Source organism: Bombus vancouverensis, chromosome 7 (assembly GCF_051014615.1).
Source record: "Bombus vancouverensis nearcticus chromosome 7, iyBomVanc1_principal, whole genome shotgun sequence".
Lineage (NCBI taxonomy): Eukaryota > Metazoa > Arthropoda > Insecta > Hymenoptera > Apidae > Bombus > Bombus vancouverensis.
In genome coordinates, this window is record NC_134917.1 from 2619070 (window position 1) to 3772502 (window position 1153433).

The 1153433-nt window shown below is 36.7% G+C and overlaps 31 protein-coding genes, 6 long non-coding RNA genes and 1 pseudogene across 132 annotated transcripts; 15 read left to right on the forward strand and 23 right to left on the reverse strand.

Moving 5' to 3' along the window:
- Positions 1–59321: 59321 nt before the first annotated feature.
- LOC117162394 (translation machinery-associated protein 16 homolog) lies at positions 59322–63341 on the reverse strand. Of its 3 annotated transcripts, none has more exons than XR_013058777.1 (5): positions 63142–63339; positions 60265–60356; positions 60003–60147; positions 59778–59918; positions 59326–59711 (listed from the first exon to the last, which is right to left on the reverse strand). XR_013058777.1 is itself a non-coding variant. In XM_076619953.1 (5 exons), the coding sequence occupies exons 1-4, from the start codon at positions 63184–63186 to the stop codon at positions 59821–59823; spliced, it is 324 nt and encodes a 107-aa protein (XP_076476068.1). In that variant the 5' UTR covers positions 63187–63341; the 3' UTR covers positions 59327–59711; positions 59778–59820. The 3 variants fall into 3 exon arrangements, 2 of the variants coding, with proteins under 2 accessions (XP_076476069.1, XP_076476068.1); XM_076619953.1 differs by having other exon boundaries at positions 59327–59711; positions 59778–59862; positions 63142–63341; XM_076619954.1 differs by having other exon boundaries at positions 59322–59918.
- An 18519-nt stretch (positions 63342–81860) lies between these two features.
- Positions 81861–84345, reverse strand: LOC117162342 (uncharacterized). Its single transcript, XR_004465199.2, has 3 exons — positions 84207–84345; positions 83061–83150; positions 81861–82960 (listed from the first exon to the last, which is right to left on the reverse strand). It is a non-coding gene; the product is annotated as an uncharacterized LOC117162342 (long non-coding RNA).
- Positions 84346–92268: 7923 nt separating this feature from the next.
- LOC117164674 (adrenodoxin-like protein 2, mitochondrial) lies at positions 92269–98488 on the reverse strand. 5 transcript variants are annotated; one of them, XM_076619923.1, is made up of 5 exons: positions 98340–98488; positions 97812–97924; positions 97515–97647; positions 97096–97147; positions 92269–92460 (listed from the first exon to the last, which is right to left on the reverse strand). In XM_076619923.1, the coding sequence occupies exons 1-5, from the start codon at positions 98486–98488 to the stop codon at positions 92269–92271; spliced, it is 639 nt and encodes a 212-aa protein (XP_076476038.1). The 5 variants fall into 5 exon arrangements, with proteins under 5 accessions (XP_076476038.1, XP_076476041.1, XP_076476039.1 ...); XM_076619924.1 differs by lacking the exon at positions 92269–92460 and adding an exon at positions 96126–96811; XM_033347886.2 differs by lacking the exon at positions 92269–92460 and having other exon boundaries at positions 96819–97147.
- On the forward strand, positions 92308–101405 carry LOC117164665 (survival motor neuron protein-like). Of its 8 annotated transcripts, none has more exons than XM_076619914.1 (9): positions 92318–92446; positions 92559–93432; positions 93510–96007; positions 98199–98279; positions 99854–100036; positions 100162–100276; positions 100664–100961; positions 101081–101160; positions 101229–101405. In XM_076619914.1, exons 4-9 carry the CDS (start codon positions 98199–98201, stop codon positions 101285–101287), a joined length of 816 nt encoding a protein of 271 aa, XP_076476029.1. In that variant the 5' UTR covers positions 92318–92446; positions 92559–93432; positions 93510–96007; the 3' UTR covers positions 101288–101405. The 8 variants fall into 8 exon arrangements, with proteins under 8 accessions (XP_076476032.1, XP_076476029.1, XP_076476030.1 ...); XM_076619915.1 differs by having other exon boundaries at positions 92559–93368; XM_076619916.1 differs by having other exon boundaries at positions 92559–93101.
- A 2105-nt stretch (positions 101406–103510) lies between these two features.
- LOC117164685 (uncharacterized) lies at positions 103511–105667 on the reverse strand. Of its 2 annotated transcripts, none has more exons than XM_076619935.1 (4): positions 104724–105667; positions 104391–104588; positions 103957–104245; positions 103511–103856 (listed from the first exon to the last, which is right to left on the reverse strand). In XM_076619935.1, exons 2-3 carry the CDS (start codon positions 104471–104473, stop codon positions 103981–103983), a joined length of 348 nt encoding a protein of 115 aa, XP_076476050.1. In that variant the 5' UTR covers positions 104474–104588; positions 104724–105667; the 3' UTR covers positions 103511–103856; positions 103957–103980. The 2 variants fall into 2 exon arrangements, with proteins under 2 accessions (XP_076476050.1, XP_033203795.2); XM_033347904.2 differs by having other exon boundaries at positions 103511–103786; positions 104724–104869.
- LOC117164684 (uncharacterized) lies at positions 103682–126003 on the forward strand. Of its 11 annotated transcripts, none has more exons than XM_076619927.1 (7): positions 103682–103822; positions 105880–105966; positions 106718–106813; positions 111883–112089; positions 114094–114242; positions 123383–123649; positions 123911–126003. In XM_076619927.1, exons 4-6 carry the CDS (start codon positions 111999–112001, stop codon positions 123557–123559), a joined length of 417 nt encoding a protein of 138 aa, XP_076476042.1. In that variant the 5' UTR covers positions 103682–103822; positions 105880–105966; positions 106718–106813; positions 111883–111998; the 3' UTR covers positions 123560–123649; positions 123911–126003. The 11 variants fall into 11 exon arrangements, with proteins under 11 accessions (XP_076476042.1, XP_076476043.1, XP_076476044.1 ...); XM_076619928.1 differs by having other exon boundaries at positions 106721–106813; XM_076619929.1 differs by having other exon boundaries at positions 103697–103822; positions 105834–105966.
- A 1577-nt stretch (positions 126004–127580) lies between these two features.
- LOC117164681 (ras-related protein Rab-39B-like) lies at positions 127581–130596 on the reverse strand. 2 transcript variants are annotated; one of them, XM_033347897.2, is made up of 4 exons: positions 130462–130596; positions 129349–129790; positions 128708–128817; positions 127581–128599 (listed from the first exon to the last, which is right to left on the reverse strand). In XM_033347897.2, exons 2-4 carry the CDS (start codon positions 129454–129456, stop codon positions 128161–128163), a joined length of 657 nt encoding a protein of 218 aa, XP_033203788.1. In that variant the 5' UTR covers positions 129457–129790; positions 130462–130596; the 3' UTR covers positions 127581–128160. The 2 variants fall into 2 exon arrangements, with proteins under 2 accessions (XP_033203788.1, XP_033203786.1); XM_033347895.2 differs by lacking the exon at positions 130462–130596 and adding an exon at positions 129865–130016.
- On the forward strand, positions 130051–132317 carry Uba4 (Ubiquitin-like activating enzyme 4). The gene is made up of 6 exons (XM_033347764.2): positions 130051–130225; positions 130505–130686; positions 130878–131091; positions 131221–131519; positions 131599–132066; positions 132139–132317. Exons 1-6 carry the CDS (start codon positions 130221–130223, stop codon positions 132288–132290), a joined length of 1320 nt encoding a protein of 439 aa, XP_033203655.1. The 5' UTR covers positions 130051–130220; the 3' UTR covers positions 132291–132317.
- Galt (Galactose-1-phosphate uridylyltransferase) lies at positions 132301–134840 on the reverse strand. The gene is made up of 7 exons (XM_033347765.2): positions 134565–134840; positions 133906–133965; positions 133658–133827; positions 133370–133575; positions 133073–133301; positions 132785–133001; positions 132301–132704 (listed from the first exon to the last, which is right to left on the reverse strand). The coding sequence occupies exons 1-7, from the start codon at positions 134578–134580 to the stop codon at positions 132457–132459; spliced, it is 1146 nt and encodes a 381-aa protein (XP_033203656.1). The 5' UTR covers positions 134581–134840; the 3' UTR covers positions 132301–132456.
- Positions 134841–135361: 521 nt separating this feature from the next.
- LOC117164614 (proteasome subunit alpha type-6) lies at positions 135362–136759 on the forward strand. The gene is made up of 5 exons (XM_033347754.1): positions 135362–135522; positions 135689–135783; positions 135946–136027; positions 136153–136582; positions 136655–136759. Exons 1-5 carry the CDS (start codon positions 135447–135449, stop codon positions 136710–136712), a joined length of 741 nt encoding a protein of 246 aa, XP_033203645.1. The 5' UTR covers positions 135362–135446; the 3' UTR covers positions 136713–136759.
- Positions 136760–136848: 89 nt separating this feature from the next.
- Positions 136849–137682, reverse strand: SmD2 (small ribonucleoprotein particle protein SmD2). The gene is made up of 3 exons (XM_033347756.2): positions 137544–137682; positions 137111–137366; positions 136849–137034 (listed from the first exon to the last, which is right to left on the reverse strand). Coding segments are annotated over exons 1-3 (363 nt in total). The 5' UTR covers positions 137546–137682; the 3' UTR covers positions 136849–136929.
- Positions 137560–139366, forward strand: LOC117164613 (rRNA-processing protein UTP23 homolog). 2 transcript variants are annotated; one of them, XM_076619921.1, is made up of 4 exons: positions 137560–137698; positions 137925–138062; positions 138213–138445; positions 138529–139366. In XM_076619921.1, the coding sequence occupies exons 2-4, from the start codon at positions 137943–137945 to the stop codon at positions 138959–138961; spliced, it is 786 nt and encodes a 261-aa protein (XP_076476036.1). In that variant the 5' UTR covers positions 137560–137698; positions 137925–137942; the 3' UTR covers positions 138962–139366. The 2 variants fall into 2 exon arrangements, with proteins under 2 accessions (XP_076476036.1, XP_076476037.1); XM_076619922.1 differs by lacking the exon at positions 137560–137698 and adding an exon at positions 137731–137840.
- A 1017-nt stretch (positions 139367–140383) lies between these two features.
- Ge-1 (Enhancer of mRNA-decapping protein 4 homolog Ge-1) lies at positions 140384–145136 on the reverse strand. The gene is made up of 9 exons (XM_033347752.2): positions 144952–145136; positions 144771–144843; positions 144270–144475; positions 143817–144196; positions 143470–143738; positions 141745–143384; positions 141441–141648; positions 141084–141374; positions 140384–141006 (listed from the first exon to the last, which is right to left on the reverse strand). The coding sequence occupies exons 2-9, from the start codon at positions 144824–144826 to the stop codon at positions 140817–140819; spliced, it is 3240 nt and encodes a 1079-aa protein (XP_033203643.1). The 5' UTR covers positions 144827–144843; positions 144952–145136; the 3' UTR covers positions 140384–140816.
- A 3308-nt stretch (positions 145137–148444) lies between these two features.
- On the reverse strand, positions 148445–299050 carry Dgk (diacyl glycerol kinase 1). The gene is made up of 18 exons (XM_033347762.2): positions 298491–299050; positions 221892–222020; positions 215289–215377; positions 169339–169470; positions 168872–169085; positions 165881–166042; positions 154349–154471; positions 153950–153999; positions 153517–153591; positions 152912–153149; positions 152437–152642; positions 151811–151984; positions 151429–151723; positions 151231–151355; positions 150852–151139; positions 150537–150738; positions 150268–150449; positions 148445–150191 (listed from the first exon to the last, which is right to left on the reverse strand). Exons 2-18 carry the CDS (start codon positions 221953–221955, stop codon positions 150102–150104), a joined length of 2709 nt encoding a protein of 902 aa, XP_033203653.1. The 5' UTR covers positions 221956–222020; positions 298491–299050; the 3' UTR covers positions 148445–150101.
- A 1119-nt stretch (positions 299051–300169) lies between these two features.
- Start1 (Steroidogenic acute regulatory protein-like) lies at positions 300170–306779 on the reverse strand. Of its 2 annotated transcripts, XM_033347773.2 has the most exons (13): positions 306616–306779; positions 306242–306537; positions 304395–304672; positions 304199–304279; positions 304007–304084; positions 303856–303909; positions 303648–303780; positions 303343–303560; positions 303107–303259; positions 302924–303028; positions 302677–302852; positions 302420–302602; positions 300170–302305 (listed from the first exon to the last, which is right to left on the reverse strand). In XM_033347773.2, exons 3-13 carry the CDS (start codon positions 304635–304637, stop codon positions 302278–302280), a joined length of 1452 nt encoding a protein of 483 aa, XP_033203664.2. In that variant the 5' UTR covers positions 304638–304672; positions 306242–306537; positions 306616–306779; the 3' UTR covers positions 300170–302277. The 2 variants fall into 2 exon arrangements, with proteins under 2 accessions (XP_033203664.2, XP_076475958.1); XM_076619843.1 differs by having other exon boundaries at positions 302395–302602; positions 306242–306779.
- Positions 306780–306898: 119 nt separating this feature from the next.
- On the reverse strand, positions 306899–309443 carry LOC117164625 (NAD kinase 2, mitochondrial). Its single transcript, XM_033347775.2, has 6 exons — positions 309297–309443; positions 308537–308834; positions 308109–308432; positions 307943–308024; positions 307607–307868; positions 306899–307532 (listed from the first exon to the last, which is right to left on the reverse strand). Exons 1-6 carry the CDS (start codon positions 309331–309333, stop codon positions 307300–307302), a joined length of 1236 nt encoding a protein of 411 aa, XP_033203666.1. The 5' UTR covers positions 309334–309443; the 3' UTR covers positions 306899–307299.
- Positions 309444–310178: 735 nt separating this feature from the next.
- On the reverse strand, positions 310179–546930 carry LOC117164651 (bromodomain adjacent to zinc finger domain protein 2B). Of its 20 annotated transcripts, none has more exons than XM_076619747.1 (33): positions 546785–546930; positions 546333–546676; positions 539851–540724; positions 491501–491560; positions 389391–389448; positions 373899–374067; positions 340460–340687; positions 339246–339431; positions 338215–338377; positions 338067–338084; positions 337059–337302; positions 336166–336427; positions 334912–335306; positions 333883–334197; positions 333441–333715; positions 332941–333022; positions 329654–330217; positions 323996–324061; positions 323341–323385; positions 322224–322277; positions 320987–321185; positions 320796–320915; positions 319182–319755; positions 318552–318771; positions 317717–318458; positions 317376–317636; positions 316779–317277; positions 316311–316656; positions 315306–315427; positions 315089–315230; positions 314850–314980; positions 313741–314025; positions 310179–313540 (listed from the first exon to the last, which is right to left on the reverse strand). In XM_076619747.1, the coding sequence occupies exons 6-33, from the start codon at positions 374056–374058 to the stop codon at positions 313363–313365; spliced, it is 6876 nt and encodes a 2291-aa protein (XP_076475862.1). In that variant the 5' UTR covers positions 374059–374067; positions 389391–389448; positions 491501–491560; positions 539851–540724; positions 546333–546676; positions 546785–546930; the 3' UTR covers positions 310179–313362. The 20 variants fall into 20 exon arrangements, with proteins under 20 accessions (XP_076475862.1, XP_076475863.1, XP_076475864.1 ...); XM_076619748.1 differs by adding an exon at positions 545948–546027 and having other exon boundaries at positions 546333–546930; XM_076619749.1 differs by lacking the exon at positions 546333–546676.
- LOC143302920 (uncharacterized) lies at positions 379096–379756 on the forward strand. Its single transcript, XM_076619990.1, has 2 exons — positions 379096–379203; positions 379280–379756. Exons 1-2 carry the CDS (start codon positions 379096–379098, stop codon positions 379754–379756), a joined length of 585 nt encoding a protein of 194 aa, XP_076476105.1.
- Positions 546931–554144: 7214 nt separating the features above from the next.
- On the reverse strand, positions 554145–559564 carry LOC117164642 (uncharacterized). 9 transcript variants are annotated; one of them, XM_076619838.1, is made up of 10 exons: positions 559413–559558; positions 559113–559341; positions 556903–556934; positions 556592–556718; positions 556395–556488; positions 555966–556081; positions 555640–555876; positions 555354–555559; positions 555215–555283; positions 554145–554450 (listed from the first exon to the last, which is right to left on the reverse strand). In XM_076619838.1, the coding sequence occupies exons 3-10, from the start codon at positions 556928–556930 to the stop codon at positions 554305–554307; spliced, it is 1023 nt and encodes a 340-aa protein (XP_076475953.1). In that variant the 5' UTR covers positions 556931–556934; positions 559113–559341; positions 559413–559558; the 3' UTR covers positions 554145–554304. The 9 variants fall into 9 exon arrangements, with proteins under 9 accessions (XP_076475953.1, XP_033203688.1, XP_076475951.1 ...); XM_033347797.2 differs by having other exon boundaries at positions 556903–556939; XM_076619836.1 differs by having other exon boundaries at positions 556903–557066.
- An 883-nt stretch (positions 559565–560447) lies between these two features.
- Positions 560448–570610, reverse strand: LOC117164644 (Ionotropic receptor 68b). Of its 8 annotated transcripts, XR_013058775.1 has the most exons (14): positions 566829–567896; positions 566589–566733; positions 566332–566514; positions 565925–566076; positions 565752–565848; positions 565558–565624; positions 565249–565489; positions 564437–564626; positions 563498–563588; positions 563269–563424; positions 563098–563181; positions 561848–562086; positions 561082–561275; positions 560680–560820 (listed from the first exon to the last, which is right to left on the reverse strand). XR_013058775.1 is itself a non-coding variant. In XM_076619942.1 (13 exons), the coding sequence occupies exons 2-13, from the start codon at positions 566947–566949 to the stop codon at positions 560539–560541; spliced, it is 1809 nt and encodes a 602-aa protein (XP_076476057.1). In that variant the 5' UTR covers positions 566950–566951; positions 570519–570610; the 3' UTR covers positions 560448–560538. The 8 variants fall into 8 exon arrangements, 5 of the variants coding, with proteins under 5 accessions (XP_076476057.1, XP_076476056.1, XP_033203691.1 ...); XM_076619942.1 differs by lacking the exons at positions 561082–561275; positions 561848–562086 and adding an exon at positions 570519–570610 and having other exon boundaries at positions 560448–560820; positions 566829–566951; XM_076619941.1 differs by lacking the exons at positions 561082–561275; positions 561848–562086 and adding an exon at positions 570519–570601 and having other exon boundaries at positions 560448–560820; positions 566829–567471.
- LOC117164617 (3-hydroxyisobutyrate dehydrogenase, mitochondrial) lies at positions 570187–573145 on the forward strand. The gene is made up of 7 exons (XM_033347759.2): positions 570187–570465; positions 570551–570630; positions 570931–571109; positions 571200–571321; positions 572186–572396; positions 572467–572593; positions 572669–573145. Exons 1-7 carry the CDS (start codon positions 570417–570419, stop codon positions 572855–572857), a joined length of 957 nt encoding a protein of 318 aa, XP_033203650.2. The 5' UTR covers positions 570187–570416; the 3' UTR covers positions 572858–573145.
- A 660-nt stretch (positions 573146–573805) lies between these two features.
- On the forward strand, positions 573806–616249 carry LOC117164616 (LIM and SH3 domain protein F42H10.3). Of its 2 annotated transcripts, XM_033347757.2 has the most exons (6): positions 573806–574216; positions 588294–588388; positions 607869–608140; positions 609590–609796; positions 613036–613178; positions 613793–616249. In XM_033347757.2, exons 1-6 carry the CDS (start codon positions 574148–574150, stop codon positions 613970–613972), a joined length of 966 nt encoding a protein of 321 aa, XP_033203648.1. In that variant the 5' UTR covers positions 573806–574147; the 3' UTR covers positions 613973–616249. The 2 variants fall into 2 exon arrangements, with proteins under 2 accessions (XP_033203648.1, XP_033203649.1); XM_033347758.2 differs by lacking the exon at positions 609590–609796 and having other exon boundaries at positions 573807–574216.
- On the reverse strand, positions 592637–594701 carry LOC143302908 (uncharacterized). The gene is made up of 3 exons (XR_013058772.1): positions 593362–594701; positions 593057–593275; positions 592637–592968 (listed from the first exon to the last, which is right to left on the reverse strand). It is a non-coding gene; the product is annotated as an uncharacterized LOC143302908 (long non-coding RNA).
- Positions 616250–616677: 428 nt separating the features above from the next.
- Positions 616678–659124, reverse strand: Tm1 (tropomyosin 1). 22 transcript variants are annotated; one of them, XM_076619947.1, is made up of 11 exons: positions 658973–659089; positions 658605–658715; positions 655534–655696; positions 655069–655194; positions 642676–642809; positions 639458–639575; positions 633611–633681; positions 631333–631408; positions 630338–630400; positions 629043–629112; positions 621376–621959 (listed from the first exon to the last, which is right to left on the reverse strand). In XM_076619947.1, the coding sequence occupies exons 3-11, from the start codon at positions 655645–655647 to the stop codon at positions 621874–621876; spliced, it is 858 nt and encodes a 285-aa protein (XP_076476062.1). In that variant the 5' UTR covers positions 655648–655696; positions 658605–658715; positions 658973–659089; the 3' UTR covers positions 621376–621873. The 22 variants fall into 22 exon arrangements, with proteins under 22 accessions (XP_033203730.1, XP_033203721.1, XP_033203719.1 ...); XM_033347839.2 differs by lacking the exons at positions 621376–621959; positions 658605–658715 and adding an exon at positions 616678–620555 and having other exon boundaries at positions 658973–659124; XM_076619949.1 differs by lacking the exons at positions 630338–630400; positions 658605–658715 and adding an exon at positions 629978–630040 and having other exon boundaries at positions 658973–659124.
- A 3709-nt stretch (positions 659125–662833) lies between these two features.
- PIP5K59B (Phosphatidylinositol 4-phosphate 5-kinase 59B) lies at positions 662834–701920 on the reverse strand. Of its 12 annotated transcripts, none has more exons than XM_076620280.1 (18): positions 701788–701920; positions 700798–700832; positions 698822–698950; positions 698295–698543; positions 697972–698124; positions 697729–697893; positions 697433–697648; positions 697130–697356; positions 696904–697039; positions 696673–696760; positions 692674–692736; positions 687379–687456; positions 685277–685330; positions 684025–684402; positions 680196–680403; positions 679405–679616; positions 675159–675259; positions 662834–665128 (listed from the first exon to the last, which is right to left on the reverse strand). In XM_076620280.1, the coding sequence occupies exons 1-18, from the start codon at positions 701897–701899 to the stop codon at positions 665117–665119; spliced, it is 2616 nt and encodes an 871-aa protein (XP_076476395.1). In that variant the 5' UTR covers positions 701900–701920; the 3' UTR covers positions 662834–665116. The 12 variants fall into 12 exon arrangements, with proteins under 12 accessions (XP_076476395.1, XP_033203700.1, XP_076476393.1 ...); XM_033347809.2 differs by lacking the exon at positions 662834–665128 and adding an exon at positions 666330–668350 and having other exon boundaries at positions 696904–697036; positions 697130–697353; XM_076620278.1 differs by lacking the exon at positions 662834–665128 and adding an exon at positions 666330–668350 and having other exon boundaries at positions 697130–697353.
- Positions 701921–702281: 361 nt separating this feature from the next.
- Positions 702282–708862, forward strand: LOC143302956 (uncharacterized). The gene is made up of 4 exons (XR_013058842.1): positions 702282–702405; positions 702470–703076; positions 703150–703273; positions 706746–708862. It is a non-coding gene; the product is annotated as an uncharacterized LOC143302956 (long non-coding RNA).
- Positions 708863–709128: 266 nt separating this feature from the next.
- LOC117164648 (putative transporter SVOPL) lies at positions 709129–714158 on the forward strand. Its single transcript, XM_033347819.2, has 11 exons — positions 709129–709466; positions 709567–709785; positions 710077–710239; positions 710519–710640; positions 710709–710953; positions 711266–711408; positions 711828–712002; positions 712105–712219; positions 712482–712641; positions 712751–712878; positions 712947–714158. Exons 1-11 carry the CDS (start codon positions 709400–709402, stop codon positions 712994–712996), a joined length of 1587 nt encoding a protein of 528 aa, XP_033203710.2. The 5' UTR covers positions 709129–709399; the 3' UTR covers positions 712997–714158.
- A 36418-nt stretch (positions 714159–750576) lies between these two features.
- On the forward strand, positions 750577–840654 carry LOC117164631 (uncharacterized). Its single transcript, XM_076619829.1, has 11 exons — positions 750577–751609; positions 821507–821552; positions 821627–821794; positions 826367–826586; positions 833157–833240; positions 834287–834420; positions 835763–835899; positions 836228–836382; positions 837720–837961; positions 838083–838269; positions 838407–840654. Exons 1-11 carry the CDS (start codon positions 751575–751577, stop codon positions 838601–838603), a joined length of 1605 nt encoding a protein of 534 aa, XP_076475944.1. The 5' UTR covers positions 750577–751574; the 3' UTR covers positions 838604–840654.
- A 2068-nt stretch (positions 840655–842722) lies between these two features.
- On the reverse strand, positions 842723–843463 carry LOC143302921 (histone-lysine N-methyltransferase SETMAR-like). The gene has a single exon (XM_076619991.1). The coding sequence runs from the start codon at positions 843461–843463 to the stop codon at positions 842723–842725; it is 741 nt and encodes a 246-aa protein (XP_076476106.1).
- A 16871-nt stretch (positions 843464–860334) lies between these two features.
- LOC117164639 (uncharacterized) lies at positions 860335–876381 on the forward strand. The gene is made up of 2 exons (XM_076619992.1): positions 860335–862768; positions 876272–876381. The coding sequence occupies exons 1-2, from the start codon at positions 861385–861387 to the stop codon at positions 876379–876381; spliced, it is 1494 nt and encodes a 497-aa protein (XP_076476107.1). The 5' UTR covers positions 860335–861384.
- Positions 876382–963389: 87008 nt separating this feature from the next.
- LOC117164641 (uncharacterized) lies at positions 963390–965434 on the reverse strand. Its single transcript, XR_004465709.2, has 4 exons — positions 965245–965434; positions 964431–965163; positions 963980–964151; positions 963390–963907 (listed from the first exon to the last, which is right to left on the reverse strand). It is a non-coding gene; the product is annotated as an uncharacterized LOC117164641 (long non-coding RNA).
- A 1700-nt stretch (positions 965435–967134) lies between these two features.
- On the forward strand, positions 967135–970054 carry LOC143302916 (homeobox protein E60; the record flags this gene model as incomplete). The annotated part of the gene is made up of 1 exon (XM_076619983.1): positions 967135–970054. A coding segment is annotated over one exon (414 nt), but the record flags the coding sequence as incomplete, so codon positions are not given.
- Positions 970055–970601: 547 nt separating this feature from the next.
- On the reverse strand, positions 970602–977578 carry LOC117164640 (uncharacterized). The gene is made up of 4 exons (XR_013058786.1): positions 977373–977578; positions 976706–976856; positions 972047–974702; positions 970602–971973 (listed from the first exon to the last, which is right to left on the reverse strand). It is a non-coding gene; the product is annotated as an uncharacterized LOC117164640 (long non-coding RNA).
- Positions 977579–1004728: 27150 nt separating this feature from the next.
- Positions 1004729–1010053, reverse strand: LOC117164636 (segmentation polarity homeobox protein engrailed). The gene is made up of 2 exons (XM_033347792.2): positions 1008835–1010053; positions 1004729–1005987 (listed from the first exon to the last, which is right to left on the reverse strand). Exons 1-2 carry the CDS (start codon positions 1009532–1009534, stop codon positions 1005632–1005634), a joined length of 1056 nt encoding a protein of 351 aa, XP_033203683.2. The 5' UTR covers positions 1009535–1010053; the 3' UTR covers positions 1004729–1005631.
- Positions 1010054–1085878: 75825 nt separating this feature from the next.
- Positions 1085879–1087302, reverse strand: LOC117164637 (uncharacterized). Its single transcript, XM_033347794.2, has 3 exons — positions 1087010–1087302; positions 1086466–1086565; positions 1085879–1086388 (listed from the first exon to the last, which is right to left on the reverse strand). Exons 1-3 carry the CDS (start codon positions 1087300–1087302, stop codon positions 1086068–1086070), a joined length of 714 nt encoding a protein of 237 aa, XP_033203685.1. The 3' UTR covers positions 1085879–1086067.
- Positions 1087303–1088072: 770 nt separating this feature from the next.
- On the reverse strand, positions 1088073–1091657 carry LOC117164635 (uncharacterized). 2 transcript variants are annotated; one of them, XM_033347790.2, is made up of 6 exons: positions 1090727–1091041; positions 1090389–1090643; positions 1090164–1090321; positions 1089826–1089989; positions 1089617–1089759; positions 1088073–1088214 (listed from the first exon to the last, which is right to left on the reverse strand). In XM_033347790.2, exons 1-6 carry the CDS (start codon positions 1091039–1091041, stop codon positions 1088083–1088085), a joined length of 1167 nt encoding a protein of 388 aa, XP_033203681.2. In that variant the 3' UTR covers positions 1088073–1088082. The 2 variants fall into 2 exon arrangements, with proteins under 2 accessions (XP_033203681.2, XP_033203682.2); XM_033347791.2 differs by lacking the exon at positions 1088073–1088214 and adding an exon at positions 1091518–1091657 and having other exon boundaries at positions 1089583–1089759; positions 1090727–1090972.
- A 39853-nt stretch (positions 1091658–1131510) lies between these two features.
- On the forward strand, positions 1131511–1132325 carry LOC117164638 (uncharacterized). Its single transcript, XR_004465705.2, has 3 exons — positions 1131511–1131677; positions 1131787–1132110; positions 1132207–1132325. It is a non-coding gene; the product is annotated as an uncharacterized LOC117164638 (long non-coding RNA).
- A 17363-nt stretch (positions 1132326–1149688) lies between these two features.
- On the forward strand, positions 1149689–1150192 carry LOC117164632 (histone-lysine N-methyltransferase SETMAR pseudogene; annotated as a pseudogene).
- Positions 1150193–1153433: the final 3241 nt, after the last annotated feature.

The window sequence follows — 1153433 nt, forward strand, 5'->3', positions numbered from 1 at the left end:
GTTATGTGGTATGAAGTTATAACGTATTACGTTATATGGTACGACGTTATACCGTATTACGTTATATGGGATGAGGTTATACATTATTACGTTATATGGTGTGACGTTATACCGTGTTACGATATATGGGATGACGTAATAACGTATTACGTTATATGGGACGACGTCATGACGTATTAAGGTATATGGGATCACTTTGTAACGTATTACCTTATATGGGACGACGTTATAACGTAATACGTTATATGCTAAATGTTATAACGTATTACGTTATATGGTATGACGTTATAACGTATTACGTTATAAGGGATGACGTTATAAAGAAATAGGTTATATGGTATGACGTTATAACGTATTACGTTATATGGGACGACGTTATAACGTAATACGTTATATGCTAAAACGTTATAACTTAATACGTTATATGGTATGACGTTATAACGTATTACGTTATATGAGATGACGTTATAACGTAATAGGTTATATGGTATGACGTTATAACGTATTATGTTATATGGTATGATGTTATAACGTATTACGTTATATGGTATGGCGTTATAACGTATTACGTTATATGGGATGGCATTATAACGTATTACGTTATATGGGATGACTTTATAACGTATTACGTTATATGGTATGGCGATATAACGTATTACGTTATATGTTTTAACGTTGTAACATTATACGTTACATGGTATGACGTTATGACGTATTACGTTATACGGTATGACGTTATAACGTATTACGTTATACGGGACGACGTTACAACGTATTACGTTATATGGTATAACTTTATAACGTAATACGTTATATGGTATGACGTTATAACGTATTACCTTATATGGGATGACGTTATAAAGTAATAGTTTATATGGTTTGACGTTATAACGTATGACGTTATATGGTATGATGTCATAACGTATTACGTTATATGGGAGGACGTAATAACGTATTGCCTTATATGGGACGACGTTATAACGTATTACGTTATATGGGATGACGTTATACCGTATTACGTTATACGGGATTACGTTATAACGTATTACGTTATATGTGATGACGTTATAACGTATTACGTTATATGGGACGACGTTATAACGTATTACGTAATATGGGATGACGTTATAACGTATTGCCTTATATGGGTCGACGTTATAACGTATTACGTTATATGATATAATGTTATATCGCATTACGTTATATGGCATAACGTCATATGGTATATAATTATAACGTATTACATTATATGGTATAACGATATACCGTATTACGTTATATGGGATGAAGTTATAACGTATTACGTTATATGGGATGACGTTATAACGTATTACTTTATATGGGACGACGTTATAACGTATTACGTTATATGGCATAACGTCATATGGTATATGATTATAACGTATTACGTTATATGGTATGACGTTATACCGTATTACGTTATATGGGATAACGTTAAAACGTATCACGTTATATGGGATGACGTCATAACGTAATAGGTTATATGGTATGACGTTATAACGTAATACGGTATATGGTATGACGTTATAACGTATTGCGTTATGTGGGATGTCGTTATAACGTATTACGTTATATGGGATGACGTTATAACGTAATACGTTATATGGTATGACATCATACCGTATTACGATATATGGGATGACGTAATAACGTATTACGTTATATGGGACGACGTTATGACGTATTAAGGTATATGGGATCACTTTATAACGTATTACGTTATATTGGATGACGTTATAACGTAATACGTTATATGCTAAATGTTATAACGTATTACGTTATATGGTATGACGTTATAACGTATTACGTTATAAGGGATGACGCTATAAAGAAATAGGTTATATGGTATGACGTTATAACGTATTACGTTATATGGGACGACGTTATAACGTAATACGTTATATGCTAAAACGTTATAACTTAATACGTTATATGGTATGACGTTGTAACGTATTACGTTATATGAGATGACGTTATAACGTAATAGGTTATATGGTATGACGTTATAACGTATTACGTTATATGGGATGACTTTATAACGTATTACGTTATATGGTATGGCGATATAACGTATTACGTTATATGTTTTAACGTTGTAACATTATACGTTACATGGTATGACGTTATAACGTATTACGTTATACGGTATGACGTTATAACGTATTACGTTATACGGGACGACGTTACAACGTATTACGTTATATGGTATAACTTTATACCGTAATACGTTATATGGTATGATGTTATAACGTATTACGTTATATGGGATGACGTTATAACGTAATAGTTTATATGGTTTGACGTCATAACGTATGACGTTATATGATATGATGTTATATCGCATTACGTTATATGGCATAACGTCATATGGTATATAATTATAAACTGCTACATTATATGGTATGACGATATACCGTATTACGTTATATGGGATGACGCTATAACGTATTACGTTATATGGCATGCCGTTATAACGTATTACGATATATGGGATGACTTTATAACGTATTGCGATATACGGTATGACGATATAACGTATTACGTTATATGTTTTAACGTTGTAACGTTATAAGGTATATGGTAAGACGTTATAACGTATTACGTTATATGGTATGACGTTATAACGTATTACGTTATGTCGGACGACGTTATAACGTATTATGTTATATGCTAAAACGTTATAACGTATTACGTTATATGGTATGACGTTATAACGTATTACGTTATATGGTATGACGTTATAACGTATTACGTTATGCGGGACGACGTTACAACGTATTACGTTATACGGTATAACTTTATAACGTAATACGTTATATGGCATGACGTTATAACGTATTACGTTATATGGGATGACGTTATAACGTAATAGTTTATATGGTTTGACGTTATAACGTATGACGTTATATGGTATGATGTAATAACGTATTACGTTATATGGGAGGACGTTATAACGTATTGCATTATATGGGACGATGTTATAACGTATTACGTTATATGGGATGACGTTATAACGTAATAATTTATATGGTTTGACGTTATACCTTATTACGTTATATGGAATGACGTTATAACGTATTACGTTATATGGGATGACGCTATAACGTATTTCGTTATATGGGAGGACGTTATAACGTATTACGTTATATGGGATGACGTTAAAACGTATTACGTAATATGGGATGACGTTATAACGTATTACGTTATTTGGGACGACGTTATAACGTATTACGTTATATGGAACAACGTTATACCGTATTACGTTATATGGAATGACGTAATAACGTATTACGTTATATGGGATGACGTTATCACGTAATACGTTATATGGTATGACGTTATAACGTAAATAGGTTATATGGTATGACGTTATACCGAATTACGTTATATGGGATTACGTTATAACGTATTACGTAATATGGGATGACGTTATAACGTATTACGTTATATGGGACGACGTTATAACGTATTACGTTATATGGAACGACGTTATACCGTATTACGTTATGTGAGACGACGTAATAACGTATTACGTATTATGGGATGACGTTATCACATAATACGTTACATAGTATGACGTCATAACGTAAATAGGTTATATGGTATGACCGTATACCGTATTACGTTGTATGGGATGACGTTATACCGTATTACGTTATATGGGATGACGTTGTAACGTATTACGTTAAATGGGATGACGTTGTAACGTATTACGTTAAATGGGACGACGTTATAACGTATTACGTTATATGGGATGACGTAATAACGTATTACGTTATATGGGATGACGTTATCACGTAATACGCTATATGGTATGACGTTATAACGTAAATAGGTTATATGGTATGACGTTATACCGTATTACGTTATATGGGATGACGTCATAACGTATTACGATATATGGGATGACGTTATAACGTATTACGTTATATGGTATGACGTTATAACGTAAATAGGTTATATGGTATGACGTTATACCGCATTACGTTATATGGGATGACGTAATAACGTATTACGTAATATGGGATGACGTTATCACATAATACGTTATATGGTATGACGTCATAACGTAAATAGGTTATATGCTATGACGGTATACCGTATTACGTTATATGGGATGACGTTATAACGTATTACGTTATATGGGATGACGTTATAACGTATTACGTTAAATGGTATGACGTTATAATGTAAATAGGTTATATGGTATGACGTTATCACGTAATACGTTATATGATATGACGTTATAACGTAAATAGGTTATATGGTATGACGTTATACCGTATTACGTTATATGGGATGACGTTATAACGTATTACGTTATATGGTATGGCGTTATAACGTATTACGTTATATGGGATGGCATTATAACGTATTACGTTATATGGGATGACTTTATAACGTATTACGTTATATGGTATGGCGATATAACGTATTACGTTATATGTTTTAACGTTGTAACATTATACGTTACATGGTATGACGTTATGACGTATTACGTTATACGGTATGACGTTATAACGTATTACGTTATACGGGACGACGTTACAACGTATTACGTTATATGGTATAACTTTATAACGTAATACGTTATATGGTATGACGTTATAACGTATTACCTTATATGGGATGACGTTATAAAGTAATAGTTTATATGGTTTGACGTTATAACGTATGACGTTATATGGTATGATGTCATAACGTATTACGTTATATGGGAGGACGTAATAACGTATTGCCTTATATGGGACGACGTTATAACGTATTACGTTATATGGGATGACGTTATACCGTATTACGTTATACGGGATTACGTTATAACGTATTACGTTATATGTGATGACGTTATAACGTATTACGTTATATGGGACGACGTTATAACGTATTACGTAATATGGGATGACGTTATAACGTATTGCCTTATATGGGTCGACGTTATAACGTATTACGTTATATGATATAATGTTATATCGCATTACGTTATATGGCATAACGTCATATGGTATATAATTATAACGTATTACATTATATGGTATAACGATATACCGTATTACGTTATATGGGATGAAGTTATAACGTATTACGTTATATGGGATGACGTTATAACGTATTACTTTATATGGGACGACGTTATAACGTATTACGTTATATGGCATAACGTCATATGGTATATGATTATAACGTATTACGTTATATGGTATGACGTTATACCGTATTACGTTATATGGGATAACGTTAAAACGTATCACGTTATATGGGATGACGTCATAACGTAATAGGTTATATGGTATGACGTTATAACGTAATACGGTATATGGTATGACGTTATAACGTATTGCGTTATGTGGGATGTCGTTATAACGTATTACGTTATATGGGATGACGTTATAACGTAATACGTTATATGGTATGACATCATACCGTATTACGATATATGGGATGACGTAATAACGTATTACGTTATATGGGACGACGTTATGACGTATTAAGGTATATGGGATCACTTTATAACGTATTACGTTATATTGGATGACGTTATAACGTAATACGTTATATGCTAAATGTTATAACGTATTACGTTATATGGTATGACGTTATAACGTATTACGTTATAAGGGATGACGCTATAAAGAAATAGGTTATATGGTATGACGTTATAACGTATTACGTTATATGGGACGACGTTATAACGTAATACGTTATATGCTAAAACGTTATAACTTAATACGTTATATGGTATGACGTTGTAACGTATTACGTTATATGAGATGACGTTATAACGTAATAGGTTATATGGTATGACGTTATAACGTATTACGTTATATGGGATGACTTTATAACGTATTACGTTATATGGTATGGCGATATAACGTATTACGTTATATGTTTTAACGTTGTAACATTATACGTTACATGGTATGACGTTATAACGTATTACGTTATACGGTATGACGTTATAACGTATTACGTTATACGGGACGACGTTACAACGTATTACGTTATATGGTATAACTTTATACCGTAATACGTTATATGGTATGATGTTATAACGTATTACGTTATATGGGATGACGTTATAACGTAATAGTTTATATGGTTTGACGTCATAACGTATGACGTTATATGATATGATGTTATATCGCATTACGTTATATGGCATAACGTCATATGGTATATAATTATAAACTGCTACATTATATGGTATGACGATATACCGTATTACGTTATATGGGATGACGCTATAACGTATTACGTTATATGGCATGCCGTTATAACGTATTACGATATATGGGATGACTTTATAACGTATTGCGATATACGGTATGACGATATAACGTATTACGTTATATGTTTTAACGTTGTAACGTTATAAGGTATATGGTAAGACGTTATAACGTATTACGTTATATGGTATGACGTTATAACGTATTACGTTATGTCGGACGACGTTATAACGTATTATGTTATATGCTAAAACGTTATAACGTATTACGTTATATGGTATGACGTTATAACGTATTACGTTATATGGTATGACGTTATAACGTATTACGTTATGCGGGACGACGTTACAACGTATTACGTTATACGGTATAACTTTATAACGTAATACGTTATATGGCATGACGTTATAACGTATTACGTTATATGGGATGACGTTATAACGTAATAGTTTATATGGTTTGACGTTATAACGTATGACGTTATATGGTATGATGTAATAACGTATTACGTTATATGGGAGGACGTTATAACGTATTGCATTATATGGGACGATGTTATAACGTATTACGTTATATGGGATGACGTTATAACGTAATAATTTATATGGTTTGACGTTATACCTTATTACGTTATATGGAATGACGTTATAACGTATTACGTTATATGGGATGACGCTATAACGTATTTCGTTATATGGGAGGACGTTATAACGTATTACGTTATATGGGATGACGTTAAAACGTATTACGTAATATGGGATGACGTTATAACGTATTACGTTATTTGGGACGACGTTATAACGTATTACGTTATATGGAACAACGTTATACCGTATTACGTTATATGGAATGACGTAATAACGTATTACGTTATATGGGATGACGTTATCACGTAATACGTTATATGGTATGACGTTATAACGTAAATAGGTTATATGGTATGACGTTATACCGAATTACGTTATATGGGATTACGTTATAACGTATTACGTAATATGGGATGACGTTATAACGTATTACGTTATATGGGACGACGTTATAACGTATTACGTTATATGGAACGACGTTATACCGTATTACGTTATGTGAGACGACGTAATAACGTATTACGTATTATGGGATGACGTTATCACATAATACGTTACATAGTATGACGTCATAACGTAAATAGGTTATATGGTATGACCGTATACCGTATTACGTTGTATGGGATGACGTTATACCGTATTACGTTATATGGGATGACGTTGTAACGTATTACGTTAAATGGGATGACGTTGTAACGTATTACGTTAAATGGGACGACGTTATAACGTATTACGTTATATGGGATGACGTAATAACGTATTACGTTATATGGGATGACGTTATCACGTAATACGCTATATGGTATGACGTTATAACGTAAATAGGTTATATGGTATGACGTTATACCGTATTACGTTATATGGGATGACGTCATAACGTATTACGATATATGGGATGACGTTATAACGTATTACGTTATATGGTATGACGTTATAACGTAAATAGGTTATATGGTATGACGTTATACCGCATTACGTTATATGGGATGACGTAATAACGTATTACGTAATATGGGATGACGTTATCACATAATACGTTATATGGTATGACGTCATAACGTAAATAGGTTATATGCTATGACGGTATACCGTATTACGTTATATGGGATGACGTTATAACGTATTACGTTATATGGGATGACGTTATAACGTATTACGTTAAATGGTATGACGTTATAATGTAAATAGGTTATATGGTATGACGTTATCACGTAATACGTTATATGATATGACGTTATAACGTAAATAGGTTATATGGTATGACGTTATACCGTATTACGTTATATGGGATGACGTTATAACGTATTACGTTATATGGGATGACGTTGTAACGTATTACGTTAAATGGGATGACGTTGTAACGTATTACGTTATATGGGATGACGTAATAACGTATTACGTTATATGGTATGGCGTTATAACGTATTACGTTATATGGGATGGCATTATAACGTATTACGTTATATGGGATGACTTTATAACGTATTACGTTATATGGTATGGCGATATAACGTATTACGTTATATGGGATGACTTTATAACGTATTACGTTATATGGTATGGCGATATAACGTATTACGTTATATGTTTTAACGTTGTAACGTTATAACGTATTACGTTATATGGGATGACGTTATAACGTATTACGTTAAATGGTATGACGTTATAATGTAAATAGGTTATATGGTATGACGTTATCACGTAATACGTTATATGATATGACGTTATAACGTAAATAGGTTATATGGTATGACGTTATACCGTATTACGTTATATGGGATGACGTTATAACGTATTACGTTATATGGGATGACGTTGTAACGTATTACGTTAAATGGGATGACGTTGTAACGTATTACGTTATATGGGATGACGTAATAACGTATTACGTTATATGGTATGGCGTTATAACGTATTACGTTATATGGGATGGCATTATAACGTATTACGTTATATGGGATGACTTTATAACGTATTACGTTATATGGTATGGCGATATAACGTATTACGTTATATGGGATGACTTTATAACGTATTACGTTATATGGTATGGCGATATAACGTATTACGTTATATGTTTTAACGTTGTAACATTATACGTTACATGGTATGACGTTATAACGTATTACGTTATACGGTATGACGTTATAACGTATTTCGTTATACGGGACGACGTTACAACGTGTTACGTTATATGGTATAACTTTATAACGTAATACGTTATATGGTATGACGTTATAACGTATTACGTTATATGGGATGACGTTATAACGTAATAGTTTATATGGTTTGACGTTATAACGTATGACGTTATATGGTATGATGTCATAACGTATTACGTTATATGGGAGGACGTTACAACGTGTTGCCTTATATGGGACGACGTTATAACGTATTACGTTATATGGGATGACGTTATAACGTAATAGTTTATATGGTTTGACGTTATAACGTATGACGTTATATGGTATGATGTTATATCGCATTACGTTATATGGCATAACGTCATATGGTATATAATTATAAACTGTTACATTATATGGTATGACGATATAACGTATTACGTTATATGGGATGACGCTATAACGTATTACGTTATATGGCATGGCGTTATAACGTATTACGATATATGGGATGACTTTATAACGTATTGCGTTATATGGTATGACGATATAACGTATTACGTTATATGTTTTAACGTTGTAACGTTATAAGGTATATGGTAAGACGTTATAACGTATTACGTTATATGGTATGATGTTATATCGCATTACGTTATATGGCATAACGTCATATGGTATATAATTATAACGTATTACGTTATATGGGATGACGTTATAACGTATTACGTTATATGGGATGACGTTGTAACGTATTACGTTAAATGGGATGACGTTGTAACGTATTACGTTAAATGGGACGACGTTGTAACGTATTACGTTAAATGGGACGACGTTATCACGTAATACGTTATATGATATGACGTTATAACGTAAATAGGTTATATGGTATGACGTTATACCGTATTACGTTATATGGGATGACGTTATAACGTATTACGTTATATGGGATGACGTTGTAACGTATTACGTTAAATGGGATGATGTTGTAACGTATTACGTTATATGGGATGACGTAATAACGTATTACGTTATATGGGATAACGTTATAACGTATTACGTTAAATGGGATGACGTTATAACGTATTACGTTATATAGGATGACGTTATAACGTATTACGTTATATGGGACTACGTTATAACGTATTACGTTATATGGAACGACGTTATACCGTATTACGTTATACGAGATTACGTTATAACGTATTACGTTATATGGGATGACGTAATAACGTATTACGTTATATGGGACGACGTCATGACGTATTAAGGTATATGGGATCACTTTGTAACGTATTACCTTATATGGGACGACGTTATAACGTAATACGTTATATGCTAAATGTTATAACGTATTACGTTATATGGTATGACGTTATAACGTATTACGTTATAAGGGATGACGTTATAAAGAAATAGGTTATATGGTATGACGTTATAACGTATTACGTTATATGGGACGACGTTATAACGTAATACGTTATATGCTAAAACGTTATAACTTAATACGTTATATGGTATGACGTTATAACGTATTACGTTATATGAGATGACGTTATAACGTAATAGGTTATATGGTATGACGTTATAACGTATTATGTTATATGGTATGATGTTATAACGTATTACGTTATATGGTATGGCGTTATAACGTATTACGTTATATGGGATGGCATTATAACGTATTACGTTATATGGGATGACTTTATAACGTATTACGTTATATGGTATGGCGATATAACGTATTACGTTATATGTTTTAACGTTGTAACATTATACGTTACATGGTATGACGTTATAACGTATTACGTTATACGGTATGACGTTATAACGTATTACGTTATACGGGACGACGTTACAACGTATTACGTTATATGGTATAACTTTATAACGTAATACGTTATATGGTATGACGTTATAACGTATTACCTTATATGGGATGACGTTATAACGTAATAGTTTATATGGTTTGACGTTATAACGTATGACGTTATATGGTATGATGTCATAACGTATTACGTTATATGGGAGGACGTAATAACGTATTGCCTTATATGGGACGACGTTATAACGTATTACGTTATATGGGATGACGTTATAACGTAATAGTTTATATGGTTTGACGTTATAACGAATGACGTTATATGGTATGATGTTATATCGCATTACGTTATATGGCATAACGTCATATGGTATATAATTATAAACTGTTACATTATATGGTATGACGATATACCGTATTACGTTATATGGGATGACGCTATAACGTATTACGTTATATGGCATGCCGTTATAACGTATTACGATATATGGGATGACGTTATAACGTAAATAGGTTATATGGTATGACGTTATACCGTATTACGTTATATGGGATGACGTTATAACGTATTACGTTATATGGGATGACGTTGTAACGTATTACGTTAAATGGGATGATGTTGTAACGTATTACGTTATATGGGATGACGTAATAACGTATTACGTTATATGGGATAACGTTGTAACGTATTACGTTAAATGGGATGACGTTATAACGTATTACGTTATATAGGATGACGTTATAACGTATTACGTTATATGGGACTACGTTATAACGTATTACGTTATATGGAACGACGTTATACCGTATTACGTTATACGAGATTACGTTATAACGTATTACGTTATATGGGATGACGTTATAACGTATTACGTTATATGGGACGACGTTTTAACGTATTACGTAATATGGGATGACGTTATAACGTATTGCCTTATATGGGTCGACGTTATAACGTATTACGTTATATGGGATGACGTTATAACGTAATAGTTTATATGGTTTGACGTTATAACGTATGACGTTATATGGTATGATGTTATATCGCATTACGTTATATGGCATAACGTCATATGGTATATAACTATAACGTATTACATTATATGGTATGACGATATACCGTATTACGCTATATGGGATGACGCTATAACGTATTACGTTATATGGCATGGCGTTATAACGTATTACGATATATGGGATGACTTTATAACGTATTGCGTTATATGGTATGACTATATAACGTATTACGTTATATGTTTTAACGTTGTAACGTTATAAGTTATATGGTAAGACGTTATAACGTATTACGTTATATGATATAATGTTATATCGCATTACGTTATATGGCATAACGTCATATGGTATATAATTATAACGTATTACATTATATGGTATGACGATATACCGTATTACGTTATATGGGATGAAGTTATAACTTATTACGTTATATGGGATGACGTTATAACGTATTACTTTATATGGGACGACGTTATAACGTATTACGTTATATGGCATAACGTCATATGGTATATGATTATAACGTATTACGTTATATGGTATGACGTTATACCGTATTACGTTATATGGGATAACGTTAAAACGTATCACGTTATATGGGATGACGTCATAACGTAATAGGTTATATGGTTTGACGTTATAACGTATGACGTTATATGGTATGATGTCATAACGTATTACATTATATGGGAGGACGTTATAACGTATTGCCTTATATGGGACGATGTTATAACGTATTACGTTATATGGGATGACGTTATAACGTAATAGTTTATATGGTTTGACGTTATAACGTATGACGTTATATGGTATGATGTCATAACGTATTACGTTATATGGGAGGACGTTATAACGTATTGCCTTATATGGGACGATGTTATAACGTATTACGTTATATGGGATGACGTTATAACGTAATAGTTTATATGGTTTGACGTTATAACGTATGACGTTATATGGTATGATGTCATAACGTATTACGTTATATGGGATGACGTTATAACGTAATAGTTTATATGGTATGACGTTATAACGTATTACATAATATGGTATGACATTATACCGTATTACGATATATGGTATGACGTTATAACGTATTACGTTATATGGGATGACGTTATAACGTAATTCGTTTATGGGATGACTTTATATCGTATTACGTTATATGGTATGACGATATAACGTATTACGTTATATGTTTTAACGTTGTAACGTTATACGTTATATAGTATGACGTTATAACGTATTACGTAATATGGTATGACGTTATACCGTATTAGGATTTATGGGATGACGTAATAACGTATTACGTTATATGGGACGACGTTATGACGTATTAAGGTATATGGGATGACTTTATAACGTATTACGTTATATGGGACGACGTTATAACGTAATACGTTATATGCTAAATGTTATAACGTATTACGTTATATGGTATGACGTTATAACGTATTACGTTATAAGGGATGACGTCATAAAGAAATAGGTTATATGGTATGACGTCATAACGTATTACGTTATATGGGACGACGCTATAACGTAATATGTTATATGCTAAAACGTTATAACTTAATACGTTATATGGTATGACGTTATAACGTATTACGTTATATGAGATGACGTTATAACGTAATAGGTTATATGGTATGACGTTATAACGTATTATGTTATATGGTATGATGTTATAACGTATTACGTTATATGGTATGGCGTTATAACGTATTAGGTTATATGGAATGACATTATAACGTATTACGTTATATGGGATGACTTTATAACGTATTACGTTATATGGTAGGACGATATAAAGTATTACGTTATATGGGATGACGTTATAACGTATTACGTTATATGGTATGACGTTATAACGTATTACATTATATGGGATGACGTTATAACGTAATAGTTTATATGGTTTGACGTTATAACGTATGACGTTATATGGTATGATGTCATAACGTATTACGTTATATGGGAGGACGTTATAACGTATTGCCTTATATGGGACGACGTTATAACGTATTACGTTATATGGGATGACGTTATAACGTATTACATTCTATGGGGTGACGTTACAACGTAATGCGTTATGTGGTATGAAGTTATAACGTATTACGTTATATGGTACGACGTTATACCGTATTACGTTATATGGGATGAGGTTATACATTATTACGTTATATGGTGTGACGTTATACCGTATTACGATATATGGGATGACGTAATAACGTATTACGTTATATGGGACGACGTCATGACGTATTAAGATATATGGGATCACTTTGTAACGTATTACCTTATATGGGACGACGTTATAACGTAATACGTTATATGCTAAATGTTATAACGTATTACGTTATATGGTATGACGTTATAACGTATCACGTTATAAGGGATGACGTTATAAAGAAATAGGTTATATGGTATGACGTCATAACGTATTACGTTATATGGGACGACGCTATAACGTAATATGTTATATGCTAAAACGTTATAACTTAATACGTTATATGGTATGACGTTATAACGTATTACGTTATATGAGATGACGTTATAACGTAATAGGTTATATGGTATGACGTTATAACGTATTATGTTATATGGTATGATGTTATAACGTATTACGTTATATGGTATGGCGTTATAACGTATTAGGTTATATGGAATGACATTATAACGTATTACGTTATATGGGATGACTTTATAACGTATTACGTTACATGGTATGACGTTATAAAGTATTACGTTATATGGGATGACGTTATAACGTATTACGTTATATGGTATGACGTTATAACGTATTACATTATATGGGATGACGTTATAACGTAATAGTTTATATGGTTTGACGTTATAACGTATGACGTTATATGGTATGATGTCATAACGTATTACGTTATATGGGAGGACGTTATAACGTATTGCCTTATATGGGACGACGTTATAACGTATTACGTTATATGGGATGACGTTATAACGTATTACATTCTATGGGGAGACGTTACAACGTAATGCGTTATGTGGTATGAAGTTATAACGTATTACGTTATATGGTACGACGTTATACCGTATTACGTTATATGGGATGAGGTTATACATTATTACGTTATATGGTGTGACGTTATACCGTGTTACGATATATGGGATGACGTAATAACGTATTACGTTATATGGGACGACGTCATGACGTATTAAGGTATATGGGATCACTTTGTAACGTATTACCTTATATGGGACGACGTTATAACGTAATACGTTATATGCTAAATGTTATAACGTATTACGTTATATGGTATGACGTTATAACGTATTACGTTATAAGGGATGACGTTATAAAGAAATGGGTTATATGGTATGACGTTATAACGTATTACGTTATATGGGACGACGTTATAACGTAATACGTTATATGCTAAAACGTTATAACTTAATACGTTATATGGTATGACGTTATAACGTATTACGTTATATGAGATGACGTTATAACGTAATAGGTTATATGGTATGACGTTATAACGTATTATGTTATATGGTATGATGTTATAACGTATTACGTTATATGGTATGGCGTTATAACGTATTACGTTATATGGGATGGCATTATAACGTATTACGTTATATGGGATGACTTTATAACGTATTACGTTATATGGTATGGCGATATAACGTATTACGTTATATGTTTTAACGTTGTAACATTATACGTTACATGGTATGACGTTATAACGTATTACGTTATACGGTATGACGTTATAACGTATTACGTTATACGGGACGACGTTACAACGTATTACGTTATATGGTATAACTTTATAACGTAATACGTTATATGGTATGACGTTATAACGTATTACCTTATATGGGATGACGTTATAACGTAATAGTTTATATGGTTTGACGTTATAACGTATGACGTTATATAGTATGATGTCATAACGTATTACGTTATATGGGAGAACGTAATAACGTATTGCCTTATATGGGACGACGTTATAACGTATTACGTTATATGGGATGACGTTATAACGTAATAGTTTATATGGTTTGACGTTATAACGAATGACGTTATATGGTATGATGTTATATCGCATTACGTTATATGGCATAACGTCATATGGTATATAATTATAAACTGTTACATTATATGGTATGACGATATACCGTATTACGTTATATGGGATGACGCTATAACGTATTACGTTATATGGCATGCCGTTATAACGTATTACGATATATGGGATGACGTTGTAACGTATTACGTTAAATGGGACGACGTTATAACGTATTACGTTATATGGGATGACGTAATAACGTATTACGTTATATGGAACGACGTTATACCGTATTACGTTATATGGGATGACTTTATAACGTATTACGTTATATGGTAGGACGATATAAAGTATTACGTTATATGGGATGACGTTGTAACGTATTACGTTATATGTTTTAACGTTGTAACATTATACGTTACATGGTATGACGTTATAACGTATTACGTTATACGGTATGCCGTTATAACGTATTTCGTTATACGGGACGACGTTACAACGTATTACGTTATATGGTATAACTTTATAACGTAATACGTTATATGGTATGACGTTATAACGTATTACGTTATATGGGATGACGTTATAACGTAATAGTTGATATGGTTTGACGTTATAACGTATGACGTTATATGGTATGATGTCATAACGTATTACGTTATATGGGAGGACGTTACAACGTGTTGCCTTATATGGGACGACATTATAACGTATTACGTTATATGGGATGACGTTATAACGTAATAGTTTATATGGTTTGACGTTATAACGTATGACGTTATATGGTATGATGTTATATCGCATTACGTTATATGGCATAACGTCATATGGTATATAATTATAAACTGTTACATTATATGGTATGACGATATAACGTATTACGTTATATGGGATGACGCTATAACGTATTACGTTATATGGCATGGCGTTATAACGTATTACGATATATGGGATGACTTTATAACGTATTGCGTTATATGGTATGACGATATAACGTATTACGTTATATGTTTTAACGTTGTAACGTTATAAGGTATATGGTAAGACGTTATAACGTATTACGTTATATGGTATGATGTTATATCGCATTACGTTATATGGCATAACGTCATATGGTATATAATTATAACGTATTACGTTATATGGGATGACGTTATAACGTATTACGTTATATGGGATGACGTTGTAACGTATTACGTTAAACGGGATGACGTTGTAACGTATTACGTTAAATGGGACGACGTTGTAACGTATTACGTTAAATGGGACGACGTTATCACGTAATACGTTACATGATATGACGTTATAACGTAAATAGGTTATATGGTATGACGTTATACCGTATTACGTTATATGGGATGACGTTATAACGTATTACGTTATATGGGATGACGTTGTAACGTATTACGTTAAATGGGATGATGTTGTAACGTATTACGTTATATGGGATGACGTAATAACGTATTACGTTATATGGGATAACGTTATAACGTATTACGTTAAATGGGATGACGTTATAACGTATTACGTTATATAGGATGACGTTATAACGTATTACGTTATATGGGACTACGTTATAACGTATTACGTTATATGGAACGACGTTATACCGTATTACGTTATACGAGATTACGTTATAACGTATTACGTTATATGGGATGACGTTATAACGTATTACGTTATATGGGACGACGTTTTAACGTATTACGTAATATGGGATGACGTTATAACGTATTACGTTATATGGGACGACGTTATAACGTAATACGTTATATGCTAAATGTTATAACGTATTACGTTATATGGGTCGACGTTATAACGTATTACGTTATATGGGATGACGTTATAACGTAATAGTTTATATGGTTTGACGTTATAACGTATGACGTTATATGGTATGATGTTATATCGCATTACGTTATATGGCATAACGTCATATGGTATATAACTATAACGTATTACATTATATGGGATGACGATATACCGTATTACGCTATATGGGATGACGCTATAACGTATTACGTTATATGGCATGGCGTTATAACGTATTACGATATATGGGATGACTTTATAACGTATTGCGTTATATGGTATGACTATATAACGTATTACGTTATATGTTTTAACGTTGTAACGTTATAAGTTATATGGTAAGACGTTATAACGTATTACGTTATATGGGACGACGTTATGACGTATTAAGGTATATGGGATGACTTTATAACGTATTACGTTATATGGGACGACGTTATAACGTAATACGTTATATGCTAAATGTTATAACGTATTACGTTATATGGTATGACGTTATAACGTATTACGTTATAAGGGATGACGTTATAAAGAAATAGGTTATATGGTATGACGTCATAACGTATTACGTTATATGGGACGACGCTATAACGTAATATGTTATATGCTAAAACGTTATAACTTAATACGTTATATGGTATGACGTTATAACGTATTACGTTATATGAGATGACGTTATAACGTAATAGGTTATATGGTATGACGTTATAACGTATTATGTTATATGGTATGATGTTATAACGTATTACGTTATATGGTATGGCGTTATAACGTATTAGGTTATATGGAATGACATTATAACGTATTACGTTATATGGGATGACTTTATAACGTATTACGTTATATGGTATGACGATATAAAGTATTACGTTATATGGGATGACGTTATAACGTATTACGTTATATGGTATGACGTTATAACGTATTACGTTATATGGGACGACGCTATAACGTAATATGTTATATGCTAAAACGTTATAACTTAATACGTTATATGGTATGACGTTATAACGTATTACGTTATATGGGATGACGTTATAACGTAATAGTTTATATGGTTTGACGTTATAACGTATGACGTTATATGGTATGATGTCATAACGTATTACGTTATATGGGAGGACGTTATAACGTATTGCCTTATATGGGACGATGTTATAACGTATTACGTTATATGGGATGACGTTATAACGTAATAGTTTATATGGTATGACGTTATAACGTATTACGTTATATGGGATGACGTTATAACGTAATACGTTATATGGTATGACATCATACCGTATTACGATATATGGGATGACGTAATAACGTATTACGTTATATGGGACGACGTTATGACGTATTAAGGTATATGGGATCACTTTATAACGTATTACGTTATATGGGACGACATTATAACGTAATACGTTATATGCTAAATGTTATAACGTATTACGTTATATGGTATGACGTTATAACGTATTACGTTATAAGCGATGACGTTATAAAGAAATAAGTTATATGGTATGACGTTATAACGTATTACGTTATATGGGACGACGTTATAACGTAATACGTTATATGCTAAAACGTTATAACTTAATACGTTATATGGTATGACGTTATAACGTATTACGTTATATGAGATGACGTTATAACGTAATAGGTTATATGGTATGACGTTATAACGTATTATGTTATATGGTATGATGTTATAACGTATTACGTTATATGGTATGGCGTTATAACGTATTACGTTATATGGGATGGCATTATAACGTATTACGTTATATGGGATGACTTTATAACGTATTACGTTATATGGTATGGCGATATAACGTATTACGTTATATGTTTTAACGTTGTAACATTATACGTTACATGGTATGACGTTATAACGTATTACGTTATACGGTATGACGTTATAACGTATTACGTTATACGGGACGACGTTACAACGTATTACGTTATATGGTATAACTTTATAACGTAATACGTTATATGGTATGACGTTATAACGTATTACCTTATATGGGATGACGTTATAACGTAATAGTTTATATGGTTTGACGTTATAACGTATGACGTTATATGGTATGATGTCATAACGTATTACGTTATATGGGAGGACGTAATAACGTATTGCCTTATATGGGACGACGTTATAACGTATTACGTTATATGGGATGACGTTATAACGTAATAGTTTATATGGTTTGACGTTATAACGAATGACGTTATATGGTATGATGTTATATCGCATTACGTTATATGGCATAACGTCATATGGTATATAATTATAAACTGTTACATTATATGGTATGACGATATACCGTATTACGTTATATGGGATGACGCTATAACGTATTACGTTATATGGCATGCCGTTATAACGTATTACGATATATGGGATGACTTTATAACGTATTGCGATATACGGTATGACGATATAACGTATTACGTTATATGTTTTAACGTTGTAACGTTATAAGGTATATGGTAAGACGTTATAAAGTATTACGTTATATGGTATGACGTTATAACGTATTACGTTATTTCGGACGACGTTATAACGTATTATGTTATATGCTAAAACGTTATAACGTACTACGTTATATGGTATGACGTTATAACGTATTACGTTATATGGTATGACGTTATAACGTATTACGTTATACGGGACGACGTTACAACGTATTACGTTATACGGTATAACTTTATAACGTAATACGTTATATGGCATGACGTTATAACGTATTACGTTATATGGGATGACGTTATAACGTAATAGTTTATATGGTTTGACGTTATAACGTATGACGTTATATGGTATGATGTCATAACGTATTACGTTATATGGGAGGACGTTATAACGTATTGCCTTATATGGGACGATGTTATAACGTATTACGTTATATGGGATGACGTTATAACGTAATAGTTTATATGGTTTGACGTTATAACGTATGACGTTATATGGTATGATGTCATAACGTATTACGTTATATGGGAGGACGTTATAACGTATTGCCTTATATGGGACGATGTTATAACGTATTACGTTATATGGGATGACGTTATAACGTAATAGTTTATATGGTATGACGTTATAACGTATTACATAATATGGTATGACATTATACCGTATTACGATATATGGTATGACGTTATAACGTATTACGTTATATGGGATGACGTTATAACGTAATTCGTTTATGGGATGACTTTATATCGTATTACGTTATATGGTATGACGATATAACGTATTACGTTATATGTTTTAACGTTGTAACGTTATACGTTATATGGTATGACGTTATAACGTATTACGTAATATGGTATGACGTTATACCGTATTAGGATATATGGGATGACGTAATAACGTATTACGTTATATGGGACGACGTTATGACGTATTAAGGTATATGGGATGACTTTATAACGTATTACGTTATATGGGACGACGTTATAACGTAATACGTTATATGCTAAATGTTATAACGTATTACGTTATATGGTATGACGTTATAACGTATTACGTTATAAGGGATGACGTTATAAAGAAATAGGTTATATGGTATGACGTCATAACGTATTACGTTATATGGGACGACGCTATAACGTAATATGTTATATGCTAAAACGTTATAACTTAATACGTTATATGGTATGACGTTATAACGTATTACGTTATATGAGATGACGTTATAACGTAATAGGTTATATGGTATGACGTTATAACGTATTATGTTATATGGTATGATGTTATAACGTATTACGTTATATGGTATGGCGTTATAACGTATTAGGTTATATGGAATGACATTATAACGTATTACGTTATATGGGATGACTTTATAACGTATTACGTTATATGGTATGACGATATAAAGTATTACGTTATATGGGATGACGTTATAACGTATTACGTTATATGGTATGACGTTATAACGTATTACGTTATATGGGACGACGCTATAACGTAATATGTTATATGCTAAAACGTTATAACTTAATACGTTATATGGTATGACGTTATAACGTATTACGTTATATGGGATGACGTTATAACGTAATAGTTTATATGGTTTGACGTTATAACGTATGACGTTATATGGTATGATGTCATAACGTATTACGTTATATGGGAGGACGTTATAACGTATTGCCTTATATGGGACGATGTTATAACGTATTACGTTATATGGGATGACGTTATAACGTAATAGTTTATATGGTATGACGTTATAACGTATTACGTTATATGGGATGACGTTATAACGTAATACGTTATATGGTATGACATCATACCGTATTACGATATATGGGATGACGTAATAACGTATTACGTTATATGGGACGACGTTATGACGTATTAAGGTATATGGGATCACTTTATAACGTATTACGTTATATGGGACGACATTATAACGTAATACGTTATATGCTAAATGTTATAACGTATTACGTTATATGGTATGACGTTATAACGTATTACGTTATAAGCGATGACGTTATAAAGAAATAAGTTATATGGTATGACGTTATAACGTATTACGTTATATGGGACCACGTTATAACGTAATACGTTATATGCTAAAACGTTATAACTTAATACGTTATATGGTATGACGTTATAACGTATTACGTTATATGAGATGACGTTATAACGTAATAGGTTATATGGTATGACGTTATAACGTATTATGTTATATGGTATGATGTTATAACGTATTACGTTATATGGTATGGCGTTATAACGTATTACGTTATATGGGATGGCATTATGACGTATTACGTTATATGGGATGACTTTATAACGTATTACGTTATATGGTATGGCGATATAACGTATTACGTTATATGTTTTAACGTTGTAACATTATACGTTACATGGTATGACGTTATAACGTATTACGTTATACGGTATGACGTTATAACGTATTACGTTATACGGGACGACGTTACAACGTATTACGTTATATGGTATAACTTTATAACGTAATACGTTATATGGTATGACGTTATAACGTATTACCTTATATGGGATGACGTTATAACGTAATAGTTTATATGATTTGACGTTATAACGTATGACGTTATATGGTATGATGTCATAACGTATTACGTTATATGGGAGGACGTAATAACGTATTGCCTTATATGGGACGACGTTATAACGTATTACGTTATATGGGATGACGTTATAACGTAATAGTTTATATGGTTTGACGTTATAACGAATGACGTTATATGGTATGATGTTATATCGCATTACGTTATATGGCATAACGTCATATGGTATATAATTATAAACTGTTACATTATATGGTATGACGATATACCGTATTACGTTATATGGGATGACGCTATAACGTATTACGTTATATGGCATGCCGTTATAACGTATTACGATATATGGGATGACTTTATAACGTATTGCGATATACGGTATGACGATATAACGTATTACGTTATATGTTTTAACGTTGTAACGTTATAAGGTATATGGTAAGACGTTATAAAGTATTACGTTATATGGTATGACGTTATAACGTATTACGTTATTTCGGACGACGTTATAACGTATTATGTTATATGCTAAAACGTTATAACGTACTACGATATAGGGTATGACGTTTTAACGTATTACGTTATATGGTATGACGTTATAACGTATTACGTTATACGGGACGACGTTACAACGTATTACGTTATACGGTATAACTTTATAACGTAATACGTTATATGGCATGACGTTATAACGTATTACGTTATATGGGATGACGTTATAACGTAATAGTTTATATGGTTTGACGTTATAACGTATGACGTTATATGGTATGATGTCATAACGTATTACGTTATATGGGAGGACGTTATAACGTATTGCCTTATATGGGACGATGTTATAACGTATTACGTTATATGGGATGACGTTATAACGTAATAGTTTATATGGTTTGACGTTATAACGTATGACGTTATATGGTATGATGTCATAACGTATTACGTTATATGGGAGGACGTTATAACGTATTGCCTTATATGCGACGATGTTATAACGTATTACGTTATATGGGATGACGTTATAACGTAATAGTTTATATGGTATGACGTTATAACGTATTACATAATATGGTATGACATTATACCGTATTACGATATATGGTATGACGTTATAACGTATTACGTTATATGGGATGACGTTATAACGTAATTCGTTTATGGGATGACTTTATATCGTATTACGTTATATGGTATGACGATATAACGTATTACGTTATATGTTTTAACGTTGTAACGTTATACGTTATATGGTATGACGTTATAACGTATTACGTAATATGGTATGACGTTATACCGTATTAGGATTTATGGGATGACGTAATAACGTATTATGTTATATGGGACGACGTTATGACGTATTAAGGTATATGGGATGACTTTATAACGTATTACGTTATATGGGACGACGTTATAACGTAATACGTTATATGCTAAATGTTATAACGTATTACGTTATATGGTATGACGTTATAACGTATTACGTTATAAGGGATGACGTTATAAAGAAATAGGTTATATGGTATGACGTCATAACGTATTACGTTATATGGGACGACGCTATAACGTAATATGTTATATGCTAAAACGTTATAACTTAATACGTTATATGGTATGACGTTATAACGTATTACGTTATATGAGATGACGTTATAACGTAATAGGTTATATGGTATGACGTTATAACGTATTATGTTATATGGTATGATGTTATAACGTATTACGTTATATGGTATGGCGTTATAACGTATTAGGTTATATGGAATGACATTATAACGTATTACGTTATATGGGATGACTTTATAACGTATTACGTTATATGGTAGGACGATATAAAGTATTACGTTATATGGGATGCCGTTATAACGTATTACGTTATATGGTATGACGTTATAACGTATTACATTATATGGGATGACGTTATAACGTAATAGTTTATATGGTTTGACGTTATAACGTATGACGTTATATGGTATGATGTCATAACGTATTACGTTATATGGGAGGACGTTATAACGTATTGCCTTATATGGGACGACGTTATAACGTATTACGTTATATGGGATGACGTTATAACGTATTACATTCTATGGGGTGACGTTACAACGTAATGCGTTATGTGGTACGAAGTTATAACGTATTACGTTATATGATACGACGTTATACCGTATTACGTTATATGGGATGAGGTTATACATTATTACGTTATATGGTGTGACGTTATACCGTATTACGATATATGGGATGACGTAATAACGTATTACGTTATATGGGACGACGTCATGACGTATTAAGATATATGGGATCACTTTGTAACGTATTACCTTATATGGGACGACGTTATAACGTAATACGTTATATGCTAAATGTTATAACGTATTACGTTATATGGTATGACGTTATAACGTATCACGTTATAAGGGATGACGTTATAAAGAAATAGGTTATATGGTATGACGTCATAACGTATTACGTTATATGGGACGACGCTATACCGTAATATGTTATATGCTAAAACGTTATAACTTAATACGTTATATGGTATGACGTTATAACGTATTACGTTATATGAGATGACGTTATAACGTAATAGGTTATATGGTATGACGTTATAACGTATTATGTTATATGGTATGATGTTATAACGTATTACGTTATATGGTATGGCGTTATAACGTATTAGGTTATATGGAATGACATTATAACGTATTACGTTATATGGGATGACTTTATAACGTATTACGTTATATGGTATGACGTTATAAAGTATTACGTTATATGGGATGACGTTATAACGTATTACGTTATATGGTATGACGCTATAACGTATTACGTTATATGGGATGACGTTATAACGTAATAGTTTATATGGTTTGACGTTATAACGTATGACGTTATATGGTATGATGTCATAACGTATTACGTTATATGGGAGGACGTTATAACGTATTGCCTTATATGGGACGACGTTATAACGTATTACGTTATATGGAATGACGTTATAACGTATTACATTCTATGGGGAGACGTTACAACGTAATGCGTTATGTGGTATGAAGTTATAACGTATTACGTTATATGGTACGACGTTATACCGTATTACGTTATATGGGATGAGGTTATACATTATTACGTTATATGGTGTGACGTTATACCGTGTTACGATATATGGGATGACGTAATAACGTATTACGTTATATGGGACGACGTCATGACGTATTAAGGTATATGGGATCACTTTGTAACGTATTACCTTATATGGGACGACGTTATAACGTAATACGTTATATGCTAAATGTTATAACGTATTACGTTATATGGTATGACGTTATAACGTATTACGTTATAAGGGATGACGTTATAAAGAAATAGGTTATATGGTATGACGTTATAACGTATTACGTTATATGGGACGACGTTATAACGTAATACGTTATATGCTAAAACGTTATAACTTAATACGTTATATGGTATGACGTTATAACGTATTACGTTATATGAGATGACATTATAACGTAATAGGTTATATGGTATGACGTTATAACGTATTATGTTATATGGTATGATGTTATAACGTATTACGTTATATGGTATGGCGTTATAACGTATTACGTTATATGGGATGGCATTATCACGTATTACGTTATATGGGATGACTTTATAACGTATTACGTTATATGGTATGGCGATATAACGTATTACGTTATATGTTTTAACGTTGTAACATTATACGTTACATGGTATGACGTTATAACGTATTACGTTATACGGTATGACGTTATAACGTATTACGTTATACGGGACGACGTTACAACGTATTACGTTATATGGTATAACTTTATAACGTAATACGTTATATGGTATGACGTTATAACGTATTACCTTATATGGGATGACGTTATAAAGTAATAGTTTATATGGTTTGACGTTATAACGTATGACGTTATATGGTATGATGTCATAACGTATTACGTTATATGGGAGGACGTAATAACGTATTGCCTTATATGGGACGACGTTATAACGTATTACGTTATATGGGATGACGTTATACCGTATTACGTTACACGGGATTACGTTATAACGTATTACGTTATATGTGATGACGTTATAACGTATTACGTTATATGGGACGACGTTATAACGTATTACGTAATATGGGATGACGTTATAACGTATTGCCTTATATGGGTCGACGTTATAACGTATTACGTTATATGATATAATGTTATATCGCATTACGTTATATGGCATAACGTCATATGGTATATAATTATAACGTATTACATTATATGGTATGACGATATACCGTATTACGTTATATGGGATGAAGTTATAACGTATTACGTTATATGGGATGACGTTATAACGTATTACTTTATATGGGACGACGTTATAACGTATTACGTTATATGGCATAACGTCATATGGTATATGATTATAACGTATTACGTTATATGGTATGACGTTATACCGTATTACGTTATATGGGATAACGTTAAAACGTATCACGTTATATGGGATGACGTCATAACGTAATAGGTTATATGGTATGACGTTATAACGTAATACGGTATATGGTATGACGTTATAACGTATTGCGTTATGTGGGATGTCGTTATAACGTATTACGTTATATGGGATGACGTTATAACGTAATACGTTATATGGTATGACATCATACCGTATTACGATATATGGGATGACGTAATAACGTATTACGTCATATGGGACGACGTTATGACGTATTAAGGTATATGGGATCACTTTATAACGTATTACGTTATATTGGATGACGTTATAACGTAATACGTTATATGCTAAATGTTATAACGTATTACGTTATATGGTATGACGTTATAACGTATTACGTTATAAGGGATGACGCTATAAAGAAATAGGTTATATGGTATGACGTTATAACGTATTACGTTATATGGGACGACGTTATAACGTAATACGTTATATGCTAAATCGTTATAACTTAATACGTTATATGGTATGACGTTATAACGTATTACGTTATATGAGATGACGTTATAACGTAATAGGTTATATGGTATGACGTTATAACGTATTACGTTATATGGGATGACTTTATAACGTATTACGTTATATGGTATGGCGATATAACGTATTACGTTATATGTTTTAACGTTGTAACATTATACGTTACATGGTATGACGTTATAACGTATTACGTTATACGGTATGACGTTATAACGTATTACGTTATACGGGACGACGTTACAACGTATTACGTTATATGGTATAACTTTATAACGTAATACGTTATATGGTATGATGTTATAACGTATTACGTTATATGGGATGACGTTATAACGTAATAGTTTATATGGTTTGACGTTATAACGTATGACGTTATATGATATGATGTTATATCGCATTACGTTATATGGCATAACGTCATATGGTATATAATTATAAACTGCTACATTATATGGTATGACGATATACCGTATTACGTTATATGGGATGACGCTATAACGTATTACGTTATATGGCATGCCGTTATAACGTATTACGATATATGGGATGACTTTATAACGTATTGCGATATACGGTATGACGATATAACGTATTACGTTATATGTTTTAACGTTGTAACGTTATAAGGTATATGGTAAGACGTTATAACGTATTACGTTATATGGTATGACGTTATAACGTATTACGTTATGTCGGACGACGTTATAACGTATTATGTTATATGCTAAAACGTTATAACGTATTACGTTATATGGTATGACGTTATAACGTATTACGTTATATGGTATGACGTTATAACGTATTACGTTATGCGGGACGACGTTACAACGTATTACGTTATACGGTATAACTTTATAACGTAATACGTTATATGGCATGACGTTATAACGTATTACGTTATATGGGATGACGTTATAACGTAATAGTTTATATGGTTTGACGTTATAACGTATGACGTTATATGGTATGATGTAATAACGTATTACGTTATATGGGAGGACGTTATAACGTATTGCATTATATGGGACGATGTTATAACGTATTACGTTATATGGGATGACGTTATAACGTAATAGTTTATATGGTTTGACGTTATACCTTATTACGTTATATGGAATGACGTTATAACGTATTACGTTATATGGGATGACGCTATAACGTATTTCGTTATATGGGAGGACGTTATAACGTATTACGTTATATGGGATGACGTTAAAACGTATTACGTAATATGGGATGACGTTATAACGTATTACGTTATTTGGGACGACGTTATAACGTATTACGTTATATGGAACAACGTTATACCGTATTACGTTATATGGAATGACGTAATAACGTATTACGTTATATGGGATGACGTTATCACGTAATACGTTATATGGTATGACGTTATAACGTAAATAGGTTATATGGTATGACGTTATACCGAATTACGTTATATGGGATTACGTTATAACGTATTACGTAATATGGGATGACGTTATAACGTATTACGTTATATGGGACGACGTTATAACGTATTACGTTATATGGAACGACGTTATACCGTATTACGTTATGTGAGACGACGTAATAACGTATTACGTATTATGGGATGACGTTATCACATAATACGTTACATAGTATGACGTCATAACGTAAATAGGTTATATGGTATGACCGTATACCGTATTACGTTGTATGGGATGACGTTATACCGTATTACGTTATATGGGATGACGTTGTAACGTATTACGTTAAATGGGATGACGTTGTAACGTATTACGTTAAATGGGACGACGTTATAACGTATTACGTTATATGGAACGACGTTATACCGTATTACGTTATATGGGATGACGTTGTAACGTATTACGTTAAATGGGACGACGTTATAACGTATTACGTTATATGGGATGACGCAATAACGTATTACGTTATATGGGATGACGTTATCACGTAATACGCTATATGGTATGACGTTATAACGTAAATAGGTTATATGCTATGACGGTATACCGTATTACGTTATATGGGATGACGTTATAACGTATTACGTTATATGGGATGACGTTATAACGTATTACGTTAAATGGTATGACGTTATAACGTAAATAGGTTATATGGTATGACGTTATCACGTAATACGTTATATGATATGACGTTATAACGTAAATAGGTTATATGGTATGACGTTATACCGTATTACGTTATATGGGATGACGTTATAACGTATTACGTTATATGGGATGACGTTGTAACGTATTACGTTAAATGGGATGACGTTGTAACGTATTACGTTATATGGGATGACGTAATAACGTATTACGTTATATGGTATGGCGTTATAACGTATTACGTTATATGGGATGGCATTATAACGTATTACGTTATATGGGATGACTTTATAACGTATTACGTTATATGGTATGGCGATATACCGTATTACGTTATATGGGATGACTTTATAACGTATTACGTTATATGGTATGGCGATATAACGTATTACGTTATATGTTTTAACGTTGTAACATTATACGTTACATGGTATGACGTTATAACGTATTACGTTATACGGTATGACGTTATAACGTATTTCGTTATACGGGACGACGTTACAACGTATTACGTTATATGGTATAACTTTATAACGTAATACGTTATATGGTATGACGTTATAACGTATTACGTTATATGGGATGACGTTATAACGTAATAGTTTATATGGTTTGACGTTATAACGTATGACGTTATATGGTATGATGTCATAACGTATTACGTTATATGGGAGGACGTTACAACGTGTTGCCTTATATGGGACGACGTTATAACGTATTACGTTATATGGGATGACGTTATAACGTAATAGTTTATATGGTTTGACGTTATAACGTATGACGTTATATGGTATGATGTTATATCGCATTACGTTATATGGCATAACGTCATATGGTATATAATTATAAACTGTTACATTATATGGTATGACGATATAACGTATTACGTTATATGGGATGACGCTATAACGTATTACGTTATATGGCATGGCGTTATAACGTATTACGATATATGGGATGACTTTATAACGTATTGCGTTATATGGTATGACGATATAACGTGTTACGTTATATGTTTTAACGTTGTAACGTTATAAGGTATATGGTAAGACGTTATAACGTATTACGTTATATGGTATGATGTTATATCGCATTACGTTATATGGCATAACGTCATATGGTATATAATTATAACGTATTACGTTATATGGGATGACGTTATAACGTATTACGTTATATGGGATGACGTTGTAACGTATTACGTTAAATGGGATGACGTTGTAACGTATTACGTTAAATGGGACGACGTTGTAACGTATTACGTTAAATGGGACGACGTTATCACGTAATACGTTATATGATATGACGTTATAACGTAAATAGGTTATATGGTATGACGTTATACCGTATTACGTTATATGGGATGACGTTATAACGTATTACGTTATATGGGATGACGTTGTAACGTATTACGTTAAATGGGATGATGTTGTAACGTATTACGTTATATGGGATGACGTAATAACGTATTACGTTATATGGGATAACGTTATAACGTATTACGTTAAATGGGATGACGTTATAACGTAATAGTTTATATGGTTTGACGTTATAACGTATGACGTTATATGGTATGATGTTATATCGCATTACGTTATATGGCATAACGTCATATGGTATATAATTATAAACTGTTACATTATATGGTATGACGATATAACGTATTACGTTATATGGGATGACGCTATAACGTATTACGTTATATGGCATGGCGTTATAACGTATTACGATATATGGGATGACTTTATAACGTATTGCGTTATATGGTATGACGATATAACGTGTTACGTTATATGTTTTAACGTTGTAACGTTATAAGGTATATGGTAAGACGTTATAACGTATTACGTTATATGGTATGATGTTATATCGCATTACGTTATATGGCATAACGTCATATGGTATATAATTATAACGTATTACGTTAAATGGGATGACGTTATAACGTATTACGTTATATAGGATGACGTTATAACGTATTACGTTATATGGGACTACGTTATAACGTATTACGTTATATGGAACGACGTTATACCGTATTACGTTATACGAGATTACGTTATAACGTATTACGTTATATGGGATGACGTAATAACGTATTACGTTATATGGGACGACGTCATGACGTATTAAGGTATATGGGATCACTTTGTAACGTATTACCTTATATGGGACGACGTTATAACGTAATACGTTATATGCTAAATGTTATAACGTATTACGTTATATGGTATGACGTTATAACGTATTACGTTATAAGGGATGACGTTATAAAGAAATAGGTTATATGGTATGACGTTATAACGTATTACGTTATATGGGACGACGTTATAACGTAATACGTTATATGCTAAAACGTTATAACTTAATACGTTATATGGTATGACGTTATAACGTATTACGTTATATGAGATGACGTTATAACGTAATAGGTTATATGGTATGACGTTATAACGTATTATGTTATATGGTATGATGTTATAACGTATTACGTTATATGGTATGGCGTTATAACGTATTACGTTATATGGGATGGCATTATAACGTATTACGTTATATGGGATGACTTTATAACGTATTACGTTATATGGTATGGCGATATAACGTATTACGTTATATGTTTTAACGTTGTAACATTATACGTTACATGGTATGACGTTATAACGTATTACGTTATACGGTATGACGTTATAACGTATTACGTTATACGGGACGACGTTACAACGTATTACGTTATATGGTATAACTTTATAACGTAATACGTTATATGGTATGACGTTATAACGTATTACCTTATATGGGATGACGTTATAACGTATTACGTTATATGGAACGACGTTATACCGTATTACGTTATACGAGATTACGTTATAACGTATTACGTTATATGGGATGACGTTATAACGTATTACGTTATATGGGACGACGTTTTAACGTATTACGTAATATGGGATGACGTTATAACGTATTGCCTTATATGGGTCGACGTTATAACGTATTACGTTATATGGGATGTCGTTATAACGTAATAGTTTATATGGTTTGACGTTATAACGTATGACGTTATATGGTATGATGTTATATCGCATTACGTTATATGGCATAACGTCATATGGTATATAACTATAACGTATTACATTATATGGTATGACGATATACCGTATTACGCTATATGGGATGACGCTATAACGTATTACGTTATATGGCATGGCGTTATAACGTATTACGATATATGGGATGACTTTATAACGTATTGCGTTATATGGTATGACTATATAACGTATTACGTTATATGTTTTAACGTTGTAACGTTATAAGTTATATGGTAAGACGTTATAACGTATTACGTTATATGATATAATGTTATATCGCATTACGTTATATGGCATAACGTCATATGGTATATAATTATAACGTATTACATTATATGGTATGACGATATACCGTATTACGTTATATGGGATGAAGTTATAACTTATTACGTTATATGGGATGACGTTATAACGTATTACTTTATATGGGACGACGTTATAACGTATTACGTTATATGGCATAACGTCATATGGTATATGATTATAACGTATTACGTTATATGGTATGACGTTATACCGTATTACGTTATATGGGATAACGTTAAAACGTATCACGTTATATGGGATGACGTCATAACGTAATAGGTTATATGGTTTGACGTTATAACGTATGACGTTATATGGTATGATGTCATAACGTATTACATTATATGGGAGGACGTTATAACGTATTGCCTTATATGGGACGATGTTATAACGTATTACGTTATATGGGATGACGCTATAACGTAATAGTTTATATGGTTTGACGTTATAACGTATGACGTTATATGGTATGATGTCATAACGTATTACGTTATATGGGAGGACGTTATAACGTATTGCCTTATATGGGACGATGTTATAACGTATTACGTTATATGGGATGACGTTATAACGTAATAGTTTATATGGTTTGACGTTATAACGTATGACGTTATATGGTATGATGTCATAACGTATTACGTTATATGGGAGGACGTTATAACGTATTGCCTTATATGGGACGATGTTATAACGTATTACGTTATATGGGATGTCGTCATAACGTAATAGTTTATATGGTATGACGTTATAACGTATTACATAATATGGTATGACATTATACCGTATTACGATATATGGTATGACGTTATAACGTATTACGTTATATGGGATGACGTTATAACGTAATTCGTTTATGGGATGACTTTATATCGTATTACGTTATATGGTATGACGATATAACGTATTACGTTATATGTTTTAACGTTGTAACGTTATACGTTATATGGTATGACGTTATAACGTATTACGTAATATGGTATGACGTTATACCGTATTAGGATTTATGGGATGACGTAATAACGTATTACGTTATATGGGACGACGTTATGACGTATTAAGGTATATGGGATGACTTTATAACGTATTACGTTATATGGGACGACGTTATAACGTAATACGTTATATGCTAAATGTTATAACGTATTACGTTATATGGTATGACGTTATAACGTATTACGTTATAAGGGATGACGTTATAAAGAAATAGGTTATATGGTATGACGTCATAACGTATTACGTTATATGGGACGACGCTATAACGTAATATGTTATATGCTAAAACGTTATAACTTAATACGTTATATGGTATGACGTTATAACGTATTACGTTATATGAGATGACGTTATAACGTAATAGGTTATATGGTATGACGTTATAACGTATTATGTTATATGGTATGATGTTATAACGTATTACGTTATATGGTATGGCGTTATAACGTATTAGGTTATATGGAATGACATTATAACGTATTACGTTATATGGGATGACTTTATAACGTATTACGTTATATGGTAGGACGATATAAAGTATTACGTTATATGGGATGACGTTATAACGTATTACGTTATATGGTATGACGTTATAACGTATTACATTATATGGGATGACGTTATAACGTAATAGTTTATATGGTTTGACGTTATAACGTATGACGTTATATGGTATGATGTCATAACGTATTACGTTATATGGGAGGACGTTATAACGTATTGCCTTATATGGGACGACGTTATAACGTATTACGTTATATGGGATGACGTTATAACGTATTACATTCTATGGGGTGACGTTACAACGTAATGCGTTATGTGGTATGAAGTTATAACGTATTACGTTATATGGTACGACGTTATACCGTATTACGTTATATGGGATGAGGTTATACATTATTACGTTATATGGTGTGACGTTATACCGTATTACGATATATGGGATGACGTAATAACGTATTACGTTATATGGGACGACGTCATGACGTATTAAGATATATGGGATCACTTTGTAACGTATTACCTTATATGGGACGACGTTATAACGTAATACGTTATATGCTAAATGTTATAACGTATTACGTTATATGGTATGACGTTATAACGTATCACGTTATAAGGGATGACGTTATAAAGAAATAGGTTATATGGTATGACGTCATAACGTATTACGTTATATGGGACGACGCTATAACGTAATATGTTATATGCTAAAACGTTATAACTTAATACGTTATATGGTATGACGTTATAACGTATTACGTTATATGAGATGACGTTATAACGTAATAGGTTATATGGTATGACGTTATAACGTATTATGTTATATGGTATGATGTTATAACGTATTACGTTATATGGTATGGCGTTATAACGTATTAGGTTATATGGAATGACATTATAACGTATTACGTTATATGGGATGACTTTATAACGTATTACGTTACATGGTATGACGTTATAAAGTATTACGTTATATGGGATGACGTTATAACGTATTACGTTATATGGTATGACGTTATAACGTATTACATTATATGGGATGACGTTATAACGTAATAGTTTATATGGTTTGACGTTATAACGTATGACGTTATATGGTATGATGTCATAACGTATTACGTTATATGGGAGGACGTTATAACGTATTGCCTTATATGGGACGACGTTATAACGTATTACGTTATATGGGATGACGTTATAACGTATTACATTCTATGGGGAGACGTTACAACGTAATGCGTTATGTGGTATGAAGTTATAACGTATTACGTTATATGGTACGACGTTATACCGTATTACGTTATATGGGATGAGGTTATACATTATTACGTTATATGGTGTGACGTTATACCGTGTTACGATATATGGGATGACGTAATAACGTATTACGTTATATGGGACGACGTCATGACGTATTAAGGTATATGGGATCACTTTGTAACGTATTACCTTATATGGGACGACGTTATAACGTAATACGTTATATGCTAAATGTTATAACGTATTACGTTATATGGTATGACGTTATAACGTATTACGTTATAAGGGATGACGTTATAAAGAAATAGGTTATATGGTATGACGTTATAACGTATTACGTTATATGGGACGACGTTATAACGTAATACGTTATATGCTAAAACGTTATAACTTAATACGTTATATGGTATGACGTTATAACGTATTACGTTATATGAGATGACGTTATAACGTAATAGGTTATATGGTATGACGTTATAACGTATTATGTTATATGGTATGATGTTATAACGTATTACGTTATATGGTATGGCGTTATAACGTATTACGTTATATGGGATGGCATTATAACGTATTACGTTATATGGGATGACTTTATAACGTATTACGTTATATGGTATGGCGATATAACGTATTACGTTATATGTTTTAACGTTGTAACATTATACGTTACATGGTATGACGTTATAACGTATTACGTTATACGGTATGACGTTATAACGTATTACGTTATACGGGACGACGTTACAACGTATTACGTTATATGGTATAACTTTATAACGTAATACGTTATATGGTATGACGTTATAACGTATTACCTTATATGGGATGACGTTATAACGTAATAGTTTATATGGTTTGACGTTATAACGTATGACGTTATATAGTATGATGTCATAACGTATTACGTTATATGGGAGGACGTAATAACGTATTGCCTTATATGGGACGACGTTATAACGTATTACGTTATATGGGATGACGTTATAACGTAATAGTTTATATGGTTTGACGTTATAACGAATGACGTTATATGGTATGATGTTATATCGCATTACGTTATATGGCATAACGTCATATGGTATATAATTATAAACTGTTACATTATATGGTATGACGATATACCGTATTACGTTATATGGGATGACGCTATAACGTATTACGTTATATGGCATGCCGTTATAACGTATTACGATATATGGGATGACGTTGTAACGTATTACGTTAAATGGGACGACGTTATAACGTATTACGTTATATGGGATGACGTAATAACGTATTACGTTATATGGAACGACGTTATACCGTATTACGTTATATGGGATGACTTTATAACGTATTACGTTATATGGTAGGACGATATAAAGTATTACGTTATATGGGATGACGTTGTAACGTATTACGTTAAATGGGATGACGTTGTAACGTATTACGTTAAATGGGACGACGTTATAACGTATTACGTTATATGGGACGACGTTATACCGTATTACGTTATATGGGATGACGTTGTAACGTATTACGTTAAATGGGACGACGTTATAACGTATTACGTTATATGGGATGACGTAATAACGTATTACGTTATATGGGATGACGTTATCACGTAATACGTTATATGATATGACGTTATAACGTAAATAGGTTATATGGTATGACGTTATACCGTATTACGTTATATGGGATGACGTTATAACGTATTACGTTATATGGGATGACGTTGTAACGTATTACGTTAAATGGGATGACGTTGTAACGTATTACGTTATATGGGATGACGTAATAACGTATTACGTTATATGGTATGGCGTTATAACGTATTACGTTATATGGGATGGCATTATAACGTATTACGTTATATGGGATGACTTTATAACGTATTACGTTATATGGTATGGCGATATAACGTATGACGTTATATGGGATGACTTTATAACGTATTACGTTATATGGTATGGCGATATAACGTATTACGTTATATGTTTTAACGTTGTAACATTATACGTTACATGGTATGACGTTATAACGTATTACGTTATACGGTATGACGTTATAACGTATTTCGTTATACGGGACGACGTTACAACGTATTACGTTATATGGTATAACTTTATAACGTAATACGTTATATGGTATGACGTTATAACGTATTACGTTATATGGGATGACGTTATAACGTAATAGTTTATATGGTTTGACGTTATAACGTATGACGTTATATGGTATGATGTCATAACGTATTACGTTATATGGGAGGACGTTACAACGTGTTGCCTTATATGGGACGACGTTATAACGTATTACGTTATATGGGATGACGTTATAACGTAATAGTTTATATGGTTTGACGTTATAACGTATGACGTTATATGGTATGATGTTATATCGCATTACGTTATATGGCATAACGTCATATGGTATATAATTATAAACTGTTACATTATATGGTATGAAGATATAACGTATTACGTTATATGGGATGACGCTATAACGTATTACGTTACATGGCATGGCGTTATAACGTATTACGTTATATAGGATGACGTTATAACGTATTACGTTATATGGGACTACGTTATAACGTATTACGTTATATGGAACGACGTTATACCGTATTACGTTATACGAGATTACGTTATAACGTATTACGTTATATGGGATGACGTTATAACGTATTACGTTATATGGGACGACGTTTTAACGTATTACGTAATATGGGATGACGTAATAACGTATTGCCTTATATGAGTCGACGTTATAACGTATTACGTTATATGGGATGACGTTATAACGTATTACGTTATATGGGACGACGTTTTAACGTATTACGTAATATGGGATGACGTTATAACGTATTGCCTTATATGGGTCGACGTTATAACGTATTACGTTATATGGGATGACGTTATAACGTAATAGTTTATATGGTTTGACGTTATAACGTATGACGTTATATGGTATGATGTTATATCGCATTACGTTATATGGCATAACGTCATATGGTATATAACTATAACGTATTACATTATATGGTATGACGATATACCGTATTACGCTATATGGGATGACGCTATAACGTATTACGTTATATGGCATGGCGTTATAACGTATTACGATATATGGGATGACTTTATAACGTATTGCGTTATATGGTATGACTATATAACGTATTACGTTATATGTTTTAACGTTGTAACGTTATAAGTTATATGGTAAGACGTTATAACGTATTACGTTATATGATATAATGTTATATCGCATTACGTTATATGGCATAACGTCATATGGTATATAATTATAACGTATTACATTATATGGTATGACGATATACCGTATTACGTTATATGGGATGACGTTATAACGTATTACGTTATATGGGATGACGTTGTAACGTATTACGTTAAATGGGATGACGTTGTAACGTATTACGTTAAATGGGACGACGTTGTAACGTATTACGTTAAATGGGACGACGTTATCGCGTAATACGTTATATGATATGACGTTATAACGTAAATAGGTTATATGGTATGACGTTATACCGTATTACGTTATATGGGATGACGTTATAACGTATTACGTTATATGGGATGACGTTGTAACGTATTACGTTAAATGGGATGATGTTGTAACGTATTACGTTATATGGGATGACGTAATAACGTATTACGTTATATGGGATAACGTTATAACGTATTACGTTAAATGGGATGACGTTATAACGTATTACGTTATATAGGATGACGTTATAACGTATTACGTTATATGGGACTACGTTATAACGTATTACGTTATATGGAACGACGTTATACCGTATTACGTTATACGAGATTACGTTATAACGTATTACGTTATATGGGATGACGTTATAACGTATTACGTTATATGGGACGACGTTTTAACGTATTACGTAATATGGGATGACGTTATAACGTATTGCCTTATATGGGTCGACGTTATAACGTATTACGTTATATGGGATGACGTTATAACGTAATAGTTTATATGGTTTGACGTTATAACGTATGACGTTATATGGTATGATGTTATATCGCATTACGTTATATGGCATAACGTCATATGGTATATAACTATAACGTATTACATTATATGGTATGACGATATACCGTATTACGCTATATGGGATGACGCTATAACGTATTACGTTATATGGCATGGCGTTATAACGTATTACGATATATGGGATGACTTTATAACGTATTGCGTTATATGGTATGACTATATAACGTATTACGTTATATGTTTTAACGTTGTAACGTTATAAGTTATATGGTAAGACGTTATAACGTATTACGTTATATGATATAATGTTATATCGCATTACGTTATATGGCATAACGTCATATGGTATATAATTATAACGTATTACATTATATGGTATGACGATATACCGTATTACGTTATATGGGATGAAGTTATAACTTATTACGTTATATGGGATGACGTTATAACGTATTACTTTATATGGGACGACGTTATAACGTATTACGTTATATGGCATAACGTCATATGGTATATGATTATAACGTATTACGTTATATGGTATGACGTTATACCGTATTACGTTATATGGGATAACGTTAAAACGTATCACGTTATATGGGATGACGTTGTAACGTATTACGTTAAATGGGATGACGTTGTAACGTATTACGTTATATGGGATGACGTAATAACGTATTACGTTACATGGTATGACGTTATAACGTATTACGTTATACGGTATGACGTTATAACGTATTACGTTATACGGGACGACGTTACAACGTATTACGTTATATGGTATAACTTTATAACGTAATACGTTATATGGTATGACGTTATAACGTATTACCTTATATGGGATGACGTTATAACGTAATAGTTTATATGGTTTGACGTTATAACGTATGACGTTATATAGTATGATGTCATAACGTATTACGTTATATGGGAGGACGTAATAACGTATTGCCTTATATGGGACGACGTTATAACGTATTACGTTATATGGGATGACGTTATAACGTAATAGTTTATATGGTTTGACGTTATAACGAATGACGTTATATGGTATGATGTTATATCGCATTACGTTATATGGCATAACGTCATATGGTATATAATTATAAACTGTTACATTATATGGTATGACGATATACCGTATTACGTTATATGGGATGACGCTATAACGTATTACGTTATATGGCATGCCGTTATAACGTATTACGATATATGGGATGACGTTGTAACGTATTACGTTAAATGGGACGACGTTATAACGTATTACGTTATATGGGATGACGTAATAACGTATTACGTTATATGGAACGACGTTATACCGTATTACGTTATATGGGATGACTTTATAACGTATTACGTTATATGGTAGGACGATATAAAGTATTACGTTATATGGGATGACGTTGTAACGTATTACGTTAAATGGGATGACGTTGTAACGTATTACGTTAAATGGGACGACGTTATAACGTATTACGTTATATGGGACGACGTTATACCGTATTACGTTATATGGGATGACGTTGTAACGTATGACGTTATATGGTATGATGTCATAACGTATTACGTTATATGGGAGGACGTTATAACGTATTGCCTTATATGGGACGATGTTATAACGTATTACGTTATATGGGATGACGTTATAACGTAATAGTTTATATGGTATGACGTTATAACGTATTACATAATATGGTATGACATTATACCGTATTACGATATATGGTATGACGTTATAACGTATTACGTTATATGGGATGACGTTATAACGTAATTCGTTTATGGGATGACTTTATATCGTATTACGTTATATGGTATGACGATATAACGTATTACGTTATATGTTTTAACGTTGTAACGTTATACGTTATATGGTATGACGTTATAACGTATTACGTAATATGGTATGACGTTATACCGTATTAGGATTTATGGGATGACGTAATAACGTATTACGTTATATGGGACGACGTCATGACGTATTAAGATATATGGGATCACTTTGTAACGTATTACCTTATATGGGACGACGTTATAACGTAATACGTTATATGCTAAATGTTATAACGTATTACGTTATATGGTATGACGTTATAACGTATCACGTTATAAGGGATGACGTTATAAAGAAATAGGTTATATGGTATGACGTCATAACGTATTACGTTATATGGGACGACGCTATAACGTAATATGTTATATGCTAAAACGTTATAACTTAATACGTTATATGGTATGACGTTATAACGTATTACGTTATATGAGATGACGTTATAACGTAATAGGTTATATGGTATGACGTTATAACGTATTATGTTATATGGTATGATGTTATAACGTATTACGTTATATGGTATGGCGTTATAACGTATTAGGTTATATGGAATGACATTATAACGTATTACGTTATATGGGATGACTTTATAACGTATTACGTTACATGGTATGACGTTATAAAGTATTACGTTATATGGGATGACGTTATAACGTATTACGTTATATGGTGTGACGTTATACCGTGTTACGATATATGGGATGACGTAATAACGTATTACGTTATATGGGACGACGTCATGACGTATTAAGGTATATGGGATCACTTTGTAACGTATTACCTTATATGGGACGACGTTATAACGTAATACGTTATATGCTAAATGTTATAACGTATTACGTTATATGGTATGACGTTATAACGTATTACGTTATAAGGGATGACGTTATAAAGAAATAGGTTATATGGTATGACGTTATAACGTATTACGTTATATGGGACGACGTTATAACGTAATACGTTATATGCTAAAACGTTATAACTTAATACGTTATATGGTATGACGTTATAACGTATTACGTTATATGAGATGACGTTATAACGTAATAGGTTATATGGTATGACGTTATAACGTATTATGTTATATGGTATGATGTTATAACGTATTACGTTATATGGTATGGCGTTATAACGTATTACGTTATATGGGATGGCATTATAACGTATTACGTTATATGGTATGACGTTATAACGTATTACGTTATATGAGATGACGTTATAACGTAATAGGTTATATGGTATGACGTTATAACGTATTATGTTATATGGTATGATGTTATAACGTATTACGTTATATGGTATGGCGTTATAACGTATTACGTTATATGGGATGGCATTATAACGTATTACGTTATATGGGATGACTTTATAACGTATTACGTTATATGGTATGGCGATATAACGTATTACGTTATATGTTTTAACGTTGTAACATTATACGTTACATGGTATGACGTTATAACGTATTACGTTATACGGTATGACGTTATAACGTATTACGTTATACGGGACGACGTTACAACGTATTACGTTATATGGTATAACTTTATAACGTAATACGTTATATGGTATGACGTTATAACGTATTACCTTATATGGGATGACGTTATAACGTAATAGTTTATATGGTTTGACGTTATAACGTATGACGTTATATAGTATGATGTCATAACGTATTACGTTATATGGGAGGACGTAATAACGTATTGCCTTATATGGGACGACGTTATAACGTATTACGTTATATGGGATGACGTTATAACGTAATAGTTTATATGGTTTGACGTTATAACGAATGACGTTATATGGTATGATGTTATATCGCATTACGTTATATGGCATAACGTCATATGGTATATAATTATAAACTGTTACATTATATGGTATGACGATATACCGTATTACGTTATATGGGATGACGCTATAACGTATTACGTTATATGGCATGCCGTTATAACGTATTACGATATATGGGATGACGTTGTAACGTATTACGTTAAATGGGACGACGTTATAACGTATTACGTTATATGGGATGACGTAATAACGTATTACGTTATATGGAACGACGTTATACCGTATTACGTTATATGGGATGACTTTATAACGTATTACGTTATATGGTAGGACGATATAAAGTATTACGTTATATGGGATGACGTTGTAACGTATTACGTTAAATGGGATGACGTTGTAACGTATTACGTTAAATGGGACGACGTTATAACGTATTACGTTATATGGGACGACGTTATACCGTATTACGTTATATGGGATGACGTTGTAACGTATTACGTTAAATGGGACGACGTTATAACGTATTACGTTATATGGGATGACGTAATAACGTATTACGTTATATGGGATGACGTTATCACGTAATACGTTATATGATATGACGTTATAACGTAAATAGGTTATATGGTATGACGTTATACCGTATTACGTTATATGGGATGACGTTATAACGTATTACGTTATATGGGATGACGTTGTAACGTATTACGTTAAATGGGATGACGTTGTAACGTATTACGTTATATGGGATGACGTAATAACGTATTACGTTATATGGTATGGCGTTATAACGTATTACGTTATATGGGATGGCATTATAACGTATTACGTTATATGGGATGACTTTATAACGTATTACGTTATATGGTATGGCGATATAACGTATTACGTTATATGGGATGACTTTATAACGTATTACGTTATATGGTATGGCGATATAACGTATTACGTTATATGTTTTAACGTTGTAACATTATACGTTACATGGTATGACGTTATAACGTATTACGTTATACGGTATGACGTTATAACGTATTTCGTTATACGGGACGACGTTACAACGTATTACGTTATATGGTATAACTTTATAACGTAATACGTTATATGGTATGACGTTATAACGTATTACGTTATATGGGATGACGTTATAACGTAATAGTTTATATGGTTTGACGTTATAACGTATGACGTTATATGGTATGATGTCATAACGTATTACGTTATATGGGAGGACGTTACAACGTGTTGCCTTATATGGGACGACGTTATAACGTATTACGTTATATGGGATGACGTTATAACGTAATAGTTTATATGGTTTGACGTTATAACGTATGACGTTATATGGTATGATGTTATATCGCATTACGTTATATGGCATAACGTCATATGGTATATAATTATAAACTGTTACATTATATGGCATGAAGATATAACGTATTACGTTATATGTTTTAACGTTGTAACGTTATAAGGTATATGGTAAGACGTTATAAAGTATTACGTTATATGGTATGACGTTATAACGTATTACGTTATTTCGGACGACGTTATAACGTATTATGTTATATGCTAAAACGTTATAACGTACTACGTTATATGGTATGACGTTATAACGTATTACGTTATATGGTATGACGTTACAACGTATTACGTTATACGGGACGACGTTACAACGTATTACGTTATACAGTATAACTTTATAACGTAATACGTTATATGGTATGACGTTATAACGTATTACGTTATATGGGATGACGTTATAACGTAATAGTTTATATGGTTTGACGTTATAACGTATGACGTTATATGGTATGATGTCATAACGTATTACGTTATATGGGAGGACGTTATAACGTATTGCCTTATATGGGACGATGTTATAACGTATTACGTTATATGGGATGACGTTATAACGTAATAGTTTATATGGTTTGACGTTATAACGTATGACGTTATATGGTATGATGTCATAACGTATTACGTTATATGGGAGGACGTTATAACGTATTGCCTTATATGGGACGATGTTATAACGTATTACGTTATATGGGATGACGTTATAACGTAATAGTTTATATGGTATGACGTTATAACGTATTACATAATATGGTATGACATTATACCGTATTACGATATATGGTATGACGTTATAACGTATTACGTTATATGGGATGACGTTATAACGTAATTCGTTTATGGGATGACTTTATATCGTATTACGTTATATGGTATGACGATATAACGTATTACGTTATATGTTTTAACGTTGTAACGTTATACGTTATATGGTATGACGTTATAACGTATTACGTAATATGGTATGACGTTATACCGTATTAGGATATATGGGATGACGTAATAACGTATTACGTTATATGGGACGACGTTATGACGTATTAAGGTATATGGGATGACTTTATAACGTATTACGTTATATGGGACGACGTTATAACGTAATACGTTATATGCTAAATGTTATAACGTATTACGTTATATGGTATGACGTTATAACGTATTACGTTATAAGGGATGACGTTATAAAGAAATAGGTTATATGGTATGACGTCATAACGTATTACGTTATATGGGACGACGCTATAACGTAATATGTTATATGCTAAAACGTTATAACTTAATACGTTATATGGTATGACGTTATAACGTATTACGTTATATGAGATGACGTTATAACGTAATAGGTTATATGGTATGACGTTATAACGTATTATGTTATATGGTATGATGTTATAACGTATTACGTTATATGGTATGGCGTTATAACGTATTAGGTTATATGGAATGACATTATAACGTATTACGTTATATGGGATGACTTTATAACGTATTACGTTATATGGTATGACGATATAAAGTATTACGTTATATGGGATGACGTTATAACGTATTACGTTATATGGTATGACGTTATAACGTATTACGTTATATGGGACGACGCTATAACGTAATATGTTATATGCTAAAACGTTATAACTTAATACGTTATATGGTATGACGTTATAACGTATTACGTTATATGGGATGACGTTATAACGTAATAGTTTATATGGTTTGACGTTATAACGTATGACGTTATATGGTATGATGTCATAACGTATTACGTTATATGGGAGGACGTTATAACGTATTGCCTTATATGGGACGATGTTATAACGTATTACGTTATATGGGATGACGTTATAACGTAATAGTTTATATGGTATGACGTTATAACGTATTACGTTATATGGGATGACGTTATAACGTAATACGTTATATGGTATGACATCATACCGTATTACGATATATGGGATGACGTAATAACGTATTACGTTATATGGGACGACGTTATGACGTATTAAGGTATATGGGATCACTTTATAACGTATTACGTTATATGGGACGACATTATAACGTAATACGTTATATGCTAAATGTTATAACGTATTACGTTATATGGTATGACGTTATAACGTATTACGTTATAAGCGATGACGTTATAAAGAAATAAGTTATATGGTATGACGTTATAACGTATTACGTTATATGGGACGACGTTATAACGTAATACGTTATATGCTAAAACGTTATAACTTAATACGTTATATGGTATGACGTTATAACGTATTACGTTATATGAGATGACGTTATAACGTAATAGGTTATATGGTATGACGTTATAACGTATTATGTTATATGGTATGATGTTATAACGTATTACGTTATATGGTATGGCGTTATAACGTATTACGTTATATGGGATGGCATTATAACGTATTACGTTATATGGGATGACTTTATAACGTATTACGTTATATGGTATGGCGATATAACGTATTACGTTATATGTTTTAACGTTGTAACATTATACGTTACATGGTATGACGTTATAACGTATTACGTTATACGGTATGACGTTATAACGTATTACGTTATACGGGACGACGTTACAACGTATTACGTTATATGGTATAACTTTATAACGTAATACGTTATATGGTATGACGTTATAACGTATTACCTTATATGGGATGACGTTATAACGTAATAGTTTATATGGTTTGACGTTATAACGTATGACGTTATATGGTATGATGTCATAACGTATTACGTTATATGGGAGGACGTAATAACGTATTGCCTTATATGGGACGACGTTATAACGTATTACGTTATATGGGATGACGTTATAACGTAATAGTTTATATGGTTTGACGTTATAACGAATGACGTTATATGGTATGATGTTATATCGCATTACGTTATATGGCATAACGTCATATGGTATATAATTATAAACTGTTACATTATATGGTATGACGATATGCCGTATTACGTTATATGGGATGACGCTATAACGTATTACGTTATATGGCATGCCGTTATAACGTATTACGATATATGGGATGACTTTATAACGTATTGCGATATACGGTATGACGATATAACGTATTACGTTATATGTTTTAACGTTGTAACGTTATAAGGTATATGGTAAGACGTTATAAAGTATTACGTTATATGGTATGACGTTATAACGTATTACGTTATTTCGGACGACGTTATAACGTATTATGTTATATGCTAAAACGTTATAACGTACTACGTTATATGGTATGACGTTTTAACGTATTACGTTATATGGTATGACGTTATAACGTATTACGTTATACGGGACGACGTTACAACGTATTACGTTATACGGTATAACTTTATAACGTAATACGTTATATGGCATGACGTTATAACGTATTACGTTATATGGGATGACGTTATAACGTAATAGTTTATATGGTTTGACGTTATAACGTATGACGTTATATGGTATGATGTCATAACGTATTACGTTATATGGGAGGACGTTATAACGTATTGCCTTATATGGGACGATGTTATAACGTATTACGTTATATGGGATGACGTTATAACGTAATAGTTTATATGGTTTGACGTTATAACGTATGACGTTATATGGTATGATGTCATAACGTATTACGTTATATGGGAGGACGTTATAACGTATTGCCTTATATGGGACGATGTTATAACGTATTACGTTATATGGGATGACGTTATAACGTAATAGTTTATATGGTATGACGTTATAACGTATTACATAATATGGTATGACATTATACCGTATTACGATATATGGTATGACGTTATAACGTATTACGTTATATGGGATGACGTTATAACGTAATTCGTTTATGGGATGACTTTATATCGTATTACGTTATATGGTATGACGATATAACGTATTACGTTATATGTTTTAACGTTGTAACGTTATACGTTATATGGTATGACGTTATAACGTATTACGTAATATGGTATGACGTTATACCGTATTAGGATATATGGGATGACGTAATAACGTATTACGTTATATGGGACGACGTTATGACGTATTAAGGTATATGGGATGACTTTATAACGTATTACGTTATATGGGACGACGTTATAACGTAATACGTTATATGCTAAATGTTATAACGTATTACGTTATATGGTATGACGTTATAACGTATTACGTTATAAGGGATGACGTTATAAAGAAATAGGTTATATGGTATGACGTCATAACGTATTACGTTATATGGGACGACGCTATAACGTAATATGTTATATGCTAAAACGTTATAACTTAATACGTTATATGGTATGACGTTATAACGTATTACGTTATATGAGATGACGTTATAACGTAATAGGTTATATGGTATGACGTTATAACGTATTATGTTATATGGTATGATGTTATAACGTATTACGTTATATGGTATGGCGTTATAACGTATTAGGTTATATGGAATGACATTATAACGTATTACGTTATATGGGATGACTTTATAACGTATTACGTTATATGGTATGACGATATAAAGTATTACGTTATATGGGATGACGTTATAACGTATTACGTTATATGGTATGACGTTATAACGTATTACGTTATATGGGACGACGCTATAACGTAATATGTTATATGCTAAAACGTTATAACTTAATACGTTATATGGTATGACGTTATAACGTATTACGTTATATGGGATGACGTTATAACGTAATAGTTTATATGGTTTGACGTTATAACGTATGACGTTATATGGTATGATGTCATAACGTATTACGTTATATGGGAGGACGTTATAACGTATTGCCTTATATGGGACGATGTTATAACGTATTACGTTATATGGGATGACGTTATAACGTAATAGTTTATATGGTATGACGTTATAACGTATTACGTTATATGGGATGACGTTATAACGTAATACGTTATATGGTATGACATCATACCGTATTACGATATATGGGATGACGTAATAACGTAATACGTTATATGGGACGACGTTATGACGTATTAAGGTATATGGGATCACTTTATAACGTATTACGTTATATGGGACGACATTATAACGTAATACGTTATATGCTAAATGTTATAACGTATTACGTTATATGGTATGACGTTATAACGTATTACGTTATAAGCGATGACGTTATAAAGAAATAAGTTATATGGTATGACGTTATAACGTATTACGTTATATGGGACGACGTTATAACGTAATACGTTATATGCTAAAACGTTATAACTTAATACGTTATATGGTATGACGTTATAACGTATTACGTTATATGAGATGACGTTATAACGTAATAGGTTATATGGTATGACGTTATAACGTATTATGTTATATGGTATGATGTTATAACGTATTACGTTATATGGTATGGCGTTATAACGTATTACGTTATATGGGATGGCATTATAACGTATTACGTTATATGGGATGACTTTATAACGTATTACGTTATATAGTATGGCGATATAACGTATTACGTTATATGTTTTAACGTTGTAACATTATACGTTACATGGTATGACGTTATAACGTATTACGTTATACGGTATGACGTTATAACGTATTACGTTATACGGGACGACGTTACAACGTATTACGTTATATGGTATAACTTTATAACGTAATACGTTATATGGTATGACGTTATAACGTATTACCTTATATGGGATGACTTTATAACGTAATAGTTTATATGGTTTGACGTTATAACGTATGACGTTATATGGTATGATGTCATAACGTATTACGTTATATGGGAGGACGTAATAACGTATTGCCTTATATGGGACGACGTTATAACGTATTACGTTATATGGGATGACGTTATAACGTAATAGTTTATATGGTTTGACGTTATAACGAATGACGTTATATGGTATGATGTTATATCGCATTACGTTATATGGCATAACGTCATATGGTATATAATTATAAACTGTTACATTATATGGTATGACGATATACCGTATTACGTTATATGGGATGACGCTATAACGTATTACGTTATATGGCATGCCGTTATAACGTATTACGATATATGGGATGACTTTATAACGTATTGCGATATACGGTATGACGATATAACGTATTACGTTATATGTTTTAACGTTGTAACGTTATAAGGTATATGGTAAGACGTTATAAAGTATTACGTTATATGGTATGACGTTATAACGTATTACGTTATTTCGGACGACGTTATAACGTATTATGTTATATGCTAAAACGTTATAACGTACTACGTTATATGGTATGACGTTTTAACGTATTACGTTATATGGTATGACGTTATAACGTATTACGTTATACGGGACGACGTTACAGCGTATTACGTTATACGGTATAACTTTATAACGTAATACGTTATATGGCATGACGTTATAGCGTATTACGTTATATGGGATGACGTTATAACGTAATAGTTTATATGGTTTGACGTTATAACGTATGACGTTATATGGTATGATGTCATAACGTATTACGTTATATGGGAGGACGTTATAACGTATTGCCTTATATGGGACGATGTTATAACGTATTACGTTATATGGGATGACGTTATAACGTAATAGTTTATATGGTTTGACGTTATAACGTATGACGTTATATGGTATGATGTCATAACGTATTACGTTATATGGGAGGACGTTATAACGTATTGCCTTATATGGGACGATGTTATAACGTATTACGTTATATGGGATGACGTTATAACGTAATTCGTTTATGGGATGACTTTATATCGTATTACGTTATATGGTATGACGATATAACGTATTACGTTATATGTTTCAACCTTGTAACGTTATACGTTATATGGTATGACGTTATAACGTATTACGTAATATGGTATGACGTTATACCGTATTAGGATTTATGGGATGACGTAATAACGTATTACGTTATACGGGACGACGTTATGACGTATTAAGCTATATGGGATGACTTCATAACGTATTACGTTATATGCTAAATGTTATAACGTATTACGTTATATGGTATGACGTTATAACGTATTACGTTATAAGGGATGACGTTATAAAGAAATAGGTTATATGGTATGACGTCATAACGTATTACGTTATATGGGACGACGCTATAACGTAATATGTTATATGCTAAAACGTTATAACTTAATACGTTATATGGTATGACGTTATAACGTATTACGTTATATGAGATGACGTTATAACGTAATAGGTTATATGGTATGACGTTATAACGTATTATGTTATATGGTATGATGTTATAACGTATTACGTTATATGGTATGACGTTATAACGTATTACATAATATGGTATGACATTATACCGTATTACGATATATGGTATGACGTTATAACGTATTACGTTATATGGGATGACGTTATAACGTAATTCGTTTATGGGATGACTTTATATCGTATTACGTTATATGGTATGACGATATAACGTATTACGTTATATGTTTTAACGTTGTAACGTTATACGTTATATGGTATGACGTTATAACGTATTACGTAATATGGTATGACGTTATACCGTATTAGGATTTATGGGATGACGTAATAACGTATTACGTTATACGGGACGACGTTATGACGTATTAAGGTATATGGGATGACTTCATAACGTATTACGTTATATGCTAAATGTTATAACGTATTACGTTATATGGTATGACGTTATAACGTATTACGTTATAAGGGATGACGTTATAAAGAAATAGGTTATATGGTATGACGTCATAACGTATTACGTTATATGGGACGACGCTATAACGTAATATGTTATATGCTAAAACGTTATAACTTAATACGTTATATGGTATGACGTTATAACGTATTACGTTATATGAGATGACGTTATAACGTAATAGGTTATATGGTATGACGTTATAACGTATTATGTTATATGGTATGATGTTATAACGTATTACGTTATATGGTATGGCGTTATAACGTATTAGGTTATATGGAATGACATTATAACGTATTATGTTATATGGGATGACTTTATAACGTATTACGTTATATGGTAGGACGATATAAAGTATTACGTTATATGGGATGACGTTATAACGTATTACGTTATATGGTATGACGTTATAACGTATTACATTATATGGGATGACGTTATAACGTAATAGTTTATATGGTTTGACGTTATAACGTATGACGTTATATGGTATGATGTCATAACGTATTACGTTATATGGGAGGACGTTATAACGTATTGCCTTATATGGGACGACGTTATAACGTATTACGTTATATGGGATGACGTTATAACGTATTACATTCTATGGGGTGACGTTACAACGTAATGCGTTATGTGGTATGAAGTTATAACGTATTACGTTATATGGTACGACGTTATACCGTATTACGTTATATGGGATGAGGTTATACATTATTACGTTATATGGTGTGACGTTATACCGTATTACGATATATGGGATGACGTAATAACGTATTACGTTATATGGGACGACGTCATGACGTATTAAGATATATGGGATCACTTTGTAACGTATTACCTTATATGGGACGACGTTATAACGTAATACGCTATATGCTAAATGTTATAACGTATTACGTTATATGGTATGACGTTATAACGTATCACGTTATAAGGGATGACGTTATAAAGAAATAGGTTATATGGTATGACGTCATAACGTATTACGTTATATGGGACGACGCTATAACGTAATATGTTATATGCTAAAACGTTATAACTTAATACGTTATATGGTATGACGTTATAACGTATTACGTTATATGAGATGACGTTATAACGTAATAGGTTATATGGTATGACGTTATAACGTATTATGTTATATGGTATGATGTTATAACGTATTACGTTATATGGTATGGCGTTATAACGTATTAGGTTATATGGAATGACATTATAACGTATTACGTTATATGGGATGACTTTATAACGTATTACGTTATATGGTATGACGTTATAAAGTATTACGTTATATGGGATGACGTTATAACGTATTACGTTATATGGTATGACGTTATAACGTATTACATTATATGGGATGACGTTATAACGTAATAGTTTATATGGTTTGACGTTATAACGTATGACGTTATATGGTATGATGTCATAACGTATTACGTTATATGGGAGGACGTTATAACGTATTGCCTTATATGGGACGACGTTATAACGTATTACGTTATATGGGATGACGTTATAACGTATTACATTCTATGGGGAGACGTTACAACGTAATGCGTTATGTGGTATGAAGTTATAACGTATTACGTTATATGGTACGACGTTATACCGTATTACGTTATATGGGATGAGGTTATACATTATTACGTTATATGGTGTGACGTTATACCGTGTTACGATATATGGGATGACGTAATAACGTATTACGTTATATGGGACGACGTCATGACGTATTAAGGTATATGGGATCACTTTGTAACGTATTACCTTATATGGGACGACGTTATAACGTAATACGTTATATGCTAAATGTTATAACGTATTACGTTATATGGTATGACGTTATAACGTATTACGTTATAAGGGATGACGTTATAAAGAAATAGGTTATATGGTATGACGTTATAACGTATTACGTTATATGGGACGACGTTATAACGTAATACGTTATATGCTAAAACGTTATAACTTAATACGTTATATGGTATGACGTTATAACGTATTACGTTATATGAGATGACGTTATAACGTAATAGGTTATATGGTATGACGTTATAACGTATTATGTTATATGGTATGATGTTATAACGTATTACGTTATATTGTATGGCGTTATAACGTATTACGTTATATGGGATGGCATTATAACGTATTACGTTATATGGGATGACTTTATAACGTATTACGTTATATGGTATGGCGATATAACGTATTACGTTATATGTTTTAACGTTGTAACATTATACGTTACATGGTATGACGTTATAACGTATTACGTTATACGGTATGACGTTATAACGTATTACGTTATACGGGACGACGTTACAACGTATTACGTTATATGGTATAACTTTATAACGTAATACGTTATATGGTATGACGTTATAACGTATTACCTTATATGGGATGACGTTATAACGTAATAGTTTATATGGTTTGACGTTATAACGTATGACGTTATATGGTATGATGTCATAACGTATTACGTTATATGGGAGGACGTAATAACGTATTGCCTTATATGGGACGACGTTATAACGTATTACGTTATATGGGATGACGTTATAACGTAATAGTTTATATGGTTTGACGTTATAACGAATGACGTTATATGGTATGATGTTATATCGCATTACGTTATATGGCATAACGTCATATGGTATATAATTATAAACTGTTACATTATATGGTATGACGATATACCGTATTACGTTATATGGGATGACGCTATAACGTATTACGTTATATGGCATGCCGTTATAACGTATTACGATATATGGGATGACTTTATAACGTATTGCGATATACGGTATGACGATATAACGTATTACGTTATATGTTTTAACGTTGTAACGTTATAAGGTATATGGTAAGACGTTATAAAGTATTACGTTATATGGTATGACGTTATAACGTATTACGTTATTTCGGACGACGTTATAACGTATTATGTTATATGCTAAAACGTTATAACGTACTACGTTATATGGTATGACGTTTTAACGTATTACGTTATATGGTATGACGTTATAACGTATTACGTTATACGGGACGACGTTACAACGTATTACGTTATACGGTATAACTTTATAACGTAATACGTTATATGGCATGACGTTATAACGTATTACGTTATATGGGATGACGTTATAACGTAATAGTTTATATGGTTTGACGTTATAACGTATGACGTTATATGGTATGATGTCATAACGTATTACGTTATATGGGAGGACGTTATAACGTATTGCCTTATATGGGACGATGTTATAACGTATTACGTTATATGGGATGACGTTATAACGTAATAGTTTATATGGTTTGACGTTATAACGTATGACGTTATATGGTATGATGTCATAACGTATTACGTTATATGGGAGGACGTTATAACGTATTGCCTTATATGGGACGATGTTATAACGTATTACGTTATATGGGATGACGTTATAACGTACTAGTTTATATGGTATGACGTTATAACGTATTACATAATATGGTATGACATTATACCGTATTACGATATATGGTATGACGTTATAACGTATTACGTTATATGGGATGACGTTATAACGTAATTCGTTTATGGGATGACTTTATATCGTATTACGTTATATGGTATGACGATATAACGTATTACGTTATATGTTTTAACGTTGTAACGTTATACGTTATATGGTATGACGTTATAACGTATTACGTAATATGGTATGACGTTATACCGTATTAGGATTTATGGGATGACGTAATAACGTATTACGTTATATGGGACGACGTTATGACGTATTAAGGTATATGGGATGACTTTATAACGTATTACGTTATATGGGACGACGTTATAACGTAATACGTTATATGCTAAATGTTATAACGTATTACGTTATATGGTATGACGTTATAACGTATTACGTTATAAGGGATGACGTTATAAAGAAATAGGTTATATGGTATGACGTCATAACGTATTACGTTATATGGGACGACGCTATAACGTAATATGTTATATGCTAAAACGTTATAACTTAATACGTTATATGGTATGACGTTATAACGTATTACGTTATATGAGATGACGTTATAACGTAATAGGTTATATGGTATGACGTTATAACGTATTATGTTATATGGTATGATGTTATAACGTATTACGTTATATGGTATGGCGTTATAACGTATTAGGTTATATGGAATGACATTATAACGTATTACGTTATATGGGATGACTTTATAACGTATTACGTTATATGGTAGGACGATATAAAGTATTACGTTATATGGGATGACGTTATAACGTATTACGTTATATGGTATGACGTTATAACGTATTACATTATATGGGATGACGTTATAACGTAATAGTTTATATGGTTTGACGTTATAACGTATGACGTTATATGGTATGATGTCATAACGTATTACGTTATATGGGAGGACGTTATAACGTATTGCCTTATATGGGACGACGTTATAACGTATTACGTTATATGGGATGACGTTATACATTATTACGTTATATGGTGTGACGTTATACCGTATTACGATATATGGGATGACGTAATAACGTATTACGTTATACGGTATGACGTTATAACGTATTACGTTATAAGGCATAACGTTATAACGTATTACGTTATATGGGACGACGTTATAACGTAATACGTTATATGCTAAATGTTATAACGTATTACGTTATATGGTATGACGTTATAACGTATTACGTTATAAGGGATGACGTTATAAAGAAATAGGTTATATGGTATGACGTTATAACGTTATAGGTTATATGGTATGGCGTTCTACCGTATTACATTATATGGGATGACGTTATAACGTTATAGTTTATATGGTATGACGTTATAACGTATTACGTTATATGAGATGACGTTATAACGTAATAGGTTATATGGTATGACGTTATAACGTATTATGTTATATGGTATGATGTTATAACGTATTACGTTATATGGTATGGCGTTATAACGTATTACGTAATATGTAGTATATTAAGTTATATGGTATAACGTTATATGTTATAACGTAATAACGTTATACGTTATATGGTATGACGTTATAACGTATTACGTTATATGGGATGACGTTATAACGTAATAAGGTAGATGGTGTAACGTTATAACGTATTACGTTATATGTTATAACGTTATAACGTAATGCGTTATATGTTATAACGTTATAACGTAATACGTTATATGGTATGACGTTATAACGTATTACGTTATATGTTATAACGTTATAACGTTATAACGTCGCTCCATATAACGTAATACGTTATGACGCCGCGAATCGCTCGATCCCTTATTTCTTTTAGGATAATAAGGGTAGTTGAATGAAATATAACGCTGTTGCTAACAGGTTATTATATATTTTCACAAACCAACAACTTCGGTGTACACAAAATGAATATTTAATATGAGATGACTACGAATGAGTGCGACCTGAGTCTCTAGACGGATTATCGTGTATATTGATGGATTTGTCGACTCACTGTATTCGAATTGCTGACCGCTTGACGAGATGCTTGATTGAGACTGTTGATTGAGACGCTTGGTTGAGACTGTTGATTGAGACGCTTGTTTGAGACTGACGGTTGAGACGCTTGTTTTAGACTGTCCTTTTCGCCCTTGTGTTTTTCCGGAGGAAGCTTGGTGTGGGTGTGCCCTTAGAATGAAGAATGCGGATTCGTTGCTCACACTTTTCATTAAGGGGGTGAGGGTAAACATCCGCGATGCCGATTGGTTATGACCACTGCTAATGAAGAAGGACATGGGGAAGTCTCCCACCAGCGTGGAACGGGGTGACTTCATTTTTGGGGAAAACCAGTCGCGTCTGGTGGCCATGTGTTCGGTTTTCCGTTCGGCGACTACCCGCTTCCTCCGTGAATTTTGAAAGTCTAATAAACTCAAGGACTTCTCCGAAACTCTTACAAACTCTAACCGAAAATATTTCTAGGCAATAGTTGACTGGCAAACGTGAGTTTATTGAGGGTCTGGCAGGCAGGCGATGGGCCGCTGGCTACTAGGCAGCGTCGGCTGGAATGCAGATGTTCCATGCGACGCAACATTAAGTAAATTTCTAAATAATTAAGAATATACTGTTTCTTATTAAATAGGTACGAAATGTTTTTATTAGCGAGAAGCTATTAAAAGTGATGGTTGACAAATTGTATCGATATACCACAAGTTGACGAAGTATACCAGTAATAATTTAACAAAGCAAATTCTTCACTGCGATCTTCGAGAGAAATTCCTTGGAATTGGAATTGTTGTAACGAACGCAGCTGCATTTATAACAGGCGACATAAGTAAACTCTTTTATATACTAAGCTATTTGATTAATGCTAAGTATGTAAAAAATCTAAAAAGCTTTTAAAATCGTATATTTATCATTGTACTATTGATTTTCTTACCATTTCGAAATGTACAATTTTGAGAATAATTGCTATATGTTCGTTCTTAAATAATGGAGCAACTAGTGAAAAAATAGAAGAAAAGGCGAAGGAACGATGCAGAATATTAATGATGCGCACGTGATTCATCTACATGTTTCAGTTTTGTTGTATATTTCACAATCGAACATTTTCTTTTCTCTTCTATCGTACTCTTGTATCTTGTGACGTGACTACTTCTCGTGGGAGATAAGAGCAAGACGAAATGCGGTTTCTAGCATTTCGCAAACAAAAAAGGACGAAACTGTTCGCTTTTCTTCTGTTTTCTTGTTTTTAAATAGAGATGAAAGATAAAAAGACATATCTACAGAATTTATTCTATTTCCATTACACTATTTTCATCTAAATCAATTGACTTACTTAATAAATTCTTCTTGTTTACAGGCATAGCTAACAGAGATTTGGATATTCTAATATGGCTTATTTTCATTCTTTTTCTTAGCTGTAATACTTTCTTTAAATCTTTCTCGCCAAACCTTATAAATTTAAAATTATTCACACACTGTAATTCATTATTCCAATTCAATAACATTTCACACTGAGTTGCATTTAAAATATCAGAAATTTCTGAAAAATAAAGGAGGGTTTGTACATCAGGATATATTGAAAATAAATTTGGCTGTAATTCTTTACCTATTCCACGTGTATGATATTCTCCTAGTTCTTTCTACTCTAATTATGTGTTCCCTCCTAGCATGCTGTCTACTCCTGTTGCTACCTATAGACCTTTTAATAGTAATTTCTTCCATTTCTTCATCATTTCTTGCTACATACCTTTGGATCAAATATAGAACTATAACTAATCACATCTTTAATGTACAATCTCTGTATCATCATGTGTATACATTTTTGTTTTACCTTCGTTTCTAACAAACTTGCAGTTAACTCTGGAGTATAGGGACACACGCCTGGAATCATATTGTTTCTGATCCACGATATTTTCTCTCCTATTGAATTCTGTTTTATCAAGCAGGACATTTCTGCCTTCTGTCTATTTGATATTCTGAAACAAAACACATTGTCCATTTCCTTCTTTATTACACAAAAGTATTATATAATCATATAAAATAAATGAAATGTACATAACAAAATCACATAATTTAATAGTAATTGTATTTACTTTTTGGCTTTTTTCGTAATAGCGATAGACTTTCTGCTATTTGGATGTATCATTTTCTTTGGCTTCAGGAATTCTTTTCTCATTGCAGTGGCCTATAAAAGACAACAACAAAATAAATTAGTTAAAATATTACCATGGCTATGAATTATTTCGATTATCCTAATCATCAAAACTCTAACTCAGGCTATGCGTTTACTCAATGTATAATCATGCACAGGCGAATCGTCGACAGTATCACACGCTTAGAAGCACTAATAGAGTAGACAAAACATCCTACATGCCACAGCTATCGAAACAATAACCAGATAGCAACGGATAGGCGCCTCTGATATACACCCGACGATAACCGCTTCAGAGGGACTAAAACCTCAGTACAAGAAGTCTCCCAAATCAGCGTTCTATACCTCTTTGTTATAACACTCCGAACCGTCACTCTGTTGGATTCATACAATAAATTTTACCACTATATCTAAAGTTTAATTCTTTAACTTATTTGTGAAACGTTCGAACTGCGACTCGAGGAGATCACCGGTGATTTGTCAATTTCGTGATTTGTTGTGTCTCGTATGTGACAACAGCAACGACGGCGACGCCTATCGATAGTAAAGGTAATATCGAAGTATACCTTCTTACCATGACATTTCCGGGCTAACAAACTTCAAAATTGGTTTCTTTTGTTTCAAGATATTTTTAGCTATTTTTTTTAATCTTATAATGATAACCTATTTTAAAATGTGCAATGTTTGATAAATGTACATTAGTAAAATTTCATACGAAGAAAGTTTTTGGGAATCCGTATTATATCCAGCGAGCAGAAAACGAAGACTTGACGGAAGTTGACAACAATGGAGATAAAAGTCTTTATCGTAATATTGTTTTTATTGATTTTAACGTCAGATGGAACGGGTTTCGACAGAAAACGATCCACCAAATGTCAAAGAGGTAACGAGCAAACTTCAAGTAAAAACGAGCAGAAGTCAACACCCGATTATTATTATTACTGCGACTCAACAGAGTTTGGAGTAGTATTATATAAAAGATTCAGTATTTGCGTTCTTGTTCACCGTGCGACATGATAGAAATTGATTTCTCTTCCGCTTGTATCAAATGCGGGATGTGCCTTGCCATTGCTGAAAAGGTTGATCCTTTTTCACCGGTCTCGATTATCCTATTTCTCTTTATTCGCCTATTTTTTAAACACAAATATAGATTTTTTACGATTATTTATATTGTTCATGACATCATTTGACGAATTCTTCGAGAACTTCGCAAGGGAACCAAGACATAAATGATATTTAAAATGTTTATAGCAGTTCTGAAGTAAAGAGAAGCGATATTAGTTTGAAATGATGGATCATTTCAATGACTTTATTATTTATTGCCTTAATAGCTATCTACATATTATTTTTGTTGCGTTTTTCTTTTGGATCGGAAATGACTATCCTGTGTTTCGTCAATAATTTGTCTTGCTTCTCTTGGTGCATTTCTAAAAGTAGTATTGACATAAATGAATTTTTTACTCCAAGAGTCAACATCACCTTTTTTCGACTTCTCTTTTAGTTTACAAGAGTACAAAGCTATATGTAGGCCAAAACATGTATGTATTTTTTGATAAAAGATAAATTTTTATTCAAAATCTACGAGACTGCACGCAGATATTTCAAATTGCAGCGAATATTATCACGAATACTTCGCGTTAAACATGTTATATCTTTTAACATTTTCAGAGACGCGTAAACATCTGCAAGCTATTTATCACTTTATTCGATTGCATATTGTAGCGGCATATGAGTTATAGGACGATGCGAATCGAGAGTAACTCATGTTGTTGTTTTGCCTCGGGGCATTGATACCGTCTCGAGGTACGAAACTTGATAATAAACAAACTCCGGACAGAACAATATCGCCGCTACGCGCAACCGTCAACCGAAGTCGAATTTAAATTCGTTAGAAGGAGATCGTTAGAAGAGTACTGCCGATAGTTTTAAATACATTTGACTACACCAAATATCAACTCATTACTATATACGTCTCATCACTATATACACCAACGTGTTTAATCAACCTCCACATAACCGAGAAATGATTTCAAATTTGACCCACGTTTCTATCGACTTCGCTTTCTTCTTTATTTTGGAAGAAATGCACATTCACTATTTATCAGCTAAGCGAACTCGAAACGAATGAAAATTCCCAACCACCACGTAGACCAAAGCCTATCAGCCTTTTCCGAACCTGTAGGTTATACCGAGATTTTTAATTAATTAATTCGTTTCTTACAGGCTACAGAGTCTGAGAATAAAGAATTTTTTTGACCGTTTTGTTACGACCTATGTTAAAACCACATCATAGGAATAAGATAATAATACAGATCGTAATCATTATATATCGGCACATACTATCAATTTGATTGTGCAATTAAATAACATAATATCAAAAGTAATCAAATGTTGGGATACTTTTGCGCGATAGTGTATATGTGTAAAATAATATGATTCTATAAATTCATTCACAATAAATCAAAAACAATGTTGTGTTGCTTATTCTAGTAAACAATCCAACCATTTAACTGTAAGATATTTGGAAAGTTCATGTAACAAGCATACAATATGCCACCCGGAAGGTACCAACTACGTTCCTCTATGAAATTAGTACAAATGTTTCAAGACTTATATATTATTAACATTTCACGCAACGTTTTTATAAGATACGTTGATCCGTAGAAATGACCCGTCGCAGTAAATTTATACATAGATCAGAGTTAGAAAATACAAAAGAACGATATTTTCTCTGAGTATACGAAGTTAAAATGGTGTTGGACCCAAATTAATTGGTTGGAAAGAGGCGCCTTGAAGCGTACTAAAAGAGGTAGCTTACCTTGTTGAAATACCATGGAACGAAACCCTGTTGGGCAATGGGCATTCTGCTGTAGCCTGGAATTCCTTTTGCTCCCGTATTCTTCTTCTGTTTTCCGTGGTTTTTGTTACAACACTCGCGACGTTTTCATTCAAACGAACACACAACGCATAAACGGAGAAAAACAAACGTTGAAGGTTACGTCGCGTCACGCGAATCACTGACGCTACACTTATACGTTGGAAACAGAAACGAAACCGACGCGGGTGCAACACGGGGCCCGTGAAATATAAACTATCGAACTACGTATAATAGCACACGAAAGTATTTCTATTGTTTGTATATATATATATGTGTGTGTGTATATTCGTGTGTGTGTGTGTATTCATATATATATTATAAATTGGTTATATATATATATATATGTATAAGATTTATAAAATGAATGCTCGGTAAAATGTTTGTGATAAATAATTCCAATTAAAATAGAAAAATTTTTAATTGCATTGCTTCGACTATACACATACATATACTTAATGTGACTTACTTTGTATGAGAAAAATTCTGTTTGTCAATTCGATATCGAGAGCTGATAATGCTAACATACGATGAAACGATAACAGAAGAATCCGAATATTCAGAACTTTTCACGATATATGTTAAATAATATTATGAAATAAATTAAATAATTACCCCGCATTGCTTCCAGCGTACGTGTTCACGATTCTCGGCGAAACCGAATATGGCAGCAGGAAATCAACCAATCACAACTTCGGAAGAAAGTAAAGCGCGGGGAGAAATCGCGGCATCCAGCTTCCTGCGAATCTATTCTCGATCTCGATGTAAGCAGTAATCTTTCGATAATCGTTTTGCAAAATGGCGTACCTTAAACGAAGTGTATAGTAAAATTCGTATTTGAGGGACGCATAAATAAACGATATCAGGCTATTTCCCGCGAGAAATTCACGTTCGGTTGCAACATAACATATCACGTATGTATTTTCGTCGAAAACTGATTTCGAGGGACGTGTATATGTACGTATCAAGTTACTTGGCGAAAGTTCAACGACAGACTGTGACTTTAAAACAGTAAGTATGTAAGCCTATGTTTATTGTCCGAGAATTGGAAGAATCTGTCATGTTTTGTTTACGTCGGCTGTAATGGAGTGGTGTTTTTGTCTTGTGGTAACTGAATGTCTCAAACAACAAACTCGAGATTTCAATCGATCTTCGAAAAGAAGTCATACCCATTGGCCTTGGGTGAGTTGTGATTTCATTAACTTTTTAATTCATAATTGATAACATAAGGTTATTGTAAGACCGATGAAAATATGGATAGCAACCAATTGCAATTGAATATCTGGCCTGTCTTGCACTATTGAAATTTTGCAAGTCACTAAAGTTACCAGCATTAATATGTTCCCTTGCACAAGTTTGACGATAAAACAAATGAAATTTTACTAATTGCAAGTTATTTGATTATTCTATTTAACGAAAAATTATAAAATCATAAAATAGAATTCTATATAACCTGTAAATCGTAACTTGTCAATCTACTAGTACATATATTATAAATTGGTAAACTTTTGTGTGTGGGGGAAGGGGTGCTAGATGTAACACTGATGCGACATTTTGAAAAATATTTAATTATAATCATGAAAGGCGTTATTGAAACATTGAATTTTTATTAATGTTCCTTGCAACTTCGAGTTTGCGTACTATATTTAAAATGTACATAAGATATAAAGTATATTGACAAGTAACAGTCACAAAATTGTTTCAAATGAGGATAATCATCCCAATATCAACTTATCAATTGTGATCTGATAAACAAGAATTCAAAATACAGTTAAACTGTGTTCTACATACAATAATCTTTTTCGGATGAGATTTAAATATATGAACATATTGTGATATTTTGTCTATAATAACATGAATAATATAAAGTTTCGTATTACATATACTATATTTTTTAATATATTCTGCATATCTCATTTTATGACAACAGACAAGCAAACTATATTCCCATTATAAGCTTCGCTTTAATTTCGCATCGTTTCACCTGAATATATCGTGAAATTTCATCCCGTCAAAATTTTGCGTCAATCTTTTTTATCTTAAAGGATTAAAGACAGTTGCAAAACGCCACGGTGTTTCGGGGTTTGTTTAAATTTCCGCCAAATGAAAAAGAAGTTTCGCGAAAAATGGTAGTTACTAACGGCACGTCTGGTTACAATTTTCGTTTACAATACTTTTGGCGAGTAAATATGACGTACTGGGTCGATACTAAGTAGTCGGTCGTCCCTGAAATTTGAACTGTTGAGAACGAGGTAATAACAGGGCGACTGGTTTGTTGCTGTGTAACGTATACACGTTTCTGAATAGTTTTCTACTTTAAATGAAATTAACTGCTACCCGACGGAGTTTCGACGTAGCGATAAACACGCCACTGAAAAAAGCGACGAATGGGAATGGAAAATACGTAAAGATTTTTTTGACAAAATAAAGAATCATTTTGTCAGATTTCAAGAAGAGTTTGGGTAAATTCAATTTATGCTCTTTGCTACTTGACTTATGTTTATAACACTAAAAGTTATCTTTACAAGCAGCGAAGTGATTTAGTTTCATCCATAGTTCGGTTGCTTCCAATTTTTTCATTTTCACATTGCGTATTACAATATTGATGTTAAAATATTATTATAGAAAAACATGTTAGCAATTTAATTTTCTATTTGTTCTTTTCTCTGTTTTCCTTATTCTGTTTTTGGATTTGTGGTGGATGATTTAAATAATGACGTGACGAGTTGATACTTGATATTGTCAGATATATTTAAAATTATTCTAAATACAGAATTAATCGCGCGGGAGACAAAGATTTTGTAACGAATCCTAGCGACTGCCATTTGTCGTTCACGCGCTGTTGCCGATACCGGATGCGCTAATATCACGTAAAATAACAAAATAAAAAAAGAAATTTGAGGTGAAAAATAAAAAAAAGAAACTTTATTTTTTTTCTAACAACAATTCACTTTACAATCCACTTCCAAACTCTAGGCGTGACTTTCCAAGACTGAAGCTCTTATGATTTGACTTTCGATCGGATGCGATTACTTTCTTTTGTCATCCCTCAACATCCCCACCATGCATTTGCATTTGCTAGGCGTCCGCGACCGTTGCCACGTGCTCTTTCTTCTAGAACCTTCGGTGAAAGGATCGTTGGGATGTTGATGGTTCATTAGACACTTCAGCGATATTGCCGCCGATTGTCGTCGAGTGCCGCCACATCTTTATCTCCATCGTCAGTCCATCGGATTTGAAGTATGCCGGTCGTGACACTAACATTGTGGCGTCAGAGACGACGCGTTTTGACTCGCGAAAGGAGTTATCGGTTTGCTTCGACCACTCGATTCGCCGCGAACAGCTCGTACGTATCTTTGTTCGCGGATCCGCCTAGTTTGTTGCACGGGTATACGTTTATATTGACACCGGTGTTCACGAGGAAAGAGATCCTTGGTGCCCTGTCCGTCACGAAAATGCGACGGGATACTAAAGCCATCGCCACATGCCGCGTTTACGGACGGCTGGTCTCGTTTCACTGGGTCCAGTTGCAAGGGGCCCGGCACTTCCTTGCGCGGTCTCGAAAGGTCTCGTGGTAATAGCAGAGACCAGACTTCTGCGGTCTGTCTTTCGAACTTGATATCAATCTTGCCTTCCGTATGTAGAATAACGATGTGAGGTGGATAGTGGGTGAAGGTGCCCACAAGAAGTACTCTTGATGTTCAACAAAAAAGTTAATTAAATTATTAACAATCAACAGTCAACAATTTATGATCAACAATTAACGACTAACGATTAACTGTCAACAACAATTAACGATTAACGATTAACGATTAACTATCAAGAGTCAATAATCACGTATCTCTAATTGTGTTTGCTTCGCTATGACGTCTAACCTTTCGCACTCCGCAGCTCGGGGCAGAATGAATCTTTGATTCGAAACCAAATGGATTCTTTTCTTTGTTGGCCCTCGATATCCCCACTACGCACGCGTTTATTAGATGTCCGCAACGGTTGCCGCGTATGCATTCTTCCGAATATTCGGCGAAAGAACTGTAGGGATATCGATGGTACATTAGGCGTGTCGGCCTTACGCTTTGAAGGTATAGCGCTTTGTGTCGCGAAGCCGTTGGAAAGTTCCATGGTCGAGTGCCACCACAGATACATGACGATTAGATACAAACGCTTCAAGTATTACAATTAATAGCTGATACAATTGCAACAAAACAGATGTCCTTTATGCAAGACTACTGAAATTACACAGCTACAATAAAATAAGAAATACGTCTGTACTATGGGAAACATAAATAAATATACACATAGTAGCTTATACAACATGTATGTGGAGGACGATTAAACGTGTTGTTGATTAATGACCAGACGAGTTGATACTTAGTGTAGTCAAATGTATTTAAAATTATTTGCAGTACAGAATTAGTCGTCGTTCGCTTAGTGTTGCTCGATATGTGTATACAAGGTAATGCTTACGTTCGTTCGATATTAATTCGCTATAAGAATGTTCGATACTAACTGTCTTAACGATCGTGTTCTTTTATTTATACTCGGGGGAATACCGGAAACTTTAAATTCAACCTCGGTTGACGATTGCACGTAGCGGCAACATTGTTTTGCCCGGAGTTTGTTTATCGTTACGCTTTGCTTGTCACGTAAAAGTAATGGGAAAATAATAATAAAAAAATGTTGGGTTCTTGAACCAGAGTTCGAGATACCTTTATTCTATAATAGGATTACAAGTGTGCGATTAGACTGTTACCGAAAGACTGAAGCCTCGATCAAGAACCAGCCCTTCTAGATGTTCGTTTATCTTATGCCTACGTGCCGAATTCATAATCCTTTATTTTGGGAGTCGGTGTCGTGTGCAAGGCGGTTCAGGTTTCCTGAGGCGGTTGGAGATATTTGTTGACGTTACATTCCCCCAGTGTTAGAGTGGGGCTGGTCCTCCAGACTCTTATTTTCGGTGTAGTGCCCCCTTTTGTGCGTTATGTGAATATGTGTTTAAAGGTGCGCTAGGTATCTCTATTGGTCTAGAGATATTGCTTATACCTGTGTCTTTTTTTTTGGTTTTACAACATAATACGCGAATACATAATTTGGAAGGTAGGCATTTGCTTATAATATCGAATAATCCTATTTTGTTAAATATACCCATATAATCCTATATATAATCCAATATATAATTCTATTTTGTTATATATATATTCCTAGTAATGCTAGATCAATATAACTAATAATTTATAAGACACTTAGTTCCTATTTCTTAAGACTTCTAATTCTATGTTCATAATTAAGAGAGTTTACTTCGTTGGAAATTTGATTGAGGTGCATTCTATACGATTATACATTATTAATGATTTTTGGAGCGTTTTCAATTTTTGTTAGGATTTCTTCTAGACTGTCAGTTAAGGGTAAAGCTATAGTTTTGAGATTTGTTTTGTAAGTTATATTGGTTTTTAAGTTATTGTTTTCATCAAAAAATTTATCTATATTTTTATTCATTAATTCTAAATTATCGTTATCCAGAGTTACAAATAGACTTCTAGAAATGGATCCAACAAAATTCAATGACCCTCTTCGGTAACAAGTGTGTGTCATAAATTTAATATGCATGATTAAATTTCTTTTGCGAGCGCGTGTAATCATTTCATTGGAATACGGGCATTCACTTTTAAAATGTTCTGTTAACATTAGTCTAAATCTCTTAATTTCGCTGAGTTTTGCATATATATCCTTAATGTCTAAACCTATAATTACGTTTACAGATTCGCTATATAAGTATGCATGAGCTAATTTTTCTTGATATATAGAACTACCGTTAAGGGGTATAACGTTTAGCTTAGCTAACTATGAAGAAGGTGAAGATCGTCCTGGAAAGTAAGGTTTAATACGGTTACCATGTATTTTCCTAATCGAGTCATTTACTATTATTTCATAATAAGGGGTTTTTCACTTTTTCAATGGTGTATGGCCCTGGCCATTCAGTATCTATCTTGTGTTCTTTATGATCGTTATGAATTAATACTAAATGTCCTTCTTTAAAAATAGATTGAGGTTTGGCAATTTTAGAGAAGTTCCTAATAAATTTTCTATAGTATCCAGCTAGCCCAAGGAATGATTTTACATCTGTAGGACTTTTTGGTAGTTTGAAATTCTTTACTGCTTCTATCTTTTTAGGGTTAGGTTTTACTCCATCTGCTGTCACTACATGTCCTAGATATTCTAATTCGGGCTTTAAGAATTCACATTTATCTGGTTGTATTCTTAGACCTACTTCCCCGAGTCTTTGGAATATAATGACTAAGTTTTTAGTATGTTCTTCTATCGATTGCCCGAATATAATGATATCATCGAGATAAACGAAACAATGATTGTTAATCAAACCTCTTAACGTGGTATCCATCATTCTTTGAAAGGTAGCAGGTGCGTTCTTGAGCCCGAATGGCATTCTATTATAGTGGAAGTGTTCTTGTGGTGTGCTAAATGCAGTGTATTTCTTTGAATTCTCGTCCATGGGTATTTGATGGAACCCTGAGGATAAGTCTAAAGAGGAGAAATATTTCGCATTTCCTAGCTGTGATACTATATCGTCAATGTCAGGTAGTGGATACGCGTCTTGGTCTGTTAGTTCGTTTAACTTCCTAAAGTCAATCACTACTCGCCACTTTTGTTTCCCTGATGCGTCGATTTTCTTTGGAACGGCCCAGACAGGAGAGTTATAGGGGGAGTCGGAGGGTTCTATAATCATTTTGTTTAACATTTCAGTCAACTGTTTATTTATTTCGGTTTCATGAGGACGGTTTCGGGAGGACGGTAGGATTTTACGTTGATGATCTTGTTAGGTAGATGATACATTTACACTGTACATGTGAATGTGTGTGTAAGCGTCAGAGGGCGTCCAGGTCTCAGTTGAGACAAAAGACGATTGGAGGCTGTTAGGAGAATCTAGAAGAGTTGGTTGACAACAAGCGTGCGTGCAAGAAGGTTATCAAAGTCTTCAGAGTGTAATATATATATGTGTAGCTGCTGTGTGCGAAATAAAGTAAACTATTTGTATTTTCGAATCCTCTCTATACCTTAATATGGTAGCAGAGCGTGGTTACTAGTTTTGCAAGCTATTTAGTGCGTAGTTTTTAGTCTTGCGAGTTTAGTAAGGGAAGAAACGTTCAAAGAATATAAAATAAAAGAAAAAATACTTCAAGCACGTAGGAACGCTTGAGCAAAGAATAGGAAATCAATTAAAATGGAGAGATCGGAAATTATGATATCGATATTTGATGGTGAGGGTTACGGTATGTGGAAGAAAAGAATAACGATGTTTCTGAGGTATAAAGAATGTGATATTGTTATAACTAGAGTGAAGACTGAAACAGACAATCCAGACTGGGATAAAAAGGATCTGAAGGCGATAAATATAATTTACAGTGCCTTCTCAAATAGACAATTAGAATATATTAGGGAAGAAAAAACAGCGTATGAAATAATGAAAAAGTTCGACGAAGTGTACTTGAAAGAGTCGACGGCACTAGATCGTGTGCAGAAGGAGATTGGAGAAGATAAGTCTTGATAAATACAGTGATTCAGCATCGTTTTTTAGCGATTTTGAAAAATTAATAAATGAATTAAAAGGTGCAGGCGCACAAGTGAGAGAGAGGGAAAAGCTGAATTACATGCTAAATACGTTACCCGAAGAGTATAGCTACATAGCGGATATAATAGATGCAGTGAAAGAAGAGAAACAAACGGTAGCGTGCGTGAAGAATAAAATAGAAATAGCGGAAAAGAAAGATAAGTCTAATCGAGGAGAAATGAAAACTAATGCCTTTGCTGCAAAAAAGGAAGGATGCTTCAAATGTGGAAGAGTGGGATATTTTGCATGAGAGTGTCAAAATGGCGTCCAAGCGGGAAGCAGTAACAGTTATCGGCGTGAGTCAACACGTGGTCGCAGCAGAGGAAGAGGAAACCATGGCAATACGAACAGGGGGCGTGGAAGCTTCCATCGTCAATCAGCAGCCGGCACGAGCGAATATGGCAACTCAGGAGCAGGCACATGGATGGCAACAGCGCACGCAGCACACAGCAGCGAGATGAACGAGATAAGTGGTAACGAAATAACATCTGTACCGATCACATTATTAACGATGTAAATTATTTTGATAAATCTATCGACCTTAAAGAACCGGTAAATATATGTCGGGTTTACATTAGAATTAGGGTTAGGGGCGTGAAACAAATCTTCGTTTGGGTTACACGTTGTCGTTATGCAATAGAGAAGACATTGACTAGTGTAAATACGATTATTATAGAACCGGACAAGTAACCGTGGTAGTTAGGTATTCGAGAAACTAATGACAATGATCCTAGGTTCAATAACGAATCCGCGGTCGACGGGATGATAGATGAACGTACTCACAAAATCTAAGTCGGACGCGTAATATTCACTGGTCGTAAAGAGTTACTCCTTTCATCAATGAGATCGCGAGCGAGAATGTCTTTCCCGTCCCGATCATGCCACAGAGGAAAACTATAATGGGGTGTGTCTAAGGACACGAGATCATCGGATTCGTCGAGAAAAGCCTTCGTTCAGAAAGTAAGGGAAATTGGCGTTGCTGCTAGTTGGTCAATCTCCATATCGGTGGTTAGAAAAAGATGCTAGCCGCCCTCGAGGGAAAGTTGCTAGTGGGAGACGCCGCTCGTTGAAAAATATGTCTCCCCTATCTTCCCATAGTTGGGACAAAGACTGTTTGTCTGTTTGAAGGACTTTAGTTAACTAAACCTTAAGATTTATAACGGGCCCTCGAGCTAGCCGAACATGTACTGCGGAGACGCATCGACATCTGGCAATCATCTTACTCGAAGAATAGGGTCTGCGTGTGGCGAGCCACAGGACAGAAACCGTTGGAATGTTTACTGTCGCGTGTCGCCACGAATATTTCTTTTAAGGAGAGCTATAGAATTACTCCATACCTTTGCTAGGCAAAGCGTTCATCCCGTGACCGCGGCTACGTTCGGCGACTGACTGTCGCCTCGAGCCCAAGCTCATTATCACAATTCTCGAATAATTACAATCGGGTTGAATAACTACAATTGTTCAATTACAGCCATAGTAGACTCTAGGTTACAATGTTGCGGGATTATCCAAAATTCCAAAGGCTCCGGTGTTCTTTCATCTCCGACATATATATTTGGGCGATAATAGATCGATAAAGGCAACAAAAGTATGAAATGTTATAAGCTATGTTGAAGCATTTGGAAAGCGAAATAAAATAAATATGAATAAAGTTTTTATGTGAAAGAAATGTCCGCAAACTTGATTAGTTTCGGCAAGTTAACGGATAATAATAATATGGTTATTTCAAAAGGAAATATTGCAAAAATAATAGATGAGAACAATAAACTTACAGCTTTAGCGGTCAAAGAGAATGGTACATATAAAATAAAAAGTATATTGAAAGGAAGAAGCACTTAGTAAACAGTGGCGAACGTAGTGATATGAGTAAAAAGGAAAGATGGCATAGGATGCTAGGACACGTAAATTTTAGATACTTAAATATTTTGGGCAAGTAAAGAGCAGCTAGTGACAGGCATACCGAATAAATTTGAAAAGGAATTGTTGAAATGTAAGGTGTATATAGAAAGTAAAATTCATAATTTATCTTTCAAAAATAATCGAACTAGGGCTAGGGAGATAATGGAAATTATTCATACGGACGTGTGCGGTATCTTTAAGACTACCGGATTAAATGGAGAGAAATATTTTATTTTATTTATCGATGATTATAGTAAAATAGCTAGGATCTATTGTATAAAATCAAAAGATAAGGTCTTTCATTCTCTCGTACAGTTTGTAAATGAAGTTGAGAACTTAACGGGCAAGAGGTTAAAAATATTAAGATGCGATAATGGAAGAGAATACTTAAACAATCGAATTTATAAATTTGCTAGGGATAAAGGTATCATAATAAATAATTGTCCAACATACGTACGTATGAATTAAACGGGACAGCGGAAAGGTATAATAGAACAGTGATGGACATGGCGCGTTGCTTGTTAACGGAAGCGAAATTACATAAAAAGTACTGACCGGAAATAGTATGTACAGCGGTGTACTTGAAAAATCGAAGACTAGCAAACACTGCAGAGAGAAAGACACCTTTTGAAATATTCTTCGAGAGAAAACCAAGTGTTGAAAATTTGTATCTATATGGAAGTAAAGTTTTTGTAAGAAGGCCAGAACAAAAAAGAGTTTCTAAATGGGATAAGAAGGCAGATATGGGAATTCTGTTAGGATATAGTGAAGTAGGTTACAGAGTCCTATTAGGTGGAAAAATAACAGTAGCGACATGTAGAGGTCGTAGAAACAGACAAAAAATGTATCGGTTTTGAGGAGAATTCATTCGATGCAGTTAGCGATGATAGTAAAGATAATTATTTATTGGACAGCATGAATAAGGAAGAGTTAGAAAGTAGAGAAGATGAAAATGATAATAGTTCTGAAAGCTTAAAGATTCCAAGGAGATCTACACGTAATAAGAAAACTCCAGTAAGGTATCCAGAAAAGGAAAACAGTAGTGAGATTCACGCAAATTATTGTAGAGTAGATATCCTTTGTACATTTGAGGAGGCGATTTGTTGTGAAAATAGTGAAGATTGGAAACAGGCTATAGATAAAGAAATAGAGTGTCCCTATAAAAACAAAACTTGGAAATTGGTAGAGAGAGTAAAAGGCAAAGAAGTATTAGATGTAAAATGGGTTTACACGAGAAAATCAGATGACAGGTATAAGGCTAGATTAGTGGTAAGAGGATTTCAACAAAGAAACATAGTCGTTGATGACATATATTCTCTTCTCTTCTATCATATTGTTGTCAAAATGGATTAATCATTGAGCAAATGGATGTAAAAACTGCCTTTTTAAATGGCGAAATAAGTTCGGAGGTATATGTAAATCAAGCAAAGGGATATGCAGACGAAACGAATAGAGTTTGTAAATTATCGAAAGCGCATTATGGGTTAAAAGAAAGTCCGAGGAACTGGTATGAGTGTTTTGATAGGTATGTGACGACATTGGATTTTAAGAAGAATAACATAGAGTTGTGCCTATATACTCATGGAGAGGGGGAAAATGTTGTTTATTTGCTAATATATGTAGACGATTTGTTAATCTGTAGTAAAAACAAAAAAAGGATACAAAATGTAAAGAAGTTATTAACTGATAAATTTAAAATGAAAGATTTAAGTGAAGTAAAAGAATATTTTGGAATAAATATAGAGTATGATTATATAAAAAATGAAATGAAACTAAGCCAAACGAAATACATTGAATCATTAGCGAACAAATATAAATTACAAAACAGCAAATTGTACTGTACACCAACGGAAACAAATTTAAAAATTGAAAACGCTGAGATAAATAGAAATGACATTGGATACAAGAACTTAATTGGTGCATTGCTATATATTAGTACAAATACCAGACCCAATATAAGTTATAGTGTGAATTATCTTAAGTAGATTTCAAGATTGTTGTAGCGAGACACATTTTAAATATGCTTTGCGAATATTGAAATATTTGTACCGAAATATTGAAATATTTAATATTAAAGATTTAAGATTACATTAGAAAAGGAATGAAAAGTGTGAAACGATAGATTGTTATGTGGACACTGATTGGGCAGGAGATCATTTAGATAGGAAATTTACTTCTGGATATGTAATTAAATTGTATGGAAATGTAATCGGTCGGAAATCTAAAAAACAAAGGTGTGTGACAAAAGCCTGGACGTATGTAGAGTATGTAGCTCTATCGGAAGCGGTGAGTGAATTAATGTCTATTAGAGAAATTATGAAGGTCTTCAATGTAAATCTAGACAATAACCCTGTAAAAATTTATGACGATAACTCTGGAGTGATAAGTATAGCAAAGTACGGAAATTTCACAAAAAATTCTAAACACATTGAAGTTCATTACCACTACGTTCACGAATGCTTAAAGAAAAATAAGATAAATATAATTTAAGTAGGTACAGACGAAAATACTACATAGATTCTCCAAAAGGTTTTTCTATGTGCGATAGTCGAATCAAAGATTTGAATTTTTCGATTTGATCTACAGTGTTTATATTTTCAATAATGTTAGAAATTTGGACTGAAAACTTACCACCATTGATAAAGCATACTGGCGTTGGCTTTCCCTCGAGGTATACAATTTTTTGAACGATTTCTCCTGATGCGAGGGTTGGTTCTTGCTGCAGCAGAAGGGTATTATTATCTAATTTTAATGTTTTATTGGAGAGTTCGAATCGATATTGATTTAAACCAGGTAAGCCTAATATGCCGTCTTCTATGATAGGGAAATTATCATCTACTAAGGAAAATTCTATCTCTTTGTTGAATAAATTTAGTTTAATTTTGTAATTGGATTCGTATTTGGAATGTCCCATGGAGAATTTCTATGTGTCTGGTATTATTGTTCTTCCTGGGTAGCATCCTCGTTTAAGCAAGTTGATTCCTGCTCCCGAGTCAACGAGAAATCGCAATCCTGGTCGTCCTGGTAATTGTAGTCGTATTGTGGGTAGTCTTCCTGAGGTAGCATTGTTAATTCTGATTGTTCTTGATTGTGGTTTATTCCTGAAGGGGCTTTTGTTTGAGGCGGTATTCGAAAATTTTGGCATTGATTGGCAAAGTGTCCCAATCGATTGCATTTGAACATTTCGTTTGTGACCTTTTGTTTAATGGTCGATTCTCAAGCTTTGTAAAATTATTCATTCTTGGTTGAATGCTTTGTGTGGATGGAGTTTTGTTATTCATGTTACTTGTAATCATGAAGCGGTTACCTACTGGACGAGACGTCTGGTTACGATAAGATGGTGGAGTGGTTGTTTGTCGTGTCATCCGTCTGCGAGCGTTGTCTTCGCGAAAGTATTTTTCCACGTCCATTGCCTTTTTCTCTGCATCGATGATGTTTGGGGGGGGGGGTTAGCCAATAGCACGTGTCCTATTTCTGAACGAAGGCCTCTTACATAGTCAATCACAGAAACCATGTATAGTCGATCGTTCATCGCTCATCGAGTTAGTTCGTCTTTATATTCATTGGTAATGCTGTATTGAAGTTTGTTGAAAACACGTCGAAATCTAATGTTATAATTTTACACGCTTTCGGTTATTCCTTGCTTTATCACTCTTAACTGATCTTGGTGTTCTCTTACTGATGCTTGAGTAGCTACGTTATGTCCTTAATCCTTCGTACAGAGTTTCGAATTCGTTAATATGGATATTGCGGATTGTCATTGCGGCTTTTCCTACAATTTTCTCTATTTTGATCATTTTTAATAATAACGTTTGTTCGCTACACATCATTCTCATTTCTTTTATTTCACGAATAAAATCTTCTACACCTATATCGTCTTCTCCGTTTAGTATCGGAGATACTAAACAGCTTTTAGATTTCCAGAGTTTGCAGCTGTTGGATTGGATGGTTGGACATATGTTGGTGGTTTTTGTGGCATAAGTGGAGGTGGATTAGTATCGTGTTTTAATACTGATATATTATCGTCATCGTCAGTCATCATAGAACCGAATTCAGTTGATTTTACGTCTATTTGTGATAGTTTAACACGAGAGAGGTTTCTACCTAATATTTCCATTTCATTAACGCGTTTTCTATTTTCTTCATTGGCTAATTTTAAAGCATTCTTTATTTCGTTAAATTGTTGTCGAAATTCTTCGTTCTGTCTCTGTACTAAGTCTAAAATTGCTCTGGTAGAAGAATCGAGTTATCCCGTTTTATTTTGGACTCCACTTGTAGAGGATAAACTTGTCTCGACTTTTGAGTCTTTCTTGTTGTTCATAGTGAATATTGTCTCTTCGCTAGAGTTACTAGAGAAACTAACTGTAATATCGGAATATATTAAAGGTGTAATTTTGTCCGATTAATTATAATTTATTAATAATGGATTGAAAATACAGATATTAGTTAGACAGAGAAACGATGTTTGATTAACAGGAAAACTAAATGCAACGCTCGTATTTACAACAAATAACTTGACAACTATTTGGTAACTCTCTCTCTCTCTCTCTCTCTCTCTCTCTCTCTCTCTCTCTCTCTCTCTCACTAGCAACTCTAACACTCGACAACACTCGCAACTCAATTCTAACGACTCTATGCTTCGACGTCTCGATCAACTCTGATTCTCGCAACACGCACACTTTTCGATTCGCCTTGAATAGCGAAACCGTCCTTCTTCTAACGTTGTCTATTGTTTCCCTCATATCTATGTAAGAACTACCAACTACGTGCCTTTAGTCACGTAGGCACTCTTAAATGTAAACGAACCACAGAAACACGACGTACACGGTTTTTCTATTTTCAGCCGATCTCCAATCAAAGCTATTCTACGATATTACATAACTTTTCGCGTTCTATATTGTTTAAAAGAATCCAGACTTTTCTCACCTTGATACGTAAGTTCGTAGAATGAGGTTCCCTTGCGGTGTTTTCCTCTGTGGCGCGTTCAAAGGTGTTGTTTGAGTGTCAAACTCGTTCTGTTGATTTGTTCTATGCTGACAGTGGTCCCGTTGATTTGATCCACTGTGGTAAATTATTGGCAGCGGAGTTCATAACACAAGTGCTTCGAATCCTTCGATCTTCAATAATGTCCGTAGACCGAAATCGTAATTTCGCTTACACTGAAACGAATGGATCCTGGCAGGATCGCCAAAATGTCACGTAAAAATAATGGGAAAATAATAATAAAAAAATGTTGGATTCTTGAACCAGAGTTCGAGGTACCTTTATTTTATAATAGGATTACAAGTGTGCGATTAGACCGTTACCGAAAGACTGAAGCCTCGATCAAGACTCAGCCCTTCTAGATGTTCGTTTATCTTATGCCTATGTGCCAAATTCATATTCCTTTGTTTTGGGAGTCGGTGTCGTGTGCAAGGCGGTTCAGGTTTCCTGAGTCTGTTGGAGATATTTGTTGACGTTACATGTACGTCAAGACTGTGTAAGTGTCACGAGGCAAAACAATAATATGAGTTGCTCTCGATTTGCATCGTCCTCTAACTCATGTGCCGCTATATACGTATATAGCTATTATTTCTTACAACCTAGCGTATGCAGTTGTGTATGGGACCTTAAGTTCACTGTTTATAGATACTGCTAGGAATTAATCGAACGAATTCAACGCAGTCGCGTTTACAGTGTTCCGTATTATCGGAAATGCCGAATTCGCGTGGTTTCGCTTTGACCTTCGTCCACGTTGACGATTGTTCAAAGAACAACCGAGTGGCCTCCGCGTCGCAGCTACGAAAGACATCGAAGCCGCGACACCCTTGAGTGACTTCCCTATCTTTTCCTAAAACCAAGGATGACGCAACTCAGGCAATCGTTACAAGCGTTCGAACTTCACATTTTCTTACCATACTATCAACAAAAAATGAAAGCTGGTTTTCAATGAGTCATTATATAATTATATGATATGTAATTTATAAACAGAATTCATTGTAATGATATAGATAGATTTCTGAGATAGTTAAAGAAGGAAGTTGTTCGCAATCATGCACGTGACAACATATTCAAAAGTCATTGAAATCGGAAAAGACGTTACGGTTCTATAGTTTCACCCAATCAATATTTATTAATCATAAACGAAGTAGCTATAAATCTTAACAATTCCCAGTTAAACTTAAAATAATTATTGCATTTTTAAAAATAATGAAAATTTATTATTTGCATAAGCGATCTAATGATCATTCTTGCGTTCTTCATTGTAAATTAAAATAAATAAATTATACACTTTACTTTGTACCGCTTAGGACTGAATTATAACTTTACCGAAACAGTGCAAAGCATTCTTTAAAATTCTCTAAAATTCATTTGCATTCATTTCATTTATATACGTATATTTATACATATGTTGAGTTGATAGTAAAAAGTACGTCAATGGAAATTATTTAATAATAATAATTATCTACTGTGCCCTGTTCTTTAAGGATTAAGTATGTAGTAGTTCCTGTGCTCACAGTTAGAAAATAAACTATCTATCTTGTCTTGTGCGTTCGGTTCCTCATTGTGTCTTTTGATGCCGTTGATGACACATATCACTTCATAGTGAAAAAAGCAACATTCAATCACGGACCAGCAACATACTCGAGATCTTATAAGGAAATTCAAGAAATTCAAAATAAAATAGAGTCGAACTCAATCCTAAAATCAAATGGAGTTATTATTACTCGACCGAACTATTTTCAATCAACTCTCATTGAGAATTATAAGTAAATTCTTTTGGCGTGGTACTGTAACAAGCAAAATTTAACATAATTTTGAGACGAAACGCGAAAGTAAATCGATAAAAAGGAGGGAGGGTTATATTTCCCCTTTCCTTCTTGAAAATAGGCCGAAATCACATTGAAGCGGATCAAATAGTACATATATACAATTACATAGTCAAATAAATACTAACAAAAGGGAAGCCAGCACCAATACCTTGGGCCTTGATATATGTTGACAAGGACACACTTCTGATTAACTTCCAGAAGATTTTAGCCATCACTCGTTAGTCCTTAAAAATTTATTAACAGAAGCATATTGCTACTACTATGTACAGCGTGTTAAAAAATTTATTTGTCAAAAAAGTGGAACGCCAAATTTCCTGAATGTTGAAATGGTTACCACTTCTAAGAAAATTCTACATCTGGTCTTTTTAGTTTTCTCAAGCACTGAAGCCATTGACAGCGCGTAGACAAAAGACTGCGACGAAGTCAGGCCATAAACAGTAGACAGGCGACGTTGGCTTCGGGGTTTTCAGTTATTGGGTAACACAGCTAGCGTGCGGATCTGGACCAGCTCAAATTGTATTCTTACTTATAATTACACTTCTATTTAAATATATTTTCTGCCTTACAATTTATCCACTTGTTTTCTCTGTTTACACATCGAATAATCTCAACACTGAACATGATTAACAAGGCCAAATTTTTTGCTGTTGCAAAAATCTGTTCTCTTAGAAACAGGTATTTAAAGTGTCCTGAATTTTTAAACTGATTTTGTTCATATTTTAAAGTCAGATATGTAGTATCGTGGACAGATTGCCTAAGAAATATCGGTTTTTTTTCTATTTACCGTACCGAATAATCTACCGTACAAAGTTCTTGCATTATATGAACCATATAAAAACATAGACCTTCTTTACGTATTATTCTTCTTACTGCTTCTTGTGAAATTCCTACTCGATAAGCTATTGTTCGCAAATACATCAATAGATTTATACGTACACTGCACAAACGACACTTGCTCTTTCTTACGTCAATGTACACAACGAGCATCGAGTGGAAATCAACCTAACCCCAATCAACGATCTGAAACTTCTACTTCACGCTGTGATCTTCCATTAGGTCTTGAACAGAGAACAATTCCCAGCACGCTTTCTAAATTTTATTACTTATTATTATGTTCATAATATTATTAATTTTGTATTAATACAATAATAATATCGTATCATTATTATATTATTTCTTTATTTTTCTGCTTGTATTGTCTTTTATTCGTAATATATTATTGCAATATAATAACAAAATTAGTTTAAGGGATAATGTAACCTTAAAGATTTTTTTCAAATGAACGGGTCATTTGCAAACCATGATTCTTTTTAGACATTTGTTTTTCGTGATAAGTACTATATGACGCGGTAAAAAAATTTGATTTTGAATATCATGCTCAAAATCAGTTTTGCGAATCATTTTTTCAACAGATCTCCGCAGATTTAAAGATGTAGCATCACCCCCCCCCCAAAGCAATTACAAATAATTTTTTAATACCTTGTACATTATATTCTGCCTATATGTAAATATATGTGACTGTGAATTGCAAACATGGACGTACGTGTTTATTTCCTAGTTTTTATTTGAAAGGAACATCACATATGTTGGTCGTTCCACTCGGTCCGCGAACTCTGCGAGTTCATAAAAATCTATTCCAACCCAATGTTCCATATGCGAGCGAAGCGGCTTCTCTAACTTTCGGCCAAAAAACATTTCTAAAAATTTCTTGTTCGCTCACATATGAAACTGGTATTAGGTTGGACTACCTTTTTTACGAGCGAGTAGAGCGAGCAACGAGAACAATGTTTCTCTACTATATGTAAATGAATACTATACACTGTTTTTTATAAATATTTTTTATTGATAATTTCTTAGGGAATAACAGGCGATCGCTAAAATCTTCTAGAAATTGTTCAGGAAAATGTCTTTGACAACATATATCGAAGCGAACATTATTAGTAAAAACTCTGACGGATCATATATTTTTTAACAAGTACTTTAATATAAAATATGCAAGAGAGCATTATTTAAAGAATTGAAAGAAGGATAAGTATGAGAGAGAAAGCAGGTTGTGACTTTTATTGATATAACTGTTTTACTATACTAACAATAAGAGGAAAATTGAACAAAACAAAAGCTAATTAATTACATATATATGTCGGGTTCACATTATGATTAGGGTTAGGGGCGTGTTACGACCGTTCGCGGAGAGACGCGGTCGTTAGGAGAACGCGTCAGCGAGAGGCGTAAATTCTCGCTACGATCATGTTAATCGACGCCGCGAAATAGTCGTTCCCCTGTTTCGTTTAGGATAACAGAGGTGGTTTAATGAATGTAACACTGTATTAACAGGTTAACATAGAACAATATATTTTACAATAATATGATGAAGATGTTACAGAAATTTGACTCGACTTTGCGATATCTCTAGATAAATTCGTTTGCTCGTCAGATTTGTCGAAGTGTCACGTTTGACTCGTCAGAAGGAACTGAACGCCCTTCGATTATTTTCGTTTTTTCTGGAAGGCGACCCCCACTACGTTCGGATCACGCCACATTCTTTTACGCGAGGTAAAATAACGGCCACGAGTCGACGTTTCTGGAGGTCGCCCTGCTTAATGAACCATGCGCTTGCCACTACAATGTTTGTTTGCCGGGCAGCCGCGACGATCCGTCTGCGACGTTGTAGGACCGCGAGCGACGGTTAGAAAATACAGCCTGTGGTAAGCCTCGTGGCGTAACAGGGCGTGAAACAAATCTTTATTTGGATTAGACATTATTGTTATGCAATAGAGGAGATATGTACTAGTGTAAATATGATTATTACAGAATATGGCAAGTAACCGTGGTAATCAGATACTCGAGAAGCTAATGACAATGATCCTAGGTTCAATAACGAATCCGCGATTAACGGGATAACAGAATGCGCCTTCTTCCAAGGTCCACGTTGTACCCAACTTCCTTGTTTACGGTTCAAGTATTACTGAACTAACTCTTTGTTAAAACATAGAATATCCACCGAGCGTAAGGACGCTATGTAACTAGCTAATGTGACCTCACGAGGGAATAAGTCTCCGTCGCGTTGGGGTGTGTCTAAGGACACGAGATCATCGGATTCGTGGAGAGATGCCTTCGTTCGGAAAGTGAGGGAAATTGACGTTGCTGTTAATTGGTCAATTTCCATGTTGGTGGTTAGAGGAGGATGCTAGCCGCCCTTGAGAGAAAGTTGCTAGCGGGAAGCGTCGTTTGTGAGAAAAATAGATTTCCCCTATCTTCTTGTAGTTGGTACAATGACTGTTTGTCTGTTTGAAGGACTTTAGTTAATTAAATCTTAAGATTTATAATTTATAATATAATTTATAATATAAGGTCCTCAGGCTAGCTGAACATGTACTGTGGAGATGCGTCGACGTCCGTTAATCATCTTACCCGAAGAATATAGGACCTGTGTGTGGCGAGCCACGGGACAGAAATCGTTGGAATGTTTACTGTCTCGTGCCGCTACAACTATTTCTTTTAAGGAGAGCTATAGAATTACTCCATACCTCTGTTAGGTAAAAACGTTCATCCCTTGACCGCGGCTACGTTCGGCGACTGGTTGTTGGCGCCTCGAGTCCAAGCTCACTATCATAAATCTGGAACAAATACAATCGGATTGAATGGCGGCAATCGCTTAATTACGGCTATGGTAGAATCTAGATTAAAGTGTTAAGGGACTTTCCCAAAATTCCAAAGGAGAGGCTCCGGTGTCCTTTCATCTCTGATATATATATATATGCTCAGATTTCAGAGCTTAGTTTTAGGAGTAATGTAATATCGTAAGGTAGTTCGAATTAGAAATCAGTTGAAAATAGATAAAACCGTGTACGTCGTCTTTCTGTGGTTCGTTTACATTTAAGAGTGCCTACGTGACTAAAGGCACGTAGTTGGTAGTTCTTACATAGATATGAGGGAAACAATAGACAACGTTAGAAGAAGGACGGTTTCGCTATCCAAGGCGGGACGACCGAAAGATCAGAGTGTGCGAGTCGAAAAGTGTGCGTGTTGCGAGAATCAGAGCTAATTGAGTCGTCGAAGAGTAGAGTCGTTAGAGGTAATCGAGTCGTCGAAGAGTAGAGTCGTGAGAATTGATAGAGTTGTTAGAGAGAGAGAGAGAGAGTGTGTGTGTGTGTTAGATTCGTTGTGACGAGGGTGGTCAAATAACTGTAAAGTTATTTGATATAGATACGAGTATTGCATTTAGTTTCCGTTAAATAAACATCGTTTTCTGTCCAATTTATATTTGTATATTCAATTTAATATTAATAAATTGTAAGTAATCGGAAAAAAAATTCTATCCTTATTTCCACGATATTACAGTAATATATTGTATTTCCCAGATTACTTTCATTAATATTCGTCTTAAGACATTAATAACACTCAATTTTAATTTTATCAAAGCAAAATAAATATTTTTGTTTAATTAAAACTCTACTCCTAAAAAAATAAAACTTTTCTATTTATGCAAAATTGCATGCAATAAAAGTTTCAATGAATACACTTCGTTTTGTAACTGTTTTCTTCAATCAGAAAAGATAACGGCCAAAAAATTATTGTTATTCCACAACTAATTGGAAATTTTGACAGTTTAATTCGATCATTGGATCGATTACACGTACGGTGATTTTTCAAGTTCGGAATCAGTTACAGACCTGACTGAAGAGTTAAGCCCTGCGATGTGTAGTTGGTCCAGGGACAGTGTGGCAAATCTATTCGTTCAACGCTGATTGGTTCCGCCATTTATAAAAGCGCTTCCTGCAGCAGTTATGTATAGATTGGTATAAATATAAATGTATAAAGTATACGTTTACAAAGTTGTCTGTAAACAAAGTGTAATAATATTTACCGTCTATTGGATTGTATATAACGACGGAAATAAAGAATAATAAGAAAAAGTAAGATATTATTAAAAGTCGCTCTTATTAATAGATATAAATAATAGTTGAATAACCTTTTCATAAGATTGCTAAAGATAACCTCAAAAGAAAATACAACTTTTTTGCAAAGTTTAACGATAAATTATATTACAATTTTAAATTAACATCAAATTTTGAGCTACACACATCTTAGTAATTAAATCTATATGGTGTTATCCGTTTTTACTTTAAGGTGATTTATACTTCGTGTTTATTACAAATTTTTGCAGTCATCATAGAGAACATACAGAATTAACATTTAAGTTTGGAACGTTAGTTCAAATGCCTGATTACTCAGCCAAGGGATGCAGAAACAAGTCAAAGAGTGGTAAGAAAATGTATTATCTTCCAAACGATCCCAAACGAAGAGAGTAATTGCGAATTAATTGCGTAACTCTTGGTGGAAAATAGAATGTAATTGAATATAAATCCAATTTTTAATATATTATGTTTAACAAAGTATTTGCATTACATTATTCCAGTTATACAGTATTTAAAAAAAATATATAATAAGCATAAAAAATGTATTTAAGTTTTCATTAATAAAATTAGACACTAATGACTTTACGCTGTTAATTTCCCTAGGCCATAGTTGTACACACAGGTCTGTTAACTGCTGTAAAGGAGATAAGGTCCTTAATGTCGCAAGATGTACTTTACCAATCGGCCACCATTGAACACTGCGATCGAGTAGCTAGGATTTTGTGTTTGGCGCCATTCTTCGGTGAAAGCACTAAAGGTAAAGAATAAAAACTAAAGCAGTAAGCTTATTCAATAACTAATACTATATTATGTATTTATTTATACTATACTATATTATGCATTTATTTCAAGCAGATACATCTACAATACTCCATTTATTACAGAAAGCATTGTTTAAATGAATATTAATTATGAACCATTATTAAACATGCATTATTATTACCAACAAACAAGTTTAACAAGACCACAATTTTCAAATTAAATATGTACACATATCTTTAATGCTTTTATATTTGACGCATATATTGGAAAGTAAGTTTGTTTTTAGTTTTTTCTTAATTTATTAAAAAATTGTGTAACTATTAACATTACCTATAACATACGTAAATAGTGTCATATTTAAAATATTACCCATGATTAAAAATTTTCAATGTTATTAAATTCTTTATTGAGGAAGCTAAATTATAATATAATTATAGAGTTTACAAAGGATTTTAATAATGAAAAAATATTTATTTTATATAACATTTATTAGACATTAGTTAGATATAAAATAAGAATAATATAATCATAATAATCATATATCTAAGATAAAAGTTGATCTCTATGATCATTAACATGGTGTTGCTTTTTCCTCACACCCTCCTGCTACACGCTTCGAAGCAGAACATACAGCGAGTAGATATTACTGAATCAGATCCAACAGCAAACAATACAATATGTATAGAACTCTAATCATGGAAACACCAACACCTTTGGTAGCCGAAGTTATGCACAAGTAACTAACCAATCGCCACCCTTAACACCAACATAGCCAAATCCATCAGTAATACGCTCAAGCAACCACCGTTACAATACTAACTAACGGCAATTACTTCCAGATGTAGCAATATATGCACCACTGCGAACAGGCAGTACATTGACAGAGATTATAGAAGTAGCATTGGCAACTACTACTTATGAACCAAATAATTGGCAAACAAAAATAATTCCGCAAGACTTTCTTGACAAAATCAGAGGAAAAAAGGTAAGCGAAAGCAAAATGACAAAAACATAGAGCACTTGAAAGCAAAAAAACATCTAAACAAACTTGCAAAGGAAATAGAAAGTAAAATAAAAGATTATAATAATAACGAATTCTCAAAATTCATAGATTCACTTTCTGCGTACGAGAATTCCAACTATTTCCTATGGAAAGCCACGAACAAAATAAAGGAGCCAATTAAACTAATCCCAGCAATCAGATTAACGGACTACACATGAGCCAGAAGCAACGAAGAGCAAGCTGAAGAATTTTCCAACCACCTTTGTTGAAGTTATCTCTTCGAGGAACGCATGATGAATGTGTAACAGAAATATATTTAAGTATAAGTGTAACTGTAAGTATAAGTATAAGTATAAGCATAAGTATAAGTACAGTGTATACTAATCCAGAACCACACTGTGGCAGCGTTACATTACAACAGAGCTTCGAAGCCATGAGTCTATGGGTATTTATATAATTACGAAAACTGGCTCGTCTATATATACCTTGCTGCACCATCTGTGCATGGCATATTCCTAAAAAAGGCTATGAGACTGAGAGGCCCTTCAAATTGATTTAGAGCTAAACAATACTCAATAGCATCGGGGACTAAGAGAACTAAACGCTAGAGAAGATGTAGTTTTCCTAGAAGTGAGTATTACTTCAACACCCTCCCTAACACTCGAAATCTTTACAAACGATTACTTTTTAACATCATTGTTATTTTTCAGACCTAATTTTTATCGTAAATATTGAAATCTTGGTTTCGGTAACGTACTCGTATTGCCCGTCGGGTGTAACGAACGCCGTATATTCCGTCGAATTAGGATGAATGGGAATTTGGTGAAATCCGCTGGCGTCGTGCATCCCTCTGCTGTTCGTTCTGCATCCTCTTGCGGCAGTCCTTTATTCTGTGTCCGAGAGTACCACAGTAATGACACCTCGTCTGGTGGCCCGATAACTTGCGTCGCTTAGCTTCGGGTTCCGCCGGTGCATCTCTCGGCGAAAATGTCGACTCTTCTTCGTAACAAAAGGGTCGCATTTCGCTCAGAAATTGGTCCTCCGTTCTGATATCGCTCGTGAGGGCCAATCGTTTAAGACGTTGGTCGTGTGGAATTAATATGTAGAGAGTGACAGCGTTAAGTATTTCGTCTAGCGTAGAATGTTGCCACCGCGTCTGCAGGAGGGAACGGACACGGCCGGCAAACGCCCCCGTGGATTCGCCCACTCCCCGCGGTTCCCTGGATACCTTGATTAACGATGAGGACGTCGTCTCTCGGCCACCGAAATGTATAAGGAATCGTTCCTTAACGGTAGACCAAGTAACCTCTCCGTCTCCCGTCATTCGTGCCAGCCAATGTGCTGCAGAACCCTGTAGAGAGTCACTTAAGGCAGAGTATAGCGCGTCATCTCGTAGGGGGTTGTTCTTCATGGCCCTACTAACAGCCGCGCACCACGCGGCTGGATCGGCGCCTGCGACTTCTGGGTTAAAATGTGGTAATTTGGTGGTTCCTGTATTTGGCCTTTGCATTAGCGTATGAATTAGGTTGTTCATGACAGCGACCTGCCCTTCCAGCGCTCGAAGCCGTTCTGGTCCTACTTCTGATGTCGGATTGGCACTGGGAGTGGGGTTGTGGGCGTCAAATGAATCTTCTCGAGGATTAGCCATTGATACGGTACACACAGGTGTAGTTTATTGCAATGATAGAATTAGTACAGTCTTGACAATTGATCACGGCGGTTCGGCACTCGCGACACGAGTGACGATGCTCTCGGGCTCAATAACGAATCCGCGGCCAACGGGATGACAACAGAACGTACTCACAAAGTCTAAGTCTGGTTAAAACGTGAAATAACCACTGATCGCGAAGACGTTACTCTTTTATCGATGAGATCGCGAGCGAGAATGCCTTTCCCGTCCCGATGATGCCATAGAGGAAAACTATAATGGGGTGTGTCTAAGGATACGAGATCATCGGATTCGTCGAGAAATGCCTTCGTTCAGAAAGTAAGGGAAATTGGCGTTGCTGCTAATTGGTCAATCTCCATATCGGTGGTTAGAAAAAGATGCTAGCCGCCCTCGAGGGAAAGTTGCTAGTGGGAGACGCCGCTCGTTGAAAAATATGTCTCCCCTATCTTCCCGTAGTTGGGACAGAGACTGTTTGTCTGTTTGAAGGACTTTAGTTAACTAAACCTTAAGATTCATAACGGGCCCTCGGTCTAGCCGGACATGTACTGCGGAGACGCATCGACATCTGGCAATCATCTTACTCGAAGAATAGGGTCTGCGTGTGGCGAGCCACGGGACAGAAACCGTTGGAATGTTTACTGTCGCGTGTTTACTCCATACCTTTGTTAGACAAAGCGTTCATCCCGTGACCGCGGCTACGTTCGGCGACTGACTGTCGCCTCGAGCCCAAGCTCATTATCACGACTCTCGAACAATTACAATCGGGTTGAATAACTACAATTGTTCAATTACAGCTATAGTAGATTCTAGGTTACAATGTTGCGGGATTATCCAAAATTCCAAAGGCTCCGGTGTTCTTTCATCTCCGACATATATATATAAATTATATTTAAGAAGTTTGGGATAGTTTAAAGATGAAATAAATTGCTTTTTAAGTTTAATCTCTTACTTTCGACGAAATCAAGTTTCTCTGGAATTTGGTGGAGTTTAAGATTTGATATCGGTGTCGTAGGAGTTATGTGACACTTTAAGGTGGAATAAATCTAGCGAGGAGTTTAAGGTGCGGCAAAGGAGCGTGGAATGTTGCAATAGAAATTTATTGCAGTGTTAGTGCATTGGTAGATTGATCAAATTTACGTGTAGCGTGGGTAACCAATGGTAAATATTTTGCAATGTGTATAATTTCTCAGTAATCTGAGGCTTATAAAATCTATTGACAACTAATGGAAATTGTTGATTTAACAGATCAATTTTAAATTCCTCGTTAATCTAAATTTTTTTAATCCTATTTACAACTAAACCTTACGACGAAAAATTAACGAAGTGGAATAAAAATGGCATTGTGATTCTTCTCGTCGTGTGTTGGTGTCACATCAAATTTAAGAGACAGTTTTACTTGCGGATGCTGCGTGTTACGTTGGTGAAGTCGACGAAAGCGTAAAATAGGAGCTCGTCCGAAATACACTAACGCGGAAGGTTAAATTTAACGCAAAAGGCTGAGAAATTAGTTTAGAACTCGAAGTTTCATTGGTACGACGCTCTTGAAACGCATTCAAAGAGGTCGGCGACCTCGAAAGGGGATGAACGCAACTGTTTCGTGGGAATTTCTTATTGTGGCTTATTTGGATGAAGCTGCTTTAAAATCAGCGCTGGATTCGTCTGTATTTTGCCCGGAAATCATAAAATGTTTAGGCCAGGCGACTCCATGTACAGAAAATGTTATGTCCACTTTTTACGTCCGTAGAATTCAACTCTTTACTACTATGCACTTCTTCTCCAAAAAAATATCGCGTTTCAATATTAAAAAAGTTTCAATAATATACTATCCATTAGAAGAATGATAACATGATAACCTTACAAATTATTAGTATTAACAAATTCTTATTGTCGTATAGAAATGCCAACTATTGCTTCGGTAAAACAAACAAAGGAATTTTACAGGTAAATTTTACAAATTACAAGTCATCTTATAACGCAAAATACGACGTGTAAAATTGTCTCAATTTATTAATAGTATTAATAAATTATTATGATAAAAGATGCAGGAATCTTAGCCTCATGAGAAATTAGAGATGAAAATGAGTGGGAAAAGATTAATCACTGGTCCTCCTAAAAAGATGCAGTCCCATGGATGGATGGTTGTGCGAGTATTAAAGCAGCGCAAAACCGTTCCCCGAATTCTCATCCCGGACGTCGTACGACCAAAGACAAAAACAACTCACTCGAGGGCATTGCGGAGAGACATTCATCGAGGACACAATAGTATTATTCCAGGAAGTGCTAGTTCTTCCTAGATTCCGGTTACAATGTTCTTAACGCGTGGAAATTAGTCTTGACCAGGAAACATCTATAACGGCATGTATTTTCTGCCGTGATTGTAAATCTGTTTGGAACATGCGGTTTGTCTGTTAATCTAGGCGCTGTTGTTCAATTGAGTCAATATTATTTGTTGGTAGATTAGTGTGTGCAAGAGCGCTCTATCCATTATTGACCAATTCGAGCACGTATTGGTAAATTTCACACCGGCAATTACGGTGAAATCGTTCGTGGTCGCTGGAAATTAGCAGTATCGTTTGCGGTCGTGAACTGATTGACACTGCGTGAGCGGGGAATTATGTGAAGCAGCTTTGCTTTGTCGTTTCATGCATTTAATAGGTTTACGGCGGTGGACAGAGTTTGTAAAAAATGAAGACAAGATAGAAAAAGATTATTTTTCATTTTTTACTATTAGATTATTTTCAAAGTGATCTTTTCAGTGAAATATGATTGACAAAAAATAAGATCTATAATTGAATCATTATAGAAAATAGAATAATATTGATAATAAAGAAATAAAAATCAATTATAGAATAACATATAATAATAATAATAATAATAATAATAACAATAATGTGGATAGACTTTATGTTTACTTTTATATGTATAATGATACTGTTTGATCCTTGAATTAAAGTTAAGATTAACGTTGCGATTATGATTATCCTTTGTCTGACTAAATATATTTGAAGTATCAATTACAGTAGAATTTTTGAAAGATTCTTGGCTGTTAAACAAAAAACTGGTTCCTTTATATTTCGCTCAATTATCATAGAATCGTGAAACTGACTTTCACTTCAAATTTTGTCTGTTTCAGGAGTAACAAGTACCTGCAAAAATCATCCATCAGCCGGATATGTGCTGTCGGAGGGTTTTTCATTAGCATTCCCGTCTTTCTAACTGGTAAGAACCAATTCCTTCAATTCTGTCAACTTTAACCTTTTGAAAGATACTAGTACATAAGTTATACGTTTAATTTTTCTTGAATTCAGGCATGAATCTAAAAGATACTGTGAACTATCTCTGAGTGTATGAAATCAGTTTAGAAATCCAATGGAAATAAAGTTAATTTTAACGCCGAATAGTCATTATTTTTCTTAGAAAAATAAAAAATGATCGTCTTTTAGGGAAGTTTTAACAGATTAATTTATAAAGAGCTGAATCAGAATATTCATGTCATGCATGAATACGGCTGGTGGATGGATCGAGATCTAATCTAAAGTTTACGTTGTGTCATGCTAGTTTACACAGCTATCATTCGCTCGATCGATCGTTAAGCTGTTGAACTCGATTCAAGACGGACATTTTGACTCTGTTCAGAAGAAAACTGCGTTTTAATAAATTTGACGGAATAGAAATTATGATAGACTACAATGTTTTTTTAATTATATCATAAAATTTATTTATTTTTTTTAATGTCATGTTAGAAACTTCAAATACTGTCCAAAACTCCGAACGTAATCGTTTTAGAAATTTGTAAATTACTTAACGACCAAAAATATTGAATTCTCTATTGTCTGAAGATAGATTCTCTATAATTTAAGTAATTTATTCGTCGAGAATTGATATATAAAGACTTAAATAATAAATTAATTGAAAAATAATTTGCGACTAGTATTGAAAATTTCAATGAAAAGCATATGTGTATATAGTTTACGCTTCGAGAATTATATGTATTGAGAATATGTATTTGCGCTGATTCTTTGTCCCGCTTGTTATGGCATGCGTGTTATAATGATCCTCTAACAATGCTTTCAGGTATGATATTGTATACATTCATCCAGTTTCATTCGACGCCGGTGTCACGTAAAATGGATACTTGGGTTGCGAGAGAAAAGAAAGCTGAGTCGTAGCCCAACTATTAATTCTCTTTTATCGAACTTTATTATGACTTTGGCACTTACAGTAGAATAACGTTGAACAGAGAAAGGGGTGTTGTACAAGAACAGCAACTAGAACGAGAACTCCCCGGGCTGGGTGAAGTCTCGGCTTATATACACCCTGGCTTGGGGATGTTGGGGGGTTTGGTGTGGATTCCAAGGAGTCCGAAAGTCGGGGTTGGGGCCTTATCTCTGATGGGGACTAAGATGCGTCGCGGCGTTGGCGTCCGACAGTCGGGAGTCGATGTCTTTTCTCTGAGAGGTAATTGGTGTCACACCGGCAATCGTTACGTCGGTTTTCATAGGCCTTGGCATCGTGTTTTGTGGATGCGCAATGGTCCATAACGTCTTCGTGTGGCAGAGGGTAAGAACATATCGCTATTAAAAAAGAAAACGAACACGTTCAAATACGTCTAAATCATCTTTTATGTGTATTTTACCCGGAAATCATTTTATCGTGAAATTTTGTTTTTCAGATTTACCATAATTTATCTGGTAGAGTTCATAAAAATTTTTCTGAAATCAATTGCAAGCTTTTAGGAAACCAGGATTTTTCACATTTTTAAGAAGCGTTATAATTATATTGCTGATCTTTATACGTTCGTGCGAAATTGAAAAGTACGCAAATGGCGCAAAATGCATAAAATGCGCTAAAATATACGTATATAAGAAAACAAATCTCGATTAAAATTTTATTTCTTTGATTATGTTCGTAAAACTACAAACTTGTATAAAAATACGCATTCTAGTTATAAGTGTTAAAACATTCGATCTAGTCCTTATCACATTCATGAAAACCTCCATTTAACCATTCGTTGTATCAACAAACATTCATATGCAAAACTTACCACCTACCACATCCTCCGCGTATTAATATAATCCCCTTTTATAAATTATACACTTTAGAGTGAACTGGTTGGGTCAGAGTGATATAAGCTTACAAGTTCTCGAGGAGTTCTACCGAAGTTACATTTACGTTTGCATAATTTCACCGAAAAAGATACTCTGTAGAATGACAGGTTCGTTTGTTTATGTGATCCGCGATCGCAACTATTTCAAGGGGATTTTATAAATAACCATACACACGATATTCAGTGTATTTTCGTATTCTCGTTTATTTTTGGGAGATTTGTAAAACTGTTGAACAAAATAATTGAGTAACGATTATATTTGCTGAGAAAAAGTCTTTTTCTCTGTACTCCTCCTTCTACTTCAAGCATGTAGTATTGACAATAAGATTGACAATGGCTGAAAGTAATCCAAAAGAGTTTTCACCATGGTTATCGGTAACGAAAAAGATTTGAATCATCTTTAATACTTATTCGTAACTAGAATCATTTCAACTAAAATGTAAATTCTTATATTATAACTTTTTTAATTTGTTATGGCCCCTGACTACAACCTAACCTATCATTCTTATTTCGTAGGAGAAGACGAATGCCGTGAAGGCGTTAGCGCGCGAACAGTGCGAAGCGGCGGTACAGCTGCAGCGTCAGCAGCAGCTGCAACAGCACCAGAACCAGCCCCAGCTGGCTGCCCAACGAAAGTCGGGCCCGTGACGAACCAACTAAATACCAGCCACGCAACGCACGGCCGAGCTGCACAGTACTAACACTATCATCACCATCATCATCATCGACACGTGTCAATGTCCCCACCGCCCTTGTTGCTCTCATCGCCAGCTCCGATCGCGGCGACGCACAATCATCAGAACGTGAGCGGACACAGAAACGTGGTTACGCCACCGGATACATCAGCAGATAGATCGCCACCGGATACATCAGCAGATAGATCGCCACCGAGTCCTGGAAATAAGCTAAATAGATCGCAGCATTTGCCACGGGAAGCAACCGGCAGCGTCAGTCCTGGTCTTCCGGCTGCCACATTGGATCTAAGTAGCGCAGCAACCACCAATAGTCCGCATGAATTGTCCACGTTAGTTTAGAAATTTGGTCCGAACATTATATCTTCACATAGAATTGGAGATTAATAGTTGATAGTTAATTTACACATCGATCTTTTTATTTGTAAATTGGGTCGTGGTTTAGAGTTGGTTTGTAAAAATTCGGTCCTAATTGTTAAATGATGAATATTGATTAAGAATAATAGGCATTGATGTACCAATCTTTTTTTAACTTATATACTTGAGCACACGCATTGGAGATTTCACTTTTATTCAGTGAAACAGCAACTTCATTACTCGCTTATTCAATACGGCAATTGCATATATTTCATGGACATTTTAACAATGTTTTGAATAATTTCTAACGGTACAATTGTGATGAAGTGAAAAAAATCGTGATAAGAAACAGAGAGAAAAGTTGCTCGTTAATGAATATTGACCAGAAATAAAGTAATTTCTAAAGAATATCCCGAAGACGTCGTAGATATTACGAAAGGAATGATTAATTTATATCCGCGTGTATCTTGTCATTACCATACTATTATTATTATTATTAATATTGTTAGTAGTACTCGATTACATTATTATTAATATTAATATTATTGCCTTATTATTATTAATGTTATGGAACCTCTAGTCCTAGGTTACTTTCGCTGCCACGAAAGGATAAGATTTTCGAATTTTTGACTATTACGTGTAATTCAAGTTTTCCTGTTGCGCATGCGCAGTAGAAAGAAAGTTAGCGGAACTCAAATCTCGAACTATAGAGAGTTGAAAAGTAGTAAAAGTAAAAAAGCACGAATAACATTTGTATTTGTGCTGGATTAAGTTTGATAATTGAAAATTGAGTTTGATGATAACATTTTTTTCGTATTCGCTTTGGTAAATATTAGTTTTATTTAAAATTGAACAAAGCATTTTATGTTTTTCAAATACGGTACATAATCGTAATATCGAATTTTGTAAACTGATAGTAAGAAACTCTATAATTCGAGACTGGAACTTTGATCAAGTTCACATTGAACGTAAACTGACTTAATTTTGTTATTTAAGCGTGTATACTATACGTGTTTGTTCCTTCTTCTCTTGTGCGCAGGCTATAGCTTAATTACTTCCAATGAACGCAGTTATATCGAATCAATGACCTATACAAATTTAGATATTAGGATTATTTAAACAAGAGATTAAAAACTAAAAAGTATTGTTTTTATACTGCATATGTACATATGCAATATGAACGACAGTTTGTGTAATAATATGTACCCCTCTTCTTAGTTTACTTTTGTATATTTTGCGACATTTGATATTAATTTTATGAGGAACGTACTTACACTTTATCTTTGTAATTAAATGTGAAATGAAAGAAAAGAAATGACATGAGAAAAGGAAATTCGATGTATGAGTATATACGAATTGACGGAATTAAAATTTAACGCTATATTTAAATAGAGGACGTGAAATATCTTGTCATCTTAAAATAACTTGATCATTCCTATTCTTTTACATAAAAACACTTTTCGACTGTAACTTAAGAAAAATGTCTACTAACGTGAAACGTGCCAGAAAAAATTAACAACTTCCATTAAATTGGCAAATTTCTCATTAATATCATAAAACTCGCGTTTACAAAGATCAGATCAGTGTACATAATATACAAAACAAATGCAGAATATATAAATATAGCACATACGTTCTGAATTATATTCGAATTGGGCAGGGTAACCAAGTGAAAATATGTAAATTTCACGATGTGTAATGTACACTTTATCGAACTTGTAAGTAGTGTAGAAATAGAATATTTTACACGTAACAAAATATACAAACGACAATACACAAGTTAAATTATTTGTTAGATCCATGTATAACAAGCATAGTACAAAAGTGTTTTAGCTTTATGTACTGGTAATTATGAGAAATACCAACTTAATAGATGTATTTGGTATGTACCTAGTTAAGAAAACAATAAATTATTCTGAACAGATAAAGCGTTTAGTAGCTTGTGAAGTGTGAATTTTCGAAAACGTAAGTATTTTATATCTAAGTAGTTAAGAAACGCAAGCAAGGGAAATCAAACAAAGGAACAAAGTTTTTTTGTTTAAAAATATTTAATTTATTGTTCTATTATCCGAGGTTAGAAGCGATAATGTACAAAATCTGAATAAATAAGATTCTTCAATATTATTGAATTTTAATTCTAGGGTAAAGTAATATATCCGCATATTTTATTTATATACAATATGTATAAATAATGATGTGATTTGACTAATTTTGTTGAAAGAATATTTGTACTTTTTACGTAAAACTTCAGTCTACAAAATTTTCTTGTAATTAATAAACCAGTAAACACAATATTAAAAAAATCTATTAAAATTATAAACAAACTCATAAGTTTTAATTTTAGTCCTTAAAGGTTGAAATATTTTGCTCCAATGTCGAGACATTTGTTTTAATTCAAAACATTACTATACTGAATCGATAATGTTGCATGTGCCACGAAAATGATGATAGTGTCAGATAACTTGTTGTGAAACGAAAAAGCATTGCATGTACATTTCTGTTGTTTTGTTGACCATGAGTTTGATGATCTTTTAAACTTGCCCATAGCTAAGAAATCAAACAGTATATCTAAACGAAATTAATTTCAAATTATTTTTTAGGTTCTAAGCTTTTATCTAATCTTTCAGAAGTTGCAAAATTTATTCCACAAGAGTCTTTTTTATCATAACCAAGTACACATCTTAAAACCATTTAAGTCTTCCTTAGTAATTTCTTCTTATCTTTAATAGTAACGAAAATAATTTAGATGAACGTTTTAAAATTGACACCCTGTATATTAAAAATAAAAGATATATTTTCTTCATAATTAGATAGGCTTTTTACAATGGCAATGTACAAATATCAAAATTGCAATTATACTATAACATATGTATATATATAAGCTTCACATTTAAACACAAGATTCTTTATTATATTTTTTTAATACCAATATTTTAATAATTATAACAAGGGTTTTTTAACAAGAGATGTACAACATTGTATACAAATTTTCAAAAACCTATAGATAATTTCAGTTATGCTCTTGCATCATTAATTGTTGATGGAACTCTTACCTCAATTCCATCTAGTTCCTTAGACATTACTATTTGACAGCCTAGCCGTGACCTGAAATTAAATATTATATAACTGAATATGTCAATAAATATATTTATTGCTATACAAATTAATACTAATACACAATGAGATTTCTATTTATCCATTTGAAAATCAACATTGTAAATATGCTAATTCCAACATAGATTTGTAATGATTATAGGGTCATAAATAAAAAACTATGAAAATTTATTATAATTTCAGTTTCGTAGTATTCAGAGATAGCGATTTGAAATTCTACATTGAGATGCAGATTTCGAAATACCCAATACTAACTTGTTTTTACATAAATTTAAATAGAAAAATTCACTTTATAAAATATTAAAAGGTAATAGAATTAATAATGTGAATGATTTGATACTGATTATTATGAACTAACGTATCTGTTAATTCATATGCTAAATCCAACATGTCTAATTCTTCATCTGTTGGTTTGTCAGGAAGTGCATCATAAACTTCTTTCGAAAATATTAAATGGCACGTACTACATGTTAATGTTCCTTCACAAGCACCTATATCAATTATATTTTAATATTACAACATTCTTATATAATAAAGTATCAAAAGTTAAAAATAATAAGAATATTAAACTTGATAAAAATGAAAATTTTCAAATATTTTCTACCTCAAAATTATTTATTTTAAATTAAGTAAATTATGCTTCTTTAAAACATACCATATCCATCTAAATCAATTTCATTATTTACTACTATGTCTAATATAGTATCTCCAACTTTCCCTTTTGCTTTGATTCTCTCTCCACTTGCTTTAACAAACGTTATATTTACTCTGAAAATAATATTTATGAAAGATAAAAATTATCTCAATATAATTATTTTCTTTATTTTTTGTGTTTCTTCAATTAATCTTCTCTTAATTATACCTTAATTATATGTATCACTTATGATAATAGAAATAATTTAAAAATAAGATATACTTGTCTTAATAATACATAAATAAAATTCGTATATCATATATTTATAACAGTGTTATATTTTTAGTTGTTCACTGTTAATGTTGTTCTTATTAATACTATTCTATTAATACTATGTTATTTTTCTAGATGTTATACTCCCACAAAGAGAAAAATTTCTTAGACATTATTATTAGCATTATTATTTTGACACCAATTTTATATTGGAAGGTAAGTACTGAAATTCTATTAAAAAAAGAAGGAAAGCACAAGAAAATTTGTATCACTTACTCTTGTTTTTCTGAAAGTGGTTGCGTGGTCGATATTCCTCTTGTTGCCTGCAAAAAGGGCAACGTTGTGCTGCTTGTATATTTTGAATAATTTGATGCAATACCGAGAATTGATCTCGAAAATTTTTGTAATTGATTTACTAACGCCATTCCACTGTCATAAATATCATGAGTATGGGGCACCCTGACCGAACACCAGATATTGCGGAAAATATCAATTGTAGATCAATTGTACTTTGTACAGAAACTTTCACGGCATTCTTCGGCTGCTATACTGGGACGTTCCTTTACTGTGATAGGTTATAAAACGATTCCTAACACAAGTGACGTATCTCTACCGGACACGTGCTCTTCGGGCCACACGTTTTATGATACAAGACCAGCAAAATGATCAATGTGTAATTTTACATATCTTACATTTTTTCCAAATGAAATATTGTTTTTATTAAACGTTTAAAACCTCAAGCAACATTTATTTCATCTGATTTCAGTTTTACAAATATATATCTATAATACATATCTGTATAAATTACGGTCTGGTTATATCAAACAGGGACCGACACTCGCTAGGGAAAACTGCCCAAAAATTGAATCGTAAAAACCAATATGAAAGACAACAAATTTCTCGTTCTGCGGAACAAATAGAATTGAGCAGAGTATCTTTATCTTTATCTGAGACATTCAAAGCGTATCACGCATACGCTAAACCTGAAGAAAACTTTCTTGTCTTCCATGTTCATTTTTCCCTTTCCATTTCCGAACGGTTTCTTCTATATTTATTTATATGTTCGTGATTGATGCTATTGACAACATACAACTAAGGGGAAATACGAATAGTAATAGATAGATGTATAATTCATTATGCAATTTTATAGAATTAAATCTTATTTATCTTCAGATATAAAAACTATATTTACCAGCTGAAACACTAACGCATATGCAGTATAATATAATCTACTTAACAATCTCGTTTTAGTTATAATATGTGATTAATTCTTTTGCTATTTCGCTATAAACAGTTTCTTGTGCATACAATATTTTTTTATAGTATTCTAATATATTGTTAGATATTGTAAAGAAAGTAAAATACAGTTATTGAAGTTTGGGAACATTCAATGTTAACCTTGCTTCAAAAAATAATCTTTCGAATGAATGGGGAATAGATTTTTAGTATTATAGTTGGTATAATGTCATCATTGTTTACAATGTGTTAGAGTTAAAGAAATGAGACAAATTAATATTTCAGAAGCAAATTCAATATTTAAATGATGTTATTTTAAAATGGCAGATGATATGAATGTTCTTTTTATACGAGGAAATGGAAACGTGTGTATGGTAATGGAAACGTAATGGTTTTAACATTATTTTAGTACAAGATCTTAGCATAATAGTAATTAACAGTATCCACTATCTTTTAGTCAATTTTTGAAAAATGACATATATGATAATTTGCAATAGTTTGATAATAAAATACTTGTATCAATATTAATAACGTATAATTTGCTATCTCAAAAGGATACAGACACAGCCAATGATAATGTTTGGGATGATAGTGCATTAATAGAAGCATATGATAAAGCAATAAATTTAGCAAAAGAAGAAGTTATCAAGCGAATGGGAATGGATGTTGGAAATTCTCAACCGAAAGAAAACCTACAAAATCTTAAGCAGCCTAAACACGCAAGTAAATTACACAAGGTTGTGATTTTGATAGAATATTACAAATTTGATACAGAATATTATTAAATATATTGATTAAGAAGCAAATTATTTTATTTTGCTATTTACTTATATTTATTTGTATACACATCTTTTCTCTATAGAAATGGATCATAGGAGCACCTTGTCGTGCAATATACTCAGAGGATGGAGAAATTTATGAAGCTATAATATCAAAAATTTACGAAAACAATGGCACGTGTGTTGTAAAATTTGTAGGTAATACCTTTAGCATGATGGTTATGTCAATTAAGAAATGTACTAAAAATACATATATATATGAAGTAAAGGCTTTTGCATAGTCTATCACAGTGTCATTCAGCAGGTCCTTAACTGGGCAGGAGTACCTGTCAATGTCTATGGGGAGACCCGTGGGATATAGGGTCATGAACCATAAACATGCATGTTACTTATTGTTCATTATTAGCTGCTTGGAATATAATTCTCCTCATTAGACGAGTGATTATTACTACATATATCAAGGCAAACATTTATACATATACATTTATGCACGGGAAATTCTAATACATTGCCTGTAAGGACAGTAACTGAATGGCACTCAGTCATTCTATTAAATGACAAAAATTTCTTTTACTCTGTGTTTAGGCTATGGTAATACAGAGAAAGTCGAGTTGAGTTCTCTTTTAGAATCAGAAGGTTTGCAAAGTCAAATAGCACAACAAAAGAAAGCTTTGGAAGAGAAATTCAATGAAGAGAACGATGAGACTTGTGAGACTAATTTTTCTACAAATGTAAATTCGAAAAAATATAATGTAGAAAAAATGGATTGTGACTCTGAAGAAGCAAATGCGTATAAACATCACTTCATACCGGGACCATCTTTCAATTCGATGACTGATATAATGCCACCTGCACCTCCTTTACCACCACAATTAATGGCCAAGTAAGTACAATTTAAAAATTCTAATGGAATGCTGAATACTTCTAATATTAATAAGTAATTTGGAATAAGTTTAACATTTTATTTGGAAAAAAATACGAAATTTTAATAAAATGTACTAGATTACCAGATAATGATACAGACGCACTTTCAAGTATGTTGATGTCATGGTATATTAGTGGTTACATGGTATATTACACAGGTAATTATTTCATATATGTATTTTATTGTATATTAAATTTTCAATGGACTATGTTATTTCTTTTGTAGGTTATTATCATGGTTTGAAACAAGCAAGAAACAATCAAGAGAACAGGAAGAACTGTTGATTATATCAATTTTTTCAATAACAATATAACGATAATATAAGATATAATAAAATATAAAACTCATTGTATTTATTTACTTCAATTATTTGAAATAAAGAACAGCTTTATTTTCATATAAGACTTTAAGACTTTTTTAAAAATAATTACTAAGATAAGAAAACATAAAAAACATATTTTTGATAAAATACACTCACATATATATGTCGGGTTATCATTAGGATTTAAGGCGCGTAATGATCCTTCGTTTGAATTAGCCATTGTTTTACGAAACAGAGAATATATTTACACGAATAAACAAGATTTTACAAAATATTATGAATAATGAGTTTAATAAATAATAAGATTAACAAACGATAAGTTTATCTAATAATTAGATTAAAGATTAATAAGTTTAACGAACAATAAGAGGAACGAATAATATGTCTTACGAATAATGAATTTAACGTATAATGAGATTAACGATTGATAGGTTTCACGAATAATGAATTTAATTAACGCTATTAACAATGTTCCGGGGTTCAAACGAATCCACGGTCAACGGGATAACTCTTTACTATGCGTAGAATAATTTTAAACACAAAATACAATTGCTGAGACACTCGGTAAATTGCTCGATGTATCACTTTCCAAGGCGATCACACGAATGAATATCTGATGAAAATCTTTTTCGCTATACGACTGCATTTGTTTGTTATATGCTCGCTGGAAACATCGAGAAGGTTCCAATCGTTGTTGCTAGGCAATTTTTGTCAAAAGTTTGTTGTATACTCTTTGGAAACATCGAGAAAGATTCAAACGCCGTTACTAGGCAGTTTCTGTCTGGAGATTGATTCCTAATACAACGTGTGTCCCATTATATCGACATCTCTAAAGTACAATTCTATGTGATTTCTAGGGAGAACAATACAACCGATCCACACCTTCGTCAGGCAAAACGTTTATCCCGTGACCGTGGCTACGTTCGGCGACCAGTTGTCACCTCGAACCCACTTTTGCTTTCACAAATATCAAACAATTACAAATGACAATTGCTTAATTACAGTTATGATAAAATCTAGACTAAAGCATTAGAAGGCTTCCTCAAAATTGCAAAGGGAAGGCTCCGGTTTTCCTTTCATCTCCGACATATATAATACAAGGATATAATACAACCGAACATTTTAAACCTATAGCGTGTGCGCGCACACACGCACACACATGACACACATGACACACATGCGCGCATACACACATGCACACACATGCGAATGATTTCTCGAACGATAATCCATTTATTTATATTTTTCAATATCTGTCCTTACGATTGCGTATTTATTTCTTCCACGTATCATATTTATCTATTTGCATAACTGTAGGTGACATTTTTTTTAACAATTTTGCTAATATTTCATAACTTTTTAATTCATATTTCAAAGTGGTAACAGGTGTTTCTTTCTTTTCAAGTCTCCTCCATATCGAGCTTATTTCTAGTAGCCACGCTTGCTTACAAAGCAATTTTATATCTGCACAAGAATATCTTTCAGTACATTTTACTATGTGGTTTACAATATCTGTATTTTCTAATAAGTGGTTGCTAAGGTATAATTTGAATATACCAAGTCGAGCAACTTCATTGGGTAATGATACGTATATTTGCTTTTCGAGACGCCTGAGTAAAGCTGCATCAATGCCCCTAATAACATATTTACAATAAATATTATCGTTCTATTATACTAATAATAATGAAGGAATACTTCAAACAACACAATAACATATTTGGAATTTGGAGAAATATTACGATATTTTCTACTTAGAAAACATTGAAATAACGTGATATACGTACCAAGGGGAATTAGTTGTAGCCAGAAGAACTACATTAGAATTCTCATTAGACACTAATCCATCCAATCTAGAAAGAAGTTCTGATCTGAATCTCTTTGCAGGTTCAGACAATATACAGTCTCCTTTATTTGTGGCGGTCCAGTCAATCTCGTCGATAAAAATAATTGTAGGCGAATGACTATAGGCAAGTTCAAATAAAACCTGTTCAGTTTAACAAATGTATTATTCATTAAATATTATATTCGAAATTCCTTAAATTCATTGCCTCGTCACGAATATGATATCATTTCGTTTTCCAAACAACTATTCTATTTATATATAAATGACGAAAAATAAAATCAAATCTTTTTATACCTAGAATCTCTCCTTCATAGACAAAGGAACAAAGAAACTTACATAGACAAAGCAATTTACACGTATATACTTCTTGGAATCGCCTCTCCATTTGCTGACCAATGAGCTGGCAGTTATGTTAAAAAAGGTGCAATGGCATTCTGTCGCAACTGCTTCGCTAACTTCGTTTTCCCTGTTTTGTATATTTCTTGTAAACACGTACAGAAATGAAAAGAATACGAGTATCTTACCTGTACCAGGTGGGCCGTACAGCAAAATACCTTTCCAGGGGGAAAACGGGCCATCAGAAAAGATAGGATACTTAAGGGGATACACAACGGCCTCCTTAACAAAGATAAAATGGCGTTTTCTCTATATTAAGTAAGTGTTACGTAATTTGATATTTGAAGCGTTACTGAAATCACGTCATCGTCGATATAGGTTGGACGATTTATCGACGGGAATTTTATCGTTTAAAAGCTTTACGATACGTATGTTAATCGAAAATAACTTACGCATGAGATGTCCTCAGCAATCTTTCATAATTCCGGATTATCTGAATAAAGCTTTTCAATGCATTTCAATATCTTTGATTGCATGGATTGTTCCATTGGGACGTTAAATAGATCTTCTGATGAACGTCCATCACTCTCATTGGGGAATATTGACGTCACTGTCATTGCGAGATTAATATGACTCGTATTGTCATCAGTTATCTTCTGCTGTAGATTCATCTCTTTCACAGGCTGACTTCTTGCTTGTTTACTAACAGATTTGGCTTTTGTCTCAATACTTCTACAAACACTGGATCATATTGTAATAGGATACGTCGAATACGATACGTCGAATACGATACGTTGAATATGATACGTTGAATATGATACGTTGAATACGATAAGTTGAATACGTTGAATACTGTTTAATATCGTTAAATAATTTAAATTCTTACGTTTTGCTTGCATTTGTCACTTCCCTCGTCATTTCCCTTCCAGTTATTTTCTTACACAATATGGGATATTTTTGAAATTTCATCTTGTAATAATTTTCATACTTTGCAACAATAATTTCCAAATCGATGTTGTCGCAGACCCGATGTTCGGGAGATAGACGAGCTTCCCGGAATAATACATCGCTAATGTCTATATACCTAAAAAAATGTAGTTTTTAATTAATTATAGTTTTTAACTGATTAAAAATATTTTTCGCAATGACTGAACACTATAAGATAACCATCAAAAAACTGTTTTATCTCTAGGTAAGACAAGCAAAAGAATGTATTTACTATATAAATCCTCGAAGATAATTTCTTGTCTTCTGCTTTTTAATTTCCAATTTTTAGATGGATAAGAATAATTTGAATTTATACTTCATATATTCGTTTATAACTAGTTAATCTACATTATCGATTGAGTTATTCTTAACTACTGAATTACTGAATTGGTTTCGCCTTCTCTTTCCACGATGTCCACTGATTTCTATTTCGATTGGTCACTGACACTATTCAAAAGAATTGGAACTAGGAATATATTTTAATTATAATATACTCACCCATTGTGTTCCAAATAATCACATACAAGGTATAATATGTTCCGATGACGTTCCGAAATACGACTCTCCTCCTAATATAATTATTTTTTCATTACAATAATATAAGGTTTTTCATGTAATTTTTTGTTACATTTGCGAATTCAACGAGTTACACATGATTTTTCATGAAACACGAACGTTAAAAATATTTGATACAGTCTAATTATAAAAATTGTTAGAAGCAAAAGTCATAGAAACTATGTGCGAGTATCGCATGAAACGAACAGCTATTAAGAGAACTGCAGCAATATTACAAATCAAATAACAAAACACACTCGTCTGTGACGTGGAAATTCTAAAATCTAAAATCTAGAATATTCCTTACCTTTTTTCGCAGATTATAAAATATCTTATTCATATTACCTTGCATCGATAAATCACCGTTCATAGTGACACTTTCAAATCGCCTATCGTTTCTCAATGGATACGAGAATTTCCGTTTATTACTTTAAAAACAACCCGTCCATTACGTTTCTCTTAAAAAATTCTTTCAACTCCGTTGAAAACCGAGCATTAAACAAGAGACAAACGATTTGTTGTCATGGAAATGTTTGGTTCACACATAAGCAACGTACAAATATAATGATAGAATAGCTGAGTGTGTGTACTGTATAGTAAGATGGATGCAACATGGAAATAGAAAGAGAACACCATCTATAGATACTTTCTGTCCTTGTTTAATCAGGCATGCACACTAGTGGACATTGACGCTGCTCGTATACCGCTGTTACATATTTTCTGTACAAGTGCGCGTCATTAGACAAGGACGGAACATCCTCTCTCTACTTCTCTATCGCGTTTTTAGTTGCTCACGCGCTCTGTACCTATATCTATTACATTTCCACCATAAGCAGCGGCCGTGCAGTGACTTACAAAAGTTCCGAACGGTTCCATCCTGGGCGGACGATTAATTGCGTTCGGTACTTCGAGGCAGGAAGGTGAGTACAGAATTGCTCCTCTTAGTACTCTTATTAGAAGTGTTATCATCGAATATAAGTTTTTTCAATAAATTCTTATCGTTTTACAATCTTTCTAGAATACAATGACGTCAGCAATCGATCATTTTCGCGAATTTATTGTAAATTAATTGGGGGAATATCTGGAGTTCTTTATCGGTTTCGACTGTAAAATCAGCAACTATTCGAATTTTTCAATCATAATTGTGACATTTTCGACTCTTCCGTTGCCAAGACCCTCTTGAGAGATTTTTGGCACGTTCCATCACCCTTGTTAAACGAGTGCACATTGGTGGATATATTGATTTTAAAAACCAATACGTGTACGAGATTTATTATCTCACTGGGACAAAGAAATCCGTTTTATTCGCGAATTTTCCGTGTTTCTTCTTAATTTTCGTGAGTATCTGGCGCGGAGCATTATTTGAATGAACTTTTCATCGTTCAGATTATATTTCGTTTAAAAAGATTGAAATTGATGTCGAGAAGAAATGAAACAAGGTGCTCGGGCATTCTTTCGTTTCCCGGGGAAAGAGAAATATGAAAAAAACGGTCGTTCTTCCTTCTGCCATTTTCGTCCATTACCAAAATGGTATGACCCAAGTGTCCCGGGCCGTGAATCAATCAAGCGAATTTTGAATAATTTTTGAATAATATCCAGTTAATAATTTGTGAAACAAATTAATTTCATTTTATTGTTGGAAACAAATTAGTTGGATTTTTCTTTCTTTAGCAGTTTTTGCCAGAGTTGACCTGACGTGCTACTTCAGTTTCCATCTTCGCTTCTCGAAACTTCCAACGTCCTTGGTGTTGGAGTCTCCTTGCCCAGGTGAGTACATAGCTTCTAGATACTCGTTGCTGTTCATCCTTACGAGCCTCTCGAGCTTTAGTTGTCAATTGTTATCGTTAAAGGAAGAGAAGCTCGCGACAGATGTTATCGAACAAATCGTTTATTCTCGAAAAGTTCGAACTTGTTCGTTGCGTTTGAATATATATGGACGGACGCCGTTTTTCATGACATCATCATGATTTGTCATGTCGTGAGTATAGCTTCTGACTATCATATGTTTGTGATTTATGTGAAATTTGACCACTATATCGTGATAGAAAAATATTTCCAATGAATTATAAATATTTTACATTGTGAATTATAAATATTTGTTACAAATTATATCGTACTTGAGGTGAAAATGAACCATATATCTGCTTATGGAATATGAGGTAGTAAATCATTCGAAACATAATAACGATTAATTAAGCACATATACAATAACGTTTACGAATGAATATTGCGAATTATTGTATGGCTTTAATGCGGTATTTAATGTTTTGATTGCGGTCTTTGAAATGGTATCATAGGTGCTGATATAATATCGCGCGAAAAAGGAAAGACCAGTGGTTAATATTGCAGGTGCACCAGTGCGTTGCGCTCGTCGAGGGTGGTTTTGACGCTGGTGCCGAGGAAAGGCGCAGAACGTGTTCGATCGACCCGCGAACGTGGTCTGTGCTCATACTGCGACAAAGTTCGTTTCAGTTAGGCTCAGTCGTTGTTTGTCCGTCGACAGCGTATGGTCGCGTCGGCCTACGATTCCTTTTTTCTTCTTGTTTCTTGCGAACTCTCTCGCAACAGCCGTTCTATACGTACGCCGCCAGTATATCGCGTGATCATCGTTCCCATTGCTTCCCTTACCCTCTCACGTCCTTCGAAGAAGACCTCCCTTTGGTTTTTCCTTGTTTGGAGGGAATGTGTCGCTCGGACACATCAGGCATCAGCGTGATGTACTTTTCAGGTTTCATATTTTCTCTATGATACTTTCTAAGGAGAATTTGGAAGATATACATTTTTAGGAAATAAAGGTTTTTATGGAGTCATCGATAGGTTAGAATTTAATTAACTCTCTTATAACAGGTATACCAATTTTTTAATATATAAATTTAGTTTCCTCTATGGTGCTAGAGAACATAATGCGGGCATTTTATGATATGACGAATATATTCGTATATATTTTAGTTTATTCATTCGTCAAATTTCCCTAGTAGGCCGGCCTGCAGCTCACATGCAGCACTTAGTAAAAATTTGTTTTGTTAGAGGTTGGCCATTCTTCTTGCTATAAAAATATCGTGAAGTCATATCATATGATAAAGCACCTTCTGAAAGCTAGATGCTCGATAACGAGCCTAATGATTCTCGGTAGTTTGTAATGTCAAGCTTTGAATTGGCGAGATCGCTCTGCTGTTAAACCGCCGTCCAGCGGCGACCACATTCTTTAACCACGTTCAAGGGGTATATCACGCTACAGAAACCATCAAAGGGTTTGCAAGTTAGTTGCCTTTTAGAAGTGGGGCAGTTGGTTGTTACATGTCATCCGTAGTTGCTGGCTGTTCTCCTTAGTCGCCATACATCATAGAGACGACAGTTATAGTCGCCAGTTGTCCTTGCTAATGGTTGCTTGTTGTCGCTAGTTAGTTCTCGTTATCGTTATGTATTCCATCAATCACGCGAAATTTAACGTATGGGATTTTATTCTTCTTTATTCTTTCTGTAGAGAGATTTTTTAAGACGAGGAAAATATAGAATATTTCAAGACGACGGTAAGGTTTGAATTTAAGTAACTATTTTATGATACAACAAAGTGGAAAAACGATTTAATTTTATAAAGTTTAAGATAATTTTTTAAAAAACTTTGAATTTAAAAGATTCAAATAGATATCTTAAACGTAATTAAACCCTCCATATCGTAAGAAATTAAATGAAATTGCGCAAGAAAGTTAATACATTTAATGTATTATTTTAAACATTTATTTAAAAACATTTATTTAAAATTTAAGTGTAGGCGTTGACTTTTTTTTTTTTTTTTTGTACGTGGAGAAATCCTCATGGACACTCCGCTGCTGCAATAATCGCGTAACAGCAGAGTAGTGTCGGACTCCTACCGACTAAAACTCCACGATGACCATCTTATGCGCGTAACAGGGGTGCTCCAGGAACCTCTTATGAATTAACTTCAGTTGCATCCCCTTCTCGCGTTCTCTTGTTCGAGCCGGCTATTGAGTGGGCGTTAGGGGGAGGTCGTTGCCCCTATTGCTGTCACTTCTTCTGGTCGTAGTCCGTTAGGGTGGCGGCGGGGCGGCTCTGGGTCGTCTGACTGCCATCCTTCTCCATCGTCTTATCCTGCAGGGGTGAGAGTTTTTCTTTCTCTCCCTTTCCGCTCGCTCCTTCGCGAGCATAACTCGCTCGCAGAAGAGGCGGGCGGCCTCGTATTCCTGTGACCCTCTCAACATCGCTTCCACAATCGCTGAGGGGGTGAACGTTTCCCCTATGGCGTGCCGCAGGGTGTAGCGGGGCAGCCCCCACGCCGGACAGAGCTCCAGGGTGTGCTGCGCTGTGTCCCTGCCCTGGTAAAAGTTGTAACTACGAAGAAGCTTAACATATGGTGCGTCTCAAGACGACAGTAAAAAGTATTAAGAGATTTTTCGAGATTTTTTCTTTTAAGTTTCCAAGTACTTTTTCTATTTAACTTCTTTTTTTTGCATTTTCTCACAATATTCGATAAATAGAGACGAAATATGACAGTTCTTAATTCGGGGATTTATTGGTTCGAAAGTTACTTCAAAAGTGTTTCTGGAGTTCGTGCGGTTAATACTTTTAAACTACTGAGTACGACTTATTCCGTATGGCTGGACAAATCTTTGTCGATACTGTAAGCGTAACTGGTCCGGATATTGTCTTGTGGAGATAGAAAAATACACGAAGTATTGATTGAACTACATATTTTTGTAATTCTTTTTTAATTCTTTTAGTTCTTCATATATTGATAATAGAACGATATTCCGCTACTTTGAGCACAATATAGTAATGTTTAAATAAATAATAAAATTTACGCATTTCGTCTTCATGCGTCGATAAGAAAATGCAAAAAAAGTTAAAGAAAGATGATGCGCAGACGCGAAGTTTAGTCAGTAATAATATTTAAAACCTCTAAAATATATTGTACACATTTATTTGCAAATAAGCTCAATGAAATTAAACTGTAACTGTGTTTCCAATAATGTCTTCGATGTATTGCTCGCCATTATGTCGGATTAACAGCTCTAAGTGATCGACCTTAATCACTAAATGGCGGCCGTGATTCAGTGGTATAGCTTTACATATGACGAACATCGCAGGCGCTTATAAGACGTCTATTGTGAAACGTTTCCAATAGCACCGTTTATGTGATGGTGAAATCTGAATATATATATCGCTGAAATATATATCGCTTATCACTTGAGTCTGACACGATCGTTTTTAAATAGAATCATAATTTTTTATTCTTTACAAAATCAGTCTTTAAAGATTATGTGCAAATAAAATAGATAAATAGATAAATGGTTGTACAAACTTATAAAACAGATATTACAAGTATATCTAAATAAATGATATATTTATAAATTGTAATATTTGATCTAAAGTTTAAATAAATAAAAGAGATACTCGTGACTTACAATAAACGTATTTTTTTTTTCAATTTTTAAACAAAGCAAAAGTGGATAACAATTTTTCAAAATGTAAAAATCAACACAATGGTTGGTTTCTTTAATTAATCAATAACGTTTAAAGTTAATTAATGTCCAGAGTAGTTTGTACATTTTGTATTTCGCCGTATTTCAACGTTCGATGTGTAAATAGAACTTGATGTCTGAAATATCGAAAAAATAATTAAATCCGATCGTTCCGTCGAATTTGCAAATTGTATATTCGTGTAAAAAGTGGTAGTATATTTTTCTTTTTTCGATTATCGTTATCACTTTTTGTGTGGAAAAATTAATTCCGTGAAATGGAAGTGCAATCAATACGGCTTATCACGAAATAATAGCACAACGACGGTACATATTGATATTGACGTCAGCTTTACAAAATTTCTCGAGTATCGCGGTCGACTATTTGGGTTAAGAATTCATTTTCAAGGTTCTACAAGCACGAGTATCTTATGGATATGAGATTTCCAGTGTACATTTTAATAACCATATTTCATATTGCATGCTGCGGTCCGAGAAAAATCCGCAGTTAATATTCTGCTAATCCCTGCTGCTTTTAAAGACCATAAGTAAGGTCCGTAAGGTCGTCCGTAAGGTTTAAAAGATTTCGAGTAGATTTGTATTACGTATTTTATCTTCTGTCGTCGTGTTTAATTAATTGAAAATGACGAAACTGTAATGGGACATTATTATCAAATATTAAACGTGCTTCCATTGGGTACTTTTATGGTCTTTGCGAGATATATATGCATTATACGTTGCTATTAGCAACGCGTAGCGATGAACGATGGATCGTTATCTCGTCTCGGTTGTGTACATATCAGTAATGCACAGTACTCGTACTAAATATCTTACAAATTCCATACAAATTTTCAGATTAGTTTCGAATAATACCAACACGACCATGATAGTCACAGTACAGTATTAAATGGTGCCACTATGCATAATACACTCCTAAAATGTTTCTACAAATATATTTGTCCGAATATTTTTGTCAGCTACTATATCCTAACCACGATTTATTAAACAATATATAGATTTAAAAAAGAATATATAACGACATTACTTGTTTAGGCTAGATTGGTTTAACTTGTATAGTTTTAATAACTAGAATAAAAGAAAAGAAAAGAAAAGAAAAGAAGAAAGATAATATGTTGTGGCAGTCTAAGTCGATCTAAGAAAATAGATAAAGGGAGGGAGGGGCAAAGCTAGTTAATCTGGAAAGAATCCAAGCGTCAATTTCAAGCATTTACAGAGAATCAAGCGGGCTGGTTAAAGTCGTGAGTTGAGCAATTATCCCGCGTTAGGTTCAATCAGGTTAGTCCCACGCGAAATTGATCCAACCATGCGAAAACGAGTGTATTCTGATTTCTGTCGCAGATACTTCTGGCTAGCGCAGTACCTACACGGTGGTTGTTGAAATAACCGCTTCTCATCTCTTTTCCGCAGCGCGGACATCATCCTTTGACCCCTTACGACTAACGAAATTTTCGAAGATGTACGGCAATTTGAGATTCTACTTGAAAATGATCATGATTGCGGTCTGTGTGCCGTCTGCTCTTCTTTTTGCCCTTCCGTCAAAGACTGGTAAGTTGATACTGATTAATTATGCGATCGAAATCCTATATAATGGCTACAAAAAATATTTGCATCATTATTCTCGTTTCCTAATGAATCGCTGTTTTAATCAAGTTTTATATTGCATCAAATTTCTGTAGTTACACGAAAGTACTAAATTATAGAAAACTTGATATACACGGATTTAATTAATTGATAAATTAGTCAATATATAGGCATTATTATTTCACGTGAAATTTTACAACGTCAAAAACCTAACATTCCTGTACGAGCAGTATTAATCACAAATTGTGAGAGTGCTTACTGATAAGGAAGAAAGATAATATAGAAAACGCAGACTTATGGAAAGAGAATCCCTGACATTAGACACGAATACGCGATTTCACGAAATATTTTATGGCATATCTAAGATAGAGAATATATATAGAGTACATATAAGTATATATAGAGTAAGAATATATATAGAGTATATATAAGTACCAAAAATACATCCTATGACGTGTATGCGATCTACGCTGTATGGGACGTATTATAAATGGTTTCCGCCACTCAACCGCATTTGAATTTATGAACACGATCGAACAATTGACACAAATTATTAATTTCCGTCTCTACCCTAGTAACGATTTGCTTTGGAACGAGGTCGAATCGTTCTGATTCCGCGCATGATTAACAAATAATTACAGAGGACATCAATTACTTGGATGGTCTTCGCCATTTCAACGTAGCATCGATGACATCCGGTAATTGAACTCAAAGTGATTTGCTTAAACCGATTAATTTGATCAAATCAACCAATTACTTGAATTAATGCAAGCTGTACTCGAGATTCGCGCATCTTGTGTATACACACCGGGTCAGACAAAAGTTTTCATTCATCCCAGTAGAACTTTCGTAGTCCTTGAGGACGAGTGTCGCTTCTCGTGCATCTAAAGTTTCGTTCAAATTAGCCGATTTATTTGAACTCGATCGACTGGAAACCTCTTTGTCACTGTGAATTTGTTACTTAATTGATACTCTTATACGCCTTTGTCCTTTAAGCTCTTACATCCATTTTTAATTAGTCAAGTCGTTTGACTTTTCACAAGTATTTTGAAACTATTTTACTAGCGCGAATCTACTTTTTTTACTTGAGATTATCTGCTATTTTTATTGAAATGTATATGTACGTATATACACTTTTGAATTTTAGCCTTCTATTATTCTTATATCCTTTAAACGTCATTTCAAGCTTCAAGCGACTTTAACTCAAATAGCTCGATTTCAAGTTTTAACGTATACTGTAAAGCACACTTGCGAAGTGAAACAGTAAACAGGATATGAAAACTCCCTCCCCAGTAAGAAATCGAATATCCAATTTCAATCGTGCTTCATCGATGAAGCATCAATGCTACGTAGAAGCATCGTGGCAGCCGCAATGCGGATCCGTTGCGGATCCGAACAAAAATTACCTGGCACGATCGTTTTCGTAACGCTATTAGCCGTTTCAGTATCAGGGATGTTTTAAAAATCCGTATCGGATTGTACCATGAAGCGCAATAGCGCTTCGTTTATTTATTTACGAGAAGTGCCGATCAACTCGATTGCACTGCTCTTTTTTTTTGTCGAAACATACCGTTCAACGCGTTCACGCTTCACTTCATCAGCTATATCAGAAACGTTACACTAAAGAGTCAAAAGATTGCCAAATATTCGTGCTTTACCTTTTGTTTGTGTGACGTTCTGTAATTGGTTTTCCAATTCAAGAGGTAATTTATACATTAGTTTTTTCTTTATTTGGTTTACGATTATTTGAAAGAAAAGTAATTACGAGAGGAAATTCTGATATGACTAGCGACAAGCTACGTTCGGAACCGAGCGCGTTGTGAATTGACAATCGTAACCAAACATCGCGACACAGTTCACCACACTACGCGTACAGCATGATCACGCTGAGTGGCGTTGAAACGGTTAACGTAACTGCTCGTACGACCGTCGAATGGCAAAGATATTCAAGCTGAGAATCGTTTTTAGATGCTACAGACGACGACTGTACTGACTTCCAAGGAGAAACCATTCGACATGGTCTTATGTATGTGCCGGGACCTGCGGTTTGCAGTCTCTGCGTCTGCTATCATTCGGAGCCGAAGTGGTGCCAGGCGATCTTCTGCAAACCACCCGTAGTGAGTATATGCTCATTACTTAAACACTTAACACAACCAGAGAGAAACTAAAGTACACCGTTAACGCTTGCACGCTGGTCGTTAAAGCACATGCTACGCGAATAGGGTACATAGGCGATTCATCTAACTTGCCTTGAATTACTTTTACAAAGAGAAACATGGACAGGAATAATTTTTTGTTACGAGTCGTTTAATTTATTCGTTCGTTAGGACGATTGGTCTGACAAATTCAAAGTCTTGTTCCGTATAAATATTTTTAAACAAGCACGTCATAAGCTTTGTATATTTTTTTTATCGCAACGAAACTGTTCAGAGAAATGTTGAAATTATTAATTACAAAAGAAGACATTTACGTTGTAAAAATGTTAGCGAAAACATTTGTGAAAAAGTTACTTGGTTATAAATTCTACAAAAAGAAATATTGAAAATCACGTCCCATTTATTCAGTTGCACGTATGAAAAGTATTTTGCATTCGCGCAAAAAAATCCCTTAAGGATACATATTTTATAATAATTGGAGTGTCAAAGTTATTACGCGGATTGGCGTACATGTGCCTTTTAATGAAACTAGGTTATTCATTTGTTATTCGTTCCTAACTTTCAAATTTATGACTTTTGCGGAATAAAATTTTATATTCCGGTTCAGTGTATAAATGATTCATTTTGAATTTAATAAAATTGGAGTTACAGCAGAACAAATAATAATTTGTGCTTTATTAAAATGTTCTTTTAGCATCTCGTTTTAATATTTCTCTAATAATATTTTCTTAACCGTTATATTTAAATGAAGGTTTTCAAAGCAGAGACGTACTTTAACGTAGGAAATGGACGTACATTTATAATGAGAATTCAGAGGCAAAAATATTTCATACAAAAATTAATATTCCCCATGTGTAAATAGCTACGTTATGACTTTTATATTTATCTAACGTCTTTCCATGCAAGGTAACGTATATTTGCATCTGTGCTTCTTCCCCTCTGGGTATTAAAACCTGGCATTCGTGAAAATGAGTAAAAAGCATGAGCCATCCTATAAAAAGAAGCTGCTTTCATCTTTCATTACATATTCGTCAGAATATCGTTAATAAATATTTCAGTTCAGATTTCAGCTTAAATAAATGCATAGGATTGGACATTTATTTATATATGTATCTGTGAACGCTTTTTGACATAAAATTTTTATAACGACTAAAATGACATATTCCGATATTAAATTAATTTGATGAGAATAAAATCTGAATTTTTTAAACGAGATTTTGTATGAAGTTACATTTATTGGGAAAAATTCATTCTTTTATAATATGATAAAACGAGACTCATAGTCTGTATAAATCATTTCATGGAATATTATGTGTATGTACATGTGTTCTACGCTTTTATTATAAAAATGCTAAATGAACATAACGATCAAATGCGATTTTTTTTGCGAAACACTTTGCTAGTCGTGAGAAGCAGCAATTCCCTTCTGCGAATCAATTACGGTTCACGAGAAATTGTATTATAGCCTGGGACGTATTCAAATTATCTTCAATTATTCTCGGCTGTTTCCATTTCTATTCGTCTCTTACGTAAGTACTCGTTTGATGTACGTACATAGTGAGACAATAATCGTTGACACCTTTAATGTCTTCAGTATTATAGAATAAGACGCGAAAATACGTTGAAACCTGACTTTTAGATTCGCGAGACTCTATAAGGCTTCGAAAGTCTCTTGTTTCAGGCCGAATAAAAAATTGTAGATGAAGAATTACATTGCGAGATCTGTTAAGGAAAATTTTAAATCGTATCGTTGTAATAGGATTATTTCAGCGAGGGAAATTACGTGTTGCGTGCGAAGCCACGAGCTTTCTTTCAGGCTAATATACATAATTGTCCTATCGAACTTTCCATCTAAACCGTTGCGCTCACACGTGGATTTTGCATTTCAATTTTCTTACTTACGGTCCAGTCCTGTGAGACCAAGTTAAATTTTTCAGCCCTCCGAGGTAGAATATGTTTTATAGAGAGACGTACAACGCCATGAAGGGGAGACAGATCAATAAATTGGGTCATCTTTAAATTACTGACAATTATTTCATCGACGCAGTTTCACCGACACCGAGTCCCCTTGCAACGTCTGTCAAAGCTTATTTACCGATACACTGAAATCAACCACAATCATTTTACCGACGTCTTCCTTTGCTGACAGTTATTATACTCGCTGTCATATGTTATCGTTGATTATACATCGTCATTTACAAATTCGTTTCCGCGTATAACGAAACAAAGGAAGAAACGAAAATGATACGTTTCATGACGCATTGTTAAATTATTAATTAACCAGAGTTACATATCTACATGAATGCTTTGAAATGTCAGTTATAATTCATGAAAATGGATACAAGCCATTTTACTATACATAAATAGAATTATAAAGACATGTTACGTACTAATGCTTTTACGAAATATATTTCTGTATACGTTTGACGTTTCTGTATTATTCCTTTTGTGCTTTCTGCTCTTGTATTTAGCTCGTCGGAAGTAAAAATACGTTAAGCGAATCAGCTAATCTATTCGAGCGTTTCAATGGCTCAGTCTTCTCTTATGTAACTACCAAAAGAGAAGACAAGTCTTTGGTTATACAACATTTCATAACGTCCAAAGTAACGGGGCACTAATTAGTTGAAACTTTAAGACAGACCAGATATCAGTCATCGTCCGTAAATACATTTATTACGATCGTTTCAAGTTTAAAGAAACACCGTTATAAAGTCGTAATAACAAGAACTGGTTCTACGTTTTCTATCCATTTCCTTCCAGATAAATCTCTCTATCTAAAATCCTTATTTCCATATTTCCTTGAAAAGGTTAAAGTCGTTATGTATAAAATCGAACGTAGAGAAGAAGGAAGATCCGCAAAAAATTCTTTCAGCTTTCCCTATGTTCGAGCTCGAATCAAAGCAATCCTATTCCCAATAGGGTGACTATGCGTTTAACTTCTCATAGAATCTCTCTGATTCCGTGTGATACCTTCGGTGCTTTTGAAGTATGTAATCGATGTCGTAACGTCAACGCTTTGCAGTGCGAATTCAATTTTAAGTTGCAATTTCCCCGTTTGCGTGGCAAAAGCATAAAATCGATAGCGCACGTTTCGATAAACACGTTTTCTTTGCTGATGGCGCTCTATAAATATAAATATTTGAATAAATATCGCGAATTTCATGTTGCTAAAAGATTTATACTATTTATTCGTAAATAACTGTTGGATATGTTTAAGTTGAAACCACTGCATTAGGTCTTTTTTCTTGTTTAAAATTATTTGTATTGGTAAATTGAATGAAAGTTCTAACATGTAATTCTTTAAAGCTTGAATCTCTGCGAAGAGAAAAGATCTTTCAACCAACAAGAACTGGTTCTACGTTTTCTATCCATTTCCTTCCAGATAAATCTCTCTATCTAAAATCCTTATTTCCATATTTCCTTGAAAAGGTTAAAGTCGTTATGTATAAAATCGAACGTAGAGAAGAAGGAAGATCCGCAAAAAATTCTTTCAGCTTTCCCTATGTTCGAGCTCAAATCAAGGCAATCCTATTCCCAATAGGGTGACTATGCGTTTAACTTCTCATAGAATCTCTCTGATTCCGTGTGATACCTTCGGTGCTTTTGAAGTATGTAATCGATGTCGTAACGTCAACGCTTTGCAGTGCGAATTCAATTTTAAGTTGCAATTTCCCCGTTTGCGTGGCAAAAGCATAAAATCGATAGCGCACGTTTCGATAAACACGTTTTCTTTGCTGATGGCGCTCTATAAATATAAATATTTGAATAAATATCGCGAATTTCATGTTGCTAAAAGATTTATACTATTTATTCGTAAATAACTGTTGGATATGTTTAAGTTGAAACCACTGCATTAGGTCTTTTTTCTTGTTTAAAATTATTTGTATTGGTAAATTGAATGAAAGTTCTAACATGTAATTCTTTAAAGCTTGAATCTCTGCGAAGAGAAAAGATCTTTCAACCAACAAGAACTGGTTCTACGTTTTCTATCCATTTCCTTCCAGATAAATCTCTCTATCTAAAATCCTTATTTCCATATTTCCTTGAAAAGGTTAAAGTCGTTATGTATAAAATCGAACGTAGAGAAGAAGGAAGATCCGCAAAAAATTCTTTCAGCTTTCCCTATGTTCGAGCTCAAATCAAGGCAATCCTATTCCCAATAGGGTGACTATGCGTTTAACTTCTCATAGAATCTCTCTGATTCCGTGTGATACCTTCGGTGCTTTTGAAGTATGTAATCGATGTCGTAACGTCAACGCTTTGCAGTGCGAATTCAATTTTAAGTTGCAATTTCCCCGTTTGCGTGGCAAAAGCATAAAATCGATAGCGCACGTTTCGATAAACACGTTTTCTTTGCTGATGGCGCTCTATAAATATAAATATTTGAATAAATATCGCGAATTTCATGTTGCTAAAAGATTTATACTATTTATTCGTAAATAACTGTTGGATATGTTTAAGTTGAAACCACTGCATTAGGTCTTTTTTCTTATTTAAAATTATTTGTATTGGTAAATTGAATGAAAGTTCTAACATGTAATTCTTTAAAGCTTGAATCTCTGCGAAGAGAAAAGATCTTTCAACCAACAAGAACTGGTTCTACGTTTTCTATCCATTTCCTTCCAGATAAATCTCTCTATCTAAAATCCTTATTTCCATATTTCCTTGAAAAGGTTAAAGTCGTTATGTATATAATCCAACGTAGAGAAGAAGGAAGACCCGCAAAAAATTCTTTCAGCTTTCCCTATGTTCGAGCTCGAATCAAAGCAATCCTATTCCCAATAGGGTGACTATGCGTTTAACTTCTCATAGAATCTCTCTGATTCCGTGTGATACCTTCGGTGCTTTTGAAGTATGTAATCGATGTCGTAACGTCAACGCTTTGCAGTGCGAATTCAATTTTAAGTTGCAATTTCCCCGTTTGCGTGGCAAAAGCATAAAATCGATAGCGCACGTTTCGATAAACACGTTTTCTTTGCTGATGGCGCTCTATAAATATAAATATTTGAATAAATATCGCGAATTTCATGTTGCTAAAAGATTTATACTATTTATTCGTAAATAACTGTTGGGTATGTTTAAGATGAAACCACTGCATTAGGTCTTTTTTCTTGTTTAAAATTATTTGTATTGGTAAATTGAATGAAAGTTCTAACATGTAATTCTTTAAAGCTTGAATCTCTGCGAAGAGAAAAGATCTTTCAACCAACAAGAACTGGTTCTACGTTTTCTATCCATTTCCTTCCAGATAAATCTCTCTATCTAAAATCCTTATTTCCATATTTCCTTGAAAAGGTTAAAGTCGTTATGTATATAATCCAACGTAGAGAAGAAGGAAGACCCGCAAAAAATTCTTTCAGCTTTCCCTATGTTCGAGCTCGAATCAAAGCAATCCTATTCCCAATAGGGTGACTATGCGTTTAACTTCTCATAGAATCTCTCTGATTCCGTGTGATACCTTCGGTGCTTTTGAAGTATGTAATCGATGTCGTAACGTCAACGCTTTGCAGTGCGAATTCAATTTTAAGTTGCAATTTCCCCGTTTGCGTGGCAAAAGCATAAAATCGATAGCGCACGTTTCGATAAACACGTTTTCTTTGCTGATGGCGCTCTATAAATATAAATATTTGAATAAATATCGCGAATTTCATGTTGCTAAAAGATTTATACTATTTATTCGTAAATAACTGTTGGATATGTTTAAGTTGAAACCACTGCATTAGGTCTTTTTTCTTGTTTAAAATTATTTGTATTGGTAAATTGAATGAAAGTTCTAACATGTAATTCTTTAAAGCTTGAATCTCTGCGAAGAGAAAAGATCTTTCAACCAACAAGAACTGGTTCTACGTTTTCTATCCATTTCCTTCCAGATAAATCTCTGTATCTAAAATCCTTATTTCCATATTTCCTTGAAAAGGTTAAAGTCGTTATGTATAAAATCGAACGTAGAGAAGAAGGAAGACCCGCAAATAATTCTTTCAGCTTTCCCTATGTTCGAGCTCGAATCAAAGCAATCCTATTCCCAATAGGGTGACTATGCGTTTAACTTCTCATAGAATCTCTCTGATTCCGCGTGATACCTTCGGTGCTTTTGAAGTATGTAATCGATGTAGTAACGTCAACGCTTTGCAGTGCGAATTCAATTTTAAGTTGCAATTTCCCTGTTTGCGTGGCAAAAGCATAAAATCGATAGCGCACGTTTCGATAAACACGTTTTCTTTGCTGATGGCGCACTATAAATATAAATATTTGAATAAATATCGCGAATTTCATGTTGCTAAAAGATTTATACTATTTATTCGTAAATAACTGTTGGATATGTTTAAGTTGAAACCACTGCATTAGGTCTTTTTTCTTGTTTAAAATTATTTGTATTGGTAAATTGAATGAAAGTTCTAACATGTAATTTGTTCTTCTTTTATAAATAGTTTACAGAGGATAAAGCGTGGGTAACTCACGACTGTCGCGATCATGACACTATACATACCTATGCATAGCACGTATACTAAGCTAACTAAAATAGCAAGTCAGAGAAATGGAAATTTAGGAAAATCTAAAGGAAGATAAAACGTTCGAGCCTTGCCAGGAATATAAGATGCTAAGTAATCTTCCTAAGTAATCTCCTCCAGCTTTTTCTAGTTTGATCAATAATTATTAGTACATGTTAGGAAAACAAATAGAATTTTTGTTCTCAAGCGAGGTATAATTTAAATTTTGTATGTACACAAAAATGTTAAATATCTGTAATAAACATGGTATAATCAATTTTTTTACATAAAATTATATTGTATAGGCTATTGTTATTTAAACATTTTAAATTGGATGAAGAAAAAAAATGACGCAAATAAAACGTAGGACATTTTTATTAAAGAGACTAATATAGAGATTTATCTACTTAACTGTGATTAAATCATCTCCACTTAACGCTCTACCTCTTCTATTAATTATGATTCGTTAAACTATGATTACAGAGGATGGGTTTTTTGATAAAATGACATTCTGACAAATATATATAGATCGATATATATAGATATAGATAGACAAATATATAGATTCTTACAACAGTAGTTATGAATGAACAGTAGTTATTGTATCAATTCCGTTCTTCAGAAGCTTCATTTGTGAAAAGACAATTCGCCGGAATATGGATTCACTGTAGTTATAGCTATAGGATTTCAATCTAGTTGACAGACTTGCCTTACGTAGAGAATATCTGTCTCGTGTTCTACCTTATCGCGATTCTCTCCTCATCTTATACGCTTTGTCGAGCAAAGTAATATTGGCATATATCTCGACTCTGGTTACAATCGTTAGTTTCCGCCTAAACGGTTAGAATCACACAGCTCGCGCTCTACTCTCGTTTATTCAACATTCAGGCCATATGGTCGCATGCGACGAGTTTTATGTTAATTCCGACCGATTACAATACCTTTGTTTCGTTTACAAGGAACGACGAGACTGGCAGTTGCGTGATTTCCAATGCAAAAGCCGCGATATCTGCACGATAACCTAACCTCAACCGATTTTGTTGTACTATTCTTATGTGGACTTCGTTTGTACCACTTTCGTAACAAAAATAGAATACGTAGAACACAGCATTCCGTTATGCGATATTGTCGATTCCTAACATCCGAAAAATCAGAGATAATTTTTTCCCTACAGTTGTACATTTGTGTGAAAAATTACGAACGTAAAGTTGTTTGGTGCATGCACAGTCCTCCCCTCCCCTGCATTTGCGTGGACATGCTAGAAAGATTCACTTTTCCACGGTGAAACTGTATGTATTATAATTTCATTTTTACAAAGGTCGAACATCCTACTATGCATAAATTTAATATTAATATAAGCAGGTTTCGTGTTAAGTATTACATCTGACGTATAAGCACACGTGTGTACGAGCCTTGGTTTTAAATGTCTTATAGTAGACACCGAAAAGATTATTCAGTTGGATATCTGACTCAACATCAATATTTTACTAGGAGATAACATGTTAAGAACACGTTGGTGGATGGCATGGGAGATGATGAATGAAGACATACTTCTGTGAGATACATAAAATAGTAGTCAGAACGTATTTTGGCGCTTGGGGACAGCAACAGCTGGTGATACTGTCATACACCTCCATTTATAAACTTTCGAAAATCGATGTGACCTTCAAACTTTAGTGTATTCTGTTTCACAGCACAAAATGTTTCCGAAACGTACGTTTATTGTTACAATAAACTTGACTAGTGGCTCTGAAATACTATCCTTGAAAAAACAATGGGGAAATTGCAGCAAAAAAAAGAAGGAAATAAACAAAGACCTTGTTGGTTCGTAAAAATAAAATATGCTACAGGAAAAACTTTTTCCAACGGATTGAGATGCGACAAGCTTTAAAAGCTATGACGCGAATCGAGCGTTTGTCTACAAGAGCGCATTTTCGGTGGATATATAGATATACATGTATATGTGACGAAATATACTAAAGCAATATTGACCCTTTGTCGCTGAAAGTATCAAACTACAAAACTTCCTTTCAAATTTTCAGAATAAGGAAATCAGGATCATGATAAATAATTGGAACATAATTAAAAATAATATATCTTCTCTATAAGATAATGAATACATTGGTTCATTTAATTTTTATGGATATTCAAACGCTTCTGTGAAATAAAACGTCAAGATTATAGAGTATAAAATTCATAGCTATGAAATAACTAAAACTCTGATGTATTATTAAAAATATACGTTAGGTTGTATGTAGTGATACATACAAAGATTACATGTACAAACTCATAATTAACACAATGCTACCGCAACCATTCTGCAATCTACCTTGCCCAAAACACTCTTTCAGTCACCTCCAAACTCTTCAATTCTCTCCACCTAACCACCCACAAACCATTCACAAACATGCAATTCTCGACAAAAGAAGAACTTATCGTCAGTTGTCCTTAACATCTCGTTCATTCATTTGGTCCCTATCCCCCTATTTCCTCCCACTGCGATGATCGCACTACATTTTTCCACGTCTCTATTCTATTCTCTGGATGACCTGAATTCTCGAGCAGTCGAGTGACGATTGATCTGTACAATTGATCGATTTCTTTTTACTACAGACATGCAAGAAATTCCGTGTTGGAGAGCGATGTTGCGAGTTCGAGTGCCTGGACCATCTGAAGAACGTTACCGGAACTGGTATAGTTTATGTCGTTGATGACAATAATTCCTCCACGACTCAGCAACAAGAGCTACTCTGGGTGATGAGCTTAATGATGCTGTTGCGGCTATTTTAATTTTTCAACAAGGATCCAGATGGCGCCGTTGACGAAATTCTTTCATTATAAACGTCAACGATCAACATCAGCCATCAGGGAACAAAGAAGGTACGCTGTAACGTGTCTGAGTAATTATACCTCGAGGAGTATACTTTTTTTTTTGTAACTCGTCGAGTTGCAATTCTAATTTTTGCACTTCCTCCTTCATGTCCTCTATGTGCTTCTCGAGCTCTTGTGTCGTCCTGTGCGAAGTAAATCGCACTTATTATTTAATATACCTTTTGAATTGACTTCTGTCTCTGTAGTTTCTTCTTTTGTATCTTCTTCGAGTTTTCTTTGTTCTTCTAATCCACCCTTCTCATTTTGTAGGATCTTCCTTGTTGTTACGCCGCCTAAAACATCTGCACGCCAGCCCGCGCCACCGGACAACAACCAGCCTGCGTAACGTCACTTCGACCCTCAATAAACCTAAGGACCCACCATAACTTTCACTTCCCTGTATTGTTTCGCCATGTGTCTTCAATCCGTTTGTCTTGAAGAATTTCTAAAGCTTAAAAATATTCTCGAAACACAGTCGGTTTTTAGGGAGGTCCTTGGGACCACGCCGGGAAGGAGCGTCAGCGCTAGGGGCAATGACCTCCTCCTAACGCCAATTCAAAAGTCAGGAGGTACTAGGATTGGCTCGAACAAGAGGACGCGAAAAGGGGGTGCAACAGAAGTTAATTCATAAGAGGTTCCTGGACCCCTGTCACACGCATAGGATGGTCATCGTGGAGTTTTAGTCGGTAGGAGTCCGACACAACTCTGCTGTTACGTGATTACTGCAGCAGCAGAGTGTCCATGAGGATTTTTCCACGTACAAAAAAGAAAAAAAAAAGAAAATGTCGTAATAGGTACTGAAGGTACACTCAAATATGTTCAACAACCAATAACGTTTATTAGACTCTATCACTCAATAACAATAAACGATTAACAACGGTTGAATAACGATTAACGATTAACTACGGTAGACGCTTGACGACGATTAACAACAGCGACGATCAACCGATCTCTCAAAAATAGTCGACTCGTTTCTCTTCACCATTCGCGCTTCGCGGCTCGTATCCGTCCGCGATCATGGTAACGTATGCCTTCTGCCCAGTATTTGAAGGAAGGACAAAACATAACACAATATAACGTAATACATTATAACGTAATATATTATAAAGTAATATAATATAACGTTATACATTATAACGTAATAGCACATAACGCAATATATTATAACGTAATACTATGAAACGTAATATAATATAATATAACATAATACAATATGACGTAATGTAATATAAGGTAATACAATATAACTGAGATGTAGAATGTGAAAGCTATCAACTGAAAACGCGGCGGTTCGTTCAACAGTTTGTTTACTTCCTTGACTAGCGACTTTTTCAGAACTCTCGACAACTGCTGTGTTGATCCACTTGCTTCCCTTTGTCACCTTTCGATATCCCCACTATACATGTGTTCGTATCCGTCTGCGATTACGGTAACGTACGCCATCTGGCCAGTATTTGAAGTTAGGGCAAAACGTAACACAATATAACGTAATACATTATAACGTATTATAATATAACGTAATCCCATATAACATAATATAACGTAATCCCATATAACATAATACATTATAACATGATACTATATAGCGTAATACATTACAACTTAACACATTATAACGTAATAGATTATAACGTAATATAATATAACGTAATATAAAATAACGTAATATAGTATAACGTAGTAGTATATAACGTAATACATTGTGACGTAATCCATTATATTTTAATATTATATAACATAATACTATATATCGCAATACATTATAACATACTAATATACAACGTAATACTGTATAACGTAATACCATAATACGTAATAACGTATAGTATTACATAATACATTATTACGTAATACTATATAACGTAATATAATATAATGAAGTATAATATAAAGTAATTCTATATAACATAATATAATGTAACGTAATACAGTATAACGTAGTACAATATAACGTAATACTACGTAACGTAATTCAGTATAACGTGCTATAATATAACGTAATACTATATTATTTTGTCAAATAAAACGAATAAGATATTTCTTAACAACGACCAATATTCTTTAATTGTTATTATTTAATTATGAGAATATTATATAAACTATTCTTTCTCAGTTTGCTTTTTTACAAATTTAGTTTTATTCTGTTTAGCTAATGTTTCATAATTACGTGAAAATGTAACTGTAACAATGATTTTTTGTAATATTTTTCTTGTATTCAGACAATTTTACATTTCAGAGATATAAATTATTCAGTTTACAAAAATCTGTATAATTTAAGCATATTGGCAAGAAAGTATTAACTTGTATATACTGTATATATGTTATATATTGTACATTAAATATGAAATTATATCTCATCAACATTTTGATTACTCCATCTGTTACAGCCTATAAAAATAACCAGTTACACAAAACACACACCATATTTTATATATATCTAAAATTATGAATATGATAATATGTAATTTTAGTAGAAGTATCTTTGTAATTAATTTATTCTAAAAAAAAGCAAAAATATTAATTTATTGAGCTAAATAAATAGAAATTATCTAGAATATGGTGGCAGAACATAATTTTGTGAATTCTATCACAAAAGAAATGTCAATAATTAATACTCGCATTACATTATCAAAAAAGGATATATAATTCTATAATTGTTTATTTTCCAACATGATTATATGTATATAAATGTGTAGTGCACTAAGATGTATATATTGAATTGTCAAATTAGACATAAAATAAATTTTATGAGAAAACAATTTTTACAAAATAGACATTATAATATATGTATATATATGTCTGTGTCCGTTTTTCACATATTATGTATAATTATAGTTTTATATAGTCACATGTTAAAATAATATAACATAGATTTATTATAATTCATGTCCTCAATATGATATTAATTTCTATTTACAAAAAAATATTTTAAAACAGAAACGAACACATAACAAATTTAGATTTTTTATAGATGAAAAAGTCTATTTGTCAATTAGGATATCACAACGTTGTACGTTCATTACATACATACATCACTTATTGACAAAAAGATATGTCCTATAGCTATACAAATATAATGATAAGTTATATGTTACTGTTTCGCGTTTTTCTTTCTTTTTCCTAATAGCTATTACTCATTTCGTCTTATGCCACAGTTAATAAGTACAAAACTTCATACATAAATTCTATCCATGCTGCATTTACTTACACTATTTATACAAATACAGATTTTACTGCACTTTATCATTTGATACGTATTCTATATATCTGTTACATTGTACAGATATAAATACATCTCTGCTTAATTCGTGTTGTATTGAAAAATGCAAATCACATAAATAATATTTTTTTGAATAAAATTTATTTGACTAATTTATTTCTGTCTTAAGAATGTATGTATGTATATGCAAGTGTTTATGTTCTTAACTTATATCTTGAAAGTCAGAAATTTATTTTCTTTTAAGAGATTGACATGATAAAATGTAAAATGTACCATCTAATAAAAAATGGTTGTATTAAAAATATTATATTAGATTATATAAATTTTTCATATCATATTTAAACTGACATGTTTATATCTTATGATAAAAATATGATAAAGCAGATGTTTATTAATTCGTAGCAACTTATACAAATTGTGGTGCACTATCTATTATTCTATAACAAGATCTTGTAATATTTTGACATAATTATATAATATAATATTTACAGAATAAGTTTATGATGTTTTAAAATTAGAGCACATACAGATCGCTTCTTATATATTGTTTCATAAATTAAGATATAAGTACTGATATATTAACTTGTTTGGCTTTAATTAAATATGAACAGTACAAATATATATATATGTATGTATTTTGGCTCTTCATATATATGTGACATTATCACAAACTGTGTCATTAAAAACAAAAAATAACTTCTGTATGTAAAACGCGTGATCTACAAACATTTGCATTTTTATTTCGGAAACTTTTCTTTAATTTATATAATATTCACTATAATACTCTATTATTACAATATTTAAAAGATGATTTTGATAAAGAAGCACATTCGTTATTTTCTTTCATCATTAACAAAATCATTAATTTATGACAAAATTCATAAAAATGCTATAGCTACATTTATACTATGAACATGAACTTTCTTTACATTGAGATATTTTGTTCCTTAAATAAGATAAGAAACAGTTCTAGTTCAATGTCTGTGTACTTCAATGACATATAATCATTCGTTTATACAAGCTATGTACAAAAATGTCTAATCAAGATTTATACACATTTTAAATTTGTTGTAAATCTTTCTTCTAAAACGAGAATGCAGTGGAATGTAATTATTAAAGAATAGAATTTTTTTTCATGTTTGTCAAATAAAATTGATATGGAAATTTGAATGTATTCTTTCGGTCTTTCTCTCTCTTAATATACATGTCTCAAGATTTAGAAAAACTTAAGAAACATGAATTTTTATAGTGCCACTGCATTCTGAACATTGTTTGCTTTTATAACAAATTAAATTTTAACTTAACAACAAGAGGATTTTGCAGGTTCTGCTTCGACTAGATTAAAATCTAAACCACCAGGCCTAGCAAATCCAGTTTTTATTCCATCCCAACCATCTTCTACCTTATATTCACCAGTCTGTATTCTATTATAAACTTCCTGTGTAACTGTTCGAAATGCTTCTTCAACATTAACTCCAGTCTTTGCGCTGGTTTCAATGTGATGTACTCCATGTTGATCAGCAAAAGCTCTTGCTTCTTCTTTTGAAACTTCTCGCCTACTTCCATTGGTAACTAAATCTAATTTACAACCTACCAATGCAAATACAGGGCGATGTGGCTCAATATGTCTACGAGCTTCCATCATCCACTGAGGAATATGTTCAAAACTTGCTCTATTACAGACATCATACACAAGCAGGGCACCAACAGAGTTTCTATAGTATGATTTTGTAATTGACCTAAGATAAACAATACATTTCATTATTTTACTTGTATCAATGACATATCATATCTTGTTTTTAATATATTCGTAATTACTAAAAACATATAATACAAATATAACACACCTAAATCTTTCTTGGCCAGCTGTATCCCATAACTGTAATTTTATTCTTGTTCCATCCTTTACTTCAATTAATCTAGCAAAAAAATCTACTCCTACTGTTGGATCTGAAAGCTAATCAAATAAAATACGTTATATACTTCCTATAATAATATCAGATATAAACTCATTGAATTGTAAAAGAATTATAATTTTTGATTTACTAAAAAACATACTCTATATAAAAGTCAATGACAGATTCAAGATAAAAGATAAAAATGTATCTCAATCAAAGATACCGTTTTGTTTATTATTGTTCATTAACCTACTAATTGTACAATGTATATAATAATTATAATTGGACATTAAAACTAATTCATTTGCGTGACAAAAATTCTTCAAACATATTTAATATCATAGCATTTTTATGCTGTCCTGAATTCTTTATTTAAAAAATAGCAATCAACTACATAAATATTATTAGATCAGCAAAATTGGAAATACTCCAACGACATAAAATCTATTTCAACTTCGATTTCAACATCAATTACAGTATAACTTATTTGATATTATGAAAAATGACAAAAGAACAAAACATGACAGATTTGATTAAAATCAACATTTTTATCAACATTGTTGACAATAACGGTTAGAGTCGCTGCGTACCTCTGCGAACTTCCCATCAGTAAAATATTTCAGCAACGAACTTTTTCCGACTGTACTGTCACCGATAAGTATCAGGCGAAATTGATAGTCAAAAATTGGTTCCACCATCTTGACGTATGTATATATTACGATTAAAGTTCTTCACAAGCAATACTCCAGTTGTCACTTATAAAGTCATGATTTTCTTGTATGCACTTGTCAAGAGTGAGAACCTTGCTGACCGTGACATTAATCATCAACTTCCTACCTTTGCCCAAGACTGTACTGCACTTATTGCGCACGACACTGTGCAAATAAACACGTAGATCTCGTAAGGATCTTTGAAACCAAGCACATCGTAATTTTCAACGAACTAGCTGTTTTTAGCAGTTCCAAATTTCACTGCTTCTTTCTTCTTTAATTCTTTGAGACACTCACAGAACCACGCGGTCATAGTAGCCACCTAAAATACACATTTCACGGATTTAACTAGAAAGCTTGAAAGACATAATAATTTAATTTATAAATATTGCTTACACATATTTATAGTTTACTTAATACAAATCTGTATACAATCAATGAACACCAAAAAAATTAAAAGAAAGTATTGATTTCTTTTCTTTACTAGTTAAGTAAAATGGACAAAAGAATATTATTCTAAACTCTAAAAGTAAGTATTCGAAAATATTCTCTATTTTTGTTACACTACTTGAAACGATAAATTCTTCATTTTATCTATCACGTTGAAAGGATTAAAGGTTAATTAAGAGATTAGTCGAGCATTTTTGCGTATACTAAATATGTAAAGCATAGTGCCATTTGCATCTTAAACGTAGAACAGGGCACAGAATGTGTAATATATATCTGTTCAAGTAGATGCGTGTATACTGATTATGAAGTAATAAAAAAAGTGATAGTATTCGAAATTAATAATAAAATAATAAAGATTAGAATAATAATCTTCACTCGTCTTTGTTTAAGTTTTATCTATAACGAATTGTTTCTTATGTAGGATTTGCTACTTATGTAATAACAACCTTCTAACCAGTAATTTTGTGAATAAGTTTTAGTACGTATAACCTAACTACGTGATTTTCTGTAATAAAAAATTTTGAATTTAATTTTACTCTTAACCTTTTATAGTGGAACAGTAAATCATTTTTAAATTTTTTTCTAGAAAAATGAACGAAAAGAAATTGATTGATGAAATTGTTGAATTGCGTGAGTTGTTACGCACGAAGGAAACTCAACTAGCTGCCTTAAGGCGCGAGAAACAAATCTTACAAGATTACGGTTTGAATAACGAAGAAATATTACGATATAGTAGGCAAATATTTTTGCCAGAAATTGCTATTAAAGGTGTATTCTATTTACAAAATTTTAAAATGTATTATATATATTAAATTAAAATCATATGAATTTCATATAACAAAAATCTGTTATTCTTTAGTATTTAATATTTTCTCTTCTATATGTATTCTTAATTTGGTATATAAATAATAATAAAGTCTTTATTTTCAATTCTAACATTTTTCATTATATAATCACAGGTCAAGTAAAATTAAAGAATAGCGCAATATTGATCGTAGGGGCAGGTGGACTTGGATGCCCAGCTGCGCTATATTTAGCATCTGCTGGTGTTGGACAAATTGGTATAATTGATTATGATGATGTAGAGATTAACAATCTTCATAGACAATTATTATATGCAGAAACAAGTATTGGAACACCAAAAGTAAATACTGCTGCAGAAAGTCTTAATCGGTATTTGTATATCAATATAATATGCATAGATTTTTACAAGTATATGTATTAAATGTTTATTTGATGGTAAAATTCATGATATAAAATATCCCTACTTTTATAATCTAAACTAAATATTCCTAATTTTAGCTTGAACAGTGACATTAAAGTTACTCCATATAAAATTCAACTAGATAGCAGTAATGCTCTGGACATAATAAAGTCTTACGATGTAGTGGTAGATGCTACTGATAATGTAGCTACACGTTATTTATTGAATGATGCGTGTGTTCTAAGTAATAAACCTTTAGTATCTGGATCAGCATTAAAATTTGAAGGTCATTTATCTGTATTTAATTACAATGGACCTTGCTACAGATGTATATTTCCTAAACCTCCTCCTCCAGAAACAGTAACAAACTGTGGAGATGGTGGTGTTTTTGGCCCAGGTATTATTTTTTAATTAATTTATTTAATTTATTCAGTATTTTTAATTCGAAAAATATTTATTACTTAATTTAACTGCAGCTGTTGGTACTATTGGCGTCTTACAAGCATTAGAAGCGCTGAAGATAGTACTCGATCTTCCGCATGTACTATCCGGTCAACTTCTATTATTTGATGGACTGGAAACGAAGTTTCGTAAGATCAACCTGCGTGCTAAAAATATAAACTGTGCCGTTTGCGGCGAACATCCAACTCTGCACAAATTAATTGATTATGAACAATTTTGTGGTGCAAAAGCAAATGATAAAGATCCGAAATTAAATTTATTAAGAACGGAAGAAAGAATAAGCGTGGAAGAATATAACACAACATTGAAATTAGGCACGAAAGCTCATATTTTAATTGACGTACGTTCAGCCGAAGAATTTGACATCTGTCATTTAAAGAACTCTATAAATATACCATTATGTGATATTAATAACAACGAAACAGTAACATTAATAAGAAGTAGAATACAGGAAATACAAAAACAACATGATAATGCTAGTTGTAAGTATATTTTGCTTAATATGTTATGTTGAAGTTGTAAATATATAATAAATATGTGTGCATTTGTTCTAGTATATGTTATGTGCAGAAGAGGGAATGATTCGCAAAAGGCTGTAAAAAGTCTTCAGGAAATATTTCAGGGAAGTAATCTAGAAATAAAAGATGTAATTGGTGGCATTCATGCTTGGAGCAAGAAAATTGATTGTACATTTCCTATATATTAATTGTATAAAATTGTATGTAATTGATTACTTTCATGTTTATTGATTTTTACTACTAAAATTAATATGTGTATAATTACATGATGTTCGACATTACATTTTTATAAATATATATACGTGAATAACACGTACATTTATAAAAATATATAGTTATATAAAGTGAATTAATTCATTTAGAATACTCTTCTATCTCAGAACTAGTTAAACTGGTTTCTGGATACTTGTAATGGGAATCTGATAAATTTCGTAATTTCTCTGCTGCTTGTTCTGGCGTTAAGTCTCTTTGTGCTTGTGCAAGAAGTTCATAGCCAACCATATGTTTCTTTACAGTTGCTGAACGTAATAGTGGAGGTAAATAAATTCCGTGGAAAGTCCAATAAGGATAATCTTGTTTTACATATGGTCCAGTTGGGGCTCCTTCAAACAGAATCAATTAAATATCGTGATTAGTTACATGACCTTTTTTAATGAACATATCCAATAATATTTAACCATACCATGCCAACCCATAGAATAAGGGAAAGAGCAATGGAATAAGTTATCATATTTTGTACACAGTATTTTCATAGTAGCTGCTAATGATTCTTGTTGACTTTCTGATAAATCTTGCATTCTAGATACTTGTTTCTTAGGCAATACCATAGTTTCATATGGCCATACTGCCCAAAATGGTACTAAAACTACCCAATCTCGGTTTTCTGATACAATGCGCTCCTACAACATAAAATATACAAATTAAAAAATCTGAAGATCTAAATCTAAATTCTCTTAATATGGTACTTTACTTTTTTGAAAAGTTCTTTTTGTACATAATCTATAAGAAGTGGTTTTTTATTACGATTATAATAATCGCTGAGGTATCTATCCTTTATTTTAGCTTCATTTGGTAAGAAAGAGCTAGCCCAAATTTGACAGTGAGGATGAGAATTGCTACAACCCATTACAGCACCACGATTTTCAAAAATTTGTACCCAAGTCCATTTCTCTCCCAATTCAAGCATTTCAAAAATCCAGCTAAATCATAACGACATTTATTACATAAAATATTACAATACTACAAACTAAATGTATTACCAACATACCGTTTAACCACTTCTTTAATTTCTGAAATTTTCATAAGTGCTATTGTTACATTTGATTTGGGATGGAAACACATCACTTTACAAGTACCTCTGGCAGCATCCATTTGGAATAATTCATCTTCAGATTTTGATGGATTAGGAACTGATTCCAATAATGCAGGAAAGTCATTGACAAATGAATATGTATTTTCATATATTGGAGTTACCTGGAAAACAAAAACATTTAGTATCAGAAAAGTTGTGCAATTCTGGTTTTAAAGTTAAAGGATAGTTATTTAAATGCATTACCTGTCCACTAGCTCTGACGTTGCCCGGACAAAGTGGATTATCAGGGTCATAATCTGGAAGATCTTCTTCTATATTTGTTTCAATTTGTCCCCCCCAGGGTCGTTTCATTCGATGTGGTGACACTAGTACCCATTCTCCCTTTAAGGGATTATATCGAATATGTTGATGTTCTATAAAATATTGATCTAATAGATGATACATAGAACTTGAATTTGATATAATTTCTTCATAAGAACAAAAATTCTAACCAGTAGGATCAAATTGTGTTTTTAAAGCTTCTGTGCCATTTTTCAGGCTGTTCTTATCACCTGAAAATTAATATTATGTCTTCATGTATATACACAAAAAATTTGGATAAGATTATGTATATATTACATTAATGTATTAAATTAATTTTTACAGCAAATTAATTTGTTTGACAAAATTACAATTAGTTTACTGCATTAAAGTATATTATTCAATATAAACATTTAAAAATATCATATAAAAGTATTTTGCTTCATTACTATATACATATACACGCATTACTTACACTTTTGGAATGCTACGAATAGTAATACAAATTTTAATCGTCATGTGGATTTCGTTTTAATCAGAACTATAAATAATGCACAATAGACTCACGCGGGTTTTGTTTTGATTTCGATCATACAGAATGTACAATAAACTGTAAAAATTATTATTAGTTTCACATGCCACTACACATTTATAATATAAAAAAAATAAAACAAAATTTGTGGAAGGTCATATGACCGACGCTTATGTTCTAAAATTTATTTACTTGAAAAAAACCTTACGCGATTAATAATGTGTACCTTTTATAAATAATACAACGACTACCTTTATCTTTTACAGATATTTGTTGTACTAAGTGATTAATTTTTCATTTAATATAAAATATTTTTACCTGTTGATGCAGACATTTGTACTTTGGTATCTACTTTTGGTATCGCAAGTGTCGCTTAAGTGCTACTAGCGTACTGGAAAATTTTTAATGACAGCAGTAATTTAAGATATACGTGTCATTGTTTTCATAGACAAGATATTTGTGTAACTATACCAAGTACAGTAATTTATGATAACATTTACATTGCTTACGAAATCTAATGTTCAATGTGTACACATATCGATGTGTATCACGTATTACTACGTATTAGATGGTTGGTGTAAAATCAGATTCGATCTCGATCAGAACAAGCTTAAGATGTTAAAAGATATCGCAAGCGTTATTTATAGGAAAACGAATAAACAAATATATGTATGTGCATTGCCAATAAAGAAAATACGGTTTAAATTGTTTCATTTTTTGACATAGGAATGCTAATATGTTTCGTAGTTAATTATACTAAAAAATCTGCTACTACGTATATTTCTCAAAAGAGAAATATTCATAATAAAATATATTACTTTTGAAATCAAATTTTAAAATTTATATCTTTTTAAATTCTAACTGTTAATACTAAACAATTATCTTTTTTAATTATAATTTAATCTTTAAATAAAATTCAGATTTTTATACAGAATAATAAAGAGCATAATTTTATATTAAAAAATATATTAAAATTGTAAGGATAAGTAATAAACAATTTTACAAATTTCTTAGAAAGTCAGATCTTTATATTTGATTTTAAGTCTACTTTTCTAAATGAATATAAGAATATGTAAAAATTGTTCCGGTAAAAATTTCTGTCGTTTAATGTAAATTACCTTAATACTCGCCTTGCATGATTTGACGTTTCGAATAGTTGCCTGCAACTTTTAAACGCGACCATTAACATTATTTGCGAATATGGCGCGCGGTAGTAGTGCTGGTTTTGATAGACATATTACAATCTTTTCACCCGAAGGGCGGCTTTACCAAGTAGGTAAGATTTGTGAAAATATTTTACATTAAGACATAAACAGTTTTTCAATTTTTGTTGCTGTCTTTCGAAGTACTAACTCTTATACGAATTTTCTAAGCGGGAACCATGACATGGCGTGATTAGCAATTTTCAACCTTTTTAAGTAAAAGTATGGAATATTTTGCAGAATATGCGTTTAAAGCGATAAATCAAGGTGGTTTGACATCTGTTGCTGTAAAAGGAGTGGACACAGCTGTTTTTGCTACACAAAAGAAAGTGCCTGTAAGATAACCTCTATCACTATACTGTTATTACTAGTAGTTCTTTATAATATTATTCTCTTCTTTCTACAGTATATAGTATAGTATTTTAAAGTAACATTTAAAGATTTTTCTGCAAAGAATACAAATGAAACTTATTAAATTTAAGGATATTTGTTTATAGGATAAGCTGCTTGATGCTTCCAGTGTTACTCATATTTTTCAACTCACTGAGCATATCGGTTGCCTTGTGACAGGCATGATAGGTGAGTAAAGTTTTAAAGAAAATGATTATCCTAAAGATTTGTTATATAATTTTTCAATCATTATTATTTGAAATATCTAGATCTTTTTTGTACTAAAGATATATTGTTTTTGTTGTGCATTTTAGCCGATAGCAGATCTCAAGTTCAACGTGCAAGATATGAAGCAGCTCATTTTAAATACAAGTATGAATATGAAATTCCTGTGGATGCATTATGCAGACGTATTGCAGATATCAGTCAAGTATATACACAAAATGCAGAAATGCGGCCTCTTGGATGTTCTATGATGCTTATTTCATATGACAAAGAAAAAGGACCTTGTGTTTATAAGGCTGATCCTGCAGGATATTATTGTGGTTACAGAGCCATCTCTGTTGGTGCTAAACAAACTGAAGCTAATTCTTATCTGGAAAAAAAGTTAAAGAAGAAACAAAACTATGATCATGATGAAACAATACAGTTAGCAATTACTTGTTTATCTACTGTTTTATCAGTAGATTTTAAGCCAACAGAGATAGAAGTTGGGGTAGTATCAAAGGACAATCCCAAATTTCGGTAAATATTATTTCTACTTCATGTATAAAATTGTTGTAAATAAATAACGTATGAAATGTTTTTATGTTTCAGAACTTTAACAGAACAAGAAATTGATAAGCATCTTACTGCAATTGCTGAAAAAGATTAATGATTTTTTGTATAATTCATTACAAATAAATGTCATGACCTACTTAACACTGTTTCATTTTTATACTTAAAATATAAGAGAAAGTATATTATATTAAATTCAAGATATAATTGTTAACACGAATAAATTATACACATTTATAGTTTAAATTAAAAAATTTATTTCAAATTCATGTTTCTTATTTATAAGTTATAAAATAGTGAAGATATTGGTAAAATTATTTTCCTGATGCTGTTGCTAAAGGATTTCGTAGAACTAGAATTACAGAATCACCTCTCAAAAACATTTTTGAAATAAATCTATCCTTATTTACTGGTTTTGCCTAGATAAAAATAAAGCTTTCAGTATACTGTCAATCATAAGTTTTGCTTCAATACCACATAGTTATATTATATTACCTTTTTTTTTCCTTTACCAGTACGTGGAAGTTCAGTCCACATTTCTTTTACATTTTCTAAAACCATGTTACAATGTCTATCAAATGCTTTTACTCTTCCTAATAATTTTTTGTTATTTCTACAATTAATTAAAACTTGTGTATTATTTTTCACAGATTGAGTTAATACTGAAAGTGGTCCAGTGTTAAATTCTTCTTCCTCTCGTTTTGCTAATTCTTCAGGAGTCATTTCAGATTTTGGCTTAGTTAAAGAAGACCTAAAAATAAAAGTTGTTCTGTTAGAAAATTGCTAATAGGAATTCAAAGAGAAAAGTTATAACCTTCAGATAAAATTTACACAAAAAGATAGCATATAAATAGAAAAGTAAGGTTAAGCTTTGTGTAAATACAAAAATTACTGTTAAAACGATAAAAAATTTTGTATAAACATTTACATTTTGATGAATTTCTGTTACGAATGAAATCGATAATGCAAAATTTTTCTCAGGAATAGTACACAAAATATAAGTAATAACTATGTTTTCAAATCAACGAGCAAGACAACGTTCAGTTTACTTCTATTCACTTCCGATTCCGATCACCTCTGAAAGTAGGTTATGTTATATTGCATATTGAGTAATCTTTCTATATGTATATATATACACAATTTGTGTTTATGAAATACATTGAAAAAGCAAAGCTCTTTATTTAGTGGTTAAAATTTTTAGTATTTTTGTCGATTTAAAATAAAGGTTTACAATGTTTAATAATATTTTATCATATTATTTCGAAGATTAAATCTGTATGTGTATAAGATAAATGTGACACATTTTAAGGTTAGCTGGGAAAATAAGATGAAAACAAATCGACAGAAAAAAGCGAGAAAAAATTTAAGCTTTTTTATTAACAACTTCAAATTTAGATCTCCGTTTCAAGTTCTTATTGATGGCACATTTGCTTTGGCTGCGTTAGAGGTTTGCATTTAAATATATTATTTTATGTTACTGTAATTAAAGTTGATGTCTGCTTTCAGTATATAAAGAATAGAAAATGATATATATAATTACTTATAAATTAATGAAGACAAGTGACTTGAATCTGTAATAATTTTTAATTTTTTTTAGAATAAATTTAATATACAAGATCAATTATCAAAATATTTTCAATCTGAAGTAAAATTATTAACTACACCATGTATCATTTTGGAAACTGAAAAATTAAGTTCATTTTCAAAAGCAGTTAGTGGTGCTATGCAAATTGTTAAACAATATCCTATACATAAATGTGGACATGAAAAACATTCAATTAGTGGCACAAAATGTTTACTATCTATGGTTGGAAAAAATAATTCATTTAGGTATAATAAAAATTTCAATGGGTGGAAATTAAAATTAGTGATACTATACATATATGTATATATATCTGTTATGTTTTTTTCAGATATATTATAGCTACGCAAGACAGAGAACTTCAGGATTACTTGAGAAAAATTCCAGGTGTACCAATAATGTATTTGCATGGTAAAGCACCAACTTTGGAAGCACCTTCACAAGCTAGTCGTGAATATGCTGAAAATATTCGTAAAGAATTAGGGATGACTGAATGGGAGAAAGAAAATATTAAAGTACTAAAAGAAGTAGCTGGAGTAACTGATAAAACAGAAGTAAGACTAAAAAAGAAGAAAAAAGGGGGCCCAAATCCTCTCAGTTGTCTGAAGAAGAAGAAGAGTAAATCACAAACAGAAATTCCAAAAAATGTTAAAGAAAAAATATCTGGTAGAGTTAAGAAGAGAAAGAAAATGAAAATAGCAGCACATATCAAAGAAGCATTGATTGCAGAAGTAAAGAATACACAGTTAGGAAGCACAAAATAATTTGAAAAAGATACATAATGAAAAAAGGACACGTATACATAAAACTTGTATAAATTATTAAAATTTATGCAAATTCCCTTTTATTTATGATACAGTTATTTCTTTCAGCTTACAAAATTGCAGTAATTAGAGCTGTGTCGTAATGTATTTATATGAGTCCATTTATAAATATAAGTATACTTATTTTACTAGTAAAATTGTTACTTGTAAATACATGAAGTATCATACAACTATGTTATTTATGTTTGTGTAACAAAGAAAGAACACATTGGAAGATAGAACTGAAAAATCTCATATTGATGTACATTACAAAATTATTTCAACAATTTTTTTTTACAATATTGTATAGTAAAAGATGTCTAAGCATTCAACTTTATTGACTAATATATGTAATTATTCATTGTATTTTGAAATGTCCTATTCTTTATATTCCTTTATACTATTCAAGTAGTACTAATAATTACGCTTAAAGTAAGAAAAATAAGTAAATGGAATCACATCACTTTAAAGTAAGATATTATGATAAAGAAGATATAATACTCTATGAATACTCTAAATTAATAATACTCACTCTATACATATATTACATTCTCGTTCAAATATTTAATCATATAAGGAACACGACGTAAATTTTGAATTAGGAACTTCTATGCCTAGAAAACATGAAGGAAATATAAATGCATATAAATTGCACATTATTTACATTCATTTAACAATTATATAAACTGGAATACTGAAAATATACATTTTACGATATAGAGTAATACATAAATAAAAAATAAGTCTTGATTATATGCTCTTATACGTTAGAGAAATTACTAATTAATAAGGTGCATTAAAATTCTCCCACATACTAGTATAATATATTATAAAATTTGAGATACAATTTATTAATTTCAAAGTGTTTATTTTTTCATAGTAAGAAATATAGAATATCTTGGTTTGTTACATTACAGTTAGCAGCATATTAGATAAAAGAAAATATGAATGAGACAGATATAAAATAAAATAATATGGAATAGAAATACTTCAAAATACGTATAGTTTTAAACACAAAATTCCTGAAACATCGTTTCGTTAAAAGGAAGTCATTTAAGATTACAAGTTAAATTCTAATTAAAATTTAATTGCTACTGTATCTTCATGCGTATGAGAAGTTTAATGTGTATTATACAATATGTCATGAAATGTATTATCTATAGGTTAATACAAAGTTAACATTTAAGAGAATTAGGAGAATATACATTAATTATATGTAAAGATCCTAATTTAAAATTCATTTTAAATATAAAGACAGTACATAGCATAATTTCGCAGAAAAATGCTATCAAAAGATAGAGTTATAATAATTAAAAATAAATCTTTTTTATGTACCATAAAATTTAATAGAGAATTTTTTCAATACCAATTGATAGAATAATATTGGTGATTAATAAAACTTTATTGATAATTCATAAAATAATTAATAATTTAAATTCATATAGCGTTTTTATTGTTTATTGTGCCATTATTTTAATGACAATCTCATTTATATCACGCTCTTTAATTATATTGTATAATACATTTATATATTTGTTTATATGTAAGATCAAGAAAATAATTTTTTGGTAAACTCTCGAATACTTCGTAAATGTGTATACTTTATAAAAAATCAAATTATAGGCGCGAGTTTCGACAAATTGTGTAAACTGCTAACGATAACTTCGTACAATATTCTTTTATATTCTATGTAAATTACTGCCAGTCTTGACATGAAGGGATAATGTGAATATTACTTTCAGATTAAAGTATTTTTTAAACAAAACATGTAAAACCTGATGTCAATGGGTCTTTTCTATTCCATACATATATAACATCAAGGTTGTTGATTAAAAAGTGCACGGGCAGCCATAGCTAACATTTTCATACGCCGTATAGAACTATGACTTGGATTAGCTGCTACAAAAGCAGCTAACTGAGATTGCAAAGTCATTAACACAGTACCCATATGTTCTCGTGTTACTGGATCATTAGGATCTAAATTTAATATCGCCTCTTCAAGCCACCTAATAAATAATCATAAAGAATGAGAAATTTTTATCTAACATTGTTAAGCACTAATAATAAAAGATATTTCTATTACCTATGCTTCAGTTCTGTACGGTGTCCTAAATCTGCGGATAACTGCTGTACAAGTGAAAGAATTACAGGTTGTTGTAAAATACATCTTGAGGTTTGACCTTGAGGTCCTACAGAAGAAAATACTCTAGAAGGTTCTGTTTTTTCACAAACTAGTACTACCAAGCCTAAATCACTAGCACTTAGAGCTTGTTGGAAGGCAGCATTTAACTGTCCTCGTTGGAGGAGAGATATAACTCGCGCTTGAGCATCAGCAACCGTTGATACTGGTATAGCAGGTGTAGTAGCTCGAGAACTATAAGCATATTCGATTAATTTCACCATTTAATGGAAACTGATATAGTGTTTTTAATACACTTACCGCACATTTGTGATCTCAGTAAGTTGTTGGTTTAAATTATCTCTAATAGAATCACGAATTGTACGTATTGTTCCTTCTTGGAGAATAATTAAACCTCTATTTAATTCTGTTTGTAACTCTTCGCGAACTAATGCGGATAGCGCTTCACTTTGTTGTTCATTTCTTTGCTGATATTGTTTATCTGCAATTGCATCCACATTTTGAAGGTCTAAAAAAAAAAAAAGAAAAATGTTTTATACGAAATTAGCCTTCAAATATAATTGGTATTTTCCTTAAATCGTATTATCAATCGTAAATATCTTACATTCACGAGTACCCCTAACAAAAGCATCCTGTACTTGTTTAAACATTGTTTGACATGCTTTTTCCATGCCAGGTAAAAGAACATTTGTAAAGGTTTCTTTAAATGCTGCGTCTAATGCTGGTTTTGCTGCATTCACTGCTGCCATAGCAAGTGTGTCTTTTATATGATTACTATTAATGAGTTCTGTCAAATTCTTTTTTAAGAGTTCATCCATTCGAGCAGAATCTAATCTAAGTTGATGCTTTAATGGCTCTACTGTGTCTTCAATAATACGTGGTAAGGTAGTTTCAATTTTGTCTTTCATTGCTGTTTCAAGTGTCTTAAGAAAATCGTGTTGCCGAGCCATTTGGCTATATAATGTTTGTTCTAAGGTTGCATTTAGTTGCTGTGAAGCTCGTGCTAAAGCAGATTCTACTCGCGTCGAAATTGGTGTCTCTTGCCTTAATCTAGTCACTTCAGTACTTAACTCTCTTAATTCCTGTCGTTGATCTTGAATTATTTCCAAAATTGACTCTACTTTATTTATTAGTTCGAGAGTATTCAATTCGTTTGTTGTTTGCCATGTATTTTCAGTATTTCCTGTAGTATGCGTTGTTGGTTTCGATTCGTCTTTTAATCTTTTTCTTTTTTCTTCATCATTTGTGAATCCATCGGCTTCCTGCATGGCATGTCTGCTTACATCTTTTAATAATACCATCGGGATATTAGGCCAATCTTCATCAGCAGTATTGGTATCTTTTGGCTTATTTTCTGGTTCTGGTTCTTCATCTGCTTTTGTAAGAGATAAAATTTCTCTTACTTCTCTCGACGGGCTACTACCACTACTAGCAGGTGCTTGTTCTTCTAACTCATTTGTGGCTAATGGTGGGTCTGTTGCATTTAGAGCCTGAACTGCTTGTGCAAGTGAGGGACTAGCAGATAACACTTTACCTAATTCTGGGCTACTAGGGCGAGAATCTAATTCATTATTTTCTTTTTTGGCAGGTGAGCTGAATGCATCTGGCGTCATTAAATTTAAGCCAGCATTGTGATTTGTTGTTGCCTCAAGTGTGGCAGATAAGGAACGATTTTCTTCGCAATTTTCCACTGAAATTCCATTATGATTAACATTTCCCATATCTCGTGTGTCTTCAGAGTAGCCCAGTGATTTATGAGTTAGTGTGTCCATAAGGCAGTTACCACTCACTTGTGAGGCAGGCTTAAAAGTGATATGACATTCTTGTAATGACTTTGGTTGAACTAGATACATCCTTATAACAAGTTGCTCTTCAGTATCTTCTTCACAAGGACATAAGTCTTCCAGCGATTCTGCAGTAGGACGAATTTTACATAAACCAGCATCAACAATTCCGAAACTCAGTATTGGATACGGGAGAAGGAACTCTGATATTGTATTTACTGATGTTATTTCATCATTATCTTTTGTAAGACTTAATATGTACAGAACTTTATTGTATATATCTGATAATAAAAGGTATCCTGCACTAAGATCTAAGCCGGCTTTTAACACTGGTAATTTACCGGTAGAAGGTGTAGGTGCAAATTTAATGGTTTGTAAACAGGACCATACCTCACAAGACCAAACTTTTAATTCTGTATTATTGTCACATCCAGTTATGGCAAACCTCCAAAACTGAACTCTGTGGAACAAAATACAGTTACAGTGATTATTTTAATTTAATAATAAAATAAATTCAATAAAATATTCTGTTACATATTGCTTACTCTGGATGGTATGTTTTATGGTCATCTAGGAAGAACAAGCAGGAAATCGGTCGTCCACCATGTGGTCTCCATTGATGTAAACAACGAGGTTGTACTTGATTACCATGAGAATTACTATGTAAGTAAACTTGAAAGAATTTGACTTCTCCATCAAAACTAGCTGTAGCTAAGGCTGTGCCATCTGGACTGAATGTTGCTTCTATGATTGTGTCAGAATGTTGATCAATTTCCAACATGCCTCCATTTTCCTTCACAGCTGGATCAATTGCCTATCATTTAGTCAAACAGTTGGATACTTTGTTCATTTTGTATGGATTTTATAATCTGTAAGTAAGGTACACATTCACCTCTATTGATCTGAATCTTGCCGAAACAGTATTAACTGACCACAACTCTACTTTGGAACCACGAGTTAGAACTAAAAGCTTTGAAACTTTATCTCCATCTGATGGTACATCTTCAGGAATATATGGACACCATATCACACGATGACTAGTAGGAGATATATCTTCTGCATCTACTTGTAGCAATAAACTACATAACAATTCTGGTGGTGTTGATTCAATGGTATGTATAAAAAGGTTTCCCAAATAATCAACACATGCCAAAATTGCATTAGAAACATGTGCAAAAGCCAGATCTTGTATTGCTGCACGCATTCCTCTTAACAGAGCTCTTTGTTCCAATTCTTTGTATACAACTCTAACCATACCTCCTCCATTACCAACTAAATAATGTTATTTTTTTAAATTTAGAAGGTCAATAAAATAATTATAATTTAAGTTTAAATTTACCATTACCTTTTATGCCATAAGCTAAATATTTCCCAGACATATGAACAGCTAATAATTGGCCTGGGTAAAAGTTATGTTCCCATGTAAAATCAACAATATTTTTTAACTTCACCTTTGAACTACCGTGATTATGACCTCCTGGTGAAGGAATAACAACAACATTGCTACTATATAATTCAACTGAATGTTGATTTTCTTGTCCAGTGAATTCTCTAAACATAGAGGAAAAGATCTTTATATATATATGAAAAAAGAAAATTGAGCAATAAAATAGAAATTAAATTAAGTTGATAAATTTAATAATAAAGATCAGAAAATTAACATAAAAAAATTTAAAGATTACACTTTTGATATTTATATAGTGTTTATATAGCGTAATACCAAGATAGATAAAAATCAAAGGCATCAAATGTTATGAATGAAAGACGTATAAAAATATATAAAAATTATCAATGGAAATTCTACCGTTTATAACTGAAATGAAGCTAAATTTCAATAAATACTTACACTGTTTGCTGATATTGAAGATTTAGGTTATCCTCTCCCGTTTTGATCATTTTCATAAACGTGATAGCGTATTCTAAAAAATGATAAAATTAATAAAATTTTGGCGATTACCGTGCCGGAATTCGGATAATTCTAACCCCAGCCGGTGGCACGCCTGATAACGATATTTTGTCAGTCTTACCTTTCGTGCATATATTTGCCGGATTGTAAAAGTGTTTTTTGATGATGCGGTTTTTATTTTAATGAAACATACGCGAATTATTATTTCATCGATGCGAATAAATAACGTGTTTCATGTACATAGTTCAATGAAATTATCAAAAACGAAATGTCAGACAGCTATCAGATACTTGTCAGAAAAATGGACCGGAAGTGCACTGACGGTATTTTATGTATTTCGCGCTATGTGGCGCTTTAAGCTATCGTAATTTTAAGCGTTTTAATCACTAAGTATGTATATAATTAGTAAATTTTTCAGATTGCATAGACAGGAAGATGATTTTTTAATACCAAAATACATTATACAACCAAATACATTACAAAATAATTATATCGGTTATGTTAAAGAATTATACTTTCAGTAATACATAGCAATCTCAATTTATAATTTATTGTTTATAGCTATGTATGTATAGGTATATATGTATTGTATATGATACGGAGCATGTAATATATCTTTTTGATACTTTATATTCATTATAAGATTTAATAATCAATGTTCTACATAGAATATTTTTTATTGAAATAGATACTCGCAGAGAATCTTGTATCGTAATTTACACTTTATTTCGTATAATACACTATAATAGACAGGCTTTTCTCTTCATATATGACTATCTTTTGGAAAATGGCAGTAGTGCTCAAACGTACATAGACCCAGTAAAAGTGGCAGTAAATTTCTCTAATTTGAATATCTTTCAATCGCGCTTAACTGTTACAAATCCCAATGAAGCGTTCTTTCGTTTTTTAACCCTCTCTGCTTATTTCGACAAGTTCCTCCGATAACTAAATCTCAAAATATATAAATCTTTCTTCGATTTTGATTTTTGCGATAGAAAAGTAAAAAATCTTAAATAAAAACCGGTTAAATAATAAAATACGTAATGATAAAAAATCTTTTTCTGAATTTCAAATTTGCATCACTTATATAGTATATGATAAATATAGGTCGAATTACTATGTATATATGTATAAAGGAATGAATCACGTGCGGATACAGGTGACGATTTGGGGATTAGGATTAAGGATTGACAATGAGCAATACAGATCAAATGTTTATGTTAGAGAATTGAATGATAAGCCTGAAAAGCGATATACGTATACACGTGGAAACTGATGCATGGTGACATGTGGACATTTAAATACACGTCGTAAAATTGTTTGTTGTGTATATGAAATCGAGTATGTACTATAGAGAAGAGTTGTAAGAGAGTTGTTGTAGAAGAATTATTAAGAAGTTGTAACGATATTGTTGAATGAGAGTTGTAAGATCGTATAATGTAATACTTATTTACTTATTTATTTAAGACTGCATATTTCATTAGCCCAATGCATTGAGCCTATTCATGAAACTATATTCACGAAACTATAAGAAATAGAAAATTTCCTTGAAATCATTTACGTGTATTTATTTTATATAAAAATTTTAATTAATAAAAACATTCCTAGAATAAAATTAACTTAAAAACGAAAGAAAAAGTTTTTCGACAGGATCGAAGGTAATGGAAATTCGATTGATATCACGTAAGAGAATTTTTGAAAATCGACAAAGGAGTCAATGTTTCTGCGTAATTTTTATTCTGTCATGTCTCCAGTCATACTTCGCGCAACGATTTAGACTAAAATATTCGAGGCACCGAGGCAACGTTTTCTTTGAATTTTCAACTCGAATCGTACGATTCAAATATTTTTTTTCTGCCTTCTTAATCATCAACGAGAAATACACGTTTTACTTTCTTTCTTTTCTCGTTTTCGTTAGTAAGATGTTTTTATTTCATCGCTGAAGATAACAACGTTGTTCCTTTAACTTACTGGTTCCACTATGAATCATGGAGCGCGCTTAGTAATAAAAGGAAAGGAATAATTGACGTGCGCTATTGTCAATGTTACTATGTGTTACTTTTATATATACAGGGCGTTTCATTTAAAGACGTCAACAGTTATATCTGTTATAATAACTATACCATAGGAATATGTTAAATTTAAAAAAAACGAATTCAAGTTTAAAAGTGTTTGAGTAAGAAGAATTGACGCAGAAGGGTCAAGGGACATGTTCACAATGTATTTATTAATTAAAATTTACCGTGATCTTCGGTTTCCATACTCTTCGAAAACGTATGAATTGTGTTAAAAAAATGGATCACCCTGTATTATATTTACTAATCCATGAATCAGAATAGAAGTATTTCTATCTCGAGGAAATCGATATTTCGCATCAAGGGTTAAAAAGTTCGTTTCGGTTTCGGGCAATGGTGATGTGGGTTTCTCACGCTGCTGTGCACGGGAATATACTTGTTTTCTTTTCTCATATTTTTTTTGTCATTTTTTTCTTTCTTCTTTTTTCTTTTTTTGATTTTTGGGTCTTTCCTTATATCATAACATTATTACAATGACAAGCACACTGAGACACTGCGCCAATCCAATAGAAAAACAATATTTGTAATTATTGTGCCAATAGTATTCACAGTTTCGCGACGAAGAAGCACGACGATATATGTATTTATTTGTATTCTGTCGTACTTCTTTCATCCGATTTTTGTTTGCTAATGAATAACAACTTAACGATTAAGACCTTAATGGTTGTATCATTATACGTAAGCGTAATATTTCGATTCGTCTAACGAGAGCAACTATATTATATTATAGTCGATCATATAATCGCTAAGGGAAATATGCGTATATAACGATTATAAGGGAAACGATCATTATTTGCGCGATGAATAAATTGTATATCAATTCCTCTACGTAAAACGATCGAGAAATACATGCTTGAAAATATTGACTCGTAAACGCTTGCCTCTAGAACGTCTTTTCGTGGGAATTCATTTCGAGCAATGTATATTCTGCGTTTGTACGCGATCAAAGGAATAACAGATGATAAATTTGTTAAATATGAAAGAAAAATGGAAGAGAACAGAAGGATCTATGCTTTTTTCAAAATAAATAATAAAATTGAAAGAATTCGAGGATACAATAGACATCGCTGACGTTGCTTCAATTTTGAAACGTTACATCAGGCTTAATGGTCATCACTGCTACAAGATAAAATTTAACATCATTCTATAATCATTACATGGATTTTTCGACGTTGTGATGGTCCCTGCGGGATGTCATATACTTGGTGTCGTACTTTTTCGTTACACTTTCCATACAAAAGCATAAATATCTCGAAACGCGATACTAAAGCGAAATAAGCAGATACAAATCAGAATAATGCGAGTGAACATGACGACATTGGCATGTTGTAACATCAAGTATACTCTACTCGATACTGCCGTGTCGATTTTTTGTCAAAGTACGATTAGATTCGTCTACTAAAATTGACATTTTGGAATAACGCGAAACGAATGTGAGTTGCGAGTGCTCGGAAATAAAAAATGCAACCTATATTTTTAATTACTTCTATTATCGGACGGAAGATCTGAAAAATACTTTGGAGAAATGATCCAAACATTTCTGGCAAATAAATAATTTAATGGTAAATAAGTTGGAATACTCATGGAAACGAGGCTATGAAAATTACAAATGTACTTATAGAAGCGTTCGTACAGACAACGAGGAAGTGCGTGCTGATGCAGTCGTAGAAGAATTCTATGAAAAATCCTATAAATTCCATACCACAATACTGATCATTATACGTAACACGTTGGCTGAATCGATTTTTGATTAAACTTCGCAGTAGATTATAATATCTGTGTTTGTCTCCTACTTATTTAGCAATATGATATTTAATATGTCCACTGTAATCCACTTCTATGTTTTAATAGTTCGACGCGCGTTAATACGCGTACAATTAAAAAAGTGCTAACTCTATTTGCGTATCGATCGAGAGATGGCCAACGTGTAGAAAGACAACAATATGTTGAAGAGAAACTTAAGGGACTAATTTATAAGAGCGCGCAACTATTGCACCGATTAACAAGCTACATCGCATCAAATCGAAAATATACGCATAATTTTCGTAACTTTTGATTGTGCGATTCATACAAAAGACAAACGCGGAACAACTGAACCTCGCGGCGCTAATTTATAGCCGCGCTCGGTTTGCTGATGCTGATATGCTTACGATATACTGCTCCGTCTTGAGAGCCATCGAATAAATAAATAAGTTCGGACGAATAAATAAATAAATAAATAAATAAATAAAACCAATCTATCGTGATTTATGTCTAAGCAGTTACGACTAAGCTTCCGTACAAAAATCTTAACGTTAAGAGAGAAAAGTAGAAGATCTTTGATTATTGGACGGAGTCGTGCAAAAAAGAGGAGCGATTCGAATAGTTTCATGCGCCGTTAATGCGATAAACTTCTTCCTTTCTTTTTTTTTTCTTTATAAAAGTAAACGGATACAAGACTGGTCGAGGATATGCAGATCAAAAAACAGCAAGTAGAATATAAAATAACGTACAACAGATACATACTCAACGTTTGATCGATATAAAATTAGATTTTATACTCTTTACTTACAACAAATATTATTCATCTAAAGAATATGATCTGCATATCTTCAACTATGATATTTTATGGAGAAATAAAACCCTTACGATATATCTAAGTGTTGTACAAAGAAAAAGAATGATTAAAGAAGTTGTCGTTAATATTATCTAGATAACGTTACGTACGAGATTATTTTCTCTTTTGCATGATACCGTACAATCCGTTATGTCGGTATATAAATTATACGCTCGATTGTAATAGTACAACCTCGTATTTGCTTGCACATTTGAAACGGTAGACTCAAGCCACGAATTTGAGAAACGGAAGAGAAGAAAACATATTCGGCGTATCTCCGCATAGTATACAAAACGATCATACATCGGTATCGATGACCGACGAGTCTACCGCTAATCCTATTACTAAGACGAGCGATGCTTTATTATTATTCTCAAAAATACTGTACACAAGAATACCTAAGTTACGTCGAAGCTCGTTCCATGCTCTCGGACGAGCATTGAAGCTGTGTTAAGTACGACCGAATTGATACGCTTCATTCTCCCTTTCTTTTAATTAAGATAAGATAAAACAGGCGGGACGACGTCGAGACTACGTTCTGATCGAGAACTGAGTCGATTATTTCGATTTTCCAGTTTCGTTATTTGATAATATTGAAGTTCACCTCTTTAAGAAACGGAAGAGGCCTCGACCCTTTTCCGGTGGCGGTGCCATTAACATCGGTACTTGGTTTTTATGCGTTATGTGAATCTGGAACAATAAAAGATCTATAAGTGATCGGTAGATATAATTAAATAATTACTAAGTGTTCAAAGGATCAACTTACAGTGCATGGACCCTGCATCCATGGCTCACCATCGATTTGCATCGGGAAACGTTTGCTGGTGGTGATGGTGACACTACTGCATTGTGCCAACCTTCTACCGGAATGACGAAGTCCAGTTTTCACTTGACCCATATGCAAACAATTTTCCAAACCGATCACCTCTATGAGATTGTCTCCAATATCTGTAAACATTACACTTATTTTTCATTTGCTCTAACTACGTCTATCTAACTTGTTAAACGATCACGAAACATTGTCTATGCACTTGCCTTGTATCGCGGCTGTAAGATCTACGGAATTAAAACTGCTGGTGCTTAGTTCTTTGTCTGGTCGTTTCTTCCGTTTACCAAGTCGATGTTTCGTATGGTGTTCACCCCAGAGATTGGAACCTCCATGAGTAAAAGGAATGTTTAATAATGCGACACCTTGGAGAGAAGGTCCGTGTGCTAAATCTAACGGTGTCCCGTCACACTGTGAATGAGAAATATCGAGATTACAATCGGTATTACTGGATGAACAAAATTCATTATTAATCTTAACCATCTTTTTAAACGACATCTTAAACATTTGAAACATTTACGTACAATGATCTCTAGATCTTCGTGAAGATTTTTACAGCTGGCAGCAAATTGTTCCGTTGTCGCGTACTCAAAGTACCAAAGTTTGTTCTTCATCCGGCTATTGAATTTCTCGGGATTCTTTTCCCTTTCCATGTGGAATTTTACACAGATCGCGGCGTCCACGCCCACAGAGAAGTAATTGTTAATGATATTGTACGGTATACTGTCTTGATTTGGTTTCATCTCATCTTTCTGATCAAGTACTTCTATCTGCCAGCGGTCCATCATTACAGGTGTCGCTTTCTCTATTTTCTAGAAATTATTTCACACGGCAATTTTAAATGCATCAACCTCGTTTTAACTGTCCGTGTAAGAATGATCTTTTATCATGGTATTTACATACCTTGAGTACTTTATGAATAGCTTCTCCTTCGTAACCACCACCCCATCGCAAACACCTCGCAAGATCGTTGCCTGTCCCTAATGGTATGACACCTACGGCTGGTTGATGCTCGAATTGGACACGATCTGAAGTTTAAACACAAAATGCTGGTTATAAATGGATCATTTGAATACCCAGCTCTCAAATTATTAATCGTACCCATTGTCTCTAACACCCAGCCAACGGTACCATCACCGCCGCAGCAGATCACCTTAAAGTTCTTCACGTCCTTGAACATTTGCAAACCCTGCATAGGTCCGCCCACGGCCAGATTATGAACTTGGCGCGGGTTCAGGATATATTGGAACTTCCTCAACATGCGTTCGCCTTGCCTTCCTCCGGATTTTGGATTTATGAACACCAGAAGTGGAAAAGTGTCCGGCGGCGGTGTAATTTGGAAGGACATAGCTGGCTGTTGATTAGTAGCAGCACCGGATGTCAGGAATCCACTTTGCTAATAGAATTTTGCATCTCGAATTAGAATCCTTTGATATCGCGTCTGGTTGGTGTTTAATCGTTTGATTCAGCTCATTGCACTTACCGAGGCAACAGTCGACGAATCCTGGCCGTGTTTGCTTCCCTTTTTACTGTCCCTAGATAACGATCTTTGCCTGTCTAAGACAACTGGACAAATCGCCGTAGGCGGAAGGATATGAACTGCGTACTCACCCAACGTGCACTCTGTCCTCACTTGCGAAACGCATCTGTTATGCAACTGTAAAATCGTTATTAGCGTGAATAACGTTATACGAGTATAATTGTTGTTCGATAGTTACAACTAGAATTTATATGTTTATGAACATAATTACAAGAATGGAATATAGTCAGAGATTTGGCGCGTTCAATACTTTCGGCATTCTATGTATTTTTCTATATTACGTTTACTTTCAGCGTTATTGTATCGTTAAATTTTTACACGAACGTGGATTAATTACAGCTTTGCTATCTCTTTTCTCTTTCAACTCCAGCTATGTCTACATTTCTTGCTGAAAATATAAAAAATACGATCTGTACGATACTTTTATATCGAAACGTACATACAAATTTTACGTATCAAACCTCCAAACTCTCATATACACTTACAGCATAACTGGAATATTTGGTTGCCTACACAGGGAATCTGATTCATTGACAAAGGAAATAATTATAAAAGGAAAGACTACTCACTGTCAATTGACACCATCTGCAGTGCAAACCCGTAATCCCGTTGTAGCTCTTGATAGTTTTTCTACATTTGAAACATTTGCCGTGACAATTTCCCTCGACCCAATGGTGCGCCATCGTTTGCGACGTCTTTTTGCTTTTCACGTAGGTGGCTATGCAAGAGGCTGGTGCTCTTTGAACGCACCTTTCATGGACAGTGTACTTGCAGACTATATAAAAAGAGAACGGCTCGTTTGTCTGTTGCTTCAGTGCGAATGAAAAAAATGATTGGTACTCGAGACGCGGGTTACTGTAAACTCGATAAACAACGATATACTTTACGAAAATTGCTCCTCTTTCATCGCAGATTACCAAGGCGCAAAAGGAGAAAAGAGAACATATAAAAAGGGTGGAAGCTCATCGGATGAAAATGTTTTCTAGCAAAACATCCGTGAAAAAAGAACCGTTGTAACATCAAAGAAGCTCCGATGATACTTACAGACACAACAAAGGCCCTTCTTTCCGAGACCGACTAGCATATTCAAACAGAGATTGCAGTAGGCGGGTTTGCTAAAGTGTTTTAGCCTCCAGAGATGGTTACCGTCTTCCTTTACGTGAGAATCCAAGCCCAAAAGAACTAGCAGCGGGATCGTCGTCAGACCACCCCTTTTCCATTCTTCCAGAGATACCGTACCATCCGCGTCGTAGTCTATTTCTATCATCATATCTTGCAGTATCTAGAAATATCGAGGATTTACGTCTAGATATCGCTCATCAATTTCCCATCTCTTCGTTGTGTAAACAAAGAAATTTTAGATTTTATGTATCTTCATCCCAAACGTAATATCTCTTCTATAATGTTTATAATAGAGTAACTTGGGGCAACTGTTTTATTACAAAATTGAAATTCGCGATGTTATTTAAAGTACATTTTTTTTTTTAATGGGATGGTTCTTTATTTTAGAAAAGGTTTCTTTTCGTATTAATTAAAATAAATGTTTTAAACGAAAAGAATCGTATCTAGATGAAAAATAGAGTTATTAAGATGCGCGTGGATACGACAACGTGCATCTGAAAAGGAATATTAATGATATTCCAACTCACCGGTTTCAATTCCGAGACGTCCCATCCGAGATACTCGGCGACATTCATCATCTGATTGACAATACAGTCCATCTCCTAGGGAAACGTGATAATAATATTAAACCCGTGGCTACGTTAGATAAGGTGCTCTCGAATCGATCTATTTCAATTCGTTGATGGACTTCGTTGCCCTATCGACAGGCGTATTTACGATTAATTGGTCGATAAATTTCCAATACTACCATATGAAACCTATAATCATTTCGTTTAACATATATGGTGAGAAAACATTGAACAAAAATATAGATATAAAATCGACCATTTGAAACGTCGCAAACTATTTGCAATTCCGTGTAGTTTCCATTTTCTTCGCGTTTAAACACGCTGTCGATGAGAATCGGTTTTTTGCAGCAATTAAGGGAAAAAATAAAACAAAAAATCTCGTTCTACTCACGTTTGTGTCAAGAACGCCGTTCCCATCTGTATCGTACAGCCGGAACATGACTGAAAAAAAAGAGAGAAAGGCAAATGAATTAATGCGCGTCGAAATTGGCGTGCAACAAGTTGCAGCAGATATGCAAGCTCGAGTGCACTGTGTGCGAGTGCAACTAGCGAAGCAGACTGAGAAAATGACTGGCGTTGGACACGCGAATACGAACGTTTAAGGAATACAGCCGTAACTGTCGATGCATCTGTCCGTGAATTTTTCTTTTATCAGGCCATGATTTATGACAAAGTGACATAAGAACGCGTTAATGGCGAAAGGTTACCCGAGATCGGAATAAAAATACCCACTGCTCGCTTTCATGAGATCTAATTAACTTTGATCGATACAAAAGAAACAATTACTTACACTCTAATTTATCTTCTGGCCTACCAGCTTCCAGGAGGGAAAGATAGCACACGATATCCTTGAGGCTGACTTTAACCGAGTGGACATCTATCGTGCTCTGTTTTCTAACGAAGTTTCTCATTTCTGCGGAATGAAAGATAATGAACGAAATTAAGATCTGTTTGATTCGATGCGTATCGTTTAACTGCCAAAAACATTCTGCTCTCTATTCATTTTCGTTTAATCCTTTCGTTACAACGAGTAATTATACCCGTGGATAGCCAGTATCAAGCGTTTATTATATTGGATTGTAACATTCGTTCGTCTTCTTCCATTAAAATAGAACGAATTTGTGATGCAATTCAATATATCAAGCCCTTAACGCACGAATTTTTCTCTGATTTAGTAGCGAAAATGGGTACATTTTCGCGTAATATTGTAGGAGATCGAATAATGAGACTGCCAGTATGTGGAATCGTTAATGTATTTAAAACACTTCTCGTCGCGAAACGGTATGTATAAAGTCGTTTGGTCACAGTTTATAATGAAACGTTCGTTTATTTATAATAGTCAGGGGAAAGTCAAAAGATTCAAATTTGTCTTGTTTTACGGTTACATGGGTTACACGGTTTTACGGTTCTTACAATACCTGTGACCTAACGGTCTTGATACTCCGAAGCAAAACAACATGATTTGAATCGAATTCTAACTCTTGTGCCGCTACAATATAAAACGACTAACAATGAAAACGTGTATAATCGTCTTATAGTACGAATCTATAAAGATCAATGACTAAAATAATCAGCCAAATTAAAAGCAATCTATGATCGTATATGTTAGGGGCATGTATCGAATGGTTAAGGATAACTATAGTCAGACGTAAAAATTTCATCGAAACTTTGTTTCAGCATAACGCAGCTTCATATCTTTAGGTTAATTGGCATTCTTGTACTAACTGTGTTACGATATAATGGAATCGTACTTTTCAATATCTACTCACTTTTTCAGTGCTTAAATCAAATGCCTAGTAAAATCTATCAAAACAATGGTACGCTATAACTGAAGAGATTGAGACCTGGTAGAAACAAACGATCCGATACATCGTTGCAATTTTCCACTAGTAACATTGCACGATTCAATAGTTGTATACAGGGTGGTTGGTAACTGGTGGTACAAGCGGAAAGGGGGTGATTCTAGGCGAAAAAAGAAGTCGAAAATATAGAATAACAATTTTTCGTTCGAGGCTTTGTTTTCGAGAAAATCGACTTTGAATTTTCGCTCGGTACGCGTGCACTTTATCGCGTCTCGTTATAACGGATCTCACTGTAGATCATTGTCTCGATGGAAAAATTAAAAAAAAATTTTTATTCTATATTTTCTATATTTTCTATTCTATATTATTCCATCGAGACAACGATCTACAGTGAGATCCGTTACAACGTACCGCACGCGTACCGAGCGAAAATTCAAAGTCGATTTTCTCGAAAACAAAGCCTCGAACGAAAAATTGTTATTCTATATTTTCGACTTCTTTTTTCGCGTAGAATCACCCCCTTTCCGCTTGTACCACCTGTTACCAACCACCCTGTATATTTCCAATATAGCACCCTTGCGTCCATTTCGTCATTGGAAATATAAACCTGTTGAATCGTAAAGCGTTGTTGCAACGAAATTGCAATGGTGTCGCATCGTCTGCAGCGAACATAGATATAAAATACCATTACATTCGATCGACGCTTATAGCGTGACTAGACAGTTTCAACTATTATTGCACACATTCCTGGATTTCTAATAAGTCCAGGAAAAGTTATGGTCTCATGGTGACGTCAAAGTCGAAGAAAAGTGCGATCGAATATTATTTTTAGATTAGAACGAAATGGCTTTCGTCAGCCGTGTCTAAGAATTTCTACAAGGAACCTGTTGCTTCGTACGTAGCGGGGTTTAGGAGCCAAGTATCGATGCATGCACACGAGTACCGCTCTAATTATAACGATCGAGCATTGCACGTGCACGACTGTTCGTTGATAGACGCGACGAATATTCTTGGAACGATATTTGTAAGCAGAAATTTCGTGTTTTACCTTCGTAATTTCGCTCGATACGTAAACAATTTCTCGATCGAACGATCGAATACGGAAAAAACGTAAGTTACTGGGATCTTTGACATTTGATATTCTGCTGTTATATTGTTGCTGTATATCGTACAACCTTTCTCTGGTTCTGTAACAAAATGTAATTTAGTCGATAACTTAACCGCGCTATGATTTTCCGATTCTTTATTTCCCAATCTTACTTTAATTTCAAGCAAGAAAAGTCTTTTAACGTTTTAACATCGCAATGTTTCTTTCTCAATTTCTTCAAACTTAAAAAGAACTTTGGAGCGGATTACTATATACTCTGTTAAAATATTCTGTTTTAAGAATTATTATTATTATTTTGTGGAAATTGTATAATAGAAGAACGCAAGAAAGTTGTTTGAAAATCCGAAAAACGATCTCCAAGTGACTTTCAATGACGTCGATGTAACCCTCCAATGACCTTGACACGATTTTTGACGCTTTTCGAGTATTTGTCGTAGTTTATTAAAACTTAGTGTAACCTTGAATAATCTAGTATACTTTTGAGCGATCTGGAAATATCTGTAAAAAATGTTTCAATCATCGCGCAAAGAAAACTATCGAATTTCATCGAAATAATATTGCCTCGAACTGGCCGATTCGGAACTATTCGAGGACACTCGAGGATGACTCAATAAAACGAGTAGAACGTGATTGTCTGACCGAGAGACAACTCGTGTGAGACTATTAGTTTACCGTGTTGCTGATAAAAATAGTCCCGAATCGGAGACAAGACGAAGCCTCGAGACATCGATACTGTCCCTGTAATTCCTTCTCGTGATTTTACGAGTCTCTAGATACGTAGACACCTGAGATGTCCCTATGAAGGGAACAGAGAAGAAAAACAAGAGGACTAAGAAGAAGAAGAAGAAGAAGAAGAAAAAAAGGACGAAGGTTAAAACGGCTAGTCACGAGGGAAATAAAACCGGTCGATCAATCGTTGAAGGCGAACGATTTATCTTTAGTACGCGCAACAACGTTGAAACAAATTCACCGGTAATTCTATTGCTCTCTGGCGGTCCATTTTGCCTCGTCCATGATTTCTCGATGGCTACGCTCGCGATTTATATTGCGGCGATTTCAAGTGACGCACGAATGAACCGCGAAAACTGATTTCATTCTCGCCGCCAAGAAACACGCGAAAAATCCTGTTTTCCACTCTTGAGCAGGCCATCGCACAGCTTAATACGTATCAGCTTGATACTCGGTACTGTAGCGTTCGCTTTTGCTTTTCATAAAATTCTACAACTTCTGTTTTACCAGTAAAACTGATTCATCGTTATATAGCGGAGAATATCTTTGGCATAACTTCTCCGACATTTACGTATGAAGATGGTAGCAGAGGATGGTCTTCGATAGCTGTAAGTAAACAGTTGATTTTGAACAGACCACGCCAGTGTTATTTGTGGATGCAGCAACGCTTTCGTATTTCAACAAATATTGATATTGAACATGTAATTAAACGCTGTCGAATCTTTCGTCCGATGAAATCATTAACGTAAAAGCTTGTTTGCAATGTGATACAGCGCGAACTTACAGGTTCGAGGAAGACAAAAAGAACACGATTGCCCCGACTAATTATTCTTCCAAACAACGAAGTTACTGGTGCGAAAGGGAGAAAAGGAGTTCATCGATCATCAGAGGTGCATGGTATACGGGTTCGTTGGAGAAACTTGGCTGCAATTTATTCCACCGAGCAACGTGATCACTGAGAACAATTAATTTAATTGAAACCATCGGTGCTCGCCGGATGACACGATTGATTGCCTCGCCACGACGATCACGGTGTAATGAATAACCGGACGGGCTAACTTATTCGACGTTATTTCCGGCCAGATTTCATTTCGCCGTATGAATAGAATCATCCTGAACGACCACGTGCATTGTTTCCCGCGACAATTAATCCGGTGCAACAACCGACCTGGTCTTTCGGCCACGTCGAGAAAGCGATATTCTTGCACAATGTTATTTTTGTTTGATAAAAGGGCTCGATGTTTCGCCTGTTTCGAACAACGAGAAGCGTTGGCCAATCGCGGCGAGCGTCGATGACACAAATGTTTTTCTGTCAACCTGGAAATTCATGACGCTTAATTTTTGCGTTATAGACACGGAGCAACGATTTTATTTAACAACGGAATTTCGCTCGTTTGTAACTTTCATTGTTAATAATGTTCAACAATGATATTCTACGTTGTCTTTGTAATAAATATAAATGGATGACAAAGCACTGCTATCTTTAAACAACGGAGCAAGTTGAAAGGGAAAAAGTTGCGTAAAATATACTACACAAAATACTTACTTCTAAATATTCTCTAGTTTGTTACTTACAAGCTGGTTAACAAGAAACAAGACCAGATTACTCGACATTTTGTTTGTTGGAAGCATACTTCGGATTTAAATTACGGCTATTCTTTGTCAATTCCGAATTCTCCGTCAAAATTGAAATATTTATATTACAGAAAAATCTCTATTCGAAAAATACGTGGTATTTAGTATAATTCTTATTTGTGCACCGTGTTGAAACTATATACCGCATGTAATTTTGTGACACATCGATATTAATAACATTTGCAATCTGATTCATTGTATGTCATCCAGACATCCAATAATATACACTAGTTGAAGTTTTCAGAGAGCGAACATAATCCATTGAAATCGCAATTAATCTGTCTTTATCCAACTTAGAAATATTGCCTTCGTCTCACCTTCCTTCAACGATGCACCAGGAATATCTGGTAAACGCGTTCGAGCGCCCTTCAGCACCATTGTGTCAGGAATCGATGATTAACAAGGTGACTCCAGAGTTGGAGAACACGGAAGCTTTGCAACCGGAAGACGATGAAGTTGCAGTTGAAAATACTATTAAACAACCATCGGCCGCGATCAACGATTAATATATAGCGGGAAATATGAAGATGACACTTGTTGCTTGCCGCGTGACTCGAGAGATACTGAGAAAGTATATCGAGAGAGCTTAACGCCAAGAAGAGTCGCGATGTACTCTAAGGTTGACGTTATTTATACCAGATGATACTGGTTCGACGTTATTTTGGGATTCGAACGAATACGCAAACTCATCGGTGAACAGCGGGACGATTGAACAACGAAAACGGGGGTCTATGGATTGCTGAAAAATTGATTCGCTTGTTTACTGGTCGCTATCGATTGAAACAAGGAAGAACAGAATGTGACCCGATATATACATTTCCTGTGTGATTGATTTTAATATTGGGTCATTTATTCGTAGGATATCTATATCAATATCTATATACCTTTGTTTTGATAACTACTAATTAATATGACACTATTACTTGTTAAATTTAATGTACCTGCGTGTATATGTATCTCATCGTTTCTAAGAAGTTGTATAATTATGTAATATGAATATATACAGGGTGGTTGGCAACTGGTGGTACAAGCGGAAAGGGGGTGATTCTACGCGAAAAAAGAAGTCAAAAATATAGAATAACAATTTTTCGTTTGAGGCTTTGTTTTCGAGAAAATCGACTTTGAATTTTCGCTCGGCACGCGTGCACTTTATCGCGTCTCGTTATGACGGATCTCACTGTAGATCGTTGTCTCGATGAAAAAATTAGAAAAAAATTTTTATTCTATAATTTCGACTTCTTTTTTCGCGTAGAATCAACCCCTTTCCGCTTGTACCACCAGTTACAGTAGTATATGTCGGGTTCACATTACGATTAGGGTTAGGGGCGTGAAACGAATCTTCATTTGGGTTAGACATTGTTATGCAATAGAGAAGATATTTATTAGCACAAATATGATTAATACAGAATTTGACAAGTAACCGTGATAATTAGATACTCGAGATGCGAATGACAATGATCCTGGGTTCAATAACGAATCCGCGGTCAAAGAGATAACAAAATGCGCTTTCTTCCAAGGTCCAAGTTGTACTCAACTTTCTTGTCTATGGTACAAGTATTACTGAACTAACTCTTTGTTAAAACGTAGAATATTCACCCAGCGTAAAGACGCTACGTAACTCGCTAATGAGACCTCACGAGAGAATGACTTTCCGTCACGATGATGCTGCAGAGGAAAATTATGATGGGGTGTGTCTAAGGACACGAGATCGTCGGATTCGTCGAGAAAAGCCTTCGTTCGGAAAGTGAGGGAAATGGGCGTTCCTGTTAATTGGTTAATTTCTATGTCGGTGGTTGAAGAAGGATGTTAACCGCCCTTGAGAGAAAACTGCTAGCTGGAAGCGTCGTTCGTGAGAAAAGCAGATTTCTCGTATCTTCCTGTAGTAGATGGTAGATTTTGGAACTGTTAAGATAAAGACTGTTTGTCCGTTTGAAGGACCTTAGTTAACTAAATCCTAAGATTCACAGCGGGTCCTCAGGCTAGCTGAACATGTACTGTGGAGATGCATCGACATTTGATAATCATCTTGCCCGAAGAATAGGGTCTGTGTGTGGCGAGCCACGGGACAGAAACCGTTGGAATGTTCACTGTCGTGTGCCGCCACAACTATTTCTTTTTAAGGAGAGCTATACAATTACTCCATACCTCTGTTAGGTAAAAACGTTCATCCCGTGACCGCGGCTACGTTCAGCTACTAGTTGTCGCCTCGAGCCCAAGCTCGTTATCACAAATCTCGGACAATTGTAATCGAGTTAAATTATAGAGACTAAAATATTGGGGATTTTCCGAAGAATTCCAAAGGGAAGACCCTTTCATCTCCGACATATATGACGAATACATCTGGTTTGAGATTTGGAAGCGTCAGTAATTAAAAATTTTTGTTTTCGAAAATAAAATAATAATATTTATGTATAAAATAAAATTATATAATATATCAAATAAATTAGAAAATAAATTAATTTGTCCAATGATATTAGATCGACAACATGGGAAAATGTTAATACAAAGAAAAGAAAAATAACCATAAACTTGCAATTTCTGTCTCTAAAGATAAAAGGATGAATCTCGTATATATTCAAGTGTAAGAGTATTCTCATTGTTTACTATTAATGAAACAATACGTTATAATGTAATTAAAATACATAACTGCAATTTGTATATACAATATCGTAATACATTATTTGAACAATAGGTTGTTAAACGTACGTTTTATATTGCACGACGTACATACGTCTTTCAGTCTGTCTATCGTTTGAATGTTTTTCACAAGGAAATGTTTTTCCATAAGATTGCTCTTTTTGATCAAGAAACGAAGGTGACAACGTTTAAACGAGGTAAAACAAGAACACAACGTTTGATGTCGTCGTTGCTTCAACTCTTTTCATGTTTCAAAAATATACCGCCTTTGAGATTTCGTCGTTTCCCTCTTTGCCCAGAACAACTCCACAAACAGTTAATCTTGAATTTTCTCGAATTACTCCGTGACATTTCACAAAGATCAAGCTGTCATTTAAAAATGGATATTTACGCGGTTTCCTGTATCTAGGAAGGCGCAAAGGTTTAGTCTATCTCGTCAAAATCTTGTCAAAGTCAGCTAAATATTTCCTGACGCTCAAGGGCACTAAAGGTCACTCTTTATTGCCATTGCCATTGCCATTGCCATTGCCTGTTCTCTTTTACACACACCGTTTTATCTTCGTAGCTTTCGAACTTTACAGTTATTATATTTACAGAACTCCATTTACCTGAACGAAGATTCAGTTAGTGCTTGATTAACTGGACTCCTGTCGATTGAATTAATGAAGCTCTCTCGATAGAATAATCTGAATAATCTGAAAAATTACAGGTAGCCGATAGAGTTGGTGAACTTTTGTTACGTGGACTTCAGTCTTATTCATAACGATAAATTATGAAATATTAAAATGTGACTACTAATTCAAATAAGCGAAATGATCTAATATATATTGAATACATCCTGTAAAAATGATGACCCTCAACAATAGCATTATTGAGTTGTAGATAAGCAGCAAAAATGTGAGTTAAGTTACTTATTATGGTTTCCGAATTTTCAATAACAATAAAAGTATGTTTAATGCTTTAAGAAGTACATTATCATAGAATTCAGACGATTAATCGATAATTAAAAATAACCCGTTATATTTCCTTCAAGTTTAAACAATTTTTAAACCACTAAAAGAGACGGCAGGGTGAAAATGATGCTGAAACTGCAGCAACCTCAATTTTCGAATTTTACATTTTACAGTAGTTGTAAAAAGTGCTTTCACTTACATTTAAGTAATCTAACTGAAATTACAACAAAACTACTTTTAATTATCAATGACATTGAACGAAGATTAATATGAACGCATTAACATCTACTTTTCAAAACGTTTCAAGCAATCTGACTGATAGGGACGATGGCTCGTTTGTAGAGACGCGAATAAAAGCTTCGTAAAACTGAACAGGCTTGCGGGGCTCGTATCTTTCCAATTCCGTTATGATAAGGAACGCACTTGCGATCGAGCTGATGCGCCAAGTTATAATTCAACCGCGTTTACGATCGCGTTACATAGGATCCCCAGGAATAATGCATCGACGTAAAAATCGGTAGGCGTACGGAACGAAACCTCCCCTTATCATATCGAACGTAACGCGTTTCCCTTCCAGCAAAGAAAATTCCACTCCATTCTCGGAACACATGAATTTTTCCAGCGTGCAAAGGGTGTTCTCGTGTCGCTGTTTCGCTTTCTACGGTTATCCACAGGCTCGCGGATCGTATTTTTTGTCGGTCTTGGAGATACATAACTTTCTTGGGCCACCGACTATCTCATCAGTATGAAAATTAGCCCCGAATATCCGGCTTCTTAAATTGAAATCCCACTTTGGAAGTCGAGTGGTAATAACGCGCTGTTCCACCGGAGCTGTCACGAAATTTATCGTCGGCTGGTCCAGAATACTGGTTTTAATGGAACGTTCGAACTATTATTCTGCAGCGGGAGAGCAGATCTTCCGAGTTTGTATGTAGGTCGTGATGAGATTGTCGCTGATCGCTTGTCTTTTACTGGCAAAATATTTTTCATCCACGCTTTTACCGATGTAAAACATTACTGTCGTGTCTCATTATACCGCTAATGAAATTTCAATAATACAGGGTGGTTGGTAACTGCTGGTACAAGCGGAAAGGGGGTGATTCTACGCGAAAAAAGAAGTCGAAAATATAGAATAAAAATTTTTCGTTTGAGACTTTGTTTTCGAGAAAACCGACTTTGAATTTTCGCTGGGTACGCGTGCGGTAGGTTATAACGGATCTCACTGTAGGTCGTTGTCTCGATGGAATAATATAGAATAGAAAATATAGAAAATATAGAATAAAAATTAAAAAAAATTTTTTTTTTTAATTTTTCCATCGAGGCAACGATCTACAGTGAGATCCGTTATAACGAGACGCGATAAACTGCACGCGTACCGAGCGAAAATTCAAAGTCGATTTTCTCGAAAACAAAGCTTCAAACGAAAAATTGTTATTCTATATTTTCGACTTCTTTTTTCGCCTAGAATCGCCCTTTTTCCGCTTGTACCACCAGTTACCAACCACCCTGTATAACATATAAATACAATAGGAACATAAAAGTTTTCTATGGTAAGTGTCTAAATAGCTTCGTGAAGTACCTAGTATACCTAGATTTTTATGATGTCTGACTAGTGTGTGTCATCTTTTTATTACGTTATAAATCTGAACTATTTCTTAGATCTTTCTACTTTTTCCCCTTTTTGTACGTAGCTTCCTTGAAAATTCTATTCACGAAGTCTTAACATTAGAATTACTGATAGCTAAATGAATAGGATTTGGAACTTGCGCCAAAAATGTGTAGGATAACATACGAAGATCACATCGCATAAATTTGTTGATTTTCTGATTTTAATGTTATCTTAGGATTAACCAGGAGGATTGTAATATGGCATAATTGAAAATGGAAATAACCTGTTGAATCAGGAGATGTAGACCTTTTAAAAATGGTTGGTAAGCCGATAACGTCTTACGGAAACCAAAGGAGTTGTTATCAAGACGTTCTAAGTTATTCAAATTTCAAGAAAATGGATCAAATCTATATTTTTATAAAAAATTACTGCGTAAAATTCGTAAAATTCTAATAACGATATTTAAAAGCTCCGCTTTCCTTTGACAATGACATCACGTTGATACGGAAGAACATACGACCAGTTAGCTTCCATTGAAAATAATTTTTTACCAAGCAACATATGACCGGACATGCGTCGACAGCTTTTGCGCTGCGTTATAATTGTGACGCAGAGACTAATCGATTAAGACATCATCGAGCTACCATGGACGCGCCATTAAGTACTACACATTCTTACAAGTTTTACGGTGTCGGGCAGTTCGCCTTTATGGCATCGATTTGTTTGCCAATCTATATGTCACGACTCATCGTAAAGAATCTTACGATGATCATAGAGGAAAAGAGACAGAATTACGTTACGATCATCCTGTGATGCCATCGTCGTTTAACTCGAGATGGCCTATAGTCGCAGAATTATTCTTCGTTCTACTTCGAACCGGACGTTTATCGGCGTTGTACCATTATGTTCCTCGAAACAGAATCCCTGTGCATTCCATTTGAAATGCGACCAAAAGCTATAACTTCCTGTTCGAGTTAAACAGAACGACTGATGTATTTCCCTTGCACGTAAATTTTAATATCGTCGTCCTGCTCGAACGCAAGTTTTATATCCATTGCCAGATGTTCTTGAACTTTAATACCATTTTTAGGATTCATAATGTTATCCAGCTGACCCATTTACACGAATAATCGAATGTTAAGCAGTTCGCAATGTTATGACTGCTTCTCATCAATAAATTGCGGATGTTTATGCAAATTCGTAATTTTATACGTAAGCAAAGAAATGGAATCTGAGCAAATATTATGTACACGTCTTTTTGTTCAAACTTGAACTTTTCAATTTCCTACAAATGCACAAATATCCGCAGTTTACGTATTAATTTGGATGTTGTTAGCTGTCGTTCTTCCTACATTTTTGCGCTTCTCATATTATAATGAAATTCTAAATGTGTTGGGGCTGACTGAGATAGGACAGGCAGAGTTAGAAGAAGCTTGCTGAAAAATAGTAATTTCGATTGAAAGAAACTAATATACAGGAACGTTTAATGCGAAAGAATTAGTATGCCAATAATAAATTAATAGACTATGAATATGCAGATTTTTACAAAATTTACTTTAGACATTTTTCTATGTCACACTCAAATATCCCACAAATGCACAAAACCCGTGATCTACCAATAAAACTAATTAATTAAAATAATCTTCTATGTTTTCGTAAAACAAGCACCTAAATAAGTTTTTTCGATTCAACGGCGACACCGTCGGGGAAAAAAGGAGCAAGAAAAGAGAGGAAAGAAAAGAGAGCAAGCGGGCCATCAAATCACCGTAATCCCGTTGAAAAGCAATGGAATGCCGAAGAGGAGCGTGCAAATTGGTCCACATCGTCGTTAACATCCAACTTCACCTACCTTCCAATTTCCCGTTGTTGACGAGCAACGAATTGTTCGACTTCCTGGACGAATTTCGCGACATTTGGCTGTGACTTGGGCTGCTGTCGGTGCTCTTCTTCTCAATCACATCGTGACAGCTGTACGAGGTGTGCTGTATCGTCAATATAGGATGGACGCTTCCTTGAAGCCCCCAAACGGATGAAACACAAGAGAGGATATTGCCAAGTGAGTGGTCGAATGACCGAACGAATGATGGAGCTTTCTGATTTATCGTGGCTCCGATTCTCCATTTACTATACTGGCAAAGCAACGCCTAATGGATGTTCGTGGGGGTACATTGCGTTTCTGACCGCTTTTGTCTCCGATTTCGATCAATCAGATGCACAAACACGGATAAATCGACACCGATCATTTAATGTGCGCGCGTTGAATTTCCCGTAACAGCCGACATTTACCCGACAGAAGGACAGAGTTACTGATATTGTCAATAATGCCACGTTAAATATTCTTCCATTTGCGTTTGCAATTATACCAGTCATTAACGAGACTTTCGATTTTCAATAGTACGGTTGCCGGGCATTTCGATGGAAACGATAATTAGAGGAGCAAGTTTTGGCTTGGTTAATTCGATCATCCCTCGATTGGATAAAATTGTCTTCGTTTGTGGCGTTGGTCCACCGAAGGAGAACTAGAGAAACAAGAGAAAAGTCCTTTTCCTTGGCAACCCACTCTTATAACTTCTGTCACGTTATCTTGCAAATAGTTAGGACTTTTTCATACATCTTTTAAATGAAAATAAATATTTCTATCGTTTTGTCATAAATGTCTGGTTACTATTGCCCTCTGGAATTTGCTATTATTCTCATAACAAATTTCATTGCTTTAAAATAATAAAACCTCGTTACTCATGAGATTCTCTAAATTTATGTATAGAATAATTACAAGTAACGATACGATAATAAATCTCCTTTTCTACGCTTTCATGCAAAGCAACCGATGAAAGAAGATCAACCAGAAATTTCATTTTTCAGCATTCTTTGTGCACGATGTCGCGCGCGGATAAAGTCAGACTAATGATTTCCTTCTTCTCGCAGTTCCCACCTTATCTTCCTCTGTTTACAAGCAAATTTCACAAAGAAAGTTTTGTCAATGACTAAGAAATGTATTGTAATGCGAATGACTGGACAAATAAAATCATTCCTTTTAAATGTCTCCTTCTCTTTCGTTTATTTTACGACGCTAGTGCCTCGATTATTTGCTAATGCGACTAAACAGTGAAATGCTCTTTCACTTAGATTGCTGTTGCGAAAGAAAATCGACATCCTGGACGATTTCGCGGCGAGATTAAATCATCAAATGAAACCAGTAATCATTCACGGTGACCCACTTTGTACGATCGATCGATTTTTTCCGTGTCATAACTTTGAAACTCGCGATTATGCATAGTACTAGTCGGTGACAATGTCAGAAACGTTTGGCCGCGCAATGTATCATTCGGTATTAGAGTGTGCGTGAACCGAATAAGGATAATTGGCGGTTCCTTTGCCAGTATCGTTCTTCGAGATGTTTGTCAATGTGTTAAATGGTAAAACGGTGAAATTGCGCTTTATTTATTACATTATCGAAAATATGACGAAGTACTTGTGTATTTAATTATGGTAATAAATTAAGCTTATCCATATGAGATGTCGTTTCACGAAAGTTTGAATTTAACGAGCCCATAAGAAAGATATGAAACTCTTGTTATTGGCCTCCTCAAGCGATTAAAATATTCGTATGATCTTTTTTATATGAAATTAAATTTAGAAAAAGTGTCGTGTTTGTACATTACGTTTGTACGTAAAAGGTGAAGTAAAAATTACAAATCTTATCTATTCCATTTGGAAACTATTTTAATGCGATATTTATAAACATATTATTATATTATCATATGATAATATTTTAAATCACTTAAAAGCAAGCTGTAGATAAGGAAACTGTTCTACGTAATAACTATCTTTTATGAAATGAGCTCTATTCCAAGAATTTATTAATTCTACCGACAATTCATACAAATTTACGATAATGAAATTGTCGAGTTGTATAGAAATTATTTTGATCAAGTATAGAATACTTTAAAGAAATTAGTTACGAGTGCAGTAAAAGTTTCATTTGACAAGATGACATTTCACATGCGCTAACTGGATACCCTAAGTTAACATTTTCTTAAAGTTGTGATTTTATAATTGTCTACAGTGCAATTATAACAGAGTCACGTATCAAAAGCATCTATTGTCTAATCCTCTTGTATCCCGCGAGGAACAGCTAGTTAATGCAAACATTTCAGTCGGTTTCTCTCCGAGTTAGAGGAAGTTAATGTTGCATAATGTCCCTGTAAACGCGCACTGGTGAAAGATGATTCAGCGCGTTTACGTGCACGTATATTGCGTTTACACTGTAAATACCTTTATCAGGGACCTAAATTTATCATCGAAGGACATTCTAAATAGACCTTTCCTTCGTCAACGTTTCAAGGATTAAAAGGCTGCGAGTAATTAGAAGCGATAATAGCTTTCTCTCTCTTTATAAGATTTGAAAACAGCTACATATATTCAGTTTGTTTAACAATATTGGATTAAACATTACATAAGAAGAGATTCTATTTTAAATAATTCTTCAGTGATTGGGCAAGTTGGATCATTATCACGAGCGTTAAACGTTATATTTTATAACAATAAAGTACAGAATCGAAAGAGGAGGCCTTTTATCTCTGTGTAATAACTGGACTGCAGATTTATGCAAATTGATATTTTTCGTGTTTTTATATTCTTTTGTCTGCGCAACTTTAAATTTCATAAAAAGTAAAATGTAATACCAATAATAATTAAATTTATTTGAAAAATAATTTGAATTTTTTTACAATTTTATTTCAGTCGTAGAGTTTGATAGAACAATACAGAAATTGGTATCTTAGAAAATAGCGAATGTCGAATATCTGTGTGACTCAGTTAAAGATGAAATGTTAATTACCTGTGCGTGCTCTGGTGGAGGCTTCGCTTTCCGTTCTATGGTGCCCTAATGCTTGCAACTTCTCCGTGAGACCATGAATTTTGTCAGCCAAGGAAGAACTATGTCCTTCCGACGACGTTCCACCAGGTAAACCGGTGTTGTTCACGTTGCTGCTGGACGTTGTGTGAGACGTAATGGCAGCACAGGCGGTTGTCGACGATAGCACAGCCATTTCCTGATGCAGAATTTATTATCCTTGATAGTTTAAACGAACACATGATATTTTTATTTCTGATCAAATTTTAACGATTTAATTGACAAATTATTATGAAAAATTTAACGAAACTTCGAATAGTATAACAGGTTGGATATCGATATTATAATTTCTCCAACACTATTTTCATCTCCTTCCCTTTCAATGGCTATTGTAAGGTCACCCCTTTAAAAGAAGGAAAGGATTTTTTAGAAATTAAATAGAAAAATCTTACTTTGAAAGCTTTTCCATCGACTCGAGGCACCTTCTTAACGAACGATAAAAAAAGATGTCGTGAAAGTTCATCGGGGGTTGACACTTCGAGATAGGTGTCCAAAAATTTACGAAATCCCTCGTAATCGATGTCCTGAAACGAGAAGATTCATTCTCAATAATATGTTAATAATATTTATTTACAAAATTTCAGCATAAAAATAAATTTATCCCAATTCGCGTTGTAATTTCCTACATAAAAATGAATGACAGTAACTTTAGTTATTATAATTTCTTCATCTCGAACTAACGTTTCCCTTAATCGGGGAAGCGATCAAGGCGTAGCTCATCCACTGATAAATGCGACGTAAGTAGATTATTTATGCAAACCTGGCAACTGCGAACCGTTTATTGCTCAACCTGATCGATAGTACTTAATTTAATTAATTATCATCCCTGGAGTCTGTTCTCGAAACAGATTACGCCTAGGTTTATCACTTAAACATTATGTTGATATAGCAAATCCCAATTGTACTAGCAAATCTCCATTGAATATCGTCATAGATCATCGTCGCTTTGTCACTGATATTAAACCGTCACGCGAACATCGCAACAGCTCATTTTCATTGACATTTAATGTCGTTTGAAAGTTAGAAATATCATCGACATGTGTCATTGACGCTCAAAGTCTTTTCAAATTCACGGAGATCATTCATTAATGGGATTAACGTTCAAAGCTATTTGAAGATTGTGCAGAGTCATGAAAGTCGTGTGATTGAAGTTCAAAGTCGTCTAAAGATGACGAGATCATTCGAGTTATACTCTTCAATGATAATTACTATGTGAACAGTAAACGAAATATAAAAATGTTAAAATAATATGAGGGTTTTTACAAATGTGAAATATACTCATTTAAAATAATAAGCAAGATATAAATTCCACGAGTCATTATATTATATTGTTCGCAAAGCGTATTTTGTAATTTTGACAATACTCGCAACAATACTTGCCAATCAGTACTTGTATTAGGTTGTCCGAAAAGTTTCTTTCGTTTCATAAGGTGACAATAGACGAACAACAATTTCCCTTTTATATTATTTTATTGAATTAGATATGATCCATTTCCTTCTATTTCTATTATTATGTTTGTGCATAATTCAATAAACTAATATAAAACGAAGAACATTGTGTGCGTCTATTATTTCCTTATAAAACGAAAGAAACTTTCCGGACGACCTAATATCTACCACGAACGTTCTCTATTCGATCTTTCCTAATCAAGCAATTTAATGATGTCCAGAATCTCCCCAGCATACATATTAACTCGATAACAGCAACGGCCATCTTGTAATCAGCGATGCTGAATAGTTTGCTCGGAACTGGTCGATCTGGATCAACTGCTATTATACATGGATTATGCGGCGATCTAAATCCTGTTAACGCGTAAGCTTTGTGCACACAAAGATGGTAGTACGGCGTTCGCGGGTGAAAATGAAATTCTGTCGCGCTTCGAATCACCATACGAGAAACTGCAGGATCACATGAATGGCTTTTGATCCATCGAATATAGGCAGTTTTTCGAATAGATTAAAATCATATTGGCGATTGCGCGTTGGTAATACGGCCGTTCCTAGTGAAAGATTTCGGGACAAAAAGGATAGTCGCCCGATAGGGACGAAATGAAATTTTACCAGAGCTCGGATAAAAGTCATTCGAGCACCTGTATAATGAAATAATTGCTTTAATTGGTTCGATATTTCTCTCGTCTGTTGACATACCTGTTGATCAAGACTACGGGTATAATATTGCACAAGAATAAATTGCTTAAATAGAGAAAAATGCTTTCAAGCGAAAAAATGTAGTAGATTCGTGTAAAAGATTCGTTGCAATAAAATTAATTATATCTTATGTATTACGATATTATACAGGGTGGTTGGTAACTGGTGGTACAAGCGGAAAGGGGGTGATTCTAGGCGAAAAAAGAAGTCGAAAATATAGAATAACAATTTTTCGTTTGAGGCTTTGTTTTCGAGAAAATCGACTTTGAATTATCGCTCGGTACGCGTGAACTTCACGTCTCGTTATAACGGATCTCACTGTAGATAGTTGTCTCTATTGAAAAATTAAAAAAAGAAATTTAAAAAAATTTTTATTCTACATTTTCTATATTTTCTATTCTATATTATTCCATCGAGACAATGATCTACAGTGAGATCCGTTATAACGAGACGCGATAAAGTGGACGCGTACCGAGCGAAAATTCAAAGTCGATTTTCTCGAAAACAAAGTCTCAAACGAAAAATTGTTATTCTATATTTTCGACTTCTTTTTTCGCGTAGAACCACCCTGTATATTTGTTACGAATAAATAATATGTGCGTTAGGAAATTTCTTTGGTGTGGATATTTTTTAATATGAATTGTTAAATATTCCATTATTTTGATGCTCTCCCTTGCTACTAATTAATTCACTTTTCGCTCGTAAAATTTAGTTTCGTAACCCGTACATAGGCTGATATTTTAACATAATCGATAATTGCAGATGCCTTTTAGAGCATGTTCGCACGAAATTAATTAGCATTCATTAGTTGTCGCTTATGAATATCAGTTATAACCATCCAGGTTGTTTATTACAATTAGTACTTGACGAAGGATCTCGAATAATGCGTTTGTGATATCACAGATGATTAATTATTGCGGCTTGTTCCTAGACTCTTCCTTCGTTATTAGAATGCTCATTATACATACTATTACTTTAACGACTTATCTCGTTCTCCATTTATTGCTCAATAAATATTTCTATGATTGCTTTTTATACACTGTTGAGAATTGTGGAACTTAATAAATGTATACGAACACTTAGATTACACTTACAATTGATATCAAAACAGTTTCAGATTTATTTAATATGTGATTTACAAGATATTTGTCGATACAAATTTGCATTGCAACAGTTGCATTCTTCTGCTTAGGTGAATTAATTAATAACAGAGGAGAGCATCAAAATAATGGAATGTTTAACAATTCAAATTAAAAAATATTCAGACCAAAGAAATTTCCTAACGCATATATTATTTATTCGTAACAAATATAGAATATCGTAATGCATGTTTGCACGTATATACTCCAACACACTCACACTCGTATACGTGTATCACTACTACGGGGCTAATCTAGTGTAGCACACAAAATTACACATATCTCAATACACGCACACACATGTTTAAATTTCGGGGCATAATAGGTTTTTACATTTTCAAGTTTTATATTAAAATTCTTTTCAGTCTCAAAGCAACATTAAAATAAAAAAGTTAACAAAAAATTACCTATCATTTTTTGCCAAATGATCTTCATTTAAAAATGCAATAAATTCAACAATAGACCGATATGTTTAGCTCGCAGACTGACATTCAACAAATTCTACCATCTACAGTAGACTGTACATTTTCGAAACAAAACATCCTCTGTACAGAACTTCAATGAAGCTATTTATTCGTCAGCATGTTAAGCAGTCTATTCATTCGGCACAACCGGCATTTGTAACTTCGCATCAGAATTCAGGACGGCCGGTCGCCGAAGTCACCGACATCTTCTAATTGCTTGGCCAAGTTAATGAGGAAACAAGTCTGCTAGGAGCCGTTGACGACCAACCCAGTTTCGTATTTTATTTGAACAGATCCGTTCGAGAGCGATATTTATCGATGTTCCCTTGCCCAGGACGGAGGGCGTTGCCTTTTGCCATTCTTTTTCTCTCCTTTCCTTTGCTCTCTTTCTTTTTCTTTCTTACCTCCTGTTCGTTTCACGTTGAACTGAAGCGCCACGGACGATAAAGCTTTTCGATGGATCACAGTTGCAAAACGAAAGGGCACAGTTACTTGGCCGCGAGCGACCGATAACGCAACACGTTCGTCCCCAAATAAGGGATCGCCTCGAGAGAAGAAAAAAGAAAGCAATTTCGATGTTACTGTTCCGTAAATGAAGTCGAAACGACGTGTACACGTGTCACTGTTTTGGGGAGGAAGGAAAATGCTGCATAAAGGCGCCCTATATTGTAAAATATTATTTCGAAATTGTGATTCACAGTCTGAGATTCGAGAGTTTCATCTTTTTACGCTTTGTATTGCTTTATAACGCAGAGAGTTGATATGAAAGCGACTGGTTATTTCGTAGAGATATATTTTTAGAGTAATCAATATAACAATACAAAAGAATATGAAACATTCTAATCTTAAAAATCTTTCCTTCATTTTCCTTTATTTTATTCGTCCACTAAGTGAAACAGATTTAAAATAGTTCGCCATCGTCGTGAGAATCAATCGAAATGATGCTGGTCAGGCGAATGCTCGAATTTACTACTTAACAGGCAAAACGAGATCGTTCGCTGCAGTTGTATTCTGCCTAGAGTTTCTACGATATTTACAAAGCGACAACATTGCGAATGTTGTTGATTTTACGAACATTCTTCAAGCGAAACAACTGATTCAAACTCGTCCTAACTTCGACTAACAATTGCGCTCGGTGGTTTACGACTTACCCGCCAGTTAATTAAGGCAAGTGATGCATATACGACATCTTCCTTAAAAGACTCGTACAACTTTAACGATTCAATATAATTTTCAAGAAAAACTCCAAGAGGTTGTTCGTTCAATAGCTTCGAATCTAGTAGCGGTTACATGTTCCTGTGAATCATTTAAAGCTCGAATGGCAGGTAAAATGCTTGTTACGATATCGTACGATGTAAAAAAGTTGTATATAGGACTTGATTTCATTGGTCTTGTAAAAAGAAGCTTTTATGGCAACCTTCGTGTCGAGGTGTGTTTAACGAACGAAGAGGAAAGAATATTTCAAAATGATGTTATAGAGTAGAACATGAAATATTTTATAAAATCTTCTATTAAGTTTTCATGAAATTATTACTTATGAGTTCTAATTACATCGTGATAGCTAAAAACTTATGTTATAAAGACACGTATCACCAAAAAAACTATTTTCGATATTCCCTTTAACCCATCAAACACGATATTAACCATAAAATCAATACAAAAGATTCCAATGCAAACATATCCGGTGCAAAACTTCCAATTCCAAAGTTCAACAACAGAATTCTCTGTGCGAAGTTCCATCAAGGCAATTACTCTAAGAAAGCAAAATATTGTTCCGAAGGATCAGCACGGGTTATCTAGAAATTCTATTTCACGCCAATCAACGATCCAACCTAAATTCCTAATTCCTAACTTTATCCAATCTCATTATCCCATCGAAGAAAAACAGACAGAAGGAAAGAAATAAAATAGAGCACTCAGAAACTAAGAAGAATTCGTAGAAATGAAAACGATACGAAAGGTGTTGAAAGCAATCGAAATACTTTAGAAATTTTACTTGAGAGAAAGATGGGACGATCGTGAACAATAGCAGAGCGATTCCTTCAGCGATCACAAATCGAGCGTAGTCATGGATTATGCTAGGATATACGATCGTATGAATGTCCCGGAAACTGGTTCACGCTCGTTGGTCGCAGGAATATCCGCATGAATGAGACAGGACACGACCATTAAGCTTTGGGAAGAGACAGTCTGTAGAACTCGTGAAGGGCGAGACGTCGTACAGGGGGTGAGTTTGAAGAAAGATAGAAACGAGGTTGTTCTCAATGGTCACGTAAGGGGGTGCTGGTGACGTCAGTGGGCCGATGACATCATCCTGAGGTCGTCATAACCTCGATAAGGCTGCCGGGTATATAGGTCAAAGAGAGAAGAAAAGGATATGGCATTTGGATTCGTAGGAAGAGGGAGCGCGGGATATTTTCAAATGTCACGTAGGCTATCGTAAAATTGACTCATTGCCCCGTTAATACGTAGCATGGAATCAGGAAAAATGGCAACCAGGATCACGGTACCTTCTGTGAAAGCCAATTTTACGACGAGCTATAGGTGGTAAATTATGAAAGATGGTTGAGGTTTTGTTATGGAGAATTGTAAATTCTAACGTCGAGTATAACTGGAGAAATATTTTTGTTACGGTAATTTTAAACACAGATAATTGAACAAAATTTAGGAGTCGATCAGGAAAGAAATTAGCTCCATTGAGAAAATCTATTTGTTTACTGAATTTGGGTTTGAACGATGAGAAATTTGGAAAATAGTATAACTTAGAGAAAGAAAGCAAACGTACAGTATTGTGGAAAAGTATTACATTCAATTTCAAGATGCGTTTATTTGATTATTGAAGTATTTTTAAAAAATCTATGGAATCATGAAAATGATAAATAAGTGTAGTAAAGAGAAAAGCTTACGAATCTATTTCTATGTAATAGTACGTCATTATGAGATGAGATTATCCTTTGAAACTTTTGCATACAACTATATGTATAAAGGGTGTATCGAGAGTTCTGGAAGTGACGTGAAAAGATTGTTAAAGTCTCTTGAATCTGTATTCATACTGAATCGCGTACTAATCTATTTTACTTACCATATATTCATAATTTATCAGCAACGTTCTATTCGTATCAACACTAACAAACTATAATATGATATCTATCACTCACATATTTCGTAATATCTATCGAAATCCTTTAATTCGCGCATCTCTTGATGCTTTAGTTTCCAACGCATCGTTTGCAAAAACGAAAAGTTCAGATAATAATTACGCATCGATGTTACACCACGGTAAGCGGAAATTCGTTAAACCGAAATAGGCGAAAACGTTGAAACTGTAACGCAGTTTTAAAAGCAGTCGATTATCTGTTTAAATATTCTAATTAACTAGCAGTAAGCGGTTCGTTAATCCGAATCCTTTAATTCTACCGCATAGCTAGAGAAGGAATTTTCATTCACCAAGCGCGCGTTACGAATCGTGGTTAAAACTAACTCAGCACGTGTTTACACGTATTATATGGGCACCACACAGGGTTTGATCATTTGATAGGGGGGTGGAGCACAGTGTCAACAATTGAGGAGCCAGGAATAGCTCGATCGTCCATGTACTTGGTCTATAAGGAGACCTTAAAGGTTGCCTGCTACGAAGGTGGGTTGGTTTCAATTAAACCTCTTATGGAGAGAATCCACACCTTGCTCAAACATAATAAGCTTTTCACCCCTATGAGTCTGGGTGAAGTTCTATAATGATATATACTACTCGTTTTCCTCGTTATAAGGAGCATCCTTTATGCTCTGATTAAAAGAATTTTCATACCCCGTTGCTGCACCAATTGTGACTGATCAGTTAATTGCATGGTGAAAACTGGCAACAGTACAGACTCTATTGGAAATTGCGGAATTTCAACTTCTTGTTGCCTATTAATTGGATTTTATTACTACGATATGGTATAAAGTGAACCATGAAAGTAATTGAATACTTACTATAGAAAACTTTTATGTACATATCGTATGTGTTATATAAAACATTTTGAAGTTTCGTTAACGCTATTACGAGACACAGAGTATTATCGTTATATAGGTAAGATACGAAACCAATTGGAAAATGTATGTAGCAGATACACGATATTTATTGCAAACATATACAGGGTGGTTGGTAACTGGTGGTACAAGCTGAAAGGGGGCGATTCTACGCGAAAAAACAAGTCGAAAATATAGAATAAAAATTTTTCGTTTGAGGCTTTGTTTTCGAGAAAATCGACTTTGAATTTTCGCTCCGTACGCGTCCACTTTATCGCGTCTCGTTACAACGGATCTCACTGTCGATTTTCTCGAAAACAAAGCCTCGAACGAAAAATTGTTATTCTTTATTTTCGACTTCTTTTTTCGCCTAGAATCACCCCCTTTCCGCTTGTACCACCAGTTACCAACCACCCTGTATTTAAAATTATTATAAAGCACGAATGGTCAGATATAATAAGCGCTAAAGATGGTCCCACTGAATACTGAGACTTGTTAATATAATTGATCGTTTAAATCGTTTTTTCATCTCCACGAAATATATACTTCCACCAAATATTTTTTAATTTCTATGTACATTTGCAGATTTATCTTAAACTTTGTAAATGTGATAATTGTAAATGTGAAAAATGTGTCGTGTAAGACTAATAATATATTCATAAAATGTTTCTACAGGTATTCGAATATTTTATTACACGTAACGAATATTCCTTTAATGACAAAATAGGAATTTTTTTAGTTACTAATAACCATTATCAACAGTGACAATATTTTTTTGTTACCAATAATGACAGCGAAGATTTTTGTTTCATTAGAATTTTGCCTATCAGCGAATAATCTGTTAATGCAACGAAATTCGAAACTGGTGGATCTTTTTACCTAAAAAGTAGTTGTGAGAAAATAGTTTCTAGAACGTCGTAAAGCTTTTCAAGTTTAAATAATAGTAACAGCAAGAAACAAATTGCGTTAGTTCAATAAGTGAAACAACTGAAGCGGGAACTCTTTATCGCGTTTGCATTGCAATTGTTCTACCTCTGGACGTGATACTGAAGAGCGCGTACATCGATCGGCGAGATAACGCAAAGAATGAATCAAATGGAACGATGAGAAAGTTACGTATCAGCATTGTGACTTATTCAGTTTGAAACGGAGAAGAATATCTCCGAGATAACGGTTGTATTTCATTTCTAGTTTTGAATATAAAATATACAACGACGAAGAAAAGCAACGGCGGAGACCAGCTTTCCTTACAAAATCCTCTATGTACTTTACGGCGTTGAAACTTATATACATCCATGATATTGATCTTGGCTCTTCAAATAGTTATATGGAATCTTTACTTTGGATAAATTTTAGAAATAATCGAAATTTTGATTCTAGTAACGATTAATTGCTTCTGAAATTATCATCTTTTTAATCTACATAACTCTATATCATATTGGTTAAAGAATCGAAGAGTTATGAAATGGATCTATGTACCCATTTTACAATGACTAAAGTTTGAAGTTTCATTGAAAACTGTCCATTATGTATATTTTATTATCCATTTTTGTTAGAATTTATAATTGTGTATTGGTTTAATTTAGTCTACCCATACTTGTATATCTTATAACACATACACATATGTGCGCCCCCATATATGCCTTATAACGTAAAGTACTAAATAATGTAAAATTTATTAGAGTTTTCCAATAAATGTAAAGCGTAGGTGTCCTAATACTTCGCCAGTGTACATCGTCGAAAGTAGAATTCTTCGCAACTTGGATCGACCTTGTTTCCACGAGCACATCTTTTATCTGGCTGTATGAACCAGTCAGTTGTTCGAGCTCGACGAGATTTATGCTCCTCGTGCTTCTCTTTAAGAAACTTCCAAGTTTCATTGGTAGCCCTCACACAACCGCTTTTGGGTCATTGTCTCGATAGGGCGTCGCTTCTAAGGGTTACCATAAGTGAATCGCGTGTTCGTTAAACGACGACAAAATGGAAGCTACTAGGATCGAACTTATCCTCCGTGTTAGAAAAGTTTCTTCTCTCTCTCTCTCTCTCTCTTTCTCTCTCTCCTTCGGATGCTTTCATAAAGTCTCTCCTCGCTCGAGCGGAAAATATTTGTTATTTTCGAGAAGTTCTCTCACGAGTTCGCGGAACTTTCGATGAAAGTTTCAAGAGCGGTACCGTTGTGGAATTCGTGAATAAAATATTGGAAGGGAAATTACGGGTTGTATGATTTTCCAGGGAAATTGATACGGTTAAGCTGTTCGTTCAGCCAACATCAGAGGCATCGATTTCGTCGGTAACGTTATATAAAGTCGTTCGAGTGTTCGTAGAAGGCGAGTAAGCATCCCTGGATACTTTTTAAGCCAATAGCCGGTGGATTACGGTGGAAGTAGCTCTCCCGAGTAGAGTGGTTCGAAATGGAGGCGGAGGAACCTGAATTTCCCGCCTTCGGATTCAATATTGTCACGAGTCGTGCTCGAGAAAGAGCTGGAAATGGAGAATAGTACCATCGATGTGCTCTCCAGTTCTCTGGACAGCTATTAAATTTTCGAACTGGATCGTCTTCGAAATTACACGCGTGGAATAAGAATGAATCGCGTTCCTTGGCGCGTGAATATCCATTTAACCTGACAACTTTATGTTGAGGAAATGTAACACGATCTGTAAACACTGCAGTCGATTTTTCAAAAATTTCAATCCTCTATGTATATTATCATTTATAAATATTTGGATACATCATATTGTTGTAAATATATAAAATACAGATAAGATGGGACTCTTTGAACTAATTTCGGCCTCTTAAGCATTCTGACATTAAGCAGCCATATATAGTTAGTAGATATCGATGAATATCCATTTAACCTGGTTTAGCAACTTTATGGTGAGGAAATGTAACACGATCTGTAAACACTACAGTCGATTTCTCAAAAATTTCAATCCTCTATGTATATTATCATTTATAAATATTTGGATACTTCATATTGTTGTAAATATATAAAATACAGATAAGATGGAACTCTTTGAACTAATTTCGGCCTCTTAAGCATTCTGACATTATCTTAAGCAGCCATATATAGTTAGTAGATATCGATGAAAATAATAGTTTTATTAATCAGTATAAATAAGAAGGCGGATGAAAATTGGTTTTGCGGAGATGCCTGAGTTAAGTAAATTTAAATGTGCCTATTCAATGTTTGAAACACGTGTTCCTAGCCACATTTTGAAAGTTCGTATAGATTTTATGTTAGTTTCCCATTATACGTGAACATAGAACTTGAATGATCCGGGTATATTCCTTGTTTTAGTTTAAACTGAGTACAAATTGTGACAAGTGATAAGAATCAACAACAGAGAAACGCTTTTCAATCATAACGTTAAAAATATGACGAAAATATCAACAGTCTGATTAAATTCCACCGGTAGTTATTGAATGCATAAACAATACACAATTTTAATTCCAATTCTTCCCTTACATTTACTGTAGCATCATATTATACAAATATTCCTAATAATTCATATACGAGTGATTTTCGGGCCACGATATTTGGAAAAGGTGTAAAACATTCCTTATGAGAATTTAAGTAGTATAGATAAATATATATGGCTGGACGATTGTCCACAAGGTACAAACGTACTCTATTACTTGATGGGTTCTGGTAGGCCAACATCATAAGCGACTGGCCACGGTTCATTTGTGGAATTTACCACGTGGAATGCCAGGAACGGACGGCTAGTCAATAGTTGGGATTCCAAAGAAGAATTGCAGCAAAAATTGGACGTTTGTACAACATAATACTCCGATAATAATGCTATAATGATAAAAAGAGAAGCTTGTTAGTAACATTAGAGAAAAATGAAACGTCCGAGTTGGAAGTAACATTCATGAGCAGACTGCAGACAGATTTAATGCTCGCTTCGAGTTTTACGCATCGTAGCTTTTTAAATTCTGATATACAGACTATTCTTAGCCGACCCCTTCTCACCCATTTGTCAGTTTATTTGAACGTTTCTAAACGGGGGGGAAGCAACACTCACAAATGGTATCTATATTTGTTTTAATCAATCTAAAATATGGTTTAGACTGTTTGCCATCTGTCAACGAATCGATCTTCGAATCCACGAATTTTCAACGTTCTCCGTTAGAAACGGAACGAGACTGTTTGATCTCTGGATTTAGTTTTGTGATGAAAAAAAAAAACGCTTTTTCGTCGCGGACACGTGAGGTTAAGTCTTTTTCTCCCTGGTTCTTTTCACATCCTCTTCTTCTTTCTTTATTTTCCATTCTCACCTATTTCTCTTCTTCTCTTTCTCCAATTTCTCAAATGTTGAAGGCCAACTTTTCATCTAGTCCTTTAATCCGACGCGATCTAATATTATGTACATTGCATATACGTACATTTTTACTAAAATACTTGCGCCATGACATTGCTCTGTAATATATTTCTTTCACAAATTTGTACTGCTCAGGTAACAATAAAGTTTTATTGTACGGTTCAACTTATACTTTTGAGATATTAAAAATATTTCAAATAATTAAACACTTCCAGAAAATTTAAGTATCATTGTGAATATTATTATGACATCTAATCTTTCTATATATTTTCTCATTATATGAATTAGAAATATTTCTAGTAGCGTAAATAGTAAATAGATTCTAGAATAAACATTACCATCAAGTCTAAGCCCTCTACGTTGTTTATCATCACACGAATTAGTGAAACCATCTAGTTATTATGAAATCTAATATTTCTATATTTTTTCTCATTATATGAATTAGAAATATTTCTAGTAGTGTAAATAGTAAATAGATTGTAGGATAAACATTACCATCAAGTCTAAGTCCTCTACGTTGTTTATCATCACACGGATTAGTGAAATCATTTAGTTATTATGAAATCTAATCTTCCTATATTTTTTCTCATTCTATGAATTAGAAATATTTCTAGTAGTGTAAATAGTAAATAGATTGTAGGATAAACATTACCATCAAGTCGAAGTCCTCTACGTTGTTTATCATCACACGAATTAGAAAAACCTTTAGTACTTATTGATAGTTATTATGAAATCTAATCCTTCTATATTTTTTCTCATTATATGAATTAGAAATATTTCTAGTAGTAAATAGTAAATAGCAAATATATTCTACAATAAACATTACCATCAAGTCTAAGTCCTCTACGTTGTTTATCATCACACGAATTAGAAAAACCTTTAGTACTTATTGATAGTTATTATGAAATCTAGTCCTTCTATATTTTTTCTCATTATATGAATTAAAAATATTTCTAGTAGCATAAATAGTAAATAGTAAATAGATTCAAAAATAAACATTACCATCAAGTCTAACTTCTCTACGTTCTTTATCATCACATGAATTAGGAAAACCATCTTATTGATAGTTATTATGAAATTTAACTTTTCTATATATTTTCTCATTATACGAATTAGAAATATTTCTAGTAGCGTAAATAGTAAATAGATTCTAGAATAAACATTACCATCAAGTCTAAGTCCTCTACGTTGTTTATCATCACACGAATTAGAAAAACCTTTAGTACTTATTGATAGTTATTATGAAATCTAGTCCTTCTATATTTTTTCTCATTATATGAATTAGAAATATTTCTAGTAGCGTAAATAGTAAATAGCAAATACATTCTACAATAAACATTACCATCAAGTTTAAGTCCTCTACGTTGTTTATCATCACACGAATTAGGAAAATCATTAGTACTTATTGATAGTTATTATGAAATTTAACCTTTCTACATTTTTTCTCATTATATGAATTTGAAATATTTCTAGTAGCGTAAATAGTAAATAGACTGTAGAATAAACATTACCATCAAGTCTAAGTCCTCTACGTTGTTTATCATCACACGAATTAGAAAAACCTTTAGTACTTATTGATAGTTATTATGAAATCTAATCCTTCTATATTTTTTCTCATTATATGAATTAGAAATATTTCTAGTAGTAAATAGTAAATAGCAAATACATTCTACAATAAACATTACCATCAAGTTTAAGTCCTCTACGTTGTTTATCATCACACGAATTAGTGAAACCATCTTATTGATAGTTATTATGAAATTTAACTTTTCTATATTTTTTCTCATTATATGAATTAGAAATATTTCTAGTAGTATAAATAGTGAATAGATTCTAGAATAAACATTACCATCAAGTTTAAGTCCTCTACATTGTTTATCATCACACGAATTTGTGAAACCATTTAGTTATTATGAAATCTAATCTTCCTATATTTTTTCTCATTCTATGAATTAGAAATATTTCTAGTAGTGTAAATAGTAAATAGATTGTAGGATAAACATCAAGTCTAAGTCCTCTACGTTGTTTATCATCACACGAATTAGTGAAACCATTTAGTTATTATGAAATCTAATCTTCCTATATTTTTTCTCATTCTATGAATTAGAAATATTTCTAGTAGGGTAAATAGTAAATAGCAAATATATTCTACAATAAACATTACCATCAAGTTTAAGTCTTCTACGTTGTTTATCATCACACGAATTAGTGAAACCATCTTATTGATAGTTATTATGAAATTTAACTTTTCTATATATTTTCTCATTATATGAATTAGAAATATTTCTAGTAGTATAAATAGTGAATAGATTCTAGAATAAACATTACCATCAAGTTTAAGTCCTCTACATTGTTTATCATCACACGAATTAGTGAAACCATTTAGTTATTATGAAATCTAATCTTCCTATATTTTTTCTCATTCTATGAATTAGAAATATTTCTAGTAGTGTAAATAGTAAATAGATTGTAGGATAAACATTACCATCAAGTCTAAGTCCTCTACGTTGTTTATCATCACACGAATTTGTGAAACCATTTAGTTATTATGAAATCTAATCTTCCTATATTTTTTCTCATTCTATGAATTAGAAATATTTCTAGTAGTGTAAATAGTAAATAGATTGTAGGATAAACATCAAGTCTAAGTCCTCTACGTTGTTTACCATCACACGAATTAGTGAAACCATTTAGTTATTATGAAATCTAATCTTCCTATATTTTTTCTCATTCTATGAATTAGAAATATTTCTAGTAGGGTAAATAGTAAATAGCAAATAGATTGCAGAATAAACATTACCATCAAGTCTAAGTCCTCTACGTTGTTTATCATCACACGAATTAGAAATACCATTAGTACTTATTGATAGTAATAAGAAATAAACTGAAATTGAAGAAATATGGTAGGAAGAATTGAATGCTTCCGATGTTTCTTTCTGTATTGTTTATTGAGGAGGTCAGTGGCACCCTTTCGCGAGTGCGTCACTCGAAAGGGAATAATTGCGTAGGCACACGCGTTAACACCGAGCATGAGAGATAGACGGGTACGTATCATCTAAATATACGGTGGACTGGTTGATGGTCCGAAAATAGCTAGGCTTCTCTGTTTGTTTCTGTCATGACGGCTATATGCTGTAGTACGCACTATTCGACACACGCATTCATCCAGCATCCGGGTTTTCTCACAACATTTTCTCTCATATACGTATTCAACATCTTGGAATACAAGTAACAGAAATATATACGTTTCCTATTCTTCTTCCTTTTTCTATATCTATTCGAAATATTCTACACTGATAAACATTTACACTATAATCATACCAACTAGAATTACACCAATGAATCATGATTTTTCATACAAATTTTAATAATTTTTGCTAAAGCATATGAATAAAGTTCTGTTTCATCTCTTGCAATATTTATTTTTTCATATAATCTTCATCCTCATCTCTTTAGTACAAGATTTATATTTTGATTGTTGATATCTGTAAATACGTTTCAAATATGTGTTGAAATTCGATTGATGGGATTCGGTGGAATATTTCAAAATTTTGAGAAAAAATGCAGTCCAAATCGACCATACGTTGTTATAAAGTTTACAACAAAAATCTCTCTTTTATCCAATTGATGTGTGCAGGAGCTGCTCTGATATATGTATGCTCGCGATAAACTGATATCTAACACATACTTGGCTTAACTATAAAATATTGGCGTAACTATAAAACATACGCGAGAAAATCTTTCACGCGTTACTCTCTGTAAACCCTTCTATTTTAGAGACTGCAGAGATCGAAGACATTCGAGTCAGCCGCGATATTACGTGTTGTCAAATCGAAGGAGGTCGGTCGTTACGTGCAAGGTATACGATCAAGATGCGAGACAGCGTTTCCGAGGATAATATACATATATTTGTGGAAAAGCGAATGGCCACTTTTACCGCAACCATCGCTTGGTCGCTTTCTTGGTCGTCGGTCTCTTTCTTCGCATTAGCTTCTTAATAGAATAAGGAACGAGATTCTCGCGGCAGCTCTCGAATTACGCGGTTCAGGATTTATAAATAAACAAGAATTCTCGAGAACTCTTGCGTTTCGCATCGTGGAAAGCCAAGTTCGCAAGCTTCTCGCAACCTCGACGAACGACCTCGATCCTCGCTTGAAACACAAATTTTCGTGTATTATTGTGTTAAGTATTTTAATGAGATTCGAGTAAAAGTATTATTCCTCTCGACGTATTCGGTCCTTTGCGAATCGGCAATTATCTTTAAAAGTTTATGTTGTTTGGAGTAAAGGACCTTCTTCTTGCGTAACAACCACTTTCACTACAGATTTCTCTTTAACTTGTTTTACCATTTTCCATCCCATTCTAATAATTAACTCACTTTTTCAACTCCGAATTATTATTTTAATAACTTCTGGCTGATCATTCCTCTATTCTTATTGACAATTCCCTGACTGAAACTGCCGTTGTATCCAGCGTGTACTTTGTAAAACGGCGATTGTTTTCCGTAAGGCAACGTGGAAATTGTAACGTTTAGAACGATCGTTTGACTTCTGTCACTATGGGCCTCGAGAAGAGAAAATGAAAATCAAGCTTGGTATTTCATATATATTTCTGTAGTATATGCACTCTGTGATATATGCATATGTGAGAAACAATTGAAATAAAAAAATGAAATTTCAAATTTTATATTATTTTTAAGCACTCTAAACAATAACTCGTTAATTCTTGATTAATGTCAAACGATAATAAAATATTTCATTGTTTCTGCTTCACTTTATTCATTGTCCTGGAATAAAATTTTACACGTAGAACTAAAGCGATTTTCTACGACGCATAGTTCCTTTTTATTATCATTATTTAATTTGTACTTTACAATTTGTCCAGCTGGACATTTGGTAAATTTCTCTAACTTAATCGCTAAATAACAATACCATCTTTGACTATTTTATTTCTTTAGTGAGGTCAGTGGGTCATTTTCTTTTTAGTCTTCTTTCTATGAGAGTTTTGCTCGCTTTCTTGTATTTTTCCGCGTACCTGCCGATTTCTTCTTTGATCGTTGCTATTTTTAAGTCTCTGCGTATATCCTCGTCTATGATGCACAGTGACGATACTTTTCAAGGGTTAAGTTTCTCTATAAGTACTTATATAAATAAATATCCGAATTAGAACGTAAACCATTTTATTCTAAACTAATTATATCCTATTATTTTACAGTCTATCCATTTTGGTGGAGAAAGCGAGCAGGGGTTGGCGCGTTCGATAAAACCCGCGAATATCGGTTCACCGACCTAGAACCGATGTATATTCACGGCCCGGAAACTATGACGTCATTGTTCTCATGGAAACGGGAGTATGGGCAAACGGTGACGTCACTAGCTGCAAAGCTCGGGCTGACGACGGCACGAAGGTCGGTGCACCCAACGCCTGCATCTGGCATGCATCTGTGCAATGACGTCACTACATCATTTTCTTCTTACCGTCCACAGATGTTTACCTCGTTCTTTCAGCGACTCAATATTCGAAAATATCGCGACTTTCCATTCTAACGAACCATAGAACTTTTGAAATTTCTCCGCAATTCGTTCGCTACGATACATCCGAAGAAGAACATTTGAAAAAGAACGGAAGGATTTCGGTATATGCGCACAATTTCTCAGATTTATTGTTACAAGCAAACAAGTATGAACGGTGTTTTAAAATTGAACCTGTTTGATAATTCTCAATCTCCCGGATATAACAATAACTTTTACTTATTTAATTCGCTGTTTTCTAACTTAACGCGTTTGTTTTCATTTTCATCGCATATTATATTTGTATTTGCGATCATTTCAATCTAACCGAGACTGTTGTTTGTTAAATGATTAAGGAACTTTCCGATTAAGAGATAACCTAAACAGAGAATTCGTCCAGAAATATCCGAACGTACAAATTCTATTTATTCTTTTCTAAAACGAGATTTTTCGATATCCGACAAACGCTACTTTTTCTATCTTAGAATGATTGATTTACGGATCCATCTTACCCGACGATCTTTCATCCACTTTACGATTCCGTAGTTTTCTAAATTCTACAACCCCCATTTTTTCAATTAATCTGAACCTACACCTCTTAGGCTATCTTTCATAAAAAGTCTGGCGCCTCTCCAGCAAACCGACGTTTCCAAAAGAGAATATTCGTTTATTTAGGTAAAAGAAGCGGCGCGCTAGAGATTTGAAATACGTTCTCTTATCCATCATTAATCGGCCGCTTTTCAGCCATCGTATTTTACACAAGATGCATTTTTGTCTTGAAAATTTGACAGACTCTGACCAAGAAACGATCGCTGGAAGGATCTTGTTTCAACCCTTTGCACTGGGAATTTTATTTCAATTTCGTTAGCAACATATTCCAACCCTTTTAAGTGTTTTGTTTGAAGTTTGCTTTAACTAAAAAATAAGACAATTTAAATAAATAAAGGAAGGAAAAAATTCGCTTCAATATTAGGTCGTCCGAAAAGTTTCTTTCGTTGTATAAGGAAATAATGGAAGCACGACATTTTCCGTTTTATATTATTTTATCGAATTACGTATGATCCACTTTGTTCTATCAAAATAAAGATCACAACGTCCCACAGATTAGGCTTCGTGTTTGTCTAAAGATGCGTCGTTGTAAAAGACGTGTCTGTAAAAGAAAGACGTTTTTCAGACAACCCAATATTTATTAATATAAATATTTATATTATTAATATAATATTTCCAATTTCATATTGATAATATTTTATACTTTTATGTTTCATAAAAATTTATATCTGTTGGGAATTGTGGATCTTAATCGCCGAAATAAATGTGTAACAACACTTAGGTTACACTTAGAATTGATATCAAAATAGTTTCAGATTTATTTAATATGTGATTTGCAAGATCTTCGTCGATATACATTTGCACGAGTCTCAACATTCTTTTTGTCTCACCATCTTCTTTGCCACGCTACCAACGGAACAATTGCATTCATCTGTTTTACGAGACGCTGTGCACGCACATATTAGGTCGTCCGAAAAGTATCTTTCGTTTTATAAGGAAATAATGGATGCACGACATTTCCCATTTTATATTATTTTATCGAATTACGTATGATCCATTTTGTTCTATCAAAATAAAGATCACAACGTCCCACACGTCGTGTTCGTCTAAAGATGCGTCGTTGTAAAAGACGGGTCTGTAAAAGAAAGACACTTTTCGGACAACTTAATATCAGTTTTATTCACACTATTGTTGTATTTTGTAATTTTTAAGCGTGTGATATATCTCGAAATAATTTCCAGGATGCAATCCTGCTTTCCTTTCGCACGTTTCACCAAAAAACGGTGGGACTCGACAAAGGAGCTGCTGAGATAAAAACTGATGTCGAGTTACATTCGACATTGCAGTGCAAGGGGGTAATTTTGCTCGGTGTTCGTTGTATTTCAATCGAACGAACTATTTTCAATTCTCTTCCATCGCTTTTACCTTTTTCTTTGGTAATAAAGGGTGGTAGCTTAACGGTAGGAATAGATTCGGTGAACCTTGATTAGCAGCGAGTTTCGAGCGGCGTCTGGTTCGTCGGCTGTTTCCGATTAACAAGGGAATCCCTTTTGATCGCGACCATTCGCTTAATTATGGAAGTTGTTTAGAACAGAGGAAATTCCGTAAGCAGTTATTTTGCAGCAAAGTTTGTTGCCTACAGGGGATACCACGTTCGAAGAAGAAAATCGATAAATTGTTGTATCGCAAAATTTCCTTTTCTTTTATAAAAAAAGTGACGATCTGCATGATCGACCTACTTTTCCGTACAATAAGTAGCTTTCCACTTGTTTTTCCTCCTTTTTACTTGTTTGCTCGTTGCTCGATATCTTGAAAAGCGGCCTGTCCCTCGCGAAAAAGGGTTTTTGTTGTTTCTAGTAATCCCGGGATACTTGGAAAAGGCAGCCGTAATATCAAGGACAATACTCGCGGCAGAATCCAATCGATTCGTTAGAATTTTCAAACTTCGATACTCTTCAACCGACATTCGCAATTTTAAAAACTAATAAAAAAAAAAAAAGAAAAAGAAATCAAACGTTATCATAGCGTCGTTATGTTTGACTAAAACAATAAAAAATAATATGCAACATTTTTGGAGATTACAGGAGAAAAATATGATAAGTATAATTTTGTTGATAAAAGCGTACAGTAAAATTAAAACAAAACAATGAACGAGAACGTACTTATCGTGTTTTTCCATATAATGTTGGTATAAAAAACCAAAGGTGTGGCTTATTACGTCTTTGCCTCGTGGTCTTCATCTTTAAAAAGTGAACCCTTGGAACGTGACAAAGCGGAAGATAAATATCCCGATATCTCTTAGGCGTCTTCGATTGTTATGGACAATCGAGGTTGGTTGGAAGTGACGGTCGCTTTGAGAACGCAATAAAGAAAAGTGATTAGGTGGCGTTGGATTAGTCGGCCGCCTCCCGACGCGTCGCGTCGCTTTAATTTCACGCCCCCGCTTATTCCTTCTGGCTCGCCTTGAAAAGCGTGCCTCTGGCTAGCTAGGGTCTTGGTAAATATTTCCCAGCGATTGCTGAAACTCCGTTGGAACGGATGTACGCAAACAACCAGCAAGCAAGATAAACGGTCTGCTGGAAGAAAAGGGCGAGGCGAAGATAAAAACAGAAGAAAAGAGCCGTGTTGTCGGTGCACCCTGAAATTACATAGTCAATTTTCCTATGCGAAGATTCTTCGAAAACTCTCTCTTTTATTTTTACTTCCGTTTCTTCTTCCTCTTATCAGGTTGCTTACTACAAAGAGAAGAAAGATTTACGTGCACCGTCCAGTGTAATGCATCTTGATTTCGGCTTGACATTTTCTTTATGTCTTCTTTCATACGCCCTTTCATGATATTCCCATTCTTCCGGGGTTTTCCACGCCGAACAAGTTTGCATCTGTGTTACGTCGCAGATAAAACTCAGAGCTTCAGAATAATTCGTGATCATCGAGTTTCTTTCACAATTACATCACGCAATTCTTTCGCTCGTGAAATTCCGATTGTTACACAGTCGTTATTGTCGATATGCAGATTTCTGCACGATTGCTCGTCTATATTTTTTCCTATTCGATTCCCCTGGGATAGTAAATTCATCGACGAGCTCCATGTCACCGTGAATTATACGCTGCTGCACGCGTTTTATAACTTCGTACGTAACACGCAACCAAGCACTTCGTCGCGTTATTTTTGTATTTTATATTCGCAAAGGAACCATAACAGCAAGCGATCGACGCTGATCTTCTCGTAGTTGTCGCGTCTCGTTCGACATTTTATCGTTCCCGTTAACTATTCCGACGAATCTTTCAGCGTCCAGTATTTTCGGCCACGTTGAAACGACCATTTTGCTATGAAATCGCTGCGAATTTTCTCGTCCAATAACTTTCCCTCTTCGGATTCGCATCTCTTTTTTTCGACGTTGTTTATCGCTTCTTCACAATTAGAGTATTGGCGAGAAAGTAACGCGATGAAATGAAGTACAGGATCGATATCAGACTGTCGCAAGAAACTACTCTCGTCTTATTTTACGTCTTTCAATTATGTATTATTATTTCCATTTTCATTTCGTTCGTTGTTTCCAATCCATTGCTTAGTCGTCCAATCTTTCACACCGATGAAATGCCGAGCTTTAATAAAAAATAGCGCAAAGCAAAGCGCGCAAGCAATGCATCGGTTTTCCTGTCATAGCGAGTGCTGCTTTTAAGCTAGAAAAATTGACCAAACGTCTGGGCAATCCCAAGCTGGGCAAATTGTAAAGTACAAATTAAATAATAATAATAAAAAAAATGTTCAACGCGACTAGATTCCTCCAGACGTTCTTCAAGAGGTTTTTCAAGGGTCTGATGATTATGGACAATTATTTTCGAGGGGTAGCTACGTATGACATAGGAAAGATCTTTCTACGTTCACTTCATATCGATTTCCCATATTTTGGATTGGTTATTTCTGGAAAATATTTGAGCCATTTGAAAAGTCAATTTCGATATTGAAGAATATAAAATGTTCCGTGAGAAGGTTAACGCTTTGACTGACACGTTGGTCATTGGTGACCGGGGCGCTTGAACTTCTTACAATTACAAAAATTGAATGAAAATTGACAGGGTATTTTGAATTTAACAGATAAATAGAAGATACTTTGAAATAAAGGTGCCCCATTGAACAGTGAAACATTTTTATTAGAACATCAAGAAAAAAAATGAGAACAAATTTGCATGTAACGGTGCATTGTGTTAAAACACTTTAAACATAAATGTGGCTCATCCGTACAATCTAGACGATAGATGGTCACCGTTTTGGTCCGATTCTTAGCAATCTTTGATCCTAACTCTTTAACTGTATAAATCTAGGATGATAAAACTGTTGGAAAAATTTATTGAATTATGTGGAAATTGCTTCGATTCCTATGCTTCGAACAAACTACAAGTTCTATTTGAGAAAATAATCATTCTACGACTCGAAAAACACGAATCGGATGCGTCATTTCGGAGACGCTGATAATATCAAATCTGTTGGAGCATGAAATCGTGTAGAACGATTAACAAACGTTATACATATCTGCGAATACTACATTTCTACATTATTAATCGATATCGATGAAATCATTGAACGTTGCTCGAACAACTTCTCCGTGCAATGGATCGTTCGCTTTATCCAACTATTGCGAAATCCACGTAGTGAAACATGTACATATATACGATCCACACGTGCACTTGGTATAGATGAAAATAAATCACATAAAGCATGTTCTTCACGATCGGATGAGGCCATTTCAATTTTTCAATCATCGTAATGTTCGATCCCGCAGTTACTCGCGGGACAAACAATAACAAAAATCTTCCGGTTCGTGAAAAAACTCGAATCGACCGAATTCTTTGATTGCCTTGAATTGCGATTCAAGTAATTCTATTCGTAGTAATTATATATTTTCAAATTCGTTTAAAACACTTTGACTGCCACGTTGGTCATTGGTGACCGGAGCGCTTGAATTTCTTACAATTGTAAAAATTGAATGAAAATTGACAGTTAGGGTATTTTGAATTTAACCGATAAATAGAAGATACTTTGAAATAAACGTGCCCCATTGAACAGTGAAACATTTTTATTAGAACATCAATAAAAAAAAATGAAAACGAATCTTGCATCTAACGGTGCACTGTGTTAAAACCCTGTGGCGTCCTGAGCGAAACGTGTGGTTTCGGCGTGGCAATCAAAGTGTTTAAGAATTGCATAGTATTAAAGTGGCAGTATGAAATAATGAACATTCCTAAGATTGCTATCACTTTCTTATTACATGTCTCTGATATCATACGTTTTCACAATCTTTCTCCTACATTATAATCTCCTATATAATAAATATAATAAACAATATATATTATTATTTCAATGAATTTTCATCGTTGTATAGTTAAAGTTATGAAAGCGATTTATCTTCAATTTTAGTTTCGATGAAATTTTCTTTAAAGACCGATACGAGTATTAATATTATTATAGAGTTTACATTATTTATGTTGTTTGCTATTAGCAATATAAATATTAATTGAATTAGACAAACCATTTTCATAGTTCAATAATGCTGTAATGGTTAACAAATCGAGATTTCGGAAATGTTACACGATTCCAAGTACAGTTCCTACATTACAAATATAAAAATCACAATATTTCTATTGCTTCATTATATCTAATTTTAATTATAAATATAATAAATACAAAATTGCATTTCCTGGCTGACTTAATAAGAATATCGTTTCATGCTTCTTTTACATACTCAATGATACATGGATGGATAGAAAACTTATCGAATATTCGACATTAATAAATGATTGCCGAATGCGTATTGATACGAGCTAACAGACGATGAATCCTAAAGAAATAAGTGACAGGCGTCTAACTTAAATATCCTGTCTTTTTGATGGTCGTTTTCAGAAGCAACACGAGGCATCCGCGATATGCTTCATCGAGCATGAATAAGTTGACATCAGTGGCCATAATCGTTGCAAGGCGAGATCAGACGACCCGGAGAAAATGTAATATCCGTCGGCTCGTACGCCTCGTATCGGCCAGAAGTTTCCCTTACGGGAGATATATCCTTTGCATGTCCGAACGTGATGTATGATTTCGAGGTCGCCAAGAATTCCATCTTTACGACAACACAATTTATATTAGCACGAAAAGTCGTAGCAAGATGCTCGTACCTGCGTCTTTTCTTCCGAGCATCAGTAGTATTTGCCAGTCTGTGGTCAGACGTCAGTGTTCATCCAATACTACTTTATTCTTTTGTTCGCTCGACATTAATCATTGTTGCTTTCAGTTTTTTTTATGATATTCTTAGGTGTCGGGTATCAGGTTTTATGACATATTAGGTATACGTTTGTTATATCTTTGTTATACCTTTCTGAGTATGAAATTTTCCTTTTCCTTTCATATCCTTGCTACTTCAACGTCAATTTTCTTAATAAGAAAACTACGAACAATTCATCGTGTTTCTAAATATATTTCATTCGATTAATCGCAGTTAAAGAGGCGTACTGAAACTTGATAATAATATAGTATAGTATAGTTCTTATAGTTCTATAGTAGAGTATACTATAATACTAGTTCTATAGTTCTAGTAGTAGTATAGTTCTAGATAATAATATAGTGTAGTTCTTTTAGAAGTTACTGCCCTAGATATTCGTTTGCAATAGTATTCTTGAATTAATTCTCTTCTAATGTATTAAAACATTCATTGTAGTTAATAGAAACATCAATTTTACGCAATAGGCGAGAATCAAATAATGGCAGAATATCAAATCCCTTCAACGTTTCTCGTGTCAAGCCGTAGGTCGTTCCACGTTACTACGATCAGACGTTTACGCGTGCTATACCAATAGGCCAAAACGCTATACCAAACGCTAGTATCCGGTAGCGGAAATAATCTACGCGCATACCGGAAGCGGCGTATTTTCTGGTCGATGTGTTTTACATTTCTGTCAGCTCTTTCCAGCTAGATGAAATTAGCCCCGTGAGTAGAAAAGGTCTCGGTGCGAACTCGAAGAAAAGATACGTTTAATCTGGTCAATCCACCTTCTCAGTGGATCCCCGTGGATGATGACGCAGTGACCTCGCTCCCTATCGCACATCCTTGTCACTCCGATGCGGATGTTTCCTCTTGTTCGACTGCGTCACAGATGACGTCACGTAGTAGCTAGGCAACCGCACCCTTGCGATCCACCAACACCCGCTTTTTCTACCTTTCGTTTCAACCTTGTCTATTCCTCCACCTCCGTGCGTCCTTCGACATCTCCCGCGCCAATGGACGAAACCGCGAAGACCAAGCTAACGCGAGGCAACGTAAGTATAGGAGCAGTTTGTTGCTTTAATAATCTGCCGTCGTGGAAGATGGTTAATCCGAAAGTCGTCCAAGAGCTTCGTTACTTACATTTGGACCGGTTCTTCTTGGGTTAATTGGCCCGAACCTATGAGACGGTATCGGATTTTTGCGTGCCACCACACTTGATACATCCAGGGTGGAGAAACGTAATCTGCTTCCCATTGATTGGAATTTTAATTAAAATAAGAGTCGACTTTGATTTTGGCTTTTGAAATTTTATTGCGTAATATCTGATCCCTTTTAACGGATGATGTAATAGGATTTGTAAAGCGTGGAATTACCAAAGCGATCAAAGCGAATAATTTGTCAGTTTCTCGACAGATTTTCTATAGATTTGTAACGATGCGTTTTAGCGTATTTGAAAATGATTATTTTTCTCTTGTATAATCCATTTTTTCATATACCCTCGATTTCGAATTTCTTTGACGTACAAGCATTCTTTAGCGTTTAAACATCGTTAAGTTGTAGGTATTCGTGGAAATATTCGTTTTGTGTATTAAATATTATAACTAGTACTATATCTTGGGTATTTTATAATCTTTACGTATTATGTGCATTTCCATATTTTACAAATTCTCACAAATGCATAAAAATTCGCGCTATAGGTATTATTTAATGAAAGAACCAGTCATCTCCGATTTTATATCCAACTTTATCGTATCTTCTGTTTAATCACTCACAGTCATTCGAACTCTGAAGCAGCAATTCTTTTGCCTTCGTCTTTTCCAAAATATGTGCTCAACTTTTTGTCGGAAAAGTGTCTTTCTTTTACACGCGCGTCTTTTACAACGATGCATCTTTATGCAAACACGAAGTCTAATCTGTCAAACGTTGTGATCTTTATCGTGATAGAACAAAATGAAACATACGTAATTCGATAAAATAATATAAAACGAAAAATGTTGTGCGCCCATTATTTCCTTATAAAAGGAAAGAAACTTTTCGGGCGACCCAATAGTAAACCAGCAATAACGTTAAATCATGGATGAATTTGTTATCACCGAGAATGAGAAATCTTCTTTTTGCCACTAAATCATTATGCATTAGATACTTTGCTCGCTAATATCCTCTGTCGATTAATTTCACTGTAGACTGTGCTTCTTGTCACCGTCAACAACACGATACAATGGAAAAATCGCGATTGCATCACCGGATACTATGCTATTATCGTAATTTTAGATGATGTACGACGGTTGCGATGCGTCTGTCCAGACTTTCAGAAGAAATCCATTCTCGTCGGAAATATCGTAGTCTGATATAGAACACAAAGCCCTTTTTTTTACCATTCATCTTGATCTCCCCCTGTTTATCTTTGTCTCTACGTTTCGTGAAACTGTTTTTCTACGGAATTCCCAAAGCTATCGAAATTCTCAAACTACTTCATATTTCGATTTTTTAAATTTTATTCTTTCACGAAACAAGTAGATCTCGGAATTTTCTATAAATTGTGTCGCGAATTACTTTTGTTTATTACCTATTACTACTATTATCTATAGTTTATTACTACCATTTGATAGGCATTTAATAACAAATTATTTATAGCAATAAATAATCTGTACACGACGAAAGTAATTTTTGACGTTAATAAAATACTAAGAAATTCCTCGAAGAGGATTACCTTAATCCTCGGATCACTTAATATCGCGAACATTTTATCTTTTGTGCCCTTTTCTCCTCTTTTATTCCTCAAGAAATTGAGCGTAGATTCAGAAATTCGCTATAAATCACATTAGAAATTGCTTTCGTTAATATTCCCATATAATCTACACACACACACACACGCCAGAATCAAATGTATTTTTAATGCGAATAGAAAGTTAAGAAATTCTTAGAATATTCGATGTTTCGAGTTCTTTTTTTCTTTTAGTCTTCGTTGGATAAAACGAGAACGTGGGTCGAGGAATTCTCCATAGGTCGCATTCACAAATTGTTTTCGTTAATGTTAATGTTTTATGCATGACAGTTTGACGATACTTGGTCTCCGTTTTCTGTTATATAGACACAAGTTTCCGGACACGGAAAATCGTCGAAGCGGGAACATTGAACGAGAATATATTTAGGCAACAGTAGCACGACGGTATTGTTCGAATGAAATTTTCTTGTCGTTCGCGGCAACAAGCCTGGTCTCTGGGGCGGAGTGGAATGCGCGTTTCGTTGACGAGGCAAAATTTTGCTAAAAGGGGAAGGGGATGTAATGCGCGCTTAAATAAATCGATAGTTATATAAAGAGACCTGGCCGAGGCAAAATAGCGGTTAATCGGTGGAAGAGGGAGAGGGAAATAGGGCGGAAGAAGATCGGGGTAAGGGTCAAGAGCGGAAAAGGTATTTTTTTCTTCGCAGAAATAATCGTCTTATAATAAATTAAATACACGCGTGTCTCATGTTCCGCCACTTTGTGCCTCTCGTTGCGACTCAAAGAGTGTGAAAGCTGATTTTTTCGTAAGTAATCACGCGTGTTACGGTTAAAATGAAGCCACGTTCCGTGATGGAATCGAGCGAACGACGGAGAAGGAAAATGCAGTCGTCTTTTTCCCTCGGTGGATCCACTTTAAAATTAGCAATGAAGTCCCCTTCGCGCGAAATAAAAAGGCAATCGCGACGGTTCCAGCGATTCGAATGGTTTAGCGGCAAACAGCAAGCGGCTTCTTCAGTTTCACAGATATCGCGTTTCTACGTATAATGGAAACAGTGGAGGAATCGCGCAACGAATCTTCACTCCGGTGCATCCTTATTTACCTAAATGCGAGAAGAGCAGAGGAAATAGCATTGGCAGACCTGTTACAACGTATAGACAAAGGGTTGGTTTTCTTTTGTTACGAAGAGGAAAGAGCGTGCGATTAAAAATTAAGGATACTTGTGTGCCAGGTGAAAAACTACTGTTTACGGAAGTTTTATATTTTAGCCTGTTACGAGATTTACTTTTCTTTCCTTAATTCCTTCCCTTTGTTTTTTTACATTTTTCTTCGTCTGAAATTTTTATGCAGTTCTTCTAGCACGTTTTAAAGAAACACAGTTCACATCCGACGTTCGCCGTGCTATTCTTTGCGCTTGCAAATATTTTTTATACTTTTGACATTGGTATTAGCACATCAATAACGGCGGAGAACGGAGGCTGGTTACTCGAGAGGTCAGTTTAAATCACTGAAACAAAGAGATAAAACGTGCGTAACGATTCTTTCTATTTATCGGGGAGCAGACGCAGAAGTCTTCGTCGTCGTTTGGTCGATGAATCGAACGCACGAGAAGGAATAACGATTTTATCCAGTAAAAATAAAAAAAGCCAGGAGAACGCGATAAAACGAGCGAATTTATAGAAATATCCATCCTATCTTCTCAATCATCGTGATTTATATTTGTCTAATAATTTACGAAATGCGATTATACAGGGTGGTTGGTAACTGGTGGTACAAGCGGAAAGGGGGTGATTCTAGGAGAAAAAAGAAGTCGAAAATATAGAATAACAATTTTTCGTTCGAGGCTTTGTTTTCGAGAAAATCGACTTTGAATTTTCGTTCGGTACGCGCGCACTTTATCGCGTCTCGTTATAACGGATCTCACTGTAGATCGTTGTCTCGATGGAAAAATTAAAAAAAAAAAAAAAAGAAATTAAAAACAAATGTTTATTCTATATTTTCTATATTTTCTATTCCATATAATTACATCGAGACAACGATCTACAGTGAGATCCGTTATAACGAGACGTGAAGTTCACGCGTACCGAGCGAAAATTCAAAGTCGATTTTCTCGAAAACAAAGCTTCAAACGAAAAATTGTTATTCTATATTTTCGACTTCTTTTTTCGCGTAGAATCACCCCCTTTCCGCTTGTACCACCAGTTACCAACCACCCTGTATTGTTGAAAATAAGCGATTGTTGTTCGAAACAATAAATATTATACTAATTGATCAATCAATACATCGATATTTCGCATATTTTTTAACAATAACTTCAATATATCGATGTAATTACTTATAAATTCACAATTTTTACATAAACGCGTATATACCAATAAGTATTAGGTTGTCCGGAAAGTGTCTTTCTCTTACAGACACGTCTTTTACAACGACGCATTTTTGTACAAACACGAAACCTAATCTGTCGGACGTTGTGATCTTCATTTTGATAAAACAAAATGGATGATTCGTAATTCGATAAAATAATATAAAACGAGAAATGTTGTGCGTCCATTATTTCCTTATAAAACGAAAGAAACTTTTCGGACGAGCTAACATTTGTAAGAAGATTTCGCGTACATTTCATAGATCAACTGCAATCTTCGCAGGATTCATCAGTACGATATTTACAGTGGTTAATAAACGTAACGTATCCAATTAGTTAAAATTTAGAGTGTAAATTTAGTAGTTAGAAGATTGGAAAAACTTCAGAGTGAGGCGTAGGCCGTTCGCGATTAAAAGTCTTAATGGAGTTATGATAAAATAGAGTTAAAGTTGGATAGTGACGAGGTAGAATATAAAAGTCCTTCGTTAAGCGAGCATTAGGTCATCCCTGCTCGAACCTTGAAATGAACGTGGAAGAAACTAGGTATTACTCCTCCCCTTCCGTTACTTTCCTTTCCTCTCTTCTTTTTTCCATTCCCTTCTTTTCCTCTACGTCCTCGCACTCTTCTCCTCATTCGCCCCTTCGTTTCTTCTTCGTTTTCTTCCCCTCTTTCTTCTCCTTTCGTTGTCTCTGTTTCTCTTCATCTGTCCGTTTCTTTCTTTTTTGCTTGTAGCGGCCTATGGCCGTAAAGAAAGTTCCAGGATTTAAGCGCATGTGTTGGCCACATGGCCTGCGAAACGACGTCCGAGGCCAGGGCGTCGTAGAAGAAAAAAAAAAACCCTGGCCAGGACGTCGTAAAAGAATAAACCCTGGGACTTACAAAAATCTGCAAGAGTCTTCGGCAAGAAAAAGACCGTTTACCTACCCCGGAAGAAGACTTTCTTTTTCGGCCACCTCGGCACTTTATATAAAGGGAAACGAGGAAAAGCTGGACACACAGTTAGAGACAGTCGCACCCGGAGTGACACGTCGCGAGTGCCGAGTGAAGTGGAGTGGACGTTGAGCACACGAAGAACAGTACAAGTACAGAAGCCCAGGTAACGCGCACTGATAAGGCTGTCATTTTCCTGATATTAATAAACTCGTTAAAATCAATCTGCGGAATATTTCTTTCGCGCCCTACACGTCCTACCATCACCTCATGCTATTTCTTTCTCCATTTTATTGTAATCATCACTCCTGATAAACCAAACGAACCGCCATAACTCGTATTATTTTCTCCTCTTCTCCTTTTCTTTTTATCCTTTCGGTACTTTCTTTCTCTCTACTTCTTCCTTTTTCTCGTTTCAGTTCCTTTCTTCTCGCGATCATCACACGTGATAATCCGAAGAAACCATCGTGAATCGCATTAAATCCGGTGCGTTTATTTTTTGCCAGCGATCGTGCGAAAACGAGTGAATGTGATTGATTGAAAACAGAAACTTTGAGGAACGCGCGATGAAACATCGTAAAATCTAAGTTTCTCTGGTTACACGGCGTAACAGTGGGACACTGGGCTCGTCTGTTCAACAAACGATTGCTTAATCACTCGTTCAATTACTCGAGACGTTCAACAGTCGACTTTCACAGTCGCACATTTCAATGTGCTTTTTTCTGCGGCAAAAGAGTACGACGGAATTAGCGGAAATTAGCGGAAATTAGCGAGATTCCACTGCGCGATTTTTCACGCCGCCGTGCCGGATGCTGGCACGTGGCCAGAGCAGAAACAGCATTTCTCGACCGAGTAGTCAGAATCTTTTCCGCCGAATATCTTTTTCTCCGTCGTTGCGACTCGATTCTTTCGTCCAATTTTTCCCAATTGCGTGTCCAATTGAATTCCCATCGCGATCACGCGAATTCCTATTGGAGTTTCTAATTACACGATGTAACTTTTTCGCAAAAGTAACTTTTTCGATGTAACTTTTTGGGTAATCTAAATCGTGTTGAAATGCAAAATTACATTTTTCTCGAATTACAATATGATCACAGTGGATGAACTTTTTCACAAACTAACGATCTGGCGGGTGCGTAAGATTGTTTGATGTTGTTGTTATTTATAATTATTTGTACTATGACCGAGAATTCTATGTTGTCTTCTTGGAACAGAACTTTGATGATACTTATTCACCATAAGCGAACATATCTAACATAACTATCTCGTTCTATGTATCTATTTATTTCCCATTAACATTAGAACTACCACACCAGCCAAATTGACTGGTTTTACAATTTTATTTTAAAATTTCTACTTCATGATGTAATGATTTTCGCAACGATAACTAAAAGAACGATATAATGAATTTTATTTTGTTTTTTATGTATTCAAACTGAAAATAATTTTGTATCAAGGCTACTTAAAACGACTGGTACTTGTCAAAGTGTAAAAAGGTTCTGCAATCTGTTTGTCGAGCCTCAATTAACCAGTTTCCTCGTTTTATACAACTTACCACACGTTTTTTAAATTTTTACCACGTATCATTCGATATGATGATATCAGCTATCAGGAAAATTCCCGCTCGATCGCTAGATCGCTAGATGCTAACACTAGAAATGCCACAGTAGTCAAAATGACTGGTTTTACAATTTTATTTTAAAATTCCTACTTCATGGTGTAATGATTTTCGCAACGATAACTAAAAGAACGATATAATGAATTTTATTTTGTTTTTTATGTATTCAAACTAAAAATAATTTTGTATCAAGGCTACTTAAAACGACTGGTACTTGTCGAAGTGTACAAGGGTCCTGTAATCTGTTTATCGAACCCGAATTAGCCAGTTTCCTCGTTTTATACAACTTGCCACACGTTTTTTAAATTTTTACCACGTATCATTCGATATGATGATATCAATTATCAGGAAAATTCCAGATCCATCGTTAGATTGCTAGATGCTAACGCTAAAAATGCCCCAGCAGTCAAAACGACTGGTTTTACAATTTTATAAACGTGTCAACTCTCGTTTAGGTCGATCATGGTCCCAGATGGATTAATAATACCAAAAATGTACTACATAACATGCGATTCCTTCTGCAAATAAAAATAATAAATCCAAAATATAAAATCATTCTATTATTACGTATTTTTTCAAGACCAATCATTTAGACTGGTTCTTGGTAGAAATAGCTTCGTGTTAACTATCGATAGTTGTGTTAAAGCGAAATTTCGCGATGGTCTGCGGGTTTTTCTGCATTTATAGGAAATTTGAAAGTGCAAAATTATAGAGAATTCACATAACATGAAAAAATATTAACGATCCTTATTCTTATTTAACTTAATTCTCCAAACATACGAATCTGTATAAAACATAATGTGTTGTATAGAATTATCCCTATGCAAGAAAATAACTTCAAATTTCATATTTTCATTCTTAGACGCCTGAGTAACAAATACTTTGTCATAAACCACGTAGTTCTGACAAGTTACGTCCTCTCACTGAGAAAGAAAATTTACAAAAGTGGAAGATGGTCCGGGGAAATTTTGGAGAAAGACGACGCGAATATGTGGTATGATTAGAGTTCGCCAGCGTTGAAGAGTTTAACACCTTGCACGCGTCAGATTCGCGGTCCCCTTTGTTCCACTAAATTGGATTTCGATATCGACGACCTCTGCACTCTAACGCTGCATCAGGAGAAAAAAAAAGGCATCGAGCCTATGTGGCAACTTTCGTTCGTTGATTTGATCGTCCGTTGGAAACGAACCTTCGATTCAGCTCGTCGATTATCCTCCATCTAGCAGACTGACATTTAACTTTACGGTTTACAATTTTTTTCGTTTCTGCTCGCGTATCTCTGTCATCTTCGTGATTGTTGGGTCTCCACGTTGCTTCGTTTATCGAGTTCTTTCACTCGTTCGTCTGTACGTATGTTTGATCTGTCGTCTATTCTAGGATTTCAGAGGACAGGTAGGAGCGACAAAATTCATGATTTGAAAAATTGTCAGTAGCATCGAATTGAAGTATCATCTATGACTTTTCAGAAGACGCGTGAACTGGCTAATTAGTCGAAACTCTAAACCCAACATAGAAAATAAACTAAAAATCTAAAAAGCGATAATAAACCAATTTGCATGTACGAAATACCACTATGGGGGACAGCAGCAATAAGTCACATAAATAAACTATAGTCGCTACAATCGAAGATACTGAGGACAATAGTGAACGCTCCATGGTATGTCGGAAACGAGGATATACGCAAAGACTGGAAAATACCAACGATCAAAGAAGAAATCGGCAGCTACGCAGAAAAATACAAGGAAAGAACGGCGGCACATCCGAATCAGCTGGCTGCTGAAGCGAGCAAAACTCTCATAGAAAGAAGACTGAAAAGAAAACACCGCATTGATCTCATTAAAGAAATAAAACAGTCAAACTCGAGGATGGTATCCCGCTGGGGGTAGCCATCTACGTGTTATTTAACGATTAAGTTAGAAAAATTTACCAAATGTTCAGCTGGACAAATTGTAAAGTACAAATTATAAATAATAATACAGAAAATCTATGACTTGTTATTCAAACAGTAGGAATTTTGCTTCAGATAAATAGATTTAATTGATAGGAGTTCGTTTAATTCATATTTGTATCGACTGTTGTACTACATTTATTTACATACAACGTTAACTATTAGAATAATTAACACACTAAGCACTTGACCTTGGATAATTTACACATTTACGCTTAATATAGGCATTCTGTGAATTCTCTACATAAACATCAATATTACATACCATTTCCTACACGTACTTCGTTCTTAGGAAAAAATACTGCGGGTATCATTCCTCTATTGGATCCATTATTTATTTATATGTTTGTTTATCGTATGCTTGATTTATTCACATGTTCGACGTGTTTATTCGCCTGCGGTATACGTTTATTTATGTTTATGGGTAATATATCAGCTGGAAATTGATCGTTGCGTATCATCAATACGATATGAGCCTCTCAGAAGCCAAACTGATTAACTCCACTTTCTGTTAATTTACTTGTAGCAATCTTTTACGAATATACATATTACGTGCGTTATACCAAGCATTTTGTCTGCAATGAAGGAAGCTGACGATTGTCGATTGACACAAAGCACTAAAGGTAAACGTTGAAACACTTCCGTGAGCCAGTGCAAGAACACGATTGATACTCGATCCTTAAGAAACAAACGTGTATCGTTATTATACGAAAATTGCATAAATAGTAGAAAATCGATTCGGGTAAATTAAAAATATAGTGTTTGTCACGTCATCATTTTCTTCCATCCTTCGATTTACGCAGTTGTATTATCTTCTGGATAGCTCATATACCGAACGTGGTAATTGCTGGAGTGTACTTTTAGGGAAAGAAAGAAGACGAAGACACAGCTTGGTTTCTCCAGAGACGACTACAATTAGTAGTTTTACAATTAGTGTTTTTCCTTTGGTAGAGGAACGTGATCGCGGTGACAAAGCTGATTTGCCGCGTTCAACAGCATGAACGATTGTACGAGATGTAAGCTGCTTTGCCAGCCAGCCGAGTTTCGATAGAGCTACTCGTATTTCCGTAGAGAATCATTATCGACGTGGAGGAGTGCCAGTCGATACTCGATGGGGCGTTTCTCTTGCATATCTGGCCGGCTAATGGCGGAAATATGCGATCAAACGGGCCAACACAAACGAACTACGCGAACAAGATCCTAAGTTCTTGCCTAATTGCGAGTTCTCGGCGAACATTCTTGTCCGAACGGGTAATCCGTCTGTGTATGGTTGAGTTTCTCCACTTCGAGTACCTTTTGCCGAGTCGATCGAGCAACCCACTGCCGCGCTCGTTCAAACGGTCACGAAGCCCCAACTAAATGCGAAATATTTGGATTATGTATCTGGAGTGGAAACTACGATCCGTGACGCAAGATCATGGATGCAATATTTCTGCAAAGATTAACTGCGTGGATATAAAGGAATTATGAGTGACCAAAACTTTCATTTGATACAACAGTAGATAAAGTTAGATTCTGACACATAAATTTTGTCCGTTACTATACAAAGTATGAATGTTATACATGTTCATTCCTGTAGTTATTTATTTATTTTTGTTTTTCATTCTCTCACTGGACTCCTCAATTCTTTGTAAATAGTATGTAAAAAGTATTACATGGATCGAAAGAAGATTCGTTATTCTACCGACTAACTGTTCTAACGAGGCCAAGTTGGTCGATTTTTAAAGTACTCATTGATATATTTTCTTGATAGTATAAGAAAATGTGAAGTTCGAACGCCTGGGCGGCCGCCTGTCCTTCGTCACCTTCTGCTATGGGAAAGAGAAAGCCTCCAACACTTAAGGGTGTCATAAATTAACACTTTCATTGCCATGCTGAAGTCATATGTTTCGCTCAGGACGCCATGGGAGTATTTTTATTATTCAAAGCATATAATGGAAAAATAATAATAAATTGATTATGTAAGACAATATTCTTCCCCAATGTACCGTTTATCTTATTGGTGGTCATGGGTGACCCAAAGTGGCGCCTTGGTAACAGTTGATAGCGACATATTGTAACAAGGCTTCGTTTGTTTCAACAAACCATTCGCATTCGTTATTTCGTCGTAAGCAAAACGTCCAGAATATATTGTTGAAACGTATAGAAGATATTAGTGAACAATATTTGCTCATTCTATATATAATAGTAAGGTGGCGAAACAAGCGTGACATTTTTATGATTTCGACGAAACATTCGGCTGAAATGGTAGAGGTCTGCAAAAAGAATTATGTTTGTGATAAACCAATGGTAGTGGTAGATTACAACAGAGGAAAATGTGCTGTAGATTTACGAGATCAAATAATAGCATATTCTACACCACATAGAAGAAGCCTCAAGTGGTATATAAAATTAGCTTTAAAGTTATTGTTAAATACATCAATTTCAAACGCGGTGATACTCTATAAACAAGCAACAAAAACAAAAATCAAGGTATCAGCTTTTAGAATGGCACTCGCAATGCATCTTGCACAGTGCCATTCACCAGAGCCGTCAAATATACTTATTCGACAAAGATTGCGACACGAAATGCAGAAGAAAGAAGGGCAAGCGTACCTGGCACGAAAATTTTGCAGAGAGTGCTATAAAAAAATGTTAAAGAGTTAGGATCAAAAATTGCTAAGAATCGGACCAAGAAGGTGACCACCTATCGTCCAGATTGTATGGATGAGCCACATTTATGTTTAAAGTGTTTTAACACAATGCACCGTTAGATGCAAGATTTGTTCTCATTTTTTTATTTATGTTCTAATAAAAATGTTTAATTGCTCAATGGGGCACTTTTTATTTCAAAGTATTTTCCATTTATCATATTCAAAGTTCCCTAACTGTCAATTTTCATTCAATTTTTATATTTGTAAGAAGTTCAAACGCTCCGGTCACCAATGACCAACGTGGCAGTCAGTGTTAAGCTGTCATCCGCATGGTGTGTGGGTTAGCGGTGCCGATGTTTTGCGATTGAGACGCCTGAAAACGCGAAGCTTTAAGCGCTCGTAGCAATTGATTGCCTGGGTTCCGTTTGCTTCGGTTTTAGCAAGAGACAGCGAAGCCACTCGAGGCTGTCGAACGCTATGTCCTGTTCCTCGCTAGCGCACAGGTTAGCGCGCTTTGACCTTCTTCGCGGCTACGACGCCGAGGGTACTCGATTATCCTTTGTACAATTGGTAGTGTGGACGAACGTCGAAGTAAAAGCACGCGAGTTCGAATTTACAGAAGGTGGTGCAAAACGTGACTGTGTTGAACTCGTTTCTAGTAATTTCTTACAACGAGATGTTTTCACTATTCCAGACACTGTTTTGAAGCGTAAACTTCGTGGCATGTAAAATGTGGAAAATATTCAGGTGTCTGCCTGTCTCATACTTGGAAAAATTGGACTCGTTATTAAGTAAAAGAATGTTAGTCTTTTGGATGTACTATCGAAATTTGTAATATTTCATAGAAATTTTATAAATTTGCAATGACGAATTTGCAAGTATTTTCAATAATTTCGGGATTTTTTAGTGATCTTTTAACGTACAGGATGGATCAGATAAATGCAATCACCTAAGTATCTGCATCATTTATTGTCGTATAAAGAAACTTTGCAAGAGAAAATTGCACTATTTCAAGGAGCACGTGTAATATTGCAAATAAATCTTCTTTATGATTATTTTTCTATGAGATCTCGAGGTTTACCGATATTTTTTCATTGATAACCCTATGTTTATTTTTGGATATTTTCGAAGAGTGTGAAAAAGAGTTTAAAGATCTACTGGAACATTCGAATCATCGTTTCCACATATTTACGTCTGAATGCATTCAAATTGTACGCGATATCTCGATGAACGTGGCATTTCTCGGATTACGCAGCGCGCTGATTCTTCACGTTCACGATCCAAACATAAACATTAATTCCTATTGCAAGCGATAAGGCAGTAGATCATCTACAAAAAATATCATTAATCTGGAGGTTTCGTAAAAAAATAATCAAAAAAGCTATTTCTAGTATCACGTGTACCACACGAAGCAGTGTAACCTTTTCCCGAGAAACTTTTTGTATGCGCCAACAAATAATGCAAATATTTAGATGATCTCACTCAGTCGACCCACCCTGTATATGGACAAAAATTTCTATTCTGCTTTACGCTGTATTTTCTTTTTTTTTTTTTTTTTTTTTTGAACAAGTTTTGTACCGTAGCGTCAGTAATTCTAATGCTAATTAAAAACCATTTGAATAATTTCCAAGCTTCGAAATAAATCACCCGAGAGATGATGGATTTTCTTCTATTTACCATAATAATTTTGTTTCGCTAAGTAATTAATTCTGCTTGACGATTCTAATCAGAATTTCTTGAATTAACGTTAGATTCACGGACAGTGAGATTTCCCGCGGAAATCTCGATTCATGGGTAAATCTGTATACAGTGCAAATTGAACTTCTTAATGCATACTATTGGTGGTGAATATCCTAATTCTAGCGTGCATAATTAATAGCATATATTAGAGGAAGAGGCGTGACAGAGCAAATTGAATTCTCTCAGTAGTGGGCAAAGTGGAGATTTGAGGTCGATCGTGACCGACACGGAATAGTTAACCATGTCTGGCATGTTCAATTATAACTCACGACTAGTGATCCGGCAGAAAGGACGAAAGCGTCCTGCCATGTTACTAACAGCGCATCTCTGTGTCTCTCCCCCTGTCTCTGGTGTTTCGTCCAGGAATTTATAGGAATACTGTTCTTCCTTCAAATGAAACCTTTGAGAATTAACTCGTGTTTTACTGCAGAATTTAATTATTTATCGATTGCTATCGCAGCGTTGCAAGTTCGTAAACAATTAAAAATACAATTTTAACATAGAATAACATTAATTTGAAAAATATTTGGTCCTAGAGAATATGTTCAATTTTCTCAAATCTCCTTTTTTAAACCTAGGATGTCTGGATGATCGTTTTATTTATAACTGATGTACAACCAGGAAGTATGTGATTCTAGGTGAAAATATAATAAATCGAAAACATAGAATAATTTTTTCATACGAAATTTTATTTTCGAGGAGATTATTTTTTCATATTTCTATTTCTTTTAACATTCAGTGAAGAATAGTAAAAAATGGAATACAATCTACCATTACATAGAATTCTAAAAGAAAAACGCAATCGAATTTCCATTTAAATAACGTACATTTTTTTTCCAACATCGTATCTTGTAAGAAACATTTGTTAAACGAAGACTGATAGAATCTGTAGCGGCGTCATTTGTTTGCAACTATACGCTTTACGGCCCTATGTAAACGAAGATTAATTACATTAAATTGTTTCAAGTTTCCGTACAACTCGAGCGTCTTATAAAGAGATTAATTACTCAAAATTATTTTCTAGCCTCTTTGTCTCTCTTTGTCTGTCACCTTATCGCAAAGAATTTAGTGATTATCGACGAACAAGAAGGCTCGAATTACATCGTTGATCGCTTAGTTAGTTCAACTGGATGTTATTTCCTCAGAGGCCAAGATGGTCCTGATGGACTTCTTTCTCACTCGGTGAGTTTCGTGGATAAAAGCGAGCCAGTAATTTCGCTCGATCAAAGAATCTCCCTTGCTATTTATATCCATGTGTGTCATTCTGCAGTGTGCGTGTGCACATAATAGAACGAAAACGACACAAATTGTACTTACGTGAAGCACACAAATCCTGTGCTAGACGAATGAAAAATGCGAAAAGAGAGGATCGTTTAAGCAGACAGATTATCTTCGCATTACGGGAGAATAAACTCATCGATGGTAAAATGGACGAGAAGAGAATTAACACTTGGACTACCACACCAGCCAAATTGACTGGTTTTACAATTTTATTTTAAAATTCCTACTTCATGATGCAATGACTTTCGCAATGATAACTAAAAGAACGATATAATAAATTTTATTTTGTTTTTTATGTATTCAAACTAAAAATAATTTTGTATCAAGGCTACTTAAAACGACTGGTACTTGTCAAAGTGTACAAGGGTCCTGTAATCTGTTTATCGAACCCCAATTAACCAGTTTCCTCGTTTTCTACAACTTGCCACACGTTTTTCAAATTTATACCGCGTATCATTCGATATGATGATATCAGCTATCAGGAAAATTCCCGCTCGATCGCTAGATCGCTAGATGCTAACACTAGAAATGCTCCAGCAGTCAAAATGACTGGTTCTACAATTTTATTTTAAAATTCCTATTTCATGTTATTTTTTCCGCAATGATGTAATGAATATAATGCATTTTATTTTGTCTTTTATATATTCAAACTGAAAATAATTTGATATTGAAGCTACTTATACCAGTAGCAGTCAAAATGACGCACTTGTCAGTGCAAAAGGGTCCTGCAATCTGTTTATCGAACCTCAATTAACCAGTTTCCTCGTTTTTAAAATTTTTGCAGTGTATCATTCGATATGATGATATCGGTTATCAGGAAAATTCCCGATCGATCGCTAGATCGCTAGATGCTAACATTAGAAATGCCACAGCAGTCAAAATGACTGGTTCTACAATTTTATTTTAAAATTCCTACTTCATGGTGTAATGACTTTCGCAATGATAACTAAAAGAACGATATAATAAATTTTATTTTGTTTTTTATGTATTTAAACTGAAAATAATTTTGTATCAGGGCTACTTATACCAGTAGCAGCCAAAATGACGCACTTGTCAGTGCAAAAGGGTCCTGCAATCTGTTTATCGAACCCCAATTAACCAGTTTCCTCGTTTTCTACAACTTGCCACACGTTTTTCAAATTTTTACCGCGTATCATTCGATATGATGATATCGGCTATCAGGAAAATTCCCAATCGATCGCTAGAAATACCACAGCAGTCAAAACGACTGGTTCTACAATTTTCTAAATGTGTCAACCCTCGTTTAGGTCGATCGTGGTCTCAGATGGATTAATAATACGAAAAATGCACTACATAACATGGAATTGCTTCTGTAAGAAAGTAATAAATCAATAAATATAAAAATATTCTATTATTATGCATTTTTTAAAGACCAGTCAGTTTGACCAATTTTGGTAGAAATAGCTTCGTGTTAACAATCGGTAGTTGTAGTGTTAATTAATGAAAACGGGTAAGAGAGTAAGAGAGGAGAAAGAAAAGAAGATGTGGATATGAAGGAATCTCTTGCGTAATATTTGCTCAGGGTGCTGGCGACGTAATCGTGAAAGGGAAATAAATATAGAAGTGTAAGCTAGCTCGATATAAAGGATCGTTATCCTGGTACCGGATAACGATGTATACTCGCCTTTCACGGCTTCCCCCGTGGTTGATGCGCCACTCGACAATCCATCAGTCAAGGAACATTATCAGCTATCGCTTCGACTACGATAACAACCCTTATTCTCATAGTTTTATCATTGCGTCCGAGACTGTCATCGTAAGTCCCCCTAATAACCGATTATTATTAACGTTATGTCTTGACAAACATTGAAAACTATTCTCTGTTAGAACCTCTGTCAATGGATATCAATGATACATTATGTTTATGTTATTGGAGTTTGGGAGTAAACGTGACCAGTCCATTTTGTTGATTTCTTAGTTTTGATCTAAATTGGTGTCAATGATATTTGATTAAAAGTAAACCGTTTATTAAGTTCAAAGATATGGTAGGTTGCAAATGATAATAGATCAGGATTTTGAGAATTTTAATTTAGAACTTCCATAGTTAATACAATAACATCATCTATAGTTTCACAAGTAATTAAGTCGTAACTTTATTTTCGTAGTAGACATAGATATATTTAACAATATTTACAATCTCAATATAATTATATTACGATTTCTAATATTTTTATAATCATTATAACAACCTGAATATTATAAAAATATGATGATTCTTCTGATTCTTTTCATACGGATAAATTAACTAATTTACTTGCTTTAAAGTTTTCCACGTGTTGATTATGTTAATTTCATAGTTGTTGCAGATTATATTACTCGAGTATTCACGGCTGAATATTTCACGCAGCACGGTGGTTAAATTCCAGACGACAGTCAAGAGTTTAAAGTTACGTTGCCACTGAGGCTCGGATATCAAATTCCCGAATAAAAAGATACAAGTAAAGAGTGACAAGTTGTTTAGCAAACATTGATGATTTAAAATCTAGCAACAAAATGGATAACATCGTGACATCGTTCTGTTGCGCGTTTACCGTGGAACAAGAGGCTAGTAGAAACATTCGCTTTGAAAGCGAAACGTCTACAGGATTTAGCGTAACCTTAGCAGCTAAAATCAGCGAAGTGAATTTTTAACGAAACTATTCGAAGACCACGAAGGAAGACTCGATGAGTCATAGTTTTCGTGTCTTATAGCGGAGTAGATAATTTTAAAATTCAATATGCTGTCAAAGCTGCCTTTTGATCGACGTGAGACTAATTGTGTTGTTGATTTTTTTTTACAAAACATTGTGGTTTAATAAGTGGATACAACAGAATATTTACTAATAATTCGTTCAAAATATTTTTAAACAATTTAGACGAAGGTTTAAACTTTTTTATTCGTATTTTTAACCGTCTATGCTCTTCTACTGATAATGCGTAATGTGTTACCAGATTTTTGTCTTTCTTTTACCGATATAAAATCGAAAAGTGAAAAAACAGCTATTGTACAAACAAATTCACAGACATTTACAATCATTTTCTCTTCGGAGCATAACACTGGATCTCGAAAATTGCACATTCGTTCATTTTAGATTTCAAAATTCCCATTCATTGTTCTGGTATTGAACGAGTGTTTAAAGAATTTTCAGAATATAAAGGATTACAAAATTTAGATCTTCGAGTAAACGGACAGTCACTCTTTTGAACTAAATTGAACTAACAATGAATTTCCTAAACAATGATGATTTATTTACATATAGCTACCATATAGCTATTAAGTAAAATCTATGAAATTTATTCCCAGACATGGTACAATATATCGCATATTATTCACTGACATGCGCTAAGCTATACGCGTCTAGAACGAAGCAACGTATAAAGCTGGCGGATAAGGTATAATCGTTACCTTTGACGGAAAATCTCGTGGCCATAGAAGGTAAAGTCACCGGTCTTGCTATGACTTGATGCCGCATTTCATACAGTACAACCGCTTTTAATACATCGACAAATATGCAATCGATATAACTGTATATGTGAACTACACGCAAAGGGTTAGAACGTGTTAGTATGCATCGAGGAAACACGCGTCCCATAAAATCCGAAACTATTCCTGTAGCTATTACAGTGGGAATATGTCTGGGTCCACGGGAACAGGTGCGAGTTATTGCGAGTTTATACCGCACGATGTGCTTTACGTACATGTACTTGTGTTTTCGCACACACTGTTCACGTTTTCGCCCCCAAATCGACGCTATCACACTCGAACGTGCGTCGTTTGGTCCAACAGGGATCCAAATTCGTTTTATTTTTCCTATCGACAAGAGTGTTATCGTTAAAAAAAATATTGACTCTTGACGATTAGTTAAGCAAACTGTGTTATTTTATCGACAGAACTTACTATACTATTATAGTATAACTTATTCGAGTTTCCGTGTAAATACTTAAATTTCAGTGTATTTTGCATTTATTTACAAAATTATACGAAACGTATGTTGCTATCAATAATCAAAGCAAAATAATTTGTCTCGCTTGAAAAAGTTTGAAATTGCAACGTGCAACGAATTTGGAGAGAACTCCACTTAGAATTTTGTTTGATTAGAAAACTTTTTCCTCGAAATTCTACATATGAAGATAAAGGCAATTATTATTGCTGTCTAACATTTCTAATTGATAACAATATATATATATATATATATATATATATATATATATTCCTAATCTTTTGCTTATATATACAGGGTGGTTGGTAACTGGTGGTACAAGCGGAAAGAGGGTGATTCTACGCGAAAAAAGAAGTCGAAAATATAGAATAACAATTTTTCGTTTGAGGCTTTGTTTTCGAGAAAATCGACTTTGAATTTTCGCTCGGTACGCCTGCACTTTATCGCGTCTCGTTATAATGGATCTCACTGTAGATCGTTCTCTCGATTAACGTTATTTTTTAATTTTTTAATTTTTTTTTTTTTTTTTAATTTTTCCATCGAGACAACGATCTACAGTGAGATCCGTTATAACGCGTACCGAGCGAAAATTCAAAGTCGATTTTCTCGAAAACAAAGCCTCAAACGAAAAATTTTTATTCTACATTTTCGACTTCTTTTTTCGCCTAGAATCACCCCCTTTCCGCTTGTACCACCAGTTACCAACCACCCTGTATATTCTCAATATTCGGCTTACAATATAGAATATAGAATAAAATATAGTCGAAAATATAGAATAAAAATTAGATCCGTTATAACGTATAGAAGTGAGATCCATCATAACGAGACGTGATAAAGTGCACGCGTACCGAGCGATAATTCAAAGTCGATTTTCTCGAAAACAAAGCCTCAAACGAAAAATTGTTATTCTACATTTTCGACTTCTTTTTTCGCGTAGAATCACCCTCTTTCCGCTTGTACCACCAGTTACCAACCACCCTGTATATTATATCTGTAGCGGCACATGAGTTAGAGGATAATTCAAATCATGTTGTTGTTTTGCCTCGGAGTATCAAGATCGTTGGGATACACGTAATGCAAGAATGAATAGACAACGTCGAACAAAGACGAATTTGAATTTTCCGACTCTCCTCGACCAGTATAAATAAACGGACGCGATCGTAAGGAAGAGAGTTATCCGTTAGTCCTGCGAATCAGTTATCAACCAAGTTATCTAACAGTTATCGATCAGTATGTACGAGTATCTATCGAGCATTTATCGAGTATTTATCAGCGATTTTATTTTCCGACTTATACACTGTACGAGCGTCTCAGCGAATATTGTCCGTATGCTAATTTATTGAATTATTTTTAAATATATTCGATGGTTTCAACAACGAGCAATCTCGTGCAATAAATCTCACGGTCAAACATTCTCTACACAAGTCCTCTATATATCCAAAGAGAAAATAACTAGACAAATATACGAAGAATCAAAAATAAAATAATCATTGCGTGATTATGTTCGAACGTGATTCAGAGACGTTTACGAGAGAATTGCAACGATTATTTGGTTACGCTATTATCCGCCTGCATTCTGATCGTTTTATTTCGCATGAATTCCGAGGTCGACGAAGCGGAGGCAAAATGCAGATTGCGAACGCATTATTTCGTGTATCGGTGGAAATTTAGTCGACGCGCGACTACTTTCAACGACTGTACGAAAAAATGTAAAAAAAAAAATTGTAATGAAATTACGTCGTGCTCTCGGAATTAAAGCTTTCAAGCACGCAGCGTATTACTCGACCGTTTGCCACTTTGCTGAATTTTCGTGCTATTGCGATGACGTTGATTCATCCAATTATTTTCTCTGTTTCTTTTTTAAAAACGCGCACGTTTCATGAATATCGTCCATCCTCCGGGAGTATTTCATTCACGCAACTAAGAATAGTAAAGCTAAAGATTAAGTTGAAACTGACCAAGAATTAATGAGAACCGTTTGACGTTTTCAACAACGTTTCTTTATTTTTCTCTATCATCATTAGCCGTATCGTTCTTTTTCCGGCGACTAATTTATTCTCATGTTCAAATGACACCGCGATAGCATCTTGATACTTGGCCGAATTGTCGAGGGAATATTTTACAGGTAACGTAATTTTAAAAGCTTCGGTAGAAAAATTGATATGGTAATATTATAAGTTGTGGATAAAGAGAAAATCTAATAGAGAAATCTTTATGCTCCTATACGTTACGCTATTGTATACTCGTAAGACTTTGAATGATTCACAATAGAATTCTTTAGGCAAATATTGACGTTAGGCACCGTTTCTTGTACTCATCAAAGAAAATGCACTTTCCCACTGCCAATGAATCCTTCACAATATTACACATATTTAGTTTGTTGTATGCGAAATGTTCCATAATTATATTTAATAAATTATATTTGTTAAATTTTATCCTTGATTATTAATCATATTTGCTATAAATAACGTAAATTCTTATAAGAGAGTTATGTAGAAGTTACTTTGATGTTTTAAAGGAACTATACGAATGGTTACGGTTTTATTTGTAAAAATAACATTTTCGTATGAATTAACTCAAAATAATTCTCCTACATGGCAATAATTTAATTTCCCATTCAAATTGGTAAAGTCGGAAAGAAACGAAGACGAGTGGGCGATAAAACCATAACAAATATTAAAGAGCCAGAGTAAATTTCAAATTCAACGAGAAGATTGATTCAACGGTATAATCAATAGAGAATTTCGACTCAACTTACACCATCTGGATGATATTTCGGCGCACCGCTGGGCGTTGTGTTTGATCCGCAGAATTCGGTGAGGACATCTTGTAGCTTTCGCGCAGAATCTGAAACAATGAAGTTAAAAGCAACTGTGACTTGCCGTACGCAGTACCGGTGGCTTCCTGTTTACCGGAACAGAAAATACAATTTCCAGAGTAGCAATGCAATGGCCGAAGAGCGCATTGTGTTCTCTGCTTAGAATCTACAATGAAATTACGTTCGACCTCGTAGTTACGAAAATTTTACAATTCTGCACATTTAATAAAAAAAAAGAAGAAATCGCCATCCTATTGAACAACAATAATAATTAATACCTAACGATAACAATAAAACAACTTTAGCTTATGAAATTTCAAAAGATACGTGTTTTCTCAGTCGCGAATTAACGAAACGATCGAATTTCCTGATCAAAACACACGTTGCTTGTAGCTTCAAAAATAGCTAAACTACTTGCTTGTTCGTATAACGTATACATAGTCAGTGGCAGTATACAAGTCCTAAATGATTCATCCGACACTGATCTCTAACGATAAATAAGAGATACTTTCCTTCTTTCCTTCATCTTGAAACTGATATCACTTTTTAGTTTCACACGATATCTTTTACAATATTTCTTCTACAAAACCTCAGTTTTTTGCCTGTTTCTCTGTTATTAATTGATAACAATTAACTGATTAACTGATGAACTCATTAACTGATTATTACAGGATAAGGAGTATCCTGTAATACTCGGGTACAACTATGTCAGTGAATATCGTACTACTGTAAATGATATAGGTATTTGTTTATAAATATATACAGCAAGTGCAATGCAATTTGTACCTTTTAACACATTGTTGACCGGCAATTTTACTGAAAATTTATCTCATGTCATCGGCTATTATTTCGTAATTGCATGTGCAAGTAAAACAATATAAATAAACTTTAATAAATTTTATTTATTATTCAACTTTTAATATTTCTTTTTCCTATGATAAACAGTGTAACAATCACCTACGTGTAATGGTACGCAACAGCTTTTGCAAATATATCCAGTTTCGCTGCGTTTTTCTTTCGAAGAGCATACTCTGCACGCTCTAGTCGGATTTGTTTTTCTGCCAGTGACTATTTTTTCTAAGACGTGGTTTCTCAGTTGTCCGGAAAGCCTGAAGGATGCATCATTATGAGAAGCTGTTTTAGAAATTCGAGAAGCGTCAGGTGCAATGCTGCGTTCCTTGGAATCCACAGTTATCCATTCTCTAGCTATTTCCAGTAGAAAGTTGTTGTATCTTGTTTTATTTTTTGGCAGATAGGTCTCTGACCATAAATAAGAGATACTTTCCCTCTTTCCTTCATCTTGAAACTGATATCACTCTTTAATTTCACACGATATCTTTTACAATATTTCTTCTACAAAACCTCAGTTTTTTGCCTGTTTCTCTGTTATTAGCTGATAACGATTAACTGATTAACTGATGAACTCATTAACTGATAACGACAAGGACAAGGAGTATCCTGTAATACTCAGGTACAACTATGTCAGTGGATATCGTACTATTGTAAATGATATAGGTATTTGTTTATAAATATATACAGCAAGTGCAGCGTATTTGGAATATCAGTTTGTTTAAGAAGAATAAACAATTACAGCACAGGATACCAAGAAAAAAAAAGTGCGCAATATTATAAAGAAACTAATAAATTTTTATATTCCAAACTTTCAGTAACAATGGAAAACAAAAAGTATGTGAACTTTTGGTGTAAAAATAGAGAAATAATGATTTTGTTACGGTGCAGACAATTTGAACTAGCGGTATTGCAATTTACCTTTGTTATAAATATAAAAATAAAGAACAAGTAAATAATAAAATTATTTCCTCTTGGGATTTAATCGAGTAGAAAATTCACAGCATAGGAATAATTATCTTAGATAAATATCAATCTTATGTCTCAAAATTTGTTTGTAGTAGTTAGACGTGTAATTTTCCGCAGTCATAACATATTTAATACAATGCAGCCACATTTCACTCATGAAGCACTGCAACCGCGTTTCTCCTCTCTTGCCTTCGCTGTAATTCACGTTGTAAAAGAGATACATAGCATTCTCGGTAAGTTTATCTTACGTATTCTGAATTAGCAATATCACATAAAAATCTAAAATTCCACGTCAGATTTTGTATCCTCGAAATATTCGCAAAATTGACATGAAACCATAGAATTAATATACAAACAAGTAGATTAAATGATCTTAGTATAAAGTTTTGACGTATTCTAATCACTACCACAGCGAAATAATTGCTGAAAACCATTCGCAATTTGATATTCTTTTACCCTGCAAATAGAATCGAAAATTTCAAAATTACGGTTAGTTCACAAATATCGTTGGTTCACGGGTCATTCGCCCTTATTATTTGTGACGTTATAGATCAGATGACGTTACTAGTTTTTTAGATATTTTGGTATTCCAGATTACCAATAATTTCCAAAAACGCTGCACTCCCTCTATATGTTAGGTTGTTCGAAAAGTGTCTTTCTTTTGCAACGATGCATTTTTATACAAACATGAAACCTAATCTGTCAAACGTTGTGATCTTTACTTTGATAGAACAAAATGATATAAAACGAAAAAAGTTGTGCATCAGTTATTTCCTTATAAAACGAAAGAAACTTTTCGGACGACCTAACATTATACGGAAACCTGTGGTGTTCTCTGCGACGATTCCACGATCATTATAATTAACAGCTAAAGGAAAAAACCTCACGACGAGAACTTTCCGCAAACGAATACAACGGTACCGTACCATATACATTTGGCTGAGCTTCAGCGCCTTATGCTACTTAACACTGAAACCCATTTGAAACGATTAACGCACGGTGTGCATCATATAATTGCTGATACAACCTAACCAATGATATTGTATGGATTTTACCACCTTACTACCGTAGTACGTAGCTGCTTAAATTCCAATAAATCCGCGTAGTAATTCTGACAGAACAGGTAGAGCCTTTGCCAGTTCCACCAGAGGGAAAAATAATAGATCTGGCCAAAGCAAAGGAAAAAGATATGGAATTTAGGGTTACACCCAGCTCGAGAAACCAGAACCAAGTATTGGGTTGGCGATTAAGTGATTGCATATTTTGTCAATACCATCTAATGACAAAATCCGCAATCACTTAGCTGCCGATCCAATACACACTGGGAAATCGCAAGGCTGGGTCATTTGAGTTTGGGCGGAAGAAATATATTGGAATTTAGGCGAACGCTTATCTGTATATCTATTTCAACAATTACAGTCAAGTGAACAGACAGTGGAAATAAATATCAATGAAGTTTCGTTAAATATAGTTTGTTTACAAGAAAATGTAAATACTAATTTCAATTATTTACCCAATGATTGATATAAGGATATACAGGGTGGTTGGTAACTGATAGTACAAGCGGAAAGGGGATGATTCTACGCGAAAAAAGAAGTCGAAAATATAGAATAAAAATTTTTCGTTTGAGGCTTTGTTTTCGAGAAAATCGACTTTGAATTATCGCTCGGTACGCGTGAACTTCACGTCTCGTTATAACGGATCTCACTGTAGATAGTTGTCTCGATTGAAAAATTAAAAAAAAGAAATTAAAAAAAAATTTTTATTCTATATTTTCTATATTTTCTATTCTATATTATTCCATCGAGACAATGATCTACAGTGAGATCCGTTATAACGAGACGCGATAAAGTGCAGACGTACCGAGCGAAAATTCAAAGTCGATTTTCTCGAAAGCAAAGCCTCAAACGAAAAATTGTTATTCTATATTTTCGACTTATTTTTTCGCGTAGAATCACCCCCTTTCCGCTTGTACCACCAGTTACCAACCACCCTGTATATCACTAGTACGGGCTCGATTAAACTATGTTACATAATAATACCTACTTCCACTACCTATCCATTTATTGTTATTCCTGACTGTATACATATACCAATTTCTTCGACTATGCTTCTTACCGCAAACCGGTCTTTATCGATAGGACGCTTGACCCAGCCAATGAACAAACTTCACCGGGACGAATGTCAACAGTTCGTGGTGGTTCTGGCGTTGGCAATTAAAACGATATCGACGCAATATTACTCGGTTCGTGGAGTAGAGGCTGAGCTTTCGAACGAATAGCCAGGCATAGAGAAAAAAGGGACGACAAGGGATAAAGGCGCGTTTTCGCTCGGTTTATTGGCCAGGTCTGGCCGCAAGGAAGAAGGAAAAAGCACGAGAGCTATAGAATAGAAAGACAATCGATCGGACATCTGGGATTCAGTTGTTTGCAGAGGAAACAACACCGATAAATTGACTAATAATAGCAGACCATTGGTCTAATCTACCAAACATCGAAGTTATAATGCACTTAACGAGCAAGATATTTTTAGGTAGTCGACATTTTCGAGGCGATTGACAAGAACTATGATGGATCGTGCACTAACGTTTCGCATGATTAACGGCCCCGTTCGGAAACTCACGTTTCCGCACCAAAATCGGGAAATTGGCTGTTGCTCTTCTCAAAAATGGCAAATCTGTGTTCAGGATATTGGATAGCAATCGGAATTTTTCTTTTTTAATTTTCCACTTGTTACACAAATCGTTAACTTTTTAGATACCGTTGAGATTGACTGATTGAAGAACGAGTGGATGAATTTGTAATAGAAAAGTATATTAAAATGAATAAAGCTACAAGTATAAGTAACGTAGTATCGCAGATAAAAGACCTAAGAGATATCGGCTGAACCATAAACAATGTCGCGAGAAAGTCGAAGTGCCGACAGGCCTATCAATGTGTCGTCGGTCCTTCAATCGAATAGTTTCGTGAAAAAGGACTACGTGACCTTGGTCAAGAGCAGATGCGGAACACGTGCGTGGTGGGCTTAAGAAAAGACAAAGGGGTGCTAAGGGAGAAAGACGAATTAACGGTGAGTGTCAGTGGAGAAGCCAGTGTGAATCGACAAGTCAAGGAGTGTGAGTTGTGTTGTCGAGATAATGTTGCTAATGTTGTCGACAGAGTGTGGTACGCGTGAGAGAGAGAGAGAGAGAGAGAGATAGAGAGAGAGAGAGAGAGTGTGTTGGATCCGTGGCGACGAGAGTTGAAAATGAACCACTGAATTGTCTAAATTATAGTACGTTATTGTGATTAGTTCCTGTTAAACAATCATCGTTTCCTGTTTAATCGACATGTGTACAATCCATTCATTGTAAATAAATCATAATAGTTTACGTTACTACGGTATAATGTATAAGTTTATGCTGATTCATATCCTTACAATACAATGGAATCGATAGGAAGCACGTTCATAGATTTATAGCAAAAGGACATTACCAAAAAAGTTAATCTTATAGCTTTAGCTAGAGAAGAAACATAAACAGAAATCTGTTTATTAGTTCTTTTGCTCCCAGACCTTGCAACCCAAAACATAATGTATATTCAAGGGCACAATAATATGGACCTCTGCTTATTTAAAATATTTCTGCGTAATAGCAGTCTCCAGGCCACGGATGTACATAAATAAAGATGTAGAGTTTTTCTTGAAGTAGTTACTTCAACAGATACAGTTATTTCTTTATGTAAAAATATTCTCTGTCTTTCTTGTATGATGTATTGCATCGATGACACTTTAAATTGGCAAAATAATAAGTAGAAATGGTTAACTATGGCCAGACAAACAAATACGTACTACTTAAGCGCAGTTTTCTCTAAAGTGAATAACGAAGGCAATGTGGTTTATGATGTCAATGAAATAACGTAATAGGTACTAGGTAATTTCGTTTGGCTTACACAAGAAAAATGCAGTTTCGAAATTTAAAAATTCTGAAGACAAACGTGTCGTGCAACGCGGCTGGAATAAATTCCGCTTCCTTCCAGCCGATGTCGCGTGAATTTCCATAATTCCATAAACAATGAACCCGACATTTCATGACTTTCAGTTGACATCCTCGAGATTCACTTTATTAGACGCGTTTATGCGTTGCAATCGTTTTTGCAATTTTACAATTTTACGTGTTAAGTTTAAAAACATTTTTATTTTATAAGATGTTAGATCGTTGCATAAGTTTCGCTGTTATTTTTTTATCAAAAATTTCATCAAAATCATTTAATCTTATCGGCAGATTGAACGGAATTACTGAAAAGTATTATCAGATCAATTTAGAAATCCGAACCAGCATCGCACTGACTGCTCTTTCCTTGAACCTTGAACTTCACTTCTTCTTATGTTTCAAAGCTGAATTATTGCAATATTTTCAATTGCCACATTGTTCATTTACCGCTTTTTACGAGGTTCGTAAAATGTTCATGTAATGTTCGAAATCTTCACTTGGGTTCTCGATTGCCATTCTTTCGCCACACCCTTAATCTTCCTAAGATTCACATCCATCTAAATGCAAACAACTCTTTTCATGCACGCAACACGAATGAGCAAACAAAGTAACATTTTTCGTTCGCTCGAAAGATAAAGAAACTGTATCAGTGCAAACTCATTGCACAAATGACACGATCTTTCCTTGACCAGCGTCGCTTCGGTAACAAAGTTTGCTAAACTCGCAACCAGCCGTCCGTTTCACTTTTTACTTACAAACTGCTAAATCCTGGAGCTGTTGAAATTCTGCCGGTGAGAGCTTATCCCAGTGAAAGGCCATCCTTACTTCTGGTCTTTGTCTCCCGCAGGACGAACGCCCAGTTGTCCAACGCTGAAAGTCGTCACCTGTAGATGGAAAGATATCGCTGGATTAGGGAAAGCTTTTCAATCCCATTGTACGCGAAGATATTGGCGCACAAAAGTCTCATATGCTATAAATTCACGTGATAAGGTCGACTGCTTTAATAAACAATTTCAAAGTTTCAAGTTCCTTGAATATTTTCAACATCTTTGCAATAATTTTTTCAAGGTTTTCAACATCTTTGCGATAATTTCTTCAAAGTGTACTTTTCAAGCAAATGTTACAAAGTAATATAATTATACGTAAAGCGTAACGTGCTATCTTTTTTGGCGGTCTGAAGACTAGCGACAAAGTACACTCGCGGCTACTTAACGTCCGCTTTACACGATAGACGAGACCTTTTTACCTTGCATCGACAACCATCGCTCAAGTTCGTTCTTTTCCTTCTGATGAATATTTCACATGTTTAAAATGAACGTTCAAACATTCATCCTAAACGTGCAACGCGCATTATTACACGAATAACCCGGTCGCGATTATTCGATAAATGCCAGGTAATTACCTCGTAAACACGCTCGTTCCAACGCTCGCTGTAATTTGTGCAATAAATGCTTCACCGATATGAGTTGTAATCGTTGTAATATGTGTAATTGTAATCGTGTATATGTAGCCGTAAACTTGTAAGAAATTCTATAAAAACGACATTTTTTATTTCTCTCTTATTTTTCTCTCTTCTTCGGAACTTTTATTTGTAGAATTGTATTTTTCCTTGAATTTTCCAGGTTGGAAACTTCGGCTACGGAGCTTCGTAAATTTAAGGACCACCAGCCTATAAAGCATTTCACTTGAATATCCGTTTTACCTTTTTAGAAAACCTGTCGCGTCCCTTCCTCTCTCTCTCTCTCTATTCGCATCAAATGGAGTAAACTGCGGTCCTCTCGGACCAATTTCTGACGACGCGAGACGTGCATTGAAAACAAGGAATCCAGATTTTTCAAGAATACAATTCCCTTCAGCTTTCCACGTATGAGTTCCTCGAAACATACACTGATCGACTGCGTATATTAAAAAGTATAAAAATTCGATGTTATGAGTATTATTTTTTTAAATTTAGGGTGTCTATAGAAGCTGCTCAGAAGCCACATTCACGTAACTTCGTAAGTTGAAACGCAGAAAGACTATAAACACTATTTTTTAATATAAAATTTACTATTATTTGTGCAACCTTCTTGCAATATACGAATTTACAATAAATGAACTATAGAAACAACTTATTTTTTTTTTAGTATCGAACATTAATCGTGTACTTACGTAACGAAACTGAGAAATTGTCAACAAATTGAGTTAATCAGTTTTGGCTTCTCACAAGCTCACATACGTATGTTTTAAAAAATATTTGCAACATCACAATTTGTACCTTTTAACACATTGTTGACCGGCAATTTTACTGACAATTTATCTCATGTCATCGGCTATTATTTCGTAATTGCATGTGCAAGAAAAATAATATATATAAACTTTAATAAATTTTATTTATTATTCAACGTTTAATATTTCTTTTTCCTGTGATAAACAGTGTAACAATCACCTACGTGTAATGGTACGCAACAGCTTTTGCAAATATATCCAGTTTCGCTGCGTTTTCCTTTCGAAGAGCACACTCTGCACGCTCTAGTCGGATTTGTTTTTCTGCCAGTGACTATTTTTTCTAAGACGTGGTTTCTCAGTTGTCCGGAAAGCCTGAAGGGTGCATCATTATAAGAAGCTGTTTTAGAAATTCGAGAAGCGTCAGGTGCAATGCTGCGTTCCTTGGAATCCACAGTTATCCATTCTCTAGCTACTTCCAGTAGAAATTTTGTGTATCTCGTTTTATTTTTTGGCAGATAGATACAGTACGTTTTATATGCATCGAACAAGGTGCAGTTTATCAGAAAAAATGCTCATTTTTTCGACCACTTTAAAGTTTCTCGTAAAATACTGCTGTTCGCCAAAAACTGATCTGCACGATCTACCCCTTTCATGCGCTTATTGTATTATAATATGCACGTAGGTTTAATGATATTTTGCCGGTCTAATATCAGACTCGCTATCTTCCGATACAGTATCATTTTCCGAGTCACCACAATTTGATTCACAATTATTCGGACGATCAGGTAAAACATCAGCGTGACAGATTCTTCATTGGTACGTTCCGTCATCGTTGAAATTTTGTTTACAACAAAGGACGCAACTTGACGGGTCTTATGAGCGAGAGACACAGCTCGAGGTATGTTGACCAACAATTGCACTGTATCATCACCATCAGCGCACTGAGAAAACGACGCTGACGCGAGAAAAGCGCATCACGAGTTTACTCGTGGTCGGTCGACATTGTGTTAATATTAATATAAATTTATATAAATTATAATTTTGTAATATTAATATAAATTTAATGGTGTTGATCAGTGTGACATGTGTATGTTCGGGATTTGGAGTGGCCGCCTGGTAATTACCGCGACGCTTTATGTGAACCAGATGCGATCCTCGGACAGGACGACCGTCAAGGGTCTACGCTACCCTAGTGCGGACTCATCATAAACAGTAGGCCTATTGTACAGTCAGGGTACTTTAGGACCCCACTGAGAAAACCCATAAAGCATGCAACTTCTTTATTTTATGCTACATCTCAGGAAGACCGGACACGCGGGTTTCCCCAAGCGTAAGGTCACCCGCGCGCGAACCTTCATGAAGCCCATCCTCAAACATGCGTCTTTACCCAATGATCAGTTAGGAACAGACTTGAGAAACACCCACTACGAACCTTCCTCTACGACAGCAACATCACCAAGAGACACTCTTGCACCAGTATTCTAAGAGTCAATATATAACAGTATTCAGTCAGTGAACATTATATTTTACAGGATAGCCAGTGAACTTAAAGACAGTTGTTTTCAGAGTATTGAGTGGGATAAATAAGGTGAACTAAACCTCGCTCTTTACATTTACTATAATCCTCCACCTTGGGCGCTAGTAACGTACAAGGCTCGCGATACCAACCGATCAGTTGTGCCTGACTGGTCGTTAGTTAGTTGTGTGTCGCAACAATGTATGTCAATCATACATAAAAAAATCTCTACAATGTGTAACAGGAGTACGATTATATCAATTTCCAGAGTGTGTAAATATTTAAAAACAGCGCAACACTCGACAAGGAAGGAAAGAAGAGTAACAAAGAGTTGCCAAAGACACAGAAGCACCTGACAAAGTTTCCTCTGATCGTTTTCTGTATTCTGTATTTCGTTAGGTACGCAGGTCTATTTGAAATTTTTATAGAATTTCCAGGCAAATTGAATCTCTGCTTTCGATCCAGACATCAGAGGGAAAAAGAAAAAGATTTAAACCTGAGATACGGCTGGGTCGACAAGCGACAGGATTCAAGGGTGAAATTATCGGTTCACGAGCAAATAGTCCAAAAGTTGCCACTTTGTGGTGGAAAAGTTTACGGCTGAATTCCGCGGAATGGCTGCGCGAGAGTTTGTCTCTTATCGGCAACCTCTTCGCAACCGATCTCGCTCGATACAGCGCGGTGTGCCGCGGCGTTAAATAAAACACTGTTGACTATTTGAAAGAGCTAAAGAACGAGATAAGAGAATATTCGTGTGGACGTAGAACGTTCAAACGCCAGTGGCGGATTTCATCAATCTGCAAACTAGTTGAGAAAATTGAAAATTTCTCTTCCTACTTTCTTTCCTTGCAATTTTCGTCGTTACTCACGCGTATGTTGTATTTCGCCAATTATTCTAACAATGCTATCACCCGAAAAGCGAAAATTTTGTTTCTTTCTGAATTTTTCTTAGCATTCTCGCTGCTGCTTACGTTTACGATGTGACAAACCTGTATCCATCGATATCCCTACATTGAATACGATGAATATTTTTGTTTTCGTTTTAAAAAGAACAAGATTGATTACTTTAATATTGTTAGTCATCGATTATCATTCGTTCAATAATGATTCATAACTATGTTCAATATAAAATTTGTGATAAACAAAAGAGAATGGTTTCTTAAGCAGGTTTCCAGAGGACTGACCGATTAAATTAACATAAGATAATGGTTGTCACAAGTTTACCAGGATATCCGAGGGGCGATTGATGTTATCTAACGCAAGTACTTGGAATAAGAAATTTTCGAAATTACTCGAGTCTCCAGGGGAACAGAATTAAAAGTTCTCGACTGGAAAAAAAAGAAAAAAGAAAGAGAAGCAAGAGAGAAAGATAAGATTACATGACTGATCTTGGTGAAAAGCTTCTCGTTGTGCTTGTGTAATTAAAAATGATCATTTTTCATTCGAATTTTATTTTTCTTTGTAGACGCTTCATTTTTTTTTTTTTTTTTTTTTTGGTGCTTCTTGAGAAGCTTCTTTATTCGACGATTTCCCCTTGAAAATATTTTCATCTTAGTTTATCGATTATAAAATATTCGATTTATGAAACAAGTAATCTCGTCAGTGATCAAATAGGAATTTTACAAAATCAGAAAGTTTCGTTGCTTTTGTGTAATCGTTATCGACTTATAAATTCTATTGTCTTTCTCTTTAGAAACCAAGGTAGATTTTATTGCATTGCGAGGCAAAAGGTCTCCGAAGTATGTTACAACAGACATTTCCTACTATACATTCTCAGGGATTGAATAATTCCGTAAGAACCACGAGGAAATATTACCCAAGAATATTCTCGATAAACACCATGGAATTTTAAATAAAAGCGAAAGAGATACTTTCTAGTAAAAAGAGAATTAACATTAAAATTAAATCATTCCTTTTTCCCCGTTAATTTTACACGTTTCGATAAAGTGAAAAAGGCAATATCTATGCATATTTCGTTATTTTATATTTGAAGGGATACTTGAAGGGATATTTATCTTCTCATTGTATCGAATTCCACCATTACGTTGATTTAACGTTAAGAGACAAATTAAGGTGAGAAAACGAGGGTTATCTCTGCTATGAAAATATGAATTTGCATAAAGATTCACAACCTGAGACAATATTTTCCAGGAAATCTCAGGAATTTCAACGAAATATATGAAATTTATTAGGCTTGTCCAAAAAGTTTCTTTCCTTTCATAAGTTGATAATAGACGAACAACAATTTCTGTTTTATATTATTTTATTGAATTAGGTATGATCCATTTCTTTCTATTTCTATTATCATGTGCGTGCATAATTCGATAAACTAATATAAAACAAAAAACATTGAGCGTCTATTATTTCCTTATAAAACGAAAGAAACATTTCGGACAACCCAATATTTCATATCAAATCAAGTTCCAATGTGATTGTCTCATATGATGCTTATTGATATATTCCGTCGTTAAAACGTTAAATGTCGCGAATCAAGGAACGTTGTGATATGTGGTTTATGGTTAAATAGTTAACCCAAATAAAAATCACAATTGAAGACATAAATTTGCATCAACATTCGTATTCCAGTCATTATAACTATCGGGGCAATTAAAACGTTATTTATTCACGGTCAACGACAACTTCCTATACGCACACAACACACATCTTCTTACATTCCCGCCCTCAATTCTCAATAACTCTTTATAATCCTGTGTAGGATACTTTTTCCAAGGCGGATAGGGCACATAAGGTATAAGGTAACCGGGGTTACTATATTATATTGTTTGCAATGCGTATTTTGTAATTTTGACAATACTCGCCAATCAGTATTTGTATTAGGTTGTCCGAAAAGTTTCTTTCGTTTCATAAGGTGATAATAGACGAACAACAATTTCCTTTTTATATTATTTATTGAATTTGATTTGTTCGCAAAGCGTATTTTGTAATTTTGACAATACTTGCAACAATACTTGCCAATCAGTATTCGTATTAGGTTGTCCGAAAAGTTTCTTTCGTTTCATAAGGTGATAATAGCCGAACAACAACTTCCTTTTTATATTATTTATTGAATTTGATTTGTTTGCAACGCATATTTTGTAATTTTGACAATACTCGCCAATCAGTATTCGTATTAGGTTGTCCGAAAAGATTCTTTCGTTTCATAAGGTGATAATAAACGAACAACAATTTCTGTTTTATATTATTTTATTCAATTAGATGTGATCCATTTCGTTCTATTTCTATTATCATGTGCGTGCACAATTCGATAAACTAATATAAAACAAAAAACATTGTGCGTCTATTATTTCCTTATAAAACAAAAGAAACATTTCGGACAACCTAATATCATAATAAAACATATCACGAGCTTACGTGTAATCTATTTTATCATATTAATGTGTTCATTAAAAAATATAACGTGTTCGTTAAATAAAATTCGTCTGGAAAGATTTAATTTCGTTCGTAGAAGTATCAATTTCCATAAAGATCTACAGTGCGATATTACCATAGCTTATTGCTATATAGCTGGAGATATACAATGTGATATAACCATTGCTTGCGAGCAAATATTCATCGCTGTGTTTTCCAAGAACCGTAAAGCGACTTTACGTCATTGCATCGATAAGCTCGCTACTCGAACATCCTTACAGCTTAGGTAAGATAAATCTGGTTGGAACGGGTTGACAAATATCGATGGCTCGTCACGAAACCGATCGAGGGTAGCAAAATGCAACTGGCTAGGGTGCGACTCGAATCGAACGAATATTCTCTATTCGGATGGAGGAACTGCCGCTTCTCAGAGCTTATACATTCAGCGTGATGTCACCGTCGGGCAACGTAGGTCGATATATCATGCGGGTAACGGGCGAGATAGGAAAATATGCGGACATTTTCGATCGATCGACGCCCTGTCAAAGTCGGGGCAAATGCACGTATCTGCGTTTGGAAGTGGAATATTGAATCGCCTGTTTCTCTTATCAACTACATTTTACGAATACAAATTGGAAACCGCGCAATAAAAAAGAATACGAAGAACGATGACGAATGGTTTTAATCGGGCAATCGTTTTCTCAGGGTATTCCACTCGTCTTCGAGCGATGGACCACGATGCCAACCACTGGAATATTTCTACGTACGATTTCCACGCTTTTATTGTTTTATTATTTTATCGAATTATCAACATGATTTTTTATTTACACTTTACGCTGAGTGTAATAATGAAATTTTTGATTGCTACCAGCTGCTTCTCGAAAGACGTGCCATGAGCAATGCGAATGGGAAAGAGCAGAATAGCAAGTGTAAAAATCAAATGCAGACGTCTTTTCACAATGTGCAGGTAAATATATTCGTCGTTGTTAGATCACATAAATAAATGGAAAGAAATAGTTGGGAATTTTACTTAAAAAGATCAATCTATTGATCGCCATCGTTGCATCTTAAGAGAGAAAAGTTGATGCGTGTTGCGAGAATTTCGAGGCAACGAGCGTTTTAACCAGAGACACGTAGAATTCGTAAAGCTAAGCTAGCTTTTATTTGCTAATGGAGTAATTTCATGGCAGCGTTGGTCATGTTCTAGTAATTAAAAGCTCGTGAATAAGCGATTCAGCAGCGTAGCGCGATTAGAACCATGGCGCTCCTATCTTCGATTTTGATTAGGCTATCGATCGAATAGAGAACTTTGGATTCGTGGACTTCAATCGACCTCGATCAATCATACGTCGTTAATAAATAAACTATGGATGTTTACGCAAAATTATATTTTCATGAATACGACTAGAAATTAAATAGAAATTTGTTTCACCCTATGAATATTTTAACGAAAATTTCACTTTGGATATTTTCTACATTTTTACATTTTCGCATTCTGTACATTTTTGTACATTGAAATCTTCCATAAAAACAACTGCAGCCAATTATTTAAATTATAATCGTCTTTCATAGACAGCAGGAATTACTTTTTTAATAAACTGAAGTCACGCATATGGTCGATGTGAAATTACAGAGCAAGCCACCTAACATTAGGATTTTAAAATAGCCACGCAACTATTAATTACACCAAAAGTGTGTTTCAACCAGAAATTAAATGATTCCAATGCGATTAGTTTCTTGTTCTTAAGATATAAAAGATACAAAATTTAGTTCTTCTTCCTTTGTAGCATTCCTTCCATTTTTCCAAAACACCTTTAGTTAACTTTCGCGTACTTAAATATGTGGCGAAATTTCTGTTTTTCTACAAATATTTAAATTTTACTTCAAGAAAGAAATTAACGCATACAAAAGAAATATTTCATGGTATAAATAATGATTTGATAATGATAAATCATCAGTAAATACCAACCAGAAATTAAATGAATCTAATGCGATTAGTTTCTTGTTTTTATTTCTTATAAGCAGAAATCATACGAAGATAAAAAATGTAGTTCTTCTTCCTTTGTAGCATTCCTTCGTACTTTTCTTGACGCATTAACTTAATCCACTTTTCCAAAACACCTTTAGTTAACTTTATGATCTGTGAATAACTTTCGCGTACTTAAATATGTGGCGAAATTTCTGTTTTTCTACAAATATTTAAATTTTACTTCAAGAAAGAAATTAACGCATACAAAAGAAATATTTCATGGTATAAATAATGATTTGATAATGATAAATCACCAGTAAATATCAACCAGAAATTAAATGAATCTAATGCGATTAGTTTCTTGTTTTTATTTCTTATAAGCAGAAATCATACGAAGATAAAAAATGTAGTTCTTCTTCCTTTGTAGCATTCCTTCGTAAATTTCTTGACGCATTAACTTAATCCATTTTTCCAAAACACTTTTAGTTAACTTTACGCTCTGTAAATAACTTTCGCGTACTTAAATATGTGGCGAAATTTCTGTTTTTCTACAAACATTTAAATTTTGCTTCAAGAAAGAAATTAACGCATACAAAAGAAATATTTCTTGGTAAAAATAATAAGGATTTGATAATGATAAATCATCAGTAAAACGATTATATTATAACGGTAATATATCGTTCTTTTGATGGTTCGAAAAGCGGTGAATGGTGGCAATTTGTTAGATCAGAGATATAATCGAGTTAACCTAGATATCTAGGTTCTACAGGCTGAACTTTCGGTTCCGTGATAATGCAATCGTAAGGGCGTTGATAATTAATAGCAATTATGTTCACGTCATGTAAATGAAGGTGCAGACTCCTGTTACATATGTATCTCATGATACAGTACTTTAACTTACGTTCGTTTGTCTATGAAATTTATCCAATTGAGTCCCGCGTAATTTCTCTAATTTTCTCTAACATTCTTCGATGATATAATAATAATTGCAAACATATTATTGGAATATTAAAGGTTTTGTATCCTCTACTACAATTAGTAAATACTACTACTACTATTAGTTTACCACAATTAGTAGTGTAGGATCTTTACTACAATTAGTTTATTTACTGTTGAGGTTATTCGATGTGTAAACAGAGAAAACTCGTGGATAAATTGTAAGGCAGAAAATATATTTAAATAGAGACGTGTAATTATAAATAAGAATACAATTTGAGCTGGTCCTAGCTGTGTTACCCAATAACTGAAAACCCCGAAGCCAACGTCGCCTGTCTTTCTTTTTTTTTTTAAGGAGATTTAAAGTTTATTGAGTCCAAGAATACAGTTTTAGGTACATATTCACAATAAACGGTGAATTTTTGTAATTATTATGTAATTATTGTGTATTATGTGTCGGCGCTTTACATTTTTCGTTGTATAATACAATTTTTGGGTTTAAGCCGCTGGGGAGCGGAGCTTCTTTATGTATTTTTTTTTTTTTATTTTTTTCTGTCCTGAAAACTTGGTCAACGTCGTCTGTTTACTGTTTATGGTCTGACTTCGTCGTAGTCTTTTGTCTACGCGCTGTCGATGGCTTCAGTGCTTGAGAAAACTAAAAAGACCAGATGTAGAGTTTTCTTAAAAGTGGCAACCACTTCAACATTTACAATAAATGGATTAAACAGATGTTGATTAAACAGGAAACGATGGTTATTTAACGTGAACTAATCACAATAACGTATTATAATTAAGACAACTAGATAATTAACTTGCAACTCTCGTCAACACGGATCCAACGCTCTCTCGACAACGTTAGCAACACTCTCTGACTACTCAACTCACAATGTCTGTTAATTCGTTTTTGTCCCTTAGCTTGTCTTTTGTCTTAGTCTCGCGTCTTTTGTCTTAGCCCCACCACGCACATGTTCCGCAACCGCTTGTTTATAATTCGCCCGACACCCCCCAGCCCCCTCCCCCTAGGTCCACGATACTACAGTATGACATAGTTTTCGTTGATGAAAGGAAGTAATTAAGAGGATTCTGGATTGAAAGATAAACGATCGATCGGGAAATCAATTAACTTCTATAAATAAATTTACCGCGAAAAATGTAATTATTATTTCTGCTAATTGGAAGTTCGTTTCTTCGCGGAAAGTGTACTAATTGTTCGTGACAGCGTACACGCTATAGGTCACTCTAGTTATTTAAATTAGCCGACTTTAAGTGCTGACCAAACATGTATTTACTATCGTCGATATTATAGTTGATCAACACCGGTGACAAGTCATTGTTGCATTATTGTTATTGTGAAATCGTTTTTCTAAAAAAGTTCATTTTTCCTTTAAGCTCTAGGTATGTTATTTTGAAATAAATTCTTATCTATTAGAAAAGCGAAGGAAACTTCAGAGATAGACGAAATATTATACAATTTTTTGATAAGATCTCATATGTATATATTTTTCTTGATTTTATTTTTTAATGTCACTTTATGATCAAACATGAGAATTTTAATGTGACATAATTGAAAATAAACGCAGCTTGTTAGGTTCGAAAACGTCTTTTAAAAATAGTCGAAACAGTTGAATAGTTGAGCAGTGAAAGATACAATTATTAGGACGAAATTACGTTACGAGGATATAATTATTATTGTTTTAATATCTTTAATAATATAAATATGAAATTTTTCGAGGGAGATGAAGAAACACATAGAAACAGAATTATATGGTAACACGAGATCGATTGACAATGTAACACTATATTCTCAAGAATAAAGAACTTGATCCATCATGTTACTTTCCTCAAGTCTTTATTTTACATTTTCAGATGAAGATCGGAGGTTATACAGGGTGGTTGGAAAAAAGAAGTCGAAAATATAGAATAAAAATTTTTTTTAATTTTTTTTTTAAATTTGTCCATCGAGACAAATCTACAGTGAGATCCATTATAACGAGACGCGATAAAGTGCACGCGTACCGATCGAAAATTCAAAGTCGATTTTCTCGAAAACAAAGCCTCGAACGAAAAATGTTTATTCTATATTTTCGACTTCTTTTTTCGCGTAGAATCACCCCCTTTCCGCTTGTACCACTAGTTACTAACCACCCTGTATACAAATTATGCTTTCATATATGTCGAAGCGATATTTTCATATCCGGGCTAATATCTTTTAATTTGCATGAAATTTCGCCCGACAAAGGCGGACTAATCTCGTTAATGAAATTACGATTACACCTAAGGGATCGGTTCGCATGCCGTGAGTTACTAAAAAATGTATCGATCCGAATATCCAGCGCGTTCATTACATCGTGGATTCTTATCAGAGCACAATCTGCCTTGTAAATTACCTTCTACGGATCGTTTAATAACGTTTGCGCTTGAATTAGGATAAAAACGTCACGAACCCCTCGTTATATAAAGTATTTTTAATCGAAACTGTTAACCAAACTCTCTCTTCGATCGTTCAAAAATTACGTTGTATTAGGTGATTAAAGGTAATTGGTAAAATTATAATTAGTACTGTTAAAAAAAAAAAAAAAAAAAAGAAGAGAGAAAGATACAGAGGGAAAGGAATGAAACTGGTTTTATTGGCACAAGGATCGTTACGCAAAGTATTCGTCGGCATATCTCCAATTAGACTGTTACTAAATGGCTTCTCGACACGAGTATCTTGCACTCTTCACTCCAATTATTAGGTGCAATAACCAGATGGCTCGATTCTTCGCTAATTTCCTGTTTCTCTGATGAGGCTAGTCGTTACGAAACAACGATGACAGAATATTCAAAGCTGTTATAGATTCTTCGATTAATCATCGTTACGTAAACGTAGGATTGTAAAGGTTACAGTAGAAAATTTTTAAGTGGAACGATATTCTAAAGAACTCGAATTCTTTAATCCTTAATTACGAATCACGATCTGATGGAGAATTTTAGAAATTTCAGAATTTCAGTAACAGATACGTATACTGGATTAATTTCTATAACGCAAGAACTTGATAAATAAAATTGCTAATTATAAATTATCTGCAAGACTCTACATCCACGACAATGGATAAAACACGACCGTTTGTATTTGAATGGTTTATTTAAATTCCCCATAATTTTAACCATATCTATTCTATTAATATATATTTTGTTAGATCGTTTCGCAACTGAAGATACTCGAATTTTCAAGCTTACAAAATTTGCCACTAAATTGCACTAACAAAATAAAAATCCTTTCAGGGACAAATTATTAACACGTTGCTATATAACTTGACACGTTCTGTTAGAGAAAGAAACGATCGTTTGGTGGAACGCGATATCGCCAATGTTGGATACTTAGAACGAGTGAAAATGATTTGGGCGGTCGAAGAGTGTTGTACTGTGTGATAGGTAACGGCCGTTAATAAAGTGCTATTAGTCGGATTAACGAAGATACGATAGTACCTAAGGCGCTATTCCGAGATCATTACCCTGACAGAGTAACGCGCTCCGTGCTCGGTAATAAAGATTCACTGTCCCAACTCCGGCTCCCGGAACAATCAAGTCACTTCCATAAACGATTATGTGCCGCTTTACGGTGTACGAGGCTACTACAAGCTCAGGAAAAAAAAAAGATACGGACATACCAGACGAAAAGAATTCTGAAAAGAATTCAAGACACTCGATACTTTCAAATTATGCTTACTACGAAATAAGAGAACATTCGTATCGAATGCGTTTCTTCTAGTAGCACTTTCATATGACTAAAAGAATTTGATGCTATGAGAATGAAATGTAATACCAGATAAAAGAATGAAATAGGAAAAACAATTAATTGGAAAATATAATAAAGAAAATATGTGCTAACATTTTTGCCACTCGCTTTATGTATTATGTTGTGGCAAAAGTTTCTTTCATTTTACAAGGAAATATTCGGTTGGCAACTAAGTGACCTCCTAATTTTTATTAATTTCCCATTATCACCTAACACTTTGACCGCCACGCCGAAATCACATGTTTCGCTCAGGACGCCACGGGAGTATTTTTATTATTCAAAGCATATAATGGCAAAATAATAATAAATTGACGATGTAAGACAACATTCTTCACCAATGGACCGGTTATCTTATTGGTGGTCACGGCTGACCACCGTGGCGCCTTGCTAACAGTTGATGGCGACATATTGTAACAAGGCTTTGTTTGTTTCAACAAACCATTCGCATTCATTATTTCGTTGTAAACAAAACGTGCAGAATATATTGTTGAAACGTGTACAAGATATTAGTAAACGGTATTTGCTCATTCTAATAGTAAGGTACGTTCGCACTTCTAACTTCAATTATATGATTATAAAGCAGCGTTTACGATTATTTTCTGAGGTGTGTTTATAATAATATTCGTAGATTACCCCTGAAAGATATGGATGCAAACACAGTGCACCGTTAGATGCAACATTTGTTCTCTTTTTTTTATCGATGTTCTAATAAAAATGTTTAATTGCTCAATAGGGTACTTTCTATTTAAAAGTATCTTCTATTTATCCATTAAAACAGAAGAAAACAACTGTTGCGTTGGTAGTGTGGCAAAGAGAGTGGCGAAGCGCGTGCAAATTTGTATCGACGAATATCTTGCAAATCACATGTCAAATAAATCTGAAACTATTTCGATATCAATTCTAAGTGTAATTTAAGTATCGCTATACATTTATTTCGGCGATTAAGATCCACGGTTCTCATCAACAAGAATTAGAATACTTAGAGAAAATGAGGCATGTCTCAAATATTATTATGAAATTGTTGGCCATTTGATAGCGCAATAAAATCCACTGTATGAAGTTTTTAATCTTTTAGAAATCATACAGAATTATCAGCATCCAAAAACACTAAAGACACTAGGTCAAGTCTGTTACATAGCGCAATGAAATGAGGAAAAATTGACAATGCAAGACTCGAGCATTTCGAACACCAGACACTTTTAACATTTTCTAAGAAATAAATATTATTAATCGAGTTGCACATGATAATAAATTGTTGACCATTTGATAGAGCAATGAAATGAGGAAAAATTGACAATGCAAGACTCGAGCATTTCGAACACCAGACACTTTTAACATTTTCTAAGAAATAAATATTATTAATCGAGTTGCGCATGATAATATCGAAGATATGAGAATTATAGTACTGCATTTTTATAGTATTCCACTTTCATAAGATTACGGGTTCCTTCGTTTTCATATTACCCATTTTTCTATTACATTTACTATTATTTTCTCCCAGATTTTGTTTCAGACTTTCAATACCTAAACTTTCGAAATTCTCTGCCTAATTTATATCAAAATCCAACATTGTCTAGTTTCCACACGCGTTAATAAAGTCATCTTCTTCATTACACATCCGCCTTGAGCCCGCGAATCGCTTCAGCGAAGTCACTGGTGAAGACAAAGGCGATCGCCGTTAAAGGCAACGCGAACACCTACTAACCGCTTAAGCGTGACAATTAAATGATTGCGGATTTTATCAATACTACCTAATGACAAAATCCGCAATCATTTAGTTGTCAACCCAATATAACGAGGTGGAGGAAATATACCCACGTTATACGTTGCAACGCACTCAATAAAATCATTAAACTGATGTAGAGATAACCAGATTTCTTTGTTCGTTAAGTCAGAACTGGAAATAGCGCGTGACTACGAGGCGAGCTATTCAAACAACGAAGGAAATTCGGAGCGAAACGAAATAAAACGAGGACGAGGACATTGTGGATTTTCGATTATCGCGAGCAATTATACGGATTGGAGAATTTGGCGGGAATCATCGCAACGTATTTTGTTTGCCTTTCATCGAGCCTTGTTTTCTTTTTTAAGAACACGACCGCGTCCAGCTACGTCCAATCCCGGATCGACGTTGTTCGATCGTCGCTCGATCCTCGAGGATCGCGGCATTTTTCCGTTCCCCGGCCGAACGCCAAGTTGTTTACGCGGCGGGAAATAAATTAACTTCAATCAGGCGCGATAGCTCGTAGACGTGAGTGGGGAGGACGATCAAAAACGAATAAATGGAATTCTATTCCGGGGGGTTGATTAATAGGGGTGATTTCGCCCGCAGCCGAAAGATTTCATAAAAATTCGTCTGATGGTTAGTCCCTCGACACGAAGCAACCAATTCGTTTACTCATTTGTTATTCACGCGAAGTATAGGACGTCTCGTTATTGTACAAATGGGCAGTGAGTGATTGTATGTGATAAGATAAGTGGAAAATATAGATTAAATATTATTCATTCGACAGCTGACAATTCAAAGCTTTGTCAAGTATTGGATTGGCAACCGAGTGATTGCGGATTTTATCAATTCCACTTAATGGCAAAATCCGCAATTACTTAGTTGTCAACCCAATATACAGGGTGGTTGGTAACTGGTGGTACAAGCGGAAAGGGGGTGATTCTACGCGAAAAAAGAAGTCGAAAATATAGAATAACAATTTTTCGTTTGACGCTTTGTTTTCGAGAAAATCGACTTTGAATTTTCGCTCGGTACGCCTGCACTTTATCGCGTCTCGTTATAACGGATCTCACTGCAGATCGTTGTCTCGATTGACGTTATTTTTTTAATTTTTTAATTTTTTTTTTTAATTTTTCCATCGAGACAACGATCTACAGTGAGATCCGTTATAACGCGTACCGAGCGAAAATTCAAAGTCGATTTTCTCGAAAACAAAGCCTCAAACGAAAAATTTTTATTCTACATTTTCGACTTCTTTTTTCGCCTAGAATCACCCCCTTTCCGCTTGTACCACCAGTTACCAACCACCCTGTATAACAATTTGGCTAATTGCTGGTTGGGTAAGACACTGGAAATAAGTTTATTTTACGCACGAAAGTAAGTTGAAAATGCAGAATGAAATGGTTTCGAAGTTTTATTTTCATGAAAATGGAATACGATAGTTTATAAGGTATACCTCTGTACATAAATTTTTATAGATTTACAATTGATAAGAGATTATTGTACTTGCGAAAATAATTATTTAACAACGTGGAATAACTTATTTTTCGTTGCAAGTTTCGAAAACTCGATAAATGTAGGAATGTTTATTATAAATTAACAGAAAAGACAGTATGATAAACACAATATTGTAACACTCTCACAAAATTGAATATAATATCGCGCTTCACGAATTCGCTTATCACTATTTCTACGTCACAGCAACACGATGAACTTCTCTCGACCACGATTAATTCAACTCTGACAGCATTACCACGCTCATTTTTCCCTTAACAAACCTTGGTAACGCTCACAACACTCCTTGACAACATTAACATATCTTAACAACGTTTATAAACAATCAGCCACGTCTTTCACTAACGTCACACCATCCCACATAAATTAGCCGACTTTGCGAAAATTTGCGGCTAATTTTCCCTTCAAAGTGTTCCAAAAAAGTGAAAAATTGAAATTTCGAAAAACCCTGCCAGCGTTACCTGTGGAAAACTGTTACCTAACGAATGAACTTTGATTTTTTAATTTCACATGATCCAGCACCAAGTTATCAGGGGCACCGCAATTTTCCGAGACACGTCCGAATAATTACTGCCATTGCCGTATTTCTTAATATTTCTCCGTGAAAATTTTATACAATATTCTTCGAATGTCATACTTTAATGTACTGTTGGTTTTAATAAAGAGATTTTTAACTGTGTCGTCACAAATAATTCACAAAAACATGTCTTATCTTTGTACGAATTAACCTTACCCCCCCCCCCCTTAAGAGTGTCTAATAATCACGTTAAATTGTTAAACCCTGTTAAATCAACACTTGTACATAAAATTGTAAATATAGACCTCTTCGAACAACTACGACGGCTTGTCCTAACGAAGATACGCAACGCGCCCCTAAAACTAGCGCCAACCCAACAAACTCGACATAAACATAAATTTACAATTAGTTGATTCGATTAAGACAGATGGTTGTTCTACGTGCTATTTAAAATAGGTCGAAAATAGAAAATTCAATTTTTCGACATGAAACTTCGTTTTCAGCAACAACGGGTTTAATAGCTTGCGAGGTACGAGAGGAATGCGACTAATTGTCGAATGAATAACAACGGACAATCGCCAGAAAATTATTCTACATGCAAAACTAAGGTGGAAACGTGGAATAAATTGAAGTCTGAACAAACGACAAATTTTCGAAACGAGGTTTCAAATGCAAGAATTTTCTATTAATTTTTGGCTAATAGAATAGAACCTCGTCATACGCTCGCGCTTGACAAATTTTGGGATTCGATTATTTCAAAAAGGAACCGGGATATGAAGAAATTTTATTCTATATCTTCTTCTTATTTTTTTTTTTTTTTTTTTTTGGAATCACCCTTTTTTTCGATTATAGCACAGAACGCACGCTCCACATACTGTTATTAATAAACGTATTAAGCGAGGAGAATGTTTGGGCGATAGCGAGAAAATTTAAACGGCTGAGAGGATCTCGACAATGAGAAAGATGACAAATGCCTATTTAAATGCAAACGTCAAAATGGAATAGGCAAATGGCTGTACAGTGAGATACTCATGGGACGAAATTAAAATTTTCTCGATTAAGGGAAACTCCATTACCAACTTTTTATCCGTATTCCTTAGATCGTTCGCCAGGTCCTTGAACATCGACGCATTGTAAATTGCTGAGTGGATGCGAACGTGAGATTATGTTCTATCACAGGGAAAAGTCGCAACTTCTTTGTACAGTCACGGAATCGAATCAAATATTGAACGATTCTTAATACTTAATCAAACGTAGTAACCTGACGACAAAATACCGACAAATATTTGAATATTTGAGTATCGCTATAACCGGTCTGGTGATCAAACAAGCAAACAGAAGAACATTTAGCTTCGCGAGTGTTTGTATCCTTTTGTGTGCGTAAATAAAGCGTTTATCCGTAAAAATATCCACGCGCTCACATGATCACATGCTCCAACAAGAAAGTACTTGAATGCGAAAAGCGATTATGGAAGAAGTAACATTTAACTCGATATAGCTTCAAAGAACGCTCGAATTGATCGAGACAATCAGATGCAAAAGGGTAATTCTGTATCGACCAAAGATACTCGAATATCGAGGAAAAAGCGGCGTTGTCGACATATCCCATTCGTGGTATCTCCGTCGTATAAAAACCCGATCAACGTCTCTTCCTTTTCTTCTTTTTCCTTTATCTTCGTTACCTTGTGTGTATGAGTTGGAAAACGAGTTGGTTGCAATTTCCACTTCCGGTACCGCTGATTATATATCACGACGATCGATACGCAGGAAACAAGCGGAAAAAAGACGAGCTAAATGGGTGGGTTAACGCGACCAAGGGTTGGGGGTAGAAAAGCGCAGATACTATGGAGAAAGATATAAAACATCGGAGATTGTTGAGAGTTAGAAAAAATAATAACACGTGGAAGGGTTGGAAAAAGTTGGAGTTGAATTTAGATTAGAAACGGAGAAATTTGAATGGTAAAGTAAAATGGCAAGTGGATGTAAGCGGTACGGTAAAATAGGAAACATGTAAATAACAAGAAAATATAAAACGGTATTTTTAGTAGGAGAGTAACGCGTTGCAAGAGCTAGAATAATTTATTTCAGTTTTATATACGCGTTACGTATATCTGTTTATTGCATTTTCATTACATCATTTTAATTATAATTGTCTATGTGTATGCAATGTATGTACGTTAGTGAAACCCATTCTATTGGAAAACCGTGGAATTCCCACGTGGCAAACATAATACACAGAATACTTCTAAATAAAAGAACATCAAATTGCATAGAAACAGTACTATTAGGTTGGTACAAGGTCAACTAAGTGATTGCGGATTTTGTCATTAGGTGGTATTGACAAAAGCTGTGATCACTTAGTTGCCAATACAATACAAATAACAAATCTGAGAAATAAGAAAAAATCTAAACAAATTTGTCACAAAATCGCAGTCTCTGTCATTTACTTGTAATCCTATCAATACATAGATAAGCAAAATAGCAGTTTTTTTATCGGCCACGCTTTTGTGTCTTCCGACGTGGCACAGACTGAAGAAAATAATTAACCAAGAGTCAATAGGGACAACCAATGAGACGCAAAATAATATACAGTGAAGGGAAAACAGAAACGCGATAGAGAGCAGGATTAATCAAAGAAAAGAAAGAACAGGCAAATAGACGGAACGAATAAATGAGAGTGGAAAAAGACGAAAGAAGGGGAGAGAGATGGTCGAAGCGAGGCGGTGGCGAGCATTTAATTAAAAACGAAGGGTGTGGGCCTCTCATGGACGTCGTCGGACCAGCGAACTACGAGAACGAGTGGAATTTATTTGCCAGCGTGCAAAGTTCCGATGGGCGTTCGCGATTCTCTTGGTTAAATTTTGTCGAGACGCCATTTAAAGTGCTAGCACATTGTCGAAATGTGTGCTGAGGGATGATGGCTGGCAGGATGACCATTACGGGGTACGATGAAAAATTAGACTGACCAAAGATGAAAGGAATTTTTTCGTCATTTGGTTGGATCCGAACAGGGATAGATGAATTGAAACGTGTGACAAATGTAAAAAATATCGTCGAGGTGACGCGTCACGTTGCCACAGAAAACTGCCGACCATAGCTAGATCGTTCTTTGAATCACGACGCTGCAAATGTAATTTCTGGGAAAAGATTGACTTACTTAAACGTAATTTTTAGTACTTGTTTCGAAATGTAGGTTTTTAATTTTTAATTTTAATTTTCAAGCGTAGGTTTTAATTTTTCTGTCTATGTTGAGTACTTTCGATCTTCACAGCCGAAATAATGGTACAGGAACATTAAATCTACACTTAGAATTTATATTAGAATAGTTATACAGGGTGGTTGGTAACTGGTGGTACAAGCGGAAAGGGGGTGATTCTACGCGAAAAAAGAAGTCGAAAATATAGAATAATAATTTTTCGTTCGAGGCTTTGTTTTCGAGAAAATCGACAGTGAGATCCGTTATAACGAGACGCGATAAAGTGGACGCGTACCGAGCGAAAATTCAAAGTCGATTTTCTCGAAAACAAAGCCCCAAACGAAAAATTTGTATTCTATATTTTCGACTTCTTTTTTCGCGTAGAATCACCCCCTTACCGCTTGTACCACCAGTTACCAACCACCCTGTATATCAAATAAATCTGAAACTATTTTGATATCAATTCTAAGTGTAGAGGATGGTTGGTTGGATTATAATGACGAGATAAGTCCATGTTACAACCGTCAATTATATTTTAAAATAATAAATAAATAAAAAAAAATCTTGACAAAGTCAAGATTATACCGAGCGCCACAGCAAACGTTGCTTTGTGCTTCAAAATATATTCTACGTTTAACAAAGAGCTACGCCGTTGACCGTGGATTCGTTATTGAACCTAAGAACATTATCACTAACATCTCGAGTGTTTAACCACCACGGTTATTTGTCAAACTCTGTCAAAATCAATATTTATACTAGTAAATAGAATCTCTATCGTACAACGACGATGGCTAGTCCGAATGAAGATTCGTTACACGTCCATAAACCTAACGATAGCTCGACATATTTATTTGATAAACGATTTCAAAGATATTCATCCATACACACTTGCACGCGTCTCACCACTTTCTTCTCGACTGACCAATTTACATTGCTTTGTTTTCGAGACACCGCGCACACACATACTTCCACACACTGATATTCACATACAAGTATCACTACTACGCAGCTAACCTAGTCTAGCGCATAAAATTATACATATCTCGATAGTCTATCGATCGTTAAACGAACCATTTGGAAATCACATTGATCAATTGTACAAATTGAAAAATACAAGAGAATTACACTTGAAATATGTTAGGTTGTCCCAAAGATGTCTTTCGGTATCTGCACGCAGCTACTTTATCCGGCAATATTTATACGAACATGAAACCTAACGTGTCAAACGTCGTGGAAAATCAAAGAAAGCATTTCCGAGATAAAAATGCTGCATTGTTTAAAAAAAGACAACAGCGCTAAAGATACCTCAACCGCAACGGTGAGATTTGTACGGGAGCGATGTCACAAATGTTCAGACAGTTCGTAGTTGGTTTAAGAAGTTTAAAACTGGTAATTTTAATCTGGAAGATAAAGAACACAGCGGCCGCCCATCTACTACGGATACGGCATTAATCAAGGCCATGGTTGATGAAAATCCGTGATATAATGTTCTTGAATTGGCGGATATTTGAAGCATTCCGCGAACAACGATGTATAATAATCTTATAAAGGTCGGCTATGTCAATCGCTTTGAAGTATGGGTTCCGCGTCAGTTGACAGAGAACTAGCTTCTTAAAACCGTATTTCTACGTGTGATTTGCTTCCTCAGCGAAAGGAGAAAGATTCATTTTTGAAGAGATTGGTTAGCGGGGATGAGACGTGGGTTTTTTACGAGAATATTACACGTAAAAGATCTTGGTGAAGGGATAGGAAGCCTTTAACGGTAGCAAGGTGTGATCTTCAGCGGAAAAAAGTTTTGATGTCCATTTGGTGGGACTGGAAGGGTGCCATTTATTATGAACTGCTTCCACAAGGTGAAACAATCAATTTGAAATACTGTTGCCAAGTGGACAAATTGAAGGGAACAATCGCGACAAAACGGCCGGAACTAATGAACAGACAAGGCGTCGCTTTCCAACACGATAACGCCAGGCTCCATATGTCTTTAACCGTCAGGAACAAATTGTTATCATTTGATTGGGATGTTTTATCTCACCGTGTCATTATTATTTATTTCTTTCATTAAAAAATTCTCTTCGCGGTAAAAAGTTCTGGAAGGATGGTTCCACAGAGATGGAGAAAGGTAACAGAAGGAAATGCATCATGCGTAATTCAATAAAATAATATAAAAGAAAAAATGTTGTGCATCTACCATTTCCTTATAAAACGAAAGAAACTTTTCAAACAACCTAATGCTCTTTCTATTACGGAATTGAAAACGAACGACAACGAATTAATTTGCCTAGTTTTAGTTTTTGCGCAATTTAGTCTTAACAAGAACGATACGATATACAAAAAGATGAAGAATTAGTAAATTAACAAGTTGTTATATTTAAATATAAATCATTATCTCGTGTTTTCTGATTAACAGGTTAACTAAATATTTTGGGGCGTGACTTTGATCAATATGTCTTGCCGGTACATAACTCTTTTCGAAAGTTCGCTTCATCTAATCGTAAAAATTCCACGAATGTAGCGGTACCTTTCACGATGGTGAGAATATTTTCGGTGCCCGGCCGACCATCGGAGAACAGAAACTGGATATACATGATACGTAATACGGCACGCCATAACTAACTGGAATCTGAAATTCAAATTTCCTACGTGATCATAATCCAAACGTCATCGTTGTCGCGTTAAAAATTTCTACCCACGTGGCTTGTCTATCGCCGAGGAAAGAATTGGTCTTGTTTAACGCGGTTTCGCGTAAATGCTTTTCAAAGTGAAATACAACTGCCTCGTGGAATAGGTTCGCCGAGAAATTGCTTTTATTTCGTCATTGTGGCGTGCCGCATGGGAAAAAACAAATTTTTTATTTGCCCACTGTCGCTAAAATAAAACGACGGCCTTTTTAAAAGTTCTATGTACACGGTGATACGATGGCCTGAAATAATTTTCATTCGGTTATAATGTCCACGTTTCCTCTTTTAATGGCTACGGTAAACCGTCCCTAATTACGTCCTTGTATTTTTCGGGCAGCTTCTGTGGTAATTAAAACTTCGTACAATAGTAAATTTAACAATAGACAGAGAATAATTATAAGTGTTCGTTAAATTCCAAGTTTATGTAGCGTTCGGAGTGCAGTCGGCGTAAGTAGTATGAGACAATAACTTGTCAGACGCTGGCAGCTGTCTGACTGCCACTCGTTAATGCTGCTAGTACACTACTATTGTTCTAACACATAATCGCGTATTTACTGTTGAAACAAACCGTAAGATCTGCATAAAATCACCGAACGATTAAAAAAATTCCTCTTCAACCCATTAAGGGACAGCGTTGAATTAAAGCAACATTTTATTTCAAACAAGTTGGAAATAAAATGTTTAAAATCACTTCGTATTATTGATTCTACCTCTCAACATTGTGACTGAATTGCTTTAATATCATTCACCTCTTTCGCGTATCACCGTACAATTTTATATAGTTTAAAGAAATTAAATTTTTCAAAAGTTGCGTTTGTATTTATTCAAATCTTGACTTTGTATTTGTACGTGTTTTTAACATCGCGATGAACTATTGCTTGGTTCTTAATAGGTTGGATCGAGTCCAAACTAAAATATTATAAATCAAATAAGAAGCTGAGCACAACAGAGAGGCCATAGAAAGGCCAAAGAAGAAAAGGTAGATATTTATACAACATCTGCCTCGTTACTCCAAAACGTTCATTTCCAAAAAAAAAAGAGAAGGCTAAAAGATATTTTATCTCAACACCTCGTGCCGTGTTTTCAGCGATATCGTTTTAGCGATACCTAACAGAACTACCGTAAAGTCTGGTTCTGTATCGAGTAAAAGGAATGCCTAGAGTCACTGTCAGATCAAAGGAAACCTAAGCTTTGCCGAAGGTGATAGGTGAGGTCAAAGGGTGAGGTTTAAGAAAGAGATCCGCCAGGGGTAGAGGATGCTTTTCTAGGCGGAGAGAGGGTAAGGATGCCAAGGAAGAATCAATACGTACTAACCGTCTGGAACGCGTTTCAACTGGCATCACGGCGTGACAAAATCAACGACTCGCCTTTTGCATGCGACTGTTCGTTTCTCACGACTCCAGTCCCTGGCAAATCTCCACCCTTTTGTACTACGGTTACGTTACAAATTGCTAATTTTCAGAGGAGAGTGAAACGCGGTCGAGACCAACCAGCGGATGGAAGTCTTTTTCCCTCGTTAAGCCGTGCAGATGACGATTTAAGTCTTCGTTTGCGCGGCTAAGTAAAGCATGTCGGGAAAATGTCGGAAACATTAGCGCCGGGGATATTTACTGATGCATCAAAAGCAACATCACATAAGCAGGAAATGACGGTAGGTAACTATGAAGCATCGTTGCAGTCTCTTATCTGTCCAGAATCCGCAAACGTACGAGCTGTGTCCCATAGCCGCTCACAGGAAACATTTGCATAAGCCCTTTGTTACGTAACACGCACTTCACTATGAATATTTTCCCAAATGCGCCGATTCTATTCGTCTCCGGCAAGAGGACCAGCTTATGTCCTCGCTGAACAGACACGTTAAACGGTACGATAGTGTATCATCTACATTTTACTTGTGTAAAAGAGAATTTTGTCAAAAGGAAGTTTGTCAAAAGTCAAATGAATCGGCAAGTGTTTGTCGATGTTGACGAGAACGAGTCATACTACGCGTTAGATTTCTTCTTATCGTTGATTATTAATCGTAACTATCAAAGAAAAAGATATTCTCTGTACATTATGTATATGTTAAGCTTTATTCGTAATTCTGATTTCTCATGTACGAGTTGAAATTTGGAAAAAGTAGCAACAGATTTAACATTTGAGGAAGATTAAAGAAATTCTTTATCCCTGGATAATTTCTTAATGCACAAATTGTCTTGGATTTGTTCCAAGAGTCCTTTAGTTTCTGCAACTGATAATACCTATAAATCTAGGATGATAAAACTGTTGGAAAAATTTATTGACTTATGTGGAAATTGCTTCGATCCCTATGCTTTGAACAAGCTACAAGTTCTAGTTGAGAAAATAATTATTTTACGACTCGAAAAACACGAATCGGATGCGTTATTTCGGAGACGCTGATAATATCAAATCTGTTGGAGCATGAAATCGTGTAGAACGATTAACAAACGTTATACATATCTGCGAATACTACATTTCTACATTATTAATCGATATCGATGAAATCATTGAACGTTGCTCGAACAACTTCTCCGTGCAATGGATCGTTCGCTTTATCCAACTATTGCGAAATCCACGTAGTGAAACATGTACATATATACGATCCACACGTGCACTTGGTATAGATAAAAATAAATCACATAAAGCATGTTCTTCACGATCGGATGAGGCCATTTCAATTTTTCAATCATCGTAATGTTCGATCCCGCAGTTACTCGCGGGACAAACAATAACAAAAATCTTCCGGTTCGTGAAAAAACTCGAATCGACCGAATTCTTTGATTGCCTTGAATTGCGATTCAAGTAATTCTATTCGTAGTAATTATATATTTTCAAATTCGTTTAAAACACTTTGACTGCCACGTTGGTCATTGACGACCGGAGCGCTTGAACTTCTTACAATTAAAAAAATTGAATGAAAATTGACAGTTAGGGTATTTTGAATTTAACCGATAAATAGAAGATACTTTGAAATAAACGTGCCCCATTGAACAGTGAAACATTTTTATTAGAACATCAATAAAAAAAAATGAAAACGAATCTTGCATCTAACGGTGCACTGTGTTAAAACACTGTGGCGTCCTGAGCGAAACGTGTGGTTTCAGCGTGGCAATCAAAGTGTTTAAGAATTGCATAGTATTAAAGTGGCAGTACGAAATAATGAACATTCCTAAGATTGCTATCACTTTCTTATTACATGTCTCTGATATCATACGTTTTCACAATCTTTCTCCTACATTATAATCTCCTATATAATAAATATAATAAACAATATATATTATTATTTCAATGAATTTTCATCGTTGTATAGTTAAAGTTATGAAAGCGATTTATCTTCAATTTTAGTTTCGATGAAATTTTCTTTAAAGACCGATACGAATATTAATATTATTATAGAGTTTAAATTATTTATGTTGTTTGCTATTAGTAATATAAATATTAATATATAATATTCTTAGCAATTTTTTATTCTAACTCTTTAACATTTTTTATAGCACTCTCTGCAATATTTTCGTGCCAGGTACTCTTGCCCTTCTTTCTTCCGCATTTCGTGTCGCAATCTTTGTCGAATAAGTATATTTGACGGCTCTGATGAATGGCACTGTGCAAGATGCACTGTGAGTGCCATTCTAAAAGCTGATACCTTGATTTTTGTTTTCGTTGCTTGTTTATAGAGTATCATCGCGTTTGAAGTTGATGTATTTAACAATAACTCTAAAGCTAATTTTGTATACCACTTGAGGGTTCTTCTATGCGCTATAGAATATGCTATCATTTGATCTGGTAAATCTACAGCACATTTTCCTCTGTTGTAATCTACCACTACCATTGGTTTATCACAAACATAATTTTTTTTCTGGATCTCTACCATTTCAGCCGAATGTTTGGTCGAAATCATAAAAATGTCACGCTTGTTTCTCCACCTTACTATTATATATAGAATAAGCAAATACTGTTTACTAATATTTTGTACACGTTTCAACAATATATTCTGCACGTTTTGCTTACGACGAAATAACAAATGCGAGTGGTTTGTTGAAACAAACGAAGCCTTGTTACAATCTGTCGCTATCAACTGTTACCAAGGCGCCACGGTGGTCAGCCGTGACCACCGATAACATAAACGGTCCATTGGGGAAGAATGTTGTCTTACATCGTCAATTTATTATTATTTTTCCATTATATGCTTTGAATTATAAAAATACTCCCGTGGCGTCCTGAGCGAACCATGTGATTTCAGCGTGGCAGTCAAAGTGCTAAAAATCATTATAGTCGTATTTCATTATACAATGCTAACGAAACTTCACACTATGTTTCCTTCCAAAAGTAACAATCATCCGAGACAGCGTATTTTTTCTGTTTTTGTAATTGTATAAATTAGTTGATTTCAATTGTTCAGAATTTAATTCTCGTCATCCGAACATTCACTTTGTCTCATAAATATGTAGCCGATGATGATAATATACGACGCGTGAATAGACCTGGTCACAGTAAAACATACCGTGAGGGATCAAATATAAAGAGAGCGTCTATACTTTAGAGGTGTGTCGTGTTTTTCAAGCGGCTGGGCTTATACAGATACAAAACAAAGTCGACTTTTTCGCTGGTTTCGCGCGATCTTCATTTTATCCCAGGCTTGCAGGAACGCCCTGTCGTTTCGAAATATCGCCGTGAATCTATCGGTCTTGTCGAGGTAAAAGCGAACAAATTACAATGTTCATACTCCGTAAAATCGTAGGCTAAGGACCGATATATTCCAATTTTTTTCACTTTTTTATTCCAGTACAGCGTAAGATCGGTTTTTGACGATGTGATCTAAAAAGGAATGAAAAATTTAACATTCTTGCGATTTCGTGAAAATTTGATTAAAACCGACATAAAAATCAAGGCTCTGGGTGTATCACTTTGAAAGAAGTAGAATATGAATCAGACAAAGTTAAGGATTTCAGATTTCTTGTACTTGCACTTACTAAAAGCATGTAAGTATTTTTCGAAAAATTAATATTCTTTTTTATCGAGACAGAGAGATAGAGAAGTACAAACATAATTGCACAAGCAAGATGTTTATCATTATATTTTTGTTTCTCATTATATTACTAAATTACTTAAATATCTCAACATTATTAATTTAATAACACGATTGCATATATTTGTTTATTATATCGCTTTGATCTAAATATTGACATATTTAAGCACACATTGGTCGATAAAGCTTGTTAATAAGCCGAAGCTTTCTAAACAACATAGCATTTACACGAAAGAACAAACACAATTATCAAATATTTTACGATTTTCAAATGATCAATAACACAGCAGTTCATAAAAAAGTCGTCTTAAAACTATTTTGAAAAACCAAACATTACACTTTGAAACATCCAACGTATCTGTTTTTGATGTACATGTATATATACGTTATTAAAACAAGATCGTAATTCGAATTAGGAACGCGTTAATATCGAAGCGGATTTTATGGTCGACGTCTGTTTGATCTGTCATCGTGAAACGAATTATTAACCGCGATGTGAAGGTTTTTAACTGGATAGCCAGTCAAACGGAATGCTTTATGCGAATAAACAGAAATGGGGACCGGTCGAAAGTGGAATTTTCCCAGGGAATTCTAAAACATTCAAAGATATCAAACGAGTACGCACCAAGCTTCCTGTAATATTTTAACAGATCACGATCGTCGATTCGTAGAAATTCGCGTTGCTCGCGTTTCGATAGCACCGAAACATCGGCACAAAAGACTGGCTAGGTTATTCAAGGCCCGAACGGTCTCCCTTAAGCTTCCCAACTGCCTTCGATTGCGCATTGTTCGCATTCGTCGCACGCCGACGACGTTCGATGGACGGAATTTCATCAAAATTTTTGGAACGCTTGCTACCTTACGGAAGTGTCAATTTACTTGAGCGAGATGTGATCGAAAATTATCAATTTTTCGTCAGAGAATCGTTGCCAAAAACGATTGGTCCAACGTGTTTCTGAAATTTTTATCGTGTTCGATGTAACGAAGATTGTACTAATACGACGACGTATGAAGATTCTGAAAGATTCGAAACTTTCACGACCGAGGCTCCTATTTATTGTCGACATGACGCGTGTATGGAGTTTTAGTGAAACTCTCGTCGGAAGAGTTTTTACATTTGCATATCTAAAAATTTAATTGGAATTTTAGAAACTTAAATGATGAGAAACTTGATCGCAATAATGAGGCAAGAATATAGAATTTCAAAAAATTCAATATAAAATTCAAAGTCCAATGTTACTTTGATATATTCCGCGTCTGAAAGTCTGTCGAGCCATGCTTTTATTGAAAAAATATATTTCCAGACTTGTACGAGATTTTACAGGAAAATGTAGTCTGTGTCCAATTATCACTTTGTCATCGACGGACAACAGATAAATATGGATAAGACGAAAACAGAGAAACGACACGATAAGAGATCGTGATTGTTCCAGCTTTATTTTTCCATCTTGTTACTCGGCGACGGCAGCCGAAAGTCGAATCAACGCTGAGGAAATTTACGATCGTTCCAAAGAGCAAAGCGATTTAACGCTCGCCAACCTATGCTCGTTTTTTGCCGCGAGAATGTCCAGCCTGAAATTAGGTAGAGCGTACACCCGATGAGACTGGGTTTCGCCGATCTGGTATAATCACGAGGAACGACAGGGGTTCGATATGGGTCAAGCCAGGTCGGAAAAGCCTCCTCGACCGTCGCCAAACGTTGGATCCTCTGATCCACGCAATTCCGTGAACTCCGCAAGTTTCGATGGCAACGAAATTTCGTCGTCTTCTGATTTATTCTTTTTCGCGATAGTGGCAATTTGGCTTGTAACTGGTAGGAATAATTCAGTTACCGTTATCGATGTTATATCAGTTTTCGTCCTTAGAAAGATGAAGTAGATGTCCTTACAAGTGGTACAATTTGACTCGTTTCGTTTAATCCCCTTACGATTCTCGAATTTTTATATAAACAGGAAGCTGTATTTCCCATGAAAATCTCATGTAATTTATTGTAATTCATCGTAATCCTCATATTCCTGTAACTTAGAGAAGCGTCGTATCGCTAATTCAGCGCTCGTTGTTCTCCATTTTGTATCGCTTGTACTTATGTGTTTGATATCAAAGTGGATTAATTAACAGGTACAAAGTTGAATTATTTTGAGAAATGTATATGGTATCTTTGTTTGTGAACACTTAGATTACACTAATGTAGCGACACATGAGCTAGAGGACTTGTTGTTTTGCCTCGGAGTATCAATAGTATACACAATAGTATATCAATAGTAAACAAATGTAACAATAAATGAACTCCTGGCAAAACAATGTCGCCGCTACGTACAACTTGAATTGAAATTTTCTGGCTGTCCCCGGACCGGTATAAATAAACGAACGTGACCGTAAGAGTTCAGTTATCAATGAGTAATCAGCGATCTTATCGACGACTTATACACTGCCTTTAACGAATCCGTTAGTACGAGCGTCTCAGCGAATATTGTCTGTGCTTATTTATTATTTTAAAATATAATTGACGGTTGTAACATGGACTTATCCCGTCATTATAATCCAACCAACCATTCTCCACAGTTAGAATTGATATCAAAATAGTTTCAGATTTATTTGATAGACAGGGTGGTTGGTAACTGGTGGTACAAGCGGAAAGGGGGCGATTCTACGCGAAAAAAGAAGTCGAAAATATAGAATAAAAATTTTTCGTTTGAGGCTTTGTTTTCGAGAAAATCGACTTTGAATTTTCGCTCGGTACGCGTCCACTTTATCGCGTCTCGTTATAACGGATCTCACTGTAGATCGTCGTCTCGATTGACGTTACATTTTTAATTTTTTAAATTTTTAACATTTGCGACACCGCTCCCGTACAAATCTCACCGTTGCGGTTGCGGTATCTTTAACGCTGTTGCCTTTTTTTAAACAATGCAGCATTTTTATCTCGGAAATGCTTTCTTTGATTTTCCACGACGTTTGACACGTTAGGTTTCGTGTTCGTATAAATATTGCCAGATAAAGTAGCTGCGTGCAGATAGCGAAAGACATCTTTGGGACAACCTGACATATTTCAAGTGTAATTCTCTTGTATTTTTCAATTTGTACAATTGATCAGTGCGATTTCCAAATGGTTCGTTTAACGATCGATAGACTATCGAGATATGTATAATTTTATGCGCTAGACTAGGTTAGCTGCGTAGTAGTGATACTTGTATGTGAATATCAGTGTGTGGAAGTATGTGTGTGCGCGGCGTCTCGAAAACAAAGCAATGTAAATTGTTCAGTCGAGAAGAAAGTGGTGGGACGCGTGCAAGTGTGTATGGATGAATATCTTTGAAATCTTTTATCAAATAAATATGTCGAGCTATCGTTAGGTTTATGGACGTGTAACGAATCTTCATTCGGACTAGTCATCGTTGTTGTACGATAGAGATTCTATTTACTGGTATAAATATTGATTTTGACAATGTTTGACAAATAACCGTGGTGATTAAACACTCGAGATGTTAGTGATAATGTTCTTAGGTTCAATAACGAATCCACGGTCAACGGGGTAGCTCTTTGTTAAACGTAGAATATATTTTGAAGCACAAAGCAACGTTTGCTGTGGCGCTCGGTATAATGATGCACGTAAGGACAACTGTGCAAACTCTCCAAGGTGATCGCAAGAATAAAAGACTGATGGAAATTTTCCTCTCCTTACGATCGCGTTTGTTCGTTGCATATTGGCCAGGGATACCAACAAAATTCCAGCCGCAGTTGCTAGGCAGACCGCGTAGAGCTGACATTGCTCCTGCCCGGAGTTCGATTGTTAACACAACGTGTATCCCACAATATTGGCACTTCTCTGTTAGGTAAAAACGTTCATCCCGTGACCATGGCTACGTTCGGCGACCAGTTGTGTCACCTCGAGCCCAAGCCCACCGCTACGAATCTCGGGCAAACATAATAGGATTGAATCATAACGACTATTTCTAAGTTTTATCATTTAAGTACAGCTATAATAAATAGTCTAGACCAAAGTATTGGGGATCTTCTCAAAAATTCCAAAAGAAAGGCCCCCTATGTCCCCTCATCTCCGACAATTATAATCTAGCGTATCAGCGAGCGAGATACTTATAGATCAGTTCAATAATTTGAATACTAAGATAGTTTCAAAGTAAAGACAATGTAAGAGATGTAATCTGGAAGTCGTCCAAAGCCGAAAGGCACGGACTAAAATAAATAATAATAATAAATAATAATAATAAGGTAGTTTCATCGATCAGGTTGTCCAGAAAGTGTCTTTCTTTCGCAAACGTGTTTCTTACAACAGTGTACTTTCATACAAATGTGAAACCAAGTCTGTGAAATGTCGCGGTGTTTGTCTCGACAGACAAAACAAAAAACGTTGTGCGTCTATTATTTCCCGACAAAACGAAAGAAACTGTTCGGACAAGCTAATACATGGCATGCTAGAAGTTTCCAGCTATAACAATTAATAGATGCGATATGGAAATCGTCTGAAGAAATAATGTTACATAAACTGCTACAACGTAATACATCCGGAATCGCAATAGCACTTTGACAAGAAATTACACGCAGATTCAGATCAATAGCGCTGAAGCAAACTAATGACGAGGTAATAAATAACTGTGGATTACAATGGTTTACGGTGCTACTACCGAGGGGTTAATATTTGGAAGTACACTATATACCTGTCGTACGAAATGCGACTATCAAGCAGCAAGTAAAGACGCTTGAATCAGGCTTCCGAGGTAGCTTTAACGTTTAAATAGCATGTCTGAAATTTGCAGACCAATTCCGTTTTAATGACTTACGATTATCGAAGTCGTGAACACCGACTGAAAGATGTACTACGCGAATTATTAAAATTCGTCAATTTCTTTCCTCTCGTTTGTGACAATTGCTGAACTATTATTCGTGTGTATCGATTTTCCCAAAATTTTCCTTTCCCGTCCTTCGATAAGGAAGCAAGAGCGGAAAAGGAATAGGCGGAAAAGATGGCATCGCTTTTAGCAATTGTCGAATACTTGTTTACGCGCTTAAACCGTCAAATATTGTTCTTTCGTTTTTCAATAAGAAGGAAAAGAAAGAGAAATAAATAAATTAAAGTGGCGCCACTTTTGGAAATTCTTGAATAATTATTCATCTGTACTAAACTGTTAAATTTTATTTTTCCAGCTGTTAATAAAACAGCGAAGAAGAACAAAATAAAAAATATGAATTATAATAAACTACTCCCGAAATTTGTATAATTCTATTTGTTCAGCGCCACGAATAGCTTTGGACTTTCAATTCTCGCGAAACAAATAGCAAATTACCGGGGACTGCACGAAAATTGGACTGCGAGAAAAATGTAATACTGGGCGATACGAGGAGAAATTCGGGGCAGGAGCGAGGACGATTCTTTAAGGAGAACGACATCGGTATCGACCAGCGAAGGGAAATAGATGAAGGATGTTCAGAAAGGAAATGGATATTCGGAAGAGAAAGAAGGACGTTATCTCTCGAGGAGAAAATCTTTTCTCGCCCTGTCTCTTCTTTTCTTGTGTTCGGTCAAACCAGCCACGTCCGATCTATGTTTCCATCTTTCCTTTTCGTTTCTTCTCACTACCCTTTATAGAGGATCAACCATTCGAACATAGAAGCAACAAGACTTGCCTACGCGTAGAAACGTCTGAAAGGAAATTCCCTCTTTTCTCTTTCATTTAACGACTGTAATTTTTCACGACTGCTTTGAATTTCATTGACAGTGTTACGTACAATTTTTAGAATGTATAATATCGTTTTGTTGTCGAACATGTGGAAAGTTGCAGTATTATAGCGAAATTAGGTTTCTTTATCGATCATGTTCTTTGCTATTAGCATCGTTGTCGAATTAATCGAAAGAAAATAATAAGACGAGCGAGAGGAGAATAACGCGAAGTTGGAGAATGTGTAACACGATTTCACGAAGATGAAACAACGTCATTTCCGAAAGTAGTTTCACGCGATCTCTAGCCGATTCGGATCTTCTGTTTCGTTAGATCCAAAAATATTCTAGCGGTCTATTTACCCTCAATTTTAGCCGTGTACGTAAGTAAACGTCTAAACTCTTCTACGCACGATCGACATCACATCTTACACGAACATTGCCATTATTGTTCTTCTTGTGCCATTGTTCTGATACGCGTACGCTTGTACACGAAAGCACAGAATACAATGCGAAACGGTGTTCCAATGAAACGTTCATTGACTGATATTCGATATTTTACAACACGGTTCTGTTCTGTTTATGTCGAAATACACGGAAATTATACGTTGACATTTTCCAATATTAGCTATATATACGCTTAATTAGTCGGGAAATGAAATTGTTACGTTAGAATTGTGTATCGCTGATTTGATAAAGGAACGATATATCTAAATAAAATTGTAAACTTTATAATATCCGCGAAATATAAAAATAAGATCGGGCGAGATAATAATTCACGAGTTAAATAAAAATGTATTATGTAAGAAAGACAATGACACGATTAGAGAAATAAAACCATTTACTAAATATTAGTATTCTATTATATTATCAATTTGTTAACTGGTTAATCGATTAAACTAACGATCACTCCTTGATCTTCCTCTAAGCGTGAAATTCAAAGTTCTCCGTCAAAACGTTTTTTCCTCATATGAATAACAATTAGAATGCTAACAATTTTACCTAAAATTTCACATGTAACGAACCTATCGGAAAAAAATTTTCTCTCATCGTGATTCACCATTGATGCGATCATAACACGATCATAACGCTTGATACACGCAACGGAACGCGGAATAAAATCGTTGAGCGCGAATCTCGCGATTGCATAACGCGATTCCCCAAGCTACTGCTCTATCGTCGATCAAGTGGATTTACAGAATTTTTCATTTTACTGATTTTTCACGCTACATAGTTGTCTCTGTCTCTTTTCCACATACGTACATACACAATGAATTCATGAAAATACCAACCCGAAGCCGGAATTTTTAACGATTACACGAGATATTCCTATTTAATAATGTTTTTTTTTTTTCATAAAATACCTGAAAATGAAAATAATCTTTAAAATTATTCAATTATTCGAATCACGCGTGTTACGATTAACGTTGACAATCGGAGGTTTATTGTACAAAATTTTGATTTTGATTGATGTTTGATGTTACAGATAAATAAGAAGAAACTATATGCAACTTAAGAACGAACCATTCGGATTCGTGTTAATAACAATAATGTTAATAATAATACAGAGTAACTTTCACGAAGTTTACTGTTACTCCCACAGTGTTGTATGCTGTTCGCCAAATACGATACACGATTTTATCCAGATTTCCCCTGAATGACAGAGATGAATTTCCGATGAATTATCGTTTTTCTACGCGAAATAAGTGTCTCGTTATATCCAGCCATCAATTACGTATTGTGTAACAACGCATCAAACTTTTCTCTCTGTTTCATTCGCTGATAAATATATCGAATTCCATGGAATCGTTAAACCCGCGGAAAAACTGGAAAACACGGGCGTCCTGTGAATATCGGGACGATTATTGTTGCGTGCAAATCATTTTCTCTGTTTCGTGAAATATTGTCCAGTCGGACGTTCCAACATATGCAATTAACGAGATTTATAATTCTCCTTTGCGATTGTTTACCGAATGGCGAGACGCAACACGATGTACACTTTGGCTGCGGCTCGACTGTCCGTTTAATTGGACACGACTCGAATGTGCCTAATTGGCCACTGTGCAACGACACGTTCATGCGCAGGCTGAGAAAAACAATCGTCCGTATTCTTGGTTTGCAAGTTGATGTTTGAGGATGTTACGTTTACTTAATGGTAGACGTCTGGGTTCAGTCAACGCGGATCTCGCATTTGAAAAGAAACAGACGTAGAGGCAGTCTCGCTAGGTGCGGTATTTGTATCGTGACACCGTATATTCGACCGCTAGCGAGACAGACAGACTCGTTGTCGTCGTAGTAGCCCTCTGGTGTTGGCGGGTGGTACCCGCGTTCATGCCTCCGACCTGTCGGCGTCCTGTTGGTACCGATCCGCCACAGATGCATCGCTCGTTCGAATAGAGAAACTGATATTCTTCACATGTTCAGTGAAATTATTTACTGTTCAGTGGTGTCGAAGATTATTTTGTACCTCAAGCTGATGTATGTACATATACGTACGTGTATTAATTGTGTTTCCATTCGAATAGAAGTTTTTGACAGTTTTAGTGGTAATCAGATTGCAATGTGTAGAGACGAAAGTTGTTTGGCTCTGGTAAGAAAGCACACAAACGCAATGTTCTAGAAAGTATACGAAATAGTACTTTAATACTTTCGCCAGCGTTATATATTCGGCTCTGTTCAACGCTCGCAACCGTTATTATGTCGAACAATTTGGCTCGGATTTTTCAGCGAAAATCCGATATTTTATATTACACGATTTAATAGAATGATATGACAAATGGTACAGTAAACGCAAACGCGAGTGGTTGCTGTTCTATTATTCTTTTTTTTTTTTTTTTTTTGTTAAACATTTGTTTTCGGTAGTAGAGTCGCAGGTCTCGCAAGAGGATAAAGCATTTCCTGGAACTCAAGAATGTCAGTACTGTCGTACATTGTATTTTAATTTATTCATCGGACTAAAATCTTAAAACTTCGATCTTGAAACGCACAATAGAAACGTTTGATGTCGTTCAGAAATCGATAGAGTCTCAATTTCTAAGTTATTATTATGTTAAAGTTCCACTTTTTATATGGTAATTAAACTTTATTAGAAATTCAATTCTTCTTATTATTAAAATAATATTGTGATTAGGTGGTATCGAGAAAATTCGCAATCACTTAGTTGCCAACTCAATATAACGAAGTGTAATATCGTGAACGAGGAGTCTGGGGGGTGTCGTGCGAATTATAAACAAGCGCATGCTGAGCATGTGCGTGGTGGTGCTAAGACAAAAGATATGAGGTTAAGACAAAAGACAAGGGGTTGCTAAGGGACATAACCGAATTAACAGCAGTATGAGTTGAGAAGCCAGAGAATGCGGATTGCGTTGTCGAGATAGTGTTGTTAGCGTTGTTGAGAGAGAGTTGAATCTGTGGTGACGAGAGTTGTTAATTAATCATCTAGTTGTCTTAATTATAATACGTTGCTGCGATTAGTTCATGTTAAATAACCATCGTTTTCTGTTTAATCCATTTATTATTAATAAACTAATTATAGTAATTTACGATACTACAGAAGTATCATATGGAACAAATAAACGAAATATCGCGTGAAGATAAAGAAACGCGAAAATGTTAATAATCGTGGTTTATGAATATTACATACAATACCATCAAAAATGCTAAAAAAAAGAAAAAAACAAGATGCCGAAGAGAAAAAATAAACCGTATATATTCACAACAAAAACGTTTCAATAGAAACTGTACTATAAAGTACTAACACTTTAACGATAGAGAGCATCGATTGACGTTCTACATGAAACAGACAAATTACAAAGTGTAGGTGAACATGCGATATAAATATGTGAAATAATATTGACACTATTTCAATCGACCTTTGATTCTTTATCTCCGCGATATGGATATGTGTATCTGTATCTATATAAAACGCGCATCCTTCCTCAAGCTTCAAAGTTAACGTTGAAGTATGCAGGATGAAATAAAAACATAAAACAGTTTTATCTACACACGGCAGGATGTTCTGGCAACAAATAATTCCTAGGATTGACGAGCGAGTAAATGGCTCTGAAAATTGCGCGAATCAAGCTGTATCGAGCATGGTAAACAGCACTAGAGCGCATCAAATCGAGGAATCACGTCGTACTTGACGTGCACGTCGTATGCAAACGTCATCTTGCAACTCGCGTTTACGAACTGACGAAATATTTGCGTCTACGAGAGGCTGATGACGCGAACACGTCGAAACGTACATACGCAGCAACCAGCTACGACAGACCGTTTTTCAAGTACGTATCTCGTGTCAACCGCACCGTCTGTTAGTTGCCGACAAGCACAGTGCGACAATAATATTGTTGGATCGCTGCGACAATAATATTGTTGAATCCCTGCTATAACTCGCATTCTAATGGTTTTATATTTTAGAGTACGTTTTTCTATGTTTGCCATAAGTTACGTACTGTGGCTAATGACAGTGTACGAATACTCGTAGAAACACTTAATGAATATTTTGTGTACGTCATACAAAACATTTTAACATTTCATTAGTACTGTAACAAGACAAGTCTATCATGATTATGTTGGAGAAATTTCAAACGAGTCTGAAAATACACAGAAGCTTCAAAATTCAAGTATACGTCTCGCAGAGATCACAAAAGTATTTCAATAATCAATTACATTATATTAATGAATCTGAGTGAACTGTAACGGGACAAGTCTATCATGATTATGTTGGAGAAACTTCAAACGAGTCTGAAAATACACAGAAGCTTCAAAATTCAAGTATACGTCTCGCAGAGATCACAAAAGTATTTCAATAATCAATTACATTATATTAATGAATCTGAGTGAACTGTAACGGGACAAGTCTATCATGATTATGTTGGAGAAACTTCAAACGAGTCTGAAAATACACAGAAGCTTCAAAATTCAAGTATACGTCTCGTAGAGATCACAAAAGTATTTCAATAATCAATTCCATTATATTAATGAATCTGAGTTAACTGTAACGAGACAAGCCTATCATGATTATGTTGGAGAAATTTAAAACGAGTCTGAAAATACACAGAAGCTTCAAAATTCAAGTATATGTCTCGTAGAGATCACAAAAGTATTTCAATAATCAATTACATTATATTAATGAATCTGAGTGAATTGTAACGAGACAAGCCTATCATGATTATGTTGAAGAAACTTCAAACGAGTCTGAAAATACACAGAAGCTACATAGAAGCTACAAAAGTCAAGTATACGTCTCGCAGAGATCACAAAAGTATTTCAATAATTAATTACATTATATTAATGAATCTGAATGTCAGTTACCGAATCTCCACATTGTATTTTATTAAATATATGTTTGTAATAAATATCTTGTAGTTTCTACATACGTTCTCAAATTTATTTCTGATTTTATCGATATAACGACGAAAGTCGTGTCTTGTTATAGTATTGGGTTGGCATCCAAGTGATTGCTGATTATGCTATTACCATCTAATGACAAAATAGACAAAATAGACTGCGGAATTTTTCTGCAATTATGCGAAATTTATAAAAAGCAGAAATGTATAAAATATAGTATCTTGATTATTTATACACTTCGAAAATGTCCAAAGAAGATATTTCAATAAATCTTAATTTCGACGATCCATCGAGTGTATCTGTTACTTTATCGAATGATGCAGACTTTAATTGAAAATGCTATAGGCATTACCTAATGACGAAATCCGCAATTACTTGATTGTTAACCCAATACTAATGAAATTTCCAAATATTTTATATAATCACATATTATAAATATATAAGTAGGTATCGAAGTTTCTATGGAAAATATAGGAATACTTTCGTGGGCTACTTTATGTACCATAGCTAATTTAATTTAGCCATCTATTTAATAAAACTTGTTATTCGATGTGACCGTGTTTGTATCGTCGCAATTCGGCAACTTTATCATAGCAGCGGATATTTTGTCGTGCCTGTGTCCCATTTTTACAATTTTCCAACATCCCTTCGAGAAGGGTTCCGTGGCATGAAAAACAAACGATGGAACGTCCTCTTGATTCGAAAGGGGCGTACACTGGTATTGTGCTCGTGAGAGCTATAAGGAGGTGAATGTTGAAGCCGCGTACGCAGTTGTCTAACGCCCTGGCCCTGGTCCAAAATGAATTTTCATCGTTTCTGGCTGCGTGACCACGTAAAATACTGGTGGTCTGGCTAGATGGTTGCTCGTAATTGATGTTGCAGATAATAACATTGATAATAGTGAATTACGACACTGATTTATACGTTATCAAAGTATCTTTTAGGTGACTTTATTCTACAGCATCTTCAATTAAAGTCTGCATCATTCGATAAAGTAACAGATACGCTCGATGGATTATTCAATTTAATATTCATTGAAATATCTTCTCTGGACATTTTCGAAGTATATAAATAATCAAGAGATTGCGGATATTTATACACATTTAGATACTATACTTTATACATTTCTGCTTCTTATAAATTTCGCATAAATGCAGAAAAATTCCGCAGTCTATTTAACAAATACTTATTCGTTTCAAAAATAACTAAAACGTTAATAAACTAACGAACTAGAAGTGATAAACTATCTTCTGTCCCCGTAGAACTTCATGACGTAGCTCGAATATTATTGTTAACTTGCAAACTTACTGCACTATCCTTGTTTCCTGCGTGCAATCACGCGGTTCATTGTTTCACGCGACAAAAGCTGTACTGGGTGTTCAAAGTGAAACACACGGAGATAAGTGGCGGTCCATAAGAAAAGCTACGAAGGAGAGATGGTCATGTGCGAATCAGAGAACGTCTTCTTCCACGAAAGACGCCAGATTTTCCTTTTACAATTCCCGTTGCTAATTACACCTGTTTCTACAATCCCTTTGTAGTCCTTTTAATTAATTTCGTCGGCGCGCATTGTTCCACGAGGTATCTAGCTGTGATTAATCATTCGTTCGACCGCGGTACGCCAGTCGTGGTTTCCGGTTAAATATTAATCAGGTTTGCGACGCTCTCTGAAAGATTATGAGCTACGGTATTTGAGCCTGCCTCTAGGAATAGGCTCGCATCGATCATTCCTGTCTGAGAATTGCTCGACTCTTTTACGGATAACTGTGTGTCTTCTTAATTCTTCAAATGTAAATGGATACAGTTTTCGCTTAAAAAAACAAAGAAATATCCACTGATTGGGAAATTTGTATAAGAGCGGTTGAGGATTGAAATGAAATGTCGTACAGTGTCTTAAATTGACTGTCTGATCGTGAGAAGAACATAATTTTGACCATTTTCTACGACCTAATCCTCGGTTTCCTTATGTCTCTAAATATTTAAGCAATCTTAATTAAAATACTATTTACCTACAAAGTACTTAGAAGGGAGGATGAAGTGGAAGGACAGAAGAATACTGGCAAGATTCAGATGCGGAAACGAGACCAAAGCAAGGGAATACTGGAAAGAAGAGGGAGAAGAAAGATGCAGACTATGTAGAAGGAAAGAAGAAGACCTGAGACATGTAATAGAAGAATGTGAAATAACGGGAGGACCAAAGGACATAGGGAAAACGCTAAATGAGACAGGAGAAGGTTTAACAGAACTGAAAGCAATAATAGAGAAGAGAAGGGCAAACGACAGGAAGGATGCACAGCAAGAAGGCTAAAGACCAAAGTTGCAATAGTTTTTAGTCATTAGTTGCTAATTTGTAGTTTCTAGTTTTAGTTTTTAGAGGTAGAATACGTAAGGTAGTGCAATAGAATAGAGTGGAAAAGAGGGGGGGGGTAGACATATAAGGAGAGAAATAGACATAAGAGATGTAAAACTGAAAGTTCGTCAAAAGCTGGAAGGCACGGACTAGGCAACAACAACAACAACAACAACAACACCGATAACGACACCGACGACGACAACGACAACAACAACAACAACACCGACAACGACGACGACGCCGACGACAACAACAACGACAACGACAACAACAACAACAACACCTAAGAGAATTGTTTAAATATGATAACACTGAACGATGTAAATACGGGACAATGTCTGCCTTTTAAAGTAACACAATTAGTCTATACAGAAGTAAACAATCTCTTCAGAAATATCATCTAACGATGGCTCTTCTTCTTGTAAAAGGTAATATTTTTTAGTAAATTGTTTTACATGTTATTGATCTTTTAAAGAAAGTCTCGTGTTTAAGTTTCGCAATACAGAAATTCCAAAATATTAAATAAATGCTACTCCCAAGTAAATTTAATTCTTAATTAAAGATATAACTCTGTCTCATATAATTTAACCCATGAAATGTGCCCTACTCTTACTTAATTCTTAATTAAGCATATAATTAATCTAACCCCTAAACTTCCAGTACGCGACTTGCTCAAGCTGAAAAATGCTCTTTTCTTCCATTATCTTAAAGAATTCTTAACACTAATTCTTCATAAGTGAATTTAAAAATTAAAGGAGACCAAGTTTCGCCCGCTGAATTCGTTGTATATGCCAAATGTATCAGAAAACAAATATTTCCGCACAATATCAAAAATATTACATTTGGCGAGTTTAGAAGAAGTAAAGTAAACAGAAAGTCTCCGTTTCGTGAAAATCAGCAAAACACAACGTGTATGGTTCTAGCTATGTGTAATCGAACGCCTTGAGATTCTTAATAAGCTACAGGCGCTATGCTTTCTTACCTCGTTTTTCCTGATGCGAACAGAGAGCTCGAGGCAATGAAAATAAAGTGCTTCAACAGCGTACGTGACAAATAACCGCAGGAAAGTGGAGGAAAAGCTGCTGGGGCGAAATCAACACTGCCAAGAAAACGAAGTCGAACGTCGATTCAAATCGAGAAACCTGATTTCATCGACAACAATGACATTCTCCTTTACGCAACTTATTTTCTACGCGGCTACGAGACCTTTTCACGTCGAATTATGCAACCCGCAAGTAGACAAAGTGGCAGTTCTTCCATTTCCGCAATTCTACGTATCTAGTTATTAGCGACAGAAAATTTCGTCGACGTAGCTGTCCGAATCTCGGACAGGTTGAGAGGTAGAAACTTCGTATTCGGAGTTTTATTCTTTCGAGCGTTGTTGCGAGGTTAATTTCGTATACACAGAAATATTATCGCGATTCTGAAAGTTGCTAGTTTTAACGAATACGCGACATAATAGTGACTTCTCAGTGCTCTGTGTCGCGAACGCAACAACTTCGTTGCGAACTTTCGACACGCTCCATGTTTCCTAGATTTTCCGACGTTTGTCTGAAGCGAGGAAACTCAACGGGTCTCCCTGTTCTTAGATATTTATTTTTAGTTTACTTGTTTGCCTATCAATCTATTCCTTCGTACTAGAAGAACTTGTTCATTTCATAAAAATCATTAGATGAGAGAAAAAAAGTTATTTATCTATGATCATCTATATACAATATATTTCTCTCTTTTATTCCATCCGATGATTTTTATGAAATGAACAAATTCTTCTATATATATATAGATGATTATAGATAAATAGATAAACGACCTTTTTTATTTATTTATATATATACGTATAACCATAATAGTTTATTATACAGGGTGGTTGGTAACTGGTGGTACAAGCGGAAAGGGGGTGATTCTACGCGAAAAAAGAAGTCGAAAATATAGAACAACAATTTTTCGTTTGAGGCTTTGTTTTCGAGAAAATCGACTTTGAATTTTCGCTCGGTACGCTGCGGTACGTTATAACGGATCTCACTGTAGATCGTTGTCTCGATGGAAAGATTTAAAAAAGAAAAAGTTAAGAAAAAAATTTTTATTCTATATTTCCTATATTTTCTATTCTATATTATTCCATCGAGACAACGATCTACAGTGAGATCCGTTATAACGAGACGCGATAAAGTGCAGGCGTACCGAGCGAAAATTCAAAGTCGATTTTCTCGAAAACAAAGGCTCGAACGAAAAATTGTTATTCTATATTTTCGACTTCTTTTTTCGCCTAGAATCACCCCCTTTCCGCTTGTACCACCAGTTACCAACCACCCTGTATATTAACATAGATCTACTACAATGTACCTACAATTTTTATTCGACGCTTACATTAATACATAATCTACATAAGTATTTTCGTATTTTGTTGTAAAAGTGATTATCTTAAACGTTATCTAAATTGTTAAAAATTCTTGTCAGCTATATACATGTATATCAACACGAAATGCTATTGCAAATTAGATATTACACCTTACACTATCCTACGAAACATGATCCTTAATTTATTTACACACTTCTATCTGAATACGAATATCTGAATTCGAACGTCCACTAGAATTTCCGAAAACCATAAATAACTAAATTCATTTATTATTTGTTATCTTTACGAATGTCTGAATGAGATATAACGATTCTACGATATCAACTAAACCCACCGAGTTATTTCGTCTGACACGGTCAACATTGTGTATTTGTCATGGACGTATTTATATCCTGTGGTCAGTCAGTAGTCACAAGCGTTCACTTTCACGAAAATCATGCCTGACGATTACTCGACTATCGTGGGCGTCTCTGGGGCTTCGCTTCCGATTCCGACTACTTCCGTGGACAGTGGCTGGCCGAATCAGTGGTGGAAAATAATCTGTTATACCCCAGGGCTTTCCCTTCGACGATACCTTCCTTGACGTGCACTTTACCGTGATGAAAGTTGGACTGACAAAAATTTCTACATTCGCGGAAGCAATCCTCCTATAAGTAGGAGAGAAGAATATCTAACGAGAATTCTAAGGAAAAGAAAATCCAATCTTGTAAGAAAAGAAAGATTCGAGTAATAGAAGAAAAAAAGTGGGCCAAATCCAAACAAAAGGCAGTTACACTATAAAATACGATATAAGAATATTAAGAGAAAAAGAAGATCCCGTAATGCAAGAAGAACGTGTTTCTAGTGGTGAAAAGTAACAATACAGGAAAGTTTCAACAAGAGAAGCTCAACTCAAAGGTAGAAAAAAGAATACTTTTAATGCGAGGAACGATAAGATGATAAGAACAGAGATCATAAGACATCATAAAACAGTGGAGAAACTGAAATACACGGAAAAGTGAGAATAAGATTCTAATAAAAACAATTAAAAGCGACTTCCAAGTTCCTAATATGAGCTAAGATTCTAAAGGACATGTTCCACAAATTTGACAATGCAGGTTTACCGTTCAACTGCAAAGCTGTCGCTGTAAAAATGTCACACGGTATACGCAAATCGTACAACGACATAAAAGATATATATATGTCGGAGATGAAAGGACACCGGGGTCCTCCCTTTGGAATTCTTGGGAAAATCCCCAATACTTTAGTCTTTATGATTTAGCCCGATTATAATTGTCCGAGATTTGTGATAGTGAGCTTGGGCTCGAGGCGACAACTAGTAGCTGAACGTAGCCGCGGTCACGGGATGAACGTTTTTACCTAACAGAGGTATGGAGTAATTGTATAGCTCTCCTTAAAAAGAAATAGTTTTGTCGGCACGCAACAGTAACAATTCCAACGGTTTCTGTCCCGTGGCTCGCCACACGCAGACCCTATTCTTCGGGCAAGATGATTATCAAATGTCGATGCATCTCCACAGTACATGTTCAGCTAGCCTGAGGACCCGTTGTGAATCTTAGGATTTAGTTAACTAAGGTCCTTCAAACGGACAAACAGTCTTTATCTTAACAGTTCCTAAATCTACCATCTACTACAGGAAGATACGAGAAATCTGCTTTTCTCACGAACGACGCTTCCCGCTAGCAGCTTTCTCTCAAGGGCGGTTAGCATCCTTCTTCAACCACCGACATAGAAATTAACCAATTAACAGAAACGTCCATTTCCCTCACTTTCCGAACGAAGGCTTTCCTCGACGAATCCGACGATCTCGTGTCCTCAGACACACCCCATCATAATTTTCCTCTGCAGCATCATCGTGACGGAAAGTCATTCTCTCGTGAGGTCTCATTAGCGAGTTACGTAGCGTCTTTACGCTGGGTGAATATTCTACGTTTTAACAAAGAGTTAGTTCAGTAATACTTGTACCATAGACAAGAAAGTTGAGTACAACTTGGACCTTGGAAGAAAGCGCATTTTGTTATCCCGTTGACCGCGGATTCGTTATTGAACCTAGGATCATTGTCATCAGCATCTCGAGTGTCTAATTACCACGGTTACTTGTCAAATTAAGTAATAATCATATTTGCACTAGTAAATATCTCCTCTATTGCATAACAATAATGTCTAATCCAAATGAAGATTCGTTTCACGCCCCTAACCCTAATCATAATGTGAACCTGACATATACATACTATCAACTGTAGGGCATCCGGCTTAATATACGAACTTATGATATATCGTGATGTAGCAGAGACGTAACTCCGCCGGAAGCACCGGAAACAGTTTCGTTGATATCTACGACGAGGATCTGCGGTCGATTCGATTTCCCAGACATTTAAATTTCGGTCATCGCTCGTCTCCTCCCATCTGATCGAGCCTTCCGCAACGGATTTTAGGGTTCGTAAAAGTTAAGCGACCCCCTGACCTAATTGCCTCGAAACTATCGATGATTTTACTGTCGTTTAGACGTAGGACTGTAACACTCGGAATAATTCGGAATATCGGGTAATTCGATATTCGGATAATTTTACGATATTAGGAAGGTTATTAGGACGAGTATCTTGTTATTGGGATATTTTATTATCGTAATAAGATGGTGAATATTTGTGTAAAATTTAAACATGTAGTAAACTTTAACGAGTAATTGCACGTACAATAACAACCACATAAATGTAATTATAAATACTTCTATAAAAACTGAAATTACCTTTTGAATTAGAGGATATCTACTATGAATGGCCCCATTGCGCCAAGCAAGCGAAACGAAGAAATCCTATAAGCGTAATAGCTTAACGTATTATTCGTATGATGCTGAAATGAAGATTAACTTTAAAACAGACATTAGAAAAAGAATGGAAAAACAATGTATTTTTTGAATATTCATTACAGCTTTACGAATCTATTTAGAGATAGTATTATTATTAATAATATTAAATAAATAACAATATTAATTAACCCCTTCCCGTACTTTAGCGAGTCAGACTCGCGATGAAGATTTTGGCCCAAACATAAATATCGCGAGTTTGACTCGCGATCAGATACTTGGGCCAAATGTAAACATAACAAACCGAGCTTGCGAACTGTTTTTTTGCCTGTTACGACGGTGACTGAATGTTAGTTGCTGTTTACGAGCATCAGTCTGGTGTGTTTAGAGTGCGTCGATGTCTACCGCTTGGGCCCGAGTTTCGTCAAACTCAATGACACGGGAAGGGGTTAATAATCAATATTATTATATGATATTATCGAGATATGTGTAATTTTGTGTGCTACGCTAGATTAGCTGCATAGTAGTGACGCACGCATATGAGTATGAGTGTGTGGGAGTATGTGGGTGCACAACGTCTGAACGCAACTGTTCCGCTGATAGTGTGGTAAAGAAAATGGTGAGACGCGTGCAAATTTGTATCGACGAATATCTCGTAAATCACATATTAAATAAATCTGAAACTATTTTGATATTCATTCTAAGTGTAGTGTAACTGTTGCTATACATTTATTTCGGTGATTAAGATCGACAATTCTCAACAGATATAAATTTTTATAAAATACAAAAGTATAAAATATTATTAATATAAAATTGGAAATATTATATTAATAATAGAAATATTTACATTAATAAATATTAGGTTGTCCGAAAAGTGTCTTTCTTTTACAGTCTTTTACAACTACGCATCTTTATACAAACATGAAACCTAATCCGTCGAACGTTGTGATCTTTATTTTGATAGAACAGAGTGGATCATACATAATTCGATAAAATAATATTTTTTTTCTTTCTTTTTTTTTATTTATTTAAATTTTACAATTTGTCCAGTAGGACATTTGGTAAAATAATAAAATAATATAAAACGGAAAATGTTGAGCACCCATTATTTCCATATAAAACAAAAGAAACTGTCCGGACGACCTAATATTTATATTGTTAATATAATATAATGTAAAATTAAATTAAATTGATAATAATAATAATATTAATTTATGAATACAAAAAATGTTCCTATTTATACACTAGCAAATACATAAATCCATACATGTAAAAACGACTGCACAGACAGGAATCTAAGAGAATCAGCGTCTGAGACATGAGCCAGGCTTGCATGAAAATGGTCCAGCCCCTAGGCCATAAGGTCTATGGAAAGAAAGCTACGTACGATGCTACATGTCGGTATATCAATCAGTGCCACTTCTTCATGCTTTAACTTAGTAGCTCGATATATCGTGAAAACCACTGGCGTCAGAATTTAGAGTCAAAAATTCATGAATACAACACGACGTGTAAATTTAATGTGCGTGGGTCGTATGCAAAGCTCCGCTAGCGTAGAAACGCGTTTTTTACTGTACAAGATGGTTTTAAAGGGCCGTAATATTAGAAATACAAAGTCGAGCCTAAATGCTGGTGCAGGAAACGCATGAGAAATAAGAATGGCGAGGAAGCCAGTTGGAGTTGAGAAAAGCTTATGATTCTTGCCGCTTAACGGTCACGATGAATTAGCTACGTGGCTAGAAGCGAAATTTCAGAAACGCCAACTCCTAATTTACCTGGACGCGTTCAAATTACCATTCCTTCCGGGGCTGTTGACCAATTTACATTATACGCTTGATAACATACCCCATATGCTATGAATACAAGTATTCGATCTGAAATTTCGTTTGATGTAACTCGTAATTTCGTTGGTCATTTAATTTCAAACGTGAACTTGTCTCGAAAACTATAGGGCGCATATTTTACAGTCTTTGACCATCGAAATGGTTCAACATTTGCAAAATTTATAGTAAAATTGAGCGAATTTTACAAAGTATGGCGAAGTAATTGATAAAAACGAATAGGAAGAAATTTCACATGCAAAACAAAATTATTAATGTAGAATAGAACTTTTTCATTAAGAGCCCCATTTTCAATAAAATCAAGTTTGAATATGTTTAATCTAAATTAATATTAATAATATGTTTTTAACTTAAATTACTATTGACAAGGAAAGATTTTAATACTTTGTAGGCTTGAAAACCTCCAAAAATACCTACTTATGTATTTTCTTTTTAACTGCGGTTAGCTCAAGTTTGAGGGATGAAACTATTCTTCGAACTTTGACTCTCAAAAAGCTTAAAACTCGGAAACGCTTAAAGATAGAGAAGAATCTTGAAATAAAAATTAAATAGCTTTTGGCATACTACAAAAATGAAGTAGTTTTTAGCGAAATGGTACGCTCCATTGTTATTTATTTTATTTATTTATTCTTCACATCTGTTTCTCTTACTCTAGCACTTCTATTATATTACGCTCTATTATGGGAATTGATCGACAAGTTCGTTCCATTGAACAACATTGAAAATTCGTCGAAAACACACACGTATAGAGGAGAGGGTGAGTCACCTAAGAGTTTAAGCTGAAATATTTTCGTTACTATTAACTATATCGGAAAATGTTTCCGATAAAAGTTGAATTGCTTCAAGGGGAGCATATTTTGGTGTTATTAATTCTTCTGTAGGTGGAGGTCAAAAGTCACGCGAAGCTCAACTTTGTTTTTTAAAATGGAATCGCATATATGTTTTAACACATTAATAGATGTAGCTTCAGATTCTCCATAGAAAATTGTTAACTTATTAATGTCTAAAAATTATAGGTTTAGTAGGTATTTTAACTTTTAATTTAGAAAAATTATTGTACGAAAAAGACAAAGAAAACAAATATACAAAAGCAATGCCGTACGTCTTCCCTTGTCTTTCATACGATAATTTTTTCCAACTAAAAGTTAAAATATCTATTAAACTTATAGTTTTTCGACGTAAGTAGGTGAATAATTTTCTATGAAGAATCTCGAGAAAAAATGATTCCATTTGAAAGAAACAAAGTTGATCTCCATCCCATAATTTTCATCCCTCAAACTTGAGCTATTGCAGTTGAAAAGAAAACGCGTAGATATTTCTGACTGTTTTGAAACCTACAAAATTTCGAAATTTTTCATTGTTAGTAATAATTTACGCAAAAACGTTTCGTTATATTATAACATTATGTGCTAATTCTAATGCTAAGTTTACGGTTAGGAGTTGCATACTTCCTTCTATCTACAGTGGAAACTGCGGTTTACAGCTCGTCAAGTCTCACGAGGAACATGTCTTCTAGCATTACATTTGACATTACACCATAATTAAGAACGTGCTTGCCGAGTCTTTGTACCTTGTCCTTTGGCGACGATACGACGATAATTGCAGACAAAATACGTGCTTCTACTTGACATTTTACGTTTTCTCCATTTACGAGTTGGAACTGCTCGATTCTTTTAAAAACGCGTTCCGGAATCGAAACAGAGAGGAATCAATTGAGATGCAATTCACCAAAATATCGAAAAGTTCTCTAAAACTGTCGTTACCTGACTAACAATAAGCTGGAACACGCGCCACACAAGACACGCGCTTCCTAAACCGGACACGAACTTTCGAAGCAATCAAACTTCGCACAACACAATCTCAAACATGATAGGAACAACTTTCTAACGAGCTTTAAGTCACGCTATTACACCGACAAGAATGCTCATTGATTGAATGAGAAATAGCGCCTTCGATAACCTTCGACCGCTGATTACATCCCAAGCAACTCTGTGTAACACTCATACCAATATGAAGGAAGAAGATGAAATAGAAAGAGAACTATCGATTCATAAAAATGAAATATAATATAGACCAATGAACTACCGATAGTTAAAACGAAGCTATTTCTACCAAAACCAGTCTAAATGATTGGTCTTGAAAAAATACGTGATAATAGAATACTTTTATATTTATTGATTTATTACTTTCTTACAGAAGCAATCCCATGTTATGTAGTACATTTTTCGTATTATTAATCCATCTGGGACCATGATCGACCTAAACGAGGGTTGACACATTTATAAAATTGTAGAACCAGTCGTTTTGACTGCTGTGGTATTTCTAGCGTTAGCATCTAGCGATCGATCCGGAATTTTCCTGATAATTGATATCATCGTATCGAATGATACGCGGTAACAATTTAAAAAACGTGTGGCAAGTTGTAGAAAACGAGGAAATTGGTTAATTGGGATTCGATAAACAGATTGCAGGACCCTTTTACCAGTCATTTTGAATGATATTGGTATAAATAGCCTTGATGCAAAATTATTTTGAGTTCGACTACATAAAAAACAAGATAAAAGTCATTACATCATTGCGGAAAAAAATATAACGTGAAGTAGGAATTTTAAAATAAAATTGTAAAACCAGTCAATTTGATTGGTGTGATAGTTTTAGTGTTAAAGTACGTTAGTGATACGTAACTTATCATAGATCAAGATAACATCTACATAATAATTCTTTAAGAATAATATAATTTATATTATGTCGATGGATGAAGAAGAATTATAATTAGCTAATTGAAAAACAAGCCTGCTATCTGGCAAAAGATCACGTAAGACAAAATCGTGAGTTGAGTAAGTTTTTCGGGAGGTGTAGATCAATTTTTTCAATATTTATTAAATACCTTACAATTGGTAATTGTAATGTCTTAAGCAACTCTGTCCCCTTTATATCTACATAATAGATAGAACTTTCAAAATAATTTAATTATTTGATTTCAAAATACTCTCAACATCTATATATATACGAGACACTTTCAGAACATAAAAAATAGGAGAAAAATTATGTTAACACTTAGCCAACCGCGCGCGCCACGACGAGCTATACGTTTCTAGCGCGCATTTTTCCAAGTTTACTACTTAAAAAACGAAGAAGTGTACAAATTATTTAAATGGTTAATTATATTTTACGATAATGATTTTATTTGACGATTTCACATATTGTTTATACAAAATATAAAATTAAAAGTATACATTAAAAGTATTAAAAGATATAGGTAAAATTAAAAGCATTAAAGATAACTAGAGGTAAATGGCACGACTTGAAGGTGAAATTAAAAATTCACAATGCATTTTAATATTTTTTTACAGTGTGCTATCGTTCGATTATAAATTTATTTCACATATTCTTTATCAAATTAAAAGTATATATTAAAAGTATTAAAAGATATAGGTAAAATTAAAAGCATTAAAGATAACTAGAGGTAAATGGCACGACTTGAAGGTGAAATTAAAAATTCACAATGCATTTTAATATTTTTTTACAGTGTGCTATCGTTCGATTATAAATTTATTTTACATATTGTTTATACAAAACATCAAATTAAAAGTATATATTGAAAGTATAAAAAAATATAGGTAAAATTAAAAACATTAAAGATAACTAGAGGTAAATGACACGACTTGAAGGTGAAATTAAAAATTCGTAATGCATTTTAATATTTTTTTACAGTGTGCTATCGTTCGATTATAAATTTATTTCACATATTCTTTATCAAATTAAACGTATATATTAAAAATATAAAAAGATATAGGTAAAATTAAAAACATTAAAGATAACTAGAGGTACATGACACGACTTGAAGGTGAAATTAAAAATTCATAATGCATTTTAATATTTTTTCACAGTGTGCTATCGTTCGATTATAACTTTATTTAGTCATAACTGACAGTGTAACCTTTTAATTAATTTTAACACCACTAAATTGGTGTATTTTATTATATACTGTACTTTATAAAAGTAGAAAAATTGGTGCAATTAATTGGCAACAATTCCAGGTAAACAATAACTGGCAATAACAACAAAAAAGAAAAAAAAAGAAAACACATTGCTAAAGTCAAAAAGCTCTCCCTATTCGGTTGGCTAAGTGTTAAGAACACTGTTCTCAAAATTAGGGAATTTACAAAAGCTGGAGTCGATTAATTTGGCTCTTGACAGCCTCATATTTATGATAGACGTATAAATTCTTTCTTCAAGAAACACCAATTTTTTAATCACATTAATTATTTCATACGATACTTATTGTATCATCGAGTTATTTCTTCTCGATGTATTATCTGTAAAAGCAGCTTCACAGTCGTTCCAAGACTAATTCATTCATATTTAAAATGATGACGAATGATCCCAAGGACAGCACATAAGGGTTGAGAAGGGGTTGAAAATTAAATCCAGAAATTTCATCACCATGTTCACACGAGATGGCAATATCTTTCTCAATAACGTTCGATTACGCAATCTTTCGCGATATAACGCGTCGTGGAGTCGGGACACGAGGTCCCGACGCAATCGAACCTGGTGTCAAGCGATACGAAATATGACATCGGAGTAGCGTTATTAGTGAGAGGATGCCCAGGTTACATCCTCAACTTAAATCCCAACGGAAGTTTCGTTACTCGACTCTGAGAGCTCGTTAAAGCGACGCGACTTATCGTGGCTCAAATTCCGGCAATGATTGCATTAACAGACCATGTAGCACAGACAACGGCTCTATTCTGCTGCTTAGTCGATCGAATTATACCGTTACACCTGGATTAGCTCGAATATCTAACGGAGAATTAACAAGCTCGATGTCTATGCGTGAATTCCTCAATTTCTGCCTACGAACGTGTCACTAAATCTCGTTGCCCTTTCGTTTCCACGGATGCAGGAAAGTTTCTCGCAGCTTATCGTCAATGCACACTTCACTGAAAATATTGGAAATAATAAATGGCAGGATTTAGAGAAATCAGGACAAGCTTTTGGTAGAATAACCGGGGCGTTAGAGATGAACAGATGGAATCGAATCATTCGATTTCTGACTGGATGCTTCGATTATTCGACAAGCTAAGCGTGGACTTCTTAGAGAATGTTGTAAATCGACCAGCTAGAGCTTTTGTTTTTGTGGTTTTGTTATTCCTTTGTATTTTATTATTTTGTAATTTTATAATGAGCAACTTCAAAAATTGACAAGTTTCGAGTTACGAGTTACAATACTTTCGTTTCACGATTTTATAATTTTTCATTCAATTCTTTTATGAGTTTGTAAAATTTACTTATAGAATTTCCTTTGTTTTGTTACGCTAAGATACTTATTAATACAGGAAAATTTGTAATGTGTGATTTATAAAATGTTATTCAAGACACTAGTTCCATTGTACAAGTTGGCTCAGGTATGTGATTATCTTCTACTTCTTCAAAGCAAATGATAGCTTACTTCACGAGGAAAAATCAAGGCAAACTTGAAAAAATATTGCCTTTTGATTTGTGGAATTGATGAATATGTAAAATTGTTATAGTTAAATTTATCACGGAATACGACGAGGAGGGAAATAATACAGCAACAAAGCAGATATCGTAAATGGTTTGCTAAGGATTAATTAATTTAAAGTTAGAAAACACGAGGATCTAACTATGGGAAATTTCCACATGAAAATCACAAGATTCTCTCTAGAGATTAACTATATCCATAAATCTTCGCTTCCTATGAATCTCATTAAACTTCACGAATACTTCACACGAAAAGTTCACGCGAAAACTTCATGAAAAGTGCGGGCTCGATATAAGTTTATTAGTGGACAGATATTTTCCATAAACGTTACTCGAATAACGACACTTCTCTTTATTAGCTAGCGCAATGATGACAGGTATCGATAAGCTTCAATCCGGAGACGGCTGTTAAAACGTGTTAATTATTCCACGATAATTAATTACGGTCCACATAATCGTACCGACATCCTTTGCTAGGCTGGAAACTGTGCATGTTGCACGAGAAATTCGTACGTCGCGCATATACGTCGCAGTGATTTAAAAGCGTTCGAAACTGACATCGCAATTTCCTCGATCACATAATATGGTATTTCGATATAAATCGGGATAAATAAATTTGTAACAGTGAATTCCTTCTAAATTGTCCAATCGAATTTTTTTTCGAAATTTGCCCATTGCATTTTTTTAAATTGACCACTGCAACTATCAAATTCAAAGTAAAACAAGCATTTTCTATCATCAGTTTTTATCTCAGGAGCTCCTTTGTCGAGTCCCACCTACTTTTGTGTAACGTGCGAGAGAGAAGCAGGATTGCATCCTGGAAATTGTTTCAAGATATATCATACGCTTAAAAATGACAAAATACAACAACAGTGTGACTAAACTGGTATTTAAGTGAATATCTTTCTTCCTTTATTTATTTCAATTGTCTTATTTTTTAGTTAAAATAAGTTTTGAAGATGGAACCCTGCTGGGGGTAACCATCCACATGTTATATTATTATACCACTAAGCTATAATATTTTACCAAATGTCCTACTGGACAAATTGTAAAATTTAAATAAATAAATAAATAAAAATTAAGTTTCAAATAAAACGCTTAATAAAACACTTAAAGTTGAGAGCTGCTGGTAACGAAATTGGAATAAAATTCCCAGTGCAAAGGGTTAAGAATCATTTCATTCAAAGTTGCTTCATTCGCAAAATATTATGTTTACTTTTCTTGAATATTATGTGCATTTCGTACAATTGATGCACCTTTCAATTTTTCATAAATGTACGAACCACTGTTTAAGAATTATATATAATACATGTTATTTCAACAACATGTATTATATATATTACATTATATTATTACAACATATATATATATATATATTATTACAACAACATTATTATAACAACATGTTAATACATGTTTTTATTTCTATACTCAGAGGTAGGATCACAATAGTTATTATTCTATTGAATGGATAAATCTATCAGATCGTTGTGAGCCAAAAAACCTTTATTGCACGCGCTTACAAAAACTAGGGATAAAAACAAAAAAGCATCTTAAGCCTATCGATCAAATCTATCGATCGTAACTAGGATTATCTTCTAGTTACTATTTCTTATAACCAACGCATCTGCATATGGATGGCGAGCACGAACTCACGTTGTCATTTTCAACATAATGTACAGGGTGGTTGGTAACTGGTGGTACAAGCGGAAAGGGGGTGATTCTAGGCGAAAAAAGAAGTCAAAAATACAGAATAAAAACTTTTCGTTCGAGGCTTTGTTTTCGAGAAAATCGACTCTGAATTTTCGCTCGGTACGCGTCCACTTTATTGCGTCTCGTTACAACGGATCTCACTGTAGATTTTCTCGAAAACAAAGCCTCGAACGAAAAATTTTTATTTTATATTTTCGACTTCTTTTTTCGCGTAGAATCACCCCCTTTCCGCTTGTACCACCAGTTACCAAGCACCCTGTATATAAATACATTAACATTTAACATTTACATTGTGATGCTTCAAATTTACGATATCTCGAACAGTTCGTGTTACAATGGTGTTTATAGAACAGAGCATTAGTTAAGCATGCTTACGTTTAAATCGAATTTAACGCTTAATCGAATGCTAAGTGTAAAAAGCACTCGGAACGAGAAATTCCCACAGACACGATCCATAGCTATTATGTGATTAACATAACCGATACGAATCGTACGTACTTAACGTTTCCTAAGGGAAAGGGCTATACTTAAACAGTTTACGATTAATATATGGATAAAATTACGTAAGGCCATCCAAGTTTCCAATATTTGTTAACTTTAGTAATATCATTGTCCTCCTCTCGTTGCAAGCTGATAACTTTACGATTCGGTGATCGACTCGAAACAATTCGGCAAAAATTCACAAGAATAATTGAAAGGTTAAATGAGTCAATGATATACCAAATACCAGAATAAATAAATAAGAAAAAATAAGAAAGAATTTTTTTAGCGAGAGTGCATGTAAATTCTACGCTCAACAAAGATTTAACCCTTTGAGCGCTGCGTTGTCCGACGTTAAGCGTACGCCGTGGACTGCCCACTCTTTACGAAGAAGCACACCGTGGGCTGCGTATTTTTCACGAAAGAGCGCAAGTTGAGCAGACTGAATTTTCATTGGAAAATATATTGATTGTAACTAAAATAAATTATGTAGTGTCCTGAAAAGCCTTAATGACCACTTATTTCATTAAGCGACAATAACACGAAGAATATAAAAGTTTTTAATTATATCTTTTAAATTGAACATTTAATAATTTTGTATTGTATGGTAAATCTCAAAGCAGAGTTCAATGCATAAACCAATGTTACGTTTTTTGCATTCGTAATGCGAGTCAGTCGTGAGATTATGTTTAGCGTAAACAGCGCATCTTCGTCGCCAAGAATGTTTATTATTTTCTTTGGTTACGCAGAAAGTAGGCAAATGCCTCTACGTTAACCGAAATGGAAGGTCGTCCGAATAAATTTTTCCTCCTTCAGCCTTTACTCTGCGTGGTGGGTATTTTTGCAAAATATGCTTTATGAGAAGCAGATGAAAATTTTCAAACGTTCCAGTTTTATTATTAGCACTTTTGTAAAGAATATATGCATTATATATAGCGAGGTCTAAGAGGAGGAAAAAATATTTTTTATACCATTTTGTGCTTTTTCGAACGCAGTGAAGTGAACTCAAAATCGTATGGATTTTATCAACTGCGTCCATCAAGTCATTGTAATCTGCTACACACTTTGGTATTCGCCTTGGTTCGCCAGTTTGATAATTCATTTTTTTCATTTCAACAAAGTCATCAGAATGTAAGGTGCATAACAACCATACGTCTTTTTTATCATGCCACTTTAACGCCACTTTTAGCCTAAATTGAATGATTGTGTGAGAACGCATATATGCGTTCATAGCGCTCAAACGATTAAATAAACATTATTTCTACATATAAATTGATTGAAGCATTTTTACTTCTAGTATTTGCATACATTATTTGCCATTCCATTTCCATAACTGCAAAGTAAAAAGTTAACACTTTGACTGCCACGTTGGTCATTGGTAACCGGAGCGCTTCAACTTCTTATAATTGTAAAAATTGGATGAAAATTGACAATTAGGACATTTTGAATATAACCGATAAATAGAAGATACTTTGAAATAAAAAGTGTCCCATTGAACAATTAAACATCTTTATTAGAACATCAATAAAAAAGAAAACGAAAACAAATCTTGCATCTAACGGGGCACAGTGTTAAAACACTGTGGCGTCCTGAGCGAAACGTGTGATCTCGGCGTGGCAGTCAAAGTGTTAAAGAATGTGAAACATAAAATAAGGTTTTGGACTATCTTGCTGTATCAAACGGAGTTGTATAAGAGATTGGAAGGTAACAGAAGAAGCATATTCTATTACTGAATGACGATGTTCAAGCTGCCGCGAGAACTCTCTGCTGATCGTGATAAACTCAAGTTTCCGAAGACGTGAGTTATCAATAAAGATTCAATTTTTCATGGCGAAGTAGTTTTGAAGTACGAGAACTATATGTTGAAAACTGCGAGAATTTGGAAACACAAGTCTGAGGAGGAAGATCGGGAAAAGCATAGAAATCTGAAGACAGTAGCTGCAAATACTTCCACCAACATTAATATATTGACTATCTAATTGTCAATAATCGTTATTTTACAACATCATTATTTGTTCACTAATGACTAAAAGTTTTCTAAAAGGAAAGAAGAAAAAGAGCAGCGAATACCAATACTAAATTATAACAGTTTTTAAAATTAAATAAATACCACGATTAGGGTATTAAAACTTAAAAACAGAATTATATAATATAAGAATAACAGTACAGGTGTGCGAAAAAAAATAAGAACTTCCATATCGGGGGATTAACCTGGAAAAGCCACATCACAGACAAAACGAAGCAACTAAAGGACAAACTCAAAAAATTCTATTGGCTCACTGGCCGACGCTCCAAACTAAACACACGGAATAAAATTACCCTCTACAAGACCATAATAAAACCTGTGTGGACTTACGGAATCCAACTATGGGGAACAGCAAGTAATTCCAACATTGAAATACTTCAACGCTTCCAATCGAAAACGCTAAGATCCATTATAAATGCACTCTGGTATGTCACCAACGAACTAATACATCGCGACCTCAAGATACCAACAGTTAAAGAGGAAATAGCAAAATATAGCGACAGATATAGCAAAAAAACAGTCAACAAACATCGAAACCCCCCATCAGATCCGCAGGCTGAAGAGACACTACCCGCTAGACCTAAACGCTAGATTCAATTAGTTATCTAAATTAAGTAATATTTACTTATAATACTTACTTATAAATTATACTTATCTATAATAAGTATTAACTTATTATAAATAATTAGCCATGTTACTGCGCCACGCCAGAAAAAATTACTGAAAATTCTCAATGCGAGAATTGATTGTAAATTTTAATAAATAAAAAAAAAAACTTCCATATCGATTCCAACCATAAAACATTCGCATGTAAAATTCACGAGCACTCAAAATCGTAACGCGATCGAACAACGATCGTTTCTCCATAGTGTTACGTTTACCCACGTGCTACACCTTTTCAAAAATTCTCTCAGCCACGAGGCACTCGAAGGGATAATTTTATTCGATTTACGAAGGCGTTCCGTCACCGTAAGATTTTAAGTGGCCACTCAGACCGTGCACTCTACTCCGTCAGCGACGTTTCAACGTCGATTGCCAGGCTCTTTGCCTTTTATACAGATACCTCGGAACACACCAGAACGCCACCCCCGCGTTGACCGTCGACGTTTCCGGAACAGAGGAAACGCGAAAATTCGTTCGATGTGTCTCTAAATTCCTAAATTTCTAAATTTATTCCGCTTCGGTCGAGAGTGAGCGGCCAATTTCTTTATCGATACACGCGAACGCCTCGAATATTTCTGAAGAAAATGCGAGAAAATCTCGATCGATCGTTTTGCATGGGGGGTCGGGCGCGATGGATATGGTTAGATGGATAAGAATACGGAAAGCTACCAAGAAATGGATACAAGTGGGTCCGTAATCGTCGTCGCGAAGGAACTTGCGTCGGAAGAGAGGCTGCGTGTCAACGAGTTACGAAATGTCGGCCAAGGGTTCGATGGGATGAAACACGTTACGGTGATGGAACTGAACAGCGAGTTACGGTTATTGGTACCGATGTCTACCATGCCTATTTCCTCTGTCATGTCCTTCCAATTTCCTTATTATTTGAACTTGTGTTGCTCGCTGCTTCCCATTCACATGCTAGTTTATTGAAGTAGAATGTGTACAGACATGCATAAATTTGTAGGGACGGAATAAGTTTACGAGCTTTCATTATCGTCTAGTGTTTTGCTTTCTAAAAGTACTGCATAGATATATGTAATTTTATTTATTCATTGTTTACAAATTCTAATGTTATATTAGTAGAAGGAAATATTTACTGTAATTTGCTCGAGGATATGTAATGTTCGTACTGTGTGATCATCTTTTCACATAGATCCAAAGTGCTTTAAAAAATATTCAAGTGTCTAATTTCGACAGGGTTTACTAACTCCTTTTTATCAAAGTAAAAACAATTTTAAATTCTTGTATATTTATATTATAATATTTATAGACCTTATCTGAACAAGAGAATCGGCTATCAATATCATTGTTAAATAATAGAATTTTATTGAATAGTTATAACACTATACAGGGTGGTTGGCAACTGGTGGTACAAGCGGAAAAGGGGTGATACTACGCGAAAAAAGAAGTCGAAAATATAGAATAACAATTTTTCGTTTGAGGCTTTGTTTTCGAGAAAATCGACTTTGAATTTTCGCTCCGTACGCGTCCACTTTATCGCGTCTCGTTACAACGGATCTCACTGTCGATTTTCTCGAAAACAAAGCCTCGAACGAAAAATTGTTATTCTATATTTTCGACTTCTTTTTTCGCGTAGAATCACCCCCTTTCCGTTTGTACCACCAGTTACCAACCACCCTGTATATTACATGCTAGTAAATAGTTCAATCTTGAAATTCATCCTTACAGATACCTGAGAATTCTCGATTTTTAACATACGTCACTCGTGTCAAAGTGAAATTGTGAGAAAGGGACAGAAATTCTGTATTATATGTTCTAAATTAACATAATTATGTTTCGATACGTTTCAATTATGCTATACATTATTCACATTATCGATTGTGATTAAATAGCCAGCGATCGAGTGCTTTCCAATCTAATAGGAATCGAATATGCCCAATTGACAAGCTACAAACATCGAATCAATAAAATATCGCACAATATATTTTCCTCGTCCGTGATGCGTAATTTAAATACCACCATTGTCGACTGTGCTGCGTTCGTGCAACGTACAAATGCGAGTGAAGCAGTTTTGCTTTGATTTACAATTAGGTTTGACAGTATGGCGGATCGATCACGTTCGCGAACATTATTACGATTACCTTGTTCGAAAGAAAGCGAACGATATTTGATTGTATCGTGATTACACCGTGACTTGAGTACTTGTATAAATCAACGCTTTATCGTGGCGCAACGGTGAAACGATATTTCACGGCTGAAAGGGCTGCTGCTCCACGTGTCGCGTGGATTGATTATCGCGACTGCGATCGTTGAGGCAGAGAAACGCAATTATTAGAGAAATTTCTGAGAGACGACCATTACTCTTCGTGACTGTACAGAGTTGCACGATAGAACAATTGTAAAATATTTAAAAATATCAATTTTGCTAGGTCTGGCTAATAAATTGATTAATTCTCTAATAAATTAATAAACGCGATAATTAATTCTCTACTGTATTTGCGATACATTCGAGCTAAAATTTCATTTGCATTATTTAATATTTCTATGAAATATATTGAAATATGCTTTTTGAATAGGAAGCAACGTGTAGAAGAAAGATGTGCGTGTCTCTTTGTATAAATTTTTCTAACGATGATGTTGGAGATAAAAATTTCACCTAAATGATTACTCTATTGATTGTATTGATTTGTTTCGTGGAAAAATATATCATTGGTTTAAGTGGATTTAACATTTTCCAAATATGATATGTATGAGAAAAGCTACTGTGTTACATAGCTTGAACCTTGAACCTTTTATCGATATGATTGATATTCATTTTATTGGTGTGAAATTAATGCGACTCTGTGACATTTTATGATATTATATTACTTTAGGATATTTTATGACGAAAAAAAAGCTTGCTGAAGTCAACTTGTCGTTGATGCTGAGTACAGAGTTCTCCTTTCTCTTCGAATTTATACCGCTGAGATATCAACACAAATACGAATATATTCTTAAAACTGTTGCAATGTATTTAACAAATGAATGGTTCGTCCATAAGATGACTGGCTAAAAATTATTCTACATTATTGAAAAATGTATAGTTATCCTGAATTGTATCACTGTTACGATATTTCATAAATCTTGTTACGAAGAAAGGTAAATTGATGAATTAAAACAATGAAATAACGCACGCAGTTTAAAAACGTTGAATACCCAAAATATCTCACTATTCCTGTACTAAATTCAAGGATACTTAAAACACAAACATAAAGTCTCTACCTATATATATACCTAGAAGTAAACAGCTATAAACTACACCGAGATTCAGGATTAGAAAAAGGATGGCGAACAAAAAATTCGCTCTAAGAGAAAAAATGTTATCTGATAACATGTAGGTACAAAAAGTGTAGAATCGAGGTGTAGAGGAGAATTGTAATGGGTGGAAACTGTAATGAGAAAAGGAGCAATATGTAGGATGCGATAAGATTAACATTTATACTGATATCTTGGCAATGGGTAACTTACATCAGCAGAAGAAACGAGGAAAATACAGATAGCGTATTGTACCGCTCGTAAATGTAACTGAACAGCAACTACTTTAAAGATGTTATGAGATAAACTTCAGCAATAAATAACTAATAGAAGTGCGCGGACTTATTCCTCCGTGGCCAGTTATAATAATAATTCCTACCGAGTTTTCAAACATTAAAAAGTACGATGAATTATAGTTGCGATGTCGAAACTATTTTCGTACAATTCTGGTTTCTCTCGAAAATCAACGTTTTTTAAATGATAAGCTAGGAAACACGTATATTCGTTAACGAAACCAATTAACGCGTGCGTTGATCGAATTGAAAACTTTAAGCAAGATATTTTTCGCTAATACGTTTCAATTTCGTATGATAGTTTGGATATATTATTTTCTGGTTCACGATCATATTTATTATATTTATTATATAGATTATACTATGTATTTTTTTCCGCATCTATTATTTTAAATATGTAAATTTAGAGCGTAAAATAAATCTCTATTTACATTTTACTTTTGTAGTCGAATTTATAAAGATGTAAATTTACATAAATTTACACTCACGGTATAATAATGCATACTGTAATATTTGATAATTTGTATAATTAATTTCTTTTATCACAATAATAATTTTTATAATCTTTACGGAACAGAATTTATCTAATAAATATAAAATTATAAAATATGTGAACTACTGCGTGAGCCATCGATGGTACATGGAGTGTGACCCAGATGATAAATCACGTAAAATTAGAAAACTGATGCTTCGCTGCTTATAAATTTCGAAAGATAGTAGAGTGGAAAAATTTGATAAAAGAACAGAAGGAATGTGGCTTTCACTTGGCTGAGAAATTTTTTACTAGGCGAAATATCTCGTGCGAAACATGTACGTCGACAAAGACACGTGTTCGATGAGATTCGATCTAAGAACAATCGAAAGGTTCGATCGTTTCCACATGCGTTCGAGATAACACGCGAAGATACAGAACGATTTCATCGAGCGAATGGCCACAATTCCTGCAATTCAAGCAAACAGTATGTCTGGCAAGTTTTCAACGAAGAATCCGACAACGAAGTTTAAAGCCATAATAGTCGTGTAAAACCAGTCACTTAGGAGCGGTTCTACATTATTACCGAACAATATTACGATGACTTGAATTGAGAAGAAGAATGCAAAAAGTCCATCATATGATCTAATAAAACATAATGAAAAGAATTTTAGTGTTTAAAATCTTTAACCCTTTGCACTCCTATGTCGAGTGCGACTCGACATCAGTTTTCATCTCAGGAGCTCGTTTGTAGAGTCCCACTTTTTTTGTGAAACGTGCGAGAGAAATTGTTTCAAGATATATCATTATAAAATTAGAAAATACAACAACAGTATGAATACAACTGGTATTTAAGTGAATTTCTTTCTTCCTTTATTTATTTAAATTGTTATTATTTTTTAGTCCAAGTAAATTTCAAATAAAACGCTTAAAAGCGTTGGCAGCTGCTGCTAACGAAATTGAAATAAAATTCCCAGTGCAAAGGGTTAAAGACACATAGAATAAAAACTGTAAACTATGAAAGAAAACTATAAGAATACTGCAAAGTGAGCTTCCTTTCATCTTTGAGTGGTTATCAACATTTTATGATCCAGCGTTAAAAGATAGTAAGATATGATAATTTGTCAGAAGAAGTTAACAATATACAGTACCGTGCAAAACTCTTACATTTACCACATAGAAACACATAATTTATTTTTAAGGATGAATACAGGGATACCTGATGTTACTTTAATTCCAGGATCAGTAAATACCTTAAAAAATATTGATCCGTTCAACATAATTAGCCTTGTCATCTCTAGAGAAACAGTCCTCCTCAGTTCACACCATGATAAGACATAGAAGAATTTTTCAAAAGTATATTTAGTTTATGAGATGATCTAAGAATTTTGCACAATAATGTACCTTTGTTTCTAGATAAAATGTCGTAAAGTTACTAATCTGTAAAAATTTATGACAGCATCTTCTAATTGGTTGTTTAACACATTTACTATTACTACAACACAATTATCCCTGGTGTAACAATATTTGTCACAGCACAGTATGCTGCATACTATCCTCATTGCTTGCCTTTTTAAATTGTTTCGTCAAAAAGCTCGAGAATTAAAGTGCAACAATTATGTTGACAAAAATAATATGCATAAGGAATAATTCCTTAAATAATATGCAACAAATACGTTTATTATTTCTGTCTAATTAATTAGTAAAACCGTTCAAGAACCAGACACTGCAATTTGCCTGACTGATAATGCTCTCATACTACTTTCAGTAGAAACATCAATCCTAACCGCGAAACGATTCCATTAATTGTGCATCGTTAATGAACCAGTTTCACAGACGATCACGACCAAGTTTCACACCATCTAACTACAGAATCTAACTATAGACTACGGAATAATTGAATCATCGTCCAGAGCGCACTTTCGAGTAGCAGTGAGGTTCGCGAACGAGTGCAAATCATCTACATCGGTCGAAGAGGCCGGTTGACGGCTCGCGTCTACGAAACAATCGCAAAATTAGCAGCGACAGCCGGTGACGACAGTAGTTTGGCTCGAGCGTTTGTTTCTACAGGTGGTCGGTTGGCATTCTCGATGTCAATGGCACTTGCACGAATCCGCGCGACAGCCGCCGCGTCGGTTACGAAACTCTTGGCACTGGACCGGCGCGAAATCCGAAAGAGCTGTGAAGTTAGTGGCGCCGTATTCTTGGTAAAAACACACTCGTAAGTCACGATCGAGATCGAAAGAAGAGGGGAAAGAGAATTTGGGAATCGCAACGAGGAAATAGAGGCGAGACCACGCCGCGAGCTATTTGCTTTGAAAACAGACTTCGTAGCGGGCGTTTGAAGAATCGGTTTAGAGTACCAAGGTATCTTGTACGTTGGGTGGCAGTCAATTCTCAAATCGATCAGATTGAAACAGAAGAGCAGGAAGAAAGGGAGAAACAATTGCAGTGGAGTATGTTAGGATAAACTATCCAGTTGATTGTAGATTCTACATTGATTGACAATTGATTCTAGATCTTTAGTCGTTATAGCATCTTATAGACATAAATTATGTGGAAATATTAGTATTAGACGGTTCTGATAGAAGGAAATGGATCATACATAATTCGATAAAATAATATAAAAGAAAAAATGTTGTGCGTCTATTATTGGGTTGGCAACTAAGTGATTGCGGATTTTGTCATTAACACTTTGACTGCCACGTTGGTCATTGGTGACCGGAGCGCTTCAACTTCTTACAATTGTAAAAATTGAACGAAAATTGACAGTTGGGGCATTTTGAATATAACCGATAAATAGAAGACACTTTGAAATAAAAAGTACCCTATTGAGCAATTAAACATTTTTATTAGAACATCAATAAAAAAAATGAGAACAAATGTTGCATCTAACGGTGTACTGTGTTTGCATCCATATCTTTCAGGGGTAATCTACGAATATTATTATAAACACACCTCAGAAAATAATCGTAAACGCTGCTTTATAATCATATAATTGAAGTTAGAAGTGCGAACGTACCTTACTATTATATATAGAATGAGCAAATACCGTTTACTAATATCTTGTACACGTTTCAACAATATATTCTGCACGTTTTGTTTACAACGAAAGAACGAATGCGAATGGTTTGTTGAAACAAACGAAGTTTCGTTACAATATGTCGCTATCAACTGTTACCAAGGCGCCACGGTGGTCACCCGAGACCACCAATAAAATAACCGGTCCATTGGTGAAGAATGTTGTCTTACATCGTCAATTTATTATTATTTTGCCATTATATGCTTTGAATAATAAAAATACTCCCGTGGCGTCCTGAGCGAAACATGTGATTTCGGCGTGACGGTCAAAGTGTTAGGTGATAATGGGAAATTAATAAAAATTAGGAGGTCACTTAGTTGCCAACCGAATATTTCCTTGTAAAATGAAAGAAACTTTTGCCACAACATAATACATAAAGCGAGTGGCAAAAATGTTAGCACATATTTTCTTTATTATATTTTCCAATTAATTGTTTTTCCTATTTCATTCTTTTATGTGGTATTACATTTCATTCTCGTAGCATCAAATTCTTTTAGTCATATGAAAGTGAAGAAACTAGAAGAAACGAAATTTAATATGTTAATTAATTAGTATGCAAATTCTATAAGTTGAACGGTGTGTCAATATTTTTTGTAATTTCTGTACGTCCGTATGTATATTTAGAGATTTAAATGGAGGAACTGTAGTAAAATGATGAAAAGCCTGAGTTAAAGTAAAAAGATAATATATACTAACGATTGTAACTGATGAATTGGGGATAGAATTTAGCATTTCATTTGATTATACTTTCTCCATTTCTACTAAATATATAAGATATGATAGTTAGTTACGACTGTCAAATATTCTACGACCTTTCCGCTAGCATTAAACCCTAAGCAAACCTGATACAAACGACATAAGATAATTTCAAGACAAATAGAGCATCGTAGTAGTGTGACCGAGTAGAGAGCAAGCGTTTCATTCAATCGAGTCACAAATTAAATCCGATTCGGGAGGGGAACGTCAAACAAACGCCAACGATTTCTTTCTATTTGCAAATAAACCAGCATTTCAAATAAATTTCCATGAAAACGATAAAGCGATTTTATTCCGTCTCGTATTTCAATAAAGAAAGATAAGAAAAGAAAAAGAAAATTGAAATTTTTCACTAAAAATAAAAATGATCTTCGCCACGCTCTTGTACAATTGGATTAATATTATTAGTGAAATCTTACAAATCAAACGTCGTGAATTAATGATATTAACACATTGCGTACGGGTCACGAGATATCTCGTTTTCATGTTTTTTCGACTGAATCGATGACTCAAGCAACCGGAGACAATTGTTTTTGTTACGTTACCAGGATAATGAAGCCTCGAGCATTCTTGTGACAAATGATTAGCAAAACAACTGAATGTTGATATTCCAAGCATGTGAAAACAATCAGTCAGTATATCGGTAGATCTATGCCGATCGTCTACCGTATTTTATAAAGTGTTTTATTGTTGTACATTTTCTTATTTCAAAGTTCGTGTTTTAATTTGTAAGGAAACAGCTTTTTAAATGTCGTTTACATTTTCTTATCTCTTACTGACAATTTATAACAAAAAATGCTTTACCAGATATTACACTCTAAAGCATTATTCAAGTTTGTGAAATAAATAATAGTTGAAACATGAAAAATCTTACATAATAAATAGATGTATAAAATATATAGTAATATTTAACACTAGAACTACCGATAGTTAACACGAAGCTATTTCTACCAAAATCAGTTAAAATGACTAGACTTTAAAAAATACGTAATAATAGAATATTTTTATATTTATTGGTTTATTACTTTCTGACAGAAGGAATTCCATGTTATGTAGTACATTTTTCGTATTATTAATCCATCTGGGACCATGATCGACCTAAACGAGGGTTGGCACATTTATAAAATTGTAGAACCAGTCGTTTTGACTGCTGTGGTATTTCTAGCGATCGATCCGGAATTTTCCTAATAACTGACATCATCGTACTGAATGATACGCGGTAAAAATTTGAAAAACGCGTGGCAAGTTGTAGAAAACGAGGAAACTGGTTAATTGGGGTTCGATAAACAGATTGCAGGATCTTTTTACACTGACAAGTACCAGTCATTTCGACTGCTACTGGTATAAGTAGCCTCGATACAAAATTATTTTCACTTTGAATATATAAAAAACAAAATAAAATTCGTTGTATTATTCTTTTAGTTATCGTTGCGAAAGTCATTACACCATTGCGGGAAAAAATAACATGAAGTAGGAATTTTAAAATAAAATTATAAAACCAGTGAATTTAATTGATGTGGTAGTTCTAGTGTTAAAAATACGTAGCGGCACATGACAATTTAAATAAGAGGATTAAATAAGAGGATTCTTTTAGTCATCGTTGCGAAAGTCATTACACCATTGCGGGGAAAAATAACATGAAGTAGGAATTTTAAAATAAAATTATAAAACCAGTGAATTTAATTGATGTGGTAGTTCTAGTGTTAAAAATACGTAGCGGCACATGACAATTTAAATAAGAGGACAATTTAAGTAATGTTGTTGTTTTGCCTCGGAGTATTAAGATCGTTAGTATACGTACAAACGTCGAACAAAGACGAATCTGAATTTTCCGACTCTCCTCCTACCAATATAAATAAACAGACGCGATCGCCAGCGAATCAGCTATTATTAATTATCATACGAGTTATTAGCAGTTATGATACGAGTTATTATACGAGCTCTCGATTAATATCTTCGAGTTATCTGCGAGCGATTATACACTGTCTTTGCGAATACGTTTGTACCAGCGACTTTGTCTATATTTATTTATAATTAATTTCATTTATTTGAAATATATTTGACGGGTTGCAACAGCAAGTTCTCGTTACCGTTTTATCAATCCTCTACAATTCCACCACAAATACTTTATGTGAATATGTTGGAATACAACGATATTAGTCTTATACAGATGAGGTGATTGATCGAACGGATTCTTCCCTTCGTTGCCCTTCGATATCCCCACTAGCGTGCGTTCATTCGACGTACCGCGGCGGCTGGCGCGTGTATGCTCTTTCGAGAATTCGGCGGAAGGAGCGTAAGGATATGGATGGAACATCGGGCACGTCGGTGTCGCGCTTTGACGGTGTCACGTAAAATAACAAAATAAAAAAGGAATTTGAGGTAAAAAATAAAAAAGAAAACTTTATTTTTTTTCTAACATCAATACACTTTACAATCTACTTCCGAACTCTAGGCGTGACTTTCTAAGACTGACTCTTATGATTTTACTTTCGATCGGATCCGATTACTTTCTTTTGTCATCCCTCAACATCCCCACCGTCCATGCATTTGCTAGGCGTCCGCGATCGTTGCCACGTGCTCTTTCTTCTAGAACCTTCGGTGGAAGGACCGTTGGGATGTTGATGGTTCATTAGGCACTTCAGCGATATACATTGTCGCCGAGTGCCGCCACATCTTTATCTCTATCGTCAGTCCGTCGGATTTGAAGTATGCCGGTCGTGACAACGGCGTAGCGCTTTGTATCGCGAAGCTGCTGGAAGGTTCCGTAGCACGTGCCGCCACACAGCATCTACACAGGTCACACTCATTACTGCATAGAGAGTGGGGTCGAAAATCTTTTCAGGGGCCATGGGTCGCTAAGTCAGTGAGTCTGAGAATAACTAGCCAACTGTCAACATTCCACAACACTCACTTATATTTCCTGTAATTTTTGTTTACTAAATATCACATAATATTATTTCAACATAAACATCGTGTCTTCCACAGATTATTAATCTTAATTTCGAGATTAGATTCTAACAGAATATAATACCAAATGCAAATGAAAAATCTATATACAGGGTGGTTGGTACAAGCAGAAAGGGGGTGATTCTACGCGAAAAAAGAAGTCGAAAATATAGAATAAAAATTTTCCGTTTGAGGCTTTGTTTCCGAGAAAATCGACTTTGAATTTTCGCTCGGTACGCGTGCACTTTCTCGCGTCTCGTTATAACGGATCTCACTGTAGATCGTTGTCTCGATGGAAAAATTAAAAAAAAAAATTATTCTTTATTTTCGACTTCTTTTTTCGCGCAGAATCGCCACCAGTTACCAACCACCCTGTACATGCGTCCCATAGCTTGGCAAGCACGTTTCTGCAGCGTTTAAAAATGTGCGGGCCCTGGGAGCGCGTTGAGCAATGATAGTAATAAATATATGAATCGTCTTTTTATCCATCAGAATATAAATTTGAAAATTACAGAGAACAAGTCGTGTAACCTATTGCCAGTAACTTGTCAATTCGTCAGTAGTATTAGTTGGTAAATCATTGATCGTTCAAAAACATTTTTGTCTAGCGATACCCATCGCAAACACACGTATCGCACGATTCGTAACGAATCACGAAAAAGCTGTTTGTTGGAATCGAGAATAGAAAAATCGAATTAACGTTTGATATTCCATTTCATATGTACGAGATCAGTTGCGTATCGTCCTTGTTTTCAACGTGTTCGTAGTGGTCTACAGACTGTGTGTCTCGCGTCACTACACGGTGCAGCGTTCCAAACGTAAACAAATAGTATGTGGTAATCGCTAGTGTTTCTATGATAAACGCGCGAGCAATCAACGATTTCCATGCGTGACAACGGTGATTATTAAACGCGTTTAACGCCAGACTAGTTGGATATCCAATGTTGATGGAATTCTAACAGAGGATAGCAAATTACTCGGTTAATGTAAACATTACGATAATTCCATCAACAGTTGCACAAACTCGTTACAAATCAGAATGGTAGGTTATTGGGATATTTGGAACACATTGGATTAGTTGAAATAGAAACTGCGTTTGTGCTACTACAAATCAAAATATACAGCACGGAGTACAAGTTTTTAAATGATTTTCTCCATTTTACCTTTGACCTATATAGGGTGGTTGGTAACTGGTGGTACAAGCGGAAAGGGGGTGATTCTACGCGAAAAAAGTCGAAAATATAGAATAAAAATTTAAAAATTTAAAAATTTTTAAAATTAAAAAAATAACGTCAGTCGAGACAACGATCTGCAGTGAGATCCGTTATAACGAGACGCGATAAAGCGCACGCGTACCGAACGAAAATTCAAAGTCGATTTTCTCGAAAACAAAGCCTCAAACGGAAAATTTTTATTCTATATTTTCGACTTCTTTTTTCGCGTAGAATCACCCCCTTTCCGCTTGTAACACCACTTACCAACCACCCTGTATATTAAAAAGTTTTCTAAAATACCAGTATTCTGTGTTTACTTTTTTCCTTTAAATTGTTATATTCTGTGAAACATTTAGTAATTCTAAACTTTGTAATATTGGTGTACATATGTGTAAGAATAAATAAAACAATAACTATGATATGCTTATCATACCTTTAATTAAAAGAATAAGTGCAGTACAAGACTCAGTTCACGCTACTGGAAGTTGTTTTGAAAAGGTGGTCATCTTTTAGAAAATCAGTAGTTGAAAATTTAAAAAATGCGCCCTATTTACGGGCCAAGTGAAGAAAAAGACGACCGACGTGAAAAATAGCTAATTAAATTAAAACAACTCGCTTCTATATTAGTTTTGGATTAATATTAGATTGTCCGAAAAGCTTCTTTTGTTTTATAAGGAAATAATAGACGCGCAATGTTTTTTGTTTTATATTAGTTTATTGAATTATGCACGAACGTAATAATGTAGAAATCATACCTAATTCAATAAAATAATACAAAACAGAAATTGTCGTTCTCCTATTATCACCTTACAAAACGAAAGAAACTTTTCGGAAAGAAACCTAATACGAACATCGCCTTAAGAATCGCTTACAAAAATCATTCTACCTGACTTTACCATCTGAATCAACATTTAAACGTGATAAAACTAACCAATAATGTTGGTTTAATCGTGAATTGTTTTGCAAGTAGTACAACGTGAAATGTCTCGTGACATCGTCTCATGACACAGGGGAACATTACAGAAAGTTGGTATCTATTAATTTTTAAGTCTTCTATCTGAATGCTAACCTTTGCAAAATCTTATCCTTGTGCAATCGAATATATTTACGAATATATTTTTAAACTTAACGAAAATGATCTCAAATCCTGTTTATATTAAAAAATATACTCGCATCCGCTAAAGATGTGTTGGCCATGAAGACAGAATCGAAGCAAGCACTTGAAATTCTTCCAACTTTCAACCGTCATCGCTAGCCTAGTTCCTAGCCGCGAGTCGTGCTTTTTCACGTTTAGCACACGAAAGAGGGATAAAAATGAGAAACTATTAACCTAAACTTATACGTCGTAATGGTAATATAGCCTCGGTAGGTTGACCTTGTTAAGGGGACCATATGGAGGGAAAACAGAAAGACGAAGAAAGAAGAAAAATGTGTTATAGAAGGGAAGAAGCGAGTAAGACGGTGGAAGAAGATCTAGAGACAACGTTAAAAAAATTCCTTACAGCCTCAACACAGGAAATTTTCAACTACCTGCGATCCTCGCGCATTTCACAAGCATCGTTGATGGCGCGTATAAACAATAATTACTTTGAGATTGCAGCTCGTATTCTTGAATAATCCAAAGATTTCTGGAAAGGACGTTTGCCATCGTAGCTTCCAATTTCGTAAAGACACTTCAAAAGTGGATAGTTAACAATCGCTTGTTGACAATATCGTAGCTATATGAAAAATAAAAATAGAGAGAAAAGAGAAATGATAATAAGATACACGCAAGTTTGAGGAATATGGAAAAAGACGAAGCGAAAGGTAAGAGGAGGATTCATGGGGTTAAAAACACCGAGAAAGTAACATTTTTCATGCTGCTTTTCCTGCCTATTGATATCCACTTTTCAGCTCTTTCATCTCCTACCTCGAATTGTTATAGTCGCCAGGCTTTTGATTGAACAAGAATTTTATAACCACTTTCCAAAAATTGTAAATTCGCCCATTTGTATAACCCATTTGTGCACTTTACTCTGAGATATTGAATCTTCGTCTATGAACATTTTTCAGTGAATAGGTTACAGAACAAATTTAAACGATTCTATCAAGAAACTTATTCTCCTTCGGTGTTAGAAAGTTTCGCTCGTATCGAAACGCAAAGAAAAGGTAGACATAAATAATATTAGACTCTAAAGGCACTCTATGCATTTTCCGTTCCTAAATATTAATCTTTATTCCATTTAGATGTTTCCATAAATTTTATAAATACAGCACAGACGCGAGATCCTACCAATAAATTCGCCTTGGTCTATTTCCCCGTTAAAGATCTTCATCCGCGTCGAAATCGATAGGAAAGCTAACCACTGAACATAACTTGTTCGAACATAATTTATTGCGATCATCGACTTAGTTTGCCGTGAGTTACATTTTATCAGAAGAGATTTGTAAAATGGCTGGAATTAGACGGGACGTTAATTATAATATTAATTTTTAAGTCTTCTATCTGAATTCTAATACATTTATTAATTTATAAATATATTTTTAAACTTAACAAAAAATGATCTCAAATCCTGTTTATAGTAAAAATTAATATTAAGCTCCTTTCATACATTCGTTTCAATTCCTGACAGAGTGATGCTATTGGGTTGGCAACTAAGTGATTGCGGATTTTGTCATTAGGTGATAATGACAAAATCCGCAATCACTTAGTTGCCAACTCAACATAACCTCAACTTAGGGCAGCGACAATATCGAAGCTGGAAAATGAAAGGCTCGATGCAATGCTATTCGATAAGTTAGAAGAATGAAATCGAAATATTTCATAAATCTTTACGTATATTTAACTAAAAACAGTTTAAAACATGTTTCTTTGCTATTCGTAAAATTGTCTAATTTGACGAAAGTTTGTCGAATGAAATATTTAAAACCTCAAAAAAACGATAAACTTCCATAAAGGATAATAATATTAATTGGATCCTCGTTATTTAAATTTCCTAATGAAGGAGAAAAAATAGAAGAAGTTGATTATTCTCGACAGAAATAAATACGAATATATAGAGGAATAATGAGGTTCGTTGTTAAATTGAGAAATTACATAATCAATAATGACAAGTTTACTATTATAACGTTGGGTGGTTTTCCGCGACGCAGCGAAACGCTAAGTACAGCCATTTATAAGCGAAAAGCAGAAGTTACTTTTGAAATAATGCCAACGTTAGATTAATAGTCTCTCGATCAACAAGACAACACCAAGGACTTTCGCTAAGTTCAGTTTGACATATCCGACATTCGCAATAGTTCCGGAACATCGGTTTCGATTTGACAATGTTTCGTATAAGGGTGCATGCAGTTTAGCCAATGTTTCAAAAATACTTTTTCATTAGTGAGCGTTCTCAACGAATAATTAGATTCTTTTGAAACGCATATATGTCTGTTAAGTTGAAAGCACCTTTAGCACGCTAAATGCGGAGTTCATTTTCTTTTATTTTTCATTTAGATGATGTGTAAAGATACATCTGTATTATAATAATATTAATATACTATAATAATATACTATAAATATATTACATATATAGTAATAATACGCTATACAGGGCGGCTGGTAACTGGTGGCACAAGCGGAGAGGGGGGTGATTCTAGGTGAAAAAAGAAGTCGAAAATATAGAATAACAATTTTTCGTTTGAGGCTTTGTTTTCGAGAAAATCGACTTTGAATTTTCGCTCGGTACGCGCCCACTTTATTGCGTCTCGTTATAACGGATCTCATTGTTGTTGTCTCGATGGAAAAATTAAAAAAAAGAATATATAAGCAAAAGATTAAGTTATAAGTTATAAGATTAAGTTATAAGATCCGTTATAACGTACCGCACGCGTACCGAGCGAAAATTCAAAGTCGATTTTCTCGAAAACAAAGCCTCAAACGAAAACTTTTTACTCTATATTTTCGACTCCTTTTTTCGCGTAGAATCACCCCCTTTCCGCTTGTACCACCAGTTACCAACCACCCTGTACAAGCAAAAGACAAACGTTTGGTATATCGATATCACCTAAACAGAAAGTTTAGTGTCGGCCTTCTAGGAGCGACATTTAATGTGTTGAAGGTTTTCAGGGAAAGAGGAAATTAAACAAGAATTGTATAGATTTTGCGAGATTCGTCTAAAAAGAGACATAAGGGTGCAAAGTTCAAAATCGAAAGATGTAGACGTAAAATTAAACAAATTTGAATATCCAAACTTGAAAATTGAAAAAAAAAAGAATCGAAAATTCAGACCTAAAGATGCGAAGATTCGAACTCAAAAATTGGAAGGCTGAAATGTAAAAATTTTCAACCTATGATTATTTGTACAAACCTTAACGAACGTACTAACGATTGCATCTGACAAGCAAACCACTGGCGTTTTACCGAATGTAGAAACCGAACTAGAAATTTCGGCAGTGTGACGGGATTTAATGTTTAAATTTAAATTTCGAAACCGCGCGCGAAATCGATTTACCTTGAGGGAAACAGCGTCACGCCTAGAAAACTGTTTTGCTGCCAAAGGTCAACGTCTACGCTACTGTCAACAAAACCCCCGACGATGCAACACGATAGTTCGTTTACACATGTACCAACCATACGAATATGTATCTACGTTCCTCAAAAAACCTTTCTCCGCGCGAGAGAGAACTGTTGACATAACAAAACGGTCGTAATTTTGTAGACTCGTTTGCAATATAACTTTTTATTACTGCAAGGCATTCCTAAATTATATTTATATTATATATTAGTAAAAGATTGAGATATAGATATAGAATAATTAATTCTTAGCAGATGTGTAATAAATATAGCAGTAATTAAATTTATTATGGATGGAATTTCACCCGATGTTCTTTAAATTCATGATATTACGAATTACGTTCCCGAAAAAGACAAATAAATCAATTATAATTTAATTTAATTACATTTGCCTGATTTTGATTTGTAAAATAATAAAAAAACGTAATTTTCTTTGATGGAAGCTTCAAAAGATTAAAGTTATTTCAACTGCTTCATTATGTTACTCTGGAACGTACATTTAGAGAGATTTAAGGAGAAAATAATAAAAATAAAAAAGAAGCGTTTAAAAGATTAAAGTTGAAACAATAAAACAACAATATTCGTAACATTCGAAAATCGAAAACGCTCGTAGTGCAACGTCAAAAGTTCGTCTGGAGTCTGAAGAAAAAGGCGGTAGGAACTAGTTGGAAACAAAGTTACCTCGAAACGGAAGTGCACATATAGTGAAAAAAGGAGTGAGAGGTAGATGGAAGACGAGGACGTTACTTTTCAAGGGATAATGCATTCGAAACCGCAGAATTCTACATTTCGCGAGAAAACGGGAACAGCGTGCATACACGACTTCCTAAACGTATACACAGAGATATCTAATATGTATATTTGCCTGACTTGGAAGGTCGAAGGTCAATAGGATCGCGCCCAAAGGATCAGGAATAGACATCGAATGTGCGACCTCGATATGTCCCGTATTTGAAAAACGAATTAGTCAAAACAGAAGTCAAGACTTATTAAACGTTTCTTTCAATTCGGATGACAATCTCGAATTACGCGTCAAATTTAATATTACAACTATTTACCATGCTGATCAAAATGACCAGTTAGTAATATTTGAAATTTGCATTTCTAGAGAATTTCTATAAAGAATTACGCAATTTTGTATGCACCTTTAATTTTAATCACTTTGGTACGAGTTTTACCTATACTTCAATCGACCATAGGTTTAGTGCAAGAATCATTGATGCTGGAAAATGTTCGTTTGTCAAACGTGTCTTGGAATTCTTATCGATCAGATTCAACGTTCTACTAAATCTTACTCGTGATCTCCTAGAATCACATTTTTCTACGCACGACTATTACGCTTTAGAAACAATCGACACTTACACGTTTACAGACGACTAAACTACGTTTATTTCAGAATCAGTCGCATAAAGTTGCGCTTTCGTCGATTCAAATCACTACGATCTTATAAAGCGAACGATTGTAACCGATAAATGGTAATTTTCTTTCGGTTACAAGATATAAGGTTTGCATGAATAACTAAGGGACGTTTTTAAAATTGAAACACGTTCGAAGAAAAAAAAGCGATAACAATTATTTTGCACTCACCATTTCTGCATCATCCTGTCATAGACGCTTCGAAGCGTCCTTTACGTTTCCGGCATCGTCCTGAACCGGCGTCACTCCGTTTAGATGCAAGTTCCTGTTGTTGTCCTCGTAGAATTGAACAGAAAGAATGTTCTTGTCACGATAAATCGTTGACAATCGTTTTAAATGTGAATACGTGATAATGAAACACGACGCCCCAATACTACGAACGAACACAAAACATGACAAGCACACGCGTAAGGCGCGAGACCGACTGACTGACTTTCTCAATTTCGGTTGTGGCTCCTGCATCAGCGCCACCTGTTTTACACACACCATACGCGCGCACACATACACACACACACACACACACACACACACACGTGACCGACCCACCGATTATATAGTAATACTTCGCTAACCGGTCGCGGGTTGGGACCTTATCTGGTCAGTTACCAAGGACGGTATACTTCTAAGAAATCTGGAGTATCTTTCATTTTCATTAAGCGCGAATGCAATACGGGCACCTAAGGCTACGGTTACAGTGGATGTGTTCTAGCAAATTGTCATACTGACGAATGAGACATCTGGAAACCGATATACGTATACATACATTCATAGATTGCGGATTCTTATGCATTTATTGCAGGAAATTTGAAAGTGTAAAATTGTATAGAATGCACATAGTATGAAAAGATATACATGTATAATATTCAAAGTATAGTGCTTTCTATAATACTTAGCAGATAAAACAATTTTTTATCGAATCTATACTTTTTTAATTATACCCTTAAAAATATAAATTTACATAAAACCTTTCACTCTACTCGTAATAATTTATACACATATTTGATTGCTTTAATAATTCAATTCGTCAAAACACGCATGTAATCATAGCCTAACACATTTATTTCACATAGGCAACATTAAAACCTCGCTTCATAAAATCAGTTCCCATGACTGGTGGGGATAACGATAGCCAGTTATCGAGGCATAGTTCGGCCACTTAACGTGACACTACCCTACATCTTCGCTCGCATTAATGTGTGCGCACTGTAATAACTTTTCTTGTTTTCTTACGGATAACTTTTCTTACGAGTTATGTCTCAGGGCGACAACAAAGTTTCGTTTACGAATTATTCATATGAGATCTCGGATCTTCGGTAAGTGTGATTTACCACGTTATACTGCAATTTATATGTATCGTTGCTCCGCGAACTTGACTAAAGAGGGAACACTATTCAACTTTCGAACTTCAAGAGGGATAAAACTTTACGAGAGTATTAAAGATAACTTTTTCGGATAACGATAGATTTTGGTAAGCTGTAACATGAGATAACAGAATCTTATCTTTACATTCACTAGATACAGAATTTAAGCGTGACGGATATAGGATAAACACTTTCGTGGTATAGTGCGAATGCATACGTAGAGGGCATTGTTGTTTTTGGAACGTTTGGAACTCAGGTATTTAAAAAGGGTGAGTTGATAACAAATAAACAAGTTAAGCAATACAATTACAAAAGTTACCATGAATACGTGCCACGAATTATACGATAAATTGCCATCACGACTTTATACTATAGATAAGAATTTTAGTTGGGACTAAATGATAATCAGCCAAAAATATAATTTCAAAGATTTTCTACATAAAACGTGACTGAAACAAGCGCTGGAAAAATTAAATGAATTATATGAAATTCTTTAGCGAAAGAAAGTTGCTACATTTTATTACTTCGGTACAATTAACGTCAATTCATATAGGCAATTTTTCTTATTTAGGCCAGTTTTATAAAATCAGATCAAACTTGACATCCAATTTAATCGTTATTTGTCTGCAAACGTAATTCAGACTTACAAACTTAGATATCGAACACACAACTAACTTCATTTGAGTTAACTACAAGAATAAAAATGTGACTAGCGGAACATGGACTGTTATGTATATACATACAAATATATGCGATTAAAAGTAACTATACAATAATCATGTTTATAGATTGTACAATCATGTATTTGCAATAACATCTAGGATAAAAAATAAACTTTATTAGAAGTGGCAAAAGTATTTCTTAACATTAAATGCTATATTTTCATTGATATGATCTCCATTAGCGTCATGAATAAGTAGATTTACCATAACTTTCTTCAAGGTTCCACTGTTTTAAAATGTACAGTTTACTATGTTAATATATATATAGATTATATATATATATTTTAAATTATATAATATATTTTACATTATTAAATAAAAATATATATATAATATAACATAATGTAATAATAAAATAAAATAAAAAATATATAATATTTTAAATTATTTAATATATTATATATTATTATATGTATTATTACATATTACTAAATATATATATTTATATGATATAATGTAATAATAAAATAAAAAATATATAATAATATATATACATTATATAATATAAATATATATGTATGTTATATTATATATGTATATATATACATACACATACACACATACGTACTATATTATAAGCGCGTTCTCTGTGTATTTTTCATTCATAATTTATCAAATGCATTCTTTTACAATCTACATATATCTAGTGAATAAAATGAATTTTGTAAATAATAAAGAATACTACCTATGGAATTATAGAAACAAAGAAATATACGAAGAATGAAATATACGAGAAACGGCCATTAAAAATGAATCATGCTATTGTGTATTTTTTAAAAAATTATAATGATATGAAAATACTTTAAAAGATTTTCTTAAACATTCCATTACGTTATTCACGTCAAATTACTTATATAACTATTTATTCTTTAACTTTTCCCTGATATTTTGTTGCCTTTTTTGTACATGCAATGAAGATAAACATAGTCAACCACATTCATGCATGAATCATGATTAAACGTGTATTATAAATACAATTAATTGTGATTGAATATATAGGCAAATAAGAATTTGTGTAAAGCACTATATACCTGTATATGTTCGTATATTTACACTGCAATTTAACAAAAGTTTCAAGATTTAAAGTAATTAACTAAATGAATATTTCGAAATAATATTCTTATAACAAAAGTGACTTTACCTGGACATAATTTGCATTCGTAAATCAACATAGTCAAATAAAAATTAAAAATGCAAAGTAGAATTATCAAGACGAATAAAGCAGAAAATTAAAAGTCATAAATATCGTCAATACTGTAGACGATTTATAAATAACAAGATTAGATTTTGTTATGATAATGTCGCTTTTGAATAATTTATAAACAGGTAATATAATAGTTAAGTCATAATATATTGAAAAGTAATTACAAAACATGGTGCCTGCCCAAGACGCATGTTTAATTTCTCTATTAATTTAAGATACAGGGTGTTGCCAAATTGGTGGTATAAGCTGAAAGGAAGTGAATGTACATAAAAAGATAAGTCGAAAATATAAAGTCACATTTTTTCAACTTCGATTTTCTCAAAAACGAAACGTAATTTTTTTATTTTATATTATTTGTTTGTTCTATATCTTTTTTGGCGCAGAATCACCTTCTTTTCTCTTATACCATTACTTCGATAACATCCTGTATAAATGTATCGAAAATAAGACATCAATCATTTTTTTAAACATATTTCATCTATAAAAAGTATCTCTTCACTTTAATTTCTGATTAGGAAATACGAAATATGGAAAAATGTCATTTACCGTCCTTTTGTCAGTCTGTCAATTCCACAAAATAAACATTCATAGACTCCTACATTCTTCCTTTAGTTTGTACTTAATGCATATGGAAAACATTGTAGGAAAATCATATTTGACTTGATTAACAATTACGTTACTCTCGGAACGTTAAAAATGCTATAAAAAAAATGAAATTCCTTCAATCACACGAATCCAGAGGATGATTATGAAAGACCGTGGTTTTCTGATCGAATATCGAAACCTACAATATACTAAACGGTTGATCCTTACGTATCATCCATGTATTTCCTTACATAAGACATGAAATCTACCAATGCAGTAGACATTGATTTATCTACAACTTTTTGTGGAAGCCAGCCTTTCAAATTCGTATTAATTATCCACGTAAATCGACATTTACTCTCGTCATTAGGTAATTGTTCTGCTGCACAACAGCTTAGCTTGTTCTCGGCTCTTTAACAAAACGTTAGCACAAATAATTAGTTTTTGATATAGCACAATCTTAAAGATGTATCTTGCAATCTTACCTGACGACGTTACTGCGATTTGGTAATGACGTAAAAGGCACTGACATTCCACTATTTATATAATAGTTACCGTACTGCACACGATGTCTTAAAATAACGAAATCACGAGCGCCAATAATGCCTCCTCCTTGGGCACTTGTGGCTTGATAAACAATATCTGTATTTTCATCAATGTCCTGATTGAGAAATCACAATTTGTAATTTTGATAAATATGTAAAAAATAAGACATAATAAAAAAGATGTTACCTGTAACTTTTTCGACTCTGTAACGAGTCTATTCCATGACGGTGTTAATTCAACTTCGTCGAATAATCTGTTCACGAGTATACCAGCTGGAGCTTCAATAGTTCCCTTAAAAAATCATATGAAATCAATTTCACAATAAAAAATCTTCAATATATATAAACTTAATATCCCATTTAAACTTACTACTATCTTTAATGTTTTCCCTTCCTTAGGACGGTTTATATAAAAGATAATATCACCATTTGACATTATATTTTGAATTTGCCAATCTTTAGATTGCAGTAAATCGTGGCAAGTTTGCACTAATATATATGCTCTTCGTTTATAGTCCTGTATCTATAAACATTAAAGAATCGTTTAAAAAAGACTATTAAACGTACTAATATCTTGCTAGGATTTATTATACAATTTTTGCTCACCATCTCTGTCGTGAGTTTTGGTAGAGACTTAGGTGGAAATACTTCAGTTGCTTTTGATAAGCCCCGAGTATTACCTGGTGTTCTAGAACTTTCATCCTCGTTATCAGAATGAGCTGGTGAATCCATAGGTGTAAAAAATGTACCAGGTTCGCTGGTATATTGACGTGATTCCGAAACAACTCCTCGAAGGAGCGGTTCTCTTTCATTATCCGTAAAATCTAAAATCAGTTCGAAAATTCTGTTTACTACTGATACACAACATCCATCTTAATGTTCAATAATGAAAATAATTATAAATATCGTACTTCTAAACCAATTTCTGGCTTGTGTTTCCTGAGGTAACACACGAATATCAAAGAACCAAGCCTCCACCCAAGGCAATACAAAAGATGTAAGGATAAGAAGAACCTGAAATACTGGTTGATTGCATATCGACCACTAAAAATGAAAGTGATAAAGTAATAAGTCTGTTATTATAAATATTTAATGCATAAACAAAGACTTGGCACTTACATCAAAAAGAAACACTTTAGCAATTAAGAAAGCACACGTCGTGGCAGTTGTCAACTGTAACAAATCACATAGCGTTTCTTTTATACAATATCGTATATTACTATTTTACGATTAATCGCATTCTAATCGTTTACAAAATTACGATACTTACAGCTACGATAATACAATGATCCAAATGGAGCAGAGCATAGAAGAGCAATAATACGGTAAACCTGCAAATCGCTGCCATCTGAGAAGATGAAATCCTTAGAATCTCTGTTTTCGACGAAGTGAATGTCATTTTGGACATTGTTCTTCGTTCTTTTTCGAATAGTTATCGCCATATAATTACCATGGTACTTACCACTATGTCGAAGAGTGAGGTTTTTATGTGATAATGGACTACTTGATTCATGAAGGCGGACTCCAAACTCTCACCGGCAATCTAGATATACATTTCGGGTAAGTTGATAATATTTCATGTATGATCAAACGAACATAAATGAAAAAGCTATTTTTTCTCCAATTGCGAATTAGTTGCGGTAACATGTGCAATTTACCATTGTACAAATGAGCCACATGAGGAATGTAAGCAGGAGGTCGAAGGTGACGAAGAGGCAAAAGAAGCGTCTGACGTTGGACATCCTCCCGTTATGCATGGCACCCGCGATAAGATCCTCGCTAAGGATGATATCCGGAGTTCGCGTTACATTTTGTTGAGTGTACAAACTCCTGTGGGAGTTTACAGATTCACTCAGCAAGGTTTCTGCGGCCGCTCTAATTTGCCTCTCGTCTTCTGCCATTCTCTATCGTATCTTCTGATATGCGCAACAGTAACCTGAAGAATAAAATTTCCAACACGGGTTAATACTCTTTAATCACGATTAACGTTTCAAGAATAATATATCGAATCGATACTATACCTACTGGAAATACATACCGATTATTTGAGACTAAAACTAGGAATTCTGCCATTATATAATATAACATGTTTACACGTTATATTTACATTCGTTATTTTGTGTATTTGTGCATTGTTAGACTATTGGTTTATTTAAATTACCGAATGAAAAAAAGATCGTTTATATTGTTATATATTGATATTGGAAACATGTATTAGTACACGACTCAGAACACTTTAAATCTATTGTACTATTGTGAGTAACTGGCTTTTATTGTTTGTTTTTTCAAATGCGCTTCGATATGTATTGTGATTCCGGGACTACGCAATAATGCAATTTCTTTTATAAGATATCAAGTGATCGAATTGACATTCTTAAGAGATAAAAATTATACCACCCTATAAGATAAAAGTTAGTAAGTACTAATAATCATGGCAATTTTTGTTTCAACTTCGTTTACATCTACAAGAAACAAGTTCAGAATTATGTAGTTGAAAATTATATTTATAATCATTGATTTTCCTACAAGGACGTGATCATCGTGCACAAAGATATCATCTAGTTCAATTATCACGAACATTATTTTTCTATTTTTATATACTCGTGTACATGTACATAATTTCGATAGCAAAGAATTATTTATTTATTTAGATCGAAGTATTTACATTTATTGGGTTCATTAATACAAACAAATAAATATATATTCGCGTCAACCGATATCGAGTTATATACATGTGTTGTTCAATTACATACATTTTACTGGTCATTTTTTGGTTCATAAGCGATTACATAAAAGAAATCTACACTTTACATGTCTTTTACAATGATCGAAGTACAAAATAAATGAGAAATGTACGAATAAATTGGACTCATAAAAATTACATTTTCACATTAAAATATTGAAAACAGATCTGCTAATAACTTTACTCTTATCTACTATCTTACAGAAATTTGTTCGATACTTATCACGATAACGATTTTATTTATCTTCAAATATTTGAGCGTGTGTTTAAAATTTTTTCGTTACATCTGATGAATCATATTTTTATACCTTTTTCTTCCAGAAATAGCTTCATTTTTTAACAAAATACACAAGTAAACTTTAAGGTCCGAAAGTACATATACGAAATGCAACAGCTGATGCGGTCGATGGCCTTACCAATGCTAAGAAAACATTTCCTCAAAATATATATAGAATCATGTTTATTGTGTAAATCGTACAGTCTCCTCCAATACTGTTTCCGTAATCATGAATAAAATGCTAATAACAAAGGATCTCTCCCGGTGTATTCAGCTGAATTGACGTTAACGAAACATTTTAACCTCAAACTTTATGAAGAAGCGTTCAGACTGACAGTTTGAAGATAATTAACTTGTTTTCCCAGATTTTTTAATATAATACTATTTATAAAATTTTGACTTGTATACCTCAATAAATAAAGAATGTAAAAACTATATTGTCTTCATTAGAATAAAAAAGAATCATGAATGAATGACTTGTTTACCGTTTAAGTCTTATAGGTCCTCATAAATCCAATCGCATCGGTGAAAAATTAAGCGTTAACATATTCCACTCGCGTATCATTCCGAAGGAAAGAATTTCCAACGAAATGTTTAATTTTAAACAGCACCACTAATATTTCGAGTTTCGTTGTACAGAGATAAATATTTGCAAATCTAGCAATTTATCTACATGAGTTGCACATAAATTTTTTACTATATGGACAACGGTGGCGCCATGTGATGGTGATGAACATAGTGACATCTTTCGATGTTTTTATACGAGAAGAAGTTAATTTATCTGCGTATAAAAGATAATATTTACTGAATATATTTTAATATTTAGATTAATATTTTTGTATTTGTAATTATTACTAACATAGATGAGGTAACATGGGCAGCACAGAATAGATCTAGAAGACTGTGTATTCTGTTGTCTCACATCTCGGGGGATTCTAGTGTCACTTCCAATATTACCGACACAACGTGAAATAAGATTAGAATAGAGATAAGATTAGATAGATTTTTCTACTTAATACTTTAATATTTAAAAGCATTAAACAAAGGCTCTTTTAATTTGTCGTTCTAAATTAGACAATGTATCTTTGTATAAAAAGGGCGCATAATTATACAAACTGAGTAAATAAACAATTGATTAGAACTTTTACGTATAAACAATATTTTTGTTCCTTTATTCCTAAGAAATACAATTTCATAAAAATTCACTGATATTACATTTACATGAACATTACTTATATTGATTTTATTACTGCTATTCATTGGAATATGGTTTACATTAACTTATACATGTACATAATTATATTGCAGAATGCAAAACGTTATAAAATTATAGTAGTCTTTGAGAAATTGTACATATATATCAAATCAAATGCGGTTTATAAAATTCCAAAACATTCTGAGATACAAAAGTGCAGATTTCACATACTGTGAAAGCCTTGTTAATCTTCAATACATCAAAACTGTTGATACTTCCCACCTTCTAACTATTTCCCACCTTCTTAAATTAAATCAAAACTAAATCTTTATTCAAAATAAATACTTATCAATCTGGAAGGGTTAGCGCTCGTAAAGAATCTTCAGGATAAGTCTCCAATACTGCAGTAGTCCCAAAATTGAATGGTACTGCTATGCCACCATCAAGGACTAAACCAGCATCATAACATTGTGATGTTACTGTCAGCTTTTTACAAAATCCACGAGGTTGCAGACACTTTGGTGTAGGCCACATGCTATTTACCATCATATCTCTTACAGAATAACACAATTTTAATTCCTCTAAAATACAAATATTATATTATATATACATATTTTATTACAACTTTTTTTACTTAATACAATATTATACTTACCCGCATGAAAAGGTAAACCAGCATTGAAAGTAGAAGAGATTTTTTCAACCTCTTCATTGTCAATTTGTTTTTTATCTAAAAGGCTCAGTATTTCTTTTACTACTTGTGGACTAACAGTATTTATAGATCTATACCAAGATGTTGATCCTGTTCCTGTGCTAACACACAAGCCAGAACTTCTTACCAAATGATATTTCTCTTCATTATTTAAATTTATTAGTAAATTACTTATTCTAGCAGAAAGTATTTCTGCTATAAATACCTAGATGTTTAAAAAATGTTAAATTTAAATCCATAATTATTAAAGAACACATGATTTATTTGCGTGTAACTTACTTCATTTAATGCCAACCAAGGCAAACGTCTTTTTTTTGGTAACTTATTTGATATTTCTTGCTTCAGATCTTGTGTGTAAAATCTGTAATAGTAAAACATTTTTGTAATGTATGATGTCTTCAAATTTGTTATATAAAAAGTGATTCTCTCTCTCTTAATTTATTACTTTTCTTCACCTACAACGCGGCCTTTTTCGTGCGTGTGGAAAGGAGGGTCCCAAATATTATCTCCCTTTATCGTCGTACGAATTCTTCGTCTCATTATTACGTTGTAATGACCTGCTTTTAGCATTTCGAAAATTTCAGGTATCCTTGTCGTATATTTCGGAGATAACATAAGATATCCTTCCGATCTTTCCGGAAATGAATTAATACCAATTATTGGTGTCTTGTCATCGAATATCATATTTGACGCCAACAGAAACGTCCCATCGCCACCAATCGGAAGAATTAAATCAGCCCAAATAAAATTTGACCTGTCTAGATTTTCCCTTATAGAACATACATAAGCATAACAATCAGGATAAACACAGCGCTAGTTTAACAAATATTTAACTCAACAAAGATTCATAGAATAAGAATTATGTATTTTTACCTATTTATTATTTTATACTCTATATTCAGTTTCTTCAAGACTTCAATTACTTGATTTTTCACATGTTTGGTTGCTATATGACTAGCTATCATTGTATCATAATCAGAACCTCTTTCCAACAATTTAAACTTTAATTGTTCGTCACTCAAGTTTGGTTCTCGTATTTTTTCAAAATGATATCGCGACAATTTTGCCACAATGAGCACTCTCTTCGGTACAAAATTCGATTCATTTCGGAGGAATAACCTAAGATTATTGGAAGCATTGTACTTATGCGGTTGTAAAAATTGTACAGCTCCTAAAAAAATATAAAGTGTAAATTAAGTTATCGATTGATTTTCTAAAAACTCCAAAATAATAAGTAATGAGGAATGACACCATTTGTCATAGCAGTATAACAAATGTATTTAAACAACCATTAAATATTTCATTTTGATTTTTATAAGAAATATCAAATTATATAACATTTACGTACATATTTTTTTTTATTGTTATGGCTTTATTTATGAGCTTCATGTGTAGAAAGTACGTATTCACAGTACTTTTACATTTTAATGTCTCCATTATTATTAATGAGACCATTGATTGACGGATGATTAATATCCAATTAATCTTGTGTTTGAAATCGTTCAAAATAAAATATATACTAAAGTTATTATTAGAATTTGTTTTTTGTTTTGCGAATTTTCATTGGAGCGTCTTGACATTACGTATCGTCACCAATGGAATTAAACGCTACTGATAATGATAATTGACTTACTGGCAGATCTTTTTCGAAGATGGTTGAGAGTCGTCATCGCATGCTGCTTAAAAAATTGATATACGAAATGCGAACAAATAATACAAAACAAAGAAATATTAAGCACGTTAAAACGTTTTTAACCTCTCCACTGGCACAAGCGGTAAATACTACAGCAATGACATATATATATATATGAGTTAGCATACATATATATATGGCAGTATAACGGGCATGAATTTTCAAAGCTAGTACAGCGACCGCGGGAAATACGAATGCGTATAATTTCTTTTCATTGATAAAATAATAGTTTATTAAATTTAATGATTAATTAAAAGAAAAGTTACTAAGCGTGAAAGATAAAATTGCATACTTAACACGTTGATGGCCGTGTAAATTTTAAATATCCTGCCTATAGCGCCGAAACACGATCACTAATTTTAAAATAATATATACCATAATATCATAATGTCCATGTAATATGAACATATCCCAGTGAAAGCAAATTAGTTAAGTATTTTATGTTGCATTTAGAGTATTTTAGAATATTATTATTTAGAATATTGAAAGTATTAGAAATTTTACAATTATGACTCTTTTAAATTTAAATATATACTTAAACTGAGCTTTATGTACCATGTGCCATTGATAAGTTTAGTTCCGGTCACTAATACGCCATACTATTTAACATGTTAAAGATGTACTAAAGAAAGTGTTTTAAAGAAAATGTGTCAAAAGAAATGTATTAAAAAAAAAATTGTATATGCTTCGATGTCTATTCATATTGATATAAAAAAGTCATTGACAAATTACGAAGTAATAAGAGATAACTTAAAAGAACGTTTCCATTTCTAAACTCAAGCGTTTTGAAATAATTGAGAAAAAAAGATTTCACTGTACAGATACACGCTTCGCTTACACTTTATTAATTCATTTGCAATACATTAATTAAGTCTGTTTAAATAGCATCGAGGCTACCTACTGTATGCCTTCGTTTATACTATAGACAATCATCTAGCTTAAACACACACTCTGGCTTCCAATAATCTCTTTTTCTCGTTCTCTCACTCTCACTCATTCCTTTTCTTTCGTTCTCTCTTCGTGTTCTCCTTTCTCATTTGCGCAGTTTTTAATTTCTCTTTAATCTGTTCCATTATCGATATCGTTTATCGTTATTGTTATTACCATTGTCATTATCATTATACCATATAATATATCATAAGATCGACATTAAAAACTAAAATTCGTATAAAAAGCGTCGTTATTCATACTAACAATGTAACTGTACTATTTAAATAATAATTGAATCTTAAAAAATTATTTGTTCTTGTTGTTATTGGTGGTGTATCTGAATGTATGAGATGTCTAATGCATCGACTATAATACGAGGGTGCAAGGCGTGCATAAAGTGATGTACACACATGTTTCACGCATACGTTTACGTCGACTTGCATTCTAAGAACGTTTGGTAAGATCGCGAAATGCCCCGACAATGCGCTCACGTATTAAAATATATAACGTTGTATATTTTATATTATTTATCATTGTGAAAACCAACGATCGTCCTAAAGAAGAAAAATTCCGAGACGTACATATATAGATTGATTTGCGGAAATAAAAAAATTAGTAAGAAAATGACTATATGGTCATTTAATATAAACGTATTGTCTGCAAATGAAATTAAAAAGTGATAATAAAAAGACGCGCGTTTTTACTCGTTACGATCTTACTGTTACCGATCGTTCTTAGACCATGTCAGGACGACAATACATCCATTTTGCGTATTCAGCCGCACCCTGCATATTTCGTTAATCGTCATTCACGTTGTAGTCGTTTTCACGCGGCATTTTATAATCTAGCTAATACTTTTACATACTACGAATGTTTAGCACATATCACTACGGCCGAACCACTTCTCTCTCTCTCTCTCTCTCTCTCTCGCTCGCTCTCTTTCTTCCTCTATTCTCTTTTTAACCGTTGTTATTACATAATTATCCGCTATTACGAGCAATAATGTACATCAATTACATAAAAAACAAGATATCATTAATGTTCTTGTGTTAATCGTTTTATCGTCGTGCGATGGTCACATTTACGAAGGTACCGCGGCTTATCTAATGAATCCAAGACTTACTACCGACACCATCATTCATACGTAGCATGTTCTTACATCGCCCTGTCGCACGATATCCGTTTCGAAACGTGTTTGGGTTGTTTCATCGTCCCGGGTACACTGCGTGTGAGATATTACATTATTGTAATCCTATCGAGAAATCGATTATCGCTTAAAAAACTCGCGTTATTATTACGAACAATCAAACTCGAGGTCCTGTCGGAACTCGACGCGGATAAAATTCAACGACGCTTACATTTCACAGTGTAACGCTACGCACCATGTAGGATAAAACTGCTTTAATTTGTTAAAAAAAAAAAAAAAAAGAACGTGAACATGATAGTCCATTGCCTTGCTTTAAAATTTATAACTTTTTTCTTTCTTTGTTAAAAGCGACTGCCATTCAACGCATACAATTGTACTGTGTTCACTCTAAGGTAAATGGAATTTTTAATTCATATTGCTTTCATATATGATATTTGAATCCGAATGATATCAGTTGAGTTAATGTAGCACTAATTTTAGCCATACTAAATCAGATTTATTAAAACGTACTTAGTCAACAAAAACCATTCACTTTCAGACTTTAACAGACTACATTTTCCAACGTTCATATATTTTATTTTATCCTATGTCTTATAGGTTTAATTCTCCCTTGCAAATTAATTACTTATCAAGTTTCGTTTGACATAGGTAAAGAGATTTACATTTCTTTTTATAAAAATTCACGTCGAGTTATTAAGATACTCTGTTTGTGTGCAATCATTCAATCAAATAAGCCTCATTTCCGTTCACCCATGATTCAAACATAAATAAATAAAGTAAAAAGCGAATTAATAAAAAGAAAGGGACAAAGAATCCGTGGAATGGCATTAACTCCGTCCTTAATTGGAAGATTGACTTCGTCATTCTGTTGTATATCTTACTGTACAGCAAATGTTACCCTTATCGTGCTGACGTTTTCGTGGGCAGAAGTGTTACGTGTATGTGTGTTGCATGTTCGTGTGACGTGACTATCTATATAGTATACATATACACTATATTCATATTTATACATTTATATTTATATTTATATATATTTATATATATTTATATATACCTCTTCTTTTCACATTCATTACTTTGCAAAATATTTCTTTTGCCGACACGCCGGCACTAAGCCCGTATAATACAATTGCAAATTACATTCTTGTTTGCTTAGGCAAAAATTTACTCGTTTTATTCAGTAAGTACAGTGACCATCTGCATTGAGTTTCATTTCTACTCGGGAAGCAGGGAGTTTGGAGGCTTCGAACGAGTAGATGCATTCCCATACATGGGTGTTTTTAGTCGCGCCGATCTTAAGAAGCTCCGAATCACAAAATGTAATCTATATCGTAAAGTCTCTGTCACGGCTTCCGGCCATGATAAGTTTTATAACTTCTCTCATGATCCTACTAACAATCCTTATGTTGTTCGTTAAACGTAACTTGAGTTTCGTTCAGCAGAGGCATCTCGACGAATATATATATATATATAATTCTTGCAACATCGCGGTTTTTTTCTTTAGTTCGCCGTTGATGCTACAGAGAGGGGAAGTACGAGCCGTTAAAGACGTTCGTCACCATTAGATTAGTTTCGAGTATTAAGGTATGTGTGTACTTAGAAGGAGAGAAGCAGCCACGCGAGCGTCGATTACGGGTGAGTAACGAGTACATAGGATGAGAAGAGGCGAATGTGTAACACGTACGTAACGCGACGCATACGAAGATGTACCCGTATTCGTGGACTTCCTATTACTGTTTTTTGTTTTCTCTCTATTAGTATTAAAGTTGTTCGGTCAGCCGCTAGAACGAGGCCGACGGAGCACAGAGAAAACAGGACTCGCCGTTAGTCTCTTGGACGATTCCTAATGATACTATATGTCAAGGGATCTATCCTCTAGTAGTAGAAGTGGGCAAAACTGTTGCAGGTGTTGCGAGAGCGAACCGAGCCTCAGCTATGCGTTTGTGGGTGTGGAGGTGGTGCGCCAGTAATCTCGGTCCAACGCATTTCGAAGAAACTGCGCATCCCGTGTCCAGCCTTCCCCACGGGACTGTCATCCTCGTTGAATACCTCGCAGTTGATGAACATCTGTCTGACATCGGCGCAAAACTCATCGCGAGACTTGTACCTGTATCGAGAAGCACTCTTTGGAACATATTCGGCAATTTTCCAATTTGTTCGGATTGAAGCTGACGATCACGTTAGAGCTTTTTTCTAGAGATCTTAGGTGAACTGTTTACTTTTTTTTTTTATGTTTAGGGAAAGAGGCATTTCTAAATAGAGAGTACGTTCAATTAACTAGTAGTCGTTGGTACGCGTGTAACTTACACGGAGTCCTGCAATTTCTTCTTGATCGTACTGAGATCCATGGGTGTTTTAATAATTTTCTTGTAGGTAGGAAACTGTTTGGTGTTCACCGGCAAGAGGAACGGCCAGGCCTCGTCCTGTTGCTCCAACTGTTCGAGTAGCACCTTACAAGGAGCCAACTCTCGTTGCTGTTTCTTCGTGAGCGTCCTATTGTTTCCCTCCTTCCGTGGCGAAGCAGTTGGGGTTGCCGGTTCCGATGAACTGACGTCCTCTACGTGTGTGTTCGATGCCGTTGACGGCGTTGGACTGCGACGCAAAACAACAGAAATTATTTGCACGTTTATCTTTCTCGTTTGCAGGAGGTTTTTCCGTCATAAAAGCTTCTGGACGAATGCATTAAGACTCGAGCGTGTTTTTTCTGCTTGAGACGGGTACGTTGTTCTCGATGGAACATTTCGTCTTTCTGACTCTTTGTCTTTCGTTTATATTTGGTCTCCCTTTTTTCTCTCTCGCCGTTTTTTTTTGCCCTTCTATGGTTTATTATTATTATTATTATTATTATTATTATTATTATTATTATTATTATTATTATTATTATTATTATTATACATTTTCGAGTAATCATAGAACCTGAAGGCAGCACTACCGTTACGACGAATTTTCTAAGAAAATACCCATCCCATACTTGATGATCGTAACACGCTGTACAAAGTACAGGGTGTCCCCCGACGAGAAGGGACCTGACGCTATGGTATATTCACAGGGTATCGATGATTGCTTTTTAGTTAGTAGAAGAACAACATTAACTACGATTAACCTATCGTGGAACACCCTGTATGGAGTAAATACTTCTTTACAACAATAACTTTCGACGAGTATGTACGATACGAGTCGAGGATATAAGTCGGTATAATCGCATGAGAACAGTGTATACTTTCTATGTTCGTTCGTTTTAAAGCGGTTCTTTTGTTTCATATTCGATCGGAAATTGTTTGTTTATCGTATACGTTCGCTGAACAATGTTATAATTATTGAGTCATGGTTTCGTAGCTGTTTTCCCTACTGTATACTTCGTATGAAACGTTGTTAAATCAGCGAGTTGACAATGTTTGGTTTTTTAACGTAATCACCTAGCTGGTGGATGATCAGAACTTTCACTTTCTCTGGTGCCTGCCCCTTTGGTATGACTCCTTCGACTACTATTTCTCTTCTTTGGTTGTTTACTGTGGCAATTAGAACAATACCATTTACCCCTTGGCATCTGAAAATATCAAGTATGCACGTGAATCAAGCAGATAAAGATATTTTATTCAAGGAAAGTCTCAATACATTCTGTGGTTTGTAAACAATAGATAAAATAATTTCTTACTTTTGGCATAACAGGATTGTGGCAGTCAGTGTGATAAGCCCGTGGACAGAGTTCACATAGCACTAAATTTTTACCAACCCTCTTTCCACATACCAAACAGTTTCGTTCCCCTGTAGCTTTGTTCATGCATTCGTGACAATACCTAAGATATTTACAATCGTTTAATTACAAAACGAGTTTTTACTATTTCTTGTACGTTTAAGATACAATTTCTTACCAGTCACCATCAGGAATGTTTTCCATTTTTGGACGGAAACAATAAGTATGATAGCCGCGGTCACAACCATCACACAGTAATAGTTTGTCTTCGTTATCTCCGCTATGACAGAACTGACAATTCTGTAACAGAAAAAGAAAATTTTCCAATTTAAAATGTTAAAACACATTGTTCGGGGTAAATTAATTTTAATGTTTCAGCGTTTTGTTATTCAAGCATTTAAAGCTAAACCCCATGGATGCAATAAATGTTAATAAGCAAAGAATACAATAAATAAGTGGGATAAATCAACATTCAGGAATATTTAATTAACGAAATGAGAGTAAAGCATTTTAATTCCGTTCGTGTCGTGCATATCGTCATTGTTATAATCTATTATGTGATTAAGATTGAGTATAAATGGCGAGTCGGGATAAAAGAATAATAGATATATTTCGATGCTTAGATTATGCATATAGTATAAAGTCGTTATAACTAAACATCGAAGCTACTCTACAAAAGGAAAAATATGAAGCAATAAAGGAAAAAATGAGTAGATGATAAGCGGCATATTTTCTTGCATGCTACCGTTACGTTAGACTCTAACCACCATTAAACTTGTTAACGTATTATTCATTTTTCAAATTATAGCAATTTAAAGTAACTTAGTTTGTAAGTTTAGAATTGATAAAATATCAAACTATTTCAAATAACAATGATGAAAGCGTATCAAATAATTTAATTTTTCTATATTTGATTTTTCGCTAATTTACAACTATGGCTGCCGCATTATTCGCACTTATAAAAATTACCATTAATTCGTATTAAACTTCCTTACAATATCGTATGTAAGTATGTATATTATTGGAAAATACCACGGTAAGAGCATTTCGTTTGACTGAACCGTTTACCAATCATCATCGAAAGCGATAATGTTCTCTGTGGTTCACTGTGCAAGGAAGGACGAAAGAGTCACGCAGGAAGTAAAAAGGATACTTTGGTTAGTAAGTTAGTGCGAATACCCACAGAGGCCTGAGAAGTAGTCAATAGCTGATTGTATTGAGTGGTAGCTTTGAGTGAGACGCAGCGGTTTCGTAGCTTGACGCAGACCGAGTTTCTAGCTGGTGTTAGACTCACAGCCTTCATGATGCTCTTGTCCCAAGCGATGCTGGCCTCCAACATATAAAGCGCCATGGCGAGCTGAGCGGACGTGTGTGCTCGAGCCGTTGCTTCTCGCCAGTTGTTCAGCCCTCTTGGAGTTGTTTCTTCTTGAGGTATCGGGGTCTGATTGCTCTGATCCGAATTATTCGAATTTGCGTTAGCAGCGGCCGCTTGTTCTGCCTTTAAGGCCGCTAGATTTGGATCTCCAGTACTATAATTTAAAATGAAATATTTAAATTTGAAATGCAGACAGAAAAACATTTAAATTGTAGAATAATATTGAACTAAAATAACTAGGGTATGTAAAGCCTAAATACTAGTAGATAGTCTTACCAAACGCCTAACGGTGGTTTTAAGTATCTCCTTTCAATAGCTGCTTCCAGGGACAGTAACCTTTGTCGAGCTTGTTCAACCGCGCTAATTTTCTCCATTTCATTCAGTTTTTCAATTTCTTCTGCCTCTTCGGTTCCTGCTCGTGGAGGTAACTTCCAGCCTTTGATCTGCATGCTGGCATTTGCGACTTTATCTTCTAGAGCCTCGACTTGTTCCAAGAGCTGCGCATCTACCCGTAATGCGACTTGTTCACTCCAGTCAGCCGGGTTGTCTGGTTTTGGAATCGGTGTGTCGGGTTCGTCTGGTGTCGCTTGAAGTTCGGTAGCAGTCAGGTTACCAGGGTCCACGTTGATCTTGCCCGTAACAGCTAGGAAAGATTCCATGGTCGCCCACGTTGTACGTTTTAGTTCCTTCTCGCGAACACCGCGAGAATGAAGGTGCTCCAATAGTTCTTGAAACGTGTCTACGTCCGTTATTCTCCACCAACCATATCTCAAATCTAAATATGAACGAAGAGAGACGTTAGTCTTAAGAATTTATCTTAAACATAACTTTTAGTTATGTCTTTTAGCTAGAGCTCTAGCATATGTTACTTACCTTTTGGTACTGGTTTGGCTTCTCCAGGGGGTGGTAAACCATGCACTTTCAAATACTCAAGTTGCGCTGCTTCGTCTTGAGTCAAAATCAAAGGAGCTGGACTGTCGCACCTGTCATAATTTGGACTAGCCGGCGGAGGGAACACTGGTATTCTCAGTTCGGTTGGTTCGGCTATTCCAAATATTTGCTTGGTACTTGGTCCTGGAGTATCGCAAGTCTCGCGAGGTAAGATCGAGAACCAATTGGATTCGTTGCTATTATCTGGAATTATTAGCGTAAAGCACATTAATAAAACGTCTTTAATAATACTTTACATCAACAGTAAATGGAGACAATCTTACTAGATATAAAGGTGCCGTTTAATTCTTTTCCATTATGAAGATTGTTAACATGGTTGAACTTATCACCGTTTGGAATTGTTTCGACGATTTTATCTTCCATTATCTTCACCGCTGGTTTCATGTCTTCATCTGCTTCGTCGTTCTCCTTCTTCGTCTCTTCTTTGATATCGACATCCATACTAACTATCTCTGTTTCTTGTTTAATCTCTTCAGACGTGACGTTGGTCTTCGCATCGGTCATCGAATTATCCAAATCATTCTTTTTCTCTTCCTTCATGTTCGCCAAATTCTCGCAGTTTTGCATAGGTTCTTTCTTGCAATTAACATCTTCACTTTCAGATTTCGTTTTGTCCGCCAAAGGCTTGACGTCGGCCTCTTGCTCGCTCGAATTGAATTTCTTCTCCTTCTTTACGTCGTTAGGAGCTTCGTTCTCGCGATTCTCGACTTTGGTGTCCTCCTGCTTCGTTTCTGATTTTTCCTCCATCGATACGTTTTTGTACTTTTCGTCTAGTTCAGCCTGCAACTCTAGGATTTCTGGTTCAGCGCTTTCCATGGCTTCGACGAAGATGCCACCAGCGCATGCCAGCTCCCAGTATCTTCTCCAGTATCTGTCTTGCCCAAATATATGTGCTCGTAGCTGTTTCGAGAAGCTGTTCAATTTCTGCAATTGTTCCTCTGACTGTTTCAACAGTTTATCCAATTTTTTACCCAGTTCTTCGCCGGACAGATTTTTGTCCTCCTCCTAAGTTACGCACAAGAGAATTAAACCATCTTTCAGAATAGAGCAGTCAACTGTATTTTATTAAATTGTAATTTATTGAACTATATAATTTACCTCCTCGGGCTGAGTTCCTTCGCTCTCATTCTCGGACATGTCTTCAACCTCGTCTTCGTGATGAATTTCATCAGGAGTGGGTGTCGTCCCCACTGCTGTCGACGTCGTGTTACCTTCTTCGTCAACCTCTTTCTTCTCGATCGTAATAGTATCTCCAGTTTTGTTAACGATTACGCCAACTGCTTCCATTCGAACCTTTCGACTATGCAACTGCCTCAATCTACGAAAAAGATGGAAAAGAATCAATCATTATCACAAAGATATGCAGTATCTGGACACTTCCTTACCTTTAACCAAATGTATTTTAATTATAAGATTACCGATAAATCAAATTGCAATGATTTTATTCTTCATAATCACTATTGTGATTATATAGTAGTATCATTGATCTGATAAAATGTTTTCCAATAGGTAATGTAAATTTATAGTCTAACGATTCCTTGGAAAGTTAATAAGTGTTGCTTCTAACTAATAATTTATCATTAATTTACATACGTTGGAAAAATTCAAAGCAAAGTTAGTATAAAGCGACCAAACTATTTGAATATTTAAGATAGTATAAATTACATAAAAGTATAGTAACGCCAAGTGGTAGTATACATCAGAGTATTAGCATAAAAAAATACTTACTTCCTAATTTTTGTATCCAACACAAATCTCTCTTTCCTCAATTGAGCTACCGTCTCCAAGCTACCTTCGATCTGTCGGATCACAGCCTTGTTCTGCAATAGCTCGTTGCAGAGAAACGCGAGCATCTGCGCCTTATGCGTGGGATTCAAGGCCAGGAACGGTTTGTCCCTCAGCCTCTCGGACATCTTCCATGTTTCGTTGTTGTGCAAGTGTTCGTAGAATTGAGCGTTCTTTCCTGAACAGGTCGAGGCATAGTCACCGCCATTCTGATGATGATCTGCGAATTTCTTGTCACGCTCTCGTTCCAAACATACTCCTGTCAAAGCCTTCACTTCTCCTGTCGCGTTCGCGTATAAGTAGATTCGTAAGACTTCGCTGATGTTAGCGTGCGTTATATCAGCTTGACGTAAACTTTGACCAAGACCGGTTGTATGCCTTGCCGGTTGAGGGATTCCTGGATCTTCGATAGCGCATACTAACAGATGTGTCATCACGGAAAGAAGTTCTTCCTCAGCTTCCTCATCGTTTAGCAGCGCGAGTTGGAGGCTTTTTAGGCTTGGGAGCGATTCCATATCTGAATGAGCGAAGATTATATGATCAGTAAATTTTAATAGAATTATGTGCGATTAATACTCACGAATAAAAGATTGCCAACGATTTCGATCAGTAATGCTTCAATGATTAATCTACTTCTAACTTTAGGATTGTCTCAAATCTTTTTCGACACACAATTCAAGGTGATCATTGATAGTAAGGAAAAAATTGATTCATTCTCCTATTCTAATGCTCCAAAAGTAGAATAGAATGATTTATAAGCATGGAAATCTTGAAAGACGTGGCAGTCGTGTCTTTGGTCGATCTAATATTACATCTGACGAAGATTAAAGTATAAAACTTGTAACCAAAGAAATCAAAGCGAAAGATACATAAAAAATATGAAATACCAGAGAAATGTTATCTACATATTTTGTCAGGAAATTGTGAATCAGTCGTTTGATCAGCTTGAAAGTTCTAGTGTCAAGAACAAATTGTTCAGTATCCTAGCGAAGAAGGAACCAACGTAACGGAGGTTTACGTGGTAAGTCAATAATCTGTTTCAGGAAAATTATTGCAAATCAAAGACCACCATAACCAATGAACAATTAATCTACTTCTAACTTTAGAATTGTCTCAAATCTTTTTCGACACACAATTCAAGGTGATCATTGATAGTAAGGAAAAAATTGATTCATTCTCCTATTCTAATACTCCAAAAGTAGAATAGAATAATTTATATGCATGGAAATCTTGAAAGACGTGGCAGTCGTGTCTTTGGTCGATCTAATATTACATCTGACGAAGATTAAAGTATAAAACTTGTAACCAAAGAAATCAAAGCGAAAGATACATAAAAAAATATGAAATACCAGAGAAATGTTATCTACATATTTTGTCAGGAAATTGTGAATCAGTCGTTTGATCAGCTTGAAAGTTCTAGTGTCAAGAACAAATTGTTCAGTATCCTAGCGAAGAAGGAACCAACGTAACGGAGGTTTACGTGGTAAGTCAATAATCTGTTTCAGGAAAATTATTGCAAATCAAAGACTACCATAACCAATGAACAATTAAACCCACCAAAGCCTAAAGTCTCGCCGAAATTATGCAGAAATTCGAACACCATCACAATGTCTGCGAATGCCTGACCGGACAGCTTGAGACCAGGTAGTCGTTTCAATTCTGGCAGTGGTCTGTGATCTGAAAACAGAGAAATACCTTGTGTCACAGAAGCTCTATAATCGAGGAACAAAAGCTTGGCAGAGACATACCCGTTAGCTCCATGTCCTCGACAGGCTTTCTGATCTGTTCGATCAGTTCCATCTCAACCTTCCTCTGTTCAGCTCGTTTCTCCTTCGTCGCTATTCTCTCGGCTCTCGCCTCTAACCGTTTCTTCTCTCTTTCCTCCATTTTTCGTCGATTTTCCAACGCTCGAACCAACGCCATGTGCTGTCTCCTTCGTTCTCTCTCCTAAAGTATCCAAGGAAAGGAATGTAACGAACGAAAGGCATAAAATAGAACAGAGTGCGTCCCATGCAGAGAAAATTGTTCTTAAAAGATCTCGTTAGCAGCACAACTTTGACACGCACGGACTACGGCAAACTCTATGACCGTTTCCAAAGATACTGGTTTCAGAGAAAGCTACAAACTCGATAGTGGCAATTCGACTTTTGGTTTTGTTCAAAAATACCGTGCACAAAAAACTCTTCTTTTACCCAACCACACTGTTCGATATTTCGTCTACTATTTTTCGAATGATCACTGCGCTTTGATGTCCACACAGCGTTCTATTTAGTATGATATTTCTTTTCCATTTCTCTACATATTTTACTCGTTATTCTGTTATTATTACGTGAGATGCAAGCATCTGAATTTTATATCGATATGAACGAAGCGAGAAAGAAGCGTCTTAGGATGCAAAATGACTGATATCACTGAGACGGGGTATAAACATCGTTACCGAGGGACTGGTTAGTGAACGTGGATCTCTCGAAAAGCATTAGTGTCGTTCGCGTGGCGAAATTATTTTTCAAATGCGATTTCAATCGTCGATAACTCGTGGCAGATCTAAGATCCTCGACGAGAAACCGACGAGTCTGCGAGTGCAGATTAATTTCAACTAGTGACGCACAAGTGAACCTGATAACTTTGAACTCGTCAGCCGGTCTACCTTTCCGCTACTCATCGTTTAGCGAGCTATCGATTCAATCTTACCATATCACAACTATATAATTTGCCATAATTAAGCTTGATAAAATGATAACAAAGCGATGATAATTCAATTTAAATTCGCAGTAAGACTATCCGCAAATTTGACAAATTATTGGCTTATGAAAAAGTATCGTACGTATGGATTGGGATTTAATCGATCGACTGTGCTTTACTCTTTATTTCCTCCTTTCTTAGACAGACACGAGACGTAGACAGTGACGAGTTTAAAGTTGATGAAAATTCGATTCGTTCCGTTTTAAGGAAGTCGTCTTAAACTAGATTGGGTATGAGACATACCAGCTCGACGGTGTAGAGCATCTCGCGCTGCTTGGTGAGCTCCTGCATGTACATCTGCGGCACAAAACATATCCACAGTCCACCAGTGCTCAAACTAACTTTACGCGCTCAAAACTAACAGTACATCTTGGTTTCTTTGACGCGTCTTATAATCACGTTGCAAAATCAAATCTTTCATGAGAAATAAATTTTCAACTGTCTTTTTAAGAATTTCTTTTTTAAATCATATAAAAAAGACTGTTTGACATCTGTGTTCATCATAGTGACCATAGTTCGCGATTATCGTATCTAGATCAACGTCGATCAAAGACACTTTGAAATATAGATTTTATTTTTGGAAAAAAACGTAGTTTGAATCGTAATTACGTTACGTTCAAGCGGATCGTCTAATTCCATAAGATAGCTACGTCAAGACCAAATTCACGCCTGTGTCACAAACGAACGGAAACGAAAACTCAAGGCAACCATAGGGATGCGGCAGTGTGCCGCGAAATCTACGTTCAAGAAACCACAGAGACGAAATTACAGTGCTACATCACAAAACTAAAAAAAAAAAAAAAGAGAAAAGCAAACACATATGTAACAGAACAGTGTGACGTAGCGTGTGTCTGTGGAAATGACGAAATAACGGAAAACTTTGCGTCTCCTCACCGTCGTGTAGCTTTGCTTTCGTATGAAGATCAAAGTCAAATGAAATAATTCTTAAATAAATAAATGAAGAATTTAGAAGGAAAAAAAAATACAATATAAAAAAACCGAAAGGGATGTAAAAATTTTGAATAAAAAACGAAATCTATAGAAGTAACAATTAATGAATGCTTGATTGAAATAAAAAAAAGATGTAAAAAAAAGGAAACAAAAATATGATAAAAGTGAAAAATGAACAGATAATATAATTCAATATTTAATTGCTTAGCAGATTAGTAAATGGAGAGACGGATGGACGTAATAAGCTGTTTGTATAGGTCGAAAATATATAAAAAACAGAAGCTAATATCTCTACGAAAGAAATAAAAATACACACACACACACACACATACACACCATCTATTCTACAGCAATGAGACGATACGCGAGAATGATCTTTGAAAATGATAGAAGATCTGCTTGCACTCACCTGTTCTTTCAGCATAACCGCCTGCTGCCGCTTCAGTTCTCGTTCCTGGGAAATCACAAGAGAATTCTCGTAGTCATTTTTCTCTCGTTCGTTAATTATCGTTCTTCTAAAAAGCAACTAACGAAGCTGCCGAGACGCGAGTATGTTCGCACGGGACAAAATAACGAAACGATAGGAAGGAAGAAAAAGAAAGACAAAATGACAGAAACCGGGGGGGGGGGGGACGGAGGAGACACAAAACGTGTGATCGTTCAACGAGCAAAAAGGAAATTCCTATGGCCAAATTGTTAATGACAAACAACATCCCGCTTTGAGAACAACTTTCCGTGCCGATGAAACGCCAATTTCATGCCACGAATTAACAATAACAGGCTTTTGAAATTTTTTACAAATTTTTTCAAATACGCTGAAATAGAGGATAATTTTATAAAATTCGTAATCGAGTCTATAGCGGAAAGCAAGAGTCGAGTAACAAGTTGGAATTTAATTTATCGTTAAATAAAGCGCAGCTCGAATAAAGTTAGGCAATTTCAGGGTCGGGTATTTTTTTTTTTTTTTTTCATTTTAATAAATCGCAGAGACGGGATAAAATACGAAGTGGAACGTTACGGTTTAGAGAAATCAGGCTAACGTGTAACAACGATTTTAGGATTACCTGTTGCTTCCGTTGTTGCTCTTCCAGTCGTATCTTCTCCACCTCTTCCTGCCGTTTTTTCCGAGCCTGCGCACATGCCATATACACACGTCACTCGCATCCATCATTATTTTTTTGCAGGGTCAAACTTATACAATCATTTCTGCTTAATTTGATTTCTTATTTTTCTCGACCTTCGCGGGGGAGTTTTACCGTTTTAAATTCACAGATCGTCTATTTTTCCTTTGTCTTTTTTTTCGATTTCACACGAGGGGAATTTCCGTAGATTCTTTTCTTTTTCTTTTTTTCTTTTCACCGACAATCACGCGATATTATTATCCATACTAATATCTATGCTAATATCTATACTAATCGAAGGATCTTATTGGATGTTTATTTTATAAAAAAAAAGAGCAACAAAAAGAAGAATTATACAGGAAGTTCTGTCACATTGATCTTATTTTTCTGTTGAAGTATTTTCAATATTCTGTTTTTCGATCGTTTCTCTTCTTAGATACCGTGTGCACCGCGTGTACCTCTATGAAATTCTCTTCTCTGCAAGGTCTAAAATTTCTACGTTGAAAATCTGGAGAAGCCCCGAGATTCTCATTGAAAATTGTTCTTTCGCGAGGTCTTTTTTTTGTGGAAAATCCGATCTCTTCGTGCTATTCGTAACTCAAACGCTACAGTGTAGAAGCGAACTCGACTACGTTAGCAGAGTCTGTGACAGGGAGATAAGCGTCTAATCTAGCGTGTCTAAATTCTAATTTCTCCAATCGAGGCTCGATATCGTCATTTTGGTCGGTTTCAGTATCCGCTGATAAAAAATCGTTCTCGAGACGTAAACCTTTTCTCGATTTCATTAAACTCATAGTAATTCGGTGAATCCGTTTTTCTTGAGAAATGAATAAACGTACAAATCGATAAGAATATGCCAATGAGCGGAGAATAGCAATCCAAATATAGGTAGTTACAAAGAAAATGTAAGACTTGGCTCGATATAAATGCCAAAGTTAATTCTTTCCACGTTATATCGAGTTTTGTATTCGCTACATTTTTCGACCAACGTAAGATGATATTTAAATTCATGGTGAGAGATGGATCGAAATGTTTTGGATTTTTTTTTTTTTTTTTTTTTGTAACGACTGCGGATTTATATACACTTATCTAGAAATGCAAAAATACACGCAGTGCAAAGATATATAAAATATCTAAAGTATAATATAAAAGTATTAAATAGGCGAAAGGAACTTTTGTCTTGATAATTTGCATAAACATTTGCAGCTTGTTGATTAATAATAACGTGGTCGATACGGCAATGATCTATTAAAAATACACGTCTATTACGACACACGGAAAGCATACGTGAACCCATAAAATATCGAAGTAATAAAAGAAAAACACATCGAACATCCTTTATAAACATGAAAATAGGTTTTCCCGCTTTTCATCGAGACGATCGATTTTGAGTCTTATACCGATTCCACGTTCTTTGTTCGTCCGAGTGAATATGTACTACAAATACACTGAATCTTAAATTCTTTTTGTAACATCCTACATAATTGGTGAACGAGTGGATCAAACCGAGATACAAATTGGAAACAACTACGAGGACAGAAGTAATTGCACACATAAAAACGGCGTGTGTTCGAGTCACGGGACTCTTGACGGAGAAATCTCTTGCACCGGAATCTTCCAAGAAACAAAGAAAGAAAAGAAATATACTGGTGAAAAATCGTACGCATGCTAGTTCGTGGAAAATCTGGTGACAGAAAGAAGAAAACTGAAACGTGATGATAATATACAGATATAACGTGGTGAGAGTGAGAGAAAAGAGAAATCGTAAAAACAAAGAAGAATGGAAATGACGAACAGAGAGAAAGAACTGCAGCCAAGCAGAGAAGTCGAAACAAACCGACGTGTTCCGTGTTCGCGAGGAAACCGCGTGACTGCACGGATCACGAAACGGAACATGGAAGAGAAGTGAGGTTGAGGTTTTATCGAACGAAACCAAAAGCTTCTCACCAACTACCAGAGAGAAAAATATATAGACAACATATGAAATATTTAATTGATATAAATATATATATATATAAAAAGTGTGTATATATATAATATATATATAATAGTAATATGTATATATAAATATGTATATATTGTAAACCACCACCATAATTTGTACAAGAAAAAAGACGAAAGACAAAATAACGTAGAAAAGTGGAAAAGTGTTAAAAAAGAGAGTATAAGAGTAAATTTTTGAAGCGATCAAAAGAAGAAGAAGAAGAAGAAGAAGAAGAAGAAGAGGAAGAACGTGAAGAAGAAAATTGTGAGAAGAAATAGAAACAGGAAGAGAGCGCATGCAGGAGCCAAGCATATATACTCGCCTTATGTATTATGCACATATTATAGTGATATTATATCGGAGTCGTATTAATCGCTGAAGCTGCTATATTGATAAAAATAGTAGAGTATTTGTTAATTAGAACGTGTTGTGGAACAGTAGCCTGTTTAAATTACAAAGAGTTCTTAATAGCTGTGAGCGTGGTCGGTATTCGATATATAATAATTCATAATCATAATGGTAATTAGAATAATGGCAACGGTAATAATAAAGAGCGATAATTATAAAGAGAGCGTAGGTACGATTAATCGAGTAGATAATATTATATGTTGCACGCGACAGCGTTTTCTCGACTTTAAATAAAGAGAGGGGCGAAAAAAATAAAACGAGACGTGAAAAAAAAATGAGAAAATTGAGAGAGAACGAAATAAAAAAGAACGAAATAAAAATAAAAAAGGAAAATTGTCGAGCGAGAGGAAAAGAAAGCGCTTGATTTGCACGGGCAGCGGTACTCGATAATCGGGTAGAACACGTAAAAATTTGAAAAAAATATGGCATGCTGGATAATCATGTAGCTAGCTGTTATTCTTGTATATATAGTGACAGGAGAAGCTAGGCACAGGATAGCATTGCGACAGTCGGTATTACAATATTTTTTTTTTTTAATTTATCGTCATAGTTTCGCAGATATTGTACATTCACGTGTAATTGAAGAAAAAAAAATAGAAGGTTTCTTGTGTCTTCTACGCATACTGTGTTAATCTTCGTCACAATATCGACGTCGAATCTCGAAACTTTCTTTCTCATGTATCATCAAGTAAATCAATAGAAAAGTTCGACGATTCGTTTCTCATGGCACTCGAGCCGAATTGAGCACCGTCTTTAAAATGTGCGTCCAAATGACCGATTAAAAAGGTCGATTTATTGCAATCGATATAACGCGATTTGTCTTATACGAACAGTCGTTTAAATATTTGGAAATCCAAAGTAATTTCACCAAATTTCTCTCTTTTATTTCGACGATTTAATTTCACCGATTAAATACGATTCATTTTGCCTTGTACAAAGTGATTCGCACGACGTGGTCTGTTATCAAAATTATCGACGTTCAAAGGAAACTTTTTTTTATTTCTCAATGATCATGAACATTCCTTTTTAATGATTCTCGATATCTCTGTTTCGAGTTCGATCAAAATAAAAGACAGACGTACATATACGTAAGCATGTTCTTACTTTCGACGATATCACGTTTTCTGTTAAATCAAAAAATCCTCTGCCAGATTACGCCATTAACTTTAAAAATTCTCACGTTAGCGACACCGCGTGAACCACCCTGCAAAACCCATCGACAGTTCCAACTTCATTTTCTCGCGTTTATTGCGTTTTGAAAAAAAAAAAAAAAAAATGCCGAGGAGAGAAAGAAAAACGGACTCAATTTGGCGTGTGCCAGGGATGTCGATATTGTTATCACCCGGCGTCTCTGACCCTACAAAAGCACTGTGTGTGCATCTATATACGCGCTGGCGCGCACGTGCACACGCGTTATGTGTGAGTATGTGTGCGGCTGTGTGTGGTGTGTCCTCTTTCATTCGATCGCTACGTGATGCACAGGTATTTTATAACGTGGCTACTGGTGCTCGTGTACCTGTTTCGTACCTTCGACCATCGCATTTTTCGACTCGTTACGTCGTCTCGAAATCTCGAGAGAAAGTCTCTGTAGTTCGGCCAAGCCTTTCGAATTTCCATGGTAAAACCATGGCGAGTAATCCCGAGCGCACGCGACCATAGGGAGTAAACGGTTTAACAGCTCGAGTGGTAAAGTTTGATGGCCTAATAAGAAACAGACGACGGTGTCGCGTGTAAAACCCATCGATCCCGACCGAGAAAAGATAATCCGAAAACGTTAAACGACACGATGGTGGCCGGTACGAGGCGTCGTTCTCGCGACAAGTGTTCGTCGAAGGGAACCCGGACCATCGTTCGAGCGATTAGAAATTATTGCAGACACTACGAAGAAGAAACGAAAAGACAAGCGAAGAGAACATGTGAACCAGCACGCGGGAAAATAAGAGTAAACTCGTGACTTGGTCAGACTGTTTCCAGAGAACCAACAAAAATCCCGAATTCGTTAATTAAAGGGAGACACGCGTGTAAATTGCGAACAGAGAAAAATGAAAAAAACATAAAGAAGGTCGATGATGAGGAAAAAAAATATATAAAAAAAGATTCACAGATGATCAATGTAGAAATGCCGGATGCAAACGATTGAGAACACACAAAAAAAAAAAGAAAAAAAAGAAAAAGAACACGTGGTATGGTCCGCGGAATATGGTTCATGTGAAATACTTGGCGTGAGAAACGTCTGAAAGAGACGCAGTATAATATCTTACCTCTGATTTGTCACATCGTGATACACTTAATCTAGCAATGGACAGAGTAGAGACGGTGAAATGATGGAAGGAACAAGTTGGGCATGGAGTAGACAGGTTAGAGAAAAGATGTCGATCGCAAAAAAATGGGATGGACGACATAGAAAACCAGGCAATCGTAGTCTTACCTCGAGAGGTCCTTCGTCTGGGTCCTCGTGCAAATCGGAAGAAAAAAATAAATGTAGAGGAGACGGTGGAGAGAAAGGGGAGGAGGAGATTGAACGAAGAAATCAGAAGGACGACGGTAACGCTCATTAGTGAACATGAAGTCGATGAGGGTTTAATGACGATGTAGGATCGTAGAATGCAGTTCGCGTCCCGCGAAGCGGGTTGGGGGACTCTCGAGCATGGAGGCAAAGGTGAGAGACAGCGGATTCTTCGAAAGCAATTAATCGAGAGTGCAACTAATGGACAAAAGATTCGCGGAAAGAATGGCAGCGGTGCCGGAAACCGGCTTCGGGCAAAGAACTTCTTCAGGGAACGCTCCAGTTCGAAAGTAATTTCGCACTCGACGAATCAATTTGCTTTCGCTAAATATACCAATACATTTTCTTCTAATTATATGAAACGAGACTCGCGTTGAGCGAAACGTTCTTTAAAGAAAAGCGACTCCCTGGAAAATTTCAATATCACCGAACCATCGTTACAGTAGTGTCATTTGATTGAAGAACTTTGAATCAAGTTCCAAATCAAAAAATCACTGCTTATGGATTCCTCACCAACCACAATTCCATCGTGAATTCCATCTGAACATGACCAAAAACCTCGAGGACGCGACTCGCGATGGAAGGTTCCCCTGAAAGGGATGATCGAGGGCGGAGAGAATTTTGGGGTTGGTAACTCGATTTTTTTTCGAGTTATCTGAGGGTATTTCGGTGAGGGGTCGGGAGGCGTCATACGACATCTTACCTCCAGAAGCTCCTGACTTTGCGTCTGGGTCTGGGCCTGCTGAGTATTGTCCATGCTGGCGTTGGTGGTGGTGGTGGTGCCTGTGGACATGGTGCTGGAGATTGGCGGTGTGGAGAGCTGCGTCGGTTGCGACGTCGACGGGACGACCGTGGCGGAGGTGGTCGGCAATGGGAGAGGCGGTGGTGGTGGCGGCGGCACCACCTGCACCTGTGGCGGTGCCACCACGATGGCGGTGGGCAACGTGGTGCCGGTGGTGCTACTGTTGGTGGTGTTGACGGTGTTTAACACCGTATTGTTCGTCACCAACGACGTGACGGACGCCAAATTCGACGATGATGAGGACAGGCCGGACTTTTTTGCGACCGTGTCCTCGACATCAGAGTGCTGCATCATGTCGCGGTTCCTCCAGCTCTCCGCGATGCTTTCCCGATTCTTCCAAATGGTGGCCACCGTGCTGCTAGCCAGACCCAGCTCGCGCGCCACGTCGCTCTTGCTCTTACCGCGTTCGATCTCTTGGATGATCTTCATTTTCTGCTTGATCGTGAACGCTAGCCGCTTTCGACCCTGCGTTTGTAGGTTTAGGGATGCCCAATAATCGATCGTGTTAATCGGCGGTACGTGATTACGTGGTGGTACGCGTGCGAGTGATACCCGTCGCTCTTTTCGACGACGGTGGCCCGTCCTTCGTTCGAGGAGGACGTTCGTAAACAATTGTTTTGAGCAACTTGGGTGAATGATCGTGGTGGTAGTGGTAGTGGTCGTGATGGTGGTGGTAGGTGGTGGTTGGATTTCTAGCGTGGTCTCACTGTGAAGAGGATAGGCTGAGCCTTTTTCGAGCTTCGTAACCAACTGAAAGTTGGAACAGAACAAACTAAGAGGCTCTACACCAGCGATCTTACGATTCTTCAACGCTATACTCTTTCTTTCTTTTTTTTTTTTTCTCTCTCTATTCTATACCGTATTCGTCGTATTGTCTACATAAAAATTGACTCTTTGTTTTCCCCTCGATCGTCGGTGTAACAAAAATGATTTCTAACGTAGAGAGAAATAAAATGAAACATAGGTGGAAGGGGAAAAATCGATTAGGATCGATTATACAAGTGAACTGGGCATCCCTAGGCCGCGTTTCAGCTGGTTAATTACATGTATGTATTTTCTGTTTCCCTCTCCTTTCGGCTGACGTTCTTTCATCTCCTCAAAACGTCTTGCTCTGCGCGGGGTAACTGCGTGTTGCGTGTGTTTTCAACAGAGGGGGACCAAGGTGGACACGTATGTGATGTATAGTGCGTGTGAAGGTGGATGCAAGTGAATGCGAAGGAACGAATGAGCGAACGAGTGACAGAGTGATTGAAAATGGGCGATAAGGCCTCGATGGGGGTTTGGTCTGTAGTTTTGGTGTGTCTCGCTTCCTCGGGCGATAGGATATTCCGTTCACTTTGGATATCTTTTGGAAAAGCTATCACAATGGATGGGCTATTAAAGTTTCTACAGTCGCGTATCTACTCGCGTCGGTTTTCGGTCTTCGCCGCGGAAAAATCCTCGAAAATGTTCGACGACACAGTCGAGGATATTTCACGAGATCGTAAACTTGATTTCTCGCACCACGAATCATTCTTTCACCGATGTTCGACGAGCGAGAAAGGAACTTCGTCTGGTATTCGAACAACCGGAGAAGTTTTCCGGGCGAAGTACGCTTTCCCTTTGCGCTCTCGAGATCGTGTACATGTCGATTTTCTTTGTCGTTTTCCTCCATATTCCCTCTATTTCATGCTAAATACTTCTACCAACTTCTCGGCGTTTTGGTCTGTCGAACGAAAGAAATCGAGTCGTGTACACGATCCAGGGCGCAGGTTCTATACGTTCGAGAAAAGGAAGCTAATCTAAATGGATTCTGGTTCTAACCGATTAATCTAACTTCTCACACGATCATTCGCCGTCGATCTATGTGAAATCGGGTGAGAACAAACTATACGACGACAAAGATCGATATATATGAGACTGTCTACAGCGCACACAAAAAGCACCGGGAATTATGCATCATCGAGTTCACGTACACGACTATGGGAACACATCTCGGGCAGACTATCTCGATACGTAGGTGGAGCGAATTATTATCCACTAAAAATACCAAAACCACCGGAAACATCGATGTTTTCAATTTTATGTTCGCCAAGAACAATATCGTTTTAGTCTACTTTTATTTATATCCTGTTTCTATACTGAGAATACTATACAGGTTTCGCTAAATCGTTAAGAATTTTCAATCACCTAATAAATTTGTTGTAACTGTTGCAATTAGTATCTATTTTCGTAATTTGTAAAATTGAAACGCCTCTAACGATATGTAAAATTTAACGAATATATAGAAAATGACGGAAAAGAAGCAATTCGAAATTGAAACATCGACATCATGGAGGTCTCGATTTTTCTCGACAGTTCTTCCCTCCCATTCTCTCGTACATTTTCTCTCGCTCATTCTCTCTCTATGAAAGCTGCACGGTTCATCGCGGTTCTCATCAATGAAACCCAAAGACTGTCGGGTCGATTCTCGCCGTGTGGAGGACCCGGAAGCGAGATGCAGCCACAAACGATCCTCGATGGAAAACGACTAAAAAGAAACGCGTTCTCGGCTCACTGGCGACGAGGTGCGTAAACGAACAGAAAAATGTATCGAACACAAAACTAAAAAAAGAAACTTTGGAACTAAGGGGTACGAGATTAGGTGGAGAAATTGTTGGTATAGTATATTAGTTTGGAAGAGACTCTGGGAGGACATGCTGGGTTCTCCTGTCACTATTGCTAGCGATTCTCGATCGTCTATAGGGGTTCTTGGTTTTCGTGTGTCCTGGGACATTTTTTCTCTGTTTCTTCTCATTTTTTTTTTTTTGTTGTTTTTGGTTGGTTGTTTGGAATACGTAATGGGTGGTTTAAGGGGGTTTCACATATATGCGAGTATATAAAAGTTTTTGGAGTTTTACAAGAATATATCCACTGGAGAAGTATATATATATATGTATGTATATATATAATGTACAAATAGATGTATATATAATATACGTATATAGATATAGATAATATATATATATACATATATGTATATGTATAATATAAATACGACACACACAGAGAGCATGCGACACGCACGACAGGTGGACAAAATACAAAAAAACGTAATAGGTATCCCAAATAGAGTGAGAGAACAGACTCCTTGTGAATGAAACAACGAGAATCGAGACAAAATGTGAAAAGGAAGTAAACACTGTCATAAAAGAGGGGTTTCAACTTACCTCGAGCAGCTGTTGATTTCGAATTTCCCGCTCTCGCCTCACTGCCTCCTGCCTTTCCGTTTTCTCTTGCTCCTTGATGAGCCTGCAACGGGAACACGATTAAGTGATCAATCATTACCGTGATAAATATTAAACCCTTTGTGGTCCGAATAGTATTTTTCTAGAAAGGAAAAATTCAAACTTACAAAGCGTATACTTCAAAAGAAAAAAAAAAGTAGAATATGCAAATTACGAATTGCATTGATGAAAGAAATACATTATCCCATAATATCAGCATAGTTGTGTGAACTAAAATTCGATCAATTGATCTATCATTTACATAATTGATAAACATTTAACCTTCTGCGGTCCAAGTGTTTCTCTAGAACGAAGTAATTCCGCAATTTGCAACTGGGTCGAAACTTAAAACTAGAATTACGAATTGGGTTAATGAAGCGAAGACAATGCCTTATCGACATACATCGTTACATTTATATTTAAAACGATATTCAATGATTTACCTAGCTTGCTCCTTGTGTCGTTGCGCCTCCTCTTTCGCTAGCTTTTTTGCATATGCCAGTTTCTCCCTCTCGTACTGATTGTTTGTTCGCACGTCCCTGAAACCACCTGCGGCTCTCAACTCCTCCAATCTTCTCGCAACTTCCTGAGCGCCCAACCTAACGAATTCCGCCTCCGCGAGACCCATCGTTGGCTGTAGGAATTCACCCACAAGCGGACGAGACGAGAACGAAAAGTTTGCCGTCGTTAAGTCGGGTGGATTCTGTTGCTCCAAAAACTACAAAACACGATTCCAACGTAACATAATCACGTATATATATATATAAACTACAATCTTTCAGTGCAAAAGAACGAGAAAAAAATATCAAATTAAAATGGATGAAAAATCAATAACGAAGGTATTAAAGGAGAAGAAACAAATCCTTTTCAAGAAAAGGAACTAACCTTCGCCAAATCCGGACTACTCCTGAACGTCTTTCCACAAGGACTATAATAAGACACGTCACCCTTTATCACCCCTGACTTTCCTAATCCCTTGATGACGGTCTCTCGCTTCCAGCCACGCTCAAGCGGCACCTGGAGATCCCTCTCGCTAGGCTTCACTTTTCTTCTCTTCGCGCTAGACACGCCATCCGCGTTGTCGTCGTCGGTGTCCGTCACAACGTCGGTGTTGCTGCCGCTCTCGCTCGTCACGTCCATGTTGCTCTCCTCACCGGATACCTCGAGCACCTTGTTCTTCATCTTCTCCTGTAAAGACCGCTATATAGGGAGAATGGTTTTAGTGGAAAATCATAAGTGAAAAAAAACAAAACTGTCCGCGCCCGTGGTTTTCGCTTCGATTTTTCGGTATTTCTTCCTTCGTGATGCTCCATCTGCTTGAAATTTCACTTTTACAGTGAAAATTAATGTAGCTGTGCTCGTTCAAATTCTGATAATTTGCAATTCTCGCGAAACTAGTAGCAATTTCGTTTTGCATAAGAGTGCTCTTGAACTCTTTGACAAGTAAAGAGAATAGATCTGGCAAAAGTAAGAGAACTATTACGTCTTTTCCACTGTCTTTGGATTGCATATTTCTATGAGCGCGACGAAACAAATAGAGCTTAAATAGACATTTGTTCGATTAATTAAATATCATAATGAGAGCACTACTTTGAGCATTTTGTTAGATACGTTTTCATATTAGGCGCGTTCTGTACACTGTTAAAGTTCCCGTAAATATCATAGTCATTAGATCACATTAAGCTGAAAACACTGAAAATAAGTAATAGAGAACAATAATACTGAATGAGTCATTTGAATCTGGGCTGTACAACTCTATCGAGATTTAAACGAGCACTACTGTAACCGTAGCTTCAATAAAATCAATAAATCAAGATGCTTAACTCATCGAACTTATAAATTGCGTAAAACGAAACAAAGAATATACCCATTTAAAAAAAATCGAAAAATTATTTTCATAATGTATTTACTTACTATGAAATTTACCTGATTCTTGTCATCGGCCTGGCCAGTGGCAGTGGCATGCAATTGAGCAGCCAGAATATTCGACCTAAGTAACGAGACCTGATGAGACAATGGCACACTAGGATCCAAAGTGGGCGTCGGTTTGATTCCCAAAGCTCTACTCTGAGCTAGCAGCGAGGCCACCGTGTTCTTCTTCGGTTTAGATACTCCACGGCCCAAGTTTCTCGGCCGACCATCTTTGTGGTGGGTTGTGCTGGCGCTCTCGCTCTCCTCGCTTCCGCTGCTCGGTCGTTGAGGTGAATCCGCTGCAGCGAACAGCTGCGCCAAGGATGGACTCGGCGATGCTGGCACCGGTACGGAATTCTGTGGCACCCTTCGAGGCTTCGGTCCTGGCTTTCTTCTCGCTAGTTGTGGAAACAGTCGGTTTATACGAAATATGGTACAAAATTTAATTAAGAAACTTCGTAATTTTTGCATTAAAATTTCCTTTCCAGTTCGCGATGGATGACACTCCAGCTCAAAAGTTTGGAGTTTCAAAAGAAATAATGATGTCCTTAATTAAATAACTATTTTATTCATAATTCTTTTATAGTGTTAAGATTGTAATTAATTATATGTAAAAATGAAACCTGTGTGTTATAATTATAATTCTTATTTCTTAAAGAAATGTATAAAAAAAATTTGTTTTGTGGAAAAAGCAAAAGGTGCTCTAACATTTTGAGCAGCTATGTACGTCAAACTCTTATTGGTCATTGTCACAAATTTATCAGATATATCAACACATCCATCAAACATTCATGGACAATCTACGTGTCACAATTCAGTGACATTACTTTATCAGGTGTGAATGAAGTTTCAGTTATAGCAAAAGTTCCTCTTTTATCGATCTAAAGCTAGACATCAAAATCTAAATCTAAAATTAGAATCAGTTTAACTCAAAACAAATACACTTATCTTCAAGTTACTAAGTTACTTGTTAAAATAGTGTTTCATATATGCAATATGAAGTATGAAAAGATAAAACATTCATAGAAGTTTTTGTCTTGTTTTTCTCAGTTGCAGTAGATTATCATAAATAAGCATTATTCACAGCCCTCGTTGCTAGTACATTTATTTCGATTCTTTACATTATTTTATTGTTTGGCTTGGTTCCATTGACTGACTCCATAGTGTATATGATTACTGTAGTCGTTGCGAATGGGTCAATCTATTCAGGTTGATGTTTTTGAATCATTTGAATTTTTGCGCAAATGTAGTACTTACAAGTTCGATCGGAGGCGAGTAACGACTGACTTAAATTACTGAGCTGACTGAGCGGCTGACTGCCTGAAATCGGCGAGCTACTGCTCGTCGTCGAGGGTTTCAGAGAGAGGTTCAGCGGCGCGTCCGAATCATTCGAATTGCTCGCGTTAGTGGTTGTTGTATACGACGATGGCGCTGGTAAGGCAGAGCCGTTTGTCGAGTGCGCCGGCAGTTTGATCACCTCCACGCGATCCACCGACTCCCTATAATCGTTCGACTCGGTCTGAAAGAAATACAAACGACAACATTACACCCAGTACTCTTAGGATCTTCTTTGGGATTTAACTTTGAAACTCTGTCTTCTAAGCTCTTCAATTCAGCCAACCGACTATATTAAACAGATTTAATTTTTGATTGATATTGTGCAGTGCATGGAATGCATTATTCACAAGATATCTGATATCAAATAGATTAGAAATGTGATGATTCTTACACTCACTACACGCTAATTATTATTTTATAGGATGCACTGTCCTCGAGACATTTAGTATCAAATATATCAAGACTACAGCGATTCTTTCACTCACTATAGCATAATTAGTATTGTATAGAATGCATCATACGACATATAACATTTATATTTATCTAAAGGATTCTATTGCGAATTTCTAAACGTTTACAAATGTGTATACTAATGTGTCTTAATCTCTAAAATCATACAGACTTTTCTACTAGAATTCGACTTTACTAACTAGCTTTGTCTTCAACTATTTGATGAACCTTTAATTAGAAAATTTATACATTTCTTGGCTGAGAATACACAGATTTTCACCCTAAGATAAATTGACTATATAACTATTTTTTAGACTACTTCCATTCTATCATAGCATTCTAAAATAGAAAATGATAATTACCCCCGTGCGATTATATTTTCTCGGTTCCATCATTAACGAGGATGTCGTGGTGTTTGTCTGATGAGCACTCAGAGCAGGTACCGGCGGTGGATGCACACTCACACTCGGTGTGTCTAAGGATATAGTCTTCTTCCTCCCGCGGTTCGTTGTGCCAGGAACCTTTGGACCGACTATGCTCGACGTGTACTTGATAATCTCAGTATCAGGTGGTAGGCGTACACCTCCTAATATACTGCTAGGATCGCTAAATAAATATAATTTAAATAATCATTTAGATCATTCAATCTCTTGTTTGCATTTCGACCGAATCTTGCAAGATTTACGAACGAGATACTTTTACTTAAATTTTCAATTCATGCGTTTAGTAGCCCTTCAAGCACACGATTATCGTATACTGAATTAATTATTGTAATATAGATATAACTGAATAAGATTGATATAAAAATAATTTTATAATCACAGAATCATTCTATAATAAGAGCTTATAATACAGCATCAAAGTATTAGAGACGAATATGCGAAAGGATGAATATAATCTATGTCCACAAAGGGCTAAAATGTTAACCGCGCGTAATCGTCTTTTTTTCCGCGACTATTTTGAATATTAAATACAACGGAACGGGCGACTAGTTAAAGGACAAATTGTTTAAAACGGCGCGACGTTAAGGGCCATCGAGCAATCATAACAACGAAATTACACGGTTACAAGCATCGTATGAAAGTTAAATGAACAGGAGAGTGCCGGTAGCGCGGAATTCACGGGGGAGAGAGAGAGAGAGAGAGAGAGAGAGAGAAATGGAAATAGAGAAAAATACCCCATGAATTGCGAATAACAAATATCGATCGTGCACGAGCATCTCTTTCGATTCGTTTTGTTTTATCTCCTTCCTCTTCTCTTTCATTTTTATTCATTTTACGTATCATTTTCTTTTCTCTTTTCTTTTTTTTAGATTCGTCGTTGTTATTAATATTTTTACTTTTTTTTGTTCGTTCTTAACGATCTCTCACCTGCCCTCTTTCGCAGAACTGTAGGCGTATCGGCAAGCGTGGAAAAATAATTAATGGGAAACGGTAAGTGCGCTGCGGACGCGGGGCGTCTGTTAAAAAATAATGAAAACGGGAAAACCATCGATTTAACGAGCGTGCACACTCGTACCTGACAACGTTCGTTTGCGAATTCGGCGTGCTGCTGGTCGACGTGCTGTGATGAGACGACGTGACTGGTGCTTGAGTCGAAACCGGTAAACTGCTGCCCGTCATACTCGGCGTCGTCGAGCTGCTACTGCTCGCTGGCGTCTTGTGACTCTTACTTGACTTAGCTTTCGGTTCATAGGAAACAGAGACACTTTATCATTATTCATTCTTTTATACGCACTACCAAGTACGAGAAAGATAAAAGAAATTTCAAAAGTTTGATTAAAAATTACTAAGTTGTTTTACTCTTTCGTTACTAGACATTTGTAATTACGATTCTTATAACAAAGAATAATTCATGGTTGCCATATAAAAAGAGTTCATATTTTCTGAAGGAATGCGGTATAACTTCATTTATCTGAATTAATTTCAATTTGAAGGTATTGATTTTTACTATTATTTATAATTTTTCATTCACATTGAGGCCGGGATTACATTCAGATAAGTAGACTAAGTCGACAGGAGTTTGTTTAATCAAACATAACTAGAATTTCGTCGCAATATATAAATGAAGTTCAGATAAATGCTGTTTTACTATAGTTTTTGCAAAGAGCAATGAAACCAGTATTATACTTGTGACATTGACTTGTGTGTACAATTATTTTTAAAAAATATGCTTAAAATATTGCGTTTATTTCGTTGACAAGAGATAAACTACTAAAAGCATCTTTTATAAATAAAATTGCAAAAGTATTTAGAGATATAATTAGATAATTTAATTATACTAACTAACTAACGCAATTACACGTGTCTCATACAGTGTATTTATCACGTGACTGTATTTTTTCTAATTGTTGTAGCGAAAGAGTTGAACAAATTCTGAAGAATTTTAATCTCGTGTGATTTCAGTAACTATATAGTGAAATTGGCAGCATTTAAAAAAATATTAAACGATCTAATCTAAAATTATTAGAATCAAATGTGAACAAAAGTAATGAACAGGAATAATAGTAAATAAGGAAGAATGAAAGATTGTAAATTTGTGATACTTACACTTACTAGACTTGTGTGACGATAGGGACGGGGGATTAAGTAGAGAGGCAGGATAGGGTGGCAGAAGGCTCTCGGCACCAGGCGGAAATCCGGGTAGCCCTGCCGCTCCTTGTAACCTCGCGAGGTAGTCCTGTGCAGCTAAATGTGAGGCCATTGTCCACCACGCTGCACTAGCAGGATTGATACCTACAAATTTCAAATTATTAGCTTCATTTTCACGTTGTTATCTTATCGTCGTTCATAACCATAATCACTTTATTATTGTTCATTCTACTGTGTTCCCTAAGACATTTTCGACACAATCGTGTTTTTCTACCGTTAAAAAATGTTTAAAGTTGAAGAAACATATGAAAAAATCGTTGTTGATATGCATGATTTCTTGTTCCAATTTCACCTTTTGCTTGTTAAAACAAGAGTGAGATTGGGACATAAAAATTCGAGAACCGCAGCAAATTAACCATGTATTACTAACCCAGATACGCTCGAATTTCTCTTGTATGATGTTTTTGTAAATATTCATTTGTTTGTATTAATGTTGGATATATCGTTTAATATTTTATGATACTGTTTATTATTCGTTTATTGTCTGAAACGCGTAAACAAAAAAATGACATCAAATTGTCAAAACTCGTAAAATGAAATTTTAGGGCGATGACAAGCATACCTATGTTAATACTACGCTGAATTACTTTAAATTGAATTATAGATTTAATTCATATATTTAGTTTACGAATAAAAAATATGAACTCCTATGAAATTTCACAATTGAAGACACTGGTGCAATATGAAGTCAGCTTTATTGTTAAGTAACTTAAGTAAACCAATAAAAACTAACTCAAAATTAATCAAAATCAAATTTACAAAATAGCTAATATTACAGCTATCAATAATTTGAAAATATTCAAGAACAGACAGGTAATGGAAGTTTATTTTATTCCTAAATCAAGCAAACAATCAGGTTAGGTAATAGAAAACTACCTGACAGACTAACGAATTTTAAAATTTCTATGAAAGACAAGCGTAACTTACCACTGATTCTCCTCTACGGGTTTCATGTAAAACCGTTAAATACCTATACCGTTTTTCCCTCTCCAGACAATACAATTTATATATTTCTACTGCTACTTTCGTATTCCTGTAAACCCTCCAATTACACAGTCCATTCTATACTAACATTGATATCTCTATAATGTGTAAGATAACAATGAAATTACCTAAACTCGCAGCCTGACTGGCAGCTACACTCAGAGTACCAAGGCTGCTATGGGAGTATGGAGGTGGTGGTGGAGCGGAAGCTGGTGTGTGCCCCCCGAATCCAGGAGCAGAGCCACCACGGCCCAAGATGGCATAAGCCGATGGTAAATGATGGGCCCCCAATCCATACCCGCCCGGCATTCCGCCGAATAACGACGAAGCTGCACTGTCGCCTCGAGGCCAATACGCTGCAATCAAAATCAAATTGGCACGTTCAATTACAGGTACTTACACGAGTGTAGAGACTTTATCGTTTAATTTCTTTGAAAAACGAACTTCTATTAGGTTATGTATGTTTATGATCATATATACAATATATGTATACAGGAGTAGTTTTCTGTGGAATATTTTTATGAGCCAGGACATTATTAATAAGATAACTAGAACATGAAACGTTCAATTTGTGCTAAATATCGTAGGTGTTCCAATACTTATTAGACGCCACTGTAAATAAAATTTCAGTTTGAATTGAACTCTTTTAATATACCAATTATCACTTATAAATTACATCTCTTATAAACGACTTATTAGTTAATAATCTACCATGCTTTTTATACTTAACAATATCTGTAGCTAATTTATAGCGATACATACTCATCGTTAAATTTAAGTATACCCTTTTTTCTTGCTATGGTACAGCTGGGACGTTTAATGAATTTTTGAGTTTTAATATTGACGAGAGATTTTACCCATTACTTTCTAATATGCAAATTTACGAACAATATTCTGAACGTGTTACACGAGAAAATTAAAATGGTGCTTGTTCTGCATGTTTGTTGAGTGGTAAAATGAATAAATAACAGATATATGGTCGCCGTAAGAAAACAACGTCTTTGAGGGATGTACTTTCGATTTACAACTGCGATCGATATTGCGAATCCTCTTCATATATTGCGATATATAATATTGCGATAACTTCATAGCGAATCATCTCTATAAAGCTGTACGTAGAAGTAGTCCTATTTAGATAACCTCCAAGTTCGATCATTTCGACAATTATCTACGATCTTACAAAATATTTGGGTATTTTTTTATTCAATCCCGTTATTTGTTATTGTAATTTCATTATTATTATTATTACTACTACTGCCAATTTGAATACTATTATTAACATACGTATATACAATTGAAATAAATTTGTTGCTCCTGTGCGTCCTGTCTAGTCATTTTTCAAACAACCCATTTTCTTTAGTCTTGAGGTGAATTTGGTGCCAAAGAAATATTCGGCGATGCACAACAGTATATTTATTTAACAATCCTCGCTTCCGACTCGTTTCGTACAATTCTCGATTTCAACTCACTATTCTCACTTCGTGGTTAAAACTCGACTGTTTTCTTCGTCCGATTTGTTTCTTTTGTCGCCCTTCGATATCCCCACTACGCACTCGTTCGTTAGGCATCCGCCACTGTTGCCACGTACTCCTTCTTCCAAATATTCGGCGGAAGGATCGTAGAGATATCGAAGGTTCATTTGTCCTGTCGGCCTTACGCTTCGGTGATGTACTTTGTGTATCGACGAAACCATTAGAAAGTTTTGTTGTCAAATGCCGCTACAGTCTGATGCCAAATGCTACAAGATAGGAATTTGATGCTTTGATAATTCATTGCCGAAAATACACTACTACTAATTCCCAACCATCGTTGAAGTAATCGTTAAAGATTCCATTATTTAATTAAATGTTTAACTAACAATGAAACGGGAGAGCAGAAAAGAAGCTTCAAATTTTCATTACCAATACTAGCTGCAAACATTGTTGAGCACTCAGATTCGTACTCGTGTAACACTATACTGGTGCATACACGCACACACCCGTCGGCAATTCCAGTTAATTAACCAATTATCCGCGAGCGTCATACGCAATTGATTTACCTCCCGGAATTAAATATAATTCAGTACGGGAGGTTCGCAGAGCGCCAGCACGTACGTACGGCGTTGCCGAAAAATATTTGTAAATTCGGGAAACGAAGAGATAATTAGAGGGCCGGCCAGATATTTCGCCCTCGTTATGTAACCCCGTTAATGGACGCTGGAAACTCCGATCGCGAACGATGCGAAAAGATTGAAATGCGCAAGAACAACCTGACTATCTGCTTACACACAACCCAAAACCTGATAGTTTAAATATTTCGAAAATCATTGGCTTAGAAGATTCAAAATTTCAATACCTTTTCAGTAATTAATGAAAAGAAAATTCCAACAGATTAATACAAAATTTAGTAATTTAATTAAAAGGGAAAAAGAGGAATACCTTAGAAATTATCAATTCAGAAGATTAGAAGTTTCCTTAACGTTTCAATAATCCATGAATGGAAAATTTCCGCAGGTTTTATTCAAAGATTTAAGAAAGAAAGAAGGAAGGAAACATTACGCTAATCTTTTAGCGTGTGACACGTCTTATATGTTTATATGTCTTTTTTATATACAATAGAACTCCATTTATCTGAATCTACCAGAGAATGAACGATTCGTATAACTGGAGTTCACATCATAGGAATTCACAAATTTTCTTCACCATTTATTATTCTTCGCTCGTATAATATAATATGAGTTCAGGTAACTAAAATTCCACTGAAATAAGTTGCGCCGTAGGTTTACTTTTATTTCTCAAGTTGGTAATAACTTACACCAATTGCTAATAACCTATCGTTGTGCCAGAATAACACTAACGTTTGACCGATTAAATTTCCCTAGTACAACGAATTACCCCTATCGAGGCGATTAACAATTAAATTGTTATCGGCTGTATCAACGATCGTAATGATACGCAGAACAGGAAGCGAGGAATAAATTGCAGTGTACACATTGCTGGAACTCGTTATGACGATGCCGTTTAGGTGAGATAAATAAAAACGGCGGATGCCGATACTTTCTAATTTTCATGAAGTGCTAACGATTTTCATAAAACCTTTCTTTAGTTATACGACTGTGATCAAGCATCGAGGATATCCTACGGTCCCTATGAAATTACCCTAAATCTCCTCTATTACGCGTTCTTGCCTCGAATAATGATAGTGCTTTGACTGGCTGCGATTACGCTTCGTACTGATATACGAAGTTCAGCTTCTATTCTTTCTTTTTAAGTAGAATCATCAATGAATACAGATAGCTGTAAGTATCGGTTGAATGAAATTATACAGAAGGAGACGATTCAACTTCAATGGCAAATAATGGACTCGGGTCGAACTGAAACTAAACTGTATAATCGAAGCTTTCATTTGACATTCTTTTTAGAAATTAAATGTAATGGAGACACACAGAACAAGTTAATCATTCGATTCCTGGCAAATTAAACGCTAGTCATATATTTTAATATTAAAGTTTTATATAAAGATTCATAATCTAAACAGTTAGCTAATTAATAATCATTGCAAATATCTATTGCTATAATTTGACGACTAGTATTTTCTTAAGTAGAAAACGATAATTAAGAAGAGGCATAGCCCTTAGACGAGCAATAAACATTTATTAATTTTTATACATCTGTGGAAATATTTTTTTTATAATTTAATGTGCGCCACTAATCTCTATGTTCGTAATTGCATAAGAACGTTGGATAGATTTTGCAATAACTTTAATTGCAATAATTTAAAAAACAAACACTATCCCATACGACAAACAGCACTAGAACAACTTACATAATTTTATACTCGTATAATTGCGTAAATTAATGTATGCATATGCAACATGCAAACGCAAATAATACAACCGTGACTGGTCAACGATATGTAAAAGCACGAGATTACATAAATAATCAGTTTGCGAGATCTTTCGTAATTTCACTCATAGATGCGATAAATTAAGAATGCTACATGCAAATATATGTAAAATATTTATTTTATGCTTTCGAAAATAAATTTCCTATATTTTTCCAAATGAAATGAATTATTGCTATTAATATCGAATCATTTATAGCGTCAGAAACTGAACTAAAATCTAATCTTGAGATGCTTGGTCCATGCGTGTGAACAGTTGATCTTTATTAATCGAATCAATAATATTATACCATTTAATAAAATTTTATCTACCATTCAGAAATCAAAGATCAATCGACTTTGGAATTCCCCCCCCCCCGAAATTTTTCGTTGATCGAAGAACGAATCGAGTTTGGTCGAATTCTCGTGTTTCTACAATTTATTGTTACAAACGTGGTCGCAAATGTACCATAGATTTTCTACGAGTACGGCGGCCTTGAGCAAGGCCGTGGCATTGAAATCCAAGCGCCGCTTTAATTTATACCGGACGTTGAACCCTCGGCTGGCTTACACGACTACTTCACCGACTGGAGCAACTGCATAATACTCCAGCTGCATATATACATACTATACATACGTGTTATGTACATACATATAACTATATATATGTATATATGTATACATAGATGTACGTACGTAGTACGTACGCACGCGTTACGATGTTTTACATGATGGGAAATTGAAATTTTATCGCGATGGATTTTGTCTCTTCCCCACTTGGTTTCATCGCAATTACTTTGTTCTCACGATTTTTAACTTTTCTTTCACAGAGTTTCTCTATCCTTCCACGTTTTCACGGTATGCAGAACAAACGGCACAAGATTCTTTTGATACGCTACAGTTGCCGAAGGTAACGTCACGTTAATTTAAAAAATCGTAGTGTACGAAGTTTATGCGATGATTGGGAAAAGTTGAAGAAAAGAGACAGAGCAGGCTAAAAGCACAAGAGTTGTTAATAAAAAAAAATAAAACGGCAGTCTGTTGACATTAGAATCATTAGAGTGGTCAGTATGAGAAATTCGTGACTTCTTCATATATGTTTTTTTTTTGATGTACTATGATGCATTTTCGAGGATTTTCTATGATACTTTGTCAAGTATGTACACATATTACATAAAGAATTATTTTCTTCTTTAAATTATATAATTTCATTTATTTTCATTATATCATTTTAATCTTGTTAGTTATCGATACTGCCAATAAATATTCTAATAATGCCTGTTAATAAACACCACGTATAAGACGAAACGGTTAAGAGATAGTTTCGAGAATTATACGAGACACGGGAATTACATTTCTGAACTTACTCTTTCGCTCATCCTCGCCAAGAACGTACATAACATTTTGTTACTCGACTTTTAATACAGTCACAAATTTCTTGCCTTAATGAGCCAGCGACGGCGCACGAGCTGTTACGTGCTTTCCTCTTTAACGTAGATGCTTTAATGGCAATCCATTATTCGAGTAACCGAGCGACCAGCGTGCAAGACAGAGAGAGATGGCGCGCATTAAGCCAGTCCGCCATTTTCGGGACCGCGGACTACGTTCGCCACGCCAACTTCCGTAACGATTCTCGATTAAAGAAACGACGAACAAACATCTCGTTTATTCGTTCGGCAGAATTCTGCCAGCCTGTATGAAATTTCGTTGCGAAACGCTTCTAGCAACGTAATGATCGTTAATTGAAAAGGAAAAAAATCTATAATTGGAGATTTCAACGATCTTTCGATCGGATAAATGAAGGCTGCGTGGATTCGCGTAACGAAGAGGAATTAAACGTATGGTAATCTTGTTTATACGAGACAATTTTATCGAAGGTTCTTCGTTTCCACAACATTGGCGCGATAAATCGTTCGACTAATCGTTTTTCCAACGAGTCGAACGAGACCAATTCTACAGGGTGGTTGGCAACTGGTGGTACAAGCGGAAAGGGGGTGATTCTAGGCGAAAAAAGAAGTCGAAAATATAGAATAAAAATTTTTCGTTCGAGGCTTTGTTTTCGAGAAAATCGACTTTGAATTGTCGCTCGGTACGCGTGCACTTTATCGCGTCTCGTTATAACGGACCTCACTGTAGATCGTTGTCTCGATGGAAAAATTAAAAAAAAAAATTTTTATTCTATATTTTCGACTTCTTTCTTCGCGTAGAATCACCCCCTTTCCGCTTGTACCACCTTGTATATCTTAGGAAAATTGAATGAAATAAAATGAAATCCACTGGAGGGAGAAGAAGACGTTGGGAAAATTGTACGAGAGAAATTGATGGAAAAAAATATGTCTTTGATGTTCGTTGTAGATCGGTAGCAGTACGTGTTCTTGAAAATTCAACAACACGGTGTTCTAAACGAAGACAAAGACTGCCAGTGCGGTCTTATAGTTTCAGCACGCGATGCGTCACGTTTATCGATTTGTGATTAAGCTTTGGTGTGAGAGCTGGCCAGCTGGGTACGGGCCACCTACCCAGAACTAGGGAGAACTAGGTAGTGACAGCATGAAGACACCTTGAATCGCTTGGAATAATCGAATTTTTAAGCTGCCTGTCCAAATTTCAATTTTCCAAACTCGCATTCTTCACGAAATTTGTCAATCCTGCTACTACACATGAAAAAGTTCCTTAATTTTCATTGACTGAGATTAATTTAGTTTAACAATATCCTACCTGGTTTTGTATTAAATACAATTATTTATAAAATCTTTAATACAATTTTCCATAAAGTTTATTGACTGATTGTTTATTTAAATTTATAGAAAGACTGACTCAAGGTAAATCAGCTTCCTCACATGTCGCTGCACGATATTCCACACTCGTTGTATAAGTTTCAATCGGAACATCGAATTATCGCAGCAAGAATTATCGTCCGCTGAAAAACATTCTGAGATCGATATCGAGGCGATTTTAGATCGACACGAGTACGGGAACAAATCGCAGTTGCCACGGCAGATGGCTTTTACGTCGCCATAAAATTGGTCGGCCAACGAATCTGTCTTGGAATAAATATCAGCGCACGCACGATTCACACTCGCAATAACCGGCCACGCTCTCCAACGAGGACGTTTATTGCACGATTTTAACGATTTTAACGGCGGAGAGCTTTCGACATGGCCATCGATTAACGGAAAAACAATGCACACCCCCACACAGGGGGTGGGCCCTTTATTAACGGGCACGGAAAAACAGGAAATTAGCGACGCGCCCGTGACTGTCGCTTCCAGTCAGACGCCGACGATGATGATGAACGGGCACATCGATGACCCTATCCTGTGTTTCTACCCCCTTCCAAACGTTCTCTTATTCCGTTTCCACGAGGATGATTGCATTCTCTCTCGATATTTCGTGTTAAATCGCTACATATAAAATGTATAACGTTTCTTTCGGGCTTAAATTTGCCGGACTAATATCATCCACTAAATCTTACATCTTCTATTAACTGGATCAAAAAAGAACATGTATTTATACAATGAAAAATGTAACAGGCTGACAGGAAAATTTAAATGTAAGTCAGTTGAAAGTTAAGAAGGAATTAATCATAGAAAATAATAGACTTTCCAGTGACGAAAATCATATCCATATCTGAGTATCCTTTTCTCAAAGAAAATCCATTCTCATGGTTGAATAACATATAGACTACAACATATAAAATCCAATACTAATTCAAATCTTAAATAATAATAAAATATATTTATCTGTAAATAATAAATAATATGCTAAATAATAGAAGAGCGTTCGTCTTTAATGCAAAATGACAAAAATACCTAGCTCTGATAATACCTGAATAATATAGAACGGTATACATTTACAATCCGAAATAACCAAAATACTTAAACCTAATTCTAACATGCGTGAGTAATAAAGGAGTACTTATCTATAAAGCAAAATACTCAGAAGACCTAGTTCCAATCCAAATATCCAATACTTAGTCAATGAAAAGAGTAACTAAAAGGTAGAACCTCAACGAAGTATCTTCTCGCTTCCATCTCTCGATACGTAATTCCACGTTAAAGGAGAAGCAAAAGCAACTAAAATTCGTTGGTTAACGAGAGATTCGACGCCACGGTCAAATTCCCCTCTGTACGTGGCTGCGTTCAATGAACAACAAATCTCGGCCAGGTTCGATGCGAAATCAGCGAACGAACAGCCCGATAAGAGAAACTAAACAAGCCAGGATAGACGAGAGGAGCGGATCGTAGGTGGAGGAAAGCGTTACGGAGCGACTGGTTCGTAGGATGTGTTCGGTCCGGGAGCCGGGAAAATGGCCGTGTTATTAAATCGATCGGCGCTCTCTGGCCAGTAGGGGTTGGAGCTAGGCCAGGGGGCTGCGAGAGGGAGAGAAACGTATATAGCCACGGGGATGATGAGAACGCGATGGAAAGGGGCTCGAGAATTACGAATGGCTCTTGCTTGGTCGTCACACCGCCGGAAATCGGCGTCTCCTGTTTACGCGTTTTAATACACAATGCTCGCTGCGGAATTATTCCAACGGATAAAGAAGAGGGTCGTCTGTTACGATTTCTGTGAAATGTGCTTGTTAACACATTGCCGGCCAACTTTCCAGTAAATGCAAAATTCTTCATTCATATTGATCGACGAGCTCTTATGGGAAAAGAACTTGCTTGGAAATTTCTGATTCTTCCTAATATTTGCCTCGACACCTATAATGACTCTTCAAGAATCTCGTTCTCCTTATAGTTATAAGGTTACATTTATAGTTGTATAATTATATACATATATATATTTATAGATATAAAGGGAAATTTAATAGTAAATCTATTATTCGGATAAAAAATACCATACGTCTATTGGCTGTTTTTTCTGACAACTCCTTTTGTTTATTTGAAAGAAGCTTAACTTACTTTCAACTTACAGAAATGGCTTCTTGCTAGGCTGGAATACAGAACACCGATCGGATGATTTACGAATTGAAATAAAGTTAGGTTTGTATGAGTAATAACGATTAATACTTCTATTTCACAGTTGGAAAAGCCAAATTTTTGCACGTGGTCCTAATGTGATAGCTAGAGACTGTACCTTTAACTTGTTAACCGAGTCGACGTCATAAATAAATCGATATCAGTTGAATTCTTGAATGCTTGCGAAACGGCGCCTAAATAAATTTCTAAATAAAGAAAATATTGTATCTAAGAGATTGACAATCCTAATAACGAGTTAATTCATCTTCCAGATTAATCCTCTTCAAATTCTGCGCTCTCCAGCTCGCAACTTATAATAATGAACACTAGACAGCAGAAATTCTACGAAATACCACGTTGAACCAAAGAAGACGAAGAAGAAGAAGAAGAAGAGTAAAGAAAAGCAAAAGAAACAGAGAGGGAGGAAGAACGAGATTATTGCGGAACAGGGTAACGTAACTTCTTGCTGCTATTTTAAGGGTACAGAATATACGGACTGGATCTTTTATCTTTCTTTCGTTTTTTCTTCCTTCCCCCTTTCTTCTCGTCGTTGGTGCAGTCTCGACGAGAGGAACGTGCCGAGAAGAAAATAGCTCGGACCAACGGTGTGGCACGGAACGACGCGAATCTTACGAGCTGGAAAGGCGACGGAATGAAAGATCCGAGATTTAACGCGACGCTATATTCATTCAACGTGTTCACCAGCGAGATACAAATAAGACTCGCGTAATCACGAAAGGGTCTCGTCGAGGCGAAGTACCACACGTATACATATGTACATACATACGTATCACGCTTCAGCTTTTTTCAATGCCCTTTTCCTATCCCCTGTGCCTAAAATCCCTGCATAGCCTTCGAGAATCGTCATAGCGCTATTGTTCCGGACTATGGGGTCGTTCACTGGCGAGTGTAATGGGAGATCACAGCCTTTTCGTCCATCGAATTTTATATGTTTTCGTTCGACGGTTAATTCGAATAGTTTCAGTAATAATGCATTATTAATAGCGAGCTATTTACTGTTCGAGTATTTTGTATGGATTACCTGTGAAGAGGCGCCAATTTATAAGAAGCTATTTACGAAGACTCAGAAAAATGTCAATTTACAGATAATTAAATTTACAGCAGCTTTAATTTTAACATAGAATTTTGATCTTTTTCATTCATATCTATCATATGTTCTATCCTCTGAATCTGTAAGTGAAGGGTTTTTAAACGAGCCATTTATAAAGTCCCAGGAAGTTTTAAGGAACGAGCTAATTCAAATAATTTTAACATAGAAGGTTAATTTTCTCAGAGGACAAGCTGAAAATCGTACCGTGACGTAAGACAGGATTTTGAGAATTTACATTTAGTCATCTACTTCGATGTTCAAAAGTATCGCCTTAACAAGCTTGAAGAAGTATAATGAAATTTTTATAAAGAAAGAACGTATCATTTTACGAAAAGCATTAGACTTCTCAGTCTCTCAAATAGTTGCGAATGACGCTATACCTATTATATAATGGCGTGGTAGCCTTACAACTGTTCAATCATCGCTTACGAATTGCTCGATTCTGCCAGCCATTGTGCAGGTATACTCGACCAAGAATCGCAGAAATCTACACACGTCTTTTTAAATTCCTCATCTCTGCTCCGTATCGTAGAATTGAGACACTAAAAAGGAGCATACCATGTTATCAGGAGACATCGCGACACAGATTGCAATTACGAGCAAGAGCATCGTCTTGTTACTTAGATAGGAAATAGTGGAAACAAGCGACGTGACGCGTGTCTTTGCAATTTCATGACGCTTCGCGATTTGGTGGTCTTAAACTCGGTGCAGACGATCGATGTAACGTCGTTGTTGCGATTTTGTAGCATGACGCGTTATGATTTGGCAGTTTTATTCGGTAGCGACGAGATGGCATTGTGATTTCGCAGTGACGCTGAGCCATTTGACAATTTTATTAGAAATTTCAGGCTTTTACATACACAAATATTCGAACTCGTACCATAAAATTATCCAGCTTATCTAAGCTTAGTTCTTTTAAAAGATTATTTATATTTCACGCTTCAATTTAATAAATGTTTAAGATTAGATTTCATTACATTTCAGAAGGTATATACATATGTTTTTGTTTGCTTTCAGTTGTAAGCTTAGTTCTTTTAAAAAATTATTTATATTTCACGCTTTAATTTAATAAATATTTAAGATTAGATTTCATTACATTTCAGAAGGTATATACATATGTTTTTGTTTGCTTTCAGTTCTAAGCTTAATTCTTTTAAAAGATTATTTATATTTCACGCTTTAATTTAATAAATATTTAAGATTAGATTTCATTACATTTCAGAAGGTATATACATATGTTTTTGTTTGCTTTCAGTTCTAAGCTTAATTCTTTTAAAAGATTATTTATATTTCACGCTTTAATTTAATAAATATTTAAGATTAGATTTCATTACATTTCAGAAGATATATATATATGTCTTTGTTTGCTTTCAGTTGTAAGCTTAGTTCTTTTAAAAGATTATTTATATTTCACGCTTTAATTTAATAAATCTTTAAGATTAGATTTCATTACATTTCAGAAGGTATATACATACGCCTTTGTTAGGATTACAATTAGCTTTCTCAGAAATCGAATAAACCCTATTGGAGCTTTTGATTTTAATAATAATAATTAGATCTTTGCGTCAGTGGATCTTTATGTAAATTTGTATTTCTATCAATAGTATCGACGAGTTATCTAAGAGTTATCTAGCGAACTATCGACGAGTATCTAGCGAGTATTAATCGAGTATTAATTAGCGATCTTATTTTGCGACTTATACACTGACATAGCGAATCCGTTAGTACGAGCATCTCAGTGAATATTGTCTATATATTAATTTATTTAATCATCTTACATATACTCGACGGTTTCAACAACGAACTATCTCGACATTAAACCTCACCAATCCACCATCCTCTACACATAAACTTCTATAAATCAGTAGAATAAATCAGTAAAATAAAAGTAGAATAAATCGGTAGAATCAAAGAAACAGAATTTGCATTACGCACATTCTGTACGCGATACAACTCACACAAGCCTACACTCCCATTATTAGAAATATGAAGCTACCAAGTGACGCAGGATCGTCATAGAAAAACGGAACGACGTCGCAACGTTCGTCTACAGCGATGCTGAAACGACAGCACAGACCAGCCGAGCGAAAGACGCGGATATCCAATCTATATCGACGACATTCTCCTCTTCCTTTCTCTGTTCCTCTCTCTCTCTCTTTCTCTCTCTCTTTCCTCCGGTTTTACACCTTAACGTCGGCGTTTCCGCTTATAACCGTCCAATCGCGATTCAGCATCGGTCCATGAGAGAGCGGAGAGAGAGCGTACGTGTGTATCCTGTCCCTCGAGGAAGAGGATCGATCGAGGGATCGGAATGCCGAGAGGGGTGGCGCGTGCGAGCGTCGCGCGTCGCCGCGATGCGATGGCTGGCTCGCCTCCAAATCGCTTTAATTTCGTTTACGCGGCGACCAAAGCGGAGGAGAAAAGCAGAGAGCGAGAGAGAAACAGAGGGATAAAGAGAGGCTCATTCGCGTGCAAGCGGTGACGAGAGCTAGGCAACTCGCTGGAGAAATCTTTGACTTTCCTTTAACCGTTTCTCTTTCTTCTTTTCTCTTTTCTATCCTTGTAAAATAACGAAATTACTAGATTGCTTATTTATGTATTTAAGATCACATTAACCTTAACACTAGAACTACATCGACAACTAGAATCGACTGGTGTTACAATTTTATTTTAGAATTCCTACTTCATGTTATATTTTTTCCCACGATGATGTAATGACTTTCGCAACGATAACTAGAAGAATTTTGCTTTTTATGTATTCAAAGTCAAAATAATTTTGTATCAAGGCTACTTAAAACGACTGATACTTGTCAAAGTGTAAAATCCGTATATCGAACCACAATTAACCAGTTTCCTCGTTTTCTACAGCTTGCCACACGCTTTTCAAATTGTTACCGCGTATCATTCGATACGATGATAACAGTTATCAGGAAAATTCCGGATCGATCGCTAGAAATACCATAGCAGTCAAAATGACTGGTTCTACAATTTTATAAATCTGTCAACCCTCGTTTAGGTCGATCATAGTCCCAGATGGATTAAAAATACCAAAAATGTACTACATAACATGGAATTGCTTCTGTAAGAAAGTAATAAATCAATAAATATAAAAATATTCTATTATTGCGTATTTTTTAAAGTCCAGTCATTTTCACTGGTTTTCGTAGAAATAGCTTCTAGCGTTAACTATCGGTAGTTCTAGTGTTAAGAGTTCATTCGGACGACTTTCCATTTCGGTTAACGTAGAGGAGTTTCCCTACTTTCTGCATAACTAAAGAAAATAATAAACATTCTTGGCGACGAAGATGCGCTGTTTGCGTTAAACATAATCTCAGGACTGACTCGCATTACGAATGCAAAAAACGTAACATTGGTTTATGTATTGAACTCTGCTTTGAGATTTACCATACAATACAAAATTATTAAATGTTCAATTTGAAAGATATAATTGAAAACTTTTATATTCTTCGTGTTATTATTGCTTAATGAAATAAATGGCCATTAAGGCTTTTCAGGTCACTACATAATTTATTTTAGTTACAATCAATATATTTTCCAATGAAAATTCAGTCTGCTCAACTTGCGCTCTTTCGTAAAAAATACGCAGCCCACGGTGTGCTTCTTCGTAAAGAGTGGACAGTCCACGGCGTACGCTTAAAGTCGGACAACGCAGCGCTCAAAGGGTTAAATCTTTGTTGAGCGTAGAATTTACATGCACTCTCGCTAAAAAAATTGTTTCTTATTTTTCTTATTTATTTATTCTGGTATTTGGTATATCATTGACTCATTTAACCTTTCAATTATTCTTGTGAATTTTTGCCGAATTGTTTCGAGTCGATCACCGAATCGTGAAGTTATCAGCTTGCAACGAGAGGAGGATAATGATATTACCAAAGTTAACAAATATTGGAAACTTGGATGGCCTTACGTAATTTTATCCATATACCAATCGTAAACTGTTTAAGTATAGCTCTTTCCCTTAGGAAACGTTAAGTACGTACGATTCGTATCGGTTATGTTAATCACATAATAGCTATGGATCGTGTCTGTGGGAATAAATTCGTATCTTTATGAAGCTACAGAAACTATATGTTCTAATCTAAATGTTCTCTAAACTTTTTATATTTTACATACTTTTGTATATTACGCGCATTTTCCACACTTTTGCGCTTTTACATTTCCCGTAAATTCATAACAACCTGCAGTCTACTATTCGCGACTAAAACGACTATACGCATACGTACACGCAATACAAGGTGATTCTTTATTTCTGAATAAAATAATATAGGATCCCGTGTATCGATGAAAAACATTCTCTTGCTCTATCTGTTTATTATAGTCGTTGCAAAATTTATTCAGTCCAAAGATACAGAATATCTCTAAGGGTTAGTTGAAGGAGTTTGTCACCGAAAAGGACGAACAATTTGTGGAAAAGGATCTCTCGAAGCTGTTACCTACATAAAAAAATATCGTCAAACAAAATACTAGTTCCGGAAACACACATTGTACTTAAACTTATCTTAAATATCGCTACAAAACTTGTCGAACGATCCAATATTATTGTTCACCGCAAGAAAGGATCGGATATCGAGTGACGGGAGTGAGGCGGATCGGTATCTAGCCGTGGCCTGGCTACGTGCTAATTAATTTCTCGTTAACGAAGTCACGGCAAGCTCCCTTCTTTAAACATAATCGAGCCAAGACGTCGGATAAGTTGGTTAGAAATATAGGATAAGCTTGACGAAGTAATAAAGGGTTGGTTGTTGGTAATTGTGGATTCGTTCGAAGGGCGGTGAAAAGAGAATGAACCGGGCTGGCCAAAGGGAGAGCTTGTAAATTACGTTGAACACTGGTAACGGGAATCGTTTTGGGCAAATGCATATGATGTTTCGCAAAATTCGCGTGTTAACAATCGAAAGTGAACGAATAATACGGCCATCGTGTAAGCATCCTTTGTGGTTACGAATTTTCTAAATTGTTTCAACCTGATTTTCTCTAAAAATCAGTTTCAAAGGGCAAATCAACGACAAGAATTTTTCTATTTCGTTTAGCCACATATTTTGCGCTCTAAGCTCTCTCGAGCAATAACTTATTAACTAGTATAGAGGTATGTATAATTTTATATGCTAGACTAGGTTAGATACTTAGTAGTGATACTTGTATGTGAATATCAGCGTGTGGAAGTATGTGCGTGTGCGCGGCGTCTCGAAAACAAAGCAATGTAAATTGTTCAGTCGAGAAGAAAGTGGTGAGACGCGTGCAAGTGTGTATCGATGAATATCTTTGAAATCGCTTATCAAATAAATATATAACTATTCTAATATGTATCGGAGATGTAGGAACATCGGGCCATTCTTTTGGAATTTTGGGAAGATCCCCAATACTAGAAGTAGTTGTGTGATACCATTTGATTATGTTTGCCCGAGATTTGTGACAGTGGGCTTAGGCTCGAGGTCACACAACTGGTCGCCGAACGTAGCCACGGTCACGGGATGAACGTTTTTACCTTTCAGAAGAAGTACCAATATCGAGGGACACATGCTGTATTAACAAACAGCTCCGGGCAGGAGCAATGTCGGCTCTACGCGGGTCTGCCTAGTAACGGCGCCTGGAATTTTGTTGATATCCCCGGTCAATATGCAAATTGACAAATGTGATCGTATCAGTCTTTTATTCTTGTGATCGCCTTGGAGAGTTTTCACACAACGTCTTGTTAGTCAGTCAGAAAGATACCGAGCGTCACAGCTAACGTCACTTTGTGTTTCAAAATATATTCTATTGTACAAAGAGTTTTCCCCGTTGACCGTGGATTCGTTATTGAACCTAAGAACATTGTCTTTAACATCTAGAGTGTCTAATCACCACGTTTAATTGACAAACTCTGTTAAATCAATATTTGTACATATCATTGTAAATATAATCTTCATTGAACAACAACGATGGCTTGTCTTAATGAAGATACGTTACACGCCCCTAAGTCTAACGTCAAACCGACATATGAATTCTAAATGTAAATTTAGCATTCCTATATCATTATTTCGGCTATTAAGATCCAAAATTCTCAACAACTGGTAATAGATTAATAAATTTTATTAGCGGATTCACACGTTATAGATTGTAGGCGATAGACTGCGGTTAATTTTGTATTAATGAGAATTCTAAAGGCGAAAAATACACGGAACGCGCTCATAAAAATGTATAAAATTCTACTTCTTTGGTTGTATGTATATATAAGAAAAAAAAATTCCATCTTTCATTTTTCGATTTATAATTCACGCTCGAATTTAAATTCCATCTCACGTTCTCTACACCATTGCTGGTAATTTTGCAGCAAGTCTTGCGAATGCTAATTGCAATGATTACCACGATGCGGCATTTCCATTAAATATCCCAGCATCAAACCACTCGAATATCACAAAATGTCATAATTAATGACATACACGGAAACCTCTGAAAGAACAACAGCGCTATCAAATTTGAAACGAATCGAATATCCAACACGATCCTTTCAGATATGTATGTATATCGAATTATATACAAATTCCGCATCGACCAAACACAAAAGAGAAAACCGCACAGCATACCGACCACATACATTGCTCGTGTCCACGATATTCCTCTATCCCTTAATTCTCACAATTCAGCAACCTTCGCCATTTTTCATTCGCAATTCTTTCTGCGATTCCTCTCGCCCTTATTTCGACGAAAGACACAACTCGTTGACGAAAACAGATTCTACAAAATCGAGAAAGTATTCGGTTGCCCGAAAAGTGTCTTTCCTTTACAGACACGTTTTTTACAACGACGCATCTTTAGACAAACATGAAACCTAATCCGTCGAACGTTGTAATCTTTATCTTGATAGAACAAAATGGATCATTCGTAATTCGATAAAATAATATAAAACGGGAAATGTCGTGCTTCCATTATTTCCTTATAAAACGAAAGATACTTTTCGGACGACCTAATATGTGCGTGCACAGCGTCTCGTAAAACAGATGAATGCAATTGTTCCGTTGGTAGCGTGGCAAAGAAGATGGTGAGACAAAGAGAATGCTGAGACTCGTGTAAATTTGTATCGACGAATATCTTGCAAATCACATATTAAATAAATCTGAAACTGTTTTGATATCAATTCTAAGTGTAATCTAACTGTTGCTACACATTTATTTCGGCGATTAAGATCCACAATTGCCAACAGATATAAATTTTTATAAAATATAAAAGTATAAAACATTATTAATATAAAATTGGAAATATTATATTAATAATATAAATATTTGTATTAATAAATATTAGGTTGTCTGAAAAATGTCTTTCTCTTACAGACACGTCTTTTACAACGATCTTTATACAAACATGAAACCTAATCTGTCGAATGTTGTGATCTTTATCTTGATAGAACAAAATGAATCATTCGTAATTCGATAAAATAATATAAAACGGGAAATGTGCATCCATTATTTCCTTATAAAACGAAAGAAACTTTTCGGACGACCTAATACAACGCGAAAGATTGTCAACTTGCGTAGTTGGAATTGCGTTTTGAAAACCCAGAATTGGAGAACGCAACTTAGGTACAGAGTGTTTGAATAATTACGGTTACTACGACCGAAAGAAGAGTAATTTTATGTGAAAAAATAAATGAAAAATGCAAAGTAATGGATTGTTCTCAAGAAAATGGATTTTAAGTAGTTTATAAGTAGATAAGGTAATTGCTACATATTTTGGGTATTTTCTATGCATATCTTTATATTGGGTCCATTTTTACAGTTCGAAATTTCCCATAAACACATAAAAATCACATAGCGAAATCATTCCCTGCTTTGTATCACTAAAATTCTCTCTTCGTTTTCATTTGCCTCATTTAAAATCATCTGTTCTTGCTTGCAGCACAATTATTAGAACGTGATGCATATTTGAACGCAACGTACCATCCATTTTACCTCTACCAACCGCCTAATCTGCCCCGAAAGAAACTTCCGGCGGATTACCCGCGTTCCATAATTCAATGATTTGATGTTTAAAAGGGTCGGTCGAATTAATATTTTTCATGCGAGTAACCCGAATCGATCGAAAACGGGGTGGTTCGTGTTCTATACTTTTTCCCCTTCTTTATTATTACACCAAATGTCTTGCCTTATCTTCGAAGGATCTTCGAATGGTTTTGCTCTTCCTGTATCGGATTCGTGGCACGATGATCGCATTTATCAAGCTGCACACGTTGCTTGAACGCAAGGGGGAAAGGCCTGTTCCATAAAGAAGGGGAGAAGACACCGAGGGTGAAAAGAAATTCTTAGAACGGACAAGGGTGGAGGAAAAGGCGGAGAAAGTGATGGAACACGGGGAAGAAATCAGCGTGGCTTGATGGAGGTAACGAGGCCAGTCGAAAGCAAGAGGAATCAGGAGAATGAAAATGAGACGAGAGTGAAAGTTGGAAGGGTTGAGATTTGGAAAACGAGGGGCTACCACGGCAAAGGGAGTGGAATTATGGCGGTGAAATATGGCGGGTCGAGGTAATGGGGATGCGCAGACGTAACGATGGACCAGGCAAGAGCAACTGAGACGAAGTAAGACGATTATGAGAAAATTAAACCCTTTTACCATTGGGTCACCTGCCAAGTAATATGGTTTTATTTCTTAGAAGCGAGTATTGAATAATGAGCCTTGTCACGACGGGGGAGTAGGAAATTTGATAGAATGCAATTGTGTATAAATATTTGAAATGAATGATTCGTGAAACTAGTAATTTTCTCTGAATCATTAACGCCTCAAACGTAATCCAATTGTTCTTTCTAATATTAATTACTAGACTGCGGCTCTGTTCGTGCCTTCAGATGTACAGAAGCTTACACAAGATATTTAACCCCTTAACCTACGATTTACGCTCGAGAATTTTGGCCCGAAAACGTAAACAAGCTATTATACAGGGTGGTTGACAACTGGTGGTACAAGCGGAGAGGAGGTGATTCTAGGCGAAAAAAGAAGTCGAAAATATAGAATAAACATTTTTCGTTCGAGGCTTTGTTTTCGAGAAAATCGACTTTGAATTTTCGATGGGTACGCGTACACTTTATCGCGTCTCGTTATAACGGAGCTCACTGTAGATCGTTGCCTCGATTGACTTTTTTTTTATTCTATAAATTTTTATTCTATATTTTTTATTCAATATTTTCGACTTCTTTTTTCGCCTAGAATCACCCCCTTTCCGCTTGTACCACCAATTACCAACCACCCTGTATATTATATTTGGCCCGATCATCGTACTACGGACTATGCCCGTAGTTGTAGTTTAAGGGGTTAAAGAGAAACGGTTATACCTAAACAGTGAGTTGCATTTGGGTTCTATTTATCTAGCGGAGTCGATAAAAAATATGAATTTGCATAAACGTACGCAGTGGAAACTAAAACGACACAACGGAAGTCACGGAAAACCATAGAAATTATTATAAAAAAGACGCATACGGAGAGGAAAAATGTGAAAACACAAGGAAAACTTGCGAAAAATGCAGGAAACGTGGAAACAGTGAAAAAAGTAAATTAACAGAGAGCAAACGAGTGGGTGGTCGTTATTGGAGAGGCTGTGTAGCGGGAAAAAGAGATCGGAAGAGAGGAGAGAAGAGGAGTTGGCGAGCAGTTATGCGGAGGAAAAAGACGGCGACGCGTGGGACGCGATATACATACTAGAACCACATTCTCACATGTAGGCGAAGGTTCGCGCCAGCGTGTCCCTAGGGGCACGCTAGTTAAATGTCACACTCGTGTTCGCGCGAGCGCCCACGCGCCTCTACGCGTGCTTTTCACCAGCCGCTTTCGACGATTCGTCGTTCCGCGTGCAATCTTAAAGTCGGTTGCGAGCTGCAGCTTGAACTCGCGCGATCCAACATTCCTCGTAAAACACGCGCGACGACGGACGAGTTCTAATCGAAAGTTGTTTAAAATTACTTTGCACCTTTTGCATCGATTCTTGTTGAAAGTATTATTGCCTGAACGTTTGGCATTATAAATTCTGAATGTTAATTTTCATCGCCAAATATTATAGATAAAATATTATAAAATTAGCAACAAAATACTTGATTACCTCAAACTCTACCAAGGTCTACTATTCAAGGTCTATTTCCTAAATGTTCTATTGCTTATTCGTCTGAAGCTCGCGCGTGCACCATTATCTTTCCACGTTGAGAGTTCGATTCGATTATGAAAAATCCTTAACCGTAACGTTTCGAACGTGGAAATACGCAGTCGCTAACCGCACAACATCTTCAATTTCCGCACACTCCACGAAATAGAAGCCCTTCAGCGTTTACGTTCCGCTGTTTCCTTGCAACTAGGAGAAGCAACGGCTGCTTGCAGCCGTCTCATCCGGTTCCTCGAACGCGGGCCCTCGATTCTTTAACTAGAACGCATAACGACCGCGCCGTCATCGTCGCCAGAAGCAGAGGAGAAGGAAGAAAAAGACGATGCACGGCGATGGAAGAAAGCAGAACACTTTGAAACGAAAACTCCGGCGCATGAAGCGCGAGCTTGCATCGAACGCTCGGAGATAAAAGCGACGTGTATCAGAGAACGCAGTGAAATTAGAAACCGGCGACGAGGGTGGAATACGGGGGATGAGCGCGCCGCGCAAAAAGAACCTATTTCTTTCCCTCTTTTTTCGCCGATTCTGCCTCACGCGCGTTTCGTTCGGCCGCGTTCCTCTCGCCTAACAGCATTTCATCTGCGAGCTTCTTGAAAAATCTAGCGTGACACACACCACGAGTGTCGTCACACCGCGCAATGTTGATCACACGGATGGCGTCGACGTGGAAATACCGAGTTGCCTTTAACAGTCGCGTTGAAACAAACATTGATCGTAATTGGACACAAAACAGAACAATAAGTTGGAAAATGATCGCTGTATTATCATGGAAATTATGTTGAAATATTGTAGAATTATTATTATATTATTATTATGGAATACAAGACGAAATTGTTAAAGAATTATCAGAAAATTTATTATGAAATATTATACAGGGTGGTTGTATTATTTTATTGAATTGGGTATGATCCCTATATCATTACGTTCGTGCATGATTCCATAAACTAATATAAAATAAAAAACATTGCGCGTCCTTTATTTCCTTATAAAACGAAAGAAGCTTTTCGGACAATCTAATATTAATCCAAAACTAATATAGAAGCGAGTTGTTTTAATTTAATTAGCTATTTTTCACGTCGGTCGTCTTTTTCTTCACTTGGCCCGTAAATAGGGCGCATTTTTTAAATTTTCAACTACTGATTTTCTAAAAGATGACCACCTTTTCAAAACAACTTCCAATAGCGTCAACTGGGTCTTGTACTGCACTTATCCTTTTAATTAAAAGTATGATAAGCATATCAGAGTTATTGTTTTATTTATTCTTACACATATGTACACCAATATTACAAAGTTTAGAATTACTAAATGTTTCACAGAATATAACAATTCAAAGGAAAAAAGTAAACACAGAATACTGGTATTTTAGAAAACTTTTTAATATACAGGTTGGTTGGTAACTGGTGGTACAAGTGGAAAGGGGGTGATTCTACGCGAAAAAAGAAGTCGAAAACATGGAATAAAAATTGTTCGGTGGAGGCTTTTTTTCGAGAAAATCGACTTTGAATTTTCACTCGGTACGCGTGCACTTTATCGCGTCTCGTTATAACGGATCTCACTGCAGATCGTTGTCTCGACTGACGTTATTTTTTTAATTTTAAAAATTTTTAAATTTTTAAATTTTTATTCTATATTTTCGATTTTTTCCCGTAGAATCACCCTATATAATTATAAGTCACAAATTATTGATTAATAAGCAAGGTTTTATTTTTTAATAAAACGATGTACTGATTTTCGCTATGACTTTGTTTCTTCTTTAGCTAATATATTTAATACCTAAAGAACACGTCACACGTAGAATGATCATACCGGCGTTTAGTGTAGTCGTTAAAAAATTCGTTTGATCACATGGAACACATCAGAGGCCCCTGTAGGCTACTCGAAAGCATGTGTTACCAAAAAAGACAAAAATCTTCTTGAAAAATATCTCGCGGAGTCGTAGATGGAGAACTGTCGTCGAAAAAAATGGTGCACGTCTTATTCTATGAACACAAACATCCCGGCAAGCGCCAGAATGACGATGAAAGCTGCGAGAACTACCACGTCTCACGCGTCGTTCTTGTGAAATAGAAACGCGACACGCTCCACAGCAGGGTGAACCCGCGACCGCGGTTATAAACTCGAAGGAATGCGTACGTTTCCTTTTCTCGATTTTCTTTCGTCCTTTTTGAAGAGACAAGAAAAGGTATCATAGACATTGTTTGGAATTATGTACTCTACGAATGGATAATTATTGAAAATTTCACCATGAAATTACACATGGATGCTTCATCTTTGTATCTTCAAGTTTCAATTGCTATTGCAAGCTCCTTGAAAGAGGGTTTCAAGTATTTGCTGGATCACTCAGATTCTTTTCACATTCGTTGATCACATTGCAGTTCCAAAAATAAGTACGAACATTTTGTGAAGAATCGATGAAATCAGAATGTGATGGACGATGTAGCTGTAGGTGTCTCCTTGTAAAATCAGACGCCAGTTAAACTAAACGCGTTTTATCGGTGCAAGGAATTCGATGAAATTATTAAGACAGAAGAATTGATGTTGTAAACTATGTCGAAATAAAGTTCTGTATTCCACATGATCGTACGGCACGAAGCTAGAACTGCATTTAATGGAACGAAATCAAGGCTCTCGTTTGATTAAATGCCCTCCTGCCGTCTGACTCTACTTACCTCAACGTAAACTGTTATTACATGAATGAAGGTAATGAAGAGTATCAATAAACTACTATTACATGAACTGTCTATCTTCCAATGTATTCAAATAAATCAAATTCTACCGTAGAACTTCTCGAATTTATTGAAACAGCAATTCATATTCACAGTCTTAACATTCTCCAATAGAGATAATATTAAGTTAAGTATTATTAAGTATTAGTAAGTATTATTAAGCTTCTTTATTCGTTATAACGTACAATCTGTTTAATGGAATTCTCGTGTTATTTTAATACTTCCTCATTGATCGTTATTTTAATTAATTGAATAAACCAATGCGAAACTGACGATCAGAGAAAGCGAACAAGTACACCGCGGTTTATAAAATCCTTGGTAATAAAAATCGTTCGTAACAGACGCGAAGTTTCCCTCTGCGTGAGACACAGGTAGCAAAGAGTAATAGGTACACACGTGAAGATCTTGAGAAGGAGAAAATACCTCGTGGCGAAAGTTGCTACACATATACTGTATTTCACCCTCGAAACGGCGAAACAAATATGCCGAAGTAACTCGAAAACCAACGTTTCTTCCCCCTTCGAATCTTACAAATTGGAGCAAACTTGCTGCTCCGATTGCTTTACGTATTCCATACGAACCATCGGTGGAACCGCGGAAATGATCCACATGGTGAAAATGAAAAATTAGAAGGTTCGACCTGGACCAGCGATTTGGTATCGTAGCTGCTTTGCAGAGACAATGATACTGTGCTATTCGCAGTTTAATATGTGCAATAGCAGGGTAGCACTCTGGTGCGCATTGCATCATAACAGACATAAACCTGTCGAGTCGTACGGCGTCACAGGTGTGGAATCGCCACGACGTCACATCGTTCATCTGCTTCGACCGAAACAAGGAAATCGATCGAACTCGGAGCAAAGGTGCTGAGAGTGACAAAATCTTTAATTTCAGACGATTGAAGAGATTGCCGCAATCAGAGGACAACTCGATTTTCCGGTAATTTAGCTAAATCGATAAAAGTTGATAACGGTGTTCGAGTGATGTGGCGATTTCTTAATTCCATCGAGCAACGTATCAACGTGTTACTATATATACTGGAAAATTGAGTAAGTGTGTCAATCGAGCAATACGTCGCTCCGATTTCCCACTGGATCCATAGATTAAAAAACGCAGCACACTTTGACATTTCGGGAAGCGTGGCAAATAACTTGCTAATTACTTCTGCCGACTTTCTACTCGTAAAGACAAAACTTCTTATAATCTCGTACGAGCAATCTCCTGCTTATACCGAAAAGCCAGCTCGTCAACGGCGACCAAGCCGGACGAGAACCCGATTTAACAAGAAAAAAGAGCGAGTAAGACGAGACTGAGAGTCGAAGGCGAAAGGAGTAAGAAGGAGAGAAGGAGGAGGATGTAGAATGGAAGCGAGAAGGCGAGCCGGTTGGTATTGGGCACGGCGCGTACTCCGGAGGGTAGGTTCAAACGAAAACTCCGCCGCGTCCAACGAGTTTGTATCGAGCGTAGGAGGCAAAAGCGCGAGCGAAGCTGCGGAGGGTCGGACCTCTGCGAGAGTCGTGGCCTTTGCGATAGAAAGAGACCGAGGTAGGATGCTAGAAAACCGTTGAGCACGGAAGAGGACAACGTGGAGAAAAACAGGAATAGAGAAAGATACGAGATTCTCTGGTCTCGTGGCGGAGCGCGATGCTGCTGCTTGCTGCAGAACGAGCCTGGGACGAGGGAAACGAGGGATTCTGGTGAAGGGAGGGGAAACTGCCGCAGACCGAGGCCATGGTAGGCGAGGTGAGGTGGCAATCAATAAATATACAGAGAACCGGCAGGGAGAGAGAGAGAGAGAGAGAGAGAGTGGTAGATCGAGCCACGAAGAGGCGGCGAGAGAAAGAGAAAAAGATAGGGGGTGAAAGAGAAGGGTGGAGAGGAGCGCTCGTCGCGTCTGTCCGACCGTCGGTCCGTTCTTGCGTCCCCAAAGCCCCCACGAATCTAACCGACGCTCGTTCTCTCGCTACAGAGAGAGAAAGAAAGCGGGACAGGGATACGATGGAACGAGACTACGGGAGAGTAAGAGAGGTACGCGGCAGAGAAGGCTCTGGAGAGAGGCTTTGGTTGAAAAGACAGGGGCAACTGAACAAACAGGGCGAGGAGAGACAGAGAGAGAGAGACAGATGGGATACAGGGATGCGAGGAGAGGTCCAGAAAACGCGAGGAGGGACAACGTCGCGTCGGGTCGCGGAGGTGAGGCAACGAAATAAACGAAATCCCATCCAACGCGATGGAACCAAGGATAGAGGAAGAACCGTTTGCCAAAGGGACACACGAACACTACTGTTTGGCGAATTCCGAACTTCCTCGTAGTTTCGTGTCGACAGAATTTCTTGCGGATGAGGAATCTGCGAATCGTTTGGACGTTGTTCGGTAACTATCGTGAAATACCATTATGGATGTTGCTGGGTAAATATTACTAATACGTTATCCTGGAAAATCTTACTGTTTTGTCAGAGTCTTCCATGTTTTTTCTACTACGTTGTACGGGACTGAATTCATCGATGTTTTGCTATGATCGTTTAATCATTAAAGTTTCCCTAAACCCTGCTATTCTCCTCTCTTCGTATAACTCGACATGGTTGCTGTATTTTAATAAATACAAGTTTTTGGTTTTAGTGTTCGACACGACATTTTACCACCTTTCGTGTACTCTACGATTTTTGTAAAAATTCGAGAAAAAGACGAAGATATCTAAAGAGAAACAGCAGAGTTAAAGCATTGAAAGAAATGATACATACTGAAACAAGAATCACATTGGAAGAGAAAAATTCAGATACCGTAGCTGACTTAGTAAAACATGGCTCGGTAAGCAAAACTCTTATTCAATGTAATGTTCCATTATACCGCTACGTGATAACATTTCTGCTATAATCTTTAGTTATTATTTTTTCACTGGGTTTAATTGGAGGAGGATCGGTAATCGGTACTTGAAGCCAGTGAAATCTTCTTGGAGCTTGACCAGGGATCGCGATCTATGCTTAACGATAGTCGAACGATCCTTGTAACGGTATCGTGGTAGCGCGACTGTAATTCGAATCGCGATGAAGATTCGATAATTAACGTATAGAGCGGATGGCGAATGCAGCCGCGCTGACCAAACGATCGATTCGATTGGAACAATCGGACCGTGAAAGAAAACGCAGGGGAAAGATATTGATTGCTACTGTACGAAAAGTCGCGTCGCCCTGTTCCAACTTCTAGCTACGATTTCCGGCTGAACGGTTCTTTCCAGACATTTCCTTGCTGTAACGTGTCTTAAGTTTCCTCGAGAAAAAAAATGGTCAGTGGAAGAAATGGGCTGAATAATGGTAAATAAACGTCTAGAATATAGTAGTGGTATACCAATTGAACAGGATTCTTCCTTTGTTAACTGATCGTTGTTATGTCTAGTTGTCGTTGGAATTGATTTGACAAGGCGAATAATTTATAAAAATGATCAATACTAGGATTCAAACGATTCAATTGTAAATCAATTCACGCGTCAAAAAGCTGTTGAAGTGAAAGAATTTCAAGAAGAAGAAAAATTTATATTTTTACGTTCCCAGAATTTTTTGTTTATCGAAGCTCATATAACAGAATCAGAAAAATATTTTGATTATTACTGGCTTTTAATATTAAATGTACCTGACGTATGTCAAATTTTCTCTTCTTCAACGTCATTCATCATCGAATTGAACTTAATGCATAGTATTGAATATCCAAATTCAAATTTTGATATGTATCGATTCAATACCTCGTTCCATAGCTGGTCAGATAAGACCTCGATGCGTGACTAGTTAACAGTAACGCGTATTTGACGAAGCATAACCCTGAAACGATGCTCCTGATAATTTTCCCCGTGACCCGAAGCGACACCATTTTCTTCGATCGATGTGGTGTCATTCTCTGACCCCTGAACACGAATATCGTCAGAAAGCGTAAGTTACTGCTGCACGTATTAAGTACTCTGTAAAGTATCGAAGAAAATATGAAAAGAAGAGATTTCACGATATTCCACTGCATGTAAATTTTGCTTTAGTATTATGTCCTATAATGTTATTATTGCAAATGCGATAATAACTTCCCTATTGTATTTTTCAGCTAACATTGAATAATGCAATGCGTTTCATATATAGCATTCATATTAATAAAATTAATCGCGTTTCAGTGATCTTATTGATATTTCAAATACGAAAGAAGCTCATTGATATTTAAAGTACGAAAGAAGTGAAATTTCACTTATGATAATTGTCAAGGTCTCGCCCCTGAACCATGTTAAATTGAGTTTCCTGAAACAAGCGAATCTGTAGGTTTACGCCTCTTTAAGGAACTGGAACTCAAACGATTCACAGTGGACACACTTTAATTAGTTAATGGCAGCGGAAACGCAAGATTCATGGACTAATTAAAACCAGTGCTCAAAAAGTAACTATTCTTCGCCGCTCGAGAGTAAATACTCGAATTAAAATATGGCAGAATCAGTGTCGAAGTCGCGTGTATCAAAAGTAAAGTAAAATACGAAAGAAGCTCATTGATATTTAAAGTACGAAAGAAGTGAAATTTCACTTATGATAATTGTCAAGGTCTCGCCTCTGAACCATGTTAAATTGAGTTTCCTGAAACAAGCGAATCTGTAAGTTTACGCCTCTTTAAGGGACTGGAACTCAAACGATTCACAGTGGACACACTTTAATTAGTTAATGGCAGCGGAAACGTAAGATTCATGGACTAATTAAAATCAGTGCTCAAAAAGTAACTATTCTTCGCCGCTCGAGAGTAAATACTCGAATTAAAATATGGTAGAATCAGTGTCGAAGTGGCGTGTATCAAAAGTGTGTTCAGTGTGTCGACGACGACGTGGATTCAAAAAAAAGAACAACGTCAGAAGGATCCTCGAATCGAAGAGAAAAGGCTAACCGCCTACTGAGAGCGTAGGGAAGGGCTCGATCGCAAACGTGCAAGTAGTGCTAATTAAGGTAAGTGGCCGAACAGGTCTCTCCTTCCTCAAGAACGCGTTATATAGATACATATATATATATACATATATATATATATATAGGTGTATATATAAAATACGAAGGCTGGTTCGACTCCTTTGGAAAAAATAGCGTTAGAAGGGGTCTTGGGTGAGCATGAACGGAAACGAGAGAGAGTCGGGTGAAAGAACAACCCACCCACGAGAAATATCCGTTTTGCTGTGAACGTGCGACTACGGTACATGGGAAACACGTAGGAAACCGTACGCGCGTAATCAAAATTCTATTTATTAAATAACATTCGTAAAGAACATGGTATAACAAAAACCGAGTTCGAAAATTCAAACACATGTATTTAATAGAAATCTCTTCCTTTTTTCATTTTGGCATCAGCTGACTAAACTTGCATACGGAGGTACATGGAAACGCCGTTCGTTTAAATTAACAACGACGATATTGAAAATGATCAAGTTCGATTGCCTCTCCACCACATCTTATGCGCTGTACACAATCTTCGTGGCTTACTCCATATTTCTCGTGTTAACATACGTAAAAGTCATTTTCACTGTTTTGTCTTGTATTTAGGATCGTTTGCTCTACACCTTTCGTCCGTCAATTTTTATTTCTACCTGTTACTACCAAAAGATTTTTTTTTTTAATGATATTTATTTAATCCAAGATACAGTTTTAAATACGTATTGGTATTCAGAATAAACGGTGAATTTTTGTAATGATGTGTTAGGCAAAGGTATCGATACGCGGCGGTACGACGTTGCTATACTATGTTACGTGTCGGTGCTTTACATTTTTTGTGTTTAATACAATTTTTGGGTTTGAGCCGCTGGGGAGCGGAGCTTTTATATGATTTTGTTTTTTTTTTTTTATTTTTTCTATCCTGAAAACTTGGTCGCAAAACAGGACGCTTAGGTACTACCAAAAGATTGAACGGTAATTTATGAACGATAACGATACTACATGACGATTTTACTCCGCGCTATTGTATCCCAGAACTGAAAACACTTGTATCCCAGAAGTAGGCTACTGTTAGGCTACATAATTGGCAGTGATCTTGGAAACATTACGTAAATGGACATTGTTATCATATTTATTCGTGTAACTTACCTACCGGCAACCAAAACGCTATAATACGCTTTTGATTATCGTGGAAAGTAAGATCGGAACACTTGAAAACACAAGAAACTTAATAATTCACTGCAGCGTGTGTGTTTCGTAATAAGTTTCTATTGAAAAATGCTTCAAATAAAATAAAATGCAAACAATGATTGTCAAATGGTGGCCGTTTTCTTCGAATAAGTTATGGAAATAAGTATGATATACGGTTTCGCCCGTATATCAAAACTGAGCGAAAGTTGAACGATCTCGATGCTTGTTCAAGGTCTGAAACTTGGAGAAATAACGTCTGTGCAAGTTCGTTCCCGACTCTGTTTCGTAGTACGCCGTTTGCGTTTTCCTCGATGAGGAACACACACTTCGTGGAACTTGCAGAATGTGTTGAATGATCGTATACACCTATACAGTTGTGTTATTAATGTGTCGGAGAACGTGCGCATTTACAGTGATTCACGATATCGAGAACGCATATTCGAGAATTGTTCCGACCGGAAATCTGGCTTTGCGATGTCGATTATGCCGATAATACGTGGCGTCTGCAAGATTTCAAGGTTGATTTTACAAGGTTACCTTCAGTTATCTGACAAATTAATTGTATTCGTATTATGGGGGAAGTTCCTCTTTATCAATCGCTCGCTAAAATACATCTCTCCTTTTGCAGAATTTTCTATCAAATTTTCACGTGTGAGAGATTTCAAGGCTATCCTTTAACCCTTTCAGGACTGAATGATACGTAGGTTATGGGAAAAGTTACTTTCTATTAAGGGGGGCTAAGGTTAATTCGTACAAAAATAAGGCACGTTTTTGTGAATTATTTGTGACGACACAGTTAAAATCTCTTTATTAAAACCAATAGTACATTGAAGTATGACATTCGAAGAATATTCTATAAAATTTTCACGGAGAAATATTAAAAAATACGGCAATGGCAGCAATTATTCGGACGTGTCTCGGAAAAAAGTAGAATTGCTCATAACTTGGTGCTGGATCATCTGAAATCAAAGAATCGAAGTTCATTCGTTAGGTAACAGTTTTCTCCAGGTAACGCTGGCAGGGTTTTTCGAAATTTCAATTTTTCACTTTTTTGGAACACTTTGAAGGGATAAGTTAGCCGATTTTGCGAAAATTTGCGGCTAATTTTCCCTTTAAAGTGTTTCACAAAAGTGAAAAATTGAAATTTCGGAAAATTCTCCCAGCGTTACCTGGGGCAAACTGTTACCTAACGAATGAACTTTGATTTTTTTATTTCAGATGATTCAGTACCAAGTTTTCAGGGGCACCGCAATTGCTGCCATTACCGTATTTTTTAATATTTCTCCGTGAAAATTTTATACAATATTCTTCGAATGTCATACTTTAATGTACTGTTGGTTTTAATAAAGAGATTTTAACTGTGTCGTCACAAATAATTCACAAAATCATGCCTTATTTTGTACGAATGAACCCCCCCCCCCTTAAACGTTGATAACAGAAATACACTTTTGCTGATGTCCTTTAAAGAAAATGTAATATACCAACGTTATGATTAATTTTATAAGTTAGTTAGTCGATAGTTTGTTAAACTACAATGTTTAAACAGGTTAACTTCGTATAATGAGAATGTCGCCTGTTTATGACAGGAAAGGATTCTAATTGATTACAATTTATAGCTTTAACTTGAAATACCTGAAGCGATAATCACCATGAATAGATTAATCCGGTTTAGCATAATGATATAGTAACGAAGTATGGCAGTAAACTTTTAATATATGGATACCTAGGTAAGTTTCAAGTTACAATATAGGGGGTTGAGGGGAGAGTTCGACAACCTTGAAACGGAGTGAGAGTTGCTTTTTAAAATAAGTAGGTACTCCAGGTCACGACCTTGAACTTGAGACGTACTTTCCAGGCTCTTGATACTGTACATTTTATGAATGATAGAGTGAAGGGTTCGTCGAACTGATTTTAAGAGTAGAGTATTCATAAACCTAACAGACTTCTCGTGAACGAATTTGATACTTTCATGAAGTAGCTCCCTGGTACACAAGTCTTGGCACAAGTTTTTCCATTAGTTTTGTTCAGGTTATTCGATGCGTAAACAGAGAAACTGGTGGATAAATTGTAAGGTAGAAAGTATATTTAAATAGAAGTGTAATTATAAGTAGGAATACAATTTAAATTGGTCCAGATACGCGCGCTAGCTGTGTTACCCAATAACTGAAAACGCGCTGTCCATGGCTTCGGTGCTTGAGAAAACTAAAAAGACCAGACGTAGAGTTATCTTAGAAGTGGTGACCACTTCAACAAGTTTAAAAATTGAAAAAAATCCAGTACACGTATACGCCAGAAAATTACATGCCATTAACCCTTTGCACTGGGAATTTTATTTCAATTTCGTTAGCAGCAGCTCCCAATGCTTTCTAGTGTTTTATTCGAAATTTACTTTAACTAAAAACTAATAACAATTTAAATAAATAAAGGAAGAAGGAAATTCACTTAAATACCAGCCTTATCCTCACTATTGTCGTATTTTGTAATTGTTAAGTGTATATGTAGCGGCACATGAGTTAGAGGACAATTCAAATCGTGTTATTGTTTTGCCTGGGAGTATCAAGATCGTTAGGATACACGTAACGTAAGAATAAACAAACTCCGAGCAAAACAATGTCGCCGCTACGTGCAACCGTCGAACGAAGACGAATTTGAATTTTCCGACTTTCCCCCGACTAGTATAAATAAGCGAACGCGATCGCAACGAAAGGATTTACGGTCAGTTGTCGATCAATTATCAACCAGTTATCAACGAATTATCAGCGATCTAATTAACGAGTCATTAGCGATCCTATTTTACGACTTATACACTGTCTTAGTTATCGGTATACTAATTTATCATTTTAAATATATTCCACGGTTTCAACAACGAGCAATCTCGGCCATTAAACGTCACCGACCAACCATCCTCTACACATAAAACTCTACAAATCGGTGTGAGTTGAACACGACTGAACAACCTCTACGGATATATCTTGAAACAATTTCCAGGATACAATCCTGCTTTTCCTTCGCACGTTTTACAAAAAAGGCTGCGACTCGACAAAGAAACTGCTGAGATAAAAATTAATTTCGAGTGCAAAGGGTTGATATAACGGTTATCTTACTGAAACGTATATGCAATCTAAAATAATGTACATAATTTAGACGAAATTATCTACTGATTACCTATATCATATGACTATTTTGCTAAACGTGGGAAATCTAAAACTTTCGAGTATTTTCATATATAAATATGTATATATACACACGATGTATGATAATATTAATACAAATTCGTAAATTATAAAAATTGCAGGATTTATCGAATTGATTTTGGAACAATTGATATTTCGATAACCTGTTGATACTTCAACATCGTAAATACAGATCGTTGTAAACACCAAGTGTATACCAACTATAGTAATATTTATTCGTTTATAGATAAACGAGGTACCCGAAAGGGAATTTATACAGCGTCTCCGCGATATTTCGCATTAGTGCAAACAGCTTGATTAACGGCAGCAAGCAAAAGGGATTACGTCGATAATCTCATTCAATATCCAATGCTTTTCAGCATAGATCATGTTGTTATTAATCGCAGCGATTTCATTGGTTCTCCTCGTCTTTCTCATTCGAGCTATATTTGATACTTACAGTCTGATCTTACAGAGTTCTGTAGAATTTTAAAGATGCTTCGACATTGCCTGCGTTCTATCCAACGAAAATACATTTATAATCCCGATAATGAATAATAACGACTCGTTTTTCCCATTTAACGGGTTACGAGAGTCTGAAACGAGTTAATTAGACACTTGGATATGATAATTTATGTAGAGATGGAATAAATCTCTATTAGATTTGTAAGAACTAAAAAAAACTCTAAAATCCTTTGGTACGCGACTGAAGAAAGTTTTAATGAAGAAAAAGTGAACTTGACGAATTTATTATCTCTTTGTGCAATGAATTATATGAAATCAAACAGTAGCATATCATTAACAGAGTTCTACAACTTTACCAAAATAAAAGATTTCCTAATTTCGACCAAAAAAAATTATTTATCATATTTAACAAAGAGAAATCTTCTGTCATGATTACTTGCCAAAACACGGAAATCGCTCCAGTTCTCAGAAAAATACTGTAAAGGAAAACCCATCGATCACGGACTAACGTATAAATCGTTGAAATTTCAACACGTCCAGGAATTCCACTTTAGTGTAATTAGCTCGTCTATTGCCGGCCTATCGATCTGCCAAGACGCGCGTGTCAATTAAGCCGCTCGGACCAAGAGGACTCGCGTTGTAAGCCTAGTAACGTGTTAGTGTATCTACGTATAATCCATGTCATTGGAAATATCCTTATTGTGCGCGAAACGACTACGACGACATAAACAGGCACGACTTTCTGGATTTTTGGAAATCGCACAAATTTTTGTACAAAATTTCATCAACTTCCTGTGTTTTTTCGGCCAAAGTAGATAAATGTTGGGTGACTTATCAACGGAAGTGTACATATCTATATATGCGACAACTAGATCTCGGTAAGAAGAACGTGCGCACGAGATACAGAAATACAGAAAAATATATATCGTGGAAGAAAAAAAGAAGCAGAAGGAGAAGCTAGAAACGGGGAAGAGGAAAAAATGGGGGAAGAAAAATTGGCTTACCACCGAAGAGCGCAGTCGGATCGAGCAACGGATTGGCCTGGTCCGCCTGCAGTTTCTCGGAGGCGGAGGTGGCGCCTGGAGTCGCCGTGGCCGCCGCTTCACCTCCGCCACCTCCACCGCCCCCGCCACCTCCGCCCGATGCGGAGTTCTCCTTCTCCATGCCAGTCCCCTGAAAACGAGCATCAGCGTTTCGTTAGAACCGTTAACTTCGTGCCACCGCCGTATGGATCGTTTCCTCGCCGGGTAGACGCTCGCGATAGAAGAATAACAGGGATGGGGAACAGGACGGAGGAAGGTGAACATTTTTGCCGTGGAAACTGATGGCACTTGGTAACAATGGCCAGGAAGTTTTGACGAGAAACGAACGACAGGTTCCTGCTTCTTAAGTTGAATTTTCTCTCAAAGAGATTACGATTAGGATTTTTATGCAAATTTCCGTGTTCTCTGGATATACGTCGATGGACATATGTGATTGAGATTCGTTTTACTTATCGAAGATTAGAGTAAATTAAGTGGAATGTCTGATTTGAATATTTTATACATTTTTATGTATCACGTACATGCACTTTGTGTATTTTTGCTGTTTTAAATTTCACGTAAATCGGTAGCAATCTGGATATTAGACCTTGTTTCGAGGTTTTTTTATTTAGGATACAGAGAAGAGAATTTTCAATGGAATATTTAGGTTACATACGTATATACACGGAGTGATCGATGAATGAAAAGTCGATAATAGTAAGGCTCGTAGTAACGGAACAATAGTACTATTTGTTTTCCTTTCATTCTTTCCAAACCACCGTACAATCATCGGCGAAGGTCTTCGCAGGCCTTGACCTTTCAGACGTCGAGGTTGTGAAGAATTATAGAACTATGGCGATTACATCTCGATTAAAACTCAACCTTATTACGTAAGCGATATACTAAGACTTTAATGGATAACTTGTATTTTATTATCGATAAACAACGATATTTTTGACAATGACTCACAGCTTTAGAATTATCCAAAAACTTGCAATTCTCATAGAGATCACAGATAGAACATGTAATCGGACAAAATGCAACCAGAAGCATGTAAAATCGAACAGTTATTATATTTGTAAAAATTATTGTATTCTCAGAGTCCAACTTTTATTTAATGAAATTATTATCACGTTGATTCGATCTAGTTGAAAGAAGAATAAAAAACTATTTTCCTACCGTTTGCCTCTTTTTCCAGTGAATAAACCCAGCTCGTTTAAAGAAAAAGCAGAGAACAAATCGTTTCGAGACGACTTCGTTCCCCGCCGTATTAACGTAATTCATAACACAATACATAAAAATTGAAAGTTTTCGAGTAATTATGGCACACAGTGTATATAGATGGAAAAAGAAAAGCATCGTGTCTGCGGAACGTCTGGATTCCGGTTAATTATGTTAATACGCCGACGCGGCGCGGCGTCTCGAAACTCGCGAAACATTCTTCTCTCTCCTTCTCTCCTTCCCCCTCTTTTCTACCTTATGACGAAGAAAGAATGTGAAGGTGGGGGAAGGTAAAAATTCAACGTTATTATTTCAGTCACGAGCATACGTAAACACGTATGTGTGTCTCGCATGTTCATTCGATGACTGTTTACCAGTCGAAGAAAGGCTTCCTCGAGCGCTTTAAATAAAGGTCGTTCTCCCCTCCACTATTTCCCCTCCAGCGCTTCAATCAGCTGACTGGCACACTCCCCTCCCTCGCCGCACAGCTGTTGTATAAATATACATCGTTACAACGTTGAGTCAGGTTAGGCTGGTGCTAGGCTAGACACCGCACCAGCCACTGGCACCGTTATTATCATACACTGTTGCCTTACGTATAGTAGTGTAGTTAACGCGTATCGAGCTCGACAACGCGAGCAAACATATTTACTTACATACATCGCGTACTTCTCTCGCTACTTAACATATTGTTGACCTATTAGCGCGTGAAAAAATTAACTCGTGCAAACGTACATTTCCGTAATTGAACAAAGAACGAGGCGAATAAATTTTTAAAATTATTTTTAAGGAAATTTATGAAATAGAACGCGCGAAACCTATAATCGCGATTTTATGTAATTTTATGCAATTACGAAAGAATGTATTCATTTATGTAAATATACGAATATATTCAATAATTAGACCGGTTGACGAATACTATCGGCTAAACATTTTACAGTTTCTTCTACGTTACGTTTCCTGAATGCTGATCACAAATTTTTCCTCTATACTCTGCTATGCGAACACAAATATATTTCTGGCTAAACAACGGTATTTAAACGTATGCGTGTATACACGGTGTTGATAAATTGTTGAAACGATTCTGCAAACAAACATGACGATTAATACGCAAAAACGTGGTTTCAGATTTATTTCTCTGGTTATACGAGAAATGACTACGTATATGTAATAAGAAAATTGTATTTATTTTGTATATGTAATAAGATAATTGTGTTTATTCATTTTTACTTTTTTATTATATATATTTGTCGGAGAAGAGTCAGGAACAGGGTTGTGGGCGTTTGATAGACCTCCCTTGGAGTTGGCCATCGTTGTGTGATAACGAAGACGCGGCCTGATGCTACGAGTATGGACACTACCGATTCGACGATCAGCAGCGATGATTGGGCACTTGCGATGTTAGCGACGTTGGTCTTAGGTTCGATGGAACGGGATGGAAGAGATACTTGCTCTAACTCAAACTCATGGATCGTCAGGCCCTGCTCCCTTCGTCGGTGGGATCTCAAGAAAGAATGAATCTTCGTCCCAATGATGCCACAGAGGAAAACTATGATGGGGTGTGTCTAAGGACACGAGATCATCGGATCCGTCGGATATAGCTCTCGTTCCGAAAGTAAGGGAAATTGACGTCGCTGTCAATTGGTCAATTTGGGTCAAAGACTGTCTGTCCGTTTGGAAAATCTTAATTGCCTAAAAAACCCAGGTTTTATAGCGGGTCCTCGGGCTAACTGGACTTGTGCTGTGTACGTACCTCAACATCAGGTATTCATTGTCCGAAGGAACCGTTGCAATGTTTCACTGTCAAGTACCTCTATTGGTATTTCTTTTAACGAGGGTCATACTATAATTCCACATCTTTGCTAGGCGAAGCGCCCGTCCCGTTGACCGCGGCTACGTTCGGCGACTGATGGTCGCCTTGAGCCCAAGTTTATTGTCACAAATCGCAAACAAGTACAATTGGGCAGGATGACGGCAAATTGTTTAATTACGACCGTAAACTTTAATTGCAATTTTACGGATTTTCCCGGAGTTCCAGAGGGACGGCTTCGGTGTCCTTTCATCTCTGACATATTTAAAAGAAAAAAGACGCGGTAGTTTGAAAATTAAAGAGATGTAAGCATGTGGAGGAATAAATATCTTTAGTCGAAAAGAAGAAAATTCTTGCACTGATTCGAGACACCGTGAAGAAAGTCTACAGTATCGGGAAGCCTTTTATTCCTAATCGAAGGACGAAGCCGTGTGGAAGCCGTCGATCGCCGGAAATTGTCTTGGACCAGCGCGCTTTCTGCGTTCCGGGGATCGATGGAGCGCTATCTACCCTCTGACGCGTCCAAAATCGACTTGCAACCGTGTCATCGACGATCGATGAACCCCCGACATTCGACAAAGTAAGACGCAGTATTTGAATTGTTTCGGTTACGGAACATTCGGTCGATTGATTAACCCAATTCTCAATGCCATACAAAACAATGCCCAGTCATTCTGCATGACTTTACATTTCGACACAACTTGTATCATAAGTATGACGACGCTTCTACGTTTATTATTAGAACATGAAAAAGTAGATTTTCATAAAACATTGTATTTTACAAATGTATTACAAATGTATTAGGTTGTCCGAAAAGCGTCTTTCTGTTGCAGACACGTCTTTTACAACGACGCATCTATATGCAAACATGAAACCTAATCCGTCGAACGTTGTGAGCTTTATTTTGATAGAACAAAATGGATCATACGTAATTCGATGGAATAATATAAAACGGAAAATGTCGTGCTTCCATTATTTCTTTATAAAACGAAAGATACTTTTCGGACGACCTAATATGTGCGTGCACAGCGTCTCGTAAAACAGATGAATACAATTGTTCCGTTGATAGTGTGGTAAAGAAGATGGTAAGACAAAGAGAATGCTGAGACTCGTGCAAATGTATATCGACGAATATCTTGCAAATCACATATTAAATAAATCTGAAACTATTTTGATATCAATTCTAAGTGTAATCTAAGTGTTGCTACACATTTATTTCGGCGATTAAGATCCGCAATTCCCAATAGATATAAATTTTTATAAAATATAAAAGTATAAAATATTATCAATATAAAATTGGAAATATTATATTAATAATATAAATATTTATATTAATAAATATTAGGTTGTCCGAAAAGTGTCTTTCTGTTTCAGACACGTCTTTTACAACGACGCATCTTTATACAAACATGAAACCTAATCCGTCGAACGTTGTGAGCTTTATTTTGATAGAACAAAATGAATCAGACGTAATTCGATAGAATAATATAAAACGGAAAATATCGTGCTTCCATTATTTCCTTATAAAACTTTTCGGACGACTTTGAGAACGACAAGAGTTGTAACGAAGACAAAGAGAAGAAACACGAATTAACAATTAATAAATTTTACTATTAGAATTATTATTCTATCAAAATTTGTATTCTTCTTTTGCAAAGCTTGTATTACGACGATTTTCACCGGTAAAAATGACAGATCTTAGACTCTTTACTTTTACTTTTAACTGTCAGAGATATTCCAGCGTTTTTGACAAAACGAATGCTAACTTTTATTGAAATGGAAATACGGCTTTGTACACCATTTTATTTATAATATATCATTTTAATTAAAATCATCTATAACCGATTCTAGTGTTAAAATCAATTCAAGGCTAAGTACCTAAATAAAGTAACCTAAACCTAATCTATTTATTTCTACTCTATCTTAACACATTGTTGACCGGCCACGAGGTAACTCGTGTTTTCATGACCAGACGTTGCCAACCGGCCACGAGAAAACTCGTGATGCGCTTTTCTCGCATCAATGTCGTTTTCTCAGCGCGCTATTGTTGATGATACAGTGCAATTGTTGGTCAACATACCTCGAGCTGTGTCTCTCGCTCATAAGACCCGTCAGGTTGCGTCCTTTGTTGTAAACAAAATTTCAACGATGACGGAACGTACCAATGAAGAGTCTTTCAATGAATTAGACGCTGATGTTTTACCTGATTGTCCGAGTGATTGTGAATCAAATCGTGGTGACTTGGAAAATGATACTGTATCAGAAGATAGCGAATCTGATATTAGGTCAGCAAAATATCATTAAACCTACGTGTATATTACAATACAATAAGCACATGAAGGGGGTAGATCGTGCAGATCAGTTTTTGGCGAACAGCAGTATTTTACGAAAAACATTAAAGTGGTTGAAAAAATTAGCATTTTTTCTGATAAACTGCACCTTGCTCGATGCATATAAAACGTACTGTACCCATCTGCCAAAAAATAAAACGAGATACACAAAATTTCTACTGGAAGTAGCTAGAGAATGGATAACTGTGGATTCCAAAGAACGCAGCATTGCACCTGACGCTTCTCGAATTTCTAAAACAGCTTCTTATAATGATGCACCCTTCAGGCTTTCCGGACGACTGAGAAACCACGTCTTAGAAAAAATAGTCACTGGCAGAAAAACAGATCCGACTAGAGCGTACAGAGTATGCCCTTCGAAAGGAAAACGCAGCGAAACTGGATATATTTGCAAAAGCTGTTGCGTGCCATTACACGTAGGTGATTGTTACACTGTTTATCACAGGAAAAAGAAATATTAAACGTTGAATAATAAATGAAGTTTATTAAAGTTTATTTATATTGTTTTACTTGCACATGCAATTACGAAATAATAGCCGGTGACATGAGATAAATTGACAGTAAAATTTCCGGTCAACAATGTGTTAAAATTATCTATGTATGATATATTTGGATAACCCGTTGCTAAGCTCGGCTCTAAGAAAATCTACGCTTACAAAATAACCTAATAATAGAAACAATCCATCATACTCTCTGAAAACACCATCGGAACTGAATGGAAAGCCTCGTAGACTGAAGATGGTTGCGACGAAACTTCTATACTCGATTGTACGTGTCCAACCGGGCATGATACTTTCGGAATACCAGTGAACCGCGACGTGACGACCCCTCGACCCCTCGACGAAGTTGCTAAAAATTCGCCGCTTACAAGCAGCACAATATTCCCCGGATACTTGTTTCATACGGCGAATACCGAAGTGACCGTGCATGAGCGTCGAATTCCCGGTAGTCAACGAATATCGAGAAACGAGCCTCTGTTCGACGCAATGCTGGCTGCACTTCTCCTGGCTGCCCGGTTTTCAGCCGCGCGAGCACTTCCAGACGCTCGTAAATTGGCGAAAGGGAGAAATAAAGTGAGACGAAGAGAAGAAGACGAATAAGAAGAGGGAAGCCTTCGGTCAACGAGAGAGAATCGAAGGATGGTCGAGAGGAGAGAAAGAGGCAACGAAGGGAAGCTGAAGAGCCAGAGGCGGCTGCGACCATCGATTTCTCGACCGGTGTTACGCTCCTTCGACTGGGAAAAACTTGCCGCTCGACGATCCGCTATGGCTGTACGCGGTGACGAGAAAAATGCTCCTTGGGGAATTTGTTATTAAGACGCACACTGGGTGTGCTGGAAAAACTGAAGCAAAGTTACGAAGGTAGAAAATCATCGAAACATAAAAAGACCTAATTATTTGCATTCAGACGACTGTAGCTTGCCAGGTTTCTGGGTTCAAACAACAATGGCTTTAATTACCAAAAATATTCAATGCTGGAGAAATTATTTTAAGATATACACTGGAGGCGTTAAACATGTTAGGATCAAAATGCAGAAATAAATATTCGACGAAACGAAAGGATTTTTATCCTTTGGAACGATGAATATAGCTCGTCGCGAGATTTTTCCATTGAAATACGTGGTAGCTTTAAAAATATTTAATGTAAACGTCTATGAATAGTCAAAGAACGAGAAGTAGGTAAATTATATGTTAGGATATAATTGTCATTTTTCTGTATAATGTCATCGGAAGAAAACAAATTGTGAGTACGATTTTTGCAAGTGTCAATCGACACAGTCAGCTACGAATCGATAAAATGGCCTTGCGGAATCTCAACACTGACCGATGGCACAACGGACAAAGCATAAATCACGGAAAGCGTTAACCTAGATTCCGTTCCTTGAAACCACGCATGCATATCAATATCACGAGTTTGCAAAATTTCATGGAAAAAGGGAAGGATGGATTCGCGTAAATCTAACAATAAGAATGGATCGACTGTTTTCAGTACGATAGCACAATTTCTGTATCATTTCTACTTCGCAATTGTTATAATATTTCCCACGTAATATAAATGCAAGTATTTAAAAAAATATAACAAACCTGCTTTTCATACGAAAAATATAAAATAGCAGGCTTAACTTTTTTAGAATTGAATTTTCAGGAAATTTTTAAAAGTTTTATCTATCGTTTACGATAGAAACGACACGTATCGTCTGATGTTTTATACAGAAGATATGACGCATTAAACTTCAAAACCAGTTTTATTGAAAACAAATATACTTAACATTTAATTAGTTAACAATCTGTGAAAGATTTAACAAATGAAATTTTGCATATCAGTAGAATGAAAATATTTTCTTAACCTCTGTACCAGAAAGAATGAACTTCAAGCTAATATTTTTATTCGAACGCATCGACCAACCCCTTGAAGAACGCGAAGGAGGGTGGAAAGAAAAATGGAGGCCTCTGCGAGCGCGACTGGGCCATGGTGTAACAATAACATGGAAATAGATACAGGGGACGTCGTGTCTCATATATCTTGCTGAACACACGGCTACACAGAGGGAAAGGCCCTTTTTCTTCTCTGCTTGTGCCATCGCGCGAAAAGTTTATCGGTTATTGCCAAGCATAGTGACCCAGACACGACTATGAAACTTCCTCCAACCCTGCGCATATGGAAAAAAACTTTACCCCTTTCCTGATTGACTGTGCGCCACGTGCTGAGTGATTTACAGTAATTCAAGAAAGCATTTTCTCACTTATCCAAACTTTTTACCAATTTGTATATCGTATTGTACCTGCTACACGAAACACTTAGAAATTTTCTTAGCGTTGAATGAAATGCGGTTATTACGATTACATTATGACTATGTATAAAGTTTAAAATGCGTATAACATGTAAAAAAGTGCGTAAAAAAGTAAATATCTTTCGAAAAAACATTTCAATTGCGCGTAGTTCTTCGAAATTACGTATTTAATCGAATTAATTTCTATTGAAATATGTGTCGTTTCGTGTGCTACACTAGATTAGCCGTGTAGTAGTGACACACATATATGAACACCATATATGAAACTGAAAGAACAACTGCGCTATCAAATTTGAAACGAATCGAATATCCAACACGATCCTTTCAGATATGTATGTATATCGAATTTTGTACAAATTCCGCATCGACCAAACACAGAAGAGAAAATCGCACAGCATACCGGCCACATACATTGCTCATGTCCACGATATTCCTCTATCCCTTAATTCTCACAATTCAGCAATCTTCGCCATTTTTCATTCGCAATTCTTTCTGCGATTCCTCTCGCCCTTATTTCGACGAAAGACACAACTCGTTGACGGAAACAGATTCTACAAAATCGAGAAAGTATTCGGTTGCCCGAAAAGTGTCTTTCCTTTACAGACACGTCTTTTACAACGACGCATCTTTAGACAAACATGAAACCTAATCCGTCGAACGTTGTGATCTTTATCGTGATAGAACAAAATGGATCATTCGTAATTCGATAAAATAATATAAAACGGGAAATGTCGTGCTTCCATTATTTCCTTATAAAACGAAAGATACTTTTCGGACGACCTAATATGTGCGTGCACAGCGTCTCGTAAAACAGATGAATGCAATTGTTCCGTTGGTAGCGTGGCAAAGAAGATGATGAGACAAAGAGAATGCTGAGACTCGTGCAAATGTATATTGACGAAGATCTTGCAAATCACATATTAAATAAATCTGAAACTATTTTCATATCAATTCTAAGTGTAATCCAAGTGTTGTTACACATTTATTTCGGCGATTAACATCCACAATTCCCAACAGATATAAATTTTTATGAAATATAAAAGTATAAAATATTATCAATATGAAATTGGAAATATTATATTAATAATATAAATATTTATATTAATAAATATTAGGTTGTCTGAAAAACGTCTTTCTTTTACAGACACGTCTTCTACAACGACGCATCTTTATACAAACATGAAACCTAATCCGTCGAACGTTGTGATCTTTATCGTGATAGAACAAAATGGATCATTCGTAATTCGATAAAATAATATAAAACGGGAAATGTCGTGCTTCCATTATTTCCTTATAAAACGAAAGATACTTTTCGGACGACCTAATATGTGCGTGCACAGCGTCTCGTAAAACAGATGAATGCAATTGTTCCGTTGGTAGCGTGGCAAAGAAGATGGTGAGACAAAGAGAATGCTGAGACTCGTGCAAATTTGTATCGACGAATATCTTGCAAATCACATATTAAATAAATCTGAAACTATTTTCATATCAATTCTAAGTGTAATCCAAGTGTTGTTACACATTTATTTCGGCGATTAAGATCCACAATTGCCAACAGATATAAATTTTTATAAAATATAAAAGTATAAAACATTATTAATATAAAATTGGAAATATTATATTAATAATATAAATATTTGTATTAATAAATATTAGGTTGTCTGAAAAATGTCTTTCTCTTACAGACACGTCTTTTACAACGATCTTTATACAAACATGAAACCTAATCTGTCGAACGTTGTGATCTTTATCTTGATAGAACAAAAAGGATCATTCGTAATTCGATAAAATAATATAAAACGGGAAATATTGTGCATACATTATTTCCTTATAAAACGAAAGAAGCTTTTCGGACGACCTAGTATGAAACAAATGAATACAATTGGTCCACAATTGTGGTAGTGTGGTAAAGAAGATGGTGAGACAAAGAGAATGCTGAGACTCGTGCAAATTTGTATCGACGAATATCTTGTAAATCACATATTAAGTAAATCTGAAACTATTTTGATATCAATTCTAAGTGTAATCTAAGTGTTGCTATACATTTATTTCGGCGATTAGATTCACAATTCTCAACAATTTCTACGTAATTCAAGACACGTTCCTAAGGACCAAGTAGATAGTTTCATTTATAACAGTCGATATTTCATACGAATTAGCAGTTTTAGGATTGAAAAATTTCTAGAATAGAGTTACAATTGTTTCTAGAATGATTCATGCGTTAGGAAACTGTCTAGAAGATGTCTCGAACCTTGTCCGAATTACAAATTTGTATCTCCACTTTTACACCACTTTTTCAAATTTAAACTCATATAAGAGAAACGCAGGAAAATTCTCGTTATTCATGAAAGCAAATAAACGAGATTCGTATTTTTTAACGATAGAATAAAATTGGATAGGTTCATCAAATTAAATATAAAATAACATACATCAATCTAATATGGGAAAATGGTGATATTCGGTGTTTCGGAAAATCTAAAAAAGAAGATAGTAACTTTTAATTTTGATACGCCGCAAAATTGCCAGAAGATAAATTACACGGGCGTGAATAACGAAGTGCTGGTATCCAGAGGTACGAGAGAGCGGATGATTTTATATCTTCGCTAAAATTTTACACGTTTGTTACGCGTTGGTACAATGTTCATTCGACAAAGAGAGAAATGATTTATTTACCGATCGACGCATATGATAAACCCCATCGTCGGTTATTTGCATAATGATTTATATTTTATTTGTTAACTTTGATCGTTTAATCAAGACCGCGCGTATTTACCGATTCTGTGTTCTTTATCAACCCATACACACTCCATTTCCACCGGTGTCCATAAATTTCTAAATATTTTTCATTAAAATTATCACGAATCTTTCCTCTCTGTTGTTTCCGCGCGTTTCCATCGTTACGACTTGCACAATTCATCGACGCGATACAAACACCACCCACCTGTATTTTCCTGTTGCGAAAACGAAAACGAAGAAGCCATGTACCTTGTAACTGACACGCAGATCAAACTACGATCAACGACGAACAACAATTTTGGTAACGCGAGTTCTCCATAAAAGTCGATCTCCATCCGAAAAACGCCTCCAGGAAGCGTGGATAGTTTTTTTTCTCGTTTTATATTTCCAACAACGGAACCATGTTCCATTGGAAAAAGCCTGCCACTGCGAAAAAATGTTTCTAATAATTGCTGGAAAAATCCGCAGGCCGACCGATCAATCAATAACGGAGAACGATATTGTTTTGCGACGCTATCGATGCACATGCTAGTCGGATACTCGTCTGACAGCAGGTGACGGTGACAGGTGTCAATTTCGAGGTGACTGCTGTCAAGGAACGTTACCTTCTGTCATCGACGTTAAATTATGACCGTTTTCCCAACGCGAATCTTGCCGCCAGTTTAAATGCTGTTCCCACTTGTTTGAAGTATTCTCTTCAATGGATACAAAACATGGTAGAGGAACAGACCACGGGAAACATGTCGCGTGTGTTGACACGATATCATTTTTCGATGGATCACAGATCATATAGGAAAATGAGAATCCTTGTTTAACTTAGTCCTTTGGCTAGCAAGGATGATGTTTATTTGTCTAAAAACTTCAAGATGGATTGAGCTATACGAAACCAAGGATATTAAAGACTTTAAAGCTGTAATGTGCATATATATCGAATTATCGACACCTGTACAGCACAGAACATAACGATTCTAAACGTTTGATCGATGTTTGATCCAGCATTTATGGCATTTGTAGGGCGAAATCGAGATTCATTTTATTTTCATTTACCCTTTTTTTAATCCTCGAATATTACCACAACGAATACCATGACGTAGCAACAAAATCCTGTTGCACGTAAGGACAAGTCCAAATAAAACGTTCCTCCACTGACCAACATCTTCCTGGAAACAAAGGAACAATTCCTCAAGATCTAGCACTCGAAACTCTGCAGCACAGCTCGCGACATTTTAATGCCCTCGATCCTGAATTTACGAAAACTAAGCCGAATCTAAGGAAACCGTGCTTAAACGCAAGAAGAAGACTTCTCGTTATCCGTGGGTAACGAGTCGTGTCTCGTATCGATGCCAGGCAGCCTGCCCCTCTACACAGGCATCGGCTCTGGTTCGATCAATTTCCACGCGGAGCGCAAAGAATTGCGCTTCCGCCGTCGAAGCCGCTGTCACCGGTCTCTGCTATCCTCCCGCTCCCCCTTTGCCGCATCTGCGTCAATTACAGACGAACTTGGTCGGTTCTCCACAGAGAAGCAAGAGAGGAGAACAGTGAGAGCGAGGAACAGAGACGGACAACATACAAACGAGAGGGATAGAGAGAGAGAAAGAAGCAAACAGAGGAAGGAGGGTGGTTGGAAGAGGAAAGAGGAGCGGTTCGCTCGGATATACGTGGCAACGAGGACCTCGGATCTTGATGGTTGCGCGTAGCAGAGGCAACGGTTACGAGATGCGTTGGTGTGCGGCTCCGGAGAGAGGAGAGACCGGGCCAGCAAGAACGGCCAGAGGGACAGGGACGGATGAACGAGGCGGAGAGGCGGAGGGTGACGGAGATGGAACGAAGGGTGGCGGTGAACGCTGGCGAACGTGCCAACGGGAGGAGGAAGGGGGTGCAGAAAAAGGGAGGAAAAAAGAGACAGGTACGCGTAGAAGGAGAAATATACAGGCAACGCTCGGAGAGCACGGCGACCGGAGAGAGAATTCAGCGAGAGAAAAAGAGAGAACGAGAGATGTGGTCGCAGGAGGCGGTGGAAGTGGAGGAGGAGTAGCAATCAATACAGAGCCACCAGAGCAAAACCATCCCTCGACTTCTATCTGCCTCTCTCTTGCGCTCGGTTCCTATCGCGGTCTCGCTATCTTTCTTCTTTAACCTCCACCATCCCTCTATCTCCGTTTCTCTCGCTCTCTCTACCCCTAACAGCCACGAATACGACGGTTATATGGATGCTATAGGGCATAGAGCGTCGCTAACAGGGACTTTCGTACGCTTCCACTCGGCTGTGTTGGCCCGGTCTCTTCTCTCTCTTCTCTGTGTATCTCTCGCGTTGTACACACCCGCGCGATCCGGTTCCGTCGAGAGCGACCGCGTCTGCCGCTGCTGCTTCTGTTAGCTGCCACACGGCTCTCTGTGTGCGCATCGACTCTCTCTCCTCTCTGTGTGTTGCTCGGGTTACCTGCGATTATGAGCGATCGTGCGTGCGCCAGTGGACCGGCCGGAGCTCGGAACGCGCGCCCGAGCTACGCGGCTCCGATTTGGCTTGCAAAGAGGTGGTTTGGGTGTTTCGATGAACCAGCGCGCAGGATACCAGCGAAATAATTGGATTTCTCTTCTTTCTTTCGTTATGTCTTTAAAGAACCGTTTCCGTAAATTTCACCCTTAACTACTAATGCAGCACGATCAAATGCGTTAAACATTATGAACATGAATATAGTTTTTGCCTTTGCGAATTTACAATATAATTTGTAAGATATTCCAACGATAAATGCCCGCATAGGGTAGGTCATTTATTAAAATCGTCTTAACAAATTCCATCGTGCTATTAAAAAGGAATATACGGTTTCACTTAAAAAATTAATTTCACTTTTTCCCGCCACCACTCGATCTACAGAAAACAATTTCCACCATTTGATTTCCTCCATCGAACAACTTTTGTAGAAATATTATTTTGGTAGATTCAGTTCCTCGCGAGCTATTCTTTGCTACTAGCTTGTGCGTCTCGCGTTAAATTGGTCGTAAACAAATCATTAAGCAGAGGGTTAATATAATAAAGAAATGATAGAGAAAGAGGACAAAGAAGACATTTCTTAGCAAATGAAGTTAACTGGAGACAGATCGTCGTTGTCATGAACAATACCGCGTTCTTGAACCGATAATAATTACACCGCGTGGTTCAATGCTGTGCGCATAATTCAAGGGCGAAGAGAAAGGTTGCTTAGTTGGACGTTCACGATCCCCGTGAACTTGGATTCGCAAGATCATGGACCTTGACTCTGCCGACTCGCTAAACCTTCCATTAATGAAACTAGCGTGAAACGCTTCGATCACTGCGTAAATTACATTTCCTTCGATCAACGAGTATAATGCGAACAGAAGTCCAGACGAACAGTCACGGAGGATGAGGATTTGTTAGACATACAGACGCGTGACATTTTAAACCAGATTTCAAACGTTACAAGGTTACTAGTGTAGTATCGGAATACTCAGGCTGTAAGACGTCGCTGCTGTGTACAGCCGCTTTTCTTTTCATTTTTTGTATCGTGGAAGAAAAATCGGACTCCGGTCGCCGGGATTCGAACCCGAGTTCCGAACGTTAGCAACCTAAGGCGCTAACCACTGCGCTGCTGTCGTCCGACACTTTTTTAAGATTTAAAGTTTATTGAGTCCAAGAATACAGTTTTAACAGTTTACAGAATTTTTGTAATGATATGTTAGGCAAAGGTACCAATACGCGGCGGTTTCGTGTTTAATACAATTTTTGGGTTTAAGCCGCTGGGGAGCGGAGCTTTTTTATGATTTTTTTTTATTTTTTTCTATCCTGAAAACTTGGTCGCGTCGTCCGACACTAGTTAGTGTCGAGTGATGGTATTTGCTATGGAGTGCCGCCACAGGCCTTTTTTCCACGATACTACACTAGATACGCTTGAATCATGGTCGATTTTAATCTTGATGCTGAATAATTAATAAACTACGATTATTTATGGATATTTCAAAATGCAAAAATGTATAGAATGTATAGAATAATATCTACCTAAACACATGAAACAAACGTCTATTTAAATTCTATTGCTTTGCTTGTGATTAGATACGGAAATAGATAGCTTTTCATGTTGGATGTTGCATGTACGCGATATAGTGCTTTAACAGGTTGTTAATTAGTCAATTAAATGCATTTATTGTTGCCAAAACCGGTTCTAAGTTTAGCGTTTTATTTACAGAATCGTAAGAAGAAATGTGTTTCCATGGTTAGTAATTGATAAAATGGGATAGAAATCCGCGGTCTGTTAATTTGTTCTTTTTCTTAATTTATGTTTCAGCATTGACTACAAAGATTATTCGTTGGTAATTAATTTCTTCGACTGTTCTTAACACGTTGCAATTTAAACGGAAGGAAAAGAATTTTCAATTTGCAACTTTGCTTACATTATTTATGTTACTGCTATATAGATCATTGTCAATGCTGAGGATAGAAAATAAAATTTAATTTGCCGTGTATTAAAGTCAAATCACGCTGTGAACAAATATGGAGCGACGATCGATTATGGAAGGTAAGGAAAAGCGCGTTAAAATGTTGAAATACTCACAATTAATTACGGGGCCTCAACTCATAGTAAAAGCTGGCTCCACGAGGCTCCATCACATCTGAAACAGAGAAATACGAGGTGCCATTAATATTTCGCTGTCGAACGATTCTCCGCAGTTCCTATATCACCGCCTCGACCAATTAGAATGCAAACACACGGCCATTAGGAAATCTCCGTCACATTTGCATGTTAACCGAAGAGTTTTCTACTCGTTCATTACGCGCCACCGTTTCGCCCTTTATCCTTCGTTTGGTCGTTTTTTATTCTCGGTTCGACGCGAGACAGTTCTCATAGTTTTAACATATGACATTCCCTAATAGCCAACGATACGTTCATCGAAAGCCTTGAACATTTTTGTATTTTATTTCTAATGAATCGATCGAATTCAGACGTAACTATAGGTGCAAATGGTGGTGGAATTTAACAAAATACACGCAATATGAAAATCACAAAATACTGTAAGCAATACGATGCGAAATCAGTGTTCGATTTCAGTTATATTGAAAATACATTCCATTTTTATTAGATAGGAACAATAATCTGATATTATAAGGAATTAAATTTCAGTTTCTGTTATCTTTGGATTTAATTATTAAAGTTGCCAAAAATTATTCTTTCGGCATCTATAATCCTTGAGCTAACAGTTGCACGATAACGCGAAACTTTCGTAAATTTTCAGAGAATATGAAAAGATTAAGGATTCAGAATTTCGAAAAAATTGCACACTCTGACAACTCTATGCTTCGAGTTCGAGCATATCGCAAGAATCAATTTTCCATATCAATGAATGAAAACAGCCGCTCTGCTTACGTGGAACAAAGTACAATAGTGTGCACGCGATTATCGCCATTCATATTCACGGAGCATCCATTTCGCGAGGGATTACAGCCAGCTACTCCTGATAAATATTTATACGTACACGGTGAACGGTGCACCATATGCAACCGAGGGTAAATGTTTAATTTCGCCATGTTTCAGAAGTTCCTGGTGCAAACAGACCAAGTTTCCGTACGAGGGAGCAACTTTGACTGATATCGAAACGATATCGGGCAAATTCGACTATACCGAGATACTTGCAACATACTGTTACGTGTAAGAGGAAAATTAAAGCAAGGACGAATATTTTAATAACTAATATTTCGATCATTTCGCTTTGAAATGGAATGCTACGAATATACATTCCCAGTCCATGAATTAACAATTCTTTTTACTATTCTATTACAATGTAAACGTACTGTAATTCTTGAAAAGCATAGAATATCCATGAAATAAATTTATTCCATTCCTTGATCTTATCTCAACTCTTTCGTAAAGATTAAGGATTGATAAAAAAAATAACTCCTGTCAAAATTGATGATTTTTTATGTATAATGTATTTTTTATCTATTATGTATAAAACAATTCGTTGCTTATATACGTAAACTCCCTAAGAGTTCAAACGCGGATAAACAAAGGGACTTCCTCTGTTTAATGGACAGTGTGGCCTTATTTGTTGTTACGATTTGCCAAACAGTCATTTCACAGACGGACGGTTAGAGAAGAAGAAAGATTTCGAGCGTTAGAAATAGACACGATCATAAGAGAGAAATTATTATTTAGAGTATCGAAGATTGACAGAGGAAGAGTGGTAGTTTAGGACGTGGAAAATCGATTCTCGATTTTCAGGTACACCTTGTACAAAGCTTTGTTATTTATTATTATTTATTGTTATGAATTATCATTAATTGTTACTTCTGTATTTTATTTAAGTATTGTTACAATAAACTCGATTTTCAGATTTTCAGGATCGATCCCTGAATTATCCTAGAATTGAACATTATATATATATATATATAAAAATCAAAGTTTGTGTGTTCTGTAAAGAGTTCCACAGCAGTCAACGTAACCGCACCAAATTTTCTATGAATATTCTTCAACACCTTGGCAAAAATTCTACCGGGAACCTCAATTACACCCAAATGCGTTAAATTTAAGCCTGAGCAAATTTTTCTATAGTGACTCGATAGGTGATTTTCGATAATTTGAAGACAGAACATGTGAAGAATCGATTTTCCTCGCACGATGGTGCACGTGTATCCTGGATAATTTCAAAATTTAACGTAAAAGTATCACTTAAAAAAAAAAAAAAAGCGGGAAGTAAATTAAAGCGAAATTTGAACAAGCGAGGACTTGAAAAAAAATTATGAATATTTAAAAAAATAATTTTGTGAGGGTTTAGACCCTTGAAAGAAGGTTTAATGCCCAAGGTTCAAATTATTCAGCCCCTCAAAAGCGCGAGAAACGCCGGGCACACGCAGCTAGTTTCAACTTTCGCTTAAATTACCAACGACCCAGTTTGTCTATGGACAGCTAATTGCGATATAATTACAAATAATACTCGCAGCAATTTATGATATAATAAATGCCGTAGTAAAAAAAAAAAATAAAAAATAAAATCTGACAATTCAAAACTACAATATTTTTCCTACTGCAGAAAACAGGGAAAAATTGACAGGATACATTTTTCTCATAAATCTAGCAATTTTGTGCTTTGAAAAATTTATCAATATTACCGGCAAAATGACACTGAAAGTTATTCACATTTTACTGCCCATTCTTTAAACATGTACCGATCGTTAATAACTATGTGAAACTAACTACGGTGGTGGGCAGGGAGTGGAAAATCCAGGATTCTGTCGTCGTCGCGTGTCGGTCAAATTGCTTGTCTCTCTTTCTTCCGATCGTCGACGAACGAAAGTAATACCACAAACGAGTAAATTGATTTCGAAGTGGAAACGCGAACGAAGGTAATATTTGTGGAGGGTCAGTCAGGTTGGTCGTCGCGCTACAAATGAGAGAACGCCACGAAACGTCTGTATATCGGCGTTCGTTAATACGAAATCAATATTACTAGCCGCGTGCGTGTCGTCTCCGTTTTCGACGGCCGTACAGATTTTTCATTGACGATTCTCGACGATTCGAAACGATAAGGGCACCGTAACATCGACTGTTTTTTATTGTGCCAACGAAATACTTTCGTGGCCTCGATCTGTCTTTCTCTTCTTGAGAAATTCGTTTGCTTCTCTAAAAGTCTGCTTCGTATATCACTGATTGTCCAACCAAGTCATAAATCATTGCCTTCTTTCATTTACGGATGTCAGAGGAATTTTTTTCACGCGAGTTTCGTTCCATTTCACGATGAAACTGGTCGTACGGAAACTCACGACCGACTTAATGCCATTTTTTATGACAAAGAAAGAGTTTAGTATATTATTTTAATATACGTGACACGCGAAAGTATTTATCTATTTAGTATATCGACACTTGTAGAAATAGATAAGCATAAGACACACCTGTGATTATCATAATCGCATTGACAACGTTCGAAACAAATTAGGAAATGTAATTGCAACACGTATGTACTTCATAGAGGTCAGAATACAGTCTTGAAAATACTAGTAGAATTACCATTAACACAAATTATGTGCTTAACACTTTGAGTGCCACGCCGAAATCACGTGTTTCGCTCAGGACGCCACGGGAGTATTTTTATTATTCAAAGCATATAATGGCAAAATAATAATAAATTGGTGATGTAAGACAACATTCTTTCCCAATGGACCGTTTATCTTATTGGTGATGACCATATTGTAACAAGGCTTCGTTTGTTTCAACAAACCATTCGCATTCGTTCTTTCGTCGTAAGCAAAACGTCCAGAATATATTGTCGAAACGTGTAGAAGATATTAGTAAACAGTATTTGCTCATTCTATATATAATAGTAAGATGGAGAGACAAGCGTGACATTGTTATGATTTCGACGAAACATTCGGCTGAAATGGTGAAGGTCCGCAAAAAAAGTTATGTTTGTGATAAACCAATGGTAGTGGTAGATCACAACAGAGGAAAACGTGCTGTAGATTTATCATATCAAACGATAGCATATTCTACACCACATAGAAGAACCCTCAAGTGGTATACAAAATTAGCTTTAGAGTTATTGTTAAATACATCAATTTCAAACGCGATGATACTCTATAAACAAGCAACGAAAACAAAAATCAAGGTATCAGCGTTTAGAATGGCACTCGCAATGCACCTTGCACAGTGCCATTCATCAGAGCCGTCAAATATACTTATTCGACAAAGATTGCGACACGAAATGCTGAAGAAAGAGGGACAAGCGTACCTGGCACGAAAATTTTGCACAGAGTGCTATAAAAAAATGTTACAGTGAGGATCAAAAATTGCTAAGGATCGGACCAAAAAGGTGATCACCTATCGTCCAGATTGTATCGATGAGCTACATTTATGTTTAAAGTGTTTTAACACAGTGTACCGTTAAATGGAAGATTTGTTCTCATTTTTTTTTATTGATGTTCTAATAAAAATGTTTAATTGTTCAATGGGGCACTTTTTATTTCAAAGTATCTTGTATTTATCGGTTACATTCAAAATGCCCTAACTGTCAATTTTCATTCAGTTTTTACTATTGTAAGAAGTTCAAAAGCTCCGGTCATCAATGACCATCATGGTGTCACAGGAAAAACCGTGGCAGTCAATTCACATTGTACTCGTTCATTCAAAATGAAATTGCTTTTAAATCTTACCACTCTAATCGTAATAGCCATTTCTTATTACAGTACCGACGATATTAGGTTGTCCGAAAAGTTTCTTTCGTTTTATGAGGAAATAATAGACGCACAACGTCTTTCGTTTTATATTATTTTGTACGATCCATTTTGTTCTGTTTATCTCAGCACAGCGACATTTCACAGACTTGGTTTCACGTTTGTATGAAGTTGTACTGTTGCAAAAAACACGTTTGCAAAAGAAAGACACTTTTCGGACAACCTAATATTTTTAAAAATGTCACACAGATATATGCACAAAAATGTGTTACGATAAGATATTATACTCTCGTACTAGAAATACTTTCGTAAGTCAGTATATGTACCTCGAGTAAGAGCAAGAAAGTTCAACAATGATCGACAAGGTGATAATTACATTTTAATTAATAGCAATATCGCATCGAAATGATATTAGAGGTATAGAAAAGAAGATGTTAAAAAGAACGAGGAAGACGAAAATTGAATAGCTCAGCCGGATAAATAGCTACCTTATAAATAGCCAGGTTCTGGCACATTACGCACCGGCGAATAGCTAATAAATACGTGGAAAATTTAGTGGCCAACGATTTACATCGTACGCGCGCTAAATAGAATCCCCTGTCGTTATAATTTCTTTCCACTCCGATATTACGCTTCCTCTCCTGTAACCTACCGATCGATCGTTATTCTGAACAAAATAGCGATACGATTTATCGTTACGAGTGATTCTCCAACAGTTTATACTCGACAAATAAATCTTGTAAAATATATACAGAAAGAAAGTTGATCGATAATTTAGTTAATACAGCGGTTTTCCGATTCGTTTTTGCACCGATTGGACCATGGATTTTTGTGTATTTATCGCAAATTTAAACGCAGAAAAATACGCATAATATGAAGGAAATTTAATACAACCGAAGTACGCAATAAAACATCGTAATATTCAGTAGGTGAAACAAATCTCGACATGGGTTTCCCATTTCTTTATTTGTCTTGATAAAAATATGAATTTGCAGAAACATCCACAGTCTAATCAAGATAGCCGAATTTTATTATATATGTGGAATGATGTGACGATAGGGAAAGACGTGGCTGATTGTTTATAAACGTTGTTAAGATACGTTAATGTTGTCAAGGAGTGTTGTGAGCGTTACCAAGGTTTGTTAAGGGAAAAATGAGCGTGGTAATGCTGTCAGAGTTGAATTAATCGTGGTCGAGAGAAGTTCATCGTGTTGCTGTGACGTAGAAATAGTGATAAGCGAATTCGTGAAGCGCGATATTATATTTGATTTTGCGAGAGTGTTACAATATTGTGTTTATCATACTGTCTTTTCTGTTAATTTATAATAAACATTCCTACATATATAGAGCTAATGAAATTTCAAAGTTTTTCCCGTGAAACGTAAAATATGAATAAAAGCTTTCTTATAAGCGTTAGTATACTCTGGCGAACTACCGTACATATATTTTCAGATTTGTTTGAAAATTAACATGACCACGATGGATTCTGTGTCATTATACCGCTAATAAAATTTCAAGGTGTTGATAAAAATATGAATTTGCAGAAACATCCACAGTCTAATCAAAATAGCCGAATTTTATTATATACAGAACTAATGAAATTTCAAAGTTTGTCCCGTGAAATGTAAAATATGAATAAAAGCTTTCTTATAAGCGTTAGTATACTCTGGCAAACTACCGTACATATATTTTCAGATTTGTTTGAAAATTAACATGACCACGATGGATTCTGTGTCATTATACCGCTAATAAAATTTCAAGGTGTTGATAAAAATATGAATTTGCAGAAACATCCACAGTCTAATCAGGATAGCCGAATTTTATTATATACAGAATCAATGAAATTTCAAAGTTTGTCCCGTGAAATGTAAAATATGAATAAAAGCTTTCTTATAAGCGTTAGTATACTCTGGCGAACTACCATACATATATTTTCAGATTTGTTTGAAAATTAACATGACCACGATGGATTCTGTGTCATTATACCGCTAATAAAATTTCAAGGTGTTGATAAAAATATGAATTTGCAGAAACATCCACAGTCTAATCAAAATAGCCGAATTTTATTATATACAGAACCAATGAAATTTCAAAGTTTGTCCCGTGAAATGTAAAATATGAATAAAAGCTTTCTTATAGTCGTTAGTATACTCTGGCGAACTACCGTACACACATTTTCAGATTTGTTTGAAAATTAACATGACCACGATGGATTCTGTGTCATTATACCGCTAATAAAATTTCAAGGTGTTGATAAAAATATGAATTTGCAGAAACATCCACTGTCTAATCAAGATAGCCGAATTTTATTATATACAGAACTAATGAAATTTCAAAGTTTTCGAAAGCTTTCTGATAAGCGTTCGGTGTCATTACACAGCTAATAAAATTTCAAAATATTTTTGTATAAAACAGAAAAAAAATATTGATAAAAGTGCCGCGTGAATTTACCGTAGAGAAATTAACACTGTGACAAACAAGTAACGCAATCGTGTCGAATGGTTGATTCGGTTTCGGTAACCACGGGTCTGGATATAATCCAAATTTTCTCGCATTAACCAAATTACCAAACGACGCTGGAGAGATCGGGACGCGATGTAGCGTCACGTAACGGTATTACGCGAACGGGCTTTAATTTCTCGCACGACGCCACAACCGGCAAGAAATCCTGTGGAATTTCACGAACACGCGTTCGATATTCGCACTCTCGAAAACCTTCATCGATGATCACGCTGCATTTCGATTAGACGCTGCTAATGGAATGAAATTTTCCACGCTACACGAAGGTGAAAAGGTAACACTGAATGCAAAAGTTAATACGTTTGAATTTAAAATGTGCAAAATTTGAATTTGAGAATCTTTATCTTGGAAAAATTAAATCTGAAAATTAGAATTCATTGCAATTATAATGATTATAAATCTGACGTTAAGAATAGAGTACGATGTTCGAACAAAATTTCTTCTGTTTATTTTCAATATGATAGAAAAGCATATACAGAGAAGCTTGTTTTTTATTTTCAGCCAGATTAGCACCTTTGTGCTATTATCGATGGCTTTCGTCCAGAGATAAGAGCATCTTTCTTTAATTAATGAATTAACGACGCCTGATAATCGATGGAGATTGCTCGGACGTGTCAAAATCGTTGTAACGTTAGTGGATTGTTCTTTACGGCTGAGCTCGCTCAAAGGAGAGCCAATTAATTAAACAAACACATCTTTTTCTTGGTCTCGATAGGATTGAACTCGTGACCGTCGGGGCCTCGTCGCGGCACTCCGCGCCGTTTCAATTAACGCAAATGAGTTAGTTTCGTGATTCGATTAGTCGAGTAGCCGAGTTCGCGCGTTTCTTTCAGATACACAAACTCGAACTCGAAACTCGACCGGCAAGACGTTCTTCTAACTGCGAGTGTTCCATTTCTGATTCGCATGTATTGCCTTTTCTATGGATCGCTAGTATTAAAGTAAATGACCTTTTCAATTGTTATCGTTTATAACGTTTTGGGTTCGTAGAAATTTCCTCATCTTTTTTGAAAAGTTAATATTATTGGAAAAAACATCCGAGACTGAAAGTTTAAATTTCTTAATTTTGGACTTTTAATTTTTCGCCTTTTCTCAAACAATGATAACAATGTTTTTAAAATTTTAATATTGCTTGAATATTGCTTGCCTATATTTTGAGAAGGTTTGAATCTAACAGATTTTCATTTAAAGGCAAGGTACAGTATGTTAGGGTTCTTTTGTTTAATCATAAAGTGAGATTAAAATAAAAAAATCAGGAGAAATCTGAAACTGAGTCTAAATTTCTTAATTTTGGATTTTTAATTTTTCGGCTTTTCTCAAACAATGATAACAATGTTCTTTAAAAATTTCTTTAATATTACTGGAATATTGCTTGCCTATATTTTGAGAAGGTTTGAATCTAACAGATTATCATTTAAAGGCAAGGTACAGTATGTTAGAATTTGTTTGTTTAACCATAAAGTGAGATTAAAATAAAAAAATCAGGAGAAATCTGAAACTGAAAGTTTAGATTTCTTAATTTTGGATTTTTAATTTTTCGCCTTTTCTCAAACAATGATAACAATGTTCTTTAAAAATTTCTTTAATATTACTGGAATATTGCTTGCCTATATTTTGAGAAGGTTTGAATCTAACAGATTATCATTTAAAGGCAAGGTACAGTATGTTAGAATTCGTTTGTTTAACCATAAAGTGAGATTAAAATAAAAAAATCAAGAGAAATCTGAAACTGAAAGAGAAACTGAGTTTAAATTTCTTAATTTTGGATTTTTAATTTTTCGGCTTTTCTCAAACAATGATAACAAAGTTCTTTAAAAATTTCTTTAATATTACTGGAATATTGCTTGCCTATATTTTGAAAAGGTTTGAATCTAACAGATTATCATTTAAAGGCAAGGTACAGTATGTTAGAATCCGTTTGTTTAACCATAAAGTGAGATTAAAATAAAAAAATCAGGAGAAATCTGAAACTGAGTCTAAATTTCTTAATTTTGGATTTTTAATTTTTGGGCTTTTCTCAAACAATGATAACAATGTTCTTTAAAAATGTCTTTAATATTGCTGGAATATTGCTTGCCTATATTTTGAAAAGGTTTGAATCTAACAGATTTTCATTTAAAGGCAAAGTACATTATGTTAGAATCCGTTTGTTTAACCATAAAGTGAGATTAAAATAAAAATATCAGGAGAAATCTGAAACTGAAAGTTTAGATTTCTTAATTTTGGATTTTTAATTTTTCGCCTTTTCTCAAACAATGATAACAATGTTCTTTAAAAATTTCTTTAATATTACTGGAATATTGCTTGCCTATATTTTGAAAAGGTTTGAATCTAACAGATTTTCATTTAAAGGCAAGGTACAGTATGTTAGGGTTCTTTTGTTTAACCATAAAGTGAAATTAAACTAAGAAAATCAAGAGAAATCTAACTTGTCATATTTTACTTCTATGGTTTTCAATTATAAAAATAGAATTTTCACGCAATTAGAAAAAAAGGTTGCGTGATAATGTTTATCGAAAGATGGAAACACGAGTCGGCGGAAGGAAGATTAATTATTATTAATATTAGTTATCTGGTCTATTCGTGTGTTGGCGGTAATTCGAGGCGTTTGTTACTGTTAGAGGCGTATGCATTATTCATACGATATGCAAATCGGAATCGGCGGCGAGGTTGCGCCGTATGAACGCGTTACGTGAAAAATACGATAATGCGTGGCCCGAGATATACGCGCGTCGCTGAGAATGAACGAAAGTAGTTTGTTCCAGAGGCGCGATTTGCGCGTTTATGCAATTAGTCTTCGAAATGGTTGCCCCGTTAATCTTTATCCGTTTTCCCTCTTTCCTTTTATTCTAACCTACTCTGTCCCTGCTTCTCTCTCTTCCTCTCTTTCTCCCCCTTTCTCACGCTTTCGTTCTACATTGCCACGAATGGCAAATTTGGGAATTCGAACTAGCACGCGTGGTTAATTGTCGCAGGGAAAAATTATTCCCGTTTCGCGTTGCGTTATTGTTTCGCGAATATAAAATCGGAGAAATAAAATCGAGGAAATGTTATAACGATATTTATATAACGCGCCGTTAAAAAGCCATCCGGGTACGATTTTGCGTAAAAAATATCGGTCATAGTTCTCTGTCGCAAACACTTGTTTATATTCTCTTTCATTCTATATTTTAACCCCTTAACCTACAAGATGATCCGACCAAACGTAAATAGTACGGGCATTCTCGAACGTAAATCGTAAGTTAAATGGTTAAGTAGGAAAATTTATAAAAAATAACATTGGACTTTGTGATTCACAGCAACGAAATTCGACATAATTCTCTTCCTATTTTCGTATATCTTTGCCATTGATATGTAGCGGCACAGGAGTCAAAGGACGAAGCGAATCGATAGCGACTCATGTTGTTATTTTGCCTGGGAGTATCAAGATCGTTAGGCTACACGTAATTTAAGAATAAATAAACACCGGGCAAGACACTGTTGCCGCTACGTGCAATCGTCGAACGAAGACGAATTGGAATTTTCCGACTCTCCCTCGATCAGTATAAACAATACAATCGGATGCAATCGAAAAGAGTTACAGTCAGTTGTCGATCAGTTATCACTCAGTTATCAACGAATTATCAGCGATCTAATTAACGAGTCATTATTTTACGACTTACACACAGTACGAGAGTCTCGGCGAACATAGCCTGTATATTAATTTATTATTTTTAAATATATTCCACGGTTTCAACAACGAGCAATCTCGTCATTAAACCTCACCGACCAACATCCTCTACACAAATCCTCTACGGATATTTAGGTTGTCCGAAAAGTGTCTTTCTTTTACAGCGATCTTTATACAAACATGAAACCTAATCCGTCGAACGTTGTGATCTTTATTTTGATAGAACAAAATGGATCATACGTAATTCGATAAAATAATATAAAACGGGAAATGTCGTGCTTCCATTATTTCCTTATAAAACGAAAGATACTTTTCGGACGACCTAATATGTGCGTGCACAGCGTCTCGTAAAACAGATGAATGCAATTGTTCCGTTGATAGTGTGGTAAAGAAGATGGTGAGACAAAGAGAATGCTGAGACTCGTGCAAATGTATATCGACGAAGATCTTGTAAATCACATGTTAAATAAATCTGAAACTATTTTGATATCAATTCTAAGTGTAATCTAAGTGTTGCTACACATTTATTTCGGCGATTAACATCCACAATTCCCAACAGATATAAATTTTTATGAAATATAAAAGTATAAAATATTATCAATATGAAATTGGAAATATTATATTAATGATATAAATATTTATATTAATAAATATTAGGTTGTCTGAAAAACGTCTTTCTTTTACAGACACGTCTTCTACAACGACGCATCTTTATACAAACATGAAACCTAATCTGTCGAACGTTGCGATCTTTATTTTGATAGAACAAAATGGATCATACGTAATTCGATAAAATAATATAAAACGGGAAATGTCGTGCATCCATTATTTCCTTATAAAACGAAAGATACTTTTCGGACGACCTAATATGTGCGTGCACAGCGTCTCGTAAAACAGATGAATGCAATTGTTCCGTTGATAGTGTGGTAAAGAAGATGGTGAGACAAAGAGAATGCTGAGACTCGTGCAAATGTATATCGACGAAGATCTTGTAAATCACATATTAAATAAATCTGAAACTATTTTGATATCAATTCTAAGTGTAATCTAAGTGTTGCTACACATTTATTTCGGCGATTAACATCCACAATTCCCAACAGATATAAATTTTTATGAAATATAAAAGTATAAAATATTATCAATATGAAATTGGAAATATTATATTAATGATATAAATATTTATATTAATAAATATTAGGTTGTCTGAAAAACGTCTTTCTTTTACAGACACGTCTTCTACAACGACGCATCTTTATACAAACATGAAACCTAATCTGTCGAACGTTGTGATCTTTATTTTGATAGAACAAAATGGATCATACGTAATTCGATAAAATAATATAAAACGGGAAATATCGTGCTTCCATTATTTCCTTATAAGACGAAAGAAACTTTCCGGACGACCTAACATTTCACAATTTCAATAAATATTATTCCATTTACTTTAAATCTTATATTATATTCTCCATACTGGTGTCTCATAGTAATTACAATATTATTTTCACAACTTAAGTCTAACATGCACATAAATATTCATTGTTCAATGTAGATGAGACATTTTGTATGTATAACACTGATATACCGATAATATATGTAAATCTTTCCCTTCGGAAGGGGATAAAATTTTATTCTATTAAATTTTCAAAGTTTCAACACACAGAGTCTAAATGACCGAGTAACATCGTTTCGTGCATATGTCAATAAGCATACTCGTGCCACTTGATGGATGGATTAAAATAATGTTGCTTCCACGTAACAGTTGCGAACAACGCTTCAAGTAATTAGAGGTTTACCTGCTCTCGTAACTTTATCGCTCGGAAGGAAGGGTATTCAATGTTACCCAACTTCAATGTATACAGGGTGTACTCTGTTAACCCAGCCACGTGCCATTCAACAATCAATACCTATGATACGTGCAAAATTCGAAAATATTTTCACTTTCATTTAACGTCGCGCTATTTTCTGTCCAAAATTCTTCGAACGTATCTTATGTAAATCGTGCGAGTAAGTTTATATTTTTGCGATCAAAATTACACAAAGAAATAGAAGCTCGTAACAAATAATTTTTTTTTTATTTTGGATATCTTTTTATATCCTTGCACACTTGTTGAAAATTATAGTGATATAAAATATAAATCAATTCACTGTTACATTTCAAAATAATATTATTATTATTATACTTTTACTATTATTATTTACTATTATACTATACTATTGTTATTATATTATAAAATTATTATTATTATTACAGAAAATTCATTGTTTTTCTTCGAGTCATTAAACAACGATAAAACGGAAGATCTGAACTAAACGTAGAACCGAAGATCTACGAGACTTGAGTTACGTCATTATTTTTAACCTTTCAGCCCATCATTTCAATTTTCCATAAACGTCTATGTAAGCAAAACCCATGTAAATAGTAATCATAGTCTAAAATCAAGAAATCTTTTCAACAAAACGAAGTTGATCACTTTGATTCTTAAATAGTTCAAATGTCAAATTCAATTTCGTTTAATTATCTAAAAAATAGCTCTATCACTAACGAACGAACAAAAGTGATGGATTTTAATTGAAAAGCTTCTAGCAAGAAGGAGATAGAAAAGAGGAAAAACAGGCGGTGTAAGGGGTAACAAAAAATAAGGAAAAAATAGGAGAACGTCGGTAGGGCACGATAGAGAAGATACAAATGTGAAAGGGTGAAGGGGGCGGTTCAACGTTTCCGAGGATCGTAATATGTGTATATGGCGCATCACGAGTGCAACAAGAGACAGAGGCTGAGTCATCAATATAACTTTACGCACGTACGTGCCGCGCACCAACGTCACCACTACAATTCCATTCATAAACATAAAGGCCGACTTACGCACACCGATGCGCACGTGTGCCTATTAAAGAACCGTATGCAAATGAGCACACGTGCGCCCGCGCACGTGTACCTGCGACACATGCTAAACTTTCGCTTAGCCTAGAGCTTTCCGAGTATTTCATTCAAGTTTCCGATTCTAATCGTACGAGATTGTGGAGAATGAAAATTGAAAAGGTTCTATGGAAATTTTTCCGAGAATGTGATTGTTTCTACATTTATTTAAAAAAACGAGTATCTCATTTGCATTTGTCTTTGACGTCAACTTAATACGTTTGATTTTATATTATTATTAAAATCTTATGAATTGCAAATTATTAATATCGGTAAATTCTCTTGTATAATATAATAACTACTTATGGTTATGACAGAACCGATTTTACGAAATAAATTTTACAATTTGCATTTAGAGCATCACGTGATGATAAAATTGTAAAATTGCAAAAGAAAAGTGTATAAACTACAGTTTGTAACTTGACAAATCGCTAGTATCATGTAGTTGATGAATTATTATAAAAGGGAGTATTGTACATGATTTTGTCATTTGCGAATAATTAATTTTTGTAAAGGAATTTGTAAATTCAATTATGATATGGATATAAAATAAAAAAAAAACAGATCACAGACAAATAACACAATTTTGGCAAATAATTTTTGAAATTTAAATTACGAACGTGAACTTAAATTCAAAATTGTGTTAGATTTTTGTTACATATAGATTTTATAGATTGTTCGAATACGGAAGTATTTAAAGGCTACAATAAAATCATAACTAAACTTTGGCGAAGTCGAAGAATCCGAGAGTTGAAAGTTTCCAAACAGTTTCAAGTGCAATACAATTGCCAACTTCATCCTACGAATTCCTTCTAACGATAATTACACCATTCAAGCGTTCACATTCTCTTCAATCATAATAAACACTGCACGATGCTTAAGAACTGCTAAAGGAGCAATATAAAAACTATCCAACCGAACGAACATAATTTCCAAGCAGGTCACAACTTTTTAAACACACTATTATTACACTCATACGTATAATGCTCGTAATCAATCATGCGTAACGTGCGTGAAATAATATTCATCTTTACACGCACGTTGCACATACACTGTTATTGATGAGTATTTGAATACTTGCTCATCTTTCATAAGATGTATTTATTAAATTGTTCAGAAAATGCATAATTTCCTCGACTGTGGATATGTTCTGCATTGCACTTGATAATATTAAATGAGGGTAATTTGTCATGAATTCTTTTAACATTAAAACGTTAACTAACGATTGTATAATGGCATAATTTTTCAACAAAATGAAATTTGATAACTTCTAACTTATCACGTTCGTCTTGCAACTCTTACAAATATCTTTCACCAATTCTTATGTTGTTATCTCGTATGAATTCAAAATTTTAATCAATTAATCTCTGCTTTGGTGATTTGGAACAATTATAACATCTTGTCCATTGTCAGAATATGTCTTAATATTCATGAACGATATTACGTAATACAAATTTAAAATTCTCATAATATAAAATACGTGAACTGTGTATTTTCTTCCTCTAAATACACAACAAATATATATAAATGTGCTCTGTGATTATAATACATATATATATTATATATATCCGTATTTTCTTCTTCTAAATACACAACAAATATATATAACTGACCTCTGTAATTATAATATACATATAATCGTATGAGGATATACGTAAACATGGAACGTATGGGGAGTACACACAGGCAAGAGACAAGCAAATTGGCTGCTCTCTCGCTCGAATGCAAGATTCTAATCAATTAATTTTTCCTGTAATAATTTGGAGCAATTATAACATCTTGGCCATTGTCAGAATATGTCTTAATATTTATGAATGATATTATGTAACACAAATTTAAAATTCTCATAATATAAAATACATGAATTGTGTATTTTCTTCTTCTAAATAAACAACAAATGTATATAAATAAGCTCTGTGATTATAATATATATATATGACCGTATAAAGCTATACGTAAACGCATAGAACATATGGAGCGTGCACACAGGCAAGAGACAAGCAAATTGGCTGCTCTCTCGCTCGAATGCAAGATTCTAATCAATTAATTTTTCCTTTAATAATTTGGAGCAATTATAACATCTTGTCCAAAGTCAGAATATGTCTTAATATTTATGAATGATATTATGTAACACAAATTTAAAATTCTCATAATATAAAGTACATGAATTGTGTATTTTCTTCTTCTAAATACACGACAAATATATATAAATGAGCTCTGTGATTATAATACATATATATATTATATATATGCGTATTTTCTTCTTCTAAATACACAACAAATATATATAAATGAGCTCTGTGATTATAATATACATATAACCGTATGAGGATATACGTAAACACATGGAAACATATGGAACGTGCACACAGGTAAAAGACAAGTAAATTGGCTGCTCTCTCGCTCGAATGCAAGATTCTAATCAATTAATTTTTCATTTGGTAACTTGGAACAATTATAACATCTTGTCCATTGTCAGAATATGTCTTAATATTTATGAATGATATTATGTAACACAAATTTAAAATTCTCATAATATAAAATACATGAATTGTGTATTTTCTTCTTCTAAATACACGACAAATATATATAAATGAGCTCTGTGATTATAATACATATATATATATTATATATGCGTATTTTCTTCTTCTAAATACACAACAAATATATATAACTGACCTCTGTAATTATAATATATATATAATCGTATGAGAATATACGTAAACATGGAACGTATGGGGAGTACACACAGGCAAGAGACAAGCAAATTGGCTGCTTTCTCGCGTGAATTCAAAATTCTAATCAATTAATTTTTCCTTTAATAATTTGGAGCAATTATAACATCTTGTCCAAAGTCAGAATATGTCTTAATACTTATGAACGATATTATGTAACACAAATTTAAAATTCTCATAATATAAAATACATGAATTGTGTATTTTCTTCTTCTAAACACACAACATATATATATAAATAAGCTCTGTGATTATAATATATATATGACCGTATAAAGCTATACGTAAACGCATAGAACATATGAGGCGTGCACACAGGCAAGAGACAAGCAAATTGGCTGCTCTCTCGCTCGAATGCAAGATTCTAATCAATTAATTTTTCCTTTAATAATTTGGAGCAATTATAACGTCTTGTCCAAAGTCAGAATACGTCTTAATATTTATGAACGATATTATGTAACACAAATTTAAAATTCTCATAATATAAAATACATGAATTGTGTATTTTCTTCTTCTAAATACACGACAAATATATATAAATGAGCTCTGTGATTATAATACATATATATATTATATATATGCGTATTTTCTTCTTCTAAATACACAACAAATATATATAAATGAGCTCTGTGATTATAATATACATATAACCGTATGAGGATATACGTAAACACATGGAAACATATGGAACGTGCACACAGGTAAAAGACAAGTAAATTGGCTGCTCTCTCGCTCGAATGCAAGATTCTAATCAATTAATTTTTCATTTGGTAACTTGGAACAATTATAACATCTTGTCCATTGTCAGAATATGTCTTAATATTTATGAATGATATTATGTAACACAAATTTAAAATTCTCATAATATAAAATACATGAATTGTGTATTTTCTTCTTCTAAATACACGACAAATATATATAAATGAGCTCTGTGATTATAATACATATATATATATTATATATGCGTATTTTCTTCTTCTAAATACACAACAAATATATATAACTGACCTCTGTAATTATAATATATATATAATCGTATGAGAATATACGTAAACATGGAACGTATGGGGAGTACACACAGGCAAGAGACAAGCAAATTGGCTGCTTTCTCGCGTGAATTCAAAATTCTAATCAATTAATTTTTCCTTTAATAATTTGGAGCAATTATAACATCTTGTCCAAAGTCAGAATATGTCTTAATACTTATGAACGATATTATGTAACACAAATTTAAAATTCTCATAATATAAAATACATGAATTGTGTATTTTCTTCTTCTAAATACACAACAAATGTATATAAATAAGCTCTGTGATTATAATATATATATATGACCGTATAAAGCTATACGTAAACGCATAGAACATATGGAGCGTGCACACAGGCAAGAGACAAGCAAATTGGCTGCTCTCTCGCGTGAATTCAAAATTCTAATCAATTAATTTTTCCTGTAATAATTTGGAGCAATTGTAACATCTTGTCCAAAGTCAGAATATGTCTTAATATTCATGAACGATATTATGTAACACAAATTTAAAATTCTCATAATATAAAATACATGAATTATGTATTTTCTTCTTCTAAATACACGACAAATATATATAAATGAGCTCTGTGATTATAATACATATATATATTATATATATGCGTATTTTCTTCTTCTAAACACACAACAAATATATATAAGTAAACTCTGTAATTATAATATATACATGACCGTATAAAGCTATATGTAAACGCATAGAACATATGGGGCGTGCACGCAGGCAAGAGACAAGCAAATTGGCTGCTTTCTCGCGTGAATTCAAAATTCTAATCAATTAATTTTTCCTTTAATAATTTGGAGCAATTATAACATCTTGTCCAAAGTCAGAATATGTCTTAATACTTATGAACGATATTATGTAACACAAATTTAAAATTCTCATAATATAAAATACATGAATTGTGTATTTTCTTCTTCTAAACACACAACATATATATATAAATAAGCTCTGTGATTATAATATATATATGACCGTATAAAGCTATACGTAAACGCATAGAACATATGAGGCGTGCACACAGGCAAGAGACAAGCAAATTGGCTGCTCTCTCGCTCGAATGCAAGATTCTAATCAATTAATTTTTCCTTTAATAATTTGGAGCAATTATAACGTCTTGTCCAAAGTCAGAATACGTCTTAATATTTATGAACGATATTATGTAACACAAATTTAAAATTCTCATAATATAAAATACATGAATTGTGTATTTTCTTCTTCTAAATACACGACAAATATATATAAATGAGCTCTGTGATTATAATACATATATATATTATATATATGCGTATTTTCTTCTTCTAAATACACAACAAATATATATAAATGAGCTCTGTGATTATAATATACATATAACCGTATGAGGATATACGTAAACACATGGAAACATATGGAACGTGCACACAGGTAAAAGACAAGTAAATTGGCTGCTCTCTCGCTCGAATGCAAGATTCTAATCAATTAATTTTTCATTTGGTAACTTGGAACAATTATAACATCTTGTCCATTGTCAGAATATGTCTTAATATTTATGAATGATATTATGTAACACAAATTTAAAATTCTCATAATATAAAATACATGAATTGTGTATTTTCTTCTTCTAAATACACGACAAATATATATAAATGAGCTCTGTGATTATAATACATATATATATATTATATATGCGTATTTTCTTCTTCTAAATACACAACAAATATATATAACTGACCTCTGTAATTATAATATATATATAATCGTATGAGAATATACGTAAACATGGAACGTATGGGGAGTACACACAGGCAAGAGACAAGCAAATTGGCTGCTTTCTCGCGTGAATTCAAAATTCTAATCAATTAATTTTTCCTTTAATAATTTGGAGCAATTATAACATCTTGTCCAAAGTCAGAATATGTCTTAATACTTATGAACGATATTATGTAACACAAATTTAAAATTCTCATAATATAAAATACATGAATTGTGTATTTTCTTCTTCTAAATACACAACAAATGTATATAAATAAGCTCTGTGATTATAATATATATATATGACCGTATAAAGCTATACGTAAACGCATAGAACATATGGAGCGTGCACACAGGCAAGAGACAAGCAAATTGGCTGCTCTCTCGCGTGAATTCAAAATTCTAATCAATTAATTTTTCCTGTAATAATTTGGAGCAATTGTAACATCTTGTCCAAAGTCAGAATATGTCTTAATATTCATGAACGATATTATGTAACACAAATTTAAAATTCTCATAATATAAAATACATGAATTATGTATTTTCTTCTTCTAAATACACGACAAATATATATAAATGAGCTCTGTGATTATAATACATATATATATTATATATATGCGTATTTTCTTCTTCTAAACACACAACAAATATATATAAGTAAACTCTGTAATTATAATATATACATGACCGTATAAAGCTATATGTAAACGCATAGAACATATGGGGCGTGCACGCAGGCAAGAGACAAGCAAATTGGCTGCTTTCTCGCGTGAATTCAAAATTCTAATCAATTAATTTTTCCTTTAATAATTTGGAGCAATTATAACATCTTGTCCAAAGTCAGAATACGTCTTAATATTTATGAATGATATTATGTAACACAAATTTAAAATTCTCATAATATAAAATACGTGAACTGTGTATTTTCTTCCTCTAAATACACAACAAATATATATAACTGACCTCTGTGACTATAATACACATATATATTACATATATAATCGTACGAGGATATACGTAAACGCATGGAAACATATGGAACGTGCACACAGGTAAGAGGGAAGCAAATTGGCTGCTCTCTCGCTCACGATAGACCAAAGAAAATACATAACCCTCTATTTTATGTGTCTGGCCATTGTGTGTGTGGATGAGCATGGACGCACGCGCGCCCACGCGTTCGTGTGCGTGCACGCTGCACACGTGTCCCAGCCGCGTTATTCATCCGGCTTATACGTACGAGTATATATAGGTCTGATGCGTGCGTACGTGTATGTTTACACACGACCTTCCCCATGTTACGAGTATCTGGGTCAGTGTCTTCCTCGAGAGTGGCTTTTCGAGCCTCGATTCGGTGTTCCCACCTCGATTTTCCTTGATTTTGTAAACGTGCCTCTCTTTTGTTTTTTCGCTGCCAAGGTTAGCCCTCGGTGATTGCCACACAGCATGGCGTTTCCGTTTGTCCAAACCCTCTGATTTTTCTGCCCTCTTCTTTTTCCCTTTTCGTCCTGCTGTATACTTTTCTCTTTTTCCCTTTTCTCTTTTTTTCTGCTGTTATTTGTTTTCGATTGCCTATTTGCGTTTTGAGTGGGCGGATTTGTTTAGAGAACACGTGACCGCAAGAGAAGAGAGGGATTTTCGAAAAACGATCTGATTTTCAAGAGGAAGATCTTTCCAGCGGAATCTGTGCGACAGGTGGAAAATATTGAGCTTTATCAATGGAATAATTCTAGAGAGAAAGATGTCCAGATAAATTATCGTAGAAATACGATGTAACTGACTCGGGTCGTAGCGTCTGAACCTCTTTTCACACTGATCAACTCTGTAAATTGAAGAGCGAAAAAAGTTGATGGCGTTACAAATACTATTTTTGAAATTTACCTTGAAATGTGCTATCTCTTATGCCATATTCCTTTCATAAATAAACTCGTGGAAGTAGGTCGTTTGATTCTTGAGAGTAGAATATTAATCACATTCTTATGTAATGAAAATAAGAAATTAACAGAAAGTGCAAATCATCAATTTGGCCTTTCAGGGGCTCATATAAATGATATCATCTAATAGAACATGCGGTAATTATTGCGACTGATTCAATTAACATGTTGGAATATTTTCAACAATTACTGTGATAAATGTTTTCATCGTTCTTATCGAAACTTAGCTTGTGGCGTTAAATTAGGCTACGTGTGACCTAATTGGTAAACCGCGTCAATCGCAGGTCGTTAAAATGAAATGACAAGAATACAATATTATCGGGGCGCTTAAGCAATCACGGTAATAAGCACGAATTAATTCCACGAGCAACACATCTCGCGGCACACGGCAATCGGACACGTTTTGCCGTAATCGTCTCGAGCACTCGCGATTGAGCAATGTGGGTGAAGGCTAATGGCCGACCTTAAAGTTTTAATCGACGATTTTCGCGAAAAACAACAACGTTCCGTCTAGTACATTCTTTCTCTTATTCTACATCGTTCTTTCCCTCTCTTTGTCACTCTTTGACGAGCAAGTTTATCTCAAAGTTGCAGAAGAAGAAAGAAAAGGCAAAGGAAATAAAAAGAAGAAGAAGAAGTAGAAGAAGAAGAAGAGGAAGAAGAAAAAGAAGAAAATCGATAGTTGCAAGAAGGCAAGAAGGATTTTCTACGCAGTCGAGTTTCTTTAGTGGAGCTCGTTCCAGTTAAACTGTTGGTCGGAATTAATTTCATGGAGAGAACGTTCGAGGTGATTCTACTCGCGAAAACGCTTCGAAACGCCTGGCCATTGAAGGCCACCGGCAGTTATTGCCTTCGACGGTGCTTTACGCTTTCTTAAGTAATTTTACTACTCCCGAAGAATGCAACGGTTACGCGAAAAGTATTAATCATCCGGTGAAGAGTTACTATCTCCTCTTTTGTAGGATTCCTCAGGCTGGCTGGTGAATGAACCTGCAGTGAATGAACCTCTCCCCTGGTATATTCCGTGTGAATGATAAGTGTTTAAGGAAGCGTGCGAGAGGTCAAGTGGCTGTTTAGAATACGCGGACCTGTTTCCAGTGCGTTTCAATGAATTCTACGAATGCATCGGCAATTTTAACCGCGTTGTTAACGTGACACGAATTTCGAGTAATCTTAGAATCGTCGAAACAATCGGCAGCAAACAGTGTTTTCAATCTGATCGCTATTGAAACTCTTAACACTTTGACTGCCACGTGATTTCTCCTGTGACGCCACGCTGGTCATCGGCGACCGAAGCGCTTGAACTTCTTACAATCGTAAAAATTGAACGAAAATTGACAGTTGGGGCATTTTGAATATAACCGATAAATAGAAGATACTTTGAAATAAAAAGTGTCCCATTGAACAATTAAATATTTTTATTAGAACATTAATATTTAAAAAATGAGAACAAACCTTGCATCTAACGGTGCAGTATGTTAAAACACTTTAAACATAAATGTGGCTCATCCGTACAATCTGGACGATAGGTGGTCACCTTTTTGGTCCGATCCTTAGCAATTTTTGATCCTCACTGTTTAACATTTTTTTATAGCACTCTCTGCAAAATTTTCGTGCCAGGTACGCTTGTCCTTCTTTCTTCTGCATTTCGTGTCGCAATCTTTGTCGAATAAGTATATTTGACGGCTCTGATGAATGACACTGTGTAAGGTGCATCGCGAGTGCCATTCTAAACGCTGATACCTTGATTTTTGTTTTCGTTGCTTGTTTATAGAGTATCATCGCGTTTGAAATTGATGTATTTAACAATAACTCTAAAGCTAATTTTATATTCCACTTGAGGGTTCTTCTATGTGGTGTAGAATATGCTATCGTTTGATCCGATAAATCTACAGCACGTTTTCCTCTGTTGTGATCTACCACTACCATTGGTTTATCACAAACATAATTTTTTTTGCGGACCTCTACCATTTCAGCCGAATGTTTCGTCGAAATCATAACAATGTCACGCTTGTCTCTCCATCTTACTATTATATATAGAATGAGCAAATACTGTTTACTAATATCTTCTACACGTTTCAACAATATATTCTGCACGTTTTGCTTACGACGAAAGAACGAATGCGAATGGTTTGTTGAAACAAACGAAGCCTTGTTACAATATGTCGTTATCAACTGTTATCATGGCGCCACGGTGCTCAGCCGTGACCACCAATAAGATAACCGGTCCATTGGGAAAGAATGTTGTTTTGCACCGTCAATTTATTATTATTTTACCATTATATGCTTTGAATAATAAAAATACTCCCGTGGCGTCCTAAGCGAAACATGTGATTTTCACGTGGCAGTCAAAGCGTTAATACATACGTCCACTAAAGTAGAAAATCCTGAGTTTGTGCAATTAGGCTAACTATGCGAGATTCAGAAGTTGTAAGTATGTATCAGGACTTGTACAGTTTACTATTATTAGCTGGAATAAATACAACAAATTGTCTGTTCAAATGTAACAGCGTTTCTTGCGCAAGAATAAGATGCATAATTAATAAACTAACATCGTGGTTTTGCCATGTCTGTAAGTAAAATGCGTTACATTTTTATTATTCTTACGTTTTATTATTCATGTTGATTGTCATTGACTAATCTATTGAATCGTGAACTATTCATTCGGTCATTTATAATTGACCTACCTGGAGTCTCTTGCACAATGATTTATTAAGTAACGATAAGTATAATACTAGCGAATCGACAAGTGTTAACTTGCAGGTTATAGACTTTTCGTTTACGATTCTGGAATTCTACGTCAGATATGATAATTAGATGATTTTCGATACGTAACATTTACAGGAATAAAATTACATTTCCTGTGTTATCAAACTCGTTTCGATCACATAAAAACATTTATTCATAATTTCTAACTAGTTATTTGTAAAATCTTACTAATAATATTAGTTTAATCTGCAGGAGGACTCTAGTAGCCATGTTTTAATTACAGAAAAGGAAACACGCGATCTCGCCAACAACCAGTATCATCCTAATATCTCAAAATTCTCTTAAATAAAATTAACGTAGCAAAATATTCTCAATTTAACAGACTCGTGATCTCGAATTGAATTTGAGAAGATGCTCGTCAGAAACCTCGTCCCTTTCAATCGTCATAGCACAGGCAACGAAATCGTCCATCGACTGAATTTTACTGGAACGCGACACGTTAGAGAAGTGCAAGGGGAAAGAGAGTGGCACTAGTTCCTCGGCTATATCATCGTCAGCGGCAATTAAAAATAATTATCAGGCGGATTCGAGCTAAAGATGGCGAAGCCAGAGGCGGTAGAAATTCAGCGGATCGATTAAAAGCAGTCGGATTCAAAGGAAAACCTGTGGCTGCGGATTGAAACACAGCGAGGTTTCGCACCTGTACGCACGTTCCAGTTCTCAGAGTCGCACGGCCCACATTTCGCTCGCTAGCCAACGATCGAGTAGCGTTTCTCAAGTTGAAACCTTTTCGCCCTCCCCCTTTCTGTCTCTCTATCTTTGTCTGTCTGTCTGTCTGTCTCTCGTTCTTCGATCAACCTCGCCTTCGCTGTTTTCTTTGTGATCGACCGACGTCCTTGACGAACTTTTCCTTATTATGCAAGAAGGATCGTATTTCGCGTTGTTCGTTTTGTTATCAAACTCTGGATAATCAGATTCGACGTGTTGTGCTACGTTGATGATTGACAGTTTGTTGTTTAGGGCTTAGGGGATTGTGGTCGTTCTAAATTCGAGATAACAATAGCGCTGGCTGGATTTAGATGTCTGAATTTTGATAGACAGTTCATTGCCGCGATGTTGGTCAACGGCAGCAACGACAGTTGAACATTGAAATTCTTAAACGTGTGTTTGCACACTTGGACTTGACAATTGCAGCTTGAAGATTTGAATTTAACGATTACAATGTAAAAATTTGAATTTGCACATTTAAGGCCTCCAATTCTTTAATGCCACAATTCTACAAGTTTATGTCATCGTATCTAGCAATGGCCAGTTTCATTTCTTTTCTCACTTACTTCTTCGATCGCAACTTGTACAATCTTAAACCGGTACGTACGTGAAACGCAAGGAAAATTCAAAGTCAACCGGTCGAAATGCTCTGTTCGAGAGGTTCCTGCTTCAAACCCTTAGGCTTTGCTCCAAAAACTAACCAACAAAGCCCCTACTTTTCCCTCCGACAGCCTACTAACTAGCAAAACCCTTCTGTTCTACTACGAAATCTACTCAATCGACAAAAATCTCGAGCCTTATTCAAAAATTCGCAGCATCGTTAAAAACGGAGGTTCACGAAGATCGGTTCGAAAATTGAATAACCTGGGAGTTTCACGAAGGATCGACGAGGATTTCGTTGGGAGATCGGTTGGCTACTCGATTAAAAGCCGGAAACTTCTCTCGCGGCGTGTCAAGATGGAACGAAATTGGCGGAAGTTACGTAGTGAAAACGCCTGGACGGTATTGCCTATAAATCAGGCCGTGGAGCAGCGCAACGCGGCGTTGCCCTCCTCGGCTTCGTCTTCCGCCGTCCTTTCTTTCCCTTTTGTGCACTGGCTCCTCTCTTTTTCTCGTCGTAAAACGCGCGTCGTCGTCCCACATTTGCCATCGCAGAGAAAGAGAGCGGAGGATCGATCGACTGGTCGAAACGATCGTCTATACGACACACACAGAAAGTCGCAACCGACTGCAGAATTGCGAGGAAACGCGTTTCGTCTCGACGCAGCCAGAGCGAAGAGATTTGTACAATAGCGTAATCGATAATTGGAAATTGGGGTAAATAAGATTGCGCGTGTTTACGATTAGGCTAACGCTAAATGTTAGGTATAATAATTACCTACGTGCTGTGCTTTCATCATTTTATGTCTGCGTATTACGTGTATTTTGTGTTCCTTGGAATTTTTCATGGATACTAGGTTGTCCGAAAAGTTTCTTTCGTTTTATGAGGAAATAATAGACGCACATTTTTTTGTTTTATATTATTTTGTCGAGTTACGTACGATCCATCTTGTTCTGTTTGAGATGAACACCGGGACACTTCACAGACTTGGTTTCACGTTTGTATGAAGGTGCACTGTTGTACTCTGTGCGTTAACTTTGAAAATTTAATAGAATACAATTTTATCCCCTTTCGAGGAGAAAGATTTACATATATTATCGGTATATCAGTGTTATACATATAAAATGTCTCATCTACATTGAACAATAAATATTTATGTGCATGTTAGACTTAAGTTGTGAAAATAATATTGTAATTACTATGAGACACCAGTATGGAGAATATAATAGAAGATTTAAAGTAAATGGGATAATATTTATTGAAATTGTGAAAGGTTGGGTCGTCCGAAATGTTTCTTTCGTTTTATACGGAAATAATGGAAGCACGATATTTCCCGTTTTATATTATTTTATCGAATTACGTATGATCCATTTTATTTTATCAAAATAAAGATCACAACGTTCGACGGATTAGGTTTCACGTTTGTATAAAGATCGTTGTAAAAGACGTGTCTGTAAGAGAAAGACACTTTCCGGACAACCTAATGTGTACATATATGTAAACATTTGCAATTTATTAATAATAACATTAGGTGACTATTGTTGTGAAATAGCGCAGCTACTCTTCTTTAAAAATACAGAAGATTATTGTGTTCATCCTTATACGTTTCAGTGCCAAGAGTTTTTTAAGAAGAAGAATTTTTAAGAAAGATAGCGCTTCGTTCATTTTTCTTGGTCTATCTTCGGTTCATCAATCATATCAGAAACGTTATACTAAACACTGAAAAGTTTGCGATTATTTGAAAAAAGAAGAATAATTATGAGAGGAAAGTTTGAGACGACTCGCTACGAGCTACATTCGGAACAGCGTGGCGCTAAAACGGTTAACCAAAATTTCAGGTGCAAAATGTTCGACAGAACCGAGCGATGATTTTGAGTATGTGGATAATATCAATGGAAGCCCATACGAGAAAAATTCATTTATAAATTCATATTAAGTCCATTTTATCGATTTTTTATTTCCATGCTATTTCATGGGTTAACAGAGTTATATACCGATTCAACGCGTTTTTCCATTATAATCTTCAATTATTAAATTCACCTCTGCCTACATAATTGTAACGTAAAATGTACACATATGTACATCTTGCGTCGAGAGGAAAGCTCCATGTGCAATAATCTTCCACTAAAAACCACGATAACACCGCGAGGGATAAAAAAAAAAAAGAAAAAAAAAGGAATCGACAGGAATAACGATCTAAAAAAGTCGTAAAAGTTGGATGATAGCATGGAGAAGCTTGAATTACCGATGCTGAATGGTTACAACGTAACTGACTGTATAAACGTAACGATTCTCTGAATAATACTTTAATTAAATTACAAACATTTTTACGACGCGTATCGCGCGTACACCTTCGAAACAATCTCATTGAAACTTTAGAATGTCGTCGCTGTTTCGACTTTTTCCCTATTATTTCGAGCCTGCAGCATCAAAGGCACGTTTTTAATCTCTTTATTTTCCGCGATTTTTCGCTTTTATTTCTTTTTATCATTTTTCGTACCGTTCCAAGAGTAGCACGCGTCAACTTCGTGGTAATTACATTGGCCGTGATATGTTTTAATTCCACGAGTCGTACGGCCGCTTCGTAACTCTATTATTATTAATTTGCGTGATTTTTCGTATCGGATTATACACACCGGCAACGAAATTCGCCAACGCCAGCCAGGAAATCCGTCGCAATCGGATAACGCTCGCTCTCGTTATGTTTCTCTCTTCAACAGTCGTGCCTACAGCCGTGCCATTAATTTAATTATACGATAATTTGTGAAATACCGACAGCTTCTTTTACCCTCCTATTTCATCGTTTTACACGTGGCTATTTCGTTCGTTGTGTTTTTACATTTCGATTCTTTTTTTCTCGCTTGAATAACGCGTATCGTGTTCTCCATAGTTGTCACGAGTTTTATTCAAAACATCGAAATTATTTAAAATATTTGAGTAAAACGCGGTAAAAGAGAAAATTGCTAAAAATATAGCAGCATATGCTTGGTATTTCTGATTATAGAAATAAAGAGAGGATATTTCATCATTCGATTTTATTAAAACTATTCTTATTTTCCTCTGGAAAAGACCACGATATTCACTTTTACAATTTAATCCGCTATTCCATGTAAGCCGAAATAAATCTTCTATTTCAATAGATTTTATTAAAGCATGGATAATAACCTTCAAATATTTCATTAATTTTTAATGTAATTGTACTAGCTTTTGTCCACATCTCCCTTTTTTTTATAACTAATAAAGTATTTCAAAGAAGAAAATATCTGAGAAGATACAAATATAAACAGGTGAGGAACAAGGGTTAATTGCTGCCGTGAGATATAATTTTCTGTAGGTAAATCGAGTCGTTGACGAAGACACGGGTGAAATATCTTCCTTTGGAATTTTTATTTTTACTCGAAAGAATATCAAATCAAATAATTGTGATTTATGTTTGCAATAAGTAGACAGTGTCGAATTAATATCTTATTTTTGTTATTTTTTCGTTTCGCAATTTACGTGCTAGACAACTGATTGCGTCACGATGCTTAAATACGTCCAGCCGATTACATGAAAGTCGAGTGGAATCCGTTCCTAGCCGGAAGACAACGTAACTTTGTCTATCCAGGCCTAGCGATCCCTTGAAAACTCGAGAACCTGCTCAAGGCCCATATGCGTGTGGAGTACAATTTTTCAACCAGCTGCACGCGCGACCCAGTGAAATCATTGGCGACAAGAAACTGATAAATAACAAACAAAGCACAACTTAACAAGGATCGCTAGAATCATCAAAGAGATTAAAATCACCGACTGATAACTGTTCATAGAAATTTTGTAGATTTACAACGACACGTTTCTCGCGTCTCGTAGTTTCATAATTCCTCTAGTACTTTTACGCAATTTTATAAGAATTTTGGTGACATTAAAATGGGAATTAGACGGAACAGAAATATTAAAATAATCTTTCAGGATGCTACGTGCTACAATTTTGATGCTACTTGATTAAAAATCCAAACATTCCATATCGAGAACAGGTATAGAAAATTCGGATACAAAATCTAACTTCAACTTATTAATTTTCTACGACTAAACAATCCTGCAAATCTGCAACTTGTTCTTCTTCTTCCGGGAATATCGTATACAGAGTTTTATCGCGCCCTTATGAAGCCATAAAATAAATAAAACATAGCGTCTAGACTCGATAGAAAATTTTCAGTGCCTGAAATCGAGCAGTTAACGTAATCCGTATCAGCGTGCCAACTTTTTACAGGTAAAAAGAAGTTTCGTGAATAAAAATCAAGGATCCCCGTGGCGAGGTTACGAGCTACAACTTGGTTTCGCCGGTGATCTAGTGATTTAATCGCTCTGTCGGCCAACTTTATTTTTATTATTCTCTCTACTCTACTACTTTCTTCTTTTTTTTTTTTTTTGTCCAAAATGAAGCCTGAAATCCGCGTAAACGCGGCATGCGAACTCTGGCGCGCGTTCACGGCCAGAAGTTTCGGCGTTAGTTTGGCCAACTTCATATTATGTACCGTACATAGGGTAACAAGTTCGCCAGCGACGCTTAGGCAACCAACAGTTCTCGAAGAAATTCGAAGAATAAAGTACAGTTGCGGAAAGTCGGATCCTTTCCATTTTCATTCACTCTCTCTTTCACTGCATTCAGCCAAGCTTTTGTTTCTTCTCCATCTCCGCCTAGAATCAGCCTTTTCACGCCACCCATTCAAATTCTTACGATGAAACAGACAAACGAACGATCGCATAACCTTCTGTTCGCGGTTCATTTCTCAGTTGCTCGTATCGATTCAACTTTCTAGCCTATTTTACGAGTCTGTTTCGTGTCATTTTTAGTCTCTTCGCCTCTGCAATTTCACCTGTGATATCACGCTATAACGACGCTTTCAATGTCATTGTTGCTTGTTTACCGAAAGGTAAAATAACATTTTTGCTATGTATATGTAGATGTTTAGCTTACGCGTACAAATTGTAATTAATTCATCGAGTGTCAGGTAATATCTCGTTTAAATTAATTAATTTATTTATTTGGATTCAAGCAATTTTAAATCGCTCGATCATCGTGGACTTAGTACGTATCTATGTATTAGGTCATCCCATAAGTTCGTGCCGTTTTTCGAGCGGTTATATATGTTATTTTTTTTAAACACCTACGAATCGTTGTCTTAGGTATTTTCAGAACATTTGACATTTCTTGAACTGTCAAACTTCGTGATTTTTCAACAAGATCCCGAATTTTACCTTCGTCTGTCCGAGGAGGACGCCCGGAGCGTTCCTCGTCTTCTAAACAGAAATTCCCAGCTCTAAAACGTTGGAACCACTTCCTACAGGTGCCAGATGAGAGCGCATTTTCTCCATAAACAGCACATATGTTCTTCGTGGCAATTGTTACAGAACTTCCTTTCCGAAATTCATATAACACGAGATGTCGAAAATGGATACGCATTTCACTCGTGATTTTTTACTGTTAGAAGTCACTGTGTTCGCTATATTACGATCTTATAGCCACGAAAATCTGCTCTAGCCTGTTCTCGATCAGCTAAGCTCAAGTGCATTGGTCCCTTATCGCCGTATGTTTATAAATCGACACATGAAAAATGTATACACAAAAATCGGCACGAACTTATGGGATGACCTAATATTTACTTGATTTGGAATATTTTGTCAAATTTCTACGCTTGTTCTTACTAGCCAAGCCATTTGATTTTAAGATTCTCAAATTAGGGTAACTTGACTAATCTGAATGGAGCTTAAGCGATAAGATAATGATAAATTAATTTTATGTACGTCGTTACTTGTTTATTTACTTGTGGGTTTCTTTCATCGTTTGTTAATTCAAGCTTTGTACTTCTCAAAACGTGAAAGTGGCGTGCGAGACGAATTGCCATAGCTCTAACACCATAAAACTATTTTTAACGTGTAGATACCTAAATATGCTCCACATCTTTAATTAAACTTAACAATACGACGAAAATGAATAAGTGTGTGTACCTCATCACGTTTCCGCCCTAATAAAGACACGTGTTGCATGTTTTGAACGATGCTAAAAACAACAAATCCGATACCAGTCATCTTGTCTGATAGCTTTAGCGTTAACAAATAAAATTCGTTAACGTCAACACGACGAAATGTTGTGCAATGTTAATGCTTTAAATCGACCATTTCATTTTGTCTGATTAAACACAATGCTGCGTAAAATGAAACAGGTTTCCTGAGAGTCGCATGATATTCGAAACTTCAGCCAAGCTTTCACGATAAACCCTCGATGCTTGCATAAAACGAGCCATGATGAACGGAGCTACTGAACTTTTGCGGAGAACCGGACGCGAAATGCCAGGCGGTGCGCGTATTTATCGCGCATCTTCAAACGAGAAAATGTCAGTGTCTGTGAACCAAAGAATTCCGATGTTCACCTTCCTGGTCGTGTTCACGCGTGCATAAGACGCGTGCTTGGGGTGAACGTACCCACACAAACGCGTTTGCCCGCGAAAGTCGATTCTGCAACGTATCCGCGGACGAGTTCTCGTTCGTAACACGCAACGACAACGCGTGCACGATAACTCGGGCCAATGTTCGGAAATTTCATAAGATTTCTGGATTATTCAGTTGATTTGTTCTTATTTAGGAAAATTATGCGCGTTAAATAAATGAAATATATGTTTCTGTGAAGAATAACGTTGGTCCGAGGTAATGACGCAGTTAAGCGGGCTTTTTACAATTTCGGCTCAAAATTGATCATAGATTAAGTTAAAGTAAGTTAAATAAAGTTTCAGCCAACAATCTTTTAATAGTTAACAGTGCTATATAGTTTCATTTATTCAAACATTGAAACTTTGCTTAAACCTAATTCAAATCTGATCTGGTCGAGTGATTTTGGTAAATTTTGAGAATTAGGTGAATTGAGGTGAAAAATATATTTTCGTTAATTTCTACGAGATGAGACAAAATTTTTGAATTTGTGACTCGTAGCAATACAATGAATAGTATACTAAAGTGTCTCGTGATCTCCGTTGACGTTTGTAGTTTTAGTAATAAAATAAAACTTGAAAAAAAGGATTAGTTCAAACAGCAACAATTGGGAAAATTTAAAAAAGTCGAAAAAAGAATTCTACGCGAAAAAAGAAGTCGAAAATATAGAATAACAATTTTTCGTTTGAGGCTTCGTTTTCGAGAAAATCGACTTTGAATTTTCGATGGGTACGCGTGCGGTACGTTATAACGGATCTCACTGTAGATCGTTGTCTCGATGGAAGAATTTAAAAGAAAAAAAAAGAATATATAAGCAAAAGATTAAGTTATAAGTTATAAGTTTAAGTTATAAGATCCGTTATAACGTACCGCACGCGTACCCATCGAAAATTCAAAATCGATTTTCTCGAAAACAAAGCCTCGAACGAAAAATTTTTATTCTATATTTTCGACTTCTTTTTTCGCCTAGAATCACTCCCTCTCCGCTTGTACCACCAGTTGTCAACCACCCTGTATAATTAACAATTAGAAACAAAACTATGCAACGATAAAACGTTCCACATACGATGCTCGAATCGTAACGCTAGTCGCTGTAGTTTCTCAGCTTTCCTCGCTGTCTCTTGATTACGCGTCCATGTTTCCGACGCTTGAGGTCATTTGGATCACCTGGTTTACATGAAAGGGGTACGCGGAACACGAGGGATCGATGTTTGACTCGCTGAATGACGTTTTAGGGCATGGTCAGTCAGGGTATCGGGGATATTTCGGTTAAATTTCAACCTACTTGGTTGACGAGGGTGCACTCGATGACTGAGTTACGATACGATGGTCTTCGATGTACCAGCTTGGGTACATGCTTTGGTTACTAAGAATCTGGAAGGTGACATGGAATAGGAAGGGTAGAAACTTGGTTTTACGAGCATACGTGATATGGTTTAACGTTACCTTGACAACGTAACAACCCTCCAAAAAAAAAAAAAAAAAAAAAAAAAAAAAACAAAAAGACCCAGAGGTTGCGTCAATATTTCCCATCAATGAAACTGTTAACAATGCAAACTAAACGAAAACCAGCAAAGGAAACCTTGCCACTAACTGCAACGAACTATCCATCAGACCGCATCTACGATTAAAACTCGTGTAATTATATACAAAAGTTGCACATTACAGAGTGGAAGTGAACTGATGAGAAAGAAAAAGGAAAAGACTGTTCCCGTACCTAACTAACGAACTACAAAACCTTCTCGTCAGTCGTTAAGCGATCTACCAAATCCCGCGATGCATGTCGGACTCGCGTTGCTACCCTATGCAAGAATCACGTAGGAATAGAAATCGAACGGCAAGCAAAAAGAACGAAAGAGACGAGAAAAAGGAAAAGAAGGAGGGAAAATCGGAATATAATTCAGGCTTATCCATCCAGCTGATACTTTCAGGCCGGTATCTCGACTTTCGTTGCGACAGATCGATACGAGAACTCGGGGTGGGGCATTGTCGTGGCCCCCCAACCCCTGCTCTGCCGTGTTCCAACCTCCCCCGGTTGCTGACGACCGCGACGAGGGTCCTGCTGCCGCGCCGGGACACGTAGATCGCTCGTCCTCCAACCTTCCGCACGCTCTCGATTCTATCTACCTATGTGTATATACGTGTTTCCTCCTCTATACAGGGTGTCCTACGCAACTGGGACAAGCCGTAACTGTGGGACACAGTGGCAGATCGAAAAGAATTTCGTTAAGAAAAATGTTTCCGATGGCATCACTTAGCTAGCCGAAGCAATAAGTATTTACAGTTTGAACCTTCGGATTTTTAATTTTTAATTTTATTTATTTTTTTTAATTTTAAATGCCGCCACTGTGCCATATCCGGCTGCGAAAGGTCGAAGCTTCGAAGGTTACCCGTGCTTTCTTCGATCTTGGAACTTTGATTATACAGCAACCGATGGATCTTTCCATTTCGAAAAAGTATTATCGTAGAAAAGTATCGAGGAAAGACACCACTAGCTTGACACTTTTATATAGAGAACGAAAAAAAAAAGGATAGATCGATGTATAAAGAAATTTATAATTTTATTTAAAAAAAGGTATAGGTGTCCTTAAAACCTTTGAAACACCAGCACTTTGAAAGTGGACGCGTCATTCTAAAATATTTCATTTTCTCTAATGAAATTCTTTTCTATCTTTCACCGTTTCGGAGTTATAGCTTGTCCCAGTTACGCGGGACACCCTGTATACATACATATACATCTTTATATGTGCGCGTGACCAAGCAGAGAGAGGGTTTCAGTTCGTGCAACGCGCGCGAACAAAAACAACCGGCGTTTGGCAAACTGGATATCGGGGTGGGGCTGCTCTCCATCTCTCTGTCTCTCTTTCTCGCTCTGTGGCCTGGGTTTAAGGCTCCTAAACGACGTTTTGAGCACGTCCAGTGAACAACCAAGCCGCGTTTCCCTTCGCCGCATACGGTATCTGCCTTTGCTATCGCGTGAAATTCGAGGCCGCGGCGAGCTGTACGCGATCGATACTCTACACCGTCCGCCGGATGCGGCCAAACCATTCTTAACGCGCCGCGATAATCCTATGGGAATTCAATTAGATGCTTCGAGATGTTGGATTATGGTCATTACGGATGTGTGTGTGTACGCTGCTGGTTCGTAAGTCAGTCAACTGTTCTAATGAAGCCTGCAGCCGCGGGCGTTTTTCGTATCTTTTTCTAGACAGAGTATCTTCCACCCTAAACTCGCTACGCGCATAAATATCGCCACAATATTGTCATTGTTCGTGCTATATAAAATATTTTGAAATTTTCCGTTAAAATTATAACGAGACAGGCACTGTGACGATTGTGCCGATAAAATTTGAAACCGATCTGAAAATGTAGATAGAAATTACAGATATTTACCGCACACGTGTATTTGCTAAAAATATTAATATGCGATACAAAAGCCACGACGCGATAACAGCGTGGTGCGGTGAAATTAACGCGTTCGTATCAGGCGAATTTTACCTGCATATTTTTTACATGTTCTCAGCGTAATAAAATAAGTAGAACGCGATTTCGGCTGGAAGGTTAAGGATCACAGAAATGCGAATCTAATTTTTTAAAGAATATTTGTTGAATCTAAAGACACGAGTATGTTAGAAATGGATGAAATTTTGTAATATACCGATGTCATAACGTTATAACATTCAGTATTTTTGAATGTTCGCGATATTGAAAGAGATATACATGTGTATGTTTGATACAAAATGAAATAAACTGAAAAGAATTGGTAACGCATCAATAACGTAATATTATAATAAACAATTCTTTTGAACGTTCAGCAAATTGACAAATATATACAGGTGTTTAATAACAAAGTCAAAGAGGGAGAGAAAAATTGGGCAATACATGGATGGCTCAATGTTACAACGATAAATATTTGTAAGTGTTCAGAAAATGAATAAAGATGTTCGTATATTTAATAACAAAATTAACGAATTTGCCAATTCTCAAAGCGAAAATTTCTCATGTCCTATAAACGGAACTTAAAGATTTGAAAATAAAATCGATCGCGTCTATTGTCGTTAAATTCGAGTTGCCGCTCCAATTGAATCATCTAGGTCGACAGATCCTCTTAAGCCCGCTGCTCGTAAAATGGCTCTTACAATCGTCTAAATTCGATCTCGTCAGTCAATCGTGAAAATTATCAGGCAGACTTTATCCTGACGCTTCACAAATTTCCACGCCAGTTCACATTTTCCACCCTAAACTCCCTACACGCATAAATATTGCCACAATATTGCCACTGACTAAATTATCATGCTCGCGCTATATAAAACATTTTGAAATTTCATTGAAATTACAACGAGACAGGGACTGTCATGATCGTACCGATGAAATTTGAAACCGATCTGAAAATGTAGATAAAAATTACACATATTTATTGGAAACACGTACTTGGTAAAAATATTAATACGAATAGCGTGACAACACTGAATATTCAGATTCATTGGCACAATGGATGATTAACTATTTAAATACTTTTGTGATCTCCGTGAAATACGTACTTATGCCAAATATATTGTAATTTCTATAGATTCAGATTTGTTTCAGAGTATCACAACGCTGCTAATGAAATCTCAAGACGTTTCATATGACACGCATAATATACAGGGTGGTTGGTAACTGGTGATACAAGCGAAAAGGGGGTGATTCTAGGCGAAAAAAGATGTCGAAAATATAGAATAACAATTTTTCGTTTGACGCTTTGTTTTCGAGAAAATCGACTTTGAATTTTCGATGGGTACGCGTGCACTTTATCGCGTCTCGTTATAACGGATCTCACTGTAGATCGTTGTCTAGATGGATATTATTGTGTTATGTTATTATTAATAAAACCTGTATTAATAAAACATGTCCACAAGTATTCGTACATCATTGCGTTTTCGTTTCTATCAATTCGTAGAATTGATCGATATAGCTAAATGAGAGTAAAGAAAGCGTAAACCGGTACAGATGTTGCAAAGAGTGGATGGCGTAGTCGATCGATATCGTACGCAATCAGAGATCGGACGTGATGAAACGATTCTGGACGCGTACGAGCGTCGCCATTAAACGAACCGCGATTGGCATTCTGAAACTGCGAAAATGACGGTTACATAAAAATGTCGTGGACACGGTGTATCGACGCGAGTGGCCACGTGTGAAACGCAGCGTCCAAGCGACGCGACGCACCGCGAATACATATGTTTCAGCCCGCAACGAGAAGAGAAGGAAGAAGGAAAAAAAAAAAAAAAATAGGAGAAACAAAAATTAAAAAAAAAAAAATTGTTAAAACGGTGTTCGAAGTGAGTCTCCTTCCTGTTGGCGATTTTTTTTCGAAAATTCCATCGAAATAACGGTCGAGGGAACTCGATACACCTGTCGCGATGATCGATACTCCGACACGCGAACGAGGCAAGATGATTTTTAATATACTGGAAAAATTGTCGACAGAAAAATTCAATTAAACAAAGCGACCTATCCAACGTCAGCATGCTTCTATTCCTCTCTAACCTTGTTCTTTCCTGTCTATACGAATATCGTTTTTCGCTCAGTCTAATTATTATGCATGCATTCTGACCGAGTTTTTAGCGACTTTCAAATCGTTACTTCCTAGAAATCTCTATAACAACGACGAAATATAAATACATATACTATAAGAATTTGAATTTGATTTGAATATTTGATAAGAATTAAATAAACAATATAATTTATCGTTTAAATTTCTTTTTCTTAATCTAAGGGAACGTCCTTGCTACAATTAATTCAAGTGTTGCACGTAACATTTTTTCATTTTTCAACATCTCACGAGCCAAACTGGTTGGCTAACTCTACTGTTCCATGATAATATTCATTAAAAAAAAAAAATGAAAGATTTATTTCTAGGACCGAGTTTTTAGCGACTTTCAAATCGTTACTTCCTAGAAATCTCCACAACAACGACGAAATATAAATACATATACTATAAGAATTTGAATTTGATTTGAATAGTTGATAAGAATTAAATAAACAATATAATTTATCGTTTAAATTTCTTTTTCTTAATCTAAGGCAACGTCCTTGCTACAATTAGTTCGAATGTTGCACGTAACATTTTTTCACTTTTCAACATCTCACGAGCCAAACTGGTTGGCTAACTCTACTGTTCCATGATAATATTCATTAAAAAAAAAAAATGAAAGATTTATTTCTAGGACCGAGTTTTTAGCGACTTTCAAATCGTTACTTCCTAGAAATCTCCACAACAACGACGAAATATAAATACATATACTATAAGAATTTGAATTTGATTTGAATAGTTGATAAGAATTAAATAAACAATATAATTTATCGTTTAAATTTCTTTTTCTTAATCTAAGGCAACGTCCTTGCTACAATTAGTTCAAGTGTTGCACGTAACATTTTTTCACTTTTCAACATCTCACGAGCCAAACTGGTTGGCTAACTCTACTATTCCATGATAGGATTCATCTTTAAAAGAAAAAAAAAAAAAAATGAAAGATTTATTTCTAGGACCGAGTTTTTAGCGACTTTCAAATCGTTACTTCCTAGAAATCTCCACAACAACGACGAAATATAAATACATATACTATAAGAATTTGAATTTGATTTGAATATTTGATAAGAATTAAATAAACAATATAATTTATCGTTTAAATTTCTTTTTCTTAATCTAAGGCAACGTCCTTGCTACAATTAATTCAAGTGTTGCACGTAACATTTTTTCATTTTTCAACATCTCACGAGCCAAACTGGTTGGCTAACTCTATTGTTCCATGATAAGATTCATTAAAAAAAAAAAATGAAAGATTTATTTCTAGGACCGAGTTTTTAGCGACTTTCAAATCGTTACTTCCTAGAAATCTCCACAACAACGACGAAATATAAATACATATACTATAAGAATTTGAATTTGATTTGAATATTTGATAAGAATTAAATAAACAATATAATTTATCGTTTAAATTTCTTTTTCTTAATCTAAGGCAACGTCTTTGCTACAATTAGTTCAAGTGTTGCACGTGACATTTTTTCATTTTTCAACATCCCACAAGCCAAATTGGTTGGCTAACTCTACTGTTCCATGATAGGATTCATCTTTAAAAGAAAAAAAAAAAAAAAAATGAAAGATTTATTTCTAGGACCGAGTTTTTAGCGACTTTCAAATCGTTACTTCCTAGAAATCTCCACAACAACGACGAAATATAAATACATATACTATAAGAATTTGAATTTGATTTGAATATTTGATAAGAATTAAATAAACAATATAATTTATCGTTTAAATTTCTTTTTCTTAATCTAAGGCAACGTCCTTGCTACAATTAGTTCGTGTTGCACGTATCATTTTTTCACTTTTCAACATCTCACAAGCCAAACTGGTTGGCTAACTCTACTATTCCATGATAGGATTCATCTTTAAAAGAAAAAAAAAAAAAATGAAAGATTTATTTCTAGGAACATAGAACTTGGAACATCAAAAGATCATCAATTACGGAGAACATCTTTCGAAAAGGATTTTCACTGACTGAGAGATTTAATGATCATCAACTATCGATGAGTCTTACGTACGTATACTTGTAGCATGTGCTGTCATTGCATAGCAACGGATGCAATTATTGCAGGAGCTTGGCGTATATCACGCGACCGTCTTGACGCGTAAAAATGCCAAACTGTCACACAGCAGACTGCACCGGTTTACCAAGGAAATTGCTGTCTAACGAGACACCGATTATTCCCTACCATCGAGCCATCCTCGTATCAACGACCACTAATTGCAAAACTCGACGAATCGGCTTGAATTTTGCTGGATCCACACTGTTATTCACGAGCAGCTTGTAATCAGCGAAAAATTATATTTACTCTGCCCGTTATGCCTTTTATGAACAGCGAATTCGTCAACGAATAACTAATCTCTCTTTAGGAAATGATATTTTTGATGAAAATGATACGATGGAATCTTAAAATTGGTCACTGGGTTAAAAAAAGAAATGTATCAAAGAGAAATTAAAGATGTTAGCGTATTTTGCTCTCCTGGAGAAATACGAATATCGTTAAGGATAATTTTTGTTACGAGTCCTTTAATTCTTATTATGTCTTCCCCGCTAAGAATACACTGAAAAATCTCAGCACACTTTCCATTTCCAGTGAAACTTCAACACCTGATAGATTATAAAGCTCAGATTTAAATAAATCTCTTGGTATAATGTTTGATACATTACGATGTTATACATCAGCTATTTTCTGTACAAAATTATAATAATATAAACTATCAACTTAAGCGATGTTCCATATCGTTTTTCGTCCAGTTTCGAAACAAGTACGACGACTGTCTTCAGATTTCTCAGCGAGGCTGTGTTTTTCAAAGGAATTATTCACGAAAAACCTACCTGCGTCCAGCTGACGAGCTGTCTTCAAGCAGTTCTGGCCAGTGTGGAGCCAGCATTACGTATTATCGTTCGCACGATGGAAACTCGAAGTCGTTCGACGAGAGAAATCGCCTGTGGACGCGTTCAAGATCGCGAGAGGTTGGCGCAGCCGACGATAATCGTCCCGATGCATTATTAGCGCGTTCTGTCCAGATGCAACGGGGTCAAAGACCCGAGGACGACGCTGCGGGTCCAGTAACGTGCAAGTTCCAGGTGCACGGACCACGACGACAAACGTAGAGGACGAGCATACATACTACCACTACGAAGTATGTGCCAGAGCGAGAGAGCAGAGCAGAGGACGGACGTCGTGAATATTCGCATCGCGAGATATCAACTGCGCGCTCTGTCAAACTGCCACTCGCGTCGGGACGAGGAAAAACTATTTTCACCCTGGCTCTCCCCGAAGGATCGATACGAGCCTCCTTTCGTTCCACTCGACCCGGTCTGCCGCTGTATTTTTAATTCGTTCCACTAATTCGTCGCGAGCTTCTGATCGTTCGACAACAACTATAAGTATACTTATCGATATACATACAGTGGTTTTAAAAAGTATCCACACATATTCTTATTTTCCTACGAAGCTATGGCAATGTATTACGTTCTACGTTCCATTTTCGTAGTATTACATTTTTTCCATTTTCTTATAGCGGATTAGTCACGTGAGAGTGGTATTAAATGATACGTAATGTGATATGTTTGAACTTAATTAATCGGTAGATAAATGTTATAATAAATACAGCGGTATGGCGATATTTTTTGTAGCCGCTGTGTGTCTATGGCGCGGGAAATACCGGCGAATAAATTACGATTTCGTTCGACTGACGCTCGCGAGAATCATTCGGCTGAAATGGGAAATAACTATATCCGAATACAGCAGATTGCTAATTTAAATCGACGAGATATAATATGCGATTTCGACTAGCTGTAATCGCACCTTGGTGGGATCTGGCTGATTACGATATCGATATTGAGCGTGGAATATGATAATCAGAGCAGAAAATGGGATTTGCAAAATATGGACGTATTGGTGCGCAACCGTTGCGCTCCTTCTTCTAATTTTTCAAACCTGTCTACACCCTTCTTTTCCTTTCTTTCTCGTTCCTCTTTTTTTTCATTTTACTTCATCTCTTTCCACAATGTACCTGATATCAAAGGGATTATGGCCTGTTAACGCTACAAGTACCAAGGTAACCAATTCATAAGTTGTCATAGAAATTCTATAGATTTACAAGGCTGTATTTATGGAGATTTCAATGCCTTTGATAAAGTATATGGATAGAGGCTTGTTTTCCCTGCATTATGTATTTATTCATACACATACCTGCTTCTTTGATACCAAGTCTCGTACGTTAGTCAGAGTATGAAACTCGAGTAACGTTAACCAGGCACGTGAAAATAAAGCATTTCTTCTAATACGATATACGAATACAGACGAGACACAGATTTGATCGACTTCGTTCTACGATCCACAATTAAAAGGCCAATGTACGAGGCGTTCGAACGAGATCAAAGCACAGCCATAGAAGAAAGGAGAGGTCGGTGGAAAAAAAAGGCTTGGATGTATCGTAAAACGAGCGTGGCTCGTGGAACGAGTGCATTCCCCTTGGAAATCGCGAGGCTGGTGGTACTAAAGGTGCTTAAGCACGGCCCTGTTCCTCGTCTCCGTCCGTTTCCTTCTCCGTCTCTTTCGCGCCTGTTAGTTCCTCGGCCAAGCAGTTAAGCTAGCGTAGCCGGTTGCCAGTTAGCAGAGCGGCGTGCTCGTATAAAGAGTCTCCCGGCAGAAAACGAACCGCCGTGCCGGTTAATCGTGTGCTTGCCCCGTCTCTACATGCTCTACAGATGAGTAAGAAAGAGACAGTGAAAACGGACGCACACACCAGTGCATACAGGGTGTCTCACACTTTCTCAGTGTGTTTAAACTGCAGCAACATGTCGTACAAGTAGAAATAAGGGGGAGATGCCGCGTAACGAAAAGTCTATAAATGCTTCATTGGGAATTCAACACCACGTGGACATTGCGATAAATATTTTCTATCTTTTAAGTACATTTTCAAATTTGTTTCAAACTTTACCAACCTGATCGTGATAGTTCAATGTCATTGGAGTATTAATGAAATTAACGAATATTTGGTATATGTAACAGACATAAAATAAAATTCATAAAACGTGTCCACAAGTATTGGAATACTTTCGTGAATAATTATAAACAACCTCGTTTTCGATATTTGTTTTATAATTTCTCGGCGAAGCATTTGTGCTAAAAAGTGAACCCGTGGTTACGTGACATTTTACTCTTAACGTTGCTTATAAAACGTTACGTCGACGTAGTTGGAAAGGAAAAGTACGGGACACCCTATAGCTGGCGTATAATCGCGTATATTCGCGTGTCCGTTTGTACGCGTCGTGCGTATCCGCTTCGCCTTTATCCTACGTTCTGCCCCTTTATTTCTTCCTGTTTCTCTCTTTTCCTCATTTACCTTCTTCCATCTTTCTTACTTTAATTTCTTTCCAGTTTCGGACGCGACCAGAACGTTCCTGTAAACGACGAAATGCAAGAGCGTCGAAGAAGATTCGTTCGAGAAAGTATACGACATTTAGGTTGCGTGTCACAGCGAAAGCGCGATTTTATTTACGCGACGACTTTTACCACGGCGTAATAAGGGAGATACTATAGTTAATTCAAAGGCGATCGCGACCGCTTCGACGTTAATGGCGCCTAGCAGTCGCATCTAACATGGACGGCCGCGTCGTTTAGGCCGCGATACAACGCCGTGACGAACACGAGTACCTACACCCAGAGACTTACGACGTACGATGAATAAAACTGAACCGCTTACATAGTTCTCCTCGCGCTAGAAGAGCTCGTCTTCTGCGACTACTGTTAGTCTGATGAACGTTCTCGCGGGCAATTTATTTGTACGCGATGCGGAAAATAGGGAAATCCCTGAAAATCGACGGTGAAACTTTCATACGTCTTAACACTTTGATCACGTTGGTCACTATGACCGGCCAATGGTTTCTCCTGTGACGCCATGGTTGAACTTCTTACAATTGTAGAAATTGACAGTTGGGGCATTTTGAATATAACCGATAAATAGAAGATACTTTGAAATAAAAGTGTCCCATTGAACAATTAAACATTTTTATTAGAACATCAATGAAAAAAATGAGAACGAATCTTGCATCTAACGGTGCACTGTGTTAAAACACTTTGAACATAAATGTGGCTCATCCGTACAATCTGAACGATAGGTGGTCACCTTTTTGGTCCGATTCTTAGCAATTTTTGATCCTCACTGTTTAACATTTTTTATAGCACACTCTGCAAAATTTTCGTGCCAGGTACGCTTGTCCTTCTTTCTTCCGCATTTCGTGTCGCAATCTTTGTCGAATAAGTATATTTGACGGCTCTGATGAATGGCACTGTGCAAGGTGCATCGCGAGTGCCATTCTAAATGCTGATACCTTGATTTTTGTTTTCGTTGCTTGTTTATAGAGTATCATCGCGTTTGAAATTGATGTATTTAACAATAACTCTAAAGCTAATTTTATATTCCACTTGAAGGATCTTCTATGTGGAGTAGAATATGCTATCGTTTGATCTGATAAATCTACAGCACGTTTTCCTCTGTTGTGATCTACCACTACCATTGGTTTATCACAAACATAATTTTTTTGCGGACCTCTACCATTTCAGCCGAATGTTTCGTCGAAATCATAAAAATGTCACGCTTGTCTCTTCATCTTTCTATTATATATAGAATGAGCTAATACCGTTTACTAATATCTTCTACACGTTTCAACAATATATTCTGCACGTTATTTGCGACGAAATAACAAATGCGAATGGTTTGTTGAAATAAACGAAGCCTTGTTACAATATGTCGCCATCAACTGTTAGCAAGGCGCTACGGTGGTCACCCGTGACCGCCAATAAGATAAACGGTCCATTGGGAAAGAATTTTGTTTTGCATCATCAACTTATTATTATTTTGCCATTATATGCTTTGAATAATAAAGATACTCCCGTGGTGTCCTGAGCGAAACATGTGATTTCGCCGTGGTAGTCAAAGTGCTAATGGATGCAAATCGTTTTGTGTTATGTCTTATTACGAATAGTGATATACAGGGCGGTTGGTAACTGGTGGTACAAGCGGAAAGGGGGTGATTCTAGGCGAAAAAAGAAGTCGAAAATATAGAATAAAAATTTTTCGTTTGACGCTTTGTTTTCGAGAAAATCGACTTTGAATTTTCGCTCGGTACGCGTGCGGTACGTTATAATAGATCTCACTGTAGATCGTTGTCCCGATGGAAGAATTAAAAAAAAAAAAGAAAAATTAAAAACAACAATATATAAGCAAAAAATTAAGTTATAAGATATAAGATTAAGTTATAAGATCTGTTATAACGTACCGTACGCGTACCGATCGAAAATTCAAAGTCGATTTTCTCGAAAACAAAGCCTCAAACAAAAAATTTTTATTCTATGTTTTCGACTTCTTTTTTCGCGTAGAATCACCCCCTTTCCGATTGTACCACCAGTTACCAACCACCTTGTATATTATTTACAAATCATCTTCTAATCTCAGATCTCATAATCTAAGATCCACTTTCGAAAATGATAATCTTTCGCAACCCACTGGGAGAATAGTTGCGTGACACATGTAGGAACATGTTCCATAAAAAAGTATATCAAAGAACAACAACTATTAGTATGTAATAATGAAAAGATTTCGAGAGAGTTCTCGAGGCTGTGTTGATCACTCGAACCATTAACCCTGGACGTTACACTGACCATTACTCTCTCAACTTAACGACCTAATCCGATAGGAGGCAACCGCTTCTTCGTTCCCCGTGGTTTTCAAACTGCACCGAAAGAACCAGACGAACCAGATCCGCGACGACTCCTCTCGGTCAGAGCTGGGCTTGTGAACGCGGCTTTGCACGCTTGTGCACAAAGCGGTCCGATATCTCTCTCTGTCGACCGGTGAGCCAAGCCCAGCGTCCAAGGTGCGTCACGCTCGAAAATATGCGTGCCTTCCGCCTCACCCTTCGCGCGGCTGCAGTTGCACCGCAGCCAATTCGATGCACATGAACACCAACCGCGTTTGTTCAATCGGTGCTAGCCGAGAAGTCGAAAGAAACGCGACGATGGAAAGACAGAGCTGTCGTTGAGACAGAGCGATCATCGATAGTGGAAAGAAAAAAGGAAATTATACTGAAGTTGTAGAATAAAATTGACAAACTTTGCCAACATGCATGGCAAGTTCTTCTGAATAAAAAATGTATGCACCATGGATCGATTCGTCCTTCTCGAATTATGGAAGGTGATATGAACACAAACCATAAGTAATCAAACGCATTTCAGCTATTTAGCTGTCGATGATAGTCATTAACTTGAGACTAGGTGAAATTCTTCTCACATTGATCCATTAAGAAGAAGATCAAGAGGAAGAACGACATTTTTGGCTAACAAAACAGTTGTGTAACAGCTGCTTCCTCGGATGTTTGCTGAGATAAGTTCCCCTTTCTTTAAATAAAGACAATAGGCACTAGGTTGTTTCGTTGTGCATTAATATGAATATTTACAAATACATTTCTGAGGACCTCTGAGTGTAAGTTGTACCAAAGTTTTCAAGTTTCTCATATCAAATGTTCGTTAATGGACAAATGATATTCCTGTCTATATTTTATCGCAGAATAAGTCGAAGATTTAAAAATCTTACACACGTTCACTGATATAAAAAATCTGTTTGGCGCATATTTTAACGCGTAATGATAGTATGGAAGTAAGTAGAAAAAGAGATAATGTCGTGCAAAACGGGAGCGTTACATGCTTCGGCAATAACGCGATGCGACACGCGGTTCCGTGTAACGCATTAACATCACCTTGATATCACCTATTTTTAGAGGCTACGTTGATTTGTGAGAAATCGCGTGTCGAACCAAACAAATAAAAGGATTATGACGTAGAATGTAGAGTACTATACATAGGTGGGAATGCAAGAACGGTTTCAACATTGATTTTCCAATGTTCCCTAATTTCCACGTCTCGCTAAGTTTACCCTCGTCACCGAACTCCAACATCTTCTTGAAGTATGGTTACACGTTAAGACCGTCGTTTTAATCGACTCTGAAGTAGACGTTTTCGGGTCTTGTTCCTTTCGCGATCATCCCTACACACTTATCGTCATTTCCTAATTTTATCCAGTTTCCCTTGCCCTCGAACGTCACGATATAAACACGGAGCTAAGAATTTTAAGAATTTTTCTCGAATACCGATAATCACTGAATATTTGTAAAAAAAAGTAGTAAGAGAAAGACAGATATCACACCACGAGATATATCAACATTCCAATTTATATAATTCGATATAAATAAGTATTTTATGATGTCGACAAGCATCGAACAGTCGTACGAAAGAAGCTTTCAAAGGAGGAAGAAGAAAGAAAAATGATATCATACCACAAGACATACGTGACGCTTCAGCTAATCTCTTGATACAAAATTTTCAAAGTGCACATCTTCCTCATTTACTTTCCCCTTCCAAGATTTGTATAATCCAACTGTAGAGTTGTATTTCCACGATATATTTCACTACTAACAACACCCACTACTCTCCGGGAAGAAGAAGAACAGGAAAGAAAGAGAACACTAACGTTTCCTCTGCAAACACAACTCTTCACGGGGCTTCGCTTCAGTCAATTTCACGTTCTGCCTGCAAAATCCACGTACTCCAACACAGCATCGAAGCTGTACTTTCACAATATATTTCACGATGATCGACAAACACTGAACCCGAAAAAGAGAACCGCGCTACCCAAAACACCACCGTTTCCTCCCCATGCACAAATATTCGATCGCACTTCAACCAACTCCTTCGCACGAAATTTTCAAAGTCCACGTCTTCCTCGTGCACGTTCTCCCTCCGAAATCTATATAATCCGAGAAGGTAGTGGAGATGTACGGTGAAAACCCGTCTGGCGAACGCGGCTGAAACAAAGCTCGCTTTCCCATCTCCCCAACCGCGGAATGTCTCATCGGTGGCGCATCTCGTCGATCTCGATACACAGGGACGCTGAGTAGTAGAACGATACGGACGAGAACAGAGACGATGCGGCGGTACAGCGTGCAGCGCTCGACATCAGCATCCAGTAGCAGTAGCAGTAGCAATAGTAGTAGCGGTAACGGTAGAGAAGTAAGCTTGGAAAATTGGAAAAAGGGTGGAAACACGTGCAAGGGGCTCACGGCGGAGACACGTCGATACTTCCTCCGGCGCATTAGTCGTCCGACATCATCGACTAACTATCCGACGTGCCGTTGAAATACACTGAGACGCGCGCTCGAGCTGCAGGCGATCCGGGATACAACTGCCGTGGAATACGAATTACACGGGGAACAGACCTATGGAATAGAGGCGGCACAAAGGGGGAGAGACAGGGGGGAAGGGAGCGGAACCGGTAGAAGAAAAGATCGATCTGCCTCCATTGGGTAACGTTTAGCCGGCGTGTTCGTCACTTTTGGTGTCTCTTCTCTGCGTACACGGGATACGTGTGTGCTCGTAATCGATAAAACTAGAGGCTTTTCGGTGCCACACTTTTTACAAATATTCTGCTGTTTAGATATTAGTCCTCTTGTCCCTACAGGCGATTAATAATTATTTGCGATCGAGTGATTGTTGTATACAGTGAGTATACGATACTCCAGTCGCGATACAATAATCGTCTGAAATATTTTCTGAGATTATGTATGGTATGAAAGTTATCTGAAATGTAATTTCTCGTAGCTACAGTTCATTAGATATTTTAATATATCTATGTGCTAATGATACTGATATCAGCGTAACTACGTACAGTATGTGTTTAATAGGAGCTTCTTTTTGATAAACAATCGTAGTAAAAGTATTCAGATGCATTTTTAGGAATTTATGTATCTCATAATAATTATATATTAACCCTCTTGTCCCTACAGGCGATTTATAATTATTTGCGATCGAGTGATTCTTGTATACAGTGAGTATACGATACTCCAGTCGCGATACGGTAGTCGTCTGAAATATTTTCTGAGATTATGTATGGTATGAAAGTTATCTGAAATGTAATTTTTCGTGGCTACAGTTCATTAGATATTCTAATATATCTATGTGCTAATGATACTGATATCAGCGTAACTACGTACAGTATGTGTTTAATAGGACCTTCTTTTTGATAAACAATCGTAGTAAAAGTATTCAGATGCATTTTTAGGAATTTATGTATCTCATAATGATTATATATTAACCCTCCTGTCCCTACAGGCGATTTATAATTATTTGCTATCAAGTGATTCTTGTATACAGTGAGTATACGATACTCCAGTCGCGATACAATAGTCGTCTGAAATATTTTCTGAGATTATGTATGGTATGAAAGTTATCTGAAATGTAATTTCTCGTGGCTACAGTTCATTAGATATTTTAATATATCTATGGGCTAATGATACTGATATCAGTGTATCTACGTACAGTATGTGTTTAATAGGACCTTCTTTTTGATAAACAATCGTAAAAGTATTCAGATGCGTTTTTAGGAACTTATGTGTCTCATAATAATTATGAGATGAAAAAGGGGTTGATTAATTACTCCTACGAATTATACGAATAATTAACTACTGCACGAACACGTAAATACTTTTCAGTAATTTTATCTAACTAGTTCTTACGCTTCTAACGACTGGTTTTTAAGTACTGGTTTAAGACAGGTGATAGATTAATTTAATTATCATTATGACTGCATTCTAGGTACGTTATAACAGTTTAGAGTATAACGAGGATTATCAGAACATAGAATGACCAGACACTTATTCGACAATAAAGATCACGATAATTGTTCTATTTTATCTTGCAGTGTACACAAACATTGAGCAACTTCTAAGTGGATTATAAATTTCCTTTAAACTGGCGTTTACAACTGACGAGCGTTCCAAGTATAACGTCTGCATGATTTTACTGATTCTATAAAGCACGGAACACATTTAAAGTCTCCTTTCGAGTTACCTACTTCGCAAGAAGTATGTCAATCTCCGATATACAGGCCGGTACGAACGTTGCCAGGAAAAATTCAGCCAACTCGTTTTGCTGGCGACCGTGTCTTACATCGTTACTTTGCTCCAAAAAATCGATCACAATATCTTTCATCATTCGATATTCAAATTCGAAGGAAGAGACGATAGAAAGTCCGATTCTCTTGCAGGTATTTATCAGCAGGTGCGACATCGACGAATTAATTAATGACTTGGATGACCGTAATTAAGCTTAATTAGTCCGACTGTTGCTAGCTGTGTTTATACAAAGCATCGAGCAACTGCCACGTCGAAAGATAGCATTATCGTCCGGCATATCGATGAGCCATCGCCGATATCTTTCGTTTTATACGATCGACTAGTAGATATATCGAGTTGGCAACTAAGTGATTGCGGATTTTGTCATTAGTTGGTAATGAGAAAATCCGCAACCACTTAGTTGCCAACTACGCTGTGTAATGTCTTACTTGAACACACCAATTTTCGATCGATAAAACGCTATTTGACACTGAAACTGCTATTTTGTATTATCTGCGTCTTCGAATAGCGTAAAATTAAATGGTTGAAACTTGAAAAGTGAAACTCAAATTTTTGTATATAAACTCACTTTCTTGTCTTAAATATCCCGAAGCAGAATTTTCATGATCGTAGAAAAATTCAATAACATCGAATATTTGAAAAATAAAGAAGCATAGATAAGGAATAATTAGAGAAACGTATAAGTAGGTACATATGTCGTGTAATAATAGTTAATACTCGAACGACATTAGCGTCATTGATTGTGACAGTGTATGGAAGTAGAAGATTGATAGAATCAATGTTGAAGTTTTAATGGAATAGTCGATATTATTCCAACGTGGAAAAGTGAAATTGTGGAAACGAACCCCTTTGTTCTTGTCATCCCTCGTTGATTTCCCCAATGCCCCCCGTGTATTCCTCCCTTTAACTAACCCTTAAACATCTAAGCTGTTCAGATTAGATTTATAGCGGAATAAAAGCAGGAATGGTCACACCTTCTCTTCATGCATTTCCATCTCATCGTTCAAACTATGTATCTCAGCCGAGGCATCTCGCCTAATAAAGTCGTTAGCATATCATTACGTATAGCTTTAACACAATAAATCAAACTGAATCTCCGCACTTCTCGATTCGAGCTGCATATAGGTCTAGATTTTAATCCTCTTATGATCTTCGAATTTTCATTCCTTGATCCTTCCTGCTCTTTCTTCAACAAACAAAAGAACTTTTAACGTTTTAACAAATTCTTTAGCATAAAATTGGAAGGAGAAAAATTATGCGTATTGACAAAGATTCCCTTAGATTTCCTGCAGACTTGACAAATCTTTCAACGATGGAAAAATACGGTCGATTTGAAAATGACAGAGCTTCGAAACTCTCGAACGATCCTAAAAGCTGCAGAGAGGATAAACCGCGTCGCAGATCCCAAAATAATTCAGTCGGCGCGTTCGCGAAAACACCTCTGTTTCCACACTTACGTAATGGTCTTGCATCTCAAACAATCGATCAGCCTCGTTCCACCGATTTAATCTTTTTTCCACATATTTCTGCTAGTTTTTGAAACACTCTTCTGATTCTCGTGGATGCATGTACTGACGAATATATTAGAACGATCAAACACATTAGAACGTATGTGATAGAAGCTCGTTTGGCCGGGCTGTTCCAGCTTTTCTTATTAACAGTAGAACTACCACACCAGTTAAATCGACTGGTTTTACAATTTTATTTTAAAATTCCTACTTCGTGTTATATTTGTTGATGCAATGACTTTCGCAACGATAACTAAAAGAATATTATCTTGTTCTTTATGTATTCAAACAGAAAATAATTTTGTATCAAGGCTACTTAAAACGACTGGTACTTGTCAAAGTGTAAAAGGGTCCTGCGATCTGTTTATCGAACTCCAGTTAACCATTTTCCTCGTTTTCTACAACTTGCCACACGTTTTTTAAATTTTTACTGTATATCATTCGATATGATGATATTAGTTATGAGGAAAATTCCGAGTCGATCGCTAGATTACTAGATGCTAGTTAGATTAGTTAGACCAGTTCTACAATTTTACAAATGTGTCAACCCTCGTTTAGGGATTATGGTCCCAGATGGATTAATAATACCAAAAATGTACTACATAACATGGAACTCCTTGCGTAAGAAAGTAATAAATCAATAAATATAAAAATATTCTATTATTACATATTTTTTAAAGACCAGTCATTTTGACTGCTTTTTGGTAGAAATAACTTCCTGTTAACGGTTTTACAATTTTATTTTGAAATTCCTACTTCGTGTTATATTTTACCCCTGCAATGATGCAATGATTTTCGCAACGATAACTAAAAGAATAATATCATAAATTTTATTTTGTTTTTTATGTATTCAAACTGAAAATAATTTTGTATCAAGGCTACTTAAAACGACTGGTACTTGTCAAAGTGTAAAAGGGTCCTGCAGTCTGTTTATCGAACCCCAATTAACCAGTTTCCTCGTTTTCTACAACTTGCCACGCGTTTTTCAAATTTCAACCGCGTATCATTCGATATGATCATATCTGTTATCAGGAAAATTGCAGATCGATCGCTAGATCGCTAGATGCTGACGCTAGAAATGCCACGGCAGTCAAAACGACTGGTTCTACAATTTTATAAACGTGCCAACCCTCGTTTAGGTCGATCGTGGTCCCAGATGGATTAACAATACGAAAAATGTACTACATAATTGCTTCTGTAAGAAAGTAATAAACCAATAAATATAAAGATATTCTATTATTACGTATTCTTTCAAGACCAGTCGTTTTCACTGGTTTTGGTAAAAATAGCCTCGTGCTAACTATCGATAGTCCTAGTGTTAATTCAACAACATAATCCAGCTGTCAGGATTTCAACTCTTCTTTTATACATACACTTTTATACATACAATTTTATAAACGTGCCAACCCTCGTTTAGTTTGATCGTGGTCCCAGATGGATTAACAATACGAAAAATGTACTACATAATTGCTTCCGTAAGAAAGTAATAAACCAATAAATATAAAGATATTCTATTATTACGTATTTTTTAAAATCTAGTCGTTTTCACTGGTTTTGGTAAAAATAGCCCCGTGCTAACTATCGATAGTCCTAGTGTTAATTCAACAACATAATCCAACTGTCAGGATTTCAACTGTTCTTTGCATATTTTAATATACCTGATGTTATTCGTATAAACGAGACGCAGATAAACGAGGTTCTGCTGTATAGTGAAATTGATTAGATGCATTTTGGTCGTCGGATGTTTGATTCGTCGAAACACGGATTTGTTAGAACCATAGCCTCGGCTATTCACGTAAAAAGATACGTGGACAAAATGACACGGTGGTGAGGTATAAATCGGATGGCACCGAAATCCAGCAAAAGACGGACCGCGCCGTTTTCGACTCATTAATCATTCAAAACGCGTCGATCGGTAGTTTCTGCTAACGAGAACGGCCGAATAAAAGCTCGGCTAATGGGCAACGGGGCTCCACCCCCTGTCGATCCAACGTTCTAATTCGGAATTTCCACTCGATTAGAGGACCGTCAAATGCCATTCAACCGGCATTCTATTTCTACTGCGGCCGGACAGATAGTATTCGCGGCTCGGCGTCGCGAATAGAATAGACAACATCGATGGGGAATCGAGATACCTTAAATAAGTTAGAAGGGCTCGTTCGAACGGTCGATATCAACGTGACTCGAAACTGTACGCTGAGAACTCGCTGCATCGTACGGACCCATTTTTGTCGTGAGAACAGTCGCTGAATGTACGACGGAGTCTCGAGATCATTGGAACGTGCCACTGCTTTTTAAAACGTACGATTATTTTTATAAAGTTTCCTATTAGATGATACGGCGATCGATAGGAATGGAATCTATGCTAAATCGATTGTAGACAATAATCAACGATAGAGATATTGATAAATTGAATATTTATATGCAATAAACAGCTTCTTCTTGCACTACTTGATTTGATTTTTGAAAGATTTAGGAAGAGATCCGAGGAAGAATATTTTATGGCTGCGTGGAATTTCACCTGGGCGTTTAATTCATCGATATAAATAATTCAAAATGTTCTGGTGTCGTTTAAACTATAACACACGAAAGGAAAAACTGTACTTGGAGAAACGATCTCGAAACCGATTTCGCTATTGCCACGGCGGCAGCGCTCACCCGGAAATTTACCGACGAATGGAGGAGAAAAAATTTGGCAGCAAGCGGTCAGCCTCGTCCCAAATATCGAACAGCGCTGGTCGATAGCGAGATGTGGTTTTTCGTTGCCAAAAGTAGTGGCGTGCGCGCACCGGCACACGCGAGAAATCCTTTTCCTCTTTCGACGCCAAGATATTGCGAACGTTTTCTTGAAATTCGCGAACGCGTATTCTTGGATACATGCTCGCAGAACTTTCTTATTCGAGGAAACTCGCCAGCACGAAGGATACATATTATTTGAGACGTTTGGAATTTAGTATTAAGCGGAAGAAACGTTTATATCATGGACTTGCAAACAAGTTGCGATGAGTTACGTTTCGAAGAATTTCCCTCGCTCGACGAGAGCTCTCGTAGAAGTAATGTTGCTGTCTTTCCAGACATCGACGATGCTTCGTTCGGTCCGAAAATTAACGACTGCTCCGTCATTTCCTAGAGAAACTAGTTATGAAGATATTCCGAATAATCGATACCTAAGCAATCCTGAATATTTTACATGGTACATTATACATCAACACAGAGATATACTATCGATAACAGATGCTTGTGTACGGCAATACAATATCGAGGAGACGTATCATCACAAAACGATTTTGAACCGTCACATTCGCATTACATTTATACGTATGTCTTAGGTTGTCCGGAAAGTGACTTTCTTTCGCAAACGTGTCTTTTATTAGGTTGTCCGGGAAGTGTTTCTTTTTTTTTTTTCAAACATGAAAATCTGATCTGTCGAACGTTGTGATCTTTATTTCGATAGAACAAAATGGATCGTACGTAATTCGATAAAATATTTTTCTTTTTTATTTGGATGTATTTTACGATCAATTCTCATTGAGAATTATAAGTGAATTTTTCTGGCGTAGTAAAATAATATAAAACGGAAAATGTTGTGTATTCTTTAGTTCCTTATGAAACGAAAGAACTTTTCGGACGACGTAATACAACATAATGCACCTTCGTACGAACGTGAAACCAAGTCTGTGAAATGTCGCGGTGTTTATCTCAACAAAATGAATCGTACGTAACTCGACAAGAAACATTGTGCGTCTATTATTTCATAAAACGAAAGAAACTTCTCGGACAAGCTAATATGTACACTGGCGACCATAAATATTGGAGCAATTACTGGTTATATTTACCTATTGAAAAATTCTAACAAATTTTATCTTATACAATAATTTACGTTATAAGGTAGATACAACACGAATAGAACAACAAATAGAGGTATTGGGTTGGCAACTAAGTGATTGCGGATTTTGCCATTAGGTGGTATTGACAAAATCCGCAATCATTTAGTTTCCAACCGAATATAATAAAATAGCTGGAAAGCAAGATTAATGAAAAACATTTCATTCGCGCTATGCATCAGTCGGTGTCCTAATACTTATGGTCGACAGTACGTGTACCGCCAGAACATTATGGTCAATTAAATTGAAGAATAAAACGCTTGTAAAACGAGTAATGCAACTTCTTGCGTCCATTACATGCTGAAGAACTAAATCTAAGGGAAAATTCCACAATCTTGTCCAATTAATTCGTTGCAAGTCTGACGTTCATCCAGACATCGATCCCCATTCGTGTTCATCGTCGACAACAAATCTCGCTACCTCATCGTCTCGAATCACCCAGTATATGCTAAAAATTCTCAACTACAATTGATAGCGTCCAACGATATGATTACTCACGAGCATCAGGAAGAGATTAACGCAGCAAGGCCGACTAACCAGTCGACGTTCTACACACCACAAGTAGCATAGCACGGCGTACCATGACCTGGGTTCAAGTAATTCCATTCTAGCTTTTTTCACGGACAACACACCGCAAGAGGAAGATGTCAGAATATTGGGTTCCGCAATCTCTTAGTTACCAACCAGATAGAACGAAGGCAAACGATAAGACATAACAATAGCATGGCAGACAACACGCAAATATGGATGGGGTTTAGATCAGATATTTCTGCTTCCGATTTCCAAGACTCTAAGTTCCAATAAAAGTAATCGTACATGGATATCTGATAAAGATAATAACTTTGACATGGCGTGCTATTTATTCGAACTGCTTCGCGTGGTGGTCTTTCGGATTTCACATGAATTTCGCATATTTTGTATATGCAAAAAATTTTGCAAAAATTCCCTAAAATACTTTCAAGCGTGTAGCTTAAAGCAATAAAGTTCAAATGCTCGAAACACGTTAACCCCTTAACCCACGACTGCGGGCATAGCCCGTGGTACGATGATCGGGCCAAGCATAATATACAGGGTGGTTGGTAAGTGGTGGTACGAGCGGAAAGGGGGTGATTCTAGGCGAAAAAAGAAGTCGAAAACATAGAATAAAAATTTTTCGTTTGACGCTTTGTTTTCGAGAAAATCGACTTTGAATTTTCGATGGGTACGCGTGCACTTTATCGCGTCTCGTTATAACGGATCTCACTGTAGATCGTTGTCTCGATGGAATAATATAGAATAGAAAATATAGAAAATATAGAACAAATTTTTTTTTATTTTTTCCATCGAGACAACGATCTACAGTGAGATCCGTTATAACGAGACGCGACAAAGTGGACGCGTACCGAGCGGAAGTTCAAAGTCGATTTTCTCGAAAACAAAGCGTCAAACGAAAAATGTTTATTCTATATTTTCGACTTCTTTTTTCGCCTAGAATCACCCCCTTTCCGCTCCAACCACCTACCAAACCACCAGCTACCAAAATTCTCGAACCTAAATCGTAGGTTAAGGGGTTAAAGGACCTTTTCATTTGCAATCAAATACTTGGCAGTGGAGTAACTAAAATCGGTATTCTGGCGAAGTCATGAAAGACGTCAGTGTGCCACTGTAGGATCATCTCGAGAAATCTATTCGCTCATTAACAATTGCTAGCGTTCTGTGGCGATATTAGCAGAACAGAATTCGAATAAAATAACCGATCAACATTCGGATGAATACATCTGCAACCTCGTTACTTGTCGGATCTCTCAGCCTATAGAATTGTACAGCAGCGTCGTTGAAGGGTCAACCGTACAATATCCTGCGCAACGATATATACCGGGGGAGCCGAGAAACCTGGCGCAACGGCTCCCTATAATTACAAAGTACCCACACACCGTATCATTAGACGTGTAAATCTTGTCCGGGGGACCTTAATAAATTCGACGCGATATTACAACAAAGTAAGAACACGTTCTCGGAGTAAGATGATCGAGTAACGATCCGTATAGCCAGCAGCCTCTGGTATCGAGCTGTGAGAGAGCGGTCCTATCGATCTTATCGAGACCTCGTTCGAAGGCAGTCCGCCGCCTCTTCGGTCGGCAACCGGCGCGATTATCGATCTTAAGAGGCAATTTGCATTCTCGACACGGCGTGCGTGCATCATCGAATCCTCATCAAGCAACGTAGAGCAGCGAGCGTACGTCGCTGGGATCGCGGATGGCGACCAGTTTTTGTCGGCACCATCGAGAAACGGTGGCACGGTTTCATTACACGCGCAAGCATTTCTCGCCGTTATCTTCTTATTCTTCTTCTTCTTCTTCTTCCTCTGTTTCTTTAGCTACTTGCTTTTCTTCGTCGTCGTCGTCGACGTCGTCGCCGCTGTCGGCGTCGTGCAACGAACGCGGAAGTCGCTATTTGCTCGAGAGCTGCCTCTGACTGGAGTATCCTGCGCGAACTTCCTACGAGAATACGTGAACGCGTCTTCCGTGGATCGATAATCGTCGGTAAGCGAATACTTTCGCGTGATGTGCTCCTAAGTGCGCCGTTTTTTATCGCTGTCTTTGTCCCGTGGATGTAGGATTCTGCAGTTTGATGATTTTATGCGAAGGTTTGAAAATGGCTATGGATATCGATGGATCGTCTGAATCGCGCGTGACAGACGTTTCGCGGTGATCGAAATTATGGCAATATACGCGTCGTATATTCTGTAGGGCAGATATTCAATGACTAACAAAGTATTTCTTCATCGTTCTATCTATTTATGTTATAGTATATACATTCTATTGGGTCGTCCGAAAAGTGTCTTTCGTTTTATGAGGAAATAACAGACGCACAAGGTTTCTTTGTTTTATATTATTTCGTCGAATTCTGTCGAGATAAGCACCGCGACATTTCACAGACTTGGTTTCGCGCCTGTACGAAGGTGTTGTAAAAGACACTTTCCGGACAACTAATACTTCATTAGATCCAAATATATTAAATTTCGCATCATTTAATAGGATTTTCATATGCTTAGAAAAGTTTCATACTACGAAACTGAAATATAGTACTTCATAAGAAAAAAAATTCATGGAAAAATAAGTAGAAAGTCATGGAAACTTTGAATTTCTATTTTAAAAGTTGCAGAATTCCAAAGATGTTAACAGCACGTAGTGAACAAAATTTCACATTTTGATAATAAGAAAATAACGATCGCGTGCCATTTTGTGAGACTTTGGAAAGATTGAGTTTGAAAATATAGATCTTTTCTAGGGACAGAAGAAAGGCACGCGCGGTTTCCACGCGTAACGTTAGCCGAAGCGACCGGTTGCTACGCCTTGAGGCGGGTTACACGTGAAATCGACGTGCATCCACATTCCCACGTAGAGTTGCGCTCTGAAATCCGATCGTGCGTCGGATGGATGCAGGTTCGCTTGGTAGAAAAGCAGCCTCGAAGAGATCGCCGCGATCCTGGCATTCGCCAGCTTCCGACCCCCCAGCAATTCGAATATTCTTCGTAAAAAGAATCGTTTCGTATTTGAAAACGTTTTCAATGTTTTTCTCAATGTTTTATTAGCTCGATAGCCGATGACAAGTTAATTATCTAATTAAAAATTATCTATCAATCCCATTTTTCTGTATAATATATTTATCCTTCATTAGGAAGTTCAAATATCCACATCTTCATATCTTTTTAATAATTTTTATAAACATTCCTTAAAATTCATGCATTAACGAAGCTTATTGCATTGTATGATAAGGCTAGCGAACTTGTTGCATTGTACGATAAGTAAACACCAATAGTAACGCTGTTTCTATGAATGCTTCATGCGTCAAACAATATCCATTTCTCTTGACAGACGGATACATACAGTTAGCCATAGAAAACATACAGTCGCTGAATTTCGTGTCTTCGACTCGATCAACAACGAGAGGAGTAACAATGAGTTCGTACACAAATGATTTAGATTTATTGACAGTGCTTCAAAACCAAGAATTCAGTTGTAAAATGTAGCGTGAACTCCGTAGATCAAAATCAAAGATGAGAATTCTACACGCTTCATAGAGAAGATAAATTTCTCACGCTTAAATCATTACGAGCACGTCCTAATTCAACAATGAACGTCGGTGATCTATTGTAACAGAAATGCTATAAACCCATTAATAATACTCTAGAATCAAAATGAACTGCATACTAGGTCCGAAAAGTTTCTTTCATTTTATGAGGAAATAATAGACGCACAAGGTTTTTTTCTTTTATATTATTTTGTCGAATTACGTACGATCCGATTTGTTCTGTTGAGATGAACACCGGGATATTTCACAGATTTGGTTTCACGTTTGTACGAAGGTGCACTGTTGTATTAGGTCGTCCGGAAAGTTTCCTTTGTTTTCTAAGATGATAATATTTCGATTATTATCTTCTGCATAATTTAATAAATTAATATAATCGTGCGTCTATTATTTCCTCATAAAACGAAAGGAATGTAACAGATCAAAATCAAAGAGATACATATTCCACGGCTTAATTCAATCAATCAATTTTTGTTCATTCCAACATAGATAATACAGACTCACTAATACAGACGCGTGAACAGCAGAACGACAACTGCATACGTCAGACGAAAGAAATATTGAGGAACTAATTTCTAAAGGCTAAATCGTAAGAACAGCATTGTATGGAAGCAATGACGATTTATAAAAAGAATTTCTAGCAAATTTACAGCGAACCCATCGCTCCCTTTCGCGAGTCGTCGCAAGAGATGCGCTCGACTAAAATTCGTTACACCACGGCAGCGTGTCGTTCCTCTCTCTTTCTCCGGCGACCGGCTTCCAGTCGGTAGAAAGTCGACAGGGGCTATATGAAAAATGTCGAGACCGGAGGAAAGATCGTTATATGGAAAGGATCGCAAGGCGACAGCTGCCCGGAGGCTTTGCCAGGCCAGTCCTCGTTCCACGATCGAACGCGCCACGGAAACACCAGAAAGACAGAGATAGCCACGCATAACGAAAGAGGCAGAGGATTACATAGAAGCGATGGAGGGAGAAAGAAAGAAAAGTCAGCCCACGCCGGATCACTGACGTCATACCCCTTTAAAATCGAGACCAGGATGATTCTTCGTTCGTTCGACCGCGACCAAAACTCAGTGATAGGATCTTCGAATCGCTTCGAATCTCTGTTGTATATATGGCGTCACATGCGAATCGCCTCGAACCTGATCCGAATATTAAAACTTTTGAAAGTTCCGATAAGTCCTAAGTTGTTTGTCATCCATCGTAACTCGAATTTTCCACACTTTCTTTGACAGTAGAACTACCGCACCAGTCGAATTGACCGGTTTTACAATTTTATTTTGGAATTCCTACTTCGTCTTATATTTTTCCCCCGCAATGATTTTCGCAACGATAACTAAAATAATAATATCATAAATTTTATTTTGTTTTTTACGTATTCAAACTGAAAATAATTTTGTATCAAGGCTACTTAGAACGACTGGCACTTGTCAAAGTGAAAAAGGGTCCTGCAATCTGTTTATCGAACCCCAATTAACCATTTTCCTCGTTTTCTACAACTTGCCACACGTTTTTCAAATTTTTACCGTATGTCATTCGATATGATGATATTAGTTATGAGGAAAATTCCGAGTCGATCGCTAGATTACTAGATGCTAGTTAGATTAGTTAGACCAGTTCTACAATTTTACAAATGTGTCAACCCTCGTTTAGGGATTATGGTCCCAGATGGATTAATAATACCAAAAATGTACTACATAACATGGAACTCCTTGCGTAAGAAAGTAATAAATCAATAAATATAAAAATATTCTATTATTACATATTTTTTAAAGACCAGTCATTTTAACTGCTTTTTGGTAGAAATAACTTCTTGTTAACGGTTTTACAATTTTATTTTGAAATTCCTACTTCGTGTTATATTTTACCCCTGCAATGATGCAATGACTTTCGCAACGATAACTAAAAGAATAATATAATGAATTTTATTTTGCTTTTTACGTATTCAAACAGAAAATAATTTTGTATCAAGGCTACTTAAAACGACTGGTACTTGTCAAAGCGTAAAAAGGTCCTGCGATCTGTTTATCGAACCCCAATTAACCATTTTCCTCGTTTTCTACAACTTGCCACACGTTTTTAAAATTTTTACTGTATATCATTCGATATGATGATATCAGTTATGAGGAAAATTCCGAGTCGATCGCTAGATTACTAGATGCTAGTTAGATTAGTTAGACCAGTTCTACAATTTTACAAATGTGTCAACCCTCGTTTAGGGATTATGGTCCCAGATGGATTAATAATACCAAAAATGTACTACATAACATGGAACTCCTTGCGTAAGAAAGTAATAAATCAATAAATATAAAAATATTCTATTATTACATATTTTTTAAAGACCAGTCATTTTAACTGCTTTTTGGTAGAAATAACTTCTTGTTAACGGTTTTACAATTTTATTTTGAAATTCCTACTTCGTGTTATATTTTACCCCTGCAATGATGCAATGACTTTCGCAACGATAACTAAAAGAATAATATAATGAATTTTATTTTGTTTTTTACGTATTCAAACTGAAAATAATTTTGTATCAAGGCTACTTAAAACGACTGACACTTGTCAAAGTGAAAAAGGGTCCCGCAATCTGTTTATCGAACCCCAGTTAACCATTTTCCTCGTTTTCTACAGCTTGCCACACGTTTTTTAAATTTCTACCGCGTGTCATACAGTACGATGATGTCAGTTGTTAGGAAAATTCTAGATGCTAACGCTAGAAACACTACGGCAGTCGAAACGACTGGTTCTACAATTTTATGAACGTGTCAACCCTCGTTTAAGGATTAATAATACGAAAAATGTACTACATAACGTGGAATTGCTTCTGTAAGAAAGTAATAAATCAATAAATATAAAGATATTCTATTATTACGTATTTTTTCACGACCAGTCGTCTTCACTGGTTTTGGTAGAAATAGCTTCGTGTGAACTATCGATTTCTAGTGTTAATTCACTAACACAATCCAGCTGTCAGGATTTCAACCGTTCTTTTATACATACACTTTCTTTCGCGTAAATTACAACGCAAGTGAATGCATATTTTAATACACGTGATATTATTCGTATAAACGAGATGCAGATAAACGAGGTTCTATCGTATAATAAGATCGATTAGGTGCATACCAGTGTTAATATTTCATATCGATGATTCTGCTTGGGCAAAGGTAATCAAAATATCGCGTGCTCATCGAGTTTTTAAAACGTACCTAAACTCTTTAGAGTTTCCTCTACCTATCAAGATTTCCAAAAGCTGTAAGCTTCGAATCACATTCCAAGGGATTCGAATTTTTTGCTATGTGTACGTATTATTTGTATTATCTTTTTACTATATATGTATAACCTTGAAATATTTCGTATTCCATCGCAACTCGATCCTACGCTTTCATCAACGTGTTCTGCACGCGTTTGCTGGCGATCGATCGTAGCTCGCGTAATTGCGTGGCAAACTAGGCGGCGCGGCGTGGAACGGTGCGGCGTCGAAATCGCGAATGCGTCGATCGCGCGATGCTTTTGAATAATTACGCGGTTACACAATGCCTTGGAAATATGTACATGTAGAGATGCGCGTGTGTTTGTATGCAAGGAGCGTAAATGTAGGTATAGGCCGTGTGTGGATCGAGTAGCTGGTACGCGGAACGCCGATGAAACAGTCAACTCCAAGTCGCCCACGTAGTCGACGGGAATCGATAAGTTCCTGAACTTCCAGGAACCAGTCATCCGTATCTACTGGACGATTCAAATGTGGAAGAAGTAGACGAAGTTACGTGCGCTGAATGAGCCAAAGTTTGCACTTCTCAGCGATCGTCGATACGATTAGAGATAACGTGTTCGATAACGTATTGCTGTTCACCAAAGTTTTTCTGCATTTTAGAAGTAAATCGTCTCGATTAAGTAGATATATTGTATCTTTGTGTAAGAATATTATTGATACGTTAAAGAATGACTAAATTATAATTCGTAAAAATAATCCAACAGATAAGAAAAATCAGTGTTTGTGTAGATTATTTTATACTACAGAGCATGTTAATATTTTGTAGGTATATTGTATAGTATTTAAAATAGCTCTTAACCCTTTGAACTCCTATGTCGAGTGTGACTCGACATCAGTTTTTATCTCAGCAGCTCCTTTGTCGAGTCCCAGCTTTTTTTGTGAAACGTGCGAGAGAAAAGCAGGATTGCGTCCTGGAAATCGTTTCAGGATATATCATACGCTTAAAAATTACAAAATACGACAATAGCGTGAATAAAACTGGGATTTAAGTAAATTTCTTCCTTCCTTTATTTATTTCAATTGTCTTATTTTTGAGTTAAAATAAATTTCAAATAAAACACTTAAAAGCTTTGGCATCTGCTGCTAACGAAATTGAAATAAAATTCCCAGTGCAAAGGGTTAATAGAGTACACTATCACTTCTTAATGAATTTTATTTTACTAAAGTAGTCTTTATATACAACACTTTTCCTGACTCATTGTACACCTATGTATAGATACTCGAAATTTCGAATAAAACAGGATTATTTTACGATCATTAAGAAATCGTGTGTTTTTCCATCCGCTTAAAATATTCACCAATCCACAATCTCACCTTTTTCCTTCCTTTATCCCGCTTAACGTGGTAAGTACCTACGGTTCAAACAAGTAGATAACGAGTGGACACCGTATATATTCATCGTGCTTCTGCTGCGTAACTTAATGCATGTACCTACTCTGTGTCTTATATTACACCAGTTACATTTCATATACGGTGAAACTTGGTTTATTAGATTGGAAATTTCAATTACTGTCTGATTAAATGAACTTTTATCGTCTGAATATACCAAGCTACGTCTTCGTATGTATTCGACAACAGTACATCGTCTATTTATCATCTATTTGCATATACAGGGTGGCTGGTAACTGGTGGTACAAGCGGAAAGGGGGTGATTCTAGGCGAAAAAAGAAGTCGAAAACATAGAATAACAATTTTTCGTTTGAGACTTTGTTTTCGAGAAAATCGACTTTGAATTTTCGCTCGGTACGCGTCCACTTTATCGCGTCTCGTTATAACGGATCTCACTGTAGATCGTTGTCTCGATGGAAAAATAAAAAAAAAATTTTTTTATTCCATATTTTCTATATTTTCTATTCTATATTATTCCATCGAGACAACGATCTACAGTGAGATCCGTTATAACGAGACGTGAAGTGCACGCGTACCCATCGAAAATTCAAAGTCGATTTTCTCGAAAACAAAGCCTCAAACGAAAAATTTTTGTTCTATATTTTCGACTTCTTTTTTCGCCTAGAATCACCCCCTTTCCGCTTGTACCACCGCTTACCAACCACCGTGTATAATAGTTGACTTTTTTCCCAATTGTTGCTGTTTGAACTAATCCTTTTTTTCAAGTTTTATTTTATTACTAAAACTACAAACGTCAACAGGGATGATGAGACACTTTAGTATATTATTCATTGCATTGCTACGAAAGTCACAAATTAAACAATTTTTTCCCATCTCGTAGAAATTAACGAAAATATATTTTCTCACCTCAATTCACCTAATTCTCAAAATTTACCAAAATCACTCGACCAGATCAGATTTGAATTAGGTTTAAGCAAAGTTTCAATGTTTGAATAAATGAAACTATATAGCATTGTTAACTGTTAAAAGATTATTGGCTGAAACTTTATTTAACTTACTTTAACTTAATCTATGATCAATTTTGAGCCGAAATTGTAAAAAGCCCGCTTAACTGCGTCATTACCTCGGACCAACGTTATTCTTCACCGAAACATATATTTCATTTATTTAACGCGCACTGTTGTACAAAACGAAAGAAAGTTTTCCGACAACCTAATAATCATATAATTTTTGAAATAATCTTAAGAAATAGGACGTAAGTTATTTGCAATCCGCGTTCGAATAAAGGTATCGATAAAGCGTATTAATTCAACAGCCAGAGACACCTCGTTGATCGTTGGAATACAGAAATAGAGAAGGAGAAAGGAGAGAATTAACGTTCCGTGATCCAAGAGTTATTATTTCAAGTTGAAGAGGGTGACGGCGACGAAGGAAGGGGGACAGGCGTACAAAGAAAATGGGACCGGCACGGCAGTTTAATCGCCCTCTCCCATTTTCTTTTCGTTTTCTTTTTCTGACCGCGAATCGATTACCGGCTGAAAGCCGCCATTCACAACGATTCTCTTATTCGTCTTCGGTCTTTCGTCGTCGCCATCGTCGTCGTGGTCGTCAAGAGGTGATCACGAGGCGTAACGCGAACTCGTCGAACCGAGTCGTAACCGCTGTCTCCTCGAACCAAAGGAGAAAGAGAGAAGGGGGCAAAAAGCAAGAAAGAAAACCGTGGATGGAAAAAGAGACCGAGATCCGTCACTTCCGTCCGATCGTTTCTATCCGAATTGGTTGATTCTTCTTCGTGTGTCGTATGATCCGCCTCGACAAAGACTCGAATCGAGTCGAGAGAAGCAGTTAATAATCGTAAGAGAGAAAGAAAAATAGCACAATAAAGGAAGAAAAAATAAAAAGAGAGAGAGAGAGGGGGGGAGAGGGAGAGAGAGAGACGAAGGCGGAGGAATTTCCACGTAATTCCGCGTCGACCGTTTGTGCTCCCCCGAGTACCATAGCTTCCACTCTTTTGAACGAAGGACACTTAAAGAATTGTTTTTCCTTTTCCTATTTTCCTCTTTCTTCGATTCCTTTTTGCTCCTCGTCTTCCACTTTTTTTCTTCTCTCTCTCCTTCCCTTAATTATATGACGCGTGACTCAACACGTGGGTGGTGTGCCATAGGGGAAACAACCGCGTCCAACAAGCATCGTTTTTCCCGTTTTTCATATCACGATAGAAAGAGAGGGGCAGCTTTGTTTTTTGCCATTTTTTCCGACGATTTTGTTCCCACGCAATCGAGCGCGATATATGACGCGCGCGGCCCGGTCCAGGCAAGAACGCAAATATCGAGCATGGCGCTTAATTTGAAACAACAAAAAACAACGGCAGGCCGAAGGGGAAAAGATGAGCGGCGAAACAATAGAAGAGATAAAGAGAGGTGGAAGGACGAAAAGCAAAATATTTACCGCCGCGATATTCCCCAGGAAACGCGACAATGAAAACGCGCGGTAACCGCGCCGAACTCATCGATCCACTTCGAATTACAATATCTCCATTACGAAAAGAGGGTGGAAGGAGAGAGAGAACGGGTGGGGTAGTTGGGCATCTCTAAATTCTTTAACATCCAGGCCGTTTATTAATGCCCGCGCGCAATAAAACAGTCGAGTGAGCGCAGATTTCGAAGGTAAATATTAATATGCAGATTCGCTGGGGATATATATATTCGATATTAAATAAATGTAAATTTACGCAGCGTTCTTTCTCTCCCTCCCTCCCTCCCTCTCTCTCTCTCTCTCTCTCTCTCTCGTTACTATTTGTACAACTTATATAAATCACTTTCGCGATTTGTGCACATACACCTGTTGTCGTCGGCGTCGAATAAACAAATTAAACAAACGTAAATGTTCGTACGTTTGCAATTACATTCGATACGTTCGCCCGCAGCGGAGGCAGATCCTGGCGCGCTATAAAAATCCCTGTTATTTCGTCTACCTGAATTTCGGCTCGTATACGATGCAGCGTAAATTCGTATTATCCTCGTTTAATCCATAAACAAGCGTCGAAGGGATAAATTCCGGGTTTATCGTCGATCGCACCTGCTGCGACCGAGAACGCTTCCCGAAACGTCTGCCAAGTCGAAAACTGCCCTCCCTTTTTTGGGAAAACCTTGCCTCAGCCTGATACGTCGGCTTTGGGAAATATAATAATACGGCGATATTAGCGTAATTTTTATGCGGCTGTTAGAATAATCGTATTTCAGTCTCGAAAGGGCTTGCAATTCGGTGTTGAAAGTCCTCTTGCATAATAATTTACCAGCTAATAACGTTAATGAATTGACAAGTTAGAGGTTTGAAGTTGTAAACTTCTCTTGTACAATTTCGTCATTTTTCTCAAATAGGATAACCAGATAGTTTGTAATTTAATTTGTAAAATTTACGTGTACAACTTCATCTGGTTATCGCTAAACCCGTCATCGTTACATACAAATATTTTTAATATTGGTAACTTGTTATCTGTGATTGATAAAGTGATAAAATAACAGCCATACCAGCTAATTTGCCTAACAATGCATCGATATTGATCGTTAATTTGTCCAATATGATTTAACCTTGTCCTTATTTCCTTTCCTCTCTTCTCCATAGAATTTTATGTGATTTTACATCAAGAGAGAAGTTAATGGGAATCCTCTATGGATGAAAAATTAGGTGGAAGGTGTTCACTATCGTTCGATCAATTTCACCAAGTTTAACATACGTATGATTGTGCCTGTAAAGAGGATGACAGTTTTCAGCTAAGAATAGCATTGTCCCGCGGCTTTCATCGAAACCATCTTAAGCACAGTTGACGGACAACCGGTCGTTCGAAGCCATACGTCCATTAACGTATGTATATTATAATACATATATACGAATACTTTAAAGACCAACCATACCTGCCTGATAAATCTTGCTTGGTACAGCTATCGAGCTTTGTAACAACAATAATAATTTTATTTATGACACGACGTATCACAAAGGGCGTGTGTCATCTTACATTATGCGTGAAACGATAGGAAAACATGGAAACAATGGAAAATACACGCGTTCTTTTTCATCAAAAAACTCAAGGAATATTATAAACATAAACTTGTGAAGTGTCTAACAGAGTCGACAATAATCGAGAATTATTATGCAGATTAGAAAAAGTTATCGAGACAAGCTATAAACATAAATAAATTAGCGAATCGAAATTTTCAAAACATAATACACATTTGTTTATGTACAGTTCTTTCACACGTTCCTGAACGCAGTAGATGCAAACGAAAAATTTTGATTCTGCAAAAATTTTTTTTAATAAAATCTTATTTATGACACGACGTATCACAAAGGGCGTGTGTCATCTTACATTATGTGTGAAACGATAGGAAAACATGAAAACAATGGAAAATACACGCGTTCTTTTTCATCAAAAATCTCAAGGAATATTATAAACATAAACTTGTGAAGTGTCTAACAGAGTCGACAATAATCGAGAATTATTATGCAGATTAGAAAAAGTTATCGAGACAAGCTATAAACATAAATAAATTAGCGAATCGAAATTTTCAAAACATAATACACATTTGTTTATGTACAGTTCTTTCACACGTTCCTGAACGCAGTAGATGCAAACGAAAAATTTTGATTCTGTAGAAATATTTTTTAATAAAATTTTATTTATGGCACGACCTACCACAAAAGATGTGTCATCTTGTACTATGCGTGAAACGATAGGGGAGCATGGAAACAATGGAAAATACACGCGTTCTTTTTCAAAAAAATCTCAAGGAATATCATAAACATAAACCTGCGAAGTGTCTAACAGAGTCGACAATAATCGAGAATTATTATGCAGATTAGAAAAACTTGTCAAGAAATTTAATATAAACGTAAATAAATTAGCGAATCGAAATTTTCAAAATATAATACACATCTGTTTATGTACTGTTCTTTCACATGTTCCTGAACGCAGTAGATGCAAACGAAAAATTTTGATTCTGCAAAAATTTTTTTTAATAAAATTTTATTCATGGCACAACGTATCACAAAGGGCGTGTCATCTTATACTATGCGTGAAACGACAGGAAAGCATGGAAACAATGGAAAATACACGCGTTCTTTTTCATCAAAAACCTCAAGGAATATTATAAACATAAACTTGTGAAGTGTCTAACAGAGTCGACAATAATCGAGAATTATTATGCAGATTAGAAAAACTTGTCAAGAAATTTAATATAAACGTAAATAAATTAGCGAATCGAAATTTTCAAAATATAATACACATCTGTTTATGTACTGTTCTTTCACATGTTCCTGAACGCAGTAGATGCAAACGAAAAATTTTGATTCTGTAGAAATATTTTTTAATAAAATCTTATTTATGGCACGACGTATCACAAAGGGCGTGTGTCATCTTACATTATGCGTGAAACGACAGGAAAGCATGGAAACAATGGAAAATACACGCGTTCTTTTTCATCAAAAATCTCAAGGAATATTATAAACAGTTTTAGAAAAGTTTAAATTATAAAGTTATAAAGAGTTTTAGAAAAGAATCGATAACAATCGAGAATTATCACGCAGATTAAAAAACTTATCAAGAGATTTAATACAAACATAAATAAAATAGCGTTTATGTACTGTTCTAACTTTCACACGTTCTCAACCCTAGTGGATTCGAAAGAAAAATTTTCATTCTGTAAAGATATATTACCTTGAAATCTCCTTTAAATTTCTCTACTCCCAATACTCCAGTTTACTTCGTAGCTTAAAATCAAATATTTAAAACATACCACATATGTGACACCGATATTGAATGGAGTTAATAACTTTTGCACACTACGACAAACAACCGAACTTATCGATCAAACTCGTGCAAACCTCGAACAAACGAACGAATCTCGCATTATCTATCGGCTTTTGTCAATATCACCTAATGACAAAATCCGCAATCACTTAGTTGTCAACCCAAAAGTACATCTACCAAGAGATACCGAAAACAACAATATCGCCGCAGCATAGATATTTCCAAGCAACACTTTTCGTTATTTTCTATATGTTCTTTGTATATCTTCGTACGTAGCTTCTCGCTATTGCCATTTGCTAAAAAATGCTCGGCGGTGCGACTAAGGCGACAACGATCCAAGAACGATGCTCGCGCGCGAAGTTGCGAGCTAAAACACAAAGTCTACTTGGCGATCTACCAGGCGAAACAGAGAATCTCGTGCACGCTAGCTAGCTAGCAGTTTCCTTATCTCTCCACGGAACAACAGGCGTGAGGAGGGATCGCGAATCTAGCGGCGATCGAGGTTAAGTCGGACTTTCCGTGACGACGCGACGCCGAGTCATCGCAACGACATTTCTCGAAGCTGGTCATACGCGCTTTGCCCACGTTTCCTCCGCTGCCTACGCTGTGTTTCCAACTGGACTCTTCTCGCGAACAGGAAGAAAATCGAAGCAAGGATATGCTTGAGATTTTACCTTTCCATAAATTTCATAAATTTAAAGTATAGGGATGCGGCATTCGAAACCTGGAAATTCCGAGAAACGCGAGACTTTGTGCTATCGCTGTGACTATCTTTCGCTTTCTTCTCGTACATAAAAATAATTGCGAACGACGAAATAATTATAATCGACTCTCGATTACTTTTTCTACGCGATATAATCCGATTGTCCCGAAAATTTATGATTCTAAAGACACTTTTAATTACGATCGCTTATATCGAGAAAAACCAGTTTAATGTGGTACACGAAAGCAAAGGATCCTCGAGAAAGGGAAGGAAATTAGGCATTTTGAGTCTCGAGAACTTATTGAGACACGAAAGTAAAGAATCCTCGAAAAAGGGGAAGAAAATTTGGCATTTTGAGTTTCGAGAACGTATCGAGAAAAACCAGTTTAATGTCGTACGCGAAAGCAAAGAATCCTCGAGAAAGGGAAGAAAATTAGGCATTTTGAGTTTCGAGAACTTCCAAATTGAAGAATTCTGGAGGAATCTGTGGCGTTTCAACTCTCATGACACGATAGTACTGGCGTGCTGTAACAGAACAGTTCGCGATCCCACAGTCAGCCTGTACAGTTGCCTGTTCCGTGAACAGGAACAGGATGAGACAGAAATTTTGAAGAATAAAGAGGAAGATTGGTAGAAACGAATACTAAACTAAGACTAGAAAGTCTGATTAAAAGAAGTCGGCTGGTAGCATGGTGCTCCTAATTCGGTTGAGCACGCTTTGCGCACGCCAGTTCCGCGTGAGGTTCCGTTTACGACGTCTGACTCATTGACGACCACCTCTGACTACTGTCAAGCGTAGAACGATCGTACGCGTGTCTCTCGATGCTTGGAAAATTTCAAGTGTCGCGATCACACTGAGAAAATCACGAATCACGATGATTCTCGCAAGGTTAATCGCTCCTGATTGTTTTGCGAATATTTTATCGTAGACTTGGCTCTAGCAAGTTTGCGTTTATTTCATAAGTTTTATGACACTGATAGAAGAATAGAGAAATTAGGCGATTGAGAAGGCCAAATTATTCAAATCATTAAGAATGACTATCACATTTTCAGTCTTTAGAGCACAAGAAGCTGATATATTCGATGCGAATTATATCGCAGCAAGCAATTCGCATATTCGTACCATTAGTCTTCTTATTGCTATTTAGCATTTGCTTGGTCATTATTATGTAATTTAATTCACTATACTACTATAACACTTTTGTCTAGAATTGAACGTTAGAATTCCAGTTAGTACGTACTATTCTTCTGGATTAAATTGAAAGCAACTATCGACACAAGCGATCAATGCCGATATATCTTAATTTTCTTTTCGGAAGATAACGTTATTATCTGACTGTGATAAGTGTTTCTTAGCGTGTGAACCGATCACGATTCAGACAGCCAATACGAAATCAAGCCAACTAGTTGGTCGTAACGATCGACATCTAAATATAATCGTTAAGTGTTTATTTATTAAGATTAATGATGTTACACGCGAGAAGGATCGAGAAAGAGAAAAAAAGTCGTTTGACATCTTATTAGCGTAGAGGCTAAACGAAAAAGCTTAATACGTATTAATAGATAGCAACGAGATATGATACAAGCAACGTCGAATATTTCATTGAAGAGCATGCATAGTAAATCGTTAGGACGAAGCCATAGTAACTATGGAGCTTGTAAACATGCTTAACTCCTCGGAAGTAACCCTTGTAAAAATAAATCCATGTTTGTATGAAGTTTTTAGGAGTAAAGGTAAGTATGAGAAGGGCTTCAGAATGTCGAGATTGAGTTAACGTAAATTACAAATACAAAACGAGACTGTATCGAAGAAAAAACATTTTGATTTGTTGCAATCTTTACTAAGTCGCATATTTTTGTTTATTCTACTAATTGAAAAGTCTTTAAGAGAAAAAGCAGGTGTGAAAAGGGCTTCAGAATGTCGAGATTGAGTTAATGTAAATTATGAATACAAGAAGAGATTGTAGCAAAGAGAAAACATTTTGATTTGTTGCAATCTTTATTAAATAATAACACCAAAACGATATTTTGAATTATTCTATTAATTGAAATATTTTTAAGAAAAAAGGCAAGGACGAGAAGAGTTTCAGAATGTCGAGATTGAGTTAACGTAAATTACAAATACAAAAAGAGACTGTATCGAAGAAAAAACATTTTGATTTGTTGCAATCTTTACTAAGTCGCATATTTTGGTTTATTCTACTAATTGAAAAGTCTTTAAGAGAAAACGCAGGTGTGAAAAGGGCTTCAGAATGTCGAGATTGAGTTAATGTAAATTATGAATACAAGAAGAGATTGTAGCAAAGAGAAAACATTTTGATTTGTTGCAATCTTTATTAAATAATAACACCAAAACGATATTTTGGATTATTCTATTAATTGAAATATTTTTAAGAAAAAAGGCAAGGACGAGAAGAGTTTCAGAATGTCGAGATTGAGTTAACGTAAATTACAAATACAAAAAGAGACTGTATCGAAGAAAAAACATTTTGATTTGTTGCAATCTTTACTAAGTCGCATATTTTGGTTTATTCTACTAATTGAAAAGTCTTTAAGAGAAAAAGCAGGTGTGAAAAGGGCTTCAGAATGTCGAGATTGAGTTAACGTAAATTACAAATACAAAAGGAGACTGTATCGAAGAAAAAACAATTTGATTTGTTACAATCTTTACTAAGTCGCATATTTTGGTTTATTCTATTAATTGAAATATTTTTAAGAAAAAAGGCAAGGACGAGAAGAGTTTCAGAATGTCGAGATTGAGTTAACGTAAATTATAAATACAAAAAGAGATTGTATCAAAGAAAAAACAATTTGATTTGTTACAATCTTTACTAAGTCGCATATTTTGGTTTATTCTATTAATTGAAATATTTTTAAGAAAAAAGGCAAGGACGAGAAGAGTTTCAGAATGTCGAGATTGAGTTAACGTAAATTATAAATGCAAGAAGAGATTGTAGCAAAGAGAAGACATTATGATTTGTTGCAATCTTTATTAAGTCGCAACACCAAAACGATACTTTCGTTTATTCTATTAATTGAAAATAATATTTCAAGTGCATCGTGATAACACATAGAATGTTTAGTATCTTGTGAAAGCTATCCCAAAAGTCATAGGAAATAAGTTTTTCGAAAAACGATACGAAAGTGTTGCAAAACGAGAGGACAATAAGCTGACAATTGACTAAAATGAGAATAATAAAACGACGAAGTGTAAAAATAACGTAACTTCGAGTTGCGATTGCAATCGCTCGAAAAATGGACGAAGGATCGTGATCGAAATGGACCAGGTGAACGTCATTTTCACGCCAACCAGTTGACTCTCGTTTTGCTCGTGTACGTACTTCGGTGGCTGTAGCTGATCGTAAAGACGAATGTTTATTTTTCGAACGAATGGTTATTAAGATTCTTCGACGTTTTACGAGCCCTGTTAGTCGGTTCGGTTTCACCATAATTTTGAAACGTGTGTACCCACGGCGTTAATTTCTCTTAATCAGATAGAAGGTCTCAAGATGAGAATGTTGCAAAACAGATCAAGTATTTCACGATATTAGAATAGGACATTCGAAACGTGCAACTTATTATCATCCAACAAGGAATTATTTATTTGCAACATCTTGAACGATAACAGAATTCGTGAGAAAGGCCAATTAAAACCCCTTAAAGACAGTTCAAAAATCAAGACCATCCATGAATCGTTGATTTTTATGTAGAAAGTCTGTCAAAATGTCGTTAATAATCTTACAATTAATGCGACATTAAACGCACAGAAAAATAAAAACAATTCATTTCGATGGTCAATGATATTTCAATTAATTTATTTAATTAGTTTGTTCCATAAAATGTCCCTTACAAGTCGAATCATGTTTCGAGTCGTTAATTGCTCTAGTTCAGGGTCGACGGATCGATCGTGATCGAGGATCTCGATCTTACGAGCACTTTCCAACGAGAATCGCGATCGCGAGACACAGAGAAAGGAGCGCAACAACCACTAACAAGCAATGCCAATTCACCGACGAATAGATCGTCCAATTAGCAATTTACCTACCGGTGCTCGGTATATTTCGAATAGCTACGAGGATTAGGTGGATAATATCAGGGATTTTTTTGCGAAAAATCATACCGAGGATACTATTGGGCTGGCAACTAAGTGATTGCGGATTTTATCAATACCGCTTAATGACAAAATCCGTAATCACTTAGTTGCCAACCGATCTATACCGAGCAATAGAGCGATACTGTAGAAAGCAAATTAAACAATTAAGAAATTATCATAAAATGAGGATTTGACGAACTGATAGAAGCTTTCTTTAACAATAAAACTACCAGACAAGTCAAATTGACTGGCTTTACAATTTTATTCTAAAATTCCTACTTCGTGTTATACTTTTCCCCGCAATGATGCCATGACTTTCGCAATGATAACTAAAAGAATAATATAATAAATTTTATTTTGTTTTTTACGTATTCAAACAGAAAATAATTTTGTATCAAGGCTACTTAGAACGACTGGCACTTGTCAAAGTGTAAAAGGGTTCTGCAATCTGTTTATCGAACCCCAGTTAACCATTTTCTTCGTTTTCTACAACTTGCCACACGTTTTTCAAATTTTTACCGTATGTCATTCGATATGATGATATTAGTTATGAGGAAAATTCCGAGTCGATCGCTAGATTACTAGATGCTAGTTAGATTAGTTAGACCAGTTCTACAATTTTACAAATGTGTCAACCCTCGTTTAAGGATTATGGTCCCAGATGGATTAATAATACCAAAAATGTACTACATAACATGGAACTCCTTGCGTAAGAAAGTAATAAATCAATAAATATAAAAATATTCTATTATTACATATTTTTTAAAGACCAGTCATTTTAACTGCTTTTTGATAGAAATAACTTCTTGTTAACGGTTTTACAATTTTATTTTGAAATTCCTACTTCGTGTTATATTTTACCCCTGCAATGATGCAATGACTTTCGCAACGGTAACTAAAAGAATAATATCATAAATTTTATTTTGTTTTTTACGTATTCAAACTGAAAATAATTTTCTATCAAGGCTACTTAGAACGACTGGCACTTGTCAAAGTGAAAAAGGGTCCCGCAATCTGTTTATCGAACCCCAGTTAACCATTTTCCTCGTTTTCTACAGCTTGCCACACGTTTTTTAAATTTCTACCGCGTGTCATACAGTACGATGATGTCAGTTGTTAGGAAAATTCTAGATGCTAACGCTAGAAACACTACGGCAGTCGAAACGACTGGTTCTACAATTTTATGAACGTGTCAACCCTCGTTTAAGGATTAATAATACGAAAAATGTACTACATAACGTGGAATTGCTTCTGTAAGAAAGTAATAAATCAATAAATATAAAGATATTCTATTATTACGTATTTTTTCACGACCAGTCGTCTTCACTGGTTTTGGTAGAAATAGCTTCGTGTGAACTATCGATTTCTAGTGTTAATTCACTAACATAATCCAGCTGTCAGGATTTCAACCGTTCTTTTATACATACACTTTCTTTCGCGTAAATTACAACGCAAGTGAATGCATATTTTAATACACGTGATATTATTCGTATAAACGAGATGCAGATAAACGAGGTTCTATCGTATAATAAGATCGATTAGGTGCATACCAGTGTTAATATTTCATATCGATGATACTGCTTGGGCAAAGGTAATCAAAATATCGCGTACTCATCGAGTTTTCAAAACGTACCTAAACTCTTCAGAGTTTCGAACCTATCAAGATTTCCAAGAGCTATAAGCTTCGAATCATACTCCAAGGGATTCGAATTTTTTCAAGTTAAACAATTAAGAAATTATCATAAAATGAGGATTTGTCGAACTGATAGAAGCTTTCCCCTTAGATTCTACCGCTAACAATTTTCCTGTCTTATTCAAAGTCTAAATTTAGATAATTACGTGTAACGAATAATTGCCTTATCTATTAGATAACGCTAAAAAATTATGTAGTTAGCAAAAAGTGAGAATCCAGGCTTATGCCACATATATTCGCAATCGTTACGCGATTTAATCGACTGACAGTACGTCACGTACTGTTCACAAGCGCACAGCTGATGTCAGCGAACGAGAGTGACGTCAACAGGTCGCATTGCTCGTTATCACGAGTATTGCGATTAGCTGGAATAATCTCGAGGCGTGAAGAAAAGCAGCGGCGAGTTACACGGATACATTGTTGCGAAACGAGCGCCGGGAAAACGTCGTTAGGCAGAAAAACGACAGCTCCGAATGCACACGTAACGTGACCGTATCGAGCAGAGATTTTTAGTGTAACGTTCGTTCGTTCGTGGCACGTTGCTCTAACGTAATGCCGCATCCACACTGGAATTCGCGAACCATTTGCAAACAGTTCGGCAACTATACTTTCACGGAAATATTTCACGACTTTGTGGCCGTTGTAGAGAAACAACTAGAGATAATATCAAAGGTACCTTTCAGACATCCTATTTCGAAAATCAGCACGTTTATATGTTGAAAATGGGTTTGCTGTCCTTTGGCAAATATTTCCAACTATTGTAAAGATATTTATTTATTAAAGTATATAGCATAGTATACAGAGTGGTTGGTAACTGGCGGTACAAGCGGAAAGGGGGTGATTCTAGGCGAAAAAAGAAGTCGAAAATATAGAATAACAATTTTTCGTTCGAGGCTTTGTTTTCGAGAAAATCGACTTTGAATTTTCGCTCGGTACGCGTCCACTTGATCGCGTCTCGTTATAACGGATCTCACCGTCGATTTTCTCGAAAACAAAGCCTCGAACGAAAAATTTTTATTCTATATTTTCGGCTTCTTTTTTCGCGTAGAACCACCCTGTGTATAATATACATACTTGTAATATAGTATATTAATAATAATTATCATTCTCTACACCTGTGTACATCTGTAAATCTTTTGTGCACAAGTCAGTCTTGCATCGATATTTTAAAGATATCCAGATTAGACGATAAGACGCTGAAATATAAAAAGAATATAAAGTGGACGTTTTTAAAAGCTGGTAAATACGTTATCTGACAAGAAGTTTGTATACTGATCGTGGAATGAAAGTAAAGTCGTGACCATCCAACATTCCGTAAACAATTTGCAAATACATATGTAGACTTATCGGGAACATGTGCTTTGAGGCAGCTTCGGTGAAAAAGATATATGCGACGAGGTGATAAAATCGGTCAGGTGGTAAAGTTTACATGTCCCGAGAACCGAAACGGTAATTTGAGACATACTGGAGGAGATAATGGGCTCGAGATTCGAGACTTCTTGACTCCAGACGTTTCTTCCTTTGTAATATAATCCGGATATGCCGAGGTCGTAAAATCAATCAAGAGCGAAATGAACATGTTTGGGACAAGAGAATTGACAGAAATATGAGAAAACAAGAGTTTGAAACTGCGGACAGTACGGTGCGACGAGCATAAAAATATTTTTCTTTTCAACACAAAAGGTATTACAGTGTTTACATACTAATTGATTAGGTTCAGGTATATTGAATTTCATTTTAGCAACACTTTCACGACACTACCACGATCCAATGCTATAAAAATGAGATGTAAAACCTGATAAGAAAATAAAGATACGTGCCAATACCTTTTGCAGCCACTGTATATACAGAAGATACGAATGTTGTTACGAAATTAGATAGCAAGGAGTAAAAATAAAGAATAAGAATGTTGTTATAAAATTAGATAGCAAGGAGCAAAAATAAAGAATAAATCATAAAGGAGATAAAATTAAATTGTAAGGGAAGTTAGACTGGAAGATCTATCGCTGATTTTAAACGCTGAAATAGAAGTTCGAAAAGGTCTAGGGGTAAATCAAAAGTATTGTGTCTTATTGCATCGAATCTAAATCTATGGTCGCGGCATAACGACGACCACGAGGTCGGCGACGACGCGGCGGCTAAAAACGCGCGTTCTCTCGATGACTGGAGCGTTTGCACAGCACGCTTCGACTCACTTTCTCGCCGTTGCATTGCACGCCTCTCTCTAATCGTTGACAGCGAACGATAATGGAAACACCGGATTTGCATACAAATGCCGCGGTCCTCCGCGTTCCTCCATCGACCAGAGTTCACCGATTAATCCACGACGGTCGATCGTTTAACGTCCGATCTTTAGAAACTCGACACAGAAATGTGGCGATTCAATAACGAAATCGTGCGTAATAATGGGTAAAATCGAGTGCAGTTTGTATCGGATGAGTCGATGATGATGAATTTCAATATAAAAATTTCGATTTATGAGATTCGGTTATCGCTTACAAGAGATTATGTTTCATTTCCTGTATTTATCAAGCACTCGTATGGTACAAGATTTTCAACTATGCAGTGAGTTCTGTGTATATTTTGTGCACGTGTTTTCGCCATTTCTCATCGAACGAAATTATCCGTTATAAACTTTTGCCAAGATCTTTGTAATTAAGAAACGTAAATGTGGAAAATTGTTTGACGACGTGACGCTACGAGGAGCAAATCACAGCTATAGCAACCTACGTTTCGCGATCGAACAAAAATTCTGACGATACTTGAAGTGCAAAATGATCGTCGAAGTTTAGAATTTATTTCATCAAGGTTTGACACCGTTTCTCAAAGTGTAAACGCCGCTGAACAGTATAAGACTCGATTCTACTTAAAAGTATCTCTCCATCCTACTCTTCTTCGAAGTTTTCACCAGACATTCGAACCTCTTCAGTCATGCTGCAAATCTATTTGCGATATGCACTTGACGAACATTGTCTTGACAATACGTACAACGTGTTTTGAAATTAATGGTAACAAGTTCAGGACGAGAAAGTTATCAGATATTGGAAAGTAGGAGATCGTTTTCAAAGGCTCACCTAAGCGTATTATTACAAGTGGCACAGGTTTCCGATTGACAGTTAGATAGGCACAAAGACAGTAGATTCTCCTTTGTTTCTTCGCGGCGATCCTGTACTGATCGCGTCTGTTGCTTCCACGAAGCATTAATCGATGTCTATGGAATCACCAGATAAGATTAATCCGATTATTAATAGAGAAGAGATAACGGAAGTGAAGTCTGTATGTCGATGTGTCCTTTCTTATTTCAATGTGTGTCGAATGCTTACGTACAAAACAGTTGCAATTCGTATAGTCAACTAAATGCTATCGTATACTCAACAATTTACGAACATATGTACATAGTAAAGTTTCTCGGGAATAAAATCGACCAAATTTATTTTTCACGAAATTTTCAATTTCACTGGCACGAACGTGAAAGATATTCCACTTTTCAAACCGATCAATAAAGAAACTATTGACGAATCGATAGAAACTAGCGACAAAATCCACCGATCTTATTTAACTGATATTAAAATTATTGTTTAAAATAATTATTAAAATAATTAATTAAACAATAATTAAAATAATATTAAAATTATTCTACGTATTTACATATGGAATAATACTAAACAGTTGCGTAAACGCCGTTCAAAATTATGCAATCAGGAAAACACGAGAAAGCGGATATAACAGTTGAAGCTCGTGTGATCCAAGTTCGAATCTCCTTAGAAATATTGTCTCTCTTTGTTCCAACATACCTCAAAACACACCAAAAACTTTCTATTCTCTTTTCAAACCTATTTACAATATCCTCTCCTTTCTATGTGTAATCAGAAGTAAAAAAAAAAAAAAAGAAATAGACAATTTATTAATCGAAACTGGGAAACTGTCGCGCGAAAAGTAGAGGTCGATTAAAAGATGGAGGAAGAGAGAGAGAGAGAGAGAGAGAGAGAGAGAGAGAGGCGAGCGGCGTTTTACTTGTGCAAGAGTTCCCTGTAAATACCGTGTGCATGCGAGCGGGCAAAACTGCGGCTATGCGATTACCGTTGTAACTTTCCTAACAGTGCAAAATGCAGATATTCGAAAGATTACATGGTAGACGGGCAAGCAGGCACGCCACCAAGAAACGGAGCTTTCCCGTATGTGGCGCAAGTTTCCTTCTGTTCGCCAACGCGCCATCGTCAGCGCTACGGAAACTACGAGCAACGCGATGGCGACGCGTAGGGCCTCTTTCACATGACAATACGTGTATCGCGATATACAGGGTGGTTGGTAACTGCTGGTACAAGCGGAAAGGGGGTGATTCTACGCGAAAAAAGAAGTCGAAAATGTAGAATAAAAATTTTTCGTTCGAGGCTTTGTTTTCGAGAAAATCGACTTTGAATTTTCGCTCGGCACGCGTCAACTTCACGTCTCGTTATAACGGATCTCACTGTAGATCGCTGTCTCAATGGTATAATATAGAATAGAAAATATAGAAAATATAGAATAAAAAATTTTTTTTTTAATTTTTCCATCGAGACAACGATCTACAGTGAGATCCGTTATAACGAGACGCGATAAAGTGGACGCGTACCGAGCGAAAATTCAAAGTCGATTTTCTCGAAAACAAAGCGTCAAACGAAAAATTTTTATTCTATGTTTTCGACTTCTTTTTTCGCGTAGAATCACCCCCTTTCCGCTTGTACCAACCACCCTGTATATATGGAAAACGAGGCCGATAATAAGATAGGTAGGTGCTCATAAAAGAATAGCTAAATGTGGATCGTTTATTTCACAGCTGAGAAATGACTGACACGAGAGAGAATCGACTAAATTAAGCGATGTTACAACTACTGAACTATGTTGTTCGATTTCTTTATTCTATCTATCTTTTTTTTTTTGTACGTGGAGAAATCCTCATGGACATTCCGCCGCAGACAGCAGCAGAGCAGTGTCGAACTTATTCCATCTATCTGGGTCGTCTATGTGGGTGTAGCTTAAAATGAAATATTAAAAATATACCACAAATGTGACATTGACACTGAATGAATTAATAACTTTTGCACACTACGACAAATAACCGAACTATCGATCAAACTCGTGCAAACCTCGAACAAACGAACGAATCTCGCATCATCTATCGGCAACTAAGTGATTGCGGCTTTTGTCAATACCACCTAATGACAAAATCCGCAGTCACTTAGTTGCCAACGCAATGTATAAAGAATACACAATTTTTATTAAAATGGAAGTCTTCGTAATTAGTGTTTGATCGGCAAAAAGAGAGCTAAATGCGAAACAAAACTGTGGATGGAATTATTTGTGAAACTGTTTATTAAAACTGTAAGACAGTTTTGATGCGTGGGCGAATCGGTTGATCTTCGAACTGACGTGGTTGCTGTATTTTTTCGTCTCTCTGATCAGCAAACAGCGCAGTAAAAGCGGAGGTCGCCGAGAGAGAGGCTTTTGTACTTACGCACTTACGTAAAGATATTGTGTTTGCGTGTGCATATTATCGGTGAAATTGCAACACGTACGAATACCAGCATTTGTTTCTATAGTTTGTATGGATTGAAAGGAAGCCGCATAGATGAAAAGAAAATCGCCGGCTGTTAATCAATCTGATACTGAAAATCAGTAGTACGTTGCCGTATATCATAAGAATTGTCGCCTGAACGTTTCCACAAACGATAATAAATAATCGATGTCCACCATACGCGTATCGCTATTACTCGTAGTGCCGTGTGAAAGAAGCCTAACGCTTTGGATTAGCCCGTATATCTGAGCTGCGATTCGCGGAAACTCTATTTCTTTCGACGACAAATCATGCGTCGTTTAAAGAATCGTTCAGAGAAGCGTTCGACCACGATACATCGCGATTACTTTGCTCGCCAGACGTGTTTCGCAATCGTCGTTAAAGGTTCTTTACCATAGTCGAAACGATCGCCGTTACGCCGTTGTTGTTGCATCACCGTGATCAACGTTACACGCGATACTATTGCCGGCTATTATCTAGGCGAGAGCCGAGTTTCGATGCGTGCAACGATACCGAGTCTACCATTGATTTTTAGGAATATTATTCTAGTTTTTAGTGAGCTTCAGCTTGTTGGTTACACTATTTGGCAGAATGTACAGATATTTGGAAAGGATATTTTTATAAATTCCGTGTACACGAGTTTTAGGATATCTGATATCTTGAACAGGACTTTGATGTTTAGCAGCTAAGTATAGATGGTATTGAGAAAATCAGCAATCACTTAGTTGCCAGCCCAATAGATTCTGAATCTTAAATTGCACACAATTGTTGTGTGTTGAATTACTGGTAATATGCTTTTTCTATTCCAAAAACTGATCTCCTGTGCTTCTAGAAACTGTACCTCTTTAATTCCTGGCACTTCAAGAATCTCCAGATTTCACAAATTTCAAAAATCAATCGGCAATTCAGGAACTAAACCGATCGATTGCACCGATTAAACGCTAATCGCGTGATCTGTTGCTAAAATCGAGAATTATTTCGCGAAGAGAAGATCAGAAAATGAAGTTTGTCTTGTCCCGAGCGATGAAAAGACAAATTTTAGGCTAGAATTCCGAAACTTTTGCGAGCCAAAACCCACTTTCGAAAATCTGTCGGTAATTTTTTGAATTAGAAGAAGATTGCACGAAGCGTAATTACTGCGGAGGATCGATCGACGAGTAATTCAAAGTTAATTTGATACACGAGATCCTAGATATTTGATATCATAGCTCTGTGAACTGTGAGAAACTAGACAGAAATAACAATCGTCGCGCAATCTTCAGCTGAATTCGAACTGTTCATCCGACGATTCTCGACGAGTAAAACCCTTCCGATGAAAATATAATCCAGTGAGTCGCTACCTACACTTTCGACATCTGTGTGTTTTAGACCTGTGCGGTTGCTTTTATCGTAAATGTGACTCGCGAGTGAATGTACGACCGAGAAATACTGGTAATTAAGAATGAAAGGTACATCTGTAAGTGCAAATGAGAAGCATGGGCGAGGAAGGCGGCCGAGCAAAGTGTGTGAAATGTATTATAGCAGAGAGCAACCAGGTGTATTGTGATTTTTGTATTAGTTTTACAAGTCTTAGGATTAAAGTCGTTTCTCCTATGGGCCACTCTCTCAACGCCCACAATTTTCACCCGGTGAAAAGACAAAAGAATTATTGAAACTTATAATATCTAACTATTTATTCACTCTTAGATTATCAAATAAAAGCAACGATAACCGTCTTGAGCAACATCCATGTAACGTATCTTTCGATGTGCTGTAGAAAATTGGCCCTCCAAATGAATTTTTGGGTCGTTATCGATAATTGTTTAGAAATAAAAATAATGTGAGACCTGTGAACGCAAACTCAGTATTTTAAAAAATTCCACACATTACTCAATTATAATTAATATAAATATTGTAATCAAAATTATATTATTTCTGAGATGAGTAAAGATTGTTCCGAATGACTTTGATATTATTATTTACACGTCATTGTAGCATTTAAAATCTGCCACTTAAAAACTTGCAAGTCGAAGTACGATGAGAATAAGTTGGAGTTGCCGGTCGATATTCACAATTAACACATTGTTGATTTTACTGAGAATTTATCTCATGTCACCGGCTATTATTTCGTAATTGCATGTGCAAGTAAAGCAATATAAATAAACTTTAATAAATTTTATTTATTATTCAACGTTTAATATTTCTTTTTCCTCTGATAAACGGTGTAACAATCACCTACGTGTAATGGCACGCAACAGCTTTTGCAAATATATCCAGTTTCGCTGCGTTTTTCTTTCGAAGAGTATACTCTACACGCTCTAGTCGGATCTGTTTTTCTGCCAGTGACTATTTTTTCTAAGACGTGGTTTCTCAGTCGTCCGGAAAGCCTGAAGGGTGCATCATTATGAGAAGCTGTTTTAGAAATTCGAGAAGCGTCAGGTGCAATGCTGCGTTCTTTGGAATCCACAGTTATCCATTCTCTAGCTACTTCCAGTAGAAATTTTGTGTATCTCGTTTTATTTTTTGGCAGATAGGTACAGTACGTTTTATATGCATCGAACAAGGTGCAGTTTATCAGAAAAAATGCTCATTTTTTCGACCACTTTAAAGTTTTTCGTAAAATACTGCTGTTCGCCAAAAACTGATCTGCACGATCTACCCCTTTCATGCGCTTATTGTATCGTAATATACACGTAGGTTTAATGATATTTTGCTGGTCTAATATCAGACTCGCTATCTTCCGATACAGTATCGTTCTCCGAGTCACCACAATTTGATTCACAATCGCTCGGACAATCAGATAAAAAATCAGCGTGTAATTCATTGAAAGATTCTTCATTGCTACGTTCCGTCATCGTTGACATTATTTTTACAACAAAGGACGCGACTTGACGAGTCTTATAAACGAGAGACACAGCTCGAGGTATGCTGACCAACAATTCCACTGTATCATCTCCAATAGCGCACTGAGAAAAGGACACTGATGCGAAAAAAAGCGCATCGCGAGTTTACTCGTGGCCGGTCGGCAACGTTTGGCCATGAAAACCCGAGTCAACTCGTGACCGGTCAACAACGTGTTAAAAGTCGGGGCGTTAAGGGTCAGTAATTTTAGTTTGCGTGTGCCATGAAATGAAAAATGCTGAAAATCCCCGGTTTACACATTTTTCACTATGAATACGACGAGTACAAGTCAACGGTAAGATTGTCGTTCGACCTAATGCGTCATCGATGCGGTTTCTACGGTGCACCGCGAAAAGGTCACCGTGTAGAGACACGGCCGGCGTTCTCTCGAATCTGTCCATACTGTCCGTAAGTACGGTCCTGGCGCGATTACGAGAGCGAGTATGGAGCTCGTTCGACGGCTAAACTGCAGCTGCACTTAAGCCTCGACTCCCCATCTTGCATTTCCGCATTGTCCGCCATTCTTTCCGCCTGTTTCCTTTTTTTTTTTTTGCCGCGATCGCCGATTTCTCGCCCTCGTACACTCGCGGCCCATTGTTACGAGATACGTCCCCCGATTTCCTGAATGAATTTCCAGCCAGCGTGCGTTATTCAACGTACCAGCACAGGTTTTCAGCCTCTTCATCGCTCCGCGTTTTCAGGCAAAAGAACATAATGCAGGCGACGCAGCTAAAATCTTGCCAACGCAGATATACGCAATGTTGTTCAGTTCCGTTTGAATGTTTTCCACGCCTTATACAGTGTAACATTTATGCATATTCTAATTTTATTGATAGGAATTCTCGAACGCGTAATCTTTAAATGACTCGATAAAAGTCCAATCTCTCTACTACACATTCCGTGAATATCTTAATTTCGTTATTGAGATATACGCTTGATCTTTCAAGAAACGAGTTGTTTAATCTCACAAGTTTGAAAAATTAGGAATATACTTCTAACAGCATGATCGCTATTTCATTTTGTTCTATGATTTTTCAGCCTTGTCTATGTACAAGGATGGCTGTCTTTCGCGCAATCAGCTAACAATCGCAGCAAAAACTTGCATGTATCCGAGTTAGTACGTGAAAAGTAAAGAAGACGTAAAACAATCGATAAACCACATCAAATAAAGAGTAGATATGTATAATAAATTCATACACGCATTCACATCCATAAAGGATATAACCTAACAAACCCGAAGATGGTACCCCCACGTGATAATCAAACAGCTGAAAAATTCTACCAAATGTCCAAATTGGACAAATTGTGAATGTGAAATATTAACACGTTCGTGGCTCAGGGTGTTTCGGCTGTTCCCTGCGGGGCCCAAATCCGACGCGGGGCCCAAATCCAGTGACCCGCTATGTCACTTCGAGCCCGAACCCATCGTCATAAAGCCAGATTGAAACATTGAAACTATTTTTTATTTTTATTACTTAAGCGTAGCTATAGTAAAAGTCTAGGGTATTGGGGTTTTTCCCAACATTCCAGACGGGAAATCTCCATGTTCTTTCATCTCCGACAAATATATTTAGTTCTGAAACGGAGAAAGCGATAAACTTTCCAGCTAGAGTATTCCGAGGGATCTCATGGCAGATATCTCGGGTCTTTGATTTAGTCGGGAAGCATACTTGTGAGACGTACATCAGTGATTTTTTATCCTCAAAATGTTCAGTAAACAGTGTGAATAACGAAACTGTAGAACAGAGTAACAGGCTTGAAAAAGTTTTACCACTCGCGTGAAGAAGCGAGAAAAAACATGAAAAGAACTACAACATATCGTCCGAAGTGCCCAAAATCACTTCAAATGTGTTTGGAATGTTTTAACGAATACCATAAAGCATGATGTAATATTTTAAATTAATAAAATTAATATTAATTAATTATTAATTTTAAATGAATAAAAAGTATGATACAATGTGTTTTTAATACTTTTATGTTGTATAACCTATATATAATATTGTATATTCAATTAACTCGAACAAGAAGAGCGTCAACGTGGCGACGAACGTGTTAAATAAAAAAAAAAAAAATTCACATCGTGAATGTCTATTCCTCTGCGGTTTGGCTTAGGTAACTCTACGTATTCCTGACAAGTCGTCAAACTTGACGTTCTCCAAGATAAAGCGTCCATTCTTGATCTTCGTCTGGTTTAGAGTCACAGACTCGGTCTGATTTCAATTTTATCACGAATTTAGTGTGCAGATTCTCTTGCCAACTTAAACTGCAGAAGCAACGCTTTATCTCGTTGAAAATGGCGATCTTGGAAAAAACGGAAAATCCAGATACGACATCGGTTGACCGGATAATAACGTGGAAGGAGCGTCGCGCTAACCAGCTGACGTTTCGAAGGAATCGTAACGTGCTGCGTGAAACAGAGATATAAAAGAAGACAGGACGACGACCGGCGAAGGAAAGGAAAGGAAAGAAAGAGAAAGTCTGAACGCGAGCAACGGCAGATGTAAACGAGAAGCTTTTACCTTTAATGGATTCGCCCCGGAGCCATCGAGATCTTCGGGGTTGAAAATACTCGGCAGTAACGAAGTTTCGTAACGAGCAGCGGCGCTAGGCGCGCGCTACTCGACTGCGCCAATTTAAATTCGAATTGCACTCCGCCGATCGAAGCCGTATTAAAAGTTGTTTTCGACGGTGTGCCGGCATGAATCTTCCTCGGGGTCGATCTTTGCCAAGCTACGCTAAAAATGTAAACCCCAACCTCCTCTCTCTCCCTCCCGCCCTCTCTTTCTCTCTCTGCGGCTTCGCATATCGCGACGCGCCACGTTCTGTCACGATCGAATCGTACCACGGCTCCAAAAATATGCGTCGACTCGCGGCTTTGTCTCGTTTACACGCCACGGACTTCTAATTAAGTAAGACATTGCAGTTAGAAACGCGTGTCCGTGTGCGTACCGTGTGCATCTGTGCACTGCCATGCACAAATTATGCGATTTTATCAATTTTTCAACGCTTCTAAATTATTGCAAATATATAAAATATACGTGTTCGTCTCGAACGAAGCTCTTCAACACGCTGAAGGCTGACATTGCGTCAACGGAACGTTCCATTCGCGATTTTTCCCATCAATGTACGTTATCGGATTCTGTTTCTTTCGTTTTTTAAACGCCAGAGTTATTAGGTTGGCCGAAAAGTGTCTTTCTTTTACAGTCGCGTCTTTTGCAACGACGTATCTTTATGCAAACGCGAAACCCGATCTGTCGAACGTCGCGATCTTTATTTTGATAGTACGTAATTCGATAAAATAATGTGCGCCCATCATTTCCTCGCAAAACGAAAGAAACTTCTCGGACCACCTAATACATGGATTTTACGAAGTATCGATATCAAATTCATGCAACTCGCGGCTATAATCCTTGTTTCAATGTTTTAACAGAACAATGGTATCTATAGAGACGTTTTTCGCTTGCAACTTTAAAAATATCACGAAAATATCCACCTTTTAACTAAACTGATAGACAAACGCTGTACGTGTTTTATTCGTGGAATCCAAACTCGATTCGAATTTGAGATTGTAATTGGCGACGTAGTCTATTCTCAATCAAAGCGATAAATCTTTCAACCGCGTATCTTTGCCTCGTCGAATTATACTTTATACTTGGCTCATCGCGAGATATCCACTTGCTTAAGAAAGAACGCTTACAGCGACTGAGTTTCATATCAAAGCGTCAGCCGCCGTGCAAACGACATAGCCGATCAATTAACAAAAGAATACACATTACGCGTTTCCCAGTTGCAGCGTCATCCAGCCTGTGCCATATCGAAGCCAAGCCTGCGTAAAATCGACACAGGGAAACGCAGTTCGCTGAAAGCAACTTGCCTGGTACAACAGCGTATCGCGATCGCGTACACCACGTCTGTAATAATACGTACCAAGAGGAACTGGCGAGGAGCAGCGTGGCGGGGTGCAGACGCGCGGCTTCTGCAACCTGGATCGTATCAATCGTTGTACACGCGTCGCGACGGTACTCGTGGAACGACACTCTGCATGTTACACATCGTCCAACTATAAAGAGAGAAACACAGAGGAAGAAACGGAGAGTCGAAGGAACACACAACAGCTAACCACCGTGGCTCGTCGTTGACTAATCACTGAAACGTTATCTTCAACATTTTCTTCGTTTCTTTCCATTAAAAGGCTCACAAGGAAAACAACGACGACGACGACGACGACGACGACGACGACGACGACGACGATCACTAGCGCAACTGTAACGAGAATATCGATGTAGCTGCGAAGCACCCACTCGCATCGGCCAGTGGATTAAGAAAACCGTGGCGCACGCGATTAAACGCGCTGTACAAGGAAGTATAATAATTGCGTAGGTACCGAGCGACGTTAATGGAACGTCTTGCCAGCGGCTGTAGCGCGATCCAAGGGACAGCGTGTAATAAACGTGTACGGTTTCTCGTTCCCTCCTCCGTCGTCTCTCTTCGTCTGCCAGCACCTTGCATCCTCGCTAGTCTGTCGCTCTCCTCGCTTTTGCCTCTCTTTCTGTCACCGATCTCTCATTCCTTCGTCTCCTTCTCGTGTGCGCTCTCTTTTTCTCTTTTTCTCTCTCTCTCTCTCTTACTCACTCGCGCTCTTTCAAATACACACAACGTGGTACGAGCTGTGGCCTCTTCGTCTTGTATACACGCACGCTACGCTTCCTCTCGGTTGCACTGTTGCAGACATATGCCTGCACGCGTGCACACACGAACGTGACACGTAGTACGGTTAAAAGGCGCAGAGACGAGAAATCGCCTGCGACTGGATTCCACGAGCCGGCCAACAGGCCACAAAACTTGGCCGGGGCTCAAAAGAATCGTCTCCTCTTCATCCTATCTCTGGTCCTCTCTTTCTGCTTCTCTGGCGATTCTACGCCATCTTTATCGTTCTTGGTTCCGCACCGTCTCCGTCCCTCTTTTCGCGCGCTCTCAGGATCTTCGTAGCAAACAAGCACACCACCGCCGAGACCGCCTTTTTCCTCTTCCTTTTTCACCCGATCGTCAGTCCCCTTCTTTTATCGCGTTTCCTCCGCAACCGTCTTCCTCCGCCGTGACTCGACTTTTGCATTCTGCACCGCCGAATTACTGCTTAAAGGCTGTGCTTCTTTCCACGCCACAGAGCTGCTCCATCAGAACAGCATCAGCAGAGGAACAGAAGGCGCTCGATCGCTGATAAAATTTGGATGGAAACGGCGCTGATTCGCGACAAAATTAACGAATCTTCTAGGGTCAGCGATGGTGAGCTTGTTAGATACTCGCATTTCTTGGATATTTTTCGATGCTTAACACTAGAACTACCGCGCCAGTCAAATTGACTTGTTTCACAATTTTATTTTAAAATTCCTACTTTGTGTTATATTTTTTGATGTAATGATTTTCGCAAGGATAACCAAAGCAATAATATAATGAATTGTATTTTGTTTTTTGTGTATTCACTGGTAAAACGACTGCTACTTGTCAGAGTGTAAAAGGGTCCTGCAGCCTGTTTATCGAACCACAATTAACCAGATTCCTCGTATCATTCGATACGATGATATCGGTTATCGGGAAAATTCCGGATCGATCGCTAGATCGCTAAATACCATAGCAGTTAAAATGACTGGTTCTACAATTTTATAAATAGGTCGATCATGGTCCCAGATGGATTAATAATACGAAAAATGCACTACATAACGTGGAATTGCTTCTGTAAGAAAGTATAAAAATATTCTATTTTATGGAAAGAGGATGATTCTACGCAAAAAAAGAAGTCGAAAATGTAGAATAAAAATTTTTCGTTCGAGGCTTTGTTTTCGAGAAAATCGACAGTGAGATCCGTTATAACGAGACACGATAACGTGCACGCGTACCCATCGAAAATTCAAAGTCGATTTTCTCGAAAACAAAGCCTCGAACGAAAAATTTTTATTCTATATTTTCGACTTCTTTTTTCGCCTAGAATTACCCCCTTTCCGCTTGTACCACCAGTTACCGACCACCCTTTATATTATATTTGGCTCGATCATCGTACTACGGGCTATGCCCGTAGGTGTAGGTTAAGAGGTTAACTATCGGTAGTTCTGGTGCTAAATTCGGGCAACGTTCTTATTTTTGCGTTGCTCAAACTATTCAGAGGATTGCCATCCGTGTCGCTTTAATCTTCATATTCGTTCTTCGCGCTTCTATATTTTGTAAGATAATTATAACGTGTCAACTATCTAGTGTGTATAATTCCTTTAATTTCTATTTACATACTTGTTTGCTGCAACGAAATAGTTGGTAATAACGATCCTTTAATTGTTACGAGCGGTGTATTATTCATGATATTAATGAGCCGATAAATTGCAAGACAGATAAGATAATAAGGTGGCATGTAATTTGTAAAATTTACGCGTAAAACGTCGTTCGGTTTATTGCTTGTCGAGCTTGTACCTATTATGCAAACAAATTTATTAATTTACCGATAAGTTGTAGCTACGCGGTGACACACTAAACATTTCTAAATTTATTAAAGGCAAAAGTAACAGGTAAGAATATTCCGTATCTGTTCAAGTGGGACGGTTGTAAAAAAAATAATCGTAGGTGATGTAACTAGAAACGTGAAAAAAAAGTAGTGGAAAAATGTACACCGTGCGAGCTGCGAGCTAACTGGATGTTAACGCGTGAAACTTGCTCGAAATATAAGAGGTGAATCGGCGGTTTAATTTCCCGCGCCAGTTAGCCGGTAATTCCGCCTGCTAAAAAGTTGAAAATCAAAATTTAAGCCGACTATTTAAAACACGAGCCACGCTCTTAGCCACGAACGATATCGCCCAAGCTCGCAGTGGATCCGAGACAAAAATCAGCGAGGAGAGCAAGCAGTTTCGTATTCGGCGTGGAACGAACGAAATAAAAACCGATTTATCGGGAGCAGGCGTGCAATTAAAAAGCACTCGTAACTCGTTCGGCCTGCTGCGTTACTGTAATTTTCGCTTATCGATGGGCCGCGAATGCGTTTGAAAATAAACGAGAAAGAATCGCCGCGCAACGCTAAGTAAACAATCGCATGATTCCCAACGAAATTATCGTACAGTACACACGTTCACGCACTGGAATCGATGTTTCATTTGGTTCGACTGTTTGATAGCGCTGAAATTTAACGCTAGAACTACCAAACTCGTCGAAATGACGGATTTCGATATTTTTTCTTTTTTTCTTTTTTTTTTTGCAATTACTAAATGCATAGAGGTGTTTTCGGCAAATTTAATGTTGATTTTTATCGAAATCCAAGTACCAGTGTATTATTGTCTTTAATTGTAATTTTACCTGTAAATATTTATATACATATGTATAAACATATGTGACCAGGTGATGTCAGTGTTAAGCAATACCTTAAAACAGCTTTGAAATTCATGCGCTTTGTTCACACACACACACACACACACATTTGATACTCGCTACATAAACTGAAATTAAATTCATAAAGCGAAAGAATTGCACCCATTGCGCCCTGAATACGCTTTATAGTATCGCTTACGTTAAAATTCTGCCATGAATCAAACGTACTTAAAATCCTAAGCTAGGATTTCTAAATATTATACGCACATACATTTCTTTAAATCCTCCGAGGTTCTACGAAACAACGCCAACAGAAAAAACACCGTATTTGTCTATGAAAAATACTAACACACTCGTGCGAAAAGTTTACATTGCGATTTATCATATATTATGATACAATATTGCGCGTTTTATCTTCCACTGATTAATAACCGATAATAGACTGCACTATTCGCAAGAAACAAAAGCTTTTCAAACTTTCGTGTTCTTGAGAAGATCGAATAAACACGATGCGTCAAAGTTTAACGATAAGCTTTAATAACAGGTTTCTCGATTTTTTTTCACGGAACGCCGATTAAATTACTTCTTTCGTAATAGATGCGTCAACTCGCAACCTGCTTCGGGACAGCGTTTCCACGCTAAGAAACTATAAAAAGCTGCGTGCACCTCGACTCGTATCCGGGTTTCCTGTGCTCGCGTAGCCGCCACAGGCTAGGAAGGCGGAAAATTATCCCTCGAAACTTCCCCACCGCTGTTTTTCTTCCCTCTTTTCTGCCAGCATCTAATTTTCTCTCTAAGCCATCCACCCACATAACATAAACTTTTTTCATCCCGGAACCAACTTCGTGACCATGTAACATGCGCGTACATGATCACACAACGCTTAAAAATCTTACTGATTTTGGATCTCTTAGCGAGCCGTGTAAACGATAATAACAACGATAACCATCGCGGATTTTACAACATTCAGCTAACCCTCTATTACAGCGGTTCCTTTAACTCTTTGCCTATTATGTGCCGTGTAATTCCGATTAATCCGTCGATCGTTTGATGAGGCAATAGAGGCTGGTTAATTAACGCTAGAACTACCACAAATTCACTGGTTTTACAATTTTATTTTAAACTCCTTACTTCATGTTATATTTTTCCGCAATGATGTAATGACTTTCGCAACGATGACTAAAAGAATAATATAATGAATTTTATCTTGTTTTTTATGTATTCAAACTGGAAATAATTTTGTATCGAGGCTACTTAAAAGGACCGGTACTTTTCAGAGTGTAAAAGGGTCCTGCAATCTGTTTATCGAACCCCGATTAACCAGTTTCCTCGTTTTCTACAACTTGCCACGTGTTTTTTAAAATTTCTACCGCGTATCATTCGATACGATGATATCGGTTATCAGGAAGATTCCGGATCGATCGCTAGATCGCTAGAAATAGCACAGCAGTCAAAACGACTGGCTCTACGATTTTTATAAATGTGTCGACCCTCGTTTAGGTGGATCGTGGTCCCAGATGGATTAATAATACGATAAATAAAATGTACCACATGACGTGGAATTGCTTCTGTAGGAAAGTAATAAACCAATAAATATAAAAATATTCCATCATTACGTGTCTTCTTAAAAGACCAATCATTTTGACTGGTTTGGATAGAAATAATATTGTTAAAAGGAAATTACATCATTTTGGGTTATTGGATAATTTAGTAGTAACATATGTAGATGCATAAATGTTATTTTATTGGAGGGTATTTCAGTATTTGGGAAAGCAAATTGGCCGATTCTACTTTTGCAAGCGTTTGAATTACATTATTCAGGTACATGATTAAGAGAACGGTTGTAATGGATCTTTTATAATGAACTAACGTTCTGGAGGATACGTTGGAATGGTCAAACATGTATATAGATTATTATGAGAATCGTTGCATCTTCGAATGTTTTATTCATCAGGACACGCATCCTTAGTAATTGTAATCTAACGTTTAATTCCAGAGGAATACAGGTCTCGCTTCCATAAATTCATTTATCATCAAGAGATGACAGAAGCTTGCAAGGTAATTTTTTAAAAAACCATATTCGTAACACGATCTTGTTTCCTCTCTTCAATTTTACAGTAGATCGATATTTTAACACCGATCACGTTGATTCTAAACTACGGTAAAATTGTTTCTTTCCAATCTCAGCCTGTCCTCAGTCTGTTGCACCTTCATGCTAGACGCAACAAAGAAACCGCTCTTAGTCCTCTTTGCCTAAGAATCTCCAAGAACAATTCGACTGAGCGCATCTACGAACATAAACCTCGCCTATCTTATCTCGCGGAACTCAACATTGCCACAAGCATCATCGAGTCATTGAAACATCGAAACGTAGTTTCCTTCGCCCTAAACTGTGCGCGTAGCGAACAGGAACGCGGTATTCCGGCCGAGATTTTCCTTAACCGAAGAAGGGTCAGGAGGATGGAAAATTATCCCTGGAAAGTTGGCTGGAACCCACACCCTCTTCTATAATATTTCTCTCTTTCTCCGCAACGATCGTTCGTATCCAGCGTCGAACCTGTCCCGATTGCCTGCTTCCTTCTCGTTTTCGTCCCGGGCAACCCACCGCCGGAGAGAGGCCGGTTTCTCTCTTTCTCTCCGGACAGTCGGTCGGGTTCCATCGTTTTCGCGTGTGTACGTGGGCAAGGCGCTCGATATTTCAGGCCGTCGCCCACGAGAAACGCAGTTCCTGGGGGCGTGTTCCGCACTGGCATGGTCGACGCTGGCCGGCCGGCGTTACCTCGGTTCGTTTACACCGAACGTAGAAACGGAGAGCTGGCATAATTTCCGGCGGAGACGGTGGCGTGCGCAGCTAACGCCGTTTCATGCGTCCGCAACGATTCCACCGGCTCTCTCTCGTTGTACCTCGCCGCGCCTGTCCCTCGGTCTCGTCTTCTCCTTTTCTCTCTGATTTCCTCTCTATACAGGGTGTTTCAGAAAATTGCTGCAAAATTCCAGGTGGTGTTCGTCGAAAGAAAGCGGAAGCCTTTGATAAACGTGGATTCGAATATCAGTAGTTTGAGATTTATGAGACGTTCTCGTGAGAGCGTGGCTCACTGTATATCGTATCAGGTTGTCCGAGAAGTTTCTTTCGTTTCATAAGATGACAATAGACGAAACAACAATTTCTGTTTTACATCATTTTATCGAATTAGGTGTGACCTATTTCCTTATATTTCTATTATTATGTTTGTCCATAATTCGATAAACTAATATAATTGTGCGTCTGTTATTTCCTTATAACACGAAAGAAACTTCCTGGACAACCCAATACTTGGGAATTGCCAGTATACAGTCACTAATATACATAGTATATAAAAAAGAAGTCGAAAATATAGAAAAAAAAATTTTTTTTTTCATTTTTAAATTTTTCCATCGAGACAACGATAAAGTGGACGCGTACCGAGCGAAAATTCAAAGTCGATTTTCTCGAAAACAAAGCCTCGAACGAAAAGTTTTTATTCTACATTTTCGACTCCTTTTTTCGCCTAGAATCATCCCCTTTTCGCTTGTACCACCAGTTACCAACCACCCTGTATATTACCTATTTACAGATGTTAAACGACAAGGAAACAACTATTGGTCATGCACGATTCTCTCCACGGTGACATGGCTAGCGATTCTTCGTTCGAATGCCACTCTTCGACAGCTTATGTCCGGATGTTTGCAAATTTCTTGCGCAACTCTGCTAGATGAAGGTTCACTGTGCTAGATTCTAACTTCCGGCGAAGATGGTACGGTGAGCGTAAAGAGGGATTCGTACGGCGGCCAATTTTGACGACAACTTTGTACAAGTTTAAAACGCTTCGAACAACAAAAGACATGTACCTATCTTTAGAAATGTTCAGAATGAACTTCTTAAGAAAGAAAAAGGAAATATTATCTATCTGTATGATACGTGTATCGAGACACAGATGATCCGCAGCTTTAAGATTTCCCTGCTGGTTCCTCGGACCAGTTCGGCATAAAGTTTGACACCAATTTTCTCATACACCCTGTATAGATGTACATATATCTCACTCGTCTTTTGCTAGTCCGCCGGCAGCTTCCAACGCGCGACTCGCCTCGGGTCCAACGTCGCTGCTTGCTTTTAAGGTAACCTCGCGTAGTATTCGCGGCTCGCTGCTCCTTCCCAATTAACCCTTTGATGACACTGGCGCACTCGGATTAACTGCGCTAGGAGCGTGCGTGTGTTCGTTTTTGTTGTTTCGCCACGTGTACGCGTACAACACGCTGAGAAACTTTTCGCTGCTATAGTGTGACGCATTGGGTGGATGTAGCGGAAGTGACATTGGGTTACGTATCCTAAGAATACAGTGAGTTGTTGAATTTTCAGCAAGTTATGACACACGAAAGAAATAATAACAAATTGTACTCTTTAATCAATGAAGCTATAGTTAGTTGGCCTCGTCGATGAGGCAGTCGAGTGATAGTAGGAATTTTTATGCAGTACGTATAGTAGGTTGTATTTAAAGAAATTACGCGCGACACGCTGATAGGTAATAAGGATAATAATATGCAGACGAATAAAGTAGGATAACATAAGAGACGCAATTAGTAAAATTCGCAAACCTTTTGCTTAAACGATCGTGACTCTTGTTTTCAAAATTCGGAGAAAAATATGTTCCTGATAATCCATCGTGAATTATCTCTAAACACGATCTTATCAACATTCTCATCTGTATCCTTTTAGTTAATTCATTTCTTCCTGGCGAGTACGTGAACGATGCTAATTTATGCAAATACGACAGCGTCTTTCAACGTTATTAAGAAACAGAAACAATTAGTAGCGATGGGATAAAAGAACAAAGAACGACTGAATTTGACGTTTGAGTACAGTTGGCAAATGAATTTGACGTTTGAGTGCAGTTCGCGAACACGTTGGATATTACGCAGAAATTCCTTAAATTTCGATTAGAGTTCACGCAGAGAACAGTTGGAGAACATGTTGGAAATTACGTGAGAGCGTAGCGGCATGCTACTTAAAATTTCGGCTAGAGCTCGAGGTCGCAGAGCAGACAAATACTCGCGTGAGTCACGATTTTCGGAGCTTCTCATCCTCGAACGTATCCGAAAAGACGAGCAAGTTACCGATTCGAGTCGCGTCTCGGTGGACGGTGACGCGCACGAAGCGCGAATTTTAAAATCGCTGCTCTTGAGCGGCCAGTGTAAGAGACACGGCTGGCGGAGAAACAAAGGGTAAAAAGTAATGGGATTTGCATTCGGATACGAAGTGAATCGTCGCGAGGTTGGAATAAAAGTGGTAGAAACAAGAGCTACGAAAAAGGAGCAAGAGAAAAAGGCTGTATGATATGCACAGTTCCACCAAACTGTTCAAACAATTGTAGATACCTTTTATGAATATATTATTCGTCATACGAAACATCCTGAAATTTCATTGATCGTGTAATGAGACCCGACTACAGTAAATGCATTGGTCAAATCTGAAAGAAATTTGAAAATGTACGTAAAAGCCACAAAAAATATTTAATGGAGTTATACAGGGTGTTCGGTAACTGGTGGTACAAGTGGAAAGGGGGTGATTCTACGTGAAAAAAGAAGTCGAAAATGTAGAATAAAAATTTTTCGTTCGAGGCTTTGTTTTCGAGAAAATCGACTTTGAATCTTCGCTCGGTACGCGTCTACTTTATCGCGTCTCGTTATAACGGATCTCACTGTCGATTTTCTCGAAAACAAAGCCTCGAACGAAAAATTTTTACTCTATATTTTCGACTTCTTTTTTCGCGTAGAATCACCCCCTTTCCGCTTGTACCACCAGTTGCCAACCACCCTGTATACTTCAGAGAGGTGATAAAGGTATTTAAAGAGTCAATTTTCATCATTTTGACACCTACCGTATGCTTAGCATGGCTGTTCATGCTGTAAATAGGTGTATAATTTTTGTTACTAAATATACTTTTGCAATAAATATCTTGCCAATGAAATTCCAAAATGTTTTATACAACACATATAATATGGACATAAAAGTCTTCTGTACAGTAGCTGTTAAATATTTTCGTGAGAAAGTGTGGAGGGCCGATGAACTCTCATTAAACGCCAAGTTATTTCTCTCTCCTTGTTCTTTAACTCCGTTTCTTTCATTCTCTTTTTATTAAATAAACTACCGTGAAGGTATAATAACCGACTAAATGTGACCGATAAATCGAACGAGCAGAGAGAAAGAGCAGAAGAAATTTAAAGCCAATTGACAGCTTTAATGAAACGATCCAGGTACCCGATTTACTAATCGCGTCGGTATCGCGCAAACGAAGCTGATTCGTCCGTTAAAATATCGCTTGGTCGCATCGGTTTCTACGGCGAAGATCATCTTATATTAATACGAAGCTAACAGAGCAGAGATATAAACCGATAAAATTTACTGTAACCATAAAATATTTTACGCCCCTCCAGTCGCTTAAGATCGTACTTAGCCCGAGTTATCTGCGCCATAAATTCGATCGCGGCATCGAGAGGGACGCAAAGTGAAGGCGAAACACCAGGGAGAGAAAACCAACCTTTCCTCCCTTTTGGCCACTTATTTTCGAATAAAACGGTAAAAAGGAAACTTGTGGATGACGAACGTGAAAAGGCACGAGCGAACGTGATCGCGTAATATATGCAACGAAGCGTTCTCCCAAACGTCGTTTAATGTTGAAGCATGTGTACTCGCTAGCAAACGTGTTCGCGACTAGTGTTCACGAACGATGCTTGCAAAATGTTTATAGCTAGAATATCTATGTATGGACATTGAAATACTTTCTACAATTGAAATATTGAAATGAACTGCATGTAGAAAGTAAAAGATAGTAGGACACAAAGAACGTGCATAATATAATATCTATGTGCTTTTAATTCGAAAGTATGCGAACAGTAGCTCACTTTTGACAAGATGTACGTGAGAAGATTTCATTGAAAAATTAGATACAAATAAATGTAAATGCAGTGTTTCTTTGTAGTCGTCATAGTTACGTATAATAGAGTGTCGTGAAAAGATTAAATTGATTTTTAAAAACTAATACGCAATAATAAACGATTCTTAAGAGTCAAGTGTCACGTCCTGCACCTCGCACGATTCGTAGCGCGAAAGTAAAATTGGTAATTTCTTTGAAATCGAGGTAATTTAAAACGTTTACTTGAAACCATTTTTATAGTATTTGAAGTGAAAGGCAGTTTATCCAACTATGTTTTTATAACGATATTAAAACAGTTTAAAGCTTTAAACAATGTCGGCAGTTTGAACAAACGTTGGGGATCTTCCCAAACATTTTCAAAAGAAAGACCCCGATGTCTTTTCATCTCCGACAGATATAAATAAATGTAGCGACTCAAAGAAGTCAATAATTAATTACCCTTCGTCAACCGAATAATTACCATTTTGTCAACCGAATAATTACCATTGTCTATCGAGGAGTTAGTTACCATTTTGTCTATTGAAGAATTAGTTAACATTTTGTCTATTGAAGAGTTAGTTGACATTTTGTCAACCGAATAATTACCATTGTCTATCGAAGAGTTAGTTACCATTTTGTCTATTGAAGAGTTAGTTAACATTTTGTCAATCGAAGAATTACCATTTTGTCAACCGAATAATTACCATTGTCTATCGAAGAGTTAGTTACCATTTTGTCTATTGAAGAGTTAGTTACCATTTTGTCTATCGAAGAGTTAGTTAACATTTTGTCTATTGAAGAGTTAGTTAACATTTTGTCAACCGAAGAATTACCATTTTGTCAACCGAATAATTACCATTTTGTCAACCGAAGAATTACCATTTTGTCAACCGAAAAATTACCATTGTCTATCGAAGAGTTAGTTACCATTTTGTCTATTGAAGAGTTAGTTACCATTTTGTCTATCGAAGAGTTAGTTACCATTTTGTCTATTGAAGAGTTGGTTAACATTTTGTCAACCGAAGAATTACCATTTTGTCAACCGAATAATTACCATTTTGTCAACCGAAGAATTACCATTTTGTCAACCGAAAAATTACCATTGTCTATCGAAGAGTTAGTTACCATTTTGTCTATTGAAGAGTTAGTTACCATTTTGTCTATCGAAGAGTTAGTTACCATTTTGTCTATTGAAGAGTTGGTTAACATTTTGTCAACCGAAGAATTACCATTTTGTCAACCGAAGAATTTCATATCCGTCAGTCTGTCAGTCAATTGTCAATATCGAAATCGAGTAAGATTTGAATAAATCATTGTTAATCATATTGTTAATTTACTTTCGAACAACTTTGCTCCTCTCCCGTGCCAATATTCCCGCACACAGCAGGTTAGCCGAAAGTGGAACATATTGCCAGTTGCATTAAACGTCAGTTAACGCTACCGAACGCGGCAACTAAATAGAACGTGACACAAGCTTTGTAGAACTATTTCGTTATTTGACAAGTACCCCATTTGCAGATTCTTTTGCGTAGCTTTTGACTTGCGAGTCTGATTAAGAAGTTTCCTAAATTAGTAGAAAAACCGTTCTTACTCAACTTGCCAGTTAATGTAAGAAGCAGTGTAATGTTTAAGCAGTAATCGTAGGTACATATAATACATAATGATACAGCAAATAGTCAAGAATATTACTGTTACGTTTTCTAACAGATAGTTTCAATTTATAGCCTGCCGATGCCATAAAAAGCTAGTAAATTCTATTTCTAATTATTAATTAATTCGTCGTTCATTTGTACACATCAATCGGATCCAATTGTTGTTACTATAAATTAATCAGAGTACCAAAGTAATTTGCGAATATCGGCGAGAAACACACCTTTAGAGAAAGACAGGAAGCGTGAATGCGGACTTACACTGGTAACAGAGAAAGATAGAAAGAAGGTGAAAGGGCGTAGGTGGAACGTTCGATCAGCGACGAGGAACCGGAGTCGTTGGAGAAACGAGGCGAGTGGACTCATTCCAGCGAGTTCGCGAACACGCTACCTCGTATTCCTGTATTTCCATGCGCAAGGTGCAGCATGAGCGTATAAGCAGTAATCACGATGCACACGTAAGTACGTTTGTGCCGCCTAAGAAACAGAACTGTCCGTTGACGTCATCCGGTGACAAATTATACGACTCGCGGGAGTTCGACGTGCCCACGGAACGTAATGCCACGGCAACGAGTATATTCCAGTTTCATCGTCTTTCTGTTTTTTTTTTTTCTTTCAACGATTTATTTATCTCCGAGAAAAAAAGAAACGCTGAGTTTTGCATATTTAATCTCGTATTACGTAAATACGAGAAGGGAAAATGCTTCCGATAAATAGCGTCTGATACAGTTTTATGAACGTTTATAATACAAATATGTTACATGCATGTAGATAATAGGATTATATAGTAGAATGGACTAAGAAGAGGTATCTTTCTTTCATTTCTATTTCGACACAGTTTCTTAAAATTAGAACAGTTTTAATAGAGGTTGAAGTAAAATTTAAACATGAATTTCGCGTCGTAACTTTTAACCCTTTCGCCTTAAAGGGCTCTGAAGGTATCACAGCGAAAGAATTAACACAAATATCTACAGATAAAGTTAAAAATACATTTACTCCGAATCTTGTTCGGGAACGATCTTAAAAAATGCTTTCCAAGTTGCGACTCAAGAAACCAACGTCTACAGAAAACGATGATGTTGACGAAATTGGAAAATCCTGTCATGGTAGTCGCACCGGGAAACGGAACTTTCCACTTTCGCTAATTGCCAGCAAAATATCCTCACGTTAATCTCGACCTAGACTCCCTCTCATCCCTTTGCTAGCACTGATACAAAATCCAAAAAGATCGTCGGTGCGTGAAACGACATCAATCGAGCTTTCTCGCACAGATAACGAGGCTGCACTAGCTAAAGAAGGGGAGTTGATGCGCGCGCGGTAGTTTACACACAAATACATATATACATACGTTTATACGCATATACACGCGTCCACGAACGATGAAGCGGTATTCATAGAAAGGGTTGCCGAGTGTCGAGCATATAACGTACAAATTATACGTGGCCACGGAACGGGTGATTTACACGCAACAAACGAAGCATGGAAAACCGTTATCGCGAGTTCACCGCCGCTAACGTGCTAAGTATCCATCGAGAAACATCTGATAAACTTAATCCGATCGTCTCGTGGCGGTCATTACCGCAAGGATAGCCAAATTCTAGGTTCGCCAAAATAGACTCAAAAACTGGTTGAAAATATCGAAGCTTTCGTAATAAGAACCGATACACGGTTCGAGGGTTGAAATTTTCCATTTAATAAAATATAATAACGGTTACGGTCTAATCTCTGGAACCTCGATGTTTATTTAGAAAATTGAGCTTCGTGTTTTATTTTAAATTACACTTTCCTGTGGTCTGACCCATTTTACCGTATACACGGTAGGTACATATACCACGCGTGTATCTCAAAAGTGAACTCACACAAACTGAAACAAGCTTTGCAGGAAAAACGAAAAACTATTTGGAAGTTTACAGAAAATGGTATTTGCCAAATAAACAATATTAACAGAAGAAATAAATTCTAGTATGAACAATACCGTGACTACTATAAATTCTGAACAATGGTCAAACATTGCTTTTGTATTTTTTCGATTGGAATCGTTTATCGACGATTTTCATATTCTTTTAACACACAAACTTTCGAAATATATGCGCGAATATAAAAAATTGAACGATTTTAAGTAACTCACCCTGTAGGCTGTCGACATTGTACCGGAACCTCTTAGGAACTTCCTTCGTCACTCCAACTCCTGCGGAATCAAACAGAAAGAAACGTGTCTTGAGTGTGCACCGGATAACGGCACGATAGTAAATCATAAAGTAGCGAGCGAAACGAGCTGGCAAAGGCGAGGAGAAGCAAACTAGACGCGCGCGCGTTACCCTTCGCTAAATCTACTTGTCAGTGTATTCTCGACCTGTGCATGTTCAAAACCCATCTTCTTCCATTTGACATTTGCCATTGTGTTCACCTAACGCCATCTACAAATGGTTAAAATCAATTGTTTCTAAAAAATTCTCTCTCTATATATATAGCAAAAACAACTATATTGTTTAGTACTTGAAAAAACAAAAATCTGATATCAGTCACAATTTCGTAACGTTCAAATCAAAAAATGTACAAAAATATACTTATCATGGTGTTCAGAAACGTAGCTAATATTAAAACAACTAAAACTGAAACTTCCAATACAAGTTACCCAAATCCCCACTTTACCCTATGTTTCCCAGAAAGCTTCTCAATTATCGTTTAGGTTAGGTTTTGCTTCTCTATGCGCGTACTTATATCCTATACCATGCTGTGGGCATGCACGAAGGCACGCGTGTGTTACTCGCGCGCCTCGCCTTATTTATAGTTGCCGGTATGTCCCGTGGTTTTAAGGTCTTCGTAAAGTACCGTTCGGTTAGCGTTGTCTCGGTTTAGAGCGCGCTTTAAACGCCGACGCGATATTCCCTGTAATTACGGATGGTCCATGCGTGCACGCGAATGCGAGCGTACACACGCGGCTTAACCAAAAGCTATCAGGTATAAAGATTCGTTCGAGCATGTATCTCGTTCACCGTGCTCAACACATTCGTACACACAGCGAGACACGTACGTCTCTATCTATATTGCAGATACGTTATACGAAGCCGATGTCGAGTCGACGAACCGCCGATTTGCCGCATGCCCGACAGCGTTACTTTTGTATCGAACTACGCGACCGCGTAACGCGCCTACACACACGCGCGCAAATAATTACAACCTCCTAGAAGAGCCGAGCGCCATGGTGGAGGAGGAGGTGGGAGGGTATGCAGGTGGAGATGGAGAGGAGGAGTAGCGAGAGGAGAAAGAGGACCAAACGAGCTACAGTTTCAAAAAGCATCCCACCGATAATACCCATATTCCCGGCCATCGAGACCCGCAGAGCTGTGCAAAATTCCAGACTCGCCGCGTTCTCCTTCCTTCTCACTCTCCGTCTCCTCTCTCTTTCTCTCTCTTTCGTTGCCTGTTTCCCACTGCACCTCTTTTTCCATCGTTCCAGAGCTCCATCTTTCTCTGTTGCGCCGCAAGAAGAGCAGACCGCTACCGCTACTGGTTCCCGTGCTACGCGCGGCATCGCCGGGAGCGACGATAATATAAAGCTCGTCGTTCTAGCCGTCGCGTCGCGTCGCGGCGTGGCGCTACGCTGGCGGCGGCACTCGCAGATACATGCATACAGGCGACCGACGAGCCAACGACGACGACGACGACGACGGCGATGGAGAGCAACGAGAAGTACGAACGAGCACGTCGACCACGACGACGATGAGGAAGACAGATGCATGGAGGAGAGAAACTAAAACGAGCATGTGTATCCGGTATCCAGTGCGTGCGCCTCTCTGCTCGCGCTTTCATCCCGCGCGCAACAAGCATACTGCGGAGCGACGTGCACACGCACGTAGGTACGATCGGACAAAAGATAATCGCGAGGAGCTGGCTGTCGGTCGCGTCGGCCGGCTCTGGGTGCCTATGCTGCTTGTAGCCGTTGAACGAGCGAACCAACGACCGAACAGCGGTGACACGAACGAAGAGAGGTCGTGGCGAGTCGAAGGAGGACGACGCGAAAGGGTGAGGAGATGGAAAGCGATGAGAAGAGATCGAAGGGCCGAAGAAGAGTCACGAGAGAACGCGGGAAAAAGATTACTTCTCCCCTGTACCTCTCTTTGTGTATACCTTTCTTCGCGTGACGCGAAGAAAGAAAACGCCTAAACGAAGGGAGCATAACCGGTAGAGAAAGGGTGCCGGAGGAAAGGAAGAAAAAGAACCGCGAAGGGCAAGAAAAAGAGAGAACGGTGCAGCAGAGCCGAGTAATAGGGAGTGAGCCTCTGGTGTACGTGGGGTGAGTCGACGCGCGGGAACGAGCGGTTTCGTGGGTCGGTGGGTGGGTGGACCGGGAGAGAAGCGTAGCAGCGGACCGAGATAGAGCGTGGCAGGAACGGGGAAAAGAGAGAGGAGAAGGAGGAGGAGGAAATGGTAAAGGCTAGGTGGGATGAGGTTGGTTAGGCGGACGCGGGGCCAAGAGATGAGTGAGACGACTACGACGACGACGACGACGAACGCGCGTAGTAGAGCATAGGAGAGAAGCGTACCACCGGCGGATCAAGGGAGGAGAGGAGAGGGACATCGGGGAGACACACGCTGTGCGAGAGGCGCTGGCTGAGTTTGTGAGCACGCGCTACTACTCTTCGAAGCTCGAGTTCTATCTGGCCGTGTCCCTCGTTCCTCTCTGTAGCTGTATAGCTGTATAGCTGTAGCTACGCTTCTTCTTTCTCACTCGTGCTTTTGCACGCCTCTGCCGTCATCTCTCTTTCTTCTTCGTCCGCGATGCACATATATACACGCTCTCTCGATCCTCTTTCACTTATGCTCGTTCTCTCGATTCGCTCCGTTCGTCCTTCTCTCTTTGCCGTCTTTCTCGTTTACAATGCGCGCTCTCGTTCTCTCTAAGCTCTTCCTCTTCTCTCTTTTCCACGTTCGCACCGTCCGTCGCATCGCCGGGCTCGCTCGTGCTCTCTCCCTCTCTCTCTCTCTCCATCCCCCTCTGGATTCGTTCCTGACACTCCAACCAGCCGCCTTCCCTGCCCCCGTCGACTCTTCTTCCTCGCGACAGCCGCATCGGTTCTCGTTCTGCGTTCTCCTGTCCGTGTGTGTAGAACCGTGGATGTGTGTCGGGTAGGAGCTCTCTTTCCCGCGTGCACGTTCCACGGCCCGGTTCCTCCTGCTCGACGTTTCCCTGGCCTCGTCTCTTCTCTCGTTTCATCTCGCTCTCTTTCTCTTTCTATCCATCGCGAGCCGCTCGTTTGTCATCTCTCTCGCAGCTTACTCGGTCGCTCTATCGCTGTGCGGGTCCTCCTCTAACCGATTCTCCGCTGGCTCGTTCCGTGTGTCCCGGCGTGTATGAGACACGAGAAAGGCTCAGAAGCGAGTTCACGTTCCATCGCAAAGCACTGGGTGGAATTGGTATATCGGGGGATGGAACGCGCACGGGGCTTAAGGGGAACGAGATATGGCCCGTAACGTACCGACACGTACAAGACGGACGTCGTTTGCGGACGAGATCTGAAGGCATTCCGGGTTGTTGCACCGGAAGAACGAGCCTGAAAGCCTCTGCTGCGTTCTCCCTCTCCTCTTCTTCCTCCTTACCTCTTCCCTGTATCTGCTGCCACGAAAGCAGTACCAAAAATTCCGATGTGCCGGATAAAAGAGCCTCGATAATTAATACGAGAAAATGATGGACGACTGCGAGACTTGGCGAAAGAGAGTATCCCAGACCCAGCGCTCCGTGAAAGACTTGCTAGGATAACGACGATACTAGACTAACGGAGATGCTGTACGAGATAGAGTTTAGAAGAAAGGCGACGTGTAAAGAGGTAATGGTAAAATACGAGAGCTAATGGTCTGTCGAACTACGAGCTGGATATCGATACGCGTTGTTAACATCGCAGGTGATGTTAATTAACGTTTGTGATAGACAGGTGCGCGTGTACTGTGAGAGATGGAAAGAAGACTGTGAGATGATACGGGGGTAAGAGGTGTATTTCATTCATAAGACGGCACAATTAGTGTACGTAAGTATGTGACCATTTTGTCCAATAGCACACTACGGTGAAACATTGTGCGAGATTGAAGTGAATCTGGGCTACGATTATGGTGGATGCGTGTCTTGACGAAAGGAACATCTGGAGAACGAAATACCATCATATTCGTAGGAGCCTGTATAACGAATTATATGACGAATACGTCAAACCAATCGAATATGTCATGTATAATGCAAATACATAAATCTTACGAGTATACGCATCTCAGTCTTCGGATGTTTCATTCATCAGAAGACGCACTAACTGCAACCATAGTTTAATTCGTTACAACCAATCGGATTCACATTTGCCTCTAGCTCCGCATAGTAACATTCATGTTGTATCGAATGAAAAGAAGAATCAGTGGATGTTCAATAATTTAGATTAGGTGAAGTTAATTAGTACATAAAAACAGAGCTGTAAAATGGCGAAACGAAAACTTCGACTCTATAGTGGCGATGATTTCCATAAATAAACGGTAGCGATAAGACGGCCATCGGAAAACGGAAGCAAGAGACCGCCAGAAGGGGATGCGATAAGGCGTTTTATTCTTGATTTCCGTGGAATTACGCACAATGCACCTTGAACATTGCGAAAAGAAAAGGATCGATCATATAATAATGACTGCGCAAATATCAATGAATCGATGCTCGTGAAGTGGAAAAAGAGAAACGAACGTGCAAATAAATAAACAATAAAGAAGAAGAGAAAATAAAAGCGGAGTCTAAGTTGAACAAACCTTGATGGTCTATGGAACGAATCGATTGTTACAATACCCAATTACGTACATATGTTACGATATATGTACATGTACATACATATTTATACACGATATATCGTTTCTGTCACGAATATGAAACTTATGAATGAATGCAATTGGAGTAGTACATGTGTAATCATAGTTACGCTACACGTGCGCACAGACACGTAGTCGTCGTGTATAATATCGGTCAAATCGCTTGTTGTTCAGTTAGAGCAATCAGGTTTTGCGCGCGTGCACAAACACACCGCGTAGATCACTTTCATGAGTGCATAATCGCCGCCCGCGTCCATCGATTTGTTTTCCGATCGTTAGCGCGGCATATTAATATATGATAATGCCATGCAATAAAGTAATCGCGAATTGGTATCGAAGAGCCATTAAAAAGCAGACAAACAGATGGGGAAAATCGCGCGAACATGACGAATTTCGTACAGGTGAGAAGTAATTGCTTCTGTAGCTTTGATCGTTCTGGCGGACACATTCTGGCAAACTCTTTACATGTAATTTCCTGTAATCCGTGGAAAACGGTTTTAGCGCAAAGGTGGCAGTCTTTCGACGCTACGAATGCTGTTTTCGTAAATCGTGCCCGTACGTTCGTGTAATAGGCTACTTGAAAAATCGTCTGGACATTTCGCGTGTTTAAAGTGAATATGATTTTTGTTAGATTGTAGATTACACATCGAGGCTCTCAAGCTTTAAACTGATCAATATTTACATCTTTTGTACATTTCTTAATTACTTCATTCGGGAATAGCATTTGTATCCAATTCTTAAAAAAAAAAAAAAAATGAATGACTGATTTCGACAAGTTTGCTCAAGAAAATGGTACAAGTAACGATAAACACCACGGTACAATTTGAAAAATGATGTTACTGGCGTCATCATCGTTTTCTACTTTTCTATTTATGGAGTTGATCAATGTAGCTACTGAGTGGAGCTAAACAACTCATATACTAACAATAAGAAGAATGTGTATCTATTTATATGCTACTTCGATCGACTCTGTTGCATTCTGCGAATCATTATCGACCTAATCGTGTTTTTCTGTTCCTAAACAAACTTTTAACAGATGAATTTCATTTTCCTTGAACATTAACATTGATTTTGCTTTGTCGAAACAGATATTACATTAAATACATAAAAATTTGAAGACTGTAGCAGAGTTGATACATTTACTGCGACGAGAAAAGCATATCCACTTCGACCAAAAGAAATAGATATTCTACAGGGTGGTTGGTAACTGGTGGTACAAGCGGAAAGGGGGTGATTCTACGCGAAAAAATGAATCGAAAATATAGAATAAAAATTTTTCGTTCGAGGCTTTGTTTTCGAGAAAATCGACAGTGAGATCCGTTATAACGAGACGCGATAAAGTGGACGCGTACCGAGCAAAGATTCAAAGTCGATTTTCTCGAAAACAAAGCCTCAAACGAAAAATTTTTATTCTTCATTTTCGACTTCTTTTTTCGCCTAGAATCACCCCCTTTCCGCTTGTACCTCCAGTTACCAACCACTCTGTATATTATGATTCAGCGATCCAATGATTTTAATTTTTATATTACATAACACAACCGATCTTTGATCCTCTTTTGTCTCGGTCCTCTCTTTAGCCATCAACTCTGCACCGTCAATGTATCGTCGGTTTTTAATGTTAACATCCATTGATTTGCTCCAGTGACATGGAAATAAAACGTGCAACAATGTCGCGGCGATAAAGAATTTGTAACCCGAGAAATCCACCCCCGGCGGTCGCGATATATTACATCCCCGCGGACGAAGAGCGGAAAAGAAATATCACGTAATTTATTTTTATCGTGCGTCGCGTCTACCGTTTCGCCACCGAGTCTGTATATATCAAAAGATTGCCTGCGAAGAAACCCCAATTTAAAGGTTTAACCACATCCTGCCACAGCTTTAACCCCCGCACCACTCCTTTATCACGCGTTTACGACAGCTGTTAATTACGAGGACGAAATACGCCACCATCCGGATCATCGTGTTTGCATTCCCCAAAAATTCGCTGTATACGATTTTGAAACGATGTAAAAAATCGGTACAGGTGATCGGTATGCGTCCGGGTAGAACAGATCGTTGAACTTGAATCATTTGACTACAATAGCGTACTGTGGACTAAAAACCTCGTTTTAAAACTAGAGATCTTGATCGATCATGCACGCGATAATCAACAATGATGATTACGTATGCGATAAGCATACGCATACTTGAGAACACGAATCTATGGCACATAGTATCTATCTGTTTTATGAATTTCTAGTAGCGACAAACATGTTAACTCTTTGCACGTCGAGTGCGACTCGACATCAGTTTTTATCACAGCAGCTCCTTTGTCGAGTTCCAGCTGTTTTTGCGAAACGTGCGAAAGAAAAGCAAGATTGCATCCTGGAAATTGTTTCAAGATATATCATACGCTTAAAAATTAGAAAATACAACAATAGTGTGAATAAAACTGGCATTTAAGTGAATTTCTTTCTTCCTTTGTTTATTTCAATTGTCTTATTTTTTAGTCAAAGTAAATTTCAAATAAAACACTTAAGGGGGTGTTCTGGTCTAGAGGCTGTACAAGCGAAACAAAAAATATTTTTGCTATCCTTCTTTTTAGCATTTGTTTATTGATATTTCGAGATTACGTAAAAAATTCACTGAAAAAAAACTCGATATTTAAAAAGTTACGAGGTGGCAAAGTGGGTGCTGCCAAAAAAATGGGGTGTCGTGGCGTGCATGATATCAACCCTTCTGGTTATCCGAGACAAAAAATGCGAACGGATTCTTAATTAGTATGGATGCCGCTATCGTCTGAACCTTGGAAAAGTCAATACAACATTTTTTCACAAAATGACGGCCGTTTGAAGAAAAATTTCTTATTTCGCATGTTTTTTTGACAATTCCGAACGTTTAAAAAATAGTAATATTAAAGATTTTGAGCTGAGCGTGATCCGGACGATAGAGGAATATATAAGGAATATTCAGACCAAATTTCAAATTAATCGGTTCATTAGAACTTGAGATATCGTGCACGCCAACTCGAAAAAAGTAGTTTCGAGAAAAACGCGTTTAAAGTTTTCAGACAAATTTACTCGGACAACGTCTACCGTCTACTATTCATTTGTTCCGGTCGGACCGGGGCAGATGCCGCGTCACAAAAATGGCTGTAACGCATAAAATAATTGAAATTTTGAAAAATCCTTTAAAGGGCATATTCTCGAATGTCTAACCTTTGGAAGTATGAAAAAAAAAATTTTTTGATTTTTTCAAATTTCTAGACAAGAATACCCCCTTAAAAGCGTTGGCAGCTGCTGCTAACGAAATTGAAATAAAATTCCCAGTGCTAAGGGTTAACACCCTTAACGATCATGTGTCAACCCCATCCTACCTTCTTTTTTTACAATAAATAACATTGCCATTGCGAATAAGTAGACTTTTAAAGAAAGAAAGATCGCGTATTGGTTGTATAACGTAGGCGGTGGCCATTTGCGTGTAATCATCGTTCAGGGATAGTTTTAATTCGCGAGGTGCACGCTCGCCTGGACGACACGGGATTATACACGGGAATAACACGCTCGTACGTATAATTGCATGTGTTTGCGACGCACAAGCGGACAAAAAAGTATGTGGCAGTTCGCGCTTTGTTTTACCCGCGACAATTGCTTTCCAATATGAGACAGACGGTCCCGAAATAAATTATTAATCCGTAATGAGCGCAAGCTGCCGTTCGTAATTCCCGTGAATTACAACAGAACGATCCGCGCCGCGTTTAAACTGCCACTTTTTGCCGACTCATCGCTTGATTTATCGTTTAAATTTGAAAAGAAACCGGAATAACCATAAACTGTTGTATCGCGCCACACCAACTTTCATTAGGTTTACAAATATTAATAGAAATCGAAAGAAAGATCTAACAGGGTTTGTTTCAGAATGGTGAAAGAGTTGGTTGTTAGTGCGCGTTTTAAGCTATAGAATCTTTTCAAACAATATCCTTTTACAATGTAACCCATTACAGTTCCACAGGTGTTCGTTCTACAACACCTTTACAGTATTTCTTAAATATCGTTAACAAGTTTACGTACAGTTAACAAATAATTTAAACTGAGACATTAGGTGCAACGGCAGACTAAGCCACGTTTTCTCTGAATGTGAAGCTATAGCACTAATTCACTATGTATATAATATCAAAAAAAGGGGGGGCGGGGCATACGCTTGGTCCATCATATATTTAAGTTCGAGTTTCTCGGAATAGTATAATGCAGTGCCGCAGACAGATCGTCGTATAGGACCATCGAAATGCATACAATGTAGCGACCAGCGTATAGTTCCAGAAACGTCGATTCGCCTTCGGTCCGTTTTTTTTCACATACACAAGGAAGGTGCATAGGCGATCATAGGCGCGAACGGTGGCGTGACTCGGACGTAGTGGGGGGTCGTCTCCGAGAGAAGACAAAAAAGATCGAAGGGCGGGCAGTACCATTTTGAGGAGTCGGAGAGTGCAAATCAAGAAGTGACAGTGTTGCCAGCGTTGTCGCGAGAGTGTGGTCCGCGTGAAAGAGAGAGAGCGTTGGATGCGTTGTGACGAGAGTTACAAATTAACTATTGCGTTGTCTAGACCATAATACGTTATTGTGATTAATTGACATCTGTACAATCCATTCATCGTAAATAAATCATCATTATAATATTATATTTACATGTATGTAGTATCGCGAGCGAGGGGCCTGGGAGTTGGCGGGTGAACCGCGTCGAATATCGCGAGAGCCGAGGCGTTCGTTTCGATCGCGTAGTTTTGGAAAGAGGAGACCTACGTGATCTTGGCCACGAGCGGTTGCTAAGGAACGAGAGACGAATCGACAGTGATTGCGAGTTGCGTTGCCGAGAGAGCGTCGATTGCGTTTATGAAAGTCGAGTCGATTAATTATTTAGTTGTGCTGTTTATTAAACGTTTGCTGCGATTAGTTCATGTTGAACACGATTTTCTGTCTGATTAACACCTGTATCATCCATTCATTGTAGATATATTCAATCACGATATTACATGTATATGTATATTTCGCGGTTACATCTATTTTGGGTAAGAAATTATGTATTCAGTTTGTCGTCCACTTTCTGTTCTCGATGCCTCGCGTAAGTACGTTTCCGATGAATGATACTGTGAAAAATCTTTGATATTATGGTTACTGACAAGACAAAGTTTGTCCACCACTGTATCGGATGAAAATTTCCGTTTATCTGACGTAACACGGCTGCGGAATCATGTCGGCGTGTCATTTCTGCGAGCTATGACGGCTCTTTCACCTCCTTAGCCCGTGTACGTGTTGTTCCATGTAACGTCACACAGTAGCATTCGCAGAGTCTGACGAGTTGTGTCTTTGACCCTCGTAAGCTTTGACCATGACACGATATAAACGAGCCGACAGTCAGCTCTTATTATCGTGGCATGAAGGTTCGTGTGGCGCGATACAACGGTGCCGATGTCACAGCGGCCGCTGCAGAATGCCACCTAGATCTGTCGTAAATTAACATAGAGCGTGGTGGTCGGGAAGTACGTTAAGATTCATCGTGACACCATCGCTTCGAAGAAAAGTGACGCTACGAAACGATGAAATATTCCCATCTTCCACGATCGCGATAATGTCGATGTCAAGGAATGTTCATTGCCCGAGTTCCGAACCCGCGGGACGCAGTGTCTTCTGCTGGGTTGTCGCTATGATTTTTAGTTGCAGATTTTTGCTAATTAAGCGTTAATGACATTGAACGATTTACACAACAAATTAGACGCTAATTAGGTTTCAACCATTCGCGGTCGTACATCGGTTTGGCAACTAAGTGATTGCGGATTTTGTAATTAGGATCCAATATTCACTTACAGTTACCAAAACGTTATTATTCTGAGCCAATACGTTTTGTAGATACACAAGATTTTCGATAAGACTAAGTTGTCTTTCTTTATTATAGCAACAAGGAATGATCTACAATGATAAAAGACGTAGTAACGCCAAATTTTATTTTCACTCTCTAGATATTTTCTTTGATATAATTGAATTAGTATTCGTGGAATGAAAATTAATTCTGACCAGCGCGGCATTCATATCCGAGTTTAATAAGTCCCGAGCCTAATGAGAAACGATCAAATTGGAATTATATCCTGAAATACTTATTTTTAATAGTTTCTTTAATTCGTTAAAAGTATTCTATACGCGACGAATATGACAGGCTACTTGTCTGTTATATAGAAGAGCGATGACTTAGAAAAATATTAGGAGCTACAGGTTTATTGGAAAAGGTAAACTCGTATATTCGGGAAAGTGTTCACTCTTGGAATTCGAATAAGTCGACAATGACGGACAGGGGAATTGTAAAGCGGCAACAGATATGTAAGAATCTAGAGCTCTCTCATATTTATGCCGGGGTATTGGAAACGCGTTATCGACGAACAGATATCGTATGGATTAACACCGATAAATTCCACACGCCCATGGAGTTTTCCGCGACAGACGAGCCGTGATATCGAAACAAAATGTTTCATCTGAACTTTCACAAATATGTCATCCCTCAGACTTTTACTTCCACTTTCATGAATCGTATATTCAATTTTCTACAGTTGCAACGGAATATAAATCGAAGGATATCGTTTACACTAGAACAACATAGTCATTATAGACGTGCAAAGTATTTTTGTTTTATATACAGATACGAATCTATGGTCAAGAATCGCTGTCGCGAGAGTAGCGTTTCTTAGCCCTGTCACGCACGCGATATGCGCTTACGAAACACGTTGACCGAGTGAAACGGCTCGCATTTTTCGGACGCAATCGCGCAAGAAACGAAATACACCAAACGTAATTCGAGCACCCGACAACGTCTCACGAATCGACCTCGACTGCTCGACTTTTGCCACGTATAGTTGGCGAGACCGATATAGCAAGATCGTAAATTGAAGCTATAAGTGGCGACACTCACTGACATGGCCCTAGTCAATTTTCTGACATAGGAATATCGAGAGTAATATGTGTCTGAACCTGCTTAAAGCGAATAGCTTAATAAAATTAAGGTTAGTGTATACAGTTCTAAAATTGTGTAGGCACGTTACTATTATTGAAACGGTATCCTAACATCAAGTGAACGTACCAATACTTTCATTTAGCAATGATGTTTACATTCGGTGCAAAGGAAGATGAAAAACTATCATTTTATCACAGCGTTTGAATACTTTTGCGAGAAACTCGTCATGAATGTTTCTATTAAATGTATCATAACTCCTGTCTATGTTATTGAATCGATTTCAAATTTTACTGATGTACTCTTGAGACCTTCCCGTCGCTATAGATACCAAATTGTTTTAACAAATTAGTTTAGTACACCTCATTTTATTAATTGAAATTTGTAAGTGTAAGCGTTCGAATAGGTATAGTACTTTAGCATAAGAAATTAGAAGTTTTTTCATTAAAATTGTACGATATGAATCTCTTGTAGCTTCTTAGTCAATAAGAATTATATCAGAAAAAAATAATAAGCAGTTGTTAAAGATTAAGATGTATATTTTTGAAAGAAAACAGAAGTCCACACATACGTTCATCGAAATGTCTCAAATTGTTTCAATTCTTAAAATATACGAGTTTTAGCTTCTGATCGATTTTACGATCTCGCTGCATACATATATACGTCTTTCCCATTGGCGTGTAACGTGCCTTTTCTAGTGCCCAATTACCAGCAATCAGATGAAAATTGCTCAAATTCCGCTTATCTCGAAATTATATAATATTATACAATTCTATATATACAGTAATAAAATTCATTTTAAACTATCATTTTCTAAATAACAAATCTTCTCACATTTTAACCCCTAAATCTACGATTTACGTTCGAGAATTTTGGCCGGAAACGTAAACAAGCTATTATACAGGGTGGTTGGTAACAAGCGGAAAGGGGGTGATTCTAGGCGAAAAAGGAAGTCGGAAATATAGAATAAAAATTTTTCGTTTGACGCTTTGTTTTCGAGAAAATCGACTTTGAATTTTCGCTCGGTACGCGTCCACTTTATCGCGTCTCGTTATAACGGATCTCACTGTAGATCGTTGTCTCGATGGAAAAATTAAAAAAAAAATTTTTTATTCTATATTTTCTATTCTATATTATTCCATCGAGACAACGATCTAGAGTGAGATCCGTTATAACGAGACGTGAAGTTCACGCGTACCGAGCGAAAATTCAAAGTCGATTTTCTCGAAAACAAAGCCCCAAACGAAAAATGTTTATTCTATATTTTCGACTTCTTTTTTCGCGTAGAATCGCCCCCTTTCCGCTTGTACCAGCAGTTACCAACCATCCTGTATATTATATTTGGCCCGATCATCGTACTACGGGCTATGCCCGTAGTTGTAGGTTAAGGGGTTAAGTCGTACCTGAATTGAGATAAAAAGAGTGTGACGATATATGTACGTATGTACGTTGACGTTAAAAGAAAGGCCCAATGGCTCGCCTAGCCGTATACGAGATCATTGTGGCTAACCACGAATGATGCAAATGCTAGTATGTATTTACACAAACGGTTCGTCCGAAACGGGGTCCAGTCAACAGCGAGGAAAATCTGAACTATGTTGCAAAGTGACGTGTGAACGTGACATACTTTTCATCGTGGATTAATTATTTATCGATATAACGTGCAATTTCACTATCAAAGTGCTCATAGACACCATTGTAAGCGAGTTTTCAAACCGATTTCCACGAATCAATCAATTTTCGCCATGAGCAATGGAAGCATTGCGAAGGATAATGAAATCGAGTGCTCGAGTAGCTTATGCATATGTATACTCGATCTATTGCAACGTGCGTTGTTTGCGCAGCGACTAGCAAAAATCTCTTATTAATCTTGAGTCACTGCTCGCCGATATTTCGATTCTGTACGACTACTGGTCCGAAAACACATCCAGAGTGGAGTAATCGCGCGTAAAACGTGCATGAAAGCGTGTACGCTTTCAGAAATTCGTGATATAAATTCGTTTAACAATTTTTGCAGTACAGGTCCTAATTAAAATTATTATCGTTAACGCAATGATTCTCAGAATTACATACATACATACTGTTGCAAATTTTTCGACAAAGCATCGAGGCTGGCTTTAGGACACTTTATGTGAATATTGCCTTTCAATTGATCTGTACGCTATTTATTGTCAATTATTGAAATTTCTGCAATAATATATTAATTACTGCTTTAATATTACGTATTTTCAATGATAATATTATACGTAAAATCAGGATTAAACAGAATGGAAATTAACACAAATTACCTATTTAATTGAAAAATAATCAATTTGATTGCGAAGATAAATAATTGTCGACAAGTAGCAACTGTTCCACTGCTTTCCAACATTTACCGAAAGACAAGTGAACATGCATCCTTCACGGCACTCTAATTCATTTCTTTAATTTCTACGGGTGTCAGAGCGACCGAAAAATACCTCCACAGTACCGAGTACCACGTCTGTCGAGTGGTCACCGGTGATCACTTTCTTGGGAATGGTTCCTGGCGACTATCTGATCTCTGCAGACACATACACGTTTCTCGGAGTTGCGATTCAGTTGCAACTGCTTTCGCGGACAGAGTCCATTGCGGATCAGCGATGGGAAATAATCTATTAGATCATGGGCAATACCATCCTGGGATACATTCTACCGTGATGAAATTGAGACTTGGAAAAATGTGTGCGTTCGAACAATTCTATGGGAACTCTGACACCGAGAGAATTCGACTTCCCTCAACAGAAGACAGCTTTGCGTAACAAAAGAGGAGGAATAAAAATAGAAATAGAAGAAAAATGACACGCTAATATCTGTAAAAATAGTGACATCCATAAGATAACGACGGATAAGGCTGGAACGAAAGTTAGCCTGAAATGAAAATAACCGTGGAAATTTTAGGGAATGCGCAGGTTCCAAAAGGCTATGTGTCACAGATCTGCGAATAGCACGCAGTTAATCTGACGTATTTATTAATAATTCGAACGTTAAACGATGGCGATATAAAACAATGATCTCCGTATATAACTCTGAACATTAAAGTTTCATATTCGATTTCACGAACGCAGTTCCTACTTCCTACCAATTAGCCTTAACGTCAGCAACTGAATGTTTCGAAATGCAAACCTACCACTCCGAATACTCCAGTAGACAGAGCTCGCTATCGATCCGAAAGAGATGCAATCCTATCCTTGGAAAGCAACACGCGACGACAATACCACTAAAAGATGGACCGCGATACGAACAGTTAATATTATATCCGACAGTTGAATTCCGATATCGTCGCGAAAGCTACGCGCAAAATTATCGGGCTGGTCTTATCGACCAGATCCCCGGCGCGAAGAGAGAGTGCGAAAGAGAGCTGGGCCGCGGTAGAAGCCGAGAGAGCCGACAGTCTTTGTGGAGCGCGCGTGATCGAGACCGCGGAGCAGCGTTCGCGGCGTTCCAGGCGAGATCGCGACGGCACATAATTTTTCCAGGGTTCGTTGGGGGAGCCAGTCACGCAGGCCAGTTTGACGACAAGCGGGTTTGCCTGGCTCTCGCCATTATCCAGGCATTTGCGAAGAAAGCGCGCACCGGCCATCAGACACACCCTGTATCTCAAGAACTCCCCTTATTCAGAGTGAGTTGCGGCGTTATAGCGCGGCCAGAGGACTATATCGGTATCCTAGCGTGCGTTCAAACTGAGATCAATAAAGCGCTCCTTTATAGACTTCACTACACACGCTGTACAAGCTTGGCCAACTCTCCCTCTACCGTTCAGTTCGTTCGTTTCGTTCGTTCGTCCAACGAACGTGTGCCCTCTTTCTCGCTCTCTCGCGCGTGCACACTACGCCACACGTACACGCACGTGCGCACACAGGCAAAAACAGGCGCACGTAAAGAGAGTCAGCCTCTGCTGCCACCTCCCCCTGAAATCGCCACCCTTTTCCCCCTTTCGCGGCATCAAAGCGCAGCGCTCGCCTGCTGCTACGTAGCAACCCCTCGCCGGCCATCGTTCAAACCCCGCGCTGCTGGCAACTACGAGGCCATAAATAACCGAATGACCCACCGCGAATAAGAGACGGCAAACGCGAGGAGCTACGATCCGGCCACCCGTTATATATTGCTCCGTCCATCGTCGTCCGACCACGTTTTCTCTTCTCTCTGCTCTCTCTCTCTCTCTCTCTCTCTCTCTCTCTCTTTCCCTCTCTGTCTCTTTCTCTCTGGAATCGTGGCTGTGTCTGCCTCTCATACCGCCTCGATTGCCGCTTCGTTATACAATTATCGATACTATCGGTAGGCCTTGCCTACCGAACGCGTGTACAGCGAGTGCACCTTGACAAAATTTTACGCGTTTTACGTGGCTGGCGATCGCATCGATTTTTCAGAAGGCTCTCGCGTCATTCACTAACGCAATGTCTTTGAACGAAGATTCTCCAAATCTACCCGGTGTTTTGCGAATGAAGCGACATCTTTAAATGACACTTTCTGAAGCCTCTGTGGCCTTCGATGGTCTTATTAAGAGAGAGAGAGAGAGAGAGAGAGAGGCGGGAATTTCTAGAAGCTCCCGATTTAGGTTATCGCCTTCTATCGATGCGGCAATTAATGCGAACTTGTGAGAAGGTTGGAATTCATACATTAAAGCATATACACCTAATATAAAGAATTGCGCGTATACAATGTGTTTTATATAGTAACGAGATCGGAAATAATGCCGTGCGACGTTTGCCCGTACCAAACGCGATCCTATCTGTTTCGAGACTGATTGAACAGGCCCCGGTGTATGTATAACAAGCGATCGTTATTGTAGTCATCGATTAAACCGTAAACGCGATCGTATACGGAGAAAATGAGTTGCGCGGATGGTTAGACCGGGGGAATTAATTGAACTTTTCCAAGATTTTCCAGTCACGGGTCTGTATGGTAGCGCGCCTTTGCCAATCGATGGCAAAGGTGCGAGTGCAACGCTTCTAATTAATACGGTTGTCGTATCAATCACCGCGCACCGTTATCGTAATGATGTTAAAAATTTCATAAAGATGCGGCAAAGGAATCATAAGCAGCCGACTTAAGCATCGGCAATATATGGTTGCTCATGAGTTACATAGCGCTCTGCAGTTGCTAATGAATATATTCGAACGTTTGTAGAAACCTTTTATAGGTCTTTTATTTATTATCGTTATATATTTATAATATTTTATATAACACGAATATATTACGTGTGTTATATTTCCACACTTTGAAATTTCATTATCGTAATGCCACTTGACTATCATTGTTATATCGATCAATTTTCCACCTATTTTCCCGCTATTATAATCAATATATAAATTTACAATATTACGACCTATTATAATCACAAAAGAATTTATTTTATCATTAAATTATTCATTACATTAATAGGCCTAACTATTTGGTAGCTTCTATTTATTTCTAGCGTTTATGTCGTATACTAATTTTTTATTAAATATATTTGTAGCAAGCGTTACGAGATTTTTCAAATTCGTTTCAAATTTCACCAATATAGCCACGACAGTGGTGTCTTATTACGATGCTAATGAAATTTAAAAATCTTTAATATAACTTATACTTTCGTAAGCCGCCGTTACTTATTTATCTATCTCCGTTCACGATTGATACCTATCTTTGGAATATTAAAATTAATCTAATGGACACTCGAGACTGCTAGGAAAATAAATTTTTGATAAGCTGGTCGAAGTATTTGCCAAGACGAAAATCATCGACAGGCTCATTATTTATGAACTCGTGGCTGGAACTATTTCAAACGGGTCTATCCAACCTTGTCTCTTCTTCTTCTTCTTCTTCTTCTGCTTCTTCTTCTCTCCTTTATTTCAGCGGAGAGGTAGGCGAGGATGAACGAGGACGCAGAGTGTCTTTTATCGAGCGGAGACGTTCTCTCCTAGAATCACTTCGTCTCTTTTCCATCGTCTTTCTCTCCAATTTATTTTTTCTTTTCTTCTTTTCATTCTTCCTGATAAGTCGATGTAATCGCCTCAAGACGAGTTATTTTTCTATATAGAATTCTCTCGTGTCGTGTTTCTCGAGATATAAAAACGAAACACCGATTTTTCGTCGATTCGTGTTTACGAAAACGATTCCACTCGAAGGTCATAAATCATAGGCGAAGAACATAATAAGTCGCATTCTCTATGTTTGACTAAAAAGCAACTTTACAATTCAAAACATTTTATATTTGTGCCGTGTTACCGAAAAATCTCCTGTTATCTAGTTTTAAAGGATAAATATATATTCTTGCGCTATCTTTGAAAATATTGTCTGCCGTGACACTAAAATATTAAAGACATTAAAATATCACACGTACTTTGGTTTCTATACATATTCGTCGATTATTAACAATTACGGTTGCTATAAAAAGTATGTGCGTCACTGCATTTATTACAGCATTTACATCGTAGTTAACGATGTTCAGGTATGTATATTAAATTTTATGTCATTCAGTAATATACTTCCATACGACTACACAAATTTGACGCTATGAGAACAAGAGAGAAAAAGAATGAGAAAAAAAAGCCGCTTCGTTAGAAAATAGAGATACAAATACCTTTTGTAGCCACTGTATATCTCTGAATCTAACAGGTTTATTTCACTTTTTATTATTTTATGTTAAAGTATTCGCTGTCCGTCATAAAATGACACGAATACAAAGAGCACGGTAAGAAACGTGTACTTGTCGCGTTCTTTTTCGCTGGTCTTCGCTTACGAGAAAATCGTTTGATTTTCGTCGCTCGCCGCTGACTTTTCGGTTTTATCTGAAACGAACGGCAGTATCGCGTTTCCACGATGCTAAGTGCTCCGAAACGGTCTATGATTTCGCTAATTCTACGATAGGATAATTGCGTAATTACAGTTCGGCGTGCGGCGTATTTAATTACGCTTACGCCAGATACAAAAGATTGAAGGAGGAATGTTTTCTATCAGTGAAAATTGAAATGAAGCCGGGGATATACGTGAGCTCCCGGTGAATACAACCCGCTGCTTCCTTCGTGAATTGAATTACGTCCCCCGCGGGACGAGTAATTGCGTTGCGTTCACAACGCGCATGTCCTCCACGCGACCATTATAAAACATATCGCTCTATTACTATCTCGATATCTTAATAATTTGCACAATCTCTTTCCCTTGGCTCAGCCTAATTACCCGGCGTCTGCTCTCTGCTTCTCTCTCTCTCTCTCTCTTTCTCTCTCTGTTACCATGCTAACGGATCGTGTCTCTCGTCTGCCACGGTTCCGCTTCCACTCTTCTCCAAGAGTGATTAATAGCGTATTACGATACGCCGATGTTAATACGTTTTTCGATTCCGTGAACCACGGATCCCCCGAGAAAATGCTTCTCTCTTCGTATCGTCCTTCGAATCGACCGATAACAACTTCATTTACAACATCTTACGGGATTCAACGAATCTCTTCGTCGAGGAATTAACAAGTTCAATGCGGAAAAGAAAAGATAGCGGGGAAGGAAGTTGAGCGATGACGATGCCATCGAGTTCAACATGTAGACGCATACTAACAAATCCGAGTCAAATTTAATATCAAAGATTCGATTCATAGGATTCGAACAAGTACCATTCGCAGCCAGAATACGAACGTCTATGCAAATTCCATTTTATGGAATTCTTGTTACAGGTTTCGCAGAAGTTATACAGAATCGTAAACGATAAGCGATATCTGTATAAATTTTGGTTCAGGAAATAGATTATAGAAAATGGTGAGGTACTTAATCTACTCGTGTTCTACTCTATCTGTACAAAGTAGTATGTAATACTTTTTTTCTGAATGTAGCACTTTCACTGCCACGTGGTTTCTCCTGTGACGCCACGGTGGTCATTGGTGACCGGAGCTTTTGAGCTTCTTACAATCGTAAAAATTGAACTATTCAATTCATCGTTCTTTTTAACATCTTCTTTTCTATACCTCTAATATCATTTCGATGCGATACTGCTATTAATTAAAATGTAATAATCACCTTGTCGATCGTTTTTGAACTTTCTTGCTCTTACTCGAGGTACATATACTGACTTACGAAAGTATTTCTAGTACGAGAGTATAATATCTTATCGTAACACATTTTTGTGCATATATCTGTGTGACATTTTTAAAAATATTAGATTGTTCGAAAAGTGTCTTTCTCTTGCAAACGTGTTCTTTGCAACAGTGCAACTTCATACAAACGTGAAACCAAGTCTGTGAAATGTCGCTGTGCTGAGATAAACAGAACAAAATGTATCGTACAAAATAATACAAAACGAAAGACGTTGTGCGTCTATTATTTCCTCATAAAACGAAAGAAACTTTTCGGACAACCTAATATCGTCGGTATTGTAATAAGAAATGGCTATTACGATTAGAGTGGTAAAATTTAAAAGCAATTTCATTTTGAATGAACGAGTACAATGTGAATTGACTGCCACGGTTTTTCCTGTGACACCATGATGGTCATTGGTGACCGGAGCTTTTGAACTTCTTACAATCGTAAAAATTGAATGAAAATTGACAGTTGGGGCATTTTGATTATAACCGATAAATAGAAAATACTTTGAAATAAAAAGTGCCCCATTGAACAATTAAACATTTTTATTAGAACATCAATAAAAAAAGAATGAGAACAAATCTTGCATCTAACGGTGCACTGTGTTAAAACACTTTAAACATAAATGTGGCTCATCCGTACAATCTGAACGATAGGTGGTCACCTTTTTGGTCCGATTCTTAGCAATTTTTGATCCTCACTGTTTAACATTTTTTTATAGCACTCTCTGCAAAATTTTCGTGCCAGGTACGCTTGTCCCTCTTTCTTCAGCATTTCGTGTCGCAATCTTTGTCGAATAAGTATATTTGACGGCTCTGATGAATGGCACTGTGCAAGGTGCATCGCGAGTGCCATTCTAAACGCTGATACCTTGATTTTTGTTTTCGTTGCTTGTTTATAGAGTATCATCGCGTTTGAAATTGATGTATTTAACAATAACTCTAAAGCTAATTTTGTATACCACTTGAGGGTTCTTCTATGTGGTGTAGAATATGCTATCGTTTGATATGATAAATCTACAGCACTTTTTCCTCTGTTGTGATCTACCACTACCATTGGTTTATCACAAACATAATTTTTTTTGCGGACCTCTACCATTTCAGCCGAACGTTTCGTCGAAATCATAACAATGTCACGCTTGTCTCTCCATCTTACTATTATATATAGAATGAGCAAATACTGTTTACTAATATCTTCCACACGTTTCGACAATATATTCTGGACGTTTTGCTTACGACGAAATAACGAATGCGAATGGTTTGTTGAAATAAACGAAGCCTTGTTACAATCTGTCGCTATCAACTGTTACCAAGGCGCCACGGTGGTCATCCGAGACCACCAATAAGATAACCGGTCCACTGGAGAAGAATGTTGTCTTACATCATCAATTTATTATTATTTTGCCATTATATGCTTTGAATCATCAAAATACTCGCGTGGCGTCCTGAGAGAAACATGTGATTTCGGCGTGGCAGTCAAAGTGCTAGTTGGGCGATGTTCGAGCCTACTTGCGACGTAGTACTTGATCCCATCGCTATTGTACAAGTATGATGAACGTATAAAATTGCCAGACACTTAGACGCGTTCTAATTGTAGCGTGAACTGAAATACTTACATCCGACCTTTGCGCCTGTTCTATATTTTAATGTCGACGTTTAGCGATTCGCCGTTCAACGAGCGTTTACCTGAGCATTTCCGGTTGTAAAGTCGCAGGAAACCATCTACGACGTATTGAAATACGTATTGAAATATATCATCATAACTGCGTTTCGATACCTGACTTGAACACTCCACTTTCTCTTTCTCTTTCTTTGTAACGTGTAACGAGTGATTAACTTAACATATGAGAAGAGAATTTTAAGTATATCGTGTAATATAAAATAATTAAAAATTTCATTAGCGCTATAATGGCACGCCAGTACGATGTAAATTTGTATTTTTATAAATAGAATTTTAAAAACTGAATCTAAAGAGAAATTTTTAGATGGTAGATGTAACAAATACTGTAGTCTGATTATCTTACATATTTTTACATATAACATGCATCCAGAGCATTTTGCAAATTTTAAATTTCTTATTATTGCAGATTTCCACGTGCATAAATATTCCCGGTCTAATGATTATATTCATAAAGCCTAAACAAATGTGAAAATGTACATGCAAGTTACAAGATAGTCATCACAAAATATGTTCAGTAAGGAAATGAATACATATACAGCGTAAATAGCCACCTTAAGAACATACTCGACATTAAAAACGGTTCTACAGCTTATTAATGTAATGGATTATTGATGCTGTATATGCATTTTTATCTTTGTTCCGAAAGTTACCAACATAATCATAATAGCCATTTATCATTGCAGTGCTAATAAAATTGCAAAATATTTCGCATTATCACACAAGATATATTCGTAAAAGGTTTCCGCAAGTGTTTAAATATTTTCACCAGCCACTGTATATAGAATCGATTTTATAGGAGATAATTCTCGCAAAGGAATGTTTCCTTTAAGGAAACGCCCACGAACAAGAGGTTGAATAAGTTTTTCGGCATACGTATGCTCGTTGTCGGTAGCCCCATGGTCGACAATAACACGCTGACGAAAGAAAGGAGGAGAAGGAGAAGGAGACGCTCGACGAGCCGAGCCTGCATTCTTTAGCCACGATCTCAAGGAATTCGACATTGTTCGTGAATCTATCATTGAGAAAAGCTGTATCAACGATTCCGGTGTCTTATTCACAGAGTGTGGTTCTTACAAGTTCTGAAATTGTCACAGAGCTGCCTATCCTATCATTTCACACGATGCATGCATGTAGATATAAACTCGATGAATATAGTTTGCCGACATCGTAAACTCGATGCGTGAATTTTAGTCGATTTTCAAGATATTGACGGTGCGATTGGAAGAAAAGATCCACGTTGGAAGTTAGAACGGAAGAAAATCGCCAACTGAAATCGTGAAAACGTTTCTCCAGCTTTCTACGTAGTCTTTACGCGGTTACACGAATCGAGTCTAAACGAGAGTGCTATAGCGTAGTAGTTAGAATAGCAGAGCGTCATCCGTGAAGCCCGAAATTCCCTATAGTTCTCGTATTTCGATACGTTGCCTCGTCGTCGTAAGGTGGCGAAACGCGAGGCGAAATAACATTCGGCGGATTCTGCACAGCCTGTTCCATTTTGCTCGACGAAACAGAGAAAACGACGAACGAGCGGAGGGTTGAGTCGACTCGTCGTCGACTCGGCGTTCTTCGGCCACGGTCCACGAGCAACGACACCATCTCCGCGCTACGTTTTTGCCCGAAGCGCCTCTCCCTTCTCCTTTCACCCTTTCTTCTCGTAACCGTAGACACGATCTTCTCTTTCTCGTTCGCTCCGGTGTACTACCGCCTGGTACCCTCTTTCTCTATCTCCTTTTGCTCGGTCGCGCGCGCTTCGGAAACAACGCGAAAGGGAGGACGAGAATCAGGCGTAGCGGTAAGAACGAGGAAGACGGAACGAGAGAAGTCCGCACAGCACAGACACCTGCAGTTCGGCTCGCGTTCACAGCCAGGAGAGAGAAAGATGGAAAAAGGTCGGGGCTTTGCGCGGGTAAGGAGAGGCAGCAGGATCGCTGGGAGCGAGAGGAGGAGCAGGGAACGCGGACCAAAAGGCGATGCCAAAGAGACGACGAAACGAAGCAACGCGAAAATGGCTTCCGAACGATACTCGGCCAGGGACTCTCGCCAGTTTCCAGCGAAATTACCGGGCCCATGCGCGCATTGGCCGCGTGCTTTTCTCCTTTCTCTTCGTACTATTTCTTGCTACATCTCTTTCTTTACTGTATACGTCTATGTCTCCCTCCCTTTTTTACTCTACTGCTCTCTGTGTGTTATTTACTGTAATTTCATTACCGCGTGCTTTCGCATCGCGACGACGCCATATCGTTGGACTTTGTATGAAGTCGCCATTAACCTTTGTTTGGAGGTGGGCCGCGACCGCGAAGTGTATACGATACGCATTGTGTCCACGCTCCGCTATAGTTCAAATATTAGTAACGGGCTATTATTAATTCCCAAATTAGACGTGCAGCTGATTAAATTACACAGCGTACCGTGGACAGAGACGGGAACCGTGTGTTTTCCCGTATGTTACGTTTACACGATGTCTCTTTTCTCCCCCGTCTATAAAGTACGCCGCGGAGGACTACTCGCGATGCGTTATTAATTTTTCGATTACGCGGGCGCCGGGCTATTCATATTAAAATGTCCGTCTCTTAATACCTCGCGTTTTCAATTTGTACGCGAACCAGCGCCCCTACTGGCCGCTTTGTCGCACTTCCGCGACATATTAAAGTCATACACTATCGTCGAGCATCGTTAGTCCTCTATTTGAACACGGAGATTCGCGCTGAATACGATCGCGGGGAAATTAAACGGAAGCGTGTGACACGTCGGACTAGACTAGACAATGGAGTAGCGAAAAAATTGGCAACTATAGAGGAAAAACACCAAAAGTCACATTTCTTCTTTTTACGGGAAAGCAGTTTTAAGATTTGCCATGTTGTCAATTTATTTCATATTACCAAAATTATTTTTGTGTTTGGTTTTCAGGCTAAACTTGTGTTTTCCATCCCCGTTATGACATTATTGGTGCAATAAATGCTGTTTCTTCGACAGTTTTAATTTAACCATAATACAAACATTAATTATTAAATTTTAGCATCAAAATGTTTGTCTTCCACGAAACAGTATTCCACAATTCAATTTATCAGCTATCTTCAAGAATATTGTACACCTCAGGACCTATCTATTCTTTTCAATTATGTTATATTAAAATCCTCTGTTTGATCATAAAATGACATTAAAATCGGAAAATCAATAGAAACGTATTTTTGTTTTTCCCCTGATCACTCAATTATTAAATTCTTTTTCTACCATGTTCAAATACTTGAGACAATTACACGGTAAACATCAAACAAATAAAATCCGTTTTATCGTCTGTCGTTAATTTTCTTTCAATATGCACGAGCGATAAACAGAATGATTACAGGCCTCACTCCGCTCTTGTATTTCTACATGTCGTTTGCTTTTCTAGCTTGCCTAACGCTATTTCGGTCTCCGCGTTTATGTCGTTATTGTCGGTTGGACGTTAGCCCAGAATTCCTATAACGTAAAGAATCGTCGAGGAATCGTGAGGTATCGTGGTTATTTGTGATTCCTCTGTAAAATTATAGATATCTGCGGAAAAAGAACGAATCGTGAAATTGCAGCGAATCATTCAAGAAACGCGCCAAGATTTGCAAACGTGAACGTTGAAGAAACGACGAGTGGAAAACCGATCGTTAGAGCGAACCGAGAAGACTTACTTAACGATCATTATATTTTCAAACGCTGCTTTCACTTGTCGCCATTAGGCATCGATGATGTCCCTAACATTGCCTAACAAACTCGAACGGACCATATATAGAATTGTGGATCTTAATCGCCGAAATAAATTAATATATGATTTACAAAATATTCGTCGATACACATTAGCACGCGTCTCAGCACTCAAAATAAAGATCACAACGTTCGACGGATTAGGTTTCATGTTGTTCAAGATGCGTCGTTGTAAAAGACGTGTCTGTAAAAGAAAGACGTTTTTCAGACAACCTAATATTTATTAATATAAATATTTATATTATTAATATAATATTTCCAATTTTATATTAATAATGTTTTATACTTTTATATTTCATAAAAATTTATATCTGTTGGCAATTGTGCATCTTAATCGCCGAAATAAATATGTAACAACACTTGGATTACACTTAGAATTGATATCAAAATAGTTTCAGATTTATTTAATATGTGATTTGCAAGATCTTCGTCGATATACATTTGCACGAGTCTCAGCATTCTCTTCGTCTCACCATCTTCTTTACCACACTACCAACGGAACAGTTGCATTCTTCTGTTTTACGAGACGCTGTGCACGCGCGTACTCTCACACGCTCGTACTCATATATGTGTGTCACTACTACGCAGCTAATCCGGTGTAGCACATATCTCAAATTACACATATCTCAATAACATATATATATATATGTCTTTCGAACACCAAATTGATCAACTGCACGCTTTAGCGGTTTTTTGTCATTTCTGTGTCCTTGTAAATGTGTCTTTTTGTTTTCGTTTACCAATATAAACATAATAGTCGAGTTTCATAACAGTGCTACTGAAACGTTAACACATTACGTACGGGTCACGAGATATCTCGTTTTTAGCAAGCCGAACGTTCTGGCCGAGTGACGAGATATCTCGTTTTCATGTTTTTTTCGATTGAACCGTTGACTTCGGCAACCGGAGACAAATGTTTTTGTTATGTTATCAGGGTAATGAAGCCTTGCGCATTCTTGTGACAAATGATTAGCAAAATAACTGAATGTTGACATTCCAAGCACGTAAAAACAATCAATCAGTATATCCAGTATATCGGTAGATCTTTGTCGATCAAAAATGTGCGGGCCCAGGGAGCGTCGTACGCAATTTGTTAAGATTTCGAAAGTATCGTATACCATACATAATACAGTCACAAGAGCTGTATATAAAACTGTCTATAAAAATTGAGAACTTTTACCTAGTTTTATAATTACAAGGACCACGAGATCGTTGCAACGATTGCTTCAATCGAACTTCACCAACAAGAAGAACTCCTAGTTACTTCCAGATATACGTATTGCCCTATCTCGTACTTAGCCATCAATGATTATCGGTCGTAATTAATGACTCGACTTTCCGTCGATTTGATTTACGAGCTGAGAACCACGCTCACACAAGAGCAACGAGGAATGCAAGAAAACAATGCGGAGACCGAAGGGCCGGCAAATTTTCGCGCTTTACCGCGAAACTTGCCTCTATGAAGGAAGTAAATTACGCGTTAGCGCAAAGGCACGCCAACTTGCTCGAGATACAAGCCCGTGAATACGATCACGCGACTCGTGGAAGATCGAAACGATAACCGTGGCAGGAAGTTCCTTGGAATACGCCGCGGCCATTATACGACAGGGGAAGTCTTGTTCGACACCTCCGTGTTTTCGGACAAAAAACACCTTTGTGTATGCGAAAGACGAGCGATCTTTACGGCGAATTACGGGCAGCTTTAAGAGGAGAAAGGAGGTTGGAATACTTTCACGCGATGCTTTAAACACGCCGCGCCGGTTACGTCCTCTCACATATCCATATATCGAGTGCCGTAACACAACTGCAACACAATCTTTAAGAGGTTGATGGAAGGTAGAGGTACAGTCGTATGAAGTGAAGGCTGGATACTCGCTTTACAAACGTGATTAATTAAAAACATATTAGCGAGAACAAATAGATAAGTTCAAAGCTGCTCTTAAAATGTGACGAATTTACAATAGACGATATCTTTCAGTTGAAAATGACACTGAATAAATACAAGCAAATCACTTTTTCAATTAATTTCAATTAATTCGTAGTAATAAGCTTCTGTACTTTTCAATATGAAACCTACAGCTTTCTTTCCAATAAATACCCACGATTTAAATATAGCACTACCTTCTCCTTGCTATGAACTCTTCAATTTTAGCATAGAATTGCAATGAGAAATTTTTCTATAAATTAAACAAGATTTTTAACCATTGCAAAATACATAATTGCATAACAGTTCCATAAGAAGAATAAAAAAATGAACCAATAAACATGGCAGAATTAATAAATTTCATAAAATAATATAAAGCGTAGGTTTTATTATTCTCGCTTTACGGTCTGCAACTCTAAAGTATTTGCTCGCAGAAAAACACATTACATTTTTCCCAGTTGTATATCACTCTTGCAGAAAGGATGTGATATCTCTTTCTCTCGAAACATCAATCACGGAGATTAGCTAAGAACAGCGATCAAAGCCGTTGAGGAATAATCTTCGATCGAGGTGAAACACCGTTGGTATACAACGACGGTGAACGAGAACGCACAGGAAGGAAAAGGAGGCGCAAACGACATTTTCTCCCACGAGCCAGTACGCTTCTGCGCGTCGAACGAGGAAACGTCACGGCGGAGCTGTGAATCATCGTCGGCGATCATGAATCACGTTGCCCTTCGGCGAACCGGGGCCTCAAAGCAACGGTCTCTCGTCGTCGTGCCGAAGGATCCGAGTAGGTGGGTCTATTCACCAAGGATTCCACCCAGACGATGAAATATTTTCCTCCTAGCGGCGGTATAATTAACCTTCGATGCTCGGATTAACCCGCAGCCAAAACGGTAGGGTTACGGAGAGTCGGATAAATTTTGAACCTGCGGAATTTCATTCTTAATTTGTTTGCACGGACGACACGTTGGTATGCACATATCAATAATTTAATACCCAATTAATAAATAAATTCTTATTGATTGAATGTTCTTATTTGAATGCGAAATCTTACTATACGAGTGAAAAATCATAGATAACAGGGATAATTATCAAACTTCTATTATTATCCAAAGTTTATCACCGGTGGATTCAGATAAATGAAGTTTTATCACATAGGAACAAGTTGGCGTAGAGTTTCAAATATACAAATTGGTAACAAAACTATTATTTGTTTGTATTTGAAATGAATTGCATACGAGTTGAGTCAATTCAGACAGGACACACAGACGTGCTCGATTTCAATTTTCTCAGCGTCAACTCCTATTATCGATATTAATAAGAACAGGTGGAAGGGACAGCTAGTGAACCTATTATCGAAACCATTCAGTTATCGGAACTGTTCTGTTGTAGATAACAATTATTCAGTGCTTGTTAAATGTATGTAGCTACACTCGATCGAACGCGCAGTTACATTCATATTATATCTTACTGTCTGGTGTTCAAATCCCTATTGTACGTTATATATGTACCATTAACCTCAAATGTAAATGAGTATGAAATCAAAAAATCGCGCTGGTACAGTACGACATAGCAAGCTTATAACATAAACATTGACCGATGTCTTACAATCGTAAGCTAACCTAGAACAGTACCTAACCTCTACTATTTGTTTGCCAACTAAGTGGTTGCGGATTTGTCACCTAATGGCGATCCAATACATTCTATTTTAGGATTCTACAGAATAAAAAAGAATAAGAGAGAAACGCATTATTACTTCAACGAATTGACAAAAATTCAATGCAAATAAACCTTTACGTTAATACGCATACGTATAACTATGTACACCAAGTATTACTGAGTCTCTACAGTGGAACTGTATTTATCTGAAGTTGTCTAGGGACGAACAATCGATATATGTAATCGGAGTTCATAGAATAGGAGGAGCTCACCAATTTTTCTCGCCGTCTATTATTTTTCGTTCGCATAATAGCAACTTGCATTCAGATAAATAAATTCAACCAGCACAAGTTCAGTCGATCGAACATTAACGAAGGTTTTGTTCCAATAAGTGGAGTTCTATTATATTAACATCTGTAACCAAGATTTCAAATTCTAACGTAGCCATATGTTTTTCAGTCTCTTTATCTCGGCACGCGACATTTCTTTATCATGACTAGCGACAAATTTTGACGATCTCGGTTACAGTGTGCTGCGTACTTCACATAAATTTGAATTTGAACTTGAAAAGGTAGGGGAGTTGTGTGTATTACGGTATACGCCAACTTCACGTACCGATAAGTTTCTTTTCTGTGTTTGTATTGCGTGCCGTGATATCGATGCTTTCTCGGCAACGCGATACATCACGATTTAAATGCTTCTCCTGTAACAGCACTTTACATCACGTGTCGCTGTTATGTAACGGATGGTTGAAAAAAAATCTGTACCATAAAATTGGTCGCTGTTATTGTTATGCAACGCGGGGAGCTTTGGCGTTAGAGTCAATCGCGTGAAACGCGTAAAAGATGTCTCTTTTTTTTCCTACTTCCCTCTCTTTTTATCTTTTTTTTGTTAAACTAGAATATTCTGCCTTTGCACGTTTAACGCTGTACGAGCACCGGGAAATCAAAAGCGAACTCATCTGATTGATTATAGCAATTTGCCTGGATTAGTCGAATCGAAGTTCGAGCGGAATGCGAATAAATCTAACGTTAACGCGCAACACTAGCCGTGCAGAATTAATGATGTTTGGTCGAGAGATGATTAAAGAGGAGAAGGGAGAGGAAATGTTTAGCGAAATCGGCCAATGTGTGCGAAACTAGTTGAGAAAAAGAAATATACATACCTACATTTATAACCACAGAGAAGTTTTATGAACATGTTATGCGTGTTAAACTTTTGAAATTTGATTAAGTGGGATACGAGTATTATCGCTACGTTGGTAAAATTTGAAACCAATCGGAAAATGTACATAGAAAGTACAAAACATCTATCGCAAACATTCACTTGGTAAACAATTAGAATACAACGAGAACGTTGATATTAAAAATATAATTAGTGTTGTGGATGGTCTTTTTAAATATCGTGGCTACTAATATAACTAATTGACTGAAATTTCAAAATGTTTTATGTAGCACACATAATATGTACATTGATCAAAAATGTCTATAAGCATTCAAATATTTTCGTGAGCCACCGTATAAAGTGGCGGGCAACAGAGATCGAATCGAACCGCAAAAAAGCTAGCAAAAGAAAATTCGCAAATTCCCATCGATACCCTACTATATACACACCTACGCCATTCTCGTAGATCGAATATCGCGATCGATCACCTTGCGCAAGGTTGATCATCCTTCCATCGTGTTACCTCTCCCTTGAGAGAACACGTCTCACGATTGCTTCGTTTTCGAAAGATTATCTATATAGCGAGTCTCTGTTCTGTTTTGAACGATTCCTGCGATAAACAATTTCAGTATTTGCTTTATAAAACTATTTGAATGTCATGAACGCCATTTCATATGATCAAACTACTAATGTACACAACCTATAAAACTGCTATTATTCATACATATCTTGAGAATTTGCGTTCTTCCTCTTTGCCTTTAACCCCTCCCCGTGCCATTTAGTTCGACGAAACTCGGGCCCAATCGGTAGACATCGACGCGCACTAAACAGACCAGACTGATGCTCGTAAACGTCAACTAACATTCAGTCACGATCGTAACGGGCAAAAAAACTGTCCGCGAGCTCGGCTTGTTATGTTTACGTTTGGTCCAAGTATCTGGTCGCGAGTCAGACTCGCGATATTTATGTTTGGGCCAAAATCTTCATCGCGAGTCTGACTCGATAAAGTACGGGAAGGGGTTGACACCATACTCCATGTATACCATATATGTATTTTATGTGGTCATTATCTCAATGAATATTCTGGATTTGTATTCTCCAATCGAGTAATACAGTAGCCAAAGATGAATATACATACAGGTGACTTGATCAAGCTCGAGACATTTTCAATGACATTCAAGTAGAATATAGTCATGTTCTTCGATATATTATTGTAACAAGTGAAATAAATGAAATAATTGCTACATGTACATGATCGTCCAATTGAACGTAATATGTGTATAATATAAATGAATATATCGTATGACAATTAGAAAAATGAAATTTCCTTCTTTCGTCCTAATTTGATAACTACAAACCGTGGATAGTGGAAAGGAAAATGATAATATAATCGATAATGATGTATTCATAAAACAACGATCGTGATGACTACTGCGCTTCCTCTTTGTATGAGAGGAAATGCTTTAGTTTTAATTGACGACCGTTTCCTAGGTTCAAACAAGTTGAATGCCGACACACGTGATGCTCACATTTTCCTCTTTCTCTCTCTGTCTTTCCTCGAAATCACTGACAATTCGTCGTATTGCTTGATCCAACCGCACGTCGGTAACGCAAACCAATTGTGTGCATATACATACACACATACATGAATTCACACGTATGTATGCAGATACGTGTACCAAAGCTCGCGATGAGAAATGACTTTCTAGGTAGGAGGAACATATAATATAAAGTCAGACGATACGATCTCCCAATAGACATGTGAGTGTCACGTGTCTGTGGTTCCGACACGAACGCATGCGAATTATATGTGCCTTGCATCCTTTCAAACGCGCGTTTATTTAACGCGTGCTTTTTAATTTGTCACATAAAACCTGTATTGTGACGCTATTTTCTTTTTATTGCTTTTTATTTTGTACGGAGTAAAAAAGCGCCAACTAAAATATTCAGTTAAATCGATGGTATTCACGGGCAGCACCTACTACTTGCTAGGTTTTTATTCAACGTAATTTGATCGAAAATGAATTGATCGTTCAAACCTATTTTTTGTTTACTGTAACTTTCCTACTCAAAAAATCAAAAAAGCGCGTTCTAATGTTTCAGTTAAAAGAATAGCCTTGATTTTTAACATTAATTCATATATCGTTGTAGTATGATTACATTTTGAATTCAAATTGAAATTCAAGTTCAAATTCAGGTTCGAATTCAAGCTCAAGTACAAGATCAAATTGCAAGTTTTAAATTCAAGCACATGGTCAGCCATACGTAACTATTTACCGATCCAAAATACATAATCGAAAAAACTAACCACACCGACCACTTCACGATTCATGTTTACCTCGACCAACACTCAACCAAAATAAAACCAATAACTCCTCATCCGTCTTGCGTTCAAAAATCGCGCCACTCGGTTGCTAATTACCCTCGTTGGGTATGTGTACACGAGCGCGAAACGCAAACAGGGGTAGAGCGCGTGCGTGGCCGAAACACGCGCGTGCTTGCGCTAAACGCACTTTCCTGCACGCTTATCTTCTCTCTGCCGTTGAGCGGCTACTCGCCACGCATTTACGTACACGCGTGTGCCGGCGATGCGTCGCGCGTCGTGGCGCGTATAGCGATCCAAATACGACCGAGGCGTATATTCGTCGAACGCGTGTGCGTCATATACGTGTGTACGCGTGTGGTCGAGTATAAAGAGCCCACTGCAGAAACAGAAGCGGCGGCGACGACGATGGTAACGACGAGTAAACATACGAGCGACGTAGAGAGAAAAGGACGAAGAACCAACGAGAAAGAGAATACCGAAGAAGGGGAAGGGAGAGAAACAAGGAGAAAAGAAAACGAAGAGAAGCAGAGATGTTCTCTGTATTCTCTGGCGAGCTCGACGGCCGTACATACCTAACTTAGGTCATACCGGCACGAACGCGATAAGTGTTCCTCTATCGCTGGTCCGCAGCCGCAGTGGTGGGGAGAACGAGTCGTGGAATTCGAAACAGGGTGGTCCACGAAGAATCGTCTCTTCGCAGCGACAAATTTGGTCGATAATTAGAAGCTCGACATTTTTTCCCTCCTTTTTAATCCATGGTTTAACCACAGTCCGACTTTTATTTCTTGCGATATTGGTATGGTACGATCGTTTTAGTGCTGTTTATCGATTCAACTCTCATTTTCAGTAATTTGCTTCGGCTACTTCTTGCATGCCATTGCACTGCCACACGTATTCTTCCAACGATACACAATAAGGAGGATGTATAAGCATTCGTATTCTTGTGTTTTTTGTAATTTTGTAGGCAAGGTGTTATGTTTAATACATTGAACAGCAAGTAGATCGTCTATCCTGTCTCTTTTAGTTAAAACGTCCTAAAATTTGTTCGCTTTCCAACATTTAAACGACGAGTAAAAATATACGAGATATTTTTGAAATATTTAGAGATCTTTATCTTTTAAGCACAGTTATATCATGCAGACTGTTATAAAATGACGACTAACTTTGCTACATTGAACGATTGATTACAATGAAACCTGAAAATGGCATGAATAGAATGATGAAACGTTCGTTCGACTGGTAGCGAATTTCCTTGCCCTCCAAAAACATGATAACACAAACCATTAATGAAATATCGCATTAAATATGTACATTAATCATCGCAATATATTAACAATTTTACAATCAATGAATGATTACAAAGTAGATATAGATTTTTACTGACACAAGCACCGAATAATTTCTGTAATTCATTAATTAATTCGTCACCTGGACGATCACAAAGTTATTCGCGCCGATATCTTGGCATTCGTTTTCTTTGATATCAATGCCATCTATCGGAACGCACCGATGAGGGATGATGTATACGTCTTTTTACAAATTATTGTTCTGTCCGTGTAGCGCGGCCATGATGTATGGATGCGGCAAGACACGGGCGATCCTTGTCAGTCGATCTTGTTGCAAAAATCACGAACGATACAGTTCCGCCGAGAAAGTTCCACTGTCGGGACTAATTATCGCTTTCGTTCGAAAATAAATTATATCGAGGTGGACGTTTACTACGCCGAGTTCATTGTTCCGCTGATTTACAGCTTGCGGGATCGTGTAGCACACAGGCGACTGGCTAGCACGCGACGTAACGTCATCGAGCAGAGTTTTTCGTTTAATGCTGGCGAGCAGATATCTCGAGAATCAAATTTCGTAGGGACGTGAATGTGAAAAAATAAAAGAGGGAAAGAAAGTCTACCTTTGGGAGCGGCCAATCACCTGCCAGCCAATAAATTCAAAGAAACTCTTATTCCGACGTTCTCGATTCGTTCGTGCGACAATTTTTTGCCGTGAAACGTGTATTGGATATTTCAGATTCTTTGTCTCGATGAAATACTATCAAAGATCGGTCGTTCGTATTGGATACGTTCTTCCTTCTCCTCTTTCTTCTTATTTTTTCTTCTATTACGTTCTACTTTTCATATCAATGTTAACTGATCAACACCTCTTATTAATTTCTTCATTTCATTACGTAAGTACACGATTAACATTTTCAAAAACAACATGATTTATCTCCGTAAGTCCAGATGACGCAAATAATTGTGAATTCTAAGGAACAGTGTTTGTAACAACATCATGTTTCTGTCTTTTCTTCAATTAATGGTCAATGAGACTTTTGAATGCGTCATACAGTTGTAGGGCTCGTAACAAAAACAACGATACACATTTGTCTTTCACGTTTCACATTGTGGCTGGCAAACAGCGTTAACGTTGCCTGTCAATATACTATCAATATATGTGCAATGTACAGGGTGGTTGGTACTGATGGTACAAGCGGAAAGGGGATGATTCTAGGCGAAAAAAGAAGTCGAAAATATAGAATAAAAATTTTTCGTTCGAGGCTTTGTTTTCGAGAAAATCGACTTTGAATTTTAGCTCGGTACGCGTCCACTTTATCGCGTCTCGTTATAACGGATCTCACTGTAGATCGTTGTCTCGATGGAAAAATTAAAAAAAAAATTTTTTATTTTATATTTTCTATATTTTCTATTCTATATTATTCCATCGAGACAACGATCTACAGTGAGATCCGTTATAACGAGACGTGAAGTTCACGCGTACCGAGCGAAAATTCAAAGTCGATTTTCTCGAAAACAAAGCCTCGAACGAAAAATTTGTATTCTATATTTTCGGCTTCTTTTTTCGCGTAGAATCACCCCGTTTCCGCTTGTACCGCCAGTTACCAACCAGCCTGTATTAAACACGCTTTCTTGCAATACGTAAATGAAGTGAGATATCGAGAGAAGACAGGAAATAAAAGATAAAAAGGAGGGGAAGAAAAATTCAGCTGGTAATGAGAAATTACCGTTACCGATAAAATATGGTGGCAACACACGCCGTAAAATTATACACGAATTGTACGGTAATTTGAAAATTCCGGCCTGCACTCCGATGATTTACGATACATCTATAATCGTGAATCACGAGATGTGCGCGCGCGCGCCCGATTTATGACGCACCGATTGGTGTAATAGCAAAACTTCATCTTCCAGTCGACGCGGCGACCGGTCACTTTTCCAATGAATGCGTTTTGCTGCGATATTTGCGATTTAATGTCCTCGCGGGATAATACTCGCCGAAGAATTATCGTGCAACGATGTGAAACGAACAGGCAAAATAAACAGACAGAGAAAGAGAGGTGGGGAAAGGAAAAAAAGTAATTAACGTTTAGGAAATCACGGTTCGTCTAATTTACAAGCGTTCGACAACTGTTAGCGCGGACGTCATAGATTTATATAACGGTCCCCGTCGTGGCTGGCGAACGGGTGAAAAAGTCGAGGAGAGCTCGGGAGAGGCAACGCTCGATACAATAGTCGTACATGAAATACGATTCGTCGTTTCGCGCTGTAACAAACGTCCTCCCCTCTCCAACATTTCCCCCTCCTCACCCGCCCACATTTATGAATGAAGTTACGCTCGCGATCGTTTAACTATAAGCAGTACTTCATTACGACGTCGTATTATGCAATCTCGAATAACAAGCCATAAAGCCGACCACATTAAATTTCACTTTGGTTCTACTGTTTTCTTTCATTATTCCGTACGTGTACGAATAACAGAATATGACAGTCATCGTCGGTAGGAAAAATTGGCTACATTTAGCGATATATTTAATGTTTTATAAAAAAAAATATATATTAACGAATTGTAAATTACAATGTTAGATAGAAATTTGTATGAGAAATCTATACGTATGTATATCCAGTGATTCAGAGATATACGTTCTTTTAAGAGGGACACTCGAAAGGAATGCTGTCCGAACGAAGAAACGTGGAGGATGTTAAGCACCAGTTAACCTTCATTCTAGTTCTCGTTTCATCGGTAGAAATAACAACCTAAATACTTTTCCAATATTCGCGGTTTGTTTTCTTCCTGATTCTCCAGTTATTTGGTTCACGCTCTTAACTACAGTTTGATAAAGAAAAAGTCAAAGACGCATCCATTTTTCATGGAACAGCCGCAGCTTTCGCTTGGCACACCCACAGAATCTTATTACGGGACAGTCGTACGTGCGACGAACACCTGCCCTCGCGTTCTACACGTCACACCTTCTCGATCCTGTTTCCCTGGTCTCAACGCGACACCTATGGTTCCAAAACCAAACAGAATTCAATTTCGTTCGACAACACACATTGGGGATAGTATGCCTCGTTTATCGTCTTCGTTTCGCTTCTCGCGTCGATGGACATTTCTGTGTTTTGAAGTATCGATATCCCGAACGAAATATCGTTGATGCGAAAGTAAAGCCGAGTTTTGGTCGTACTAAGAAAAGCACAGGTCATAGCTTCGAGTGGCTCATATTTCACAGATTACAATAAAGTCATTTTATACAAATGATATTTTGAATTTAGAAAACACTAAATTCTGTTCTAAGCATAGAAGTCAATGTAGACGAGTATTTTTATATTAAATATTAGAAATAATTTTATTATAATTAGCAGACAAAGTCTGTTTTTGGTCGATTGTGTTACATGAATTTAAAAAAGATGTAAACGTGACTATACAGTCGAAAATATAGAATAGAAATTTCTTTTTTAAATTTTTTTTTCATTTTTCCATCGAGACAACGATCTACAGTGTGATCCGTTATAACGAGACGCGACAAAGTGGACGCGTACCGATCGAAAATTCAAAGTCGATTTTCTCGAAAACAAAGCCTCGAACGAAAAATTGTTATTCTATATTTTCGACTTCTTTTTTCGCCTAGAATCACCCCCTTTTCGCTCGTACCACTACTTACCAACCACCCTGTATATTTGAAATTCTTTCTCATTATACTGGTGTCTCCAACCTATTCTCAAAGCATGAAGAAATATACCAACCTTTTTCGCCATTGTAGAATTATTTAAATGGAATTTTAATGGAGTATCAGTTCGCTTTTTCGAACAACACCAATTTCTTTCCATGAAGACGAACAGACATAAAACAAAGTAGTAAGCTAATTTATTTTTACATGCACAACAGCGACAACATTTTCCTACCAAGACGGTGTGGCGGCACGGGCCACGGAACTTTTCAACGGCTCCGGATGCAAAGCGCGACGCCGCCAAAGCGCAACACCGACGTGCCCAATGTACCATCGATATCTTCACACTCTTTCCGCCGAATTCTCGGAAGAGCATACACGTGCCAGCACTGGCGGCACATCTAATGAATGCACGCTAGTGGGGGATATCGATGGGCTACGAAGGGAAGAATCTGCGCGATCCGAAACAAAAGGGCAGGCAGTCTGTCTTACGCCATTAAATGTGTAACTCCTCGGTACTATTTGCATAGCAACGCGTCGAATGATCTCTCGGTGTCTATCGTTATTTGTTATTTGTTACCAGTTGTCTGTTAAGTGTAATTGTTAATTGTTAATTGTTAACTCTGATTGTTGATTAATTCTAAATAAACTATTGTTCGTTAAAAACACCAAGAGTAGTTCCTTACGCACCTATCACCATACCACCTCAACGGTATAAGTCGTTTTTGAAAATTACGCTACATTTGATTAACTGCAGCGTTTGTACCGTTGCGAAACAGGATTGTTTAATTTATGAACAATTTACAATCGAATACGAGGGCCTCCTCTACGTACGTTTTCGAGCATCGCATCCGGATGTCCCCCTTTTGCATCGCCTCGTTTTCTCGCGAGCAAGCTTCGAAACGATTGCATTTCTTTTTTCTCTCCTTCTCGTTCCGTTCTTTTCATTCGTAGTCGATAGCATATATCGAAGACTGACCCGGTTCCAACGTTTACCATTTTACACGCGAGTGTGCATAATCGATGACAAGCGTAATAAATTCGCGATATCGCGGTATAAATCTCGCGGGACACGGATTATCTCGCATTTCTCTGAATTCCATGCTCGTTTTCTGCCTGTTTTTATCGAACGTGTATGCGCATCGTCTGTTTCGTTAGAGGATAGTACAGAGTCGTAACGCAATTCGAAGTTTGGGAAGGAAATGGCCAATAACTGGCAAAAGAATCGCAAGAAGATCCGCAGATAGCAATGATACGTAGAATTCGGTATTCGTCGACCAAGCAGGATATGAACATTTGAGAATGTTGGTTAACGTGAATTTGCACCAATGAAAATGGAAAATAAGTAGAAATAACGATTAACCGTGGACACAACAAAGAAAATTCGCTAATTATAGGTACAATCCTTTACGGCTAGATGAAACATCGTAACCTGTTATTTCTTTAATTCCTGCAATACGTTGAACGTAATACTTTATATCCAACTAAAGTGTACCGCAAACCGCGAAATAATGCGAAATACGAAAATATGGAAAGTCTATAAACATTCGATCGCGACTCGATATTGAATAAAATTAAATGAATTCGGCATCGGTGTGTGTCATTGGTACGACCGAGCAGCGCAAACACGGTTAATCCGTGTGTAACTCATCGTCGATTAATTCACGGCTAAACCGGCGCGCACCTTCGCTAGATTTATGGCCGCGGTACCGATTGGGAGATCGGCTGCTACAACGTTGGAGACTTCGCAACGGCTTATAAACGAGGCATACAGTATCGGAGCAACTAGCCAAGCGAACGTTTCTTCGCATGTATCGAGCGTAAGAAGACATGCCTACCTGATTCACGAATACTCGTTTCGGTCAATAGTTGGTGGAACGGATACGATACGATTGGAATTAACGTTACGAAGCAACTGTAATCTTTCCACTGATAGGTAGCTAGATTTTTGTTCGTCGTTTTACTAATTACTAGGTTCGATATCGTTGACTGAAATACTGTCCCGAAGCGACGCGTACACGCAGCGATTGTGAAGGCTATGAAACGAGAATGTCACGGCTCGCGACAACCGCTCAAGCCTCAAAGAATATGGCGAATTAGCAAGCAGAAGGGTAACGATAATGTTTCTCACGAATGGCCTTACGAACAAAACGAATTGTGGAAAATTAATAGGAGGAGGTGAAGGAGAGACGCGCGAAACGTCGTCTCTCCAACTCGTCCACTCTCCTCTCGCTCTCCGCTCTTCTCTCGCTCGACCGTTAAGAGCGGCGGAATACCTGAGAAACGAGTTGGAAAAAAACGTACGCTGCCGGAGAGCGAGGTGAAGGAACGAGTGCAGAGTCCCTTTTGCCACGAGGAGCAACGTTTCACGAGCGATGGAGAGAGCCAGAACTCTATAAGAGACGAGCCGATGAAGAAACGAGCAAGAACATTTCGAGAGTAAAGGGGAACGAGGATATAGGGAAAGATAGGGGAAGAAAGAGAAAAAGAGTTTGAGCAGCGATGAATTTTATCCGAAACTCGGTACCATACCCGGCGTTCTCTCCTCTTTTTCCTTCTGTCGCGTTCTCCATCTTCTCCCCTGGCATCCGCATAGGATCTTTCGTTTTGTCTTTTCGTCGTTCCTTCTCGACCCTTCTGTTTTTCTCTCTTTTCCTGCGCCACGACGGCCGTAACTTACTCGTCCGTGCGTGAGACGAAGAGGAAAGGACTGGCGCAACGGAGAAAGTATAGCCTCGCCGACGAATCTCCATGCTAACAACGAACCCGTCCTAATTATTCCTCGAGTGTCGGGTAGGAAGATCGTCACCGCGGTAAAAGAGGGCGAGAGAACGCAAGGAAGAAGGCCAAGATACAGAGAGAAAGAGGAACCGGAGGTATATCGCCGATGAGCAAGAGCGGAGGGAGAAATTACAGAGGAAGGGAAAAGAAAGGAAAATAAAGAGAGGAAACGAGACGAAGAGTAGTAGTCGTTTCACCTCGTGGCAAATGAGCGGCACTCTGTATCGATCACCATAGGTCACGACTCCGGATAGCTGAATGTGTGCATATGTATAGATACGCGGAAGTATGCATATAGGTGTACCACGCGCTTATATGCGATTGCAGACAACCGCGTATTGAGAGGAGAACGGACGAAAAGAAAAAGAGGAGAGCAACGAAGGAAGAGAAAGACAGATGGTTAGCCGACGAAGCACAACAACTTTGCGCTGGTAACTTGACTGAACTCGCCTGTCTGCTCACCGGTATCGCGAGTCTTCTGCCGTACGTACTTCCGTATACAAACACAGCCAAGTGCTTTTTGTTTAACGATACATCATTGAGCCCTCGTGTATATCGTGGAACGAAGCACAAACGGAGGAGTCGTACGACCAGGACTCCCGATTCCATTCTCCCTTGCGCGTTGGTGAACCTCTTTTACGACAATAAAAGGTACTACCCCTCCAATAGGACAATAGTCTCGGAGCCGCACACGATACACGTTACTTTTTATTTAATATCCACGTCTTATTTCCTCCGCTTCTCCCTGTGACCTTATTCGATTCTTCGACAATGGTAACCAACGGAAGGGTGCAAAAACGTTATAACATCTCGTATTCGTAGGTTATCCCTCGCCAAGGGATACACACAGCTACGTATCATTTTTCTTTCTTTCTCGTTTCCCTTAAACTTTAACTTCCCTTAAACTTTGGACCGAAGTAACGCGAAAGGATACTCGACACCATAGAATATTTGGAGCACATCGGTTTAACAAGTGCCCCGTGTGTCGGGCCATCGACCTAGAAACCACATTAGCCGGTCGTAGCTGACGTCGCGTCGTCAACTACCTATTTAGAAACGATACTACCTATTGGCGAGAGTCACCGGCACCACCGCCGTCGCCGCCGTCGTCGTCGTCGCCGTTGCCGTCGCCGCGTTTCAACCGATCGCGGTTCCATTCCGTATCAGCGAACGGAGAGCTCTCTCGCTCTCTCTTTCTCTCTCTTGGCTCTCCTTCGGTCGCGCCGGGCTGGTTTCGATCGTGCGAACAAACCATCCGTAGCCCACCAACCAACGGTGGAATCGTGTTCCGTAAGTCCGTCGGGTTTGCGCGAGAGAGTTGCTGCTTCTCTCCCTCTGGCCTCTACCTCCCCTCGCAACCGTTTCCTCCTCCTCTTCCTCCGCCACCTCCTCCTCCACCTCCTACCTCACTCTCTCCCAGAGTATTGAACGAACGAGCGCGAGGAGAGGAACCAGGAGACCAGAGGCAGCGGCGACCGAGAGAGAGATCGAGCGCGAACGCTACGACCGTTGCAGAAAGAGAGAAACGTAGAGAGAACGCGGCAGGCAGAGAAAGAGAGGGTAGGAACGAGCTCGAACGCCAACGACAGAGCGAAAAAGCGAACACGCGGGAGAAAGACGGAGGCAATGTGAAGCAGGGTACCCTGCCGGCACGGCATACAGCATAGCCAGAGAGACGTGCCGGCTCTGTGGATCCCCTAGTCTTCTTTCGCTTCCTCTCACGACCCTTTTTCTCCCTCTTACTCGCACCACTGTTCGCCAACTTCTCTCTCTTTCTTCGCCTTTAGCGTTTCGCGTTTCTCTTTCTCTATCCCTTCTGGTGCTCACTAGGCTAGCCTACCTCCATCCAGAGCGCTAAAGTCCTCTCTGAAATGCGACGGTAACACCCTCCCTCCACCGCCATCTCCTCCTCATCCTCTTTCTCTGCCATCGTCCCGGCATCCCTTTTCCTCGCTCTCCGACCTCTATCCCACTCGCTCTCTCTCACTTTCGTCGTCCCTTCCCACAACGACCCCTCCCGCGGTCCAATCGCGGCCCGCCGTGCCGTACAGATTACAGAACGAGTGAAGAGCAGAACCTGGTGCACGCGCGGCAAAGAGGACCCTTTCCCCGCAGAGAAAGATGCCGCGAGAAGAAGAGAGATCACCGCCAGCGCGTCCTCGTCATCTCCGCTTCGAGTCGATGCTCGCTTTCTTTCTCTCGCTCGACCGCTTCCTTCTCGATGGAACACGCGCGCGTTCGTTTGCTCTCGCAAAGGACCGAGAGGACCAAGGAACCCGGCGAAATGCCTGCGTTTTTGCAAGTCGAAAGGAGACGAAAACTTAGGCCAGAGAAATTCGAGACGAAGTCGAGCGGAGGATATTTAACATCGATGCAGGGAATATGGCGGGCTGTTGCCGGATAGACGACGATTTAGGGAACCAAATTCACGCAGTAGTATCGCTACGTGCGTGAAACTAGTGGAAAAGCTTTGGTGAACGAGAAACTTCGGATTTGTGGAGGAACAGGTTTGTAAGAATCGATGCGATAAACAGCGATCAATGATCGCGGGAACGTATGTGTGTCACATGGCTGATAAGATAACATGGTTGTCAAGTAGTATAGGAGAACTGTTTGCGTTTTTCTATAAATTACAATCCTATGGTGAATATTGAATTATTATTATGAAATATCGAATTGAATTAACACGATAATGAAACACGTTGTTGAGAAGACTCATATTTAATACAATGTAGCGTGTCTTTGCATTAAGTCATTAACTGGTATAATAAAAGGAAAGGAAACAGACGATATAGTAAACACATATGTATATACGAAGCGAGGAATAATCTGACATGAAATCGCGGAATTACACCCGTCATTAAGTCGGCAATTGGCGAAACGTAAGTCGAAGAGAGACCGCGGTAGCTTAACGTGGAAGAGATAACGGCCAGTTAAAATAAAACAATCGATAAGATTGGGAGACGAAGAGGGTGGCGATATAGAAACAGAATAGAGAGGAAGTCGGCGCATCGTTGATCCGGAATACCGAATACATTAATCAATAACAAGAGGGCTGGCCGTTTGTCGAATAAAACGAGAATAGGAAAAGTAGAGCGCGATTTCAATGAAGAAAGGGAGACAGAATATAACGTGGAAATCCTGAATAGGGTAGCATTAGTCGGTCTCGTCGGCGAGTCGTTCAATGCTCGATGTGTCGTAATTAACGTCGGTCCTTGCATTTCTTTGTACTCGCTCGTAACCTCTCTTCTTCGATGTTTATTAACTACGAAACGATCCGTACGAAACCACAGATACTGATTATGCTCCCATTTTGCGGTTACGCGACCCTTTCCGTTCTTATTCACAGCGAATATTCAAATCGTTACAACCAAACACATACGTGTCTATTGTTTTAATATTTCCTATGAACATCGTTTATTCGATGAATACGGAACTTTCGAATCTAACATTTTATAAGGAGAAAATCAAGGTTGCCCGAAAATCTCGAAACTACGCTGTACTACATATTCTTCGCCTCCCGATATCCGGCTGTCACGGTTAGCGAACAGAGCAAGACAAACGCTCGTTCGTATTCTTCCGTTTTCGAAGGTTGAATACATGACGGGGCCATGGACAGCCGGGATCTCTCGGGAAGGGCCGCAAAAGGCCGGCTTTCGGTTTTTTCATGGCAGCTGCCAGCAAACTAGGATCACCGGGTACACACACTATCGCATGAAAACCTCGACCACGCGTACGTTCGCGCGGTGACCGTGTGCGAGGGACCTCGTGTGTGTACTCGTACACAATAGAGGAACGAGGAATAGCGTGCATGTGTGGACCGTGTGTGTGTATGTGATCGTTCGTGTTGCCGCTCGTGTGCCACGAATCCGTACCACACATATGTATCGAGTTTCAGAAGGCACGTTAGGCGTTACCATCGACTTTCTTATATGGAATCGCGTGCGAGAGACAGGTATACGCGCGTGAGCGCGAGCACGAGCGTATACGCGCCTCTGAAAAACGGCCGTAGGAAATAAAGGCGAGTGTATATGCGCGTTTGTACGTGTCGCGAGAGGAATAATTGCAGCCGCGATAGCCACCGCCACCGCCGCGTAATCTGATGCGTGTATCACTTTTGAGCAACAAACGGACGAGCCCCTTATCGGTTTCTTTGTCTCGGTGAAATTAAATCGCTCCAGTTTCGAGGTACGCCGATAATTACACACCTTGTGCAAATTAAATCGTTTCTTTCAATAGCGTGGCCAGAACGAAGATCTTATGATAATTAGTTAAGCGTGCCGGCGTTGTAATCTCCGACCGCTACTGGGTGACGCAGATAGTTTGTTCTATTGTCTCGATAGTGTTAAGATCGGAGGGAACGAAGCGTCTAATACGTTGGGAACGCCGATTGTATCGATACGGAAACCCGTGAAGTAAGGTTTCTTATTATTTAACGAACGAAATTCGTTATCGAGTGATAGATGCGGCTTGCAAATGTTTTTAATCGTTGCATCGATAAGACGGATCGAAGCACGATCGTGTGTGCGTGAGTCGACGCGAAGAAAAGACATGTATTCCGTTCGACGGCTGAAAACGCACGCAGTCCGTGTGTGCGTTAATTACAAGCACTAACTGCACTTTTACTTCCTGCTCGCTCGTTGCTCGTTATATCGAGGACCGAAAGAACATGTCGCATTCGGCTGCGAAACGAATTCTCTCCGGCAGGGTGCGTTGTCGTGGCTATTGTAAAAACGATAAACTCACGGAACGAGTGGAATCGAACGTTTTACGAGTACATATGTACTTTCTTTCAACGTCGACGGAGCTATTTACGAGATACGACGAATAAGACACAGAACTTCTCCCGTCGATGTTCTTCTTCGTTTTAATCGTTTTCCATTGCGCTACAAAGGCGCTACAATAATAAATGTCATAATTACATTTCACGACTATTATCAGGGAAAAAAGTAACTAGAAGAGGGGAACGAAAAAATGGCCAGGCTCGTTTCGCGGAATGAAAATGTAAAAACAATTCGAGTCGCCGCTGCTCCGAGACTTGGTAATTTGCCGGATAATTGATTAATTAATCTTAATCAAAATAGATTACTCTTGGCGTAAGGACGTTAACGGTCGTACATTTGAAGTGATTAATTCAACGGGCATTAATAATTCTGGATTCCATTGTTCCTGTTACTCTCTCTATCGGTTTGTCTTCGTTTATCCCACTCCTCCCCCCTTTCCCTACTTATCTTTCTCCCTCTTACGTTCGCTAAACTATGCGTTGCTTCCCTCCACCGATGCAACACCACGTTTCAGCGAACTCACGGATGTGTACGTTTCGGCGTGATTTTAACTCGAATCACATTGCTAATACATCCTCGTTTATCATGGCTTTTGTACGCGCGAACGCGATCTCACAGTAGTCGCCCTATTGTTCCATTGTACCATATAATATCCGTCAGCGATATCTTGAGCCTCCGCGAGCATGCCGAGCGGCAAGGTCAACGTTAAAACACTTAAAACACACAAACAGTTATCGACGGTGAATCCATAGGGTGGCTGCAATCGCGCACGATCGTTGGAAATTCGCAACAGAGTGCGATCATTTATTCGTATTCGAATTTAGAAAGAAAGTGGACCAATTAATGGTTGTTCAGCTTGAAATAAAAAGCGAGTAACAAGGGGAATAAAATGTTTCGAATTTTTCCATTAGCTGGATTCAATTTTAGTAACTTAATGAAGTAAATTTAATTATCTTCTATCCATCAAATATTCAAATATTATTTAGTGACATTATAAAATGAGCCCAGATATTTTCTCTAAACGATAATACATTTTAACTTCAATTTGAATAGACAGCAGAAGAGGTTAGATTTTCTATGTTTTATAAAGAAGAACATTAAATGTTACAACGCTAAAGTACTAAAAACATCAAAGTATTATTTATCTTAAGAGCCATATTTTTAGCTTCTACAAATTTCTTCGTCAATTCTACCTTTGGATCTAACAGATTCTTTCTACCTTTAACTATTTTATTTAGTCATAAAGTGAATTCAAATTGAAATAAAAAGAATTACCAAAAACGCACTCGTCACGTTTTCTTCTACGATCTTTATATACAGAGACAGTTTCGGTAACGAGGTCAAAGAGGTCAAACATCGTTATTCCCCTCTAAAACCATAATTACTACCCTGTCACCTAAGAAACGAGCAAATAAAATTATTTCTCCCTACTATGTAGTTGGAACAAGGGAGATGTTTCGTGACCGAGTCGAAGTGATTCTTAGTTTTTAGACGAGCGAGCGAGCGCACGCGGCAGTCGGTCGACTCTCGTATCGATCACGCGACAGCTTCGGTGTAAACGCATTTCTCCCCTTTCTGCGCGAGAGGCGACATCTAATGTCATAATGAATCGATAGACATTGTCAACCGTTACGAGAATTCGATTATCACGAACGGTATCGTACAGACAGCGACCATGTCGTTAGCGTCGTTCGCTTTTCCCGTTATCATCGACATCGCTATCGTTTGCCGTCTCCGGAGCGAGGAAAAAAAAATATACGAAAAATTTTCAGCTTCCGAGAATCGACGCTTGGGCGCCAAGCGATTATTCTTCGTTGCGTGAAGTTTGCACCCGTCAGCGAGTTCTCGTTCTCGTACCGCTTTTAACGCACCGGAAATAAAAACTGCACACGGGGGCGCCTCTCGTCCACCTCCCCTCTCCCTCTCTCTCTCTCTCTCTCTCACTCTCTTTCTCTCTAACCCTCTGTCGAAAGAGAGGAAAAGAGATTCAGTGGGGGGAAAAAAATACGCGCGATGGCCGCGAGCGCACCTCAAAATTCTAAATAAACCAGAGACACCCGGAGACGTAACGAGCAGTAACAACTGTCGCGCGCCGTCGTGAATAACGACGTCGATATAATCGGGGATTTTCGAACGGGCGCTGCGTGTAACGACCAACGTGACTACGGGCCGTAACAAAAATTTCAAGCATTACGCAATAAATATAGAGAAGACATCGTTGCAAACAGCGAATTCCGTGCAACGTGCTCTGCGTATATCTCTCCTTGCTTTTCTTTTTTCTTTTCTTTTTCCGTTTTTATTTTCTTTCATTATTTTTTGTAGAAAGAAAGGCAGTTTGTATTCTCGTATCGACACGTAAATACACAAGTATCGTAGGAGTATGCATTTTACTGCATAATGTAATTTCTTTGAACGATAACGTGGAATCGATTAGTCGAAATAAAGGATTTTTTTAACAGACACGAGTTCCTTGAACGAGGAGTAGTTTGGCCGCCATGGCCGACGACAATACGTCTCATTAGCATAATGGCGAGAACGAGCGCCGATCGAGTATTACGGTACACAGAGAGAACCAACTCGACTCGATGGTGGTCATTGTCATTTAAAACCATTTCGAGATGAAACGTCTGGCGTTTCAGTGTGTTCTCGCGAAGCGACCCGATTATTACACAATCCACGAACCGCATGTAATAACAAGGATTATTTAATTAAATCGGTTCTCTTAAAAGGTGAGTCTTCTTCTCTCGTATAAACTGACCAGAGCGTAAAAGATTTTAGTATCGACGGGAATGAAGTACACGCTTGTTTAAAAACGATTATTTCTCCTGTTAAATAACCTGCTATTTCGTTCGGGGTTTTATCGGCGAGGAATTCCGGGCTACAGATTGCACAGTCTAATAGCACGTACTAAAACTGCCTACGGTCAACTCGTCGCCGAGAACGACCCTAGCGGCGGTAGTCCTCAGGATTAGTAACGGTAAACAGAAAACTTTTGAATCTCCCATGGCCATGTATAACTACGCTACTATTCACTGACGCTACTCTCTGAGTCTGTTCTAAGCTTTTACGATCCCGTTTTCCTATGTGAGAATTCGTTGGTACGCAACCAACGATTATTCAATTCCCGAAATGTGTTTGAATTTGTGTTATGAAATGATGGATAGATAAAGATTTGCAGGCGGATCCAAATGACTCGCGCCATCTGACACGCGTACTGCCAACTTACTAACCCCGATAAACAATAATTAGAATAATAAGATAACGAATATGTCCGAGGTTACTACCACGCGTATAGAATACAAACCCTGCGAGCACTGTAAACGCTTTCCTAATTTTGATTCTTCGCGTCGGACAAATACAGAAACTTCAATCGAACTCCCACATACCATATATGTATGTATGTCGATACATCTTCCATGGGAGAGCGTTTATAATTTTAACAGGGTGTTATAAATACAACTTAACACCAATTGCTCTACTTCTGCGAGAATTGCCGCTATTACCAAGGGCGGCGTTAAACGACACCCTTGGTTTAGCTTAGGTTTCAAAAACGAGCAAATAATATATTTGATATCGAAACTGTTTTCTGTACCTTGTCGTCGCCCACAGGAAGTGGCCTCCGCCGCCAGCCGCTTTTCCTCCCTTCCTCCTCTACTCCTTCTCTTCTCTCTCTCTCTCTCTCCCCTTCGGTCGGTTTTCCAGCGACACCACTGTTTTCACCCACGCACGAAGCAATAATGACGAGGCCTACGTTCGATCACTGGCAAATCGGACGCATCCTTTCCAGTTTCTTCTTCCCGTCCTTATGCGTTTATCTCTGTCCCATACGTGCCCTTTGTCCTACTCCGTAGGCAGTATATACGTGTATACAAACACGAGCAATCGTTGCGTCTGCCTCTGTCAATTCTTTCTCCTTCTCCAATGCGTTTCTTCGAAAGCAGAACAATAAGCGCGCCCTCTCACTCTCTGTCTCTCTCTTGTCTCACTGGTCCGATACACAGAACGGTACAACTGTAAATTTCTTTCCTCCTCTCTTTATCTATGTTTCCTCACGGTTACCTTGCGATGCCCTCCCTTCTCCGTGTCCAGTTTCTCTTCCTGCATTCGCTTCCTCTTGATTTCACTCGTTTGCACAGAAATTGAATTTCCAACGGGCCGTAGGTGGAGAGGAAGCGCACGAAGAAGGAAGAACGTTGGCTGTGCGCACAGCTGCGATCACGGAACCTCGTGATCCTGAGGAGGCGACATTTCTACGCGGTACGGGAGCGACACGCGATTTCGTGCAAGCCTCGGAGTCGAGTGAAAGGGAGAGGGGGAAACACGGGGGAGAAAAAGAAAGAAAGCAAGCAAGCAAGAGCCCGGCGTTGTCTATAAGCCGGCGAACGGTGAGTTTTCCTTTCCTTCGGAGCCACTACGAGGTGCCCTTCTCTCTTGCCGTCTTCTTGCCTGTAGAGCTCCAACAGCCTCTAAACAATGAATACAATACGCCGTGATGGCTGACGTGCGGACAAAACGCGCGCCGAACAATGTCCCGCGAAAAAACGCGCAAGGGTTCTCTCCGCCGCGACGCCGCGAAGAACAAAAAAAGAGAGAGAGAGAGAAAGGAAAGCAAAAAGAAGGAAAATACGAACGAAAATACGAGAGACTAGTCGTTACCTGTGCTCCGGGGACCGGGAAAAATAACGAAGAAACGAGAGAAGAGACGTAAGACGATGCGGGTCATGTTTTTTAACGACAGACGCGCAAATACGCGAATTCACAGAAAATGTCTACCAACCCGGTAAATATGTACCTTGGGCGTTCCTTGCGAAGCGAACACTCGGGACTCGCATGTTGTTTCTAAGTTCTTAGGCTCGCGATCAAGCGAATTTTACGATTATGTACTGTTGACTTCGCGCCAGAAAACGACACACGAGGAGGAGGCTTCGTAAAACGATCGTGGCGTTCCACGGATCTAGTTCTCAGGCGAAAGAAATACGGCACGTTCGCGAGCACGATACGCAACACCACGGAAATGGTGGAAGAGTGCACGTTTCCGTGTGTCACACACTGTGTCCCCGCCGTTAAAGCGGATCTAATGACCGGTGCTGCCGCAAATATCGACCGACGATAACACTTGCTCTCATTCTCCGCTTACGGCGAAAACTGAAATTCCAAACGAAACTGTCGCCAATTTCGAAAAGTGATAAAACGAATAAGTCGAATGCACGTCAGGGATCGAAAGAAATAGTCAGGTCTGCCAACTTGAGAATACTACCAAGCGGCACATACCCTACTACCCCATGTTCGATTGCTCGCTATGAAAACACATCGAATATGTATCATAATAGACGGTGTAATTACCACTATAGAATATCTTTCCGAACAAACTGGCCAACGAATCCTCGTTATTCCTGTGTCACCGACAAACAGCTCGGTTGTATATTTCTCGGACAAACAAGCAGGAGACGCTACCGCCTCTACTACGTCGCTATAGTTTCCACGCTATATACCCTTCGTTTCTAACGCGGAACGATTAAGTAACGAGGCGAGCTTGTACGAGTCTCTCGTTCTCCCCGTGCACGAGAATAAATTCACCCTGCACGCCCCGCGTGAGGATCGATACGCACGATTATTTCGGGAACTCGCCCCGTTCTTGTCGAGTGCGAGAGCGATTTACCGCGTGCGACAAAGAGGGAGTGAGAAAGAGAGAGAAAAAGGACGAGTAACACGGAGAAAGGAACAGAAAGAGAGGGAGGGTGAACTAGCAGATAGAAAGAAAGGGAGCCGCGCGGAGAAAAAGAGGGGTAAAGAGTCAGGACGAAACCGTAGCGCGTGGAGAGACAGAGAGGCGGACGGAGAGGGACCCTTTTTGCCCCTGGAACGAAGGCTGCAAAGGAGGCTCGGGGAAAGGTCGAACGGGCACGTAACGTCTCGTACAACGCGGCAGCGCGCGAACGTTCAACGTTTTTCAACGTGGCGACGGAGACGACGACGACGAGAACGACTGTGACTACGACAACGAGAACGATCGATTTTCATCGAAAACGTGGACACAGTCACGACGACGCAACACAGAGTTCGTCCTTCCCGAGTTCGTAAACGAGTTCATTCGACAACCAGCGAATCCCACGATACCGAGTGGCGCGTTGCGTGACTGAGCACGAACGAACGAAGCCCGGTAATAAGCGGCTGAGAATCGTTCGAGGCGTATACGAGTCCTTTTCCACTATAACAAAATACGCTCGACGTAACCTCGATCAATTTACGGGGCGTTCGTAGGTAGATAGAAAATTATGCTCGCTACCTGCGTGTCTCGAGTTCCACCGGCAATATAAGATACCACGTCTCCCTGTTTTTCTGTCTCTGTGTCTCTTTTTACTCCTCTGCGTTTCTTTTTATCGGTAGAATTCCAATGATCGGATGTAGCTACGAGCTCTTAAAGACTGTTCCAGGCAAACGTCGCGTTTCGTCGTGTTTCTTTTTTGAACAGAACGAAGGAATCGATTTTACAGGACCGAATTCGTGAGGAAAGAATTTTCGTTCGGACGTTATTCCAGGAAATTACGGTACGTTCGTTAATAGCCCGTAAAACGCATTTTGAATAGACTATCGCTAGGCTCGCAATAAAATAAGGTCACCACGCTGCCGAACAATTTGTCGGAAGCAGTAAAAGCGTCGAGTTAGCCGGTACGAAAGTTCACTCACTGCAGCATCAACGAAGATCGTTTGGAAATTCTACACGTCGCTTTGGATTTAGGAAATGAACCGACTGGATATGCGACTTGCTTTCCTTTCTTTCAAGTCACAACTACCATTACTCGCGTAAACATAACAGAAGAGTGTTTGGAATACCCTATGAACTATCAGTGTACATATCTTGTATTGTCAGCTCTTCTGACATAATATTTATATCCTATCAAGCAATTAACTATCAACTGAAATATCGTTGAGTCGTATTTTCAGATGCATTAATATTTGTTGATAAATTTCCTCAGTCAGAAATCGATTTTTATTGACTTTTATCGATGACACGACTTAACTAAATCACTTAATCAAATTAAAGAAAGCATTAAAATCACGATTCACCTTATAAATAGGTTTGATTATAACAAACGTGAGCCTATTCGTCGCACTACGAACAAGTTACAAACATCTATTCATTCAGCCGGCGTTTGCCAGTTGACTTAAAGGATTCATAGATTCTTTATTCATGTATGCTAATTGCGCTGCGCGGATTACGCCGGTTAGTCACGAGATTCATCAGCTGGAAGGGTGAGCGCGTCGTTTAATGTGCTGAATCCAACATTTCGTCGTTTTTTCGAACGACCGTTCGTTGTTAACAATTATCGTTGCTGGTCAGATCGAAACTATCGAGGCGGAGAAACGTTTTCGTCTGGCACGATACCATGCTCGGTAACAGCGACTCCTCTTCCGCGATTAGTCACGTTTCGATTTCATAAGACGATCGATCCTTCTACAGAAGATACGCCCCCTTTGTCTTTTCTGCGCTCTTTATCTCGCCCCGGAGACATTTAATATCGTTCGGACATGAAATGCTAAAATTTTACGATCGAGACGATAGCAGGCTGAAACCCCCGAATCGATCGGATAAATCGGAGAAAATCGTCTCTTGGTAAAAGTGATAAATAGATCGAGCGTTTCATCGAATCTATATGTACATTAATCCTAAATCTATATACGTATTATCTTAAGATTTCTCTAGTAATTAGCTCAGCGAGTGTTGCTTGTCGCTTTGTTAGATGCAATGCATTGAAATATTATGGCGTTTCTTACTTCATTTGTAGTAAAATTTGTTAAAGTGTTCCAGTAAACGTATCTAACAGATGCGCTGCTAATACTCATAGCCAAAAATGTATATACTCACAAAACGTAGAGAAACAGAGAGAAAAAAGGTTGACGAGAAACAAAACACTAAATTCACTGTCCTGGCACTGCGTTCGAACATCCACGACAAACTGAAGATGAGCTGCACAAAGTCACAGATAGAGACGGCTGATCGAGCCAATCAGACGTGACACTGTAAAAGAACGGCCTAGGTCATTTCGTCCGCCAGTCTACGAGTCTGAAGGTATCCTCGAATTCGCTTGACCGCTAAACCTCTCTAAGTCCATTCTTGCCAACATTCGAATTCCACCCGGCGGTAGACGATTTAACCGAGCTCTCTGTGAATTTCTTTTCTTATTTCAACCGGATAAAAGCCATTAAAAGGAAAAATACGCGAGTTTTATCCATGGAATGAGGAAAAAATTGTTCCCTCTCTTTGTTTCGCGAATCATATTCAGAGGAATGAAGGCGAAGATATTCTGCAGAACGTTACGCTTGAAAAGGTAAGAATCGTTGAAACGAAACACGGAAATAAACCGACACGCGTGAAAAGCCGAACGCGTAGCAGCAGCCGCGATGGGATATAACTGTTTCTCGAATGTTATCGATCTATTTGTCAGCGATGTAAGCTGCATCGAGGTAGTCGAGATTACGCGGCGAAGCGAGCCCGCAATTTTCGCTAGAAAACCAGAGCGTGCCTAGTATGGTCGAATGAGTGACGTATACGTGCTTCCGTTGCGTTATCGTTTGACCGATCCCCCCACCACTCCCTCCTTCTGCGTGGTTACCTATCATCGATAAAGATACATAGTACATTCGATGATGTACAATGTCTTCGTCAGTTAGTCATATTGAATTTTATTACGAACTTCGATCGAGTTCTTGTTTAAAATTCTTCGTCGCCTTTATCACGGTAGCGTAACGAATTGGTGAAAAAGTATTTATCTAGAATGATTTGTCGCCGAATATATGGAATCGACATTTAAAAATTCGTACGCCAATGTTACGCTGCAGCTCGCATTGGCGTGGAACTTTGGGACGCGAAGCGTGTCCAACGCGAAGGCACACCGATTGATAGATGGTGGGAGGCGGGCGTGTTATCAGTTGGTCCCTTAAAGCGACTCTGAAGTCATCAAATTAAACGGTCGAAAAAACTTTTGCCAAGCACGAAGAGTCGGTGCGCATCCTCGGCCTCCACCACTCCAGCCGTACTCGACGTAAGAAGTGCTCTCACGAAGAACTCGCAAAAGAGCGCGCATCTCGTTCTTCGGCGTCGATTTAGGTCGTTAACGGTAAAACGGCGTTTGCGCTCCGCGAAACCAAAGAAGACCCGTTACGACGGCTCTCGATTTTGCTGACGTGCCTCGCGCGATTGCCATGTAATTGCACCTGCACGAAAATTGCGTCACCGTGCTTCTTTAAACGTTCTCCACGGTTTCCACGGTTCTAAAGATCCTCGAAGACCTACGTTTTTCATCCAACCTTCGAGTTTCGATATTTCTTCTTTCATTGACTCGAGTTTGCAAATCGGTGATGCACGGTATTCAAAGAAAAAGAAACAACACGTACGCGTGTAAAGCATAAGGGTATTAGTAGTATAAGAATTTCGAGTGTGTCGAAAGATGACACGTTTGTCACGCAACGCGCGCGTCATCACGTTAATCTTTCTCGATTGCTTGGAAACGTTCGAACGTTTCCATGTTGATCGCCGCTCGAGCGGACAATAAAATCCGAAACAAGACAGGACGCGCACCACATACTTATATATATACAGAGGCAATGTTACACCGTATAAAGAAAACGAAAGAGGATGTACCATTAATCGACATCCTTCTGAATCGAACTGTATTATTCTATCTTACCTAAACAAATTCAGTCGTCGTGTGTCGTATTGTATCTAACCTTTTATCTTGCTTGCACTTTTCCAATCATACATGGACATCTGATAAACACACATACATATATATGACGTCGTATAAAGAACGAAAAACACTAATGACTGTATCGCTTCTGACCGTGTCTCACCTATCGATTTACGATCTATCGATTTCTTTAGTTACCGAAGCACAACTGTGTCACAACCTCAAATTTCAAGGATTCAATGAACTATGACTACTATCGGTTGCACTTTTTGCGAAGAATCGGAACCGAATAAACGCGCGAACTGTTTCACTATACGAATATACACGATTTAACGCGGCCTCTTTTCTTTTTATCGACTTGGGCGATACGCAGCATATTCCTTACCTAACGTATCAAATACTCGGCTCGCGTGTCACGTCGCAGCCTAACGAGCCTGGCTGCACCTCCGATTCGACGAAATATCATTCCACGTCTCCCAGCCACCGGTGAGACGACGAGACCTTCGACGAGCCTCACTTTGTGAGAGGGACGCGCAGGTATAACACGACGACGTTTGCAATTGGACCTCGAAGCCCACGATGAGACTCTCACTCGTTCGAGCCCCGGCACGACACGTCGCGGTGGCGTCCCGAGGAACAAGAAGCCGAGTAACGACGATCACACAAAGGACAATCGATGCTCTGCTCTCTCTGAATTCTCACTGATATCCGTCGCACTAATTTCACACGCTACGAATATATATATATATGTATATGTATATATATATATGTATATATGTATACATATATATACATATACGTATGTATATCACGTTCGGAACACCCGTAATATATTACCGACGAATCTTGCGTTAATCGATGTATTGCGTGTCCGATGTTTTTGTTTTGTTGTATGTACGCGATATGCAACGGTTGTCCACTCCTTCACGTTGTCCGCCCAAACGAGAGCCGTGCTCGCGTCTTTTCACGTCCGTACGTCGCGGGCGCCGATGGCGGAATGAACCGGTGGCGCCGCGAGCGCCGACACAGGCGCCCTCGTGAACTAACTCGCCTCTTCTACCGACACAAACACAACCTCTTACCAATACGATGGACCTACGCTCATCGATGCCAGAAATACGCTGCACGAATACACGGAAAATGAGTAGGATCGTACGACAGCTACACTCCGCCGAATCTATAATGGATATTCGCACCGACGGACCACCTGGCCCGCCTCCCCTCGTTACACCATCTAACGGGTGTCCACTGATTTACACCAATACGTACTATCGTGTAAGTACGTATCATCCGATACACGTTGCATTTTTCCAGCCACCGTGTAGTACTTGAAGGGCAAATCGGTGTGGCTTTTGTTTCCTCGATCGTATTCGTGTTTGACGACATCGAACAATTTGTAATTCGGCGTTTTCATGATTTTTCTGTCGACGGAATTTGTCGAGTCAAGTTGTTCCGGGGTTACTAATTAGATTTAATGTAACATAAAAAATCTTAAAAATCCCACGATAAATTCGAATTGATGACTTATAATAGAAAAATTATAGTGACCCATGCGAGATACAAAAGGAAAGGAATATTGATGTAAGGATTCCAGAAAATCATCTGGACCTTCTAGTTTCTTTCTTACGAGCAACAACACGTAAACGGATTATTACTATAAGCACGGATAACTGTGATAAGGTTGATACAGTTACCTCGTTACCCTTCTGTCGTAATCGTAATAAAACCTTCACTGTTCTCGAACTCTGCTCCCTGTAACTACGTTAATTGGCTTCTGAACAGCGTACACCGGTTCTGCGCGACCCAACGAACTAACGGGTGTCTATTTTTTACTCGCTTCGATTCCTCGACCAACCCCTCTTAACACACACGTGTTCACAAACTCTTCAGTTTGCTTCTCCGATGAAAGCATCATGACATAGAAGAGGCCAATAAAACATTGATATAGCAACACAACGAACGTTTCATAAATTTTATCGATCATTCGTTCTCGATCGATAAAAGGTACGACAAGTCGTAAAAATTGGTCAGTATTTGCACGATGATTGAACCACGCCGACGTAAATAGCATCGGCGAGGACGCGAGACCGAGCCCTTCCATTGGTGGGTTTTTTCAGGACGTTCTTCGATCCACGCAGTGGTTGAAACGCCGCAGTCCAGTCCTTACCAAAATTGAATATCACCAATAGGACAATAATTAAACGATTACCTGTTTCTTACTATGAGAGCACATGTCTCTCGTGTTCGAACTATTTCGAAGATGACGCTACGTTTCATGTACTTTGCTTTCTACTTTTCGCTATATGACAATTGACCTATACTATATACCAAATGTAAAGACATTTTTTGTAATACCGGAGTGATTGGCAACGTGGTGAATCATAAAACTGTTTCGCGGTAAAAAATAGGGAATGAGACTTATCGTGGTCTTCTCCGAACCTTCGTTTCGTCTTCTTTTATGATAATCTTAATTTAAAATGTTTGAAGATGTTATAAAAATCTTTACCAATTTTTCCAAGACTTATTATTCACAGAAACACGTATCGGTCATGAACAAAACGCGAATGCACTTTTATCTACAGATAACAACAGCTTAATTCTACGGTGTAACTAAAGTTTACAAATTACGACGAAAACGAATTGGTTCATCGCTTACATGGCGAATCTCCTGAATATAACAATTTTTTTATCGTTTCCGTTACGAATAAGTTATATCACATTTATATTTACAGATACTAAGACTGACCAGTTGAAATTAATTTCTATTTACTAACTATTAACCCAATAAAAAGATTTGGATTAAGAAATGGCATGGTCAATAGATTCAGAATAAATACGTTTCCATAATAAAGGTTAAATGAACGTACAATAATCGAACGGCTAGTATCCTACACGCGTTATTCCATCGTCGTAGTAGTGTTCCATGTGATTATGCATTTGCACGTCAGCTATCGCAATATGCAATTAGTTGCATCGAGTAATAATGCATTTCCTTATTTACATCTAGTTAATATAGCGTAGGGGGTAGAGTCTGAGGAAAAGAGCTGACAAGCGTGCAACGAATTCAGCTGTTACATCTCTACCTTCCGATGTAATCTTGGAAATAGAGGGACTTTGAGGAAACTCATTACAACTGCTCGCACTTTGTCATCGCCTTCGTCGTGCTCCTTCGTCGACACCGTTGCGCCGACTCGAAAGCATTGGCGGACGTTCATTTCTTATCCGAAGAAAGAGAAAAGCGAGCCCCTCGGTTTCATTCGAGATACCAAGCCGCGTTCCCAATATCCGCTAAAACAGAAAACTGATTCGAGACACACGTGTACACGCCGATGGAGAACGTCGTGATTCTAAAGTAGCCGAGAATTTGTCCGCGGTATTAATAGCGTTTGCAACTATTCGTATTATTTTGGTTGCGTAATAACGTATGCTAATATATACGTTACGAGACATTTCATACCGTCGTTAAGCATAATGGACACGCGTTTAAAATGAACTACTAGTCGATCGGGTAATTGTAATTGCTTATTAATTTGCATTCGATTGCGCAATACATAGAATATATGAAGATCATAGGGAAAGAATACGATAAGTCATACGATAAGTTTTAGGATTCAAGTATATTGTCAATCAGTTCCATGTTAAATTTACAAGTTCATGTTAATCATAAAAATCACCAAAATGTTATTTATCACGTTTCCTCCTGTAATCTTCGTACGTATACGATTTGTCGCATCGATAGAAACGAGATCAGACAAATCAGAGGAACGAAGACAAACAAAAGATGGAAAAAGATAGAGAGCTCGTAGTAGCAGCCTTCGTAAGAGGAAAGTCCCCTCGCCTATTTTTTTCTCCCCATGGTGGCCGCGGATGCTCGCATTTCGCCATCGTGTTCAGGTTCGTCGTTGCGCCGGCTCGAAAGTATCGGAGGACAGTCGTTTCTCATCCAGAGAAAGAGAGGAGTCGTTGGTTCGGTCGCGTACCTCGCGAACCACGACGCGTAAAGAAAGAAGAAAAGGAAAAGGGAGAGAGAGAGAGAGAGAGAGAGAGAAAGAGAGAGGGAGAGGGAGAGAGTAAGTAAAAGACACGTTGTGAGGGAGAAAGGGAGAAGAGATGGTTTCCTCGATGCTGTAAGACGATGGAAGGGATACCAGGCGCGCGGAAGGGACGGGAGGGAGGGGGTAGCGAGCCAGAGAACGGGAGGAACGGGAGGGTGTGCGATGGTAAAGGGGGTGGCGGAAGGGGGAGTGAACAGGGAACGAGAAAGGAAGGGAAAAAAGGCACGTCGTCCGAGTGGATGCGATACGCGCTGGAGATCGTACGCAATGCCTCTGGCTATCTAGCTTAACTCGTGAAAGCCTAACGAACGTTCTCCTCTTACCGACTACGTGAATTTCTGTCGTGCGCGCGGCGATCGCCTTCTCCGCGGCCAGACACCTGCGCGAGATAATGTCTCGTAATAGCTTCTGCACGAACCTCGGCGACCAGCCGACCCGTAATCTTTGGTAGTTTTCGCACAGCCACGGTATAAGATCGAAAATCGTACCGGAAGAATGGAATCCCTGTGATTTATATACGCGCGAGAACGTATATACGCTCGTTCCGAGTATTTTTCTATGAGTACATATATATACGTATGTACATAGGTGCATGTTTACAGGGGAAACTTGGCCGGTTCACGGGGCTCGTAAATACGAGATTTGTAGTCAAGCGGAAAGTAAATATTTTGGAGAATAAGTAGGCATCAAGATTTGATAACTTTCAAAGAGTTGTATTTCAGAGTATAATAGATATGCGTACATATAGTTGCAATGTTTGAACTATATGTAAACACGTAGTAAAATTTTATAAATGATTAACGAAGATTGATTTCTTTGAAAGCGACGTGAATATATTTATTGCAACCTTGACACAGTTTCCGGGATCGTCTCTTCCTAGTTTCGAGAGAATCTCATACTTCGGAATTCACCTTCGAATCGTGAAACAAGACAGTTTTATCACTAATGCGCTCTGCACCTTGAAACATATGTTCTACGGAATTCTCTCGTATCGCGGCTATATATCGATGCCGGGTAACATTGTAATACGATACATGATGATATTTCATCTACTTTGCGGAGAGCGTGTATATGTACTATGTATTGCATACGTATGAAACCCGGTGGAATACATGGAACGAAGTAAGTGTAGAAAGACACATCATATGGAATCTACGTTGATCATTCAACTCGTGGAGCCGCGTTAACACACCGAACTATTCACAATTTCCACTTCTTCATTTTCATAGATATCTATCTACGAGTCAATTCATTTCTTAATGCGAGAAGCTCGCAAAAGATAATTACACGAATCGAAACTTACAAGTGATATGTGATCGTGTCCGAAGAATGCATGCTCGTAACAAAAATCTATTTTTTCAGAAAAGCTTACTTAAAGCTTGATAAACTGTTTCTTTCGTATTCGTGTTTTTATAGTAACCAAATGTATGGAAGATGATTGTTCTATAAGCTTCTCAAGAGGCAAACTAATCGATTCCATTTTTTATTCATTACCCAATTTCGATATATATATATATATATATATGTAAGTATACAATTAAAGACTAACAGTGTCATATAATATTATACACAAGTTCAACTACTCCCTGCAAAATTCAAGATCGAATTTTAAGGTATCGAATCTTGGGTGATTCAAATAACCCTAATAATGAGTTCTGAAAAGAAGAGGGAGAAATAACGCACGCGTTGACGATAGTGGTAGCCAGGGCGGCTGGCAATTTACAACGGCGCAAAACAATTCGGAGCCACGTTGCCGTTGCTGCGTATGGATCGAGCTTCAGAGGCGGACGGTCTCGCGGATCTCTTTGTGCAACACGAGGGCCGCAGGGCCATCTTCTTTCTCCTCTCTGGACGGCCTCTGATACCTATTCCCCTCCTTCTTTCCTGCTTTCACATCTTCCTTCTTCTTCAACAGCAGCAACGGCGGCAGCAGCGTCTCCTCTGACGCCGCTCCTCTGTCCTCGCGACGAGTCATCTCGTTTAGGTCGTGCAAGCCGAGCAAAAGGGGGAATGAGTAGGACTCGATGGCGCGCGGAGACGCCGGGCGTTCGAGGAGCGGGAAGGAAGGGGCTCGCTAGCTGTGGCGTTGGTGCGAGGGGCGGGAAGGGCCGGTGTGCCAAGGAACGAGGAGAGGAATCGAGAAGAGAGGCGACAGGGTCGAGGGAGAGTAGCTACGGGACAGAAGGATATATGGCTGTGTATTATGTACTCGGGACCCGTGTTATATACGCCTCCGTTCCTCCGTGTATAAGTAAGCGAGCAGGTGTGCGTTTCCTTGTTTGTGTGTGTGTTGCTGTGATTCAGTGTGTTAGTCGAACTAAACGCGCGCGCACGCGAGCGATCGTGTCCTGGCACGATGCACGAAGGTGTGTGCGAGCAGAGACTTACTTCTCACGCGAGTCTCTCTAACCAGCTCGCATCGAAGATGCGGCGAACATGGAATCACGCGACTCGCGTAAAAAATGATCCTGCGATCCTGAAGGGGGAGGGTGAAGGGAGAGGATGGCGTTGCGCGGCGAGAGATGGGATAATGGCACACCGAATGGATGAACGCGCGCAAGAGTGGAGATTCGAGCGGTGTTTGTGGGTGGAGTAGAGCGGAGAACAGTGCCAGACAAATTGCAACTGATAATTATCGCCAGTGCCGGACAGGGATATCGGGGTATGCTCGCCGCCAGATAGAATGACCAATTTTTGACAGTTACAGACACAGGGAATGGCATGGAGGAAATAGCTGGAAAGTGGTTGATTCGATTGAATGACCGATTGATGTGTTTCTGAAGTAAAAAGCTATCGGACGATTTATTAAATGCTGTTAATAATCGAGATATAGGAAATGGTAAATGCGTCGTTAATGCACGATCATTAGGATTTTCATTTCACGATATTTCTTCAGATGATTCTTCACCACAATAGATTTATCGATATGCACACCGGTAAAGGTATGTTATATATTTCTGAAAAAGTATGTCTTTCTTTTTCTGTTGGTTACAATGAAAGTTGTCTGTGTTTTTTGAGACGGTCAATCATTAGTTAAATGACAAGTCTACATATTATCTACAGATCATGTTTAATTCATTCTGGCTTAATGAATTATGATTGTGTTAATGAATTTCTAATCAATCATTTATTACCATTTAAATATTTAGTTAACGTTATGTGACACACAACGAACTCTGGTGATCAGTATTATTATCATAACTCGTTTCGTTGTCGGTCGCAAATCTAGTGGTATCGACTATAGATAATACAATTCTGTGAAGCACTTGATGATTAAGCAATAGATATGTACATCGATAAGGCCAGGTATAGACAACGCATAGGATAGATGTGCATGTAATTCTTTTTCGTGTTACATTATTTCGACAGTTAGATTATTTCTTATCATTTTCCTGTCACATGCGACATTATCGATACAGTATACATACATAGAATAAAGTTGCTACCGCAGATAAATACATGTATTTTATGTAAATATATATGTTTGTATATACAATATTACTCATTTCTGAACGAACTCGTTTCAGAAGTAAAATAATTATAGACATTTAAATCGTACTTCGTTCGAAATTTCAATAAATAGGCAATTTTAATCTGGTAGATCAACATGGATTATATATTTTTATAATTATTGAATTTATCAAATATACCACCATTTAAAACATGTTTCCATTTTATTATTTAATATCAATAATATTATATATTAATATATAGTATATATAATGTAAAGAATGATCCTTATATAAATTTTACACACACTCCGCGATCGTACTGACAGTGGGTATCCACAGAAAAATCGCACAGAAATTCGTATAACCATTATGTATATGTGCTATTATTTATTAATTATTTATGGAGCCAAAGGATTAGAGGAAACATTAATGCTCCCTACTCGAAAATTCCATGAGGCGGTTTTCGATATGCCGTTATGGATTTTAATAAGTAAGTAGGTATAATGTTAAATCTACGATTTTTCTTACAAAGCATCGTGCATATTACGTCTTCAAATATCATAATTTTCTTCTTATGTGAGATATGTGAGAACGCTACTCATGTATCGTTCGATTTGAGGTTTCCTGTGCAACCCGCTGCTTAGGCTAATCTACTTTCATTATGTAAGGAGGGTTGCTCACACACAGGGATATCTCGACTAATTTTTAATCGTCAATAATTAAAGAACAAAGTCAAAAATGCAATTTGGTCAGTTTCGATTTTCATCTTATTTTAGTTTCACAAATAACTGATTAAATTTTTTTACACCTGTTGCTGAACATCTTCTATGTTACAATAATTATAATAATATTAATTTTTTGAATACAGACAAAGTTGTGCATTATTTCTCCCAAATGCTAACATTGGTATCAGTGGATAATATTCTAGTATCCAGTAAGACACTGCGAGTATTAAATTGAATATTTGTCGTATCACCCAGCCAATGAACGGTATATCTGTAAAACAATTTTGTTAAAAAAGTATCGAATAGGAATGTACGAAATCTTTTATTTTAGATAATTATAAGCCATGTAATAGTCCTGTGTAATAGTTATCTGGAGTTGTTGCTTATAACAGTTGGGATGCATAAAGATATTGAGTTAAGTGTGCTTTGCAAGTATTTTATCTGCAGTATCGATTAGTTCTTCTTTAGTTTTGATATAGAAAAATGCATCTTTGAAATGTATTCATTTTCAGCATTTGATGGCTTTTTATTTTTAGGAAAGAGATTGCGGAACAACTAAAGAAAAGAATTTGTGATATTTATGGTGATAATAATGGCGATAACAAACGTATTACTTAAAGACGAATTAGAAAATATAATAATAGAGGCTACAACTTGGAAGATCGAAAACGAAGTGGCAGACCGATAACAATTAGTATGAATAAAATAGCAAGTTTAATTGGACAAAATCTAAGACGTTCAACAAGAGAGATTACCAATATATCACACATTTCACACAAATCGATTACATTGCATTTAAAAAAACTTGGTATGATGGACAAATGCGATGTTTAGGTTCCGCACGAACTACTGAGTAAGTACATGTATTTAAGAATTTAAAGAATCGCGACAGGACATATTACGCAACTTAATATTTAAATTTCAAGATCGATTTATAAGCAAAATCTATTGAATCTGATGTATTTTATGCTGTTATTATCTTATAATTTCTACATACTTTTTAATTCCTTTTTCTCGCAAAAAGCAATTACTTACTACATGATTGTAATATCAATTCACGAGTCTTTTGGTTCAAATAAGAGTACCAGCCAATGGGCTTTATATCTAAAAAAGAAAATTAGCTCAGTATCGCCTTTCTAATAAAAGTAAATAAAATATACTTAAATGTACTAACATTTTATTCCCGTTAGATTGTATGCGAGAGCAAGGAAAGCGTCCTCGTTTACTGACAAATCGACGTACCACAATCCATGCGTTATATTTGTCATCATCTGTAAAAATTCCGGACGCGGATTTTCTAAATGTTTTACCAATATTTCATTTTGGATTCTTCTACATAGTTCTATCGTTTCCTCCACCGTTCTTCTACAAATATTTATCCTAAAAAGATCGCAACAATTGGAGCCATTTCTTATCATGGAATTTCCAGTTTTGCTTTGTATATTTTATAAACCTATTACCTGTCGCTTACACCCAATAGGTGACCCGTCACTTGCCAAAAATGATTAAAACCTATCTTCTGCTCCTCAGTAGCGTACGCCAGTCCAATTTTCTCGGGACACACAAAGACGTACCCTAAGAAACCGAATTGCGTGATCGCCATGTCCTTCTGGTATATCCCATGGAGATTCTGCTTAACACGCTTTTTACTGACCTTCGCGTGTTTTTGTCGAATTACGTTCAACGCGCTGAACCATCTTCAATAGGAGTGTTTCAAGCAGATTTAATATCACAGATTCCATCGAATATTGTTATGCGATATTTAATGGAATGTTTTGAAACTCACTTCGAATTTGGGTCGAGCATGTCCGAGTGAAAGAGCGCATACATGAGTAGCAGCGTTTGGGAGAATCGCTTGTAAGACGAGTTGATCGTGGCATTTTGCCTGGTGAAAAGAAGGACCTTGAAAATAAAAATATATTCCTTACTTGAGCAACACAGTAATTATCATTTCTATTTTGGTTTTATGATGTTTTCGTCGGTTACCTTGATCGAATATGCGGATTTTGAAAGAATATTTGATTTGCAAGAATATTTTTAGATTTGACAACGCAGAACCTCCAAAAAATGGAATTATAGAGAGGTTAGGTATTTAATTATAGGTTGTGATTAAAATCTGAATAATTTACTCTAATTGACACTTTCTTGTGCTGTTGATGTAGAAAAAACTAATTGATTTTCCATTTCAATTAAAACGCGTTAGTATGTAAATTACCTCGAGTATATCTGGAACGGCTAATATCACCGTCAGGCCTGACGCAAGTGCAGCTCCAAATCCTAGTAAATTTCCGTTATAATATTCCTGGCCTCTAAAATTATAATTTTCATTAATTACTTATGTGTTTTCTTTGCTTGTCACAATCACTTACACTTCGAGGGAAATTTTATTATTTATTTTAATTTTCTACTCACAATTTGAATAACTTTTCATCGAACCACTCAGGTAGATCATCCGGTGTCACTTTTACGAAGTCATGATCAATAATTTCCCTATCGTGCAAGATCAGTTGAAAATGCTCGTCCACTGTTGCCGGTTGAGCTAACAACAGGTACGAACATTTAGTAATTATGAGTTTCTAAAGTAGCAGATAAAAATTTGTCATCTCAACAATACGGTTAATCCACTTTCATTGTGTTGATATGAAAGGAATGTATTACTTATACAATTAAAAAAAAAAAAAAGAAGAAAAAACAAATACACAAGTATTTAAATAAATATTTACCGTCGTTGATGTGTGTCTTAGTCCTCATTGTTCTTCGCTAAATAAAACGTTCTCTTTGAAATAATGTCAGAATTAAAGATTTCGCATAGAAAATTACAGCGTTCAACACGGCACTGTTTTCACTGTATTTTAACGCTTCGTTACAGGTTCTATTTTATTTAAATCTACAATATACAAAGTGTCCCAGATTATTTCAACAAGACGATATCAACATATTTTACTACGAGTGAAGATAAGAAAAAGATGTTATATAAACCTAAGTTGAAGAGCTTAGTTAAAAAATTACAAGATACGAAATAACAACAGATAATATTTATTTTCATTAGCTCCATTTCATAGTATCGGCCATTCTTATTAATACAAAATCGACGTCTATAAAAAATTGAATCTGCTACATTGCCAATATTTTCTTGGTTTTCTATAATTTCTATAAAATTCTTTGCGTTAACTCTTCACGTGAATTAAGTTTTATCTGGTAAACCTTTCACTGTTTCGTATAAGCAAAAACCAAGTGTGATATCTGGGGATTTTGGAGGTCAAGTAACTGGTCCTCTTTGATTTATTTATTTGTAAGAATTATTCTCGTTTAACCACATTTCCACAACATAATGTGTTGCGCAACTATCTAATTGTATCCATAAATTTAAAACGAAAAAATAGTGGCATGTTTCCTGCCAATTCTGGATCAAATTCATCTTGCAAAAGATTCAAGAAAGTATGTGCAGTTAATCGCTGTTGTAGGAAGTAAGGCCCAAGTAAATATTTTATTGTTACACATTCCTTCCAACATATTAAATTTGAATTAGCGTTAATATGCTCTTTTTCGAACAGAGCGTGGATTTAATGGTTATTGCGCTTTTTAAAAATACCTTCTTGAATGTTTAGTTAGAAATTATTATCTTCAAGGAGTACACACAAGTGCGATTTTGGCTCTTTCCATAATCAATGAACGAAAGTTCCTGTTACGCAATGTAATTACTAGGCAGCGTTCACCAAATAGTAGCTGTGAGTATTCTTAGTTTATAGAAAGCTCGGTGAACGCTTTCTCTGCAGCGTATTATCATCACAAACTTTCAAAATCCTTGGATTTCGATTTTCATCACGTCCATGTACATATTGTTGCTTTTATTTTACACAATGAAACGATCCGCTTTCACATAATCGGCCATGAACTCTCCTAAACTGTATGTTACTTTCCTATTGAGAAGTCTTCGTCGATATTCCCGTACAGCATGTAAAGCATTTACATGTGTGAAACCGTAAATAAAATAAATATTGGCATATTTTCTATTGGGAAACTCTCGTAGCATGTTGATACGAGATCATACAACTTAATAACTGTCAATATTGTTAGTGTTAATACCAGTCATATTATCACAACCTCAATTTATGAACATAACTTGAGTAAACAGATTAGAAAAATACAATCGACGTAGACCCACATTAAACGAAAATTGACCAGTTACTTTCGTTCTAATCTTTTTACTAAAGCGCTTTTGTGTCTATATTTATGCAACATTTTTTCTTATTTTCATTCGTACAATATGCTAATATCATTTTCCTGAAAAAACCGGGACACTGTACAAAAATCTCGTTACATAAATTATCAGGCAATGAAGATTACTTTTCTCTTGTTCTACGCCGTATTGCGCGCGCAGCTTTATTGTACTTCCGTGTCGTTAAATCTATATAACAATTCTTATCCCGTACTTTATAAACCGGTCATTGTCAGTTAGCGTACTGCTTAGTTTTATGGATATAATACTACCGAAATGCAGAGCGATGTTGAACTAATACTTCCATCGACGGAACTGATTTCGTAATCGCATTGTTGATTTATCGATAAATGTAGTTTCTGAGTAACTTGTGATTGATAACTCTCAAAAATCAAAACGTAAGAGACTGCTGATTGTTGTCTAATAATGCCTATATCATTTATATTGCATCTGTATCACCAAAATTTATCACGTTTTTTGAAGCTAGCGGTATCAACACTGGAATGACATACGACTGTCATAATTACATTGATAAAATTTGAAACTTGAAACCAGCCTGAAAATGTAGCCTTCTCGGTTAAAATGACATTTACGAATGCTTACGAATGTGTATAATCATACGTTACGAAACAGATGCGACACGATATACGATGGAACATTACGAATGATTAACGATATCATACTTGTCCGCGAACACATATCGATGCTGCTTACAATTGAAAAACCCCCGTGTGACTGTTCACTGACGAACGTTCACTTCACTCCACGTAATGGTACAAATAATTGGAGACGTTGATGAGTCGGGTATGGTTGGGAAGGCGGTCAACTGATCGTTGCGACTAATGGAACAATTTTGTCTCCACGAATATTTTGAGATGTTGATGAATCAGGATAAGCAGGTGAGGCTGCTATCTTTTCAAATGCTCCACTTCCAGTGGGCATGCTACCGTAAAAATCAGACTATATGAAACTCTTCTCTCGAAAGGTTAAGAGAATTAATTATTTATAACTTACTCTGGTGGAGAAGATATTATTGACTCGAAATCACGAATAAGATTATACCAATTGTTTCTAATAAAGAGACTTTCTCTCTCTCTCGAATATGTAATAACTTCCTAGTTGATGTTCACGGTTGAACGACACAAACGAAACTGCAGATGCCATGTCGAGCTCTAATATAGTCTGAAGCGGAGATTCCGAAATACGGACGCTGATTGGTTTTCACCCAACGCAAGAAAATGACCAATCAGCATATTCGCTCACAAAGCGTCATTTATTGCACTTACATGCGCCTGAAATGTGAAGGACTCTTAGTACTGTTTATTAGGTAAGTCATGGAACTACGCTGGCTGACCCTCGAGCGTTGACGATCGGCTTTATAATAGTATAAAGTATACTATTATAAATATTGAAGGAAATTTCGCGTTTTCTAAATTAACCTTTAGATCGCGAGACTGAGCATCATAAATTACTAACAAAAGTTCTCACATTTTTATTCCTTAGAACAAAACAAATTCCAATAATGATCTCACTAAATCTTGTAACTTATATATTAATATCTTGTAATTTCTTTATACATACTCAGATTCGTTTTTACTATCGTGCTGATGTAATTTCAAAAGTTTCTTTCGTTTTATAAGGAAATAATAGACGCAAAACATTTTTTATTTTATATTATTTTATTCAGCTGTGTATTATCTATTTTATTCTATTGGAATCAATAGTAAGCAGATGTATTCAAATCACGACTATGCTACTACACGATCACACTATATTTCTACGTTGGTTGTGCTTGCATACCACATATGTATACACGATGTTCAGTGTCCCATGAATGACATTCAGCGGTTATTGTTGTGCAATATTTCGGAGTCTAGATTACAATTTACTTTCTAAACTTTTAAGGGTCTTTGTTCTTTCGAAATTCTTAAACGTACAAATTGCAATAATACATATTTCGTCGAGAAATGACAACAAAATCTCGTCCTCAAATTGTTAATGCTGAGATATTGCACATTCTTGTGAAGATTAGAATAGTCAACAACAACGTGATGACGAGATTGCTTTATTTGTACAATGATCTAGCAATTATATAACATTATTGTATGTTTATGATTGTGTCATCTGTGAAATCGAATTTTTATGCATCGTGTTTTTTATCGATATCGCGAAGACGATTGCTAACAGAGGTAGTTTTAGCAGTGCGTCTCAACTCCAAGTAAAATACAAACGTTGCAATCGACATGCCAACGAGTAACAAGGAGAATCCAGCGCCGAGCGGCATCAATCCGAGAACTTGCACGTGTCCGTCGTACTTATCGTGCTCCACGAGAACCTCGCGTAGATTATAGCTATCCCGTCTGCGAATAACATCGCGCAAATGCCAAATAACGATACCGGTTTCCTTTAACCAGAGAATGATCTGTATACATAAGAAAAAATGGAAGTTATTATAGATACATATTTATGAGATACAGAGTAAAAAAATCGTTAAAATTTATAGATACTACACGAGATAAACAAATTATGTAGAATAATATTAGCATATATAATATTGGTATATTTTACGTAATTTTTTTATTTCATATAATATCTGTAAATAAACTAAACTTATAAATAATAATATAAAATTATAAATAATAAAATAGAATAGAATAGAAAATAGTTTTACAATTCACTATACCGTCAATCAATTCCGTATTATCAAAATTGTTTTTATACGATCCTCCTCATAAATATCTTAGGATATTCCTTACTTTTACAAAAACTTGGGTATTTACTGTAGATCATGAATTTCAGATTACACATATGTTTTAAATAAAATTATCAATACGTCAGTACAGTATACGTACATATATGTGTAGTATCGTGGATTACCTAAAAAATATCGGGTGAACTATGAACAGTGTTGCAAGAAAGCCTAAATGTCAAAAGGGACAGGAAATTTCAATGAGCCGAGCGGTCCATCAATGTCCTCGGTCCTTCAGTCAAATAATACCCGGAAAAAGACGTATGTGATCATGATCGCGGACGATTACGCAACACGTGCGTGGTGGAGATACGAGAGGATGACAAAGAGAGGCTTGAGGAAGAAAATCGATTAATAGTCAGTTGTTAATTGAGAGCCTAGTTGCGAGGAGTTCATTTGTTGCGAGTCGTCAGTTGAGTCGAGAGAGTTGCGAGTGAATTGCGGCTTGGTTAATCATTAGTTGGCGAATTGTTATGAGTTATTAATTGTTAATTGTCAGTTGTGAATTAACTTAGTTATATCACATTACTGCATTAAGCTCATATTAAATAACCATCGTTTCCTGTTTAAACCACCGTAAATAAATCCATCTATCAATAAATTTATCATATAGGATAGAAACCACTAGTAATCCTAATTTCTATAATTTTGATATCTTATATATGTATGCTTCCTTTTTCATACGAATATCATGCCTTACGTAAGACTTTTGGGTGAGAGTTATATTCGATTTTGAAGCTAAACATATGTTTTCCATTTTCTTCACGATCTTCAAAATATTCTTCGTCATAATATTACTGTTACGCCTGGCGACTCTCTACCTGGACCAGGTCATACACCGTGGGCCCGACGGACAGCAGACGTCCGCTCCTTCTTACGGCGTACCCTCAATAACTTTAAGCCCTCGTCATAAATCCCATTAATTTGCTTGCTAAGGTCCTGCAGACAGAATAAATATCTTTTCTAAATCACCTTCTAAAGGTAAAACTACGGCTTGACAAAGGAAAGTTGTGTTTTCCCGTGTACGATGCTTCCTAATAACAACTTTCTATCGAGGACAGCTAAGACCCTTCCTAGTTCGCCAGCCTTCGTTTAACCAATTAACAACGAAGCCCATTTCCCTCATTCTCTTAGCCAAAATCGTCACGATCAAATCCGATGGTCCCGTGCGCTAGACACACCAATCACGAGTTTTCCTACGACACAGCATCGTCACTGTAATTTACTGCTCCTACGACCTCAGGAGAGTCAAGTCAAACTTTTTCTACACCGTTGAAAGGGTCAACTACTTCTTCTACACCGCTAGAAAACTCACCAACTAAGTCCAAATCTAACGCCTGAGCACGAACACTCACGTCCTCTACTAAGTATCCTCTGGTGCTACGTCCACTAACGTACGAAGTTCAAGTCTAAGAATCTTGCTCTAGCGTGCATATTTATTTTACCTTCGGGCGACAAGTTGTCATCAAGGAATTATATCTACTCAACAGTGTAACTTAAGTGTTGGAAATAAAACCTTATAATTCTGTGAATCACAGTGTTATACTAACTCAACCACCCCTATTATCTTAACGGAAATCAGGGGATCGGTCAATTCGCGGTGTCGATTGCTATAATCGTAATGGGAATTTACGACTCCCGTTGATGTCCCTCCTCGCGAGCTCGTCTCCCCGCGATTGGTCGAAAAAACAATTACAGTATTAAAAATGTTACAATATCGCTTGCATTAAAATTCGTTGACTTCAATTATTACCAATAATTTTGAAAGAAATTTTGTCCACCTTTGTACCTATCAAATTATTTCCATTTCCAATTATGTTATATTAAAATTTTCCTATTTAATTTGCAGAGAGATGTTAAAACAAAAAAATTAAAGAAATTGCACTCATCATGTTTTTCTCCTGCCATATTCATTTATGTAGAGTTTTGATACTGAGAATCGTAATTTACCCTGTTTATGGGTTTCAGAAGCCATGGTTGAACGGCAAAAACAGCATAAAAGTGTCCCACAGGTTCTCTCATCAATCTGTAATTCTATTATAAACTATATTATTTTTAACTTGAATATTCTTTTTCAACGCATGTATGAAACATATGTGGAATATAGTTATGCATAGATACCTTTAAGTCTTCGTTTGATATATAGTCGGTTGGAAAAAAAAAGGTGTCTATAATTGTTCCTGGAATAGCGTAATTACCTTGCATAATGAATTGTCTTAACTGTGTACTATTTTGTACTTGACGATATCTATTTGGCAGTTGCGCTGCATGTGGATTCTAGTTAAATCAAATGTATTTTCTTTTTTAATGTGAATTTTGGAAAATTATCATTTTGATTGAAATGACGTACCGTGAGGTCGAAGAAATCGGCGAACGGAGGTGGTTGACCCGTTTTTCCCCATTGCAAATTTGCTTGAACAAATTGTTCGATGGTATCGATCCTAAAAATATTTATTATGATTTTTTATTTAAATTTATCTGCACAGTGGACATCCTCATTTGCTTCTTATGAAATTTAGTAAAGTTTGCAATAAATATAACCTAGTGTATACATACATGGTCGCGGTACGTGTATGAAAATTGTATAAACATTGTTTATATGTGTTGTTATTAGAGATGTATAGATATACGTGAGATATATAGAGATATATATAAAAATTCCATCAGGCGGTTTTTGATATGCTGTTATGCAGTTTAATGAGTAGGCACGCGTAATGTATAATCTACGTTCTTTCTTACAAAACGTCGTGCAGGATGATTTATGGCTTGAAATGTCATAATTTTATTCTCTACGACTTACGTAAGGTAAGTTGCTGTCTATGTATCGTTCGATTTGAGGATTTTTGCGCACCCCGCTGCTTACGCTGCCCTACTTTCGTTCGTGTAAGGAGGTTTGTTCGCGTACAGGGATATTTCGACTAATTTTTAATTGCCAATAATTAAAAAACAAATTTTTTTATTCTTGATTTTTATCTTATCTTAGATTCAAGAATAATCCATTAAATTTGTTTACACCTGTTGCCGAACACTCTGCAACCTTATATGTTGTGTGTGTTTGTGTGTATATAGAGAGTGTGTATCCTAACACTTCTGGTTGTAGTATATATAATGTACTTCCATAATTACGTACTTACTTTGCATATTAAATAATATTATCAAAATCATATACTGATGTGTAGAGCAATTATTTCTACTTCAACAAAAACAGATACGATTAGTAAAAGCAGAGACCAGTTAAAGCGAAACTATAGTAGTAGTCTGATAATTAGACACTTCGATTCTGTGTTACCTGTCCTCGTAGCTTGAACTCGCAAGTCTAGCTGCAAGGCTACTGCAATAAGCTGTAATTATTAACCAGCCCGTAATCTGCCAGAAAAGAATCTGTAGTTTGTTCATCGTGGTTCCGACACTCTTCGGTACCGACATGTTTAGTAAACAGCCGATCAGATCGGTTAGGATAATTAGAAAATTACGATATCCTGAAAAGATTATTTTAGAAACTCACTCTTTCTTGACTCCTGAGTATGTTTATTATTTCTTTATTCAATGATGTAGATTATCAAAAATGGATTATATGGTATTATCAATAATGGTTCGTATAAATGATATAGCCCTTTGTGGATTACCGTCGCATATATGCGTTCTGCATAAACCATCAATTTGGCTGAGGAACTCATATATGCGTTTGACGAAAACAACTGATAGAGTCAGAAGATTCATATATGTGCCCCACGTAAACGCTTCGCTATGGTCGAGAAATTCATATATCTCATATATGCGTATATATAAAAGACTCACATGCATGTCATTTTATTTATCCTGTGGAGAATCGCGTCTATGCAGAAATGTGCGCTGGCAATTTTACTGACTATCGCGGCAGCAGTTTGGCCCTACGGTACGGTTGACTTCGAACTGTCCCGTCCGCAAAGGGATAGTATTATCAATAATGGTTTGTATAAATATAAATATATATTATATATATTTATATATACATATATGCAATGAAAAAACATGATTGAAGAATTATAGTATTTTGGAATCTATAAGATGTTAATATGACGATGAAATATATGGGAAAAAGTATTTTTTATGGTTTCTTACGTTTTGGAAATTTGGGATCAATCCAAGTCCGAACGTATGTATAGAAGCTGTGTAGAAGCAATACAGATAAGAGTAAGAGCCAAACTTCTTCTGAGAATGGTCTTTTGAGCGCCAAAAAGCCTGTGGTTCGATGAGGACGAGGTACCAAAAAATGTATATGTAGTTGGTACCAAGGTTCGGATAACTGTACGAATGTTTCTTGATCCAATATTAACCAAATACTGGCGAACGCTAAATCTACCTGCAGAAACACGGGATAAATATAAAAAGATTTTTAACTAATTTTCTATAATAAATAAATTAGTGTACCTTTTGATCACGTATCATTTGCATTATACCGCTCGTCCAATATGTGTCGTTGATTCGTTTGCCATATCTAACAAATTAAGATGAAGTTAAAAGCAAATTAAAGCTAAATTAATACAATTTTTCATTTTAATGAACAATAACAAATAATTCAAAGAACTAATGAAAACAAGAATGATTATATTCATTATATTTACGTGTAGTTTCCCTCTGGTTTTCTCAAAGTCCACGTGAAATTTAATTTTTCCGCCATTATTAGAAACAACCGCATTTCGATACCGTCCCAATCCAAATCTGTATTTTAAAAATATATCTTACAGCTCTTATGGCAAAGGTTGCATTAAATTATGTGATTCATTTATTTATATACCACTATCCATTGTGTATACTTCTGCTTGTACACCATTAATCGTTTTTTGAATTGTATGGTTTAAGTACGTCATAGGGGGAATATAATCGCTGCAGACTTGTAATTCTCTACCACGAAAGTTTACCTTGTCGTTTATCTGGATTTCCTTGTATCTTTGCATTTTAACAAAGAAGATGATAATGCCACACATTGAAATGATATTTACAATTTCTTCTTACGGTAGAACTTCATTTATGTAAAACTGTTTGTTTTTGTAATTGCTGTTATATACATACATCTTATTTTATACATCTATTCATTCGTTCTATTAGCTATTGTGGTTCATTTACATAATAGGAATTAATTAACATTTCTTTTCAGTAAATGCAGTTCTATCGTAATTTGTATTATTTATCACCATGTATTACCTGTCAACTTTAGTAAAGACTCGCGGTTTTATGTAGTCTTTCGATAGTATCCACATTCCCGACATAGAGACAATATTTATGTTTGCAATTCCGTACACAGAATTATTCAATAGACGAGAATCATTGGAAATATCGTTATTCACTATAATCAGAATCTCTGTATTCCACTGTAGCAACGGTATTCTATAATGAAACAGTTACATTTTTATTAAAAACGGAACAGATTTTATACACTCAACATGATTCTCTTATTTTACTTTTTTATAGACTCCATGATTCCTTCTTCGCTTGATCCCAACAAAAAGAATTCGTGGCAGTCGTGCGTGTTCGATTTCAAGAGGTAATTGGATGGATAGATGCTTCTGAATTGACTGAACAATGTTTCCGAATCTTCAGTCGTATCTAAATAAAATTCCATAATTTTAAATTATATTCGTAATTTATAAGTAATTTAAGTAAAGAAACATAAATAAAACCCATAATTTATTTTTACTAACCACTTAAGAAAACGTTGCAGCATCCAGAAGAAGTAAACGACAACTTGATAAGTTTCGTAAAATACTCATCTGCAATCCACGACTTTCCCTTCGATAAGAAGATATTTCTTCTATCAGCCATCACTATAAAAATATACGCTACAAATGTGTAAATCAACGAATACACCTTCATAATGAACTCGTACGATTATTTATACGGAGGCATTCCCGCCATTTAATTTATTTCGCGCGCAACTTAACCTTAACTCTACAAATGTGCCTCTCTAGCACCACCGATGTGCGGCGCTCTACTCTTTAAAATTTGATATTTAAAAACTTGCAAATCGAAGTATGATGAGAATAAGTTGAAGTTGCCGGTCGATATTCACAATTAAAAGTCGGAGCGTTAAGAGTTAATCATGGCGTTTCTTGAGGAAGCACAAATCTTTTCGCGAGTCAAGGAAACCCTTTGTTTAATCTCCAAATCGTGTGTTTTCCGTGTAGTGCAGCGTCGTCTCCTTTTTTTGCCAAGTTCTCTGTGTCCACGTAGGGCCAACCTGAGTGTGACCTCCTCTTAGGTTGCCGGGAGTACGATTCGACGTAGAGGATGACGTAAATATATACACAAGCTTCTGAACACGACGATACGTGCAATTTGAGCGGTCTATTGTACACAAACGTAAATTAAGGGTGTGGTTTGACGGCAGATAAAAACGACGATAAAAAAGTGTGTAAACAGAATTACAACTCATGGTGGACACAAAACACATAATTATAAACGAGTTTCAAAGCTTATAGCTTCGTTGATGTCTAATTGACGATGTTTTAAGTATTCTTCGATGTCTCGTGTGTGAGAAGATAATCTAACAAAATAACATTAAATATCAGGTATGAGGAATATTCTTTGTTATCTCTGTCGCGGCATTTCTTTGTTTTTCATATCTTGCGCATTGTTCATGAAATATATATAAAATAGAACGATGTTTTTAAAGGTGAAAGTAAATTCTGAATTGTTATACGTTGTTTAATTGTATTCCAACAACTAATTAACCGTCAACTAATTAAACATATTAGATTAAATGTATTAGATTACACGAGATAAATGTATTTGTTTTCGATAAAACTGAAATTTAAATTAATAATAAAATTTTGTCTTCTTCGTATATTATTAATATATTAATAGTTGAAGATTCATAGCAAGAATGATAAATCGTCATACAATAGCAAGTTTATTTTTACTATGATGTGACTTACTTCTAACTATTGGGTTAGCAGCTAAGTGATTGCGGATTTTGTCACTGCCACCTAATGACAAAATCCATAATTACTTAGTTGCCAAGCCGATAGTAGAATATATTATTATCCATAAAAGTCGAAAAATTTGACAAGATTGTACTATGAGCTCCCAACTGACCAAAAATTTTTTCCAAGGTCTAGGAAAAATTTAATTCTGAAAGGATTAAATATTGATCGATAGCTACATATATCTGTATCATTAAACATGTTATCGTGAAGCTATTAAGAATGTCCATGACTTTTTACTCTGTAAAAAGCAATAAAAAGTACGGTGCTAAGCAATATATTATACATGGATCGTACAAGATATTACCTCCTTTTTCTTGCAGATGTTTTTCAATAAAATGCTTTTTATCGTATTTTACATTTCATTTACGAAATAGCAAATTTTTTTAATTGTATGAGAGTACTATTAAATGACAATAAATTTTGTATATGAAGGTTCAGAAGCGAATTACTGTAAGGCCATTAGTATTAAAATCGAGATAAGCAAAGTTTTTCTTCAATTAGATATGCAAGAATGATAGTACTGGCACTGATAAAGATACAGGAAATGATATTGATTTTTTTTTTGTAATTTATTGTTATTACTTATTGTTTATTCTATCGGAAATGATAAGATAACATACTGATTATTACAACAAGCATGACTTGCAGGTAGAAATCGACAAGGTTACTATTAATATTTCTTTTTTAGTGTACTAAGCTCCCAACCTTTGGTTATTGGATCTCCAAGTACCTGCGGTGCATTTGCTATAAACGTATAAGTTATCGTAACGATACTCAGTGACCATGAGCAAACGAAACCATGTAAATTCCCTAAGCTGTCAAAACGCCATCTATCAAATACAATATCGCTTGCACCCTACTCCCATCCTCCTGAAATTGGCTGTGGAAGGAAGGAGCAAAGCCATTTTTTCCTCCTATTCGTCGTTAGAATCTATAAAATATTCAAGGCAGTCCGAACGACTCGAACGGTTGAAATTTCATATGTTAGAATCATCTGTACATCGAACTGATAGAACACTCGCGCAAGATAGTTTATACAGAATAATTACACACAACGTGAGGCACGATCACAGGACAGCTCCTAGTATTCTGTAAATATTTCTATTAAATGGTCAACCACATACAGTGTTTTTTTCGAACGAGGGTGGTCCTTCGAACCACTTAGTTCTTAGTCGGCACAAATACACACACATACACACACACGTGCAAACATCAACAAAGCTGGAACGATTTAGATCGCAAGTAGCAATAAAACACTAATGAAATTAATTACGGCAAAAACAGAAGAAAATCGTTATGCTTCTTTAAAAAAAAATCAGATAGCATCAAAAACTTATGTCGCATGTCAAGTATCGATAGAAACATCTGAATAAGACGATCTATATATTTGTCCGAATTATCACTGTATTGTTATTCCCTGCATCAAGGTTTGATTTACTTTTGAGGCTGATGCATGCACTTCTGGATTTATTGTAGAAAAATTTCGATAAAATACGTGCTTCTTTCTAATTCCTTTCATGCCCATGTTTTGAGTACATTGGATTCCGAACAACATTATGCAAATTTAATCACCTGCCTTTGGCACCGACTTTATGCTTATCTCCTAAAATAAAAAACCATACTGCAGAGTTCTTTCATAACGAATCGTTTTAAAGTTTTCATCTTCACAATGAAATAAATTTTGTTCGTTATCAAGTAGATATTTGAATGCACTACCAGGAAAAAGATGATTGTCTAATAACAAAGAAGGTATATTTTCATTTCTTTCACTCGTATGAAATAAATAAATACGTATATAAAACAGCATACAATTACTTTTTAAATGACAAACGACAAGGCATGAACTTGACGCAACATTAAATCGACCTACGAGAAAGTAATTTCCATTTTCGTTGTTATATTATTTTCGTTACGCAATACATACAGTGTCTTTAAAAGGCATATTATAATAATATAGTAGCTATATATATTTTTTCTAGTACAACACAGCTGACAAAAAAATATTTATCTATACGATAAGGTTAGGCTGAACTCATGTCGATAACACGTTTATGGTAAACATCATTTATAAGCTGTTTGGTTAGTTTCTCGTTGAATTTTGTGCCGAATGCTCAAAAACTGAACTTTACCCACGAAAATATTATACCTTGTTACTTTGCAGTGCTATACTTTTCGAATACATGTGATGTTTCGTGATATAGTTAGTTGTTTATATGACCATCGTGCATGATAATAGTGTATAATGACAGAATTCAATGATAACTATCAATTCTCTTAACGTATTGTGATATAAGCATTTTTACAATGAGTATTTTTACTTCATTGCAGAAGTTTGTTATCTGTGTTAGTGCAGGTTGTTTATCTTATAGTAAAAATATTCGATGACAATAAGAAATCAATTTTTACCTTATATGTTTATTTTCTTACGTGTGATGCAGGGAAACGATGTTTTTCTCGAGTCGGTTTCATCGGTTTGGGCAACATGGGTGGTCACATGGCGAGAAATATTCTACGAAACGTAAATTATTCATTATTATATTTATGCAAATTCGTAATTTTGTGAAAAATAAGCGAAACCAAGAAATAAGACATAAATGGAAAATGGCTTCACCTATTAAATTATGTAACAAGTAATTATATAACAATTACGAAACTTTACTATAGATATTTCCTACATTTTTTCTGTATTATGTTCATTTACAAAAGAAAAATCCACTTGAAAAAGCTGAAATTTTCCATATATGCATACTTGCAAACAAATAATGTTTATCTAAAGATTCATTTAAAATCGAATGTATTGATTTATATCATGTTACAGGGTCACAAACTAGTTGTCTTTGATGTGAACGAATCAGCTGTGTCGAATTTGACAGAGGTAGGTGCTGACAGAGCTTCGGATCCTACTGAAGTGGTAAAAGACGTCGAAGTAGTCGTTTCGATGTTGCCATCTAATCAAGATGTTCTGGACGTTTATAACATTAAAAATGGTTTATTGAGGTAAATAAGTATCCTCCTCTCAATTTATCAAGCGTATTATCTTTAAAAAAGAAATACCCGAGTCTCTTTTTTCTTTTTTCGTACTTTCAGTTCAGCAAAAAGAGGCACTCTGCTGATCGACAGCAGCACAATAGATCCGTTTGTATCTCAAATCTTGGCGAAGGAGGCTGAAAAAATGAGCGTTAATTTTATAGACAGTCCAGTATCTGGAGGTAATTCTAAATAGATCGTGAAATTCATATGCATTAATAAAAGTTTTAAAGTGCACGAGGAAACAAGACAGAGTATATGAAAAGTGAATAACGTATATAAATCAGCGTGGAGTAAATCTACACTTCTGAATCGATGAAAATTTGAAAGAGAAGTTCGTGAAAAATTGAATTTGGGTATGATTTTTAAGATCAAAATTTTTTTATTGCAACGTTCTTCGTTCATCGTAAGGAACAAAAGTCTCCAAGGAACCATGAGTCGCAAGCGACTCCGTTCACCTGGAAAAAAATAATAAAGTATTAATAATTCTTAAGCTGTTTTTATCCACAGCGTGTTTACACTCTACAGTTAGATGCAGAGAAAATAGTACCTATTGTTGCACATAGATGCTCCAGATCTACCATTATAGAGTATATCCCACATCTTTCTTTCTTGCTTGCGTCCTTTTTGCTTTTTCTCTTTCTATCTATTTAAACGACTTGAAATTCGCGTTCTATACTATATTTCTGTCAAGTTTCTGCCCAAGATTACATATTAATAAAACACATTCAATCGGATGTTATAACTGTTTAATAGACGTAATCTGTTTACTTGAACTATAAACAATTTCTTGTTTCAAAAATAAAATCTACTACCGTACATAAAAATTGGAAATCTAGGCAACTTGTATTATTTATACTCTGAGCGAAATCTATCTAGAAAAATCCTTTATGTATACATGTGACTTAAAACATGATTGAATAATGTGACCAACGAGGTACAATAGTAAAAAGTTAGATGTGGTTATAGATGATCGAATATACTCATGGACGATGCGAAGATATGTTTGAGCACGTGTTAATGTCATTTCGTTTAACTCCAATTAGGTATAAACGCAGCTAAGGATGGAACGTTAACATTCATGGTTGGAGGTTCTAAGGAAAATTTCGAACTTGCCAAGCCTCTTTTAAAATCCATGGGATCTAGGATTATTCATTGTGGAAACGTGGGTATGGGCCAAGCAGCAAAATTGTGTAATAACATGCTTTTGGCTATTAGCATGATCGGTACAGCTGAAGCATTTAATCTCGGACAAAAGTAACTCGCGCAGTTTGTATTTCATACTACACTATAAATATAACTGTTTCATTTGGTTATTGTATTTTAGGTTAGGTTTAGATCCCAAGGTGTTAGCTAATATTGTGAACTCTAGCTCCGGCAGATGTTGGTCTTCCGAGTTGTATAATCCTGTTCCAGGTATCCTCGACAATGTTCCAAGCTCTAAAAATTACGAGGTACTTAATTACGTTGCATTTCTTTTATTTTGTTAAGATTTGCTTTATTGGTGTATTTAATGAATTTAATTTTAGGGTGGTTTTGGAGTGACTTTAATGGCCAAGGATTTAGGATTGGTGCAGGCTGCCGCGGCTAAGGTAGAAGCAAGTATTCCTTTTGGATCCTTGGCTCATCAAATTTATAGGGCAATTATCGCTCAAGGATTTACAAAGAAAGATTTCAGTTTCGTTTATCAGTTTCTTAAAGGTCAGCAACAACTGTAATTCTAGAAATCTAATGATGTAACTAATTTATTACTATTAGGTGTGTATTCTAATAAATGATTTTATAATCTTTTATACGTAATTAGACATGTTTGAAATGTAGTATTGGATTTTCTTTATCTTAAACTTTGAAACGTGTTGTGATATGGTAGCATAGAGTGCGCTACAAGACGGAACAGTAACGAAGTGTCGGTAACAAATCAAGAATAATGAATTAAAAGATTACAGATTAATGTTATATGTAAATATATCATAGTATATATAATAATAAATAGGATGTGACATAAAGTAGAAGCGAATTGTTTCAGATTAGTGTTTTTTACAAACGTATTAGTTTTCTACTATACCGACTTTGTCACGCTGATATTTATATACGTCACGTTTTAAAATTACTCATATTTATAGTGCAAACGCAGATAATCGTGTTAAAATTATCATACGTATTCCTTGATTACTTACATTCAATTCTAGCCATACGAAAATTAAATTACTGATAGACGTAAATAGCACACGTTGTTACATTGACTAGCGCAGTATGTTAAACCACTTACTAGTTTAAAACTTTCCCAATTGAATTAAACGTATCGATTATAGCATCATTAAATATCCAATTATTGCACATTATCTATTAAAACGTCACACAAAAAAGATACTTCAAAGTAAAAAAATTTAATCTGAGAAAGTAATTCTAAACCTAAATTATCAAGATATTTTCGACTTGCTCTACCTTACCAACACATTGCATTCGAGATAGCTACGCTTGAAATGATATTTATAACCAACATTTCGAAGAATAATAAAATCAGTATCTCACTTGTTCGTAATTAAAGTCTTCCAAATAAATAATTTCTTGCAGAAAAGATTTTGGAAAGATTTGATATATATAAATATTTCGTTATCGTTTTGATTAGCGTGGTACACCACCATTACTGTCAGTCAAGAAGTTTTTGTAGCTAGACGAGAACAAGAGGGCAGTGTAGTTTGGTGCGGCTCTGTGGCACCCGTGTAGTTCGAGGTTTTCTGCTGGTGTGCATTTTCTTAATCGTGGCGGTTGTCGTCGAGAAAATTCGTAAACAATCTCAAATCGTGTACGTGCTCTGTCTCTGATTTTCTGCGATCGTCCCGATACGAAAGACCGCGCGGATGTGTCGTTAGTGTTACACGTGTTTTTACGTTCGCGCAGTGTTTCGTGAAGACAAGAGAGGCCAAGATACATACGTACGCGGAACTGCGGCTGTGAAGGAGAGAAAGAGAAGAAAGACGACGAAGAAACGAAGGAAGAAGTAGAAGATGAGCAAGACGTGCGCCCGCTGCGAGAAAACGGTCTACCCGATCGAGGAGCTCAAGTGCCTCGACAAGGTACGTTTTTGTTGTGTTTGTCTGGTGAATTTTCGAAGATCTTACTATGTTTTCTCTCATCTGTAGATTGCGGATATTCATGCAAATTCATATTTTTATGAATATAATTTAAAAAATGGAACCTAAATTTAGAGATTTATCCTATCCACTAAAAATTATAACGAGTATTATATCTTCGATATTTACATATTTATCCATATTTTGTGTATTCTGTGTATTTTTGCACCATCAGATGTTTCATAAATACATAAAAGTCCGCAGTCTATTCATCTGTATGTAGTAACAAATGTTTCAACCAAATCTATTCTGTCATGAAATGAAAATAGGTTATAGAATTACATTTGTATTATCTTTATTTGATTTAATGCAATAAACACGAGCTAAATTATTGGTTTACTGTTACTCGAACGACAGAAGTGGTCTTATACTGTCTCTTCAAAGTTTCCCGGAAAGATTTACGATTTTCGTGCGGTGCGATTATTTCCAACCCACTACGCATGCGAATTTAATAAGTAAAGCGAACTTTGTTTTTGCACTTTGGAAACTAATAATCTTTATATAAAGAATCTCTAATACGCGATAAGATTTTTTTGTATAGACAACGTATTATCTACAGTCTAGATTCTAGATTGTAGATTATTGTCTGTAAAAGAACTACACGAGCCTCTTTGTTTTCTTTGCGCCTCGAAAACGTTCCGCTCTTGGTTTATACATATCTCCCTCAAGAATGATCCCGCTGTGAACGGATAGCGTGGAACGGCTCGGAACTTTTTGCAACAGATCGTAGGATGTACCGTTCTCGTTTAGTTCCGCTTACTGAGGCGTGCTGTTCCATTCGGCATAATTGTCTGTGTCGTTCTGTCCGTCCACGCCAGCGTACAACATATTCTCTGTTCTCCCTTCCATCGAATCTACCAACATTTTTCTGACGAAGATGCTGCTTCTTTATAGTACGTTTGTAGTTCTTAGTTCATTTTCATCGAAACCATTATCATCAACTTACGCATGCTTATTCGAATAGACGATTAATTGAGATATGCGTAGTCATTTTCCAGAGGATGTGACATACAAGGAAATTAGTTAGTTCCTAGTGGATATTTTAGTTTGGTATATACCGTATGTTGAAAATTGTAGTAATATCAGAGAGCTGATGAGATTTTATGATTCAAAATACAACGAAAAGCCATAATAACAAGTTGATACTGGATGTTTCGTTTTATATATGAAAACTTATCGAATGTATATGTTCTAACTTGCTAGAGGTTTTAACATAAACCTCTCTTATGTTTTTTCGTATACACAGAGTACAATGTCAGGACTTATTTATCAATACCTCCTTACTAATTTATTTTTAAGATTTAGGAATGAACACAACGAACGTAATAAACATTTTGAGGTTAGTTTATCATTTTAGTTTAGATACAGATGTTATGTGATGGCCGTGTAAATGAGCAACATTTTCAACAAAATCTTAAGTAATATAATAAATTACTAGGTAATTTAACTTCATTTGTATTTTTTTTTGATTTTCAAAAGCATTTCTCTCGAAGATGAAGCCGCTCTACAAAATAATTTTCCCATTCTTGATTTTCATCTTATATTGTGTGACAGAATCGCGTCTCCGGGGACAGTTCAACTAACTCGTAGCGAGGCAATGTCGTTAATAGGGTTGTTTCGACGGAAGCGTCACGACAGTGCACACAATGTGGCATAGAAAACTGCACGTGCCAAGCGTGTTGCTATCGACGCGGTAACTAATGATTTCGTGTGAATTGCACGTGTTTGTTGCTATTAACCCTTTCGTTATTTCGTACATTGTATTTGTGGAATAGTTGAACATATCGCGACTTTCAGTCGCTTAATCGTCTTCAATAAGATTATAGACGTTGAAATAACGTATAGCAGTTACAATTTATTTAACGTACACTGCTGTGCACATAGGATCGCGTTAACGAGGCTTAAATCGTGTAGGCGGTACTCTGCGCCGGAAAGCGAACCGGAGCTGGACGCAGAGGCTCGGACCTCCTAAATTTGGACGTATCGAAACGCGCGATCTCTTCACGTTGGTTTTCTAAATTCACTTCCTACGTCCTTCTCCTGCTCTCCTCTAAGTTCATGTATTTTTAGCCCCTTCTCTGGGTCACGACTAGATTACTCAGCCATTAACCTTTCTAAAGGATAGACAGAAATTTGAAAATGCTTACAATCCGACTGTTTTTAATTTTATTAAATACAATGTATGTTAAACTTTAGGACGTTACGACTTACAGCTCTAATTTTTCCTTAATTTAACTCACTTATGTCTAACGTTTAGTATTTATATACATATGTGTATGATACACGGTATACATATGTATGTGGCTCAAAATTATGATTTTTGATCAGTTTTACTGTCTCAGTTTCACTGTCGACTAATATACATAAGCATTCTTATGAGCGAAATGAATACCAAACCAGTGAAAATAACTGGTAGCAAATTTTTTACTTTTTCAATTATTAAAATCGTACAAGCTTTAACACATCGTTGACCGGCTATTTCATACAAAAACTGATTCGCGCCACAGGCTATTTTATAGAAAACTAACAATTTAATTTTGTGCATGAAGATACGAGTTTATTCGTGATCGGTCAACATTGTGTTATATAGAAACTTATATATATATATATACTTTATGTACGAAGGCAAACCACTAGAATCGGATCTACCCGCGAATAATTATTTCTTTGTAAAATTACAGTCTGTTACCGCGCTCGCTGATTTTTCCTTTCTCCGCGTGCGCACGCGCATATCTTGCCTTCTCGTTATTCGTAGCCTGTACGTTCTTGTGAATAGCGTGTATAGAAGCACCTTCCTCTCTTTCTCTCTCTCTCTCTCTCTCTCGCGCGCGCGCTCTTCTTTTGTATCTTCGCTCCTTCTCCATCTTGATTCAGTGGTCTCCATCTGTGAAGAAACCTCGAGTACGGAGGACAACGTGCGCGGATCAAAGCGAGTAGCGAGAGCGTTGCATCGTCGAGGAAGACGAATTTAGCGCACGAAGAACAATTAACGCGTGCTGCGTCCCTCTAATCAGAAGAAATTTAAATTACTTCTAAAAGGACGTTGTCTTTTTGTAACGTAGTTGTCTGCAATTAAGAAACAAAACGGTCGTTAAATATGACTATATGATGGAAAAACGGGAATGGGACAATTTGTCTTTTTAGAAATATTCAACTTTATTTGATGTTCTCTGTTTGCAATTTGAACTTCGCGTTATGTAACTAATCCTTCGTAATGAAATAGCGAAATTATTGTTAAGTATAATTCTATAAGATACAAATTATAACGAAAGAATTTTCTTTTTATTAATACAAAAAGTAGCTTGTTGTACTCTTCACAATCTCAAATTCGTGTTATACCTATAAATTATATTATTGTACTTTTTTGCAATGAGTTCTTCCATAATGGAATAAACAAAACGATCGTGTTATGTATAATTTTATAATAGAATAACGAATTTATTTTCTTCGTTCAAATTTATTTATTGTATTCCTCGAAATTTCAAATTGGCGCCATAGAACTAATGATGACAGTGATAGGGGGAATGAAAGCATTCAGTGAGGACGGGGCATGTGTGGCGTATATACGTATCTGTAATTTGTCCATACAGACTCTTACATCGCTTATTAACAAGTTTATGTATGGAAAAATCTCTCTCTCTCTCTCTCTGTATGTAATTTAACATTTTTTTTTTATTATTGCTTAGTCCGCGCTTTTCGGCTTTGGACGAACTTTCGGTTTTACATCTCTTATACCTATTTCGCTTCTTATACAGGGTGATTGGCAACTGGTGGTACAAGCGGAAAGGGGGTGATTCTAGGCGAAAAAAGAAGTCGAAAGTATAGAATAAAAATTTTTCGTTTGAGGCTTTGTTTTCGAGAAAATCGACTTTGAATTTTCGCTCGGCACGCGTGCACTTTATCGCGCCTCGTTATAATGGATCTCACTGTAGATCGTTGTCTCGATGGAAAAATTAAAAAAATTTTTATTCTATATTTTCGGCTTCTTTTTTCGCGTAGAAGAGTAGACGCGTTTTTCGCGTGAGATCCGTTATAACGTACCGTACGTGTACCGAGCGAAAATTCAAAGTCGATTTTCTCGAAAACAAAGCCTCAAACGAAAAATTTGTATTCTATATTTTCGACTTCTTTTTTCGCCTAGAATCACCCCCTTTCCGCTTGTACCACCAGTTACCAACCACCCTGTATATCTACACTTCCTTAATTATTCTAAATTATTTCTAATTATTCTAAATTAATCAATTCTAAATTATTCTTCTTAATTATTCTAAAAACTAAAAACTAATGACTAAAAAACTATTGCAAATTTGGGCTTTTGCCTCCTTGCTGTGCTTCCTTCTTGTCGTTCCTTCCCGTCGTGCATTGCCCTTCTCTTCTCTATTATTAATCTAATATTATAAATATATATAATATTAGATTGCAAAGGAATATCTACTCTGTAAGGTGGAAAAGAACGCAAAAGGATATAAAAATTGGCTGTTTCTTATTGTTTTCTAATTCGTAGTGGCAAAGTATTTGACCGATCTCGTTTATATTATGTATTTTTAGATTGCGATCTATAGATCGCTCTTTATTCCACGCGCACGTTATACGAATTTTTTCGTTGTATTGGATACTTTCACTGGGCTTGAAGCGCGTTCACAGTGTTTGTTCTATTTTTGCACGTTCGATCGTATATGTGGCGCGGTTATGGTGCAGCGCCGGATTCAAATAGTGTCTTGTTTCAATTTACACTACCCGCATCTGCGTACGGCCAGACATACGCATCCTGGTGTAGAAGCAATTAATCCTCGTCCCATTAACCGAGAAGGAACCGCTAGCTGCTTTTTTCACCACCCTCGGCATTGTTGATCCTCCTCCTCTCTGTTTTCTTCCCCCCTCCCCCTCCCCGTTACTTCTTTCTTTTTTCAAAAACACGCGCTATGATTAAATTAAGGCGTGGTCGAGGGCGAGGAGCGAACTTTTATCGTCTTCGCTTCCATGGAAATTGAACACGTTTGTTGTCATTTTGAATTTTTATCCTCGTAACTTTCAATTTTGGTGCATTCAAACTTATAAACTTTATCATTTGCAAATTTTCTCATTCTCAATTCATCAAACTTTCAAACTTGTACATTTTTTAATTTATAAATTTCACAGCTGATAAATTTTCAAATTGCATCGATAACAGTTCGAAGTTAGAATGAAATTTCACATATTCAAACGCTCACCTTTGCTTTGAATACCACTCGAATACGAAAGATCACCGCAACGAAAAATGGAAATGTCACGATAGCTCGGCAACAAATCCGAAACGATCATCTATCATACGACTATAGTAACGTGCTATGTGATCCTCAGGAATAACGTAGTTTAGTGAAATTATAATCGAATTCCAGGCTGAGGCTACTCGGTTGCGTGGGCCTGGCACACGGTTGCAACAGGTGGGAGTCATTCCCAACCTGTTGCGCCTACATCGCTTCAAAAATACATTGATTCGAGCCGAGCGTACGAACGTTTGCGCTCCGCTTGAGAGTCGAACCACAAATATTTGCTCGAATGTCTTTTACGTGATTCCATCGAGAAGAATATTTTTCATAGTTGAGAATATCCATGATCTCCACTTTGAAATTAGTCGAACGATATTCCTAATGATAAATAGCGAGGGCGTTAATCGATCAAACAAGAATCGTCGATTAAATAACATAAGAATAAATAATCATTAAAAAAAAATAATTATCTAAAAATGTCAAAAAACTCGATTAATTATGTATTTCCAAGAATTTAAAATGATCGATAATCGACGAAAAGTTACGTTATCTGTAGATAAAAATTTTATCTAAATTTCGAAGAATTTATTCTTGTTGAACAAAGAGAATTGTATTAGATAATAGAATGATCTGAGGTAATATCATGGGATGCACGATGTGATCTAGAAGAATGAGCCTTTTACTTTCCTGCATCCCCGGTTTCAGCCGTTAGAAATTTCTGTTATGCCAGCGATGCGACACGGCATCCGGTTGTTTCCCACCGGTTGTTGCGAAAACGCGAATAATTATTCTACGTGCGCGAGTAACATCTACTAGATACCTTTTAGTAGGAAAAAATCGAGAACCTCCTCGTTGCATTTCAATTCTCCGACGAGCTGCAACATACTAATTTATCACCACAAACCTGTATCCTCGGCGACATTTCTATAAATCTAAAACCACAAACTATTTCCCTTGCAAAGCAAAGAAAAAACTATCCGATAGAACTACCAACTCTGACGCCAGTTTCTACTTTCAACATCGCACTTTTATTCCTGACGAATCAACATCCTTGCCATTTGCAAGCGTAGCGAAACAAATCAAGTTGTATTCGTTCAAATTTCACCGCAAAATAATTTATACCTTCTTACAAAAACGTTTCAAGTATGGAATTATGTTTGAAATGATTCAAATTTCCCGCCACTTATATGCATTCGAAGCAGTTCGAATTCGTTTAAATTGCATCTCTAGATATAGATTAATCCCTGGTTTATGTATTAGCTTGTTCGAAAAGTTTCTTTCGTTTTATAAGGAAATAATAGACGCACAATGTTTTTTTGTTTTATATTAGTTTATTGAATTATGCACGAGCATAATAATAGAAATATAACGAAATGGATCAATTCAATAAAATAATATAAAACAGAAATTGTTCTTCATCTATTATCACTTTATGAAACGAAAGAAACTTTTCGGACAACCTAATAGATTAGGGACTAATGCTACATAGATTATTTAACTTATATAGATTAATTTTTAAACTTAATATTCTTACTTGAATTTCTTCAATTTATTTTTTCTTATCTTCTACATTAATTTTAACATAAACTTCGAACTATTTTTCCACGTCAAGAAATACTATCTTCATCCCTGGCAAGTCATTCAACATTAAATTTCATTCGATTTTGATTAAACTACTTCTATTCTGCAAGTTTTCATCGATCAGGAATAATAAAATAATGTACACCGATGAAATATGTACAACGTTTGATATTTAGAAGGTTAGAAAGGTCATACGGGATCATTTGGCTGTCATTGTCCGCGGAGAAGCGATTCGGCCGCGCCAACTTTCACTTTCAACGACGAAACGTCGCGCGATGCGATTCCATCGTGATAGTGTGATACGATTCCTTGCCTCTATGCGGTCGATTTAATTTCGCACGCCGCGCTTTCTTCCCGAGTAGGGAAGCATCCTTATACGGAAAAACCGCGCTGGTTATTCAACGTGCACGATTACACGACCGATTGTTACCATCCTCTGCTTCTGTTCCTTGTAATTGTGTAACATATGAGCGATCGTGGCTCGTACGAAAGCGAAATTCCTGCAATTTTTTACTTCCAATGTTGACAAAACTGACGTTTTATAGCTAAGCTATGGATATATACAGGGTGGTTGGTAACTGGTGTTACAAGCGGTAAGGGGGTGATTCTAGGCGAAAAAAGAAGTCGAAAATATAGAATAAACATTTTTCGTTCGAGGCTTTGTTTTCGAGAAAATCGACTTTGAATTTTCGGTCGGTACGCGTGCACTTTATCGCGTCTTGTTATAACAGATCTCACTGTAGATCGTTGTCTCGATGGAAAAATTGAAAAAAAAAAATTAAAAAAAAATTTTTATTCTATATTTTCGGCTTCTTTTTTCGCGTAGAAGCGTAGACGCGTTATAACGTACCGTACGCGTACCGAGCAAAAATTCAAAGTCGATTTTCTCGAAAACAAAGCCTCGAACGAAAAATTTGTATTCTATATTTTCGACTTCTTTTTTCGCCTAGAATCACCCCTTTTCGTTTGTACCACCAGTTACCAACCACCCTGTATATATATGTCAGTGCAAATATGTATAGAATGCACATAATGTAGAAAATATATGAATATTCAGAACAATGTGCAGGAGTGTTGAGGGGAAGAATCATTTAATCGATTACTGGTATCGATTTCGATAGAGCTTAATGGGTTTTATACTAAGTGCCATCATGATGATTAGGGGAATATTAACCCTTTGCACTCCTATGTCGAGTGTGACTCGACATCAGTTTTTATCTCAGGAGTTTCTTTGTCGAGTCCCACTCGACATTCTTTCATGTCCCACCTTATTTGCGAAAGAAAAGCAGGATTGCATCCTGGAAATTGTTTCAAGATATATCATACACTTAAAAATTACAGAATACAACAATAGTGTGAATAAAATTGGTATTTAAGTGAATTTTTTTCTTCCTTTGTTTATTTAAATTGTCTTATTTTTTAGTTAAAGTAAATTTCGAATAAAACACTTAAAAGGGTTGGCATATGCTGCTAAAGGAATTAAAATAAAATTCGGAGGTTTAGTCGGCAGTGGTGATTTCTCGATGGTATTAGATCATTCTATAATTAATGTAATTCTATGGAGTGAAACTGCAATTATTCGAAAGAAATTTCACTTAGTACTTGATTAGGTGAATCCATTTATTTCAACTTAAATTTCTACAATATAATATATTGTATAAATTAACAGTAGAATTACCACACCAGTCAAATTGACTGGTTTTACAATTTTATTTTAAAATTCCTACTTCGTGTTATATTTTTTTCCGCAATGATGTAATGACTTTCGCACCGATAACTAAAAGAATAATATAATGAGTTTTATTTTCTTTTTTATGTATTCAAACTGAAAATAATTTTGTATCAAGGCTACTTAAAACAACTGGTACTTGTCAAAGTGTAAAAGGGTTCTGCAATCTGTTTATCGACTCCCAATTAACCAGTTTCCTCGTTTCGTACAATTTGCCATACGTTTTGTGTGATACCGCGTATCATTCGATATGATGATATCAGTTATCAGGAAAATTCCGGATCGATCGCAAGATGCTAACACTAGCAATACCGCAGCAGTCGAAACGACTGGTTCTACAATATTATAAATGTGTCAGTCTTCGTTTAGGGATGATAACATGGAATTGTTTCTGTAAAAAAGTAATAAATCAATAAATATAAAAATATTCTATTATTACGTATTTTTTAAAGACCAGTGATTTTGGCTGGTTTTCGTAGAAATAGGTTCGTCTTAACTATCGGTAGTTTTAGCGTTAAAAATATATGTAAATATAAATAGGTAGATAAATGAAATGAAAAGTGAATACTTAAAACAACACGCATATACCCAAAGTGAACAGAGTTTAGGAACCAATATCAGTAAATATAAAAAAATATAGTTAAGCTTAATGGCTACGATCTTATGTATCATGCGATGTGATCAATTAACGGCATCGTTTTCATCGTAAAACATCGTAAAGCTCGATGACCATATTTGATCCTGGACAACGTTTATGGTGAGTAAAATGTCTTGCGAAATAAGGGATTGGTCGTTGCATGAGCGAAAAACATTCCAAAAACGAGTGAAAGTGCTCCGAGTACAATGTTCCATCGGGTTTTATCGTGTCGTTTGTGAATATCGACTGTATAATCGAATCGCAAACATCGTACATAATTGAGTAATCGAGTTAAGTTGCTACTCGTTGCTACCTCGTAAGATCGTTTTGGATGCGTACACGCAACCGTGAGTCCTCGGGAAATTTCATGACTCAAACGCGAACAAAATACGCAGCTATGTACACTACATTTTGATCACGTGTTCATTCGAGTAGTTTTTAAAGAATTTTCTAATTATTAATTAAATCGCGGATTTCGATGTATTTGTGGGAAATATAATATACAAAATACATAGAATATGTATAAATAACATATGTATAAATACATATGTGTACAAATATATATGTATAAATACATAGAATATGTATATGTAATAATAATAATATATGTATAAATAAGTATGAATAAATATAAAATTGTTATAATATTTAGAGGTTCAAATATATCTATATGTATATGTATCTAGATTCTATTTCTTGATTTGTATAAACATTTGCAATCTACTGATAATATCAGTAAATTTATAAACTACATTTTGTAAGTTACTACATAAGTAATTACATTTTATATGTCTACTGATAATATCAGTAAATTTATAAACTACATTCTATAAGTTACTACATAAGTAATTACATTTTATATGTCTACTGATAATATCAGTAAATTTATAAACTACATTTTATAAGTTTACTGATAATATCAGTAAATTTATAAACTACATTTTATAAGTTATAAATTCTTGTTACATGAAACAATTTCTACAGTTGTTTAATACTTATCGACTAAAACAATCAATTTGTAATTTAGAAAATACATCTGTAAAATTGATCAATCTTGTTACAATTATACAAAAGAATTTGTTAAGCGATAACTTGTGATCGACAATACCACTATCATTCTCTCAGCATTTTTGAAACATTTGCATAATTAAAATACCAATTACGTTGCCACAGATCTATCAAACTTTCTACAATTTTCCAAACCAAGTTTCTAATCTTAAATATCGCAATAATATTATCATATAATAAAATCATCATTTTCTTCGATTATTCACCGACTTGCAAGTAATTTCAGCAAAGTTACGCGTTCGTGACGTTCGCGAGTCGAATTTTTACTTGCAATCAAGTAACTAACTGTTCACTGTTCACTGATTTGAAAGCGGTACCACGAGCAATTACCGCTAATCGCGATTAAGTAATTGCAATTAAATTGAAACAACGAGATCCAGGGTGTGCGTCACGTGCTAGCCGGTCCCATAGCGTTCTCGACGTAAAGCACGATCGAAAGTGGCACTGCTAGCATTTGTTCGTGGCGCGATTAACATTGCCAGCACGATACAAATAAGGTACCGTTGCGTTTGTTCGACGATGCATTCCACCGTCTCACGGACTGACACTGACGACCTGCATCGTCTAGAAATCGAAACGTGACAAGATTGCTCAAGTACTTTTGCCATTGCTTCAACCGGTTACTATCTCTTCTTTTGCATTCCCGTGTTTTTCTCTCTTCTTTCCTGTGGTTGTTGGTTCGATTGAAATATTAAAATTTCAAATTTGGAGGTTTGAAATTTGAAACATGGACATGTGAAATTTGAAATATTGAAGAATTCGACATAGAAATTTAAAACTTTGAAACATTAGACATTGAAACTTGAAATTTGGTTAACTCATCGTATTTCGAGCCTACAGTGCAAATTGTATATCTTCTTAATTGTGTTTCATGCATTTTAGTGTTTTCCGATATTTCTCTTTAACAATTTAGTATACGCTTGAATATACAGGGTGGTTGGTAACTGGTGGTACAAACGGAAAGGGGGTGATTCTACGCGAAAAAAGAAGTCGAAAATATAGAATAAAAATTTTTCGTTCGAGGCTTTGTTTTCGAGAAAATCGACTTTGAATTTTTGCTCGGTACGCGTACGGTACGTTATAACGGATCTCACACGGAAAACGCGTCTACGCTTCTACGCGAAAAAAGAAGCCGAAAATATAGAATAAAAATTTTTTTTAATTTTTCCAGCGAGACAATGATCTACAGTGAGATCTGTTATAACAAGACGCGATAAAGTGCACGCGTACCCATCGAAAATTCAAAGTCGATTTTCTCGAAAACAAAGCCTCGAACGAAAAATTTTTATTCTATATTTTCGACTTCTTTTTTCGCCTAGAATCACCCTCTTTCCGCTTGTACCACCAGTTACCAATCACCCTGTATAATATATAGATGAATTATTTATATATTTTGTTGCTGTTTTTTCACGTAAGAGGTTGATTAACGATGATCGATGATACATTAGAGACCACAAAAGACTATCTTATCTACGCGGTAATTAGGGCATACGTAGTAACGTTTATCAGTTTTGGAAGGTTAATTAGCCAGCAATTTTGCTCTGCCTTTTAGTTTTCGATTTTACAATGCTTTGCAAGAACCATATAACTGCTAGGTAAAGTTGGCTCGTATGACAAAAAGATCAGATTGTCTTTCTTTTCTACCGTGGTTTGTATCGATTATTAAAGTGACCATTTTTGGTCAACGTTTATGTTAGATTATTAACATATTATTAAGTTTCATTATGTTAAAAAATGTGCGGGCCACAGTAGGTCGAAAAATAGTCAATAGTCTTCTATTTCTTAGGTAATTTTTACGTTTGAACTAGAATTCACTGGTTTTCGCGTTCTTTGCGACAATTTACACAAAAGGAGAGAAACTTTATCCTAAATACAATGAAACGTCTGGAGAATAAAAAGCGTTCAAGAGACAAGGCGTTTTTCACGAGGAATAATTATAACCCTTTGTTGACCGCGATCAAAGTTGACTCACACGCTCGTGAGTCATTTCTCTCTTTCCGGGTGTAGGCCTTCCCGCGATGGCCGTTCTACTCTAAGATCCGCGACCTTATTCGACATCTGACATCACCAGCAGCCTTGCTAATTATCGACCAGCAACTATGACGGCCTTCGGTTATCTCTGGGTCAGCTGTGAGAAACGTTCGACCGATGGATCTATACAGAACCAAACGCATTCCAAATCGAATTGTCGTTGTGATCTCTTTGGTAGAGTTACGACGCACGATGATTTACAAAACGAATTAATTTTCATAGATATCGTGTTTCTGATTTACGTTTACAGACTGCGAAATATGAAAATGTTTAGCAGGGGTTGTTCGAGGATATTTTCTTCTGGATATCTGCAATTGTTCGCGACCTTCGATAGAAAAACGATGATTACGTTTTTCACTCATTGAACGTTCGCCGATCTTATCGAAGAATACTATTTCACGCGTTTATTTATCATTAGAAAATGGATAGTTGGGTCAGAGTGCGTGCTTATTGTTGGCACGTGATAAATCCTCACGCGGAAAAGACAATGTTGGGAGGCTGCGTACTATCGTTTAGATGCTACCAATGAATAACAATGAAACAAAGGCATTGCCACGATTAGATGGCTTTTGTTCTCCTAGAAACCTACGAATAATGTTTCTTTCCTGCACGTGGGTGAAAATACGGCGAGCGAAACTGTTGGTTTTTGCGTATGATAGGAGACGAATGGTTCTTGGTATTCTTTTTTACTTTTATCGTACAGAATGTTTCATTTTACTTCTCAGTTTCTTCAGTCTGATACCAAAATACTGGATTTATATTCGAGCCGCTCAAAAATCTCATGAATCTTTCAAAATAAAGAAAATAGCTTGTTGCATGTTACACGATTTGATTACTTGGATATATAGTTAGCGTTCAGCTTCTTCAGAATCAAACGAGTCATTTCTATTTTTTTCTTTTTTTTTTATTATTTAATTTGTACTTTAGAATTTGTTTAGCTGGACAATTGGTAAATTTTTCTAATTTAATTGCTAAATAACATGTGGATGGCAACCCCCAGCGGGATACCATCTTTGAATTTGACTATTTTATTTCTTTAGCGAGGTTACTGGGGTGTTTTCTTTTTAGTCTTCTTTCTATGAGAGTTAGGCTCGCTTCAGCAGCCAGCTGGTTTGAATATGTTGCCGTTCTTTCCTTGTATTTTTCTGCGTACCTGCCGATTCCTTCTTTGACCGTTGGTCATTTCTATGATCGCAAGAATTGAGATATAATTTTGTTTATAGTAAGAAGATGACATAAATATTATACTATAGATACTTCGTGATAAATTAAAAAAAAAGAATCTTTTTAATATCATTTTTCTCTATCTTTTCTATGGAGTTGATCATATAAAAAAGAAGATGAACAATGTGCACAATATTCCTGGTATTAGGTTGTCCGAAATGTTTCTTTCCTTTTATAAGGAACTAAAAGACGCGCAATGTTCTTTGTTTTATATTAGTCTATCGAATTATGCACGAACATAATAATAGAAATAGAACGAAATGGACCGTACCTAACTCGATAAAATAATATAAAACAAATTATTGTTCATCTATTATCACCTTATGAAACGAAAGAAACTTTTCGGACAACCCAGTATTTCTGTCTTCTTTTTTATATATTTCCTCTTCTATTTTCTAAGTGTCTATAACATTTTACAAATATTCTGGTCAATGGTTCATTAATATGTATTTGTGTACAAAGTTCGAGGGGAAAACTCACTCAAAGATATATTTCTTGCAGATATGGCACAAACAGTGCTTCAAGTGTCAGGGTTGCGGCATGATTCTGAACATGCGGACGTACAAGGGTTTCAACAAACAGCCATACTGCGAGGCGTAAGTAGCACAGAATTCCTCACTTTATATTGCGACATGATGCACGATCCTATATTTTCTAAACAGAATAATGACTAGTTCGCTTAATTGCTCTTATCTATGTAATTAAAGCCAGAAGTTTATCATTTACTATAGATAGGAAATATTAAATAAACATCCTCCTTCTTGGATAATAAATTCCGATATATAGATCTATTTCTTTTTGATCTTTCGTTTAACTTTTGCTAATCCCAAACATTTCCATAAATCGCTTCTCCATTAGTTTCTCATTTAATAGATTTTCAAGCATTCGAACTCTTACTATTATCATCTTTCAAACTCCATGTTTCATAAACTTTTGTGACGAAGTCAAAGTTATTAATTCTTAGTTCAACTTCGTTCAACTTCTCCTTAATTGGAAATATTTATGTAAATCAGTTGTCATTGGTATCTTAAACAGACTCTTCAGGATCCAAACTCTAATGGCTCTAATTTCGTCGTGATTTATGAAATTATTAAAGTATAACAATTGCAATGGTAAAATTTAAGGGGAATAGAGTTTACCAGACATTCGTTCAACTTTTCCCTAATTTCAAGTATTAGGTTGTCCGAAAAGTCCCTTTCGTTTTATAAGCAAATAGTAGATGCACAACATTTTGTGTTTTATATTATTTTATTGAATTACGTTTGATCCATTTTATTCTACTACTTCTACTACAAAATGCATCATACATAAGTCCATAAAATAATATAAAATAAAAAACGTTGTGCATCTATTATTTCACTTATGAAGCGAAAGAAGCTTTTCGGACAATCTAATAGTTCTGTGAACGAATTACTCTATTACACAAATAATCTCGTAAACGGATTTTCAAGCATTCAAACAGTTAATTTTTATCATTTCTCGAACGTTATAAACTACATAATTCACGCCGTGACTAAACCAAGCTATTAATTCTTAATGACTAACAGCTACCTCATTTTCAATTAAATCATCGGTCACACGTGTACTCAGCTTCTTCAGCGTGTAATAAACTGCGAAGCTCGTGTTTAGACGAGAAAGAAAAATGATCGGTGAGAAAGAAACATGGATTCGTAAGAAATGGCCAGTTTTCATGGTTAGATGCAGTCGAGGTGGCGAAAGCGCGCGATTCTGCGGTCAGGATAACGTATAGTTGTCGTGTTTTCTCAACGGATCCTCCTTTTATCGTGGCTCCTTTCAGCTGCCGTGTCCTTGCCACGTCCACTGCGCTGTGTCGCGTCGTTGCGACTCATGGTCTCCAATAGGGATCTGAGTGAAAGGATCCGAAAGTGTATTGAGCGAACCAGGCATCGGTACGTGGGGAAACATGCCATCTGTTCCCCTGTGTTCTGGGAAACGTCGTTCTTTAGCTTCTGATAAGGAATTAGAAATTTGGAAGGAATTTAGGTTCGTTGCAGGCGAGCGGCTTGCGGCAGGCCGGCTTCGGGCGTTCAATTTTTCTTCCAGTTCAAACGAACGTTTTGCGTTAATTTGCCACCGCTTCGTATCACTGTTACTTCATTAGGTTGTCTGAAAAGTTTCTTTCGTTTTATGAGGAAATAATAGACGCACAATGTGTTTTTGTTTGATGTTATTGCGTCGAATTACGTACGATCCATCTTGTTCTGTTTGAGATGAACACCGGGACATTTCACAGACTTGGTTTCACGTTTGTATGAAGGTGCACTGTTGTACTCTGTATGTTAACTTTGAAAATTTAATAGAATAAAATTTTATCCCCTTTCGAGGGGAAAGATTTACATATATTATCGGTATATCAGTGTTATACATACAAAATGTCTCATCTACATTGAACAATAAATATTTATGTGCATGTTAGACTTAAGTTGTGAAAATAATATTGTAATTACTATGAGACATCAGTATGGAGAATATAATATAAGATTTAAAGTAAATGGGATAATATTTATTGAAATTGTGAAATGTTAGGTCGTTTGAAAAGTTTCTTTCGTTTTATAAGGAAATAATGGAAGCACGATATTTTCCGGTTTATATTATTTTATCGAATTACGTATGATCCATTTTGCTCTATCAAAATAAAGATCACAACGTTCGACAGATCAGGTTTCATGTTTGTATAAAGATGCGTCGTTGTAAAAGACGTGTCTGTAAAAGAAAGACGTTTTTCAGACAACCTAATATTTATTAATATAAATATTTATATTATTAATATAATATTCCCAATTTCATATTGATAATATTTTATACTTTTATATTTTATAAAAATTTATATCTGTTGGGAATTGTGGATCTTAATCGCCGAAATAAATGTGTAACAACACTTGGATTACACTTAGAATTGATATGAAAATAGTTTCAGATTTATTTAATATGTGATTTGCAAGATCTTCGTCAATATACATTTGCACGAGTCTCAGCATTCTCTTTGTCTCACCATCTTCTTTACCACGCTACCAACGGAACAATTGCATTCATCTGTTTTACGAGACGCTGTGCACGCACATATTAGGTCGTCCGAAAAGTATCTTTCGTTTTATAAGGAAATAATGGATGCACTATATTTCCCGTTTTATATTATTTTATCGAATTACCTATGATTCATTTTGTTCTATCAAAATAAAGATCGCAACCTTTGACAGATCAGGTTTCATGTTTGTATAAAGATGTATCGTTGTAAAAGACGTGTCTGTAAAAGAAAGACACTTTTCGGACAACCTAATAACATTCGTTTGCACCGGGCCTTAGAAGAAGTTGGAAATACTCAAATTGAATTCATCCATAATTAGATACACTTATTTTCGCGTTATATTATAATCATCGTTATTATTCATATATCATCAATATTCATATATAATCAACTGAAATAAAATTCGCGGTGGATGAGCGCACCATATTTGTATAAAATTCCTTTCGATATGTTTGCAAATGTTGATCATCAGCGTTACTAAAAAAAAAAAAAAAAAAAAAAAAATAAGTGCAGTTACTGCTTATTTATCGTCGGTTGACACGTTGAAATTGATTTCAAGTACCACTCAATTTCGTGTCACTGACGTAGATCAGTTGGAATATACGAGGGGAAGGCCGAGGAGAAAGCGTGCGAGATTTAATGCTTTTTCGTGATAACTTCTCCACAATATGTTTTTTTAGACTCGTCCAATTGAAATATATTATCAAACAGCGATATTACCAATAAATAATATTTGAATAATCAGTATCACTCGGTGTCGTTGAATTGTGTATTGAATTTTGTATTTTTCAAATATTCCACACTTATCAAATCAATAGCACTGGATTCTTCAAAATCGAACAACGTAATTCATGATCCAGGTCGATCCAGGAGACGATCGGTATGCACAGCGTTTTACCGTAAAGCAGTGACTCGCGCAGTATTCCGAGTGAGCATCTGCGATGATGAAATCCTTCGAAACGCGTATCGAATCTGCGTTTCTCCGGCGTTTTGTGTCTTTTCGCCACGTAACGGCCTGCAATTTGCACGAATACTAGGTCGTTCCGTTGCCACGGGGAAACGAAATTTCTGCAACGTCCTCGCTTGATTGCGCGCATATTGACGATACCTTGCGAGGCTTTAAGAAATCGAAGAACACGCGAACGTTACGATTTTCTCGATCATTATTTATAGATCATGGATTTCTAATACACGACCGAAGTTGAATTTTATCTTTATATTCCGTGTGAATGAAATTTGCAATTTTTATGGTTCATGGTTGGTAACTAGTGGTACAAGTGGAAAGGGGGTGATTCTACGCGAAAAAAGAAGTCGAAAATATAGAATAACAATTTTTCGTTTGAGGCTTCGTTCTCGAGAAAATCGACTTTGAATTTTGGCTCGGCACGCGTCCACTTTATCGCGTCTCGTTATAACGGATCTCACTGTAGATCGTTGTCTCGATGGAAAAATTAAAAAAAAATGTTTTTATTCTATATTTTCGGCTTCTTTTTTCGCGTAGAAGCGTAGACGCGTTTTTCGCGTGAGATCCGTTATAACGTACCATACGCGTACCGAGCGAAAATTCAAAGTCGATTTTCTCGAAAACAAAGCCTCAAACGAAAAATTTGTATTCTATATTTTCGACTTCTTTTTTCGCGTAGAATCACCCCCTTTCCGCTTGTACCACCAGTTGTCAACCACCCTGTATATTGTACATATACATATATACAGTCAATCTATAAACTTCTATATATACCCATCAAATTTTGTATAATGGGATTATCGAAAGAAATAAAAAATACATTTCGTCGTAGAATCGTCTGTTATTCTATAAATTTTGTTATTTTTTTAAGTTCGGTTAATAGGAATTTCAAATTTCAAATTTTCAAGTTCCAAATTTAAAGAACTTTTGTAACTGTGTAATATTTCACGGTTCGTTGTTTCATTTTTTCCTTCCTCGAAGAAGGAAGTACATTTGCTCGGTAAAGAACAACTGCAACTTGCAGAAGTCACGTTATAAGAAGATAGATCTCGTTAAACCATCCGACATCTGCTTTTCGTCGGAATCTTCATCTTCATCTCCATCGTTTAAAGAACAACTGCACGTTGTCCTCGTTTGTAGAATCATCCTGTAGAAATTCGAATATCCTGCGTGCATATAATTAGTGGAACCGATATAGCAAAGTCGTAAATTAAAACACTATGTGGACATCGATTGATGCAGCCGCATACTTACGCATCTTATAAAAGTGCTTTGATTCTGTGTCGAAAACTCAGCTTCCATTATGTAGAGAATAACATACGGCTTCTACCAATTACACCAAACGTGACTATAAGGTGGAGAAGAAAAATTACGCGAATCGAACGGTTTATGAGGCGGCATCGCGTTCCTCGCTACGGCAATGACAGAGTGCATGTGTCGAGCAATGCGTGGCGAATCAGACGGTGCGATGGTCTGAATAAGCAAAGCAGAACACGTGTGAGTCGTGAGATTCATTCATTCGTCTGGCATCCTCCCGCTCGGTCCTGCTCACCCCTCACCTTCATTTCCCTTGCTCTTTATCTTCCCCCTTTCTCGCGTCTGTCCACCGTTCATTTAATTTTTATGAGCCCGTATATATGAGCAACGTACGTTGTCTGCTAGTTAGATGACCTCCTTCGCCCCAGTATTCGTTCATACAAAAAGAATATCAAAAAGAACACAATATCTTTACGCAATTTTCAATTTAAGGCTGATTATTGAAAGTGATAATTGAAATGATTCGCATAGACAAAAAAGGAAATTTCTCACAGTTACCGTTAAATACACAATTCTAATCACTTCTAATTGCTAAGGATTTCAAGAGATTCGATTAATGAAATTTTCCACATATACACGCTATAAAACTTATCCAAATTATACTAAAAACTGATGCGAATAAAGGAATTATCTCTAAGAGATTAAGGTTCCGAGTAAAAGGAATTAACACGTCTTCCTCGATTAACAGCTTCCACGAATTGCAAAACGTGGATGCAGCATGGAAAGATATCATAATGAAACTTGTATTTAATCCTTAAACAGAATCCAAGATTAGATACTAGAGAATTACATACAGCTGTTATCACGATTTTTCAATTTTCCATTGCATATCATCCTTCCTACCAATTTCATTTGTTCGCCAAAGCTGGTCCAATCCAACCATGTCTCCAGCAGATGTTTCCCACGTCGTGAAGCGCGCGAAAACAATTTGAATTAAGCGAAACGTTTCCCCTGGTTGATGTACTGTTGCTTACAAATGCGCGCGAACACTTGTTCCGGGTTCTGTCGTCGCGCGACGCGCGCAGAATTAACTACACCCGGCAAATGCCTATGGCAAAAGGTAACACGTGTTTCTTCGTGGCCGCTTTTGTTCCACCGACGCGACAGTTCCTTTCCTCGTCTTCCGTTCTCCATCGGCGTCTTTCCTCTGCGTCTTTCCTCCGCGTCTGTCGCGCCTCTCTTCGCCAACTGCTATTTTTTTTTTAATTCTTTCTTCCTCCCTTTCCTTTCGTTATCATAGTAATTGACAGGATGGCACAGGCACGTAGACGCGCTTAGTCATTATGCTGGTTGAGCGATACCTGCGTTCCTCGCTGTTTTAATTAAACGTTTCAGCAACGATGATGGCGATGCTCGATAAGGACGCGTGCGGAAACGTTAGAAATGAAAACGATCGTTGTTTCCCGCGGATGAAAGCACCTTGGATACGAAGCTATGCAACGTAATTGCCGGCAGATTGAGATTTTAATTGCCCGTAATTAATACATTTTACGTTTGCCGCATGTTCAGATGTGGAATCATCGCGGCTGGTCTTCTGCAAATCATTGTATTCTGAGATAACGGAAAGAATGTTTAGAATCGATTTACATGGATTTATATTGTTTAATAGTAGGATTGTGCGCACTGGTGGACATTGTGTTGCTAAATATAACATCTGAATTTTGAATAACGTAGGTTCAGTTATACATGCGTGGAATTCTTTCTTGGAGAAAAACAAGAATAAAGATTGCGAGAAATTATTATATTTATAATCAGAGAATGTTGTCTCTGTTTCTTAATATCTTAATCTTAATGTTTATAAAAGCAGTTCAATATAAATTATCTTCTCTGACGCGAAAACAAATTTATTCGATTATCTGTATAGTTTGATTATCCGAGTAGCGTGTATTATAATTAGCTCGGATAATTAAAGTTCTGCCATATTATCAAACTTGTTATTTTCATCGTTATGCAAGAGAATTTATTGACACTGATAACTTGTAACTTGTAAACTCCTGCTAGTGATACTAGCTCGATCGTACAACGTTTAGATTTTCCCTTTCTGCTGCAGATCATTTTCTACGATGTTTTTAATGATTGAGAAAACTTGTGAAGTGTTGGAATTTCCATAATTTATTGAGAAGTTAGTCATCGTTTCCTTCCAGTAGCGTTATCCACGGTTGCCCGGTAGTCGAATGATCGCGTCTCCTCCGAATTTCAACTCTTCGTTGGGAAATGATGTCATCCTCCGGATCGTCATCGGTTCACCACGAATGAATCACTTCCCTTTGCCTCGTTCTTCTCTATTTAGAGGAGGCATGCAGCGTGGCTGCGGTTCACCTCAGAACAACTTGGCACACTCTCATAATCGTCGGTCCTTTCTCTAATTGCCAGTCATTAGTATCGTTCTGCAGTTTCTCCGATTGCTAATCTCACGTGATCACTTGAAAAACAATTAAAGAAGCTGCTGTAAGAATGAGATTTCACTTTCTAATCATTTGAATAGACCAACTCAGAATTATTCAAAATCGAATCACTTTTCGAAACGCGCTATAAAATCATAGCCAACCGATATTCGTGTTAATAAACTTTTACAACTTCTGAATGTATGGAAACTGTGAGTATGAAATATGCGTAGCTGATTGAGAATTAATGTAAATGCATACATCGTTATTTTCCATAAAATAGCGTTCTACGTTTATTATTATTCGGAATTCATTATACCATAAGTCATGGGAACGTAACATGCGTAACAGTGAGTAAAGTTGTAATGTAATTAACTATGAAGCTAAAGCAATAATTCTATGTGAATATCACATATTTAAGACTAAACATTGAGCAGTGAAACACACCTTTATTTAAATCAATATTTTAAGGAAATTTCATTTTAATTTTCTACATTCTTTTTCCTCCGTTTTGTTGGAAGCAACGACTTTAGTTTAGAACAGTACGTTGAACAAAAATGTCACGGTAGCGTAAAACGAGACACAAGGGCCGGGAATAAAATACGAACTGAGGAAGAAACTCGAGAACACACATATGTGTATATGCATAATCTGAAACAGTGGTCGTTATGCATTGCGTATGTGTAATATATTTATGTACGTAAATTACGCTCGTTACACGGTCGTACGTCTCTCTAAATCGTTCCATTATTCATTCGTTTTATTAAAATCGCTTTTAAATGTTATGTATATGATCAAGATATTTAAATGAACCGCATATTAACTTGTACAGGATGATCGTTATATTTAACCGTCTTCTCATTTCGAGTTTTGCTGCTGAATTTGAATTTGCGCATGTTTTACGTATGATAAAGTATCAGTTATGAAATAAAAAATGCGATAAGAGTTATATTATTTCTGATAGCGTCGCGTACAGATACGAATACCGCTTTTCAAGTATAAGGGTGTTTCAAGGTCAATCTTTTCTCGTTCTGAAAAGCTCACGTCAGAAGAAAGCAAATTACACTTCAATGACGTTATTTTGAAATCTTCGTATAACGATAAAAAAGATAAACTTTAAGGTTACGATAGTAATTCGATTAACAGTTCTCTCAAGTTTTCAAATAGACAGAGTGTATTTAACATTGCTCTATCAAGATAGAACGCGAAGAATGTCGCATCAGGATAAAGAATCTGCAACACAAAGGTGTTTCAAGGTTCCAATTTTTCGCTTTTTAAAGAGAAAAGAAGTCCGGTGACGTTATCTTGAAATCTTTTCAATGATTCGCTATATTATGCCGTTTGGCTCATCTTCCTGCGGAGATAGGACAAAATTTCGCACATTTAAAGAAAAATTCTCATAAAGGATATAACCCAACAAACACGAAGATGGTACCCCGCTGGGGGTAGCCGCCCACATGACGATCAAACAGCTAAAAAATTCTACCAAATGTCCAAATTGGACAAATTGTGAATGTGAAATATTAAATAAAAAAAAAAAATTTTTTTAAGAAAATTCGTATGAGTCGAGTTCGTATTGAATTAACGGCTCAATGAAATTCGCAAATATATGTACTATATTCGCAATAAGGATAGAATTGTAAAAAGTGGTTCCATACTAAACTTTTAAGCTCTATACTCCGCACGTGAGAAATTCGCATCGCCGAAGAAAAAATGCCGGAAGTATTGGCGTCGTTAAATCGCGTGGCCTCAACTCGGAGTAATTTAACAGCTAAGAGTAAAAGGGGTGGCCAGCGTAGCGTGACCCGACTGCGTGGCTACGGTGAACCGACCTTGTCCCACAATGCACCTTTAAACCCCACCATAGTTGAGACAACTCGGCCTAAGTGTAATTTTACAACCCTGTATCAGACAAGCTTTCTTGTCGTGTTACTTGCAACAGACTGCACTTCGTACGACGCGAATAACGCTTATGGGAAGTAATTATGTTTTTCATTTTTAACCTGTTAATTGGATCGCTTCTTAAGTAGCAACTTTCACTATTCGGAAATGAGTAATTAATAGACTGCGGATGTCTAGACAAACCGTTTTTTTTCTAACTTTTAATTTTTCTTAATTACACCATTTTTTTTAAAACTAGGAACTACTAAAATTACGAAATCAGTAGATTGTAAATTTGATTAGTAGGTTGAGAATATTTATGCAAATTCTTATTTTTCAGAATTTTGTTGAGTTTTCTTACATTTGGGATTGTTGTATAGATAGAAGTTTGTTTTAGTCCTTGAATATTATTTTTCGAAATCAGGGGCTTTGTTACGAAAAGAGATTATATATATAATTTCTTATATAATGTTATATATAATATTATATATGTTTACATCTTTGTATTTCCACCTCACAGCCTTGAAAAAGATTTCGTTTGCAGTCTCTACAATGTCGATCTACTTAATCTATACCTATACCTGTATCTATACCTATAATTTTACGTGTTCTGCTTAGTCTAGTTTCTTACCTTTGCTTTCAAAGAGAAGATTATAAACAGACAGATACTTGGGTAAATTTAATATTTTTATATTTTATCAATTTTATATTTTTATGAACATACTCGGAGAAATTTGAAATTAAATCTCTTCTACTAAATATTATAATTTTTCATCTGTATTCATCTGTATTCTTTACAGCCTTACATATTTAAATCTCCCGTATATAAATGCATAAATATTCGCGATCTATTAATTAATAAAGCTAAACCAGTTTCAATTATCAATTTTAATTCTTGCGAATATAGATACAATTTATTTTATATATACAAATACGCAGAAACGAAACCATGATTAAAATATAAAAACTTTAAAATATGAAAACATCTGTATTCATCTGTATTCTTTACACCCTTACATATTTAAATCTCCCGTATATAAATGCATAAACATTCGCGATCTATTAATTAATAAAGCTAAACCAGTTCCAATTATCAATTTTAATTCTTGCGAATATAGATACAATTTATTTTACACATACAAATACGCAGAAACGAAACCATGATTAAAATATAAAAACTTTAAAATATGAAAACATCTGTATTCATCTGTATTCTTTACACCCTTACATATTTAAATCTTCCGTATATAAATGCATAAGTATTCGCAGTCTATTAATTAATAAAGCTAAACCAGTTTCAATTATCAATTTTAATTCTTGCGAATATAGATACAATTTATTTTACATATAGAAATATACAGAAACGAAACCATGATTAAAATATAAAAACTTTAAAATATGAAAACATCTGTATTCATCTGTATTCTTTACACCCTTACATATTTAAATCTCCCGTATATAAATGCATAAATATTCGCAATCTATTAATTAATAAAGCTAAACCAGTTTCAATTATCAATTTTAATTCTTGCGAATATAGATACAATTTATTTTACATATACAAATACGCAGAAACGAAACCATGATTAAAATATAAAAACTTTAAAATATGAAAACATCTGTATTCATCTGTATTCTTTACACTCTTACATATTTAAATCTCCCGTATATAAATGCATAAACATTCGCGATCTATTAATTAATAAAGCTAAACCAGTTTCAATTATCAATTTTAATTCTTGCGAATATAGATACAATTTATTTTACATATACAAATATACAGAAACGAAACCACGATTAAAATATAAAAACTTTTTATATGAAGAAATCACAAGGTCGAGAAGATCTGTGATCCGGAGAACGAATTAACTCGTCTGCTCCGAGTTAATAGGTTAACCGAAGCATCTCAGCTCGAAACTCAATCGTCGTTCGATCGATCGAGTTCTTTGATACGCGACATTTCAATTCGTTCACAGTGGCACGCTGTCTCTCCTCGTCGATATCTTTACGGGCTCGAGAGGGACACAAGCCCGAAGAAGAAAAAGTGGGAATCTCGTTTCGGCCTTCGTTGGAATTCGAGTAATGCGGTCGAAGTAAGGCTTCGTTCGGTCTCTGTGCCGACACTGCTAGGCAGGCTACTTCCGAAGCCATTCTCGCGATTCCTGCCAGCGGTTACGGAATCCAATAAGACCAGTCTCGGAAAATTTCTCCCCAACGAGACGTCATTGGAAAAAGGAGACCTTGTGGTTGTCTACTGCAGGACCGGTATACCTGTCCATGCCACGATCGCCTGCAGTTACACGATTCTTTGCATTCGACTGCTCTTATTGCATGTACTTCGCATTAATTATTTCTTAACTTTCTTACGCGTTATTCGTGGGATAAACACTGGTCGAGGATCTATTAATTTTCTATGGTTGACAGGATTCGATTTTTAGAAAGGATATTTTTCGAAGGTTTTATTAGGGAGTAAAGTAGCCGAGGATATGTAATTATTGATTATAAATTCACAGTGAATTTTCAATTCTTGAATAGTGAAAGACAGTTATCGTTGTTTTCGTTTCTATTTATTTTTCGGGAAAAAGCACTTGGTTTACATATTTCTAACTCTCACTCATTCCCATACTTTATATAGAGCAGCAATCATATCCAAATAGGCACACCCATTCATGCTTTCATCTTATCATTCATTTTATATCTAATAATAAAAGCTTAAATATACCTATATATCTTTCTTTCAATTTATATCCACTATCCTATATATATATATCTATACACTCTCACATGTCTACCTTTGGCTTAGTTCCGTATCTATGTTCTTAGGCTAAAGTCTAACATATAGCAATTGCCTCTGGCTGTTGTTTTTTCTCTCTTCCTCGGATTCTGCCTTTCCCGCTGTTCTTACATATTTATTAATTTTTATCATTTCATTTATTATAAACCGTTGAAAATATTCCATTCGTCCGCACCTGCCCTCAGTCTTTCTTTCCACTGAATTTGATAGCCCGAAAAATTTGTATCCTTGTTCAAGATTTCCGTAACATTTCAGAAAATCGTTTTGTCCGTACCTTTACTTCCATTCAGCGCTGTTTCTGCTCCATCGCTTTGTTGAAAACGTGGAACCGTCTATTAGACGAGCTTCCTTTTCCTCTATCAGTCCATTTTATCCATTTTCCACTCACCCATAGTGACGATTATAATTGTCAATGGCAATAACTCAAAAGATCATCAATTGGAAGTTTGACATATTAGAAAAACATCACGAAACTTATAATTTATTTTGTTCGAATTCATAAAAATGAAAATGCCGCAGTTGCGTTTACGTAAGAATATTTATATAACCGAATTGAGGCAACATGTGCGTCAGTAATAGTAAATATATCAAGGATTGGAATTTTACTTGTTTTGCGAGAACAAGAAAATATTATAAACTAAATCAAGTTGAATTCATATAAAAACTATCCCACTAGTTGTAAAGAAGCTGCATAAATTCCTATGAATACAAAGAGCAAGACATGATCGTCATAAAGAGCTACGACAAACACTTTCGACAAAGTAATTAGAGATTCTAAAAACACTTTAGAAATTAGCATAAAGAGCTTGCCTATTCATGTATTCATAACTGTACATACATATACAGCCCCGTATAAAAGTGTTAGGATAATTATAGTATCTTTGTTTCAAGATTGTAACAAATAATAGACAAACTTTATTATACTGATTTGTTTAATTTTTGATATTGTATAAGATAAGAAAAGTATACGTTTTTAATATATCAACAACTTTACTACAAAATGCATGTAATTTCAAATTCATAGCTTGTACCAAATATCGCAGTTTGAGGTGGAATATACAGGGTGGTTGGTAACTGGTGGTACAAGCGGAAAGGGGGTGATTCTACGCGAAAAAATAAATCGAAAATATAGAATAAAAATTTTTCGTTCGAGGCTTTGTTTTCGAGAAAATCGACTTTGAATTTTCGCTCGGTACGCGTACGGTACGTTATAACGGATCTCGCGCGAAAAACGCGTCTACGCTTCTACGCGAAAAAAGAAGCCGAAAATATAGAATAAAAATTTTTTTTAATTTTTCCATCGAGACAACGATCTACAGTGAGATCCGTTATAACGAGACGCGATAAAGCGCACGCGTGCCGAGCCAAAATTCAAAGTCGATTTTCTCGAAAACAAAGCCTCAAATGAAAAATTTTTATTCTATACTTTCGACTTCTTTTTTCGCGTAGAATCACCCCCTTTCCGCTTGTACCACCAGTTAGTAACCATTCTGTATACTGAACAAATTAAACAAAAATAAAGAAGAAAAGAAGACGAAGATAAAAAAAAAGTTATGACGTTAGAGGAAAATTACAAGCACCAATAAAAATAGGAATTCTCTAAGTGGGAAAACAACGTACCAAATACATCTCCTGTTTCATTAGATCACTAAATGTCAGGAGTGTCGCAAGCGCGCGCCAATCGGTTGCATCTTGCGGTAGCACAGGCAATGGGGAGTTTTATGCAGATGCGAATACGTAGCGTGGAGCGAATAGCGTGGATCCTCGAGACGACAGGAAATATCCTAGCCATTAACGGTGTACAATGTAGAACACACACAGTGCACAGTTCTGTGAAGCGGACCGACAAAAGGCCCGGTACGCGTATCTATTATATTCATGCGTGGCACAACCACGTGTTACGTAACCTGGCTGGCACAATTACCTGGGGTAGACAACGCTATAGATGCCGTACATGGAAAACGAACTCGTGACACAAATCTTGATTACGCTGGTGTGAGCTGCTCGGCACGATACGCGGCTCACCTTTTCGCACTTTTGTGTCCAACTAACGAGGCGCCACTATGAACATTAAATGGAGCGTAAAAGCTAATCCGTGTTTATTGTATTAAAGGGTTATCCTGGTTTAGAACGCCACTTTTAAAAAGACTTTGTTCGAGATTTTATCCAAAGAATCTATAAGATATTTTCTTATCGATGGTGTCTGTGTTTCGGCCTTGTGCCCTATTTAACTCACATACAGTTGATTATTTTCACGTGAATAAATGTGTGTGCAACAAACGATACAAGAAAGCTTTACACTTTCTTTCGAAGAAGATTCGAAACAAATATTTTAGTGGCATTCTAAACCAGAATACTCGTTTGACATAGTAAATATAGATTAACTTTTATGACCCATTCAATGTTTAAAGTAGTGAACAGTATATTGAAACAAACAATATTACTTTGAAAAAAGAAAGATATTTTGAATGAGAAATAGATGTGCAATATCAGAAATGGATTCCGTAAGTGAGTAACAGCGCACATGTTGTAAGATTTGTTAAGGTAATTAGCTAGAATAATTGAAGAAAATAGGATTTTGTGTATATTCCTTGCTCCAGTTCTTGTTCCTTTTATTTTTTCTTTTACTAAAACTTTCTAATGTTTTTTAATACATTTTTTATATATCTTTATATCAATTAGAACGCACTACTATTTATTATCACTATTTATATCAATCAGGACACATACATCGTCGGTCACACTATAAGAACTTATTTTCGCAAGAGTTGTTTTCTACGCTTGTTTCTTACATTTAACTATTTCAGCCAGATCATTTCATAGAGTTAGACTTTCACAACGCAGGAAACAGGACGTGGAATTTGAATTTGTAACCGTTGAATGTAGCAGAAAGGTTGAAATCGACCAGGTGAACGAGTTTGTTAATATATGTATCTGCCGGATGAATGAATTGAAAACGAGTTGTTGGAAAAATCAAGCTGATGGAAGTCATCGGTGAACCGACGACTAGCCGTGCGTGATTCATGAAACGATATTCAATATAATTTATTCGCGCGTTCTAACGCAATGACTAATCGGAGCTAGTCACTCGTTAACGCTTGTGTCACAGATACACTTGAACTTTCATTGCATTCTTATGCGGGTTCTCTACACGATGTGTATGCATACCAAAGGAAAATTCAACAAAAAAAAAACAATGTATGACTAATTTGTCACCATATACAATCATGTCTGATTCCTCTTTACATACAGAAATAGCAGAAAAAATACTGAATTATCGTCTTCTCTTCTTATTATCTCTGATATTTCTGCTTTTTATATTTTTCTTCTTTTTTTAAAGGAATAATGCAAGAGTACAGAGTTATTACTCGTTACTATCTGATTACCATAGCATTATGATGTTTGTTGTTATTACTTTTGAAATCTTTTTTTTTTTTTTTGAATAATGTAAGAGTACTACTTTGTTTGAAAATATCGTTTGTTGTTGTCTGTTTGTGACAGAATTGAGAATTATTATTTTCTTTCATTATTACCTCTGAAAATGTCTGTTTCTCTTTTTCAATGAATAATTTAGAAGTACAAGTTCATTTGTAAATATTGTTCGTTAGTATCTGTTCGCTATAGAGTTACGTTTTCTGTGGTCGTTGACAAGAGCTTCTCTTGATTACAAGGTGTTTACAAAACGCGATAGCGGACGCGTGATTTATCGAATCGCATTGCACACCTATGTACCGGTGTCCTCTCAAATATAACTTAGCAACAATGATGTACCATTATACAGGGTGGTTGGTAACTGGTGGTACAAACGGAAAGGGGGCGATTCTACGCGAAAAAAGAAGTCGAAAATATAGAATACAAATTTTTCGTTTGAGGCTTTGTTTTCGAGAAAATCGACTTTGAATTTTCGCTCGGTACGCGTACGGTACGTTATAACAGATCTCATGCGAAAAACGCGTCTACGCTTCTACGCGAAAAAGAAGCCGAAAATATAGAATAAAAATTTTTTTTAATTTTTCCACCGAGACAACGATCTACAGTGAGATCTGTTATAACGACACGTGATAAAGTGCACGCGTACTCATCGAAAATTCAAAGTCGATTTTCTCGAAAACAAAGCCTCAAACTAAAAATTTTTATTCTATATTTTCGACTCCTTTTTTCGCGTAGAATCACCCCCTTTTCGCTTGTACCACCAGTTACCAACCACCCTGTATATATTTTACATCAAATTTGTGATTCATCCAGGGAAGGAAACAAAAGCCGAGTAATCGGATAGTGCAAAAAGTTCTTAGGCTTTTCACCTTTTATAATTTTTTTTTATACGCTTAAGGCATAAACTGTCTGTCAGTGTCTTAAAGAAGTAACCGATCTACAGATCTTTCGTTGCAGAATCAAGTATGTGAAGCAGCCGAGTTCTTCTAATATTTATTTAGTTGTCTAGTATTTTTCTATTTATTTCTATTTATCCCTCTTTCTCCCTTTATGCGAATCATGTTATCAATGGTTGAATCTTTTAATATTTTGCAGTTTCATCTCGAGTTAAGCTCGACGCGTTCTACGCTGTTCTATTTCTTTCGCTTTTAGGATACGAAACATCATCTTTTGTATTAAACGTAGTATTATTTTGTCATAAAAAGGCGAATCAAAACGATAAGTAGCTTGTACCCATGTGAATGAAACAAAATTATTATAATGTGCCATAAATAAATTTGAGACCGGAATTTTCTAAAAAGATAATAAAATGGCGAAGTTTATAAGAAGCAAGATTAATTATTTTAATTCCTGCGAGTTATTTACATATACGCACATGATTGAAAGGCGCATGTATTTCGATCTCGGCCTCGATCGACAACCGCCCTGTATCGATTCGATCGGACGACCTGTTCTGCAAAACGTTTCTATCCGGCGGATGACTCTCGATATCGGCTTATTAGCCTGCTCCGGTTGATCCTGGGCTCGCCGACGACGTTGATTGCGACTGGAACCGTCGCTGCATTTTTCTTCTCCTTTCTTTGTGCTCTCTTCTTTACTTTCCTTTTCACTTTCCTTTAATTACCAGCCAGAGCGACGCGATTATTCAACAAACTGTGAAAGATTACGCGATACCTGGCTCCTCTTATCGCGTCGCGGTCCTCTGATAAAGCCTCGAATTCCTCGTCATGCGTTTGATGCAAATTTTCCCCATCGGAGCCTGGCATCCTTCAGGAAGGAAGAGCGAGAGAAAGAGGGAGAAAGAAAGAGAAATTTTACTAATTAGCAACTACTAGTAGTAGAGGTAGTGGTAGGATTGCAGGATCCACTTTATTGTAAGTTTGCATGTGAATGAAAAGGATATAACAGAGAAGGAAAATAGCGTTAAATAGAGGCATTATACGTTGAAAAGACTGAGAGCGGTAATTTTATGCATAATTTATGCATTGGCTAAGAAAATTCAATGATTTTATAAGAACTGTAATTAAAAGCTTATTATCTGTTTACGATATTGAATCCCACTGAAATTACAATTCCTTTTCCTGTCTTCTTCTTCACTTTTTTTTCTTTTTTAATGAAGCAATTTTTAACTGACAATCGAATTTTCTTAAGCGAAACTTTTGATTTTATTGGAATTGATTTACAACTAGATTTGCGAATACATATCTATTAAATGTTGATTGCATCCTCAATTATTACAGTTCATTCTTTCTTCCTTCCTTCATTCTCTTTCCCATTTTTCTTCACCACTTTCTTCTTTGTTTCAAACGTATGCGCATCCGATTACGCGTCCATCCCATCGTCTCACCGTTTCCTCCCCTAATTAATACACCGGCAACGACCTCGTAATTCTATTCCGCTCGATCCACGCGAGCGTCTGTTGTAACGTGCGTTCTGAACGCTATGATAAGAAGCCTTTTATTTCCTCGTCGCAGGCTTAGAAACGAGCAAAAACTCACGATCGCAAGCCGATGTCGAAAGTTTTCGTTGCGAAACGCGGGAAACTTTGCATCCGATTAATTATACTTAGTATAGTACGTTTCTGGTTCGCATCATTTTCGTTCCATTGAATTACGATGCTCTCATTGCGATGCACCCTGGTGAAATAGCTTTGATTTTGATCAACATTAATTGGCGCGTTACGTGTACCATCGAATATATCCGTAAGATTAATAATCTAATAAAATGTCAAAAAATTCAGAATAAATGATTCGGAGGATAATTATTTCCTTATCCACGATAGTTTCAACTTTGCATTAAAAACAAGATGGAATTAAGACGTAAAAATATTAGTTTATTCGGAAAGTTGATAAGACGATTTGGGAAAAGTTTGATGGTAATTTAATTTTATAGAAATAGAGTGCTAGTAAATTGTATCTCTATGGTTTCACACGGCAAGCTTTAAAAAAAAGATTCACTTAGTAAATTGAAAGACACAACGTTGTCCATCTTCTTCTCTACTTTTCTAAGTGTTTCACCGTCACTGTCTGTTCAGAGTATGTTTCATACTCTTCTCCCTGCGGTACGATTATCAACTGTGCTTCACAAAGGATGTAAGCGATAACCAACGGCGTCATCGACCGCTTGTCGTGCACTCGAAACTCTTATTCACTGTGATTTCCATAATTTCTCCATGAGGAACGCGCATCAGCCAAGATGACTCACTTGTCCTTATTTTAATCCTCTTCGTTTTAGACATGTATCAACTGTAACATTTTTAAGTTCTTCCAAAGTAGCCTGCGTGTTAAAGAAATGTTATACTACATTTCCGACCTCATCCCTCTTTTCACGTGGAATCATCCCCTTTGCACATTTGTCAACACTTGTGGGATACTTATTACATACAGGGTGGTTGGTAACTGGTGGTACAAGCGGATAGGAGTGATTCTACGCGAAAAAAGAAGTCGAAAATATAGAATAAAAATTTTTCGTTCGAGACTCTGTTTTCGAGAAAATCGACTTTGAATTTGCGCTCGGTACGCGTCCACTTTATCACGTCTCGTTATAACGGATCTCACTGCAGATCGTTGTCTCGATGGAAAAATTAAAAAAAAAATTTTTTATTCTATATTTTCTATATTTTCTATTCTATATTATTCCATCGAGACGACGATCTACAGTGAGGTCCGTTATAACGAGACGCGATAAAGTGCACGCGTACCCATCGAAAATTCAAAGTCGATTTTCTCGAAAACAAAGCCTCAAACGAAAAATTGTTATTCTACATTTTCGACTTCTTTTTTCGCGTAGAATCACCGCCTTTCCGCTTGTACCACCAGTTACCAAACACCCTGTATATACGCAATATCATTTGAAGGAATTTCCGCCACTATATTTCTCATTTTGAATATCATATTTAACTCGTTCCTTTCTTTCAAATTTCGCATTATAATTCATACTATTGTATTATTGTTTTTTTTTTGCTGAAAAAGAAATTTTCCTCAAAACGGTTCAAATAAATAACAATCCTTTCAAATCAACGTAGCCCTCTAGAAGCCAATATTAATTCAAAACACAATTCAATGACTCGAGCAAACTTGCAAATTCGAGTGACATGGTTTCTCAACTAGCGTGGAACAAGTATCAGAAACATTTCACCATGAACTCGCTGCGATTATCGATGCTTAATTAAGTGTTGCTAGATCGACACACGCCACTGCTCTACTCCTGGCGATCGAGTTTTCCATATAGTCCGGTCTGTTACTTCCATGTATTTCAGACACATACCAAAGGCGAAGGCCACCACGATGGCGGAAACGTTGGAACTGAAGCGTATCGCGGAGAACACGAAGATTCAGAGTAACGTGAAGTATCACGCCGAATTCGAGAAGGCAAAAGGCAAGTTCACCCAGGTGGCAGATGATCCGGAAACCCTGAGAATCAAGCAGAACAGCAAGATCATCTCGAACGTGGCTTATCACGGTGAGCTTCAGAAGAAGGCCATCATGGAGCAGAAGAGGACGATGACCGGAGAAAATGGCGAACAGATCGGTGAGTTGAGACTTGTCCTATGGTTTACCTGTACTCTTTATTCACGTATTGCTTAGATTGTTTAAGTATTTGTATCCGCGATTTGGTAATCGGTGAATAGAAGCTCCTGAAGCTTTCTATACCTAACAGATATTAATGTTCGTAATACTCGTGAGATTATTCCATAAGCATTTTTTCGTTACTTGTTTTGATAATTGTGATACGCATGGAATCTGAAGGTTTAAGATTTCATTATAGATAACTTTAAATTACTTCTACAAGTTTAAGTAGATTTTAACTCGTTAAGGACTGAACAATGGAGTAATGAATAAAAGATGTGTAAATGCAATACATATATAGGAATCAGACACATAAAGTAGGTTTTATGACTTAAAGAAAAATAGTGTACCGTGCTATTATAAATACATTAATTTCCATGCATAAATAACGATATAAAGTATCTTCTTATATATTTTTTTATTGAAGAATAAAGTATATACAGGGTGGTTGGTAACTGGTGGTACAAGCGGAAAGAGGGTGATTCTACGCGAAAATAGAAGTCGAAAGTATAGAATAAAAATTTTTCGTTTGAGGCTCTGTTTTCGAGAAAATCGACTTTGAATTTTGGCTCGGCACGCGTGCACTTTATCGCGTCTCGTTATAACGGATCTCACTGTAGATCGTTGTCTCGATGGAAAAATTAAAAAAAAATTTTTTTATTTTATATTTTCGACTTCTTTTTTCGCGTAGAATCACCCCCTTTCCGCTTGTACCACCAGTTACCAGCCACCCTGTATATTATAGAATATCATATACTTTATATAAGTGTATTGCGTAAATAACATACATAAAAGAGCTTTCATAATTCAAAGAGAAAATAGTTTATCATAGCGTTACAGTTACATAACATTTTGCAAACTTTATAAAACAGTATCTATGTGGAAAAAGAATTAACTATTCAGGAAAGTATGAAATAAATTCTTGAAAGTTCCTTTTATACTGTTAACACGAAGAAAAAGAAACAGGCTTTAATAATACAAATTGACTAACAGAAAGAAACTACAACATAATTGCATTAACACAACCATTGTCCTTAATGAGTTAACGTACCCCTGATCAAACTATCCTCAATGTACTAACAAACACTTAAAAGAAGCGAAGAGTCCTACTAATCTATGAACTTATGCACTGTCACCAACTAATATTCGCTTGTATGTTAATTGTCTCTTAGTCAACGCTATCTCTCCCATTGCCCTGTATACGTTCGATCGATAGATATCAGGGCTAGGTATTCGACGAACGCGTACATCAAATCTGTTTGAAACTCTGAAAAGTCTAGAGCTGCTTCTGAAACTTGCCAATTGAGTTAGGATATTTGAGAATATTCGTATCTTGGAGAGAATCGCTTAAGTTGGCGTTTGAATGGTTGTCGGAAAAGCATATCGGCAGCTTGTGTATTGTTGACTTTAGAGTACGTAGAGTACACGGACGGTTCGATCGCGCCTACATCGGGCGTGAACGCGAATCCACCGGCCGCTAGAACTGCGAGCTCGCAGGTGCAAAGGACACCAGGTAGGATCGCCGATTACGATCCTCTTAGCGAGGTGAGACCGAGCCCCTATTCCGCCAGGCAAGCTGGGGCAACCACTGTGATTTATACGAGCGACAAGGGACCAGGTGAGTTCTCGTCCATTTTACAGAGTAGGTTTCTTCCTAACTTCTCTAAGAAAAGATTAGCTCTAGAACCAAGTTTTACATCTTCTTTTCTTACTCTTTGCTTATTTAGTTACTTTTATAATAATCTGTCTAGTTAGGAAGCTACGTACAGAGTGGTTCATTTTCATTTGATGTAAATATATAATATAATACATAATCGTTTGACAGATCTTTTTATTTTAGTCGTCAATCTTAATAGATTCAGGCTATAGTATCGGATATTGAAATTTGTATCCCGTGAAACACGTATCAGATACACTTTTATCCGCAGCTATTCTTTATTATAATAATGCGATATTTGATCACTTTCTAATGGCAATCCAATGAAAAATTTGTAAGTTAACGCATTGTTGACCGGCCACGAGTTAACTCGTGTTTTCATGGCCAAACGTTGTCCACTTCTCAGTGTGCTGTTGGAGATGATACAGTGCAAGTGTTGGTCAGCATACCTCGAGCTGTGTCTCTCGTTTATAAGACTTGTCAAGTCGCGTCCTTTGTTGTAAAAAAATGTCAACGATGACGGAACGTAGCAATGAAGAATCTTTCAATGAATTACACGCCGATGTTTTACCTGATTGTCCGAATGATTGTGAATCAAATTGTGGTGACTCGGAAAATGATACTGTATCGGAAGATAGCGAGTCTGATATTAGACCGGCAAAATATCATTAAACCTACGTGCATATTATAATACAATAAGCGCATGAAAGGGGTAGATCGTGCAGATCAGTTTTTGGCGAACAGCAGTATTTTACGAGAAACTTTAAAGTGGTCGAAAAAATGAGCATTTTTTCTGATAAACTGCACCTTGTTCGATGCATACAAAACGTACTGTACCTATCTGCCAAAAAATAAAACAAGATACAAAAAATGTCTACTGGAAGTAGCTAGAGAATGGATAACTGTGGATTCCAAAGAACGCAGCATTGCACCAGACGCTTCTCGAATTTCTAAAACAGCTTCTCATAATGATGCACCCTTCAGGCTTTCCGGACAACTGAGAAACCACGTCTCAGAAAAAATAGTCACTGGCAGAAAAACAGATCCGACTAGAGCGTGTAGAGTGTGCTCTTCGAAAGAAAAACGCAGCGAAACTGGATATATTTGCAAAAGCTGTTGCGTGCCATTACACGTAGGTGATTGTTACGCTGTTTATCATAGGAAAAAGAAATATTAAACGTTGAATAATAAATAAAATTTATTAAAGTTTATTTATATTGTTTTAGCCGATGACATGAGATAAATTGTCAGTAAAATTGCCGGTCAACAATGTGTTAAGAGATCAACTTTCAAAGATAAATGGAATTTTGCTTGCTTACGACAAGACAAATTCTAATTGATTGATCTAAAAATTGTGTAGACTGATAATTCTCATAAATAAAGTGTTTCGTTTCAATGCAATGATAATGGTATAACGATACATATGAATACAGAATACATAATAGTAATACGAATACATAAGTGCAATAAAGAAAATGTTGTAAAATATTTAAGATAGCGACGTAGATAGGTCTACAATATACAAAGATGTATCCTTTGCTATGATACCTACAATAGAAAATTGCAAAACTTATAGAGGAGGTGGCTCGCGACCACGGTTACCAGACAATTCCCTTAATACCTTAATCATACTCTCACTGCCACTATCACTGTCGATAGCAATATAATCTTATTTGTGTATGTGACTTTTTGGCCAATATACCAGATTATCTTTATGACTGTATCAAGAGTAGCAGTGGGAGTAGGAATAACCTCTCTTCACTTAAGGGGATCCCTGCTCGTGACATAACTTGTAGTAGTGGGGACAGTAATCTTGAACAGTTAAACGATTTCATCCAAACTATGTTGCTGAGAAACTCGTAAGTTACAATTAGTCTAAAAATGAAGAAAGAGCGGGAATAGATAGGAGATAAAAATAAATGATAGTGATAAATGGAACACCCTGTACACTATCTGCTCTATTTCCCTCTGCTATTCTGACAGTGAACCGATACTTCAATACAATTGGAACATATCCTCGTTGCCTTGTTTCCTATACAGTCAACCATATGGGTTGGTCATTGGTTATAGTTAGCAACCGGTAATAGTTAGTTTCAATAGATCAAACTTCTAATTGGATTAGCTTGAACGATAGGTAGATACAATTCGGTCACTCCTATTGTATCGTTGGCCATTATCTCCAGAGCGCGACGTCACGGTGAATTTATATCGTTCCTCCATAGGACGACCTGAACGTTCTTGAACGTGCAACCTCTGTTTGTTTATCAGATTTTCATACAAAATATTAGATCGTTTTATAAGCTCTGTTGTTTTTTCCTTCTTGTTAAAAAGCCACTGTTGCTTATCTGTCAGAACTCTGCTGCTTCTTAATTGTCTGTCTTTTAGATTAGTATCTAAGCTTTGGTAAGCTTGGAAATTCCAAGAAGATCGATACAGTGCTGAAAGAATGACAATTGAAAGATCAAACGATAAACGCTTATGCCACTGTATGATTTAGAAGATCCGTACAATTTTGTGAAGAAATTAGTAAAAAATTGGCTCTAAAAGAGTTTCGTATAAAAAAAGATAACAGTAGCAAGCAAAATATTAATTGGCTTTGCATGCAGCAACATGCGAGGAATATTTTTTAGGTTCCAGAAGGAAATTTTTTACAAGAAATTTTGACCAAATTCCGAATCACAGAAATTTGATAAACTAGTAGAATGAATTTAATTTTTATATGAGAGGGTAATAAAAAACGAGAGAGAATACATTTACAATGGAACTCATGATGCTTTCCTGTAATTTCATGTTACACTTCTAATAATAAAAAAAAAAAAAAAAATACGATGCAACTTATAAAACGATTTAATATAATAATTGAGAAAGATGTTTTGTAGTTAACGGTGGCTGGTCACAAACTATTTCTGTTTTCTATGTGGTATATTTATTTTCCGTTTCGTTGTTGTTGCCAATTCGTCGACTGCGTCGATTCACTCGTAACTGCTTTCCAATTCTTCTGCACCATACTGTATCTATTTTATATGTTTTACGTGATCTAAACTTTCATTAAACACGAAACGCTAACACGTGGTGTTTTTGAGGAAGTTGCGTCTGAAACCGATATCTGCTGTTTCGGACGAATCTTTTTCGGGAAATCACTTTTTCCGATAAATTCGATTCCTTTCATTTTACTTAGTAAATTTAACGAATTCTTTCAGTGACGAATCCACCAGCTAGAAAGATTGGTTCGGTGGCTGATATAGACCCTGTAAACGAGTACTACGGATCGTTAACACCAGCAACGAATAACAATCACGTCCCACAGCATATGCCGTCTCCACCACCAGCTACCAATGTTGGGGTGAGTTATTTTAATTTTTCAAATTGCTATTTTCAATAGTACGGTCCATAAGGCTGGAAGAAGAAAGTTTAAGTATCTTTCTATCAGATGCAAACTTTGATATTGGGTGGTATAAAAGTAATTCAAGCATTTTCTGAAAATATTGTCACTCAATGCTATTTTTGTTAACTTTTTAATGGTTATACATTTTTCTATTTAACACATTCCTTGCTAGGAAGACGTGACTTTATTTTAAGAAATAAATTGTTTGTGTTTGTCCAGTGTACTTTCTAGCTCGTCTTTTTTGGCTTCTAAAGTATTTATGCCCAATATTATGTTTCTATGAACATTCTGTATTTTTTTCTAAAATATGTATGTATATCTATTTGTATAAAAATTTGTTTCCTCCCTTGAATTGTATATCTTTCTCATATACTTTTAATTTTGATTCAAGTTTCATACTTCAATCCTGGATGGTTCAATTATGCGATCTATCGATTGTATTATATGTCCAACAATTAGAAACTGGTTAATATTTTCCATTTATTTATTTATTTATTTCTCTAATCGTATTTCGTCTTTTTCTTGTTTCACCAGTTGAAATACATTTTTCAAATAATTTTCTTTTTCATTAGAGAGTGTATAGAGCGATGTACGACTACCAAGCGCAAGATTTGGACGAGGTGAGCTTCTGCGACGGCGATCTGATCGTTAACTGTACAGCCATTGACGAGGGTTGGATGACCGGCCTGGTACAGCGCACCGGACGACACGGCATGTTGCCTGCGAATTACGTCGAACCAGTGCAAATTTAAAAAGCATCTTTCGCATTTAAAGTCAGCAAACTAGAGGGTAATTCCACTTTGGGACCAAATTCTGCTCGATTCTATTACGAAGAGCACCGATAGCTGTCATGTGCTTAAACATTTTTCTACGAGAGTATCGACCCAGTTTTTATACGACCTTTTTCATGGTGACGCAGATTTATCCTGTCGGTCAACAATTTTATACAATATTTTTCGAAACCATTCCGTTGCTTCGAGGATTCCACGGTAATGACGATGAAATGAATAACGATTTAATAATGATGAGCGGTGACAAAGCCTGGAAGATTTAAATTCTTCACTTTTTTTTTATATAAGTTTTATATTCCATTTGGAGAAATTTTGTGTACGTTATTCGTAAAATATTCTTTTCTATTTCTTTTGCTCGTATTCTTATGATAAGGCGTTTTTCTTTTACAATACGCGAACATTTTGCATTTGTACACAAGATTCGAACGATTACTTTTATATTCAACGATATTCTTCCGACCTTTGTCCACCTTTTTTAAGCGTAGTTCTCACTTTTTCGTAAATCGTTGGCGAGAATGATGCGCAAATTACAATGGATATTTATCTGAAAATATGAAAACTGTATTGCAATATTTTAGCAGAAGATTTAGGCTTCACCACCATACCACACGCATTGTTTATTGTGATGCAAACAGAAAGAACGATGTGCCTTATATACGTAGACCTCCAATTAGGTCAATTTTTTCCTGCGAGCTTTTGCGCAGCGACTTAAAGGAAACGATGAAAGAAAAAGAAAAAGTATGTTAGTTACGGTTCCGTATTGAGTTACATATCATCGGAGCACATAAGAGGGAACTTTGTAGGAAACAAAAGTGAATCTAGTTAGGATTATAAACGAAGAAGAAATTTTGTAGTGTAATTGTTGATAGGAAAGTTTCGTTGCACTTGCCTTGCTCGATCCGATGCGTTTCGAAAGAAAGCAACGATCGCTAGAAATCTTTATTACCGTTTCACTTTGTCCAATTAACGACATTAACCGACATTTACCTAGAATAGCTGTTAAGTTCTATCACGCGAGATTCGCCTGCATTAAACAAAGAAATGCTTACTTTTCGGCTTTCGATGATCCTTTTAGTCACTGTATCGGTGATACTCGACTGATTAAATAGCGAAAATATCAATCGATAACAAGCGATAATTAGAAGATCTATATCGATATCTACTAGCGTTCTTGTGTTACAACGTTTTCAAATTTCAAGCGTTTTATTAAGCGCATGATTCAGGAAACGTACGTTTTTCAAATTGTACACGATGTAACAAAGAGTATTATCTGTAGTTAGTATGTACCGTTAGTTATAAGTCGTACTAAATTTATATTTGTATTTGTGTATTTGTATCGGACGAAATTTGGAATTGTAACAATTTAAGAAATCGTTACGAAAGAATTTTTAATTTTATTAAGCCGGTGTATCCGGCGTATTGCACGTGCAGTTAAACGAAATACATTTCTTCAACTTTCTATCATTTTATTCTACTTAACTGATTAACACAAATATGACATACGAAACAGTACTAAAAGGATTAGATCGCTTTCTGCGAACACATTTCTCGTGGTAAAAAGCGGGTTTATCGGCAATAGAGGATTGTTCTCCGCGATGGTCTCGATTTTCCTAGATAGCTTTATACCTTCTTAACGTTCGATTAATGTACAGATAAATATAGCGAGAAAATTTCAAGTATAACGGGAACATCGTGCCACCATTTCGGAGACTAACCGCGCCCCATATTGCCGTTTCTCTTCTAATTTTCGTCCCTTAATCCTTGATCATTGTCTTTCGAAATTTGTTCTTCCCTCTGCTGGAAAAAAAAATGAAAAGAAATCTGGTTCCTGGGACGCAAGCCGTATCTATTACATTGCATTTACCTGAGTAGGAGAATAGAAGATTATAAGCTATATTATTACGTAAAAGAAATAAATAGTAATGTTGTTGCGTGCACGCGCGCGTACGCCGCGTTTCCGGCGTGCGCGACGTCGTTCGACTTCGTGATAAACCGCGAGGAGATATATTCATATTTTTGGAAACATGTTAGCATTATTATTAATATTATTATTATTATTATAATTATTATAAATATATTATAATTATTTCCCCCTTTTGTAATTATTAAAACACCAATAAGTCGAAGAATCTACAATTTATAATTGAGAAAGCATACAGAAATATATGTTAGCGTTGTTTAAAACAGATAATATTATATTATGATACGAGATCATAAACAATGAACATGTTATGTAAATCATCGCCTATGACTTATTGTTCTATCCTTTCTTTCTCCAGATCTCGCGCATAGATTTGTTTATTTTATCACAGTAGCGGAGAATGAGAAAGAGATTCTTTGTTATATCTTACATACCATATCCGTTATTCTTTTTTGTTACAATTTAAAATGTAAACGCTACAGATCTTTCCTTTCTGTTTCTTCACTGTGTTAAATATTATTCAGATTGAAGTTTCATTTTTATAGATTTTGCAAGGATAGAATATTTGATATTTTATATCGTCTGGCGTCATCAGTAGCTTTAATCTGAGCCTTTTTTCAAAACAATATCATGATAGAGTTTATGAAAACAGAGCAGTGCGGTTGTTCAAAATAAAACGAAATCCTCTTGCAAAACCAAACGCTTGCAATTGCTGCAAATCAAAGATAAATAAGATAACGCTGCGTTCAAGTATAAAAAATGCACATTTATTGAAAGTGATATAAGTACAGTAAAAGGTTAACTGTTTCGTAGGACCGGTATCGCGGTGGTAAGTGCACGTTCTCAGTTGGGCCCATTTTAAAACAGATTTGGGTAAAATTCTACTCACTGGCTGAATAGGTGAAAAAATTGAGCATAAAAGCGATTAAAATGCATTTACACGAATAAATGCACCGACATATGATTTATATTTATGGAATGATTCGAAAGATTCGTCTTAATAATGCCCAACTCTGCTACAAAGCCTTTCGCAAATAGATTTCAGCAATATCTCATTTTTCTTTTTTTAATCACAGAGAAACTGAAAAAATTCAATCTTAAAAAATGTCAAACATACCATGAGCGTTTCTTAATCTTATCAATTCGTTATCACTTTCTTTACTTTCTTATTCTTTACCTTTTAATTACCAAGAATTCTCCCTTAACGTTAATACTAATTGAAAATTAATATTCATATTTAATTTATATCTAATAGTAATCTGTGGATATAAACACGTTATGTGGACGTTAATAAAAAGAATCTTGGAGTAATTAAAAGGTAGACAAATCATTTTAATTCGTTAACATAAAACAGTACAATCTTTCTTGGCAAAATTCATTTTTGTCTAAGCGAAACATCCAACATAAAAGTTGCTTGTGTTAACCGAAACGCGTGGCAGTCTCGTAAAGTTACGAGTTACGAAAGCAAAGAAGCAGGCGCTAAAGATCGCGAAACATAATGAAGTTTAGCTCTAAATTGACATTAGAGTCTGTCCAAAATCTATGCAATGTTCAAGACCATTTATTTCTTATTCTAAAATACATTTCTTCCACTTAAATTCTCTACAAACACATTTCACATTAGGAAACAAGATTCAGTGAGTAATTTAATTAGAAACTTGCCCCATTCTTCCTGGAAAATAATAGGAGAGAGATACCAAGTAAACTGATTGCGAGTGTAGTGGGGATTGCTCTAGATACAAATGGCCTTGAGAGGTTAACCGATGTCAGACAGACTATATCGATCGATAGACCGCACTGCCTAGCCACATCGATATGAAAGAACTCAACACACGAAGCAAAGAGTTTGTCCTCTTTTTTTTACTGATATACACTGCTAGTCACAAGTATTAAAACACGCCATGATATTTAAATTTCCGACAAATTCAATGCTTTTTACTGTTTCTATTTTCAAATTATTTTATTATAAATCTAAATATGATTGGACCCTGAATCTTTATACAAATTCATATCGTTATGAACATAATCGAAAAAGTCGACCTTTGTAGATACCTTTTTTTACATTTTTAAATTTAACGTAAACGTTAAAAAATCCGTGGTCTACTTGTAATGTTAAATAAAACAAGTTTTATCAAACTGAGATTTTTTATTAAGAATTTTCCAATAAATATATCAAATAGATCCAATATCTTAATATTTATAACCAGCAACGTACATTCGAATACAATTCGTAAGATCGCGAAGATAATTCGTCGAATGTCCCTATTCATGTCCTACAAGGTGGTTGGTAACTGGTGGTACAAGCGGAAAGGGGGTGATTCTACGCGAAAAAAGAAGTCGAAAATATAGAATAACAATTTTTCGTTCGAGGCTCTGTTTTCGAGAAAATCGACTTTGAATTGTCGCTCGGTACGCGTGAACTTCACGTCTCGCTATAACGGATCTCACTGTAGATCGTTGTCTCGATGGAATAATATAGAATAGAAAATATAGAATAAAAAATTTTTTTTTTAATATTTCCATCGAGACAACGATCTACAGTGAGATCCGTTATAACGACACGCGATAAAGTGGACGCGTACCGATCGAAAATTCAAAGTCGATTTTCTCGAAAACAAAGCCTCGAACGAAAAATTGTTATTCTATATTTTCGACTTCTTTTTTCGCGTAGAATCACCCCCTTTTCGCTTGTACCACCAGTTATCAACCATCCCGGATATACTCGATGTGGCTGTTTTTGACTATTCGTTCAACTTCAAACAATCCTTTTTCACACCTTTCGTTCCTAATCGTTTTTAACGATTTGGCTATATTATACGTACACACTGGACGACGACAAATATTTCCTTTAAAAATCCGCCAATTATTTTTTCCGCTTTATTTTCTTTCTCGAATTGTTATCCTCCTTATTTCGTTTCTTTTCGTTTGTCGAGTATCAAACGTTGGTTATCCCTCTGCACAGTATCTCGATTATACACGAAAGTTACCGCCATCCCTTGGCACGAAGTGAAGCCGATTCTCAATTCACGACAAACTTAATGACGAGTACGCGAGACGAGTAACTATCAATCTGGCTGCACAAGCTGAACTCCGCGATTAAATGCGTTGCTGATGGATACAGGACCGTCTACGTGGGTGTGGGAGGTTATGATTCGCGATTAAGGATGAGCTGGATGAAAGAACGCCTACACAGCTATAGAGCACCGATATTGATACTTGTCGTTAACAATTTTTTAAATGCATAAAGTTGAAAACGAAGGGAATGTTTGAAAAAATGTATTGATTAGTCAATCGTTTTCAGTATCAATGATAAAATGAATTATAGAAGCTAAAAACTAACGGAAGAACGGAATTGATAATATAAAATATGTGTAAAATAAATAGAATAGAAATAGTAAAGAGACAGGGAAGGAATTCGGTCTAAGTATACGACCGTTTAGATCTAAATTCTAGTTATCGTTAATAAACGAAACAATAAACGAGTAATAAATCATGTTATTGGAATGTAGAGTTGGATGAAAGTTAAATAAAAATAATATCTTTCTCTTTCATGTACTAAAGACCTACAAAAAAGGGGAAAAAATCAAAGAAAAAATACTCTTCAATCATTGCGAATTAACAGATTCATTCTCCTCTGATATTCCGAGTGTTTCCTTCGTTTATGTTATTTTAGATAGAGATTCTAATGCTGCGTTTTTAATCACGAATGAGCGTCACGCTGAAACCTGTTATACGATTTTCAAACTGCCGCCCATTCCTATATCAAATATTTTAAATATAAAATCATCCTTGTTCTTTCTATCAGTTTCTGTAAATAAAAATAGACGCTGTTAGAAAATCAAATTGACAAACAAGTCCGCCTAACTTCTACTCTGAACGTGCTTCGTTGAAATTATTTCAAATTCTCGTCATCTCCTATCCTTCGTTTTCTTTTTGAAAAAAAAGCTGCAAAATAAGGTAACCATGGGAAAGCCACTTGACGAACGAGTATCCCCCACTTATTTCCCCATCATCCATCCAAAATCACCCTAAACTTCGATCATTCTCTGTTCCTTTTATTTTCCTACTTCCTTAACCAAACTTTGCAAAATAAAATAGCTGTTGGAGAATCAAATTGACGAACAGCTATCTTCAACTTGTATTTCCAACATTCTTCGTTAGAATTACTTTAATCTTTCCTTTTAGACCTGCTTTTTCTCAGCCGAAGTGTGAAAAATAAGATAACAATAGGAAAAACCAATAAACACGATCTAACCGACTGTTTCCATAATCCATCGAGCGTCTGTGGGCTGTGTAGGGTCTGGAGAAGACGCCTGGCGTTGCGTCCTCTTCGTCCTGATCGACAATCAAGGTTTCTCTGGGCGTCGTGCATCGAAGGATCCGCGTGCTGGCAGTGTTTCTTTAAACGTAGCGTGATCTTTTTCATATTTTGTTTCCCTTTCTCATTTTAAAACGATACATGTATTCAGAGAAGTGTATATGCGCGCGTGTATGTGTACACATGAAGTATACACGTTTCGTCAGAGAATTAGCCCGCCTGCTAATATCCGGCCAGGTCGGCGAACGTCTGATCCATTTCGTCGGCGATCGCTTTGTACTTACAGCGCTCGTTTACCACCACGTCTGCAATGCAAAAGGCAGGGTTACGTGGCACTAGTCGAATGTTAGGTCCTGTGTTAGTTTTTGGGCACCTTTTACCGTCACTGCGCTGCGGATCTTTATGTATTTAACTTCATTTATTGCACTTACTTATTTTCTGATTTTAATGTAATTTCTTCTTATAATGCGCAGCATTCTTTTCTTTATTTCATTTGTTACACCAGAGTCGACAGATGCAAAACTATACAAAAGTTGCAAAGTAAACTTTTCAGCATAATGTTTAGAAGATGAAACAAATTGCTCTACCAATATTCGTTATAACGTTCAGAGTGCATTGAAAATATTATAATATTAAAGTATATTAATACGTGTAAAATGACTAAACGAAGCAAATGTATTTAGCTATGCATAAAAATCCGCAGTTTAACAATTATCATCTTGTTAGAGAGAAAGAGAGAGAGAGAGAGAGAGAGGATGTTATTAATTTAGTAATGGGACTATCTTAACCATAGATTCACCATTTTGCTTAGGAATTGTGGGTTTCTTACATCTTTATCCGAGATAACTTACAATTATTATAACTTATAACTTAAAATTACAATAGTAATTAAATCTACAGTAGTTTTTGATGGTTTTACACCATTATTATTATTTGTTAGTATATTAGTATTGTTAATAAGTGATGGTTTAAAAAGGGTAGGATTTTATGCAAGGTTTTGAGAAAAAATACAGATGCTCGTAGTTTGAATATTTTTATTGAAATGTCGCAGTAAGTATTGAAAAAAACATTCTTTCTTAGAACATGATCTACATAAAATAGTCAACAAATAAAATAAGACGGTAGTTTCAGGGCTAAATTTTTATTTGCCTGTTTGCTTAGTTACAATGATCGACGAATGCGCTTCACAGTCATTAAGAAACTTCTGTATCGCCGAATGTGAGTACTTACCGAATACGTTTTGTCGTAAAATCGGAATTATCGTAAACGAGCGATTTGATTAATCGTAATCTAGAGTATGATTTACAAAATGAATAAAGAAGAGAAAAAGGAAAGGAAGGGAGAAGATCGTAAGCGACGAATAATTGAAAAACCAAGGTGTTAACCGGATAAAATAAAAAAAAAGAAAACGAAAAGGAGGAATTGGACGTGAAGGAACGCGGAACGTATTTGTTTCAGATGCAACAAATTTGAGATACAAGTGTAATAGTAATAATAACGATAACGTAAGCGGATTGGTCGGTTTTACAAGATGATCTCGATAGTACACCGCGTTTGTCGGATGCACGAACAGCCGCCAATCATTTCGACAGTCGTCGGATACACACGATCGCCGATTATCAATTAATTCTTTTCGATCAGCTCGGTGAAGGTGAGGTCCAGATCGTCGCAGATGTATTTGTACTTTTCTTTCTCGTGTACAAGCTCGTCTGAAATAAACAATGCCTTCGTTAAAAATTTATCGGATTAAGCAACTAATAAAACATTTATCATTACACTTATATATATATATAGAAGATAATCTGTATTATCCTAAAAAGTAAGAAGCGAATATATTGCTCCATCGCCTTTATACATACTTAATGTATGAAAATATTGATATGAAAATGATCTGATGGTAATAAAAAATGCATTTCGGTGACAAAACAATGTTGGATTTTTAACTCTTTGCTTATATGTATCTATTATGATAAGTTTACACCATGTCCTTCTTTATCAAACGTTCCAAGCTTTATTTTAATTGTACGATGCAAAAATAATTTGACAAAAATCTTCTTCTATATTTATCGACGCAATAAAGAAACAATAAAAGATTCGATAATTGTGGAAAAAAGCAAAGAGTTAAGGTGAAAAAATGATATTCATGACGATGTCTCTACGGATATCTCCATTGTCTCGGTTCAGCAAGGGACGATATCGGTATTTCACTTTCATGGAAAAATGCTGTCTTGTGGCAAATTAGAGCCTCGAAGTCGTTAGTTAAGCAGGTTAAGCTCGAGAAGTAACTTACGGAGTACGTGTTAAGAGCAAGCGAGATTGTGAGAAAGTTTGAAATTTTGGTGGTATATATATGAATATATATATATATTTTTTTTTATTTGTTTGGTCGAAGCGTTAAAGAGGTTGGTTAGTGGCACGTTAGACGCCGTAGAGTTCCATGAATGCCTGATCCAAGCCGTCTCCGATTTCCTTGTATTTCTCCTTCTCAGCCACCATTTCATCTGCAAGCATTCGCAATGTTATTTCGAAGAAAATGTGCAAACTCTTCGATATCTACTCGACAGTGTCGCAAGTGTCCGAGCAGATCTAAGCTCTAAGAAGGTAGTGCTAAGCTGCTGAGAATCGTTAAAGAGCTATGAAGCGTTGGTTGGACAGGAAGTGGGCTTTGGAGCAGATTCAATCTGTTCTTCCTTGGACGTTTTAGTAAAGATGAATGAGACTCGTGTATCTCTGACAGCTGCTTGTAGACCATGGAGTTTGAATTATAGTTTATGATGCTGATGTAACGCGTCGTGTATGAAATATGAATATATGATTTGAAAATTTGAGGAATAAAGAAAGATGATTCTTAGTTGTATCAGTGTTTCCTAATCTTTATCGAATCGCGATCCTCTTTGTAATAGACAAATAATTTACGACTTCTCCACTCTCTCTCTCTATATATATATATAAATAAAGAAGATTACAATGATAAATAAACGCTAAAAAATTTTTTTGTAGCTAAAGTCAATTTCTATTTTAATTTTGCTTTACAATTCTATCTAATATATAACAGCGTTATTTAATATAACTGAAGTAAATAAGTGCCAAAAATGTTCAATTGAAATTGACTAGTGACTCGCCAGCAAACACTTTACAATCTTTCGGGATCGCGACTCATAGGTTGGAAACGCAGAATCTATACTATACATGTTCCTTAAGTGACATTGAGAGAGGCTATTTTCTATAATTCTACATTTTTTCTAAGGGAGTACGAAATTGTTAAAAACTATTGAAAAAAAAGATCAAGTATTCTATATTCTATATATTCGTAAAAATACGAGAGCCTAATTAAGATGGCATCGATTCGAAGGAAACAAATATGGCGTCATAAAAATCTTTCCTCAAGGCCGCGGTCTTCATTTAAGAGAACTTCGACGGTCCAGAGAAAAGCAGTGGTTACATCACTACATATTATGTTTCTCTGAATCATCATGACTTCGACTCGAGAAAGACCTTTATACTATGTACACATATGTCTGTAGAAACTACGAATACACTTACTATGATCGGAGATGTCCTCCGAATAAACAGTCGAAAGTTTGACGATTATCATAGGAAAGGGATGGGCCATGCTGGACAACGGGATTGTAGTTGAAAAATTCGAAGACTAGCAAATAAAATAACAAGCGAGTTTACTCACCACGATTTTTTTCGATACGTACCATGGACACATTTTGGTTCTCCTTTGTGTATTGTGGCATGCAACAACTACGCACAGCTAACACAACGGGCAGCGTCGTGTGTTATATCGCGTTGTACACACAGTTGATGGTCAGTAGATTTGTTTATTTTTGTTAAGAAATCGGGAATTAACGCTTTGTTGGAGATCAGATTAAAGAAAAAAAAAAAAAAAAAAATATCAACACTCATACAGAGACGCACAAAAACAAACGACACGCTGTTTTTTCAAAATTAAAATATATATTACAAACAGTTTTATAATAATAGCAATATATATAATAATCATTACAATGATATTAGTGTTATTATCGTTTCATTCGTTTTTTTTTATTAATATTAAGTAAATTAATAAACTAAAACTCTCAAGTGTGAACTCAAGTATTTGCGTTTTCTTTTTTATGCATTTTCTCTGTCGCACTCATTCTCACTTTCTCATTCATTCCACCTTTCTCTCCCTCTCATGCTCTTTCACTCTATTGGCATTTTCTCGAAAAAAAGAAAAAAAAATACGGGAATAACAAAGAAATGTCGTTATCGTTAACGGTAGGACGCGTGGAATCGTCGTTATTGTGCTTTCTTCGATTTTCATAATTAGAGAGCAAGAGCATGATCTCTCTTACTCTTTCTCACACGCACTCTCTCTCTTTTTCACTATCGTTCTCTCTCTATAGAATAACTCGTGACGTTTTCGATCGCTGGACGCGCATTAATTTCTTCGGATGTCTTCCCGAGATTTTGAAAAACCCAAATGTACATTGTATTGTATCTAAAAAGATTTAGTTAGCATACTAACGTATTCATCGATTTATACAACAGATCTAAAACATTATTGCACAAACTATTCTTCGAAATGGTCATTCCGTAAGTAAATGCGGCATCTTTGTTTCAAGTGAAAAGTAATAATTATTATTTGTTCATAACAATTAATTACCGATATATTCTTCTTATTTCTTACGATAGAAGAACTTTGTATATTCACCGATGAAACAGTTTATTCAAAAGTTTACAGTGATTTAATTTTGAGCTGATTTTTATTGGTTTACATAACTCTATTAGGAGGTAGAGTTCCTTATTGCTGCAACGTTTTCAATTATTAGCCATCTTTCCATTGAATTTTCTATTCCTCGTTTATCACATTTTTAGCGTGACAAGTGACAATTCATATCCTTAAGTTTAAATGCAACTTTCAAGAAACTGCATTACTTACGGGATTACCTAATACTTCATACTTTTACAAAGTTGAGAAAACTTTCTAAATTCATCTCGACACGACATCCGACAAGCTACAATGAACGAGAATCACCCAGGGGATTAGATACGTAAAAGATGGTCAGGCAGTTTCTTCTTCACGATGATAAAGAGGGAGGAATGTTTCACGTGGAATTAACTATGACACACCTTCGAATTAGGTGATCTTAATACGGATGTGGATATTAATTAACGATATCGATTAACTGCGGCGATGAACAATCGCATAAGATGAAGTTACGCGCCATGAAATGGAAATTCTCTCATTCTTTCTTTTCCTCTTTTTTCCTTCTCCTTTTTCGTTTTCTATTGGCCAGAGAATGATTACAATAAAGGATTAATCCAGGCACGATCGGTAAACGTCGAGTGGCTCAGCGTGAACTAGAAGGACACGCGATTTTTGCGAACGTACTTTGCTCGTTCACCTTTCTATTTCTAATGATTGCTGCGTTAATGGCGATTGCAAGTTCACCCTTTTCTGTGAGGATGTTTCCAAGATCACATTTTGTCGAATAATCTTTATGTGATTAAACATTGAGTACTTGGGGAACACGTAGTAGAAAATTAGAGAAGGAGATTCTGTTTGAAAAATTCACTCTGCGGTTCAAATAGCTTTTGACATTTAATATCAAATAGTTTATAGTTAATATGCTTTTAAAAAATGCAGAAAATTGGAATGCATTTTTATATCTATCCATGTTGACATATTTCTATCAAATAAAAATACAAATTTGCCTATTAAATTTAAAGTTAAAACTTCAACATTGAATAATGATACAAATAACAATATAAATTAAAACCGAAATATTTTCAAATTATTTAATTTAACATATTTCTTATTTACTTTTCAACATTATGTAAAATACAATTCAACACAGAATCACAAAGAGTCAAATAAAAAGCATAGAATAAAAGTCCTTCAAAAATTTTCAACAGACTTCCTTTCCACGTTTCATGCATAATTATATATAAATAATCTCCTTCTCTTTGAACTGGACTATATATTCTGAAGTGACCTGTATTATCATACATGTATATTAATATACGATTTAAACTACAAATATACAAAAACTTTTAACATATATTGCGGTTTCTTTCTATATATCTCTTATTCCTGACGTATACACCTCGCTAAAGTCTAAGCTTTAACCAGTGAGATTAATACTAGTATCTTTTTGGCTGGACCACGCGCAAATACGAGCTTAATATTGGATTTGTTCCTCGAAGGTATCACTTAGCTGGCAGTGAGCGTCTTTTAGAAGCATTTAAGATTTATCATCAGTGAACGAACGAGCAGTGGAAGAAGGCCAAGGACGTTCCTTTTTCATGCTGAGCCCCAAGGAATTATAAAACGTTAACGACGAAAAGCAACGAACAATGGTCATGTTCGCCCCTTTGCTGCCAATTCATACAGTAGTCCTACGTCGAGGAAAAATTTACTTATGTGGTGGAGTTTGTCAAATATTTTTGTTAAGGTGGTCCCAATATGTTTATTGGAACTTTTTATGATTGTCATTGAAATGTGCATTAATTAACAAATTGAGGAGTCTAAGCCATTAATTATTCAATTTAATACTGTTTATATAAAAGCTGTATAACTATCTCACGTACACAAAGATAATAATCAAAATACAGAAGAGTAGAATTTTCAGCAAAATAGATTAATTTAAAAAGTAGAATGGTATAAATCTCGCGAACGTTCGGAAGCCACGATACGTGATAGGACGTAACAGGTGGAAAATACTTGACAAACTCGATAGAAAATTCTTCCTTGACGTACACGCTTTGATCGGTTGCCCTTTTTACTCTGTTTCCTATGTCTTCGCTCACGATTCTCTTTTACAGTACTCGCCTCGTAAGGAATTAAAAGACACTCAATGGTATTGAAATTAATCATACTGATCGACAATCCAATTAAAAGCAAGCATTACCAGAGAAGAAAAGAAAAAAAAATGATAGTCGTGAAAGATATGTTTTGGACAACAAACGACAAAATTTCAAAGAAAAAGAAGAAAAGAAACACAGAAGACAAAGGGAGTTTTCATCTTCGAGCCCCTTTGACAAACCGCACACCCTACCTTTCTTTTTTTATACATTATACATTTTACTCGAACCGTCGTTCTATCCTTTCCTACGAAAAGGATGAAGAAACGATAGTTCGAGTGAAAAGCGTGCGCAGCAGAAGTATACAAAGTATAAAGTATATCCTCTCTTTCCGACGAAAAAGAGAAAAGGAAGGAAGAAAAGAAAAAAAAAAAGTTTTTCAACGTTTTGCGAAACGTTTACGAAAGCACTCGTGTCGCACAGCGTGTATTTTTTGTTTCTCAACGATATTTCGATAAATATCGTCGAACTCAAAAAAGCTTTCGATGTTCGTTCGTTCGTTCGTTCTGCGACCCTCACCCCTTTCGAATTCTGTTTACAGTATTTACTTTTCATTCCTTTTATCTCTGTTTTGTTCCTTTAATCCCGAAGGAATCGTACCCTAGTATCTGCGTATGCTTTTTAAATTCTCAACGTTTTTGTTATTTATATAAATCTTTTCTCGACTTTTTTTTCTCTCATGTTTCTGTCAGCCGCGAGACACGATCTACATGTTCTGGATGTCATGCAGGGTGGCCTCCATCTCTTCCTGGAGCAATTTGTTTTTCTCTCTCTCGGCGGCAAGGTCGTCTGTAAAGATCACCGGTTAGAGGGAGGTTGCACACGCACATAGAAGGCACAGACGAGCGCGCACAACTTTCTCATTGATCGCGGATATGCCCTCTCGGGGGTTGCAGTGGTTAGAGGAATGAAACACGTCGTAATCATCGAGCAACTATGTACACACGTCACACGAGACGACGCGACATATGACGATTATGTCATCGCTTTTTTTGGGTTTTAAGTCGTCGTCGCAGTTAGCATTAAAATCGGCAAATACGTGAAATAGGTTGTACAGCAAACGACAGGCATGATTGTTTCGTAGATGGAAGAAGAAGCGAATGAAGAAAAAAGTAGTAAAAAAATAAAAATACACTATCAGATACACGTATTAGGACACGTGGAGATACGTAAAAAGAAACTGAATTCTTTTCACTGGCTTTTAGCGATTTTATTATTCTTCCACTATTTTACTTCATTCGTTATTTATTTTATTATAAATCTGTTATTTCATTCGCATCATATCGTATCTTGTATCGTGAAAGATTAAATAAAGTGACCAATAAATGTAAATGGGTGTCCTAATCTTTATGACCAACAGTGTATATATTCTTAATGGATCATTACATAATATTACATAAGTTATTCGTTATTCAATAGTAAAAATCGTAAAAATAATTTGTAGGAAAGAAAACGTGGAGTAATTTATAATCAGATTTTAAATCGTTGAACATAAGAAAGTGGAATTTTTCCATAAATCTAGTACTCCAACTGACTGTCGTCTGCGGTTCTATTAATCATTGGATGCACTCAAACAAACTCGAGGAGCTTGGTGAATTTGGAAAGAAGCGATGTTATGGTTTCGTTAATAGATCCCTAACAGGTTATCGCAACTGTAACTGAATGCAATCTTACTGTTCATATTCTGCTCCCTTCGACTTGTTTTTAACGTTCGATTCGTAGTTCTCTCTCTCTTTCTTACTCTAACTAAGAACATAATTTCTAATGCTAAATTAGACTAAAGTACCAAAGAAACAACAAAATGGTTGCTATTCGTAGTAGAGTTGGAAAGAAGGTTCGTAATGACCGTTCGAGAAAGTAAAATGTCTCGAAAACGAAAATTTCGAACGATGACACGAGAGAAACGGAAATGAAAAATGGTTGGACGAGATACGCACCTTCGAGCCTGTCGACCTCCTTCTGCAATTTCTGCACGGATCTTTCTGCGAACTCGGCACGAGCTTCAGCCTACAGAAACGAGAAGAATAGATCAGTATTTGTACTTTGTCACATTCATGTGATTTGTCGTCGATTTTAAAATTTTTACATAGGAAACTAAATTCTATGCATGCGTCAATGCTAATAATTTACAGAGTATTACACATACGTATATTATGCACCCATTTAAATTCGTCAAACTAAAATGCAATGTCGAGTATAATAATTAAATTATATCGAGTATAATAATTAATAATTAAATATCGATATTTACCAATATCATTATACATTACATTATACAATATCAATATACATGAAATATTATTAAAGTAAAATATCCTTTTAAAATCGACGGATTTCTTTTTTCTACCATATTTTCTTATTAGTACAATTGCACTCCATGCTTTATTTTTACTTCCAATGAAAACAATATAACGAAAAACTGTTAGTTAAATGCACACATTGTTTTTTGTTAATTAAAAAAATTCTATTTTTTTTTTACTGATGACTCAACATCCAAACATTCGTACCTCATTCGTTGCTTATCAGGAATTGAGCAATCGATATACATCTTTTATGGTTGTTCTTTTCGCTTGTACTTATGCGTAATATGTGAGATATCAGTACCTGAACTGGATTAATGAAAGGTGTGCAAAATAAAAGGGGAATGTGTACAAAAAGAACGAGCATCTAATGGAAAGAAGCAACAGGATACTACAGTATGTACAAACCTAAATAAAATTCTGCTAATTCAGCTAATTCTAGTGCTTGTACAACGAAACCAAAATAATAGATATAAGAGTCTCTAAAAATTTCTTTTTTTTTTTTTACAAAAAATGATAATATTTCAAATTCTGCAATGAAGGATTCCACTTTCGTTTCGATTCGCACTTACCTCTTTTAATTGACTATCCAGAATCTTCACCTGGCCCACGAAAGTCTCCTCTCTTTGCGTCGCCTATTTTTAGACAAGCGCAAACAAAAAGAGAAAAAAAAACGATCTCAAGTTAGCTTTACAAAACTAAAAGAGAGAGAGAGAAAAAAAATGTGTGAAGTAAAACAAAACGAGAAGAAGAAAGATGAAAAATGACGGCTAAGGTTATAGAAAGAAAGTAGCGTAAATGAGGAGAGAGAAAAGGGTGAACGAGTTAATGTTTTAGTAGAAACGGCGGAAAACTCGCGACGACAAATCACACTCTGCTAAAAAAAAAAAAACAAGAATCAGATGCAAAACACTCTCTAAAATGATTTGTACCTCCTTCAGGCGAGAGGTAAGAGTCTTAATTTGGTTCTTGTACTCCTCTTCACGCTGGTTGGCCTATGGTACAGTAACGTGAACATTATGCATCTTAATATGGAAATTTACTTTTCTCGATCCATCCACGCGTCTTCTCTTTTTTCCTTTTTTAATTCTATGCCGCCTGTTCGATTTTTTTTATCTCTCGCGTTATTTTCTATCGCGTTTATCATACACGTTTTGTGGACGAACGCGGTGCATTAAAACCTCTGCGAACCTGTGTATTCATTTCACGTTACCGTGGAAAATCTTGCGATATTTCTCTTACATGGTGTTACCGTTTTTCTTACAGCGATTCTTTTGTCCCGTGATAACTTTCGCAGTGTGTATGTCCCTCGAGAAGCCAGGGTTTTGATGCGCGCGAAGGAAAACGAGAACCCGAGTGTTAAATGAACGCGTCGTTATGAGGCAAATCGTTGAAATCTGCTCTTTCGATTATAATTGGATTATTAATAAACTGAACTCTTTGTTCTCCTCTGATATCGCTATAGTGATATTTTATGGCATGAAAATTATTTCTTCTATTATTTTCAGAGGTGAAATCGCTCCGAAAATGAAAAAGAGAAGAAGCCTACTATATAAATAAATCTATCAATATTTATAATTAGACTGTCGGATATTTATGTATTCACAGAAAAGATAGTAATTTTATTTTCTATACTTTAATTATAATACTAATTTTAATTTTAATTTTGTATAATGTAATATTAATTTTGTATACTTTAAAGGTATACAAATTTATATAAATTTACAAGGTATGCAAAGATATAGAAAATGTTTCATTTGTATATGAGAAACGTTTATAAGACGTAGAATTGACACAAATTGGTCGCGGCGCGAACGTGCAGTGAATTTGAAAGAAAGAGAAAGTGAAACAGATTGTATATGTATGTATATTCGAGATTATATATATAAATATATATATATATATATTTGTTGTCAATAGTACTTACCTTCTCTTCGGAAACCTCGAGGGATTTCAGGTTGTTGCCAACTACGCGCAGCTCTTCTTCAAGCTCGACGATCTTCCTGTAAAATGAAAAAATCATTTACAACAAATCCAGGTCGTAAATACGAATTCCTACCTGTGAGTGTGTTTCTTTAAGTATGCGGAAGAGAACTGGTCGCTGGTCTTTGTGTTTTAATTTTGAGGATGACTGAATTGTTTTCAACAGAGAATTCAGAATATTTTCTTAAGCAAGTAATTTTTTAATTTCATTTAATTTTTAAATTTCTTTTCAGTAATTTTTTCATTTAATTTTTATTCAAAATATGATATCTTCTTACAATTTTTTCATGAAAGGAATTTAAGATACTCGATTTTAAAGATTGAGTATCAAAAATATTATACAGGGTGTTTTTTTCAGTAATTTTTTCATTTAATTTTTATTTAAAATATGATATCTTTTTACAATTTTTTCATGAAAGGAATTTAAGATACCCGATTTTAAATATTAAGTATCAAAAATATTATACAGGGTGTTTTTTTCAGTAATTTTTTATTTAATTTTTATTCAAAATATGATCTTCTTAAAATTTTTTCATGAAAGGAATTTAAGATACCCGATTTTAAATATTAAGTATCAAAAATATTATACAGGGTGATTTCTTCAGTAATTTTTTCATTTAATTTTTATTTAAAATATGATATCTTTTTACAATTTTTTCATGAAAGGAATTTAAGATACCCGATTTTAAATATTAAGTATCAAAAATATTATACAGGGTGTTTTTTTCAGTAATTTTTTCATTTAATTTTTATTCAAAATATGATCTTCTTAAAATTTTTTCATGAAAGGAATTTAAGATACCTGATTTTAAATATTAAGTATCAAAAATATTATACAGGGTGATTTTTTCAGTAATTTTTTCATTTAATTTTTAGTCAAAATGTGATATCTTCTTACAATTTTTTCATAAAAGGAATTTAAGATACTCGATTTTAAAGATTGAGTATCAAACATATTATACAGGGTGTTTCAAAATTTATATGCAACTTTTTTGCAACAGTATTATATAGAAATACTTTTTTCAATAATATCACCGACTATAATTTTATACTGATTTGTCATCGACCAGCGTTCGTTCTTGTCAGACAAGCGGAAGGAAATTGTTCATGAACGTTGAAAAATTAAAAAGAATGTAGAGAACAGTGGCACATGCACAAACTGAACCACCTACCCTTCCGAAAGTTCTGCCTTTTCCTCGGCGCGCTCAAGATCCTGCTCCATCATGACTAGTTTTCTGGCAACCTGTGATCAACAGCCACACTTGTCATGCGAAAAAGCAAGGATAATAAAAAAAATATGAACAGAAACAAAAAGAAAAAAAATTCCAGTAAAATACAGAAAACAAAAGTTATATCGCAAATGCATGCGGACAGTCAGCTTCCAGTCTGCTTCTCCTTGTTTCCCATTGCTTCACCGGTCTGCTGCTCGATTTGTGACTCGAATCTTAGTGAAACGCTCTTATAGAAATATATTTTTATCCAAAAAAAAAAAAAAAAATGGAATCAAAACGAATTTCATAAAATATATAGTGCATTCAGGAATTACAGTATTAAAACAAAGTATTTTATAAAATATAAAATATAGAAAAAGAAATACACAAGTTGCCTTGTCGTATTAAGTACTTTTTGATTCCGATTTTCTTGGATACAAGAATTTGAAGAGGAATCTCAGTCACAATCGCTATTACACTACACATTGTAAATATTGTTTTGCAATTGCAATTTTTCTTACGCAAGTTCTCTCCCTCCTCACATAAAAGTGAATCTACAGACTCAGATTTCTCTTTTAAAAGCAACACGATTCAATCGATATACACGATCGATCCGCGACACAAATCGTGATCGATCGCAACTGCACGGAACCTGTTTGGTTCCGAACCAACAACTATATGAATTTTCATTGGGAGAAAACTCAAAAAGAAAACCAATCAAACGAACACATTAGGAAACATCTGTGTTAAGACAGTTGCACACGTGATCACGTGTCATCAAACGTCTTTAATCGTGCCTCTGTGTGTACGTATACATATGTGGCAGGTGTACATCCTCGTGGACATGCACACATGAGAAAGTGTAGCGAAAAACAGGGGGGAAAAATGGGGTATAAGAAACTGGCGGTTTTTGGCGCACGCTTGAAATTCGAAAAGAGGCATTGTTAATGGCAAGAAAAGAAAAATATGGTGGGTGTGAGTGTTTTGATTTTTTGAGAAACGGATGCTTACGACTCTCCGGCCTCGGCACGTTCCTCAGCACGTTCTAGATCGGCCTCAACCATGGCCAATTTACGGGCGACCTGTATAAACGACACATACACACGGTTTCTCTTTATGTTCCGTTTTTGTCTCTCTCCAGCAGTTCCTTAGCTCGCTCTTTTTCTCTTTCCGTTTCGCCGGTCCCTGTCTCGTGTCTCGACCAGGCATCTGGGCCAAGATCGACGCTCTCGCGCCTCGATCTTGCCGCCATTATCGCCCCATCATCGAGATCACCGTGATTCTGACCGACTCGATGTCGCTCTACGAACTGAAAGAGACTGAAACTCCTTTTGCGTCTGGTTGCTTCCATCGACTCCACTCAGTCTAGTGTCCCCTCCATTCGTTTTTCTAACTCTACCTTGAACGTGGCGAATTTCTAAAGTAAATGGCTCGTCGGAAACGTGGAACAGCGTTTGGTTGTAACGAGTCGGTGATTAGTGTTAACTGACTGCTTTCAGAGATTTATTGGAGTACGAAAATTTTGTTTGAAGTTGTTAGATGTGGAGGGGAAGTGATGGTAGCTTCTTGGCGTGCATTTTGTATCAGATTTTCTATGCGATATTTGCGGAATCCTTGTAGAGAATTTTTTATAAAAATGCCTATTTTATTCGCTCTACTGCAATTACTATCATTAAAGAATTAGTGATAGTGTGTTATAATACTTGAACAGCTCGGTAGATAATTATAGTGAAAATGGTGTAATAGAAATAAATTGTACATGTAACTATGTTGCTTTTCCAATAGAAAGCAACACTAATTTTTCCAAAAACATTTTCTATGCGATATTGCGGAATCCTTGTAGAGAATTTTTTTATAAAAATGCCTCTTTTATTCGCTCTACTGCAATTACTATCATTAAAGAATTAGTAATAGTGTGTTATAATACTTGAACAGTTCGGTAGATAATTATAGTCAGAATGGTGTAATAGAAATAAATTGTACATGTAACTATGTTGCTTTTCCAATGGAAAGCAATACTAATTTTTCCAAAAACATTTTCTATGCGATATTGCGGAATCCTTGTAGAGAATTTTCTATAAAAATGCCTCTTTTATTCGCTCTACTGCAATTACTATCATTAAAGAATTAGTGATAGTGTGTTATAGTACTTGAACAGCTCGGTAGATAATTATAGTGAGAATGGTGTAATATTAATAAATTGTACATGTAACTATGTTGCTTTTCCAATGGAAAGCAATACTAATTTTTCCAAAAACATTTTCTATGCGATATTGCGGAATCCTTGTAGAGAATTTTCTATAAAAATGCCTCTTTTATTCGTTCTATTGCAATTACTATCATTAAAGAATTAGTGATAGTGTGTTATAATACTTGAACAGTTCGGTAGATAATTATAGTGAGAATGGTGTAATAGAAATAAATTGTACATGTAACTATGTTGCTTTTCCAATAGAAAGCAACACTAATTTTTTCAAAAACATTTTCTATGCGATATTGCGGAATCCTTGTAGAGAATTTTTTTATAAAAATGCCTATTTTATTCGCTCTATTACAATTACTATCATTAAAGAATTAGTGATAGTGTGTTATAATACTTGAACAGCTCGGTAGATAATTATAGTGAAAATGGTGTAATAGAAATAAATTGTACATGTAACTATGTTGCTTTTCGAATGGAAAGCAATACTAATTTTTCCAAAAACATTTTCTATGCGATATTGCGGAATCCTTGTAGAGAATTTTTTTATAAAAATGCCTATTTTATTCGCTCTATTGCAATTACTATCATTAAAGAATTAGTGATAGTGTGTTATAATACTTGAACAGCTCGGTAGATAATTATAGTGAAAATGGTGTAATAGAAATAAATTGTACATGTAACTATGTTGCTTTTCGAATAGAAAGCAATACTAATTTTTCCAAAAACATTTTCTATGCGATATTGCGGAATCCTTGTAGAGAATTTTCTATAAAAATGCCTCTTTTATTCGTTCTATTGCAATTACTATCATTAAAGAATTAGTGATAGTGTGTTATAGTACTTGAACAGCTCGGTAGATAATTATAGTGAGAATGGTGTAATAGAAATAAATTGTACATGTAACTATGTTGCTTTTCGAATAGAAAGCAACACTAATTTTTCCAAAAACATTCTAATAGAATCTTATTTTCTTTCAAGGAGAACCATGTCAACTGATTACAGTTTCTTATATCTAAAATCTGGTAATCACTAAATTGCTCGGTGGCAGTATAATGATGCAGAGATAAGACAAGCAAGTAAACTAAAAGTAAAAAAAATATTAATACATGGACGTATTTATATCTTCCAAGCTACAAGATACTATAAAATGAAATTTCCTTTACCTCCATTTAAAAAAAGCTACCAAACTTCCAAATCTCTCCAACACCTCTATCCTTCACTTTCCACTCAATCGAGAAAAAGTAATTCTAATTCAAAAATTTCCATTGTCGTCCCATCACCACCAAGATGTCCTTGTTTTCAACATTTCCAACAATTCGATACATTTCCTAGACGCTTCTTTGCAAAACAAGATGCAGATCGCGTATTCTTGACCAAGTGGAACGGGTCGGAAAGAGCCAGAAGACGGAACCACTTAATCATCTGATTATTCGTTCACAAATATTCGCCCACTTATTCGAGCTAACTCGTCGCGCTTGGTTAAGGGGTTAATAGTATTCCGCGTTGCTCCGCGCAAAATCCCACTCGTGATGAAATCGCAAATATTGAACCAGTGAAACACTAACCGTGAAACGTGCTTTTCTGCTCGAACTGTTTCGTTCGCTAGACGAGGAACGAATAATTTAAACGCGTTTAACTTGGCGACAACGAGCCACGGAGAGGTTGGAATTTTAAATAAAACTCCAGATATACCGTATTCGTGGCTCGGACCGACACGAGTCGAATAAGTGTACGCGTTCGAATAATCTTTAACGAACAGCTCTTTCAATTCTGTAGAACGCATCTCGTAAAGAGGAGATAAGAAACGAAGCGAGAGAAGACGTTTTCTCCACTTCGTTCCTAGAGATTGGCACGAATGGATAGAAATACTCGTATACTACGCAGTAACAACGAGATCGTCGTGGAAAACGAAAGAGAATTCACGTCGTCCCCCAGCATAAACCACGGAATAAAGCTGTTCACAGCGAGCTCTCTGGAATGTCCCTTTCGTTTGTCTACGTAGACCTTTCGTTCTATGCATGCAACCAACATCTTTTATGCGAACGTGACGCAACCCCTCGTGCAACTGCCTATCCACGTGACAATCATCGTCCGTGGATCTTTCATTTCGATCAATAATTCTCTACTCGATGCAGAAATATAAAAATAAAAAACAATATATTATCGTCTGTAGATGTTTCATTTTGGCCAATAATTTTGTACTCGATATAAAATATAGAAATTTAGAAGAAAACATAAGAAGCCGCATATTTTATAAAAGATTAATTTCAAAATTTGATACATTGTTAATCAACACCACGTCAAAATATTTTTCTTATATTTCATATTCAAAATATCTTCCATATGTTTTAATATTTACTTTCGAGCTTGAATATGCATTTTTTACCATTTTGAATATTAAAACTCTACATTTTTCCCACATTGTTTTTACATATCAAACGACAATGAAAACTGTTTAAAAACGAGGTTGATCAAGATGATACGTTCATGACATGAAATGATCATTAAGTGGAATTGGATTAGATATCTAATAGCTAAATATTGGAGCAAGAATTACAATTCGCAAAATTTCGGAATGTTTTTTTAGAACCAATAAAACCTACGTTATCTGGATGACGTAACTGACCAAAATTTGTCATTTGGCGGGAGGTTTATGTAACGTTCGCAAGTCCAAGATACAGAGGGTTCAATGATAAGCGATTATTGCATAGGGTTAAAACACAGAAAGTAATATCACACTCGGTTAAGGCTCGCTTCCGTTGATTTTCTGCAACAACTGTTATGCTGTTAGATCGTTAGACAGACAAGCAAATCGAGATTCTAATAGAATCTCGGAAATTTGATTCGGTATCACTGCAAACATTAAGAAACATTGTACAATTTGTCTAGTTTCGATGTTTGTTAATACAATGACGCTCTAAGAAGATAATAAATGATGAGTTCGATTTTGTTATTGGGAGAGGATACAGACGCGTTGAAGTTACAACGATGAGTTTTAGGATTAAATCAATTTTTGTCAAACACTAGAGGAGTCATCAATAATGTAGTTTTCTGTGAAACTTTTATCAATACTTGCGCAAGACACTGTGCATTTGAGCAATAACAAGCAATAAATCAAGATATTCGATGAATCTGACGATGTAATGGAACTTTCTTTTTTTAATCGTTTGCCGGGTGTGTTGATGTACGTTCGATGCAGCAAAGATTCGTTTGTGCTCATCGAACAGCGTTTCCCTAATATTTCACGTTCTCTAGCGTGCCAGGAAAGTTTGGTGAATTAATTTTTCGTAATTTTATTTTGCAAGACAGTCGTTTGAATATATCGAGCCGCAATTTTATTCAAAGTATAAAACACGGTTGAGTAATATGAAAATAATCGAATTTAGAAAAGAAATTGCATATCAAATTCTATAGATGTGCAACGACCACGAACCAATTAATTCTGATGCCCCGTTATTTTGAATTTCTAATTTCTGCATACTAGTTACATCTGCTGAGAAGGAAGAATCGAATAAAATGAATTTTATGTTTCTTGAACTGTGTAATATTATAATATCAAAGTAAGTAATTATTTTGTAATCTTTGTAACTTCGACGTCGTCATGTGACACAACCTACCATAACAGATGGATGTTTGCAATATTTCTGAGCTACGTTCCGAATTCCAGAAAAGCAAAAAGAGGGAGTCTTTGGACAAAAGCAGCACCATTTTAATCGCGCAGCTGACCGAGAGCCACATAGTCTCGTTTTTATCACAACACAGAACGCGTTAACCATATTTTAACGAAGCCAGTTTCCGATTGGACAAACCGAACACGCGAACTTACGATATTCACCGAATGTACGTTGAAAAACGATTTTGCGTGATAATTTTTATATGCAAAGTAGACTTTTATTTTTCTTTTTTTTTTTTCTACGAAATTGGCACTTGAAACATCGTTTGCTTGTTCTCTCCCCCCCGCCCCTTTTGTTTGCTCCAACAAACACTTGGAAATCACAGATATACAGCGGTTTTTAACATTTAAGTCGCGCTCAAAACACGTGACACTGACATTATTCATATACGTGTATCACTTATCCATCATTTTTTTCCTTTTTTTTTAAATATTCCCAAAATAAGAATTATTTTACTGAAACACTGCACTTCTTACCAGTTGATCGATCAGTCGTTATCTCACTCGACGAAATCACAGACGATCAATACCTTTCGTTCCTCCTTCCATTCTTTCTTTCTTTTTTCTTTTTCTTTTTTCATTTAATCACTGTTTCGTTAGAAATATTTTTGAATTTTTACCAGAAACGAGATTTTATTCGAAATAACTTTCACGAACGATTCGGACGATCGGTTGAAGAAGAATCGAAATTCTTTGAATTATTCAATTGAAATATTCTCGAGTATAATATTAACGCGTTTACTTTCGATCGATCGAAATGTGAGTAGATTTTCGTTTCTTTTTTTCGTATTATACCGAGCCACGGTAATTTCGAGCACACAGAGAGAAAACAGAGAGTTATGGGGTTAGGCACTATTATCTCGACTATAAACTAGGAACCATCATCATCATCATCATCATCATCATCATCATCATCATCATTATTTTTATCATGATCATTGTCACTGCAGCCATCACGCTTGTCAGTCGTGGGCTCGCGAACCTCATCGTATTTCTTGTCAGCTTCTTCAGCGAGGAACCTGGCCTCCTTCAGCTGATTTTCGAGGGCGTCCATACGCTCTTCATCGGCCAAGCTGCGATTCTCGAGAATCTTGCGGGCTCTTTAATAATTATCACAAAGAACGGCGATTAACATACATTAAGAAAGAAAAGATCGCTGGAAGGAGAAGTTTTTAAATTATCGGTCGTTGCCTCGTTCGTTGTAACGAAGGTTCCACGATGATCAGGCACAGCACTGCTCTCCAACTATCTGCTAAAATTCTTGGAAAGATATACCTGCGGGAGCAAATTGGTACTTGATCTTGACAAACCTGAATCCTCTCCAGCTATATAATTCTACGCCACTTTTTTCTTCTTAGAGGATGATATAATATTTCCATAATCTACTTAATTCACGATATAAATAAGAAATGTTTCGAAGTTTAAGGCTCGTTCAGATTAGACGGATTACTTAAATTCCAATAAATTGAGATCAAGCGACTTGACTAATGCGAATTAGAGTAAAAATTTAAAAGGATATTCAAGCCAACTAATTGTGGCAGGTTCCTACTGATAAAACAGTATCAAAATTGTTCAATCTACGAAATATAGTTAACGTCAATGAAACTTTGTGAGTTACAAATTATCGACATTATATTATTCAATTTTTGGGAATTAAATGTTGTACTGTAACACAATACTAAAGTGCAGTTTAAAATATCAATTGAAAATATAGTGGCGAAGACAATGATATTTTTTATCGAATAAGAAAATTCATCGATATAAAATATGTCGAAAAGAAATTTGTTTCTAAAATGGTAAAGTGGTTCGTCAAGATGAATACAGATTGGCTTCCGTAAGATCGTCGCGAAAAAATTGTTTTTTCGTTCGCTGGTTCGTGACCCACCTCCTCGTATTTTTTATCCGCCTCCTCGGCGATCAGTTTAGCCTGTGCTAGCTGTTGCTCCAACAGGGATACTCGGTCATCTTCCATATTGGTACGGTTTTCGAGTGCCTTGCGTATCCTAGTGATCGATTATCATTCGATTTTTAGCACCGGTTTGATCGCCGTTGAAAGAAAGATCATCGACACACGAAAACAGGATTCTCGCGGTTATGAATAAAATATTCTTCGATTATTATAGCATATAGAATCGCGCGTGAATTAACATTCGCTTTTTTAAATTCTGGATAAAAATATTGATGTTCCACTAATGATTATTTTATATGATCATATTATACAACATTATACGATTTAAAACGATAATTATGGCCGGTCTAACTCATCAAATATTCATCATGGATTTCATGTTTCGAGAAATTTAATTTATAAAAACGGTAAAATTTCTAATAAAGAAGAATCTTCAATAACTTTCTTGAAGTTCTCTTTACAAGAGACTTTCTAATCTGCAACATTTTTTTAGATAATGTAGTAGCATAAAAAGCTTAATCGAATACATACGAAACAACGATAAAATATCGCGAATTATGTGTCGGCTAGTTATCAATTTCTTTTTCCGTGATAACAAACCTCAAACATGTCATCCAGTATCGTCAATAGCGTTATAATCGCCAATGATATCGTTTATCCGCAAATTTCCTAGCCGTTTTTGGATCTAAATTAATCTATACAGAACAGAGGTAACTCTCGCTCTAGATGTTCAAAGTCACGGTTCTGATAAATTGATAATTCTTATCGACGCAAACAAGAATCGGTATTTCAATCGATCGAGAGCGGAAAATTCTGACAAAATAATTATCTGCGAGTTCTTTCAACGTCGAAAAGTTAGTCCTAGCGGTAAATAATGCCGGGATATCGATCGAAAATCAAGAGGAAGGGCGAGTGATCGATTCGATTAAACCAATCGACTGGTCAGGTTCATTTGCCAGAAAAAGATTCTATCGTTTTTTTCGTCGTTAGCTGATCAAACGACGATGGAATTTAATACTCGCGTAATAATTGCATCACTTTCTGGAATGGATCTATCGATAATTAAGCAGGCACTTTACGCATAATAAATGTATAATGAAAATGCACGCTCCATAAAATCACAGTAATTACTAGTTCACCAGCAGCCTTGAATTTGCTCTGTGTAATTGCGTCTGTGCTTAGGCTCGATTGTCATATAAATATAACTAGGTCTATATTGGCTGCGGTATTAACCGCGAAACATCACAGTGCAACATTGTGCGATTATTTATAAATGGGAAAATATGTAAGTTTGTTTCAGGATACTCGCTCTTCCCACTCGATTTCGTTGAACGTACGGCGTTAGTTCTGATTCTTTTTGGAGCATCGAACGACCGTCTTGTATTTTGGAAATGTTAACCCTTTGACTGTTATGGGTTGCTATAAAAGCTCGACGATAATGCCCACCGTGTGTTATCATTATTTCTTTTAATAAACTAAATATTTTAATTTTTTCTCTATTTATATCAATATAAAATATCATTTGTATCTCGTTCCATCAATGGATGGCTCGTAATCGAAGGGTTAATATCGACGTTTGAAGTTATTGTAAAGGCGAAAGATCTACTAAAAATGCATTAGCATTCGTCTGTTTAATTATTTTCTTGTGACTTGATATATTCAACGACAAGAATTTTGAAATTGTATTATACTCTGATAAAAGTTCATTTATCACAGATATAATCTTCTAATTATTATGAGCAACGTACAGGTACTATTTTATCGATTTTTATTATCTCAAAGAATTTATAATTAAAGCATTCGCATGATTCAATAACCTCCACTATAGTAAGTAGAATTAATTTTCTTTACAATATCCTCGCCGTGGCTTCAATAAGAGCATAAGTTACTTCAAATTATTATCTGTAACTTAATCTCCTACCGTCCCATAGGGCAGACAACAAGCCTATCAGAATTATCATCTTTAATAACTCGACACCTCGATCATACGATTTTCCTTTTTAATATATATACAATTGCTAATAATAAACAACTACAATCTCTGACAACTTTATTAACATGAACCTTGCGAGGAGGCGAAGAAAGTGTATGAATCGAACTTTCATTGAATCGATCAATCAAACGGGAAGGGGTTTGTTATCTACCCATTGAGTAAAACATGAATGCCACTATACTGAACGGCTCCATTATAAATATCTGTTCGTCGACGGATATTTATAAGATTTACGTGGTCGTCCGGTGCTCTGTTCATTACAGGAAAACATGAAGATAAAAATGTGCAGTTCCTTTACCGTTCGCTCTCATCCGCAGCTTGCGACGCCTCTGCCAATTTAGCAGTGGCCGTTGCGAGGCGTTCCTCCGATCTCTCGAGGTCCTCCTCCAACAATTGGATACGACGATTCAGAGCGGCTACTTCGGACTCAGCCTGTAATACAAAAGAAAATATTAAGTACGGAAAATTAAAATTTAAGTTACGACTTAAGTAGTTTAAGTAACTTTAGATTACATATTAAGTCGCAGTATGCAAGTATTATTGATGCAACTGTAAAAATGTAAATTGTAGTTGACACTAAAAGCTATATGGCAGGCGGTAATAGACCTATTACCATCACTATATTTTTAGACTGAAGATTACTATATTTAAGATATACATATATATTACTATATATACATTGATAAATGGAGTCTTTAAATAGTAATTTTACTAGTGTATTATATATTTAGTATTGTATTGATCTCGCTGTTTTTGTCAAGAAACAGACTTAGTTTCGTGATAAATGGCGTTCTTATTTTCTGCGTAATCTATTTAGCTCTCTCCTGACCTATTTATTGACCCATCTTTTTATATTTGTCTCTATCGATTCATATCCACGCTAGCTCGTTCATTTCAAGCAATTGTGATATTTAGTGTTTTTTAAATTATAAAAGTCGAGAATATAGAATAAAATTTTTTTTTAATTTTTCCATCGAGACAACGATCTACAGTGAGATCCGTTATAACGAGACGCGATATAGTGCACGCGTACCGAGCCAAAATTCAAAGTCGATTTTCTCGAAAACAAAGCCTCGAACGAAAAATTTTTATTCTATATTTTCGACTTCTTTTTTCGCCTAGAATCACCCCCTTTCCGCTTGTACCACCAGTTACCAACCACCCTGTATATTTTTGCTTATCTTGTTCTGCTGCATCTATTGTAGTGACAACGGACACTAGCGGTTCTCATTAGCCTTAAGTTTTAAGTGACATATTGGCAATATAAAAACGGACAATTTGCAGTAATAAATATAAATCCCTGTAACACGAGGTCCTGATTTAATGAATGACCACAAGAGTTTTGCAACGCCATAACAACAATAGTTATCGTCCCACAATTTTTCAGCCAACAAGTTACAAGGTTGCAATAAATTCATTACCACATGAACGAAGTAAGTTAAGACCAAACACCAGATAAGCTATCGTCGTTCGACAACCACGATTGCGCCGTTTATTTCTAGCTTGATGTCCTCGACTTCCTTATCCTTATAAGAATTTCAGAAAAAAGATGAAAGGAAGAAAATAAAAAATACAAAAAGGAAAACAAGATTAAAGAGCTATTGTCCACAATCGTACAACACGTGATTAGAATTCGCAAGAATATTCATCGCGGGATCGCCAAGGTCTTCGCTCAGTTCGCATATCAATGACCCTAACTTCCTTCGGTGCTCGTACTCCTCGTAACAACCGATTTAATTGAATGGGTCGACCATTTTCACAGCATCCACTTACGTTTTCATGCGAATAGCTTCAAATTCCTTGCAAATGGAATATATACTTGTCTCGCAAAAAGAAAACTAATCTTAAGATAAGAAAAGAAATACTTATCACATTCTATTAAAAGCGCGAGACTTAACGCTTCGTGGATTAAACAGTTGCAATAGTATGAAACTCGATTCCAAATAATATCGGTTAATTAAATTCATAAAAGTTTCTATTCGATTCTATGACGTGATCCAATAGAAAATCCGCATTTTATAATTACTTTCCGTAAAGATGTTAGGCTCAGGCGCTTTGTTACGGTTTCTACGTAATTAACGTTCTCACTCGATGTATCTTGCCGTGTTATTTAATTTGAAACTTTCATTCAATCGCCAAAAAACTTTGTATTCTTTCGTACGATTGTATTAAATGGAAGTTATTGTTTGCCCATGTTATTTAACTTAAAACTTTCATTCAATTCGGAGAATTTTGTACTCGTTCGTAAGATAGTACCAAATAGAGCTTACAGATAGTCTGTTTACAACGTGTTGATTTATTGCAAAAATTGTTCAACGCGTTCCTTATCAATCTTTATTTCTCGTATCTATTTCTTATCGAATAAACACCATTTTTAGATTATTCCACACACTTTTCCAATAAATAAGCAGTTCAATAGAAAATTGCGCTTCCTGTTAGCGTTAGGAAGGTGAATTAATGTTGTTTCGTCTCAAGATGCAAATAAAATGAGTGAAACGAGGTCACGAACACCCTATTACAATATGATACTAATTAAAGCGTTCTTTAATTAAGACATGGAATTGTAACGTATTCAGAAGTTGGCTTCATCGATGTGTTACGTCAAATGAAACGAACCGATCGCGCCCTTACAAATGTAAATTGCTTAACGCTCGATTACGCGCGTATTCGTCTACAGTCTACGCAATTCGAGGCCCTTGTCCTCGTTTGTGGCTGCACCTGTGACGATTGTGCGCCAAGCGGATAAATCCCAGTTTATCGTGCGTGAACCGGGCATTACGCGCGCTTTCATGCAAGTACTGTTCTTCGATCATCCACCAACATTTTGCATCCGGACCGATTCAACAAACCTGCAATTCCCCTTGACCGATGACGCGTCCAAATCGGCCAAAGATATCGATATCGATGAATGTGCAATTCTACTAATTTTGGTTATCTTATCTTACAAAATAGATTAATATCTATACTTTGATTTGTGTAATGTACGGTGAACTTTCTTGATTAATGTTTGTAGAAAATTTCGAGACATTCTTTTGTGTTCAATTGTTATAAATATTATAAATTTATATTGCGCGTTTGATTGTTTCAGTATGATTTAGGATGGTGTTGTTTTAATGTGCATACATATGTAATGGATTTGTTTCGTTTCTGGTGATAATTCAATTTATTGGTTTATACAGAGTGGTTGGTAACTGGTGGTACAAACGGAAAGGGGATGATTCTAGGCGAAAAAAGAAGTCGAAAATATAGAATACAAATTTTTCGTTCGAGGCTTTGTTTTCGAGAAAATCGACTTTGAATTTTCGCTCGGTACGCGTACGGTACGTTATAACGAATCTCACGCGAAAAACGCGTCTATGCTTCTACGCGAAAAAAGAAGTGGAAAATATATAATAAAATCTTTTTTTTAATTTTTCCATTGAGACAACGATCTACAGTGAGATCCGTTATAACGAGACGTGATAAAGTGGACGCGTACCGAGCGAAAATTCAAAGTCGATTTTCTCGAAAACAAAGCCTCGAACGAAAAATTTTTATCCTATATTTTCGACTTCTTTTTTCGCGTAGAATTACCCATTTTACGCTTGTACCACCAGTTACCAACCACCCTGTATAACTAGAATTCATGTAATGCGAGGAACGTATCATTCAAATGATAACGATGTAGGTACTCAAATAAAAGAAGTTCACATTCGATTAAGCGAATGGAATTAGCACGACTTTAGTCAAAGTGTCGTTTGAATTAAAATCTAATTTCCTTTTCTTCTAGAATAAATAAAATTCTATTCTACTTCCTGTTTATTCCAACTTGTTACATTATTCAGTCAATTAATATTTAATATGTTTTACAACACACCCGTTGAATTTTCAGAACGTCCCATTAACAGTTTGAGAATTATCAAACTATATTACTAAGAATTTCATTGGCCGTTCTTTCTACTTAAAATGATTCACTCAAGGAAACCAGAGGCTACGCCTATGCATGCTCATAACGCGTACAATGTCATAATTCGTATCCAGACGATGTGGCGGGTTAAATTGTCGACCGGATAATTCGTCACAGTGTATAATATTTAAAGTAACGCGAGTGCCATTTCCGGTCCCATGTATTCTCAGTATCGATCATTGATCACGTCTATCAGGTCGTGCACGGACGATCTGTGTCGGAGGAAACCGACACGCCCACGCACACTGGCGCAACCGAACAGGTCTTGCCGATCATATCCGCGGTAATGACGGTAAGTGTGCCAAACTTCCGGCAACGATCACCCTCCGTTGCCTCCACTACGTTCTGTTAATTCGACGCGATTGTACTACTGTGTTTATATGTTGCACGCATCAGTCCTGTAGTTTAATAGTATCAGCAATGTATCACAGAAAATTTCAGGAAAAACTTATTTTGTTGCTTATAAAAGGGACTAGGAAAATGATACTGTAATGATATGGTACAGTAAATAATTTCAATAAGGAATATTTGTTTATATCATAGAATATGGATTATAGCGTATGTGTAATATTACTTAATCCTGTAGTATTTTGATGATATTTTTTTGTTAAATTATTAAGAAGTGCTTCTGAAATAGAAACATAATTTTCATTACGTATAATATGTAATTTATGTATTTAAATAGACATAGTAGGTACGCGATGAGAATGCTGGTATTAAATACATACTTTTCTAGTTTAAAAACCTGATTTGAAGTGTAGAATCATACCAGCCCTACGATATACCAACACCACGACATACCAACCTATATACGATAGGAACGCTACAAGAGAATTTCATCCAAAGCAACGGTATCCGATTACTCCACAAAGTCCTCTTTTCTCTCGAAAAGCTTTCAGCGTTTCCTAATGCTTCGAATTATTTCAGAAACGTAGAACGACTACTATCCATCCTGAAAACGTTCCTCCGCGAAGCAAGTCAAAATGTATCGATCGATCAATTACCAATATGCTAAACCAATAAAAACGGAACGTAACACGAACGAAGCGCTATGACGATGTTTATTTGTTTATTAATAAGTCTGCCCCCAGGATGAGGACAATCGAGGCATGATTATATAAACTCAATAAAAGAGACGCCACGTGCTGGCGTACGGCTCGTACGTAATATCACTTTCACGGTACAAGCTAAATCCGTTGCTGCCCGGTAAATCAATGAACCGAACTTAGGAGTATATACTTTGGATAAATGTTCGTAACATGTGGGACACACGTTGTTAGTTATTTAGTTCTATTAGACGAGAAAAAGAAGAAGAAAAAAGAAGTGCATACACGGCAGTGCACTTCATTGCTCAATGACAAAAGCTTGTTAGTGAAGCTTCACCGAGCTCCTATTCGTTGGCCTTTTAGGACGACGATACGTCAGCGGCAGAAAGCGAGCAACGTCACCGGAGGTACATTGACATTTTTCGGAGACTATACAAGGTTAATCTCTAATCGACAAAAGAATCGCCCTAATTAACCTTTACATGAATCCTTATAGCTGGATTATAGATATTTATAAATGTATGACAAATTTAAAGATGCTAAAATATATACGTACATACACAATATACAACAATATCGGAAATATTCAAAGTTCACAAAAATATGAATTTGTATAAATATCTGTAGTTTGATTATAAACGTTCCTTCTTCACCAGGATAGATTTTGGCAATTATTTAATAGGATGGATTAAAAGATGCAGAGGTTCTACCAACAGATACTGAATGGAGTTAGAGATAATTAATATGATATGTATAATGAATGTAAATATAGAAAAGATAGGTTTTCGAAAGGACGCCCTATAGATCTATAGTAAATGTTATATACATATTATACATATATGTAGATATCAAGTATATTTTCTACTCAAATAGTTGAATTATTAATAAGTTTTTTGATTTATTCCAAGTCTCTTCTCTTTCTATGAAGAATTTTTCAGGAATTAAGTTACATATTTTTCAAGACATTCTCCATACTCTAGGATGAAAGATAGTTCTACAAAATCATATATAATACTGTGACTTGATTACTTCATTCATAATCGATAATTTTGCAGAGGTTAGTCATGGTAGAACTGTATACAGGATATTAGTCTGTGACAGGCTTCCTCAACAGAGGGTCGAAAGGTCTCCGCAGGAAAATAAAATCATCGACTCCCAACGCTGATGATTTTAAATATCGCTACTGTAAATAACACCGAGCAGGTAGATATGGTCAGTAATGTTTTCTTGGTAAAAAAAAAGCAATGTTTTTTCTCTCACCGGTGCTCAACTTTGGAACTTCAACGAGTTACGCATTCAATATATCGTATTCTTGTGTTGGAATCTGTTGGACCATTGAACTGTCTATTAAAAGTGTCATGGTAATCGAATACATGTAAAACAAGCAGATTTATAATTTTACATTTAAATTAAAAACGTGTATATAACATTTCGAATGTTCGAATTACTTGTAATACCTTTTTGAAACGTACTGGAACATCTTCAGGCCAGATGTGAATTCACCTATGCGTTCAGCTATGTATTTTACCAGACCGTCAGCGAAAGAAAAGGGTAAAAACAGTGAGACTGTGGTAGAAATCGAAGCTGATGAACTGGCTTACACCTAGAATATTCATTCGTTCTTAATCTGCTTACAATTACAGACACTGCACATATTTATCTGAATATTTTTGATCAATTATATTTAACCCATCAGATATAAATTCCTACCTAATATTCTAAATTCTTAATTTATAAAAAGATGATCAAAAATTATAATCTTCAAAATAATCTACTTCATGTTCATGTTTTTCATAAATGACGCAGAATAATGAAAAAACGTAATTATCCTCGAAAAAATATATTAGATCGTATCATATCGATAATACTACGAAAGCCTTCGCATGCGAGAATTATTGTACGATCGTACACAGAAGTCGACCGGGTATTCCCCTTGATTCCATTCCGCGAATACGAGGGACACATTGGTTTAGCGCAATGCGCACGGTTAATTAGCTCTGGGCGTTATCGTAACGACATTTCCGAATGTACGAAGAATTGTTTGATTAACGCTCAAGAGTAGCGACAGAGGTAAGTTTTCAAGCCGGTCCTCGTTGTATCAAGAATGTCTCGAGTGCAAGTCGAGTCGGTGTCCCTTCTATATCCCCCTGGCTGCCCTCTCCAGAGGCACAACCCAGCCTGACGACGACGTGCCTGGCTGCCTGACACTCACGATCGATCCTATAGCCGTGCGGACGCCGGCTCCAGCGTTTCGTGTACAAAGGTGAAAATGATTTCCATCGAAAGTCCACCGACTTCGAACATGATTACTATTCTATCTTTTAAGTTAAATATTCAAAACGTGATGTCATTCGATAGAATGTATCCATTTTTCTTCAATATAACAAGTTTCTCTCACGCAAACCGATCGATACTTTTCCAGACGAATACCGAGTGAAGTTGAGCACCATATTTCCGGTAAAGACACGCCGTGAGCCGTACAGTTCGTTACGTGTTCTCGATGAAATTAACCGCACAATGAGTCGATCACGAGATGAATCGATTGGCTTTGCGATCGGTGCACTTCGTATGACTGTTAATCAGACATCGAAATTGACAAACCTCACTGAATTCTTCCCTTCTGTGCGTTTAATTCACATCCCTATTCGAGCATCGTGAAACGATTAACGAGATTCACGAGCTACCTCGTACGATAGGTCAGGTTATGCCAGAGAATGGAATAACTCGAATCAGAGGAAACTGGAAAAATATCCTCGACAAAGAACCCTACATAGTATCGAGCCAATTCGTAGGCAGAAAAAACGAACGAAATACGAAGTTGAGGTAATTTTCTCACTCACTTCCTCGCGGCGTATCACTTCCACTTGCAGCCGCTTCTGATACTCTTCACACTCATCCTTGTACTTCTCCATTTCTTCTTTGGTCTGCCTCATCTTCTTCTTGAGCACGTCGAGAAGGGTGCCCTGCACTTGCGTCGACATGCTGCTGGATATTCGCGCGTGTTATCGTCTTCTCACTTGTAAATATCGCGATTACGAGTCTAGTGCGCGGATCGAGGTAATGCTCGAACGATAAATGGAAGAATGGAGGATCTAAGACAGCCGGTGAACACGACGTACGAAGACAAAGTATATCGGGGTACGATAGACAACCGGTACCCGTGCGAGAGAGAGAGTTTCGTAGCCTCCGAGCTGTCGTACACTGACGACCACTGGCTGCTGTTGACTGGAAAGCAAGATGGCCGCCCCCGGTCAGTACGCGCATGCGCGCTACCGTTCTGCGGACGTCAAATAGTCCCTTGCCCTTAACGACGTTTCTCCTACGATATTTTGTGGAAAATTTCCCTTTGATCAAATTGCAATTGACCTCATCGTTTAAATACTTCCTATCTGACCACGCCTATATTTATAAAGAGTCGGTTCATTGATTCAATCGTTATTTTTTTCTTTTCGAGACCGTGTCACAGTATGATGCGCACGCCGAGTATCGCTACGCCAATCGACGTGTCGTCGCGCGCAAAGCCCCGGAAATACCGCGCCCGTCGCGAGCGCGCCCAACCGTTCGAATGGATGGTCGACAACAATTCCTGCGTTGTTTCGCTTCTTCTGCTTTTCATTCGCTGTGAGGGGCATTTCGCATTTATTCTATGCACCAATGATAATTCCAGTACCGACGTAATTTTCCTAAAATTGGTTGTTTTCTATGATCGACGGTTTTACGATGAGTAGGTAGAATGAGATGGATGAGTGACGCGGAAATTTAAATGATAATAGAGATCAGTAATATAACGGTTATGTGACCCCTAGTAATAAATTGTTATTCATTTTGTACGCATTAGAGAGATTTAATAAAGACACAATTATGGACAAATCGAATAACGGATTGTATCATATGGTTTAAGCGCTACCGGAAATAGTAATATATTTTATTATGAAGTTCTAGAGCAAGAGAATTATTGTAATATCATTATATAAGAGTTGCGACCGTTAATTGAACATTTTTAATAAATTATGACGTAATTGTTTTATTCAAGAATATAATTTCGGGAAAAATCAAACTAAATGTTATTTTGCTTGCATCATATTTCTTAATTTGAATTCATGTAGTGTAATTTTAATTAAATATTCAATACATTTTATCTAGTTTGACTGGCTATGCATATTAATTTAATTACTAGTTTGCGTCGCGAAGAATTAATTACAGAATACATCAAACTGCATAGTTAATACTCGTATTATCTCTAATACTCTTCTTTTTATATGTCAGTAGTATTTTTTTACAGAAGAAAGAATAAACAGTTATATATATATTAAAAAGTGACTGCAAAGTATAAATAACACGTTAGAAATATATGATTGTGCATTTATGAAAAACTACCGCAGCTCCATCTCTAATATTCAGTCATTCTACGATAAATTCAAATGGTATGCAAATCCCAGGTTAGCATCGAATTAAGAACAATCAACTGAATTCGAATGTAAGTTCGAGAATCCAGAAACTCGTCCATCAGAATTATGCGAAGAATGTAAGTATAGATGGCAGCACATTGATCTGCCGTGAAATCGCAGAGAATGTGACGTGTAAACATCGGCTAAGATAACGGGGTAAAGAAACAGATCTTTGTTTCAAAGGTCGACAATAAAGTATAGAACGCATTTCAAATTCCGGTGCAATATGTTATGAATATTCTGCAACGGTGTTACACATACTCTATATCGTCACCGGCTTATAAAACGCTCATAACGAAGCGGATTTGTGGGAGCGTGTTCCGGGCGCTATGCTTACGCAATGTTCTCTCAGAGTGCCGAATAAAAGAGCTGCTGGATCCGTGTACCAACAGCCACGTATTTTTAGAATGTTGACGAGTGCTATTTATGTTTAACGCGTGTTACCAGTGCAGGGTGGGGTTTGTTTTTGGAAATGTGTTCCAAAAGCATATATGTATACGAAGATATCTTTCATTTGTTGAATTATTTTATCTATTTCGCAAAGATATTGAAAATATTAAAATTTTTTAAAAATCGTCAAGAAACTTCAATTATAATGTCATTTTACGATATATTATTGCATTTGGTCAGGTTAGGTTAGGTTCTTCATGAAACTGAACATAAGCTTCCAAGTTTGGCAATGTTACACTCGTTGTACGAACGCGTCATATTAAATCGAAAGGTGTGGCTTAAACCAAAAACGAATTGGTAAGAACGCCGCATATTATGATGTGCATCGGACGTGATTGTATATAAATAATCGAAAAATTTGAATTACCTGGGCGTACGGTCGCTTGGAGTCGACTAAATAAGAATACCATTTATCATATTGGATGAAAGAATTACGCTTCATCCATTGTCTCCGTTCAGTAACCCTATACAATAAGTATCCTTTGTCGGACGATCGTGCATCGTTAAGTTCTGCAAGAAGTCGCTTGTCGCTAAAAGCGCTACTAATGATTCTCTCAAGTATTATTAAACGCAATAAGTAGTATATCATTTATTTAGTACGCGATAATGCAAACTGATTTCGATTTTCACTTGGCAACGGCTGGAATTCCGATGTATTAATCGGCCTTTCTCTAATCAGTATTCGTGGCGGTTCGGTAATTTTCCAGAATGGTCGGTAGAAAAGAGCGTGTAATTAAAACGTGAGAAAGAGTAACAAGAGTCGTCAACGTTCCTTTGTAAAACCTTCTCAAGCAACCTACGATTTAATGGTCTGTAACGTCACCGTGGGGTCCGTGGTTAACCACTAGATCACCTAACCTAACTGCGCGCGTATTTTTATCCTGCTCTCAACCATATAAGGTATCGAATTTACGAAGATTACCTCGTTCGACGAAAACGTTGGGTAAGTCGACAGAAAGAAATGCAAAAGAGATGAAGAATTATATACACGCGTGGTATGATATGGTCCGAGAGAGAAAGCAAGATCTTCATTGGTCATGATCTCTTTCCGTTATCAAGGGCTGTATGACCCTCGAGGACCCATTGACCGACGTGACGTCAAACTGCGTCAAGGTTATGTCATATGATGACCTTCACGCAGCACGCTCGTTTACCTACGTACCGGGTGCATCAGTGATGTATCATGCGATACTGACCCGTTTAAGCTGGTTCCCCATAATATTCTGCAATTCGTTCCTTATGAGACCGAATTTCATCATCGTGTCGCTGGAGAATATGGACCATCCGAAAGCTAATCCAGGATAATCGGCGCATCTCTTTCTTCTTCTTGCTTCCCTTTCAGCTTGCACCTCGGTCCTTTCGCTAGGACATCTAAGCTTGGCAAGCTCAGCAAGTTCAGGGTCCTCCTCGACGTTGGTCGACTCGTCGTCAGAGTTCCCGTCACCGCGAGCCCTCGCGACCGCGTGCTCAGGCTCCGGTGAAGTTTCTTTGCTCCTCGTCTCGTTGTCGGACTCGTTTTTGCATATCTCGATCCCACGTGGCCTTAATCGAGGCTTATCAGTTGATGGTTGTTCCGTATCGTGGCTGTCACAGCTCTCGTTCTCGTTTCTATCAAGAACAAACTGTTCGCGTCGTTCATTGAGGACATCCAGGCTACACTGCGCGAGCCTGTGTCGGATGTCCTCTCTGTCATCATCTTCGAGCTTGTACGTTATCTTGTTGACGTCTTTTGAGGATACAGTAGTGGCCGTCGGATCTTGGAGCCACCTCGGGCCGACGATCGTGGGTACTGTCACCGCGGTCGAACACTCCGTACCAATGACAGTGCTTTTTTCATCGAGTCTCGATGACGTTGTAGTCGTTGGCGTTTCGTTGTTACCAGTCGGCGTATCTTTAACGATATCAGCAGGGCCACACTGCGCGGGTCCTCTGCTGGAGACATCGATACGTCGACGCGTAGTGTACCGCGGATGATGTTGATGACCGCGACGTCTCGTGGTCGTCGTAAGAGCTGGTTCCATACTATCCAGCTGCTAAACCTTTCACCTAACCCCTTTCTTCCACTATTTATCCTTCTAATGTACTCTACGTACCACTGTTCCTACTACTGCACAAGACACACCGCCATCTTGTCTGTCACTGTTCGTAACACGTTTCTCACCGCGCCACGCATACGTCCTTCTGTCTGTCTCTCTATGTTGCACACACACCACCGTTCCGTACAGGCGAACGCATGCACGAGAGGAGACACGTTGGTCTCTGCTCTCTGCACCGTCCTGGTCTGATTTCTATCTTGCTCTTGCTTTCTCTCTCTCTTTCTCCGTCTATTGCTCTATGCTCGATCCAGGTTACCCCTACCATAAACTACGACACGAAACCGAAGTTTGCCGACCACCGCCGAACAAACGAAGCGGCAGCTTCGCGTACTAATGCTCGACTGTGCGCTCCGTTCGCGGAGAACCTATTCTTTTCTTGTGAAACGCCTGCGCACGATCGCCGCGACATCTGATGGCGCTCGAACGTCACTATTCTGTCGGTAACAACGCGGTGATTGATAAAGACTGGCGGGTTTTCATATTCGAAAACCGGTTGAGTTTATTTTTTAAATGTTTCTTATATGATATTTGTTGTTCTTTCTCCAAGTATCAGTGTACTCAATTATCTAACTTTCTCTTTCTAAATGAAGTAATTTAATATACTGCAAATTGTCCGTGAAAGGTTAAAATATTTGAAGTTTGAAACTTAAATTTGATAAGAAATTACGATAGAACTACGATGATGGAATATTACGAATAACTTACGTTCTGCAGCGCCTTGTCTTTCTCTTCAAGTTTAGCATTGACCTGCATAAGAGCCTCTTGAGTTTGATCGAGTTCGTTTTCAATGGTCTGGATCTTCTTCTGCAGGGCGCGCGCCTCTTCCTCGGCCTTTGTTGGACAAAAGAATGTTATAAATCAAACAGTTAACACAATAACAGATAATTACACATTTATTGTGTATATATATGATTATGGCAGAGAAAACAGGTATAGACACTCCAGATCTATAATCAACGTTCTTGAACAGATGCCAATCCTATAACGCATTTTTATCACATTGTGATTATTTCATCGTTATTTTTATTCCCCATTTTAGCAAAGCAGGTAAATAGACATTTTTGGTATTTCTTTTATTACATCAGACTACTTTTTATTCTTAGCTTGTCAGCAGTTATTTCAGGTCCTCCAACTGAAACGCATAATACGCTGAAAATTTGAAACATTTACCTTTTCTGCTCGCGCATTTGCATCACGAGCTTGCTGTTCACAGAGCAACGCGCGATCCATCGCGTTGTCCTTCTCCAGCTTCATTCCCTGCATCTTCTTCTTGATCGCGTCCATGGTGGCGGTTTGGTTTGTTCACTCGTTTACCAGAAAAAAGACAACGTATCTAGAACAGCAACGGACGTCTCCATTATCATCTCAACGTTCTCGAATATGCGTTCTCTCCAGCACGTAAACCGTATTCCTTCCCATACGCTTTTATCTTCGATCGGCAAATTGTACTTTTTAATTCTCCCTTGGTCCGTATAACTCGATCGATTCCCAAGGAGAATGATCGAGTTCGCGCGCGTTCATCGTGCCGGAGATTTCAATGACCGTGAGACGAATCAAGATTGCAATTAACCGCAACTTAATTATTTGATTTTTTTCTTTTTTCGTGCAGGTTCTCCTATATATCTCATACCTTTTTGACGACCGTTCTTTTCTATCCTTTTTTTTATTTTTCTCTTCCCTCTCGTTTGTTTCAGAAGCTGAAGCGCAAAGTTATCTCTTAAAAACGCGACGCGACGGTAATTACCATAGAAATCGCCGGATCGGCCGCAAATTCGTGCAAGTTCTCGCTATACGGACAGCATGCATCGAAGTATAATTAGCGAACGACCGGATATCCTATTTATAGAGACAGGTTCTTGCTCAAGAAGGCCCGGGCTCTGTACCGTGTCCGTATATATAAAATCAAACGTCTTCGCTGCTCCGGCCGTCTTTCTTCCTCTCTCGTGACGTCAGACATTCAGGTATGCGATCCTCCAGGACGAACCAAGGCGAAACGAGAGGATTCTTCGCGGGCTCGCTGCTTTCGCATTTTATGCGCTCGTTTCACTACACGAGCGAAACCGATGCATCGCGAGGACGAGAGGGTACCGATACGGCCAGCAGGACAGAGCCACGAACGGGTTAATTTTCTTCGTGGAAACATTCCAGACATTGTTTCTTCCAGGATCATTCTATCTCTACTGTTTTTTCCATCCTGTTTCGCTTTCAAAATCGAGTTCTTTTGCCGAGAGTGAAATTTTAATCTGGCACGTTAACAGTGAGTGTCACTGTTCGCTTGTTTCTTCTTTATTAAGCTTTTAACGCTAAATTTGGCATTGGAATGAGAAGAAAGCACATGGTGATAGATTATAGAAGATCGAATTTAATTTCTAAGGAAGTAGCGAAACTTTAATCAAGAGTTAACAGTGGATCGTTACTTCCCAATTCTTTTTTCTCTTTTAAGCTTCTAAAGTGAAACTCGATATTGAAATGAGAAGAAAGAAGACAGAGTCAGACTATAGAAAGTTCAGTTTAGTTTCTCAAGCTTGCCGCGTTCTTTGAAATATTTTTAACCAAATCGTATTTTTTTATGCTTTGACAACTTCTAAAGTACGAGGAAAGTATTAAGGAATTGTTATTGATACGAGTGATTAGCTGTTGCTGTGTAATACATTATTGCGTAATAATTATTTTCTTAAAATATTAATTTCATTAGAGTCTCTTTTTAGGTAACTTTTTAGGAACCGAGAAAATGATCGAAACGTAAAAGATTTGAGAATCGTAGCAGGGTTAAAGAACTTCTTGGTACTCGTTGAGTCTACGCGTGTATGAATCTCTGCATCCGTATCATTGGTATCTATACGAACGAATGAGCACGATTCCTGGCTCGCCCGTAATCAGAGATGCCGGAGAAGCGAAGAGGGAAGAAAACGAAGTTTCAACCAGTTCAAAGAAGCAGAAATTCTAGACACAATGCTCCGAAGAAACGAACTTCTTCGTGTCATCACTTCTCACCTTTACTCTGTGAAACTTAAATACCTTCGAAATCAAACCGTTGACACCATCATATATTTACCATAATATATCCATAATAAACTCTTTGCAAAGATGAAATATAAAATTAAAAAAAAAAAAAAAAGAAGAAAAAGAAGATACAATGGGAAAAGATACCTAATCAAAGGTGGGGATTTTTTCTTCCGTTTCTGGTTTTAATGTATAGATTGTGATGAAGTCACATCCCAAGCTTATCGAAAGTCACAGAGCACACAGTCGAAATAGTGATGGATAAAAAATAAGCCCAGCTGCCGGATTGCAATGGAGCTTGTATCAAAGCAGAGGGTTATTTTTACACGCGAGAGGAGAGGGTGGAATCGCTAGTCGCCTGCCGTCGAACCTTTTCGGGTTACGCACAGCCGAGTTTCGTTACTACATTCGGATCGGTGTCTGATTACGCTCGAAAGAAAATTATCCTCCCTACCAGGCCCCCTATCGTAACAATTTCTGACACTTGATGCGGAAATTTTTGCATAATCCACCTACGTCATGATGATGATCGTTCTACATCTTTTTTGGAGCAGATAAGAAATTTGTGTGCGAAAAGAATGCGACCTAGATCGTGACATAGAAATTTGACCTTGTTTAATAAATTTCTTGAATTAAAATTCGATACAAGTTCGATAATGAAGTAATAAATTATCAAATCACTGCAAATACTACGAGTATTCCATGCGATATTACGAATAAATTAGTCTACACTTTTTAATGGGACACTGAAACCTTCTACAGGTTGTTCTATCAATTTCTTCGATCGCCTACACCGAACACCAAAAGCAGAGTATAGTAACGTTTGCACTGGTTCTTTCGAGAATTTGTTATCAGCGAGCGTCCGGAACAACATCGTGACCGCGATCTGCTATCTCGCAGTTAGAAATTCTTGTCTACTCTGGCACAGCAAAGAAATCGGTAGTCTGGGACAATGTTGTCACAGCGGTTACTCGTGAATGCCTGAAACTTTTTATGAGTCACACTTTTTCTGGCAAATACCAACTCAGGCTGCATCCACGATTGACAACGGGTTGCGGGCCTGAACGTTACGAAACGTCCGCCAAAATTTGCATAATAACCGATTGCTTTTTAAAATCGCTCGCATGAACTGCGCATGATAGACGTTGCAATTATCAATTCTCTCTCAACTCAATTGAATCTCTATCAAGTTAAAAAAGTAAGTAGATCAAATATAAGGCGATCCAAGCTTCATTTACCACTTGGTTCAACTCCTTTTCAAGGCAAAATCGTCGTCGACCTGCAAGATCATCCGCCTCTATTCGAAAACTGATTTCTGCCTCCGACAGCGATCGACCCTCTTCACTTTCCTGCGCACGAAAGAAACACGCACGTTCTACTCACGTCACTTTTTTTCTCGCACAACCAACCCACCCACCCACCCACACACACACACGCACACATACACGGACAGGCACACACATGGACGATGTTAGAGGGAACGAGAGTCACGATCGAGCAGATCCAGGAAGGTCCTGCAAGACACGCGAGGTCGAAAGGCGAAACTCGAGCAGGCCGTTGCATCGGACGTAGGTACGGACTGGAAAAAGTGCACATGCTTACTCACGGGGCAAGTATTCAGGTTCGTTCGTCGTCTGGGATGCGTCTGACTCGCAGGCTAAGTCTCGACTGGTCGCTGAAAGCTTCGGCTACAACCGTTCGTCGTGGCTCCCACCTTTTCTCGCGGGCTTCTCTCCTCGCGATCGTAAAAGACGACGATGACGTCGCGCGCCAGGACGCGCTTCTCTTTCTCTCTCTTTCTCTCGTTTTCTGACGTCTCTTATCCCTACCACACCGCGTATGCGTGTCTATATGTGTGTACACTATACGTGTACAGACTCGCCGTGAGCATTTTCTACGTACGGGCTTGTGAAAACATACACCGCTGCGGAATTTATCTTTAGAATCGGCGACGCTACAACGCCCGATCGCGCCGCCGCTTATTTTCACTCGGGTCCTGGAGAGCTCTTGCCCAACGCGGCGATCCGAAATTCAGAGTATTTGGGAAAAGACAGTGGAGTCTTTGATGGAGTTTGAGGCACATTCGAGGCATTGAAAGAAAAGTGGAGCTTCCTTTCTTTCTTTTTGTCGTCGCCTCCTCTCAAGCAAGTAACGTGGCGATAATTACCATGGAGGTGATTGTATTGAAAATTCGTAGAAGGATCAGTATATTTGAGACATTAATTCTAATGCTCAACAAATTGCGTAATTCGTTGTTTGAAATAGATGCGAGAGCAAAATATTCCACTTTTAAAAAAAGGTCGAAAAATTTCATTATAAATTCCATATGTTAAATAAAGTCATACATAACGCAATTATTGATATTTATTTCCTATAAACAGTAGAAAGTATATACATATTTTTACATTATGAATATGAGATTTATACTCCGATAGTGGAAATGCAGAAAATCTTCAGCGTAAAGAAATAATTATTTATCAATTGATTCTTCGAAAGGGTCTTCGATCCTTAAAACTATCTTTAAAAAAAGGAGAAAATATATTGTTACGACTAAAACCGAGAATAAAGAGTATCATTAGAAGACTTTGGACAGGAATTGTATAACTGTACCAAGAAGGAAGCGAAGTAGCACTGTACGCCAGTAAAAGAGATAGATCCATTCGGGATTACGTTCGTAATTCCTTGATCCAGTTTCCATAGTTACCAAGATCAAAGTCACCGGGATTGTTGCAAAGTTGCTATAAAAACTTAGATACTCTTCTTCGATTACCTTAATACCAATTAGAAAAAAAAAACTTACCATTGATGGCCTTAAAAATACGTAGATTATTTATCGCGACAGATAAGATAATCTTCGTGGAAAAGATTTCTTAAAACGGGTATCAATTGTGTGACCATTCGCAAGACGGAAATGTAACGCGTGAAAGATAAAAATACACGATCGTAACAATGTCTCGTGTATCGCGTCTCCAGCAGGAAGATCCTAATATTAGGCGGCGACAATTTTGGCATTGGGGTTATAGGTATCTCGCTCGGTCTCCTTGAGTCAAGTCGTGTCATGGTCAATTCGCAATGACTCGGACAACGCTTTTAGCCTGGCCGTTTGTGTAATTATTTCAAGATTTACCGAATAATTCGAGCAATTTCCAAATGAGTAATTTCGATAGCGATCACATGGAAACTTGCTGAATATTATACTTGATCTCTATGTTAGATATTAACATGCAGTCTTTATATGGTAATCGTCTGATTTGACGACTTAATTTCAATGGAATGCGTTCGTGATGGGAACGGTGAAAATTTCGCCAGGCAATTTGTCGACGCGCGAAATCTTTTGCGTAAGTTTATCGGTCACCACATCCCATACATTCATGCATCGGTCCGATTCAATACCGTAAAAGGAAAAAGTAGGTAAGGGTCCCTGCGCAGCCTTGACTCATATACAGTCTGTTTAAGTACTGGCTCGTGTGCGTTTATGAGCATACGTACTTCTGACATACCGATCACCGGCGAAAAGTCAATGAATACGCCGCGTCTGTTTACCTGCGATGTGATCTGAACACGCGATCACATGGATACTATAGAAAATTCAATTAATTATCGTCGATCTTTTTCATTTTTCTTAATTAACACGTTAAAGTGCAGTGATTCATTGAGATAATCTTTTATCCGCGATCTTTTTCGGTCAACTTACGCTATTATATCATATTTTCCAATATCATAAGATAAGGGAAAATTCCAAGGACTTGCTTGATATTTTCTTTAGTCTGTATCTTCTTGAATTTTGCTTTTTCATATTGCATTTATAAAAGAGATTTTCAAGGATTCTGTTGACTACTTTTTTTACACCCAGATTCGTAACAAAAGTTAAGGTATTTATAGGATTATCATAAAGTGTTATTCTTTTTAATTGTACGTATACAATTTTCAATAACGCAATGTTTACATAACTTTTTCGGTCAACTTACACTATTATATCATATTTTCCAATATCATAAGATAAGGGAAAATTCCAAGAACTTGCTTGATATTTTCTTTAGTCTGTATCTTCTTGAATTTTGCTTTTTCATATTGCATTTATAAAAGAGATTTTCAAGGATTCTGTTGACTACTTTTTTTACACCCAGATTCGTAACAAAAGTTAAGGTATTTATAGAATTATCATAAAGTGTTATTCTTTTTAATTGTACGTATACAATTTTCAACAACGCTATGTTTACATATCTTTTTGATCAACTTACACTATTATATTATATTTTCCAATATCATAAGATAAGGGAAAATTCCAAGGACTTGCTTGATATTTTCTTTACTTTGTATATTCTTGAACTTTGCTTTTTCATATTGTACTTGTAAAAGAGAATTTCAAGTATTCTGTTGACTACTTTTTTTACACCCAGATTCGTAACAAAAGTTAAGGTATTTATAGAATTATCATAAAGTGTCATTCTTTTTAATTGTACATATACAATTTTCAACAACGCTATGTTTACATAACTTTTTCGGTCTACTTACACTATTATATTATATTTTCCAATATCATAAGATAAGAGAAAATTCCAAGGATTTGCTTGATATTTTCTTTAGTCTGTATCTTCTTGAATTTTGCTTTTTCATATTGTACTTATAAAAGAGAATTTCAAGGATTGTGTTGACTACTTTTTTTACACCCAGATTCTAGAACTGTATGAAGCTTAACAAAAGTTAAGGTATTTACAGGATTATCATAAAGTGTTATTCTTTTAATTGTACATATACAATTTTCAATAACGCTATGTTTACATAAATTTTATCACCTGATTCTTAAGGTGGTAATAAAAAAAAAATTTTCTTGTCAATCGCGCATGGAAACTTGATGACATAATGATCGAAGTGCGTTAAAAAGTAAGTAAAAATCCAAGCGATGGTAGTTCTTTTAATAATCTTCTGTAATTGAAAAATTAAATGAAATCATGTTGCACGATGTTACTTTCAATTTCATCGAGCTTCATAAGGCAGCAGGGTTTATCGAATCAGTTATTATCGCGGTATGCCAACAATTAACAGAGAAGGCAACCTTGGAGCAACAATTAGGATGCTTATTATAAAGCAGTCCGTCATTATTTCAACGTATGCGTACGTGTCCTTAGTTAGTACTTACCTTATGCAGGATATATTGCACCGGCGAGGTCGAGGCACCTTCTGTCCTAATTCTACTTCATCGACATAAGCCTTTATAAGTAAGTTGAGTCACCTTCTCGTTAGCCCCTACTTTGTCATACACCTTAATTTCTCCGTTGGAATTGATGCGCGATCGATCAATCGGACGAGACATAAACATAATGAAAATGATGAATTCTCAAACCTTAATTCTCTTCCAGTTGTTCAACTCATCTTTATTTTAGCTAAACCATCGTTTAAACCTAAAACAAGGGAACGAATGAAAAGAACACGGACACAGGGACAAAAGTGCAATATGCAAGACGAATAATTTTCATCGCAAACTTTATTGTTACAACAATTATTGCCAAAGGAAGATCTCCCTCGAGAATCGAACGAAATCTTCCTACGTGCGACTCGGAACTTTTTACGATGGAAGGACCATCGTCCTTCCATAAATAAATAGAACGCAACAATAATTTATTCACCCTTATATCGTACATTATCGCTGCGATCGGCCGTGTACAAGCAAAATGAGGTATCAAGATTGTGACTCTTGAGGAAAATGCAACTGTGTGCACACGGTCGCACGCGCCATAATAAATGCATCGATGTACATGATAATCGACCGTGTGTTTATGTATATGTATATATATATAATATGTATATTAGTGTGTAACTCGGGTATGTATGTATGTATGTCAATGTGTATCTGTGCCTGTGTATATATGTTTGTTAATGTATGTATATATATGTATGTATATATGTTTGGTAATGTCTGTGTAGGTACATATTTATAATATACAAACATACGAGTAGATACCTTTTTTCATACATACAAGATACAAGCAATACCCTCTAGTAAATATATACAGCAGTGACAACGCGATTTTTTTGTTTTCTTCTGGAGGAACGTCGCGAGAACCACTTGAAAGGATATTCAAGTGCACCGAGTTCCTAACGCATAGTCGACGCCAGCGATTCCGTCTGTTCTCGATGGAAATAGTCTTGATATTCCAAGCCAACGTCTAATGCTTAACGGAATCCGCGATTTTCCAAAACTTTTCTTCTCACGAAAACGATCATGCTTGAGTCGCGCTGTTTTGAAAGGCGACCGCAATTTAAACGAATTAAATTGTTTGCAAGTATTTATTACTTCGTGACGCGTGTATGTGTGAGAGATTTCTTACAGAAACGTTTAATTATAGAACGAATTAAACACTTAAGAATTTCTCAACGAAGAGATTAAAATTGTTGATCCTGCTTGATTATCGTAACACTCACACCTCGTTAATTAATTTAATTAATAGATTGTAAATCGAAGATTGATCTTTTGTAAGAATACCATGCAATGTATCAGGTATATCTCCAATTGGACGATTAAAGACTGGGGAACAGACTTTTAAACTCACGAACTAATGGTAGTGTACAGGGATAATAATATATTAATTCTCTAAATGTACAAAGTATACGCTGTACACGTGTAGTCGTGCAATTCTCAATAAATTCTCCAGTTGTTGTTTTCAACGAGGATAAAATTTCAAAAATTTCCCATCGCGTTTTCACGAATCGTTTTTTACATCGCTTTGAGACACTACAAATCTCAGATGATTAATCGACAGTCGTCGAAAAAACGACAAACTACAAACAAAAATAGGCAGAAAAAGGAAGAAAAATTAACGGAGGAAATAAACGCACGCAGTCTTTCCGAAAGAGGATTTAAGATGCGTTTATCCAGCGTTTATCTGTGTACATTGTACATTTGAGCCAGAACGAGAGTCCTGCTAAGGAAACTGCAACTTCCTGGCGGTACATAGCAGTAAAACAATAGAAAAATAAATAACTAAATTGGCTATCATCGATTTGAGACGTTTGCTTTATTTTCTTTACCATCAGTTTATTCGATCTTTTCGGAGAAAAAGTAGAAAAATCTGAGATGATTTAAGAGAACGTTGAAGGAACAAAATGTCGTCTCGAATCGATCTCTTAGTTGCTAATATAAAGTGTTCCGAAATTATCCTTTCGTTATGTTGTTTTTAATGAATGAAAAACTGTAATAATAAAAGGGACGATTAAAAGAATAGATAAATAACAGATTGCTAACATTTATGCAAATTTATATTTTTATAGACAAATATAAAGAAATGTTACCTAAATATTGTACTTTAGATTTCTTATATTTGAAGCTTATATGCATTTTTGCATCCTTAAATTTCTTATAAGCGTATAAAAATTCTGCAACTAGACATCACAAAAGTAGTGAAGGATGACATGACGAACACAATCGTATAATGAAAAATACAATGACAAAAATCTACGGATGAATAAAGGCCGCTTCCGTGGTCGGATATTTTCGGCACACTCTATAAATACAGTTTAAAATGCGCACACTTATATGCCTGCTTTCTGTTGAACTTACATCAACGTCCTAATGCATTTTCAAGCTAATTCCGGAGGGGGAGGGTTTCTAAATGCGCCGACAGCGAGGATTCACAGGCTCCGCAGTCAATTCTCTCTTTCTCTCTCTCTCGTACATACAAATTTGTATTTTCTTTTTTTATGTGTTTTTCATTTGACTTTTTTTCTATAACTATCTTCGTTTTTTGCTTGACTACAGGTGGGTCTGAAACGGGTGCAAATAAAAGAAACCAGGATAAGAAAATATTTCGGTAAAAAAAGGGTGAAAAGAAAGTGAAAATAAAGTGCGCCGAGGGTGGGTTTACGTAAACGATACGAGGTATCGATCGATCGATCTTTACCGACAGGGGTACATACACGCATATATCATACATATATGTATATACAGGGTGGTTGGTAACTGGTGGTACAAGCGGAAAGGGGGTGATTCTACGCGAAAAAACAAGTCGAAAATATAGAATAAAAATTTTTCGTTTGAGGCTTTGTTTTTGAGAAAATCGACTTTGAATTTTCGGTCGGTACGCGTTATAACGGATCTCACTGTAGATTGTTGTCTCGATGGAAAAATTAAAAAAAAAAATTAAAAAAATAACGTCAATCGAGACAACGATCTACAGTGAGATCCGTTATAACGAGACGTGACAAAATGCACGCGTACCGAGCGAAAATTTAAAGTCGATTTTCTCGAAAACAAAGCCTCGAACGAAAAATTTTTATCCTATATTTTCGACTTCTTTTTTCGCGTAGAATCACCCCCTTTCCGCTTGTACCACCAGTTACCAACCACCCTGTATAACACATATAGTGACTCATGGCAGTATTTGAATACGTATAATAATACAATTTTCATCGATATATTATCTGTGTTATACAAAACATTTTGAAATTTAATTAGCATCGAAACGAGATACGACTGTCATGTTCGTATTGGTAAAATTTCGAATCAATTTGAAAATATATATAGAAATTGCGAGACATTTAGTGCAAACATATATTTAGTAGAAAATTCGTATACATCAAGAACATACAGCATTTCAGTATATTAACATCACTGAAAATATTAAGGTTTATTAACAACAATAGAACGTTTAAATATTTTTGCTATTTCTGCGAAACATATACTTGCATTTAATTTGAAACTTCTATATACATTTTCAGTTTTGTTTGAAAATTTTCTGATACGATTAACGATAGTCACGTGGCACTATAGCGCTAATAAAATTTCAAAATGGATCGTATAGTACACGTAATATATTCATAATTTCAAATATTACTTTCGCCAGCCACTGTATATTTAACTAGAAATCGAACGACGAAAATATATAATTGAAAGGAGAAGTTACCCCCGACGTACGAAGACGCGCGTATTTCAAATCGCGATAACGAAACGATAACAGAAACAGTCATAAGAATAATAGTAACTGCTTTATTTAAATAATATCAATAATCATGGTGATAGTAATAATCATAATGGTAATGATCATAATCGTAATAGTATGTATTGCCGAAATATCTCGGTTAAGTGACAATTTGTTTCGCAACAGCACAATTGCTCGCATTATGCATCTGAATCTTTTCATATTGTTTCAACGTATTTATGTATAATATTGATACATTTATCTTTTACGTATGATTAATACGTATGTTTTCACGTTTCCTTGTTTTCTTCGATAGAACAGAAATGGACCGGCCTTCTAAAATATCTCTAGGAAAGTTGGTCTTCCACTATATATATTTTTTTTTTTTTTCGTGCAATGAAAATGGAAAAAAAAATATTGCTTCCTTATGAATAATTAAAAATAGTAGCAGGCACTTTTAAATTAGAATGTTACAAATGTATAGCTTGAAACACATGGCGTGAGTGGAACCGATCCATAACTGTTGTTTACACTCTTTAACGTTTTAACTCTTTAACCAGGCAATTAAATTTGAAGACAGGAATTGTTATAGACACGATAAAAGATGGCAATGTGTAGTAATAAAATGTGAAAATTAATATTAAGCTTATTAAGATATCAACGCGTTTCGATTAATGCCTTAAACGCTAGTCGTTTTATTAACATATATTGCTAGGTTAAAGGGTTAATTATTCCAGCGACTGCAATCGCTTTTAATTGCTCTTGCAACCTCACTCGTGCACGCATTTTTCTCTCTACGCAATTGAACATTTTCAATGGCACGTTTGGTTTCACGATTTCTCTACGCAAATCTACTCGAAACTATATCTTTCGGAAATTTTCCTCGAATACAAAGAGGACCGGCTTTCAGATAATAAAGTCGAAGTAAATATTAACGCGAATAAATCACATTCCATCGAAAGCTTACGTAATTTTGTACGCAACTGCAAAAGAATCTAACGAATACCGAGGAAAGTATATCTTTAAAAATATCAATTAACATGCAATACGTCTTGTAGAATTCTACGGCAGCTTCTCAACATCTTTTCCAAAATCAATTTCTCGAGATTATTTCGTATTCTGCCATCTTCGAACCATTATCAAATCTGAAGATTTACTAGATAACTCGAATCACAAGGACATAAAGTCTCGAGAATTTGAAAGAAGAAGCACGAAGTGGAAGAATGTTTGCGAATGATCGCGAAACGAGCCACTCCATAAAATCGTCATTTTATCCTGCCATTTCCTCCGCACGCTCGCAACCACGTTATCGCAGCCGAGGAATTCGATTGTTTTCCGTTTTCGTCTCTTCGATCGCGATATGCGGTATATTGCTTCGATAATAATTCCCTTAATGCGAGACTTCTCGTTTTTCTTTTTTTTTTTTTTTGCTTTTCTCTTTTCATTCGTTTACACGATTATCAAAAAACATACGACGCGATGACGTTGACGCAACGAAAAAGGAAGAAAAGAACGAAATCTTATGCAGTTAGTTAAGTAGACACTTAGACGCAAGGCTGATTTATAGTCACGAGAGGATTAAGATCGTAGTTATGCCTGACTATCGTACAAACCGGTTAAACAGGCATAGTTTCTCTTCTAATTATCTACAATTCGACAATATCAAAAAAATGATCGAGTATGCGGTAATAAAAACGAGTTAAGAATATCGTTAATTTAACGATGTATATGAAAGGATGAAGTAATTAGACGTGTTCGTATGATCACAGATTTCGACGATAAAATCTGAATTGCTTCTTGGTTTCTTAAATCATTCCATTTATCTTTCTACACGCAGTTTATACGCGGTCCTTGTTGGATTACATTTCTAAAAAAAACTTGAATTTATCTTATAGTCCCGCTTCTTTGGATCCTTATGGCTCCCGGCGTTGAACTCTTAACACATTTTGCACGTTCCTCATGATCGACACATGGTTCGCGCTGGCACGTTTGAAACTCGTTCTCACTTGACTGTACTTCGAAAGGGACCTTCTCTGTTCCACAAAATTCCTCGTGTTGTTCGTTTCTTTCTGAATACGAGCACAAAAAACATCAATTCTCTGATTTCTATCGTTTGCTCAATTAACATCACTCTTCTTTCAATGAAACTTTTTTTTATGTACGATTAATCCGTTTTTCCGTGATTTAATTCCACTTGCTTCGTACTTTGCTTCCGATTGTACGAATAAAGAACGAAACGACCAAGATTAGTCAATTAATCGGATTGAATTGATTGTAAAACACGGGACAAACGTTAGAAATGGGAACACACAAACAGGAAAAAATAGAGCGATCCTGAATGTAGATAAATTTCGATAAAGTGAGTTAATAAAAGACAGCTGATTAATCTCTTCTACATAGAGTTAACACGATACCGTGTTCAAAGCACACACAACACAGAATATGTTATTCAGTGTGGAATGTGATATGCCGGTTTAACGGCTTGCGAACGATTATCGACAAACAATTGAAATTTGTGACAAAGAGAAGCGTAAAAAGCGACGGATCTTCGACTGATTGCGCTCAGAGAAATTTATTAACAACGATATTTTTCGTTGAATTGGTTCGTTTTGTCGTTTGAAACGAAAATTTCTTTTCTCTGGTTAGCAATAATACTTAATTGGCACGAAATCTTCTCTAAGCGCGTTTCCATCGATCCTAATTTAATCTCATCTTAATCCTCCCTGAATTTCTACTTGGAGCATTCCTTCAAGTACAAGCATTGGAATCACTCGCAGAACTCGAACGTACGATGCGATATGTTTGTTAAAAAAATATCACACTTTCAAGATCGCTAATAAACACTGGTACTGTCCTTTCGCACACTAGCTACCATATATATGTATATAACAAGAATGATAATACACGATACTCCATAAAACAGTATCTCGAGTTAACAAAGTTACGAGTTTATCAAGCTTCTGCGTTCATTTTTTCCCTCTCGGTCGTACAATCTGTGTCCACGGGTTAAAGCTTTTCCAGGCGATTTAACCTTTGAAATTTTCAGAGGTGCCAGCTTCGATGCAACAGCGACACGTAGATTGGTTCATAGTTTCTTATCGAGTAAGTAGTTTTACGCTACGTTGTACGAATCACGTTTCCTTATTGGAAGTCGATCGCAATGGAAATACTACTTGAATTTTCGTTGGAAATTTGTAAAATCAGTGTAAACGACAATTTGTACTCGAACAATATCTTACACCGATCGATTATTTATGAAAACGCATTTGTGAAACGATTGATTATTTATTTATTATATTTGCCCTGGATTTCAATGGTTAAATCGTAGATTTAAAAAATAGAGAACGAGAAAAGAGAAATGAGCGCGTTCCTAATCGTTGTGATTCTCAAACACGCTTTATATTGAATAAATAAAGAGAAATAAGTCAACTACGCTAACTTACAAAAATGAAGTGATTCTTTTCTATTAGGTAAAAAAAAAAAGAGAGAAAATATAATAAACGTAGAAAGTAAAAGACGCGATTAAAACTAGGAAATAAAAAGTTCTCGGAGAAAGAAGAAAAACACGGACCGATCACCGAGATTGCGACTAGATTTTTACCACCGTTTTCCTAAATACAACATATCGACTGTCGAAAGCGTTTCATTCAGGACAATATATCATTATACGTGTACGTATGTGTTAATTGAACAACATTTTGGTTTTTTTTTCAAAACGTTCCTTTAACTTTGCTCTGCGGCTACTGTAATATTTATATATATATAAACTTTTTGTTCATTCATATACATATATACGTACACGGTACCAGCGGCACTCCCGTTAATTAATATCATTTATCGTATCACGTATAATACAGTTTGCGCAGTTACTATATTTATAATATTCATCGAGATCGTCGATGAATTCTGCAATTGATTTCGAGTTTCGAAAGTGTAATGTTAATATTCAATTTTATTAACTCTGCGGAATATTTCTGACACGTACGATTTTCTTTATTGAAATTTTTCGAATTTTCGAAATTATAGAAGATTTTAATTTTTAACTTTGTAGCAAATCTATTTTCGATATCTACAATTTTTTTTTAATCTTCCAAAATTTTTAAATCTCAGGAGACGAATTTCTTGAGCTCTGCAGAATATTTCTGACATGCAGGATTTTCTTTGTTGAAATCTTTCGAATTTTCGAAATTATAGATTTTAATTTTTAACTTTGTAGTAAATCTATTTTTTATATCTATAATATTTTTTTAATCTTCCAAAATTTTAAAATCTCAGGAGACGAATTTCTTGAGCTCTGCAGAATATTTCTGACATGCAGGATTTTCTTTATTGAAATCTTTCGAATTTTCGAAATTATAGATTTTAATTTTTAACTTTGTAGGAAATCTATTTTCGATATCTACAATTTTTTTTTAATCTTCCAAAATTTTAAAATCTCAGGAGACGAATTTCTTGAGCTCTGCGGAATATTTCTGAACCTGGCAGCTACTTTTATTGAAATTTTAGCGATTTTCAAAATCTTTAACGTTTATTATCCGAATTTTTGTTTTAAAAATGATTTCAATCAATACTTCCACATTTCGCTACCAATACATTTCAGAGTTCACCGACCATCTCGACAATAAATGCGGTATACACGTTTCCTTTTATGTGTGTACAGTGTACATATGTATAAGTATATGTATAATTACGTACAGGAGACAGACAGAACGTGAGACACATATAGGTACATGTACACGACCGTTGGCTATATTATTGTAATAAAAACGGGATTGAGGACTGCGTCCTAATTAGATTGTAAGTATTATTTACATCTCCTTCGTCCGCGGGTCATTTCATTTCCTCGTTTTACACCTTTCATTCCTCTCCAGCGCCTTCCTCTTAACGTTTACAACTAACTAACGTAACAACAAGTAATTGTCAGTTACGATAAGAGGTAATGAATGAATATATTTCGCGACAATTTCCCATCACGTGTAACCTAAACGTCGTCACTCGTGAAGCTCGGCGATTCGATGATCATACAATTTTACAGCTAAATGCTAGGATATGAACAAGCAACGAGAAAACGAATTATGTAACTGTAATAATGGCACGAGTTTTTCTTTTCTGAGAAAAGTGTGACTAAATATGGTTGTTAGGTGAATAAGTGTATAAGTTTCAAAATTCGTATGTAGTCAAACAAAGTGGTTATCCAACGAGTGTGTATGTAAGTTTGGAACTTTATATAAAACTTTATATAATATATAATTAATAATAATAATAATTATATAATATATAAAACTTTTGCAAACGATTTGAAATATATAAAATTTTCAATAGGAGATAAAAAAATATTTAAAAAAGATAGAAACAGGTTGTCTGCATTGAAATTAAGTCAATTGATAATTGCTTGATACAGAAATCGATTAAAATCAAACTACGCTGCTCAAAATAATTAGAGGATTGTTATTATAAACGGTTCCATTTTGTTAATCAAGTAAACAAAGCTAGAAACATTTATAGGCTTGATAGATTGAAACGTTGTTAATATGACACTCTGATAAAAGTTGACTTCAAGATAATAATGAAAAGAAGATATACAGATACAAGTAATGGGTATAAAAATTTATTTCGAAAAATCTAAAAAGACAAAACGAACCTCTAATTGTGCTAAGCAGTGTATTAATTCGTGAGATATCGAAACACGTGACATTATTACGTTTAACTAGCTACTTATTGAAAATCGAACGATACGATGAGACCTGACATATAAAAGATACAACTGGAACGATGGATTCTTGAATTCTCCACAAAGTATTTGTATCCTGAACGAGTATTATACAGTCCTCTAATACTGTAGGCCGAGTTTTATCACGTTGTATAAGCTTCCTGGCCTATCCGACATGCTCCAAAGCTTTAGAATCATTAATTCTTCATCGATTCTTTAATTGCTTCGCGAGAACGCGCCTATTTAAATCATCAATTCATTCCATACGAATAAATGCAAGATTCACGCACGCTGGATGATTAATACTTCAGAAACTCGCGAATCAAGACGAGTACTTCTTCCAACCCACGCAAGCTGTTCGTTAAGTACAGAATCGAATATGATAAAGTATGGTGTCTCAAGTAACACGAAAATGCGCAAGGAATGATTAAAGACATATCAGATTACGTGTCTTCGTTCGACCTTTTCACCCCTTCCACCCTCACGATCCGTCTTGATTCGCGATCAAACGCTTTCCTCTATGATTTATTCTTCTCTGTTCGAGTTTCATTTCTTTTTTTCTTTTTTTTTTTCTTTCTTTCGAAGATTCGTCGCTACGACGGTGCACCAGACCAAATCCAAACTGACTTGACGTAGGTTACAGGGATGAGCTGCTTTGAATTCACTCTTGCTGCAGTATCTTCTGATTTGAGGAAATAGAGAAACCTTTCAGATAATCTGATCTTTTCGCACGGATCGTTCCAAAGTATATCTTACTCTTAGAAATATAATTTATAAAAATATTTATAGAAAAATATGAAATATCAAACGACGATACTCCGAGGTAAATCGTAAGATTCTTTTTAACGAAATAATACCTATTTTGTGAAACATGAAAGACATTGTCGTGCCAGGACGATCGTTTGAAATGCTTCACCAATACTAATTCTTGACGACAGTAATACTGGGTTAATATGGAATTACCTGGCCGACGTTTTACGCGGTTCTACGTGCTCGACATTCTTTCGCATGTTGCAAACCCTCGAGCTTGTTTACTCTCGTTAAAATGCACGTACTGGCGAATCACGCGACGAGTAATTGCTGATACGAACTTTACGGTGCACGATGTGATTCGTGCGTACGCAGAAATTCGAGGATGCGTTCTCAATGTGTCGCAACAGACGAGTCATTATGTGCAGAAATCTGACAGATTGCTAATTCGATGACCTTTTTTTTTTTTTTTTGTTTTAAGTGGAATAAATTTTCTTCGTTCGAAGTCGATTTGACCATTTCATTGCCCTCATACTCTTTCCAACAGTATGCTTTATAACTATAAAGCATATAATTTTTAGCAGAGAATTTTTTAAAAATTACCGAGTACAATCTGAAAGAGGACGAATCCATACGAAACGATGAGTGGTATTTTTTTTGCAGGAAGCTTTATTTTCGAATAAATCGATGTTCAAATTTTATCCAGTATGTATGTGTGCAGGTGCACGTAGTCTGATTTATGTCTACATCTTATAAGTGTCTCTGTGACATTATTGTATTGCTCTGTGGATTCACTGCATTATGCAGTGTAGGCTGAAAAAGTTAAAAAACAAATTTTTTGTGTAGAATTTCTTTGCTAAATGTAGCAAAAAAATAATGTAGTCTATTAATTTATTCAGAAATAGAGCTTCATACGGAATTGTGGATTGTACCACAAATTTAGAAACATCTTGTATTTTATGATTGATCTCTTCTATTATACAGGGTGGTCGGTAACTGGTGGTACAAGCGGAAAGGGGGTGATTCTACGCGAAAAAAGAAGTCGAAAATATAGAATAAAAATTTTTCGTTCGAGGCTTTGTTTTCGAGAAAATCGACTTTGAATTTTCGGTCGGTACGCGTCCACTTTATCACGTCTCGTTATAACGGATCTCACTGTAGATCGTTGTCTCGATGGAAAAATTAAAAAAAATTTTATTCTATATTTTCGGCTTCTTTTTTCGCGTAGAAGCGTAGACGCGTTTTTCGCGTGAGATCCGTTATAACGTACCGTACGCGTACCGAGCGAAGATTCAAAGTCGATTTTCTCGAAAACAAAGCCTCAAACGAAAAATTTGTATTCTATATTTTCGACTTCTTTTTTCGCGTAGAATCACCCCCTTTCCGCTTGTACCACCAGTTACCAACCACCCTGTATATGAAAAACATAGAAACAGTAACCTCTTTGTCTTTTATCTCAAATATATACCTGAAATTGTAGCCGGGTAATTACCTGAAATTGTAGCCAGGTAACTAAATTAGAAAAGAAGTTATATATAGTAATTTATATCATTGTTCATAACCTGAGATGGTCTCGAATGGGCAACCCTTTATAAACAAACAATAGAATCGACACTGTAAAATATTCTATTCTGAAACTTGAAAAAATTGTTCTGTCATCTAACTTTCCACATGCAGCTTCCTTTACTAAAGTATGCTACAATATAATTAGATCACTAAAAGATCAAACTATACTAAGATCAGCCCAAGATGCTCGAAGCAAAGAAGAATTTCAAATACGACTGTCATGCATCCTTTTCAAACCATTCTCATATTCGAATCGTTTGTAAAGATGTGTATTTAAATTTGAAAAATCATCGCTTTGGAACGTTCCGTGCGCGATCGAATCGGTACTTCTTTATGAATTCCACACAAAAGACAGGGACTCGACATAGACACGAAACGCAGACGAGACCAAAGACACGACGAATGTATGATACGAGGTCAAATCTTTTTTTCTTCTTTTAGACGATCGCGTTGCGCGACGCAGATGACACGCTTCGCGACACGTCGTCGTCTGGGGGCAGTTCATTAGTTACAAATACCCTCGGCCACTCGGGGGAAACATTTACACAGTCCGATCGATCGGTCACTGGGCTCTCATTACGCACTTACCGCTTTGAGGAATCGGTCGAGGAAGATACAATAATGATAGTTGGAGATCGTGAACCTAATTTTATGCCCATTATTTTATTGCCATATCTGAAAATTGCCTATATAGGCGAAAGTCGTGAAACAATCTGACATTTTTCATTGAAATATAATCTAACTTACATATACTGTAAGTTTCAAGTATTTACATGACGATACAATCTCCAAATATCGCTACCACAACTTTTGCAGTGACCAATCGTTCAAAGCTACGATTACCAACTTACCATTTCTGTAGTAAGACTGGCTAGCGCCTCCTCGACGGTGGCAGCGATTCTCCCTCCGTCATCGTGACGCTGGCTGCCTCTGATCGGTGTGGTCGGACAACCTAAAATTATCGTTAATCGTCATAGTGCAAAATAAAGATCAGCCTGTTGCTGTAGCTCGATCACCGAAGCGTAGATACGTGTTTGTCTAGTGGTAGTGTTCGAGTCGAATCGGCTATCTATGGGAAAGAGAAACTATGGAGAAACTTTTAATTTATAATAAATAACCTGTTCTTCAAAAGGACCAGCAAATCATATTATTTTTCTTCTCGTTTTATTCTAAATCTCATGCGAAGAGCGTGTGATTATTGAAGGTGTGTGGTGACGTAATTTTTCATTTTATATAGATGGTCCTTTCGAGATTTTTACTTGTAGTTATCAAGATGCATCGATAAGAAAAAAAGCGTGCATCGTTCTAATCGATGACTACGTGTGACAAGAAGCGTGTGTAGCTATTTCACACAACGATATTCATATGCGAGTGTAGCGAAAAATCAAAGAGAAAACTAAAGAGATAGAGAAAAAGAAAATGTTTAGACTTATCTCGAGAGGTAACATCGGTTCTAGGCGATGCCCGTTCTTGCTTTAAAGGGAACCATAAAAGAAGTAAAACAAACGTGTGTATGGGGTTTTCAGCGAGAATGAGATCTCGTGTACTTTTTTCTTTTGCAATTGTCGCTTTATTGTCGCTCTCATCGTCGAGAAATAAACGTGTTCGAATATTTTGACAAGATTTTGAAATCACCTAGACAGGACTAAGAAAAGTGGTTGTTGGATTGTATCGTAATTATTTAAAGAAACAACCGAAGATGCTCGCCCCTTTTTTCGTTTCAGCTTTCATACTGCTTTATTATTAATCGTTACTTTAGTTTTCGACGACGAGCACCTTCGCAGCATATGTTACACGATCGATGGACTTAAGAGCATTTTTTTACCGTGACACTTACGGAGAATAACCTCGAGACATGGTCTACAACACATAGGCGATGAGATTAAATTTAGGCACTGAGTTTTTGTTATTCGTTTTAACTTCCTTTTTCTTTCCATTCCTTTTTCCTTCGACTATGATCAATTCGTCGCATGACCTTTCCAATTCGATTCAAACGAGTACAAGGTATGTAATTGAGACTAGAATTAAACCTACGTAACGTAAGTCATTTAACAAGATTAACACTTTTAATTCTTCGTACAAATCAGTATCACAACGATGATTTTATGATTAGATGAATTTTCTTCAAATATAACGAAGAATGAGGTACGACGAGTATACCATGGCAAAACGGTGTAACTTAATTTGCTGTAAAACTCATTTAGTTTCCGGATTACGTAATAACGTTGGTATACAGAATGCAATCGATGTAGGTGGTTAACAACATGTAGGTTTGTGTCATGATCATAGAAACACTATCGTTATTTATCTCGATGATTATGCGGCATGTATCTGAATTAACAGCTAGCTAGTAACACGAGTCTCTATGTATTTTACACATTTATTTCAGCACGGAGTGATTCCCCGTTTACAAATAGCAGAAATAATATTTCTATCGACATAAGCTTAATATTACGAGCTTAATACGCAGTGCTTCGAATTACTTGGACAACGGTATACTGTCGCTCGTTTCAGAACACTACCTTAAATCGTGGCACGTTAATCAGACTTCTGATTGCTGGCGCGAGCGCCGCGTTGATTGCCCATAAATCGACATTCTTCGAAAATAACCTCGGTTCAAAAAAATATAATATCACCGTTGAATTAACTTGCACGTTTTGCCGTTTAATTATTCTATTTTCTTTTTTTTTTTTCAGAAGATAAATGATTATAGTTTGCTGAATTTTGTCGGTTTACTGCTCGAGGCTATCCTTCTTTATACTATGAATGGCACTAAGATCAATGGTTTTTATACCTTTTGTATAGCGAAATTCAATAGAGACTATTCTATTTATCTGTGTTCTAACAAAAGCAACAGTAACTACTAAGCAAGTAACGAACGTAATAAAGAGAAAATACAGTCACGAAATTCTTGTGCACCCTACGAAGGCTACCTTTATTAAATAAAGATTCGAACGCTTACATATGCAAACTTGAATGGTTGAAATAATGTACATCAACGTAATTTGCTTAGACGAGCAGATGTCAATAGGAAGATGGAAGTCTTAAGACTTATGTCAGTAAAATTTGAAAAGGATTCAACAACGTAGGTAGAAGTTATGATACGTTTATTAGAAACACGCATTGTAAGTGAGTCACAAAAGTATTTGAACGCTACATATATTATTATATTATTTAATATTAATATTTTGTTGGACCATCTTTAGCAGCAATAGTGTGTCTCAATCGACATTCCATACTGTAAACCAATGATTTTGTAACACTACACTCAACGGAGTTCCACATTTCTATAATTTCATCTTACAATACCTGCTTTGAGATTATATGAAATTTATTTCATCTTTTTCCGATTTAATTAACATGTGTGGTGTGTTATATACGATCCATCCTTTCACAATTCTAGCAGCATGCTTAGGATCATTATCTTGTTGAAAGTGGAAATCTTTCAATAATCCTAATTCATGGGCACTTTCATTAAGGTTATTTTTTAAAATATTTAAATACTTATATTTATCAAGTATTCCATTAATAAATATCAAACTTCTGGTGCCACCAGGTGATCCACCTCCGTGTTTCACTGTTTCATGCAAATGTGGAATTTCCAATTTCGTATTTGGTTTTCTCCCGTCATATTTTTGACTATCTAAGCCAAGAATGTTAAACTTTGACTCGTCCGAAAAGATGACTTTGTCCCAAAAAGAATTATCTTTATTAATATAGGTTTTTCAAAAGTCAATCTTTTTTTATGATTTACAGCGTTAATATGTGGCTTCTATCGCGGTACTCTGCCATGAAAATCATTGTTTCGTAAGATTCGTCGACATAATTCCGGGAGAACTTCTTGATCAAACATATCAGCTACCATACTTGCAAGTTGAGGAGCGGATGTAGTAGGATTTTTTTTAATTCGCGAATGATAACTTTCTCCTCTCTTCCGGTCAATTTCTTTGGTCGACCTGATCGAGCTTTGTTTGCAAATGTTCCCTCGTTCTTTGACTTTTTTATGATACAATGTATTGTGGACTTACTTCTGTTCACAATTCCGGCAATCTCGTTACATGATTTGCCATCCTCGTGTAATCGGAATATCATTTCTCTTTCACACTTTTGTTTCAGACCTTTTGGTATTCATTTTAAATGCTATTGTGCACACTTTTACGTTACTGTTACTGGAACGATATCCTAACATCAAGTGAACGTACCAATATTTTCATTTAGCAATGATGTTTATATTCGGTGCTAAGGAAGATGAAAAACTATCATTTTATCACAGCGTTCGAATACTTTTGCGAGACACTTATCATGAATGTTTCTAATAAATGTATCATAACTCCTGTCTATATTATTGAATCGTTTTCAAATTTTACAGATGTAATCTTGACACTTTCCCTATATCATTATAGTTACCAAATTGTTCTAACAAATTAGTTTAATACACCTCGTTGTATTAACTGAATTTTGTAAGTGTAAGCGTGCGAATATTTTCGTGAGTCACTGTAAATTATATAAAAACAAATGATAAATATAATCATAATAAAAGTTAGTGTTTTAAAAGTTATTTTATGAAAATATTCGAACATACAAGAAAACAATGTATATATGCAATATTATTATTTCAAACAGATTAAATAATATTTTATGGGAACTTTTTTTGGCTTCAAAATATCTTGTAATTATTCCTCCTGTTATAAAATAGGTCGATGATAATAAAATTTGACAAAATTTTATTTTCATAAAAATATCGCTCTTATAAAGTGCATGAAAACTTTCATGACTAATACCAGCCTCTCAGAAGTAACAAGTAAAAGTCTGATCTTATTTAGGTTACAGCCTAAATCTAAACTCAATATTTGTTCAAATTTTATGTTAAATTACTTGAAATTTTATATCATTTCACCTCTGTTTCTCAGTCAGCCATTATAAATCGACAGGGCAATCAACGGGATGGTCACGCCCGATGCAAATCCTTTTGTCGCGAAGGTCGAAGAGAAGAAGAAGAAGAAGAAGAACAAGAAGAAGAGAACGAAGGAATCCTCGAGGCACGTAGTGGGAGCCTTCAGGTGGCGTAGTAGATGTTGAGCGCGTACGGGAACTTACCTGCGTCACCGCTGCTGGAACTCTCGGTAAAGGACGGCGTGCCTTCTGTCCAGGTGGGCGTAGAGCCCTCGGCACTGCCAGCGGGTGGTGTCCAGGTCAGACCCCCACCTCCTCGACTACTACCACCGCTTTCTACGCTCAACGAAGATTTCGTTTCCCTGCCGCCGCTTCCGCTTCCGCTACCGCTGCTTTCCAAGTGTACGTCGGATATGCTGAAATATTAATTGAGTACGATGTATTTAATTGTTTTATGTTTATAGCACCAAAAATTTCAAAATCACGAGTTCCATGTGAATTTCCAAACTTTGAAAGATTTTTACACTGCTCGAGATAATTAGAGCATTGCTATTAAAGACAAAATGTCCGGGCACAAGATTCGGTATAAAATGAAAGTGATACAGGAGACGATTCTTTAAAGTTTCGTATTTTGCGAATAAATTTTGGTTTAACGGTAGGAAGATCGGAGTGTTATTTTGAAACACATTGAAGAATTGACAACAGTTACGATTTTTATCGCTAAGTATAATTATCCACAAGTTTTTGGTTTCCAAAGACAGTCATCCTTTATTTTTGTAATTTAATTTGCTGTCAAATTCCATAGGGAATTTGCAAATTATTTTGTTGAAAATACAAACAATAAAATCGCTGTATCATCTGGAAGTATATACGGTTGTTGTTGTCGTTTACAAATGTTAAATGTTTTATATTCGATTTAATTCGATAAATACGAGATCTCTCGATTTGACAGAGTTTCTTGTGGAAATTATGGAAGAAAATAAAAGTTCGCTCACCTCACGGCATCGTGATAAGTCTTTGTGAGAGTGACATGGTGCACAACCTTGTTCTGCTTGGAGTGAGCACTGCTTAGACTGCTCGTTAAGATCGTGGTCGGTGCACCCTGTTGAAGTTGACCACCAGAAGCCAAGGTCTGGTCATTTGAGCGCACTGCATCGTCAAAGGGCGGGGGCGGGGTGGAACAAGTGGAAGGAAGGGTGCCACCTACAAAAAGCGCACTACAGTTAGCCCTAATGAACACGATATAGTATGCTTCGTCGTTAAGGGTTCTATGGACAGGGGGGAGTCGTTAGCGTGGAAAGACTTGGCCCTTCAGAGGCGAAAAAATAAAAAAATATTTCCAACAATTTTGAGCAAATCTTGCTAACCCGATATAATAAATATTTTTTACCTTGTGCCCAAGCAAACAAAAAAATACACCCGTGTTAATTATTGATATTGCATTTTATATTCACTTTTACACCGTGTAAAATACTAAAAATATAATAATCCACGATCAAAGCTTTGCACGTTATTTTATCGGGTCAAAGAAACGGATGTGAAAAATTGAAAGCTACTTCTTTCTAACAGGAGACGATTGGGAAGGATTTGAATGCTACCTACTTGACGCTGTCAATTACCATTGATCACAGTAAGCAGTTGCTAAAAAATAAAATTACGAGCATTTCTAACGTTTATTAAACAATACACGGTGCGAATGAGATTCCATTGCGTAAGCGTAGTTTGAACATTTTTTTATTAAATTTAGGCTATTAAATTTGCCAGCAACATTGCTGTTCGAGTAAATAATCGTGACGTTAGAAATTAATCAGTACTTCCTATTGAAGTCAGTTCGAATAAGCCATTCTAATTCGACGTGGTGGGACAACAGTTATACATATATTGCGATTCTAAAGCTACATTTACTTGCGTGTCTACAGAGGTGCACAAACAGTAAACTACTCAGCCAACATGTCATACAGCAACTTGATATTTTGCTCGGGGAAGGGTATTTGCACCGTAAATAGTACACTCGTGTGAACGTCCCTTTATTGTGGTACAAGAGCACACCATACAAACACACCAATAAGATTCTGCCCTGTTTAGACAACCAAACGATGCATAACAGGACTGACAATTTTTAAATACACCTTTTATATATAGACGTAACTATTTGTAATCTTCTTCCTGGAAACTTTAATTTTTTATCTTCGCTCTTCGTGTGCGATCATATTTTACTCTTCGTAGGCAAAATAGATCGTTTATGGCATGAATTTTTTACCGTATTAGGCTTTCAAAAAACAGAGAAAGATTCTGGAATATTTCTTAAAGTTTCTGCTAAATTATACAATCAGCCTTTAAATTAAAGGTTCGATATGTTGTTCGGGAAAAATAGAAATACGTTTCGCGGGAATTCTCCAGTGAAATACTGATCGGTTGCCTAGGAAGGGTGAAACGTTCAAACAATCGTCGACTTTTAATATTGTAATAGATGATCACGATAGCTATAGCAAATTCTATAAATACTAAATAGAATAAGAAGTATTTCAAAATATAATAATAACATTTAAAAATCTTTTCCGATTACGTTTTCATAAGTTACGTCTATTGTTGCCCTATCAAAGGATAGAAGATCGCTACGCATGCAGGAATACAATATACTCCAATCGAGACCAGAAATAAACCAATTCTTACACGCACTACATTCTCAAACGTGGAACATCTGCGTGCCGAGGACAGTCGGGCCCGACATTTCAAACGATACCTCGTCGACGCTATAAAATCGACGTCGATACGGCATCGAGCTCAGAGTATACAATAGAACAGTAACGACAAAGTGCATCATCTAGTGGTAGAAAATACCTAAACATTAAAACTACTAACTCCTTCGTTCTCATAGAAGTAATAGTGGGAAAAATATTTTCTTGTTTCTGCATGAGTCTTTGGTTAAACAGATCCATATCGTTACAAACTGACAGACGAGAGAGAGAGAGAGAGAGAGAGAGAGAGAGAGAGTGTGATGAAAGATGAAAAAACAGGAAGAATAACTCAAAGTGTATTTGCGCATGCAGGAGAGAAAAGTTTTTTTTAGAATATGCTAATTGAGTAATACTCTATTCAGAGTATGTTTCTCATTTTCAGATTCCAAATTGAAACTTCCTTTAATTCTTCGCATCATCGTGTTCCATGTTGTACATTTTTTAAATATCCTATTGATCCCTTAGATATTTTCATATTTTGGTCCCTTTACACCGATAAAAAAAAAAGTGTTTAAGTTTAACATTAGCTTTTTCCTTGGTTACAAGGTCTCCTTTTGAGACTTTCTGTAGCCGTGTAAAAAGGAAGTATTAGGTATCAAAATGTTTGAAGGATGCTCCTGAAACTCGCCTTTCGATTTATCAAACTTGGTCAGAGATTTTAGAATATTAAAATTTTCATTCTTGCTCTTTTTCAAATGTTCGTTATATCTGGCATTCGATCTCGATTTTTCATATATTTGATCATATACTCGATCTACTTGAACTTTATTAGGTACTATAAATGTTTTACTATTTCTGGTATCAATTTTTCTCACATTCTGGCACGAATAAACCATGTCTATATTCTTTAATTTTATCGGAACCTCTTCATCAACTTTCGTAACCAAAAAGGTTCTCGTATCACTCTTAAGAACAATCTGGTTTTCTTTATTTTCCAACATTTTCACATCACTCGTCGACTGGTACAAATTCCCCTCATTCCCATAATCAGGTTTCGAAGACGAAGGCGCAGTTTCACCAGTGTCGATTTTCCTCTTCTTCTCAAAATATTCAAAATTATCATTCACCCTCGTTGGATCTCTGAAAGGTTGCACTTTTGGCGATGGTTCAGGAGCCAACTTCTTCCTTCTCTGAGCAGACTTTTCTCTGATCTTTCTCAACAATTTACTATCCCTCCTCCGATCCATGAGCCTCTGAACTTCGATCCTTTTCTCAGGATCCCCTTCTTGTTTACTTATCGTAGTATTCGATCTGTCCATCTTGGTAGCTTCGATCTTGCTTCTTTGCGCCATCGTCGTGATCGTCGTGATCGAGAATTCCAATTCCTTCTGCTTCCTCTTCATTAGCTCATAGTAGGTCTCCGAGTGCTTCTTATCCTTCCGCGACATTTTGTAGTTCATTAGTTCTGGTCTGGACGCAGGGTTCAAGAAGTACGTGAACTTGGCCATGTGATCAGCCTTCGAGCTCGTGGTTCTCTTCTCTCCGTTATCTACGGAATCTTCAAGATTAGTTGAAATATTTTTCTCTCTTCGCTTGAAGTTCCCTCTCTCTGGTCTGAACGGATAAGGGCTGGTTCTAATCACGTACGAACCATCGACCTTCTCCACGCTCACGAATTCCTCCTCCTCTTCGTAAACGTCCTCGGCCGGCCAACGGTCGTTCCAACGCACAGGCGTTGGTTCCTCGTGAATGCTTTGGAAGGCAGCTGCAGCCAGGTCGGTCGTTCGATCGTGGAACATCAGACTGTCGTATCGCGGGGGTAGGTGTGCAGGAGTTGATGTACGCGCATGCAACACGTTGGTATCGACGGTGGTGGATACAGAAGTAGTGAATGTATCGGTAGCATTTTTATAATCGGAGTAACAGTTTGCGGTGTTCGAGGTGGCGGTGGTAGTGGTGGTACCAGCGGAGAACAGCAAAGAAGAGGTAGTACACGTAGCGGCAGAGTAGATAGTAGAAGTAGTAGTAGAAGTAGTGACGGCGGACGCAGCAGAAACGGTGGAAATGTAATCGGGTGTGGGAAGATGGTGCAGGATGCTCGAACTTTCATGCAAGCGGTATCTCGTGATTATGGCTGCTTCGTCACCTCGGCTGGATGTCATCGAGGACGTGGTGGAGGTGGCTGTTCCAGGGCCACGGTGCTCCTCAGAGGACCTCGTGGTCCTCGATTGACCGGTACCTCTTGGAGGAACAGGGGGTGGAATCTTGCCGGAGGGTACCAGATTCGGATTCGGTGGACTGGCGGCGGTCCTGCCCTTCAGGACGGCTGGGTAGCTCGTGACCTTGGCCGCTGAGGTCGTCACCGGTGGCTCGTGATGAGAAAGGCCTGGACCAGCGGCCAAGGTCAACGGAGGCGGACTCACCGGGCCCGCGGCGAAGTTCACGGGGGTGGAGGTGGCGATTGGCGCGGAACCGGTTGACATCACCGTGCTGGTCGTGCTGATCGCAGCGTCTGTCGGGGTTACTGTTTTCGTTGTGTCGTCCAGGATGGGCGGTTTCCAAGGTCGTACGATGGTGGCCGGAAACGGGTAGATCGAGTGCACGAGGGTTGCGTGTACAGCGACAACGGTGATCAAGTCGGGTAAAGAGACAGAGAGAGACAGAGAGATGGGGCAGACAGAAACAGAGAAGCTGGGTGAGTGAGAGGTCGCGTGGCGATACGAATCGTGCAACGTTGCTTCGAGAAGTCGTTCAACCGAAAATCTTCGTATCGCGTGCGAGTTTGATATTCGCGGTGATTCATTTAAGTTGGATGGAAATGAAATGTCTTTCGACGAAACGCATTTCGGGGCTCCTCTGGGCAATAATTTGCCAACTCTAATTATACCTATTAGTGAATCAACGACTTAGGAGATGCAGGTTATAAGATTTTATTTCATAATTTTAAATAAAATAGGGTAATCATTATTTCGCAAAAGTAATTGTTAGTTTTGATAATTTGTAACTCTCGCGGCTTTGGAAACTTTAGTTAACGATATTAGCGCTATTGTGCAAGAGGGTTTGGATCGTTTAAAATTTCGAAGCAACGTGACATCGCTCGTTTAGAGAGAAAATATTAATATGTAAGTATTTACGTAACAATAGAACAACGGATGGCTATCATTCGAGACTGCTTTATCAGTGATAGTGATCGATTCAATAATATTTCTAGATATCTCTTTCAATTTTATCACAAATATCCCTATTACATGTATCTTGTTATTGTTATCTCACTTATTCTTTCACCGTACTAGATGTTACAGAAATGTCGAGGATTCTTCGTTGGACGTTTAATCGACACAAGAGAGACAACGATAATAAACGGATATTAGGAAAATAAATGATCGTATGAGACTCACCAGCCTTCGTGGGTGACGTAGCATGCATTGTCGAAGTTCCGGTTGTCGGCACCGCTAAACCACCATACAACACCATGTACCATTACCGTATCACCATGAGTGCGACTCTTGATCGGACAGAGAAACTTCCGCGTTTTTTCTCTCTTTTGACATTTTCTACAAAACCACGTCCACGTTCCCATTGTTTTCATTGTTCGTGATCGTACAGAGACCATCTACGTTGATTTATTGCTCTTCGATTTCCAAAGTCTCTCTGTCCAGTCACGGATCGAAGATGTCCCGAAATAAAACAGGGATTCGAGCAAGGGACGTTCGAGGCAAAACAGAGAGGGATTCGATGGTCGGAATGCGCGCATTCGACTGACATTCACGATAGAAAGCTGTATACGTACGTTATTTGCGTCTGCAGACAGAATCAAACGGATTTTGATGGGACGATTGACAGGCGGATAAAGCCATAAATTCTCGATATTTTCGATACGCAATAATTCACGATACAGTTGAATTGTATTCTTTGATGTTTTTTTCTTTATTGCTGGCGATTTATTCAATTCTTCGATGTTATCGATTGTATCGGATTTACGAGATATTGTCACGCGATTTCGTTACTTTATAGTTTGTTTTGCCAGTTTAAAATGATCAAATCAATTGCGAAATGAGAATGAAATTCTAATAAAAAATGTTTGTCTCGATGGGAACCATACTATTTCCCAGTTTTACTCATACGAGATCAAATTTAACCCTGCGGAGCTTGCGATCTAAAAACTGAATGAAATATATAAAGCATATTTAATTTTCTTATTGTAGATACGAAGTAACATCAAAAAATAGATTATTAAAACAGACATTAGATTATTTCTGCTTATACATACTATGAAATCAGTAGGAATAAAGAAGATATGCGCTACTCTTAGTAGTTTAGTTTCTCTATCTTTTTCTTTAACCCTAACTTCCACAGTTTATACTCCACCACTCGACGCTCTTCATCATTTTTTCCTTTACTTCTCTGCTTTTTGTCCATATTAATCTTCCCCTCTGCTCCCCCTCTCTTCCTTTCCCTTAATTTCTCATTCTCTATTTTTTTATTCCTGCTTTCTAGCCTGTCTTTCCTTTTCTCTACACCCCTCCCTTCCGTCGCACCATTTTTCCTTCTTTTTTAACTTCCTCTTTTATCTTTTTACCCACGCTTTTTTCTCTTCCCCCTCTCAGTTCCCCAGTCTTTGTACTTTCATTATTGTGGAAATATATTCTATTTACGATATGTACATCCAATATCTTCGCACGTATCTATCAGATGAACCGCGATTTCCGCAGGGTTAATAGGATCGTAAAATAATGGATTACCTACCAACACGAAATACGAACAGGCATACGTGATCAACACGTGAAAGCACGCGCGAGCAATCTTCGTAAAAGCGGCAGAATATCTTGTCAAAAGGAACGGCTGATAGAGGATGGTGGTTCAATGGCATTTCGTGGCGCCAACACTGACAGGGATCGTGGTGAATGTTTTGGACACGGGGAACATTGGTATGCCGGATCTAAGTTTATTGCACTGATCGCTGTGCCTGGCTACACATGTGAAATTCAGCGCAAAGCCAATAATAAAATCGTGGAAAGTATTCGTTCGTATAACATTTGCGCGATTTTCGGACCAGATCCAATTTCTCGACTGTAATAATTGTAAAACGATTTTCTCCATGTTGCAATTATAGCAAGCAAGCGGTATTCAAAAGTGTAATTCAAAACTGACATTATCGAAATAATTCAGTCTCGTGTTAGAAAAACACGAAGAGAACAAGAGAGAACATATTTGTTATAAGTTAAATAATTTCCTGCTGAGCTTCCAAATAATTCGCTGCTTTTTCTGAAGAACTTGTTGTTGAGGTATATCAATCGTGAAATACACGTGCAAAGTGTTTGAAATAAAAAAAGAACGAACGATAAGAAAATATCATAAAAATGACGTGGCTCATTGAAATGGTCCGGAAATCGCGAAACCTGCGGTCACGCGAGACCACTTGAAGCTTACGAAACGAATTAGAAACAGATATTGGAAAAGAATGAATGTCTAGGAAATAGAAATCATCAAACAAACTCACCGGTTGAATCGAAGTCGCCGTCCAAGGGCCTGAGAGGCCTGGTTATGCTTTTTCTCTTCGATGGGGAATGTTTCAACGCTGAAACACATATCAATATGTTGTTAGTACCTTTGTAATCGATGTAGATGGAATCGATGTGCAGGATTAAGAACATCGATAATACTCATGGAAATCGGAACGATTAATTGGAAAAAAAAGTCTCAGAACGGTGCCTATGTATCGTAAGGGGGATATCAAACGAGTTAATGCTACAAAAGCTGACGTCAGTACCGTAGCAAGTGTTAGCTTATGCGTGAAGCGTCGTACTTGTTTTGAAAAAGTTCTTCGCTGGGCATCGTGTACGCCGTGTATATCGCGAAACGCATTACGCACGTGCCATTGCGTTACGGACTTTCTATTTTCGCACCGTATTTACTGCAACACCGTATCGCAATTAATGCGCCTTGCATGGGGTATTATTAAGTTCAGTTAAGTGTAGATCATATGTATGTTTATATTGTTTTTTCTACTTATCTAATTTTCGAGAAAAATGCACTTGTACCACTTTTCCACTAGCTCTCTCGATTAATCCTTTGTGGTCCTATCTCGACATTTTATTATATTTCAGTCGATCCTTTTGAATTTTTTGGGACATTGTATTTATTTGTATATATACATATATCGATATATATCGTATACAGGGTGGTTGGTAACTGGTGGTACAAGCGGAAAGGGGGTGATTCTAGGCGAAAAAAGAAGTCGAAAATATAGAATAAAAATTTTTCGTTCGAGGCTTTGTTTTCGAGAAAATCGACTTTGAATTTTCGCTGGGTACGCGTGCGGTACGTTATAACGGATCTCACGCGAAAAACGCGTCTACGCTTCTACGCGAAAAAAGAAACCGAAAATATAGAATAAAAATTTTTTTTAATTTTTTTTTTTAATTTTTCCATCGAGACAACGATCTACAGTGAGATCCGTTATAACGAGACGTGATAAAGTGCACGCGTACCGAGCGAAAATTCAAAGTCGATTTTCTCGAAAACAAAGCCTCGAACGAAAAATTTGTATTCTATGTTTTCGACTTCTTTTTACGCGTAGAATCACCCCCTTTCCGCTTGTACCACCAGTTACCAATCACCCTGTATATCGATTTGTTTATCACAGGTATATTTTGGGATAATATTCTGTCAATGTGATCAATATAATTTTCTACTATGTTATATCAAATTATAGCAATATCCATCGATAAGAAACATCGACATTTACTTGTTCATTATAGACAAGTAATTGTTGATCATTAAATATTAATTTAGTATTAACACTAGGAATACCACACCAGCCAAATTGACTGGTTTTACAATTTTATTTTAAAATTCCTGCTTCGTGTTATATTTTTTTCCGCAATGATGTAATGACTTTTGTAACGATAACTAAAAGAATAATATAACGAATTTTATTTTATTTTTTATGTATTCGAACTGAAAATAATTTTGTATCAAAGCTACTTATAGCAATACCAGTCAAAATGATTGGTACTTGTCAAAGTGTAAAAGGGTCCTGCGATTTGTTTATCGAACCCCAATTAACCAGTTTCCTCGTTTTCTACAACTTGCCACACGTTTTTTAAATTTTTACTGCGTATCATTCAATACGATGATATCAATTGTCAGGAAAATTTCGGATCACACCAGTGAAAATGACTGGTTCTACAATTTTATAAATGTGTCAACCCTCGTTTATGTCCCAGATGGATTAATAATACGAAAAATGTACTACATAACATAGAATTCCTTTTGTAAGAAAGTAATAAATCAATAAATATACAAATATCCTATTTTTTAAAGACCAATCATTTTGACTAGTCTTAATTACACTATCAATAACTAAAGCATAAAACTACATCCAAATTGCCAACAGGTTTTTGATTATGTTATAATAAAATGTCGAATATTACACATACCACAAAGCGTAAACTATTCAATTTTTCTTTAACTAAAAATTCCAATTTACTTGCTATCAACACCCATGTAAAGTGAATCTCGCTACAGCACTGCTTGTCACGGCTAAGTCTAATAAACTTTTTCTCCACAACGTCTGGAGCTACGCTTCTTTGATCTCTCTACGTTATCGGACAGGGGTAGGCACAAACGAAACTACTACTGCAAAACGAGGAATTATCCTCGTCTGTTTATCTAATCTCCTCGCCAATGTCTACGACATATCGATAGTCAAGCTGACACAACACCGAAAGCTTTTCTATTTTTCCCTCTTACTATCGATCTGACCGATCTAAAAGCGAGAGGGCCTTTTAGTCTTTCTATAATCTTCAGAGAGTTAAAGTTACGTGTGTGTCACTTGTGCTACACGCTACATTTTCTTTGTTGTACATGTCTCTGTATGTACATACAATAGCGGACAGAGAAAAGTTTAAAGTTGCTAAATATGCTTGTATTAGTGACTTTCCTATTAAATATTTTTTACTATTGTACGTTGCTGACTATCGCCTGTTCTTGTCAAATACGATTTCCTTTTGTAAAATTATGGTAATTTCCATACCATTTAACTGGTTTTTGTCCGTTACTATATGTATATATATATATATATACGTACATGGACACAATGGCGACATATCGTGGCGAACAGACGTTCACAAATGTTCGATCGATAGCGATCGGTGAACATTTCTAATCGCTAGAACACGCGTGACCACGGCTTCTATTGGTTTCTATCAGACTGTATCGCTGTATACGTTGTGTTCAGGTCTGATTAGAATCCGGGCAACAAAGTTAACTAGAACGAGCCCGCGAGTCTCGACAATATGCTACGGATCTCTGGGAAATTATTCTCATGTACGGGAGAGAAACGAACGGCAGAGCTAAGGCACGCAACCAGACGTTCTTTTCTTTTCTGCAGCATCGTTGAGTCGATTATGGGAAGAATTTTCTCAAACGGTTTCAATTGCACCATAGAAATAGTGTTCATGCTATTACTTCTCAGCGTTTTTCTCCTGTGTAATTGATAAATTCATGAGAAATGCAGAAAAGGATACAATTTTTGTAGAAATATTATTGTATAAATTGCACATGGTACTATTTCTTATACGTAATATGACGGTCTAAATGGATTTCTGAAATTTGTGTTGGTTTTGTCATGGAGCAAGCTATGATTAAATAGCTTAAATTTAATAAATAAGAGGTTGTTGACAATTATTGAATAACATTCGATGCATTGGAGTTCTTTGCTGCTTGTTATGCCTTTAACGTTCAAAATAATAGAAATTTGTTATCCGATAGATGTGTCATAGACTGTTGAATTCGTTTCGATAACCGCTTTCATATAATATACGAAGAATTATACGTAGCTGTATCAATAACATCCATAGTCTCGTCATTACGACTTAAATCATGATTTAAAAAAAAATATATATTCGATCCATTCTATATTACTTATCATAAGAAATACTAAATTGCACCTTGTCCTCTTCTATCTTCCGTCATAGATTTATCACTCATAAGAAAAACCATAATACGTAATACTGTGAACACTCGGTGTAACTCTGTAATTTTGTGATTGCAGCAAAAATAAGCGAATAAAGGCGCACTTAACACCGTCGTTCTGCTTTTCACAACACGCATACGTAATTTGAGAGTATCCTTCGATATTGGGTTTAAATTCGTGGTTATCATAGCTAAAAACGGGCTGATGTGTGAGTATGCGAATATATATAGTGTGGATTATGTTCTAGACAAAAGTGTTCCTAACGAAAATTCGGATATACGTCATCTAAATCGGCGGTACGATAATAAAAACTCGATCGCGATTATAAATGGGATCGGATAGTGGTTCCTTAGATGCTTTTCGAGAGGAGGGTGACCTAGATTCTGGCGGAGAAAAAGGGTCATTGATCAAGAGTTGGGTGATTACTTGGTGTACTTGAAAAATTGTGAACGTGTCGAAGCTTAAAAAAGAAGGACGGAAAGTGAAAAGTGTGAGAAAGTGATAACAAGAAAGGGAGAGAATTCGAACCAGGCACGCAGACCTCACGATGCAAAAAGCAATAGAGAAAATCAGAACGAGGGCGGAAAACTCGATCAAATTTTTTCTACAACTTCTGCACTCCTTTCTTTTGCCAACTATACGAGATTATTTAAAGTATTAAGTATGTCTACAAATACATATATATAAATTATGAATTTATTTTTCAAGCGTGGAATACGCTTTTCTCGATATAATCAGCAAAGATGTTCGGAGCACATTTCACATATCCAATGTATAAATTATCTAAAATTACATTTGCAATATCAAACGTATATACATGTGTTCACATAGTGTTGGAAAATTCGGTTAGATATAAAAGAGAAAGACAATCAAAGAAGCGTTGCAAAGATGAATTCTTCGAGTGTAAATTTTCTATTTGGAAAAGAGTGTCTAGTTATGAAAGAAAAAAGTGACGGTGAGTATTGAACACTGGCAAGATACAAAGAGAGATTAAAAGTAAAGTAACAAGGAAAAGAAAAATCAAAAAGAAGACTCCAAATCCACAAACAATAAGCATATCACAGAAGATTAACATTATATACAATATTCAAGGGAAACAGATTGCAGTTACACGCAATTCCATTTGAATGTAATCGTTTTAAAGTTAAGATTGGATAAAAAAAAAAAAAAAAGAAAATAACGGTTGCAAAGAAAGCATTATTTTACATTTACGATCTTTCTTACTTACAAGTAAATGTGTGTAACATCTTAAATCTACGATTCACAAATGCTAAAAAAAGATTGGTTTCACATGCCAGACAATAGATACAGGTATGATCTAGGAAAAACCAGTACTCTGAAAGTTCTACGTATCTGTGGCTACTTGAATTTCAATATAGAAAAACTCACTTTGAGCAAAGACTGTATTTGCGAAAAAACAGAAAAGCGCCTAAATTAGTTGAAACTCGATCAGATACAAATAGTTCAGTAAGTATATAGAACAAAGAAATATAAAATAAAACACAGACCAAAGGTAAAATCGATAACAAAAAAAAAAAAAAAGAAAAAACAGCAATACGACGATAGAAAAATATCGTGGAGCAATTTAAGGGACTCGAAGGAGCAACAAACCAGATCGACACCAGAAAGAGAGAGAAAAATGTGTACGCATTCAAGCATATATAAACGATCGACGTTAATTTATTTAAGAGAGAGACACAAAAAAAAAGAAGTTAAAAAGACGGAGAGTTAAGAGAGAAATAAAAAAAAACACAACTATACGTACAACTATACAAAAATGGACAGACAGACGGACGAACAGACAGACAAAGTTACCTATGTAGCTGGTGACGAGGTTACGGAATTTGCGATGATTCCCCTTAATCTCAGGCAGGTCCACTTTTGGTATTCGATTTTCGAGTTTCGATCGGTAGCAGGTCAGATCAGGTCATTGGGGGTTGACACGAAAAGAAGTGCACGGGACACAGAAACATCAACATTTAGCTAACTCCGTACTTAAACATCTTTTATATATACCGGAATTATTAAAACGATCGATAGATCATAGGGACTGTCGAGAATCAAAATAGCAACATAAAGGAAAGCGTGGTTTACGGTCTTGCCTCGAAATAGAATCGTAGATCAGAGAGAGAGAGAGAGAGAGTGTATGAGAGAGAGACAGAGAGACAGACAAAGAGAGAGAGAGAGAGAGAGAGAAGGAGTATGCGACGGTAAAAGAGTATCATTCATGATCTTGTAAATTAAATGATTAAATGATTAAACAAATAAATACAGTGTATCGTTTATCTTTTTATATATCCTATCTTGAGTTAATTTACATTTCAACGATTGGAGATTCTCATCGCGATGAAAGCTTGATTATTCGAACGTGTAAATACATTTATTTGATCTTATACGTATATTCTTTTCACTTGTGAAACTTTAATTTATAAAACGGTGATCCGAATATCAATCGTATGGTAAGAGCACGGAAACACGATTTGTTTTTCATTTGAAATAGCGGCTCGTTAGTCCCACTAACGTGTTTTTCAGGGAATAACTTTCTGTTTGTGGCGTGAGTTCACGCATCTTAAACATTACTTAACTAATTTCAACGATGTTAAGTCAAATTTGATTGACTTTTAATTCAGCTATAATATCTCACGTTATGTTCACATTGAACGAGGTGATTTTTTAAGAACATGGATTAATAATGGTGCCGTAATAAATAGATCGCGTAATACAAACAAATTCCGCGTTTTCGTTCGAATAATCCACATTCCCGTGAGAGATATCTATTAGTAACGTATCTTCAGAACGAAGTACAAAACTTATGGTAATTCAAATAAATTGGTCATTTCGATCGAACGAAAGATCTACGAAAAAAAAAAAAAAAAGAAAACAAAGGGATGGAAGAATATTGTTACAGTATCGAAAAGATGACGGAGGTAAGAGGGATCGATAGAAAATCGTCTCGTTGATCTTTTTGTTCTTTCATGAATTCCGTACTTTAGTAGGTGATCGCATCGCAAAGTACACGTGGTAAACAGGTGGCGATTAAAACCCAAACGTATATACGTTTAAACACAAACAACAAACACATCGCATGATATGCTATTTAAGACAGTACATAAAGTGTCACGCGACGGTATAGTGCAGAAAATAAAATCTTATAGATGAGCCCATGACTACGATGAAGGAAACGTGAAGAGTTATAACGGACGACGAGATAGTGTTTGATAATAGTATACGTTGCAATAAAGCAGTAATATAGCGGTGATGGTAATGGTAAATAGTAATGGGAATATTAATCGATAAAATGAATATCGGTAGGTAAAGAAAAAGAAATTATAAAAGCAGAATGATAAATGATGATGAGAGAAAAAAGTGACAAAATAAAATATAATATGTACGGGTAGGCTTTATAAATGAAATGAAGTTGTAAACAGCGAAAATGTTTATTGCAAAATATATAAATATGTACATTGGTGTCCACGTTGAGCTGATAGCTGAATATTTTCACAATAAAAAAGAATGTGTATCTACTTCTACCATTTAATTCTCTCTCACATTCTCTCTCGTGTACTCTCTCTCTCTGATACATCCATACCGTACTAACTAGCTTTGCCAAAATATACTCGACTATACACGCCGTAAAGGATTGTTTTAAACTTTACAATGGATCGCACAAAATTATTTCATATTGTATAACTGTCAGTGATACTTAAAAATGATTACGGTAAATATGTATATAAAAAGTGTATAATCTTTCTTCTTTGGAACTGCATATCATTAACAAATTTCACAATTACTAATACTATACGATTTTTATATTTATTATTATATAGATTGTTATAAGAATTTTGTGCGATCTATGACATTGTTTTGATAGCAGGCTTCAGCAAGTCGTCAGTGATTGCTCTGTCGCGTGTTCGTAAAATAGAAACCTCTGTAATCCCGACCCATTTACTATTTTGTACACTACTAGGAACACGTGGATATAGTTTTACAAAACTTTGGCACGTTCATACGACAACGATTAAGGAACTTCGACGATGGGAAAACTTGACTGAAAATCACGTAGGGCATATGTCGTTAAAGATTCTATTCATATGGGACGGTTACGTTCCAGAGTCAGAAATGTCTTTACGTTAAATGTTACGGAATTGTCTTTACAATGTGCGCTTCCCACAAAAAGCTCATGTTTTATTATCGATTCGTCTTTTCTTTTTTCTATATATGATTCGATCGTAATCGCTACTAGTGTTTCTCGAGATGCTTCGATAATCTACGTGCGTTACTTAGCAAAATTTTGCTCGACATTAGCGGAATTACTAGCAACAAAATACTCAGCTACGTGTGTGGACACCAGTGGATTGATTACTTTATACTCGTGAAAAATGGCATTTTTACTAAACATCTCAAGATAAGAAATGATTGTTTCCAAAACGAAATGCGAAGTGAATAATGAGATCGAATGTTAAAACGAGCAAAATAATGAAAAACGAATTGAAAGAACGTTATGAAATTGAACGAAATTAAAAAAATATTAAGAAATATGTGTGCCGTGTTAGCAATTAGTTACACCACAATACAAAACCCAAAAGTGACCAACTGACATTCAATAAATCCAGGATATTTGATCGACAGCGTTGCTTTGTCAAGGAGATGCAGGTATCCGAAAAATCGACGTTGAGGCTGCCAACTACATTCTCCGAACATTAATTAATATTGTCACATATATACTATACGTACACATAAAACACAATTTCATTTTAAAAACTTTCCTAAAATTCGATATGAGACGCAGTCAAAAATGCGTACATAGTTTTCGGATATCCGCACGGGATTTATCGCATTCTCTGCAGTCACTTAATTACCTTAAGTCACTATTACGATTATTAGAATCTTTTTGGACGGCTAAATTTATCTGTGATAAATAGTATGATAGAAAGAAATTGATATTCGCTCATTCTCGCTTCGAATAGCTCTTTTCTTTTCTCAGTGGAAAAAAAAAAATCGAAAATAGACCGAAAAATAAAAATAATGGAATGATATGTGTAAATGGAATCGATGGAATTAAAAATTTACATAATCGAATGATCCGCTGATAATACGATTCGATAGTGAACTTATCATGCATTACGAACAAATAAAATAATGTTTCACTGAATCGAATAAATAAATTTAAACGTTCAGTGATAGCGCTTATATAATAAGAAAGCTAAAAAATATATATAATTATACGTAACTCTAGCTTATGGCTTACGGTTCTATACAAATTGAAATCTTAAACAAGATCATTACATCGCTACTTAATTGTAAATGGCAGAATTATGCACGTAAATATATAAGTATCATACATTTTTGAGCGTTTTACCCTTAGAAATTTAATTTTTCCGAACTCTCGTTCACCCCCATTTACCTATCCATACATTTAAAATATGTTTCAAAGATTTTTTCATTTTTTTTTTTTTGTAAAAAGTACTATGCGATAACATTGTATTGTTTATAATGTAGTTGAATCACAGTAATTGATGCTATTACTATAAACAGAAAAATTCAATTAATCACGTTCAGCTGGTGATAAAAATACTTGTCGTTATAATTTCTACTTAAAGCTTAACATTTTTCTTGTACTTAACGCTTTATACGACATATAGCTAAATCGATTTGACGAGATACTACGAGAAACGTCAGTCAATATTAATGAACCCAAAAATATAACGGTAAGTAACTCATTAAAAAAATTGCTTACAAATTAAAAATGAGCCTTGTTCAGTGTTAACATTGAGGTCAAATTTGTTAGAAGAGGCTGATTAGGATGGTACTTACGTGACGGTATTTTCTTGAATACTGTCTTCGCCATGAAATCTTGGAAACGTTGCGCGTAAAAACCTGGCCGATGTACAGACACAGTATCCTGCAAACAAAGATAGTTCACATTTTTTAAGATATATACAAAACAGTAAATGAAAATGAATGGCAATATAGTACGTTTATTTATAAACAATTATAGAAAGATCGATCATCATAGGAAAAATAAAGGAGGTCTATAGAACTTACACCATCGTGTATCATTGACTTCCAAGTATGTTCTAATTTTTTCTTAAGCCTGTAACTTTGCAAAATATCAATAATACCAAGGAAAAGTAGAAGGCGTTCGCCGCGGGCATTACGAGCAGGAATTCCACCTGGACTGCTAGGAACACGAACATAATTAAAATCACGTTACTAGAGCACTCGTTTTGTATACAATCGTCGTGCGAGGAAATGAAAACACGATACTCACGGTACATCGTCCTCCTCGTCTATCGGCTCGCTTTCAGCCTGAATACTCTCCATAGCGGTACTGTGCGCAACCAACCTTTGTCGATTTATGCTTCGTGATCGGTTCAGAGCGCTGGCTCCTATTCTGTCCTCTCGTTCCCGTTCTTTTTCTGCTTGAGTAAGTGCTGTAGTCTCACCTCCCACTTCGCCAACTTCTTCCTCCGCACTCGCTGATAATCTCTGCTCCTGCTATGACAGAAAAAATTGTGCTTTATATCCTTGATAACGAGTAATAATATTTTCGTATAACTTCTATTATATCTACCGCTTTTTCTCTTGCAGCCTGGTCGAGGTTATGAAGACCAACGAGTAAAGAGTAATCCATGATTTTAAAGCTTTCCAACACCCGACAATCTCTTTGAATAGTTTTAACTAGGGCACTATACGTGTCCGCCTCCAAAAAGATCCCTTCTGGATGGTGTTCCATGAAATCTAAATCTTTGTATGTTGGAGAAGATTTAGATCTTTCTGATTTCGATGCCTACAAATCACAGGAATATTTCATTACATTCGTTGGAAAACTGTTCACAAAGCTGATATAAATATTTCAAAGTTATGAACCTTTCTTTTGTATGTTGATCCTTTTAAGTCATACTTTTGATGCAATTTCACCGACGAGGGCAGAAGATTATTCATAGCGACTAATCTAACATTTTTACTATTACACCGATAGCAATATAATCCAAAGAACTTTGGCAATAATGTCCTTGGATTTTGATTTAGATTCTACAAATAAAAATTGTTTCTTCAATGATAATCTTTGATATAAAGCTACATTATATTTAAAAAGATATTCGATCTCACCATATAATATCCTGGAAGAAGCGTCTGTAAAAATTCTCCTTCTTTGTGTTGTACAGTCTTTATGATGAACTCGTCATCATCTGTTAGGTAAAAGATACTTCCACTAGCGCCGGGGTTTGATAATTCGCGTAACGGAGCGCTACACATCGACATCTGAATATTCAAATGGTGTCGTTAGATGTACGCTAATTAGCAAACAAATAAGACGACGACCGTTTACGGGCAGAAACATACGGAATTTAAAATCTACTGTATTCTTTCTTAACTCATTTACGATAACGAAAGAAAATAACACAAATATACGTAGACCAATTTATATTTACCAAAAAGTCATCCGGTTGAATGCCAAAGAGATCCCGAAAGTAACGAAATGCAATAGGTGCGTAATTTTTGAACTTAAACTCCGAAAAATGATGAGCTGGAGTGTGATTGGATCCCTCGCTCGGGAAGTTCGTCGTTTCTACAGTCATGAAATCTTGCATCAGTAAATCACGCTCTGGTTTACTAGCCAAACCACCGACTGCGTGTTGGATGCCTAGCTGGATGGAACCCATGATTTGTGTCGTTTGGATCTACACAGTGAATAAAACACAATAATAAAACTTAGTTTAATTTGACCCTGAGTTTAATGTATTTTTAGATTAATAATAATTTTTCACTTTTGTTGTTATTCATCAAGTTCATGTTCCAAGGGAATGTGTTATTATTAATCTTGGCATCTATTTCCTTTCTAGTTATCATTTTAACAATAAGTTGCTTAATGGGTTTTATCTATTTATCCTGTTACCTTATTTTATCAGACTATTTACGAAACGATAAAACACGATATTTCTGTACTTCTTCAAAATACCTTTTTGTACGTGATTTCACCTCCCACTCCAACTCTCCTGTGGCCGATCTTTCTCTCTCGTTCCGATTTGTTCCTCGACACCCCCACAGGGGTCTTGGGCCCCGCGGTGCCATGTTGATTTACCGAACTCTGTAAAAAAAAAAGATGCGTCATTCTATTCTAACACTACAAACATTGTACGTACATCTCTAATCTACAAGTTACGAAAAAAAATTCTACTCGCCTGTATTTAATCACGGAACTAAATGTTAAAATATGCTAAAATTAGTGAATAATAGATTAGTGAACGAAAGCTGAAAATATGGATGTAAATGATTAATCTCGAAAACAAGATAGCGCAGGAAAATTACTTTACTCGCGTTCACTTTGCCCTCCATAACCTCAACGCTTAAAGATTCTTTATTTTAAGTTTCTCTTAAGTTTGTTAAATGGGAGCGAGCTCGAACGTCGCGTCGAATGTTCACTGTCCACCGAGGCGCGAGAAGAAGCACCGAAGAAGAAATACACGGGCATGCGTCATTCGAATGAATAATTACACAACTATTCTTGCCTCTAGAGACCGGTGGTACACATAATACAACTCATCGCAAGATGAATTCAACCATCTTACTGAAAACGTTGCTATTTCGAATCAATGATTTCAATTGTCGGAACGTTTCCGCGCGTTTCTTCCCAGAAAATCTCGGCGAACGTTATAATAGATGATAATACTCGATAAGACAACGATATAATCGATCTGAGAACTAGCGAGTATCTGTCTCGTTTATCGACTATAGTCGCGATACGCATCGAAGATAAATCGATTAACACGTGCTGGCGCGAATATAGAATCTTCGATCTTGACAATCGAAATGTCGATCGTGAATGAAACGGATGATGAATGGTTGTATGGGCTGTATAATCGAAAAGAATCGAGGCGTTCTGTATCGATCGATTGTTCAGAGATGACACGAGACGCGGCAAAATTGACATTGTTGAGTGAAACGATGCATTCAAATGAAATAAACATGTGAAAATATAGAAGCAGCAGAGAGATAGCGAGGATTTTTCTTACATAATGTTCACCTGCATCTGTGAAGCATAGTTCCGTGTTTGAGAACGTTACTATGTTACCGGGCGCTGATTCTTTTTTTGCTTGAAAATAAATTGCACGGGATTCAAGCGTTTAAACATGCACGCGCGTTACATGATTAAGGAGCGCGTTCTTTTATATAACGTTCTATTACATTTATTGCTTGTTATATTATAACACCAGTTTTAAATGAATATTGTTCTCATTACTTAAAATGCTTTATATTTATCATTTCGAAACTGCAGAAAACTTTTTGTTTTTAATTACTTCGCAAGAGTCTGTATAATATAATTTTACTTTAGAGGTATAAGGAAATTCCACATACTTTAATATATACACAAACCACTCACAGGTTAAAGTGATTAACTCGACTTTTTGAAATCTTTGAAATTTTAGTAGCAAAGTATTGATGCTTATCTTATATAATTTCATCAATATTCTTTACTTTCTGCTTTGTGGAGTCAATCGATTTAGCAAATGTGTGGTTCGTATCTTAAAAAATGAAAGAATGATATATAAAATTAAGGAGGGCAGTATATTTAGAAGGATTTTGCGCAACATTAGTTTCATATGATGCAAATTTTCATATCTCGTATATATGACCTGCACTATGATTTGTAAACAAGAATTTTTAATAATTTAATCGTTGTTAAATTTATAAAAAAATAAATGATTAGAACGTAAGGATGATAGTCGCCAAGTTGGAAGTTGCCACGAGAATTTTGATAGCGATGCCTACGTAAAAGTGTTTATTACTTATCTCCGGCTTTCGTCCATCGTATACTGAGTTAGAGCATGCAAGTGTCAATGTTAATATCTACAGAACGCGCGTGGGACAAAAATTTGTTCAGGGATATCACACCGTATCGAAAAAAAAGGCGAGATTTGTGCATTTTTTACTTACCTCAAATGTTGTCACCTTATCCCCTGTAGATTTACCTGTAACAGATCGAAAACAACATGTTTGTTATACGAAATAAGGTCACGTAACAGTCGATTCTCGACGTGCACACCGTAATATATATATGTACACATATTACGTTGGCGTCGGAACGAACGAAAGTCCCGTTTCTAATGTGAGTAATATCGAAGGAACCATGCATGTAAAGAAAGAAAGATCGCACGCTTAAAATGACCAGCCGAGTCAATCGCGTGTATTCCGGGAAAGAAGCGAGAAAGTGGAACGTTAACCGAGTTCAAAAACGAAAGTCGTGCACACGGTGATTGCGACGCGGATTCACTATTGACATATGTAAGTCTTAGTACCGTTGCTCCCGTTACCACTAAATTTCAGCCCCTGTACAAGGCTTCACAAGGTAGATTCATTCAACTTTTTTCTGTTTGAGAACTCAGTTTTCCACGTACAACTTTCATTCATACTCGGACCGATGTTATTTTCGTGAAAGTTCATTCGGTAGTCGTCTTCTTTGTGTTTGTAACGCGATAGCGGGAAGAAAAATTAGTCGTACTTTCAAGGCGTTTTAAGAATGATTTATAAAAAAAAAATTTGGAGAAGTATGTCTGACAGATAAGTACGATTTTTAGAAGCTTGCTGCCACTATACGGTACGACTGGCGACACCCATCAGCTGTCAAATAGCGAACTGGATTAAGCACAGTGTAGCCCTGAAAGAGCATACTGGGTTGTCCGGTTGGCGACTTAACAAAGGACGGAACGTAGTGCGGGCATGCGGAAGCGAAACGAAAATCCGATCGGGTAAAATCGATCGATCACGCCTATCTCGTCACGTCTCGCGGCGCAAATGCCCCGCACACCGCGAGAAACGATACCCGTTGTTATAGGCGTTTGAAATCGCGTTGCTTTTATAGGTTAAGTCGTGACACTTGTCCGAGAACTAACAAAGGAGTTTTAACGTGGATAAAGGGCTACTCACTGTCCTCGTCCGCGTACTGTTCCGGTCTGAGATGATCCTCCGTGGCCTGTGCCGGGCCAGAGAAGCTTGTCTCGACCACTTCGATCACGTCCACATTGTCGCCTGAAGCCATTTTGTACGTGCGTGCCTTCTTTCAATCGACCGAGCGCACTGACTCACGTACGACGACGACGATCTTCCTGACAGTTTCGCGAAGGCACCTCCTCTGTCGTCGCTTTACATGGCAGCATCTTTCGAGTTCGAGAAACACGGCACGTTCAAGCCGACATATATGTAACGCGCACTCCCTCACGAAACATTTTTACGTTTCACTCGCGTGTCGATCGTTTTACTACGGTGGAGAAAAAATATCAATGATAAACGGCCTCAAAGGCTCTCCAGCTCCGGGCTGAGAACACCCACGAACCTCGAGAGCGCCTCCGGCCTCCCTCTGCTCTTCGTCTATTGACCGGACGCCATCTTGCCCAGATTTCACCGCCATCTAGTGGAAATACTTGCAAGCTACACGTACAAGATGTCTTTATTATAATCGCGTGTGTTTAATGACTTATAGTTTACATATCTTTGTATATGTATGTATGTAAAATATTATCAATTTGGCAAGTTGAAGAAAATAAAGTGAATAAATTAGCGAATGATTGCTAAAAATAAAAGTTCTGTTTATAACATGTTCTCGTTTTAGATATTTACCTACGGTAGATCTTTCGCCGTTCGAAGAAGTGTTATTTCAGTGAAAAATCTTGAATACGATTCGATGATTATGTCGTGCTAGAAATAGATATTGTCTCATGAGAGATAAAATAAAAAATAAATATAAGTAATTAATGACAAACAATAAGTCTAATGTTGTGCAAGTAAAGGTGAAAATCTGTATCTACATGTCTTCCATCAATGAACACGTGTGGCATTAAACGACACTAGAATTACGATAAAATTGTTACGTGTACGAGATTAAAATTACATTACATTATATGCAACATCATGCATGACACGCAATTTATATCGATATATAATGAACCATAATTTTTTTATATTTTATGTTGCGATTTGGAAACCACACAACATTCTATTTTCATTTCTGTTTACAAATAGAAAGTTTCTATATTTGTGCTTCTAAATTAATAACACTGAATATAGCGATAGATAGTGACGATATCGATCTTGAAATTGACTGCGATTTGCATTTGGTCACGCGATGAAGAGGTAAATTCTCAGTTGCCGTAAAAGCGATTTCTCATTTCTTTAATTAGCATTGATTGTTAACATCAGACACAGCAATGTTTGTAAAAGTAAGAACTTTATTTTTTTGTAAATAAACTGCACACAGTTTTATATACCGGGTATCATTCTTATAAATTCCAGTCATATCATGGTTACATTTAAGTGGTCTTCCAACAAGATTCAAATGCAACGAATGATCCTCTTGACCATCATTGGTATGATTTCATACGGAATATTAAAGGGTCACATGAAATACGAAAAAGAGGTAACCATATCATTTCGAATCCTATAAAATTACAGTCCCTGGTCATCGAATTAGAACCATATGCACTTTTCTAACTGTAATATGTCTTATACATACACACTCACACAAATTATTTTTGATTGTCCAAATTATTAATACATATCTACACGATTACGAGTATTTCATTTTATTTAATTTATAATTACACCATGTCAAAAAATATTTTGGTATTCCCAGGTCAGGCAATTCATCTGACTTGAATGCCATTGACAATTTCTGGAGCACAGTTAAATTATTTATTCATCGTTGACCAACATATTTAGCAAAACAATAAGAACATAAAATATATAACACAACAATATACATGAAGCATACTGTAATGAAGGTAAAGAAAGAAAACAAATTATCAACATGTATGTGTATATAAAAAATCGCAGTAATTAATAAATTTAGCTATTAAAATTTGCTCATGCAAATTTCAATTCGATTAAAAAAGCGAGAAATACAGAAAGTTTCGAACACTTTTAATTCGGTGATCAGGGATTGCACTTTCTTTTATTTCCCTTCATGCAATCACCACTCACCTATAATTGATTAATTAGCTCCTAATAATAATAAAGACGTAAACATCAGTCCCTAAAGAAAATTGCAATAGGGAAAGAATAAAACATGCCATGCGAGTTTAACTAAGTTATGAATCATCGTTCAATTTAATTGTTGGCAACTCGCATTATCGGAATGACTAGCTAGCATCTGACGTCATTAATTCATCCGCTCATTAGGGAGCGCATTGATCGTGTGAAGTGTTTTACATAGAAGTTTCGTTTAAGGCTTGGCCAGATGGACGAGATTTATAGCGGGCAATGCACAATTAATTATCATACCGTTCGACGAAACTTTCTTGATTCGGTTCGGTGTGTTTCCTCGGTATTTATCTCTGATTCACGTACTTCTTTGGTATTCGCGTGTGGAAAATCTAACACGCCCCAGCGTGGTTGCATCGCTGATCCAAGTTCAGATATCAGATGTTTATATCACGCGATGCGTTGTACGTATTTGAACCGCGATTTATATAGCGCTCCCGTGATACGACAATTAAAATACATACTGTCACAATGCGCGTTACGATACGCACTCAACGTTGAATTTCAGTCAATGTATTCATGTAGGTACATACATATAGCGACTTGTGAATTTATATACTTGAACATTCACTATAGAAAACTTTTATCAATATATCGTATATTCAACGTTTTGAAATTTCACGAGTACTGTCGTGACTATATTGATTAAATTAGAAAAACATTTCTATAAAAATTGCAAGATATTTATTGCAAGTGTAATATATTTTGCAATTTATTATGTATATTACTAAACACATTTACTATTTAGACATTAATGTTTATGTTAATATCCGAAGTTTTTATATCAGCGTAGAAAACTCTTCTTGATTTGATTTCTAATTCAGAAATTCAGAGCGTATGAGTAACAAACTAGTTCGTAAAGATTTATAAAATAGTGACTTTTGATAACCAATTTAATCGCGTTACAATATATTACTATACTTATCTAAAGACTAAAATCATTTCAATTTATCTTTAATTTTCTAATTAAAATACATCTTGTCAAAAATAACTAAGCATCCGAATACTTTTTAACAGTAGTATATACATATAACGAGGCCAAACAGCGATTCGATATTTAATTAACAACAGGAAACGGATGTGTTGAATTTATTTCACGAATTTTTCGATCGATTTGGCTTTAAGAAACAGAAGGCTTTAGTCTACTGAAGAAATGCGTGACGATAGTTACTCTCGATATAAGGCAATCAGTCGTTTTTAGAATTCGAACAGGTATATTTCTGACCTGATTTAACGACTCTATAAGATAACGCGATGTCTGGTGATCAGCCGGAGGCGTGAATCGATTACTTTTTCACTTTATCACCGGGAAGATGCACTACTCTCTTCGATATCAAACTTCTCATCGATTACATAACGCATTATCGTTCTTTCCGTATCTGGCCGAGTTTCCTCTGGATAAAAACCAATTATCGCGGCGTACGATTTCTGCCTATATTAATCGTCCTTTACCGCTACGAATCCCGCTAGCCTCGATGCCGGAGAGATCGCAAACAGTAGATGAAAATCTATCGCGGTTAAATGGCAAGTAAGCGAATTAAACCGAAAAACGCGATAATGTTCGTATACGTACGCGCGTAGATCCGCAATAGTTACCCATACAGCATGTTTCTGAAAGTTGGCTTCAAACTTCAGGAGTACGTATATAGTAAAATTTAATAAGTATGAGTCGAACGAGGAAGTTATACGGTGTTTTCATCAGCGAAATTCATATTATTTATCTCTGTCTATAGCATACGGTGGCTCATGAAAATACATGAAAAATTAGAGAAAACTTCTATATACGTATATTGTATGTATTATATAAAATATTTAAAAATTTCATTGGCAGTATAATGAGACGTGGCTATCGTGATTATGATGACAAAATTTGACATTAATCTGGAGATTTATACAGAAGGTACACGATATTTAATTACAAGGAAATTTTTAAGTCTTTTATGTAACACACATAATACAAATAATTTCACGAGCTACCGTTTGATATGATATCCATTCACTGTAACAGTCGTATCAGCATGTTTTCTCATTGCAATTAACTAAATAATGTAAAAGTAAATTATGATATAACTGTGAAATATACGCGCGCGAATGCTATAACATTAAAGTGGAAAGCATTGTTATTTTATTACTGTTACCAACAATACGCGGTATCAGTACAATTATATAATAATAATGTGTTTATTACGCTTAATCTAATGATTTATGCACGATAAACATGCAATGAAGTTTCTTATGCTTTTACAATCTCGCAGTTGAAAAAGTCTTGTACATAGCTAACAAAACTAACGATGTTTGAACCAAAGCTTATTAAGACTTATCTCTGTTATAATCAGAACTATATACTTCTGAAATTCGGTATCGATTTTCTGAAACATCCTGTACAACACGGACAGTACCCATGAAAAGAAAAGAAACGGAAAAGGAGGAAAGGACGTTTCCTATGTGTTCTCGATCAAACGTGTTCTTGCTATTTCGCATTAATCCGCATATTCCGTGCTGATTGACCGTACCAGCGTTGCGAGATCAATCAGCTCGATTATTAAGCTGTCGATATCTAATCAGCAATGACCCTACTTCGGTAAAAGGGTGAACTATAGACGTGGTTATCCGTGCAAATACGTATGTATTGCAATGTTATGCGTTGTGTGTATGAAGAAGGACGGAGCCCTCGTTTCTCGCGTCGTCCAGAAATCGTTCGAACAGCCTAAAAAGCAGGTCATTTGTCACGCAACGTCGATTCGGACGAGCCTTAAAAACAGGAAACTTTAATTAGTTCGGTGAGACGAGCTTTGTGCTCTTACGATACGGCCTGACCTTGTAACTCTTTTCCCTCTTTCGCGATCAAGGTGACGGAGTACATGAGCTCGTTGGAATATCGACAGGCGAGAGAAGCCAGCCATGACTACAACAAGCAACGGATGAAGAACCAACAACAGCTTTCGTCCGATAAGTGTCCTTCTGCTACGGATTCGAAAAATACTAATGGTTTTCCGGAAGTTGATCAGAGTTCACATGGAAGATAAAATCAAATGATTTTCTTTCTGATTGTTATACGTAGAATGTGTTGATAATATTTATGCTTGATATTTTACTCCTCGATCAACTGATGTATGGGTATATTGGTATGTAATGATGTTTGAATAAAGATCAAAGAGGTAATAGATAATTATGCTGCGAGTATAAAATAGCATATTAATATAATATGCTCGGCAGAGGCATTCTGTTGAGTCGATGATCACGGTAACGAAGAGCTAAAGGTAAATTTCATTAACCGCCTATCAGATTTCATGTTTACAGGCGATGATTCCTAGAACTCGCATAAACTAGGTAAATAGATATTGGCAAAACTTGCCGCTTCGAAACTAATTAGACTTCGTATTGAAGATAAGAAGTGGAAATGTATAGTTCATTTTGTTTTCTTTTTTAGGCAATAATGCACCTAGCATATATGGATTATGAGAAATGTTCTGTTTTTATTTATTGTCAAATCAAAGTTAAATAGTAAATAGTAAATAGTAAACAGTTCACGATGTAGTTGTATAGTACGGTGAATATTATGTTAAAGATATAAAATATTGTAAAGTATTGATTAACAATTAAAGATGTCAGTATTCTTCCAAATTCCTGAGAAAAAGGCAAACATGGACAAGGGCCGTTTTTGTTGCGAGTCGTTTAATCAAAACGGCTATCAGAGGAGCGTCTAGTATCCAACAGGAAGTAATTGTTTTAAGAAACGGAGAAAAGGAAAGGGTAGAAATTTGACAATAAATCTACGAAACGATGGAACTTTTACGAGTACTTGGATTCTTTGACCATCGCCAATCGAGATTTCCGTGAAGACAATGGCCGTTAGCTTCGCAGGAGTTTCGGCCGTTTTCAACGAGTATCTGGCTGGTATCGCGAACGTAAGGTCAGGGTGGACATGATATTTCCTGTATCGGCCGCAAGACAAAGGAACAAAAGCTGCTGTCAAAGTACGCGAAGCGTGTAAGTTACCACGAGTTAAAAGGAATGGCCACCAATTTGTTGATCGTTAACGCGAAGTTAACTAACTGCATTGCTAATTACGGCGAACAAAGCGTTCTTCTCGTTTTCCTCCTCTGTTCCTCTTGCTTCGAGGAAATTGATTTCGGAAAATATTCGATTTTTTGCTCTGTCTTGATTATGATACAATTGAGCCTCTCAGAGGCCTGACTGATCGATTACATAAGCCCACGATCAATATTCAATTCAAACTTTTATAAGAAGAATCATCGCAATAAGATGACGTAAATCGTAAATCATGAGAAATAGTGTTTATAACATCATCGCTTCTCTATAATATTTAATTTATAGACCTGTTTGAGCTGTTGTTTGGACAGCTTGATTGATGGATTCAAAAATTCCATGCGTCTCTATTCCATATGAAAGGAAAATTTATCTGAACAAACGCGACGTAGTTAAACATGTTTTTATTGTCATACGATATGTTCTATGATTTACTATATCACTATATGACACAATCGTTAGATATGTTTCGCAAAATAATCTCCGATAAGCGAGAAAGGTCGTTGAAATCATCCTTTCCAAGGTGGCGCAGAAAATGTAACGTGTTCTTTTGTAATGTTCGCAAGAATAAGTGCAAAGAGCATTGTTCTTTCAATTAACGAATCAGTCATTTAAGAAAGGAGAGGAGAAATGATAAAGAAAATGAAAGAAAATAATAAGAATTACAAATATTTGATATTACTTCTTTATATTCTATTATTTTTGCTCTCTTTTCGAACAGCAAATTCAAAGAACGGAAAAGAATAATTTAATCGATAAAATCGTCTGTTTAAACCCGATGGGTTTTGCCTTAGTAACTTGGCGTGCAAGAGCAAAAAGATAATTGTATAATTAAAGCCACGTGAGTCGCGCGATGCTGGCTTATATTACGTTTGTGGTAGTTCTATTTGTATTGTGATCCAATTTAAATAAATGTTCAGAAGTTATCTCCAGTTTATGTATATTTCGTAAAAATAATGTAAAAATATACTCAATTAGTGTAGTATAAATATTTAATTGTCAATCTGGAATTCTGCACGTATATCAAATTAATTTTAATGAAAAAAAATGGGAAAAAATAATTAACAAATGTTGATATGCTGAGATAGGTCAAACTGCTGATTACTTTTATAACATTTATTATTCTTTAGTTGATCGATCGAACGATAACTTTACATCTTAATTCGATATGTAATGCCAGTGATGAACTGCTGACGGTTATTTACATAAAAGATAAAACTGTTTGTGAATATCTGAGCCAGTGCACGTGTTACGGCAACATTCTATATGGCTTTCATCAGTTCGTTTAATTTAAGCCGTTTTAGGAGATGCGTGTTACTGTCTCCGACACATTTCTCCGACAGAGTGAAATAGAAAAACGTATACACCGATTCATGCAAAATTCAGAGAAAGGTCCATAGTAGAAATCATCTGGTACACATAAAAATTACGACCGGCGTGGAAAATTATAAAAATGCCACATAGAGTTAGCATCATTGCTGTTCCGGATAAGCTTACCAAAGAGCATAGAAAAGATTCAAGTAAGTTTTTCTCATGGAGAACAGTTTATTTAATCGTATCGTTTTATCGTTCAAACAGATGCTTCTTAAAAGAACATTTTGTCCAATGTATGTCGAACAGATGAAGCGAATCAAAAGAAGAAGTCTGCGGATTTCGAGACAGCCATTGCCGCAGCTGGTTATGGAAAATTTCAATATCTTCTGCTACTGGCGATTATTCCAGTATCATGGGCAACCAGTATCGACAGTTCCAATGTAGCGATGATTCTTCCCTCTGCAGAATGCGATTTGCAAATGACATTCTTTCAGAAGGGTGTGCTAAACGCCATCATATACATAGGTTTGTATTGTAACTCTGTCAAAAAGATTTTGTTGCGACGATCGCAAGTCCATTCCTTGATATATTTGTTTACTCAAGTAAATACCATGATTAACATAATTTAAAAACTGTATAAGTATGTAGTTAACGTCAATCACGTGAGCGACTAGTTACTTGATTAAATCAATATTACTGGTCGCTACAGACTGTTCTTATCCCACTTCTGCTCGATCAGGGCCAACTAGTACGCTAAGTCTAAAATCTTAGTGTCCATAAGAATATATGTTAAAGGCATTTATTTGAAACTTTTAGGAATGATTTCTAGTGGTTTTCTATGGGCTTACATAGCGGATGTTAAGGGCAGGAGAGCCGTTTTTCTTTATGGCTATATAGCTGATGGCATTTGTAACTTCCTGTCAGGGTTTTCACAGAATTTTTGGATGCTTGTATCTTTCAAATTCCTTAGTGGTTTCATGTGAGTTTATAACGGAGATTCTAAATTATTTGAACCCTTAATTGTCAATTCGAGTGTTTAAAAATAATTATTGGATTACGGATAACAATGCAAGGTCAAATTTTAATTGACCTAATTAAACAATTCGGACTTGAATAAATACTTGTTTCATTTATAAAATATTGCAGCAGATATAAAAAATATTTTAAAGTAATTTCTTTTAATATTTAAATTACTTTTTACACTTAAGTTTCTCACAAATACATGAATACGCACAGTGTAATAGATATTGTACGTTAGAATAAGCGGTCCCCATGCTTCCATCGTGGCCTACACTTCGGAATTTTATGGAATAAAAGAAAGAGGAAGAATTTCATTGATCGTCGGTTTTGCCATTACATCTGGAAATATCGTAAGCGCAGGTGTGGTATATGCGAGTTGACATCAAGATAAAACGCTTGTTTATATGTCAGATCACTAAATCTTGTAGTGCTGGCGTTCATCATCATTCCACAACGCTGGTCCATCGTCTTGTGGGACGGTGCGTTTGTCTACAATTCCTGGAGACTTTTTCTTTCCATCTGTGGAATACCAACATTGATCGGTGTTAGTTGTCTCTTCCTGTTTCCGGAAAGTCCAAAGTTTCTCATGTCTCAGGGTCACATGGAGGATGCGTTGAAAGTTTTCAAGATAATTTATAGCATCAACACGGGAAAATCGGCGGAAGAATATCCGGTGAGAAGTTTGAACAATTTATTCAGCTTTTAAATAATTTAACCCACATATGTCCAAACCTTTCGTGATGTCCTACGAAATACTATTACATTTTTCTTTATTTGATATCTAAAATAATTATATTAATTCAATTTTTGTACTGCTATTAGCTAGTTTCTAGAAATGATCATTCATCCCAAGAATATCAGTGCGAACAGTGCTGCAAAAACCTTACAATCATCTTTTTGGAAACACGATAGACATATTTGGATTAAATAATACATTTTTTTTAACAAAAGATTTTATCAACAGTGTCAATGTTTTCTGTTTAAGATACAATATTTAGAAAACGAACTTCCTAAAGAAGGAAATGATAACGACTACGATGGAAAAATAGAGAAGAAGGCAATTTTCTTTACTCCACATTTAAGTCGAATTCTCTTGGTCACAGTCATGCAATTTGGTTCAATGTACACGTGAGTATCTCTTTTTAATGTTTTGAAACGAATTAATATTACATTAACTTTGGAGTAAACACAATTATCCGTGATCGGAAATTGTGTCACAAGGAACTTTGCAAATGGGTTGTTGTTAAAAAGTAATTAGTAGAATGAAATTTTTAATCGATTCATTTTGTCAGAATGACGATGTTTGTGACGAACGACCTTATTTGCTTTATCTATAAATACTGACGTTGCGTTGCTGTGTTCAGTAAAAGACGTAAACGACAAGAAATTGAGAGGTGACGTTTATCAAGACTGATATGAAAACAGTAATCGTAAAAAAATCCACGAAACGTCAGTGAGGAAACAATCTTATCAAAGGACGACATTCCAAGGAAGAAAAGAATACAAATTGATATTAAGTAAATCTTTATACGTTTTTCATTTTACAGAACCAACACGATTCGTATGTGGCAACCTCAACTTTTCACGATACTAGGAAATTTCGATCCAGTGAATCATAATCTAACAGAAGCACATAAATCGACATTTTGCGAGATCTTGGATTTCTTCTCTGTCGTAGACGAAACTTCCGTAGCCGTTGAAGAGAACGTGAACTGTACAAACGTGGGGCAGCCTACTTAGCAAATATTTTTTCATCGTCCCTCTCAGTAAATTTTATTTCTCCTTGTGTTTATCTGATTACATAATATTCTTTGAATTTTCTAGATTGTCGTGAGTGAGTCTGTTTATGTGAATACGATAGTTGTAACTGCCTTTGGAGGCATTCTTATTTTATTGAGTAGCTTTCTACTGAATATTTTGAAATACAGAATCTTACTGTGTAAGTACTTATAATGAAAATTTTATAGTCTAATTATAGTAAAATCTCGATTATCCGAACTGTTTATGGCACACGCTCAATAATTTCGCTTCTGTACGAAATTCTCATTTTGAGCTATTTGTAAATATTAATATTGATCAAATTTTTTACTATACATTATACAATTCCAATAATCAGTATTCTGGTAATCAGTGTATTATACGCTATTGTATTATATTTACACATTTCGCGCTTAATTGATAGTATTAACGTATGATTATAGATATTTCTTACGGAGTAGCATTCTTATGTATAATTTATCTGAACTGGTCGTCTGACACATTACTAACACTAATTCTGACGAGTGTGTTCATTGGATTGACAAACACTACCCAAAATATAATTATTGCTGCAACCGTTATTATGTTTCCAACTTCTCTAAGGTTAAATATAATAATAGTACCAATTAAATAATAATATTAACTAAGGTATTACTATAGGAACATAAAATTCAGAATTTCAAATTAAATTAATATCTTCCATTAAAATTAGAGCGATCGCAGTGAGTCTGGTGATGTCAGCCGGAAGAATAGGGTCGGTGATTGGGAACCTTCTCTTCCCAATTTTACTGGCTCAAGGATGCTTCGTACCCATGATCCAGTTGGCGTGCTTGATATTACGTAAGTTGCCCTCTCCCGTTGTCGAACGTGTCTCTTTTTGAAAATACTATAACTCTTCTTTATTGTAGTTTGCTCCATTTTAACGTGTTTTCTTCCGTCGACCAAGAAAGCTAAATAATAAGAAATACGTAAGATTGTGTTACGATATTTAAGCTTCTCTGAAAGAACTTGCCAATAGAGAAGTTTTTACGTACATACACATACTCTAACTACGAATAATAGATCGCATCGCAGATAGCCTACAGACCTCGTTCTCCAACACTAAACCAAGGAATTACATGTATACTCATCCTTGAATCATTCTAACATGATCAAAATTTCCAAAGCGAACCATGATACCTTTCTTAAGACTCTGATGACTATAATATTCACATTAAGAATAGACAAATTTCAAGAGGATCAAAAATGTAGGAACATTCACAAACTTTGAATATTTAAAAAGTAGGAAGATAAAAGTATCGGATAATTAAAGAAAGACATAAATAGATAAATGAATGATATCAATAAGACGAAACGTACAAAATAAGAGGATAATAGAAAGAAGGATCTATCGAAGCAAGGAAGCACGCGTTCGAAGGCGAATACAGGCAAAAACAACGACAACGATGTTTGTTAGACAATGAAAGGGTGGGATGTTTCCAGTTGGACACTCTTCACGGTCACATTTTCAGGAGAAGATCGATCTCAGTTTAAAACAATGATCGAGCGCGTCGAGGACGAACGCGGCGTTCCTCGCCCAGCGTGAACACGACGCTGCTACGGGGGCCTTGGGTTTCACTTTCGACACATCCTGGAGAGCCCTCCACGCTGCAGCCTTCACCTACATGCTCGTTCTTCTCGATCCCCCGCGTACAACGGCTCCGTTCAGCCGGCGTTTCGTGTGGACGCGGCTTTATCGCGCGCCCGGGATCTCGACACCTTCGCGCTAGCCACGTTGATCGAGTAATTACGCGTGTCCATAAAACTTACCGCGCGTATTACAATGGAAGAATGGGAGAAAGTCAAGGTATCGAATTGATTGCAACGTGACGTTTTATTTTGTCACGAGATGCAGCGATGATGCTTGATATTTGATTTTGGTTTTTGCTTCTTTCGTTTACTTAAACGGCAATCTACCAGTAAACTGGTGCATTCAAATCTCATGCATATATTTTATATTTACTAATAGATTGCAGATAGTAGCGTACATTTTTGTGAAGAATTTTGTTACGTTTAAAGAAACAGAATGTAAGAGAAGATTTGTTTCAATAAATATTATGGATATTTTATATATTTTTGTATAGGATTGTACGTATTTCGTGTATTTTTGAACAATCTAATTTGCCAGAAATGCTTAAGAAATTATGTCTATGTTAATGCATCAATTGTATCATTAGTTTGATCACAAGAATTACTAGAGAAATTCATATTATACACTTATGTAATTCGATGTTATTTGTGTTTATTAGTTTAATTAAGACGTTACAGTTACGATCCTTGTATCATAAAATAAAAAGAATATTTTATAGAATAACTAGATTAAATTTAATAAGGCTAACGGGATACGAATGGCAATAAATGCTACTCGTAAAAAGAAATTAATCTTGTTTTACTTGAGCAAATACTGCGCCTCTTGCGCTACTGATTCTCAATATTATCTTTTAAATAAAGCACAATGAGGCTCAGGGAACTCGTTTACAGCTACGCGTTCACTTGAACCGCATACTTTACTTTCTTTGTCCTAAAGTAACGAATGTAAGGCTTTAAATGGTATTACACAATAATACCACGAGGAAAGAAATTGCTGGGGTAGAATGTGGAGTTGACTGGCGCAGTATACGTTTCGTTGGCGTTTCGCGTAAGAAGCACCCAAGGTGGCGCCTAAGACAGCATTCCGAATAAATTGCGGAACGGAAGAGCGCAGACGTACGCACGTGTCGGAGGAAAAACGTGTTGGCATAGCTTTTGCGTTTTTCTCTCTGGAGTGTTCATCTACTAAGAGCTCCATATTGTTACAACATGGAAAAACTCTTCTACATAACATGGCTATCTCTCGTCATTTACTAAAGAATTCTTCTTAAATTTCTACTTTGACTTCCGAGTAATCTTTATAGATTATAATACGATAAGATATAGATAAGATTTGACTTTCAATTATTTTAACAGAACCTACTACTTATGTATGTGTAAGAAACTATTAGGTTCACTAGGCAACTAATAATCGATAATATAATAAATAAATGAAAACAACTATCGTATGCTTCATAAATGTAAAATATTTGTAAAATGTAAAAGAACAATATTATTATGCAACAATCTAATATTAATCGTAAAATACACCTGAGAAAATAACGGTTCGAGTTTGACCAGTCATCGATTCGACAGAGGAATCAGAAAATACGCAAAGACGAATTACAGGGAATAAAATAACAACATCTCCGGGTGTCTTGTGAAAACGATCGCGTAGATGGGCCCACGGTCCTCTAATCATTCTTTACGGACACGAAGACGTATCGCGATTTCACGGTTGCTATTCGCTCGATCGTTCTTTCTTCCGGAGAAATAGAACGGACGGCGTGGGTACGGCTACCAGCAGCCAGTCGCATCAGAATCGCCTCGATACTGTTAACTCTTGCCGCAAAATCCTCGAATCATCGACGTATTCATCGTTTCTCTTTCCTTCCTCTCTCTTCTCTCTCCTTTGTGTTTCAAATATACACCTTACAAAAATAAGATTTGCATAACACTGACTTTATTTTTATTACTAATTTGTATTCCTACTTTATATATTTCAATCAATGTTATCAATATATGCGCGTAAGAGTTTTCGAATAAATTTTCTGTCTTCAAGGTGTATACTCGCCTTTGGCTCTCACTGTATATATAATCGTGAGAACACGAGACGTCTTATATAGTAAAAGTAATTTATTGGTGCAATCACAGTAAGCGACTCAGCTAAGATTTTAAGGACACTTTATCTCAAACAGAAATAAATTTCGTGGTTTGAAGTTGCAGTAAATTCGTAACTCGTAGAAAATTTCTTACTTATAAATGATTACTGTGTTAGACTGTATAAAGTCTGTGGGAGATCTAAGGAGATTTAGGAAAATATTTTTCATTTAAGTTTTGAAAATGCAATTAGAATTACTGTTTTCTTTTTTTTTTTTTTTTCGAGGGACCACCCTGGGTATGGATTTATTTATTCCATTTCGAAGAAACGAGTGCAATAAGCTTGACAGTTTCTCATGGAAATAGTAAGAAGTATCCTCTAGGCAAGAAACCGAGAATGTCCTCGGGAAACAACAACAAAGGTGTAAAATGACCGCCCTCCGGCTGAAGACCGCACTCCGGTACTGCCTTTACCCTTTAATTTATGACGGTGCCGTCACTGCGAAATTTAATGCGGATTTCATTCGATGAAATTGGATCGACTTCTTTCTGTTTTACAACTTCCTTGAGAAACCTATATCAATTTTAACGCAATTTAGGTAAGTTTTAGGTGTGATTTTCCAAGTCTAAATTTCTCAATATCAATCAATGGATCAATATCATCTATTAAATTTTGTCTGAATGAGAATATTCGTTATATATACAGGGTGGTTGGTAACTGGTGGTACGAGCGGAAAGGTGGTGATTCTACGCGAAAAAAGAAGTCGAAAACATAGAATAAAAATTTTTCGTTTGAGGCTCTGTTTTTGAGAAAATCGACTTTGAATTTTTGCTCGGTACGCGTGCGGTACGTTATAACGGATCTCACTGTAGATCGTTGTCTCAATGGAAAAAAAATATTTTTTATTCTATATTTTCGACTTCTTTTTCTATTTTTTAATTTTTCCATCGAGACCACGATCTACAGTGAGATCCGTTATAACGAGACGTGATAAAGTGGACGCGTACCGAGCGAAAATTCAAAGTCGATTTTCTCGAAAACAGAGCCTCGAACGAAAAATTTTTATTCTATATTTTCGACTTCTTTTTTCGCGTAGAATCACCCCCTTTCCGCTTGTACTACCAGTTACCAACCACCCTGTATGTCGGCTTATCATTGGAGTTAGGGGCGTGTAATGAATCTTCACGTGAATTAGCCATCGTTGTTATGTTACTATAGATGATATTTTACTGATACAAATGTGATTATTACAGAGTGTAACAAGTGATAGCGACGATTAGATAATCGAGATGTTGATGATAATGAATTTAGGTTCGATAACGAATCCACGGTCAACGTGATGACGAATGCGATTTCAGCCACAGTCTAAGTCGAACTCAACTCACTGATCCACGATTCGGCCGTGTCTCAACGTACTTGTCCACAGTACAAGTAGAACTTATCTGACTGAATCTCGGTCCAAGTGAAACTGCCCTTATACACTCCTGTCCGTACCTCTCTGGACCCCTCGGGTCAATCTTTGTTTTTAAGGAGAGCTATACAATTACTCCATACCTCTGTTAGGTACATGTTCCTCTAACACGCATACTCGGATTAGATCATAAACAAATATTTCTCAGTTTTAGTATTTAAGTACAGCTATAATAAAAAGCCTGGACTAAAGTATCGGGGACCTTGCCAAACTTTCCAAAAAAGGCCACGATGTATTATACTTTGGTAAGTACTTTTATAGCTAGGCAATTCATCCAACTTGGATATCATTCAGAATGATTAGAAGCTGCTCACATCCTTTATGAACTCATTCTCGACCATAACGTTGCTCGATTAGAAAACAAACATTCAAGATATTTGCATAAGTTAAGTACGTAATGTTTATAATGAATGGCAATAGAGATAAGGAAAATAAACATAAATTAGATACTGGTAACTAACAAACTTTGCTATGCATATAAAGTTTCCTCACACCTGACAATTTGACTAAAAACTGAGCAGGTTGAGAATGGTAAGTATTTTATGTAATTCGATAGTCGAAGAATGTAAATCTTTCTGAGAATAATCCGCTTCCTTAACGACCTGTTATTCTTCCGTGCAGAAAATTAAAACAAATACCAAGGTGTAAAATACAAGTTCCTCGAAGCACGCAATATATAGAAGCCGAGAAAGGAGCTTTTTAATCCTAGTAACCGGCGAAGGCCAGAAGATAAACGCGGCTTGCAATTACATAATTAGTCGTATGTTTGATAAGTTGTAACATTTGCTTAATCGAAGGTTGTGAGTCATTCGCGACTATCATTATCGTAAGTGACAGTTAACGCTGTTGACTCTGAACTGTGCAAATCAACGAAATAATTGTTCCTTTTGTAGAAAATTGAAGCTTCTGCAGGAGAAGAAACTTGTTACGCGAGATCGCGGTGAAAATAAAGCAACGAAATCCCTGAATTCCCTCGCGGAAGGAAATAGCGAGGTAATAATCAATCGATTCATCGAACGAGAACTTAACTGGATGAACGTAAACGATGTTAGGCTTTACATTTCATCAAGTCGTTGGCATATTAATAAAAATTGGTTTCTTTTTGCAAATATTTTCATACGCACACGAACATGCAACAGCGATATTTGCTTTATTTTCTCTTAGACAGTTTGCTATTGCTGTTTTAATTAATGAAATTAATCGCCTATTTGTAAGCGTGAATGTTGCTAACGTTGTTTAATGCGATATATCATTTAGGACTTTCCTTCAATTTGTTAACTTCCTTGAGAAATTGATATCAATTTTAGCGCAATTTAGCTACATTCACAGTGTGGTTTTCCAAGTTAAAATTTGATTTGGATCGATATCATCTGAAATAAATAGTTTCAAAATAAGTAGTATATATACTAAGTTATTTTTCAATACAACCACCAGCCCCATTCCAACGCTTGTCCTAACGTTATACGAATTTTGCATATACCTTCATTCATACATTTCCACTGCCAGTTCGCATAACCATCGTCTTACGCAGTCCTTTAAATCATCGTTTCTTCTGAAACGATTATCGACCAGAAAACTCTTTAAGTTTTGCAAAAAAAGAAAAAGAAAATGGTAATCTGACTCGTTTGACGCGTCTATCATTTGCAATGAAGTCGCAGGCACGTTCTTGAGCTTCTCTGGAATGAGAGACAGGCGTAATCACAACTGTAATCACATACAGTTTGTCTACTGAATCCACACACCCATCGTCTGATCAATGATTCATCTATAACTTTATTACCGTAAAATGCTGCAATTTGATGATGAATTTCTTTTGGAAGAACGTCTTGAGCGTTTGAAAAGGGTAAAAGCGTCATTTTAAAAGCGAGATTTTCAATTCACATCGCATTTTTAAACGTGTGATATGATGGCAATATTAAATATTTAAACACAAAATTTGTTATGACTTACGTCAATAAATGAATGAAACTAAGTGACCTTTTGCAAATACATTCCATCGTTTTATGTGGCTTTTATATGTGCAAATGGTTAGTATTTTCTGGACTATTGTGTTAAATTTTATCTTCATTCGACCATATATTTTGAGTGGCAAATCCATTTTGTGAAAAAATTGAGAAAACGAAGAATTTACGTACACTTTAACGTAAACTTTTTATTTCTAAATTTATTTATAAATTATTCATAAACTTTCATTTATAGAATTTATTAATATGAAAAGTTTTTAATTTAAACTTAAAATATTCGTTTGTTTTAATCAATGGAGGTTTCCCTAATAAATGGCATTGCATAATCAATTATTTTGGAAATAGTGCAAGTTCATTTCCTGTAATCTGTTGCCTGCTTAAACAGTTGCAGCACCAATAATCAGAAACAGATGATAACGAATGTAATGCTACCTAACAAACTATGTCATAAATGGAAAACAGCTATCTTCAATTCTGTATTTTTGAACATTCTTGTTATGGGAAGGAATTACAAGAATTTGCTTAATATTTTCTTGTTACTACTTCTCCTCCTACCTTCTTTTACAATTTTATGAAGCTTACCTACTTAAGACAGGTTTACTCCTTTTCTTACTATCTATCTTTACGATATTTATATTTGCAATATTTGTTCAGTTCGTATCAACTACTATGATACAAAAATGATATAAAAATGGTGTACAACTATTCCTGAAAGAATCAATATGTGGAGTACACTTTAAATAACAGGATATTTGTAATTCCAAGTTCCACTAGAAACATTACAGAAAGTAAAATATTCCATTTTATTTATTTATATTATAAAATATTTAAATGTCCAAGACTACTGTACATTTATTAATAAACGATCCATATCAACCGAGTAAGCGGTTTGCATCGAACGGGTGGTCCATTGTAAGCAATTAAACGCGCGGATCTATTAAATAAACGCATTATTAACACAGGTAATCTGCATGATATCGAAAATAATCGTCGTTAAAGAGCTCAAAGTGGGTTCAGGAACGGGCCTGCATCCACTTACCCAGATATGTATAACTCGTCGGCCATATGCGCACTCCGATGCATCGCATTGCTTTTCATTTATGCACCTACCTATGTAAATAAGAGTATTATCTGAAAGTATCTACCGCTACGTCGAGATCCGCTATGCCTATGGAACACCGTGTGACTCCTTGGCTCCTTACCGTTCTTGTTCAATTCTTTCTTCCTCGTTATGCCTTCTTACGACCTCCCCACGGCTTCCTTGTTCGCCTCTTCCCGTTGCCAGTACGCTGCAAAACCCGGCCTCTCTTCCTGATACTTGTCTTTCGTGGTTCCTCACTCTGCTTTCATTCCTCGCCAACGTCTCCTCTTCTCACCTCTCCCCGTCGTTTCTTTCTATTATACTTTTCGATTTTGCCTGAAGCTTCCAAGATCTCCCGTCGAGATTGCCAACACGTTGATTTTCTATTTAGTCGTACAGTGTGTGTTTACCACCGTGTAACGTAATATCGTAATTTTGAAATTATCTTGGCGATACACGTTTGAGAAACCTTTGATCTCTCTGCGTTTCACGGGGACTTCGTTTAACATTCCGTAAGGCAACGTACCTTTGCACAGTTCGTAGGTAAAATGAATTATTTATGAATTACTCTTTTATTGCGTTAGGTAAGATGTTTCTCAACGATGACAAAGAAATAATTATTTTCTCAATTTTTCATTCCAAATTCCTTGTCATATATCTTACGTCGTTTATATTATATAGAATTATTGTATTACGCTGTATTATATGATATTGCATTATACAGGGTGGTTGGTAACTGGTGGTACGAGCGAAAAGGGGGTGATTCTACGCGAAAAAAGAAGTCGAAAACATAGAATAAAAATTTTTCGTTCGAGGCTTTGTCTTCGAGAAAATCGACTTTGAATTTTCGCTCGGTACGCGTGCACTTTATCACATCTCGTTATAACGGATCTCACTGTAGATCGTTGTCTCGATGGAAAAATTGAAAAAAAAAGATTGAAAAAATTTTTATTCTATATTTTTGGCTTCTTTTTTCGCGTAGAAGCGTAAACGCGTTTTTCGCGTAAGATCCGTTATAACGTACCGTACGCGTACCGAGCGAAAATTCAAAGTCGATTTCCTCGAAAACAAAGCCTCTAACGAAAAATTTTTATTCTATATTTTTGACTTCTTTTTTCGCGTAGAATCACCCCCTTTCCGCTTGTACCACCAGTTGCCAACCACCCTGTATATAGGATAACGTTGTGTTTTGAATTTCATTGAAGCCACACATCTTCATTGAGATATCTTCCACGCACGTTCGCGTTGTCAACGTTTAACGATTGTACAGCTGTGCATATTAAATCCACTAATTGCTGCATTATCAATGGACAATGCGTTAACTTCGTTACGGAGCAAATCGTTTCCGCCTGAGTCAGTGAAAATGAAAATAACTAGCGTGCTTTGGCATTAACGTTCATCTTGTTTACTCTCACCTTACTCACCTCGTCCTTTCGTTTTTTTGATTTAGCGACCTCCTCTTGAGTGGTCGCGTTCTATTGCTGTAAATATCTTCTTGCTTCTCTTACTTGGACAACGATTTTTATTAGTGGAATGCCCTTTTTCTTTGGTATAAGAATAGCAAGAGACATAAAGCGATCGATACGACTTCGTATTTTTATGTTTTAGGTCATTCGTAACCGAATATTTCCAGAATAAACGCATTCAATATTTGATCATGGAATACGAAGACGAAATTTCGCGCTACGATTAGCAAAATTGATAGAATCGATAAAGTCATCGATACGCCTTGTATTTTTATGTTTCAGGATACACGTGGCCCAATATTTCCAGAATAAACGTATTCAGTATTTCAATAATTTAGCTACTGATCAATTCCATAAATTGGAAAATTGAGAAAACCGATGTTACAAATACTATTTCTCAGAGTTTACTTTGATATTTACTGTTTATGGTGATCAAAAGTTTTCTATGATAGGTGTTCAAATACTTTCATAAGCAGGTGTATTTTATAAAGGATTATTCAAACTCGAAAATACATGATTGTAGATTCACAAAATTTCTGTGAAATAATGATATTTTGATAGTTAGTGCTAATCATACAATAAAACAAAACTTAATGCAATGATCAACGAGAACGGTAGAGTAGGTTGATTTTATCGAGATTTTCAGCCGTTTGTGACGCGAACACGCTACTTCCGGTGACAATGACGAAGCAGTCTCCGTGATAGGTCCTCAAAGACCACCGACGAGTAGCTGAATGGCAGCTCGACAGGGACATTGTCATCCCGAAGAAGCGACTCAATCTGCGGATATCCTTGTGTCGCCGCCATACCAACAGGTTCGTAATAATTAAACTCTGACGCATGGTTCTCCACACGGACGTTCTCTTACGGTTTTTATCTAGAAACCGCTAATAGTTTTCGAGAGATTTCTCAGCTTTCGATCAAAGTTGAGAAGTCACGATAAAAAGGCTTATCTTCGTAAATACAAGAAATCGATATTGAAATAGCAACCATACGAATTAGAATAATACGATTATTTATTGCTAATTACATCGCCTCAATTAACAATGAAAAAGATATATTATCAAATTAACGAGTATTAATAGTAAGTCGATACTCGTTGGAAAACATGTCCAAGACTAAGATCTGTTCGAATCTTCAAAAGCTTCATTGATCTTTTTAAGTCTGGAAGCTTGAGCTCTCTGACGTCTTTTTACGATTATTCGCCATAAAATGTCGATTTGTTCGGATGCTATCAGTGTATACTATCTTCATTAGCGTATATGATCTTAATTATATAGTTAATTATATAGAAATTCGAGATCAGTGTATTTTGATTAGACTGCCCTCAGTGACAATTAGTTTCTGCAGTTATAATTTGTATTTTGGAATATGTATATTCGTATATATTTTTTCTTCATTTCTAGACTAACGACTATTTCATGCTTTACATACTTTATTTTACAATTCACTTTTAAAATAAAACGACTCTTTTCTATTGCGATCCAAGAATTTATCAATGATACAAATATCTGAATATGGTTCAGACTATAGTGACTTAATGTTTAGGTTACTAACCTTGAGATACTGAATTTTTTTTTTTAACCAACAACCCTTAAAGCAAAACATAAATTCAGAAAGGAAATTGATGGGAAGTTGCGTCACTTTTACCCAAAGGAAAATTTGCAAATCAACGTCCTTAATTATCAGTAGTGTTGCAGGATTCGCGTCAGAAGACAGCGCGGCGTCACCGTCGACCAGATAAGCCTGGTCCAGCGACTTAGAGATACTGATCCACTTTGCATAATCACGTTCATTAATCAACCGTTCTGAACAAGTTGACTTGGGTGAACGATGAGACGAGTCGTCTCGCGATGCTCGCATTTTACGCGAGACAGCTGTGGGGACAGGCGTGTTTGATCGAATTTTTTGTGGTAAACGTCAGTTTGTCATCGAACGCACGTGCATCGGAATGTGTGCTGTGTTGGTCGAAATCTATGTCGATAGCGAACCGAAAGGAAATTGCGACACGATTCCACGCTGGTCGACGATCGACTTAGTTTTTTCCTTCGTTCTTATCTTGTGGTTTTTGTATTTAGAGGAATTTCATGAGAAAGATACAAGATAAGCGTATAGAATGGTTCCGGTTTTTCTTGAAGAATTATAAGCACATAATTTGCAAGTGAAAATGAAGAAGAATGTCACGTGAAGTTTAACTATGAATGTGTTGTTAAAAAATTAAATTATTGTAGAAGATTAATCATATTTATTATATTTATATTTATATTGTTTTTCTTGACTAGAATTGGATATTAGTAGATTCTATAATAGATTAATTTTTTATATTTTACAATGCTGTGTATAATTTCATAAAAAAATATCTCCGACAAAAAATTTTGTCCGTATTTCTACTTGTAGATTATGCTCTCGCAATTGATTACAAAAGATTGGGAACATTCCAATGGAAAAGTGAAAAAACACTTCATACAAACAAATTGTATAACAGACTAACATAAACGAAAACTACCAATCTTTAGCGGCGGATGCAGAGAGGAGGTGATGATAGACACGATCATGCCCCTCCCCACTCAGGAATAATAAAATATAAAAATATTATATCATATTTATCTTCTGAGAAACTTGTTAGGTATATAATTAATTTGGACTTAATTGCTTAGGCTATAGTATTAAACAGAGATATTAAAATAGCGATTATAAGCGAGTTTCTAAAAGGAGATTTAAAAATGTACTTATGTACTTCTATACAATTCCAGATGCCATTGCCAGTCTTTAATATATTTACTGTAATAAATGTTGAAGTAGCTACTTCAAGAAAAATTCTACATCTTTATTTATGTATATCCGTGACCTGGAAACTGCTATTAGGCAGAAATATTCTAAATAAGGAAAAGTGCATATTATTGTACCTTTGATATACATTATGTTTTGGTTTGCAAGGTGTAAGAACAAAGGAAATAATAAACAGATTCCTATTTATATTCCCTGTAGCCTCTAGCCAAAGCTATAAGGCTAACCTTTTTGGTAATGTCCTTTTGCTATAAATATATGAACGTGCTCCCTATCATCCCATTATCTAGTAACACTAAGATAGTAAGGATCTGAATCGGCATAAACTTATACCTTTATTTATTTCAGTATACTTTTCTATTACAAATTCATCCACTCGTTCTACAATCAGTCAACCTCAACCTCAACAATAAATACTAACGAAAGCAAATAACTAAATATGTACAGTCACATTTCTATCTCAATTAACTCAACATTAACATCACAAAAGCATTTGCACTCTTGCAGCCTTCCAAATGCTTCTAAAAGCAAAAGACCTAATATCCATTATAACAGATATAGATAATATATAATATAAATAGGTAAATATGTACAGTCACATTTCTGTCTCAATTAACTCAACATTGACATCACAAAAGCATCTGCACTCTTGCAGCCTTCCAAATGCTTCTAAAAGCAAAAGACCTAATATCCATTACAACAGATATAGATAATATATAATATAAATAGGTAAATATGTACAGTTACATTTCTGTCTCAATTAACTCAACGTTAACATCACAAAAGCATTTGCACTCTTGCAGCCTTCCAAATGCTTCTAAAAGCAAAAGACCTAATATCCATTATAACAGATATAGATAATATATAATATAAATAGGTAAATATGTACAGTCACATTTCTGTCTCAATTAACTCAACATTAACATCACAAAAGCATCTGCACTCTTGCAGCCTTCTTAATATTTCTAAAAACAAAAGACCTAATATCCATTATAACAGATATAGATAATACATAATATAAATAGGTAAATATGTACAGTCACATTTCTGTCTCAATTAACTCAACATTAACATCACAAAAGCATTTGCACTCTTGCAGCCTTCCAAATGCTTCTAAAAGCAAAAGACCTAATATCCATTATAACAGATATAGATAATATATAATATAAATAGGTAAATATGTACAGTCACATTTCTGTCTCAATTAACTCAACATTAACATCACAAAAGCATTTGCAATCTTGCAGTCTTCTTAATATTTCTAAAAACAAAAGACCTAATATCCGCTATAATAGACATAGATAATATATAATATAAATAGGTAAATATGTACAGTCACATTTCTGTCTCAATTAACTCAACATTAACATCACAAAAGCATTTGCACTCTTGCAGCCTTCCAAATGCTTCTAAAAGCAAAAGACCTAATATCCATTACAACAGATATAGATAATATATAATATAAATAGGTAAATATGTACAGTCACATTTCTGTCTCAATTAACTCAACGTTAACATCACAAAAGCATCTGCACTCTTGCAGCCTTCTTAATATTTCTAAAAACAAAAGACCTAATATCCGCTATAATAGACATAGATAATATATAATATAAATAGGTAAATATGTACAGTCACATTCCTATCTCAGTTAACTCAACAATAATATCACAAACGCATTTGCACTCTTGCAGCCTTCCAAATGCTTCTAAAAACAAAAGACCTAATATCCATTACAATAAATATAAATAATATATAATATATGAGATATAGATAATGTATAAAATAAATAAATAAATATGTACAGTCACATTTCTATCTCAATTAACTCAACAATAATATCACAAAAGCATCTGCACTCTTGCAGATACTTTTAACCAAATACTTCTAAAAACAAAAGACCTAATATCCGCTATTTTGACGAGGTTGGTAGCGCTCGTGTTAAAGTTTATTTTTCCACACGAGAATCGCTTCTAATTCATCCGCGCCTCTAGTCTCTCATCACGTGCTGCACATATACCACAAGCCGTTTTTGTCCGATTTGATTGATATCGTGTCTTTTGCTCTTGTGCGGAGAGCGCGATGAATAAACGCACCGTTTCTAGTTAAGGCTGATAGAAATCTGTGGTAATTAACGGACCTTGCGTTACACATTCGCCAGCGAGCGTGGAGAAAGAGAAAAAGACAGAGGCGATTGCTTTTGCCGGAGAGCTCCCTTTCCTCTATCATGGAGTCATTATTTCCTTCTCGTGTCGATATCACGGTTGCTGACGAGTTACGTGAGAAGTGAATTTCAAGCGGGCCACGGTTGTCTAATAAACGACGCTTACGATTGTTACGCAATGGCGACGACGCATCCGTTTCACACGTTCATCGTGGAAGTGGCGTCAATATTCTTCGCAGTGGTTAATCACGATTGACACGAAGTTCCGTTTCATCACGCTGCTGTCAGAATGAAAAAAAAGATGCGTACATGTTAGCTTTATTAATTCCTTTTTAGTTCACCATGATTTTACGTTATTCCCTACTAGGAGTTTTTTAAACATCTCGACGCATCGCCACGGTGTTTCACAGCGTAATTACGTTTCTAGGAACGAGTGATCCTTGAATTTACCGGGGGGTCGGGAAACTTTTCGCGGCAACAGCCTGAAGATAAAACTGGTCGCTGCTCGGTAATTAACCTGTTCAACCGTTGGCATCTGGTGGTAGGTCTTGCCACAGTGTTGCTTAGAACAGATTCTTATCGGAGATAATCTATGTATTTTTCTTTGCAAATTTCGCGACAGTACAAAATATTTTTGTGCACGACTTTAATTGTAGAATTACTAAAATCTTTTCTGCTTTGGTATTCCTCTTAGCACATACTGTTTTTCATATTTTATCACGAATCACTAAAGAATAATCTGCTTTCAATTTAAATAGCACATGAAAGGACATCAATTTTTTCTTTAACACGTTCAGTGCTTCATTAATTATGTATTTTCACTATCTAGAATACTGTACAGTAACTGTTGAAGTAATTACATTAAGAAAAACTCTACATCTTTATTTTTGTATATTCATGACCTGGAGATCACTGTTGCGTAGAAAATAGAATTTGGTGAAACAAAAAGTATTCTAAATAAAGAGAGATCCTCATTATTGTGCCCTTGAATATAAATTATGTTTCGGGTTACAAGGTCTAGGAACAAAGGAGCTAATAAATAGATTTTTATTTATGTTGCTTGTAACCTTTAGCTTGACCTACAAGGTTAACTTTTTTGGTAATGCCTTTTAAATATATGCACGTGCTCCCTATTGATTCTATTATATTGTAACACTATGAGAGCGAAGATATAGATCAGCATAAACTTATACATTATACTTATACTTATACTATTATTTATTTCAATATATTTTTCTCTTACAAATTCATCCACTCCTTCTCAACAGTAGCAAATAATTTTCGTACAATACCTGGCTCAATAACGTAAAACTTTTACATTCATGTGAATTATTTCACCCACTCTCCAGCGATGTCTCGACTCTATGGAAAAGTGGTTTCATAAATGGGGCTTGAAAATTAATGAAAAGAAATCCACACACGTAACCTTCACGCTCCGAAAAACAAACCTGCCCCCAGGTCACCATCGACAATACAACAATTCCTAGCAAGGACACAGTCAGACACCTGGGCATGACCCTGGACAGGAGATTAACCTAGAAAAATCACATCGCAGACAAAACGAAGCAACTAAAGGACAAACTCAAAAAATTCTATTGGCTGACTGGCCGATGCTCCAAACTAAACACACAGAATAAAATTATCCTCTATAAGACCGTAATAAAACCTGTCTGGACCTACGGAACCCAACTATGGGGAACAGCAAGTAACTCCAACATTGAAATACTTCAACGCTTCCAATCGAAAACGCTAAGATCCATTATGGTATGTCACCAACGAACATCGCGACTTCAATGACTACCTCCAGGACCAAAACAACATCCACTACCTCCAGGACCAAAACAACATGCCAATAATTTATCACATAAAAAGAAAAATAGGGATCAAAACCATATTCTACGAAGAAAACATAAATGGACAGACCGCAGACACCAGATGGAGATACAACATCGCTCTCCTCCGGAAAGACACCAAAGACAAACACAGAAAAAACACAAAAAAATACTGATGGATACAGAGCCCATAATAAAATAAGAGGGAACATTAAACCGACAGAACTCAATTCTGACAGCGCATAACACAGGTGTAAACTGTAAATACTGTAAATATTTGTAAATAATCCTATTTGACATCCCCCCACCCCATCCCTCTCATCCCACCCCTCCCCAAAGTTACACAGCACCCAAAAAGCAAACTACCGAAGCCTCCTGTTTTGCGACCACGTTTTCAGGACAGAAAAAAATAAAAAAAAAATACATAAAAAAGCTCCGCCCCCCAGAGGCTTAAACCCAAAAATTGTATTATACAATCGCCGACACATAATACAGCATAATACTACGTCGTACCGCCGCGTATCGGTACCTTTGCCTAACATATCATTACAAAAATTCACAGTTTATTGTGAATATGTACCTAAAACTGTATTCTTGGGCTCAATGAACAACTTTAAATCGTAAAAAAACATCGCGACCTCAAGATAACAACAGTCAAAGAGGAAATAGCAAAATATAGCGACAGATATAGCAAAAGAGTCAACAAACACCCGCTAGATGTAACGCTAGATTCAATTAGTTATTGAAATTAAGTAATATTTACTTATTCATAATACTTACTTATAAATTATACTTATCTATAATAAGTATTAACTTATTATAAATAATTAGCCATGTCACTGCGCCACGCCAGAAAAAATTACTGAAAATTCTCAATGCGAGAATTGATTGTAAATTTTAATAAATAAAAAAAAATGTGAATTATTAGCAAATTTCGTGGTCTTCAGTTTGTGCCCCATATTTAAGTCTGCTCCTTTTAGTAGTTAAAATGTCCTGCCCGGAAATCTTTTATTTTATCATTTGAAAAAAATTAATATCATAGGGACTGTTATAAGATAATAATCAAATATTTTAAATGGAATGAAGAAAAACGCAGATGGCTCAAGCAAAAAAGAAATATTTCAGTTTTTTGATAACAGGTAGGGCATGTTAGCTAAGGACAGCAATATTATACGCGTAGACTCAGATACATAGTCAATGTGTTAATGTCAAAACTTGACGAATAATTATGCTTATTACTGAAACTAGTAACTCCTGCTAACTGCTTCATAAATCAAAGTGTACCGACCTTCTATCGCCATTGCGTCGCCTTGGAAATTATGTAAAAATACTAACACGGCAAACGCTGCTGAAAAATTGAAGTGTTATTTCGAGAATGTTGCGCGTCGGTGTCCTTGCGTCTTCAAGAAAAACCGCAATCCGTGCAAGTCGTTGCCTTGTATCTAGCGAAATTATCGCGTTCACGTTGCAACCATCTTTATACCATGTATGTTGTTAAAATATTCAGATTATGGTTACTGCTTCCATCCAAGGTGTCGTCGTTTCGACGATGCGAAAGTCTGCAGGTTTTGAAAGAACAGAAAATTCTCCTTTCCCTCTGATTTCTCGTATAAGCGAAGGACAGACAGTTCGAAATTCTTTTTTTCTTCTGATTTCTCGAATAAGAGGGAGATTCCTTTTGTATCCAAGAAGTGATATTTAAATGCCTGTTCCGCTAACTGTACTCAGGTTCGAGCCAGAGACATCTCCGCTTCGGAGACAGGATGAGGAGGAGCGAGCACGGAAATTCTAAGCGTACCTCGTAAATTTTGCGAGGGCAGGACATACTGGTCGACATTGAAAGTTGACGAACGGTACAACGGCGTATTTACAACGGCGTTAACGGTGTTCCCCGTAATTAAGTAAATCGCGTCGCGACTATTCGTGCGTCTCTCGTAGCTCGTTCATCGCTCGTCAGTCGCTTCTTTTCAAGAAAAAAAAAAAAAAAAAAAAAGAGGAAAAGGAAAAAGAATACGCTCGACCGAGATGTTTGTAGCAATTAAGAGATTGCTTGTGCACACAGTCTTGTACAGTTAACCAAATATCAGTGATGATAGGAGCGGTCTGTGTTTAACGTGATCGTATACGTCAATTGCACGATGCAGAAGCCTGCGTTCCAAGGAGGAAGCAACAAGTGGTGACTATCAAAATTGGGGCAGCATGGAGTGTCATTAAGTTTATGGTTTGGTTCTACGGATCAGAGAGAAAGATTAGGTCCTTTCACTGGGATTTGAAATATCGTGTTACGAATGAAAACTGAAGGATATGAAATAAAACAGAAGTAGTAGAATTTCATTTATTTGGAATCGCCGGGGAGCAAACGATTCATGGAATAGGAGTTTCTTCTAAAGCAAATAACGAGAATTTAGATAAACAGATTCAATGGATAGAAATTCATTTGATTCAGCACTAAATAAATTTCATACCAATAAATGGCATTCTATTGGTTTCAATTTTGGAATAGTCAATTTTAATATGAATATTCCTCTGATTAATGCGACTAGGCTCGAGGCCTCGACAAGTCACTGTAATTCACGCTAAAGGAAGTTGTCAACATATTTATAAAAATAATATTTATACGTTTAACTGAGAGTGAGCACGATAGAACATCGTTTAAACTTCCCTTATGAAGCACGAAATTAAAACTTCTTCTATTTTTTTATCACATATTAATGAAGATATACACGCGAATTTGTAAGACCATCCTAATAAAAATACGGATTCGATCAGGTGAAAATTTCCCTAGTAATACCTGAAACGAAGTGAATCAATTATATTTGTAGAACGAATATCTATGATTATCATATTGGCGAGATTCAGATGTGGGAACGAGACCAAAGCAAGGGAATACTGGAAAGAAGAGGGAGAAAAAAGATGCAGACTATGTAGAAGGAAAGAAGACCTGAGACATGTAATAGAAGAATGTGAAATAACGGGAGGACCAAAGGACATAGGAGAAACGCTAAATGAGACTGGAGAAGGTTTAACAGAACTAAAAGCAATAATAGAGAGAAGAGAAGGGAAACGACAGGAAGGAAGCACAGCAAGGAGGCAAAAGCCCAAAGTTGCAATAGTTTTTAGTCATTAGTTGTTAATTTGTAGTGTTTAGTTTTAGTTTTTAGAGATAAAATAATTAAGGGAGTGCAATATAATAGAGTGGATAAGAGGAGAGGTAGACATAAAAAAATCGAAATAAATATAAGAGATGTAAAACCGAAAGTTCGTCCAAAGGACTAAGCAATAATAAATAAATAAAAAGATAAATATCTATGATTATCAATACATCGAGTTGTGAACGATGCTGTATCATCAACAGTATCTAAACGACGACGACGATCTTCATCCACTTGGCTCGCCTTTCTAGTTCTGATGGACGAGATGCCGATTGTGCAGAGTACAACCGTGAGAAGAAAGAAACGTTATACCAGTTTAGGGACGACTTTGTAGAGTCCACTGGCTCGGTAGATTTAGATAAAGTGACTATGCAGGTTAATTGTCGTGTGCCGACCAGTTTAACCACTTAGTTTACTTTAACATCTCTTCCCTCTTTTCCGAACGCGGTATCCTCGGAATCTGAAGAATTTCAGTTCGTATCGCGTTTCTCGGTCACAATTCAATTTCAAATTGAAATTACTTAACTGCAATTTTCTAGAAAAAAATATCTACGTGAGAAGGATGGGAGGATCGACGTCGATATAAGAAGCGCGTTATAGAAAATTAACGAAGAACCTGACCGCAAATCGACAGACTGAAAAACCACCGAGGGGAAATGCGAACACAGAGTAATGTTTGCGAAATAATTCGCATGCATAATTGGTTCGAGGTTATCAAGTACCGTTGCTTCGTCGAAACTCTCGAAATTCGTATCGATCGAGACCTCGTTTCTCTATTCTGTACGCGTTCAAAATAATTTTTATCCCCATCACCTGTTTCTGTGTCTTCATTCGGAAAGAGATTTCGGAATTACCTTGAACGAATGGCGAAAGAATCTTTTGTTTGGTTAATCCCTCGTTGAAAAGAACTCCTGTTAACCTGACTCCTTTATTGTCACATGATATACCTCTTTTCATTTAATGGCTCTAATAGACATGTAACAACCGTTACTTCGGGATAAAAGTCGTGACAATTTTATTTATACTCACTTCAGAGACTGAAATTCAGTTACGTTCGGTAGAGATTTACTAACAACCGGTCTTTGGTACTATAAAGCGGTAGTATAACGAACAGGTGGGTGGTAAAACGAGGCTGGAATAAAACGTCGATGGCTTTATGACGCGGATGACTGACGTGGAAAAAACTACGATCCATTGACGGTACGCAAGTATAAAGACAGAGGATCGAATCATCCCACGCTGCGAGCATGGCGAAAGTACTACGAGCACGGTTGTTCGATGCGGCTGCACGGATCCGATCAGACCTGTCGATAGGCCGGGGAGGGTTAATTGAAGAGCACGTACATTGAACACCTTCGACCCGACGACCCAAAGGATGACACGATCGCTGCTTCATTAAAAACTATCGTACCTTTATACACCCTGTTTTATAAACGATGAAGTTGTTCTACGAGGGAATAGGAACTTGGTGTCTGTAGAAGTATTTTGCTAACACCTTTTACTAGAAAGAAATTAATTGTGCAAATGGGAGAAAATAAATATTGTTAGTGGTTATTTAGTTTATTTAAAAATACAAAGTATTTGCACACCATTTGTTACAGTGTTAAATTTATTTATATTTGATATTACAATACTGCAAATACTATGAAAGTGGAATGTAAGATTTGATAAAAGAAATATCTCGTTGTAAAATAAAGGTATGTGCACGTGCTTCTTGTTGACACTTTAATATTAACTAATATTAAAGATAAGATGTGCAAATATTGTTTAATACCATACAAATAAAAGTAAACGTTATCGTAAAAATAAAAATCTAAAGAAAGCTGTAAATTGTCCAATTGATGTTATAATCGTATCAAATGTTATCGTAGGAATAATTTGATTAATATCGATAGCAAGCTCGTTAACCTTTTGCACTCCTATGTCGATTGTGACTCGATATCATTTTTTATCTCAGGAACTCCTTTGTCGAGTCCCACTCTTTCATGTCCAAATTAATAGATGTCCTCCAAAAGCAGGATTGCATTTTGGAAATTGTTTCAAGATATATCATACGCTTAAAAATTACAAAATAAAACTGGTATTTAAGTGAATTTCTTTCTCCCTTTATTTATTTAAATTGTCTTATTTTTTAGTTAAAGTAAATTTTAAACAAAACACTTGAAAGCGTTGAGAGCTGCTGCTAACGAAATTGAAATAAAATTCAGAGTGAGAGAGAGAGAGAACCTAATTATTCAGGGTAACGTCAATTTTGTTCGTTCTAATGTGACGACGACGACGCATGTGTCGAAGACCTTAGACCTTTTTTTTTTTAAGAGAGATTTAAAGTTTATTGAGACCAGAAAATACAGTTTTAGGTACATTATTCACGATAAACATGAATTTTTGTAATGGTATGTTAGGCAAAGGTACCGATACGCGGCGGTACGACGTAGCCATGCTGTATTATGTGTCGATGCTTTACATTTTTCGTTGTATAATACAATTTTTGGATTTAAGCCTCTGGGGAGCGGAGCTTTTTTATGTATTTTTTTTTTATTTTTTTCTGTCCTGAAAACGTGGTCGCAAAACAGGAGGCTTCGGTAGTTTGCTTTTTGGGTGCTGTGTAACTTTGGGGAGGGGTGGGATGAGAGGGATGGGGTGGGGGGATGTCAAATAGGATTATTTACAAATATTTACAGTATTTACATTTTACACCTGTGTTATGCGGTGTCAGAATTGAGTTCTGTCGGTTTAATGTTCTCTCTTATTTTGTTATGGGTTCTGTATCCACCAGTATTTTTTTGTGTTATAAGACATGACCTTAGACCTGACGACCTGTTGGGTGACAGTATGATTCCTTTACGAGATACTGATTCTTTTACCATACTTTCGGATGACATAAACACAAAAGAAGTATATAAGTATATACATCTCGCTCAACAAAGGTAGAGCAAACAATGCAATTAACATAAACAGGCATTTTATAGACTGTAGACAATTATCTTTCTTGATAATGAACTGGACGAATCACTTTGTTTCAGAAGTTTTCCTCAATCTTTGAAGCTACTCCATTGCCCTAATATCCACTCCTGATCTTTCCCACGATCAATTTTTAATACTTCAAAATTTTGATTTTTAATATTTCAATATTCTAAATTATTTAATAAGAATATTTGATTAATTCAACACCCGAATGATACATAGTTCTTCGATATCGCAACCCTAGATACTTTTATCCTTCGTTAGTTAATATTTTGATGCCTCAATCTTCTCATATCAAATACACCGATGTTCCAAACTTTTAATCCTAAATGCTCTAATATTTCAATTTTTTGGTTCTTGATATCCCAAAATTCTAATATTAAGTGTTTCAATATCACAATCTCTTTATGCTCTAACAATCCAATACTTATAACATTCCAATCTGCTTAATACTCTGATACTTTATGGTTTCTTGCAAAAGTAATCCCAGTTAGATTACCTTGCACCTCAGTTTGTGAGAAAAAATAAATTATCAAACGGAAACGACTCGTTAAAAGCTATCAACGAATTTGTAATGTCTCACTGAGCGTGACAGTCGACTGACCACGAAGTGTGGGAGCGTGAGAGATGACAAAGCCAGTGGTGAACGACGCTGGGAAAAACAATAGAAGAGGAGCCAGGTTGCAACGATTATTGGTAAAGCGTCGTTACAATGGAGTTTTAAATTTGAACCGCAATATCTCTGGTAATTTTGCGGATCAACGACTTTCGAGAAATCGGTTGGAAATAACAAGTTCAAGTAGGGGACCAGGCTTTGGCTAACAACTCTTGGACGTTATAAAATATCGCTCCCTTTTTTTTATCACTCTCTTAGTTGTTCCTATAACTTCTTGCGACATTTTTAACCACTGAAAATTAATGCTAATTATTTATCTACTTTGATACATTTTTTATTAAAAAATTTCTTTCAGTAATAGAATTATAAATTAACTTTTTTCAAATTCACGATAGTGTACGTTCGACTTACTCATTCATTATATTTATTAAATTATATCCCATAATAGTTAAAGACGAAGAAGAACGATGAAAATTATTACTATATAAATAAAAAAGCCTGATATACATATCTAGAAAATATTGCAATATAAACCATAGCTGTGTACCTAGAGATGATGTTAAGGGAAAATTCTTTTTATAAATAAGATATTAAAATGGCTTGAACAGAATGTGTTAATTAAGTTCAATAAATTCAATCATGTTATACCACGAATGTTTTCTTCCATACATCCTTAATCATTACTGCCGGATTGAGTTTAGCAACCTATAATTAACGATTTCCTATAAATTACGATAGATGCTTTATCAATTCAAACGATCGATATCTACAGGATTGATACAGTAAATACATATACAGTCACGCGTCAAAGAGGAAGGTGGAGGTCAGTCTCGTCAACTACGTTTTCTGTTTATTAGATCCTTTTATGCAACCTGGGTCGATCGATGCATCTCAGCTCATGTAACGATCGCAGTTAGGTTAGAGTTTGATTCTATCTAATAAATGTATTTTTTATTATCATCGGTTGGAAACAACAGGATATGAAGTCATAACCGGCTATCAGATGATTTTTTACCATCGTCATTATTTTAATTAACCTATCCAAGTTGAAATAGGAATATTTCGATATTTAATATTCACTAATATGGATGATCGTTATAAATCAGATGAAACAGTACGATCAACCGTTAATTTATAATACTGGATTTTAATTTTGTACGTCTTGAAGATTCTCTAAAGTACCACTTCTCTGCAATTCTACCTGTGTAATTATGTCTTAATAATTGTAGAAATATTTATACTTAGTGCAAGGTTATGGTAATATGGTAATAAGGTACAGTCCCGCGGGATTTAGAATCAAAATGGTAATGAAATATAAGAATTACACGCTCCAGGGCATAGAGATCTGAACAAGAAGGATATTTAAGGGAGAAAAGTGTAATATGACGATACCTTTCGAAAACATGTTTTATAATGCAAATGTAAAAAGTGGATTTCAAAATATTACAAATGTTTCTATAGCTGAAATAAATTTCTGTTTAACAAATATGATCGATAACAAAATATTCTTCGAATCTCTGACCTGGATAATAACGACTAACAAACAAGTTATAATAAAAAAAAAAAATCTTTTCGAAACTTTGTTGTGAATAATGAGAAACGAGGGCAATAGAGCGGTTAAAAAAGAGAGGATGAACCGGAAATGCCAGTTGCAAACTGTTTCATAACATTTCCAACCGCCGATGCATCTTGCACTGTTTTGCAACGTTAAAGTACTTAGAGAGCGATGCATCTCTCCCAGTTTTGCGAAAACTCTTGCAAAGTTTCGCCCTACACTAATGCAATTAACACATGGTCCTAGAAGGAAAGAACAAAGCCGATGGAAGATGAGAGACAATCGAACCGTAACAGGGAACGACCATGAAATCGTTTCGTCTCTCCCACGAAGGGATTGGTTCCGATCTCTATGGCGATGCTGTATCTTCGTGGAACAGGTATCTGACAAGTATCCACCTGGTTAAACGACTTCATTGTAAGGATCTCTACTATCGTGACTGAGCTATAAACTTCTTGATGATCGTTCCTCTTTAAATCAAGATTTCTAAACTGTTTAAGTTCATCGATATTTAGAACCGTAATTTTCGAAATATTACTTTAGCATTTGTAATTAGTTCTGTAATATCCGAATCTAAACACATAAATTGGAATTTTTCTACAGAATCAACTTTCTTCTCGGTTCGCTATATCTATCTGATCACATTCACTATATTTATATTTACCAAAATATCATCTTTTGAGATTCGAAAACCATTTAGATTGATTCTAGGGATCCCTAGAATACGCATCACCTACAATTCTCTAATATCCAAATCTAAACACATAAATTTAAGTTATCGATTGGACTTTTTCTACAGAATCTACTTTGTTCTCGGTTCGCTATATCTATCTGATCATATTCACTATATCTATCAAAATATTGTCTTTTAAGATTCGAAAACCATTTAAATTCATCCTAGGGATCCCTAGAATACGCATCACCTACAATTCCCTAATATCCAAATCTAAACACATAAATTTAAGTTACCGATTGGAGTTTTTCTACAGAATCTACTTTGTTCTCAGTTCGCTATATCTATCTGATCATATTCAGTATATTTATATCTATCAAAATATCATCTTTTAAGATTCGAAAACCATTTAAATTGATTCTAGGGATCCCTAGAATACGCATCACCTACAATTCTCTAATATCCAAATCTAAACACATAAATTTAAGTTATCGATTGGACTTTTTCTACAGAATCTACTTTGTTCTCAGTTCGCTATGTCTATCTGATCACATTCACTATATTTATATTTACCAAAATATCATCTTTTGCGATTCGAAAACCATTTAAATTCATCCTAGGGATCCCTAGAATACGCATCACCTACAATTCTCTAATATCCAAATCTAAACACATAAATTTAAGTTATCGATTGGAGTTTTTCTACAGAATCAACTTTGTTCTCGGTTCGCTATATCTATCTGATCATATTCAGTATATTTATATCTACCAAAATATCATCTTTTAAGATTCGAAAACCATTTAAATTGATTCTAGGGATCCCTAGAATACTCACCGCTTACAATTGATTTTCTAATAAGTTCAATGATACGGATTTAAGGTATACGTTAAAATTAATCCACAGGATCAAACTATATTATTCGTGCTATCCATACGACGATTCTTTCTTACTAATGATTTTTACTGTTTTCCTTATGATGCTTGTTCTACAGGTCCTCAATTATATCCATGTTTCACCGTGTCACCGTAATTCCTCCAGAAAATAAAACATGACGTGCGAACGAGGCTCTAGTCACCTGTGTAATTAACGAGCGAACAATAGACGAGTGACACCATAACCAGAGGACGTGTCATTACACAGGACAACCATACAACGAAGCATCATACCGGAAGCTGTTTGTACAACGGGAAAACACGATCGTCGATTCTCTGTTTCGGGATCGATTCCTCAACGGCGCGAAGATCGCGTGATCTAATGCACTGATTAACGAACTTTTTGTCACAGTATAAATATTTGCACTTATTCTTACATTTTTCTATACTAAATTCCAATCTACTGTTAGACTTTTTCATTACCTATCATTTTCTGTATCTTTCAGTGTTTAATGTATAATTAGTTTGTCAATAATCTATGGCTATTCTATCAAGTCTTATAAAAATTTGCAATGTAAAGTGTCTTTAAAAATTCATTTCCTGGATTTCATTTGGATTTCTTGTACGAAGCCGCGGATACCATAAATTACGAACTTGGCAACCAATTTCAGAATAACTCGGGCATGAAAAGATATCAGAGTAAGTAGTGTTCTAGTATTTTGATTGACTATTATTAAATACTTAAATCGGCTATTCTTCAGGTCAAATATTTCAGCAATCATCATCCATTATCTCGTTTTAGATAACGTTCATTCGTTCATAAGGAATTTAAATAGACAAAAGTGTATAAACTATCCAAAGAAAAGTATTTATTATAATATTTAGGAAGCAAAACAAATTTCTTTAGTTGCAGTCATCAAAGTATATAAATATTCGCGATTTGCTTATTATATATTGTATTTGAATTCGATGTAATAGATATAACAAAAAAAAATATTTTGTATACCACAGATATTTGGTATCTTATCGAATCAAATGGTTATCACACTATTCTTTCCTTGATCTTTTCAGACTATGAAGTGAACCACGTAACGGTGAATTCCCGATGGTTCACTACAGAAATATGTATATATTTTATTCACCGTTCTCGATCCTTCAACGAACGCTGATCAAGTGAATTCTTTCTTGCCTTCGTCGTGTCCTTAAGCATCGATTATCGTCGTCGGTGAAGCAACAGCAGGAAGTTCGAAGCTGTACGATCGCATTTAATAGAGCTGTTACTTTCAGCCGTAGCTCCTTACCGGTTCCGCTTGATACTCTCTTCGCATCTTTTATCTTTGTTTGAGGAGATACATAACGTCTAGCCAGACATTAAGTATACAAGGATTCCTCATTGTGAAAGAGTACTATTATCGAGATATAAGTCACGTGAGGTGTGTGAAGAAAATATTGTAAAAAGAAATCTTATTTGACAATATCTTGTTATGACATTTATTACAATATTTATGGGAGTCAATAGAGAAGTTGTAAAAATGAAGAAACTAAAATTTCTTAATCTTTCTAGTTTTAACGGTTGAATGAAGTAGAATTTCAGTAAAGAATTGTAAATTTAAAAGTAATTTAAAGACATGTATGTAACATGTATGTAGATATTGTACAACTTTTAAATTTTCAATTCAAGTACATATATAATAATTACACTGTAATTTATTTAAGCACTTGTCACTGTATCTTAGAATGTATTATAGAAGGATAGTGTTGGTCCAGCCTTGCCAAGTCACATGTGGTGTGTGAAGAAAATATTGTAAAAAGAAATCTTACTTGACAATACCTTATTATGATTTATGGGAATAAATAGAAAAGTTGTAAAAATGAAGAAGCTAAAATTTATTAATCTTTCTATTTTTAAGGGTTGAATGTATTATAATAACATTGAAAAGAGTCAAATGAAGTAGAATTTCAGTAAAGAATTGCAAATTTAAAAGTAACTAAAATTAAATATTGAACAACTTTCAAATATTCAATTCAAGTATATATATAATAATTACACTGTAATTTATATTAAACACTTGTCACTGTATTTTAGAATGTATTATAGAAGGATAGTGTTGGTCCAGCCTTGCCAAGTCACATGAGGTGTGTGAAGAAAATATTGTAAAAAGAAATCTTACTTGACAATACCTTATTATGATTTATGGGAGTAAATAGAAAAATTATAAAAATGAAGAAGCTAAAATTTGTTAATCTTTCTAGTTTTAAAGGTTGAATATATAATAAAATTGAAAAGAGTCAAATGAAGTAGAATTTTAGTAAAGAATTGCAAATTTAAAAGTAATTTAAAGTAAATATTGAACAACTTTCAAATATTCAATTCAAGTACATATATAATAATAACACTGTAATTTATATTAAACACTTGTCACTGTATTTTAGAATGTATTATATAAGGATAGTGTTGGTCCAGCCTTGCCAAGTCACATGAGGTGTGTGAAGAAAATATTGTAAAAAGAAATCTTACTTGACAATATCTTATTATGATTTATGGGTGTAAATAGAAAAATTATAAAAATGAAGAAGCTAAAATTTGTTAATCTTTCTAGTTTTAAGGGTTGAATATATAATAACATTGAAAAGAGTCAAATGAAGTAGAATTTCAGTAAAGAATTGCAAATTTAAAAGTAATTTAAAGTAAATATTGAACAACTTTCAAATATTCAATTCAAGTATACTTATAATAATTACACTTTAATTTATGTTAAACACTTGTCACTGTATTTTAGAATGTATTATATAAGGATAGTGTTGGTCCAGCCTTGCCAAGTCACATGAGGTGTGTGAAGAAGATATTGTAAAAAGAAATCTTACTTGACAATACCTTATTATGATTTATGGGAGTAAATAGAAAAGTTGTAAAAATGAAGAAGCTAAAATTTGTTAATCTTTCTAGTTTTAAGGTTTGAATATACAATAACATTGAAAAGAGTCAAATGAAGTAGAATTTCAGTAAAGAATTGCAAATTTAAAAGTAACTTAAAGTAAATATTGAACAACTTTCAAATTTTCAATTCAAGTACATATATAATAATAACACTGTAATTTATATTAAACACTTGTCACTGTACCTTAGAATGTATTATATAAGGATAGTGTTCGTCCAGCCTTGCTAAGTCACGTGAGCTGTATGAAGAAAATATAGTAAAAAGAAATCTTATTTGGCAATATCTTATTATGATTTATGGGTGTAAATAGAAAAGTTGTAAAAATGAAGAAGCTAAAATTTGTTAATCTTTCTAGTTTTAAAGGTTGAATATACAATAACATTGAAAAGAGTCAAATGAAGTAGAATTTCAGTAAAGAATTGCAAATTTAAAAGTAATTTAAAGTAAATATTGAACAACTTTCAAATTTTCAATTCAAGTACATATATAATAATTACACTGTAATTTATTTAAGCACTTGTCACTGTACCTTAGAATGTATTATAGAAGGATAGTGTTGGTCCAGCCTTGCCAAGTCACATGAGGTGTGTGAAGAAAATATTGTAAAAAGAAATCTTACTTGACAATACCTTATTATGATTTATGGGAGTAAATAGAAAAGTTGTAAAAATGAAGAAGCTAAAATTTGTTAATCTTTCTAGTTTTAAAGGTTGAATATACAATAACATTGAAAAGAGTCAAATGAAGTAGAATTTCAGTAAAGAATTGCAAATTTAAAAGTAATTTAAAGTAAATATTGAACAACTTTCAAATTTTCAATTCAAGTATACATATAATAATTACACTTTATATTAAACACTTGTCACTGTATTTTAGAATGTATTATAGAAAGATAGTGTCGCTCCAGCCTTGTTTCAAATTAAAGTTCCTGTCACTTGCACTAATCTTCATCTGAACCCTTTAACGATTAAACCACTTGTAACACAAATCAAAAGATTATCATTTACTTCCTTTCGTTATTTTTTTAAACTCTCAATCGCAGAAAAGAACAAACGAATCAAAAGGAAAATAACTCACAAATAAAACCCACAAAAGGGATAATTTTTCCCCTAAAAAGGCGTGAAGACGCGTCATGTATGATTCGGAATTTCAATGGAGATTCCGCGTTCGCGTAACGGAAAATGCATCCAGCGAAATTGAAGAAATGGTCGATAGGATAACTCGCAGGGCAGTTTTGCGGCGTGGAGCGAAGATAGTACGGGCAGAAGGTACCGTGAGGAAAAAGAAAACAGGCTGGGTTCCGGGTTCGATTCCCAGGGCTGACTCGAGAAACGTTGCTTCTTCCTCCGACCGATCTAGATTGAGAGGAACGAAGGCGCCTACCGACTAGAAACACGAGCTGGTAGCAGTAAATTATTATAGTAGGATGATTTCATGGGCAAGGGTCAAACGAGCCGAACGAAACAACGGCTATTATACCAGTCGGACGATGATGATCAAGACGTCGCCTCAAATCGGAAGTTCATCAAACTTTTTCATTGTTTGTATCGTGTTTGGTATCGTAATGACTGGAAAACACAAGTCTACATGTATGTAGATGGAAATGCATTTCGTGATCGTGAGGTGGATGTAATCTTTGTGTAAGGCGTTTGTTACAGGGCGTGTAAAAGACTTTGTGCAAGATTGAGGTACTTGCAGGTGTATCTTTATGAAATTGTGGTTGTAATGTTGTGGGACAAAGAGTCGTGAAAAGGAGGCGATGGTAATAAGAATCGAAGAGGAGATTGAATTCGTGATTTGAAATGCAAAGTAGAAGAGTATTATACAATACGTTTTCTGTTCGGCAATTTTCACAAGTTTAGCGGGTTAATTTTCCATCAAGTGCATAATTTCTTGCCATTTAACTCTATTGAATTTCAGGCGCATATGTTCCCGATTCTTCTCGAGAAACATATATTTTGAACGATGAACAGGAAAAATTAGATACTCCATGAATAAAAGAAATGTAAAGCGTATAAATAAGGTTGCGGTTTCAATACCTAAAGTTTCTTTCGTTAATTTTTATTTCGAAAATGTAAATCGATGTTAAAACGAAGAATATGGTTCCAGAGCGATTTTCTGACGTCTTTACGAGAAAAATAAAATGTAAAAATATAGAATAATTCCAAGTGGTTGATTATCAGAATTCGTAGGATGTTATAGAATTTAGACAAATGGAGCTACTACACGCCAATCATTTATCATAAAAACACAAAAACAATAACCTAACATTTTCTCTTGTATTAAACGTGTCGGAGGATCTACGAAACGGTACACCAACTTCCTAAATCACGAAGTCAACATTACTCATGAGAATTACGTGAACAACGATAAGAAGGAAGAAAGATGGAATTGTAAAGTGAAACTGTTCGTTTGCAGGAATTCTTTGACCGGGTCAAATTATCTCTGACAATGGTGTCGCAGATAAAAATTTTCCTCTGAAAACGCTAAGGCAAATAATTCGTAATTCAGCCAAACTGCTTGTTCTATTATCGTTCGCTTGGCCATCGAGTTTAAAACAGAAGGAAAGGACGACAGCTCGGCGAACGTGGCCTCTAACATCCAACAAGAGGTCGATCGAAACCCACGATAGCCCGGTTGACGCTGCATCTTGCAGCGAATAATGCAACAGTTACCGTGGTTCGACTTCTGGGACCATTGTTTCTCGGCTGTGCGAACTTTCAGGGCCACCGATGTATAAAAGAACAAGACACGCTTCTGTTTCAAATGATTCTTCGCGTGGAATTCTATTTCCAGACGATTTAGGAACAATATTGTTGTATTGAGAAATTACAGTTCGCGTTACATATTGCTGCTCGAATATTGTACATTTTCTGTATCTATAACTTGTATAATGTAATAATATTTAAAATAGACTTTGTTGTAGAACGATTAATCGATCGAATGTATAACAGATAATTTTGCCAGTAATGTTATACCGCCTTTTTATAGATCATGTTTCCATGATTAAAATACATATAATATGCACATGCTAATTATGTAATTGATTATTAGATTTATATTATCGCAACGATTTTATTAAAATCTATTCTAAATCTAATTATCTTCATTTATATATTTCTTCAAATATTTTGAAGCAATAAGAAGTTGAAGATGTCGAATGTGAAAAGAGATTTACTCCGCTCTAATGATAATCCACAGTTGAAGATACTAATTGTAAGCTTACAATCGATTCAAGTCGAACTCCTTTGCAACTCGTTTGCGTTGCCAGACCTTGGATAAAGAGGGATTTCACGGAGATTGTAGGTATTCTCTGTACCGTGATTTGTAACGAGATTAACCGCATTGAACTTGTTGTACATGCTTGTTATGTACGTGGTTCAAGAACGGATTACCATTCAGGTAATCCGAAAGGTTGCAGTAATTGTACCAATCCATCAAACCGTCCCGGACATTACAAACAGTACACAGACATCCTATGCATGTCTTAAAGAAATTTTGGTAATATCCTATAAAATATTTTTTGAATACGTCTTCTGGATGTTCTGTGACACAAATTAGAACGTCTTGAGGAAGAAGTTAGGTTTGAACTGTACAGAAAGCTTTTCGTACTATGTATTGTTGTAATATTTATCGATCTTATTCATGCTAATGAGAAAAATACTTAATTTTTTAAGATAATTATCTGATACGATATTTTTAATTACTTTTTTTCGAAACTTGTATCATTCTTCTCGCATCAAGCAATTTTAACTGCTTCAAGACCGAACCTTTTTTCAACAGCAGAACAAATTTTATTTGCAATTATTAACAATAGAAACACTCATTTTTTGATGTTTTTGCAAAGAAAATATAATGCACTAAAATAGAAAAAATATATTTATTGTTTACTTGCTGTGGGCATAAAATGTTAGTCTGAGTTATAAACAAAGCTCGTAAAATGCTTTATTAGTTAATTATATCTCGAATCTTTTATAAATAACAAAGTTGATGTTGCTTAGGAAAAAAGAACAGAAAAATCAGATTGATCAGCGTACGCGTAACATACGTAAGTCTCGTTTAAAGATTACACGCACGCAAGAGCGACGCATCAAGCGTGCCGCCAGAAGGGGACTCGTATTCACTTCGCTGGTACACAAACAATTACGTTTAATGAGTCGGTATTTAGTCATTTCTGCGGCTTTGTGCCCTAGGTCGGGTTTCAATTGTTTGGTTTGCTGCAGTGTCATTGTCAATGAGATTTCTCGTAAAACATGGCCTCCTCCGTGAATAAAAACGCGATGTTCAAATTAAACACAAGTTTACCTATTCAAAAACGCAACATATGGACAGAGAACTTGAGAGAGTTACAGACGCTATTAATGCAGGTCAATCTTTTTTTCGAAATTGAGTTACGTATTTTATATTGGGTAGGAGATTTAGAATCAATTTGTTTCGTTTAAGTCTCCGCTTTTGACAAATCTAATTTGAAACTTGTTAACACTAGAACTTATACACCAGTCAAATTGATTAGTTTTATAATTTTATTTTAAAATTCCTACTTCGTGTTATATTTTTTCCGCAATGATGTAACGACTTTCGCAACGATAACTACAATGAATTTTATTTTCTTTTTTATGTATTCAAACTGAAAATAATTTTGTATCAAGGCTACTTATACCAATACCAGGCAAAATAAGTGATACTTGTCAAAGCGTAAAAGGGTCCTGCAGTCAGTTTATCGAACCCCAATTAACCAGTTTCCTCGTTTTGTACGGCTTCCCACACGTTTTTCAAATTTTTACCGCGTATCATTCGATATGATGATATCAGTTATCAGGAAAATTACTAGAAATACCACTGCAGTTAAAATAACTGATTCTACAATTTTATAAATGCGTCAACCCTCGTTTAGGGATCATGGTCCCAAATGGATTAATAATACGAAAAATGTACTACATAACATGGAATTGCTTCTGTAAGAAAGTAATAAATCAATAAATATAAAAATATTCTATTATTACGTATTTTTTAAAGACCAGCCACTTTGACTGCTTTTTTGGTAGAAATAGCTTCGTGTTAACTATCTGTAGTTCTAGTGTTAAATATACGTGAACTCGGCTAATTTCGATGATAATTAGCCGGAGATCATTTTATATATAGTGGAATATAATCGCACAAGTAACTCAAATTTGTAGATTAAAATGTTTTCGTTTTACAATTTTTAGTCGGGTATTAGTCTCGTGCATGCATTTTTTAATTCATTTTCCTCGTAAACGAAAATTTGATTTGACTTCGACTGTTTGTTCACTTTTTCGACCTGCTTTCCATATAAAATGACATTCTGTTTGTTCACTCATACCCAGTATAGAAATAGCCAAGTTTACATTTGACAAATTTTCAACTCTCTAAAGCGAGGCTTGAGTCAAAGGAATTCTATTCAGTCGCTCAACTTATTCTTCCACACGGAGTGTGGAATCCGATTGTGCCACACCTGCCACACCCTGTCTGTACTATCTTACAGTTCTGTATTTATTTACCTCACAAAAAGCTACAAAATTTATCAAATTCCATAACGTGTATAGAAAATGAAAATGACAATCGCTCAAAAACGGCTTGACAGATATATTTAAGAATGATTAGTGGGACATTTTGTTAGAGAATCATAAAGATTTGAAGAGTATCGTATAAAAAAGAGAGACTCGTGACCGGGTGTTAATACCGTTAAATCATTTTGTTTGGTACGTGGAAGAAGAATAAGAGCACCTAGTGTATAGTGAGAAATAGGCCAACGCGACGTGTTCGTTGTTTGATAAGCAAATTAGATAAAAATCCGCGGAGATGGATCTCGCGCAAGAAGCTCGTTAAATTTATCAAAAGAAGATAATTAAGATACGTATTTCGTTCACAGGGACCTGCAGAGAAGTTCACCGTTACGTCGTTTACGTTACAAAACGCGTAATAGGTAAAGCATGCTGCGCTGTTACGAGACGATGAACTGATAACGACAACAAAGGATTTCTGAAATAAGAATAAGTAAAATTCTCGATTGTGCGCGTCAATATTTTAGCAGATGAAATTCAGACAGAACTATAACGATAAAGTTCTTCGCATAACCATTCTCAAGAGGTCAGTGATGTTAATAAATAAAAAGTCTGCAAAAGAAAAAAGTAGTACAAGTGACAAAACTTTCGATTTGAAGAAACTGACTGAAACTATAAGAATTAATATAAACATCTGTATGTTAGCAAACTTTAAAGTCTTAGAACTTCATAACTCATGATAGAATCCTTTGTCAATAATTTCTCAACTTTTCTTAACATTTCTTGTTTTTCGTGGAGGAAATCTTCATGAACACCTTGCAGTCTCTAGGGGAGGATGCAGAGTATAGTGGCGGTTTTCTATCGGTTAAAATTTCTATGGTGTTCTATCTAAATACTTCAGGAGCCGCAGGGACTCTGAAGGAATGCATCGCTAATACTCAACTCAGGGAATATGGAAGATATTTCTAACATTGGGAAAATCCAAAAGAACCGAGAGAAATGCACGAAGCCATAAACCTGAGTGAAAACGAAAACCGTTGGTGCCCTCCGACACGCGGAACCATCTTATGCAACGTTCTCCCCGATGTAACCGGTATCGTCGACAATTTCGTCAATTTCCGCAGATACCGATCCCGTTACGTGAAAACAGACGGTTCGCGGAAACGTTCTCTGCGAACGGTAGCCTGTTCGCATGTTCCAGGCGATGCATCGCCATGTGTACCAAACCTAACTCGGTCCATTTATCAATTCCCTGTTGGCTCATCGGTAGTACTCTTGGCCTAATTATTATTTAGTAGTAGCATCGTATCAATTAACCTTTGGTGCTCGTAAACGAACGATTTCCTTTCACGTCACTGATCGAGACGAGGAACAGGATCGAGCACGAAACTCTTCCAACGAAGGTTCCTTAAGCAGCATCCTCACGGGGGCAACAGCGGGGAAATTTTTGTTGATGTATTAGGGGTTTTGAAAAAATTGATGGTTATTAGTTAATGTGTGTTGATAGTAACAAAAATTATTTGTTTCCGTTTGAAGGCAGATTTTGGCGGAAAATAGGGAACACGCGGCGATACTTTAAAATGGAAACAGATGAGTAGTTCAGAGGCCACACTGACATTAACTGTATACGTTAAAAAATAGGAAGACGTCATTCTTTAAAATTCACATTCGAATTTACAATTATTTGTACGCTTCTCTTTCGATAAATAAGTTCATGGAAGTGAATATGATACAATTTTTAAGACATCGTATAGCAATTATGTTTCTGAGCAAAGTACAGTTAATTAGTTTGGCTTCTGAGAAACTCAAACGATCTTTCAATGTTCACAGTTCGTAGACTGTTTCACAGTTGTTAACTTGTTTGCTTGAAACAAATTGTCACTTTGAAACCGAAACGATAAAATGTTTCTACAGGTTTGATACTTGTTGAGTATTGTTTGAAACATACAACAAACGATAGACTACAAAATGTACAAAATTGTTGCTTCAGTGAGGATGCATCTTTATCGTAAATTATTTCTCTTCTTTAACCGTTTATTTCGCTCGTCTAATTGAAATACGATGTTGAAGCTGGCATTCTCAGGCTAATGGAAAACTAAGACGATAATCACGGGATTATCGTATCGGTATCAATTATTTGTGGATTTCTTGGTGGAGCGGAAACTAGTGACGTCACGCCATAGGTCCAACGGAACGCGAGCGCAGGCAATTAACGAGTCATGGGAAATTCAGTTGAAAAATAAAGATTTCTTTCCCGGAAATAAGGGACTTCTATTACGGAATTCTTTCTGGTGGCGTACCGGTCTCTTTCTCTTTCCAACAGTTCGACGATTTCCCTGGCGAGGATGCGCCCGGTGCCGTTACACGAGTGCGAAACGGAATCTTCGCGGAAACGCTGCTCAAAGCGACAGTAGTTCCTGCCGAACAATGACCCTTTTTATTATTCTTCAAAACGACCAGAAAAATCTGCCGTTTTGTCGTTTGTTCGGAGGTTGATGTGTTACTTAAGCTTTGCGTTGGCGATATTACTAATTTCTTGTTCGTTAATTATAAGAATTATGTAGAGTGTTCCGTTCGCACAATGTATTTCTAGCTATGCATTGTAACTTTTGTATTTATTTGTATTTAACTTTTAAATTTCTATTTAACAGTTAACTGTATGTTTAATTGTATGTATTTATAACTTTTTAACCAAGTATTGGATTAATAAAAAAGTAATATCAGTCTTGAATCATGCTACGAAAAGCAATTCCAAATGGCTCGTATGTCATAGTTTTCGATAGAATCATTTTATAAATTGCTATTCTGTATTTATTAGGAAACTGATCGTACATTAAATTAAAAATCGCTGGAATTTGGATATCTTTAATAAGTGCAATCTACAAAGCATATCACTAGTTTGGATTTCAAAATTTCGAACGTTAATACGAAGAGAAGCACGAAACACATCGACGTGATAAACGAAATAGGATTAATGAAAAGCAAAAATAACAAAAAGAAATAAGTTATTGTTATGCAATAAAGAGATAGCTATCGGTGCCTGTAGCATCTACATGATACGAGGCAAATCATTTTTTCTCGTTACCAAAGATCATCCTCGTGGACCGATTTGTTCTTGTGGTGATCATTTTCTAACGATTGACATATTATACACCATACCGTTCACAGTTAAATGTACCGAGTACCTGGCGATGGCGTAATGCTCCATAATGACAAGAACCTGTACAATCGCAGATCGACACGTGCGATTTCGCTTCTCGAATACTTGAACCACGCTCGTTTTGACAAATCACGCTTCTTTCGTAATTAACGATTTTTCTGATATTTGCAACTTTGTTCGTTCTCTCGAATCTAAAATCTTCGTAAAAAGACAAGCCATCGCAGGAAAATATTTCGTACGAATCGGCAACTTCCTAGAGTCTGTTCGAACGAAACGTTTTGATTCGAAATGCTCGATTCTGTTCATCCGTTCTCGACACCCAAAGCGTTTCTCTCGGGCGGTCCGTTTCAAGTAGCATACTAGCGCAACTTCAAAAACACCTACGACTCTGTGAAGAAGATGGTTCGCGAGAGGAACGAAAAAACTTGTGAAAAAGACGAGGACGAAGGAGCCTGGGGGTCCGGAATGTCGCGCTCCGATTGGCCAACTGCCGAACCCATGCTATCTCGGATTGGACCCAGCTACGTTTCCCCACCTTCGTTGGAAATTCACTTTTTACGGACGTTATTACAAAACTGACTGGCATCTCCTAGACCATGTCATTATTACTTAGTACTCCACACGGCGAGGATCCTCTCACGAGTACCCACCTCCACCACTCCACTATCACCATTCACCACCACCACCACCACCACCACCACCTCCACCACCATCTCCACCACCGTCACAATCATTCGTCCACCACCGTCGTCACCACTTCCACCATCTCTTCTACCTCCACCGCCGTCACCAGCACCACCACCACCGCCTCCACCTCGGCATAACCTCTTCTATTTCTACTACTCTTCGTCCTCCTCCTCCTCATCTTCCCACCTTTCGCAGCCGTGGAAGACGAGCAGCCACGCGCGGATATCCTGGCAGAGTGTTACGGAGAACGGAGAACAGTGGCACAGAACGCACGTTGCTCCATTTTCGTGGATCGCGCGTAGGAAGCCCGTTCTCTTCTCTTTATCCTTCTACTCTTGATCGGTTCTACTGACGCGCGCCTCTATTTTGACTTTCGGTAGAAAGAACACAACCGTATATCGAGACTCAGCGATCCTTCGTTTCGTGCACCAATTGCAAACACAGAGAACGTAACAGAAAGGAGGAAATTTTTGTAAATCTCCACGAAGAAGAAAAGAAATATTATTGAAATAAAAATCCGATACGTTGCAATCGACGATAGATCGATACGATCGGTAGAGTCGTATTGTTACGATACGTTTCGTTCGACGTCGGGTGTTCTTCTCCTTCCGTTACAGTGGAAGTGGATCGTCTGCCGCGACCAGACAGTGGAAACGGACCGTTCGTGGCGCGGCTAAACGGAAACCGGTGGTGAACGGGTTCTACGCGGCCAACGACAGACATAGTTCGTTAATATACACGCGTATACACGTGCACAGACACGCGTGATATTACGTTAGCGAGCGCTTTCGATTTCGACGAGAGGGAAGACAGTGCAACTGGTGATTCGTGAGAGACCCTGTTCCAGTGAGTTTCCAGGGACTGGTTCCTCAGCGACGAGGGCGAACGAAGGTCTTGCAGGTCCGTGGAACCGAGCAGCGCGTCATGGCTGCCACGAGGATGGACTGGAAGTTTAGATTGTAAGTGATTATTTTTATTACTTCGCTCTAGTTGCTTAAGGGGACGCTTGACAACGAGCAGGCGCGATCAACAGTGCACACCGCCAACTCTGTGCATCGAATCCCTCTTTTCGTCTTTTTCTCTCATTTCCTCTGGACCCTCGTCACGGAGTCTGTCGTTCTTTCCGAAAACGGTACCTTTCTCGCGAGAAATTATGCGTATTGGTTGAATGTTTTTTTAAACGTCGAGATTGATGATCGTCGCGCTTGGTGGTGCACGTGGTGGTGCAACTTTCCTTTCGCAAGGTAAATGTCCTTTCTAGAATACGATTATCTATCATCGCTTGTTTACGAGAAAATGTAAGCTGTGCCTTCGTTTCAAGAATTTGAAGCGTAAGAAAGCTGTTTGGAAAGTTCAGAACTTAAGGACAACGTATGTATTTTATAAATTAGTATTTTATTCTTTCGACAAATGTTTATTATTTATCGTGCAGCTTCATTGTTTCTTCCTTCAAGTAATGTTCACAGATTTCTAAAATATTCTTTTTCGTCATTATGAAAATAAATCAGAGTACAACAATTTAATAGAATAAATGACAGGAAGATTATGTTTCATTTTTACTTTTCTATACTTTATCGTTACGAAGGACTCAACCTCGTGTCGAAACACATCTTTTTTATTGATTAATTTCGAATGCTATGTTTGATTAACTAATTGCTATATATTTTATGTCCAGGTACATGGAAATAGTACTTTTCGAGTTTAGTATTTCCTATACTTATTATACAAGTTTTTAACAAGTTAATCGAAGATGGCAAGTTGATTTTTTATCTTGTAATTGATAATCCTTTGGACCTAATATTACGATCTCTTTACTTAAGAAAGCTGTTTCGTTTGTGTTAAAAGTAAATCTCAATATATACGTAGATTTATTTGCATGTTCGAATAGAACAGATGAATATTTCGGACAGTTGCTACGAAACACGATTAATTTTAATTTAAATGGCAAACAAAACGTGAAAAAATGTTAATTCATACGAAAGAACGGTTTAGAAAAGGAAACAATTAAACGATGGATTAATAACCACGCGGCGAGTCGATGGGATCGGCGGATTATTCCTTGGTATCGCATTAAAGTGCTGATTGCCCGCTCATTTACGGGAAATAAGGAATAATCGTTCGTCCAGCGTTTTCGCCGCGATCTTCTCAGCCGATATGAGAACTGTTCGATCACGAGGCAACCGAACAGAAGGGGAGGAACGATGAAAAATAACATAATCGATTAGAGGCGGAATTATCGACCGTGAAACGCCGCATATCTCGTTTATCTATTATCCGTTTCCCTTGCCTCTCGATCTTCCAACAACTTGCGATCGTTTCGCGCCGAAGTAAATAATAATTGGTATTTTCAGATACCAACATCGTCCTTACTTTCGTTGACTGATCTACGATGGAAATCATCTTTTCCTATTTGTCTTCTAACTGACGATTTAACAAATTAAAAATATGAATTTCTCATTGAGTGAAAAACATTTCACTAAGCCGTGGATCTTTACGCAGACTCATATTTTTATAGTAAGTAAAGCAATAAAATTGCCCTAAATATTATAATTAAACCGTGGGTGTTCATGCAATTTTACATTTTGCTAGAAAAGTGTTTATTTCATTGAATACTATACCATTGAAACGAATACTTGATATTATACATTTCTAACATTATTTGCAATCTATACATTTTTGTATCTGTAAATTTCCCACAAATGCATAGGTGAGACACGTTACTTTCATTCGAATCACTTTAGTTGCAAAATAAATGATTCGTAAAGAACGATTATGTCAGTAACAAACATTTTCTTGTACATTTCCACGAATGACATAGCATAAATCTTTCCTTCATATGGTCATTGACGAATGACTAGAGAAAATCAGAACATTATATCAACAAAACGATTCGATTATTAGTTACACTAAAAAATAGTATCTCCTTTTAATCAATCATGCACCTCGTTCGGGGTTGTAAAAAATTATTTTCATGACCGTACTAATCATAGCGTAGACGACGTTGTCGTGTAACGTACATAAGTTTACGATTGTAGGTAAGAAACATTTCTTATTGAGTGGATAATAATTAGGTAATTATTACCGGTGAACGCGCACGGAAGGTGGCGTAATAAGTGGATCACGGAAACGATGGTTGTCCGAGCCAATGGAAAAACGATCGATCTCGCGGATCGTAGCGTTGGCCTTGATCTCTTGATCGATCGTCGTCGGTCGGTTCGTCGAGCGATCAAACGGGACATTAACCACAGCGTTGCGAAGAAATCGAGCGTTTGGTTTGAATGTGCCAGAGATAAGGAAAGATCGAGGGAAAAGATCTATCTGATCTAATGGTAATTTATGCATGCGTACGCCTAAATTATATCGATAACGGTGGAACGTGCGCGAAAGGAGATTAGTAATTAAAACTGACGCGCGCCTGTGTATATACGATCGTGTGATACGCGTTGAGAAATTGAATCATTAGCATCTGAAAGTTGCGTTACACGTTCCGCGAGAAACCAAGTGAAATACAAACACGCTAAGTATCGAGTAATTACAGCCTTGAATATCGGTTAATTTAGATCATTCATATAGAAGCTTGGAAACTGTAATATATATTAGTAAATTTAGAACGAAGAAAATAGGATTAAAGCGAAGAAGAAGTTATTTTGAAGTAATGTGTTAAGCATTAACTTTGATATAATTGCGCGGATGTGGATAAAACTGTAAAGAGGAAGAAATGGATAAAGTTGTTAGAGATGTTTGAGGTAGATTGATTGAAAAGTATACGTAATATTGAAACGAAAGAGAAAGTTGGTGTCCTGATGACAGAGAGGATAAGGATTCAGACTTTTACTGAAACTTGCTAGGGTTTCAAACTGGATATGCCAAATGATTTTTCTACAGTTTCAATAAAATTAATAAATCCAATACAAACCTTTTACACGTCAGAGACCGTTTAGAAACCAATGATTTAATTAATTTTCACTAAAAACTACTCATAATAGAACACAATGCAATTCATCGAAAATTGTCGAACAATTCTGATTAAGATAATAGCAAAATATAGATACAAAAGAACAGGATATGAAACAGAAACCATCCCTAGATAACAGAAAATGTAGTTTCTCTAATTTTCGGAAATTCCATATGTACAAATTCTAAAAATCTTCTGTCCTTTACTAAACACTCAAATACTTGGAGGTAACACAGAGCCACGGGAACCTTGAATTCATGCAACGATACAAATCTCACGAGAAAAATGCTGCGCACGATCGGCTAGATGGTTGCGTACGAGGTATCTGAAATCGTGACAGGATACTCTCCAGTCCTTCCGTGGTATACGCAGCTCGATACACGAGCTATACCCGTCTAACGTAACATGCGCACAGATACGTACTTGCCGGAGGAAGAAGAACACGAAGCGACGAATACATCGGGTCCGTGGTGTGCGGTTAATTTACAGCTAGTTCTGCAGCTCGTATCCACCTCCTATCTCGAGCGCCATATCTTTCTATGACGTCCCTGTCAACCAACGCGGGATCGTAATCCCGGAAGCTCACTCTGAGATCTTGCAGATTGAGCCACGATCAGAAATTATAATGGGGTCGGTTCTTCCGGTCGACCAGTACTACTAACTGGCTAATTGGCTCCCGTAAAAATTCCTTGCGACCCACCGAGCCCGTATTTCGATTGCAGCCCCCGATCGGTCGTAAATCGAACAGATTTACAACTGCGAAGAAACGAGGGTATCAATCGACACAATGTCATTTTCGAGGTGGCAAAAACACACGCGTCTTCTACGGAGCGTATAATCTTCTTGGTTTTATGAGTGTGCAGAAATAAGACGAGAAACGCGTATGGACTTGAATTCGACGTAAAGGCCGGAATTTTTCAGCGTAAAACTCGTCCGACACGGAAGAAGGTGCCATCTGTGGAATGTAGTCGCTGCTTTTACGATGCCCGCGATAAATATCGATAAGTGGTGTATGCTCGTTTAGCACGAGCTCCAATTCTTCGCGATGTTATGCGTGTTTTCCTACAGATAGGGACATCATGTTTCTCTAGTTTCTTCCCCGCTTACTGTGACGAATTATATCTTGATCAATCTCAACGGGAGATCGAGGACGTGTAATTCAGATTTCTCGTTTAAAAACACGGAAACGCCCCTAGTTCTGCTCCTTTTACGATTGGTTAACGACGCGTACTAGTACGAAGATAAAAAACACGACATTTTTCAAAAGTAAAAGTACGTTTTTCTACCACGTCTCGAATGGACGTGTATGGAACGTCGTTCGATAGACATATTGCGAATTACACGGACGAGTCTCCTTGATTCACAGTGTACGCTACGTTGAAATACTGAAAGAGCTGTTTCATGAAGCGTAAAACGCGCAAAAGTCGCGTAAAAATCCAACGTCTTCCGGCTACGATGTCCCCGTCTTTTGTCTACATTTCTTTCTTACGCTCTTGTTTTCAGCTTTTGCTCTGATCGCGCGTTCCAGATGATTAACTTGTTGCTAATCTGCGACAGGTACCCTACGTATTCTTGTAGCGAAGAAAGAAGCGAAGTAAAAAGGTCGGAAGAATGTAGTTTTGATTCCCTTTCTTCTTGATCGATTCTTACCATGAAGACAATTTCATTGTGCTTTTTCCTTGGAACTGATTCAAACTCTTTGATGTGTTGAGATAATAAGTGATTTTCTTTTCTGTAGCACGACGTAAAAAAGCGGCAAGTAGCGACGATACAAAACGATTATTAGTCAATTAACTCGTTAACTGTGTTATTCCTTAATGAGGAATTTTGTAATCACAAAATTGATTAAACTGAGTTTTTATTAGATTAGTTTTAGTCAGATATATAGTAATCTATTTTTAAGAGAAAGGAAATCGTACGTAATAGTACTTAAGTGAAAAAATTATTATTTTCATGAGATTGGCAATTTGAAAAGTTTCCTTAAAGTTGCTTCAGGTTTAACTTTCAAACACTTTGATGAGATCCAGTTTTTCTCATTTATCTTTGTTTCAGTTCATTAACTTTAGTAAATCATATACCTCGTTTTATCTTTGATATGGTTATTCGTTCACTATCAGTCGACATAATAATGAAGGAAAAAACTGATTAAACAATTTGCCTGAGCTATTCGCAAGAAATTACAAGTCAGAGTGAAAGAAATTGAGATAAAGTGAATTTTCAAAGTAAAATACGTGTTCTTGCAGCTAGATTTTCGTGGCTACGTCCAATTACGAGAATCATCCATTAATCTCGGCGAGCTGCTCGCTTAATTCTCTCGTGGGGAGCTTTTACGTGGTTGCTATTGTTTCTGGAGAACAGTTTCCTGGTGCTTCCTGTTCTCTCTCTCGATTCGTTGTACTCGAACGTGGAGAAATAGCCAAGAGGAAGATAGAGAAAGGGCAGCTAGGAATCTTAAGTGGTAGTTGAAACGTGTATTTATAGGTCGGTTTCGCCTTGCAATTCCGCCAGCAAAATGTGCAAATCTTGACCGATCACCGGTACGCTATTTCTATCGGTTGCATCCGTACAAACACAGCCTCCTTGACTCTGTTGCCGGAGACTTTAAAAAACAACCGGGAGACTTTCCTTTCCAGGAATTATTAAGATATTTTCCAGAAAACGGTAGCCAGCTAGCTTGTCTTACAATCACTGCATTCCGGTGGAAGAGTTTTATTTATGATTGTATACAATTAAACAGTTGAATTTCTCCTAACAAGGGAAGTATAATATTGAATATTAATTCTATTTGATAAAATATATCGATATTTGGGTATCGATTGTAAAGATGATATCGAAGTGACATGGCATGTAATGCTGGATAATAATCACTGCACGTAGGTATAAGGAAAATATGATATAAAATGTTCGAGTATTATAAACAAAATGGCATCGTGAATTTTAGAAATTACAAGAGGGAAACATTGATAAGTGGAAGTTGATCGTAGGATAATTTAACATGCACAGGATCACTTTGGTGCAAGAATGGATCATTCTACTTTGATAACTTTTAATTAAATAATTTTAATTGGATGTATTCATAAAAATGTAAATTTCCATAAACATCCATATTCTACATATGTGCAGATTAAAACCGAAGTCCACCAGGCCCATTCCTTGTCAAACAAGTCTTAATTAACGTCAAAAACATTTTCCCATTTACTCCATTCTTTGTCTTCTATAAAGTACTCTTTTCAACAAATCTCACCACGTGATTCACATTCCACTACTAGCACAAGTAACCGAACAGCGAGCCAATCGACCAAGCGAAATGCATTGGCCATTTCTCGCAACTTATCGCTGCTAGTGCTCGATTTAATGTCTCGAATCTAGCGAACAGCGTTCTGTGTGAGAAACGACGTAACCATGCACTTCGCGTAATATCGAGTGTCAGGATTCGAGCATTTCGCCAAATGGACAAACGTATCTCCGCCCACGCTGAAAATGCGACCATGGCCACTCCTTGTGACCAGGATCATAATAAATTGAGCGCAATGGATCCTGGGCCGCAGGTGGACTTAAATTGATATGCATATAACGGGGAAACGATAGCCAAACGTGACCGAGCAACTGCGCGTTACAGTCACGACCCTTGCGACCCCAGTGGGCAAACGGCGAGGGCGAAACTGGCGTCAAGATCGTGATTTCTTGGCTCTCGCGAGAACTAATATATGGGAAGATATACAGCGGTCGTAGTAATTCGTTGTTTACTTTCTGATTTTCTATACGTTTCGATACGCCTTAGAGACGTATACTTTTCAATTATGTAAAGAAAGTCAGTGTCTGTTGAAAAAGTAATTTGTAGTAAGTTGAATTTCAAATTTATGTATCTTAGTAAGTGGAAGATACGTCAATGATATTTTTAGTACTAGACATTTTATCGAATGATAGTTTCTGTTATTGTTACGCTTGAATACGATTAAAAAAAGTGTGTTCCTTAACTGCAAAATCATAAACTCTTAACTATAGAATAAAAATACATATGGAATATATTACTTCATTTAGCTAAGATTTTTCACGCAATAATTAATTTATCTGCATGTATATCACTCGCTGTGCGAATAAAAATAATTCTAATCAATTACCTCTATACAGAGAAGCTAAATTTTTACTGCAAACAAATGATCCAGAGATTCGCAGATAAACACTATTATGTCATTCTTCCCCGTAACGACGTCGATCAATCGTCCCATCAAAATCTACCAGAACCATTTGGCCAATCCTATCAACCCACGTTCCTCGGTTTCATCTCAGGCTATTTGTCGGCAAATAGTGTAAGCTGTTTTTCGCGTGCCTCTGTTGCATGCAGAACTAGCGGTTCAATTATTATGACCGTTGTGGTGTGATCGAGTGGATCATTATCGATGGGACGCTTTGCAGTTATTCGGTAGACGACCTCGATCACGAGGAAATGCGTCGTATGGATGAAAAAGATTTTACATCGGTATTATGAAATTCTATGTATATGGGTGTGTAGAGGATGGTTGTGTGGTTTAAATGACGAGATTACTCGATATTGAAACCTTCAAACGTATTTAAAAATAATTAATAAATACAGAAAATATTCGCTAAGACGCTCGGTACTAACGGATTCGCTAAACACTGTGTATAGATCGCTAATAAGATCGCTCGAGACTGAGACTGATAAACTGGTCACGTTCGTTTATTTATACTGGTCGAGGGTATACCAGAAAATTTTAATTCGTCTTTGTTTGGCGGTTGCCCGTAGCGGTGACATTGTTTTAGCCCGGAGTTTACTTACAATTACAGTACGTATGTGTTGCGAATTATCGACTAAAGAGCAGCCGGTCAGGTCAAATCGATCGGTCGATGTCGCGTACCTCGAATGAATTAACGCTCAAGGTGGAGGAGCTTTAATATATCGAGTGTTAGAGTAATCCAGCACTGTGTTGAGTTTGTTGTATAAACAACGAGACTGAGACTGATAAACTGGTCACGTTACGATCGCGTTCGTTTATTTATATTGGTCGAGGGTATACCGGAAAATTTTAATTCGTCTTTGTTTGACGGTTGCCCGTAGCGGTGACATTGTTTTGCCCGGAGTTTACTTATAATTGCAATATGTATGTGTTGCGAATTATCGGCTAAAGAGCAGTCGGTCGATGTCGCGTACCTCGAATGAATTAACGCTCAAAGTGGAGGAGCTTAGTATATCGAGTGTCAGAGTAATCCAGCACTGTGTTGAACTTGTTGTATAAACGTAACGTGTGATGTGATGCACGGCGGTGGTAAGATCTTGTTGGGAGTAAAGTATTTCACCCGTACGGTACGATGTCTGTCGATGAACTGTCCTCCATCGTGCCTTTCCGGCTGGTCCTTTCCCGGGGGTTTTTCTTGACCTTGGAGTCATTAGGTTTACAGCTCGGGGAGGACATGTAATTCGGAATTTTCTAAAGAAGGGAATGAGTTTATAAACGGACGTCCTGACGATGTTGATACTCCGAGGCAAGACAACAACATGGTTTGAATTGTCCTCTAGCTCATGTGCCGCTACAGGTGTAGTAAAATAAGACCGAAGTTGTCGGAAAGCTTTAGACATTTTAATATTTGTCTTACCATAAAGTTTCTTCTTGGATCGTGTCTTAGTATGTACTTAAATAAAGGTACACAACACATTCACAAAAATTACAATATATTGTCTTACAACGTAATCAAACTTGTATGGGAGATTTTAAGTCTCCTGGTATATAATTGAGTAATCATTTTTCGGTTGAAAATAGCACTTCCGAATGAGAAAATGATACTGCTTTAAATTAGCAGGGCATAATGATAGCCAGCTTGTTTTTCCAAGTTTCTAAATATTATAAGAGAACAGACGTCTAACCTAGGCGAAAATATAGAAGAATTTTAAAAATTGTTTCTGTATCTTTTGTGGTATCTATTCAATTCTTTGTGTTGTGAACTACCAATACTTCTTAAATAAAAGTGATTATAACGAATGAATATTCTACGTATTTGGAAATTCAATAATCCATCTCTAACTTCGTTCACACTCTTTTTACAAAAATATTTTCTATCTCTTGGACAGACATTCGAATTCCCTAAACTATCACACAATATTGAAAGAAACCACCCTCAAGGTCTGTCGCTTTCACTTCCTGAGTTCCCTGGTAGATAACAGAAAACCTGACCATTCTGGCAGTATGATCGCTGTGAATACTGCAAGTTTCAAGTTCTCATACAATACTGACACGCACCAACATCTACGAATAATCGTGATTCAATTGCGTTCGAATAGACGTCAATGGAAAATGACTGCAGGCGTGTCCTCGAGCCATCCACGTAGCATTTCCGTTAATAATTTCACTTTGAAGTACGGCACCACGACGCAGAGTACCGAAGCGGGCGTAGAAAACGCGACTAATTTGCTTCCTTGGATACCGACAGAGAATCGATCCTGCTCTCTGGATGGTCTTTGGTCTCTCCAGCTCGATTGAGCGCTTATTGGCATTCTTTCGACGTAGAACAGTGGAACGAGTCCTCTTAGTACGAGATTCTGTGACGAAAGGAGATACTCGACGATCGTTGAACTCGGAAAACATTCGGCTAATTTGCTTCTTGGAATGGTTATGGATTTTGTCGAGTATTGATCGTTCGTCCGCTATGCTTCAAACTGTTGCAGTTAACACATTCGCTTCTACTGACACATACATTGCGCTATATTAATAATTAGTGAATTTTTTGCGACGTAATTGTTCAATTTTCATTCTAATGCAATTTAACAAAAAGTTTAGGGGTTAAAACAATTAAAGGAGTTAAAAAATTATTACTTAATAGACTTTCAATGTTAGAAAGAAAATATGGGATTTTTTATATGAAACAGTAAGTTTTAAATGTGGAAGGAAGCTGCATTAATAATTTTAGATTTGTAAAAAAGTAAATGGAAGAGAAAGTATCGGAAGTACGAATTAGACGACACGTTGTCTGTCGTAGATGAGAGTGAAAAGAACCGTAAGGCCAGTTGTCACTGAACTTGGGTTAGGAGATATGAATTTTTGCCTGGTCCTATTACGATGTTCAACTAGCTGGAACTTCGACTGTGCCGTTAAATCGTAAGAAGGCGACAAAATTCACAATGGTCCCTACGACTACGATTAGATAACTACAATTGGCTTGTTACGTCGCGACAATGTAATATTGTTACAACTTGGTAGTGTTACTATGCTATCCAATAGTAGTACATCAGCCATATATTAGTACTTGGTATTTTTTTGACAATAGAAACATAACATGAACTTTTTATACTTATGTAATTTATGTACAAATAAAGAATAATTTAAAAAGTATTTAATTTATACAAATAAATAATAACTTTTTCAAATATTTAACGAGAATTTAAAACAAAGAACGATGAGTTGTTAAAAAAAGGTGGCTTCAGTTCTCTAAAAAAGGAAGCCCTTATTAATCATGACAATTTTCAGACACGACTAACGTTTCTTCCCGCTGCGTACGACGAAACCAACTGCGCGAACCACTTAGGAACTGTTACGACGAAACGTACTAAATTATGTCATGCTAACATAATGGTTCGGTGTAAACGAACGAAAAACTCATAATCGCCACGGTGCTGCTCCTGACCATGAGCCTTTGCCCACGTGCACGTTGATGATAATGACGAGGATACCTTGCAATCTCATAAGCGTTTAATTGCACGAACTTATCTTATTCGTTTTTTTTCTCCTTGCAATCTATTCAACTTGTCCTCTCTCTTTCTGCTGTTTTCTTTTTGATGATCAATGACTATAAACTTTATATTTAAAAAGTATAGCTAGTATAATCATTTGCAATACAGTAGTAGAGTATCGTTTATCCACACTTTGTTTACAGGACCAAAATAATGCTCAACTTCAGATATACGAACTCATAATCAATTATTATAATTATGTATTAATTCATAAAAATATTAGAACACTCGCATAGAAAATTTTTATAGTCATCTTGTATGTGTTACATAAAACACTTTGAAATTTCATTAGCATTTTAATGAGGCACGATTGTTACGATTATGTTTATTTATATATTTGGTAAAAAAAATAGTATGCAACATCTTAAGCGTATAATAAACGTGAAATAGGGTTTCCCTGAATATTCAGATAAATGGAATTCTTCTGTACCGAAATAATCAGGCGAGGAAAAAGGAAAACAGCATTGATTCTTTAAGTGTGGTCCGATGTAATGATCGATCTTCTACGACGTTTCTTCTTTCACGCGTAATAATCTCTTTCTGACGCTTGCATTCTAAATGGCACAGCTTTTTCAGCGCATGAACGTCATCTCGAACTGAGATATACATACAAAGATTATCTTCCACGCGATTCCTACTTCATTTCGTAGTCTTGGTGAAATAAAAGCGACAAGAGGTGGAATGTAGCTTCGTGATTCCGGGTAGGTTGAAAAACTATCAAGAACGAGGATGTAAGACGAGAATGGGAAGTGAGATGTTTGCAATTACAAACGTTAGTAGAACTTGCTGATTATTGTCTACCACTGTTATTTTAGATACTCCTTGTAATTATTCTAGCCTACCGGTGGTTCCTTTATACATCCTGCCGTCATGATTTCCGATCGTTTACGCGCTTCGTGCGCCAGCTACTCGATAAAAATCGTGAACTAACCGTAGTTAACGCGTACGTTGCACGCGATTGAGATTTTGAGTATACGTATTTAGATAAAGTTAATTGTTAGAAATTGCCTAATGAATATTTATAACGCTCATTAGGCAACTTCTACGTTACACAGTCTGATATTGTTCGGAAACGTGAAACATTAATTGTCAATTTCTTTAGAATGAGATATATCAATTAATGTAGATATATGTACGAATATTTGTATAACGTTTTCCAAGATAATGTCATTTCCTCTTTATTTGAGATACAAATAGAACGCACTGATTAATTTTTATATTGCCTTCAATTTAGTTAGAAAAGTGGATACAATGTCAAAGTTTCAAATATTTCCTTTTCGGCTAATATATCAGAAGCTGTATAAGTTGTAATGTACTTTCCTTTGAATCACTGTAATCTTGAAATATTTTTGCTCTGTATCTTCTGAGGAACTGAGTCTCTATCCTTTGGTGTGAACAAATATTTTTAATTGCTTAAACGTTTTAAGATTGCTATATGTCTTCCATAATCCCACGAATGCGACCACTTTTCCTATCTCCATCTCCAATTTCTTTCGAACCCTTAAAATCTGTGACACTTGTCACTAAAATCCCTCTAATTATTCTAAACATAAAACCGTATCAACTGTATCAAGTATAATTATAACAAGTGTTCAATAAACACTTACAGTTCTCGTAATTCATTCTCGTGTAATTCATTCATTAAGAAGCGAACGAACTTCCACGAAACGTCCAATCGATAAACGAAAACCACCAAATAGCTTCAAAGAAATTGTCAGCCCCGAAATAAATGGAGTAGTTGACGGATTCTAGAGAAAAGACAGTCCTTCCGGAACATTCCGGAGGTTTCTCAAGGTAGGTCGCGTGTACTCATGGAAGGACAACGGCATCGAGTGTCATCTTGGCGAGCATGACTCTGCACGGTCGTAATTACAATCAGGTCTTTGCTCGAGCGACCAGTCATCTACCATTTTTTCTCTTTTCCATCATTCCAGGATCGATGAACTCGTGCGTGACTGTTAAAGAATCGTTTATCTATCGACATTGACCAATTCGATTAACCAACTAGATATCCACAGGGTTAATCTTATAGCAATCAGTGCTTTTGGACTTCAATGGTGACAGTATAAATCGTTTAGATCAGAATGATCGAATCGAAATAAGGTTGTCCGTGACTTGACCAGAGCTAACGGTTGTCTTCCATTGGTGAAGCCAGCATTTCCGTTTGTTGTTGACACCAAGAACTCGAATGGAATGCGCGTAGGATGCACTTGTTGCGTGGGTGACAGTGGAACAGTGACCGGTCGAACCGGGTGCGATAAATAATGGGAACGATGCTGCGGAACCGTGTACTTGTCGATCATTTTGTATTTAATAGTGGAGATCATGTCTGAGATAGTGGATGAAGGAACGCGAGGTGATTGGTATGGTTGGTCCGAGTTATGTGTAGTTTTCTATCACTGCAGTTACATGGGATACGTAGTTACACGTGACCTCTTGTTATTAGCATTTCATCTTATGATATTATCGCATTAATATCAATTTAATTAGTGATTTATTCAATGGAGTATTGTTAAAATGAGCTTAATTTTCAGCTTTGAAACCTCGAATTGTATTGTTGAATTCTCTGGGTTGAAATTTGGATCTCTGAGAGCTGCTGTCTTTAAAACTTCGAAAACTTGAAACTCTTCGTACAATATCAACATTAAAAGCTCAGTCTGTAAGGTTGTTCTTTAAAAGTTTTCATGAAAGCTTCAAGCTTCGTATGTCATAAATTCCAAGAACTCATTGAAAGTCAGAATCCATCACGACAAAACAAAATCATCATTGTTTTACATCGAGTGCTCTCTCTTCTTACCCAAGATATTCTTCAACATAGAGTCTAAGTTCACCTTCCCAACGTGATGGAAAAATCGTTGAAAGAGTCCGGCTGGTGTAATAACTGGCATTCACGGTGGTGTCGTAATTTCGAAATGGTACAGACAGAGCATGGAAGAGTAGAAACGGGTGGAAAAAACATCGTGCATAGACTTGGACAAGGGAGCGAGGAACACGGAAGCGGCGAGAGCAAGGAGAAGCGACCCGCGGCGAGGGCTGCTTCCTGAACTGATTCTCGGTAGCCTGTTATACCTGGAAACTGGCGGTGGTTGGATAATAGGAAAACAGTCTTCCTTCTCTTCTTTCTTTCCCTTTTCTTCGGCCTTCCAACTCGATGCATACCAGCATTTGCACGCATAAAACCGGCACAGCATAAAGTTCCACCTACAGGATTATAACTGATCCAGCTACAACAACATTCATACTTCCGCTTCCTACGATCATCCGATTCTGTTTACCATTCCGTGATTTTCATCCCCTCTACGCTATGTGTCTTGTATACGACGACAGGGGATCGAGCTGATGATCTTGTGCACGGTCACGCCGTGTCGAAGATCGGTCGAGGAGATTAAGGAGATCGATCTTAAATTCTATGGAAATATGCTGTTTTTATTCAGATCCCTATCATCCAGGGGTTGTTTGATATTCTCCATGCTATTTTTCACCAGGAAGACATAGTTGCATCCTCTCTGTGCCTTTAATACTCCTCGCCAAGAATGTTGTATGAAAACATTGTTTTATTTCTTCTTTTTATACTTAATATATTTTTTGATCGATGATTTAAGGGATTCACGACATCGCGGAACAATTAAAGCTTCTTAGACGTTCTTGCTTAGTTTCTTTTCGTGGAATTCCATTTTGCTTTCCTTTGAGAGACCGATAACGCATGTAATGGTTACGCGGCAACTTCGGGAGCAGCGATTGGCCGGAAGCGACGCGGCCGTGAAACCGCGCAAAACGTTCCAATTGCTTCCGCTTTTTGCCAACCTGTTCTACAAAGAGTATTTGCCTGTTGGATAGGATCTTTCGTTCGATCTCCTTTTCTGCGTAAGTTACGTAACTGTAGCTCGCGTTTTACGATACTGCACGCAACGACCATTACCTCCACGTTTTAGCAGAGCTTTCTTTATTTCTGTAACAATGACGAACATTGGATAACATGGAACACGATCCAGATTATCTCTGTTCGTTCTATTATAGCAAACACAGGCGCCGCGAAACCTAACGATACGCATTAAACTGCTTAGCATTTTACTGTGCAAACCTAACCCAACCACAATTTCCTCCAACTAAAATACCAGGGCGTTTCCCTTCTCTTTTCAATTCTCTTCTGCCACACGTGTTTATTAGGGGAACCAGGAAGTCGAAGAGAAAACAACGTACGACTAAATGAAAGAGCAGTCGTAAAATTGAAAAGATGGAGGGCGGGTGTCGAAGGGGACGGTTTATTCGTTGCGATCGAGACGGCGCGGCGCGGCGCGACGAAAATTACTCAGTGGAACATAATGGCGAGGACGATGGTCGATCGTTCGGTCGTTTAACGATCGGCTTTCCACCATGGGAGAACCGCAAGACACGAGCTCGAATAGGAGGAATCGAGGGAAGCTCTCGACCCTCGTAAAAGGAGGCCCGATCTCTCTCTGTCGGCATCGTAAGCTCGCGGATGAACGAAAGGGCTCAAGAGAACGACTGGGGATAGCCTCGTCCTAGCAAAGAATCTTCCGCTCTCGGAGTAGCGATCGTCGTAAAAGATGCTGCCCCGTGGTCAATTTAACGAGCGGTCGTAGAAGCAACTATAATCTGATAGAAAAATCAAGATCGAAGGGTTGAATAGATGTTGACTTTTGAAGATTGTTTGGTAGCACTTGAATGGTTATTTTTAATAGTGGGTAATAGTGAGTAATCTACAGTTGTGAATGATACAGTAAATTGATCTTTTGATTATATTTGAAATAAAAATTAAGCGAATTTAAATGAGATGTAGGTTTGAAAAATATAGTGAAACGAAATTAAGATCGATAAAAAATTGAGGAAACTGGCGTGTACTCATTAGCAAACTGTTTGTGAGAAGCGCTCGTAAGATGTTCGGAAATATTTTACGATCATTTTACGACTTCTTCGCTACTAAACTTACGGATAGTTCTCGAAATCTAGGAAAATATTCCATATCTATATCTCCTTTAATGGTCGGTGTCTCCTTTGCAAATGTTTATAGTGTCACCAAAACAATGTCGCTGGAACACAGAAGCACCTTCTGTAAGGATAATCGCTCTAGAGGAAGAGTCTGCTCTCTGGAATCTTACTTACAGAAGAATACTTGTATTCAATCATACGATTGGCGATTGCACATCAATCTTTTTCATCTTCTTCTATCCACTTCTATGATATTTCTTTTCAATTTTGCAATGTGTACACCCAACGTAATTTGACAAACGAAAATCCAAAGAACAACAGTTACAGCAACGGGACAGAAATGAACAAATCGCGAAAGTCGCACGAGGGGCGAACCTCATTGAAACCAGCCTGGGAATTCTCGTCCCATTCTGCGACTTGCCGGTTTCCACTCTTACTCGTTTCTATGGATAAAGATCAACGAATTTTTCGTTGGGACACCGTACAGTGGTTCCCGTTACGGAATACGTATACCTAAGCACTCGCACGCTGCTCCCTAACGAGACATCGATTCTTTGTTCGTTTACCGGCTGGGAGAAATGTTTAATTTATGAAATTATCCGGTGAACCGTCCGCGCATTAGCTTCTATTGTGTACCGCGGATTTTCCCTAATGGAATGCGAGAAGTGCTTTGACATGAAATAAATAAGACTGTCGGAACAGTAAATTGTAACGGGACCTTGTATAAATACGCTTGAACAATCGCAATACAACACTCGATACGTGTAACTTTTCCATAACGCACCAAAGCAATCGATTGTGTATCATAAAATGCCTCGAGGCGACTGACGACTGTTGAGGCTCTTAGAAGACAAACTGATGCAACTCCACCTTTTTCAACTTCTTAATTTCATTACATAAGTACATGATTATTATTAAATTCTTAAGAAACAAATGACATATTTCCGTAAATCCATTAATATCATTAGTTATTAAGTTCGTCATAGTATCGAAGAAATTTTATTCTACTTAAAATGACTCCAATGCGAAAAGGTTATTACTTAGTCATTCTAATAAATTAGATATGCCAAAGAAATACCAATAAAATATTTCCCTTAAGTGTGAAAATGAAATTTATTAGTCTAAGAAAGAGAACGTGCGTGGCATTCTCTACTATCTTTTATCTTGGAACTGAACGACCAATAAGGATATGATTACAGTGTATATGTTGTGACAAACTGTCTGACGAATGAAACATCTCAAGAACGATGTAGCTACTCTCGTAAGAGTCTGTATATCTGACTATCCTATTCGTCAAAATGTTATTCATCAGACAATGCATTGCATAGGATTTCTTCGTAATATCTTCTTCGCAATAAAAAATTGTCCTTTCGAAAAAGGAGCCTACCTCAAACTCCAGCCAACACAAAAATCGTTAAATATCTGGAATTCTATCGAATAGTATGGGACGATCATATCTATAAGGACGCGTAATAATAGGAAGAAGGATGAACAGACGGCAGACAATAATCGTTATGTATTATATTGTAGTATTCTGTGACATTGCGGATCGTACGGCAAGGAAGCGAGTAAGTACGGGGTCGAGTGTGTTCACTGTTCACGCACCGAAGCATCCAGGTCTGGTTGCTCGTAAAGAACAATGGTGGAATTTTAATAGAGACATTCTGGCTCTCCGAAAACGTTCGCGTACTAGTATCGATGCTCGTTAAACCTTAACGATTACCGTGAGATCGAGAATAATTCCAGGAAATTTCTAACCGGGCCGTGGTAACGCATCGAACATGAAAATTATTCGAATAACGCGCCACTCATTCTAATAATACATTGTAATGCTAATACGCCGATCGATACACAGTTTCGTTTAATACGATAATTGTAGCGGGGATCGACGATCGGCTTAAAGATTTCCTGAAGAATAGTTGTAATTTGCGGTACAACGTAGAATGCTCGTTCGGATGGAATGGTATTTTCTTGATACGCTATACGGTGAAATATAGTTTAGTATTATATGATACTAATGGGACACAGGTATTTTCAAATGATATACAATGACATAGGGTGTTTCTCTCTCTACAGTATGGAAATTCATGCTGATGCTGTAATATCACTATAGTTAGAAGTTGAATTTAACGCGTTCCCAGAGATTAAACGAGACTCGGCTCCGATCGATTCGTCGCGACCGCGCTCGTGCCATTACGGCAATTCCGCGGGCAGTTCGCCGCCGGATCTTTCGATCTACTTCTTTTCATCGGATCATCGTGTTGCACCAAGAACGCGGACATGCGTGGGAGGACACAGTGTTTCGATACGTTAAATTATTCGCTCTATAAATAACTACTTTAATTTATCTTAAAATATTCTTGTAGATAGTTATCAAAATATCGGTTACATGTCCTATCAACATTTTCAATCTACATCTACGCTCGTGTCGATTCATGACAAGTCGCTTCATCAACTCTTCCTTTGGAAACAATTGGCGCTATTGTTTGAACGAACCTTCCCTCGCTGATCACCGATAGATTACACCTCACACTTTCTCTATCTATTATTCCTATCAATTATTACGTTCATTATATCTTATTCTCTAAGAATAACTATCGTCGTAATTAGCGAGCCGATTCCTAATGAGAGTAAGAATATAGAAAAATCTATGGCAAGGAATGCTAATTACAGAGTGAACGCCTTAGTTGAAATTGTGGTCTTAATTCGATAATTAGACTGATAGGTGCATGCGAATACTCCTACAAATTTTTTGAAAATCAATTTTTCTCATCGTTAGCGTTCAACGATATAACTGAAGTTTTCTGAATATAAGTTACAAAGGAACTACGATTGTTCTCTTTTACAGAGGTAAAGTAGCGAATTCTGTTAGATATGCCAGTCGAATCTCAGTTATCCGAAATAATTACGATTCACACTGTTTAGACAATCGTACAACTTTATTATCATATGCAATCATTCGTTTTAGATTATATTACGAATATCGATATTAAACAAAAATAGCAATTGTTGAATCAAAATGAAACAATTTCTTCCTTTTTATAAGTGAGTATCCCTAAATTTCACTAAACCATGCCATGACAGTCTATCGTTTCGTTAAATGGTATTCTGATAACGTCCTGCTCTGCTACAAAGATATTCATGGTTTTCTCTGTGAGGGGGTGCCCGAATGCACAGTCTGCTTCGACACGACCGCAATTTTTCAACTTTGATCTCAATTTATAGCAAAATTACAAAAGCTATACGATTCCTGTTGGGTTCATGAATTCCGTGAACTTCAACTAATACATTTGAGGTGGTGTTGCATATAAGTGCCCCTATAAATACCCTCGATGTTCAACAAAAATGTTTATTAAACAATTAACAGTCAACAATCAACGATTAACGATCAACAATTAACAATCACGCTTCTCGAATGTGTTTGCATCGCTGTTACTGTAGACCCTTTGCACTACGCTGTTCGGAACGGAAAGAATATTATTTTTCGTCGCCCTTCAATATCCCCACTATCCACGCGTTTGTTTGTGTTGTCCGTGACTGTTGCCACGCACGCCTTTTTCTTGAACATTTGGCGGAAGGACCGTTGCGATATTGCTGGCTCATTAGACACTACGCTTCGGCGATATACATTGTTGCCAAGTGTCGCGAAGCCGTCGGAAAGTTTCGTCGTCGCGTGCGTGACATCAACTACATCTTAATTTACACCAGAGGTAAGACATCGACTCCCGACCCAAACCAAAACATATACGCCGAGACTTCAGCCAGCTAGGGCAGTTTTTGTTTAGCCTTTTTCAGATTTAGTATCATTCTACCTCTGTGAAACCATTGTATTCATAATAAAGTTCGATAAAAGAAAGTTAATAGTTGGGTTACGACTCAACCTTCTTTTCTTTTATAATCCAAGTCTCAAGTTTACGTGCCACCATACATTGATATACAATAGTTTGACAATATCAATTTGCATATATCTAAAAATGTTAAATAAAGCTGACGGGACCAGCTTTGGCTCTAATTTTATACTCTTTCCGATTTTTCTCAAAAAGTAAAGGTCTGACGCGAATTCTGACCATCGCACGCAAGTCTGTGAACATTTTCCTATAAGAAACGTTCATAGCGCGAATCAAAAAATTTTTCAATTCCGTACAGGAAAAAAAAATAGTCATGCGTGTTCGTCGGAGAACGACGGCACGCGTAAGGCACACGCACGACGAAAATAATGTTAGGGTAAATATTTAAAATGGACTGACAAAAGGCCAGTATGTATGCTAGCTACTTCCAAAAATCACAGGTATGTTATAATGTTGAGATAAAATAATATAAACCTATTTTGTACTACCTATTTTGTAAAATATATGTGTGACCTATCGCGATGCACGACGCCCCACGGAACAAACTCGAGTGATCCATCGGTAGTGCAAGCCGCCTCACGGGACAGACACGTGTGACCCGTGTAAAATAACAAAAAAAAAAAAAAAATAAAAAAATAAATTTAAGATGAAAAATAAAAAAAAGGAACTTTATTTTTTTTCTAACACCTGGTTTACAATTTGCTTCCGAGCTCTAAGCGTGACATTTTAAGATTCGACTTCCGATCGGATTCGGTTATTTTCCTTTTGTCACCCCTCAATATCCCCACTGTCCTCGAGTTTGTTAGGCGGAATATTCGGCGGAAGCACCGTTGAGATATTGAGGGTTCATTAGGCACTTCGCTTCGGCGATATATATTGTTGCCGAGTGCCGCCACATCTTTATCTCCGGTTTTGAACTAAGCCGGTCGCGACACAAGCCAGCGTCAACGTGTTAATTAACATTATATGATCCTAAACAAGATCTATGTTCTTAATATCTCTCAAATCGTCTTAAATCACCTTGGTCCGGGCCTCGAAACATTAAATTGCAGCTTCTGATCGATTTGACGACCTCGCTATATCGTTTCACATACAACATAGAAGAGGGAGAATATTGAATGTGTCTGTTACAAGAAATCATCCTCAAATCTATTAGATGATACTCTGACAATCGATCGGTTCCGTTAAATGGTATTCTGATAATCAGGATTCTATTCTGGTATAAAGGAACGAGTTCTAAATTCACATTGTATGATCTGGTAGCGGCACACGAGTTAGAAGACGATGCGAATCGAGAGTGACTCATGTTGTTGTTTTGCCTCGGGACATTGACACCGTCTTGACGACCGAAACGTAACGATAAACAAACTCCGGACGAAAGAATATCGTCGCTACGTGCAACCGTTAACCGAAGTCAAATTTAAACATTCCTCCGACCAGTATAAATAAACGAACACGATCTTTAGGACAGTTAGTATCGAGCGAACGTAAGCAATACCCAGCGTACAAGTAGCGAGCATTTTTATAGCGAGTGACTTTGTGCGAACAATAATTGACTCTATATTCTGTATTATATATTTAAAAATACTTTTAAATACTATAGGATTTTATTTATTATTTATTTATTATGGACTAAACAGGTGTTGGTTAAACAGGAAACGATGGTTATTTAACGTGAACTAAATACAGTAATGTGCTATAAATAAGACAACTAAATAGTTAATTTACAACTCTCGTCACCACGGTTCTAACGCTCTCTTTCACGCGGATTATACTCTCTCGACAACGCTGACAACATTCTGACTTCTCAATTCACACTGGCTGTTAATTCGTCTTTCTCCCTTAGCGTCCTTTTGTCTTTCCTCATAGCCCCACCACGCACGTATTCCGCAACCGTTCGTGGCCAGAGTCACGTAGGCCTTTCTTCCGCGTAACTATTCGATTTAAGGACCGACGATACATTGATGGCCTGTCGGCAGTTAGGCTTTCTCGAGACAATGTTTATGGTTCACCCGATATCTCTTAGGCCCTTCGTCCACGATACTACAATACATTTGACGGCACAAGCATCAATTCGTCTCGTTATTATATAAACCAATACGTAAATTTCACCACAACCTTAAACAAAGTTTCAGGTTCCTTAATATCCCTCAAATACATAACATACAAATTCTAGCTTCTGATCGATTTTACGACCTGCCTATATCGCTTCTAAGAATTATGCAAGAGGGAAGCCGTTGATTGTGTTTGTACGTTGACCTTAACGGTATGGGACAGGCATTGCCACCCACCATTTTCTTCAGCGCGATGCTTCGCAAACAGGAAACACTCTCGCCCGTCTCGTTTTATACAGTCCAGGCCCTCTCACTTTCGTATTTGCATGCCGATCGCCGTTTTTCTACTTCGTCCCGTGCCATGGATCCATCGTGACCACTACTCGGTGATTCATCTAACGATCTACCCGTGATTTCCGTGCAGCGTCGCGCGAAGACGAATCTCAGCTCGCGAATATTGTAATTCGAGGGGTCGCTCGTATCTGTGGCCAAGAATATGTATACACGTGTACACGTGCGGAACGCGATGAAATTTGAATAATGCGCTGGTCGTGCATTTAACGGAATTACGGACGCCGCTCGCGGACCGATTTTGGTCGTGGAAGCTAGACACGCGAGATCCATTGATCATACTCCCTGGGAAGCTGGTTTCGTAACGTTCCTCCAGGGAGATCCGTGTTTCGTTTCCTAGATACTTTACGTCGAATATCGGTAGTTTCGAAGTTTTGATTGGTACCTGTGATCGAGCCACAAGGTGTCTATTCGGTTGTATCGCACAAGGATGATCTTGAGATCGAATGGTCGTTAATACGCCGGCCTCTTGGGAAAGTAACTCTTAATGTACTGAGAAGCAGCGTAAGGATTGATGGTTATGTACGCCGGTATAAAGAAAAAGAGCTGAGGCTTGTTTTTCCTCAGGCGGTTATTTCACGCCCATCATTCTTCCTATGTCACTTTCGTTCGTGTCAAGAACCTGGATTTTAACTCGAGTGATTCCCCAATTAACTTTGATACTTAACACGTGATCGCAGAGAAAAACCACTTTGGAAAACACATTTTACGTCACAGGTCTTGAACTTAAAACCGATAATTCTTAGAAATTTGAAAGAATGAATATAACTAGTTATTGGAAAAGTACATTGGATTATGCGAAATTTCCTTTGATTAATTAAAAAAAGGGAATATATATGTTCAACTTACATCTTATCTAAACAAAGAAAGTATTTCGTACTAGCCTAATATTTAAAAATGAGACAAATCTCTATTTAAACGTTTTGAAATTTGAAAGACCGGTACAGATTTGCGGAAGAAACCTCACAAAGCTCTTACAGTATACATATTCTTTCTTGATGCGTTCGTAATGTGAAGGTTAGCTCGTGGCATGGTTTGCGACGTTTATGATGCTTGGTGTCTAGGGGAAACAACATCGACCGTTCACTTCGATTCGCGCGGCCGTCATCGGCGAGCAGCTGGTGTTGGCCGTCGAGGCGCAAGGTCGTTCCGTTACCTCAAGAGATTTCGAGGTCGGCCACGTCCTCGTCCCAGAAACGACCGGGGGATGAGGATATGCTGGGTCGTTCGCTCGTGCGCGTTTATCTCAAAGAACGCGACAGCCTGTTCGCGGTAACAGTATCCTTGTAATACCACTTGACCAATCCATTGCAGTTAATTTTAGGAATCACGTCGATTTAGGAATCAGTCATTGAGATAACAGTCTACGCGAATTATTCAAATGACGAATCAGTTAACCGGGTACTGCAATTAAAGAAATAAAAAGATGATTCTGAAAAAATTTGTATTCTTTCTTAAAACGATATTCATGGTGGGACTGGTATCATAAAAGAATTATTAACTAAAGTTTATGGTGAAACTGGTATTATAAAACAGTTAGTTAAAGTTCATTGTGGAGCTGATATCATAAAAAACTATCTATATTCTAAATTATTGCGGAAAGAAGATTCTCCAATTCTATGAAATGTTTCTTACTAAAATAGACTTCATCTAGCGAGTAGAGCTATTTTAGCAGTTCCGTTAAAGGATGCCCAATGGTCGCAACAAAATTGCTCGAAAACCGACGAACAGCGATGATAATAGTGCGATACCATTCATTTTCCAAACCGCAACCACCATCCAGAGATAGAAACTTTTTTAGAAGAGACTTTTTATTATTTCATAGCAACATTGCCTCGTAAAACGCGCATTTACCATCAGAATGGAAATAGGCTGAGTGGTTTCGATAAAACACCGTTTGTTACTACCAAGAATTCAAACCGATCAATATTCCTCGTTTAAGTTCTACCTACTCCTCGGTAATAAAAAAAGCATGAAACCATCCCATTCTCTAAACACAAAAAGCTGATCATTTAAAAAATCCTAGCCTCATTACCTAAGCTTCTTAAAAATACTCTATAACGCTCCTTATTATCCTCGTTTACCAAGAACCTGATCATTTCGTGAAAGAAACCGCGAACAATGGGTGGGCCATGTCGACCCGTTAGCGTTCTCCGGACGCAAGGTCAGTCGTAACTGGAAGCTTGGGAAGCTTAGTCGCGTTGTTAACGCGTTGGTTGGCTGTTAGCGAGCAAAACGAGCGGCTAATGCGCCGCTAACAGTATCCGTGGTTTCGTGACATCGCATCAGCTGGTCGCTATCGGAATCGCGGTTAATTTCACCAGCAGCGTTTCGACCGATACCGCTGGCCCTGGGGCGGCCAAGGCCAACTTGCACGAATCACGCACACATAACCGGATAAGTGAACGGGCTGAAATTGTTTTAGCAAGTTGTAGCAGGCCGTGGGCGATGCATTCATTAGCTCGGTTTGCGAGCCAATAACAGAGAGCAGACAGACGCCACGGTAACAACGTGTCAGCCGTTCTAACGGGTTTCCCTCTTTTACTTCTTCTTTTGCTTCCTCTTTCATCTCGCGCTCCTCTTCTTCTTCATACATCTCGTCGTCGTTTTTCCTCTTGGCACTCTCAGTCTTTGGTGTTATATCAGCAACCGACATTTTCGCCGTTTCAACGCGTTCTTGGCGTCCGGGAAGTGGCCCAGTGACTCGGTTCGCTCGAATTTTTGGTGCAGGGTGTTATTTACGCTAGCAAAGGATATCCTTTGATCGTATGTGACCTTGATGAAGGATTGTTCTGCGTACACTTGGACGCAAATGCAGGGTTACGTTTTACGTGTAACGATTACTTTTCTGGAACGCCGAAGACAGTGATGGATCGTTCTGTCGGTCGTTGAACTTTCTCGTGGGGAAGTTTGAGTTCAACCCTCGTTTGATTCAACTTAATATGTAGCGATAAATGATAAAAAAGCAGTATGCTTTACAGATCGTTGTATTTTTTATAAATCATGAGAATGATCTCATGTATGAACGTATAAAGATTGATAGTTTGTTACATAGGTAATTGAATTTTTCTTACAACATTCGATTAACGTCGTCCTTGTCAACTACTCTTTTATCTATTTAACGTCTTCCTGTGCTTTAGCGAGTCAGACTCGCGATGAAGATTTTGGCCCAAACATAAATATCGCGAGTTTGACTCGCGACCAGAGACTTGGGCCAAACGTAAACATAACAAGCCGAGCTCGCGGACTGTTTTTTTGCCCGTTACGATCGTGACTGAGTGTTAGTTACTGTTTACAAGCATCAGTCTGGTCTGTTTAGCGCGCGTCGATGTCTACCGCTTGGGCTCGAGTTTCGTCGAACTAAATGGCACGGGAAGAGTTTAAATATTACAATAATTGTAAAAATATACTAAGTATATTCCGCAGATCGTTTTTCGATCAGCTTTAGATATTTATTAAGGCATGTCCGGTCTACGAATAGGAAATATCAAGTGTGACGAACAAGTGATAGCGTCGAATAACATATATATATGTATAGTGCAGAGGTCGAAATGTCAGTCAGCATGCAATTATTGAGCGCGGTTAATGACAAGCAAGCATGTTAACCAGAATCTCTTCGATCGATGATGCAGCAAGTTTCTTTTACGATCTATAGAAATTGTCGATTCTAATCTCTTCTACGAATCAACAGTTGACAACGATACTGATACGAGTTGATGAAACGCAAGATAAACATATCTTACAGGTGGTTCAAGAGAATTGCAATTTGCAAATAAGCAATCGTTTCCGTATGAATTTCTTTCACGATCCCTTCACTAATCTCTTTCTATTGTGCATATATACATAAACTATATTCACATCTCTTGAATTTTCTAGCAATATTTTTTTGTATTGAAAACCGTCAAAAATTATCCTATTTCAATGGTCAGAAGTTCTATTACATGAATTGCATTACAGTACTTGCATTGTAATGCTTTTTTATATATACATATATCCTTTATACTCTACTCATCACTCATCGGTAATTTTCTAATTTTTCAATGAAATTTCCAGTTTGATCATGACCAGTATGATCTTATTTATTTCACGAACAGTAATATTCAACTGTAAGAGACTATTAACGCGGCGGTTAAAGTCAGTTCTGCCTGGAAATTGCTGGTTACAAACGCAACCAACAAGCGGGGAACAATCAGCCAGCTTTCCGGGACGCGTTAGGTTCCTAGGACGTAGAAGTAAAAGATTGAGGACGTAGAAAGAGAAAGACGTAATTAAAGCTGACGGGTCGCTGAATACGAAGGTTGTTTGCAAATCACGTCTTCGAGTGAAATGCAGATAAAGTTAGACATGTTAGGTTGGTGCATATAAACACCACTTTTTGAAATAAAACCTTAACCACAGATAATTAATGCAGAGGGAGAAAGAGAGAGGGAGAGAGAGAACATATATTTATATAATCTAAGTAATTTTCATAACGTTATTCAATGTAGGCACTTCAATGACTAAACAGATTCGTTATCCTAAGCTTGTAAAAACAATTCGAACAATTCTTATAATGGTACTATCATATCATTTCTTTGTTAAACAATTCAAATAATCTATTCATTAAAAAAATGTCTACTTGTTAAATTTATTTCTCCAGATACTTTCATGATGTTTTCTTTAAAGTCAAACTAATATAAAAAAACACACAAATATTCCATGACTAACTATAATTAATAATTCAAGGCTATCACTAACAAGCTTTCGATATTTTTATCATACATCTTTTTTATACTGGATATATGTAATTTATGACAGATATCTTCTTCCTGGATGTAGTCGATAATTGATAATAAACTAAAACGGTTTATTAGCTCACCAAATTTAAATTTACCCGAAACATGTAATATGTTGGTGCATATTAATGATTTGAAAGATTTTGAGTAAAGTAAATATTTTATTCAAAATTTGTTAAATCCTAAAAAATACACAGTTAGAATTTTTTTGAATTGATCACCTTGACTTTGATAGTTTAAATGTCAAAATATTACATGAATGTTATTTATTGTTCCTATCTTCATTGTTCGTTTTTGCCACGTGATTAGACAAAGTTTGAATCAGGTGTCACGAGCTAGATCCGGGTACACAGAAAAGTAGAAAGAAAGAACAGCGCGTAAAATTGATCAACGTTATTCGTGCTACAATTCCGAATAACGAACAATCGTGCAGTCGGCGCGTGAGAATGAAACTCGTATTGTTTTATCGCGTGTTTTCCGTTGCCCGTCGCTGAATGTCATCGACCATGAGAAACGACGACGCGTTTCTGTTTTCTGCTCTGAATCGTGCGCGCGCGTCAGCACACAGGGAAAGGAACAACGAGATATTGGATTGAAGAAGGATGACAAATCGGAGACGAGGAAACGACTTCGACAAAATATTATTCTGGCGGATTGAAGTATACATATATAACTCCGAGATTTATAGCATAAATGACAGATTCAATTTTTGCAAAATTTCTACGCATCGATTGGGTTGAATATAAAACATGTATGTTTGCATTCTATGTTAAAATTCTGCATCTACAACCGTAACATAAGTATGTACGCTAACGGGGACTTATCTCCGTTTGTCACCATCATCTGTATCAATAAAGATGATATATATACATTTGTATGTATTATATATGTATATACATTTTTTTATGGTTTCATTTTCTGAACAAAATAAATTTCTGATTTCGCATTAAAGCTAAGTGATATTACGAGATGAATAGATAGGTTATGATTAAAGGGAGTTGAATTATATATGCGATTTAAGCGCGGAATAACTCAGTTCTTTCAAAGATGACGCAAAACTCGCTGCAGTCTATATATAATAATAGCATCTATTGGCAAAAACATGCAATATATTATTACGTGATTATTACGGACGATACGTCTGTGTCAAAGATTATTTTGGCCATCTGCGATTCTCGTGCAACGATCACGTAATCATAATCCACGCGTAGCTCTACGAAAATCTAGCTTTTCGAATAAAAAAAAGACGACTCAAACCTACACAAACTCTATAAAATAATTTTTCACTCAACTTACAGTCTATTAGGTTGTCCGGAAAGTGTCTTTCTTTCGCAAACGTGTTTTCTACAACAGCGCACCTTCATACAAACGTGAAACCAAGTCTATGAAATGCGGTGTTTATCTCAATAGAACAAAATGGATCGTATGTAATTCAACAAAATAATATATAATAAAAAACGTTGTGTATCTGTTATTTTCTCATAAAACGAGAGAAACCTTTCAGACAACCTATATACTATCAAAGTAAATAATAGCTCACTTACTCAAACGACGCTTCAACTTCTTACATATGTAGATAAACCATACAGTTCCAAAAGCGTTCACACATCCAGACATACGTACACACATTTCATAGCACATATTACACTATTTCAAACGAAGCGATTCGAGAAAAGATTTCTTAACGGCTCGGATTCTCTAATTGCTGGATGCAATTTCTACTCACATAATTTTTACATATCCATACACTCCATTTCATAGTCACAAAAAGAAACATATAGTACATATTGCCGTTAGAAGCAGTGAAGGTTACCAATCGCAAATCATTCCACACTCGTACATCAGGCAATCGAACACAAAACCATTGAAAACCCCGTTACGACACGATATAAGTAATCGACATCGCGAATCCTCCGTACCCCCACGTTTCCTTCCTTCGCTTAATTACACGTTTTTCGATCTCTTTGCATGCTCCTTGAAACACCCAGTGACATCCTCGCAATCAGTCTACTGGCAATCGCGTGTATCGCTTCCCCTCGAGAGGGAGCCGCTCGACTTTTTCTCGATCGGTAAATTAGCCCGCGGTACAAATTATTCGATGTCGAAGCTGTCAAGAGGCGAGGAGTGCGTGGTTGTGGCACGAAGCTGGTCGCGCGGAGTGCAGGAACGAGCCGCGTGCCGCAAGAAACTCCCTCAGCTCGGGACGCCCATAAAAGTGTAACCGATTTTTTCGCGGCGGAGCGCGCCGACACGGGTCGGCTTCTGGTCCCTCGTCGACGATCGCAGGAAGCGATCTTCGTGTTTCTTGCAATCGTTTCTTGTCAAGACCGATTAAGTAGACGATGCAAAAAGCATACATGGACGGCGTTATCAAGCGTGTTTCAGGCGAAGAGTTCATGGCGGTCGGATTTGTGTTGTGGTTAAGTGCAATCGTTGAAGAGAATAGGAGATGATTTGAGCAATGATGGAACGGAGATGTGTGAAGAACTTCTGAATAAAATATACTTACACATGGTGACCTGAAAGTGGTGCAGAAATTCCAAATTTATACGGTATGTCTGGTTTAGATTTACACATATATGCATGCCATTATTTCTTTACGTATTGAAAATAATCGTATCAAATTTGATTATATTTTTCTATATTAGTTAACCTATAAGTAATGTATAAAAAGAAAACTATTGTAGTTTTCTGACTGGCTGAGAATTACAATGATATAAGTCAGCCCACTGCTAGTTTTTATAAAATTCTGTTGTGTGTTTATTGTTATAAAAAATTTATCATATTCTTTATGCTATGAAAATATATGCCGGGAAAAAATGAAATTATAATCTAATAAATTACGGAATTAAAGTTTAAGTATGATTCTAATGTTAATGAAATTTTTTAATGTTTTATGTAACACAAGTAATATATATATATAAAGTTTTTATAAATGTTCAAATGCTTTCATGAGTCACTGAACGTTATAATGTATAACAGACATATATGTAATATATACCAACTCTTCGATCATGAGGAACAAACGAAACCGAGCTCGTGCTCGTTATTATTAAAGTCGTTCGTATTAAAGGCGCAGCATTAAATCAGGATAAGCTACGTTTCAGTGGATTATCCGTGAAAACATTATTCCAAGTGGGCAATTATCTTCGAATAATATTCGCGAGTTTTTCGCTATGTTTCCAGGGTTTTTGTTCATCCTTTGTTACTAGAAAGACCTCATAACTCGATGCCACCCAGAAATCGAATTTACTAGCAATTACTATTAAATTGCATCAACGTTTACACGACCCATCGCGACGTGTCTCTTAATTGCATAAATTGAGCTTGGGGAAATAGCTATATACTATACACAGTTTATCGAGATTAATCGATATGAAACAAAGGAAATTTTGTGTTATATTCTTATCTTTTCTTTTTGGTATTTGTCAGGAGTCTTTTGATTTAAAAAATTAAAGAGAGAAATTGTTATAGTAAGAAGACAATTACGCCCTCTAGTAATTTAAGCAAAACAATAAAGAACAGCTCGAAGTCAATGAAAATCAACTTTGATTTATACTTGACTATTACATGTAGTAAATAATAGTATTTGTAGTATTTTTGAATGTGAAATCTATGCCTTTCTTTCTCTCCCAATAAAAATAAATAAATATTAGAACTATCATGTTATTGTTACAAACACTTCGATTAACGTTCAGCTAGAATATTATGTATGTGGTGTGATGATTTAAATGACGGCACGAGTGAATACTTGTGATGGTCAAATATATTTAAAATCGTTCTAAGTACAGAATACAGAGTTAGACGTAATCGTCGCTCGCTCGCTATAAGGATACTCGATACTCTCTCTCTTCTGGATAGCATGAGCGTTTATTTATACTGGCCAGAGGAGTACCGGAAAGTTTGAATTCGACTCCGGTTGACGGTTGCACGTAGCGGCCATATTGTTTTGTCCCGAGTTTGTTTATCTTTACATTTCGTACGTCGAGACTGTGTCGATGCCCCGAGGCAAAATAACAACATGAGTCACTCTCGATTCGAATCGTCCTATGACTTATGTGTCGCTACATGTATATATAAATATACTAGTTTCGACAAAGTCTGCAACGTTTTTTTGTAATGCGATTATTGCGTACCGTACAGATGCGTGCTTGGTGCCATTATTTTTCAAATTTATCTAAGAAATTGATGAAAAATTGTTCGATCTTCGATTATTTATTTTATTCTAAACGTATAAACTAAAAATGTCACGGAAGTGAAAATAGTTTAGTAGAGTTGTAAGACTGAAATAGATAGAAGAATGGTTCGTCTTAGAGTAAGAAATTTCCGTGATTCATATCTCTTACAAGCTATAAATCCTCCGTTCCATCCCAGTACCCTTACTTGACCGACAAGACGGCAATTACCTTGTTTATTGGCCCATTTCGCCCAAATAAATCCCTCACAGTCGATCAAATGTATAATCCCAATAATCTCTGACGCTATCGGTGCGTCGTTGATACATCAATTTTATCGTACATCTCGATGATCAATGATCCACGTCAATCTGATATTATTTATTCGAGTTTCACCATTTTCTGCTGCTTTATATAGAAAGAAATAACATACTATTATATAAAAAATATTATCAAATAGAAGATTCTATGGAAGGATGTAAAGGTATTGAATTAAAATCTATATAGAGGTAATTTATTCTATAGAATCCTACAGAATAAGATTAATTTCAAAGTAATAATAAAATCAGAGAGTATAAATACAAGCGAAAAAAATTATTGCAAGATTTTATCTACATCTCAATGATCTACCTCGAAATAAAATTCTAAGTACATATCAGCAAAATCTTACGACAGAACATGCCACCATCTAATACAACTTCTACGTGTACTTAAACCAGTCCCAACCTCTTTATAAAATCTCCATCAATTATTCCCCGTTAATACAGTCGTTCCTCCGGTCCTTCAGCCACGTCATCGTTTACCGTAATAATTACGTTAGTATCGGTGTCGGGAAGCCGGTGGAAAATTCGAAATTTACTTGACCAGGAGGAAAAAAAGACCAGGGACGACGAAGGAGAGTGATGGTGAGTTCGCGAAGCGAGGATAACGGTCCGTTCCATGTGGCGCCCCGAGTAAATGTCCTCGGTTATTCTCTCATTATACCTACCTGGTGGCTGTGCACAGCATCGCGTCGAGTCGATCCACGCCGATTATTCATGAACTGAAAATCGAGCCCACAGCGAAAACGAAGATTGAATTCGCGGAACGAATCATAGTACTGTTCAAGCCTGCATCGCATCGATCTTCTGCTAGGTACATATAGTTCGTGGAAAGAGGAAGAAAAGAGAAGATGAATAAACGAGCGTCGAAGATGATTTTTCCACGGCATGGATTCGCTCCAACGAGAAGATACGATAATGGAAATCGAATGAAGCAGGCATGGTTGCCTCGTGCGGTGATGGTGATTTATGAATCTGATCTGCGAGATGCATTAAAATTGGAGTAGCGATTGGAAGGAAAGAATCGTGTGGAGTATTTGTTACAAAAAATGTTTCTTTTTTTGCCGCGTGGAATGTTGCAGATTGTTAGACCAACTAAACACCGTGTCTAATCCGCTTGGTATACCAGAATCAGTACGTTCTAGATAAATGGTATTTGATAAAGTCGTGTACCAATAATCACAATGCCTTTGGGTCTCAGGTTAATCTTCTATTTTTGTCCAGTTACTTAGTTTACAATATTTTAATTCCATGGATATAATTATCAATGTTTCAATATTGCAAATACAATTATCATTATCTTTGCAACAAGCACCCGAAATGTACATAATTTATCTTCGTGTTTAAAAGTCACTGGCTGAAAAGATAGAAACTTAACAAGGTTGATTCAACGGAATGAAGTCTATCAATTAAGCGTGATCAATTCCTCTCGTTTGCCTTCCAGCATGTTAAACGGGTGCAATAATGATTCGCCGCGATGTAGCAAGGTAGAATTTCAGTCCTGTAGCGAGGGCGTATAGGCAGTTTTACGATCTGCCGGTTAATTCGTGTTGCTAGGGGTTGATTTACGAACACCCGGTGTGTGCAGTTCGAACCAAGCTATTCTTCTATGTGCCTCACCAGTTCTCGCCAGCCAGCAAAAGGAAGAGAGAAAAACGAAATAAAGTAGAGACAGATAGACAGAGCCTGGCACCCGTCGTCATTATGTTCCATTAGATTTCCGAGGAGTAAATAAATAAATAATAGTAACGAAGTAATAAATAATGAGCTGGCTATAAACGCAAGCCAACAGTGCAGACGAACGGAATGGAGCTTCTGAGACGAAAAACAGCAAAGAGAGGAGGATTTAGGTTTCGTTAAAGATTGTAAGGGAGAAAGGCGATTAGGAGACGATTTGTTAGACACTCCTGCTTTTCTTGCGATCGTGTATGTTGGATACCTTTGTTTCTTCGAGCTTGTTCCACGCCGCCTGTGGCGCGGTTAAATGAGACCCGCACGGATTACACGCAACGTAATCGTTCATCACGAACGATTTTATTAGCGCAAAATTGACGCGATCAACCGATCGTTCTCCTAACAAGCGGTTAACGAGACGAGACTACTTAATGTTCGATCGCTTTAACGTTAAAATCGAAGGATTTCAACACCTGAACAATAGAAGCATTCGATCTGGATGATTTTAGATTTCTTACTTACATATTTATAAAAAATATGCAAAAGTAGTATTATGTAAATATACCAAATTTACTTTTTTGATGTGGGAATATAATTATATAACCTAATCATTTTCAATACATGTATCACTTTAATTAGAGTTATTTGTATGTATAGTGTAGTCTATATATTACAGATAAAATACGATTTACAGGTTTATACTTCTGAAAGTTTATATAGAAAGATGGCTAGATGAGATAGTGTTGTATTCTAGTTCCTTTTGGCACAGATTGCACCGATGAATTGAATCAAAAATAAGTAGTCCCATTTAATGTGTTTGCATTTTCCAAGATCATTACATTCATAAAAAAGTAAAATTGTAGGAAAATAGTTTTCTATCTATAACAAGACTTCAGATATAATTTATCTTAATTATTGGATTTATCTCTTGAGATTAGTTTTACCAAATTTGAATAGATAGAATCTCAGTCGTAACTCGGCCTATAAATCTGCATGCACATCGCTATTTATGATAATTACATATATAAAACGGCCATAAAGATGTTATAAAAGATTTAAATATTAAAAGGCCAGAATATTAAAATCATCTCAAATACTACATTCTCAAATAATACCAATAACATAAAACAGAAATTAGTTGACTATAATCGACAATAAACTGATCCAGAACATTTTTTCTCGCGGCATTCCTGGCAATTAATCAAACGAAAAACTGGCAAATGACGTTCGCCATGCAAATTAGATGTTTACGATAAGGTTTCCTATCGTTTATATTAATAGAACAATTAAATGGCAATCTACGAGGTGACAAGTTGAAGAGAATCGTACGGCAAGAGCGTCGTGTCGGTTGGGACCAAAAGGAAAACTGGTTCCACGCGGCGGAAACGGCCACGAGAGGCGGCTCGAGCACGTGTCCGTTACGTCACGTGTAATGCGTCGATTGCTTTCGCCAATGGTTTCCCGCGAGGAGATAGGCTGGACGGTTCCTCGATGGAATTCCAAAACGTGTACAGGCACGACAGCGACGACGAGGATGAGGACGTTAGTCGAACGTCGAAGGACCGAATTGTTCTTCCGTGTCGCCTCGTTTCCTTGTCGTTGCGGTCGATCGCTCGGGATTAAATTTCTTGGGCGGTCATGCGACCAAGTAAATATGCATTTCTTCTTCTGTCCCGTTCATCCTCCTTTCGCATCTTCTTATTTTACCTTCCTACTTTCTTGAGTCTTCTTTGCTATCATTGCGATCGTTCTCGTCTTCATCCAACCTCTTCTTCGTCAACTTTTGCTTATGCACTAGGCCTTGAATCTATAATCGATGCTCGAAGCTAGCAAATGAGGAAGAAAATAAACCGGGTGAGTTTAAATTTAAGGTCGGTTAAATGAGCCTGATAAAATATACGTCCAGCAGGCTTTTTCTTCATGTTTCATCGATGCGCTGTTGCTTCTGTTGCTTCTTTACGGCCGTCGCTCGTGCGGTATTCCGACACCGGAACGGGACTCCACGAGAACGACGATGAACATCGAAAAAGAACAATATCCCGAGGATCGATGACACGGTATTTGAAGTTTAGACTCACTATATATTCAGAGTAATACATATACTTATCAACGTCGCCTTCAGATCTTAGATTTGCTTGGAGAACTATCTCTATGACTATTTCTCGAGTAACATACATACTTTGGAAACCAGGTTACCGTGTATTTTATTTCTTTTATTCTTAGACATTTAACTTCTTTTAGAAATATTCACGATGCTTCAAACGTTCGCTTTGAAATGTTTCAATTTGTAGAAAATGACGCGAGATGTTGTAAAGATAATACCCACAAATGAAAGGACTTCGATTCACTGTTTCCACGCAATTGGCACCTATTCGTGTAGCTTCGTTCCCATCTGCCTTCTCATCGTACAATTTCCGTTTTGTAAGGAAGAATAAAATCGTTCTTGCGGGAACGAGTCAGTGTCCATTTTGCATAAAACAATCATTTCGATATCGGGCAGGAATACGTTTTACGTGAATCCGTTTGATTTACTGTTTCTAGTTGTATACGTTTATTTCGCCTTGCAACCTTCATCGTAAAACTTCAATTTTGTAGAAGAGAATATCCTTGTTCCATTTTTCTCGAACGATTTCTTATTTCGACTCACGTAAAGCTTGATTTACATGGCTTCGTTCCGCATCAGTTGTCACTATCGACGTATACATCGTATATATCGCCACAATCAAGTCTTCAACTGTTCGTTTTAGAGAACAACTTTATCAGTCGACTCTTGACGAGGATTAGAACCATGTTTATCTAACAGATTAAAAGTTTGGTATTAATGCTCTTTTGGAGGATTCTAATATTTATGATTTTTTGGCTTGATTCTACTTCCTCGTAGCAATTTAAGACGCGAGTCGAATCGAAGAGTTGGAATGATAAACGAATGGCAAGATTAAATGAGAAATCTGCAGAAGTGAAAATTTCCAATAGAAATGTAAAACATATTTGTGTTAATTTCGTCACTTTGGATTATTTATCATATTATGAAGCTCCAGTGTTTACCACTTTTTTCAAATTTATTTAATTTAGAGAAAGTATAAAATATATTAATTTTTCTTTATTCCTATATTATACTTCCATTTTCTTCAACCAGTTTAAGCGAGTGTTGCACTTCTTGTAATACTCTTACAATAAAAATCCCAATTGCCAATAAGATTTCTTGATTTCAAATGAGTATATAGACATTTAGTATAAACAATTAGTATATAAATAATTGTAAACATCTTAAAATAGCAGTAGCCGTAAAAGACCTGTCTCAGATCTCAGCGAATCTTCGCAATTCCACCAACCATCTCAAATGGAAATTTTCTCATGCCATGTTGCTACACTCCTATATTCTTACAAATCGTACAATTTAAGAAACATCGAAATAACAAGCATGAACAGAGACAAAGTATTCTCGGTGGCATTGATTGTTCCCACAGGCGGGCAGGAAGAAGTCATGGTAACCGAGCAGAAGCTTGTATTACCGTAACACCATGTGTTCTCGCGTTGATGACTCGCCACAGGAGAGGTTCGATCTGTCGATCGTCATGATAAGGGATCCGGGCCTTTCGCTACCAATTCCGTGGCAATTTACGACCGGTCATTCGCCGCGTACAGATACACATTGGACAAGAATGCAGCCTCTTGGCCAGAAGCTGCTTCGCACGGTAACGGTTCATTAAGTGGAAATGTGTTAACGCGACTTCTGACGATGAATCCGCTTCGTACATAGTGGAGTGGATACATGAGTTCGAGACAGAACAACCGATCGATAGCGACCAACGAACTCCTTGCGTGTTGAACGTGTGGTAAACGAAGACGAGTGCTCGTAGGGAAAGATTGAGTGGATGTATAGAATCGTGTTTGGATGAATTATAGCAGTTAGGTGTGAACATGTAGATTTCTTTTTTCAGCTGTAGGAGTGCTTTGAAGTCGCTTGTAATTCTTCGTGTAGTTTAATTGCATTTAATCCTTTCGCTACGGGATCTTTGGAGGCGAAGGATTTTGGTGCAAAGATTGTATAGCTGTTTTTGTTAATAAGAAAAAATACGAACATGAGTATTTAGAAGCTTTTAATATATATCGATTAAAGTAAAAATGATTGTATATATTACTACGCTATATGTATAACTACGGTATTATTTGAGAGAGTATACAAGAGATTTTTTAAATGTAGAAATTAAAATACTTTGAAAGTATTGGGTATTTGATACAAATAGTTAGTCCAGTAATACTTTTTTCTCAGGGAATTATATACTCAATCGTGTATTAAGAAATAGATGATTGCACTTCAAAAAAGACATTCGAAGTATACTACATCCTAATTTTCTTTGCTTATACTAATCTATATCGAATTTCTCTTGTCAAGATCATGCAATTGCCTCTTCGTGCAAATACGCGTACGATAATAGCTGACCACCTGCAGAGCTCAGCAGGTGTCATCTTATCAAGCTAAAAAATGTCTTCTCATATGAACCGTTGTGGAAGAAATGAATTCGTTGCGTTAACGAGGTGGAACAATTTCACCAGTTGGAAGAAAATTCATTTCGACGTTTGACACGCTGAGATTAATTTTCCTCGTGTTCGTCAGTCCGAGAAGAGTGTGTTGCTCGTTGAAAATCGAAACAAACTCGTACATACGTGGAATTGGACGAGAAAGTTATCGGCGAGTGATACAGAGGATGCGGTTTATGTTTTTGCTAATAGAGGAATTGAGTTTTTAATCGATCAATGGGAATAATCGTTACATCATAAATTAAAGAAAGCAAATGGTATCGAGGACGAAGGAAGCTCGATGCCATAAAGGAAACTTCACCGTAATCATCGAATTAATTATCAAAGTCGATTAAGTCATTTACCTAAATTCCACTAAATAAGTTTTAAAACTGTGGAAGCATTTAAAGCTTCCGCGATTGTATCGCAGGATGGATGGTTATTTGTGTCCCTAAGGAAGCTAGTTTGCATGGAATCGCCTCGTAACCGGCCTTGAAAAGCCGCTTTAGAAGCCATCGAACCTGAGGCACAAACAAAAGCAGCTAGACGAGCCAAGTGACCAGTAGCTGACGAGCTGTCAACCATTGTGAATACTGTTAATCGAATTAATTAACGAAAATAGTCGTATCCATTCCATTTATTCCTGTTTCTTTTAGTAGTTTTTCTTTTAGAATATAGATAAGGTAGGATTATTTGGACCAGAAGGATATTTGAGCGAAACCTAAGTTTTGCCTTGTAATTCGTCAAATTTGGGTAATATAATTCTTAAGTGACCTTTTTGAAAACAGATTACATGTCTAATTCGTTACTAGTGGCGTGATAAACAGTGAAATATCGCATACATTGACAGATTGACGGTCACAGTTTTCTACAAGGATGTGACTTCTACTCTTCACAAGAAGAGTTTGTTCAACTAATGTCAATACTCTCAATTGTAATCATCATAATTCAGTAGTATATTACTTACTTATATTACTTTATTTCTGGAAGCTATTTTATCCATCATAGAATTATTCGAATTTTCTCGTCTTTGATATCTTCTCTTGTTGGACCTAAAGTAGTTTTCCATTCTTTGGTAATCAAAACCGAATGATATCTGTTGAATTTCATATAAGATGTTGAAGCTCAAATATATCTACCTCGTTGTATATGTATACTATTTTATGTTAGAATTTTGAGGCAATGGAAACCGCCCTGCGACGTTGTCCCGCTATAAAAGCTGGTAGCGGATTATTCAGCGTATCCTGAATAGTCGGTGAAGGTTTCAGGATGCAGTATAGGAGGACGAACGCGTTTAGTGGCTGTGTGCTACCCGTTACCTAGTTATCCTAGCCCGCGGTTACGAGGATCGCGTTACGACCAGTCCCGTGTCTCATCAGACATCCTGCTGCTCCTCATGCTGTATCACGACGCGTGAAAAAATATGACCGCAGATGCTTCTATGGAAAAATTTATCGATACCGGCCGGGTCGGCTTCTAGCCCAGGTATACGCGTACTATGAGATATGAGTTAGTCATCGACAGGTTCCGCCTCTTCCCATCAAAACGACGTTACGAGAATGTGGCACATGGTCGGTTGTTAATTTTAGATCAAAGGCACGGCTTCCTGTCGTGAGAAATTTACGGATTAGCTTTTGATGTTGATAGTGCTGTTAGACGTTCAACCGGAAGGTAAAATGAAGAGTTATAGCAGTGCTTTGCTTTCTGTACAAGACTGATAATGGGCAAATCAATAATTCTAATATCGTTGTATTAATACATTGAGCGTTGTGTTAGGTTCCTACCTATACTGCTTGTAAATTATTTGTACTACTGATGCTATGCATTGACAGTTGTTTTATGTGTGAAATATGTATTAACCCCTTAACCCACAACTACGGGCATAGCCCGTAGTACGATGATCGGGCCAAACGTAAATATTACGGGCATAGTCCGTGGTAGATGATCGGACCAAACGTAAATTCTCGAACGTAAATCGTAGGTCAAGGGGTTAATAATGTATGTTGTGTATATATGAAAATATTGAAGGTCTAAATAGAAAGTTCAGTGTAAGTTATGTAAGGTTCATATGGTATTTATCGTTTTAATAAAATTTAAATGAATGCTGTCCACTCGACCTATTAGAAATCTTTCATCTTTTAAATTATCGCGTTATCTATCCAGGCTCGATACAACGAATCCTTTATACAGATAGAATTTGCACTCTTACGAATGATTACAATGTTAGGATAAATTTTTCCGCATGAAATTTCATATTATTTGACCTATACGAAGCTAACAACGCACTAGGTATGTTATTCAATATTTGTTTAAAAAAGTCAATGATAAACTACATATGTCACTTAGAATTGTGTAAAGCCTTGAATTGAACTTAATTATTAGTGTCTCTTTCATGATTGATAATTAATAATTTATATTAATAATATTAATATAATTAGTGTCGCACAGAAATGTAGAGATAAGTAACTACAAAGATTGTGTAAAATAGCCAAGTTAATCAAGAGATGATTAATTTATTGAATTCTGTTTGTAAGTTCTCGGTGAATGGCAAGGACGGTGTTTCGCTCATTTCTTTCTCGAGACGATTGCTGATGTTCCGTAACTCTAAGGAAATTGCCTTTTCTCGGTCATGGTAATTCATCATCATTTGCCTGCGAGATCCAAGGTCTTAAGGGAAATTTATGTCCCGTGTCTAATAAATACTCCGTGTATCGACGTTCGTTTCACGAGAATGTGTAATTTTCTCGAACGAGAACTGTTAACGGAGCAGGTTTCCCGGCCTAGCGGTATAATCCTACAATAAGATTAACAATCGACGAATAATTAGATAATTTTGTTCGAGGAGTTGGGAGTGGGGACTTGGTCGTGAAACATCCGGTACCGTTTTAACTTCGTGTTCTTAAAATACATATCTTCGATAATGGTATCTATTTATAGTACACATATTGCTAACATATATTATCGTATATTATAATTTTCCTGCGCTATAAGTGATATAATTTTATCTCAACTTTCGAGAAGCAGAATTAAAGTTTATTTTATCATTTTCTACGTGTCGTGAAAAAAATTGCTGTTATCGATTGGTAATAGTAAATATTTTCCCTATGTTTGTGTACAAGAGATTTAATACTTTAATTCGAAGATAAGATGAAAAAGATTGATTAGTTTTACTGAAAAGAAATGCATTTGTTGTTTATCCAATTAACACACATTTCTATGACACATACCCGTGGGTATAAGTTGTTTATAATTTACTCGATTATTCTAGCCATTTATTTTTGCCTTTATGGACAAGATCCATAACATTTTATATACTAAAATATCTACATATCTTATAAAAATATATTGTGAATCTATTTATATTTTTGTACGTTATATGTTTTTCATTATTAATAGAAATTTAAACATACTCTCATTGATATACTCTGGACACATTCCTTAAAAAGATTAGATTAATTAAACAATATAATATAAGTAATATAATATAATTAAATAATACAATAAAAATTAATTAAATAATTAGTTAATAGCATATTAAAGCATAATTTTACATATATTTACACGACATAGTACATAAAAAAGTTAATGTTTAACGTGTAAGTTCACTGTATTTCATAGGATCTAAGAGTTATAATTTTGTTTCTTATAAGCAAATGAAATTACAATTATGGAGGTTACGTTAAACATAGTCTGTAATGAGATTTCAGATCGTACTTATCGATTCACTACGAATCGATAATCGTCTTTAAGGGATCTGTGGATTGTTCTATGGGCATAAATCATTGTTACTTATCGATTAATCGTTGCACCACTTGATTGCCTGGTAATTAGAATTTAGTAACGATTCTTATCCGCCTCGTCATCTTAATTGATCTGTCTTTGCATTTCAAATTTATCGTAAGTAGATTCCAGTAGACGTTAATTAATTGTGATAGACGCGGAACCTGAACGAATCGTATTCGTCGAATGGAATTTCGTGAGATGCATACATAAGATTTATGTTCTAGACGAGAGGATTTTATAGGCCGTCGCGGAAGGAACACGTTACGTCACATTGAACGACGTAAATGTGCTCTATGGAATTTCTCCTAGCGAAAAACAATGCATCTTTCAACGATTCGAGAAACCAGAATTGTGCCAATCTCGAATTGCTCGCCATTAAATGCAGATTGGCCGCATTCTGATCGTTGTTACAGTTGCGATTGTCAGACGCAGCTGTACATTTTGTCGATTTTTAATACGAACGATTAATTGAAATTAGCTAGAAACTAGAAATCAACACTCTGAGTGAAATGCTGGAAAAGTACAGACGATTCTTCGATAGACAACAGATTAAAAAAAGCAATAAACCATAAGTCATAATCGCTTCGATAAATAATTCGTCGTATTCCTTTAACTAATTTAATTACCAAATTTAATACCAATTTTTAATAGCAAATTTAATCTAAAGAACAATTTCCCAATCTTCGTGATGAAAACTTAAGCTACAAAACAGTTTCCTAAGCTATCTACAATTATAAATCGTCAGAGTATAACTATCGAAAGTAATATACTAATTTACATACCTACATCTTTCAATCATTCTAAATTCCACATGATCAACTCTTGAAACAAAATACCAGCAGCTCGTAGTTGACTGTTTGATAAGAAACGTGCAACGGAAACAACAAAACCATGAAGTATAACCGGTCGATAAAATAGACTTTAGGTCAGTTCTCGCGGAGGAGCTGGATCGCCCAGTTTTCTCGTGTCACGATCAACGACTCTATCCTTGAGAATCCAATAATTGGCGTCGTTCGATTGATCTGGATCGCCGGCAGCATGGTGGCCTGCCTCTTGGAAAAAGACACGCTGTTCCGGGGAATCGAGTATAGTTCTCGTTTCGATAAATCGGGTTGGATGTTGCTCGAGGGAGCAGTCAGCTCGATAGAGAGAACGAAAGCTGTCTTGCACCGGGTCGAAGGTGCCATCGAGAGAATAGTTCGACGTAGTCGAATAACGGGCAACAATTTGCCAATTGATTAACCGCATTTCTTTCGCCTCGAACTTCTTCCGAACGGAATTCGAGCCCTCAGGTGTCTGCTTGTTCCACATTTTCTACCACAAAGACACCGAACTCGAGTAATTTTCTGCAGAACTGATTCGCCAGTTGGCCGTGTTCTTTCGGTTTTGTGCTTCCCTCTGTTTCGTGGAATGAAAGAACGTAGAAGTAGAGAAGGATATTGAGAAGCTGTAGAGGCATTTCAAAATTATTGCGATACTAAAAGAACGAAAGTTGTAGCAAACTGAGCGCAAGATTAGTAATATTGTTACAATAGTTGCTTTACTTCATGTCCAAATATTTTACTCCACTGCATGTACTGCTTTCCTGCAGTTTTGTTATGTTCTTGTATGCTCCTTCTGTGATGAGATAAAGTACTAAATATTTTAATTATACCTAGGTTTTTAATATTATTAGTTCTTTTGTGCAAGAGAGCTTAGCCTAGTAACAGTTTCCTTCTCGTCCAATAAAGGATTATTAAACATGGTAAACAATTTTATAAAGTGAGAATAGGAAATATAAAAATATATATATTTTTTGTGTTCTCAACTATTTCTGGGTATAGTAAAAGGTGTAAAAAGATATGTCTTATACATATATTTTTGATAATTAACACTGTTGGTTTGGAGATACATACTGATTTTATATTGACTTCCACAACAAAGTTTATTAAACATCATATTATAGGCAGAATAGGACAAAGATAGAAAGAGAGGCTCTAACAAACCGATAACATCTACGCGTCACAATTTTTCAGAATGAACTGCTTCACTTAATTCCTTAAAGCTTCGCGAAAATTGCTCACAGAATAAACTGTCAATGATGTAGGAGAAGCTTAAAATACAGTTCATCCAAAAATCATAAAATATATTTTCCTATTTCTTCTTTCGTAAAGAATCATTCTCTACTGTTCCCCCGACTTCTTCCCATAAATTCAATTTGCCATTTCATTAAACTCGTGAGAAACGAGCTTGCGATTTTTTCCCCTCCATCGATAATAACACGCATTGCGGATGAAAGATGATATCGTGTTCAGGAGCGGCTCTACGCTTCGCTTTTCCTAGGCGACGCTTTACCCGACAGGCGTCTATTAATCAACGCGCTAAGTGATTAACGCGGGCTTCGATTTTTGAGTAGTTTTCCCACTTTGTTGTTTTCAAACGCCGCTTGAAACCATTCGAGTGCCTCCTTTCGTCTTTCACGCCCCTTTCTATTAATCAATCAACTGATTAATTAATCAACCTTCGCTTTTACCTTACCTTCGCCTTAGCTCCTTTTCCGCTGTATTCGCTGATTTTTGTCCTTGAACTATGTTCCGAGCATTCATTTGTGATATTCAATTCGATAATAATATATCACTGCCTCCTGTTTCGATTATTTGTTGTTTCGTTTGCTGAAATTTCTCACGCTGTTCTTAACTTGGATTCTTTATTCCTGAAATTTCATTCTTTTTTACGTTACTATCTTCATTAATGAATTTACTTTTTGACGTTCCTGTAACATAATTTCTTTTTTCTTTTTTGTTTCTACGAGTTCGTCGTTAGCTTGTTTCAATAATCCATGTCTTTTTAATGATGAGATTGCTTGGATGATTATTTTTTAGTAATATTATTTTATAGTGTTAGAATTCCACCTAAAATTTATAGAGGTCTGTGATGTATTTAAAACGACACATAAAACACAAGTATACCTTTGCTTTGGTCCAGTTACTGTCGAAAAAAAATGCACTTCTAACAAGAAGATCTGAGGTACGTCTTAGTTACAACAGTGATGAACCATTGCACAATAGTAGAACTTGAAAGACTAAGGCTAATGACACTTAGTTTTGGAGACAGACAGTTAATTGTAAGTGTCATTAGCAGCTACTAGAAAAATCCGACAAGGGGTTAATTTAGGTTTCTGCTAGAAAGACAATGGAATAGTCTTCTAACTATACTCTGTTATATTAAAAAGTAAGCTGCCAGTATTAAAAACTTCTTCAATACTAACAAGTAAAGATTTGTATGTAAATTCTACCATTTAGAAATTAGATAATTGACATAAACTAGTAAAAATTGTTTGCAAAAAAAGATTAGAACTTGTTAATTATCTTGTCAATTGGCAAATTATACTATTGTTCCTCGGAAAACCAAATTCTACGATAATCTTGTCAGCTTATGCCGCTTCTATTCTAACTTATCGATGATTTATAATTAATCGCAATAACAACATACTTACTACTTACAAACGAGTGAAGAAGACTCGGTCGTCGGAGCAAACAATAAGCCATCGCCGCACCCAAGAACGTTCGTTTTCACGATTCAGCGCTTCCGGTCGGCAGGGTGTATTACAAAGAGCCAGCCGGTAGGTCGTTAGCAGAAAACACCGGCCGATGCAGCCGTACGCGTTATTTTCCGACTAATGAGCGTTTACCGTATTCGGTTGAAAACGGTAACGAGCGGATCCGAGAACCAGCCACGTGCTATCCAAATAATTTATCACTCGGCAATAATAAATTTCCCGAAACATCCTATTTATCTGTTTTTATACTTCCCGAATAATTTTCCGCCACTAGTTTTTATCTGGCAAATCGTTTGGAAATAGCGAGGTCGCATTTATGACTTCGATAATGTGAACGGACAGCACAGGTCAAGAAACATTACTCGTTGCCTTCATTACCGGTAATATGCTTCTTCTCTACCTATTTTATCCTTGGTTGAACGCTGGCTGTGCTGAGAGACCGCGTTGATTTACGCGCGTTAATCGTTTTATTAGCATAACGTTTTGCGGTACAGCGTACGAGCTTCGAAGGAAACCGACTGCTAATTTTTATTCTGTATTTTTCAGCAGTAAATGGGTGATCGTGTAGGGCATTAATATTTTGAAGAAGTTCGCAGGTGAACTCGTAAAACAGTTATTAGTCTAGAAACTAAGATTATGTTAGAGCTAAATGGATATTCAGTATAGATATATATAGAATTTAGTAACTTGAGTTAGAAATATCCCACGATCTAAGTTCATCTAGAACTGAATTTTGATCGAGCTTTTGTCCCTTCAACTCATTCGTTTGCATACGAAATCTCGTTATATGAATTTCAATTGTATAGACTGTACCTTCGTTTCTTTTCATTTTTCTTCAGACTGCAAAAATATTTCAAAGATTCGCTTCATATCCTCCTCGTCCCGATTTCTTCCAATTAGGTTTTACAATTTCATGGAAAGTCGAGAAATTGATGTATGTATAGCATTCTTTCTTTGCCTGATTCTTATTGGGTTAAAAAAAGAACGAAAGGAACGCAATAGAACGAAACGAAAAATACAGATGTTATGATCGCCGATCGGGAATTCAAATGTTATGGATGGGATTTTGCAAAGGATCGACGCAGGTGCGCTGCCTGTGAAGGAAAGGGCACGCTTCTAACGGTACGGAGACGCCTGATCGATTTGCTCGGCCAGGATACGGTTCCTTCCCGGTCGGAACAAAACGAAACACCCGGCCTTTGAACGAAGGAACTCTTGTTCGAGGAAAATTGATACTTGCGGCCTGAAAATACGCGAGAGTAGCCGTGTCAAGTGCCAATTGGTTCGAACGAAAGCAACTTCTTGGACCCGAACTGATCGTAACTGCGAAGGAAAGTCTTATGAGCCTGTTTACGATCTGCTCGACTGGTTCAGTTCGTGATCGTCAGGGCTACTATCGAATCAGGTACTTCAAGGAAGAAGTTTACTTGAGATACTGCGTTTCGTTGAAGATGGTGTTTCTGTCGTTATCCATGCACGCGTATGTAATAATTTATTGTTAACAAAGCATCTTTAGATGTTGCATATTTGTTCTTATAAGTGGGACATTCTCGTTGATGCAATTTGGAATTTGCATAATCATCTGTTGAATTAACTTTATCGAATTAATTATTTCTCCTGTTTCGAAATATGTTGGGGTGCCATTGATTGAGGAGATCTCAACATTTCTCAATTTTTTTTCATTTCGTGTATTCTTCTCACTTAGCGTAGACATATTATCTGGACAGAGATACACTTTTTATGTACATATATAGGAACCGTATAAGTTCCAAGTAAAATATAATGCTGATACTCGTTTTATGAGTATTATGTAAGGAAAATATACATAGTCACTCATCAGTGTTTTAAGATACCTGCTGCTCACGTACAAAACATGACGATCGATCCAGATTATCAGGAAAACAATTAATCCGTCAAAATTATATATTCACGCAAGATTATTCCAAATATGCAGAAAATTAAAATTTAAAAATCTGTCGTTGACATCTACCGTAGACGGAGTAGAAGATATTTTTATTCGTATTTTAGATAGAAATCCCGATGCAAACGAGAGATTTATTGATTAAAAGTTACCCAGATTCGCAAGAATCAACGAAACAATGAACGTAGCAATTCATTTGTGAAAGCCCGGGCAATGGCATATAGAAAGGAGATCACCGGTTGTACCGAGACCAAAATCAGGCTGCTGAGATTCGTTATTAATGGTTATTTCGCCCAACGAATCGTTGGTCGATCTCGCGATCGCGCAGTAGATACAGCCGTGCATTGTTCAGACGGCCAGCTTCCTGCGTACCAAGCAACGACGAACGAAAGTACATTACATACGGCAAATTACGCTCAGCTAAAGTTGAGGAAGTAAGAGAGAGACAGAAAGATGATGGACTATTATACATATATACATATAAGATATGATGAGAAAGGAGACACGAGAAGTAACAGAGAATAATAAGAAGAAGATGGAATAGAAGAAGAACGATTTTATGGACGTCCAGCGAGATTTATCGTTGCGTAGATGCCGATGATGTAGATTAAAATAAACAGTTATAATATCCGATCCTTGCGGCCCGTGGAAAAAGGAAAGGCGAGCGACAGAAGAGGGAGGAAAAAGGCGAGCAGATAGCTTACTATGCGAAATGAGATAACTGAGCGAGCTAACGTGGCTGCGTCCTATTTCCCAGAGCAGCGCGTTCACCACCAGGATCGTTCCTTTATCTTCGTGAATTCAATAGGCAGCTAAATATTCTCTCTATCGTGGCAAGGCAATCGTCAGTCATACGATCCTCCCTTAGATCATTAGCGTGACAACCGGAGCGAAAATGATCATGATACTTTCCTCCGGGTTTCGAAGTAATTACTCCACTGCGGACATTTTTATGCATTTATATATTTATAAATGCAAATACAGAAATTTAGTCTAAATAGGAATTTGTTTTACGCTCTAAATATTTCATATTACAAGTATCTTACTTTGGAAATATTTTATATTTTTGGATACTGTTTGTATTTCATATATTGTACTGTTGTATATACATGTAAATTTTGTTTGTCTGTATAAACATCCGTAATTAGTTTAGTAAGTACTCTTATTCATAAAAGTATTTGAACATTTGTGTTTATATTATATATTTATAGCATCTAATTGTCTTCAAAAAATCGATTTTTCTATGAAACATATTTTTTAATAGCATTTTCAAAAAGGAAAAGAGATTAATCTTTCTTTTCAAACTTTATTACGATAGCCACTCATTGTATTATGAATCTTTAAAATGCTAAAATGCTAATAAACCTAATTGTCTTCAAAGAATCGGTTTTGCTATGAAACATATTTTTTAATAGCATTTTCAAAAAGGAAAAGAGATTAATCTTTCTTTTCAAACTTTATTACGATAGCCACTGATTGTATTATGAATCCTTAAAATGCTAAATTGCTAATAAATCTAATTGTCTTCAAAGAATCGGTTTTGCTATGAAACATATTTTTTAATAGCATTTTCAAAAAGGAAAAGAGATTAATCTTTCCTTTTTTAATTCAATTTCAATCCTAATTTTCAAAAGGAAAAGAGTGTGTCATTCTTTTGGAGCCAGGTACGATACCACAGACACAGATTTGAAATAAAGCGCAAATGGTAAAAGTGCTTCCTAATACGAAATTCCATCTTTTCGTTTTTTATCCCCTGTCTGCACACGACACATGGCCGATTAAACAACCAACTGGACGTGTCACACGTTCCTATTTCTTCGTGTCTTCCTGATCACCTTCGTTTCTTTTTTTACTCAATGAAAAGTGCCTCGATCACGCTACTCGTAGCACGCACGAGCACGTAAATTTCGCTGATGTTCTCCAACATATACTCACGTGAGAAAATTTCAAAGATCCGTATCGTTATCCACAGAAGAAATACATAATATCAAATTCTGACCAATTAAACCGTCAAGTTTGAGTTTTTCACGACGTTCTATCGAATCTTATCCAACTTTATCCATGTAGAAGTTTCCGTGTTTCACGTTTATGACTGAAATACATGATGAGTAATATCGTCGGCTAATCGTAAAAAAATTTCGATAGTTTAGGACGAGCTTATACGGCGTCGTTTATCCGCGGCCTCGCTTTATCCGAACGGTTCCGCGTGTCTTTACGATCCCGTGAATTCCAACCGGGGAATTAAATTAGAAAAATTTCCCGTTAAGTGTCACCGTGGCTTGCAAACATGCGAAAAAGGTGCGAATAATTCGACGACCGTGTTAACGAGGAACCTTGCGGACTGGTCGCGATAATAATCGTGGCGAATAATATTCGTGTTGGTATTCGCGGAAAAGGGGAAGGGTAAGGGGAAAAAGCAACGGAGAAACGATCGTAGAACCGGGAAACGCACCTTTACGATTTCAGACGAAGTTATTATGCCACGACTTGGCTAACAAGAAATCCACGCTCGAAACTGCAGGCTCGCGAACGCGAAGCGATGAAAAACTTTATATTTCCTCGCGCGTGATACCGTCGCACGGCTAATCGTGGCGAGAAGAAATTAATGAACCGATAATGATCGGGCGACGTGCGCCCGAAGCGGCTCTGCCGTAGATTTATCAAATAAATTTCCTGGAAGGCGAGTCCACCGATTTTTTACTCCTTTCTTTTCTTCCTTTGCCTTCAGATAATTACGTATATGACTTGTATGAAACTTTCGTTCGATCGAATTTTCTTAGTACGTACTTAGGTCTGCAGGTCTGTGATGATTTTTTTGTTGATTTAAGATATGCAGTTTGTATGAAATTTGTAATTATCGATGTATGTCAGGGGAAGAAGCAACAGATTGTTATAATTTCCGTGTACGAATCTTTCATTTGATCAAATTTTCCAGTAGTAGCCAAGTTTGCAGATTTACTATTGATTTCTAAGTGTTTTTGGATATTTAATTTATATGATGCTTTTAGTTCTTGATTTACTTTTCACGCCGATTCTCACTGGAGGATCATTCGTATTTATAAGTCAGGTAATTACATTAATCAAATGTCTAAAAATGAATTATTTACCGACTATATTTGCAACAATTATATATACTGCCTATATACAATAAGAAATTTATCTGCATTAATAGAAAAGACGAATGAGCTGTTTAGAAGTGACGTTATTTTTGCAGCTTTACATTTGACGTAAATTTATACATTTTCGTGATTTAGTTATGATTCAATCTTTCGTGTACAACATTTTCGTTAGATCGAATTTTTTAGCAGTGTTTAGGTCTGCAGACACTGATGGTAGATTTTCTACTTTATTTAGGATGTTCAACCTATACTGAATTTATAGTCTTTGCTTCGTGTCTATAGAGGAAGCAGCAAACTCTTGTAGCTTGATTATAACTTAAACAGAGGTGTAGAAATAAGAGTGTTGAAAGAAGATCATGTTCATTATTGTCAATGATGAAGAATCGATAACCTGTGCGACTCTGATTGCTGAAGCCTAATCTTCGATAATATGATACCATATAATATTCGATCATACAATATCTACGTAATGTTCGGTAACATAATAATAAATAATATTATTCAACAAGTACTAATTCTAAATTTTCATCGAGAAGTAAATGAAAGAGTTAGAAGCAAGCTAATCATGCTCAACGATTTTAGAAACGCGCCATAACTTTTAATTCGCTTAATCGTGAACTTGATCTCCTTCATATCGTTACAAAACAATCGAACCCAATCATGGAACAAAATAAGCAAAAATTCAAGCATCAATTCACACTAAAACTGGCATTTAGTACTACTATACTTCCAACAACTCTTACGCTATCACTGTATAATAAAATAAGAAATATTTATCAAAAATAGATTTCGATTTATTTTTGCTTCTCTATATTTAAGTTACGTATATTCTCTGCACACGAATATAAAGAAGAGAAAATATTTATATTTACCCATCTAACTATACTAATGTGAATATCTAACATGGCCTTGTTACTCCTGTTATCAATTTGTACAGATAAAAACTTGTTTCTGTCTTGTGTTACGTCTTTTCGCATACCTTACATCTTCATTTCTTTAATATACAATTTATACTTCAATCGTGGCTAATTCTAATGTTAAACCTCTCATCGAGGCTAATCGCATGGTCACTTATATCCGTGCGCATTAGGTGACGACGAGAATCGACACAAGGATAACTGTTCGGGTTAGGTTCTAATCCAGCGCGTTCCAATCTTGCGTAATTTATGTAACATGTAAATCGAGGGGTTAACGCTGATTCATCCCGTTTCTTTGGCTGCAGAGAGATCAAGCCGCTCTAAAAGGGCCGCAACCACGCGTGACCGAACATTCTCTTCCGTGCTCGTCTCCAGGTGAATTTATCGGTGCCCGGAATTCGCTACTGTAGTAGTGAGAAGGAGAGAAGTAGCTCGTCGTTAGTCGCGAATTCTTCGGATATCGGAGCTATCTGTTATTGGTTCGACCGATCGATGCTCGTAATTATCGTTCGAATCGTCCACGGTCTATTTCTGGACGTGTTCGATATCTGCAAAGATGTTTGGCGTATTTCTCCATCCCGCAACGCAACCGTTAATCCTTTCCTGAATATCGTGATAGCTGGCTGAAAATGAACAGAATATAATTTTCATGATGTTTATAGGAAGATTCAACAAGTTGAAATATTTGGAAAACAAAGAAATAAAAGTAATCGAGTCCCTCGGCAGCTAAGTTGACTAAGTCCACTTTTTATGAAATTCTCAGTTTCATTAACTAAGCATATAATCAGATTGTAATATCTTAATACCTAAATATCTTTAATATCTAAAAACAAGTCATCGTTAATTAGTATCACTATCACAACCACAAATCAATCAAAGTGTTCTCTTATTTATGAACACCAATCTATATCGTGCGCCAGTAGTTAGATGGCTACGTGGCGCTAGTGTAGCATCATCAGTCATCAGACGTTTTAAAAGCTGCAACCGGGAAATCACGTACTTTCCTTCTTTCGATTTCATCATCGATAATTGTTTCGATACGATCTCAATCTTGGGAATGGGAATACTTCGCGACAATTTTAAGAGCGTCTCGCGGTTGTTGACTTCGCGTGGTCGCTGCTTCATCATCTTATCCGTGAAATCAGTGGCCCAAGGATGTATTGCATTCGGAAATCGTTCGTGTAATCGCCACTAGCGTTATCTGCCTTTTCTTAAAAACATCCGATGAAGATGGAAGGCGAAAGGAGCGGAGTGTAGAAGAAAGATGGGGCAAGAAATACAAGCGATGGTTTCTTCGTCCCGTTGCTGATAGCCACCACGTGTTTTCGCAGCTACCGGATGTGTAGACTTCCCGTGTCACTCGATTTCTACTCATTTTGCAAAGGAGAAGAGGCAAATCAACGTCTTCCTGCGCGTGCACACACGGCCGCCTTCGTGCACGCGCCTTCCTCGCCTTCCCTATTGTGAGATTCATCATGGACGATGGTTTCTTTGCACGAGCAAAACGTTGCTCTACATGTTCAGCCACTGCTCTTCGTGCAATTGGTTGGAACGATTCGCGGAATAATCGCGAGTCGTGTCGGTTCTCGTTGAAAGAATGCTTGGTAATTGTCTCCGATGATCTTTCTCTTTGATGAAGGATGTACGTTTTTGTGTGGCGTGTACTAGGACATTGCGTAGTTGACTTTTCAACTGAATACGATCCTTTTGGAATTGGCATTAAAAAGCAGTGAAGAATAGTCGTGATTACGGATATGATACGCTTAGGTGAGCATTATTGTCGTAAGTAGATTGCTAGATTGTTATTAATCGTTTGCACTCGGGAAACGTTTCTGTATCATTAAACATAATTGCTGTGACTATGAAAAAGATTGGTTTCTATATACGTTCTAATAACTTTTTAAAACGTGGTATCTTTCTCAAATAATTGTTAGGACAATTAGAATAATTAGAAGAAGAGATTATTCCTTATCGTGGACTCATTGAAATTGATATCTTGTTAATTTCCTCTGAAACAAAATATTTTATATAAAGTTGCTATCTAATAATTTCATAAACTGAATACGTTTATAAGGCTCGTATTTATGATAATGAAAAAATCAGTATATCAAAAATGTCGGTATAGCTAGTATCCTAAATGGAAGGATTCATATAATTAAAGAAATGAGGCATAAAATGGGAATATTATACGCAACCTGTACATTTTTGTTTCTTTAGATTTCCCATGGATGCTCAAACATCCGCAGTATGTATAATAATTAATACTTAACTACAGACTGTACAGAGCTTCGATCACATGGATGATTTTTCTTTCAATCAAACTTTATTAATTTTTTCTAGCTACCATACCTGATCAATCTAGCCAAGGGCACGGCATACTCGTAGATTATGATGTTATTATATTAAATTCATCGATCGATCAAGGATATTGAAGAGATTCATTTCTTTTTCTCGCCTATGGCGGTGCACGGGCATTATAATTATCGCGAACGGCGCATTAGCCCAATCTCGAGCGCGCATCGGTTAAAAGCAACGGTAACTAGTCTCCTGGATCACTCGTTCCCTCCTTCTTCCCTTTACTCTCGATCGCGCATGGTTTTTCCGCGTTCCCGCCTGTTCTTATTTCATTCTTCTGCCGCGGGAACGATGATATACCGTTCAACAAGTAGAAAAACGGATAATGGCCAGTTTTCATTCTTCCTTGAAAACGAAAGATTTTTGTAGAATGTTAAAATCTGGATCGAAGTTTGGAATCAAATGGAAACAAATACCATAGCGTAATTAATAATACAAACGTGAAAGTTAATTAAAGCAATGATAAGGATATGTGGTGGATATAAAGGAGAAAAAATGTAACAGTTTATATACAAGAAAATGCATTCATTAGAACATCGAATGTCTTCTAAAATCCTTTATTTATTTTAAGATTATATAACTTGTATCTTTTCATAAATTTTATAACCTAAACGAGATAATAATCCTGAATAATTTTAATAATTTCTTATTCAATTTACCTCACTTTCTGTAAGTGTTCTAATACTTGTGAATAGGAATGTGTATTTTGATGTCGTGCATATTATGATATGATATATCGTTTAGGTATAGAAAAGTTTTGGTTTCAAGTATTTAGAGCTAAAGATAATCATTTTCTATCATCCTCCTTTGAATTTGAATTTTCCTTACTGTAGAAATTTTTCCTTTCCAAGTAGAGCTAGAGATAACCATTTCCTGCCATCCTCCTTTGAATCTGATTTCAATGGACGACACGGAACGCTGATAAGAGTAAAATTAAATTCCAACGAGTGACTCCAATAAATCTTCACTACGAAATACGATCGATAAGATCGGGACGCGTACCAAAAAATTACCATGCGAAATTATTCCTATTTACGTCCCGTGAGTAATGATGAAATTCGTGTGTGTATAATTTATCCACGCTCCGATGGACATTCGCACTATCATCCTCCGTGAACCAGGTCAGGTTTATCCAGCGAATAGCTCTGATAAGCACGACTCGAATTCTAGATAACTCGATTGGTATTCCTAGAATTTACATGTTATAAACTATAAACGTTTCGAGATGGATTTTTCTTTTGAATTAAGAATAAAATAAGGAATGAACATGATAATGTCGTAGTACAAAACGTGATATACTCAAATTTGAAAAAATATAAAGGCTACAGAGAAAGACGATAATAAGTTCCACCTTTTATAAAGAAGTGGTTTTAAAATTCAGTACGTCGTATAAACTTCATGTTACCAAAATTGTTCTTTTATTTCACCTTAGGACAAGCATGTACTTTTCCATAAGCTTCATGATTTTAAGAATATTGTTTTGTCTTAATAGTTATACCTCTGACTGCTACAAAACACCATCAACTATATCTTTGAATTTAACAGGTCCTTTCTATCCTTAACTACTTTGTATTAAAATATTCCATTTTAGTTATAATTGTTTGTCTTAATAGTTTGTCTTAATAGTTATACCTCTGACTGCTACAAAACACCATCAACTAAATATATCTTTGGATTTAGCAGGTCCTTTCTATCCTTAACTACTTTGTATTAAAATATTCCATTTTAGTTATAATTGTTTGTCTTAATAGTTTATCTTAATAGTTATACCTCTGACTGCTACAAAACACCATCAACTAAATATATCTTTGGATTTAGCAGGTCCTTTCTATCCTTAACTACTTTGTATTAAAATATTCCATTTTAGTTATAATTGTTTGTCTTAATAGTTTGTCTTAATAGTTATACCTCTGACTGCTACAAAACACCATCAACTATATCTTTGAATTTAATAGGTCCTTTCTACCTTTAACTACTTTGTATTAAAATATTCCAGTTTAGTTATAATTGTTTGTCTTAATAGTTATACCTTTGACTGCTACAAAACACCATCAACTAAATATATCTTTGGATTTAGTAGGTCCTTTCTATCCTTAACTACTTTGTATTAAAATATTCTATTTTAGTTATAATTGTTTGTCTTAATAGTTATACCTCTGACTGCTACAAAACACCATCAACTATATCTTTGAATTTAATAGGTCCTTTCTACCTTTAACTACTTTGTATTAAAATATTCCATTTTAGTTATAAAGTGATAAATAGAATAAAAAAATCAATAAAAATATACTTGTCATATCTTTCATTTATGATCTTCATATGGGTTAATTACAATTTTTTACACGACATGTAGCTTAAAATGTAATATGTGATATATGTATATAATAATTAGAGTGGGATCTTATATATAAATATGTAATTCTAAATAATTCCCCTCCCTAAAAACTATCTGGAAACATATTGACCCTTTAATTTCGTAAGACTTAAATCAATCTCTATAACATCTACCTCCTCTCATTATCCTACTTCTCAACGTTTGTTCCTCATCTCCTTACGAGCGAGTTTAATCGCATCTAAATATAAATCCGTAGCTCGTACACTCGAGTATGACCCAAAGAGCCGGAGAAAGGCACAGGGAGGAAAAAGGAAAAGCAAGAATCATACGGTGAAACGATGAATATGGTGCAGATGTAGGCACGATTATCATGATTCGTACGTGCCAGGACCTCTTAATGAAGACAACGCGATACGATCCGCAACGAATCTCGTCGGATCGTATAATAAGAGCGTATGGTTAATGAAACGGAAGATGCAGCCTGTGTGTGTAATCTGGATTTTTCACGTTTTCTACCGCAGTCGTAATGGAAAAAGTACTTACTCGAGCGTACAGAAAGCCGAACGTGGTGATTCATCGCGGGAACACTGTTCCAGCGAGAAGTATTGGTATGAGAGACCGGTCAGATTTAACCCGGAGATAGATATCGCGCGATAAATCGATCCCGTCGACAGGATGTTCGAGGCGTTATTGACGATTTAGTAAGTCGTTAGGAGGAACGACGCAGGTGCGGCGGCGGAAGAGAGTTTGATGGACACTTTGTGTGCGAGCGAGGGATAAACGGAGCGAAGCCGGTGATTACCGATCCTCGACGTGTTATTGATAACTTAATGAATCGTTCTCGTAGGGATCATGCGGATAAGAATAACACGTGTGTATACGGAAAATGAGTATTCCATTAGTGCGTACTTCGATAAATTACGTATAGCTTATACATACATACAAATCCTGTGGCGAAACCGTAAAGGGATGATTTTTTTCGCGCGTGATTGTATTTCTTCTACCATTACTCTTTATTACTACCCGATCATATTTTACAAAGTGGATGAACCGTGAGAGCACTGCGTTTTCTTGCGAAGATCTTTTACGATGTTAACCAAGGGAGATATTATATGGAGAAAATTATTCGAATTGTTGAATTTTTGCAGAAGAATTATAAGTCGTTTTTCCATTGGTACGATAACTTTTTATTATGTGTAGTTTCGTAACGTATCGTTTCTTAGTTACGAATTTTATTAATCAGTGTTAACATTCGCTGCATTTTTCAGCTTTTTCTTAAATTGCATATATTTTTATTTGAAATAAAAAGGAAAATTTTTGTTCACTCTGCACTGATTGTTTTAATTCTCTAAGTCGTTTCATCGAAACGCACAGAAGGATAAAAGTGCTACATTTGTGTCAATAGTAAACAGTGAAATAACTGCATCGTGTGTGTCAGTAGCAGCGAATCAATGCGGAAGAAGATTGAAAGAGCGATGAAAAAATGGTAATTTACGATACTCTTCGTGAATTTCTTTAAAAGAAAACCCGTAAAACCATAACGACAACTGAAAATATTAATATTTAAAATGCAGTAACAGCTTCGTTGCAAGAATTTTTGAATGTTATAACCGATAAGCCTCATAAATCAGGAATACCGAAATCAATTACTCGTTAGGAAAGTGCTATGAATCACTTGGAAATTGCTTTGATTAAATAAATGACGTTTCGAAGAAATTACTTTGCGGTTGCAGCCTTATTTGAAAAACAACTTAATATATCCAATGATCATAACGCGAAGAAAGTTGCATCGAACTAAAACGATTTCTTCCTCGAACCATGAACACAGTTCGCTATAGAACGCTCGTCAGATTCACTTTACGCAATCGATCGATCTAGGTACTCCGTTAAATCGAATTTACTACCCTTCAACTGCCATCAATTCGAAAAGCCCATAAACCGACGTCATTGATGAAACAATTATCTAAAGATCTTTCACACGGTACTCTTGTAAAGTCATTCGACGGTGATACTTTATTGTAACGATCACACTGATGTACCGTAAATTCCAGAGACGCCAAGCTATCGAGGACGAAAGCGGCAAGCAACGGCACCTTATCATCGTGCTTCTTCGATCGATCGATTACAGCGAACGATCGTTCAAGGTCATCGATCCAGGATATATTTCTATGCCCATATGCACGTTGTACATAGCGGTAGAAATAAGTATGATGCCGCTATTTTGTAGCGCGTTTACTCGCATAGCGTTACACCAGTAGTTACATCATTACAAGGTAATGCCGAACGATGACGTATACCTGTATAGCGAATTACTATCGTAAATTAACGTTATGAGGCTACTGTACCTTTATTAGTTGACCTCGGACTACTCGATAGAATTTTTTTTTTTTTTTCGATCTGAAACTCGATGTGAAATTTCTGAAATTAAGTAAATCGTATTTCATATGGCGTTATTCTTGTTACGATAATATTGCGGACGTATTATTCGACATATCATGGAAACAGAATGTGGCTAGGATCTTTTTAATAGACTCAAATTTATAGAATAGACTAGATTCTTTCGAGGAATTTTTAACTTGAGTAAGTAGTATGTGATATAATTTAGCGATCCTTATGTCTTATTACGATGGATGTAGGATTCGCTAGATTATAGAAATTCACAGTTGAATCTAAAATTGCGATCAGTTCTGACAGACTTCGAGTTGAATTCCTAGATACAGAGAAGCTAATTTTAACACTAGAACTACCACACCAGTCAGATTGACTGGTTTTACAATTTTATTTTAAAATTCCTACTTCGTGTTATATTTTTTCCACGATGATGTAACGACTTTCGCAACGATAACTGAAAGAATAATATAATGAATTTTATTTTGTTTTTTTATGTATTCAACCTCAAAATAATTTTGTATCAATGCTACTTATACCAATGCCAGTTAAAATGACTGGTACTTGCCAAAGCGTAAAAGGGTCCTGCAATCTGTTTATCGAACCCCAATTAACCAGTTTCCTCGTTTTGTACAACTTGCCACACGTTTTTTAAATTTTTACTGATATCAGATATCAGGAAAATTCCGGATCGATCGCTAGATGCTGACACTAGAAATACTTTTTTTTATTTAAGATGTTTATTAAACCCAAGATACAAATTTTTAAATATGGTGTGCACAATAAACGGTGGATTTTTGTAGTGATGTTTTAGGCAAAAGTACCGATACGCGACGGTACGACGTAGCCATGCTATAATATGTGTCAGCGCTTTACATTTTTCGTGTTTAATATGATTTTTAGGTTTAAGCCACTGGGGGAGCGGAGCTTCTGTGTGATTTTGTTTTTGTTTGTTTTTTCTGTCCTGAAAACTTGGTTGCAAAACAGGACGCTTCGGTAGCTTGCTTTTTGGGTGACACTAGAAATACCATACCAGCAAAATGACTGGTCCTACAATTTTATAAATTTGTCACCATCTCGTTTATCTCGGATGAGGGTCCCAGATGGATTAATAAAACTAAAAATGTACTACATAACATGGAATTCCTTCTAAAGAAAGCAATAAATTGATGAATATAAAAATATTCTATTATTACGTATTTTTTAAAGACCAGTCATTTTGACTGATCTTTTGGTAGAAATAGCTTCGTGTTAACTATCGGTAGTTCTAGTGTTAATTGATTGTTGTGTTACAAATATTTTATATAAAAAATAAAATCGTTCATATAGTTTGACAATCTTAACTCTTTATTCTACTAAATTATATATAAACAATTTTTTCCTGGAGGAATATTGTCATCATTTTCTCTGTAAAATACATTCTTCTAATTTATCTTCACAATTTAAGTTCCATTTAAGTTCTCTCAATAGAGAGAAGCTATTTTTCAGGACGGTCTATAGCCAGACGTCTGTGAGATCTTGATACGCACGACTGCTCAAAGTGATATCATTTTACTTCGTTTAACCGCGACAGTCGTATCAACCTCAAGGATAAATGGTCCTTGAACGCCGTCTTCTGTCTCAAAATTCGTGTCTCGCTCGAATGGTTTCCTATTCTCAAGGGATTCATTGTTCCTCCAGTTCCCACAGATTCTGTCAGTTCTTTGAAATACCGTAACGAAACAGTGAAAATCGAATGTCTTTCCGCTTTGTAATCGGACGGAACCGTGAAACAGGAACGCCACGAAACTTGGAATTAATAAAGAACGGTAAAATGTCATTAACAGGGGAAAACATCAAGAGACTAACTTCCTGTTCGGGTCCTGGCAATTAGCGTTCCGTTTTTCAGCTCGACCCGGTTATTGTCCTCAAGAAATCGTTGTATCTTTCTTAACTTTATCGGATTAACTTCTATTTCCATGAAATGCTCGTGATTCCTCGAAAATATTGTTTAACCCATTGTAATTAAAATTTTGTATATTTACGAGAGAAGAAATTATAATTCATTAGAATTTTTCTTCTTCAATTTGATATTTGTACGCAGTGATAACTATTATTAAACTACAGGTGTTTATAAATTTAGGCGAAATCTAAATTAGAATTAGAAATAGAGTGTACATCATTTGAAAGAATATACAAAATATTCAAAGCATAATACGATATTTAAACAGTGAAATAAACTTCTATTTAGATGACATTTTTTAGTTGTATTTCTAAAAATATATATTTGTATAAATATGCCCAGTATAGAACTGAGGATTATATTTGAGAAAAGAAGTATACTTTTGTGAAGAAATAAGGAAAAAGAAGTAACATCTACATACATACGTCGCTTACTATTACGTTTATACAATATTAAAATCATCCTAGTGACCATTTCTAAGTTTTTGTTAATTTGAGCCCTATAGTTAATATTGCCATTGTGTTTCTTAGCGGACAATCGACAATGTTAACGTCAAGACCACATAAATATTGAAAAACCTGCGCAATATAAATCACAGTACTGCCCAGTATAGAACTGAGGATTATATTTGAGAAAAGAAGTATACTTTTGTGAAGAAATAAGGAAAAAGAAGTAACATCTACATACGTACGTCGCTTACTATTGCGTTTATACAGCATTAAAATCATCCTAGTGGCCATTTCTAAGTTTTTGTTAATTTGTGTCCTATAGTTAATATTGCCACTGTGTTTCTTAGCGGACAATCGACAATGTTAACGTCAAGACCACATAAATATTGAAAAACCTGCGCAATATAAATCACAGTACTGCCCAGTATAGAACTGAGGATTATATTTGAGAAAAGAGGTATACTTTTGTGAAGAAATAAGGAAAAAGAAATAACATCTACATACATACGTCGCTTACTATTACGTTTATACAATATTAAAATCATACTAGTGGCCATTTCTAAGTTTTTGTTAATTTGTGTCCTATAAGTAATATTGCCATTGTGTTTCTTAGCGGACAATCGACAATGTTAACGTCGAGACCATATAAATATTGAAAAACCTGCGCAATATAAATCACAGTACTGCGTAACAATATTCAAGGAAAGACATTATCTCAGTAAGCAAAGAGATGATAAATTACAAGCTCGTAACTTGTCGCTACGATCTGACTTTCAAATGCGTAACTGTACGGCCAACCGCGGGTGGATGGAGCAAAGTGAAGTTTCAACCAAGCACGTTTCTCACAGACGCGGAATCGCCGACGGCGAGGATCGTGGCAGATCGCGAGCGACCGCGAATCGCGCCAATTACCTTCCCTCTCGCGATGCGAATCCTTAGGCCATTTAAAGATTTTCCGCTGTTCCCGAAGGCGACTGAAAACCTTCCAAGATTCGCCGCCCGCTACCTGACGCTTGAATAACGGAATTGAAAGACGATCACTTCCCGATCTGCCCTCCAGCCACTCTTGCACTACGTCTCTCTATCATTCTCCGTTTCTTTTGCCCCGACTTCATTTCACTTCGTAATTTCCGACGAAGAAGAAACTGCCGCACTGAATTGGACTCACTATCTTTGCGCCATGGTGGTGATTTTATCTCGGTGCTTCGATTCCATCGTACTTTTTCACCAAAGTTGATCCAAGGAAACGAAATGTATATGTTAACGCTAACATATACATTTGCAAAATCTAGAATTTCATTTTCCAAGTAAAATTGACTTATCTTTTGTTGAGGTTATTCGATGTGTAAACAGAGAAAACACGTGGATAAATTGTAAGGCAGAAAATATATTTAAATAGAAGTGTAATTATGAGTAAGAATACAATTTGAGCTCCAAATCCGCACGCTAGCTGTGTTACCCAATAACTGAAAACCCCGAAGCCAACGTCGCTTTTTTTTTTTTGTTTATTGAGCCCAAGAATACAGTTTTAGGTACATATTCAGAATAAACGGTGAATTTTTGTAATGATATGTTAGGCAAGGGTACCGATACGCGGCGGCACGACGTAGCCATGCTGTATTATGTGTCGGCGCTTTACATTTTTCGTTGTATAATACAATTTTTGGGTTTGAGCCACTGAGAAGCGGAGCTGAAGCCAACGTCGTCTGTCCAAAAAAAAGACCAGATGTAGAGTTTTCTTATAAGTGGTGACCACTTCAACATCTTTATTAATTTTTAATTGTACGATCTGGTTAATGTATCTAGTAGTGTAACTTAACTCCATTCGAGACTAATCTCTGATTAAAAGACAATTCCTAAGGGCTGATATTTTAAAGCTTCAAATTTCACTTGATTCTTAATTCTTCTAAAATAAATGAAATTTCATTCTTCAATAAATTCTACATTTAACTGTATAAGAACACGCGTGTATTACATTAAACGAGAACTTTTCAGAGATTTCAAGTGATATTTCTTTAACTGAGTCTCAGGGCGAAGTACTTTCCCTCTCTTATTCATTTGTTCTACTAAATATTAGGTTGTCCGAAAAGTTTCTTTCGTTTTATAAGGAAATAATAGACGCACGATGTTTTTTGTTTTATATTAGTTTATTGAATTATGCACGAGCATAATAGTAAAAATATAACGAAATGGATCATACCTAATTCAATAACACAATATAAAACAGAAATTGTTGTTCATCTATTATCATCTTATGAAACGAAAGAAACTTTTCGGACATCCTAATATATCATCCATTTTTTCCCCTCAATACCAGACATGGTAATTCTTCGGACAGAAACGAGATTAATCACTTACCTGCACTTGTTCTCACCGTTCTCGTAGAAATCTCTGGTATAATTGAGGTTAGCTGAGAACAACTTAAGCCAAAATGTCGATCAGTGACCGAGGTCAAAACATTGGAGTTCAGTGATAAACGCATTGCTCGCGAAACATCGCAGTCGCCCACGCTTGTGTGTATCTTGTGCGCACACGTTAACTGCCACGTGATTAATGGCGATTTCTTCGAGAATCTCTGCAACAACGTTTACTACCGTCTATAAATAGCTGGATACTGTTCTGGATTATTATAAATATATAAAATATAAACTGGTTTAAGAAAACATTCAAACACTTAGGAAACGAGCTTTCTGAAATTTTATAAATAAACCATAACGAAACATGTCTATTATCAGTATATAGTAAAATATGAACCTATTTCTTTTCGGTTTAAATTTAGCAGAATATTTGATCTAAGTTATAAGAAGAAATGAAGAATCGACAATAAAGAAAGATGTTCTTCAGTCGTGACGTTGAAAATTTATAATAACACATAACAAGATATGTAACAAATATACAACAAAAAATTCTTTTCAGAAATTTCTTCTCGGTTTAAATTTAGCAGAATATTTGATCTAAGATATAAGAAGAAGTGAAGAATCGACAATAAAGAAAGATGTTCTTCAGCCGTAACGTTGAAAATTTATAATATCACATAACAAGATATATAATAAATATACAACAAAAAATTCTTTTCAGAAATTTCTTCTCGGTTTAAATTTAGCAGAATATTTGATCCAAGTTATAAGAAGAAGTGAAGAATCGACAATAAAGAAAAATGTTCTTCAGTCGTAACGTTAAAAATTTATAATAACACATAATAAGATATATAACAAGTATACAACAAAAAATTCTTTTCAGAAATTTCTTCTCGGTTTAAATTTAGCAGAATATTTGATCCAAGTTATAAGAAGAAGTGAAGAATCGACAATAAAGAAAGATGTTCTTCAGCCGTAACGTTGAAAATTTATAATAACACATAACAAGATATATAACAAATATACAACAAAAAATTCTTTTCAGAAATTTCTTCTCGGTTTAAATTTAGCAGAATATTTGATCTAAGTTCTAAGAAGAAGTGAAGAAATAACAATAAAGAAAAATGTTCTTCAGTCGTGACGTTGAAAATTTATAATAACACATAACAAGATATGTAACAAATATACAACAAAAAATTCTTTTCAGAAATTTCTTCTCGGTTTAAATTTAGCAGAATATTTGATCTAAGTTCTAAGAAGAAGTGAAGAAATAACAATAAAGAAAAATGTTCTTCAGTCGTGACGTTGAAAATTTATAATAACACATAACAAGATATATAACAAATATACAACAAAAAATTCTTTTCAGAAATTTCTTCTCGGTTTAAATTTAACAGAATATTTGATCTAAGTTATAAGAAGAAATGAAGAATCGACAATAAAGAAAAATGTTCTTCAGTCGTGACGTTGAAAATTTATAATAACACATAATAAGATATATAACAAATATACAACAAAAAATTCTTTTCAGAAATTTCTTCTCGGTTTAAATTTAGCAGAATATTTGATCCAAGTTATAAGAAGAAGTGAAGAAATAACAATAAAGAAAGATGTTCTTCAGTCGTAACGTTAAAAATTTATAATAACACATAACAAGATATATAACAAATATACAACAAAAAATTCAAAATTTTGATCGATGCACGCTGGATGTCCAATTATGTACGACGCCTTACTTACAATTAGTCTCTCGAGGCGGTCATCCCATACCTAACACCTTCCGCTCCGTTTAGCTGCGCCGCCAGCAAGCAAATAATAATTACGCATTGCGAACAGGATGATTCGTTCGCATAACGCAAACAAGAAAACCATACGAAATGCCTTAACAAGAGCTGGTCACGGCTTTTGCCGCCTTCCCTTCCGGCGTTCTGTCGATCCTGATCCGTGAGATCCGCGTTGCTTACGTTCTATGTCGTCCTTTAAGCTACAATATATTGGTCTTAATTGCTTCCTGATTCGTAAACGCGATGTTTCTTTGGACCAGCTTTGGACGTGGAGGTGCTATGTTGTGTGATACCTTGATGGTCACTCAGATTATATTTGATTTTTTGAGAAATAGTACACTCAAACGTGATAGTAGCAGTTATTTAAATTAAAATTGTGGAGGACGATTAAACGAGTTGGTTTTTATAGTGATGAGACGAGTTGATATTTGTGCCGTCAGATGTATTTTAAAATATTTATAAATACATAATACAGAATACAAAGTTAACCGTAGGTCGCTCGATACTGGTCGCTATAAGAATACTCGATACTAACTGATAACTGATTCGCTAAAGACTTGAGGTTGATGAAGGTGTCCACAAGAAATACTTTTGATGTTCAACAAAAGAGGTTTATTAAATTATTGACAATTAACAGTCAACAATTTACGATCAACAATCAACTATCAAGAGTTAATAATCACGTATCTCGGCTTGTGTTTGTTTCGCTATGACGCTAAACCTTTCGCAGCTGAATCTTCGCAGAATGAATCTTTTGTTCGAAACCAAACGGATTCTTTTCTTTGTTGCCCCTCGATATCCTCACTACGCACGCGTTAATTAGATGTCCGCGACAGTTGCCGCGTATGCATTCTTCCGAATATTCGGCGAAAGAACCGTAGGGATATCGATGGTACATTAGGCATGTCGGCTTTACGCTTTGAAGATATAGCGTTTTGTGTCGCGAAGCCGTTGGAAAGTTCCGTGGTCGAGTGCCGCCACAGACTGATTACTGATTGATTCGCTCTAAAGACTGCGTACTGATTGCTGATATGAGAATGCTCGAGAGTGATTGACTAACTGATTCGCTACTGTCTCGTCCAAAGACTGATTCTCTTAACGATCGTGTTCGGTTATTTATATTGGTCGGGCGAGTGCCGGAAAGCTTAAATTCAACTTCTATTGACGGTTGCACGTAGCGGCGACATTGTTTTGCCTGGAGTTTATTTGCGGATACGTTTGATATGTCCAGACGGTGTCGATGTCCCAAGGCAAAACAACAACATTGTTCTCCGACTCATGTGCCGCTACGAAATTATAAAAAGTTCTAAGAATATCGCGTAAACAAGCTAATTGGAAATAAAAAATCTGAAATGTAAATAGACAAGGCACGAATGTAAATAAACAAGTGGAGAGCATAAAGGAACAAGCCCAAGAGTAAACAAACGGATCAGGATTGAACACGTAATTACTATTAGGTCGCCCGGAAAGTTTTTTTGCGTTCGCCGTTCGGGGCCTTATCTCGTTCTGCTTAAGTAAACAAACCACCAAATCACTCTATCGTCAATCGTGGGGTGACTAGTTATCCTCTGGTGAGGCAAGAGAACAGTTCTCGGCGTCAGTGGAAAGTGTATGAAGTGTTTTTTTCGTGGTGAAAGATGGAAGACCAAAAGATGCATTTTCGTCACGTTATGTTTCACTGCTTTAAAAAAGACAGTGCGCCTAAAAACACTGCAAAAGAGATCTGTGACACTTATGGTGATCGGTCTATAACTATTCAAACAGCCCTGAATTGATTTAGGAGATTCAGAGCCGGAAATTTTAATCTGAAAGACGAAGATCGCAGCGGACGTCCATTCACCACTGATACTGACCTCATCAAGGCCTCGATGAAAATCCAAGGTCTAGTGTTCGTGAGCTTTAAAGCAGATAGCAGATGCTTTAAACAATCCGTGGACAACGATTCATGAGCATTTATCAAAGCTTGAGTGCGTTAATCGCTACGAAGTGTGGGTCCCCCATCAACTGGTGGAGAGCAATCTCCTGAATCGAATCTCGACATGCGATTTGCTAATTCAACGCAACAAAAGAGAGCCATTTTTTAAAAAGTTAATTACTGGGGATGGAAGTTGGATTCTCTACGACACACTGCGCGCAAGCGATCTTGGTCGAGTCAAGTGTCCTGCAACGGTAGCAAGACCTGGACTTCACCCGAAGAAGGTGCTGCTTTCAATTTGGTGGAAATTGAAGGGTATCCTCTACTACGAATTATTTCCGGAAGGGCAAACGATCAACAGTGAAAATTATTGCACCCAACTCGAAAAACTTAAGGAAGCCATTATCACAAAACGTCCTGAAGTGGTGAACAGACGTGGCGTCGTGATCCACCGCGATAACGTGAGGCCGCACGTTTCTTTAGCGTTGCGAACGAAACTTCTAGAGTTTGATAGGGATGTTTCACCACATCCTCCATATTCTCCAGACCTTGCACCATCGAACTATTATTTGTTCCTCTCTCTAAAGAATTTTCTTCGCAATAGAAAATTCAAATCAGTAAACGAAGTGGAAAACGGCCTCGAAGAATATTTTAAAAGCAAGCCAAGAGAATTTTGGAAAAATGGCACTATGAGGCTCCCGGAGAGATGGCAAAAGATGCTAGGAGAGAAAGGATCATACATTATTTAAGAAAGGTACACAGAAGGAAATACATTTTATATTTACCTCCTATTTAAACAACGAAAAGAACTTTCCGGACAACCTAATATCACGTAAAGTAGCATCTAATTAATCAGCCGTTGCGATTTCTTTGAAAAGTGTCGCAAAAGGTAAGCGTGTGGCTGTTATAATATAAAATTAACTTGTTATATTGTAAAATGACTTTTATTTTTTAATTTTATTACTGACAGGGCTCGTGATAACACAAAATATTGCCATTTCTTCATGACGAGTATACTCGTCAGAAACAGCTGACCGGTTAATTGAAATAATCATTCAGCTTATCACAGAAACAATTCGCAAGATTGATAATCACGTGCCCCGTTTTTAATCGAGATCTTTCGCTCGTGGGAAGTTGTCGATTTCCGCGAGAAGCTGCAGCGTTGCAATTAACAGCCCAGAAAGGAACCTCATCCCTGCCGTTACCAAGAGTTAACGTGTACACGCGTTTATCTCGATAACAGAAATTACATCGGTTCCGACCGCCTCATTACCACCTATATCATAGTAATCATCGTGAACGCGTGTTTATTGGGAAATAATGTCTAGAGCAAACCAATAGGAAAACCAACACTCCGGAAACATATTTTCAACCGACCCAAATAAATTGGAATTTTTGTTAGTCAGAGGTATGTCTCCATTTTATACGAACATATAATTCCTCGAATTTTCTGCCAACCTAAATTCAATCTTAAATTCTTCTCTATCTAACCTAGATGATTCTATTAATAGATAGTGTCTACTAGCTTTTGACCGCCACTTCGTTCACGTGGACTGCTAATATACAGAACAATCTTTTCCTTTTGCACTCCATAGCTTAAGAGCTGAATGATTGTTTTATTTTTCTGTATTCGATCTACGAACACAGCCGTTCAATTGTTTTATTATACGTAGCAGCTATTTGAAGATTTCTGAACAGGGTTGTACATACATCATATATCGAAGACTGAAAATTAGAGTAGCGTAAGTCGAAGTTTTAAGCGTATATTAAAAGAATTATCCGTTTAATTTGACAGTTAATCAAATTACAGTTTCATTTCGCGATATATTTTATTAACTCGAAAGTTCAAGCTTTTCTATAATAATAAGAATACAACAATGTTTTATGAAAAAATAAACGAACTATGATTTTTAGATCACAATATGTCCTAAATATATCAAAGGAAAACCAACAAACCACACAGGGTTAGACTCGAGTGTGATCGATGTGAAAGAAAGAGACCCGTTACATCGGCGTCGTAGAAAGGAAGTCGATGAAGTGCAACCAGCCACGTAGAAGAGGTAGATGGCGAAAAACGTAGCCTGGAGAAGGAGGAAGTGATAAAACAAAAGGGGAGGAACGAATTCATCGGTTCGCTCTATGAGAACAAAAGTGACACGAATCCTAACGGGTTAACGTCTTTCCATTTCTTACAAGATCGAGTATTGTCAAGTTCATTGCGCTACTCTCTCGTGAACACGACTCATTGATCATTCTATTTCTTCTACTCTCGTTCTGGGAACATTATGGAAGCTTGCAGGAACTTGGCGAGTGTCACGAGTCAAAAAGTGGTGAAACGCGTTCCGTATGCGAGACACGCGTCTGCTGACGCATCGACGAGGATTCCCTCGATCCTGCGGGCCGATTAGGCCAAGTCACGCTTGGCAATGATCCGATTATGGTTTCCCGCGATCCTATCCGTCCGTTGTCTTTCGTTATTATCGCGAATTCGCGTCGGTCCGCGGCCTGTTACCGCGTGAACAAACGTGCACGTTCCGAGTCCGCTTCACGTTCTCAGGCTGCTTCGCTTACCTTGGATAATCACAGGGAACCTGGGGCTTCTTTGGCATAGGGAACGCTGTCTAGACTAGAAACGTGTGTGGACTGGAAATCTGTAGGGTAATCAAAATCTTGTAGATCAAATTCTGACTCAATGTGGAAAAATTTGTTATTTTTGTCTCTACCGAGAGAAACCAACAAGTTTGGAAAGTTTATTTCTGTCCAAAATGTCTGGTTTCTTCATATTTGTTAAACATTACAGATTTCTTAAATCTTCTTTGCTTCCCTCACATGTTATTTTTGTTATCTAGCTATAATTTTTTCAGAAGGACAATTGCTAAATGATTTTTGTAGATGTTTCGCTTTGGAAGATGAACGAACAATAGAAAATTTGAACTCGACGATAAAAGAATTAGCGGGGCGACGCAAATAACAATATGCTAAAGTGACAATATTATTGGCACTTATAAGTGGCAATTATTAATGCCATTATAATTTCAAATGCAAATGAAAACTCAAATATCGAAGAAACGTTGCTATATTCTATATGGCAATTGAAATATAATTTAAATTTACCTTGTCTTTAACACTGCTAAACTAATGGCTAAACTAATCAAGTACATAAAAAAATTGTTGTTGTTTCTGCAGAAAGCTTTCTGTAAAAAGAAATAGAAAAGTTAATGAAACCAAAGAACTTTGCGACAGTATTTGAAATTAGCATACCTATTCAAATATATTCATAGCATTTAAAGTAGTTATTAGAATGCGTCTAAACTGGTCATTAGAATGCATTAGAACTTGTAGACTATTAATTTGCTTATGTCATCGAATAAATAAAAGGTGCCTACGAGAATTGCACTGCTAAGTATCCGAGTACATAATTCTAATTTTGCCTTTAATTGATTTGTATGTCTTTACATTGGAATATGTGTAGTACATTAATCTATATTGCCTTCAATATTGTGTAAACAATAATTAAAATGGTTATTCAAAATATTATAGAATTATAGCATTTTGGAAATATCTTCTTCTTCAGGTAGAGAAAATAGTTGTTTTCAGACAAGAGAAAATAATTATTTTGAGCGTAAAATTCTAAAATTTTGAAAATATATTATTAAACTAATAAAAACGTTGTCTTCTTTTTGTTCCAGATACGCAATCGTGTGGCTTTTAACAGTGGCAACGCTTCGATGTCAGGTAGATCAGCACAAAAATGACTATTTGAAATTTTAATCTTTTATGAAGACTAAAGTTAAAGGTAAATTTTGAAGGCAACGAATCACGAGCACGGAGAGGGCGATGGAAACGCGGAAGACTCGGTGTTGGACGAGACAACCGAGGATTATTGGGCCGGAAGTGGATCTGGTCCCGAGGATGACGACTCGCTTCACAATGAAACCAGGGAAGCGTTAACGCATGAGGCCAGCGATCACGATGCTGTGAGTATTTTTACGAAGTCGAAGTTGATTCGACGAAGCGTCAGTTCCATGATGCATATTCACGTTGCAAATTCTTCATCTTCATCGAATCATTTTCACCTGAATTGCGCCGGTGATGTCTATGGCATAATTTACCTCCGTTTTTTTAAGAACATTGGTAGTTCTTGTATAAGGAAACTTAAGAATTTTTTTATTCAAATAAAAAGAAATTCTTTGGTTTACTAGAAGAGTTAATTTTGTGTATTTGCAAATTGCCCTATATTTTAGCACGGTGATACCATCATCTTATCTAATAAAATTATATTATTTGACACAAAAAACTATTATAATCCTTTAGAATTTTTATTAGAGACGTACAAAATTTAAAGATTTTGCTTAACGTTAAAAATTAACTCAACTGCGAAGGAGAGAAGATTGAAAAATGTTCTCTGTTTTAATAATCTGCTGCTTTAAACCGATTTCCTAAAAAGTTTAAATTTACTGTTTATATCATTCTTTTAGCAGAGCGACGATATATTTCCCGCATCGATTATTTGTACGCTAGGAGAGAAGATAAGCGATTGACGCGTGTTTGACTAGTACGCCGAAGGTTAATCCCCCTGATCATGCGGTTCTATAGAAACGGCTGGTTATTTTCCATTTTGTGAAGTGATAAATCATTATTTTCTAAGAATCTACACATTGCGAACTTGGACAGTTTTTTCGAACGATAATCAACAACATTTTTTCCTACTTGTAGTATCCAGTGAACGAAATACCTGTGCATCAACGAAACAAATCACAACAGAAGAAACTATAAAAAGCACCGATGAACGTATTTTCTGTAATTTAGTACAACCACAAGAGAATTCTTCTGGCTAAAACCGGGAATTACGGATCACATGGAATTCGCAAGAAACATTAAACGATAAGATAATCAGGTTTGCTTGATGAACAGGTGTAGGTCAGGGACAATCTCCGAGATACGATAGGTACGTTCACCTAGCTCTCATCTGACCGATCATAGCTCGACTAATGAGTTTCGTCGCTCTAACCACGCGACCGTTAATCATCGCATGAGTGCTCGTGTCATGATGAGACTCGAGAGACCATCGACAACAGCCCGCAGAAAGATCTTGTCTTAAAATACGCTATCCATGGATGTCACTTCGAGTTTACTATGACACGTAGTCGATCCACAATGATATCTAACGAAGAAGACGACTGAAGCTATCTCAAGAAGATAAAATATCTATGCAGATTTGATCTTAAGTATCAAACATAAAAAATTATGTAGAAAATCAATATTGTTAAAGAGGAATTTTAAGTCTCAAATTCTTACTTTTCTCATAATTTAAAAGATCATCGTCTTTTAGGAGAAGCATTCTAAGTATTCTTGTTATATCGAGCTTATAATATGTAGAGGATTTAGAATATATTTATATTATATTGAACGTAGCGAATTAATATATTTAATTATAGAGACAATGGAAGATATTTCGAGAAAATAGATCTTTCGATTTTAAATAGACATGGAGCATAGAAAACAGGAAAGTTACAATTTTCAAAATGATACGAGTCTTACAATTTTATATTTTTCACAAGATATCCAGTTCCAGAAGAAATATTTCTAATATTCTCATCTATTTATTTATTTGAATTTATTGAATTTATTTTGAATTTATTATGATAGATATTTAGATAAATTTGCTACGATTGAAGATTCAAAATTGTATTTAACAATGAAAAGGATAGAAAATTTATTGAGATAATTCAATAAAGTTCTGATCCTTAGGATGAGCTATATTTTAAGCACAAGCACTGACGTTTCAAAATCACAATTTGTGAAAGGCTATTTAGCTCTCAAAATTCTATTTCTTACAAGAACAAGAGATCGTCCGCAGTGAAAAGGCGCGCTTCCTAAAAGCCGAAAAGGAAGATCTAAACGATCCATTTCCGTGGAAACCGAGCACTTTAACCTAAGCCTGTTGCCAAACACGTTGCACGTTCTACCTCGCGAGCGTTTCTCAAAACGATACCTCTAAAGACGTTTCGAAGTATCCTCCGGCTCCCATAAAGCGAAGAGACAGAAGATACCACGAAGGAGCGATGCTGTTAACCATTCTAGTGGCCCATAAACGCCGCTCAAGTTCCAGAAGAAGTTCCAGAAATGTCAGAAAAGTGGAATCCATGGAAAGCTATAATCTCCCAAGAAATAGTACAAATAGGAGAACGAAAAGGAAAATGACGAGAATACTGCGTGTAAGTTGCTCGCGCGGAGAGTTGATTCGGGTGGAGAACGCACGAACTGGAATCCGAGAAAGAATCTCAGCTCGTTGTTGGAGCTGGTAGCAGACGAAGAAACGAGGTAAAAAGAGGCGAGAGATCGGCGAAGAAGAGCGTGTAACGACACGATTGTTTCCACTGGTACCGACATATGGAGGCTATTTGCAGTACTTTTTGCGTAGCCTGGCGTTTACCACCAACCACGTGCCGCCTCCTAGCTGATCCGGCTCAGAGAGAATACTAGTGATGAATTCGCATTGAATTTGCATTATAGTAAAAATTTCCAATCGCTTCAAACACGATGCGAAATTTAAAACTCTTAAAAAACTTGATCGTCTTAGAAATCTTGAACATCTCGATAGGTTGGAAAGTCTCGAAAGTTTGCGTAGGGTTTGAAAGGTTGATGAGGAAGGAAGGGAGAGGCTTTTTTGAAAAGTCCTGTGAAAATGGCTTTTCATTGTCGTTTCGATAATTGCAACGGATTCCAGAGATCCCGTAAGACGACTTATTCCACAAGAATTATGCTCTTTTTCGTTTACGGTGCATGTTGCAATCTGCTTCTCTTCTTATTGTTCTTTCTCCCCTCTGGATTCTGCGTGCCGCGTTTGCAAGGCGAAACAGTCTCGTAAAACTGAAGATCAGAAACAAAACTGATATTCAGTCACAGATAGACTTCGTTTACACGATTCCTTATAATTCAGGTTACCAATCTCTGAATCGCAAAGTATTTTTTGAGGATTGGTTTTTAAAGATCGTTATAATTATTTTTCAAGATTTTTCACATTCATTTCAATATAGTTACATTATTCTATTCGTGATATAACACTGAGATTTTTAGGAAGGAAGTACATTGCACTGCGTCTCATAACCATAAAATCACCTAAAAACTTTTAATTTTTGTATATTAACTTAATATATATAAGAATGTATTTTATATATTGAATGATAAGGTGTTTGAAATCAAGTTTGATTGTATTCGCTAAAGAGGAAGAATTTATATTCTTGTTTCATAATTATGCCGCTAAAATAGCAGAATATTTTATTATACGAAAATTAAACTAAGAACACAATAAGTTTCTTAAGTGAACTTTCATAACTGTTCAATTTTGTAGACTTATAGTTAGATTTTCTCATGTTATATGAATTGGAAATTTATGATAGTCTTATCCTTATGAAACGCAGCTCTATCTAAACTATATAAAAGAGAGGAGGTGGCTATTACGAAAGAAATTCACAATTTGAGGAAAGTTGTATAACATTGGTTTAAGAACTTTGTTGCAAAGTAGCGAGTATTAGCATCGTACTACGAACTGCAATAACCATCTTCGACATAAACACGACTTTTCTCTTGAAACATTTATCGGCTAACTTTGGTGCACGCTGTTAGATCCATAAGACACGTGCACCAAGTGATACAGAAAACGAGGAAGAGGAGAAGGAAGATTGCTGGAGATGGTGGAACAAATGGAAGTCACGGGTTACGCGACAAGCGAAACCAAGTATTATCCTGACGCGCGTGCATTGCAATCGTACAAGAACAAGAACCCGATGTTTCAAGGCGTTCACACAACACGTGAGGAACGAGCTTGCCAAGCGTTAGTCACGCGTCCATCGTACAGTTCTTTTCCTTCTCATCTCGTCGTTTTCCCTTTTCCTTTGTAACCACTCGTTTCCACGTGGGAAATTGCACCTGGATCAACGGTAAAAGAGGCATTAAATCTCTGTTATGAATGGTGTGGGTCTATTTTGCTGTTTGTTGTGCGATTCCCATAGTGTGGTTTGGCAATTTTGTTATTCCTGGTATACCATTGTTTATTCATTATTCATTAATTTGTAAGTTTCGGTGATGACGTTAAGATATTTGAAATTGATTTTTGTCGACGTACCGTGTTCGTCGTGTGACAAAAATTGTGCTTCTGTTATTAATAGATTGTGAATATTTACGCAAATTCATAATTTTGCAAATATATCTGCCTAAAAGAACAGAATTTTTAGAGCTGGATTATTTCAATTATATTATGTATTACTCATATTATAGATACCTCTGCATATTATATATATATTTTACATATTTCTGTATATTTAAATTTTTCATAAATGCATAAACATTCGCAATCTAGTTAAAATAAAAAAATAATAGTATTGTGGAAAGTACCATCTGAAATTTAAAATTATTAGAAATTCAAAAATATAAGGAAAGATTGAGCAATCTGTAACTGGACTGTCTATTAGTTGGAAATGGATTTCGAATGGTTTAATTCAATTTAGCTTTGTTAATCGAGTTAATTTTGTTCCTTTCGAACGAAGGTTGTGTACGTTGGAGAAGGAGCAGCGTATGTGCCAATACCATCGCTAAAAGGAAGACCCTTGAGCCCGAATCTTCAAGCTCTTCAGACCCTTCAGGGTCTACAAGGAATACCTGGAGGTGGAGGAACTGGAGTGGTTGGGGATGAGGACTGGAAAAGGCATCCGGAGACCTGGGATCGGGAACACAGGAGATACAGACCTAATACTACTCGAGTTCAACGTAAGTGATTTTCAAATACTATGAAACATTTTACCATCAGTTTACTTACCACATTTCCCAACTGTAAAAGGATAGCAGTTTTTGCATATCCAAACAAAAACTTCTAACTACGCTATTGCACGATTCTCTTTCATTTGATTAAATTAAATACCTAAATCCTGAAACTAGGAATCTCCAATAAGAAAGAGAACGCTTTCACCCTCGAGGACCGTTACCACACGCAGATATCCGTTATTATTGCTACTTTTCCGAGTGGCGGTGGACGTAGCTAGGAAGCGTTTGATCGATCGATCCATCGGCATCGTCGCTGGTGCACAGCTTTCTCGACGATCTGGCATTCGCGACGCGATGCTATGGCGAACAGCTACCGTTAGAGTGGACGCAATTAAAACGGTGTCGGAAACTCGTACGGCACTCCCGACACCGAGACACTACTGCGTTCGACACGTCCACTCATTTCCTTTCTCTTCACTTCTCTCTCGATCGGTATTATCCGCGTCTCCATAGCTCTCTATAGCTCTCTATAGCTCTCGAGTCTCCTTTCTCTATAAATTCCATTTATTTAGTTATAAACCGTTTGATACACGAAGGATAGTAATATATATGTCGGGTTTGTCGGGTTGGCGTTAGTCTTAGGGGCGCGTTGCGTATCTTCGTTAGGACAAGCCATCGTTGTTGTTCAATGGAGTTTATATTTACAATTATATGTACAAGTGTTGATTTAACAGTAATTTAATGGTAATTAGACACTCTTAATGTGAAAGACAATGTTCTTAGGTTCAAACGAATCTACGGTCAACGGGAAAACTCTTTGTGCAATTGAATATGTTTTGAAACTCTAAGTGACGTTAGCTGTGACACACGGTATCTCTCTGACAGACTGACAAGACGTTGTGTGAGAACTCTGCAAGGTGATCACAAGAATAAAAGACTCGTTTGTGTTTGGTCGATGCAGAATTTGTACATAATTCGATATACATACATATCTGAAAGGATCGTGTTGGATATTCGATTCGTTTCAAATTTGATAGCGCTGTTGTTCTTTCAGAGGTTTCCGTGTATGTCATTAATTATGACATTTTGTGATATTCGAGTGGTTTGATGCTGGGATATTTAATGGAAATGCCGCATCGCGGTAATCATTGCAATTAGCATTCGCAAGACTTGCTGCAAAATTACCAGCAATGGTGTAGAGAAACGTGAGATGGGATTTAAATTCGAGCGTGAATTATAAATCGAAAAATGAAAGATGGAATTTTGTTTTCTTATATATACATACAACCAAAGAAGTAGAATTTTATATATTTTTATGAGCGCGTCTCGTGTATTTTTTCACCTTTAGAATTCTCATTAATACAAAATCAATCGCAGTCTATCACCTACAATCTATAACGTGTGAATCTGCTAATAAAATTTATTAATCTATTACTAGTTGTTGAGAATTTTGGATCTTAATAGCCGAAATAATGGTATAGGAACGCTAAATTTACATTTAGAATTCATATGTCGGGTTGACGTTAGACTTAGGGGCGTGTAACGTATTTTCATTAGGACAAGCCATCGTTGTTGTTCAATGAAGATTATATTTACAATGATATGTACAAATATTGATTTAACAGAGTTTGTCAATTAAACGTGGTGATTAGACACTCTAGATGTTAAAGACAATGTTCTTAGGTTCAATAACGAATCCACGGTCAACGGGGAAAACTCTTTGTACAATAGAATATATTTTGAAACACAAAGTGACGTTAGCTGTGACACTCGGTATCTTTCTGACTGGCTAACAAGACGTTGTGTGAAAACTCTGCAAGGTGATCACAAGAATAAAAGACTGATACGATCACATTTGTCAATTTGCATATTGACCCGGGATATCAACAAAATTCCAGGCACCGTTACTAGGCAGACCCGCGTAGAGTCGACATTGCTCCTGCCCGGGGCTTGTTTGTTAATACAGTGTGTCCCTCGATATTGGTACTTCTTCTGTTAGGTAAAAACGTTCATCCCATGACCGTGGCTACGTTAGGCAACCAGTTGTGTCATCTCGAGCCCGAGCCCACGTCACAAATCTCGGGCAAACATAATCAGATCGTATCACGACTACTACTCCTAAGTTCTATTATTTAAGTACAGCTATAATAAATAGTTTAGACCAAATTATTGGGGATCTTCCTAAAATTCCAAAAGGCCCGATGTCCCTACATCTCCGACATATAGGAGAAAGATACACATTCTTAGACGATATTTGGTTATTTGGAATGTTTGGAGCGTTTTTGAAAGTCGACACATATGTTGTACATTGTATGATATTTGATGGATTTGAAAAAGTGTCGTCTATCGTGAATTTCTGACAAGTCTAGGATAAGTATCATCGTTTAAGATAGAAATTGTTGATCGATTAAACGACTAACGTGGAAATTACTTCGATTAAATGCAGTGTGCGACTTGAAAAAACATCTTTTATGCACCAACCTAAGGAAAAAGAACTTGATCTTATCTGGTGGACGTGACCCGTGAAGGTCTGTAATTCGCGAAATTGCGGATCGCGAGACGCTATCCTCCAATAAATTCGTCTCGAAGGCGTTGCTCGTCCAGTCTCCATTGTAATTTCCGAGATTTACGCTGTCCAGATTCGAACGAAACACGACTCGTAATTGCTGGAAGGTTAAGGCTGCACGGACGAAGGCTGGCTTAATCAAGAGGTAAATTGATACGAATCGTTAAAGAACGACATGACAGGTTCCCGAATTAGACGACTCGTCTTAGAGCATGCTTATCGATGATGAGCTGTGCACGTTCTCCAATGGAGACCGGCTTAGTCTCGATGAAGTCATAAAGGTTCTCTCTGCGGGAAACACGGCGGCCACCCGCGGTATCGTCGATTACGCGAAAGAAGGCCCATTAGCTTTAATGTATCCTCCTGTGCACGCTCGTTTCTACGACCTCGGGTCTCCATTTTCTCTTCTTTCTTCTGCTCTTCGTCGTCGTTGATGCAGCGTCTTTCACGTAAATGAACCATCGCGCTTCTTATTTTTGAAACTCGTAATCTCGTCATCGTGCGCGTACAAACGATTTCGCTGTTGAAAATGAACGATGTCCTTACGGTTAAAAGCTAGATAGTTAAATGTTACTATGATTAGAAGTTGGATGATTAATAGATTGTTGGCAATGTTTCGCTGTTCTTCAGAGTGAGATATTGCGCGTTATATTTAGTGGAATTGGAAGAGGATTATTTATCTTTTATTTACGTTTACAGAAAATATGTAGAGTCCCTGGTTCGAACGAAAATGAGATTAAGTTAGGAAGATTTCAATTTTCGAACAACATTGTTACGTATTAGGTTGTCTGAAAAGTTTCTTTCGTTTTATAAGGAAATAATAATAATAGTTTATTGAATTATGCACGAACATAATAATAACGAAATGGATCATACCTAATTCAATAAAACAATATAAAACAGAAATTGTTGTTCATCCATCATCACCCGATGAAACGAAAGAAACTTTTCGGACAACCTAATAATAAGATATTGTTATGCAACGACTTAATATAACTCAAAATCCAGATAAAATATACAATTATTCACATACCATCGAGTCGTATCGTATCTCGTGCATAGATACAAAGAGGTAAACCAACGACGAAAGGAGTCACGGGCGAAATCGCGAGTGAAGAATGTTCGTCGTGACACCGAGATACTACTATACTTCTCCTCGCGTACTCGAGCGCGAGTATATCAGAGTTGCGTAACCGCTTCCATTGTTTACTCTCGGACGTTTTGCCGGCCTCTGAACACAAAGCACTTTACTTATCCGCAATTCTAATAAGTGTGCATACCGGTCGAAAATGGTGTACGCGTGCTGCACTGGCAGCACGCGCACCTACCTACACAGTCACACTGAAGAATAAAAAAAGAAAGAAAAGAAAGGAAGAAGAGAGAAAAAGAAAACGGGCGGGAAACGTTCTCTCGACGAAACGTTGTATCATCGAGGATTACCTCGAGTGTGACTATCTTCAGCCTCCATCTAACGCCGTTCATCTTCCACACTCCCGCTGGATTACGTCGTTTTACGATGGAAACGGCTCCTTACCACGAAGAGCACCTATAAAGGGGCTTCGCCGGTTTACTTTCACTCGTCATCGGCGGCCGGTTTTCCGCCGCTTTCCGCCCACCGGATGGCCCCCGATTTTCCGACCGTTTCGACACGAAACACCAACGTTTCGGCATCGTGACTTCTCTTAGGTTCGCTGCCTCGTTGGAACCGTTTTATCGAAGCTTCCGATCGTAAAAGCAGGCGGGTGTTGATGACTCGTTCGTCATCGTGGAAATTGACGCTCGTTTGGAAAGTACGATACGTGACTTTGGGAAAAACGTGGGAGAATTTGAGGGGGATGTATGTGTGCTACATATTCCGCTATTAGCCCTTCGACAGTGTGATAAAACGAAGAATTTAGAAATTGCTTATCTCTTAATCTCCGATATTTCCTGCACTTTGAGCTGGCTTAATGTGGATGGCTAACCCCAGCGGGATACCATCTTCGAGTTTGGCTATTTTATTTCTTTAGTGAGGTCAGTACGGTGTTTTCTTTTTGGTCTTCTTTCTATGGGAGCTTTGCTCGCTTCAGCAGCCAGCTGGTTTGGAAGATAAGTCATATTGTCAAAATTCTAAACTCATTACGTATACAAATTATTTTTCTCTTTATGCCGACACTAGTATCTAGTTATTTGATTTAAATTTCACTGCGGTCGCACTCGCAACAAAATAGTAGCCCGCGGTTAATGTTTCTCGGATGTAAAAATAAAATTTTCTTTGATTTCCTGTGTCGTTTTGTAAATATATTTTTATTTATATAATGTTACATACTAAATATTATGTTTTTAAAAATGCCTATATTCGATTGAAACGTGAACATTTAGGAGGTAAGCTTGATTGATTATTTTCTTTGCTTTCGGATTATTTTATAATATGTTTATTTATAGTCTTGAATGAAATAACATAACGAGTCTTGAATAGGACTATTTTTATTTTATTACTTAAATGTTTTGTACATTTCGTATATTCGTACTCATATTTACAACTCGAGGGTGTTCTTACGTTGAACTTAGTTTGTAAGACACAAATTTTATAACAATTTTTACTTTATAATTTAAGAAGCTTTATTTTACAATACCAAGGTTTAGAATTATAATTGTAATACTTGATAAGATTATTTTCATTCATGTGCGTTCTTCATACCGTACAATGTCCCGTTCAAAATTACCTAGTCGTAAAAGGGACATTTCCAACTTGTTTAAAACTCTAAAATTTTGGTATTTTCCATTACTATTGACAAGTTTATGATATATATTTATCAAAGGCCAATAAATGTACTTTCTATTAACGAACATTTTTTTAAATACCTATGACATTATCAAAAATGGACGCTGAAGACAACTTCATAGTACTTCTGCCCTACTTTTATTACGTTATGCTGCTCTTACATTGGATAATAAGAAGTGAAGAAATGAAACAGAAATACGTTTTACTTGAGAATTTTTATTTCAAATGGAAGAAGAATTTTTTCTTCGAGCTACTCTCTCCTCGTGATATACAGGGTGGTTGGTAACTGGTGGTACAAGCGGAAAGGGGGTGATTTTGCGCGAAAAAAGAATTCGAAAATATAGAATAAAAATTTTTCGTTTGGGGCTTTGTTTTCGAGAAAATCGACTTTGAATTTTCGCTCGGTACGCGTCCACTTTATCACGTCTCGTTATAACGGATCTCACTGTAGATCGTTGTCCCGATAGAAAAATTAAAAAAAAAAATTAAAAAAAGAATTTTTATTTTATATTTTCGACTTCTTTTTTCGCGTAGAATCACCCCCTTTCCACTTGTACCACCAGTTACCAACCACCCTGTAGGTATATGACCCGCCACGGTTACCTGTGATGCCACAATGGTCATTGACGACATTCAACTTCTTACAATTGTAAAAATTGAATGAAGATTGACAGTTAGGGCATTTTGAATATAACCGATAAATAGAAGATACTTTGAAATAAAAAGTTGCCCATTGAACAATTAAACAGTTTTATTAGAACATCAATAAAAAAAAAAGAGAAGAAATCTTGCATCTAACGGTGCACTGTGTTAAAACACTGTGGCGTCCTGAGCGTGGCATGGCAGTCAAAGTGTTAAGTATTTTATGTAAATTTGAGTTTTACATTTAAAGTTGAACATTATTAGTCATTAATCATCGGCATATGGAATATGCAAACACCAAACTGACAACTCAATCCTGACAAAGTTAATTGTTTGATTCCTTCAGAGTTAAATGTCGATCATGTTTTTTCAAAATGCTGAGAATAATGAGAAAAAGATTAGTATGAACATGGTTAACACGATAAATATTGTGCTTCACATATAAAAATCAAAAGATATCTTTATTTTATAACATTACTAAGAGAAATGTACAAACTATGTATAAACACTCATCACACAGAACTCACTCAACTCACAGAAAACTAACATCTAACAAAAAAAAAATTGTGAAAGTATTTCTTATTAATAAAATAAAAATTTGTAGATATCGAGGCGGAGTGTCAGGACGACTACATGAAAATCCGGATCGGTTTCAACGGTTCCTTCACCGGGTTGCTCTACTCAGCGGGTAAGTAGCCCTTTGGAAATTAACATCGCGACATGAATCGTGGACGTGGCTGCGAGGATCCGCATCAAAAGACGTACTATCACGTCCGCGTTGTACGACCTCACGACTTTGCCGTTCGCAATCATCATCTCTGCGGACACAACGCTCGAACTGTTACGATGCTGACGAGCTAATGGCAAAACATTATCGTGAAACGATCTCACTGAAGTTCGCCACTAGCAAACAGAGATAGAGAAAGGAAGATGGAAAGAGAGAAAATTTTCCTTTTTTCCAAGGCGAGTCCATCCAGACCAGCATAGTCGAACCGTGCATTTCCGTTATTTTGAAAGAAGCATAACGCGTTGCCTGCTCTTTGCACGATGCACGCGATGCACCTGCAAATAGCTCGTCCTTGTTGGTCACCGTCCTCCTTCCACACTATTCAGCTCTCTTTGAGCGTTCCTCTCGATTCCAACAGGGTATAGATGATTATCGTTCCAGTTTTGCTCGATCGTTCTTTCATATTCGTGATTTTAAAAGCTAAAGGAAAACTTCTCTTACACGACGCGTGTTTCAATTATTCAGAAATTTAACAATTAGCTCCGACGTAGTCTAGTTTCTGTGTGGCAATATATAGAAGGAATGAAAAGAATAAAACATAGAGGAAATTGCTCGAGTCTACAATCCTATCTCATGTACGTTACTTATGTAGGTTACTGTAGCACATGTAATTTTCACAATTTTATTTGCTTTGTTGCCAAGCGTGTTACATGCTGTTATGGAACAGAATGCGTTAATACACGTACATAGCTTGTAGCTCGTATAATTTTCCTATTAATATTAATTCAGTTCTACAAAAGACTTTGACCTTTTCTTACAGCTCTCAATTTATTAGCAAACTTTATTATCATATTTTTACTGTATCTGTTGTAAATGGTCTTGTTTGGTAATCTGGATTCGTTATTGAGTTTTACATGACCCCAGTAAGTGTGTTAATGAATATGTACTTGTAAACGTGGGTGTGTGTACGAAAATTGCTGACAGTGAACGATCAATTTCAATTAAAGGCTACTCCTATGACCCGGACTGCATGTACGTGAACGGAACTGGCCGCGACTACTACGAGTTCTATATTCAGCTGAATCGTTGCGGCACCCTCGGCGAGAACACTCATCATCAGGACAGCCGAAAAAATCCTACGGTACGTAAAGAGAGCATGCGTGTATACTGTAACGTACAAAAGTCTTAGTCCATGTATTAAATGAGAATGTTTCACTTCTAGTAACGAACAAATAGATGACGCTATTTGTTAAGAAGACCTGCTGTAAACGACTGCATTAGAATTAAACCAGGGCTCTGTGTATTATAACTGAAAAAAGAAATTGTGCATCAGAAGAAAGCACAAGTAGCCAGTGGCATGAACAAAATATCTTAATATTGTTATACGTAATCTATATCAAACACTACGGTTTTATTAAAGATGTATCCTAAGACTTTCCAGCGGGTCTACATATTTAATTGCCATTGTAAAACGAGTAACACAGATGATTTAAGACTTTTGCACAGTACTGTATAATAGTGTGACGAAAGATAGATGGTGTGATTCGTTATAATCACAGCGTGACCACTTGCCCCTTTTGACAAGGAATAATAATGATTAACGTGGACGAAAAAAAAAAAAAAAATAAAAGAATCGACTTGGCCCGTTTTATCTTTTATCTCGCGATCATCCACCGTCGTCTGAATGTTTAACGTCCCACGAGACTCGACATGTATATTAATATACGCACCATCCGTGCCGTTAGAGAACTTTAACGGACGTGAATCATAAATGCCGATGCTAATAATTCTGTTACGTTCTGCTGTGATTTATTAAACTCGACATGGTTTATACAGGATGCACTAAAATCGTGTCTGTTCCTACTGAGTTGCGGTCAGAAAGAGATCAAACGAAACGGAGGAAAAGAATTTGGATGAAGACGATATTCTGTTGACTCTTAAGTAGTTTATAGATTAGCGAACTAGACTTATGGAGTCGTTGAAAAGATATCAAATGAACATATAAAGTGAATAATTAAATACAGATCAGAAATTTCCCTTTCACTTTTCTCTTCCTTTTCGATCTGGCCTTCATTTCATTTCCTCTGCCTGTGCCCATTTTATTCTCACTGTTTCCTTCATTCCCATTTGATATCTTTCCCAACTTCCCTCTTTCCTTTCTTTGTCATTCTTCATCCTTTTTTCCTATATTTCTTCTTTTCCTATTGTTAGTTGTTTTGCATGAAAAATTTCAACAGTATATCATATTTAATTTTATATTAGAAAAATACAGTAGCGCCAGTAATATTTTAATGTCGACTCTTCAAAGAATTTTCCTTCGCTCTTCACACTCAGTTAACTCCACTAATACATAGTATCTAGCGCTTGCATTTCTTTGTAAACCGCTTTAACCAATTGATCGATGATCGATATTTCGTCTAAATGGCCCACTCACTGTGATTTTCTCCTCGCGATTTACAACGCTCGATTTCTTTCCATTGCAGAAAAACTTGATGTGGAACACGGTCACAGTGCAGTACAACCCGCTGATCGAAGAGGAGTTCGACGAACACTTCAAAGTGACTTGCGAATACGGTTATGACTTCTGGAAAACCGTCACCTTTCCATTCCTCGACGTCGAGTAAGTGTCTTACTAAATACCTTAATTACTAATACCAATTAGTGATCCTTAATTAAGCTCTTCAAAGCGACTTGCGAATGTGATTACAACGTTTGGAAGAAGCTTCGCCTTCCAATTCCTCTATGTCGACCATCTTATTAAATATCTGTCAACTTGCCATGCCAATCAGTCATCCATAATAACAGTAAAGAATTCAAAATTATTGTATATATATATATATATATTTGTACTACCGTGTATTTTTTAACGTGTACTGTATGATGTCCCACTGATGGATAACGGGAAGTTGATCCCAGCAGAAGCCTCTAACGCGGATATCTTCTTTCAGAGTTGCGACGGGGAATCCTGTTGTGTTCACCCTGCAGCCACCAGAGTGCTACATGGAAATCAGATACGGTTACGGGACCACTGGAACTAGAGTGGCTGGACCAGTCCGTGTCGGCGATCCTCTGACTCTCATTATCTATATGCGCAGCAAATACGGTACGCCGATATAGCGGACATGCATTTTCGCGTTACGCTACTCTTACATCGATTCCATACGATCGACGTGTCTAATACTAGAACTACCGATAGTTAACAGGAAATTATTTCTACCAAAAAGCAGTCACAATGACTGGTCTTTAAAAAATACGTGATAATAGAATATTTTTATATTTATTGATTTATTACTTTCTTACGCAAGGAATTCCATGTTATGTAGTACATTTTTGGTATTATTAATCCATCTGGGACCATAATCCCTAAACGAGGCTTGACACATTTATAAAATTGTAGAACTAGACTAACTAATCTAACTAGCATCTAGTAATCTAGCGATCGACTCGGAATTTTTCTCATAACTAATATCATCATATCGAATGATATACAGTAAAAATTTAAAAAACGTGTGGCAAGTTGTAGAAAACGAGGAAACTGGTTAATTGGCAGGATCCTTTCACGCTTTGACAAGTACCAGTCATTTTAACTGGCATTGGTATAAGTAGCAGTGATACAAAATTATTTTGAGGTTGAATACATAAAGAACAAGATAAAATTCATTATATTATTCCTTTAGTTATCGTTGCGAAAGTCATTATATCTTTGCGGAAAAAAATATAACATAAAGTAGGAATTTTAAAATAAAATTGTAAAAGCAGTCAATTTATCTGGTGTGGTAGTTCTAGTGCTAATCACGTGGCGCTACATAACATCTGCCTGGTGTTATTCCACTGGTCAACGGGATACCCAGGACCTCTATTATGTACACAGTTTCCCTTCGAGAAACTAAAATTAGAGTAGGGTTTCCTCGTTCGAGAAATCGATAACGAGTCGCGATTCCAAGTTGTCAATAATTGACAACGATAAGTCGGTAGTTTAAATATTCCAAGATACTAGAATTCTAAGTAGAATCGATATACTCAGGCTATTTAAGTTCATTAGGTTGGTTCAGAACGTTGATATGAAACTTCAGGAATATGTAATAGTTATTAAAAAAGCAAATATTTGTCTGGATAAACAAAAATCTAAATATCACATATTTTCATCAATAAGGCCTTTCCTGTTTTATCGACAGCATAGGTGTGGTCGATACCACTGTTCACTGTATACGACATATTTATTTTATTGACTTTAATTTTTTGAAACATCGTTACAATAGGAATTTTGTAATTTCTCATTCAAGTATTAGTTTCAAATAGATTCTACTTGCAGGTGTTTGGTCGACTTAATTAAAATGTAACTCTAATAAATAGAGATCGAACTCTACTGTAAAATTTAATAAAAGAGATTCGAATCTATATTAGGATGGACATCTAAAATGAATATTTTTATTTTCACAGATGGTTTCGACATCGTCGTGAACGACTGTTACGCCCACAACGGTGGAAATAAAAGGATTCAGCTGATTGATCAATACGGGTGCCCGGTGGATGATAAATTGATCAGTAGATTTCGCGGATCCTGGTCAGAGAGTGGTCTCTTCGAGACTCAAGTTTTCGCCTACATGAAGACGTTCAGGTTCACTGGCTCACCTGCTCTATACATCGAGTGCGACGTCAGAATGTGTCACGGAAGATGTCCAGTATGTAGGAAACGAATGAGAATAAATTCTTAGCCAATTGTCATACAATAGATCGTTTTGTTAAAAGTCTTGATGTGAATTTATATGCCTGTTGTTATATGAATTATTCGTGATTGTACAGAGTCAACCGTGTCATTGGAGGAACGCCAAGAATGTGGCTAAACGTTCTTTGCCAGAAATTGGTGGCCCGTCGACGCCAGCGACGAGTTTGTCAGAGAACGTCAATCTGTTCCAATCGTTGCGTGTTCTACAGGAAGGCGAGGCAGATACGGAATTCTTCCAGAATTCCACTACAGCTTTCCGAAGTGGTAATTTCAGTAAATGATTCGACCTTAAAATATTTAATCTGTTATCCGAGTCATCGTTTAAACAGAATTTGTATGATTATGAATATTAACATTTTTATTTGTTTATATATACTGATTATTGATGCTTTTTTTTGCAGGACCTAGTGAATCCACGAACGACAGAGTGTGCCTTAGATCAACTGTTCTTAGTACGATCATAGGAATCGGTTGTGGCTTCCTTTGTTTAATGGCAGGGACGATATTAGCGATGTGTTCGAGAATTCGAAGACAGGCTAGGGAAAAACTTCTATCTGATAGCATAAGTTACATGACCCACAAGGGTAGGATCAACTAAACGCGGCCTCTTTGGACGTACAAGCGAAGTTCTTCTCTTTTCCTTCTTCTTCGTGGCAACTCCATCGGTACAAGCGTATCGAGAGATTCACCGAGGAAACATTCTCTGTCGGTAATAAGGCGAGGACGATCATCGCGTTTGTAAGAAGCGACGCGATCGGTAATAAAGCTGAACACAAGCTCGATCGATAAAAAAGGTATTTTCAATCGACGGTCGAGAATACAAATTGCGAGACACAAGCGATACAAATGTAGCTAAAAATTGTATATTTCGGTAAAGCGTGAGATACTTAGACGAATAGCTAGAAAATGAAATTAGAAAAGTCAAAGAATATATATTGTGATAAATACGATTAGGCTTAAATTTCTACTTCCTTTTTGTTTGTTTAATAACTAATTAACCGTCGATAACAAGCGAAACGTAGTCCAGTAGATCGTGGACGATTGAACTCGCGCTTTCTTTTTACGTAAACGCTGTTTCCTTTTATCTTTTTTCAATTGTAATTTTTTCGTTTATTTTACGTACAAGTGAGTTGCCGTCCGTAGATAACAACGATCAAAGGCGAATTTAGAAGTCGAGGATTTTGCCACGTTCTCCGTATCGAACGCGCGATTGAGAAAAATATTTTATTACAATCTTTCTCGGCCGCGCGGACGTTACTATACGAGATCAAAACGAATGACTAGATATACAGTCGTTTAATACCGTTTAATGAGATTCAGTACTTTAAGTATGCCTAATAGCATTACTCGCCATATTCAGGAACATAAAAATCATCGAGGTCTCGAGCTACAGCTGAACAAATAATTGATCATACTTTATATGCGTGTTACCGTACTTATACAAAAATTTAGAACTACGTGCATTACACGTTTCAGTGCACTTTTTTACAATTTCAAATCATCCTCTCATAGATAACATTATAGTAGTGTTCTCTTATATTTTAGATTATTGGAAGAATTGTTTCGCTTATGTTCAAGCGGTAAGGTCACCATCTTACCATTGACAAAGACGGTAAATAGATATAGCAAGGGTAAACCATAAATATTATACCTTTTTCGCTCGTTCTCGTTAGATGTACTTCTTTTTCAGGCGTGTGTGAAAGTGTTTTTGGATTAACCCTGCTACATCTTTTCGATTATTTCTCATCTAATTGTACTGCAATATGATTGAACAAAATACTGAAGAGACTTTAATGGTAGACACAATTCCTTATTGAACATTTTAAAAATTTGTTTGCTGAAGCGTGAAAAAGGTTGTAATATAAAAATTCGAAAATCGCAGCAGGGTTAAGGTCATTATCTCCTTTGTAAGAATTGTTTATTAGAGGATACAACGAGACGTCTAGTGTATCGGAATTTATGCGAACACTACTATATCTATCATATTTCAGATCTAGCTGTATCTCAGAGATATAACAACACGTTTTATAGTCGAAGTTTCTGAATGTTTGCGAACGATGCATTTTCGTATGATATAAACATCGCTATGCAATAAACAGTTACAATATTTAGGTTTATACTTTATATGCATAATGATATATACTCAGTGTCCAAGTGTGTCTGGACTTTCTTTTTTTTTTTTTTTTTTCATGCTATTCTTCGTATTTTCTTGTTTTGTATTTTTCTCTTAATTTCTTCAATTCTCGAGAGGCAGGAGCATTAAAGAATTGCCAGAAGCCAGAGAACAGCCAGCGAGGATTAAATAATATTTTGCATCATACGAGATGTCCCCGCGCGTGTATCGGGGGAGCCAAAGAAACGTAGCTCAGCTCTCGTCTTGATAATTTATTGCGAAACTTCGCGGAAGCATCCTGAATTCGTCAATCTGTGAAATATTAATTTCCCCTCCTGGTCGTTCCGGAAACATTTTTTTCTACACGTTCTTCGGATATACTGCCCTCCCCCCCCCCCCCCCGCCCATTTACAATCGACAGCAAACAGAATCCACCTTCTCGATCGAATTACTTGTAAATATAGCAGTGTATGATCCATAATATTTATAATTAAGCTCGAGTGTATCAAGGTTTCCAATAAACTGTAGCAGGAGTATTTATTGTCTTTTTAAATAAACTTCATCGACTCGTACAATTGTTTATTCACGAATAATGTTATTATGAAAATATTATTATATTGTCAGTCCTATTATGAAATTTTCTATTTATATTATTGCTATGATAGTATTATACCACGAGTGATATTATTACGACAATATTAGATATTATTACAAGTATACATGTCTGTAATTATGAGCTTCTCCATTCAGAGGGTGTCCTGAATTAGAATGTTCCAAAACAGCGTTCTTTTGTGATTTTTTTTAGAAGGGAAAGAAAGAAATGAAGTTATTGAATTTTGAGGCATGGTTTTGTATATATTTAACGAATACAAAAAAGTTTTTTTAAAGTAAAAGAAAAATTTATAACAGTTTTCAATCGGCGGAAAAAATACATCTCGTAATTCTTGACTGAAACAAAAAGCCAAAAAAGGATTAAATTATTTTTTCCTCTGGGTAAACTAAACAAAGGCAGAGAAAAGTTTATTTAAATAATTGTTATAGCACCTTAAAGTTTATTTTTTTTAAACTTTTTTAATTTTTTAAAGATTTTTTTATTCAAAATTTTTAATTTCACGTTTTTTTCTGCCGTTATTTAGTTCACACAGAAGAAAAATATATAATAATTTATAATAATTTATAATAACATAATATATAATATATAATAATTAATATTTATAATAATATAATAACCATACCTCAAAATTCAATAACTTCATTTCTTTCTTTCCCTTCCAAAAAAAATCACAAAAAACGCTGTTTTAGAACATTCTAATACAGGACACCCCCTTCACAAAATTTTCCTCTTACGTTGGTATTACCAATGAAATATCTGAAATTTTGGAAACCAAGAAGTCGAAAATAATTTCTGTCAACGGTAAATCAGATGGCTCACGTATCGCAAAGGATCGGTTAAAGAGAATGAATCTGGACGATTTTATACAAATACCGCTTTTCCAGGAATTAGTCCACCACCGATGGAGCGAAAAACCAGCGTGACGAAAAGAGGACTTCTACCTGGTTGATTTTGAAAAATTCGACGTGTCCCAGGATTACAATGGTCACGGCACGGAACGAATCGTATTTTCCAAACAGCATATCCTTCATCGAGATGCAGCCGGTGCTTTCGTTTCTTCGAGCACACTCAAAGATCGCCGCAAATGGCCGGTTCATGGTGAAAAGTGAAAATCTACGCAATATCTCACCTGCAGAATGGACTGGCACCGCCATTTGTCGCTCGATCCTCCCTCGATAACGCAAGAAATATACGATAGTTCGTTGGTCTCGTTCAGGCTAGCGCATTATCGATGACTGCATTTTTGTTCGACAGAGGGAAACCTTTCAAATAGCTCTGGGACCCAGGCAATTAATAAGATCCTTTCTCTATAGAGGATTTTTATGACTATCCTATGTGGCCAGTTTTAGTTTATAGAAAAACATATCTTCGCATATAAGATAATCATTACGAGATAGATGTACACATAAATATCATAAAACTGAAAGATACGAAGCAAAGAAATATAACATCGAACGAAGAAAATATAAATACATTGGACATTCCAAATGTATATCATATCCTGTTATCCTGTTTTATCAACAGTGAAATCGAGAATTCTAACATTGATAATTGAAAATTAAGGAAACATCGATTACTACCAAAAATTTTAGTTCAATTTTAGAACAACATTGAACATTTCAAACTTTCTGGAATAGTAAATTTTTAGCATCAAGTTTCTGTTCAAATTATGAAGCCATTTGCTACAACCAAAATTTTCGTTAATATTGGGTTGGTAACAAAGTGATTGCGTGTTTTAAATAAGAAGGAAAATTCAAAATTTTTGCTTACAAATATAACTTTATTCAATTAGGTATTGTCCGTTTTTGTCGATGAACTTTTGGCATCTTTCAGGCAGTGTCACAATTCCATGTTCATAAAACTTCTGACTTTTGCCAGCAAAAAACTGAATTAAATGTGATTTTATATCATCAGCGTCATTAAAAATTTTGCCATTTAAGGAGTTCTGCATGGAACGAAATACATGGTAATCTGAAGGCGCAAAGTCAAGGCTATATGGTGGATATGATAACACACCTCAACCTAAGTTCCAATAATTTTTGGCGAATGACCAAAGATGTGTGGAGCTTTGCATTATAATGCTGGAAAACAATACCCTTACTATTTGCCAATTTTGGCCGTTTTTCTTCAACTGCATCGCTCAGTTTGGCGAGTTGTTCAACGTACACGTTTGAATTAATCGTTTGGTTTCTTGGTAAAAATTCAAAGTACAGAATTCCTTTATAATCCCACCAAACTGACAGCATAATCTTTTCTTGGTGAATCTCAGCTTTTGGTGTCGTCTGGGCTGGTTCATCTTGCATCAGCCACGATCTTTTCCCATTAACGTTGTTATAAACTATCCACTTTTGGTCGCCAGTAATCAGTCGTTTCAGAAATGGATCAATTTCGTTGCGTTTCAGAAGCGAATCGCAGATGCTAATGCGTTGCGTCGAATGAATTTCCTTAAGCGAACGAGGGACCCATAAATCGAGTTTCTTGACATAGCCAAGCTGTTTTAATTTTTTTTCAATGCATGTATGCGATACATTGAGCTTCTCTGCAATCTCACGCGTTGTGCTATGACGATCTGAATCGATAATGGCCTTGATATGGGTCTCATCAACTTCAACTGGACGGCCAGATCGTTGAGCATTTTTCAGTGAAAAATCACCAGAACGAAATTTGGCAAACCAATTTTGACACCGCCTTTCTTTCAAGACTTCATTCCCATATACGGCACATAACTTCATGTGTGCTTGCGATGCGTTCTTGCCTTTTCGGAAATAATACAATAAAACATGTCTGAAATGCGCGTCTTCCACTTTTAAATTCAGATAAAAACGAAACTAAATAACTAATCGATACAATTTTTACTAAATTAAAGGCAGAACTCCACACAACAAGAAAGCAGTATAGGTTAGGTGCTTTGAATACGTATTCAAAACAAAAGAATGTGCTAAGACCACCTATTGACAAAATCCGGAATCACTTAGTTGCCAACCCAATAATTTTAGATAACTAGTATAATTCAGAGTTACAGGAATATCAACTTTTTACTTGAAACGTTAACCTCGTTCCGATTATGTGATCGAAAATCGTAGACAAAGGGAAGCAATGCACGATCCGGATGTCTCCAGGAATTCTTCTTAAGAAAGGGTCGCAGTGTCGGTCGATTTCGCAGTGGAGCCAAAAGGGCGATCCAGCAACGCAGTAACGAACTGTCTCTCGGCGGCGAGCATGCGGCAATTAATCAAGCCGCAATAAATTAATTGCCGCTCAGGCAGGAATTAATTACCACCCCGGCAATAATTATGGCTAACGCAGAAATAATTATCGTGCGCCACGGCAACGCGTTGATCCCTCTGCACGACGATAATCCGCTGGTAATTCGATACGTACGTATATCTCGATCGATCCCTGGCTGTCGCTACTCTTCTCTTTTAAATCGCTTTTAATTTCAATAAAAGGGTGTCCGTGATAAATAAATCGTTGGCGAAACCATTTCGATGTTGCAGCAGATTAATGCATCTGGAAGAAAGATCGCAACGCGAAATATCGCATCGCCAGCCACCGTTTCGCGCGCAGTTTTATCATCCTACCGACGCAAATGTCGTTTATTAAGTGGAGCAACGATTAAGTCAAAGGGCTCGTGCATAAGATGGTCGAAGACGTTATTCAAAAGCAATTCTCAATGCGATTCGTTTTATGGACTATGGTGCTTCGTTACGAGATGAAGTTTCCTTGCACGAAGATTGCGGTGCCGGAAGAATTTTTGTTTGCATTAAAAAACATATGGCATGAAATACAAAGTGGAACTGGTTCTCTAGAAACACAAAGTGGAAGTTTACTCTGTGGAATATGAAAAATAATCTTTTTTTTTTATACGTTTGGCGATTTGGAGGACGCAACATAAAAAGTAAAAGAAATTGTAAGAATTTTGCCATAAATGCAAAACATGTAGTTCCTAATTCGCAGAAAGATATTAAAAAGGTATATGTATACAAATGTGGCATATATAAATATACAGGGTGGTTGGTAACTGGTGGTACAAGCGGAAAGGGGGCGATTCTAGGCGAAAAAAGAAGTCGAAAATATAAAATAAAAATTTTTCGTTCAAGGCTTTGTTTTCGAGAAAATCGACTTTGAATTTTCGCCCGGTACGCGTGCACTTTATCACGTCTCGTTATAACGGATCTCACTGTAGATTTTTAAAAAAATTAAAAAAAAAATTAAAAACAAAATTCATATTCTATATTTGTATCTGCTTGTACCACCAGTTACCAACCATCCTGTATATTTTGTTTTTTAAAGCTTAAGTTTATTGAATCCAAGGATACAGTTTTAGGTACATATTCACAATAAACGGTGAATAACCATCCTGTATATAATATGTCGCTTATGATTTTGATAATAATATCTTTCATCTTTGCATGTACAGAGCCTGAGAGTCTACTAGTCTCAAATGGTTTGAAAACTAATATTATTTATTACACAGATATGTAGATACATATAATGAAGGGTATAGAATATTTTCAGTATTAACAAGCTTGCAGGTTGTGGAGTGAAACGTAGCCGAGGAAATTTTTATCAACAACGTGCACATTATAAATTGTAAAGTTACGTTAGAAATTTTTTTACGAGCTACAGGGATGAGAGAGAGAGGAATATCATGAAAATGCATTCCTAGGAATGGTTCAATATTTCAATCCAATGCGGTATCTCGCCGCGAATTCAAGCGTGTACTTCTGGACGTGCAACTTCCGGTTGGAGAAACGCATCGTTGCACGAGGGCGCAGCAGCGGCGAAAGAGGGTGCCAGCGGATTTTATCAAAATGAAATCTCCCAGGATAATAAATACTCGGTTATCGGGTTTAATCGAGTTATCATGCGATGTGGAAACGACGAGGTAGCTTCGTTGGCTAGGATCCATGAAAATAGGGTGTCTTTGATAAAACTGGAAGAATATCTATCGTTTCTGTATCAAATTATACTTATAACGTTAAGAGAAGATTTGGCTGCAAAGTTAATTTAAATTTGATTCTTGTATTAATCTACACTCTTTGAATGAAAGATTTCAAAGTAATCTAAACTATTCTTAATTTTTCACAGGCTGAACATTGTTCTAGAAATAATTTCTGGAATCGAAAATCTAGATACTTACTTATAATATATACTTTATTCTTTAAAAAGATGAAACTGCAAAAATTTGAAAACCGCAACTGCATTCAAATATAAGGTATTTGTACTAATGTTATTATAGGATTTATTTATTCAGAAATATTAGAAATTAGGGTTTCCAATGATTTCTATCCTAATAAATTTATTGATAGATGGATCTATTTACAATGGATTAACCATTAACGCTGCGACTTTTAATTGTGAATATCGAGGGGCAATTTCAACTTGTTCTCATCGTACTTTGGCTTGTAAGTTTTTAAGTGTCACATTTTAAATGCTACAATGACGCGTAATATTAAATAATTATATTAAAGGCATTCACAATCATCTTTATTCATCTCAGAAGTAATATAATTTTGATTACAATATTTATATTAATTATAATTGAGTAATGTGTGGAATTTTTTAAAATATTCATTCGGATGCAAACCGGCTTTGCGTTCATAGGTCTCATAGTACTCACTGAGGAGTATTATTTTTTATTTGTAAACAATTACCGATAATGACTCAAAAATACATTTGGAGTAGAGCGTCGCACATCGGTGGTGCTTGACAGGCACACGTTAAGGGTTAAACAGGAAACGATGGTTACTTAACATGAACTAAATACAGTAACGTGCTATAACTAATGGATATAACTAAATGGATAATTCACAACTCACAACTAATGGTTAACAACTGATAACAACTCGGCAACTCTTTCTTGACTCAACTCGCAACTCTTCACAACTCGACTCTTAGTTAACGAATGCCGATTAATTCGTCTTTCTCCCTTAAGCATCCCTTTGTCTTTTCTCATACCTCCACCACGTACGTATTTCGTAATCGTTCGAGAGCATGATCACGTACTACAATAGTTATTTATTCTTCTTCTATAATAGTTAGTTATGTCTTGTTCCGCGTAACTATTCGACTGAAGGACCAACGACACATTGATGTTCCGCTTGGCCCATTGAAGTTTCCAGACCTTTTTGGCCTGTCGGCACTTAGGTTTTCCCGCAACATTGTTTGTAGTTCAACCGATATTTCTTAGGCAATCTGTCCACGATACTACGTTATAGTTATGTTTTTATACGTTTCCCTAATTCTATTAATCTCTGCAACTATTCAAGTATCACATATCCTCATTTCATATCACTTTAGCAATTTTGAAAAAAAACCATACCCGGGACAGACAAATTTTCCAATATATTTGATTGGTGTTTAAATACATTTTATTAAAATTAATACTAAAAATAAAATAGTACATCCAAATTCGACACAATGCAGAGACACACAGAGTGAATGTAAACGAGATAAATAACTATATCCAAACTTTACTTGAATCAATCGTTCATAATTATATTAGTTTATTATATTAGTACAAATATATTTAAAAGCTTAAAACTTGTTCAATTCGGTCGGAATGGAAAATAATCGCGGTGGCAATCGCAAGTAGTCGGGGAATCGGGAAACTGAGTGCGTTGCGGTATTATATGCAGCCTTCGGTCGGCGATAATTCAGCAAACGTTGCCGCGCACAGACCTAACAGCGATTCCGGTCGGACATAACTTCCGCGAGCCGCTATCGCGGAACTCCACACCTCTACTTTATTAAGTGTACACACACAACGTGGTTCACCGGCCCAAGAGATACTCGATACGCAATGATACCGAGTGCCGAGTAGGTAAAGAGACGTTCGTAAAATAATGCAGCGCAATCCATCGACTCGGTTTGCAACAAGTTCAAGAGCAAATCGCCACGAAAGAACGAGTAATTGTAGAAGCTCGATTACTTCTCTGGATAATTACGAAATTATTGAACACTTTTGAGATTTATGGAACGACACATTGTAAGATAACTTGGACAAAACTACTATTTATTATAATTTTTCTGAGATTTACATACATTCTATTTGAAACTGTTTACTTAACTACTTTATATCATCTTTATTATTGTTTTTGTTTTTGTTTTTGTTTTTGTTTTTGTTTTTGTTTTTGTTTTTGTTTTTGTTTTTGTTTTTGTTTTTGTTTTTGTTTTTGTTTTTGTTTTTGTTTTTGTTTTTGTTTTTGTTTTTGTTTTTGTTTTTGTTTTTGTTTTTGTTTTTGTTTTTGTTTTTGTTTTTGTTTTTGTTTTTGTTTTTGTTTTTGTTTTTGTTTTTGTTTTTGTTTTTGTTTTTGTTTTTGTTTTTGTTTTTGTTTTTGTTTTTGTTTTTGTTTTTGTTTTTGTTTTTGTTTTTGTTTTTGTTTTTGTTTTTGTTTTTGTTTTTGTTTTTGTTTTTGTTTTTGTTTTTGTTTTTGTTTTTGTTTTTGTTTTTGTTTTTGTTTTTGTTTTTGTTTTTGTTTTTGTTTTTGTTTTTGTTTTTGTTTTTGTTTTTGTTTTTGTTTTTGTTTTTGTTTTTGTTTTTGTTTTTGTTTTTGTTTTTGTTTTTGTTTTTGTTTTTGTTTTTGTTTTTGTTTTTGTTTTTGTTTTTGTTTTTGTTTTTGTTTTTGTTTTTGTTTTTGTTTTTGTTTTTGTTTTTGTTTTTGTTTTTGTTTTTGTTTTTGTTTTTGTTTTTGTTTTTGTTTTTGTTTTTGTTTTTGTTTTTGTTTTTGTTTTTGTTTTTGTTTTTGTTTTTGTTTTTGTTTTTGTTTTTGTTTTTGTTTTTGTTTTTGTTTTTGTTTTTGTTTTTGTTTTTGTTTTTGTTTTTGTTTTTGTTTTTGTTTTTGTTTTTGTTTTTGTTTTTGTTTTTGTTTTTGTTTTTGTTTTTGTTTTTGTTTTTGTTTTTGTTTTTGTTTTTGTTTTTGTTTTTGTTTTTGTTTTTGTTTTTGTTTTTGTTTTTGTTTTTGTTTTTGTTTTTGTTTTTGTTTTTGTTTTTGTTTTTACCTTATTTATTTATCTTTATTTTCTGTTAATAAAGTGTTACGCCGGGCCTCTCTGCCTGGCCCAGGTCACATACCGCGGGCCAGACGGACACCAGATGTCCGCTTTTCCGTACGGCGTACCCTCAATATCCTTAAGCACCCGTCATAAACCCGAGTCACTTGCCTGCTAAGGTCCTTCAAAACAAACAAACATCTGTGTTCGAAGCATTTCTAAAGACTATTGTCTACCACGGCGGGACAAGGGAAAGTTGGTTTTTCTCACGCACGCTGCAACTTTCCTCCCACTAACCACTTTCTCTCGAGGGCAGTTAAGACCCTTCGTTTAACCAATTAAAAACGAAGCCTATTCCCTCACTCTCCTAAATAACATCGGCACCAACAAATCCGATGGTCCCGTGCGCTAGACACACCCATCCTTAGCTTTCCTCGGACACAGCATCGTCACTCAACTTCACTTCTTCTACATCGTTGGAAAAGTCAACTACTAAGTATACGCTAATGCCCAACGGGGCAGTTTAAGCATAACGCGAGAGTCGGTCTCGGTATTGTCGAGCATACATTTCCTCTCCTAAATCTCATAGTGCTACGTCCACTAATACACTAAATCTAATTATAAGAGCCCTGCTCTAACGCACATATCTATCTTAGCTTCGTGCGACAAGTTGTTAATTACTTATTTCTCTACGTCAGTGTAATCTAAGTGCTGGAAACATATAATTTATAATTCTGTGAATCACAGGGTTATACAACCTCAATCACCCCTATTATCTCAACGGAAATCAGGGGATCGATCAATTCGTGGTGTCGATTGTTATAATCGTAACGGGGATTTACGACCCCCGTTGACTTCTCTCCTTGCGATTACGTCTCCCCGCGATTGGTCGAAGAAACATAAAGTTACTTTAATTTCAGGTATCTTATAATCTGTGTTTCAGTTTTAGGATTAAGAATTACGTACTTTTGTCTCTATTCGCGTTTACTGTTGTAAAACAGGATTGTTTATTACCAAGTAATAATATCTAACAAACGCTTGGATATTATAATTACAACACTTTTAATTATGCAAAAATCTGCAAAATGCATATAGCGTGGAAAATTGTATAAAATATTCAAAGTAAAATACCTACTTGCTATGATATTATCTCCGTTTAAATTCTTTAACCATATTTATAAAATATTGTCTAAAATATTCGAAGTAAAATACTTACTTGCCATAATATTATCTCCGTTTAAATTCTTTAATCGTAATTTTCATAAACATTTACAATTTAAAAAGAATTGTCGGCTTTTAAAACATGTATCGTTGCATCCAAATAAATTCAACTTGGAAGCTTTCCAACGAGCCAAACTTTCCTCCGCTCCAAAACGCCGAGACATCGTTCAAAAACGATTGTGTTTGCTGAACAACACATTTATACGTTATTTTACCTGATATTCAATCGATAAAACGCGCCTCGTGCGCGTGTAATATACATTTACCTGTGCAAATACTCGGCAACCGTAGATAACGAGCGAAATATGGCATCGCCGATTTTCGTCAATCCTCGGGATCGGAATTTTTCCGTGCTCGCGTTTACCTTTGATTAAATCATTTCATCAAACATGTTCGACTGGTTCCCGCTATGATCTATGTATAAGTGAGATTACCGGTTCAGGAGAGAAAGAGAGAGAGAGAGAGAGAGAGAGAGAGAGAGAGAGAGAGAGAGTATTCGAGGCTGGTCGGCAGATAAAATCTGATGGATGCTCCTCGCCGATTCTCTCCGTGACGTATCTGCGGATATAACTCAAGGACCCTCGCGTGATTTCGCATGATTACCAGGAGCAGGATAATGAAAAAGTCCTGGGAGAAAAATACGATCAAGGCATTCGTGATCGAGTAAAAACGTTTCGATTGAGAAATGGTAAAATGGTAAATGATATAGAAACCTAGCAGCACCTCTCTTTCGCTCAATTGAATTAACATTATTGATAAAATTTGATTTGTCGCAAATTACACTTGTTATTATTATATATACTATTGTGGCGGATCGGTATCAACAGGACGCCGACAGGTCGAGGCATCAACGCGGCGCAACACCTCCCGGGCGATCCGCTGGTACCAACCGCCAACACTAGAGGGCTACGACGACAACGAGTCTGTCTAACTCGCTAGCGGTCGAATATACGAGCGATTGATACAAATACCGCACCTAGCGAGACTCCCTCTACGTCTAAGGCAGGGACTACCAGGCATAGCCTTACTGACGAGTCCACTGGTAGTCTCGGGACGAAACGCAAACTCTCTTTTCATCCGCCACATTGGTGACCACCGACAGCGAGTCTGTCTAACTCGCTATAGCGGTCGAATATACGAGCGATTGATACAAATACCGCACCTAGCCCGAGACTCCCTCTACGTCTAAGGCAGGGACTACCGGGCATAGCCTTACTGACGAGTCCACACCGGTAGTCCCGGGACGAAACGTACAACTCCTCTTTTCATCCGCCACACTATATATTAGTAGATACTAGGAGATTGTGTCAGAAAATCGGAACACTGTTCCAATGGAACAAATGGAAATTTGCGAGTTACAAATTATTCGATTACCTTGTCCGACGCAGGATTGTAAAATTATAAAAAATGAACCGCTTTAAGGGGGTGTCCTGAATTAGAATGTTCTAAAACAGCGTGTTTCTGTGATTTTTTTTTAGAAGGGAAAGAAGGAAATGAAGTTATTGAATTTTGAGGTATGGTTTTGTATATATTTAACGAATACAACAAAATTTTTTAATGTAAAAAAAAATTGTAACAGATTTCTAAGCCTATTTCATGGGCGCCTTGTCGCTGTAGTCTTCAATCGGCGGGAAAAAACCAAAAAAGGATTAAATTATTATATATTTTCCTTCTCAATGATCTAAAAAGAAGGCAAAAAATAGTGTGAAATTAAAAATTTTGGCGGGTTTAAAGAAAAAATGTGTTTTTTAAAAAGAAAAAGTAAACTTTAAGAACTGTAACAATTCCTGTAACAAATATTTAAATAAACTTTTTGACGAACTTTTTTAGTTCATCGAGAAGAAAAATATATAATAATTTAATCCTTTTTTGGTTTTTCGTTTCGGTCAAGAATTACAAAGTGGATTTTTCACACCGATTGAAAACAGCAGCCCATGAAATAGGCTTAGAAATCTGTTACAATCTTTTTTTTTACATTAAAAAAATTTTTTTGTATTCGTTAAATATATATAAAACCATACCTCAAAATTCAATAACTTCATTTCTTTCTTGTCCTTCTAACAAAATCATAAAAAGACGCTGTTTTAGAACATTCTAATTCACGACAGCCCCATAAAAATTAAATAAAATAAATCATTCTAATTGCTGCTCAATTATTTATAAAATACATCGAATACCTGCTATTTAAAAAACTTTCATTACCCATTTCGTGGTGCTTTATTTTCTAACACACTTACGAGTGACTTTACGTACATTTCGCATAATTATTCGTCACATTCTACCTTCCCATTTCTGAACGAGGGAATCGAGGATAACGAGTGGCGACGAAGATCGGGACAAAAAAGAAAAGCGGCAACAAAAGACAAAAGAAAGTTCAGGCTCCGCTAGAAAAATGGAGAAGAACCAATAGAGCGGCGTTTCTTGTCGTTAAATCGACGAGAGGCCGCTTATCAGACGCAAATTGCCACCTTCTTTTCCATGCTAATGCCTCATGGGTTGCTCGATATACTCAAGGAATCGATACTCGAGTGAACGAGGAACGGAGGGCCGGTCTTACCGCTATCGCTTTGGCCAATTATTCTTAAAAACGATAGCATCTTAATGAGGAAAAAATCAACCGCGTAATCGCGAAAATGATAGCGTCGTGTGGACGTCGAAGGCGCAACATGTGTCTGTAATGGCTAGTTTCGTGGAAAGTTGTGGTTACGACGCGTCTATTGGAAATGTTAATTCCGTGAAAGACGGAAGGGACGTTTTCTTCGTTGTCGAAATTGGCCACTCGTATCGACGACTGAAACGGGAGTGGCCGTTGTACGAAAATTGCAACTTATAACAAATTCGTGGTCGACTGATTTCTCGGTGTAATTACGTGTCAACGGGTCGATATTACAGTTTGATACGGATTTTCACGATAATAAGTTGCTATAGGAACGTCCACGGTGAAAAATGTGTCCCGGTGGATTAGGTATCTGCGTGAACGCGTTCATGTTCCGACCGTTTGTTTCAACGATATTAGTATTCACTGTTTCGTGGTTTGATTTGCAATTTGTCGACAGGTTTTATTAATCGATGATCGGTGATTGATATCGGTGGGCTTTTGAATTACGGCGAAATATTGGTATGTGTCATGGTGGTCGTTAAAAGTATATGTTTCTGCTCGAAGAACCTTAAGATTTCGAATAAAATGTAATTAAACGAATAGAATATGTAAATAGATGGTTAGAATGTAGATAGGTGAGTTTAGAATGCAAATTAAGCAATTAGGGATTTTAATTAAGTAAACTGGAAATGTCAAGAAAGGAATTAGATATGTAAACGAACAAATTGGGAATATAAATAAAAACTACGAATGTAAATAAACGAATCTAACGAAACAATATAATTGAATAATCAAATATAAGGAAAAGAAACGTGTAAGTATCTAATATTAAGGAGGTGTCCTGAATTAAAATGTTCTAAAACAGCGTCTTTTTGTGATTTTTTTTAGAAGGGAAAAAAAGAAGTGAAGTTATTGAATTTTGAGACATGGTTTTATACATATTTAACGTTTTCCAAAAAATTGTTCTTAAAGTAAAAGAAAAAATTATAACAAATTTCTAAGCCTATTTCATGGGCTATAGTTTTCGATCGGCGTGAAAGATCCACGTAATTCTTGACTGAAACAAAAAACTAAAAAAGGATTAAATTATTATATATTTTTCTTCTGGGTAAATTAAACAACAGCAGAAAAAAATGTGAAATTAAAAATTTTGGCGGGTTAAAAAAAATAAACTAAGATGCTATAACAATTATTTAAATAAACTTTTTTCTGCCTTTTTTTAGTTCACCCAGAAAAAAATATACAATAATTTAATCCTTTTTTGGCTTTTTATTTCAGTCAAGAATTACGAGCTGGATCTTTCCCATGAAATAAGCTTAGAAATCTATTACAATCTTTTTTTTTACATTAAAAAAATTGTTTTGTATTCGTTAAATACATACAAAACCATACCTCAAAATTCAATAACTTCATTTCTTTCTTTCCCTTCTAAAAAAATCACAAAAAGACGCTGTTTTAGAACATTCTAATTCAGGACACCCCCTTAAATGATCCGAACCATGAACTCAATGAATTGGGCACATATAGCAGAATATATGAAATATACTACTTCAATATACATACGAAGTAATTCTCTTACAATTTTTCAAACCTATCAAAACTAACATTACGTATCTTGATTTATTTTATCAACTATCGTATTTACAATCGATCCTTACAAAATCAATTTTCGAATGAAAATTATTTCTCGTCGATAATAACGTATAATACGTATCGAATGCGGCCTCTCATTACATCACGAACTAATCCACTCGTTGCCTTCAAATACCATTACCGCAAATTAGCCGGGAAAACAAACATTTAATCCTCTAAACGAACAAATACCCACACTCCCTCCCGTCTAGTTGTCTGGCATTCATCCGGATGCGGCGTACAATTAAAATCTACGGGTCAGCTGTCTGGCCAACTGCGTCGACTCGGTAAATGAGAGAAGCTGCCTACGAATCGGAATTCGTCTTCGATTCATCTACTGCGTCTAATAATAAGTAGACTTTTTCACAATATTAACAAATTACGTGGACACTCGTTAACACGCGAAAATGCGAAATAACAGGTGTTAACAAAATTTATGGAGGGAATCGTTGCTAACGAATTTCGATACACTTGATCGAAGATTCTTTAAACCGGTCGAAAAGCTTTGGCTGTTTAATCTTTGACCAATGGAATGGGACATTGTCACTTTGAATTTTTCATTTCCCTTTTCTTATGAAGCATCAACATTAACCCTTTGCACTCCTATGCTGAGTGTGACTCGATATCAGTATCTATCTCAGGAATTCGTTTGTCGAGTCCCAGCTTTTTTTGTTAAACGTGCGGAAGAAAAGCAGGATTGCATCCTGGAAATTGTTTCAAGATATATCATACGTTTAAAAGTTGCAAAATACAACAATAGCGTGAATAAAGCTGGTATTTAAGTGAATTTCTTTCTTCCTTTATTTATTTAAATTGTCTTACTTGTTTGTTAAAGTAAATTTCAAATAAAACACTTCAAAGCGTTGGGAGCTACTGCTAACGAAATTGAAATAAAATTCCGAGTGCAAAGGGTTAATGAGCATGTCTTTTGCACATAATCTTTTATTACAACATGATATTAGGATCTGATAGTGTCTCACGATATGTCAGTTTGATTATTCAAGTACAAAGTTAAGATTTTGAAGATTTTAAAGATTACTTGTCTCGGAAAAGTCAATTTCAATATCAGGATATTTTAACAGCAAATAGAGTTCTTTCGATCGGCTAATCTCCAGCATTTTAAAGTTACCCTAACCTGATACCAAAATTAACATATTTTCCGAAAATATAGTAGATTAATTTTTTAATCGATCGCCATTACTTCGATTTATTCTGCATACAGAATATTTCCATCGCTACCAGTCAATTGGTTGGTCGTGCAAACGTCGTGGATAGATTTTCTGAGCGTTCCAATCCAAGTCACTCCCACTCTTTAATTTCCATAAATGACAATTTCCACCGGAGGAAGCCATAAAAGGTTTTGCACGCACCTTGGCGAACACGTTGGACAGATACTATCCCGGTTGGATTCGGTCGGATTAGCATAGGTTTCCGCGTTCTCTCGTGGAAAAGGCGCGTCATGAATCCGGAATTACTTGGTAATAAATTTTACTTTTCTGAACGTGGGCAGAAAGAAAAGAAAGGCGCGTGAGAGAGAAGCGATATTGTAACAAGAGGTAGATAATCTTAATAAGCGATTTCTTAAACAATCAAATAGAAACGCGACCTCCATCACGATGAGTTCATAATTTCATTAAACATTAACACTTTGGTCATTGGTGACCGGAGCGCTTGAACTTGCAATTGTAAAAATTGAATGAATATTGACAATTAGGGTATTTTGAATATAACCGATAAATAGAGGTGCTTTGAAATAAAAAGTGCCCCATTGAACAATTAAACATTTTTATTAGAACATCAATAAAAAAAAATGAGAAGAAATCTTGCATCTAACGGTGCACTGTGTTTGCATCCATATCTTTCAAGAGTAATCTACGAATATTATTATAAACACACCTTAGAAAATAACCGTAAATGCTGCTTTATAATTATATAATTGAAGTTAGAAGTGTGAACGTACCTTACTATTATATATAGAATGAGCAAATACTGTTTACTAATATCTTCTACACGTTTCAACAATATATTCTGGACGTTTTGCTTATATATAACCGATAAATAGAAAATACTTTGAAATAAAAAGTGCCCCATTGAACAATTAAACATTTTTATTAGAACATCAATAAAAAAAATGAGAAGAAATCTTGCATCTAACGGTGCACTGTGTTAAAACACTTTAAACATAAATGTGGCTCATCGATACAATCTGGACGATAGGTGGTCACCTTTTTGGTCCGATTCTTAGCAATTTTTGATCCTGACTGTTTAACATTTTTTTTATAGCACTCTCTGCAAAATTTTCGTGCCAGATACGCTTGCGCTTCTTTCTTCTGCATTCCGTGTCGCAATCTTTGTCGAATAAATATATTTGACAGCTCTGATGAATGGCACTGTGTAAGCTGCTTTGCGAGTGCCATTCTAAACTCTGATACCTTGATTTCTGTATTTGTTGCTTGTTTATAGAGTATCATCGCGTTTGAAATCGATGTATTTAATAATAACTCTAAAGTTAATTTTATATACCACTTGAAGGTTCTTCTATGTGGCGTAGAATATGCTATCATTTGATCCGATAAATCTACAGCACATTTTCCTCAGTTGTGATCTACCACTACCATTGGTTTATCACAAACATAATTTTTTTGCGGACCTTCACCATTTCAGCCGAATGTTTCGTCGAAATCATAAAAATGTCACGCTTGTCTCTCCACCTTACTATTATAATGAGCAAATACCGTCTACTAATATCTTTTACACGTTTCAACAGTATATTCTGGAGCGTCCTGAGCGAAACATGTGATTTCGGCGTGGCAGTCAAAGTGTTAAGAAAAAATGAAGCATTTGCATACAGTCACCCACAAAAATCTTTACATATAAACATACAAACATATAAACAAAACGATGTTATCAAATGACACATTTATTTATTAACATAGAACAAAATAACCATCTTAATCGTTGAAATAGGAAACAGTAGTCATTTTAATTTTAATAAAATTCGCTTTCCTATCCTAATTATCGTAATCTAGATTCAGATCATTCATCTACTTGTACTCGTTATAGCGAAATTTTTAAATTCTCGTTTGTTCCTTGTATCAATTCATAAATGCACTTGCAAGTTATATTCACCAATCTATTTTTCACAAAGTGATTCTATAAATAAATATTATGTATCGACATAGATTGAAGGGAACGATGTTTATGACAATTTTCCTTACTTTTTAATTTATATAATACAGTTGATCAATTTTATTTGATCATGTATCAATTGAAAACAGCATCAATATGATATCAAAATCGCTCGCATATATTTAAAGATCGAGGAAACTCGAAATCTTAAAACCCGCTATTTTACAAACTTCGATACTTCTACTGTATAAACATTATCTCTATCGGATTATTGGATCTTCATCGATTACCACCGCTACCGTTTCTCTCAGATAATCTTCTCACACAAGCCGTACTCCCTCTAATCTTCTCAAGAAGCAATCAGTCGATCACGAAACAGGTAGAAAGGGTACGGCTTGTGGAAATCGCTGGTAAAACTCACGAAGGAAGTTACGTGTCACGGATCGATGTTGACGCACTTAAACTTCACCTAACCGACGATTTACGAGCTGACATTTTTCTTTTTTTTTTCTTTTTCTTTCGCTGCCTCCTATCCGCTGAAAGATCGGCCCATAATGAGGCTTAACGATCGCCCCGAGAGCACGTTGACGCGCACCCAAGCTCCTCACGAACCCGACGAAAAATGAATACGTGATTCACGGCGCGCATGCACGCCACCGTTCTCCATCGCGGAGGAAAAACCGGCGCGGGGTGAATCGATATTCGCGGAGCTAACGTCCGTTTCTCTGCAAAGCTGGACGCGTCTGCATCTCTAGCTCTTTTTGCCTATCCGCTTCCCACGTCTGCACTCACCATTTGTATTCTGTTTCGATTTTTCTCTCATTAACCCCCCATAAGTATTTCTACTTTATCTGTTAATTTCGGCGGGCCACATCTGCTCGTGTTAAACTTGTACGGGATATAAATTTCGCTCGCGACATTATGGAAAAGTATGGAAATTATCGAAAGATTTTATAGGCACGGGGAAACGTGAAAATCGGCTTAATCCTTCTCTTCTTCCCATTTTTTCACAGCTGTATTTCTTCAAAAATCTTATTCCTTTTTGGAATACTTTACTCGTAAGAAGCGTGAAATACGCAAAGATAGTGAGACGATTAGTTTAAACAACTGTGTGACATAATGTAGGTATTTCCGGTTTCTTTGAATAATTACAATAAAAATGAAAACAAAATTCTTTACATGCGCCCCTAGCGATGTTCTCAAAGCGACAGTTAAAGGTTAATAATCATATCGTATATGATTTAATAATTAGTAAGTTATTAATTCAATTGTTGTTATTTCTGTACTCAGAGGTAAGATCAGAATAGTTATTATTTTATCGAATGGATAAATCTATCGCACCGTTCTGAGCCAAAAAAATCTTTATTGCACGCGCTTACAAAAACTAGGGATAAAAACAAAAAGGCATCTTAAGCCTATCGATTAAATCTATCGATTGTAACCAGGATCATCCTCCAGTTACTATTTCTTATAACTAACGCATCTGCATATGGATGGCGAGCACGAACTCGCGTTGTCATTTTCAACATCAATGATTGTAATATAGCATATTTTCATATACCTAAATGTATCAAGAGACGCGTTAGACTACTTAGAATATCCCAAAACAAGAAGCAAAAAAAAAAAGATCGAGATACGTTTCCTGTAATTCCAATTTAATTCGAATCACACAACAGCCGACTACTTTGTTACTGAAACGGGTTCAACCGTGGAATTCGCCTACATCGTTTCTCGATTCCATTCGATTGAATATGTATGAGAGTGATGAGGCATTGCTCGAAAATACAGAAGAAAAAAAAAAGAAAAATGTTGCGCCGATCCAGAGTCGCTTAATAATGCACGCGAGATCCGTTCGAGACATTAGGCTCGTTCCCCTATAACTCGCCGCTAAAGATGAAATTGGATAGATAGGTCTGTACAATGTTTCGAATGGTTACAACGGTGTATTACCGTAATAGCAGCGATCATAGGATCGTTGCCGCGGTTCCGACGCGATTGATTTATCCAGTAGCCGAGAAACGATCGTAACCACGAAACAACGTTTCGTTTCTATCCTTCGAAGAAGGAACAGACGAAGACCTAGAAGTTTGCAGCATCGGTCAACCAGAGCTTGTAGCAATAACAAGAAAACACGAGACGATCAATAGAAAAGAGAAAGAACGGAGCAACGGATCGAATTGGCGAAGACGAACGCTCGGTTCGCGGGAGACTGTTGGCGAGGAAAGCGGCGAGTGTTCGAACGGAGGAAAAAATATACGAGCGCGAGGAGAAGGAACCCCCGGAGGTAAGAGAAGCTTAAACGTGGTAGGAGCTAAGAGCCGGATCATCTAAGAGCAGATAGAGGAATCAGAAAGAACAGGCAGAACGTGCTGAAGACAGAGGAGAGGACGGTGGTGGAGCGAGATAAAAGGAGAAGGGTTAAAACTGGGAAGAGAGGCGAGGAGAGACGACGACAATCTGGAAAGCCAAACGCGATAATGTCTGGAGGGGATAAATCGACCACGAGCAGGAAGAAGATGAACACCGTCCGACTAAAAAGGACAAGCGAACAGGGGCAGCGTACTGGATCACCGGACGAGCGGATAGAGGAGCCGAAGAAGTAAAACGGAGAACGTTTCGTCCAGGCAGAAGAAAGAGGTAGGAATTACTTAACGAAGAGAGAAAGACAGGATAGGTACGGATAAACACGAAGAGAGACCAGAGAGACGGGAGGTTTGCGACTGCGAGCTGGTAAGTGGGGACACGATGCAGCGGAGGCTCGATGTTGAAAGAGGAACCGAGACCGTTGGGAAAGGTGTTCGAACGAAAGGAAGAGGGAGAAGCTGGCTTGAAGAGGGGAAACCAGGTTCCCAGTTGCCTATCAGCAGTTGCTTTTACGGAGTGGTGGAAAGCTGGGCGTTACACGGTGCGGAGTTCTCGCAGCAGCCGGCAGATGTCGAATGGTCGCGCCCCTAGACAGGGTCTTCACCCCTGAAAAGGTCAGCTCAGGGGCGTAGCGGCCGTGGAATCGACGCCCAGAAACGCCCATCGTCGACCCTCCCGCCGCTTCCTCGCCGCAGACGCTTCGCGGCAACCAACTGGACAACCAGCCCGGCCTGGATCCACAGCGTCGCACAACGGTTCCGTTGAAACCCGCGTCTCTACCAGCGCCGTGTAACCAACTCGCCACGTTTCCACCGATCATCCGGAGCATCGCGTCTCTTCGTCTCTCCTTCCGATCTGCTTGCTTCGTCCGAACCGTTGGCCTGTGTTTTCGCCTCGGTTTCCTGCTCGTCGACTGGTAGTGCGCGTATCGTGCGCGTTCACACGGTTCAGTTTATCGCCACGGTGGGCACGACTCCCCTGTACGCTTAATTTAGGTTAGAAGAACCACCCGGTACAAGGGTGAACGCGAAAGTGAGAGTGCAATGGATTATGGACGTATCGGGAAGATTTTGAGGTTAAGGTACGAAAAGTTAGTGATGACGAGAAGCATCGATGAGGACGATACGGTTCGTTGTCGGTTGGACTGTCCGTTGAAGTAATGAGCTGGTGGCTCGGGTGGACTGGTTCTTAGTGTATTACGCTCGGAGGATAGGTTATCGGGGGAAGATGAGAGATAAACGCGAACCTCGTGGTGGCAATCCGTCATGAACTGGCTTGAACAGTGTCCGTCGGCAAAGAAACTGAGGGAAGAGTACTTTGTGCTCGGGAAATAACTGAAGCGTGCGCGAGTATTTCGAAGTTTCTGTCGTGAAGTGTGTATTCTATGATAGAATTCTGAGACACTATGCGAGTAGGATATCAGGGATGGGTTGTTAACGATTTACAGGTGGCCAATGATCGAACAGGTGCCCTGTACGAAGACAATGATCCCTCCAGGCAACTTGCAGCGGATGGAATCCGTTAGGTAACGACCTGAAATTCAAATTGTCAAGTAGATCGAGGGACAAAGCGAAGACGAGTGTTTGGCAGTCGTCATGGAAGGGTTAAAGACTTAAAACAAGATTTAACATTTTCGCACCGATCAACTCGGTAAAACACGAAAGAAATCTTCTTAAGAAGAAAAAGAAATAAAAAAGAAAAAGAAAGGGAAACATGTCGAACACACCACCGGAATCATCCACCGGTTTAGATTCGAACGATCTCCATGAGATCAGGCAGAATTATTTAGCGGCCAGACTGGAGCCCGACGAGTCCGAGAAACGGGATCAGATACGAGGAAGTGACGGCAACAATCCTGACAGCGATTGCGAAAGCGACACCAGCGAAGTGTTGAGCGTCGGTAGCGAACCGACGCCCACAAGCGTCGTTGGTATCCGCGGTTGTAGCTCGGTCAGGTACGAGCAGGAATCGGCGAGCAGTCGCGGTGACTTTCGCGACGAGGAGAACACGAGGACATCGGCGACACCATCGCCTTCTAGTTCAGCGAGCTGTAACGATGCGTTCTATCAACGAACCGGTAATCACATCTCGGCACCGAGTCCACCGGCGTACAGTCAGCCACCGTCATCGCCCACGGCATCCTCAGTCAGGTCACCGGCTTCGTCTTCAGCCACTGCTTCGTCCCCGGGTCGACCCGAAGCGATTCAAGAGGTCATAGTGCCCAGGTATCAATCCAATCATCCTGCACACTTGCTACCACGATATTCATCGAGGGAAACCGAGATTCCCGACTATCCTACTCGAGTTCAGCATAGTCTGAGTCACGAGATCGTTTACCCGACCGTGGAAAGGCTTCACCGGACTCCGATCAGCGTTCCTCTAGTGACCAGACTGTCGTTGTCACCACCGTCGGCCATGACAGTTACCGGTCTGCAAGCGACCACTCCTGTTCTCCATCCAACAGCTTGCAGAGATCCTCGAGAAACCGCCTCGCTAATGCCCCATCCTGGCCAGCATTTGCATCACGCGAACAGCCACGTTCACCTTCATCAGACGTCCCAGATACAACACGTTCCGGCAAACTCGGTTCACCAGCATCGACTTTCGGTCAGCAAGATTCTTCAAAGGGAACCTGGCAGCCCTTCCTCACCCGGGGCGAGAGAGGAAAACGGAAGGACGATGCATGGCGCCAATGGAGTTCAGAATAATGGCATCAATAACAGTAACCATCATAATAACCATAATAACAACAACAATCTGCAGCATCAGGCTGGCTTGAAGTTCAGTATAGACAACATACTCAAGGCGGACTTCGGTAGGAGGATCACCGATCCCATATCATTGAAGAAGTCTCGGCCGAAGAAGGTCAGCTCGAGGCCCATTGACTTGACCAAGGACTTTCTAGAGTCGACTACCGAAACCACGGAGAAGAGCAGCTCGGAAACAAGCTCGACGACCAATACCTCGTCCGGTGGCGGTGTGGCGACCGGGAATCCTGCCTCGAACACGCCTGTACCACCTGTGACCGATCCTGGAAAGCAGTTACCGTGGCCTGCCTGGGTCTACTGCACCAGATACTCGGATCGACCTTCCTCTGGTGAGTTCTGTTCTCTGTTACGATCGTTCCTCGAAGCGAGAACCGTGCTAGGAGAACGGAGTCTTTTCTAACGACAGTCATTAACGTCTGTGTAGATGGTAGATAACAGGGGGGAAGCTATTAGTATTCGGTTTACAGCGTGTAAAAATGTCAAGTACCGATACAGCGGGTTCGTTAACTAGCCGCTACAATGAATTCTCAGGGGCAATTTTTAACTTATGGAAGTTAAAATAGTCTCACGTTGCTGCTTTTACGTAACATCTTTGCGAATCGATACGATGAGGTATAACGTCGATCGGTTTAGCCGGTTTGCAGATAAATTTCCATCGTGGCGGTTAAATAAGAAAAGGTCAGTTAATAGTATAATCAATGGTATTTCCTGTGCTTGCTCGTGATTCCCGTTGAATTTATTTCGTGCACAATTTACTATGTTGTGTTTGACGTTCGAGCGATTTTCGTGGAGGAACGCAAATGATTAAACGACTAATGGATAAGCGCTCGTTGTCAGCGATCGCTCCGCTGTAACGGAATTTCTCATTAGAACAGTATAATGGTGCAAAGTTCATCAACTCGTGAGATTCGAACGCTATAAAAGAATTATATTCCTTGGTCTGAAAGAAATCGTTGTTATATAAGGGTTCGGTTATTGTGAGATAATTCTCTGTCACGATTTCGACAATTTTATTTAGATTATCTTTTTCTAACTTCGACGGTTAACTAATTATTCCAAAGTACCTGGCAAAAATGTGTTCGTGACGATACTGCTAGAATGAATAATATTCGTTCCTCGAATCTGATTCACGATCGAGATACAAGAGCGCCGATTTTAATTGAGATATTAATAATTCATCGAACCTCGAAACATAGAAAAAAAAAACATTAAAATTCAACACGGTCTTACGGTGTAACACAAAGAACAAGCCACTGTCTATATCTGTGTATATGCCGACTTAATTAAGATGTACGTTTAATTAGCACAACAAGACGTATGATTTCACGTAAAAATTACCATTTCATTCGAGCATCTTCGCTCGATCAACTTCTATTCCTGAATATTCAACGAACCTTTTAGCAGGCGTTCCCCTAGCGTTGAAACGAGCCCAGCGTTTCACGTACGAAATCGAACTTCCTTCTACCAAACGGGCTAATTAGAGATTTATTTTGTCGCGATTGGACGTCTTGGCGGAATTGTTTCCCCGGTTTCGAGCAGATGGATGACCCTTTCAAACGACACAGGAAAACGTGTAATTACTTTACTCACCGACCGAGTGCCAGCTTGATGAATGGTAGAAAACGTTTCTTCGTGTCACTCATATCTGATATACGCTCATTGTCAGGAAACAATTGTTAAGCACTCGGAGAAATAAGCTGCTCTCTGCCCCATAAATCAACCGCGATATGCAACCAACTATTTCTCTCGGCTTTTGTATGCGTAACAACAATTTCCTATAGGTCATTCAGTTGTCGTATTCTTATGCAAACCATCGGTAAATAATCGCACCCTATTAGATCGGTTTTCTGTTTTCCAAACGTGCGGCGGTTGCTGCCGCGTTGCGTCCTTTCGTCGTGCTTGTCCCTTTTTGCACAAGGAGCTACCGCGTATGTACCATGGATGCGTGCTCGGTGAAAATTATTGCTGTCCGCAGCTCGATAGGCATTGTGTTAGAAAAAAATCAAAGGCATAACACAAGCGGCGCGAATCCGTCGCTTTGCTACCCTATTGTATTTTAATAGTCGGGTGCAGTGCAACGTTAGGAAACGACTAATGGGAATGCCACGAATTTCTCACGGATCAATTTTTCTTACCATCGCACACGCACTTTCGCGTGTAGCTACTCTGATTTCAGCTCTCTATTCGAAAGTGATTCGCGTTAGTTTTCTAAGTCTTTGAGTTTTTCTTTTAGTAGACACAGGCCTGTTTATGAAAAAAATTTACTCAGTGGAATTTATTTGTTTGGACTTGTTCAACGATAAATTGCATAACTGCAGTATATCGAATGCTTTCTCCTACTTATAATTGTTTGCTCCAATAAGAGGAATTCGTATATAGATAAGTATATATTCAGTCGATAGAAATTTATTCGATTAGGTAAATATTGGTTTGGAAATGGTCAGAGTTGCAGAAAACTGATCGACTTCTATCTCAATAATTACTAAACGTTGAATATTAAATACGAATATTAAACCGAAACAGGATATAGAAAGAGGGAAGTGGAATCAAAAACGTTTCGTTGTCGCGTTGTCATTGCCATCTATTCGGTGAATGAAGTCGTACGGTCGGCGGAACACATAAAAGTGCTAAATTCCCGATTAATAACCGGTAGTTTTTGCGTGGCCAGTTTCAACCGCCCGAGCACCCACCGTGGACGAACGACAATATTGGATCACGTTCCTATTATGTCTTTACAGCGCGTAATTTCGCGGCCGACAGATAAATAGTCCGTTGAAACGGTCACGATAAAGCTTAATCACTGTTATTGCACCGGTCGTGCCGCTTGATATCACAGGTTGGAACACTACTCTATGTATTCTTTCTGCGCCCACGCGTGCACTCAATATTCAAACGGAAACCTCGTCAATGTCGGTTTACAGAGAAATTCGGAAATTAGTTAGGCTGATAGCGAGAAGATGCCTGGCGAGACTTTACGATAAATCGTTCGAACTTCCAAAAATATACCACTGTATAAGTATCCATAAAATGTCTATGATTATCTTGATTAAGTTGATCATTCGCAGCGGTTAATTTTATAAAAATTGCAAGATAGAAAGCTGGCATGTTCCAATAGTATAATTTCAACTAGCGATAAAAACTCGTGTGCCGTGTTTTTAGATTTATGTGACAGAAAATAGGTTCAACACGCTATAATTAGGTTGTAAGTGATTTTTGCTCGCTCTATAAATATTACAACACGAAGAAGTACTACATATTTATTTTCCATATATTCCAGATACATGTTACATGTTTTTCCAATCTCAGCATCTTTGCATCTTTAAATTCTCCATAAATATCGAAACATTTACAGTGTAGCTAGAACTAAACGGACCAATCTTCTTTCCACTAGCCAACCATTTATCTTTGTACAATGTGATGAATAAATTGCTCAATGAGACTTCGCATATCGACGTTTGGCTTCTTTACAGAAAAGAACTAGTTTAGCGAGGAGAAGAGAAGAGCGGCAGATCACGAGGCCAAGAAATATCGCATTTGATCTGGTTCTCCACGGTGACTTTATAATTTAGCACTTTGCACTCGGTGAAAAATGTTGGACAGTGTTAATGGTGCTTTATTGCCGGTCAGTCAAATCAACGAGATACGCTTACGAGGCGTCGTACTCCAGACCACCTTATCACCGGGATAAATTCGTTATTAATTACCTCGACCAGTGGTTTTACGGTGCCGCGACAGGGACTCGATTCTCGAAGGAAATCAACGCCGCATAGTACAGTCGAGACGCGCGACGTGTCGTTAAGTAAAACTAGAATTTTAGTCAGACGGTCATCTCGAAACACGATTAGATCGGTGTTTCTCGTGACTGCCGAGGGAATTATGCAACTTTCGTGCGCCGATACGAATCTCTCCTCGTCTCTGGTCGTTACAAACATCATCGTGACTATTAGGGACCTGGTTGTTGTTAATTTTCCTTAATTATTCGCTGGTTCAACGGCCAATCAACCAAATTACAAGATTTCGTCGCGTGGTCTATTCGTTTCGTCGTCCATTCGTTCGGTCGTTTATCGTTTCTTCATAATCGCTTTTCGACGAAGTATCGTTCTCAACCTGTGAAAGCTATTTTCTTTATTACCTTCTTAATTAATATTTAATTCGACGAAAATCGACGGAGTGGTGAAACAGAAACGGCGATGTTCTTTTAGAAATGTAAAATTAATGAGATTTTATGAAGTCAACAATAGAAAAATTAGTTTCCAAATAAGAATGAATTATTGAATAAGAAGCAGTAAAAAGCGAGGAGAAATATGTTTACAACTGATCTCATCATTCTTTTCTATACATAATTTTCTATATCAATTCCATATAAAATTCTTAATAAAAGAAAAACGACCGAACTTATGAACAAATCTGCCATTTTCTGGTATTCGAAGTACCATTTGGCGATCAGTAACAATAAATCTTGCTTATAAAAAAAGGTGTGTAACTAGAAATAACATAAAATTTCCCTGTAGAAATATATATATAATATATATATTCATTATTACTTGAAGGCGATTAGCCAATAAAAGGGGAATATCGCATGTTATATCCATTTACGGAAAGTTATGGTTAATTAGCTTTCTGGGCTGAGCAACGTATACGGAAGATATTTCCATTAACGGGACAACGAGCGGTGTCAGGAGGAAATGGTAAAGAAATCGTTGCTGCTGAAAGTCGTGAACGAAGAAAAACCAGGTAAATTCGTTCACGGTGGCGGTGGTTGGCGATAAATGGCCGATATTCTCGGCGAATGCGACAAATGGGAAACCGTTGCTCTCTCTTAACGAGGAGAAAGGGCTATGAACCCGTTCTGATTAGCAGGAACTGTCATTAATGCGTGGACTTTTCAATCGAGTAAAAATATTCGCGATATGAGAAACGATCGCTCTTCTGGGAAAAGAATTTTAAGAATCAAGTTAATTGTGCATCTTGGTCATTCGTAGGGGTAAAATTTTACCCCTGCATTTCTTTTTACGAAAAGGATTTTTATTCTCATTGAAAAAGGTTTAATTTGATTTAGCGAGTGCTCGCAGAATAAGATGAAGATATTGAAAGATACTTTCAACAGTTCATTTGTTGAAAGTCTACGATGATAAAAAAGTTGAGTTCAAACGTATTTTCACTTTTCACTGATTCATGAACGAGGTGCTCAGAATCGGTGGAAAAGTAGTATAAGTGAACTTTTTCCACGAATAAGATAGATCCAGGGAAGAATAGACAACACGCATGTTCATAATTTATAAAATTTGTAAGTGTTTACAAAAACGTAATTCTTTTAATTTTTGGAAACACAGATTTCTCTACTTTTCTCAAAATGAAGATACAAGACAGACAATAAAGATCGTTACTTGTACCACATTTCTTCCAAGGTATTTACGTATTATGAAGAAAGTAAAGTTTTACGAATTAGAATCAAAATTATCCAAACTACACCTATGCATTTACCAACTTCATATTCCACACAACTCATAACAACGTCCATACATCAGTTTTGTATTTAAATTGAACTCATCTCGGGTGAAACGAGCCCGAACGAAACAGCACGGAGTTTAACGCGGCATATTTCATTAGGATCTGATATCTGACTTAGAAATCTGATTCTCTGATCGTTTTGAGCAATGTATTTATGCCGTATGCAGCTTTGGGCGTGATCTTAGCCGCACGTTTTATCAATGTTCACCCCGCAGAACGAGAAATCGAAGAAAAAGAACGGCGGAATCTCGCGCAAGGAAAGGAAACGAGATCGCGCGTGGTCTTCGATCGTTATTATTAGCTTCAGGCCACGAATAGGATCCATACGGCGTTGCATAATTAAAGGAACGATCGAGGCCGCGGGCGATCGACCGATAAAAAGGCAAACGCGAGCTATATGGTGATAAATCAAGCTTTAACGAAATGTACGCTACGAAATAAAGAGACATTAATTTGCAAGGCTGGCTCGCGTCGCGCTCTCTACCCGCTCTAACTACTATACCCTTGTTCAACTGATTGGACAAGACAACCGATACGTGTACACCAAGTCCAACTCGCAGGAATTACCAAGACGATCCGAAGTTGAAATATGTAATTTCAAAATTTTTCGAGCCGTTGAATTTCTTATTTTTCACGTTTGAATGTTTCTATTTTTCTAGCCACTGTGTGTATATATTATTCGAAATCAAACGAAAATATTTTCAAAATCTATCACCAGTCCAACTCGCAGGAATTACCAAGACGATCCGAAGTTGAAATATGTAATTTCAAAATTGTTCGAGCCGTTGAATTTCTTATTTTTCACGTTTGAACGTTTCTATTTTTCTAGCCACTGTATGTATATATTATTCGAAATCAAACGAAAATATTTTCAAAATCTATCACCAGTCCAACTCGCAGGAATTGCCAAGACGATCCGAAGTTGAAATATGTAATTTCAAAATTGTTCGAGCCGTTGAATTTCTTATTTTTCACGTTTGAACGTTTCTATTTTTCTAGCCACTGTATGTAGATATTATTCGAAATCAAACGGAAATATTTTCAAAATCTATCACCAATCCAACTCGCAGGAATTACCAAGACGATCCGAAGTTGAAATATGTAATTTCAAAATTATTCGAGCCTTTGAATTTCTTATTTTTCACGTTTGAACGTTTCTATTTTTCTAGCCACTACATGTATATATTATTCGAAATCAAACGAAAATATTTTCAAAATCTATCACCAGTCCAACTCGCAGGAATTACCAAGACGACCCGAAGTTGAAATATGTAATTTCAAAATTATTCGAGCCTTTGAATTTCTTATTTTTCACGTTTGAACGTTTCTATCTTTCTAGCCACTGTATGTAGATATTATTCGAAATCGAACGAAAATATTTTCAAAATCTATCACCAGTCCAACTCGCAGGAATTGCCAAGACGATCCGAAGTTGAAATATGTAATTTCAAAATTGTTCGAGCCTTTGAATTTCTTATTTTTCACGTTTGAACTTTTCTATTTTTCTAGCCACTGTATGTAGATATTATTCGAAATCGAACGAAAATATTTTCAAAATCTATCACCAGTCCAACTCGCAGGAATTGCCAAGACGATCCGAAGTTGAAATATGTAATTTCAAAATTGTTCGAGCCTTTGAATTTCTTATTTTTCACGTTTGAACGTTTTTATTTTTCTAGCCACTGTATGTATATATTATTCGAAATCAAACGAAAATATTTTCAAAATCTATCACCAGTCCAACTCGCAGGGATTGCCAAGACGATCCGAAGTTGAAATATGTAATTTCAAAATTATTCGAGCCTTTGAATTTCTTATTTTTCACGTTTGAACGTTTCTATTTTTCTAGCCACTGTATGTAGATATTATTCGAAATCGAACGAAAATATTTTCAAAATCTATCGCAGCCGTATTACGGATAAAATACAAAATCTAATAACGCTCATCCAATCTAACTTGCGTACTCTTGAATCATCCAATGTTACATGAGTATGCGTATGCGAATTATGTAGGTATACGTACGCAGATAACCGGACACGTGTGTAGAAGCGAAAGCTTGCTCCATATCGGGCAGCCTCGTGGGATCCATAGATTTTATTAAGGTTAAATCGAAGGTGCCTCCCGTTCTCCGCGGTTGAACACGATAACAAACTCTGGATAGGAGGCACGCACCGTGTGTACCTATAATATCAGCCTCACGTGGTCCGTGTGTGGCCTAGAGGCGACTACAGAAACCTATGAATGGCTTCCGTTCGTTTCAGATATCGTAAAGTGTATTTTCAGATAACTCGAATCGCCTGTAACGATCATTTTCGTCTCGCGTCGTGCTACAAATGGCGGTATTGTGTTACCCGGCCTGTTGGACGCAGATTTCTTAAGAAACTGGCTGAAACTCGTGGCTGACACGCAATGAGAAATCTCTTTCTGTCTTTTTCTTTCTGACGTGATAAATACCAGAAAGATTTATCGATTCTATTCGAGAACACGCGGAGACGCGAACTTTAGGAATAACGGGCTGACCGCTAATGGGAAACTCATTTCTTTCCCTTCCTCGCGTGGTTTGCGATCGTAAAATTACGTTATTAGAGATTTCCGGTGAATCGATTTCGCGAAAGAAATCGATTCGATCGATTTAACATCCACGACTGATTTTGTTTTTGCATCTCGTTCTCCTCGATATTCGTTGATACTCTTTTCGATGTATTTCAGGCTCATAAAAACTACATTTATTTCTTACTTTTACTAATTTTGCATATTTTTACAGTTACTATTTATCGTTATCATCGTTACATTTCACTCTATCGGTTCCCTATTATTCTCTTTCGTTATATTTCGCGATTCTTCGTGGTTTAATAGTTCTCGTACTACATCTAAACATCAGACATAGATAGCTGGCGAGAGCATGCAACCTCTGCCTTGACTTCAGCCTGTAATTACAACTGAACTACGTAGTTGCTTCGATTTGCATATCGCCGTACTTCGTTTAATTTGACGCAATAAAGACGTGTTATTATCAACATTGAGCTTACACGTCGGCGTTTAACAATCAAGACTGATGTGCAATCTCTCCCTTTCTATTTTCTCTGGGAAAAATGCCTGTTACTTGGTTCCCCTGCGAATCGATTAACTAAAAGCTACGTCTTCCTCGAGCCCGCGTTAAAAATGTTCTTTTAATAGAACGTCGTTACAGCGACACGCACACATTGTCGAAGATGTTGTACGGCGTTAATTATCCAACTTCTACAAATTCCAATCGAAGTAGCATCAATAACGAGGGAAATAACTTTCTCAACGCGTTTTCCCTTCCATCGTATGTGCACGTTCAGCCGTTAAAATAAAATCACTTTTAACGACGTATTAACGACTCCTGCAATTATCATTCTTGTCTGATCACGAGCCTTCGCTACCATATCATCGCGTTTGTTTCGAGCTGACCAAGTTCCAGAGGATCGCCCTTCCTTCTCTTTCGTTTGGCTCAAGCGTACAGAATCAGATCCACGGTCGAGTAAATACGATCGAACGAGCGATTCGTCACGAGACGCGAAACGTTCGAAACGAGCGGTTTGGCGTTATCAACTGGAGAAATTACGTCGGTCAATAGAAGCATAATCACGCGACATACGTGTACATACACAGCGGTAATTAAGAAGCAACGATTTTCTACGCGAATTACGGGACGATTCTATCATTACGCGAGATTGCAGCGATGGGCAAAGGTATTGGCGAGGAGTAGATTTTCTCTGAAAAGTACTGTGGAAAATGCAGTTGTAAATTGGGAGTGATTAACGAAAGAGCTTTCATTTTGCAACAAGGTGAAGTAGAAACATAAGTATCGATGGGCATGAGTTTAATGGATTTGCATATTGTAAATTAAGATTAATTAACGAGGAAGATTTAATATGACAATGTTAAGTTCAAGTATAAGAAGTTCTTCTAACTAATAACAAATTAAATTCGTATAATTAATAACGAATTAAGTTTCGATACAAAATAGTCAATTTTATATATCTACTAAAAACACAAAAGCTTTATATATGTCGGAGATGAAAGGAAAACCGGAGCCTTCCCTTTGCAATTTTGAGGAAGTCTTCTAATGCTTTAGCCTAGATTTTATCATAGCTGTAATTAAGCAATTGTCATTTGTAATTGTTTGATATTTGTGAAAGCGAAAGTGGGTTCGAGGTGACAACTGGTCGCCGAACGTAGCCACGGTCACGGGATAAACGTTTTGCCTGACGAAGGTGTGGATCGGTTGTATCGTTCTCCCTAGAAATCACATAGAATTGTACTTTGGAGATGTCGATATAATGGGACACACGTTGTATTAGGAATCAAACTCCAGACAGAAACTGCCTAGCAACGGCGTTTGGATCTTTCTCGATGCTTCCAAAGAGTATACAACAAACTTTTGACAGAAACTGCCTAGCAACGACGATTGGAACCTTCTCGATGCCTCCAGCGAGCATATAACAAACAAATGCAGTCGTATAGCGAAAAATATTTTCATCAGATATTCATTCGTGTGATCGCCTTGGAAAGTGATACATCGAGCAATTTACCGAGTGTCTCAGCAATCGTATCTTTGTGTTTAAAATTATTCTACGCATAGTAAAGAGTTATCCCGTTGACCGTGGATTCGTTTGAACCCCGGAACATTGTTAATAGCGTTAATTAAATTCATTATTCGTAAAACCTATCAATCGTTAATCTCATTATTCGTTAAATTTATTATTCGTAAGACATATTATTCGTTCCTCTTATTATTCGTTAAACTTATTATTCTTTAATCTAATCATTAGTTAAACTTATCGTTTGTTAATCTTATCATTTATTAAACTCATTATTCACAATATTTTGTAAAATCTTGTATATTCGCGTAAATATAATCTCTGTATCGTAAAACAATGGCTAATTCAAACGAAGAATCGTTACGCGCCTTAAATTCTAATGATACCCCGACATATAAATACTACAGGCAGTATACTTGAAATATAATGTTGAATTTAGTACATCGTAGGACTAAAGCTACATAAATTCGTTAACCAAGGAGAAGAAAAACGTATTCAAAAATATTCGTGAAGTTGCAGCTGGCCAGGTCGTTAAACAAAATACACATTTTGCTCGATTAAATGATATTTCTATGAAAATATGCTATTTTGTAATTTTTCTAAAGTTTCAAGCTCTTCAAACGACCCATACGTCCTTCCTCGAAACGAGGAGGCTCGGCAAGGCTCATTAAGTCAACGAACTGGTACATTATACGGGAAACAACACCGAAAAGTAAGCTACTCGTTAAATTCTCGTTACATTAATCCGGAGTTCGGTATCGCGAAAGAAATCGGCGACATCGTGGCGATATCTCGCTGGTGGGTTTCCTTTAGGCCAGATCGTCCGGCGAAGAGAACGAAGAACATTTCCGAGGCAGAGCTGGACGCGAAACGGCATGTCCATTGGCCGATTAACAAGCCAGCGTATAGCACCGCGGGGGATCCACTTGCTGGCCCCAGAACGCTGCATCGCCTTTCAAATATCCCCTGACTTATGGGCGTAACGCGCCACGGAGCAAACTTTTACACGGTCACTGCGCCGATAACCACCGCCAACGCCATATTCCCTTCCCTCTTCCTGTCTTCTTCGTCGCGAATCAACAACACCACCAGAGATTATCTGTCATTCGCACTGATCGCGTTTCATATTCGAGCGACGTTGAGCATCGCGATGAATATAAAAGGAATGAAATCTTACAAATCAAAGTCACAAATATTTTTATTTCCTGTCTATTCGAGTGTTTTTTATAGTCTTTCATTTTGACATCTATTTCCATTAATTTGAATTTCTAATATTAATAGCAAATATGTTGAAAATGACAACGTGAGTTCGTGCTCGCCATCCATATGCAGATGCGTTAGTTATAAGAAATAGTAACTGGAGGATGATCCTGGTTACAATCGATAGATCTGATCGATTGGCTTAAGATACCTTTTTGTTTTTATCCCTAGTTTTTGTAAACGCGTGCAATAAAGGTTTTTTTGGCTCAGAACGGTGTGATGGATTTATCCATTCGATAAAATAATAACTATTCTGATCTTACCTCTGAGTATAGAAATAACAACAATTGAATTAATAACTTACTAATTATTAAATCATATACGATATGATTATTAACCTTTAACTGTCGCTTTGAGAACATCGCTAGGGGCGCATGTAAAGAATTTTGTTTTCATTTTTATTGTAATTATTCAAAGAAACCGGAAATACCTACATTATGTCACACAGTTGTTCAAACTAATCGTCTCACTATCTTTGCGTATTTCGCGCTTCTTACGAGTAAAGTATTCCAAAAAGAAATAAGATTTTTGAAGAAATACAGCTGTGAAAAAAATGGGAAGAAGAGAAGGATTAAGCCGATTTTCATGTTTCCCTGTGTCTATAAAATCTTTCGACAATTTCCATACTTTTCCATAATGTCGCGAGCGAAATTTATATCCCGTACAAGTTTAACACGAGCAGATGTGGCCCGCCGAAATTAACAGATAAAGTAGAAATACTTATGGGGGGGTTAATGAGAGAAAAATCGAAACAGAATACAAATGGTGAGTGCAGACGTGGGAAGCGGATAGGCAAAAAGAGCTAGAGATCACCTCTGAGTATAGAAATAACAACAAAATAAAATAACTAAGAAAATAAATTAAAAATTAAAATTAATGGAATTATAATATTAATGTTAATTAATTTATTTTAACAATTTATTCCATTAATTTTTATTCTTGAATTGCATTTTTCGGAATAATGCTCGCTTGGTTGCTACAACTTTTCAACGTTATAATTAGACTGCGGATTTTTTGCGGATTTAGCTACTAGATATTATAAAAAGCATTATAATCTGGATATCTTATATACTTGTCATATTATGCAACCCTGTACTTTCAAATTTCCTATAAATATTAGCTTGTCCGAAAAGTTTCTGTCGTTTTATAAGGAAATAATAGACGCACAATGTTTTTTGTTTCATATTAGTTTATTGAACTATGCGCGAACAAAGTAATAAAAATATAACGAACTGGATCATACCTAATTCCATAAAATAATACAAAACAGAAATTATTGTTCGTCTATTATCACCTTATGAAACGAAGGAAAGTTTTCGGACAACCTAATACATAAAAATCCGCAATCTACATGTAATGAAGAATTTATAAACATATAGATACGTTCTTTTCACATCTTTAGCTTGCGACCGTAACGCGTAACTCGTGCAGAGCGCAATGTATCTAAAAGAAACTGCCATATAAAATACACTTTCCCAAACGGTCACGACAATAATCTCCAAATTGTTATACCGAAGCGAACAGCGAGGAGGATTAATGAATCGAGAAATGCTGCCAGTACACTCGACTAACATTGCAAAGTACATGTTCGATTCTATGTACGCTTAATGTTGACAAACGATCGGAACACGGGATGGAACGTAGGAAGGAGGAAGCATATAGGCCATTTAAGACGAACGCGACTCTCGGTGCATCGTTCGGTCAAAAGGGACGACTTTGATGAATCAAGTCCCTGCTTTCTTTGACGATAATTCGAACGCAACAGCATGAAAGATACGAGTGTAATATTGCGTAATTAATAACGCCGTATTCCTGAGCGCGGGGTTCCGAAGCATTTAACTTTTAAATTAATTGTGCGCGAGTTGGCGCGCGCGCGCGCGTTTCTCCATCGCTCGCTCACATACGCGCGCGCCGCGTGCTTTTCCGCAGTTAATAAGCGAACGGAATAAGCTCTGGCGTCCCGCTAATGAGAATCAGCCCTAACGGACGGACAGTTTGTAGGCATAACGTCGACCAGCGCACCTGCTCGATCGGCCGTTTAGAAATTGAATTCGTTGTTGATCGTTTGTCCATGGAGGACCTATTAGTGAAAGGAAGTGGAGACTGCAAGCGTGGTTCGCTAGGATTCAGCAACGAAGAAACAGCATTGCTGAAACGCGGGGAATGTCTCCGACACAGAGGGATTACTTCACGTTGAAATAATATGGTGGGGACGATTATCCGGCTAGATTTTCTGCTATTAAATCAATTAAGTGGCCGTAACGAGCTACCGTTTTCTTTTTACTAATCGTTTCTTCTAGTCAATCGACCGTTCGGGTTATCGATTATCATGGTTGGTCGTTTTATCGATATCATTCGTCGTCACGAGTTATACGACTTGCTTTCCAATTGAAGCAGTGTGTTGATCAAATCGACCAAAAATACGACATTTATAGTAAACGTTCGAGGGACGTCGCTTATGTCTATTTTAGTATTAGAAAATTATTAAATTAGTGTTAGAAAATTATGAATCCTCAGTTGTTATGACAGTAGAAATGAACTTGGCGTTGTTGAAGCATTTAGAGCAAATGTGGAGAAATCCCAATATTCAACAAACTGAGTAATTCGCTATTTAAAATACATAGATGCAAATACAAAATATTTAAAGCTACAGCAATTTTATTATGCGATCTGAATTTGATTTGGAAAAAATGAATCTCTCCACTTTTATTGAAATAAATTAATGAACTTACTACAAGCTTACGTGCGTCATACTATCAGTGTCTCTATTATCAAAGCAGAGCGCAATATGTTTTCCTAGAAAACTGTAAGATATACAACATTAAACGTATAAAAGCAATGAAGCAGTCGCTTTCTCTTCTTAGTTTGAAAATACCGATAATCCAACATCTTATCCATAATTCCTCTACCAGAGACCATTGCTTGATACGATTTGTTGAAGTTCGTTCGAGCACAATTTGAGGGACATGTTCTTATTATCAGAGTCATTCATGAGGAGGCAGTTCATTTTAAATTCGAGACAATGATAATCGTAAGTGGTCAATGATACCGTGAAAGGTATCAAGATTCGTTTACAGAACATACATCATACGGCCGATTGAGTTCGCCGAAACGGAGTTTATGATAATTATTTTCCAAGAAACTTCAGCTGCTCGTTCACGGTTAATGACGTTTCAACGCAGAGCGGACGAATCGAGAAGCGTAGGTGGCCTCCGGAAGGAAGTTGATCGTCATTCGTCTTTACGAGCATACATACGATTAAGTACGGTCGAGTACATCAATCTTTTCAGGGTCACACATACGAATGACCCAAACTTCGAGGAAGTTGATTAATTCTCGCGTATTCGTTGAAAGGGGATCCCTTCCAAGCTGACTAGCCGTTCAAACAAAAATTGATACCTAGACACCTTTATATATATCTAGATAGTAGACAGCCCTAATTGCTAGCTTTCAAACATTTTCCACCCATTCGACTTCCATCGTAAACTGCAGATTGCATATCCATTGTCTATGTATCAGACGTGCGTTCAATTCGAGAAATATCGAATCGAATCTTTTTCTGAATTTTATTAGATACATCTTCGATATTTTTTGGTATTGTGTGTGCTCTATTTTGAAATAGAGAATTATGTACGTATGTATGTGAGTGGTAAAAATGAGGATTTTTAAATGGACGATTTTATCCTTATTTTGGGATAGTCATAAACGTTCGAATAAATTATTCTATCGATTACCTATACTATTTTTTTTTTATTAATTATATTACAAATTTGAAATTACTGCTAGAGATATGGGTAGCAATTTCTTTTACTTTCTAGATTTTTGATGGAAGAGTCATCTGAGATAATAGAAATCCATTAAATCCAAAGAATTCTCTTTTAAACTCTAAGGAACACAGCGATTCCAATCGTTTTATCTTTATCGTAAATTAATAAAAAGATGCTTGAACCAATTCATAAAAGATTCGTAAATAAAAGATTCGAATGGAAATAATACATTTACGTAGATGAGGGCATGTCGAGCCCACTACGGTCAGTGAAACGAACAAATCATAGCACGAGGAAGCGTTTAAGCGACGAATGCGGGCCGGAAGTGGACCTGTCGTCGATGCAAACGACACGATGAACGCCTCTTCTCTCGTCTGGTTCGAGTGTACGCGCGTTTGCTTCGGTGACGGGTGTAGGTGTATTATATGATTCCCGTTGAAAAGAGGGAAGAAAGAGGGCAGGGGAAGTTACAAGCATATACGTGGGTGGTCCGCCTCGTGTCTCGGATTCTTCTGGCACGAGGGTATTCCCTTAAACTGAGGAGACACGTGGCACCGTTTACAGATTCGGTAAATTATTAAGCAGATTTTCTGTCCGGTCGCTACGATTCTTCCCCTTGACATCTGTATTATCGAGTAATCGAACAGGCTACACGTATATTGAAAAATCAGCTCATCCAAACATATTATTAAATAATGTAGTTCTTTCGTAATTTTAAAAAATAAAAGTCTGTGCTGTACTCTACTTTTATTAACTTTTTCAATGACAAGCTTAAATTGGCAAGCTTTAATTGGAAATAAAAGATTCACCAAGATACGACTTTCTCCTCGAAGAAAATATTTCAATTTTGATAAATTTATTTATGAACTTTATAAATTCTCCAGTATAAAATTTAAAAAATAAAAGTGTGTGATGTACTCTACTTTTATTAACTTTTTCAATGACAAGCTTAAATTGGCAAGCTTTAATTGAAAATAAAAGATTCACCAAGATACGATTTTTCTCCTCGAAGAAGAATATTTTAATTCTGATAAATTTATTTATGAACTTTATAAATTCTCCAGTATAAAATTTAAAAAATAAAAGTGTGTGATGTACTCTACTTTTATTAACTTTTTCAATGACAAGCTTAAATTGGCAAGCTTTAATTGAAAATAAAAGATTCACCAAGATACGATTTTTCTCCTCGAAGAAGAATATTTTAATTTTGATAAATTTATTTATGAATTTTATAAATTCTCCAGTATAAAATTTAAAAAATAAAAGTCTGTGCTGTACTCTGCTTTTATTAACTTTTTCAATGACAAGCTTAAATTGGCAAGCTTTAATTGAAAATAAAAGATTCACCAAGATATGATCTTTCTTCTCAAAGAAGAATATTTTAATTCTGATAAATTTATTTATGAACTTTATAAATTCTCCAGTATAAAATTTAAAAAATAAAAGTGTGTGATGTACTCTACTTTTATTAACTTTTTCAATGACAAGCTTAAATTGGCAAGTTTTAATTGAAAATAAAAGATTCACCAAGATACGATTTTTCTCTTCGAAGAAGAATATTTTAATTCTGATAAATTTATTTATGAACTTTATAAATTCTCCAGTATAAAATTTAAACGCAGTTTAAACTTTAAAAAAAAGTCTGTGCTGTACTCTGCTTTTATTAACTTTTTCAATGACAAGCTTAAATTGGCAAGCTTTAATTGAAAATAAAAGATTCACCAAGATACGATTTTTCTCCTCGAAGAAGAATATTTTAATTCTGATAAATTTATTTATGAACTTTATAAATTCTCCAGTATAAAATTTAAACACAGTTTAAACTTTAAAAAAAAGTCTGTGCTGTACTCTGCTTTTATTAACTTTTTCAATGACAAGCTTAAATTGGCAAGCTTTAATTGGAAATAAAAGATTCACCAAGATATGATCTTTCTTCTCAAAGAAGAATATTTCAATTTTGATAAATTTATTTATGAACTTCATAAATTCTCAAATTTATCAACTCAAGTCAATTTTTTATAATATGCAGCGTTTCTACCATAATTATTATATCTGTAAATTTTATAACACCTTTTAACGAATGCAAATTTTCATTAATTGATAATTAATTACTTGTCACTCTTGAAGGTCCGCGAAGAGATAATAAAATGCATATAAGAAATAGGAATGATGTATAATCAACGTCAGACAGCGAATAGTATCGGATTCTACGAGTTGCCTTTGATGCGTGTCATCCGTGGATATTATTTATATTTCGCTTAATGCTCCTTGACCGACGCGGCGTCACGCTAATCACAGCACGCACGCTATACACATCTATATTATTATTGACAATATAATAAAGAAGTCAGTCATGGATAACGAACGACACCATTACGCGGAAGATCGGAATATTTATTGAAGGAAGAGTAGCAACCGGTCTGGTGACTCGTCTTGCTGAGTAGAGGGAGTAGAAGAGGAGTCGAGTCAAAAATGTAGGGTAGTTGAGAGTATCCAGCAGTTTCATTACGTGATGTTACGTGTTGCGTGCAGTTATTGTTAACGAGATTGAGGAAATTGTTATACGGAGAAAAACAACCGGGGAAGATGCAGTAATCGATGCTATCCTCATTGCACGCGACCGTCTGTACAACAATAAAATATAATAATAACAAAAGAAACACATGTAATACGACCCTGTCTGGGTTTTTATCGGTCTTGCTATTTTTTATTAAAAAGAAACTTATACATGGCAATTTATAAGCTTGATGGATAGATATATTAATCATATAATTAAAGATTGGATTTAACTCTATGATTTCAAAATTTGTATATGTCGGAGATGAAAGAACATCGACGCCTTTCCTTTGGAATTTTTGGCAAAATCCTCAATACTCTAGACTTGTTATTATAGCTGTACTTAAATAATAAAACTTAGAAGTAGTTGTTTATGATTTAGTCCGATTATGTGTGCTCGAGATTTATGACAATAGGCTTGGGCTCGAAGTGACACATCTGGTCGATAAACGTAATCACGGTCACGGGATGGACGTTTTTGCGTAAAAGAGGTATGACGGAGTTGTATAGTTCTCCTTAAAAAGATAGTTGACCCAAGAGGTACATAGAGGTACATAGAAAGCACATAAGTTCAGTTTTGACTTGGACGTTGGACAAGTAAATAAGCGCATTTGCTATCCTATTGACCGTGTATTCGTTATTGAATCTAGGATTATTGTCATTAGCATCGTCACGGTTAATTGTCAAATTCTGTAATAGTCATATAATCACCTTGTGAATTTATTATTATATTCATTGAGTGACTAAGTAATCATTGTTATTATAATATAAGTCTTTAGTGAGAACTTATTATTGTGTAGTGACATTGTTTATTGCTAGTGAACTTTATTCTGTAATAATCATATTTGTACCATTAACTAGTATCTATATGGTGTACAAAAGATGGCCAATCCAAACGGAGGTTCGTTAAACGCCCCTAACCCCAACGCTAACTCGACATATACAGAGTGGTTGGTAACTGGTGGTGCAAGCGGAAAGGGGGTGATTCTACGCGAAAAAATAAGTCGAAAATATAGAATAAAAATTGTTTTTTTAATTTTTTCATCGAAACAACGATCTACAGTGAGATCCGTTATAACGAGACGCGATAAAGTGCACGCGTACCGAGCGAAAATTCAAAGTCGATTTTCTCGAAAACAAAGCCTCGAACGAAAAATTTTTATTCTATATTCTCGACTTCTTTTTTCGCCTAGAATCACCCCCTTTCCGCTTGTACCACCAGTTACCACCACCCTGAATATACGAATAATGAATACAAAACTCAAAGTGGCAGAGGAAACAATATTTTAATTGTTTCAGGCAATGTAGTTATACATTAGTTGCAACTTCATTTCTGACGTGCACGTGTTATCTCGAGTGAGAGGCACAGGTCCGACATACAACTAATTTCACGTGAACTTTGACACGCGTATCAAGATATTAGAATCAGAAGATTGCGCATGTAACGCCGTGAACGTGGACGCACAGTGTGCGTCCTGGAGGGAGACGAATTACTTAATAGGAAGCATGGTGGAGGCGCGCACGAACGGATACGTGTGCTTTATGGCGTATACACGTAAGAAGACACGATGGGGCCACCCGCGATAGCGGTGCCGAAAAACCGGCCGATGTTCCTTCCGTACGACTATAATTTATCCTGGAATGACTGACTGGTCGTTAGAACCAGAAGAGGGTACCGCGGGGGAGACAAAATAGAAGAAGACGCGCGTTTGCGATCGACTTCTCCATTGTTTCGTACAATCATTTCTAGGATCTTTGCTTTAAACATTTTTGCGGAATTTTATAAGTGTGCTGTTTAACACATAGCTCGGTTAATGGGCTACTTTGGTAATTTATTAATCTCGCGACCTCATTTTCAAAATTTAATAACGTTTCTTTAATGCTGTACGTTTGAGAAAAATATGAGAAAATCATTGTTCTTGTTCTAATTTGATCAGAAAATTTTGTTTAAAACACCAGGTTGCTCTGTATGTATTTGTCCCGTGTTTTCTGTTGATTCTGTTGATTGAAAAATTGGAATTCTAGAGCTTCTAAACTTCTACAATAAATTATATCTAGTAAATAAAAAAAAAATGGATAATATTTTTAAAAACATGTACCTTGTAGTTAATCTTTCTACTTGTTGAAAAGATAGCAAAGTCGGAACATAAAAATTCATGGACCGTAGCAGGTTCAATTCTTATTAGAAACTGCTCTTTCTACATGTTGAACTCTCCACGTTTTTTTATATCTTCATGGAACAAAATATTTGTTATTCCAAGTGCATTAAGAACGAAGAATTCTTTGGAAACAAGCGCACATACGCTATTGTTCTCACCCCGCGACTGGTTGCCTATTATTTTCCCGGCAATTCAGAATCGTCACAAAAAGCCTCGGCAAGATAACGAGAAAAACGAGCATCGCAATAAACTGACGGATGTATTTTAATGCGGTCGTTTAACGTACACCTGTCCCCGTGTTGTTCCGACAATCGAATAAAATTCTTACCGCGAGTTTCTTTCACGTATGTCGCGCAGATATCGCGAGAGGCTTGGTCGGTCGTTAAACGTATTTACCGAAAGCCATTAAAAACGCGTCGCAATTAATGTTATCTTGGTCACCGTAATTCTTAGTGTTGTAGCTCGCGGCGTACGGCGCACAAGCGCTAACGTTATACGCTAATCGGTAGAACGTATTATCTGATTAAAGGTACTTTATAGTTAATTACTTTATCAAACTCTTAAGTAGGATTGCGTTCTCCCGAGTCATTCCAGGCGTTGCCTCTCACGATCGACAAAAGGCCGTGTTTCAATTATGGCCTTTGCCTACCGTGCATTGAGATATTAAATGAAATCCATAAATTCATAGACACGTCTCGATTAATCACGCTGGCCACACGAGACCGTGGAAAGTTAATTACACCGACGTTGAACCGAGCCACGACGCGACGCATAAGCGCGCGCGATTACTTCGCGATTATCTAATACGAATTATCTGCGGTACGATGCCGCGATGCGTGGCTTACACGATCGTCAAATTAATTATCATGTCCGTCTCGGTGCGGTGCTCAACGTCCGTGAAGCTCGTTAGAGTTTAAGGACTACACGGCGAGATAAGAGAAATTCGTGAAAAATGCGAAACGCCTAGACACGTTTCGCGGCGAGCCGCGGCGACGACTAGCTCGTTTGCTCGCTTCTAAAGAACTAACCAGATGGTCGTTATATTTTTACGCTAGCCCATAATCGTGCGCAGTCACATTTTGCGGAAGGCAATAAAATAATACGCGATGAACGCGCATAAACGACTGTGGAAAATTTATTCATCGTTTCTCTCGGCCGAGATCATTTTCCATTCCGACGAATCGTATTACGATTTTAAATTATAAGTCACGCGACCCTATATTTATGAACTAATTTTTTAAAAAATATAATAAGTATGAAGAGTAATTTAAAAAAAAAAATACTAATCATGGAGACTAATTCGAAAAAAAAAAAAAATATAATAAGTATGAGAACTAATTTGGAAAGTAAGGAAGAATACATAGGAAAGTAAAGGAATACGTACCATGAAATCTCATTAGCACTGTACGTAATGAAGCACGACTTTTACGATTATATTGGTATCTGAAAAGTAATCTGGAAATACATACATATAGAAACTATGAGTGATATTTGACATTTCGATATATTACGCGTAATATGTTCCTAAAGTATCTACAAGTGTTTGAATACTTGAGCCTGCGTGTATACGATTTATATCAAATTTCTCCTTTTTTTGGTCCAGTTAATAATTGACAGAACATAATTCAATGATTGAAAGTTTCACAGAAACGATATTTTATATGCAGCGATTTAATAGAAAAAAATTTTCAGCAATTTCTTGTTATATTCTAATCAAAAGGATGGAGCTTCCGTTCTATCTTTCGAATCTTTACCTTCCATCACGGATAAAGCGTGGATCAAAGAAAATCCAATAAAACGGAGCGTTTAGCGGGAAAATAAAAGGAGCAAGAGCACCCTGGTAAACGCCTATTAACATCTCCGGAGGGGGCGCGTCCGGATGGATCCACCCTGACGGTTTATTCGCTGAAGCCCCCGAACCCAACCCTCGGTGAACCAACGTAGGCCCTCGATATTAATTACCAATTCGTCCCCGTTACCCTCGAAATAACAGCAGCGCTCAGGGCGACTAATCACTCGATGCATAGTACCAAGCAGAGAGAATGGTCCGCGAGTTCGAGCTGGGAACGTTTAACGGATATCTGACGAGTTCATTAATAACCCTCGGTAGGTAGGTGGATGGATATAGCTCTTCAGGTATTCACGTGCTTAATTGATTCTCTTACGTAATTACCGCGAACCCTTTTCTCTCTTTCGGCTCTTGCGTAGCTATACGAACGAGTTCTCTACGGGCTCAACCATTATTTCGGCATTTCGCGCAGGATATTCGAACTTGGACGATTACTTAGGAAACTTTCGCCAATTGTTTATTGGTAATACCTAATAATTAAATTTTTATGCAAGTTTATATCTTTATAGACACGAGTAAAGAAATAAAACTTAAATATAAATTCATTTTACATCTTGAATATTAATAAGTAATACTCTACTTTGCATATTTTGTATATTTTGATATATTATACGCAATTTGCGCATTTTTTGTGTTTTTAATTTCATATGAGTACATAAAAATCCGTGGTCTAGTTATGCTGTGGATGATAATATCTTAGAAAATATGAATCTGCATGGCTGTTCAGAATTTGAAACGATTGTAAAGATTATAAAATAGATACGGCGACGAAAATTGGTACGATATAAATTTTAACTAATTTCAGGAATTAAATCGATCGTGACTGTACTCTCTTCGTGGTACGTCAGTAGTACTTCCCTCTTTCTTGTATCTCATTCGTTCAAATCTTCGTCTCAATCATCGCGTTTAAGATTTTCAGCCCCGTGAAGGATGCAGACAACAGAATGTAAAATGTCAGAGATTATAAAGATACTTCGGTACGCAAAATATGCGTCGCGTAGAAGTTTCGTAATGCGTAACAATCTAACTCAAGAATGTGTTTAATTAAGTGTTATCTTCGAGAACATATTTGGAAGAACGTAAGGTATTTTGAGCTTGCAAATACGTACGTGAAGACGCAGATATACTAAAATTACACAATTTATCACTTTTTCTAGAAATATTTTATGGATATACAGGGTGGTTGGTAATGGTGGTACAAGCGCAAAGGGGGCGATTCTACGCGAAAAAAGAAGTCGAAAATATAGAATACAAATTTTTCGTTCGAGGCTTTGTTTTCGAGAAAATCGACTTTGAATTTTCGCTCGGTACGCGTGCGGTACTGTAGATCGTTGTCTCGATGGAAAAATTAAATAAAAAAAAAATTTTATTCTATATTTTCGACTTCTTTTTTCGCGTAGAATCACCCCCTTCCGCTTGTACCACCAGTTACCAACCACCCTGTATATTAATTATACAGTATATTTATTATACACTTCTTATATATATTTCTCCACACATTTTTCGCCATAGCCTTCACAATATTTTATTTAGATCGTGGATAAGCCTAATGATAGGGCTTGTGAAAAGCAATTAATTTATAAGCTCTATAAAATCAATGCTCACTTCTCGTCCTGTCAACTACGACTTGCAGAAGAGCTCGTAAGTTCGTTTAAGTTATTTTCTCTCGTGTCAACAAGGGTTAAGACGATTGAAAGATGAGACAGCTAAATGCAAATATCGCAGCTCGAGGCATGCAACCCCTACGTAAACTCGAGTGATTCGACTGGCGAGAAAAAAGGGTACACCCTCTTGCCGAGTATGTTTGGAATTCGATTGACATCGAGCAGCGCGGCACCAGCGAAGGGTTGTTTTAATGAATTTATACGATCGAAGGGGAATGTCCCCTATAAGGCAACCGAAAAACTGACTAGGGTACTGGTTGACAGGTCAGAAGATCACAGGACTTGAAATTCTATCGACGCGTTGTTTCAAAGGTCGTCGCGAAGGAATTTTACAGTCACGCTCGATTAGAGATTATTAAAGTTACCCCCGTGGATGGAACTTTCGTTCTAGTACTGTGTTCTACTACTTATAGCTGTAAGTGTATGCGTCACTTTCCTATTATACAAGGTTGTTGGTAACTGGTGGTACAAGCGGAAAGGGGGTTATTCTACGCGAAAAAAGAAATCGAAAATATAGAATAAAAATTTTTCGTTCGAGGCTTTGTTTTCGAGAAAATCGACTTTGAATTTTCGCTCGGTACGCGTGCACTTTATCGCGTCTCGTTATAACGGATCTCACTGTAGATCGTTGTCTCGATGGAAAAATTAAAAAAAAATTTTTATTCTATATTTTCGACTTATTTTTTCGCGTAAAATCACCCCCTTTCCGCTTGTACCATCAGTTACCAACCACCCTGTATATGCCAGTGTAATATGCTTGAATTACGCTACGCAACATTACATATATTAAAAATGATATGTCTTTCTTATCGAAAATCGTATCTTAATCGTCGATAAAAATCGCTTTAAAATCAAAATCGTTGGACGGATGACGGTGGAGCAACAAGTTCCATCATGTACGTGAAAACGAATTCAATACAAGTTTCAGTAGTCAGCGCCGCTACGAAACGATGTAAGGAAGGCAAGCTGTCAAAGGGAGTAAAGGAAAGCGAGTTATCAGAACGTTCAACCTAAAGTGATGAAATGTAACGACGTTAGGGCAAATAAAAAATTGATCAACGCTATAACCGGGTTAGGCGCCCTGGAATATAGCGCAGGTCGATGATCGACCTTTCGACGAACTAGTAGAATATACCACCGTGATACATATCGCTTGTGGGCATAAATATCCAGTTGTCTTTACGTAACCCTGAGATGTTTGCGTGATTGCCGAAGAGGCTGAAAATTAACAAGTGTTCGATAACAGACTGCCATAATTTCGGACGTAAGCTCAGGTAGTTCGCCTCACTCCTGTCACTGCCACGTCGTCGAACGAATCGTTTCATTACTTTGTGGATTATTTCACTCGACGAATCTTGATAATTGAATCGCATAGTCGAAAATTAAAAATGTATCAGGATGATTCTTCGAACGATCGACAGCTCGTGTGGTAAATCGGCAGATTCCTGTGCCTGGATAATATAAACGCCATCGTCAATTAAGTTTTTCCAGCGTACAAAAATTACATTATTCGTAATAAGTTCCTTACAGCTTTCCTAACCAGCGCTCCAAGGTAGTTAATTATGTCCAACTGGAAACCCTAGCATTATCGCCACTCATGCGCCGGTCTATTACATTTTTTCCTCGTGAGAATAAGTGGAGCGAAACTGAGCTAATTTGTCCTGACCGGGGTACAACAATTTTCTCACGTTTTACGACAAACTCGCGATGATAAATGGCCGGAGAAATGAATGGATACACCGGTGTTTCGTGTCGTGTTTTTGCGGGACAACAGGGTACCCTCGAATCGCTTGAGACTTGTTTCGCCGTTTATCGTAACATCGGTTTCCCATAACAAAGAATCCTTACGTCTTACCGAATCGACCCGTTGTTCCATTCACTTCGGCTCAACATTGATTCCACTGACGCCACTGGTTCGACAGAAGCATCATTTAGATAAGAATACTATACTGTTGCGAAATCGGTTCTCTTTTTCTTACATGGTCCTTCTATGCAATTCTATGCTTGCAATATTCGTTTTGTATACAGGGTGGTTGGTAACTGGTGGTACAAGCTGAAAGGGGGTGATTCTACGCGAAAAAAGAAGTCGAAAATATAGAATAAAATTGTTTTTTTTAATTTTTCCATCGAAACAACGATCTACAGTACCGCACGCGTACCGAGCGAAAATTCAAAGTCGATTTTCTCGAAAACAAAGCCTCAAACGAAAAATTTTTATTCTATATTTTCGACTTCTTTTTTCGCCTAGAATCACCCCCTTTCCGTTCGTACCACCAGTTACCAACCACCCTGTATATCTGTACGATTCGAGATCTGTGTGTATGTGTGCGTTCTTTCTATTTAATTAAAATCCTGCACTCCTCTTGCACAATAATTTATCAACTGATAATATTAGTGAATTGTTACAAATTATAGGTCAGAGTCATCTACTTGATAATTTTACAATTTTACACGAAATAGAATAATTAGCTGACTTGCAATTCGCGTATAACTTACTCGAAGGTCTGTTGAAAATTTCAAATATTTTAGCGTACAGGATCGTAAAGTTCAAAGGACGCGTCAATTTCACGAATTATCGAGCTGAAAGATACGATGGAAGGAAGACAGTGGAATGGTAGGGGGGTCATATCCGTCTGGCGGAGTAGAGAGATTAGTAAATCCACATTATTAGCTTTAATGAGCCGAGACGCCGACCGCCTTCTTGCCTACGGCGAGATGCCGGCAAGGTGTGTGGCGAAAGTCGGCTGCAGGGTGGCCTGTTCCAACTCTAAATACGTCCCTGAATGTTACTAATAGATCAATGATCAACTGATCGATGTATCGCCAAATTTTTCCATTAATTAATACCCTAGAATTCTGCTTCTCCGCACTTCGTTCAGTTCGAATCAGTTCAGCTTTAGCATTTTTGCCCACGTACAATTACATTATTCGAATTTCAACGAACCAACGACGAATTAATGAATTACAACAGAAGCAGCCCTTAATCAGCAGACTATAAATTTGTATTTCTTACTAAAATATATAGCAATAATGTTATTTATTATTTAAGTGTCACTGCTTGTGATAATGCGTTTGTGTGAACGTCAGAAGTATTAGGTCGTCCGAAATGTTTCTTTCGTTTTATAAGGAAATAGTGGATGCACAACATTTTCTGTTTTATGTTATTTTACCGAATTACGTGTGATCCATTTTGTTCTATCAAAATAAAGATCACAACGTTCGACAGATTAGGTTTCATGTTTGTATAAAGATGCATCGTTGTAAAAGACGTGTCTGCAAAGGAAAGACACTTTTCGGACAACCTAATATAAGAAAAACCTTTTCTTTAACTCTCTAACTTATAATTCAAACGTTGAAGAATTCGAAGTTAGTATTCTATATTTTTTCCATTTTACAGGTAAATTTTCCAAATGACAATGGATTAAAGTATTTTGAAATACAATGATGAAATTGCGAAAAAGTCTATAATTTAATTAATATTATCAATTATTAAGTTATACTATAGTTCTAGTAAAGTAACTATCAGAACCAGAACTATTCTATTCCTCGGCATACTTCATCTAAATAAAGTTCTACCATACTATTATCTTATTTTTATCTCGCGTATACTGTCCTTTTCAATCTTTTTCCTAAACCGTGAGCCAGAGAATCCGATACATCGTAACTTTCTACTTCGTCGTCTAGCCCACGCGTACGAGATATACGATTCCTGGATAACGTTAATTTTCTTCAAATATTCTCGTATATCTACTTTTTATTCTGACCTATACTTCTGTTACAACATAACGCAGGATGTTCGAAATGCAAAACGTGGGCTACAGTGGTATTCAGGACGAATATCATTAAAGTCTGATTAATTGCACCTGTCGGATGGTTGATATTAAATTTCGTTCGTTAGTATCGAGGCGACGATTTTGTCGAAATAACTAAGGAACATCGTAGATCCGCGGTGCTCGGACGAAAAACTTTTCGCTAAACTACTGCGTGGGCGAAATGCATTCAGAGTCGGGTTGCAATAAAGTAATAAGCCTCTATAAATAGCGGCATGAAGCCGCATGGAAGGAACACCATAGAGGGAACCGTGGAAGCATGGATGAAGGAGCTTGACCGCGAAAGTCAAGAACATAATCATAGACTGTGATCAGCCGAGTTCCTCTCCTTCCACTCGTCCTTCCTTCTCCTTCTCCTTCTTCCTACCGTTGTGTTTCTGTCATTCTTTTTACGGCCTTGCCAAGCGTGATGATTGTTTGCTGAATTAATCCGATGCTTCATTCATATGCATTCGTTCAAATTTCATGGCTTTTTTTTATATAGGTCAAACATTGGAGTTTCTCGGATTTTGTAATCGATCATGGTAATAAATAGACTGCGAATTTAGACTTTTCATGCAAATTTAGATTTTTATTAGTACAGATAAAGAAACTGAAATCGACGTCTGTTTTTACTCTGTAAATGTTATAACAAGTATTTTATTATAGGTTCGTTTTTGTATATCCACGCGTATTTATTTGTATCTACATATTACAACTACATATTAAGGTATTTAGCTTGTTACTCACGATCCCGCTATAATATTATTTCTTTGAAAATAATAGCCACGAATAACGAAGATGATTTATAAATCGATGAAATTTCGACGAGTCAAACTAGCTTCTCGACATTTATACATCGCCGTTAACAATTATAACGAGGCGAACAACGAAACGTCATTCGTGTTCCACAATTAGCAACGAAGGGAGACAGGTGAAGCACGTCGAAACGCCCCTTCGATGTACACGTGAACCTGGCTTAATATTTCTCCTCCTCTTCCGTCACCATTATCGGTCGATCATCCTGTCCACCGATCGCAGAGTCTTCATCTACCATAAGAAACACGTCGGATACTCCACTCGTTTGTACGACTTTACGCGGTCTGGCGCCTCGTTCAGATAAAACTGACCTCGCGACAAATTCTCCCCTATGATTTATATATCCAGGTTGGAAATAAAAAAGAAAGAACTTCTACTCTGGACGAGTAATCTTGCATCATACAATATCTTCGCAATGAGCTCCATTCTCCTGTACTTTGCTCCGTTTCGTGTGTAATTTAACGTCGTTAACCGACTGTCGTTTTAAGCGAGTTGCCACTTTCTTAACCGAGAACAGTTGCAGTTAGGTCTGACCGTCGACGTTCGTATCCACTGACGGATCGTTTAAAGACGGCGAACCTCGTAATCCTGCTGCTCGTGCAACGATAAAAAATCTCTTTCTCTCTCTTTTCTCGTCCCAAGACGATCGACTTGGTCGATACCCTGGTACCTTTGGCCGTAGCAATAATTATCGAGTCCGAAACTGACAAGTAAAACTGCTTCTCGAAAAACGGCCGAAGCGGCGGCTCCTTCCGCCGTTGAAAAACATTCGATACCGAAGAGATCCGTAACCGGGGGTTCAAGGAAGTCTCCAATGACAAAGGCCACTTTACGGCCAGGCCTCTCTTTCCACTCTGTAACGTAACGAGTCTTCTTCAAGTACGCTCTTCGTGTTCCTCTTCGTGGTCGGGGGCTACTCTCTCTAACGACCAGGTACGAAGATATCGTGCTCGATAATGGTTACTTTGGACCCCGACCTTATATAACCTGTTGTCCGAGGTGAGGGTCCACCACAACGACGCACGCGTACCAACCTGCGACGGTTCTTTTTATCCCCGTGAAACGAGAGACTATCTCTCTGTCGCTCCCGCCATCGACTCCCCGCGTTTAGCTCGGTCACGGTGAACGGGTTTCCTCTGTCCGCTTCAGGAAAATCGAGACGCGACAACCGATCGGTAGGGCACGTTTCTAATCCTCCTCGGTAGCATCGCGCCAGCAAAAACAGTATACACTGGCTCGCAAAGATATTTGGACGCTTATCATAGCAAACTGTGACGTTCATATTGTATGTGGTACATGAAACGTTTTAAAAATTCATTGAACCGTGTAAATGAAACAGGATTGCTATGATCAAGTTCTAGACGAATGTAAAAATGTATAGAGAAATTACAACGTATTTATTGCAGACATATACTTAGTAAAAATTAACACACAGTGTGAATAGTTGGCCATCTTCAACGTATGATATGTGTTAAATATGGTCCTACTGAATGGCTAATTTCCTGTTGAATAGTTTCTCGTTATGTGATAGAAATTCCTAACAAAAGGATATGAACATTTCGAGCAACTCAACGTATAAAAAAATATGAAAGAAAAGAATACAGAGAATGAGAATAAATAAATAAACAAAAATGTCTTCCGTGCAAATCATTTTATAGATAGTAAATTGTGCGTATATGAATTGAAGGGATCCCTGCTGTAAATTCCTTAAGTACCATACGCGTTTAGATTCAACCGGCTAATATAAAACGTTGTTATGTTCTGCACCGGCATACAGGAGGCATTTAATTGAAATAAAATCAAGCCGAGTGTAATCCCAAGATAGTTGAAAAGATTCCTTCTGGGACGTCGTTGAATCCACATTCCGTGTGTCTCGGTCGGAGCTGATAGAGCGATTTTGTCCGGTGCTCGGTTCAAGTATAGGCTGTCCGTCGACTTAACCGAATGAAACCAGTCCACCGGCTGACAGTGCAAACAGACCCACAATTTTCTCAATGACCCTGGTACTTAACCAAAGTAACCGTTGGCAATAAAGGACCGCGAGCTGGCGATTAAGCGAAGTATCACCCCCGGGGGTCTTCTTCGTAGTCACTCTTCGGGTAGTAGACCGGGTGAATTTGTGTGCAACGATGAATTTCGATCGTCAGCGAGGGAAAGCGGTGAAACGACGATGATTGCCCGATAAATAATATGTAGGTATTCATTCTCCGTTATGGACGTCGTGTCGTCCAAGCCTCTCGTGCGCGTGAATTAGCTCGCAACGATTACTAACGCGAATACTTGATCGCTTTCGCTTGAAAAACCACGTTACGCCAACGTACGATTATACAGGATAATGTACAAGCCGACTCTAACGACATCCCCAAGCGAAATTTAGCTCTAACGAACGATCGTTAATTTCGTATGTAACGCGATTGAAAACACTTTGACCCAGCAATCGCAGGCGTAATTTCAACAAACCGGTTCTATCGGAGAAAGAGAAAGCGTCCATTAAAAGCGAGGGAAACAATTCAGCTTGAATAGAAGGGAAAAATCAAGTAAAGAGGCTGGATAAAAATAGCATCCTATGAGGCTACGATATCAATAAACGCCGATACCAATTTTATGAATGATCCAACCGGTTTATTGCGGTCGACGCGCGAGAAGGAATACCACTAGACTCCGGTTAATGTTTAGTTCTCGCGACGCCAGTTCATGCAACGCGGAGAAACCAGATAAATTTTCTACGGGCCAGCTGACTTTTTTGCAGATCTTCATTCATGTCATTATCGTCCGTCTGCGCTATTAATAGTGCGCATAGGTGGCGCGGAATTATACACAAAATAACTGGTTTAACGTCATTGTACGTGCATAAATTATTACCTGACGGAAAACAGGTTCCACGCGCGACGGGCTCGACGTCAGAGAAACAACGAATAAATACATGCGCGACATTCTATCCATATACAACGAGACGAATCAATTGCGGGTAATAACAGTAGGAGATGCAGATCGGTAAGCAACGGTAAGCTTCAATTACGTTCTCCTATTCTATCGAGCGTTTTCGAACTGGTGTGCAAACCTAAACGGAGTAAATCTATGTATATGAAAAAGTAAGTGGAAAATGTGGAGTTTGGACAGTTTTTGGAAGAGAGTGGCACTTTCATTTTTTAATAAATGGATCTTAAAGATTGATGAAGTGTATTTATACTTGGCTGTATTTATTTTATAAACGGTATAAATATTTCTGCTGGATTATTGGTAATTATTATAGTAAAATAATTTGGTTACTATAATCTCCAAATTTATAATATCGATTCTTACTTGTGCAGTATATCTTATATACAGGGTGGTTGGTAACTGGTGGTACAAGCGGAAAGGGGTGATTCTACGCGAAAAAGAAGTCGAAAATATAGAATAACAATTTTTTTTTTTAATTTTTCCATCGAGACAACGATCTACAGTACCGCACGCGTACCGAGCGAAAATTCAAAGCCTCGAACGAAAAATTTTTATTCTATATTTTCGACTTCTTTTTTCGCGCAGAATCACCCCCTTTCCGCTTGTACCACCAGTTACCAACCACCCTGTATATCACGAGGAGAGAGTAGCTCAAAGAAAAAATTCTTCTTCCATTTGAAAGAAAAATTCTCGAGTAAAACATATTTCTGTTTCATTTCTTCACTTCTTATTATCCAATGTAAGAGCAGCATAACGTAATACAAGCAGGGGAAAAGTACAATGAAGTTGTCTTCAGCGTCCATTTTTGATATCATAGATATTTAAAAAAAATGTTCGTTAATAGAAAGTACATTTATTGGCCTTTGATAAATATATATCATAAACTTGTCAATAGTAATGGAAAATAACAAAATTTTAGAGTTTTAAACAAGTTGGAAATGTCCCTTTTACGACTAGGTAATTTTGAATGGGACATTGTACGGTATGAAGAACGCACATGAATGAAAATAATCATATCAAGTATTACAATTATAATTCTAAACGTTGGTATTATAAAAAAAAGCTTCTTGAATTATAAAGTAAAAATTGTTATAAAATTTGTGTCTTACAAACAAGTTCAACGTAAGAACACCCTCGAGTTGTAAATATAAGTACGAATATACGAAATGTACAAAACATTTAAGTAATAAAATAAAAATAGTCCTATTCAAGACTCGTTATGTTATTTCATTCAAGACTATAAATAAACATATTATAAAATAATCCGAAAGCAAAGAAAATAATCAATCAAGCTTACCTCCTAAATGTTCACGTTTCAATCGAATATAGGCACTTTTAAAAACATAATATTTAGTATGTAACATTATATAAATAAAAATATATTTATAAAACGATACAGGAAACCAAAGAAAATTTTATTTTTACATCCGAGAAACATTAACCGCGGGCTACTATTTTGTTGCGAGTGCGACCGCAGTGAAATTTAAATCAAATAACTAGATACTAGTGTCGGCATAAAGAGAAAAATAATTTGTATACGTAATGAGTTTAGAATTTTGGCAATATGACTTATCTTCCAAACCAGCTGGCTGCTGAAGCGAGCAAAACTCCCATAGAAAGAAGACCAAAAAGAAAACACCGCACTGACCTCACTAAAGAAATAAAATAGTCAAACTCGAAGATGGTATCCCGCTGGGGTTAGCCATCCACATTATTTATTTTATTATTATTATTTAGCAATTAAATTAGAAAAATTTACCAAATGTCCAGCTGCACAAATTGTAAAGTACAAATTAAATAAAAAAAGAAAAAATATGACTTATCCCATTCAAAACCTGTCCCTTTCATAGCATCACTCTCATACCGTGACATCTATTAAGTGTACACATACACAGCGAATTTTCAACATGAATTCACTCAGAAATAAAGCTTTTTGTGGAAAAATGACATGCTATTTATATTTTCAGTTACATTTCTCACGTAAATTTAGTCCTTTTGAAATTGCGTCACTAGCAAGAAAGAGGTTCTGCGCACGAAAGGAATTCGCGAATAGAAATATTTTGCCGAACACATCAGGCAGAATTGAACGTTAAGCTTTTCTTATCGGTGCATTTAATACATTTACACCCGGCCACATTCCAACGATTCTTCGACTTGGAAGAAGAGAAACCTTCTCTTCAATTCTTCTCTTAACTCGCGTGCCCGCTTTGACACGCCGGATCCCGACTTTTCTCGCGCTGCGAGATTCAATTAGAGATCCAGCTCTTAACTAGGATCATCATAGCCATGCTATCTAAATCGTATCGCGACCGTTGTTTCGAGTAATTATATCCACGATGGTAAAGAAGTAATGAAAACGTTATCCTAATTAGACGCAACTACTATTGTTACCAGTCACGGAAACACGGATTAGCTACTGTAATCCGTTTATCTAATTTCTGCCTGTTGGGCGGTCTCTTTCATTATACGAGCAATTTTGATCTCGCTTGCCGATATATAAAGCGTTTCTTTGTTAGCTTTAGCATGTCTTTCTCTATGTGAATGGATTCAGTGTGCGAAGTTAATTAAAAGGAAAGTTGTTGCGTATACGTATGACTCGTGTAATCTTAACTCGGTGTTATAGCTACATTTGTCTTCATTTAACTTCTACCTTTGCCTTTATTTACCTTCTAGTTTATCGTTATACTGTATAGTTGCCATTTTATAATCCGTATCAGCGAAATGATCGACGAATTTCGAGTACAACATGTTCAACGCGATAAACAACCTCGTGTAATTTGACATTTTATGAAACGTCTATTTATTTTCTTTTTAACGCAATATTTGTTCATGGATTATACCACAAATTTGGAATTACTTCACATTTGTAAAATGTTAATGGTAATTTCTTTCCTTTCAATAAATTTTTTAGGGAAAATTTTTCTTGGGTATCAAAATTCTGAGCTGACTTGTAAAATATTAATAGTAATTTTTTTTCTCTCAATAAATGTTTTAGGAAAAATTTTTCTTGGGTAACAAAATTCAGAACTGACTTGTAAAATATTAATGGTAATTTCTTTTCTCTCAATAAATTTTTTAGGGAAAATTTTTCTTGGGTAACAAAATTCTGAACTAACTTGTAAAATATTAATGGTAATTTCTTTTCTTTCAATAAATTTTTTAGGGAAAATTTTTCTTGGGTATCAAAATTCTGAACTGACTTGTAAAATATTAATGGTAATTTCTTTTCTTTCAATAAATTTGTTAGGGAAAATTTTTCTTGGGTATCAAAATTCTGAGCTGACTTGTAAAATATTAATGGTAATTTCTTTTCTCTCAATAAATTTTTTAGGGAAAATTTTTCTTAGGTAACAAAGTTCTGAACTGACTTCTTCAAGTTCTTCAATTCCATGAAATACGCATGATGAATCCAAATTTTCAACTCTCGCAATGTACAAACATACGGAAGCTAATAATTATGGAAGATGTAAAAAATATCGTATTTTGAGTAAAATGAAAGTTATCCTTTGTTCGTGGTTGGAAACTGAACTAGTGAAAAGAATGCAAATCTAATTGATCCATATCCTGATAGAATCATTTTCCGTGGCACTAGTCTCTAAAATAATGTTTGCATTTTTAACTGAAACGGACACATCTACAAACTCAGGATATATCTTCCTTCTTTCCGTATCATAGCTGTAGCCATCTTTTTACGCGTAATATCTTCGCCCGTATGTTTCCTAACTTTATCCGATGCTTTGATAAAGCGCTACGGTTAATCAACACGTGTGACTACAACACGCGTTTTGCTTAAAGTTAACACGTCGATCGGCAATCAATTTCTCTACCACTAAGACACCGCACACGTACTTACATACATACGTAGCGGCATATGGTTGCTCGCGCACGTGTACACTGTCAACTTGATTAGGCAGATTCGCCAAACTCTCGGCTGAGTAATAGCGGGAGTCATTAGATCGCGACGAAGCTTGGCATTCCTGACTCCACGCCGCGTAATAAAGCGGCACGTCTACGCACACGCGTGCAACGTATTACGCTCGCCTGTATACTAACGTTTGCTCGCGCGCGCACGCGTTACCACGGAGCGTTTAATCAGGGCGTTCCTTCGGAATCCTCGCGAACACCAGTGGAATCCCGCGAGAACTACGCTCACAATCTTCGTTCGTTCAATTCCCTACGATATAGAAACGTACATACCGTGCTTCTACATGATAAACGTAAAGCTTCTCTTAGATTAGTTACGTTTACCGATGTCGAATACTTATCGGTAAATGAAGAAGGTTTGGAAAGAAGAAAAAATTGGACGAGCTACGGAAATTTAAAGTTTGGATGTATACGTTACGAATGTTGACCATGGAAGGTAAAGGAAGGTGTAGAAATTATGTGAGAATGTTTGTAAAAGGTTGATTTACTCATCGTCCATGCGATTGATAAAGTTGAAGAAATCAACTTGTTCTATGGGTGTGACGGGTTTTAGAAATATGAAACTGGAAGTAACATTACGTTACCTGGTAGTTATCTTACATCAGGAGACTTTTTATCGATTAACTGTAGCTTGATTTAGGTTAAAATTAAAGTTGATCTTGTGGCAATAAGCAATTAGTCATTTTGAACGAGAAAAACGTGAAAACAATAGTACTAGGTATTTTATTTAAAAATGATGACTTCTATAAACTAAAGATTACCTGGTATAAACGTGACGTCCCAGTGAAGAAATAGTAGAAACTTGATTTCAACCTTAACTTGATTTGAAATCTGAAAGAATATTTTACTTCGACTTAAAACGACAAGTTCGCATTAATAAAGTGTTTCAAACTGTATGGATCGAAGCAATTCGAAGCGAAGTAACACGACGAATGAAGACTAATATAAAAACTTAAAAGAATATTTCAAATCGAGTAAATAGTAGGTTCACGCTGCTAGAGAGTTGTTTCAAGTTGCTTGAATTCAAACGACTTGCAATTCAGTTAACTTTGACTAATCTGAACGATGCTTAAGCGAGAGAGGCTGACTCGTGTCCCGGGTAAACCTCGTTAGTTATGATGGATAATATACCGAGTTAATGACGTTACAATGTCCGCAAACAATCTTCGCAACACCTGCGAAGCGGTCGTCGATCGCGTTTCGCGGATGAAACCGTCTGTAATCAATTAAACACGTGGACGATAAACGGAGCGGGGAAGAAAAAACGATAGCCTGTCACGAGGAATTACGCGATACCCTGTGATTAATGACGCTACTGTATCGATGATATCCGATGCGGGATTAGAGGGTGGCCCTCCAGGTGACTTGAGGGCCCTTGATCGGTTTCAACCAACTTCGAGATAGATGAAACAACGTACAGCGAAATGCTCCGAGAAAACGCATAAAAGTTATACGCAGTCAAAATCGATCGTTTCTCTGCCACTTTTTCGTAGAATGGCGAGAGAATTCGACGATTCAGAAAAATAATTGTTGAATGCGCAGTGCTTGTACAGCATTGAAGCATTCATCTTCTTCCTTTGACACAGCTTTTCTAACTGCATTGATACTCGAGTTATCACTTGAAGTGATTACTAGGACAGTATTACTAGGACAGAGATATATGTATTATATTTATTATAGCTGTACTTAAATAATGAAACTTAGAAGTCGTTGTTTATGATTTAATCCGATTGTGTTTGCTCGAGATTAATGACAGTAGGCTTGGACTCGAAGTGACACATCTGGTCGCTGAACGTAGCCACAGTCACGGGATGGACGTTTCCACCTAACAGAGGTATGAAGTAGTTGTATAGCTCTCCTTAAAAATATAGTTGACCCGAGGGGTACAGAGAGGTACAAAAAAGAGTATATAAGTGCAGTTCCACTTGGACTGAGACGAGATAGTTGAGGTCTACTTATACTGTGGACAAGTAAGTTGAGTTACACTTGAATTGTGGAACAGTAAGCTCAGTTCGACTTAGACTTTGGAAGAAAACGCATTTGCTATCCCGTTGACCGTGGATTCCTTATTGAACCTAAGATCATCGTCATTAGCATCTCGAGTATCTAATCGCTACAGTTACTTGTCAAATTCTGTAATAATCATATTTGTACCAATGAATATTATCTATATTGTATAACAACAATGGCTAATCCAAGAGTATGGCTAATGTATGTGAGATATCAGACATATATATTTGTCAATAGAGGATTAATAAAATCCATGTAAAATGAGCAGTGAGAACCACGTCCACCACTATTACTAATCTGTAGTATAAGAGAAAAATAAATTAAAAATTACAACCCTCACCATACTGCATGTAATTAGCTATTACCACGTTCCATCTAGTGTATTTCGTATCGAAATCCTGGCTTTCTCACAAGGATATCGATTATACCGAATCTTAAGGGTAAAGATCGCTCACATGAGACATAGATGCACTACACGACACCACATCAAAATTCAATCGTCCTCGATGTACATCGGAAAACGATGTGGTCGGTGATCGTGTCGCGTACTTACAAGCCACTAAGGATCGACCTCCAGCGACGAAGCGGTCCGAAATTTATTCTAACGCGGACACAAATAACGTTAAAACGCTAGTCGGCCGTGTTTAGAGAGTAGTCTTTCTCGTCGGTAAGTACCGGCCGGAATTCAGCCAGCTAGATTGAGAGATATTCCGGCCATCCACACGAAGGTGTATGCTTGATGCGTATACATACGAGACCGGTTGGTATGGTGTGCGACGGCTGCTGAGCAATAGGGCCGACGGGAGAGACGAGGAGAACGCGAGAGAGACCGAGAGAGAAGTTTTTCTGGTGGGGATAGGCCTCTGCGTGCGGTCCCTTCTTCGACAGACCACCCAAGTAGACCGGCTTACACCGGCCATACACACGGCCCCAAACACTGTGTGCTCACCTACACAATCACCTACGTGACCGGCCTACACCTACACACCTGCCAGCACGCACGATATGTACCGACGAGGAGCACGAGCGCGCCCTGCTCACGTGCACGCGCGTCTAGCCTCGATCCAATGAACCCTATGGTCGCACGGAAACGATCCACCGGCCACTTATGAATGAATACGTTCGATCAGGCTTCTTTATCCTTCCGCCGGAAGATCGAACGAGTGGCGTAGGTTTTTAGCGAAAGAGCTTTTCGATGAAATCGATTGGAAATTTTGATTCGATTATGAATAAGGAAAAGACGGGATTTAACGAGGTTTGGAGATATATGAAAAGGTTTGAGGTTTAGCGCTACGGTTTTACATGATCCAAAATGGATGTTATATTGTAATAAATAGAGTAAAGTATTCCAAAATAATAAATAATAAGAGATGCAAACGTGAAAAGGGAATAAGGAAAAGAACAGAGTTAGAAATCGTAATGATTAGAATCGAAAAGCACTAGGAATTATGCTGATAGGTTGAATGAAGTTTGAGATCGAAGTACGAGTAATTGTAGCACTAAGTTAATATTTATGTATTTTAAAATTTTGTTTCCCACGATAAATCTAGCGTTACAGCTACTGGAATTAACCAGTGTGATTAGAATTAGAAGGGCACACTTTTCCATAGCTTCAACGTATTAAAAACAAGTTAAAAGAGCTAAAAATTAGAAGACGAGTGGATGGCGAAGTGAATGGACCTCTTTATACCGTCTGAATAAAAGGCACCACGTACTTGAGTCGCGTTTTAACGTATGGATTTTTACGGCAGAAAGTCATTTGCAGAGACCAGCGACTGCTTTCTCGGAAGCAAGCCGGCCAGTGCACGGTAAATCACTAGCGGTCGAACGGAAATTTCGTGCCGTCTCGTAGGGTACCTGACTTAACAGGTGTTACGCGACTTTATAACGTTCGAGGAGCCGCGTACCCTGCCGGTAGTAACGTACGGGTTTTACACAGGTAACCCCGTGACCCCTCGACGCTGGAGGTCGTTGATGACCAACGTCGTCTACCAGCGTCTGTTCGAACAACGAATCATCAAGACATTTTCAAGATGTTCGGTTGTATCTCGACTGCCTTTCAATAGATCAACATTTTTATAGCGAAACTCTGTTTAAATCCATCGAAGGATGAATAAATCATATAATAGGAGCTTATATAAATGTTCGTTTACATAATAGAAGTTCACGTGTAAATAAGAAGATTCAATCGGCAGAAATTCATTTAGTTAGACGCTAAATAAAATTTCATTACGCTAAATAGACTTTCTGCAAATTTATCGAATTAGTATCATTTGAAATTTCCAACGTTCTTCGTGTTTCTAGTAGGTATAATTGAGAGATATGAACGAATTTTAATAGTAAAATTGAATTAGCGAGATGTTACGCATTTTTAATGTGATTCGCGTCATATTATGTAGATATTTTATGTCCTCGTTATTTTCTTGAACATTTTCAAATTTTCTCTTTGATCAAGCAATATGATGGTCGAGGATCAATAAAGAAATGCCTTAAACAGGTTCCGGACATTGTCCACAGCGTTAAAATCGGGTGATTTGTCACTATGAAAATATGTATCTACTGAAACGTTATCCGGTAAAAGGAATTCTTTTGGCCCCGTGACTTAATTAATCATATGTATGAAATAAACTCTATCTCTAATCAATTTACCAATTATATACATACTATTGTAATTAAAAAATAAAATGTTTGTACGTTGATCTAATTCAATGACCGTAGCCTACAGTTCAAACTAAACTATACGTTCATTCTAAGAGCATATTTCCAACTCATGGAGAACAGTTTCGTTCCAACGTTTACCCTTCGTATTATCAATGACAAAGCGAATAGGGCGAAGAAAGGGCAGGTGATTGAAAGTGAACGAGTAAATGAAAAAGGTGAGAGAAGAAAGGATGCAGATGGTGGCAAGGGGCGAAAGAAGAGAAGCCCGGACGTGGAAAGCTGCCGCTCATTATTGCAATTAGCATGCTAATCTTGGGGTTGGCTTAATGAATATGAAAATGAGCGTCGGCGATTCCAAAGCAGTGCGGCAGACCCCATACGACAACGGCTGATGTACGTGTACACGTCCGTGGGAGACTATTTCAGACTATGTTGACCGTGTCTCGAGACTCGGTAAAAGGAGAGGTGGCTGCGAGGAGATAGGTACGCGCCTGGTAGTCGTACACCTATTATAATCTTTATGGCTTCATCTTCAGGCGATTCGACGATTAAATGGAATAGAGTTGAGCATTGAACCGCAAGCGAGCCACTTGATTATTAACGGTAATGACGCATGGAGACGAAGTATACTCTAACCCACTACTGACACTGTACCAAGAGGAATCGTAGATGAATGTAAAACAGCTGCTTCCGAACGAGTGAATTATTATACGGATAATTTCTAATTTACTCGTCATCGTTATGATAGAGATCTGATGCTGTAGGACTCGCAAATAGACGATTAATGGATATTAAGATTTTGAAATATAAAATTTTAACTTTAACTCGAGTAAAGTATCATAAATTTGACGTCTTAAATTACATCCTACGTAATATACTTATTAACGGGTATTTGTTTCTTATTGAAAGTCCAAAGTAGATATTTTCTCGTGTCGGATACCTTTGGGATATAGAAATGATAGTTTCTGAAATCATTTATTCTGAATTTTTTTACCATTTTCAAAGATTTATTGTTACTGGACGCCGTTACATTGCGAAAGGGTTAATTAAGGAGCTCTGGAAAAAAACTCTATACGTAAGTATATATAGTTATACAGGTGAATTACTACGAAATTGAAGTAGTAACAATTCTGTTGATTAGTATTTTCTAAGGTTTCTATGTTGATTTCTAATGGGCAAGATAAGTATCTCGGTAAATACCGGTAATTTTGTACCTGATATACTATAGGTTTACAACTTCATCTCAGCATATGGTGGCGGTAAAACGAGTAACGCGAACGAGAAGGGCGTGAAACCTTGGTAGAAGGAAGTTAAACGAGAATATTTTATCGTTGACTTTCTGATTGACCGGTGTAAATTGATTAGATTATCCTATGGGTAAGAGGTAATTTCCGTGTCTGCGTGTAACAAGAAGCAAAGCCGATATACATAATTGAACGATCAATAATACGGCTTACATAATCAAATATATATTATTATAATAGGATATAAAGATAAGAATGACATACTTGACTTGCTTTCTGAAATGATTTAGGCTATTCGATAATTTCAATAATTTCAATCATTTTTACGTTGTTAAATATAATACAAGTAACGTCTAAAAATATACGACGAGTAATTATAACGTATCGTATTAACATATTTTCTTTAAATGGATTTTAAAATGACAATAGACACGTTTCGTTTATTTCAAGTTTTCTTTTCCAAATTTTATCAATATAATCATACACCCCACTGAGCTCACAAAAAAAAAAAAAATAAAATAATCAAACTCGAAGATGGTATCCCGTTGGGGCTAGCCACCCACATGTTATTCGGCAATTAAATTAGAAAAATTTGCCAAATGTCCAGCTGGACAAATTGCGAAATACAAATTAAATAATAAAAAAATATATAATCATGACGTTCGTTACGACAGCGCTAATGAAGTTTCAAAATGTTTTGTATAAGACACTGAACATTGGCATATTAATAAAAAATTTTTAAATTAACCACTTTATACAAAATTTCAGTAACTTCTAGTTTTAGCTTTAAATCCATCTTCTATAAGCATAAGAACTATAAAGTTGCAGAAACTGTTTGCAAAAAAAACATCCATCTTTTTGCAGCAGCCGATGAAGGTTGATTATGCATACAGAACAAAGGCTCATCAACTTAACTTTCAATTTCGGAAGGGTAGTTCTGCGCTTGAATGAATTCTCATGCTCGAGCTAATTATGCGCATTTTGTTGGGCGACCGGGTGCTGCGAAACAGTTTTAAGCACAGGGTTGCATCGAGGCGAGAACCTCGTCACGATAATGAGCCATTAAATGATTGTCGTAGCGAGGAACGGTTTTATTATCTCGCGGTCGGCAAGATAAACCCGCTACCGACAAAGCGGCTGCGAGTACCCTGCGACGAACACTTCATTACGAACTTCCGATTGCCCAAAAACGCCTTGCAGGCAATTAAAACCGGTCTTAATTTTGCGTGGAAGGACGTTACTCCGCTTAATGACCACCGTCGTTCGGCAATCGATGTTATCCGAGTCGATTTAATTTTTGCAGATTCGCCGGAAAAGTGGCGCGCTAGTTTCGAAAGTATCAGTTCTTTAATTTACAGCACGCGAATAATTGTTAATTAAATGACGTTAGTGGATTGCGATGAAGTGGATAAAGTTTTGTAGCAGTAGTTTTTGCTCTATACCATCCATATTCATTTGTACTTTTTATGCAAAATGATTATCACAAGATTATCATATGATATCAATTACCGCGAAGTAACCGATACCTTTATGTCGTTTATACCATTGCTAATTTGTGTGTGAGAGACGCATAAATTATAAGCGAGTTGTTTGACTCGTAATAATTGCTTTTTCTTTGCAAATTCATCAGTTTTATATCCGTAACTCTTCAGTTTCTGTTAGTTTACTATTACTGATTCCACTAGTCGAATCGATTAATCAATTCACTTTCCAATAGCAATAAATTGACCAACATAGCGATTTGGTTATCAAAGTAGCCGGCATCATTTTCCACAAATTACCTTTGATAGATTTGATTTATTTGACGTTCGTAAAACTCGCATCAACTTCAATCGAACGACCTTCCGTTCGTGCATAAAATCACGCCATTAGCTCCGAACATCGGAATATTGCTTTCTATGGAGGTAAAGTATCCCAAGAAAACTTGGAAATCGCGATAAAAAGTTTCCGCGTAACAACACTGGCAGAGTCGATGTGAACGGTTCTCAAGCAACGCAAAAACTTTCGAAACAAGTGGAAAAGGAGAGACGTTGGTGTTGTTGATCGCGTGCTGGTTGTCGTTGACGCGCGATGAATTTGGTGGCGTTTGAACGTAAGAATGCGTCGTGGGAGTTCGCGACGACATCATATCTATGGCGGACAAGCGGGCTTTCAACACCGTTTAGACGCGCGCTGAATTTCCCTCGCCTCTTCCACGTATTCGTCCGCATGAATAATTAAGAGCTGAGAGTTCGGTCGACGTGCACGTCCTCCTGGCAACTGTATAAATCCGGTTTGCCTGTTAAAAACTGAACGTCCGTCACGAACGAGACGAACGCGTTTGTCGCGACACACGGTGACAAAGTGTCCGTGGCTCGCGTGTTTTCGTGTTTTCACCGACGCGGATCAGTCAAACGAAGGGTTCTCGAGGTCGAGTGAATCTCAAAGGGGTTTCTCAGGTTGCCGCACAATTTACGAACTAAACTGATCGAACTTTCGATTTACTCGATGGTTAGCTGTTGTTGCGTTTCGCGAAATGCCAATTGCAACTGTACCTGCGTGACCTTCTCGCCAATTGAGTAACACCTGAGAAATTTATCGTCAGCTTCGAAATCAAGTTGTCAGATCCTTCGGGACGATCCTCGCGATAATTAACGCTCAAGGAATTCAATCATATAATAAGATTAAAATTCAATCTTGAATAATAAAACTTCTTTTATATACAGGGTGAAACCTGTCCTGAAAATTTCAAGACAAAGTTGCACTATTTCAAAGAGCACATGTAATATAACGTGGAAATAATTTTCTCTCCATATCATTTTTTTCACGACAAACGACTATTTAGCTGGTCCTATACGTCTGATTTTCATAGTGTTAAACATTTTTTTGTATTTATATGATATGAAAGTGCTACTAAATGATACGAAATGTAATATTGTTTAATATGCTTGGATATAATCAATTAGTATATAATGTATTGCTATATAATACAACATTACGTTATAATACATACAAATATTATAACATTCTATTAGTATATAATACATGCTATAACGAATACAATGACTTGCAAATACTTCTTGTAGGTGTCGTAGCTTAGCCCAAATATCCTCCTGATTCAAATAATCCTATTTTTATTAGATTCTCCGAAAAGTTTCTGTCGTTTTATGAGGAAATAATAGACACACAACGTTTTTTGTTTTATATTATTTTCATACTTGGTTTCACGTATTTACATACTTATTTTATATTATTTTCATACTTGGTTTCACGTTTGCGAAAGAAAGACACTTTCCGGACAACCTAATAACCCAGGCAACGTTATAATTCCGCATAAAGCACAAACGTCGTTCCAGAGAACATACGATGACGATGATAAGGCTGATTAGAAATAGATTGTGCTGCATTACACGACTTTTACTTCAACGAACGGGAAACGTGAATCGTTCACTTAGCAGCGGTATGGAATGTCTTTTCCAGATTGTTTTGTAATTCAGCAACGTTCTCAGGCAATTCTAAGGTCGTACCACGGTCTTTAAATAAATCTGTATAGCTATGGTTTCACCTGAGAGCAACGCTGCAGTCATTCATCGATTTAACGGTGCGCATTCAATTGGTAAATTCAAGAAAACTTGTCGACGCACTCTTACACTGGTAGTTAACCTTTACCTGCACGGTCTTCGGATAATCACCGTTAATCTATCAATATTTGCAGTCCGTAATTCTTGTGTAAATTTGAAGATAAATATCGCGATCTATTCGCTTGTAAATTCTCGAATTGAATTTTTGCATGCGATTTAACTGTCGACGTAACGGGTCTCGAGCAAACTTAAACTTAAAGTGTGATAAACGCGTTGGAAGTTCGAAACAGGAGCCAATTGCTTGCAGTTTTTCCTAAACTAATTGTTAAATTATACATTAAATAAAACATTACAATGTGTATGATTGTGATTAACCCTGGACGGAAGTTTCATCATCGTTTATCACGAGTGTCGAATGTCTTATTTTACAGCGATAAAACGAAGTTCCATAAAGAGTGTTTATCCAAGTGATTTTTTAATTTCTTTAAATACGATTTCTTTCGTAGAATTTATTAGCGCGTCTATTCGAGGAAAATGGGCGACGTAATTCATAAAACGGTCTCACGGAACAAATTCACGGAGCGTCACGGTTTAAAGAAAGAGAGAAAAATGTTGAAGAGATGCTAAAGAGTGGCGCGAAGCTCCAAGAACCAAGCTCTCGCCTTGCCATTCGTCCGATCGTCCCGTTAATATCGCGAAATTAAAAGCCCATAATTTATGGGCCGTTTGAGGACCTGGTGCTATCCCCTGAATTATGGCTCCCTTAACTAGACTTGAGTTACGACGAGCCACACCGGGACTCGTCCTCCTTCGACTCTTCTGCTCTTTGAGTCGTCCTTCTTTTCCCCTCGTTCCTTCTTTGCCCTGTCGCGTTCTGGCCCTCTTGCTACGAGTTCGAAGTGCGTTCATCGTGTTCCTCGATTTTCAGCCACCTATTTCCGTCGTGGCACCTTCACTTCGGGATACGCCACTACGGGATGCTGGCCGTCTTTAAATCTCTCCTCTTTTTCCCCATCTTCGTTTCGTTCACCCTTTTTTTCATCGTCCGAGAGACCGACCTTTTATCCTTTTATCGTTCGAAGAAATAAGCCAGCTTGATTTCTAAAGGTGAATTTACGATCATTTTTGCCAGCTCCGTCGAAATCCTATTCGGATCGGTAGCTTGACGGATATTTTCAGATGGAACAACCCTTAAGCGGGATGGCGTGGCAATTAGCGTTCTTGAAATTAGCTTCGAGTTTCGAAATTTAATTTTTACAGGTAAAGGGAGTAAGGGATGTTTCAACGTTACTGCTATAACAAATTTTGTTTTTCAGTTTTAGTAACTGAGAAACGAATTTTTTAAAAATATTTTCAACGATCGTTCACTGTACTACGATTGAAGAATAGATACATAGTGATGGTTTTAGCTATAAATGCTACAACTTTCTTAGTTCAAAGCTTAAGTCCTAAGGGTTGTACTCTGTAAATTGAGAATATGTACAAAATTGATAAACTATCGTTGCGAGATGTTCCAAGTGAATAATCATGTTCAAAAATTGGTAATTTAATTAGAAAATAAGAAGGAACTTATAATGAGTTTAGAAACTGACAATCAACTTTCAAGCGTTTATTCATCACTAATGATCTTTTTATGCTGTTTCAGTCATCAGTTCACACCCAGTCGTCCTAATAATTCCTGATAATCCTGCGTTTCCTGGATCCTCCCGTAGACTTCGTTTCTTTCTGGCTACCGGAAGGTCATAAATTTCCAAGGTTTCACGTCCGACCACTCCCACGGTCCTTACCACGAGACAGCCGATTCACGAAGAAGCGCCAGGTCTCGAATGCGCCCCTCTTTTCCAGTTGCAACTAACGTGAAAGGTGGAGCGATAAATTTATGGATTTACCGTCCAAATAGCGGTTAATTATCGTACATGGCTAATTATATCCTGGCGTGTACGATCCAAAGGAAAATTGATTCTCCATCTGGGCGATTCTTAGTCTGACTTGTGGAAAATCTCTGGAAAGTCTCTCACTTTTCAAGAAATGTTTCGCTCTTTATCAAACAGACCTCCCTATTGCCGATTATCTTCCGAACAGACATAAATACACGTCTAGTTTGGAGAAAAGGAATGTTTTCAGTTTCGTAGATACGAGATCAGTTCGAAGCACCTGTTTCGAGGAAAGGTCTGGCCTCTCACAGATCTTGACTAGGTAGCAATTGTCCTTAAACGGTTCTCGATATTAGTGAGCCTGGAAAGCGATGCTCGACTACTATACTTAAATGATCAAGAGTTGGTTGCTTGATTCGATGGAAAAGGAAGACGGAGAAATTTGTGACGGGGCGAAAACATGTTTCCATATGTCAATGGTTCGTAGGAAGCCAGCTTACTTAACAGATGACCGGAAATAATAGCGACTTTTTCTTTAACCCAGTCGTTCCACGTTATTATATGGACAACGCCGTTTTCTGCTTAAGAGAAAGTATATTACTGTGAAAACCGCGCTGCTCATAATTAACGCGAGTTAGGTCGCGAACAATCGCCGTGGAAATTTTCTTCATGGCATTCCACATTTTGTATAATGGGCCTGTTAACAGTACCATTTTCTTCTTCTTACGTATTTCCTTGTTCTCTTGATACTCTTTCTGCGCCAGACAAATTTGATGGCCAGAAGAAATACATTTCTCGCACGACAAGTGAATTGCATTTCAAGTAATATTCCCCTTCGCTTCTAAGACTTCTCGAAGAGAGTTGCGCCAGTCGATCGATGATTACCGATACGGCTGGCACTCATGAATCAAGCACCTGTAGGTCAGATCCATTTGTGACCGATTTACACAACGCGCAGTACTGGCTCATTTCTTACGATCTGTTCGCCAACTGTGCCACGTTTTACCACTACACGAGAATAAACGAACATTTGCAACGAGATTCATTGGATGGTGCTGAAACGGATATATATTTGAACAAGGGACTCCTGCGATTCTTTGTGCTATTAGAGCGAAAGTGAATTATCGAAAGGATAAAGCTGCTGTCGGTATCGGGACTAGTCTCGAATAAACATCAACTTTTTCTAACTTATATGTACAGTTTCGATAGCTCCGCTTGATTGAATTTTACTACGATCGTGCGAGCGTTAAACTCTCAAGATTTTCCTCTATTTAACGTTAGAACAAGCATTGGAGCAAACATTAAAATGATAAATAATAGATTTTTTATCGTTTTCAGAAACAGATAGGTGCTTCTGGTAAAATTAATGTTCACGTTTATTGAGATAGAGACTTCATTATCATTTTCATCATATCGCTTTAAATGCCAGTCATGTCATTTGTCTCTTGTATATTTGGTTCAGATTAGGTACAGAGTGGTAGTTCTACTATTAACACTTTGCACTCGGAATTCAATTTCGTTAGCAGCAGCTCCCAACGTTTTTAAGTGTTTTATTTGAAATTTACTTCAACTAAAAAATAAGACAATTTAAATTAATAAAGGAAGAAAGAAATTCATTTAAATATCAGTTTTATTTTGTAATTTTTAAGCGTATGATATATCTTGAAACAATTTCCAAAATGCAATCCTGCTTTTCTAGGACATCTATTGATTTGGACATGAAAGAATGTCGAGTGGGACTTGACAAACGAGCTACTGAGATAGAAAATCATGTCGAGTCACACTCGACATAGGAGTGCAAAGGGTTAAGATGCAATAATGGTTCCAAATCTACAAATGTGTATCATAACATATGATTAAATAAAAGCAAAGCTGAGTTTTCAATTCATCTCAAATAATTCAGCTCATATTCGAACTAAACAAATGTGGAAAAGTATAGTGCTAGTAGGTTTGGTAACGGTATGATTTGTTTCAATATCGTTCACGCCAACACAAGATCAAGTATGATGCTCCGTCAGTGCATATGCACGCAGTTACCATTTGTCACTCACTCCTCTCGTTACAATGGTTCCAATGCTCTTTTTTCACGCTGACCACCCTCCTTGACAACGCTGACAACACTGACTTCTCAACTCACGACTGCCTGTTAATTTGCCCTTAACATTAAAACTATCACACACAGTCAAATTGACTGGTTTTACAGTTTTATTTTATAATGACTTTCGCAACGATAATTAAAAGAATAATATAATGAATTTTATTTTGTTTTTATAAATAATTTTGTATCAAGGCTACTCATACCAATACCAGTCATAATGACTGGTACTTGTCAAAGTGTAAAAGGGTCCTGTGATCTGTTTATCGAACCACAATTAACCAGTTCCCTCGTTTTCTACAACTTGCCACACGTTTTTCAAATTTTTACCGCGTATCATTCGATACGATGATATCGGTTATCAGGAAAATTCCGGATCGATTGCTAGATCGATAAATGCTAATGTTAGAAATACCACACCAGTCAAAATGACTGGTTCTACAATTTTATAAATGTGGTCCCAGATGGATTGATAATACCAAAAATATATTGTATAACATGGAATTCCTCCCGTAAGAAAGTAATAAATTAATAAATATAAAAATATTCTATTGTTACATATTTTTTAAAGACCAGTCATTTTGACTGGTTTTGGTGGAAATAGCTCCGTGTTAACTATCAGTAGTTCTAGTGTTAAGCATCCCTTTGTCTTTTCTCGTAGCTCCACCACGTACGTGTTCCGCAACCATCCGCTGCCATGATCACATAGGTCTTTCTTCCGCGTAACTATTCGACTGAAGGACCGACGACACATTGGTGGGCCGCTAGGCCCATTGAACTTTCCAGACCCTTTCGACCTGTCGGTACTTTGACTTTCTCGCCACATTGTTTATGGTTCACCCGATATTTCTTAGGCAATCTGTCCACGATGCTCCACAAATGACAAAATTGTACAATTGTATCGATAAATTCATCGATAATAGGGACGATTCTACTGATGAATTTTACAAACATCGTATAACAGTCGAAATTCGGAGAACATTCTAAATCCTGGATTCTGCTGAGCATCGACACGAATAAGAAATAAATTGAGGAAGCTCGTCGACGAGGGTTAACTTGATCGGTTGAACAAATTTATATGTAAACGTCGCTACCATAGCAAAGTTTTTCCTCTGCTTAAAGTGTAGTAACGATTCCAGTAGCATCGTATACCTATCGATGATCACCTATTTGACCGGTTCTCACGAGCCTAGCACATGTGCAAGCGAGCTGTTTATGCTCGTTTCTACACGGTGTGCTGTTGTAGACACGCGTGTCTTATGTGCAGTCACAGAGGGAAACAAGTGGGAAGGAAGAAAAGAAAAAGAAAGGGAGGAAAAGAGGAAGAGTAGCATTGTACCTGCTCCTTGTCATACATTACAGTTAATTAAGTATGTTTAATTAAACTCGTTGCTCCCCTATCTTCTGTCACCGAGAGAGATGCCCCAACACTTCCTCGACTAGTAAGGTCCCGACTTATTTATGATTCCTCCCACGTCTCGTCGCATTTTCTCTCGTTACACTCCGATAAACTTTAAAAGTGTTAACGATTCTTGGCATCGATTCCACGTACGATTGGAATTTCTCTCCATCGGTGGACCATTAACGAGCGGACTATGCTTGTTTTTGGAACGAATCATCGTGCAAGTAAAGCCTTGTCTTATCAGCTGGGAGAGAGCCATCATCGTACACTCTCGTAAGAATGCTTTCTGTTCATCGAGTTGCTTTCTAGTATTCTAGCTTACTAATAATACTACGATGAGTTATAGAAAATAGATCCAATGCATTATATTCAAATAACCAAGAAGCGAGAAAATCAATCTCTTTTTAGACAAAAGAAACAAATTTTACGTTCACGACATCTTGTCCTATCTCGTTACTTCTCAACATTAGCGTATATACAGGGTGGTTGGTAATTGGTGGTACAAGCGGAAAGGGGTGATTCCACGCGAGAAAAGAAGTAGAAAATATAGAATAAAAATTTTTTTTTAATTTTTCCATCGAGACAACGATCTACAGTACCGCACGCGTACCGAGCGAAAATTCCAAGTCGATTTTCTCGAAAACAAAGTCTCAAACGAAAAATTTTTATTCTATATTTTCGACCTCTTTTTTCGCGTAGAATCACCCCCTATCCGCTTGTACCACCAGTTACCAACCACCCTGTATAATTTGAGCAGCCATTAAAAAATCATTATATAATATTAGGTTGTGTTTTTCTTCCGCAAACGTGTCTTTTACAACAGTGCACCTTTGTACGAACGTGAAACCAAAATGGATCGTACGTAATTCGACAAAATAGTATAAAACAAAAAACATAGTGCGTCTATTATTTCCTCGCAAAAACGAAAGGACCTTTTCGAACAAACTAGTACAATGAATTTTCCTACAGCTAAAAAAATACATTACTTCATTACCTACTGCCAGAGATAAAATACCAACGACTTAAACCTCGTATCTGTAGCCGACAAAAAAAGCAAATCTCGAGTGATAATTCTCTTCTCACATAGAGCAGAGTCGCGTTAATCCCCGTTGAAACGCGGATTTATTTAGTATCGAGAATGGCGTACAAAGAGGCCTCGAGCGCACAGCGTAACGTATTTTATAATTATCCGCGCGAAATTGCCGTTTGGTGGACAAAAGGGTGGAGGTGAAAGGGATTGGTGGTAGCGTACATTTACACAAACACAAGCGACGCAGGGCACGCACGATACGCCTTGCCGCACATTAACGTGGAAGACGTACGGCGGCTGTGCAGTCGAAGTTATGCGAGTCGCCGGCTATGTCGGACCATAAGTGAAGAGAGGCAATTGCCTTTTACACATCCTCGTTCCCATTTTCCCCCCGCAATGGAATGGGTGCCATTACGTCTCCTAAGAATCGGTTCTCGGGTCCGCGCTATGTGTCGCGCGGCCGGTTCGTGTGTTCGTGCCGGGAGCCGATTGTTAACGTGTACGCGAGTACGTGCCGTCTCCGCTCGCGGATATCGATCGACAGTGCAATACCGCTTCTTCAGGAATGCCGGGCACACTCAAGGAGAGCCGGCAGAAAAACGGCTAACTGTTAATCGCGATGCGCTACCGAGTGACAATATAATTCAATTCCGAGAACCAGCTGCGGATCGGTTTCGCGGGAATTGTGTTCCTACGGATCGGTACGTCTTGCGTGTTCGACGTTCGTCGCAGTCGTAGATTGTATACAGTGGCTCACGAAAGTATTTCAACACTTGTAATTTTAACGTTGTTAACGCTCAAAGTTTTATTAGCACCGCAACGAAACACACTTTTTATAATTATGTCCATATTTGAAACGAGTTGAAGAATGTACATAAAACATACGAAATATTTACTGGCAGCATGTATTTAGGAAAAGATTAGCATGATACAGCATGAACGGTGATTTTAAACATATAATTAATACTCTCTAAATAATTGTGATGTATTGTCTCTTCGAACACTTTGGTGATATTTGCGAATTATATGCTTGCCACAAATATCTTGTAACGTCTATGTACATCTTCGGAGTCGCTTCAAATTTACTAACGTAATCGAGACAACAGTGCCAGTGAAATTTCATAATGTTTCGCACAATACACATAACGTGTTCATAAAAGGTTCTTGCAAATATTCGAATACAATCGTGAGCAACTATAAGTAGATTACTGGTCATAAGTAGACTATGGACGTTTACACTTGTACGAAGTAAAACTGTTCCTAAGTTTAACACATTTTCTGTTATGTCTTCTCTCGACAGTAGTTAGGTATGTACTCTACATTAGTTAGGGACTCACCATAAATCCTGAACAATGCTTCTCTTTTGGAAGAAAATACGGTAGAACGGTTACGTTATTTGTTAGTCGATGAAAGCTACGCCGATATTATATTCTTCCACGATGTTACAACACGGAGGTTCCAGGCAACTGATTGCTATATAAGGGGTGAAATGATATCGTTACTACGAGGAGTTAGTTAAGGTTTATTCTTTAGGTTTAGCCTTTTTTCCACGAGTGGCCGCTTCCATTAGCATATATCTCTCGCTCGGGTGTTTCTCGCGGTCAAATTACAAGATAATTTCTCGTATATTATGCATAATAAAAATATATTGAGTGTGTCGCGCACGCGTCTAACATACTCGAAACGAACAGGAAAGTTCATGAAGCGAAAGTCGCTAGATTTCCCAGCATTCGTTCCTTTTTGAGAACGGCTGGGAAATTCATCCAACTTTCATCCTGATGCATTAGTAATGCGCTAATAGCTTTCTTAATAATTAATTCTACGTCGAAGCATAAACGATAAAAAAACACGTAACAGCTACGAGAAAAAAGAGAAAAATGAAAAAATTGATTGAACGCTCCTTAATTTTTAGTTTATCTTGTAATTTGGTATAGCGTTCGTGTAATTGATCGCAGTTGCCGCTGAATATGCTTCCGGCTTTCCTACGTTGATTCGAGCTGTTGATCCGCTACACACTAACGACGGTAACTTTTTTGCGTGAAATCTGAACATCAAACTGCGAAATACATTATACACTAGATTGGAAGGATGTCGTTGAAATTCTCTGCGGCAAAAAATGATTTCATTAAGCGCTTCCTGAGCGAAAAAATTCGTTTCCTTTAAGGGTGTTCGTTACGTCGGTGTTCGCGTGCAAATGGCTTTCGAAAGTCCTCGTAATTCACGCAAAAACCAGTGCAAAAATTTCGTTCGATGTTTCGGTACGGTCCGTCGTTTCCCGCGAACGAGTTAACTCGTTCAGTGGACCTTAAATGAGTAACCGTGCGTTCCAGCCATAACAATGTTGCACGTCGTTAAGTCGATCGCATTCGGTTTCGTGCACGGTCGTGTCTTCAGCTTCTTAATTACGTGTCGACTAATTATACCGGCGTCTTTATAAAGTTGCTCGGCTACTATGTCTATACATATACGTATACTATATCGTGTATCCCGTCGTTACTAGAAATTTATGTACCAATTACTGGAAAAAGCATACCGGACGGGGAAAATTAATTTAATTCTCGAACGGTTACTAAACCGAGTTACAGTTCCACCTTACGATTTAATATTCCATGTGTGCTAAATTTATGTCCAATGTAAATGCTAAATTTTCTCCCGAGTTTCGATACGTTCTGTTCTAGAGACAAATGACAGATCGAATAAAATTTTGGATAAAATATTTGTGCACGGCGAACAACAGAGCCTTAGCGAAGTTTGGTGTGTCCCTGCAGAAAGGTAGGAAGGATGAATCACGACCGATGGCCAGGTTAATCATCATTAAGACGGAAAGCTGGTGCTCCTACGGGCCACCCCGAGGATCTGAGTAACGATCGGGGCAGTACGCGTCGTATTAAGGGTCCGCATAAATACGCAAACTCGTCGAACACGCTACATAATTCCACCGGTGATTGCGAAATATCGTCTCTTGTCGTTTATCACGCGAATTATCCCAACGCAATTCGATCGATATACGAGCCTCTGATCGACGATCCCGCGCGTTATTCTCATGCATGAGGAATTAAATTCGTCGGAATTAAAATCGTAATTCGAGCGAAAAGCAAAAAAGCTGTTTGACCACTCGCGGACTGGCTGATCGGAAATCAAGACGTTACAAGAGTAGAAGGAACGAGCGAAATTTATTCGTCACTGCGTCGATCAGCCTGGCAGATGTAGTCGGGGAGGAAGAGGGGGAAAAGTATATAATGTTGGACGATTCTCGATTCATACGAGCCGTCACAGTGTCGGGGCCACCATGTCGAAGGATCGCGGCACCCTCGTGATTTCATCGACGCGAGTTAAAAAAAGTGGCATCGACGCTGACGAGTCAATTCATCTCGTTCTACTGACCTCAAACGCCGGATGACGTCAGACGATGTCCGCGTGAGGGCCAGCCCGTTTCGATCTATTCGAGGCAACGATCGGCCTGGTGGATCGTGACTCACGTTTCGAGACCGAAACACATCGTTGGCGAACAGCCTCGTAATTTCTTTTCCAGCCATAGATAATTTATTCCCCCGGCGATGTTTTGACGCACTTCGTTTGCGATCCGTCGTATCAAATCGATAGGGTTCGATAGGCGTGCGGTGATCTATGATCCAGCAGATACGACCGCCCGGTGAACGGCGAATTACCACGGTGTTGTAGACGCTAGGCGAAAGGCGAAGCTGCTTTGTGAAATTTCCCAGGAAATTCGCTTCACCTTCTTTTCATTGGAAATTATTGGTAGTAAGGTGGGGTTATTTGAGACGCCAGAGTTTCAGTATCTTAAAATTCAATCTTGAACTGTTAACGACACTCGTTTTATATTATCAATCGCCCTTAGTTTCTAATAAGGTAAGAATTAAAAAAAAGTCGTGTAGTTTAGCTGCAGAATATCAAAAGTGAGAAAATAATTGGAATAATCTTATGCCAGAGTTAAGATTAAGTTTAAGAACAAACAATTTCTACAAGGTCCTAAATTATGAAAAGAAAGAAGTAATACACACGTTACGGAATTATGAAAATTACAGCTGAGAATCTTAATTAACGTTAATTAAAGAGATTCCTCTCTCTTGGTAAGTGGAAGTTACATCCTCGTAGAATACTAGAATATTATGGTGTCAAGTTGTCGATACAAGTATACCCGCATACACGCGAGTAATAGAAAACTAAGACACCGCTAGAAGTCGTACTGTATATCTGGTTTCTCTCGCTTCTACTTCCACACCGTATTATCGTAAATGAAAATTCAACGAAGCTTAACGAAGCTTCGTTTAACCCGTTGCCCGTGTTAAGCGTCCAAGGAACGATGTATTTCAAGGCGTACAGGGACGAGCAGGAAGACGAAAATCGGACGCCGAGCGTGTCGGGGCAAAGAAGAAAACGAGAAGAATAGTCGTGGTGCCCGGCAGTTGCTCTCGCGGCGTCCGTATCGAATGCTAATTAAACGGGTGTCGACTGTATCAAAATACCTAACGGCTGGGCCAGCTTAGTGGACTACAGGCCGATCGGTAGAGAAGGGCCACGGTATAGTTTTGGGGGAGCCGTGGAGCCTAATGTATGCCAGTGGGCTAGCACGGTGGTCTCGCGGTACCGTGTGGGTGGTCCACGTTCTCTTGCCAAGGCACTCCCCTATGCTACGGGCACTGTTATGTGCACTATATACCCTTCCTCTCTTGCTTCTTCTGTCTTTCTCCCTTGTCTATCTTTTCTCTATCCGTCATAGCGTTTCGTCTTTCGAATTCCTTCAAATTTTCTTGACAACCGTCCCTCCCTTTGATCAAATTATCTTTAAAACTCACGCGTTAAACGAGCTTCATCGTTTCAAGTTTCATTTATCGTATACGTGTAATATAAAATCATTCGTGTGGGAAGGATGAAAACAATACGAGAATAAACAAGCAATAGGCTTGCTCGTAAAGGAAATACCTTGGGCTCCGATGATGATAGTCGATGATTCTCAATGGCACTTTGTCGCATCTTTTAAGATGAATCGTATCGCTCGCAGTTCTATTATATACGTATGGATGTTTCGGTTGTATGAATACAGACGCGACAATGCTTCCCGTATTACAAACCGATCTCAACCTCTATACCGGTCGTACGACCTCGTATCACTTAATACGCGTTATGCACACAATACGTTCGCTGTTGTAAACGTACGATATGTATCTAACTGATGATTTCCACTATTAACTAATAGGTACTTATTTTCTCGTTATCTCGTGCAATTGCGTTTCGTGGCGGCGCGTACACACGTGTTTTGCCAATTTACGTGAACACACGTCCGATTTGCGAGTCAATGAGCATAATTTGCGCCATAACACGAATAAGCGTATTCATTTTCGATACACGTAATGCACGCATATATCTTTTCTCTTTCTTTTCTTCACATACACAGATATATTATTCATTAATATGATTTACTACGATCTGTTAAACGTGTATCTTCTTATCGGTTAATTAAATCCTTGATCACAGACCGCTGGTACAGGTATCAGACAAACGGTATGTTTCTTAACGAACGTTTCAGTGTACAGGATCGCACGTGCGCGCGCGCGCGAGCGCGTCAAGCGTGTGCTAGAGACAAACAGAGTCAGCCCTTCGCGGCCCTTTACTTACCGCCGGTGTACGACATGCTTACTCGCCTACCGTGTACTCCTCGAATGGATCGAGTAGGGAGAGAAAGAAGGGTTGTTGAGGACGGAGGTGGAGGCGCACGTGTGGTCGGCGACGTATCGCTCAATTGAGCGAACGGTCCCAAACCGGTCCCCGGGTTTCGGTCCGCCAAGACGACAGCCGAGTGTCACGCTGTTGCCGCGGCTGCTGCTTTGACTAATTTGCTGGCCCTTCCAGTTTCGATATTACTCGATTCTACGCTAACTCCTCTCTTTCATGACCTTACTTGAGTTTTCTATTCTTATATAATGTTTCATATTGGGTAATCCCATCTCGTTTAAGAATTTCCCCAAGTTCTCGTTCTTGGCTCTTTGTAGACCTAGGTTTACAAGTTGTCTTATTCGAAATTATTTTTATCAGATGAATTGTTCGTCGAGTGAAACGTCAATGAATTTTGGGAATAAATTTTTAAAAATTTAAAGTTACCCTATTTCGAGTTACTGTTATTGAAACTGTACAGAATAATTATTCCGTTGTAGAACTTCAATGGATAAGTTGTCACAAATGTTTCACAATACTCCTGAAAATTGAAATTTTGAAATTCAATATTACTTCAAATTATTTTCATTGGAATTATAAGAGAATTAGGCGTTTGTTATCGAATCTCAAGAGACTTCCAAAGTCGTCTGACCACTAAAGCCTCGTTCTACTTATCGATACTCGATGAATCTCAACTGAGAATAATTTAACGTAGAAGTAAAAAATAACGCGTCGAAAATACGAGAAAAAAAAAAAATTAGCGACAGAAGGCGGAAAGGCGAAGTGCGGAACGGTATATAAGAATAACTTCGCGTGCGTAGGTCGCGGCAGGAAAAGAAAGGAAACGCGAAGGCTCGAGAATGGAAGAATGAGAAAGAGAAGAGGGGAGAGATAACTGGGCTGGGTTTTATTAATACGCTTGAGGACAAATTAGCCAGTTGATTGCACGATTTAATTATAACCGTCTCCTTTGGTCTCTCAGGCTGCTTCAAACCGCCTCGTACGACCGAGGGAGAAAGTCAACTCGAGAGAAAGAGACGGAGGAAGCTTTCGCTGAGTCCCTGTCGAGGCACGGTATTAAAACGTCGACTTCTTTATTAACAGAGAGTCTCGGACGCGTTTCTCCTTCCTTTTCTTCTGTGCACGCGTGAACGAAACTACGGTCGCCGTGTTATCGTGCTATCTGACCGTAAAATAACAAAGTCGCCGCGCCGGCGGGTCTCCAACGCGGAGACAGACAGATGACGATCTAATTTTTTTAGATCGAGATAGATACGACCAAACAAGTACACCTTTACTGCCCTTAAATGTTATTCCTCTTTTCTACTCTCGAAACTCACGGCGAATTTTTTAACCGGAGACAAGAAAAAGAAAAGAAAAAAGAAACCTCGCGAAAAATAAAAGTAAATGTTGCAGTACCATCTTGATAAACGTGTCGTACACGTTTGAACCGATCCTTAATATTGATTCTTCGACGACGTTGGTTCACGAGGAACCTTTCCAGGACTTGGCGGTTCTCTCGAACGCGAGATCACACGGCCAAGATGCTGGATGAGAAATAAAAAATATCGAACGGAATCTGTCCGGCTACTAGACCACGGTTGTTCAACGATAATGGCCGGTAGTCGGTGGATTTCTTTTCGTTTTGCTTTTTACTTCTTTCGAAATAGACACGTTCGAAAACCGGCGGATCCGCGTTCGAGTCTGTTTGCCAAGCGGAGAAAACATCGTGGAGGGCACTCGATGGTAAAGGTCCCACTAGAAACCTTTCGTGGAGAACAAGTTCGTCCGGAACGTAACGTGTTGTTCGTTTTTCAGGACTATACATAGTCACTATTCATCGTTGGTATAACCCACGGACCTACACGGTGGGAGCCGTGCCTCGTAATGAAGACGTTTCTCTAGGTTAGGGGAAGTTTGACGTTTTTATGGGTCAGCCTTGACTCCTCTTTTTTTCGGCTCCGTCTCTCTTTATCTCTCGCCCCCTCTCTTTCTATCCGCGGTGCTGGAACCAGCGAGCGGCAGCTATTTCTCATCGTTCCACCGCTTCTTTCCTCTTCCATGGATCTCTCGCGTTCCCCGAAGGACCGGGTTAAGCCGGCCAAGCTCCGTTATTGACGGGTCTATCATCTCGCTAATTCCGTAATAGGAGGATTTTCGGCTTTAACTTCAACGTTAAGGAAGTTAACGACCGGGTGTACGATACATGGTGCAACGACCTTGCAGCAGCCGATGCATCCTTCGGATACGCGACAGGGACAGATCGTTCTTTCTCACCTGTGCTGTAGAGAGAAACGTGATTTGTACGGACGAAAGAGTTTTCTGAAATCGTCACTCAACGATCTAGCCTAACAACTCTAACTCTTCAAGTGCTCGCTACTGTTCATCAAAGTTAACCAAAAGTTTGAAGATTACCAACATCTTCAAATTCGTTTCAAACTTTACCAATACGATCATTATAATCGAATCTTCGTACAATCAAGTATAACACGTATAATATATTCATAGAAAGACTATATCGATCTTCCAGTGAAATTGTGTAAATCTTTTGACGTATTTTATATTCCAATATTTTAGACATCTCAGAGTGTCTTCATTACACTCTACTGTTGGCCGTACGATGAAACGTTCGAAGAATTGATATCATAAAAAGATTTTGTAAAGATAGATGTTCAACGATTTCCCTTCTTGATGATCGTTACCTTCTAAATAATTCCCTGACATAAACTATAGACACGAATAACGACACGTCTGAAAAAGAAGAGCTCCTCGTTTCTGGCGCAAATCGCGATTTCGCGCGCATCAACGAATCGCTTCTTCTCGACGAGGAAAAACCAACAGGATGGGCGTGCATTGGTTAATCGTTGCCAACAGGCTATCCAGATGAACGGTGAAATGCGAGCCGTTTCTCTCCTTTTCTCTAATGAGATCGTCTTCTCAAAGTTCAAGAGGAAACTCTTCATCTTGGATCATCGAGCCGATGTTTTTAAAGACGAGAAGACGTTAATGACCGCTAATATACGCGCCGATAAATGCACGCGGAATTTTCGTCTAGCCAAGCTGGTACGATCGACCAAGGTTTCGTATACAAGCTTCTGCCTTGGAATCTCGCATAATTGATACGTTAAATGTATTAATAAGATGTTGCTGAGGTTTATCATGCAGGTAATTGCTGGTAGCGTACTCGGAGAAGAAGCATTCCTATGTAATGCCTCTACACTCGGATTGTCCGCAATTAAATGGCAATGCTCGTAGATCATAAAGGTTACATCAGTGGGTGAACTCCTGAAACGATGATTTATACGATCTATAATGAACCGAGTATTTTATTGCGTGTACACGTATGTATTTGATCGTGTACCGTTACACCAGTTAATGGCATGTAATAAGGAACGTGTACTGATTTGTTGCTAATAGAATAATGATTATTGACAGTCATGAGAACGGTGATAATTAGCACATTGATCCATCGTGAGTGATAATAATAAGCCGTGTAACGAAGTAGACGTACCGAGTGACGGATACAATGTTCCTAGAGGGTAAACAGATTCAAAGTGATTCATAGAATTAGCGATGACGAGGCTTAATTCGCGATCGAAGCGAATCGCTTGCCCGTACCGCGCTGCGATTTACGGCACGGTAATCGCGGGATCGTGACTGTCGACCGCAGACTTCTAATGCCTTTTACCTGCGTTTAATGTCGCAATCTGACAATCAAAGGAAAAACTGTTTGCCATTCCGTGTGTTTATATGGGCTTTCGATCGGATGGAAATTCTTTCGACCAATTTCTCGAGTTCGATATGTTCGATGCTCGTTAATTATTATAAATATTATCGAATAATGGAGGAACAAAGAACGTGTTTGCGTGAACGTTGATTGCAAGGTGTTGAAACTGCAGAAATCGAGAACGTCCTTGGCCCTTGAATAAAACGATCCACTTGGAGCGGCCGATGATGGTGGTCCTCGAGGTACAAAGGCTGGTCGTTTAAAGGACGCTCATTTTATTGGTGTCGCGCGATCGAACGGGCCCTTAAAGTACTTGGCCGCTTTGTTCGTTAGCGTGGCGCCCACAGAGCTGAGCAGGTTCCACCAACGAGATAGGAATAAAAAGTTGTGGAAGATTGTGGAAAAGGAGAAGGTTCGAAACGATACCTCGATCATCCACCTGTGATCACATGTCTTCGATACTATCGGACCACGATTCTAATTCTTTAATCACGTACCACAGAAAATCGTGACGTATTCGTTTTAAAAATCTTGCAATGTCTCAAGGACCGCGTAACGAATCGCTTAAATATCTTGATCGTACAGTAAGCGATCACACAACACCATTGCTTCGAATGCCAGCGAGACGCAAATCAAGGAATCACCGTTTCGACGAAACTTATGACACGTCCGAGAGAGTTCGCAGCACAGCTTCCACCTACACTTACATGCACATGCACATACATATACGTTACATCATATATCTAACGGAATGGGATTTTTCTGAGCGCGGTGGTGTGCGTGAAAGGCCCATAATCCAAAAGATAAAGGAGAAGATAAATACCAGGACTGTGGTAGGAAGACCTAACTCAAATTTTGCCAGCCGAGTCTACGTACACCCCTCGCCGCGGAAGCAGTTTTATAGAGATTGCATTCCAGCAGTCGTGAAAGATATTATTAAGAGGTCCAGTATGGGGCCTCCTGGTTCTGTTCGTTGTTCACCAACATTTTAAGTCAAGCCTCTGGAAAGAGAAGAGAGGCAAAGGTAAAACAGAAAAGAAAAAGATCGTTGCCGGAGAGTCGAACAGGGCAGAAGAGTTATTCGTCTGGTGGCGGTGAACCGACGTCCTCTTTCCATCCGACGACAGCTCTTTTTGCCTCGTTCAGCCTGCATTACGAGGTACTTTGCGTATCAGAGGCCCTCTCGGACTGGAGAGGATCTACGAGTCGCTCGACGACCCCTCGGTGTCACGGGGTCACCGTCTACGCACCGTGGACACCTCTGTTTCCTCGCGAAAAGAATTTATATCGTCGAGGTCGTTGCTGCAGCCTGTCAACCGACCCGAACCGAGGACGTCTTAACTTCGACACGTCGTTCACCCGAGGTCCTCTTCGTGTTTGTTCTCGTCGACGAGTTAAGAGGCGAGGCTACCGTTCGCGGCTACTGTCGCATGAATTTACGTTGCACTCGACGCGACTGCTGCTTCGAAGATGAGAAACGTATTCCACGTAGCACGCCAAACACGTCGATTCCTCCGTGTTATAATATTTGGAGGGATTTGGAGGATTCTCTGGATGAAAAGCAAACCGTTGTTATTCAGAGGTGAAATTTAAATTCGCGACGTTTAGCTCTTATGATTTGTTCTGTCACATACACAGATACGAATATGTAAATGACTTTTATTCATGACTCGAATCATTGCTGGATATCCTATCTTTCTAAACAATTTTTAGTACATTCATTACGATTCTTTGAATGTTCTCGATAGTACGAGAATACATCATCTGGTAATCATCTGGTTGACTTTTAATTTTGGACAATAGAAGAAAGTTACAAAAACTAGCTATTTTCTGTAATTAGAATTTCGTTAACAGATCATTTAGTACGAAAGAGAACGTAAATCCATGACGGAGTAACAACGTGACGTGCCTATTTTCTCTGTCAATCTGATTAAGATATACAGGGTGGTTGGTAACTGGTGGTACAAGCGGAAGGGGGGTGATTCTACGCGAAAAAAGAAGTCGAAAATATAGAATAAACATTTTTTTTTTTTAATTTTTCCATCGAGACAACGATCTACAGTGATAAAGTGCACGCGTACCGCGCGAAAATTCAAAGTCGATTTTCTCGAAAACAAAGCCTCGAACGAAAAATTGTTATTCTATATTTTCAACTTCTTTTTTCGCGTAGAATCACCCCCTTTCCGCCTGTACCACCGGTTACCAACCACCCTGTATAATCCGAATCTTTTAAGATATTTACAGGTCGTAATAATTTGATTTATGAAGCAAACAGACAATAATTTTGGAATATTTAGCTATTTATTACTTCACTGCTCAAAGAAAAATATTAAAATATTGCAGACTATTTGTATCGAATGATCCATAGGCTTATAATTTAGAAGCAAAATCAGATTTTAAATGAAACTTCAATAAAAATGCACTTTATCTTCGGTGTATTCGATCGTTAATCCACATCACGACCACGAGTAGATATTGTAAGGTAAGAAGGCACATTAGGGGATATGTATATGGAAGAGTGACTGGAAAAAGTTGGCGATAAATGTCGAACGAGTTTCGGTATTCCTCGAAGATACTCAGGAGAGGAGCGACGAAATCTTTAATGGATTTGGTACGCCGTAACGCAACCATAAAAGTCCCTTAGTGCCTTCACTGTAGCAAATTCTTCAAGGCGTCCCGTGGCCGCAGCAACCCCGAAATTCCACGGGAATTCCTGCCACGACCGGTCACCTAATACTCGGCTAATCCGCCAGCGTTGGAGTGTGATCGACGAAAGAAGATTAGGAGCGAGGGACTGCTTGTGAAATTTCGGCGTTACCTAGCATAATATTTTTACTTCGTGCAATCTGGAATTACAGTTTGCCTCACCTCACGCCTCAATGAAAGCTCTTTCGTAAGAAGTTTCTTAGGTTACACCTTGGTCTCATCTGTTTCTTCTTCCTCTTTTTCTTCTTCATACTCCGAGAAGATATACATATATACATTCTCGCTTAACAGATATCGTATATCAAAGGATACGATCTTTCAAACCAATAATATTTTCATATAAAGCTTGTTTTGAGAAACTCAAGAAAGTGTAACATATTAGGTTGTCCGAAAAGTCATTCTTTTACAGATTCGTCTTTTACAACGATGCATCTTTATACAAACATGAAACTTAGTCTACCGAACGTTGTGACCTTTATTTTGATAGAACAAAATGATAAAACGGAAAATGTTGTGCATCCATTATTTCCTTATAAAACGAAAGAAACTTTTCGGACGACCTAATATGTATATTTCCTTCTAACAGCCCTAAATCGAAGAAAAAGGTTTTTCGAAGCAACTTCTTTGATTTCCAATATAGAATTGCTTTTTAAAAATGTCTGAAACAAATCGTATCGAATATAATACCTGACAATTTGTGTATTTCTTTCTTTTTCTTCTTCATACTCCGAGAAGCGTAATACAAATTCTCGCTTAACAGATATTGTACATCAAATGATACGATCTTTCAAACCTAATCTTTCATTTTAATCTTTTAATATAAAGCTTGTTTTGAAAAGCTCAAGAAAGTGTATCATATGTATATTTCCTTCAAACAGCTGTACATCGAAGAAAAAGGTTTTCCAAACCAATAATATTTTAATATACAGCTTGTTTTGAAAAACTCAAGAAAGTGTACCATATGTATATTTCCTTCGAACAGCTGTACATCGAAGAAAAAGGTTTTCCAAACCAATAATATTTTAATATACAGCTTGTTTTGAAAAACTCAAGGAAGTGTAACATATGTATATTTCCTTCAAACAGCTGTACATCGAAGAAAAAGGTTTTCCAAACCAATAATATTTTAATATACAGTTTGTTTTGAAAAACTCAAGAAAGTATACCATATGTATATTTCCTTCGAACAACTGTACATCGAAGAAAAAGGCTTCTCAAAGCAACTTCTTTGATTTGCAATATAGAATTGCTTTTTAAAAATGTCTGAAACAAATCGTCTCGAATATAATATCTGACAATTTGTGTAATTTCTTTCTTTTTCTTCTTCATACTTCGGGAAGCGTAATACAAATTCTCGCTTAACAGATATCGTATATCAAAGGATCCGATCTTTCAAACCTAATCGTTCATTTTAATATTTCAATATAAAGCTGGTTTTGAAAAGCTCAAGAAAGTGTACCATATGTATATTTCCTTCAAACAGTTCTAAATCGAAGAAAAAGATTTTTCAAACCAATAATATTTTAATATACAGCTTGTTTTGAAAAACTCAAGGAAGTGTAACATATGTATATTTCCTTCAAACAGCTGTACATCGAAGAAAAAGGTTTTCCAAACCAATAATATTTTAATATACAGTTTGTTTTGAAAAACTCAAGAAAGTGTAACATATGTATATTTCCTTCAAACAGCTGTACATCGAAGAAAAAGGTTTTCCAAACCAATAATATTTTAATATACAGTTTGTTTTGAAAAACTCAAGAAAGTGTACCATATGTATATTTCCTTCAAACAACTGTACATCGAAGAAAAAGGTTTTCCAAACCAATAATATTTTAATATACAGTTTGTTTTGAAAAACTCAAGAATGTGTAACATATGTATATTTCCTTCAAACAGCTGTACATCAAAGAAAATGATTTTTCAAACCAATAATATTTTAATATACAGTTTGTTTTGAAAAACTCAAGAAAGTGTAACATATGTATATTTCCTTCAAACAGCTGTACATCGAAGAAAAAGGTTTTTCAAACCAATAATATTTTAATATACAGCTTGTTTTGGAAAACTCAAGAAAATGTACCATATGTATATTTCCTACAAACAACTGTACATCGAAGAAAAAGGTTTTTCAAACCAAGAATATCTTAATATAAAACTTGTTTTGAAATGCTCAAGAAAGTGTAAGATATGTATATTTCCTTCAAACAACTGTAAATTGAAGAAAAAGGTTTTTCAACCCAACTTCTTTGTTTTCCAATATAGAATTGCTTTTCAAAAATGTCTGGAACAAATCGTATCGAATATAATACCTGACAATTTGTGTAATTTCTTTCGAACTTGTAACTGTAAATAGCTATAGGGACCAGTAAATAAAATTTTACATGTGGTGTATCGAAATCGCAGAATCGTGAGGAGAAAGAGAAACAAGCACTGGTGGAAACGAATTTGCGTGGCGGTAGTCGTAGAGCATGCGTGTGGTACCAAGCGGCGTGTGGCGCCGTGCGTTTGTGCGTTCATGCGTGTCTCTGCTCGTAACCGAGGCTGCTCCAATTTGAGACCCGCACCGCCCATACTGCGCTTCCGTCGACACGCAATATAATGTTATCCGGCATGCGAAGTCAACGTGCCGCGCGATATTCTTTCGCGTGCTGCTGTCGCGGCTGCCTCCTATCAACGTGCTACGCTTCAACGAGACCGACCATCTGAAATTGCCGTTATTACGCCGTGCCGACTAGTTTTCTAGTTTTCATTATAATCGTCCAGCTAGTCACGATCCGTGAACTTACAAATTAATTTGTAACATTAGATCGATATTAATTCTGCACAGCTTGTTAGAAATTATCAGAAGTCAATGGATAAATGACAACCTTCGCTGATATCTCCTGAGACACCTGGGTTTCTGGAATTTAACGTTTCTACGGATGATTGATAAGTCTGCATAGTAATTGGCCACGTATCACGCTGTATTTATTTATACTTTGATATGTAAATAGAAGTCTATAAATCAAATGTTCCTCGATCTGTATCTTTCATAGCTCGAAACTTTCTCGTTCCTTAAAGGCATGGCTATAATTTCGGTTCATAATATTCACTTTATTATAAAATAATTATTAATCAAGTTTTCATTCACCTAATTGTAAATGGAGAATATAAAAAAGTTTTATTATTCATGCATTAATAATTTTTATACTAAATCTCCTAATCTGAGATATTATAGCATCGCTTCCGTCAATTATAATTTCATTTGATTCGTAATCTCGTAAAATTACAGTGTTTCTTCGTCATAGAATACCGAAAAATATCTCCATCATACATCATCCAAAACTTTCTCGTTCCTCAAGCGTAAGATTTTAATTTCCTCGCATATTTCTTCCCCGAGCAACAGTCCAAGCTTATAAATCAAATGTCCATCGATCTATATCAAACAACACTTATCCCTTCCAAACCTAATAAAACTTTCTCGTCCCTGAAATATACAATTTCAATTTCGGTTCGTCATAGTTTTTCTGTTAGAAGGAGAGAGATCGTCAAAGTCGTCGAGGCGATCTCGAGTTTCACATCCAAGGCTAGCTCGAAAATCCACGAGGATGACTATGAATGTTGAAGATAAATCTTGGAAGGTGGCGTCCGTCTTTGCGGTTCGTGTCGGTTGCTTCGCGTTCCATTCTCTTCTGTCGGTTCGCTTTCCCCTAAGTTCCACGTTCCAACGGCAATCGTCAAGCGACGTTGCGTATATTAAATTCGCCGTGGCTTCATATGAGCCACGAAATTAAGCGATTTCGCGGGAGCACGTGGAGCGAGCTTGGTAACGTGCTTCAATTAAGCGAGCACCGACGGGATTATTAATTCCGGATTAATTCGCCGCGACAGCGTATAACATTTCCGCTCTACTCCTCGCGTCGTTCCCCGGTCGCAGAAGGAAAACCGGAACGACGTGGCCAGATGCGGTGCGTCGCGGCTCTTTCTATTTAAACGCAGCTCTGCCACGCTGCTGCAAATTCGAACGAGCTGATACGCTTTCGCGAGAACAGTTCCGACAAATTGATGAAATTAATCCATAAAGGATCGATTAATATTTTTATTCAAATTAATATTTCTTCGCTAATTATCTAGGCTAGGGGACATCTCACAGATCTGCACGAACATGAAATATACTGTCAGAATTAACACGATGGATGAAAGTTAATCTACTGAACAAGTTTTCTCATACGTGTAATTGTCATTCGGTCTTAGAGTTATTTGCAAAAGTATTTTGAACACTGTGTATTCGACTAGCGATAAAATAAATGTAAAATAACGCCTCTACATTTGCAAATTTTCTATAAATGTATTTTGTAATCAAGCTTTTGCAATCAATATGGATTTTAGTTGCATTTTAAGCTATACACTGAAGATATTACTACTATTACTGAGACACCAATATTTAGATCTGCAGATGATACACATACAACTTATTGAACTTTTGAGCTTATTGAAGCAGGTATACCTCATAGCATCGTTGTGGGGCCAGTACTGTACACGCTATACATTGAAGATATTACTACTATTACTGAGACACCAATATTTAGATCTGCAGATGATACACATACAACTTATTGAACTTTTGAACTTATTGAAGCAGGTATACCTCATAGCATCGTTGTGGGGCCAGTACTGTACACGCTACACACTGAAGTTGCATTTTATTCTTCCCAATTAACGAGCTATTAAACTTACTTAATGTTTAATTCAATACTTATTTAATATCGAGCGTTAACCCTCAAGAAGTAATTCTACAGAAATATATAGCCTCGTAATTTAACATAAGAGCCCAACGCGAATAATCATTCGACGTTGTATACGAACGTTCCCCGAAATCCAGTCTCCTAATCGTGGCAATTAATTCTCACACGAATTGAAAATCGTTCACGGTTCCTACGAATTTGTGGCGAGGGATCGAACGTTACGATCACAATATATTTCGTTGTTCTGCTCAACGAGGGAAGCAAAGGGGATCTCTGGTGGTTCCGGAAAGTCGACTCGAAATGAAGATGCACTAGCCGAAAGAGAGAGAAAGAGGTTGAGCCACTGTGTTGTTGACGAAAAAAGTTAGCTCGATGCAAGTGTGCCGTGTAACAGGGATAAAGATGATATAGAGGCAACGGTTATTGCTTCCCTTTTTATTTCGAGGGGCCGACAGTAGCCTGACTGTCAGATGTTGTGGCCTTCGTTGCAGGGGACATTATTTGATAGCGGATCCACGAAGACCGGGCTGGAGACGGTGTTGGTGGTCCACGATGGCGACTCGAAACAATGAATTTACTTCATAAATCTTAATTCAGCCGGGTCCACCGGCCAATTAAACTTAATCTTAGCGACCACCGCCGTGGGGCCATTTGCCTAAGACGTATCGACGTTCATGCGGAGGAAAATGGGGACCCACATTTCGATATGGCTATAATTGCTGCTTCCGACAAACAGCTGACGCTGTCGAATGTATTTTAACATTCTGGCTTTAGTACTCTTGTTGGAAGTCTCGTTTCTATTCCTAAAAGTCAAGGATCTTTAGGAAGAAAAGAAATTCGAGTTAAACTGTTAGAAGGGAACTTCGTTTTTGCGTAATTCATGATATTGTCAAATTATCAGAAGGTTCGTAGCGGATTACACGAATAAATTCAAAGACAACGTGCCATTGGCAATTTTTATTAATATTTGTTGTACGGTCTGTTCCTTTTTCGATAATGTAATTTTTTAATCGTTTTTTAGCGACGAATTTTTTCTAGTATTAAATGATCAAAGTAAATAACATTTAGACAATACTAGGTTTATAGTTCGTGCACATATTTGCAACACTGTTCAGCCTAATATTGTTTTGTTAAAAATCAACGTCTTCTTTATAAACAATATCTAATTGTTCTTCTTTGATTACTACATTTAACGGCTAACTAGAAATATTATTAGTTTGAACTTTACGTTTCGTTATTTATCACATTCGTAACAGTCTTTTTTTTTATATCACTCAAACATAAAACAGAATAAAATATCAGTTTTCAGAACAGTTACAAAGTATTAGAAACTCTCCAAATTACCTAGTACTTTCTTCTCCCGTGATGGGTATTACGTAACATTGGATGCTGGCGTAATCCTGTATTGACCTAATTTCACGAATACCGACGAGACGTTACGTGGCTAATTAACTCGACTGAAATTGCTCGGAAGGACGCTCTGTCGCGGACTCTGATTACCGTGTTCGGGCATCGTTTACAAATCTATACGTTCTCGAGGCGTTCGATGGTGTTGTTTCATGGTGCACGAGCGAACCACATGGCAAAATATTTCATAATTGCTGGTCGCTTTTGGAAGCGCCGAAGAACAGCGCCGGAGGAACAGTTTCGGGAGGAACCGCTTCTAGGAAACCTTGTTCTTGGAATCGGTCGCATGAAAACCGCTCCCGTAGCCGCGAATCGTGGGATTTCGCCCGTCACCGACTCTACTGACAAGAAAATGAGAAACATACCGATGACACGTGTTAGGTACACCGCTTTCGTGATACGAGCTTTCGGCTGATTCTCTTCGTGCATGTACGAATGAAATATCTGCCAACTGTGTTGGAATTCGGTTGAAGAATAGATATTGCGATTATGTATTTTAATAATATAATGAATTATTTCGATAAATTACGTGCATTAACCGTTTGAGCGCTGCGTTGTCTGACGTTAAAGGGGGTATTCTAGTCTAGAGGCATGAATTTCGGGCGGTTTTTTGAAGCTTTGTGCAAACGAAACAAAAAATATTTTTACTATTCATTGTTTTATCATTTGTTTAATAATACTTTAAGATTACATAAAAAATTAACTGAAAAAAACTCAAAATTCACAAAGTTATGAACTGGCAAAGTGGGGGGTCCAAAAAAGAAGGGTGTCCTGGTGTTCATGATTTCAACCCTTCTGGTCATCTGGAGCAATAAAGCCGAACGGATTCTTAATTAGTATAGATGCGGCTATAGCATGAACGTTGGGAAAGTCAAAACAATAATTTTTCACAAAATGGAGTCCGTTTGAAAAACAGTTTCCTTTTTGGCATATATTTTTAGCCATTCCGAATTTTTTAAAAATAGTAAAATTAAAAATTTTGATCTGAGCGTAGTTGAGACGATAGAGGAATGTATAAAGAACATTTACACTAAATTTCAAATAAATCGGTTCATTAGAACTTGAGATATCGTGTACGCCAACTCGTAAAAAGTAGTTTCGAGAAAAAAGCGTTTAAAGTTTTGAGACAAGTTCCGGTCGGACCGGAGCAGATGCCGCGTCACAAAAATGGCTGTAACACATAAAATAATTGAAATTTTGAAAAATTCTTTAAGGGCATATTCTTGAATGTCTAAACTTTGGAAATATGAAAAAAAATTTTTCGATTTTTTCAAATTTCTAGACTAGAATACCCCCTTAAATATGTGGACTGTCCACTTTTTACGAAGAAGCACACCGTGGGCTGCGTATTTTTTACGAAAGAGCGCAAGTTGAGAAGACTGAATTTTCATTGGAAACTATATTGATTGTAACTAAAATAAATTATGTAGTGACCTGAAAAGCTTTAATAACCATTTATTTCATTAAGCAATAATAACACGAAGAATATAAAAGTCTTCAATTATATCTTTTAAATTGAACATTTAATAATTTTGTATTGTATGGTAAATCTCAAAGCAGGATTCAATGCATAAGCCAATGTTACATTTTTTGCATTCGTAACGAGAGTCAGTCCTGCGATTATGTTTAGCGTAAACAGCGCATCTTCGTCGCGAAGAATGTTTATTATTTTCTTTAGTTGTGCAGAAAGTAAGGAAATGCCTCTCCGTTAACCGAAATCGAAGATCGTCCGAATGAACTCTTCCTCCTTTAGCCTTTACCCTGCGTGGTGGGTATTTTTTCAAAATATCTTTTATGAGAAGCAGATGAAAATTTTCAAACGTTCCAGTTTCATTATTAGCACTTTTGTAAAGAATATATGCATTATATATAGCGAGGTGTAAGAGGTGGAAAAAATATTTTTTGTGCCATTTTGCGCTTTTTCGAACGCAGCGAAGTGAACTCAAAATCATATCGATTTTATCAACTGCACCCATCAAGGCCTCGTAATCTGCTACACACTTTGGCTTTCGCTTTGGTTTGCCGGTTTGATAATTAATTTTTTTTCTTTCATCGAAATCATCAGAATGTGAGGTGGATAACATCCATACGTCTTCTTTATCACGCCACTTTTAGACTGAATTGAATGGTTGTGTGAAGACGCATATATGCGTTCATAGCGCTCAACGGTTTAAATATAAGTGAAAAATTGATTCGAAATTTTTGGTCGATAGTCTGTATATAAGCGAAGTTTATGCAAGAGAAGTGATGGACTTACTGACTTTATTAACTAACTGAGGGATAAGTGCTTCTGAAAATTGAATTTCTGAATTTAAAATTTGAAGAAACAATCAATAGAGCGATAAGACTAAACAGCATCAGCTGATAATATTTTTAGACCGATGGAAAAGCTGTATACACACAATCTTTTAATATAATCGTATTAATCGTTCTATAAAAGAAATCATTCTCTATTTTTGTTTAGACAGAGACGAATAATCTGCTGGGATGCGGTATGCGTTATGCTTCCGTTCCGTTCAGAATATACCGCATAGCATGTCGAGCGATTCCGTAAGCGATATTCGAAACGTAATGAAAGAGGAATCATCTGAATGGCGTAGGTAATTCGTGCGACTAGGATTCATGAGTGAAAAGCACGACAGTAGCCCGAGGCTGGTAAGGATAATTAATAGCTTAATTTCAACCTATCAGGAAGTCATTTCTCACGCGACCGCTGGCGACGTGAGGTTTTAGAACTCGCTAACTGTCCACTTTATAGACTTCACATACCCTTAGGATACGTGTTTCCAAAAAAAAGGTCCGTTTACTCATCTTACAATCTTTTCCTTCATCCATCGGTTTCGATGATAAATTTTGCAATTTGCTTGATCTTTATACAGTATGATTAAATCGTCCGTGGTAATTCGCGTATTTGCCTGGACGTTGAAACATCGAGACGCTTAATATAGACGTCACCCCTCGAGGCTTGGCAGAGGAAAAAAAGATTCGATCGAGCGATGCCATTCGTTTGGCCGATTATCAACCTTGAAAAGCTCTCAATCGTTATCTATCGGTTCGTTAAGTGGCCATCCTTCCGCGAATCGTATATATGGTGTTACATGGCGGCGCTTTTGGCAGGGAACAAAATTAAGATGTATCGTCGGAATCTGGTGCGGGCAATTTGCATCCGTCGCGACGCCTACGCGACTTTCCGCCTCCGCGTTCAGGCCCACCCGTCTGCGGCCTAAACACACCCATTCGTAGCCCATTCGATTGTTCAGCAAACTCTTTGAAATCGCGACCGATCCTGCGAGCCTTGAATACTCTCCAGCCCGGTGATCTTCGCCGACTAAATTGTTCTCAGTATACAATATGCGGTACTATTGTATATACAGCATCTGATTAATCGTTTGTATCCTGTATATTGAATTTTATATTCGATTTTGCCTTAAATAAAGCTATATTTCGAAACAATTGAAATAATCTTTGTCCAGTCATTTCATTTTTTTTAGTTGACTTGTGATTTATTTATGAATAACAATTGCCAAGTAATATTTATTTAAAGCTATAGTCTACCGGAATAAATAACAATTGCCAAGTAATATTTATTTAAAATTATAGTCTACCGGAATAAATTTGGTCCAGTGAGTAGGGCTATTTTATATTTGTGTAAGCAAGATTGTTATCTTATCACAGTATTGGAACTTGTCTTGTATAATGACATAGGTGTTAAGACGAAGAGAAAAATTCAAGGTATGTAGCATCGCCTGCTCTTCTATTTATTCAATACGGAATATTCAATTGAATAGGAGATAATATATATTGTTCTTATATGAAAGTAATGTGTTTTGCTTCAAGAGTAGCTTTGATTTATGACTTAATTCTATACAATTCTACTGTAATATGATTATAAATAATATTCACACTATGAATATTTTCTATGAAACAAATATTAGAGGTTCTAGAATATTTCTTTGCTCTGATAGGAAAAAAGAGAATAAAAAACAAGTATCGTTTTTGTTGCGAACCCTTCAATCTCAAAACATATTTTCAATTATAATATGCGTATCATTCATCGGATATATCTACTCCTTGTTTCATTTTTCTCACATTTTGTTACATGAGTTTATTTCGTTTTCTTTCACAGAATATTTCTTTGCTCTGCTAGGGAAAAGGAGAGTAAAAAAACAAGTATCGTTTTTGTTACGAACCCTTCAATCTCAAAACATATATTCAATTATAATATGTGTATCATTCATCGGATATATCTACTCCTTGTTTCTTTTTTTCACATTTTGTTACATGAGTTTATTTCGTTTTCTTTCACAGAATATGTCTTTGCTCTGCTAGGGAAAAAAAGAGAATAAAAAGAGAAGTATCGTTTTTGTTAGGAACCATTCAATCTCAAAACATATTTTCAATTATAATATGCGCATCATTCGTCGGATATATTTCTCAAAAATAACATAATTCCTGCTATTAATAAATTAGTTCATTTTATTTAAAACTACAGAATGTATACTAATATTTTTTAAGAAATGTCGTAAAGTTATTAAAGGCCACTATTACCATAAAACTGCCAATTATTATATAAAGAATCGGATAATTTAATCGTCTGTTATTTCTTGTTTTATATTTTTCACATTTTGTTATGCGAGTTTATTTCGTTTTCTTTCACAGAATATTTCTTTGCTCTGCTAGGAAAAAAGAGAATAAAAAGAGAAGTATCGTTTTTGTTACGAACCCTTCAATCTCAAAACATATTTTCAATTATAATATGCGTATCATTCGTCGGATATATTTCTCAGAAATAACATATTTCCTGCTATTAATAAATTAGTTCCTTTTATTTAAAACTATAGTGTATATACTAATATGTTTTAAGAAATGTCGTAAAGTTATTAAAGGCCACTATTACCATAAAACCATTTAATCGTCTGTTATTTCTTGTTTTATATTCTTCACATTTTGTTACGCGAGTTTATTTCGTTTCCTTCCATAGCGTCGCTTGGAAATAAAAGCACAGCATCACCCGGAACGTGACAACCGGATGCATCAACGAGCGTTCCGGCTTGAAAAGTGTTCCCCGTCATTGTCTAATTTGTGGCCGTGATTTTTGTAGATAGAGCACGCGTGTCCCGTCGCATCGCGGGGAATTACAATTTAATAGGGCGATCACTGTGATGATTGGTGACGGTTTTAAGAGTCGACACATTTAGAGGGCACGTCACGGTTATGATCGCGAAGAACGCTCGATGTATGTATATTCTCGTGTTTATCTGTGTGCTCCGTGACCAATCGGGCCGCGATGGTGTTTTTTCTGTTCAGGCTGTTACAAAGAAATTAATATAAATAATATGGAGAGCTCAAAAGGAACGTGGGAGTAACAATAAAATTAATCCATTACGAATCAAATCCAAGATTTGTTGGCATTTTTTATAGTTAATTTACATTACTGAATCCTGTTTCTCAGTATTGTAGTTAATACTTTCTTCTTTCACTTAGTCCTTACACTACACTTTTATGAAATTTGGAGAAACTGCGATAGAAATTAGGTTGTCCGAAAAGTGTCTTTCTTTTACAGACCCGTCTTTTTACAAACATGAAACCTAATCTGTCGACATGAAACCTATCGAACATTGTGATTTTTATTTTGATAGAACACAATGGATCATACGTAACTCGATGAAATAATACAAAACGGAAAATGTGCATCCATTATTTCTTTATAAAACGAAAGAAACTTTTCGAACGACCTAATATTTGTAAAAATTAATAAGTTCTGTTTTTAAATCACTGAAAAATCTTCTGTGTTTTTGATTTATATATTGAGTTCCTGTTTCTTACATCTTCTCAAAAAATAATTTGTAGCAAAAGCGAACTATTTACTAGCTACATAAAATTGTACTGTTTATTATGTACTATATATTATACATATAAAAATTTTCAACGCGCAAAATCAAGATTTATGTTGGCAGTCGAAACACAATTCTATAAAATTGTTCATCCTACGAGCAGTTGATGACACATCAGTTTATTAGATGCCGCCTACCGTGTTTTCAAAGAGGCAAAATTAACATATTTCTTGCTATTAATAAATTAGTTCGTTTTATTTAAAACTACAGGATGTATACTAATATGTTTTAAGAAATGTGGTATAGTTATTAAATCATAAAACTGCCAATTATTATATGAAGAGTCGCATAATTTAATCTTCTGTTATGCTACAAACTAGTTTTTCAAATATCAGTAAGTTTGGTTATATTCTAATCTCATCAATAATTTAAAATGAGTGTTTCATTCATTTCAAACATTTTACTGTCTAAAGTAAACTCTTATAATATTTACCATTATTATTTATTTTACAGTAAACTCTTATAATATTTGTCTTTTTATTGTATCGTCTTTTTTCAAACGTCGATGATTATAAACATTTCTGAAGATAAAACTAGTACAGTATATCAGACTACATTAACTTATACGATGATCAAATAGATTGAATTTAAGATATATATGTGCGAATATATGTCACATTATTCTTAGTTTACTTTATTAAAGTCATTCGAGATATAGAAATTAGTAACTAATTAACATGGCACAATTTTTAATTTAATTTATCGATAAGTTGATAAATAAAATAAAAAAACTTCTTGCCATTGAAAAAAGATTTATATATTTAATAAGAATGACAGTTTAAACTCTTTATTTAATAATAGCGAGAAATATGTTAATTTTGCCTCTTTGAAAACACGTTACGCGGGATGCAATAAGCTGACGTGTCATCAACTGCTCGTAGGATGAACAATTTTATAGGATTATGTTTTCACTAGCAGCATAAATCTTGATGATTTTGCGCGCTGAAAATTTACGACAAATAAACGGATGAAATTAATTACAGAATTATGGGTATACCGGTTACACAAGCTAGCGCTGGAATTCGAAACTTTTGTTGCCAATTGTTCTGAAAGTTTTGATTACGACGGCGTCATCGAACGAGGACATCTTGATTCTTTTTGTTTCCTTTCTGTCGTCGCATCGAGATAGCAGTGCGCGAGTTGTTTCAGGGCAATTTGCATGAATTGCATTTACATGAAATCGCTATCAAGATTTATCTTTCGCGTCACCGTGGAAGAGATTACAGCGACGCATCAATCATCATTTTGCGAAATTATCGTTCCTCGTGAGGTAACACTTCGCCGCCTAGACTTGTGGATAGTTCGGTATCTTCCAGAATGAAGAATATTTGTATCAAAATCGTAACTACCCTAAATGTCGATCAACCATTCGTTCTTCCCTAATAAGAAAGTTCCGCCGGGACATTTACGAATGGTCCTTTTGGAACCTATTCTTTTACAATTTAACTAACAGTTATCGTTTCGAGGATTTAAACAATTTCTACATTTTGCAGGATTGGTAATAATACGTATTGCTGATTATATTTCTGATGAAAAACGAATGCATAGGAAAGACTGGTTATATTTTAGCAGCAGTGAGTATATTAACTCGTTCACTGTAGATCCGATTTTCATCACTAAACTGCAAACTCTTTTACGCATTTGGAAAAGAACCTAGTAATTTGGTTCGACGTTTCATGATTTGGTATAATAATAATTAGATCGCGGATTTGTGCATACATCTACAGAAATCGAACCTATATAAAAATTTATTTCATCCATTAACACTCTGACTGCCACGTTGGTCATTGGTGACCGGAGCGCTTGAACTTCTTACAATTGTAAAAATTGTATGAAAATTGATAGTTAGGGCGTTTTCAATATAATCGATAAATAGAAGATACTTTGAAATGAAAAATGTCCCATTGAACAATTAAACATTTTTACTAGAATCTTGCATCTAACGATGCACTGTGTTGAAACACTTTAAACATAAATGTGGCTCATTAATACAATTTGGACGATAGGTGGTCACATTTTTGGTCCGATTCTTAGCTATTTTTGATCCTGACTGTTTAACATTTTTTTTATAGCACTCTACAAAATTTTCGTGCCAGGTACACTTGCTCTTCTTTCTTCTGCATTTCGTGCCGCAATTTTTGTCGAACAAGTATATTTGACGGCTCTGGTGAATGGTACTGTGTAAGGTGCATTCCGAGTGCCATTCTAAACTCTGATACCTTGATTTTTGTGTTTGTTGCTTGTTTATAGAGTATCATCGCGTTTGAAATTAATGTATTTAACAATAACTCTAAAGCTAATTTTATATACCACTTGAGGATTCTTCTATGTGGCGTAGAATATGCTATCATTTGATCCGATGAATCTACAGCACATTTTCCTCTGTTGTGATCTACCACTACCATTGGTTTATCACAAACATAACTTTTTTTGCGGACCTCTACCATCTCAGCCGAACGTTTCGTCGAAATCATAAAAATGTCACGCTTGTCTCTCCGCCTTACTATTATATGTAGAATGAGCAAATACCGTTTACTAATATCTTCCACACGTTTCAACAATATATTCTGCACGTTTTGCTTACGACGAAACAACGAATGCGAATGGTTTGTTGAAATAAACGAAGCCTCGTTATAATATGTCGCTATCAACTGTTACCAAGGCACCACGGTGGTCACCCGTACCACCACCAATAAGATAATCGGTCCATTGGGGAAGAATGTGTCTTACATCATCAATTTATTATTATTTTGCTATTATATGCTTCGAATAATAAAGTCCTGAGCGAAAGGTGCGATTTCAAAGTGTAAAATTCTGTAACAACCACTTCACTTTGAACATTTCTTATATCTGTGCATATTACACGTATTATAAAAGTCTGCAGTCTAATGATAATTTCAAAGTACATGCGAACTGTAATCTATTTCGTACGCAGCAAACGTGTTAACCTCCATGAATAAAATCGTGGCGAGTCGAATCGGTACGGAGAATGGTGGCGTGGATTTGGTGGGTCGATTTTATGGCGCGGCCAATACACATCGCGCGTACACACGGAGTACGTAGGCGCGGATACGCGGCTGGCAATCCCTCATACGTTATATTAACACATTAGGTCCGCTCGCGTGCCAAAACCCCGTAAGCCGTAAGTAACAATAAGCAAGGGGCCTGTGGTCCCCTCTCGATGGTCGCGAGATGAGGATCGTGAAAGAAGGGGTTTCCTCGAGGGAGGGTTCTCGACACGATATACGCGTGTACACTGCGCGCTTGTTCTCTGTGCCTGACTCTGTCGTTTCGGGGAACGACACGCGTCACGCCACAGAACCACTTTTCCTTTCGGGATTTGTAGTGCTGGCTGCCTTCGGGGTGAGAGTTACGGACCGCCAAATAGCGGTTAAGCAATTGGACGATGGTATATTTAGCTCGAAAATGGGCAATAAAGTTAGTGTTAGACAAGTTTCAGGGATGTAATATAGGTTTACGTACAGGTCGCTTTCTATAATGTTAATAGCGTTACGAGTTATAGCGTGGAACGTTAAAGTCAATGTGTATGGTAGTAGAAAATTAAGAAAACGCTCGATTTCCACGTTATCTGAGATGTTGATCAAATAAAAGGAACAGTCAGTTTTCTGTGCAATATTCGTAGAATATCTGATACCGTATAAACTTGTTAATAAAGAATCGTATCAGAGAAAGAACATTGTCTGGAGTAATATTGTAATATTCTTTAGATTTTATTCCTTTGACAAGTGGAAGAATGGTGGATGATTGATTGCGAATTACAAATACAGTAGAAGTCTCCTTGCACAAACATGTAGGCGGACAAGCAATTCATCGTATAATAGAAATTTACATCGATATGAATGAAGTCAGTAATTCACTTAATCGGACATTAACAAAAATTCGTTTAAATAATTACAACATATTGTGGAAATTTAAAATTGTCTTAGATGGGTAAACGTGTCTCGGAGCAAAAGGTCTGCAAGTTATTGTGCACCATATTTTGAAATATATTCGTTGCCACTACTCCAAGCAGCCAGTTAATGCACCTGCCGCCGATCTTTCGAAGAAAATTTATTCTTTCAAACTTTGCATCTGACACACCTTTATTCAGAACTGCTGTAACTAGGGTTTAAACTACGATCGTTAATCCTAGTTTATAATCATTACCAGGAAACTATTCAGACATACACCGATCGTATAAGTTAAGGATATGAAAAGAAAAACACGTAGTGTCATTTATGAAAGATGGTTTCAGCTTTCCCGAGGGAAGAAGATATTTTTAACAATTTATTTTATGCTACAGATTTTTCAGTTAATAAAGTTTCGTCTGCTTGTTAAATTTTCTGAATCAGCGAGTTGTCGTGACAATCAATTTGTGTTACACTCTATATAGTGTATTATATAACACTGAAGAGGTCAGCCAGATTATTTTAAACCATCAACGAATCGTTCAAAATGTTTATTCTCATTAACGCGTATAGTTGCTCGCAAGTTCTCGACTTTCGAAAACGGATAAACATTTTTCTACGTTTTATGTAAAACGCATATAAAGTAACAGCAAATTACCTCTAGCTATTCTGAGGTACATAACAAAAAGCTCTTCATACTGTTTAGAATATCAGAATTGAAAAAACTTTCTATATTTCTAATTGTAGCAGCTCTGGCGCCTCAAAAAGCCATGTAAAAGATGCGAAGAAAATTATGGAAATCGGCTGAAGCCCGAAACTTGTATAATTCAATTCTCTACTTAATTCATTACTTTATAGAGCAATCAAAACGACGACTGTCAGTCGGTCTTCCAAATGACGACTTGCTGTACGCAAAATAGAAAGACGAAAGCGTCGGTTGAGAACCACTTTGACCACACGCACACTCCTCGGTGGCTCCAATTAAGCGGGCAACATTAATTTCAACCACCCGGTCCGACCCCGCGGTTATCTCCTTCTCTCGTGCACCCGCCGTTTAGTCGACCTTTCCTTGTCTCTCTTTCTATCTTTCCTCGTCTTTCCTCGTTCCACCATTGCCTCCCGTCGCAGTTTGCTTCCACTCTCGCTCTTCCGCACGCACAAACACGTCAACCGGACTGTTCACTACCGAACACACATTTTTGTCTTCGTTAATAAGTGGACGTTAATAGTTCAATGCGATATTCTTGCGTAATCAGGCCGTTTTGTAACCTAACGCAGCATTATTCAGCGAGCTTGTTCTGTCAAAGATGATGGACAATTCTGTTTCAAAGGGAACTATCGTATTTGACGGTGATCCTATGCGACGATATTGTCACGTAGAAATCGATATGCATAGTGAATATTCTGCTTTTTATAGGGAACTTAAATCTAATTTGTAATTTGATGTAATTTTAAGACGTTTAAGTAACTTTTAAGTCCAAGATGATATTAAGTAGTTTAGGTTTGCAGCAAAACTGTCAAAGTTTTACTACTTTTGGAATTATTAAAACCATGTGTTTTTTGCAAAATTGACGATAATTTTTATTAAAGTTCAACACATGATTATATGTGTACACCTATTTTGTTTTCATCCTACTACTTTAATTATAATTATTTATATAGCATTTTTAAATATAAAACGCGGGATTGTTGCTCTAATGTCAATAATAATCACTAAATTTCACGGTACGAATTTTACAAATGAAATTTTGCATTTTTGTATTACCTGTAGAAAAAAGCTACCTATTAATACTTTTCATCGAATAAAATATGTAATAAGAATAAAAACTAAATCCCAAAGTTGAGGCGGCCTAACCCAATGATATCAATGGAGAATTTAAAACTCATTTTCCACTTAAATCTAATTTGTAATTTGAAGTAATTTTAAGACGTTTAAGTAACTTTTAAGTCCAAGATGGCATTAAGTAGTTTAGGTTTACAGCAAAACTGTCAAAGTTTTACTACTTTTGGAATTATTAAAACCATGTGTTTTTTGCAAAATTGACGATAATTTTTATTAAAGTTCAACACATGATTATATGTGTACACCTATTTTGTTTTCATCCTACTACTTTAATTATAATTATTTATATAGCATTTTTAAATATAAAATGCGGGATTGTTGCTCTAATGTCAATAATAATCACTAAATTTCACGGTACGAATTTTACAAATGAAATTTTACATTTTTGTATTGCCTGTAGAAAAAAGCTACCTATTAATACTTTTCATCGAATAAAATATGTAATAAGAATAAAAACTAAATCCCAAAGTTGAGGCGGCCTAACCCAATGATATCAATGGAGAATTTAAAACTCATTTTCCACTTAAATCTAATTTGTAATTTGAAGTAATTTTAAGACGTTTAAGTAACTTTTAAGTCCAAGATGGCATTAAGTAGTTTAGGTTTACAGCAAAACTGTCAAAGTTTTACTACTTTTGGAATTATTAAAACCATGTGTTTTTTGCAAAATTGACGATAATTTTTATTAAAGTTCAACACATGATTATATGTGTACACCTATTTTGTTTTCATCCTACTACTTTAATTATAATTATTTATATAGCATTTTTAAATATAAAACGCGGGATTGTTGCTCTAATGTCAATAATAATCACTAAATTTCACGGTACGAATTTTACATTTTTGTATTACCTGTAGAAAAAAGCTACCTATTAATACTTTTCCTCGAATAAAATATGTAATAAGAACAAAAATTAAATCCCAAAGTTGAAGCGGCCTAACCCAATGATATCAATGGAGAATTTAAAACTCATTTTTCACTTAAATCTAATTTGTAATTTGAAGTAATTTTAAGACGTTTAAGCAACTTTTAAGTCCAAGATGACATTAAGTAGTTTAGGTTTGCAGCAAAACTGTCAAAGTTTTACTACTTTTGGAATTATTAAAACCATGTGTTTTTTGCAAAATTGATGATAATTTTTATTAAAGTTCAACACATGATTATATGTGTACACCTATTTTGTTTTCATCCTACTACTTTAATTATAATTATTTATATAGCATTTTTAAATATAAAATGCGGGGTTGTTGTTCCAATGTCAATATCGCTAAATTTTACCGTATGAATTTTACAAATGAAATTTTGCATTTTTATATTACCTGTACAAAAAAACTACCTATTAATACTTTTCATCGAATAAAATATGTAATAAGAATGAAAATTAAATAACGAAATTGAAGCGGCCTAACCCAATGATATCAGTGGAGAATTTAAAACTCATTTTCCAATTAAATCTAATTTATAATTTGAAGTAATTTTAAGACGTTTAAGTAACTTTTAAGTCCAAGATGGCATTAAGTAGTTTAGATTTCCAGCAAAACTGTCAAAGTTTTACTACTTTTGGAATTATTAAAACCATGTGTTTTTTGCAAAATTGAAGATAATTGTTATTAAAGTTGTTTTCATCCTACTACTTTAATTATAATTATTTTTATAGCACTTTCAAATATAAAATGCGGGGTTGTTGTTCCAATGTCAATATCGCTAAATTTTACCGTATGAATTTTACAAATGAAATTTTGCATTTTTATATTACCTGTAGAAAAAAGCTACCTATTAATACTTTTCATCGAATAAAATATGTAATAAGAACAAAAATTAAATCCCAAAGTTGAAGCGGCCTAACACAATGATATCGATGGAGAATTTAGAACTCATTTTCCACTATTTCCACCAGACAATTACACACCAAACATTCCACTATACTAATCAACAGTTAACACAACTAAAACGTGAAGCACAGTGGCAGCGTTACCCACGTCGAGCTCAATGAGTAATCTCTTTCCGCCTGTGCCTTAACGACTGTTTCCCAATTGCTTTTAGCAGAATCGTTTAGCATGAAACCAGCTAATAAGTAGAAAAACGCAAGTCTTTTGTGTCAATTTGTTCACGCGTTTTCTCAGTTGGTCGAAGAGCTGGAACGTTCGCAGGAACGTTATCGCGGGAAACTGCACGGTCCCAATGAAAGAGCAGATTGTTCGGCTCCTGAGAAAAAAGGATTTCGCGAGAGGCCTTTCCAGGTGGCTGTTCTTGCATATGCGGCCGAGAAACGTTTATTGTTTCAACGAAACTTCTATATTTATCCATCGGCAGAACGAAAGCCTCGTATTTGTTTCTATTCCCGTATTCTCCTCGTCACGTCTCATTCCGGTTTCCTTTTTCTTTTTCCAACCGTTCTGTCCTCGTTGGTTTTACACGGCCCACACTCGCGGGCTAATACTCGCGATTTTCAGCAAGCCTGGCTCGCTAATTCGTCTCAGTCGAGTCGCGCTTCTGTACACAAGCAGAAGTAGTTTACTTTGTCGCTGGATCGACTTCCTTGCCACACGCTTCGAGAACACGCGACTGTCTCGGTGAAGAAGGAGGAAAAGAGATGATGCAACACGCCGAGGCAACGGAAGAGCCAGAATCACCGGGATATTTTTGAAGTTGTCACGCACTTGCGAAGTACGAATGAAATTTTGGCAGCAGCGAAAATGAAGATCGTATATGCCTCCGTAATGAGGCAGGCAATTCGCACTTACTTCCTGGAATAGTTCCGTCTTTCTCTCTCGCTGCTTTTGTACTAAATCTCTCGTAAATTCCTATATAGTTCTTCTTCGTAAATTCAAATGACCTAAACCTAACACTTCCCAGTACACGTACTTTACGTCCTCAGTATATATTCGAATACTTTCATCAGCCTATGAATCTAACAACGTCGCTTTGCGGAATATCTAACTTTCATCTTTGATAATAGAAAATTGCAGAAATGGTAGTTTAGTGCGTGTAGAACGCTATACGACGATCGAGTGTGTTAGGAAGAGAAGGTGGGAAAAGGAAGGAACAGTCAAAGGGGAACGTCACGTTCCGACCAGAGACAGGATGACGTTTCTAATGCGAAACTGAGGAATTAGAACAGTCGCACTGTCTAATGAGATACTAATTGCACAGCATTCCTATAGTATTGACCTGACGTCGGATCAGATAAATCAGTACCTGGCTAAGGGAAAGTGAAACGCGTACACGATGTATTCGCGAGATTCGTCGAAAATGCTGCTAGTGGTCAAACAGAGGAAAGACTGTGAGAGATCTATCGACGTAACGTGATAGACAGCCCTTAAAACCGAGCCATGTACACCGTAATTATTTGAGACAGAAACGCGAATGCATATCGATATTTGCTCGTTTTAAGGCCTGACTCTTATCCTTCCTATTCCACTTCAAACGATTTCTGTTTTACCGGAAAATAGAATGCTCCACGACACAAAGCGCAATCAGTAGAATATGTCACTGGTAAGACACGGTCGACGCTCGATGGTGCCTAACGAAATTAGCCACTTGCCGTCAAATTTACTGTGAATAGGAATCAGCGAAAGGAATAACTATAATACTTCTCGAGTTAGCGTAAAGACGTTAAAACCGTACTAACTGTACTAACTATAAATTAAGATAAGAGAATTCTCATTATCGTTTTGAAGAATATTTAGGGCTGTGTAGGTTGATCGAATAAAAGTGAAGATTCTAAGAGAAATTAGAGATAAAAAGTGAGAGATAGAGAGATTTGTCAATTAAGAATACTCTAAGAACTAACTATGTTATAAAAATTATATTATATAATATTTCTTTATGATATATGATCCTAAAAAAACATTTCTTGCACTTTAAAACACTTGCGCTTTAAAGTATAAGCATAAAACAACCTACAAATTTTTACTCCAAGTAATAATTACAAAGTAAATGAAATAAAATTAATTAGTAGGCTTTCCCTCATTTATATACTTGTCAATGTATTTACGTCTAAGATTTGAATCGTGTAGTATCTGATTTACACGAAGCATCTCACCAAGAAGGAATTATAGGTAGTCGATAATGTTGGCAAATACGTAAAGCGCCGACTACGTGGCGGGCCTTATTAGGAACACGAGTAACAAGCCGCCGGTGATCTTCGTGATTCACGCTTTCCTCGCCGTGATCCATTTAACGTCGTGATTTCGTGGATCGACGTGGATCGCACGGATCGTCCACGTGGAAATCCCGTCGGGATCGCAAGGCGCATGCATCGTTGCCGGGTTCCAGGCCGACGCTGGCGCTATCCGTTTGTAATTACGCGACCGGTTTCATGAGCTCGGAGATGGTTCCGCGCGATTCTTTCCAACGTTTTCATTAAAATGTCTGCGCATAGCCGAAGCACGGCATAACAGCGGTTTCACGCGAAACGTGATTTATCGCTCTGCACGCGAATCGCCGATCCTATTAGGCAGGACCGGTTAATTAGCAATAATATACGCTTGATGCCTCCACGTGGGTTTATATCATAGTCAGAAAAACGAATTTCTTCTTCGTGTAAGCGTATAAGGTCGATTGAGCAATCAGGACCATCGATAGACTCGGGTCTGACGTCCAAATGGCCGAGGTCCAAAATATTGTTGCTCGTGTTCCTTGAAGTCTCGCTCTCTCTTCTGTCTGATGGGAGTTGTTGGATACTGGAATCGTATAAGTGAATGGTCTGAATGTCTGAATCGTGGAATACATGCTGAAAAATAAGCGCGATACACGTTAGTCTGTAGTTTCTTCTTTTGTTTTTAAAATAATTGTTAAATAGTGATAAGTATTACAAATGCTGTGAAACAAAAGTATTGAGAATGTTCAATACAACTTAAAATTGTTATGAACGTAAATAAAAGGATGAGTACTATAACTGGGAATGTTTAATACAACTTAAAATTGTTATGAAAGTAAATGAAAGGATGAGTATTACAATTGGGAATATTCAATACAACTTACAATTGTTATAAACGTAAGTAAAAGGATGAGTATTACAATTGGGAATGTTCAATACAACTTAAAATTGCTATGAACGCAAGTAAAAGGATGAGTACTACAATTGGGAATGTTCAATACAACTTAAAATTGCTATGAACGCAAGTAAAAGGATGAGTACTACAATTGGGAATGTTCAATACAACTTAAAATTGTTATGAACGTAAATAAAAGGATGAGTACTATAATTGGGAATGTTCAATACAACTTAAAATTGTTATGAACGTAAATAAAAGGATGAGTATTACAATTGGGAATGCACAATACAACTTAAAATTGCTATGAACGTAAATAAAAGGATGAGTATTACAATTGGGAATGTTCAATACAACTTAAAATTGCTATGAACGTAAATAAAAGGATGAGTACTACAATTGGGAATGTTCAATAAAACTTAAAATTGTTATGAACGTAAATAAAAGGATGAGTATTACAATTGGGAATATTCAATACAACTTAAAATTGTTATGAACGTAAATAAAAGGATGAGTACTATAACTGGGAATGTTTAATACAACTTAAAATTGTTATGAAAGTAAATGAAAGGATGAGTATTACAATTGGGAATGTTCAATACAACTTACAATTGTTATAAACGTAAGTAAAAGAATGAGTATTACAATTGGGAATGTTTAATACAACTTAAAATTGTTATAAACGTAAATAAAAGGATGAGTACTACAATTGGGAATGTTCAATACAACTTAAAATCGTCATGAACGTAAATAAAAGGATGAGTATTACAATTGTGAATGTTCAATACAACTTAAAATTGCTATGAACGTAAATAAAAGGATGAGTACTACAATTGGGAATGTTCAATACAACTTAAAATTGCTATGAACGTAAATAAAAGGATGAGTACTACAATTGGGAATGTTCAATACAACTTAAAATTGTTATGAACGTAAATGAAAGGATGAGTACTACAATTGGGAATGATCAATACAACTTAAAATTGTTATGAACGTAAATAAAAGGATGAGTATTACAATTGGGAATGCTCAATACAACTTAAAATTGCTATGAACGTAAATAAAAGGATGAGTACTACAATTCGGAATGTTCAATACAACTTAAAATTGTTATGAACGTAAATGAAAGGATTTCGCTTCATCCGGTAAATATCACAACGAGTATTTTATGTTGAGTAAATTATATGGCTATTTAACCACGAGAAAATGAATGTTCGCGGAATAAATGCAGCTGAAATTTATCGCATAAAATCTAAAATTGTATACTCAATAAGCATGGAAAACAATCTTAACGAAAGGATCTTTGCCTCTTTGTTTTTGATAGTCTTGGCAATTTAAAAACTTTGGAAAGTTAGTACCGTGAACAAACGAATGAAACGCAAAAATGCTACTAATAGAGAGAGCGACGACAGGTACCAGTGACCAGTCTCTCGCGATTTGTAGTTGTAAACGCGCTTAACCGACCAGGCTGCACGTGTAAACGTCGCAAGTTAATATACATCACATTATGAGACACTGAAATTAACGACCAAATGGCTAATTGATTTGTTCGCAATCGATGTTTGTCCACGAAATTCGTTTTACGAAGCTTGTGATTGGGATTCTGACTGACGAAGAAAATTGCATCATTTCATGCGCATCGATTATCGTAATAACCATTTTTTATGCAGTTCTCATACGACTAAATATTCTAAATTCCGATGTTTGCCTGCGTAAACGAATCATTAACGACGTATTCCTAAGGTTCGTTCGTGCCATTAAGAGATCGTAATTATGGTTAAAATACCGTTTGCAAAGAAATAAAGACTTTTCTGTTGTCTCGTGGAATTCTTCCAGAATGCAATTTTAATTTTATCCACACAACATACTCTTATGTAAAGGTAATTTTAAGCTTGTGAAACTTCAAGGTGATTCGAAGTAATTGCGTGATCTCGATTTTATCGTGGAATGCACGTGCGAAAATACCGAACAACAGGGACTATTTTCACCTGTCATTAGATCGGCATACAATTGAAAATGTCATCGCACGCACGCCCGTAGCTGATTCGAATGAGCGATTTCATGAGTGAACACCTCCCTTAAAGCTCGGGATTATTGAAAACAACGGTTACGTTATCGTGGGAACGACTATCAGTCGACGTCGAATGGACAGCTATTCATCGTTCATGGAGAACCGTAATCGCCATCGATGATGGTTATTAATATGCTGGCTGGATAACTGCGAGTCCATGATCGACGATATCGGCACGGTACGCATTATGATTTAGAAATCGCTCGTTCCACCGCCATGGAATACAGGTACCATTAAAAGAACAGTTCGATAGCGTAAAGTAATAAAAGAATTTCGATAGTCGAGGCACACACCAATAGAGAAACAATGTAACGACTAAATAACTACGGTGTCATGCGAAAAAGAAAATATCGATGCTTGAAATCTTTTTCGTAGATAAATAGGAAAAAAGGAGAGACATGGAACGTGAGCTATCCACAAAATATTTTTCATTTTGTGAAATTTTACTTTATATTATATAATATATTAGGTTGTTCGAAAAGTGTCTTTCTTTCACGGACACGTTTTTTACAACCACGCATCTTTATACAAACGTGAAACCTAATCTGTCGAACGTTGTGATCTTTATTTTGATAGAACAAAATGGATCATACGTAATTCGATAAAATAATATGAAACGGAAAATATTGTGCATCCGTTATTTCCTTCTAAAACGAAAGAAACTTTTCAAACCATCTAATATTATAATAAATAACGAAAGAAAGAAAAAAAAGTAGAGCAAAAACTATGTAAAATTTGTTTACCTTGCTAAATATTATCTTTCGTTTAATTATAATCAAAGTGTATTTGACTAAAAAACAGTTTTTTATTGCAGATAATAATTAGATTACCCGCTGATTGTAAGAAATAACCGGAAATGACGCTTAGGCCGCGGGGCAGGAGAATTTATATTTTATAAGAGGATTTTGTTAATAAGTAGTAATAAAATAAATAATAGTTTCCATTCGAATAAGAGTAGTTGTAATAATTCATGGCAACATAACGGCAATTCGTTGTTGGTAACACTGTTATCCTCTGATCAAACAATTAGATAGAAATCAGATAAGGGTCAATGGGATCGATATCGTAACGATTGAAGATCTATTGCGATAACGCTGCGATTTAATGTAATAATTAATAATAAAGATAACCGAACGATTTTCTTACTTGCGGTATCGTGATTAGAACAATGTAAGTAGAACATCGAACATGTAACGCGGTGAATTATGCGCGCTCCGGGTGTGGATAGCAGAATCGTTCGTTTATCTCGTATCTTTGTTATCTCGCTACAGGAACGAATATCGCAACTGGCGACGAAAGATCAATGGTCTGAATGCACGACCGCGGGCCAATCGATTTCAATAATAGCGTCTATTTTTAACGCTCTGCGTATCAGCCTGCATGATCGTACACCATTCGAACACGATCTTTGCTAATAATTTTCTTTAGTATAATATCAGATAGAAAATTAAAATAACTCGAGAAATTTTTATTTCGAGAACTCGAGACCTCGAACATTCGAATGTTCCAACATTCGATTCTATTTAACACTAGGTTTACGGGTCTTTCTTTTGTACTTATTTCTACGAGCAGCCGTTACATTGACGGGCAAACGAAAATACGCATTTTCTTTAAAAAATCGATTTATTCAAATTGAGTCGGAATTGAGAATATTAGGCGTCGCGTTTAAGGGGGTACTCTGGTCTAGAGGCATGAATTTCGGGCGATCTTTGAAGCTCTGTACAAGCGAAACAAAAAATATTTTTGCTATCCTTCTTTTTAGCATTTGTTTACTGACATTTTGAGATTACGTAAAAAATTCACTGGAAAAAGAAACTCAATATTTAAAATGTTGCTGCCAAAAAAATGGGGTGTCGTGGCGTGCATGATATCAACCCTTCTGGTCATCCGAAACAAAAAATGCGAACGGATTCTTAATTAGCATGGATGCCGCTATCGTTTGAGTCTTGGAAAAGTCAATGCAACATTTTTTTACAAAATGACGGCCGTTTGAAAAAAAATTTCTTATTTCGCACGTTTTTTTGACAATTCCGAACGTTTAAAAAATAGTAATATTAAAGATTTTGAGCTGAGCGTGGTCCGGACGATAGAGGAGTATATAAGAAATGTTCAGACCAAATTTCAAATAAATCGGTTCATTAGAACTTGAGATATCGTGCAAGTCAACTCGAAAAAAGTAGTTTCGAGAAAAACTGCACAGAAATCAGAAATGACTGCAACTCATAAAATAATTGAAATTTTGAAAAATCCTTTAAGGACATATTCTTGAATGTCTAAACTTTGGAAATATGAAAGAAGAAGTTTTCGATTTGCTCAAATTTCTAGACCAGAATACCCCCTTAAATAAATTATTAATAAGTAAAAAAGGTATAGGGTGATCGTATTTATCGAGCACATTTTTTTTACAAATATGCTGAATTTTGTTTGTGCATTTTCCGCATACGATCTTTTCGCAATGCAATTATTGCTTCTATTGGCAACTTTTTCGCACTTCTGACGTTCAAGGTGACAGAAATGAAGCGCCTGATCTTTGGCAAATGTTCTGCTTGTTTTCTTCAGCTAATTCCTCGGCTAAACAAAATATGAACTCCTTTCTGGATACTTTCGTAGAGATACGTTCAAATTAGAAAAATTAGAAAGCTTAGGAAAAAATAATTGTGTGTATAAATTCTTTGGACGAAATGATCAACTTACGATGCAAAATGATTGAAATTAATGCTATGGTTTTTAGGGTATTTCATTTCGAAGTTTGAAACCCGTCAAATCGACGGGTCCTAGTGTTAATTAAAGAATTTGAAAACCTGAAGATTCGAATACTTGAAAATCCCTGAAATCCGAAATAATTTCAAAAATTTGCTAATTGAATTATTCGGGAATTCGACGTGAAATTTGTCCGCAAGTTTTGAATTATTGTAATTGGTGAACGGTGTTTCTCAATCAGAACAGAAAAATTAGCTCTACTCTTAATTCTTTACCAACTCACAGAAGTGAATGCAACTTTCCCACGATTACAGAGCGATTTAAAACCAATATTACACATAACAAATAAAATTCAATTAAACTCGTATTTTATTTTCTTCGATCTAAATACGAAGAAAAAAGAAAAGAAATCACAAACGCATGGGATCATGAAAGAGAAGATGGTTGGTAGCGATCTGACACCGGAAGAACCGGCTCCCTCTCAAGAGCTGCGCCAGGAATGAAGTCATTAATCGTATTCCCCAGCAATATATTATTTACAAATTTCCATTTCTCATTATTCTTAACGCTTGCCGCGCCGTCAACCATCTGCCCGTTCTAAACTGCGAAATGGTTCTCGCGATTGGAACCGTCTCTCCGGCGTGTATAAACGAATATCCGCTCGCCTGAGCGATGAAATTGGCAGCCTCGCGAAGATGTAATTAAGCTGCCTTTCGGTCGTTCTGCGTGCTGGCTTTTGCATGAATTTTACCATCTCGCATGCAAAGTTGCGATTGAAACAGCTCGAATCATGTACAAAGTAAAAGACCAAAGCGTTTGCAGTTAATAATGGATGATTCCTGTTAGTTTTAAGGAGGAGCACATGATAACTGGCATTTCCCGTTTTTTACTGGCGAACTGATTTAATCCCCTTGATGGAAATTTTCAAAATCTTATTGGTCATAATATTAGGATATCGAGGCTGTTAAAATACCGTTCAGCTTGATAATTATACCTTTGGCTTCTGCGAAACTTGGCCAATTTACCAGCTATTTTTAAAACCTTCCAACGACATTGTATTACAATTTTCTTGTTTGATCATACAATGACATTAAAATCGATAAATCAAGAAAAACGCACTTATCATATTTTTGTTACCACGTTCTTAATATCTGTCGGAGTCAGGTTGGAATTTTGGGGCGTTCGATGAACCTTTACTTACTTTACCGTCGCGGATGTAGCTAATGTTTATCGGTACAAATATGGACACTACAACAGGCTATGAATAATAGCGGCGATAGCATGGTCGAGATGATGGTGACAACGAATTCAGGTTCGATAACGAATCCACGGTCCCCGGGATGACAAGTATCAACGTAATACACGATTCGGGTAATTTTCTCGATAACTCGATCAGCAATTCGTCCAACGACTAACTAACTCACTCATAATCCAAATGAAACTGCCCTTATATATTCCTGTCCCCACTTCTCGGGTCAATCCTTGTTTTTAAGGAGAGTCATATAATCATTCCATAGCTCTGTCTAGTGACCCGCTATGTCACCTTGAACCCGAACCGATCGTCATAAGGCCAGGTTGGAAGCTTAAAATTATTTCTTATTTTTTATTGCTTAAACGTAGCTATCGTAAAAGTCTTGACTATGGTATTGGGGATTTTCCCAGCATTCCAGACGGGAAATCGCGCTGTCCTTCCATCTCCGACATATCTATCATCGCCAGTCAGGAGATTTCTGCAATTATTGAGCTTCGATCGTACGACAATATGGTTAAATTTTAGACAGCAATCGCAAGAATTCTAATGGAATTCACGAGAACGAGATAAACGCAAGTTGATTACAAGGGAAAGCAATTCGTATCAAAGCTGTACCGGAAGTTATGTCGAGAAACCGACGTGGTATCTAGCATTTACACATGTAGCTGACTTTAAAATCGTTTGAAATAGCAACGTTTTATCGAATCTTTATCGGCGGTGACTACTCAGACTAAAACGATTGCTATTGAAGGAGAACGAACAGAAGCGAGACCAACTGAGAACCGCGCCTTAATGGAAACGAACTAACGACCCGTGGAAACGTAAACGCAGTCACGTACTCGCGGGTAACGATAGACGAGTGACCAATCAATGGTCATTATTTATGGTTATGGATACAACCACGGGGCATGACTGCTTTTCGTACGATTCCGTGGGTCCCGGCAGTTACACCTTAACGAGTGCCGCGGAAAAATGTGAGCGGTTGCTGTATGCGATCACGTAGACCGAATAAAATTCGCGTCGATTCTTTTAATCGACGGAACTTCTGTCGCATGTTCTCTGTGTGTCTCCGTTGTGAGTGGCCGTAATTGTCCCACGGTCGAGCCATTCTTTCAAACGTGTTATTATTGTTGCTTACTTGTGGATTCGAAACGCGTAGTCTGCTTCTTAAGGAATTTCGGTATTGTTCAATCGACGGAGGAAAAAACGTATTGAGATTCCTTTTGTACGACGTAAAGTTTGATTTATTACGCCGGTTGTTATTTCTAACTTTAATTTAACTTTTGAAAGTCTCGGTGAATTGTTCTTCGATATAGTTTCTTCGTGATACGTTCGAAGGGGACAAATGGTGAATAGAAACTGGGATTGAACGCGCTGCGGAATTCGATTCGTCCCGTTTCCAATTGACGGCAACTCGAAAACAACGAATCGAACTCTGTGCAATCGTAAATCATTATTGTCGTCCCGTTAATTGACATTAGGGCTGATAGGAGGAACGCGATAAATGTCCCGTTTCGTTTCCATGGTTTTATCGCGAGAAACGAAGCGACACGGGCACGCGAGAATGGATAATTGATTATTATTAATGAAATGCTTGTCCACGATCATGCTTTTTTAACCGGTATGTTTTTTCTTTTTTTGTTCTCAGGACGAAGTAAGTAACGAGCCACGACAGTTACAGGCCGTACGTTCGAGTGCTATAGGCGAGACGATTATGACGAAAACGGCACCGGACAAACGTGAGCGTTTTCCAAGACATTACTGTTCACGCTTGTTTGTGCAAGCTTGCCCATCGGCTGGCGTCCTGCTAAAATCGCGTGGACGCGTGTCACTTTTCCTCAATTCATTGTATATACAAATTACGACATACTTATCGCAAGTATAGTTCGCATATACTTAGCTCGTATCATCAAACTATTTAAATGCTCAATTATTCGGTATATCGGTAAAACTCATATACATTCACAGATTAGTTTCAAATTTTATCAATGTAATCACGATAGTCGTGTTTGATTACAGTGCTAATGAAATTTCAAAAAGTATTCTGTGTTCGTAAAAATTTTCTCTCCTAAGTGTACAAATATTCAAATACTCAAGAAAGAAAGATAACAGTCAATAATTCTAGGAATGGATGTTTCTTTCAGTGATAGATGTGACGTGATCTTGAACATGTCTACCTACTAACTAGGAACTGTATTATCAATTTTACCCACCTAGCTACAAATTTGCTGGATCAAAAATACCGTAAATTCATCTAACGAAGTTTAATAAATAGCTTATCAATTCATAATTTAATCCTTTTTCTCACAATATCCAATCGTGGCAAAAAGCTACAAATTCGCTGGGTCTCAAGAAAGATACTCAAGAAAGAAAGATAACAGTCAATAATTCTAGGAATGGATGTCTCCTTCGGTGATAGATGTGACATGATCTTGAACATGTCTACCTACTAACTGGGAGCTGTATTATCAATTTTACCCGTCTAGCTACAAATTTGCTGGATCAAAAATACCGTAAATTCATCTAACGAAGTTTAATAAATAGCTTATCAATTCATAATTTAATCCTTTTTCTCACAATATCCAATCGTGGCAAAAAGCTACAAATTCGCTGGGTCTCAAGAAAGATACTCAAGAAAGAAAGATAACAGTCAATAATTCTAGGAATGGATGTCTCCCTCAGTGATAGATGTGACATGATCTTGAACATGTCTACCTACTAACTGGGAACTGTATTATCAATTTTGCCCACCTAGCTACAAATTTGCTGGATCAAAAATACCGTAAATTCATCTAACGAAGTTTAATAAATAGCTTATCAATTCATAATTTAATCCTTTTTCTCACAATATCCAATCGTGGCAAAAAGTTACAAATTTGCTGGATCTCAAGAAAGATACTCAAGAAAGAAAGATAACAGTCAATAATTCTAGGAATGGATGTCTCCCTCAGTGATAGATGTGACATGATCTTGAACATGTCTACTTACTAACTAGGAACTGTATTATCAATTTTGCCCACCTAGCTACAAATTTGCTGGATCAGAAAATACCGTAAATTCATCTAACGAAGTTTAATAAATAGCTTATCAATTCATAATTTAATCCTTTTTCTCACAATATCCAATCGTGGCAAAAAGCTACAAATTTGCTGGATCTCAAGAAAGATACTCAAGAAAGAAAGATAACAGTCAATAATTCTAGGAATGGATGTTTCCTTCAGTGATAGATGTGACATGATCTTGAACATGTCTACCTACTAACTAGGAACTGTATTATCAATTTTACCCACCTAGCTACAAATTTGCTGGATCAAAAATACCGTAAATTCATCTAACGAAGTTTAATAAATAGCTTATCAATTCATAATTTAATCCTTTTTCTCACAATATCCAATCGTGGCAAAAAGTTACAAATTTGCTGGATCTCAAGAAAGATACTCAAGAAAGAAAGATAACAGTCAATAATTTTAGGAATGGATGTCTTCCTCAGTGATAGATGTGACATGATCTTGAACATGTTTACCTACTAACTGGGAACTGTATTATCAATTTTGCCCACCTAGCTACAAATTTGCTGGATCAGAAAATACCGCAAATTCATCTAACGAAGTTTAATAAATAGCTCATCGATCCGTAATTTAATCCTTTTTCTCACAATATCCAGTGACGGCAAAAAGCAACAGACACGAAAATGATGTCGAAGAACAGGTGGCCACCATTGGAGACGAAGAGGTCTTAATTCCACGAATGACATTTCACTCCTTAGTCGGTCGCGTTTCCCGTTCGTTTCTGCGAATAGCCTAGCGCGAAACGCGACTCATCTGCTACAACACGAAAACTAACGAGCGTCCGACGTCTCGACGTAAATTACCATCAAATGTGGGTTACGAGTTGCCTTCCTGTGGTCGCGATATTAAACCAGACCCCCTTGGGTCTACGAATATCGTGTGGAAACCAACGATACTCTCGTTGTCCCTAATAACGAAGGCCGATTCAGCATTAAAACTGTCAATCGTGTGCGGATCGAAGTCCCGAGACGAAGCTGCACACGTAGCTGGACTCGCAATTCTCGTGAATCAAGAATGACTGCGAGGAGAAGTGGAGAAGGCTGGTCGGTCGGCCGTGTCGACACGCTTAGCCTCGTTTGTCCCGAGTAATGGCCGTAGTCATAACTCAACTCGCGACTTCGAGTCGAGGATCGAGCGCTCGGTTGAGTCGAGGACCTGACTGCAGTCATTTCTGCTTGCTTGACGTGACGCTTACACGCGACCGACCGATCTCGTTCGGCGAATGAGCAGGATAGATCAGATTCACGGAAACGACAAGTCGATCGAGTCGTTTCCCTTCGAACGATCGCGCAACCGATCAAGAAGAAGCAATATCTGCACGAATCGTCTCAGTAGCCTTCGAAAGCGCATCTTTTGTTCGTGCAAACGGACAATCGCTAGGGAATGGTTGGCGAAACTCTGACGATCGCAAATCGTCGTGAGAATGTAAATTCGTTGCTCTCGTATTCGATGGCCAGTGTCTTCGAGTTCTTGCAACCTGAACGTTTCCATCTTTCTCTCTGCTGTTTCTTCTCTTCGACTGTGTGCAGATAGAACCCGATAAACGGATATCAAGGATATCTCTACATTCCTTTAAAATACCAGTATCGAACCTTCGCAGCAGCTCCGTCTTCGAGAAACGCGACACGACAATTTCTATCGAACAGACAGCTACAGACAGCTATTGTCGAAATCACGTGCCTTTCCATGTAGACGGACTGGCCGCTGCTGAACTTTGATTCGATCCAATCCACGCTGATTAAGAAAAACGATATTTATAGGAATAGTTATCGATACCGGTCGAGAATTCCTTTCTTTTGCAAATCTATCTATGTAACAGTTTTCCCAGGTAAAAGATAGTAGGCAACGATGGGCATTTCCCGTTTATGGAACTCGCGAGCTCCCCTGTGGCGAGCGTCTTTAATTACATGTGTTTCCTTCCACGCGGGAGACCAATGAAGCCAATATTTTAATACGAACCGAGGCACAGTGGCGAACGAGCTCGTTCCGCGTACCATCTACTCGAATGTTCTCATCGTTAGCGTATGCTCAACGAGTTTACGTGGCTAATCGGTGGAAATTGGCCGAGCGCCCGACCGCTGTGTTCGTCCTTTTAACGACGCACCCTTTCCTCTATTCTATCGTTACGCTATTTCATAGCTGCGAGTTTATTCTCCTTCAGCGATGAACACGAATGATTATCGATAGTAAATTTGTTGAGATTGATTTAGGACTATACTTGACTCGAAGACTTAAAAATTTAATGTTTGATGTAAGCGAGTGCATTTTTACGCGCGTTATACAGAATTATATAGGGAAACATGTGCGAGTGAACGTACTAGCGGTGGATAATAATTGAAAAATGTGATTCTTACGCACAACTGATCGCACCGACGTGATTTTTCAGAAAAATTCCATCGACTTTTTGATTATAATTTGCATTATCTATTTTATCCTCTTATTTGCCTAAAATAAACTATTTACAAATAAGTCTTCCAATGTAATTCTTAAACAAAACCAAATCAATCTTTGATTACTATTCATACTGTTTATATCGCTGACATAACAAATTACTATCGATTCTGCAGCTTTGTAAAATTATCGCTATTTTGTTGTGTGCATTACTCTGTAATTGTTATGAAAATTCTATGATATTGGCACGAGAACGCTATGAAAATGCTATGAAATCGCTATAAAGCTGATCGCACGAGTCCTAACGGGAAAAATCGAGGACGATGGTTTCCCTTAATAGCGTCACGATTCACGAGCCTCGGGGGCTGATTCCGTAGAAAAATCCGTTTGCTAGTGACAGGCCGGTAGATAGTTTCATTAATGGTGATTTAGAGAAACGACCGGTAGGACTGGTAATTAAAAACAATAATGAAACTCTGGACGCGACGATCGTTAATTAGAATTGATAATTGCAAGTGGTGATCGCGACAGGCCGCGGGACGGCACGAACGTTAGCCAGTATTGAGAAACTGTTCCTGTAGCCGGTCTTGTAGACCCGCGATAAATTTTCCGACTTCTTAATTGATTTCTGCTATAGCCAGAGTAACGCGCTACCTTCCGCAGGTATTTAAGCACTCGACTGCAATACGAGGTTGTCGTGGAACCAGTCAGATTTTCTCGGCCCTCTGTACGTAGATACTTCAGAATGATTTAATTGCAATTTAACTCCAATGTATTTGCACCTAAAAAATTTGGAAAAATGAAATATTACAGTGCATTGGCCTTTCTTTGATATGTTACGGTAAATGTATTAATTCAATAAATTTATTTTCTAGATAATATATGTAGATATTTGACAGATTTCGCGTGTACGTGAATGTGTTCAGAAGCAAGGAAAGTGAAGTTTTAATTAATAAATGCACACATTTCGATTCTGGTTTAGCATGGTTTGCCAACTAGTAGTTAACACACTTCGTAAAGTGTACCACAAATTATCTAACCAAACGATATTCAGACATATGTACTCTGTTAAATCGAAGTCAATTTTTCCAACTATTAGACCAGTGATTTAAAATATTTAAAAATAATTTTCTCCTTTTCGAAAAGAGCCTTTCATATAAATTCAAACAAATTCAGACAAATCACCGTTGAATCGTATAAAATTCCTTTATCCAAAAATAATGCTTTCTCTTCCTTCTTCAATCTGTTGCAAACTTAAATAAACCAACTTTATTCCAACCACCGATCTGGCTTCCCGACTTCATTTCATCAACAGAACAGACACCTGCGCGATTGCAAAAATACGTAACTGCCTTTTTAGATCGGTAGTGTCGTAGACGTGGTTGAGCTCGCGGTTTCTCGAGGTATGATCCAGCACCTGTCCCACTTCGGTTCTGGTATAGCTCTCGGTTGTTCCAGAGAGTATCGTTTAATGAATTCTTTGCGTCCCTCCCTCTGCGGCCGTTTCGCATCCGTCGTCGTTGGCAGACGTAATTAAAAGGAACGTGACGCGCAAGTTTAGTGGCGCTTTAAGAACGAGTCGGATCATTGCACGTACGCGGCACCGCGCGATTCATAGTGGTACGACTCACCTCGCGCAGCCCTCGTCGATCGTTGGTTCGATCGCAATCGAGAAAGACTCGACGTCAATTGTGCGAGTCGATCGTGTCCAAGACTCGTAATTATCAAGCCATGCTTTATGATTCCAGCGTTGTACACTGGTAGAATTTCAAATTGCAAGCTTTTCCTCTGCAGAGCCAATGGAATGACGAAAATGAGCCTTTAGATGAAAAGAGCAAGGGATAGAGTTTAGATGTGATAGAATCGATAGAGCTTCAGATCGCAAACTTTCTCCCTATACAAGCGATGGAATTATGAAAATGAGTCAATGAGATAGAGCGACGACACATAGAGTTTAAGTATTGTTTAAGTAACATTTCATGAATTTCGTTTCACGCGAGATAGTTGATTACTTTCTATTCACCTTGGGAACGGGAAAAAGTCCTGAAACGCTGTCCTCATCGGTTCACGCCGCTCTCTGCGGGGTTTTGCAAGAACGATCGATAAATTTATGAGGACTTGATCCCAGCGCGGCGTTCCTCTTACGCTCGCTTCTAAGAATCCGTTGGAAACGGTCTCCTTTCTTGGTACGATCCCTACATCGAGTATCTAACTCGTAAACTCTCAAAGACGTTCAGTAATGTTTCCAATACGGCCGACCATGCGACGGCCTCTGCAAATATCCTCGAATGACACGAAAGAAACGCAAGGGGCGTTTCTCAAGCTGGTACCTTCTTTTTCTTCCCTTGATCGACCAAGGGCATAAACCCTTGACAAAAACGTGGCACTCCCTTTGCAAGAACATTAGGATATATGTTTGAATCACGGTGAGATGGCCGAATGATCCAGCGAATCGATCGTTTTTAGTCACACGGAGAGAAGATGATTTCGCTAAATTCGTCAGCAGAGGTTGTCGATGCAAGACGAACTATTTACAAGTTCCATCTTTCTCCCACTTTTTCCGCCAATCTCCGGAATCCCGTGACAATCCATCGATTGCCTCCAAACCAATTCGAAGCGTAGGCCAGGCCCCTCTCGTCTCTCGACTGGCTCACCGCCGATACCAGCTACAATTAAAAGCAACGTGACCAGCGAGCCAACCAGCAAAACTGAAAGAGAACGATCCCGACGGTTTCTACGATTTGTTACGCAAAGGCTGAACGTTGGTTCAGGGGAAACTCTGTTCTTTCTGCGAGAGGCAGGGGCGAGACACAGAGGGATATATGTATTGGTGTAGCTGCGTTTCGAGGATGGAATCGAGTGGATGATGGTACGAAACGACTAGTCGTCCTTCAGCGACAAAACGCTCTCGGCTTCGTCGCCTGGATGACAGGACAATGATGAAGCGGTTTAATTGTTCTCGATCCGACGAGTTTTTCCGTCAATTGAATTACATCGGTAAAATTCTGAGCAAGAAGCGAATAGTTGAAGACGCGTCCCTACGAACCTGGACAGAAAGCAAAAACCAATCAGCGCGCCATTATTCTTCTTGTGCGAGAAATACGTTTAAATATTTGATACGATTCAATTACCTTATCTTGTTTCTTCTGTGATTTATATTATAATCCATTTTATCTGCTAGTATATTTTTCTTCGACACAAGTGTAACAAGTGAAGCAGAGTTCAATGGCTATTTCTTGTAGCATGAGTAATTGGAAAGATGACTATCAGGTGACACAGAGGCAAGATTTGTATGATGCTCGCTTGTCCTTCAATTCATAAATTCTTAGATTGAATTGTTTATCAAGAAACAATTCTGTTTTGTAACGGTAAAAGCACGTTAGCAGACTGAAATGCTAAATTAGAAATTGTAAAACATTTAAACTTAAAATAATCTTATGTACAAGTGAATGTGTAATGAAAATTAATTGTAACGGATTGTCATACAGTGACTAATTTTCCCTTATCCTATCATACTACCCTCATTCGACCTGCAATCCAAACAATGTCTATATCTTATCTTATTTTATCTTTGGGCTGTCTTAAATTGTTCTAGTAATTCAATTTTTTTTAAATTATGTTATATTGTTTTTTAAATTTGTTCAGTAGCGCATCTCTTTCTGTTGCCGGTTATTTAATTCTATGAAAAATTATAATAAAAAAATTCCAGCAATATAAACTATCATATTATTCCCTTACAAACGATTCAATAACTCTCATTTTCCCTAAAAAAGGGAATCGTCGTCGCAAGATAAACTGTCGTTCCGCTGGAAACACGACAACGACGACAGGTGACGAGAACTGACAATGACTCGCGGCGTTAATCAAGGACGGCAGCGTTGAAGAGAAACGACGCGACGAGGAGAGCGAGGCGCAGCCAGGTCGGTAGCTGACGTCTAACTCAAGGATAGGTCGAGAGGAAATTAGTGTTCGTTCGCGGCCGCACGTCCTCGGTATGCGAGGTACTTTCGGGGATGTACTCACTCTCTCGAGGACGTCTTAGCGTTATTGGTTTTACCCCTCGAGACGCCTACAGCTGTTGAGAAGAGGGGGAGGTTGTTCCTTAAATGGAAAGCGTGCAATGGTGCGAGACAGAGAGAAGTCGAGAAGCGGAACGAGGGTCGAGAGAGCGAGAAGTGGGTTCCTGAATGCCTCTTTCCTGCCACTGACAACGAGACTACTTCGCTTAAGTAATTAGACTGCCGACCGTTCGTTACCTCAGTCATTTCTGAGCAGTAGTACAAGAAACTGGCTGCTGCCCTGTCGCTTTCTCGATCGCTCGTTTTCAGCGTTCTAGAAATTTTTGTGTTTCGCCGGAAGCTCCCTTAAGGCGGCATTTCAAGATGTTATTTTTTGAGCGATCTATAAAATGAAAAATTGTTAAGTAATCGTAGATCGATGGGATTGAAATTTTTTGTAAATGTACGGTCATACCTCGAGAAAATACAGCCTAATTTTTACACAACTATCTTTAGCACTATTTAATTTATTACATGTTTTTCACAGTGTGTCAGTCTGATGGTCTCCCACGATTTATATTATTCTATCCATCCGAAATAGGAGAATTAAATATAATTAGAATTCATATAAACGTCGATATAATCCACTAGAACAAAACAAGAAAAATGTATTTTGGCAAAACACAGCACGTATGAAAAGTAAAAATATGATTTTTATCATGGAAATTTTATCTTGTCCAAATGATACATCGCTTTCTTGAAATTATTCTAATTTTGTTATTCATTTGTTATTGAAATCAAATACAGAAAATTAAGAACATATCTTTTTCAACCGCTTGAAACGAGAACATTCCATTATGAAAGAATCCACGAAGCAATTAAGAATTGAAAATTTCCATGTACTAGAAATAAAAGTAAAAAATTACCCATTTTATAAGTATAGCAACGTACGAGAAAATATTTGCACTAACGAAAAGGAAGTTCTAGCGTATCATAGTCATCTTCTGCAATTCTAAAAATAATCGATCTTAAATATCCTGGGTAACGGTCGAGAATCTGAAAAGTAATAATCTTCGTCCGTTTGTTAGTTTCCACGCCTAGAATCATGAATACTAATAACCGCTGTGGTTGGTGAGATTGGTAAATTGTTGAGATTTGTATAAGCACATAGCAGACCGTTCTTCTAATTATGATTCTTCATTCAAAACTTCATATTCCGAACTGGCAATTTTCCAGTTCCTTCGATCAAATAGGATCAAGTGCAGCGTTTAGAAGAAATTGATACTCTTTCGATGGATGCGTATTTTTTCAAGAGCTGATCCGGAACAATAAGTCGTTTCGTATAATAATCATTCTAGATTGTATCTTGATGCTCCGCCTAGAAGATTAATAAAAGCTTTCTCGGTGTACATATACATGCATGCAAGGTGGCAACCATTACGATATTTATAACGAGTTATTAACGTCCAGAAGAACCACTCTTGCGTTCTTCTTGCATTCGAAAAGCATGGTAACGCCTATATATTGTAGTTGCAGCGTCTTATTGGATTGTTCAAGCTACTGACCAATAAATTGCATCGAAAACAAAAGAAACTCTGGAGCAAGAAGATTTATTCGCTTATTTTCCCAACTTGTATTCCAGTTGCTGTCGCGTCAACTCTAAAACACGATAAATAATCAGCATTATTTAACATAAATGAAAAATAATTGACTTCTTATATATATATTATATAGAAATACCTTTGTATTCGTGTTGAATTCGATGATTACAACTATTCCAGTCTTATTGCATTGATAAAGCCAGCTACCAATAAATTGCATCGAAAGCGAAAGTAACGCGCAAAGTTGCGTTAATTCAAAAACAAATAATCAGCGTAGAGGAAAAAATAATTTCTTATCTCCTTCACCAAAGAATATCTCAAGCCATCAGCCAATAATGTTGGTAGTTCGCTTTGGAATATAACAACAATAACGCGTTTGATTTACGATTAAGTTGTCTCTGTTAACTTCGCATAACCAGTGGTGCAGAGTGCGTGAAGGACTTCTAGCAGCTTCGCCGGACGACGATAAACGGCGAGGAGGACCGTCTACGAAGAGAAAGACTCAGCCTCGTGGACCAACTATTCCTCTCGTCTTGAACGGACGTTTATTTCGTCCGGGAGGTGAGGCCTCCTTCCGAACGAACCTCTCTCGTTATGGTAGAGTTGTACACGAATAGCCAGGGAATAGCAGTTAAGACCGACTAGACAATAAAAGTTGTCGTAAAGTTTGTCACTAAGCGTGCGCGCACGATGCCGCCGCGCCGGTTCGTTAATTTCTCAGATTTATTGGCGCGTAAACTTGTTGAATCAATGTTCTCTTCGACCGCGAAACACCATTATGAATCGTTATGTAAGGCTAATTTTTGATTGCTTTATGTACCCTTAGCGTTTGTTGGGCAGACCTTTGTTCGAGGGGACGATTTAGAGTTTAGAGGGATGCGAAGGTCGATGGTCGTTTCTAACAGAAGCGAGTCTCAGCTCGGTGTAATATTTGTAATTGCACGAAAATATTCCTTTCCTTGGACATGTACTTTGTTGAAAATCTTTTGAAGAATAGAACCTTTTACTACATTTATTAAATGTTATTGTTTGTTGTTGAAACCGTCGAATATATTTAAAAATAATAAATTAGTATACAGACTATATTGGCTGAGACGCTCGTACAGTGAATAAGCCTATACTCGTCGATAACTCGGTAGATAACTCTTGATAACTCTCAGATAACTCGCCGATACTGAACTCTTTTTGGTTGCGTCCGTTTATTTATACTGGTCGGGGGAGAGCCGGAAAATTCAAATTCGTCTTCGTTCGACGGTTGCACGTAGCAGCGACGTTGTTTTGCCTGCAGCTTATTTATTCTTACGTTACATGTATCCTAACGATCTTGATACTCCGAGGCAAAACAACAACATGATTTGAATTGTCTTCTACTCCTCTACCTTTTACAATACAATGGAACCTTTTACCGCCATTTATGTTATTTATTGTTATTTCAATCAGTTCGTATCTTGGTTTCTTATTCAGTTCTTTTCCAAACTGTGTACGAGAGCAGTGGACAGATGGAGAACTGTCCTAATTATATTTCGTCTTCATCGTGAAATATGATCGGTCATTCTAATGTTAACCCTGGCAAGTGACGCTTGACTTTAATGGTCAGGCGTAGAATCTATTGTTTCGGACTACCTTCTGCTTCTGACTCGAAAGCTACATCTCACGTATATAAATATTTGTATACGTAACATTTATCTCTAACATTTTTAGACTCATATTTTAGGGTACATTGCACTCTCATTAATAATGAAAATTTCTACGACCTATGTTCATGATTGTACAAGAGAATATGTACTTATTAATGCATTTTCCTTTTAAAAATTATTCAAATTTGAAGGAAGAAATGTTTAATTTACAAAGAAGACGCGAACCAATTTCCACCACTGGTCGACACCTGGTTAAAAGATGATACATAAATACATTCTCTAATCGTTAAACAAAAACTTAACTTATCTTAGCTTCTTAGATTTATATTAAATTATAATACTGTTATATTAACATTTCTTTCTTATACATTTAAATCTCCTAACCGCAATAATCCCAATTCTTCAGCCACTTCGACAGATATCAGCTGACGATAGGATCCTACCGTGTTGCAGGTCCACGAACGAGGAGGGTGAAGAGGTCGGACGGCCGTGGCAATGGCGGCACACCCGAGGAAAAGCGTCCGCGGACCGCGTTCAGTGGCGAACAATTGGCCAGGCTGAAGAGGGAGTTCGCGGAGAATCGATACCTGACCGAACGAAGGAGGCAACAACTCTCGAGGGATTTGGGTTTGAACGAGGCGCAGATCAAGATCTGGTTTCAGAACAAGAGGGCGAAGATCAAGAAGGCCAGTGGCCAGAAGAATCCTCTCGCCCTTCAGCTGATGGCCCAGGGTCTTTACAATCATTCGACGGTGCCTCTAACGAAAGAGGAAGAGGAACAAGCGGCGGAACTCCAAGCGAAATGACGACAATAGGATCGATCGAATAATTGAAGCTAAACTTATCGACGAGCTCGTTCGACGTTTCGAGATCTTGTAAGAACTCTCATTTCTCGCGTCGAATGTCGATCGCGAGAGAATGAAAACGTGTCGTTGATAACATATCTGGTGAACCGTGAAAACGGGAGTGGTTGTATGAATGCGTTAGTCTTAGATAATTTAACGTTCCTCCCGTAAATTTTGTACGAAAGATCGTCATCGAGACCACAGCCACTTGCGCTCCAAAGATTGTACATCTACATTCTATTATCGATTTCCTGAAATTCGAAAATGATTGCATAGTCAAATTAAGATTAACTTAGTCGGTTGCCTTTGTTTCTTCTATGTTTAAAAATTCGGATATTTATTTCGTGGAAAAAAAATTCAAAGCCACCGACTGAATATTTAAGCGACTGCTGAACGAATTTTTGTAATTCGTTGTCTTAGAGCTTCCCATTTAACTTGAGACCGATAAAACCGCGATGCGACGTATCCTGCGACAGGAAAGCTCATGAGTTACCGGCGTTATGAATCGAATGATGGTGGTCGTGCGCGCGGCGATCGCAACGATAGCTATCATTCAACATCGTTTGTAAGGGAGGAATTAGCACGTACGTTCCTATATCACGAATAAAAATGTCGTATTTAGAACCAGGGGAATGAACGGAGTAATCGATCGATCGTCGTGATTACACGCGAATCGTGTAAATCATGGTGAAATGGGTTGTACAGTGCCATTTGTACAGTTTTCTCGCGAACACAGTAGATCGGAAAAAAAAACGAATAGAAGTCATCGTTCTCTGATAAAGGAACCAGTATTCGAGGGAGAGACAAAGAGAGAATGAAGATACTTTAACCAAGGACAAGTGTGACAAGTTTGTATGAGAGGAAGTTTGCATGAGAATGAGAGTGAAAATGTAAAGTCCTAGTTTCGTTTTGTTAATTTATTGTAAAAATGTAAGATATCGTACGATTGCGACGTGCAATAGAAAACATTATACATATATGTATGTATGAAGAGGAGTAAATAGAAACAACGTATATGTATAGGTATATATATATAAATATACATATATATACGTATATGTATATATAAAAAAGATTGATATAAATTGTCGTGTAAATAAAGTGCAACTTAGCGAGAACGTCGTCTCGATAGACTGTTTAAAAATAACTTAGTTATTTATTTACCTATGCTAATACGGAAGGCTCGATACAATATCGGGCACTTATACCTTGTAAGAATTATTTAAAGATCGAATTAAATATTCCCACTATCATGAGCCACGTATCAACGTATACTTGTTCTATCTTCAACATCCATCCTGTTCCTTTGCTCCTAGATAATTCCTTGATTGTATGGTTTAGTCGCCGGTCAGGATAAACCTTATTCAAACGTTTGTACAAATACACCGACGATGCTGCAGACTGATAAATAGTCGATTAAATAATTACGCGGCACCAATGAACCGAATTATCCAAGTAATTAACGGCGGTTCCGTTTCTAATAAGCGAATAAGATACGGCCCTTTTTTACAAGATCAAAGGCTTCGACTTTGCATGAGATAGCAATATACTGAAACTTGGAATTTGATGTTTGCTTATAGATACGGGGCATATTAAACTTAAAAATTCTTTTCAAGAACTGAATTACACTAGGCTAAAGACAAAACTAACAATTGTACTTTAAACGTACTCCGATAGATGATGTCAACATTAAAGTTCAACAATTCACTAGTTTCCTCAGCAGTCAATCTACTGTCTCAAAATTAGGTCCCATTGAAGAGTTAAGTTGCATTAAAATCCTCGTTGTAAACCATCAAGAATCGACCCTGGTCAAAATTTAATTTCGGAACAGTATTTCATAAAAATTGTATACTCCAAGTTTACATATCTGTGTATATTGAAATAACATTTCAGTTTTGTAATAAGTGGTATCAATGATTATTAATCAAAGATACAAACGTCGAGTCAATATTGTATAGAGTTCCTAATAATATAATTATAATTCTACAAAGTTCCAACTATTTACTTAAGTAAACTATGATAAATAAAAGGAAATTAAAGTATTTCCGTTCATAAATGGGAAAGGAAACTGAAAATCCACCTTAATGAGGAAAAAATAAGAAAAGAAATGAAAGAGAGCAAACAATCTCGATGAACAATCCAATTAAAAGATCTCTAAAGAAGAAACGAGAGACAAGGTGATCGCGATCTCAAGACATTAACGCGGCGGAATCGATCGATGCTGTGAAAGCGGTACTAGACGCGAGCTAATTAACACCGGGAACGGAATCAATCGAGCCAGATGTTTATCGAAATTTATCGGCGCGACACTGGCGAACCGGTGGGTAGGCGAGAGAGAAAGACAGTGGCGAGAGGCGATCGGTGTCGGGATAAAAGGTTTCGGGGCGGGTCGATTCACATTCAGCATTTGGCGCATGCTTCCACCCTCGAGTCGTATTTCAGGCCCGTGCAAACCCTATGAAAAGCCCCTCCTGCCGGCGTGATATCGATTGATTTACAGTCGAAAGGTGGCCATCGTTGATATCAAACCAGCCACGCCTACGTTTATACCGTGAACGCGATATGCGTGTGTTGCACGGTGAGTGGTGTCGGTTAACGCACTTTATACATCATTTAACCTCCGCTAGCGTTGTTCCAACCTCCCTTGTTACGTCTCTCCCACGAATCGTTCAAAAGATAGGTCGTAGACGATCCTTACAAGTATGAGAAACTCGCGACGTTTGTACGAATTTGTCCCTGAAAATTGAAAATTCATAGTAGAGTCGAAGCTTTTAAGTCAACTTACCGATGAAAAGTTGAAATCATGTTGAAGTTAGATAGCCATTGTTAGGGTCGGAAATAAGAAGATCGAAGATAGAGTTCGTCGACGTTGGAGAATAAATAATTTCATTGGTTTCTTCGTGTATTGGTGTGCCCATTTTTCTTTTTCGATAATGGAGCCCAAAGGTTGTCGGCCAAGGATCGTCCAGGATGTCCGAAGGATCAGCCTCGCTTTCGGAAACGTACCTGGTAAGTAATAGACGACGTTAACGTACCGATGCCGACGTCGTGATGACTAATAAGCGACAATTATTTCTTTTTACAAGAACTGATGGTCGGAGACGGACAGAAGTTGAGTACCTGAACCATCCCGTAATATTTCATCAGTTGAATTTAAACGATATCTCGTGAACATCAAACGTAGGCTCAACTCCATCGATTCTCATAAATTCGATTACTTACACGTACATTCTGAAATAAGGCATTGTAATTAAACTTGACAACCTTAAAGTGAGTGTAAATCATAATATGCAATAACAAATATTTCGTGCAGTATGTCCTTCGCATGCGACGTATACGTAAAAATAAATATTTGGCCCTGTTTGTAATGCGATACGTCACTTGTAAGTCATGGAAATATTCGATGCTCGGCGCCTAGTAACGCTTGACTCCAAAATATATTGTCGATTGCTCGGAATCGGGAAGAAAGGCCGGCAACCGATACGTCCCTGTCAGATTATAATCGCGCCACTTGACAGACTCGCGCTTCTGTCTGTCCGGCAGGCGTACATGGCCCAAGTCGAGACTACTTATGGGTGAAGCGAGCCGCGAAGCCACACAAACGGTTCTTGGTGGCTCCTTTGTCCCGGAATCTTTACAAATGAGATACAACCAGGGAGAAAAGTCAGAGGCACGTGAGGAGGCAGCAAACATTAACCCTGTGACCGACCCGTTCGACATTCCTGAGCAACCGTGTGCGCCTTCTGTAACGCGGCGGGGACAGGAACCAGCCTTGGGAGCTTCGAGCCTCGAAATTATGCATCCGTCTCGAGAACCGTCAGCATACCGTGATTCATTTCACGTTGACGTATACTCCGCCACTTTGGAATAGTCGATGAAACGAATAGGGATTAGATGTTGACCGTAGATGCTGGTGTTACCGATTGAAACGTCGATGATGCGCGTTAAACAGATGCGGCTGGAATAATCCCTGAATCGTTGGGAAACAAATGGTTTCCGTTTCACGGGAGTCGCACGATTTGATCCTCGTGAAAGACAATTCTGTTTCGTTGTTTCAACGTATGCGTGTTTCCCTTTTATGCATGCAACACGCTGCATATTACCTGGTTCGCTCGAACTGTTTAGAAAAAGAACCAGATGCAAATTCGTCGGAGATTACCGGTCAGTTTGGTTCGGCCTCTGTTTACATACGAGATCAGTCCAATAGAACGAGCCGATCAGGAGGCAGTGGTATCGGTTTATCTTGCGTCATAAATCGCAGGCAAATCGCGCGTGGGCCATGGGACTCAATAAAGTAATGCGGAAGGGAATTATTGAGCCTGTTAATCAGCCGTAAATAACGTCCTAGAATTCTCTAGTTGCGCGCCTCGGACACCAGATAAGCACCTAGAGAAACGGAAAAAAGTGAAAATGGTTTATAGATAAGGGGACGCGCGCTATCAATCGACGTTGCACTTACCGTGCTTGCATACCTCTCGACGCGTTCTTGGCGTACCATTGATATATTCGGACGGCAGCTCGCAGCTTTCGTCTGATCGTATCTTAATTGCATGATTTTTCACAAGATTGTAGGTATTTATTGGTTTATTCCGCTTTTCGTTTTTCTTCGTTATCCTCTTGTCTCTTTATCAGTGTATTATATTCACGATCATTTCTTTTGTTGTTATTTTGTGGAAGTTGTACATAAAAGATGGTGTCTAATCTCTAACTCCGTTTCGAAAATTTGTTTGTTTCTCTAAGTTCCCCAATTTTTTTCTATATATTCAAAAAGCTTAATCCTTCGATTTGTTCCATTATTGAAATCGCCACCCGATAGGGTGGTGCGGCGGGTCAGCTACGCAGGATTAAGAGAAGGATAATAATTCGTGGCGACCGTGAGAGATCGGTAGACCGAGATCTTCAAGGATGATCGTCGTTAGTGAACGGAGCATTAGTCGTACGGTAGCCGATGCCGATGGATACGCTCCACCGTCAGTGGGGAGCCAACGTGGAAAGCAGCGTCGGGAGATCTGATGGTGACGGGTATTAAAATTAATGGTCAACCGTGCACGCTGACGTGTCACCTTATACCTCCATGCGTCATTTTGATTGACCAATAAATTATCTCGTGGAAGGTCTCGCGCGTGCTTGACCATCGCTGTTCTCGCGGTTCTTTGCTCATTCAAGTAAAAGTCTGACCGTTGTGTAATTTGTTGGTCGTTTCACGCGGTGAAACGAAGGCATACTTTTACGAGCTTGAGGAGTCGATAAGAATCTTCGTAGAAATTTCAAATAAACATCAAGGTATCTCTTAGTACATGAAAGATGTACATAGACATTTTACTGAAAATTTACTGAAAATCACGAAATTAAACCGAAGGGTGGATTACACAAACACATCAGTACTTGATTGTTATATGCACATCAGAATATAACTTAAAAGTAGAATTATGAATATTAAAGCTAGGTATGGTAGTAAGTTAGGGTTACTTGTGTCAATATCTTCAACATCTTAAAATTTAATTTTTAATTTTGCATGGAATAATCAAATGAAACGTGATTAATCTTGGATATAATAAGGAAAGAATGAGAAAATATCATATATGCTTATGCATGAGAAAATGATTCAAATAACCCTATGGTAGCCCTATTTGAATTAACAAGGATATATCACGTCAGTTAAAAAGAGCCAAATAATGTGTTTTCAAATGTAAGTCGTACAAATTGTTGGTAAACAAAATAATTTGGCGAATTACTTAGCTTGACTCAAATATCTCTCCCTTACCCTATAGCAAGAGAATCAATGTGCAGGTTCAATAATAATCTCGTGGCGACACGACGGTTCATTCGTCGCATGTATCGAAACAAACGGACAGCAGTTTTGCTTGTGACAGAGTAACAATAACGAACTCTCTGTCTCGTGAATTTCCCCGAAACAGCTTGAAGCAGGCTTTAATGGCTTAATCCGCATGTTCCGGCAACTCGATGTGTGGGCCAGCGGGTCGATGGTCCCCTTTGAAATTTTCTTTTGCTGCTGGTCCCCATGGAAGGCGCGTTACCGGCCACCGATGGGACAAAACTCGAGAGCGCTGCCTTGTTTTTAGTCGCACCACAGGCCAAATGACCGGGACGCGGCACTCTCATGCATGAATGCAACGTCAGCTGCCATCCCGGGATATAGCGAACTCTTCATTAACCGTGCAAGGGGTTACGGAGAACGAAACGTCGTCTTCGCTCGTGAAATGGTTCCCTGATCCTTAATATTGCTACTACGTCTGCCGCCAGTAAATCTGAATTTTAATTGGACCGCGATAACATATGGGTGATGAAAGCCATGATGTATCCGAGAGTAATAAGAAAGGTTGTCATCTTCTGGATAAATCTGTAGTTGTACGTTTTTATCGTCATTTGAACTTCAATGTTCAACCTGAAAAAAAGAAATTCAATTGAAAATATGAACAATTTAACGATTTCTTAAGACGAACACTTACAGTAAGTGATATCACATGACATATTTCACAAACATATTTACGAACAGTATGCAAGAAAGATGACAAATAGACAACGAACTGTTCATATATTGTTTGCAAGTATTCAAATTCAAGTGAAAAAGTATTAAGGTGACAGCACTAAGAGACACACTTTCGTATTACGTCTACAGATTTCCTCTTATGAAATCGGGTCCAATCTATTCTAAACCATCGTTACTATCGATCGACACGATGCTCAGTGTGAATAGAGAAAGATACTGGTAAGACGATTCCGGACTGTCGACGATCCAATCCCCGATTCGGTGACTTTAACGAAAATTAAGTGAGATAGGTCCAGACGGGCCAATGCTTTTTGACAGCGGTCAAACTCTCTGCGGGGATCATAGGATCGGTCGACCGGTATTTAGTTTCCTAGTGTCATGTCCACCTTTACGCATCCGCGCCTCTCGACAAGTCCGAACTCCAAACATGTCTGGCCGTGGATACTCTCGCGCGTCACAGCTCTATTCGACAATCAGAACCAGTTTTAAAACCTAAGCCACGCCAACTTTTATGGATTATAGAGAGGTCGACCAGGGAAATTATAAGGAGCTGTCTTGTTTTCCAGTTAGTTCCAATTCTTCCTTAGTTCCAATAGTTCCAATTCTGAAATAGTTTCGTTTTCATTAGCTTGTTTAATTTCATTAGTTTGCAGATAAATTGGAGTACAGTTACTTTGCAGCTGCACTAATCAAAAAATCACAATTTGAAATCCAGTTCTATTTGAATTCGTCGAAGTCAAATTGTAACTGGAATTTATATAAAAAAGATTCATTAATTCCCCGCCTCCCATTACCTATTTCATTAATTCATTTAAATAAATATCGATAAGATAAATGAAGTTCTACTGTATTCCAATCTTTAATAATAGACAATTTAAAATATCTAAGAGAAGATCCTCTTAAAGCGTATGCAAAAGTTTTCTTCGGGTTGCACGGAGCAGGTTCGCCGTTCTAATGAACCGCAGTTTCGGTCTGTTATTCGTGATCTCGATAGAAATCTGGACGGTTGTGCAAAAATTCGTGTTAGATCGAGGAACGACGAGAAACGAGAAGGAATTCCCGAATCCGTGGTAGCCTATAGGTGGATGAGTCACCACCTTCGGGATCGAGCGTAGAAGGTAAAGAGCCGCGGCGAGCAAGAGAGGAGAAACGAGAGAAAAACGAACATGAGAGGAGCTGAAGAGAACCTTCAAGTGGTGGGGACATCGTGGTAGAGTGGTGGTACCGGTTGGAAAGAGTGGAAAGGGAGAGGTGGGATTCGAACCCCGGGACCACACACGACGCTCCACGCGTCTGCGACTCGGTTACATTGCTTAATTGTAAACGGCCCAGTGGTTCTCAAGTTCTTCTCTCAGTTTATACATTTTAACTCTTCTCAAGTTATTTTAAGATAGAAATTCTAATTTCTTTGCGATTAGTACGTTCGTTGCTACATGCACTGCTCTTCAAACACTGTCTAATTGGACAGCAATTTCTATATCGTTACCGTTACAATTTCTGCGAAATAAATTCAAGAAATAGAATAGAAATTCTAATTCCTTTACTGCGTACTAAATGTTCCGTTCTTTACAACATTAATTAGTTTTGGAACAATTTTTATATCATTATCAATAAAATTTTAACGTCGAAGAATTATAATAAAGTACCAAAAAAGTTATGTTTTTGTTCATTTTGAAACTAAAGAACCAACAATTATGTCTGTAATAAAATACTAGAAATTACAAGATAGAAGGTAAACCCCTTTAATGAATACAAATTAACGAGGAAATTTCAATTCATTCAAGAAAAGAAGAAGTCATCAGTAAATGGCCATTCGTAGCATTTGTTAATCAGAGTTGTAGCAGGTGTTTATGAAGATTTTAATCATATTCGATGGAGAAGAATTCGAGGAGGGCTCGCGTCAGAAGTATTCGGGCAATGATAACGAACAAGAGTTCAGAAGCCTGATTTCTTATCTGCAACATCGTTAATGCCATCGATTGTTCCCTTGCGGCGCGGCGGTTCCAACTAATTAAAACCAGAGTCTCATCGAGTCTTCTTCGTTCTCCTCTTTTACCTCGTGGCTTCCGCCGGTCGAGTTGTGACCTCTCCCTTTCCTCTACTTTTCGGCATTCCTCAAACATTATTCCATCCTTCTTTCTTGGATGTCTAGTGTCCGCTTAATAGGCTTACATAACGTTACTAAAAAAGGCCTCGGCAAAATTCATTTTACTTTAATGCGTGCACGGAATAACGTATCTATTTACTTAAATCCCACTTGGGATATGCATGATTCGTTTAAACGATTTAATTGCTGAATAGTCCTTAACCCATAGAGGCTATCGTCGATAATAATTACGGTAATTTTATCGTAAGCAAAATTTCAGTCCGTACATACCTTTTTATTTTACAAATCGATGAAATCAAACTAATGCAATTGTATTATTATTTAGTATTAGATGAAAAGTAGGAAAATTATTGCATGCAACAATTACAAGTAGCATTCCGATTATACGCTTATAGGACGATAATATTAAACTAAAATTTACATGGCGTAAAATTTAAGGATTTGTTTTATGGTCCTTTAAAAATAATGCAAAAATATAATATATAATCTTTGATACATACGTAGAACGTTTTTGTAAACGTGGAAGAAAGGACAGGCAACAGAAGATTTCTTCAAATCCCCTTCAAAGTCCCTTGAGGAACCTCTGAAATCCCATCAGCGATGCTGTCAAAGATTCCCAAGTGATTTTCGACTTCTTTTGTTAAATCTTGCCTGAAACATTTCGAATAATACCATTAGATATGATATTTTATTCGATTCTTAAAATCGAAGTCAAATCATATCCTTGTGTTGTAATATAAACGTCGTTATAGCATCGACAACTACATCAACGTTTCATTTATAACAATATTTTACAAAATTACATGTGTGATAAATGTGATCAACTATATAGCATTCACATTTGAGACGAAATTTAAATATATTTTGCAATTTACTGTTGTTTATGTTATCTTGTCATAATAAATTAATTTATAGAAATAAATCATTTATCTCTTGAGAATTGAATATTTATATTGGATAGTGAAATTGAGAAATTAATAAAAAATGAAGTTGATGAGTGTGGCGTCTAAGAGACACATTCACGGCGATATTCTTATTAATGGTTATGTGTATTAGTCGATGTAAGAAGAAATAGCAAACTATTATTATTATTAAGTTGCTAGTCGTTATTGGTTATATGTCTTATCTGATATAGAAAGAAATTATGAAGTAAAATGAGTCACATACTTGTTGTTTGTATGTTTAGATCTCCAATCAATTGGTTATGTCGATTTCGCTAGCGTCGTGAATTCTGTGTTGTTGACCAACCGACATGATTCTCCGCAGCGTAGTAAATTTTCCTCGACTGCCGCCGCCTCGAGCATAAAAAATAACTCCAACAAATTTCTGAAATCACCTGCGACAAATAATAATTAAACTGTCAGACTCTTAAATAATTTTGAGCAATTAAGAAATTTACGCACACTCTCGACGTTTACCACCTGACAGACGTTCTGCGCATCCTTCTGCGCATCCTTCTGCGCAATTAACGTTCCAAAACGCGTCCTCAATCAAATTACCTAGACTTTTGCCTGAAATACAGTGTACTCGTATATCGATGTGTTTGTTACGTGAAGTCAACAATAGTGGACTCGCGAGATGACGATACCCAATCAAACGAAAAAGTATAACACGATACACCATATTAAAGTTTACTCCCATCTCGCAGTAATATCATTACAATCTGCATCGTTTATTACCCGTTAATATAAAATATGGTCTACTAGTAAGTATATAATATTGTAGTAGATACTTCTTAACGATTCATATATCAATATGTTTATTTTCATGAAGTGATATCAAACACGTGAACACTAACGAAAGATATAACGCTATAGATCGCGTAAGCATCTTCGATATTCATTTTTACAATTGTCATTGTCTCGGTTTACGTGAAGACAATGCTATCGATCTCGTGAAGTAACCCGGTTAATAGTGAAAAATATAATACAATAGATCGCGTTAACATCTTCGATATTTATTGTTGTAACTGTCAGTATGTTCTTTTACGTAAAGTGACAATACCGGGAAAATAATATAACACGATAAAGTGCATTAACATCTTCGATATTCACTTTGCAACTCTCGCGATAATATCGTTGCGATTCGACCAATAGTGATTCGCATCGTCCGTCATATGTACGTCACAAGATACGGTCTGCTCATATATTAGTGTGTTCGTTCCTTCAGTAATATCGAAGTGAATAATATCAATAATAACCTGTGAACTGATAATACGTTAAACGAAATGTATAACACACTAGGTCGGATTAGCATCTTCAATATTCTCAATACCCTTTCTTCAATATTTTACAATATATCTACTATGCATTTACTGTATTATTCTTTTCGATCTCATGACAATATCTATGCGATTCGACTAATCGTGACTGACACGATTATCATACGTCGATAACAACGTCACACAGTGCATACAATGCGGCGTTGCGATCAATTAAAATAGCACCAAAAAGAAAACGCGCGTAATAAGCGAATTCGATGAAAGTGCAAAGTTGTGTTATTAAATCGAGGAGAACTATGCCTTGGAGATTAACGCTAGCCATGGATTATGGATTCGTCACGCAGTCAACGGTGAGTGCTCTTTTACAACCTCCTGTTTATTGTTTACAATTTTCTTGACAGTCCGCGAGATAAATGTCCGCCAAAGGGGCCAGGAAACCAACGCAGTAAATATGGCGTGCGTGCATTTTCACGTGCTTTCGGTACAGTTATAGCAACGTTTCGCTTTCGTTCTTAATTTACGGTTTACGATCGTTTACGATATAGTGCATCGAAAAAATGTTCGCTGTTTGAACTTTTGAGTAGATGATAATTCTTTTTGACGTTTTGAAGACAAGAAAATGACGCTATCGTTTTTTCAAAGTAAGGAATGTATATAATATAACATATATAAGACATATTGAACGTGTAGATCCTTCTCCTTTCACTGCAACATATTCAAAGAAATTTCTGTCATCTTGTCCTTCAATTCATGTTTTTTATGAAAAAAGTTCTTAGTCACGACTCGGGCCACTTTCTAGGTTTGTCTCTGACCCTACAAATTATAGCTGTCCATTTATCGACACCTACACGTTCGTGTATTCAGTTTGTCTAGACGCGAACAAAATTTTGAAGCGGTCCGCCATTTTTGATAAAATGGAGCATTGTAGGGCTTGTATCAAAGAGTACAAAAGACTCACTAGTACTTTTTAACAACCAATTCCACTAGAAACAACTACACACATATTTAAAATAGAAAGTATTACTAAAATAAGATAGTTAATGCTTCCACAGCTTTAACCCATAGACAAGATAATAAATTCACCAGTACCTGTTAAAAATGGACTTCCACTAAAAAAGCATTTAAACAATATACTTGTCTCCAATTGAGCCATATTATCAGAATAAAATTCTTAATGTTCCCAGAATTTCAGCTCTTCAAAAATATAAGAAATTTGCCAGTATTGTTAACGATAAATTTCTACTATGAATAAATGAGTAATATTATTTGACTCGAAATGAATCATATTACTGAATCAAGATTCTTAATGTACTCACAGTTTCTATCCTTTAAAAAAGTAACAAATTTACCAGTATTTCTGAAGAATCGAGTTTCGGTAAAAAAAAAGAACCAGTTATAAAATATACTTGACTTCAATTGAACCATTCTACTAAAACAGAATTCTCAACGTATTTACAGTCTCAATCTTCACATTTAAACAATTTATACTACCTTGACACGATTAGTCATTAACCTAATTAGTATCATTCAAAGCTCCAAGTCATCAGAATCAAAATACTGTATGTATCTATATTTCAAAGAATCTAAACTAACCGTAACAAGAGCAGGCCAACTACGAAGGCGAGTAGTGAAACGAGAGACGTAAGCGCCGGCGCCCTGACCGTCAGGTTTCGTCGACGCAGATTCGTCGTTAGGATCGACGGGCGTATCGAAGCCGGCGCGGCGCGGCGCGGTCTGATATCAGCCACGGCGAATGTCTTCGGGGTGGCTAGTAAGTCGCGTGTGACGGGAGGGCCACCCATGTAGCTGTTGTTCGCTCGCATCTATCATGGAGCCACCTTCTTTTCTCGGCAGCTTAAGCCCCAATAAAAGCCCCCGGTTCGGCCTGTGTCTCCGGATCGAGCAAAAAATCGACCATTATCTCGCGAGTTTCTCGACCGGAGCCACCGATGGATCCGAGTTACTCGGCGACCTATCCGTTTCGATTCACCCATCGTGATTCACTTCTCCTAATATCATTCGGCCCGACGATTTTTCTTCCTAGCGTTTATCGTGCTTTCCGTTCTTCCGCGTCCCACATTCTTGTTAAATTCCAACATCGTACAGCCAGAAACGGACCTCATTTAATCCTAACCAGTGATACGTACATTTTATGGCTTGTGATTTAATGTCTGATGAAGTATCAGGCGCTTATTTAGTAAGACAGTATGGGACGTAATCATTCCCAGTTTTAGCATGATGGAACAAGACGCTCGTTTAATGGACGTACTAATAGAGCAAAAGATAATTGTTTACCGAGTAACCAAAGACGAAGAAAAAAACACACACGCATATACTGGTCCTTGGAGAGTTAATCGTCCAAGCACAGAAGATTCGTAATTACCTGCGATACGTTTGGACTCAAGGCTGAGTTACATACGGTTTCGTACGATTCTCAATTACCTTTGAAACTCGCGATCCCTCTTCAGATGGCGGATTAACGATGCACGCTAATCGCAAGCAGGTGTTTCCATCGTGGATACTTAGAAGTCTTGTGCATACCGTGGATCTCTTCGAAAAAGGAATCGTCGTACTTTTTGCTCTCGGTGGTGATCGTTACACTAGCGATATCGTTTCCGTTGGTGTCGAGATCGAACGGTAGCATCGGGGTTAATTAGCGCGGTTCGCGATACACATGCACGCGATCGTGTATATACAGACACATTCGAGTGAAGGAGAACGCTCGTTAACCCAGATTTTCGCGATATACTATATATAGAGTGTCCCTGTGAAATGATTATTTCGATCGGGAATTGCGACTTCACGCTTCGATTTCGCACCGACCGCGACGCCGACTTTCATCCAGCCGCCTTCTTTTCATGGCGACCACTGGCTCGTGGTGTTTCTTGCTTTTGGAGTTGGAATAGCTCGAAGTTCATCACTTTTATGGTTATTTTAGAATGTTTTGTCGATGTTCGAGGCAATCGTGCGATAAAATTCTTCGCTCCAGTTGCCACTGTATACGAGCCGTGTTAGCGCTTCACATCAACAGAGATTGAGTTATAAAACACAAGAAAAGGACAGATAATGGATACTGCATGATTCATGATTCATCTTAATTTTGTATCAATAACCGTTGACAAAATTTCCTTACAGACAAAATTATTTATTCAGAAGAGAAGCTATTCACAATATACCTACAACCTCGAATTAACTAAATGAAGAATGCTTCCCACAATCGTACAGATCTAAACCCAACAAACTGCCCACATTCATTTTCTCCGCAACCATTCTCTAATCAACAATCGCAACAACGTGTTCCGCAAGTTACATTCAAGGTTACCGAACGCATCCTTTGAACACCCAAGTCGGTTTCTCGGGGATCGTCGATCGCAATCTATCGATACCCGTAATCGATTCCATAGTATCTGGAGCCTAGTGTGCGCCGGATCGTCCTATCGTCCGTTCCTCCGTTCATCGCTTAATTATTACGGGCGTGCACATAGTATACGGCTGCGATAGCGCATAACCGGCGATTTGCGCCGCCGGAATTTATCACCTCCGTAATTGGCAATCGTTTATCCGCACAGAACCAGTACCACCGGCGTCGGTATCCGCGGATTATCATCGAACACCGCGCACGTCCGACCCGGGCCGCCCGCCCTCTCCGAGTACCTCCAATTCGGATCGTTAATTCGCCAGGCATTTACATTTTCAATTACCCTTCTTCTCCTATGTGCCGAGCCGCGGCACGAAACACACGGGTCGGCTGCTCGCTTGCGAGATCCATTCCGTCGAAAATGATTACCGCCCTCTTCGACCATCTTTTTAACCCTTAACACTTTGACTGCCACGTTGGTCGTATATGACCAGCCACGGTTTCCCCTGTGACGTCACGGTGGTCATTGGTGATCGGAGCGCTTGAACTTCTTACAATTGTAAAAATTGTATGAAAATTGACAGTTAGGACATTTTCAATATAACCGATAAATAGAAGATACTTTGAAATAAAAAGTGACCCATTGGACAATTAAACGTTTTTATTAGAATATCAATAAAAGAGAAATGAGAACCTTGCATCTAACGGTGCACTGTGTTAAAACACTTTAAACATAAATGTGGCTCATTAATACAATCTGGACAATAGGTGGTCACCTTTTTGGTCCGATTCTTAGCTATTTTTGATCCTGACTGTTTAACATTTTTTTTATAGCACTCTGCAAAATTTTCGTGCCAGGTACGCTTGCTCTTCTTTCTTCTGCATTTCGTGTCGCAATCTTTGTCGAACAAGTATATTTGACGGCTCTGATGAATGGCACTGTGTAAGGTGCATTGCGAGTGCCATTCTAAACTCTGATACCTTGATTTCTGTGTTTGTTGCTTGTTTATAGAGTATCATCGCGTTTGAAATTAATGTATTTAACAATAACTCTAAAGCTAATTTTATATACCACTTGAGGATTCTTCTATGTGGCGTAGAATATGCTATCATTCGACCCGATGAATCTACAGCACATTTTCCTCTGTTGTGATCTACCACTACCATTGGTTTATCACAAACATAACTTTTTTTGCGGACCTCTACGATCTCAGCCGAATGTTTCGTCGAAATCATAAAAATGTCACGCTTGTCTCTCCGCCTTACTATTATATGTAGAATGAGCAAATACCGTTTACTAATATCCTCTACACCTTTCAACAATATATTCTGGACGTTTTGCTTACGGCGAAATAACGAGTGCGAATGGTTTGTTGAAATAAACGAAGCCTTGTTGTAATATGTCGCTATCAACTGTTACCAAGGCACCACGGTGGTCACCCGTGACCACCAATAAGATAATCGGTCCATTGGGGAAGAATGTGTCTTACATCATCAATTTATTATTACTTTGCCATTATATGCTTTGAATAATAAAAATACTCTCGTGGCGTCCTGAGCGAAACATGTGATTTCGGCGTGGCAGTCAAAGCGTGTTAACGCTCCAAGTGTGTCTCTCAAGTACCACCAATGTAATATTACTTCTGAGACGAATAAAGATTGTTTCGGATAACTGTAATATTATTATTTATACGTCATTGTAGCATTTACAATCTGACACTTAAAAATTTGCACGTCGAAGTATGATGAGAATAAGTTGGAGTTGCCAGTCGATATTCACAATTAAAAATCGCAGTGTTAAGGGTTAACTTACCCGCTACGAAAAAGGGGTGAAAATCTGGTGCGATATGTTTTAAATAGGATAAATATATCTTAAATGGTTGAATACGATTTCATTGGCAACAAGACATTTTACTTTTTAGAAGATCAACAGTTTCGCATTTATGAACAAGATGTTTGAATCATACAGTTAATCTATTCGCTATGAAAAAAGGGATGAAAGCTTGTCATATACTTTAAACACGAATGTATGGGATTTTTTATTAGGCAAAAAGAATTTAGTTTCTTATGGCGTTAACATTTTGGTACTTGTGGATGAGATATTTGAGTCATGTAGAAATTCATCAGCTCAGTTACGATAAATTATAATAATATTAATCAACTTTATAGATAATTTAGTTGATCGCTATGAACAGAATATCTCACGTGTTCTCAGTTAATCTTTTCAATGTGGTGTCCGAGAGTTTAACATTAAAAGCAGAGCTATTTAAAGGAGAATATTGAAGTGATTTGATTCAATTGACTAGGATTGAACGGTAGAGTGATCAAGTGGAAATGAATCTCATCGCAAAGATGAAACTTCATCTCGATAAAGCATAAAGACTTAAAACTTGCACGATATTGGATTCCTAGAAAACTGAATTAGGTTCCTCGATAGTCAAATGCAGATCCTGTGAAATTATCTCGGAATTGAATTTTCATATTTTGCAAAATCCTCGACCGTCATTAATTCGTTTGGCAAAGGAGGTACGAAATCGATTTCTCGTCTACCGAAATCCTCGTTTCAAGATCTTTGCCAATGATAAAGTGCATCGTTCTTCCCGTGGGGCATTTCACGATGTTGGGTCTGATCGGTCGATGTATATGAAAATTTATTAACGTCCATTTTCTGTTTAATTACCCGCATGTGGCATGCACTGCCAAGACGTTCTTACGAACCCGACATGTTCTCCTCTGAGTATTCGGCATCGTTAAAGTTATTGGGCGGACAGAACTCATGTTTGACACGGCAACGTCTTATTCGCCGCGTCTTCGTCGATTATCGATTCGCAATGGCGAAGGGAACCGCGAGAATTTGATTAGATCCATCGTCAGTGATTTGCTTCTGCCTCGAGCTTTCGATAAATTCAGTTCGGTTTTCAAGTTCTGCTTCAAGAACTGGAATATTACATATCTATCATTACACTAACCAGTCGGCAATCAAACTGAGTGACTTCATTTTTGAAAAATTTGTCAATTTTAGTATCAGTTCGTAGAATCACAGCATACGATCAACACTTGACTTCTCAGAAATCAAACGATTTATCTTGATGGAGTTGATCAATTCGACTTCTACTTGACTCGTATATTGCTTTAAGACCGGTTATTTTATCTTATAAAGCGTATATAATGCACTGGCTCAACGAAACTTATCACAGTCTCAAGGTGCTACCATTCCATTACGAACAATTACTTCCGAGCTGTTTATGTATTTAGCGAATTGTAACGGGGTGATTACATTCCTCGCGCCTAATCGTCGCGTATGAAGATCCGAATAGTCGCATTTGCAAGTCAAATAAACGCAGCTGAGCACGTTTTCTATCGTATTTACGACGATCGCCGTTTATGACCGCCATTAATGTTCCACATCCAGTCGCATCTTCGACTCTCAAACATTGACGACCTTGGATTTTAAGATACGTTCGAGATACGCCCGATAGAAAACTGGCGATTGAGTCGTTGGCGAGGAAAAGTATCATGTACCTGATCGGCGAGTTTCAATAAAAACGCAGAATCCTTCCACGCAGCTACGTAGAATCGGCTCGTTTAGGTGAATCGTTTGGTCGGATAATGCGCAGGTCGCGGAATTTTCTCGTCGCTGCGGAGTCGACCACGGACAACGACGAAAGAAGACGCAAAAGAACGACGAAGATGAACATTCCGATAAGTTTCTTTCGTGGCTCGCCGCCCGACATTCCAAAGACCCGCGGTCGGACACTTTCTTAATCGTAGCCCGTTCGTTTGCATGGAAACAATTCGGCTACCGACTTAGGTGACTCGAGTGACATTCCCTCCAGCTAGGAAGGAAGAAAGAGAAGCGGCAGTGATCCATGGGACCCCATGAGTTCCACGGGTTACAGGCGGCCCTGTGTGCACGTATACAGAGCCGCATATATGCGGGCCTTGGCACGGGGCCCAGTTGGGTGGTCCCATTCCGCTGACGCGTTCACAACACCCATCTCTCGCTATTATACCCCTTGGTGGCTCCCTTACTAAGGACCTTATTAAATATTGCTACACGCGAAATCTCATTCCATTACTGCCTCCCCTCCCCCTCCAACTGCCAAGCGGTGAGATTTGAATACCGGAATGCGCCGCTCTTTCCTACCACTCGTTAGATCCGCGTGAGAATTTTTGGCCTCCCTCGATCTCCTTCTCTTTACTTCCATTTAATCTCCGTATCTCTCTCTTTATTCTCTTGTACTTTTTCCTTTTGTCGTCGTCGATCATTTCGTGCGATCGTATCGTGTGCCCTCCGATGTTTGCGATTTAAAGAGACTAACTAACGCGGTACTTTACACCAAGTTTTGTGTAGCGTAGCAAAAAGAATTTAACCGCTTCGTATCTGTTAGGATTCTCCGTATTTCTTGTTCCAGTAATGAGAATTTTAATCAAGATCGAAACGATCGATTATTTTTTAGTATATCAATGAATTTGCCAGTTGTTCTTCCACTTGATACAAAATTAATTTCTTCCTCTTGAAAGTGTCGTTGTGCGATCGTCTCGTGTACGAAAAAAGCGAACATCACTGGTCGAGGAGGGATTGGTTGGGGATCCAACGCCATGTTTCCCGGCGGTCGGCAGGAATTAGACGGTTGGCATTTCTTTCAAGGCGCCGCACGTTATCGCGCACGTGTACGAGCCTTAAGTACTGCCGATTACGGGTAATAAAAGCGTTCGAGTGTCATCCGGGGAACGTACGGCAGTTCCCGCGCGAAACGACCGCAAGAAACCAGCCGCGAAAACTCGGTGCGCCTCTCGTTTCATCGTCGTCCTCGTTGTTTTCATCGTCGTCGTCGTCCGGCGTCGAGTACACGCATTACGCGATTCGAGTTCTTTTAGTTGGCCGCAGGTCAACGTGAGCTGACCGTTGGCTTCACGGTGGCCCCGATTCGCCTTCCGCGAAACCATTTTCATGATCGGAACGACACACGCGTATTTTCGTGCTCGGCGAACCAATCGCGCTTGCAGTTCGTATCTCAGTCGCTTTTTCGAATTTTCACTGTCCTTCTTCATGAGTCGTCGAGTCAGTCCAAATCTCGTTTGAATTATGATTCTGAAGTGGTTAAGGCGTTACGGATTAGGTTAGGGTTAGGATAGTGTTACGGATTCCCAGTTTAAAACGTCTTATAATTCCGAAGGTAATGGTATTTGGATTCACGTTTATTCACACTTTGTTTATTATTCCCACGAATGATATGCTACTGATGTTTCACACCAACTTTCTGAAACACCCGCTGCAAAACCTATAGAGAATCTCAGAAATTGTAACCTGTCAAAACCTCCAACCAGTCTCCTGGACTGAAAATACAATATTCCAGCTGATTAATGACAAAGTTCACAGTGTATACGACTGTTCTTCCCTTGATAAGAAGAGCACCCCGGGTCTATGTATTTGAGATCGTGTCCCGGCATCGGTGACTCTGTAATGGGGTTAGATACGGTGGCCGCGTTGGCTAGGTTTCGCGCTGGGCGCTATCGTGACTCAGCAACCATCGCGATAGATCATCCCGTCGGTCCCATAAACAATAACTTACACTTCACCGATCTGTAAAGCGCGGTCAACACCCCCTCCTTCTCTCTATCCCTCCCCCTTTGTGTTTTACCTCCCCTATCGTGGCCAAGCCGCCCCCGCGATTTCTCAAGGTACACGCAACGTCTCGGCCAATTTTATTCCTCTTCTCTCTTCCAGAGAGAAGAAGAAAACTCTGTTGCTGCAGTACGGGCCCAGTGATAAGTGACTGACTTTCTGTATCTCGAAGGATCGCTATGTATTACGGGCTTCCACGAACATTTGTTCAGGAAGCACTCCGTAGGCATTCTGCCGCGACCACGTATGATTTATCTATCAAAGAAATTGATTTTCTCTGCTCGGCGTGCTTTTTTCCTGCGATTTATCGCGCCGCCGCGAGAAGAATACACCAGCCGCGCTCTCTTGATTTCTCGATGAAAATTCGAAGTACACTCCGCCAGGTATCTATCATCGAGGGGGTTACGTCGGCCGGAGGGGTGTGATAAATGATTGTGACCCCGCGAGCCGCGATTACGATGACCGACCGTCCTTCCACAAAACGATGATTCGTATACTCTTCTAGTCTTATTATTCCATCGAGGAGATTTAGCCCGTGAACCCTGGTCTGTCTGTACGCGATACAATTATACGTTTCGTTATTTTATTCTTTGTTAAAAAAGGAAGAATAAAAGAAAAAATGAAAGTGAATCGTCGAATAGCTAGTTGGTCGTTTATGTACATCGAACAGGAATTTACACCGGAGGGAACAGCGCGTTTGCATACGACACCAAAGCGATTCGACATCGTACACGTGGATACTATTCACAATGAATTCCCGCGATCCGTTGCTAATTATAAGCACGACAGTGCAATCAGGAACAAAGAGCTCCTTGCCCTTGCCTCTCGCGGATCTTCTCGTTACTTTCTGCTCGCTAAGAGACGCGCGTATAACCAAGTGCTCGAGCGTGTACACACGTACATGCAGAATGACTTACGAGCCTTAGACTCGGTTCCTATACCGCCTTATAACTCAGAAACCGGCGATAAATCTGATTCACCGGGCTCCTTTTTACCTCCCCTCCATTTCCCCTTTTCTTCTCTCTGTCTCTCTTTATCTTTCAATTCGACCCTCTTCGTCGAGCCAAGTCTCCTCTGTCTCTCGGTTCTTTCTCTCTAGACCGCGCGAAAATAATAATCGCCATAAATTATCGGCGGAAATCGCGCTGGTTTTGCACGACCTCCTCGATGCACGCTCGCTTCGCTCGCAAACGCACCAGGCGATGCGCTTTCCGACGTATTAAACCCCTCTTGTGAAACGTCACCGAACGAGCTTTAATGGTTTCGCTACAACGTTCTCTTTGAGGACGCGTTGATTGTTGCACGCTCAGCGATCGCCGCCCCGACGACGAGCAAGCGCGCGCCATCGCGACGACACGCTTCGCCGAGAGCGATTTATTGTCTTGAACCGGCCGGTAAATATAAACGTTTTGCTCCGCCGATAGTACCAGGCCATTGGAAATACACTGGTCGAATTCCGAATAGAAAATTGTTTAGACGTTCGACATAGGTGTAACAGAGGATTTCCGACCGTTGTTTAAATGAAACGATGAACGTTGTTAAAGGTTGGAGTTCATTTGCCAGACAAACTATCGCCAGTTTCTTTAGAAAGCATTTATGCAATTAAGTAAGGGTGAATACTTGTCTTTTGTTTGATATTTATTCCTGATATGTCATTCCTCTTATGTGGACGCGATGAATGTGTGGTTCGACAGAACATAGGAAATTATCGGATGATTCTTAAAATAGTGAATAAAACTAGCAGTTGTTACATATTTGTTATATTCCTTTTCTGAAATGCACCTACTTGCCTAATTCTAAATTGTTACTACTCGACAAATGTCTACACTAAAGCTGAAAATATAATAATGTTTTTCTTTATATTTTTTGACTCAAAGTATTATATGCTAGACCATATTACATTCACTTACAATTGCTCTAAATAAACGATACTACTGATTTGATCATTTTTATAAATTAGAAATTATCGACAATTTAATTGTCGACCCATCGTGTCTTGTTCGTTTATCGTATCATTAAAGATTATTACGTCGACTTCATTGTTGAGTAATATTTACGAGCTCCGTTTATAACAGCTAACGAACTATAAATAGTCGTCGTAACTTCCTGTGTCTTCAAGGCTCGATTGCTGTATAATAGCAAAAGAGAACTACGAATCTGAATTGTCATTGTTAAAAATTGAAAATTAAGAGCTAAATTTTTACCTTGAACCTTGGTTAGAAAAATGTGGACACAGATGGGAATCCAGCTGTGAGTCGAAATAAAAAGAACAGGAATTTCAAACAAACGTGTTACTCGCTATCGACTGTTCGTAGAAAGTACGATGTCCGTAAAATTCAAATAGTCGAATACCAAATTCTATTCTGCATGGAACATATTTAACCGATTATCTCCGCGTCCGACGTTTTTACGACTTCTTATGGAAATTTCTACGCCTTTCGTTCACACTTCCTCCTAATTTTACGACAGCTAGGTGTCGATTATGTTGATTCTAATGTTGATTCTAAATCAATAAAATAACAGAACGAAAACATATTTCTGGTAAATTAAAAGCTAACGTTTAGAAGGTGAAAATTCTTTCAGGACCGAAATTCTTTTAGTCCGGAAAAAATGATCTTCTATTAATTATTAATAGAAACATGTCTCTTCGTGTTTAGTAAAGAAGATGTAACGCATTAAAATTTGAAAATAAATTTGCCGAGGATACGTACGTTTATCGTGCAGTTAATCAATAACTAACTCTGTTGTTTCGTTTGGATCATTTTCAATTGAATCGTATCTTACGATAAAAAAAATGTTTTTAAAAATTAGAATTAAAAATTACAGTTACAGATCCTTTTTCGGTAGAAATTAAAGCGAGAAAGAGACATAAAATATTCGAAGACCACAGCAAAATTAAATATCGAGTCGACCGGAAACCACGTTCCGATTTACATTTCGATTCTATATACATTTATTGAATTATGTAGGTGCCATTTTCTTCCACAACGTTTCTCCATCGTTCGCGCAACTTGAATATTCCATTCTTCCAGAACCTCTCAGGTTTTTCGACGAAGAACCTTTCAATATGATCTTTCACGTCGATCAAATTCCTTAAAAATCGGAACGAATTGTAGCGGCACATGAGTCACATCGAGAGCGACTCGTATTGTTGTGTTGTTGTTTTGCCTTTGGACATTGACACCGTCTTGACGTACAAAACGTGACGATAAACAAACTCCGGGCAAAACAATATCGCCGCTACGTGCAACCATCAATCGAAGTTGAATTTAACCCCTTAACTTACGATTTACGTTTGAGAATTTTGGGCCGAAAACGTAAACAAGTTATTATATATTACCATATATATTATATTTAGCCCGAACATCGTACTATGCCCGTAGCTGTAGGTTAAGGTGTTAAACTTTTCGGTACTCCCCCGACCAGCATAAATAAACAAACACGATCGTTAAGACAATCATTTAGTATGGAGCATTTTTATAGTGAATTAATATCGAGCGAACGTAAACATTACTTCGTATACGTCTATCGAGCAACACTGAGCGAACGACGACTAACTCTGTACTGCAAATAATTTTAAATACATTTGACTACACCAAGTATCAACTCGTCTCGTCACTATATACACCAACACGTTTAATCGTACTCCACAGAACTCTGCGGGCGAACCAATACAACGTTACGTAGGATACGAGTGTGGAAGGGTTAAAAATTTATTATAAATTATTTTACTAAATTAGTATGCAAATAGAATTCCAAAACAATGTACGAAATCCACTTCGCGGTTTACGATTATTTTGACGATATATAAGTGTGAGGGTGGAAGAATTACCCTCGAGGGGTAGCATATTGTTTGGTGACCTCAAGATGAGTCCACGCGAACCCCAGCTCCAACAAATCCCGACAAATGGCCGGAAAAGTAAGTGTTATATCGTGATCCAACGTTATCGGTCTGTTTCACTGGTAACAGTCGGTTCGGGGGAAGGTGAACTGCCGTTGGAAGGTCGGATTCTGCGGATGAAATGCTTTCTATCCCTTGCGATTGTACATGGGTGCTGAGAAGGGTCGCACCCTCCACTGTTAACACCGACCAGGGAGAAATGTTTGATTAAATAACCGCATCGATGAATAGAAACTAGCGATGAAGTGCATGACTTGTGCTTTCGAGGGGGTGCATTGCAATGAGCGATTCTAAGGGGAAGATACTTCCAAACATTTTATTCCGTTCAGGTCGTTCACATAAAAGACAGAAGACTGTTCTGTGTTTATTTCTCTTTGGTTAATTTAAACGTAGAAGTAGGAAGAAAAAGTTTTACATCATGACGTTGATTGCTTTTAAAACGTAGAGCTTCCTCTGACACGAGCATCTTTGCTCCCTAAGATGATTCGACTTTGCCGCTTTTTCATTAACTGCCTTAAGAACCCCTTGACGTGAAACGAGGGTGGCTAATCTTCAGATTCCAACGACGTAAGTTTACTCGGTGTTCCGTGGAACATTCAAAACAATTTTCATTATACACAACACATCGTACAAAATTTCATGCCCTATTTTTCTTTCTCGGTTATTAAATTCTACTCAATGATATACAAATCCCGTTTAAGTATACGACGAATGACAGTCGTGGCTCGACTCCCATAATCCAAAGCGATTGAACGATGAGATCAGTTAATCAAAATTGTTGTTTACCCAATGGAAACCGAAAACTATCAGGTGTCAAATTCGGTGAAAGCGTGCGCGTTGTCACTCACGAATGATCGTTAATTATGCGGCAATGATTCGTCGGAGGCAGCCACGAAAACGTTGTTAATTTGCATTCATCGACAATGTGGCATAGTGGCAGTGTTAGCAAGAAAGTACCGCAAAATAAAATTGCATCCCAGCCCCTAGCTAGCGGCGGGCCAACATTTAACTTTAGTAACTCGCGCAAGCAGTTTTTACGAGCGGTACGTGTCTATTAGTCTCATTACCAGCCCTTCGCAACAGACCTCGCTGGCGCGGACAACCCTCTTGGGGCGGAAAACGACGCCACCCGTTTTATCGCAGGTTGTTACGCTCCACCCTCTACACGAAGCGCGAATAACTAAGCCGAGGAAGCAGCTTTTGTCCACTCCTTTCCCTGCACCTATTCATTGCGATCTAGAATCCATCCAATCTAGCGGTTAGAATGATTATCGAGGTCGCGTTATTAGTACTCTTCTAAGTCGTTTAGAAGTCACATAGAGTCTTCGAAATTACGTTATTTCTAGTCTAAATCATGTGGAATGGTGTGACGTCAGGGAAGGACGTGGCGTGAGGGATAATTGTTTATAAACGTTGTCAAGATATGTTAATGTTGTCAAGGAGTGTTGTGAGCGTTACCAAAATGAGCGTGGAAAGTGCTGTCAGAGTTGAATTTATCGTGGTCGAGTGAAGTTCGTTGTGTTGTTGTGTCGTAGAATTAGTGAGAAACGAATACGCGAAACGCGGTAAACGCGCGAAGTCGCGCAGGATAGAAGTGTTTTCATTTTTTATTAAAGCCATTTAGAAGTTAGGATGAACCTGTAGCGGCGCATGAGTCATAGGACGATGCGAATCGAGATCGACTCATGTTGTTGTTTTGCCTCGGGGCATTGACACCGTCTCCATGTGCGAAATGTAATAATAAACAAACTCCGGACAAAACAATATCGCCGCCGTCAACCGGAGTCAAACTCAAACTTTCCGGTACTCCCCCGGCCAGTATAAATAAACGAGCATGCTCTCTAGGACAGTTAGTGTCGAGTATTTGGTAGTCCGTATTCAGTAATCATTACTCTGTTTTCTGTACTTAGAGCAATTTTAAATACATCTGACTATATCAAGTATTAACTCGTTTCATCATTTGGAACAACGCGTTTAACATCCGCCATAAATTGATGACCCCGACGTGATTTAAACACGCAATCTTCTGACATCCACCATAAACCACAACCATCCACCCAAAAACCATCGACCATAAAATATAATAAAATAATTCGTATTCAAAATCATTTTAAAATCATAACGCACTGCAGTTATGATAAGTGTACTCCAGATCATGCAGATTGTGTCACCGGAGTTCAAACACATCGAAAAGAAAAAATGAATAGTCGTCGAGTAATGGATCGGAATGATATTTCAGCTTATTCTCCTTCTCGCAGTTCATGATTCAAGCCAAGCTTTATTCTCGCAGGCCATTAGTCTGGTGATTAATTAACGGATCCTGTAAATCAATTTTCTTGTAGAGATGTAAGTACGTCTTAGTCTTGGAGGCTTGCCCGGACCTCTATTATCTTCTGTTGATTCGTCGACTTTTTAATTTCACCCGGCAACCGGTCTCGGGTAATTGCGTTTTGTTTTAGTGGCGAACTACTGCTGTTTCTTCGTTCAGAAATATGAACAGTCGTTTGAAGAAAAAGTCGAAAGAATTAAGATATCTCGAGAGAATTCTATTTTTCTCCTATTTTCTTGTTTATTATCTATGTAACAGAAAGTTAAGAAATCGATCATTTTAAAAGATTCATTGATTTTAAAACAATCAATCGAGTGGAAAAATATTGGAAATTGGAACAGGGGAAGGTTACTAATCTCCACTTTCGAATTTCCAGCGACGGGAGAACCAGCATTGTAAAGCTGATTCGCTGCTGCATGTTTATTTAACTGAAAGTAATTTGATCAAAAATTTAATCAAGTCGAATTTTTGAGCGGCACCTGAAAGCGTGACGAATCAGTCACGCCAGGCCAATAAAACTTGAAAGTATTCCCTCTCTCGCTTCGTAGTGTCGCCTCTTCGTCTCGCGTTTATGGCAACCCCCCCTACCCCCCGTAGACAATTTTCGTCTCTGAACTCGACTCTCGGCATCAGTTCCATTTTCAGGCCAGCAAAAATCGTTTAATTTTCGAATAAGTGAATTACACGACTTTAACCTAAATTAATTTAATTGTCGAGCCGCGTTATGTGCGAAGCAGGTTCGTTTAAAAGAAGAGGAAGATTCGATGGAAAGCGAACGCTTTCCAAATTTTTTCGATCGAGAAAGCACCGTATGTCGAAATGGCCGGTCAAAAAGTTAAGCGAATAAAAAAGAATTCAAAGGGAAGGCAGAAGATGAATTGAAAGGAACCATAAAAGTTTTATCGTAAATCGACCATTCGTATGAAGAGAGAGAGCACGGTTCTTCGTACGCGTTAAACGAAAGACCATCGACTGGACTGAGATAATGATTTTTTCTCTCGCGCCATTGGTTAGGCGGATGGCGAAGGGGTCCTTCGTTTGATAAGGGTGGAAAACAGTCGTCGACGAAGTGGTACTCTTGCGTGATAATTGCTGCGAACTATTTCAATCGGTCCGTACCCTCGCTTCTCGTAAAGGCGTCACGGATAAAAGGTAAAAGAAAAAGGAAAGTGAGCACCATCAGAGAAATGGTGAGAGGGGTGAAAAAGAATATTAGCATGCTACTCGACGAGCTTTCCACGAAGCTGCGTTCCCATCCCTAACGGACAGTTTTCGCGAAAAGTTAGAGACGGTAAAAGGCAGACTCGGGCGACGATAGCAAGAAAGGAAGAAATTAAACCGAAGGAAGAGGGAGGAAAAGAGTGCAAAAATGAGAAAGGATGGGGTGAGAAGGGGAGAGAAAGAAAAACTGGCGAAGGATTCGGCTCGATTACGGGCCGTATTCTTTTAATTACCAGAGTCCTTTGGGGCAACGAAACGAAACGTTTCCCTTTTAATTGCGCGCTCCGGCCTGTACATTCCACGATCGTTCTCTCAAAGAATTTAATTACCGGCGCGTATGGCAGGTATCCACGCTCCGCCACCCCGTCGCGTCGCTGCTCTATCTACCCGACGGTGCTGCAATTACGCATGAAATGGATACGACATAAAGCTTTATTTAGGACCAACCTAGGATCATTACCATTTTTCCCTTTTCTCCGTGCGTTTTTCTCTCCGTCTATCGTTCTCGTGTCTGACGTTCTTCAACATAGTTTAAGACCACGTACTAAGATTACGTATCTCGTCGAGTACAGGGTTACAGTGTAACAATGCGCGCCGTTACAATCGCGAGCAGCACCTGTTCCGCGTAAGAGCCGCGCAAGACTTGGTTCTCTCTCTCTTTCTCTCTCTCTCTCTCTCTCTCTCTCTTTCACTCTTACTCTCAGCTCATGGATGCCATGTGAACGCGCTGTTTATGCGCAGCGGTTTCTTTCCCGCTTTGCCGCTCGAGAACCATTCGAACGATCGCGATCGGCGACCAGAGGGGAGAACAAGCTCGGTAAAAACTTAATTGTTCCGCTAAAAGGTAAATTATCGCGGATCTCCAACCAAATCCACTTACGGATTTCAATTGAATCCACGGTGTTATACAAGTTTTTCCACTGATGCGCGAGAAACTTAAGAAAGTTGTCGGTAACTATGAAAACACGCGAACTCGGACTGGACACGAGTACTCGGCAAAGAATCACGGAGGTATGTATATGCGATGTCGTATGAACGTGGTAAATGGCTATCTGGTAGCTAGAAATGAAGAATGGAAAATCACTGGCAACTGCGCGGGGTTAAACTCGCGGAACCGTTCGTTAACCGATAATTAAGAATTGACGAAAATGGAGGGAAGGAAATACGAACATCAGGAAGCCTGCAGAAGCTTTCTCGCATCAGAATATACCAGTTGCAGCGATGGAGCGCGGTCCACTTTGCGGCCACAGACCGGCAGAGGGAAGAGGGGGAGGGCAATCGGTCACTGATTTGGTCAGATCCATAAGGAGCGTGCATAGCGAGGAGCATTAATGACCCGACAAGCATTCCTTGCCCAGATGCCCGATCCTCTCTCGCCTCGTCCCTTTAAGATTCTTCTCTTTCCATCCACCTCGTGGTTTCCTCTCCTTTTCTTCGCTTTATTCTCCTCTCCCACTTTCCTTCTCTTTCCTTCCCCTTTTTGTGTCGTTCTGTCTCTCCATCGGCTCTGTCTCTTCCTCTCTGACGATCCTCTTCCTCTTCTTCTCTTTCTCCTCTGGTTCTCTCCCGCTTCAGAAGTCTCGCGCGATCGCGTTGGGTGGTCTCTCTACTCTTACCGACTCTTGGTCCCATATAGCCGAGAGACGTGCGCACGTTCTACCATGTTCGGGACCTTCACGACAGACAACCGAAAGCAAACCTTTATGCCCTTATACCTTAAACGCGAGGCGCTCACGTACCGTGGCTAGCTAACTCGCGACAAAGCGCAAGGGAACGCGTGGGGGGCCGAGGTAACCAGATGCGTCCGCGTATTTCTTCGCACCACCCGGACACCCCACTTTCACGCCGTCTTTTTCCGTTTTTCATCGAACTGTCGGATGTGGACGAGAAACGCCGCTTGTATCGTCTCACTGTTTTGGAACAGGAACTATTTACCTTTTGTTTCGTCTTCAGAATCAAATTTTTAACAAGTAATGGCAGTTTGATCATTGAATTCAGGGTTCTTTATTAGCTGATTGAATTTTAATTCACTAACGATGAATTCCGAATGAACAATTTAGAAAATAATTACGTAGCTCTCTATCCTTAGGATTATTGCATTTCTGGTATTAAATATTTTCTAGACAATAAGTACTTTATATGTAGCATTATAGCTTGCGACTTGGTCGACTCTTTATGCGAAAAATGCATCGTTATCGTGATAATCAACTATTTTCATGAAATTAAAAAGTATTTTAATTTCGAACGTTGTAAGAGCTATGTGAAAAAAGAATTAACTTTCTATTGGTAGAACCGAATGGGAACGACAGAGTGGGCAAAAAATCAGGCAAAACTCTTAATTAATTACAAAGTTGGACTGGTGGTTATCTTCGTTTCGTTTCCGGACAGCACGGTCGCAATGCGGATCCGCCGAAAGATGCGCTCCTCGGCCCGTAACGCGTAATTGGCCGGGCTGTGAACGCGACATTAGATCCTCGTTATCCTAACGAGCTGAAATAGCACGCGGCTCTCGAGAAGAGTGGCTCGATGAAAATTCGCGGAGCCTGCACACACAGCCATCGAGCAACCGAGCAATCTGCCTGGATCCTTTGCTCTATTTTTCCAGAAAGATTTAGAGTGTCCAAAAACGAAAGAATCGGCCGATTAATCTGGCTGATCGTAGCGACGACTGATGAACGTTCCGTTTCGTCCTCATTCGTTCTACGAAATTTATACTGTTGCCTTTCGCAATTCAGGAGTTTAGTTTAAACGGTAGGCGATGTAATTGAGAAAAAAATGAAGAATGATTTCTTTAGCGAGAAAAATGTAGTTGAATTTTATGCTGAATATATCACAGATTTAAATATTGCGAGTACTACGATATTTTATTTTGTCTATTAACGGTATCAAAAGACCGATTGTGGGTAAAAATTATTGATGAATTTAATTCAATAAAAACGATTAATACGCTAATAAACTTATTAAATTAAATCGTTTGTATTTTAACTGTTTTGGTCCTATATCCAAAATAATAGCAAATTTCTGTAAATCGATCTTTATATCAATTTTGAAGCTGTAAGAAAAACTATTTCTTTTTCTTTTACGAAAACCAAATGAAAATTTCTATGGATGCTTCTAACGTAAAACTAAGAATCTCCATTCCACTTTTGTAGCTGTTATATAAATCATTTACCGTTTCCATCTTTCAAATACGTTTCATTTGCCAATATTCTCGCAGAAGCTTGAAACAACTTAACAAATTGCTTTACTCTTCTAACACGATCAAAGAAAATATCTCGATGCAGTAGGATGCTTAAAAGGATGCTCACACATTGTGAGGAAAGAACTAAGACGCAAAGGTCCCGAGAGATGACCTGCAAAGTATCCTGTATTGATAAATGTCAGAGACGAGAAAAGTGCGTAATGCATCGTCGAAGATCGGCTTGACGAAGCGATTGGTTTCGGTGTCTGGATAACCGAAGGGGGCGCAAGCCGAGGGATGCAGTATTAAACCGATGTAAGTGACATTTTACGAACAAAGAGCTTTCTTCTGGCGCGTCGATGTACACGCATGCCAATAAAACGGTTACTACGTCGCTAACTTCCCGTCAAACGATTCTCCCTACTAAGAAAAACAGTCTAGCAACGATGCAACCGGTACCAATGGCCCTAACGACGCCCCGTCTCGCCATCTTCGCACCAACATCGCGTTTTCTTAACTTCCTAGTAAATCTTCCTACTAATTTTCGAATCCCGTACAAAACACGAACGATGTTCTTGCTGGTATAGCCGTCCTTTTCCTATACTTTATGACGAGACAATTACAATCTTTTCTTCAAGTAAGAATTATTTTTACTGTATCAATTTAAAATTGAAGTGTGAATAATAAGTAGACTAGTAATTTTAATGCAACTTCATATTTCTATGACGATAATGGAATTTAAATAGACGCCTTCTTGTCATACTAAATATTATAATTAGAATGCAAGTGTTTATGGACATGTAGGAGCTAAATGATGAGATTACTGGTAGGTAAAATCGTTATTATATTTGAAATCGTCGATACCATGTACTAGTCGCGAAACGGTGTGCGTAACGTCGTTTGGTCGCTGTTTATAATAATCCGTTTATTTATAATAGTCAGGGGGAAGTCGGAAGATTCAAATTTGTCTTTGTTTTGCGGTTACATGTAGCGGCGACGTTGTTTTGCTCGGAGTTTGTTTATTCTTACATTATACGTAACCTAACGAACTTCATACTGCGAAGCAAAACAACAACATGATTTGAATCGAATTCTAACTCGTGTGCCGCTACAGACACTTGTATTTTTATGAGCGCAAGTAAAAAGATATGTAGAACCTATACGGAGAATCATGTCAGCCACTAAATATCGTTACTGGAATATTCTTATATGTAGCTTATATATTCTATGAATTTTTTTATCTTTAAATTTCCTAAAATTTTTAAATGGATAAACATCCGCAGTCTGACAGCGAGTGATTAAAATTCATCGCCGTAACCGCAATGAATCTCGATCTTTCCTGGTCCAAGAATCTTTTAACGTTGCCGAAGAGCACGTGCGTAAGAGAAAAACGTCGCGACTCGTTACGACATAACTCATACGCGGCTCTTTCACGTCCATTGGCGGTGCTTGCGATGAGAGACACGCGTTCACAAAGCCTCTTTCTCTGCTCGTACGGGGTGATCTATTGGCGAGACATCTGCCGCCGTGTCGTCATAGAGACGACGCATTTACGGGCAGCTAAGTGGCCTTTACCCGCGGTTCCCGAAAGCGGCGCGATAAATTTCCCTTCGCCTCTCGCGCGGCCCGCCTTTAATTTGACGGGCCAGGCCTCGTTACACTCGTTAGCAGTCGGACCGAGAGGAAACCGGGTACTAACGTCTCTAGAGTGCGGAGCACGCTTTTGATCCACCCTGAATCCAGGTGATCTCTTAACGCTGCGATTCTCGCCTCAGAATTTTCATTCCGCGATTAATATTGTTTTGAATACAGTAGATTCCGTTTTAACCAGCCAAATCTTCATTGAGAGGAAGGCTATCGAATAACAACCAAACATTTTCTAGCTCGTTCGTAAATACTCATAATATGTATCATAAAGAAAACTGTAATTTAATGGAACAGTATAATTTTTTCATTGGATTCTGATCATAAGGAAAACTATAATTTAATGGAACAGTATAATTTTTTTATTTGATTCTGAATATATAGATTTTTACACTACTATAGCCTGTTGATACAGTCGAGTCGATCAAAATAAATAAAATAAAAAAAATGATCAAATTGTTTCAGAGGAAAAGAAGTTGAACTTCAAATCTCAAAATGTTATAGAGTAGAATTATATTATTATTTAGTAGGTATAATTAATAAAGTCCTCTCTGAAAATCGTAATTTATCAATAGCTGGAAATGGGTACATATAAATATTATACGAACAAACAATAAGTACACTTTCTGTTATACTAATCACTGTTGTCGATATTCGTTCATTCGAAAATATTACCGTTTAGAGATACCATCCCATGGAGTCCGATTAAGCATAAATCGTATTTGATTTTGAATAGAGAACCTTGACCTATGAAACTAATTAAAGTTTCGCTCTTTATCATTGTCTGCATCGATTCATTGATCCTAATCACTCAATAGTGTACGATTAATCAGTCTACCATTAATACTATCAACGAATGAATTTTAGGATCTACAGCCAGCGTAAATCCAAGTTAACGTTGTTTCCCAATTTCTGCAGTTAAACCATTGTACCACAGAAATACCGGAAGTAGCCACGAGCGCAGCCCTTACGTATTCTCTGATATTGTAATAAACATCCTGCTGAGGCGCCATTAATTGTAGATGTTCGCAAGGTGGTCACGAGCCGTGCAAGAAGGTGAAATTTAGTGAGCCACTCTTGGAACCGTAGAGACCCCTAATGGCCATTCCGATGACTATGGTTCTCGACCACAGTGGCAGTTCCCTTCCGCCATCCCTCTGGTCTCCTCCGTAGCCACCCACTCCTCACCCTATCCGCTTCCCCACAGGGTTTCTAACTCGTTTTCTCCACCCTGTACTCGGCCACTCTTGCACTCTGCTCTCTCCCTCTCTCTCTCTCTCTCTCTGCCGCATATGCAACGGCGTTCCAACAATTACGCATCGTCGCAGTTAAATACAATGGCCAGGACAACGACTCTGTAATTTATCCCCGGTTTGGGCCACCATCCTGTGCGTTCGTTTCACAACGTTGGAAGAGAACACCGCCAACGCTTCGTTCTTCCCTCTTTCTCCTGCCTCCACTCTTCCTGTGACCGCCTCTGCCAGGTCCTCGCGCCGTTTTGCCCCGCGAACAACTACCAACCCCCACGGTTCTCCGCGCTTAAATTAATGATAATTAATAATGGCGACTTGTATGGACGCCGTTCGTCAGGCCTGAAATACGCGACCTCCGCGGCCTCACTCCCGTCTCGTTAGATATATCGGGAATATTAAAATTAATCCATTTCGCGTGGCATCGTAAATTGTTGAAATGACTATTCTGAAAGCTGGAATTGTGTGGATGTGTATTTTGTCTTGTTCTTTTAATTTTATTCGGATACTTTGCTCCATAAAGGGATTCATGATACAATTGATGTTTTTCGTTATAAGACCAAGTCCGGGTTACAGATACCTCGTTAGTGGTATAAAAACAAACCATTCTGTAATGTAATGTGTAGTTAATATTTCGTATACTTGCGCTTGGTAAATGAGTCGAATGGTCGGTGCTGTAAACTGGAAATGACGATTAGTTAACGAGGCACGAGTTTATTACAATTCGTATTTATTACAAAATAAATTAGAAGGATAAGATAAGATAATAATGCGAATAGAGGATTAAGTATAATAAAAGAAAGAGTCTTGTAATAAAATTACGACGATGTTTCTCGCATTTAGTACATAGCAGATAATCGGTAAAATCGAATCTACCTTTAGTACACGAAAGTAGCGTAGCACGCAATTACGTTGGACAATGCAACGGGTTCGCGATAGAATTACCAATTAGGGATCGTCACGTTCAAATACAATAGCCAACGACGACGACTCAGTAATTTATCCCCGGTTTCGGCTACCATCCGCATACATATCCGTTTCCGTGTACCGGCAGACTGTGTGGTTGTGGATGCTGAACCTCATTGCCACCGATGCGTTCAAATTAATGACAATTAATAACATTCAACTTGTCCTTTTTATTCAACATTGGTTGTTAGACATATAAATTTCCGGCTTGTAGAACGTCAAATATATTAAACACTGTTAGCTACTGATGACAGAAGAGTAAGACTTACAGTAAAGAAATTAGAATTGAAGTAACGAGAAAAACAAGCCTTTATCCGCATATGTACCAAACATATGAATTTAGAAAGTCATTTATTTGCTATAAATTTGGAATTGTATAAAAAATTACGAATTTTTATCACTCTGATAATTCCGATATATTAAATATAAAGAATCATTTTTTTTGCAAAAACAATAAAAAATATTGCAATATAGCATAATTATTCTAATTGAAAATATCGTAACACCACACCGGATCATCTCGATTATTTTTATGTCGAAATTTATGGTAAAAAGTCCCGAATTCAAAATCTTCGTTATAAAATATCAAATCATTTTCTTTTGCAAAAACAATAAAAAATATTGCAATATAGTATAATTATCCTAATTGAAAATATACCATACTGGATCATTTCGATTATTTTTATGTCGAAATTTAGGGTAAAAAGTCCCGAATTCAAAATCTTCGTTATAAAATATCAAATTATTTTCTTTTGCAAAAACAATAAAAAATATTGCAATATAGCATAATTATTCTAATTGAAAATATCGCAACACCACACCGGATCATCTCGATTATTTTTATGTCGAAATTTAGGGTAAAAAGTCCCGAATTCAAAATCTTCGTTATAAAACAATAGATGAACAATGGCATCGTATGATTGGAGCATTGTCCGGAGGAGGAGGGGGCAACAAAACCGCCATTCGATCTTACAATTTATACAACGACCTTTATCATTATTTAGATCAAAAATTTTAAAAGGTACGTCGCTTTTATTGAGTTACATTTAAGTGACATAATAGCTTAACAGCGTATGAAGCAAGTACGTTAAGGTTGTGTGTTCCTTTGAGTATTCCCTTATATTGGAGGTTCTTGTATTGGAACTTATTAACCCACGTGAAGGTGTATTGCTACTTCACCTAAAACTAAAAGATTGTTTACGTTTATTTTTTTTTTTTATTACAATGTAACACTACAAAAGACGAATGAATCGTGGCACGAAATCTTTGAAAGTAATGAAACAAGCAGCAAACAACGTAAACGGTAAAATAAAATTATGTAGAGTACCAAGGAAATATGATATTTGTAAGAATTCCTTGAAAAGATTTATTGCAAGATATAAAGAATATCCAGATAAAGTTTCTTTCGGATATGCATCGCCACGACAAATATTTTCGTTGAACAGGAAGACATTTTAACCGAGTATCTGTTAAATAGATTGTATTATTTGTTTTCAATGTAAGATGACGTTGGTAAGATAAGTATAAAGAAATAATGCCAGTGTTTAAAAAGGTTTTTTTTTTAGCTTTATTAGTTTTTAGTTTAAACCAAAAAGCTCTTACACGTATTTTTATTTTTTGTTCAAGTCGAATCTCTGTTCTGTGTTTTCATTTTTTTCTTTAAGAAATCATACCGTAATATTTTCCGTCAATATTGTATACCAAAAAAAGTTCACTAAATAAATATTTGTTAATACGAAAGGAGTTTTTTACCTATTTCCAGGGCAAAAAGCCCGTTCTATATCGACAAAGATTTAAAGTTTGCAAAAAGTGAGAGCATTAACCAATAAACTTTATAAAAATAAAGTATAATGGTATTAAATAATCAAATACTTTAATACAAGAAACAAATATATCTCTATATTGTTATTACAAAATTGTACACAAGTTTATACGAAAAGCCGTAGTTTGAGCCCCATCCTATCCTACGTATAAATAAAAAAAGACATTTAGAAAATAATCAGAACCGTAATTAAAACACAAACGTTATTAATTAAAGTAGAGATATCTGTAATGAAGAAAAATAGCTTCTAAGGAAGGATAGCGATATTTTAATAGCAGCGAATGTATTAGACATTCTTTAAGGAAGAAAAAATGTACCTTCGTAAATCTGTTCGCGGGCAGCCACGTATGGCAGCTACTAACAGGTGCACATATCGCTTATCCCATGTCGATCGGCAGCGACATGTGCGCGAATGCGTTTGAGCTAGTCGCGCACTGTCATCCTCGCCACGTTCCATTTGTCGGTTGCGCTCGGAATACCGGGTGGCTCGTTAATTTAGGATCAATTATCGCGTCACGCCGCGCCGCACCGTTGCACTGAGAACGAGGCGCGTCCATGGCGACCATATACACAGACGGCGTCTCTTCCACGATCCGCATACTTTTCGGCCACGTAAATTTTACTAATTGCTCTGGTCCGCTTTCATTTTGAAATCGTTCGACCATAAACGATCCTGTTTTTCCTTTTTCTTTTTTTCTTTTTAATAATTATCCAGTACGTAGAGTGGCAAACTATATTTAAATTCACGTTCCATTAGTAGAGGTGAATATTTATTTAATTAATTGTTCCGAATATTGGAAGAGAAATTTTTCGTCATTATTAAAAACAGATTACGATGGAAAATAATATCTCAGATTTCAGAAGTTGTAAAGTAAATCTGAAATCGTGCAAGATATCCAAGGACAGGAGAATAATGTAGAAACAGCTCGCATATATACATATATATACACATATATCTATTTAATTCGATTTAATCGGTGGCAACATGTAAGCGGGTTACATAGATTATATCGACCACATATTGTGAGACACCGGGATATATCTACCATATACGCATACTTTCCAAGTCTGTCTACACGAACATGAGATATAAGTATATTTAGAGAAAGATCTATATAGATCCTATGTAGACTCGTACGATAATTAGGAATATACAGTGTGAGATCGTTTCTGTATTCACGCGACCGTGTGCAGCTCCGCACATACACAATAATATAATCTTCGCGCGGCAATTAAAGATTATCTCGTATCATACATATACACATTACGATCACTTGTATTTACAATTATGTACAAGGCAAATAAATAATTTAAGCATCTAATCGATAAGGATCGTACCGAAGTCAGTGTACTAGAATCGTATCTATGCCGATATACGTACATATAGTTGATAAATATAAAGGTTCAGTCTGCGGCCATACGATCATACGAAAAACGAACGTCGATCTTGCTCCACTTTTCTCTCTCTCTCTCTCTCTCTCACTCGTTCTCCCTTTCTGTCTGTATTTCTGGTATATAAATCGCTCAAGATTTCACCGTTTCAAGATTCATAGCTGCAGCTACGTCTAAACTAGAGTAGAAAATTATTTGGTAATCGCTTAATGTAGCTATATAGAAGTAGATCAGGATCCTATCGCTCTGACCGACGATAAATATTGTCGTGGACCGTTTAAAATATCTTTAAACACGTGTTTCCTACCTCCATTTCAGTTAAACTCTTCCGTAAGAAATTCGACGACTTTAGAACACGCAATCGTTTTCGAATCGTCCTTTCCAGACATTTTTAACTACTTCCGTCGGGTTAGAACGTTGGTGTAAAGCGGCGAGCGGATTGTTCGGTTATCGTACGAGTGAAATTTCTTACGAGTACAACAACAACCTTTTTGACGACACGTTACTGGTCATTAGTGCGAATGATTGCTTCCAGTCACGATTTCCTCGCCGTCCTCGTCAACGGGCACCGTCGAATGATTGTACAGACCTTGGGCCATCAATTGAAGAGCTAGCGGATTTTTCTGGCCGCTGGCCTTCTTGATTTTTGCCCTTTTGTTCTGGAACCAGATCTTGATCTGCGCCTCGTTTAAGCCCAGATCTCGAGAGAGCTGCTGCCGCCTTCTCTCGGTTAGGTATCGATTTTCCGTGAATTCCCTCTTCAGCCTAGCCAGTTGCTCCGCGCTGAATGCGGTCCGTGGTCTTTTCTCTTCCGGCGACCCGCTCTTTCCGTTGTTTTGCGATCGTTTCACTCTCCTCGTTCGTGGTCCTGAAACGAAACGGTTAATTGCTCGTTAATTTTAATTCCATTCGATAGCATGATTGTTTTGAATTTTCATTGAGCTGTAAGTAAACCATACGAACATTGACGTTTTGCTTCGAATCTTCATTCGGCTGTAAATAAACTCACTCGAATTGGCATATGATGGAATTTCTAACGCCAAACTCCCTCGAGTTACACGGTGCGATCGCTATCCGTAAATCCTGCCTCAATAAGCGACGCATTCGCGTTGATTATCAGAAGCTCGCACGTCGAAGAAATCGGTGATTCGGTAGAGAATTTTGACTAATCTTCCGTTGGACAGATACGTAGAGAGTAATGAAGCGAGAAAGAATAAATTCGTTTTGGACCTTTAGATCGGAGATTATAATTTCATGTCACGTGTAAATTAATCTAGCGATCTAACCTGCTATCGTGTTTTTGTAACGTTTAGAAGAATTATTGGAAACACTGCTGACAGCTACTGAATATTCATAGGGCAACTTATCAATAAATACTACATTAACAGGAGAGTAAACTAAAATTTCTAGTAAAACAAGTCGTTTAAGAATTCAGATTTCTTCAAAGGAATAGAAATACGTGTTTTCGAAGTTATCCAGCAAGGTTTCTAATGAATTGCCTTCAAAATTTTAGCACTGACATGTTAACTAACCTTTTCCAACTCATTCGTTAATCAAAGATTTCTACAATCACAAAGTTGAAAGTTGATAAAGACAAATCAATTTCAGTTAAATCAGTGTCAAACCTTACGCTCTTGACACTAGAACTACCGATAGTTAACAGGAAGCTATTTCTACCAAAAATAGTGAAAATGACTGGTCTTTAAAAAATACGCAATAATAGAATATTTTTATATTTACAGATTTATGACTTTCTTACAGAAGGAAGTCCACGTTATGTAGTAAATTTTTGATATTATTAATCCATCTGGGACCATAATCCCTAAACGAGGCTTGACACATTTATAAAATTGTAGAATTAGTTATTTTGACTGCTGTGGTATTTCTAGTGTTAGCATCTAGCGATCGATCATCATATCGAATGATACGCGATAAAAATTTTAAAAACGTGTGGCAAGTTGTACAAAACGAGGAAACTGGCTAATTGAGGTTCGATAAACAGATTGTAGGATTCTTTTACACTTTGACAAGTACCAGTCATTTTGACTGGTATTGGTATAAGTAGCCTTAATATAAAATTATTTTGAGTTTGAACACATAAAAGACAAAATAAAATTCATTATATTATTCTTTTAATAAAATTGTAAAACAAGTCAATTTGACTGGTGGTTCTAGTATTAAATACAATTTATTCTTAACTCATTTCTTAATTCAATTCAATTCTTAATTCATTTTTCTACATTAAATTGGAATTTTAGAATTTCTAAATAAAAAGATTATTAGACATATTCAAAAAACTAAGAATCCGAGCGACGTGTTAATTCGTCTTACCATGTTAAAATCTACTAGAAATTATTCTACTGAAAAGTTTTGTTAAGTTGTTGCGTATTAACACCGTTCCGATAAAATTCCCAAATAAACTAACTGTTTAACCGAAAAACGCACGAATGTTAACAAGTGAACACGTGTTTCCGTATTAATATTTTTTAGTTTCATTCCATTGAAACTATCAAGCAGGGAGAAATAAAAAAATTCTCGAGCCAACTCGTCTTCCAAGTTTAACATATTTTGCTTCCGTCGATTTCCTCAAAGTATCTCAACTAATGTCACTCCAATTCGAAGTAACATGCGTGCAACGATAAGCACCAGCTAAAATAGCTCGATTAAAATCTACCATCGGCCATCGATCACTCTTCAGCGTCGAACACCATTTAATTAACCGCAGAACCAGCCGGTATCAAGAAACGGAACATCGATCACGATTTACGGTAATTAGTAACCGCGATTATCGGGTGGTAGGGTCGCGGACCACCCTGTTCACTAGATAGAAGTCGCATATCTGGGACACGATGGTCGCAGATGGTAGATCGCGGTTATAGGTTCAGAAGAACCAAGAGTTCTGTGAACTGACACAGGTGGTGTATTCAAAGCTGTACGTTCACCCTGAGCTGAAACTGTAATTATACATAAAGTATGCAGTCTGGTAGTTCGGTACCGATCGGTTCCTTCTAAGACTAGGTCTAAACTAGTATTTCTTTATAGAATCCGATCGCGTTACACCGGAGGAAACTGTAATTAGGGGAACTTTATGTAGCGTTTTCCACGACGTGCCGGGAAACCCGCGTTCATTTACATAGAAACTGGTTTGCAGATGTAACGGTCACCGAACGTAAATTGATTAAGCCGATACACAGAGAAATAGTGGTACCAGAGTGGCGAGCTATGGCTGGCTAGTTGCGTTCCTCCGCTTCCGTGATACCCACGATTAACTGAGATATATCTCTCTCGATACAGATTGGGTCGTGGGATCTTGATTAATCTTGCGTATTAATCCCAGTGGGACCACCCTGTCATCTTTCAGTTTCGCGTCTCGCGTATATTAGAGTTACGTATTAATTTTTCTCATACTCGAATCGATGTGATCGATGGTAAAAATCTCTTATTGTTAGCAATAGCGTTAAATATTATCGTTGCTGATAAAATCGAAGAACTGAACGAACGTAGAAAAGTTATTTACGTAGATTCTTGTAAATTCTTAGAAATTGTTCGAAGTATAAATTTCGTTTCGGTAAGCCATTCGTGTGAAATGAACGTCGTTACATTTGATATTTCGATGAAATTATTATGAAAAATATCTTTACAATGCTTATGTATTTCTGTGAATATGAAAGTTTGTCTTCAAAAAATTCAGATTCGAAATAACTGACAATCCTACCGGATGAAGGTCTGTCCGAGTATCTGGTACAATAAACCCAGGCAGGCCAAGGACTCTGTCCGTTGAGTCCAGTTTGGTTGGTGGTGGTGCTGTTGGCATTTCCGGCACTGCTGTCTCCGCTTAAGGAGTCGCTGCCGATGGTAGAGGACGTGGAACCCAGGGAAGGTGCTCCAGTTACGGAACTTCCGGTGACGGAACTTCTGCTACTCGCTAGGCTTTCGAGACTTCCGCTTCTGCTGAGACCAGTGTTCCTCTGAAGGGGTGACGTCAGCCCACAGTGAGAAGAAAACAGATCCCTTTCTCTGTGCACGGAAAAATTGCCAGGCTGAGGCCTCGTGGGCGACAATCGATTGGACGATAGAGTCAGATCACGTGGCAAAGAAAGAGGACTGTGACGAGGTATCGGAACAGGAATCGTCGTCGAGTGACCGGGCGCCAAAGTGGTTTGTTTCGGTGCTTTCGTGTTGAGAATCGCCTCTCGTCCAAAATCTGGTCTCAGTATGTTTACCACGCTGAATCTCAACGGTGCCTCGATGTCGTCTTTGTGATCCGCTTGCTGATCCTGGCGAGAAACCACGTGACTTTCGGGTGAACGCACTCGATGATGGTGATGATGATGATGATGATGATGATGATGATGGCTGCCAATTCCCAGTCGAAGACCGTACGCGGAATCCATTGTCACGAGAGCTACGCTCATCTTTCGATCTTCCGAATCGTCTGTCACGTATACGATTCAAATGTAAATGTCAGCCGTGACAGTTGAACGGTGAAATTTCAACCGTAACGCTAACCCTCTGCCGTCATATTTGTGAAAGTGCACAGAGCCACACTTGTCGCGTATCTAGTCTGTCAGAGCTCAGAGTTCACTGGTTCAAGACACTGACTCACTGTTTCATATCTCGCTCGTTAAAGTTTCCCTTAGGATCACCGCACGCGTCACTGTACTTTCTTCACTGATCATTCATTGATCACATTCAGCCGTTCGTGCCACTTACAACGTCTTAAAACTTCTGTTCCCGCGTATTGCGTAATATTCGTCGGCGGATGTTGCGTGGTATTGCGCGCTCACGTGACAGGCTCATCTAGCCGCGAACATTGTCGCGTCGAACGTTGCTGTTGTCCGAAGCGAGATGAAAGGTTCGACTCTGGATCAGCTCCAAGAGCTGCAAGTCTCCTTAGTATTGGCTTTTCTCGAGGTTTCCGAGGACTCGAGCGAGTGCTGTGACGGGTCTGACTGGCTGTCCATCCGTCGCTCAGTGATGTCTAAACTAGGGGACCTGTGGTCCCTACTTACCGCTTTCCCCTCCGACCCCCTCGTCCCTTCACTCCTCCTACGCCCCAGTCTGGAGTGCAGTGCACTAGACACCCTCGATTGTATCTCTATTAACTCTTCAGTCACAAGCTCCGCCCACTGGCCTAAGGTCTACCCTACTCCCCTCCGTTTGCTCGCCCCCCTCCACCGGCAGTGGTACGAAGAGTAGGGAGCTGGAGTTCACTACGATCGATGCCACTGCATCGTTCCAGTCTCGTTTCAACGGCGACCAGATTTTTGTCTTACTTATAACCGTTTTTTTTCCTTCTCTTCTACGTATAGCTACTTTGGGAAAAATATGTTGTCAAGTTCTTCCGAGGCACGACTTTCCTTCTACGTCGATGAAATACTCGTCCATTTTCGGAAGGAATTATACAAAGTAAAAGCATCGTTACTTAAGATAGTATGTACCAGGCTTTACCTTCTTTTCAATACGTTTTTTAAATACGAGGAACGAAGAACTGTAATTACAGTTCGTGTACACGTTAGCATACACGTGTTAATTGCAATTCGCGAACGGTGTACAATATTCGTAATGTTTCCAAGTAATTTGGCAATGCTTCTCCAAAAAACAAAGATATCCGCGCCACTGCGAATGCCAGTAAGAGTGCCAGCTTCTCCCCGCCCCGTTTCGTTCCCCCACCCTTCATCCTCGGGCAAGATCTTGCCCACAATCTTGCCCCTCCCCGGCTAGCCACGCCCTCCGATCCTCCTCTCCTGTTTTTCGATGCCCACTACTCCATACTTTTGTTCCTCCCCACCCCGGTTTTCTATCCGGAGGCAGCTAATTCATTTCTTTGAGTCGACAGGCGTTTTCTCACTGACGTGAATTTTATCGTTCGACGTCGAAATCGCTTTATACAAAAATTTACAAGAGCATCCACATCGAACGAACCACTTCTCGCCATTGCTCTTCTTCTTTTTCGTTGGATCCCCGTGACGGTTAACGAACAAATGTATTACCCGTGATGCAGATGCTGATCCACAGTTTCTCTCTCGTGCTCATCTTTTTCTCGTCTCTCTTTCGCTTCGGTTTACGCGCGCCGATTGATTGTTTGTTTAAGGGCGGACACAACATGGTTCATCGACCAATCCGCGTACATTACGACTTACTTCTACGAATTTGTTCCCATTCGTCCCTTATCGTTTCTGTCAAGTGTGATAAAATGAAAAAATTCTCAAGTTACTCGATTGCGGTCGTACCTATTCGTAAACCCATCGCGAAAAACGTTGTTTCTTCCACTGTAATTTTTAACATCGGTAAACAAACGTTTATCGTTCAGGTGAGATCTAAATCGTTATGATTGCGGTATCTGTCGCGGACACTCTGCTGGCGTAATTAACTTCATTAGAAATAGCGACGACACACTCGACCATTAACCAGTAAAGAGAAAATTACAGTCATTAACCCTTTTAACGTCTAATCGCATGAGATTCTGCTGTTCTGGTGGAAACGTTATTTGCCCACGACATGAAACGAGCCAACCTATACATTAGGAGCACGCGAGACTTCTAAGGAGCCGTCGTTAAAATCGTGCCAATTAAAGCCCGTAAGAAAACCTGATTCCCGCACGTCACGTGCGAACCGATACATTATCGAATCGTAATTAACGAAAATTCGGAAATTTAACCGGATGTTAATAAATAATCTCGCAACTAATTTAGAAATAAACTTTTGTACCGCTGATAATCACGGACGTTGTAATTATTGCGTAGAATGGAAACGTTAATTCGACGAAATAAACGTGGCTATTGGAAAAAACGTGGAATGGAACATTTTACAAGATAGCAGGTAACATAATAGGTAATGCTAGCGAAGATAATGACGATAATCGGCGGTTCTCGATTATAACCGAACGAAGAAATACTGTAATCGCGAAAAGTCGGCTCTTTACATGTCCATAAAATTTCCTACGTTACGCAACACCTGTTCTCCGTGAACGTGTTTACGAGCATAACACGTTTTCACCCGTGGCTTGCAAAATTATATTTCTAACCACGCCACGGTCGGGTTAGCCGAGGGAACAGAAGGCAATTCCTTTGTTTCGCCAGTCTCAAGTTGGCGAAGAAACTCTATGCTGTGGCTGTATGGTTGTTAAAGAGCATGGTTTTATTAATGACCACACCTAGGGATACCAGCTGCCACGTGAACCACAAAAGGATCGTTAGTTGCTAGTTAGATTCGTGTAAGAACAATAATAGAGATAGCCGCTATAAATAACCATAACGTGTCTATCCATCAATAGCGGCCTCGTCTGAGAATGGAGCACCGCTCTGCGCCACTTTCCACTTGGAACATTGCAGCGTTTGGAGGGGAGAGATCCTCTAAACTAGTTTCCAACACTGTCTTCCTTTGGTCTCTAAACCCGGCACACTGTTATTTGTCAAGGAGAGATCGATCGCTGTAAATTGATTTAACGATCGATCTAATGATTCGGCCACGAGAAAACGGTACTTTTTGTTAACAAAAAAAGTTGTATTTTCAGTCGATTCTATGTTTTACACGAAGTCGATGTATAAGAATTAGAAAGTACCAGACAAAAAATAATCATACATATCGCAATTACGAAGGTTTTCTAAGGAACAGCATTTTGTTAATTCATTTCGTAGCCAAAATTCCAGCTGGAGCAGCGGGAAAAAAGAAGAGGCAAGGATTTATCTACCTGAAAGTTTGACGCTGTCATCCGTCTGCGGGCTGATTGCCGTCCAAATGTATTCCAGCAAGAAGCGGATTCATCCGAGGGGGCAAGCGTGGTTAATTCGTTCGTTAGGAATACATACGTGAGCAGACGCGTCACTCGGAAGGACTGGCTGGTCGAAAAGAGAAAACGCCTAGGGCGAGACCAATCGCGACGTCTCGTACGTCAGGGATTGATTGGGTTTTTCGTTTGGCTTGCAAAAGAAAGAACGGGACGCGGGATCTTGCAGCGACGATCATTATTCCCCGAACGCGATTTGTAAACGGGTTCTATTTATGGCACTGCAAACTCTATAATCAGCCGCCGCAGGGGCGACGACTTATTTAGAATAATTAATGTTGGTACGACCTCACGAACCGGTTGCCGGCCAATCGCGATAAAGGCCTCCCCACCACGCCGTCCATAGAGGGGAAGCGAGAGGCGTGGTCCAGCGTTGCGCCGCCCATAGCACTCGATCCACATGCAACTTGGCGCGCGAGTTCTCCGCTTTCCCCTCTTTCTCTCTCCCTTTCCCGGTATCGCCACTTTTTCGAGAGCCTCGCGATATTTTCTAGAGCAGAAGCGAACCTGCGCGTAGCCATGCGCGTCCGGACCAGATATCGCGCAACATTATTCGTCCGATCTCATGAAACTTTCGACACTAGTTTTTCCTCGGACAAATGTTTAAAAATTAGTGGACTACCAGATATCTTGCCCAGGTTATCATCTCGTTCTGTAACCAGTTACAAGGTGTTGAATTTTAAGTATCAACGATTATAATCGTGATAAGTTTTTCGTGGAAGTAGAGTACAGTTGACAATTGAGAATTTTCTGGCAACCGATATCCCATTTATTTATCTACGACTATCGACGCTCATATTCGTACAAAGAAATATCTTCTTAATACACGATCACTCTAAAAGAGACGTAACATGGATTCAGAACTTCGAATTATCGTAATTCCACTCGTTCGAAGATTCGTCCCTATACACGAAGCATATCCAACCAGTGATCGGTGGAACCCTCCAACAGCCTGGCAAACGGCGTAACACGAACAATCGTTATACCGTGGGGTGGGGATAAGGATAATAAATGCGGTCGACGAATGCGATGCGAATCGAAATAACTAGACGATCAATCGGGCTGATTGAAAGTATCCGACGGGCAAGCCTGTCGTACATCCACGAAAGTGCACTTCCCTCCTTCCCTTAATGCCAGACACACCCCTGCGCCACACGAGACACCATCGATGATTCCCCTAATCTCGTTTATAAACACTCGACGACCACTCCCACCTCCCCTGCTGCGGAGGGATGATACCATTGCTACCCTCGTGCAGGAGATACGTCGGTCGCTCATTTTCACGGCCTGTTACGCGTCCGGCGATCGCTCCAGTGTATTTATACTGAGATAATGCACACCCGGTACATGCGAAGATAACCGCACCCCTGGCATGCGGTATGTTGCTTATAAACCGTTCTAACGCGATGGGCAACCGCAAAGTGTACTGATTTATCGGCGGGGATGGTGATGAACGAGGAAATCGTGTCTCTCCCTCTTCGAGGAGAATTCAAAGCTTCTCCCTTATACGTGAATTTTGTTTTACGGAACCTGTGTCTTTCATACAATTTAGGTTACCGTTTGTAACTGTTTGTATGATAACACAGGTCTATGGTTACGGTGGATCGATCAACTGTCGTAAAAATGATCTTAACAGGACGTGACAAAGAAAGATAGACATCTGGAGATTCTATTGGGTTGGCAACTAAATGATTATGGATTTTGTCATGTAGCCTTGACCTCGCGCCTTTAGATTACCATTTATTTCGTTCCACGAAGAACTCCTTAAATGGTAAAATTGTTAATGACGCTGATGATGTAAAATCACATTTAATTCAGTTTCTCGCTGGCAAAAATCAGAAGTTTTATGAACATGGAACTATGACACTGCCTGAAAGATGGCAAAAGGTCATCGACAAAAACGGACAATACCTAATTGAATAAAGTTATATTTTTAAGTAAAAATTTTGATTTTTCTTCAATCACTTAGTTGTCAACTCAATGTTTTACAAAAAGATTTGTAGATCCTAAAACATGTATTATCTATAAAATCTCTATAAAGAATTGCCAATTAGAGTAGCGTTATAATCATTCATTATTTTGTCATTAGGCAGCAATGACAAAATCCGCAATCACTTAGTTGCCAGCCCAATAATATGCCTATGAGAGAGGCAGAGATATGTCTAAAATTCAATGTATTAGGTTGTCCGAAAACTTTTTTTCGTTTTATAAGAGAATAATAGACGTACAATGTTTTTTATTTCATGTTAATTTATTGCATTATGCACGAACATAATAATAGAAATATGACGAAGTGGATCATACCTAATTAAATAAAATAATATAAAACAGAAATTGTTGTTCATCTATTATCACCTCATGAAACGAAAGAAACTTTTCGGGCAACCTAATATATACAGGGTGGTTGGTAACTGGCGGTGCAAGCGGAAGGGGGGTGATTCTACGCGAAAAAAGAAGTCGAAAATATAGAATAAACATTTTTCGTTTGAGGCTTTGTTTTCGAGAAAATCGACTTTGAATTTTCGCTCGGTACGCGTGCACTTTATCACTTCTCGTTATCTCACGGATCTCACTGTAGATCGTTGTCTCGATGGAAAAATTAAAAAAGAAATTTTTATTCTATATTTTCGACTTCTTTCTCCGCGTAGAATCACCCCCTTTCCGCTTGTATCACCCTGTATATTGTTTTTTAGGTCTTTGCGTATATCCTCGTGTCTGACATGCCATGGAGCGTTGACTGTTGTTCTCAGTATCTTCGATTGTAGCGACTCTAGTTTATTTATGTGGCTCGTTGCTGCTGTGCCCCATAGTGGTATTTCGTACGTCCAAATTGGTTTTATTATCGTTTTGTAGATTTTCAGTTTATTTTCTATGTTGAGTTTAGGGTTTCGACCAAGTAGCCAGTACATCTGTCTTCTTTTTATCCGTATTTTGTCTACAATTGATTTAGTAAGTTGTGTGTCTAAGTGGGGTCCTAGGTATTTAACTTGCCTCGTTTGTGTTATGTGCGTGTCGTACAACTGGATATTTGGTGGTTTCCCTTTTCTTAGTGTAAATGTAATGTGGTTGCATTTACAGGGGTAATTCAATGTATATGAATGGGCTTCGTCGCGCCAGAGTTTCGCGTCTGTTTCAGCGAGTACACGTTGGATTATTTAAAGAAATATACAATTATTTATTATATCAGAAATTAACGGTTCGCGGTTATATATTAGGTTGTCCAAAAAGTTTCTTTCATTTTGTAAGGAAATAACAGACGCACAATGTTTTTTATTTTATATTATTTTATATTATTTTATATTTATTTTTTATTTTATTTTTTATTATTTTATATTATTTTATATTTATTTTTTATTTTATTTTATATTATTTTATATTTATTTTCTATTTTATTTTATATTATTTTATATTAATTATGCACGAACATAATAATAGAAATAGAACGAAATGGATCATATCTAATTAAATAAAATAATATAAAATAGAAATTGTCGTTCATCTATTATCACCCTATGAAACGAAAGAAACCTTTCGGACAACCTAATACAATATATCTGTATATGTTCTGCATATTATTTACACGATATTCTTTCTAATCCATTTTATACTAAATGAAATATAAATACATAAAAACTCGGGATATTACTACTCTCTCTCTCTCTCTCTCTCTCTCTCTTCATCGAACCGAACAACTTGCTTGCAACTTTTTCCTGGATAAAATCAGTTACAAAGTGAACTGGTCGGTAAGAAGCAGAGCCACTTTCTTTGCGTTATTTGTAGACAAGGGTCTCGGACGAATAGCCGAGTAACGAGTCCATTCGAATGCCCTGTCGCGCTCCAATTTTTTTCTCCGACGCACACCGATTACGCCGTCATGTAGGTAGTACAATTCTATTCTTCTTATGACGTTGAAGAAGAGGGAAACACCGAGAATCGCCTCGTCACACGGATTTCTTTTTTCCTTGATCGTATCCTAAGCCGCATTCTACTATCTTGTCCGCAGCCAAAAGGGAACAATAAGACCGGGCACAGGGGGCATAAGGGGCACGAGACTCTATAGCCCCGACAACAGAACCAATTACCGGGACGAACTTTTTCCCTTTGCCCGTTAATCACATTAATCCATTTACGAGTCAGCCAACCAGCCCTGTATATATACATTGGTCTGCAGCCGGGCTAAAAACGCACGAATACGGTGGAACCGCGAGGCCTCGCGGAACCCGATGTAAAATTGGTACGTGTTCTGCGTAATCCAGCACCTCGGTCCGGCCGAATATGGCACTAGCCGTGCTGCTCGCATAAGCGAACCTGTGCCCGGTGCCTTCTATTCTAATGGTCGTCAGCTCTTCGTTCGTAACCAGCTTCTTTGCCATGGCTCGACCACACACTCGAGGCAACGTTCGCCACAAGTTAAGTAGACGAAACGAGATTCGTACTTCCTCCCTCGTTGTATACAGGTTGATGCATAAACGCGCGTCCGTACTTCAAGTGGTACGCATTAGAATGAATAAAAAACATACGTTACGCATTGAACGTAAGTTGGTTGTTGAGTTATGAGTGATGATATCAGGTTGTCCGAAAAGATTCCTTCGTTTCATAAGGTGATGATAGATGAACAACAATTTTTGTTTCATATTATTTTATTGAATTAGGTATGATCCCTATATTATTACGTTCGTGCATAATTCAATAAAACAAAAAACATTGTGCGTCTATTATTTCCTTATAAAACGAAAGAAACTTTTCGGACAACCTAATATATTCCAAGTGGTCGCCTCATGTCCCAACGCACTAACATTGGCCATATACAGTTTAAGTACGTCTTGAATTTTCAACTAGTCTTTACGAACGATTTCGATCAATGTGAATAAGACGGAATTACTAGAGCGCGAATATTTATGCAAATTTGATATTTTTCTGAAAATAATTAAAAGAATAAATCCAAGGCAGAGATTCCTTTCATCTATTAACCCTTTACACTCGGAATTTTATTTCAATTTCGTTAGCAGCAGCTGCCAACGCTTTTAGGCGTTTTATTTGAAATTTACTTTAACTAAAAAATAAGACAATTGAAATAAACGAAGGGAGAAAGAAATTCACTGAAATACCAGTTTTAGTCACACTATTGTTGCATTTTGTAATTTTCAAGCGTACGATATATCTTGAAACAATTTCCAGGATGCAATCCTGACTTTCTTTCGCACGTTTCACAAAAAAAGCTGGGACCGAAAGACTCGACATCAGTTTTTATCTCAGGAGCTCCTTTGTCGAGTCGCACTCGACACTGGAGTGCAAAGGGTTAAATGTTACAACGAATATCCACGAGTTCGTATCTTTAAATTTCCCATAAATAAATAAAAGTATGCAGTCTACCGATTACTCTTCTAAAAATCATAAAATGTATGAACTTACGCCGAGATGGTCAAAGACCATGGGGCAGAGATAATACAAAATGGATATGAAACTAGAATACAACATATTTTAAGGTCATCAAAATCAACCAGATTATATTCTAAATAATTAGAAATTGTTTTAGCGCACAGATTCACCCTCCACTCACATGAATTTATGAATCAACCTGTAGGTATTCGTCCACGTGAATCGACTTGGTTGCAAGGGTTCGTAGGAGAGACGCTTGCTTCTCAAACGCGTCGTTGATCACCACCGCACGAACGCTGGGTATATTTTAGAGAAAGATGTGACAGAAAAGAAAATTAGCCGTTGTCCAGCGTCGCAACGTGGAAAAACAGGTTCCACTCGTGTAATAGTGGAAGCATTAAGCGCGGAAAGAAGTTCGCAATTATGGTAAGCTGAGACACAGCTGAGAGGTAGTTTTCGTTTCTCCTTCTCCCTCTTTCATTGGTGATGGCTTATCAGATGCGTATTATATTAAAGTACGTCGAAGATCCTCGAGTGGAGCGTTTGGGATCGAAGATCTTTGCCTCGATTATTTTCTGATGAATCGTGATTGCGTTTCCAGTTTCTTAGTTGTTGTTAATCAGCCGGAATGATAACAATCTTAAGACATTGTGAATAAAATACATTGTGAATGTTTCGAGTTGAAGAATTTTCAAGAAAATTATTACTAATTAACTAATTCAAGTACTACTGATTCAGATAATTTAATATTTATCGACGTAATTAATTATGCTTTTTAAATCTTGTATTTTACGTTTTCAATAATTAAGGGAAAATGTACGTTTCCAAAAATATTCGTAAGATTTACGCTGACGGTACAGTCGTTCACTTCATCGCAATTATTGTAAAATTATTGTAAAATCCGAAATTATTGTAAAATCTCTTCTATCGTGTCTATCGATTAAACAGCGTATATTTTATCCTCGTTTGAAGAAAATTGTGGAGCAAAAAGAACGAGCCCTTGAATTAGTCCCGGTTCAAAAACGAAGCGCAGGTGTCGGCGAGGCTGACTCGGCAGCTCGCAACAATCGTAGAGAGGCGTCTATGTTTCGAAAACACAATTCGTTCCATCCGGATTATTATCACCGGAAAAGGCAGGCCAGTACCTGAAAAAGCCATCGTTTTCGTTACGCCGAACCCGTCGACCAATTTTTCCAGACAGCACGATTTCCCTCGCGACCGCTGTTCGAACTTTTTCCAATTTACAATAACAATTCCAAGGACTCTTGCTTCATCCTCAACGAGACATACATGTTTCATCGTTCTAATTTTTTAATAATACCTCACAATGTGACAATTTATGGGAAAAATATTTTCACACATTTTTATCGTAAATTTCATTCCTGTTTCCTTCGATTCGTAGACCAAAAATGAAATCGACGTCCGCAGCAGGAGAATACGTGTTGCATTGTTCGTTGCGGTAGTTGGAAGAAAAAGCTGGTAATGAAAAAGGAGTTTGTTTATACTCGAGCTTTACAGAAGGCCTCATTGTTGTTGCTGTGACTAATTGCTCACCAGGAGATTCCTGGCTCAGCAAACGATCTTCTTTTTCATTTCTGGTCTAGAATGTCCAGATGAGGTGGAGTAATTAGAAAGACTAGCTTTTAGTTCATAGAATCGGTTACCTTTTGAAATCGTATCAAGAGTAATCAGGTTATTGTCTCGTTATCTCTTAATTATCTTTGCCTAATCCAGTAAATACTACTGCGTCCAGTTTCTTGTTGCTGCACAAAGATGTCTGTCTCCTTCGATCAAGTCGAAGTTAATCGTCTGTGGAAAAATTGATTCTTCACTATTAAATTCTTCTGCTCGAATTTTTATCTTTATCGAATAAGTTCCAAACATTTGACTTAGCAATAGGTCGTATAATTCGGTAACTATACACATTAATAAATATTCCAGAATTTTTCAGATATTTTTGGAAGCCTAGAACAGTAAAAAGATTTCACTTGGAAATAAAATCTAATTAGAATAAAATCATAATATCGAATAAAATTGCAGTAATATTACATCGAGATTAATCGGTTGATTCCTAAAAAGTTAAATATTAATTATGTATTTTGATACAAAAATAAAATTGGAATTGGAAAATGAGATTGGTCAGTCTGACTTTTGAGTGACATATACATTGCAGGTATCTATAGGCTAAATAATATTTTTCTACATCCATTTGATTCGTGTTTATCCAGTCAGAAAATCGGGCAAGGAAAACATGTTTTACCAGCAATTCGTTCTCAACATTCCGTATATCGAAAGGGCTATTGAAGGTTTCTCGTGCGGCGCGAAGGACATCGCGCTTACTCCGAGCGGAAAATGTTTTCAGGTAGCAGTTACAGGTATACCAGTCGCGGCTGTCCTGGATACAGTAGGGGTCCGTTATCCTGCAGAGATAATCAGATTTCCCGTGACTGAGTTGTCAAAACTGTGTCGTCCTTGACAACTCGGTCTCGAACGACGTTTCATGGAAACGTGATTCGCCTCGCTACTCTGACAACTCGAAAATATTTTGAGTTCCAGCATCACCTAAAACAACTTTCCAACAAACGTGCTCTGCAATAACAGGTAATTTTGGAAATTTCGCGGCTATTGAATCTAACGCTACTCTAATTGGCAATTTTTCATAGAAATTTTATAGATGAATAAAAAATTTTATAGAGGTCTTCTAGGATCCACAAATTTTTCTGTAAAATATTGGGTTGACGACTAAGTGACTGAAGAAAACTCAAAATTTTTGCTTAGAAACATAACTTTATTCAATTAGGTATTGACCGTTTTTCTAGACGACCATTTACCATCTTTCAGGCAGTGTCATAGTTCCATGTTCATAAAACTTTTGATTTTTGCCAGCAAAAAACTGAATTAATGTGATTTTACATCATCAGCGTCATTAAAAATTGTACCATTTAAGGAGTTCTGCATGGAACGAAATAAATGGTAATCTGAAGGCGCAAAGTCAGGGCTATATGGTGGATGTGACAACACATCCCAACCTAAGTTCCAATAATTTTTGGCGAGTGACCAAAGATGTGTGGAGCTTTGCATTATAATGCTGGAAAACAACACCCCTAGGATTTGCCAATTGTGGCCGCTTTTCTTCAACTGCATCGCTCAGTTTGGCGAGTTGTTCAACGTACACGTTTTAATTAATCGTTTGGTTTCTTGGTAAAGGTTCAAAGTACAGAATTCCTTTATAATCCCACCAAACTAACGGCATAATCTTTTCTTGGTGAATCTCAGCTTTTGGTGTCGTCTGGGCTGGTTCATCTTGCATCAGCCACGATCTTTTCCCATTAACGTTGTTATAAACTATCTACTTTTGGTCGCCAGCAATCAATCGTTTCAGAAATGGATCAATTTCGTTGCGTTCCAGAAGCGAATCGCAGATGCTAATGCGTTGCGTCAAATGAATTTCCTTAAGCTAATGAGGGACCCATAAACCGAGTTTCTTGACATAGCCAAGCTGTTTTAATTTTTTTTCAATGCATGTATGCGATACATTGAGCTTCTCTGCAATCTCACGCGTTGTGCTACGACGATCTGAATCGATAATGGCCTTGATATGGGTCTCATCAACTTCAACTGGACGGCCAGATCGTTGAGCATTTGTCAGTGAAAAATCACCAGAACGAAATTTGGTAAATCAATTTTGACACTGCCTTTCTTTCAAGGCTTCATTCCCATATACAGCACATAACTTCTTATGTGCTTGCGATACGTTCTTGCCTTTTCGGAAATAATACAATAAAATATGTCTGAAATGCGCGTCTTGTTCTTCCATTTTTAAATTGGGATAAAAACGAAACTAAATAATTAATCGATAGAATTTTTTTACTAAATTAAAGGTACAAGTCCAAACAACAAGAGAACAATATAGCTTAGATGCTTTGAACACTTTGACAAAACAAAAGAATGTGCATAGCACCAATATATGGATAGCAGTTTATATTATATCTATTTTTTCATATGCCATATATCTTAATATTTTTATCAGGAATGTTATACTTTAGCAAATGGTGTTAATGTTAAAGAAAATTGTAGTCTTCAAGCAAGAACGTTGTGTAACATTATTTTAAATTTAATTTGAGCCTAATAATGAAATTTTAGTTCAAAGATGGAAGATAGACCACAAACCTTAGTCACAGCTGCGAAATCTACCTGCTATTTAAAATAATCTTCCTCACGTCGGTCAACCATAGAGTTATTTATTCATCTTATTATCCGGCTTAAAAAGTCATTAAGTCATGTTTACGTTTACCAAATCCTAGAAAAGCCGGTGTTTCGCATTTTCCTCAATCCTTCTTTACATAAAAGCAAGCTGGTATTTTGACTTTTCGACCTCAAAATAACACGCGATTTACCTGTGGTTTCCTGACGACAATGTCTTACCAAACCGTTATATCCTCTAACAAAATCTTCCCTTATATTCCATACAATTTTTATGAGTTAAATTTGAGCCTGCAAAAATCTTCTTCTCAAAAGTTTAGATGTAAGGACTCCACAGCAAAATTCTACCGGATTTCGGATATTTATCTTGACAATTTGAAGGATCGCAAAGGGTAGCGAGGCACCTCAGAGGAAAACCAGCGACCCCGCGTTTAGAAATTGCAAAGGACGAGCGTGTCGAAAGCGGGGGCCCCGGGCAAACAGGATTTGCCGATTAACTTTCGAACTAACCATGAACCTTCCTGATCTCTTGGAGCACAGCTACAAAGCGCAGTAGGTCAGGGTCGACTTTTTAACTTCTCGACACGCAGGAAATTTCGGCTTCCGTCTGGAACGAATTTCTCGCGGATAAACGTACACCTTGCATAGTTGTTTCCGAGATCCTTGAAAAGGATCGTTCACGGCGGTTTCTGCCCAAGACCGACCACGATGTTTTACAATACCCGTTTACGATGGTCGATCTTGTTTCCTCGTCTGTGACATTCGTTTACCACGCTGCGGTTTGCTTCTGCGATTCGATTAAAAAATCCAAGATTCTTTTCCCGATTTCCAATGACGAATTATTTTGTGAAAGCTTCAAGTAAAATTTCAATCGGAATTAAAATATACTTAAATGTAGCTTAATTTTTTTTTTTTACTATTTTACAATCAATTTTCATTGAGAATTATAAATCAATTATTATGGCGTGATACTATGTCGTGTAAATGTTGCTTAATGTTATTTATTATTCTGTCCAACTTGTTGAAACGAACTTCTTCCAGATTTTTATTCTTATGATACAGCACTGTATATTTTACATTTGGTTTGCAGTTTAACGTGGTATTTAGTTAATAATTGTTGTTTAATAATTATAACCGATAATGAAGAACATTATTTGCTATATATGAAGTTTTCTCAGTCGTTAAAATTACTAATATGTTGTACCAAATATAACTAATACTTTATAACGTGTAAAGGTCGTTGTTGTGCCATAACAAATGAACGACTACTTATGAAAATGCATGACTAATCAGTTATATGCAAATTTATAACTACAGATGCCGTAATTGCGCGGTGCTAGATTTATGCCCCAATAATTACAAACGTCAAACAACGTAAGCAACGTAAAAATAAATGCGACTACGATACAATGAAACGCACATTTATATTGACTCCTACATTGTAGCTATCTGACTTTTAATATCGTGTATTATAATCTTGAACAATTCCAAGAAGCACGTAAATAAAAGAAACAAAGAGCCTAGAGAAAAGGTGTTTAGATTATCGTAAGATAATAGAAAAAATAGAAAGTAGACTGGAACACGAGTAGAAAATCGCGAATGGGGAAAGGAAAAGGTCTGGATTCGCGTGTCGCCAGATATTCGTTATCGGTCGTGATACCGCGGTGCCATAATGGTGCATATGGGGGGGAACACGAAGCGCTTAATTGAAATAGCGAAGCCTTACGACCGGCTCACCAAGGAAATCGTAATTCTGCTGAGTGTGGTGTGAAACGGTGAACGGGAGAACGCGAACGGCAATTCCAGTCTGGAAAATAAGACTAGAAGAAAGAAGGAAGACGTATCGTAGCGCGAGATGCTCGACAAGAAGAAATTTATTTTGTCGAGGAGATCGTTCAGATTGCAAAGAGAAGAAGAGAATAAGACGAAGGAAACGTAACATCTAAGATTTCCATGAGAGAAAAACGTTGGTAAATGAAGGTTCTATTTTTATATCCTTTGCTGATGTTGATGATTCTTTGTAACAGAGAATACCTTGAACTTGCAAGTAGAAATTAGAGTGCACGGTTTCATCGTCTATAAAATCGACTCGAGTATATTTAACTGAACACCTGGTCGCTAACAAATCGGTTATTTAACGATGTCCCTTAAATTCTAATTGATAATTATGATAGAACGAACGAGGAATCGTTACTTAAATAATCGCTTCCAGCCTTTTGCAATTACCAGTCGAACGTCCAGTAGATATATTATTTGCGAAGTTCGTTAGCGAAGAAACCAGCGAAGAAGGCAACAGTCGTTCACCTGGAGAGAAGGATGAGGCCACGGAACGTGGGAATTATCAGTCGAAGGGAGATTACACAGGTAATAATGGCTACCGGTTACCAGGCACAGGTGACGACACGTTAATTTCAACGCGCGATTCCATTCGCTTTACCTTAAGGCGATATTTCATCGCATTAAAGTTTGTCATATTTATAAAAAAATATATGGTTGTTGATGTATGTTAAAATTTGTAGTTTACAGTAGTTAATGTAAGTTAGTTTATTTATAGCTAATTATAACTTCAATAAGGAAAAGATCGAACAGCATCGGTGAATACTTGATTAACTCTTTCACAGTTTAGTGCAAGAGAAACCCGGAGTAGGTGCTGTTATAAATCTCATATCGTAAATATCATCATCAGATTGCGGATTTTTATGCATTTGTAGCGGCACGTGAGCTAGAGGACAATTAAAATCATGTTGTTGTTTTGCCTCGGAGTACCAATATCGTTAGGATACACAACATGTAATAATAAATAAACTCCAGGCAAAACAATGTCGCAGCTACGTGCAACTGTCATGCGAAGACGAATTAGAATTCTTCGGCTCTTCCCCGACCAGTATAAATAAACGGACGCGATCGTAAGGAAGTTCAGTTATCAAACAGTTATCGATCGGTTAACAGTTAGTCGCACGAGCAGTATCTACGAGTATCGATCAGTTATCAACGAATTATTAGCGATCTTATTTTGCGACTTATACACTGTATAATGAATATTAATGAATGTTAATTATATTTATTTATTTAACATTTTAAATATACTTGACGGTTTCAACAACGAGCAATCTCGTCGAATAAATCTCACGATCAACCATCCTCTACACATTTATGGGAAATTTCAAAAGGCAAGATTGCACAGAATGCATGCTAATATGTAGAAATATATAAACTATGCAAATTATATTACTGGTTCTAATTTGTAGTCAGGAAAGAAATTTCTACCGAAGCTCCGTTTTTAAAATTACCTTCATAAAGCTATAAATTTGCGTAAATATTCGCAATCTAATCACCATACGCAACGCGATTAACAATATCCATCTGCCATTAACATTCAAAATATCTATTATACTTTTATATTTGGCATCAGGAATTGTAAAACATCTTGATAAGGAAATAATTATCTGTTAAATATTTCGTTTCGAATTCTCCTTCATTTCATTACATCGTCAAAGGATTAAACGAAAATATTATTTGCCATGAAAATTTTACTACTTCTCAAGCACTAATAATTTTAAGCTTCCAAATGGAGAAAAAACGAGAGAATCGTTCGAGTGTACGGTCGTCGTTTAAAAAAAAACAGTTGACAAACACGCAATCGACGGGTAGGATTAATTTCAACCGCGGTGTTGAGTAATAAATCGTGTTTTCAGGATGCGTGCAGGAACGACCACCATTAACCGCCATTGGAAATAACATGTGGACGTGAAAGATTACACGCGCGAGAAATTGTGTTGGCGAATCGCACGCTCGAAACGGCATTAGCTTCTGGAATAATCTGAATAATCGTGAGGTCGTTGTTTCGCGTATTAAAATTGGCACGTCAATGTATGCGACAAAAGCTATCGACTCGAAACCTTCGAAGAACGCGATCGACTCGTGATTCATCGATAAGCATCGCTCCTTAACACTTTGACTGCCACGTTGGTCGTATATGACCCGCCACGGTTTCTCCTGTGACGCCACGGTAACCATTGACCGGAGAGTTTGAACTTCTTACAATTGTAAAAATTGAATGAATATTGGCAATTAGGGTATTTTGAATATAACCGATAAATAGAAGATACTTTGAAATAAAAAGTGCCCCATTGAACAATTAAATATTTTCATTAGAACATTAATAAAAAAAAATGAGCACAAATCTTGCATCTAACGGTGCACTGTGTTTGCATCCATATCTTTCAAGAATAATCTACGAATATTATTATAAACACACCTTAGAAAATAATCGTAAATGCTGCTTTATAATTATATAATTGAAGTTAGAAGTGTGAACGTACCTTACTATTGTATATAGAATGAGCAAATACTGTTTACTAATATCATCAACACGTTTCAACAATATATTCTGGACGTTTTGCTTATATATAACCGATGAATAGAAGATACTTTGAAATAAAAAGTGCCCCATTAAACAATTAAACATTTTTATTAAAACATCAATAAAAAAATGAGAAGAAATCTTGCATCTAACGGTGCACTGTGTTAAAACACTTTAAACATAAATGTGGCTCATCGATACAATCTGGACGATAGGTGGTCACATTTTTGGTCCGATTCTTAGCAATTTTTGATCCTGACTGTTTAACATTTTTTTTTATAGCACTCTGCAAAATTTTCGTGCCAGGTACGCTTGCTCTTCTTTCTTATGCATTTCGTGTCGCAATCTTTGTCGAATAGGTATATTTGACGGCTCTGGTGAATGGCACTGTGTAAGCTGCATTGCGAGTGCCATTCTAAAATCTGATACCTTGATTTCTGTATTTGTTGCTTGTTTATAGAGTATCATCTCGTTTGAAATTGATGTATTTAACAATAACTCTAAAGCTAATTTGATATACCACTTGAGGGTTCTTCTATGTGGCGTAGAATATGCTATCATTTGATCCGATAAATCTACAGCACATTTTCCTTTGTTGTAACCTACCACTACCATTGGTTTATCACAAACATAATTTTTTTTGCGGATCTCTACCATCTCAGCCGAACGTTTCGTCGAAATCATAAAAATGTCACGCTTGTCTCTCCACCTTACTATTATATATAGAATGAGCAAATACTGTTTACTAATACCTTGTACACGTTTCAACAATATATTCTGCACGTTTTGCTTATGATGAAATAACAAATGCGAATGGTTTGTTGAAATAAACGAAGCTTTGTTGTAATACGTCGCTATCGACTGTTACCAAGGTGACATGGTAGTCACGGGTGACCACCCGTAAGATACCACCAATAAGATAAACGGTCCATTGGCGAAGAATGTTGTCTTACATTATCAATTTATTATTATTTTGCCATTATATGCTTTGAATAATAAAAATACTCCCGTGGCGTCCTGAGCGAAACATGATTTCGGCGTGGCAGTCAAAGTGTTAACGTGATTTTCATGATTCGCGATAAAATGAAAAACAAGTATTCATCAGATATTACTCGAAAATTAAGAAAAGGATCGTGTAGTGTTTGACTGGTCTGATGTATCTATCAGGCTTCCAAAGGATGATCGAACGTAATGTTTATCATACTGAGGATCCTTTTGACAGCATAGCTATTTTTTGATAATTAAAAAATGTAATTTAAAGCCGAAATAAAGAAACGATAATTAACTTTATCTTTAAAAATATTGTCAACAAATTTAAATATGTATTATGCTAGTCTTAAGATATTTATAAATGTTTGAAAACGTTCATAAAAAGTTTGTTTATTATTTATACATATTAGACAATCTGATGTACTCGTCTCTACGGTTCTTTTAACAATTTTTAATTTTTTAATTTTACATTAACCCTTTGCACTCGGAATTTTATTTTAATTTCGTTAGCAGCAGCTCCCAACGCTTTTCTTGTTTTACTTGCTTATTTTATTTGAAATTTACTTTAACTAAAAAAATAAGACAATTGAAATAAATAAAGGGAGAAAGAAATTCACTTAAATACCAGTTTTATTCACAGTATTGTATTTTATAATAATTAATTTTTCTGGTTTTCTTTCGCACGTTTTACAAAGAAAGGTGGACTCGACAAGGGAGCTCCTGAGATAAAAACTAATGTCGAATCACACTCGACATAAGAATGCAAAGGGTTAAGTTTAATTCCATATTATGCAAATGTTTCAAATATTGAAGCTGCAAACTTTTCCATACACTTGAATAATCTCTAAAGATTAAACTGGCTTTGCGTACAAAATTAAAATAACTCGCGGGAGTTTTATAATTTTCTAGTAATACAAGGGAATAAAGCTTTCTTTATTCTTAATATTTCTACTCCACAATGGAGGTTCTTTAGTGCCAGCAAATGATTTCCATCATCCAGTGAAAAAGCTGCAATTACGTCTCGTTAAGATCGCGAAAGCGTTAATATTGCCTTTTAAGCTCGCGAGTGTGCCGCGATTCCATCAGGAACATGCGACGGTTTTCTTTGCTCCTACGAACTTCTCACAGTGAAATTCTTCTTTGGAATTATGACACGGCTATGAGTTGGAACGATCACGGTATTGGAAGCAGCGATGTAAAACGAACGGTGAACGTTGCCTGTCTGACAGTGAAATTCGGCTCGTCGCGTTTCATGACATTTTAATGTCATGCTCGTTCGTTGATCGGCCAAAGAAATCTTAAACCGAAGCGAAGACGTGTCATTAACTCCACATCGATTTCTTTCTTTCACGGAAGTCACCTGGTAATTGCGAGTTTGTAATTGATTTCATTTCGACAGAAGCCTCGTTATCACGAGGTCGACAGCTGGTATTTTTGCGAATATCTGCTTATACCGATGTCCAAATATTTTGATACCTGATGTAAGAAAAAATGCAAACAAATTTCTACTAAATAGATTCCAGGAAATAAGCACTAGGTTGTAGTGGATATATCATCTATGATATGAACTATGATATGAATTACAGTCCAAAGATATCGAAATTTAATAAAAATTAAATTCCAAAAATCCCGGAGTCTTTCCGTTAATTTCTAATAATAATACACACTGTGAGAAATGTTGGACCAATTTATAATCCGTAGAGACGTTTCATCATAATGCGCTGTGTCGGTCAATTAATTGCTAACGCTTTTCTACGAATAGGGTGCTTGTAAAAAGGAAAAATAAATGAACGGAACAACGAAAAGAAAATGTAATAGTGTTTATCTTTTTTCTCTTCTGATCATTCTTTCTTTCCTCTTTCTTCTTGAATATTAGTTCTTCTTCTTTGTGATTTACTTTTAGAGTAACTCTTAAACGGGTGTCTTGAATTAGAATGTTCTAAAACAGCGTCTTTTTGTGATTTTTTTTAGAAGAGAAAGAAAGAAACGAAGTTATTGAATTTTGAGGTATGAGTTTATATATATTTAACGAATACAAAAAATTTTTTTTAAAGTAAAAAAAAAATTATAACAGATTTCTAAGCCTGTCTCATGAGCTGCAGTTTCCAATCGGCGTGAAAGATCCACCTCGTGATTCTTGACTGAAACGAAAAACCAAAAAAGGATTAAATTATTATATATTTCTCTTCTCGATGAACTAAAAAAAAAAGGCAGAAAATAGTGTGAAATTAAAATTTTGGTAGGTTTAACAAAAAAATGTGTTTTTTAAAAAGAAGAAATAAACTTTAAGGAGCTATAACAATTATTTAAATAAACTTTTTGACGAACTTTTTTAGTTCATCGAGAAGAAAAATACATAATAATTTAATCCTTTTTTGGTTTTTCGTTTCGGTCAAGAATTACGAGGTGGATCTTTCGCGCCGATTGAAAACTGCAGCCCATGAAACAGGCTTAGAAATCTGTCATAATTTTTTTTTACTTTAACAAAATTTTTTTCTATTCGTTAGATTTATATAAAACCATACCTTAAAATTCAGTAACTTCATTTCTTTCGTTCCCTTCTAAAAAAAAGAACAAAAAGACGCTGTTTTCGAACATTCTAATTCAAGACACCCCCTTAAATTTTTGTCTTGCTTTAATTTGAATTTCTCTATGGCATCCAATCCTGGGATAAGGTCGTATGTAAAGTTATCGTTGCGTACTACGAAAACATCTATTTCTTCTTCTGTTTTATTTATCTTCATTTTACATTTCGACTCGTGAAGTCGTTGCCACTGACAGTTTTGAAAATATTCTTATGTTCGGTTAGATCTGCTTCTATTTGATCAACAATCTTTTGACTAATAAAGCTTCAGTATTAAGTATATTAGTATTAGGTTGCAAAAAGTTCCATTCTTTATGCTGGAAAATTAACACTTTCGGACGTGAGCGTCAGAAAATTGCTGAGAAGATAAATCTCAGAGTGAACAATTTTCAACGATTCCAATTGACCTCATTGGAATTCATCTTCCAGGATCTTTAAGCTCGTAATATTAATTATGCGTAATTGTCATGTTTATAATTCTAAATAAGAACTCTTAAATATCTACTTATTTGCTTTCGTGTTATTACGTTGAAATTTACTTGAATTTTCATTAATTTCGCTAATTGTACTCGCGTGATACGAAGGATCGATATATTTTTGAAGAACAACCCAGGCGATTGTGCGTGTCATCTAGTTCCGGATGCGAGGCCACCTGGTGAAACCAGTCATTACGCGTGCACTTTCAGATTTCATCTGAAAGAAATTCGCAAAATTGCCGGTGGTAGGTAGATTCGAGACGGTGAACACCGCTCGTGGTACAAAACGAGACGGAGGATGCTCGTTGAGATTTCAACTGTCACGACATCAAAATATCGCTGTTGGGTCGCGATCGGCACCGAAATCGTGCGCCCGTTTCAACGCGTATAAATTGTAATCCGATGAGTCGAATTTGTCCGTGGTGTTTAATCTTCAGCGACTGTCCTATTTATTTCCGAACGTTGCATGCGTTTTCGAAGCTAGTATTTTGCATGAATTAGGAAACACATGTCTATGAACTTTTACGTATCTCGTGGCTATATTCCATCTTACTTGTACAAATTCGGAAAATATTTGTCAAGAGATGAATGACCGATCTGATAAAAAGATAATTGCAGCGTACTCCAAAAAGTTGTATTCGATCCTTGCTGCTTCAGTGAAATGACAACAGACAGCAAAGATAAAGACACAAACGAATCTGCGGAATCTAAAGGAACGGCACAACTAAACAAAAGCCTGTATAAAGGAACAATTAAGATCCTTCGCTTCGGCAAAACCCATAAATCCATTTAAGTGAAATCTTAAAAGACCTCTTTCCTCGATAAGAAAGCTAGACGAGCCTAAAAGCACCCTTCGCAAGAAAGTGGTCGACGACAAAGATTCAGGCGTGACATTACAAGCATTTCGGTCAGTTTAGATCTGCAAGAGATCCACGAGTTGAGAGCCACTCATCGACGTGTGTGGTCCGCTCTAGCGGCGAGGTGCCGACACTCGAAGCTTCCCCCTCTGCTCGTCTTCTTCGTCTTCTTCTTCTTCTTCTTCTTCTTCTTTCTTCCTCGTCGCGTTTTTTTCTTGTTTTCTCTCCTCTGCCCTTCATTGTTAGCCTCCTCGCTCTGGCTGTTCCGTCGTTCTCGCTCGTCTCGGTCGCTCGCGAGCAAACCTCAGACGAAGAGGAACGAAGGAACGACACGCATCCTCGCTGCGTCGCTCCTCCGCCAGGCCTCGGTACTCGTCCCAGAGTTTCGCTTGCCGTCGTTCCTCTTTCGCCCTCTTGCTTCTTTCCATCGTCCTCTGACTCTTTGGTCCGCAGTTCGCTCGCTCACTCGCGCGCGCGCCACCGCATCATTATACACCGGCACGCCGCTCGGCACGAATCTACTTTAGGTGGGTTCGCCATGTCCTCTTTCAACTCGTCCCAGGGGACATGCAACCCTCTCTGACTCTCCCATTGGCTCGGCTTATTACCGGCTCGCCTAATACCGTCCTTGTCGCACTCGTTAGGATCTGGACGGGCTCGTTGGTACGCTCAGGTGCGCTCTCGCATCGCCTCGTATCTCCACCGTCTCTCCTCTCTCTGAACGACCGGCTTCTGGATTGCTAATCCAACGTTCGAGACCCCAACGATTCCGACGAAAATCAGTCGCCGACGAGGTGGAAATCATCGTTACCTGTAATGACGAGACGTCTGCGTTCGCTACATGCTATCTTATGTATATCTGTCCATGGATGGAAGGCTGGTGGAAGGAATGCAGCGTCTGATTCGTTTATAGTTTGACTTGATCACTTTTTTTTACTCGTGTCTTCATCGTTGATGGTTATTATATTTATGAACCGAATTATACCAAGTATTAATAAGTCGAGATTAAGTTTATTCGCTAGTGGATGCGATGGGAATGATCGTTACGTACAATGGCAAGCTTTATATGCATTATGTACATACATAGTCTGTTCATGAACGAAAAGAAATCGCTAACGCAAGAATGCAGGTCTAATTTACTTATAGTCTATTAGCATGATGTTTTCTTGACACAATCTGTAGTTGATAATAAGTTTTCTACGAGGATCTCACGTGAAAAGGTATAATAAGCCGATTTTTGTTGACTTTCTGAGTTTCGTGTGATTTCGTGACTGAAAAGAAGAGAACAAAGCGGAGATGATGTTACGAGCATTGCTTTTTAAATTTACCTTAGAATTTCCTATGTTATCTTCGTGCAGTGAATAAATTTATGAAAGTGCCATTTATTTCTTGAATATAAAAAAAAATATATAAAAATGAAGTTGATCAGTTTGGCTTTTGAAAGACTCGAAATTCGAAGGCTTAGAAATAAATGGAAATTTCTTGTTGGGAAAAAATATACATAGAACGTTTAGTGTGAAAAAATGGATTACGTTTGGGTTAAAAATCAACAGTGTGAATGTGAAAAAAAAAAGAGAAGGCACAAACAACTTCGGGGCAGCTTAATGAGGCTTAGTAAAAGGCGGATTCCTCCTCTAAGCTCAGCTTACGTGGCGTGCGCGCGCATGCCTGGCTCGCGTACGCGCATGTGCCCTCAGCCTTCCAGCGATTTCAACCGATCCCAGTACCGCGAATCTATGCAAATGAGCGGCCAATTATGTTGCGAGCCCGTAAAAACTGCACCTTGTTAGAGGAACGTCGTGGCGGCGTGACGTAACGACGGCCGGACAACCTCTCACAAAGACCCGCGACAAAAGGGGAGAAGGCCAGAACCGAAGAAGATACGGATCCTGGCCCGTGTCCACCACTTTTTCCAATTCCTTGTCTAACCGGAGAACGGGAGAAACTAGAGACGCTCCTTCCTTGCGAGATCCGCGAAACAGATTCGAAACTAGACCATGTCGAGGAAGATGATTTTTTGGTAAGTAGTTGGTATACCTTTTAGGGGATGAGAACGCTGGCAGATGTTGCCTCGTGTGGATATCGATGATCGTTTTCTCGAAGATGAAATAATTCATCTGCAACTACTTGTATAATAATTTACCGATTAATATAATGTTAGGGAACTCACGAGTTTACTTGTACAATTTCATTTGTGTCATTAGCGAACTTGCTAATATTAACCCTTTGCACTCCTATGTCCAATATGACTCGACATTCTTTCATGTCCATATCAATAGATGTCCTAGAAAAGCAGGATTGCATCCTGCAAAATGTTTCAAGATATATCATACACTTAGAAATTACAAAATACAACAAAACTGGTATTCACTTAAATACCAGTTTTATTCACACTATTGTTGTATTTTGTAATTTTTAAGTGTATATACCCTCTCTTCCTTCATTTATTTCAATTGTTTTATTCTTTAGTTAAGGTAAATTTCAAATGAAACACTTAAAAGCTGTGAGCTGCTGCTAACGAAATTGAAATAAAATTCCGAGTGCAAAGGGTTAAGGGCATTTGTTCGTAATATTAGTTCGCAATAAATATGTTGCAACCCTTACATACATTTTCGGATTGGTTCCATGTCTTACCAATACAATCACGATAGTCGTGTCTCGTTAGAAATGAAATTTTAGAAAGCTTCGTACAACGCATGTAATACAATATATCTGTACAAATTTTCTATGATAGGTAAGCGAATTATTTTTATTTATCAATATGGTCCTCTTCTACTTTAATGTACTTCGTGTACTCGTGCCTTCATGGGAAAATACATTTCTTAGAATTCTTCGAAATAGCTGTTTACTGCGGCTATTGCTTCATCATCCGACGGAAATCGCTGAACATCACGAAATTTCTTAATTTTAAATGGAAGGATCTAAGGGTGGTAAATCTGAAGAATATGCGGAGTAGGAAATCGTACTTGGAATCAGCGATTTCTGTCGTAGATGTGATACTTGTAACTATTTCATCACGCACACCAACGTATCTTTGTTCAAAGTAACTTTTCTAACAAATTATTTGATACATCGCATTATAAGACAGATGTTGCTTTACTATGCGTCAATGATATTTCAAAGATCACCATCATCTGTAGATGAGACCGTGAACGTTTCAAATTATCCCGAACGTTTTCTTAGCTTCGTTATACAGTTTTAAATAATGCTAAAATATATCATTCAGCTTTTGTTTAACAACTCAGTATTCCTGTTGTCAATTACTCAAATCTCGCACAGCTATCGCTTCAGCATTCCATAACACGAATCAAAGTTCTTATACACAATAATACTTGCCAATTTTTCGTAGAAATGCTACAAATTTGCAAGAAATTTCCAATGAATTTTTGCAAACTGTATGGATTAAGTTTCAATTTCTTTGATACAAATCGTACACTTTAGCACGATACTCGTCAATATTTTACATTTTCTTCTCTTCTTTTGCTTTCTTCACGACTACTGTCCAATACACATATGCTATTTTTTAATAAAAATCGCAGTTTTTTTTATAAAACCGATTCTATATTTTATATCGTATCATGTTGCATCTGTTGAGGTTGACTGGTAGAAGAACGAGTGGATGAATTTGTAATAGAAAAATATATTGAAATAAATCAAGGTACAAGTATAAGTTTATGCTGATCCAGATCCTTGCCCTCTTAGTGTTACAATACAATAGAATCTATAGGGGGCACGTTCATATATTTGTAGCAAAAGGACATTACCAAAAAAGTCAACCTTGTAGCTCTAGCTAAAGGCTACAAGAAACATAAATAAAAATCTATTTGTAGCGGCACATGAGTCTGAGGACGATGCGAATCGAGAGCGACTGATGTTGTTGTTTTGCCTCGGGACATCGACACCGTCTTGACGTACAAAATGTAACGATAAACAAACTCCGGGCAAAACAATATCGCCGCTACGTGCAACAGTCAACCGAAGTTGAATTTAAACTTTCCAGTACTCCCCCGACCAGTATAAATAAACGAACGCGATCGTTAAATCCATCAGTATGGAGCATTCTTATAGCGAGTTAGTATCGAGCAATCTTATAGCGATTAATATCGAGCGAACGTACTCATTACCGTGTATACTCATATCGAGGAAAGCTGTGCGAACGACGACTAACTCTGTACCGCAGATATTTTCAAATACATTTGACTACGCTAAGAATCAACTCGTCTCATCATTATATAACTAACATGTTTAATCGTCCTCCATACTTCTATTTGTATTAAAAGTTACATTAGAAGAAGATAGCGCGAACAGTGCTGATTGAAAAATAATTTTGAAAAAAATATGTATGGTTCGATATAATATTCGTATAATAATACACGGACTTTTACTGTACTTCAATTCACGAGACGAATAAAATAAATTAGTATGGGAGAATAAGAAAAGACTAGAGAACTATACTGAGTATCGACGCGTCTCATCACTATACACACGTTTAATCCTCCATACTTCTATTTATATTAGAAGTTACATTAGAAGAAGCTAGCACGAACAGTGCTGATTGAAAAATAATTTTGGAAAAAATATGTGTCGTTGCATGTAGTACTCGTATAATTCGTATAATACACAAACTTCCATTGTACTTCAATCCAAGAGACGAATAATAAATTAATAATATAAATTAGTATGGGAGAATAAGAAAAGACTAGAGAACTATGCTGAGTATCAACGCGTCTCATCACTATATACACATTTAATCGTCCTCCATACTTCTATTTATATTAGATGTTACATTAGAAGAAGATAGCGCGAACAGTGCTGATTGAAAAATAATTTTGAAAAAAATATGTATGGTTCGATATAATATTCGTATAATAATACACGGACTTTTACTGTACTTCAATTCACGAGACGAATAAAATAAATTAGTATGGGAGAATAAGAAAAGACTAGAGAACTACACTAAGTATCAACTCGTCTCATCACTATATACGCGTTTAATCCTCCATACTTCTATTTATGTTAGAAGTTACATTAGAAGAAGCTAGCACGAACAGTGCTGATTGAAAAATAACTTTTGAAAAAAATATGTATCGTTGCATGTAACATTCGTATAATTCGTATAATACAAGACTTCCACTGTACTTCAATCCAAGAGACGAATAATAAATTAATAATATAAATTAGTATGGGAGAATAAGAAAAGACTAGAGAACTATACTGAGTATCAACGCGTCTCATCACTATATACACATTTAATCGTCCTCCATACTTCTATTTATATTAGAAGTTACATTAGAAGAAGCTAGCACGAACAGTCCTGATTGAAAAATAATTTTGAAAAAAATATGTATCGTTGCATGTAGTACTCGTATAATTGGTATAATACACGGACTTCCACTGTACTTCAACCCAAGCGACAAATAGTTAATTAATAATATAAATTAGTATGGGAGAATAAGAAAAGACTAGAGAACTATACTGAGTATCAACGCGTCTCATCACTATATACACTAACACGTTCAATCGTCTTCCACATATTTATTAGTTCCTTTGTTCCTAGACCTTGTAACCCAAAACATAATTTATATTCAAGTGCACAATAATATGCACCTCTTCTTATTTAGAATATTTTTTTTTCACTAAATTCTATTTTCTGCCTAACAGCGGTCTCCAGGTCACGGATATACATAAATAAAGATGTAGAGTTTTTCTTGAAGTAATTACTTCAACATGATTAATTATAAAATCGTTGATTGCAGTGTTTGTTAACTTATTAACAATTAAACGACGCTCTTAAGTGTTTCGTGTTTACGTCGAATTATTTTTTAATTATTTTTTTAATCACAAACGCTTGACCTGAATCTTCTAAGTATCTCATTAATTTCCCAACAAACATGTATCTACTTGTTTTCAAAATCCTACTTTTTACAAATGCAAATATTCCATTCTTTTTACGCTATGAAACTTTACTGCTTCGAATATCTCAAATTCTACGCAAATTCTACAAATTTTTCTTGATGTAATTACTTCGACAATATCATAGATCAGATCTATGTTTCCGAAAAATTTGTCACTCAGAAGAAACTATCAACGAACTGCGCTATAAATAAAATTTTCGTTATTGGAATTTTACATCCTCATTGTTTGATGCGAAGGGAAACTGGGTTTTTAAATAAAAGAACAACAGAGTTCGAGAGCAAGGGAAACGAGTAAACGAGTGAAGGGGCGTCGACGTCGATAGGCGAGGGTGTCGAAAGGCAGTGTCGAACGCTCCGCAGCTTTCTCAACGAGCTGCGAATCGAGTTAATATTTTCCAGGGATGTTGGGATAGGGGATGGGTCGGCGCGGCGGGAAGAGGGAAAACAAATCACGGCGCGTGTCTAGCATACCGGACCCTTCCAACGTCGCACCCTTATGTAAAATGCCTAAGTGGCTTTCCCGTCGACACCCAGTCGTCGAAAATATTTGTCGTCGCATCATCCTCAGGTCAAATTGAATTCATGCCGCCCCTATTGCTTTTGGGATCATAATTACTCATAATTACATAAAGATCTCCGTTCATTTCGACAAATATTGTCTTCGATATGTTCGAGTTTAGAGCGTTTGGATATTCATGAAAATAGAAAATGAAAATTCCATGTAATGTTTTTGGCGACATTGCTAATTTGTATTTTCAATTGTTTAATCAAACGATGGTAATTAACGGGTTCAGAGAAAAAATGGCACATATTGTAACGACAAAATCTGTAATTTAAGAAGATTGTAGATAAAGATAAACTTTACAGAAAAATCTCTTTACTGTAATAAAATAAATAGCGTCGCAATAAGATAAGTAGATTTATCGTTCTTTTCTTAATAGAAGATCGTAAAGTTCTAAAATATTAACTCAAACATTATTACAATTATAGAAAAGTATTTACACAATTTTTCGATGTATCTCTCGAACTTATCTCGTTTAGAAGAAAAAAATGCACTTCTTCTTTACATGGAAAAAAGAAAATTATTTTTCTAGAATAAAACTTGGCTTGTTTCTGAAAGGATATCTTTTCAAACATTTTTAAACATCGAAGGCATTGGAAGTGTGTGTTAGCTAAATCGTTCGAAATGCGGCGGTATCCGTTTCGAAATGAAAAATTCGAGTCTACGTATTGATCGATGGGTACGGATAGTTGGGAAAAATGTAGCCTGTCTGAAGGGGACTTTTGAAAACCTCGAACGACCCCGACTTATACGAAGAAGGAAGACCAGCCGATGGTGTTCAGGTGCTCCGCAGCTCATTATATTCATAATAAACGCGCGGCAGGCGTCGTGGCTCGGCAATTATCCGTATTGTCGTAATGTTAGTGATTAAAAGAACCTAATAAGCTACCGTCAGAATAGGCAGCCTGCGTTTGCGATTCCTCGCACGCCTCGAAACATCGGTGGTCATGGCGTACTTGTTCGCATAATTATCGTAAAGATCCAAATGGAGACGCGTTGCCTCTGCAAAATAAAAATGATCATCCATAATACATTTTCCTTGAGAACATTAGCCAGTAGACTATTGAGAATACAATTTGCGAAGTTGAAATTGCTGGCTATGTGCTTTGTTAGTAGCGTACATCTTTTTGTCTAATCTCTTAAAACTTCATGTAACGTATACTTTATTTTACTTTATTATATTAAAAATATATATCATATTATATATATATTTATTCAATTTAATTTATTTTACGTATTATAAAAATATTCAGTCGTCCGAATTTTACATACTTGACCCTTACCACATAACTTTCTTACAACATTCTATTTTATTTGCAAATTATTAGTTGAATCTATTTGTTAGAAAATATTTTTCGAATTATTTTTTTATTTATGGGAAGTATCTTTATGCAAGAGGAATTTTTTCGTGATGCAATTACGTCGCAGGATGAAATCGTCTTGTCCCCTTGTACCGCGTTCAAGGGGGTTGAAGATTCGTTATGGGTCGCGTGACAGGCCGAGACACGGCTTACCGAGATAAGCCGTGTCGTCGAGCAGATTATGGTTTTCAACCCTCTCTTCTCGTTGCCAGGATCGCCCTCTGGTTCCAAGGCAGCTCTACCAAACACTTGCTTGAAACGATCGCCCTCGCCCTAAAATATTTAGTGATAGCTTGCTATCGCATTATACGATACGTATGTACCTAAGTATACACGAATATCGAAGCTGTAAACTATATAAGTAGTTCCTTCCTTCCTAGCCCGAAAATACTATTATGTTAGGAGAACTTTGTTCATTTGAGCAAAACTTATGCTCCAATAGAAGTTATAGATAATTTATCAAAATTATTAAAATTAGGTGTAACGTTTTTAAATAATGTTCGACAGAAAATTCGGGAAAATTGATGAAAATTAAGTGTGATGTGGTTAATTCGGGCGAAGATAATAGCCGGATGAAACTTCCAGAAAATTGATTAAAATTGGGTGTGACATCGTATAAGAAAGTTAATAATGAAGCTGTGCATCTTAAGAATGATTATATAGTTTCTCTTCTCTGGTGTAGCTGTTAGGTTGATTAGGGGTTGAAGATGCACCGATACGGACTTCAATAATCCTAACAGCGAGAACGTGAGGCCGTAAAAGCCTTGGGGGTCTGAAAGTGGATAATCATGGTCATATGAAAAGCGAACGTTACGGACATCATCGGCAATTCCCATTTCGTCAAGCCCAATAAAGACATAATTAAGAATTATAATGGGAATATTGTTATTATAAAAAAAAGGATTGGAAGATCGATCGAAGAGGAAACGGATGATAAAAATCAATCTAACATCTGTGTAATCCGATCGATATTGGCCGCGTCCAAAGCGCTTTCCCTGTAGATATATAAGCCTCGCTTTCAGTTCAAACGATCACCAGGACGTAAGTATTTAGTAATAAACGTTTTACGAGACGGGCATAATCCGGGCAAACGGATGACCGATACTCATTGCGTTCGATCCACGTCGGACACGTGTAACCGTTTCAGCTCGTATGGCAGAGGAAATTATCTTTACAAAGGTTTAAAACGAGCTTTGACGACCGTTTAAGAGATTGTTATTGCGATTATAGGAAAATCAAGCGGGCGATTCTTCGAGGAAATGGTTAATTCCGAATAAAATCTCGTGTCAACGTAAACCACCTCGTATCATGACAAATTATCATTCACGCGCCACTTTGATTCCTCGACCAATGAATTCTTAGGTTCAAAGAAATTCTCGTAAACCAAAATTTATTGTCATATTGGTTCCTGTTTTTCTCGATCACTAAAAACACATATTCAGCTACATATGTTTGCTAAACTCGTTTGTAACACAAAAGGAAACATATGTTATATGTCGAAAGTAAACAGAGTACTAATAGTAAACATATCTACAGAAGGTTAATAACCGAACGAACCTCGCCTTGCAAGATCAAAACAAACTCAAGAAACCGACTTTTTACATTTCTTTGGATAGACACAATATCAGGTCGTTGAGTCATCGTATGGAACGGTCGATGAAAATCTAGCGATTTTTCTCACTGGAACTAACCCTGGTTCTCTTTGACTGCTAGTCGTAAAAAGCGAGACGAAAGAATCTACTTGGCGAGAGGTACGGTGCAGATCGAACTGCGCGAAATGGGCTCCACGAGTTTCTGCTGGCAGTGACGGCCTGACAAATCAAGCTGAAAATTGAATTCTGGGGCGCCTGTGGCCTTGTACTCGCCCTCATCCTCCGTGTGGGTGTCTCTCGGTGTATGTGTAGCACACGTTCACAGGTTGGACGAGATTCGTGTGAGTGGGTGCCCCTTTACGATTGTTTCTCACCACCGCGGCATTCTTACTCTCCTTTCGTTTCGCCACTCCCTTCTTTTCGGCCATTAAATAATAAAATTCCCGTAGCTCGTCCCTCCTTCCTCTTCTTATTGCTAATCTTTCCGAGACGCTGGGGGAAGCGGATACGTCTCCGCCCGTAGATTTTGAAATTAGGTTCTGAAGTTCCTTGCGAAAGTTGTTTACGGAATGAAGGACGCAAGGAAATTTCATTGAATATAATAAAAGTTTATTACGGTAGATTGACTTGGTTTTTACGAACTCGTGAAAGGGCCGCGATAGGAGACCACTGATTCCTTTACCTATGATCATTTGTTCATAAAACAGAGATTCGAATAAATGGGTTGAATCAGTAAAAATTCATTTAATCAGGTACTAAATAAAATGTCGTTCAGATAAATGGCGTTCGTATAAATGGAGTTCCACTTTACGTATGGGAAGGAGAGGAAAGAAGAAGGAAATAAGAAAGGGAAGAAACGAGGGGAGAAATAGAAGGGAAAAGAACTACTGAAGATAGTTCGCGTAATTAAATCCTCTTCATTTACAATGCAACTTAAATGGATTCTCGTGGTTCGAATAAAGCAAATAAATTTCAATGAAATAAGCTATATAACTTAACCTGACAAAAAAGTACTACAAAACTAAAACTTGGTTCGAACAAACGACGTTCAGGCAAACGGCGAAGTCTTGCTATACGTAGAAACCCCGAAAACTACTTCTGCCATCTACCACTCACCCCATTTCCATAGAATCACACGAGGTCTCGTGCTGCAACCCCGAAAGCCAGTTTACCACGCTAACCTCCGGGGTGGCGGAGAGTTCGTTTGGCCGCAAAGAGGCGCATTTTCGCGGTGCTGTTTTCATACAGGAAGGTAGACGAGCGGACACGTTACTGCACTCTTGACCACGAGGTTACGACCGAGCCGGTCGTTTGCTCGTTATTTCGCTCCGTGCGCGGGCGAATAAGGAACACGGTTTCGTAGCGAGCGGGGCAAAGGGACAGAGAAAGCAGAGTGGCGTGAACCAACGTGATAAACGAAGACGGGACGATGCACCGGCACGTTGTTTGGAAAAGGAGGGAAAAATAAAGTCGGGGGAGTCACGCGAACGATCACACGTGAGGCGTGCAGAAAAGCGTTGCAGAAAACGTAGCACACTCGAATCCGTGGGAGGAAATCGTAAAAGGGCCTCACATACGCGACGGCACGAGTTCGCCCGACAGTGGCGGATTAATGGCTAGAGAGACCCTGTACTCGCATTAGACGGTGAACAATGCGGCCAGCATTTTTGGACGGGTCTCGCAAGCGTGCCGCGTTCGTTTATGGAAATTCGATACGAGCAAGCGAATGGCAACTATTCAGACTATTTCAGAGATTTCGATTAGTCGAAGAATTGGGAGTGGGGTCGGTAAGGGGAGGAAAGTGTGGTTAAAGATAGCTACTTGATGGGTGGAAATAGAAAATTGGGAAGCTACTACGAAGTACTTAAGGTAGACCTTGGAGGAACTAATCAACTTTATTCTTCTCTAAATTTCTTAATTTTAATTTCCGGGTACACGAATAACTTCCCGAAAAATCAATATCTTGCTTTTGTAGCGGCACATTAGTCTGAGGACGATGCGAATCGAGAGAGACTCATGTTGTTGTTTTGCCTCGGGACATCGACACCGTCTTCACGTACAAAACGTAACGATAAACAAACTCCGGGCAAAACAATATCGCCGCTACGTGCAACAGTCAACCGAAGTTGAATTTAAACTTTCCGGTACTCCCCCGACCAGTATAAATAAACGAACGCGATCGTTAAATCCATCAGAATGGAGCATTCTTATAGCGAGTTAGTATCGAGCAATCATATAGCGATTAATATCGAGCGAACGTACTCATATCGAGGAAAGCTGTGCGAACGACGACTAACTCTGTACCGCAGATATTTTCAAATACATTTGACTACGCTAAGAATCAACTTGTCTCATCATTATATAACTAACATGTTTAATCGTCCTCCATACTTCTATTTATATTAGAAGTTATATTAGAAGAAGATAGCGCGAACAGTGCCGATTGAAAAATAATTTTGAAAAAAATATGTATGGCTCGATATAATATTCGTATAATAATACACGGACTTTTACTGTACTTCAATTCACGAGACGAATAAAATAAATTAGTATGGGAGAATAAGAAAAGACTAGAGAACTACACTAAGTATCAACTCGTCTCATTACTACATACACGTTTAATCCTCCATACTTCTATTTATATTAGAAGTTACATTAGAAGAAGCTAGCACGAACAGTGCTGATTAAAAAATAATTTTGAAAAAAATATGTATCGTTGCATGTAGTATTCGTATAATTCGTATAATACACGGACTTCCACTGTACTTCAATCCAAGCGACAAATAGTTAATTAATAATATAAATTAGTATGGGAGAATAAGAAAAGACTAGAGATCTATACTGAGTATCAACGCGTCTCATCACTATATACACGTTTAATCCTCCATACTTCTATTTATATTAGAAGTTACATTAGAAGAAGCTAGCACGAACAGTGCTGATTAAAAAATAATTTTGGAAAAAATATGTGTCGTTGCATGTAGTACTCGTATAATTGGTATAATACACGGACTTCCATTGTACTTCAACCCAAGCGACAAATAGTTAATTAATAATATAAATTAGTATGGGAGAATAAGAAAAGACTAGAGAACTATACTGAGTATCAACGCGTCTCATCACTATACACACGTTTAATCCTCCATACTTCTATTTATATTAGAAGTTACATTAGAAGAAGCTAGCACGAACAGTGCTGATTAAAAAATAATTTTGGAAAAAATATGTGTCGTTGCATGTAGCATTCGTATAATTCGTATAATACACGGACTTCCATTGTACTTAAATCCAAGAGACGAATAATGAATTAATAATATAAATTAGTATGGGAGAATAAGAAAAGACTAGAGAACTATACTGAGTATCAACACGTCTCATCACTATACACGCGTTTAATCCTCCATACTTCTATTTATATTAGAAGTTACATTAGAAGAAGCTAGCACGAACAGTGCTGATTGAAAAATAATTTTGGAAAAAATATGTGTCGTTGCATGTAGTACTCGTATAATTGGTATAATACACGAACTTCCACTGTACTTCAATCCAAGCGACAAATAGTTAATTAATAATATAAATTAGTATGGGAGAATAAGAAAAGACTAGAGAACTATACTAAGTATCAACTCGTCTCATCACTATATACACCAACATGTTTAAATATCCTTTATGCTTCTATTTATATTAGAAGTTATATTAGAAGAAGATAGGACGAACAGTTCTGATTGAAAAATAATTTTGAAACAAAATGTATGGTTCGACATAATATTCGTATAACTCGTATAATACACGGACTTCAATTTAAGAGACGAATAGTAAAGTAATATTATAAATTAGTATGGGAGAATAAGAAAGGACAAAATGCTATAAATTACACAAAACTGAGAGCGATAATATCAGATAATTATTGATTTTGTAAAATAAAGGGGTACATGAATATGAAAAGAACGTTGTTAGAAATATAATGCCACTTTCACTATAACAATTGCAAAATCACTGCCAGGCAATTTTTCCGCATTTTCTATCTCAGACCAGCAACTAGCAAGCGTTTAATTAACTTATTCATTCCGGCACGTTGCCCCTAATTAAACGTGAACTGTAACACCTCGCTGTGGCCGAGCGAAAGCCTTCATTGCGGTAAGAGAGATCCGATAAGGCTGTGGAAGCGGGCTTTAATGAATGGAGAACGCGCCTCACCTTTTCGTCCGACGTTCTCTTATGTACCGAACCGAAAGCATATATTCGTATCGTGCCACTCCATCGGGGGCCATCGTTGCCCCTCATTTTTTTCTTTCCCTTTTCTTTTTTGTACGGATTTCAGAGTGCCCCGATGCCTTCAAGCAGATTGAACGGTTTTCACGTTGCTTCTGTTTTCTGCCTCATTACCGTGACTCGCTCTTGTCACGAGCATTCGAATCGCTGATTTCCTGCAAATTGTAAATCTTCAACGATTTCGAACGTTTGATTAATTTTAGAAAATGCAACTTTCTATTCGCACCGAAATACGTTTCTTACGGTATTGGGTATTACATTGTTAATCAAAGAATAGAAGTTAATTCGTCATTTAGATTATTATTCTCTTGGATATATTTAGTTACGTATCGTAATTATTTCCATTTCATTTTTCGTCTGTTAAAACTGATTAGATTATTCCGTAAACCATGCACGCTTGCAAGGAAAAAAGCGAATCACTTGAAATTAATTCCTTTGCTAATTTCCATTTCAGCGATTGTAGAAGTTTCTGCTTAATGTTTGGAAAACAGACATATCTTTTACTAAGCGATGTAATATCGCAATGTGAATAGGAATTTGAAAAAAATTTAGAAAATTTTTGAAATTTGAAAAAAAGATAGATTAAGTATAATTTTTAGGATAGAACATGTAATTCGATTCATAATGGGATCTTAATATTTGAAATTCAATAGATTATTGAAAAGAAAAAGTTTTCTTATCTTGAAACATATTTAATCTCTCGTTAAACTCGAAAGAATTAAGGGATGATTCTGAAAGAATTAAAAAACTTTCCAATTGCCTTCTTACAAAAATTACTCTTTTCCCGAGGTTGGCCTAAACATTTTCCAAATTCGAAAAATCGTAGAAAAGTGAAGGGCAGGGACGGCCATGGACGTGTCGAACTACTCCACCTTGTTGGCGAGAAAGGGGGAAAGCGAGAGCCATTCGTTCGAGACTCGGGCGACGAAGAAAGCATTGAAGAGGAAGAGGGAACATATGGGGTGAGAAGACGGTTTGAAAAGGCGTGGAGAGGTGTTGTAAGATAGAGAAGGCGGCAGGAAACAAAGTGAGAAGGCAAAGAAGGGCTAAGAGAGGGTCAAACGAAAAAGAGACAGAAAGAAAGCGGTGCAACGAAGAAACTCGACAGGGGTATAGGCTTATTGATTCCAGAGGGTTCGTGTTTCTCTCTTTCTCGTCATTCCTTAATGCTGTCTACGTTCGTCTTTGTTTCATTTCTCTTTCCGCTTCACTTTCCATTCGTACCTCCAGCCTCCGAATGTAAGCGTGTGCGTATGTTTATGCGCGTTCAAGAAACACGTGTCAGAGGTTACGCAAACAGAATGATTGATACATTAGCCGGCCGGCTGCCCTCTCGCCTTATCTTTTATTCCGTTCGGTGAATTGATTTCCTATGGCACGGAGGGGAGGCTAAGAACGGCCGCACGGGGATGGCTGGCGCGTGTAATGAATCGAGGATTCTTTCATTCTCCTTTATGATGATCGAACCCGTGCGGAACGCTCTAACGTGCGATTCGATGCGAATCTATCCCATCGATAATTAACTGCTGCTGCTTCTGTCACGAGTGGGAGTACAAGCGATTTAATCAATGCTTAACACATGAATCGTTGCGAGTATACCCTCGATCGAGAGTATAAAATATATACGAAGAATTAGGTAAATAATGAATAGGATATTATTACCTTTCGAAATCTTAGATTATACACATACGTTTAATATTGCAACGATAATCCGATTAATTATATAGATTAAATTTAATTAAATATACAGATGTAATGTCTCGTGATATCTAATTGTTTCTTATTGTATTTATTGTTACTCGACGACATTATTTTTCAAAATAGAGTGAATATACTTTTTACAAAATATTTCGCTTTGGAAAAAACAAAAAAATATATGCAGACACGTGCGTTCTCATTCGACGCATTGCGTCCGCTATTTGATCGGTAGGTTTCGTAGCGGATTGAATTACTCTTGATATTGCTGTTCGAAACAGAATTACAAAAAAAAAGGGGGAAGTAAAACGAAAAAAATACAGGTGAACCCCGTCGACGATTGTTAGTGCCGTTTGGTCCTCTGCACAATCAATATCGGTTCCCATGGTGATACCCCCCTCGTTGGTATCTACTTTGTTGTACTCGCATTGATCTTAAATCACTCGTAGCATCGTACGATCGTTCATTAGGACAACATCCATCGAACACGCACTTTATCGTACACACGAGCACGCTAATAAATACACTCAGCCTGTAATAGAGAAAATAGAGAAACAAAAGTGCTACATGAGTGGTCATTAAACAGTTCATAAGAATACATCCTTTTTATATCATTTTATCAGAAAATTACTCGAACCACGATCAAAAGTATCTTTCATGATTTTAAGGTTCAGAGAATTCTGACTGTTTTGGAAAATTTCGTACAGTTTATACGCAGAAAGAATCGGTTTATGTCTCATGATACCCAATTTTCTGTCCGCTCGTGCTATTTTGCAAACCAGGTTCAAACACCGGACAACAAGACAATGTCACTCGTGCTACATACATTTTAACAAGGACTGAATAATGTTTACTTATTAAGATTAAAATATTCATTACAACCAACGTACTTAAGAATGCCATACATTTTACAGAAAATTCTCGAAAAATTCGAAACTTGTCAATGAAGCCTCCAAGTCTTGGTATAAATCGGTTACAATTGATTTCGCTGGTAAATAGTATGCATTTAAGAGAACAATTCGCAAAGCGAAGCTTCTTCACGTTCCAACTATTTCTCCTCGATAATAAGTGACGTATTTAACGAAGGAATCGTGGTTCTCGTGCAGTCCACTTAGGAATGCGAGAGTTCCATGGTGCTCCCGTATCGAGACAACGTTTCGAAAGAGAAGTCGAACCTGAGGAAAAAACGCCAGACTCGGGCTACGGCCGTGGAAGCGTCAGCGCACGTTGCCGTGCCGGCGTTACAGCCGGACGGACGTGAAGCGTTTTGTTATTCAAATGGAGGCAAAGCGAAGCGCGCGCGATATCTTTCCCGATATCGGCTCGTCCCATCTAGTCCACGGCTATTTTTGCCACGATGCGTCCATGCACCGAACCAACCAGTCGTCTAACAGATCCGAAGTAAGTAGCGATCGTACGCCTATGCGGTGTACAAGATCGATAGATGTTATCCTATCGGCCATCGAGAGGAATCGGCTAGGAAGGAACGTTCTTTCATTTCGATTCCTTGCTCTTTTGCTCGGGGATCCGGAAAAAATATGGTCCCCTCTGTTGTTTCCATAGGAAGAATCCGTGTTAGACAGAGGGTAGAATTAATTTTAGTTGAACAACTCTGACTGATAAGAGGATAGAACAAGGTGAGATTTGGATCGGAAAGATATTTGATATTTGCCTTGTAACTCGTCAAATTCTCTGAAATTATTCAGCGATTTGCCTTTGAAAACACATTGTTTAACTTGTTATTAGTGGCATGATAAATAGTGCTCATCGGAACGAATGAAATTCGTTCAATGTTAATAGTCTTAATTGTAATTATCGTAATTCGAATAAGCTTACCATAGGATAATATTCACTTTCACTGACTTTTTATTTTTTCGTTATTATACCAAAGACTAACGGTGTCTCATGATATACGACAAATTTAATTATTCTATGTAAAGTTCAAGATCGAATTTCAAGATATCAGAGAAGATATTTGATAGTTCTTAAGTAACCGAAATAACCCTATCTTACTGTATCTTAGATTCCTACACTGATTTAACGTCGAACCTTGTTTTTTATTGTTTCTCAAATGAAACGGTTTGTTAAGTAGAGTTTCCACTTCCTGTGGTAAAAGATCGTCGAAGCGAATATATATAGCTTGTTTGTGCGATGTTTATGAAAAGAGAGCACGAGAAACGAAGGTAATGAAAATTTCATCGGCGATACGTTTCCTTCGTCCCCTCTATCTAGACAAGATTATATCTTGCGCTAAATTGATATCACCGTCGCTGAATGATCCCCCTGGCAAGCGCTACGTTTAATTCCACGGGTATCACTCCGATCCAGAGATCGCGGAATGCAAAGTACACGTTTCACAGGTTTCTCGTGCTCGTCGTGGAACTCTTTTCCTCCACCGATTCAGACAGCATCGAGCTTGTCTTCCGATCCTCTCACGGACGTTTCTCCATCGATTTATCACCTATACTTAGCTGTCCTTCGATTGACAATTCCAGGGCCATCAATTTCACAAAGAATCATTACGGACGATGAGAGGATAAGATATTTCAATAACATAATATTAACGTTACCGACTTGTTACTTGTGTGTGTTCCAACCATTTTATGACTTCGATGTGCTAGTATAATATAATACCTACGTAAATGTAACTTCGAGTATGATTCTTTAGATGTATGCTGGTAGGCTGTGTATGATTTGTTCAGGTTGACTGATTGAAGGACGAGTGGATGAATTTGTAATAGAAAAATATATAGAAATAAATAAAGGTGCTCTCATAGCGTTACAATACAATAGAATCTATAGGGAGCACGTCATATATTAATAGCAAAGGACATTAGCAAAAAAGTCAACCTTGTAGCTCTAGCTAAAGGCTACGAAAAACATAAATAGAAATCTATTTATCAGCTCTTTTGTTCCTAGAGCTTGTAACCCAAAACAATGTATATTCAAGAGTACACTGATATGCACCTCTTCTTATTTAGAATATTTTTGTTTTCACTAAATTCTATTTTCTGCGTAACAGCGGTCTCTAGGTCACGGATATACACAAATAAAGATGTAGAGTTTTTCTTGAAGTAGTTACTTCAACATGATTAATTATAAAATCGTTGATTGCAGTGTTTTTTAACTCATTAACTCATTAGATGTATGCTGGTAGACTGTGTATGATTTGTTCAGGTTGACTGATTGAAGAACGAGTGGATGAATTTGTAATAGAAAAATATATAGAAATAAATAAAGGTGCTCTCATAGCGTTACAATACAATAGAATCTATAGGGAGCACGTCATATATTAATAGCAAAGGACATTAGCAAAGAAGTCAACCTTGTAGCTCTAGCTAAAGGCTACGAAAAACATAAATAGAAATCTATTTATTAGCTCTTTTGTTCCTAGAGCTTGTAACCCAAAACAATGTATATTCAAGAGTACACTAATATGCACCTCTTCTTATTTAGAATATTTTTGTTTTCACTAAATTCTATTTTCTGCGTAACAGCAGTCTCCAGGTCACGGATATACACAAATAAAGATGTAGAGTTTTTCTTGAAGTAGTTACTTCAACATGATTAATTATAAAATCGTTGATTGCAGTGTTTTTTAACTCATTAACTCATTAGATGTATGCTGGTAGGCTGTGTATGATTTGTTCAGGTTGACTGATTGAAGAACGAGTGGATGAATTTGTAGTAGAAAAATATATAGAAATAAATAAAGGTGCTCTCATAGCGTTACAATACAACAGAATCGATAGAGAGCACGTCATATATTAATAGCAAAGGACATTAGCAAAAAAGTCAACCTTGTAGCTCTAGCTAAAGGCTACGAAAAACATAAATAGAAATCTATTTATCAGCTCTTTTGTTCCTAGAGCTTGTAGCCCAAAACATAATGTATATTCAAGAGTACAATAATACGCACCTCTTCTTATTTAGAATATTTTTGTTTTCACTAAATTCTATTTTCTGCGTAACAGCGGTCTCCAGGTCACGGATATACACAAATAAAGATGTAGAGTTTTTCTTGAAATAGTTACTTTAACACGATTAATTATAAAATCGTGCACCGTTGATTGCAGTGTTTGTTAACTTATTAACAATTAAATGACGCTCTTAAGTGTTTCGTGTTTACGTCGAATTATTTTTTAATTATTTTTTTAATCACAAACGCTTAACCTGAAACTTCTAAATATCTCATTAATTTCCCAACAAACACGTTTCCACTTGTTTTCAAAGTCTTACTTTTTACAAATCTAAATATTCCATTTTTTTTTTTTTTTACGCTATGAAACTTAACTGCTTCGAGCATCAGAAATTCTACGCTGCAAAATTCCAATCGCTGGAACGTGTACATTGAAATCTACGAAATTCTAAATATCTCAATATTAACTTGCCATCAAACGCAATACGTATCGACAAACATGTAAAGTGGATCGTGGCGGTTGCGCACGTGCGCTTCCACTTACGCCTGTAAACATCGTTCGAAACAAGATCGCGGAATGTAAAGTACGAGAGAGAACAGCCCTACGTCGCGTCGGTTAGTTCCGCTCCTCTCTCTGCGGGTCCTGTTGCCGGCGCTGTTCTTCTCGAGATTTTTCTCGTCGGCGGGAGCACACACACACCGTGTGTCGACCCGGTCGTAGCCGACGACAGTGATGGACGCCCGTGCGGTTTGCTTCTCTATCACCGTGCTCGACGATGGCCGCCGAAGACGAAGAAGAAGACGACCACGACAACACGGACGAGCAACACGATAAACGGCAGCCAACGGGAGGAGGAGTTGGACTCCGCGGTACGACGAACCAGATTGTGTGCACGAGGTACACGTCAGTCGTACTAACGACTTCCCGATCTACGGAGCGACAGAGAAACGAAGAATTGATTGGAGAGTGAGAGAGAGGGTCGAAGCGAGTGATGTTTTATTTAGTACTCGAATTCTTAAAAATCCGAAGACGCAGATCTCCCGCTTAGGCCAGAGCCGATCTTTTTGATCCGTCACGACCATCCGGCTCTTTCGCGGAAATTTACCCCTCTCGAGCGCACCCTTTGCCGTGTTTCCTTCGACTTCTTTTGTCGGTACAGCGGCGGTTAATTGAATCGCGCGAAACAGAGAGAAGTTGTCCAGTGTTTTCTAGACCTAGTACGTACCTGTAGGAAATGATAACGATCGTAGACTTGTCGCTTTCTTACGATAGAGAGCGGAATTATTTTCCAACGAGATTTCCAATTATTATTATATCGCTCGTATACTATCCGACGATCTTTTCTCAAAGGATGTCCCTCGTTTCCGAACGGCATCGGTATACACCAAAGGCTTGCAACTACTGTCGCCAACTCGCATACAAGATTCTTCCGATTCTGTCTATCGGTTCGAACGGCAGCCTACGCCCACGAGATATCCTCGCACTACCAGGCGAGAAAGCGTGTTCTTTCGGCTGCGAATAAACACGTCGCGCGACAAAGTGGCCACCGCGGTCGGGCCTCGAGGAACGGTATCGCTTACGACTTCTCTGGAGACGCGTACGCGCGCTGAAAATGCAAATTTCGAAGCGGTGCGGTGGGAAGGACGCGAGCCGGTCGTGGAAGTGGCCGTCGGCGTGCGGCAGGCGTCGGTTGATCGAACGTGCCACGGCATTTGTTGTGCTCGCTTAAGGGGCCGGATAAAATCTTCGTTACCCCGCGTGCTGTCCCATAATCTGCCATAAACGAGCCGAGCTCTCCGTGACAGCCACCCTTTACCGTTTCTTCCTCGCTGGTATAAAATCCTAATCAACGACGATGTAGAAAAAAAACATTCTCTTTCTCTTTCGCTTTTTCCATTCCAAAACGTCTTTCCTCTTTGTCTTTCGGGGCCTCGTCATCGCGTTTCGTTCGAACGGGATGTTTCGTTCGTTTAGATGGCTCTCCTTGTTCCTCGTCTCGTTGATTTCTCGTTTAGTTTTCTTTCCTCTTGGTTCGTGCGTCCCTGTCACCCCCGCCAGGAACGAGTCCCGCGGAGACGAACGAATAATGCCGGGACCACCCATGCCACGTTGACTGGATACGCGGCAAAAAATGCCGCGATGGAAATGCCCGGCCAATGTCGATTTGTCAGCCGTGGAAAGCCGCGTGAAGTCTTGCTCGTCCATTGAAAAACGACTGTCTTCGAACATGCTGGTTCGTGCTGAGAAGAAATCTTGGAACGCTGAGAGCCAGAGGTGGAGTCATGAATACCTAAGTATTCAGGACTGAAAGTGTCGATCGGACGGCAGGATACACGACGACCATGTATACCAAAAAGGATGCTGACAAACCACTTTGTTGATATTCGATAATGAAGGATAACAACCTAGAAGTTTTCCTTCGCGGAAGAGCACTGGTGTCTCTTCTGTTCGTGCGAGTCCAAGCGATATCGTGTAAACCTGTCTATCAAGCTTCTGGTAGAAAACGAACGGATAGCGCATAAAATCGAGACGAGTAACACCAATGGTTAACATATCGGGGAACGTTTCGCTGCGAATAACATAGAATTAAGATAAACGCGGGAGAAAAGAAACACGAGGATGATTAACGAGGGTTTCTTCCAGCTTTTTTTCTTTTAGACAACTTTCGTTCTACTCGTTGTCCCGTGTCCTTTCAACACCTTTCAGGCAAGAAAACACGCTGCAGATAAACGGTTCGTTTAACATCGCCGCGAAATCCAGCGGAAATCACCGCCACCGCCGCTACCGCTGCTTTTTACCGCTATTAATTCAGATTGCGGTTCGTAAATTGCACTCACGCTGCCAACGAACCGCGGCTATACTTGGCCTCCTAAGCCCTTTTTCCACATCGCCAGGCGGCCATTCTGTGTCACGTTCGAGACATAAACGCGCCGCTCGAACGACAGAAAATTAGTGTCACCCCGCTCTGAAAACCACCGCGGCCTAATGAAATTAAACGACCACGGCGATTCCGCGAATGAGAAATATTTCAATCCACGCTTCTTCTCCTGTCTCTGTCATTTCTGTTTCATTTGGCTTGCGACGAGCGCAGGCTGGACGAGCCGCATTGTAATTCCCACGTGTTTTCGATTCCACGGAGTCGTCATCCATAGAGTGGAAGGACCGTGGAGAGTTGAAAAAGTGCTGAAACAACGGTCACGGACCGCGACGATCCCTCGGCGCGGTACAGTGGCCGATCTCCACCTGCCACCTTTGTAGATTGAGATCATTTGCGGCAATTATGCGTCCGTCGCGAGACCAGACAAAAAGCTATGGTTTCGCCTGTTAATTACGTTTTCGACGTGGATACGGACCACGGTTTCACTGGATAATTGCCACGTTATCGTCCGCCGTGTTAATGGAAGATCAAAAATGGTTTTAGCGTTTAATGCTTAAATAGGACAAGTGGTTGAACGCAGAAGTAAACATTTGTACATTTGGTGGATACAACGTGGCGTTGTAAGTTGTTTTACAACTGTACGCGTTAATCCTAGATTTCGAAACGCTTCGATCGATATAAAAATCGTTAAAAGACAAATTTTGAAAGATACTTCTCAGAAATTTATCGAGTTTAGCGTCTAATTAACATTCTATTTCTCTAAAATATGTGGTTCATCGTCACCAGCAAATGACGCAAGTAATCATAAATTCCAAGATGGATTTTAAAAAATAATATTTTTAATATCCTCGGTTTTCTACTTTCTAATTTATGAAGTCGAATAGCGTGTGTTCCGTGTAACGTAACTTACGTTCGACGATCTTTAATTCTACAAATTCAGAGAAAATTTGGATTTATTTCGTACGACTTTCTACCGACTTGTATATTGCACACATGTAACTCGAGACGAACGATCTTCGATTTTATACACTGGAAGCAAAATTTGAAAAAGGATTTCAAGATTTATCTCCGATATATGTAACTTTTATTTATAGCGAGTGAACGTGATTATATTACCATATTATAAGGTAAGCAGTTTAAATTGACTGCGTTCCTTCTTGATATCTGTATAATGATGTTCCTTTAGTTGTTTCTATCATTTTTTAGAAAATTCTACATTATAGACGCGATACATTAGAATGCTTTCCGGCCTGTTACAAAAATTACCACGTTCATATTGGAGTGAAATGATCCGCTGCCGTTGCTACCGACAGTGCATTCGACACGGACTAATTAGCACACCGGTACATTAACGTCCGAATGAATTATTATCACAGGGCGAAGGCTGCACAGACATCGGTCCGATCCTGTCTTAGATCAGACGGATACCAGCCGGAGCTTGCGTCTTTATTAATAACCCGCAACGACATTGACCGATCTGGAGATCTCGTGTAATTACCATCTACGTTCTAACTTCTCTTTCTATGGTTAAAATGCTCATTCATTTTCAATTTCCTTGTTCTTCTCTTTTACCTTCGCTCTCAAATAAAATTGCGGAAAATAGACTTACAAAACTTTGCTTATCCGTTATCTTCTCTATCTGGCAAACTGTTTGTTATTATCGGACTGCGAATATGTATGTAATTTCATATTTCTGTAAGGAGATAGAACCTCATGGAAATGTTCTTTCAACTACTAAATATCCTAACATGTACTTTATTTTAAACATTTTATGTACTTTCGCATGTTATACAGATTCCGTACATTTTTATATTGTTCAATTTTCTGTTTACCTACTTATTATCTACTTTAAGTGTTCACGATAAGACGCAAGCGTTTCAAGTAGATTTAACGAGAGAATCGTTCACAGTGAAACGATCTTTAGATTCACATTTGCCGCGGCTTCAGCATATTTCTAACGCTAAACATAAAATAGAAATTGAGGAACTCGATGCACCTTCAAAGCGTATGCCTATGATACTATGATACGCATTATGTACAGATGCTTTATACCAGCTTAGATGATGAGCATTTAATCTGTTCTTCTTTACTTGCCCGTTTCATCTTCAAGTGCAGTTGCAAAGATCCAAAATGACGTTCGCAAATTTCTCAATGAAACTTCTTCTGAACTCGTACGCTCTTCAAGACCTGTTAATCTTTTTCATTTCATTATTGATCTTTCGATAAAAATCTCCATAAATCGTTTTATTTACAACTTATTTATCGGTTTCAACCAATCACCGACACTAGTTCCTCGTTTTTCTAACGAAAGCACGTAGAATCGTGTGTTAAACGATTTCTAATCGTTCTTAATCGACAATTAGACGTAACAATCGGGTTACGAGCATTCTTCGATCTACATTCCATTCTGCCTAACCCGTTTGTGGTTCCTGCTTGTAAACAAACGCTCAAAGCGTCCAATCGATCGTCCAGTTCCCTCTCTCGCTTCTCACTGTACTCGTGTTTCATGCATCGGCCGTGTCAAGGGTTAACTCTTTACAGATCCAGTGCCGATAGGTTGGTCACGCGAGCTATGGAATCTCTAAGCTAATGTCAATTAATATAATTGCCCCACGGTATTCCCTGTAATAATCGAATTAACCAGATCCTTTCTTTTCGTCTATTGTTCCCTATACAACGGAATCTCATTAGCTTTCGATAGCAGAGCACAGAATGATGGACTGAGAACGAGAGTTTGCGTTTTGTGCAGGATACGTATGTAAATATGTTGAATTAGAATTGGGAAATTTTTCACGATTCAAATGTATAATTATTAGAATTGATAGATTAACAGATTACACGATTGTTGCAATCGATGAAATCAGAAATATCATTGCACAGTGGGATTGTTGAGATTGACTGATTGAAGAACGAGTGGATGAATTTGTAGTAGAAAAATATATAGAAATAAATAAAGGTGCTCTCATAGCGTTACAATACAATAGAATCGGTAGGGAGCACGTCATATATTAATAGCAAAGGACATTAGCAAAAAAGTCAACCTTGTAGCTCTAGCTAAAGGCTACAAGAAACGTAAATAGAAATCTATTTATTAGCTTTTTTGTTCCTAGAGCTTGTAACCCAAAACATAATGTATATTCAAGAGTACAATAATATGCACCTCTTCTTATTTAGAATATTTTTGTTTTCACTAAATTCTATTTTCTGCGTAACAGCGGTCTCTAGGTCACGGATATACACAAATAAAGATATAGAGTTTTTCTTGAAGTAGTTACTTCAACATGATTAATTATAAAATCGTTGATTGCAGTGTTTTTTAACTCATTTACTCATTACATGTACGCTGGTAGGTTGTGTATGATTTGTTCAAGTTGACTGATTGAAGAACGAGTGGATGAATTTGTAGTAGAAAAATATATAGAAATAAATAAAGGTGCTCTCATAGCGGTACAATACAACAGAATCAATAGGGAGCACGTCATATATTAATAGCAAAGGACATTAGCAAAAAAGTCAACCTTGTAGCTCTAGCTAAAGGCTACAAGAAACGTAAATAGAAATCTATTTATTAGTTTCTTTGTTTCTAGAGCTTGTAACCCAAAACATAATGTATATTCAAGAGTACAATAATATGCACCTCTCTTTATTTAGAATATTTTTGTTTTCACTAAATTCTATTTTCTGCGTAACAGCGGTCTCTAGGTCACGGATATACACAAATAAAGATGTAGAGTTTTTCTTGAAGTAGTTACTTCAACATGATTAATTATAAAATCGTTGATTGCAGTGTTTTTTAACTCATTTACTCATTACATGTACGCTGGTAGGCTGTGTATGATTTGTTCAGGTTGACTGATTGAAGAACGAGTGGATGAATTTGTAGTAGAAAAATATATAGAAATAAATAAAGGTGCTCTCATAGCGTTACAATACAATAGAATCGGTAGGGAGCACGTCATATATTAATAGCAAAGGACATTAGCAAAAAAGTCAACCTTGTAGCTCTAGCTAAAGGCTACGAAAAACATAAATAGAAATCTATTTATCAGCTCTTTTGTTCCTAGAGCTTGTAACCCAAAACATAATGTATATTCAAGAGTACAATAATATGCACCTCTTCTTATTTAGAATATTTTTGTTTTCACTAAATTCTATTTTCTGCGTAACAGCAGTCTTCAGGTCACGGATATACATAAATAAAGATGTAGAATTTTTCTTGAAGAAATTACTTCAGCAAGGATATTTCGTTGTTATATGTGTTAGAATCAGTGTCCGTTCACACATTACTAAATTATGGATTTTTCCCGCATTATAAAATTATACGTACGTTACCTTCAAAAGTTTGGAATTATTTGGCCGTTGAAGCGAAGAATTGTAAATGAAAAATCTTCGAAAATAATAGCATTAATTTCGAATTAAGAAGAAAATTCGATACACAACTAAGGAGTGGTGCCACATTGTCACATTTAAAGTCGCTATTTGTATTACTTCTCTTTCCTCTAAGAAATGAATCGTGCATTATATTTTGATAAACAGCAATAATCGTAGTTTAAAATACATGTTCGTATTATTAACACTTTGCACTCGGAATTTTATATCAATTTTGTTTTATTTGGAATTTACTTTAACCAGAAAATAAGACGATTTAAATAAACAAAGGCAGAAAGAAATTCACTTAAATACCAGTTTTATTCACACTATTATTGTATTTTGCAATTTTTAAGCCTATGATATATCTTGAAACAATTTCCAGGATGCAATCCTGCTTTTCTTCCTCACGTTTCACAAGAAAATGTGGACATGAAAGAATATCGAGTCACAATCGACATACAAGTGCAAAGGGTTAATACCAACGCGATAACATCTCCTTCTTAAGGTCATCCCTGATTTTTTTTATATCCTTTTATATCCCAGATCCTTGTTTAAACCATCTTTATATCGTTATATATTTTCAATCGTTGTTTGTTACATTTAAAAGGATCGCGAGTGGAAAAATGACAAATAGCGCGGAATAAAGTTAAGTGACTAACAAGGAAAAGAGGATGAAGGCGAGAATAGAGAATCGCAGGACGATTACACGGGCCGGGCAAGGATGCAGAATTCACAGCCACGAGCGTGACGATCGCGCTGGCAATAATTATTCACCCGATGGGGGAGATACGTACGATTTGGGATGAGCTGTGCAAATACTGCGTGGGAGATAACAGGCGCGTCGAGCTACTCGCCTAAATTAACCCTCTATTAATCCGACAAGTGGGGGTCGCTTGGTACATCGTAAATTATCACTCACGACGAGCCACGGTCTACGCTTGTGACGTGCACGTACACGTGACTCGTCGACTTCCATTTTTACGGGGTTTAATTGAATCCGTTGTTTGAACAGCGCCCGGTTAATCTAACCCTGAGTCCGCGGGTAGAAATTTTCATGGCTGTAAGTTATTTAACTAGGTCGGTAGCCGGGCTCAATGGAAACAACAGCCGGTTGGATTTAAAAAATCATTAGTCACCGCTGGTGAAACTCTATCGCTTATTTTCCCTGATGCTGTGATATTGATTTAAGCGATTCATAAAGCTAGACTGATCGACGTTCATGGATCGAAAACTAGAGGAATGCAACGATTAAAGGGGAAATATTTACGCGTCTGTGGAAAATTCGAAAATTTAAAAAGATTTAATTTTCATTTAAATTTCAATATCTAAATTAGAGTAATTGTAACATTTAATGGGCGAAATTATCTATTTAGGTTCCTTTTTCTTAGTTATATTATGTCATCGTTTATTAATTTACCTTGGAATTTATAATTCTTTATCTTCTCTACTCGCGATAAATAAACTCGTAGACGCGTGTTATTTATTAGGTAGCCTGAAAAGTCTCCTTCGTTTTATAAGGAAATAATGGATGCACATTTTCCGTTTTATATTATTTTATCGAATTACGTATAATCCATTTTGTTCTATCGGAATAAAGATCACAAGGTTCGACAGATTAGGTTTCATGTTTGTATAAAGACGCATCGTTGTAAAAGACGTGTCTGTAAAAGAAAGACACTTTTCGGACAACCTAATATTTTTGGAGAAGTTCAACGCTAACCGTGTAATATCACGTGTACCTCAGTAAAAATAAAAACAGCAATTGATCGGTTTGTCTTCTAAGAGGTTCAGATTCGTTATTGGTTTTCAAGAATTTTAGAAAATGTAAATGTAATAAAAAAGAGGAGTTTTAAAAAATTTGTAAATTTGAACTCTGTTTGAGGTTGAGCACCCTTCCGTATAATAAAGACGAAGCCGTGTGCAAAATATGAAAGAATTCGAGTTTTCCTTTTGGTGGCGAAACGAAGACTATAACACGCGCCAGGAACCAGTATTAGAGGGTGGCTCTCTAATTACGGGCATACAAATGAGCACGGCACGGCAGGCCGTCTGGCTGAATCGTTCGATCCAGCCATAACTACTATAGTATAACGCATTCAGACGCATTTGGCTAGCCACGAAATTGTATCTCTCTCATCCTCTACCTTCGTCCTCAAACTATCCTCTACCAAGTTCGACAATCAACGATACCAATTTCTACAACCACCATCGAATTCATCTACAGAAAGTATTATATCTTTCAGTGAGACGACCAAACTTTTAAAAATCATTTCTTGCAAATCTTAAACATCGAACAAACTATGACGAATCGAGTAAGATAGGTTTAAAAGGGCAACGAGTCTTTCAAAGTTTCCTCTACTAAATCTTTTGGAAACAGCTGATAATTTGGCAGGATTTTGCGATATTCGACATTTTGAAAATTTTGTAGAGGATTAAAAAACACATAACTACCATAACAAAGCCAAATATAAAAACAATTTTGATAATATATATAGGGCTGATCGGTAATACAGTGAATTTTAAAGCTCTTTCCGTGTAGAATACACGGAATGATTGTGTTGGTTCTAAAATTTCGCTAGGAACTTTCCGAACAAACGAACAATTCTTTGTGGTTTAAAGGGCCTGGATGTGTAGGATAACACGGGGAACGCGTGCAAACGCAAAGGTGGGCAAACGCTTATGGTCGATAGCTTAGCTCCAGGAGTGGCTCGCGGCTGGCGCGGCTTCCGTCATGGAGGGGGATACCGAGGCGGGAAGAGGGGCCCGTCGACACTGCAGAGAAGGGCCCCGAGAGAAGTGGGGCGAGAGAAGAGAGGCCCGAGAGAGAAGAGGGCCGAAGGGAGCCGATCTGACGAGGTGGCGGGGAAGTCAGGGCCTGCTGCCGATCCTGGACCACCCAAGTCGAAATTCACTATAGTTTGTTCGCTGTGGTTACGATACTCGTTTTCAGTCTACCCTTTCTTCGGGCCCTTCCTCGTCTTCCTCTCGTCTTCTCTCACTTTGTGTTTCGTTCACTCGCTCCCGGATCGTGCCTTCCCTCTTTCTTTTCTCTCTCCGCTTCTTTCCAATTTTTTTTTCTTTTTGTTTCTCGTTTTCTGTTTCGCGCGTTGGCTCGCCTGCGAATCGAGCCGGCACAAGCTGTGACAAGCGACGAGCACCCGACGCGGACAACGGGAAAAAGTCGAGAGGTTCGACACGCTCGTTTCGGATAGCGGCCCTTTGCCTTGGCTGATAACGATTTCGGTAAACGCACCGTTCCACTGCGCCACTAGAAGCCGCGCTCCCGCGAGCTTTTTACGAGCCCGAGGTATTAGCCAGAGCATTCGAGATATTGCGCTGGAATTCGGGGAGGAACTCCTCGGCACGTTGGCGAACTTCGGCCCAATGAGAGAATGAGAAACCTGACGAGAAATTAGATGAGATCCTATGGTACCTCGGACATAATAACGATCGACTCGTTTCTTCGTGTTCATCTTCGAATTCCATGAAAAGTAGAAAAACAAACTCCTACGACCAAGATACAATGTGTGTTCAACGACATATATTTCTGTGACAAATTCAAAAAAAGATACGATATCAACGTATTGGACAATGTACGATGAACACTTGTGCATACGTGTGCGATTTTTACGAAGAGACAGGCTTCTATGATAATAGCATTCGATAAGACGAACCGAGAAAATAACAGAGAGTTTTGATCAAATTCTTGAAACTTTCGAACGATTCTAACAAGCATGACATTGAGACGCGATGTTCAGTAGCGGATCGAGAGAGCACAAGATTGTTCCGAAAATCAAAACAGCCAGCAAACCTCTATCTGCTGCTATCTACCAAAGAAAGTTGATCTGCACTTTCTTTCCAAACCAAAACTTAGCTCGCATGATCATAAAGACATAACGCTAAAATTTTCATCGTTAGTCGAAGCGTGCCTCGTCTATAAATCACACCATTAAACTATCGCATGACCGATGCGAAATGCCCAGCACTCGCGCGTAACCTGGCATATAAACTACGATCGTGCCAACTATAGCAAAGGATCTCATTGCTGTGCCAGCTCTAGATAATTATCTAACACAGAAGAAACGTTGGTAGAGAGGTAAAGAGAAAATCGTGGAGAAGCCGTAGAGCTGGTCGAATCGTAGTCTGATCTCTGAGTGTGGCGCGCTGAAATACGGTTATGGACGAATCGCGTGATTAATACGTACGGGCCCGACGCAGACACGAGCACCGGCCACGAGGGGACCGCGTATGTGCGCGAGTATCCAGCCGACGAAACGAGAATCTTCCTACCGGTGGCCAATGTTCGTGAGAGAGATATTTCATTCGTGTTGGCGAGGTGTCTCTGTTTCAACCGCCTATCTCCGTGTCGACGTGGTCTTCAGGCTGCTTGTCAAGACTTCGAGGTTCGCTCGAATAGAGTGTCACCGGTAATCAGCTGGCCCCAGGCCCCGTGTAACTGAATACGCCCATTTCAGCCAATATTCGTAAGTGCATGCAAATTTGACGAGACACTCGAGACGCGTGAGCCGTTCACCGAACCGGCCACGACTGCTTGCCAAAGATGCTGACCGAGGATTAATTGAGTTCGATGCGAATTTTTTGCTCGAGAACCTTGAGTCCACAGCGAATCCAGTCGAGATTACTGATGATTCGATTGGAAGATTGGTTTGATTGAACCTCGAGTATTCAGACTGTTCAATCTGACGTTGTTTCGCGGACAATTAATAAAAAAGAAGGAATAAATGTGACGGATGACAAGTTCGAATCTGAAAACAAATAATTATTTATATCTTAGAAATACAGATATTTAGAAGATATTTAGATAAAATTGAACAACCTTCTATAGAAAAATGTACATAATGTATTGTAATATCAATTAACATCTTAATCTGCTATCAAACACAAATTACGAACTTAATTTCTTTCAAAAGGAACTCTCTTGCATCTTGCAGTTAATCTGTCGTTAATCTGAAATAGCATCAACCTACGATATTCTGCGCACCAAATACGCAAATAACTTTACGATGAGTAAGAGCTGAGATTCAAAATCGACGATAAGTCGATAACGAGTTCCCGAAGGGGCGCGTTAATCCAATAACGAGTTGGAGCGCAGAACGAATTTCTTCTCATCCATCATGCCGGCGGCTACGACGATAGTTGCTCTTTTTACCAGCGACTAGCAAAAGGAGCGTGCATTGATCGCAGCGATATCCTCTTCGGACGAAACCACCTCCGAATCCCACAGAGTCAGACGCGTTCCTGACAAGGACGAAAGTCCAACGAGAGAATCATAACATTATTCGTGCGAAGGGACGACAACAAACGACGATAAACAACAATGACGAGCCGCTGTTTCCTTGAAAGGAACCCCAGCGATGGACTTAAGGCGCTTTCAAATCTCTTGGACGAATATTTTAACTATTTGTCTGGAACAATTAACCAAAAATAGATATTTGTGTCAGATTTGATGAAATAAGAGGATGGTTATGCGATGATATTGAAGAAGGTACGTCGTTAATTTTTCAGTTAAGTAATATCAACGTTTTTGAAGATCGTAAATGGCATACGATCACTGTCAGACATTTTATATCGCCAGGATGTTTATCGTATTAAATATTCATAAGCTATTTGAACGATTTAAAATCTTGATAGCTGTATCTCTCTACTATTATTTATTATTTCTGTCTTCGTATAACCATTCTGTCTTTTAAATAACCGAACTTACGGGATTTTCCAAAAAATATAACAAAAGCATACATATTTCGTTAATTTTTTAACGCGAACGTTTAAAACGTAAAATTTTCTCTTTTCTTCGATACTGGAAAGTGCGTCTAATATTAATAATGGTAAAAACCATGGAAAGGTTTCTTGCCCATCGCTAGATGATATTCCCGCGGGTCGCCGCGCAGGCTGCCGGTGCGATGGTTGGCCGATCTCTCTTTTTCTCTTTCGTCCCTCCTCTGTTCTTCGCTAGCAGGCCAAGAGAGGAGAAAGGATAGGATCGAGCAAAAGGGAAGGGGAAAGGGCCCGACAGATCTAAAGCCCAGCCTCGCTGCCTGGTCTTGGGGCCTAGATCTGGTCCCGTCACATCCAAAGCGCCGCCCATTTTTTTTTCCACCCTGTAGAAGAAGCTGGAACGAACGCTCGATTCTTCTCTCGCAGTAGCTACGAACAACAGCACGGAATTCGCGAGTCCTCCAGCCCTGCCTCGGCCATGTGAGCATTTTGTCGTGGTCCTACCATCGCTGGAATCCACGCACGATACACCTTGTAGCCGAATTTTTCGCCAGACCGCGATAAGAGAAACGCTAGACGAAAAAAGCAGATCGGTCTGGCGAATTGAAATCGTTCGATCCAGAGGGACAGGCCTGACGTGACTGGATTCCAGTTTTACGTACTTTTTGCGCGCTCTGCTTTGAATTGAATTCGAAAAGATCGGTTCAGGAGGCTCGTAGCAATCGTCCACGGTTAGGTCTTCGTTTGTGAGATGCTTCTTGATAATTCCAGATGGGAGATTGGGTATTGGGGCGAAGTTGGGTTTAAGTTACGAGAATTTTTATATATTTACGGGAAGGTGTATAAAATATTCGACATTTAATACTCATTAGGATATTTAATCGTTGAAACACACGTTGACAATCGTGTCCGTAAATATACATATTTTACATCAACGTAATTGTGGTAATACTTTTAAAAATAATAGGCAAAGGATCATACGAATTTTATAGGAAAGATCGACTTAATGATCGGAACAGGTAAGATCGATTTAATAATTGGGACTTCGCAGCGTGAAAAAAGTCTCAGGAACGTGAAACTGAACATAGATTATATCGTTCTTTTATTTATCATAGTAACAGCATATCTGATGCATAATATAGAAACATCATATACTTGTGTAATTTGTATTTAGATATCTTCAGTGCAGTGTAAAGAATGAAAATTACGGTCGAAAGTCAACTTTTTTCCAAGTACAGTTGTGATGAAATATGATTATAAACCAGAACCACAGGATATTACAGGGTAGGGAGTTAACCACACAAGTAGAGCTAGATAACCGTCAATGTTGCTAAATTAAACATCGGTCGACACTGACGAATTACGCTTTAAAGCAGTGGAGGCTTATTCCTCGTTTAAGATTGATTTAACGACTAATTAATTCCCGGCTGTTCGAACACGGACAGCTAACCACGGGCACCCTGCTGACTGTTAATAATCATTGCCCACCAAAATTGTCTGGATGCGTACGTTTATCTATCCATCGGCAGGAGAGCTAATTATTTTCTTTTGTGTCTGCCTGGAATATACATGGGACTCCATGCGGAGAAGGGACGAGCCCCGTATCATTTCCTCCTTCTTAAATTGGAAGGAACAAAATGGTCCCCTGCTTTTCGATGCTAAGCTTCGACCCATGGCCCGAACATTCTCTGTTTCTTCCTTTTTAATTAACCATCTCTTTGTAGAGAATACTCTACTCGTATAACGTTACTCGTGCGTAATAAATTCGTTTCAACAAAAAGTAGTCCTATTTTCACCAATACATCAAATCCTAATTCCTTCCGCAGGATAAAGGAAATTTGCTAATATTGTTTATCTTTAGTATACGAAATTATAAAATGAGGATATCAATGGCTTCCTTAGAAACGTCTCATCTTCGATGATTTTATATTATAGTTGTTGATATTATTTATCTTTAATATATAGCAACTGTAATATAAAATCATTGAGGATGAGACGTTTCTAAGGAAGCCATTGATATCCTCATTTTATAATTTCACCCCTATTCATCGAGGGGTGAAACGTGTGAAACCCCAATCGATAGGGAAATCACATTAAGAGATTAGGATCTGCCAACATCATTCATCGTACGGTGATTTACTTAACGGATAAAAGTCCATTATTAATTACGAAACTCAATGTTCAATTTAACCAATCCAGTGTAAATTAGCTTCTAAATTCATAATATTCTCGTGCTTATCCTGTCGAATATAGGTAAATAAGAATCATCGAATACAGTTCTCAAACATAGTACACGCGGCATTCGTTTACGAACGAAGAACAGGGAAACATGTCTCTCTCGGAGCATCCCTCGTAAATCGAATCTTCGTATATATCTGGTGGAATGCCTGCATGGGGGAAAAAGAAGAAGAAGAAGAAGAGGGGGAAAAAAAGAAGCTGACATATCTATGAGTGTCATTTGGGCGTTCGACAATACTTGCCTTATGGTAAACACACCCATGCAGAGAACGTGGATGTACGATGAGTCCATAAAACAGAGAAAGGTGGCGAATGAAAGAAGGGACGTTGCGGAGAGGGCCGGAAAAAGATAGAGAAGGGGATGGAAAAGGGAGGAGAAGGGTGGAAGAAGGAGAGGCACGGGTGTACAGCACATCTGCTGTTTGCCATACGGCGATACCAGAAAACCCTCTTGGCTCTCTCCCTCTTCTCAATGGCGGACCATAGATCGATCCTGCCCCATAGAAAACAAGAACGCCTTCCGCTGTGTTTGCCGCACCGCAATTCGTGCTGAGAAACAACCACTGCCACCACGAGAATTTATATTCAAGCAAGGGATAGCAATTTTGTCCTTTTCACCGATCCTCTGCCTCACCTTTTGAACCCAAAGAAACTCGTGTACCTTCTTTCTCTCCGGGGCAACCTGGAAATGATATCGTCGCGTATGATTTTTGACACAAGGAATATAACAAATGTGCAGCTGACACTGTGGATAAATTTATTTCAGCCGAGTCTTTCAAGTCCCGGGTACTGTATAATATCATATTTGTTAGAATTCCGATTGGATAGAGATGGTTTGATAGTATAATTACTGGGTTGCGGATATTTATGCATTTATGACAAATTTATATATTCGAAAATATAGAATATACGAAATATGCAAAACATATTGTTGAGGTGGTCACCGCTTCTAAGAAAACTCTACATCTTTTTTAGTTTTCTCGAGCACTGAAACCATCGACAGCGTGTAGACAAAAGACTGCGACGAAGACAGACCATAAATAGTAGACAGGCGACGTTAGCTTTGGGGTTTTCAGTTACCGGGTAACACAGCTAGCGTGCGGATCTGGACCAGCTCAAATTGTATTCTTACTTATAATTACACTTCTATTTAAACATATTTTCTACCTTACAATTTATCCACGAGTTTCTCTGTTTACACATCGAATAACCTCAACACATATAAATATGTATATCCAAATATCCAAGTGAATATTATTTAGAATACTTTGAAGGTGAAAAAGAATTTGTATTTAGATATGCTATTTCTCTAACGCTAACTTTACCAGATATCAAATGATCAGATATTATCTGATTAATTAATTTCTCAATTTTTGTTAATATAAGAATTTAAAGAAATAACAACGAACGTAGAATCTTAAATTAAATTTTGAACCCGCCATTTAACCGGGCCTGGTAAGCTCAGTGTTAATGACGTACGCAACATTCACTACGTTAAAATGCAGTATGTTGTCAGTTAATCTTGAGTTACCAAAATCGTCATTTTATTTGATTTTAAAGTTCCTGACGTGGTTCTTTATTACTCATACTTTCTGTGTTAGATACCTTCTCTTCTCCAAAATTAACTCTAATAATCTTCTATCCTGGCCCAATCTGTGAGTCGTCGGTCACGCGACCAGAGTTTCTTAAAGAACGTTAAAATATTCATAACGTTTATTTAAAAAAACACTGAGAAATCGATCTTCTTTCAATGAAAATCGACGACTCTTCTGTCATTGCAAGTATCTACAGTGGCGAGTTTCCACTTTAAAGAATTAATTGGATCTTGATAAACGTAAAGAGACTAATTCTTCATAAAAGTTTCATCGGGACTCGCTATATTTGTAAAAATAAATGACGCGTTTTTTTCCTCGCCGCTGCTCACGAGAAAGCGCATGAATAAGAAAATGCGCGTCGACAATTACGAACGACTTTATTGTCGTGGACATAACGGTGAATCGTGAAAGAATACGAACAAGGTTCGCATACAGATCACCGGATACAGACGTTTAGCGCGATGCTAGCCGACCGATCGAACAATATAATTGTTCACGTCCACGTGCTGAAAATACTGCAGACCCGTGAACGTCTCTCGTGCTTGCACGTTCGTGAGAAATTATTGTGCCGCGCGTGACTGGAGATTTCTATTAAAAACCGGGCAAGAACGCTCGAACGACCGTAAACTTTCCCGTATATCATCCCACGGTGAAGTCAATCATTGAATACAGATTTTTGCTTCGAATATTTTACAACTTTCCTTATATTGCTGCTCGTTTTGAGAAGATACGATAATTCATTGCGATCTGAAAAGTTCAAGATATTAAGTAGAAAGTGTCCCAGTTCTTCGATTTATAAAATATTTCCTTTTTATTCGAATTCGTTATTTTTCTGAAATTTTTAAAATAACTTTTCAACATTGTAATTGCGTATTCTGGACACACGCTATCAACTGTGCCATTACTGTTGAAGAATACTTATTTATAACGACGACTTGTACAATTCCACCAATAACATTAGTTCACCGGTACAAGAAGATTGCAGGTCTTTTAATATTTATAAAGCCGAGTATACGTTTATGCACATGAACATTCGTTACACTTAGAAAGAATAGAATACACTATCAAATTAGAATCACTAATTTCACTGTCATCTCGTGTGGTTAACAAAAAAAAAAAAAAAAAAAAAAATAGAAGAGAAACGAAACGAATCGAATGAAACGTAAAGAGACGATTCGAACGATCCTCTGGCAGGTCGTCGCGCAAACAAACCGTTAAACGGTTAAGCAGGCAATTAGAAAAGCGACATGCCACGGAAACTCGTCTGGCACGCTCGTTCGAATAAATTGCCTGTCAACTTTTCGAGTCGGCCACGACGAGCGTTTCACGGATCGTGGCCTCATCCTCTGGCGTGTGCGCGCGTGTGTCAGCGGCATCGCGCGCGGATTTAACCTGTGCCACGGACGCGATTGCGCAACTCGCCGAGTGTCAGCGGGTTCGTCGAGGTTCGTTAACTCTCAATTTTGCGGCAGCCCGCATGAGTCGAATAATCGCTTCGCTCGCGCGCGTCTCCATCACGCCTTATTTGCTGGTCGCTGCATCCACCACGACGAACGTTTTTTAGCGTCTCTCGAGTGGAAACGAGAAAAATCGATCGACCAGCGATCGGTGAAAGACTGACAAAAAAATGCTCGATTCGCCACCATCTATCATTTTTCGTTCAACGAACAACATATAGGATTTCGTAAAGTATTTCAAATCGGAGTCACTACGGTGCTGCGTAAATCCAAGAAGTTTAAATGAAAATTATATCATCGGTATCCGTATGATTAGTGTCGGATTGAAAATAAAATTAGCAGGCTACTTGCAACGGTGCAATTAGAAAAACCAGTTGAAACGTTTTATTGGTTGTGTACTTACAATTACGGTAATTCAGAGAGACGGATGTGATTTTTACGAGAAAAGAATTTATGTCCGTATCGTCTGTAGCTAAATTATCGTAGTAAATATATTTCTAGTATCTGCGGTTTATGTAACAAGGATATTTCCTGTGCATGTGTTTGACGGATGTTAAAAGATGCATCAAGATTCGGTAGAAACACATTTAACAGGTTGGGCGCGTTTGATATATAGACTCGGTGTTCGTTCTTGCAAATTTCTTTCTTTGTTTGTTAATTTTTTATCACTTGAATCTTGAACGTCCTAATGGAAGGCTAATTATGGGATCCGTTGATGAGAGCTAATGTCCGTGTGTCTTCTGCAAGTAAGTAGCTTCTCCACAAGATGTATTAATGGCGTTGGAATAATGAATATATGTAGAGTAATTTAACGGAGGAAGCGACGTAGATCCTATTGAGAGTTAAGGTTTGTTGCTGTTAGTGAAACATTATTAGACAACGCTGTATCCTCGTTCGTATCCTAATCGCTCACACGATCTAGATCCCTTTGTGAAATGTATAACACATCTAATTCCACATTAATTACACTGTTGCGATGTTGCCGGTGAACCACGATCTTCACCTTTATCGCTTACACAAATCATAATGTTTTTTCTCTCCATTGTGCCACTCGTTACGATTTTGTAATACACGATCGAGCACGATCAACGAGAAATGCTTCCGTTTCTTGTGTCAGAAGTCAAAGCCACTTAACCGCCGGTAATTCTAAGGATGCGCCAAAACCGGTGCAAAAAATTAATATTTCAAGAGCGTGCATCGGAAGAGAAAGCAGATCCAAGCGAACGAATCGTTGGTCCCGTGGGACGAATGGGAGCCGTTGCAAAAAATTCGGTTAGGATTCCTTTTTCACCTGGACGTGGAATTTCGTTGGGAAAAACGAGCGTGCACTATGCCCGTTAGAGGCGGACGACCAGTGGCGGATAAGCGTAGAGGGGAGAGAAGCAGAGAGAGGAAGGCGAGAGAGATAAAAGGGTTCGCGTGTAGATGACCAGCGTGCTTTCTGAGAGTCCAGTTTGCGATGAAATTAGCCGTGTCTGCTCGGGCTGAGACAAAAAGTAATGGCTTTCACGCTAGGCACTCGGGATTAATTAACGAAACGACCAAAAATGGCGGCCGTACGTGCCCGTTCCTTGGGGCTATGTATAAGAACCGATTCCATTCCCTCCTCCCTGTCTTGTTCCACATTAGGCCATGCGTAACGAGCACAGCAGAACCATCGGTCCAATCGTCACCTGCCATTCAAATTTTTCAAATTACTTCTCCACTATACCACTGGATCGATCTTGGACTAATTGGTCACCATCATTTCCTTTTTTTTCAATTCTCATTCCACGTTGATAGCCGTTCACCTTGTTTTTAAATTACGCTTATTATACATATGTAGCTGTAATTGCTGCCAATTATTTAACGCGTATCTTCTCTTGTCGCTACTAACGAGCTGAAACTTCTTTAAAAGAGCTATCATTCGTGGAAATTTATCTTTCAAATGATAATTTACACGACGACACGTACTTTTTATGTTTTTCTACGCTTACTTCTACACGCCGCATTATCATACACCATCGATCAACGAAACAATTTTAAAATTACTTCGCTTCGCGATTAAATTAAACTTCTTTCTCTCGTCCCAAAAGGATATTGCCACGAAATCGATTCACCGTGACTTCCGCTTTCCGCTTTCACGTGAGCATGTCCACAGAGAGAGAGAGAGAGAGAGAGAAAGAGAGAAGCTGTACGCACCTCTCGGTTCAGGGATTTCAAATTTCGACGGGATAATCGGCCGGTCAGTCGACGTTTCAACTTTCGAAGGAAGACGTAGGCGACTCGTGCGACAGCTTGACAGCCGGACATTAACGATCCGCGATGGATCCATGCGTGATTTCCATCGCGAGAGCAGGGGTTTCGTTCGCAGGTGCGCCAAGCTAAATCGAAACTCGAATCGATGCTCGAGCCATGGCCATTGTGTACGCGAGGATTCATCGCGAAGCCAACCGAACGAAGATAAATTTCCCGTCGAGAAGACGATTTTAACGAAATGCTTCCTCCGTTCTATGGATGAAAAATTAATTGCGAAACCCTGGTTCCAGCAACAACTCAGTCGGTTATCACGGTTATCGTGAAATCTGTGGAAATATTTGAGTTCGCTTATTTTTCGCGTATTTTATCTATTTGCTTTGGTGAAAGAGTATATGCATATACAAGTTGAGTTTTCCGGTTACCAGCTGAGTGGATTCATCGATTAAGTTGTCGAAGAAGTCGACTGCTTACTTCTGAAACTTGGTACGCTAGATGGCTACTCTTCTGTTGCTTGATTTTCACGGAATATTCTTTATTGCAAACTGCAGCAAGTTGTCTGTTTTTAATGAACTTGAAAACGCCGAGGAACTCGAGAAGTCTAATCGAAGAAGCTGATCCGACTCGTTTGACGCTGTGACAACCAGTAAGAATCGATCTCGTTGCCGGTAGAAATCGATTCGTAGAAGATACTGTCACCGCGCGATCCGTCTCTTTGCATTACAAAAACGCTGTAAACTAACAATACTAGTGACAATGAAAATGATCTTTGAATAAAATAAACAAGTAAAACGCAATTCTAAAAATATATTTATCTATATATTTGTTTATAATGATGTTATTGAATTTATTATTAATAATAGTAAAAAGTAGCTTATTCTAGTAAGCGGAACATAAATATTATTTATTTAATACACAAACTTTTGCGTAATAGCAATAAGCGACGAATAAAATACCTAAGGATGAAATTTAACATCACAAAAATATTCAGATAATAAACAAAGTACATCAAAATATTAATTCCGTGTATTTAAATATGTACAATGAGTAATTATATTTTATTTGTTAATTCCTATGTTTCTAATAACTAAACTATAGCCCATCGTCTGTTCCTCGCCATTACAGTTTATTATTGCAGGAACTCCGAAAAGCTTTCGTTTTCTTCGTAGGTAATGAAAACGTGCAATTTTCCCAGTTAAATATTATAATATTTTTCCATTCCAATTAACGGTTACCGTTTTTACTGCATTTTTGAAAATGTCTCGTTTTACGCGTTCTGCACGAAAAGTGAATCGTGAATTAATTATTTGATTATCTACATCGTGCAGTAGCAATTAAGATTCTAACTGCATCCTGATCGCTTGTCTTATTTATTATAAATTTATCTAAAGTGACGACGAGTTTCACATTAATTACTCGCTGTTTCCCTTTGACTTTTCTGGATTACTCGGCTCTAGTTTGTTAAAAAGAACACGCTCATCTTCGATAAAACCTTCGACTGCGGAATTTTCTAGCTCGCCGGTGGATAAAGTTGATTACAGTTGTGTTTATTTTACAATATACGAAACAAAAATTAATCTGTAATCTACAAATATATTAAAACAAATTCAGAAATAAAAATATATATCTTGTATTTTCTCCATTGCATGAAATCGTCGTTTGCAAAGATCTTCCACTTCTTGCAGAATTGCTGTTCGGTGCTCCTTTTCCATGAAATTTCTGCTTGCTCTAGTCATTGATCCTATTCTGCACTTTTTACTTTCATTCAAAAGAAAAAGATTATCTTCGTCGATTTTTATCATCTCAACATATCATTACGAAGGATATCAAGAAGATCATCCAGCGAGTCAACGAATTCCTTTTCTCTTTCTTTTTGTAATTCACTTTCACGTTTATGGCTCGATTGCAACTGTCGCTAGCTTCGATACATTGCTATTGATTTTGTCGTAAGTTTCTTCTTACAGAGATATCTACTTTGTCCCAAAATATACTTCCACTTCTTTTTTATCATTATCGCGGCACTTGATCGGAGATCCACTTTTACTTTCCGTAATTATAAAACAATGCATGCAAATCTCGATCGTTGGTTGTAAGTTTCAAACCAATGATCCACCTTTATCGTACTCTGCAAATATATTTTATCGAAGCTTCTAGTTTCCATTTTCTCAAACTCACTCTCTTTCATTGAATATATACCTGGAAATCTCAAATAAAAACGATAAAACGAACACTTGTTCTGCGAAATAGCCGACTCGCGAAGTGATAAATTTATTTATTACAGTAAAGGGGCGATCTCAGGGAAAAACATGAAAATAAGTAAGCTGATTTTCCACCTCAGGTAGTTAAAACACGTAGTAACGTGACTCAGACGCTGCGTTATATACTATGCCTAAATAAAACTGAAAGATTGTATTTTTCTATATATTTCTAAATACATTACATAAATATTATTGTTTAATAAATATTATTAAAAAGTATTCTCAAACGTGTCTAAAATATCGAACACAATTATGTTCGAAACTGACGTGAAATCATAAAAATATCGTAATTTTAACTCAAATGTGCCTCTGCTTCCTATATTCTGATTTTGTACATATCATTTCCCCATCGGATGTAATAATTAGTGATAAGACTAAGTATCGATAAGGCGAAAAAAGATCGCAGATGGAAACATAGGAAGCTCGCTGGTATACACTTTGTTGCTAATTTTCTAATTTCTCTGACATCGTCGTGTCCAAATATTAATAACTGTCACTGTACGAAGCTTAACCATCGTCAAATTAACCAAACCACCCTGCAATTCCCTCCACTCCGCCCTATCTCTCGTATCAAACTTTCAGCGCCGAAAACCTGGCCAACAACGGTAACATCAACACCAATCTCGCCTGGAAGGTACCATTTTTCATCGAAAACGCGCATCGATCGACACGACGAACTCATCGTTCGTTGCATATATACGCGAGCTCGTACACGAGCCATGGCCCGGATCCGGATGATGAAACGGTGCGCGGCCGGGGCAATTTGACTTACGACATTTTGAAAGCGAGCCGACCGATCGTGGGCGTGTGTTGAAACGTTGCGATGTCGGACGGGTTTTGCGTGGGCCCGCGGCGCATTACATCTGGCCAGGTACGCTGCTTATGATGGACGAGACAGGTGATTATGCGTGTGGAAACCAGCATGTGAACTCGCGCGCCCCGTACTTTGGTGTGGGTGCTCGTCGCGGGCCGCAAGAGCGTCCGTGTGGGTGCGGTGCACGAGGCCCTGTCGCCGTGGCATGTGTGGGTTCCCAGTACCATTCCGCGCATCGGATAACCTCGTAATTTCTGATTTTTCTACGGGTGTCGTGACACTCGCGGAATGTCCCGAGAAACCGATTCGTGGCAGTGTTTCCGCCTGTTCGGGTCTTGCAGACTTGCTATCCGGTGACACATGAGTGGATAAGTGTTTGTGAATGCCCGGCGAAGTTTTGTGAATTTAGTTTTGTTTAAATAGATGGAATACAGATGAAAGATAATAGGGATAATGTTTTATAACTATGATTACGTGGAAACTTAGTAATGCGTATTTTAAATAGGAAGGAAAATTTAAAATTTCTGCTTAGAAATGTAACTTTATTCAATTAGGTATTGTCCGTTTTTGTCGATGACCTTTTGCCATCTTTCGGGCAGTGTTATAATTCTATGTTCATAAAACGTTTGATTTTTGCCAGCAAAGGCTGAATTAAACGTGATTTTACATCATCAGCGTCATTAAAAATTGTACCATTTAAGGAGTTCTGCATGGAACGAAATAAATGGTAATCTGAAGGCGCAAAGTCAAGGCTATATGGTGGATGTGACAACACACCCCAACCTAAGTTCCAATAATTTTTGGCGAATGACCAAAGATGTGTGGAGCTTTGCATTATAATACTGGAAAACAACACCCTTAAGATTTGCCAATTGTGGCCGCTTTTCTTCAACTGCATCGCTCAGTTTGGCGAGTTGTTCAACGTACACGTTTGAATTAATCGTTTGGTTTCTTGGTAAAGGTTCAAAATACAGAATTCCTTTATAATCCCACCAAACTGACCGCATAATCTTTTCTTGGTGAATCTCAGCTTTTGGTGTCGTCTGGGCTGGTTCATCTTGCATCAGCTACGATCTTTTCCCATTAACGTTGTTATAAACTATCCACTTTTGGTCGCCAGCAATCAATCGTTTCAGAAATGGATCAATTTCGTTGCGTTCCAGAAGCGAATCGCAGATGCTAATGCGTTGCGTCAAATGAATTTCCTTAAGCTGATGAGGGACCCATAAACCGAGTTTCTTGACATAGCCAAGCTGTTTTAATTTTTTTTTCAATGCATGTATGCGATACATTGAGCTTCTCTGCAATCTCACGCGTTGTGCTACGACGATCTGAATCGATAATGGCCTTGATATGGGTCCCATCAACTTCAACTGAACGGCCAGATCGTTGAGCATTTTTCAGTGTAAAATCACCAGAACGAAATTCGGCAAACCAATTTTGACACTGCCTTTCTTTCAAGGCTTCATTCCCATATACGGCACATAACTTCTTGTGTGCTTGCGATGCGTTCTTGCCTTTTCGGAAATGATACAATAAAATATGTCTGAAATGCGCGTCTCGTTCTTCCATTTTTACATTGGGATAAAAACGAAACTAAATAACTAATCGATACAATTTTTTTACTAAATTAAAGATGGAAGTCCAAACAGCAAGAAAACGATATAGGTTAGGTGCTTTGAACACGTTGACAAAACAAAAGAATGTGCTAAGACCACCTATTGACAAATTCCGCAATCACTTAGTTGCCAACCCTAGATACTTCCTGAGGGTTTGGAAATTTGTTCCCAATCATAGCGAGATGAAAAATGGGGAAGAGTAGAATAAGATTGGAGGACTGGCAATAAGAATAAAATTTAGTAAATCTAATGTTAACGCATAAGAAAATCGTTCATAATCAAAATAAAATGGAAAGTACAGGAGATTAGGGTAAGGCTGGAATGCTAAGGAGAAAGCTTTGTAATTGTAATAATAACATCAGAGTTTCTGAATGTTCATCGACATTTTAAAAGTTTGTTCCCAATCAACTAAATGAAATGTGGGTAGCTTAAATTAAGGTAAAATCAGAATTTTAAGAAACTAAGAACAAAATTATATTATTTTGATACCTATTAAAACATGAGCATTTCTGCTGACTGATAATGCCAGGATTCCTAAAGTGTTTAACTACAAACATTTACAATTTCTAATATGTTTAATATTGCAATAAAAATCTAACGAATGAATTGCAGTATAAAATATTTAAGCAGTTTTGTTCTTTCATAGATATTCTTTCTTATTCTAACTCTTGTACTCTTATCATCTTATAGATATATTCATAAACATTTTTTCTTAATACTAGATATAACATAATCTGTCTAATGTGTAATATGTATGTCGCATTGAAAGAAACAACAACACTTCAACGTTGCATGCAAGATATATAAAATCCGTTACTTAGTCAACGTGTTATTTTTCTATTTAATGACATAAAGTTGTTAAATTGTAATTTTTTATTAAAATAACAATAAATGATATGTTAATAAAGTAAAAAAGAAATTTAAATGTTGAATAGAATCTCAAATATCCTACTTATTAAAATCAATATCTTAGATTGCGTTATTTCTATCCTATTGAATTAGCAAAACTATGCGCCGTAAATCCTCCACGTTATGAAATATTTCTAATTGAAATATTTCTATGTTTCCCGTAGCAGAGGAATTTAATAGAAAACAGCGACTCTTTACATAGCTAAGGCGTGGAAATACGATTTCGAAATTCCTAATCAGTACAACTTTGTAATAATCTTTAGGTACCTTTGAATAAAAATACGCACAACAAATTGCATAACAAATCGTCGACCCGGTGCCAGTAACACATCACATATTCGCTGCTATCGAAATATTATACAAATTGAATAGTTGAGTCAGTAGTATTACTTAACCGTTAACCCTCAGCCAGCAAACACTGGATCATTATTATCGGAAGCGTGGAAATTTTTATTTTGATATATCGAAGAGTCGACTCAAAAGGCTTTCCAACCCCCTCCCCCTTGCCAACCTCCATACATTTACTTTTATAATGGTGTACAGGACTTGTGTAGAGATCGATGGAGATTGTGTGGAGACAGATAATTATTTCCTTATCAAGATGTTTTACAATTCCTGATGCCAAATATGAAAGTATACATATAATAGATATTTTCAATGTTAGTGGCAAATGGATATTGTTAATCGCGTTGCGTATGGTGATTAGATTGCGAATATTTACGCCAATTTGTAGTTTTACGAAGATAATTTTAAAAACGGAGCTTCGGTAGAAATTTGTTTCACTGACTACAAATTAGAACCGGTAGTATAATTTGCATAGTTTATATATTTCTACATATTAGCATGTATTCTGTGCAATCTTGCCCTTTGAAATTTCCCATAAATGTGTAGGGGATGGTTGATCGTGAGATTTATTAGACGAGATTGCTCGTTATTGAAACCGTCAAATATATTTAAAATGTTAAATAAATAAGTACAGAAAGACGTTCGTACTAACGGATTCGTTAAGACAGTGTATAATCGCTAAATATAATCGCTGATAACTGTACTCTTTTCAGTTGCTTCCGTTTATTTATACAGGTCGGGGGAGAGTCGAAAAATTCAAATTCGTCTTCCTTCGATGGTTGCACGTAGCTGCGACATTGTTTTGCTCAGAGTTTATTTATTAATACATTGTGCGTATCCTAACGACATTGCTACTCCGAGACGAAACAACAACATGATTTGAATTGTCCTGTAGCTCATGTACCGCTACAATGGAATAAAATTGTTATATAATTTTTAATAGAATCTATATTTACGTATTGGGATTTTCTAATAAATAAATTTACTTAAAAAATAAAATCATTGAAATAGTTTGATAGAATAATAATAAGTAGACTCCGCAGACATCTGCGTTTGTGCGTTTATTTAAAGCAGCAAATTTAAAACAAGAAAAATGCAAGTAATGCATATAATACAGAAAAATAAAGAAAATATCCAAAGTATAGCACTCATTACAATATTCAACGAACGAGACAAGCCTCTGATTAGATTTCATTTCTTTAGTTATATTCGCAAAAATATGAATTTGTATAAAAAATCCGCAGTTTAATTATAAATATCAGAAATCTATATCAGTCAGAATTGACCCAGCTCTCACTCTCCAAGCAGAAAACACTTACATCGACCAACGTATGCGCCAATAGCAGCCAGTGTGTTAAGTTTTAAGAAATTCAAGTTCGAACAGCCTCGAAAGTCCACTTGTCTCTTGTGAACATTGAGTAACGATCCATAACGAATCCAATGGACAGAGTATCGGTTAAACTCTGACCGCCATTTAACCCTCGTGACGCTTCATTTGCACAAGACGCGGATGAAAGAGGAAGCGAAAGAATGAAGGAAAAGCGTGAAAATTGTGGAACTTTAGTGTAAAAGACTGCGGGTGGCCGCTCTTCTTTCTCAGTAGGCAATTTGCCCCGGATACAATTCACCTTCCATTGTTTTGTAACTGATCCCACTAGTTTCAGTTTCACGAGGGTAGTAAACCTGCAGGGTGAACGTAACTTGACCCTAATTTATTGGGAACCATCGAAACAACACGGTTACTTTGTCTTTTGACAACTGTTTAAATATTAAGCGCCGTGAATCGAGATTACAATAGGACTGCGTTTCTCTGAATTCTGTTTGTAGAAACGAAATTTTAGTTAATGCTTACCTCGACGTGTATTGAAGGACTTGTAGCACTGAGAACACGTTACGATATTTAAGTTGTAGTTAGAAAAGAAAAGCTAATGTATAGGTTTTATACCGAAGAGTTTTATGGTCTACGTTTATTACCATGAATGTTAACTGACTATGAATTTAGCACCTTTCAAAAAGTGATTTAATCTAATTATAATTGGATATTTATTGGCATTCATTAGCATTTATTGCAGCAGCCTTTTCAAATTCTATTATGTGAATGAAAGACAATACGTATTGGAGAAAATTAGTGAATTATTAGATATAATTCTAGTTACAATATATAAACTCTATGTTCCCTAATGAGTTCATAAGAATAAAGTTTTATCTACTATAAACAAGAACAGGTATATTTCAGAATTCATATTGTATATGGCTTCAACAATTGGATCGATTTCAAACAGTTAGAAAGTTTGTGAATGAAAAATTAGTAGCAGTTACTTTAAAGAGTAATTTGTATGAACGCAAAGCTCGATGCCCGGTCAGTTTTCACCGCAGGTAGCTCGAGGATTCGTTTCACCCTCTTCTGTTTGCATTTCATTCTGGTACTCTATTTCTCCACAGGATCGTAAATATCGTTGGTGAAAACCGCAACAGAAGCCATGATCGCGAGTTTTATTTACGTTTAGGCTAATTCGAGTAAAGATCATGGTCAAGAAATCCAAGCAACATCGGAATCGCTGTCTCATTGTATAAATAGGTATATTTTTGCCATTAGATCGCTTCAAGTAATTGCTGGATTTGTAAATAAAAAAGGCCATGCCAATTTTTGTTTTTTTTTTCAAAACATACAAAATATACTCTAACTTCTCTGTCTTCTGTTGTGTCTTACTAAACCTCACTAAAGAAATATTAGGTTGTCCGAAAAGTGTCTTTCTTTCGCAAACGTGTTTTTTACAACAGTGCACCTTCACACAAACGTGAAACCAAGTCTGTGAAGTGTCGTGGTGTTTATCTCAACAGAACAAAATGGATCGTACGTAATTCGACAAAATAATATAAAACAAAAAACGTTGTACGTTTATGTCTTCTTCATAAAACTAAAGAAACTTTTCGGACAACCTAATAAAATAGCCAAACTCGAAGATGGTATCCCGTTGGAGGTAGCCATCCACATGTTATTTAGCAATTAAGTTAGAAAAATTTACCAAATGTCCAGCTGGACAAATTGTAAAGTACAAATTAAATAATAATAAAAAAAATTCTAAATTCCATAGTCGTAAACTTCATACTACAAAAATGGCATACTTAAAAGTATTAAAAGTATTCGTCAAGCTACGAGGCACTCACTATGCTATATGCAAACATTCTCACCCTCCGAATATTGAACAATTTTAATATTGAACACTTCAAACTCTGTTCAACGATTGTTGATAATCTTAACAGATACTTAGGAACAACATGATCGTCGTGGTGAGTACAATTGTTACAAATAAATAGGTGTAGCTCGGGGCTGTATTTAAGGACAGGGTACGCGTCACGCCTATATCCGGCCGGGTATTTCCGCTCTACGAAAAGCACTGAATTGGACACGACGTCGTTGTCTGGGGAGAAAAAGACAGACGATGCAGACAAGTCGGTCGCGCGAGTTGGCGAGCGCCGAAACGTCGGATCTGGCGAGTAAATACGCGTGGACACGCCCGTAGCAATTACACGAGTGCCTGCAAGTATAATGAGCCGTGCGTTTCATTGTGATTTATGCCGCGGCCAACTTGCTCCGTGTCAAGACATCACCTTCCTTGTTCTGCTGCTTGTAAATTTGCGATGAACCGGCCAGAGATTCGTACGAAAACTACGGTCACGAGTTTCACATCAAACTGAGAATTATACGTTGATACGGGGATCGGAGGTGTTAGTGAATCTTTTTGTATTGACAGGATTCCCTCTTTTTGTTAGTCTTTGTTTATATATTCTTTTGAATTTGTTGAAGTAATTCTCACTTCTAGAAAAACTCTGCATCTTCTCTAATGTTTAGTTTTCTTAGTCCTCGAAGCCTCAATGAACTTGAAGGACCTGTCAGCCTCATAGCTTTTTTTAGGAACACACCTTGCACAGTTGGTGCAACGGGGTACATACAGGCAAATTTTTCGTAATTATATATGTCGAGTTACCATTGGGGCGTTTAACGAACCTTCATTTGGATTAGCCATTGTTGTTATACAATATAGATGATAGTTAACGGTACAAATATGGTTATTACAGAATTTGACAATTAGCCGTGGTGATTAGACCCTTCAGATGCTAATGACAATAATTTTAGGTTCAATAACGAATACACGGTCAATGGGATAGCATATGCGCTTTCTTCCAAAGTCTAAGTCGAACTCAACTTACTTGTCCACAGTTTAAGTGTAACTCAATTTACTCGTCCACAAGTAGAATTCATCTTACTTGCCCACAGTACAAGTGGCGCTCCACTTATGTACTCTTCTCTGTACCTCTCCGTACCCCTCGGGTCAACTATATTTTTTAAGGAGAGCTATACAACTACTCTATACTTCTGTTAGGTTAAAACGTGCATCCCGTGACCGTGGCTACGTTTAGCGACCAGACGTGTCACTTCGAGTCCAAGCCTACCGTTAAAAATCTCGGGCAAACATAATCGGATTAAATCATAAACAACTACTTCTAAGTTTTATTATTTAAGTACAGCTATAATAAAAAGTCTAGATTAAAGTATTAGGGATTTTCTCAAAAATTCCAAACGAAAGGCTCCGATGTTCTTTCATCTCCGACATATAAATACTCATAGGCTCATGGCTTCAGGCTCTTTTGTAAAGTAACACTGCCAGAGTGCAGTTCTGGACTAGCATACACATTGTATTAGGTCGTTTAAAAAGTTTCTTTCGTTTTATAAGGAAATAATGGATGCACAACATTTTCCGTTTTATATTATTTTATCGAATTACGTATGATCCATTTTGTTCTATCAAAATAAATATCACAACATTCGACAGATTAGGTTTCATGTTCCTATAAAGATGCATCGTTGTAAAAGACGGGTCTGTAAAAGAAAGACACTTTTCGAACAACCTAATACTTATACGGTTGAGAAAAATATTAAGTTGGTATGATCACTAGTTCCTACATGCTAAGTTGGTACGACTTCTAACGACGCTCCTTTGTCTTAGGCGTTGGCCACGTGTTAATTATCTGAGTGTATCCGGTGTGTTCATATGGCTGTACATGGTGGTGAACGTAAAAACTGAATCTGTGTGAATCAATAAATATCAAATTCCAAAACCTATTTAATAACATATACTTAAACTTACTTAAATATATTTCTAGTATACATCCATTCACGCATTGCCTCTTTCTATTCCGAGATAAAATCTCAACAGAATTTACACAAAATTTACAAATTGATTCGTGCCGCGTCAAGAGACACGGTTATGTAGATGGAGACGACACCATTAGAACATTCGAATAATTAAGTAAAATTGACACCACGACAGAGCGTTGAAAGTGAATCTCGAATAGGTAATAAAGACTATTTTTACTTTTCACTTCTCTATTTCCCAGAATTCCTTCAAAATTTACACATTGATTCATAATACATCAAAAAATCTTATTATGTTACATGCCATAAATTAACGGATTAAATCACTTGGGTATTTTCTTATAGCCATCTTAACATATATTCACCGTACAGATTATTAACTAAGATACTTGGCTGATTCTTAATCCCAGTTTGTATCCATTAACGAAATCTTCAATTATATTTACAACAAATTCAATTTCAGGATCCTCATCTCGAATATACCACTACACAGGACACTGACTACTATTCGATGAACGAGTTTCTCAGATATTCGATAATCACTTTCAATGTTCGTTTCCTTCGTTAGATAACCCTTCTTTTAATCTATCTCAATATCTAATAATTCATAAAATAAAACAATGAAGCTAAAAAGATGTAATTCGATTTCGATGACCAGTCTGAAAACCTATAATATTCCCGTGAAATATAATTCATAGGTCAAGATAATTTCCCATAAATCCAATCTGCCTCTTATCTCGACCGGCGTTATTAATCATTGGAGTAGGGCGAAAGAGAAATACAGAAGAGCAGATCGTACGCGAAGAGCTGCATCCTGATCGATAAATCGGCCGGGCTAAACAACTCGTCAAAACCATGACACATGACCTGCACGACATGACAGGCGTCATGGGCATCGCGTGTCGCGCACCGTCGCTCTAATACCATTCGGTTCCATGTATTATTCAATCAGCCAATAAGGAAAACACGCCATTCGTGCTACACTCGATCCTTCTGCGTTCGTGTTTGTTCGTGATACGCGTACCAGAGGAGGGTGCTGCTAAATGAACTTACGATCGTGGAAAATTGTCCTCGACAGGGTCTGTCGAAAGTTAATCACGCGGATTGAGCGGTCGAACGTTGACAGCTCGCCACAGACACAGCGGAGAAAGAAACGAACGAGTGAACGAGAGAATGTAAAGGCATTGAGCGACTCTCGTTTCGTTGGGCGCTGCTTGTTTTTTCCTAGCGCCTTAACACTATCTCGTTGATACGTTTCTTGCGTTTAGTATTACGTACACTTTTATCCATAAATCGCTGTTGTAAAGTAGCGTATAATTAGAAAAATGACGATTTAACAGATTTCTGCTGTTATGACATCTCCTATTTTTGAAAAAACTTCAATATGTAGTGTGGATTATATACATTTTAAATGCTACGCATTTTTAATATAAAGTTGTTAAATATACATTACTATGTAGTACAATAGTATACTTTCCTGTCGTATAAAGTATGAAAATAAAATAATTATTGCGAATTCTATAATTATTGACAATTCTAAAGCACATTTCAAAAACCTAAGAGTTTGAGCAGGAGTATTTCAGTTTGAACAAAGTCCCGAACGTTAAGTACAATAATGATCGATTGATTATGGCACGGAATGGTACGCATAAATCTAGAAAAAGTGATGTGTTTGTTTATTTAAAAATAAAGTTTACCTATGACATAATCACCACCAGCTGGTTACCTTTTCTATCTGTCTCATAATTAAATTCAACGCGTATCAATCTCTCCGCGAGTCCATTTACACGTCGTTCTGGTTGTTTCTCCACAACCGTGGAACACAGTGAATAACAACGACGACGAAATACAAGAATGAAAACTAAGAAGAAAAGAGAAAAGAAGGGACGATAACGTCGTCAGCTTGCGACAGTTAATCCTGCGGTCAGACTCAAACCGGCCATTACGACGTGCTGTCCATCGTTAAGAAGTCGCGTCGTGAATGGTCCCGCGGTAATAACGAGCTCCTTACATTCAGATTACACGTGCGCCGCGCCGTGGCCGGCTTACAACAGCTATAAAGCAATAAAAGTCGATTTGCCTGGTGAATACGGACCTGGTGATATATTGCACCTTAGCGCCCACGTAACTAAGGAGCTCACCGACCGCCACAGCTTCAACTCTGCTGCGATCCTCGAATTTTTTATATTTTAATCTCATTTTCCTCGTTTCAATCGAATAAACAGCTTGTAACGACTTAAAACGATTTTTAGCATAAAGGAAAAGTATCAGTGGATTTTTATGAATTTATAGTTATAGAAATTTGAAAGTACAAAATTGCACAAAATGCAAAAATGTATAATATATCGAAAGTATAGCACTTGCTGTAATACTTGCTAGATAAAACAATCTCCTGTCCAGGTTCTACTTTTTTAAATATATTCTCAAGAATATAAATTCCCATAAAAATCCGTAGTCCAGTGATGAGTCAAGAAAGGAATTTGCTCAGCTATCGCAGCTACGATCCGAGAGACCAGATAATCAAGAGGACGAATTATAAATTCATTATTATCGAATCATCGAGCAGACGTCCGAAATGTTCGCCGCAACTTGCTCAGATATTCCTCGACTCCTGATCCATGATTATCTCGCTCGTCAATCTCGCCGGTTTTCCGTCGACAAATTGATTCCCCGCTGATTACCCGATCCCCTGGGACGATCGCTTATTATGCCAGACTAAATACCTAATGGACGACGAATGGCAGAAGAGTTAAGAGGTGAGGAAGGCCGGAAACGATGCTATAGACTGAGTGCCACTTCATTAATACAGACTTGCCGTACTCTTGTTACGTCTTTTATAGATTGGGTGTTTGATATCGAATGTTTTAAAGTCAGCTTCGAAGTAGTTCTTTATGTTCTGCTTTTAATTTAGATTGCTAATTAATCCTGTATAAAATATTTCTTCTTGTAGATGAGGCAATGAATTGCTATTGGTTACAGTTTTTTATTTTAGTGAAAGAATTAACAAGAAATGGTCGTAAATGATCCGCCACCTATTTCGATAAGACTTCACAGGCTTGAAGAGCAGCCAAAAATATTAAACATCTCCATATCCTGTTTTAGTTACGGTAACTCAAGTCTGAGATGTTACAAAAGGTTACAGATTTAATGTATAAAACACCAAGTGATCTGAGAGATTAATTAAGAGCTAAAGAGAGAGTTAAAAAAGGAACACATACTTTTAGTGTAAATTATTATATAGTTTCCTTCATTTTGCAGTTTTTGTGGATTTTTTCACTCTTATATTTATCGTTCTTTTTTTTATTCGTAGAATATGTAGAGTAAAGAGAAATAAAGACGTATTACGATAGGACGAAATTAAAACATCGGTGCGGCCTTTAAGTGCTCGTTTCTTTGTCAACGCTTGTTCCCACAGATTGATCCTTCAGCACCTTGAATTCGTGATCCGTCGCTCCTGCGTGAACTGTCGGACTATATATGCTGTCATATTCCTCTTCCTGGTCCCTTGTCATTTTCTCAGGATCCCTCAGTTTGTGAAACTTGTTGAAGAGCATAGTAGGTTCCGTGCAGGAAGTCGTGCTGCACTCTATTATGGTGCTCGGGCACTTGTTTAAATCGCAGTTGAACCCCATTACTCTCCTTGCAGCGAAGTCCCTGTACACTTTTCTTATTTTCTTTACAGACTCCGTAGTTCTTTTCTACAAGTATAACAGTCTGTACATCACATCAAATCGATTCTAACATACGGGTATTATTAAAATTGTTTTATTCTCACTTTTACTTGGTTTGAAAATTGCTGGAACTTCCTCTTGCTTCTTTTTATCCTGTGCGCCAAATTATTCTTTTTTACCGATTTGCACACTGTCAATTCGAAACTGAAGCAACGCTTAGTTCAGCTTACAACTTTTCTAAATTCCTAACAATTAGTACTAGAACTACTATTAGGACTATTGAAGCCTAAATCTAAAATATAATTAAACTGTATTAAAGAAATCGGAAAGCAGAGGATACGAAAACGTATATTAGCAGAAGAAGAAAAGCAAGTTTTTCATTATATATTTTAGAAAAATTCATTTAAATCCTCAGGGATACACTGTCATTTTTATCGAGTTTTTACGAAAGCTACCGAGGACCAAAATACAAAACTTAATAGTAACGAAAGAAAAACAAACTTTTATTCATATAATTTACCGAAATATCATTCGTCATTGTAAATCTAGAAAACTTCTGTGAAAAATTATTCTTATAGCTAACCATTTTGACTATTCGCATAGTTCTAATGTTAAAAATAAAACAGAAACAGAAATAGCGTCAATTACCTAGAGGTGTCCAAATCCTTTCTGTATCCCGTACAATGTTTCGAGCACCCTCGTCGAAAAAATGGCGGCCTAAATTTCGTCCTAAAATCTCTCACATTCTTACGACGTCGATCCGTATAACACCCTGCTGGTTCTACGTTCGACAATTGTTCTATGTTCTTGGGAGCACCGGAAGGCATCGATTGATAGTTATTTATTTCGTCCTCTGTAGCCGGTTCGTGTTCCTTGTTCTTCATCTTCAGTATCCCTTTTTTATTCCCTGTTCCGATGTCGACCACAGATTCTTTATGCATATCTTTCCATTTTCTCCCTTTACCACAGTGTTAATCTTGTTTCTTTCACTTCAAGATTGATCTTGGACACTCCATGAAGTTCTGACGCGTTTCAATTTCAAGATTTCTCACGAATTTCAATATTGATATGTCTATAGAATTTTTTAATCTGGTGAGTTGTTATGATCTTTGATTTTTTCAATATCGTTGAATATTTTAATTTTTTTAGGGGTCTTCAACATCAGCGGAATATGTGCTTTCACAGGAACTAATCGAAGTCGAATACGGAATTCGCAGTACCGCCCATTCGCGTAAGATCAGCATGGTTTTGGTGCCTACTTTCAAGTCTTCATCGTGTGAAGGAGCTGAGCACCTTGCTATTATGATGACTCTGTCATGATCCTTTAAACATTACAGTTAAACATTAATTCAATACTCAAAAAAATAACCGGAAAGAGCTTTCGATAATATGGTTTTATATTTATCATTAATTAATGCCGCCCCATTAGTTGAATCTGTCAAATTTCGTAAGAAATATCGATACTCTAACCTCGTCCTTCATTAACCTCGTTCGCATTTTCCTCCATATTTTTCGTATGTTTCGGAGGTTTTCGAAGAGCTTGCGGCACAAATTATCCAATGAGACGGGTAGTTAAAAACAGCAGCATGTTGCGATAAAGGAGAAATGGAAAAAACGACAGACTAAAATTTGTCCATCAAAGTAAAACGAGTGTTCGTCTGATTTAGGAGGGTGGCGCCATTTAAACATGCGAACGTCGACTTTCATATACGTCTTTCACGTTAATGGTTTCCTTGTTGTCTCTTAATCTTTCCTTTCTGCTCTTTCGTAAAGGAATTTCTGACTGAAAAGTTTCTTTCCATTACGTTCTTTAAGCCTTTAATCGAAGGTTTTATAGTCCTATGTTGAGAGTTCTGAAATAAATTGTTCTTCGAATTTATAAACAATTTTTAACAATTAATATACAACGGCAAACATATAAATAGGAAAAGTTGTTGCATCAAATTCGATTTAATCGATATAATTTGTAATTATTCGAAATGAAAATTTGAAAACTATTCTATAGGATGTATAAGCTAACTTAACTTGATCACGTAGAATAACTTCTAAAGTAACTTCTAATGTATGGAACAATATTTATACAAAAGTTTCATGGTGTGGAGCAGTATATTATGCGGTGCACGTATCTTTTTTATAGGTGAAGATTTCAAGGTCAACTTTGTTATTTTAAATGGAATGCTCTATTTTTTTATGTGAAAATATGGGAGACTGTTGAATTCTGAATAAAAAAAGTATTGACCTTTATTAATCCTGAAGCTAATAGTTGACGATTAATTTTGTTTCTGGCAAGATTACTTTGTGTAACTAACATCAAGTTGCAGATTAAATATCATCCAAGATTTCCGTAAAGCAGCGGTGCTTATATCCTGCCCTGCACATCACGCACATGTAACAAGGCAAATGCTGGGCAGACAAATTTCTCAATTGTTGGATTAGCTGCGATGAAGAATTTCTGTGGCCGCCACGTTCGCCAGATTTAAATCCGCTAGACTACTTTTTGTAGGGGACGTTAAAAAATATAGTATACCGTGAACCAACAACGATATCAGAGAATATGAAAGAACGAATTCGTGAAGCATGCATTACGATTGGTGTGGATACTCTTCAGGGTGCAATTTTCTGTTTGGTTAATAGATTTCATCATTGTATTAATGTCAATTGATATCATCTCCAACATCTACAACACTACACAGCAGTTAATGGAGTTAAATGAGTGCGAAGAGGTAAAATCTGTAGTACTGATAAGCATCGTTACGTAAACACCGCTGTTTTACGAAAATCTTGCGTGATATTCAATCTGCAACTTGATATTAGGCACACAGAGTAAACTTTCCAAAAACAAATCGTCAACTATTAGGTTTAGGATTAATAAAAGTCAATACTTTTTTATTCAAAATTCAGCATTCTCCCATATTTTGACGCAAGAAATATAGCATTCCATTTAAAATAATAAAGTTGATTTTGAAATCTCTGAAACGCCTTCACCTATAAAAAAGATACACGCACCGCATAATATGCCCCTCCAAACTATGAAACTTTTGTAAACAATTTTTTCATACAACGCATACTTCAGAAGATATTCGAGGCGATTGACTTAACTGAGATACCCTGTACATTTATAACGATTAAATATTTTTATAAATTCTATATTATAGAAAAAAAAGGAACAGAAATAAAATTTTGCATACTGCGATTAGCTGCATTTATGAGTAACGATTTTTCTATTTACATGTACAGTACTGTATACAATAATACCGGTAGTATATCCATCGATGTGCTGATATCAGCAGCAATAATTGATCTTTTCGCCATATTCTCGCTGTTAAATGTAACCGATGGTCTCTCCATATTTCCAACATCCATGGCATTCTTAGTATACCAATTTCTAGATAATCTCACTAAACCAAAAATTCGATGATAAATATTTTATTCAACTATAAATTCGTATTTCTCTGAAAATTTACTTGTAGTATCAGCCACGTGATTATCTTTTGACGTTTGTGGTTCCCCTGAATCATGTTGCTCTTGGTAAACCTCTGCATCCTCTTTCTTTGCTTTCGAACTTCCTGGATTGTCTTGATGTTTTTTATAAATGACAGGATTTCCATCTTGATAAGAATCGTCAATTCTGAAAAGATAAATTTACAGTAAGTTTAGATAGAATAGATTTGAAGAGTAAAAATGATGATCAATGTATGTGGCAGAAAAATAAAAAATGACTCTTTTTAATGTTATAATATTTAAAAAAATTATAATATTAATTTATAAAACCACGAAAGAGTCCGGAAACATATTTCTTTACCTTTCGGTATTCACGGACGCATCTACATATTTTCTAGGACGTCCCTCAACCTCATCTCCGTCTTGCTCCCTATACTTTCTTTTCTGAGTAGACGGTTTAGCCGAATGTGACGAAGAACCTGATTTTACCGGTGTTGAAGTAACGAAACCATCGTTCGGCTAAAATCAGAATAAATTGTACATGCGTATTTATTTAAAAATTGTATAGTATATAAGAATTTTATACTTCGATCTTTTCCTCCAATATCTTCAAAGTAACCATAGTTCCATCTAAGTAACCATGCAAGTGTGGTAATTTCTGTTCGCAACAGTTGAAATTTCGTTTCTTGAATATCTTCCACCAGAAATTTTCGTCATCGAAAAATCTTTTCAGCTTCGTCATTTCTTTGATACAATTGTCTAAAATTTCTCGAAAATCATTTACATCCGATCGTAATGAATCTTGCGTTTGACAAGGAGCATCTTTCCTCTCATTAACTCTCTATTAAACAAATATCGATATAATTACCATTCTCGCTAACAAGACAAAGTGTATCTTAATTTTAGTTATTAAGATCATTTTACTGGTCTAATTTGTTGCTGAGCACATTCTAGCTCCTGAACACTTTGCTTCAAGTGTCGAATCCTGTCGAGCAATCTTTGCGTGTTGCAAAATTCCGTCTCTACTTGTGATTTCGCGTACTTACACTTCCTCAAGCTGCAGCATTCTGTTACTGGTTTGATCGTCTGATAACGATTGCTCTGTGGTTCATTACCGGCCGAAGGGGAAATCGAAGAGAAAGTAGGCGCGCAGCATCCTCGTTTTGATTCCTGATAACCAACAATCACAATTGCACTAATCGCGTTACTCTTTACTCGATTAAATTTGTAGCAGCACATGAGTCAGAGGACGATGCGAATCGACAGCGACTCGTGTTGTTGTTTTGCCTCGGGACATTGACACCGTCTCGACGCACAAAACGTAACGATAAATAAACTCCGGGCAAAACAATACGTGCGGCCGTCAACAGAAGTTGAATTTAGACTTTCCGGTACTCCCCCGACCAGTATAAATAAACGAACACGATCGTTAAGACAATCAGTGAGTATCGAGCATTCTTATAACGAATTAATATCGTTACGTACTCATTACCGTGTATACGCATATCGAGCAACACTGAGCGAACGACGACTAACTCTGTACTGCAAATAGTTTTAAACACATTTGACTATACAAAGTATTAACTCGTCTCGACACTATATACACCAATACGTTTAATCGTACATCCACAAATTTATGGTCATAGGTAGAAAGAAGATTGGCTCCTTATAAGAAAGCGTAAAAAATCGCGTAAAGTGTTAATTAGGTTACGTACCATCCACGATGTAGTCTTTTCTCCTTCTGTTTAATACATTCTGCCATCAATTATGGGATGAATTGTAATTTTATCGTTTATAATTTGCTTTATCGTGCCATTATTGTCCATCTGTTTTGTAAAGTGATGATAGATACTTGTAATAATTTTTCATGATTTGTGGTTATATGTGCATAAATCGTATTTCCAAGATGACGACAGCGTCATCTGTTTGGCGATTTATTCGTGCGCAAGAAATCGAACGTTCGTTTAAAATCCACTGTCGATAAAATCGATCCACTTGGGCCTTTATAAATCTTGTTGAATTCGTTACTGATAGTCCGTTTCACGGAAGAACACCTTTTCACGTGTGGTTTGAGAAACACAAAAAAGTTGATCGAGTCACACGCAGAAACGACTTTTAAACGGCTCGTTTACCATAATACAAACTGCTCGAGAGAATCAGTCGCCCTGAAATCTTACGAAACGGCTCGTAGACCCGCATAATTGCATTGTGAAGAGGGCCTTAAGGGTCCTCGGATCGCACCGCCGGTTCACAATGATCGTGACAAAAAGTTAACAAGATTGTCGCCGCGGAAAATCAGAGTAGTCGACCGCAGTGTATTTTTTCATTCATTTGCAAAGGAGATTAGGCTTCAAAGACATCACAGATCGACTTTATTGCGAACACGTTAGAAGAGCACCCCGCTGAGGATCGGAATTACATCATTCAAGTGCAAAGCAGGATCAACCATACATTCTTTCATGATCTTCGAGAGATTCTTGCGAACCATTTTAACATTTGATCTATATGTTCGTCGAATTCTTTAAGTTTTCAACAGGTTTCTCTTTTAATATTGTTTTAACTATTTTTGGAAACAGTTACCCAAACGGACACTGATGAATTTATTCTATTAAATTTTACTATTTTATCCGAAATTCCTATTGTGTATTAAATTTTACCAATTTTGCTCACTAATTTATTTTAAATTTATTCTATTGCGTAAAAAAAATATATTCTACAACGAAAAACGAAATACTTTTCTTTTTGATTGAATAACTTGAATATAGGTGAAGGGTACGGTAAATTTAGAGTCGTAAATCTTCGTTAAATCAATTGTTGCAGCTAGACATTCAAATGAAACCAGAACCATACCTTTCTCCGAAATTAGGTCATTCAATTGCAAAACAGACAGGAGCCAGTCGATTTCTCAACGTCATCCGTTTCGAGCAACGTTTTTTTCCAAACTACGGATTTCGACTGTGTGAAAAGCATTAAAACCAACTCAATATTCACTAATTTCCATTTGAAACAACGTTCTGAACCGACTGCCGCGAGTTCGACGCGGAAATTTTAGGATGTCTGTCGAAACGCGACAAACCCCTTAAAGAAACCAGTCAAGTTACAAATATCCTTTGAGCTAAATATTAAAAATATTTAAGCCTCTTTTACCTTTATATCCAATCGAATTCTTATACTCAATTTTCCACATTCCTGACTTTTTCCTATTTTTCATCTTCCAAATCTCCCACGAAATATTCGCCCCTCCATCTAATTCAATTTTTATTTAATTTTTCATTTTTCCAGTTCCTCAATTTCTCATCAAATTTCATCGCTCGTTTCGCAAACCGAATGCAAATTCCACCTCTTTGAAGGATCTCGATTGGAAATACTTTCCCTAAAAATATCAATTACTAAATATCACATATTCTAAGCACTTTCCATTCCAAATTGCATCGCTTTAAAAGTTCAGCGAGCAGTCGAAAGTTCCTCATGCCATAAATCTCCAGTAGAACGGATTGTTTGCAAACGTTACGTGATTCGAAAGGAGGAAGCTGGAATTCCAAGGGGTTTCCGACGCTGCGTTGGATGACTTGTCCTTTAACTCCAGCTAGGTATGCATACACATCGGAGAGTATAGAATTCGGCATGGTCTTAAAGCGACTGGCCGTCGTAAGACCATTTGTCGCGATACGGGAGATCGGCGTGATCTTTTAGCGAGGTTGACAGGAACGAAACAGGTAAATGCGCCGCAGGTGCCCCTTTTGCCACGTTTTCACGACCGACATGGGACAAAACAGAGCGGGTCGATTCAAAGATTCCCAAAACCGGCCGCAAAGTCAAAATAAAGTAATTGTTGCACCTTTGTCGTCGTCCTCTTAAATCCACCTACCGCCGTGTTCTTCTCTGTTTCTTTTTTCTTGAACATATTTTGTAGAATACCAGAACGTTTTCTTAGAAACTAGAATTCTTTTCACCTCTATCTCTTTTTTTTTTCTTTTTTTTTAGTACCGGAGAATATTTTCATTGATTTTTAAATATCAACAGCTGGAAAAGAAACAACGGACAGAATTTTTTAATTCCCATTTTAAATTGTAGAAGCAACTCTTAAATTTTCTATAATTTGTCGTTGGATATCATTGCGATGAAAATAATTAAATATGCAGCCACTCGGAACACCAACTTGATTGATTCCATTTTCTGAACCAAGAAACATTCAGAAACTTAATGGTTCGCCTCTATCGATTTGATCATTTCAGCTTCTGCATGGCTCGTATAGTGAAAATAAAAATAAATATATAAGTATAAGAATAAGTAAATATAAATATATAAATAAATATAAATATAAAAAAATAATTTCCATAATTTTTCATTGGGATTCGAGGGTAATCCGACACGTTCCACGTGATTCCTTCGAATTTAAAAGACTCGTTCGACCAATGGGAACGTGGCGGCAAATTTTTTTAAGGTTTTCGCGCGACGTACGAGGTACGTGGCATGGTCAAGGTCTCTGGATCAGCACGACTTGATCACCTTTTATGGTTTTCCCAGGACAAGATCCTCAGGACCGTCGTGAATCGAAATGGAGGACCTCCTACGGTCGCGTTCCTGCCGTCTCTCTCGTTCTCGCTCGTTCTCCGATCGTATATCGATCGGTCTGACGATTGTCAACGCCATTCGTGATACGTGAAAACCTTGAGACACGTCCCTACGTCGTGTGTACCTTTCGCGACAGTTGGAAACGATCACCTTGGGTGGTCGTGCCACCAGGAATACGATGTTAAACGGATAGATAGCAGTGTAATACTAGCAGCGCGTGCAATGTCCACCTCGCGTGGAACAAGCTGTTTCGAGTATTTCAATACATCTTTGGGAAAGATATTTTAATACAAATTAATAGAAAAATCATGTTTGTGAAACAGTGTTGTTTTAAGGAAACCAGGGTTTTTTACAATTAGATTGTAGATGTTTATGTAAATTCATATTTTTGTCAATATAATTAAATATTTAGTATTTTAATATCTTGAACATTTTATACATTTTTGCATATTAACTGCGTTTTGTGGATTTTTTCACTTTCAAATTTCCCATAGGACAATCGAAAGGTGTCATTTTCCTTTCACCTTTGTTATATTTTACTATCATTTCCTAATGTATAAGATCCACTTAAAGATTACTATCCCAGAATAACGTATTAGGCAGCCAGTTTATAAGGCTGTTTCGAGCTCGTTGAAATTTATTTTCTTACATAAAAATTACGTAATTTTGAAGTTTTTATCGTCCTACATTTTAACCTTCGAACAGACTATCGAAGAATACTCTTGCGCATTCAGCTAACTCTTTTTCTACCTTTCTACTAAAAACGAATAAAACCATAACGAACCTTGAAAACAGTCGTATTAATTCAATTAAACGAGACCGAGAGTTAATTTATGGGGCTGTCACGCATCGCATGACACGGATTACACAGGAGAATTGTATAGAATCGTCAATAGGTGGAAGAGTTCTTGCGAGCAATCAGGATAAACGTTATGCTCGTCACACTGGTTCGACAGAGGGAACACAGAAGGACTGAGAAAACGCATCCTGGGTGGCCGTGCCATAAAACGCGTTACGTTCTTAATATTATGCAGGACACGCAACTATATAAAGCGTTCCCAATTGTGCAGTGGTTAGCGAGGGAAAAAAGGACCAGTGGCGGGGAAAAATCGCGGCAAACGCCGAAAAAGGAATATTGGAATGTAACGGCGTACGATCCTCTCCTTTTCTGTTGCGCCCTCGTTGCATACACCCTACCGTTCTTACCGATTTCGCCGCCAATCGAATAATCTCGTCCACATGAAAGCCGGTCACGATTGGCTAATTGCCGGTCGTATTCATCCGCGGCGGCTTATTTGAAGAATTTAATAGCTTACTTTAGCCACGAATCCGGAGAAGTACGCTCCAAATTACGTTCCGCTGTGAAACGATCCGATCTGCTGGATATTTTGTTGCTTAACACTTCTTTTCTGGTCTCCACGTTCCTACGTCGACTTCTTCTAAAATTGTTCATATGATGCGGGGAATGGAAGGCTGTGAAGATCGAATGAAATTGACTTTCGAGCTTTTGATAACGAGATTGATTGGAGGTTTGTTGGGTGTCGGTGAACAATTATGGAAAAGTAAGCGAGAGAAATTTTCACTAACTGATATAGATTTTCCATGTTAGAAAAAGAATATTAATAGTAACTGTTATTAGCTATTTTGTTCAGCTATAGCAGATAGGTTTTACCCAACCTACTATACAATCATCTGGCTGTCGCTTTCTTAATTTAAATGATTGATAATTAAATTAAATTAAATTAAGGGATTAAAAATAGTGGTAAAATTCTTCTATGTGTTGTCATAACTAAACTAACTAATTTTTCTACTCTTTAACTGCTACGCCGAAATCACATGTTTCGCTCAAGACGCCACGGGAATATTTTTATTATTCAAAGCATATAATGACAAAACAACAATAAGTTGATGATGTAAGACAACATTCTTCCCCAATGGACCGTTTATCTTATTGGTGGTCACGGGTGACTACAGTGGCGCCTTGATAACAGTTGATAGCGACATATTATAACAAGGTTTCGTTTATTTCAACAAACCATTCGCATTTGTTATTTCGTCGCAAGCAAAACGTCCAAAATATATTGTTGAAACGTGTACAAGATATTAGTAAACAGTATTTGCTCATTCTATATACAATAGTAAGGTATGTTCACACTTCTAACTTCAATTATATAATTATAAAGCAGCATTTACGGTTATTTTCTAAGATGTGTTTATAATAATATTCGTAGATTACCCCTCAAAGATATGGATGCAAACACAGTGCACCGTTAGATGCAAGATTTGTTCTCATTTTTTTTTATTAATGTTCTAATGAAAATATTTAATTGTTCAAAAGGGCACTTTTTATTTCAGAGCATTTTCTATCTATCGGTTATATTCAAAATGCCCTAACTGTCAATTTTCATTCAATTTTTACAATTGTAAAAAGTTCCCGATCACCAATGACCAACGTGGCAGTCAAAGTGTTAGCAAGTTTTTCTTCCTAAACAATTTTCACACCTATCAAGTCAATATAGACCGTCGAATGATACGCCATGTCTAATAAATAGAATCAGCTACATGACGTACATGATCAGACATTGTATACGAGCTTACAAGAAGAACACCAGATTAGTTTCTCGCAACCAATAGACTTCGGTAGCAGCAAAAGGGACGATTTTTCCGAGTCCTCGGCCGACGCGTGACATCCTCCTGGTGTATGGTAGAGTCAGGGAGGCCCTGAATGCCAAAAGCTCTTGGACTTTCGCGTTTCGGCTCGTTTCATCCCAACAAGGCGACTGCATAGATCACCAGGTGTCGCTCTGTTTATACCACAAACGTCCAAACAAGTCGCCGGGTCCCTGGGGTCTATTAAGTGCGGACCTTTCAAAAGATCTATACGACTGGAAGGTAGAAAAAAAAGAGGGCGCGTTCGTTGTATACCTGGGTCCAAAGGCAATCCAGAGAGCCGGCTATTGATGTCACCGCTACACAGCCAGTAAATATCGTAAATAAATCCCACTTCTGTCCCGAACACGATCCATCGTATCTTCTCTGTGATTATCAGATTAACAGAGTAACTTCGATACGAGTTTTACTGCTAGAACCATGACTTTTTATATCATTTCACGACTGAATTTTCCTTAACAAACAGACATTGCTTTAGCAAAAAATCGTTGTTTTTACGAACATGAGATATTGGTAAAGTTCTTTCGTTTCACCAAAGTTTATCAGTTCTTATCTACTAATAGCATAACTCCATTGATCAACGTTAACCACCAACGATCTTCTCAGTGCATCCACTCGAGCCAAACCCTTTTCCCTTTTTCCGCACCCACTGAACCATTAGGATATCACGTTTTCGAAGATCACTTTATCTGAAACAGTCTCGAGAGAAAGAAATTTTCCAAACAACAAACCTATCTTTCCCTCTCCTCTGTCGTTTTACTTTGTTTCCTACTGTTGTCGTTTAGAAATCTTCTTCATACCCAAAAGATAAAACGTTGAATAATTAATTGAAGAGTTTAAATGATAAATCAAAGGAACAAGAAAGTGGGAAACTTTCGAAGAATAAGGTAAGTGTCAAAAGAATAAAAAACGATTTCTTTTAGTGAGAACGGATGTAAATTCGGGATTTTAAATAATTCATGAAGATGATAAGCGCTAAGGATCTATGTGTATTTTTTCAAGCGATTAATAATATAATTAGCATTAAATGCATTAAAATTAAGAGAACTGGGTCGTTTATTTCTATTAGGAGTCTTCGTTTCTGGTATTTACAGTTAGCCCACAGGAACTTTTGCACGAGCTACAAACAGATCATTTTCATTAAAATAAAATATTACAAAATACCGTTGCAAAGAAAGTGCACTTTTACCAGAATGATTAAGATCTATTTTACTATTGTTTCGTATTATTATAAATTATATATTTTCCATGTAAGTAAAAATAACGTTTTCGTAAAATGTACAAAGCTTTCAACTTTTGTTTCATATTACTATACAATTATTACATACATATTAGTTGTATTACATACAAGTATTGTTTCATATTATTATAAATTATATATTTTCCATGTAAATAAAAATAACGTTTTCGTAAAGTGTACAAAACTTTCAACTTTTGTTTCATATTACTATACAATTATTACATACACATTAGTTATATTACACACAACTATTGTTTCATATTATTATAAATTATATAGTTTCCATGTAAATAAAAATAACGTTTTCGTAAAGTGTACAAAGCTTCCAACTTTCGTTTCATATTACTGTACAATTATTACACATTAGTTAGTAATACTAATTACACATTAGTATACACATATACTAATTATACTTTCATATTACTATACAATTATTACACATTAGTTAGTAATACTAATTACACATTAGTATACACATTAGTTGTATTACACACAACTATTGTTTCATATTATTATAAATTATATATTTTCCATGTAAATAAAAATTACGTTTTCGTAAAGTGTACAAAGCTTTCAAATTTGTTTCATATTACTATACAATTATTACATACATATTAGTTGTATTACATACAACTATTGTTTCATATTATTATAAATTATATATTTTCCATGTAAATAAAAATAACGTTTTCCTAAAGTGCACAAAGCTTCCAACTTTTGTTTCATATTACTATACAATTATTACATACCTATTAGTTGCATTACATATAACTATTGTTTCATATTATTATAAATTATATATTTTCCATGTAAATAAAAATAACGTTTTCCTAAAGTGCACAAAGCTTCCAACTTTTGTTTCATATTACTATACAATTATTACATACCTATTAGTTGCATTACATATAACTATTGTTTCATATTATTATAAATTATATATTTTCCATGTAAATAAAAATAACGTTTTCCTAAAGTGCACAAAGCTTTCAACTTTTGTTTCATATTACGATACAATTATTACATACAACTATTGTTTCATATTATTATAAATTATATATTTTCCATGTAAATAAAAATAACGTTTTCGTAAAGTGTACAAAGCTTCCAACTTTTGTTTCATATTACTATACAATTATTACATACATATTAGTTGTATTACATACAACTATTGTTTCATATTATTATAAATTATATATTTTCCATGTAAGTAAAAATAACGTTTTCCTAAAGTGCACAAAGCTTTCAACTTTTGTTTCATATTACTATACAATTATTACATACACATTAGTTGTATTACACACAACTATTGTTTCATATTATTATAAATTATATATTTTCCATGTAAATAAAAATAACGTTTTCGTAAAGTGTACAAAGCTTCCAACTTTTGTTTCATATTACTATACAATTATTACACATTAGTTAGTAATACTAATTACACATTTGTATACACATATACTAATTATACTTTCATATTACTATACAATTATTACACATTAGTTAGTAATACTAATTACACATTAGTATACACATTAGTTGTATTACACACAACTATTGTTTCATATTATTATAAATTATATATTTTCCATGCAAATAAAAATAACGTTTTCGTAAAATGTACAAAGCTTTCAACTTCTCGATCACCGCCTAAACTTACTTGCTCCTTCATGCATGAAACAAATATACCAAAACGACGAACTGCGCACAAAAATCTCGTACAAAATCATCCGTCCTCGTCTCTTCAATTTTGTTACAAGCTCGCAGTAGGAACTATGTATTCATTATCGGTTGCATGTAAGGACGCGCGATTCTAATGATCGGAATGGTGATTCGGTTACGCCCTGCAAGTTGGTGAACGCGCGTTTGTCTGCTGATCGTCGAGCAGGAGGACGCATTAGCATGAAGCACGGGACCCTTCCAGACGCGATTAGAAAAGTCGAAGCCACGGACGGTGGTCGTACGGGGCGACGAACGCTCCCTTCGAAAGACCGGTAGCCACGTGTTTTTTTCTGCATACAAGATCGAGCCTCAATATGGAGGTGATTAAACCGCGACGCGGCTTCACAGGGTTGCTTTTACGTTTCCGTGACTTGGTAATTACGGCTGGCTTGACCGTTGTAACGGTCGAGCGGAGCCGGTCGTTAAGAGAAATTAAGCAAGCTCCTTTGGTTCGTTGGTTCGTCGAATGTTTACTGCCGACCGCTCGCCACTCGTAAATATTCGACGAATACGTTCCACCGGTCGTTCGGCCAATCGTAATTAGCCAGCCGGGAAAAATCGATTTTGAATCATGCAGGAGATTTGCTATCAGTGAGTTTGTGGTATTGAGATATTAGATTGTCCGAAAGTTTCTTTCGTTTTATGAGGAAATAATAGATATACCTATTTATTTGTAACAATTGTACTCACCACGACGACCATGTTGTTCCTAAGTATCTGTTAAGATTATCAACAATCACTTGGAAGTGTTCAATATTAAAATTGTTCAATATTCGGAGGGTGAGAATGTTTGCATATAGCATAGTGAGTGCCTTGTAGCTTGACGAATACTTTTAATACTTTTAAGTATGCCATTTTTGTAGTATGAAGTTTACGACTATGGAATTTAGAATTTTTTTTTATTATTATTTAATTTGTACTTTACAATTTGTCCAGCTGGACATTTGGTAAATTTTTCTAACTTAATTGCTAAATAACATGTGGATAGCTACCTCCAACGGGATACCATCTTCGAGTTTGGCTATTTTATTAGGTTGTCCGAAAAGTTTCTTTAGTTTTATGAAGAAGTCATAAACGTACAACGTTTTTTGTTTTATATTATTTTGTCGAATTACGTACGATGCATTTTGTTCTGTTGAGATAAACACCACGATACTTCACAGACTTGGTTTCACGTTTGTGTGAAGGTGCACTGTTGTAAAAAACACGTTTGCGAACGAAAGACACTTTTCGGACAACCTAATATTTCTTTAGTGAGGTTTAGTAAGACACAACAGAAGACAGAGAAGTTAGAGTATATTTTGTATGTTTTGAAAAAAAGACAAAAATTGGCAAGGCCTTTTTTATTTACAAATCCAGCAATTACTTGAAACGATCCAAAGACAAAAATATACTTATTTATACAATGAGACAGTGATTCCGATGTTGCTTGGATTTCCCGACCATGACCTTTACTCTAATTAGCCCAAACGTAAATAAAACTTGCGATCATGGTTTCTGCTTTTTGTTTTATATTAGTTTATTGAATTATGCACGAACGTGATAATAGAAATATAACGAAATGGATCATACCTAATTCAATAAAATAATATAAAACAGAAACTGTTGTTCATCTATTATCACCTTATGAAACGAAAGAAACTTTTCTGACAGCCTAATAGATTAGATGCGTGAGGGATACAGGATTTTACATTATGTTTAGTTTATTTGGTAGTAAAAGTAATTCAAGAACATTAGAAAAACAAAAGATTCTGAGAGACCGTAAAGTTGAATGCGACTCAATTCAAGTGGATCAGAGAATGAATGTGTAATGAATATTTTGGGATACTGTTATATTTTATTTTATCGTAATAAATCCAAAAACCGACTGGGAAGACTTACAAACTCGTAGTTTGACAGGATAATGATATCTACGAGGCTACAAAAGGTATTTGTACACCATTGTATTAGGTTGTCCGAAAAGTGTCTTTCTTTCGCAAACGTGTTTTTTACAACATTCGTACAAACGTGAAACCAAGTCTGCGAAATGTCGCGGTGTTTATCTCAACAGAACAAAATGGATCGTACGTAATTCGACAAAATAATATAAAACGAAAAACGTTGTGCGTCTTTTATTATTAGTTCTTCATAGAACGAAATAAACTTTTCGGACAACCTAATATTTATCGTGGCATTGTATCAATTGGTATTTACATACTAATTAATTACGTCTAATATTAAATTTCGTACCATTTTTTAGTAATCCTTTCATACGACTACAACAATTTGATGCTATGAAAATAAAATATACAGGGTGGTTGGTAACTGGTGGTACAAGCGGAAAGAGGGTGATTCTACGCGAAAAAAGAAGCCGAAAATATAGAATAACAATTTTTCGTTCGAGGCTTTGTTTTCGAGAAAATCGACTTTGATTTTTCACCCGGTACGCGTGCACTTTATCACGTCTCGTTATAACCCTATCTCACTGTAGATTTTTAAAAAAACTAAAAAAAAAAATTTTTATTCTATATTTCGCCCTTTCCGCTTGTACCACCAGTTACCAACCACCCTGTATTTAAAATAATAAATAAATATACAGCCTGTATTCGCTGAGTCGCTCGTACAGTGTATAAACCGCAAAGTAAAATGGCTAATTAATTCTCAATAAATGCTCGCTAGATACTCGTCGATAACTCGGTAGATAACTCGTGATAACACTTACATAGCTCGTCGATACTAAACTCTTTTCGGTTGCGTCCGTTTATTTATATTGGTCGAGGGGAGGGGGAGTCGGAAAATTCAAATTCGTTTTTGTTCGACGGCTGCGCGTAGCGGCGACATTGTTTTGGACTTTATTTATTCTTACATTACATGTGTCCTCTTGATCTTGATACTCCGAGGCAAAACAACATGATTTGAATTGTCCTCTAGCTACATATATATAGTGTGTGATAAAAGACGCGTCATTGAAAACGAAGGCTTTCTGCAGCCACTCTTATTTCATACACGAGGAATTCCCGATAATTTGGAGGAAATGTTAAGAACACAAACTGTCTTTCACTTATTTCTGAATCTAGAAAATTTGTATACGAAAAGTTATCGTAACAATCTTATTTATACAATGCGTAATGATGAGATGCCTGAGATACCGTATAGATACACCGAAATGCTGAGAAACTATGTAGACACTCTTAATACAAAGGCCTCCGAGTAGAGGGCAGCATCGACAAGAGCAGTGAAGACTCTTTCAATGAAACGTAGCCAGAGTAGCAAAGAAAGTAGTGAGAAAGTGGACAGCTGGATCCCTTCGCCCTATTCTCCGGCGTCTCCTTTCGGCGACAGAAAAAACACGCTGTCGTCCTTTTATTCTTCCATCCCTCCATAACATCCCCCAACTTACAAGCAATGTCACTATCTCGTATTACAATCTTCTAAGTTGAATAGAGTTTTTCGTCATCTTTTCTTCAAACAAATATTCCTTTTTTTTTTATTCTAAAACAGAGAAGCGTTCGTATACTTTGTAGCAACAAGAAACGAAACGAAATTATAGAAGCCTCGAGGACCAAAAATTACGAAATGGATAAAAATAAAATTCCCTTAGGAGTTTACTACGGCGGATATTAAGAGATGGCCATCGTAGCGGTTCACCCCGTATAATTTTCATGGGGAACCCCGCCCCCAGAACACGATGTTAGTCGGTAGTTTACAGATTCGTAAGATCATCTGTTGTTCCGTTCTGGTGAAATCAGAGGGTGGGACGTTCCGGCAGGGGAGGCGCCCAGGGACGCGTTTCTACGTGGAATTCCACATGCCACCATAACTTTAACAAAAGTTTTCCCATGTCGGTAAGATTCTCGAACTGGCGAAACAAAATTCCAAGTAAGCACCTACTTACTTGTATCGTACGAACACATTTCCTGTCTTTTATAAAAGAGCAATTTTAAAATTCGATATATTGCCATTTAATTACATATTTTTGTATATATATTTTTTCTTATCCTTTTAAACATCTTAAAAATATTAAGAATTATTATTTATCTATATATAGATAAATTAACTTTAACCGAAATAACAATTAAGTTAACATCATTCGTTACTTAGAAGATATCGCCTATTTTCGAAGACTTAAAGACTTTCTTCGTCTATTAAAGTACTTCATCGCATTAAAGCGCTTCCTTTCAGCCAGCAAATGACATTAAAAGCCAAGAAGCTAATTTGTAAAAAGTGGACTCATATCTTTAGCCTATAGTCATCGTATAAAATACTACTTAATTTTAATCCTCAACTGTATCCGTTTCATAAATATTGCAAGAGTCTTCGCGAAAACAGCTTCACGTTTATCGACTTGTAATTACGGTGTACAAGTTATTATACGAGCCTTCTTCTCTTTCGTATAGTATAATCAACACAAGAAAAGAAGTTGGTTGGCCAATGATCGAAAGCTCGTTAACAACGCACAGGCGCCATTCTCTTCGTCAGCCGGCAAGATGTAGTTCTCGCTAATTCTTCCTTTATAATTTCATTACAGCCTCTGAGCAACGCTTTATTCCCAGTCTTCGCGATTGGAAGATCGCAATCTTCCGCGTAATTAATTGGAAATACCGAGATGGCGATAAGCAACCAATTTATCTCATCCTCCTGCCTCCAGAATTGAATTCTCTGCACGATCACGTCGCATTAATATTAATTAGCGACTAGTTTGGTGCCATCTGAAACTGTAACACCACTGGTAACGCTTCAATTTGCCAGGAAATTTTATCGGTCGATTTACATCCTACCATACCACTCGTTCTGCCTCCATTTTTCATTCCTTTTTATTTTCACCGTGTCATTTGTACAGCGAGAAAAACACACGTAATTTACGTAACTCCTCCAAGATTAAACGTAATTATCAGTGGCATGATTCTTGGAATCCAAGCTCAAGGATTAATATAAGAACAGGTACCTTGTATTTATGTATTTATACGTCTGTATCTGCTAAAGAAAATGGTTATAAATTATAATCATAAATAGCATCGTACGGTAAATCGAATTTTATTGTATGTTTAAGAATTCTCCGTTAAATATTAGGTTTTATAGTAAAAAATACCCACATTGTTTTATATAAAAGTTCTTTTCATACAAGCGTTAACTTATCTCGTTTTCATTGGTTTGAAATAGTGTGGAAAATTCTTCAGTTTCTGTCCTCTTTGCGACACTACAACACAAGATGCACAAACAATTTCAATCATCTTCCTTGATAAACTTGAACCCCTAAACCATTCGTTGTCGATTTTCCCAATGTTCTTCTAACGATACTAGTCTTGAAAATGAAAAATGGGATAAGCACGCGTAGTGAAATTTTATAAAGTCCATAACAAAAATATTTTTATGGATATATTTATTATAAGAGAGATATCGTATCTACAGATATCGAAATACAATGTCTAAATTCTATACCTTACTATGATAATTTTTTACAAAGGAGTTTATTGAATCCAGAAAATACAGATTTTAATTACATTATTCACAATAAACATGAATTTTTATAATAGTATACGGTACGACGTAGCCATGCTGTATTATGTGTCGGCGCTTTACATTTTTTGTTGTATGATGCGGTTTTTGGGTTTAAGCCTCTGGGGAGCGGAGCTTTTTTTTTTATTTTCTTTTTTTCTGTCCTGAAAAACTTGGTCGCAAAACAGGACGCTTCGGTAGTTTGCCTTTTGGGTGAACCTTACTATGATAAGAGTACTTCAAAAATGATACAGCTCGACGAAAAGAATGAAACTTGGTGAAGAATATTTTACAATAAATTCTATAGAAAAAACATGGATACAGATTTGCAAGATCCGCGACCAGGGCCAGTGGTCGGAAAAATGACGTTCGGTGTGGCTGAAAGTAGAGGCTTCCGGTGGTGTAATTGTTTCGTAGGATCGTTCAGATGGCAGGTTGGTTTGCTCGAACACGGCCACCTAGGTCGCACGGTTAGCCGGCTAGCACTCAAAGCGCCTTTAGGCTCGGTGCCGGTATAATGGCGCCCGTTTGTCAAAACACGTCAAAACACAATCCTGGCCACGAAATCCTCTTTGGTCGGCCAGTCACGCCCCGCGATGCATCACTTTTCTTCTTCCCCTCGTGCTCGTTTAGAAGCTGCAGGTAGGAGATTCGAGGGGGAGGTGGTAGGAGGAAGGCAAACGAACCTCGTGTTCTTCTCTCGACGAGGTGCGCGAGAGATTGGTTGTTGCCGAGTCACTGGACCAACATTACTCTCCTTCGAATTTGGAAAGCGGACGATCGCTTTCTTTCCTCCTTTTCGGCTGCGACGAACACCTTTTGGTGGAAAATCCAGAGCGTGAAGCTAGGTGTCCATTTCAGAGTTTTCTACGATAGCTGCTTTATATAGCTGATAGCTATACCTTGGATAGCTGTACTCTCTAATTGTGTATTCATTTCAGAGTAACGTCGAAAATTATTATCCTCAGATAGATAGAGAACCTGTGGAAAGCTGACTGACCGATAAAAATTCTGAGAACCGATACTTAGAATCAAATTCTCAAAGCTGAGAGCGTTTATACGCTGAGCTGAGCTGAGCTGAGCTCGCGAAGTTACAAGAGCCACAAAGCTTTCGAAGCTGTGGGAAGCTTACTGTCCGATAAAAATTCTCAGAATCAAATTCTCAAATCTGGCGTTTAGAGCATTTATACGTTTTATAATACGATGAGCTGAGCTGAGTGGAGCTCGCAAAGTTACAAGAGCCACAAAGCTTTCGAAGCTGTGGGCAGATTACTGTCCGATAAAAATTCTCAGAGCCGATTCTCAGAATCAAATTCTCAAAGCTGAGAGCGTTTATACGCTGAGCTGAGCTGAGCTGAGCTCGCGAAGTTACAAGAGTTACAAAGCTTTCGAAGCTGTGGGAAGCTTACTGTCCGATAAAAATTCTCAGAGCCGATTCTCAGAATCAAATTCTCAAAGCTGGCGCTGAGAGCCATACGTTTTATAATACGCTGAGCTGAGTTGAGCTCGCAAAGTTACAAGAGCCACAAAGCTTTTGAAGCTGTGGGAAGCTTACTGTCCGATAAAAATTCTCAGAGCCGATTCTCAGAATCAAATTCTCAAATCTGGCGTTTAGAGCGTTTCTACGTTTTATAATACTCTAAGCTGAGCTGAGCTCGCGAAGTTACAAGAGCCACAAAGCTTTTGAAGCTGTGAGAAGCTTACTGTCCGATAAAAATTCTCAGAGCCGATTCTCAGAATCAAATTCTCAAAGCTGGCGCTGAGAGCCATACGTTTTATAATACGCTGAGCTGAGTTGAGCTCTCGAAATTACAAGAGCCATAAAGCTTTCAATTAGCTAAACTCTCCAAACATAAACATTGTTCTTCGTGGTAGCTTACTAAAAACTAGTAAAGGACAAGAATTATATGTTTGTATTAGAACGACAGAAGTGCAGGTGTATGTTACCTCAGGCGTTACTTCGGTGATTTCGCTGTAACTCGTAGAAAATTTGTCACGCGTTGATGCCGTATCTATATGTTAGATTCTAACCGATACATTATTACAAGGATCTTAAAGCATGTTTATGCGCGTAGAACGCTAGTCAACGTCGCGACCAGTCACCGGTTATCTCTCAATTGTGCAATTTTCATAAAACCCCCATAAAAAAGTCTGACACGTACAACGTGTTTATCGTAGCTACTGATTTACGGGTACGATTTACATATCAGCTTTTCAGTGAACCCCTACAGTGAAACAAAGATTCTGCTTAGACTTGGAGATTCCGATAATTTATCAAATTTGTTTGTTCGAATCTTTGATACGTCGAATATATTTGAATAATTAAGAAAATGTTAATTAACGAATATATTAATTGGAAGTTAACTTTGTAGCCGATAATGGCGAAGTTAGAACGAAAGACGTGGTGTCTGCGTGATTCCACCCTCTTGGAAGTTGGAGTTCGCTCGTGAAGCATGCGGTGGCTCTTGACTTTATTTATGCAACGACACTCGCGTGTCCTCTTATCAACCGATTAGGAGGAGCGTTATTAGGTGACAGAGAGATCGCGTGGTAGAATGGCGCGGCGGGTAGCCGAGAACACGGTAATGGGGAACGGTCACGTCATCAACGTCTCCGAGGAAACTTGCAGAGAGTTAGTTACCCGCGGTAACTATGCTTTGAGAAACAAGACTTCAGAGGGGATTGTTACGCGGACGGTGTTAAACAGAGGTAGGCGGAATGAATTGTGAACTGTTAGATAACGAAACGATTCTCGCTTAGCGAAAAAAGGATACTATATCCTAGACTTAAACATTGATACATTATTTTTTCTTCATTTTTTAAATCTTTATACTCATTAGAGTATAAATATTTACTGGAGCATATAAAGAGTTATGTCTTTGTAATAATGTTATCTATTCATTACTCACTGTCATCTTGACTCAACAATTAATTGGAAAGCCGTTCTTCGATGATCAACTCCTCGAAGAGCTTTTAGTTTCGTATGTTTGTTAAAAGAAATTAGATATAAATACAACTTCAAAGTCTACGAACTCTAAATTATTTCATTGTGAACAACATGTCATCGGTTTGAATAACATTCAAATTAGATGGTCGATAAGAAAAAGGGACATAAAAAGTGCCATCCACAATTAGGAATGTAATTAACGATTTGTAAATCTTTCTCAACTAGTAACATCGGCGCATCATACTACACCCGATAGTCACGAACGTGCGTGCAAGCGTACCATGTGTGTATACTAGCACACTTTAAGTCTCCACAAGGAATATGGTCTATGTGAAGCTTTTTTATCAGATCGGTAGTTCGAGCAGGGTGCCCCTTTCGCGTAATAACACGGCGCACAATCAACAGCCGCTTGATTAGGGGTGGCGGAAGTGCGTGAAAGAGGTCCTTAAATCATCGATGAAATCAGGTGGCCAAGAATCTCGAACGACTCGGTAAATTGCAACAAATTCGGTAAAAAAATGCTGCCTAATTATTCGGAATATTCGCGCGAAAGCGTTGGAACAGTGAAACCGGTTCGCTGACAGAAGTTCGGGGAAGCCATAAGTCCGCGAGCCGGTCATCATGCTTCCTGCTTTCCCACAGCTCGCTTTTCTCGTAACGAGGATCGCTACGATCCAACGGATCCGTGATTGCGATCCTAAAAACGGTATGCTGTTCTACTCCGACGATTTTACGACTGTTGCTGCGGAGTCAATTAGCAAACAGCGCGGAATTAGAAGGATTCTGCGGAAACGATTTCTGACGGGGAATGGAGTTCGTTCATAAATTCTGAATTCTACGTTAAAGTGGAGTTGCTGATTACTATCTAAAGAAGTATTTGAAGTAGAATATGGGATAAATGGAATAGGCAATGAGGCTGCAACATTCTAAGGGTGAAAACTCCTCAACCCACTTGCATTCTAGGGGAAAATATAAAGTATTTGGGTTGGCAACTAAGGGATTGTGTATTTTAAATAAATAAGAAGGAAATTCAACATTTTTGCTTAGAAATATAACTTTATTCAATTAGGTACTGCCCGTTTTTGTCGATGACCTTTTGGCATCTTTCAGGCAGTGTCACAATTCCATGTTCATAAAACTTCTGACTTCTGCCAGCAAAAAACTGAATTAAATGTGATTTTACATCATCAGCGTCATTAAAAATTTTGCCATTTAAGGAGATCTGCATGGAACGAAATAAATGGTAATCTGAAGGCGCAAAGTCAAGGCTATATGGTGGATATGATAACACACCCCAACCTAAGTTCCAATAATTTTTGGCGAATGACCAAAGATGTGTGGAGCTTTGCATTATAATGCTGGAAAACAACACCCTTACGATTTGCCAATTCTGGCCGCTTTTCTTCAACTGCATCGCTCAGTTTGGCGAGTTGTTCAACGTATACGTTTGAATTAATCGTTTGGTTTCTTGGTAAAGGTTCAAAATACAGAATTCCTTTATAATCCCACAACTGACCGCATAATCTTTTTTTGGTGAATCTCAGCTTTTGGTGTCGTCTGGCCTGGTTCATCTTGCATCAGCCACGATCTTTTCCCATTAACGTTGTTGTAAACTATCCACTTTTGGTCGCCAGTAATCAGTCGTTTCAGAAATGGATCAATTTCGTTGCGTTCCAGAAGCGAATCGCAGATGCTAATGCGTTGCGTCAAATGAATTTCCTTAAGCTGATGAGGGACCCATAAACCGAGTTTCTTGACATAGCCAAGCTGTTTTAATTTTTTTTTCAATGCATGTATGCGATACATTGAGCTTCTCTGCAATCTCACGCGTTGTGCTACGACGATCTGAATCGATAATGGCCTTGATATGGGTCTCATCAACTTCAACTGGACGGTCAGATCGTTGAGCATTTTTCAGTAAAAAATCACCAGAACGAAATTTGGCAGACCAATTTTGACACTGCCTTTCTTTCAAGGCTTCATTCTCATATACAGCACATAACTTCTCGTGTGCTTGCGATGCGTTTTTGCTTTTTCGAAAATGATACAATAGAATATGTCTGAAATGCGCGTCTCGTTCTTCCATTTTTACATTGGGATAAAAACGAAACTAAATAACTAATCGATACAATTTTTTTATTAAATTAAAGATGGAAGTCCAAACAACAAGAAAACGACATAGGCTAGGTGCTTCGAACACGTTGACAAAACAAAAGAATATGCTAAGACCACCTATTGACAAATTCCACAATCACTTAATTTTCTTATTACTCTTATCACTAAATATTTTTATATTATGCCTACGTGCTAGTACTTAAAAGTTGTAAAAACTCAGTAGTTCACTAATTTATGAACGTGTTCTGATAGAAAATCTGATAGAAAAATATAGGACTGTACCAAATTGGTAACAAAGTATGATGCGAGAAATGTCCAGAAAACTTTTTTTTGATAAATTATCATGGTCACATTGAATTATTTGGATAGTACAACATAGATATAATCTTCCTATCTGGCATAAATTACATCCAGCTAAATTCATCAACATCAGATTAACGTTTTTTTTTTTAATAACTTTATTAGTTCATTCTGAAATATAATCAGATTTTTTATAATAAGAAAAACAATGTAGATTAATTTCTTACAGTAAATTAGTTTCATTACTTTCTATACGGTATGAAAATAATTAAATTGGGCAATATAATATTATGAGCACATTTGATAATTATACTAATAAGTACAATATCTCTTTTTCTCAAGACACAAATTTAATAGTACTTGCTCTCCACAAAATCAGTTACATCGTTTTCGTACTTTCATCGCTTTACAAGTCTGATAATATCTTCATTGCAATTAAAATTATTAATTTCATCTGCAAATTCTATTCTAAATTTCTATTTATTATTCTCTTCTTCTTGATACTATTCAACAACATTGCGAACCTCGTCCAGAAAAACCTATAGACATTCTTATAATAAAAAACCAGGAAGATTGAACACACATGTGTGATCCTAGTTGCAAAGCTATATAGGTATGTAATCGGTCGATAACCTTTGCTATTCCATCGTTGATTTTCAACGAAAGCTACACCGATCCGTTAAAAATCCTGCACGAAGAGAAGCAGATTGTTTCTCCGAAATTGTCGGTTAATAAACGGTGAATAGAAGAAAATGGCGGAGTGGAGATCCGTGAAAGGAATGGCTCGCGAAGCGTGGAGATGCAGGTAAAAAGGAATCACGGGTGTCTGTCAGAACGAATAAGTCCGTTTAAGGGTTAATCTACGGGCCGATCGGTGGAATTACGTTGCTGCCTGTCCGCGGTATATCGCCTGCGCTCGTTGGTATAAAAGAAAAAGCGGTAAGTGAATCGTAGATCCCCATGATTTACGATCAACCGCTCATCGCATCGTTTTCAGTCATCGTCCCTCCTACGATTTACATTTTATCGCACCACCACCGATGGTCCTTGCGAACCGCTAGAATTCACCGACGAATACGAGGGGACATCTGCCAACGAAGACCAATTCGTTTCGACAATTCGTCGATTCGTTCGTGACCCATCTATCGACCTTGAAATGAAGAACGTCCCCTTCGGACCAGGGACAGATCGTATTTGTTGTTATGGAAAAATCCGTGCAAACGGAATGTCACCTCGTATTTGGTTCAAATAGCGATTTTACCAAAAGATTCAACGGTGCTTGGATAATTAAATCTTCACTGAGAATTTGATGCGTTTAATAAACTTTTAGGTGGTGATTAGGTGATATTTAAGTGAGTTTGGTTCTTAGATGATCTTCAATGAGTGTCGAATGATTTTCAAGGCATCTTGAATGAAACACAAATGACCTTGGATAGCCTTCAAATGATCTTCACGTAACTTTGAGAGATCTTGAAAAATCTTTTCCTGGAACTTCCTGATGTAATCTTCTAATCTTCTCTTACTTAATTTCGTCGGATAATCCGAATAATCATATTCACATATCTCGTAATATTTCCAAGAACTTGAAACCTTACAATTTTAATTAAGCACCTTGTTGCTTCGTATTGAAAGCTAGACCAGCGCTTCCTATTGCACAGTTTTGCAACACTCATAAATCATATCCACATAATATACGCAAATCGTTGTCGTTACTACATATTTGCTTGAATTATTTATCGTTTCTTCATTGAACATTGGACCCAGGGACCCAGGAAGATTCACCAGGAGGCCTCGAAAATCTGTCGTCCGTTTGACTATTTGCAATGAGAATAGAGTTCGCCATCAGAGGGGAGGTGACTAATGTGTGTGTATACAGAAGGAAATTTGATTTTGTTGTCGCCTTACAATACTCAATTATCCCCTTAGCGGCGGGGACGGAACATCTGTCGCGACACACCCCTTCACCACACCGCTATGGCTAACTTGTTCCCCCATTAGAGGATGAACCAACGCGAATTCATGAACGCTAGATACGCTGGGATGAAGCGAAACTAGGGTGAAGGTTGATGATATCGACGGCTGCTGCTATTGCTCCTCTTCTTATTAACTGCTCGATGATGTTCTGGGGATTTCAATCCTACAATAGTCACGGATGATGGAAATCTACGTTCTTTCTTTCAAATCCTCCGAAAGAAAACAAATTACAATTCTACTAGTAACTACGTGTGTTATGCGAATTCGTCTATCTGCGTGCGTATGTAATGTACAGTGGCTCACGAAAGTATTTGAACGCTTACATATGCAAACTCGAGTGGCCGAAATAATGTACATTAACGTAATTTGCTTAGACAAGCAGATGTCAATAGGGAGATGGAAGTCTTAAGATTATGTCGGTAAAATTTGAAAAGGATTCAACAACGTAGGTAGGAGTTATGATACTTTTATTAGAAACACGCATTGTAAGTGACTCGCAAAAGTATTTGAACGCTACATATATTATTATATTATTTAATATTAATATTTTGTTGGACCATCTTTAGCAGCAATAGTGTGGCTCAATCGACGTTCCATACTGTAAACCAATGATTTTGTAAAACTACACTCAACGGAGTTCCATATTTCTATAATTTCATCTTACAATACTTGCTTTGAGATTATATGAAATTTATTTCATCTTTTTCCGATTTCAGCCCATAAATTTTCAATCGGATTTATGTCTGCACTTTGCGGTGGAGTAATTGACATGTGTGGTGTGTTATATACGATCCATTCTTTCACAATTGTAGCAGTATACTTAGGATCATTGTCTTGTTGAAAGTGGAAATCTTCCAATAATCGTAATTTGCGGGCACTTTCTTTAAGGTTATTTTTTAAAATATTGAAATACTTATATTTATCAAGTATTCCATCGATAAATATCACATTTCCGGTGCCACTGACAGCCATGCACCCCCACACCATGACCGAGCCACCTCCGTGTTTCACTGTTTCATGCAAATGTGGAATTTCCAATTTCGTATTTGATTTTCTCCACACGTAATTTTGACCATCTGAGCCAAAAATGTTAAACTTTGACTCGTCCGAAAAAAAGACTTTGTCCCAAAAAGAATTATCTTTATTAATATAGGTTTTTGCAAAAGTCAATCTTTTTTTATAATTTACAGCGTTAATATATGGCTTCTTTCGCGGTACTCTGCCATGAAAATCATTGTTTCGTAAGATTCGTCGACATAATTTCGGGTAAACTTCTTTATCAAACATATCAGCTACCATACTTGCGAGTTGAGGAGCGAATGTAGTAGGATTTTTTTTCATTCGCAAATGATAACTTTCTCTTCTCTTCCAGTCAATTTCTTTGGTCGACCTGATCGAGCTTTGTTTGCAAATGTTTCCTCGTTCCTTGGCTTCTTTATGATATAATGTATTGTGAACTTACTTCTGTTCACAATTCCGGCAATCTCGTTACATGATTTGCCATCCTCATGTAATCGGAATATTATTTCTCTTTCACAGTTTTGTTTCAGACTTTTTGGTATTCATTTTAAATACTATTGTGCACACTTTTACGTTACTGTTACTGAAACGATATCCTAACATCAAGTGAACGTACCAATATTTCCATTTAGCGATGATGTTTACATTCGGTGCAGAGGAAGATGAAAAACTATCAACAGTGTTACAACGTTCGAATACTTTTCTGAAACATTTATCGTGAATGTTTCTAATAAATGTGTCACAACTCCTGTCTATATTATTGAATCGTTTTCAAATTTTATTGACGTAATCTTGACACTTTCTCGTCACTATAAATACCAAACTGTTTTAACAAATTAGTCTAGTACACCTCATTTTATTAATTAAAATTTGTAAATGTAAGCGTTCGAATACTTTCGTGAGCCACCGTATACGCATCGACTAGAATCCCAAGTGGTGTGCGTTATATACTTAATCAACCATTAAAGTACAAGCACATTTTCATAAATCATTCCTTCCAATCGCAGCAAAAATGACAATATAATACGTGTCAACCATGTTTCGCGAAATTATTATTTCAACGTCTATCGACAACAAGTGTATTTTCGTAATAAGTATACATCGCATAATAAATATTCTATTTAATCACACGACCTGTCTTACCTTCTATCATTACTCACAGTTTTCCATAAATTGTCCCTACCATAAAAGATCTGCATATATATTAATTCTACTCAAGTAGAGTAAAGTTTGACAAATAAATTAACAGCCATGGAACGCAAAAGGATTGCAAGCCATAATACAACGATTCTCCAAGCCTGATTAGTCACCACAAGAACGAGAAGACTATCTAGATGCGAAGGAAGACTATAGTCAGCGTTATGGAAGAGAGTAGGAGGAACAAAGAGGCTCTCGATTCACTCGTCGAAGTGGCACGTCCACGCTTAAGGAACGATTATACGCGAGCGATGGCTGGCCTTCGTATGCCTAACGCGGAGCGGCGCGATGGAAGTGTTGATCCCATAACAAACTCAATCCAACGGCGTGCGTAAAAGCTTCATTTAGCCGTGGCATTGCCAAGTCGGTGGATAACGTTATGGTAGCCATGGGCTCGTTGGTGGTAGTCACCCATACACCGACGCCGTTCCGCAGGATCTTCTGCCGTCCAGGTGATCAGATTTGATGGACCGATCGTTATGGGTTATAATTAGCTTTCAAGCCGAACCAGTCCTTTCTGTACACACACAACAGGCTAACGTGTAGTTTGCACGGCAATGTGTGCCGCTCGTCGAGCTCTGGCCACCCGTACGTGTCAATTTATGGGAATATATCTGCAAGCGTATTTATACACACGCGAGTACGCGTGATTGCGGCTACACGTATGTTTACTCGGCGAAAAATTAAATATGCCAATTTACGTGCATCACCGATCCTGCTCACGAATATCTCTAATTTCTCGAATACGACGAATACGCTGTTGAAGACGGTTTCGAGCGTGGGATCGGTACAGGAATACATTTGTGGATCCGTTAATTACATCGTTGAATAATGGATACTTTCAAGTTTTCTTTATATTTTTTGGTTTTTCGAACGTTCGTAGTATAGTAGAGCTCGATTTATGTGAATCTACAGTTCACCAGTGCCACTATTTATGATTTTTTGTTTCTGAACAGGATATAAATTATAAGTTGTAGATTTCTCTTTTACGATTTTGTAATTTTTAGTCAAACTGCACAATCAAATAATATGTAGCTTAAAACATTACTTTGTAAAAATTTAATTCATTTGCTATCGTCACTGTTATGAACAGTGTTATATCACTTGGATCGTATTAGCTTCATCGTTCGTCAATTTCATCGTGCAAGGTGATCGAAGGATTCATTTGATCAGACAGTAACTGAAATTTTCTTTTAAAAAAGGGAATTCAGATGGGTGGAGTGTTATCGTGTTCGCAAAACGAAAGTACTTGGAAACGGGTTGAATAATCCATTTGAAAAAGAAGCGGTATAAAAATTCGAAGTAAATATCGGATCCTGTTGATTCCTATCGTCGATGATTGATAAATGCGTCCGAATGAAACGAAGTTATTGCTGTAAATCAGTATGGCGTCGAAGAAAATACTGGATTTTAATCACACGAGATATTCGCCTGGGTTACTATCGCGATACTCATCGGCGAATACGATTATTTACGGTGTTTACATTGAAAGGCTCGAAGAAAAATGAACGAACAGCTTCGGAGGATTTCTCGGTCCGAGCGTGTCTCGCGGACCACCGATGCGATAATTAATATAAAAATCGATGCGCGCATAAGCGTAAATTTACAGGGACTGAAGCACACACGAACGGAATTGTCCGCGGGGAAACGTGTTACGCGCTAGCTCGTGTAATGCACGCCGTGCATGCCTATCGATACTCAATAATTAATGTTAAGACAGTCACACGTATATATCTACTTACATTCTCACACGCTCGCGAATTCATACCTATACGGATAAACGAACAAATACCGGTCTGTCTTATGTACCGTCGTGCAAAAACTTAAACGCATAAGTACGTATGCTAACGAGAAAGCTGTACGCTCTGTAATCTCGCGATGTTCCTTTTATTACGCGTTTAGGAAATGAAATATAGCTTCGAGGATTATTTTCTTCAAAGAGTGTTCTTCGTCGGAAAGATACAATTTGAAAACCTTCAGTATGCGTGAAATTTGAAGTAATTACCAATCGATTAAGTATCTATGATAAGTATATGCTTTATCGTTGGATAATTTCTCGCACGACAATATATCCGTAAAACTTGAAAAATGTAATTCTCAATTTCTTACACATTAATATACCTATATCTACCGATGCAAATCTTTGCCCATATCTCATGCTTGTATCAATACGAACTTCCATCTACCCATATTTCGCAAAAGTCTCCAAAATGTAATCTTTAATATGTTATATGTCGATATACCTATCTGAACCTAAGCTTCCATCATGCCATATTTCACTTCCCTTCGGCCTATGCGCCACAGAAACCCATACACTCGCGTCACACCTGGCAGCAATTTCAAGAAAGCAGAAACGTTCTAATAGACGTAGCGAAACTTTTGACGTTTAGTGTATGCACATAGCGCACACAAAGGCCAGTACCTATACATGTATCGATGCGTTGCCTCGAGGGGCCCAAGGGACTTAACAGGGCCTCGTTCGCCTCCACCCTTCTTCAAGTCCCCACTTCCCTCCCCAGTCGACCTCACATACACCTTCTGCTCCCCTTCCGCCGTCCTCTTTTTATCCGGTCGCCCGGTATACGTGGGGAAACATGGCCGCATGCCTCCTCACATGGGCCAAACAATGGCGGATACACGCGGGCCCCCGGCCTGTTGTTTGCCCGCTCGTGTTTCGATGAAGTAGGGGCCCGACCACATAATACCGACGATCTTTTTCTGACTCCTTTTTGCTCCCTATTTCTGGACTTTCTGTTTTCGGCGTCTCCGTTTCTCCTCTGACTTGTTCGCTGTTTCTTTGTCCCATTCTAGGCACCGTGCTACACGTCTCTTCGTTTCTCTCTGTTTTTTGGCCGACGAAACGCTATAAAAGGAAGGGCGAAGTAGGGACATCGTGTACTCTCGCTACTATTTCCTCCTTAACTCATTTCTATTCTGCGTTCTACGACAAACAAGTTGCTGGTTTTCTGAAAATTGTCCACCTTTACCATTTTTAATTTGCTCCAACGTGTTTCTATGAATTTTATTTTCATTATGTTTTTGTTTTATTTTGTTTTATTTTATTTTATTTGTACATCTGGTCTGCTTCATTCTATTCTTACGTGTTACTTTATTTCATTCGGTTTTCCTTTTGTATCCCTCGTACCGCTGTTTCCTCTTACCATTCGTTCCCTTTTATTCATCAGCCGGTTTCTTTTTTCTTTCCTCTTTTTTCTTTCATCCTTCGCACCCCGTTTCAGAGCAGACTTTTTTCCTTCCATTCTCTGCTCGCTCATTCGTACACCGGACACATTCTTTCTCCACGAAAGCTTCTGTTCCATTCTCCCTTCCCAGCCCTTTATCCCATCCCTTTCCTACCGTAGCACGATTATTTCGCGAGTAATACAGGGGAACACGGACGCAACCAACGATTTTTACCAAAGCTGGAACAGGAGCTCCGTGATCTGGTTATCTTTCTGCGATCTTCATCATCTGCAATGATCGACGTGTCCCGCATTTCGTCTCGCACGTTCACCATGGTCGCGTTATTCTTTTACCTCGTTGCATTATTCCTTTCCTTCCGTAAAATAAATATCTGCCCCTCTACAAAATCGCGAGAAGCTCGCATTATTATAATAAGCTACGTTCAAAAATATATACACTCTTATGAATCCCAATAATTTATGTAATATCCATAGATCCCAAGAATTCGAAAAACCACCAAGGATCTGTATTATAAAAATCAATATCTGAATTCTGTTCCTTTAGAAAATTATTTAGTTAAACGTCTATTGCAACGAAAAAAGTTACCATTGATGCCTTAACAAATTACTAACGAATTTAGCAGAGATTTCAGATTATATAGTTTATACAGGTGATCATATAGATACAATTAAAAAAATGATTTCAAATTTTTTGGCAGTAACGTAGCTTCGTTCGTGCGATACGTAATGGTGAAAATGGCAGGAACGTAGTTTGGAAACACAACGTATGTACTTAGTTTCCACATGGAACACCGAAGCAGATTAATCGAGCCAGCAAACTCAACGAGTAGATAAATATCTGGCAAAGAGAAATTGGCAAAGTTTGGCTTGGTGGTAGTAGCTTGGTGGATGCCGAAATTAGCAGCGAGTTACTGCAGAGTTTCAACGATTGAAATGGCATTTCGCTGGAAGTTCGCGCATGGTCACCGGCTCCCCACGTATGGATCAGATAATGGCGGACACGCAGGCCGGCCTGTGTCTACCAGTTCGTGTCCAGATGAAGTAAAAGCCAGGTCGCATAACGCCACGGAACCCCCCTTCTTTCGTACCTACCTATCCACCTTTTTCTACCTTTTCTTTCTTTTATGTTGTTTCCTTTAGCAATCCTGTGGATTCGCGGGATTCTTCTTGCTGAAGGTGACCACTCCTCGTGCACTCTCGATTAAGTGAGACGTGGTTGCAGCCCTTAGGAATCTTTAAGAGGGAAAACATAGTCCATTCGTCGACGCAGATCAGTTAGTACCGTGAGCGTTAAACGAGTTCACGGATAAAACCGTGTAATCGAAACGTTTCGTGCGTTTCGCGCACCGCCATTTAGAATCAGCTATGATTTCAGAGTACGGAACGCGAAGCCTTGTAATGTTGCTTCTAATATCACTGCTGCGCTCTTCGTGAAATTGTGGACCTCGTTTGAGTACAAAGGGGCTGCGGTTTTCATCGAGTCTTCACCTAGCTACTAATTTCGTCAGATAATACCTCGTACATCGAACCCCTATGGGTAAACTAGAAATACACGGTGAAACTTTTGAAACTTATCCTCCATGTATTGATAGAATAAAAATTGTAACTTTAAGTAAAACCGGGAATTTAAAGATCAATTCTTATTTATCGCTAGTTTAAGTTAAATCCAAGTTAAATCCAAAGTTTAAGTTTCATAAGAGTCTACCAAATAATAATTTATCAGCAATTATTTGTTTAACAATTGCGTTTACATTCACATAATATAACACGAGTATTAGAGCAAAAATATTTTAATCAAACTTTTAAACAAAACTAGCAAAAGATACAATATATTGGGTTGGTAACTAAGTGATTGCGGATTTTGTCATTAGGTGGTACTACAAATAAAAAAATCATCTTACTTGCCACTTCATTTATCCATAAAAATTCGTAACCTTCCCTTGTTTCTTAAAAAGAATTGTTGAAGTGGTCACCACTTCTAAGAAAACTCTACATCTTCTTTTTAGTTTTCTCAAACACTGAAGCCATCCACAGCGTATAAACAATAGACTGGGACGAAGGCAGACCATAGACAGTAGACAGGTTTTCTGCTATAGGATAACACTGCTAGCGTGCGGATCTGGACCAGCTCAAATTACATTCCTACTTGTACTTACACTTCTGTATCAAAATATATTTTCTGCTTTACAATTTATCCACGCGTTACCCTGTTCATATATCTAATAACCTCAAGAAGAAGAAATTACCGTCGATCAATTTCTCTAATTAAAACAAGATTATTTGCACTAACGAGGCGTCGTCATTCCCTCCGTTTAAACCTTCGCCAATCCGACTCATTACTTTGAAATTGTTAAGCGCGCACGATGAAAGTACGCGATACGGCAGCGATCGTTTAATCGATTGCGATCGGAATTTCGACCGGGTTCCCTGCTAACGAGCCGATACACCACGGAATCGTCGCGTCGCGTAATGAGATAATGACAGGTGCAGCATTCATACTTGATTCACGACGCGGATAAGATCGACGCGTAACACTTGTCTGTGTCACGCGACCACGCACACGCGCGTCCGACGCGGCGCTGTAATTTAGATGAGGATCTGGCAGCCCGCGACAAAACGAGCTTCATTTGCCCAGCCATTTTTCGCGCGCCTACCACACACTTCACATGCAGCCATATTTTTCCACCTTCAATTACGCGCGCCTGTTTTCAACGAGCCGCTGTTAGTAGAAACGGAGCGAAATATTTAACGATTCGTTCATCGATCTCGTTCTTCTCGTTACGTTTGTTTTTCCACTTCATTGATTATTATTGTCGTTGTATCGATCGGTTGGAACAATTGTTTGAAGGCTTTTTGTTGGCATGGTGAAAGGGATGATTGTAGTTTTCTATCTAATACTGATTTCCAGAAAGTATATCTGGATTGGTTTCGGTAGAAGTTAAATTATGTTTATGGAATCGATTCACGATGGTACTTTTTCGAAAGGGATATCGTCGAATATTAATTTTTATTTCTATCGTTGGATCATAGGTAATTTATATGGTTCGAGTTAGATTATTTAGTTGGCTTCCATCATTTTTATTTGATATTTGATTTCATCGATTTGCTTGATTATAATTTTCTACTTCGAGTCTTTATGACCTAAAATACAAGATATAAATTAAAATGAATTATTTTATTTAAGCTAACCCTTGTAGCTTATTTATCATACAATAATACAAATTGAGAGTTAATATGTAAAATTCCACGTTCTCTGTTATGTTCACAGATATGAAATATTAATTCGCCTTTTAATCTTGATATTGTGAATCTTTCGTAGGATTAATTTTGTCCTTTAAAAATCGATTTCAGCTATCTGAATAATATTCACCGTCACATTTCCAGCGGTATAATAATGTATCGTTCCGAGGTAAATCGGAAACGCTCTGGGTGGTACATAAATATTTTTCCCGTTTGTCACAGCTACACGATAAGGAGTGGAGTGTTCTCCACAGTTCTCCTAGGCGCTAGCTAGACGAAATACTTTAACAAAAGCAAGCAAGTCTTCGAAACATCATAAATCCACCGAATATTGTTTCGTTTCTCTGAAAAATTGACCATCAGAAACGTTAACGATATTTATAGAAGTTGGTCGCAGCTCATGGTTCCTTTATCTTCTTTTTTCTCTGTCCACCGATATTAAGCGTAAATCGTGACACCTATAGTTTTAATATATACAACGGATGGAACGTGCAGCCATTTTATTGGACGCTTCAAGAAGGGGAACATGAATTTTTTTCTGACCGTGGAACCGATGCCTCGTACGGCCCCCTTGTGAGAGCCCTCATCAAGCTTTAGTTCCTACTTAACTCCGGTTATATATGTAAACGCGACCAAATCGTTAACCATCTTACCTGCATTTTCTACAGCCCACAGGCCGCGTAGAAACTCAAGTCCGTGGAATGTGGCCGGATCGTCGTTAATAGTCTGTGAAGATCATAACTCTCTCGACGGCTGTCTTACTCATCCAGTCCCGTATGGCCTGTTCCTCGAAACGGTGTCGGAGGAATTAACCCAGAGGATCTCTATTGACGTACTAGCACCCCTTCAGGTAGTCGGTTTATCGTACAGTTGGTGTTAAAGTTAGAATAAGCCGGATGAAGAAAGTGTGAGATGAAAACTGTTACACTGTTCGGTGTGTATTTATATGTAGACGGTTGTGCCTTAGCGTTTGATCTGCGTTCGATCGTGTGAAATTGAGAAGATTCGTGAAGGCTCTGTGGCGATTATAAAAATGATCTTTCATTAGATTTCTAATGATTGAAAAATAATATTAAATTCGCATTGATGAAATTGCATTACTGTCGATGCAAAAAGATAACAAATAATAATAAATTCCGAAATAATAGATTCAAAATAACAAGGATTTGATATGTTTCTATTTAAAATTGTCTTAGAATTTGAGTGAAGTCAAATGTAAAATGTAAAGCAGTAGTAGCGCTGTTACCATACGACAAAACAATCACTTGAATATCATCGATATGAAAGTGGTTTTCTTTTTAGTCCAGCGAATACAAAGACCGTGAACACGATATAATATAAAATTGAATAGATATTCTCCTTTCGTTGTGTATAGTTCTCTTTGTTTCTTTGATACATTTACTGTATATACGTGGTTTGGTACCATATTTACGTACATTACATTTAACACTGGAAAATAATATAATTTTAGAAAAAAAGAATAATAGCCCCTATATATAATCTACAATAATCGCCTAATATTAATCACAGACATCATAATTATTCAAATTCAAACACGAAAAGATTAGAAAAGATTAGAAAAGATCGACCACCTGACCAATTCCTCCACTTTGCCTCGCAAACAAACAATACGATTCTCCGCGTAAATCGAAACATCTCTATCGAAATGGCCACCCAACAGTTCCACCCTTCCACTTGATTCTCTATAAAAGAAAGCAAAAAACGTTCAAGATTCGACGACGTCGAGGTTATCGGTCAATTTAAAATTCGACGAGAGTTGCATCGAGCACGAGGAAGGTCCTCCGTGGATCAGCGGCAATACGAGGACGAGGAAACAAGGGAAAAGGGCACACTGGGGGTGAGGCGAAGATATAGAGAGGGGGTAAAAAAAGGAGCACATGTTGCCCCAGGGAATTGGACCAATCAGGAGCACCGGTTCCAGACGTGGCACACTATTAATCCCAGGGGATTTGCCATGGGGGTTTTTGCGTTCGTGATCCGAACTCGGGGTGGCGTTGTGGTTGCTGCTGCGGTTTGATTTATCTTGGGCCGCTTCTCACGCAACCGCGATAACTCACCGGCCCTTAATTTCTATTTTTCACCCCCTCTCACCCTTCTTATTCGCAGCGTTCCCCGCCGTGGGACACGCTCCTTCGCCTACGTAAACGCGATTCGATTTCGATTCGATACGATACGATCCGATCGAGGAGGAGCACACGGTTTTTCGATGCTTCCGCATCCAGTACGATCGACGGGTTAATTGCACCTTCGGGAGCGTTCTTGCGGTTGTTACTCGATCGGTCGCTGGATTCGATGGAGCCGGTTAAGTGGGCGCCACTAGCGATTCGAATCAATGGAATCGCTGGTTTATTAACCTTGTGATTGTGGACGTGAATCTTGAATTTTGTTCGTTTTTACTTTGAATGGATAGGCACGGCAGAGATACAACGTTTTTTTATTTACTTTATGATGGAAAATTGGTTTAGAAATCGGGATTGTTAGAAGAATATCTTCTGTTGTTATCTTATAAATTTTGCGAATTAAAACTGGAAGAAACTAGTTCAGTTACAATAAATTTAAATATTAGACTGTTAAACGATTGAAAGTAAAAAGTAAATTTTGGGGGGCAAACCTTCGTATCGTAAAAGATTAATCGACAATTATTTACAAAGCGGACGATCCCGATAATTTCAAAAACCTTGAAATACGTTGTCAAAATCAACGCTCCGAACAACTTTTCCTCGTATGTTACCGTCGCTCGGCTTTAGTTTCCGAAATATTGGCAACGTACTTCAATTCAATTTACATTGCGATTACATTTCATTCCGCTATGGGCATCCTTTTGTATACTTTTATATAAATCAACCTAAATCATTTTCGATAATCATTTTTAATTGATACAAGAAGGAGAAATCAAGGCATTAGGTTTAGGGTAGATAATATTATTTTATCCCAAAAGTTTCTTTCGGTTTATGAGGAAATAATAGACGCACAGCGTTTTTTGTTTTATATTATTTTGTCAAATTACGTGCGATGATTTTGTTTTGTTGAGATAAACACCATGACATTTCACGGCTTGGTTTTATGTTTGTATGAAGGTGCACTGTTGTAAAAGACACGTTTGCGAAAGAAAAACACTTTCCGGACAACCTAATATAGTTAGGCTGTGAAATAAGTTAAATTATTCAATAATAAGACAGATACAATTCATACTAAACTTTATATTATATAATCATGAAATAACTATGATAGCATTCAGTCATGATAGATTAGAAAAGCGACTATTCGATTGTCAAAATCGTAGTGTCGTCGAAATAGAAACTTTTGCAAATATCGCAAAAGCTAAAGCCAAGCGACGCGACGGTAACATATATAGGAAAAAGTTTTTTAAAATGTCGACTTTGACAATATATTTCAAGCACATTGATATCAGTAAGGTCGTTCGTCATTCCTTGGTACCTAACTACTGTTAAAGGAATTAGCTAAAACAATTAAAAATATTCTAAAAATCATTTTTTCTGAATCGCACGTTATTTCATTACCCTATGAAATACTTAAACCAGTAGCCTAGATATATCTCGTGTAAGTAGATGTAATTAACATCTTGTACGAGATATCGATGCGATATTAGATACGAGTCTTAACACTTTGATTGCCACGATGGTCATATATGACCCGCCACAGTTTCTCCTGTGACGCCATCGTGGTCATTGGTGACCGGAGCGCTTGAACTTTTTACAATTGTAAAAATTGAATGAAAATTGACAGTTAGGGCATTTTGAATATAACCGATAAATAGAAGATACTTTGAAATAAAAAGTGCGCCATTGAACAATTAAACATTCTTATTAGAACATCGATAAAAAAAAATGAGAACAGATCTTGCATCTAACGGTGCACTGTATTTGCATCTATATCTTTGAGGGGTAATCTACGAATATTATTATAAACACACCTTAGAAAATAATCGTAAATGCTGCTTTACAATCGTATAATTGAAGTTAAAAGTGTGAACATACCTCACTATTATATATAAAATGAGCAAATACTGTTTACTAATATTTTGTACACGTTTCAACAATATATTCTGGACGTTTTGCTTATATATAACCGATAAATAGAAAATACTTTGAAATAAAAAGTGCCCCATTGAACAATTAAACATTTTTATTAGAACATCAATAAAAAAAATGAGAAGAAATCTTGCATCTAACGGTGCACTGTGTTAAAACACTTTAAACATAAATGTGACTCATCGATACAATCTGGACGATAGGTGGTCACCTTTTTGGTCCGATTCTTAGCAATTTTTGATCCTGACTGTTTAACATTTTTTTTATAGCACTCTCTGCAAAATTTTCGTGCCAGGTACGCTTGCTCTTCTTTCTTCTGCATTCCGTGTCGCAATCTTTGTCGAATAAGTATGTTTGACGACTCTGATGAATGGCACTGTGTAAGCTGCATTGCGAGTGCCATTCTAAAATCTGATACCTTGATTTTTGTGTTTGTTGCTTGTTTATAGAGTATCATCGCGTTTGAAATTGATGTATTTAACAATAACTCTAAAGCTAATTTTATATACCACTTGAGGGTTCTTCTATGTGGTGTAGAATATGCTATCATTTGATCCGATAAATCTACAGCACAGTTTCCTCTGTTGTGATCTACCACTACCATTGGTTTATCACAAACATAATTTTTTTGCGAACCTCCACCATTTCAGCCGAATGTTTCGTCGAAATCATGAAAATGTCACGCTTGTCTCTCCACCTTACTATTATATGTAGAATGGGCAAATACTGTTTACTAATATCTTGTACTCGTTTCAACAATATATTTTGGACGTTTTGCTTGCGACGAAATAACAAATGCGAATGGTTTGTTGAAATAAACGAAGCCTTGTTATAATACGTCGCTATCAACTGTTACCAAGGTGCCATGGTAGTCACGGGTGACCACCCGTAAGATACCACCAATAAGATAAACAGCCCATTGGGGAAGAATGTTGTCTTACATCATCAATTTGTTATTATTTTGCCATTATATACTTTGAATAATAAAAATACTCCCGTGGCGTCCTGAACGAAACATGTGACTTCGGCGTGGCAGTCAAAGTGTTAAGAGATCGCGTGTCGTATATGGTAGAAAGAGCGTTTAGTTTAACTTGTTGTTTCCTAGTTAACAGATTAATAACTGTTGCGGTTATTTGATGTGTACACAGAGAAGCTGGTGGATAAATTGTAAGGTAGAAAATATATTTAAATAGAAGTGTAATTATAAGTAAGAATACAATTTGAGGTGGTCCAGATCCGCACGCTAGCTGTGTTACCCAATAACTGAAAACCCCGAAACCAACGTCGCCTGTCTACTGTTTATAGTCTGCCTTCGTCGCAGTCTTTTGTCTATACGCTGTCGATGGCTTCGGTGCTTGAGAAAATTAAAAAGACCAGATGTAGAGTTTTCTTAGAAGTGGTGACCATTTCGACAATAACAAACAACGTTTTCATTGTTTCATATTAGCTAAGGGAATTAGTTTCTTTCCTAACTGTGCTCGTTCAGGAAATCAGATCTGACTTCCCGCTTCCTGTCACGTATTAAGTTGATCGTAAGAGAATTCTGTATTTACCAGTACATAGGCTCCGGTCGATAGATACTACCTGTGATTTAGATGGTATATTAAGTGTCTGGCTATTGAACGCTCGATTCCCGCGCGATACATCATACCGATCGCGGCATCATGGATCTGTTATCTGTTGCGGGCGCAACGGACGCGATCGTTTGTCAGAACGACATGGTAATATGATTGATCGAACATCGGTCTATTAGAAACGGTAAGAGAGATCTTGCTCGTCCAAACTGGGAACCGCTAATGGAATCGAATGCGTCATCCCTTTATCGAACGTTCCATTCGTTGCGATCGTTGAATTTGCCTTCGAATTAGCAATTTCGATGTTTTTATCTTTGAGAAAATTTTGTTTCTATCGTCGGAGAATATTTTTATATTTATTACAGTCTAATTTTGTATTTATGTGGCTTTGTTTGCGATCTTTATTTAAATATTAGTATACATTGTATTGTGAATAATGATTTCATAATGAAAATATGGAAAAAGGGCAAAAGTTAAGAATATATCGAAGAAACTTTCATTTTTATGTCTATATTATTTATATTAATATCGTTCTAATTACATAGATGTTTTTTGAAATATTTATACCTATTTCATGTTTACACATTGCAGTGTGATTATTTCACACAGAATGCCAATTAGAGTACTCCGTCGTCAAAATGCTAATTGTTCAATGACTCAGACTGCAAAATTCTTATTAAAGATTACGTATATTTCTGTATAATTTAATTCATATGAAAATTATATCTAAAAATTTCAATAGCAACTGAATAAACAACTGCAACGAACAAAATTTCCTTCCTTCATCTGTGTCTACTTTACGATCATTTGCATCGAACAGACGAATGCAACGAGTTTAAAATCAACGGATGCAGAGAAGCGCCAGAAATTCGATCTGGAAGCCACTTCCAGCGTCCATCTTTTGTAGAGAATGAGAAAGTGAAGGAAGAACAGGCTTGGAGTTGGATTCTTCTGAAATGGGAGCTGGTGAAGGGCCTATGAAAAGGCGTCGTACACGAACGAAAAAAGTAGCAGAGAATCTTGCAAATGACGATGCGATGACGATGCGCGTGTTGTCGGTTCGTAAGGGAAATGAATAACGATCAGCACCGTGGCCATTCGACTCCGCTTGTCTGTCAGCGGGACCATTATCGATTATGATAGCCGCTCGTCATGATCGATCAGGGAATCTGGAACTCGCTCGAGTCATTCGTCTTCGGCTCGTTCGCCGCCTGTCGATCCGTGATTCACGTGGTTGTTGTTCGATTACCTTTTGAACATTTTGTTGTGAATATTCCGTAAGACGAGCTATTAGCCTCGTTAATGTTATTGGTTGTATGCTGGTTAAATTCACGTCGAAGTAGCGGTACGAGAAATATTGTTATAGTTAGGTCTTTATCAAGTCGTAAAAGATTACAGTAGTGCTTCGTTAACTGTCCTTCACTATACCCGGTTTTTAGAATCAATTTTATCGTCCGAGTCTTGAAATCTTTTTGCAGAACTATAATATTACACGATATCGTTAATAAAACTGTTCAAGTTACAAGTTATAGTTACTAGCGAAAATTTCTCCAATATGGAGTTAAATGTTTTTGCGAATTTTCTTTAATAAAAATTCAGGAAATTCATTTTCAACGTGGATTTCGATTCGTTATAATTTCACGTGAAAAGCAATATCAGCTAAATGGTCAGCTATGGATAAAAAGGTACTTTTTAAACATTAAAAGGCTTTTTTAAACATTCTTGACGATATCCGAACTTAGTATAATTAATGAATCGAATATTTCCTCGATTCATTAATATTAAGTTGTAAATTATTACAAACAGTCCTTGGTCTTACGTGTACACTCAATGAAAAGGAAAAATAGATACTCGCGATTTTCTAGAAATACATATACTTTTAACAAATGTCCAGACAAGGTTCCAATGGCTCTATCCAATTAACGAAACATTATTGCCAGTGTATCTTCCTAAATATACGACTGACAATGAATCTAGAATTTTGTAACGAAGCCTACATATTATCAAGGCTTAAGAATATTTCAAGGAAAATTCCTGCCTCTCCTATCTAGTTAAAGATTATTATACAAAGGAAAGATAGATAACCATAGTTTAACCTACCTTTTACCGAACGCAGTTTCACCGACAATTATCTCGTTAATTCTACCAGCTGTCCGAAGACAACAATTGGCTGGTTTCAATTTAGACAATTGCCTGCATAATTGGCTCGCGTCGCTGTTTTTAAGGCCCGAGATGGACGCGGTGCATGTTTCATTCGCGATTAATCCCTGGGCATTTCCAGGCCCGCAATTACCCAAGCTATCTTCCCGGGAGACCTGCGGGCCAACCTCGTTTTTACCTGATCGCCTTTTTCAGTTTCACCAATGAGCAAAATCGTTTGGTCGTGGTACCTGGATGGTGCCGAAATGGCCCTGAAAAACTCCACACACGATTTCCCAATTTACTAGCGAATTCCATCCGTAAGATCGTATTAATACGTCCAGTTGCAAAAAAATTCTAATTGCCCCATTGTAATGGACGACCACGGATCTTGAATTCCACGAAGATTCTTTGCGATCGTTTTAACGTCAGGCTCGCGACGCTTTACGAAAGCGGCAATTTCGTTCGTCCCGCGTCGACATCCTTTTTCCCCTTCTTTCCTTTTCTTCTTTCTTTCTTTTTTTTTAACCGATGAAACCGAAGGAACTTGTCAGATCCTGCCGGCAATTCGATCCTACGTAATTACGTCTTCAGCGTCTCGTTCGCCTCGGTTTCGTGTCCGTATCGAACGATTCTATTACGACGTGGACTACCTTCGAAGCGGCTCGAATTCAACCGACGAACAACGTACTTACATTGGTGGCCGGCATCTTTTCTTATTGGCCAATGAAACTCGTGACCAGAAAGAGCTTCTCTTTCTTTTTGTCCTCTAAAAAACTTTCATCCTCTAAAAAATCGATATTCCGATGTAGAAGTGGAGAAATCATTGACCTCTTCGATTCTCCATATATTAAATCTAATTAATCAAATGTCCAACGATCTATAGAAAAAAAAGTAATAAAATTAACGTGCATCAAGGATATACAACTTTACATAGTATAAATTCATATAAAAAATGTACAGTTGCGAGTTAGTTAAGTTTGCTCTCACGACGAGTGTCAATAAAATGCAAACGAAATGGAGAACAGCTGTTTGGTGATCGGTGAAAGAACTGAGATGATATGATTAATGGAAACGAGTATAGTTAAAATTGTTCCATTAATGGTGGATTGAAATCAATTAAGAGGATCGTGCTAATAGGTGAGACGTTGTGTCAATATCATTTAAGCAAAATGAAGTCTGAATTACTTGTATAGCGTCGCGTCCGTTCGTTCCATATTTGTACAGTTGTACGGCGTTGAAGAATCGTTCGCGCCTCGATTCTCGAACACTCTCTTGTCATTTAGCAAAAGGAAACAAAAATCGTTGGAAACCACTCGCCGGTACGTACGATCATAGTTTCTGGCATATTTTTCGTACGAGAATGTTACACTATCAATCTTCTCGTGTCTGGCAATGAGAGCTCACCAAGGATGAAGAACACTTGAATCCACACAGTGTTCCTTTCGTCGTTACATATGGCTCTGGCTTTGTTCGTGGCTAACGATTTTACCTTTCTGTTCGCGATCATCGTTTGTCTTTGGGCTTGTCAACCGCGTGAGTCATTACTCGGTCGCTTAGATTGCTCCGTCAGGTCTACAAGTGATTATTATCTAATTACATCCCTGGGAAAAGGAAGAGAGAAAGCTAATATCTTTCACTGGAAACTCTGTTCAGGCAAATCTTAGCAACAGAAACTCTAAATAATCATTTGAAAATCGCACGGATATGTGTACGCTTGAAATTCCTATTTGTTCGATTTAATTAAAAATCCTTCCCGGGCCCGCGTCTAATCGATTATCGTGAGAACAGGAATCTCATTAATAACGGAATGAAAAGTGCCTTATCGAGCATGACACACTCTCTTCCTTTTATACGACGTTATTCATCAATCAAATTCTTATATTTAAAAACGTTATGAATAGAAATTTCAGTGATTCAATGTATCTAAAATTCTAACTGTTAGTTACCTCAAATTAACTTTCAGACCAATGTTAATAATGAAATAAGTATCTTTGCTGTAACACTCTCGTTCTCCATTCCCAAAGATACAAAATCATGAGTAAAAGCTTCAGTGATCCACTGTGTAAAATTCCAAAAACTATTAAACTTTGATAACAAAATTAACTTTTCCATTATTTTCTCCCAATTGCCAAAAAAAAACCAATATTACGGCTAAAAATGTTAATAATTCATTACATCTGACATTCTAAGAATCAATTAGTCCAAACAAATTTTATAAGCTACAAAATAAAAAATCTCCAGCTCTCATTCCCTATTCTCTCAGATATACAACGCAGTTGTCGACATTTTTGTATAAAGAAGTCAAAGAGCCGCAAATGAAGAAAGAACTATAAATAAAAAAAAAAAGAAAAAAAGGGAGAGACGATTCCATTGACTGGCGAAGGAGGACTCTATAAACGCTAGACCTTTCGGTAGGTGGAGCCTGGCTAGCCAGGGTGTGGCCCCTGAGGAAACCAGGGGTTGTTAGTACACGCAGGAAGCACCGGTAGAGGGGCTGAAAATGATTTAGGTTCTTTGTAGAAGGATGGTGGGGAGGGCATTGGCCGAGCACGTTAGGGGGTTGGTTTCAATATGAGCCAGCTGGCGCCTCACACGGGGATCATCGCTGATACCTATGTTCCATTTCGGTGGAAGCCGGCTTTACGTCCCACGTTTTGTGTACGCACCCTGGAAAAAAGGCAACGGTCTCGCGGATGATGCCTGGCAAAACGACGACGTCTGGGAAACCGTAACTGCTGGGCAATCTACGTTCGAGGGGTTGACTTTACTGCGGAGGATACGTGGGAGATGCTTTTCTGAGAATCCACAAGAAATATTTTATTACAAACTGCGGTTCAGCGAAACGTAAGGGTTGCCACTCTAAGGGTTGTCGTCTTAAGTATTAATATGGATCATTTTTTCTTTTTTTTTTTTACTGATTTTAAGACTCTATTTTTTCAGTTTGCAAATTTACTGATGCATTGGTAGACTACATAGCAATCGTGAAATTTTTCTGGACAACCGGAAGCGTTTCTATGGATTAAGGAAGCTACTGTGATCGCGTTTTGTCTGTAACTGTAAGTAGGAGGTTTTACGTGTATTGCGGAGGTCTCATACATATACTCGTGCATATTCAAATCATCGCACACCAAATTGATTTGTCACTTTACGAATATTCTGGAACATACCTAAACACGTTGGTTTCTAATTAATTCTCAGAATTTTAGATACATTAAATTACTGAAGCTTGTTCTCATAGAGCAATTTCCCAAAATTCATGGAAATTTTAAGAAGTTTACACTTGTGAGAAGATTCCAGATATATGTTGGATTTTATCAATATCGCCTAATGACAAAATCCGCAATCACTTAGTTGCCAGCCCAATAGTAGAACGCAAATTTCCAAAACGTATGTGACACAAAATCGGTATTTGTTCTATTCAACCCTGAAAAAGAAACGTACCAGCGATTTCTCTGTATAGAAGAAAATAGGAAAACACGAAAGACGAGAAGATGAATGGCTGGACGCGCGTGTCCTAACAGCAGGGCGCAGACTTCACCGACGGAGAAGGAATCAGGGTGATACTGCGCTCTTGCGGCGACAATGAAAGGGACGGGACATCCGAAAACACGGCTACCGCCCACTCGATCGTTTGTACATTGGCATTGTCGTTCTGTTGTTGCCGCTGTTGCCGTGCTCGCTGTCGACGTTACCGCGATGCACAATGAGCGTCACCGGTCGTCGACAAAAGGGACAGATTTGTCCTAGCGACCACCCTACACGACCGTCACAATAGGACGATACGTTCTAGAAGTCCACGTGTATATCTCAGTATTAAGTGCATGGGGTGCTTCTTTTTCAAGAACTTTTCATTTTCTTCTATTTATGTCTTTTACCTCGTGTTTGGGCATTTATTAGTTAGAATTGTTTTTCTCTGCTTGACATGTTGTAGGGGTAGATTTTTGATAAACCTTTCAACTTCAGATGTTCTCTATAGTTCATCGAAACTTTGAAATGAAAAGATAACGAGAGAAGATTAATTCTAGTTTCCACTTTCTCTTTTACGACGCTTAATCGTTAAATCTACAATTTCCTAACTGCAACACTGTGTTATAGATAGAAAATTGTTTGATTGTCTAATTTATTTCTAAATAGATAGACGTTATTGTTAGACAATTTACTTGATTTGATAGAAATGTGTGCAGCCTGCTTAAGCCATTTTTGCACTCGTTCCATAACACCATATTATTCGATTAAAAACAAAGAATTCAAAATGTTTGAGACAAAATAATAAGTACATAAAGTACGTAATAAGATACAGTACGTAAAGAGTATGAGCTGGAATCAAGGCTAATTATCTTCACTATTATATACAAAGTCTGTTCGCGACTCGATTTCGAATGGTCCTATAATTTCATGGCCAGAGGCTGTGCGTTACTATCCACGTTATTCTCCAATTTACGAGCCGAAGACATCCTTATCGATCCTCGAAAGTCTGCTCCTTCGTTAAACATTTCTTCTGGTTGGTCTATCCGTTCTACTCGTGGCTCTCATGACACGCAACGTAACTCCACATGTCTCAAAAGTCGCCGACACAATGAGACGAGCGACGCGAACCATCTAACAGCCACCTTTCCAGCACCTGGCAGCCCTGAAGCGTTCGCCATAGAAATCGGAAATACAAATTGTCCGGGCGAACGTCGCGTGGTACTGGGAAAAGCCACAAATCACCCGTTTCCCCCTCTACCTTTCCTTTTCTCTATTCTTCGATCCACCTTAGCCAGCCACGATCCGATCTAAAATGACGCTAACGAGGCTGCTTCTCGCCGAGCTGACGGCCAACTTCCAACAGACTTTGCATAGGTGCTACACGAGTCCACAAGCTTATTGAATCGCCAAGCAGATAGGCTTCTCGCGCTGGCTGCTCGGTGAGAATGGGAACGCACAGAATTGACGTTTGAAAATTGATCGCCTTCCTTAGATCTTGAAGACTTAATTGGAATATGTGTTTGACTTTAACTCTTTCAGGTTCTCAGTATATAATGTTCTAAATATTAATTAAAAACTATCAATGTTGATGTATTAAATATAAACTCACGCTTCTTCGTATTTATTAAGTTTCGTGATTATTTCTATTTGTTGTTAGAATTAACAAACACACCTCCGCAACATCGGAAATTTTCAGCATCGCTTCAATTCTCCAAACTAACGTTCAATCCTCTCTCTCTCTCTTTATTTTCCCAATGAATCTGTAGCGGCACATGAGTAGAGGATAATTTAAATCATGTTGTTGTTTTGTCTTGGAGTAATGTAATAATAAATAAACTCCGGACAAACAATGTCGCAGCCACGTGCAACCGTCGAACAAAGACAAATTTGAATTTTCCGACTTTCCCCCGACCAGTATAAATAAACGGACGCAGCCGAAAAGAGTCCAGTATACACCCAGTATCTATCAGTATTTACGAGTTATCTGCGAGTTGTTATTACACTGTCTAGCGAATACGTTTGTACGTGCGTCTCGCGACAATATTTATTTATATTTATCTAATTATTTCAAATATATTTGACGGATTGCAACAGTGAGTTCTCGTTACCTATTTACCAATCCTTTACCAATCTTCTCCCCAAAAGCCGCTCTCGAACAGTAGTTTCTTCGGTCGCTGAAAGTGGAACGCGCAACATCGTCGAAGTATCCTCTTACAACAACCGCCTACCTCGATATCAATGTAAAAAGAGCAAAAAAAAAAAAAAATAAAAGACTTTAAAAATTAAAAAGTGGAATGAGACAGAAGGAAAAAAAGAAGACATGGCTTGGCATCTAGGTCCGGTGGAGGTCTTACGGTTGTCTCTAGTAGCGATTGTCGGGACCCGAGCACGTACGAGAGAGCCGATTAGCCTGGAGATCGTGTTATATTCCCCGTGGGCGAGGGCAGTCGCGAGGCGAAACGGACGATCCTGCTCGAGGACATAATTTACGCTGGGAAAGGGCGAGTAGCGACAGCATTAGTAGCTAAGTGGGGTCCTACGTTATCCTATATCCCGGCGTGGATTGCGTCTGTACGTGTACGTAGACACAGTGTGCCCGGGGACTCACGATACGCGCTCCTTCGGGTGATTCCTATCTGCCGCTGGCACCCGCCACGCCGGCAACAACACCGAGGCCCATTCAGATTACGATCTTCCCTTCCTCTAAGCGACCACGAGAGAGCCGGAGAAGGCAACCGTTTAAGGCTGCGAGAAAAATGAACCGACTACGATGCGCGCTTATTGTTGCGCGTTTCTTCGCTACCACCACCGGTGAATCGCAAACTTGCCGCGACACCTTCGTCCAACCGTTTGGTACCACTTTCCCGAGTACGAGGAAGGGTTATTACCATTTTGTTTGGCGAGCTCCTTTGTCTTCGCGTGAATCGTAGATCGTTGGATCGAGGGTGGAAAGTAGATAAAGGATGCTTGTTGGAAGAGAAAGGAATTTTGGAATCGGAATCAGTTAAAATTGAAAGAAAAAGCTAAACAAAATGGTAATAGTCGCGCGATATGATCGCAAACATTGGGAAGAAGTGTCGATAAGAGGAGGTATTTTGGGTTTGGGATTAATTAAAATTGAATAGAAATAGTTTTCAATGATAATGATTCCATGATGTTAGAATTTAATCTTAAAGTTAAGATAAATAAGCTGTGGAAGAGTATTGTGTTTATGTTGAAATAATATTAGGTGATATTTATTAATGCAGAATTACAGAACCAAATGTATTTAAAATATAAGTGAGGGATATGGTATAATTAACAAAGTGTGCAGGTAAAGAATTTATGGATTGTTGACAGTTGGCCAGTTACTCCCAGACTGACTGTACGTAGTGACCCATGGTCCTTTAAAAGATTTTGAACCCCACTCTCTATACAGTAGTGAGTATGACCTGTGTAAGTGTCCTGTTCAAATACCTGTGTAGGTGTCTGTATAAGATCAATATCGTTGTATTGCAACATATGATATGGTTGCAAACGTTATAAGAAAATTTTCACAATGATTGTTAACGGATATTCGTGAATTTTGAAACTGTAATTAACCAAACTGAGTAGTTTCACAATGTATTTAGTCACAAACGATATAAAGAAATCCACACCACGTTCATTAGAGGAAACACACGAAGAATTATAATATTTGAATTGATCAAAATTGGTTGTTATTAATAAACACCGTAGTATAGTCTCAGGCACTATAAAGAAATTCTCGTGATTAATCATAGCAGAGCATGCAAGAAACAAACTTTAGACTTTGATATTCGATAAAAACTCCTTTCAATGATAACAAGTCACGATACAGTCGCAAGTTCTACAAAGAAGTTGCTTATTTCAACACCAAAGACGATCCTCCGCGATATCCTACATTCTCTCACACAATCGCAGCACAAAAGGACGACTATAAGAGTAACCGGCGCTTTGCAACACGTATCGCGAAGCGCGAGAACAGGCGTCGACGCGAGAATCGAGCAGAAAGGCATCAAAGAGTATCGGTTCGTTGGAGACGAGGGTCGGTGACACACGATGCTCGAGGAACGTGGCGTCTTCCTCCCGAGCCGGGATTTACATTTACCTGTGGAACGATCGCCGAGACCAGGCGGCATTGAATCGTCAGTCAATGTGAAATTTAAACGTAGAAGCGCGTCCGGAGGGCCGCGAGGAGGCGACCAAAGGCGAGATAGGTATCCGAATACATTAAAGCAGGTTCGAAACGCGGTGCATGGGATTGTCGAGGCCTGGTGAAGGGTTTTTGGTGGCCGATAGTCGGCAAGAAAGTCCCGTCAATTAATTAGAGGCAAAATGGCCACCACGGGGGAACCGGTGGACCACCATTTTATCTGTTGCAGCGCAGCACCAGGCCGGATTCGACGTTAAGCGTCGAACGTAGTCAGTCGTAAAGTAGAGATAAGTCGCCGCCTACCAGAAAGGATAGCCGAAACGGCAGCAGCAGCTGCGCCCGCAGATATTATGGCGCCGAAAGGGGGCCGGAGAGGATAAATCCCCGGTAGATTAGATCGTGGGCCTGACTTCTCCTCGAGCTTTCCAGTCTCGTGAAACTTTCGGCCTTAACGTTTAAACTACCACTGATCATCCCCCTTTCTCCCCGTCGTTCGTCCTATCGCGGTGTTCTTCTCGCTGATGGCGCTGACCACCTGGACGAGAACGAATGTCCTGCTTCCAAATCCTCTTCCTTTGCGATCGTGATGCGTTTCCGTGCTGCATCTTGCGTCTTTTAAACGTCTTTTGTACTAACCCTCGCCATTGGCATGACTACTGGCTCATTTTAGATTAGGAGTACACGATATTTGTCGAATAATTGACGAAGACATTTGATCGTTATTCGCGACTTTGAAAATTATACGATAACTTCTCATAAGCATGTTTTAGAGGCTATCGGAAACAGACATAGAAAAAGATCTCGAAAGCGTTCGAAATGTTATATGTACATGCATAGAAAAGGATAATGGCTGGCATAAGCATTTATTTAAAAAGAAATATAATTTCGAAATTTATTACCCCATTTTTCATTGCTTATGTACCTAATAATAAAGCTAGATACAGCATGGATAGGGTTGTACTTAAAATTCAGTCTTACACTCTGTACAGAATAATCAAAATATCGTGTGTTTTAGGTGCAGTAAGGTAAAATATCAAAAATGTTATACTCCTATTAGCCTAACCTAATTCAGAAATGCTTCAGTGTGTTTTAATCGATTTGTTGTTGAGGAATAAACTCTGCTACGTTATACGGTAATTTCATTTTCTTATCGAACGCTATCGTCTCTTATTTGAGTAACCATTTATTTGGAATTCATTTTAGATATCTCGATGATATTAATTTAAATGAGGAAATTTATAATCTCGAGGTAAAGTGGCCGTGTCGGATCGTATAAATAAATATAATTCAACAGTTTAGACGGGTTTCGACATCGTTGAACGTTCGTTCAGCTTGCCTGAACACACGCGCCATTTTAATGTTGGCCAGCGTGAACGCGATTTACGCCCGTTAAAGGAAATAGCTCGCGTTTCAGACGTTCACGTAACAACGAGCCGTTGTAAAAGGCAGCGTGGCGGATTTTCTGTGACGAGCAGCCACCGATCCGTTAGCTCGCCATATTCGCGAGCAACGATGCTTACCCAATCGAAACGGTAACAAGAATTTCCCCGAGCAATTACGATCAATTACATAATAAATAAGGGCGGAGGATCAATTGAAAAAAGCTGTGAATAGTCGTTGATTTATAAACAAAAAATTCTCCCAGCACGCATCTGAATTTTTCCTACCAACTGATCTAGATAAAATGATCAGAGATGCGAGTAAGTGACAAGTAAATTACAAGTTTGATCCGATGATCGGTAATCGCGTCTTTGTTTCCGAAATATAATACGTACGCGTAAATTTGTATAACGTTTCTACTGCTTTTTGGTATAATAGCGCTTTTTGTAAAATCGCTGTGCCACTGAGAAATATAATACTCGAGATGAACACTGTTTCATAAAAACATCGCTTTTTGCTTCTTGTTTCAATTCTGAAATCCAGGAAATTTCACATAAGAAATATATTTTTAGGATCAATCGAAGAACATTCCTTGCCTTATGTTCACGAAATACTATACTACAACGTTGGAAGTCGATATATTGCAACTAACGATAAGAATAATCTTTCTTTAAACGTTTCATTAGCAGGAGAATACAAATAATTCGTAATTCGTGTTAGTCGTACTGAAATACAGACTTCGTATTTATCTGCCTAAACACAGCAGTTAGTTCGATTTTTCCAAAGTCTCAGTCGAATGTATTCGATAGAATGTCAAAATTATTCTGAAAAATGAATCTTCGTGCGGCGAAAAGTGCTTTGAACCGTAAAATTTCCCGCGCCATACTTGCGGCCCACCCCTTATGTAGGTAGTAGATGCACCATGAAGAAAAATCGTTCACGATGGATGATCTCGCCGATTGTTTTCACGCGGACTTAGTTTACGTGGGCGAGGAAATAAAAGAGGAACAATATAAAATACCAAGAAGAAATCCGAAGAGATTAAAGAAGTAAATAAAACAATTAAGAGACATAGAGGGAAGTGAAATTACGTGAAAGAGGGACAAGGAGAGAGAAAGAGAGAGGAAAGGGGGAAAACACGATGGCTCGAATAAGAAGCGATAAAATAATTAAACTAGCGACTTAAACTGGCGTGAAGACTTGCATAATTTCACACGAAAGTGTCGATACTCGGTGCAAGGCTCGTCAGAGAGGAAAGTTGACGCGGAGGGTCGTGGATAAAGAGAAGAGAACGACCACATAACCATAAACGAACGAGGATATAACGTGACTAGTTAGGTGTAATTTTAATTACACGCGATACACACACGCAAACTCATACAAACATACTCGAATTATAATATTAATAAGCCATTTGGGAATTTATCAACCGACCGATCTAAATGAGAAAATAATTACGCACGATGCTTCTTAAAATTCACATCTCGCGCCATCCGTGTCTGATCTATCCACCTTATTTCACTTACGCGTTCGTATGAAAAACACACGCTTTTACCGGTGAGTTTATTCAAACCTTTCAACGCAATCTTTCAAAAGAACCATTCGGGGAGGCTATCTTTCTCAAAGAGTGCCTCAAGAACAGGAATATTCGTCTCGCTCGCCGCGTAATTTCTCACGAAATCGGCGAGATGGTGGAACAAAATCATGATGGTAAAAGAAAGAGGGAAAATAATGGGAGGGAACGACGGGATATAGGAAGGGGAAGAAAGAATCGGTCGGTTTCACGGCAAAGAGACAGGGGGGCAATTTGTTCGCTAAAAGGGAGAGCGTAATAATGCAATTATGCGCGAGCTACATACGCGGCTGGCGCGATTCTTATTAGCAGGCAATATTTTAATCCCAAATTGGATTTAATGATCCTGTAATTCGGGGCGAGTTGTTGTTGCTCGAGGGGTGCCCCCTCGTCCACTTTGTTCGAGACATTGAACGCCGCTTCCGTTGATCGAACCGTTCCACACGCTCTCTACGAAAAATAAAGAGACGCAGTCGCGGCACCAGAGAAACGTCTGGATCATACGAGCTCGACGTAAATTACGAACCGGTCAGACCCGAAGTGCACATTTAGTCGCGATTATTGCACGGTAGAAATCCATGATTATTTTAATATCGAAGGAAATGACTGTTTGCATCGAGCATTTACGAAAACGCAGCTTTCTGAGATCGTCTACAGGTGTTCATTGAGGAATGTTCGAAGAAATCGAAGAACGGCATGAATATTACAATGAGAGATAAAAGTATTCGTATAGTTGGAATGTAGAAAAAAACAACAAATAATTTTTAGAAAATTCTACTCTTAGGATTCTTGGTTACCATAATTTTTTTCGCCAAAAATCTCATCATCGAGCTTATATGTGTATATAATTTTTATACACATATAAAATAAAATTTTAATAAAATAAACATTTAAATAAAAGATAACGGTTTTATTACGTAAATGTATCTACTTCGAATTCACGATTTTGCTTTGTAGCCTGAATAAGATCGCGTCATGCTAATACTGTTACCTAATACTCGTCCTGTTTAATGAATATGAACTATTTTTTCATGACGTCGCGTCCTCTTAATTATCGGAAGAAGGCACTAAAATTTCAATTAATTTTTTACATAGAGGAAATTGATCAATATAACCACACATACACTAACAATACATACAATAACAATAATTTAACCAATATATAAAATCTAAATACAGATTTGTTTCATCCATTAAACATTAAAATAAGTCCATCGCTCGAAATATTTTATATATTTTTCCACATTACATACATTCTGTACGTTTTTGCATCCACAATCTAATAATCAGAACAAAGATCCTATTCCATCAAACGAATATACCCATCCCCCGAACTGCAAACCAAAATATCACCTCTCGTCCAACAGCATAATCTCTCACCTATAAAAGTCGACAAACATCCTAAACGTCGTGCACAGAACAGACTACAACAACGATAAGAAGAATCGCTTATTACACGTAATATCCGACGTGCAGCTGCACCAAGCAACCCTCTGATCTCTCACTTTTTTTCTCTGAAGTGCATTCATTTCGGCGAGAGATGTCGAGGGCGTGACGAGAGGATACGAAGCAGAAGCGAAGCTCAGAGTGGGGGAAAAAACTGATTGCAGGTACCCACGAGCAGCACTCAATTCAGATAATGGAATGACTTGATCGCGGCGGCAACTTCGTCTTCTCGCGCTCTCAAGGTACCTTTACCACGCCGGAATAAATTGGCCGCGCGGGCTGCGTCACTTCCAACGCCTACCAAACACGCTCCGCGAATAAATTTGTATCTCGGCTTCCTCTTTGCTCGTCCTTTTGTCGACCGTGCTTTCTCCATCCCGATATTAAATCGATCGACGTCGAATTCACCACGCTTCCGTGATAAACTAAACGATTTTTCATTCGTCACTTTACGAGAGATCATAAGAAATTTCAGCTCTATCCGAGTAAGCGTGGTTATCTCTTGACCAAGCAAAAATGCACTTTTCGACGCGCATGTTTAACACTGGAACTAGTGATAGTTCTATCTGAGTGAATAGTTAGATAGTTGGAATAGAATAGAATAGATAGTTCGTTCTCAGTGAAAGAACGTAACCTGTCAGAACAACGTGGTTTATGACAAAGTATTTGTTACTCAGACGTCTAAGAATGAAAATATGAAATTCGAAGTACGTTGTTTCCTTGCATAAGGATAATTCTATACAACACATTATGTTTTATACAGATTTGTATGTTTGGGGAATAAAGTTAAATAAGAACAGGGATCGCTAATATTTTTTCATATTATGTGAATTCTCTATAATTTTGCACTATCAAATTTCCTATAAATGTAGAAAAACCCGCAGTTTATCGCGGAATTTCGCTTTAACTCTACAACTACCGATAGTTAACGCGAAACTATTTCTACCAAAACCAGTGAAAATGACTGGTCTTCAAAAAATACGTAATAATAGAATATTTTTATATTTATTGATTTATTTCTTTCTTACAGAAGGAATTTCATGTTATGTAGTACATTTTTGGTATTATTAATCCATCTAGGACCATCATCCCTAAACGAGGATTTATAAAATTGTAGAACCAGTCATTTTGACTGCTGTGGTATTTCTAGTGTTGGCATCTAGCGATCTAGCGATCGATTCGGAATTTTCCTCGTAACTGATATCATCGTATCGAATGATACTCGGTAAAAATTTTAAAAACGTGTGGCAAGTTGTAGAAAACGAGGAAACTGGTTAATTGGAGTTCGATAAACAGATTGTAGGATTCTCTTAGACTGTGACAAGTACCAGTCATTTTGACTGATGTTGGTACAAGTAGCCTTGATACAAAGTTATTTTAAATACATAAAAAACAAAATAAAATTCATTATATTATTCCTTTAGTTATCGTTGCGAAAGTCATTACATCATTGCGGAAAAAAATATAACACGAAGTAGGAATTTTAAAATAAAGTTGTAAAACCAGTCAATTTTACTGGTGTGGTAGTTCTAGTGTTAACACGTGTCCTATTTTCATTTCCTACGATATTGTACGAATAAATAATCTTCATACAATGCCTGTTCTTATATCGTGGAACCTCACATATGTGTCCAATATGAATTATTGTAAAATACTTTTCACATTCAAATCTTCACATTTCAATTTTCGCATTCGGAGCAATACCATATATACGCAATCTAAAAATACCTATCTGTCGATTTTAATGTCCCATTGTAAATGTGTCAAATAGATAAAGAACAGTATGCAGATTGTCGACATTGTATGTATGGTTTCGCATATGCGGTCTGATCAAAAAATAATGAAACTACTTTCCTTATAACTCATTGCCTGACTGGTAAAGTAAGTGTTCACTTGAGAGTAAAGCTATCGCGAGTTGTTCACGAGAGTATTTCTTGCAAGCGAACACCGCGTTGAGAGCGATTATCCGAGTCACTATCAGATTGGATAGCCACTTTCAACGCAGCGTCCACTTGCAAGAAATGCTGTCAAAAGTAACTCGCGGTAGACTTACTTTCGAATGAACGCGTACCTGTAACTCTGACAAAAACAAATGAATTATTACGATCTGTGTATCTTATTGACGTAATACGCACGTGTTAATTGATTTCATCGATATAAAGCAATTTCTAAATAAATGTTTGGTGAAACAGAGATGCTGCATCACAACGTGACAAGCAGCTCTCCATGAAAATTACACTGGTCATTGGTCAATGAATTTTTAACAGCAAAGAAAATTGTAGTCGCTACTGTAATTCCTTATATCGCAACATTCACTTTCACACAATCTGAAACACTAACAAGATTGTGACCAGTCAAGCAGATATTCTAATGAATTAACATTGCTTTAAGAAGTAGGAAAAACGTTTCCATCGATGTACTTTTGAAGCTTTCAAAAGGCACAATTTTGAAGAAGATCGCGTTGCTTCTTAGAAATCTGGCATACAAAGTTTTGCGTCGCTACTTTTTCTCAAGAATGTTATTTTCGCTCGGTCAAGCTACGAGTATCCATTTTGGACTGCTTCGTCGAGTAAAATCGGTTATTTAAATGGAAACTGTCAGAGGTGTATTAAATTAGAACTCATTTTCTGGATGTGTTCAAATTAACGTTAGTAACGAGCTAAGTTGGATCGCAATTACAAGACTGCCGAAGAAAGTAACCATGCCAAAGACACGTTGAGCTAGTTCTGTAAAAGGAGATGTTTGAAGAAAGATTGTAATTAACGAAGCATTAGTATGGTATTAAGAGTTCTGTTAAAATGTAAGAGAAACACTTAATATTCAAATGAATTTCAGGAAGTGAATAAATAACGAAGAACGAGATAAAAGTACTCTCGAAATTACTCTGAAGATCCTCGACATGAATACCAGGATCTTACTTGTCAGCGCATGATCATTAATCAAATTAAATGAACTAGAATATATTATACACGCGTACATTTTAAATACGATTTACGAATATATTTGTTACATTTTCAAACACCATAAACACAGAATAGCTTCCGAATTTTTAAATATTTCGAGCCGGTACGAACTTAAAATATTTGAATTAACTCTGATATAAGGACTTTCTCTGTTTAATAATTTAATTTATTTATTTATTTAATAAATGTATACCATAACATGTAAATATCTCTTGTTATATAATTATTCTTTTAAACCATGCTATACAAGACTGGATTATTTATATCAAAAGAACGAGGACCGAATTCAGGATAAAACGATGATATGCAGTAAACCAGAGTTAACAAAAGATGATTAAACGCGTGTTCTAATAGCAAAACGAGGAAACGAGGATCGAGGAGATGTATAAATCCGTTCCAATAACCGTGATATTTACGGTTAATAGATACGACTCGATCTCTAAGACTCGTACGTTTAATAAACGTAATTAGCTTCCGCTTTTATTGCGTGCCGTTCAGCCGACACTGCTACGAAGGCTGATTTCTCAAGGTCGAAAACATCGAGCTCAGTCGTTATTCACGATTACCAATAATAAATTCACCCATCACGAGCGTGCGTCTTGCGCAAGGGTTACCGGGGAGGATGGCGCGCGCGATATATCGATTTTCGCGAGGAGTTTAACCGTCGATGGTGATTAATTGTGCTAGCGTTTAATCTTTGCGCCGAGTTTTAAGAGATATTTCGTTTAACCGACCGGCCTTGAATTATTGCCTTGAAAATAATCGTTCCCTCTGTTCTTCTGTGTGCTTCACCACGAAGAAACATCATGGTGAACATGATAACCGCGTGACTTATCTTCATCTGGAATGAATATTCCCCTAAGTTTCTTTTTCTTCGTGAAAAAAATGGAGAAAATAAATTAGGGAAGATTTTCAAGGAAACGAATGACTTTCGAGTTTTGAACATTTTATTGGATGACTAGGTCATTAACTCGTCGAGTGCTAAATACGACTGAGTCACTATGTCCAAACACATTAGTCAGCCTCATTTTTCAAGAAGTGAAAAATCTAGGAAAAGTCTAATTGGTTGCTACGTAACTAAGAACCGCGGAAAGATGGAAGAGAAAATTGAATAAACTTTAATTTAATTACGTATCACAACTCTTACAGATATCATCCATTTAGTTTCATAATTCATTAAGTTATAACTTCATCCTCTGTTACAATACGTCTTCATGACTTGGAAAATAGAACGAATTTTTATGACAATAAACGTAGAGCATCGTTTTATAGACAGTAACGATATATTAACTTACACCACTTTGAGTCCGCAATTTTTAGCAATATTACGTATCTACTCTCAATAATTTAGTAAATAATTTTATTCACAGTTGTATATTCGAAATGTCCGAAAAATATTATCACATTTGTGATTAAAATCGGTCTTAACGTTTCTCGGCCAGATTCTAGCCGTTCCGTGGAAAAAGCCCCTAAATTCGATTAAAATACAGAAAAACGAGCAACGAATGTCAATTGGACGACATATATGTGTAAATTTAGAAGTGAAAGTAGTATTTCCTCAGAGACACGTAAGCGTAGATAGCGATTAGTTAGCTTCATGTTTCTCGCGAAGGCGTTAGAGCAAACACAAGACCGCAGTTGGCATTCGATTACCGGGAGACTTGATGGCTCGTTACTGCCTCCGGTGTGGGAGCTGGAATTGAAAACGTTACCTTTAACACCCTGTAAGCTCAATTTCGTTCGTGTGATGGTGCAATCGATAAGCGATTGCCGGATTAATGCGAGCTTCGTTCACATAACAACCATATAAATTGCTGCTTTCATCGACTACGAGAATTCGTTTCATTTTGATTATTAAACAAAATTAAAAAAAAAACTTTCAAAACACACAAATATATCATAGTAATTTAATACACAGTTTGAAGTATTGCTGTATAAGCATAAACCTAAAATTAAGCGGAACCACGATTTTTCGAGGGTGATTTTAATGATTGTTCGTGAGCTAAATCGCGGGGCGTCCACGCGGCATGAAGAATAGTCGCGATTCATCACGCTGGAACGGGAGAGAATGGACGGAGGAAAGAGATAAGTAATCGTAGAGCTTAAAAAGTGCGCCACGGAGCGGCGATGGCGGACGAAACGATCTAACGCCGGCTTAACTACATAAGTACATCTTTCTTTTACGTTGCTCGCGAACAGAGCCTGCAGCCTCTCGCCACCTTCGTCCTTCGTTCAGCCCTTATTTCTCTCCTTTCACCTATCCGATCGTGCCTTCTTCTACCCCCTTGCGTGGCCGTCCCACTCCCGCAATTCTTTTCCATCCATCCTTTTTCATACCATTCACTCTATCTTCTATCATAGTCTTCGGCAAGTTATGCTTCTCATACGGGAACGACTAGTTAAGTTATCGCGGATCTTTTACAAGCGGAGAATTAAGATTAAGCGGAACCGACCACGATATTGATTTTCCACGGATGAATCTTCCTATTCTCTTTACATTTGTTGGTTTCCCAATTTGTTTGGTTTCATCATTTTCCCCGCGTTTTCCAGCGAAATATATATCGATATTTTCATCGTTGATACTCTTCTTCCTTTCGTCGACGTCTCTCGACTTTTCCTTTGGAAGATCGCACCTCGGGATTCTGTTCATCCCTCAACCCCCACGATTTTCCTCTTGCACCCTATTATCCGCGGTGGACACCTTGCCGCGCGTTTCTTCAATTTCTAAATCTTCTCTCGAAGCCCACGCCGTTTTCTTCCTCTCGTGCGTTCCCTTCTTTGTCTCTCCAATAAAGAAGCTCCTCAGCAACCTCTTCACCACCTCTTCTACCCCCTTCTCTCTCTTCGTCCTCCTTTTCTTTTCCCTCCAGTGTTCGCTGCAGCCCATACTAGACTCGTTCTCTCCTCGTTCCAACAACCTCCTCCCTGTCTTCCTTTCTCCGTGATCCTCCTTTCCTCCTCTCTCTTTCTCGAGCGTTCGCGCCGCCTTTCTGCGTTACGGTACGATGCGGCAGAGCCGCGCCGCTGGCGGCACGGAAAAAAGGCGGCCCTAAAAGAACTTCATATTTTTTATGCTCTGACAGCGACTTGGGTGGTCCAAAATGGCCGCCAATGATGTAATATAGTGCTCTCGCGCCGACTATCCCACCACGGAGACGTCACGGCAACCTATATAGAGGTAAAGCTTCTCTTTCTCTTCCTCTTCTTCTTTCTCTTTCTCTTTCTCTTTCCATTTCTCCTTCTCTTTCTCTCCTTCGTGTTATTATCTCCCTCTCTGTATTGTTTCTTCTTCCTCTAACAACCTTTGCCCCCTTCCGCCTCCGCTCGGCTTGACGGAGACCGCGGCACACCTAAACCCTTAACCACCTACTTCTAACCGCACGGGTTCCTCGGATCCCATTGCCGGCCTCTCCCGGGGCATGTAATTACTCGACGGACGATGTCTTTCGGCCCTTTTGCTCCTCGACCGTATTACCTTCTTCGGCCGCGCTCAGCCGCATGGCCAAAGCTGTCGCGCGGACAACACACCGGATCGCGTGGCCTTTTTTCCCTCGACCTGATCGCGATTTTTCTCTACTCTCAGGGGTGACTTTGTGAAATCGTAAGAAGTGCAGCTTTAGAGGGGCGAGTAAACTGTGCAGAGGTGCAAAAATTGAACCAACACTTTGTTTCTTTCCTCTTTCTTATTGATTTGGGATTAAAACGTCGTAGGATTAAATGGGAAGGTTCGTAGGAATGGAATTGTTTGACCTGAAATTATTCTATAACCAGGAAAGATTACGGTCGGAAAGTGCCTGCTTTATTGTGGAAACTATAGAATTATCTTATTATTTTATACGAGTGTTTTAATTTCGTTACTGTAGGATCTCACGGAGGACTGATTATTTAATTCGTCGATACTTCCGGTCACCAGAGACCGATAATAAAATACATTTATTTTACATTCATGTAGATATAGTTAAGAGCTATTAGGATTATCGTCATCCAATGAAAAATTCATTAAGTTTTTCAGTTAAGAGCAACAGCGATAGGCAGGAAATCGAAAGGAGAATATTTTCATTAGAGTTTTCTCATGTGTTTAAAATAATCGAAATTTTCAGTGAAACTTCAAATTGATACATCGATATCGAATCCACTTCCCACTGTCGTTCAAGCTTCCGTGCTACAATTATCCTCTGTCGCCTGAGGCCGCTTCGCAAGCGTCGTAATGGCGGTGAAGCCCTCGGGAAAGTTCGACACTTCCCTCGCCATATATTTATGAACGCATTGTGTCTTTTATCATTGCGAAACGAACGAGTTTATCCAGTTACTTGCTGTCAACAGCAAAGGAATTAACTCTGAAAAATACTACGAAGCATATTTTCACCAGAGATAATCGACTCGTCTTTCCACTTTGTTTACGATCCTCGACTACACACGTGCAGCAACAGGCGACGCTGTTGAAACGAAACAACAAACGTAGAGCCCGCCTTTTCGCCTAATCTCAAAGAAAATCTTGCAAACCGTGCTGAGCGTGCACAGGTACCTCAGGTCCAAAGTTCCACGCGATATTTAACGCAGAAAGTATGGAATCTGGAAACTGATACTAGAACGATTCGTCACGCGGCACAGTTAAAAGAACCGCACGTTTCCCTCAGGTAACATTCCAAAAACTCGAGTCGAATCCGATGTCTCTCGATCGGTTCGTCGCTTTAAATATTATGACTTCGGCGTTTGTCACGCCGAAGAATTTGTTCGACGAGCAACAGCAGGCCGATTTTCCCATAGCCCTAATTCTGAAAGGAAATTGTAAACGTAACAAATTTGACGATCGGCAGATTTTTTTTTAACCGATCGATCTTTGGCTGGATTTTTGCAGTTCTTGGCCATCGAATTAAAATTTCGCATCTTCGATTATAGTATGTTTTGGTAGTGTTTGTACTAATTAATTAAAAAAGAATTAAATTTTTAAAATGTCAAATTTTATAAAATGGATATGATTTCCTAACAACGAATTTGACGTTATAATAATACGACAACTGGATGATACAAGTACCTACTTATACAGACCAAATCACTATAGCGTCGTATACATATATAAATTATTAACATATATATGTACGACGTTGTAGTAAGAAACTTTACTGTTAAAATTCGCTCATACCTCTCACTTGTACCAAAAAGGCGAAAAGCATTAAAAGTATCAAATTTTCCTAACCAAATGGATCGATGCATACGAAATTTCATTTCGCTTCGAGGATTAAATTGAGAGGGCCAATTCTACCATCTATCGAATCGTGTTCTAACGTCAATTGTCAACTATTGGGCAACTAAGTGATTGTCAACGTGTTCAAAGCACCTAATCTATATTGTTCTCTTGTTGTTTGGACTTGTACCTTTAATTTAGTAAAAAAATTCTATCGATTAGTTATTTAGTTTCGTTTTTATCCCAATGTAAAAATGGAAGAACGAGACGCGCATTTCAGACATATTTTATTGTATCATTTCCGAAAAGGCAAGAACGCATCGCAGGCACACAAGAAATTATGTGCCGTATATGGGAATGAAGCCTTGAAAGAAAGGCAGTGTCAAAATTGGTTTGCCGAATTTCGTTCTGGTGATTTTTCACTGAAAAATGCTCAACGATCTGGCCGTTCAGTTGAAGTTGATGGGACCCATATCAAGGCCATTATCGATTCAGATCGTCGTAGCACAACGCGTGAGATTGCAGAGAAGCTCAATGTATCGCATACATGCATTGAAAAAAAATTAAAACAGCTTGGCTATGTCAAGAAACTCGGTTTATGGGTCCCTCATCAGCTTAAGGAAATTCATTCGACGCAACGCATTAGCATCTGCGATTCGCTTCTGAAACGCAACGAAATTGATCCATTCCTGAAACGACTGATTACTGGCGACCAAAAGTGGATAGTTTATAACAACGTTAATGGGAAAAGATCGTAGCTGATGCAAGATGAACCAGCCCAGACGACATCAAAAGCTGAGATTCATCAAGAAAAGATTATGCTGTCAGTTTGGTGGGATTATAAGGGAATTCTGTACTTTGAACCTTTACCAAGAAACCAAACGATTAATTCAAACGTATACGTTCAACAACTCGCCAAACTGAGCGATGCAGTTGAAGAAAAGCGGCCAGAATTGGCAAATCGTAAGACTGTTGTTTTCCAGCATGATAATGCAAAGCCCTACACATCTTTGGTCACTCGCCAAAAATTATTGGAACTTAGGTTGGGGTGTGTTATCATATCCAACATATAGCCTTGACTTTGCGCCTTCAGATTACCATTTATTTCGTTCCATGCAGAACTCCTTAAATGGTATAATTTTTAATGACGCTGATGATGTAAAATCACATTTAATTCAGTTTTGCTGGCAAAAATCAGAAGTTTTATGAACATGGAACTATGACACTGCCCGAAAGATGCCAAAAGGTCATCGACAAAAACGAACAATACCTAATTGAATAAAGTTATATTTTTACGCAAAAATTTTGAATTTTTCTCCTTATTTAAAATACGCAATCACTTAGTTGCCAATCAATACGCTACTATATTAAACAAGGAGCCTTGGAACATCCAACAAATACAGGAAACGATATTTCAAAAAATTAAAGAATTCTCTATGATCATAAAAGAATAATAGCTATAATTATAGTTATAATTTCTCTATAGTTATAATTTCATCGCGAATGAACGCGATTTCCCGAGCCAAGGAAACGAAAGAAACGTCGATTCACAGAATAATATGAACGGAACTGAACAGCGAAAGAGGATAATCGTGGCAACTTTCTTCATTCCAGGGTCATCGATCATCCAGTTCGGAGTAAACACCGCGAAAGAAGAAATTCTCGATGCTGGACAACGTTAATATCAAGACGGGAGAGCGTGGAGCGGTTTCTGCTGATCGGAGAAGTTATTGTTCTTGCACGACGTCGCCATATTACCAGCGAAAACAGCTACTTCTGGGATAATCCGGCGAAGAAGCAAGCTACGTCCGGATCATTGAAGCACCACCATTTGCGCCGGATCGCTAATTCCACGCCCATTCTATGCTTTACTGCTGGTCGACCGATGGATTCAGGATATTTCTTGAAGCAACGTTTGGGAAATCTTCCAGAGAACGGAAACCGATATTTCTGACGACCGTTTGCGGTTTCAGCGGCTCGTTTCTCACCAGGAAACGGCTGCTTACCGACAGATTTTTGATGAGTTCGATCCACGGAAGTCCAGCCATTGGTCAATTTGAGACGTTGTTGTTACAGATACAGAAACTTCTTTCATATTTTTTGCTCCTGTTTTGTCCTTCAAAACGCTTTATATATATGTATATAGTACAATATAGTATAATATTTTTTCCGTTCTTAATTCTATACTTTTTTCAATCCTACTGTATTCTTTGAGCCGTTCTAAAATGGATCATTTCAATCGCTTAATCGTGTTTTTCCTATTTGTGAGAAATGGTTTAAATCTGGGTTAGTTTTAAATTAAAAACACTTGAAAGACTCTTTTAGACTGCGAACAAAATTATTTTCTCTTAATTGTTGATGGTAGAAACACTTTTTCGAGCGGTTTTGCAAAGAACACACAACGCGCTAAAATTTAAAATTAGTTTCATTAAAAACAGATACTTTTATCATTTAGTTAACTAATAATCTATAAAAATATACATAACATCGAGTACGGAATGGTTAAGTATAAGCATGCTAAAACAACGTTGCTTGTTAAAACAACGGTGAAATTTTAAAACGAAAATTCAAAGGACCATAGTACAAAATTGGGATGCCTATAATAGAGACCATAATGTGTTAAAAAGGGAAGTTGGTAAATAAAATACGTTCTCTGATATTGTTTTCTTGTATATGGTATAAAGTTGAATAAAATGGTTTTGAAAATGGTCTGGTTGAAATGTTCTTGTTATTAAGAAAGCACGATTAAAGTATTAGCAGTAAATCGTTGGTAGCCATTTATGCGAAGTCCTACCGATGCTTCTTACCTCCTTGTACCCGCCAGTTGTCCCCGTTTTCACAAAGAACTTTATTCAATAACGCAATTAAGACCACGGCAATGGAACGTTCGCGTGTAACGATCGAATTAAGCGCAACGAAACGTTCTCGGTCCAAAACTAAGTACCCCACAACCGTAATGCATTTCGGATTGCAAGTTTCTAAATAAGAAGTTGAGTCGCGTGAAACCTTCGTTAAAAATCCCATTTGTTCCTAGTACTTCGGTGTAAACCATAGTGATTAAAATGATTTATTTCTTCGTTTATATTGTAATCACAGTATCGTTCGATATTCTGCAGCTAAGATGGTATTCCATTTATCTAAACCCATTGAAGAACAGACAGTTCGTAGAATAGTAGCAGTTCACTGATCTTCCACGCTACTTTCACACAAGTTCACGTTCGGATAAGTGATCTCAGCCTAAAGGAATCTGTTTAAACATGCGGACAATTGAATTCTCTTCTAGGTTTCTATAGAAAACCGCTCCTAATGCCAATTGCGTGGATATTTTTACGTGAAAATTCACACAAACAATTTTGAACGTCCAAGCTTCAACTCACATTTACAATTCATACATCAAATACATACATACATACATACATATCGATATACATACATATACATACATTACAATTCATACATATCGATCATTGGCTTTGTAAAAACGCATAGACAGAGATGAAAGAGCTTAACAAACGCGCACGATTACGCAACGATAATTACTCGAGTATTACAATACATAAAATAGCATTCCGTTAAACAAAACTCGTACAACAAAATTCCACTGTATCATATTGATACATATCATATTGATATCTAGAACTATACTTACTCTAATCGAGAACAGTCGGTATCTTCTTCCTTCTTGCTTATCAATTTCAACGCGCATTCGTACCACGCTTGAGGAACACACAGGCGAAGGAACACGATACGAAGCGAACACACAGTAACGATAATAGGGAACGAGAGGCGATCCAAGTGTTCGCGGCGGTTTCAATCTCTGTCGGGATCGGTATTAATATTTATCGAGCGTTTTCGAGGCGCAGTAAATATGGAGCGAAGCCGTGGTGCGGCGCGTACGATAATTTCATTGCTTAATTCGAGCGCGCCGAGCATCTGGCCCAGAGGGTCGAGCGAAGAGGGCGCAGAAAATCGGCCAACGCCACGCGTGCTCGTTCGTTT

Coding starts and splice junctions, on each gene's coding strand:
- LOC117162394 (XM_076619953.1), bottom strand. CDS start 63,186: ATGCCCATTGCCCAACAGGGTTTCGTTCCATGGTATTTCAACAAG. Junction 60,357..63,141: donor TTCCATGGTATTTCAACAAG/GTAAGCTACCTC, acceptor TGTCTTTTATAG/GCCACTGCAATGAGAAAAGA. Junction 60,148..60,264: donor ATTACGAAAAAAGCCAAAAA/GTAAATACAATT, acceptor GTTTTGTTTCAG/AATATCAAATAGACAGAAGG.
- LOC117164631 (XM_076619829.1), top strand. CDS start 751,575: ATGGCTGCCACGAGGATGGACTGGAAGTTTAGATT. Junction 833,241..834,286: donor CGGGTTGCTCTACTCAGCGG/GTAAGTAGCCCT, acceptor TTTCAATTAAAG/GCTACTCCTATGACCCGGAC. Junction 836,383..837,719: donor CTATATGCGCAGCAAATACG/GTACGCCGATAT, acceptor TTATTTTCACAG/ATGGTTTCGACATCGTCGTG.
- LOC117164685 (XM_076619935.1), bottom strand. CDS start 104,473: ATGAAATTTCAAAAATATCCCATATTGTGTAAGAAAATAACTGGAAGG. Junction 104,246..104,390: donor GTGACAAATGCAAGCAAAAC/GTAAGAATTTAA, acceptor AATATGATCCAG/TGTTTGTAGAAGTATTGAGA.
- LOC117164648 (XM_033347819.2), top strand. CDS start 709,400: ATGCCACATAGAGTTAGCATCATTGCTGTTCCGGATAAGCTTACCAAA. Junction 711,409..711,827: donor CAATTTGGTTCAATGTACAC/GTGAGTATCTCT, acceptor TTCATTTTACAG/AACCAACACGATTCGTATGT. Junction 712,220..712,481: donor GAAATACAGAATCTTACTGT/GTAAGTACTTAT, acceptor GTATGATTATAG/ATATTTCTTACGGAGTAGCA.
- LOC117164625 (XM_033347775.2), bottom strand. CDS start 309,333: ATGACGACTCTCAACCATCTTCGAAAAAGATCTGCCA. Junction 308,433..308,536: donor GAGTATAAAATAATAAATAG/GTAAAAATACAT, acceptor ATGTTCTATAAG/GGAAAATCTAGACAGGTCAA. Junction 307,869..307,942: donor CTTGGTTGGCATTAAATGAA/GTAAGTTACACG, acceptor TTAAACATCTAG/GTATTTATAGCAGAAATACT.
- Galt (XM_033347765.2), bottom strand. Junction 133,576..133,657: donor ACGTCAGAGCTAGTGGACAG/GTAATGCATTTA, acceptor TTTGTTTTCCAG/GTAACTCCAATATATGAAAA. Junction 133,302..133,369: donor ATTAAAGAAGTGGTTAAACG/GTATGTTGGTAA, acceptor GTTATGATTTAG/CTGGATTTTTGAAATGCTTG.
- PIP5K59B (XM_033347807.2), bottom strand. CDS start 701,899: ATGGCTTCAGGCGACAATGTGGACGTGATCGAAGTGGTCGAGACAAGC. Junction 698,125..698,294: donor TTCAACCGGATGACTTTTTG/GTAAATATAAAT, acceptor TTGAATATTCAG/ATGTCGATGTGTAGCGCTCC. Junction 692,737..696,672: donor ATTCAAGAAAATACCGTCAC/GTAAGTACCATC, acceptor GAATACCAAAAG/TGGACCTGCCTGAGATTAAG.
- LOC117164614 (XM_033347754.1), top strand. CDS start 135,447: ATGGCGCGCGGTAGTAGTGCTGGTTTTGATAGACATATTACAATCTTT. Junction 135,523..135,688: donor AGGGCGGCTTTACCAAGTAG/GTAAGATTTGTG, acceptor AATATTTTGCAG/AATATGCGTTTAAAGCGATA. Junction 136,028..136,152: donor CCTTGTGACAGGCATGATAG/GTGAGTAAAGTT, acceptor TGTGCATTTTAG/CCGATAGCAGATCTCAAGTT.
- Start1 (XM_033347773.2), bottom strand. CDS start 304,637: ATGGCAGAAGACGAGAGGCAAATTAGAGCGGCCGCAGAAACCTTGCTG. Junction 304,280..304,394: donor TGTGGCTCATTTGTACAATG/GTAAATTGCACA, acceptor ATGTATATCTAG/ATTGCCGGTGAGAGTTTGGA. Junction 303,260..303,342: donor CAAAACTCACGACAGAGATG/GTGAGCAAAAAT, acceptor TAATGTTTATAG/ATACAGGACTATAAACGAAG.
- SmD2 (XM_033347756.2), bottom strand. Junction 137,035..137,110: donor CTGGTAAAGGAAAAAAAAAG/GTAATATAATAT, acceptor ATTTTTATCTAG/GCAAAACCAGTAAATAAGGA.
- LOC117164637 (XM_033347794.2), bottom strand. CDS start 1,087,302: ATGCATAAAGAATCTGTGGTCGACATCGGAACAGGGAATAAAAAAGGG. Junction 1,086,566..1,087,009: donor AAGGATTTGGACACCTCTAG/GTAATTGACGCT, acceptor GCGTTGCTTCAG/TTTCGAATTGACAGTGTGCA. Junction 1,086,389..1,086,465: donor AATTTTCAAACCAAGTAAAA/GTGAGAATAAAA, acceptor TTATACTTGTAG/AAAAGAACTACGGAGTCTGT.
- Uba4 (XM_033347764.2), top strand. Junction 131,092..131,220: donor GCTGCAGAAAGTCTTAATCG/GTATTTGTATAT, acceptor TCCTAATTTTAG/CTTGAACAGTGACATTAAAG. Junction 131,520..131,598: donor TGGTGGTGTTTTTGGCCCAG/GTATTATTTTTT, acceptor ATTTAACTGCAG/CTGTTGGTACTATTGGCGTC.
- Ge-1 (XM_033347752.2), bottom strand. CDS start 144,826: ATGAAAATGATCAAAACGGGAGAGGATAACCTAAATCTTCAATATCAG. Junction 143,739..143,816: donor CAAGATTCAGATCAATAGAG/GTGAATGTGTAC, acceptor ACTAAATGATAG/GCAATTGATCCAGCTGTGAA. Junction 141,375..141,440: donor ACTGAGATCACAAATGTGCG/GTAAGTGTATTA, acceptor ATATGCTTATAG/TTCTCGAGCTACTACACCTG.
- LOC117164684 (XM_076619927.1), top strand. CDS start 111,999: ATGTACGGCAATTTGAGATTCTACTTGAAAATGATCATGATTGCGGTC. Junction 112,090..114,093: donor TGCCCTTCCGTCAAAGACTG/GTAAGTTGATAC, acceptor AATCGTTTTTAG/ATGCTACAGACGACGACTGT. Junction 114,243..123,382: donor TCTTCTGCAAACCACCCGTA/GTGAGTATATGC, acceptor TTTTTACTACAG/ACATGCAAGAAATTCCGTGT.
- LOC117164665 (XM_076619917.1), top strand. CDS start 98,199: ATGTTATACTCCCACAAAGAGAAAAATTTCTTAGACATTATTATTAGC. Junction 100,277..100,663: donor GTGTGTTGTAAAATTTGTAG/GTAATACCTTTA, acceptor CTCTGTGTTTAG/GCTATGGTAATACAGAGAAA. Junction 101,161..101,228: donor TTACATGGTATATTACACAG/GTAATTATTTCA, acceptor TTTCTTTTGTAG/GTTATTATCATGGTTTGAAA.
- LOC117164644 (XM_076619941.1), bottom strand. CDS start 567,000: ATGAAGGTGTATTCGTTGATTTACACATTTGTAGCGTATATTTTTATA. Junction 565,849..565,924: donor AGTATACACAATGGATAGTG/GTATATAAATAA, acceptor TTTAAAATACAG/ATTTGGATTGGGACGGTATC. Junction 563,425..563,497: donor CCGATTTCTTCGACCTCACG/GTACGTCATTTC, acceptor TGATTTAACTAG/AATCCACATGCAGCGCAACT.
- LOC117164639 (XM_076619992.1), top strand. CDS start 861,385: ATGTCGAACACACCACCGGAATCATCCACCGGTTTAGATTCGAACGAT. Junction 862,769..876,271: donor CTCGGATCGACCTTCCTCTG/GTGAGTTCTGTT, acceptor TTATTAAATTAG/TGTTAGAAAATTATGAATCC.
- LOC117164674 (XM_076619923.1), bottom strand. CDS start 98,488: ATGGCGTTAGTAAATCAATTACAAAAATTTTCGAGATCAATTCTCGGT. Junction 97,648..97,811: donor AATTGATTTAGATGGATATG/GTATGTTTTAAA, acceptor TAATTGATATAG/GTGCTTGTGAAGGAACATTA. Junction 92,461..97,095: donor AGGAACTAGATGGAATTGAG/GTAAGAGTTCCA, acceptor CTTTTTTAATAG/CGATATGTTCTTACCCTCTG.
- LOC117164642 (XM_033347799.2), bottom strand. CDS start 556,930: ATGAGGACTAAGACACACATCAACGACG. Junction 556,082..556,394: donor CCGTTCCAGATATACTCGAG/GTAATTTACATA, acceptor TTTATTTTCAAG/GTCCTTCTTTTCACCAGGCA. Junction 555,560..555,639: donor CTATTGGGTGTAAGCGACAG/GTAATAGGTTTA, acceptor CGATCTTTTTAG/GATAAATATTTGTAGAAGAA.
- LOC117164616 (XM_033347757.2), top strand. CDS start 574,148: ATGAGCAAGACGTGCGCCCGCTGCGAGAAAACGGTCTACCCGATCGAG. Junction 574,217..588,293: donor AGCTCAAGTGCCTCGACAAG/GTACGTTTTTGT, acceptor TATTTCTTGCAG/ATATGGCACAAACAGTGCTT. Junction 613,179..613,792: donor CACCAGCTACCAATGTTGGG/GTGAGTTATTTT, acceptor CTTTTTCATTAG/AGAGTGTATAGAGCGATGTA.
- LOC143302921 (XM_076619991.1), bottom strand. CDS start 843,463: ATGAAGTTATGTGCCGTATATGGGAATGAAGTCTTGAAAGAAAGGCGG.
- LOC143302920 (XM_076619990.1), top strand. CDS start 379,096: ATGACGGAACGTACCAATGAAGAGTCTTTCAATGAATTAGACGCTGAT. Junction 379,204..379,279: donor GTGACTTGGAAAATGATACT/GTATCAGAAGAT, acceptor CAATACAATAAG/CACATGAAGGGGGTAGATCG.
- LOC117164651 (XM_076619749.1), bottom strand. CDS start 374,058: ATGGAGAAGGAGAACTCCGCATCGGGCGGAGGTGGCGGGGGCGGTGGA. Junction 320,916..320,986: donor CGAGGACATGGAGCTAACGG/GTATGTCTCTGC, acceptor CTCTGTTTTCAG/ATCACAGACCACTGCCAGAA. Junction 313,541..313,740: donor AAGAAATTGCAGGACTCCGT/GTAAGTTACACG, acceptor TTCTCGATACAG/GTACAAGTCTCGCGATGAGT.
- LOC117164681 (XM_033347897.2), bottom strand. CDS start 129,456: ATGGTGGAACCAATTTTTGACTATCAATTTCGCCTGATACTTATCGGT. Junction 128,818..129,348: donor CTGATGGGAAGTTCGCAGAG/GTACGCAGCGAC, acceptor TTATTTGATTAG/CTTTCAGATCCAACAGTAGG. Junction 128,600..128,707: donor GCTGGCCAAGAAAGATTTAG/GTGTGTTATATT, acceptor TGTTTATCTTAG/GTCAATTACAAAATCATACT.
- LOC117164617 (XM_033347759.2), top strand. CDS start 570,417: ATGAGTATTTTTACTTCATTGCAGAAGTTTGTTATCTGTGTTAGTGCA. Junction 570,466..570,550: donor TGTTATCTGTGTTAGTGCAG/GTTGTTTATCTT, acceptor CGTGTGATGCAG/GGAAACGATGTTTTTCTCGA. Junction 571,322..572,185: donor AGACAGTCCAGTATCTGGAG/GTAATTCTAAAT, acceptor AACTCCAATTAG/GTATAAACGCAGCTAAGGAT.
- LOC117164635 (XM_033347790.2), bottom strand. CDS start 1,091,041: ATGTGCTGCTACAAATTTAATCGAGTAAAGAGTAACGCGATTAGTGCA. Junction 1,089,990..1,090,163: donor GCGTCCGTGAATACCGAAAG/GTAAAGAAATAT, acceptor TTATCTTTTCAG/AATTGACGATTCTTATCAAG. Junction 1,089,760..1,089,825: donor TCACGTGGCTGATACTACAA/GTAAATTTTCAG, acceptor TTTTTGGTTTAG/TGAGATTATCTAGAAATTGG.
- Dgk (XM_033347762.2), bottom strand. CDS start 221,955: ATGGCCTTTCACTGGGATAAGCTCTCACCGGCAGAATTTCAACAGCTC. Junction 151,140..151,230: donor CTATTCATAAAGTACTCAAG/GTATGTAAATAC, acceptor AATAATTTCTAG/AAAATAGAGAAAGCGACACC. Junction 150,739..150,851: donor ACGAAGATCTAGAGATCATT/GTACGTAAATGT, acceptor TCTCATTCACAG/TGTGACGGGACACCGTTAGA.
- LOC117164613 (XM_076619921.1), top strand. CDS start 137,943: ATGAAAACAAATCGACAGAAAAAAGCGAGAAAAAATTTAAGCTTTTTT. Junction 138,063..138,212: donor TTGCTTTGGCTGCGTTAGAG/GTTTGCATTTAA, acceptor AATTTTTTTTAG/AATAAATTTAATATACAAGA. Junction 138,446..138,528: donor GGAAAAAATAATTCATTTAG/GTATAATAAAAA, acceptor TGTTTTTTTCAG/ATATATTATAGCTACGCAAG.
- Tm1 (XM_033347825.2), bottom strand. CDS start 654,288: ATGGAACCAGCTCTTACGACGACCACGAGACGTCGCGGTCATCAACAT. Junction 631,409..632,560: donor AAGGCAGAACTTTCGGAAGG/GTAGGTGGTTCA, acceptor TTCATTTTACAG/GAAGATCGTCGAGCTTGAAG. Junction 621,960..629,042: donor GGAGGTCGACAGGCTCGAAG/GTGCGTATCTCG, acceptor TGTTTATTTCAG/ACGAGCTTGTACACGAGAAA.
- LOC117164636 (XM_033347792.2), bottom strand. CDS start 1,009,534: ATGAGCGTAGCTCTCGTGACAATGGATTCCGCGTACGGTCTTCGACTG. Junction 1,005,988..1,008,834: donor CTCGGACAGACCTTCATCCG/GTAGGATTGTCA, acceptor GTTTCGTTTCAG/GACCACGAACGAGGAGAGTG.